We start from the raw sequence: 856,635 nt of genomic DNA, 5'->3' as shown, positions 1-856,635 counted from the left end.
ATCCAGCATTGGGAGGTGGAGAAAGGCCACAGCATGTTGGACCACACAGATGCCCCTTTTCCAGGAGCTGAATGGTTGTCCATATATCCAACCAGTATTCTCACAGTTCTGTGAAGAAGGAACTGTATTCTGCCAAAGAGTTTCTTAGCTAATTTTACTGTTATTAGTGGCACAGTTGTACTGGTCGTTTTTAGACATTATATGATGTTAGCAGTTACATATATATTATTATATGGAATATATATTTATATGACATCTATAGTATTTTAGTGCTTATACAGAGTTATCCTCTTTTGAAATACTTCTTGCCCAACTGTAAAGGAGACATTTTTATTTGGCATTTTTGTAATGCTGAAATTCTATCTGTGACCTTTATAACTGAGCCTGTCTAATCTGACCCAGTTGTCTACTTCAAAGAAAAACATAGTTAGAAAATGTGAGGAAAAGAAAGCTCAAATTACACCTCTAATATGCATTCAAGTACAAGGATATGGAATTGGAAAGGGGTTTGCCAGACTGCCTTTCTCCGAACCAATACAGGTGGTCTGGGATAATCCATGATAGCAATAAACTCTGGATTTGAAATCATTACATTCCAGATGCAAATCCCTGGTCAGGGATGGGATGCCCAGTTGGATGGGCAGTGAGGTCCAAGAAGCTCTCCTGTTTGATTTTTCTACATAGGCTTTTACAGAATGAATTAAAATTCACTTTAAAGTTACTGCAAACTACAGTTTTGTAAACTTGGCTTAGGGTCATGGACTTGCTGAACACATTTGTCAGACATTTCTCTGCCACAACATTTTATCACCACCAATTAATGCTTGCTGAACAGCTGCAACCTGTCCTTGTGCTAATGGGGAATGAGGATGACATAGAATAGCTAATGTACTTGACGTCTGGACGGTGGGAAAATGATAAAGACCCTTGGAGCCCACAGTTTAGTTCCTGGATCTCATTTTAAAGGGACATAGACAAATTGGGGCATAAGCAGAGTCATGTGGGTCGTTTGCTGAAAACCATAAAGGAAGAAGGACTGAAGGGGAGAAACAAAACTCTGAATATTTGAAAGATACGAACAAGATACTTGGGTCGGGAGCAAAATAGGAGTAATAAGTATAAGTTGCATTAACATAGATGCTGGCTTGATACAAGGTAACGCTTTCCAACATGATTCAAAAGTAGATGTCGATGTCAGGACGGTTCAGCATTTGGGCAGAAGTTCTGAGCCTACTTACATGTGGCGAGAATTTTAATTAAAAAATCTTTCCTCCCTGATAGTATGTAGTGATTGTCAGAACCTGTAGGTAGCACTGGATTGGAGGAAGGTTTTTCCCTCATCCTGAAGTCCACTTTAAGCTCCTAGAAACAGAAGCAGCAGCATGTACACTAAAGACTGGCTCCATAGGGTCTAACCACAGGCCAAGGTTGTGCAAAACAACAACAACAAAAACACCCGAAAGCTCAGGATGAATCCCCATGAAACCCACAGCTGCATCCAAAAAGAAGTTAATTCTGCCTTCCCCCTCCCCTTCGCTCTGTTTCTGAAGGTCATTTCTAACCCTTACTGTGGAACTCATGGCTAAAATTAGATTTGGGGTCCAGTTCCTCTTGTGGAGTATAAAACTCGGTCTTTACACCCTCCTAACATCTCCTCCTGTTTTCTGCTTATTTTTAAGCTTGCTTTTTATGGTCCATTAACACATCATTTGAATGGGGATGGGAGAGGAGAATCGTCCCTTGTATGGCTTCTCTGAGAAGGCTTGGCAGACTGCAGGCCTGTACTTTAAACAGAACACTGTCTGATAACACTGGGTAGCAGGGTCTGTTTCATCTTGCCTTTCATGGCTTACTTTATAGGAGACCAAGCTCTTGGGAGACACACAGCATAGACCAAAGAAAGGCATGTCCTGGGGCTGGACATAGCGTCCCCTCATGGTTGGTGGTCCTTAGGAAGGCATTTTCTCTACCAAGTTGCATCCTGCAGAGATGGGTGCACACTGGCAGATGGAGAAAGCGCTATTACATTGAGTTGATCATAGGGAACAAACATTCTGCAAACACACTGTGTCCTCTGACATGCTGCCGTTTTAGTCACTCCCAAACCAGGGAGGTGACCTTTTCTGTCCAACTGGTTTATCAGAGTTCTTGCCCTTTTTCAGCCAGGCACTGACAGAATTCTTGATTTGCAATTCATTACTGATTTGGCTCTTTTAGGAGTAGAGTTAACCTCATTTTAGAAGTCCTGGAATAATATCAGAGGTAGAGCCTCCCATTGATCATATGCAGGAAGAAGATGGAAAATCACGATTTTGAGGCAGGTCTGCCTCTCGCTGCTGCTGCTAATGTCTTTGTCTTCTTCTGGGGTGCCGACACGTGCATTAAATTTGTAGAGGTCTGGAAAACAAAACCTTAAATTTCCATCACCAAAGTATCTATTAGTGATGGTATTTTAGATTTATTAAACAATTTTTGATAACATAGTTCATATATGTAGCGGCCCTTGAAATAACTCTGCTTGTTTTTGAATCTTCCCCAGGGTTTGGTGCATGAGAGGCTCCGTCATCAAGCAGGAAACGTGCTGAGGTGTCTGTTGAAAGAGATTCCGCCGTCATCCTATAGCAGGGGGTGGGCTCAGACCAGGCCTGGGTCTAAGGTGGCCATCTCCCAAAGGGAGCTGAGGTCTGGGGGATGGGGTGGAGTTGGCCAACTGAAAGGGGCACGCCATGGAGGAGAGCAAACCATCAGGTGCAGCGGAGGGGGGCTCAAGCAGGCCGGTGGGGCTGGATTCAGGGAGACAGGAGGCATGTGGAGGGACATGGACAGACACAGGTGGGCAGCAGGGACAGGACCCACAGAGGTCTGGTAAGTTGTGATTATGTACTTAGGCTTCATCCGTCTCCCTCTTTCTCCAGGCTGACTTGTTCTAGTTCCTCTGCAGTTTCTCACGTGGCACAGCTTTGACAGTGACCTGCCTGGAGGACTGGGTGCAGCTCTGCTGGTGTGGGGTGACCAAGGCCACTGGACAGTAGTGTGGAGGTCTCAACAGGCCAAGGGGTGGCCCAGACTTGGAGTTGCACCCTGGCTGTGCAGTGGACGTGCCCCATGATCTCGGCACAGCGTACATGTTCTTTCAGCTCTCTGAACTTCATCCTCTTCCTGTGTGTCTGGGGCATGGTTAGGGTTAAATAAGATGTACACAAGGCGTCGGGCATGGTGCCTTATGGCGGCACACACTTGGGATGCCGGCACACACTTGGGATGCCGGGCCACATCCCTGTGATAATGCATCTCATTGTGACTGAAGCTGCTTTCTTTCAGTGGCTTGCATCATGTCTCTGGCTCTCACCAAGCCTTCAAGTAACTAAAATCTTGCTGTTGTTGTTGTTGTTGTTTTTAAATTTTTTTAAGTTTATTTATTTTGAGAGAGAGAGAGAGAGAGAGCACATGCAAGTGAGGGAGGGGCAGAGAGAAGGAGAGACAGAATCCCAAGCAGGCTCTGCACCATCAGCACAGAGCCCAGTGAGGGGCTTGAACTCACAAGCTGTGAGATCATGACCTAAGCCAAGATCAAGAGTTGGATGCTTAATCAACTGCACCATCCAGGTGCCCCAATCCCATTTTTTTTTTTTAATTTTTGTTTTTGCTTTTTTTTTTTTTAACTAAATTCCCGTAGCCACTGTCTGGCCTGTGAGGAACCCACATGAAGAACTGAATTCTGTTCCTATTGGGCTAGGCTGTGGAAATATTTCAAATGGTATGCTGGCTATTCCTCCCAGCTTTGTGTCATCTTCAGACCTATTTTCTGTGTTTTTGTCCAAGTCTAGGCTAACCCCGATGCACGGGATAGAGTTGGCCCTTCATTAGAAACCTTCTTTCAGGTCAGTAGCTGCATTATTTATATTCCCATTCAACCCCCGTTCCTCCATCCCATGTCACCCTTTTCTGCGGAAATCATGCTACACTGTTTTCACAGTATTTTGGTGGTTAACCCAGTAATCCTGTCAGAAAAAATATTAGTACCATACAGCACGTTACTTGTGAACTCGTGCTGGCTTCTAGCGTTCCCTGTGTTCTTTACCATAGGCTCACAGACCATCTGCTTCATCATTCATTCTAGAATGTTTTCAGGAATCTGCATCTCACTGGCCTGTGTGCTGTGCCTGGAATCTGTCTTTTGAAACTGGGATTTTTGACATTTTTGGTCTTCTCTCCCCTCTTTTCTTTTCAGAAGACTATTTTTCAGAGTTACAAGTAGTACGTCTGTTCCATGATCAATTCTGTAGGTAATTTCAGGACTTCTGAAACTTCAGTTCACTCAGAGACCCTAGTAAGTCTGTCTCTTCCCCCACCATGGGCTTCAAGTCCCCTTTTATGATATTTCTTTTCCTTTTTGAAGTTTGAAACATTTGCCATACAGTACTAGATAAAATCACTACCTTAACTTGAGCGTGTGTTTGGGACTGAAAGCTATTCTAAGTCCTTTATGTATATCAACACTTGAAATCCCCACAGCCCTTTTGTTGTTCCCATTTTGCAGCTGAGGCAACTGAGACTTAGAGAAGTGAGCTGTCAAGGCTGCGAAGGGCTTGAGATCTTGCCCTGTTGACACAGTAGCCAGCTGGCCTGCCACACAAAGTCTCCTGGGTGCCAGCAGCACACAGGAGGCCCCAGTCCAAGACAGGGCTGAGCTTTGTTGCTCACAGCACTAGTGGGAGCTCGTGTCAGCATTTGTGCCAACTCCCTGCACCCCAGCTTCCATAGATGACACTGAGGAGGGCCAGGTGACGCCTCACACACAGCGGGTTATGCTACAGAAGAACCCAGAAAACCCAAATCTTTTATGATGCCTGACCTTTGCTCTGGAGAGAGATACACTCTCTCTCTTCCAAGGCTGTTTGCTACTTAAATATCCTCAGAAATATAGTCAAGCAAAGATAGTCAACACCTGTGCTCACAAGATGTATAGAGACACCAGAGACCATGAGTGTTGTCACCCCATAGGAACCTAACCCAGATCAGTCCGTGAGCAGGTAGTGGAGTCAGGGTTCAGAGCCAGGCTGGCAGACCCCAATGGACGGCCACTGCCATGACAACATGAAGGTGCCCTCCTGACACGCCGTTCTCATCACCTGACATCGTTCTCATCCCTCCTTTCCTTACCACTCATTTCATCCATGCCGCGTCACTTCGCGATGTCTGTGTCCAGAACCCCTCTCTGCTCTTCCCTGAGGCTGACCATGTGTGCTTACTTCCAGCTTCCTGTCAAGTTCGGACCAGGGGAGGCATCAGCAGATGCTCTGAGGACTGAGAGAATGAAGGCTTGGTGTGGGTTTCCTGGCTCCTTCCCTCCATGAAGGCCAAGGCCACAACCCTTCCAGGCAGCCATCTCCCACAGCTCCCCCTGCCTTCCCCATGCCACAGCCTGCTGCCGTGGCCCAGCCGCCCTGTCTCAGGGTTTCCTTCTCTGTGAAATGTGCAGCCCCCTCAACTGTGCCTGCGTGCTGAGATTGAAGCCACAGGGCTGTTGCCAGCTCGGTTAATTTCTTTGAAAAATTGTGGGGATTTTTCTTTTCTAGTCCTTCCTATGTCACGTACATTGTGTAATGGTTTTACCTGAGCCCCCTTTCCCCTTTTGCTTTGAAGTCCCCAGTCAAGGTCCTGCATTTCAAGTGTTTGCTGCCCTGGTGTTGCAGACCAGAGAAGGCCTGGACCTTCTTCCTCTTCTAAAACTCACCTTATTTTTATTTTTTTTTTTAATGTTTATTTTTAAGAGAGAGAGAGTGTGAGTGGGTGAGGGGCAGAGAGAGAGGGAGACACAGAATCCGAAACAGGCTCCAGGCTCCAAGCTGTCAACACAGAGCTCAACATGGGGCTAAAACTCATGAACTGTGAAATCATGACCTGAGCAAAGTCAGATGCTTAACCAACTGAGCCACCCAGGTGCCCCTAAAACTCACTTAAAGGAAGAGATGGTAACACCCCATGTGTCCCTGGGTCTCTTGGTTTCTACCCAAATATCAGAACTTTTAGACTTGCACTGTCCAATTTAGTAGCCACCTAGTTACATGTCACTAAATTAATTAAAATTAAATAAATTTAGGGGTGTCTGGGTGGCTCAGTCTGAGCATCTGACTCTTGATTTCGGCTCAGTCCCACGTGGGGCTCTCTGCTGAGCATGGAGCCTGCTTAAGATTCTGTCTCTCCCTCTGCCCCACTCATGTGCTCTCTCTCTTTCTAAAATTAAAAATATAATAAAATAAAAATGCCACATTTTATTTATCCATGTGTTCATCAACAGACACGTAGCTTGTTTTCATATCTTAACTTTTGTGAATTATGCTGCAATGAATATGGGAATGTTGGTGTCTCTTTAAGATACTGATTTTGTTTCCATCGCTTATATACCCAGAAGTATGATTGATGGATCATGTGGTAGTTTTATTTTTAATGTTTTGAGGAGCCTCCATACTGTTTTCTGTAATGGCTGCACCAATTTACATCCCCATGGACAGTGAACAAGGGTTCCCTTTTCTCCACATCCTCACCAGCACTTGCTATCTCTTGTCTTTTTGATATTAGCTACCCTCACAGTGATATCTCATTGTAGTTTTGATTTGCATTTCTCTGATGACTAGTGATATTGAGCCTCTTTTCATGTGCCTGTTGGCCATTTGTATATTTTCTTTAGAGAAATGTCCATTCAGCTCCCCTGCCCATAAATCAGGTTGTTAGTATTGTTATCATCATCATCATCCTCATCATCATTTTTGCTATTTTTTTTGACATGTATAAAGTTCTTTATGTTTTGGATTTAACTGCTTATCACATATATAGTTTACAAACATTTTCTTCTATAAGTTTGCCGTTTCATTTTGGTAACTGTTTCTTTTGCTGTGCAGAATCTTTATAGTCACTGATTTAGTCCCACTTGTTTTTGTTTTTGTTGTTTGTGATTTTGGAGAAATCATTGCCAAGGTCAAGAAAGTTTTTTTCCTATGTTTTATGCTAGGAGTTGTTTTTCTTTTTAATTTTTTTTTTGATGTTTATTTATTTTTGAGAGAGAGAAAGAGAGACAGAGCATGAATGGGGGAGGGGCAGAGAGAAAGAGGGAGACACACAGTCCAAAGCAGGCTCCAGGCTCTGTGCTGACAGCTTAGAGCCCAAAGTAGGGCTCAAACTCATGAACTGTGAGATCATGACCTGAGCCAAAGTCAGATGCTCAACCGACTGATCTACCCAGGTGCCCCTTATGCTAGGAGTTGTATGACTCAGATCTTAGACTCAGATCTTCATTCCACTTTGAGTTACTTCTGCGAGTAGTGTAAGATAGGGGTTCAATTTCATTCTTTGGCTTGTGGCTGTCCAGTTTTCCTAGCACCATTTATTGAAGAGACTATCATTTTCCCTTTGTGTGTTCTTGGCACACTTGTCAGATATTAGTTGACTTATGTAGGTTTGTATCTGGTCTTTCTGTTCTTTTGATCTCCATGTCTGTTTTCATGCCAGTACCATACTGTTTTGATTACCATAGCTTTGTAATACAGTTTGAAATCAGGATGTGTGATGCTTCAGCTGTTTTCTTTCTTCAGATTACTTTGGCTGTTTGGGGTTTTTGGTGGTTCCATATGAATTTTAGGATTGTTTTTTCTATTTCTGTGAAAAATGACAATTAAATTTTGATAGAGATTGCATTAAATCTGTAGATCAATTTGAATAATATGGATATTTTAATAATATTAATTTCTCCAATCCATGAGCATGGAATATCTATTAATTTATTTGTGTCTTCCGCAATTTCTTTTATCAGTGTCTTATATTTTTCCATGTATAGGTTAAATTTATTCCTAAGTATTTTCTATTTTTGATGCTGTTGTAAATGGGGTTATTTTCTTAATTTCTCTTTCAAATAATTTGTTGTTAGTGTATTGAAGTACAAATGGGGGTGCCAGGGTAGCTCAGTCGGTAGAGTGTCCAACTCTTAATTTTGGCCCAGGCCATGATCCCAGGGTTGTGGGATTGAGCCCTGCATTCTACATGCTGAGTGTGAAGACTGCTTAAGAGTCAGTCAATATCTCTTTCTCTCTACGCACCCCCCTTCTGCCACTTTCCCCTTCTCACACACTCTCTCAAAATAAAAAAAGAAATGCAAATTATTTTTATATACTGATTTTGCATGCTGCAACTTAACTGAATTTGTTTATTCTAACAGTTTCTTGGTAGAGTTTTCATAGATATATATATATATAGTTTTCATAGATATATATATATATATATATATATATATATATATATAATCATGTCATCTGCAAACAGATAATTTTACCTCTTCCTTTCCAGTTTGGATATCTTTTATTTCTTTTACTTGCCTATTTTTTTCTGCCTAGGACTTCAAGGACTATGTTGAATAGAAATGGGAATAGTGGGCATGTTTGTCTTGTTCCTGATTGGTTTTGACCATTGAGTCTAATTTTAGCTATGAGCTTGTATATTTGGGCTTTATTATGTTGAAGTACATTTCTTATTTACGTGATTTATTGAATTTTTATCATGAAAGGATGTTAAGTTTTGTCAAATTCTTTTCTACACCTATTGAGGTGATTATATGACTTTATCCCTCATTCTGTTAATGTATCACTGATTTGCATATGTTGTAACTATCCTTGAATCCCAGGGATAAATCCAACTCGATCATGGGTATTATCCTTGTAATGTGTTGATGAATTCCATTTGCTAGTATATCGTTGAGTATTTTTGTGTCTATATTCATCAGGGATATTGGCCTATAATTTTCTTGTAGTGTCCTTGTCTGGCTCTGGTATCAGGGTAATGCTAGCCTCATAGTATGAGTTTGGAAGTGTTCCCTCCTCTTCAGTTTTTGGAAGAGTACAAGAAGGATTGTTAAATCTTCTTTAAATGTTTGGTAGAGTACAGGGGCACCTGGGTGGCTCAGTTGATTAAGCGTCTGACTTTGGCTCAGGTCATGATCTCGCGGTTAGTGAGTTCAAGCCCCACATTGGGCTCGCTAATGCTGTCAGCACAGAGCCTGCTTCAGATCCTCTGTTCCTCTCTCTCTGCTCCTCCCTACTTTCACTCTCTCAAAAATAAATAAAACATTTTTAAAATGTTTGGTAGAGTTCACCCATAAAGCCATCAGGTCCTTGGCCTTTTATTTTTGTGGAGGTTTTTAACTACTGATTCAGTCTCCTTACTAGTAATTGGTTTATTCAAATTTTATATTTCTTCATGATTCAGTCTGGTTAGAAGAAGAACAAACTAAGTTCAAAGCAGAAAAAAAAGGAAATAACAAAGATCAGAGCAGAAATAAATGAAATAGAGACTGGAAAAACAATAGAAAAGATCAATGAAACTAAAAGCTATTTTTTTGAAAAGATAAACAATATTGACAAATCATTAGTTAAACAAAACAAAAAACAAAAAAAGAGGACTCAAATAAGTAAAATCAGAAATGAGAGACCTTGCAGTTGATACCACAGAAATACAAAGGATTGTAAGAGATAACTATGAACAATTGCATCCCAACAAACTGCATAACCAGGCCAGGTGCTGACAGCCTCCCATATGCCTTCCGAGGGCAGAGCTGAACACCAGGTTTGTGTGATATCTCCTGATCCTGCAGAGTTAGCCAACTTTCTGTGCATGATCCCTGGCTGTCTACAGAGGCTTGTACTTGTTGCTGCCCTTGGTAACTACACAGGGAGCTGTCCGTGGAGGAGGGGTTATGTGAGTGAGGTGTGCAGAACATTGGGGTGCCAGTGGGCCAGTTGGGGGGATCTACAGGTGAAGCATCTCTATTGGCCTATGGGTGAGGTAGTTAGTAGGATCCACATCTCTTTGATGCTTTTGCAGACATGACCCCTATGCTGAACAGTTCTGTGCTAGAACCAGAGAAGAATCATCACCATTATGTAAATGAAGTCACCAAGAGGAAACTGACTTGCTTGAGAGCAAAGAAATAGTGATGCAGCCATGGCTTGAACCTAGGGATCCTGTTGGGACTCACTACTTTTTCATTTGTTCATTCACTCAGCAGTCTGTCAACTACTGTACTAGCTGCTGGGCACATGCAGACAAATGTAACTGAGCCCTGACCCCAGGATGCACAATCTGCTGAGAAGACAGACAGGCAGATGGAGACCAGAGCACGGTAATGAGTGCTTCAGTACATTGAGCAACAAAGGCCTCTGAGGATGGCTGAGCAAGCATTCCAGAACATCTGGGGAAGTGACATTTGAGGGGGATTTCCAGGGAAGGTTGGTTGGTGGTCTGGGTGGTATCCTGAGGGCAGCACCAGCACTCTAAGCTCTGAACCATTTGGTGTGGTATTGAGAAGAAATGGGCTTTGGTCCCAGGGTCTTGTCTCTTCTTGGGCCAGGCACAGAGGCAGGCTTTGCCTTATTTGTGGTATAATGAATGGGTGCTCCTCACCCCCAGAGGCTCTGTATGGGATATGGGAAAAGCCACTGGTGGCCTAGGGGGTGGCATTTGAAGCAGATTGAGCAGAAAGAACAATATGCATTGGTCAGAAGCCCCAAGTCTGGCTTCTCATCCTATGCAGTTTCTCAGCCTTTTTACCTCTGAGTCTCTTGTCTGTAAGGTGGCTGTGCCTCTTGCATGTGAGACTCAAGACTGTTATGTCAGGGGACAGGTACAGCAGGATGGCAGCTGCTCCACTGATGGTTGGCAGCAGAAGAGAGGACAGGGTTGGGAGTAGGGGGCTTTTGCCTGCTTTTCCTGCAAACTCTGGGCCCTAGACTTGGGTTCTGAAAGTTATGGGCTGGGATCAGATCAGGGAGCAAGAGGGCATAAGAGAAGCCTGCTGGGTCTCTGCGGGCATCCTGCTGACTTCAGTTTTTGGGTTACTCTTTGGCATACATCGATGCAAGTATTGCTGCTCAAAAGGAAAACAGAAATTCCACACTGATAACTGACAGCAAAGCAATGTTCTTTCCACGTCTCTCCCTACTTCCTCAAGATGGGATGTATCCAAATAAGGACAGGGAAAGAAGAGGCCCTCCCTGCCCAGGGGGTAGTCCCAGAGAGAACCAAACCAAGCTGTGCTTTGATTGAGAACAAGGCCTCAGGCATAATTGTGTTCAACCCCAGCAACCATTCACCTTGAATAGAGTGGGGTTGGTTCCCCCCCCCCCCACATACCTTATTCCAGATGCCCTTCCTTCCCAAGATGGCAGTTACGCATTTTAGTAAGATCACCTCTCTGAAAAACAGTGTATATTAACAAAAAGTAAGTACACTATATTTTGGCATTTTGGGGCCAGTGATACTAAAAATATGAAGGAAAAAAAAATCCCTGGATTTCCAGGAATGTAGAATTGCAACCTATTATTTTATTATGTGGTTTAAAGGATTACTTTTTAAGCCTTTTATTTGGAAATAATTTAAACTTATGGAAAAGTTGCAAGAATAGTGCAAAGAATAGTCCAAAGAACCCATATATCCTTTATCCACTATTGCTTACTGCTAACATTTTGCCCCATTTGCTTTATCATTTCTCCCTGCCCAAATACATAAACATACACATTACCTAAATATATACATATAGATATACACAACCTCAGTTTAATGTTCTTTAATGTACTTATTCTAATTTTGTTGAATGACCCATTAATGTCCTCTGTTGCTACATTTTACCTTTCAGTACTGGATTCAGTCTAGGATCAGGCTGCCTTTCTGTAGCTTCTTTTTCTTCCAGACTAGCAGAGCACTACCCCACTGTGGCATAGTTTCCTCATCTGTAAGATATGGGAGCCAGAGTGGCTGACATCTGAGTTCTGTGATTATCTGATGGCCTGGGGTGCCCAGCACAGTGTTCTACGTAATAAGGTGTTCTTTAGATGTTTAATGGAAGTCCGCTTTCCAGAAGGATTAGGACTAGTTTTCTTTTTTTTTTTTTTTTTTAAATTTTTTTTTTTTTTCAACGTTTTTTTTTAATTTATTTTTGGGACAGAGAGAGACAGAGCATGAACGGGGGAGGGGCAGAGAGAGAGGGAGACACAGAATCGGAAACAGGCTCCATGCTCCGAGCCATCAGCCCAGAGCCTGACGCGGGGCTCGAACTCACGGACCGCGAGATCGTGACCTGGCTGAAGTCGGACGCTTAACCGACTGCGCCACCCAGGCGCCCCAAGGACTAGTTTTCTATTTGAGGGAGCATTTGTGTCTCCTCCCTCTTTAAAACAGGACTGCTGGCATTGGAAACAAATCTAAGGTTCTAGTCTGGTCTCTAAGAGATCACAAAGGTAACTGTCTAAAGTAACAATGGTAAAAATGTATTTGGTCATCACAGCATATGGATAAGTGAAAGGAACAATAGCAATGTCACCAAACATGTTGGGGGCAGGCGGGGGGGGGGGGGTGGTGGAGAAAAATCTGTTACAGCGTACCTGAACTACAAGAGGAACAGAATAGTGTTTTTTGATGGTGAACTTAGATTGGTAAAAATGTACATTTTATTACTTGCTTTCTTACTTAACTAGATTGCTGGTTTGTTATAAAAGGATATAACTCAGAAACAACATAGGGGCAGGCATGGAGAGGTGCATAGGGCAGGCAGGCATGGAGAAAGGACACAGAGCTCTCATGTCTCCCTGGCCCCCACACTGCCACAAGTTCACCAGTCAGAAAACTCTCTAAAATGTATAATTTAACCTATAGGGCAACTACTATATGTTTTCTATAAGAAAACTATTTTCAAAATAAAGACTGATAGGTTAGAAATAAAGGGATAGAGAGGGGTGGACCATGCTAATAGTAATCAAGAGAAAGCTAGAGCAGCTATATTAATTTCAGACAGAGAACGCATCAGAACAAGGAAAATGATTAACAAGGATAAAGAGGGGTACTACATCATGATAAATGGGTCAGTTCTCCAGAAAGACATAACAATGTATGTACCTAACAACAGATCATCAAAATATGTCAGGCAAAAATTGATAGAGCTAAAAAGAGAAATAGACAAATCAACTATTGTAGTTGGGGACTTCAATATCCCCCTGTCAGTAATTGATAGATCAAGCAGGCAGAAAATCAAAAAGGATAGAGTTGACTTGAACAGCACTATCAATCAACTTGATCTAATTGACATTTATAGAACACTCCATCTACCAACAGCAGAGTACACATTTTTCTTAAGCTCACCAAGATAGACCACATTCTGGGTCATGAAACACTAACAACTTTAAAAGATTAGCAACCATACACAATCATTTGCCAGACCACAATGGCATTAGACTAGAAACCAGTAACAAAAATATTTAGGAAATCCCCAAATATTTGGATATTAAACTACATACTTCTTTAAAATTTTTTTAAATGTTTATTCAATTTTTGAGAGAGAGAGAGACAGAGACAGAGCGTGAGTGGGGGAGGGGGTAGCAGAGAGAAAGAGGGAGACACAGAATCTGAAGCAGGCTCCAGGCTCTGAACCTATGCAGTGCTCTAACTCACTGACTGCGAGATTATGACCTGGGCTGAAGTCAGACACCCAGCTGACTGAGCCACCCAGGTGCCCCTAAACTACATACTTCTAAATAATTCATTGGTCAAAGAAGAGTCTTAACAGAAGTTTAAAAATGTTTTTAATTAAATGAAAATGAACATACAGCTTCTTAAAATTTGTGGGATGAAGCAAAAGCAGTGCTTAGAGGGAAATTTATAGCATTAAAATTCATATAATAGAATAGAAGAAAGAGCTGAAATTAATGGCCTAAGCTTCCATCCTAAGAAAGTAAAGAAGGAAGAGTAATTAAAAACTAAGGCAAGTGGAAGGAAAGAAATTAAATATCTATTCAGCCCCTCGCCCCCAAAGTTACTAGACTGGAGGAATAAGTGTGATAATAATAGTAACAATGGCATCAACAGTGATGATGTACCAGCTGCTCTTCTAAGCAGTTCTCATATACTCACACATTTAATACTTACAATAACCCTAGGAGGAGGGTAAGTCCTGTGAGGAATCCCCATTTCACAGATGAGACAACTGAGGCATAGGAGCCAGTTAGTAACTTGCCCAAGGACACATGGCTACTAAGAGGAAGAGAGAGGATTTGAATGAGGCAGCCTGGTTCCAGAAGAGGCAGAACCAAGAACCACTCAGTTCCTGTTCTGTGTCTGTCTTCTCCAGAAGAACAATGACCGGTCTTCTAGAACAATTTATGTAGGTAGACCAGGAATATGTCAAGTATATAAGGGGAGACCGAAGATGCCATCATGGGGTGTACAGATGAGTTATGACCCTAGGGAAGCTGTTATTAATGTTTGAGAACTCATGGAGGGTAGGAATGCTCCGGGAGGTTTGTGGTGGATAAATTCTCCATAAGAATTTGCTGAATGCCATAAGGCTGGGCTCCAGACAGTACATTTATCAATGTCTTGGATGAAGTCAAGCTCATCAAATGGCAAATTCCACAGAGTTGAAAGGAGAGCCTCAAGTGATGCCAACATGTAGAGCTCACTTTGAGTTAAATACAATTACATGATATTTGGGTAACAGAAAACTTGCAAAATATAGAGTAGGCAGGACCTGAGTGAAGAACAGTTTTTGTGAAAATGAATTTGGGGCTTAGCAAACCACAAGCTACCAATGGGTTGGAAGTGCGATGTAGCTGCCAAAACATCTGGTTCTGTCTCTAGCTGCACTGAAAGTGATGTGGTGTTTGTGCTGGAGGCTCTTAAGTTGGACAGCACATCAGAATCATTTAAAAATTGTGGATGCCTGGGCCCTACTTCCACAGATGCTGACTCAATAGGTCTGGACTGAGAATGTTTAAAAGCTCTCAAGGTGTTTGGAATGGCAGGTGGGATTGAGAACTACTGGTCTCATGGGTCTAATAGTTGTTTGTTGCCTAACGATGGTTCCGGAAATGGAGTCAAGGTTGTTCTGAGCATCAAAGTGGGGAAAGTCTGAGGAGCCAGGCCTTCCAGGGTCAGTCTGGTTCATGGCAGAGGCCAGAGGCCACACAGGCATTAGCAGTCTGTGGCCAAAGATGCCTCTCAAAGCTGTTACTTCACTTAGTCTTGGGCTGTCAGAGCATCTTAATCTTGGTCAACTCCACAAGGTAGAGGGACCTTCCTTCTGGTTTTTTCCAGCTTTCATCAGAGATGTCAAGAGACTGCAGGCTTGGGCTTAATTGTGGTTAGAAAGTATCTCAAGGGGAGTCTGGCACACAGAAAGTCCTCCCCTCCAGAGATGTTGGAGCCCTGTCTGCCTTTCCTTTTTTTTGCTGTCCAGGTGTGAGGCATGCACTGTAGCAATGCAGCCTTTCAAGTGGTGTGGTAGTGAGCTTCCGTGATGGCCCTCCAGTTTCATCACCTCCTGGCTTCCAGGCTCTTGTGTAGTCCCCTCTTTCATTGAATCAGAATTGGCCCCTGTGAGCAGTAGAACACAGCAAAATTAACGATAGGGGCTACAGGGGTAGGTCAGAAAAGACCTGGCAGCTCCAACCTTGTTTTCTTAGATTGCTTGCTTTGGAGGAATCCAGGCACCATGTTACAAGGACACTCAAGCAGCCCATGGAGATCTCCACAAGGAGAGGAATTGACTCTGACACTAACTTGCCAGTCATGTGAAGGAACCACTTTGGAAGTAGACCCTTCTACCCCCAGCTGAGCCTTCAGATGACTGCAGCATCAGCTAGCAACTTGCTGAAGTGTCACCAGAACCACACACCTCATACCTTCTTATTACATGAAACAAACAAATAAACAAACAAACAAACAAACTACTAATTTGTCTAAGCCAAGTGTTGGAAAACTACAGCCCATGGGCTGGCTGCCTGTTTTTGTAAGTAGTCTTATGGGAACACAGCCACATGCATTTTTAAAAATGTATTGTCCATGACTGCTTTTACATCGCAATGGCAGAGATGAGTACTTGTGACAGAGACTCTGTCCCATAGACTGAAAGATTTACTATTTTTCTGGCCCTTTGAGAAAAAGTTTGCCAATCCTTTGAGCCGTTGCTTCTTTTTCTTTCTTCTCTCCAGCAGCTGAAGATAATACCTAAGTGATAAATTGTCCAATCTGCAGGACATTTCTTTTTAAAGAACCAGGAGGCTCAATGATGTGGAAGCTCATGGAGAATCTTGTCAGAAAGACTATCTGGCTTTCTAAACTCTACATCGACCAAAGGTTTAGCATCAGTCAGGAATTAGAATCCATCTTAACTGATGTAAGAGACTTTAATGAAAGGACTTACTACAGAGGTGAGAGAGGGTCAAGAGAGAAACACAGGATATTGGGACACCCAGAAACCTGTGACAGCGAAGGAAGTGGTTTTACCAGATGCTATTTGGTACCCTTGTATCCTACTGATACATTAGGATCAAGCAATTATGGTTCAAACTACTCCCAAGAATTCAGACCCAATTTGAACTGGCTGGAACAGTTACCCAGAGGAGGCAGCCTCTGGGATCCCTCTTTGCTATAAGTCTACTGGGTAATTGAGCAGAGTAGTTTGTGGCCTCATTGGTCTGTACAGTTATTGCCTCTTTACTTGATTTTTCACTGATAAACTGATTTTTCTATCTTACCACATATGCCCAAACCATGTTTTAGTTTTCTTGTTTTACCAGATTTTTTTAAGCCATGAGTATTATCTGTAATTAAAGGGGAAACCTGTGAGTTCTTGTGGCATTTTTCACCCTAAGAGAGGCTCACAATGTTCAAACTCTTTCCCAAGTACAAAGTAGTCTCTTCTGTAGAGATTTTTGAATTTTATGTTTGCTGGGTCAAACTAAAAGAGGCCTTGAAAAACAGAAGCATACAGGGTCTCCTCTCATTGCCCTCCCAAGTGGGTCAAAGCCAAACCCTCAAAGTGATCTCACCTCGTAATTTGAAAACATTGCCAAGCTGAATCTTATTTTGGGGGTATCAGAGGTCTTACTAGACCATGCTAGAGTGCATGCTAGAGCGAGATAGCCATCTTCCTTTTTTAGGCACTGACACTCAAGTTCAACCCCCCACCACAGTTCAGATGTTTAGCTGAGAGGCTAGATTCCTTCCCCTAAGATGCCACCAGGGACTCTGCCTGTATCACAAGAGGAATTTCAGAATACCACTCTGTTATATACATGCTTTTTTGTACTATAACTTGCCACACCAGTTACAATTGCTGTTTAACAAATTACCCACAAAATTAGCCACTGAAACAACCATTTTATTATACTTAATGAATTCAGGCAGAGCCTGCCAGGGATGACTCGGCTCTGCTTCACAATGTCTAAGGTCTTACCTGGGAAGATTTCAGTGCTGGTGGTGGGGGTTGGAATCATCCAAAGGCTCCTTTGCTTTCATGTCTGGTGCCTGAGATGGAAAGACTTAAAGTTTAGGACTGGAGCATTCACCGCAGCTTCTCCATGTGGCTGGGCTTCCTCACAAAATGGTGGCTTGACATGGTTGAGCTTCTTCAGGGCAGGGCAGACTCCCAGTGCTGGTGTTCCAGTGCACAAGGCAGAAGCTGCATGGCCTTTTTTGGGATCCAGTCTTGGAAGTCACACAGCATCATTTCTGCTTTTCTTTATTGCTCCAAGCAGTCACAAGCCCATCTAGACTCAAAGGAAGGAGAAATACTCTCCTACTCTCTCTCCATGAAGGGAGAATCATAAATTTTAGAGCCATGTTTTAAAACTGCTGTGTTTGCAAATGAGGGAGCAGTTTCAGTGGAAAGAGACATAAAGTTAAATGTAGCATTTTCTCATCGGGAGATTGGAGAAACCCCATGCAGATACCTGTACAGGCCAGGTTGAGTGAATTTTTTAACTGGACTGCAGAGGCCAGAACTTTAAACTCCAAATAATGGATGTGTGGCAGTGAGGGTGGTGATGCAGTGGAGTGTTATTAAAGAACTGTGGGTTGGCCATTTCTGTGCCTTCTTTCTCTCCTAACATTTGAGATCCATTGCAACCCTGACAGGAGAAACTTAGGAAATCATATAACTGCCCTGTTGGGGTAGAGTAGAAGGATGAGCTAAGGAAGGACAAGGTTCTGAATAAGGTGTGGCCATTTTCTAGTTTCTAAAAGAGATGGGGCTGCTATCAGGCTGAGCAGACCATGGAGCCAGGAGCAGGAAAAGACAGTGGTCAAAGGAGGCTAAAGAGAACTTAGAATGGATTGGAAGAGAAATCCAGATCTATCAATAGCTAGTAAGTAGTTATAAAGGGAAACTTTGGCTTTGGGGGGGCAGGAAGGAAGAGGAATGAATTTAATGGAGGGCATGGCTAACAGTCATGTGAGGAAGAGATTTAGAGACCCTCAGTACAGTCTCATGAACAGTGGGGCTAAGGTGTTGCTCTTGGTTTGGAGGAAGCAAAATAGAAATTTCAAGGCTGACCATGTGACCAGCATGGACATTAGACATTTTCCAGGTACTCTAATGGAGGAAGCTCATAAGTATATACCAATAAGGTCATGCTTTTGCCATGGAACATCCCCAGGAGAATTGGCCTCCCATACACTGGCAGAAGCCCTTATAATGGTGTGATTGGCCATTGTTTGCACATATGCTAATATTCTGAGAATATTAGGACCCAGTGGCTTCTTGATGTTGCATGATTAGCTGGCCCTTAAGTTTGTTTAGGGCTTTTGCATTCATTATCTCATCTACTCTTTAAAGTTTGTGAAGTAGGCAAGGAAGGTATTATTAGGCCCATTTGGGGGATGAAGAAACTGGAGTTGGCTTCTCCAAGCCAGGCGGCAGCAGGGCCAGGACTAAAATCCAAGTCTCATGCCTCCTGGTATTGCCAGGGCCTCTGGCCTCTGCCCCATCACCTCCCATGCTGACCCAGAAGCTCAGTTGTTTTGTCAGCTGGCCGGCCCCCTCTTCCAGGAGCACATGCGAGCAGTAAAGTCTGACTGCTTCTTATATAGTTAAAGTCCATTTCAACTTCAGTCTTCCTTCCCTACACATACATACACCCACTTTTAGCCTGGTACATGATGTTTCTGTTATAGTTACCAGAGTGTTTCAAAAGCTGCAGGGCCCTGTGCTCCTTTTCTTTCCGCATTGATCCGTTGTCTACTGCTGTGTAATAAACCACTTGAAACCCTGGTGACTTAATACCATTTATTATTTCTCACCTTTCTGTGGGTCATCAGTCTGGGCAGTTCTTCTGCTGATCTCACTTGGGCTCATGTATGTGGCAGAGATCATCTGATGACAAGGCCAGGCCTCAAGAGCCTGAGATACCCTCACTCTCTGGAGGTTAGCAGGACACTTTGGTTCTCCTCCAAGTGGCCTGTAATCCTTCAGTAGGCTGGTCTGGGCTTCCTCACAACATGGTGGTCTCAGGGTTCCAAGAAGGTGAAAGTGGAAGCTGTGAGGCCCTGTAAGGCCCAGCCTCATGAATCTATGCAACTTCACATCCACCAAGTGCTATTGATCAAAACAAGTCATAAAAACAGCCCCAATTCCAGAGGGATAGAGAAATAGACCCCAAGGATGGAGTCTTGATGGGAGGGGTAGCAGTGTCCCATTGCAAAGGGGCACAGACTCACTGGCCACCATTATCATAATGATCAACTACACTCCATGATCTGCTAAATAAGGATTAACCAAAACATGCCCCTAACAGGAAAAAAGCAAGCCTCTCTCTGCTACTGCACTTGCCTATCAGCAGCTAGGGTTCTTTGGTGGCAAACAAGAGAAACAGACTCTAGTTAACTTAAGCAGAACAGTCATGTAGTAAGAAGCCATCAGGAGTCTCCCAGACTCAACTGAAGAGTTTTACAATGAGACCTCAAAAGTGAGAGGAAGAGAGCAGCTCTGGGGAGGTGGAGGGGCAGTCTCTGAAGCAGGGATTGATGGACAGCCTTTGTAGGGAACCACCACTGGAATAACTTAGTTCCAGCTGATTTTTTTTTTCTGGTCTTTGTGTCGTTTGGCTCAAGATTCAGATTCCTTGGGGAGCTGACTCGGGACATGTTCACACTGCTTGGGTGGGTAGTTGTAGCTGGGCAAGTTGATAGATTGGATCACCTGGAATGGGGGAGGTGGGTGTTCCAGCAGAACAGCCAGGAACTGTGAAAAGTGGGAGAGGGCCTAGGCAGGCAGAAGTGTCAGCTGCCTATTGATTCCTGACCAGTTCCTGTGGGTGCTTATTTGGATCTATTGGGCCTGACAGTCACTTCTCTATGAGCAATATCATTCTGTCTCAATGCCTCTTCTTCCCCCTCCCCATCCTTCCCCCAAGAATGAAAAGTTAAGCTTTTTTTCCTTCTCCATGCAAAATGTAATCTTAGATTAACTTTTGTCCCACTGGACCTAACTTCTTAAAGGCAAGTGTTCCCCAATGTTCTATCATTCACTCTCCTTTGTTCTCAGTGTCCTTTCTGAACTGTTTTACTCCCCATCTCCCTGCAGGCGACTCCTTGATCTCCCATTAAGTCGTCGCTACTTCCCATGTTCAATTTCCTGTGGGAATCCTCCACCCAAATCCATTGGCCTCAGCCTGCTCTCCCTCCAGAATATGTTATGACAGATACCACACGGTGGCTTGCTCAGCACCCACTTCAGTCCCTTTATGCATGCCTCTCTGTACTGGAGAGTCTGGAAAGATAAAAATGACGTTTCTCAAACTCCCGTGCAGCTAGGGAGCCATGTTTGATTGGCTTCCACCAACAGGCCCTTCCGCGTGAGGCATGGGAGGCATAAGTGGGTGATGTGAGTGATGGGGCTCTATGGAAGCTGAATGCATGGCCATGTGGGTGCCACATCTTGTGTCCGAGGCATTTGGTTCTTCTAGGGCAGCACCGGAGCTGCTTCTGTGGATGGTGGGCAGCATCAGGGTTTCTGCTAGGGAAGTTTGTATGCATCTCCTGGCTATATGTCACTTGGTGCTTGGCATTGGAAATGTGTGATACCTAATGGACTAAGCCTTTTCTGCTTGTTAGAGTGGATTCTGTTGTCTGCAACTAAGACCCCTGCCTGATACAAACACTCCCTGTCTCCCTCAGCGCTGTTCTATGTTAATAGACATTGAACAACAGGCTCTTTGGGGGAAAATTTGCACTTCCACCAGCAGTGTGTGAGTGTCTCAGCTGCTCTTTCTCCTTGCCAGCACCTGCTTTTGTCAGCACTTGATTGATGTTGGTAAAAGAAACTGTGTAATTTTTAAAAATGTTCCAATATCATAACATGACTTTGAATAGGAGGTAAGATCACACACACACACACACACACACACACACACACACACACACACCTTACATTACAGTAAAAAAAAAAAAGCATGTCTCTTATTAACACTGACTGGGTCTTGTGAATATAACTTCTTTCTTTTAGCAGCCTATATAGTACAGATCAAGAATTTAGGCAAATCTGCAAGCTATTGTTTGACTTAAACTAGAAATACATGTCTGAATTTGTAAACATAGCTTCCCTAACTGTTCCTGTCTTCTCTCCAGGTGGGTGGATGGCCTGGGGACAGAGCTGCCTCATCATCAGTGCAGGGCACGTTTCTTCACACCCTGAATTGTCCTTTTTTTTTTAACTTTATTAATTTTGAGAGAGAGAGCACACAGGAGGGGCAGAGAGAGAGAGAGAGAGAATCCTAAGCAGGCTCTGCACTGTAAGTGCTGAGCCTGATGTGGGGCTTGAACCCACAAAGCATAAGATCATGACCTGAGCAGAGATCAAGGGTTGGATGCCCAACCGACTGAACCACCCAGGCACCCCCTGAATTTGTCCTTTGAATGGGGGAGGAAACTATGAATAAAATGGCTCACGTACAGAAGTTGAGTGTCTGGACCAGTCTGTAATTTAGCCATTATTTTCTTTTTTCTTTTTTTCAATATATGAAGTTTATTGTCAAATTGGTTTCCATACAACACCCAGTGCTCATCCCAAAAGGTGCCCTCCTCAATACCCATCACCCACCCTCCCCTCCCTCCCACCCCCCATCAACCCTCAGTTTGTTCTCAGTTTTTAAGAGTCTCTTATGCTTTTAGCCATTATTTTCATGTTGAATTGGGAGGCACATTTAAAGACAAGAGGCATATGGTTAGTGGCTAATCAATGGCCTTGATAGAATTCTTAGCATTTCAGGAGGCTGTGCTCGTTTGAAACTAATGCTGGCTTCCTCTGTTAATTCTGTTCTGTTCCCCCCACCCCTTCCCCAAGCTTCCTCCCTGATTCCTAAAGTCTGTTGCAGAGCTGGGTGAGAGGATTTCCACCTGCATGCCAACAATGACCCAAATCTTGCTGAAGTTGGAATCTGACCACAGGACCCCAACTTTAGTTTTTTGTCTGAGGGGGATTTTCTCATTTCACCTTCCAAGGCAATGTTCAAACACATGATCCTTGACATCCAGAGAAATCCTTGCCTATTAGTGTCAGGCTCTTTTTTATGGAGAGACTAGGGCACCGTGTTGTGTTGTGTTGATGGGTGTGTGTGTTGGGGGGAAGATAGAGAGCAAGGTGGGTGGGGAGGGAGGTGGCAGAGGGGTGGTGAGTTCACCCATTACAGAGAACCAAATAAATTATTTCTGCATAGTCCATCAGTTCAAATTTTCCTGTTGCCTTTTCTTTCCTCCTTGGTGCTGATGACTGGACTCTTTGGGATCCAGTGACCGAAGAAGGACAGGCATGTGGTGAACTTGCTCACGTTGAAGCATCTCATACCCTTTGCCCCTTTGAAAGTAGATACAGGAATTGCATTCCTTATCTTGTGCTCCACTTTTGAAACTTCCAGAAATAGGAATTTTGCTGTCAGTCCTCAGTGCAGGGAATCCCTTCCCTTCACAATAAGAAAGAAACTAAAACAGCACACAGTGGGGCCTGTAAAGTGTGGTGTTCTTGTAAAATATCAGACCCAACCTTTTGTCTGGTTTTAACTAACAAGCCACACTGTAGGTATGTCTATAACTCATTCCTGAATTCCATGACTGCTGTATTATTGTCTGTTTTTTCATGTATGTAGGTGACTCTGAGGTGACAGATTTGATTTCTCTTTGATTCCCCTCCCCACCCAAGATCTGACCCAGTGTATCAGTTAGCTTTTGCTATGTAACAAGCCACCCCAAAACTTAGTGGCATCGAATAACACATATTTTATTTTTTTTTTTAAATTTTTTTTTCAACGTTTTTTATTTAGTTTTTGGGACAGAGAGAGACAGAGCATGAACGGGGGAGGGGCAGAGAGAGAGGGAGACACAGAATCGGAAACAGGCTCCAGGCTCCGAGCCATCAGCCCAGAGCCCGACGCGGGGCTCGAACTCACGGACCGTGAGATCGTGACCTGGCTGAAGTCGGACGCTTAACCGACTGCGCCACCCAGGCGCCCCGAATAACACATATTTTAATAGACTGTATTTTTTAGAGCAGTTGTAGGTTCACAGAAAAATTACATGGAAGGCACAAAGATTTTTCATGCACTCCTACCCACCCCCTCATGCACAGCCTCCCCCAGTGTCAATATCCCCCACCAAAGTGGTACATTTGTTGCAATTGATAAACCTACACTGAGACGTCATTACCATTTAAAGGCTATAATTTACCTTAGAGTTTACTCTGGGTGTACATTCTGACAGTTTGGAAAAATGTATATTTGGGGCGCCTGGGTGGCGCAGTCGGTTAAGCGTCCAACTTCAGCCAGGTCACGATCTCGCGGTCTGTGAGTTCGAGCCCCGCATCAGGCTTTGGGCTGATGGCTCGGAGCCTGGAGCCTGTTTCCGATTCTGTGTCTCCCTCTCTCTCTGCCCCTCCCCCGTTCATGCTCTGTCTCTCTCTGTCCCCCCCAAAAAAAAAAATGTATATTGACCTGTGTTCACCATTATAATATCATACAGAGTAGTTTCACTGCCTTAAAATTCCACATTCCATCTATTCATCCCTCCCTTGCACCCCCTCACCCCTGTCGACTGCTGGTTTTTTCACTGTGTCCATAGTTTTACCTTTTTCAGAATGTCACATGGTTAGGATCATTCTTTTCACCTTTTCAGGTTGGCTTCTTTCACTTAGTAATATGAATTTTGAATTCCCTTGATACCTTTTCATGGCTTGATAGCTCATTTCTTTTTATCCCTGAGTAGAATTTTATTGTCTAATGTACCAGTTTATTTGTCCACTCACCTACTGAAGGACATCTTGGTTGTTTCCAAGTTTTAAAATTATGAATAAAGCTGCTATAAACATCCATGTGTAGGTTTTTGTGTGGACATAATGATGAATGAATACCAGGGAGCATGACTGCTGGATCATATGGTAAGTTTTGAAAGAAACTGCCAAACTTTCATCCAAAGTAGCTATACTATTTTGCATTTCCACCATCAATGATGAGAGTTCCCGTTCCTCCACATCGTTGCCAGCATTTGGTGTTGTCAGTGTTTGGGATTTTGGTCATTTTATTAAGTGTGTAGTGGTGACACATATTTTTAATTTTTTAAAATGTTTATTTACTTTTGAGAGAGGAAGAGAGAACGTAGTGGAGGAGGGGCAGAGAGAGAGGGAGACACAGAATCTGAGGCAGGCTCCAGGCTCTGAGCAGTCAGCACAGAGCCCGATGCGGGGCTCAAACTTACAAACAACAAGATAATGACCTGAGTCGAAGTTGGATGCTTAACCCAATGAGCCACCCAGGTGCCCCACATAGATTCTGTGGGTTGTCTAGGTGGCTTTTCTCAGATGGCAGCTCAGCTGGGACTGGATAGTCTAGGGTGTTCTCACTTTTACTTCTGGGGCCTTGGCCAGAATGGTGGGGGGACCTTGTTTCATGTGGTTTCTCGTCCTCCAGCAGGCTATCCCAGGCTTCTTCTCATGGTGGAAAGCGTTCTAACAGCAAGAGAGGGCGTGTCCAATTGTGCAACACTTTTGAAGGCTCTACTTATGTTTGGTACATCCCATTGTCTAAAGCAGGTCACATGGCCAGGTCCAGACTGTAGAGATGGAGAAATGAACTCCACTTCTTGCTTAGAGGAGGAAACTATTGTGACCACACTTTCCCATTCACAGCAGTTGGTGAACGTGATGTCTAACTCAGGAAAGGGATAATCTCTGACGTTCCTTTAAACCACTCTCAATCCCCACCCCAGGGGGGCACCCAGAAAAGCAGTTATGCGGGGAAATATTATAGAAAAGATATTAGGTAATCTCATTCTTCTTTTCTCATTACCCAGTTGGTATTATTCCAAAGGGGCAGTGATCATTTCCTCAGACCCTAGCATTAAGAACTCACAGCCTCTGGTCCTAATGTCCCGTACAAGAAAAGCAACACATTTATTCTTGTCTTCATTTCTTAACTGCCGAGAAAGAGGTTGCTGAGGTTTAAGGGCTGATAATTAATTATGCCTCTTCCCCTTCCATCTTTGGAATCAGTTGAGAAATAGATGCAAGCATGGGAATTGGAGGTCAGAATGGCACCTCTTTGCTGGCAGCGCTGGACCAGAGAATGTGGTTGGGACTACGGCCAGACAGGCCTTCCTGCTTCTTCCCCTCAGGACAGAACTGGGCTGTCCATGGAGGGGAGCCTGGGTCTGCAGAGCAATCCACCAGCCTGGCCAGACAAAAGGAGAATTGTTGCCTCTCACTTTCAGGTCATGGCAGTCAAGACAGAAGGATCAGAGCAGGACTCAGGAATGGGGAGATAAAGGGCCACCCAAGCTGTGGGTGGCTATGGCTCCTCCTCCCTCCTCACCAGCAGTTGGGAGCAGACAGAAGGTTAGGTGGAAGCTTTCCCCGATACTTTCCATTTTGAGTTTTTTGCAATTTTCTCAATGCATATATTTCTTAAACTTCTTTTTGAAGCATAATGTACATATAGAGAAGAGCACACATCATAAGTGTGTGGCTCAATACGTTTTCACAAATTGAAAACACTCATGTAACCAGCACCATATCAAGACTCAGAAAATTATCAGCTCCCTTCTGGCACGTGGGTGGCTCAGTCAGTTGAGCGTCTGACTCTTGATTTTGGCTCAGGTCATGATCCCAGGGTTGTGGGATCGAGCCCCATTCTGGGCTCTGTGTTGGGTATGGAGCCTGCTTAAGATTCTCTCTCTGTCTCTGTCTCTCTCTCTCTTCTCTCTCTCCCTCCCTCCCCCCTGCCCTTCCCCCTCCTCATGCTCTCTGTCTCTCTCTAAAAAAAAAAAAAAAAAAAAAAAAAAAACAAGGAAAAGAAAAAGAAAATTACCAGCTCCCTAGAAGCTCTATGGAGTCTTTTTTGTTCTGGCTTGTTTTGCTCACAATTATGATTGTGAGCTTCACCATGTTGTGTATAGATTTATATTGTTAATTTTCATTGCTGTGTAGTATCCTACTCTGTGAATACCGTGTAATTTACTTCCCTTCTACTGTTGATGGGCATATGTGTAGTTGCCAGCTTTGGCTTATTTGAAACGTTCTAATATATGCCTTTTGTGAAAATATGCAGTTATTTCAGGTTGATGTATCCCTAGAAATATCCCCTGGGGCCCAGTGATTCTACTTCTAGAGTTACAGTCAACAAAAATGCCTAGCCGTTTTAGAAACTGAAACTGTTTTCCAAAGTGGAACTGTTTGGCACCCCCGCTGGCAACATTATGAGAGTTCTGGTTGCCCCCCTCCTTGCCTCCTTATACTGTGGAAAAGACAGAAGTTCTTGTTCTATACATGAAGGTGAAATACCAGGATAGGGAGGAAATGAGTCCACCTATAAAAGAAGAATGAAAGGTGAAGAATTTTACAAAGAATTTAAAAAATGTGTCAATCCATCTTATTTTTTGATGCATTTCAAACTAAGTTGCAGACAATTAACAGATGGGGTCTTTTTAGGTGCCAAACACCCCCCTATAAGCAAGAGAGTGATTTGTGATCTAACTTTAGACACTCGAAATGCTCTCAAAGTCTCACCCAGCTCTGTGGAGGAAGGGTTTGCAGACAAAATGTTCCCTCGACAGAAATTGTGATAAAACACCAATTAGTGACTGCAGCCACGAAGTGGGAGTGTTTAACCTTTCAGGCGTGCCAACAGTGTGCTCCTTAATTCGAAAATAGGGTACAAAGTGTTAGCAAGTGAAGAATAGTAATCATTCATCACTCAACTTGACATATCTCCTTTGCAGCAGAGGCAAAAGAAGGAATCCTCTGCACTCCACTTATTCTGGCTTTCGTCTAACTTCTCTGAGAAAGGGCCTGATGCTCTAATGAGGGGTAGCAGACACAGAAAATATCCAGAGATCAGGAGAAAACAGGCTGACAGCTTTCCCCTCGAGAAGCCTACCTTCCTTCCAAGCTCCTCAGCGTACTTTATATGCATTACCCAGCGGCAAGTCTTATTATTCCTTTTTGCAAACGTAGAAAAGTGGTGCAGGGAGGCTAAAAAGGCTCACTGGAGGCTACAAGGGAAGCCAAATGTTCAGCTCAAAATAGAAACCGAGAGCTCTGGGAAACTCAGGCAGCCTGAGAGGGTCCTTTAATCTCTGGACCCTTCCGTGTCTTTTTAGACAATAAGCCTTTCCTTGAAAGAGCTTTTATTCCCCCAATGACAGGGCTGCCAAATCTCCCTCCAGGATGTTGTAAAAAGGTGACATTTAACAGTGGAAATTGAAACTGTAATTGACTTCTTTTAAAACAGAAAAACAAGTGCCCTGTATTCCTTCTCGTGGCCAGATGTTTGTAATTGTCCCCTTGGGATTCTACCTTGAGGGAAGCTGAAGAGGCAAAATACAACAGTTCACTTGAATTAATAGAGTTACACTCTCAAGGTTTGTTTTTACTGCATGGACGGAAACCCCATCCAAGCAGATGGAGGTTTCAGGAAGAGGGTTCTAGCTCATGTCGCCTAGCCCTTGGGACCAAAGAAGCCCCAGAATCTCTTGCAGTGATAAGTAAAGAGCTGGAGGTGAACCCTTCATTTCCATATGTGGGTGTATGGGAGCCCAGGATTGTTTAGATTAATTGTGTTACTTGCTCTAACCTAGTGAAGTTTTGGCAGAGATCATGTGAGCAAAGTCTTAAAATGTACTTCTACAGGAAGTCTTGCCTTCTTGTATTTCTGTCATCATCATCATGAGAAGAACATGCCTCAGGGAGCTTGCTGGTCAAAGAGGATGAGAGACATATGGAGCCTGGAGCCTAGTCCAACTGAGCCTAGCCTAGACCAGCCAATCTCTAGCCTCTCTGCAAACATGTAAGCAAGAGACAATTGCTTATTGTTTTGAGCCCCTGAATTTTGTGGTGTTTTGTTATGTGGTGCATTATGTTATAGCTGACTGATACAGGCCCATTGAAAGGGGGATAGGGAGAGAGAGATTCTTAGTGGGCTGTGGACACAATTTGCAAAAATGCTCAGCTTGGGGTAGTCATTACAGCAAGCACCTCATAACTGTGAGAGGAGCTGAATTCAGTGCGGTGACTGTATTTCATATATCTGAGGAAGAATGGAGTGAACCACACTGTGCTCTGAATGGCAGGCCTGCCTGTTGATATTTTCTTCTTAATTGTAACTTTTATAAATCCTTCTCTAATGGTTTCATTCCCATCTCTTCCCCAGTCAGTATGTTGACATCTCCTTATGACTCGATCTTGAGCTGAACCATGAATACCTATGTAACCACACTTAGATTCTACAATTAGCATTTTGCAGTATTTGCTTTGTTGCATGTCTGTCTGTCCATCCTTTGTAATGCCCCTGATTTCAAATCTGAGAGACCACCAAGGAGCTGATACTGATGCAAACACATGAGGGTTTATTTGCAAGCTCGAGCTTGGGCCCAAGTATACCCGACACAGCGGAGCAGGGACTTGGACCCCTAGGTTAAGAGGCGTAGCAGTTTTATAGGGGCCAGTGGCCAATGAGATTGTAACACACACAGAAAGTTGCATAGTCATGTCAGTCCACATGCAGGTGGCCAGTTGAATTACAATTTACCCTATAGTAACTGTTTGAACTAGCCTATCACTCTGGTCAGAATTGGCGTGCAAGTTTGGCGGGCAAAAGGTGGGGTTTAAGAATTGGCGCGCAAGTTTGGCGAGCAAAAGGCGGGGTTTACATTCTTTGGTGGTTAGGGGTTCCACATTCCTATATGAGCCGGTTTCCAGTAAGGGTGTGCTCAGTGGCTTGACTAGGGTGGGAGAGTGTCTTAAGCAATAAGTAGGTCATGTGGGGGTTATACATGAGATGGTGGGTGTAGCACAAAATGGAGTTAGTCTTGCTCTGCTTGTCCAGGGGTAGGGGATTTTTGTTAAATTCCTTGGGTCCCACACCTTCTTTCCCTCTGTCAATCCATCTTATTTTTTGATGCATTTTGAAATAAGTTGCAGATATCAGTATACATCACCCTGATGGTGAATTTTGACAAAGGCATATATCCATCACCACTGAAAGACTATTCTGATTTTGACTTTTTTCTATTATAGATAAGTGTTGCCTTGGTTTAGTGTATAAATGGAATTATACACTATGTAGTCTTTTGTGTCCAGCTTCTATTTGGCGTGTTGTTGTATCAGTAAGGTCCTCATTTTAAAATGAATAATTAGGGGTGCCTGGGTGGCTCAGTCGGTTAAGCGGCTGACTTCGGCTCATGTCATGATCTTTCCGTCCGTGAGTTCGAGCCCGTGAGTTCGAGCCCTGCGTCGGGCTCTGTGCTGACAGCTCAGAGCCTGGAGCCTGTTTTGGATTCTGTGTCTCCCTTTCTCTGACCCTCCCCTGTTCATGGTCTGTCTCTCCCTGTCTCAAAAATAAATAAAAAACATTAAAATTTTTTTTTAAATGAATAATTAGACAAGATCTTTGAGGGTTCTCTTTACCTTAAGGTTTTGAGCTTCTGTGATGTCTGTACAATTATAGTAACCACTGTTGAGTGATACACTTGAACCAAACATCCTTCTGAAACAGACATCTCTCCTGCTTGTCTGTTACAGATCTAGTCCTTTGGTTTCACTCTCTCTCCCCACCCACCTCTCTTTAGGGTTGATAAATCTTTCAAAACTGCTGAGGGAATTTATTGAGATTTGTCCCACGGGCACAGTGCTTTTGATTTACTGAGTTGAGTAAAATGTAGGGGCTGACTGAGCTCTTTGGATTAATTGCATCTGACTTTTCCCTAAGGGGTCATCAGCAGCTTATCCTTCGTAGGACTCACAACAGTGTGTCCAAACTGTGGGTTAGTGGGAATGATTGAAAGACTTGGCAAGTTGTCTTTCTTACTTTGCTCGGCTCTGGTTGGGCAACCAGAATCCATGGCAGTGAGTGGTAAAAAAATGAAAGAAAATAAGAATAAAGTGACAATCTTCTTCCACAGTAGCTAAAAGCCAGTGCCTTATCCCTTAGACTTGGCTTGAGGATTTAACTAATTTAACTACAAATTAAAGCCACACTCAGTGTGGCGGGCTCCTGGCTTTGTTCCGGGTCAATTTAGCTAAGCTGGAACTACGTTTCCCAGAATTCCATTCTCTGCAGACTTCCGGGATTAGCGCGGACCGCTTTGCGACTTCGCGAGCTTGGGAAGACGGAAGTGACGCAACGCTGGGGTCTTTAAGTCTTTGAAAGGCTGGTGCTGGTGCGGCTCGGGTGCTGTAGTAGGTCTTGGGATTGGGTTAGATCCCTGGCTCACCGGTGGGCGGCGGACAGCGGGCGGTCGCCGCGTTCCTGCAGCCCTTTCGACAGCTGAGCGGCGGTAGGCCAGCAGCAACTGCCATCAGCTTCCCTGACTTGTGGGCCAGGCTGCCTGTTGCGCGGCCGGCCGGGCGCCACCGAAGCAACAGCTGTGCCTAAGCGGTGCAGCCAACTCCCTCCCACAAATGTACCACAAGGCCCGTATTCTGTGTTACTCTTGACGCTCCTGCCTCTCTGATTGAATCCCGAGTGATTTCCCGCCACAGAGCATGTGCAGCGTTCACTGCTAGTTCTCTCTTTTCCTCCCTAACACCCAGGTTTGGTTCCAGGATTTCACACTCCTCCACGCAGCTAGGAGATTCAGGGAAAGCTGGATGAGCGCAGCTTCAGAGGTGACTTGGTGAACCTAAGCCAGTGTTGCTAAGGGTAATGGACCCAGTCCTAGCCTGCGGGATGGGGGAGAAGTCACTGAAGGACTTCTAGAGAATAAGCCATTTGGATAAAAGAGAGAAATATGGGAGGAAATGGCTTTGTGTTGTTCTACTAGATGTTGCCCCAAAGTGTTGCTTCCACAAGGCACATGCTATGGGAAGATGGAAGGAAGGACGTTGGCCCGTGAAAGCTCATTGAGCTGCTCAAGAAACCAAACCTGAAATAGCCAGCTTATCCCTAGTTGTCTAGGGCTTTCCCAGGTTCAGCGCTGGAGGTCCTGTGTCCCAAGAAGCCCTTCAGTCCTGAGTATGCGCCATGGGGATCACTCTCCCCCTGCCTCAAGACTTCAATGTGAGATAATAATTCCCTTTACTGTTTAAGCCCTGTGAGTTGTGGCTGGTTTTGGTGCGTGTAGCTGAAAGCATTCTGAACGGTTACAGGGCAGTAGAAGAATGTGCCTTTTGTTTCTGAGAGCAGTTATAAAAGAGACACTGTAAACCCTGTTTTGTGTAAAGGCAACATCATTAGAAAAGCGCCACTGATCTTAGACACTACTTGTGTGTCAGTTTCGTTTATTCAAAATTAGTGTTACTAATTTATGGGCAGGCATAACTTAATACATTTTACCTAATTAGAAAAAAATTACCATTTGGACATGCCTATGATATATTACAAGATAAATATAACTTCTGTTTTAGTTATTTACATGTCTTTGGTCTTTTATGTAGCTTCCTCTTAAAATAGGAGTGCCCTTAAAGCCAATGAAGTGATGCCTTTTGGGTAGGGAGGGAGGGGGTGATCTCTGTTCTTTATGATTAAAATTCTTAAATAAGTTATAGCAGCACTTTCAACAATAGCCAAATTATGGAAAGAGCCTGAATGTCCATCAACTGACGAATGGATAAAGAAGATGTGGTTTGTATATACAATGGAATACTACTTGGCAATGAGAAAGAATGAAATCTGGCCATTTGTAGCAATGTGGATGGAACTGGAGAGTGTTATGCTAAGTGAAATAAGTCAGTCAGAGAAAGACAGGTACCATATGTTTTCATTCATATGTGGATCCTGAGAAACTTAACAGAAGACCAGTGGGGAGGGGAAGGGGGGAATAAACGTTACAGAGAGGGAAGGAGGCAAACTCTAAGAGACTCTTAAATACTGAGAACAAACTGAGGGTTGATGGGGGGTGGGGGAGAGGGGAAAGTGGGTGATGGGCATTGAGGAGGGACCTGTTGGGAGGAGCACTGGGTGTTGTATGGAAACAAATTTGACAGTAAATTACATATTAAAAAAGGGATAACAAACTTTCAGTTATAAAATAACACCTTGGGATGAAAAGCACAGGGTACAGAACATACTCAATAATACTATAGTAACTTTGTATGGTGACAGGTGGCAATTACCCTTACCATGGTAAGCACTGCATAACATGCAGAATTGTTGAAGCACTATGTTGTATACCTGAAACTAACATGACCTTGCACATCAACTACACTTAAATAAGAGAGAATTTGAAGTCCTAATACAATGAAATAAAATAAAATAAATAAAATAAAATAAAATAAAATAAAATAAAATTCTTAAATAAGTTACTGGGACTTTAAGAATATATTTGTAGGTGAGTTTGGTGTCATTTAGTTGATTTTTTCCCCCCAGAAATAAAGGCTTCTAGGGCTTGACACTGTCCTCCTGTGGGTGTGGAAGATTAATTGCATCATTGATCTTTACCCTTTCCTGTGTCTACACCTGTCCTAGCATGGGCTGCTGTAACAAAAATACCATATTGGATGGCTTATACCTAACAGGAATTTATTTTTCACTGTTCTGGAGGCTAGAGGTCCCAAGACCAGGATGCCAGCATGGAGGGGTTCTGATAAGAGCCCTCTTCTGTGTTGCAGACTGCCAACTTCTCATTGTAGCCTCATATGGTGGAGAGCAGAGAAGGAAGCAAGCTAAGCAAGTTTCTTGTGACTGTAATGATAAGGTACACTAATCCCGTTTATGAGGGCCCACCCTCATGCCTCATCTAATCCTCACTGCTTCTTAATACTAACAAATTATGGTGGTAAAATTTGATTTTATGAATTCTTGGGGTACACAAACATTGAGTCCATAATAACACCCTTTGCCATGTAGGCTGTGCCCTCCCACTGTGACTGGGTTTGCCCTGGTGTTGTTCTTTGTCCAATAGGTGCCAGCAGAGGCTGGAAAAGTACTCACATAGTTGGGATTGTTCATGCACTGCCTCCAGTATGACAATGTGCCTAGGTTAGCCTGTTAGGGAACGAGCGTCACATGGCATGACCACACCAACTGAAAGACAAACTGCCAAATGTGAGTGAGCCCAGAGGAGACAGAAGAATCACCTAGCTGAGCCCAGCCTAAATTGCTGGCCCATTAACTCATGAGCGAAAGAAATGGTTATTGCTTTAAGCCAGGGAGTTTGGGGGTGTTTTATTACACAGCTTTATTGCAGTAATGGATAACTAAAGCCATCTTTTATCCATCAGGGACAGTTTGGAGGAGCTGAATGTGTTGGCTTTACAGACAGTCATACCTTGTAGAATTTAACTCAGAAGTCGCCCAGTAATTACTCACTTGGGCGTGCTTATGTTCTATTCAAAGATAAATATAACAGTACCATTAAAAAAAAAAAGTACCATTTTAAGTATAGATCTATATCTATATCTGGTATCTATATCTATATAGATATAGATCTATCTTTAGGTCTTTAAAGATCTATCTTGAGCTTTGTCCAAAAATGGGATGCCTTCACATGGACCAGATCCCACTAATGGGAGCTGGTCTCTGTTCCACATGTATAATAGTCTCAAGGGAGTTATTGGGGATTTTTTATATGAGTCTGGTGTAATTCAGCAATTAAATTCAGGGACAGCATCCACTAATTTCCTTATGGTGGTTAAGACAGTATTGGGTTTGTTTCCTAGAGTGCTGATGCAAAATCATATTTGACTATTTAAATTTGAATTCATTGTAACTAAATAAAATTAATCTGGTTCTTCAGTAATACTGGCCATATATCAAGTGCTCAACACCCACAGATGGATAGCGGCTACCGCTTTGGAGAGCACAGATACAGAACATTTTCATTATCTCAGAAAATTTTATTGGGCAAGTGCGGTCTCAGTGCTTCTGTTCACATTTCTTATTTACAACATCTTTTCTGTCTAAGCTTCTAGTTTCTGCTGACTGCTTGATTCTGACAGCCCCTCAATCTGTACCCTTTGGGAAAAATGAATTATTGTTTTCTAGATATTTGATAAAACTGAAGCTAGCCTGTTTTGACATTTACAACGTTAAATGTTCTCTTCGTTTACAGGTTACAAAACTAACTGACAGAAGGAGTATCCATGCAGTGAGACTTGGCGGGGGTAGTGAGGGCAGCTGAGAGAATCCCTCAGTTTGAGTTGTAAAATCCCCGAAAAAACTTGAAGGGTAAAGAGAAGAAATTGAGTGTGGGGTGCCTGAGTGTTTCAGTGGGTTGAGCATCCGACTTTGGCTCAGGTCTCAAGCTCGTGGTTAGTGAGTTTGAATCCTGTGTCAGACTCCGTGCTGACAGCTTGGAGCCTGGAGCCTGCTTTGGATTCTCTGTGTGTGTGTCTTTCTCTGCCCCTCCCCTGCTTGCTCTCTCTCTCTCTCTCTCTCAAAACTAAATATTTAATTTTTTTTTAAAAGAAGAAAATGAAGCACAAAGAGAGACTATTGGGCAAAATTGTGTTGCATTGGTCAGGTGCCCCTGAACTTGCCCTCCCCACACCCACTGCAGCTGAGCTAGCTTTGCTAGAGGACAGAGCCCACAGCTGGTCTCTACTCTCTGCTTTCCTCAAGAAGGGATTTCCTCCCAAAGCAACTTTTTTTAATGTTTATTTTTTTTTTGAGAGAGAGACAGAGACAGAGACAGAGACAGAGAGAGAAAGTGTGTGTATGTGTGTGGGTGTGTGTGCGTGCGCTCACGTGCACATGCCCATGCAAGTGGGGGAAGGGTAGAGAGAGAAGAGAGAGAGAATCCCATGCAGGAAGGCTCCACGCTGGCAGTGGCAGAGCCTGATGCAGGGCTTGATCTCACGGTTTATGAGATCATGACCTGAGTCAGACGCTTAACCAACTGAGCCACCCAGATGCCCCCATCCCCTCCAAAGCAACTTCTCCCTGGATCACTTCTGGCCTCTCTTCACCCTTTTACTCACTTGAATGAGAGGACTTTTTTTTTTTTACTTGGTTTTATTTTATTTTTATTTTGAAACAATCTCAATTATAGAAAATTTGCAAGTGTTCTAATTTCCTGAATCATTGTTTTAATATTTTTAATTTTAATTCCAGTATAGTTATCATATGGGGTTATATTAGTTTCAGGTGTATAATATAGTGATTCAACAGTTTTCTATGTTACTCAGTGCTCATCATGGTAAGTGTACTCTTTATTCCTCATTACCTATTTCCCCCATCCCCTCACCACCTCCCCTCTGCTAACCATCAGTTTGTTCTCTTTAGTTAAGAGTCTGTTTCTTGGTTTGTCTTTCTTTCTCTCCTTTCTCATTTGTTTTGTTTCTTAAATTGCACATATGGGTGAAATCATATGGTATTTGTCTTTCTCTGATTGACTTATTTCACTTAGCATTCTCCAATTCCAACCATGTTTTGCAAACAGCAAGATTTCATTTTTTATGGGTGAATAATATACCTTTGTGTGTGTGTGTATATATATATATATATATATATATATATATATATATATATATATATATATATTCATTCCACAACTCCTTTATCCATTCACCTATTAATGGACACTTGGGTTACTTCCATAATTTGGCTATTATAAATAATGCTGCCTTAAGCATAGGGGTGCGTATGTACCTTTGAATTAATGTTTTTATATTTTGGGGGTAAGTATCCAGTAGAATGCTTACTAGATCATAGAGTAGTTCTATTTTTAACTTTTTGAGGAAAATCCATATTGTTTTCCATAGTGGCTGTACCAATTAGCATTCCCACCAACAATGCACGAAGATTACTTTTTCTCCACATCCTACCAATACTTGTTGTTTCTAGTGTTTTTTGTTTTTATTTTAGCCCTTCTGACAGGTGTGAGGTGGTATCTCATCATGGTTTGATTTGCATGTCCCTGACGATGAGCGATATTGAGCATCTTTTCATGTATCTGTTGGCCATCTGTATGTGTTCTTTGGAAAATGTCTGTTCATATCTTCTGCCCATTTTTAAATTGGATTATTCATTTTTTGGGTGTTGAGTTGTTTCAGTTCTTTATATATTTTAGACACTAACCCTTTATCAGATATGTCATTTGCAAATACCTTCTTGCCTTTTATAGTTGATGGTTTGTTGATAGTTTCCTTCGCTGTGGTAGAAGCTTTTAATTTTGATGAAGTCCCAATAGTTTATTTATGCTTTTATTTCCCTTGCCTCAAGAACATATCTAGGAAAGTGTTGCTACAGCCAATGTTAGAGAGATTGCTGCTCTATTTTATAGTACTTGTGGTTTCAAGTCTCACATTTAGGTCTTTAATCCATTTTGAGTTTATTTTTGCATTTGATGTAAAAAAGTGGTCCAGTTTCATTATTTTGCATGTATCTCTCCAGTTTTCCAAACACCATTTGTTGAAGAGACTATATTTTGCCATTGGATATTCTTCCTTGCTTTGTTGAAGAGTAATTGACCATATAATTGTGGGTTTGTTTCCAGGTTTTCTATTCTGTTCCATTAATTTATGAGTCTATTTTTGTGACAGTACCATACTGTTTTGATTACTACATCTTTGTAATATAACTTGAAGTCTGGAATTGTGATGCCTCCAGCTTTGCTTTTCTTTTTTAAGTTTGCTTTGGATATTCCATCTTTTGTGGATGCATACAAATTTTAGGATTGTTTGTTCCAGTTCTGTGAAAAATGCTGTTGATATTTTGGTAGTGATTGCATTAAATGTGTAGTTGCTTTAGGTAGTATAGACATTTTAAAAATATTTGTTCTTCCAATCCATGGGCATGGATTGTCTTTCTACTTCTTTTTATCATCTTGGTTTTTTTTAATCAGTGTTTTATAGTTTTCAGAGTACAGGTTTTTCATCTCTTTCATTAATTTTATTCCTAGATATTCTGTTATTTTGGGTACCAGTGTAAATGGGATTGTTTTCTTAATTTCTCTTTCTGCTGCTTCAGTATTATTGTATAAAAATTCAACAGATTTCTGTATATTGATTTTGTATCCTGCAACTACCAAATTCACTGATCAGTTTTAGCCATTTTTGTGTGTGTGGAATCTTTCAGGTTTTCTATATATAGTATCATGTCATCTGTAAGTAGTGAAAGTTTTATTCCTTCCTTACCAATGTGGATACCTTTTATTTCTTTTTGTTGTCTGATTGATATGGCTAGGACTTTCAGTGCTATGTTGAATAGAAGTGGTGGTGTGGGAGTGGACATCCTTGTCTTGTTCCTGACCTTAGGGGGAAAGCTCTCAGTTTTTCCCCATTGAGTATAATGTTCACTGTAGGTTTTTCATATAAGGCCTTTATTATGTTGAGGTATGTTCCCTGTAAAACTGCTTTGTTGAGGGTTGTTCTCATGATGTTTGGGATGATTCTTTTTGGGTGTTAAACCTGGGAAGTATAAACTAAGCTCCTCCACGTCCAGAACTTTCCCTTGGTAGGCCCCTCACTATAATCCCCAGGCATTAGCCTCTCAGGAGTGGGGCTGATAGGTAGTTGGATAGCTCTTGGCTGTTGTGAAAAATGCTTCTATGAACATGGATGTACCAATATCTGTACAGGTGCCTGCCCTTACTTATTTTGGGTATGTTCCCAGAAGTATATGATATACTGGATCATATAGTAATTCTATGGTTAATTTTCTGAGGAGCCACCATGCTGTTTTCTATAGTGCTGCGCCATTCTTCATTCCAGTCAGCAGTGTACAAGGGTTCAGATTTCTCCATATCCTAACCAACATTTGTTTTCTATCTGTGTGTATTCTTAACAGTGCCTGGCCCAGTGCTTTCCATAGTAGATGCTCAACAACTATGTTGAGTGGATGGATATGATGGCAAACTTTAGGATCCTTGAATACTCACATTATCCAAATTCTTGTAGGATTTTGATGAAATTTAGTGAAGAAAAGATCTCAGGAATTCTGGGACATTTCCTCAGAACACCTGACCTTTACAAAGAGGTCATCCTGATGATAATGATGACAGTGAGTTGTGGGGAGCCCTTCCTGCCTGAAGTGAGCTGCCTCCCCTTTTTCTTTAAAAATTTTTTTAAATGTTTATTTCTGAGAGAGAGGGAGAGAGACCAAGCACAAGCGGGAGAGGGGCAGAGAGAGAGGGAGACACAGATACTGAAGCAGACTCCAGGCTCTGAGCTGTCAGCACAGAGCCCGATGCGGAGCTTGAACCCCTGAACTGCACGATCATGACCTGAGCCAAAGTCGGACGCTTAACCAACTCAGCCACCCAGGCGCCCCAATGCCTCTCCTTTTTCAACGCTGACTAATTTGTTGCCAGATGAAGATGTGGATCCAAGGTTATGAATCTTTCCATGCATATGAAAAAAGTCACAAATCTGCATCTTAAAATGTGGATTCTCTCTTTTTTTATATGTCAGTAGCTGTGGCAGATTGCATTGTTGGTCCTAACTTTTCTCCTCTCCCTGCCTCTTGCCCCATCATAGTGTCTTCATGGGTAGGGTGTGCTCCCCCAACCTTAGACTTTGCTCCTGGCTCTGAGAGTTGCTTTTGCTGCTAGTCTAGGGCAGGAGTGGCATTGAGCCAGGGCCGAGCCTGGGCCTTTCTGCTTGCAGCTCTTGTATTTCTGCCATTACCACAGGAGGGACATGCCTGGCTGGCCCATTGATTGCAGAGAGGTGAGAGACATATGTGTCCTAGAAGAACAACTTCATCCTCAGCCGAGGGCAGCACACCCCAGCCACCCAAAAGACGTGTGAGAAGTAGCTGTTTAATGTTAAAAACTGAGTTTGTTTGTTTGCCACATAATATAGCAAGAGTTAATTGATATAAGACTTAATTAAAAAGTTTAAATTATGCATCGTAGTGCAATAATAGCAACTGATAGATATAGGAACTAATTAAATAAAAAAGGATCCACTCTTCCAGAGGGCTTGTGCCCTCTGCTTTAGACAGAGCTCATATCAGTAGCAACATGCCTCTTTTTGTTTTTAAAGCCAGGTTTATTGAAGTATAGTTTACATATTTAAATGTATCCCTTTTAGTGTACAGTTCTGCATTTTGTTTTTTTTTATTATATTTTATTTTATTTTATTTTATTTTTAAACGTTTATTTTTGAGACAGAGAGAGACAGAGCATGAACGGGGGAGGGTCAGAGAGAGGGAGACACAGAATTGAAACAGGCTCTGGGCTCTGAGCTGTCAGCACAGGGGCCCGATGCGGGGCTCGAACTCACGGACCGCGAGATCATGACCTGAGCCGAAGTCAGCCGCTTAACTGACTGAGCCACCCAGGCGCCCCTACAGTTCTGCATTTTGACAAATACATACAATTGTGTAACTACCACCACCATCAAGAAAAGTTCCATCACTGCACTCCACGCCCACCAAAAAAAAAAATTCTCTCTGTCCATTTGTAGACAAATTCACTTTTTACCCCTAACCCACTGCTCATTTTTTTGTTTGTTTGTTTTTACAGTTTTGCCATTTTTAGAGAGTCATATGAATAGAATGATATAGTATGTCATCCTTTCAATCTGTCTTCTTTCTCTCAGCATGAGGCCTCTGAGGTTCATGTGTGCTGTAGAGTGAATCAAGAGATCATTCCCTTTTGTTGCTGAATAGTATTCCATTCTATGATTATGCCAATTTTCTTATCCAAGAGGAAGGACATAAGAAAATATTTGGATTATCTCCTCTGTTTTGCTTTTATGGACAGTGCTTTTGGGAACATTTGTTATGTGTCTTTTTGTAGACACGTTTTCATTTTTACTGCATAAATACCCAAGAGGAGAACCTATGGGTTGTGTGATGAGTGTATGTTTGACTTTGACCACCCTACCAAGCAGTCTTCCACAACTGCAGCAACCTTGTGCACTCCCACCCGCCATACACAGGAGCTCCAGTTGCTCCACAGCCTTGCCAACACTTGCCATTGTCAGTCTTTCCAATATTAGCGATTTTAGTAGATGGGAAGAAATCTCTCATTATAGTTTTAATTTGCATGTCCTCAGGGACTCATGATGTTGAGCACCTTTCCATGTGTATATTGGCCATTCATACTGGAATTCCTTTTTAAAGTTTATTTATTTTTTTTATCTTAGAGAGAGAGAGAGAGAGAGAGAGCGCTAGGGAGGGGCAGAGTAAGAGGGAGAGAGAATCCCATGCAGCTCCCCATGAACCATGTGATGAGCCAAAACCAAGAGTCAGACACTTAACTGACTGAGCCACCCAGGTGCCCGCATACTGAAATTTCTTTAATGGTAGAAATACTTAGTTGTAAAAGATAGGAACTCATGAAGGGGACAGATATGGGCTTGGAACTGTGTTCCCCTCTGACATGCTGAGGCAGGAGTGGACCTGTGTGAATAATTCAGAAGGAACAACCCTGTCCTGAGGAAAAGCAGTTATGGATGGGGTGGGTGGCAATGGGGCCAGTTCACTGTTGACGGCTCACAGCAATATTACTGAGGAATTGCTCACCTCTTCATTTAAAATTCTCTATGCAAATGTCCATACCAGGTGGCTTCAAGGTGAAGTCTTGGTTTTGGAGGCCACTGGGTTTTATTTAACTGCTCCATGTTGATAATACCAGCTCATCCATCATGTACCAAAGAAAATATACCAAACCTTTTTTTTTTTTATTTTCTGCATTCCTCCCAGAGAGAACAAAGCTATCAGCAACTCCATTTAATATAGTTTCACTTGCATATAAAAGCAGCATGGCTAGGAAAGGACATAGACACCCACTTGGTGGAGCTCCCAATGGCCAAACATGGGACAGTGTGAGCAAGAAAATAAATAATGATAGTAATAGATTATGACCCACAGAATAAAACAAATATTACAAGTCCATACTGAGATAAAAATATAGTCGAACAAATAAAGAAATGGGGGAGATGGGACAGCAATTCTTACAGCAGAATTTCAATTGTTAAATCCAAGGGGAGTGATGGAGATGAAAAATGGCCATTTGGCACACATCACACAGATGGACCACTGATGGATGCAAAGAGGAGACGGTTGAAGTATGATTTGAAACGGGGTATTGGCAAAGTCTTAGTATCTCCTTATAAGTTACTTATTACAAGGGAGAAACAGTAACTGCAGTGGAGAAAACTTGTGGACATCACCTTGACCAAGTGATCAAGGTCAGTGTCACCAGTAATGGGACACAGCAATACCATGTAGCTCCTGATATGATGCACGGAGAAGGACACAAGATCATCTCTGTGGTACTTTGGCCCAAAATGCATAACCTCAACCTGATCATTAAAAAACATTAGACCCCAATGAGGGACATTTTACAGAATAACTGGCCAGTATTCAAAAGTCTCAAGGTCATTATAGACAAAGACTGAAGAACTCCCAGACTGGAAGGCACTAGGAAGACATAAAAACTAAATTCAGTGCAGGACCCTGGACAAGAAGGTGGATTGTGGACCAGAAAATAGATATTAGGGGGACAATTGGCAAAATTTGAGTATGGTCTGTAGATTAGTTAATAGTATTGTATCTACATTTCTTTCCTGGTTTAGATCATAGTACTGTGCTATGTAAAATATTAACATTTGATTAATATTTGGGGAAATGGGATGCAGGTGATACAGAAAATCTGTACTGTTTTTAGAAACTTTTTCTAAGTCTGACATTATTTACAAATAAACATATACTTGGGTTGTAGAGTCATTCTACCTCTGTTTAAACCTGGCTACCCTACTAACTAGTTGTCTGACTTTGGACAAGTCATTTCATTCCTTGCCTCAGTTTCCCTATCTATAAAATGGGAATAAATATAGTACCTACCTCAGAGGGTTGTAATGAAGATTAAAAATGTTAGTACATGTGCCATGCCTACAACAGTGCCTTCACACAGTAAGGGCTGTATTATTACATGCAATTATCGTGTGAGGTCAGCAGCATCTTCTATTGATCTTAGGGATATTCCTTTCTCCCCCCTCTCTCACTGTGCCTATGAAACTTTCTGATGCAAGTCCTGGTGCTGATTCTTTCTCTGACCAGCCATTTTTCTCTAAAAGCATTTCCCCTTCCGTCAGCAGCCAGGTAATGCCAAATCCAACATCAGGATCTGTGCATTAAGGATTATCCACTTTTGAAGGAATCAAAATAACTGCTCTCTGAGTTAAGATTGCTACCAGAGATGCCTGCATTGGAAAGACAGAGCTCACATCACCGAAGAACCTTCTGGGGTCCCTTTCTCTTATTCCTAACATGGGGTCCAGAATTTTCCAGACTTGTGAGACTAACAGCCCTGATTGGTTTGAGGGAGTGGTGGTGTGGATATGCCTCACAATTACCTATCTGAGACTTCACCCCATGTCACATTTTAGTATCTGTTTGACCAATAAGACTGCAGCACACACACCGGCCTCATTCCTTGCTTGGGCCTTACCTTTGATGTCACAATCTGACTTATAGATATTAATCTGGCCACAGCTGCTCACAAACCAGACGGCAAGGTCAAGCGGAGCAGCACAGTAAGATGTGGAAGAGAATTGACCATCAACCCAAAATCAAAGCAGGGGATGGACCTCAGGCAGCCCAGCTCAAAGAACTGGGTGCAGCTCAGGAACCTGCCATGTCACACGCTCTAGAGCTGTCAGAATTCCAGAGCTTTCCTGTGTTTGAAGACATTAGCCATCACATCAAAGAAGAGGGGGCCCAACTGGTAAAGAAAGTCAATGCCATCTTTCAGCTGGACATCACCAAAGATGGGAAGACCATTCTGCAGTGGACCATCGATCTGAAGAATGGTTCTGGGGACATGTATCCAGGACCTGCCAGGCTCCCAGCAGACACTATCTTCACAATCCCAGAACCCATCTTTATGGAGTTGGTTTTGGGCAAAATGAACCCTCAGAAGGCTTTCCTTGCTGGCAAGTTCAAAGTGAGTGGCAAAGTTCTGCTTGGTCAGAAGCTGGAGAGGGTTTTCAAAGACTGGGCTAAATTTTAAGCATGTAAAATAACAAGGAAATGATCAGAACTTCTCTCCGATTATGTTGAGCAGAAATCATGCTTGAACTGAAGATTAAAGCAAAAGTATCCATTATTTTTACTCAAATGCTTCCTATTCAAGTTTGATTAATTTTCATGCTGATGTGTTCATTTTTAGTGAGGGTTCTAGAGCAGTAAAGAGTGTTGGAGTACATCACCTAAAATCTTTGTCTTTTTCTTTTTTTAGACTCATGTATGCTATAATGTGCTAGGGTGAAAGCCATACAGAAAAATGGGTGGTTTTGACAGTTGGATTTAGATGCTTTCACGATTGAGTTCCTGAGAAGTTTGTTTGTTTGTTTATGCTTTGGGGAAAGAAGTGCCAACTATCATTGTGTAGGTTTGCATGCCAGTTGGTAACTTGCTTCTTGGAGGAAATTTTAAGTTTGCAGAGCTCTGGGAGGGTGGGCTCCATAGCTGTGTGGGTGGAGCAAGGTCTAGAGGTCTTGGTGTATCATGACTTTGGATGCATTTAATTCCAAGAGAATCCAAGGGCTTGGAAGATGTTCTAGGCTACTGGATCTTAAACTAGAGCCCATATCATACCACTTGCAAGACTGGTGACAGCCTGCTGGGGTCCACCTCAGGGTTTCAATGCCATAGGTCTGGGCTGGGGAGAATGTTCATTTCTAACAGGTTCCCAGGTGATGCTGATGGGATCACCGCTGGAGAACCTTTGCCTTAGTTCATGCTGCAGCTTTCAGGACTGACCAAAACCATTCTGTTCTAGACCGTTGAGATGTTGCCATTATTTAAAGGATCTCTTAGAATCTCCCCACACCCATGGGCCATTTCTGAAGTGTCAGGAGCTTGTGCACTGAGCATTTTAAAAAACCAAAGGTCATCCTGGGAGATTTTCCCTCTGGGAGCCCTGTCCATACATTGGGAGGACTGGAATGAGCCAGCTGCTGCCTGATGTGACCTCTATGGGTGACATTTATTTCCATGTGGTCTGTGTATACCTTTACCATGCATACCTTTATACTGTGAAACCCACACGAAAGGGTCCTTAAAACAGTGTGCTCAAACATATGCCTACCAAATGATCCAGGTATTCTGTTCTTAGGTATTTTCCAAGGAGGAAAGAAAGCATGTGTGCAGGCACAAAAATGTGTACTTGAGTGTTCACAGCAACTGCATTTGCAATAGTCCCAGACCGTAAATAAGCCAAAGTCCATCAATAGGTGAATGGATGAACAAATTGTGCTATGTTGTACCCTGGAATACTACTTGGATGTACAACAACATGGATGAATGTCAGAATATGCTGAGTAGAAGAAACCAGAGAAAACCAAGTATGGGCTATGTGGTTCTATTTATGTAACATATTAGAAAATGCAAACTGTGAGGACAGAAGATCAGTGGTTGCCAAGAGACAGGGATGGGGAGCCGGGGGGTTTGGGAGGGGCGATTGTAAATGGCTATGAGGAAACATGGGGATGATGGATAGGTTCATTATCTTGATTGTGATGATGGTTTCAGAGGTACATATATAGGTAAAACATCAAATTGTATGCTTTGTATACACATAGGCAGTTTATTTTGTGTCAATATAAACTCAGCAACACTGGACAACCTGCCATCCTTGTCCAAAGTGAAGGCTTTGTAAAGAGTATTTAAAGCTCTGCCTTTCTCTCAGCACAAGTCCTCTGACCTCATCATGTGCCTTCCTTTCCAAGCCATTACTGATTTTGGTGGCTCTGTAGAGGCCTTCCTAAGTTCCCCTTGTCAGAAACAGGCAGAGTGAGGGCTTGTTGCTAACAAAATCTCATTCTCTCAGTGGGAAACAAAGAGGCCCTTTGTTTAGTCCATGTTCAGCTCTGTGGTAAGGGACTGTTCAGGGTTTATGAGTGGGGATGTGGAGCACTCCCTGGTCTCTTTCCTCACCTCGTCATTAGGTAGATGATGTGTGTGGGGATCCTGCCAATGCCCCTGCCTAGGGGAGCAGTGGGCATCTCAGAGGCTTCTGACTGATTTTGAGTGCTGTTGTGACTATTCAGCTTGCCTGGTCCGTGCACCTCCATTACAGCCATATTTAGGAGTTGTCAGGCATAGCCAGGCAGGTGTTTGGGATGCTGTGTTCAGATATGGCTTGCTCAAGCTCATTCCCTGAGTTGGTCCTAGCCTCTGGGGGCTGGCCTTGAGATGGGGGTTGCTCAGAGATGAGGTAGGAGGGGGAGAGGGGTGAGAGTCAGGGAAGGGTTGCAGAGGGTCATGTCTAGGCTGCCATCTGACCAAAGGGAGGCCCATCACATAGACTGGACAGTGACCTACGACCCATTATGGCTTGGGTCAAAATGTGTCCCAAACCAATTAGATCCCTTTCTCAGGGATTTGGAAGTGAGAAGCAGAAAGGCTGAGCTACAGGTGAGCAGTGGGAATGGAATCCATCTGAAAGGCTGGGATGTGGGGTATTGGGGTAGGTGAGGAAGGCACTGTGGGGGATGAGCAGCCACCATGGTACTAGGTGGAGTTGGAAGAGCCAAAGCCTTGAATAAGAAGAGTGATCTGGTTCATACCTGAGAGAAGAATCCATACCTTGGGAAACACAACAGTAAACCCCTTTTCAAATCGCACAGTGCTGGGATGCCATGTGGAATAGCTGGAGCAACTCAGATTTTAGAATGAGAAACGTGGTTTTGGGCTCTGGGTTACCACTTCACATCCAAGTAATAACAGGGAATTACTGAACCACCCTGTACCTCAGCTGCCTCATCTAGAAATGAGGCCACTAGGTCTTATGACATCAGGTTGTTGGGTAGCTCCTAGTAGGTCATGCTCAGTGTAGTCACTGGCCCAGGTGGGTTTTCCATGCTTATGTAAGTGAGTTCCATTATTTCTGGATGAGAGGGAAGAGGGGACTTTCCCTGGCTTCCTGCTGCCTCCCAAGAAAGTCCATATTGGGAGACTTTCTTTCTGCCTTTTCACCTATACTCAGTTGATGCCCCAGAAGGTCACATCTAGCTCAGAACACACATCTGTATGTTGCTTGGTCTGCACAAGTTTGGTTAGTAAAGTGTTTTTAAAGATTGAATGAAGATATTTTATATAAAAATTAGATTTCTGGATTCTCTTGAAAATTTGGATTATTTGGTCACACTGAGCCTGAACTCCTGCCAGACAACAGCTCAGGAAACAGAGAATGGGGTGGACTCTCCGGACAAGCCTGGGCCCCACCCTCCACACTGTCTTCTTGACTCCCAAGATGAATTTTGGTGGCCCTCTGCCCTTGAGCCTGGGCTGTCGTTTCCTCCAGCTGGGCCTGGTTTGCTGGGGCCCCTGGAGGTGTTTGCCTTCATGACCGTACCTCCCCACAATACATGGTCTTACTCTTCCCCCTAATGGAAATACCTGGCGTTAGTTTTCTATTGCTATGTGACAGATTACCATAATTTAGCAGCTTAATACAGTGCCCATCTGTTATCTCACAGTCTCTGTGGGCCAGAAGTGTGGGTGGACTCAGCTGGGTTCTCTGCTCTGGTGTCATCTAACAAGGGCTAAAGTCAAGATGCTGGCCAGGCTGGGCTCTCATCTGGGGTTTGGGGGGAGAATCTGCTCCAAGCTCATCTGGGTGTGGCCTTATTCAGTTCCTTGTGGTTGTAGGACTGAGGCCAGTGTTTCCCTGCTGATTGTGAGTCAAGGATGCTCTGTCAGCTCCTGAAGGTCCCCCACATTCCTGGTCACATGGCTCCTCCATCTGCAAAGCCAATGGTGGTGTGGGAGGTCCTTCTTAGGCTTCAGACCTCTCTGACCTCTTCTGCCTTCATCTTCTGCCTCCTTTTAAAGGACTTGAGGGATTGTGTTGGGCCTACCCAGAAATCCAGGATAATCTCCCTATTTTTGTGTCAACTGATGAGTCACCTTAATTACATCTATGGATTCCCTTTTGCCATGTAAGGTGATGCTAAGGACTGAATGATTATGCCTCCTTCCCCCAAGTTTATCTGAGCTCCCTCTTTTCTATCATGTGAGGATATAGCAAGAAGATGTCACCTACAAGCCAGGAGGAGAGAGTTCACCTGCCCCTGACCATGCTAGCGCCTGATCTCAGACTTCCAGCCCCCAGGACTGGAGGAATAAGTATCTGTTATCTGTTGTTAAAAACACCCAGTCCACAGCACTTTTGTTATGGCAGCTTGAGCTGACAGGCAGTATATTCATGGGCATGACATGCCATCACATCCGCAGTCCTGGGGACTAGGGCATAGAATCATCCTGGGGCCATATTCTGCTCACCTCCCCCCACCCCTCCAAATCTACCATCTAAACCCTACCCACCCTTCCTCCAGGAAGCTACCCCAACTCCACTGTCAGCTTCCTCTCCCGCAGAGCTTCTGACCCTCTTCTTTCTAGCCCACGTGCTGTGGGTGCCTGACCTCCTGTCTGGGCCATCCAGACACCTTGGGTTGCTCAGCACAGTTTCATTTTACATTTCTGGCTTGATGTTCGGTTTGTGGCACTGCCTCCTTCAGAAGGGTCTCAGCGTGGATGATGGGAGATGTGGCTGGCCTGCACACCTCCCTGTGCTGGTACACTGCTGAGGGTAGGGATCACTCAGGGCCTGGTTTCACTTTGTCTCATCCTTTCAACGCCTGGTACCCACTGTACATTCCCTAAATGTGGAATGAACAAACAAACTCCTTAATTTTTTTTGAAAACTATGCACATGGAAAAAGAATTCAAATAGTGCAAAAGAATATGTGAAGAAAATTTGCTTCTTCATACTTTTCCTGACTCCTTTCTCCTAATTTTATGCCAAGAGGCACCTAGAGTTACCAGTTTCTTGCGTGCTCTCCCAGATAGGTACAAATCCCCCTAATGTACATGTGCCAATTTCCACTTTTTTGTTTTTACAGGAACAATAGCTGACCACAGAGACTGTTCTCCACCTTGCATTAAAAAAAATGTTTTATTTATTTTTGAGAGAGTGCAAGTGGAGGAGGGGCAGAGAGAGGGGGACAGAGGATCTGAAGTGGGCTCTGTGCTAACAGCCATGAGCCCTATGTTGGGGCTTGAACTCACGAACCGTGAGATCATGACTGGAGCTGAAGTCAATGCTCAACCAACTGAGCCACCCAGGTGACCCCCTCCATCATGCATTTTAACTTATTCTAAATGGTTACACATAGATCCCTTCTTCAAAGAGTGCCCTCCTGAAGCATTAAAGGTTCCACTTGACTTACCCAACTGAAACTTGTCTCACATTTCCTTGTGTTCTTTAGGGAAAACCTGACAATAGGCAGCTTTCCTGGCGAAGGTTGCAAAGTGGACTCCTCTTCATTGGGAAACAATCCTCAGGGCAGGAATCTTGGGTTTAGAGAGGCTAAAGTATGCTGAGATTCGGCTGGAGAAAGGAGTTAGGTCAGGGCTTGGGCTAAAAGAGCTTCCTTGGGGATCCACCTCCTTCAGCTCAGAAAAGACTTAGCCTACTTTGGGCCTGGAAGGGATGAGGCAAAAGACTCATGACCCCCATGGCCCTCATGGAGGTTTCTCTGATTACCCATGCTGGGGTATAGTCCAGCCTGAGGTTCTGGAACCTGTGGCAACTGTTAGGGCTCCTACTGTTTTGCAGCTGATTTCCTAGCTCCACAGAGGGGAAATGGCAGTCTCAGCTCCGAAAGGTAGGTTTGTTCACATGTCTTTAGGCATGATATCCAGGAAAGCATCAGCAACAAGGGCAAGCTTTCTGTTCTGGAGAGTTTAAGTTAGGGCAGATTTTGGATTTTTAGCAGTGAGCTGCCAGATTTCATTTGTTCATAGGCTGATTAATTCAGTAATCTAATAAATATTTGCTGAGCACTTATCATTTGTTAGACACTAATGATATTATGTTGGTATTACACCAGTGATTTATGAGACCAGGATTCGTTTCGTTTGGTCAGACCCCATTATGATGGGTTTCTTCTTTACCATACTTGTTACTAAATACTCTGGAAATCACTGTTGGTTCTAGGTGCTAGGGGACAAGTGCTGAGCAAGCAGAGGTTCCTCTTCTCCTAGGCTTTCATTGTTGGACGAATTGTTGGATGGGGGCCATATGTGGGTGGTGGGGAAACAAAGAGTAAACAAATAACCAAGCAAAATGATTTCAGAAGGTGAGCACAGTTGTCCCACAGTGGACACGGGTCCACTTACATGTAGATTTTTTTTTTTATAAATGCAGTACTGTACTTTGAATATATTTTCTTTTCCTTATGATTTTCTTAATAACATTTTCTTTTCTCTATTTCACTGTAAGAATACAGGATATAATATATATAACCTACAAAATATGTGTTAATCAACTGTTTATGTTATTGGGAAGGTTTTCAGTCAGCGGTAGGCTATTAGTAGTTAAGTTTTGAGGGGGGTCAGAGTTATACATAGATTTTTTTACTACATGGCGGGGGGTCAGTGCCCCTAACCCTCATGTTGTTGAAGGGTTGACTGTATAACTGAAAAGGAGAAAAGTGGTAATGTAGCTACGGGGAGCTGGGTGGTCAAGGAAGGTCTCTCTGAGAAGGGGCTGCCTGAATTTGATGCCCTGGAAACAGACCACAGGGCAAAGATTTGACTGACAGCAGCTTACCTGGAAGGCAGTCCTGGGAAACACCTGTCAGGGAGTGGGGACTATGAGACTGGACAGGAAGGCAGGAGATTCCTGTTTGTAATTGAACCCATGGGGATGTTCAAGGAGATACACGTTAGAGAGAATCATCTCACCAAGGAAAGGCTGTGGAATTTTTAAACCAACTCCCATCAGCCTTTGGTGGATAGCTGCTCCTGGACCAGGGGCTGTTGGCTCCCAGGCAGAATGAGCTCCAGGCACCTAAGAAAGCTCTCAAGCAGGTGGAAATCAACTGGAGTATACAGTGATAGACCAAAAAATGGACCGTAGTAGGTGCTGAGTTTGGCCACCCTAGCAGGACTCTAACTTGTTGGGGGTAAGAGCTTGGACTTTAGGATGAGACTTCATGGGGCTGGGTCTTGCCCTTGCCACTTCCTAGCTGTGGCACCTTGGGCACATTGCTTTTATTCATTTACTTTTTTAAATACACTTTTTGTAGAAAAAAGCTTGCAAATCCTACGTGTGCAGCTCAACAGATGTTCCCAAATGGAATAAACCCCCATAACCAGCACCTGGCTTGGGAAATAAGACAGATCAGTATCCAGGAACCCCCCTCTCATGCTGCCTCCTACTTACTTCCTCCTTGAGGGTACCCACTATTTTGACTTCTAACATTGTAGATTTTAGTATTGCCTGTTTTTGTATATATATAAATGGCTTCTTCCACCCAGCATTCTGTGTCTGAGACTCATGTATACTGTCCAGTGTAGTTACGGTTGTTCATTTCACAGTTGAGTGGTGTTTCATTGTATTCAGATTGTTTCCAGTTGATTCCAGGGCTATTTTGAATAGTGCTGCTGTGAGCTTTCTTGTAGGACCGTGTGACCAGAAGTCCCTCTCTGTCGCTTAGTATCTGAGTTTGCAAAGACAGCCGTGGCATAGCATCTTGCATAAGTAGGTACTTCATGAATGTTTGTGGCATGAATTGAGAGGCGGGGCAAGTCCAGAGGTAGAGAAATAGCTCATGTTGGGGTTGGGCATGGGATTTACTTGTTGTCTGACCTGCTCCATGGTCATGGACTTTGGACCCCACTTGCTGGGTTTTGAAGGGAAACTCTTCTAGCTGGAAAGAACTCTGCCCAGTGCCTGCACTGGCCTACCTCATGGAGTACCCACAAGCTGCTGCTGAAGATCCTTTTTAACTTTGCTTTGTGGAAAAAAAGTTCTTCCAGAATTGTGACTTGGCTAATCACAAGAAACATCTGTGACCTCCTAAAAATATCTGCTTTATACCATTCTGTGGAGCACAATATTTATATAGCCCAGCAGTGTACTTAAGTTCATGTTTAGCCAACTCTGAAAAACAGCTGGGGGCTCCTGAAGTCCAGGACAAGATTTGCAGGTGGCCAGTGAACCCAGATGGGAAGGAGGCCCCTGAGGATGCTCCCACAGCTTGAGGGGGGAGGAGTGTGGAGTGATCTGGAGATGGGGGTGGGGTGAGGAGTCGAGGAAAATACCATGATGGAGGGCCGCTTGGCTCACTGGGGCAGCTGAGTAGTGACTATCTCCATGGTTCTGTTTGGCAGCCTCTGGAACATTTCCGGCCGAGGAAGGCTTTCCCTTAACTGATCAGAAAGTGCCTCATCCCTAAGTACCTTTTTTCATTGTTTTGTAGCTTGAGTGTACTAAGTGGGGGACTGGTAGATTTTTCTGGAGATGTTCGTGCTTGTTTCCAGGGAATTACATATATTAATCAGGATTTTAACCAATAAGGGGGTGGAGCTGTGTGTGCTTTCTTTCTCCTCGAGGATAAAGAAAAGAGCATGGTTGAAGACATCTTTTTTAGACAAAAGGATCCCCTAGCTTTTCAAGTTTATTTGAGTCCCTGGTGGCCTGCAAAGCAGGATTGGAACCTGTTACAGGCAAGTGATCTCAAAACTTCTCTGAAGGCTTGAGGACTCCATTCAAACATGGGTACCTTCAGGAGTGCTTCCAAAGCACAAATGTTTTGGGGGGTGGGATTCAGAAGGGCCTCTGGGGGAGTTTGATGAGAAGTTGGGAGTTAGGAAGACAGTTCAAGGCTGGCACCTCTCCCTTTGACTATCTCCTTCATTGGGAATCCTGCTCTTTGCATAAGGAAAAGGGACAAACTGTTGATGTTGCCAACCCCTAAGCATATATTCATGCATTCAGTGATAATTACTGAGCACCTACTATGTAATGTGTCTGCTCGGCCTTGTACTGAGTGTAAAGGATGCAGTGGTGAGCAGTGCATGGACCCCTCCTCTCCTCTCCCTGGCTACACATTGTGGTGAGAGCTCATAAGAAAAATCTGAGGGGGTTCTCGCAGACTGCATGGGGGTCAGGACAGTCTTCCTGGGGAATGAGATCAGAGGAGTGAGTGGGAGGAGATGGGGCAGAGATGAGACCATTCCAGGCACAGGAAACAGCATGTACAAATGCCCTGTGGCTGGCAGAGCAAGATAAATTCCAGGAACAGAAGACCAGGCCTGTGGGGCTGGAGCATGGTGGTCAATGATGGATATTGTCAAAAGGCTGGTCAGGCATGGGAGCCAGCCAGAGCATGGCCTTCTAGTCTGGTGATAGGACTTGTCCTCCTCACGGGATCTGAGTCTGAGAAATGCCTGCAAAGATGTGGACACAATGTTGGCTGGCCCTGTATAATGGAAGAGTAGGTTCAGATGGGGGATGTTACTCTCCAAATTGGGTCCAAATACTCCTAAAGCTGGGATTTCCAGAGGATACAGTTTTTGGTACCCCAGATTCCTCCAGGCTCTGTTGGTAAACCTCATGATGAAGGTGGTTCTGTGACATCACTGAAGGGACAGTGACCAAAGACCTAAATATAAGACTCTGCCCCAGGAAACTGAGGGTTTTGTATCAGTGTCTGTCCAGGCTGCAGCCTAATGGGTCAGTAAATAGGCTCGAGAGGAGAAACAGGGGCGCCTGGGTGGCTTAGTTTGTTGAGTGTCTGACTTGTGATTTCAGCTCAGGTCATGATCTCAGGGTTGTGGGATCAGGCCCTTTGTGGAGCCTGCTTGGGATTCTCTCTCTCCCTCTCTCTCTGTCCCTCTCCCACTCTCCAAAAATAAAAATAAAAAATAAGATGTTAAAAAAAGAAGAGAAACAGCTAAGGGGAGAAAGAAAGCCGCCCATTCCCAATGGCACTATCTTTTCTCCTAAGTCTAAAGGAATCTTGAAGCCATGAATTTGTGGCAAGGCCATGGTGTGCAGCAGGCAGGCTGGGGACGTGAGGCAGTGGGAAGCTGTAGGAGGGTCAGAGAACGCCATGGCATCCTGGTTCTATGGCCAACCAGACGTGCGATGCCATCCTTCCATCCCCAGTGGGCCTGTTTCTCTTCAAGCCTGTGACGGGAGACACAACCCCAGCTGATCCCCATTTGCCTTGGATATTTATAATTCTTAAAAAAAAAAAAGAGAGAGTCAGTATTTGAAAGTTACCTGGGAAAGGAGATGTCAGGTCAGTGAAAAGAGTGAGGTGACATCTTGGGCACATTTGTCTAGGTGCCAGTCACCTTAGTCCCTTGTCATCTCCACTGGGAGAGGTCCTGAAATTATTTGCATGTCTACTGGGAGGGTGAAGACCTGGCAAGGGCTAGGCCTCAAAAAGATGATGGCGCTTCCTCCCACTTAACACATGTGATTAGAAATAAAAAATGTGCTAAACTATAAATCAAGCACAAAGATAGACCAAGGTCTGGGTTTTTCTCCATGATGACTGGTTTGATGTCTTTTGAAATGTTATTACATATAATTTTAGTTATTTTTAATGTGAATTTGAGAGACGTGATTCTGAAATCATTTAATATAAAGTTATAACAAAGTCTCACTTCATGATACAAACATAGAGTATCATTACATTAAAGTTGGTTGAGAATTGCAAAATTTGAAAGCTGTCAAGAAAGAATGGTTTGTAAGGTGCGTTTAAGATACTGCCCATGGCAGCAGGCTGCTTGAGCTGGTAAAGCGAAAACCCACCAACTTTTGTGAGGGTCTTGCCTTATGTGAGCTGGGATTTACACAAGGTCTTCAGGAGAGCATCTTTCCAATAAATACAACTGCCACATAGCAAATTATTTTTTGGGAAACAGAGAAACCCTGAGTGCCTTTGAATTGCATGTGGCCGTGCTAGGGACTCACTCTGCCTGCTGGGTCATCTGGGTCATCTAGGGGAAGATAAATTGGGTGACTTGGACAAGGGCACAAGATAAGGGTGGGGACAGGATTTGAAAATAGGGACGTTTGACTCTAAACACCTTATTGAGAGAGGTTTAGTGTCCTTAACCTCCTCCCATAGAATTGTTTAAAAAACAAAAATCAAAGTGCTAGATAGGACTTTGAAATTCACCTAATCCTGGGTTTACCTTTCAGAGTGGAATAAACTTAAATCCAGAGGACTGAAGAATGCAAGGCTATGGTTGTTGTAATCCCAGGGGTTTACTGGTCTTCCTGGGAATCTTCTAAAGGTGGACCTGAGCTCTATTCCAAGCAGGTTCCCAGCCTCACTTGTGTGACCACCAGGAGGAAACTTGCCCTCCATGAGCTCCAGCCTTGCCTTTCTCAGGGAATCAGATAAGTTGGATTAGGTGGACTCCCACATTCCTGCAAGCGCCAGAGTTCTCTAACTCTGATTCCAGATGCTTCTCGCTGAGCTACTTCCCCTGTCTCTTAGGAAAGACATTGTGGTGGTGGAAAGGGGCCCGTCCCATAAGGGATGGGGTTGTGTAGGTGAATCAGTAATGCATAGGTGATCATTTTTCTGAGAGAAGTTTATTTAATAAAGGTCAAATAAATTTTTCTTTCTTTTTTTCCCTTTTATTTAAAGAAATAGCCAGCGTCAGAGCTCAAGACAATGGACTAGTGACTGTGGAATTTTAATTGTTCATCATTACAAAGAATCATCCAAAGATGCTGTCCCATTTTCATACTCTGCACACAGCACAAAATCCACTTGCACATACATGTGTATCCCATACCCTCTGGGACTCAAGCATCACGATGAGCAGGTTATCAGTGAGCTGGTTCAAGGCAGCCAGGTATGAGCAGGACTCAGGCAGTGGCTTTGATGGGACTCTCTGGACAAATCCACCCTGTAGTTTCATTCTGGAACGTCATTGACCAGCCTGGCTGACATATTAATTTGTCTCCTATTTACGATGTCTTCATCTTAGCCAGTGCTCTCACACACTATTAGTCATAAGGCTTTCTCACATTTCCTAAATATTCTTTCTGAAATGGGCCCCATGTCATTTTTGTGTGGCGTTGCACCATTTACTTAGAACCACAAAAGCCCTGTGTTACAGGCTATGTCAACATTCTGTGGCTTGACCGATGCTGAGTTATTCTCCTGGGTCTGCAGGCTGGCTGAGGGTCCTCTAATCTTGGCCAGGTGTGGCTGGGGTGACTTGACTGTGCTGCTTCGGTCCCTACCCCTTTTCCTCCTCCTCCAACCAGCAGCCTGGCCCTACCAGGTGTGTTTCACCCATGGTGATGGCAAGCCTGCTTGCACAAACCTGTTCCAATCTCATGGGCACATCACTGCACTAACATCCCACTGGCCAGAGCAAGTCACATGGCCATACCCAAAATCAGAAGGTAGGGAAGTGCATTCTGCAATCAGAAGTGGTGGTGGTGGGGCACCTGGGTGGCTCAGTCGGTTGAGCATCCGACTTGGGCTCAGGTCATGATCTGGCGGTTTGTGGGTTCGAACCCTGCGTCAGGGTCTGTGCTGACAGCTCAGAGCTTGGAGCCTGCTTCAGATTCTGTATCTCCCTCTGTCTCTGCCTTCCCCTGCTCTCTGTCTCTCTCTCTCTCTCACATGAACACAAGGGAAAGGAAGCAAAAATAATATAAAAACAAGGAGGGGGACAAAACATAAGAGACTCTTAAATGTGGAGAACAAACAGAGGGTTACTGGAGGGGTTGTGGGAGGGGGGATGGGCTAAATGGGTAAGGGGCATTAAGGAATCTACTCCTGAAATCATTGTTGCACTATATGGTAACTACTTTGGATGTAAATTAAAAAAAAATTAAAATAAATAAATGGTAATAAATAAATAAATAAATAAATAAATAAATAAAACAAAAAAGTGTGGGAGGAGAGTGAAATATTGGGGCAATAATTGTTGTCAGTATCCACAGTTATAATGTACAGGTGGTGGTGGTTTTAAAACATGCCTCAAATTCTTACACACTCCTCCCATGAAGAGGTGGAATCTTGGTCCCCTACCTGTGAACCTGGGGGGCCCTTGTGATGGCCCTGTTGGTTATAAAGTGGCAGAAGTGATGCTGCATGGCTTCCTAGGCTTCTGCCAGGGTCTCATGGACACATTCAGCCCATGTGAGAGGTCCTGCCACCCCGAGGTCACTGCATGGAGATGCCACATGGGGATACAGAGAGACCTGCCTGAGGACCCCAGACCCCCAGCAAGGGGTCCTTGGAGATGAACACAGTCATACCACATCTCTCTGCAAACTCATCAGAGACCCTGAGTGAGGACTGCCCGGCTGAGCCAGTTAGCCCTCATACTCTGAGCAGAGCAAATTCCTGTTTTAGCTGCTGTTTTGTGGTGGCTCATTATGCAGTATTAGATAACTGGAAAATCAAGGTTATAATTTCCAACAAGGAATGGAACTCTGGGTGAATCACAGCTCCCCTTCTTGCTGTGCTTGGATAAGCCCTGTGAGCCCTCTGTGCCTCAGTTTCTCCATCTGTGAAATGGCCATGTTTCCAGCCTCGTATGATTGTTGTCAGATTATATCAAACACCTAGCACAGGACTATGCCATGGCAGGTGTTAATCAATGTTGGCCGAATAAATAATCGCTCACTGTTAAATTTAACAGTGAGTAATTTAACATTCTTAACGAATGTTGGAGGAAGGGAAAGTAAAAACTGGCTGGAAAGAGATTGGGGGCCACCAAACAGACAAATGGAATGAATGAAATAGAGCTATGATTTAGCCTAAGTTGCAAATTATAGCTATCAGAGGTTTTGAGTGCATCATGTGTGCACGTGCGTGTGCATGCATATGCTGGAAGTCTTCCTTTAAAAAGGAAGCTGATAAAAGAGTAGATCTTAAAAGTTCTCATCACAAGAAAAAACTTTGTAACCAGGTGAGGTTCTGGGTGTCAAGTGAACTTATTGTGGTAATTGTTTTGCAATATATACATACTTCAAATTATCATGTTGTACACCTGAAACTAATACAACGTTATATGTCAATAACAGCTCAATAAAAATGGGGCCCCAGGGAAGGAAGCTGACGCCTTTCAAAGCCTTGATTGACACATGTGTGAAATGCATTTCTGAGGGCTGTCAAGGGAGTTCTTTTTTGTTTGCTGAGCCTTGTTTCATTAAGTTGTAGTGACATACAATATATAATTAGCTTGGAGTGATGCTTTAGTTTCAGGCAGGATGATGGAAGTGGAAACCAATGAGTCAGGGTTGTCTCCTTTCTCTAGATCCTATAGGCAGCCTGTTTGGGTTTCTCTCTAGTCTCAGTGACCAAAGGAATCTTCCCTTTTAAAACACTTTTTATTAAAACTAAGTTTTAAAACTTAAAAGAAACCTTTAAGCATACATACACGAAGAAGGTCCATACATTGTAAGTGTACAGCCCAATGACTTTTCATAAAGTGAACATATGCAAGTAACCACACCCAGACTATTCCGAGCATCCTTATGCCACCTCCCAGTCCCTTCCTGGTCTCCCCACCCAGGGAAACAGCAATCACAACATAAAATAACATTGTTTAGTTTCTCCAGCTTTTGCTTTTTATTTATTTAATTTATTTTTGCTTCTTATATAAACAGAATCATGCACTCTTTATGATTTATGCTTTTGGATTCTTTGGCTCAATGTGCTATCTGTGCCGTTCATGAGTTTCTTGTACATTCTTTGACTTGCCTGTCCTGTTTGTTGCACCATATTTCCTTTTGTGAATATACTGCAATGTGTTTATCCAATCTACTGTTGGTGGGTAGTTTCCGGATTTGCTTTCTGTCTATCTCCCTGGCATGCAGATTATTTAACATTTTCCGAAACACCTACAACATTTACTTGGAACCTGAAGGTGAGAAGGCACATTCTTTTGTAAATTCAAATCCATTCCCCCCAGGTTGTCCAGGCTGTCCATGTGTCTTCATTGGCTCACTTCACCAGATTTCAAAGAGTGGTGGGTAAGAACTCATTCCTCACTCCCCCAACCTTCCTTTTTGACTGCCAGTGCCTGAATCCCATTCTTAGAGGCTCTTCCCTTTGCCACTGCTAAAATGCAAGTATGCTAGGGAACACATGTTCTCTTGAGCCTTCCATGTCCTCTGTCTCCCAGGGAGAAGAAAGGAACAAAGATTTTTCTGAGAATTGACTCAGACAAGGAATCCAGTGGTACTTGATATCTGAGGGAAGAGGTTTTTCATTTAAGAAGGAAGGGAGAGGGAAGTGACATAAAGTGAGGGTGGGGATGTGGACTAGGAACTCAATGTGGCTCATGGTTCTGCCTGCATCTGGCCCCCTTTTGAGCACTGTGATTGGGGAAGAGGTTTTTCATTTAAGAAGGAAGGGAGAGGGAAGTGACATAAAGTGAGGGTGGGGATGTGGACTAGGAACTCAATGTGGCTCATGGTTCTGCCTGCATCTGGCCCCCTTTTGAGCACTGTGATTGGGGAAGAGGTTTTTCATTTAAGAAGGAAGGGAGAGGGAAGTGACATAAAGTGAGGGTGGGGATGTGGACTAGGAACTCAATGTGGCTCATGGTTCTGCCTGCATCTGGCCCCCTTTTGAGCACTGTGATTGGGGTGAGAGATTAGATCTGGGATCTGGTGAAGCCCAGTATAAAATACCGTCTTTAACCCCACCTGGTCTTAAAGTGCATTTTTATTGCTGTCTCACCAATGAAGAAAAAGCATTCCCATGAATACTTTGGCATCCTGCTTTCTTATCATTCAGAATTTATCTTTAACTTATTTGAAAGCACTCTTTCAGACTCAATTACATGAAGATTTTATCATATATTCCTCTTTGGTGAACATAAAAAAATACAAGCAAAACAAATTGGTGAACGTACTCTAGATTTCTTAACACTTACTTAATTGTTAAGTCCGACTAATCGGACTCACTTTTGACTGGTTCCCTCTCTCTCCCCAGAAGTATTGTCCTCAGTGTCCTCAAGAGATACGTTGGTGTAGCAATTCTAGATGTAATCCATACAAGAACTAAAAGCCCTTGGCTTTGGGCTTATAAGCTGGTTTTGTCATTATGGAAAGCTAGCTTGCTTTCAATTCCTGCTCTATGGGGGGCCGCTGAGCCCATATTTCACCTTCTTCCCACCGCCACCAATCCGGTGCTCTGCTGTTGGCTGCCACCACCCTGCCAGGTTTGATACTGGTGCTCTTGACATTCAAGCACATGTAGGCCACAGTTACTAGACGACTACTTCCTAGAGGGAGTGTTTTTCAGGAACCTTTTTTTTTTTAATTTTTATTTTTTTAATTTTTAAAAAATTTTTTAATATATGAAATTTACTGTCAAATTGGTTTCCATACAACACCCAGTGCTCATCCCAAAAGGTGCCCTCCTCAATACCCATCACCCACCCTGCCCTCCCTCCCACCCCCCATCAACCCTCAGTTTGTTCTCAGTTTTTAACAGTCTCTTATGCTTTGGCTCTCTCCCACTCTAACCCCTTTTTTTTTTTTTTTCCTTCCCCTCCCCCATGGGTGTCTGTTACGTTTCTCAGGATCCACATAAGAGTGAAACCATATGGTATCTGTCTTTCTCTGTATGGCTTATTTCACTTAGCATCACACTCTCCAGTTCCATCCACGTTGCTACGAAAGGCCATATTTCATTTTTTCTCATTGCCACGTAGTATTCCATTGTGTATATAAACCACAATTTCTTTATCCATTCATCAGTTGATGGACATTTAGGCTCTTTCCATAATTTGGCTATTGTTGAGAGTGCTGCTATAAACATTGGGGTACAAGTGCCCCTATGCATCAGTACTCCTGTATCCCTTGGGTAAATTCCTAGCAGTGCTATTGCTGGGTCATAGGGTAGGTCTATTTTTAATTTTCTGAGGAACCTCCACACTGCTTTCCAGAGCGGCTGTACCAATTTGCATTCCCACCAACAGTGCAAGAGGGTTCCTGTTTCCCCATATCCTCTCCAGCATCTATAGTCTCCTGATTTCTTCATTTTGGCCACTCTGACTGGCGTGAGGTGATATCTGAGTGTGGTTTTGATTTGTATTTCCCTGATAAGGAGCGACGTTGAACATCTTTTCATGTGCCTGTTGGCCATCCGGATGTCTTCTTTATTTTTTATTTTTTATTTTTTAAATTTTTTTTTTCAACGTTTTTTATTTATTTTTGGGACAGAGAGAGACAGAGCATGAACAGGGGAGGTGCAGAGAGAGGGAGACACAGAATCGGAAACAGGCTCCAGGCTCCGAGCCATCAGCCCAGAGCCTGACGCGGGGCTCAAACTCACGGACCGCGAGATCGTGACCTGGCTGAAGTCGGACGCTTAACCGACTGCGCCACCCAGGCGCCCCCGGATGTCTTCTTTAGAGAAGTGTCTATTCATGTTTTCTGCCCATTTCTTCACTGGGTTATTTGTTTTTTGGGTGTGGAGTTTGATGAGCTCTTTATAGATTTTGGATACTAGCCCTTTGTCCAATATGTCATTTGCAAATATCTTTTCCCATTCCGTTGGTTGCCTTTTAGTTTTGTTGGTTGTTTCCTTTGCTGTGCAGAAGCTTTTTATCTTCATAAGGTCCCAGTAATTCACTTTTGCTTTTAATTCCCTTGCCTTTGGGGATGTGCCAAGTAAGAGATTGCTACGGCTGAGGTCAGAGAGGTCTTTTCCTGCTTTCTCCTCTAAGGTTTTGATGGTTTCCTGTCTCACATTCAGGTCCTTTATCCATTTTGAGTTTATTTTTGTGAATGGTGTGAGAAAGTGGTCTAGTTTCAACCTTCTGCATGTTGCTGTCCAGTTCTCCCAGCACCATTTGTTAAAGAGACTGTCTTTTTTCCATTGGATGTTCTTTCCTGCTTTGTCAAAGATTAGTTGGCCATACGTTTGTGGGTCTAGTTCTGGGGTTACTATTCTATTCCATTGGTCTATGTGTCTGTTTTTATGCCAATACCATGCTGTCTTGATGATTACAGCTTTGTAGTAGAGGCTAAAGTCTGGGATTGTGATGCCTCCTGCTTTGGTCTTCTTCTTCAAAATTACTTTGGCTATTCGGGGCGTTTTGTGGTTCCATATGAATTTTAGGATTGCTTGTTCTAGTTTCGAGAAGAATGCTGGTGCAATTTTGATTGGGATTGCACTGAATGTGTAGATAGCTTTGGGTAGTATTGACATTTTGACAATATTTATTCTTCCAATCCATGAGCAGGGAATGTCTTTCCATTTCTTTATATCTTCTTCAATTTTCTTCATAAGCTTTCTATAGTTTTCAGCATACAGATCTTTTACATCTTTGGTTAGATTTATTCCTAGGTATTTTATGCTTCTTGGTGCAATTGTGAATGGGATCAGTTTCTTTATTTGTCTTTCTGTTGCTTCATTGTTAGTGTATAAGAATGCAACTGATTTCTGTACATTGATTTTGTATCCTGCAACTTTGCTGAATTCATGTATCAGTTCTAGCAGACTTTTGGTGGAGTCTATCGGATTTTCCATGTATAATATCATGTCATCTGCAAAAAGCGAAAGCTTGACTTCATCTTTGCCAATTTTGATGCCTTTGATTTCCTTTTGTTGTCTGATTGCTGATGCTAGAACTTCCAGCACTATGTTAAACAACAGCGGTGAGAGTGGGCATCTCTGTCGTGTTCCTGATCTCAGGGAAAAAGCTCTCAGTTTTTCCCCGTTGAGGATGATGTTAGCTGTGGGCTTTTCATAAATGGCTTTTATGATCTTTAAGTATGTTCCTTCTATCCCGACTTTCTCAAGGGTTTTTATTAAGAAAGGGTGCTGGATTTTGTCAAAGGCCTTTTCTGCATCGATTGACAGGATCATATGGTTCTTCTCTTTTTTTTTTTGTTAATGTGATGTATCACGTTGATCGATTTGCGAATGTTGAACCAGCCCTGCATCCCAGGAATGAATCCCACTTGATCATGGTGAATAATTCTTTTTATATGCTGTTGAATTCGATTTGCTAGTATCTTATTGAGAATTTTTGCATCCATATTCATCAGGGATATTGGCCTGTAGTTCTCTTTTTTTACTGGGTCTCTGTCTGGTTTAGGAATCAAAGTAATACTGGCTTCATAGAATGAGTCTGGAAGTTTTCCTTCCCTTTCTATTTCTTGGAATAGCTTGAGAAGGATAGGTATTATCTCTGCTTTAAATGTCTGGTAGAACTCCCCTGGGAAGCCATCTGGTTCTGGACTCTTATTTGTTGGGAGATTTTTGATAACCGATTCAATTTCTTCACTGGTTATGGGTCTGTTCAAGCTTTCTATTTCCTCCTGATTGAGTTTTGGAAGAGTGTGGGTGTTTAGGAATTTGTCCATTTCTTCCAGGTTGTCCAATTTGTTGGCATATAATTTTTCATAGTATTCCCTGATAATTGTTTGTATCTCTGAGGGATTGGTTGTAATAATTCCATTTTCATTCATGATTTTATCTATTTGGGTCATCTCCCTTTTCTTTTTGAGAAGCCTGTCTAGAGGTTTGTCAATTTTGTTTATTTTTTCAAAAAACCAACTCTTGGTTTTGTTGATCTGCTCTACAGTTTTTTTAGATTCTATATTGTTTATTTCTGCTCTGATCTTTATTATTTCTCTTCTTCTGCTGGGTTTAGGCTGCTTTTGCTGTTCTGCTTCTATTTTCTTTAGGTGTGCTGTTAGGTTTTGTATTTGGGATTTTTCTTGTTTCTTGAGATAGGCCTGGATTGCAATGTATTTTCCTCTCAGGACTGCCTTCGCTGCGTCCCAAAGCATTTGGATTGTTGTATTTTCATTTTCATTTGTTTCCGTATATTTTTAAATTTCTTCTCTAATTGCCTGGTTGACCCACTCATTCGTTAGTAGGGTGTTCTTTAACCTCCATGCTTTTGGAGGTTTTCCAGACTTTTTCCTGTGGTTGATTTCAAGCTTCATAGCATTGTGGTCTGAAAGTATGCATGGTATAATTTCAATTCTTGTAAACTTATGAAGGGCTGTTTTGTGACCCAGTATATGATCTATCTTGGAGAATGTTCCGTGTGCAGTTGAGAAGAAAGTATATTCTGTTGCTTTGGGATGCAGAGTTCTAAATATATCTGTCAAGTCCATCTGATCCAATGTATCATTCAGGGCCCTTGTTTCTTTATTGACTGTGTGTCTAGATGATCTATCCATTTCTGTAAGTGGGGTGTTAAAGTCCCCTGCAATGACCACATTCTTATCAATAAGGTTGCTTATGTTTATGAGCAATTGTTTTATATATCTGGGGACTCCAGTATTCGGCGCATAGACATTTATAATTGTTAGCTCTTCCTGATGGATTGACCCTGTAATTATTATATAATGCCCTTCTTCATCTCTTGTTACAGCCTTTAATTTATTTTTTTTTTTTAATTTTTTTTCAACGTTTTTTATTTATTTTTGGGACAGAGAGAGACAGAGCATGAACAGGGGAGGGGCAGAGAGAGAGGGAGACACAGAATCGGAAACAGGCTCCAGGCTCCGAGCCATCAGCCCAGAGCCTGACGCGGGGCTCGAACTCACGGACCGCGAGATCGTGACCTGGCTGAAGTCGGACGCTTAACCGACTGCGCCACCCAGGCGCCCCCCTTTAATTTAAAGTCTAGTTTGTCTGATATAAGTATGGCTACTCCAGCTTTCTTTTGGCTTCCAGTAGCATGATAAATAGTTCTCCATCCCCTCACTCTCAATCTAAAGGTGTCCTCAGATCTAAAATGAGTCTCTTGTAGACAGCAAATAGATGGGTCTTGTTTTTTTATCCATTCTGATACCCTATGTCTTTTGGTTGGCGCATTTAATCCATTTACATTCAGTGTTATTATAGAAAGATACGGGTTTAGAGTCATTGTGATGTCTGTATGTTTTATGCTTGTAGTGATGTCTCTGGTACTTTGTCTCACAGGATCCCCCTTAGGATCTCTTGTAGGGCTGGTTTAGTGGTGACAAATTCCTTCAGTTTTTGTTTGTTTGGGAAGACCTTTATCTCTCCTTCTATTCTAAATGACAGACTTGCTGGATAAAGGATTCTCGGCTGCATATTTTTTCTGTTTAGCACACTGAAGATATCGTGCCAAGCCTTTCTGGCCTGCCAAGTTTCAAAGGAGAGATCAGTCACGAGTCTTATAGGTCTCCTTTTATATGTGAGGGCACGTTTATCCCTTGCTGCTTTCAGAATTTTCTCTTTATCCTTGTATTTTGCCAGTTTCACTATGATATGTCATGCAGAAGATCGATTCAAGTTACGTCTGAAGGGAGTTCTCTGTGCCTCTTGGATTTCAATGCCTTTTTCCTTCCCCAGTTCAGGGAAGTCCTCAGCTATAATTTCTTCAAGTACCCCTTCAGCACCTTTCCCTCTCTCTTCCTCCTCTGGGATACCAATTATGCGTATATCATTTCTTTTTAGTGTATCACTTAGTTCTCTAATTTTTCCCTCATACTCCTGGATTTTTTTTATCTCTCTTTCTCTCAGCTTCCTCTTTTTCCATAACTTTATCTTCTAGTTCACCTATTCTCTCCTCTGCCTCTTCAATCCGAGCTGTCGTCGTTTCCATTTTGTTTTGCATTTCGTTTAAAGCGCTTTTCAGCTCCTTGTGACTGTTCCTTAGTCCCTTGATCTCTGTGGCAAGAGATTCTCTGCTGTCCTGTATACTGTTTTCAAGCCCAGCGATTAATTTTATGACTATTATTCTAAATTCACTTTCTGTTATATTATTTAAATCCTTTTTGATCAGTTCATTCGCTGTTGTTATTTCCTGGAGATTCTTCTGAGGGGAATTCTTCCGTTTGGTCATTTTGGATAGTCCCTGGAGTGGTGAGGACCTGCAGGGCACTTCCCCTGTGCTGTGGTGTATAACTGGAGTTGGTGGGCGGGGCCGCAGTCCGACCTGATGTCTGCCCCCAGCCCACCGCTGGGGCCACAGTCAAACTGGTGTGTACCTTCTCTTCCCCTCTCCTAGGGACGGGATTCACTGTGGGGTGGGGTGGCCCATCTGGGCTACTTGCACACTGCCAGGCTTGTGGTGCTGGGGATCTGGCGTATTAGCTGGGGTGGGTAGGCAAGGTGCACGGGGGCAGGAGGGGCAGGCTTAGCTCGCTTCTCCTTAGGTGATCCACTTCAGGAGGGGCCCTGTGGCAGCGGGAGGGAGTCAGATCCACTGCCGGAAGTTTGGCTCCGCAGAAGCACAGAGTTGGGTGTTTGCGCGGAGCGAGCAAGTTCCCTGGCAGGAACTGGTTCTCTTTGGGATTTTGGCTGGGGGATGGGCGGGAGAGATGGTGCTGGCGAGCGCCTTTGTTCCCCACCAAGCTGAGCTCTGCCCTCCGGGGGCTCAGCAGCTCTTCCTCCCTTTGTCCTCCAGCCTACCCGCTTTCTGAGCAGAGCTGTTAACTTATGACCTCCCAGACGCTAAGTCGCGCTTGCTGTCGGAACACAGTCCGTCCGGCCCCTCCGCTTTTGCCAGCCAGACTCGGGAGCTCTGCTTGGCCAGGGAGCTGCCCCTCCACCCCGGCTCCCTCCCGCCAGTCCGTGGAGCGCGCACCGCCTCGCCGCCCTTCCTCCCCTCTTCCGTGGGCCTCTCGTCTGCGCTTGGCTCTGGAGACTCCGTTCTGCTAATCCTCTGGCGGTTTTCTGGGTTCTTTAGGCAGGTGTAGGTGGAATCTAAGTGATCAGCAGGTCACGCGGTGAGCCCAGTGTCCTCCTACGCCGCCATCTTCCCTCCCCACCAAGTGCCTCACTGTATCCCCATGGCTGCCTGTAGACTGGCTCCCCGACTCCCAGGACCCAGACCTTCCACAAGTCTGCTGCCTTGTCATGATCACAGCCTGTGTCTGCACACTTGACTTTTCTATGGCTCCTGAAGATATTGTCTGCAATAGATGTCGCTCCATTCCCCACACTCTTCCAAAACAAGCCTAGTAACACAGCTCAGTGATGTTTCTGGAGCAAAATGGAAAGGTAATGTCAGCCCTCAGACCCAGAGGAGCTGTGGGTGTGTTCATTATCTTTTTGTGAAACGAGTCAGCATCAGAGCAGCCCCTAGAGGGTTGGGGCTATGCTGCCTCCCACTCCCACTCCTGGCCTTCAACACACCGGCCCTCCTAGTAGGGTGAGCCACATTCTGCACTGATGAGGACGGAGGGCCAGCCAGGGAGAGGAGCTGGAGCACAGGCTTAATTTTCTGTTTGATTTTCCCAGCTTGCCTGGGGATATGCTTTAGGGCTAGCAGATGGATTTGCTCCATGAAAGAGTTGCCCCTGAGACTCCTATGAAAGAAGTTTGTATTGTTTGTTTTTTGGACAGAGGTTCATTCAGAAAGAGACTCATGCAATTCCCCCGGGGAACCTGACTTTATTTTGAATGGCTTGGGAGTCTGGAAATTCCATATTCATCTCCCTGACTTGAGAGCTCACAAGTGAAAGAGTTTGGAGGGTGGACGGTGATGGCTTATTTTTCTTTGTAGAGTGACATAGTGGATGGCTCAGCAGCATCAATAGCCACAGACTGAGGGGCTCTTCCTAAGGTACATGTACATTTTAGGTAAATTTAATTTTTTAGCAAGTTTCCTGGAGATGGGTGGGACAGATCTATTTGTACTAAGGAGATGTGCTGAGCTTGGAGAAGGAAACAATGCTTCAGGTCTGAATGAAAGGGAAACCATCTTGCAGAGATGAAGAGGAGGTTTTTTCTGGAGCCCTGGAGGGAGGTGAAGTGAAAAGAGGAAAGTAGAGGGAGGTGGTGTGGGGCTGAGGGATGGCAGGAGACACCACAGTGGGAGTTTGAATAGCTAATCTCAGTTCTCCCCTCCCCTCTGGTGTTATATTGCCACACCTTTGCCGTGGCCTCATGGATGGGGGGCTGAGTGTTGACCCCACCTCTTGACTTTAGGCTTGTCCACTTAACTTGATTTGGTTGATGAGATGTTAACAGATATGACATGAATGGAAGCTTAAAATGCTCTTGGGCAGGGATTTTGCTGTGTTGCATTTCTCATTTTCACCATGGTAAAAACATGCCTTGGATATATGCAAGACCAAGGGCAATGAGGGTCATGTGGAACACACCTGTACCCAATCCACAATATGTGCCATGCCTACTTAAAGTCTACACTAAATCAGCCAAACCCCGGCCATTCCATTGATATGTGATCAGGGAATAAATTCTTATTGTATGCCACTGGGTTTTGGGAATGTTTGTTACACAACACGTTGTGGCAATAGCTGACTAATCCAAGTATCTGTTTTTTACTGTCTCAAAATTTTAGTAAAGTCAATGAACTCATGAAATGCTTGAGATAATTTTTTTTAATGGAAACCAGTGAGGGGTTGGGTTTGTGTATGAATTACAAGACAGTATTAAGAGAGAAAGAAGCATTTAAAAGAAACCTCTAGATGAAGAGAGGCCATAGGGAGAGCTTTGAAACCTCACACAGACATGGAAATTGGGGGTGAGAAAGTTTTATCAGCTTCTTGAGAGGCATAGACCACCCAGCTGACATCTAGTTTACGTCATAGAAGGAACATAAGCCAGGCACCAAAAATATGGATGTATTAGTTAGGGTTCTCCTGAGAAACAAAACCAACAAAATGTGTATGGAGACGAGAGAGAGAGAGAGAGAGAGAGAGAGAGAGAGAGAGAGAATATTAAGGAATTGGCTCATGTGATTATGGAGCCTAGTGAGTCCAAAATCTGCAGTGGGCCAGGAGACTGGAAACTCAGAAAAGAGCTAATGTTGTAGTTCATGTCCAAAGATGACCTGCTGGCAACATCCCCACTTGCTTGCTTGGGGGATGTCAGTCTTTTGTTCTGTTCAGGCCTTCAACTTATTGGATGAGGCCCACCCACATAAAAAACCAATCTGCTTTACTCAAAGTACACCAATTTAAATGTTAATCGGATTAAATGTTAATCTTATCCAAAAACACTCTCACAGAAATGTCCAGAATAATGTTTGACCATATGTCTGGACACTGTGGCCCAGCCAAGTTGACACATAAAATTAACTATCACTATGGACTTTAACCTTTCTCTGGCCCTGAGAAAAGGAAACCCATTGGTTCCATGCCAACAATTTGTAAGTCAGTAGTAAGAGGGCCAACATCCTACCACAGTGCTTTTATTTACCTTATGATCATATATCCCAGTGAAAGTGACTGGGGCTATTGTTGAGGAAATTTTGGATTGGACCCACTGAATTCACCAAGCTTTGTCAGGATACCATTCCTAACATTCTTAAAAAATATCTCTTACTGAATTATAGTATACATTCACAAAGTGCACAAATCAGTGCAGCTTGCTGAATTTTCACAAAGTGAATCAGCCCTGGCTCAGAAAATAGAGCCCCTCTCATGTTACTTTCTAGTCACTGCCCTCTTCCTAATGGTAATAACTATCTTTCCTTCTAAAACCATAGATTGGTTTTGCCTATTTTGTATATTATGGTAGGTATGTTTTTCAAAGATGAATGTACTAATGTAACCCATCTTACCTCTTCTGAAAATGTGATGCTGACCTTCCTCCTTTGAGGGGTGGAATCTCCATTCTCTCCCTTTGAATATGTGTGGACCTGTTAACTATGGTGGAAATCACACCACGTGGCTTCTGGGGCTAATTTATAAAAGGCAGTATGACTATTTGCTGATCCTTTTGGGATTCTTACCCTTGGAACCTGGCCACTTGCAAGACTACATGTATATGTTCCAACCACAGTCCCAGTTGAGGATCCAGCTGAGAGAGGACATCAACCATCACATGTGTGAGCAAGGAGCCTTCAGATGATACAGGTTTCAGCTTCCCAGTGTCCCCTTCTGCCTCAGAGTGAAGCAGAGATGAGCTGCCCTATGGAGCCCAGCCCAAATTCAGATTCATGAGCAAACAAATGTTGTTTAAAGCTACCAACTATGGTATCATTTGTTACACAGCAGGACATAACTACAACATGATTTATGCAGATGGCATCATACAGTATGAATAATTTACTTATATTCAACATCATATCTGTGAGATTCTTCCATTTAGTCGTTATATGTAGATGTAGATTGTTCATTCTTATTGCTTTATAGTATGTGATATTATGTGAATACAAAACAGTTTATGTGTTCATTGTGCTGTTGTGAGACACAAGTTGTTTCTAGTTTGGGGGCTATTAAAAGACAGACATCTTAGTATATATCTTTTGGTAAACATAGTATGTATTTCTGTTGGGTGTGTACCTAGAGTTGGAATTATTGTGTCATAGAGTATCTATGTTCTGCTTTAGTGGTTACTGCCAAAAAGCTCACTAATATTTTTTCTGAACAAAATATTAAAAGCAATTTCCTGAGCTTGTTTATGGACTGAACTGAGTATAGGAAAGGAGGTCCGATTGGAGGTATCCTTGTCATCACTAGAAAAGGCTCTAGATCAAGACTGTTTGATTTATTCACTCTGAAACCCCAGACCCAGTAGGCTAGCAAGGAACATAAATTTTAACAACATTGATTTGCAGAATGGGAGCCTCCTAGTGTCGTGTGACTTTTTAGTAGCTCTGTTTGATATTCCTCCTTTCTCTTCCCTTTAACATATCTGTGAAGACACACAAAAGCAAAATTTGGCCTCATCTTTGGAAACTGTTATTGCCATGCAGTCCAAGGAAGTTACTTGTTGGTGTTCTATGATTAAGCAGATTCCATAGAGGGTCTGGGTGGCTCAGTTGGTTGAGCATCTGAATCTTTATTTTGGCTCAGGTCATGATCTCATGGTTGGTAGAATTGAGCCCTGTGTCGGGCTCTGCACTGATAACGTGGAGCCTGCTTAGGTTTCTCTCTCTCTCTCTCTCTCTCTCTCTCTCTCTCTCTCTCTCTCTCCCCCTTCCCCTCTTGCTCTTTCTCTCTCTCTCTCTCAAAATAAATAAATAAACTTAAAAAAAGTATTTTCTTCTAGAAAATATTCTGGCTATTTTTTCCATACTACCACATATATATGAAAAAATTTCAAAATAGGCTGTCACTAGGTAAATGTGATTGAAGCAGACACATATAAACTAAATGACATATAAACTTTAGAATCCTGCATATGCCAAGGGAATTGCCGAGACTACCATTCACATGGGCAGTAGAGTCTATTGGTCAGAAGCTTATGTTCTGCTGGGGTTTGAATCCCAGCTCTGCTGCTTACCAGCTGTGACATTGGATAGGTCCCTTAACCCCCTGGAGCCTCCATTTCTTACCTGTAAAAGGGAAATAATAGTAGTGTCTATTACATAGAGTTGGTGTGAAAGCTAAATTAGTTAGGTAGTTAGGTAGGAAGAAACCTAATCACATCTTGGGCACATAGATAACACTCAATACTTACCAGCTATTATATTTGCAATGGAAGGGTAGGTCAGGGCCAGATTCATAGGGCATCCTGGTTAGGTGAGTGCTGAAAACCATTTTTTCCAGGTTAGACTAAATTAGAATTAGGCTAATTCTAAATTAGTCCTCCTTCCCCTCAAAGTCCGCCCTCGCTGCTAATGCCACATGTCAGAATGAGACAGGGAACACATGGCTCATCTTGGGGAGGTTGTAATGAGAACTGAATGCAGTTGACAGGCAGAGGAAGGCAAGTCTTCATGCCAGGATTTGGTTGACAGAAGGCAGCAGATTCCTGAATATCTACATCAGGCAAAAGATGTAGAGGCTGTGTCACTCTAGCAGAGTGTTGCATAATTGCTTTCATTTCCTTAGGTTTCCTATCAAGACACTATCTGTGTTTCCTTTGAAGGGCAGCTCCCTCCTGGTGTGCCTGCAGCCCCAATACCTCCAGTGCACCTGACTTTTAGATGGTAAGGAGTTGGGAGAGAAGGACCTGGATGTCTACAGATGGGCTTGACCAAGAAGCCACCATCCCAGGCTCCACTGTCCATGTGAGAGTCAAGGTTGAGGTGGGACTGGCCTACTGCACACAGCAGACATGCAGCTGCCCAAGGGACTTCTGTAGAGGTCCTTCTTCTTGGTTGTCCAGCATTAGCACCACTTCCTTGATGGGTTTACAAAATGTCCCACCTTACTTATCTTGACAGAAAACAAGACCTAACCCCCAGATAGAGTGGCTACAAAATGCTGGATGCTTAGTGTTTTTTTCACACTCCTTTGTAGCCGGGGTGCAGGTGTGTGCCTCAGATCCTGCCAGCTCAGACTTGCTGCATCCATTTTCAGACCTGGGCACAGGATCTAGTGCTGGAGAGAAGCCAGAAACAGAGTACAGTCTTCCCTGGAAGGGTGGGGCAGCAGTGATGTGAGCTACCCCATTCTCTGAGGTCACAGTGAGAATGGTTACAGCATCAGTGTCCACTGTGGTTGGTGTCACTGCCCAGTAGTAGTCAGCAGTAGTGGCACTGTGTTGCTTCCTCCCCCCACCCTCCAACCTGTTCTTCACCCTTCTTTGTCCTGATGGGTGTCCTGAGAGGCTGACCTCTGTGGGCTTTATCACTGGACTCTCTTGCCTTCAGGCTTCCAGTTCAGTTTGGTCACTGGGTGGTACCACAAGGAAAGAAGACAGAGGTTAAGGTGTCTCTTCTCTCCTTCCTACCTGCCTGGGCCAAGTTTCTTCAAATGCCCATATCTTTCCATGTCTGTAGCTCCTGTCCAATGGCTCCTCCTCCAAGGTTCTAGTGCTCACTGGACTCCAGTTAAAGCCGGGGGTGGTAATGACTTCCTCCCATGGTTAGTCTCTGCATGCGTTAATCTGCCCTATCTTTATTCCTTAAGCCTTCCCACTTTAATCAGTTTCTTAAACTACTCAGAGTTGGGTTCTGTTCCTTGTTTTTGCTGAACTCTTAGGAAATTTCTCTACCCAGACTTGGGTCTTGGAAAATTGCTACTTTGCCAGTTGATGATGTTGAGATTGAAGAGCTGTCCCATGGGAAGCATGATGAAAAAGTGCCTTGAATTTAAGCCCATGTGAAGTGGACAGTCCTGGGGTGTTCTTGGACCAAAGCTACTCTATGAAGGATATTTTAAGTCTGTTTTCATAGTTTCTGGACTCTATGATAACTGGTCAAAGGATCCTGTGGCAAGCTATGGAAAGTTGCCAAGACTAAAAAGGACCACACTTGTTCATTCTTTGCCATATCTTTCTCTCCTGCACTATGACTTTGCAGCTCCTCCTGTCCAGAGGGGAGTCTGTTTCCATAATCCTTGAATCTAGCCATTTTACTTGCTTTAGCCAATAGAATGGAGTAGAGAGGGGTCTGTGCCTCATGGGGCTGTGCAAGCTTTTGCTTGCTTCCTTCAGATCCCTGACTCTACTGTGTTAGTAGGCCAGGGCTGTCGTGCTGGGGGATGAGAGGCCTACAGCACCTGGAGCCACGTTGTCCCTGTTGAGGCCCATACATGTGAGAGAACCCAGACAAGATCCGCAGAGCCCCTCTACAGCTGGCTGCAGGTGAATGAGGGCATCCAGCAGAGATTAGAAGAACCAACCAGCAGAACCCGGCCTAAATTTCTGACCCACAGAATTGTGAGCTAACTACGTTGTTATCATTTTAAAGAAATGTGTTGCAGAGCCATAGCTAACTGATACAGTGTCCTTTGGGTGGCCCAGCAAAATCTTCCAAGGGCTAGGTGGGTGGGTGGCCACTTTGGCCACGTTAGACTATTGACAAACCAACCCATTGCTGACCTCATTTCTTGTTACAAGGAGGTGAAGAAAATATCTTTGTTATTGAGCTTAATAAGGGAGTGTGAAGTGGCAAACCAGTTGCTTCTGCTCTCGGTGTGTATCTCTGAGAGTCAAAGTTAGTAGTTTAGCTGATACTGTCCCTCTCTCAACACTGCTTCCTGTGTCCTGACTCCTCTGTTGCTTTTTCAGTGGAAGCAGCTGCTTGCCTGCTTGTGGTCTGTCTGTATCTCACAGCTAGTGCTGCACTAGTGCACAAAAGGCAGACTCCAGAAGCAAAGAACTCCCGCGTCTTCACTGTTCAGCTGGCTTCTGAGCCATCCAGGAAGTGGTGGGAACCTGCCTCCCTGTAGCTCTAAATGGGAAATTAGCAAACACAATGTGATAAAATTGGCTTAAATTGGGAGGATTAACGCAAAGGATATGAGATGGACGGGAGCAAAAACTGTAATCAGGAACTATGGCAGGCAATGAATAGAGGGAAATGAGAATGCCCCGGGTGGTGCCCAGAGCCTAGTCTTGCTGATCCTTCCCCCACAGATTCCTCTTCTCCAGGCTTCCAAGCTGGTTTTGCTTATCAGATACTTGCTGCTGGCTTCCTTGCACTAGATCCCGGCCATAGGACTGGGTAAGCTTGCAGGGGCATCGTCCCCCTGGGCTCTGGGTTGCCCTGGCCCACGATCTTCAGTGAAATGATGGTGTGAACCCAGACTGACTGCACACTGACCCCCATCTCCTCCCCCAGAGGACTTGACTGCCCTTGAAATCCACAGCCTGTGTCCACAGGTGTCCTTAGTGTGGATGTAAGGTTAGTGTGCCCGTGTTGTCTGTCAGATTGGTGAACTAGCAAACTAGCAAAGTCAGCCCCAAAGCGGGAGGGACAGGGGAGTCCGATGTAGTCTGCAGCCATGGTCACCACAGAAAGAAGTGCAATTGGGGCAGGCAGTGAGGAGTTCTCTTTTCGGGAAGTTTCTGTATTTGGGGGAGTCCTGAACTTATCACCTTGGGTCAGAAAGCTCTCCAAGAAGCCAGGCTTCACCTCAAAACAACTATCAGTTCATGGGAAATAGCCTCATAAGGAGTCCAGTTACAGCTGAGTTGAGGACTCCTGCTTTGAGAGCCAGTCACTTCATTGTGGGCAGTTAAACACTTTTCTGATTGAATCAAGAGAAGTAGGAACAATAGTTTTTAGTCAGTTGACCAGACCGTGGAAGTAGATATAGATGTTAGCTTTGCTGCCCTATGGTACACTATTCAGGGCTTACCTGTTGCTTCAAGGGGTATAATTGGAAAGTCAGCACCATATAAAGAGGTAATGGCTCCACAAAGAACAAAGAGTCTTATTGATTTCCTGTGGCTGCTGTGACACATCATCATAACCAGAGTGGCTTAAAACAGCACAATGTGATTCTCTTATATTTCTGGAGGTCAGAAGCCTGAAATCACTCTCACTAGGCTAATGGGAAGGTGTGAGCAGCGCTGGTTCCTTCTTGAGGCTCTGAGAGGAGAATCTGTTTCCGTGACTTTTCAGCTTCTTACGTCTGCCTGTCTTCTTTGGTGTACTCCCTCTTCTTTCATCTTCAGAGCAAATCACTCCAGTCTCTGCTTTCATCATCATATCACCTTCTTGGACTCTGACCTTCTTGCCTCCCTCTTATAAGGACCATTGTGATTACACCTGCATCCATGCAGACATTCTAGGATAGTCTTCCCATTTCACACATCTGCTAAATCCCCTTTGTCATGTAAGGTAACATTCACAGGTCCCAGGGATTGGGACAGGGACATGTTAGGAAGTAATTATTCAGCCAACCACAGGGTCATTTGATCAGCCTTTTGGAAAATGAATTCTACATTCATTCAAGGCCAATGGTTCCAAATAGACCATTTCTCTCAGGACAGTGATGTTGTCTTTGAATCTGACAATACATTTCCTATTTTGTGAGGGGGATATTGGAGGCAGCAAGGCCCCCAAACAGTGCCTCTTAGCAGCTTCTAAAGAGCAGAACATTTTAAAATCCAGTGTAGATATTGGTGGAGGTGGAGGTCATGCACGCGAGCAGATGGCACCATGGGGTGACATGTGCAGAAGAGTGTTTATGAGAAACAAATTCCCAAATGTCAGCTAAGTTACAGGTCATGGAGAGAGCAGTGGAAAACAGGGCACAGTATCATAGTAGGTAGCCGAAGGTAAACGGCCAGATGGAGGCCCTGGGAGCTACCAGCAGAGACTTGCTACTTCTCCCGGAACACAGCTGGTGGGGTTTTCCGAGGTCCTGGCTAATTGGTTTTCTCTCCCAGCTTTAGAGCACCAGCATTTTCTTCTTGCATTCCGCCACTTGCTCCACTGTCTGCAAATATGTAGGAGGTTTTGTATAAGCCATGTCAGAGGCAATTTCACAGCTGTCTTTGCTTAGTCTACAGCCAGCAGACTGGAGGGGGCTGGCACGACTGGGTCCTTCCACCCCACCAATGCTTTAATGTGTGCAGAAACAGGCTTAGTGGATGGCCAAAGAGGGACAATGCAGATCTGCTTCCTTAATGGGGAGACTCTGGAGGATCTGCTGTTGCAGAGTGGGGCAGAGAAAGCCCAGAGCCTTCCCAGATAGATTAAAAATAGAAAGTGCAACCACTATGGAAAACAGTATGGAGGTTCCTCAAAGATTAAAAATAGAGCCATCCCAGAAACAGATCCATAAATATGGAGAACAAACTAAACTGGTGGTTGCCAGAGGGAGCGGGGTGGAGAGGTGGCAAAATGGGGAAAGGGAGTGAGAGGTACAGGCATCCGGGTAAGGAATGAATAAGTCATGGGGGTGCAAGGTTCAGCATAGGGAATGTAGTCAATGGTATTGTCATAGCATTGCATGGTGACAGATGGTAGCCACACTTGGAGTGAGAATAGCATAAACATATAGACTTGTGGAATCACTATGTTGTACACCTGAAACTAATGTAACATTATGTGTCAACTACACTTCAATTAAAAACAAATAGAACCACCATATGATGGGGCAATTCCACCCATGGATATACCTAAAGGAAATGAAATCACTATATTGAGGACATATCTGCACTCCCATGTTCATTGCAGCATCATTCACAGTAGCCAGCACATGGAAACAACCTAAGTGTCCGTAGATGGAGGATGGATAGAGCAAATGTGGTATATAGATACAGTGGAGTATTACCCAGCCATCAAAAAGAAGGAAGTCCTGCTATTTGTGACAACATGGATGGAACTTGAGGGCATCATGCTAAGTGAAATAAGTCAGAGAAAGGCAAATACTGTATGATTTCACTTTTTTGTGGAATCTTAAAAAAAACCCTCATAGATATGGAGAACAGATTAGTGGTTGCCAGAGGTGGGAGGTGGAGGGTGGGCAAAATGGGTGGAGGTGATCAAAGGCACCAACTTCCATTTATAAAATAAGCAAGTCCTGGCGATGTCATGTGCAGCATGGTGACTCTAGTTAACAGTACTGTACTGTGTATTTGAAAGTTGCTAACAGAGCAGATCTTAAAAGTTCTCATTACCATGAAAAAAAAAAGTGTGTGTGGTGATGGATGCTAACTAGATTTGTTGTGATCATTTTGCAGCATATACATGTATCAAATAATTACGTTGTGACTTGAAACTGATATAATGTTGAATATCCATTATATCTCAATTAAAAAGTATATACTTTGGGTGGGAAGCAAAGCTTCCAAGACTGCAATTTGGGGCATAAAGAAAATCCTGGGAGAACTGACAAAGGATGACCTAGTGGGTGTTCTCCCTCTCTCTTGTTCCGTGCCCCCACCAAAATCACACCTATGTGTGCACACACATGACCCTTTTGATCATGCAGGTAGACTCATGGCCATGATTCAACATGTGGCCTCAGGAAAATATTACTTTCTAAGTAAGCAGTGTGAGAGAATCAAAGTCCAGGAGATACTGTTTCTGGTCTGAATCTTCCTTATTAAGACCCAAAACGTTTATGGACCATCTGTGAAGTGAAAGCTTTATCTAAATCGACGGGTTTTGATATTTTGGGTGTCAGGACCTCCTCAGGAATCCCACACTCATACTACGCTTTTCTGTGCAAAGATTATATAAAACCACGGCATCCTGCTTCTGTCCCACAAAAAGCAGACACTCCCAGACAAGGACTTGAGTGTTGGGGTTTTATTTGGGAGGTGAGTCCAAGAAGTCCAAATAAGGGAATGGGGAAAATGAGACTGAAAAGAGAGAGAAGCTAAAAAGGCATGTGCTAACCAGGAGGGTTACCTCTGTGGACAATAGGGACTCCATGCCACTGGAGACCCCAGGAATAGCTACTTCTCACAGTGTGATCCCTGGACCAGCAGCATGGGCATCACCTGGGAGCTTGTTAGAAATGCAGATTCCCACGTACCCACCCCACACCTACTGATCGGTCCCAGTGGTGGTCCTCAGCAATCCATGTTATTTAAGCCTTCCAGTGATCCTGATATATGCTAAAGTTTGAGAATCACTGGCACAGAATTGCCCCATGGAGAGGTTGAAGGGTGGGGAAACTGGAGTGATCATCCACCACCTGTCTTCTCTTACTGGTTGAGGTTGCTTGGTGGCCAACCTGGACCCCTTAGCACTCTGGGTTGCCCTGTGCATGGTCTGAGAAGGACCCCTGGTGCTTTCTCTGGTTATCAGGGACAGAAGCTGCAAGATACAGGTGCCTCCTCAGGTGGATGCCACCAGTGCACACAGGAACCGTCCACCATAGCTGCAGGTGAACTCAAGAGGTTAACCGAGAGGCTCTGGGGTGGGACAGCAAAAGAATCTGCCCCACATACTAAGAATTCAGTGGCATTGTACATATTTGCAAATGGAGGTGCATATAGTGTGTGCATACATATATTCATTAGATTTATGGTAAGGGCCTAGTTAGATGTGGAGAGAATACTTATGTTGCTTGCTTATTGACATTATTATAAAGTGTACACATTGATGGACTGACCAGTCACATGCTGTGTAATAACACCATTTTGCCTCATCACCCATGCTAGAATTTGTGTGGAGAGACATAAATTTTATTTTTCTGTGAAAAGTGGCTCAAGAAGAAGTCATCAGCTAATGTTGGACATATAGGCAGTGAGAAGGTGAAAGCTCCTAGTTACACAAGAGAGCTGCTATAAAGAAATGATAGGTACTGGTGTCATCTGTGTGTTATTTGGAGAGGTGGGTGCAGAAAGGTGTTGGACTGTAGCTTTTCCAAGCATCAAAGTCCTCTGCCCAGTGTGCTTAATGGTTTTCACTGATTCTCCCTCTCTAACATAGGGAGGGAGATTGGCAAGAATTAGGCAGGGTGGTGGGTCAGAGAACTGGCATACAAGGCACAGTAATTTTGTCAAAGGAATTGAGTCACTAAAAGAGAAACTGAGGCAAAACCCAGTTGTCTGGTCTGAGCCATGTGTAAACATGAAGGTTGGTGGACATTGAGATGTGGACAGCTTCCCCAGTAGGACATATTCCAGGCTTACAGTTCCACAACAAATCGCCAACCCCTTGCTGGGTGGTGGGGCAAGAGTTTATAGGGGCTGGATGGTAGCAGAAGTGACTTATGCAGCATTCTTGTTGTCTCACATCACACCCCCATGCCAACCTTTGTCTTCCATTGTGGCGGCGGTTTGTCTTCTCGGGGAAGCAGATCCTGGGTCTAAGTGGGGAGTGCAGAAGGTTTACTGGGGAGTAACAGCTGAGAAAAGAAAATAAAGGAAGAAAAGAAAAAATAGGGGAGCTGTTAGACCCTAGTGCAGACCTGGCAAAGTCTGTAGCAGCCAAGACTACCCATCAGAGGAGTCCCGTGTTGGATGGAAATCTCTAGGCCCTTTTTTGTATCACAGCCTTGCTCAGTCATTGGCTGGGCACTGCTCCAAGAAGAATGTGAATTTGGCCTCATAGTCAATGTGGACCCTGAGGAGTTAAAGCTGCAGGCTGTTAGCAGGACCAGGGACATATTTTGCGGCCCCTAGTATAAAATGAAAATGGGGGCCCCTGCCCAAAAACGACTAAGAATGTCAAGATGATGGAAGCATGGCAGTAAGCCAGGTGTGGGGCCTGTGGGGGCCTTCTAACTATGGCATCCTGTGTAACTACAGGGGCCACATATCCATGAAGCCTTCTCTGGCTGTATCCTACCATGCTGCTTGCACCTGCATGGCACGTCCTACCTTAAAGGGGATCTGAGCGATGTACCCCCACTTTGCTGCAGATCAGGACCTTCTGTGAAGTCACTGGAAGTAATGCAGCCTGCCCCTGGCTGTCACCCACAGGCGTGGGTCAGTTAACACTATGAGGGCAGCCCTCAATCCATGAAGGGACAAATTCTGTGGTGTGTTCTAGGTGGTTCCTCAGAGGGATACCAACAAGATTGGGCTGTGGTTTCCCACAGCAATAATCAGCTCAATAAAACGCATTTTATGTGCTTTCCCTTCTTCCATGCCCCACTCTGTCCACTCCTTCACTTTGGTGTCCTAAGATCACTTCCCATATAAACTTTCTTGCACCCAAGTCCTTGTCTCCAGCTCAAAAACACACACCCTTGTTCAGGATTAATTTAGGAACTGGTGCCTCTGACTGAACACAGAGAAGGAAGAAGCTGATGCTATTCACAAAATAAGTGATGTTTTGTTTCAGTTTTTAATGCTTATTCATTTTTGAGAGACAGAGAGACAGAGTGCAAGTGGGGAAGGGGCAGAGAGAGAGGGAGACACAGAATCTGAAATAGGCTCTGGGCTCTGAGCTGTCAGCACAAAGCCTGATGTGGGGCTCGAATCCACGGACCGCGAGATCATGACCTGAGCTGAAGTTGGACGCTTAACAACTGAGCCACCCAGGCCCCCTAAGTGATGTTTTCTTACATCACAAAGTGATTTGAGTGGACGAAGAAACTAAGAAAAGTAACATTTTATTAGTAAACAGGCAGCACCCATTGCTGGGAGCAACGAGGCCATCACTTGCTTTGGCTGCAATGAGGATCTCACCCACCCCTCTCAGAGACCCTCATTCGCATGGCCAGTCATCCTTGAGACCATGGGACGGCCTTGGATTGAGGCCAAGTATTGGCTATCCTCTCTATGTAATGGGGGGGGTGGCGGGGGTGGCAAATAACATTTTCTCTAGAGAATGGAAATTGAAATGAGTCCTTTCCAGTAAAGACCTTGAGTAATTTACAGAATGAAGGAGGGTATTTACAAAGTGCTGTTAAAGTTAGGGCTGCCCTGGATTAATTTTTCCCCTAATCTTATTGAAATGTAATCGACATATAACATTATATTAGTTTTAGGCCTACCTCATAATGAATTGATATATGTGTATATTGCAGAAGGACACAGTATATCTAGTTAACATCTATCAGCTCACATGGCTACAAATTTGTTTCTTGTGATGACAACTTTTAAGATCTACTTTTTAGCAACTTTACCATATACAATACATATTGTTACCTATAGTCACATGCTGTATATGACATCCCCAGAATTTATTTACCTCATAACTGAAAGTTGGTACTTTTTTTTAAAAGTTTTATTTATTTGAGTAATCTCTCACCCAATGTGGGGCTTGAACTCACAACCCCAAGATCAAGAGTTGCATGCTCCCCTGACTGAGCCAGCCAGGTGCCCCAGAAATTGGTACCACCTGCACCTATTTTGCCCACCCCCTGCCTCTGGCGATCACTAATCTGTTGTCTGTTTCTATTAATTCATTCTTTTAAAGATTCCACATAAAATGAGATCATACAGTATTTGTCTTTTTCTGTCTGATTTCACTGTTTTTTAAAGTTTATTTATTTATTTTTGAGAGAGAGAACGTGGGGGAAGGGAAGAGAGAAAGAGGGAGAGAGAGAATCCTAAGCAGGCTCCACACCTCAGCATGGAGCCTGATGCAGGACTTGAACTCATGAACTATGAGATCATGACCTGAGTCAAAATCAAGCATCAGTCAGATGCTTAACTGACTGAGCCACTCAGGTGCCCCTGGTAGTTCTATCTTTAATTTTTTGAGGGACCTACATACTGTTTTCCCTAGTGGCTGCACCAATTTACATTCCTACCAATGGTACAGGATGGTTCTCTTTTGTTTATATCCTCACTGACATTTGTTGCTTCTTGTCTTTTTGATGGCAGCCATTCCAACAAGTGTGAGGTAATATCTCACTATGTTTTGCATTTTTTGTGTGTTTTTTTTTGTTTTTTGTTTATTTTATTTTATTTTATTTATTTATTTTTTTCATTTCCCTGGGGTGCCTGGGTGGCTTAGTTAAGCGTCTGACTTCAGCTCAGGTCATGATCTCATGGTTCATGAGTTCCAGCCCCACATCAGGCTCTGTGATGACAGCTCAGAGCCTGGAGCCTACTTAAGATTCTGTGTCTCCCTCTCTCTCTGCCCTGCCCCACTCGTGTTCTCTTTCTCTCTCAAAAATAAATAAATTTTAAAAAATAATTTAAAAAATTTTCATTTCCCTGATGATTGCCCTGTTTTTTGTTTATTTTCAATGTGTGTGTATACATTGGTCATTCATGTCAGGGTGAATACTGCTATTCATAATAGGAATATAGGCCAAGGAGCGTAGGGCTGGGTTCATGCTCAAGAAATAAGGGAATTCTGGTTATAAATGAATTTTGGAGACTGTGGTGGGTTCTATGGGCTGTCCACATCCTCCTTGTGAAAGCCCAATTCTCCCAGCCTCTGGCAGTACTGCTGGAAGACAGCCCTCAACTGTCAGCCCCTTTGGGGATTGGCTGGTTCAAAGTCAGTCCTCCTTCCAGGTCCAGCCTGTATCCAGTGATTGGTCGATGTGGGGTATGAAGGCCTGGCCCACTGGCCCCCGAGGAGTCTGCACTGGGACCACTTGAACACCACACTCCCCATGGATCAGCTGAGGCCTTTGTTGAGACTATATCACAGCTCAGCTCTTCCTTCTGCCCCATCCTGCTTCCATCTTTTCCTTTCTACAAACAAGAGCCCTCCTTAGAAACCCTCCTGCAAGCTGGTCTTCATTCCAGAGTCTGCCTTCCAGAAAACCCAATCCTTAACAGCGGCATTGTCCATGACATCATATATTAACAGCAACTCTCAGCTAAGGAGGCATTCTGTCGCGTTTTGCAAATTGGGTTTGTCCTAGGCTCAAAGTTTTCTGTTCACCGGCCTTCCTCCAGGGGAAATTCCAAGAAGGCTCTGATGTTTAGAACACTGCTCTTCTTAAATTTTCAGTGAAAGGGCTGGCGCACATTTCCCAGTGACATGTCTGCAGTTAGGGAGAGAATTTGTTTCTTTTTAAGTTGAGGTATAACTCATATACAGTAAAATGCAGATTTTAAATACAAAGTTTATTTTCTTTTATTTTTTTTATTCCAAAACTTGCATTGTTTTATTATTTAAGGAAAAGATGAGTTTGGGGTGTTATTTCAACACTAAAAAGGGTGTTTATTGTTTATTGTCTTAATGTTGTTAAAGTCGATTTGTAAACATCACTTATTCTAGAATTTTGTTATATATGAAATATATGTAAAGAAACAACTCCAATTATAACTCTTTTTTAATTTAAATTCTAGTTAATATACAGTATAGTCTTAGCTTCAGAAGTAAATGCAAAACTAAAAGGTAACTGACAGAATGGGAGAAGATATTTGCAAATGACATATCAGATAAAGGGCTACCAAAATCTATAAACACCTTATCAAACTCAACACCCAAAAAACAAATAATCCAGTGAAGAAATGGGCAAAAGACATGAATAGACACTTCTCCAAAGAAGACATCCAGATGGCCAATCAACACATGAATAAATGCTCAACATCACTCATCATCAAGGAAATACAAATCAAAACCACAATGAGATACCACCTTACACCTGTCAGAATGGCTAACATTAACAACTCAGGCAGCAACAGATGTTGCCGAGGATGCGGAGAAAGAGGATCTCTTTTGCAGTGTTGGTGGGAATGCAAGCTGGTGTAGCCACTCTGGAAAACAGTATGGAGGTTCCTCAAAAAACTAAAAATAGAACCATCCTATGACCCAGCAATTGCACTACTAGGTATTTATCCACGGGATACAGGTGTGCTGTTTTGAAGGGACACACACCCCCCAATGTATAACAGCACTATCAACAATAGCTAAAGTGTGGAAAGAGCCCAAATGTCCATCGATGGATGAATGGATAAAGAAAGTGTGGTATATATATACAATGGAGTATTATTCAGCAATCAAAAAGAATGAAATCTTGCCATTTACAACTATGTGGATGGAACTGGAGGGTATTATTCTAAGTGAAGTTAGAGAAACACAAAAATCATATGGCTTCACTCATATGAGGACTTTAAGACACAGAACAGATGAACATAAGGGAAGGGAAACAAAAATAATATAAAAACAGGGAGGGGGACAAAACAGAAGAGACTCATAAATATGGAGAACAAACTCAGGGTTACTGGAGGGGTTGTGGGAGTGGGGAATGGGCTAAACGGGTAAGGGGCACTAAGGAATCTACTCCCGAAATCATTGTTGCACTATATGCTGACTAATTTAGATGTAAGTTTAAAAAAATAAGAAATAAAATTTAAAAAAAGAAGATGTTTATACATATAATGGAATACTACTTGGTGATGAAAAAGAATGAAATCTTGCCATTTGAAACAAAGTGGATTGAACTAGAGGGTATTATGCTAAGCAAAATAAGTTAGCCAGAGAAAGAAAAATATATGATTTCACTCATATGTGGAATTTGAGAAACACAAAGATGAACATAGGGGAAGGAAGGCAAAATAAGACAAAAACAGATATGGAGGCAAACCATGAGAGAATAAACAGGGTTGCTGTAGGGGAGGTGAGTGAGGGGATGAGTTAGATGGGTGATTGGCATTAAGGAGGGCACTTTTTGGGATGAGTGCTGTGTGTTATAGTTAAATGGAGTTTAATGGTTTTTCACAAATGTTTATGCCGGGGTAACCAACATCCCCATCATGATACAAAACATCTCCCTTACTCAACAAAATTTTCTTGTGACCTTTCTTGTGCCTCTGGTCAATAATTTCACCACCCCTTTTCCAAAGGCCACTCACACAATTTCACATGAATGGAATCATACAGCGTGTACTCTTTTGTATCTGGTTTCTTTCACTCAAAATATGATTTTGAGATTCATCCCTTGTCTCACTCAGTTTAGGCTGCTATGCAAAAATACCATAGACAGGGTGCTTAAACAACAGAGATTTATTTTGCATGTTTCTGGAGACAGGAAGCCTGAGATCAAAGTACCAGCCTGGTGAGTTCCAGTGAGAATCATCTTCTTGGCTTGTAGCTGGCCATCTTCTTGCTGTGTCCTTCTATGGCAGAGACCGAGGAAGCAGTGTTGTCTCTCATGTCTCTTCCAGCAAGGGCACTAATCCCATTATGAGGGCTTCACCCTCAGGACCTAATTACCTCTCACATGTCCCATTTCCAAATATCATCACATTGGGCATTAGGATTTCAACATAGGATTTTTTAGGGGACACTAGCATTCAGTTCATAGCATTCGAGTTATTGCACATATTATGACTCACATCTTTTTATTGCTGAGGAGTATTCCATTATTGGGATGGAATGTAGCTTGCCCATTTTCCTGCCGATGAACATTTGCGTTGTTTCTAGCCTTTGGCTATTTAAACATTCATGTATAAGTGTTTGTGTCGGCATATGTTTTCATTTCCTTTGGCTAACAAGGAGAGGAATTGGTGGGTTATAGGCAGTTAAAAGAAACTGCTGAACAGTGTTTGGTATTTGAAAGTGGTTGTGTTTATTTACCCTTCCCAGAGTGAGAGTTTGGCTATTTGATTTTCTCTTGATTCATAGGCTTATTCAACGTTGGAACAAATGGTGATCTTGTTGTTTCTTGCACTTTTCTGTCAAGCACCCTCTAACATTAGGAGAGGAGAAAGTCATATTTGGGAATGGGAGAGTGTCCTGAAACAGCTCACCAAGCACCAGTGAGTCTTGTGGTTTATCCTAAAGATTCATGGAAACTTCAGTTCTACTTATGGTGTATCTGTATTTTTTTAAAAAAATATTTATTAACTTTTTTTAATGTTTATTCATTTTTTGAGAGAGAGAGAGAGAGAGAGAGAGAGCGCGCAAGTGGGGGAGGGGCAGAGAGAGAGGGAGACAGAATCTGATGCAGGCTCCAGGTTCCAAGCTGTGAACACAGAGCCCAACACAGGGCTCAAATCTGCGAACTGCAAGATCATGACCTGAGCTGAAGTTGGACGTTCAACTGACTGAGCCACCCAGATGCCCATATGTGTGTGTGTGTGTGTGTGTGTGTGTATGTGTATGTGTATTTGAAAGCACAAATATTGGAGCTCGATTCCCAGGCCCCAGCCAGGTGATCTGAGGTGTACCTCTGGGGATTTAAGCGTGGTTTTTGACAAGCACACATTTAGCCACCTCCTTTGTTCTACAGATTGGAACTCGCCTGCAGGGAGGTCAGGTAGCTTCTCTCAGGTCACACAGTCATCTCTTGAAACAGCCAATTACTAGAACTTGATTTTCTTAACCAGCAGCCAAGAAAAAACTGCAGAGCTGGGTCACTCCTTATACCCTGGTCACTCTTCCTTACTCCTCAAGTATAGGCAGTGAGAGATTTGGCTGAAAGCTTTCTTCTTTGCCAAGGGGAGTTTTTTTTAATGTTTTAGATCCACTTCCTCAACTGATGAAGCTATTCCTTCCAGTTCCTCTGAAGGGAGAAAAGGGCTCTAGTTTTCCAGGGGAATAAAACCCTACCTTTCCCTTTAAGCAGCTTCAGGATGCAACTATGCATGAAATTCCCATGAAATAAACTGTTAATATACCAAAGGGGATGCCAGCAAGTGGCAGTAGCGATTAGAAACACAAGCATCAAACTGCAGGAAACTTCCCAGAAATAGCAGCCTCCTCCAACCCCCCGATGGGGAGATTAGCGTGTAAGGCAGAGAGATGACAGTGATGCGGGAGACATCTGGCTCTGTGTTCTATCTATTGTTGGAGCAAGTGTCTCTTCTTCCCATTGTATGCAAGAGGTTACCAGGAACTAGGCAGACGCACACCTTGGATGGATTCACATTACGGCAATTGTACCGACAGGACCCTGCTATGTAAGGGCTCTGAGCTGGCCTCTATGTGTCCACCTCAGACACCAGCCTTCGGCAGACCCAGTGTACAGAGGGGTGAGTGCCATGTCATGATGGTTTCATCACCAAGCATCTTGTGATGGTGAAAAGAGATGATGTGGATTCTTTTCTTTTAAAAAAATTTTTTTAATGTTCATTTATTTTGAGAGAGAGTGAGCAGTGGAGGTGCAGAGAGGGAGAGAGAGAGAATCCCAAGCAGGTTCTGTGCTGAGAGTGCAGAGCCTGACGTGGGGTTCCAACTCACAAACTGCCAGATCATGACCTGACCCAAAATCAAGAGTCAGTCGCTTAACCTACTGAGACACCCAGGTGCCCCAAAAAGATGTGGATTCTATTCATGGATCTGCCATGAACTGTGTGACTTTGGGCAAGTCGTTCCACCTCACTGGAAGCGTTTCCTCATCCATAAAAGAAAGCATTATTTGTGTACTCATTCATTCTTCCTCTCTTGAACTCAAAAACAACTATTAAGTACATGCTGTGTACCTGGCACAATGATAAGCTCTGAGGATACAAAACGAGGAAGACAGGGCTCCTAACCACAGGCGCTTGGGTAGATTGCATTAATGCCCTAATTCTTCATCCCACCCTGTATCTAATCTATCCCCTTCACATTTGATTTTTAGCCCCTCCCACTAAAGAGGTGGAGTCTATTTATTCAACCACTGACTTTGGCTAGATTATGGGACTTGCTTGGGATGATAGAATGTGGTAGAAATAACAATATGCCAATTCTAAGCATAGGCCTTAAGAGGCCTATGTTTCCTTCTTGCCTCTGCTGTTGCCATAAGTACATGCCTAGGCTAGCCCTCTGGTTTCAGGAGGAGGATAAGAGACATATAGAGTAGAGCCATGCCAGCTGAGGCCAACCTGATCAGCTGACCCTCAGTTAACTCATGGACACAAGCAAGACAAGCCAGGATCATCAAAGCCCCTTAGCTCAGATTAGCACATTCCTAGCTGACCTATTAGCTACCTATTGGTGGCCATGGTTAGCTGTACAGAGCTCTTGGGTCATCAGACATGTCCATATAGTGGGATAGTTCTGATAGAGGGAAACAGAATGATGAGGAGGTGGAGGTGGGCTATATAGGTACAGAGGAGCACTTAGCCCTGAGTGGGACTCAGAGAAGGGCCAAGGAGGAGATAGAGCCTTTACTCTGTCCTGGGTAATGAGTAGAACTTAGATGAAGTGGAGGGAAGCGGCGGATTGGCTAAAGATCAAAAACTGGTTGCTTGAAGTGTGACTACAATTCAGTTATATTTTATTTGACCTGAACAGCATTTAGGAACTTTTTAGTTAGTTCCCAACATTTAAACATGGGAAGATTTCTTATTAAAATTCACATTTTACCTTTTCTAGAAAAATGGAAAAATCTGGTGGCCCTGGGCCTGCCCCTTTGCTTGGCAAAAACGTCTTGGAGGAACATAGTGAATGCCTCTTTAGAAAGGACGTGTCCACTCTTGCTCACTATAGTCCCTGGTCATCTCACTTCACTCATTTATGAATCTGTGCAAGGTTATAACCAGTTGAGGTTATCCCACCGGTGTGCTTTCCCCCATGACTGTTTCTTTTTTATTTACAAGATTTTCAATCAGTCTTTCTATATGCATCTTTTCTTTTTTCATATCTTTTTTAAAATTAAAATTAAAATTTTGAGGTAATTGTAGATTCACATGCCATTGTAAGAAACAATGCAGAGAAATTTTGTGTAACCCTTTATCAGTTTCCTGCAGTGATAATGCCTTGTGAAATTATGGTACACTATTGCAATCAGGATTTTAATATCAATACAACCTACCCACTCACCCATCTTGCTTAGGTTTTTCTAGTTTTACTTGTGCTCATTTGTGTATGTGTAATTAGTTCTAAGTAATTTGATCACGGGTAGTTTTGTGTATTCACCACTACTGTTATGATACAGAGCATTTCCATCCCCACAAAGATCTCTCATGTTGCTCTTTTACAGCAATACCCATTTTCCTTCCATTCCCTGGCCCCAAACCTGTGTCCTTACTTCCTGGCAAACACTAGTCTGTTCTCCATTGCCATAAAGGAATTGTACAGTATGTAACTGTTAGGTCAGACTTTTTTACTCAGTATGATTTCCTGGAGACATATCTCCAGCTTAACCAGGTTGGTGTGTGTATCAGTAGTTCATCCTTCTTTATTGTGAATACATTCCATGAACAGTTTAAGTATTCATGTCGAAGGACATCTGGGCCATTTCCAGCTCTTGGCTATTATGAATAAAGCTGCTGTGAACATTCATGTACAGATTTTTGTATGAACATACATTTTCATTTCTCTGGGATAAATGCCCAAGGGTACACTTTCTGGATTATATGGTAATTTCATATTTAGTTTTATAAGAGGCTTTCAAATTGTTTTCCAGAATGGATGTGCCATTTCACATTCTTACCAGCTATGTGATCCAGTTTCTCCACATCATTGCCAACATTTAATGTTGTCACTCTTCTTTCTTTCTTTTTTTTTTTTTTTGACATTTTGTTAGGTTTGCAGTGATATCTCACGGCAGTTTCGATTTGCATTTCTCTTATGGCTAATGGTGTTGAACATCTTTTCGTCACATGCTTTTCAATATGCGCTTTCATCTATGTATGCTCTTTGGTGAACTGTCTGCTTTTAAGGAAGCAGGTGGTTTGATTTGGTTCCTGGAATCAAGGTGGATTCAAATTTTTCTATCTCCTTCAGCCCTAAAAGCCATAATCCCAGGCAGCAGTGGGCTACTTTCTTTTGGGCAGTCTCCTCAGAAGCCCCACCCCAGCTTCAAGCAGTGAACCTGGTATCTTGTATTGGAACAGCTTTGTTCCAATTACCCTAGCTGGAAAGTCCCAAACTTTGCTTGGGGAAACCCACACTGAAAACACTTCCTCTGTGTCCATCCAGGGCCCCCCATTTCTTTGTTCTGTAGCACCTGCATCTTTGTTTTCCAGAAGAACATGGATATAAACTCAAACTCATGCTTACATGTGTTTTTGGGTTCTGTGCCTGATGCAAAGTCAGTGACAGGTGACAAAAGGCTGGGTGGGGGATCTTCTGCATGAAGGGCAAGAGTTAGGTTGGGTTACTCTAATGGACACTGTAGGTACCCTGTCCATATCTTCTCAGCCCATCCAGAGGTCACTTGTGGGCAGTTCTTGTACATATCATGGCTTCTTGTGTCTGCCTCAGGGCTTCTGGTTACAGGTGTGTGGTCTGTCCACAAACAGGGCAGACTGAAAGTGTTGGGAAGTCAATGCCCAGAAACAATTCTAACAAAAGAGCACATATTGGTGGGTAATACTCCTGTTTCCTTCCCTGCCAATGATACAAGTTTCACGCATGTTCACAGAGTCTCAGAGGTTCCCCAGAAGGACTGAGGATTCTGCCATATTTACTCATAAAGGCCCAATGCTCCCAAGAATAGTACAAAAAACTCCTTTTACCCCAAATGTTAACATTTGTCTCATACATTTGCTTTGTCTTTCTCTCTTTCTGACTTCCTCTCTCTCTTTCTCTCTGCCCTGTCAGTATACATTTCCTAAAAAGCAAGAAAATTCTCTTCCATAACCACGATACATTTCTCCAAATAAGGAAGTTAACATGGATACAATACTGTTGGCTAATATGCAGATCTTATTCAAATTTCTCAAATTTCAATAGTATTCTTTACATCAAAAGAAACATTTTCTGATTCAGATTCCATCCAGGATAATGTATGGTATATAACTGCCATGCATCTTTAGACTCCTTTAATCTGGAACAGTTCTTCAGTCTTTCTTTGGCTTTCACAGATGACCTTGGTATTTTTTTGACCTTGACATTAAAAAAAATTTTTTAAACGTTTATTTATTTTTGAGAGACAGAGAGAGATAGAGCATGAGCCAGGGAGGGGCAGAGACAGAAGGAGACAGAATCTGAAGCAGGCTCCAGGCTCTGAGCTGTCAGCACAGAGCTTGATGCGAGGCTCAAACTCACAGACACGAGATCATGACCTGAGCCGAAGTTGCATGCTTAACCGACTGAGCCACCAAGATGCCCCACTGACCTTGACATTTTTAAAAGTAGAAGCCAGTTATTTTGTAGAATGTCCCTCAATTTGGGTTTGTCTGATGATTCTCATGATTAGATTTAGTTGAATGTGCTTTTGGGAGGAACACCCCGGAATTGATGTATGTCATTCTCAGTGCTCCCTATCGAGAGGGAGATGTTGTCTGTTAGTTCCACATTGGTGATGTTAGGACTGATTATTTTGTAGAGTAGGAATTTAAAAGGAAGTCATCAAGTAGGATCTCTGTGTTTTATATTGAGTGAGGATTCATGTGCCATGGCCTGGTGGAATCAGATCTCCTTTGTACATTCTCTCACACAGATTATTCATTTGTGCCTTGAGGACAGGTCTATGCACATGGAAGGTGATAGATATGCCCACATATCGAGTCTAAGTTCTGGCCTCAGGGCCTGTGTAGGATAAGAATTCTGCTCTCATCCCTAGCCTCTTAGATTCAGAGGCAGCTGGGGAATGAAGAGATGGGGTAGAGACAGTAATATTATGTCCCTTAGGCACTTTCTGTTCCACCCAGCTCTGGTCCTGACTTGAGTTTGAACAAGTTACTTAAACCCTTAAATTTCAGTTTATTCATTCATAAGATGATAATTCTAATACATACTTTTTAGAGTAATCAGAGGATAAGATGATATAATTGATATAAAATGTAACATGCACCTGGAACACATAAATGCCCAATAAATACTATATGTTATTGTTAATGATAATTTAAAAAGCCCACACTGGGAGTCAGGGAATCTGGGTTTGAATCCCAACTCAACCCCTTCCTGACTTTGTGACCTTGGACATCTCATAGCCTCCGAGCCTTGATTTCCTTGTCTGTAAACTAAGGATAATCATGTCTTTCCCAGCTGCCTCAATGGGCCATTGGAAGGATGGGCCTCTGTGTGTGAAAGCCATTTATCCAGTGAAGAATTCTGTTCTTCTTCATGTGAGGATATCTTGGCATTCCCTCTTTGACATCAGCCTGGGCTATACACCCATGAAGAGGGACTGGGCTGTGTTATAGTGCTGGGGCTGTGCTATAGCGCTGGGGCTGGAAATGATGGTTGATGCTAAGGCCTATCAGGGAAACCACTGAAAATCTTACCTTGATCCTTCCCTGAGTCCTGACTCTCCCTAAGTTTGGCCCCAAAATGGCCCTCAGGATGCCTTGTGCCTCTCCAGGCTCATTCGCCATGTTGGTGTCTACTAGACCACGAGGGCACCTTTGGCCCTGCAGATCTCCACCTCTGAAACTTCCCTGACCATTCTGTTGCCCCTGGCATGGAGCATACCCCTTCCTTCATCGGTGTAATTGATACTGTTAGGCTTCTTCACAATTTCTTAAAGATCACTGTATCTGTTGTTCTCAGCTTTGACTGCACAGTTGCTATCCCCTGGGAAACTAAAAAACGCTGGCTAGAACCCAGACATGAATCCTTTTAAAGCTGTCCCAGTGTTTAAAGATGGAGAACTACTGCTCTAGACTATATTTTTCTCCGAGCCAGAATTTTAAGGCTATGCGGGCTCAGAGGCAATCTGCCCCACATGGACTGGGACCCCTCTCTAGTCCAGCTACAGTTGGACTATCTGGTTAGCCAGGGGACCAGCGTAGCATGGTAGAGGAGCAAGACAACTCCTTAAGGCATTGCTAAACAGTAACTAACATTTATCAGCCTTTAGCCAGTTGAACATTTTTAAAACATTTATTTATTTATTTATTTATTTATTTGAGAGACAGAGAGAGCCAGGGAGGAGCAGAGAGAGAGGCAGACACAGAATCTGAAGCAGGCTCCAGGCTCCAAGCTGTCAGCACAGAGTCCAATGTGGGGCCTGAACCCACAAACCAGGAGATCATGACCTGAGCCACCCAGGTGCCCTAGCCTTTAGCTAGTTTTGACCCTACATCATTTTGGCCTGATGGCTTGACTTGGGAATCTTCTGTCTATGAAAGTATGACTCTGATGTACAAAGTGATTTCACAATTCATTCAATCCCTCCTGCAATCCTGTGAAGTGGGGGACTCATGTAAAACCCACTTAGCAGCTAGAAAAACAGACTTCGGTGATGGTGTATGGTTCAACAGCATTAATTGCTAAGTGGTGTCACTAATCTAGGTCCTGCTACTACAATTTGTTACTCAACTACTTGTGTCACCAGCTGTTGTCACATTTCCCACAACTTCTAGCACAAGAATGGGTATGTGGTGGGTATTTATTAGGACTGTTAAAAAGCATTTTTATAAAAAAAAAAGCCAACATTTGTAAAGCATATTATGGATTGCAAAGAACATTCATACCAATCCCCTTTCTATTAAAATGCTTACTGAAGAGTTATGAATAAGCAAATGGGCACGAGGTTTGAAACAGAAGTTAGATGTTTGTACTAGTATCTTTTCAAACTCCTTGAATATTCAGGAGGCAATTTCATGGTCTTTGCCCATGGATGGCTTGCATCTTTAGTGCAGTTAATATCATACTTTGTTCTTCATTCTTTTTTTTTTTTTGGTTTTCTTTTTTTTTCTTCAGAAAGGGGGAGAGAGAAAGCATGAGTTGGGGGAGAGGGGGAGAGGAGAGGAGAGAGAATCCTAAGCAGGCTCCACACTGAGCATGGAGCCCGATGTGGCGCTCCCCACGACTCTGGGATCATGACCTCAGCCAAAATCAAGAGGTGGACTCTCAAATGACTGAGCCACCCAGGTGCCCCGCTGGTTCTTCATTCTTCATGCTCATCCTTCCCAGCATCTCCCCTGGCATCTCTTAGAGTGATAAACCTATATCTTAATTGGCTGCTCAGAGAACACTTAGGTTTAATCATGTCTCTGCCTCTGACTACCAGCATGAGCCTGGACAAATCATTTCTATGGATCTTCATGTGACAAAGGGGAGAACTGGACTAGATTGGTGGCAAATACATGGTAAGTGTATGCATCTCTCCTCACCCGGGCACAAGCCAGACACTGCTAATTGATTGTACAACTTCTCGCCCACTGTGTTTGGATGCAGGCTCAGAATCTTCTGAATCCAGAATGCCAGGCAGCCATTAACAAATGAACTAAGTTAGTTAGCATTGAAGATGAAACGAATTAGCCATTCTGGCAGTAGATGGATTCTGAGTTCCCTTCCAGCTACCCTTTGTCCTCTGGTTTTAAAAGGTTGGGACTGTGTGGAGAGCATCCTGCAAGCTGTTATGATACTAAGGGTGGAACTGGCAGTGTAACTGGGGATGGCCAGGGCACTGATGGGGCTCAGCAGTGATTCCCTGGTTTGGCTGCACATTGGAGTCATCTTGGCAGCTTTTTAGTTTTTTAATTGAGGTAGAGGTCTATCATACATACAGTGAAGTGCATACATCTTAGGTGTGCAGCTTGATGGATTTTTCCATACATATATATCTGTGTAACCACTATCCTAGTCAACACCAGAAGAGATCTTATATCCCTTTGCATTAATATTCCAACGGTAGCCACTATTCCATTTTCTATACCACAGATTAATTTCTCCCGATCTTGTATTTTATATAAAGTATGTAGTCTTTTGCTCATCTGAATGATTTTAAGATTAATCCATGTTGCTGAGTGCATTGGTGACTAGCTTGGTTATATCACCAATTAGTATTCCGTTGCATGATTATATCATGCATTATCCATTTTCCAGTTGATGGTTGTTTGAGTTATTTCCAGGTTTGCACTGTTGTAAGGAGGGCTGCTCTGAGCATTCTGTACTTACCTTCTGGTGGAGATACACTCTCATTTCTCCAGGAGTGGAGTGGTTTGCTGGGTCTGAGGGCAGAGGTATAGCCAATCCTCAATATTCATAGATTCTGTATTATGAATTTGCCTATTTGCTAGAATATATTTGTAGCCCTAAAGTCAGTACCCATGCACTTTGGCAGTCATTTGTGGGCATGTGCAGAGTGGCAGAAAATTTGAGTTGCTCTTCCCAGCTGAGATCAAACAAGGAAACTCTCTGCCTTCTTGTTTCATATCTCATTCTGAAAACCACTGTCCTTTTCACTAGATATTTAGTGTCACGTTGTTTTTTGGTTGGGGTTTGTTTTTGTGGGGTTTTTTTTTTTTTTTGCATTTTTGTGCTTTTGTTGGTAATTTCAATATTTAAAATGGCCCCAAGCCAAATGCTGAAGAGCTGTCTGTGTTTCTAAGATCTAGAGGCTGTGATGTGCCTTATGAAAAAAATGTGTTAGATAAGTTTCATTCAGGCATGAGTGATAGTGCCATTGGCCATGAGTTCAATGCTAATGAATCAACAATATATATAAGATTTATTTAAACAGAAACACACATAAAAAAAGGTTATGTATTGGTTGACAAAAATGTTATGACCAGAGGCTCATTCCCCCAACAACAGTGGTTCAGTATTTACTAATTCAGCGTTCATCATGACTTTATAGAACATAACTACCCCAAACAAGAACTGACTGTATGTCAAACTTTAACATTTAAAAACATTTTTTAATGTTTATTTTTGAGAGAGAGAGCAAGAGAGACCATGTGTGAGGCGGGGGAGGGGCAGAGAGAGAGGGAGACAGAGGATGCGAAGCAGTCTCTGCACTGACAGCAGAGAGCCCAATGCGGGGCTTGACTCATGAACTGCAAGATCATGACCTGAACTGAAGTTACCGCTTAACCAACTGAGCCACTCAGGTGACCCTGTTCAACTTTAATAAACACTGTTCAATAGTTTCCTAAAGTGATTATATCATCTGAGGAGCTTTTTTTAAATTAACTTGTTTTATTTTTTATTTTTTAAAATTTACATCCAAATTAGTCAGCATATAGTGCAACAGTGATTTCAGGAGTAGATTCCTTAGTGCCCCTTACCCATTTAGCCCATCCCCCCCTCCCACAACCCCTCCAGCAATGCTCAGTTTGTTCCCCATATTTATGAGTCTCTTCTGTTTTGTCCCCCTTCCTGTTTTTATATTCTTTTTGTTTCCCTTCTCTTATGTTCATCTGTTTTTTCTTCAAGTCCTCATATGAGTGAAGTCATATAATTTTTGTCTTTCTCCAATTTCACTTAGAATAATACCCTCCAGTTTCACTCACGTAGTTGCAAATGGCAGGATTTCATTCTTTTTAATTGCTGAGTAATACCCCATTGTATATATATACCACATTTTCTTTACCCATTCATCCATCGATGGACATTTGGGCTCTTTCCATACTTTGGCTATTGTTGATAGTGCTGCTATAAACATGGGGGTGCATGTGTCCCTTTGAAACAGCACACCTGTATCCCGTGGATAAATGCCTAGCAGTGCAATTGCTGGGTCATAGGGTGGTTCTATTTTTAGTTTTTTGAGGAACCTCCATACTGTTTTCCAGAGTGGCTGCACCAGCTTGCATTCCCAACAACACTGCAAAAGAGATCTTCTTTCTCCGTATCCTCGCCAACATCTGTTGTTGCCTGAGTTGTTAATGTTAGCCATTCTGACAGGTGTAAGGTGGTATCTCACTGTGGTTTTGATGTGTATTTCCCTGATGATGAGTGATGTTAAGCATTTATTCATGTGTCGATTGGCCATCTGGATGTCTTCTTTGGAGAAGTGTCTATTCATGTCTTTTGCCCATTTCTTCACTGGATTATTTGTTTTTTGGGTGTTGAGTTTGATAAGTTGTTTATAGATTTTGTCATTTGCAAATATCTTCTCCCATTCTGTCAGTTGCCTTTCAGTTTTGCTGATTGTTTCCTTCGCTGTGCAGAAGCTTTTTATTTTGATGAGGTCCCCGTAGTTCATTTTTGCTTTGGTTTCCCTTGCCCTTCCAGAGACACGTTGAGTAAGAAGTTGCTGCAGCCAAGATCAAAGAGGTTTTTGCCTGCTTTCTCCTCAAAGATTTTGATGGCTTCCTGTCTTACATTGAGGTCTTTCATCCATTTTGAGTTTATTTTTGTGTATAGTGTAAGAAAGTGGTCCAGGTTCATTCTTCTGCATGTTGCTGTCCAGTTTTCACAGCACCAATTGCTGAAAAGACTGTCTTTATTCCATTGGATATTCTTTCCTGCTTTGTCAAAGATTAGTTGGCCATACGTTTGTGGTCCATTTCTGGGTTCTCTATTCTGTTCCATTGATCTGAGTGTTCTTGTGCCAGTACCATACTGTCTTGACGATTACAGCTTTGTAGTATAGCTTGAAGTCTGGGATTGTGATGCCTCCTGCTTTGGTTTTCTTTTTCAAGATCGTTTTGGCTATTCAGGGTCTTTACTGGTTCCATACAAATTTTAGGATTATTTGCTCTAGCTCTGTGAAGAATGCTCGTGTTACTTTGATAGGTATTGCATTGAATATGTAGATTACTTTGGGTAGTATCAACATTTTAACAATATTTGTTCTTCCAATCCATGAGCATGGAATCTTTTTCCATTATTTGTATCTTCTTCAATTTCTTTCATAAGCTTTCTATCGTTTTCAGTATATAGATTTTTCACCTCTTTGGTTAGATTTATTCCTAGGTATTTATGTTTTTTTGTGCAACTGTAAATGGGATTATTCCTTGATTTCTCTTTCTGTCACTTCATTGTTGGTGTATAGGAATGCAACTGATTTCTGTGCATTGGTTTTATATCCTGTAACTTTGCTGAATTCATGAATCAATTCTAGAAGTTTTTTGGTGGAATCTTTTGGGTTTTCCATATAGAGTATCATGTCATCTGCAAAGAGTGAAAGTTTGACCTCCTCCTGGCCAATTTGGATGCCTTTTATTTCTTTGTGTTGTCTGATTGCAGAGGCTAATACTGACAATACTATGTTGAATAACAGTGGCAAGAGTGGACACCCCTATCTTGTTCCTGACCTTAGGGGGAAAGCTCTCAGTTTTTCCCCATTGAGGATGATATTAACGTTGGGTTGTTCATATATGGCTTTTATGATTTTGAGGTATGCTCCTTCTATCCATACTTTCTTGAAGGTTTTTATCAAGAAAGGATGCTGTATTTTGTGAAATGCTTTCTCTGCATCTATTGAGAGGATCATATGGTTCTTGTCCTTTCTTTTATTGATGTGATGAATCACGATAATTGTTTTGTGGATATTGAACCAGGCCTGCATTCCAGGTATAAATCCCGCTTGATTGTGGTGAATAATTTTTTTTAATATATTGTTGGATCCGGTTGGCTAATACCTTGTTGAGGATTTTTGCATCCATGTTCATCAGGGAAATTGGTCTATAGTTCTCCTTTTTAGTGTGGTCTCTGTCTCGTTTTGGAATCAAGGTAATGCTGGCTTCATAGGAAGAAGTTTGGAAGTTTTCCTTTCCTTTCTATTTTTTGGAACAGCTTCAAGAGAATAGGTGTTAATCCTTCCTTAAATGTTTGGTAGAATTCCCCTGGAAAGCCATCTGTCCCTGGACTCTTGTTTTTTGGCAGATTTTTGATTACTAATTCGATTTCCTTACTGGTTATGGGTCTGTTCAAATTTTCTATTTCTTGCTGTTTCAGTTTTGGTAGTGTATATGTTTCTAGGAATTTGTCCATTTCTTCCAGATTGCCCATTTTATTGGCATATAATTGCTCATAATATTCTCTTATTATTGTTTTTATTTCTGTTGTGTTGGTTGTGATCTCTCCTCTTTCATTCTTGATTTTATTTATTTGGTCCTTTCCTTTTTCTTTTTGATCAAACTGGCTATTGGTTTATCAATTTTGTTAATTCTTTCAAAGAACCAGCTTCTGATTTCATTGATCTGTTCTACTGTTTTTTGGTTTCGATAGCATTAATTTCTGCTCTAATCTTTATTGTCTTCTGCTGGTTTGGGGTTTTATTTGCTGTTCTTTTTCCAGCTCCTTAAGGCATAAGGTTAGGTTGTGTATCTGAGTTCTTTCTTCCTTCTTTTAGGAAGGCCTGGATTGCTATATACTTTCCTCTTATGACCGCCTTTGCTGTGTCCCAGAGGTTTTGGGTTGTGGTGTTATCATTTTCATTGACTTCCATATACTTTTAAATTTCCTCTTTAACTTCTTGGTTAGCTCATTCATTCTTTAGTAGGATGTTCTTCAGTCTCCAAGTATTTGTTACCTTTCGAAGTTTTTTCTTGTGGTTGATTTTGAGTTTCATAGTGTTGTGGTCTGAAAATATGCATGGTATGCTCTCAATCTTTTTGTACTTACTTAGGGATGATTTGTGTCCAGTATGTGGTCTATTCTGGAGGATGTTCCATGTGCACTGAAGAAGAATGTACATTCTTTAGGACGTAATGTTCTGCTTTATGGACGTAATGTTCTGAATATATTAAGTCCATCTGGTCCAGTGTGTCATTCAAAGCCATTGTTTCCTTGTTGATTTTTTGATTAGACGATCTGTCCATTGCTGTGAGTGAGGTGTTGAAGTCTCCTACTATTATGGTGTTACTATCGATGAGTTTCTTTATGTTTGTTATTATTTGATTTATATATTTGGGTGTTTCCACATTTGGCACATAAATGTTTACAATTGTTAGGTCTTCTTGGTGGATATACCCCTTGATTATGATATAATGTCCTTCTGCAGCTGTTGATACAGTCTTTATTTTAAAGTCTAGATTATCTGATATAAGTATGGCTACTCCAGCTTTCTTTTGTTGACCATAAGCGTGATAGATGGTTCTCCATCCCTTTATTTTCAATCTGAAGGTGTCTTTAGGTCTAAAGTGGGTCTCTTGTAAACAGCATGTAGATGGATCTTGATTTCTTATCCATTCTGTTACCCTATGTCTTTTGATTGGAGCATTGAGTCCATTGATGTTTAGAGTGGGTACTGAAAGATATGAATTTATTGCCATTATGATGCTTGTAGAGCTGGAGTTTCTGGTGGTGTTCTCTGGTCCTTTCTAGTCTTTGTTGCTTTTGAGATATATGAGATTCCCCCTTAAAATTTCTTGCAGGGCTGGTTTAGTGGTTACAAACTCCTTTAATTTTTGTTTGTCTGGGAAACTTTTATCTCTCCTTCTATTTTGAATGACAGCCTTGCTGGATAAAGAATTCTTGGCTACATATTTTTCTGATTCAGCACATTGAATTATCCTGCCATTCCTTTCTGGCCTGCTAAGTTTCTGTGGATAGGTCTGCTGCAAACCTGATCTGTCTTCACTTGTAGGTTAGGGACTTTTTTTCCCTTGCTGCTTTCATGATTCTCTCCTTGCCTGTTTTGTGAATTTGACTATCATATGCCTTGTTGATGGTCGGTTTTTGTTGAATCTAATGGGGGTCCTCTGTGCTTCCTGGATTTTGATGTCTGTGTCTTTCCCCAGGTTAGGAAAGTTTTCTGCTATTATTTGCTCACATAACCCTTCTACCCCTAATTCTCTCTCTTCCTCTCCTGGGACCCCTATGATTCTGATGTTGTTCCTTTTTAATGAGTCACTGATTTCTCTAATTCTTAAATCATGCTCTTTTGCCTTAATCCTCCTCTTTTTTTCTACTTCATTATTCTCTATAAGTTTGTCCTCTATATCACTGATTCTCTGTTCTGCCTCATCCATCCTTGCTGCTGCTGCATCCATCCATGATGCAGCTCTGTTATAGCATTTTTAATTTCATTCTATTTTTTACTTCTTTTATCTCTGCAGAAAGGGATTTTAACCTATTTTCAACTCCAACTAGTATTCTCATTATCGTGATTCTAAACTCTGGTTCAGACATCTTGCTTGTATCTGTGTTGGTTAAATCCCTGGCTGTCGTTTCTTCATGCTCTTTCTTTTGGGGTGAATTCCTTCACTTTGTCATTTTGAAGGGAGAAACGGAATTAATGAGGTAGAAAAATTAAAATTAAAAAAATTAAAATTAAAAAATATTAAAATTAAAAAATTAAACACACACACAAACACAAACAAAATCTAATAAATGATGCTAGATCCTAGGTGTGTTTTGGTCTGGGTATTGAAAGTGGTTTGACAGATTAGAGGGAAAAAAAGGGAGGGGGGAGGAAATTGTTTGGGAATTTGAAAAACTGAATACACTGAAGTAGACTAAAATAAAATGATGTAAGTAAAATAGAATTTGAAAGAATTTACATAAAAGCAAAAAATATAGTAAAAAAATTAAAGAAAAATATTTTAATAGAAATTGAAAGTAATAATGATGTTTTTCACTTTCTGCATTCAAGAAAAAGAAAAGAAATGAAAAATAGAAAAAAAAAGAAAAAAGAAAACAAGGAAATCGTTTGAAATTTTGAAAAGGTGAATACACCAAAGTAGACTAAAATAGAATGATGGAAGTAAGATAGAATTCGAAAAAGTTTACACAAAAGTAAAAAAAGTTAAAGAAAAATATTTTTAATAAGAATTGAAAATAAAAATGAATTTTTCTCTCTCTGTATTCAAGAAAAAGAATACTGTAAAAGAGGGGAAAAAAGGAAAAGAAAAGAAAGAAAATTGAATAGATGGACCTGCTAACAGATTGAGATAGGAGTGAAATTACTTCACTTTCCCCTAGAAGTCAGTCTATGTAGCACTTTATAGTCCATAATCTAAGCAGACGGTGAGACTGTGTTCTTGAAGAGGGAAGTTGGCCCAGTTGGGCGGGGCTCATAACAGCTCCGTTCTCCATTAGATGGTGCTGCTAGCCTACTGGGGTGGATTGTTGCAGCACTCATAGGTGCATATGTGCATGGGTGGGAGTGGTGAAAATGGTGTCACCCAGGTACCCAGTCTCTAGTATAGGAACTCTGTTCTCTCTGATCATCAATCATGCACCCGTCCTCTGTCTTCAGCTTTCATCCACTGCCCGCTTCTTCACTGTCTGTGACCAAGCCCTAGGCAGTACCTCTCTCCTGAGTTTTGTCTCAGATGAGACTGTTTTCCCCAGCCCCTTACTTCTGAAGGACTGCGGCTTTGACCCATTCCGCCGCTCTGCAGGAGGGTCTCACCAAGCAACGGCTGAATGCTGGCTGCACCCAGGAATGCCTGCTGAACCCTGCTGCTGCCGGTGCCCTGAGACTGCAGCCAGGTACCAGCCTGCCCCAGAAAAAGTGTGCAAGATAGTGTAGCAGCAGCTTTTCAGGGATTATGGAAAATCACAACACACATCTGGTACCAGGCTTCACCTTTAATGACCTTGTTCCAGTACCAGTGAATGTGACCATTTTCTTTCTTTTATTTTTTCAACGTTTTTTATTTATTTTTGGGACAGAGAGAGACAGAGCATGAACGGGGGAGGGGCAGAGAGAGAGGGAGACACAGAATCGGAAACAGGCTCCAGGCTCCGAGCCATCAGCCCACAGCCTGACGCGGGGCTCGAACTCACAGACCGCGAGATCATGACCTGGCTGAAGTCGGACGCTTAACCGACTGCGCCACCCAGGCGCCCCGAATGTGGCCATTTTCTAGGGTCTGCTGGGACCAGGTAGCTTCAACAGTCTCTACCAAATGTCCTTCCAGCAGTGGAACCACTTTTCCCTCTGTGGCCTGAGAACCTCCCGGACCCCACTCTGTTCCTGGGGATTTGCCCTTCCCACCAGAGCACCACCAGGTATTGAGCTGCGGAGTTGCAGCCTTTGCTCCACTTGTTTACAGCCTTAATGGAATTTAAACCCTCCCCTTTCTTCTTTCTCCCTTTTTGGCTTAGTCCCTGCAGCTGTTTTCAATTTTCCACTTTTTCTCCAGCTGCTTTTGGGGAGGGGTGCCTTTCCTGTATTCTCCCCTGCTCCAGTCTCTGTCCTCTTTCCACCTGCAAAGGCAGCTCTCTGCCCACCGCCGGCTTCTCTCCCCAAGTCCACCTCTCCATGCCATGTACCTGCTGAATTCTGTGGTTCAGGTTGTGCATATTGTTGTGTTAATCCTCCAATGAGTTTTCTAGGTGTGTAGGATAGTTTAGTGTTGGTCTGGCTGTATTTCACGGACGCAAGACACACAAAAAATTTCCATGCTGTTCTGTCATCTTGGCTCCTCCCTCATCTGAGGAGCTTTTAAAGCTCCCCTTGGTCAGGCCACATGTAGGCCAATTACATTGGCATCTCTGGCTGGATAACCCAGAGCTGGTGGTCTTAAAGCCAGTGACCATCACTGATAGAAATACAAGGAGAGAAGACAGGATTGTCACAACATGGAACACAACCTGTATATATAACTGTTACTAGATGAATACTTGTTGTTTTCACTTGAATGTATTCTTTTCAGTTCTTTCCATTAAGTGTTTCACTCTCTACATATGGTTTGTACATTTAAAAACACAATTAATGAGAAAAAACCAATCACTTGCCTGGAAGATAAATGATAAGAATTATCCCCATAGCAAGCTGCAAGTCTAACTCATGGGCTTGGACCTGATTATAAAGAGCAAACAACTGCTTGACCATCAGAAATAAAGAATTACTTACCAGGCACATGTACCTCTCTCAGCACCTGTAATCTTGAGCAAAGGGAGAACAAAGAGGCCATGTAGCAATCAGAAAGTTGCTGCAACAGGAAGCTAAGGTAAGGATTGATTTCCAAGTGCAAAGGAACAGCTCTGTGTTATTAGGAATTCAGTATTTCCTGTCAAAGCCAGCAGTGCCAATTTCCATGGCAGTCTGCACAAACTTACCTGAGAAATATCAAACTTCCACTATCTCAAGAGGATTAGCTTTGTTGTTGAAATTGTTATAACTACTCGGGTTAAATGGTTAGATAGTAAGATCCACTTCTCATTCACCAAGACAACCAAGAGCTGATGAAGGTACTTTCTTTACCTAGGCTTTTGGTACCACCTGAAGGTATCTATGTACCTCCAGAGTGGGAAGCCCTAACCATTAGTATTCAGGGTTGAATTGGAAAGTTCTGAAGGCACGTCTGAGTTGTCCAGCAGTTCTCAAAGTATGGTTCCCAGACTGCAACAACAGTATCACCTGGGAACTTGTTAGATATGCACAGGTTCAGGCCACCCCAGTACGGTTGCTAGATAACATACAGGTTGCCCAGTTAAGTGAGAACTTCAGATAAACAATGATTTGTTCAGATAAAAAGCAATGTTTTTTTTGTATAAGCATGTTCCATGCAGTATTTAGGATTGAATATTTATAATATTTGGGACTGTTTAACTGGAATTCAAGTCTAACTGGGAGTCATATATTTTTACTAGCAAACTTAGTGGCCCTATGTCACAGACCTATGGAATCCAAAACTCTAGGGATGGGGCCCCACAAAATGTATTTTGAAGAGTCTTTCCAGTGATTTGTATGCATGTTGAAGCTTAAGGACCATTGCTCTGGTTTCAGATTTCTATCTTACCTAGTTGACCTAAGAAAGGGTTAATTTTACCATAGTCATATCTCAGTGGTTGGATTTTGCTAGCAAGAAATATCTGAGAGGGGTGCCTGGGTGGCTCAGTCGGTCAAGGAGCTGGCTCTTGGTTTTGGCTCAGGTCATGATCTCGTGGTTCTTGGGTTTGAGCCCTGCATCAGGCTCTGTGCCAGTGGCACAGAGCATGCTTGGGATTCTCTCTCTCTGCCCCTTCCTCGCTAATGCTCTTTCTATCTCAAAATAAATAACTAAACTAAAAAAAAATATCTGAGAGCTAAGCCTAATTTTTTCCCCTCAAATTGGAACTAAATAATTCATTATTTAGGTCCCTTTGTAACTCATGTTGGCTAGGGCCCCAATTTTAATCTCAAGAATTGGCCATTTCTCGGGGTGCCTGGGTGGCTCATTCAATTGAGTGTCTGATTTCAGCTCAGGTCATGATCTTGTGGTTCATGAGTTTGAGCCCTGTGTCGAGCTCTGTGCTGACAGCTCAGAGACTGGATCCTGCTTCAGATTCTGTGTCTCCCTCTCTCTCTCTGCCCCTCCCCTCCTTGCTCTCTCTCTCTTAAGAATAAATAAACATTAAAAAAAAGAAAGAACTGGCTATTTTTCTAGAAACAGGTGGATGCTTCAAGAACATTTCATGGGTTTTGGTGGCTGCACCCACTGCAGTTTGCTACTGCGTGGGACCTCTGACCAGTCAGGTGGCAAGATTGTCTGTGTCTGTGACCCATGGTGAGATTGATGTACAGACTTCCTTGTCTCCAATGCTGCCACACCACAGCAGCTGTTGCACTTTTTCACCTGTGGGAGCCCACCAAAAGCTTGTCTCATCTGGAGAAGGTGACAGTGAATATAATGATGCCATCCCTGTTTTCCACAGCAGTAGCCACCACTTTGCTATAGGAACCCACTATTACAGACTATCTGAGAAGGGCAGAGCCTGGGTAAAATAACTAGAGTCTGAGTAATGGTGATAACTAAAAATAACCAGCATTTATTGGACACCTACTATATGCCAGGAATTGTGCTAAGTGTGTATAACATTTAACATCTCATTTAGTCTTCATAATATCCCTGTGAATTATGGTCTGTTTTCCTCATTTTAAAGTAAGGGGGTTGAGATTTAGCAAAGGCATATAACTTGTTTACATTCTCACAACTAGGAAATAAAATTTTTGAACCCCCATCTGTCCAACTCCACAGCTAGTTCTCTAAACCATAATGTCCATTGATTTCCTTTTGGAAAATGGACATTAGTTAAAAGCCTCTGTGCTAAACACCACATTCATTGACTCATATCAAGTGGCTACTCTGGCTAGACACTGTGTTAGGTGCTATGGGAATCAGAAGTACCTCAGATATAGTTTCTGTACTCTGAAAGTCATACATGGATGATGGGGTAATGTGTTTGAAATAATAACCAATATCTCTCCTCCTGTGTATTTATCTTCCCTTCTGGAGCTAGCTCTATGCACTCATGCAAGAACTGGGGCAGCAAAAAATAAAAAAAATTAAGAAATCTCTCTTTTTGTCTCTTGAATTTTGAAGATTTAATATTTTAGAGAATGGGAAGGACTCCCCCAATGGGTAAAATTTTTGGGAGAATACTTCATGAGAGGAACAAGTTGTTCCCACTCTTAGACTAGAAAGGGATTTCCAGGATAGGAGAGGAGAGAAGGCTCACAGAGAGTGAGGATTCTTGGTCCTGTTTTCTAAGCCATGTCCTAGGAAGGCAATAGATACCCCCACCCTCTGATGGTTGTGGAGACTACATAAACAGGGTGGCCTTGGACTCTAATGCCAGAGTGGGGCTCAGAAGGATGGCAAGTCCCAGGGTAAAAATGGCAATGCTAGTGTCTGGGCAGGCAAAGCTTTAAATGCCCTTTATAGAGTTTCGTACACTTCAACATGGCACAGTTCCAGAGGATGAGTTTTTCTGTACTCCTAATGGGCACTGAAATACATCAAGAATTTCTAGACATGAAGGAGCCACTGGTGGGAACAAGGGATATCTCCATGGCAATGTATATGGACTGATGTCTACCTTAGGACTCTTCAGTGTGGAGGAATGACACTGAAGACCAGATGGACCTTTCCCAGTAAAGTCACCAACCTTGGTTCCCCCAGAACTTAATTGCCATCCCTGGAAAGTAACCACAAGTTGACTGAGATAAAGTTTCTGCTATCTAGGCTGACTGGGTACTTGAAATAGAAATTAAGACTAGTGATAGGAAAATAGCAACAGTTGGTCTGGCTCACTTGTGCCAGGAAAATTTGTGGAAGATTTTGGAATTGGTGAAAAAGATCATTGGATATGCTAGTGTCTAGGGCACTCTTCCAGGCTATTTTAGCCTTTCATTGCTTTCAAACTATCTTACAGCTCTATACATTATAGCAAAACTATAGTAATTCAAATTATTTTTGTCCATAGAAATATAAATAGTGTCAATTAATTTCAGTTCATGCAGCTGTCCATGCAATTAATTATTGCTCAGTGGGTATTGGCCAGTTTTGCATCTGCTTATAGATTCATTTCAGCATTTTTGATTGTTTATATATGTGGGTGTTTTTTTAAATTCTCTTTTGAGTTGATTATAGCATCTCACTAGTTCCCTCATTAATTGATGAGTTAAGTAAATTTTTGATGTGTAGTCATTTTATAACTGTATAAGAGTAATAATTTTACCTTTGAAAAAAATTATCTTTCTGGTTTCTGGTTTGTACATAGGAGTTTAGAAGTCTTTACTCCATCTAAACAACCAGCAAAAATCTAAGCAAGATGAAAAATAAAAAACTCTTATATTCATCAGAGAATTGAGGTCACAGGGCAAACTAGTACCCCCAAAACTGGAGAGATAGGTGGATACAGAGAATCACAACTTACTGGTATAGAAACCCCCAAGCAAAATCCTCCATGGAAACCAGTTCTCTGGTAGGAAAACCTGAACTATTATTGATGATTTTCTGGAGGCTTAACGTAGACAAGTCTGAGACATAAAACTTCAGGAAGACCTGCTTATTTGAGAGCCCCCCCAAGTTTTTGTACGTTTTACATCTAGGAGCTCTACAAGTTCTCATGGTGAAGAAGGAAAAAAATCCTCTCAAGCTTCCCACCGGAGGAGTCATTTTGAAAACCCAAGAGCATTCTGTTCTTCTCAACACCGCTTGCACTCAACAGAAGATATTTTACCAGAGCCTATTGAGGTTTTATTAGAACCTAACCAACCTGGAAAAAGGGAAATCTCCAACTTCAGGCCCTTTTAACCATCCTATACCATGTAAAGGGGTGGAGAAAAATTGAGAAGCACTTACAAAGTTCATAGACAATGATTACACAAATGAAATGAATGACAGCAATGATATGAGGGATTGGAAGAAGGAAATGAGAATGTTTTGTTATTATAAGGTACTTGCACTACCTGTGAAACAGCATACCATAGTGTCATTTGGAAGTAGACTTGGATTAGTTATACACGTATAGTGCAAACTCCAGGGCAACCAATAAAAAGAAAAAAAAATTAAAAGGGAAGTGTAATGAATATGTTATGAAAGGTGAGAAAATGGAATCATATAAAATACTCAATTAAACCCACAAAGGCAGAAAATGTGGAAGACAAAAAAAGGAACAAAGAACAAAGTCAATGAATTGAAAACAGTAACAAACATGGTTAGGTATTAATCCATATAGCAATATTTATATCAATGTCAATAATTACTTTAAATGTCAATGATCAAAATACACCTCTTTCAGTTGGTGATTGTCAGAATGGATCAAAAAACAAGACCCAAATGTATGTTGTGTATAGGAAACACACCCTATCTGGCATGACGTGTCCCACACTGCATTGGGACCAGTCCAGTGAGGAAAGCTCCCAGTCCTTGGAAACTGGGCGGGAACAGAAAGGGGGCCACTGCCTTGCCCCTCACACAATGCAGGTTCCTGGGGAACCTGGTGGTAAACCATTCATAGATGACCTGCTTCTAGGTCCGGGTTTCATAGATAAGCAGAGTAGCTCTTTCATTGAGATCTATTGAAGGTCAGCTTGGATACAAGGTTTTTATTTTGTTTTAATTAAAAAAAAATAAAGCCAGAAAAAGAGAGAAAGAAACACACTTTAAATATAAACCCACATAGATCAAAAGCAAAGGGATGGAGAAAGATATACCATGCTAACACTAATCAAAAGAAACTTGGAATTGCTATATTAATTTCAGACAGAGTAAATTTCAAAGCAAGCAAATTTCAGAGACAAAGAGGTGTATTACATAGCGATAAATGAGACATGAGGATCCCTAGTGCATATATATGCATGTAACAAAAGAATGTCAAACTACATGAGGCAAAAACTGACAATTGCAAAGAGAACTATTTGAATCCATTATTATGGTTGGGGACTTCAAACCACTCTTTGAGAAATGGACAGATCTATCAGGCAGAAAAGCAGTAAGGGTATCATTGACCTAAACAACACCATCAATTAACTAGATATAATTGACACTTATACATCATTTCATCCAACACCAGCAGAATATACATTCTTCCAAGTTCACATGGAAATTTCACCAATATATAGACCACATTCTGGGCCATAAAGCACACCTTAAGAAATTTAAAAGATTAGGGCCGCCTAGTGGCTCAGTTGGTTAAGAGTCTGACTTTGGTTCAGGTCATGATCTCACAGTTTGTGAGTTTGAGCCCCGTGTTGGGCTCTGTGCTGATAGCTCAGAGCCTGGAGTATGCTTCATTCAGATTCTGTGTCTCCCTCTGTCTCTGACCCTCCCCTGCTCATGCTGTGTCTCTCTCTCTTCTTCAAAAATAAACATGAAAAAATTTAAAAAAGTCAACACACTTCTAAACAGTGCATGAATGAAAGAAAAAAAATCTCAAGAGAAATTAAAAAAATACTTTGAACTAAATGAAAATGAAAACACAACTTTGAAGATTTTGTGGGATTCAGTGAAAGTAGTACTTAGAGGGAAATTTATAGCATTAAATGTACATATTAGGACAGAAGAAAGATCTAAAATGAGTAATCTAAGCCTCCTCCTTAGGAAACTAGAAAGAGGAAAACAAGTTAAATCCAAGGTAAGCAGAAGAAAAGAAATAATAAAAATAAGAGCAAAAATTAATGAAATTGAAAACAGAAATTCAATGGAGAAAATGAAGGAAATCAAATGCTGATTCTTTGAAAAGATCAATAAAATCAATAAGCCTAACTAGGAAAAAATAAGACACAACTTACTAGTATCAGAAATAAAAGAGAGGACATCACTACAGATGGCATGGACATTAAAAGGATAATAAAAGAATATAATGAACAACTCTGCCAACAAATTCAATAGCCCAAATGAAATGGACCAGTTCCTTGAAAGACATAATCTGCCCAAACTCACACGAAAAGAAATAGACAATCTGAATAGGTCTATATCTATTGAATCAATCAATTTATCAAATTGAATCAATAATTAATAACCTTCCAAAATAGAAAGTACCAGGCTCAGATGGATTAACTGGTGGATTCTATCAAACATTTAAGAAATTATACCAGTTCTCTATAATCCCTTCCAGAAGATAGAAGCAGAGGGAATATTTCCTAACTTATTCTCTGAGGCTGGCATTATGCTATACCAAGACCAAAGACATTACAAGAAAACTACAGATCAAAATGAACATACATGCAAAAATTCTCAAAAATATTGGCAAATCAGGGGCACCTGGGTGGCTTAGTCAGTTGAGCATTCAACTTTTGATTTCAGCTTAGGTCATGATCCCAGTGTTGTGGGATTGAGCCCTGTGCTCAGCACAGAGCCTATTTAAGATTCTCTCTCCCTCTTTTGCCCACCCCCATCTCTCTCTCTCTCAAATTAAAAAAAAATGGCAAATCAAGTCCAACAATGTATAAAAATAATTATTCACAATGACCAAGTGGGATATATCACAAATATACAAAGTTGATTCAACATTTGAAAATCAGTTATTCTAATCCATCACATCAACAGGCTAAAAAAATCACATGATCATATCAATAGGTGCAGAAGAAGCATTTGACAAAACTCAACACCTGTTCATGATTTAAACAATCTCAGCAAACTAAGAATAGAGGGGAGCTTCCTTAACTTGAGAAAGAACACCTACAAACCCCCTACAGCTAAGATAATATTTAATGGTCAGAAACCAGAAGCTTTCCCATTCAAATTAGGACAAGGCAGTAATGTCCCCTCTCACTACTTCTTTTCATCAGCATACCAGAGGGCCTGACTAGTACAGTAAGAGAAGAAAATGAAACAAAAAGTACACAGATTGGGAAGGAAGAAATAAAATTGTTTTTGTTCACAGATGACATAATTATCTATGCAGAAAATTCAAGACTTGACAAAAAAAATAACAAAAACCAAAAAATATCCTGAACAAATAAGCAGTTATATCAAGGTTTACAGGATATAAGGTTAATATATAAACTCAACTGCTTTCCTCTATACCAGCTATGAACAAGTGGAATTTGAAACTAAAAACATGTTACCATTTACATTAGCATCCCAAAGTATTAAATTTATATAAATCTAACAAAATATATACAGGATCTATATGAAGAAAACTATAAAGCCCTGATGAAAGAAATCAAAGAGGAATTAAGAAAATGGGGAAATATTACATATTCATGGATAGGAAGACTCAATATTGTCAGATGTCATTTCTTTCCAACTTGATCTTTAGATTCAAGACAATCTCAATCTTAGTTCCAGCAAGTTATTTTGTGGATATCAACAAACTGATTCTTCAGTTTATATGGAGTAATAGCAGACCCAGAATAGGCAACACAATATTAAAAGAAAAGAACAAAGTTGGAGGTCTGACACTACTGGACTTCAAGACTTACTGTAAAGCAAATTACCAAGACAGTGTGGTATTGGTGAAATAACAGATGAATAGATCAGTAGAACAGACTAGAGGGTCCAGAAATAGACCCACATAAATACAGTCGACTTATCTTTGACAAAAGAGCAGAGGCAATACAGTGGAGCAAAGGTAGTCTCTTTAACCAATGGTGCTGGAACAAACTGAACATCCACATGCAAAAAGTGTATCTAGACGCAGACTTAACATCCTTCACAAAAAATTAACTCAAATGGATCATAGCCCTAGGTATAAAATGCAAAACTGTAAAGACAACATATGAGAAAACCTATATGACCTTGGGTATAAGTGATGGCTTTTTAAATACAACAAAGACATGAAACATGAAAGGAATCATTGATAAGCAGGAATTCATTAAAACTGAAAACTTCTGCTCTGTGAAAGACACTGTCAAGAGAATGAGAAGATAGGCAAAGACCAGGAGAAAATATTTGCAAAAGACATGTCTGATAAAAGACTATTGTCCAAAATATACAAAGAGATCTTAAAACTCAATGAGAAAATGAAAAATCCAATTAAAAAATGAGCCAAATTCCTTAGCAGACACCTCACCAAAGAAGACATACAGGTGGAAAAATAAGCATGTGGAAAGATGCATCACATCATATGTCAGCAGGGGAATGCAAATTGAAGCAAAAATGAGATATCACTATACACCTGTTAGACTAGCCAAAATCCAGAATATTGACAAGACCAAGAGCTGGTGAGGATGTGGAACAAGAGTAACTCTAATTCATTGTTGGTGAGAATGGAAAATGTACAACCACCTAGGAACATAGTTTGGTGGTTTCTTAAAAAACAATATGTACTCTTACCATAGGATCCAGCAATCACACTCCTCGGTATTTGCCTAAAGAAGTTGAAAACTTGGGTCCATGCAAAAGCCTGCACACGGATTTTGTAGTAGCTTTGCTCACAATTGCCAAAACTTGGAAACAACCAAGGCATCCTTTGGTAGGTGAATGAATAAACTGTGGTATGTCCAGTCAATGGAAAATTATTCAGTAATACAAAGAATTGTGCTATCAAGCCATGAAAAGACATGGAGGAACTCTAAATGCATATTTCTAAATGAAAGATGCCAATATGAAAAGGCTGCATACTGTATGATTTCAAGTATATGACATTCTAGAAAAGGCAAAACTCTAGACACAGTAAAATGGTCAGTGGTTGTCAAGGGGGTGGGGGAAGCGAGGGACAAAGAATTAAAGCACAGAGGATTTTTTCGGGCAGTGAAACTATTCTGTGTGATAGTGCAATGATGGATACATGTCACACTACACATTTGTGCAAACCCACAGAATGTACAACACCAAGAGTGAATCGTAATGTAAACTGTGAGCTTTGGGAATTGTGATGTGTCAATGTAGGTTGATCAATGGAAACAAATGTACTACTCTGGTGGGAGATGATTGTAGTAGGGGAGACTGTGGGGGATAGTGGGGAGGGAATACACGGGAATCTCTGTACCTTCTACTCAATTTTGCTGTGAATCTAAAACTTCTCTGGAAACAAAGCCTGTTATTTTATTTTATTTATTTATTTATTTATTTATTTATTTATTTAAAAAATTTTTTTTAACGTTTATTTATTTTTGAGACAGAGAGAGACAGAGCATGAACAGGGAAGGGTCACAGAGAGAGGGAGACACAGAATCTGAAACAGGCTCCAGGCTCTGAGCTGTCAGCACAGAGCACGGGGCTCGAACCCACGGACCGTGAGATCATGACCTGAGCCGAAGTCAGACGCTTAACCAACTGAGCCACCCAGGCGCCCCACAAAGCCTGTTATTTTAAAAAGTCACCCCAAATGAACTCATACACTGTGTTAAAAGTGTTTTATCTCAGCCCTTGGGAATATAAAAGGCTGGTTGGAACCTTGTTGATATTTTCGAGTTTGAAACACAAAATCTAAAAGATTTTACACCCATCAACATGAGGACAGTAGCATTTACTTTCTTTTACTCTTCATTTGTTCCAAAGGAAGCTGGAATAGAAAACTGAAATGAGGAATTGCCTGGTATGGATGCTTTAGATTAAGGAAGGCATCAGAAGGAGACTTGCCAGATTGTATAGTTTATCAGTTTGTGTGGACAGAGGAGATGAGGCTGGGAAGTAACATTGGTAAGACATAGCATCTGCCTTAGTTTTGTTTTCCCTAGTGGCTGAGTCTGAAACAAGGGGTCAAGTCCAAGTCCTTTATTTGGGCAATGAAGGGAACCCCAAAAGGGGAGTCGAGAGGTAATGCAAGGAAGGGAAAGCAATCAATACACAGTGTCTCATCAACTCAGCCACCCCTGTGGGCAACTGGGGCTTGAGTCTGCTGGGAAAACTATAGGCCAGTATAGAAAAGGCTACAATGGGGGCACCTGTGGCTCATTCGGCTTAGTGTCTGACTCTTGATCTCAGCTCAGGTCATGATTTCACAGTTTGTGAGTTCAAGCCCCATGCCAGGCTTTGTGTTGACAGCAAGGAGCTGTAGTCCACACTTTACAGATGTTCAAAGTGATGTTTGGAGAAACAGGCAACTCGTCTGGCTGGTGAAATTAGCAAGTAAAACTCAAGTTTGAATTTGCTGACTCTAGATCATGCTTCTTCATCTTCTCTTTTACCAGCTTAACTGTCAGTTTCTTTTTAAAAAAATGTTTATTTATTTGAGAGAGAGATAGAGAGGGAGTGGGGGAGGGGCAGAGAGAGAGGAGAGAGAAGATCCCAAATAGGCTTCATGCTGTCAGCACAGAGCCCAATGTGGGGCTCGAACCCACAAACCATGATATCGTGACCTGAGCCGAAATCAAGAGTTGTATGCTTAACCGACTGAGCCACCCAGGCGCCCGTCAGTTTCTCAAACCATGCAGCAGATGCTGCCACTACCTCAGGCCATGACCCCTCAACCCTTACACGTCAGCACTCGGGGCTCTGTGTGGCTGCCAGCACCTGCTCTGCCTCCCTGTGCCCACTGGAAGTACGCACCCCTGGGAGCCACCCTCAACTGGTCACTGCCCACTTTAGTGTACAGGGGTTGCTGCAGAAATTTCTCAGTGACCCTGCCCATCAGGGGGAGAGCTCTGGGTTGTGAGTTCTGCCCTGTTTCTCAGACGTCCCCAGCAGGATGAAGCTGCAGGAGCCAGAGCAGTGACCCGCTCAGTAACTTCCTAAGTTACTCAGTAACTTCCTTCACCTCCTTGTATCACCACCCCCATTGTTTCCAGGGATCATCTCCTAAAGAAAGTACTTACACTTGAATCCCTGTCTTAGGGTCTGCATCGGGGGGATCCAAATAAATAAGACTCCTTGTGAAGTGTTATGTTCCCTTACCATTCCAGCCTTCCTCACCAACCCCCTTTCAGTGTTCCTTAAAGACCGGGGTCCCAAAAAATAAAAAAAAAACACAACTCCTGGGATGGGATTTAAGCAGACTATTGTGGGCCTGCTGAGGTCTCAGGAGAGCACTGGGAGGGTAACCAGGGCAGTTTATACACTTGCTAAGTTCCGTGGGGCTGATGTGAGTCTAGGTATGATTGTATAGTCAAATTGAGACACATTTGAGAACATGAGCAAGTGGGAAACTGGGACCAGTTGAGACTACTCTGGCCAACAGAGTGGCCCTCACATTTCCCTTTAGGAGAAAGTAGTAAGTGGAGTGTGGAATATCAGCTTGGCTTGAAGCTTTGATGTGGAGGTGCACATGTCCTTTGGGGCATTGTCTTAGGTGGGGCTCCCTGGAAGTGGGCCCTGAGATGATAATCTGCATAAGTGTTTCATTTGGGCAGGATTCTGGAGAGAAATTGATAAAGGGGAAGGCAGGCTGGGGAGGGAAGAAGAAGTAAAGGTGTAATTTCAGGTTATTCCCACCCTCAACCTGATCCTGTGGGTGGTTCCAGACTGAATTGCACAGAGTTGGCCTTGTCTCAAGGCCCAGGAGTGGGGATTTCACATCTATACCAGGATGGGAACATTAAGCCCAAGGCCCTTCTTGCTTTTTGTGTGTGGGCAGTGGTTCCATTCATACAAGGGCACTGAAGTAGCTTGCAGGTGTGAGTAATAGAGGTGAAGGGACCAAAGTGGGAGATGGGCACACAGAAGTGTTCTCCTAGTCAGCTCAGGCTACCACAGCAAAACACCACAGTCTGGGGGGCTTAACCAACACAAAACTATTTCCTCACATTTCTGGAGGCTGGAAGTCTAAGACCTACTAGGTGATAGCGGTTGGTTTCTGGTGAGATCTCTCCTCGGTTTGCAGACATCTTCCTATGGTACTCTCAGTTGGCCTTTCCTCCATTCCCACATGCCCCTGGTGTCTCTCCCTCTTCTTATAAGGACACCAGTCTTACTGGATTAGGGCCTCACCCTAATGGCCTGATTTAACCATATTTACCTCTTTAAAAGTCCTGTCTCCTAAGTATAGTCACATTAGGGGTTAAGACTTCAACTTATGGTCTTTGGGTGGCACAGTTCAGTCCATAATAAATGGCGAGAAGGATTTGAGGCCATCTGGGTGAAGTCCCAACAGTGTCTGCCAGTAACCACCTCACTGTACCTTCTTTAGTGATCACCAGAATCCCCCAGTCTTTTTTTTCTAAAATTACATCCAAGTTAGTTAGCATATAGTGCAATAATGATTTCAGGAGTACATTCCAGTGATTCATCCCCTGTGTATATCACCCAGTGCTCATCCCAACAAGTGTCTTTCTTAATGCCCCTTACCCATTTAGCCCATCCCCCCACCCACAACCTCTCCATCAACCCTCAGTTTGTTCTCTGTATTTGTCTCTTTTGTTTTGTCCCCTCCTTGTTTTTATATTGTTTTTGCTTCCTTTCCCTTGTATTCATCTGTTTTGTATCTTAAATTCATAATATGAGCGAAGTCAAATGATATTTGTCTTTCTCTGATTTCACTTATCATAATACCTACTAGTTCCATCTACATAGTTGCAAATGGCAAGATTTCATTCTTTTTGCAGAACCCCCCAGTCTTGCACAAGAGCTGTTCCTTCCCATGACTGTACAGTTGGCCATTACCACGTTCTCAGTCTTTAGTCTTCTGCAGGGCTGTGTCACTTCATTAGAGCAGAAGGGACCTCTGAAAGGGCTGAGTCCATGGTCTCCTTTTGCAGGTGGAGGAAACTGAGGCCCTGGGCATGCCAAAAGCCTCCCTGGAAGTCTACCATCTTTGTGGGAGAGTGGGCTCATCTTCCAGACCTCCAGACTCAGCAGGGTATGAAGTCATAGTTTTCATTGGATGCCGCTTCTCTTTATGTGTAGAAGAATGTATGGCTTTCCCTCCCTGCCCTCCATCAGATTTAGGAATTTGCTTCTGGCTCTCAGGGATGCAACGTTTTTCCTGGGGTTAATGGTATTTACACCAGTCTGCGACACCAATTAAGCTGTTCCATAAGCAAACAGGAGCTTATGAAGCTTTTCTGACAGGTTGAATATTTATAAACAGGTTTATGTTAATTCAGATTGCTGAGTCATCAAGCTGGAAATGTGTGTTGTTTTTTTTTTCTCTTACACAATGTCTTTGAGCTGGGACATAACTGGAGGTCAGATTTCCGGGGCTGCAGTTGGGAGGAGACTTGGTGATTGGGTGAGCTGGTTGCACAGTGTGGGAGAGGGATAGCAGTTCATTCATAGGCAACCCGAAGGACACCTCTCGAGAAATCCCTTTCCCTTAAACCAGAATGGTTCACACTCAGCCTGGGGCTTGGCACTAGCCCTCCTCTTTAAAATTTTTTTTTAACGTTTATTTATTTTTGAGACAGAGAGAGACAGAGCATGAACAGGGGAGGGGCAGAGAGAGAGGGAGACACAGAATCTGAAACAGGCTCCAGGCTCTGAGCTGTCAGCACAGAACCTAACGCGGGGCTTGAACTCACGGACCGTGAGATCATGACCTGAGCTGAAGCCGGACGCTAAACTGACCAAGCCACCCAGGCGTCCCTAGCCCTCCTCTTTAAAAAAGCAACTTGTGTGATAAGCAACATGCTCATTCTTGCACATGCTTTATGGGGACTTCTGTCTGGTGTAGGTAGAGATATGTCATTTCAGCAGAGACATCTTCTCTCCCTCAATCCTGTTTGCCATAGCAAATATCAAATGGGAATAATTTACAGGATGAATTGGTCAATCTACCTAAAGAATTGGAACTTTCTTGTTCTTAAACTGTAAATAAAGTCCCACATCCCAGAAACTCCCTCAGCCCTGATTGGTCACTCTCTTTAGACCAAGAGGAGGAAGATCTTCTCATTGGAATTGCATTACATCCCACAGTAGCCCATTACATCTCCAGTGGTCTCTAGTTTACAGTTCAGCTGGAGATCAATGCATTTGGCTTCTAGAGTGTGACCACCACCTGTACCTCTCCATAGCCATTTTCTTCATAGACTTGCTTGTATCCTCCTGAGAGAAACTCTTCCTCTTCCACTTCGCTCCCCTCTCCCTCCCCAGATATTGGCTGGGGCTTCTCTGGGCAGACAGAATCCAAGATGGCTTCTCACATGGCTGCCAGCTGGGAACAGATCTGGGTTGTTGGTCGGGGTACCCACAGATGGCTTCTTTGGAGTGGTGGTCTCAGGGTAATTGACTTAGATGGTAGCTGTCCCCCATCCCATGAAGAGGACCTATGGAGTTGCAGGACTTTTCCCACCCTGCCTGGAATTGACTCAGCACCTCTTCTGCATTCTGTTAACAAATGTGTCCCTGAAGTGGGCCAGGTTCAAGGACAGGAGATGCAGACTCCACCTCTGTGCGAGGAGTGCTGAACAGTTTGCGGACACGTTCTCAAACCATAGCAGAAGTGTCACATGAATTTTTCACATTTTCTGTGCCTTCATGGATATTTTGGTGGAAACTTGGGAGAAGCCAACTAGATGTTGTTTTGACCCAGTGGAGAATCCATTTTTATCATAATGTTTAGAGGAAGACTCTTCTCTCTGTTGGTTGTTGGTTGGATCCTGGGGTGTGCCCCTGATAGCAGAAGGGAATCAGGGTGCAGCCACACAAGAGAGCTTCCCAGTAACCAGTTAGACACACTCCCAGCACACAGAAGGCAGTTGGGGACATAGTCTACACAAAGACTTATTGAAGTCTGGAGTGGACCTGAGATTCTGCATTTTTTTAATTTTTAATTTTTTTTATTAAAATTTTTTAAAAAAATATATGAAATGTATTGTCAAATTGGTTTCCATACAATACCTAATGCTCATCCCAAAAGATGCCTTCTTCAATACCCATCACCCACCTCCCCTCCCTCCCACCCTCCATCAGCCCTCAGTTTGTTCTCAGTTTTTAAGAGTCTCTTATGCTTTGGCTCTCTCCCACTCTAACCTCTCTCTCTCTCTTTTTTTCCTTCCCCTCTCCCATGGGTTCCTGTTAAGTTTCTCAGGATCCACATAAGAGTGAAAACATATGGTATCTGTCTTTCTCTGTATGGCTTATTTCACTTAGCGTAACACTCTCCAGTTCCATCCACCTTGCTACAAAGGGCCATATTTCATTCTTCTGCATTTTTTTAAAAGTAGACTCCACAGGGCTTGAACTCACTACCCTGAGATCAAGACAGGAACTGAGATCAAGACTTGGATGCTTAACTGACTGAGCCACCCAGGCACCTCAAGATTCTGTATTTTAACAAACTGCAAGGTGATACTGATTCTGCTTGTCAATTGACCACACTTTGAATAGGAGGGGCTAAACCAAGGGTCAGAAACCTTATGGCTTTGTGAGCCAAATCCTGCAAGCAGTATGGCCATAGGTTAAGAATGTTTTTTTATGTTTTTCAAGGGTTTTGAAAGAACAAAGAAGAACATGTGACAGAAGCATAAGTAGTCTGCAAAGCTCAAAACATTTACTCTTTGGCCCTTTGCAGAAAATGTTTGCTGACCCCTAATCTAAGCTATACAGAATTCACTGTGGCTTTTCTGCTCTTCAATTTGTCCCAGCTCCTACGACAAGTGTGGTGCTTTAGTTTTGGATCCTTGGAACACTCTGCATTAAGCTACTAACTCAAGGATGGCTGAGAACACTCCTCCCCATTTCTCCCTTCATGATTCTTGAACTTACACCTTGTGATCCCTCTCCCTATAGTCCTTTCCCTAGTATTAGGTCAGACTTCAGTGGGAATGTCCAGCCACTAAGCTCCCTGTGTTGCTGGTAAGGCCTAGGCTGGGCTAGGCTGGGGGTGGGAACTATGAGACCCCCAGGGCAGTGGAGGCAGAAAGAAGAGGGTTTTCTGACCTTGAGGTGTATTTTCTAAATAACAAAGCCAAGCTTTCACCCTGCCAGGATTAATTTCCAACATTTGTTGGGGCGCCTGGGTGGCTCAGTCGGTTAAGCGTCCGACTTCAGCTCGGGTCACGATCTCGAGGTCCGTGAGTTTGAGCCCCGTGTCGGGCTCTGGGCTGATGGCTCAGAGCCTGGAGCCTGCTTCCGATTCTGTGTCTCCCTCTCTCTCTGCCCTCCCCCATTCATGCTCTGTCTCTCTCTGTCTCAAAAAATAAATAAACGTTAAAAAAAATAATTTCCAACATTTGTATCTGCTATATGTAGTTGTGGTCATTTTCAAACAAGGTCCCCAAATTTTTGATATTCCTCACATGGAGAGATTGGTCTGTGTTCCCTTCACTTGAATATAGATTCTGTGACTGCTTGATCAGAACATGGCTGATGTGATTCTCTCACTTCAGTTTTAAAACCCAGGTAGTTTCTTCTCCCTGTCTCTTGGGATGGTCCCTGTTGGAATCCACATGCTGGAAGGAAGCCCACCTGGCCTGGGAGAGGCCACGTGGAGGGACCAAGGCTCCTGGCCACATGTGGCTGAGCTCCCAGATGACAGGCAATCCCACCTGGGAAAAAGGGGAATCATTACAGTGGACCCTCCACCCCCGACATGCAGCAGAGATGAGCTGTCCCTCCACACCCTGCCCAAATTACAGATTTGTGAACAAAAAATGGACTCTGGTTGTTTAAATCACCAAGTTCTGGGATGTTTTTCTAAGCAGCAGTTCATAACTGGTAGATTTCAACTGAAAGATAATCTTTTTCTGGGCCTGGACTCATGTGACAAGGCTCATGTAATTGTGCCTCTAAGCCTTGGGATATGTCAGGGCCCAGGAAACTTAGGGTAAGAGAGAGAAAACACAGACCTGTCCTATAACAGCTGGATGGGTAGGGATCACCTTGATTACCATACACATTTTGTAATTTCCCACTAGCTTTTGGGCTGTCTTACTCAAAGACAAGTGGAAAATGCATTTGTCACAAAAACAAGGCAAAATAACCACCCTACAATGTGCAACACTACATAGAAACCGTTAAAGGAGATCCCATCTGCCAGTGTCCCCACTAGGAGCAAATAATTTAGCATAGACTGTTTTTTCTCTTATAAATGGACTTGTGTAATGGGTTTTTCCCCTCCTAGTATTCAGAGACCTGGGGCATACTTTTTCATATCCTAGTGTCCCTTGCTCTAAAACTGACCCTTGGACATCCAGATGGCCAACAGGCACATGAAAAGATGCTCAACATCACTCCTCATCAGGGAAATACAAATCAAAACCACACTCAGATATCACCTCACACCAGTCAGAATGGCTAAAATGAACAAATCAGGAGACTATAGATGCTGGTGAGGATGTGGAGAAATGGGAACCCTCTTGCACTGTTGGTGGGAATGCAAACTGGTGCAGCCACTCTGGAAGACAGTGTGGAGGTGCCTCAAAAAATTAAAAATAGATCTACCCTATGACCCAGCAATAGCACTGCTAGGAATTTACCCAAGGGATACAGGAGTGCTGATGCATAGGGGCACTTGTACCCCAATGTTTATAGCAGCACTTTCAACAATAGCCAAATTATGGAAAGAGCCTAAATGTCCATCAACCGATGAATGGATAAAGCAATTGTGATTTATATACATGATGGAATACTACGTGGCAATGAGAAAGAATGAAATATGGCCTTTTGTAGCAACATGGATGGAACTGGAGAGTGTGATGCTAAGTGAAGTAAGTCATACAGAGAAAGACAGATACGATATGTTTTCACTCTTATGTGGATCCTGAGAAACTTAACAGAAGACTATGGGGGAGGGGAAAGAAAAAAAAAGTTAGAGAGGGAGGGAGCCAAAGCATAAGAGACTCTTAAAAACTGAGAATAAACTGAGGGTTGGGGGGTGGGAGGGAGGGGAAAGTGGGTGATGAGCATTGAGGAGGGCACCTGTTGGGATGAGCACTGGGTGTTGTATGGAAACCAATTTGGCAATAAATTTCATATTAAAAATAAATAAATAAATAAATAATAAATAAATAAAACTGATCCTTGGGCATTCATTTGTAGGAGGTCTGTTGTAGATGCATTTTGGGGGTGTTTATAGTTCACAGTGAATTCTTTATGCTCCCTCACCCACAGGGGTGGACTGTATTCACCAAGTATGATCCCATCTCTCAGGGCACAGTTGATTGGATTGGGGTGGGGAGGATAGGGAGGTGTTGAGCTCAAACTGTGATTGTGTCTTTGCTGGTAGCAGGGAAGGGGGATTCAAAGGGAAAAATGTAGTCACATGCAGAGACAAGCTGGGACTGTGGACAAAGAGAGAATCCTGCCAGCATTCTCCAGGGCTCTGTTTCAGCCCTTCCTGGCCTGACTGCCATTCTTGCTCAGGATTCCCTGGTTCCTGATGCTGAGCATCCTGTGTTACTTATATCCATTTCTGTTATTTTTCACCACATTGTTGTGTACAGAACTGCTTCCCTAGGGTCATTCTCCTTTATTTATAGATACAAAATGGGTTGTAAGACATGATCTGGGGCCACACTTGCCTATATTTGCAGAGCCCTCAGCTAGGTTCAGGGGAGACAGAGATGAGCCCAGCGTCTGCTGTGTGCTCTATCTGCCCAGTCCCTGTGAGTCTGCAGAGAACTGCATTGTGGGAAGATCCTCTATCCCTCACACGACAAGGTACCATAGCAACCAAGGGTGCCTGGTCCCAAGTGTACCAAACTTTGATGTTTTTGGTTCCAAAGAAGAAAATGAAAAGGGCCCTCAAATTTGTTGTCTCCCTTCAAAGGTTATTTATTTTTCATATTGAGGGAAAAATAACACAGTCACTGAGTTCTGTTTTGTAAAGTAGATTTGGGGACATAGAGACCTTTTGAGTAGACCAAGAGGCCCAAATAAAAACACAAATATGTAACTAAAACTCTGAGACTGGTGCATAAGCCCAAGTAACACTTTACCAGAGAGGAGGAAGGAGGGGGGAGGGGTTAAATAGATGATGGGGATTAAGGAGTACACTTGTTGTGATGAGCACAGGGTGTTGTATGGAATTGTTGAATATCTGTGCTGTACACCTAAAACTAATATAACACTGTATGTTAACTGGAATTAAAATTAAAACTTAAAAAAAAAGAAAATAATGGTACTATCAATGCTAAGGGCAGAGGTTGATTAATAAATTAATTAAGTCACCAAACAAGTGCTTACTATATCCCAACACTAACTAGGCCAAGGGAGTCTAATTTTTCTTTTAATGTTTATTTATTTTTGAGACAGAGAGAGACAGAGCATGAATGGGGGAGGGCAGAGAGAGAGGGAGACACAGAATCAGAAGCAGGCTCCAGGTTCTGAGCCATCAGCCCAGAGCCTGACACAGGGCTCGAACTCACGGACCGTGACCTGAGCTGAAGTCGGGCGCTTAACCGACAGAGCCACCCAGGCCCCCCCTTTTTTCAAAAAATTTTTTTAATGTTTATTTATTTTTGAGACAGAGAGAGACAGAACATGAACGGGGGAGGGGCAGAAAGAGAGGGAGACACAGAATCAGAAGTAGGCTCCAGGCTCTGAGCCATAGGCCAAGGGAGTCTAGGTGTGTGTAAGACACATGTCTCTGCTCTGTGCATCTGTGTGGTCTTATCTTCCATTTGCAGTGTCAACAAAAATGCATGTACCTGCCTTCCCTTTGCTAGGAGCTTGCAGAAACAGAAGGAAGTATGAGACATTGCTCATTCCTTCCAGGGCCTCATCATCCCAATGGGCATATATAAAATAATGAGATTCAGCATAAAATGGTGTGTTCAAAATCTGCATGGGTGATGTGGGTGAGACCTGTCTGTGGGACTCAAGAGGGAGGGCCCAGTGGACTGGAGTGATCTGGGAAGCCTTCACGGAGGAGGCAAGTCTTGTCTCATTCCTCAAATAAGAGATTTTTTTTTTTTTCTGTGCAGAGAGATGGAGGGAGGGTGTTCCAAAGGGGAGGTTGTTGGAAGTGACACAGTCTCTCCCTGTCTCAGCAGATTGGCTGGATGCTGCCCTGGGAAGCCAGGCTAAGTGTGGATTGTGGAGACCCTTTGTAGGGAATGGGAAGCCATGACAAGTTTCAGAATAAGGAGTGTCACATACAAAGTTTGGCTCCATAGAGCTTATTCCTCTTGGAGTTAACAAATGTGTGGAGTGCTAGAGGCCAGAGCCCTGTTTGGAGGTAATAGGCATAGCTAGGGTGAGAAGTGCTAGATACTTCCAAGAGTGTTAGGACATTTAAATGGCCTAACCAAAAAATCTGTAGTTGAAAATCTGGAATCACCTTGCCTCCTGAGTCTGCAGGGTTTTCTTCTAGGGAACTGATTTTATTATTTGATATGAGGAAGTTCAGTGCATGCTACTCCAAAATATGACACCTTGGCATATTTGGAATATCTCAAGCTGAAGGAGTTTGAGAAAACAATAGAAAGGTCACTGTGATCCTTGACCCTGCCCACCCCTTGTCCTTCTTCCCTGAAATAGATCATGAAACTTTCATGTTAAAGATACCCTCCCTGTATCAGGAGGAAGAAAGACGCTCTTATTACTGGAGACTGGCATTTGGGGAGCCAAGAAATTTTACAAACAAACCTTGTTAAACTTCTCCTTATCTTTCTAGTTACTTCTTCACCATTTACTCCCTAGCCCAAACTCCTTTGTCATGTCGATTCTTCATAGATTTATCATCTCTTTGTCTAGGAGGTATAAAAGCATCTTATTCCAGGCACTTCTTGGGGTCTTCATTTTCTTATGAAGGTTCCCATGTACATTTAAAAATTCAACAAAATTTGTATGCTTTTCTCCTGTTAATCTGTCCTTGTCAATTTAAATTTTTGGACCCATTCAGGGAGCTAATAGGGTTGAGGAAAATGTTTTCCTCCCCTACAGATGCCAGTAGACATCTGTAGACATTTATAGACATCCCAGTGACTGAGGGTATGAATAAGGAGGCTGTGGAATAGTGATTGAACCTGGCCTGAGCAAAGCTACAACAATGTCCAATGATGTTGAGCTGTATTCACCCAAGAGAGGAGACAAGGGTAGATATATTGTACACAGGGCTCAGAAAACCCAACTGTCAAAGTTGGCTGATCTCACAGTATCAGTACCCCATCTGTGTCTGTGTTCACTGTTCAGTGCATACTGAGGGCTTTTTACTGCAAGTACCTCCAGCTCTCTGCCTGAGGGCATTCTCTGGTATGCTTAGCCAAAGATGGATAGGCTGAAGTTAATACCCCTGGAAATAGCCCTCAGCAAACCATGGTGGTATTTGATAGGTTCATACCCCAACTTCGACACCACTGTCCCAAGGGTGTGCCATGTTCTACAACATTTTGATTGATCCTCAGTTGACCACAGTGATGTCCTGATGTATCTCACATCCTTTGTTGGCTGGCTTCTCTTTCCTGCCTCAAGTCCCTATTCCTCTAGTGGTACTTCCTGGGACCACCTCCCAAATAAACTACTTGCTCTCAAATTCTCATTTCAAGGTCTTTTTTTAGGGATTCCAACCTAAGACAAATCAATCAAAACTAGATAACTGGTATTCTGCATCTAGACATTCTCCTTTAGCAGAAAGGAAATTGGAATCACTGATTATAAGACCATGAGCTTTAATTCTTAGCACTTCTGGGGTAGGGGCTCTCTGGGTCACCTTCTCCAATATAGAGAAGTTACTGGTGGCTTGCTGTGGGATGTCCCCCAAGTACCATGCTTGCTCTAGGCCACACCTTCACTTTGAGTGTTGTAGTATCTTCAGATTTCTTTCAATCAAGAGGACATATAGGGACAGTCTGTGAGAATCAGCTTTACACCATTTGTTAACTCTGCAGATGGAAGAGAGTTCATGGGCTGTGTGGCATTTGGAAGGAAGGCCAGATCTAGGGATGGAGGGTAGGTGGCAGCAAAGTCTTGGTCATATTCATTGGAACTTAACAACCTCTTTTCCTTGTGTTGGAGATGAATTTCAGACTCACCACTCCAGGGGTTTGACATTTTTTTCTAGTCATGACTCTGTTTTCAAACAAGCTGACATATCCATCCTTGAACTCAGCACCCTCTGTGGTCATATTGTTTCTGAAACCGTTTATGTGGCCAAGTTTGAAAATTTAAAGCCAAGAAAGAGATGGTTCCAATAAAAGTGAATTAGGGAGGACCCTTAAATATCACAAATCCACCTGTCTGTGCATCTGAGGCTGATAGATGTAATTGAATAAGAGTAATTGCTTAACTCCCACTGACTTTTCTTAGTTCCTCTTTCTGAGCCTGACTTTTCTGTGGCTCCTTAGAGAGGGAAGTCAATGGGACTGATAACTGAACTGATCTGGTGACTGATCCCCAAGTAGGCAAATTAGACCAAACCAGAGAGCCTATATAACACCAAATGTGCATTAAAAATTAGGAGAGATATAATTATTAATTTTGAAGATCAAAAAGTGATTCTAAATAACTGAGAGTATTATATTAGTAGTATTGTCCTTTAGGTAACAAAGTCCATTGCTAAAAAGCACATGAGAGCATTTTTCTTGGGCAATTTTCATTCCCAGTAATATTTTGAAATTTTTCTCTGAAGTCTCAGGTGGGTTCCAGTCTCAGCCTGTCTGAGCGTCTGAAATGGGCCTTTGTGACCACAGCCACCATCATGAAATCTTACTTCTTTTTACATTCTCTCTGGACCTATGCTTATTGAGAGGGTGATTTTGGGGACAAAGTTAGCAGTGACATAAGTAACCCATCCATCCATATATAATTAGCTTTCATGATGGGTCAAGGGGGTTTGGGCAGCCTTTTTCATCCCAGAGACCCCTCTAGAGTCACATAATGTGTCCAGCACCAGAAGTTATTGATAATATGCTAAGAAGATAAAGGAGTTTCCCCTTGAAGTGGTGGGAACCTTTGCTAAAAGATTGCAATGACTTATCTGGGAGAGGAGGGCAATTGGATCAAGGCACCAGAATGAGTACAACTGAAAACCATGCCCTCTTCGGTGATAGATCTCTAGCAGTTACATAAAACACATCCATTATGCCCCTGTAAAATGTCACATATTGCCTTTGATGGACCTGAAATTATGAGGAATGCATAAAAGCCAGTAAGGAGATGAGATCAGACTGAAAGTGAAGTTCACCAATAAAATACATGCAGGATGAGGATTCTGTAAGAGGTGAGAGCAGTCCAGGGATGTTTCATGAGGGCTCCAGAGAGCTCTGAGCTTGAGGATATTAGGCAAAGAGAGAGGAGCCCTTGGGGTCTCCTGTCCAGGAGATGAGACATTGCTAGAGCAGCCAGATGGGTTGCCACATACCTTTGTCGAGCAGCAGCAGGCAAGTGGGAGCAGTAAGCACAGGTAATTGGGAAAGAGGACAGTGTAGTAGGTAGTTGCTGCTATCAGGAATTGACAAGCTACTGACACATAACATCTTAATATAAAGTATCTCCCAAACAACTGTAGCATATCCATCAAATTTGTGAACAAGACAAAGATAGCACAATCATCACTATTATTAAACATTATGCTAGAGGCCAATGCAATAAGGGGTAATAGTGAGATACTTGGAGATGATATAATTACTTAGAAAATCAAAGAAAATTGAATGACAGGTTATTAGAACTAGTTAGATTTCTATAAAGTGGTCTGATTTAAGATTTGCATAAAAATCAAAGATTTCTTAAACATTAGCAATAATAAATTAGAACATGTAATACAAACTAAGATTCTATAACCACAAAATTAGAAAATATCTAGTAATAAATGTAACAACAAGTGTGTAAGATCTACCTGGAAAAAAATTCAAATTCTTATGAAATATCACCAGTAGGAATCTGAGTAAGTGAAGAGTCATGCCGTATTTCTACACTATTTGTCAATTCTCACTAAATTAATTCATAAAACACAAAAAGGATTTTTAAAAAACATAATATGGAGTACACTATAGATTCTTGCCTTATCCACTCTAAAAATATATCATGGTATTTATTACATATATACAATACATTAAAAGCCAAATGTACAAGTTATAACTATGAAAGCATTAAAAGAAAATACAGGAACATTTGTTAATAATCTTAGGATAGATAAATTTTCTTTAGAAAGACACAAAATGCAGGGAGCATAACTGATAGATTTTAATAGATTACATCAAAATTAAAGTTCCTATGTGACAAGTGGTAGCATAAAACTATTTAATTATAATAATATAACAAGAAAATATTTGTAACATATGGCAGTTAAATGATTAATATCCAGACTACATAAAGCACTCCAAAAAGCAATCAGAAAAAAGATAAAACAATGGTATATAAAAATGAGTGTGTCTGAATCACAAAATTACCATACACTTAGAAGTGCAGACAATGGGGCACCTGGATGGCACAATCAGTTAAATGTCCAACTCTTGATTTTGGCTCAGGTGATGTTCTCACTGTTCATGAGTTCCAGCCCTACATTGGGCTCTGCGGACAATACAGAGCCTGCTTGGGATTCTCTCTCTGTCACTCTCTCTGCCCAGCCTCCTCAAGAATAAATAAATAGGGGCGCCTGGGTGGCGCAGTCGGTTGAGCGTCCGACTTCAGCCAGGTCACGATCTCGCGGTCCGTGAGTTCGAGCCCCGCGTCGGGCTCTGGGCTGATGGCTCGGAGCCTGGAGCCTGTTTCCGATTCTGTGTCTCCCTCTCTCTCTGCCCCTCCCCCATTCATGCTCTGTCTCTCTCTGTCCCCAAAATAAAAATAAAAAAAAAACGTTGAAGAATAAATAAATAAATTAAAAAAAAAGAAGTGCAGACAAAATGTATTCTACTTTATTTCTCTATGCTTGATCTTGTCTCTTCTATTAGGATACCATAATTTTGTGCACTCTAGTAAGCTTACTGTGAACTAATACATTAAGCATTTTCTTTAGGTAGATGTCAGTCTCATTTGAAATTTTTTTAATGTTTATTTATTTTTGAGAGAGGCAGAGTGCAAGCAGGGGAGGGGCAGAGGGAGAGGGAGACACAGAATCTGAAGCAGGCTCCAGGCTCTGAGCTGTCAGCACAGAGCCCGACATGGGGTTCAAACTCACAAATCATGAGGTCATGACCTGAGCTGAAGTTGGACACTTAACTGCTTAACTGACTGAGCCACCTAGGGACCCAATGTCAGTCTCATTTGGATGAGATACCTAGGTTTTCTGACTTCCAGGTTTTCTGACCTTGTGATGGTAAGATCAAGTGGAGAATTCATATGTTGACTTCTGGATCCTCCCTCATGTCACTTTGGTCCATGGATTGTGACCATCCAGGTGCCACCTGTCCTATGCCCAAGTCTTCCATTTCCATTGGAATCTGTGGCTGAAGTCTGCATCCATGTCTTGGATTCTGGCTCTCTCCCAGCTGGGTCTACACCAGTGCCCTGTTCTGGCTGACCAGTTTCCACTGCTGCCTTCACTGTGGTCTCCCTGAGGTCTACTTATGTCCCCAAGACATGCGGCCCATCCTGTAGCTCTTACCTATGAATGAACCACTTTCCTCATCCGTCCTCCTCCCACTTTGGCATGCTCTGCAGCTAGCCACCCAGCTTCCTTGGCACCCGGAGAGGCTGCAAGAAGTTCTGCATTCCATCAGTGCCACAGAGAGGATTGCCAGATAAAATATAGGCTGTCCAGTTAAATTTGAATTTCACATGAACAGTATAAGTTTAATGTTTTAGTATAAGTATGTCCCAAGTATTGCATTTCTCAAATATTATATGGTGCATAGTTACACTAAGAAATTATTCATTGTTTATCTTATATTTAAATTTAACTGGGCAGACTTTATTTTTATTTGCTAGATCTGTCAACACTAGCCATGTGGAAACCAAGGGCTGCTTGAAAAGGTTTAGCTCAAGCCCTCCCTTCTGTCTGGCATATCTTCCACCACATTGCACTTCTTCTGTCACCTTGCACACTGGGTTGAGTTGCTTGTACCTATCCCTGCTGGGGCTGGGGTTGAGCGTGAAACCATCTCGTTCCACAGCCTGGAAGAGAAGGGAGGTTGAGGTTCTGTTGCTTTTGCTTTCCCTGCAATTTATACACATGTCTCCACTCCTTCACCCAGAGCAGCTGAACTAGACACAAGCCTCTCTTGGCAGGGTACTGGCCTCTCTTTTTCCCCTGTCTCCCAGGTCTGTACTCTCTTCCCTTAGGTCCTCCAAGCTCTTGATAAGTTAAAGGAGGGAGGTAAAGGAATTAAGAAAATCTCTCTCTCCCCAAAGCCTAAGTTTAGAACCCATCATCTTGCTGTGAACTCCAACCTGATGTTCAATATTGGAATCTGAATACTAAATCTTGGTATCACTGTTGTAGATAATTCTAAAATCCCTCCCTGGAGTCCCTAGCCCCAAGTGCAGCTGAATTCCTCATGCTCACTAGGGAAATTCTGTTAAGGTGCAATTTTCAAGAAGTGTGAAACAAGACCCTTATACAAATATAAAGTGAACATGTGCCAAAGGTTTTATTTAGCTCATTAATTATCAAAGGAGTCAGTCAGTTGTTGAAACAGGTTCAAATCAGAATTTGAGTTGCAGAAATTTATATCCTCTCTGGGACAAAATCCATTTACATTGTTATGGACGGGAACGATTTACATTGCTACTACTTGTCTTCAGTTTCATTGCTATCCTTACAGGCATGTAAAACAGCCTAACCAATGGAAAGTTAAGCAGAGGACCACTCCTTTATGGAATTAGATAATCCCTGGAAGGCCTCCTAACCATGCCCCAGTAGCCACTGAGATGATTCCCAGGGATCTCTTGCTCATTTGCAAATCTTGGTCAATTTTTCCTATAAAAGTATAATATTCTCAAAAAAAAATTTTAACCTGTTAAAAATACTAGAGAATAAGCTCAAAGAAGAGGAAATGCAAATGGCCAATTAGTACAAGAATTTCATATGATGTTCAAGTCACCAGCATATGCACAGGAAATCCTAAATAAATAAATAAATAAATAAGAATTTTCATCACTCAATATCCAGGATGGAGCAGCAAAAACTTCCATTTATTGATGTTGGAAGTATAAATTGATTACATTTTTTTGAGTGTAGTTTGGAAATGTCTACTGAAAATTTAAATGTGTGCATGTTTACCAGCAATTTTGTGTGTAGAAATATTTCCTAGAGAAACATTCACAGTAGGACCATTCATTCACGTACCAAATGTTCATAAAGTACTTATTGTATGCCAAGCTCAGAGATGCTTGAGATAAATCAGTGAGCAAACCAAGCAAAGATCCCTGCCCTCAATGAATTTGTATCCTTATGGGGGTAGATGGACAGTAAGCAATTAATGTAAGGAATATGTAAATTCTCTAGTATTTCAGAAGATAATATAAGGGAGGAAAAGGGAAGAAAAAGTTTTCCTTGACCCTCTTAGGGTCCCGGGCTGGGTCTGAACATTAAACTGACAAAGATTAACAGGAGAAAAGCATACACATTCACTAAAAATAAGTTTTATGTGACATGGGAAACTTCATGAGGAAATGAAAACCCAAACAAACAGACCTATGTATTTTTATGCTTGGTTTGATGAAGAGTGGATGGTCATGGAGGAATATGGGAGGTTAAAGAGTATGAGCTAAGCATAGTAAACTGGGGGAAACATTGCTAAATTCAGATGCTTCTTGCCAACCCTTTGTCTTTGGAGATAAGATTGCTCTTTGCACTGGGTGTTGTATGGAAGCCAATTTGACAATAAAGTATATTAAAAAAAAAGAATGCTATTCCTCTGGGTTGTAGGGAGGGCACCTCTCAAGTGAGAGTTTATTATCGTTTCAGTGGAGAAGGGTGGGGAGAAATTCAGGGTGACCTTCCTGCTTCTATGTTTCCTTAAACTACGTTAGCTTAAAGTATTCAAGATGTGAAGGTGCCATATTATGGCGTAGGGTGCCCTGAATCTCATTAGGAGAATCAGAAGTATTTACAGCAGGGGTGAAAGTGAGGAACAGGCTTCAAAATTAAATAAGGTCACTGCGGTGAGCCTCACTGAGAAGGTGAGATCTGAGAAGGCCTTGGAGGTGAGGGAAGGAGTTGCACAGGTATCTGGGGGAACAAAGGGCAAAGACCCAGAGCTAGGAGTGGGCTTGGCATGTCTGAGAAATAGCAAGGAAGCCCGTATACTTAGAGCAAGGTTTATGCAGGCAGGGCATTACTTGCTCTATTAAAAAAAAATAGCGTTTATTTTAAGAAGCTAAAAATAATCTTTTTTAAAAAATTTAAATTCAAGTTAGTTAACATATAGTGTAGTATTGGTTTCAGGAATAGAATTTAGTGACTTATCACTTACATGTAATACCCAGTTCTCAACCCAGCAAGTGCCCTCCTTAATGCCTATCACCCATTTAGCCCCTCCCCCACCCACCTCCCCTCCAGCAACCCTCAGTTTTTTTCTCTGTATTTAAGAATCTCTTATGGTTTGCCTCCCTCTGTTTTTATCTTATTTTATTTTCCCTCCCCCCCACTCTGTTTAAGAATTTTATTTCTTAAATTCCATATATGAGTGAAATCATATGATATTTGTCTTTCTCTGACTTCTTTTGCTTAGCATAATACACTCTAGTTCCATCCACACTGTTGCAAATGGCAAGATTTCATTCTTTTGATCACCTTATAATATTCCACTCTTTATAGATACCACATCTACTTTATCCATTCATCAGTTTATGGACATGTGGGCTCTCTCCATAACTTGGCTATTGTTGATAGCACTGCTATAAACACTGGGGGTCCATGTGCCCCTTCGAATCAGCAGTTTTGTATCCTTTGAATAAATACCTAGTAGTGCAATTGCTGAATCATAGGTAGTTCTACTTTTGACTTTTTGAGGAACTTCCTTACTGTATTCGAGTGGCTGCACCAGTTTGCATTCCCACCAGCAGTGCAAAAGGCTTCCCCTTTCTCTGCATCCTCACTAATGTCTGTTGTTTCCTGAGTTGTTAATTTTAGCCATTCTGACAGGTGTAGGTGGTATCTCATTGTGGTTTTGATTTGTATTTCCCAGATGATGAACAACATAAAACATCTTTTCATTTATCTCTTAGCCATCTGGATGCATTCTTTGGAAAAGTGTCTGTTTATGTCTTATACACATTTTTTGCTGGATTATTTGATTTTATGGGTGTTGAGTTTGACAAATTCTTTAGAGCTTTTGCATACTAATCCTGTATCTAATATGTCATTTGCAAATATCTTCTCCCATTCCATTAGTTGCCTTTTAGTTTTGTTGATTGTTCCCTTCACTGTGTAGAAGTCTTTCCTCTTGATGAGGTCCCAATAGTTCATTTTTGTTTTTGTTTCCCTTGCCTCTGGAGGCATGTCTAGTAAGAAGTTGGTGTGGCCGAGATCAAAGAAGTTGTTGCCTGTTTTCTCCTCTGGGATTTGATGGTTTCCTGTCTTATGTTTAGGTCTTTCATCCATTTCAAATTTATTTTTGTGTATGGTGTAAGAAAGTGGTCCAGGTTCATTCTTCTGCATGTTGGTGTCTGGTTTTCCCAATACCATTTGGTAAAGAGACTGCCTTTTTTCCATTGGATATTCTTTCCTGCTTTGCCAAAGATTAGTTGCCCATACATTTGTGGGGCCATCTCTGGGTTCCCTATTCTGTTGTATTCATCTATATGTCTGTTTTTGTTCCAGTACCATACTATCTTGATTACAGCTTTATAATACAGCTTAAAGTCCATAATTGTGATGCCTCCTGCTTTGGTTTTCTTTTTCAACATTATTTTGGCTATTTGAGGTCTTTTCTGGTTCCATACACATTTTAGGATTGTTTGTTCTAGCTCTGTGAAAAATGCTGGTGGTATTTTGATAGGGAGTGCACTGAATGTGTAGAGTGCTTTGGGTAGTACAGACATTTTAACAATGTTTGTTCTTCCAATTTATGGGCATGGAGTGTTTTTCCATTTCTTTGTGTCTTCTTCAATTTCTTTCATAAACATTCTATAGTTTTCAGTGTACAGATATTTTACCTCTTTGGTTAGTTTACTCCTGAGTATCTTATTTTTTTTGGTGCAGTTGTAAATGGGATTGATTCCTTGATTTCTCTTTCTGCTGAAGCTAAATATAATCTTAAAAATATTTGACAGCTATGGCCATTGGCTTTCTCAAACTGTACATGATAATGCTCCCATCTCATTTTTTTTATTGCAAGAAACAATTTGTTGTACTCATGTACAATAAATTTTGAAGGTTCCAAAAAGCATAAAGTCAGATATCACTCAGAGATAATCATTATTCAAAATTTGTTGTATTTACTTTCAACCTCCCCCTCATGCATATGCTGTTAAAGAAAAAAGTTAGGGGTGCCTGGGTGGCTCAGTCGGTTGAGCGTCTGACTTCAGCTCAGGTTATGATCTCGTGGTCTGTGAGTTCGAACCCCATGTCGGGCTCTGTGCTGACAGCTCAGAGCCTGGAGCCTGCTTCAGATTCTGTGTTTCCCTCTCTCTCTGCCCCTCTCCTGCTCACGCTCTGTCTCCATCTGTCTCAAAAATAAATAAAACATTAAAATAAAAAGTTATTCTGACACTTGTTTTTAAATGGTAAAGAAGACTTTACTCGGATTTTGTGGTAGGTGACAAGGCTGTTGCCAAGGAGGCAATAGTGGACAGAGATTGGACTTAACTCTGAATACAGCAAGGACAGGTGGCAGTTTATCACCAATGAGTAGAATGAGAGGGGTCAATAGGTGGAGAATTACTAAAAGGAAAAGTCAAGGGCAGGGCAATTCTCACTGAAGACAGGCCAGGGTGATCTGATATCAAGATTCTTGCTAAGACTAGGCTATGAAGGCCCAGGTAAGGATAGGGGACAATGTTGAGACCTAATTCAGAAGAGGGCTCAGAGGAGCCTGACTGAAGTTTTGTCAAGGAGAGACTTTGTCAGTGCAGTGGGGACAAATGGAATATTTATTTAGGAGAGACCCTAGCCCCTCCTTTCATCTCTTGTCACATGAGCCCTCACCAGCAGAGTTGGAAAGCAGAGAAATGGAAGAACAAGGATAATAGAATCGGAGTAAGCCAGTGCTCTTGAGGAAGTTAAAGCAAGCTGAACAGAAGACAAACTGTGCTTGCCCTAAGGGAAGAAGGGAAGACTGTGTCAGAGAAAAAGGATGGGAACCTGGATATCATAAACAATTTTCTCATAATACCTCTTGATAGAAACTAAAGCTGTAACATTAGGTATTGGGATTAGTATTTATGATTCCCCAGGGAAGCACTGATTTTGACAGATAATAGAGTAGGGAGCTCCTAATTAGCACCTAATGAAGCTAGCTCTGACTGTTAAGACACAAGGTCAACTTTGTGCTGTGAGGCAGGTGGCTCTGTGTTTAATTTGCTATTCAGATACCACTCTGTTGTGTAACCTTGAATAAGTCACTCAACGTGCCCAGGGCTTTACTTTCTTTATCAATGGGTAAAGTGAATGAGTAGAATCGGTCCATTTGTAAGCATCTATGAATCTATGAAATTAAGGTTGTTGTGAAATGAGGTCTGTGCTTTCCCCTTGTCGTGGGCAGCCTCACTCCCTGTCACTTTGGCAAACGGACATGCCTTCCCATTCCTTCAAAATGGTGGCTGGCTCTTTGGTATCTGTTTATTCCTGTGGTCTTTCTGGAAGAGCTCTTCCTGTTGACTCATTGCACCAACTTCAGAGTGCTCAGAAAGAGCAGACTAGTGATTACCAGGATGTACTGTGGTGATAGGAATATTTAGAGTCTGGACTAAGGTGAACCTGACAGGAATGGTTTTTTAATGACTTTGTGTGGGCAGCGAGATGCTCTATGTAATGGTAGGTAGAACTTAATGGAGATGCTTCCTCCATTCTCTTCTTCCTTCTACTTTCTCCTCCAGGCCTGCTCCCCACCGGAATTATACTACTTAATTATCCTTGCTGATAAAGATGAATAGTAATCATTCAGTTTGTGAATGAGTGAAAAGAGAAATTGCATGTGAGTCACCCAGTGTCTTCTTCCAAACCTTGCTGGAAACTAAGCTGTGTTTTTAATGACTTCCATGCTTTGCAGGGACTCTAATTTCCCCCCCATTGGTGACCATTACAGTGCTTTTTATAGAACAATGAAACAACATGGCACATTAATCTTTTTGAATGACACAGTCGGACAGTACCTTCATAAGCAGCAGGCTCTGTTGCAAACATGGGCAAATGAGACACAACTTTAGCTTACCTGCAAGACTACTACTTTGTATAGCTTTTCCCCCTATGACATAGATAACATCAGCTTTGTTTTGAACTCCTAGAGGTAGGAAAGGGGGCTGTCACAAATGGCCAGTTTAGAGCAGGATGTGGACATTTGACCTATACTCACAAACCCCTCTGCTGCCCCCTGCTCTGGGCCATCTTCTCTCCCCTGGATTATTGCAATAGCTTTGTGACTGGGCTACCTCTTTCTATGGCTGCCCCCACAGTGTATTTTCAAATCAGCAGCCAGAGGGATCCTTTCACAATGTAGGTTAGATCATGTCACTGCTCCTCAAAGCTTCCCCAGGCTCCCCATCCCAGTCTGGATAAAAGACAGTCTTTACAATTCCTCAGTTACTTCTCTGCCCCCTTTCCTGGCTCACTCTCCCTGGAAGAGGCTTTGCACTGGCTGTTCCCTCTGCTGGGAATTCTCTTTCCTTCCTTCAGGATTTTATTTCAGTGAGGTCTTTTCTGCTCTGAAGGTTCAAATTTATCCCCCACACTCCCCCTTCCTCTTCCCTGGCACTGATCAACATTTAACATGCTGTTTTTAAATTTAAGGCAAACAATCTACTGGTCACTTGCTTTGAAAATTATCCATTTTTCATATATAATCACAATTTACTGTTGAACAACACAGGGGTGAGCAACCTGCTATGCAGTTGAAAATCTGTGTATAACTTTAGACTCCCGAGAAACCTAAGTAATAACTTACTATTGACCCAAAGCCTTACTGGTAACATCAGTAATCAATTAACACATACTTTGTATGTTATATGTATTATATGGTATTCTTAGAATAAAGGCAGCTGGAAAAAAGAAGAAAATATTATTAAGAAAATCATAAGGATATATATAAAGTCATTATATTTTATATTTAAAACTAATACACTGTTATATGTCAATTATATTTCAAGAAGAACTGGATATCTTTAAAAAGCATAAGGAAGAGAAAATGCATTTACAATACTGTGTTGTATTTGTTGAAAAAAAAATCCACAAGTGAAATAAACTTCATGAAGTTGGGGCTTTTTGTCTGTTTTGTTCCCTGTTCTTGGGATTATATCCTTTTGAACAGTACTGCACAAACTTTCACATGCCCAGGAATCACCTAGGGATGTTTCTAAAATGTAGATTCTAATTTGGTAGCTTTGGGATAGGACCTGAGAATCTGTATCCCTAACAAGCTCAGGTGATCCACATCTGGAATAGCCAGGCTGGCATCCCTGTGGATCTCCACCTACAAGCAGAGCCACCAATTGTTTTCTTTCCAAAGCCAAGTTCAAACTCCCAGGGCTGGATTGATGATATCAGAATCATGTGGGAGATCTTTCCGCTAAATTCCTGGGTGCCTACCTCAGAGGCTGTGAGTTAGTAGGTCAGAAGTAGGGCCTTGGAATCTTGTTGTTGCTTTGTGGGTTTGTTTTTGTTTTTGTTTTTGTTTTGAGAGAGAGTGTGCACATGTATGGGGGAGGGGCAGAGGAGAGAGAGTATCTTAAACAGCCTCCAAGCCCAGCACGAAGCCCAACAGGATGTTCAGTTTCACCACTGTGAGATCATGACCTGAGCTGAAATCAAGGGTCAGATGCTTAACCCACTGAGCCACCCAGGTGCCTCAGAATCTTGTTTTATAAAGCTCACCAGGTGACTGGAATGTGCAGCAGCCAGAATGGGTAACCACTGATGTAGAGAAATGAAGAATTCCTTGCATGTACAGATGTGATTCTGATTTTGCCAAATTGTCATCTAGTGAGTACAGAATGAAAATTGACGTCTTGATTGAATATAAAAAAATTCTCTTTTCCTCATTTGCATCATTTGGTTGGCCTCCAAAGAATCTAATGATTTCAACAGAGAAAAAAGCAAACTGTGTATAATCAACTCCGAATATACCCATTCATCCCTTTAAAATTCTGTTTAGTATTATGAAAATAACACAAGCACATGGTAAATAATTCAAACAGTAAAAAGGTATGCAAAGAAAATCAGGCTCTTCCATCCCGGATTTCCAGTCTCATTCCTTGGAGGAAATTATTGTCAACTGTTTCTTGTGAATATTTACAGAAACTTTTTAAACACACACACACATACACACACACACACACACACACACGGAGAAATGTGGGGCACCTGTGTGGCTCTTGTTTAAGCATCTGACTCTTGATTTTGGCTCAGATCATGATCTTGTGGTTTGTGATATTAAGCCCCGAATCGCGCTCTATGCTGACAGCACAGAGCCTGCTTGGGATTCTCTCTCTCTCTCTCTCTCTCTGCCCATCCTCAGCTTTCTCTCTCTCCCTCAAAATAAATAAACATTAAAAATGGTTGGGGGGGTATGACCAAACACTTTGTGCCAGGCCTTTCCTTATCAGTGTGTATCTTGGTTAGCTACATAATGCCTGTTGTATTTTCTAAGATGGCTGCAACCCTTAGATGCCCCTGATATACCTCCCACTGAGAGGTGGGATTTATGATATGTTACTTTGAATCTGGGTGGGTTTGTGACTATGTTGGGAGTGACACTAAGTCACAATCAAGGTTAGATCATTAAAAGTGATACAACTTCAGGGCACCTGGGTGGCTCAGTTGGTTAAGCATTCGACTCTTGATTTTGGCTCAGGTTGTGATCTCACAATTTGTGAGTTCAAGCCCTTCATCAGGATCTGTGCTGACTGTGCAGAGTCTTCTTGGGATTCTATCACTCCCTCTCTCTCTGCAACCCCCTCTCTCTTTAAAAAGAAAAAGTGATACAACTCCCATCTTGTCCTTTGGGATGCTCACTCATGGAGCAGTCACCAAGAGAGACCACATGGAGAAACCATGTTTAGGTTTTCTGGCCTATAGGCCTAGTCTGGGCCAACATCTAGCATCAACTTCCAGAAATGTGTGAGACTGAAAGAGTATTCCAGCCTCCAGCTTTAGGCCACTCCAGCACAAAGCAGAGATGAGTTGCAAAAAAATTGGAGACAAAATTTCCTGATTCTATTTAAGGGCAACACAACAGAAGTTACAGGAGAATGCTATAGCCTGAGTGTCATTTGTAGATATTCTTGAGTCAGTCATTTTGTATGAGTATGCTAGGTTAGGCAAAGCAGCAAAAGCAAACAAATTTCACATCTTACAACTTTACATCATCAGTGTTTGTTTCTCACTTGTATTACAGTTCAAGGAGGAGCTGGTGGCTTTCCTCCACATCATGATTCAGGGATCCAGTTTCCTTTCCTATGATGGCTCTTCTGCCTTCAATAGCCTTCTTGGAATCCTTTACTGTATCCTCTTCATTTAACTGGCCTATGAAGAAAGAGAGTGTAGAGGATCACAAAGGAAATTGCATAGTTTGGCCTTCAGTAAGTTCTATTACTTCTGCCCACAATCCCCTGGCCAAGACCCAAACATTTGGCCCCATCCTAACTGCAAAGGAGTCTGGGAAAGATAGTCTTCTTGAGCACTCAGGGAGAGCATCTAGCTAGTTTCTGATACATAATGCCTCAATTTGCTCTCTGTGGATGAAGATAATAACAACAACCTTAGGTAGCTGTGAGGACCAAAATGTAACAAGTTATCTCTGAAGTAGTTGAGAGGGCTGTACACATTTTAAGTATCATGATGTTTAAAGTACCTGAGATGATAGACACTTTACACCATAATTCTGGGATCCCCGTGGATAATGGACAACAATAAACCATTGCCCCTGCCCCAGGCTGTCTTATATCTAAGTACTGGCAACCATTGCCCTAATACCAACAACTGCTTCTCCCTGAACAAACAATATATTATACAAAGCAGCTCACTCACATGTTATTCAGACTCAAAGAAAGAAATATCAGGAATGTAGCTGGTTCCTCACCAGGCAACACTCAAGTGGGACATTAAGCAGATATGCACTTGTTCTTTCTGTCTTCAGTTTTGTACTATGCTCGTGGCTACCCAGGCTCTGTTTCCATAGCAGCATATAAACTTCATATAAACAAGAGCAAGAGAAAGGTTAAGTAAAAGGAGTTGAAAACAAATAACGTCAACTCTTTTAGCTTTGATTGTCCACAAGGCTTTCTTGTCCACTTCTTCAGTAAGGTACTTAAATTTGGGGAAGCCCAGTTTTTTCATCTGTACAATGGGGATGATAACACCTGAGCTGCCTAGCTTAAGCACTTTGGAGAGGATCGCTTAAAGAAATGCTCTGGAGAGGGCTTTATAAACTGCACAAACTGTATACTATAAAGAGATGAGCAATGATGCTTCTCCTACTATTGCCTGAGAAGCAGTGGGCAACAGTCTTACTGTGCAACTCTAAAAATTCACAACCATTTTATGGTTTATAAATTTTCTGTATAAAACTTGGAAAATACAGGAAGGTATAATTATAGCTTCTGTTATTGAGTAATTTCTGTGTCTCACTGATTCACCTCATGGGATGGGCAGTAGGATCCTGTCTTCCTGCTTGTATACCAGACAGCTGAATGAACCTATTACATTTGAGGTACTTAGGCTGCTTGCTTTAACTGTTTATTTCCAAAGCAAACAGCTCAGCAGTTTCACAACATGTGTCAGGGCCTGGAAAAAAGTCCATTTCCTTTGACCATATATGTTTCTTCCTAAGAATCTTTCCTGAAGGGATAATCCTAAGCACAGCCCGGATTTATGGCCAAAGATCCAAAAATGGCAGCTGCAGGGTTATTTACAAAAGTGAGAAGTTGAAAATGTAAACATGTGTCATTAAAGTAATGATTAAGTAGATCATGGAACATTCCTGCAGTAGAATATTATGGGATTCCTTAAGAATAATGTTTAAGTTTTACTTTTAATTATGTAGGGAATTGCTTATTACATAAATATTCCAAGATGGTGAATGCTATATAGAATTTCATCTCCACTGGGTTCAAAATGCATGAAAACATGATGGAGGAAGACATAGGTCAAAAGGAACTGTATTGATTCTGGATGGTAGAATTATGAGAAACTTCTTTTTTTGGTGCATTCTCTTCCCCCACCACACACTTTTCTGTAGTACTTTTAAAAGTTTCTACATGAAGCAAGATTAGAAAAAAAAAAGTAAAACCCTGAGTTAAGTTTAAAATTCTGCAAATTCCTCTCGAATGGACGTTCCCTATTTTGAATCCATTTGTCTCATTTGTTTACAGTTTCATTTGCTTTTTCTTATACATGCTTATATAGCCATTGGTGCCATTAGCACTAGGTGAAATTCAATGCCAAATATGTAAAAGCTGGAGCCAGCCACTCACAAAGCCTTCATCTGCTGAGCAGATCTTCAAAGGAACTGAGAAGTAAGGGGTTCTCATATTGAATTTCCACCTTCAGGCATGGGTCAGAAAGCACAATCAAATGTTTTCCATAATGGCAAGTGTATCTTTCACAAAGAAGATTAAGAGGAAAAGGAAGTATTAACGTGGATCCGATTATAGCTGTAGCCTGTTGGAGATTAACCTCCATGAAAAATCAGGTCAATTTAGAGAGGACAGGTTTGCTGAGGATGCAAACAGATTCGATTTCCTTTAAAACTTGATAATCCCTGTGAGAAAGGCTCAGGGGAGTTTCATGTGAGTGGAGACTGAATGTCCTTTTGAGGAGTTTGCATGGAGGATAGCCAATGAAACAACCTATAGGTGTGATTTCCATCATCAGAAGTAGAGTGTCCATATTCGACATTTCCAGGATCCATTTGTCTACCTCATAGACAAATGAGTTCCCCCATTTGGGGAACTCTGGGTTCCCCCAAAGGTCTCTAGAAGATTAAGTCACATGTGGAGTGACTTCTAAGCAGAGGCCAATAGAGTCTGAGGTGTAATATCAGATACAAAGGCAAGGATATTATTTATTCTGAGTGTCAGTATTTCATAAGGCCTTGCAGAGTTCTTGACACCTGGGACCCTACAGATGTTCACTCTATTTTTTCTGGTGGGAAGGTGAGTCAAATATAGATTTCTTTTATTAGAAATTGCTTCAAAACTCAAAATTTGGGTTTTGATTGGAGGGTAGACTTAGTAAATGCAATGATGTTTATTGATCCCAGGAATCTCAGAGACATCCACACTTGAATGGGATCTTGAGGCTGAACACACTTTATTGCCCTCTGATTTTTGTGACTAATGTCTGATGTTGGTTCATATATCAGGTAAGGCTTGTGTTAAGACTATCATGTGGTCTTGAACTTTTCTGGAACCAGGAGTATTTGTTAAGGATGATGTTATACATGGGATAGTCTAGTTTTGAGACTCAGCCACCCACAGTTTACTTGCACTGATAAGAGTTTCATTTCCTTGTCTCTCTCATGATGTGGTTCCTGCCTCTTTGCTTTGTCTCTCTCTTCCTTTGTCCCCATGAGGGATTCACCAACTCCTTTTACATTTCTGGGCTTGTTCTCAAATTTACCTTGTGTCTGCCCTTCTTGTTTGTAACCCAGAGCCTCTGTGCACATAAGTTCTTATGATAGGTCCTGCCATGTCTCCTGTCCTGGAGTCCTTGCATGGTGACCTAACTTGTACCCTCACACCCTCTAAGTCCTAGAAACCAGCTCTGCTTTTACAGGATCCCTGCCAGATATTATAGCCTTCCTTTGAACCCAAGTCTAGGCCCTTCTGGTGCCAACCGCTTCTAAATCTCACCACCTCCCATCCATCCTGGTGGGGGTGCCCATGGACAGGTTGTCACCTCTGCTAGATCACTCTGGGTCCCCAGCTTTCATATACTTTTCTGATATTCAGCATACTGTACCTACCCTGAGAACAAACTGCAGGAAGATACTTCCTCCTTGAGTAGAAGCTTTTCAGGTGACTCAGTTCCACCCCTCAGATCCAAGAGATGAGAGTAACTAATTCAGGATGCTGCTACTCAGAAGCTAGATCAAGATGAAGAGTGGACTTTCTGAGGTGGGGAGGCTTTCTCAATGACATCAGCTTCTTACCCCCAGCTTTACTGAAGTATAATTGCAAAATTGTATATATTGAAAGTATATAATGTGATGGTTTGATACATGTAAACATTGTGAAATGATTACCACAATCAAGTTAATTGACACACCCATCACTTCACATAATTATCTTTTTTTGTTGTGAGAATATTTAAAACCTACCATCTTAACCAATTTTCAGTACACAGTACATTATTATTACTGTAGTCACTCTGCTGTATGTTAGATCCCCAGAACATATGCATCTCATAATTGAAATTTTATACTCTTTGGCCAACATCTCCCCATTTCCTCCACTCCCAATGTTCTGATAACCACCTTTCTACTCTCTGTTTCAATGAGTTCAACTTTTTTTTTTCTTTTTATATTCCACATATAAGTGATACTGTTCAGTATTTGTCTTTTTCTAGCTTAACATTAGCTTCTTTTTACTCTGTTTGATCAAGACTGAAACCAGATCCTGAAGCAAAGGTAGATCTCCCTGCATGACAAGCAGATCATTCAGGAAGGCAAGAACAAACTACAAGGATGACCTTGCAGCCGCTGATGATTGGGTTGTACTGTCAAAATATCTTCACCAGCATCGTGGGGTTTCATAGTCAACTGTAAAACATGTGCCCGTTCCTATATAGAAAATTGAAACCCACATTATACAGGGAGAATATCCTTCATGTGTGGGGTAACTGGATCACATAGTCCAGATCTTGTCCTTTCAAATGTCACCTTCTTGAAGATTTCTTACTCATGTTCTGGCCTGAGTAGGGACACAGCTCTTCTCCTTGGTCATATAATTGAAAAAGTCTGACACTCAGCAGAACTTCCGTAAAGTTTTGTGGATTACAGAATGGAACTATACACTGAAAGGAACCACAGGTTAAATAATATGGCTATAAAGTACAGCGTTTTCTTGTTTTGTTTTGTTTGATTTTTGCAATGCAGGGGATACATTCCTCTTAGGCCCCAGCTTTCTGCTACCTCAGATCCTGAGTGGACATTGAGAAGTCCATGGATGAATTTCAGCAAGGGCTATCAGTGCTTTGAAATTGCAATTGAATATTTGTTTGTGCGCCTAAGAATTTTTTCTGGGAATAGAGTCCACAACTTTCATGAGATTCCCAAAGATGCCTTTGTATCCCTAAATGGTAGGTACCATCTTAGCTCCCATAACTGAGTCCCACACACCTGGATGTATCCTCAAAGCCAAGAGATTAAAAGCAGGAGACAGTGGGTAGATCCTCTCTCTAGTTTCCTTCTTTGAGTGATTGGCCCATAAAACGATCATGTCTTTCAAGGGGGACCAAACCACACTAATAATCAGTGCAAAACACAACTCCAATAGAAATGGTACCTTAGCATTTGGGATCATGTATATTATACAGCCAGCCTCTTCCTGGCTCTCAACAAGGTCCATACAACCCCAGATTTCTTGTTTTATGCTGTGAAAACAGAAAAAAAATTGTTTAAATCCCTCACATCTTTTTCTTCCTGGACTTCAATTGAATTGGTTTTTAGAATGTTTAGCAAATTTTGTTTTTATAGATGTTTTAAAACTTTAATCTGTTTTATGTTCTCTGAAGGTTAGAGCAATTAATATTGTGGACAAAATACCACATATAGTCCCGGGGATAGCTATGAATATAAAATGACACATTAGTTTAATTCCCCCAATGAATGGCTTATTGTCTCTGTCAGAAAATGTGGCTTCATGCATAATTGGCAAAATTACACAGATACTTTTCCAAAGAACCCACATTGGGCTAGTAGGAGATCAGTGGCAAAACCACTGGTTCTGAACTTGACTGATCAAATGTTGATAGTAACCAATAGGGTCCTTGCAAAGTAAAATAATAGCTTTGAGTTCCCATGGAAAGAATGCCACTCTTTGGCTGGAGAGGTCAGAGTTATGGCGCTGCACTGTGTACCAACAAGGGGTGTAAACTTAGGTGAGTTACTAAGGCTGTCTGGTTGCTCACCTGGGTTCTCATCTGTAGAAACAGGCTCTCTGAAATCCAGTGCAGCTCTGACCTCCATAAGTCTATTGACTGTATAAGTCTGAGTGGTTCTGAAAAGCCTTGGAGGCAATACATGGCATTAAGTATGGGTGAAAGGAGCCAGGGACAGGGCACCAGTACTGTGGGTTTGAGTTGTGCTAAAACAAGTTTCAGACAGTGGTTGAATTGAAATATATTGGGACACTGATGATCTTATTTCACTATCTGGGATGATCAAGTGGACAGTCCAAAATTTATCTAATAATTATATAATTTCCCACCTATCTTTGGCATGAAGGCAAGCAGACTTGAGCTGATTTACAGAAATAAGAAAGAGGCTTAAGCACAGTTGTTTATTAGGGCAAGATTTTCACTTCCACCATCATCTATTTGCCCCAGTGCATTCTCTCCTTTACTCATGACAGTGGTCAGAAATAACAAACACTGGATAACTATGAAATAAACATAGGCTTATATTTCCCAGGAGGACTCAGATTTACTCAGTGTCTGCCCTCAGAGACAAGGCAAAAGATATGAAGCAAGGGAAATATTGTCTCTCTAATAGCTCTATATCAGGGCCTAAGTAATGAATGGACCAGGAGAGTGATCTTCACTTGAAGACATCAGTCAGCTTCCACACAGTCTTGCCAGTGATACACATGCTTCTCTCAGTTCTTTCTTGATAACTTCTTGTTTGCAAAACCTGTGGTGATTTGGCAAAAGCTGAGTGTCCCCCACCTGCTCAGGTTTGAGTGTCCCCACTCAAACTCAGGTTTGAGATTCAGAAATGTTTGTTTGATAGGTGAAATTTACAGTGACCCCATTAAGACTGTGATCCAACAGAAGGCACCATTTAAGACTATTTCCCAATGGGGCCAAGGAGAGCTGAGTATAGAGCAATAAGGAGACATCCAGATGAAAGTAAAGCTCAGTCACTTTATCCCTCATGTATTGAATGTTTTGCTTAGGCCCAGCCAGTGACCTAGAAATTCATGGCCAGAAAGGTGGTATTTAAAAATATTTCTGAGTAAAATAATTTGTGATACATACTATTGTCAAATACAAGTATTATGCTAAGCTTGACATAAATGCAAATCAGATACGGAAAGCCTATCCTAAATGAATTTAAAGGGAAGATGAGTTCATAAATAATCAGGATATGTAGTGATATGGGTAGGGGTATTTGAGGAGGAGGGAAGAGCAAGAGTCATGATACAGTGGTAGAAATTACCAGAATTTCCACAGGATATTGCACAGGAAACTCTAAGCTCAGCTTGGTTGGAAACCAAGTTGAAAGGGTAGATTGGACTCAGGGCCTATTCATGATGTTTTTGTCATCACAAGCTGGGACAACATGGACTTTTTAAAAGCTAACATGGTGGCCTATTGACTCATGGAGAGCTTTTGGGCTGTTGGAGACCCCAGTGGTCAGGAGGCTCCCAAAAGGCCATATCCAAGCTGGACTGTCTTTTGAAACTTTTGCATTATTTACTGATATTTATGTAAAAAAATCATTCTAAGAATCTTGAAGTGTAGAAACAATTATAAGTATCTTAAGAAAGATGTAAGGAAAAGGAAAATAAATGTTGAACAGGCATTTGATGAATGTCAGTATCTGTTTCTGATAAAAGTCTTTGAACTAGGACAAGAAAGATATATCCTTAATTTAATAAAGATGATTACAGGGGACACTTATACTGTTTTGGGTCACTTCATGTCTATTTTCTAATTGACGCAAGCCAACTAGCATAACCTACCTGTCCTCTTGGCCATAGTGACTTGTTTTTATGAATTAGCAAGGGACTGTCCATTGGACTGATGTGATGTAAAGATATTTCTTCTGGCTCCTGGGAAAGTAGCTATGTGGAGGGATGTTCTCTTTCTGTTATGTGTGAACAAGAAAACATGTAGTCCTCAGAGGCCTCTGGCAGACATCTTGGGACCAAAACACGAAGCAGTCTTCACTGAGAAGAGGGACAATTGGCTAGAACAAGACTGGCCTGAACTTGCTGTGCAACTTCTCATTTATTTCATAGGCCAATTTGAATTTACTCTTCTGTTACTGAAAACAGCTGAAATTGCTAATTGATTAAACATCGATCTTAAATTAAGAAGAAACATCACATTTCATGGAGAAACTTTAGAGACAGTCTCATTAAAGTTAGAAATAAGAAAAGATTGCCACTGCCCTTTCTATAACTCAATGCTGTTTTACACAGAATTAGCCAATGAAGTACAACAGATTATGGAGAGTGAATTTTGGAAAGGGAGACTTACAGATGATATCATTATCATTTACAGATCAGACTATTTTCCATTTGAAAAACTTAAAATAAGCAACCAGAAAACTATTGTAAGAGAGTTGACAAGTATGGCTGGAAATCAAATAGAAGGGGAAAATCTGTAATTCTCCTCTATACCAGTAATCATCAGTTATAAAACATATGAAAGTGAGTTCACTCACAATGGCAGCAAATAATATGTAGAACCCATACTTAAAAATTAACAGCATCTAACAGAGGCAGACATTTCAGAAATATATTTGAACAATACATAATGTTAGTCGGAATGCAGGCCCACCAGACATTTCTGTCAATTGTAACAAAAATGGTATATTCATTTTTGGAACTCAGTGAAGCAATGAATACTAAAAGCTTTAACAGCTTTAAAAAAACTCTTTGTTTCCTAGTCTTTATTTGTCCAGAACCTTATCCTAAGAAAATTATAATGATCTGTTTAAAGATTTAGTTGCAAGGAAATGTTTTATAAATACAGGAAATAATTAAAATGTAGCACAAAATGGAATAGGCAAATTAATTCTGGCATATTCATACACAATGGGGTAGTCTGCAATTATTGAAAACATGTTATAAAAGTGTGTTTGTTGGTTTGGAAAGATATATATGATATAGTAATGAAAAAGCAGTTTACTGAGCAGTATGTACAGTGTAACCTTATTTTATTACTATTTTTTTTGTAGTTTCAAGTTTTTACTTAAATTCCAGTTAGTTAATATATAGTGTAAATTATTTTCAGGGATAGAATTCAGTGATTCATCACTTATATACAGCACCCTGTGCTCATCACAAATGCCCTCCTTAATACTCATCTACCATGTAACTCATCCCCTTTCACCCCTCCACCAACCCTTAGTTTGTTCTCTTATAGTTAAGAGTCTCTTATGGTTTGCTTCCTTCTCTTTCCCCCTCCCTATGCTCATCTGTTTCATTTTTTAAATTCCACATATGAGTGAAATCATATGGTATTTGTTTTTCTCTGACTGACTTATTTTGCTTAGCGTAATATACTCTAGCTCCACACACATCATTGAAAATGGCAAGATTTCATTCTTTTTTGTGGCTAATATTCCACTGTATGTATGTACCACATATTCATTATCCATTCATCAGTTGATGGACTTTTGGGCTCTTTCCATAATTTGGCTCTTATTGATAATGCTGCTATAAATATCAGGTTGCATGTTTCCCTTCAAATTAGTATTTTTGTGTCATTTGGGTAAATATCCAATAGTAGTGCAATTGCTGGATCATAGGGTAGTTCTATTTTTAACTTTTTGAGGAACCTCCATATGTTTTCCAGAATGGCTGCACCAGTTTGCATTCCCACCAACAGTGCTAAAGGGTTCCCCTTTTTCCACATCCTTGCCAACATCTGTTGGCAACATCTTGTTTCCTGTGTTGTTAATTTTAGTTATTCTGACAGGTGTGAAGTGGTATCTCATTGTGGTTTTGATTTGTATTTTCCTGATGATGCGTAATGTTGAGCATCATTTTTCATGTGTCTGTTGGCCATCTGGCTGTCTTCTTTGGAAAAATGTCTACTCATGTCTTCTGCCTATATCTTCACTGGATTATTTGTTTTTTGGGTGTTGAGTTTGATAAGTTCTTTATAGATTTTGCAAAGTAACCCTCTATCTGTAATTTGCAAATATCTTCTCCCATTCTGTTGGTTGTCTTTTAGTTTTATTGATTGTTTCCTTACTGTGCAGAAGGCTTTTATCTTGATGAGGTCCCAATAGTTCATTTTTGCTTTTGTTTCCCTTGTCTCCAGAGGTATGTCTAGTAAGAAGTTGCTATGGCCGATGTGAAAGAGGTTCATGCCTGTGTTCTCCTCTAGGATTTTGATGGTTTCCTATCTCTTTCATCCATTTTGAATTTATTTTTGTGTATGATGTAAGAAAGTGGTCCAGTTTCATTTTTCTGTATGTTGCTGTCCTGTTTCCCAACACCATTTGTTGAAGAGATGGTCCTTTTTTTCCATTGGATAGTCTTTCCTGCTTTGTTGAAGATTGGTTGACTGTATTGTTGTGGGTCCATTTCTGGATTTTCTGTTCAGTTGCATCAATCTATGTGTACTTTCTTGTGCCAGTACCATACTGTCTTGGTCACTACAGCTTTGTTATATAACTCAAAGTCTGGAATTGTGATGCCTACAGCTTTGCTTTTCTTTTTCCAGACTGGTTTGGCTATTCAGAGTCTTTTGTAGTTCCATACAAATTTTAGGATTATTTGTTCTAGCTCTGTAAAATATACTGGTGGTATTTTGATAGGCATTGCATTAAATATGTAGGTGGTTTTGGGTAGTAGACATTTGAATAATATATGTACTTCTATCCATGAGTGTGGAATGTTTTTCCATTTCTTTGTGTTCTCTTAAATTTCTTTCATAAGTGTTCTATAATTTTCAGAGTACAGATGTTTTACCTGTTTGGTTAGGTTTATTCCTAGGTATCTTAAGGTTTTTGGTGCAATTGTAAATGGGATAGATTCCTTGATTTCTCTTTCTGCTACTTTATTATTTGTGCATAGAACGTGAAACAGATTTCTGTACATTGATTTTATAACCTGTGACTTTACTGAATTCATGTATTGGTTCTAGCAATTTTTTGGTGGAGTCTTTTGGGTGTTCTACATACAGTATCATGTCATCTGCTAAGAGTGAATATTTGACTTCTAACTTGCCAATTTGGATGCCTTTTATTTCTTTTTGTTGTCTGATTGCTGAGGCTAGGACTTTCAGTACTGCGTTAAATAATGTTAGTAAGTGGACATCCTGTCTTATTCCTGATCATAGAGGAAAACCTTTCAGTTTTTTTCCATTGAGGATGATGTTAGCTGTGGGTCTTTTGTATATGGCCTTTATGATATTGAGGTGTGTTCCATCTGTCCCTACTTTGTTGAGGGTTTTTATCAAGAATGGATGTTACACTTTGTCAAATGCCTTTTCTGCATATTTTGAGAGGATCATGTGGTTCTTATCCTTTCTTTTCCTAATGTGGTGTATCATGTTGATTAATTTGTGAATGTTGAACCACCCTTGCAACCCAGGAATTAATCCCACTTGATCCTGGTGAATAATTCTTTTTATGTACTGTTGAATTTTATTTGCTAGTATCTTGTTGAGAGTTTTTGCATCCATGTTCATCAGAGATATTGGCCTGTAATTCTCTTTTGTAGTGGGTTCTTTGGTTTTAGAATCAAGGGAATGCTGGCCTTGTAGGAGGAGTTTGAAAATTTTCCTTCCATTTCTATTTTTTGGAATAGTTTGAGAAAACTAGGTATTAATTCTTTAAATGTTTGAGAATCCCCTGAGAATCCATCTGGCCCTGGACTTTTGTTTGTTGGGAGATTTTTGGTTACTGATTCCATTTCTTTGCTTGTTATTGGCCTCTTCAAGTTTTCTATTTCTTCCTGTTTTCAGTTTTGGTAGTTTATATGTTTCTAGAAATTTATCCATTTCTTCCAGATTGCCCAATTTGTTGGTATATAATTTTTCACAATATTCTCTTATAATTTTTGTATTTCTGTGATGTTGGTTGTGATCTCTCCTCTGTTATTTGTGATTTTTTTTATTTGTGTCTGTTCTTTTTTCTTTTTGATAAGTCTGGCTCGGGGGTTATCAATTTTATTAATTTTTTCAAAGGACCGGCTCCTGGTTTCATTGATCTCTTCTATTCAGGTTTTTTGTTTGTTTGTTTCCATATTATTTATTTCTGCTCTAATCTTTATTTTTTCCTTCTTCTGCTGTATTTAGGCTTCATTTGTTTTTCTTTTTTTAGCCCCTATAGGTGTAAGTTTAGGTTGTTTATTTGAGAGTTTTCTTGCTTCTTGAGGTAGACCTGTATTACTGTATACTTCCCTCTTAGGATCACTTTTGCTGCATCTCAAATATTTTGGACCATTGTATTTTCTTTTTCATTTGTTTCCATGTATTTTTAACTTCTTCCTCTTTTTTCATTTTTAAATTTTAAAAAATTGTTTTAAAGTCCAGGTTAGGTAGCATATAATGTAATAATGGCTTCAGCAGTAGAATTTAGTGATTCATCACTTATGTGTAACACCCAGTGCTCATCCCAACAAGTGCCCTCCTTAATGCCCATCACTAATTTAGCCCATCCCCCCCCACCCAACACCTCTCCAGCACCCCTTTAATTTCCTGGCTAACCCATTCATTCATTAGTAGGATGTTCTTTAACCTCCATGTATTTGTGGTCTTTCCAATTTTTTTCTTGTGATTGACTTCAAGTTTTGTAACGTTGTGGTCAGAAAATATGCATGTCATGATCTTAACCTTTTATACTTGTTGAGGCCTGATTTGTGACCCAGTATGTGATCTATTCTGGAGAAGGTCCATGTGCACTCAAAAAGAATGTGCATTCTGCTGCTGTAGGATGAAATGTTCTGAATATATCTGTTACATCGATTGGTCCAGTGTGTCATTCAAAGCCATTGTTTCCTTGTTGATTTCTTGCTTTGATGATCTATCCATTGCTTAAAGTGGGGTGTTAAAGTCCCCTCTTATTGCTGTATTATGAATGAGTTTCTTTTTTTTTAATTTTTTAATTTTTATTTATTCTTAGAAAGAGAGAACACGAGCAGAGGAGGGGCAGAGAGAGAAGGAGACACAGAATCTGAAGCAGGATCCAGGCTCTGAGCTGTCAGCACAGAGCCCAATGTGGGGTTTGAACTCATGAACTGTGAGATTGTGACCTGAGCTGAGGTCAGATACTCAACCAACTGAGCCACCCAGGTGCCCCTGAATGAGTTTCTTTATGTTTGTTATTAATTGATTGATATATTTGGGTTATTCCAAATTGGGGACATAAATATTTATAATTATTGGATCTTCTTGTTGGATAGACCTCTTTATTATGATATAGTGCCCTTCTTCAGCTCTTGTTACAGTCTTCGGTTTAAAATCTAGTTTGTCTGATAGAGATATTGCTAGTCTGGCTTTCTTTTGATGTCCATCTGAATGATAAATTGTTCTCCATCCACTCACTTTGGTGTCTGTGGTGTCTTTAGGTCTAAAATGAGTCTCTTGTAGGCAGCATATAGATGTGTCTTGTGTTTTTTGTGTTTTTTTTTTATCCATTCTGACACCCTTCGTCTTTTGATTGGAGCATTTAGTCTATTTCTATTCAAAGTAATTATTGAGAGACATGAATTTAGTGCCATTTTATTACTTGTTTTGTCATTATTTCTGGAGATTTTCTCTCTTCCTTTCTAGTCTTTGTCATTTTTGTTCTTTCTTTCCCACTCAAAGAGAGTCCCTTAATATTTTTTGCAGGGCTGTGTATAGTATAATCTAATTTTAAAGCAGAGGCAGCATGACAGTTGTAAGGATGGGGATAAAAAGACTGGACTAGATGTCCTAGGGGATGTCATATGGCATGGAGGCCACACATGGGTCTCTAGAAGGTAGAAATTCTGAGAGGAAGGATATGGAGAGAGAGCCAACGAAAAGAAAGCTCCTTCTATTTGTCATTCTCCTCCCTTGTGGCTCCACATATGTTCATTAAAACACACTTGGTGTTATTGGATTACCTGTGGAAGATAGGTAAGAAGAGTTTTGTGGAAGACACATGGGACCGAGTTTTGCACTATTTCCTTATTTTCCTACCAGTGCTGCGTTGGGACACTTGCCTTAATTCTGAAAAAAACAAATGTAGATTTCTATTAAAATTCAGTGTTTGTTTGGTTTGTGGCAGAGTAGGTTGTTCAAGGAAGAGTAGCAGCCTGATGCTTGGGAATCTGACAAGCAGTAGTCATTCTTTATGGAGCCTAGGTGCAGATTAACCAACAGCGGTCAACCCATAGTCCAGATGCAGAGCTGATTACCTGACTTTCATATCATCCCTCCACACTCCCCACCAAAAGCACTGAGGGGTAGAACGGAGTCCCCAAAGCTCAGTGCATGCATACACATACACACAACAGTTGCACACACACATGCTCACATGCACACATATATATACCGACAGAGAGACAGGTGGTATACGTGACAACATGCAGGTAATTTTTATTTTATTATGTAGCCCATATAAGATTTCAGACCTTTGATGGCCCAGTCTCAGTACTTTGTCACATTCACAGAAACACAGTCTAACAAACAAAAGTAATAAAAAATATATAATCCCAATCTTTGCAAGTATCTGTCAAAGAATGTTAAAGGAGATCTAATTCTTAACCTACATCACTTTTTAGAAATTCCATCCTTGTTCCTCTGTCATTGTCTCTTACCCTGTGATTATTCTCCTGGCCCTCTTTCATGCAAGCTCTCTTGTCCTTTCTTCCTCTGTTTCCTCCCCTGTCCCTCCAGTGCTGTGACTCTATGTCCTTCCTTCTTATTAAAAGCAGTGAGGGGCACCTGGGTGGCTTAGTCAGTTAAGTGCCGACTTCAGCTCAGGTCATGATCTCGTGGTTCGTGGGTTCGAGCCCTGCGTTGGGCTCTGTGCTGACAGCTCAGAGCCTGGAGCCTGCTTCAGATTCTTTGTCTCCCTCTCTGTCTGCCCCTCCCCCACTCCAGCTCTGTTTCTCTCTCTCAAAAATAAATAAACATTAAAAAATTAAAAATAAATAAAATAAGAGAAGTGAGAGGTTTGCACCTGATTGTGAACAACCAAGATACTCTCTGAAAGGGTGGCATTGGGGATGTTCCTTGAAGAATACTGTGATAGACAAAGGGAGAGAGGGTATGAGTGAGGAGAAGAGATGGGGGAACTCTCAAGTTGCCTTAGAATCCTAGAACCATGGTCTTTGGAGCAGGGAAGACTGTCAGGAAGGTATGGGGCCACAGTGTGCTTGAATAAAGTTCACTAAGGTGCATGTCACAGGAGATGCCCTCTAACACCTCATGTGAACTAGACATTAACTGCAGCATGACAAGGACACTCTTGAGGCATAGACAGGGTAATTTAGGAAGTATGCATGGGGTGATTTAAGAAGGCAGAAGAAGGTCTAGTGGAGGTCAAGGAGGAGGGTAACATGGAGGCAAGATGGATGTATGATATTAACTGGGGAACTGGGGGCTTTTCCAGGTGAAGGGAATGGTCTGAGTTAAAGTAGGAAGGTGGAGATGTTCAGGGGAAAGTATTATTTGAGCATAAAGTATAAACAAGGGAGTGGTGGGAGAGGCCCAGAGAACCAAGCTTACAGAGAAAGTCTTGTCAGTCTGCTAAGCAGTTCAGACTGTGGCCTGCAGGGGACTTTTGGAGGGTTTCCAAGAAATGGGCATAGCTAGACTTGCACTGTATGCACACCCATCCAGGGACATGTGGGCATGGGAGAGGGGGGAGCGGAGGAGCATAGAACATCACAAAGAGGTAATTTGGGGGACAGACTCTCAGGGCTTGGAAAGTGGGAGAGTGGGAAGTGTCAGGGTTGATTCTCAGGTTTCTAGTCGGGAGCACAGGTGGACAGTGGGATTTCCAGTGAGAGACAGGGAAAACAGAGCAGGTCCAGCTGTGCAGGGAAATGTGGGTTTGCTTTTGGCCATGTTGGCAAAGGTGAGGAAATATCAGGTACAGAGTCTAACAGGGGACAGAGTACAAGAATAGGGAAAAAGGAGAGAGGTGGGGCACCTGGGTGGATCAGACTGTTGAGTGACTCACTCTTGATTTTGACTCACATTATGATCCCAAAGTCATGATTTCTCTCCCTCTGCCCCTACCCCCCAACTCCCACAGTCTTTCTGTCTCTCTAAAATAAAAAGAAGAAAGAAAGAAAGAAAGAAAGAAGAAAGAAAAGAAAGAAAGAAAGAAAGAAAGAAAGAAAGAAAGAAAGAAAGAAAGAAAGAAAGAAAGAAAGAAAGAAAAAGAAAGAGAGGCAAACCAAGAAACAGACTCTTAACTATAGAGAACAAGCTCGTAGTTACCAGAGGGGAGGTGGGTGGGTGGATGGGTGAAATAGATGATGCGGATTAAGGAGGGTACTTGTGATGAGCACCAGGTGTCATATGTAAGTGTTGAATCACTAAATTGTGCACCTGAAACTAATATTACACTGTATGCCAACCAACTGGAATTTAAGTAAAAACTTAAAGAAAGCCCAGCTGGGGTCAGGCTGGACACGGGACAAAGGAGCTGCTGCTGTTGCTGAGGCCGACAAGGAGTCTGGAGGAGCCATGGGGAGTGTTGGGTGCAGGAGAGGACCCTGGGGACACCAGCAGTCCAGGAATGTGTGGAAGAAGAGCCGCCCGCTGCAGGGCAAGTGAGAAGGGTGGCAGCTGGGTGGGGGGCAGTGAGGAGGAGTGGAGAGGGGGCACCATAATGCTGGAGGGGCTGTTGGTTCAGCATGCAGAGAAACTTCAATGCCCAGAGGAAGGACAGGGTCAGAGCCAGGACTCAGTCTGGCCATGGTAAGAGTTGTCTGGGGGGAAGATGGAGCAGGGGCGGCTTCAATGTCTGAACATGGACTAGAGAAGAGGCGCCCTAGTGGGCCAACCCCTGAGGTAGGGGTCCAGCATGCTAAAATCTCACTGAGTTCAGGTCCCAGCTCTGCCACTTGCTGGCTATGTGACTTTGAGCAAATCCTAGTTGTGCCTCAGCTTCTTCATCTGTAAAATTGCAGTAGAAGTAGGGTTGTAGTGAGGGTAAAATGTGTCAATAAGTGTATGTTATGACATAATACATAGTAAGTGCTATGTCAAAACTGCTCTTATTATATCATGCATGGGATGTATAGAGTATATATATAGTGTATAGAATATAAGGTGAATATTAAGCAGTACATATAGTGTGTATACATAATATATATAAATAATAATTATACATGCAATGTATGTAATTATTATAATAAAAACTACCATCATAAAATACATCATTTAAAATAAAATGTTATCATTATAGTATATATTGTGTATGATATATATAATAAATATTATACATAAAATACTATATAATTGCATATATTGCTATTAGAGACACACTGCATGTACTGTTACTATAAAAGCAATAATTATTATCATTACCGTCATCGTTATTACTGGAATTTAGTCAGTGCTATAGATGCTGAAGTTAGTAGAGAAATAGAACAACAGAACTTGAGAGTCCAGAAGTTCAGTGAGTGTTTGCTGTGACTAGCAGTAGAGAATCTGATGTGTGTGTGTGCGCACACAGGTAAGTAATGAATTTGGCTTTATTATTTTTTAAGATTATTTATTTATTTTGAGAGAGAGTGCACAAGCAGGGAGGGGCAGAGAGAGAATCCCAAGCAGGCTCTGCACTGTGCAGCTCGAACTCACAAACCGCCAGACGCTTCCACCTGAGTGGAAATCAAGAGTCAGACGCTTAAACAGCTGAGCCACCCAGGCACACCAGGAATTTGACTTTAAACACAAAATCATGAAGAGAGTTGATACAGACACTGTAAGCCAGCAGGTTCAACTTGCTCATTTTACCAATGACAGCAGAGACTCCAGTGCTTCACTGAGCTGCTTGAGGTCGCAGAGTCATTGGTGGAGCTCTCCTGCCTCCTCTCTTCTTGCAGGCACTGAATTTGGGTAGAATTCAGCAGACATGGTAAGCTTGAAGGTGAAGGTACAGTCCTGGAGGAGGCCTTTCCTCTGGAAGCTCTGTTGTCCTTCCTTTACTTAGGGTCCAGCTCGACCTTCTCTCCTGCCCCCCTACCCCTCTCCACTTTCACTTACCATTTTGGCATTTAGAGATCCTGTCCTTTGCTGTCCAGGGATGCTAATATTTGCCTCTGGAGGGACTCCTGATGGAGGCTCAAAGAACATTTAAAAATATTAACAGATCAATGCTTCGAAAGCCCAATGTAATGCAGGAAGGAGCCAGTGCTTGTCTTGTTCCCTAGCCTGACAGTGATCACTGTGTCCTCAGGACTGGTCAATTTCCTTGGTGAAATCACCTTGCGGGCATGGGCAGATGATGAGCTTCCAAGGAGGCATCTAGGATTCAGAGCTGTTTTCCTGGCCCCAAGGAGTCCCAGAGATTATTTGGTATCTGCACCAAAGACCCTCTAGAGGACCAAAATGTATTCTCTGTGAATTTCTCACATCGGCTTGGCTTGAAAGAAGAGAGTAATTTTAGGTAGTTTTTGATTCTAAAGGGGTTATGAAAGATGTTCCAAATACATTTTAGGATGCTGTCAGAATAGATCTAATCACTGCCTTTTCTTCCCTGGTTTGTTTTGAGGCAATGTGTGATGGATGCTGAGTTTGTCCTTACACCATCCCAACATTCCTCCCCATGCCTCATTCTTCTCAGGGACCAGGGGGCTTTTGGATGCTGTTCAGAGATTCCCCTGTGCACTGGCAAGCTGTCTCCTGACCTCCCTGAGCATGCTTCCACCCTCCCTGCCCCCACTCCAGCCCTCACTGGCCTCAGTCCCTCCCTGGGACAGCCTCAGTGCAACCATGTCTGTGCCAGGAGCAGAGCTGAGCAGAGGACCTGATGTGAGGATGAGGAGCCTGAAGTCTGCCAGGGTCAGGGCTGAGGATCGTTTTGACCTGGAGCCATTCCATGGGTGACAGTCCCTGGCACGGACTTCCTTTGCAGATCCAAGTGGAAAAGATGTAGAAGACAACTGAACTGAGGGCCTCATGGGTCTGTCCCATCTGTTCTATTCTGTAGGTGCACAAACACCAGAATCTTGACTGATTACTAGTTGAGTCCACCCAGTTTGGACGCCTTTTCAAACTTAGGAATTTGTAGAGCATTGATTTAGAATGGTAGAACCCACTCCAAACTGTACAAAATGGTTAATTAAAAATATAGGTATACACAACAATGCAATATTGAGTTTCAAAAAGTCTCAGAAATTGTGTACACCATGACACGCTTTTAATCAAATTGAAAACAACTGAAATGAAACAACATACTTTTAGAAATATATATGTGTTAAAACCATAACCAAAATGAAGTAGATGTGAAATCTGTGGTTACAACGATTGTGGAGAAGTAGGGAATAAGATGGGGGAGAAGCATGTGAGTAGATGTAAATTATTGTCAATATTTTGGGTCCTGTGTTCATGGTGTATTCACACCTTTGAATTATATTCTTTTATGAAAATAATGTAAATTATAATGGTATAAATTAAAATGCACCAGACCAATTACAAAAATGTTCATTGACCTGGTTAACACTTATTTATACACTGGATATTGTCCTAAGCACTTTATAAGTAGTTGATAATACTTAACTCACTGAATTCTCAAAACAACCCTATACAGTAGATAGTATTATTATTTCCATTTCCATGAAGAAACTGAGGTATAGAGAAGTCAAGTAACTAGCCCAACATCACAAGGCTGAGCTGGAATTCTAAGCCAGGCTATGCATCCCCAGAGTTGTGTGATTAATGTACTTGTGTGAACCCAAGGTCTGTAAAGAAAGGTGAACAAGTTAACTGAAGGAACCAGTTTCTACATGATGCCAGTGCAAATGTACAGGGAAGGAGGGATGCCTGGCTTTAGTGTGTGTACGAAGCAAATGGTTTTGTATAGTACAGTTTTTCAGTTTGTTACTATATCCACCTTCCCAGGCAATGTGTTTGCATGCTACAGGGCCTTTCTGGATTGATTCTAATAGTCTGAATTTTGGTGACATGGCAAGCTAATGGGGCAATCTATTGATTGACTCTTGGAGCTCCCTTCATGTCCCAGTGCTGAGCTGACCAATAGCTAGATGGAGTTAGGGCTTCTCTTTGTTTTGCCTCAAGATTTATCATCTACTGAGCAAATATTGACTTCTTGAATTAACTTGTAATGTCTCTGGCAACAGAATTCCATATTTGTTTGATAACATATCTGGAAGACCCATGGTGGAAACCTCCTTTTCTTCCTTTTCTTTTCTTTTCTTTTTTCTTTTCTTTTCTTTTCTTTGCTTTGCTTTGCTTTATTAATAATACATTTTAATTCATTATATACAAAATACCATTGCAACATGAAACCAGTATAAAAATTATTGAGATATTTTATATTTTTGAACTAAATCTTTCAAATTCAATGTGTATCATATACTTTTAAATCACAACGCATCACAATTTCTTTTCACTTTATTGAGGAATAATTGACAAATATAATTGTATATATTTAATGTACATAATGTGATGATTTGCTATACCACATACATTGTGGAATGATTACTAAGATCAAGATGATTAACACACCCATCAATACACACAGTTAACTGTTTGCATGTATGTGGTCAGAATACTTAAGATCTACACTCAGCAACTTTCAAGTACCCAGCACTGTATGATTAACTATAGTCTCCATGCTGTGCATTAAGTACTCAGAATTCATTCTTGTTATAACCAAAAGTTTGTACCCTTTGACCTACATCACCCATTTCCTCCTTCACGTAGCCCCTGGCAACCACCATTCTATTTTCTGTTTCTAAGAAATCAGCTTTCTTTCTCTCTCTCTCCCTGTCTCTCTCTCCTCTCAATTCTACATGTGAGATCATGTAGTATTTATCTTTCTCTGACTTATTTCACTTAGCATAATGCCTTTGAGGTTCATTCATGTTGTTGCAAATGGCAGGATTTCCTTCTTCTATATGGCTGAGTAATACTAAATCACACACACGCACTAAATACATACACACACACTTTTTAATCACATTTTTAATCCATTCATCCGTTGATAGACACTTCGGTTGTTTTCATGTCTTGGCTATTGTGAATAATGCTGCAATGAACATGGGAGTGAAGATATTCCTTTGAGATACTCCTTCAGATATATACCCAGAAGTGGAATTTCTGGATCATATGATAGTTCTATTTTTAATTTGCAGTGGGGTGGGGGTGGGGGGACATCTCCATACTGTTGTCCACAATGGCTGTACCAATTTACATTACCAACAGTGCACAAATGTTCCCTTCTCTCCACATCCTCACCAACACTTGTTATCTTTTGTCTTTTTGATGTGAATCATTCTGAAAGGTGTGAGGTGATACCTCATTGTGGTTTTAAGCTTCCTTTTAAGTTAGAAGTTCTCTGTTCTTTGAGAGTGGTCTCTGAAACAGCAGGACTAGCCTAACATTCCTGGAGAATTTTTTAGAAATGCAAATTCTTGGGCTTGTCCTTAGTCCTGCTGAATCTGGAGCCCCAGGGGTGAGGTCCAGCTGGTGGTGTGCTGGCAAATGTTTAACAACTGGGTCTCTGGGGAAAAAATGCATATAGTTATGTACACAAGTTTAATATAAATTTTATTGGTATATATACTATGTAGCACAAAATTTACAAATAATAATAATAAAATATTCAATATTCCTTATTATAACTTTCATATAGGAAATTGATTTGCACAGAATACTTTCATTGGCCTTTGACAAACTTTTGTAACAGAGACAACTTATGGTTGCAATTGATGAGTGAGTGTAGCTCCAACATGAGTGTTGGCTGATAGTTTTGTTTACAATAAGGGATGTGTTCAAAGAGAAGCAAAGGAAGATGGATGTTATGTCAAAATTTTTTGACAATTTTATGTCATTTTTGGGGGCAAGGACATGAGCAACTTCCTTGCTGAATCAGGTTATAGTTTTCAAATACTGGAAAAAATATGTATATTTTGCTGTTCACAATGTAATAGCTATAGGCTGACATACATCTAAGTTTAATCTGTTTAACTCTGTATTATTAAGCTTTTCTCCATGACTTTCTGAAGTTGAGACAATCAGTGAAATAATAACCCAAGTCCAGATGCAGCATTTGCCCATTGCTGTGGTGTAAATATTTCTACCATGGCCAGTTTCAAGCCATATGACACCACTAACCAGGAGCTAGGAAGAGAGGTGCACAGCAGCACTCCATGTTCCCCATTTCCTTCCTACAGAGACAGTAGTCATAGATGTCCTCCAGGGCAGACATAATAGAAACTTGTAGTAAAATACTTAGGAAATGCTTTTCATGTAGTATTTTAATACATTTATTTTTTGAAAGAGAGAGAGAGAGAGAGAGAGAGAGAGAGAGAGAGAGTCCCAAGCAGGCTTTGTGCTGCCAGCACAGATCCTGACATGGGGCACAATCTCAAAAACCATGAGATCATGACCTGAGCCAAAACCAAGAGTCAGACACTCAATCAGCTGAGCCACCCAGACTCCCCCTAAGGCATAAATTTTAGTTATACATTTTTATGATTTATTTTTAATGTTTCATGACTGGCTTGCAATATTCTTGAAAATGTAACAATCGGCTGTCATGAGCTGTTATGAATCAATCCAGTAAGCCATTGGGCCCAATTTTGTGTGTTTCAGCAAGCCCTCCAGGTAATTCTGATGATGCCAAAGTCTTTTATTTTTCTCTTTTTAAAAATTCAAGTATAGTTAACTTACAGTGTTTCAGATGTACAGTGTAGTGATTCAACAATTCTATACATTACTTAGTGTTCATCACAATAAGTATACTCTTAACTCCCTTCACCTATTTCACCTATCCATACACCCCTCCCCTCTGGCAACCACCAGTTTGTTCTCTGTAGTTAAGAGTCTGTTTTTTTTTTTCTTTTTTTCTCTTTGTTCATTTGTTTTGTTTCTTAAATTCCACATAATGAGTGAAATCATATGGTATTTGTCTTTCTCTGATTTTGTTTTTTACTTAGTGATGATGCTAAATTTTGAGAACCACTGGGTAAGCAGATGCTGAGGACAAGAAATGCATTTAGCTACAATTAACCTAGTGACACCTGTTTGGGTCTGGCCAACAAAATGTTTCCCTTAAATGTTTAAACAAGTTCACATTTTGGGAGGAAGTATGTCTACAGGAGAAGAGGGGAATGAGAAAAGGCTTTGAGTTTGAATCTTTGATTTCTTTTTCCCAGATTTGGCCCAGTTTGGTAAACTATTAATAGATAGCCAAGCAAACCTTAGATCAAATTATGGCTCAGTTTATCCTCTTGAAACAAAATGGCAGCCAATGCAACTGCTCAAATGATCTGTCTTCTGGAGTCTTAAAGAAATGGTTGATTTATTCAATAAATATTTATTAAGTATCTATGATATGCCAAGCACTTTTCTGGATGTTAGTGATGCAGAGCACTAAACAAGATAGACAAGGACCCTGATATCAAGGAGTTTATATTCTAGGAGAAAGAGAGTAAACAAACAAACAAACAAACAAACAAACAAACAAAACAAGTAAAAACCAGATAAGCAAGATAATTACTGGAACTATATCATGCTACAGAGTAAACAGAAGAAGATTATGTTGTAGAGGGTGATATGTGAGAAGGTACTATTTTTTGCCTAGAGTGGTTATGGAAGGTTTCTTTGAGGAGGTGACAATTCAGTGAAGAACTGAATGATGGAAAGAATCCAACTATGGAACTAGCTGGATGAAGAGCATCCAGGCAGAGGGGATGACAGTTGTAAATGTCTTGAGGTGAGAACAGGTTTGATGTATCCAAGGCCGGCCTGGCAAGGAGGATGACTGGCTGGAACAGTGTGAATGAGTAGAGAATTGTAGGAGATGTGTCAAAAGGCAGCCAGGCAGGGTCATATCAGGTAGGGTCTTTTAGGCCACAGCAAAAGTTTTGGATTTCATTCTTTTCTTTAACGTTTATTTTTTACATTTTTAAAAACATTTATTCATTTTTGAGAGACGGAGCACAAGCAGGGAGGCACAGAAAGAGAGGCAGACACAGAATCCAAAGCAGGCTCCAGACTCTGAGCTGTCAGCACAGAGCCTGATGGAGGGCTTGAACCCATGAACCATGAGATCATGGCCTGAGCTGAAGTCATATACTTAACCAACTGGACCACCCAGGTGACCCTGGATTTCGTTCTAAGTGATGGGAAGCCCCTGCTTAAAGCAGGGGAATGATTGGCCTAATTTCTGCTTTAAAAAGAGTCCTGAATTCTGAGTGGAGAATGGGCTGTGAGAAGCAAAAGTAGAAGGAGGGAACTGCATCGGGAGACTATTGAAAGAATCTAGGGAGCAGATAACATGGCTTGGAATGGAAGTGGTCAGGTTTGGGATTACAGGGTATTACAGGGGAGCAGCAGATTGGACTGGCCAAGAAGTTGTGACAAATTCTTTATAAGAATAAAATGGACTATTAACCTTACCATGTTTAAGCAAAGTGGACTAGAATTCTTTGTGTTGATGCCTGCTAATCTCTTACCCATTTTGGTCCATCTATCAGTTTCTACCTTCTTTACAGAATCATGGCACAGTGTCTTAAGATGGTGATGGCCTCTGAACTGGGTGGGCAACTGAAGAGGCATGAATCAGAAGACACTACGTGGAGACTAAGTACAATCCTGAGTCCATTCTAATGAGCTTAGGTCTATAAGGGCCAAGCAGAAGTTAAGAATGGAGATCACCCCAACAACTCCTTGTGTCTGTGTACAGGTGGGAGCAGCTGTTAACCACTGTGCATTTGTAAAATCCCTACCCTGCTTGAATTGGGTGGGCAAAAACCCTGCATCGGTCTGGGAAACTTCACCTTCCCCATGCAACCTGGCCAGGTTCATGTGTGCATTTTGCCAGCGGTGAGCTTGGAGGCTAACTCCCCAAAGGATTCTGTCCTGCAGGTTGCTTGTCCTGTGGTTGATGGATAAATGTCCTTTGATATATACGGAACAGGAGCTGTCACTGGGAGAGTCACAGGGATTCTCAATCTAATGGTCAGGTCATTACTATGGTGCACATTCTGTAAATTTTTCAACGTATGATTTGTATTCACTGATTTAAGAAAACCACAACTACCTTATTTTTTTAAGTGTTTATTATTTTTGAGAGAGAGAGAGAGAGAGAGAGAGAGAGAGAGAGAATGAGGGGAGAGGGACAGAGAAAGAGGGAGATACAAAATCTGAAACAGGCTCCAGGCTGTCAGCACAGAGCCCGACATGGGGCTTGAACTCACCAACTGCAAGATCATGACCTGAGCCAAAGTCAGATGCTTAACCACATGAGCCACCCAGGTACCCCATGACTACTGTAACACTTCATTTACCTAGAATTCTCTGAGAATATGGCATTTCATGTAAATGCATTTTTCATATATATGCCTTTATATGTCAAGGCAACTTTTATGTCATGAACATTTCGAGTATTTTAAAGAGAGGGCTTGCTAAAGCAAGTGAGCCTCGTAAGCAGAGTGCCTACATGATTTAACTTCCCTTGATAACTCACATTCACCCATTATGACCACCAGTCACTCCTTCATACTATACTGCAGTGACGCAGTGACTCCACACCCCATGAAGCTGACTGTTGTGTAAATTCCTTCACTCTCTTACTCTCTGGAGAACTGGGCCCTCTGTTGAGGGCTTTATGTCGTTAACACCTACCAATGGCACCCAGAGCAAGAGTCCAAGCAAACAAGTTTGCTTGAACACCCTTCACTGTTTCTTGTTAGCAGATTGGTGCTTTTAAGAAGATAGTTTTTATTTGGGAGGTTTTGTCTAAATTAGCTAGTCTGCTGTTGCTGAAAACAGAAGTTTCCAGAAGCTAAGCCTATGTTTTTCCTATTGGTGTGCACTATATGTGACCCACCCACATTTGTGTATTATTAATCCATACCAAAAAAAAAAAAAAAACCTTTTATCATTGTTCCTGGTTCGTGTAAACTGAAGAATAAAGAGGAGTCCTCAGGATGACAAAGAAAGATGCCTCCTGGGTCATTCAAGCAGAAGCCAAAGGAAAAAATTTGACTGGAGGAGACCAGGAACTCCCAGTATGTAAAATAATACCAGTGAGACCTCTGTTCCGATGCTGGGCCCATGCTCTCCTCTCCCAGCCTTGAGTTGGACAACAATGACCTGGAGTCGGGCAGTCATGAATGGTTGCTGATGGGGAGCTTTGGGTCAAACAATCACAGCTGCAATGCACACAAGTTTTTTTAGAACTGGTTTGTGCACTAAAGGGAAACTGGCTCCTAAGGGAGGTTACATCATGGAATCTTCTAGAGGTCCCATTACCCTGCTATGATGTGTAAGAACTGCCTCACTCCAGAATTTGTGGCAGAAAGCATTTGATACAGTCATTTACATGGAAACATAAGTGGTGTCTTTCTTCCAGTCCCTAGACTTTGGCAAACAGAAGGTTCTTTCCAGTACACTGATGGATATCCTTAACTTCAGCAACAGTTAAGCCTCTATCAGTAAAAAACGCAGGCAGCTCAGAGAAAAATTTCTTCTGACAGGCCAGATACTGGAAGTGTAGCTGGGAAGGTTCAGCGCCATTTTTTGAACCAAAATGGAAGAGAGATAAACCAGGAAATTGTCTACATTTTACCTTCTGTATTCTTCCCTTCCTTTGGGGAAATATATGATTATTTTGTAATTGTTTATACACAGATGCAGGTAATCTTTTTTTTCTCTGTTTTTAAAGAGAAAGGTCAAAGTTTGTCACAGTCTGTGTCACATCAAACTGAAATAGCTTCGTCCCCTTCCTCTGTATTTCTGTGGTAATTGGCTCCATGAACTACAAACAGAGCACACGTGGGTTGAACATGATGAGGCCATCTGGGCTTGGGCTAAGTGTGCTTTCCTGGATGGGGGAAGGAACAAGGCTGCCTGGGGCTGTTGGCTGTTACTTGAAGAGAAATCCATGGTTTAAAGACTTTCCTTTGTTCCTTGTTTCTTCACCAAGGGACAGGCACTTCACTTGTCCTGCAGGGGAGGCTGTTGACAAAGTCTTTGTGTCCTGTAAGTGGGCAAATTGAGCCTTTTCTGTCATTACTGACAAGTTTGTGGAGTGCATCTCTGGTAAGATCCAGTGCTTTGTCTGGGGTGATGATGCATAAGATCTATTGGGCTATCCCTCAAGGGGCTTACAGTTTGGTTAGACAAACAGGAGGAATTAAACAAGACAAAACCAAAATAGAACAATAAAACAACCAACCAAACAAAAAACCACAAAACAGCCACCAGCCCATCAGCCCTTCTCCTCTCACCCCTACTATGTATGTACATTCATTTCATTACTGATCTCTTTTCTCTTACATGAATATTTGTTTGTTTGTTTGTTTGTTTGTTTGTTGGGGGAGGGGCTTGTGGATTTCTTGAGCTGGAGATTATTAACACTTTTTGCCCAATGACAGATCTCTTTTCTAGGTGTAGTGAATGCTGTCCATAAATCACAACCATCCAGCAAATGCTTTACAAAGAGCTTTCGGGACACCGCATTTCATTTGTGGAGGGAAAAAAAAATGCCTGCATTTAACTTCTGGCTCCTAATCTTCAGTTGACAGAAACCAGGAAACTGCTCAATTTCATGTGTTTACTTCAAAATACCCTATCTCAGCCAAGTGTCTGGCTGCTCCATTCTATAAATGCAAGGCGCCACCATCATGCCTTGTATGTCTTTCCTTTCTCTCTCTGTGTTGGCTGACACTTGTGTCCAAAAAGCAGGCTTTCAACAAATTGCATTCTGATTGACTGACCTGGATTTCTGCTGGGGAGCTGAACACTAAAGCCAAATGGATTTGACCAAAACTTGCTTTGCTGGTTTTTTAAAGTCTCTTTCAGAAACAGCCTCGGACATGTTTTATGAGAGAAATGAAGAATACTATTTCAGAACAATGGTACAAGCCAGAGTCACAGCAAGATGGTTTTCAAGGTGGGTGAAATCTCAGGTTATCTATCTGAAGCTTTTAGCTATTCAAGAAGACTCATGGTCTTCTTTTGCAGTATCTGTTGAGACCAAGTTTCTAAGTTCATAAAACCACAGACCTCTGAGTGATTGGAGCTGGTCTTTTGACTGCTTACCGTGATATTTGTTTTGAGCTTGAATCTCAGAGCCATTTTAATCCATCTAAGCAAGGAGCCTGGTATCCAAAGTGAAGTGCAGTCCCATGGACTTCATAATGATACTTGTTGGTGCTGGGGTAAAATTCAGGGATTCATAATCTCTTGACTGTTCTGAAGGACACCGGTCAAGGCCATCACCATTTTAGCTGACCTAGCTGACCGCAATGGCTTTCAGATGATTTCTTGGACTCTAGCCATTTTTTATTCCAATCCAACCATACTATTTCTCCAAAGATTCAGGATTATCATGGTACTTTCCCCAATCTAAATGCTTTAATGGCTCCCTTTTATGTTTCTAAATAAATGGTTTTAAATTTACAGGGAAATCACAATGGTACAAACTTCCCATATACTCCAAACCCTATTATTTCCTATAGTTTCCTATAATGTTAATATTTACTGGGAATGTAGTACATTTGTTACAATAATGAATCAATGTATATACATTATTTTTTAAATTTTTTAAAAGTGTTTATTTTTGAGAGGGAAAGAGTGTGAGAGAGGGAGGAGCAGAGAGAGAAGGATACACAATCTGAAGCAGACTCCAGGTTCTGAGCTGTCAGCACAGAACCTAACACAGGGTTTGGACCCATGAGCCATGAAATCATGACCTGACCCAAAGTTGGATGCTTAACTGACTGAGCCACCCAGGCGTCCCTGTATATACATTATTTTTAACCAAAGTTCATACTTTACTCAGATTTCCTTACTTTTAACCTAGTGTCCTTTTTCTATTCTAGGATTCGATGCCATATTACATTTAGTCCTCATGTCTCCTTAGGCTTCTCTTGACTGTAGTAGCTTGTCAGATTTTCCTTGTTTTTGATATGACAGTTTTGAGAGGTGCTGATAAGGTATTTTGTAGGATGCCCCTCTATTGGGATATGTCTGATTGTTCCCCCTCAGAATTAGCCTGGGGTGATATGTCTTGGGAGGAAGACCACAGAGGTGAAGTGCCATTTTTCTCATGTCAAGGCTACATACTATCAAAATTGCCTGTCACTGTTGATTTGAACGTTGATCACCTGGCTGAGGGGGTGTTTGTCAGGTTTCTCCACTGTGAAGTTCCTCTTTCCCCATTTCCCTCTTTGGAAAGAAGTCACTGTGTGTGACCCTCACTCAAGGAGCGGGCAGTTAGGCTCCATTTCCTTGAGGGCAGACTGTCTACAAAAATTATTCAGAATTCTTCTGCACAGTGATTTGTCTATTCTCCTTTTATTTTAATTTGTGCAATCATTTATTTGTATCAGTATGGACTCATGAATATTTTATTTCATATTTTTGGTTATCCAACGCTAATTTATTTTGTTCTTCAAATTGTTTCAGTTTTGACCATTAGAAACTCTTTCAGGGAACTCCTGTGGCCCTTTCACATACCCTTATCATTGTGGGAATTTTTTAAAGCATTTCATTACTTTTTTATGGTACAAAGATGCTCCAGGTTCTCTTGTATTTTTTTCTAACCCAGTCCTAGAATCAGCCATTTTTTTTCCAAGGACCCCGGGTTCCCTTTTTACAAATCTACTTAGATAAACACCTTTGTCCTCTACCCCCTTTAGTGAGGTTGCTTCATACATTTGTAACACAGATTGTTTTATCCCATTCTGCACTCTGTCCTGGGATGTCTTGACAGTCTAAGTAATTTTTAAAAATTTGCATACATTTAAGTTTATCTCTGTGCTGTAAAGTTTAATGGGTTTTGGCAAATACATAGTGTCACATATTCACCATGAAAGCATTGTGATCATCTGAATAATGACCCATCAAGGATGTCCACATCCTAATGCCTGGAACCTATACTACTGGAACCACATACTACTTTATGTGGTAAAAGAAATTTTACATATGTGATTAAGAATCTTGAGATTGGGAGATTACTCTGGGTTATCTGGATGAGCCCAATATAGTCACAAAGGTTCTTATAAGAGAGAGGCAGAGTTGGTAGTTGGAAATATGATAGATGCAAGAAGTTAGAATGATGTGAGGAAGGAAGTCATGGTCCAAGGAATGCAGGCAGACCTAAGAAGCTGAAAAAGGCTAGGAATGGACTCTACCCTGAAGCCCCCAGAAGGAATGCAGCTATTTTGACTTGTCGATTTTAGATTTTTCACTCCCAGAACTTAGTAAGAGAGTAAATCTGTGTTTTAAGCTACTAAAATTTTAGTAATTAATTGCAGTAGCAATGGGAAATTAATATTGATTTTGATATCTGGAATGGGGTACTGCTGTAACAAATTCCTAAAAATGTGGAAGTGGCTTTGGAATTGGGTAATGGATAAAAGCTGGAAATTTTGTGAGGACCATGATAGAAGAGGTCAAGGCTGCCTTGAACAGACAAATATGGATATTAAAGACTTTGCTTGTGAAGGCTCAGAAGGAAGCAAGGAACATGATAGAGAAAGCCTGTATTGTCTTAGAGAATACCTATATTGTCATAAACAGGACATAAAAAATATGAACATTAATGGTGCTTCTGATGGGTGGCTTAGTGGGTTAAGCGTCCAGCTCTTGGTTTCAGCTCAGGTCATGATCTCCCAGTTTGTGAGTTCAAGCCCCATGCCAGGCTCCTCGCTAACAGTGCAGAGCCTGCTTGGGATTCTCTCTCCCTCTTTCTCTGGCCCTTCCTCCTCTCTAAAAATAAATAAATAAACTTACAAAAAGGTATTTCTGATGAAGGATCAGAAGGAAATGAGGAACATGGTATGGGAAACCGGAGAAAAGGAGATCCTTGTTATATAGTGACAGAAAACTTAGCTAAATTTTGTTCTACAGTTGTGTGGGAAGCAGAACTTATAAATGAACTTAGTATCTAGCTAAAGAGATTTCCAAGCAAAGTATTGAAAGTGCAGCCTAATTCCTTCTTGCTGAGAAGAAGGAGATAAATTGAAGAAAGAATTTTTAAACAAAAGGGACAAAGGACTTGAAATTTGGGGAATTCTTAGCCTATCCAGATTGTAAAGACGCCAAAATTAGAAGACCCACTGTTGGGAATGTATACTATGGAAAGAAGTCAAGGTGTAGCTAGAAAAACCTTTGCTAGTGTTTCAGAGGAAGAAAAGAGTACAGTATTTAGTCACATATAGGGATCTCTGAGAAGGTTAGTTTTGTGAATCATGGATCCCCTCAGTCATCTCAACAGAAGCCAAAAATAGAGATGGAATTATCCAGGGAAGATCTATAGAAGAATCTCTTGTCTAATGGAGTCAACCCTCATGGTATACGTGGGAAACCCACTGTTGTTTTTTTTTTTTTTAATGTTATTCCAGCAGAAACCCCACCCAGTGATTATGTTTGTGGTAATTTGTTTTATAACAGTAGAAAACTTATACACCTACCCAATATCCATGTTTCCTGTCTTTGTCAAAATTACCTTGTTTTTATTTTTAAAATAATCTTTTGTTTAGAGTAGTTAAATGTTTGCAGCAAAATTGAGGGGAAGATACAGAAATTTCCTATATACTCCCTGCCTCCCTGCCGTGTATGCATAGCCTCCTCCGTTATGCCCCACCAGAGTGGTACATTTGTTACAACTGGTGAACCTACACTGACATCATAATTACCCAAAGCCCATAGTTTACATCATAGTTGACTCTAATGTCATATATTCTATGGGTTTGGACAAACATATAATGACACATATCCATCATTATGGTATCCATATATGGAGTATTTTCACTCCCTAAAAATCCTATGTGTTCTGCCTATTCGTCCTTCTCCCCACCCTCCAACCCCTGGCAACCACTGGTTTTTTACGGTGTTCATAATTTTGCCTTTTCCATAATATCATATAGTTGAAATTATATAGTATGTAGCCTTTTCAGATGGGCTTCTTTCACTTAGTAATATGTATTTAAATTTCCTCCATGCCTTTTAATAGTTTGATAGCTCATTTCTTTCAGTGATGAATAATATTCTATCACCTGGAAGTACCCCAGTTTATCCATTCACCTACTGCAGGGCATCTTGGTTGCTTCCAGTTTTGACAATTATGAATACATCTGCTATGAACATCCGTGTGCAGGTTTTTGTGTGGACATAACTCCTTTGGGTAAATACCAGGACGTGTGATTAATGGGGTTGTATGGTAAGAATATATTTAATTTAGTAAGAAACCACTGCCAAAATGTCTTCCTAGGTGGCTGTACATTTTACATTTCCACCAGCAATGAATGAATAAGAGTTCCTGTGTCCCATATACTCATCAGAATTTGGTGTTGTCAGTGTTCTTGGTTTTGGCCATTGTAAAAGGTGTATCTTGTTGTTTTAATTTGCATTTATCTGATGACATATGATGTTGAAAGTCGTTCCATATATTTATTTTTTATCTGTATATCTTCTTTGGTGAGGTGTCTGTTCAAGTCTTTAGTTCATTTTTTAAACAGGTTGTTCTTTTTCTTATTGTTGAGTTTTAAGAATTCTTTGTATATTTTGGATAACAGTCTTTTACTAGATATGTCTTTTGCAAATATTTTTTCCCAGTCCTTGTCTTGTTTCCTCATTCTCTTGACAGTGTCTTTCACAAAGCAGAAATTTTATGTTTAATTAATTCCAGCTTATCAGTGATTTCTTTCATGGATGGTGCCTTTGGTGTTGTATCTAAAAAGTCATTACTGAGGAGAGAAGATGGTGGCATAGGAGGACACTGGGCTCACCGTGTCCTGCTGACCACTTCGATTCCACCCACATCTGCCTAAATAACCCAGAAAACCGCCAGAAGCCTAACAGAATGGACTCTCTGGAGCCAAGCGTAGATGAGAGGCCCACAGAAGAGGGTAGGAAGGGCAGAGAGGCGGTGTGTGCTACATGGACTGGTGGGAGGGAGCCGGGGCAGTGGAGGGGCAGCCCATACAGCAAGGTAGAGCCCCCGAATCTGGCTTGCAAAAGCAGAGGGGCTGGACAGAGTGTGTTCTGACAGCCAGTGGGACTTAACATCTGGAATGTTATAAGTCACCAGCTCTGCTCTGAGAGTGGGAGGGCTAGAGGACAATGGGAGAGAGAGTTGTTGAGCCCTGGAGGACAGAGCTCAGCTTGGCAGGGAACAAAGGCACTCACCAGCACCATCTCCCTCACCTATCATCCAGCCAAAATCCCAAATGGAACCAGTTTCCCTCATATACCTTGCTTGCACGCGCAAACACCCAACACTGTGCTTTTGCGTACCCATCCCTCCAATGGGTCTGCCTCCCTCCCGGTGCCACAGGGCCCCTCCCGTAGCGGATCACTGAAGGCAAAGCGAGCTGAGTCTGCCCCTCCTGCCTCTGTGCACCTTGCAGATCCACCCTGGCGAATACACCAGATCCTATCTAAGCAGCACCACAAACCTGGCAGTGTGCAAGTAGCCCAGACAGGGGCCACACCTCTCCACAGTGAGTCTTGCCCCTGGGAGAGGGGAAGATAAGGTACACACCAGTCTGACTATGGCCCCAGCGGTGGGCTGGGGGCAGACATCAGGTCTGACTGTGGCCTGCCCACCAACACAAGTTACTCCAGACAACACAGAGGAAGAGCCCTGCAGTTCTGCACCACTCCAGGGACTACCCAAAATGACAAAATGGAAGAATTTTCCTCAAAAGAAACTCCAGGAAGTAGCGACAGCTAACGAACTGATCAAAATGATTTAAGCAGGTTGGCAACCAAACTCCCAGTGAGACTAATGACAAATAGGAGGAACAACACAAGCACAGAGAAGGGAGAGGAGCAGACCACACAACACACCCCAGACAGGGGATAAGTCCCATGATATTTGACTTTGAAAGCCATCAGGGCTTAATTCTGAGTACTTTAAAAATCAGTGGGGACCTGGGGAAGATGGCGGCATAGGAGGACGCTGGGCTCACCATGTCCTGCTGATCACTTAGATTCCACCTACACCTGCCTAAATAACCCAGAAAACCACCAGAAGACTAGCAGAACAGAGTCTCTGGAGTCAAGCACAGACAAGAGACCCACGGAAGAGGGTAGGAAGGGCGGCGAGGTGGTGCACACTACATGGACTGGCTGGAGAGGCCGGGGAGGAGGGGCGTCCCACCTGCAAAGCAGAGCCCCCCGAGTCTGGCTTGCAAAAGCAGAGGGGCCAGACAGAGTGTGTTCTGGCAGCAAGCGGGACTTAACATCTGGAAGGTTATAAGCTAACAGCTCTGCTTGGAGAACAGGAGGGCTGGAAGACAAGGGGAGGGAGAGTCGTTGAGCCCCGGATGACAGAGCTCAGCTTGGCAGGGAACAAAGGAGCTCGCCAGCACCATCTCCCTCGCCCATCCCCCAGCCAAAATACCAAAGGGAGCCAGTTCCTGCCAAGGAACTTGCTTGCACCTTTCAAACACCCAATGCTGTGCTTCTGCGGATCCATCCCTCCAGCAGGTCTGACTCCCTCCCAGTGCCGCACGGCCCCTCCCAAAATGGGTCTCAAAGGAAAAGTGAGCTGAGCCTGCCCCTCCCGCCCCCATGCACCTTGCCGATCCATCCCAGCTAATACACCAGAACCCCAGCACCACAAGCCTGGCAGTGTGCAAGTAGCCCAGACGGGCCACACCACCCCACAGTGAATCCCGCCCCTAGGAGAGAGAAAGAGAAGGCACACACCAGTCTGACTGTGGCCCCAGCAGTGGGCTGGGGGCAGACATCCAGTCTGACTGCTGCCCCACCCACCAACGCAAGTTATTCAAGACAGCACAGGGGAAGTGCCCTGCAGTCCTGCACCACTCCAGGGACTATCCAAAATGACAAAACGAAGAATTCCCTTCAAAAAAACATCCAGGAAATAACGACAGCTAACGAACTGATCAAAAACAATTTAAACAATATAACAGAAAGTGAAATTAGAATAATAGTCATAAAATTAATCGCTGGGCTTGAAAACAGTATAAAGGACAACAGAGAATCTATTGCTACAGAGATCAAGGGACTAAGGAACAGCCAGGAGGAGCTAAAAAATGCTATTAATGAGCTGCAAAATAAAATGGAGATGACCACAGCTTGGATTGAAGAGGCAGAGGAGAGAATAAGTGAACTAGAAGATAAAATTATGGAAAAAGAAGAAGCTGAGAAAAAGAGAGATAAAAAAATCCAGGAGTATGAGGGGAAAATTAGAGAACTAAGTGATGCACTAAAGAGAAATAATATATGCATAATTGGTATTCCAGAGGAGGAAGAGAGAGGGAAAGGTGCTGAAGGTGTACTTGAAGAAATCATAGCTGAGAACTTCCCTGATCTGGGGAAGGAAAAAGGCATTGAAATCCAAGAGGCACAGAGAATTCCCTTCAGATGTAACTTGAATCGATCTTCTGCACAACATATCATAGTGAAACTGGCAAAATACAAGGATAAAGAGAAAATTCTGAAAGCAGCTAGGGATAAACATGCTCTAACATATAAAGGGAGACTGATAAGACTCATGACGGATTTATCTACTGAAACTTCGCAGGTCAGAAAGGAATGGCAGGAAATCTTCAATGTGATGAAGAGAAAAAAATATGCAGCCGAGAATCCTTTATCCAGCAAGTCTGTCATTTAGAATAGAAGGAGAGATAAAGGTCTTCCCAAGCAAACAAAAACTGAAGGAATTCGTCACCACGAAACCAGCCCTACAAGAGATCCTAAGGGGGATCCTGTGAGACAAGGTACCAGAGACATCGCTACAAGCATGAAACCTACAGACATCACAATGACTCTAAACCCATATCTTTCTATAATAACACTGAATGTAAATGGACTAAATACTCCAACCAAAAGACATAGGGTATCAGGATGGATAAAAAAACAAGACCTATCTATTTGTTGTCTACGAGAGACTCATTTTAGACCTGAGGACACCTTCAGATTGGGAGTGAGGGATGGAGAACTATCTATCATGCTACTGGAAGTCAAAAGAAAGCTGGAGTAGCCATACTTATATCAGACAGACTAGACTTTAAATTAAAGGCTGTAACAAGAGATGAAGAAGGGCATTATATAATAATCACAGGGTCAATCCATCAGGAAGAGCTAACAATTATAAATATCCATGTGCCAAATACGGGAGCCCCCAAATATATAAAACAATTACTTACAAACATAAGCAACCTTATTGATAAGAATGTGATAATTGCAGGGGACTTTAATACTCCACTTACAATGGATACATCATCTAGACACAGGACCAATAAAGAAACAAGTGCCCTGAATGATACATTGGACCAGACGGACTTGACAGACATATTTAGAACTCTGCATCCCAAAGCCACAGAATATACTTTCTTCTCGAGTGCACATGGAACATTCTCCAAGATAGATTACATACTGGGTCACAAAACAGCCCTTCATAAGTATATAAGAATTGAGATCATACCATGCATATTTTCGGACCACAATGCTATGAAGCTTGAAATCAACCACAGGAAAAAGTCTGGAAAACCTCCAAAAGCATGGAGGTTAAAAAACACCCTACTAAAGCATGAATGGGTCAACCAGGCAAATAGAGAATAAATTAAGAAATATATGGAAACAAAGGAAAATGAAAATACAACAATCTAAATGCTTTGGGATGCAGCAAAGGCAGTCCTGACAGGAAAATACATTGCAATCCAGGCCTATCTCAAGAAATAAGAAAAATCCCAAATACAGAATCTAACAGCACACCTAAAGGAAATAGAAGCAGAACAACAAAGACACCCCAAACCCGGCAGAAGAAGAGAAATACTAAAATCAGAGAAGAAATAAACAATATAGAATCTAAAAAACTGTAGAGCAGATCAATGAAACCAAGAGTTGGTGTTTTGAAAAAGTAAACAAAATTGATAAACCTCTAGCCAGGCTTCTCAAAAAGAAAAGGGAGATGACCACATAGATAAAATCATGAATGAAAATGGAATTATTACAACCAATCCCTCAGAGATACAAACAATTATCAGGGAATACTATGAAAAATTATATGCCAACAAATTGGACAACCTGGAAGAAATGGACAAATTCCTACACCCACACCCTTCCAAAACTCAATCAGGAGGAAATAGAAAGCTTGAACAGACCCAAAACCAGCAAACAAATTGAATCAGTTATCAAAAATCTCCCAACAAATAAGAGTCCAGGACCAGATGGCTTTCCAGGGGAATTCTACCAGACATTTAAAGCAGAAATAATACCTATCCTTCTCAAGCTATTCTAAAATATAGAAAGGGAAGGAAAACTTCCAGACTCATTCTATGAAGCCAACATTACTTTGATTCCTAAACCAGACAGAGACCCAGTAAAAAAAGAGAACAACAGGCCAATATCTCTGATGAATATGGATGCAAAATTCTCAATAAGATACTAGCAAATCAAATTCAACAGCATATAAAAAGAATTATTCACCATGATCAAGTGGGATTCATTCTTAGGATGCAGGGCTGGTTCAACATTTGCAAATCAATGTGATACATCACATTAGTAAAATAAAAGATAAGAACCATATGACCCTGTCAATCAATGCAGAAAAAGCATTTGACAAAATTCAGCATCCTTTCTTAATAAAAACCGTCGAGAAAGTCGGGATAGAAGGAACATACTTAAACATCATAAAAGCCATTTATGAAAAGCCCACAGCTAATATCATCCTCAATGGGGAAAAACTGAGAGCTTTTTCCCTGAGATCAGGAACACGACAGGGATGTCCACTCTCACTGCTGTTGTTTAACATAGTGTTGGAAGTTCTAGCATCAGCAATCAGACAACAAAAGGAAATCAAAGGCATCAAAATTGGCAAAGATGAAGTTAAGCTTTCACTTTTTGCAGATGACATGATACTATATATGGAAAATCTGATAGACTCCACCAAAAGTCTGCTAGAACTGATACATGAATTTAGCAAAATCGCAGGATACAAAATCAATGTACAAAACTCAGTTGCATTCTTATACACTAACAATGAAGCAACAGAAAGACAAATAAAGAAGCTGATCCCATTCACAATTGCACCAAGAAGCATAAAATACCTAGGGATAAATCTGACCAAAGATGTAAAAGATCTGTATGCTGAAAACTATAGAAAGCTTATGAAGGAAATTGAAGAAGATATAAAGAAATGGAAAAGCATTCCATGGTCATGGATTAGAAGAATAAATATTGTCAAAATGTCAATACTACCCAAAGCTATCTACACATTCAGTGCAATCCCAATCAAAATTGCACCAGCATTCTTCTTGAAGCTAGAACAAGTAATCCTAAAATTTGTATGGAACCACAAAAGGCCCCCAATAGCCAAAGTAATTTTGAAGGAGAAGACCAAAGCAGGAGGCATCACAATCCCAGACTTTAGCCTCTACTACAAAGCTATAATCATCAAGACAGCATGGTATTGGCACAAAAACAGACACATAGACCAATGGAATAGAATAGAAACCCCAGAACTAGACCCACAAAAGTATGGCCAACTAATCTTTGACAAAGCAGAAAAGAATATCCAATGGAAAAAAGACAGTCTCTTTAACACATAGTGCTGGGAGAACTGGACAGCAACATGTAGAAGGATGAAACTAGACCACTTTCTTACACCATTCACAAAAACAAACTCAAAATGGAAAAAGGGCCTGAACATGAGACAGGAAACCATCAAAACCCTAGAGGAGAAAGCAGGAAAAAACCTCCCTGACCTCAGCCGCAGCAAGTAAGCAAACTTCTTACTTGACACATCCCCAAGGGCAAGGGAATTAAAAGCAAAAATGAACTACTGGGACCTCATGAAGATAAAAAGCTTCTTCACAACAAAGGAAACAATCAACAAAACTAAAAGGCAACCAACGGAATGGGAAAAGATATTTGCAAGTGACATATTGAACAAAGGGCTAGTATCCAAAATCTATAAAGAGCTCACCAAACTCCACACCTGAAAAACAAATAACCCAGTGAAGAAATGGGCAGAAAACATGAATAGACACTTCTCTAAAGAAGACATCCAGATGGCCAACAGGCACATGAAAAGATGCTCAACGTCGCTCCTCACCAGGGAAATACAAATCAAAACCACACTCCGATATCACCTCATGCCAGTGAGAGTGGCTAAAATGAACAAATCAGGAGACTATAGATGCTGGAGAGGATGTGAAGAAATGGGAACCCTCTTGCCCTGTTGGTGGGAATGCAAACTGGTGCAGCCGCTCTGGAAGACAGTGTGGAGGTTCCTCAAAAAATTAAAAATGGACCACCCCATGACCCAGCAATAGCACTGCTAGGTATTTACCCAAGGTATACAGGAGTGCTGATGCATAGGGGCACTTGTACCCCAATGTTTATAGCAGCACTCTCAACAATAGCCAAATTATGGAAAGAGCCTAAATGTCCATCACCTGATGAATGGATAAAGAAATTGTGGTTTATATACACAATGGAATACTATGTGGCAATGAGAAAGAATGAAATATGGCCCTTTGTAGCAATGTGGATGGAACTGGACAGTGTTATGCTAAGTGAAATAAGTCATACAGAGAAAGACAGATACCATATGGTTTCACTCTTATGTGGATCCCGAGAAACTTAACAGAAGTCTATGGGGGAAGGGAAGAAAAAAAAAAGAGGTTAGAGAGGGAGAGAGCCAAAGCATAAGAGACTGTTAAAAACTGAGAACAAACTGAGGGTTGATGGGGGGTGGGAGGGAGGAGAGGGTGGGTGATGGGTATTGAGGAGGGCACCTTTTGGGATGAGCACTGGATGTTGTATGGAAACCAACTTGACAAATAAATTTCATGTTAAAAAAAAAGTCATTACCATACCCTAGGTCATCTAGGTTTTCTCCGTTATCTTTAAGGAGTTTTATAGTTTTGTATTTTACCTTTAGGTATGTGATCCATTTTGAGTCAGTTCTTGTGACAGGTACATGGTTTGTATCTAAAAGCATTTTAATTTTTTGCATGTTGATGTCCAGTTTTTCCAGCACCATTTGTTGAAGAGACTATCTTTGCTCCATTGTACTGCTTTCACAGGAGCAGTTGATTTTATTTATGTGGATCTATTTCTGGGCTTTATATTCTGTTCCATTGATCTATTTGTATATTATTTCACAAGTCTCACACTGTCTTGATTACCTTTGCTTTATACTAAGTCTTAAAGTTTGGTAGTGTCAGTTTTCCAACTTTGTTCTTTTCCTTCAATGTTGTGTTGGCTGCTCTGAATTTTTTGCTTCTCCATATAAGCTTTAGAATCAGTTTCTAACTTGCAAGGATTTTTATTGGGATTGCATTGAATTTATAGCTCAAACTGGGAAGAATTGACATTTTGACAGTTTTGAGTCTTCCTATCTATGGACATGGAATATTTCTCCATTGCTTTCATTCTTCTTTGATTTATTTCATCAGAGATTTGTAGTTAGTTTTTCATATAGATCTTGTACATATTTCCTTAGACTTATACCTATTTAATTGGGGAGGGTGCTAATATAAATAGTATTGTGTTTTTAATTTCAAATTCCACTTATTCGTTGTTGAAATATAGGAAAGAAATGGACTCTTACATATTAACCTTGTATCATTGTATCCTCTGATCTTGCTATAATTGCTTATTAGTTCCAGGAGGGTTTTTGTTGTTGTTGTTGTTGTTGTTGTTGTTGATTCTTTAAGATTTTTTACATAAATAATCATGTCATCTGTGAACAAAAAGAGTACCTTTTCTTCCTTCCCAATATGCATACCTGTTATTTCATTTTCTTGCCCTATTGCATTAGATAGAACTTTCAGTATGATACTGAAAAGAAGTGGTGAGAGGGGCTATCTTTGCCTTATCCCTATCTTAGTGGAAAGTTTTGAGTTTCTCAACCATTAAGTATGATGTTGGCTGTGGGTGTTTTGCAGATATTCTTTATCAAGTTGAAGAATATCCCCTGTATTACTAGTTTGATGAGAAGGTTATTTTTCAGCATGAATGATTCTAAGAGCAGCAGTTGTGTCCAGCTACATTTCCCAACCTCATTCCAGCTAGGTGTGACCATATGAGTAAGTTCTGGCTGTTGAGAAAGAGGCAGAAGCTGTAAGGTAAGACTTCTAGAATTGAGGAAAGATGGCTAGTAAATGCATTTTTGGCCTTTTTCTCATTCCTTTTTCCTATGTCTGGAATGTAGATAACACGGCTGGAGATTAAGCCATCATCTTGGACCATGAGGATAAGCCATGTGTGAAGATGGAAGTTATGTGATAAGGAAGGTGGAACAGAAAGAGCCAAGGAAATTTTGTCCTCAACAATTTTATACCACATCTGTTATACCCACTGTAGACTACCAATCTCTGGGATTGGGGTCTGTAGTAGTTTTTCCTTGCTATATAGCATATTACCAAAAATGTAGAAGCTTAGAACAATACAAGTTTATTATATTACAGTTTCTGTGGGTCAAGAGTCCAGGTATAGTTTAGCTTTGCTTAGCATCTTGCCAGACTGAAATCAGGGTGTTGGCTGGGGCTACAGTCTCATCTAAGGTTTGGTTGGAGTCCTCTTCCAGGCTCGTTGGTTGTTGGCAGAATTAATTTCCTTATGTTGTAAGACTGAAGTCCCTATCAGTCAAAGACCACTCTTATCAACTAGAAGCCACTTTCAACTCTTTGCCATGTAGCTGCCATAGGTAGTTTGCAACATAGATGCTTGCTTTCTTCCAGGGCAGCTGGAGCAAGTCTATGACTTCTAATCTCTCTTCAGTCTACTATTATGGAATCTTATATAATCTAACCTAATAAAGAGAGTGGTTGCCCCATCATATTCATACTGAAGGAGGGGAGATGATACAAGCTGTGTATACCATGCGTGGGAAACTTGCAGTCCATCTTAGAATTATGCCTATGACAGTTGACAACCATCAGTGTCTGAAAGAGTGCTTAATAATACTTGTTGGTCGGTTGGAAAGTAGACTTTTCCATGCCAGACCTGGCTTTCTGGACAGTTGTATTGTTCCCTTGCTGCCAAAATTGTTACAGTTAAGCTCCTTAGCTATCCAGCTCAGAGAAAGGGTGCCACAGGAAGAGTAAGAGTTAGGGTCTTCTCATATTTCTGCAGAGTCTAGACATGTCAATAAAAATAACAGCAGCCATTAAAATATACCAAAAACTAACGTGGTTTGCTGAATACTTTGCATGCATGAACTAATTGAATCCTCATAATAAATCTAAGCAGTAGGTACTATCACTATCCCAATTTTGCAGATGAAAAAACAGAAATGTAATAATTTTCTCAGGTTCACACAACTAGCAAGTAGCAGAGTCAGGGTTTGAACTTAGACAGACTGAAGTCAATGCCTATACTCAAATCAATGCTAATGTGCACATAAATCACCTGGGAACTAAAATGCAAATTCTAATTCAGAAGTGAGGCTTGAGATGATGCATTTCTACATAGCTCTAAACAATGCAGCTCCAGGGACCACACTTTGAGTAGCAAGGGTATAAATTATTATGCTGTGTTGTCTCACAACATTTGTTGGGCATGTCAAACCCTGACGTTGAGTGTGGAAGTAGAAGATGTAAATGTAGAAATCAATACAGACAATTTCAAATTCTGCTGAGGGTAAAATATAGGGGTGAAGTTTGGGGGGCTAAGTATGAAAGAAGTCATGAGAGGAATTTTTAGGATCTTAGATTTTCAGGAAGTGCCAATTCTGGATTTGCCTGTCTTCCACTTTCCCTGATGTTTCAACTTTAGTAGATACAGACTTTTTCCAGGCCTAGCCCATTCCCTTGAATATCCCCAGAAATTGGCTAGGTCCACAATATTTGCCTGTGGCCTGGATAACACATCAGAAAGGTAGAGATGTGTACCTTCAAATGGTGGGTTTGGTAGTAGTTATTATGGTCTTGCTCATAGCTTCATAAGTGGGAGATTATAAACTTCCTCAGGTGAGGTGGACTGAGTTATGTGTGGCTCTTCAGGGATCAGAGCCTAGGAGGCTGGGCTGCTCCCAACTACTAGTCAAGTGTGAGTTGTGAACTTGGCAGAAGCTCCAGGATGGATGAAGGGCTGTGACAGAGAGAAAGGAGAGAGACTCCACTCAGTGTGAATGGGATGCATCTGAAAGGGGCAGGCTTTGTAGGGAGAATCAAAGGGGAAGTGGTTCCCAAGGAGAGTGCAATCCTCAGTTGATTTCCTTTGGCTTGTTTAAGGGACAGATGGGAAGTGGATTTTAAAAAGCTGTACTTGGCCAATGCAGATAGGCACCTGCATACTTTTTTTTTTAATTTAAATTTAAATTTTTAAAAATTTACACCCTAATTAGTTAGCATGTAGTGCAACAATGATTTCAAGAGTAGATTCCTTAGTGCCCTTTACCCATTTATCCCATCCCCCCTCCCACAACCCCTCCAGTAACCCTCAGTTTGTTCTCCATATTTATGAGTCTCTTCTGTTTTGTCCCCCTGCTTGTTTTTATATTATTTTTGTTTCCCTTCCCTTATGTTCATCTGTTTTGTCTCTTAAAGTCCTCAAATGAGTGAAGTCCTATGATTTTTGTCTTTCTCTGACTCACTAATTTCACTTAGCATAAACCTTCTAGTTGCACCCACGTAGTTGCAAATGGCAAGATTTCATTCTTTTTGATTGCCAAGTAATACTCCATTGTGTGTGTGTGTGTGTGTATCACATTTTCTTTATCCATTCATCCATCGATGGACATTTGGGCTCTTTACATACTTTGGCTATTGTTGATAGTGCTGCTATAAACATGGGGGTGCATGTGTCCCTTTGAAACAGCACACATCAAAAAACTAAAAATAGAACTGCCCTACAACCCAGCAATTGCACTACTAGGCATTTGTCCATGGGATACAGGTGTGCTGTTTCGAAGGGACACATGCATACTTTTGATTCCAAGAAGGTCTTTCCCCAGTTAACCAACAGCATTCCCCAATATGGAAAAGCAAGCAAAAAGGGCTGAGCTTCACAATGATGGTAATATGTATTGAGTATTTACCATGGACCCAGAGGTTTTTAGGTGCATCATTTCATCTATGCCCTGTACAACCCTTATTTTACACGTGGATAAATTGGGTACGGGAAACTTAAGAAAGTTGCTGAAGAACATAAAGCTAGTAAATGGTGAGATCAGGGTTTGAATATCAAACATATATCTCTGAAGTCTGTTTGCTGAACCACAATGGTGTACTTTTCCCATAGATGGGGACCAGCATTCTTTTTTTTTTTTTTTTTTTTTTAAATTTTTTTTTTCCAACGTTTTTTATTTATTTTTGGGACAGAGAGACAGAGCATGAATGGGGGAGGGGCAGAGAGAGAGGGAGACACAGAATCGGAAACAGGCTCCAGGCTCCGAGCCATCGGCCCAGAGCCCGACGCGGGGCTCGAACTCACGGACCGCGAGATCGTGACCTGGCTGAAGTCGGACGCTTAACCGACTGCGCCACCCAGGCGCCCCGGGGACCAGCATTCTTGATTTACCCAGGTGAGAAAACACTGGCATAGTGAATTTGGGGAATTTATCCAAGAGGCTAGGGCAACCAGAGTTTGGACCCCAGCCAAGATCTCATAGTTTGCTAACTCTGGTAGCAATCATATTTTCTTGTTTATCTCATATTTTTTTTTCAACGTTTTTTATTTATTTTTGGGACAGAGAGAGACAGAGCATGAACGGGGGAGGGGCAGAGAGAGAGGGAGACACAGAATTGGAAACAGGCTCCAGGCTCCGAGCCATCAGCCCAGAGCCTGACGCGGGGCTCGAACTCACGGACCGCGAGATCGTGACCTGGCTGAAGTCGGACGCTTAACCGACTGCGCCACCCAGGCGCCCCGAGTTTATCTCATATTTTTACTCAAATTGTAAGCTTTCTGAGAGCAGAGTTCCTGCTTTATTTTTCTGTGTAGTAAGAGCTTCCAGTACAAACAAGGTGGTCATCTAATGTTAAGTGAATGAGAGTGCAGTGTCAGACTTAGTGTAGCTAAATGTAGTATTGGATGTAAATTTAACATGGGTTTTAATGGCTAGAATTCTATTTTTATGATTGCTTGAAGGAGGAACCTCCTGGCAAGGGACAGTCACCTGGTTATCCAGAGTTCTGATAACCTTCTGTAGACATTCTCATTACCCAAACCGACTTGTCTTCTGACTCAGATCTTATCACTCCTCGTATAAGCCACCCAATCTCTTACTCCTCTGTGTTAAGTACTTGTGGCTTCAGTCACTATGCAGCAGTGTCTAATAGAACTTTCTCTGATGATATAAATGTTCTATATCCATGCTGTCCAGCATGACAACCAGTAGCCACATGTGGCTACTGAGCCCTGGAAATGTAGCTAATGCAACTAGGGAGCTGAATTTTGAATTTTATTGAATTTTAATTAATGTAAATAGTCACATGTGGCTAGTGATTACCATATTGTAAAGGGCACATCTAGATTTAACTCCCACATTGCTGCTTCCAACCCAAGTCTCTTCCTTGAGCCTCCAGATTAATTTTCATCTGGCTACTGAACATTGCCTGACTTCAATGATCAAACAAGTTCCATCTAGAATTCCTTACTAACTCCATCCCAAGTCTGAGCTTTGCTTGGATTCTTGACCTCACCCACTAGATCACCTATTATCTGGTTGCTTAGCTGGAAATTAACTTGGGGTTTCCGCCTACTCTTTCTTCTACATCTGGAGATTCTTCTTCCTGTTATCCTTCCTCCTGCCACTGGCTCTGTTCTGATACTAATCACCTCCTGCCTGGACCTTTGCAATATTCTTCCCATTGGGTCTCTTTTCTTGCTGCTTCTCCTGGCTTGTGGTTGATTGAATCATTGGTCCCAATTCTTCACTTCTCTGTAATGGAATCATTCACCAATCCTTTTGCCATGACTCTCTACCATGGTAGGTACATGACTACTGTCTTCATGGTAGATGGCCTTTGAATTGTGGCTTGGTCATGGACTTGTTTGACCACTGGGATGTTCACAAGGGTGATATGAACAGAAGTTTGAAATGTGCTTGTGCATTTGGACTTGGCTTTTTGCACTTCCGCTATCACCATGAGAAGAAAATGCTCTGGGTAGCTTTTGGTCCAAGGAGGATGAGAAAGAGATACATGAAGCAGACCTGGACCCCACTCATAGTCTGGAGCTAAGCCCAGCCAGTCCCAGTTAAGGTCAGCCATACTTAGCCAAAAAACAGAAGCAAGAATGAGAAGTAAATGTGTATTAAGGTATGGCACTGTGAGTTTGGAGTGTTTATTATTTAGCAAAGGCTGTCTAATACACAGTTTTTATCTATTCTCCCTAATGCCAAGTCTCCATTGTGAAACATAGGTCTATCTTGTTATTTGTATACAGTGTCTGATTTTTTCCTACAGGATAAAATTCCAAATGTTTATTCTACCATGTAATCCCTGCATTGCCCAACTTAAGCTTCTAATTTCCATCTCACTCTACCATGACCCTGACTCATTTCCCATCCAAAAACACTTGAAGGTTTAAAGCATGCTTTTAACTTTGACTCCTTTATACCTTTGTTTTGTCTTTCCTTCTGCTTGGACTTTTATCACATACCTGATTTGTCAATTCCTACTTATTCTTCAAAGCCAGCTCAAATGCCACCACTCAGAAGTGTCCCATTTATGACTTCATGGTATTTAATAGGTATTACTATTAGAATACTCATTTCATGGCCCTATGGCAGATTGTGTCTATGACCTGACCTATGCTGATAGCTTTAGGGAAGTGACTTTATTTTATTCATACTTCTGTCCCTTATATCTGTGCCTAACTCATTTTCTGCCATAAAATAGATACTTAAAAAAGGTGTAATGAGTAAATTTTAAGGGGCATCATTTGGCAGTCTGCCCTCCTAGGCAATGTGAGGAGCTGTGGAGAGCAGATTAATTCAGAGGTCTCATGCGAGCAGCATTCCTGCGGTTCCCAGAGTAACTCTGCCAGAAAAGGAGTTATGCTTGGCAGAATCTGTTAAAGATTCTGCCTGCTCTGTTTCAGAACAGATGGGGAGGCAGCATAATGCTATAGTTGGATCATGGGATAAAAGAGCCAGTTTGCAGCCCTGGCTCTGTCACCAACTTCTCCCCATTTCTCACTGAGCTTCAGGTTCTTTATACAATGAGGCTCTTGGATATGAAAGTCTCCCTAGGAACCCCTGATTCTGATATATGGTTTGGGTCCCTACAGAAGCCCCCAGGTCCCAAGGAGGTATAAAAAGCCATTAAGGATGGGGCAGCTGGGTTAGGGGAACCACGCCTCATTGTGGGCAGGGAACTAGATTCTCACCAATTTTCCTTGTGTATATATTCTTGTTATCCATATTCCAGATAAAACTGACATGAAAACAGAGTAGCTTAAAGAATAATTTATTATTATTTCTCATGTTTTTGTGGGTTGGCTAGGTTTGTCTGGGCAGATTTTGCTTGAGATCCCTTCTGCAGTTGTAGTCAGATGGTGGCTGGGGCTGCAGTTATCTGGGGGTTTAACTGGGCTGGACAGCCAAGATGCCTCATCCACATGGATGAGTTGTGAGTTGGGCTGTCACTGGAGCATTGTGTAGCCTGTTCATGTGTCATGGGCTTCTCACAGTATGGTGGCTGGATTCTTAGTAGGAGCATCCCAAGAGTGAAATTTCCTAGTGCCACAGGCATAAGCTACAACACTTCTTATGACTAAGACTCAGATTCTCAGAACATCATTTTTGCCACATTCTTTTGGATAAGCAAGTCACTAAGGCCAGCCTAGATTTAAGGGGCAGGGCACAGACACCTTTCTCCATGGGAGGACTGATGAAGAATGTATAGCCCTATTCAGTTCATCTCAGCATGAGAATATGATGAAGTGAAGGATCTTGGAATTGGAAAATCTTTTAAGACCTGATAATGAATATGGTGAATGTGGCTAGACATTTTGGAATGACTTCGGGGCTATCCTCAGGCTGAGAAGGGACAGACTCTAGATTTCATCCCAACTTTAAAAAAAAATATTTTATTTTTAAATTTTTATTTATTTTTATTTTTTATTTAAATCCAAGTTAGTTAACATATAGTGTAATAATGATTTCAGGAATAGAATTTAGTGATCCATCACTTACATATAACACCCAGTGCTCATCCCAACAAGTGCCCTTAATGGCTCTTGCCATTTAGCCCATCCCCTCAACCGCCACCCCACCAGCAGACCCTCAGTTTTTTCCCTGTATTTAATAGTCTCTAGGGGTGCCTAGGTCGCTTAGTCTGTTAAGCATCCAACTTCAGCTCAGGTCATGATCTCACGGCTTGTGAGTTTGAGCCCCGCATTGAGCTTTGTGCTGACAGCTCGGGGCCTGGAGCCTGCTTTGGATTCTGTGTCTCCTTCTCCCTCCACCTCTCCCCACTCACACTCTGTCTCTCTCTGTCTCTCTCTCTCTCTCTCTCTCAAAAATAAATAAACATTAAAAAATTTTTTTTAAAGAGTCTCTTAATGGTTTGTCTTCCTCTCTGTTTTTATCTTATTTTTGCTTCCCTTCATCTTTGTTCATCTGTTTTGTTTCTTAAATTCCACATATGAGTGAAAATCATGTGATATTTGTCTTTATCTGATGACTTATTTTGCTTAGCATAGTACACTCTAGTTCCATCCACATTGTTGCAAATGGCAAGATTTCATTCTTTTTTTTTAATTTATTTATTTAAAAAAAATTTTTTTTTTCAACGTTTTTTATTTATTTTTGGGACAGAGAGAGACAGAGCATGAACGGGGGAGGGGCAGAGAGAGAGGGAGACACAGAATCGGAAACAGGCTCCAGGCTCCGAGCCATCAGCCCAGAGCCTGACGCGGGGCTCGAACTCACGGATCGCAAGATCGTGACCTGGCTGAAGTCGGACGCTTAACCGACTGCGCCACCCAGGCGCCCCAAGATTTCATTCTTTTTGATTACCAAGTAATATGCCATCGTATATAGATGCCATATCTTTTTTATCCATTCAGCAGTCAATGGACGTTTGGGCTCTTTCCATACTTTGGCTATTGTCGATGGTGCTGCCATAAACATTGGGCCGCACATTGTAAACATGTGCCCCTTCGAATCAGCATTTTTGTATCTTTTGGTTAAATACCTAGTAGTGCAATTGCTGGGTCAAAGGGTAGTTATATTTTTAACTTTTTGAGGCACCCCCATACTTTTTTCCAGAGTAGCTGCCCCAGTTTGCATTCCCACCAGCAGTACAAAAGGGTTCCCCTTTCTCCACATCCTCACCAACATCTGTTGTTTCCTGAGTTGTTAATTTTAACCATTCTGACAGGTATGAGGTGATACCTCATTGTGGTTTTGATTTGCATTTCCCTGATGAAGAGTGATGTTGAGCATCTTTTCATGTGTTTTTTAGCCATCTGGATGTATTCTTTGGAAAAGTGTCTGTTCATGTCTTCTGCCCATTTTTTCACTGGATTATTTGTTTTTTGGGTGTTGAGTTTGGTAAATTCTTTTTAGATTTTGGATACTAACCCTTTATCCAACACGTCATTTGCAAATATATTTTTCCCATCCTGTTGGTTGCCTTTTAGTTTTGCTGATTATTTCCTTCACTGTGCAGAAGCTTTTTATCTTTATGAGGTCCCAATAGTTCATTTTTGCTTTTGTTTCCCTTGCCTCTGTAAACATATCAAGTAAGAAGTCGCTGTGGTCAAGGTCAAAGAGATTTTTGCCTGTTTTCTCCTCTACAATTTTGATGGTTTCATGTCTTATATTTAGGTGTTTCATCCATTTTGAGTTTATTTTTGTGTATGGTTTAATAAAGTGGTCTAGTTTCATTCTTCTGCATGTTGCTGTCCAGTTTTTCCAGCACCATTTGCTGAAGAGACTGTCTTTTTCCGTTGGATATTCTTTCCTGCTTTGTCAAAGATTAGTTGGCCATACATTTGTGGGTCCATTTCTGGGTTCCCTATTCCATTCCATTTATCTGTGTGTCTGTTTTTGTGCCAGTACCATACTGTCTTGATGATTACAACTTTGTAATATAATATAGCTTAAAGTCCTGGATTGTGATGCCTCCAGCTTTGGTTTTCCTTTTCAACATTACTTGGGCTATTTGGGGTCTTTTCTGGTTCCATACAAATCTTAAGATTGTTTGTTTTAGCTCTGTGAAGAATTCTGGTGTTATTTTGATAGGGATTTCATTGGATGTGTAGATTGCTTTGGGTAGTATGGCCATTTTAACAATATTTGTTCTTACAATCCATGAGAATGGAATGTTTTTCCATTTCTTTGTGTCTTCTTCAATTTCTTTCATAAGCATTCTACAGTTTTCAGTGTAAAGATATTTCACCTCTTTGGTTAGGTTTATTTCTAGGTATTTTATGGTTTTTGGTGCAATTATAAATGGGATAGATTCCTTGATTTCTCTTTCCGCTGCTTCATTATTGTATAGAAATGCAACCGATTTCTTTACATTGATTATATATTCTGTGATTTTGCTGAATTTATGTATCAGTTCTAGTAGTTTTTTGGTGGAGCCTTTGGGTTTTCCACATAGACTATCATGTTATGTGAGCAGGGTGAAAGTTTGACTTCTTCCTTGCTGATTTGGATGCCTTTTATTTGATTTCATCCCATCTTTAATCAGAAAATCTCTCTGAGGTTCAGATTCAGCTATTTGTTTGTTTGTTTGTTTGTTTGAAGAGTTCCATGGCATTTAAAAGTAATGTCATGATCATAGTTTGGTGTGGGTCCCACAGCCTTAGCAAACAAATATACATTGAATGAATTGTTCCCTGGGTGTTCACAGGCCAGTCTGGGTGTCTATAGCAGAAGACAGAGATCCAGGCTTGGCCTGACCTGATAGATGTAGGTGCTTTCTTAGATTGAGACTACCCAGGAGCTTGGGCAGATCTTGGTGAGAGTCTTTTTCCACAGAAAAACAAACTTTGGATCTTTGTTAAATTTCTAACTGGTCTAGATATCTCTTAATATCTTGTTAAAATTAAGTACAAAATGGAGACCAGGCTTAACAATTCCTTGAGTACACCCATAGACAAAAACTAAATCTAGCTTATTTTATCAACTTAAGCGAAACTTAGGTTATTTTTTGTAAATGCCTCTGATAATCATAAAAGAAAGAAACTTAAGTCATCTTCCTGAAACTAGTATAATCACGTTTAACCAATCCTCCAGTATCTGGAAACCCCATTATCATAACCAATTATTGTAAAGATTAACAACTTCCTCATTTTCACTTTATAAACCATCTTGTAATGTCATGCCCCTGAACGTCATATCAGTTTTAAATTTGAAAGCTCCCCGTTCATGAACTTTCTTATATGCCCTAATTAAAACTCTTACTAAATAGTATTTATTGATATGGTGGGTTTAATTTTACTGTTTCTGGACTTTTGACATTTGTTAACTCAGTTTTCCACTTGAAAACTGAATCCACAGGTACAGCCTGTAGCACTTTTCACATTCCATCGTCTGGTGTATCATGAACTTTAAAAGAAGATACTTACTAACTGACGCCCTTTTTGAAAAAGCCCAAGGGCATCATCTTCGTATGCTGTTGTCATTTGCCCCACTAGACTGAAATCTCAATGAAGGTAGGAAATGAGTTTTTTTCATCTTTGTGTCCCCTTGGTGCCCTATTTGCTCACAGGAGGCACTCAATGACATTTATACCTGGGTTGGATGAACTCAAAAGATCCAAGCTGTCTTATTGACTGTTTCCTTAGGAATCCCTTCATAAGCCTCTGAATGGCCTTGAAATCAGTGCTTTGAAGAAAATGTCTTGCACTTAAAAGGAAGAGGGCTGTATTTCCTTTTTTGGTGGATTAGTGACTGGGCTAGGCTGAAGAGGGGTGACTCACCACAGGGATCAGGGTGGACAGGGAGGGGAGGAGGTCTTGGCTGGCATGCTGCTTGAGGGACCACTCCAAGCCTGGGCTTGTCATGCTTCTTTTCTGCTTTTAGTCACTGGGGTCATTAGGTTCCATTGCACATGGCCCTCTCAACTCTTAGAAGCATAGAAAGATGGGTTGAGAATAATCCAGATCCAAAACCTGCCATAAATTTGTCATGATTCGATTTCCTTTTTCAGGCACCACACTGAGTATGTATATTTGTATGTGTCTGATGGAGGCCTGGAAATAGATAACTCAAGTACAGTTGGCTGTTTAACCACATTTCTTTGGCCCCTCTGGGTGTTAATGTTAGTGGAAAAAATGAAAAAAAACAATAATTGGTCCCTGTAAGGGCATCATTCACCCTGCCATTTCCCTCTCCCTCAAATTAGTGGTTGGTTTATCTCTTAAGAATGACCAGGTTAAAGAGTTCTTCCTCGTATGTGTGGCTGTTCCCTAGTGAGGACTTGGGGCAGCAAGAGTGAATCTCTCTGAACTGATGAAGCCAGATATTACTGAGGTCCTGAGCCTTCAGTAATGGAATCTGTCTTGGTTTGAGTTTCCTGCCAGGAGTGGAGTCTGAAACTAGGGCTTGGGTGCAGGTAGTTTTCTAGGAGGTGATCTCAGGAGGCAGGAGGGAGGAAACAAGGAAGATGAGACAGGGAAAAGAAAACATCAAAATGAGTGTGTATTACTGTGAGAATCAGGGCTCTATTTTGCTGACACCTCTGAGAAGCATAGAGAATATCCCCCTGAAGGATGAGAGGCTGGGCACCTGTCCACTGGCCCCTCATTCCCCCATTTATTATGAGTAGCCCTTGGGGTGTTGATGTCCCTGCCATTTTGGCTGCTCTTGCACTAGACCTAGAAAGATCCTGCAGTGTTTTAGAAGGCTCTTGGGAAAGAAAGTGGAAACACAGGTGGGATGTGCTTGTAAGAAGTGAGTCTGTGATCTCAAGGAAATGCCCACTAAGAAGGCTAGAATCAAAGGTGAGTTGAAGCAGACATGGTGTAGGACATTTTCTACTTTTAGTAGGGACAACCTCTGATGATGTCTTGAACCATAAGGAGTAATGGGCCCTTAGGACTTACTCATTGAGAAAGAATAGGAGAAATAGGCTAGGTGGTAGGCTTGACTAATTTTGCAATCTTTAAAATAGAATTGTTGCTAGTTAGAAGATCCACCACTATTAGGGTGCCTGGGAACCTCAGTCAGTTAAGTGTCTGACTCTTGATTTCGGCTCAGGTCATGATCTCATGGTTTGTGAGATTGAGCTTTGCATCAGGCTCTATGCTGACAGCACAGATTCTCTCTCTCACTCTATCTCTGCTTGGGATTCTCTCTCTCTCTCTATCTCTGCCCCTCCTTCATTCTCTCTCTGTCTCTCTCTCTCTCTCTCTCTCTCAAAAATAAATAAGTAAACTTAAAAAAAAAGAAGACCCACCACTATTGTCTATTCCTGGCTCTACTTTTACCAACTTGAGGTATTTTCTCATCTGAGACCAAAAATATTCTATTAGAAACATGTGCTTCATATTTACCTTCAATTTTTCCATTTTCCACTTCATTCCTTTAAGCCAATCCAAATATTTGAAATATTTGAAGAGATAATAGCCAAAAATTGTCTTAAATTAATGAAAGACCATAAGCAAGAGGCTCTGTGTATCCAGATTGGGATAAGTGTAAAACATACACATGTGTGCGTGTGGGAACACATGTGCACACCATAGTCAAACTGCAGAAATCCAAAGATAAAAACTTGAAGGCAGCCAGAGAAAAAAGAAATATCATATTAAAAAGAATAAAAATAAAGGCATTTCTTCTGTTCCATTCTCTGTCTTCTTTTCTCCTCTTGGGACTTCAATTGTATGTATGTTAGACTGCTTGATATTGTCCCACAGCTTTTTCTATTTTTCACTCTTTTTTCTTCTGGGGCTTGAGTATTGACCTATCTTTAAATTCATTGACTTCTTGCTCAGCTGTGTGCAGCCTGCTGATACAGCCAGAGGAAGAATTAATCTCTGAAATTGCATTTTATATATTTCCAGCATTTCTGTTTGACTCACTGCTGAAATTCCCTATTAGTTCACGTTCCCGTTAAGTTCATCAGATTCATGTTCAATGTTTCTATTAGATTTCTTAACATAGTAATCAGTTATTTTAAAGTCTATGTCTGACAGTGCTAATATCTGAGTCATGTGAGTCTCGTTCTGTTGGTTATTTTATCTCTCTACATTTGTTTGTTCTTCCTTGCCTTTTTTTGTGTATCTCACAATTTTTTTTTATTGAATGCTAGATATTGGTTGTAGAAAAACAGAGACTGAACTAAATAGTATTTGTACCCAGAAAAGGATGTTTCTCTTCTTTTAGGCCATTAGCATGAGTGGTTGTGTCAGTCTACTTAGGAATTGTGCTGGGTTTTTATTTTGTTTCTGCTATCACTTTCTTCAGTACACCACAGACTTCAGACTTCTTTACTGGTGGGCTGCTGTTATCTTGTACTTAATGTGGGGATTGGAGTGCTTGGGGGGGGATTGTCTCAGTACTCCTCATACTCAGCTTTCAGCAGTAACTGTGTGGTCAGTTTCCCCAAGATCTTGACACTCCCAGATAATAGACTTTTTTGCTTGTTACTTGGTGCTCATGATAGAGGTTAGGGATGGGAAGTGTCTCACATTTCCTGGTCTAGCCTCAGGCTTAGGCAGGGACTATGAATCTGAATCTCAGTGAAATGTATTTATATGCATACCTTCCACCCCCATGGAAACCAAACTCTTCAGAGTTTATCCGTATTGGATCTTGGTTAAGACTTTTCTGCCCCTTCCCAGTGGTAGCAAACCTTTATTTTGTATTGGTGAAGAATTTGGGGCTCAAAAGCATTTTTTCTCCAATACGCCCGCAGTTTAAGGCCACTGCTTCATCTGAAGGAAGGTCTGGGAAGTCTGTAAGGTGTTGTGCCTACACCACAGTGGCAGAAGATCACCACCTGCACACCTGCACGACCTTGGGGCATGCATTCCAGTATCCTCTCTTGCACCTCTCTTGCACAGTCTTTCTATGTGCTCCTGGTGAAGGCCCCATCACAAAGAATCTCTGTGAGGAACTTGAAATTCTCTTTGTGGGGGCGCCTGGGTGGCTCAGTCGGTTGGGCGTCCGACTTCGGCTCAGGTCACGATCTCACGGTCCGTGAGTTCCAGCCCCGCGTCGGGCTCTGGGCTGATGGCTCAGAGCCTGGAGCCTGCTTCCGATTCTGTGTCTCCCTCTCTCTCTGCCCCTCCCCCGTTCATGCTCTGTCTCTCTCTGTCTCAAAAATAAATAAAACATTTAAAAAAATAAAAAAATTAAAAAAAAAGAAATTCTCTTTGTGTCTGGGACTTCCAGTAATTCTAAACTGATATGTTGGCCCACACTTGACTTTTCAGAATTCACTAAAATTTTAGCTGATTTCTTCTTACTTACTTTTGTGATGGCCTCCTTTGTCAGGCTGTTGTGAGCTGACAAAGGTGAAACAGTTTGTGTGATCCCTCTCTCCTCGGAGAGGCTTTTCATCCTTTGGAATTTAGTTTACTTGCTTGCCTTGTGACCTTAACTCTGATGGACTCAAAAGAGTTATGTTTTTGTAGATTTTCTAGCTTTTCCTCATTGTTAGAGTAGGAAGAAGTGTTCTCTTGTGACTTGCTATATCCTTTGTGGAAGTGGGGCAGCTATTATTTGAATGTCTATTATATGCAGGAAAATGGGCCATGCTCTGTTTGTTGACTTTGTGCCATGACTTGTCCCTTTTGACATATTCCCCTTGATGGACAACTTTTTGATATGTGGAAAAGCCACTTTCCAAGTTTCTCCCTCAACTTTAAACATCACAGTCTTTGAGATAGCAAGGCCCCACCCCAGTTCTGTATCCAACATTCTGGGATACCACCCTGGCCCTGGCCCAGCACCACTTGCCTGGGAGGGGACAGAGGGCACATCTATTTTGTTATCTAAGCATAGTGTGGCAGAGTAGAAGGAGGGAGACCAGGTATGTTGTCAGAACTTCTAACTCCATGAAAGTGTTGACCAGATGTCCCTTCGCTTGGGTGCTGATTCATACTCTCCAGTTGTGTGAGTTCAAGTATATCTCCTCAAGTCCTCTTGTTTGTAACATTAGAGGTTGGACCAAATTCCCTTAGAATGGATGCTCTCCAGACCTTGGTGGACCAGTGATTCCTGGAGTTTTGGGATCTGTATGCACATATGCATTTTCCCAGTCAAGAGGTAATAAAAGGGCAACAGCTATCATGTAAGGTTATAAGAAACCCTCCGTGTTAAAAGTAGTGTTCAGATTTGGGAAGGAGGAAACCACTGCTGAGCTTCTGTGGTTTTCAAGCAGGGTTTGCACTCCTGTCCCCCGCCATTTCATCCAGGTCATCTCAGACTTCATGTAGCTTATTTCTTGGGTAAGTCAGTGGTTTCTTAGGGGCCAGGGTTCAAGGGAAGGAGATAAGAACTTTTTGAGAGATGGAAATGTCCTGTGTCTCACTTGTGGTGATTGTTACCTAGGCCCGTTGTGTGTATTTAGCAAGCCTCATTTGGCTGTTTATTAAAATGGGTGAAAAATGTAGGGAGCCTGGCTGGTTCAGTCAGTAGAGCACATGACTCTTGATCTCAGGGTCGTGAGTTCAAACCCCATGTTGGGTGTAGAGCTTACTTAATAATAATTTTAAAAACACAGTTAAAAAAAGAAAATGAGTGAAATGTGTTATATGTAAGTTGTATTTCAATACAGTTGATTTAATATTTGAAAGCTACTGCTTCAGATTAGTGATTTTCAGATTTTAAAATGTCCATACTCCTTTTGATTAGACTAAAACACTTACACTCTTCTTTAGTTACTTAGAATTTCAAAATAAGTTAATTGTAAGGGAAAAGAGCAAATAAAAACAATGGTAATTTTAGAACATGCTCTGTTAATTTGGAGGTAAGACTAATAAGATAGGTAACCTGGCTTCTAACTACTCAGAATTTGTATTTGCATTTTATTCTTTTTACTTCATTTTATGTGTACAAGTGTCTGTGTGTGTACATGTGTGTATGTAAGAAATACATATTATTGATACAGCCAAGTTTCCTTGGCTATAGCCACTTCATCCCTATCTCACTTCTGACCTCTGTTCTTGTCTTTGCTCCCTTTCTTCCTGGAGACAGTAGTACAAAAGTTTGGTGGACATGCTTCCAGTCTGCTTCTTGACATTTTTTTCACATGCATATATATTCCTAATAGCCGCACATAGTATTGTTTGAGCCTTTATTCGTAAATTTATGCATTTAGTTTCAGTATGTATAGATCATTCTGCAATTTGCTTTTTTCAGTCAACATTTTAAAAAATATTTATTTTTGAGAGAGAGAGAGAGAGTGTGTGCATGTGTGAGTAGGGGAGGGGCAGAGAGAGAGGGAGAGAGATGATCCAAAGCAGTCTCTATGCTGTCAGCCGAGAGCCCCACTGTGGGACTCAAACCCACGATCAGTGAGATCATGACCTGAACCAAAGACAGATACTTAACCAGGTGACCCACACAGGAGGCCCAACATTATGGGTTTTTTAAATGATTGTTTGTTTGTTTGTTTTATTTAAATTCAAGTTAGTTAACATACAGTGTAGAATTGGTTTCAGGAATAGGACCCGATGATTCATCACTTACACAGAACACCCAGTGCTCCTCCCAACAAGTGCCCTTCTTAATGCCCTCCACCCATTTAGCCCACCACACCACTCACCTCCTCTGTAGCAGCCCCCAGTTTGTTCTCTGTATTTAAGAGTCTCTTATGGTTATTTTAAAAAAATTATTTATGCATTTTGAGAGGGAGAGGAAGGGGCAGAGAGAGAGGGAGAGAGAGAATCCCAAGCAGTCTCTGTTCCAGCCCCAACATGGGGCTCGATCTCATGAGCTGTGAGATCATGACCTGAGCTGAAATTAAGAGTCAGTGCTTGACCGACTGAGCCACGCTGGCACACCCAACATTATATTTTTCAGACCTACTCATAATGACATGTATCTAGGTCTAGGTAATTTCTCTTACAGTTGTGAAGATTTCCATTATAATAATATACCACAACTTAGGTTATAATTTTCCTTTTTTTTTTGTTATTGTTAGGAACGGTGCAGCCATGGTCTTCCTTTTACATGCAGAAAATTTCTCAAGGTTACACTTATAACTGGACTTCTTTGGTTATGGGACTAGTTGCTTTTCCAGCTACATAGTGCATCACAAATCCCACCCAAAATTCCTGATGTTCACATTTTTCCCTTCCATTACCTTGACTATTGAGAGTCACTGTTCTAGAACAGATGTTGGCAAATGTTTTGTTAAAGGGCCAGAGAGTAAATATTTCAGGAGTTGCTGGCTAGTAGGTAAAATTGAGAATATGTTGTGGGTATTTATATAACCATTTAAAATGTAGTCAATAGAAAAAAAATAAAATGTAGCCAGTAGAAAAAGTAAAAACGACTCTTAGCTCATAAACTGTGAAAAAGCAGTGACTGGTAAGAGTTGGTTCATGCACTGTAGTTTGCTGATCTCTGTAGACTCTTTCAGTTCTAGACAATTTTCTCATTCTAGTATGAATTTAATAATTAATAGATAAATTAATACACATGTTGATCACACACACACACACACGCACACACACACACACACAGTAAGAAGCTAGGTTGTTGGACACATGCACACTTTTGATTTAGGAAAGCCCTGGGGGAAATGGTATCCCATTTCCTACAAATGCCCTTGTTGCCCTTGGTTTTTAGAAGCAAAAGAGAGTGCCTCCATTTTCCACCTCCAAGGTGTCTCCTGCTTCTGTGCCCCCTCACTGGTGGTGTGCCCCTTTCTCTGGTGAGTGGACACATGGAAGTGATGCTTCTGTTTTCACGGCTGTTTGTAGTTGCAGGAACACAAGGGTATAATCTTCCACACATCCTATGACTCTCTTACAGTGAATGTGATATGTGCATTGGGCAGGGTCTCTCCAGTTATCTCAAGGACAAATTATATGAGGTGTTTAGAGGAGCAGTAGAAGGCAGAATCACAGAAATGGGCAGAAATCTGGAAAAAAACAGACATTAGAGAAGATCAAAGGGTTTGACTTCATCTTCCTAAAGATGGGGTGAAAATGAGATATAGGCAAGGCTGATTTGGGGGAAATACCTACCCTGTGTTGTTCCCTGAGACAACTAAAGAATGCAGAATTAATGGAATAGGTGACAATAAAAAGAGACTCAGATTAAATCAGTTTTTCATAAAACCCAAATCTTAGATAGAATTTGGCATGGCTATTTCCTGTCCTTCCAGTAAGACTGCATTCAGATTCACTGTGACAATTGACATCCAATCTACTCTTTACCATTTTTGGGTAAGGCATCCTTACAGTCTCTTTTTCCCGTGACCCTGGAGGCACTGTCTAGGAGGTGGCTGCCTTAGGGGACTATGTAATGTTCCTTACTGGTACAAGGACAACCATTTTGTGTGTTGGATGAGGAGATAACAGGGAGGGGCAAAGAGGGAATATGTGTGTGTGTGTGTGTGTGTGTGTGTGTGTGTGTGTTAATAGTGGGAGGGGGCAGAGAAACTGTCCCTTTTCAAAATGCCAAGCTCACATAGAAAACACTCTCCCAGATCCCAGTGCCCTCTCAAATTCTGTCAATCCACTAAATGTGGACTGGCCCAGTGCTACAATCTTCCTCTCCCTCCATCCCCTGCTTCTTATTGTCCACCTCTCCAGACGACCCCAGCCCACCTTCCATTTCCCTCCAGGAGGCACACTCCCCACTTCTTTCTCAGCCACACCGGTCTGACAGAACCCAGGACAATAAAGAGGAAGAATTCACTGAAGTTCAAGACCCAGTTTCCCAAAGGGGTGCCCTGACTCCCCCGACTGAGTGTCTTCCAGGTTCCAGGCCTGAGTGATGGAGCTTATGTCATGGCTTGGGCAGGCAACCCCATGAAGAGATGTGTGGAATCAGTAGAGCAGGTAGATGAGGAAAGGCTCCGTGCCTTCCTTTCCAGAACTTTCTACCTGTGCCTGAGGCTGGTAGCTGTCAGAGCTGGTAGTCAGTGCAGGTTTTTGCCACTGGTTTTATGATCTATTAACAGAAATGTGCACCCTTTTATCGGAAGCAAACAGCTCAGCAGTAAAGCCCCACAACCTCCTGGAGCTCAGGTTTGCTGCAGCCCACATGGAGGGCTGTGTCAGACTGTTTGCATCTCGGGCTATCTTCTAAGTGATTCTGTGGATAAAGGTGTCCACCCCCTGCAGAGATGGAATGATGCAGAGGGAGGTTCTCAGAGGTAGGATTCTATAAGAAAACAAAGCTCACTAGTGAACCAACCACCACAAGTTGAAAATATTTCAATCCACGTTTCAGCTGAAAGGAGAATGTGCCAGGACATATTGTCAGGCTCTGGTGTTAATTCCCTACTCTATAACATGGGGTCCATAGGAGAGCCTTTTGTCCCCTCTGCTCTGTACATGTTGCTCCCTGAGCCAGGTACATGCACCTCCCTCCTACCCTTCCCCTGATGAATTCTCAACTGTGGTTTGGACATCACTCTTTGTGCCTTCTCATGCTGTCACAGCACTGGACTCTCCCATCATAGAACTTGTCACATGGGTTGTAATTGCTCATGCATTCACCTGAGTCATCCACTAGATCAGAAATAACATCTTTATTACTGTCTTCACAGCCCAGCACTGTGCTTGGGATGAAGCTGAATGGAGGTGAAGTGACCTCTGGAATAGCTGAAGGCACACACACTCAAAGAGAACCCCAGAGCATTGGGGTCAGAAAAGCTAGAGTAATCATCAAACCAGGTGGCTCAGCATGGCATAGTCAGGAGAGGCAGGAGGTCAGGAGCTGAGGATGTGAGGACCAGCCTTGGGATGAGTTCCCAGTGGCTGGAGTTCTGGATGCTGACTGTGAACCATTGCAGGGTGTCTTCTCTCATTCCCTGCCTTCTGGCTGAGAATGAGGGAGTCAGGCAGGGGTTTTGAGGTGATGAAATGGGCCAAGGGCCAAGTACTAGGCATTTAGGACCCTATGCTGGTTCTAGAAACTCATGTTAAGGGGTGCTGGGTCTCCAGAACAGGCTCTAACATGGAAGCTCCAAAAACTCAATCATGTGAGGAAGAGTAAGAAATGCTGGACACCAGGCATGTCCAACTCCTGGCAGGGCTTATCCAGGGCTGGGGGTGTGTGGTGCAGGAGCCAAAGCTTACAGTGGGAGAAAATATGGTTCAGTGGGCTTCAGGGTCCAGGTGGAGCTGGAGAGAAAAAATAGCAAGGCATTTATTAGGTTAGGTCCTACCAGAAGCAGACCTGGAGACAAGGATCTAGGGCAAGCGCTTTATTTGGGAAGTAGAAGCAAACAGTGATGAGAGAGTAGGGGGTGAGGCAGGGTAGGGGAATAAGTCAATCAGGTGTGTTGTGAAATGAGTGGGCACCTGAAGCTCCACCTTGCTGGGCACTCTGGGAGCCAGTGTGGACCATGCCCCAGAACCATCCTGCCTCCAGAGTGTGGCATTCCTATCTCACTGGATAGTTAATGACTGCTCTTCTAGGACTTTGATTTCTTCTCCTTCATGGGTAGGGTGAAGTGACAATAGCACCAGAGAAAGCCTCCAAAATAAGAGGTGCAGTACTGGCAGTGAGTTTTGGGCCCGTGGGCACTGAATTGATAAGGCCTGAGCACTGGGATGCGCCATTACACCTGCTACAAGGCTTCAGTGTGAAGACTTGTCCCTTGGCCAGTTTTGAGCAGCTGTGAGTAGTGTGCCTACAAGTATACTTGAGCTGGCTGCTGACACTCCCCTGGGCCCTGTTGAATTGGGTGTGGTGGAATCTGCCGGCATTCCCACTGGACTGAATCGCTGGAGCAGAGACATTCTATCTTGATTCTTCTGCTCTCCTTTGTCTACCAGGCCTGCTGTATAGAAGACCCTGAAGAGCTTTTGGTTGAACAGAACTAAAATCCATCTTGAGAGTGTCAGAGAGGACAGAAGACTGAGTGATTGCCCAAGGATCCTGAGGGCACCATCAGTGACAGGTATTCCCAGGTGGAGGCCTACGTCACTTGAGCCCCCATAGTCAGCAGCAGCTGACATTCACAGAGGGCTTTCTATCTGCCAGGAACTGTGCTCCAGCCGTTACAAAATTTCTCTCATTTAGTCACCAGTGCCTTTGGAGGTAGGTACTAGTATCATCTGCATTGAACAGAGGAGGAAAACTTGAAAGCCTATGGATGCAGTTTGTCTCAAACCTCTCTTCTTTGACATGAGGTCTATATGGGACAATGACCTCATCTTATCTCTTCCTGTGAATTGGCAGCTTATCCAAAACTCAGGACTGGTCATGCTGGATGAACTAATAGAAGGATCCACGTACTTTGGAGAGCAAAGTTTCCCAGACTCAAGAGCTCATGGAGCCCAGCCTTCATTTTTACAGCAAGGGGAAATACTTGCTCCAAGGTTCCCCCAGCTAAGTGTAGAGTCCCCCTGCCTCTGCCCCAGGATTCTAAGACCAAAGCTGCATCCATTCCCCCACACTGCCTCTTCTGCTGACAGAAAGGCATTTTCTAAAACAATTTTGCTTATGTGACCCATTTTATAGGTTGCATTTTCCCAGATGAATATTTTGTATGTGTGGGTAAGTGGATGCCTTATAGAATTGTCATGAAATGTTTATTTTAGGAGAAAAGGCTAATTTTTGGCAAGAATCCTGTGGCTGTTAGAAAGAGCTTCTTGGTTGGACCAAGGGCTGGGCCTTCGGAAAGAAGGCAGAGGGTGACTGAGGCAGCCCTACCCTTCAGTGTCTGTAGCTATCAAACACCCTGAGGTGGGATCAGCTTGACAGTGTTCTCAGGAGGCCTGCTCTGCCTGATTCCCTGGGTTCTCAAGTCCTGTGTTTAAGGCATTGTCCAAGAAAATGTTTAAGGCATTGTCCAGGAAAATGATTTTGACTGCTGTTGGAAAGACGTTTTTCTTCCCCAGAGTTTTGGATGCATGTCATTTTCCAATTAAAAAATTTTTTTTTCAACGTTTTTTATTTATTTTTGGGACAGAGAGAGACAGAGCATGAACGGGGGAGGGGCAGAGAGAGAGGGAGACACAGAATCGGAAACAGGCTCCAGGCTCCGAGCCATCAGTCCAGAGCCTGACGCGGGGCTCGAACTCACGGACCGCGAGATCGTGACCTGGCCGAAGTCGGACGCTTAACCGACTGCGCCACCCAGGCGCCCCGTCATTTTCCAATTTTAAAAAATGAGAGTGATATACTTCCCAGCTGGGTCACTGGAGGGAAGGAACAGGGTCACAGTCACTCTCTGGTTGCCTGTCCTTCCCTCTTCCACATCTCTGCTGTTGGCCTGGGAGAGCCCAGGTCCTCATTTGACTCCCAGCCCTCTCCTCCATGACCCTGGGATGTTGTATCTTGTTCTGTCAGATTCGTCCTCCCTCAGTCTCCAGTTTCCAAGAAACAGAAAACCTGAGTGTCCCATTTCTGTACCTTCTAGTTGTCCACATCTGACATGGTACTATTCTGAGGTTATTCATCCTGACTGTTCCCCAGTGTTGTCAGGCTCTGATATTAACCTGAAAAATGCCAAATATTTCTGTCATTCACTGGGCCAGATCAAGGTTTCCAGACCAGGCCTCTTTCTCTCTGGGAACTAAGAGCAAGTGGGTGTCGGTGCAGGGACCTCACTGGAGACCTCCTGCACCATGCCCGACTCTCTCACCAAGGCCTCAGGGGTGCCCACAATGACATCTGCATCAAAATGCAGCAGGGGGCAGTGGTGATGAAGGTAAGTACATCATAGGTTTCCAGACCTGATCCTACCACCAGATACACCTGCAGGATTTACAAAAATACGGAATCTTGGGTCTTACATCAGTTAGCTTTTGCTATGTAAAAACTGCTTCAAAACTTAATGACTTTTTAAAGCATCAGCCACTTATTTAGCTCATGGTTCTGTGGGGTGGGGTGTTCTTCTGGTCTCTGCTTGCTCGTCTGATCTTGGTGGGATTCCCTTAGGCACCATGGTCCACTGACAGGTTGGCTGAGGCCTGGCTTATCTAGTAAGGCCTCCCTTACATCTGCTGGGTCGTCCAAGGCAGCTGGACCACAAATCTCTCAGCTTCTAGTAGTCCAGCTCAGGCTCATTCACATGAAGCCACAGAATCCAGGAGTGGCCATATGGTGAGCCTTGAAGCACAGGCTCCTTTTTTTTTTAACGTTTATTTATTTTTGAGAGACAGACAGAGTACAAGTCGGGGAGGGGCAGAGAGAGAAGGAGACACAGAATCTGAAGCAGGCTCCAGGCTCTGAGCTGTCAGCACAGAGCCCGATGCAGGACTCAAACCTACAAACTATGAGACCATGACAGGAGCTAAAGTCGAACACTTAACCAACTGAGCCACCCAGGCGCCCTAGCCCAGGCTCCATTTAAGTCTCTGCTTGTGTAACATTTGCTCATGTCCTGTTGCTAGAACTAGTCACATGACAAATCCAGAGTCTTTGTGGGACGGGATGCTCCAGGGCGTGGATATGAGAGGTGTGAACAAATTGGGGGCATTACTACAAACATCTACCACAGCCTTACTGATTTTGGAGGATGGCCCCAGGAATCCCTTAGTTTTAACTGGTGCCCTGGGTAATTCTCACACAGGTCCCCCACAGAAGTCATTTGGAGGCCACTGAACACAATGATGGGTTGTTAATTCAGAAGCCTGCAGAGGCCAGGTGAGTGAAATAAATGTTTGATGTCACAGGTGTAGAGCAACAGGAGACGCTCAGTCTGGGCAAACTGGATAGTCCCCAAATGGAAGGAATTCAAATGTAGCTTTCTTAACAAAGTGACCAGGCCAAACCACTTAGGTCAATGTGGCATATGGTTGTTAAGCCGGTGGCCCTGTTTTATTATGATGACTTCCCAAACTGTTTAGAAAGACAGGTGGCCCTGGAAGGAGGGGTCCTGCATCACTCCACAAAGCCCACTGCTTGCATCATATCATGGGTACTGACACAGGACAGCTGGCACTCAGGAGGCCTCCCTCCCTCCCGTCCTGGACTCAAGCTCACCCTCCCAATGAAATCTTCCCTGACCGTCTTCCACTTTATTTCCCCTTCCAGCACTTCTCACCAGCTGATATGTTTCCTCTGTTTATGGGTTTCTGGCCCTCTCTCTCCCACGGGAACATAAGCTCCAGGGATTCCTGCCTGTTTTGTCCACTTCCGGACCCTCAGGGCCTGCCACTGGGCAGGCACTTAATGAATATGTCTTCAATGAATGGAACTCCTACACTGTCATTTTTATTTTATTATTATTTTTTAAACTTTTTTAAAATTCTTCATTTATTTTTGAGAGAGAGACATCGAGACAGAGTATGAGCGGGGGAGGAACAGAGAGAGAGGAAGACACAAAATCTGAAGCAGGCTCCAGGCTCTAAGCTGTCAGCACAGAGTTCAATGTGGGGCTTGAATTCACGAACCCAGAGATCATGACCTGAGCCGAAGTCAGATGCTTAACTGAGGGAGCCACCAGGTGCCATTTTATTATTTTTGTAAATGTGTATTTATTTTTTTGAGAGACAGAGAGAGAGACACACACAGAGCGCAGCAAGAGAGGGGTAGAGAGAGAAGGAGACACAGAATCTGAAACAGGCTCCGGGCTCCAAGCTGTCGGCACAGAGCCTGATGTGGGGCTCGAACCCACGAACCGTGAGATCATGTCCTGAGCCGAAGTCAGACGCGTAACTGACTGAGCCACCCAGGCGCCCCCTCGCCTTCGTTTTAAATTTTGATTCTCCCTCTTTGCTGCTCCAGTCCGTCCTCAGGGACGGTGCCAGCCTGGCCTCAAGCATCTCTCCCTGTTCTGTGTGCTTGCTGTGTGGACTGCAGCATGTTGAAGGGATAGATTCCTCCCACATATGCCCTTCTTTTTTTTTTTTTTTTTTTTTTAAATGTTTATTTTTATTTTTGAGAGAGAGAGAGAGAGAGAGAAGGTGGGGGTGGGCAGCAGAGAGAGGGAGACACAGAATCGGAAACAGGCTCCAGGCTCCGAGCCATCAGCCCAGAGCCTGACGCGGGGCTCGAACTCACGGACCGGACCGCGAGATCGTGACCTGGCTGAAGTCGGACGCTTAACCGACTGCGCCACCCAGGCGCCCCCCACATATGCCCTTCTTCTCCCCAAAGCATTAACACTGTATGAATTTTCTTTTGAGGATTCTTGGAGATGGATGAAATCTCCTCATTCTGTTTGAGCTAGATCTCATCTGGAGGGGGAGCCAGGAGGGCAGGAGGGCCCGCAAGACCTGGCAGTGAGCAGGTGCTTGGAGGCCTTTGCTTTAGTTGCCCAGCATGTACTATTGTTGTTGTTATTATGGTGAGAATATTCAAGTTCAACTCTCAACAAATGACAACTGTAGTCACCATATTATACAGCAAAGCCCCATCTTGTAGCTGAGTTTGTACTACCCTCTTCCTACTTACCCTTTCATCCCTCTAGCAGAGGCAACCACTTTTCTACTCTCTGTTTTATGAGTTTGATTTTTTGAGTTAGGTTCCACATATAAGTAATGTCATGCAGTATTTGTGTTTTTCTGTCTGGCTGATTTAACTTAGCATAATTTCCTCAAAGTCTGTCCCTGTTGTTGCAAAGGCAGGAGTTCTTTCTTGGGTTGAATAGTATTTTCCTGTGTACCTTGTCTTTATTGATTCATCCCCCAACAGACACTTAGGTGGTTTTCATGTCTTGGCTACAGCATAATGCTGTACCACCTAGTCTTTAGAATGCAGACCATAGGACTATAAGGACGTATATATGAGAGAATTGGGGTGGGGAGCTGTGTGTGTGTGTGTGTGTGTGTGTGTGTGTGGCCAGCATGGGGTATGCTTCTCAGGGCATCATGGGGCCCCTTACTTACCTGGGAGGCGTTTGGATTTGCCTCTCCAGATCTTACAGATGAGAAAATAGAGCTTTAGAGCTGTTACAAATCTGCCCAGGGTCCCAGAGCTGATTTGAGACCCCACCTTCCCATTTCCTACCCCGTTGAATGCCCACCACACCACCCCACCCCCTCTTATCCTAAAGGGGTGAACAAACAAGATTTTTCCTTACCAAACCAAATTCCAGCTTGACTTCCCCTGAAGTAAACAATGTACATGGGCCCAAAAATGCTTTTAGAAAAGGAGGCAAGGATGTAAGCATTTTATAAACAGAAACTCCCAGGAGGCTGAGGTTCACATTGTTCAAGAGGGAAACAGAACCTCACCGCACCCTCCCCCCCCCCCACCACAAATGGGCTTTTGATGAGTCTGTTTAAAATACAGAGGAGGGGCGCCTGGGTGGCTCAGTCAGTTGAGTTCGGCTCAGATCATGATCTCATGGTTCACGGGTTCGAGCCCTGCATCCGGCTCTGTGCTCACAGCTCAGAGCCTAGAGCCTGGTTCGGATTCTGTATCTCCCTCTCTCTGCCTCTCCCCAGCTTACTCTCTCTCTCTCTTAAAAATAAATAAAAGTTAAAAAAAATAAAATAAAATACAGGAGATCAGGAGAACATGGTAAGACCCAGTCTTCTCAAAAGGGGAATGAAATGTGGTGTCAGAGCTCCTGTGGGGTGTTTGAGGTGAATCCCCTGTAGCACACATCTGGCTCTCTGTTATTGCTTACACAACTGCCTGGGTTTGCATCTCTCTGGAAGCAGGAGGGAGCAGTCCAGGCTGTTTTGGATCATGGTTTATAGGCTGGAGATACGGCACTTTCTCAGGGGCCAAATGTTCAAGGCAGATGCACCGTGTTCCCATTCGGAAATGCAGGACTTCTTGGATGAGAATATCTCACATAAAACATGAAAACCTGGCAGTTCCAAGTATTAGAGGAATTGAAGATCCAGGTCCTTTCTGATATGCCTCAAAGTGTCCTTTCTGATATGCCCCCTGAGAAAAGCACATTGCTTTATGATGCCAGGAGATGGGCCTGTGGGGGCCTTCCCTAGTCCATCCAGGTGTGGTGAGTGGTGTCACTAACTGGAGCTGGACCCAAATGACGCCTGTTCAGAGGAGATGCTCTGTGCTTCATCTGTGGGATAATGGGTGTCCCTTACTGCTCCTGTCTTTTTCCTGGGGATCTGGCAGGAAGGGAGGAGGCGGGGCCATCCCTGCCAGAGCATTCCACAATGTAACCCAATCAGCCCATATTGCACAAGGAGAACGTTTGCTCAACTCACCTTCCCAAGTGTCCCTGGCTTTTAAGGCCGGTGCCCGAGGCCAGCAAGATGCTGATTCTGCTAGTTGATGGGTGACAAAGTGGCCATTTATAGGTGCTTGTCAGAGGTGTCAGCCATCTGGGGGCAGCTTTTAAGAGGTGAGGTTGGGGACAAGAGACTCATAGGGGTGAGCCATGGAGAAACAGTGGTATGAGTGAAAGCTCAGCCCTATAGTCAAGAATTTGGGAACTAAGCAGCAGTTGGAAATGCTTCCTTACTAAAGGAAGTCTACTTCATTGTCCTAACAGCAAGAAAATACTACAGGGTTGCCAGTAGGATTCACTGTCAACTTCAAAAACAACTGTTTGAGCCCAGTGATGATTATCAAAGGAGGTGGAAGTACCTGCCAGCTTCATGGGGTTATTTCCCATTTTTACCCTCAAATTTGTATGTGCAGCCAGACCATGGCCCTGAATTCCAGGTATGTCTGTCCAAGTGCCTGCTTGGCATCTCACATTTGACACATCCAAGACAAGTTCCTAACCCTTACCATCCACACCGGACCCTCCCTGTCTTTCCTGTCTCAATCAGGGGCAAGGAGTCTGGGTAGAACATCTTTCAGTCATTCTTGACTCTTTGTTCGCAGTGTACACACAGCACATCAGCAAATGTGGTGGCTGGACCTTAAAAATATAACAGAGTCTGCCCATGTTTATGGCCCCTACCACCACCACCCTGGTCTGAGCCATTGTTGCCTCTGTCTGTAGTATTGTGGCAGTCTCCTAACTGCTCAGCCATGTATTACCACCTTTCCTCAGCAAGCAGAGTGATTATCTTAAAAACATAGGTCAGACTGGGCCATTCTGCTCTAAACCATTCATGGCTTTCCCTTTTTATTCTTCTTTCTTTTTTAAAGTTTATTTATTTATCTAGAGAGAGAGAAAGGGAGAGACAGAGAAAGATTGCATTCATGAGTGAGAGAAGGACACAGAGAGAATTCTAAGCAGGCTCCATGCTGTCAGTGTGTGGGGCTGATGTGGGGCTTGATCCCATGAACCGTGAGATCATGACCTGAGCCGAAACCAAGAGTCGGACACTTAACTGACTGAGCCATTCAGGTGCCTCCCATGGTTTTTCCTTCTAATCAGAGGAAAATCCAAACTCCTGACTCTGGTCCTGCATACTCTCACCCACCACCCCCTGTCTGATCTCCTCTCCAACCTGTTTCCCAAGTCCCTGCCTCAGGACCTTTGTTCTTGCTACATACTTCCCATTGAGCCAACTGACTCAGAGCAGTTGGATGGTGGCTCCTACCAGGTCTGCTATGGTCGATGCCCTGGGGCCTTGTCCAATCTCAGTGGCTGAGGCAGACATTGTAGTTAGTGCCTGTCCATATCCCACCCCCTGTACTCACTTTCTAATGTAGGTTGATGGCTTCCTAATGGGGGTACCTCCCATTCCAGGTGCTATGCTCAAGGCTTCTGTGGGACAGGCCAGTTGGGATATGGAAAGTACTCCAGGTTCCTCATCCCTGGATGGGACAACACTGAGGCATGTTAGACATGGTCTTCCAGAGGGCCCCAGTGAGAGAGCCCTGGTTGCCCACAGTAGTATCTGACTTGATAACACAGTGTGGGGCACCTGAGAGGCTCAGTTGGTTAAGTGTCTGACTTAGGCTCAGGTCATGACCTCGCAGTTTGTGAGTTTGAGCCCCGCGTCAGGCTCTGTGCTGACAGCTCAGAGCCTGGAGCCTGCTTCAGATTCTGTATCTCCCACTCTCTCTGCCCCCTGCACTGCTCCAGCTCTCTCTCTCACCCCCCCCCAAAGATAAATAAACATTAGAAAAAGAAAACACAAGTGTTATTTGCTGCCTTCCCTTCCCTGCCTCACTTGCCTACTGTCCTCCATGTTTTCTGGGATAATCTTCCAAATAAATCACCGGCTTTCAAGCCCTCATATCAGGGCCAACTTCTGGGATTCCACATTAAGGAAATGACTTCACGCCTCTGCGGGTATGAGAATCACCCAGGACGACAGTCCAGATGGAAGACCCTGTCCACACATCGTTACTCAAATCTCAGTGTGCAAGGTCCCACTTTCCAGAGACTGCTACTCATGGCTTCCACGTGGGCAAATGGCTGTGGGTCTTCAAAGTGTCAAAACAGACACTTCATGGAGCTCCTGGGTAGATCAGTCAGTTAAGTGTCTGACTTGGGCTCAGGTCATGATCTCACGGTTCGTGGGTTTAAGCCCCACATCAGGCTCTGTGCTGACAACTCAGAACCTGGAGCCTGCTTCGGATTCTGAGTCTCCTTCTGTCTCTGCTACTCCCCTGTTCGCACTTTATCTCTCTCTGTCTCTCAGAAATAAACAAACATTAAAAAAGTTTTAAGAAAAAAATCCAGACACATCATGGAGGCCAGGAAAGAAGTCCTATTGTCATGCACGTGTGCTTTCTCTCTACTCTCCCCTCACATGCCAGTGGACCATCTTCACTGGAGTTAAGGATTTACCTTTTATCATCCAACAAGAAGAAAAAGGTAACCTTGGTTCCCAGGGTCCTTGGAATTTCAGAACCTAGGTTTTTCAGACTGTGTTATCTGTGAAACAAACCACCTTCATCCTGGTGGCTTAAAACAATGACAATATTTCTTTTGCTCCCAAATCTGCAGTTTGGGGAGGGTTTGATAGGGCCAGCACATCTCTGCTCCCATGACATTAGCCAGGGCGCTTCAAAGGCCAGGGACTGGGATCTCCAACACGTCCTGTGTTGACTGTGTTGAAGTTGACTGTGAAGAGCGTGACAAGGGGTGGAGCAGAAGAACGGGGAAATTTGTTCCTTTACATCTGTAAAACACCATTCTTGGTACATTCTTGGAATGGGAGGAGATGGGGGAGGACCTGTGTCCTGTATCACTAGGTATAGGCTTGGAACTGGGAAGAGACGGGTACTGATGTGAGTGTGCCCTCCTCGTGTTCACAGTCAGGTTGTTTGGGGAGGAGAATAGCATGGTAAAGAGGCAGTCATATCATAGCCACGCACAGTGAATTGTGGTGGCAGTCCTGTGTGTGCACGTGCAAGTGTGTGCATGTGCACATGCGCGTGCCTGTGTATGCATGCATATGTACGGCTAAAAAGTGAAAGTCAAAAATTGAGTGGGTAAGGTCAACATGTTTACTGTACTTTGGCCATTCAGCCATACGCTTTGATGCAGAAGACCTTTCTTCCATGCTACTTCCATGCTTCTTCACTAAGAAACCTGTCATTTCTGGGACTGGTGGGCAAATCTCAGTAAACGAAAGCAAGATGCAAATTTTTAGCTGAAAAGAGACAATAGAGCTTCAGTGTTTCACAAAGGAAGGTGTGACACTGTGGGAGACATCCTGGGGATGTAGGTCCTGGACCTACCGGGAAGGCGCTCACTATTTCAGGGCATGAAGTGTTAACAACATTCACAGGGAAATTTGTAATTTCTTCAAGGACAGTTATCAGACTTCTAAATGCTACGGTGTCCAATGTATTTTATCATTTAAGAAAAGCCTTCCCTCCCCCTTATTTGGAAAAATACATGTTTACTTTTGAAACTCTGAGGAAAATTTGTCTTAGGAATACCCTAAGGAAGTTTGTCTCAGTCCAACCAAACTGCCATCCAGGAGTCAATAATTCCTTTCAATCTAAGACAAAATAAAATCATCCCAAATCTTAACACTCAGATATGTTCAATATTAACATAGTATTATACTATAGTATAATAAACAATATAATAGTGTATAATAAATAATATATCATATAATAAAAGACATTAAAATAGTAAATTACAAGTGCATTTCTCCCCTCCTTTTCTGAGAAGGGAAGCCTCGTATTATGCTGAGTAGGGAGGCTGGGGAGAAAGAAACTTGGACAAGCTTCAGCTTGTCAGAGGTCAAGCTGATCTAGATATGAAAGGGCATGGAGATACCCTAAGGGGGAAAAGATGAGAGATGCGGAGGAATTTGGAAGGAGAGACAGAGAGAAAGTGAGAGAAGGAGAAGGAGGAGAAAGTAGTAGAGGAGGAGGAGGAGGAGGGGACAGGGGGAGAGAGAGACAGAGATGGAGAAGGGCAGGGGAGAGAAGGGGAGACGGGAGAAGGAAAAGGTTAGTGAGGAGAAGACAGAGCGGTGAATGATGAAGAAAGGCTCAGACTGGGAGTTTGGGGCTTGGGGCGCTGAATATGATCAAAAAACGAAGGAGGGATGTGCAAATAGCTGTAGTATTGAATAAAATTTTGAGGAAAGGATGGTAAAAGTAATTTTTTAAAGACATATTTGTCACCATACACCACTGGAAAGCTTTAGTAAAGAAACACACTCCCCTCCAATTTTGGCTTCATAATGAGAGTAATTTTAAGATCTGAAGTTGAGCCAGTTTTATTTGGGATATTTATATCCATCTATATAATCCCATATTATTAAAAAAAATCAAAATAAGGTCTTATTCTACATATTATTTTATAAATTGCTCTTTTCACTTAACAGTGTGTATAGAAAACATAATCCTTAATGACCACATAATACTCCATTGTGGGAATGCACCATAATTTATTCAGCTCATTGCTCGTTGGCCATTTGGATTATTTCCAATTCTTCTTTTACTATTCTAAGCAATATAGTAATGAATAACTTTATAAGTTAATCTTCATGCACTTATATGGTGATTTACAAATATGATAATTTCTATAGGATACATTTCTTAGAGAAGCTTTGCTGAGCCAATGGGAATATAAAATATTATAGCTTTTAATACCCATTACTGGACTGTCTTATAGAAAGGTTAACTATTCTCTTATTGGGAGGATAACTCCCGATCTACTGATCCTAAACTATCTTCCCTTTGTTCTATAACTATATCCTGAGGCTAATTCAGCTAGAATGTAAGCTCCAAGAAGGCAACAGTGCTTTGTGATTCTATGTAGTATGGATCTTAACACATAATAAGAACTCAATAAATATGTTCAAATAAATAAATAATTGGTTGGATGGATGGATGAATTCAGACTCCTCAAGGTCAGAGTTTCTACTTGTCTAAAGTCTTCTAATGTCTGATATGCTGCCAAGCACAGGGTAGGTGCCTAGTGCTAAATACCCTAAGGAAGTTTGTCTCAGTCCAACTAAACTGCCATCCAGGAGTCAGTAATTCCTTCCAATCTAAGAAATCAGATTGTTCATTTAAATGTTCCTGGTTCCAGAAATCTATGGCCCCTAAAATAGATTGTAATCCATAGAGGGTTGGGTCCCAATCTTCATACGTAGTCCATCCTAAAGACCTCTGTTGGTAAGTTTCTCTTGGAGTAGACCCAACCTGAATAAATCCTTATCTTCTTCCAGTAACAGATCAAGCTGCCTTTTGGATATTCCTTTAAAATGCTGTGTTATGGGGGTGCCTGGGTGGCTCCGTCAGTTAAGCATCTGACTTCAGCTCAGGTCATGATCTCACAGCTTGTGAGTTCGAGCCCCACGTTGGGCTCTGTGCCGACAGCTCAGAGCCCGGCGACTGCTTTGCGTTCTGTCTCTGCCTCTGTCTCTCTCTCTCTCCCCCTCCCCAACTTGTGCTCTGTCTCTCTTTCAAAAATAAATAAATATTTAAAAAAATCTTAAAATGCTGTGTTATGAACACTGAGGGAGAAGATGGATGGGAGGCATCTGGCACAGTGCCAGACACAGAGTTGGCTCTCAAAAATGGTGGCCGTTACTATGATTAAATCACCACCATCACTCTTCAGTGTCACCCCTGGTCTCATCTACTCAAGGAAAAAAAAAGTAAATAACATTTTGTTAGTTTTTGAGTTTAATCCACTTTGTGTTGCTTTGAGTTTATGTATTTTTTCCATTCTACGGTTCCAGAAAGTGGAGTTTGGGGAGGTGAAGTGACATTCCTGCTATCTCACAGTTATTAGTGGTCCATCTGACTCTAGGAGAGAACGTGTGCCGTGTCACTTTTAGTCATTGGGCAAACTCAACCCTTTGACCAATCAGCAGAGATAAAGTGCCAGAGCTGCCTATATCTCAGGAACTCTGTTGGTTGCCTGGGTGTTTGTAACATTCCTGAGGAAGGTGGGAGCCATTCTCATCACTACTAAGCCAGCAGAGGCTAACTATGTTTAAGAAACTCCACTGAGGTCAGCCAGACAAGTTGTGGTGGCTCAGTACAGACACTGTGTATGAAAAGGAAGCCAATACCTAAAAATGCTCTTATCAACATTGATAGAGGTTCCTGTGAGGAAAGACAGTAGTCAAGATTTGCTGCATCATGTTGAAAATAAAATGAACAAATGCTCGTGTTGAAAGTGAAACCAAACTGAAGAAGCTGGGGTGGTTTTGTTTTGTTTTTGTTTTTTTACATCCTTTGATTCAAGGTGTGGATCTGGTTCTTCATTTGGTCTAGATTCTTGTGCTTCTTAGTCAACCCGTGGGCTGAAGGAATGCAGGGAGCTTAGTCTGGCTGAGCACAAACATGAATTCCATCCTCCCAAACCCCACCACTTTGATCCCCTTTCCATTTTCCCCAGCGATGCCAGTGGCAATGGAAAAGGGAATTAGTTCAAGTTGATGGGTTTTTCCTTTGTTCAAGATTTTGCTCTTGGGGTCTTTGTTGTAAACCAGATCTCAAAGTCTAAATAGCAGCTGTGCCTACCCTGGTATGAAGCATAAGGCTTGGTGTTTGGGGGAAAGAGGGCTTTGGTTTTCTTCTGTTAGCACTCAGCTCTTGGTTGCTGTGGGGGGGAGATTGCATCTGGCATCACTGACTTGCCTAGAGGGCTGTTACATGAGCAGAGCAAAGCTGGGGTGTAAGAGGGGCATGCACACACACCGTCTCCCCAGACACACCAGGGTGGTTTCTTTTAAAAAAAAAATCTTCAAACCTGATCTTTGTGTGTGTCTAGATACTTGAAAGATGGCATCTGTGTGCAGACACCACGTTTCCAGTCTTCCCAAGACTGCAAGTGTGACTGAGTGAATTATTTGACCACAAGGAACTTCATTTTCTTTAAGTGTAAAGGAAGGACCAGTGGTATCCTAGGTAATATATGTAAAACCACCCAGCATTTAATGGGCACATGATAAATTCTCAATTCCACCTTTACTTCTTCAGTTTCCTTCCCAGTGCCCTGGACCATCTCACATGGACACCTTCCAGGTAGGTGGTTGTAAGGACAATCATTGAGATCTGTGTTGGTTTGACTTGCTGCCTTTCCTAAGGCATCCAAGGTCATCATCTTCTTAGGAAGTCTGAGAGACAGACCTCAGACTGTGTTCATTCTTTTCCAAATGGAAAATGGAAAAATGTGGTCAAGCATCCAAATGTTTGGTCTATAAAACTCTCAAAACATTCAGATGTTTGGTGTTGGGAGGGCAGAGTGCCATCAAAGCATGTGAGTGTCATAAGTCATGACTGGTCCAGCCATTGGGATCTTTGGTTTTAATCAGGTAATCCAGGGAAAATAACCCAGGCTTTGTGGTTTAACTCATTTCTTCTCTTCCTTAGACAAATTTGTATTTTTATCCTCACTCCAGAAGGTTAAAAACAAGGTTGCTTTGAAATGCATTGATTTGCAGTGGCTGGATGGGATTCTTAGAAATTACAAATACCTGACTTTATGAGCATTCAAATTTAGATACTGGCTGCTTTTTTAGACAAAACTTGGTCCAAAGGAAATTCTGAATTTACCCTAGAGCAAAAATAAAATAAATTATTTTTTTCAAGATTATATAGATTTTTTTTAAAAAGCTAGATTCTATTTAGCTCTTTATGTACATATTAAGTGAGAGATTTTCATTTTTCATCTTCCTTAGAATATAGTATTATTTTCAATGCTATTCACAAATGAAAATAATGATGTTCAATATTTCTCTGAAAAAAAGAAACAGGATAAAAGTCCCACCATCAATGTTGCCTTCATCCATGGACTGGAAAGTGTGCTAAGAATGAGAGATTTACCTGTGGTAGGTTGCTTGCATTGATGTTCTCAATTTTTCACTCCTGTCATTGTGGACAGGACATTTACCCCACTCCTTAACCCCTGGCTCAGCCATGTGACCTGATTTGGCCAGTGGGATGTTAGCATGTGTGATGTATGACATAGCAGAAGCTTGAAAAATGCTTATACATGGGGGCTTGCTCTCTTGCAATTAACCATGAACACACACCTGAGCTAGCTTACTGGAGTATTACACATGAAATATAGTTGCATCTTCCCTCATCCTAGCTAATGCCATCATGACACATATGGGAGCCCAGCTGAGCATAGCCAGAGCTGACCAGATGCATGAGCAGGTCAAGATTATCAGAAAGACCCTGATGACCCACAGAATCAGGAGTAAGAATCATGATATACATAAATATTAAAATAATTTTAATATTTAATATTATTTTAAGCTACTGAATTTTGGGTGTTTTGTTACAGAGCATTATCATGGCAATTGAAAACTCATATATTGCTATACACACAGCCCTGCACCCTGAAAACAAATGGACCTGCTTTGGACTAGCTGTGTGACAAGACACACGGTACTTCATCTCTACGAGCATTATTTTCTTCATCTGAAATATGGAGAAAATAATTCCTGTCTTGCCAGATGGTTGATCTGGTTGCTATGAACTATTACTGAACAATTAATAAATAGTCCCCTTAATAAATGGCGACTACTTTTGCTTTGCCTTTATCTTTATCAAGAGCAAAAGGAGTGAGCAAGGCAGTTAATGTCTGGTTGGGCCAGTGTTAAGTTTTTTGCAGAGACTCTTTTTAAATCCTTGGGATAAACCCACCAAGAGAGAAAGTCCTGGGAAATCCTGACTTGAAAACAAAAGGAAATTTTCAGCCAGGAAATAGCCTTTGAATCTGGAGTATCGTTTTGACTTCATTTTTAACTCTGAGAGAGGATAGGGTAAGGGCCAAAGAAACCATGAATGACCATGCAGGACCTGCTGACTGTCTCTTAAGCAAGGATAATTGAGTTGCAGAGGCAACTTACATAGTTTTGGGAGATAACTTCCACCACCTCAATGGATTTGTTGAAGGGGCTACAAAGAATGGAGTATTTGGGGCTCAATTCCTGGTTGATGGAGTTGTGGAGCTTTCCTTTGGACCCATTCTAGTTTGTGTTTCTGGCTAAGAGATAAGACAGCTGGCCAGTGAGAAATAAGGCCGTGTTTCCCCTATGTCCTGTAATGTTTCCATGCTGTGAGACCTCTTTTTTCCATAACTACTGTTCAAGAGAAGTCTCCACTCCTCCACTTTCTGCAGAATTCACCCAGCATTAGAGCCTGGCTGACTCTGCTTCAATTAAATGACTGTTGGATGGATAAATAATGGATCAATGAATGAATGAATTCTTCCTTGCTACAAGATGGTATACTCTTCCATAGGAATAGATGAGACCATTGATTAGCACAGTTAGAATCTTAGGATATGCACACAGGAAGGAGCTCTAGCAACGACTTTGCTCAGTTCTCTCAAGTGATGAGGACATGGTCGTGGAGAGTTGACATCACTTGCCCTGGGTAACCAGACAGATATGTGCAGACTTTGGGATAATACCCTGGGAAGGGAGTCCAGGGCTCTTGCCTTTCTGGCCTGCTGGTCCCTCCTCCAATATTCCCGTTTTATATATCTAAGTTATAATGTGTGGCCTAGGTAAGTGTGTGGGCTGGTGATCACATTCTTAGCATTTTTTAAAGTTTATTTATTTATTGTAAGGGGGGGCAGAGAGAGAGAGAGAGAGAGAGAGAACCCCAAGCAGGCTCTGTGCTGTCATCACAGAGCCCCATGAAGGGCTTGATCTCATGAACTGTGAGATCATAACCTAAGTCAAAACCAAGAGTTGGCCACTTAACTGACTGAGCTACCCAGGCACCCCTGCTAGATTTTTTAAAAAGTTTTATTTATTTATTTTGAAAGAGAGAGAATGAGTGGAGGAGGGGCAGAGAGAGAGGGGTAGAGATAATTGCAAACAGGCTCCACCCTGTTAAGGCAGAGCCCAGCTTGGGGCTGGACCTCATGAACTGGTGAGATCATAACCTGAGCCAAAACCAAGAGTCGGATGCTTAACTGACTGAGCCACCCAGGCACCTCCCCTCTTGCATTTTTAACTTCAGCATGTGTGCTGTTTCCTTTGTAAAGTTCCTTAAGTTATCAGAGTTTCCCTAAAGACCTGGATTTCATAATAATATGTATTTATATCTTTATAATTATTGTAATATAATATATGGATGTGTATATAATTATTATTATATAAATATTACTAAAAATATATGTACATAATATCCAACCATTGCACAAAATGACTTTCTGTGCCAGTCAAGCTACACCCCTTGCACTGGGGCCTCACCATTTCCATGGCAACTAATGCATGGCAACTAATGCAACTAAAGTGGGAACACAGAGAGGAACTTGGTGTAAAGGATTAAAAAACAACACCATATATGAACACAGATAAAATGTGCTGTTGGACAGGGAGCAGAAGAGGTCCATAATGTTTTTAATTAATGTCTTCTTAGGAAAACCCCTGTATCTGACTCACAGCTTTGCCATTCATAGCAATTAAAACCTCTGTAGCATCCAGGTCATCGAACCCTTTCTACTAATGGTGAAGGAGAACAGAGAAGCTGTTTGCTACCTGGTACTGGCAGAGGACTTGCACTGAAATGTTTGGATTTTAAACTTTCCATTTGTCTGGAAACTTCCAAGAATGCAAAGGGGTTCCAACTTCCCACCCCAAGCAGGCGCTTGCCTGCTAACTCAGCCTTGCAAATTACCACCTGCCCACGATCTTAGGCCTTGTTGGAGAACAGGCCAGACTCAAGGAATGAGCTGGTGAACCACCACGAACTTTAAGGAGCTGACCTCCTGGCCGGCCCCACCAGGACCTCTTTTCTTCCTTTTCCTTCTTTTTTTCTGTACTGTTTTGATTTTCCTCTCTGCCAGCCTGCCTTTTTCTCTTTAATTTCTACTTTCATTTGATTTTTCTTTTCTATGAATGCTTCTTTAATTTCTACTTTCATTTGATTTTTCTTTTCTATGAATGCTTCTATAACTTCTTTCTGTGACCGCTTACTTTTGTGTGGGGTTCTTCCTAGTATTTTGCTGCCGCAAGCACTTGCTTCCCCCTCCTTGCCACACTATGGCTTCTGGAGGACAGCAGCTCTGCCTCCTCCCAGCTCCCAGCTCGGTGAGCGATGGCTGCCTCATTCTTTAGCCTGAGAGTGGTCCTCAAATTTTAGCAAGTATAAGAATCTCCTAAATTGCTGGGCTCCCGTGCCATAACTTCTGATTCAGTAAGTCCAGGGTGGGATGAGAATTTGCACTTCTAACAAGTCTCTAGGTGATGCTGCTGCTGCTTTTCCTGGGAACACATTTGGAGACCTGTTGGTCTGAGTCAAGCATAGACTCTTGATCAAATGACATCTTGTGATTTTTTTTCTCTGTCTCCTTTTTAAAGAAGAGTTGGTATAGTGCTGCACACACAGAGTTTTGTATTCTGTTGGCTTACCCTACCATTATCCTATGGTGGTGTTCCCAAACCCTTGTTCAGACCAGTTTTGAAAAGTTAAATCTCACATGAGGGCAGTGGTAGTAGGGAAAAAAGGTTTTGCTTTCTCTAAACCAATAGGAGAATTGATGGGAAGTGAGTCTGAGAGTTCCTTCTGGAAAAGCCACACTTGCCTTAGTCTGGTTACGCTTACCTGAGCTCAGAAATCTTCAAGATGAAGCACAACATTGCTGGCTGGGAGTGCTCAAGCTGGAAATCTCACTGCCAATGAGTGGTGCTACATCCCAGAGGACAGCCAGGGCCTGTGATTCATCTTGCTGACAGCCCATCAACGGTCAGCCTCGACAGTTCAGCCCTCGATCTTGGAGCCTGGAGGAGCTGGAAGAGGGAAGTTATCGGTGCCGATGTGTGAGTCAGGGCTTAGAGAGGCTGGCGTGAGTATGGGGACTACCTTCTCTGATTTTAAAAGTGCATCCACAGGATGAGTGTTTTTGCATGAAGAAAGTGCTGGAAGAGTCACATCTCCACTTCCCACGGAGTTTTCAATAACCAAATATGTGATTTTAAGAGGGACATCTTACCTCGAAAGAGAGCCCATGGCATCCCTAAGAACATGAAGGAGTTCATAAAGGCTCATGTCTGATTTCAGCTGCTGCTGTGGAGGACAGCCCTTCCAAGCTTCAGGGGTATATGTGCATCCCAGATGCATGTGTGTGCGTATGAACATGTGTGAGTATAGTGTGCACACATTTGTATGGGAGTAGTTAATGCCCCTGGGACAACTCTCACTCCAGAGGGTCTAAAGCAAGTGGATAACACCCAGCTGCTTTCTTTGAGGCAGATGATTCTGGGGGGCACTGTGCATGATTCCCAGTGGAATCGAACCCCCATTTCCCAGCAGCAACCTCAGTATATGCCCTCTCATTGACCTTTCATCTTCTCCTGTCTTACTCCTAGCTTTACTGTCCTAAAGAAGTAATCTATACCTAAGTCCTTGTCTCAAAGATCCTTAGGGCTAGAGAATCCCAAACTTAGGGGACATGGGTTTTGTTTGTTTGTTTGTTTAATCTTTTCTGGCAAATGGCTGTGATCCTCCATTCTGGTGGAGGGTCTAAAGCCAGTGGATAATGCCCAGCTGCCTTCTTTCAGGTAGATGATTCTTGGGGGGCACTGCGCATGATTCCCAGTGGGAGCAAACCCCTGATGCCCAGCAGCTACTTCAGTATATGCCCTCTTATTGACCTTTCATCTTCTCCTGTCTTACTCCTAGCTTTACTGTCCTGAAGAAGTGATCTGCACCTAAGTCCTTGTCTCAAAAGTCCTTACTGCTGAAGAACCCCAAACTTAGGGGACATGGTTTGTTTGATCTCTTCTGGAAAAGGGCCGTAATCCTCCATTCTGCTGCCTCCAACATATCCCCAAAACCCACAAAAGCCACTGAATGAGAGAGGAGGGCAGCAAAATTCAGGATGGTGGTTTGAATTTGGTGTCATGGAAGCCGAGAGCTCCATGCAAAGCACAGGGACTGCTGTGAGCATGGAAGGTGTAGATGCCACAGGAAGGCCTCTGGCATCAACCAGGAAAGTTCTTCATTACCTGTTTAGGGTGTGGGATCCCAAATATGAAACTTAAAGTCATGATTCTGTTGCTTAAAAATGCTCCAAAGCCAGTGGGTTATGGTCTAGCCCTCTTTAATGAGGGTGAAAGCTTTTCCCCAAAGCAAGCGTGAACAGCACTCTCCTCTTCATGTATCTGATCTGTATTTGTTTGCCTTTGACCATAGGAGATGGATTGCACGTCTTTGGGGGAGGAGTTGGGAAGTTGAGCCCTTAGCTTCAGGACATCCTACCATTCTTTCTGAGGGAGCAGGTGAGAAGGCTCAGGTCCCGATGATGGCCGTACACCAAGCCAGTTACGCCTGTTGGGTGAAGCCGGGGGAAAAACCTCATGATGCTGTCTCCACAGCATGCTTGTTCACCTAAAACCAGGTCAGAGCAATCATCAGGGACAACAAGGAAGGGGGAGACAAGTCACAAAAATATACCACACTGCTTGAATCGGGCTTGGCGAAAAGTCCAGGTTCATAAGGCATAGAAGGAATGGTACTTTGTCATGGTAGGTTTGCTTTGCTTACTTAAAATGGGCACACTGAGCCAAAAAATATACATCTCACCTGTTATGTAGAGGCTGTGAATGGAGTTGGAAAGCATTGGCCAGAGACCTCTCTGGGAGTTAGGTATCAACACCCTGCCATTTCTAGATGCAAAATTCCTTCATGGCGGTGGTTCTCAGAGATTAGTGGGAGGGTATTGGCCTGGCTGCCTGGACTCCACTCCTGGATAGTCTAATTCAGTATGCCTGGGGTGGTTCCTGGCATCTGAATGTTTTTTACATGCTTCCTAGTTTTTTTTGAGATGTAATCAGGTTTGGGAATTTGTGCCACATTAGGGCATGTTGGTCTCATTTGTAGGTCAGGCACATCAGGAGACACTATGGCCAATTCTGGCATCTTGAAGGCTGTGGGGCAATCAGCTGGCACCTGGGAGATACAACATCCTTCATGCTTGCAATTCAGGGAAGGGGGCAGAGTTCTCTGATGGGAGCTTCCTGCGATGGGGGCAGAAGAGCTTGTTAAAGGGCTGGTTATTGGACTTAAATACCTGCAAGTGACCTTGCTTGCAGTTCTTTAATGCCATTTGAAACGTCCCAAGTTCTAAAGTTTCTCAGAGGAGTAATCAAGGTAATCTGCTTTCCTTTCTTCTATAAAACTGTGTCCCTCCTCCCTGATGAGATGTTCAAGGACATGTCTGCATTTGGTCCCATTTCATCCTGGAGAAAATAGAAGTGTGGACTGAGGAAGGCTTTGCTCAAAGTGGAGGTGAGGTCCCAGGGCATGAAGAACCAGGAAAGAGGGAAGAGGAAGGACTGTGATGAGAGGAAAGAGAGGTGTGGAAAGAATGAAATGGAGAGAGAGATGGAAAAAGACATGAAGGAAAGGGAGCATGAGGAATGGAAAAATGAGAGGCAAATGGCACTGGTAGCTTATTCCAGATTCCACAGGCAGTGATTAGCAGGGCAGGTGCTGTTCTTCTGCATCCAGGTAGGATATGGGTATCTGCCATTTCCTCCAACTCATGGGGTTGGCAGAGCTCCTACAGTACCACTGATTAGCTTGACCACAGTGGAAAGTACTTTGATTCTTGCCTGCTGCATACAATACCTAGATGCTGGGGCACAAAATGGAAGGAGAGATGTGGGCACTCTTCTTTTTAGGGAAAGGACTGAAATAGAACCAGAGTATGGTCATTCAGTCATTGCTGGTGCCATTATGAACCCAGAGGAGGGCAGTTCTACATGGACTGTGGTTGGATAGCTCACCTCTGTCAGCTATTTCCTTTTGGGAATCTGCTCCTTTCTTGGCATTTGATTCATTTTAGGCTAAAAGATAGTTTACTTGTGATTAGCCTTGGTAGCCATGTTAATCTCTTTAGCAATGACTTATTCCTGACTACTGGCTCTCTACATGTTCCTCTGCTCTGAGATGGTATCCATCTGGTCTATCTGGTTCACCAAGGGCTCTGGGTTATTGCTGTTCATTCAACACATATGTTGTAAGCATCTCTGTTGGGGCAGACACTGTGGTGTTACTGACTATATAATGGTAAACACGTCCTTGCTATTTTGGAACTTATGGTCTAGAACATCAGTTCTCAACCCTGTATGCACATTACAGTCACCTCAAGTTACCCCTGTGCAGGCCCTATCTCTGACTCATTGCATCAGAATCTCCAGTGGGGATCCAACTAATTCTGAGGCTCACCCAGCTTTGAGACCCCCTGGGAAACGATGCTTTCTAAATATTAATATTAATTGGGTCCTAGAATCCCACCTTGGTTCCTCAGTGGGGACACGAAAACCATCTGATTTCCCATCTGTTCTCTGAGTAGCATTTCATACATGGCTGTTATGGTTGCTGGATGCCTCGGATGCCTCATCCTTCCACTGACCCGGACTCAGTGCTAAGGCCAGCCATGGGTCGAACTTCTGCAGCTTCCATAACACCATTTCCTGTATTTGTCATCCTAGCCCTGAGGGTGGAGTGGCCTCTACCTGTCATTAATCTTTATGTGGCTTCTCAGCTGTTCCATCACCCATGTAACCAATTCCCTGTAATAAATTCCCTCTTTTTGGAGTGTCTGGGTTGGTTTCTGTTTCCTGAAGGGACCCTGACCTATACAAAGTAAAATGTAATGGCAAGCATCTATAAAGTGGCAGATTCCCTCATCCCTTGTGAGTGGTGCATATGGTGTGAAAGGAAGCAGAGACCAAGTTTGTTGAGAAAAGGATGTTCAGAGACCAACGTTGTTGAGAAGAGGAAGTTCACATGCTGTATCTGAAGCATCCACAACAGAACTTCTAACAGGTGGTCCATGGCCTACCTGCATGCAAACCCTCAAGTGCTTCCTGGCTGCCACTTCCAACTGCTGGATCAAATTATCTGGCTGGGTTCAGAATTTGTCAATTTAAGGGGGTTCCTCCAGAGGTTGAGATGTATCCTGATACATTTAGCCATGCTGCAATAGAAAGCTGCTAATGATCTGACCCTCTCAGAGAAGCATCTGTACTTCCTCAGGGTCAACTTCAGTTCCACCTCTAACTCATTTTCTCTTTGAGCAGGAGAATGTCTTCTTACCATATGGGATAGCTCCATGAGTAACAACTGACCTGTCTTGACATAGCACCAACTCACATGCATCTCTCTCAAAAATCACAGTGTTCTGGGGCCACCGGCATGGCTCAGTCAGTTGAGCGTCTGACTTTGGCTCAGGTCATGATCTCACGGTTCATGAGTTCAAGCCCCACATTGGGCTCACTGCTGTCAGCAAAGAGCATGCTTCAGATCCTCTGTCCTACTCTCTCCGCCTCTCCCCTTCTTGCACTCTCTCAAAAATAAATTAAAAAAAATTTTTTTTAATCACAGTGTTTTTGGAACTGGAGGAGAGGTCCAGTGTATGAAAGCAGTGTGACTTTTCAGAGAGCAAAGGGCATGGAAACTTCAACTCTCAGATCTACACCACAATCCATGGTCAGGAATCTTGGCTGCATATTTACCCTCTAATGATCTCCAATATTTGACAGTAACCTTTCCTTGTAGGGTAACTGTGAAGAGTAAATGAAATAATAGCTGTCAAATTCCCAACACGTACTGGGCATCAACACCAATAGGTTCCTTTCCCCGCTTGTCCCTTCCTCCCCCAACTTGATGTAAAAGTCCAGCAGAAGAAACTGGGATCAAGAACTACTTGGGCTTCTATTTGGCTTACTCATTCCTACTTCTCTTTCTCATCATGGTAAACTGGGAATTCTGTTGTGTGCTATGGATGATTTTCCTTCCTGTAAATGACAATGACACATAATATTTGTAATTATTGTTTACTAGGTATTTATTGCCTCTTTTTCTAAGTTTCTTTGAGATACGAACCTCACTCCCCCATTGTTTAAAAGTATCTTGCGGGGCGCCTGGGTGGCGCAGTCGGTTAAGCGTCCGACTTCAGCCAGGTCACGATCTCGCGGTCTGTGAGTTCGAGCCCCGCGTCGGGCTCTGGGCTGATGGCTCGGAGCCTGGAGCCTGTTTCCAATTCTGTGTCTCCCTCTCTCTGCCCCTCCCCCGTTCGTGCTCTGTCTCTCTCTGTCCCAAAAATAAAATAAAAAACGTTGAAAAAAAATTTAAAAAAAAAAATAAATAAAAAAATAAAAGTATCTTGCTGGGAACATCGTATATATTTGATAAATACAGAACCCTCTCATATATATATATATATATATATATATATATATATATATATATGTATATATATATATATGTGTGTGTGTGTATATATGTGTGTATATATATATATATATTTGTTGTTATCTTTGTTTTTTTAAATAAAATTTATTGTCAAATTGGTTTCCATATAACACCCAGTGCTCATCCCAACAAATGCCCTCTTCCATGCCCATCACCCACTTTCCCCTCTCCCCCAACCCCCATCAACCCTCAGTTTGTTCTCAGTATTTAAGAGTCTTTTATGGTTTGCCTCCCTCCTTCTCTGTAACTTTTTTCCCCCTTCACCTCCCCCATGGTCTTCTGTTACATTTCTCAAGATCCACATATGAGTGAAAACATATCGTATCTGTCTTTCTCTGCCTGACTTATTTCACTTAGCATAATACTCTCCAGTTCCAACCACGTTGCTGCAAATGGCCAAATTTCATTCTTTCTCATTGCCAAATAGTATTCCATTGTATATATAAACCACATCTTCTTTATCCATTCATCAGTTGATGGACATTTAGGCTCTTTCCATAATTTGGCTATTGTTGAGAGTGCTGCTATAAACATTGGGGTACAAGTGCCCCTATGCATCAGTACTCCTGTATCCCTTGGGTAAATTCCTAGCAGTGCTATTGCTGGGTCATAGGGTAGTCCTATTTTTAATTTTTTGAGGAACCTTCACACTGTTTTCCAGAGTGGCTGCCCCAGTTTGCATTCCCACCAACAGTGCAAGAGGGTTCCCATTTCTCCATATCCTCGTCAGCATCTATAGTCTCCTGATTTGTTCATTTTAGCCACTCTGACTGGCGTGAGGTGGCATCTCAGTGTGGTTTTGATTTGTATTTCCCTGATGATGAGTGACACTGAGCATCTTTTCATGTCTGTTGGCCATCTGGATGTCTTCTTTGGAAAAGCGTCTATTTATGTCTTCTGCCCACTTCCTCACTGGATTATTTGTTTTTCAGGTGTGGAGTTTGGTGAGTTCTTTATAGATTTTTAGATACTAGCCCTTTATCTGATATGTCACTTGCAAATATCTTTCCCCATTCCATCAGTTGCCTTTTAGTTTTGTTGATTGTTTCCTTTACAGTGCAGAAGCTCTTTATCTTGACGAGGTCCCAATAGTTCATTTTTGCTTTTAATTCCCTTGCCTTTGGAGATGTGTCAAGTAAGAAATTGCTAGAGCTGAGGTCAGAGAGGTTTTTTCTGCTTTCTCCTCTGGGGTTTTGATGGTTTCCTGTCTCACATTCAGGTCCTTCATCCATTTTGAGTTTATTTTCATGTATTGTGTAGTGGTGGTCTAGTTTCATTGGTGGTGTAGAAAGCGGTCTAGTTTCATTCTTCTGCACATTGCTGTCCAGTTCTCCCAGCACCATTCGTTAAAGAGACTGTCTTTATTCCATTGGATACTCTTTCCTGCTTTGTCAAAGATTAGTTGGCCATACATTTGTGGGTCCAATTCTGGGGTCTCTATTCTATTCCATTGGTCTATGTGTCTGTTTTTGTGCTAATACCATACTATCTTGATGATTACAGCTTTGTAGAGGCTAAAGTCTGGGATTGTGATGCCTCTGGTTTTCGTTTTGTTCTTCAAAATTACTTTGGCTATAAAGCGTAAGAGACTGTTAAAAACTGAGAACAAACTGAGGGTTGATGGGGGTGGGAGGGAGGGCAGGGTGGGTGATGGGTATTGAGGAGGGCACCTTTTGGGATGAGCACTGGGTGTTGTATGGAAACCAATTTGACAGTAAATTTCATATATTAAAAAATAAAATTAAAAAAAGTTACTTTGGCTATTCAGGGCCTTTTGTGGTTCCATACAAATTTTAGGATTGTTTGTTCTAGCTTTGAGAAGAATTCTGGTGCAATTTTTATTGGGATTGCATTGAATGTGTTGACTGTTTTGTGTAGTATTGGCATTTTAACAATGTTTATTCTTCCAATCCATGAGCATGGAATGTTTCTCCATTTCTTTGTGTCTCCCTCAATTTCCTTCATAAGATTTCTATAGTTTTCAGCATACAGATCTTTTACATCTTTGGTTAGGTTTACTCTTAGCTATTTTATGGTTCTTGGTGCAATTGTGAATGGGATCAGTTTCTTTATTTCTCTTTTTGTTGCTTCATTATTGGTGTATAAAAATACAACCTATTTCTGTACATTAATTTTGTACCCTGAGACTTTGATGAATTCATGTAACAGTTCTATCAGACTTTTGGTGGAGTCTGTCAGGCTTTCCATGTAGAGTAGCGTATAGGGTTTAATTTGCAAGATGTGTACTCCCACAAGTGGAATAAATTCTCTCAAGTACTATGCCTGCAATTGGAATAGCTGCCATTAGGTGGAAGTATAGTGCTGTGGGATGCCTTTGATGTTATTCAGCCTCTCAGGAGGCACTGATTATGGCTATGCACTTGATCTGGTACAGGGGGATAAAAACCTTTATCAAAACATTGTAAAACATTTAGCTAATCATCAGCTGCATATCCTGTGATTTCTGTTTACTTTTTTCCCCCTGCCTAGCACTTGGTATTTTATTATTTTATTTATTTATTTTTAAATTTTTAATGTTTTATTTATTTTTGAGAGAGAGAGACAGTGCAAGCAGGGGAAAGGCAGAGAGAGAGAGAGAGAGAGAGAGAGAGAGAGAGATATGGAATCTGAATCAGGCTCCAGGCTCTGAACTGTCAGCACAGAGCCTGATGCAGGGCTTGAACTCACAGACCGCCAGCCAAAGTCAGACACTTAACCAACTCAACCAACCAGGCACCTCTATTTTTATTTTTTAAATATAATTTATTGTCAAGTTAGTTAACATACAATGTATACAATGTGCTCTTAGTTTCGGGGGTAATTCCCACAATTCATCACTTACATATAACACCCAGTAGCATTTGGTATTTTAAATTACATCTTTTCACACTTTTCTTCATTTATAGTCCATCCACACCTCTAAATAATTCTTGTCATCTTATGGTCCTTTATTTATTTATTTTTATTAGAATGCCTATCTGAGTTTATTTACCTTTTATTTACCTTTCCTCTCTCTCTCTCTTTTTTTTTTTTAACTGCACGAATTACTTACTAAGATTCTGCTTCGTTTGGAATAAATGCTTAATCAATCCAGTAATATCCTTTCGTTTCTCTCCAAGAGAATTCCAGACTTTATATAGGTGGAAAAGCTGTAGCCATTCTGTACTGGAAAGCTATTTTCCTTCTTTAATATTTGGAACTGAGAAAAACAGAGCATACAGAGAAAGCACGGGTGGAGGGGTGGGGAAAGAGAGAAAGAGAGAGCTTTAGATATGTGTAACCAAGGGTTTTTTCATAGTGGTCTCATGAGAACTTGTGTGGATTAATGAGACACACAATTGTAATGGTTTTCCTAAGCATTGTATAATAATATTACCAGGAAAACCTCCCTGCCCATCAAAATTCAGTCTGAAAAATTTTGAGTGTGAGAAAGTGTGTATGGGAGGGGGATGAAGTTCAAGTACAGAAATTAGTGTCTGCCCATAATGCCTTTATGCTTTATGGAGCTCCTTCCTTATCCTACCATGCTTGAGCCCTGAAGCCTGAGCCTCTAACTGCCCATTTATTCCTTGGGACATCATCTCCAAGAGGAGAAACAGAATCAGTTTCCCATGCATGAAAACACAAACATCATTTGAATGGTGCCTAACAGAAACCTCCAGCTTTGAAATATTTCCTGTTGAAAGGAGAGAAGAGTAGAGAAAAATACGAGTGGGGATACTAATATCCAATGCCCTTTTGTGGCAGCTGCCTACGGGTTTTATATGCATGAACCCCAACCCCACTTACCATCCTGTTCTCTTGTTATGTAACAGAGCATCCCAAAACTTAGTGGCTTAAAACACTAAAATAAGTTTTATAAAGCTTAAAGGTAAGTTTTATTATATCTCATGATTTTGTGGGTCAGAAACTCAGGCCAGGCTCAGCTGACCAATTCTTCTGCACCACACCCATCAATTCGGGTCATTTGGTTGTTGTCAGGGGGTGGATGGGCTGGTCTGGGTGGTCCAGATCATTTCATCCCTTATCTAGGGGCTTGGAGGGATGGCTGGAAAGTTGGATGGTTGGCCAGAGCATGTACACACCACCAGTGTGTAGATCAGGTCTCCCGGAGAGAATGTTCTGAAAGATCCAGAAGGAAGCTGCAATGCTTCTTCTGATCCTGCCTTTCCATGGAATCCCAGAACATCATTCTTTGCCATGTTCTCTTGATCAACAAACCACTAAGGGAAGCTCTGATACAGGAGGTGAGAATTAGATTGCTCTTCTCACTGGGAAGACTAGCAAAGGGTATGTGGCCATTTTTCCTTTACCTCACCTTCTTTAGATTCTCTGCGTGTTGTTAATCTATCCACACTTGAATATGAGCTCTACGAAGACCAGGATCTTTGTTCCCCCCAGCTCCCCACTGATGCATCCGAAGCACCTAAAATAGTGTCTGGAACATAGTAGGTGCACAGTTAATAATTGTTGAATGCTGAATGATTTCATTTAATCTTCTTATTGCCATTTGAGACAGCTATTTTTGTTATCACTATTTTACAGATAAGAAATGGAGGAACATAGAGGTGAAGTCATTTGTTCAAAGTCACACAGCTATCGTGTGGCAAAGCCAGGGCTTGAACCTAGGTCTCTCTGATGTACTTTTGTAGATGGGGAACTAATTCAAGAAAGAAACCCAGCATACAAGAGAGCAGGCAAAGACCTGTAATTATGGACTTTCCTTACTTCTCAAGCCAAATCAGTGACTGGCTTAGGGTTGGTGGTTTTCCCTTGAAATGGTTTATCTCATTTGCTGGCTTTGCCTTCTTTTTACCAGGAAGCCCTAGGGGAAGACTGCTGTGCCAAGTTGAGTGTGGGGCGAGCTCAGTGCCTCTCTCAGCGCTGCTGGCACTGATAGTCCGGGCCTCTTGGACGTGGAAAAGTCTCTTCATTTGATTGTGAAATCAAGCTAGGCCCAACTGTGATGAGCAGCAGTTTTTTTGCATTCCTGTTGAATAATTCTGTGTAATATCCTCTTGGCTATATTTAGACGTGACACACGGTCTCTGTTTGTTAAGACGACGAGACAACCTAGGGGACAGTGTCGCCGGAGCCACCCCATGCAGGCAGAGCTGGGTGACTGCAGTCGCACCTCCTCTCCTGTCCCATCCCCCTCTCCTCCCATTGCAAATGTTAAGTTCCCCAAGGTCTCCAGGGCAAAGCCAGCCTCCCTGGACACTTTTGTTTTGTCATCTCTGGAACAGCTTCAGTGAAATGACATCATATGACCTTGTCAAATCCTGTGAAATCTTTTCCCATCTACTTAGAAGTATTTTGGTGCATGCGATTTCTTTTGGGGTGGAGGGCCCAGATTCTGGCAGTTGGAAAAGTTCTTTATGGCTTGTCGTATGATCCTCCTTTGTCTCAGCTCTGGCCACCCCTGCCACAGACACACTGTCCTCTTTGCTAGATGCAGCCCCATGTAGGGGGCCAGCCTGAAAGTGGCCTTGCTAATTGGTGATGCTGGACCCCTGGGGGCAGAGCAGAGCTGCTCCATACCAGGTGGAAGATGGAAAGCATGGCCCAGCGGGGTTTTGCTGTAGCTGGGGTAGCAACTAGGGCCTGCCCCGGGGTGGGGCCCTCAGTCGAGGGCAGAGCCTGGAGGATGGGTCACACTTTTTTTCTGTCACTATATTCCTCTCAGCCCACTTTTTAAAAAATTGAGGTAAAATTCACATAGCATGAAACTCACCACCAGCCATCACCACTGTCTAGTTCCAGAACATTTCCCTCAGCCCATGGAGGATCCTGTACCCATTAGCACTCACTCCCCTCCCCCAGTCCCTGTCAAACACTACTTTCTGACTCTTTTTTTTTTTTTTTTTTTTTTTTTTTTTTTGCTAGTTCTGGACATTTCATGTAAGCGGGATCATACAATATGTGTCAGCCACTTTCTTGTTCCCGCTGTTGGGGTGACAGTGAGCTCATATCAAGGGTGATCTGATGGAATCTTCCCTCAGCTGCAGGAGGGTCCCCACAAGGGATGCTGGGAGCCACTCAGCTCTCCTGGTGTTGAGGAACAGGGCCTGGGGGAGGATGCTCCCCTCCTTCACGTCTCAGGTGGACAATTCAGAGGTACCTGGTTGCCCACAGCAGTGACCAGCTCAATAAGGCAATAAAGCATCGTTGGGTTGACATTCTTTCCCTCAGCACTGCCAATCCTGTTCCACGAGCTAACTGCCCGGCTTCTGCAAACAACAAACAAACCGAACAACAAAAACAACTTCTTGCATGTGAGCCCTTAACTCAGGTGTTACTTTTTGAGGGTGGTGGGGAGACAGGCCCCAGAGAGGAAAACTCCCAGAAGGGGACTCTGTAGCCTTTGGACACAGCTGTGTCGGCTGATGTGGATATGGGGAGGCAGTGAATGCAGAGGCACTGGGGTCTTTCTCGCTTCCAGCCCAGCTCTGCTCCTCAAGGGGCTCCGCACAGCACTTCCCATCCCTGTGCTTCAGTCTCCTCATCTAACATGTACTACATACAAGGATGCCAGGAAGTTTCAGTGCTTATCAGCACTTACCAGACCCCTTGAGCTCAGGTACTCTACTGAGAGAAACGGATCTCCAGCCGCGCTCTACTTGAGCCCTCCCTGGACCCAACTGTCCAGATCTGTACTGTCTACGCAGTAGACACCTGTGTCTTTTTAAAAAGCAGTTATTTAAAATTAAATAAAAGATTCACTTCCTTTGCAGACTAGCCTCCTTTCAAGAGCCCCACATAGCTAGGGGCTCCTACATTGCTTGGCATGGATACTGGGCATTTCTGTTCTCGAAGAATTTTAGACAGCACTGCTCCCAACACTCTGAGTTATTCATTCATTAAATGTTTACTGTCCTTTCCCACCCCCATGCCTTTGATCATGGCCTTCCTCCTGCCTGGGCTGCCCCTTCATTTGGCTGCTTCCTTTCCCTGGAATGTCACCATCCCTCCGGAAGGTGAGGCTCTTCTGGGCTCTGATCAGCACCAGCCCTGTGTGTCATCAGCTGGCAGCTGGCTCTGCTCCATGTTGCCTGACCAGCTGCACCGGGCTCCTGGCTGCCAGTGCGGCTCAGGTGCTGCTCCCTCTGGCTTTGTTCTACGTGCCAGGATGGGGGACAGCAGCCATCGTTGGAGGGGTGCTGTTCTCACGGTGATGCCAGAAGTACAGGAGGCTGTGGACAGACACACTGTCACTTTGGCCCACATCCCACTGACCAAAGCAAGGCTGTGACTGAACAAATCAGAGGCAGAAAGTCCCCTCTGCCTTAGTGGGAAGCACTGCAAGTCATAAGGCCAGGGCCAGGGATACGGAGAGGAACACAGAATTGGAGGCAATTGCTTCATCCATGGCTTAGGAACCCACTCTCCCTCTTCCAACTTAGTGCCTTGGCTTTCGGGCCTCTGGCTGCCAAGAGGCTCCCCTAACACTTCTCCTCAGACTCAGATGGAGACCCGCGCCCATGATGACTCTTCCTCTGTCTCCTTCCACACCATGCTCCCTGTGAACACTGCCATCCCTTTGGTTCAGGCTCTCAGCTTCCTGGAAGGCACTGCCTTAAAAATATGAATCTCTGAGAATTAGTACTTCCGTTGAGATATTTGCAGGCTGACCCGGGACTATGTTTACTCAGATCAGTGAGTGTTTAATGATGTAGGCAGTGTGAACGGTATTTGGGGGCTCTGTTTATTGTCATCTGTATGTTCATAAACAGGAGCTGGGGCCAAAGATGTTTCTCCTGCAAGGAGCCCGTTAGGGCACTGTTCTGGGAGTCAGGACACCTGGAGTGGGCTTGAGCACTGTCAGGTTTCCTTTGGAAAAGTTTCTCCCCATCTCTGGGCTGTAGTTCTTCATGGGTAGAGTAGGTAATCAAGCTAATGGTTGCTATGGCCCCCGATGGCCTGAGATGTTGTGGTCCTGAATCCTCACTGTGTCCCTGGTTGGGCAACAATTGGCCCTGCTTTCTGATTGCTGTGTCTACCGACTTTTCCGGCCTCTGACTCTTGTTCTCTGCCAAGGAGCTGACTTCCATAAAAAGAGTTTCAGGGTCTACTTTTCCCAGAAGGTGTGGCGTGTAGAGATCTCAGAGTGGACTAAGCCATGCACGGGCACTCCCCAACCAAGAATCCCTTTGACCTTCCTCAGGGTGGGAGAAGGCCTTGCTGGGCATCAGTGCCATGTTGCAAACTCAAGTTAAACTCAGTCATATCCCGATCATGTTCCAGGGCAAGTTCAGGATTCCCCCTGAGGCGCTGGGTTTTGGCAATACCAGAGGCCAGAACCCTGGCTTTTGGGGTATAGCAGGGACTATACACACTCAAGTTTCACAACAGTGATGTTTAATTTTCTGCAGAAAACCCTGGGCTTTTCTTTCCCAGGAATCAAATAAACTAACATTTATCCAGAATGATTTGTTGCTCGTTTAGAAGTTCATATTTGGAGACAAGGATATTTCTGAAAAGGGCCCAGAAATAGCTGGAGAAAATCATCTGTTGGGTTGCTCACCTTTGGACAATGATGGAAGCAGGCAGAATGATTCATGGCTCCTGGGGAAGACGGCTCCCTGCAGGGCCACACCTGGGCAGCACTTCTCCAGGAGCATTTGCCAGGGCCAGGGTATCTGTGACAGGCTGCGGACTAGATGGAAGGAGATTTAGATAGGGATGTTAGGAGAAAAGGTTTTGGGGGTACTGAAGGTTGCAGGTGCTGGTCAGACAGGTGGATGCCGGAAGTGGCATAGTGCCAGACATAGTCTGCTAGGCAGGAGGGAGGGAGGAAAGCCTGCCCTGATAGTGCATCTCCCAGAACGGGGCTCTTGCAAATGAATCAGCCTCTAGTCTGTGACTCATGTCCTCCATGGAGCACCTACCATGTGTCAAGCACTGTGTGAGACTCTAGGTGTCCTAAGTGAATATGATCCTTGAGACCACCAAGCTTACTGTAACTGTTAATTCTATTTAATACAACTGACATGATACTGATAGAGGTCAGATAATATGCTGGGTGAATGAATGATCTTCTTTTCTCACCCTTAAAGAGAGGAATCATACTGTCTACATTTTATACAGAAGGAAGTTGAGTTTCTGAGAAGTTGAATAATTTGCCTTAGCTTACAACTAGTACAGAGGGGTTCTGGGAGAATTACCCATGACACTGGTGAAGGCCATTGGAATAAAGTGAACTACGTAAGCAATTTTAAGTATTCTACTAGCCACATTAAAAACAGTAGAGATGGGTTGCCTGGGTGGCTCAGTCAGTTGAGCGTCTGACTTTGGCTCAGGTCATGATTTTATGGTTCGTGGGTTCAAGCCCTGCGTCGGGCTCTGTGCTGACAGCTTGCAGCCTGTAGCTGCTTCCGATTCTGTATCTCTTTCTCTCTCTTTCTTTGCCCCTCCCCCACTCATGCTCTGTCTCTCTTGCTCTCAAAAAATAATAAAACATTTAAAAAAGTAAAAAAAAACAGTAGAGAGAACAGGTGAAATCAATTTCACTTTTATTTAACCCGATATGTCAAAAATATTATCATCTCAACATGTAATCTGTAATCTATATATATATATATATATATTTATTTTTTAATATATGAAATTTACTGTCAAATTGGTTTCCATACAACACCCAGTGCTCATCCCGAAAGGTGCCCTCCTCAATACCCATCACCCACCCTGCCCTCCCTCCCACCCCCCATCAACCCTCAGTTTGTTCTCAGTTTTTAATGAGCTAATTATTCTTTCTTTTTTTCCACAAAATCATTGAAAGTTGGTGGGCATTTCACCCTTAACAGCGCATCCCAAGTGGGACTTGCTGCCTTGCAGATGCTCGGCAGTCACTTGTGTCCACGGCATTCATACTAAACAGTGTAGTTCTAGAGGCACCATAGGGTTTTGCGGAGGTGGGGCCGGGCACTCCTGAGAAGCTCCCTGGTCATTTGGCTTCAAGGGCAAAGTGCCTCTGGAGCTGGACTTCAAGAACACAAATGCCACACCACCAAGTTTAAACTCCAGGGTGTACCCTTTTCCACACAGTGTTCCTGGGAGTCTCAGTGACCCTGGGGGTTAGCCAGGCAGAGAAAGGGGGGGAAGGGTGTGCCTGCAGAGGGAATGATCATAGATGAGGGCACAGATCCCCCAGCGCGGCCACCTGTTGAGGGAACTGCAAGTACCTGCCATGGGGAGGAGGGGGATGGCATGGGTTAGTTTGGGGAGGAGGCAGAGAGGTTATGGCAGGTCTCACGTGCCACCCCAAGGAGGCCGAGCTTCATTGTGATTGTCCAGGACTTACTTTTCAGTGGACAACTCAGGCAACTGCAAGCAAGCTGGGTTGGAGGGGCCAAGACTGAGAGCGGGGAGGGAACTCCCTCACGAGCAGGAAAGAAATGTTGAGGGGTGAGGCTGGGATACAGGGTGGGTGGGAGCATGGGTGTGCAGCAGTGAGACCGAAGACTGAACTCGGATGGATCGGATTGGAGTGAAGGTGAAGGAAGAATCCAGGAGGCTGTCATTTGCAAGGTTATATGACTTTTCTGCAGAAATCCCCAGTTGCCTGGGACAGAAGTAGAGGGCCAGGACTTTGGAGGACATCATGTCTACTTCACAGAAATAAAGGCGCTGATTTGACACCAAGAGGCAGCCAGAAGTACCTCGAATCTCCTTGCCACCTGTGCTATCCCCACCCCCAGCACAAATGATTCACCTTCCTCTGCCCTCTTATCTCCCTCAACTTCCAGTGAATGTGCCTGTTTCTTCCCATTTTTATTTCTCCCAATGGCCCACTGTTATATTGGGAACACATTTTTGTGGGGTCACCTGGAGGCACCTCTTCCAGAACACCTGTGGTAAATAGAAGCACACAAGCCACGGCTCCAGCATTGCTCTTTCTGGCTGTATTTGTCACACTTAGCCACAAGTCCTGGTTCCAGTCACATCAAAACACTACCTCTGCTGTGAGGGGCTTGAGATTCCACATTTCCAACAAACTTCCAGCAACCTTTGCTGCTGGTGCGTGAACCACACTTGAAGCACGAGGGGCCAGAGCTGGGGTCCTCAGCCTTGGCCAGTCAGCACAGAAGTAGCTGGAGAGACTGAAATGCCCAATGCCTAGGCTACACTCCACACTAATTAAAGCAGACATCTGGAAATGGAACCTAGCCTCAGTCATTTTTTAACATTTCTGCTTCTGGGGATCCTGGGTGGCTTAGTCGGTTAAGCATCTGATTTTAGCTCAGGTCATGATCTAATGGTTTGTGTGTTTGAGTCCAGCATCAGATTCTCTGCTGTCAGCATAGAGACTGCTTTGGATCCTCTATCTCCCTCTCTCTCTGCTCCTCCTCTGCTTACATGTGCTCTCTCTCTCTCTCAAAAATAAATAAACATTTTGGGGCACCTGGGTGGCTTAGTCAGTTAAGCACCCAACTTCAGTTCAGGTCATAATCTTGTGGTTCACAAGTTCGAGCCCTCCATCAGGCTCTGTGCTGACAGCTCAGACCTGGAGCTTGCCTCAGATTCTGCGTCTCCCTTTCTCTCTGCCCCTCCCCTGCGCGTACTCTTTCTCTCTGTCTCAAAAATAAATAAAACATTTTTTTAAATTAAAAAAAAAGGTAAATGAGCATTTAAAAAGATTTCTGCTTCTGCTCACTTGGAATACAGCCACATGGGAAGAAGTCCACGCTATCTGGCTGGAGAAAAGGCCCCAGAAGGATGAGACAACAATGTCAAAAGAGAGGCCACAGGGAAGAGAACATGATCCATTCCAGCTGAGGGTTCAGACACGTGAGTGAGCCTGACCAGCCCCAGGCCAGCTGCTCCAACAACACCACACAGAGCAGGGATGAGCTGTCCCCACAGAGCCCTGCCTGATTTCCTTACCCACAACATCATGAGTTTTTGGTGTTTTTTTTTTTAAGCCAAATGGTTGTGGTTTGTAAGCCAGTAAGCTTGGAGTGATTTGTTATGCAGTTGTAGCTAACTGATACAACCCACAGGACCTAAGTGCCTTGAGAGTAGGACCTATGTTGGTTTATAACCCCTACATGCTTAGCATTTAAGTTGGGATTCAGAGAATATTGGAGAAATGCTGAATGTCAGGGAAAGGCCCAAGTGAAAAATCACAGTGTTTTCCAAGCCAATTAAAGTCAGGAAGTGGAGATTTATTGTTTGGACATATATTCAGTAAAAATCAAAGCAAAACAGACAAGGCTCCCTCCTTCCCTGGAGGAGCAGTCATTCTCCTGCTGGCCTCCGCTGACTCTGCCTTCCGTTTCTCCCTGCTCAGTGCTTTCTTCGTGGTCCCAGCCTCCAGACACAGCTCTGCCACTCTGAGCAGTGATCAGTGAGGGGTAAATGGCTTCAGGGGTCTCTCTGCAAGGTGCTCAGCTTGGCTTCCTGTGACTCTCCACAGCATCTCTGTGCTTCTTCGGGGGCCTATGGCTCACCTCTCATTTCCAACAATGCCAGGACTGGAGCCTCAGAACTCCCTGAAGTGCCCCAAGGTGGCCTTGAGAAGGAACAGGTGGGAGAAGTCCAGAAGAGGAGCATTCTCAGGTCCTAGGTTGATTGGGGAGAGGGGGAGGGCAGCGCGGGCAGCAGCTCCTGGCCAGGAGGCCTGACTCTGCTCTGGGACATAGGCATAACTTGAGGATGCAGCATTAGAGATGTGGCTTTAGTTCCTCTCAGGGGTTCCTGTCTCAACCCTGGTGCCTGCTGCTGCCTCCAGAAGCATCTGTCCTCGCCATGAGGAACAATGCCCCAAGGTCTGGGCTTAGGGATCTGCCCTGCCCTCCACCCCCTGCTTTTATGTGAGTGGACACGGAGGGCATCCCTGGAGAAAATGTCTCCCGGCCCCTCCCTGGTGCCCGGCTAGTGCCAGATGCCGGGCTGTATTCAGGGTGGACATGTGAAGACCTCTTGGGGACACAGAGGCTATTAGTGGGACTGCTCAAAGTGGCCCATGAGCTGGTGCCAGGCCATCAGCTCTTTGGTACCAGTGGGTGACAAGATAAGCATTTAAGAACTTTCATGGCACTTCAACACTGCTGCAGCATCCATTCCTGTGACTTTGTACTTGACAAAAGTATTAGTTCACAATGGGATGGAAATGAAATAAAGCAAAACCATTGCAGAGAAGCAGCAGTGCGCTAGGAACTATGGGCTGTGCACGGACAGCAAGAGAGCTGCTCCTGGGAACCTCCCGGCCACCACACACCCCTGGTTTCATACTTAGGAAGCGGTGAGACATTCAGTCCCCCAGCATTCCAGCTGGTTCCCACGCCAGCCCTTCCTTCTCTGAGATCCTGTTGTCCCAAAGGCTCTCATAGTATGGCCTGCCCACCAGCGGAGTCAGCAAGACGTGGGAGCGCATTAGAAAAACACACATTCTCAGGTCCCTCCCAAGACCCGCTGCATCAGGAACCCTGGGCGCAGCAGTCTGCTTCCACAAGCCCTCCAGAGCATTCTGGTGCTTTCTTTAAAATGGCCCGACAGACACTTTTACGCTTTGCTTCCTTTGAATGGATCACTCTTCTCCACAACCATATTCTAAGCTCCTTGAGGGCAGAGGTCCAGAATTCCCCATCTGCTGTGTCTCAGCATTGAGATAGGAGCTGAAAAAGCCAACCATCAATACGTTTTGTCTCCTCAGATTCATTGCAATTGCTGTGCCCATTATATAGCCAGGCAAACTAAGCACTAAAAGGAACATGGCAAGACTGATTTTAGGACCAGATTGTGGAAGAATTGGGATGAAAATTCTCTTCTCTTCTCCCTGGCATCACTTGCTCCAGGAGCCTAGAATTAATTCCCTTCAGAGGCCCCTCTTCACTATTTCACAGTCCCCTACCCCTCCCGAAGTCTGTGCTCACCGGTTTTGGCCTTTTGTAGGGCCTGCTGGGTCTTTTAAATTTAAAAAACAAAAAGTTGAGGGACTACCAGAAAGAAGTGACCAACTCTGTGGGCAGTTTGGGCACTCAGAGAAACCTGATCTCTGTGGACCCATTGCTTGCTGTAGGCAAAACAGAGGCAACTTGGGATATTTCTCACAAACTGTCTTTTCTACAACAGCCCACCGGCCCTGAGGCCATGGTATTGTGGCACTTCTCTTCAGAGGTCTCAAGGAGTGGGACTACCCCTCATCCCGGTGGTGGCAGGGACTCTGATGGCGGGGCCGGGGGTGGGCCCCTGTGGCCTTGGTGCTCTGTGGGGCAAGATCTGGGGAAATGAGTATACCGTCTTGCTCCAGGTCTTGGAGCTCTGGCCTGCTGATGGCCTGCTGAAAGGAGGGAGGGAGGGAAGGGTTTGGAGAGAGTATAGGTGAGCCGGCACGTTTCCCATACTTGCCAGATGACAAGCTGCAGTAACGCAAGTCAGGAGATGGGCAGGGACAGACGTATGGAAACAGCTGGCTTCTGTGCTGAGGACCCTGGCACTGCCCTGGGGTCTGACCCCACGTTCTCACTTCTTCTTTCTCTCTGGGAAGAGCAGGTCTTGGACCTTGGCTTGTCGTGGCTCCTCCCCAGACCCCTGTGGTCAGTACTGGAGAGCTGGCTGTCTCTGAGCCAGCAGAGCTTGGGAGAGGCTCCGCTCAAACCAGCCCTCCTGGCCGGACAGCGATCATATTCTATTCCCCCAGCTCCCACACCTCTGCACACCTCCCTGCTATTAAGATATGATGCTCTGTGGCTCCAAACATTTTGGAGGTAGCGCCTAAGAGCAAGTGTCCCTCAGACTCCTTTTTGTGTCCCCACTGCTCTGTTTATTGTGGGGAACAAATTCAGGACATTAAGTATTGCAGGGCACCTGGGGCTCACCAGTTGCTTGACATGGCACCGTTAGAATAAAAGGCGGCTCCTACTCACTGTCCAGCTCACCTCCTGCCCTCACCTTCCCACTAGGTCATAGCTGATGTGCCTGCTGCCATTTCTCTTCCATGCCAGGCTCCTGCCCACCTCGGGGCTCCACGGTGTTGTTACATCTGCCTGGGTCATTCTGTGCTCATCCTTCCATGCCTGGATTCTTCGTCCTATTTGGGTCTGAGCTCACACATCATCTCCGCAGAGATAATCACATCTCATGACCACATACAGGGTCACCTGCCTTCCTTCCTCTGCCCCTTGCACTGCCCTGGCCTCGGGTACCCTCTCTTCAGTCCTTTCATTTATTTCCTTCCTGGCACGTGCCACCCTCTGCCTTTACTTCCACCTTTGTGAGAATGCTTACTGCTGTCTGCCTCCCTGGGATGAGCACTCCACAGAAGGGGGACCGTGTCTGGCTATTCCCTCCTGGATCCCAGTGACTTTATCCATGCCTGGCATCCTGTGAGTGTCAGTGGAGTACATCGTGAATTTGGAGACAAGAGGCTATATTAGCTTTCTGTAGCTTGTATTTTTTTCTGCTGTAACAAATTACCACAAACTAGATGGTTTTAAACAAAATAAATTTATTGTCTCACATTTTGGGGGTCCAGAAGTCCGCAGTTTCACAGGGCTAAGGTACTGGTAAGGCCACACTCTCTCTGAGGACCTCCAACATGCTCTTTGCCTCTTCCAGCTTCCGATGGCTGCTGGTGTTGGGGCCTTATCTCTACAATATCTACCCCCATCTCCACACTGCCTTTTTCTCTCTTATAAAGATACATATGATTGCATTTTAAGACCCACCAGGATAATCCAGATTAGGCAATTCCTCTCAATATCCCTAATTTAATCACACCATTGGACACATAAGGTCATAACTTCAGGTTGCAGGGATTAGGAGTTGGAAGTAAGAGCTGAGGTCACCATTCAGCTCACAACAGATGGAAATCATAATATGGCCTAGCTCATTGCACAAAATTGTTGGCAAGATCCAAGAACATTTGCAAAAGGATATGCATTGAAACTGAACAATTCCCTTCAAATCTTTGTTCTTAGTGACTTCTAGAAGAATGCAAGATGCAACATAAAAGTGAGTTCTTTCACTGACTACCAGGATGCTTTCTTCCATGCCTGTCACCACTGAAATATGGGATGGTGCAAGGGGAATTTGTTCTGACCTTGGTCTCCTGGGTGTCGCTGGCCCGGCAGCCTCTGTTGGTGTCACAGCCATGCTTTGATAGCAGCAGCTGCCTGAACTATGGGTATTTTGCTGAAAAATTAGACAAGACTGAAACAATTTGAGGGTTGTAGCCTGTTCACAATATTGCAAGCTCAGCAAAGATAACCAAATTTGCTTTGTGTGCAGAATGCCATTCCCTCTCTGGCAGGAAGCTCACAGTATCTTTCCAATAGGAGAATCCGGTGTTCAACTTAGTGGCAGAGGTGAAGGATGGACAGGCAAGGAGCTGAAGGCTGTGGGAGGGAGGTCAGGGGAGAGAAAACAGAAGATTACTGTAGGGATCTTCCTGGTTCCAACTAGAATTGCTGGGGAGTTTTAAAGCCCTGACACCTGGACCCTACCCCAGAGCTTTCTGATGTAATTGGTCTGGGTGTGTGTGCCCTGGGCAGCAAAGAGATTTTAAAGCTACCTGGATCATGTGTGGGCCACGCTCAAGATCTCTGTGCTAAACTCTGACAAGGACCAGGCTATAACTCTGCATAAGCATGGTGAAAATGATGGTCTTAGGTTTGAGGGTTCAGCCAGGTCATTGGATGGGGAGAGGGAAAGTTGGGGGTTTTCTTGGGTGATTTATGTATAAAGTACACAGCTACTGAGGCACCTGGGTGGCGCAGTGGTTACATGTCTGACTCTTGATTTTGGCTCAGGTCTAGGTCTCACAGTTTGTGAGTTCAAGCCAGACTCCATGCAGACAGTGCAGTCTGCTTGAGATTCTCTCTCCCTCTCTCTCTGCCCCTCCCCCCCTAATAAACAAATAAGCTTTAAAAACCCCACAGAGCTTCCCAGTTGATTTATGTATAAAACAGGAGCACCCCAGCTTTCCAGGTCCCTCTGGTATTTGGGGAGCTGATGTTATGGTCCCTGGAAACAACCTTAGGTTTGAGCTGGTTTAGCTTCCCAGCCCCTACTGAGGTCCCAACACAGGTCAGTGGTTCTCAAACTTTAATGTGCACATGAATCACCTGGGGATGTTGTTCAAGCACAGATTTGGATTTGATAGCTCTGGGGTGGGGTCTGAGATCCTGCATTTCTCAAAAACCCCAGGGCTGCTGCTGGCCCTGTTTTAAGGAGTAAGGAGCACAAATGTGGTCTGCTTTAGCAGCCCACTGCCATCAGGCTTTGCCAAGGAACCTTCTGGAACTCAGCAGGGCTACTTCTAGTTGGGATTTCAGTGGCTTCAGGAGATGTAAGTGTGGCCAATGTGTAACAATGTTACACTGCTTGGTGCTGTGCCCTGGTTTTCTCCAAGGTGCTCTCTTGGCTCTCAGTGGGAGCAGTGGTTCTCAACTTTGGCTGCACACTAGAATCATCTTTTGAGATTTAAAAAATGTGGATGCCTGGGTCCCACCCCCATAAAATCTGGTTTGCTTCATCTAGGGTTTTGCCTGCCCACTGGGATTGTTAAATCTCCCCTGCGGGTCTGACTTGACTCTGAGGCTAAGAACCACTGGCCTTGGCAGAGATTCTCCAGTGTAGAACCAGTGCAGAAGGAGTGGGGTCTCCTAGGAGCTTGGGAGAAAGGGGAATTCTCAGACCCCACCCAGACTCACTGAGTCAGGGAGTCGGGGTGAAACCTGGCAATCTGTGGTCTGACTGCGATCTTTGCTACTCTGATACACCCTGACTTGCAGGATATGGAGGCAGCACAAATCTTGTTTGTAACCCAACCACTGCCCTGAGGACGTATATGGGGTAGGGGGGCCCGGCTGTGTCTTCTTGGGAAGGCTTGTGCAAAACCAGTTGTTCCTGAAGGGGGCTCCTAGGACCCTGTGATGCCGGGAGACTGTGGGGTGATTCAGCAACCTTATTAGGCCCCCACGTTTGGGGGCTGGCTGCTCTGGCTGCCTCCGCAGGCCACCTTCCAGCCCCAGATGCACCAGCTATTTAAAGTCTCAGCTGAATAATATTTTCCGTCATGTGGAGCAGACTTTACTTAGAAGTCCTTCGGGGCTCCTGGGGGTCATGTTTCTCAGCTTATCTATGACTGTCTGGACCCGAGTCCCTGGGACAGATCACTTGTTTCTGGTTTTTCCCTCCTAATTGAGGCCTAATTGAGGGGGAGGGGGAGGAGAATGACCTGGAATGTCCCCTTCCCTTGTAGGAAGCCTCCCAGAGCACATGTAACCTTCACAGCCTCTCATCCTGTGAGAAAGGGTGGCTGTGAGGGAGGGTGAACCATTGCCGAAGTTCACACCGCTCATCCGTGACAGCCCCAGGTCTCAAATATAAATCTCTGGCTGAGCGGGCTCATTGTCCCGCCCCACACTGTGTTTTAGGGGCTGTGTTCCCCCCTCACAGGCTGTGAGCCTGCCACCCTTGGGGACTGATTCCAGATTGAAGGTTGGGTGATTAACTGCTGAATGACAGGAAGTCCCTGCCTGTTATCTAAGGTATGAGTAGAGTCCCATCCCAAGAGGCATGGCACCCATCAGCCATCAGCCATCTCTCCCTCCTGAGCAGGAGGGGGAGAAGCCTAGACTGCCCCTTAGGCTCCTGGCAGAGCTAGCTGATGGGTACTCTCCCCACATCCAGGACCAGTCTGTTCAGGCACCAGAGGCAGATGGCCTGCTTTCCAACACCCTCAACGAGACATCATCTGCTCACAGGATCACTGTCTTTGGGTGACATCTGGGACTCTGGCCCTGAGCTGGAGGTGTCCTCTTAGGTACAGCCCCTGGGGGTAGTAGTGTGGGCATGGGGACAATTGGCCTTCCATGTCATCAACAAAGTCCTCAGCCAGTCCCATGGGGGCTTTGGGCCAGTCTGGATAAAAGCATGGGGGCTTTTTATGTATGTGTACTCCCACCATTGCCAAATTTGGGAAGCATGTGAACCTGGGTGAGGAGAGGTGCACGGAGGGGGAGGGGATCTGCCAGCCAGCTCTCTGGAGGCTAAGTGAGCACGTGCCCTGACCTGATGGAGGGATCCGAGTGAACACAGAGCACCCACTGCAGTCACATGCCAGTGAGCCAAGCCCATTCCAGGCCAGCCTGAGGGGCTGTGTCTCATGAGGGAGCAGAGCCGGTGTGGCCATGAATGAGGCCTAAGAGTACTTGGGCTTCAATCAGTCTTACTACTCATTAGCTGTAGGGCCTGAGGAAGGCTACACAGTCTCTCTGTGACTCAGTTTTCTTGACTGTAAAATGGAGATACTATTGGCATTTATTTTCATTGCGAGGATGAACGGAACTATCATGTGGAAAGAATTTAACTCAGTGGTTGGCAAAGTGCTTAATAAACAGCATTTTGTTCCTGGAAAGGGTTTCGTGTGCTGAGGAAACTCCCTGAGCATAGAGAATGCCAAGTCTGAGGACAAGTATGACTTTGGGGTAGGAGAAGACCAAGAGGGTGTACCCCTTCCTGGCACACACATGCATGCATGTGCACACACACACACACACACGCGTGCACGCATACACACACACACACACACACACACACACACACACACATACACCCACCCCCCAGGGAAAGGCTACCATGGCAAGAATGTGCAGAATAATAGCAGTCAATGTTCAGACTTAGAGTTTCTACATGAACTTGTAAAGCCCCACCAGGAAGTTGGGAATCCCAGGGAAGGCTACCCACAGGTAGGGTACTAGCGAGTCTCGTCGGCAGTCAGGTAGACATATGGAATGGTTCTGAGGTGTCCCTCCAAGTCTCCTGGAACTCTTCTGGGCTCCTGAGATACATACAGATTTGATGGTGTCCCCAGTGGGGAGAACAAGGAGCATTTGGACTGTCAACCCAAGCCTGCTGGGAATATGGCAATGGCTGAGAACCAGGCGGGGGGATGTGTAGCTCCAAAGACACCGGAATGGGCACATGCTGACCATAACCTCGAGGCTCCTGCTGATACCTCGGTGCCAGGAGTGCCTACCTCCTCACCTCCTCAGTCACTGGTTTTATAAGCCCCCCAGAGAAAAGGAAGGAGAGGGAAAAATTCAGCTTCAGTCTGAGATGACCAAGTTTACTGTCATAGAGATAAATTAAGTTCCTCACCCCCAGCAGGAGGAATGGGGGTAAAAAGTAGTGACTAAGTTACATGGTTGTGGAAAAAGTGTTGCACTGGTGTCTGAATTCTGGACCTGAATGTTCCCACCTCTTTAGGTCTCTTGAAACCCATCCATCACTCACTTAGCATTCCCACTTCTGACGGTTTCTACAGACTCCATCCAAGGGGTAGAGAGCAATGCGTTTCAAAGATGAGAAGGCATACACGGAAGAGTATTATATGAATGTTAACACACTGTACAAATATAAGAGATGGGGATAATGATAATATGCAGAATTCATCTAGAGAGAGAAAAGCATTAAATGCAAGAGGCACTAAGAGGGGATTATCCTGACAGGAAGTTCCTAATGTTACTTCAAATTGTCTCAGTTACTATGCCATGTAAAGTCCTAAAAATCGCTTCCTGTCGCTGTTATATATGGCATAATGCAGGTGATTAAATAGCTCTTGAGTCATATTGGCTAATTCCTGTAATTGTAGGGCTTTTTTTTTTTTTTAAAGCCCATAGTCACTGCCTTGGGAAGCTTCCAGCAGGTGATAGGCTCCATATCCAACATAAGCCTGTCAAAATCCTGTGTTTATAATGTTAGACTATCATTTTTCCAAATGCACCTTTCCTTTCCTTGGTTGATTGGGATTTGGGTTGTATCCAGATTTTTGCAGTTGTGAATAATGCTGCTGTGAACATTCAAGTGTTTGTGTGGCTATAATGTTTTCATTTCTCTTGGGTATATACCTAAGAGTGAGATTGTCAGATCATATGGTAATTCTGTGTTTAATCCTTTGAGGAACTGCCAGACTGGTTTTCAAAGTGGCTGCGCTATCTTATATTCCCTTCGTCAATAAATGAGAGTTCTGATTCTTCACATCCTTGTCAATACTTATTGTCTGACTTTTTTTTTTTTTATTATAGTCATCCTAAGCAAGTGAGTGTGAAATGGTATCTCATTGCAGTTTGGGTTTGCATTTCTTTAATGACTAATGATGTTGAGTATATTTTCACGTGCTTGCTAACCATGTGCACATCCTCTTTTTTTTAAATATAATTTATTGTCAAATTGGTTTCCATACAACACCCAGTGCTCATCCCAACGGTGCCCTCCTCAATGCCCATCACCCACTTAGAGAGATGCCTGCTCAAAGTTCTTGCTTATTTTTATTTACTTTTATTTTATATTTAAGATTTTATTTTTAAGTAATCTCTACACCCAATGTGGGGCTTGAACCTACAACCCCAAGATTAAGAGTCGCAGGCCCCACTAACTGAGCCAGACAGGCACCTTTTTTTGCTTATTTTTAAAGTTAGGTTGTTTTCTCTTTTGGTTGTTGGGTTGTAAACATTCTTATATATTCTGGATACAAGTTCCTCATCAGATATATGATTTGGAAATATTTTCTCCCATCCCGTGAGTTATTTTTTCATTCTCTTGAAAATGACGTTTGCTGCACAAGAGTTTTTTTATTTTGATGTGGTCTGATTTATCTATTTTTCTTTGGTTGCCTGTGCTTTTGGCATCATATTTAAGAAACTACTGCCAGGTCATGCAGATTTGCCCCTATGATTTCTACTAGACTTCTTAAATTTAGGTCTTTGATCCATTTCATATATGGTGTGAAGGATCTAACTTCATTCTTTTGCATGTGGATATTCAGTTGTCCCAGAAACATTTTGAAGACTCTGTTTTTTCCTTATTAAATGGTATTTGGCCCCTTGTTGGAAATCAGTTGGCGATAGATGTATGGGTTTATTTCTAGACTCATTTTTTTCTGTTGATCAATATGTCTCTATGCCAGTACCACACAGTGTTTTCATTACTGTTGATTTGTAGTAAGTTTTTAAATCAGAAAATGAGAGTTCTCAAAATTCTTTCTTTCCACCCAAGATCATTTTGGCTATTCTGGGTGCCTTGAAATTCCATATGAATTTTAGAATCAGATTTTCCATATCTGCAAAAACACTCCTTGGAATTTTGTTGGGGATGGCATTGAATCTGTAGATCACTTTAGGAAGTATTGCCATTACATCTTCCAATCCATGAACATAGGATTTCTTTCCATTTATTTAGGCCTCCTTTAATTTGTTCAGTTATGCTATCTTTTACAATTATATACTATCCTTAACTAGTGTTTTTTGTTTGTTTGGATAAAAATTACTGTGTCTGTGGTCACTTGCATTTGGCATGAAGATCTATCATAAGTATTTTTTGTAAGGTGATCTACTAACAACAAATTTACTCAGTTTTTAATCTGACAATGCCTTCATTTTGCCTTGTTCTTCCCTTATTTTGGAAAGAAAGGTTTGCTGTCTTAGGATTCTTGGTTGACTGCTTTTAGTTTGTTTTGTTTTGTTTTGTTTTTAGCACTTTGAGTGTGTTATCTTACTGCCTTCTGACTTCCATGTTTCTAATGTGAAGTCAACTATTAATCCTATTGGTTCCCTTGTAAGTAATGAATTCTTTTTTTCTTGCTGCTTTTACAGTTTCCTCCTTGTCTTTAGCTTTCAGCATTTTTACTCTGATTTGTCTGTTTGTGGATCTCTTTATATTTATCCTACGTGGAGTTTGTGAAGATCCTTGGTGTATAGATCAATTTTTTTTTCAATAAATTTGGGATGTTTTTCAAAATTATTTCTTTGAATGTTTTTCTACCCCTTTTCCTGTCTCTTTTACTTCTGGTCCTTCCATTACATGTATGTTGGTATCCCACCTTTCTCTGAGACATTTATTTTTCTTCATTTTTCTTTTCTTGTTCTTCTTTAGATTGCACAATCTCTATCAATCTATCTTCCAGTTTGCTAATTTTTTCTTCTGCCAGTTCAAAGGTACTGTCAAGTCCCTCTGGTGAGGTTTTCATTTCAATTATTATACTCTTCAGTTATGGAATTGCCATTTGGTTTTTATTATAATTTCTATCTCTCAATTGGCATTTTTTATTGGATACAACATTGTCATCATACATTCCTTTACTTCTTTAATCATAGCCTCCTTTATTTCTTGAACATAATGGCTAATGTGAAGTCTTATTCTCTTAAATCTGACTTCTGGTTTCTCTGAGGCAGTTTCTAATGACTGTTGTTGTTTTTTTTTCTTTCTGGTGTGTGGGATGTATGTTCTCATTTCTTTGAATGTTTTATATTTTTTGTTGGAAAATGGACATTTTAGATAATATTGCAATTCTGGATATTGGTCTCCCTTCTCTGGGGCTTGCTATCATCATAAGCTTGCTTACCTATTTAATGACTGGCTGGATTATTTTAGTGAAGTCTATTTCCCTCTCTTTCTCTGCCACCTTGCTACAGTGTGAGACCTCAGATGGTGCTTCTTGGGAACACATCCTTGGGGAATCCCACAGTCACCCTAGAGTGACACCAGTTTTGTATGATTTCAATTCATTCTTAACATTTGTTAGGTTTGTTGAATAACTCAGGATTTGGTGGATCTTGATGAATGTCCTTTGTGCACTAGAAAAGAATGTTGTATGGGCATGTTCTATAAATATTTATTAGACCCAGTTGTTGTTTTTTTCCTTTTTTTTATGTTTATTTTTGAAAGAGAGAGACAGAGCACGAGTGGGGGAGGGGTAGACAGAGAGGGAGACACAGAATCTGATGCAGGCTCCACGCTCTGAGCTGTTAGCACAGAGCCAGATACAGGGCTTGAACCCACAAACTATGAGATCATGACCTGAGCTGAAGTTGGACGCTTAACTAACTAAGCCACTCAGGTGCCCCAATGATGTTTTTCAATTCTTCTCCAACCTTGGTGATTTTTGTTCCACTAGTTTTATCAGTGACAGAGAGAAGTAGTGGGGTCTACAACTACACTTGCATCTATTGGTCCTTTTTGTTCTGTTTTCGATGACTGGTATTTTGATGCTGTTACTTGCTGTGGAATTATTTGGAATTATTACATCTTCCTGATGAATCTACATTTGATCATTATATAATGTCCTTCTTTGTCCTTAATAAGTTCTTTGTTCTAAAGTCTACTTTGATATTAATAGAGACACTCTTTCTTTCTTTTAATGTTTACGTGAAATATCTTATTCCATCCTTTTATTTATAACCTACCTATATCATTATATTTGAAGGGAGTTTCAAGAAGATAACATATAGTTATGTACATGTTTGTTTGCTTTTCCTATCTATTCTGACAATATCTCTCACTTTTAATTGGTGTGTTTAGACCATTTACATTCTATATCATTATTGGAATGTTGGATTTAGGTCTCTCAATTTATTATTATTTTTTGCTCATTCTTTCTGTCTTATCATTCCTCTTTTACTAATTTATTACCTTCTTTTGGGTTATTTGAACAGCATTTAATACACCATTTTAATTTATCTATTTTTTGACTCACTATCTTTGCTTAGATATTCTAGAGGCTACTCTAGGATTGCAGTATACATACTTAATTCTTCACAGTTGACTTAGAATCAATATTATACCACTTCTGGTGAAATACAGAACTCCTTGCTACTATATAGATCCTCCTCTTTATGTGGTAGTTATCTTATGTATTACATCTACATACATTGAAAACGCTTGAGAGAAATGTCATAGTTAGTTCAATTCTCAAAGTCTATGATATATTTTTACGGTCAGATTCATGCATGTACAGCTTGTGGCTGAACTCAAGAATCATAACCAAGCTATGTGGTCACTTTCCTGAGCTCTACCTTGTCTTTAACCTCCTGAATACTTTCTGTTCTCCAAGGGGCTCCCCCATTTCAGTCTTCAAGACAGAAACCTGGCACTTTATCCCACTTGGCCACATCCTTCCCCCAAGTACACCCTTGTCTGGGGTCAGGTGGCAGGAGCACAGAAAGCAAAGAAAGAAATGGGGGTTCACCCCTCCTACTTGGGATCACAGTTCCTCCGACAGGTGAGAAGAAGTTCTCTCCTTCACAGTTGGGGGCCTCATTGATGTTTCTGCTGGTACCACCACTGGCCCAGATCATTTGAAGTTGGAGTGCGAGAGAATGGAAAAAAGATCAAAAAGGGAGAGTTTCCATGCTCTCTCTGACAGTTAGGATAGCCCTTTTCTACTTTATAAGTCAAAACTAGAGGCTTCTTCTAGAGCTGTTTTGTCCATACCCATACCCACATCCAGGTTTTAGGCTGTAACTTAAGTCTACGCCAGAGTGTACTGGAGGGAAATAAAATGAAACATCACTGCTAGTTCAATGACACTTGAATTCTGGTCTTCTTTCCCAATATTCTTGCTAGTGTTTATTTTTCAGGGTCCTCAAATAGCTGCTCCATGCATCTGTACAGATTATAGCTGCATTCAGTGAAAGCAACATGCTGGAATAGACTTCCCCCATCTTACACCAAACTGGAACTCCTCTGGGTCTTTTTTTTTTTTTTTTTTGGCTTTTGGGGGTCATTCCCAAACCTCCCTAATCACTGAGAAGTACTCTTGTGACCCTCTTCCTCTTTTATTGCTACTTTACTCCTAAGGCATCCTCCAACAACTGTTGGATTCCAGGACAAAAATCTGTGGGTAAGCTCAACTGAAAGTATCATCAGCAGTAGAAACTCTGCTGCTCACAATGGAACAGAAGATCCAGACCCTTCCCCTGTGATTGTTGGTTAGCCCGGTCCTAACTCAAACATTTGCTGAGCAAGAATTACATCATTGGCATAATACTAAAAGTGGAGGCCTTGGGGTGCATGGCTCAGTTGGTTGAGCATCTGACTCTTGATTTCAGTTCAGGTCATGATCCTGGGGTCATGGAATCGAGCCCCCGCATAAGAGAAGTTTCTGTTTCTCTCTCCCTCTGTTCCTCTCCCCTGCTCACGCTTGCTCTCTCTAAAAAAATTGTTTTTAAATAGTAAAAAAAAATAATAATAAAGGTGGAAGCCTTGTTGACCAGATTTATCATTTTTTTAAAAAAATGTTTATTTATTTTCGAGAGAGGGAGAGACAGGGCACAAGTGTGGGAGGGGCAAGGAGAGAGGGAGACACAGAATCCGAATCAGGCTCCAGGCTCTGAGCTGTCAGCACAGAGCCCGATGTGGGGCTTGAGCTCATGGATGGCAAGATCATGACTTAGGCTGAAGTCAGACGCTTAACTGACTGAGGTGCCCCTATCATTTCTTTATATAGATAATACAAACAAGATAAAGATTATGACAGGATAGAGTTGAAATAACCTGCATGATCAGAATGATAGAAGAGAAATACTCAACCAATACTTTTAAAATTAATAACAGTGTAATTGGTACAGCCTTCTTAGAAAGGAATTTGGAATAAAACCAAAAAATGTTAAAGCATTTATACATACTTGGGAATTTATCCCAAGGAAATAACTCTAGAAATGAAGCTATATACTAAGAAGGTACAATTAAGAATTATCTCTAATAGCCAGGGATTAGAAATAACCCCCCCAAAAAAAGAAATAACCCCAATATACCCAAACTAGGGAATATTTCATTAAATTATGGTACATAAATAGTAGGTTATGGAATGTAGTCATTTAAAATGAATATTTTGAATATTATGTAGAAGGATACAAAAATGAATAAGAGACCTAAAACTATGGATGCTACCCAAATGAAAGGGATAGGAAAGGAAGTTTCAACAGAATATTGTTGAAGCCTGTAATTAAATAAAAATAATAACACTCTTCATATTTGTACTTCACCCAGCATGTTAAAAAGAAAACCAACACCTCCACCAGTAACATGTACTTTTATATTACCACTTTATTAAATCCTTATTAATTTTAGTAGAGATTTTTGGGGAGGTGGTGTTTCTAAGTATGTAAGCATACAATCGTCAAGTGAAATTAATTTTGCCCAATTAATATTAGTCCTGAGTATTTTGTCTTATAGCATTAGGAAAAAACCTCTAAAATAATGTTGAATAACAATAGTGATATAAGACAAGAATTTTCTATTCCGGAATCCTTAACATAATTTATTATATTGATAATTAAAGGAGAAAAAATATGATTATAGCAAATCACATTTAGCAAATGCTAAAAAGGTATCATATAAAATTTCACATTCAATCCTTATAAAAGCACAATTAGAATAGGAGGGTACAAAAAATTATATTTTCACCAAACTAACAAACATCCTATTGTGTACCCCACTACAAAAGTATGTTCAAAATGGTCATTTAAAATGTCTCTATACCAGGGTGTCTGGCTGGCTCGTCAGTAGAGCATGTGACTCTTGATCTCAGGGTCATAACTTCGAGCCCCATGTTAGGTGTAGAGCTTACTTGAAAAGACGAAAAGAGAAAAGAAATGAAAAGAAAAGGAATGGATTTTCAGGGGGCCTGGCTGGCTCCGTCAGAAGAGCATGTGACTCTAGATCTTGGAGTTGTGAGACTTCATTCATATGAAGACTTTAAGAGACAAAACAGATGAACATAAGGAAGGGAAATAAAAATAATATAAAACAGGGAGGGAGACAAAACAGAAGAGACTGATAAATATGGAGAACAAACTGAGGCTTGCTGGAGGGGTTGTGGGAGGGGAGATGGGCTAAATGGGTAAGGGGCATTAAGGAATCTACTCCTGAAATCATTGCTTCACTATAGGCTAACTAATTTGGATGTAAATTTTAAAAAATAAAAAATAAAATTAAAAAAAAACAAAAACAAAAAATTAAAATGTCTCTGTACCATAACAATATTAATGTATCAAATTTAATGAATTTAGTTCAAGGATTATTATGTTAATTTGAATATCCTTGAGAGTCCTCCTTCCCTCCTTCCCTCCCTCCCCCATTTTCATCTTTTGTGCCATGTCTGTGAACTCTATGCTTAATCCCAGGTCATAAAGATTTTCTTCTATAGGTTCTTCTCAAAGTTTTATAGTTCCATATTTTACGCTTAGAATTATGATCCATTTTGAGTTAATTTTTGTGTAAGGTGTGTGGCTTAGGTTGGTATTCAATTCTTTGCATGTAGATGTCGCATCGCCATTTTTTGAAGACTGTCCTTCCTCCATTGGATTGCTTTTGCAGTTCAGTTTCGCTCCTCCAGTTTCTCAAAATTCACTGGCCATTTTGGTGAGTCTCGTTTTGGACTCCCCTTTTGTTCTACTGCCTTAATTACCATAGCTTTATTAAATGTAAGTCTTAAAGTCAAGTAGCGTGATTCCTCTAACTTATTCTTTTAAAAAATAGCTTGGCCATTCTAGTTCCTTTGCCTTTCCATATATATTTTGGAATCAGCTTGTCTATATCTATCAGACATTCCATTGTGATTGTGCTTTATATTGCCTAAATTCCATATAACTTCAATTTATCCACCAAAAAAAATTATTCTGGAAGCTGAATCATAATTCCTGGAATAAGTCTTCTGTTATCATGGTTTATCATCCTTTTAATCTACTGATGGATTTGGGGTACCTGGGTGGCTCTGTCAGTTAGGCATCTGACTTTGACTCAGGTCATGATCTCATAGTTTGTGAGTTCAAGCCCCGTGTTAGGCTCTGTGCTGACAGCTCAGAACCTGGAGGCGGCTTCAGATTCTGTCTCCCTCTCTCTATCTGCCCCTCCACTCCTCTCTCTCTCTCAAAAATAAACATTACAAATTTTTTAATATACCAATGAATTCAATTTGTCAATATTTCATTTATAATTTTTTTGCCTTTACATTCATAAATAAAGTTGACTTAGCATAGAGTTTCTTTGTTTTGTAGATCCCATATAAGGTTTTGTCAATATGGCTGAGGTAGCTTCATTGAATGGATTTGGAAATTTTTCATCTTTTTCTATAATTTGGAATAGTTTAATATAGGAATTATCTATATTTTTTAAAGACTTTCTGAGTCTCTGCATATCTACAAATATCTTCCCTTGACAGGTGATTCATTTTGTGGCTGGGTATAGGATTTTTGGAACACTGTCCTTATTTGGTCATCTTGAAACATTTTCCCACAGTCTTACCTCCAGTATTGCAGATAGGAAGCCTGAAGCCAGCCTATCTTTTTTCCTTTGAAAGTAATCTGTCATTTCTTTCTATAAGCATGTAATATTTTCTTTTCTATAATTGGAATTCAAGAATTTAATCAGGAAATGTCATTGGAGGTCTGGATTTCTTTTTTTTTTTTTTTAATTATAATCAATTCTACTTGGGACTCTATCACTCCTATAACCTGAGGACTCAAGCTTTTTCCTACTCAGATTTTCTTTTATGATTTCTTTATGTATTAATTCCTCATATGTTCCCTTTTTCCCTTCTAGTAAACTTTTATTATTCACATTCACATATCCTGGTCTGTCTTCCAAGTCTCTTTTCTTAATTCCTTAGAATTCCACATCATTTATAAAACACTTCTAACATTTGACCTTCCAAAATAGCACTTTGGTTCCAACAAAGAATATTCTCTTCTCCATTAGTCTATTGAATTTGATGTAAGTATTTTAGTTCTAGACAGTTTCTTTGTTCTGTGTTAAATTGAATGCTCTTGGGAGTTCTCATTTGCCTTTTGTTTAAGTTCATCTGTTTTTTCCATTAGCTCTATTTTAATAGTAGTTCTGTGTTCTCCTTGTTAAACTTAGTCTTTTCCCTCAGGTTGCTGAATTTCCTTAATTCAGTGGTTCTTGACCTTGGCCAACATGAGAATCACTCTAGGAAGGTTTTTAAAATCCCAGTGCCCAGAATGCAGAGAAACCAATTAATGAAGGATCTCTGGGAATGGGATTCAGGCATCAGTAGGTAGCTTTTTAAAGATCCTCAGGTGATTTAATGTAGCAGCCAGGAGTAAGCACTACAGTCTTAAATAATTCTCATTTTATTTACCTATTTATGAGTGGATATTCCCTTAGAATTTGTAGAGGTTATAGCATTGGTGTCTCAGTGGGCACTTTTTTCTCTTGTGAGGTAATGGTGAAGAACCTGGAAACATGTTCACTCTGCCGAAAAATGGGAGGAGAGCCTGCAGCCTGTTTCAGATTCTGTGTTTCCCTCTTTCTCAGCCCCTCCCCCACTTGCACTCTGTCTCTCTCTCTCTCAAAAATAAATAAACATTAAAAATATTAAAACAAAATAAAGGTAATTTTTGATTGCACCTTGCTAGTTGTGTCATTCTAGATGGAGAGATGGAAGGGAGGTGAATAGCCATGCAGGTAAGCAGCCATTTTGCCAAAATCCCCTCTGAGATTCTTGGTGATTAAAACTTTATCACAATTTATATTTTTAAGATCAGATGATTAGTGTAAATGTCAAATGTCCATATCATTAAATTGGGTTCATAAAAAAATCTCATGTATATATACACAACAACGTGGATGAATCTCAAATGCATTATGCTAAGTGAAAGAAGACAGACGCACAGGTATACACACTGTATAATTTCATTCCTATGATTCTGGAAAAGACAAAGGCAAACCATAAGGACAGAAAACAGATCACTGGTTGCCAGGGGCTAAGAGTCACAGGAGGTGATTGTCTACAAAGGCACTGGAGGGAAATTAGGGGTGATGGAACTCTTCTATATCTTAATTGTGGTGGCAGTTACATCATTATATGTATCTGTCAAAACTCCTAGTACTGTGCCCTAAAAATAAATATTTTATTGCATAAGCATTGTACCTCAGTAAACCCTCTTAGAAAAAAATTTCATGTACCTCTTCCATAGTACTAGTCATTTTTCAGATCCCCTGAAATGCTCAAAGCCTCTCAGCCTTTGTCCATTCTATTTGCTCTGCCAAGAAATTCCCATTTAACCTTTATGATTTGGATTAGATGCTGCATCCTCTGGGAAGTCTTTCACATCCCTGCAAGACTCCTTGTGCTTTTCTAACACACAATGATTCCTGCTACCCCAGCCCTCCTTCTGTGCTGTTGCAGAAGCTTGCCTATGCATTTGTATTCCCTGGTAGACTGTAAGTCAACAAAAGCAAGGATTTCATCTTAGTTATCATTGTTTCCCCATCATGTGACTCAGTTCTAATTATTGAGTCACCTACAACGTGGCCAAGCAAGGTAGCTGCCAGCTAGCACATGTACCTATTCACTAGGAACTTGTGTTTTCAGGAACCTTCCAGGAAGCCCCTAAAAAAATCAGGAACTGTCCCAGAATTTACTTGAAAAATCTTTGCACTAGGGCATGTGTGTTCAGCTGTGGAGCTCACAAAGCAGATGAGCCATGCCACTGAGTTTTTGAACATGAAAAGTGGGTATCTAGAGGAAGATATTTTGAGAAGACGGAAGTGAGTTCCCTGAAAATCCATGGTCCATAACACCTCATTCATTTTTATAGCTGCAATCAACAAGAAAGCTTGTTCATTTGCCTTCCTTGCTTGACAATATAATTTCAGAGACCGATGAACAATGTTTTCAGCACTAGAATCAATACTTCTGATTACGGCTGCTTTTGTGCTGGTCTCTCCCCAATGGAAATATTGCCAGGAAAGAGGGGACGATCTATGGTTGCCCCACAATCCTGATGTTTTAGCTCTAGAAAGCTCTCTGTTCTAATAAAAAGCTGCATTCATTTTGAAAAATTTGAAGGAGGGGCGCCTGGGTGGCGCAGTCGGTTAAGCGTCCGACTTCAGCCAGGTCACGATCTCGCGGTCCGTGAGTTCGAGCCCCGCGTCAGGCTCTGGGCTGATGGCTCGGAGCCTGGAGCCTGTTTCCGATTCTGTGTCTCCCTCTCTCTCTGACCCTCCCCCATTCATGCTCTGTCTCTCTCTGTCCCAAAAATAAATAAAAAAACGTTGAAAAAAAAATTAAAAAAAAAAAAAAAAAAAAAAAAGATTTGAAAAAAAAAAAAAAAAGAAAAATTTGAAGGCTCAGATAGGGGTAAGAGAAGACAATTGATAGCTTTGAGGCACTTATGATAAAGCTGTTGTACCTGAAAAAATAAGGACCCATCCACCCACCTCTGCTTCAGAATCACATTTTTTTTCCTTGATTCCAAGCCAAAGTTGTCTTGTAAAAGCTCTTCGTGTAGTGGTCCTCTCAATCTGTGCTCCCAGGGGATTCTTGTTCAAGATGGTGGATGTAACACCTCCATTAGGAGGAGGGGCCTTCGCAGTCTCAAGCCACACCATCAAATGAGCAAGAAATGCAACTTTGCCTACTTGTATTTAACTGAATTAATATCTCTTTCACATTTAGCTCAGTGGTAGAACCTTTATATTGGTCATTTCAGGATTCTCCTCCTTTTTACTTTAGGATTGCATCTAAGTTCTGGGAAGCTGCAGAGAGCCGGATGTCCAGATGTGAGGGGGGAAGGGAGGCTGTGATCTTGTGATTTATAATAAGGAATACACATATTGGTTTTTGCTCCTTGTTCTTGACACAGGAACCCTTGTAACTTCCTAAATGATAAGGGCACTAGAAACATCTCTTTTTCTAATATTTGGTATTTGACCTTGGTTTCTGTTCCTGATACATTTGTAATTTCCTGGGTGACAGGACTGTCTTTTGTCCTATTGAGGAGACTCTGGGTATGCTCCCAGATGGCTCCTGAATAGGGGCCAGTCACTAGAAAGACCAAGCCACAATTAGAAGCTTGGAATTTTCAGCCTCACCCGCCATTCTCTTGAGAAGGGAGAAGGGCTGGAAATGGAATTAATGATCAATCACAACTATGTGAGGAAGCTTCCCTGACATACCAATAGTATAGGTTTGGAGAGCTTCTAGGTTGGCAAACGCAGGTATGGACCTGGAGGGTGACATACCCGATTTCCAGGGGGACAGAAGCTCCTACACTCAGGACCCTCCCACACCATGCCTTTTTTTTTTAATCACTTCATCTGGTTGTTTATCTGTACCCTTTATCATATCCTTTACTAAACTGGTAAATGTAAGTGTTTCTCTGACTTCTGTAAGCTACTGTAGCAAATTAACTGAACGTGAGGAACGGGTTATGGGAACCTCTGATTTGTAGCCAGATCATAAAGAAGCTGACGATAATGTGGGGATGTACTCCTTGAAATTGGCATCTGAAGTAGGGTGGGACAGCCTTTTCAGACTGAACCCTTAACCTGTGGGATATGACATTTTCTCCAGGTAGATGGTATTAGAACTGAGTTAAATTGTAGGACACCCAGCTGGTGTTGCAGAGAATTGCCTGATGTGAGGAGAAACCACACATTTGGTGACCAGAAGTGAAGTGTTTTGTGTGACTAGTGAAAGAGAGACCCAGGAAAGAAACACTCAGTAGGGAAGAACTGGGTTTTTTGCCTGCCTTGGAGGAACGCTGAGTTTTCCCATTTTTAGAGGCACATCTCATTCTCTTTTGTTCTCGTTTCTCCGCCATTTACTTCATCCCATCTGATCACTGATTGATGCAGGTCATTGCCTTCTCATTCCCTTTTTTCCCTCCTCCCATTCCATCTCTGCATCCTCATTCAACACAACTGCTGGATCTCTGTCTGTCTCTCTCTGTCATACAGAAACATTTAATCTTCCTATCATTGTGCAAGGGGTCTTTGAGGTTGTCTTGGCCCACCTACTTAGATACTCAAGAGCTCTGTGTCTCAAAAGCATCAATCCTGTTAGTGTCCCAATTTCATTACCTTATATAAACCTGTTAAGCTTCCAAAGGCTCCCCTTCAAAATGCTATCACAACTGTCTCCTCTGTCTTAAGCCCTGGAAGCATGGAATAAGTCTGTGCAGTTCCTGGGTCCATTAGGAAGTGGGGCACGAGGTTCTCGGCTCCCTGGAATTCTATTTACTACACCTAGCTCCTAATTTACCTGAGTGTAGGTGGATGATGGATGGGTTGTGGGGCCCAAGTCTCTGTCTCAGGGCAGCCATGAGGCTCTAGACCACTAGATGCCACACAAATATATATATGGTCAAACCATACATATAAAGTCAAAAGCAAGTTTAATGGTGGCAATTTCATGCAAAATTAAATTAAATTGAGTAAATACCTACCAAATCACAATCTACAACTTTCAACCTGTCCACCAGCTTTACAAAGATTTTTAAATGCAAAGATTTGTAAATGTTTCTAGCAAATTGCATTTGTCCTTGATGACCTTCAGTTGTTCTTGCAAACTAATCAGGTGTTGTGCTTGTATATTTTGAACAAATTGTTTCTAAGGTGCTGACATGCTTCATTTGGAAGACCATTTAATGGGTTATAAAATGTTTCCAGGTTTTTACAGTGTGGACAGAGTAGAGTTTTTATAGGTAATACACATGATTTTTAAAAGATCACATAATGTTGAGAAGGTATCCAAAAATCTTTTTTTTTTATTTATTTTTTTTTAATTTATTTATTTTTTAATATATGAAATTTACTGTCAAATTGGTTTCCATACAACACCCAGTGCTCATCCCAAAAGGTGCCCTCCTCAATACCCATCACCCAATCTTTTATGAAATGACACATTTCTTTAAAACAGCAGTTTCTTTACACTCTTTGTTTAAATATCATCTTTACCTGAATGGACAGGTATGGCACTTCTTCTAAAAAGAAATACTTGTTAGATAGCAGGACAGTGACAGTCACTTGTCATCTCAGGAAAGGGCAGCAAATTTGAAACACCTGTCTTTTTGTAAAAGAAAAGTATATAACTCATTTTTAAGTCTGTCACATCTTTTAAGTACTTTGCTGTGACATAATACACAATCTGTATGTGGCACAAAAAAGTTTCAAAGTCAGTCCCTTAGTCTGCTCAGGCTGCTATAACAAGATAACATGTGGACAGGGTGGCTTAAACAACAGAAATTTGTTTCTTAAAGTTATAGGAGATTGAGAAGTCCAAGATCAAGATGCTGGCAGACTGAGTGTCTGGTGAGAGTCTACTTGCTGCCTGGTAGATGGCCTCCATCTTGCTGTGTACTTTCCTGGCCTTTCCTCAATGTGTGCTCATGCAGAGAGAAAGAAAGAGAGACAGAGAAAGAGAGAGAAAGAAAGAGAGAGAGATGTCTTCTGTCTCTTGCTTTCCTTACAAGGGCACTAATCCCATCATAGGGGCCCCACCCTCATGACCTCATCTAAACCTAATAATCTCCCCAAGAAGGCCATACCTCCAAACATCACACTGAAGGTTAGCACTTCAACATATGAATTTGGAGGGAGTACTTTCAGTCTTTCACAGCCCCCTTCTATTATAAAGTATTGTAAAAATTCTACTTGATATTAAAGGTCTTAATTTTATAAATTCACCAACATCCTTGATATTCTATAGTACTTGGCATACTTCTGGCTGTGACATATTTGCTACAAGAGTTTGCCTATGAATGAGGCAATGAGTGAATGTGTCTCACATGTAGTATTATCTTGGCAGCCTTACACCACAATTCTTTTTTAATCTCATAAGCCCTTACATTTAATAAAGAATTCAATTGTTGAGATTATATCTTTCCTTGCTCATCTTTACTATAGTGACTCACCAACAGTACTTTTTGTGGATTTCATTATTGAAGCCAATCTGTCAAATCCCATAAGCCAAAACTTGTTAGAAACATCTGTACTTGATCTGTTGTCAACCTCCTGCTCTGCATGCTTGTTTAAATGCTTGTTTCTTCCATGGCATTTTCTGTGAGGATTCCAATGGTGTTTTCTGATGGAAGGATGCATTGTAGTTTGTTACCATATTGTTTTCTGTAGTCATTTTTTATTGTTGTAGGGAGACAAATGTTCTCCCAAAGCTAAGTGACTTTTTGTCCATCACTAATAAATAAAAAGAGTTTTGAAATTTTGTATAGTACTGGACAGGGACTTTAAACATCAATGAAAAAATATTAATATTTGTCCTCTCAGTTTTGATGCTGTTAAAAAAGTCTTGCTAAATGTGGTGGCTTCATTCAGCCATTCTCCACTTAATTAAGCCCCACAGACGATGATTTGAGTGATTTTTCTGAACTCCTCCAAGGAAGGCACAGAGCTAGTTAGTACCACTCTAGATGCATAGGGATGTGTTAGGGCTGTAAGACTTACTTCCTTGGAACTCCAACTGAGAAGTATTGCAAAAATCTCAAGACAAAATAGAATTTAGGGTTATATCCATCATCCATAATAGTAGCTATAAATGTTTATTTTAAAAAGGCTTATTTAAACTAAATAAGAATCACTGCTAACCTTTCTGCATTATAGAATTCCCATCCTTCTTTTTGGATTCGTAGGGACATGACTGTCATATGGATCTACTGAAGGCCCCATGTCATTCCATACATTGATGAGTAGAAGGCTAAGAACTTTTCTGTGTTTTTGATCAAAAAGTAAATATAGGTTTAAGTATTAAATTAGATATTTTATTCTCATACCCCCCAAAGAAGTGTTTCATTTTGGAGATAAATGGTTTAGGAACACAAATATCACTGTTTTGTTTTGTTTAATTTTTTTTGAGTCACCATGCCACTTTTCATTGAGAATTGGAAATTGTGAAGGTGAGGGGGGTGATTATGCAGTATAATTTACATAATAGCAATAGCAAAAGCTACGTAGACACAGAATCCCAGGAATCTGTGTTCTATTTGTTGTACAGCACTAATTCAGGAGAGGATGCCCCTGTAAATTAGCTGTAGCTCCTTTATTCAGGTAACCGAATGAAAAGCACACGGGGGATCAAACTCAACCTGCCACCTGGAGCTGAGCCCTGCTGGCCTGCAGATCCACAAATAGTATCACAGCAAAACAATGGCAAGTAAACACCTGAATGTGAGTGTGTGAGTGTGCTCAGCATTGATTTCAACCTCCAGGATTCTTGCACTCTTCTACCCTAAGTTCCAGGAAGACTTATTAACATACAACACTCAGATGCATATATACATCCTCTGGGCAATTTTCAGAATTAGCTGGTTATGACTTGAGTTCAAAATATATTTCTGGCAACCATGTCAGACTATGAGCCAGTCCCCAAAAACATCTTATCATTTCTCATTATTCATTCCTTTGGGATGAAAAATGTGTCATGGTGCATTTGGTCAGTAAACAGACTCACTGACTATGTTATAAGAAATAGGAATTGGGATCTACATGAATGTGGGAGTAGCTGAGGCAACAACAGCTGCAGGGGAAGGATGAGAGAGACAGTCACTTGTAACTCACAGCTGGAAGCACTGGAATTCTCAGAGATGTCTGAGAAGCCACCATGTCTGGCTGCAAAAGTATAGACTTGAGATGAGGAGTAGCCATGTTCAACAAAACTGAGTTTGACAACATGACTTCCTAAGAAATATTACCACTGCATTTACTTCTGCATTCTAATGCAGCTCTTCTCACTGGTAACGAGATTTTCTCATTCAAACCAGGAGCCACTCAGGGAACAGAGTGCTAAGAAATGTGGCTGCCAATCTTAGGTGGGACTCCTGGTGGTGCCAGTTGACCACAGAGAGTTCAGCAGAAAGACTGATGTTTGTTATGTTTTCTCTATGCCAACTACCAACTTGGGGCTTTATGTACCTGAGTCTGTTTAGTTCTTGTAATAGCATGGAGGAGTGGCAGTTCTTCCAGGTACTCAGATGCTAAGACCAAGGCAGGATGGAAGCTCCACAGCCCATGGGACTTCCTCCTTGCTACATGGCATTGTCTTGGGTCATATGTGTCTCCTTTGCTGGACTCCAGGTTCATTGGAGAGGGGGATCTCTCTTATCTTTGGTTCTTCAATTAATTGGCATTTTTGTATATTTCAGTATTGCATCTTTACATATTAGGAATTCAGTAAGTATTTTTCTTTTTTTTAAACATGTTTTTTGAATGTTTATTTATTTATTTTGAGAGAGAGACACACACAGAGAGAGAGCAGGGGAGGGGCAGAGAGAAAGGAGACACAGGATCTGAAGCAGGCTCCAGGCTCTGAGCTGTCAGCACACAGCCCAACGCAGGGCTCGAACTCACGAACTGTGAGATCATGACCTGAGCCGAAGTCGGATGCTTAACCGACTGAGCCACCCAGGCACCTCCTGAATTCAGTAAGTATGTTTCAGTTAGAGTGTTTAATCTGGAAACAGAAAGCCAAATATGTGGATGAGAAGGTGGATAATCATACCACTGAACACCATGCTTCCTTCCTGCCATTTAGGGTATGTGTATTTTGAAACATGAATTCTTGCCTCAGTCCCCAAAGCCATTTTCTTGAGAGGCATGTATCTGGTTTGTCTCCTGGACTCTAGGCAGGGCTCCATTCCAGCTAGATGTAAGACCATCTTTCATTGAATTAATTAATTTGTTTAAAAATTCTCACTGTCTCTCCTGAATTTGCTCAGGAATACAGAGAAAGGAACCAAGATGGGACTGAACATCCTTAGTTGTGGTCCGTTCTCAAACGGCACATGTGATTTGATAGAGTATTTGCATTTAAGAGAAGCATCTGTTAGCTTGGTTTCTGGAATTTGCTTTCACTCTGAACCCGTCCAGTCTGTCTCTCCCAGCTTCTAAAAATATGATCTTATTTTTACTCTCCTTTCAACTTGAAACGGACATTGAATACAGACATCTCATACCATTTACACCCAGAAGGCTGTCAGCAGAGGCGCTTGGGGAGAGAGCGTGTTTAATTCTGAGAAGGAAACAGAATGTATACACACCCAGCAAACTGAAATGTTTTACCTTGGCTCTGGCTTCCACCGCCTCCACGTATGGTAGCAGCTACCAAGGCTTAGCTATGAATCTCCATCATCATCAGAGCGCTGTTGACGGGAATAATTGCTAAGGTTTTCCTGCTGTGTAGACTCTGGGCCCAGCCAAGTTACCAAGTCATCGTTAGCCTGGGGTGCTGATTCAGTTCCATTTGCTGACTCCACTTGGGGTAACTCTTTCATGACCAGTTTACAGGGGGTAGAAATCAAAAGTACAACCTTATTTTCTGTTGGTCTCTTGTCTTCTGCTGGTCCCTTCCATCTTCCTTCTTTGGTCTTTGGAGCATGCATGACACAGTCACCCCAGCTCCTATTGGTGCTTGGAGTGGCTTGGAGGTTGATCAAAGTCAACCCTTCTTAGGCTGTGAACCACACCATTGGTGCATTTGTGCTTCTGCCTAAACCTTGCCTCAGGAGGGATCATTGGCATCCCTCAGGGCAGAAGTGCATGCTGCCTTGGGCTCCAGGGGCATTGTCACTTGCTGGAGTGGCATGTTCCTAGGAGAGTCAGATAATTCAATAACTATCAATATCCCCCCAATCCCAGAAGCCAGGCCCCTATAGCAAGAAATTGCATGTGCTTTTCCCTTATAGCCTTTGAGAAAGACCAAAGCACTCACATCCTCCAGTGACCTGAAGAAGGAAGAGAAGTGTTTTTACATTTTTATAGTCTCTGCTATTAGTTATTCCTCTGCCTCCTCCTCTTTCTCCTGATCCTTCTGTTCCTCCTCCTCCTCTTCCTCCCTCCCTTTTCTTCCTCCTCCCCCTCTTTTTCCTTCTTTCTCTCTTCCACCTCCTTTTCCTTTTTCAGTGACTCCTAGGTTAAAAACTAAAAAGCCCACTGGCTCTCATGCACTGCTGGTGTAGGTGCATTTTGTATGACCACTTGGGTACACTGTTTAATTACATCTAATAATGTAGCACCAGCAATGTGTGAGAGTCCATGGTCTTTTTAGTTTTTATATATAATGTGGTCCAGAAATTCTACTCCTCGGAACAAACCCAATAGGAATGCATACATTTGTGCATCATGAGACATGTACTAGAATGTTCCTAGCAGTGTTATTCATAAGAGCCCCAAACTGGAAATAACACAACTGCTCATCATCAGTAGAAATCGATGACTGGTTTGTGCAATATGTACACAGTGTCCTACAACAGCAATGAGAATAAACAAAATACAACTATTTGCAATAATGTGAATGAATCACACCAATGTATTGTTCAGGATAAGAATCCAGACACAAAAGAGTGCGTATTTTTGTGTTGAGTCCAGTTATGTAAAATTTGGAAACAAGAAACATTAATGTATGGTGTTAGCAGGCAGGATACGGAGTGGTCTGAGTCTGGAAGGGGTGGAAGGAGGCTTGGGGGCAGAACTGGCAATGCTCTATTTCTTGATCTGGGAGCTGGTTCCATTTGTGTGTTCAGTCCATGTGGGTTCATTTAGCTACACACTGGTCATTTGTGAACTTTCCTGTGTATATATGTCTTACTTCCATGATTTTAAAAGATATGAAAAACCAAAATATAAAGTCCATGAAGATAGAGTTTATGTATGTGTTGTTTCTCCCCCCACCATGACATCCGCCTCCAAATTAGCTGTCTGCAGAGAGAGGAGTGGCTGGCAAGTACCTCACCCGCTCTCTGTACTCGGCAAGATCCTCTAGCCAGTGGTCCTGGCTCATTACCCAGCCCTCCACCCCAAACTCACGTTTCCCCCTTCCGTGTAATCTACATTACAGATGTCCATCAGCCTCTCCCCCAAATTTCCCTCTCTACCAGGATCCCCAAGGCTCTGGATCCATTGCCCTAACCGCTGCCCCCTGCAGTTTGGGGCCTTAACAGGGCAGGCCTGATGCAGCAGTAACTATTGGTGCATGTTGAGGGCCTGGAAGCAGAAACATAGCTCTCTCTATCTCTCCATAATCCTGTGCTATCTCAAACCCCCATGTCACTTAACTCTTTTGGATGATGGCATTGAACATTCCTATTTAAATGTGAAAATGGAAGTGGTATACCTCTACTACATGATAATGCACCCATTAATCAGACTTTCCTTAAAGTGCCCTGTGAGCTAGAGGATCTTCAGCCAACACTTCTTTGGGTGTGGTCATCAGATGTTGAACTTTAAAGTTTTGAAGAGTGGGCTGAACATTTTCTTTCCCTCTTGTGTTTAATTGTATTCTGTCCTTTCTTGACATAAATTGTGGGTACCAAAGATTTACGTAGATTTTCAAACTGTTTTTTTATCTGCCACAGTATTTATTCAAATGATGTCTGAAGTAGAAACATGAACACTTAAAATAGATTAAGGTGGAGTTATTGACGCCTCTCAGGGGTCCATGTGTTCAGGTCAGTATGGGGGCTCTGATGAGCTCAGATTAGAACATCAGGTATCTTGTCCAATCTTTTCATTTTACAACCTCATGAGTGAAGTGACCAAGGTCTCTCTGGCCAAAATGACTGAGCTGGGTCAAGAATCCCCCTCCCAAACCAGGACTCTGACACCTCTCTGGCATGGGAGGGGTTCTGGTTTCCTGTCTTGCCTCAACGTCTGCAATTGGCATCTCCTTCTGTGTTTTAGGTTTGACTTCTTAAAGCTTGGATCCTCCTCAGATGTTTGTAGCCTCTGTTTTAGGAGTATGAGTTTCCTGATAGAGCCAGACACTGGGAAATTAGGGCTTTCCTCAAGGAAACCTGAGCATTGGCTTCATAGTTCAGGGATTCTGGAGTAGGTTCTGCATAGATAGGGGAAAGATCAAGGAAACTTGGAATCTGGGAGAGTAATCCAGCCCTCCATCTTCTGAATTACTTGCATGGGGTGGGTGAAATTGATGTACAATGAGTTTCATCTTTGAATACACTTTTTAACCCTTTAAAGTGGGTGGGGGCGCCCAAGTGGCTCAGTTGGTTAAGCATCCGACTTTGACTGAGGTCATGATCTCATGGTTCATGACTTTGAGCCCTGCATCATCTCTGTGCTGACAGCTTAGAGCCTGGAGCCTGCTTCAGATTCTGTGTCTCCCTCTGTCTCTGCCCCTCCCCTGCTTGCACTCTGTTCTGTCTCTCTCTCTCTCTCTCTCTCTCTCTCTCTCTCAAAAATAAACATTAAAAAAAAGTGTGTGTGTGTGTGTGTGTGTGTGTTGTCAAAGCCCCACCAGCCAAAGACTCCAGGAACACTCCTGGAAGAACAAAGTCAGGTTCATTTAACTTTCTACATCAGGGGAAGGGGAAAGCCCACCTTGGGGGAATTGGGGGTATGGCCGTAAGAGGACATTGAGAGGGGCTGTTCATGAGACCAGGGGCTTGTTGGGTGATTCTAAAGATGGTTTACATAAGTGGAGGCTGGTTCTAAGCAGGGTGTTTTTAGGATGTAGGAACAACCCCATTGATGAGTGTCTTGGTAATTTTTATGTAGGAGGCAAAAGGATTAAAATGGGCTGAAGTTGTCACTGGTAAAGGAACATGAGTTAATTATTAGTTATTTTTGTGGTTGCAGCATGTCCTTATCTCTAATGAGGTTTAGATAAGACTATGGAGAGGTCTTGTTTCTGTCTTGTTTCACTTAGTGTCTTTGTCTGAATATTATTTACATTCTGCAAAAGTTGTTTACACTCACTTGGTAGCACTAGGCCCTGTTTGTTGCCTGATATCAACTGGAATGGCTGTTCTTTAAACACACACAACATACTCACACATATAGTTATGCCCAGACCCACGTTCATATTTATATACTGTGGGCATGTCATTAAATGATGCAATATATTTCTGAGTACCTGGCATGGTGTGTATGAGGTATGCAGTCTGGAGAGACTGTCTTGCATGGAGGCTAATCACAGACAGGTTGTGATTAATTCTTAACTCAATTTCTTCACCAAAGTCTCAACTTTCTCATCCATAAAATGGGGATAATAATACATATGGTATAGATCTGTGAGAAGCCAACAGGCATGTGCCTGCAAAATGGTAGAAAATGCCTTGGAAATAGTAATGAACACACACATGAGCAACCCCTTTGATCCCTACAGCCATCTCTATGGTCTGGACTGGGATAAATGTGCCAGAATTTCGGCAGAGAAGCCTGACACCAGAGCCTAGATCGTGCAGTTGCATTCTGCTTCCTGGTATTTGGCAGTGAAGGCAAACCCCTGTCTGAGCTATGTGTGTATATCAATGAGGGCAAAACACTGCTCCCACCATGATAGGAAGGTCCAATGCAGTCAACTTGCCACCTGGGTAGCTGACTGTTACCATATTTAGCATTGGCTAAAGCCAAATGGAAGCCAGAGGGTTAAGGAGGTCATTGATGCTGTCCACACATGCCACTTTCTAGGGAGAGCCATTTAGTGAGGTTGGAGAGTCATACATGGGTTAATGAGGCCCCCATCTAGGGCCCCTACTCTGAGACTTCCTAATTAGTCTGTGATGTTTTTACACTTCCCCACTCCTCTCCTTCTGTCACAGTGGAGCCCTCCTTATGGTCTTTCCATCTTGGTAGGAAAGCAAGGTGACCCATGCCCTTTCCAGGAGTGTTTGCATTTTAATACTACTGTTTAAAGTGCTATTGTGTCAAGCATGGCTCATTCCTCTATGACCACAAAGTTGGACCTGTGGGAGCAGAGGTCATTATTTAATTTGACTTCTTGACTCTTGGAAAGGACACCTAGGGTAGCTGGCTTGCCTCCTGGGTGGATGTGGAAACCCCATGGGGATTCACAGAGAAATGTGAGGAAAACCTGATTTGCAACAATTCTCAGAAAACTTCCATAAAGTGAGCTGAGGAAGAAGAGCATGGTGCTAAAGTCTGGAAATCCTGGATTCAAAGCCAGGCTCTACCAAGTCCTAGAAGGTATGACTTTGGGCAAGTTACAAACCCTTGGAAAGAGTAATTTCTTCCTCTGTAAATTAGGAACAATTTAGACTGACTCCCCCCAGGATTGTTAAGAAGTTAAATACAATCATGCAGGTCTATCACACTAAGTTCCCAGTGGATGTCAACGTGTTCCTTCAGTCCCACGCACTGTCCTGTGATGCAGCAGACCCCTCCAGTCACTTTTATATCATCGCTGGCCCTCGTCAAGCTGCAGAGTTGATAGTTGTATGTCTCATTAAGGGGTCTCAGAGTCTGAGCCTCCCAAGAGGAAACCAAACATAAAAAACAGAGGTGTTAGGTAAAGCTGTGGCTTTTTGCCAGTGAAGCCCACCATATCAATCTGCAAAGATGTGATTCCTTATTGTCAGGATGATACGACTAGTCTTAATGTCATGGCAGGGACTCTGAGCAATGATTCTCTCTTTTTTTTTTAATGTTTATTTATTTTTGTGAAAAAGAGAGACAGAGTGTGAGCAGGGGATGGGTAGAGAGGGAGATAGATACAGAATCTGAAGCAGGCTCCAGGCTCCAAGCTGTCAGCACAGAGCCCAATGCGGGGCTCGAACTCACGGATCGCGAAATGATGACCTGAGCCGAAGTCAGATACTTAACTGACTGAGCCCCCCGGGCGCCCCTGAGCAATGATTTAATAAAATCATTAAATTAAATTAAATTAAAATTAATCATCAAATTAAAATTATTAAATAAATTTAATAAAGCTTCCAGGGCTGAGGTCAAAACCACCCACTGCTTGGGTTTACTCATCTGCTTTCCAAGCTCAGCCATGCATATCCACTGTACTTGTGGTTCTTAATCCATCTGAAGGGGGGATTGTTTCATGATTTGCTATCATAGGCATCCAGCTAGGGCATGGGCCTGCCTCCTCCAGCAAGAAAACAGGCCAAGGTGGAGAGCAAAGGCAAAAAGCTGGTGTTCTCAAGGAATATGAGCCAATGGCTTGCAGTGGTTGGAATTGAACAATTTCTTTGTGCATCACCCACAGAGTTTAATAATGTACCAAGAAGATTGGTTTGTGTCCTTTCTAAGGGGTTGAATAACCACAGACTTGCTCTTCTATGAACCTGTCTGTGACTAGCACAGCCTTCATGGAGAACTCTTTGCTCTAAATATTTATAATTCTCATAGTAGGTTAATAACTGCTATATGCCTAGCCAACAGCCATCTCCTGCCTTTTTTCCTTGCCAGCAGAGGCATACCATCTACTCTGAAAAACGTCAGATACTCACTTTCCCAGACACCTCTTCACTAAGACATGGACATTGACCCAATCTTGGCCAATGGAACCAGAAGAGCAGTCAGCTAAGGGCTTGAGAGAAGGATTTTCCTCTGTATTCAAAGAGTAGCACAGAGGAGAAAACACCCCTCTGCCCACACTGGACTATGCATGTGAGGATGCAAAGTCAGCTCTCTGGTATCCAAGAAGGTAAAGCTAAGAGAATCAGAAAAGCCACACTGGAGCCTTGATGTGAATGGACCAGCTGTGGAGCTGCCCACTCATGAATTTCCTGTTATATGAGATAATCTACGTACCTCAGTTGATTGTGGCAGACACTACTATTTATGTGGAAGTATTCACCCACATTCCTTGCTAAAAGAATCACAATTTTATTTATTTGGGAGGAGATTCTCTTAGCCTCTTTGCTGGTGGGGGCGGTGGGGCGGTGGTGGGAGGCATATAAATTATCCTGAACAGCAGGCTGTTAAGAAAAGTCTTCTGGAGGGCCCTGTGAAATATTCTTCTTTTCTAATAAGAGAGAAATATGTGAGTATAAAGGTCTGCCAGCCTCTTCTCTTTTGAAAAAAGCTGTATGAGGTCACATTCCCTGAGACTGTGTCCATTCTCTTAGGACCAGAAGAAGATCAGAGACACCATAGAGGAGGCACCAATGAGCTGTTGAGCTGACCTCCAGTCATGTGAATTCAGGGTTTTCAATAAAAACCATTTAGTACTATTTTATTTGTAGCCATGGGTTGGGCATTCCCCTGCTAAAGAGATGTTGAAATGTTCAAGCTTAGCCCAGGGCCCTAGAAGGGCTGGTGAGGAGGGAAGAGTAGATTTTAAGAGTGATGCAGATTAGTTTTCCAGTCTAGACAAATGGGATGCAAACCATGTTCTTAGGAAGGGGGAACCGGAATGAGCCAAAATACCTGGTCAAGTAACAGACCGGTTCCCTCAGTTAGGGGCTCTGAAACAGGCTAGGGGACATACGGGATGACCACTGGAATGGCTGAGGACAGGAAGACAGGTTTCAGCACAGCCAGGGGTGGGGCTGGGCACCTAGTGGCCTGAGGGCTGCATCACAAATGATGGGAGAGTGGAGGCAGCTGTTGTCTCCAGGAGGCTGGACACAGCCCTCTTGGCATAGTAGGGGGAAGTAGAAATTAGTTTCAGTGATTTGTTATGAAGGCTAAGTCAGTGACCGTTTTATCACCCAAATCCACAGCCCTGGACTGTGCTACCAGATTGCTGTGGTTTGGTGAAATGATGGATGCCCTGTGTTTATCTTCATCTCCCCAGCTAGTTTGTAAACACCTTGGAGACCCAAACTTCAGTTATCTTTCTCTGATTACCCTGTGTGTGGGTATCGAATACTTGATTTTTAAATTTGATTCAACAAATATTTATTGAGATCATACTCTGCTCCAGGCACCATGCCACACGCTGGGGATTCAGCAATGAACATTTGCTGCGAGGAGCCTTTCCATCAATGCAGTCTAACACATAACCCTTGGGAGTATACCCAGTGGGGTTTCTGCACTAATCTGTCTCGACCACTAGAGGCCAGAAGAGGAGGCCCTTTTGCAGGACACTATGCCCTCCCTGGTGGCAATGCCAGGAATCTGAGGGGCCAGGCTCAGGACACCACCTAAGATCTAAGACGGAGGCAGAGATGGGGACAGTCTACTTTGTGATTATTTCTGAGTGGTGTGCTTGGGGTTGGGTTTTGTTTTTTCTTTCTTCCCAAGGCACTCTGCAAATTGGAAAATCACTCAGTCATGCTAATGGTGACAGCGTGAGACCTCTGTCAAATTACTGCAGTGCCTGTGCTCTGGGGAACACTGCCTTTTAAGTTGCAAAATGCCTTCTTTTACAATAATGAACATCTTTTGCTAGCATAAGAATGCACCAGAGGGTTCCCAAGAAAATTGAATAGGCTCTTTCCCACGGGTAGTTTTCTGCCTCCCTCATGCTCCCCACCCACCTTGGTCTAGAGTAATTATGAAATGATCAGATTTTCCCCAGCTGATGGCGATGGGGGAAATCTACTCAATATATGAGCCAGAGCCTCAGATTGTATCAGTTCCTCAGTCCTTCGGCAATTGTGGCTCAATAGAGGATTAAAGAGCTCTGGGTGTCAAGAAATAGCCACATTCCTTTATCTCCTTGTCAATTTTCTCAACCTTTTAGTTATTAACTTCTGAACTTGGTTGCTTTACAATGAATGGGAAAATCGTGAGTCTTTCTTTACCCTGTTTTGTTGCTTGCAGTTTTTCACACCTGTGGTGAGATGACCCCAACTTTGCCACCAGGGACTAACTGGCAGAGATGCTGGAGTATCTGCACGATGTAGGGCACTTGTTAGTGTTTGGACCAGGAGCAAGTGGAGCTCTGAAGCTTGTGGGTATGGGCTCCAAAAGAGTCAGAGACAGAGTTAACAATCCTATAGTCTTATTTATGTGAGGCCACACAGTTAAGTTTCCCATGGAGGGGCGCCTGGGTGGCTCAGTCAGTAAAGCATCTGACTTCAGCTTGGGTCATGATCTCATGTCTTTTGAGTTCAAGCCCTGCGTTGGGCTCTGTGCTGACAGCTTAGAGCCTGGAACCTGCTTCTGATTCTGTGTCCCTCTCTCACTCTGCCCCTCCCCTGCTCATGCTCTGTCTCTGTCTCTCTCTCTCTCTCAAGAATAAATAAAACATTAAAAAATTTTTTTAAGTTTACCATGGAATTGCCTGCTATGAGTGACTGGCTACATTATTTTGGATTTATACCCTAAATGTTTGAGGAAAACATCAAAATCAATACATTTAATGGAAAACCACTTATCTCCAATCATTGACATTTCAGTCAACAAGACTTTATTGAGCATCTGTTAAGTGCTGGTCAATATCTGGGTACTGGGAAAAGTAGAAGGCAGATTGGCTAAGATTATGGGCCTTGCTAAAATCAAAAACACAGGAAACAATACATGTTGGTGAAGATGTGGAGGAAAAGGAACCTTCAGCCACTGTTGGTGGGAACGCAGACTTGTGCAGCCACTGTGGAAAACAGTGTAAAGAATCTTCAAAAAATTAAGAATAGAATTACCATGTGATCCCAGTAGTTCCACTATAGGTATTTACCCTAAGAATACAAAAACACTAACTCAAAAGATATAAGTACCCTTAGGTTTGTTTATTGCAGCATTATTTACAATAGCCAAAATATGGAAGTAGCTCAAGTGTCCATTGATAGATGAATGGATAGAGAAGATGGCATATATATATATCTCCAATAGAGTATTTCTCACCCATAAAAAAGAATGGAATCTTGCCATTTGCAAAAACATGGATGGATCTAGAAGGTATAGTGCTAAGTGAAATAAATCAGAGAAAGACAAATATCATCTGATTTCACTCATATGTGGAATTTAAGTAACAAAATAAGCAAACAAAGAAAAAGATCCAAACCAAAAAACAGACTCTTAACCATTGAGAACAAACTGATGGTAACCAGAGGGGATGTGGGTGGGGTATGGGTGAAATAGGTGAAGGGGATTAAGAGTACACTTATCATCATGAGCACTGAATATAGAATTGCTGAATCACTATATTGTACACCTGAAACTAATATAACACTGTATGTTAATTGTACTGGAATTATCTATGTATAATATACAGATAACATATAATTGATTTTTATTTTAGTTTTTTATGTTTCCAGAATCTGCCATTTTGTTTTGTTTTTTAAAATATGAAATTTATTGTCAACACCCAGCGCTCATTCCAACAGGTGCCCTCCTCAATGCCCATCACCTGCTTTCCCCTCCCTCCCACTGCCCATCAACCCTCACTTTATTCTCAGTTTTGAAGAGTCCCTTATGGTTTGCCTCCTTCCCTCTCTGTAACTTTTCCCCACTCTTTCCCCTCCCCCATGGTCTTCTGTTAAGTTTCTCAGGATCCACATAAGAGTGAAAACATATGGTATCTGTCTTTCTCTGTATGACTTATTTCACTTAGCATAACACTCTCCAGTTCCATCCACATTGCTACAAAGGGCCATATTTCATTCTTTCTCATTGCCAAGTAGTATTCCATTGCATATATAAACCACAACTTCTTTATCCATTCATCAGTTGACAGACATTTAGATATAATGTATTTTTATTTTATTTTTATTTATTTATTTATTTATTTATTTATTTTTTAATATATGAAATTTACTGTCAAATTGGTTTCCATACAACACCCAGTGCTCATCCCAAAAGGTGCCCTCCTCAATACCCATCACCCACCCTGCCCTCCCTCCCACCCCCCATCAACCCTCAGTTTGTTCTCAGTTTTTAACAGTCTCTTATGCTTTGGCTCTCTCCCACTCTAACCTCTTTTTTTTTTTTTTTCCCTTCCCCTCCCCCATGGGTTTCTGTTACGTTTCTCAGGATCCACATAAGAGTGAAACCATATGGTATCTGTCTTTCTCTGTATGGCTTATTTCACTTAGCATCACACTCTCCAGTTCCATCCACGTTGCTACAAAAGGCCATATTTCATTCTTTCTCATTGCCACGTAGTATTCCATTGTGTATATAAACCACAATTTCTTTATCCATTCATCAGTTGATGGACATTTAGGCTCTTTCCATAATTTGGCGATTGTTGAGAGTGCTGCTATAAACATTGGGGTACAAGTGCCCCTATGCATCAGTACTCCTGTATCCCTTGGATAAATTCCTAGCAGTGCTATTGCTGGGTCATAGGGTAGGTCTATTTTTAATTTTCTGAGGAACCTCCACACTGCTTTCCAGAGCGGCTGCACCAATTTGCATTCCCACCAACAGTGCAAGAGGGTTCCCGTCTCTCCACATCCTCTCCAGCATCTATAGTCTCCTGATTTCTTCATTTTGGCCACTCTGACTGGCGTGAGGTGGTATCTGAGTGTGGTTTTGATTTGTATTTCCCTGATGAGGAGCGACGTTGAACATCTTTTCATGTGCCTGTTGGCCATCCGGATGTCTTCTTTAGAGAAGTGTCTATTCATGTTTTCTGCCCATTTCTTCACTGGGTTATTTGTTTTTCGGGTGTGGAGTTTGATGAGCTCTTTATAGATTTTGGATACTAGCCCTTTGTCCGATGTGTCATTTGCAAATATCTTTTCCCATTCCGTTGGTTGCCTTTTAGTTTTGTTGGTTGTTTCCTTTGCTGTGCAGAAGCTTTTTATCTTCATAAGGTCCCAGTAATTCACTTTTGCTTTTAATTCCCTTGCCTTTGGGGATGTGCCGAGTAAGAGATTGCTACGGCTGAGGTCAGAGAGGTCTTTTCCTGCTTTCTCCTCTAAGGTTTTGATGGTTTCCTGTCTCACATTCAGGTCCTTTATCCATTTTGAGTTTATTTTTGTGAATGGTGTGAGAAAGTGGTCTAGTTTCAACCTTCTGCATGTTGCTGTCCAGTTCTCCCAGCACCATTTGTTAAAGAGACTGTCTTTTTTCCATTGGATGTTCTTTCCTGCTTTGTCAAAAATGAGTTGGCCATACGTTTGTGGGTCTAGTTCTGGGGTTTCTATTCGATTCCATTGGTCTATGTGTCTGTTTTTATGCCAATACCATGCTGTCTTGATGATGACAGCTTTGTAGTAGAGGCTAAAGTCTGGGATTGTGATGCCTCCTGCTTTGGTCTTCTTCTTCAAAATTACTTTGGCTATTCGGGGCCTTTTGTGGTTCCATATGAATTTTAGGATTGCTTGTTCTAGTTTCGAGAAGAATGCTGGTGCAATTTTGATTGGGATTGCATTGAATGTGTAGATAGCTTTGGGTAGTATTGACATTTTGACAATATTAATTCTTCCAATCCATGAGCAGGGAATGTCTTTCCATTTCTTTATATCTTCTTCAATTACCTGCATAAGCTTTCTATAGTTTTCAGCATACAGATCTTTTACATCTTTGGTTAGGTTTATTCCTAGGTATTTTATGCTTCTTGGTGCAATTGTGAATGGGATCAGTTTCTTTATTTGTCTTTCTGTTGCTTCATTATTAGTGTATAAGAATGCAACTGATTTCTGTACATTGATTTTGTATCCGGCAACTTTGCTGAATTCATGTATCAGTTCTAGCAGACTTTTGGTGGAGTCTATCGGATTTTCCATGTATAATATCATGTCATCTGCAAAAAGCGAAAGCTTGACTTCATCTTTGCCAATTTGGATGCCTTTGATTTCCTTTTGTTGTCTGATTGCTGATGCTAGAACTTCCAGCACTATATTAAACAACAGCGGTGAGAGTGGGCATCCCTGTCGTGTTCCTGATCTCAGGGAAAAAGCTCTCAGTTTTTCCCCATTGAGGATGATGTTAGCTGTGGGCTTTTCATAAATGGCTTTTATGATCTTTAAGTATGTTCCTTCTATCCCGACTTTCTCAAGGGTTTTTATTAAGAAAGGGTGCTGGATTTTGTCAAAGGCCTTTTCTGCATCGATTGACAGGATCATATGGTTCTTCTCTTTTTTTTTGTTAATGTGATGTATCACGTTGATCGATTTGCGAATGTTGAACCAGCCCTGCATCCCAGGAATGAATCCCACTTGATCATGGTGAATAATTCTTTTTATATGCTGTTGAATTCGATTTGCTAGTATCTTATTGAGAATTTTTGCATCCATATTCATCAGGGATATTGGCCTGTAGTTCTCTTTTTTTACTGGGTCTCTGTCTGGTTTAGGAATCAAAGTAATACTGGCTTCATAGAATGAGTCTGGAAGTTTTCCTTCCCTTTCTATTTCTTGGAATAGCTTGAGAAGGATAGGTATTATCTCTGCTTTAAACGTCTGGTAGAACTCCCCTGGGAAGCCATCTGGTCCTGGACTCTTATTTGTTGGGAGATTTTTGATAACCGATTCAATTTCTTCACTGGTTATGGGTCTGTTCAAGCTTTCTATTTCCTCCTGATTGAGTTTTGGAAGAGTGTGGGTGTTTAGGAATTTGTCCATTTCTTCCAGGTTGTCCAATTTGTTGGCATATAATTTTTCATAGTATTCCCTGATAATTGTTTGTATCTCTGAGGGATTGGTTGTAATAATTCCATTTTCATTCATGATTTTATCTATTTGGGTCATCTCCCTTTTCTTTTTGAGAAGCCTGGCTAGAGGTTTGTCAATTTTGTTTATTTTTTCAAAAAACCAACTCTTGGTTTCGTTGATCTGCTCTACAGTTTTTTTAGATTCTATATTGTTTATTTCTGCTCTGATCTTTATTATTTCTCTTCTTCTGCTGGGTTTAGGCTGCCTTTGCTGTTCTGCTTCTATTTCCTTTAGGTGTGCTGTTAGATTTTGTATTTGGGATTTTTCTTGTTTCTTGAGATAGGCCTGGATTGCAATGTATTTTCCTCTCAGGACTGCCTTCGCTGCGTCCCAAAGCGTTTGGATTGTTGTATTTTCATTTTCGTTTGTTTCCATATATTTTTAAATTTCTTCTCTAATTGCCTGGTTGACCCACTCATTCATTAGTAGGGTGTTCTTTAACCTCCATGCTTTTGGAGGTTTTCCAGACTTTTTCCTGTGGTTGATTTCAAGCTTCATAGCATTGTGGTCTGAAAGTATGCATGGTATAATTTCAATTCTTGTAAACTTATGAAGGGCTGTTTTGTGACCCAGTATATGATCTATCTTGGAGAATGTTCCATGTGCACTCGAGAAGAAAGTATATTCTGTTGCTTTGGGATGCAGAGTTCTAAATATATCTGTCAAGTCCATCTGATCCAATGTATCATTCAGGGCCCTTGTTTCTTTATTGACTGTGTGTCTAGATGATCTATCCATTTCTGTAAGTGGTGTGTTAAAGTCCCCTGCAATGACCACATTCTTATCAATAAGGTTGCTTATGTTTATGAGTAACTGTTTTATATATCTGGGGGCTCCGGTATTTGGCGCATAGACATTTATAATTGTTAGCTCTTCCTGATGGATAGACCCTGTAATTATTATATAATGCCCTTCTTCATCTCTTGTTACAGCCTTTAATTTAAAGTCTAGTTTGTCTGATATAAGTATGGCTACTCCAGCTTTCTTTTGGCTTCCAGTAGCATGATAAATAGTTCTCCATCCCCTCACTCTCAATCTAAAGGTGTCCTCAGATCTAAAATGAGTCTCTTGTAGACAGCAAATAGATAGGTCTTGTTTTTTTATCCATTCTGATACCCTATGTCTTTTGGTTGGCGCATTTAATCCATTTACATTCAGTGTTATTATAGAAAGATATGGGTTTAGAGTCATTGTGACGTCTGTATGTTTTATGCTTGTAGTGATGTCTCTGGTACTTTGTCTCACAGGATCCCCCTTAGGATCTCTTGTAGGGCTGGTTTAGTGGTGACAAATTCCTTCAGTTTTTGTTTGTTTGGGAAGACCTTTATCTCTCCTTCTATTCTAAATGACAGACTTGCTGGATAAAGGATTCTCGGCTGCATATTTTTTCTGTTTAGCACACTGAAGATATCGTGCCAAGCCTTTCTGGCCTGCCAAGTTTCAAAGGAGAGATCAGTCACGAGTCTTATAGGTCTCCCTTTATATGTGAGGGCACGTTTATCCCTTGCTGCGTTCAGAATTTTCTCTTTATCCTTGTATTTTGCCAGTTTCACTATGATATGTCATGCAGAAGATCGATTCAAGTTACGTCTGAAGGGAGTTCTCTGTGCCTCTTGGATTTCAATGCCTTTTTCCTTCCCCAGTTCAGGGAAGTTCTCAGCTATAATTTCTTCAAGTACCCCTTCAGCACCTTTCCCTCTCTCTTCCTCCTCTGGGATACCAATTATGCGTATATTATTTCTTTTTAGTGTATCACTTAGTTCTCTAATTTTCCCCTCATACTCCTGGATTTTTTTATCTCTCTTTCTTTCAGCTTCCTCTTTCTCCATAACTTTATCTTCTAGTTCACCTATTCTCTCCTCTGCCTCTTCAATCCGAGCCGTGGTGGTTTCCATTTTGTTTTGCATTTCGTTTAAAGCGTTTTTCAGCTCCTCGTGACTGTTCCTTAGTCCCTTGATCTCTGTAGCAAGAGATTCTCTGCTGTCCTGTATACTGTTTTCAAGCCCAGCGATTAATTTTATGACTATTATTCTAAATTCACTTTCTGTTATATTATTTAAATCCTTTTTGATCAGTTCATTAGCTGTTGTTATTTCCTGGAGATTCTTCTGAGGGGAATTCTTCCGTTTGGTCATTTTGGATAGTCCCTGGAGTGGTGAGGACCTGCAGGGCACTTCCCCCGTGCTGTGGTGTATAACTGGAGTTGGTGGGCGGGGCCGCAGTCCGACCTGATGTCTACCCCCAGCCCACCGCTGGGGCCACAGTCAGACTGGTGTGTGCCTTCTCTTCCCCTCTCCTAGGGGCGGGATTCACTGTGGGGTGGTGTGGCCCGTCTGGTCTACTTGCACACTGCCAGGCTTGTGGTGCTGGGGAGCTGGCGTATTAGCTGGGGTGGGTAGGCAAGGTGCACGGGGGCGGGAGGGGCAGGCTTAGCTCGCTTCTCCTTAGGTGATCCACTTCAGGAGGGGCCCTGTGGCAGCGGGAGGGAGTCAGATCCACTGCCAGAGGTTTGGCTCCGCAGAAGCACAGAGTTGGGTGTTTGCGCGGAGCGAGCAAGTTCCCTGGCAGGAACTGGTTCTCTTTGGGATTTTGGCTGGGGGATGGGCGGGGGAGATGGCGCTGGCGAGCGTCTTTGTTCCCCGCCAAGCTGAGCTCTGCCGTCCAGGGGCTCAGCAGCTCTCCCTCCCTTTGTCCTCCAGCCTTCCCGCTTTCTGAGCAGAGCTGTTAACTTATGACCTCCCAGACGCTAAGTCGCGCTTGCTGTCGGAACACAGTCCGTCCGGCCCCTCCGCTTTTGCCAGCCCGACTCGGGGGCTCTGCTTGGCCGGCGAGCCGCCCCTCCGCCCCGGCTCCCTCCCGCCAGTCCGTGGAGCGCGCACCGCCTCGCCGCCCTTCCTACCCTCTTCCGTGGGCCTCTCGTCTGCTCTTGGCTCCGGAGACTCCATTCTGCTAATCCTCTGGCGGTTTTCTGGGTTCTTTAGGCAGGTGTAGGTGGAATCTAAGTGATCAGCAGGACGCGCGGTGAGACCAGCGTCCTCCTACGCCGCCATCTTCCGGAACTCTCCTCAGATATAATGTATTTTTAAAGAAAACAAAAGGAATACAGGGCCATGGAGTTAGATCACATGATTATGAATCTTCCCCACACTACTTCCAGTTTGAAGCTGACCTTGCACAATTTATTTCATCTCTGTCCCCTCTCCTTAGTGACCCTCAAGGTCATCACAGGGTGAGGGATTCTGTATCCTGAGTCACCCCATGGAGAGGAACTGCTCAAGAGAGCTGTTGACTTTTATCACACTATGGTGTGAGTGAGAAATAAAATGTTGTTATGCTAAACCATTGAGATTTTAAGCTTTGTTGTCACAGCAGAACCCTAGCTGACACTAGCTATAATGGCCATTCTTAGTCTCCTGACCTCTGCCTATCTGCTGAGCACTCTTCCTCCAGGGGTCCCTGTTGCCCCCATCCCTGTCCAACTACTACCCTCAGTCCACTTCCTCTGCTGCTTCTCCCTCTCTCTACACTTGCCTCCATTTCTCACTGCTATGAGCATCCTGGGTCTCTTGTCCTACCCCATCTCTGTAAGCCAGGCAGACATCTAGGTCACAGATGGGATACCCAAAGGACAGAGGTCAGAGCTGGGTAGTGTCATGGAAACACCAATGGACATACCCCACCTTATACCTTACAGCCTCTGAGTTGGAAACCAGTCTGTCCCAGAAGAGGCAGACTTCTATATTTTATCTTATAATTCACAAAACATGGTGGCCTTGCATGGCAGAGCTAGCGCAAGGTGGAAGGGCATTCATTTTACACCAACTTGTCTCCCCAGACCTCTTGGGATCAAAAAGTGTTCCTCAAAGTGTGTTCTAATAGACTGCTAGCCCCCAAGGTGCTCTGTGAAGAATGTGGGGGAGAGTCAGCTTAGATGGTATCACACAAAACACTCCCATCTTGAAATTTCCCACACACATCAGCACATTAGGGTTTTTACAAGTCCCGTGATAAAACGACCACTTTAACGTGGTTTAACCAAACTCGTTCCACCCTAGACACATCTTCTCCTTTCTCTCACTAGCATTATTAAGAACAAATTTATAGAAATGATGATTTTGAGTATTAATACTTAGTCTCACAGGCTCTGACCTTCACAGCATCGATTGGAGCTATATTACAGGAATTTGATATTGATTGTTGGGATAGTAAAGAAAGTAGAATTCTTTAAGTTTCCTATTTTAACTTATGTGATTTTTATAGTTTTATACTATTGCCTCCAAATGATGATTAATATGAAGTCATGTAACTAAATTCAGTGATTGCTAAGATAATAAAATGGAGCTGTTTTTCCCTTTAATTTAAGAGTATCAAGGACTTTTATTTATTTATTTATTTATTTATTTATTTATTTATTTATTTTTTAATATATGAAATTTACTGTCAAATTGGTTTCCATACAACACCCAGTGCTCATCCCAAAAGGTGCCCTCCTCAATACCCATCACCCACCCTGCCCTCCCTCCCACCCCCCATCAACCCTCAGTTTGTTCTCAGTTTTTAACAGTCTCTTATGCTTTGGCTCTCTCCCACTCTAACCTCTTTTTTTTTTTTTTTCCCTTCCCCTCCCCCATGGGTTTCTGTTACGTTTCTCAGGATCCACATAAGAGTGAAACCATATGGTATCTGTCTTTCTCTGTATGGCTTATTTCACTTAGCATCACACTCTCCAGTTCCATCCACGTTGCTACAAAAGGCCATATTTCATTCTTTCTCATTGCCACGTAGTATTCCATTGTGTATATAAACCACAATTTCTTTATCCATTCATCAGTTGATGGACATTTAGGCTCTTTCCATAATTTGGCGATTGTTGAGAGTGCTGCTATAAACATTGGGGTACAAGTGCCCCTATGCATCAGTACTCCTGTATCCCTTGGATAAATTCCTAGCAGTGCTATTGCTGGGTCATAGGGTAGGTCTATTTTTAATTTTCTGAGGAACCTCCACACTGCTTTCCAGAGCGGCTGCACCAATTTGCATTCCCACCAACAGTGCAAGAGGGTTCCCGTCTCTCCACATCCTCTCCAGCATCTATAGTCTCCTGATTTCTTCATTTTGGCCACTCTGACTGGCGTGAGGTGGTATCTGAGTGTGGTTTTGATTTGTATTTCCCTGATGAGGAGCGACGTTGAACATCTTTTCATGTGCCTGTTGGCCATCCGGATGTCTTCTTTAGAGAAGTGTCTATTCATGTTTTCTGCCCATTTCTTCACTGGGTTATTTGTTTTTCGGGTGTGGAGTTTGATGAGCTCTTTATAGATTTTGGATACTAGCCCTTTGTCCGATGTGTCATTTGCAAATATCTTTTCCCATTCCGTTGGTTGCCTTTTAGTTTTGTTGGTTGTTTCCTTTGCTGTGCAGAAGCTTTTTATCTTCATAAGGTCCCAGTAATTCACTTTTGCTTTTAATTCCCTTGCCTTTGGGGATGTGCCGAGTAAGAGATTGCTACGGCTGAGGTCAGAGAGGTCTTTTCCTGCTTTCTCCTCTAAGGTTTTGATGGTTTCCTGTCTCACATTCAGGTCCTTTATCCATTTTGAGTTTATTTTTGTGAATGGTGTGAGAAAGTGGTCTAGTTTCAACCTTCTGCATGTTGCTGTCCAGTTCTCCCAGCACCATTTGTTAAAGAGACTGTCTTTTTTCCATTGGATGTTCTTTCCTGCTTTGTCAAAAATGAGTTGGCCATACGTTTGTGGGTCTAGTTCTGGGGTTTCTATTCGATTCCATTGGTCTATGTGTCTGTTTTTATGCCAATACCATGCTGTCTTGATGATGACAGCTTTGTAGTAGAGGCTAAAGTCTGGGATTGTGATGCCTCCTGCTTTGGTCTTCTTCTTCAAAATTACTTTGGCTATTCGGGGCCTTTTGTGGTTCCATATGAATTTTAGGATTGCTTGTTCTAGTTTCGAGAAGAATGCTGGTGCAATTTTGATTGGGATTGCATTGAATGTGTAGATAGCTTTGGGTAGTATTGACATTTTTTTAAAAAAATTTTTTTTTCAACGTTTTTTATTTTTATTTTTGGGACAGAGAGAGACAGAGCATGAATGGGGGAGGGGCAGAGAGAGAGGGAGACACAGAATCGGAAACAGGCTCCAGGCTCCGAGCCATCAGCCCAGAGCCTGACGCGGGGCTCGAACTCACGGACTGCGAGATCGTGACCTGGCTGAAGTCGGACGCTTAACCGACTGCGCCACCCAGGCGCCCCGGGTAGTATTGACATTTTGACAATATTTATTCTTCCAATCCATGAGCAGGGAATGTCTTTCCATTTCTTTATATCTTCTTCAATTACCTGCATAAGCTTTCTATAGTTTTCAGCATACAGATCTTTTACATCTTTGGTTAGATTTATTCCTAGGTATTTTATGCTTCTTGGTGCAATTGTGAATGGGATCAGTTTCTTTATTTGTCTTTCTGTTGCTTCATTGTTAGTGTATAAGAATGCAACTGATTTCTGTACATTGATTTTGTATCCGGCAACTTTGCTGAATTCATGTATCAGTTCTAGCAGACTTTTGGTGGAGTCTATCGGATTTTCCATGTATAATATCATGTCATCTGCAAAAAGCGAAAGCTTGACTTCATCTTTGCCAATTTGGATGCCTTTGATTTCCTTTTGTTGTCTGATTGCTGATGCTAGAACTTCCAGCACTATATTAAACAGCAGCGGTGAGAGTGGGCATCCCTGTCGTGTTCCTGATCTCAGGGAAAAAGCTCTCAGTTTTTCCCCATTGAGGATGATGTTAGCTGTGGGCTTTTCATAAATGGCTTTTATGATCTTTAAGTATGTTCCTTCTATCCCGACTTTCTCAAGGGTTTTTATTAAGAAAGGGTGCTGGATTTTGTCAAAGGCCTTTTCTGCATTGATTGACAGGATCATATGGTTCTTCTCTTTTTTTTTGTTAATGTGATGTATCACGTTGATTGATTTGCGAATGTTGAACCAGCCCTGCATCCCAGGAATGAATCCCACTTGATCATGGTGAATAATTCTTTTTATATGCTGTTGAATTCGATTTGCTAGTATCTTATTGAGAATTTTTGCATCCATATTCATCAGGGATATTGGCCTGTAGTTCTCTTTTTTTACTGGGTCTCTGTCTGGTTTAGGAATCAAAGTAATACTGGCTTCATAGAATGAGTCTGGAAGTTTTCCTTCCCTTTCTATTTCTTGGAATAGCTTGAGAAGGATAGGTATTATCTCTGCTTTAAACGTCTGGTAGAACTCCCCTGGGAAGCCATCTGGTCCTGGACTCTTATTTGTTGGGAGATTTTTGATAACCGATTCAATTTCTTCGCTGGTTATGGGTCTGTTCAAGCTTTCTATTTCCTCCTGATTGAGTTTTGGAAGAGTGTGGGTGTTTAGGAATTTGTCCATTTCTTCCAGGTTGTATCAAGGACTTTTCATTTGATGGATGGGTATGGCTTACTTTTATGTACCTAGTTGTGCCTTACTTTTCACAAAAATGAGTTCTGAGGATTCGTATAAATCAAACTTTTGAAAAGAGCATCTCACTTTCTCATTGGTTTACATTATCAGTATTTCTTTCATCTTACTTGATACCAATCCGTATGAATTCATTGTTTTCTATCTTTTGTCAGCCTAACGTTTTAATCCATTAGCTAAATAATCAGTAAACTGCTAACTACACAAAGAAACCTAGCAGGGAATCATTAAATAAATGATCATTCACTACAGATAACTTTTGTAGCTTTGGAACCTTCTGTATTACAAACACTTAATAAAGATGATCTAAACAAACAAGTAAATTTGTTCTTTAAATTTAGTGCAGAGCACACCCAAATACAGGGATATTTGAGCAAAGCCTAAATTTATGTCTGCAGTCAGAAATGTATATCCCTGTTGGGAATCATTTCATATTTTTAGAATAAGTGAGAATGTATGCAGAAAGAGTAGACATAACATTTTAATATAATCGCTAAAGAAGTTCTGGGAAGCAATTTTAAGTAGAAATGGTGTTATGTGGTCAGGTTGGGGCAAGAAAAAGGAATTATACCAAGATTCTGCAGAGAGGAGAACAGGAAAGATGGGGTGTTGTAAATGTCCTGTTTTAATCATTTTGTTCTTTGTGTTAACTTTGCATAGCACGACGCATTCTGTTCCCTCTTGTATTTGCCCAGCTCCAAAGCATTTGGTCAGGACTTGGTGTCTGCTGTCAGCTCTGCCTTCAGGGTTGTGCGGTGACTGGCAGCCCTGGCCTGCCCCAAAATGGCCCTTCTTATCAGCTGCTGGCACATACTTCCTCTCCAGGCAATGCCCATCTTCATTCAGGCTGGGGACCAGGGGAGGTGTCATTGGCTGCTCAGCCATGACTGGCAAGGGCAGGTGTGCAGAGGCTATCTCTTGCCCTGCCCATCAAACCTGGCCACTTTCTCCATCCTCCATCACCTGAGGGAAACGGAAGGGAGGGCTGGCCCTTAGCAATGGGATTCCATCCCTGTGCAGGCACCAGCAACCTTCTGGGTGGTTGGAGAGAGGTCCATGCTGGCGGGTGCCATGTTACATGGGAGTTTGCTTATCTGGCACACAGTCTAGGTAGAGGAGAGGCATTAGAAACTAGAGGCACTAAAGGCTGTTTACTTGGTTCAGGCAATTCACCCTGATGATGCCTGGAGGGATTCTTTTGTATTATTCTTTATATTTTCCATTAAGATATAACATACATGATATACCTAAAGTGCATTTAAGAGTGTATAGCCCTAGGGGTGCCTGGGGGCTCATTCGGTTGAGTATCTGACTTCTACTCATGTCATGATCTCACGGTTTGTGAGTTCAAGCCCCATTTCATGCTCTGTGCTGACAGCTCAGAGCCCAGAGCCTGCTTCGGATTCTGTGTCTCCCCCTCTCTCTCTGCCCCTCCTCCACTCATGCTCTGTCTCTCTCTCAAAAATAAATAAACATTAAAATTTTTTTTTAAAAGAGTGTATAGCTCTATAAAACTTTATCTGTTGTATTCTCTATGATCACCTTGGGCTACCATAACAGAGTACCACAGACTTGGTGGCTTAAACAGCAAGAATTTATTTTCCCACAGTTCTGAAGTCTAGAAGTCCAAAATCAAGATGCCAAGCAAGGTCAGTGTCTAGTGTGGCTCTCTCCTTGGGTTGCAAATGGCCACCTTCTCACTGTGTCCTCACATGGACAGAGAGAGAGAGTGAGGCATTTGGCATCTCATAGGAATGCTAATCTTATTGGATCAGTGCCCCATTTGCCTGACCCCATTTCATCCTAATTGCTTCAAAAAGGCCCTATCTCCAACACATTCACATTACGGGTAGGGCTTCAAGGTATGAATTTTGGGGGGAACTCAATTCAGTTCAAGCACATGTGTATATGCCTGTGTAACCAGAACTCAAATCAAGATTCAGAACCCTCCTAGCTACACGGAAGTTTCCCTAGTTCCCCTCCTGGTCAGTCACCCCTACTAGTAACTACTGCACCTCTGTCTCCATTAAAATGACATCACACCATATATGAATTTTTGTGCCTGGCTCCTTTCCCTCAACATTATATCTATAAGATGCATCTATATCATTGTGTGTGTTCATAGTTGATTCATTTTTATTGCTGTGTAGTATTTTGTTATATGAATACACCCCAAAGTATCCGTTCTCCTATTGATAAAGCTGATTTGAACGCTCTTATGTATGTCTTTTGCTGGGCACAGACACACTTTCTTTTGGGGACATACTATGAGTGGAATCGCTTGGCCATAGATTTAAGAATTGATTTTAGTTCAGTTAACTAAACGTATGTGAGTTGGCACGAGTAACTTTTAGCTATAAATAAAACACGAGTGTCCCAGTTTCAATCAACTGCAGTATAAATGGAAGTTCATTACCATTGAGGAAAAGTGATCACAGACTGCCTGGCCTTGAACCTTTGCTCCTCCACTTAACCCACTTAAATTTACTTCAGTCCTCTGTGCCTCAGTTTCCTCATCTGTAAAAGGCTGATAATGATAATACTAGCTACTTACCAACAGCAGTGTGTCTATTTGACCCAGGGAAGATTGTTTTAACACTCCCTCCTCTAGATGAAAAAATAGTTCCCAGTATCAGCCATGTTGTAATCAACAATAATCATTCATTTCTTAATTTGTTCTTCAGGTTTTAAAATTGAGTTTTAAAGTTATTGTTCAAATTTGATGAACTAGTTCATGGACGAACTAACATTGTCGCTTATCAAACGGAACTAGCATGTCTGAAATGCTGCACTCAGTTTCGCTGTTGTAAGCTTTAGTCACAAATAAAAGCCCCATCTGGTCACACAGAATTGAAGTGACTCACGTTCTGTATCTTCACAGTCACTGTGCTATCCTTGTTTCACTAGAGTCTTCTGGCTACATGCAGACACTTGCAGGACCTCAGGAGTCAAAGACACAAACTGAGCCCCAAGCACCAAGAATTCCCAGGGGTTATGAATTTACTCTCAAAGCGAATGCACACGGCTGAGGCTGCACGTGTCAGAGGCCAGCTCTGACACTGGGAATTCTCCAAATTACTTCCATATAGAAAACAATGTTTATTAAAGGAGAAGTAATGAAAATATGCTAATTTGAAGCTTACATGTGTAATATTAAAACTCAGTGGCAATTATTTCAGACCTAGACCAATGGCTGGTTCATGGTAATGATTAAAAAGGAGGTGAACCTCTGGTTGGTGTTATTTCCGCTCTAACATTCTCTCCTGACGATGCAGCTTCTTAATTTTGTAAACCTGGGGCAGAGTGCTCCGCTGCCCCGTTCCTGACACTTTACTTTCTCCCTCAGCCACTGTGAGTCATTCAACAAACATTTACTGAGCACAAGGATGTATAAGGCACCACTCCTGACACTGAGGCCAGAGAAATGAACAAATAAGGGCCCCTGAGCTCAAGGAACTTATGTTCTGGGAGTAGAGAGAAGATAGACTGTAAAAAGTAAATGAATAGTGCTATCATATGTCAAGAGTGATAATGCACTAATAAAAAAGGGTTAAGGAGGACAGAGAGGGATGGGTGGTTGTCCAGTTTCTGATGGACGATCAGAAAAGAGAAAGCCTGTCTGTAGAAGTGACCTGTGGGCCACACAGACATCCAGGTGGACAGAGGTCCAGGCCGAAGCTGCAGGAAGCCAAGCCCTAGAGGGAAGCATCCTGCAGATCACAAAGAGGCCCATGTGGCCGGACCTGGGTCAGGGGAAAGAGAGGTGGGAGATACAGTTGTGCAAGCGGGGCTGGGCCAGGGGGCAGGTCCTTGCCAGCACAGGGGGGACATTGAATCCTACTCTGAGGGAGGTGGGAACTCGTTGGGGGCTGAGATTGGAGCAGAGGAAGGACATGCTCTGAAATGTTTTAGCAGGATCACTTTGGCTGCTGTGTTGAAGACAGACACATGTCTACGTGAGGGGAGAGGTCAAGGGCAGAAACAGATGTCCCTTGCAACAGCCCAAGAGTGACCAGAGTGGTGAAGGTGGCTTAGACCAGATACTAAGGGTGGAGGTGGTAGAAACGGTAAAATTAAGGTGCATCCAGCTGGATTTGCTGCTGGAGTGTGTGTGTGTGGGGGGGGACAGAGACAGGTGACTGGTCAAGGATGACCACCTATCAGACCTCTAGCCTTGCTTCTGGAAGGATGAAGGTGCCATTGACATATCAGGGGAATACTAGAATAATGGGGAGGAGCAGGTGTAGGAAAACAAATCACAAGGTCTGCTGAATATGCTTGGTGTGAAGTGCCTAATAGCCACCCCAGCAGGGCGAGCTCTGGAATGGAGGTAAGATCTTAGTTGGCAGTTATACGTTGTGTGTAAAGCCCTGGGACTACCATAGGTCATCTCAGAAGTGATGAGAGGGCGGGACCCCAATGTTCAGTGAGTTACGAAGGGAAGGAGGAGCCAATTAAAACAACTTAGAAAAAGCAGCCAAGAGAGGGTGCCATCCTAAAAGCTTTGTGGAGGAGAAAGGAGTGATCCTGTGTCAGGTACTGATGGGGCAGGAAGGAAGGAGGTGAGAAGTGGCCACAGGGTACCTGAGGACTGAACCAGGTGGTTCACCTGTGACAGGGCCTGGCCCATGCAAGCACTCAGTGATCATCACCATTCCCAGTATGAACTAATCATTTTATGGGTTTTAATATTTTAATAACTGTTAGTATTAAAACATTACTCTTATCATTTACAAGCCTTGGGACATCAGAAGGACGCTGGATGTTAGGGGGCCGATTAAAGCCTTTTCCCATTTGAACGGGAGAGAAGAATTTGGATACATTCTTCACCATAATTATTTCTAGTGGCTTGCCATGCACTTTCATAGGTCCACTCCTTGCAAGGACAGCAGCTGGGGTTCTATGTTGCTGCTGGGGTGTCCAGCTCTCCTATGTCCTCTATGTAAGCATGTCACATGAGCACATCTCTGTGCTGTTTAAGGTTTTGTACTGAATGTGGTGATGATGCATCTTACCTTCATAAACTGCAAAGTGCACCTGTCTTTCCTTGGCTGCCTCTTCACAGCACTGATTTTTCCCGCCAGAGGAGTATGTTTGTTTATTTGAAGACATGTATGTGGCCCTGACAAAAAAAAATTACCCAGGTGTCAATGACAAATATCACACAACTACTCTGGGGGAAATTTCCTTGGAGGGTCTAGGTCCTTGTTTGGGGTGGTGAAGAGTTGCTTCTGAGCCCTCACGCCTAGACCTTACATCCCACAGGTACAGAGAACAGACAGCAGGATGGTCATTTATGTCCATCAGGCAGGGGCAGCAGGTGGCATCTTGGTGTGAGGGTGTGGTCAGACTTTGGTGCTCTCCCCTCTCTTGTGAACACTACATGTGACCCTGCGTGGCTCCCAACTAGCCTTCTGGCCACTGCCATGCTTGGCAGTGTCTCCACTGTGCATCTGTAGGACAAAGAAGGCAGATGAACCCATATCCACTCGGGTCCTAGGGATAACCTGGAGGAAGGAGTGATGGCCCGGACTCTTGAATACAGCCTTCAGAAATGAACCGCAGGCTTCATAGCTAATTGTAAGCTGGCTGCAGTAACACTTTGTTACTTGAGATCTAGGGACAGAAACCCTGACTAGCTGAAGCCCATGAGGTAACAGAGAGAAGCTTTAGGTTATCTGCTCACATGCGCTCCTATACCTGAAATGGACCACTGAGACCCTTGGACTGCTCGCTGAAAGTGACTCTACATCCAAATGTCTGCTTCATATCTCCACTTGAGGGCTGAATAGGCATCTCAAAGGGAACATATCCAACATCAACCTCCTGGTCTCCCCTACTCCCAAAGTTCTCCTCCTGTGGCCTTCCCTAACTCAGTAAATAGCAACCGCATTCCTCCATTGGCTCATGCCCAAACCTTGGAGTCAATACTGAGTTCCTTGGTCACTTTTCTCATAGACAACAAAATAAATTGGGAATCCAGTCATGTCTCAAAACGTCCACTTACCAACGGGGTCTGAGCTGCCTTTCTCGCTCACCTGGACGTTTCAGTAGCTTCATAACTAATCTCGTTGCTTCTACCCTTGCTCTTGTCCCCACCCCCTCCTCCCATCTCTGCCCAGTAGCCAGAATGATCCACTTTAAATATGATAGATCATGCCCATTTCCTGCATAAAACCCTCTGATTGCTCTCATCTCACTCACACAACCTCCAAAATCCTTAACTATGGCCTCAAGGCCCTGCATGATCTGGCCCCATTACCCCCTGACTTCATCTTCTGGTCTCCTTTCCCTGGCCAACTCCACCCTGACCACCCTAAACTCTTTGCTGTTCCTGGAGCATGTCAGGCACGGCTGGCCTCAGGACATTTGCTCCTACTGTTCCTTGTTTCTGGAGCGTGCTTCCCCAGTATTCACGTGGCTCACTCCCTCTCTTTCACTGGCACCTTCTCAGTAGGGACTTGCCTTTCATCCAATGTCCAGTTCAGCCCCTGGCCCCATCCTCCTCATTACCTACACTTCTTCCCCCTTCCCTGTTTTATTTTTGTCTATGAGACATATTTATCTGACATACTGTAGCCCAGAGCAAAATGGTTAACAGCATGAACCCTGGAGACAGACCAGGGGTCCGCACAGCTTGATTTCATTATATAGTAGCTGGGTAACCTTGGGAAAATTGGTTAATCTGTGCCTGTATTTCCTCATCTGTAAAATGGAGATTTTAGTAATGTTGACCTCACAGTGGAGTTAGTATACATATAGTGATATATAAGTGTTGGCTATTGTTATTATTATAATTATCAATTATTTGTATTGTCTATCTACTCATGAGAGTGTAAAATACCACGAGGGCAGGAAGTTTTGCCTGTTTTGTTCATGGCTGTATTCTTAGTGCCCAAAATAATGCCTGGCATATAGGAGGTGCCCAATTAATATGTATGGAATAAGTGAATGAATGGTAAAGTATATAAAGTAGGCAGTTCATTATCTGTTACTTTGCAAATAAAAGTCTATTTTTATGATATGTTTTTCTATGATGTGTTTTTCATATTAATAAAACCTCCAAGTATAATAGAGTAGGGCATCCTAATTGAAATTCAAAACAATTCAGCAGAATAAATAATAAAAATAGTGAAGATCCTTTTCATATCATCCTCCCCCTTTCCCAGAGGTACATCCAGTTAAGTTTGCTTTGCATTATTTTTGAGATTTTAATCTAATTACACACACACACACACACACATATATATATATATATATATATATATATATATATAATCAGTCATTTCCTTCATGGCATGTATCCTGTAAGGATCCCAACATTTGTCTTGTATTTTCCATCTGGTTGTGTCTTTCAGCTCACTGCTTTGGCTACAGAGAATCTGATAAAGAAAAGAAGACAGTAAATAGAAACATTTTGTAGTCTGCAACATGGCTTATCTGCTCACCTATAATGTCTTCTGTGGGATGAATGTTATTCAAGAAAATGGTCCTCTGTCTATCCCAGGAAGGCTTTATGTCAGCTGGACCCACCTAGCCCTTGAAACTTACGTAAAATAGCCTTGAACCCCCAATCCATGGCCTATTGCATCCCAAGACACCCACCCCCCGCAAAGTGTCTGAGTTCCAGCTTGTGCTCACACTCTGATGGCCTCCTTGGTCTGGGGTAATTGTTGTGTTGCATGTAATATTGTTCCTCCTTGTGAGTGTCCGGCCGAGAAACTCAGTCCCTTTTAAACTTTTTCGGTTTAAAAGTTATCTTCACACGGAATTGTAAGATGTTACTAAAGAGCCAGGGGAGATGGCCTAATGGATGACACAACAAACACTGCACTCCTTCACCCCCTAATGTCTTTTCTCCAGAGCCCCTTCCAGACACTCAGCCACCTAGGGCTCCTCAGTGACCCACCTTTCCTGCAGCTTCACTGACCCCTGGCCCCCTTTTCTTTCCAAATCCTCCCCAGCTATTAGGTGGGGTCACCCAGCCACCTTCAGCTCCTGCTCCTAAACAAGCATAACCAACTGCTTCCACGTCCAGGGCAGACAAAGAGCTTCCCCTAATGGGATCTCTTCTCTTTATAAAGCAGTTTGCGTTTTAAGTAACAGTATTTTGCTCTGTTTTACGTGCCCAGGAGTGCTGTCTGGTGATTCTAATGGAATGATGGAATGATTTTAGCATTTCAGAGATGGAAGAGACCTCAAGATTTTCTCGCAACTGTAATGTAATTAATTACCCCTCTGAGTTCTATATTTGTTGCCTTATAACTTCCCACCAAGGACATTTTTCACCTATCAGAGAACTCCTCCATGCATAGCTGACATGCCTAGACAGTTTCACTGTGCACATTCCACTGGAAATCTGGCCTCCTATTGCTTCTACTTTTTTCCCCAGATGAGTAAAATCAATAGTGCATGGCGATCAATCAGCGATGGAGAGTAAGACTGTGGCAAATGATGAAGAAATGCTGAGGTTCTTTAGCTGACCGGAAAGCTGGTACATCTGTTAGGAATTTGGCTATGAGTAATGGTGGATTTGAAAAGTAGAGGCATGTCTGTCTCATGTAACAGGAAGTCTAGAGGTGGGCAGCCCAGACCAGTTCAGCAAAGTGAGATATCATCATTGACCAAGGGTCCTTTATATGCTATTCCCTCTTTATTAGGTGGCAGACTAGAGTCACAATTGCAAAATGGCTGCATTGGCTCCAGCTATCACCTACTTATCTGTCATTGGCCAGAAATGTTTGCATGAGCCTCCTAGCAGTGAGAGAGCTTAGGAGATTAAGTTTTTAGCTTTAATAGGTTCCATTGTACAGGCAAGAAAAGGAGAGGAGGTTGTGAGAAGAATCTGGATGAGCTAAGCTACAGGGTCTGCCACATATTGTAATGGCTTCTAGGGACATGGGAGGAATCATGTGCTTTGGTGAGGAAGGTAGATTTGATTTGGGGCATATTGAATTTCAGCTGCTGGCAAGGTTATCCCAAAAGACTGGTGGTTGGATCTGCTCCAGCTTGGCCCTTTTTACCATTACTTAATATTTAAAAAGTGGTATAGCTGGGGCATCTGGGTAGCTCAGTTTATTAAGGGGAAGACTCTTGATTTTCCGCTCAGGTCATGATCTCATGGTCTGTGAGTTCGAGTCTAGCATCAGGCTAGTGCTGACAGTGTGGAGCCTGCTTGGGATTCTCTCTTTCCCTCTCTCTGCTCCTCCTCAGCTCTCTCTCTCTCTCTCTCTCTCTCTCTCTGTCTCTAAAAATAAATAAATAAACACGTATTTCTCTTTCTAAATAAACATTAAAAAAAGTGGTGTAGCTAGAAGCCCTTGAGTTAGGTCTGCCTATTTGTAAATAGTACAAAGGACACAACCATGAAGTAAAGAAAGAATTTAACATACAGGTCAGGCTGACTAGCTCCTTGGTCTTCATAATTGGTCAAGGTCCCACACATGATACATGAACCGAAGTGGATCATTTCTAGGACTTTGGTGGGGACTGATAGGAAAGGAAAACTTATTTTTCAATTGGATTGCTCATTGTGGGAGCTACAGATGGCCACTTGACTAATCTATGGCAAGATGGTGCTAGGGTGGAACTGTAGAGATGGCCCTGCATCTGCCCCGTGGCCAATGGACGAAACAAGATGGTGCATGGGACAAGAAGGCTGCTTCTCCCAGGCACAAGTAGTAGCTGCAAGACTGGGGTGCGAGTTTCCATGGTCTAGAAGCTTTCTTAGAGCAGCAATGTCAAAATCACAAGAATGAATATGATATAATTAGAAACTTTATACTCTGTTACAACTGGTTGGATGTTTTTACAAAAGGCAGACTCCATGCAAGATTTGAGAAATAGAATACACAGCAGTAGATATCACAGTATTGTTTTTAGTAGTAAAACTTTGCAAAATGTAAATATCGAGCAGCAGTAAAATGGATGGATGAATTATGGTATGTCCATGCATAAGCATGTTAGGTAGCCTTTAAAAATTATGTTTTTTTTTTCAAACAATTTTTAGTGATAATGGAAAATGCCCATGATATAATGACACAAAATTATATAAACGATATAATTCTAATGTTTTTCTTTTCCTAAAAAGCCTTAATGTGCAGATAAAAGAGATTGGAATGAAATATATCAACATATAATAATGTTTTTCTCTGGATGATGGGACTGAATAATTTTAATTTTCTTCTTTATCCTCCCTGTACCTTCCAATGAGCTCCTACTTTCAAAGTCATTATTATTTGTTTAAAGATAGGAAAAAAGGGGGTGCCTGTGTGGCTCAGTTTGTTGAGCATCCGACTCTTTATTTTAGGTCATGATCCCAGAGTCTTGGAATCGAGCCCTGTGTTGCTCTCTGCCCTGAGCGTGGAACCTGCTTAAGATTCTCTCCCTCTCTCTCTCTCTCTCTCTCTCTCTCTCTCTCTCTCCCTCCCTCCCTCCCCCTCCCTCTGCCACTCTCCCCACTCAGTCTCTCTCTCTCTCTCTTAAAAAAATGATAGGGAAAATGAAGCACAGCCTCTGTTCATTATTTTGAATTTATCCTGATAATTCAGCTGTCCTTCCCTAGTCGCAGCACATGGGGCTTTCCACCTGACTCAGAGCTAAGCCTATACCCAGATTCATCTCCATTGCTGGACTGTAGACTCCTTGACAGTGGGCGCCCAGCCTTTATCCTTCCCGACCCCATGCTGGACCTGTCTGGTACACACTTGAAATCTGAGGAGTACTTGCTGAGTTGAATTGCAGTGTGCAGCCCAAGTCTGAGGTTGAGTCCGTAACAGGAAGAGAAATGAAGAGACTAAAAAGAGCTGAGAAGTCACCTCCAGGCAGGATGTGAGGGTATTTTGCCTCACTTTAATCCTCTGTGAAGTGAGATTAACAGCAGCGCCCTCTTTATGGTGTTGATGTGAAGATTTCATGGGTGAGCAGAGGTAAGGTCCTTATAAGGGCGCTGGGCACATGGGAAAGGCTGTACAAGCATCTGTTCTTCCTGTTGGACGGTCTTGCTCAAATGTGGGTTCCATTCCACAGTGGGGACTGCCTTCTCCAGGCTCTGTACCAGGAGGCTGTGTCTAAGTCCCCCTCTCCTGTGCAGCCTTCTATCAACTCACTTGCAAACTTCTTTACCCTCTGGGATCACAAACCCCCTGAAAGTGGGGATTTCTTAAACTTTATATTCCCTTCCCTCATTGCACCTGGCAGGTACTAAATAAAACATATTTAATTAACTTGAAAATAATGTGTTCCTTTCTCCTCCCAGGTGCCCCGACTAATTTTTCTTTTCAAATCAGAGCGTCCCTTAAACTCCAGTGTAAACATTCCCTTCTCTTTATAGAGTCAGTTCCCAGAGAAAGGCACACTCAGCTTCCTGACTAAGGGCAGGACTTTGGAAATTGAATGAGAGGTCATTTGTCCAAGGAACACAGCCTGGCCATGCTAAGGACACACTGGAACCCACACCCCCACCTGGGATCCTCTCACTGCTACCTCCCCCCACCCAGAAGCTAATCTTCAATGTAGAGAGGAAAGGGTCCACTCCTGGTTTCCTATTTCCAGCCACCCAAGGGTGGATTAGCCATGTGCGCACACAGCTCCTGGCCAGTCAGCACATGTTCTCGTGAATGAATATTTATTAATCATAAAATTCATTCATGGCCCCAGGCTGCTCAGTTACCCTCGCCCCAGTTCCCTGGCAGGTTTGTAGGGAATGGAAGCCAATTTTTTAAATTATTCATAGTTTTAGGGTTCTATTCAAGGTTACTTTAGGAGTAATAGTGGGGGACACTTCCATGTTGCATTCTAGAGCCTGTACAGGAGCTCTATCTGTGCTCAACCGTACTTCATATAGATCATCATTCAGGAGGTGTTCGTGAAGCACAGCCCCCAGTTCAAATTCTATCTGTCCAAGTCAGTTGCCAGGTTATATTAGGCAACCCCATTCATTTTCTCAGTCTGAAAGTTGTCCTCCAGCCTAGGGAGAAGTCAGCTTGTAGTGAGCCCCTTTCTCACCTCCTGGAGCCAGGTGAGAATTCACACGTAAATGATTCCTAGCATTTTTCGAGCATAAATGTGAATTGGCAATGACCATTGGCCATGTTGATTGAGGAGCCTCTGGAAAAAGCTTCCCATTTAATCTGCAAGTAAAGGTTCCATGTTTGATTGTGGGGTTGCTTGTCATTTCCTAATGTCATTGGAGCATACGTCTTGCTGGTGCATGATTCACAGGCTGAGTTGCCCACCGCCGGATGCCACAAATAATGCTGCTATTCAAAAGAGGAGGGATGCTATCGACAGGGTTCAGAAGTGATTTTTAAAATTAAAAACCTTATTTATGTGTCCTCCAGAATATTCCAAGCCCCTCCAGGAGGAGACACAATGCTCTTTGTGTCACTGCTGAGGCAGAGGAAACAAAAACCACATTATGTGTAATATCCCTGAAGCTAAATTACAATATTTACCTCCGCATGTTAACTTGACGTGCATAATTATCTGTGCTTGGAACAGAAAATGGAAGAAAAGGTTCAGTGAACACCCACCTGGGTGTTGGTGAATGATGTTGTTCCAACAGAAACAAAAGTTGAGGAGGAGGATTTAAGGAGGAGGCATGAAGTGTGGTACTTGAACATCTTTAGGTGAAGAATGAGTGAGACTTCAGGAGAATTGCTTGAAGCATAACGATCTCCCTTGTCCACCTCATCAGAGATGACTTATGTCATTATTTCCCCCTCCAAACTACCACTGGTGTCCTGAGTACCCCTCCATCAACCATCAGGAGAAAACAGCCCTGAAATAATGAGACAAACTCCGAGAGCATCTAGAGTCTTTTAGCAAAGGATTGAGGCCAATTCTGTGGAAGGCTCCACTGTGGCCTTTGTGACCACCTCAAGTTCAGTTGGGCAGGCTGGGCCCATGGGAGCATATGATGTAGTGCTGTTCTCACACCCCCTCTCATCCTGGTGGGCTTTGTGACCACCTCAAGTTCAGTTGGGCCGGCTGGGCCCATGGGAGCATATGATGTAGTGCTGCCCTCACACCCCCTCTCATCCTGGTGGGCTTCACTCCCAGCAGCCAGTACCTGCGTCTCTTCCCTGGTAGACCCTTCTACCCCAAGTCAAGGGCAAATGGGAACTCACAAGTGCCTGGGAATTTAACTCCTGCAGTGGCTGTTCTTGACCAATGACAGTGAGTGTGAAGGTATAAGATTCTCTAGCGCTCTTATCTTGCTCTCCCCACACCCACAATTCCAACCACCCTGACACATCTCCTAAACTCCCCTGTGGGAATGAGGCAAAATCCCCCCATGGAACTTTGCTGAATGCTGCACACTGATCCCACTTTTCCATTCCCTTATTAGGTTTTCCAGGAAGTCTCCTTAGCAAATAACTTTCACATGAATCCATGGATCGTTGCCATGAGAAGCTTTCCAATGCAAGAATAAGAATATAAGACTTAACTGTTCTAGCCACATGCAGTTGGAGCAAGGATGAGAGTCTGATCCAAAGCGGCCAGTCAATAAAATGACTGAAGAGGTCTGTCTAATGGTACTGGTCCTCGATGTCAACTCGTTACCCCAATCATATCCACTCTTGTTCAATTCAAATAGGAGACGCACAGTTAGTTGGCAACCCTAGGAAAAGCAGAAGCAGCGATGGTGAGCAGTTGCCTTACCAAAATGGTGAAGCATTAGACTAGTGACTCAGGGAGTCATGGGACCAGCATTACATTGCTTGAACTTGTTTTACCCTGAATGGCCTCAATCCTGCATATCCCATCAGTCTGCTGAGGCCTGGCTATGGGGAGGCTGAAACCCTTTTCTATCTTCTTTACTTGCTTGTACATCTTTTAATACCCTTTCTCCCCTACCCCACCTCCTACTGACCAACATGACCATGTTCCTGAAAAAGCTCAACAAGTACAAAGAAGGGTACGAAGGAAATCCCACAAAATTCTAAGACCCAGAAATAGTATTGTAGTCCCTATTAACATGCTTAAACTTATATAATTGTGTGTATATAGTTTACGAAGTTAAGGTTATCCATTATATCTCCAGAGAATTGTCTCATGCCCTAAAATATTCTTTAAGTACATGTTTGACATACTGCATAATATTTTGAATTAGGATAAACCATAATTTACTAAACCAACCTTCCATTGGTCACTTATGTTGCTTCTAGATATTTACTAGTACAAATATTGCTGCGATGATCATCCTTACACATAAACCTTAATGTTCATCTCTGAATGGTAGACTTACAGGCTCAGAAAGTTTGAATTTCCTACAAGTCTTCTCATGGCTCAGTCCATGGTTCCTACATCAGGCTGCACACTGGGGTCCCCTGGACCCCACCCTCAGAGTTTGTGATTTGAGTGGTCTGGGGGGTGGTCATTGCTAGGAATTTTAAGATTTTTGGGAATTTATTTATTTTGAGAAAGAGAGACAGAGAAAGCAAGGTAGGGGCAGAGAGAGATGGAGAGAAAGAATTCCAAGCAGCTCTGCACTGTCAACAGAGCCCAACAGAGCCCATCAGCCCAACTGTTGCCGATACTCAGTACCCCCAGCTTCCCAGAAGGTAGGGGGATGACTTATTATGGGCTGGACATCCCTCTTACACTCTCCCCAGGTCCCAGGCTTTCCCGGGGATTTAAACCTTGCAGCCAGCTCTGATGCTGACGTAAATTTGGAGGCATGCCTTAACAGCCCATGGTGAGATCTGCTTCCTCACTGTCATGCCTGGTGCTTCAGGTAGATGCCTGGAGGAGCTGGTGACTGGCTGGATCTCTGTCTCTCTCCACACAGCTGGCTTGGGCTTCCTCAAGCACCGTGGTGTCAGGGTAGTCAGAATTTTACCATCTTGGCTGGCTTCCTCCACAGTGTGTGTCCTAAGAAACCCAGTTGGAAGCTGTGAGGTTCTTTGTAACCTAGTCGTAGAATCTGCATAGTGTCACTTACACCACAGTCTACTAGTCAAAAAGTGAGTTATGGGGCCAACCCAGATTTAAGGGATGGGGACTGCACAAGGGTATGAATACCACGTATGGTGTTCATTGGGGAGCCATCTTTGGAGATGACTTACCACCACAACCTCACAGGACTGAGTGGGTTTGTTAGAGGTCTCAGGAGAATGCAGCACCCTAGGGGTGATATTCACATCATTCTCCTTTCTTTTTCCTGTTCACCTGGGAGACTGTCGTTTTTCCAGCAATTTCTCTTACATGCACATTTGCCCAGAGAGTGGTGATAGGAGTGGGATTTAGGCAGAAAGCAAGAGTGATTTTGCCCAAAAGTCAGGGGAAGGACCTTTGGCCCTGAAATCCAGTGCTTCTTTTTTAGTACTGTGTCCTCCCCATTAACCCACTGGCTCCCTGATGCATTGAGTGAAGGCTGAAGTTTCTGAGACCTGAGATAATCAACAGCACAGAAATACCAGGGTCCTTCTACCAGAATCCTCTATATGCCTACAAGACTTTTGAAAAAACAGTATCCAAGGGAAGTTGCTGTGATGGAATCCAATGACCACTTTATTAATGGTGGGTTGACACAAAACTGATTTCTGAATTATCCCATGGGGCACATGGGAGATGTGTTCTTCAGGAGGAGCACAGCACTCTTTTTCAGAAGCACAAAAATGACTTATAGCTTAATCACCACTCCCCACTCTCTCTATCTATTCCCAAGAGGCACTTAAGTCTTTTGTGTATATCCAGTATCTTCAGTGGAACCAGAGACCAGATCTGGGTATATTTCAAACTTCTCAGAGTAAGAATCCAATTGATTGTGGTGCTTCCTGTCAGAGAGGTCATTGTTGACCTTGAGTGGGCATCTAGTTGAGACCACTCCACTGGACAGTTCCAAGGGGCCATCTTGAGCCCTGAAGAGCTCAGACCTCAGGTCACCATCTGCAAACTTGGCTCCTAGACTTGAGCCTTGGAGATTTTGCCATGCAATTCTAATTCAAATTTTAATCATGAATCCAGATTTTTAAATCACAGTGCCAAGCACATGGACTGGGTGACACACAGCAGGCACTCAAAATGGAATAGAATAGAGACCCCAGAATTGGACCCACAAATGTATGGCCAACTAATCTTTGACAAATCAGGAAAGAGTATCCAATGGAGAAAAGACAGTCTCTTTAACAAATGGTGTTGGGAGAACTGGACAGCAACATGCATAAGAATGAAATCAGACCACTTTCTTACACCATTCACAAAAATAAACTCAAAATGGATAAATGACCTGAATTTGAGATGGGAAACCATCAAAACCCTAGAGGAGAAAGCAAGAAAAAACCTCTCTGACCTCAGCTGCAGCAGTTTCTTACTCAACACATCTCCAAAGGCAAGGGAATTAAAAGCAAAAATGAACTATTGGGGCCTCATCAAGATAAAACGCTTCTGCACTGCAAAGGAAACAATCAACAAAACTAAAAGGCAACTGATAGAATGGGAAAAGATATTTGCAAATAACATATTGGATGAAGGGTTAGTACCTAAAATCTATAAAGAACTCACCAAACTCCACATCCAAAAAACAAATAATCCAGTGAAGAAATGGGCAGAAGACATGAATAGACACTTTTCCAAAGCAGACATCCACATGGCCAACAGACACATGAAAGATGCTCAATGTCACTCATCATCAGAGAAATACAAATCAAAACCACACTGAGATATCACAAAGTGGCTAAAATGAACAAATCAGGAGACTATAGATGCTGGTGAGGATGTGGAGAAATGGGAACCCTCTTGCACTGTTGGTGGGAATGAAAACTGGTGCAGCCCCTCTGGAAGACAGTGTGGAGGTTCCTCAAAAAATTAAAAATAGAACTACCCTATGACCCAGCAATAGCACTGCTAGGAATTTACCCAAGGGATACAGGAGTGCTGATGCATGGGGGCACTTGTACCCCAATGTTTATAGCAGCACTTTCAACAACAGCCAAATTATGGAAAGAGCCTAAATGTTTATCAACTGATGAATGTATAAAGAAGCTGTCGTTTATATATACAATGGAATACAAATTGGCAATGAGAAATAATGAAATCTGGCCATTTGTAGCAATGTGGATGGAACTGGAGGGTATTATGCTAAGTGAAATAAGTCAGGCAGAGAAAGACAGATATGATATGTTTTCACTCATATGTGGATCTTGAGAAATGTAACAGAAGAGCATGGGGGAGGGGAAGGGGAAAAAAAGTTAGAAAGAGGGAGGGAGGCAAACCATAAAAGACTCTTAAATACTGAGAACAACTGAGGGCTGATGGGGGGTGGTGGAGAGGGGAAAGTGGGTGATGGTCATGGAGGAGGGTACTTGTTGGGATGAGCACTGGGTGTTGTATGGAAACCAATTTGACAATAAATTATATTTAAAAAAATAATTAAAAAATTAAAAAAAATAGTTGTTGAATGAATGGATGAATGAAGTCCAGAGATATAACCTGACTTGTCTAGGTTCACACAATGAAATAGCAAAGTGGTTTGCTTTTCCCTCTCTCTGTCCCTTGGAAGTATTTAATTTGAGGTTGATGTAATTCCTGTGGTGCTGATCTCTCTCTTCCTAGCCTTCTCTGTATCTGTGCTGGCCCCTTACCTTTCCTGTTAAACAGTAAACTCCTCAGGGACAGATGTTTGCATACACTCCTCCACATCTCTTAGGGAGCCAAGGTGAGTGTCTTGCACACAAGTAAGAGGTCAACAATGTGTAAGTTCTCATCCTGTTGGTTCTGGGTCTTTGAGTTGGTGTATAGAGCTTTTTGTGGCTTCCCTAATTGTGTTGCTGTAAGTTTTTTGATTACTTTTTGCTCTTGTTGGTGCCTTCTAATTTGTGGTTTCCAAACTGCCATAGGCAAGAAATAAAAAACCAAATTGGGTATGCACACACACACCCACCCACAGTCACTTCTTGTTATTTGTGTTGGTGGTTATGTTCTATAAAGTCACCATGAGCACTGAAGCCAATACTAAACCACTGCTCCTGGAGGAAATACAGATTTAGGTGCTTGCCAACCTTTGGTCACAACACAGAACAATCCAGAGCCAGGGGAAGACAGTCTGAGTCTTGACAATGTGGTCCAAACCTGATCTACCCCTTGACATTTTAACTTTGCGAGCCAGAAAATAAGTCAGTATGAGTCACCTTTTTTGTCATTTCCATGTGAACGAGTCCTGACTAATTTGACCACTTAATAAAAAATGCCTCTTACTATATTCTAGAAATGAGACACAACTGAGGTAGCTTTATCTTCAATGATAGAAAGCTCTCTACCCAATGAGGCATTTTACAAAGATGGCTCTTATGTAGCCAATCTCCCTAACACACAAGCATATGGAAAAGTTTATTGTTCACCAACTGTGTACCAGGCACTGGAGTATGCTTTGGAGATTACAAAGTGAATGTGAAAGCTTAAACCTTAAAATATTTCATGGTTTAAGCTCTTTTAAATGTCTAAAAAATTTTTTTCTTGTAATTAATGAGGGAAAGATGATTTTCTTCTTACTGCTTGTTTTGCTTAGCTATTCTTATAATAGTGCCACATAACAAAACAACAACAACAACCATAGAATCTTGGTGACACACAATAGCAACCTGCACGTGGACCAGGGTGGCCCTGAGGACCCCGGTTTGGCTCACCCTTATGTCTGAGGTTGACTGGGGGCTGGCTGATCCAGACTGGGCTTCACTGGGAAGCTCTTCTTTTTGAACAATGGGAATGTCTCAGAATCAAGCTACAATGACTGGAGGTGGGGACTATTCTACACATTTCTCATGCTCCTTAAACCAATAGTCTAGTCAGACATGGTCTTCTTATGGTGATAGCTGAGGCTTTCTAAGCCATAGGCTCACTTTCACCTTGTTCTGTTGGCTAAAGCAAGTCACATGGACAAGCCTAAAGTCAAGGTGAGGGCCAGGGAAATAATGTACACTTTTAGTAGGAAAGATTGCAAAGACATATAACAAAAGACATGTATAGAGGGGTAAAGAATTGGGGCCAATAATGCAATCAACCACACTCATTCATTGGCCTTAGATCTGCCTCTTAGAAATCCACTCTCACTTAACATAAGGGAGAATTGCATACTTAACGATGGCTTCTACATCTGCTTTGCAGATGCTCCTCAGATGAACTTAGAGATCTTGTAGGACTCTCTCCTTTCTGGGCCTCACTGTCATCGAATGGGGAGCATCTGTCTGTGAAAGGGCCCAGAAAGCTGTCACTGGTGCCTTCATGATGTCCTCTGATCATGAGCTCCCTGGAAGTAGACTCTGCATGATTCCAAGTTCCTGTAAATCGCTAAGTTCCAAAGAAGCCAATGTTAATGGCAATGTATTGGGTATGAGGTTATCTTGAATTTGTGTACTTCTTTCCAAAACCACCCTGAGAAACTGTCTGAATCAGGCTAGTTTTGCTCATTCCTTTGGTAGAACTATGATCTGGTAATGGGATTGGACAGCCTACATTATTGTCTTTAATGTCTTTCTGGAGAGAGATTGATTTTCTCGAAGTGAAGTACGAGGCATCCTTTCCATTAGACAAATTAAACTGCTTCGGTCAGAAAGGCTGTAAGAAGGAGCAGTGGTGTGCTCATAAATGCTTAACAACCAGCTCTCTGGATGAAAAAGCCCTGATTTGTAGTATTTGTCAATTTCTATGGTATAAACACTCCCATGATGGCTGATTTCAAGCTGCCCACACAGTGATGTCCCTGAACATGGCCTTGAGAAGTGATGCACCTGAATGGGTCCACTCTGCCACCCTGCTGCCTGCACAGCTGTGCTGTTGAGATAGAAAAATGGGTTTGTTTTCTGGGTGTTCCTAGAGAGAAAGGAGGTGGCGTTTGTGTCCCAAGTTCTATTCTAAGTTTCTTAGAAGTGAACACCAGCACTGAATTGATCAGGATGAATCCAGAGTGCCGACAAAAGGGCTTTGTCTGGGATAGGGCTATAAAAAATAACAGTAACACTGGCTACTTCTTTTTCTGGTGCCTACAGGCCTGGAACTTTTCTCATTACTTGGCATGCATCAGCACTATTACTTATTGCCACAACTCTATTGGAGAATCTGAGGCACCAATTTTTTTAAATTTTTTAATGTTTAGTTATTTTTGAGAGAGAGAGAGATAGAGAGAGAGAGAGTGAGCGTGAGTGGGGAGGGGCAGAGAGAGAAAGACACAGAATCTGAAGCAGGTTCCAGGCTCCAAGCTGTCAGCACAGAGCTCGAAGCGGGGCTCAAATCCACGGACTGTGAGATCACGACCTGAGCCTAAGTCAGAGGCTTAACCCACTGAGCAACCCAGCCTCCCCTGAGGCACCAATTGTTAAATGACATGCCCCAGGCCACTCTAAGTAAGTAGAGACTGAGATTGCAACTCAGAGCCCTTGTTTGGTCCTGAAGCTCTCCTGACACCGTCTCAGAACCAAGGGAGAGCTTCAGGTTGGGACTGTTAGCTCCTGCTTGCTCCCTTCAACCAGTTGCCTTTGTCCACTCTCTCCATTTAGCAAATGAATACTTCCCTGCAAAACGCAGCAACAAGAATTATCTTCTCCGAGGATGAGTGTGCGTCTGCCTGCCTGTGCTATGACTCATATCTGAAGCCAAATCCCCAGGCTACATTCAGTGCTGGGCAAGCTGGGCTCATCCTAGCTAGCTCACAAGAGCCATTTGGTAAATCGCCAGGAATTCTGCAAGCCATTACTAAAACTCAAATTATATAAACTTATGATGAAATATACTATGTTAAAAGTAAAGGGAACAAATACTCATGACTCATCACTTCTTAATTATTTTACTATAATCTATGCTGTTGGGGCCATTTGTGTCTATTGTATCCACATAGTGGAAAAACCCATCTTGTGGTGGCTACTGCGCATCTCTTCCTGACTCCACATTCAGTGACATCACATTGGTATCTTGAAATCATTTGTTACAGGTATTTGTATACAATGGAAATGAGAAAAAGCTGGAAAACAGGGTTTGGTTTGCTGTTCTGTTGATAGGCTAGGCTTTCAAAAGTGATGAAGGGGTGCCTGGATGGCGACTCTTGATCTCAGCTCAGGTCTTGATCTCAGGGTGGTGAGTTCAAGCCCTTCATTGGGCTATGCGCTGGATGTGAAGCCTGTTTTTAAAGATTTAAGGGGTGCCTGGGTGGATGAGTCAGTTAAGCCTCTGACTCTTGGTTTTGGCTCAGGTCACGATTTCACCATTTGTGGGTTTAAGCCCCATGTCCATCTCTGCACTGACAGCCCAGAGCCTGCTTGGGATTCTCTCTCTCTCCCTCTCTCTCTGTCCCCTGTCACACTCATGCTTGCTTGCTCTTTTTCTCTGTCTCTCTCAAAATAAATAAGTAAACTTTTTAAAAAATTAAAAAAATAAAAAGTGATGGAGAAAATATTAGTAAGGCAGATTAAACTTAAAAGCATGCCACATCTATAATTGCTACATTATAAATAGCACAAAGCTTAAAAAGACATTTTTTTTTCCCAATAGTTGAAACCTATTATTCATTTCAGGAAATAAGTTGCTCACATCATTGATAAACAAAGTGGCATTCCAGCATACAGCTTTGTACCACTTTTGTCTTATTACTGTGAACAAAAATATCAACCAGCATTCATAATAGAACTTCACTCATTTGTCAGTTGCCACCATAGGTTGGCTACAGATACAAGAGTTAGACACAAATCAATGAGAGCAGCTTTCATGTTTAGAACAGGGGCCACATTTATCCTCCCACCTAAAACAACAACAAAAATGGACAGAATATGTGAAAAATGGTTCATTGCATATCAGAAAGGATAGTGAGAAAGAGACAGGAAACACACGATTACCCAGCTTGCTGGGTGAAGGCAGTGAAACAGGGGAGGGGACTGGTCAGTGGGGTTGGAGAGAGACAGAACCTGATGGGCTTCATGAGTTGAAGAGATGGAGGTGAAAGTCTGGAGAGGCCAAGGTGGTGGTCAGAGAGTGTTGCCCCCATATTCAGGTGCCTGTTGATCAGCATGCTATCTATGCAGTACTGGGTATTAACCTGACTCAGCTGTTAAAGCCTGCAGGGTTGTGCATAAATAATTTTCACATACTCTCTGTACCTTGGTATGATAGACTAAAATTTACATATGAGTAATTTGAGATTGCATGTCTCCTCGCACATTATAAAACATGGTAGATTAGGTGTATGTTATCAGTAGATGCCCTTTAAAGTAATTCACCTGAACCATGTAAAAAGCCAGATTTATTCACAACACATCTGAGATGCAGCATCATTAAAGGGGAGGGATAGAAAAACATGCAATGTCCACAGCTAATGGAAATATATATATGCAAGATGCAGGTGTCTATATACGTCCAGATGTGGAGGTCAGTCTGGGTCAGGTAGCTGGACCCAGGTTGCTATGCCTCTGGATTCAGAGTCATGGACAAGCTGGACGGAATTATTATTTCTCCATGGCACTTATTTAAAAGCATTTACTGAGACTCGCGATGATGATGTTAGTGTGCTGACCATCAGGCTGGATGGCAGGATGGACATGGCCACTCAGGTTGGGAGCTCAGGGTCCCAGTACTGCAGCCTCTGAACGTGGGCGGGAGTAAGTTGGCTTTTATCAATTCCCTGGAGTGTCACTCTGAGTTTCTGGCTGCCAGAAATTATGTTTATATAATGCCTCTAAATTCCAGTCATCAAATTTGTGTGTAAAGCCACAGAGTCACACCGAGACCATAAATCCTACTGCTACTAAAACTACCTTTTTTCTTCCCAGGCTGCATGTCAACTGTGCCACATGCTTTTCCATACATCATCTCAATAGGGGCAAAAAGTTACTTAAGCTGAAAATGCAGGCTCAGAGGGAAGATTCCTTCCCAAGATCTCACACAATCTCCCTGGGCTGTCTATCTTACTAAAAAGCTTGTAATTTTTTTTTTCTTATTTAATCCATTTTATTTTTAATTTTTTATTTTTTTAATTTATTTTTTGGGGGGGTTTCTAAATTTTTATTTATTTTTTTAAATGTTTATTTTTATTTATTTATTTATTTATTTATTTTTTAATATATGAAATTTACTGTCAAATTGCTTTCCATACAACACCCAGTGCTCATCCCAAAAGGTGCCCTCCTCAATACCCATCACCCACCCTGCCCTCCCTACCACCCCCCATCAACCCTCAGTTTGTTCTCAGTTTTTAACAGTCTCTTATGCTTTGGCTCTCTCCCACTCTAACCTCTTTTTTTTTTTTTTTTTCCTTCCCCTCCCCCATGGGTTTCTGTTACGTTTCTCAGGATCCACATAAGAGTGAAACCATATGGTATCTGTCTTTCTCTGTATGGCTTATTTCACTTAGCATCACACTCTCCAGTTCCATCCACGTTGCTACAAAAGGCCATATTTCATTTTTTCTCATTGCCACGTAGTATTCCATTGTGTATATAAACCACAATTTCTTTATCCATTCATCAGTTGATGGACATTTAGGCTCTTTCCATAATTTGGCTATTGTTGAGAGTGCTGCTATAAACATTGGGGTACAAGTGCCCCTATGCATCAGTACTCCTGTATCCCTTGGGTAAATTCCTAGCAGTGCTATTGCTGGGTCATAGGGTAGGTCTATTTTTAATTTTCTGAGGAACCTCCACACTGCTTTTCAGAGCGGCTGTACCAATTTGCATTCCCACCAACAGTGCAAGAGGGTTCCCGTTTCTCCACATCCTCTCCAGCATCTATAGTCTCCTGATTTCTTCATTTTGGCCACTCTGACTGGCGTGAGGTGATATCTGAGTGTGGTTTTGATTTGTATTTCCCTGATAAGGAGCGACGTTGAACATCTTTTCATGTGCCTGTTGGCCATCCGGATGTCTTCTTTAGAGAAGTGTCCATTCATGTTTTCTGCCCATTTCTTCACTGGGTTATTTGTTTTTCGAGTGTGGAGTTTGGTGAGCTCTTTATAGATTTTGGAGACTAGCCCTTTGTACGATATGTCATTTGCAAACATCTTTTCCCATTCCGTTGGTTGCCTTTTAGTTTTGTTGGTTGTTTCCTTTGCTGTGCAGAAGCTTTTTATCTTCATAAGGTCCCAGTAATTCACTTTTGCTTTTCATTCCCTTGACTTTGGGGATGTGTCGAGTAAGAGATTGCTACGAAAGCTTGTAATTTTTTTTTAAATTTTGTTTTTAATGTTTATTTATTTTTGAGACAGGGAGAGAGACAGAGTGCGAACGGGGGAGGGGCAGAGAGAGAGGGAGACACAGAATATGAAGCAGGCTCTGAGCTGTCAGCACAGAGCCTGATGCGGGGCTTGAATTCATGAACCATGCAATCATGACCTGAGCCAAAGTCGGACGGTCAACCGACTGAGCCACCCAGGCACCCCTAAAGCTTTTATTTTTAAATTTCATGTTACATAATGGTTCTTAAGGAATACTATCATACACCATTATTCATATAGTGCTTTAATGTTAATCATTTCCATCACCTGATTTAATTATTTGCACACTCAGAAATAGTCTGTTGCATAGGTACCTCCAACCCCATTGTACAGGTGGGGAAACTAAGCTTTAGGCAGGTTGTATGTCTTGTCCATTTGAGGGTACATGGCATGTGGCAGAGCTGGAATCAGAACATGAGCACAAGGAGGAGACAGTGTTCTTATATAAAATACTGGACCAAGTTTCGTATGGTTTAGTCAGAAGAATGTTAGTATACAAAATTGTTTTCAGCAGCAGTTGGAGAAAGGGGAGAAGTTATTTCAAACTCTGCAATGTCCACAGTGCTGTTGTCACTTCAGTGAGCCACTTGAAAAAGCCCCTTATTTTATACCATATACAGGGGTGCCTGGGTGGCGCAGTCGGTTAAGCGTCCGACTTCAGCCAGGTCACGATCTCGCGGTCAGTGAGTTCGAGCCCCGCATCGGGCTCTGGGCTGATGGCTCGGAGCCTGGAGCCTGTTTCCGATTCTGTGTCTCCCTCTCTCTCTGCCCCTCCCCCGTTCATGCTCTGTCTCTCTCTGTCCCAAAAATAAAAAAAAAAAAAAAAAAAAAACGTTGAAAAAAAAAATATACCATATACAAAAACCTACTCAAAATTGATGACATATTTAATTGTAAGACCTGACACTATGAAATTCCTAGTAGAAAACATACCGGGAAAACTTCATGATACTGGTCTTGGCAATGACTTCATGGATATGACGCCACAGGTACAGGCAACAAGAACAGAAGTAAATATCAAATTAAAAGCTTCTGCACAGCAAAGGAAGTAATCAATGGTGGGGAAAAAACCTATGGAATGGGAGAAAATATTTGCAAACCATCTTTATGATAAATGGTTAATACACAAAATACATAAAGAACTCATACAACTCAACAACAACAAAAACCCCCTAATAACCAATTAAAATATGAACAAAAAAGATGAATAGACATTTCTTCATAGGACCTACAAATGGCCAAGTATATGTCAGGTGAGAATTCTACCACTGAACCACCAATGCTCCAGCTGACAAGTGGCTAAGTATATGAAAAGATGCTTAGCATCACTAATCATCAGGGAAATGCAGATTAGAACCATAATGGGATATCATTTCCCACTTGTAATGATGGGTGTTATCAAAACAACAAAAGACAACGAATATTGGCGAAGACGTGGAAAACTGGAACCCTTACATACCATTGGTAGAGATGCAAAATGGTGCATTGGTTGTGGAAACCAGTATGGAGTCTCCTCAAGAAATTAAAAATAGTACTACCGTATGATTCAGCAATCTCACTTCTGAGTATTCATCCAGAAGAATTGAAATCAGGATCTCAAACAAAATTTCAGCCTCCCATGTTCATTGAAGCACTATTCACAGTAGCTGAGCAATGGGAACAAGGTCCATGTCCATAAACAGATACACAGATAAAGAAAGGGTGGCATAGACACACAGTGAGATACCATTCGGCCTTAAAAAAGGAAGGAAATTCTGCAGTACGCGACAACATGGATGGATCTTGAGAGCATCTTGCTAAATGAAACAAGCCGGTCACAGAAACAAAAATACTGCACGATTCCATTTATAGGAGTTATCTAAAATAGTAAAATTCATAAGGTCAAGGACTGGAATGGTGGTTACCAGGAGCTGGACGAAGAGGGAGATGGGAAGTTGTTAATCAATAGGCATAAAGTTTCAGTTACATAAGATGAGCAGACTCTAGAGATCTCCTGAACAGCATTGTAACGATAGTCAACAGTAATGTATTGCACGCTTAAAATTTAAGAGGATAGATCTCATGTTAAGTGTTCTTACCACAATATATATATTTTTTTGGTGAACAAACAAACAAACAAAATCACTTAGAACATTGCCAGAATTGGGGGGTGGGGAGGAGGAAAGGAAAAAAGGAAACAGAAAAACTCACCTACTCAGATCTGGAATATTTTCTTTGGCCTCCTAAAGAGCTGGGCCTCCAGATTCAGCTGGTCTGGGTTACAGTTCTAGCATTGCCCCTTCTGGGCCTGGTGTCTTGAAGCAATGTACTTAACCTTTCTGAGCCTCAGTTTTTCTAAATGGGAAAACCATGAGAATAACCATGCCTCACAGGGTTGTTGGAAGTTTAAATAGATGATCCATGAGATAAAGCATCTAGTGTGGTCACTGTTCTCAGGAGCATTGTTTCTGCAGCATTTTTGGGCTGATCAGTCTCTGGGGGCCAGAGAGAGCAGGGTCACCTGCTATCTCGTGCATGGTGCCCATGGGAATGGGGAGTGAAGAGGGGATGTGGGCGGGTGCTGGCAGCTGACGGTATCTTCTACGGCCTCATTTCTGTACCCCTAGCAGGTGATGGATGATGGGGGCCCATTCTCAGAGGTGTATAATCCTGGGAGAAGATGAGACATCCTGCAAAGCTGGCAAGTGTGGGTGTGGAGGCACTGTCATGTGAGATGTTAGTGCCAACGTGTCCTCACCATCCTCCTGGAAGGCTGACTCTGTGAGGCCCCGACAGCATCTCCATGACAGTGTGTTGTGCTTAGAGCTCTCCTCTCTCTCAGTGTGTAGAACTCAGAGAACAGTCCCCACCCCATTAAACACCTAGGCTTCCATTCTACCCTCTGCTTTCTCAACACCACACATGGTCCCTCATTAATTTTAAGGAGTGAAATTGTTCAGCTGAAATTTATTTGAAGAATTTTGCCAGTTGAAGGTGTTGGAAGACATGACTAGGGAATCCCAATTATTTTAACTCAAAAGTAATAAAGCTTTAGGTATTAAAAATACTCTCCAGTTGAAACACTTCCATTTTAATTGGCTTCACGATCCTGCACAGACACATCGCAAACACTTAGAACTTGCCAGGGAGTACTGTGGCATCATCACATAATATTCTGGGAATCTGGGTACCTGAGTTCTGGTTGTGAGGATGATTCACTCCCTAGTGTCCTTGGGGAAAACACATTAGACCTCCCAACCAAGTTAAGAGGAGGGACTTGGGAGCACCTTTTGTTCAATCTGTCTAAATTTTAAAAAAGTAAATAAATGCAAAATAATTTTTGTAATAATAGGAATGACACAAGCATAAGATCTTATACTTGCTACCCAGCTTAAGAATTGAATATTTAAAAATAAGAGAATTGAGGGGCGCCTGGGTGGCTCAGTCGGTTAAGCGTCCGACTTCAGCTCAGGTCACTATCTCACGGTCCGTGGGTTCGAGCCCTGCGTCGGGCTCTGGGCTGATGGCTCAGAGCCTGGAGCCTGCTTCCGATTCTGTGTCTCCCTCTCTCTCTGCCCCTCCCCCATTCATGCTCTGTCTCTCTCTTTCTCAAAAATAAATAAAGGTTAAAAAAAAAATTTTTTTTTTAAATAAGAGAATTGAAATATTAATGGGGCGCCTGGTGGCTCAGTCAGTTGAGCATCTGACTCTTGATTTTGGCTCAGGTCATGATCTCACAGTTTGTGCCTCGAGCCCCATGTTGGGCTCCGTGCTGACAGTGCAGTGCCTGCTTGGGATTCTCTCTCTCTCCCTCTTTCTCTGCCCCTCCCCTGTGTGTGTGTGTGTGTGTGTGTGTGTGTGTGTGTTCACACATGCATGTGCACATGTACTCTCTCTCTCTTTCTCAAAAATAAAGAAATAAACTTTAAGAATTGAAACATTAACGATTTCTTTGACATTCCTGTGGACCCTCCCTTATCCTACTTACCTCCCACCCCTACCCAGAGGTGATCACTACCTTGAATTTGGTGTTTATGGCTACTTTGTTTTTATTTATAATTTTATTACATATGTAGGTACCATGCTTGCTTACTTTACTATTTGATTTGCACTGTACATATTCTTCTGGGACTTGCTTTGCCCCTCGACATTATGTTTTTGAGATTCTTGCATTTTGTGTTGAGTTGCTGCAGACCAGTTGTTTGCATTACTTTCCATTGGATGGCTATACCATTTACCGTCGCATTTTATGGTTTTTATATTTGTCCAATTTTTCTTTTTTTCTCTATTGTTTTCTGGATTGTTTTCCTTGACCCCACTTCACCCCCCTTTTTAAACTCCTTTACTTGGTTTGGAAGTTCTTCCCTCCACATTTATGCTTTGTGACTTCCTCTTTTTCCATCAGCCAGAGAAGTCTTTCTAGTTTTGAAGGGGCCATGTGATTGGATCAGCTACCCGGATAATCTCCCTATCTTATGGTCAGCTGTGCCATATAATATTACAGAGTCACGGGGGGACACCTCATCATTGTCACTGGTTCCGTGGATCAGGGAAGAACATTTTTGGGGTGTCATTTTAGAAGTTGTACCACAGCTTGTGGCAATTTGACTGATAGAGTAGGGCAGAAATGCTCTGTACACCATCTGAGGCTAGGTCAGGAGAGATGGTCCAGGCGTCCTCCTTGTGCATTAGAATACTACTCCTTGGAGCCCTGGAGCACCATGTAAGACATCAACTACCCCCAGGCCACCATGCTGTGAGGAAACCCAGCCATATGCAGTGTCACAGGTAGGCACTCTGGTTGGCAGTCCTAAATTATGCAGCAGCCCAGGCCAGGCCCCAAACCCGTGAGGGAACTGGCCTCAGGTGACTCTAGTTCCCAGCTGGTGAGTCTCTTCCAGCCTTCAAGTCTTCCTGGTGGAGGCCCCAGATATAGAAGAGCAGAAGCAAGATACCACCCCTGTACTTTGTTCAAACTCCTGACCCACGAGTTGGAGAACATAATAAAAGGATGGTCTTACTCTCTATGCTGGGGGTAATCTGTTATGCAGTAATAGTAACTGGGGCAAATCTGAAGGTAGAAAAAAACATGCAGAATTTCTTGCTGACCTTTATTGAAAGGCTGGGTGGGCGTGGGGGGCACTGCTGACCAGAATCCCTTCCTCAGGAGTTCTCATATGTGGTGACAAATACAAGGAGCTAAACTCACTTTTAAAATATTTATTTTTTACAGTTACCCTCTGCTGGACACTAGGCAGGGTGCTAGACAGTGGGGGATAACATCATCCTCCCTCATGGGTCTCAGAGGTTAATGAGGAGGAACTGTGAAAATCCAGAACATATCCCATTCAAGATAATTTTATTTATTTATTTATTTATTTATTTATTTATTTATTTATTTATTTAATGTTTATCTTTATTTTTGAGACAGAGAGACAGAGCATGAGCAGGGGAGAAGCAAAGAGAGGGAGACACAGAATCTGAAGCAGGCTCCAGCCTCCATGCTGTCAGCACAGAGCTCGACACAGGGCTCGAATCCGCAGACCACAAGATCATAACCTGAGCTGAAGTCTGATGCTTAACCACTGAGCCGCCCAGGGGCCCCTCCATTCGAGATAATTTTAGATAGTGGTAACTTATACAGGACAAGTGAAACTTGTAGGTAATGATAAGTCCCACAGGGTTGGGTGAGCCCCAAGGTGGTAGAGGGGAGGCCACTTCTGACTAGGTCGTGAAAGAAGGCCTGTCTGAAGACGTAGCAACTGAGTGCTGAACGACAAGTCATTCCTGCAATCACACTTGCTTTGAAAATTTGAATTTGTCCCCAATCTGATTGCTGTAGCAGGAAAGGAATTTTGAATTCGCTGATGCACAATGTTGTCTGTAAAGATGCTAGGTGGGTACAGAAAACCGCACCCAGCTGAACTGAGCGGGGTAGGAATACACAACAGGCAGCCACATGGGCCCCAAACATCCACCAGCTTCCTCAGCTCAACACATGCACTGGGAGCCATGCTGTCCACATCTAGCTGTACAACTTCTGTCTGGTTTCAGAAAACTTCCTTCATCCCATTCACAATAACCCACAAGCTGCAGGCCCTCTGCTGTCCACTTCCCTAGCAAACTTCAGGCCTTTTTCAAGGTTAAGTGACACATTTATTATCACATTACCTATTTTTTAACCATTTTTATTGGGTTCCAATCTCTTAAAATTTGTATTGAGTTCCAGTCCTTTTGAATGCGTCACTGACATTTTTGAATGTTGTAGTTAGGGGGCTCCTACCCCCACATCCACCTTAAGCCTGGTGGTTCTGATGGCATGGTTTTGCACACACCGTGGTTTTTAGGATCACACAGGTTGTGTTGTAGCAGAGCCGACTGTACAAGAAGGACTATATGAGATCCTGTGAAGACCTTGGGGCATCAAGTGCTAGGTCCCAGAGGCAGAAAGGAGCTTCGTGCATCTAAGGAGCAGGGTGACCGCATGGACATTTATAAATAAGAGGGAGATAGCCGTGTGGGTGGGATCAGGTGGAGCCTCATACTGCATAGGAAGCAGTTGGGATGGGACACAATGGAAGGATTACATACAGCATCAGCCGCCTGAGGGTTGAGCTGCACTGGAAAGGAGCAGTAGAGGGGAAGGAGAGATGGGCCGGCTATGTGTTCTCGCCAATGCTGCCCCCTGTGGGCGGATGAGTGCATGCCCTCTCAGGGAAGCTGCCGGATAAAAAGTAGGTTTCTTCCAACTTAAATTCCCTCCTTTTGGGATGCGCCTGGCCCTAGACCAGTGCGCAGGGCTGACTAGGCGACACGTGGCGTTAGTCCTGGATGGCATCTTCACCATTACCTCATCCCACCCCTACTCTGAGAGGGGAATGATTGACCTATGTTCACAGTGGGGAAGCTGGGACTGGAAACCAAGTCTAACTTTTTTTCATGTTTATTTATTTTATTTTTGAGAGAGAGAGAGAGAGAGAGAGAGAGAGAGAGAGAGAGCACAAGCAGGGGAGGGGCAGAGAGAGAGGGAGAGAGGGAATCCCAAGCAGGGTCCTTGCCACCAGCACAGAGCTGGAGGGGGTGGGGGAGGGGCTCAATCCCCTGAACCAGGAGATCACAACCCAAGGCAAAAGCAAGAGCCAGTTGCTCAACTTACTGAGCCACCCAGGTGCCCCAAGTCTAATTTTTAGTTGATTGGCAAGTGTGAATGGAGGCACATGTTTTCAATTTCCTGGGAGGAGTAATGCCTTATGTTCCTAAATATTTAATGGTACACTGAAGGGATTTGAAGAAATCATGTTTCTTGCTACCAATATCTGTTCAGAAGCATTAGAGACTTCTTTGGCTGCATACTGGAAATTTTCCATTGCAACATTATTTCTACTCATTTATGTTTGAGTCCTTGACTTTCTAATGTTCTGGAGGACAAAGTGGTGCTTTGATCTCACTTTGATTGGCATTCCATAGCAATCCTGAGAAGTCTTTTCTTGGCACCAGGATGAAGTTTTAACTGGGTTGATATGTAATTAGTAGAGGGACTCCAATGGATGTGCAAATGGTTGAAGAGAAATAACAATAGCTTTATTCTATAGGTGGGGAAACTGAGGCAATGGAGAAGGGCAAACTATTGCATAATAGAGTTCCTTGTAATGGAATGCTCAGACGTAATGCATTACCTCTTTTCCTTTTTCCCACCGATCACTTTTTTAAGCTACTCCTTATCCACATTGAGAGGGACCAGCATCCTCCAGGGATTAGCTCCCAGTCAAAGCACCCAGTCAGGTGCTGTTGAGCTCTTCCCTGGGCATTTAGTTTCTTCACATTCTATGGCTACTTCACATTCTATGGTTCACGGGTTCCATGATGAAACAGAAGTCTCTCTTGGTCTTCATCAAGGCTCTTCCTCCTCAACTGTCAATACCCCTTCTTCTTCAGAAAGGGACCCAGTGTGGGAACTCACAAGGACCTTTGCTCAGATCTGCCATGCTCGTTCCATCATTACTGCTTATCTTCCTGCTCATTCGTCATCCAATATCACACATCTTTTAAGGCCTGAGTATTTCTTGCTTTCTCCATGAATATTTCCCCAACTATTCTAGCACATACTGACTCCCCATCTATACATTTCTGTGGCCTTAGGTCCAATACTCAATAAATGAGTATTTCATTTATAAAGAACAGACTGACACTCAGATGAGTTTAGTAAAAAAATACAGGTGGTATGTGGGAAATTTACATATGAATACAGAAAGGAATTGGAATGGCTGAATAAGTAGGCTTCAGGATGGGTGTGAACTGGTCAGTTCTGAGAATGGGGCTGGCCTTTACTGCCTCTGCAACTCTTTCTCCCTCCTTCATCCCCTCCTTCTTTGCTTCTCTCTGTTATCTTTATCCAGTCCTTCCTTCCCAATATTCTTCCTCTGAGCTTTACTCTCTCATATCTTTGGTGTGCAAATGGCCCTGGATGGCTCCCCTGTCCTCAACTCTCTATGTCCATTGGCACCTACAACTGATTAGGAACTTACCTCTGAATCTCTTATTCTAATTCTTGGGACAAGAAGACTTTGGTTGATCCAGATCATCCTTTTGAACCAGGGCCCACAGACCATAAGTCTGGGTAGCCAACGGCTCACTCCTCTTGGGTCAGGTGTCCACCCTGGCTCAGTCAATTGTGACACCAAAGATTAGAAGACATGGTGTGATGCCCATTGATCTAGGCGGGTGGAAGGAGGCTTCATTAAAGAAATATCTGTGGAGTGGGGGATAAATTGGCATCTTTAATACAACTTATGTTCTGTTTCACAGACTGTAATACTTAATGGTCCTTGTAATGCTTCATATGTCTTAATCTTATATCCTTTATGAGAAGGGTTCCTTTTGGCCCATCTGTCAAGTAGTCCCTATTTGACCCACATTATCCACAGTACTGTTGAGAGGACCAACAGAACTGGTGTCTGCTTTAAATATAAAATGTCAGCCTGGGTGTCCAATGAAGAGCAACCGATTAAATAAACCACATCAGGACTGTACAATGGGAAGTTATTCCAGCATTAAAACATAGCAGTAGCAGAATTTTTATGTGGCAAGATGTTTAAGACATTGTTAAATGGAAAAAATTAATTCCAGAAGTATACATTCATGATTTTATTTGTGAGCACGTGCACACACACACACACACACACACAGACACACAAACACATTCATCCTCATAATTAGAAAGATACTCACCAAAATATCACCATACAACCTGGTCAGTGAGACTATTGATGATGTAAATTTTATCTTATTTGGTGAGGTATATTTCTAAATTTTCTGCAATAAGCATGTGTCACTTTGGGAATAAGAGAAAGAAATAATAGTTATTTAAAAAGAAACTAAAATGTAATGTAAGGCTGCAGTTTCCTTAAGGATAAACTTGTTTTGTTTTGTTTGTAGATCCCATCGTAATAAATAAATTTGGGTCCCTTTAAATCCTACATGAAAAGGTTGTATACAAACATGTACACATCTATGCCTGGATGCATGTGCATTAAAAGATGTGACTGCCTGTCACATTACATTGAATGGCTTTCTTAGGCTGAGCTTCCTGGAAGGCAGTAGTTTATTTGAGAGGCATTCGCAGGAAGCACTGGTAGGAGAGGAGGAAAATAGAGAATGGAAGAAAACCAGCAGCATGTGTGTTAAGTGAGCACCGGGCGTTCCATCCCCTTGGGGACCTCTGAGAGGGACAAAGATGCTTCAGAGTCACCCTTCCTGAGGAGCATGCGAGCTCACACACGTTTGCCTCCCACTGCATCTGCTATTGGTTTAAGGCTTCTGCCAGAGTGTGCCCTCTGGCACTTCCAGTCTCCACATGCCGAGCAGGGAAGCCTCCAGGACCAGGGAAGTCCTTTGGTTTGGGGGACGCACAGTGCCAGCAGCTGGAAGGCATTGGGTTGACATATACAAGAATGGGTAAGCGTGAAGGGCGTGTAGACTGGGTCCCCCTAACACCTGCTGCAAAGGCATTCAGCCTTTCTTGATGAGCACCACCCCACCAGGTCTTAGGTCTTACTTGCATTTCTGTCCTGGTAGGCCCCAGGGCTGCAGCAGGAGGCAAACACCAATGGTTGAGAGGTAGAAAGTCTGCAAGGAAAACCCCATGAATGTGCTTGCTGCCCTCCTATCACCCACTAACTGCTTCAGTGTTCATGTGGAAAGCTGACCCCCTCTGGTGATGTTGGGAATATTCAAAACGAAAGTTGTGAAGTCCAGATTTCAACATGAAGCCGCTATGGCCAGTGAAATTGAAGAATGCACCATGAAAACATGATATCAGAACTTAGACATGTTTACTTATAAGTTTGGCAAGGGCCTTTTTATTTTTCATGATGTGTTTGAACTCTTCTGTGTATGAGGCAGATTCCATCAACCCCAATCTATAAAATCCTTCACAATTCATTTTATGATGTGTTTGGAACAGCACAGACTGAATTATTGGTTGGTGACTTGTCCTTTCTTTTTGACACCTCGGCTAGGGATTGTCCTCCTAAAAGTAGAGTTGCTAACTTCTTGGAGACCTGTGACTACTGTTTGCTAGCAACATCACTGTCCTGGGACAAATATTTATTTATTGGGGCCAAGGGAGTAGCAATAGAGTTCTGACATCAGAAGCTCTAGGAGGAACATAAACTCTTCCAGCTAGAGCCATAAACTTTTCATTTTATGGTTATGGAAACTGAGGCATAAGGGCACCCACCTAGCATGAGGTGGATCTGGACAGAAACTCCACCACCTCGTCCTGTGACGTAGCCCAGGTGCGAGGGGTGGTGGGTGGCACATACTGGCTGGCTGGTAAGTGGTACTGACCATATAATTCCATAATTCACGTGCACCGCCCCATCAGACCCCAGTGGTAGACTTTGATGGCGTCTTCCTATCCTTGAACACTGGGTGATTTTGGCTGTGATGTCACTCTCTGTGGCTTTCCCGGGTGTTTTTCAGGTTCTCCTCCTTGGTCTCCTTCAGGAAAAACTGACCCCCCCTTTTTTTCATCTTTATTTATTTTTTGAGAGACAGAGAGAGACAGAGCATGAGTGGGGGAGGGGCAGAGAGAGTGGGAGACACGGAATCCCAAGCAGGCTCCAGGCTCTGAGCTGTCAGCACAGAGCCTGACATGGGGCTCAAACTCACGAACCTCAAGATCATGACCTGAACTGAAGTCGGACGCTCAACCGACTGAGCCACCCAGGCACCCCAAAACTGACCCATTTTTTAAGAATATTTCCAATCAGCCAGAATAAGTTGTTCTGGGGTCCTTGTATAATATTTTGGAGTGTTGGGGACATACACACATACACAGAGAAAGGAGAGATGGCTGGAACCCTACACATTTAACATTCAGGCCCAGGCTTCTTTCCATCTCAGTGGGGGCACTTGTGAGGATATACTGAATAATATATGTAAGGAAACCACACTGGACTCAGGTTGAATTCATCAGAGATTAAATGTTCAAAGGAAAAAAGGGGACTTGGTCTCTTTGAGGATTCAAGCATGATGTCAGAAGTCAAGGTACAATGTGTCAGGGCTCACCTGCTGGCTGGTCAACAGAGAAAGAGGCCTAACACCGGATAAGGACAAGATGGGTGGACATTCTAGATTGGCCGTGCATGTGCAAACGGGGCTGAGAACTTGTAGGTTATTAATTAAGAAAATAACCTTTTTCAGCCTCTGTGCATTCATTGGCGAAATTGAAATAATTTGCCTTGCCTTTTATTTCTTGGATGGATTAATTAGGACACAATAAAAAAAGCACATACAACAGTATTAAGATTGTAGTATGTGTTCAATAGATGTTTCCTATCTATTATCTATCAATCATCTATCAATCATCTATCTATCTATTGATAAACAACCTATCATCTATATCCAGCTATCATCTAACTACATAATTTGCCATCTATCTGTATAATATATCTATCATCACTTATCACTATCAACAACAATGACAAAGTCATGATCAACAGGCACAGCTTCCTATTAATTTCCTCCCTGAGGCCCTGAGTTTTCCTCTTCACATACTGCTCTGTGCTCTTGCTTCCCAGAGAATTTTGAGCCAAGTTTTAGCTCATGTCTCATGGCTGTTCCTTCATCTGCTCTGCACCCATGTAGCCATGGGGCTCAGTCCCTCAATCTGGTCACCACCATGCCACCACTCATGCAGGGTCTTTCTATGCAGACTTTACTGAGGGCTCAGGGGAGCTTAGGGGGCCCAGGCAGTGACAACCCTGTGGCAGACCTGCTTAGTTCCTAGTAGCCACTCCCTCTTTTTTTGTTAATTACAGAACCACAATTTTATTTATCGTGGTTACATGCTCAACTAAAAGTAGTCACTTCCTCAGTTTCCCTTGTAGCTAGGGGTGTGACACAATTCTGTCTAGCAGGGCAAGACTTCCACCATTGCTCTTCCATAATCTTCCTCCCTAGAAGGTGAATGTAATGGCTGGAGGTACAGCAGCCACTTTGTGGCCATTAAAAAATGGAAAGCACATGCTAAGGAAGACAGAAAGATTCTTTGTTCTTGAGGACATTATAGAGCAGCCAGACTGCCCCTGAATTGAATTGTCAGGTTTGTACTTACTGGAGAGAGAGAGATAGAGAGAGAGAGAGAGAGAGAGAGAGAGAGAGAGAGAGAGAGAGAGAGAGAAACATTTCTATCCGTTTAAGCCTGAGTCAAACACTATCCTAACATAAAGACAAACGCCCTCTTAAATGGAAGGCTAATTTTCCTCTTCTGTTACACTGGTCTCTGGCTGTTTCTCTCCATGTGGGGTCCAGTCCAGTTTCCAGATATTTACCTCATCTTCTATTCCCAGCCCCACTCTGGCTAGCAACTTCAAACTTTCTTCTTGCTTTGTTATCCAGAAAGATTCAGTGCTTTTTACACCTTATTTCACAGATTCTAGAAGACTTTCGGGGGAAAAGAGCCATACTGACATGCATTAGGGCACTTACTTTGGAAGGGAGAGTTAATTAAAGCTAGTATTATTCGATATTGTGCACATTATTATATACATTATATAGCGTAGTAAGATAATTTATTATGCTCATATTTTTAATTTTTAAGTGAAATTGCTCTCTGATTGGACAGTTAGTGTGTCTAGGGGCAAAGAGGATTCACATTCAAAGAAAAGGACTAAGGAAGGATATTAATTCTTGACTCTGATAACCCAGAAAATCAAAAAGGTTTTTTTTTTTGTTTTTTGTTTTTTTTTTTTGGTAAGGAAAAGCAAAGCCTCATTTCCTTATGCAAAGCCTGATAATAGCTGTTTGAAAACAGAGACATATATGTAGGGATCTATATTACTTAAGACATTGTTTTACTTAGCTTTATTTTGCATGTGATTTGGAATTATAGTTATCAATATACAGGATTCCTTTAAAAAAAAAGATTTGCAGTTTACTAAATTCATTGTAGATTACATATCTGTTTGTCATGGTTCCGCACTTGACAAAAAAAAAATCATCTAATTCCTCGGCACAGGTGAGGGCATTAGATGCCTCTTCTCCCAGGACTGGAGGGAATTTGGGGGCAGAAGGGCTCAGCTGCCTCCACAGCACAGCATCAGAAGTGGGCGCTCTGTGTGACCTCCGGAGGCTCATAGCCTTGTGGCCCCTGTTTATTACTTATTGGTAATGGTACCAGTTGGCTTTTTCTGAGCACTTCCTCTGTGCCAGGCCTTTGACCTTGGTATTTCTGCCCTGCACCCCGATGCAGAGAGTGCCCGGTGCACCCAGATCCCAGAGGGGCAAGTTGACCTGTCCAGGACATTGGTAAAGGGGCTCAAACCCAGGCATGCCAGACTCCAAAACCTTTTAATCGCCATGGTGGGATGACCTGTTGTCTTTTAGTTTTATTTGTTGACAGTCTTCTTATTTTGGAATACCTTTGTGCAGAAGAGAGATCAGAGCTAAGTCCCAGCAGGCTTCTTACCACCTGTCCTCCCTCTCATTGTTAACATCTCACATTGCCATTGTTTCCTTTTTATCATTTCTTTCCCCACTTTGAATTCTATGTTTCACCTTTTGGACTATGAAAAAAATAAAGTCTCCCTTTCCTGGCTTTTTTCTTTCACTGCAGCCTGCCCGGTCTCTTCTTTGGAAGGAGAGGCAGAACTTGCAACGTGGAGAACTGAGTTCTTTCGAGAGGTGCACTGGGCCTGGCCTGGGGACAGAGAAGGATGATGAGGTGCCCAAGTCAGCCAGATGCCCGGCCTCCAATGGCCCCGCTGGCGATCTGCGCGGTGCACAGAAGTGTCTACTGTTAGGAAAACTCGTGTGGAGTTTTCCAGTGAGAACGCCAATGGGAGATGCTTTTCTGGAACAATTCTGTTTGCTTCAGACTGTTTGTACAAGCTTTTCAGCCCAAGACAAAGGCATGTTCAGGAATGCTAAAGTAACACCACTTTGTTCTTGCATTGTTTATTTAACATGGCAAAGCTCGCTAAGGGCATGGAGACCGTGGTCTCCTGTCGATGTAAGCATGCAAGCATGCCGATGACCTTGTGCAGACTGCCCTGCCCTGTGTTTAACAAACTCCGGAAGAAGGTAGAAGACTAGACCTGCCACATTATCCTGGTTGCTGGTACAGCTCATTCAGCTGGTGGAGAGAGGCCAGCATATTGTTACATTGTCACTTTCTCCCACCCCACTCCATTCTATGTATCAGTTACCACCCCCTCACCCCTCCCCACTCCCCCGACCAGGACAGCTCTGCTTTTTTTTTTGCCAGGTTGCCATTTCACATAATCACACAAGGGATGTTGGACCACAGGGGAGGCTGTGGGCTGGTTTGGGGACAAATTAAATCCATCTTTTAGCCAGGAAAGTGATCTGTATACTCATGCCTTAGCCTGGCATTCAGGATTTTCCTGTCCTATGGGTCGTGCCCCACTGCCTTGTGTGTATATACTGACTCAGGAGGAGGACTCAGTAAGGAGGAAGGGTCTACTGCCCCGAGACCAGGGCCTTGGGAGCAGGGATCCCGACAGGAGGGGTTGTAGGAAAGGCACGCAAAAATATGAGATTCTTGGGGCACCTGGGTGGCTCAGTTGGTTGAGTCCAACTATTGGTTTTGACTCAGGTCATGATCTCACAGTTTGTGAGTTCAAGCCCAACATTGGGCTCTGCACTGATAATGCAGAACCTGCTTGGCATTCTCTCTCCCTTCCCCCCTCAAAATAAATACATAAACTTAAAAATATATATGGGAGATTCTTATAAATGTGGATGTTTTGAAGCACAAAAACACCTTCAGAAAAAAGCAAACCTTAGGCTCTTTGTGAACTGTACCTTCAAAGGGCATTCACTTAAAAACAGTAAAAAGGGTGCCTGGGGTGGCTCAGTCAGTTAAGCGTCAGACTTCAGCTGAGGTCATGATCTTGTAATTCATGTGTTCGAGCCCTGCACTGGGCTCTGTGCTGATGGCTCAGAGCCTGGAGCCTGTTTCGGATTCTGTGTCACTCTTTCTCTCTGCCCCTCCCCCACTCATGCTCTTTCAAAAAGGAATGTTAAAAAAATTTTTAAAAATTTCAAATAGTAGGAAAAGTTGGGTGATTATCTAATGTACTTTCCCTTCCTGATCACATTGAAGCTTTCATCTCTTCCAGAGAGAGTAAAAAGTCCTGTTTTCTTAACAGTTGTGCTAACAAGAGGACTCCACTCTCTGTCCTCATCCTACTTTGCAGTATTAATAGATCACTAACAGTTGGCCAAGCCAAGAATGGCTAAAAGCTTTCATTGGGCAAACACCAAAACTCCCTCTCTGTAGGGTGCACGGGGAAACCCTCATGATTTGAAATACAGAACAGGCTCTTTCCACTTCCTTCTGAAAATAGAGCTTGCCCACTTAAATACTAATGGTAATGTTAACCTTAAAAATAAAACTTCCAGGGGCGCCTGGGTGGCTCAGTCAGTTAAGCATCTGACTTCAGTTCAGGTCATGATCTCATGGTTCGTGGGTTCAAGCCCTGCGTTGGGCTCTGTGCTGACAGCTCAGAGCCTGGAGCCTGTTTCAGATTCTGTGTCTTCCTGTCTCTCTGCCCCTCCCCACTTGTGCTCTGTCTCTCTCTGTCTCAAAAATAAATAAACATGAAATTTTTTTTAAAAAATAAAACTTCCAGGTATTTTACCAGCAGATGAGTTTATTCAGGAATAGCAAAGGATTGTAATCCAGGACAAGCAAGATAGAGTGAAACCACAGGAACCTGTAGCAAACAAAAGAGAGGAATATTATTTCATGGAGAAGGAGGAGGATATTGGGAAGGGTTGTTTTGAACAAAAGTCCACTGGAAAGGAGCAGGAGTTCAGGGGTGGTTGATTTTTTATAGGAGATACAATGTACATCCTTCCCGGTTTGGACCTGTAATTGATGATTCTTTCCTGTTGAGATTCTCCTTTCAGGGTTCTATAATGGGCAATTCTTCCTGTAATTGACACAGAGTAAAATGCTCCCCCTGCCAATCTCACCCTCTAGCATCTCAGGTCCACTTTAGTGAACTTTCGCCTTATTAATTTTCACAGTAATAACCCCAGAGCGTCCTGCCATCTGGATTCCCTCAGTTGGTGCATGTGCACGGATGCCCCAGCAAGGTCTAAACTGGAGCTTGCAAGAAGGTAACCAGGGGTGGCTTAGCTAGGCTGAGCTAGTTTTAAACCAGGCTTCCAGATAAGTGAAAGACTGTGTGTATACGCGTGTATGCACATGTGCATGCGTGTGCATATGTAAGTGGCACTTGTCTCCAAATGGTGTTTGTATTTTGGTGGAAGCATGCAAAGAGGCAATGAGACTCTTGAAAGCGATCATCACTTACAGAGTACCTGCCATGTGACAGACACTTCATCAGTGGTTGGAATCCTCACACAGCCTTCAGAGTGGGCATTGGTGGCAGTGATATTTGAGGGATTGACCACGGCAGATGCTCCTGTCAGTGCTCCACCCACCACCCATAGGGTTTGTTCACCACTGTCATGCACACCCAGTGTCCATTCACCTCCTTCAGCCAGCCCCTGTGTCTCTGTTGGAGAACTTCCCACGGGCTGCTGGGATACACTCTGCCTGCACGTGGAGACTTGGAAGTTCTTGGGAAGTGTGTTTTATTGTGTGATCTAACAATAAGCGGGCACATTTGACAAGAAGCCAATGCAGTGAGATGCCAAATTCAGATCAGGTCTCTGCCACCTTCCCCTTTGCCTTTTAAGGCAATGAGGTACAATCCATATTCACCACAGCCTGCAAGTCATGGGTTTTGACAAATACAGACACCTGCAAAGCTCACACCTGTCCCCCCTACTGTCATGATAATGAACATTTTCCTCAACACAAACTTTTCTTTGCATCCTTCCCACTTCTCTAAGACCACAGACAACCATTTTCTGATTCATATTAATATCATTTCATTTAGCCTGTTGTATGTTATGTTCTTTCCTGTGTCATTTTTCTTTCTTTCAACATTATGTTTGTAAGATTCATCCATCTCATCGTGTGTAGCAATAATCTTACCGTTTCCATGGCTGCATAGTATTCCATCGTTTGAACCCCCTACAGTTTGTTTATCCATTCTTCTGTTATTGGATGTTTGTGTTGTTTCCATTTTGGACCATCATGAATAAAGTTATTATGAACATTAACATACAAGTTATTCTATAGACCAGCTATTTTCTTCCAGATAGTTTTTCTTCCTTCTTCCTCTACCCTCTTTAAGTATCTACTTCAATGTGTTCTTGGGGGCACTTTTTGACAATTCTAAATGATAGAAGTTTCCTTTACGTGATTTCAAAAGGGCATGCCCTTACAAAGGAGCATCCTGAAACATTTGCAGCCTAGAGGATACTCTACCCAGACTATGGAAGACCCACTTGGGCTAGGAGTGGTGAGGAAAGATGGAGGAGACAGAGATGTGCAATGGTCAGCGGACCCCAGAAGAAGCAGACAGGACTCAGTGGGGCCACACGGCCAGGAATGAGTAAAATATGAGATCAAAGGACCATGGGATTGGTCCAGAGTCTTGGTTACAAACAGAAATTGAGCTCGGTTAAATTAAGCAGCAGAAGAATTTTTTTTTTAATTATTTTTTTTAATTTATTTTTTAATATATGAAATTTACTGTCAAATTGGTTTCCATACAACACCCAGTGTTTATCCCAAAAGGTGCCCTCCTCAATACCCATCACCCACCCTGCCCTCCCTCCCACCCCCCATCAACCCTCAGTTTGTTCTCAGTTTTTAACAGTCTCTTATGCTTTGGCTCTCTCCCACTCTAACCTCTTTTTTTTTTTTTCCTTCCCCTCCCCCATTGGTTTCTGTTACGTTTCTCAGGATCCACATAAGAGTGAAACCATATGGTATCTGTCTTTCTCTGTATGGCTTATTTCACTTAGCATCACACTCTCCAGTTCCATCCACGTTGCTACAAAAGGCCATATTTCATTTTTTCTCATTGCCACGTAGTATTCCATTGTGTATATAAACCACAATTTCTTTTTTTTTTTAATTTATTTATTTATTTTTTATTTTTTAATATATGAAATTTACTGTCAAATTGGTTTCCATACAACACCCAGTGCTCATCCCAAAAGGTGCCCTCCTCAATACCCATCACCCACCCTGCCCTCCCTCCCACCCCCCATCAACCCTCAGTTTGTTCTCAGTTTTTAACAGTCTCTTATGCTTTGGCTCTCTCCCACTCTAACCTCTTTTTTTTTTTTCCCTTCCCCTCCCCCATGGGTTTCTGTTACGTTTCTCAGGATCCACATAAGAGTGAAACCATATGGTATCTGTCTTTCTCTGTATGGCTTATTTCACTTAGCATCACACTCTCCAGTTCCATCCACGCTGCTACAAAAGGCCATATTTCATTTTTTCTCATTGCCACGTAGTATTCCATTGTGTATATAAACCACAATTTCTTTATCCATTCATCAGTTGATGGACATTTAGGCTCTTTCCATAATTTGGCTATTGTTGAGAGTGCTGCTATAAACATTGGGGTACAAGTGCCCCTATGCATCAGTACTCCTGTATCCCTTGGATAAATTCCTAGCAGTGCTATTGCTGGGTCATAGGGTAGTAAACCACAATTTCTTTATCCATTCATCAGTTGATGGACATTTAGGCTCTTTCCATAATTTGGCTATTGTTGAGAGTAGCAGCAGAAGAATTTTTGAGTGCATATTGAATAGCTGATAAAATTAAGAGAAAAGCAATGGAACCATCATCCGAAAATGGAAAGAAGTTAATAGAATTTAGGAGGTTAGACCCTTAGCCATGGTCATATCAAAGGAGCAGCCAGGACAGGATGAGATGTGGGTCCTGAATGCTGGAGCTGACACCACCACTTTTGCCATCTATGTGGACCCATGCAGGAGCTGATGACACTGCCATCTACCCTGGAACTAGGGATGCTGGAGCTTTCTTATCTGGACTTGCCACTGGCACTGGAATAACATGGAACACTACCCTACCCTTGCACCTGCTAGAATGGCCTCTTAAGGAATCCCTGCCTCATTGAGCCCCCATCTCTGGACCTTAGGACTGGCTTTTCTGAGGTTGGGTCCACACATCACTTACCAGAGAGAGTGAGCACCTGGTCTTCTATAATTTACCTGGTAGGAGACAAGTGGTATCATACAGTATGGATGGTTATCCAGAATGTGGGGTGCAGATGCTTGTCAGAGCAAGGCACTCTGGCACCCAGCACAGTTACCCCGCTGGGCTTCGTTCAAGCTCTCAGAGCTGTGAATATGCCACACATGCCTGACTTCACTCAACAGACACCACCATGACCTGCATCAGGGCTTTTGTTAACTGTCCTTGGATGTCCAGTGAGGACTTTTCCTCAACCACCAGCTGGTCCCCAAGTACCTGCTAATCAGGACTGATGACTGCTTGTGTGCTAGGCTTTGGTTGGTCTCAGGCCACCTACATGGATCCCTCTCCACCTGTAAATCCAAGATTTGGCAGTGGGGTGGTGATGGGAAGGCAAATATTTATTACCTGAACTGGGGAGATTTTCCTGAACAGACTAGCTAAATTCTTTAAACTTTTAATGCTAGGGGATATTGAACACACAAGGTCCTTTAATCTGTGCATAAGTCTGCTCCTTCTATATCCTTACCCATATACCCCAGGCATCATATCATCTTGTTTATAAATAATACAGTATATATCTGTGACATTTGAAGAGACACACAGTATACCCAAGACCACCCTCACTTTGGATACCCATTGCACAATTAGAGAGGGTACTGGATTATTACAGGCGAAGAATTAAAATTAGCCAAAGGTAGAACTACATAGATGAGGACACAGGAAAGTTCCAAACATGGAGCTTCCAATTATCTTCCCCATAGAGTCACAGACAGCTTTATTTTCCTGGCATTGATGTGTGACAATATGCACAGAGCACTGGCATCCAGGGAAGTTCATTTGAGCCTTGGAGTCCAGAATCTTTACTGGGGTCCCTGGTCAACTGCTCATGTGGCTGAACTCAGTCTCCAGCCCCTTAGGAGATTGAGTTGATACTGCATGCCTCAAGGCCCCTTTATAATTCATGTTGTTAGCTCTGTTGGTGTGGCCAGCCCCAACCCTAAACAAAGACCCTCCTGTTAGGCAGGACATTCCCAAGGTTGAAAGATTACCTTTCAGAAGCTGAGGACAAAATCCAGATCTCTCTTAGGGCAAGGTTAAATTCCTTACTACACAATATCTCTGAACAAATACCACTTATTAACTTTTTAAAATGTTATTTATTTATTTTGAGAGAGAGTGAGAGAGTAAGGGAGGGGCAGAGAGACAGAATCCCAAGCAGGCTCTGCACTGTCAGCACAGAGCCCAACATGGGGCTTGATCTCACAAATCATGAGATCATGACCTGAGCTGAAATCAAGAGTCAGATGCTTAAACAACTGAGCCAGCCAGGTGCCCCTGAATAAATATAGCGTATTTAAAAAACATAACAACTGTACAATTATCACACCTAAAAAATGTCTAATAATTTCTTAATATCCTCAAATATGTAGTCAGTGTTCAAATTTCCCTTTATTTAATGAATCATAATTTTTAACATTTTTTTTGTTTGAATTAGGATCGAAATAAGGTCTAAATGCTTGTTGACAGGCATTTAAAGCCTCTTATTCTACAAGTTTTCCCTCCATACTTTTTCCTTGCAACTTATTTGTTGAAGAAATTAGTTGTTCACCCTGTAGAATTTGGTATAGTGTGGATTCCACTGACTGCCTCCTCCTGGTATCAGTTGACATGTTCCTTTGTCTCCTGTATTCCTTGTAAATTGGCAGTTGAATCTAGAGGCTCAACTAGACTCAAGTTTGATTGTTTTTGGCAAGACTACTTCACACACGGTGATACGCTTGCTATCGGGCACCTCTGTTTTTGTGATACTGGTAGCCACCGGTGGTCACTGTTTAGAGCCATTAGTTCATTATGGGTTGAGAAATGGACCAGCCCCAGTGAACCCTGGGTTGGACCAGTGATCAAATAAATCTTGCCACTCCTTCCTACCCTCATATTTTTGTTCCTATAACTCAGGTGTGGAAGGAGCCCTGTGTTTCTGCCCACCAAGGTGCCACTTACCAATTTATTGGAGAAAATAATGAATTCAGTTTTATCCATTCACTCCGTGGGAGACACTTTGCTAGTCCACAGGCACCTCAATTTTCCTGAGTTGGTGACTCCATCCAGTTACCCTTAAGGCAGTAGGGCAATGGCCTGCAGACCTCCATCTTTGCTGTTTCTTTCTCTGGTACTTATTCTTTTGTCTGTCTTCCTCAGAGAAATGCACCCTGGGTCAGGCTGTGTGCATGTGTGACCTTCTTATATGGGGGACTATGAAGATGCTCTAACAGGGCAGTACAGGAGACCAGAGTGGGGTCACCCTGCACAAGGGCCATACAGTCTGAGCCTTCAGAAGAGGCTCTCAGACAACTTTCCTCTTGTCCCTGCAGTCACATTGGTCAGGCCTTACAGCCCTGTGTCCCATCTCTTTCCCTTGGGAAATCCCATCTCTATGTAAGGCCTCCTATGACTTGCAAACTCAAGTTTCATCATGTACAGAAGTGGCTTCTCAGTGCCTGAGCACTGGCCACTCTATAAGGGAGAAGGTGGGCAGGGCCAGGCTGGAGGGTGGTACCTTTGTGACCAGTTTTATACTTCCAGCAGATTTCCTCACTGGTTACCTAGGAAGCAAGCTCAGTCACCAAGATGGGCACTCTTTTTCACCCAGACCCAACAAAGTCTAGTCTCTTACAAAGAAAGGAGCTCCATTCTCCGTACCAATATCCCCAGCATCACTGGGCTAAGGATCATTAGACTCTTTTCAGAGCCTGGTTTACATTGTACATGCATCCAAACAGCCACAGTGGTCCCCTCTTATCCACACGGAATCTATAGTTCCAATCTCAGTGAGCTTCTTTCCCCCTGGCAGAAAGAGTGGAAGTCTGCATAGCTCACCATACTGCTGCTGTATATAGCTGAGAAACTTTGGACAGAAAGAGGTTAAGTGACTTGCCCAAAGCAACACAGCTGGTAAATAGCGAAGCCAGAATTTAAACTCAGGTTTGTTTAGGAGCACCTGGGTGGCTCAGTCGGTTACACGTCCAACTTTGACTCAGGTCATGATCTCACAGTTGGTGAGTTCAAGCTCCATATTGGGGTCTGTACTGACAGCTCGGAGCCTAGAGCCTGCTTCAGATTCTGTGTCTCCCTCTCTCTCTGCCCTCCCCCACTCACACTCTGTTTGTCTGTCTGTCTGTCTCTCTCTCTCAAGAAATAAATAAACATTAAAAAAAATTAAACTCAGGTTTGTTTCTTCCCAAAGTCTACACTCTTTTTGCTCCAACCTTTTATGTAATGAGCCTTAGACCTATAATTAAGGAGAAGGGGATTGCAGGTCAGAATCTTTGACATAGTGGGTTTTTTTTTTTATGTATAATTAAAAGGCAGGCTCAGGGCACAGGTGGCCGGTGTGAAATGAAACAGATGACTGAACCTGGCACAGCATAAGGGACGCCTCTCAAGGTGAGTGAGCCATGTGAGGAGGCACAGTGGTGCAGGGCAGAGTGGCAGCCGTGAAGCTTCTGCAGGCACATGCAGCAGGTAGGACAGAGGGAGGGTGAGCATTGTACTCAGGTTGACTCTGGTGGAAGATACATTTTTTAAATGTGTAGCCTGGGAAAACTGGAAAAAACTGAAAACTGGAAATTCAGGGTTACCGAGGGGTGGCAAATCTTTTTCTGTGCCATCGAGTGACAAAATGAAGAACGGTGCAGGGGAACATCAGGCTGTTTCAGCTGTGTTGACAGCATGCTGATCGAACCACCAGAAGCTCTGGGCTTTAGGAACACCTGGAAAATGGGCTCACACATCGAAATATACTCTACTGCTATCTCTCCTGGTTACTGGTCCTCCAACATCGGGATTAGCCATCACACTGGGGATGTGACTGGCCTGACTGCCACCGGGCTTTGTGGCCATGTCCTGAGGGGAGGCAAAGCACCTGATGGTAAGCAGAGCCTCTGTCTCTGAGCAGGTGTGAGCAGGTGAAGACAGCCAGCTATTGGTAGCAGACCCCGTGAATTGTCTGCAGACTTACAGCTCTCCTGAAGCACTTTATGGCTGAGGGAGTCAGTCAGTGTGTTTGTGTTTGTTCTGAGAAACGCTATGTTTATCAAAATAAAAATATTGAGGGGAATAAAACATTCTTTCCATGGTAAAATAATCAAGGTCTTCAGTCCAAGCTTCATTGTCAACAGTATGCTTCTAGGAGAATAATGTTTTGAAAGTAAGAAACCAATCTGAGTTTCAGCTCTATCCCTGTCTTTTTTTACCCAACAGCCATTTGGCAAAAATAGTCAGGTGAAAGGGGAGGGGCAGTTGCCCCTCTGGGAGGCAGGCTTTGATGTAAGGATGTCCTAGCTGACAGGAAGTAGAAGTGGAAGCCCCAGGGAATCATGAGAAGGAGAAGAGGTGGTGACAGGGAAAATAGTGAGACCTACACCCTGACCCTCTTCCTGCCCTAGGTCAAGTGGCTATTTAGAAGCAGAGCCACATTGGCTATGTTTGTTGTTTGGAGTGTTGGGTCCTCTGAGTAAGCAAAGGGGAAGAAAAGAATTTGAGTTTGCACTTCTAGGAATCCTTGGTTCCCCCCTGGCAGGGTAAATATCCAGGCAGACCCCTGGGCTTCCGAGTGTGGAGCATCAGAAATGAATCTTTAGGAGGCTGACAGGGGAGTTGCTGTGTTGGTGGCACCAGTGACTGGTGGACAAGACCTACTGACTGTGAGCTCCAAACAGATTTCCACACCAAAGAGGGCTGAGTTGGCCGAACAATCAATGGGAGAGGACACCAGGTTCTGATGGGGCTCAGAAGCTGGACTGTGAGTTCATGGACTACAATTCTAGCCTCCAGTACAAACAGGGGGCTTAGGAAACAGAGTAGGGGCCTCTCCAAGGAAGGCAGAGGAGCCACAGCTGTGTCAGGACCAGATCCCCCACTCCTCCCTCAGCCCCCACCTCCAACCCCACGTAACACCTCGGAAGAACAGAGAATGAGAGGGCTACCCATTCATCCAAAACACACCGAGTTAACTGGAAGACTTCAGATTTGGTTCAAGCTGAGTGGATCAAGTTAGCCTAAGTTTAACACAGCGCAGACCTGGTAGGATGGAGTGGTGGGGTCATGTGGAAGCTGCCTTTCCTTTGAATGTGAACTTGTAGCCTTGCTGCTTGGGAAAGCAAGTGGTGAGAAGTGAATATTCCTGCTCTCTGGGTTGAATTCTTGGATGGGTTGAGGGCACCACTGAACACTGAGGGTATTTGTCTTATTGCCCTTTGGAAATATGGAAGGAGGCTGCTTCCCAGGGGGCTCCTGCACCCACATAGCAAAGATCCAAAGGCATGATTAGACAGAAAGAGAGCCAGAATTCAGCTTCTAGACTCTTTGTCTTCCCGGTGGCAAGGACATTATTCACTAGCTCCACACCTGGTGGAAGGATGTGGAAAGAAGTTGCTGGCAATGAGCTTACCGTGGGGGTCACTGTGGTGACAGTAAAATGACCCAGTATCTGAATGCCAATCTCAGAAGCGGCATAGGTCATTCTGTCCACATGCCTTTGGCTAGAACTAGTCACATGGCCAGACTTGGCTGCAAGGGAGTCTGGGAAATGCAGTCTTCCTGCATGCCCTGGAGGTAAGTGACATGCTCAGTGAATGCATAGCATTGCCTTGTCTGCACAGGCAAACCTCAGGGGGATGTATAGTGCCAGTGGGATCCCAGACTGGGCATGGTAAGTACAGAAACTCATCAATCCTTGACAGATTCAGAAGGGATATCCTGTGGAGGACACTGTCAACCCCAAGGCAAGGGGACTCCAAAGAGCAACACAAGGACCTCCTACTGCAGCTTTCCCCCATGACAAGATAAAGACGTCCTTGTACCTAGGTGCCATATTAGGGAAGAGAAGGAGGAGGGGCAGAATTTGAAAGACCCAAGCATTCATCTGAAAGAGGCTATTGTAAACTAAAAGAAGTCTGCTTAAGACCAAAGAGAAAATTACTGTTGATTATCCAGATTGGTTCCAGTTTACTCTGAGGGGTAGGGACAAGCATTCCCTGGGGAGATTAAATCTTGCATTGTTAATAAGGGAGCTTAGCCCTGAGTACAGAGTCTGTTAAATTGTGGCCTTACATAATGTTTTATTTAGCTGAGTTCAAAACCCACACCAAGAAATGAGCCTCATGTGTCCTCTCAACTGGCCTAAGGAATGCACCCACTGAGATGCTCTTTAAAACTCTGCCTGGGTTTCTGATGTGGACTTCTGGGGACAGGATCCCTTTGCCCTGAGCTTTGCCAATGATCACAGATTAACTCTGCTTGGAGGGAGGAGAGTGGACCAGATGTCTTTGGTTCAGCGAGTCTATGGTGATCATGCATGCTGCCTTGAAAAAGAATTGACCTTCAATATTAGTTTAACTATTGCAAGCTGAAAACTGCGTGCAGGTAACTGGCAAGTAGTGTACATTGGCCAGAGTGAGGCATTAGGGACTTTGGGTGACTGTGGCAAACTAAAGGCCACATGTCTTGTCCAACAATATTCAGATTTATTTCTAAAAATAAAGCAAGACATCGTGCTCACAAACAGAAGTGACTATGGCAACATTTAGGTTGCCAGATTGCAGCCTCACTTTAACAGCCAGTGTTTTAGAATTTTTAAGGCATTAAATGTAGACAGAATTTTAAAAACTATTTGCCATTGGGGAATAACTTCCTTTCATAGTTGTCCTTTTATGAATTGTTTTGAAACTCTTAGAAGTTCTAGGGTCACAAGAGCCCCAGACTACCTTAGGAAAAAAATCAAAGACTGCCAGGGTGCTTACATGGCTCAGTCAGTTGAGCATCTGACTCTTGATTTCAACTCAGGTTATAATTCCAGGATTGTGGGATTGAGCCCCATGTCAGGCTCCAAGACAAGCGTGGAGCCTGCTTGAGATTCTCTCTCTCTCAGTCTCTCTCTGACCCTCCCCAGCTTGTGCACGTTTTCTCTTTCTCACTTCCTCTGTCTGCCTCTCTCTCTCTCTCAAAATGAATAAATAAACATTAAGAAAAAAAAAAAGACCAGTCAAAAGAGAGGTGAATTCATAGCCTTTGAAATTTCAGTCCAGCATTTTCATTCACCAGGAGACATGGGCTGGGGGTCAGTTTTATGGGTATTAAATTAGGGTGCTTCCCTGTTGATCCCTGAATGAAATAAAATGCAGAAAGACAAGTACCAAGAAAAAGTTAGAAATTGTATGAAAAGGCTTTCAAGATCAGCGAGGCCACTTGGTGAATGCAGGCATTCTGTTTACCCATTCAAGCTGCTTTGAGCTCTGTGGCTGTCAAAGCCCTGGTTTCAAACTACCTAGAGATGGACCCAGTGACTTGGGAGACCCTGGGTCTCCCTTATCTTAGGGAGAGAGGTGTAATAGCTGAGTTGTTCAAAGGGTAGTTTCAACTTTTTAGGTGGACACCTAGAGGGGTCTAGCTGGTGTTTGGGAAATGCACAGAGAGCTGTGTGTGGATGCTGAGTAGCCAAAGGGGTGGACTGTGCCAGCCACAGAGCTATTGTGTCCCAGGTCCCAACTCTCCCCTCTATGCTCTGCTCTGTGGGCTGGACTGAGACCATCCCTGCTCAGTCAACTGCTAGGCTTCATCACTAGGGGCATGAGTGGAGGGAAAAGGACTTGCTCTTCTCCATGATGCTTCTTGTTCCTGTCAGCATTGTCCCACCCTGATCCCCACAGTGCCATCAACAGTTTGTTCCTATAGCAGCCAGGTCTAGTTGGCAGTTTTACCAATGCCCACAAAACCAGCTCTCTCATGTGCCCCTCAGAGACAGGGGCACCAGCTGGTCAGTGCCCCCTCCTCAGAGGTCTTCCTTCAGCCCCACAGGGACTCTCTTCCAAGATCAGAGACATGAACACCAGCCAGCTGCTGGCCCCTCAGCAGCATGAGCTTTACCTGCATAGGATCTCTCCTGTCAGCATTTATGTTTTAGTAATCCCAGCCTCTTCCCTGTGTGCCTCCAGTGCTAGGGGTGCTTGCTGCTTCCCGTGAGTGTTCCTCCACGACACCTCCATGACCCCTTTTTGCGCTTTCTGTTTTCCAATACCTGGTGAACAATTCTCTATACTAAGTTCTCCTCATGAAGTGAACCAGTTGAGTTTCTGTCTCCTGACTGGACCACAGTTGATAAGATGAGTTTTCAGAGGTAAAGGAACCACAGGGTGCCTAGGTGGCTCAGCCAGTTGAGCATCCGACTTTGGCTCAGGTCATGATCTCACGGTTTGTGAGTTCGAGCCCTGCATGGAGCTCTGTGCTGACAGCTTGGAGCCTGGAGCCTGCTTCAAATTCTGCATCTCCCTCTCTCTCTGCCCCTCTCCTGCTTGCGCTGTCTGTCTGTCTCTCAAAAATAAATAAACATTAAAAAAACAAAAACAAAGTAAGGGAGCCATGAACAATGCAGCATTGCTTATAATTACAATTCTATGAGTGTCTATGCCTAGAGACATCCCACCCCAGTGTGGGTTCACGGTTTAGGGGTGTTAAAGTGAAATACAGAATAGAGATTCGATTTTAGAATCCTTTGAGCAGACAAAGCCATCTAAGGCCCATAAGTGAAATTTAATTAACTTATTTGGCAAAACAAGCGAAACTTAACTTGGCCTTTTCTTTTTTTTTTTTTTTTTTTTGGCCTTTTCTTGTAAATGCTTGTAAAAGTAAATAAAACAAACTTTAGTCTACAGACTTGTTAAAACACTATATTGCCTCTGAAACTAATGTAACATGGTGTGTCAACTATATTTCAATTAAAAAAAATTGAGATGTGCTGTAGGCATAAAATACACACTGGATTGTAAAGATCTATTATGAAAAAAATGGAAAAATGTCATTAATAAATGTTGAAATAGTTTTGTCATATTGTTTAAATAAAATGAATTATTATTTTTATTTTTAAAAATCTGTTTATTTTTGAGAGAGAGAGATAGAGATAGAGAGAGAGAGAGAGAGAGAGAGAGAGAAAGCACAGGGGAGGGGCAGAGAGGGAGGGAGACACAGAATCTGAAGCAGGCTTTAGCCTCTGAGCTGTCAGCACAGAACCCAATGTGGGGCTTGAACTCACAAAGCGTGAGTTCATGACCTGAGCCTAAGTCAGATGCTTAACAAACTGAGCCACCCAGGTGCCCCAAATTATTAATTTTTTTTTTTAAAAGAAACTTAAGTGGTGCCTGGGTGGCTCAGTCAAGCATCTGGCTCTTGATCTCAGCTCAGGTCATGATCTCAGGGTCATGGGTTCAGGCGCTGCATTGGGTTCCATACTGGGTGTGGTGACTACATAAAAAACAAACAAACAGGGGCGCCTGGGTGGCGCAGTCGGTTAAGCATCTGACTTCAGCCAGATCACGATCTCGCGGTCCGTGAGTTCGAGCCCCGCGTCGGGCTCTGGGCTGATGGCTCGGAGCCTGGAGCCTGTTTCCGATTCTGTGTCTCCCTCTCTCTGCCCCTCCCCCGTTCATGCTCTGTCTCTCTCTGTCCCAAAAATAAATAAAAAACGTTGAAAAAAAATTTAAAAAACAAACAAAACAGAACTTAAGTCATCTTCCTAAAAATGGTATAAGATGACCACTTTTAACCAATTCCCTGCCATCTGGAAACTCCTATTATAATAACCAATCATGCAAACATTAAACAACTTCCTCATTTTCACTTAATAAGCTGTCCTATAAAATCATGCCCTGAGCTTCCTGTCAGTTTTAAATTTGAAAGCTCCTAGTTCACAAACTGTTCTTACATGCATGATTAACTCTTACTAAATACTATTTATTGATTTGGTGGTTTTAATTTTTCTGTCTCTGGATTTTTGACGAGGGGGTACCTGATGGATGTTCCCCACCTTCCTCCTCATCTGCCGCCAACCTTAAGGGGCTGGGTCACGTTTACCTAATGGGATGCCCTCTCCCCCTGCTCAGCCTGGGCACCAACAACCACATGGCCTTAGGGAAGACATTTTTATTTTCATTCCAGACCTATCTTTCCAGGTGATGTATTCCATCCAACACAGACTCCTTCCCAGTTATTTCGAGTATGAAAACTCCTCAGATAAACACTTTACTCGCTAAAGTGTGTTTGCTGCCTGCCTCTCACAAGGCAGTTGTTCTAGTACACAGTAGACCAGCATGCAGATGCACGGTGTTATCCAGGGTTTGGGAAACCAGCTTTGGGACTGAGCACAAACTAAGGGTAGATGGGGGATGGGGGAGAGGGGAACGTGGGTGATGGGCATTGAGGAGGGCATTTGTTGGGATGAGCACTGGGTGTTGTATGGAAACAAATTTGATAATAAAATATATTTTTAAAAAAGAATAAAGATCATGTTCACGACAAAAAATAAAATAAAATCTGATTATAAAAAAAAGAAAAGAAAAGAAACTGGAAGAGGCAAGAAAGGATTCTTCACTGGAGCCTGGAAGGCTCTGCTCACACCTTGATTTTAAGACTTCTAGCCTCCAGAACTGTGAGAGAATACATTTTTATTGTTTTAAGTGACCCAGTTTATGATACTTTGTTACACAGCCCTAGGAAACTAACACAGTGTATTTGATTTTTGAAGATGTCCTTTGGGAAGAGTTTCGCTAGTTTGCTTGTTTAAAGTTTAAGTGGTTTTAAAAGTTTAAAGTTTAAAAAGTAGAGCTCTGAATAGTAAGGTAGAAATTTGGAAGGTATCTTTGGCAGGTGATTCAATGGGGAATGTAGAGGAAAATGTGGAGGGACAGGTGATCACAGGAAAATACCAGGAGAAAATCTTAGGGTTCACTTTCTCCTGGAACATTCCTTGACATTAAGACACAAAACTAATGCTTTTTAGTTAGTGAGCTAAAAGAAGAAGAGGTAGATTTCTGAAAATCATGTTACTATGACCTTTTGCCAATATCAGAGTCAAGAGCAGTAAACCTTGGATTGTAAGTAACTTGTTCTGCAAGTGTTCTGCAAGATAAGCAAACATTTATAATGAATTTTAACTTGATAAAACAGCAATGTCTCGCAGTATGGGTGGCATGTGATGCTAAACATCACATGGTCACAACTGAGCCAATGGTTCTCTCTCTCTATCTTGCTGTGGGATTATGGGTGATCATCTCCCATGCTCGGATGTTCGGTCTCAGGCCATGATGTTTGGCAGAAATCAGTGATTTTTCAGAACGTCAGAAGGTGCCCATGACTGGCACTAGTGTATTTTTTTGTCACTTCAAAGCACCTATGGACAGTCCTTTGCTTTTCCATACAAGTGTGAGCTTAGGAACGCTTTGCTTCATTCTAGGTCAGGCTGCCTGCTGATAGAGACCCTTTCCTCTGCTGCCTCATTGCCAGTTACATTAAATACAGTATATGACAAGAGTTTATTAATACTGTACTGTAGTCAACATCCATGCAAGTATATACAATGTCACCCATGCAGAAAAGATTCCATTGAGCCAATGGAAGCAGTGATTCCGTTAGTGATAGGGCAAGTTGTCCTACACAATAACCCTCCTCTCTTGTCTCCCTCACACCAGCCACGAAGGTTTTCCAAGGTAAGTGCAAGTTAATTTGGTTTATTTTTCTTTATATTTTCTTTATTATTTTATATTATATTACAGCATTGTAATCATTTTTATATGAATATTTTTGGGTTGTGCAACAGACCATCTGAGTTTCCATTATTTCTTAAGGGGAAGTTTGCTTTGATATGCAAGTGCTTTGGATTACAAACATGTTTCTGGAATGAATTATGTTCACAAACCAAGGTTTTACTGTATATGCTATAGAAGAGAAGCTAGCAAACCAGAGTTGCTAACTCAAAGTGTTATGGGACCATGTACTACACAACCATGTCTAGAGGGGAAAACATCTGGCCAGACCACCTCTGTTCCCTGTCTTTGGTTGAGTATATTTGTGGTGGGAGAGAAGCTGTTACACACACAAATTGCAAATACAAGGCATGAATCTCTCTTTCTGTGCACTTCTTGGATGTTCTACCAGAATCCTTACACCAAACTGACCCTCTTGACCCTTGGGTAGAAGGAGTAATGCCCCACAGATGTCCATGACCTAGTCCCCAGGAACTGAATATTACTTTACTTGGCCAAAGGGGCTTGGCAGATGTGATTAGGGTTGAGGATCTTGGCAAGGGGAGATTATCCTGGATTATCCAGATGGGCTCAATCAAATCATACAAACCCTTAAAAGTACAGCACCTTTTCCAGCTGTGGTTAAAGAGATGCAACATTGCTGGCTTTGAAGCTGGAGGAGGAGGAGAGCCATGAGCCAAGGAATGCAAGCAGCCCTTAGAATATGGAAAAAACCAAAGCAAAGCAAGACAAAACAAACAAAAAAGAATTCGCCCCATATTAGTCTGCTGAGGCTGCCATAACAAAATACCATAGACCCAGTGGCTTAAACAACAGAAATCTATTTCTCACAATTCTGGAGGCTGGAATTCCAAGATCAAGGTGACTGCCAGGTAGGTTCCTATGAAGGTCCTCTTCCTGGCTTGTGGGTGGTGTCTTCTCATTGTGTCCCCACTTGGCCTTTCCTTGGTACGTGTGCATGAGGTGAGAGATCTCTCCCTTCCCCTTCTTATTAGGCCACCAATCCTATTGGATTAGGACCCCACCCTTATGATCTCATTTAGCTTTAATTCCCTCCTTAAAGTCCTATCTCCAAACACAGTCACACTGGAGGTGTTAAGGCTTCAATATACGAATTTGGGGGAACACAGTTCAGTATTTATCACTCCCCCTAGGGCCTCCAGGAAGGAAGGCAGCCCTATTGACATCTTGCTTTTAGCCCAGATCCAGGTCAGACCTCTGACCTACACAACTGGAGGATAATAAATTTGTGTCATTTAGCCACTACGTGGTCATTTGTTACAACACCAGTAGGAAAGTAACCCAGACTCCTATACCTCTATTTAGCATCCTTTCATCTTTCATGGACTGGGTTTGCAATGCAGACCAAACTATTATGTGCCAGCCATTGCAGTACACACAATGTTTCTTGTCCTTCATTCAGCACCTACAAGGAGGCTGTGAACTGTGTTGGTCATGACTCTCCTGGTCTAGTCTAGTGCCCAAAACATAGTAGATACTCAATAAGAATTTGTCAAATGGAAAAAGGAAGCAGACTGATATACAAAGAGGATCAGAAAGGATAACTTTCTCAGGATCAGAGGATGATATGAATCCAAACCATCTAAATGAAGGTCATAGACTTTCCATTACAAGGTGTAAGCCCCCAAGTCACAGTACATACATACAAAGCAAAAAAAGATATATCCAGTCAGTTCCCATTGTTGCAGATCATTTTCATGCACTATTTCCTTTGGGTCTTATGAGGCAGACATTAACATTATGCACCGGATGGATGAGAAAACTAAAGCTCAGAGAGGTTAAGAAATGTTCTCAAATGTTTTATGAGTAGCTGTGACAGAAATCATTTCAAAACCCAAGTCCGTTAGGCTTTTGCAAAGTCGACATTTTTTTTCACTGCCTCACCTTGGAAATGTATTTTTTAGTTTAATTTGTCTGTGTTCATAAGTTGCCCTACGAAAGCAGGATCTATTGTTCTTTTCAGATGTTCCAACTGTTCTTTTCAACTGTGGTCTTTTTGAAGGCGGTATCCAGAAGGCTTATTCCCAGTAGCAGCTCCTTCCACGTGGCATATCACATATGCAGGTGCTATTAACGGGCAGCAGACTTCCTGATTCTAGACCTCAGAGGTATGCCTATACTAGTTAGAGCTATTTCAAAATTTTACAACAGCTGGAAGTATTTTGTTCTGAAGAGTCACTCAGTCAAGGCATTTTTTGTGTGTGCTTGTTATTCAAGAGACACTGTGTAGGGGCTAGAACAAAATCCACCCATAGGTACCATGTTTGTTCTGGTGATTAGATGCATGGGCTCTGAAGTCAGGCAGATTTGGCTTTGGATTCCTGGACCACCATGCACTAGCTTTGGGGCTTTGGCAAGTTACCATCTGTCTGAACCTCGGTTCCACATCTATAATAGTTTTTACTTCCCAGGTTTGTTTGTTTTGGGTAAAGATTAAGTGAAATAAATCTGGGAGACCCAAAGAGAGATGCATAGTGGATCTAGAAGCCAGGAGACATGGATGGGCAGGGGGAATGGATGTCTGAGACCAGTGGGTTGAAATAAGCATTTGGTCTATAGACCTCCTCCAGAATTTGATAATGTCAGATAAGTAACTTTTATTTGAAAAGTAAAGGATGGGAATGTGTTCTGGATGGTGCTGAATGCTCTGTGTGTATGGAAGACACCACTGTTTACTCATGTAGCAGTCACCCTTCCTTTCTTCTTGTTAAAAAGCATTCATTTTGTTCTGATATTGGCTGGCCAGCCAAGTGTTTTTGTGAGGTGCAGGACTCTCCCATAGACCCTGGGCGGGGGTGGGGTACATTTCTCCACACCCTTGCCAACACTTGTTATTTCCTGTCCTTTTGGCCATGGCCATTCTAACAGGTGTGTATTCAACATAAAACATAGAATAGCTACACTCAAAGGGATATTGTTGCTTTCCAAACTCAGTTTGGTATCTTAAAAGATGTTTCTGTATTTTTCTTAGCATTTTTACATATACCATACCAAGAAGACTGTCTGTCTGCGTAGGAATTGGAGAGCCAGAAGAAGGCAGTGTGGAGAGAGCTTGGAGAATAGAGGAGAAAGGGAAAAAGAGAAGGATGACAAGAAGAGGAAAATGAAAAGGAGGAGGAGTAGGGGAGGACAAAGAGAAAAATGTAAAGAGAGAGAAAGTAGAGCAGAGAAGAACATAGAAGAATCAGAGAACTGGGAAGTGATAATTTCTTGATTGTCCTAGAGACCCTTGTTCCTGGGACTGCAGTACTCCTGTCTGTAGGAATTGGGAGACATCCTGGGTCTGTATAAACATCCCCATATTTACTTGTTTAGGCATCTCAATGTAGTTCCTATTATTTCTAACCTAAAGGGCTTTCTGGATACTCCATCAACTCACTTCGGAGACTAAATAGGCTGGCTTTCTGTTTGGGTGAGCGGCTTTTCTACTTCACTGTTAAGACACAAGGGACTGTAGTCAACAAAAAATATAAGGGCTTGCCAAGACTTGGTCACAATGTATAATCTCAAAATCATAGTTCAGTTAAGAAAAATGATATTCAGTGAAGATGATTTAAAGGATTCTACTCTTTCAGTTGTTCTAAATACTTACCCCTAGATTAAACCATAACTAAAGAAAGTGAGGTCCCAGATGGCATCATTCTGGTACCTCCTGATAATTATTTTACTTGATTATTATTGATTTGATGCTACCACTATATATATTCACAGGAATATGAGTACCCTGATTGATAAGAACCAGTCAAAACCCACTCCCCGGAGCTGCTGGGGATTCATGTTTGTTATAAGAAATAAGATCCATGTGGTTAGTGGGTACCTTGCTTATTGTTATGGATTCAGTTGTGTTCCCCCTCAACCCATACAAACCCAAATTTATATGTTGAAGTTCTAATTCTCAGTACCTCAGAATGTGACCTAATTTGGAAATAAGGTAGTTGCAGACGTAACTAGTTAAATTAATTTGAAGTCATTTGGGTGAGCCCTAATTCAATATGCTTAGTGTCCCTATAAAAAAGTGAAATTTGGGGCGCCTGGGTGGCGCAGTCGGTTAAGTGTCCGACTTCAGCCAGGTCACGATCTCGCGGTCCGTGAGTTCGAGCCCCGCGTCAGGCTCTGGGCTGATGGCTCGGAGCCTGGAGCCTGTTTCCGATTCTGTGTCTCCCTCTCTCTCTGCCCCTCCCCCGTTCATGCTCTGTCTCTCTCTGTCCCAAAAATAAATAAAAAAAACGTTGAAAAAGAAAATTTAAAAAAAAAAAAAAAGTGAAATTTGGATACAGAGACACATACACAGAGCATGACATATAAAAATGGAGGCAGAAATTGGGGTTATATATCTGCAAGCCAAAGGGCACCAAAGATTTCCTGCAAAGTAGTACAAGACGCTAGGCAAGAGACAAAAGACAGATTCTTCTTCAAAGCCATAAGAAGCAACCCTGCCAATAATTTAATTTAAGACTTCTAACCTCCAGAGCTGTGACACAAGAAATTTCTGTTGTTTAAGCCACCCACTTTGTGGGTACTTTGTTACAGCAGTCCCAGCAAACTAATACTGTGAGTACACTGACACTGGCTCTTTCCACAGGAATGACTAATGGTGGTTCCTAGTAGAGGCTACACATGCATATCACTCTGTCCAGTCACAAGTGTTCACAACGATGACTTTTCATGACCTGTTCAACTTGAGCTTAAGTACAGTCATGATTGTACTTAATATTGCATTACTGCTGCTCACTCACCAGGAAAGAAAAGCTCAGGTGTGCCAAGAAAAGCATCAATCACTCACCTACAAACTTTTGTTCTTTTAAAAATGCCAACGTGAGGCTGTCATCTAGAAAAAACTCCAGTCATGCTTGAAGTGGGGCCTGTTCAAGAAAATGGTTGAGAGGTCACCAGATTTCTCAGTAGGTTATTTGCCACTCTTTGATTTTGATCCAATAGTCAGAGTAGACTTTTCCTATCTTCTTACATAAATATATGACAAAATAATTCTTTGCACTAGAGAGGGACTTCCAGCAGCCCTCAGAAGGTAAGGAGTTTGGACTTCCTATCACAGCAGAACACAGCATGCCCCTGGTGTGGAAGAAGTGTACTGCTCTCACATCTTGTGATAAGGGCTGACCCAGCCATGTTCCTAGGTGGTATATTCTGTGGTCTGGGCATAGCTAACCACAATACTGCTCCTCCAGTGTCTTCCATGCAGTGGACATTTTTGGTGACTTTTCTTAGGGTGGGCTTTAATCCAATAGGACTGGAGTCCTTATAAAAAGAGGAAATTAGGACATAGATACACAGAAGGAAGACCATGTCAAGACATAGGAAGAAGATGGCCATCTACAGGCCAAAGTAAAAAGAAAAAATAAATTTCTGTTGTTTAACTCACCTATCTGAGGTACTTTGTTATGGCAGCCCTAACAAATTAATAGGGTACAAATCAACCAGCAGCTCCAAGGATGGGTTTTAACTGGTTCTTATCAATCAAGGCATTCATATTCCTGTGAAAGCCGTGGTTGCTTTACTTGTGAGAGCAACAGTCTGAGTGTTCGACTTTAATTTCCATCTTTATTTACATGCTTATTATGACTTCATGGTGGGAAGAAAGTACTTTCCTGTCCCCTGATGTTGGCCTTCTTTTGACCAGTAGCATTGTGGGTGGAATTAACACTAGGCCAGTTTCAAGCAGAGGCCTTAAGATGCTTTCTGTTTTCACTTCCTCTCTTGAAGTCCTGTCATTTCTATAACAATAGCAGACTTAGCTAGCCTCAGATCCTAGGAAAATGAAGGACAGTGGAGTAGAACCTCCCTAACTTGAAGTAGAGCCATCCAGTCCACCCCACACTAAATCAGCACACCCCACCCAGTCTGTAAGCATGTCAGAGAGCCCAGATGACATTAACAGATCTTCTAGACAACTGTCAGACACATGAGTAATACTTCTTGTTAAATGACACCAAGATTCTGTAGTTGTTACACTGCACTTTGTGGCAATAGGTAACTGATACAATAAACATGTGACCTGAAATGTTCAATCAAAATAGAAACCTAAGACCTTCTCCAGTGTTGGGAAAAGTTATTTTTTCTCTCTGAGAAAGCATGTAGACTTGGAAATTTTTGGCAGATTATAGATGATACTAAGGAGATAGAACAGAGAAATGAAAGGAATCTGTGTTCTTATTGGTGTTGTTGACCCATAAGATCTAACCAAACATAAACCTTGAACTACCTCTGAAATTCCCAGTTATATAAGCGAAGAAATTCCTTCATCATTTAAGCCTATGTGGTTTAGATTTTTCCATTACTCCAAAAATATAGATACAGAACTTCTGATTTCAGCTCCAACATGGAAATGTCTTGGAAGTGGTCCTGTTCTTATAGGAAAGTCCCCTCATGGCTGTGGCCGGAGCAGAGAGAAGTTACCATTGTGAGCTATATCCAGAGAGTCCTCCGTAGCAAATGCTTACTCTCGAAACCCAGCAGGAAGAATTTTGCAGGAATTTAAGGGGAGGAAGAGAAGCTAAGAAACACTTGTGAAGGAGGGGGCCCAGGGACATAGGCCTATTAAAAGCCTGAGATTTAATCAAGCAGTTACGGCGTGCTTCCTCTCCCCAACACTTTACCACCACATCAATAGGACTCCAGTATAACAACACTGGATTATAGCTGAAAAAGCTTCAAGGCACAGACTTTATTTAAGGAGCCCAAAGGCAACAAGAGAGACAAAAACAAGGACATTAGACAAATCTGAAGCCCCTGACATCTACAGTTACAACAAACATTAAACAGAACCCAACTCTTAGATTAACATAAAACCTTACACTAAAGGTCTTACTTCAATTCTTATTACTCAATACATCATGCCTCGCTTTTAATAAAATATTACAAGGCACGCTAAAAGGCAAGAAAAAACACAGCCTGAAGAGGAAAAGGAAGCATTAGAACCAGACTCAGATATGACACAGATTTTAAAACGCTTAGACAGGGAATTAAAAATAACTGTGATTAATATGTTAAGGGCTGTAATGGAAAAAGTAGACAACACACAAGAACAGATGGATAATGTAAGCAGAGAGATGGAAACTATAACAAATAATCAAAAGGAAATCCTACAAATCAAAAGCAAAGAAAGCCTTTGATGGACTCATCAGTATACTCACCATAGCCAAGGAAAGAAGCAGAGACATTAAAGATATGCCAATAGAAAGTTCCCAAATTGAAAGTTTAAAAAAAAGAAGGCAGAACAAAATATTCTAGAACTGTGGGGGAAAGTTTCAAAAGGTATGGCATCTACAAAGTTGGAATACCAAAAGAAGAAAGACAAAGAAGGGGAAATATTTGAAGTAATAATGACAGACAAAACCAGAGATGCAGGAAACTCAGAGAACACTAAGATAAATACCAAAAAAATCTATGCTTATGTATTTCATATTAAAACTACATAAAATCAATGATAAAGTCTGGAAAATAGATGGTGGTATGAGAAGGGTCTTGTGTATAGAAAAACCAGGATAAGAATTATAGAAGACTTCTCATTAGAAGACATGTAAGCAAGCAGAGAGTAGAGTGAAATATTTTAAATGTTGAAAGAAAAAAACTATATAATTCTATATCCAGCAAAATTATCTTTCCAAAGTGAAGGGGAAATAAAGATTTATCAGTAAAACAAAAACTGAGGGAACTCACTGCCAGCACACCTGTCCAGAAAGAAATGTTTAAAAAGTTCTTCGTGGAGAGGGGCAACTGGCTGGTTCAGTTGGTTGGTTCAACTTTGGCTCAAATCATGATCTCAGGGCTCGTGAGTCTGAGCCCCACATCAGGCTCGCTGATGTCAGCCTGTCAGCACAGAGCCCACTTAGGATCCTCTTTCTGCCCCTCCCTCACTTGCAGTCTCCCCAAAATAAGTAAATATTAAAAAAAAAAATTAAAAGTTCTTCATGGAGAAAGAAAGTTATATAGGTCAGAAAGTTGGATTTTTATAAGGAAAGGAAGACCATCAGAGAAGCAATAAAAGAAGGTAATATTTTTTTTTAATTTTAGGGAGAGAGAGAGAGAGGGAGCAGGGGAGAGGGAGAATCTTAAGCAGACTCCACGCTCAGTGCAGAGCCCTATGTGAAGTCCATCCCACAACCCTGAGATCATGACCTGAGCTGAAATCAAGAGTCAGACACTCAACCAACTGAGCCACTCAGGTGTCCCAAGAAGGTAAAATAAAAAAAAAATCATATTTCTTATTCTTTTTTCTCCATCTCCACCCTTTTCACCCACCCTTACTTCCAACCTCTGGCAACTACCAATTGGTGATCTGTGTCTATAAGTTCAATTATTTTTTTATTTTTTAAAGTTTATTTATTTATTTTGAAGGAGGGGGGAAACCAGCAGGTGAGCGGCAGAGAAAGAGGGGACAGAGGATCTGAGGCGGGGTCTGTGCTGAAAGCAGAGAGCACAATGAGGGGTTCGAACTCACGAAACACAAGATCATGACCTGAGTCAAAGTCAGACACTTAACCACCTGAGCCACCCACGTGCCCCAGTTCAATTATCTTTTTTAGAGTCCATATATACATGAGATCACATAGTCTTTGTCTTTTTTTGTCTGACTTATTTCACTTAGCATACTACCCTCTAGGTCCATCCATTTTTCTCAAATGTCATTTTTCTCAAATTTCCTTCCTTTTTTATGACTGAATAATATATACTCATGGCACATCTTCTTTATTCATTCATCTATCAATGGACGGTTAGATTGTTTCCATGTCTTGACTGTTGTAAATGATGCTGCAGTGAACATGGCAGTGTGGATATCTTTTCAAAATAATTTCATTCCCTTCAGATAAATACTGGAAGTGGAATTACTGGGTCATATGGTGGTTTTATATTTAATATTTTGAGTGCTTTCCATACTTTTTCCATAGTGGTGCACCAGTTTATATTCCCACCAACAGTGCACAGGTCCTCCCTTTTCTCCATATCCTCACCAACACTTTTTATTTCTTTTCTTTTCTTTTGGGTAATAGCCATTCTAACAAAGGTGGAGTGATATCTCATTGTTGTTTTGATATGCATTTCTCTGATGACTAGTGATGTTGAGCACATTTTCATGTACCTGTTGGTCATGTGTAGGTCTTCTTTGGAAAAATGTCTATTCAAATCCTCTGCTCATTTTTTTTTTCATGTATCAGTAATCTCACATTTTATTATGGGATTATAGAATGTTAGAATAAAAGAGTGTTTAGAGGTCAGCTTGTCTAGGCCCTCTTTCTTTTTAATTAAAATTTTAGTTAACCTACAGTGCAATATTGGTTTGAGAAGTAGGGTTCAGTGATTCATCGCTTACATACAACACCCAGTGGTCATCACAAGTGTCCTACGTAGAATCTATCATCCATCTAGGCCATCTCCCATTCACCTCCCTTCATTGACCTATAGTTTGTTCTTTATCAGTAAGAGTCTCTTGTGGTTTGTTTCCCTCTCTTCTCTCCCCACCCCTTCCCATATGTTTATCTGTTTTGTTTCTTAAATTCCACATAGGGGTGAAATCATATATTGTCTTTCTCTGATTGACTTATTTTGCTTAGCATAATACACCCTAGCTCTATCTGCATTATTGCAAATGGCAAGAGTTCATTCTATCTGATAGCTGAGTAATATTCTGTTGTATATATACACCACATCTTCTTTATCCATTCATCTGTCGATGGACATTTGGGCTCTCTCCATAGTTGGGCTACTGTTGGTAGTGCTGCTATAAACACTGGGGTGAATACACGCCTTCAAATCTGTATTTTTTTATCCTTTGGGTAAATACCTAATAGTGCAATTGCTGGATTGAAAGGTATTTCCATTTTTAGTTTCTTGTGGAACCTCCATGCTATTCTCCGGAGTGGCTGTACCAGTTTGCATTCCCACCAACAGTGCAAGAGGGTTCCCCTTTCTCCACATCCTTGCCAACACCTGTTGTTTCTTGTGTTGTTAATTTTAGCCATTCTGACAGGTGTGAGGTGGTCCTCTGCCCATTTTTAATCATATTTTTTTCTGTTAAGTTATATGAGTTCTTTATTTATTGTGGGCATTTATCCCTTATCAGATATATGATTTGCAAATATTTTCTTTCATTCTTTGGGTTGCATTTTTATTTTGTTGATGTTTTCCTTTGCTGTAAGAGGCTTTTTAGTTTTATATAGTCCCTATTTTTCTTTCTTTCTTTCTTTCTTTCTTTCTTTCTTTCTTTCTTTCTTTCTTTCTTTCTTTCTTTCTTCCTTCCTTTTTCCCAAGAAAATGTTTTCTTATTCTTAACTGAGCTAAAAGATATCTGTTTAAAGTAATAATAATAATAGTAACAATAATAATAATGTATTGGGTGATTATAACATATGAATACATGAGAGGAATGACAGCATTCCTGTAAGGGATGAGAGGGAGGATCTGGGAATACTGTTGTTATAAGATAGCTACACTACATGTGAACTTGATACAGCGTTATTTGAAGGTTAACTTAGATTAGTTGTAAACTGTAGGGCAACCACTAAAATTTTTTTTCATTTTTTTAAATGTTTATTTTTGAGAAAGAGAGACAGAGCATGAACGGAGGAGGGGCAGAGAGAGAGGGAGACACAGTATCTGAAGCAGGCTCCAGGCTCTGAGCTGTCAGCACAGAGCCCAACGTGGGGCTCGAACTCACAAACCATGAGATCATGACCTGAGCCTAAGTCAGACAATTAACCGACTGAGCCACCCAGGTGCCCCTAAATTTTTTTTTTTAACAAAGTGTAATTTGTATGCTAAGAGATAAAACAAAGTGGAATAATAAAATGTTTAATTTAAACCAGAGAAAGCAGGAAAGAGGAAGCAAGAAACAAACACCAGTTATGATGAACAGAAAACTGTTGCAAATATGGTAGATATTAATCTAACTATATTAATCATCAATCAATATGAGTGATCTAAAAACCCAAATGAAAAGGCAATGGTTGTCAGAGTGGATCAAAAAACAAAACTCAGGGTTCCTGGCTGGCTCAGTCAGTTGAGTGTCTGACTCTTGGTTTTGGCTCGGGTCATAATCTCATGGTTTTGGGGGTTTGAGCCCTACATTGGGCTCTGCACTGACAGTGTGGAGCTTACTTGGGATTCTCTTTCTCTCCCTCTCTCTCTGCCCCTCCCTCACTTGTGCTGTCTCTGTGTCTCTCAAAATAAATAAATAAACTTAAAAAAAAACCTCAAATATACCCGTCTACCATAAACCCTCTTTAAGTACAGAAATCAGGTTGGTTGAAAGTAAAGGGATAGAGAAAGATATACCATGTTAATGCTAATAAAAAGAAAACTGGTAACTGCATTAATTTCAAAGAAAACTGACTTCAGAGCAAGGAAAATTATCAGCGATAAAGGGGGGCATTACAAAATGATAAAGAGCTGAATTCCCCAAGAAGACGTAACAATTCTAAGTGTGTATCCACCAAAAACACAGCATCAAAATATGTGAGGCAAAAAATAATAGAGCTTCAAGGAACAACAGACACATCCACTATAATAGTTGGTGACTTCAACATCCCTTTTTCAGTAATTGATAAAGCAAGCAGAAACCAGTAAGAATGTAGTTGATCTGAATAGCGCTATCAATCAACTTGACGTTTATAGAATACTCAATCCAACAACAGCAGAATACACATTCTTCTCAAGCTCTCGTGGCTCTTTCCCTAAGACTGACTGCATTCTGTGCCATAAATCACACCTTAACAAATTTAAAGAGTAGAAATCATACAAAGTATGTTCTCAGACCACAATGGAATTAAACTAGAAATTAATAACAAAAAGACGGCTGGAAAATCCTAAAATAGTTGAAAAAATTTTAGAAAGTTCTTAATAACACATGGGTCAAAGAAGAAGTCTCAAGAGAAATTTACAAATATTTTGAACTAAATGAAAAAGAAAATACAATTTATCAAAAATACATACTTCCCAGAGAGTTGCTTGTGCTCTTCCAGAAAGGGTACTTCTTTATCTCTCTCTCTGTCTCTGTCTCTCTCTCACCTATCTATCTATTAACTACCTGCTGTCTATCTATTAGATATCTATCTATCTATCATCTATCATCTCTATCACCTATTTATTTTTTATTTTTATTTTTTAATATTTTTATTTATTTTTGAGACAGAGAGAGACAGAGCATGAGCAGGGGAAGGGCAGAGAGAGAGGGAGACACAGAATCTGAAGCAGGCTCCAGGTTCCGAGCTGTTAGCACAGAGCCCGATGCGGGGCTCGAACTCACAGACTGTGAGATCATGATCTGAGCCGAAGTTGGATGCTCAACCGACTGAGCCACCCAAGCACCCCTCACCTATTTATTTTTTAGTAATCTCTATGTCCAACGTGGAGCTTGAGCCCACGACAGGGAGATCAAGAGTTGCATGCTCTCCCGACTGATCCAGCCAAGGTATGTCAATGAAACTGTACCTAATCCCAATGTTAGAATCTGACTCAATCACAGATGTGATGAGCCCCCCTCTGAGGTAGCTAAGGGCATTCAGATGGCTTTGATGGGACTTAGGGACAGGCACACTGTGGCTGAAAACTTCAGAGGATAAGCTCTTGGAGAATGAAGGAATTCATCTAGACAGCTTGTTCCATACAGAATGTTCAAATGATCTCCCCCACTCACGTTATGTCTGTGTCTCTCAAAAATAAATAAATATTTAAAATATATATTTTTAAAAAGGGGGTGCCTGGATGGCTCAGTCAGTTAAAAATCTGACTTCTCTCTGGTCATAATCTCACAGTTCGTGGGTTAGAGCTCTGCATCCGGCTCTCTGCTGTCAGCTCAGAGCCCGCTTCAGATCCTCTGCCCCCCCCACACACCTCCCCCACTCATGTTCTGTCTCTCAAAAATAAACATTACAAAATATATTTTCAAATGCTGTCTGTTTTTTACTATAAATACCCCAACAAAACTGTAAAACTTTTCACATCATGAATTTAAGATATTCTAAAAATGACATTGCATTCCCCCAAAGATCTGAGCCTCTGGTAGGCTAGTGCTCACTTGGGCATTTTTGTTTTTAACTGGGTTTAGCAGGAAGTGCTGGCATAAAGCATAAGGACGTATCATAGTTTAGCTTTGACCTCACTGTTGGGCTGCAATCTGCTATTTGGCTTTGCCTGATCTCAATCTTTGGAAGTCTAAATATTTCCCACTTTTTTGCAGCCTTATCTTCTGCTTGATCAATAATCATGTGATTGCATAGGGAACTCATATCTAATTGGAAATAATGCCAGTAATAGGAATGACACATGCCTTTTAGATTTATCTTTAATATTTGAATATTTATTTACAAATACAGGCAAGCATTTTAGATGTTACTTAGAGTGAAAAATCTCCAAAATTTGAAATTGTGTTAGTTAGCTAAGGTTTTTTTTTTTTTCCAATATATGAAATTTATTGTCAAATTGGTTTCCATACAACACCCAGTGCTCATCCCAAAAGGTGCCCTCCTCAATACCCATCACCACCCTCCTCTCCCTCCCACCCCCCATCAATCCTCAGTTTGTTCTCAGTTTTTAAGTCTCTTATTCTTGGGCTCTCTCCCACTCTAACCTCTTTTTTTTTCCTTCCCCTCCCCCATGGGTTTCTTTTAAGTTTCTCAGGATCCACATAAGAGTGAAAACATATGGTATCTGTCTTTCTCTGTAGAGTCATATATCTTTGTAGCTATTAAAGGAGCATGATGGCAGAGCATTACTTCACAGAGCAGAGTATGAATATAGGGGAAAAATTAGATCAAATTAATTCAGCATTGATGACTACCCCTACAAGCTTTGTTTTAGCCTTATGTAATATATCCTGTATCCCACTGGGACCTTTGGCTGCAAGTTAGCTAAGGTTTTAAGTGTATGTTTATTATTATAAGAGTATGGTGTTGTACTAATTAATGGTAATTGTGAGTCATTAAATTTATGTATGAAAGTAATTAGTATTTTCAGCTATTTAACAGGGAAAGAGATTGATAATTATTGTAAATTTTTGAAAGGGAGGGTACTAGCTAAATAACTTTAATATGACCAACCATCTCATCCTTTACAAGCAAACAGATGTGTATAAAAATTGGAATAATAATTGTATTAGTCTGTTTGAGATGCCATAACAAGACACTAAAGACAGGGTGGCTTAAACAACAGAAACTGGTTTATTGTCTCACAGTTCTGGAGGCTGGAAGTCCAAGATGAAAATGCTAGAATGGTCGGTTTCTCGTGAGCCCTCTCTTCTCACAGATGGACACGTGCTCACTGTGCCTCACGTGGTCTTTCCTCCGCACACATGCTCCCGGTGACTCTTGCTGTTCTTATAAGGACATCGGTGCTATTGGGTTAGGGTCTCACTCTTGACCTCATTTTAACCATAATTACCTTCTGAAAGATCCTATCTTCAAATACAGTCATCTTGGGGGGTAGAGCTTCAACATATGAATTTGGAGGAACTCAACTCAGTCCATAACAATAATATAATAATAAGGTAAAACAGTAATAATGTGTTTGGTATACTAGCATCCATAGCATTACATAAAATTAACTTTGTGAACTATGTTAATTTTTATTTATTTCATGCCACATAAACTAAAAGAAAAAGTCTCACGTGGGACTTCTTCAGATCTTATGAGGACAAGTTAAAAGTGGAACTTCAACTTTACCACCTCAGGATTCCACAAGGAAAAAAAAGTCCAAACCCTGAGATAAAACATCTTCAATCCAAATGTAATTTAAGAAGAGAGAGAGAATGAAGAAAAGGAATAATTTGAAGAGTAAATAAAAATTCAAAATAATGGAATTCCAAGTGCATTAAGAAGAAAATTTTTTATAGTTTTGAGTTAATAGGAGCTTAGTTTTATTTTTTATTTTTTATTTTTTTTAATGTTTATTTATTTTTGAGACAGAGAGAGACAGAGCATGAACAGGGGAGGGGCAGAGAGAGACAGAGACACAGAATCTGAAGCAGGCTCCAGGCTCCGAGCTGTCAGCACAGAGCCCGACGTGGGGCTCGAACTCACGGACCGTGAGATCATGACCTGAGCCGAAGTCGGACGCTTAACTGACTGAGCCACCCAGGCGCCCCAGAGCTTAGGTTTTAAACAAAAATAGTTCAAAGTAATTGTTTTAGATTGCAATCATTCTCAGTAGTAGACAAAGCTGTGGATCCTCTGTGCAAATTTCCTTTTAAAAGTGGGTTTTAAAAATATTTTCCTGAATTACAAAACGCTGTACTCAAAAAGGGCGATACTATTACTTAATGTGTCATCTCTGTATCTTGCATCAGGCATCTGGACATGTAAGATCACAGGTCCTTCTTACATTTGATAGCAATGGTGAATGGTTTACTAAGAGGTTTTTAGCTTCTACTAAGTTAACATATGAATCTGCTAAAGAACTATTTACAGAATGGAAATTTGGTAAAGGAAAGACCCGTGCAACTCGTGATGGATCATACATGGCCTAGGTCAGGAGTGGATGAAGAGCTCACAAGCATGCCAAGTTCTGTGCACATCCTCCAGCTGCATGTTCAAAAGGTAATAAAGCAGTGAGTAAAGTAAGAGAGTTACCAGTCAGAAGTAGACAGATTGTGGCCCAGGTCCACTATCTAATCACAGGCAGACTACAAGACATGCAAGAGATTACAGACCTCTTGTTGAGTTTTAAGAGTTTATGTGTAATTTGCACCACAGTCCTTTATCACGAGTCTTTTGCAAATATTTTCTCGCAGTCTGTGGTTTGTTTTCTCATTCTCTTGACTGTCTTTGGCAGAGCAGAAGTTTTTAATTTTAATGAAGTCCAGCTTATAAAGTATTTTTTTTTCATAGCTAATGACTTTGGTATTGTATCTAAAAAGTCATACCCAAGCCCAAGATCACTTAGATTTTCCCTTATTTTATCTTTTAGGAATTTTACAATTTTTCCTTTTATATTTAGGTCAAGGATCAATTTCGAGCTAATTTTTGTGAAGGGTGTGAGGTTGGTGTCTAAGTTCCTTCCTTCATTTTCGTCTTCCTTCCTTCCTCTCCTCTCCTTTCTTTCTTTCTTTCTTTCTTTCTTTCTTTCTTTCTTTCTTTCTTTCTTTCTTTCTTTCTTTCTTTCTTTCTTTCTTTCTCTTTCTTTCTTTCTTTCTTTCTTTCTTTCTTTCTTTCTTTCTTTCTTTCTTTCTTTCTTTCTTTCTTTCTTTCTTCTTTCTTTCTTTCCCTCTCTGTTTCTCTCTCTTTCTCTCTGTTTCTCTCTTTCTCTCTCTTCTTTCTTCCTTCCTTTCTTTCTTTCTTTCTTTCTTTCTTTCTTCTTTCTTTCTTCTCTCTTCTTTTTGCATGTGGGTATCCAGTTGTTGCCAGTGCCATTTGCTGAAAAGACTATCTTTATTTTATTGTCTTTGCTCTTTTGTCAAAGATAAGCTGACTACTTATGTGGGTCTATTTCTGAGTTTTCTATTTTTTTTCCACTGATACATTTGTCTATTCTTTTGCAAGTGCTTCACTGTCTGGATTATCATAACTTTATAGTAAGTCTTGACGTCTGGTGGCTTCAGTCCTCCTGGTTTGTTCTCTTCTAAAACTGTATTGCATATTCTGGTCTTTTTCCTCTCCATGTAAACTTCAGAATTATTTTTTCAACATCCACAACATAACTTGCTAAGATTTTTTATTGGGACTGCATTGACTCTAGAGATCAAATTGGGAAGAGCTGGTATCTTGACAATATTGAATTCCCTATTGATGAATGTGAAATATCTATTTATATAGTTCTTTGATTTCTTTCATCAGAGTTTTAAGTTTTGCTCATATAATTCTTATAACCTATTCAGTTAGATTTATGCCTAAGTATGTAATTGTTTTGAGTGCTGTAAGCGTATCATGTTTTTAATTTCAGGCTCCACTTATTTATTCCTGCTATATAGAAAACTTTTGTGTATTAATTTTGCATTCTACAACCTTGCTATAATTGCTTATTAGCTCCAGGAGATTTTTTTGGTCTATTCCTTCAGATTTTCTACATAGACCATTGTGTCATCTACAAAAAAACAAAAACATAAACACAGTTTTATTTCTTCCCAATCTGTTTACTTTTTGTTTTATTTTTTCATTTTATTGCATTAACTAGGATGTCTGTGATGTTGAAAGTGGTGAGGGGTGCCCAGGTGGCTCAGTTGACTGAGCGCCTGACTCTGGTTTCAGCTCAGGTCATGACTCCAGTTTTGTGGGATAGATTCATGCTCACTGTGGGGCCTGCTTAAGATTCTCTCTCTCTCTCTCTCTCTCTCTCTCTCTCTCTCTCTCTCAAAAAAAAAGGGTGGTGAAAATGGTGAGAGGGGACAGACTTACCTTTTTTCTGATCACTGTGGGAAAGCTTCTAGTTTCTCATCATTGAGTATAATGTTAGCTATAGGGTTTTTGCTAGATATTCTTTATCAAGTTGAGGCAGTTTCATCTATTCCTCGATGACAGAATTTTTATCAAGATCAGGTATTGGATTTTGTCTGATGTTTTTTCTGCATCTATTGAGATGATCATGTGATACTTTTTTTTTCTTAGCTTGTTGATGTGAAGGATTACGTTAATTGATTTTTGAATGTTGAACCAGTCTGGTACACTTGAAATAAATCCCACTTGGTCACAGTGTATAATTCTTGTTCCACATTTTTGGGCTTGATTTACTAATACTTTTTGAGGATTTATGCATCTATGTTCATGAGAGATATTAGTTTGTAGTTTTCTATTCTTGAAATATCTTTGTCTGGTTTTGTTATCATAGCAATGCTGGACTCAGAATGAGGTAGAAAGTTTTCTCTCTCTTTCTATCTTTTGGAAGAGATTTTAGAGAACTGGTATAATTTCTTCTTTAAATGTTTGGTAGAATTCACCAGTGAACCCATCTGGGTCTGGTGATTTCTGTTTTAGAAAGTTATTAATTACTGATTCAATTTATTTTATAGATAGATGTAGGCCTATTCTAGTTGTCTATTTCTTCTTGTGTGAGTTTTGGCACATTTCAAGGATTTGGTCCATTTTACCTAGGTTATTAAATGTGTGGGCAGAGAGTTGTTTATAATATTTCTTTATTCTTCTTTCAATATCAATGGGGTTAGTAGTGATGACCCCTATTTCGTTTTTGATGTTTGTAATTTGTCTTCTCCTTTTTAAAAAATCAGTCTTGCTAGAGGCTTATTGATTTTACTATTTTTGAAGGATTAGTGTTTTATTTTGTTGATTTTCTCTATTGCTTTTTTTTTCACTCTCATTTCATTCAAAATACTTTAAACATTTTTAAGATTTCTTCTTGACCCATATGTTGGTTGGAAGTGTGCTGTTTAATCTCCAAATATTTGGGGATTTTCTAGCTTTCTGTTATTGATTTCTAGTTTAATTCCAAAAGTATACTTTATATGATTTCTGTTCTTTTAAATTTATTAAGGTGTGCATTATGGCCTAGAATGTGGTCTATCTTGGTGAATGTTCCATGTGGACTTGAGAAGAATGTGTTTCCTGCTATTGTTGGATAAAGTAATCAATGGATGTCAATTATATCCAGTTGATTGATGGTGCTGTTGAGTTCAGCTATGTCTTTACTGATTTTCTGCCTGCTGGATCTGTTCATTTCTGAGAGAAAGATGGTAAAGTCTCCAACTATAATAATGAACTCATCTCTTTCTCCTTGCAATTCTATCAGTTTTTGCCTCATGTATCGTGACACTCTGTTATTAGGCACATACACATTAAGGCTTGCTATGTCTTCCTGGAGCATTGATCCCTTTATCATTACGTAATGTCCATCTTTATTCCTAATACCTTTCCTTGCTCTGAAGTCTGATCTATCTGAAATTAATATAGCTACTCCCATTTTCTTTTTATTAGTGTTGCCATGGTATATCTTTCTCTACCTCTTTATTTATAAACTATATGTATCTTCATATTTTAATTGTGTTTATTATAGGCAACGTATAGTTGAGTCTTGATTTCTCAAAACAATCTTTGTCTTTTAATTGGTGTATTTAGACCACTGATGTTTAAAGCGATTTCTGATACAGCATACCATATTTGTTACTGTATTTGTTATAGTTTTCTACTCATTGCCCTTGTTTTTTTGTTCTCCACTCTGTTTCTGACATTTGTGGTTTTTATTTAGCACTTTAGATGACTCCATTTTCGTTTCTTTCTTAGCATATCACTTATACTTTTTTTCCTGGTTGCTCTAGAGTTGGAATATACATTTATAACTAATGCAAATTCATTTTCAAACAATGCTACATGGTTGGTGAAAATACCTTATAATAACAAAATAATCCTAATTCTTTTCCTCCACCCCTTGATCCCATGTATCATTGTTTATTGCTGTCATTCATTTCATATATACGTGTGTGCGTGTCATAAATTGGATCTACGTAAAGCAATAGCATCAGAAAAGGAATAAGTTAAGGTAAAATAAAAACTTTCATCTTTCTTATTCTCAATTGATCTAACACATGACAGTGAGCAATTTCTCCTACCAGAAACTTGGAAGTCCCTGATAACTGTTTACCACTATGAGTGACGATGTGATAGCTTTTTATCTTGGAGGGAGGAGAGAACCTGGGGATTTTGTAAATGAGGAAATTAAGGCACTTGAGGGTTGTGACATTCTCCTAATCCTTCATATAAGTGGAGAAGCTAGAAATAGCTCCTGGTTCCTTTGAGTCCTGGCTTTGGGCTCAATTCATTTATAGTTCTGGAACCAGAGATTGTTGCTTAGGAAGGAATAAAAGTGATTTGTTGTGTAGAAAAAGGAACCCTTGTTGTAAGTTCAGGGTCTCTGTGGGAAGAATGCATGTTTTAAGAACAAAAGAACAGAACACCTTTGAACCATGACATTTTGAAGTTGGTGGACACAAACAGCGTAATATCCAAAAGGTCTAACCAAAGATTTCTTCATGAAAGCCACTCAAAGTAATCAAAGACAAAATGGTGATTATCAAATACTTTGTTAATACTAATAAAATATTGATGACAAAATAAAAAATACAATCTACTTGATTGTAAATAAATACTCAGCTTGATTTATGTACTTTACTAACACTAGGTCTGGGATCATATAGATAGTTATTAGGTTTCTCCCTTTTTGTGTTTGTTTGTTTGTTTGTTTGTTTAAAGCTTATTTATTTTGAGAGAGAGAGAGAGTGTAGGAGAGCACAGGGGAGGGTCAGAGAGAGAAGGAGAATCCTGAGATTCAGGTTGGAACTCACCAACGAGGAGATCATGACCTGAGCCAAGATCAAGAGTTGGATGCTTAACTGACTGAGCCACCCAGGTGCCCTCCCTTTTGTGTTTTTAAAGCACACTTATTCTTTTAAAATTAAAAAAAAAATGTTTATTTATTTTTGAGAGGGAGGGAGAGGCAGAGAGAGAGGGAGACACAGAATCTGAAGCAGGCTCCAGGCTCTGAGCTGTCAGCACAGACCCCGAAGCAGGGCTGGAACTTGCGGACTGCAGCGCAAGATCATGACCTGAGCTGAAGTTGGATGCCCAACTGACTGAGCCACTCACATGCCCCATAAAGCACACTTGTTCTTTTAAAGAACACAACTCTGTATTATAAACCTCAATTCCTTGACTGGTAGATTCATTTCTATAGATAGGTTGTGAAATCTTATATAGGAGGTCTTGAAGTTGGGTGCTGCACTACATAAGTAGCTCCCTGGGATACTGAGATAGGATGGAAACATAACCTATGGAGGGGCCCTTCTGTTTCCCTCTCTCCTCCCCTCCTTGTTTATTGTTTGAACACAGCTCACCTCCCTTCTCAAATTCCCATTTACTCTCACACACTTAAGTCTTCTCTAGTAGTTATTAAAGGCTTTGAAGAAATGGTAAGTAACTTTTAGATAAAATGGTTTAACACTATGCTAATAATTACTGTGGATACGATCCACCAGTGGATGTGAAAATTAGTAAGTGAAAATTTGAAGTGAAACAAAATTTGCATAGTTTCAAAGTATCTCCGCCTACCCCAGATATTAACTCCAAGTGATCAAGGTTCACATCACCAGTAACAAGACATAAACTCCTTGATAGATTGAGTATCATATCTTGCCAAAAATGTATGACCTCATGCAAATCATGAGAAAACATTAGGCAAACTTAAATTGAGGAATATTCTACAAAATAAACCATCAATACTCTTCACAAGTGTCAAAATCATGAAAGATAAGGAAACACTGACAAATTGTCATAGATTGGATGAAACTAAGAAGTAATTACCAAATATCATGTGGGATCCTGAATGGGATACTGGAACAGAAAAAGAACATTAGAAGAAAAAGTGATAAAATTTGATCAAGGTCTGTAGTTGACTTAATAACATTGCACCAGTGTTAATTTTATAGATCTGATTATCATCGTGTATTAGATATCTAAGATGATAACATTAGGAGAAGTTCATGAGGGGTCTACAGGAACTCTTTTTATGATGTTTGCAACTTCCTGTAAGTTTAAAATTAGTTCGAAAGAAATGAACAAAGGGGTAAAAAAGAGAAAGAGACAAACCACAAAACAGATTTAGAGAACAAACTGATGGTTACCACAGGGGAGGTAATGGGGGATGGGTGCAATAGGTGATGGTGACTAAGGAGTGCACTTATTCTGATGAGCATCAAGTAATGTGTAGTATTGTTGAATCACTAGATTGTGTACCTGAAACTATTATAACACTGTATGTTAACCATACTGGAATTAAAATTTAAAAACTTAATTTAAAAACAAACCATCGGAAAAAAATCAGCTCAAAATAAAAAGTTAAAAAATTTGTTGCACTCACTTTTTAACACCTCAAAGGGCTATTTTCCCCCATTCCTTTAATGATCCTACTCAAAACCTTGATATTTTTGGGCATAATGTTCTAACAAGACTATGACTAATGCAAATGACGGATGGAAACGTTTTGAAAGAAAATAAAAAATATTATACCAAACCAGAGTTGTATTCTCAAATTCTCGTGCTGCTTTTTGAAAGTTTAATTTATACCCTGTTTTGTGTTTCAAATGAATTCTGGTGGTGTTGTGGACTAACATAGTTTATGATAGGTGTGGGATTTAACTCAGAAATTCTTCTTTTGAATATTTTCTGGAATGGAGGGACTCACTATTCACAGCTAATTGTTTAATGATGTGGCTGAAATTCTTATTCCTTGGGGACTTCCGAATCTATTGCTTGTAGATTACTTTAAATGCTAAACATTCAGAATTTGGTTTTGTTGGTTTTCCATATTTAAGTGGTGTTAAAAAGCAAATGAGACATTGCAAGTGCAAAGAATAAAATGGTATATATAATCTCAAGTGTTATAATTTGTAGTTAGCCATAAATATGGGTAGTTACGAAGTCCGAGAGGAAGTACCAACCAAATCCATGCTATTATCTACATAGGAATCTATTGTGGATTGTGTTAAAAAGCAAATTCTGATTCAGCAGGTGTGCAGTGGGCCCTGATTTCTGCATCTCCAAGCATCTTCCAAGGATGCCATGTTGCTGGTCCACGGATGACATTTTGGGCAGTAAAGACCTAAATGCTTGGAAGGGAAATGGAACAGATGAATCCTGTCTACTTCAGGCATAACATTTCAAGGAAGGGATTTAAAATTAAACAAGTGAAATACTTAAGTACTTAAGTGCCGGAAGGCAGTGTGGCCATAATCAAAATTTGAGGAAATCTCCCCAATGACTCAAACTCTGGGGACAAAGAGAGCAACAGGTGACTCAGCAGTCACCTCAGTGTCAGATGTTGCCTGAGCAGAAAGGATATAGACCGGATTCGGTTTGAGAATAGGCTGAACCAGTCACCGGCAGGTTGGGTAGGAAGGAGCCCCTTCTTCTAGGAGGTCCGGAATCCCCCCAGGAGGATGTCTACCACTGCCACCAGGGGGCGCGCCCCCACCGCTTTTCAAGGTTGGCAGTAAGGACTGTCACCTCCCCTTGGGGAGGCCCGTGGGCTGGGGGATGAAATGAGATAAGGAAAGGGACACAACGCGGGACCATCCCAGGGTCTTAGAGCCTGACCTCGGGTCTCTCTGTTGACAGAGACTCGGTGAAGAGTCATGTGTTTACAACTCTTAGGATGTTTACACTTGGCAGTCGAGCGAGCCAGGCTTGAAGTGGGTTTTGGTCTGCAGTTAGATTCCAGGTGTTGGAGAAGCAGGGTTTGCCTTGATTACCCTCATTAGAGGTAACACGCGGTTATTAAATATGAAGAGTGACAGACTTTGGCATCTCTTTCTTTTGGCTGTTTTGTATTTTCAAAATGCTGCATTGCTACAAACAACCTTCCGAGGAAGGGCTGGCAGCATCTCTCTAGTAATCAGTGAGGAAACTGAGGAACAGGGAGAGAACGCCTGCACCTTAGATCTTTGGCCAAATCAGAATCAGAAGTCCAGCTTCCTGCTCTAGCCAGCCAAGGCTGAGCACCTGGGTGGGCTGCCCCCCATCCTCCGCCATCTTAGGGCTCCTGAGAAGCCTCAGGGCACAGGGCGGCTGGGAAATGTTGGGCAAAGTGGCTCCCGTAAGGAGGTGGGCCTGGGGCCCCCTGCCCTAGCCTTCTGCTCAGTCCTGCCCAAGTCAAATCATGCCAGTTCCTCTCATTTAAGTCAACTGTCTTAACTACTTACACATGAACAGATTCTTTTAATTTTTTCTTTATTTTTTAAACTAAAAAAGTAGGACATGCTGATGCCAGAAAAATAATTCCAAAAATATAAAACAGTATAAAATAAAAAGTGGAAGTCCCTCTTTATTCACTAATTCCCATCCAAAATCCTGTAATTCCACCTCCAGAAGTAACTGTTGCTAGCCATATTTAAAATATATATATTTTATATTATATAAGTGATTTTTTTAATTAAGTAGGCTTCATATCCAGTGCGGAGCCCAATGTGGGGCTTGAACTCACCACCCTCAGATCAAGATCTAAGCTGAGATCAAGAGTTGGACGCTTAACCAACTGAGCTACCCAAGTGCCCCATTAGTGTAATTTTATATAATACAAGTATATCTATATATGTTTATTATTACATATATTTATATATCTATAAATAAGTATAGAGAGATCTATAAATTTTATATCCATATGTATTTATACCTATATATATTTTGACATCTATTTGCCTGTCCAGAGACATACATGATTTTGCTTAACTTTACAAAAATGATGTTGCACAATTCTTTACACAGTTTTGCTTTTGCTACTTAAGATATATCTATCAGGATGGGGTCCCAAAATTTAAAAATAATAAGACATTTTATAGATGTATTTTCTTTTTTTTTAAGTCTATTTAGTTATTTATTTATTTTGAGAGAGACAGAGAGCGTGAGCAGGGGACAAGCAGAGAGAGAGGGAGAATCCTGAGCAGGCTCCTTGAGGTCAGCACAGAGCCCAACTTGGGGCTCAAACTCATGAAATGGGAGATCATAACCCAAGCTGAAATCAAGAGCTGGACGTTTAACTGACTGAGCCACTTAGATGCCCCTTATAGATCTTTTTTTTTCTTTATTAAAACCATGGGATTACTAAACCTAGTATTTATACCTTTACAGAAATAAGCTCCCAGGGCCCTCCCTGCCATACTCAGCATCCTGTGTTCCAAGTTTACATCCACAGAATGAAATTAGGGGGGCCTAAGTGTTTTCTTTCTGAATGATTATGATAGAATGAGTAATTTGTTCAAATTATGAATTCTCAATTTTTGTCCTCTGAGGATTCAAAATTTTGACCCCTCTATTATCTCCATGGCTCTGGATTATTTTTTATAGGAGTCTCTTTTATCTTATTTTTATAATGTTTATTTTTGAGAGAGAGAGAGAGACAGAGTGTGAGAAGTAGAGAGAGAGGGAGACACAGAATCCTAAGTAGGCTCCAGGCTCTGAGCTGTCAGCACAGAGCCCAACGTGGGGCTCGAACTCATGAACTGTGAGATCATGACCTGAGCCAAAGTCAGACACTTAACCTACTGAGCCACCCAGGCTCCCAGAGTCTCTTTTATTTTTAATAGCACTTGTGTGAAACAGAAGACAGATACAGCCTTAGGAATAAGGTGTGTTTGTGTGCCCTGTCTTTCTTTCTTCCAAACACTCAAAACAAATTGCTTAAAAATATTGACAAAAAGGGGCTAGGTAATATATTTTTCATTTTTAGATTTGCCCTCCAGGATCCACCAAAAATACACACCAAACTGTATTCTCTCAAATAGCAGATCTCAAACCTTAACGCAAGAGAATCCCTGGGAGCTTGTGAAGGATGCAGATTTCCAGGCTTCCTGAATCCCATTCCCCTGGGTGGGGCTGGGGATGGACATTTCTCACAAGCTGTCTTGTACTTTTTAAGCCCACGGGCATTTGATTGAAAGGCTGCTCCATGGCTCTGCCACCGAGTGGGTGGGAATCTCTCCTGATGGTACCCATTCTACTTTCTTCTCATTTAGAAGAAAAGAAGGGTGGAAAGAATGCATAAGAAATGGTTTGTGATTTTTCCATTAAAAGCAGAGTCCAAATCTTATGCACATCTGAGGGATTCTTCTGGGTCAGTCTTTAAAAGCTTGACCCCCGAAGTTTACCGGTTGACCTGTCGTCCTGCAGTTACCCTGGGGTAGTGTAACTGGTTTGAGAAGCAGCCGGTGACTGTTTCAATTTCAGCTGAAGTTCCTTATAAAACTAGCCAGTCTGGGAGGTCATTTGTCTCTGATCCAGAGGCAGTGGTTTCGTTATTCTTGGCTTACACTGAACTTGGAAGGGAACTGAAGCATCAGGTAAAAACAATCTACACCTACGCAGCATGAAAAAAAAAAAATTAGAGTTCTATACACCGGTGCAGATGGATTCCACAGGAACAAGCGTCCGTTTACCTGAAGTTCAAGGACAGGCAATGATGACCTGTGAGGGATTATTTTCAGAGGGTTATTGCCTGCGGGGGAGAATTGGCACAAGGGAGCCTTGGTGGGGGAGCGGGTTCAGGAAATGTTCTAAGTCATGATCTGGAACCCATGTAGGGTATATGCTTAAGCTGTGTGCATTTTATGGTTTGTATATTATGATACCTGAATACTTTTATTTTTTTTACTTTTATTTATTTATTTAAAACAATTTTTAATGTTTATTTATTTGAGAGACAGAGAGCACGAGTAGGGAAAGGGCAGAGAGAGGGAGACACAGAGTCTGAAGCAGGCTCCAGGCTCTGAGCTGTCAGCACAGAGCCCAATGCGGGGCTAGAACCCATGAACCGCAAGATCATGACCTGAGCTTAAGTTGGATGCCTAACCAACTGAGCCACCCAGGGGCCCCTATTTATTTGTTAGGTAGGCTCCATGTCCACCATGGAGACCAACGCAGGGCTTGAAGTCACGACCCTGGGATCAACATCTGAGCTGGGATCTTGAGTTCAATCAACTAAGCCACCCAGGCACCCCACTAAATATTTTTTTGAAAAATAAATAGCTGTGAATATGACAGTGTTCCACTAGGAAAACAAAATCTACAGTTATACCCATGTAGCAAGTCAAAATTACCAAATAGTTGTGCAAAAGGAAAATAAAAAATTGAAACTATAATAAAATAAGCAGTTTCTTTTAACTCTCGTTGTAAACTGAACAATTAACATAGCATAAGCCCCACCTTGCAGACAAGGTGTTCTCAAATGCCTCAGGATGTGAAGTGTGGACTCACACACACACGAGTGATTATTTTGTGTTCTTCAAAATGCTGACAGGAAGAGTCTAAAGGAGTTTTACTGGCTTTTTGAGAAAGACAGCTAATAAGAATGGGGAGGGAAACATGTGGTCAGGCTTTCCTGGATGAAGTTGGGGTTCCATCCAAATCTGGGTGCTGTGTGCGTGCAGGGTGACACGTGTACAGGTGAAGAGCAGCGGGTCAATGCTGCAGTTTACCAAGGTTAGGCAGTGACAGGAAGCCTGGGTGGTTGTCTCCAGACATATGGAGGGGGTGCTATACCTGAGGACTATTCCAGAAACATTCCATGGAAGAGTTTCCTCCTTTCATTCCCTCATCTGCCAACATTTGGCCTTATTGTGTTTAAAGGTTTTCTGTGAGGGGCATCTGCCTGGCTCATTTGGTAGAACGTATGACTCTTGATCTCAGGATCATGAGTTCAAGCCCCTCATTGGGTGTAGAGCTTACTTAAAAAAAAAAAAAAGACGTAAAAAGGTTTTCTGTGAACATCCAGTGGTCTTTCCTCTTTCTTGGGCCATATCTCCCTGTGTTATGGTACAATCATGGTGAGCACCTCACACAGCAAGTGGCTTTTCTGGTTTTCTCATTTCTTCCTTTCCTTCCTTCTCAACTGGTGGTTTGTCTGACACACTGGCACTGTTTCGTGTTATGGAGCTACAACCTTGTTCTGTTGTGGAAACTGCTTTATCAGGCTGGGTGCTGTGGGCGAGGGGAGGGCTGGAGAACTAGAAAGAAGGCAGAAGGGTCTAGAAGCTGCTGGCTGTCTGGGCACAGATAAGGCCCTGCTCCCTGGCTGAGTTAAGAGCTCTCCTGGGCTGAGCATCAGTGAATGTGGTCATGGGAGGCTTTTAACTCTTTGTTATAAAGGCAGAGCTGGGAGACAGATGAATCACTTCTGGGCCCCCGCATCCAGCCCAAAGTCTTTGCACAGCACTGAAACTGGAATGTTGATAAGGAGGTAAAAACAGGGGCTGTGTGTGGTGATTCCCAGCACCCAGCCTTGGGTGAGGAGGTGCCTGGCTCACTCCTGGAAGAGTGAAGGCCTCAGCACATCCTTGGTCGATGCCTCTCTTTCTAAGCAAGCTAATCCTTAGACTGAATATCAGGGCCTGGAATTTTCTCTCTACGGCTCCCTGCACAAAAATGTGAGATCGAATACAAACGGATTAAGAAATAAAAGGCAAAAGCTACTTGAGGATTGATGATGATCCTGATGGTGAAAGGTAAGTAGCACATTAGCTATTTTAGTTGCTGCTCCTAACAAAATTCAGTTGGAAAGGGGGTGCCTCTGAAGACTAGGAGACAACACATAGGACAAAAATAACTGTTTTCCTTGGAAGAGGAGCCCACTGGGGTCTGTCTTCCTCCCCCAGTGCTGACACAGGACTTAGCAGTCTGCTCTCCCCCCCAAACTCCAAAGTGTTCCTGTTGAAGAAGAGGGACTTCCTTGACCCAAGAAGGAAGCTTTCCTCTCCTTCTTGCAGAGAAGCCATCGTCTGGGGTGTGGGGGTGAGGGATCCACCAGGGCAAAGGTGCTATCAGACCGGGGAAGAGAATTCCCCATTTTTCATCATGGGTGGTGACTGGCTGCTTGGGGATCTTTGTTTTTACTTCAATACCCTCTTTACTCTGAAATCTGTCAAAATGAGTATTAACTAAAATGTCCTTTCTATGTGCCACTGGAGTGATCTGTCTCTCTCCCCTGCCCTGTTTCTTCCTCTCACTGCAGGTGTTAGGAGAATTTCTAGGGAATTGCCAGTTCCTGGTTTCTCCTCCCTGCTCCCTCCTGGATACCTCTCCCTTTACCGGATTACACAATTCCTTGTGCCTGTGGCAATCTCCCCCTGAGCTGGTGTTGTGTTCATTCCCTAGCCTAATTAGTTCTTTCACTTTTATTTTTCCTATTTACACTAGAAAAAGCTATTTGAGTATCTTCCCCAGTTAGCTGAATGAAGGCACGTACTCAGCTCCTAACCTTCCATTCCTGTGTCTCTGAATGTTTGAGGGAGGTAACACCACTGGAGAATTCCCCCCACACACTCCAGCCTGGATGAACTTACATAGTTTTAAATCCTTCTCAGTACCTGGGAACCAAAGCATAAGGACAACCACACCGGCATCATAGGGAAGGTGCTCTGTGTCTGGGAATATGTTGAGCTGAGAACACGTCTGAGTAAATGACATGGCCAAGAAGCAGAAAAGTCTTCCAGTCTCCTTGAGTGAAATGGTCCCTCTGTGGAAAGGAAGCCAGCCACTTTTGAAGGCTTGCTTTGTTGTTTGCTGTGACCCTGCTGTCCCCATGTGATATCTGGGTTCATCTTAGAGACTGTGGGCTAGGTGATCACCCACGGGTCTCCAAGGTTGGTGACACACTTGGACTCTGTATGTGCTCTCAGACCGAGGAGTGGAGAAACTTCCTTCCTCCTCACCTGCCTAGATGTCTGCATCTACGTTCCTTAACATGACCAGATTCCATGGAGACAGTCACCCAGACAGACCCCTGGTGTCCAGGTGATCCTTTTTTGTTTTCAGCCCCATGGCAAAGGCTGTATCTCAGGTCTATTTATCTGCTATCCTGCCCGCAGACCTAGGGAGGCACCTGGAAACCCTCGCAGGAAGGGTGGGTGGTTCTGAGACCACTAGGTGTTCTCTCTAAATGGGCACCTTTTTGCAGGGCTGTGGGCCGGTCCAGACTCCAGGACAGATACCACCCTAAGTAGGTGAGGGTGGGAGCAGAACTGGGGGCAGGGAAATGGGGGAACTAGGGCTTCCTCCTCATGGGGGTAGGGGCAGGCTGATGCTCCCTGCGGAAGGCCAGGGTCTTCCTCCCGAGGTTGGCTAGGGATCCTCAGGCTGCCTCACTCAGGGACAGTGCCAGCCGCCCCTCCCCCCTCCCCCCCCTCCCTTCAGCAACAGCATTGGGTTGGATCCAGCGCGATTGGGAGTGAAGTGTGAGCCGAGCCAGCGCGGGGAGCCGGGACACCCTCGCGAGCCAAGTGCCTCCAGAGAGTCCGGTTCCAGGTCCAGAGGCTGGCGCGCGGGGGATCCCCACAAGGGGGCGGAGGGAAACCCAGGAGGCCCGCGGGAGGAGGCGCGGCTAGCGGCTGGGCGCGCGCAGCTTGAGCGCACTCGCGGCGTCTCAGCTCCGGGCAGCCAGTGGGGAGGGGGGCTGAAGAGACCCCCTCTGTTTCTCCGAAGTTTCGGGCGATTCCTTCTGCCCGGAGACCCGCCTCCCGGCGGCGTGCTCCCCACGAGGGGGCCTTCTGCGCCGCCCCCTCCCTCCCCCCGGCACTGCACGGCCGAAGGATCGCGCACGGGGCTCCCTCCCCAGCTCAGTCTCCTCCCCACGCGCCCCCTCTCCGCCGCGCCGGCCAGCGCGGGCTGCGTCCCCGGCACTGCCCCCCGCCCGCTTCCGAGCCTGAGCCGCCGCGCCGCCGCAGGCTGCGGGAGCTGCGCCGCCCGTGCTCCCGGCGCGCTCCGGCCCCGCTCGGCCCCGGCTCCCCGCTCCCCGCGCGCGGACCATGGAGTGAGGGAGCGGGCGGTCCCGCGACGCGCTCCCGCAGCCGGCGAGGCCGGAGCCAGCCCGGGTGGCCTCGCCAGCCCGCGGAGTTGGCCAGCGGCGGGCCCTCCTCCCGCCGGTCCTTTCCCGCTCCTCCTCCTCGGCCGCCGCCGCCCCCACCTCCCGGCCGCCCCCGCCGCCCCCGCCGCGCCGCCGCCCGAGGCCGAGCGCGGACGCCGAGCGTGGGAGCCATGGCGCGCGAGGAAGAGAGGGACCCCGAGCGCCGGGAGGCGGCGGCGCGGGCCAGCGGCGAGGAGGAGGAGGAGGGCGAGGAGGGACTGAGCGACAGCGACGACGAGGACGAAGACGACGAGCCCGGCAGCGGCAGGGAAGAGGAAGAGGAGGCGGCGGCGGCGGCCAGGCGGGAGCGCAGCGAGGACGCGCGGCTGCAGCGCGCAGGGGTGCCTCCCGCCGCCGTCCCCGCCGCGGCCGCCCGCGACAGGAGCGGCCGCCGCCAGCCGGGGCCCCCGCCGGGGCCGCTGCCTTGCCGCTCGAGGATGCCGTCGCCCGACGACGAGGACCGCGAGCGTCGCCGGAGCCGCCGGAGGGACCTTCTGCTGAGCCAGCTCTGCTTCCTGGCCTTGGTGGCGCTGCTGCTCTGGTCGCTGTCGAGCATGCAAGAGCATAATGGTGAGTGCTCGCGGCTCGCCCCGAGTGGGCGCTGCGGCTCCGGCAGCTCGGGGCTCCCGGGCCGGGCGCGGGGCGAGCAGGCTGGCCGGCAGGAAGGGGTGCCGGGCACGAGGACTCCCCCTGCCTCTCGGAGGGGCTCGGGAGGAGGGGGCCCTGGAGGCCAGGATCGCGCAGTGGAGTCGCGGCCGGCACGCGGGGGCGCCTGGCTGGCCCTGGGGACCCTTACCTGTGCCTCTTGGCTCTCTGTCCTTCTTACCCACCGGCAGGAGGGACTGGTGGCGGAGGGGGTGGGGGCTGTTCCCCTAAAGAAGTCCCCCAAGGCCAGCAATGAAGTTGTCCCGGTACGATTTGGTACCTGTGCAGGTAACCACCTGTACACCTTCGGCTTGCTGAGGGCACGAAGGGGGCTGGTTGACTGGTGAAACACATAATTTCCCAGTGTTCCCCATACGGAACAGGCGGTCTGGACCAGGCAGAAAGCTCCGTACCCGCTTTTCTAGAACAGGTGCCGGGAACTCCGGGGAGGAAAAGTGTTGGCCGCCTGGCTAGGGTTTAGGAATGGACTTGTTCTCTTTCACTGACCACTCACTGGGAAGACTGATCCCTTCTGGGCACTTGCAGCTCTGGAAGAAATGATTTAGATTGTGCTGCCCCGTCACGCTGCATTCTGCTCTCATGGTGCCCTGCAGTGGGTCTGCCCTTTCCCCACAACTTTTGTCTTATTTGTCCTTGGCCTTTCTTGAGCTGAAATAGACCTTGTGGAGAAATGTGCTCAGAACAGTTGTCCACTGAAAACAGTTTGGACCCTGGGGGGCAGCTGTCTAAATAACGGAGGGAAAGACTTGGAAGAAAAAGAATGTTGTAAAAACGGTTTTATATCCCAGCAGTTCAAGTGGCATGGTTCGTGGGAAAACAGCCGTAAAAATGGTTGTGAGAAAAAGAAAAAGCCGTTACAAGTATGTGCCTTGGTGTTAAGAAAGATGTAGCTCTAATACAAGGCGTTATGAAGTGCAGCACAAAAGCACTTTGATAGTGATGGTGAAGGGTGGCATCGGTTAAAAAGGGGATGTCCCCCAGATTGGCTGGTCTCGTGCTTCGTGGGGAAAGCAGGTGGTCCCTCTTGGTTCAAGTCTTAGCAGACCTCTTGACAGACTTCATCTTATATGGTAATATGAGCGAGTCGGTCCCGGTCTTCAGTGGAGCCGTCGGGACTCCAGAGCTCTCTCCTTTTCTCTTGAATCCCAGATTATCTGGTGAAGGGGAGTGTGCCAGGGAGGGAAGCTGGACTTCTCTTAAAGGGCAGTGTCGGACCTGCCAAAAGCAGTGACTGACTGATTCTCTCGAAGAGGGTTTTCATTAAGCCCCTTTTAATCTTGCTGATTTTTGTGAGTGCAAAGCCAGTCTGTACTTGATGCCACCTTTGGTAAGGGCTCTTCTAAGTCAATTACGTGCCGGCCATGTTTCCTGCATGCTGGGGCTCTGGGAGTTCTAGAGTGCCCATCACTTCCAGGATGTAAGGGGCATTTTTCTGGATGGCCAGTGTGGCCCATATAGTTAAGTCCATCGATGGCTGGGGGCCGCCTGGGGCTCTGGGAAAGCCGGGGTGTTCAGGAGGAAGGGGGTGGAAGACACTCTGCAAACTAGAAACCTGGTGACTAGAATGTCATTTTGAAATGGTTTCCCTAGCAGTGACATTTCTTTTCAGGTGCCACCAACTCCGACTTTGTTCCATAGCACAGCCCTTTCCCTGGTCTCTTCCCTTGATCTCTGTCCTCCCATATTCTCTCTCTCTTTCTCTCTCCTTCCATAAATGCAAGCTTTCAGAAGACCCCCACCTCAGCAACTGAAGATCACCGTGAAAATCCAGCAGTGTGAAGGGGGATGCCATCCAGCCCCCAAATGGCACGCCAGTTGTAATTCTGTCTCGAATCACCTCTTCTTCAAGTAGATACTCATGATTTCATTACGTGATACCTTGCTGATTCACAGCCAGGCCCAGGTGTTGTGTGTGTGTGTGTGTGTGTGTGTGTGTGTGTGTGTGTGTGTGTGTGTTTTAGATCATATTTAAGATATTAATGTGTGTGAATCTGCAAGTGGTTATTTAGCTTGGGGGGGTTGTCCTTTGGCATACTTAAGCTTTAGAATACTGACTTTTTACCCTGGAAACTTGGGTGCTAACTCTACTTAAGTGTCTTTTCAGTATGGATAAAAAGTATGGAGTTTGGCCTTGTTTCAAAGACCCTGTGTCTGCGAGAGGCTGAGTGATTCACTTAAGGTCACACAGCAATTGAGGAGTAGAGGGAGGACCCAACCCAAGGTGGCCTGACTCTTTGATCCCACCTCTGTTTCCTGGTATTCATGCCACCATCTGGGTGCAGCTTTGTAATATTTATATAATCACATGGGGGGTACCTTCCTAATGATCCAAGGAGAATATAGTTTTTAATTTACCTCGAAAACCACACCGTGATTAAAATGTAACTTCTCAGAAGCCTGTTTTCTTAACACATATCGATTTTTCTTTTTTTATAAAAAAGACTGTTCTTTTACCAAACCAAAATAGGGATGTGTGGCAGTTGTGTTATATAGTGTTGTGTAACACTTCGATGGTGTGGAACCTGAGCTCCCTTTCCTGACATCTAACCAAACTCCAGTATTGACTCCTTTCTGCTGAGATGGGACGCAAGCATTATTAAATACGAGTCGGGGAAGGGTTACTGCTGGAATCAACAAAAATGTGAATCCTCACAATAACCAGAGCAGGAGTAACAACTGGTGGATGGGCTTGTAAGCGCCAAGCACTGAGCTCAGTACGCTTTATGTGCATTGCCTCATTCAGTAGCTGCACACCATCTTCGCAGACGCTTGAGCTTTCAGCGGTAGAGGAAGCAAGGGCTTCCTCTTCAGGAAGGGAAACAAGGGCTCTTCAGTCCTAGCTAGGGCTCTATGGTTGCTGATAAAGATCATGTTTTTTTTTTTTTTTCATTAAAAAAATAATTTATTTATTTAATTTACATCCAAGTTAGTTAGCTTATAGTGCAACAATGATTTCAGGAGTAGATTCCTTAATGCCCCTTACCTATTTAGCCCATCCCCTCTCTCCCCCACCCTGCTTCCCACCACAACCCCTCTATTTGTTCTCCATATTTAAGGGTCTCTTCTGTTTTGTCTCCCTCCCTGTTTTTCTATTATTTTTGCCTCCATTCCCTTATGTTCATCTGTTTTGTATCTTAACGATGACATTTTTGATCTGTTTTCAAAGCCAATTGAAGTAAGGTGTCAGATTGGCTAAATGAGGGTTTTCTTTTCTTTTTCTTGTTTCTGCAGTGAGAATGGATTACTTTTGCTTTGAGTGGTCTTAAAATGTTTAGTTTTTCTTTGAAGTGAGGAACCTGGTCATCTTTTTCCAGAAGTGGTACGAATAAAGCCCAGAGGTTCTAGCTTAGGAGTGATGATAGACATCCCCTCTAGAAAGTTCCTAGGTAGGTGAGTAAAGAATAAGAAAAAAAATATGTAATATATATAGCTCAAAGTTTACATATATATTCTGGCCCAGTTACTGTTTCTAATAATGGATCTCCTCAAAACGTAGTGGTGTAGAACTACTGTTTTATGTTTTTGCTCATGGATACTTTGGGTCAGGAGTTTGGACAGGGTGTTCTGGGATGGCTTATCTCTGCTCCACGTCTGGGGCTCAGCTGGAAAGATTGAAAGGCTGGGTGACTTGACAGCTGGGTCTGCAGTCATCTGGAGGCAAAATCACTCCCGTGTCTGGGGTTGAGGCCAGCTGTTGGCTGGGCTCTCAGCTGGGCATTTACCCAGAACACCTATGTATGGCCTCTCCATATGGCTTCTCCATGTGCCTTAGTTTGAACTCCCTCAGAACACAGCAGCTGGGTTCCAAGAGGATAAAGTGGACGTACACAGCATTTATGTCTTAGCCTCAGAAGTCATGTGGTATGACTTCCACTGTTTTCTTTTGGCCAAGGCATTGGCAGTTGTCATCCTAAGTTCAAAAAGGGGGGACATAGATGTCACCACTTACTCAGTGGAGGAGTGTCAGGTTATATTGTAAGGAGAGCAGGTGGGCATGTATATTGTGGCTATCTTTGGAAAACCAGGGATCCAAGGGATAATAACTTAGAGACACAGACATTTCCCAAGGAGGTAAATGGTGAATGATAAATATACACATATTTGAAATACCTTCCAATCATGAAAACATGGCAGCCCGTCTTAAGTTAGGTGTGGGGTCCACAGGTGGTATCTGAAAAGAGTGCTGTGTGGGTACTTGAACTGCACATTTCAGTTGCCAAGCTGAGAGCCTATCTTTAGCTTTGCGACCTCCCAGTCCTCAGAGGACAATGGCCATGACCTCTCAATCTCTCGTGTGGTTTACGGGGATGCCTTGCTGGATTCTTCTGCCTGGATATCCTCCCTTCCTGCCCTCCCTTCCATGCTTCACTACACTGGTCTTTCTAATGCTCCTCAAAAGGGTGACATTTCTTCTGGCTCCAGACCTGTCACACATGCCAGTTCCACATTTATCAATCACAGCTCGTTCATCTTTCACTTCCGGGCCTAAGATCTACCCAACCAGACTAGGTCCTCCCATTTTGCTCCTTGAGCTATTTTCTCTTCATAGCATTTATCACAGTTGCCAATTATGTATTTGTTTGGTTGTGATTTGAGTAACCTGTCCTCTTCACCACATTCTAATAAGCTCCAGGAGATCAGGGACCCTCTGACCTTTGCTCACCTTTGTCATCTGCATCAACTGCCCTTAGTAGATGCTCAAAAGACACTTGTTAAGTAAAGAAGCTGTTTTGATTTCTGAACTACAGTACCTGTAATAAAAACTAGCGACTGCATGTCAGGAGCTCAGTTACTGGCATGCGTTTTAATCTCACGATTTAGAATTCTTCCCCCCCTCTCCCATCCATCAAAGTCAGTGTTGTTACCCATTTTTCATGGGCTAACATGGAGCCACACAAGGTGAGTGCCTTGCTTTGTGTCACTTCATTAAGTGGCAGGATTTGATCCCAAGCCCACTTGTATCCAAGCTGCATGCCCCTGCATTGCCTAGCTCCAGCTGAGGAGGACACGAATAGAAAATGGGAATCACACTGCCTTTTTCAGTCGACTGGGGAGAGTAAAGGAGTAACAGAAGGTTGCTTTCATAGAAGCAGTATTTTAGAAACACATCGCTTTTCAACCTTTTCTATTTTCTGCCTAAACATATATAGATGTGTCTCTCCTGGCTTTTCTTAGCTGCTCATCAACCCAGATTTTTCTCAAAGATTTCCTTTACTTGCAAGCCTTGAATCCTTGTGGGAAGATTTTTTTTTAATATCCTGGAGGGTTGGCAAAGCCAAAAGAATTGCAAAACCAGCCATTTGCTGAGAATTCCAGGGCTTGGTGGAAGTTGGCTGATAGGACAGGATTTTGGCAACTCTCTTTTTCCTCAAGGAGATTACTTTTCCTTGAGCTAAATATATGTTTTTGGAGGGAATAATAGTACAGTGACTCTTGTATTGGGGAGACTGAGGTACAGAAAGTTCATAAGATGTCTTTGAAGTCACATAGCAAATGAGTGGTACTTCCAGAAGGTAATTCAAGTTTTTCTGCTCTTTTCCTGCCCTCAGTTTCTGGAGGGCTTGTTTGGCAATGACTTTTGTTTGTCTTTGCAACAGTTTGAAACATGGTTTTATCCTGTAGGGTTTGAGAATTTGACGTATTAAGGGATATAGTGGAAGAAGGTTTTCTCTAGTGAAACGTGGTGGTTGCCATCCAGGCAGTTTTAATCACAGAGTTGTGAGTTTTAAGACATGGAAGATATCTTCCAGACTCTCTCATGTGGCTACAGGTGCACCAGTCCTGTCCTCATTCTCATCCCTGGGGGCTTCACCTCCCTTACCAGTTTTCCCACTCCCACCTTTGTAAGTGGTCCCTTGTGAAACAGTCTTCAGTGACACCTCTTGAATGAGTTTCTGCCTGGACTCCACTGGTGTAAGACCCAAGGACCTCCATTCATTCATCCAGTTAATATTTGGCAGGCTTTTTACTAGTTGTTGGGGTGACAGCAGTGTCTGAGATGGATACTCAGAATATTGTCCTCATGGTGGCTTAGACTTTAGTGGGAAGAGAGGCGTCGAACAGCTAATTTTCAAGAATTATAGGTGAGGCGAATGAGAGAGACAGCATGGCGTGAGGAGGTGTTGGTAGTAAGGAGAAGCTGGAACCTGGAAAATCAAAGGAATTAGGTTGGTAATGAATGGGGAACAAAAAACAAATGTATAAAAATTGGGTAAAAGATACTGACAGGCAGTTGACAAAGCAGTTGTAAATGACCAGTAGATACCAGTAAAAATCCTCAACCTCAATAATAATCAGGGAAATCTCATTTTAAAAATGATGAAATACATTTTTAAATATCAGGTTGGCAAAAATGAAAATGCAGGATAATGTCAAGTATTAACACAGGTGCAGGAGAGATAGCTTATCTCATTTACTGCAGATGAGGGTATAAATTGGGTCCCCAAACATGGTGGGGAACTGCAAGGTGATAAGGTTTTAGGCACAGACCCCAAATGAAACCTTGGCTAATAAAAATTTTTTTTTACTGTTTGTTTATTTTTGAGAGACAGAGAGACAGAGCACAGGCGGGGGAGGAACAGAGAGAGAGGGAGACACAGAATCTGAAGCAGGCTCCAGGCTCTGAGCTGTCAACACAGAGCCCGACACAGGACTTGAACCCATAAACCGTGAGATCATGACCTGAGCTGAAGTCAGATGCTTAATCGACAGCACCCCTGTTTCCCCAACCTTGCCTAACTTTTAATGAGATGTATATATGGGGAATTGTGAATTTGTTTTTTTTTTTTTTTTTAATTTTTTAATTTTTTGTTTTTTATTTTTTAATATATGAAATTTACTGTCAAATTGGTTTCCATACAACACCCAGTGCTCATCCCAAAAGGTGCCCTCCTCAATACCCATCACCCACCCTGCCCTCCCTCCCACCCCCCATCAGCCCTCAGTTTGTTCTCAGTTTTTATTTTTTTTATTTTTTATTTTATTTTTTTTATATCTCAATCTTTTTTTTATTTATTTTTTATTTATTTTATTTTATTTTATTTTATTTATTTATTTATTTATTTATTTTTTAATATATGAAATTTACTGTCAAATTGGTTTCCATACAACACCCAGTGCTCATCCCAAAAGGTGCCCTCCTCAATACCCATCACCCACCCTGCCCTCCCTCCCACCCCCATCAACCCTCAGTTTGTTCTCAGTTTTTAACAGTCTCTTATGCTTTGGCTCTCTCCCACTCTAACCTCTTTTTTTTTTTTTTTCCCTTCCCCTCCCCCATGGGTTTCTGTTACGTTTCTCAGGATCCACATAAGAGTGAAACCATATGGTATCTGTCTTTCTCTGTATGGCTTATTTCACTTAGCATCACACTCTCCAGTTCCATCCACGTTGCTACAAAAGGCCATATTTCATTTTTTCTCATTGCCACGTAGTATTCCATTGTGTATATGAACCACAATTTCTTTATCCATTCATCAGTTGATGGACATTTAGGCTCTTTCCATAATTTGGCTATTGTTGAGAGTGCTGCTATAAACATTGGGGTACAAGTGCCCCTATGCATCAGTACTCCTGTATCCCTTGGGTAAATTCCTAGCAGTGCTATTGCTGGGTCATAGGGTAGGTCTATTTTTAATTTTCTGAGGAACCTCCACACTGCTTTTCAGAGCGGCTGTACCAATTTGCGGGGAATTGTGAATTTGAATGGCAGTGCATAGACATTTGACACTTGGATAGAAGCTGAGCTTTCCCAAGGGGAACTGGGTGGGCTCAGGTGGTTAAGTATCCACCTCTTGATTTAGGCTCAGGTCATGATCTCAAGGTTTGTGGGTTTGAGTCCCACATGGGCTCTGCACAGAGCCTGCTTGGGATTCTCTCTTCTCTCTCTTTCCCTCCCTTGCTCACATGCTCGCTCTCTCTCTCTCTCTCTCTCCAAAAATAAACATTAAAAAAAAAAACAAACAAACTCAACTTTTCCTGGACACATCTGTGATCGAGGAGCAGTCATGACCCTTTGAACTCTAGACTTCAAACATTGGAAGGTACGGTGAATAGGCCTTTGATATTTCTGGAGGTATTCAAACCAATACAAATTGCTTATCTAAATCATGAAATCTAGCCATTATTCCTTGTCCATCACTCTTCATTTCTAGGAGAATGAGAACAATTAAAGTCTGCTTCTCTGTTGACCTAGTTCAGAGGAATTTCACATTTGCAACTTTGTGTTTTTCTCTTCATGACTCCCTCTCTGCTTCTGCATTGTTTGACCTCAGCAAAAGTCATTTTCACTTGAGTGACAAACAGTGAGCTCTGAACCCACAGGGAACAGGAAGTAACAAGCACATTTCTTGGGTAGGGTTTTGATGTAAGAACAAAGTGGGTGATGGGAAGCATGGGTGACCAGGAGAAAGGGAGTGCTGAAGGTTAACGTTGCTGAGTCAATAGCACCATCTTTAAGAAGGAACATTCACTTTTGGACATTTTGACTTTGATTACTGGTAGGACATCTGGGTGGAATATAGCTGATTGTCAAAAGTCAAGATCATAAGCAGTTGCTACAGATAAGTACCTGGGAAATAGTGTGCATGAGGGTGAAAATTGTATCTTTGCTTGGCTCCTGGGTTTCCGTCTTCTCTGCACCTTGTAATCAGGAGGGAACTTTAAACTTGACTTATGTCTGGGTCTAACCCTCCCCCCCCCCCCAACTCCCTGCAGAGATTCTGACATAATGTTCCTGGGTATAGCTTGGGTATTGGTATTTTTTTTTTTTTTAAGGGAAGCAGATGGCTCTAGTGTGCGGCTAAGACTAGGCACCTCTGGATAGAGCAGTGGTCAGTATTTATCACAGCCATGTCAGTGCTCTTTGTACCCGAGCTATGAAGCATGCTGGGCTTAATTTTTCTGTCCTAAATGTGAATGAATATTTGCTTAGTTTTCTAAGCCTTCACCACTAATTGAAGCCCAAACTTTCCTCCGGTTGCCCTCACCTTCTTTGCCTATGTACACTGCCGTTAAATATTCTGTCCAGTTCTCTTTTTTCAGAAGTCCTTCTCAGATTGTTCCAGCTTGTTCTAGTCTGGATAGGTTGCTTGTTAAATCTGCTGCCCAGCTGTCATCTTGAGATCTGCCTATAGCTTCATACTGCCCATGACTCCCCCCCCTCCCCCCCCAACCCCCAGCTCTCCCTGTGTTGCAAGGAACCTGTATGCATTTCCTGCCCTGCTTGGTTTATCCCTTCATCTGTGGTACACGTTTCTGGGGATCACACACTCCAGGTGCCTCCTAAGACAGAGTGTGGAAACAAGAAAACAAAGGTTTGAGACATCGTAGATTTGAAAATAGGTTTGAAAATACATTAAATCGAGTCTCACACTTTGAAGATAGTTTGGCTGGAGGGGGAATTTATGTTGGAACTCAGTTTCCCCAGTTTTGAAGGCACTGCTCTTAAGGGTTACCCCTGAGAAGTCTGATGCTGTTCTAGTTCTTTTGTATGTTACCTGTTTCCTCCTGTCTCCCCCAAAAGCATGGGTGCTCTTTGTTCCTAATGTTCAGGCATATCAGTTAAATGGCTGGGGTGGTTCTGTTTTCATGTATTGTACTGGGAACTCACCTGGTTCTTTTCATCTGGAGGCTCATGTCCTTCAGATCTGGGAACTTGTGTGCATTCCTCCAACCCAAGCTCTCTCCCCTCTCTGGATTGTCTGTTACTGGGGTGTTTGACTTCCAAGATTGATATTCTGATTTTCTGATCTCTTCTCTCCCATTTTTCCCTCATCCTCCTGCTCTAATTTCTATAGGTTGCTGAACCACATCTTCTAGTTCTACTGAGGATTTCATTTCTGCTGTTGTATTTTTAGTTCCAAGAGCTCTTTTTCTCCCTCCTCTGAGAGTTATTTTTAGTAACATCCTGTTCTGCTTCATCAATACAGCATCATTGCTTATATCCTAAAGTGTGTGAATAGTAAGTAGTCTTTGGAATTTCCTTTTCTGTATGTGGACTTGGTTTTTTCCAGGTTGCTGTTGTCTTTCCGCTTTGTTTTTCATATTATGTGCTTTCTTTAAAAGTTAAGTGATCCTTTGTGTGTACTCATATTTAAGAGAGGCTACTGAAATGATGATTGGAAACTGCAAAGAGGAGGGTCTGTTGACTGTTTCTCTGTAAGGTGATCCAACTGGGCCATGTCACCGGGCAGTGCTCCATGTCTCCAGTTCTGGATCTTTATCAGGGGGTGGTTGGGTTTTTCAGAGAGGGGTTGCCCCATGTCCTGTCTGGAGGGAGAACCAGTAGGAATCCAGTGGGAGAGGAAGTGGGGGCTAGGGGGTGTTGTTCAGCAGAAACATTCTCCTAGACTCAGTGAGTTGTCCTGAGGCAGTTATAAGTATGATGGAGCTGAACAATTTATTTTGATGCAATGCAGTTTATTTCAGGCTCCCTTCCTCCTGCCCTCCTCCCCTCCCTTCCTGCCTTCCTCCTTTATCTCTTTAGCTCTCATATACATGAAACTGGTAAGAGTTGTTGCCCCCTGATGGGGCTTATGCTCAGGGTAGGGGGAAAGAAGGCATAGTTTTCATCATCTCCTTTCCTTTAACTGAGATTTTTATTGAGATAGTTGTGGATTCATATGCAGTTGTAAGGAATAATGCAGAGAGATCCCTAGTACATTTCCCCCAGTTTCCTTCAATGGTAACATTTTGCAAAACTCTAGTATAATACCATAACCAGAGAAGTACCATTGATAACAAGCCACCAACCTTATTCAGATTCCCGAGCTTCATTTGTGCTCATGTGCATGCATGTGTATATGTGTATCTGTTTAAGTGTATGTAGTGTTTGTATGTGTATATGTATGTGTAGAGCATATGTGTGCAGTATGTGTGTGTGTGCATTCAGTATGTGTATGTCGTGTGTACACGTATGTATGTGTAGTGTATGTAGTGAATTCAGCATGTGTGTGCCTGTAGTGTGTATGTGCATGCATGTGCGTGTAGTATTTGTTCATGTGTGTATAGTATTGTGTGTGTGTAGTGTGTGTTAGAGGTGTGTGTATGTTTTATACAGCTTTCTCACTTGTGTTGGTTGCTGTAACCACCACAATCAGAATATTGCACAGATCCACCATCATGAGGATAACTTGTGTTGCCCTGTCCTAACCACACACGGCCTGTGTATCTTTTTATTCAGAAACAACAGTCAAAGTAAGTAACTTCTGTCACCTACTCCAAAAATAAAGGTAAAAAAATTGTAGCTTCTAGAATTAAAGGAAATTCCACCACCAGCAGTGTTGCTCTGCACCGAAAGCTGCTTGTGAGGTGGGGGTGGGGAGAGGAGTGTGAAGTCCGTCAACATTCGCGATACTGGGGGCATGGAGACCTTTCTCAGTCGTCAGGTTCACTCCTAATCAGGGATGGCAGCCATATCTAAGTGCTGGGTGAAGGCTGCATGTGGCTGGTGACCAGTTTCTCTGGTGGATGATGTTTCCTGTCATTTGCACAGCATTGCTGGATGAATTCTCTGTGGAAAGTTTTTTCAAGTAGCTTGTTCATTCAGGCAGTTTGGCTAAGCTTTCTGCAATGAGATTTTCACCAGTATCTGTTTCTTAGGGTATTAGAGATAGAGATCTTGGGGGCTATTGTCTCTTAACATCTGAGAATTACTGCTGGGGGTGGAGCCCGGTTTTCTGACTCTTTGCTTAGTAAATACTTAAGGAAAAAGCAGAAAATTAAGGCTAGAAATGGATTTAATGTAGATGGACTCAGTGAAATTATTTCAAAATCTGAAATGCTCCTGAAGTGCTAGAATCTTGTTGGGAATTATTTGGCATTTAGTGTAGTCACTAAATGGGGAAAATTAGGGAATGTCGGGGGAGGGGGCGGCTACTTCTTGTAGCAAATAAAATATTTTGGGGGGGATTTTTTTTTTTTTTTTTTTTTGGAAATACGGGCTCTTAGGACAGTCTTAACTTGCTTCAGGAGAGAGTTAACATCGCTGGTTTACTTTCCACCTGGGGAGTCACCTCATATAACCATGGCAATGATTAGTTGTTTCAAAAATGAGTAACCATGAATTTTTTCCTGTTGGGGTTTTTGAGTTTACAAGATTTCAACTTTTTTCATACCTGGTGTTACAATTCTAGTCTGTGATCTGAACACCACTTCCAAACAAAGCAAAGTTTCCTAGGACCTTAACACCCTAGGCTTTGAAAACCCGATGATAATCACCTTCTTAGTAGGATTTCATAATGTGGTTATTTGAAATCAGAAATGTTTGCTGGGTTAAGTGCAAAAAGAAAACCTATTGCACCTACTTTCGATAAATCTGGACATGAAGGCAGGTCAATTCCAGTATTTTCCAACATTGTGGTATATTTCCTCCCTCATATGTTACAAAATTGATTGAATACTATATATAATATCTTGGATACCGCTTTTGAATTAAAAAATTAATATACATTCAAATCGCCATGATGCAGAACAAAAATATCAGCCCCCCAAAACTTTGTCAAACCAACCCTTTGCAGTTATACCCTTCTTCATCCCTATTGTTTGACCTCTGTTACCATTGGTTTTGTCTTTTTGAGAATGTCAAACAAATGGAATCCTACAGGATGAAATATTTTGACACTGACTTCTTTCACTCAGCAGAATGCCTCTCAGATTCATTACACTGTTGCATGTGTGGGTAGGTCCATTCCCTTTCATGGCTGAGTAGTGTTCCATTAAACCAGATGTACAACAGCTTGTTTATCCTTTACCTGTTGATATTTGGGTTGTTTTTAGTTTTGTTGATTATGAATAGAGCTGCTGTAAACGTTCAGATCCCAGGGTGGGTTTTTTTTTTTTAATTTTTTATTTCTTTTTCTCACTTTATCATACTGGCTGAGACTTTCAGTACAATGTTGAGTTTGAGTGGACATCCTTGCCTTGTCCCTGATCTTAAGGGGAAAGCTTTCAGTCCTTTAAGTATGATGTTTACTGTAGGGCTTTCATGTCCTTTGTCAAGTTAAGGAAGTTCCCTTCTAGTTACAATTTGTTGAGAATTCTTATCAGAGATGGGTATTGAAGTTTATCAGGTGCTTTTCTGCATCAGGTGATATGATGCTATGTTTTTATTCTTTAGACAGTTAATATGGTGAATTACATGGATTGATTTTTTGACTACAGATTCAAAAAATGTATATACCCTGGAGAAGCCCCACTTGATCATGGTGTGTTTTTTCTTTCATATTTCTGGATTTGAATTGGTCCTGTTTTATTGAGGACTTTCACACCTGTGATCACCCAGAGTGTTGGTCATAGGTTTATTGTACTATCTTTGTCTGGTTTTGCTGGCCCCATGAAATGAATTAGGAAACATTATTCCCCTTTCCTACATTTCCTGGAAGAGATTGTGTAGAATTGGTAGATTCTGCTCTTTAACTTATCATAAACATTTCTCTATAGCATCAAACTTAAGATATTATTTTCACTGTCTGCATAAGCATAGTATTAAACATCACAAAAATTTTCTTAGTATTATAGCAAGTGATGTTTATTGAACACTTTGCATGCTTGAGGCACTGTTTAAGTGCTTTTCCCTGTATTGAATCCTTTAATCTGCATGATATCCAATGGAGTGGGTACCATTATGATCTCCACTTTACATGCAAAGAAAAATAAGACAGTGTGTAAATAACTTGCCCAAAATTTCTATGTGGCTAAGTAGTATATGAATTCAGGCTGTCTGATTCCAGACCCCATGGCCTTAACTATTACATTTTATCCTGTGGTTATATTACAGTTTACTTTTTCATACCTCCATTTGGGATATTTAGGTATTTTCTATATCCTCACTGTGATCATTGTTCTTGTACTCAAGTCCTTGATAATTGATGGCAATTCCTTTAAGCTGGTTTCCTAGAAGTAAGTGCCATGTCAGTGTCAAAGTGCATGCCTATTGTAAAGGCTAACATCCTGCTATGTAATTTTCCAGGAATTTGAAGAAATTAAAAATTCCAACAGCAGTGTTTGAGAGTACTCAATTCAGTGTTCTCTGCCAGAATGGAATATTATGATTATTTTACATATTTTAAATTCAGTTTGCAGAGAGATGGTATCTTACTGCTTTATTTTGTGTTTTCTTCATACTGGTGAAACTGAATGTTTAAAATGTTTATTGACTTTTTATTTCTTGTGAGAAAAACTTATTCATGTCTCTTCTCCATTTTTTTCTAATGGGATAACTATTTTTCTTAATGATTTGTAAAACTCTTTATATATTCCATAAATACGTTTTTAATCCTATGTCAGTTTTGTTGTTGTTTTTTTTTTTGGCATACAGAAGATTTTCATTTTTATCTAGCTAAAACTATATTTCTTTTTTTCTTGTCTTTTTTCATTGTTTTATTCTTCGATCCAGGATCTCAAGTGTGTACATAAAACCTTGGTTTGTGAGCCTAATTTGTTCTGGAAACATGCTTGTAGTTCAAAGCACTTGTAAATCAAAGCAAATTTCAAGAACCATTGGCTCAGTTGTGATCATATGACATTTGTCATCACGTACTACTTGTATTGCAAGACATCGCTCCTTTAGCAAGTTAAAATTTATTAGAAATGTTGGCTCGTCTTTCAGAATACTCGCAGAACAAGTTACTCCCAATCCAAGGTTTTACTGTATTTATTCCACATAATCCTTTATGTCTTTTTCCTCATATTATGGTTTAGTTTAAAAAAAATTAACTCTTTCATTTGGAAGGTATCAGAACTAAGATGAAGATTTCACTTAAACTGATGAACAGGTTTAATAGTTAAATTGTTTATTGAATAATCTTTCCTTTACCCAGACATTTGTGGTCTGACCTTTATTCCATGCTTGTTCTCTTATGTACCAGAAGAGTTTTTGTGATGTGTATTTTGTTCTATTTACTCATTAATTACTTTTTGTAGTTCATTAGCGTATTTATTAACGATAGGGCAAGACTCCTCTCCTCTTGTTTTGGGGAAAAAAATCATTTGCTATTATCACTTGTTTATCCTTCCAGGTGAACTTTAAAATCTCTGTTGAATTTTGCTCAAATGCCTCTGGGTTTTGACAAATCTATAAATAATTTGTGGAAAAATGGCATTTTACAACATTGATTATTTTCATTCAGAATGTGCTTCATTTGATCAAGACTTTATTTTTTTTAAATTTTTTTTATTTTTCAACGTTTTTTATTTTATTTTTGGGACAGAGAGAGACAGAGCATGAACGGGGGAGGGGCAGAGAGAGAGGGAGACACAGAATCGGAAACAGGCTCCAGGCTCCGAGCCATCAGCCCAGAGCCTGACGCGGGGCTCGAACTCACGGACCGCAAGATCGTGACCTGGCTGAAGTCGGACGCTTAACCGACTGCGCCACCCAGGCGCCCCTGATCAAGACTTTAAAACAAATCTGCCCAGATTCATAATTATTTCCCTCTTTCTTACATTTCTTTGTGAAAATTATTCTGTTATTATTTATTGTGGCTGTTGTTTCATTCTTTATATATTCTCTTAAAATATGTACTCTTTGTAATTAATTCTGTTCTTTATTTTTCATTCTTAAGTTTTAAACTACATACGTATTAATAAACACAAATTGGTTTATTAATGACCATTGGTTTATTAATTACAATTAATAACCAAAATAATACCTTATATTTTCCAATATTTTTCTGTTAAAGGGAATTTTAATTTAATTTTGTTTTTTTATGATAAAGCCCTCAACAAAGTAGGTTTATTTATTTTTTCTTTTTTAGTTAAGTTTTTAATTCCAGTTAGTTAACATACAGCGTTATTAGTTTTAGGTGTAAAATATAGTGATTCCACACTTCCATACATCACCTGGTGCTCATCACAACAGGTGCACTTGGAAGGATTTTTTTTTAAAGTTTATTTATTTATAATCTCTATACCCATCATGGGGCTCGAACTCATGACCGTAAGATCAAGAGTTGCATGCTCTACCAACTGAGCCAGCTAGGCACCCCTAGAGGGAATTTTATGTATGTATGTATGTATGTATGTATGTATGTATTTATAAACTAGCAATTGTTTTTATGTTTACTTATTTTGAGAGCAAGTGAGCATATAAGCAGGGGAGGGGCAGAGAGAGAGAGAGGGAGAGAGAGGATCCCAAGCAGGCTCTGTGCTGTCCTGACATAGCAGGGGGGCGGTGTGGCACGGGGGCGGGAGGGGGGGTGCTGGGTCTCTCTTGGAATGGGAATGTCGTGACCGGAGCTGAAATCAAGGGTCAGATGCTTAAACGACTGAGCCACCTCGGCACCCCCTAGAGGGAATTTTTAGGTTCATGCTGTAGTTGGGTAGTTATTTACTGTTGGCTCTTGGTTATGTTAGTTGCTTTTCATTATGTTGTGGATGTTTCCTCATCTCTCTCATTTTCAAATAAGTTTCTTTTTCTTAAATCAGCCATGGATGTTGTATGTGGTTAGATGCCTTATCAACATTTGTTGAAGCGTTTAGTATAATGTGATGTAAATAAATATCCACATGAAGCTGCTCCTGAGGCAAACCCCAGATAGCCACGACAATTTTTCTTTTTTCTTTTTTAATAGGATATTGGATCTGATTTTTCTATACTCTTTATAGAATTTTTGTTTTTGTATTCTTTTTTTTTAACGTTTATTTATTTTGAGAGAGGGAAAGAGATGTGTTTGTGCATGAATGGGGAAGGGGCAGAGAGAAAGGGAGAGAGAAAATCCCAAGTAGGCTCTGCCCTGTCAGCACAGAGGCCAATGAAGGGCTCCATCTCATAACTGCAAGATCATGACCTGAGCAGAAATCAAATCAAGAGTCAGATGCTTAACTGACTGAGCCACCCCAGCGCCCCTGCTTTTGTATTCTTGACAGACATTGACCTATAACTTCTAGCACCAGGTTTTAGTGCTAGCATTACACTAACTTTACAAAACAAGTTGATGATTTCCATGTTCTTCTATGTTCTAGAGAATTTTATGAAGCATGGGGATGGTCTGTTAAGTTTAAAATTTGAAAGGACATTTATATAGTACTGCCTGGCCTTTACCTGGCCTGTAGCAAATCTTAAAAGTAATTTTGGAGACACTTTTCAATTTCTGCCACCGCTACATTCCATGTAGGTAATTTGTTTTCTTAGAATTTGTTTTCTTTTCTCTATTTCATTATTTTTAAACTGAACCAAATTCTGCATTGCATTTTAAAATTTTAACTTGTTTTGTAATTGTGATTATGTAACATTTTCTGATTACTAACGTATGTGTTTCTCTTTTCCTTGATCAAATCTGACTGTATTTGGTTTATTATTTTTGGAAGATCCATATCATGTGTATCTTTATCAATTTTCCTTTCCCCCCTGTTTTCTGAATCAGTTATGGCTTTAATAGTTCCTTGACAGTCTTCTCTTAATTCCTTTGTATTCTAATGTCTTGAATTAATTGCTTTATATATTTTTATTCCTTCTTGCTAATGGTGCATTTGCCTTTGAGGGCAGCTTTAGACTCGCCTTGTAAGTTCCAAAGTGTCAAGTAGTCATTATTGTACTTTTTAAATAGTCTTGTCATTGTAGTTTTTTTTTTCCTGCAGTTATTTAGGAGAGTGATTTTTAATTTCCAAGTTGTCAGGATGAGTTTTAGGTGTATATTTTTATTATTTTTAAATTTTTATTATTTTTAATTTTTAGTTTTGAGAGAGAGAGAGAGAGAGAGAGAGAGCAAGCGCAGGCACACAAGTGAAGGAGGACAGAGAGATGGAGATGGAGACACAGAATCCAAAACAGGCTCCAGGCTCTGAGCTGTCAGCCCAGCGCCCGATGCAGAGCTTAAACCGACAAGCTGTGAGATCATGACCTGAGCCAAAGTCAGATGCTTTACTGACTGAGCCACCCAGGTGCTCCTAGGTGTATATTTTTAAATACCAAATTCTAATTTTGTTTGTCTAGAGAATATGACCTTTGAGTGTGGTTTTTCATTTGTTTTGGTCATTTTTCTTAGAACATGAACTGTTCGTAATTGGATAGCCATTTGTCTGTCTTTCATGTCTGTCATCTTCTCATTTCATCATTTCCCTCTTTTGGTCATTTCCTCTTCATTCCGCAAGAGTCTTGAGTTTTTTTTTTTCTTTCTCCTGAATGGTTTGATTTTTAGCACTTTGGGTCTGCTTGACTGTCTTTTATTCCACTTAGGTTTTGTTTGTGCATTTCTGACTTTTTAACCATTTCATATTTTGTGCATCTCCATATTAGCTAGCTTCTATTGTAATATTAGCTTTTTTGTTCATTTTTAATTTTCTGTCATATAGCCCATATTTCTTTACATGCCCTTGATATTAAAAAATAGATTATCTCTGAAATTTACTTCTACTTCCTTTGATAAATTATTTTTAGAATGTAGTATTCTTTTTTTTTTATGTTGCAGAGAATTTTCAGGGTTTTTTTTTGTTACCCACCTTTGAAGGAGAAGATCCAGGCCCCATGTGTGCCTTTCAGTGGACTTTCCTGTCTCTCCCAAGCATTCGCCTTGTCACATTGTGTTAGGTTACTGTTAGCATATCTTCAGCTGAAGATCTGGTTGTTGTTTGTTCATGGTCTTGGCCAGATTCTCTTTGTTTATGTTGACTTTTTAAGGGTGACTCAGCTTGCTTGAGAGGAGATCTCCTGGTAGTTTGAATATTTAGATGGAGCTTTATTTATATAATTTCACTCAATTGATAGTTCTTCCATCTAGAGACAGTGCATTAAAATCCAACACCCTCATTTGTATATGTCCATGGTTCTGTCTCTTCTCTTTTTTGTTATTTTGTAGAAGGCAGTATTCCCCCATCTACCCACTGTTTCCCTGGTTGAGTTATACTTCCAGGAACTGGGGTTTCTGTGTGGATGGATATAGAGAGACATTCATAGGGTAGGGAAACCCTTGAAAGCAGCTCCTTTCAGCAGCATGGTTCTGAGATAGGGTTTCACACCTGGGATCAGTGTGTTCTCCAGCTACCCACCTGTCACACTCCATTATTATGTTTCAGGGGCTCATCCATACTCAGCATCTTTTTTATGTGTTTCTGTATTTCTTTCAGTGGGCATATAGGAAAGAGTAAATCACATACTATTGACTAATTACCCTAGTATCCCAGAATGCCTGTTCAGATTTCAGCTTGAAATTTTTAGTTTGTTACAAAGAAGAAGAAATTTAATTCATGGATAGAGGGATTCAAGAACAGCTACATCTTTCTAATATTAAGCAGCTTATCAGTGTGTTTTCCATGTTCATACCTCTTTCATGTATTTTATCTCAATTATCCCACAGAACGATGGATTAGATGTTATTATCCTCTTTGGGTTAAAGTGACTTGCTCAGTGCCACATAGGTAGACAGTGGTAGTTTCCACTGTGCTAAGCATCTTTGAGGAACATTTCCTGTTAGGGAGTTCAACAGAAGCTATCCCAGTGTGGTAGGCAGAATAACGTCCCCCTCCCTGTCAAAGATGCCCATCTCCTAATCCCAGGATCCTGGGAATCCATGGTACTATATGACATGGGGGAATTAAGTTTGTTAATCAGATGACTTTGAGAGTATCCTGGATAATCCAGGTGGGCTCTTTGTAATCACAGGAGTCCTAGTAAGTGAAAGAAGGAGGCAGGAGGGACAGAGTCAGGGACAGTGGGGACAGAAGCAGAGATGGGGGTGGTACACTTACTGGCTTTGAAGATGAAAGGGGCCAATGAGCCAAGGAACATGGGCAGTTGCTAGGAGCTGGGAAAGGCCAGGAATGGGATTCTCCTGTGGAGTCTCCAGAAGGAACACAGCCCTGCTGACACTTTGAATTTAGCCCACTGACACCCCTCCCTATTGGAGTTCTCACTTCTAGAACTATAAGATTTTGGTCTGTTTTAAAGCCACTAGGATGGTGGGACTCTATTGCTGCAGCATTAGGAAACTAATACACTTCACGCATCAGACTTTGTGGTCTGACACGAAGAAGCAGAAACTGGAAGTCCTGGAGTGTTCCATCACACAGATGTTTATGTGGGCAGTTACTATGTCATCGTTTGATAGACTGTACATTTATTTTCTCACTGTGCTGCCGCTACCCTCCTGAGGAGAATGTCAGCTCCCTGGAGCAGAAGCTTCGTCTGTTGTGTTCTCCACCTTATGCCCAGAGCCTGGTTTGCAGGAAAAATTCAATAAATATTTGTTAAATTATTCCTTTTTGCCCAGATGACACTGTACCAACTGAATGGAGTCTCAGATGTGTCCTTGATGGAATACTGCCAACTCTATAAGTAATAACAAAAATAAAAAGAAGAAACTGAGTTAAAATTATGCCATCCCCAAAGATCAAATATTAATTTTTCATGTTTTTTCGAGTGTTTAGTTATATGCATAATTTTTTTTAGAGTTAGCGAATACTCCTCACACACTCTCATATGATCCTCTCATAAAATAAGATAGATGGTGGTCATAAAGTAAATACAGTATTGTATATTATATTTTTGACTTATTTTTTAATGTTTTATTTATTTTGAGAGCAAGAGAGTGTGCGTGCGAGTGGGGGAGGGGCAGAAAGAGACTGAGAGAGAGAATCCCAAGCAGGCTGTGGCTGTCAGCACAGAGCACCACACGGGACTGGGACCCATGAACTGTGAGATCATGACCTAAGCTGAAATCAAGAGTCAGATGCTTAACCAACTGAGCCACCCAGGCACTCCTACATTTTTGACTTATGATGTTCCATATTACATTTTTGTTACTTAACATATTTGAAATAATGATAACTCAGTTTTTTCAATAATTACCATTTCACAGGCTGATTGGCATTCCACCGAGTATATAGGATATTCCATTAAATGTATAGAATATACATTTAACACATACATATGTGTATATATGTATTCTGTATATTTAAATGTATAGAATATACATGTATATTTTAGAGATTGAGAGTGCAAGTGGGGGAGAGGGATTGGGGTGGGGGGGGAGAGAGAGAGAGATAGAAAGGGAGAATCTTAAGCAGGCTCCATGCTTAGCATGGAGCCCAGTGTGGGGCTAGATCCCACAACCCTGAGATCATGACCTGAGCTGAAATGAAGAGTCGGATATTCAACCGACTGAGGCACCCAAGCATACCTAATGTGTGTATGTGTATGTATATATAAATATATATGTGTATATATATATATTTGTTTATTGTTGGTTATCTAAAATATTATGGGTTATTTAAAATATTTGGTTACTACTAATTAAACACCCTAATGCGTGAGTCTGTTACTCAGTCTGTCACTGTACTCTCTAGTCATTATTGTGTTTGTAGTAATCCAGTAGGTCCGGTAGAGCTTTTGACAATGTCTGTGGAGTTATGAGGCTTCCATGTGTTTCTGTATAGAGCTCTGTCCACTAGGTTCCCTAACTTAGAGTATACTGAATAGGTTTTAAATTTTTAAAGGCATATCCTGAGGCAGTCTCTACCTGGTATCAAGTGTCCCCACTTTATCTCATCAACCTCAGATTGCACTTCTGTGTGAAATTGTTCCTCAGAAATCCCCAGAACCTCTATAACAACTGGAGGCAAACAGAGTGTTAATGGGACAGTGATGGCAAAGAAATACCAGCTTGGAAAACACATCAAGACAGTTATGAGAATCAGGCAAAGTCATTTCCTTAAAATATATCCTGTGATGACCTTCCCTTTCTTAAGTAGATATTTTTTCTTTCCTCTCTTCTTTTCTTGACAGTTGTTTTGGTTTTCCTATATGTTGCTTGCTCTTCTGGTAACAAAATAAAAAGGAAAAGAGGAAAAAAAAAGTTAACCATTGACTCAGTTTTACAATAGCAGTGGAACACCCAGGAGTGGGGGAGGGGATCTCTCCACACTCCCTTTGGTTATACAAGTCAGCGGTATTAACTGAATTACAAACAACAGCTCCGAGCCTGGGAGGATAAGGATGTCCACTCTGAGGCAGATCTGGACAGTTGTTTTGCCTAAGATGGCAAGAACATCATCTTTCAGTCTCGAGCCAAGACACCATAAATGGGCAGATCTTGTCCTGCCTGGGAAAGGATGCTCCTGGGGGTTTCCGGGTGCCATAGTATCTCTTGAAAGCCCTTTCATCCCAGTGTTTGCTTTATCAGTGTCTTCTGAGTCTGTTGGGAAGTAGGGTAGGGAGGAAAGTAGGAGGAAGGGGAGATAAGAGGAATGCTTGCTTGGGATCACTGTCTTCCGATGAACCTTCTGACTGTCTTTGCAGAATGAGGGTTTATTTTAGGAGACATCAGGAATGAAATATTTTATGTTGATATTTTGCAGGGCTGATCTGTATTGTTCCGCCATGAAGGAGAGTAAAATTTCACGATCCCATCCGGTATCTTTATAGTTTCTGCCATTAAGACATTCATGGATATGAAACTCAGCTCATCTTGTCCCTAACAGGAGTACTGGACAGTGAGTCTGGAGCCCAGGGTTCTAAATCCACTTCTGTAACTAACCTGCATGTTCATGTTTGTTCTCAGTTTCCTCGTCTGTAAACTATGAGTATTTGCGCTACATTGTCTTTACATTGGAAAACACTAAAAATCTCACATTTTATCATGAATTTTAAATTGGTAGCCTGGAATATGTGAGAAATACACTTCCCTCTAAGGCTAATTTACAGCCAGAGCAATATCGTTTTGCTTCTGAGCATGCCCTGAATCATTATTCATTTTTATTTCATAGAATTACTCTTATAAATGTGATTTTCTGTTGGTTTCACAGAGCCATTGAAATTGTACCGCTCGATGGATTTCTTCTGCATGTCATAAATTTTTGCTTGTAGTAGAAGCCAGTAGTGATCAAAGCAAGATCCTTGGATTGGTTATCAGTATTGCCTGCCACCTCCTGTGAGCTTGCTAGACATGTACTGTCATGGGCCCCACCCCTGCCTCCTGAATCAGAATCTTTGGGGGATGGCAGCCAGGAAACTTTGTTCTCTTATTGCATATGAGAGAAGGTTGAGAAGCATCTATAAGCCATGGCAGGAGACAGGTGCTTTGGTTTTGCCCTGTGTGTGTGAACATACTCCAAAGTATGCTCCTTGAGTGACTGTCCTTCCAACAGACCTGATGAGCTTTATTTGAAATGCCAAGATAGGGACCCTTCTGTGGGTCCCTTCTAGAAGCTGGGGTTGCTCTGTTGAGAGTCTGAGGATGTTGAGAGGGAAATGCAGAGGCTTTTGGGGTAGGAAGGAGGATGCCCTTTACTTATGGGATGGCATCCATTCCCCTTCCTACCCCAGGCTTACCTTCACATGTGAGGTGCCCTAAAAAGAGCTGTGGGAGGAAGGGGACACCAGCTCTGGCTGGCAGGATTGGGATGCAGCACACACCAAACATGGCTCATGTATTCACCTTTTTATATTCATTGTTATTACCCAAGTAATCCATGGGTTACTTCCTTCTTGAGAAAAGTTAAGACATCACAGATAATGCTAATGTCCTCTTTGAGCATCCTGCCTCTATTCCCAATGTTTACAGCTCTGTCCAGGAGCCACTGGTGTGGCTTATCTTGCTTATTCTTATTCAACAATGTATATTGGAGATTGATCCACCTCATTCTTTTCAATGCCACAATGGTATTCCAGGATATCCTGTGTACCCTCAGATGCCCTTCCTTTTTTTTTTTTTCAAAAAAATTTTTTTTAGCTTTTATTTATTTTTGAGAGACAGAGAGGGCGAGCAGGGGAGGGGCAGAGAGAGAGGGAGACAGGTATCTGAAGCAGGCTCCAGGCTCTGAACTGTTAGCACAGAGCCCAACATGGGAGCTCGAACTCAAAAGCTGCGAGATCATGATCTGAGTCAAAGTCAGACGCTTAACTGACTGAGCTACCTAGGTGTCCCCCAGATGCACTTCTTACCCCTTCCCTGCCCTTCTTTTATCACAGGGAGTTACTTTCCCCAGCTGCATTGCCCTCTGACTTCCGGGCAGTTTGGCCAACAGGGAGTACAGGATGGGGAGAGAAAGAAGGCGTCTCCTTCCCCTTCTCTTTCTTCCTCTTCTCTTCCCCTCCCCCCTGCTTCAGGCAGCCTCTCTGTGGCTGCATTCATGCTGGAAGCCCCTCCTTTTCATGGCCTGGCTCCCGAGCTCTAGTAACACCCCCCTTTCCCATTGCCGGTCCCATCCTAGGGATGCTGACAACTGCCTGCCTTTGCTAATCTCTGGGTTGCCTCACCAGCCCTTTGAAGCCGCTAACTGTGTTGTTACCTGTACAGCCTGTGTTACCCTGTACTATGTCCTCTCCATTTGAAATACCCGTGTGCTTGTTTTCCTCACTGTGTCATTCTCATGGATATATCAGAGATGATTTTGCTTTTTAGCTCTTCCCACTGTGTTGGACATTTGAGTTGTTTTTATTGTTTTTCACATCACAGAGAGTGCTGGAGTTGAACATTCTTATACACAGCTCCCGTGCCTGGGATCACATCAGTTATTTACCTTTTTACATTGAAATCTGTATGGGTCCGCTCTGGATCTCAGGTGTTCTCCATGTCCCTGCAGTACAGAGTGAATTTGCTGTGCAGAGGGGAGCTTACTAACTAACTGTTGAATGAATGAATGAATGAATGAATATCCATATGTAGATCTAGGAGAAAGCATTGCTTTCTGAAATACCCTCCAGGCATTTTGCTTCTGTTCATGGCCTGTTCACCTGCTACAGAGCACAGGTTATTTTGGGGCTGATCCAGGCTCCAGACCAGCGTGGATGTCTAGGAGCAGTGTTGTGGCTGGTGTGAAATGAGTGCTACAGAAAAAAGTCCCCAGTTTCCTTATGACAGGGCTTAGGAAACCCAGTGTCTGCTGTGACTTGGGAGAGTGTTGTGACTTTGAGGGTGGGGGTAGTTGCTGATAAGGAGTGATGTGGGTTAGGAGGACAGAATAACTCGAGGGAAGCAAGCAGCTCATGCCCACAGATGCTTGGGGTCTACATTGCTCCCTAGAGAGGCAGAAGGCGGGCCTGTGTTTCATTGTGTGCTTCTTTGCTCCACCCCTACAATGTTTGTAGATGAGAAAAAAAACCCTTAAAATGAGCATCAAGGGCCATATTGGAAGGCCAGCAGATGTGACAGAAGACCCATAGACAGACAGGGATGTGTGTGTGGAAAAGGAGGGAGAGAGGGTCCCTTGGGGATGGTGGACATTTATAGCTCACTGTCTCTGGGTTTATAAATGTTTTTTCTTTTTTAACAGTTGAGCTGGTAGAGTTTCCCCTCTTCTTCCCCAGGCTGCCGTTCCCCAGGGAACTGCCCAGACTTCAGACACTTCTAAATCCTGCAATTAACTTTAAAAAAATAAGACTAGTTCTGTTTTATAGTGCTTGGCCTATAAATGACGGTAATGAGGAGTCAGGGCCATACAATGACCATTTGATGAACTCCATCCTCATAAACACATTTGGCAGGGATCACATTGTGCTCCCCTTTCAGGAGGATCCTTTGCATTGTGAGTTTAGAGACCCTCCCGGCTTCAGGAGCTGCGGCTGCTCATTTGTTTTCCTTTCTTCCCAACACAGAGTTCGTTCTGCAGTGGAAGGACACGGTGTGGTGCTGGGACCTGAAGTGCCCTCTGTCGCCAGCCTGGCATCGTGGGTTAGGGTTTGGCGGTGGACGGAGTTTCAGGATTTGGTTACCCAGCAGCACTGTCTGCCCTTCTCCTGCCTTCGCCCACTTTGCTGTCTGCGGGTCATCCTGGAAAGGAGTTTGTGAGAAACTACCTTATGGGGAGGCCTGGCATGGGGTCCCTTTAAAGTCACGGGAACCTGTGCTCTCTGGGATTCAGTATTTGCTCATGTCTGCACAAGCTTAGCTTGGCTCCAGGCTCTGTGAGGCATCTGAAAACCAGTGGGGCCAGGCTGGAATTCAGGGCGCAGATTCGGTCTTGCACACATCCTCCTTGGTTGGTACCCTGACCTCTCTGGTCCCGTGTCGTGTCAGTACACATGCATTGTAGTTTGAATGAGATGTTGACGTCCTGAGCATCCGTGTGTGGCCGGATTCAGTCAGATTGTGATTAGCCCCCGGTGAGAGGAAAATTGGTAGAGTGGAGAGATGGGAGTCACACAGCTCTCCCACGGGTCTCTGATTTTGTCCCCTTCTCACTAAATACCACCCCCAACGTTCTCTCACAGCCTCACCTTGCCATCTTTTTTTCTTTTATTAAAAATTTTTTTCATGACTTTATTTTACTTTATGTTTTTTATATAATTTATTGTCAAATTGGTTTCCTTACAACACCCAGTGCTCATCCGGACAAGTGCCCTCCTCAGCGTCTACCACCTACTTTCCCCTCTCTCCCACCCCCTAAATGTTTATTTTGAGAGAGAGAGAGAGGGAGGGAGGGAGGATGGGAGGGAGGGAGAGCGAATCCTAAGCAGGTTCTTTGCTATCGGCATAGAGCCTGACATAAGGCTTGAACTCATGAATCGTGAGATCATGACCTGAGCTAAAATCAAGAGTGGGACACTTAACCAACTGAGCCACGCAGACAGTCCTCCCTCCCCACCCCCACCCCCCACCCCCCGCCTTCTGAAGTAAGTGGGAGCCTGCATCTTGCTTGTATTGATTGACTTCCAGAGCCTGAGCCTCTCTGATGTTTTCCTGCTGCCTTTTCTATTTTCAACCCAAATAGGAAATGACCGGGATGGTTTCAGTGCAGAGAGATAGGATTCATGTTGTTACTTCTAAAAACTCATTTGGAAGTTTAATGTATATGTGTACATACACACACACACATACAGAGAAAAGTGGATCTGTCACAAGTGTATCACAGTTCATAGCTCGATGAATTTTCACAAACAAACAGCACCTGTCAGATCAAGAGCAGAGCAGGGCCTGCACCCCTGAAGCCCCTTCGTGGTCCTTTCTAGTTACCGTCTCCAAGATTGACCACTATCCCAACTTCTGACAGCATGGATTAGTTTTGCCTGTTGTTGTGTGTTACTTCAGTGTAACCTGTGTACATACTCTTTTGCTGAATATATGCATGTGAGATCCATCTACATAATTTAATTTTTTTTTTTAAATTTTAAATAGAGGGAGAGAATGTGAGCAGGGAAGGGGCAGAGAGAAAGAGAGAGAATCTTCAGCAGGCTTCATGCTGAGTGTGGAGCCCCACGCGGGGCTTGGTCCCACGACACTGGGATCATGATCTGAACTGAAATCAAGAGTCGGATGTTCAACCCACTCAGCCACCCAGGTGCCCCACCCCCCATCTATATCATTTTAACTAGTTGTAGATTCCTCACTATTGTTGCCATTTCATATTTTATTGTGAAATTATTGGATATTTGAGTAATTCTTAGTGTTTGTCTGTTATGAATCCTGCTATTCTCATACATGCCTTTCCATGATCATGTGTGCACATTTGGGTTAGGTCTGTACCCTAGTGTGGAGTCACTGGGTCTTGGGAATGTGCCTACGTTTGGCTCTTCCAGATCCTAATGAATAGTTTTCCACAGTGGATGTATCTATGTGAAGTATAACTTGGATTTTAAAGCAAAATAGGTAATTGAATTTGAATTTCATGGTCACATTTGGTTGGATTGAAAGGTTTCTTGGACAAGCCATAGCCAAGAGAGTCCAAACCTTTGGGATAGAGAAGTTGTACCGTGGCAGCCTCACCCCTGCTTGGCGTTGGGTCCCTGCAGCAGGCAAGAGGTGGCCAGACAGGCACATGTCTTGCCCTCTCTGAGTTGAAGCAACAGTAATTTTATTACCATTGTCGACGCCTCGCTGCATCTCCTCCTCCTTCCTGCCCCTCTTCTTTGTAGACTTTTCTTCTTCTCTCCTCTCAGAACACCTCCAAAGAGGAGTTGTAGTCTTATCACTGACCCTCCTCCCCCATATTTTCACGCACACACATCCCTTGCCTGTAGGAGGCCCAGCTCCTAAGGTAGTAATGCAGTCAGGGGAAACACAGCGTGGAGAAAAGTGTTAATTATACTGGAGAAAGTGTGATCACTGTAACTGGAGCTCTTCAGAGAAAAGCTTATTTAAGACAAAAAAATAGTAAGAGCAAGTCCTTCCACAGTTGCTGTGCCTGAGGCCAGGCCTGTATTAGACAGCCCTGCTCTTGCTCTCGTGCTTTCCTTGCGAGTTTGTGATATGCCAAGCCCATGGTGAGCAAGCCAACCAGCAGAAACAACCCAGAGACGCACACATAAAAATAACAAGGCGGTATAGTTTCTATACAGTGCATTGTCTTTCTAGCCAGTGCCTCCTGTTCTGGGGATTGTACTGCCAGCTCCTTCCCCATCTGGGGTCTGGCCCCAGACGCCAAGGCTTGGAGTGAAGGGCCAAGGATCTGGCACCCATCTGGCTCCTGTCCCTTGCCCCCGTCAGGGTACCTGTTTGGGGAAGTAGAGTGGAGACTGTATCTTGGGTGACTGTTTTGACATGTGGGGTCCTGTGCCCACGGACCCCTGCAGAGACCCAGCTCTCGGCCAGACCTGAGACTCCTGCTGCCAGCCCGAGAACCTCCAGAACCTCTGTCGCGGTGGCTGTGCCTCCTGGGAGCTGGTGCGGTGAAGGCATGTGTGTGGAAGGTGACTGGACACAACCCAGGGGGCTTGCAGGCAGCTGTGGCACTAGTCCAGTGGCCCTAGACACAAAGGGCTGTCCTGGGGAGCAGTGCTGGCTTGGCTAGGAGCGAACACACTGAGCAAAGACAAGTGACCAAGTCGGCCTGGTAGGGTTGTATGTTGCCATCACTGGCTCCTCCCTGACCTCTGGCCAGGTGCAGCCCTCTTTCCTTGACCACTGCAAGCCCAGGGCTAGGCAGCTGTCCCTCTCCATTCTGTGGCCTGCTCTTTGGAGAGCATAGGGTACCATGGGCCCTGGTGTGGGAGAAGAATGATCTGGGGCCATCTCATCTCCATCTTCTCTCTGCCCTCTGAGGACAAATAGAGACAGTCCCTTTAGCAAGGTGTGAAAATGGTGGTGTTAGTACCTCCTGTTACTATTTTCTTCCATTCGTTCAATGTCTTAGAAGCTTAGTTGACTCATAAAGCCATATTAATAAAGCATTAATCTGTTCAATTTCCCCTGAAAATCATCGAAGAGCCATATGACTGACTACTTTTGGGGGCTTTCGGTCACCCTGCTGTAACTGGTGCTGCCACCTGAGTTTATATAATTGCAGCTAAAGCAGAGGCTGGTGGCATGTCCATTAGCCATCATAGCCTTAATTGGAGTAGATGTAAGGGTTCTGTTATTCTGAAAAAGCATGCAGATCGTCAGTACCACATCATCCTACTGAGAGACGAGGGCTGGCTCTGAGATGTGAGTTTGCATTGTGAAAGCAGCCTGTTTCCAGTGCTTTCCCCATTCTGAGTTGCTGGGAGCTCTGGGGGCAGTAACACTGTTCAGGATGGGCTGAACTATGTGCCTGCAGGTGTGCAGTCAGGCCCAGTGAGACCAGAGAAGCCAACATTGGTGCTGCCTGGCATAACTCATCCTTGTTGGGGAAGGAATAAATGAATATGGAGTCCCAGACCTCCTTCTTCAGGTGTCCACTGTCTCTGGTGGGCAGAGCTAGGTTCCTGGGCAAGTGAGTTATTGAGGGATGGAAGCCGTATAAAGCAGGATAGACTGGGTGTGAAGGCTAAGCTGGGATGTAGTCTCTCCTAGGGTCAGCTGATCCCACAGGGAGCCCCAGAGCACAGCTACATCCCACAGTTGATCCTGTCTGGGGCAGAGTCAGTCATTCACTGGCCACTGGCTGCCCCTGGCACAGGGTTGGAGTGGGGGTGTTGACCTGCCGGGCAAGGCAGCTACCTTGGAGAAGGGGGCAGGTGAAAGCCCTTAGCAGCCAGAGCTTATAGCAGCTGGGATGATGCCTGTGAGGTACAGGGGACCTGCATGGGCACCAGCAAGTAAGTACCACACTGCCCGTGCGCCTGGATGGTGATGGGCTGTTAGTGGACTCAGGTCCTTGGGCCCAGTGAGAGTAGAAATGAGGCTGGACCCTGAATGTGAAGGCACAGGCAAGGCTCTGTTTGGGCTACAGCTGCAGCTGAAGGGAGACACAGTCATGACAACAGTGTCAGACTGGCTCTCTGAACAATAGTCTGGGAGTTTCAAAGGCGCTGAAGTGGGAAAGGAGTGATGTCTAAGCATGTAGGGGCAGGGAGTCCCAGGAAGGTGGGCACGCAGGCACAGTTGACATACATTGTACATTTCATTTGCATGTTAAAACTCCACCTCTGAGTGTTTGTGTTTTGTGTTTTTTTGTTTGTTTGTTCTTTTGGCATTAAAGTGAGGGGAAAAGTTGGTAAAGGGCCATCCTGTCTCGGATCAGTTTGAACCCGTCTGGGCTTGCTCGTTGGTCTGTGCTCTGCTTTGCAAGAAAAGTGATAACAGCAAGCAGGGAGTGCCCTGGGTGCATGGGACTTGTTCCCGAGGTCCCTGACTGTCTCAGGGCCACCACCTCTCCCAGCCCTGTCCCTGGGAACAAGCTCCCTCTACACCTGCCACTGTGGATTATGCCAGTTGGACATCTCTGTGTGGGCCTGCCCAGGACATTGTAGTAGGTTTTAGAAAAGCAAACAGCTGGATTCAAGACCACGTAAGCAGGCATAGCCAGGCTTTAGAGATGTGGCTTTGAGAATCAGAGAGGGTTTGGAGGGCTCCACATGTTTGGGGAGGTACTCCTGTTTGAGATGGGTGAAAGATGTTCTTTTTATTGGTGTTTTTGCCCAGCCATACATTCTTGCCTCATCCATGTACTCTGGGACACCAGGATCTGTGCAGATGCTAAGTGGGGCTTAGAAGCTCTTTCAGGTCTCAGCAGACCCACAGCTCTGTGCTGTGGGTCCCTCCCACCTCTGTGCTGACCCCACTTTCTCAGGATGGTCTGGCTCCTTTCTAGGCTGCTCCATTTCTCCATTCTGAAGGTGGGGTTGTTGGTCAGGAAAATCTCTCTTGTTCTCACTGGGGTGGAGGCGAACATGTCAGGTCCAGATTCCAAAAAATGAAAATGTGCTTCTAGGTAGGTTTACTGAGCATACCTAGGGGGTTTTCTGGGGCCCTCATTGATGAGTGAATATTTAAAACTAGCACTTCCATTGGTCTGTGTTGGTGGCATTTGTGGAGACATGGTGGCATGTTGAGCTCTGTCTCTTCTTGGCCAAGATGCCCCTTCCAGACTTGTGGTGGCTCCAAATTCAGAGCTTTTGGCACACTTAGCTCCCATTCAGGGCAATTGTGAAGAACAACATCCCCAGACAATGGGGGTCATTTTACTGCAGAATGGCTGCCCTTTGTCCCTCTGGCAAAAGGGTGCTGAGAAAATGAATGTACAGGGCTGTAGAAATGCTGAATAATAAGTGAACTTGATCCCATCAGGCAGCCAGGGCTGAAAGGCTCTCTCTGATTGACCCAGTTATACCTTCAGGGTCCCCAGACTGGTGCTTTGGAAAAACTGGTTGGCTTAAGCGTATCTCTCTGTGCCTCGATGTTATCAGATTCCCCAGCGTAGACTTTCATCTCAATAGTGAGTTGTAGGTTTTGAGAATAATAACCCAGAGGATTTCCTGGAAAAGGGGGAGGAGAGGAGTTGGCCGCAGGATTGTGAATGGGTGTATTGGAGACCCAGAGCCAAGACGAAGATTAATTTACACTGGGAGGGAGGAGTGATGAGCCCCTAAGGGAGTAAATAAAAGCCCCAGTTCTTGTAGGTGTTTCACCTTCATTCATTCATCCATTGATTGATAGATTCATTCGTTCCTCATCCATTGAGTCAACAGATGGGTGTGGGATGAGGTCAGTTTGGCTGGTATCATGTTTGAGATGTCCCATATAGATTGGGGTTTGGACAATAGAGGTCTGGGTTGTGGGAAGGAGCAATTCTTCATTCATTTCCCAGAACTGTAATGCAGGTGGCTGGGATCACAGCTGACATTTTCGACACATTTCCATGTTCTGAAAGGACAGGTCAGTTTTTAGTTTTCTCTCTAAATTCACAGGGCAAGTTCCGTCACTCTTTGTTAAATAATTTTCAGCAATGGTAAACCTCAGCTCCCAGACAGATATAAAATGAACATATACTAAAGGTTTTATTTAATTTATGGATGAGGAAACTGGTAAGATGTGATAAACATTTCAAAGGAGAACCAGAGCAGACACATTTATAGATCAGGAATATTGAAATGAATATGCAAATAGAGGCAACATTGGTTTCTTCCCCAGTAGGGGAGAGAAGTCAATTTGCATGTATAGACAATAGTTACTGTGTATCACTGTCAAATTACAGAATTGTAAAATAGCTCAAGGGCCATGAAAAGTAAGAGACAACCTAGAAAGGTGTGTTCTTGGTTTTCTGTTGAAGCACAGGTTTTTCCCTGTACTCTTCTTAGCGCCTTTCTTTCTCCAAATTTTTAATGTATAAGTAGCAATGATAAAAGTGTCTTGTTTTTTCATTTTTGATGTGTTATGTTTGTTTTTATGGTACTAAAGCTAAGCTAAGGTCTTTCTAAATAACTTCAAGAGTAATTTTGGAAGAGAATTACTGACCTTACCCTATGTAGTTTCCTCAGACTTATATTAATGAGTAGAAAGTATGATTTATAGGAATTATGTATATGATTTTTAGGACTTTGGGTATATGAGTAACATGGGAACAGTGAATCTGTGAACCAGAAATGAATTGGCTCAAACAACATAGAATATTCCAAAGCACAGCTGTTGCAGGGGGATAGGAGGTAGGGGAAGAGGACCCTTGGCAGAAACATCTAGATAATACTAGAACATAGTTCCTGAAAAAATACTTGGGGATCTCTTCATGCATTAACTTTTAATCTCTGAAAACTTAAAAAATTTTTTTTTAACGTTTATACATTTTTGAGAGATAGAGAGACAGAGCATGAGCGGGGAAGGGGCAGAGAGAGAGGGAGACACAGAACCCGAAACAGCTCCAGGCTCTGAGCTGTCAGCACAGAGCCTGACACGGGGCTCGAACTCACAGACCGCGAGATCATGACCTGAGCTGAAGTCGGTCGCTCAACCGACTGAGCCACCTAGGCGCCCCAATCTCTGAAAACTTTTAATGTAATGTAATTGAATATTTTTCATATCTCTGAAGGCTCTAAAATTCTAGATGTTTCTGTCTTATTTGCCTTTCTGAAGTTTATCATGAAAAGATACGTAGATGTTATGAAAAATGGAAGGACTAGGGAATTTATGGTGGGATTTAACTTAACCTCTTCTGGTTTATTGTGAAAATATTTCTTTAAAAAAAATTTTTTTAATGTTTATTTTTGAGAGAGGGAGAGAGACAGAGTGTGAACAGGGAGGAGCAGAGAGAGAGGGAGACACAGAATCCAAAGCAGGCTCCAGGTCCTGAGCTGTCAGCACAGAGCCTGATGCGGGGCTCGAAACCGCAAACTGTGAGATCATGACCTGACCTGAAGTCAGGTGCTTAACCGAGTGAGCCTCCCAGGCGCCCCAGTGAAAATATTTCTTCATCACCCTTTGGTAGCTCTGACCTACCTGTCCTGTTGGAAACCTGTTCCTTCCTTGCTTGATCCCCTACAGTCCCTGTTTTCTATCACTGGGGTTATTCACTGTGTCTTTCCCTGGTCCCCCTTCTACCTTCTTTCCCTTTGTTCCTAGGATGCCACTCTAGGTGCTGTACTTCTCTTTTCCAGCCACTACCTCCTGCCCAGCACCCGCCGGACACTGCAGCCTCATCTGGAGAATCCGCTCTCTCCTTGGTTTAGATGGTCATGATCTTCATTCTGCTCCAGAGCACCACACCAGCATTGCCACCTGTGCCTGGACATTCCACCTGAATATTTTTACAAATAACAGTCAGTATGTTTCAAATGCAAGTAATCAAATTCCTTCCAGTGAAATATAGCTGTTTTTTGAACTTATTCTCCTGTCCATTTACCAAATACTGTCAGTTCTTTCTTCTCCGTATCTCTCTTATTGGACATTTTCTTTCATTTCCATTGTTGCGCCATAACCCGGGCCTCATTCCTTCATCACTGAACTGTTGCTGCACCTTCTGTGTTAATCTTAATTCAGTCAGTGTCCCTTTGGAGCCTTGTGAGTAGATACCATGAGCTGGACCCCAGTGCAGCCATTAGGGGTCTAAGGCTTCTCAGTCTGCAGAGAAGACAGATGTCAATTAGATGCTCACAATACTAAGTGTATGATTATAAGCTGCTGGAGGAAAGTGCTATAAAAGCCTGTAATGGGAAACCCTGAATTAGTCTTCAGGGCAAGACAAGCCTCCTTGGAGGAAGTGATCACCGAGAACCTTGAGGAATGAACAGGCACTAAATACGGGAAGGCAACGTGGAGGGTGTGAGTTTTATCAGGAGAGGAACGTAGTGTTCCCCAGGTCCTGGAGGTGGTTGGAGGCTTGGCACATTAGTGAGACTGGGAAAGACCCACATGCTGCTGTGAAGTGAGTGAGGGCAGAGAGATGTGGGATGGGCTGGGGGTGGGAGGAGGCTGGGGCAGGCTGATGCTAAGTTGCCATATGAATTCAGGTGTCTACATGGATGGACCTTGAATGCTTTATTGCTAAGGGAAATAAGAGGAAGACGAATACTGTATGATCTCACTTGTGTGTGGAATCTAAAAAAAAGCTGTAACTCCTACAAACGGAGAGTAGAATGTTGGTCAACAGTGGCTTTGGGGGAGGAGGAAATGGAAGATACAGACTTCCAGTTACAAGTAAGCTTTGAGGATCTGATGTACAGCACAGTGACTATAGTTTACAATCCTGTATTATATACTTGGAAGTTGCTGTGAGGGTAGATCTTATATGTTCTTACCACACATGTACATAAAAGTAATTATGTGAATTGGTGGAGGTATTAACTAATGTTATTGTGGGAAGCATTTTGCCATATATACTAGTCTTAAGTCATTACCTTTAAGCTTCTACAATGTTATAAGTCAGTTATATCTCAATAAAGCGGGGAAAAATTAGGTGTCTATCTTCAGAGCAAAGGGGAGTCTTTGAAGGGCTTTAAGCAGGAAGGGAATGACATGACCAGATAAGCCTTTTCAAAAGGTCATTATGACTGCTGTGTGATATCCAGAGATGTCCAGAGACAAGATAACCTGAAAATCCTCTTGATCCAGAGCAAAAGGAAATGGCTGGATAATATCATAGTGGAGCTGCACTTACTAGAAAGTAAGAGATATCACTGGAGCTGTAAATAAACAGAAAGCTGAATACTCAAGAAGCATGCTGGCTCTGATTGCATCATCTTCTCTGGTGGCATTTGTCAGTTTCAGTAAACAAAGAATGTGTCTTCAATCACTGCATAGGGCCAGTAGACAAAGCAAGGGATGTAAATGGATTGGGGAAGCGATCTGAGACCCTGGCATGAAAGAGGAACCCTTTGATCAGTAAAAGGGGGACCATATAATAAATCTGTCCCCCCACAAAAGAAAAAGCTAGGAAGTTTGTCTCTTTTGACCTGGGCTCTGGTTGGGGCTGGGACAAGTCTTCTCCAAAGATATCTTACAATGGATGGTGCCCAAGTGTGCTTGGGAGTCTTCTTTATACTATTTTCATGGTCCTGGAACCCAAGCCAAAAAATTAACATAATAATGAGTCCCGCGCTAGTAATCACCCTGGGATTCCTAGAAGAAACATCACAGTTTTCTCTGCTACTAGTAAGTAGAATTAAACCCTAAAGATTTTCATATGATTGTGTTTCTAAAAAAAGTATATAAATATACATATATAAAAATGTAAATATATGTGGATATGTGTACACATATATGATACACATATATGGATAATGTCTATATGGAGACATATGGGTATATACACCCATGCATATATTCAATATACATTCATATATATATATATATATATATATATATATATATATATATATATGAAGTTTGGATATATTTTAGATTGTATAAAGCAATATTGACTGTGTAAGTATATGACCTGTTTGGGCAGGTCAGTAAAAAAATCAGTAAAGCATTTTAACTTTTTGTATTTTTGCTGAAGAGAGTGGATATATTGATTACAACTTAATTTTATGAAGTTAAATATGTACGTTAAAAGTTATAGATAACTACCAAAATACTAAATAGGATATATGATTTCCAAACCAATAGAAGAGAAAAATGGTGTATAAAACCCAGTCAGTTCGAGGGTTGATGGGGGGTGGGAGGGTGGGGAGGGTGGGTGATGGGTATTGAGGGGGCACCTTCTGGAATGAGCACTGGGTGTTGTATGGAAACCAATTTGACAATAAATTTCATATTAAAAAAAAAACCCAGTCAGTTCAAAGAAGAGAAAAAAACAATAAAAGGAGAGAAGAAGAATAAATACAAGATACAAAATTAGATGGTAGACATAAATGCAAACGTATGAATAATAATAAATGAAGATGGACCAAATTCATGACAGATTGCCAGATTGGGTTAAAAGAATTTCATCTATATGCTGTTTACAGGCAACACATCTACAACATAAAGGCACAGATGGTTGAAATCAAAAGATTGGGAAATTATGAAGGCAAATACCAGAAGATATCATTGGGTTGGATAAGATTGGTACCATTACCCAATAAAGTAGATTTAAAGGCATAGCTTACGATTTGGAATAAAGAGACAGTATTTAATGGTAAATGATACAGTTAACTGTGAAGATAGGACAATTCTAAACTTCTAAGAACTTAATAACATAGTCTCAAAATTACATAAAGCAAAACTGATGTTTTTTCAGGAAGGAGCTGAACAAAAGGACAAACATAATCATATTGAGAGATATGAATACAATTTTGTTAGTAACCCACATATCAGATAAAATCATTAAGGATACAGAGGATTTGAACAAAGGTTTGATCTGATGGACATGTGTAGAATATTACTGTCAACAATAAGTAATACACATTATTTTCAATATGTACAAAGTGGAACATATATAAAAATTCACCTTGTACCAGACCATAACAGAAGTCTCAAAACAGATCACAGAATTGATATCACACAGATTAAATTCTTTGCTCACAGAGAGACATAACCTTGTTAAATATATAGTATGTTATATCGTAATACATTGCAGTTTATTATATTGTGTCAGAATAAAGGAATATTAAAATTAAATGAGTGGGGTGCCTGGATGGCTCAGTCGGTTGTATCTGACTCTTGAGTTCAAGACCCATGTTGGCCTCTGCATTGGCTGTGAAGCTTACTTAAAAGAATTAAATGAGTTAACTGTTTAGTTTAAGAGGTAGGAGGAAAGAACAATAAATATACCCAAATAAGTCAGAAGGAAAGAAATAAAAAATAAGTATAATGAATGAAATGGGAAACCGAGTTATAATCAGTAGAATTACCCAAATCAGACTTTGGTTATTTATAAAGAACAATAAAATACAGACTCAATGACAGGTCTGGCCAGCATAAATGGATATTAGTAGGTGTGAAAAGGAGGATAGGTACAGCTATGGCAGAAATGGAAAAGAATGATTCTCGGTGTAGTAGGAAACGCAGATGAATTTGATATTCTTCAAGAAAAATATAACGTAACAACATGACTGAAGAAATTGAAAACTTGAAGAGATTTGTAATATTAAAACAAATTTTTAATATTATTTAATCAGTATGTTTATTCATCTATTTAGATGCATTAATGTAATTTTCCTCCTGAACAGATTAAAAAGATAAAAAGTGATCATCTCAACAGGTGGAGGAAAATATTTAAAAATCCACGCCTACTGTCTACCTCCATCTCTGTTTCTCTCTCAAATTCTTCAAACCTGAAGTAACAGGCAGGTGTAAAGAGTATCAAAACCTGAAAATAAATATATGATCATTAATTAAGAAGCACTAAAAGCCTTTTCTTTAAAGTCAGCAATAAGCAGGAGTTCGCTTTATCTTTTGTGATCAACATTTTATCAGAGTTTGTAGCTCATTGTAATAAGTCAGAAAAACAGATTGAAAGTGGTAGAGGCCTTGCAGTGTAGAAAATAAATTCATTTACAAAAGATTGTGACTTTCTGATAAATAAAAGATTATTATAGGTTATTAGGATTAATGAGAAAGTTCTTTCAGATTGCTGGATATAGGATCAATACACAAAAATTAATTCCATATCTTTACATTGGTCACATATAAACAGAGTAATATATACCACTTAGAAAGCAAAACCAGGGATGACCCCACGCAGGTACCATCTCTGTCTGTGGAGCTTTCCCTGATCAGGCAATCTTATAACTCAGATACAGAAACCATTCCTTGTACATTGGCATGCCCAGCCTCCTACCCATTTTTACCAGGGTTCCTTCCTCAGTTGCTTGGCTTAATAGTCTTCTGACTAAAAAAACAAAAGCAAACAAACAAAAAAAACCCCCAAAACTAAAAAAAAAAAAAAATTAAGTCTAATTATTGAAACGTCTTCATCTCTTTACAGAGATCTACAACCTTCTCAGTACATTCTTCACAGGGAAAGGTGTAATTGCCAAGGTAACGATTTTATGGATGAAAATATGAGGCCCATAGCTAGAAATTTTCATTCCTGGAGGCAGAAGGCAGTTCCTAATACCATCCAACACTGTAGCCATGGGCCACATGCAACTAGTCAAGCCCTTGAATGTAGACTTGGAATGGACTGTAAATGTGAAGCACCCACCACATTGGGAAGACCTCATTCAGAGGAATGTGGACATCTCATTAATGATTTTATATAGATTATGTGTTGAAATGCTTTTGCTTTATTGAGTTCATTAAAATGAATTATTAAAATTCACTGTTTTTTACATTCTTCATGTGAATACTAGAAAATCTGTCACATATGTGGCTTGTGTTTGGTAGACATTTAATGTCTGCTGTTCAGCACTGTTCTAGGGTTCTAAATCCTAATTGTGTGGTTTGGGATTAGTGCTTCATTTTCTCCGAGGCTCAGTCTTCTCCTCTGTAAATAGGGGTGATAAATGCCTCACGTACCTTGAATAGTTGAGAACATTCAGTGGAGAAACCCATTCTCTGAAGAAGTATTTGATAAATGGCAAAGCTCTATGGCTACACTGGATGATTTTGTGTCTTGTTTGTCACTCCATCTTTGTTCCAGAGCACAGCACAATTCCAGAAATAGAAAAACAAAAGGACTTGGAGAAAACTGACCACATTGCTGGCATCTTGCCTGTTTATTGGAGCCCCAGGGATTAGGACCAACCTCTAGGCAAAGCTTTGCTATGTGTCTTCTTTATGGGCTTCTACTTTTAGAGAGAATTCTGTGTGCCTGACATCCTTTGAATCTGCTGTGGTTGTGCAGAATGGTAAAAATGACCATGCAAGCAGAAGCTGTGCAAAGCAATCTTAATACTCAATAAAAAATTTATGATGGTTTTGTGAACTTTGAAGTTTTGGGTATGTCATTAAAATGTGTCTTACTATCAGTTATACATGTACAGTGAAGTGAAAAATAATAGAACTAGTATTTAGTATACAATTCATTTTTAGAAATATCAATAATTAATGTGCTTTATTTTCTTGTGTAAAAAAAACCCTTACCAATTGTAGTTTAAATAGTGGTTATGATGCATCACTGAACATCTTTTCTAGATCTTGGAAAGTTACCCTACTACTTTCTAAGTTTGGATCAGCTTCCAACATTCTATGTTTTTCTGTTTTTTGTTTTTTTTTTTTAGAGAGAGTGAGCGAGAGCAAGCACACTTGCACATGTGCATGTGCACAAGAGTCGGGGAGGGGCAGAGAGAAAGCAGAGAGAATCCCAAGCAGGCTCCACACCTAGTGCAGAGCCCAATGTGGGGCTTGATCCCATGATCCCTGGTATCATGGCCTTAGCTGAAATCAAGAGTCAGATGCTTGACTGAATGAGCCACCCAGATGCCCCTCAACATTTTATCTTTTGTTTTTAAACTGAAGTACAGTTGACGCACAATGTTACGTTAGTTTCAGGAGCACAGCATAATGATCGTTGGTGCCTTACTCACTGCTCGCCATGATGAATGTCATCACCATCTGTCCCCATACAGTGTTATTACAGTATTATCGACTCTATTCCCTGTGCTGTACTTTTCATCTCCCTGACACATATTTTATAACTGGACAATGGACGAAGGGGATTAAGACGGACAACATGGGATCTTTTGAATTTTCACCATCGCAAAGTATCTCTAAGAGCTCCTTCAACGTGAAAGTTTTTGCCAGCATACTTCTTAGAGACCTCTTCGTCTTTTGGTCACAAGCACTTTCTTCATTTGTGCTGATAAGTTTGTTTGCACCGAGTTCCTCTGGCCGCACATCTTTTTTTTTTTTCTTCAATATATGAAATTTATTGTCAAATTGGTTTCCATACAACACCCAGTGCTCATCCCAAAAGGTGCCCTCCTCAATACCCATCACCCACCCTCCCCTCCCTCCCACCCCCCATCAACCCTCAGTTTGTTCTCAGTTTTCAAGACTCTTATGTGGCTCTCTCCCACTCTAACCTCTTTTTTTTTTTCTTCCCCTCCCCCATGGGTTTCTGTTAAGTTTCTCAGGATCCACATAAGAGTGAAAACATATGGTATCTGTCTTTCTCTGTATGGCTTATTTCACTTAGCATCATACTCTCCAGTTCCATCCACGTTGCTACAAAGGGCCATATTTCATTCTTTCTCATTGCCACATAGTACTCCATTGTGTATATAAACCACAATTTCTTTATCCATTCATCAGTTGATGGACATTTAGGCTTTTTCCATAATTTGGCTATTGTTGAGAGTGCTGCTATAAATATTGGGGTACAAGTGTCTGGCCGCACATCTTGAGTCTCTGGGCCACACTAGTGCTGAGCATCCCTGCAGTAGGCTGTTCCTTCTAGAAGGCCATTTATGCTCTGGCCACGTTTCCCTTCCAGCGCTACCACTTCTCATTTCTATGCCTCATTTTCATTTGTTGGCTGGTTCCTTCTTTCAGTCGTCCATCTTACAGAATGTCACACAGGTTTGTCACTGGGAGGCAAGGGGGGCAGTCACAATCACACAATTTGCTGTCTCTTGGTGGACGAATCACCGATGCAGTGCCTGGTCATGACAGACTCTTGGAAACATTGACGTGTTGGTCAGTGATCGTGGTGTGCGTGATATTTACATAGCGGTCATGGACAGGAGAGCAAACAGGGAAGTTTGCACTTTGAACGGTTCTTCATAGTTTAGCATATCGTGGTTACAGAAGCATGAACCGTTTTGTTGGGGCACTGCTATTTTTCAACTGAGTGGTGGCACCTGAGATAAAATTCTCTTGTAACTGGGCAAAACGAGGACTCCTGTTCTCGGCATGCTCAGAGGTTATTCCTCGGGGGAGAGCCCTGCCAATCCCTCAATCTTTGTCTTTCGTCCCTTTTCTCATCCGAAAAGCCACCTTTCCTATTCATAGTTCTCAGATGTTACTTTGAGGGCAGGGCGAGTGTGCAGGGGGAAACGTGCAGGGGTCAGCGTTCATTAAGTCATTTGACAGCTATGTGCTCTGCGTCCACCTGTGCTGGGCACCGTGCTAGGCTCTGGCATGTTTGCTGGCAACTGAAAGTGCCTTAAATTGCTCTCATTTTTGGTTTTTGGCAGCTAACTCTCCAGCATACTTTCCAAACCACCACTTATACCATTTTCACAAGGTTTTAAAGTGACTTCCTCCTTGCACAAGTTCCCGCTGTCTTGATCGCCGGGATACATATGCTGTCAGAGCATCAGGTTCCTGAGATTGGGATACGGTCTGCATCTTGGCGTGCCAGATGGGACAGTCCCTTTTCTAAAAACAATTAACTAATGGACACAGTCTAAACTTGCATAGTCACTGGTTAATTATTCAAAGCATGTTTCATCCAGGCCAGTTTCCTTTCTCAGCATCTTCTTTCTTCAGTGTTTTTAATTCACCTGGGAATTATGGCTCCATACTCCAAAGAGTGTGCTATGGTTTATTAGAATCAAATGTTTCTGCCTGGAGCGTTAAATTCCCCTGAAAAACTGCTTCAGCCGGAAGAGAGGTGTGACTAGAAGGGGAGGTTCATGATCTTAGAGCGTTAAATTAAAAAAAAATCCTTTTGAGATTCTTTGCCATGAAATACATTAAATAATTTTGGCAAATAATGTATTTGCGTAAGAAATCCAAAGCACTTTCTTTTATAAAACAGCTCGCTGGCTCCTAGTGGTGAAGGGAACCAAACACTTATTGAGCTAGGAGTGTGCCAGGAGTTTTTCCATATCATCATACTTAATCCTTATAATAGCCTTATAGGATAGGAACCATTTATCTGCATTTATATAGTTGAGGAACCAGAGGTCTGAGCAGGAAAATTAAGATGCCCAAGACTTAACATCTGTTAAGTGTTAGGGTTGAATTTTGAGTTTGTCTGATTCCAGAGTCCTTATCATTTTCTGTATAGAAATGATTGTAAATGCCTGGCATACTCACCATCACTCACCTATCCTGGTCCCAGTACAGACATCACTAATTGATAACCCACTTTTTCTCCCTGCCTTATTCTGTGCTACTGCCCATAAAGATGCTAAATGATGCTCAGAATGGAAAATCTTTTTCACCCCTTAAATGAAAGGTCATGCAAGTTAGATTTTAGGGATGTCTGGAGCTTTCAGACCAGTTTGGCCACTCACTACTGAGGGCCAGAGGTGTCCCTCCAACCTTCTAGCATGCTCACTGTTTCTATATTTGGGATTCTAAGAGCTAACGTGTTCCCTGTGGAATAGTCACAGACAGGAAGAAAAATAATTATGAATTTAAATCCTGTCTTGATTTGGATTTCCCAAAAAGCAGACCCTCACACCAGGAGGTGGGCACAAGGAGATGATCCAGAACTTCTTCCAAGAGAGGGTGTGAGGCAAGTGAGACAGAATGGGAGAAGTGCCAACACAAGAGGCCTTCTTAAGCAGAATACTGCTATGGGCAGCTGGCGTCAACCCTGGATCTCTGGGAGGCTGCGTGGGACATACCTCAGAGACAGGAAACTGGGGTGTTTATTCCCCGTATCCACTCCCCTACTGGTGGAGGGCTGCTCACACACCCCCTTCCCTCCACCAGAATTAAGTCTCCTACACCTCTCAGGAAAACCCTCAGGCGGAAGCTGGCAGGTACAGTCCTTCAGTGGGGAAGTTGTGAGTGGACCCTGCACCCGGAAACTCACAGGGGGACCTTTGGGGCCTGGAGCAGGGCTTGTTCAGTGCCTGCTCTAGCTGACATCTGTTGGGTAATGTTCCCACATGCTGGGCTATAAGTGAAGTTAATCCCACTTCTGTCACTCTAGAAAATCCCCCAGATTCTTTATATTCTGTACGCCTAATGTCATGGGATGGATGGGCCCCAAGTTGCCTATCTCTGTGGCCAGGCTGCGTTCTTAGTGGTTGCAGAGCCCAGCAGTGCGGATTTGAAATTTATGGTGGTGGTTGAGTCCATCAAAGACAACACAGAGTGCTGTGTGTAGCTCCTAATAAATTCCTTGTTATCTTTTACAACCATCTCCGGCAAGCATTGTTCCTCTTGACACAGTGGGCTGTGTCAGCCAGAGCGAATGTTATCCCAGACAACCATGAATTGAAGACCACAGAGTGTTGGGGCCAAAATAGCTAGCTTTGAAATGGAGCCAAACAGTCTTTCAGCAGTGGAAGGGCAGATCCAAGGCAGGGTGTACTCAGATGACCTTTGCCCTGACAATACCCTTAGCTCTGGGGGGCCCTCGAAGTAGCAGGTAGCAAAATCTCTGCCACCAGAGCTTGGAGGAAGAAAAGAAGAAGCCGTGGTGGTGACAGGATAACGATGTATTTGCGGTAATAGGCGCTAATTAACCCAGACGGCTGATTTTAATCATTGCTGTCATCTGGTGAAATCAGCTAGCTGACAGAGTGGTTCAGTTTCATCGTTTCCAATAGGCGGATATGCAAAAACTGTTCTTTTCCCCCTTCTAGCTGTCTTATTTTAGCTTAAGAAAAACCAGCTTAAAATGAGAACAGAGTTCATTTTCAAGACCCCCACCCCCACCCCACAGTTTCCCTTGAGTCACTGTGCTACCTTCTTTTGTGTATGGTTTTGTCTCACTGGATCATGTGTACCAGGCAGAGGACAATTTCACATTCTCTGTTGGACAGTTTTTTTTTTTTTTCAATGGAGCATCCATGATAAACTTCTTTGGATCCTCCAGTAGAGCCTCTAATATGGGGGAAGGGTCAGCGTATATTAGGATTATGTTGATAGCTCTGTGTTAAATTCTGAAGAGATACAATGAAGAAGTGGTAATTGATTTCGCAATCTTGTGGTAGGAGCTGTATGTGCATTTAGATTTATAGAATTATGCAATGGGTACTTTGCCTCATGGAGTGAAGCAAGGTCATGTGGAAACATCTGGAGCAATTCCTGGATGCTTGGTCTTCCCACGGGATTAGGCAATAGTGCTGGTCTTAATATGCCCCCAGGCAATGGACAGAATGGTATCATTTACAGAAGGCATCCTTGTATTTTTCTGGCGGTCTGTGGACTCGTGCATTTTCCTATAGGAATGGTGGAAGCAGGGATAGACCTGCAACTTCACATCCTCTGGATGTCCCAGGGCCCTGGTCATGTCCTAGAAATCTCAATCAGTGACCCAACATGTTGAGTGTAAGTGACCTGCCACTGTTGGTGTCTAAAGCATTTTCACTACGGGAGAGGTTTGAAATAATTTCATACCTTAGGGTCTGATGGACAGTGAATGTGGCACACATACTAATGAATGCTTGCCAAGCCGTCACCCTCACACAGCCTCACTGTTACCCACAGGGCCTGAGCTCTTCTGAGTAGTCAAGTTGGAATCCTCTAGACTTCCCAGACCCTTCAGCCATGGTGTCTGGCATCCACTTCCCTCATTGTTTCACGGTTGTTGATTTGGGGTCATCAGCATCTTTACTTGTAGGAGCCACGTCTATACATCCTTCATGGTCTTCTGAGTAGCTGCATGGAGTCGTGCCTCTCTGTCCTTCATCACCCCAGTGTCTCCTCCTCATGTCACATCACCCTTGTTGTCTACCTACCATGAGCTCAACACAGTTTGGCAGCAAAGAAACCAAGAGAAAGGTATGGAATGTTCTTTTCCTCAAAGAGCTTCTGGAATGGATGGAGAAATGAGGCATTCATATGTGAGAAAAACACAAGATCTGACATTCCAGAATTAAATGTGAGCAAGAGTAGCCTCAAAGTGGGAGAGTGAAGAAATGGGGCTTGAGGGCAGAGAGGGAAGGTATCACAGGAAAGGAGGGATGGAGGCTTGACCATAGCTCCAAGTGGGGTGTGAATGTGGATAATGGGTGAGAACATGCTGCTTGGTAAACCAGGGGCCTCACCAACTTCTGTGCATGGCCAGATCTTGTGTGCATGCTCTATGTCTATAGAAGGCCTGGTGAGAGAGTAGGGAGGGTGGGGACTGTGGTGACAGCCAGGGAGCTTTCCTCGTCCAAAGGGGAGTAGTTGCTCTCGGGGCTATCCACATGGCAGGAACTCAGGCCTATTTTGCCAGGTCTCCCAGTTTTTCAAGAGAAGCTGGAAGTCTTTTTCTGTGACATCAGGGACCTTTTGTAACACTGTCTGAACGAAACGTTATCGGTGCTGCCCTCCAGCTAGGCTGTAACTCTGGCTGTTGCCATCACAGTGCGCTCCTTCTATAGGGTGACAGTGCCTACGAGCCTGGTATTTCACTGCTCCCAACTGGAGCCAGAGCCTGGCTGCCTTTGTGTGGCTACCCCACACCTCCAGGGGTTCCCAAGCAGGTGATAGGATCCCAACTTCATCAGTATATGGTGGGGAGAGTTCCCCGGTGGGGAAGCTGCCTTTCCCATACTCAATGGGCTGCTTGCTGGCTTGTACTGGGATTTCAGCAAGCCGGGGGTGGGGACTGGTTTTGGGGACAAAAACAGTGAATCCATGTGTTGTGGTCTGTCACTCCTTAGCAACAAACTCAGCAGCCTGCCTCCCAGTTTAATAAATCTAGACCTTGGTGGCTCATACAGCAGGCATGATGACAAGTAATAGTAGCTCATAAGAAAAAGGAGGAATTTTTTTGTTGTTGTTCCTGACTTATGCGTCTATAGAGCATGGGTAATCCAAGCAAGGGTGGCCACAGATGTCCTCCGGAGCTGGAAGGTGCGAACCCAGAGATGGTGCTGCTGCACGGGCTGGGAGGTCTGAGCGGGTCCATCTAGGAGGAAAAGGCTCCATGGGGACGGCCCTGGGATCCTTGGATGTCCGAGGCCTCTCGAGAGCATGTGGTGGTCAGAGAGCCTAGATTCCAGAGGCAGACTGCCTGGGTTCAGATGCCTGCTGTTCTGGTTCCTAGCTCTGTGACCTTGAGTAAGTTACTTAACCTCTGTGTGCCAACCTTTCTTCATCTTTAAATGTGAGTAATAATAGTAATAACAATGCTGCTGCTGCTACCTCCCACACACAGTTGTAAGAATTGAAGCTGCTGTATGTGAACCACTTTGAAGACTCTCTGGTGCAAGAAGCATGTGCTGTTATTGTTTTAATTCCTGTACCTGTGCTACATAGAAACATGCATCTGCCCTCGCTCATAAGTAGTAAATGCCTTCTATTTCCTGGGTGGGGATCCACAGGACAACATTATTTATAAGAGATAGAAGTTCATTGACTCTTGTTAACCCAACAGACCTGTCCTCCTCAGGTGCGTCTCCATCTCCTCTCCCGAGCACCCCATAAAGTCAAGGATGTGTGCACTATCCCTCCATCAAGGGATCTCAGGGAAGTTGAATGTCTTACTCACAGTGACCTGTGAGTGTAACCTTTGTTGCCTTGTACCGCTCTCATTTTTGGGAGTCAGCTCATCTGCAGGGTGGAGAGGTGCTTTCTTTAGGGTGAAGGTAGGTTCGAGCTCTAGGCATCTCAAACCCAGGTGTTCCCAGGCCCACCAGTGGCACCATGCTTCATCTTCACTGACGCTTTGGGCCCCATAGAGAGGGCAGAGATGGAGACACGGCAGGCCAGCCACTTTTCTCTCTGAACAACACTCCAAACCTGGCTGGCCATCATTCTGTTTTCAACCATGGTGTGGGCCCAGTGGGACAACGTCTGGGCACCCAGCCACAGTACCCCCTCACCCCAAGCAAAGCAGAGTCTAGATCTGTCCTTGTAGAGGACACTGAGCACTTGAAATGTGGCTCATCTGTTAGAGACACGCCGTGTGTGTAAAATGCACAATGGCCTTTGAAGGCTTTTAGTACAAAACCTGAATGTGAAATAGTTCACTAATAACTTGCATCCACACAATGGAATATTATTCAGGAGTTAAAAGCAAGGAAGGCCTGATGCACAGTGTGCCTCGAACACATTAGGTGATGTCAAAGAAGGCAGTCACCAAAGACCCCCTACTGTGTAATTTCATTTAGATGAGATGTCCCAAATAGGCAGGTCTTCAGAGGCATAAAGTATATAATGATTGTCTAGAGTTAAGCATGGGGGTGATGGGGAGTGACTGCTAACGGGTAGAGGATGTCTTTTCAGGGTGCTTAAAATATACTAAATTACATCGTGGTGATGGTCGCACAACTGGAAACTAGAAACCACTTAATTGTACACTTCGAATGGGTGGGTTTTATGGTAGGTTAAGGTATGTCTCAAAAAAGGTGGTAAAATCATTTTTATAGTTATTACATGGTAAAACTATAATGTTTTTGATATATCAGGTTAAGTAAAATATATGAACATTAATTTCATCTGTTGCATTTTACTTTTTTAACACGTCTGGGAGAAAAGGCACAATTGCCTATGTGGCTCACGGTATATTTCTTTTGGACCGCACTGCGCTGCACATTCTCGAAGGACCTTCCTGGTTCCAAAATTATATTCTGCCATACAATGATCCCCAGGTTTGGACTTCTGATGACTCATCTGGTACCATGGCGAAAACCCAACTTGAAAGAAAGTTCATTTGGGTCTTTTTTAAAAACCATTTTCAAAAATAGGTTTTTGAAGAGAAATCCTGGAAGGAGGCACAGAGTCACATAAGGTGAGCCTGAGAGCTGAGACCGTCAATTTCTCCTGTCCCCATGAGCCACCAGAGCCAGCTCTAAGTGTGGACAGGGCTGTTATAAAAAAATTTCCAGTCTGAGCCTGAACAACGGTTTTCTCAATCAATCCTCCTCTTGAAAACTTGACTCCGGGGCTACCGCTGCCTAGAGGAACAGGCAGTAAATCCCTGGTTGACAATAGGGCTTAATGGGAGCCAGTGTCTGGATTCCTCACCTCCTTATGGCCCAGCCAGAGACCATGGAAGTTTCTTTATTCCCCCCAAAGCTCAATGTCAGAACACAGACCTTGGCCTAGGCTCATCTACAAGGAGGGCTGAAGATGATCTCAGCAAGTATCTTTTTACTCTAATCTCTTCTGTAGTTGTTATTCACCAAAAGCTGGATGTTCAGTACCTTAACCATCCATCATTTGCTCAGTGATGAGCCTGTACCTCTCACTTTGGGCTTTCTCATTGTGCTCCATGTTTGTTGCCTCTAGAGCTGCTGGATCCTGCTCCACCCAACAGAGGCGACTTGGCTGCCTTTTACTGGGTGCTATAGGGAAATGCAGACTCCCAAGTAGTACAGCTTTGTGGAGATACCTGACTCCTGCAAGAGCAGGGAAGCATCTGAGTGCATTAAAAAAAAAAAGCCCATGGGAGTGGCTTGTCTTTCCCCTGTGAGGTGGTCTTTCCCCTTTGCTCCTTCAGCCAACCCCTGGAAGTCTGTTAGAGGCTCTGAACCCTTGTCATCTTCTGTGTTCTTCAGCACCTGCTCTTGCATAGGTCCCTGTGTGGAATGCTATCCCTAAACTCCTTTACTTCTCTGTGGACCTGTTTTCACATAAACGGCCAATGCAAGTGTTCACAACCTTGTGGAGGCCCAGTTGCAGGAGGCTGGCACCCCTGTCCCATCTGTTCCCATCCCTGTCGTCCCATGTCTCTGGATGGGTGTTGCTGCACCATTTCAGCATTTGGGCAAAGGCATGGGGAAGCAAGGGCTTTCTGTAAAAACCAGTTTTGACATTTCTCCAGGGAACAAGGCAAAAGCAAACTTCTTTCGTTCCTGGGCTTCTTTTGAAATAATTGTGGTCACAGAGAAATAGTAATAGAAACAGTAATGGCAAGGAAGATATAAGAGTGAACACTTTCCTATAGCTTTTCTACTAAGTGTGAGCTTTCCAGAAATCCCCAGAGAAGAATAAGCAGACACAGAGCTTGCACAGGAGGATAAAGCACAAGAGACAGAAAATTCGACAAAGGCCAGTGTCCACAGAATCAGAGTGGTTTTCCAGGACACTAAAGCAAAGCATGTCAAGGCCCTATCTCTCCCTGGCAGTAATGCACCAGAGAAACGTGCCATGTCACCAGAAGATTTCCATTTTAATATTAGTGCAGGGATAGCGCATCACGATTAAATTAGAGTCAGGTGCGTTTTCTGGTAACCATGATATCCAGAGGAGGGATTGAAAATGGAGCTGCTCAAAGATAACCTGCCTCTGAGCTAAGTTATTTCATGGATCTCCCAGGAGAGGACACTTTGCTGATAAGGCTTTGCTACTGAGGGAAGGCCTCTGAAGCCCTCTGATGAGAAGATAAGTCAGACTGTGGTTATAGAAGAGGAAATGAAACGAGCATGCAGCTAGCCAGGCAGTGACGTGCTGGGATGTCCTGCCTCCAATGCCCGGGTGTCTCAGGAGTGAAGGCTCTGGCGCTTAGGAGTGTTGGCTCTAGAATGGACAGCTTCCACCTGCTGGACTGCCACGACACTGTCTTCTCCATGACAGGTGTTTGCAGTGCACTTGGCCATTGTGTTGGTGCCATGCCCGTCTGGTGGTGACAGTGTGGGCCCTGAAGCCTTTTGGGTATAGTGGCTATAGTTTGGGGGGCAGAGCAGTGCTGGGTGGCAGCACCCCATCGTGTTTTGGAACCAGCTAAGCTGTTGTGATCACAATGGTGACTGCCCTGCCCGGTCTGGAGGGTTTCCTTGAACAACACACAGATCTTGGCCACATTGCTATTATCTTCCTTTTCCTCACTCCCAGATATGATAAGAGGGATGGTATTGATACTCATGTACCTCTGAGACCTTCTTCATAATTATTTCCCTTCTGACATTTTCTGTGAAAATATTCAACCACATAGTAACATGGAAAGAACACTCAGATACCCACCATCTAGACTCTGCCATTAACTTTTTGCTATATTTACAACATTTTTATTTTTGCTATGGTAAAATCTCTTCACGATTCTCCCATGATATGTTCCTTTAAAAAAAAAAAAAAGGAAACCCCAGCCGTATTCCTCCCATGTCTCAGATGGAAACATGGAGGGGAATATAATGCAGAAGAGCATCTTAGTGAAACTGAGGCAAGAATCTAGATGTCCTGAGATTAGGGTAGGTCAAGGTAAAGGAAAGATTCCTGGAGTGGGAACTTGAAGGTGAGGGATTCCAAGCCAGGCTCTGCTGCTGAAAATCCTGCATACCTAAACAGATCACCTTCATTCTACCAGGACAGTCCTAATGCTGACCTTGGACTACATGCTGCCTATAGTATAGTCCACAAGGCAGGAACTAGACACGTAGCCTGGGACCTTTGGCAGATTGTTGGCCTAGATTCTGAGCTATTGGTTTCTTGTTTTGGAAGTGGGGATAACAATACCCACTTTACAAAGCTCTTATAAGATTAAGTTGAATCTTGAGATGCTACAAAATGCCCCAGGCAATGCCAGGCTTGAGGTAGGCATGCGCAGGGTTGCACATATTATGAATACAAATGCGCGTATACCTTTGTACGGTGTCCAGCACGTAGTGGCCACAGAGGGTCCATTCTGCTGCTGAAGGGACAGCGGTATTGCATTTAGAAACGTAGCAGTAACAATAACACTAGTTATCGTAGAGTTCAGTAAACCCGAACCAAAGACAAAAAGAGCCAGAGAGAAAAGAATTTCTCGGCTCACACCCGGAGCATCCTGTGCATGCATCTGTAGAAAGAGCCCTTATGTTTGCCTCTGCAGATGAGAATTTTCTGGTTTATTGCTTCTCATAAAAGATTGAAGCTGCAAGAGCGCTGTCCCCTGTGGCCCTTTGAAGGCTTAGGGGCAACATCGCTGTATAGGACATGATTATTGGAGCTCTGCCCTCCCATGGGGTGGCCACCTCTGGCATGGATGGACACATTCCCCTTACTCAGTGACTTCCTGTTTGTCATCTGGCGGTAGCAGCAGCTCACGCCTGTCATCGGAGGGAATGGGATGAGCTCGGGTCACAGATGTGGTGTGTTCCTGATTGAGCACCAAATCAGAGTGGCCCTGCAAACAGGCAAGGGCAGGGAAAGGCTTTCTACAGCACTTCAGAAGCCCCCAACCCCTCATGAGGCTCTCATCACATGCTGCTGGCTCCTCAGAAATTAGATGACACCATTCACAGCACCTTTCATGGCTTCACTGAACTTTTCTGAGGCAAGGAATCCTTCTGGAGCAATGGGAATTTGTTCCAGGGGCTCCTCATCCTTTTATCCAGCGTCCTGTCTACTGCTGTTTCGAGCTGAGAGACCACACTGCTGACTGTTAGATTCTCATGATGGGCGACAAGGGAATGACAGATGCTACCAGTTTCTCTATGGTGGTTTCACCTGATGGATAATGGATCCCCGAGAAGGGAGGAGGGACTTTGTGATGAGCTTTCACTGCTTTTATTAGGAAGCTTTGTGTCTAGGTGGGCTAATGTATGGACATTCACTTATGTGTAGGGCCAACGTCCAGCAAGAAGTTCATGCAGTGGTAAGGTCATGTAGGTTAGAAAGTTGCACAGCTGAGGTTTGGACCAAAGTTTGATGTTTCTCATGGCAGCACTCATTATCTTCTTAACGAAAGGATTAATCTGATACATCAGTCATGACACTTCATGCTGTCAGATACAAAAAATTCAAAACACCTAACACATTGGGCATTTTTCAGACGGTGTTTCTGTAGGTTTCTGTAGGTGGGCCTGACAGTGGACCAGTGATGTTGTAGGGACTCACTTTTTCCCCCTCTCTTTTCCTCCCTTCCTTATGTGAGCTTCATCCCAAGGCCAGCTTCTCCGATGGTGGCAAAATGGCTGCAGAGGTTCCAGGAATTCTTTACTCAGAAGGAGAGAGAAATACGACATCAGCTTCTCTCTCTGGAGAGGGAGACTCCTTCCTTCCCAGAAGCTGCTGGCAAACCTTCCCTCACATCTCACTGACCTGAATAAGGCCACTTGCTACTCCTGAACCAATCTTTTTTGGCTGTGGGCCCAGCCCTGGAGATGAGGTGGGGTCAAGCTACGCCTTCTCCAAAACTTGATGCTGCTACACAGTGGGGAAGAGTGGAGGGGTCTTGAGAAAAGAACCACAATGTCCATGACATCTACCATAAGAGACATGTACTAACCTCATCCACTGTGTCTGTGACTCTTCTCCATTTCAGTGCCCAATCATCCTTCTGCCAGGGAGTGACTCATATGTGATTCCAGGGGTGATGGGCAGGCTCATCCTGCAGTTCCCAGAGTCCTTCATTCCATCGCTGCTTCTCAGTCTGTGCGTGTATGTGTGTCCTTTTGTTGCCCTCCTGTTGCCCTCCTGCCTCTTGTTTTCTACTTCCTTCACTTTCAGAAGCAATGGAAGAGGCCCTTTCTTTTCTTGATTTCTTTCTGACGCCTTGTCAAAGGGCTTACTGACCTTGACTGCTGCTCGTAGCTGTGATGGACAGGGTCTCTTTCAGCATTTGGGATGGAAGGGCCTAATGTGGCTTTGGGAGAGAGAGCATGGGCTGGAGGGAAGGGCATAGACAGGCATGCATGGAGCAAACTGCACAGAGCACGATGAAGAGTCACATGACCGATCCTAATTACTGAATCTTGGTTGTAGTTTTCAGCGATTCTTCTCAACGGGAAGTTATTGACAGCCTGCTTTTGTCAGGACTCTAGAAAATAAACAAAGCCTCATTTAGGTAAATACCAAATTCATAGAAGTACCCTTGGCAGGTTTCACTGGGGCAAGGGACATGTTGCTCTCTGGCTGGAAGGTGAGAAGCAGTCCTGCCCATTGCTCATGTAGCAGGTGGTGGCCTGAAAGGTCCTATACGTGTCAACTTATCCTGGTCTGACCATTCACGTACTTTCTTCCCATCTTCCCTTTCCTGGTGCTGGATCTCGGACTTGGGACTGAAACCTGAGAGGGAATGGATCCTATCTTTCTTTCCACTCAACCTTGTTTCTCTCTGATGGCTGGCTTCAGTTTCCAGCTTGGAAAGTGGCAAGTGGTGGGCCAAAGAGTAGGAAAAAGTGAGAAGAACCAAGTGGCTTTGTGCTTAAATGAAAACTGCACTGCCTGTCCTCTCTTTGGCCCTGTCCTTCTCATTGTGAAACATCAAGAGGATATTTTAGTTCTGGCGTCAGGTTCCCTGGTGAGAGAAGAGAGAAGAAAAGGAAAACTTTATTGGAAAATATACACATCTGTGGCTCTATCTTCCTACTTGCTTTAAGAGGCATTCTTTCCAAGATGAGGCCAAGGTTACCTTTGGTAGCTGACATCATTTGATGTCCCCTGAGACACCCCTCAGCTCTTCTGGGGTTCTGGCTGCAGCCATGGTGGGCAGTTTGGTGTGAGTTCAGACTTTTAAAAGTTGCAGTGGCTCTCAAGCATAGCCCAGGGCCTTTCCCAGTAGGTAGGAGCTGGTTTGGTACACTCAAAAGTGCAGCCCAGAATTTGGGGGGTTCATGCTCCTGGGCAACCCTCAACTAGTGGGCTGTAGGAACCATGGCCCTCTTCATTCAGGTAGGCATCCTGGATACATCTCTGAGCTTCCAGGGGGTTTGTGCCCTAGTTGCCAACAGAAGCAACTTCCATAGTGAGTCTTTATGTATCTCATGTCCTTTTCCTTGTCTTGCGTTCCACTCTCCCTCACTCCTCCTACCTGGGATCACCTTCAGAGTAAACTACTTGCACCCAAGTCTTTGTCTCAGACTCAGCATTTGGAGAACCCAAACCAGGGCACCTCCCAACATGGTAGACACTGCATTACCATCTAAAGCATTGGACATTTGAAGCTTTTGTTTGTTTGATTGGGCCAACGTCTAGCCGTCATCTGGCCCAGGTTGGCAGGGTATTTGGAGGCTGGATACAGACTCTCTCTCTCCACTATCAGTGGCCAGCTTTCATCCCTTGCAGCCTATACTTGAACCCTTTATGCCCCAAAGCCATCTTAATTCCCATACAATTGCCTGGTGCTCTCATAGCTTTATTAGTTTGGTTCATAGAAGCCATTGGGAGGCTCTGTGTTTGTGGCAGGATGAAAGACATTTGTGCAGAGAAAAGAAAGAGCCCTCTGTTTGGCAGTGCACCCATAAGCATGGTGAGGATAAAGGCCAGGGAAGTTTGGGGACTGTCATGTGATAAAGATGTGGAGGTTCTAGTATTTTCTTCCCACTCTTCAATAAGTCATGTGGCCCATCTTCCTGGGGTGCTTGACTTTGAAGGATGGAGATAGATGTACCATGAGACCCTGTTGACCTTCAGTCAGATGACTCTACCCTAGATTTAAAAAGATCTAAACTTGGGGTGCCTGGCTGGCTCCATACTCAGTGGAATTGTGTGGCTCTTGATCTCGGGGTTGTGAGTTCAAGCCCCACATTGGGTGTAGAGATTGCTTAAAAAATAAAATCTTGAAAAAATATCCAAGCTCAAGAGACTTTAGAGGTTGGATCATTCATGCCTTTCAATTCTCAGATGCAGCAACTCAGATAAAGTGACTCAGCTTCTCCAGCAGCCCGGAGCTAGTTACAGAGCTGGAGCTAGGATCCCAAGTCACCAAATGCCCTAGATAGTGAATTCCTATGACCACAAGCCCTGGGGTCCTTGGAATAAACCCGCTTGCTTTATTTAGTAAGGCAGTGAAAGAAGATGGAGCTGTTTTGAAAAGAGAAAGCTCTGAAACCAGGTGCCCAGGGCCAGGTCTTTCAAGCCTTTCAGAGGAATCGGAAAATGGATCTGGGGAGGCAGACATGGGAGCAAGTGTCTTAGGCTGAATGGACAGCACTGTGGGGGCCAAAGCATCATCTCTGGCCGGGGCTCATGAGGTGTTCTGTGAGAGGCCTTTCTGGTCTTTGAGGATGTTGAGGGGTCCCTGCACCTCAGACTTCAGAGGTGGGAACTGTACTGTTGCACAGGCACACAACAACATTTGCGAACAAAATAGGAGGAGATGGTGCATGTGAGCCACCTGTTTATTTTATTTATTTAATTTTTAAAATGTTTATTTGAGAGAGAGAGAGCGAGCAAGCAAGAGAGAATGCACAAGCAGGTCGGGGGCAGAGAGAGAGGGAGATACAGAATCCGAAGCAGGCTCCAGGCTCTGAGCTGTCAGCTCAGAGCCTGACGTGGGGCTCAAACCCACAAACCATGAGATCATGACCTGAGCCGAAGTCAGATGCTTAACCGACTGAGCTACCCAGGGGCCCAAGCCACCTGTATAAATGCAGCATATCATGCATTGTGGGTCTGAGGTGGGCCCCGGATCTAGCAAGCTCCCAGGTGATGCTGATGTGGCTGGTACCAGGACCACTTTGAGTGGCAAGGCTGTAACGCGAACAGTTTTGTCCATGAACCTGGAAAACCTGAATTCTGGTTCAGATTTGCCACTAAGATTCCCAGCCTGTCATTTAAACATGACCCCCTAGTCGAGGGGCATGACCCCTGAGGGATGATATAGAATCCCCCGGGGATCTTTCCTGGGGATTTGCTGAATACTGTAGGCCCACCCATATGGTGGCTTGAGTGAAACACTAGGACACGGTGGCTGTCCAGCATCCTCTGAGTTCCAGGCCAGGCAGACACAGTGAAGACATACAAACAGGCTGGGTATGCCTGGAGCTTGTATACGGATTGGGGGTGGGAAGGAGCAATAAAGACAGGTTATGATTCTGTCTTTGATACATGCTCTAAAGGAGGAGAAGCTCCTTCTCTGGGAGCTTGTGGTGGAAGAGGTCCTGGAAGATCAGGGAAGGCTTCCTGGAGGAAGGGCTTCCTTCTGGAAGCTGTGGGAGGCTCAGAGTCTCACAACCAGACTTGCCTTCTTTTGCCACGGCAGAGTCTGTATTTGGGGCCAGTTTGGACGCTTGGCTCATGCCTTTGGGTTGAGGGCCTTGGGGCAAGGGACTGCCTGCACTCTTGCAGGGGCTCAGCCAGCTTCTGTGAGCCTGGGGGGAGTGAGTGGGCTGGGGCTGGCTGTGTAGGGGTTGATGTCAGGAAGGCGAGATGCAGCAGTAGCGGAGACTTTGTAGGGGAGTAGAGAGATAGCTAGGCCCTCCTTTTTCCCTCCTGTGGGTGGGCAGTGAGACCAGTCATTCTGATGCAGGACACGATCGACCACCATGGCATGGCCTGAAGCCCCACCAAGCTGTGTGCTCCCTGCCTTCTTTTTGCCACCCAAGGTTCTTGCTTTCCTGCACGCCTCGGTCTAGCAGGGGTGGGTAGGGACCAGTTCTCTGTGCCCTGCAGCCCCCTTGTGTGTGTTGTGCTGGGAGGACTGCCTCCAGGACATGGGAGCAGTGGCTCAGGCTCCAGTGTGCCCCATGAGAGCTTCTAGCTCTCCTCGGCCTGAGATCTGTGTTTCCAGCTAGCTCCCCAGGAGGTGCCCATGCTGCAGCTAAGCAACCACTCTGTGAAGGAGGGGAGACTGTCAGGAGACTGGGCATCAGCAGAAGTGCCTGCCTCAGTGGGGCAGGTGGTTCAGGGTTACCTTTGACCTTGGAGTGGAAGGGAGGCCTTTTGGAGGGACCAAAAGCCTTCAACTTTCAACTTTCCTCTTGAAGAGGTGTTGTGCCTCAGTGCTAGAAGGTTCAAATTCAGTGTGAAAACAGCAGTCTATGAATGCTGTACGTAGATGGAGTGCAGGAGAGGGGAGAACTTGACTCAGCCCACTGGGTTCTAAGAGTCCCCCACCCACCGGACAGCACGTGTGAGCAGCTAGAGAGACATTTAAGCAGAATGTGTGGCCTCCCCGCAGCGGCGAGGTCTCTGGATCTGCCCTTCTCTGTCTTTTCTGGAAGCTTTGAGGCAATGGAGAAGACCCAATGTACAGCTCATTCAGCCTCTGGCTTCTTCCTCTCCTGGTGGTTTTGGAGAGCTCGCAACCTCTCCACAGTGTGTGTTCCTTTCCAAGGACCAAGAACAGTGCAGAGACACTCTCTTTCAGCTGGAAAATCCATGTGAAAATCCACGTGCAGAAAGCCAGAGCCTCCCTTGCTGCCTCTTTACTCACAGAGGGTGAGAAGTACCAGGCTCACTCTCAAGAGACTCTAGGGGTGGAGGGTGCTGCTGGGGGTGGGCAGATGCACCCCTGTTCACCAAGTCTGCAGAAGGCGGTCTGCTGGCTGCGGGCTTATGCAAACCTGACCTCCGACCCTGAGGTGAAGACCCGGGGCGCAGAGAGTGGAGACAGCTGTGTAAACTTCAGGGTGGGGTATTTATAGCCTTGGTGAGGAGCGCTGAGCCAGCCTAGAGAGCCAGAGACAGTCCCTGTGGTCATCGGCTCCGTCTCTTGTTCTCTTAAGTGAGTTTCTGTATATTATTTCTTCATTGTTGCATTAGGCATTCTGAGACTCTGTTTCCCCATCTGCAAATGAGGGGCTATTGCCCTGATCCTCTGGGTGTTTCAGAGTGGTGGCTCCCTCCATCCCAGTTTCAAGAAGAAATGCAGTATTCCAGTTTTGGGGGAGGGGAGACTTAACATGGCCTCTCAAAGTGAATGTGCTGACCCCTGGAGGCCAAGTCCCCTAGGCTCCTGGAGCTCTGGGAAAGGTGGAATGGTCATACCTGGGCTTTGGAGTCAGATCTGGGGTTGATTCTGGCTTGGCCACTTAGCCCCATCAGCAACAGCAGTAAGACAGCAGAAATGCCCTGTGAGAGCATGGAGTGGCTTGGTGCATAGGCAAGGGGCATGCAGGATGATCATGATGCTGTTGCAGCAGACATGCCCATCTGCTGCTTGTCCCTGTGTCTCAGAGAGCAGACGGCCACACCCCTCTGAGGGGCCTGGGGCCGGTATTTGGGAAGGGTGGAAACCCTGTGGGACAAGGGGACACACAAGAGAAAGTGTGTTAATCTTAGAGTGAAGGCCGGGATCTGGGGCACCCAAGGAAACCCATTCTTGGTGTCAGAAAACCTTGGGTTCTCCCAGCCCCAGTCCCAGGAGGAAGAAGGGGTGGGGGAAGACAGAGAAAGACAGAGGGGGGTTGGTGAGAGCAGGAGAGGGTGAGCACACAGCTCTGTAATGGAAACTTGGCACCCAGCCTCCACTTCTTTCCTTCCTTAGTGCATGTGGCTTGAGCCTCGGATTGAGAACTTCCCCTTTCAGCAGGCACCCCACGCTATCTCCGTGGCCCCCTCCTGTCCCCCCTTCTCAGAGCCTGCAGTCATACATGCTGCCTCTGCTGGTGACATATGACATGTGAGCCATCTGCCTCCCTCCTCACACGCCCCCTGCCCTCCACCCCCTGACTAATTAGGCCAACATGCAACTTCCAGGCCCTGGCAGATGAGGAGCCAAGAATGCGGTGGACAGGCGCCAAGTGTTTTTGTTGACATTGCTCAAGTGTAGCTTTGTGGAGCAGCCTCTGCCCTAGCAGCGAAGTCTAAGGAAGCCGGAGATGAGTGAAGGGAGAGCAGTGAGAAACCAACTGTGGGTGCTGCTCCCAATCCCCTGTGCCCTCCCCGTGGCCCACCCTCTGTCCCTCCTCCTAAATCCGAGAATAGAGCCCTCCATGTCATGACCGATGGGACCGGCTTAGTCTGTAAGAAAAACACACTGGGCAGAGCATCATGTGTTCACTAGGGTTTTTGGAACTATTTTCAGTTTGTGATCGTTTCATGCTGTGTGTGCCCCATTGCTGTTCCTAATTGTTTCTGAGGAAACAACCTTCCTGGAAGGCGGTTTAGTGAGACTATTTTCACCCCTAACCTCTTATAAGGTGCAGGCTGCATTGTTGATCTACCTTGCCATAGCTGAATACCAGATGGATTTCATCCTCTCCAGGGATCTACCAAGAATGTGGCCATTGGGTCACTAGGCCTGGGTTCAGATCCCCATTCGACTCCTCCTTGCTTGTGACCCTGGGAGAGTCTTTCAACCTTTTTGTGCTTTGGCTTCCTTATTTGCAAATCAAGCTAATAGTTAAAAATAAGACTTGTTAAGTAAGATGAAACATGGGTGGAATAGAAAGTTCTTCGTGCATAATAGACCCTCAATAAGTGGAAGCCATAATAACTATTAAATGGTAGTTGATGTGGCTGGCTATGGATAGGTTCTGATTTTAGGAAAATCTCTTCTACCCTGACATATTAACTCCCAAGGCAAGTCGACCCCAGCACCAACTGCCCTTTCCTACCTCACCAGGATTTCATGAGGACAAATGGAATGGGGTATAATATTGCCACACTTGGTTCTCCATGGAGAGTGAGTGAATGCAGTGCTTACTTTCGTCTCTCTGATTTTCTCAGACTCTGGTGTCTGCATTGGTTGATCAGTGGTTAGTGGTCAAATATATTTTTGTTGAGATAAAAATTTGTAGGTTTTGGAATCCAGAGGTGCTGCCTTAATAGTCTCTAATGCCTGAAGATATTGAATCATTATGTAAAAAAAAATCCTCTAATTTTCTGCTACAATAGCTGGCTTTATTTTTATATCTCTTAATTGGTATCAGCTTTTCTTTCAGAATTACAGAACCATGGAAACTTGGCCTAAGAAATAACTTTGGAAGTCATTGGAAGGGACACTTGCTTCTTTGCAAATCTTTGGAGTTTTCCTAAACATTAGGATTGTAGTACCACAAAATACTTTTCTTTGACCCAGATTATGAAACAGCAGAATGGCCAGTCTGTTTGTCCCTAGCACCACTCTATCTTTGGATCTCATGCAGACTGGAAGATGCCATTGTTGCCCTGCCCATATCTCTTTGTTCTTACCTCTTCGGTGCACACTGGCACTGCTTAACTTTCAGCACCTCCCTCTCATTGTCTAAGGTCTTCTTCTGGACACTAGAGCCCACCTTGGACACCCATGTGGCAGGTTAGAAATGCCAGGGAATTCATGTCCCCTGGAAATAGCCTTCAACCAATGGCAGATCAGGAATGGGTGGATACATACCTAAACTTCCTCACCCCTTGAGTGTCTGAGATACCTGTCTGCCCTGACCCCCAGAGCTTTCCAGGGGAGCCAAGCTTTAGTTAACTCATTTTGGCAATTGGCTTGAAGCGTACCCTTTGTTGGCTGGCTCCTCTTACCTGTCCCATGTCCCTGTTCCCCCCAGGTGCTTCCTGGGATCATCTCCATCCCCCAGAGAAAACACGAGCGTTCAAATCCTTGTCTTGGGCTGCTTGTGTGGAAACCCAGCCTGAGACAAATGGGATGTCTTTCTCCACACTTTTAGATCATTTGTGACAATATGGTGCTATATTCACATTTCAGGGTTGATTGTTGGATTTTCAGACCACTGACCTTGTTTCTTTATGAGTTTTTGAAAATATTTTTCTCTGCATCTCACTATTCTTAATCCTAAGAATTAACTGTTGAGATTAACCAGAGTACACAAATGTCTTGCTTTCACCTTGAATTATCTTTGGTATTGCTCTCTCAGTTTTGACTAAACTAATATCTGTGGCCTCCATGTATGCTTTTGCATTTCAGAATCTAAACATTGTTTATTCTAGTTTGGCTCCACATTGTACATTTTTTATGTGAATATGCCTAGTGGCTGTTCTGACTAATATGCATAAGTCATAATGAGATATCTTGATAATTTTAAATTTGAGAGCAGATTCCATTTGAGGAAGATCTCAGTGCATGAGCTGTTGGTATTATGTGTGTCCTGTGGCTTAGGTGAGATGCCTACAAGCATTGCGATTTCCAGAAACTTCCATGAGTCTTACTTTATCCATATTCAAAGTGGTAATGGTTATTTCAACACATATACCGAGCATCTCCTCAGAACCAGGAGTGATTGGGTGTTAGAGAGGCAATAGTGGACAAAGTGGACAATATCCCTGCTCCCTCTTTCTTTCCTAAGTGGTGTTGTGAGGTTCAAATTCAGTAATGAAGGTGAAATCATTTGGGAAACTAAAATCACCATGGAAATAGAGGAATGGGTATGATGACCTAGCTCTTCATTGATCATTTCAGAACACCATACTGATGTGGCTAGGTGCGATGTACCCTGTGGCCTTTCATGAACACCACATGACCCATGATCCTTATCTTGTACTTAGATCCATTTTCTGACCACAGCAACTCTGGACACTTAAGAGGTGGCCATTGCCTCATGCCACATCTTTCTTTAGTGCTAAGCCACCAGAAAGACCATCTTTGCTTGATGTTTCCACCTTCCAGTGGCTCTCTGATGTCCAGCTCTGTTGTGTCTTTGCCTTTGTCTTACTTGAATTGTCCATAGTGGTCAAGGCATTGGCCACTCTTGAAATTCTCTTTCTGCTGACCTTGCTTTATACCATTCCCCTTCCTCTTTCCTTTCATGATTCATTGCTGAATTCTTTTACTTTCCTTGCACTCTGAAGCAATGTTGAGTTCTCCATAACTTCTTCTCTTCTCTTCCCTTCCCTTCCCTTCCCTTCCCTTCCCTTCCCTTCCCTTCCCTTCCCTTCCCTTCCCTTCTCTTCCCTCCCCCTTCCAGAAGGCCCCAGACATCATGTCTCATACTCTTCCCTGTTTGCTTATGACTCTCTAGATGCTCTCTGTTGCTTAGCTCTTTCCCCTGAGGTATCCCCACCCACATGCATACAGGCAGCTTACCTCCCTTTCCATGTTCCACAGACACTTCAAGCTCAACAAGTCTTTAACAAAACGTGCTCCATTCTCCCCTCTGATGTGCCCTTCATCATCCATCCTTTCTCCTGGCATGTTGGTCCCTATAGTCATGTCGGCTGGAGGCCTCAACACTATTAGCCTGCTCATCCCATCACGCATTCAGTGGTTCACTGTTTTCACATCTGTGCTTTCATCTGTGTATTCACTGGCCTAGACCCTGGGGACATCGACATGGTCCCCTATCTTGGACAACCCTCCAGAAGCAGATCCTGGGGAAGTGTTCAGTTGCAGTAGCTTTATTTCAGAAGTGGCTCAAGGAAATACTGGTAGGGGAGTAGATGCTGGTGGGATAGAGACAGTCATGCTGACTTAAGAACCGAACTGTACCCATCTCTTTTCAAATCTGTGTTCAGTGAGGTCATGTTGGTCGTGTTGAAATTGGCCATGATGAGAATATTTACACTACGGAAATTGGCCAATGGCTATAAAACAGGACCTTTCTTTCCCTGGAGAGTTGGTTGTTAAACATTATCAGCATGTTACTGGGAGTGAGGAATTAAGGCAAGGAAGGACAGCAGTTAATAAATTGTGCTTTAGCAGCAGAGTTACACTGTAGACAACTGGAGCATATTCCCAGTGGAGAAAGAATACATACCTAATAGTCATCCCATTGGAGCGGTGAGGTAGTTAGTTATACACTCCCTACTGGTTAGTGGCTGAGGGCTGCCTCTCTTGGGCCCAGCAGGATCCAGCCACTAGAGGAAGCCCACAGGCAGTTAGAGGCAGCATGGATGAAGTACAATAAGGGCCAGGGTGGGGTGTATAGGCTCATCAGTGAGCAAATGATAGCTGATCAAGACACTGGACATGCAGCATTGGTAAAGGCTAAAACCCGACTGTTAATGATGTGTGGTAACCTTTTTCTCTCCAGACCTCGACTTCATGGACCTCCTAGGGGAAGACAGACAATGGACGGTGGGGAGGAAGTTAATGCAGGTGAACGATACTCTGACTTCAGAAGATGCAGGACTCCGGAGCAGCAAGAACTGCACTGAACCAGGTAATAGTAACAGCTTTGCTGTGGGCAGTGGCTGCCATTTTTTCTGGTTGTGTCTGAGGAAGGGCTGGATGCCATGCTTTTTTCCCTTTGAGTTCGAATCCAGACGTTCTTAGGGACATTTAGAGCAGGCATCTAAGAAACTGAAAGGTGAGATCCCGGGACCATTCAGCTGTGATTCTACCTCTGTATTCTTTTTCTAGGGCATGGGCGACAAGGTAAGTCACCATCAGTGATGCTGATATCAAAGGTGGACGCTGGTGCTCTCAAGTGGGAAACTAAGTCTGGAACAGGATGAGTGAGGATGTTCTGTGGTCATCATTGCTTTGATCCCTGGAATTCTCTCTGGCTGGTTTTTAAGCAGGAGCCTTCTTTATGTCACAATAAAGACACTGAGATTGAACCAGATCCCTACCTATGTTGTTGGTCTTTTTGGAAGAAGTGAATATTCATTTATAAGCTATTATATTTGATACCTGTTGTGTTTTTCCTCAGAAAGATATGGAACATTCTATTTCCAGTGTTACTGAACGTAAAAGGAAAACAAACACAACGTGAGTGAGGGGGACTTGGAATTGTCAGAACTCAGCTCACCGAATTTCAGGAAATGGCAAGCACCCTCTAGGTGGTTGAGGTCCTTGCTAGTTCCGACCAGGGGTCAGCAAACTTGTCTGACAAATGGCCAGACAGTAAATATTTCAGTCTTCGTAGGCCATATACCGTGTCTAAAGTTTTTGCTTTTTAAAATACCCTTTTATAACCCTTTACACATTTAAAAACCATTCTTAGCTCGCAGACTGTACAAAACGGGCATAGGGATTGTATTAGGCCTGCAGCTCTACTTTGCCAATCCTGACTTGGACTTCTCAACTCTCTGGGACCTCTTTTCTTTGCTTGATGGGGACATGGGCCCCATGTGTGCCCCCTCTGAGGGTTCAGGAGCTCAACCAAATGTTGATCCCACATCCAAAAACCAGTCTTATTTTTAGTGTCATGCTGGAAAGATATAAACAGTCTTCAGTGCAGCCCAAAGAACCTTAGACCTTTGAGAACAGAAGGTGTTCTGTGAAGTTGTGTGCCTGCTCTTTTTTGGGAAGGTGGGTAGGGGTGTCCTTCACCACCATACTGAGAATTTTAACAGTCACTTTCCAAGCAGAGCAGGAAGGAATTAAAAATAGATTACCAGCCACCCCCTCTCCCCCCCAAAAAAACCCCCACAATAGCCCTCAGCACTACATAATCTATATTCTTCAAGCTGGAAAATTCAAGGGTCACCATGGCTATTATTAAATGCTCTGAAGGAACACTCTTGAAGGTTAGTGAAGCACATAGTTGCTATGTGAGCTAGAAGTGAAAATGGATGTGACGGGTTCGAGTGCCACACACAGCAGACAGAGCCTTTGTAGAGCCGTTTGTAGAGAGATGTGCCAAGAACCCTGGTTACTGATCTGGCATTGTAGCCAAGCATTTTTCAACATCTTTCTGGAGCTAAGAGGCTGATGGTGATTGGGATGTCAAGACAGGAAATACAGCATTATGGAGGCCAGTCGTCACCTTTGGTATAGGAAAGAATGGAGTCACATAATACAGTGACTGGCTCCAGGTTGGGTTCAGCCACCATGCTCTGGGCCAGTGGTGATGGAGGGCTTCTGTTCCCTGTTGAGGGATGTGTGTTGAGGGAGGTGGTTTTGTCTCTGTGAGTGGCATAGAGTATGCTCACTGTGTCAAGAAGTGTCTTTCTCAGAGTGGCATGTGTAGAAGAATAAACACATTGAAAGGCATTGCAAGAGAGGAAATGACTCAGTTCCAGGTAGAAAACACGTCCAGATTTTTAAAAAGAGCACAAGCCCAGCACCTGCTGGTGTTGGCAAGGAGGGCATAGGGGGAGAGAGAAGGAAGGGCTTCTAGAGGGCAGCAGGAGGACTGAACAAGAGCTCATAATGCTGCTTAGAGGCAGTCCAGAAAGAATAAAGACCCAAAAGGAATATTCTCGATTTCTTCATTTGTGTGCTATGGGAACTGGGCTTGATTTTCGGAGCCCTTGACTCCGAGCCAAATTTACAGGGAAAGTGGTCATTCCTGAAACAAGGAGGGATCTTTTTAAGTCCTGATACATCAAGGGCCTGCCTGGAGCCTCCGTTCTTCACCAAGCCTGCGGTGACCATTCTGTTTGCTGAATATTTCCGCTACAAAATGTCTCTAACTGTGCTGTCCAATATGGACACTCAGTGGTGACTTAAATTCAAATTAAATACATTAAAAATTCAGATTCTCAGCTGCACTAGCTACATGTCAAATACCCAATAGCTGAGTGTGGCTTGTGGCTACCGTATTGGAGAGCACAGATCATAACATATTTCCATCACCACAGAAAGTTCTATTGGACAGGCAGATCTAGAACTTCCATTTGTTTTTGAACATCTCCTCGTCTTCCGGGCTTAATTGGAAGCACCTCAAGGAGATAAAATGGACATGTAGATTTGAGAGCTCAATCTCTTCCTGGGTTTTGGAGTCCTACTCAACCTGCATTTGAATCCCAGCTTAGAAGCTCTGGGCTTTGGGAGAAATAAGCTTTCTAAGCATCTGTCTGCTTCTCTGAGAAATGGAGATAATCATTCTGACCTTTCATGACTGCTGTAAGAATTGGTAATGAAGTAATAAGAACAGCTTAGTGCCCTGTGTGTGGTGGTAGTTCTGTAGTGGGAGCTCACTCGTGTATTTCTCACTCTCTGCTGGGGGCAACCATCCCTCCATTACAAGTGGGTCATGGAACTACCGTCTCCAGCCACTCCTCACAGGAATGGGCACATACGGTCCATCTGGTTCTGTCAACAGGCTGTTGCCTCAGGTGGCCCAAGTCCGAGCAGTCAGCCAGTGGGGCTGAGATGTCCTAGCACCATCTTCTAATACAGACAAGCTTGAAAGATCTTGCTACGGTAATGAGCACAGCGCCTCTGAGGAATGCTCTGTTTCTACAAGAACGTGGCCAAACCATGACCACAGACACACATGCCCCCCCGGTAGCCTTGGTGCTCTTTCCAGAATGCTGTTGGAGGTCTGCTTCTCAGTCTTGATGGAACAGGTATTTCATGCAAAAATGCATGAAAATGCTTTATGAGCTAAAGCACTCATAAGATCCTGGTTTGGAAAATTTAGTAGTTTTCATCTTCTCTGTCTCTAACTCACTATGGGAGGGGAGGACTGAGCTAGAGTGAGCCAAGGCCCAGTTGCCCTGGTTTCCTTAAGAGGTCAGAGTAGCCCTGTATGCAGAGAATATTGCATGCACTGGTTGAATGCTTAGTGTCTGCTCTCAAGAGTCTTAAAAATTTTTTTTTAATGTTTATTTATTTTTTTGAGAGAGAGAACATGAGCAGGGGAGGGACAGAGAAAGAGGGAAACACAGAATCCAAAGCAGGCTCTGAGCTGTCAGCACAGAGCCCGACGTGGGGCTCAGACTCAAAAACCATGAGATCATGACCTGAGTCAAAGTCAGCCGCTTAACCTACTGAGCCACCCAGGCACCCTGCTCTCAAAAGCCTTAAATGTAGGGCTAGGAAGTGAGCCCTGTGTTTCTGGACCAGCTTTCCTTCCTCTTTGTTATGATGTCCGCGGAGCGAGAATGTACTTCCAAAGATGATGCATTGGGGTTCCCTCTGTGCTCAGAGGGGCACTTATTTACTTGGGGACCTGAGTGTTTGGGGTGCCAGCATTTGCCATGGCCAAGTGAGTAATGGTGCCAGGGTCACAGGCAGGAGTTAATTTGGCTGTTGTCATAAAGTACATCTAGCGGAATTTGTGATGTCACTGGGCTTCTCAGACTGTGTTCTTGGAACCCTTGGCCTCAGGTGCCATTAGAGTAAGTAGGTTCAGAGTTTGGAGATGGAATGACCTTATAGTCTCTGTTCAGGATATGGGGCTAGTTTGCTTTCTCAGATGTCAGTTTCCTTATCTATGAAATAGATCTGCAACTAGTTTATCCTTTCTATCCCTTCCACTGTACAGATCCAATAGTTGCATGAAGTTTCAAGACGAGAGATTCATGAAAACTTCCACCCCAAGCTGCCCTGCTCCACTGCCCTGAATAACTTCTTTGCATTTGCAGAATTGCTTGTCATACCCCCTCCTTTGACCCTCATTCCCCTTTCCTCTTCTCCTCTACCCCTCTCCTGCCCCCTCTCCCTGTCCCTCTCCTTCTTCCTTCCTCTGGAAACCCTGTACCCAGAACACTGCCCAGGGAAAGACCAGGATGCAGGGTGCCTGTTACAGTGTCAGCGCTCTCTTTGGTTGGTGTGACAGCACAGAGATGGCACAGTCTTCATATGACAGCTGCCACTTTAAAGATGCATTTTTTTGCAATATTTTGGAATTTATTTTTAAATGGCATTACTTCCCCCCCCCCCCCCACTACTCCAAGACATGATTTTGGTGGAAATTGGTAATTTTGTTTTTACCTTCAGAACTGCATGAAAACGACTAAGCTCTGGCTCCAATTTTTCTTCAATTATTCCAGTCCTCTGTGAATTTTTAAGGTTGTTTTCTTAAACACTGACACTGCCGATTTCATCTAGAGCCTGGAAACATATTGTTTTTTGGCAAATAACACTTGAAACTGTTTACTCAGATGACCTATTAAGTGAAATTTAACTTTGAATAAATTTTATCCATGGAAAATTAAGTTAGCTAAATGTAATATTGAGAGTGGTGGACAACTGTGGCAGAAATGAACTCTTTGTCATCTTTATTTGTGCACTTTGCAGATTTTTATTTATACACTTTGCAGTCTGTCTCCAGAAGAATCTGTCATCTTTTGGTTTTTAGTTCTTTGATGTTTTAAGGAAATAAGCTTTTCCTGAGTGCCTCCTTCAAATAAACTTTGGAAGAAAGAAGCTATTTAAAATGATAGCCTTTGGCATGGGCTTCGTTCTGAGATCACCGGATGTTCTTTTGATACAGGGCTCATCTCCCTCTCTCTGCCTGGCTTAATTGGGTCTAAGGTCCCTGAAGATGGGAAAGACACCCCAGGCCTGTGTTGTAGGTACCTATGGGGCATGCCAGGAGGGTTTACTGAATCAGGGGTCTACTGAAATGGCCAGAAACTACATGATCTGAGAGCCAAATGTGAATTGTAATAGAGGAGGGAAGTCAGAGGTCCATAAAAGGGAAGCAATATGGAATAAATACAAGGGGTGAGTATGGCCCCAGATTGGCAGGCAACACAGACTAGTTCAGGCTGCAGGTCACAGACAAAGTTAAGTGTTGGGGTCCTACTGTTTCCTTAAAAATTTTTTTTTAATGTTTATTTTTGAGAGAGAGACAGTGTGAGCAGGGGAGGGAAACAGGCTTGAAGCTCTGAGCTGTCAGCACAGAGCCTGACATGGGGCTTGAACTCCTGAGTCGTGAGATCATGACCTGAGCCAAAGTTGAATGCTTACCCGACTGAGCCACCCAGGTGCCCCAGGGTCCTACTGTTTTTTGACTTTAAACCATAACATCAAGGCCAGTTGGTCTAAGCAGGTGGGTGGGGGGATGGGTGAAGTAGGTGATGGGGATTAAGGAGGGCACTTGTCATGATGGGCCCCAGGTGTTGTATAGAAGTGTTGAATCACTATATTGTACACCTGAAACTAGTATTACACACTATATGTTCACTAACTGGAATTTAAATAAAAACTTAAAAAAGAAAGGCCAGTTGGTCTGAAACCACAGGACACAGGGTTGGGCATGACTAATCTACGAAGCGTCAAAAGGCCACATCTCTTATCTCTTACATGAAGAAAAAAATATCCAGAGTGGGTGAGTGGGTGAATGCACTTGTCAGAAGCAGAGGAGAGCCCCTCCCCCAACTGTCATACATAGATACTGCAAACATACTGGTGATCAGGTAGAAAGCCTGACATTTGCATGATTTAGAGTAGCACTGTCCTGTGGAATTAAAATGCAAGCTACAGATGGGGGTTTAAATTTTCTAGTGGCTACATTAAAAAGGTAAACAGAAACAGGTGAAATTTACTTTAATAATATGTTTTATTTAATCAAATACATCCACAGTACTAAAAATGACAAACTTCAGTTGTCCCAGTGTTTTATCCCTGGGATTGAACCCAGGAAAGAGCTAAGGGTTTGTTTTTTTTTTAAGTCTTAAAATCTATATTTTATTATACTTGCTTACTGAACTTTCACCAGCTTCCCTCTGCATTTGTAATTTTCATAATGATTCAAAAAATAGCTGTTGACATTCTTAAGTGCCACAAGTTAGACACTTATTGTGATCTGCTCTTTAATTTGTGTCAGATTCTTTACTGGATTAGTTAGACAGGGTAATAGTAGCTGCTGTAACAAAGAAGTCTAGCTTTGGGAGTTTAACACAAAAGCAGTTTTTTTCTTTCTTGTGGGAGGTTCTGGTCTTTGGGGGCCCTGTTTCAAGAGGTGGTCCATGGACTCTGAAGCCTTCCATTTCGAAGCTTTCTCATCCTCACACTTGGTTTCCAAGGTGGTTGTGCTTCTCTGCTTTAAGAGGCAAAAGCATGGAGATTTGTGCATAGCTGAGTGTGAGATCCTCACTCCTGCTCACATTCCATTTGTCAAGGCTCAGTCACAGGACAACTTCTCACTTCGAGGGAGGCTGGGATTTGTATGCTAGCAGAATGCCCTTGAATAAGAGACAGCAGACCTGGTGAACAGCTAGCTAGTCTCTGCTACATTATCCCCCCCCCCCCCGAACTTGTTTCTTTTTATCTGTTTACAAGAGCAGTATTCTCCCTCTACATCAAAATCCTAACCCAGACTGACATCTTCTGAGGTGAACTTAGCTCTTGGTTTAACCTTCATGATTCTTACTTGCTCAAGGTGACATAATTCAACTCTCTCTTCACCTTGGGAGGGTCACAAGTCAGGTAGGAATGGTCCCAGTTGTGCCTAATTGCAAATTGCATTTCTTCTTTGTAAATACAAGAACCCTAGGAAAAATGATGAACATTTGATACATGAATCATTGGCAATAATGTAAGAGTTTAAGTTCCAGAGTAAACCCTAAATCTCAGATCCATCACTTTCAGCCTATGAGATGCCAGGTGAGTTTCTTAAATTCTTTGAACCTCATTTCCACCATTTGCAAAATGCAAATTAAGACACCCACTTTACAGAGTTGTAATCATGCAGTGAAGTGAGCTATGTGAACAGCTGGAACCTCAGTCTGTACATGTTCATTAAATTGTGGCCACATTGTCTTTGTTACCAGAAATACAATGGAAGGCAGAGTGATGGCAGTCATTTATAAGGATTTTGCCACTCTGAGGCCCATTAGGACATGGTGGGATCATGAAGACTGTTTTAAGGATGGATAGCTTATTGAGTATAGTTTGGCCACAGTGCAACATTCTTAGAGCTGTGCGAAGGAGACATGTCCAGAGATTAACTAGGAGACTTCTGACTAATGCCATGTTCTGGCCTCATAGGCCACTGTATAGACACATAGGATAAGATAAGGAGTATAGGATTTTCTACTTCACACTAATGAAGGGCTTAGAAGTCTCCAGCTCTGGGAGGAAAGGGCCAGATGCTATTCATTTCTTCTAGCTACATGATCCCTTTAGGACTTATGTCTTGAGACATTCTTAACAGCCTTGTTCTTTAAAAGCAGCCTGGGCAGACTAATCCAGTCAGTGGTACCTAGAATCTTCCCAAAACACAGGTGAAGGATGATAAGCTCTGCTCTTAGATGCTTTTGTGGGCCTGCCTATTTGCGTAGGACTTTAGACCTTCGAAGCAGTTTTACATTCACTAGCTTATTGGAACATGTTTGGATCTTGGAACAAAAAATATTTGAAAGTGAGGAATGACTGTATTGTTTGCAGATAAATTAGACTGAGAGCAAGGCAAGTTGAGTTAAAGAATTGAGAATTCATAGTCATAAATGTGGAAAGAAGCTTAGGGATTCTTGATTCCAAACATTTTTCCTCAAGCCAGGGCTCAGCAAACCATGGCCCTTGGCCAAATCTGGTCTGTTGACTGTTTTTGTAAATAAAGTTTTATTAGAACACAGACATACACATCCATCTATGTGTTGTCTGTGGCTGCCTTTGCTATATGAAGGCAGAGCTGAGTAGTTGCAACACAGACCATAGGTCCTGCAAAGCCTAAAGTATTTACTCTGTGGTCCTTCATAGGAATGTTTGCTGCTACACCCTGCTCTAGGCCCTGGGACTGGCACCTGATGTGGCCTGGAGGGGAGGTTAAGACAAGAAAAAATCCCCCCTCTCCCTGACCCTTCCCCAAGATGGTGCCTGTGCCATATTAAAACTAGTGTCATGTTAAATATTTTTAATATTTAACATGACACACCTGGGCTGCAGGGGTCTGTGAGTTTTACTTTACTGCTTTCTCTCCCACACATAGATACACAGTCAAGAACCTTTAATGTTGTCTGTCCGTATTGTAGGGATCTGTTTAAAGTAGAAGAGGTAATGTTCACTCCCATAAAAATGCTTGAAAACCACTGGTGTGGACTAATGCAATCTTCCTTACACTTGGAATTGCTTCCCTTTTGGGTCAGAGGATGAAGCATCCATGAGGGGCTGGTTGCTGGGGAGTGTGGTATCCCCAGGGCTTACCTTGCAGGTACCCCCAGAGCAGTGAGAAGTGAGCTCACCTGTGTGTAGAGGCCACGGGCATTGGAATGGGGTGGCCAGGAACACCTACCTGCCTTGGGGTCAGCTCAAGGGTTAGTCACCTCCTGGCCCCGGTGTACCCCTTGGCTGCACCTATGTGGCCTCTTGATAGTGACAGTGGCATCCACTTCTTCCTTGAGGCCAGGGAGCAAATGTGGCCCTGGCCCCATCTCCAGCTCTATGGGAGTTCATTCTTACCTGCTCCCTATTCCTTGGTGGTGCCGCAGCACACCCCAGGTGATCTGTGGACTTTTTTCTTGAATTACACATTCCAAAATGATCTTGTGCCACAGATAGCCTCATTGTACAGTTGAAGCCAGGACTGAGGTCTAGGGGCATGAAAGGGGGTACGAAGGGTGGCATGTCCAGCATCCACCCCTGGTTGGTAGTAGAGTAAGGACTAGTCCTTGCACGTCTCGACTTTTCCTGCCTCTGGCCACAGGGCTGGGCCATGTCCCCTCACCTTGTGTGTGTGTGGAGTCTGCCTGAAATCACACCTGCCAATCGAGGTCAGCAGGAGGACACTACCCTGTTCTCATACAGGTAACTTAATGGTTCTCAAAGCGAAGCAGACCGGCAGCAGCCCTGGGAGCTTGTCAGAAATGCTTGTTCCTGGGCCCCACCTGAGGTCTGCTTCGCCAGAGCCTCTGGGAAGTGGGCCCTGCCATCTGGGTCTTCACAAGTACTCCTGGGGCTTGTTAGGTGCACTTGAGTGCGAGGAGCCCTGGTTTAGTTCCCTGGAGTCCCCTGGGGAGATTTTCAATCAGGCCCCACTCCACACCAACACAACTCAAGTCTCTGGGACTGAAAACCAGGCTTCAATGGCTTGAGAGCTCCCCAGTGATGCCAGGGTGCAGTCAGGGCTGAGACCGTGGCCTGAGGCCACCTGCCTCCATGTACCAGCCAGCTCTGGAAAGCTGGTCCAGAGGAAGAGAACTGGCATTCCTTGTGAGCCACACAGACTCCATCATGGGGGGACAGTCCTTGGGTTTTGTTTCTAAGACTTCTTCCCCTGAGAAACACCAGGATGGAGTTTCACCTAGCTGTATTTTAAAATGTGTGTCTATCAGGGTCGGGGGGGAGTGTTCCTGCCTTGCTTTTCAGGGGATTTCCTCTTGTGTTTTAGACCTTGGGTGGTTGCTGAGCACTTGTCTCTCCCATCATGATCTCAGTGGGCACTTTGATCCTGACCTCACTGGGACATGCTCAGGTCTGGGGTAGACTCTGGGAGCTTTAGGGTAGGATGAGGCCCAGTCAGGGCGTCTCTCCTCAGAGGCTCATGGCAGCTCCTCTGGGCCTCAGACTTTTAAAAACAGGCTATGTGGAGTAATCAGGCAGTGTGGCTGAGGGCTATGGGGAGGGCATATCTGAGTTAGTGCACTGAGTGTGCCTTCCACAGACTGCATACTTGGGCATCAGGCAGCCAGCCTATTGCTTCCTCCTACGTGGGGGCTCCCCATGGCCTGTGGGCTGATGGCCACCCCCAGTCTGAATTTACTGGGTTAGGCCCTATCTATGCCCATGACAAAGTTCACATTCCACCTTGGAGAGTAAGGTTAAATAAGTACATGTCTGGATTTTCATATTGGCGCTTCTGAGGTTCCTGATATAGTTTAAGCCATTAGTTTGGCTGAAATTTCTATAATAGAACAATAAAATCCCTGAATTAAAGATTAGCAGCTTTTTTTAGAAGCGGACTCAGAACAAAATAGACATGAGCCCAGCCCAGTGGCTTGTCCATCCCTGCCAAGGCCTTTCTGCACAAAGCCCAGCCTGGCTCCCTAGCCCTGAGACTGCACGGAGCCTCAGGGCTCATCCAGTGTCCATGCTATTGGGATTAGGGGTACTTAGCCGAGAAAGGGAAGAAACAGGATGCAGAGTACTGGGGACAGGCCACTCTAGAAGGAGCATAGGACTGGGGTCTGTGTAGTCAGGCTGGACTCGCTTAAGCGTCTGTTACCTCAGTCACTAAATAGGCATTCAGAGTTCCCACCCTGCCTTGGACTATTGAGAGAAAAAAGAGATAAGGGGTAGCCATGTTTTATAAAGTACTTCTGGGCAGAGGTAGGGATGTGGACCAGGGTTCCACAGACCTGGAGAGGAGTCCTGTTTTGATACCTATGGGCTGTAGGATCATGGACCAGTCATTTAAACTCTCAAAGCCTTGGTTTCTTCCCCTGAGAAGTGGGATAATTCATGGTACAAATCTAAAGGGTTGCCATGAAGAATCAATGGAATAAAGATTGTAGAGCAGCACACAGCAGATGTTCAATGTGTGAATGGATGCCCATATTTTGAGCACCCACTGTGTGCTAAGGGGTTTCATAAGCAGGGCCTCAATTAGTTATGCACAAGAGATTGTGGTTATTGATTAGGGTGTTGATTAGGGTATGGAGATTTCTATAGGAGGAAAGTAAACAGATGTGACATACTAATATTACACAGGTACACCTCATTTTACTGTACTTTGGTTTATCTTACTTCACAGATACTGCATTTTCTTTTTACAAATTGGAAGTTTATGGCAATCCTAGGGTGGGCAAATCTATAGGCACCATTTTCCCAATGACATTCACTCACTTTGTGTCTGTCAGTCACATTTTGGTAATTCTCACACTATTTCAAACTTTTGGAATTCTTACTATATTTATTGTGGTGACCGGTGATTACAGCTCACTGAAAGCTCAGATGATGGTTAGCATTTTAAGTATTTTTAATTAAGTTTCACACATTTTTTTTGGCATAATGCTATTGCACACTTAATAGACTGCAACAGAGTGTAAACATAGCTTTTGTGTGCACTGGGAAACCAAAACATTCATGTGACTCACTTTACTGAGACATTTGCTTTATCCCAGTGGTCTGGAATTGAACCCACAACATCTCTGAAACATGCCTGTAATATGTAGGTGGAAAGTAAAAATATTCTTTAAAAACATTTTTTTTAACATTTATCCGTGCGTGTGTGTGTGTGTGTGTGTGTGTGAGAGAGAGAGAGAGAGAGAGAGAGAGAGAGAGAGAGAACGAACAAGTGGGGGAGGAGCAGAGAGAAATGGAGACACAGAATTCAAAGCAGGCTCCAGGCTCTGAGCTGTCAGCACAGAACTGGATTGTGGGGCTCAAACTCATGAGCTGTGAAATCATGTTCAACCAACTGAGCCACCCAGGTGCCCCAAAAGTAAAAATGTGCTTAATTGTCAAACCTTACATGTTGGCACATGAACAGCCTGTCAGCATCAACCTCAGCCCTCCCAGTGGGTCTTTCTTGGGAAATGGGAATTACACTTACCTGAATTCTTGTTGAAATGTCCTGGGAAAATCCATAGAAAAATCACCGGTAATGGGAATTTTGGTCTTAGTAGATGGAGTGTGCGAGGTTGGCTGTCCAGAATGGATATTGACGGATAAAAGAAGAGGCAGTGAAGGGCAGTGAGAAGGTGGGAAAGAAGCTGGGATTGTTCTGTGCTCGATTTTGCCCATGTTCACCCTGCACGTCTGCCCTTTGGACGTAACTTTGTCAGGTCATTTGAAAAGAGGTGACCTGTGTTCCATGGATAATGATCCTTCCATATTCCAGAAACAGTTCCTCCCCTGCCTGTGCCATTTTAACCACAAGTACTAGACCAATTTATTAAGTTAAATTATAGTTTAATGCTGAATTTAAAGGAAGAAAAATCAACACAGCTGTACCCATCCCTCTGTCCAGTGTTTTTATCCATTGATGCTAGTTTCATGCAGAACATTGGCCCCTTTGCAGGAATCATTTGTGTTTGTGGCTCACAAAAAGGTGTTCCCTTGCCTGGGGCCCAGGATGAATGGCGCTTGGTGGTTGCTGAGGGTGCGCAGACTCTCAGTAGTAAATCTACTCATTGTAAATCTAGAATTATTGTCTTTTCAATGCCACAATTTCATGTGCTGTTTATTTATGAATTTGTATCCCCTCTCCCCCATCCAGGCTCAAGAATTCTACTTTCAGGTACCTTTGTTTTCACTCCAGCATTTTATTATAAAAATTTGCAAACATACAGAAAAATTGAAGGGATTTTACAGTGAACTTAGACTCAGGACCTAGGTTCTGTAATTCACATTTGACTCTATTGGCTTTCTCACAGATTTGTTCATCTAGCCAGCCCTGTATCCATCCATCAATCTGCCCTGTTTCAGATTTTTTTTTATTTATTTTGAGAGAGAGGGAAACCATGTGTGGGTGCATGCAAGTGAGGGGCAGAGAGAGAGAGAGGGGAAGATAGAATCCCAAGCAGGATCCTCACCTTTGGCACAAAGCCGACATGGGGCTTGAACCCGACAGCCATAAGATTATGACCTGAGCTGAAATTAAGAGTCAGATGCTCAGCTGACTGGGCCACCCAGGCACCCCTCTCCTTTTTAATTTAGTGGATTTCAAAACAATTTGCAGAAATAAATACATTCCCTCTCCCATAGTTTAGCATGCATATCATTAACTAGAGTTTATTGTTTGTTTATCCTTCTTTTTGGGTAATGTTTATACACAATGAAGTGCATGCGTCTTAAGTGTCCCATCAGTGAGTTCTGACATATGCATACAGTAGTGCTCCCAATCTCTATCAACATCTAGGGCATACATCATCCCAGGAAGTTCCTTCATGCCCCTTCTCTAGAAACCCCCAGCCCACCCCTCACATAACCACTCTTTTGATTTCTGTCACCATAGATTAGTTGATGCTTATTCTAGAACTTTATATCCAGGAATCATAAAATATGTACTCTTTGATGTAAGACTTCCTTGTTAAAGCACACTGTTTTTGAGATTCATTCATGTTTTTGTGTATAGATACATCCTTTACTATATGCAAGCATACACACATTTACACATGTTGGTAAACATGTATATATGTAGATTACACATACACATGACAAACTTTCCATGTAAATCTTAATATGTTGGGTATATTTCTCTCTAGGAAATGCCTTACAGATTTTGGTCACTTCTTTTAGAAACTTATTTAGGGGCACCTGGGTGGCTCAGTCAAGTGAGCATCCTGGACGACTCTTGATTTCAGCTCTGGTCCTGATCCCAGGGTTGTGGGATCAAGCTCTGTGTCGGGCTCCATGCTGAGCATGGAGACTGCTTAAGATTCTCTCTCTCCTGCCTTCTGCCCCTCTCCACTACTCATGCACACACACTCTCTATCAAAGAAAAAATTTAAAAAATAACAATTATGAAAAAAAATAAATTGGATCCACTTTCAAAGAGACCTTTGTGATGTCTGGAAAACTGGTAAGAGCTTTGGTTGACCTGGGGTTAGTTATAGACAAGGGCCAGTCATCCCTAATGCCACCTCTCACTCCCCCCCCCCCGCCCCCCTGCCCCAGAGCAGAACCATGGACTGGAGCCAGAAGTGCTCTGATTATAGGAAGGGAAGGGGGAGGGGTTGGAAGGGGTGATCTCCCTTATCCTTAAGGCCTTATAAGCTCTCTGGATGCAGTACTGGAATTCAGTTATTCAGTTACAAAAAGAAGTGGGAGAAGCAGAGCTGTGAAGGTAGAGAAAACAGTCTGATTCATTGAGTAAACAGCCATGTGCATTCTGCTGTGGAAGCTGCTTCATGGAGGCCCGTGTGGCATTCTTTCCTGCTGGAGCTGGGCATGCTCCTCATCACAAACAGCATCAGAGAGAAAAGGACATTCTCTCTCCAAGCATCTCACTGGGAACTAGATGCCTAGTTGGGGAAGAGGACTAGCTTTGCATTAAAGTGGGAACTGTGTGTGTGTGTGTGTGTGTGTGTGTGTGTGTGTGTGTGTGCGCGCGTGCACGCATGTGCGAGGGAGTCATGTCTTTGGAATGGAGGAGATCCTCATTTTCCCGAACAAGTTCTCTCCTAGCAGAACCTTTTGTTGGCACAGGTCTTCATTTGTTTGTGTTCCATGTCTGCTTGTCTGCAGTTCCTGACACACAAGTTGATTTGGAGTAGGTAGTTGAGGTACACAAGCAACTTGTACAATGAAGAATACCCTTGGTGATCATTAATTTCATGTTGTAGCCATCAAGTACCTTGAATCAGTTCTGGTTCTCTTAGAAGCACACGCTGAGACAAGGGTTTGGGTCCATGGAATTTATCTGGGAGGTGATCCCAGGAAACACCAGTAGGGAGTAAGGAAGAGAGAGAGGGAGGATGTCTGACATGTCAGCCAGTTACCATTGGGGACAACAGGGTATAGAAGATACCTTTGACCCCTCCCCTCCAGGGGTGAGGGAGCCGGGTTATGTATACACCAGTTCCCAGCAGTCATCAGTTGAGGGCCACTCCCAGGGAATGCACTAGCATTCCCAGCCTGCCCCTCATTCAGACAGAGCGGCATCCATGACTAGAGACAGTACCTGGCTGAAGGGGTGCAGGTGCCGGCAGCTGAAAGTTGGGCCTCTGTGCACCCAAGTGCTAAGAAGAGGGAAGGTGAGTGGGGCGCCGGCTATGATTGCCAAACACTGACTGCTTCTTTCCAACTAAGCGGTTTCATGTTGTAAAACAAGTTAGAAAGCTCCTCCTGAACCAGGAAGGGTGAGTGATGGCACTTTGCACTTCCTCTGCGTGCACAGGTTTGTCTTGTTAGGCACTGGCACTCAGACTCACCCCATTGGTTTTCACTGTGTCATAATGTGTTTGTACAAGTGCCGACTGCTCGCCAAGCCCTGGTGCTGCAAGCAGCAGGCTTAGGCTGGATGAACCGAGAATGCTTTCCAGGCCAGGGTCCAAGGGCAGAAGGCTCTCACGAAAACCAGGAAACATGCCTTCCCTTCCTCATTCATCTTCGATTGCCTCTGTGCACGTGTTAGACTTCCGGGGACCCCAGGGAAGCTCAGAACATGTCAAAATCGAAAAAAGAGGAACACCAAGAAAATCCTGCCTGAGCTCCTTCTGCAAGAAAACAGAGCTTTTGCCCACCAGGCAGATCTTTTTATTTTGAAGTCAATTAAAGTAAAAGAGTTATTTCTACCAGTGTTGCTAGGGCCTGGGGCCTGGAACTTCTGTAAATCCACAGAAAAGACTCAGTTTTTTTTTTTCTTTCACTTTTTCATTTATTAATTTTTTAAAATTTACAAGTTAGTTAACATATAGTGCAATGATGATTTCAGGAGTAGAATCCAGTGATTCATCTCCTATATATAACACCCAGTGCTCATCCCAACAAGTGCCCTCCTTCATGCCCCTTGCCCAGTTAGCCCATCCCCCCCCCACCTCAAATCCCTCCAGCAACCCTCAGTTTGTTCTCTATATTTAAGAGTCTTTTATGGTTTGTCCCCCTCCCTGCTTTTATATTATTTTTGGACAAGACTCAGTTGAAACCCTGAATAGAAATTGGGAAACGTGGTGTCACTACAAACATGTGGCCCATACTTTAGTCTCTAGCACGTGTATTGTTTTAGGGGAATACACTGGGTTTTCTGGCTCCAGACTCAAAAGGAAAGGTATCCATATCCTCAGGTAATTTTTTTTTTAATTTTTTTTTTAACGTTTATTTATTTTTGAGACAGAGAGAGACAGAGCATGAACGGGGGAGGGGCAGAGGGAGAGGGAGACACAGAATCAGAAGCAGGCTCCAGGCTCTGAGCCACCAGCCCAGAGCCCGACGCAGGGCTCGAACTCATGGACCGCGAGATCGTGACCTGAGCTGAAGTCGGACGCTTAACTGACTGCGCCACCCAGGCGCCACCTCAGGTAATTTTTTAATCCCTCAGGGGCTCTATCTTGTGTTAAATGGAGTTTATATGTCACACCAAATCATCTTTCAAAGTGACTTGACATCTTTAAAGTAGGGAACTATGTAGCCCTGGTATTTAGGTCCTACATGCTTTCATGTTTCTAGAACCTCCCACCCCCAAATGTGGGACTTACAAAGGCTTCCAGAAAAAAACACATCCAACTGAATGATATTCTTCAGCCCAAAGCCTGGCACATTGGGAGGTAATTCCCACCTGTAATTGGACGCTTTCAGATCCCTTGAAGGCTATGGGATGTAGTTTTTAGCCCAGGAGGAAGGATTGTACCTTACAGTGTTTTAAAACATTACCACAAGTGTTTTGGTATTTCTCTGGGTAGGGGATAGGCTCTCATTCTCCTCCTCTAAGTCTGGCTGCCTTCATGACTCACTTTTAACAGATAGACTATGGCAGAAGTTGTGTGGCTTCCAGAATTGGGTCGTAAAAGGCAATACAGCTTCCACTCAGCTCTCTCCCTTGGGATAGTTGCTCTTGGAACTGGGCCACTGTGCTGAGAGGAAGCATGGGCCTCATGGAGACCCTTATAAGTGCTTCTGCTAACAGCCCCAGCCAGGGTCCTGTCTGATTGCTGATAGCCAGCATCAACACCCAGACGTGTGAGTGAAGACACCCTCTGCATGAGTCCAGTCCCGGCCACCATCAGACTGCAATCAAATGGCCTCCTGAGTGAGAACTGCCTAACTGAGCCCAGTCACCCCCAGAACCATATAGACAAAAACAATAAGTGATCGTTGCTGTTTGGGGCTGCCAGTTTGGGCTGGTTTGTTATGCAGCCATGGTGACTGGTACACTCATACACTCATGGCTGCATTGCCAAAGAGGTCCTGGGGGAGTAGAGGATCTCCAGTGTTCACTCACATCTTTCATCCAGTGTGGTGACTCACTTCTTGCTCCCCGGGAAATCGGTATCTGGGGAGAAGAGACAAGAGTGGGCATGTTTCTCGGATTCTCAGGAGTCTCCAGCTTGCTGCCAGCTTGGTGGCCTGGAGGCGGTATGAGGTTTCCAGCCGCTTCAACCTCAGCAGGTTGGGGATTGAGGGCCTGCTTTAGGTCTGGCTACAAGCAGCAGGGGCAGCAGCAGTGGGAAGCTCTGGGCTTCTGTGGCTCACTCGGCACACCTTACTTGCTTCATTGTCATGACCTCTTCCTAGGGAGGTAGCAGGTCAGGGGGGTGTGGCAGTGAGCACCCAGGGTTTCCTCCAGTGTTTTGGTCCCATGAGGGCTGGTCCCTGGGTGGCCAGTCAGGGCTCTTTCCTCTCACTTTTCCTCCGCACTTCGCCTCCTTTGGCCTGGGAATGGCTCCACCATTTCTTCTTTGGAGAAATGTGAAAATGCACATGAGAGAGCTTTGAAAAATCTGCAAAGGTGTTACAAAATCAGAAGGTACTACTGCGAGATTTGCAAATGATTACTGGGTCATGCAGGAGCAGCACACCTGTGTGGCTGTCTTATCTTCTCAGAACACCATAAGTGAGAGTCCTAAGCTCTGGACACTCAGAGACTCTAAAAAACCATGTGGCCCAGCACCTGGTATAATGCCCAGGTTCTCTTTATGGCAACTCCTGAAAGTGGTCTTTTTTTGTGTCCTTGGATATCCTCAGTGGTAGGGACCTTCTCCCCCACCTCCTTATAAGAGGCCTTTTATTCCCTGGGGAAACTGGAATTATTAAAATTGTCTTCCTTGGGCTGAACCAGTGATCTTCCTTTTAGTCATTCTGACTTCTTTTATTATTTTTTAAAGAATTTTTAAATGTTTATTTATTTATTTTGAGAGAGAGAAAGAGAGAGAGAGAGAGAGAGCAAGCAGGAGGAAGGGGCAGAGAGAATCCCAAGCAGGCTCCACACTGCCAGTGCAGAGCCTAATGTGGGGCTTGAACTCACAGACCATGAGATCATGACCCAAGCTGAAATTAAGAGTCAGATGCTTAACTGACTGAGCCACCCAGGCAGCCCTAGTCATTCTGACTTCTATAAAAGAAATCCAATTCCTTTTCCCCATGGCTTCCCTTTAAGGTCAAATATTAAGGTCTTCCTTGTTCAGACTTCCATATCTTCAGTTTTTTTTAGCTTCCTTCTCCCCATCCCCTCTTCATATGACATGGTTTGGAGACCGCCTCACCATCCTGGTTACCTTCTGGACCAACTCTTAAAACTGTCTTGTGTCACTGTGTTTGAACAACATGTGAAGAGTTGGACCTTTTGCCATCCATGCTCAGCTATTAGATAACAGTATAATTATTTCAGAGGCAAACTCACCTAATGCAAACCCATTTTCAGATATAAACCCATTAATTCCTCAGCTAGGATTTAAATCCATAGGTTCTTTCCAGAGACGTGGTCAAGTGTCTACTTGGAGTCAGGGCTGGGCTAAGTGCTCTGCCTGCATGTTTTCTTAATTTGGACATGCTAGTGAGTCAGGTGTTCCTTGAGCACCCAGGGATGGCTGCCGAGTTGGAGTTAAAACCCAACCACACCCAAGTGTTCCTTCCCAGCACCTCGCTCCCCTCTACATCGAATGTCAGGCATGAATGTCGAGTTGACACATGATTTCCACAAGTAATAGTCTTTGCCTGCAGGAGCTAAACCCTGTGTGGACAGGCACTGGGGCTGTTTTGCTCACTATTGTATCCCCAGGGTCTACATAATACCCAGAACATGGTAGTTGCATCTCAAATATTTATTGATGTTAAATCTTTGTTGAACGAATGATTGATTGATTGAATGAATGAATGAATGAATGTTTTTTTTCCCCAACAATTTACTTCGAAATAACAAAAGGTTAATACAGAAAACTGTAAGGGAAAATATAACAGACTTCAGTGTATTTACTGTTTGAATTAATGAGTGTTGATATTTTTATTTGCTTCTACTCTTTTTCTCTTTATAAGAATATAACATTGCAGATCAAGTCAACATTCTTTTTTATATGCTTTCTCAGGTCTTCTACCTTCAGAAGCAATCATCATCCTTATTGTGGGCATGGTTGGCCTGTGGTTAGTGTTTCCACTTCATGTATTTGTGTGTGCAAACAGTAACATTGTTTTTCTTGTGATTTCAAATTCACATGAGTGTTATTTGGCTATAATGATATTCTGCAGTGTTTTTCCCTCTCCTGTATTTTTGAGATCTGTGTGTATGCATGTGCTGATCCATTCATTTTAACTACTGTCTTTTTTTCCATTGTTAAGGCTGTGTTGCCATTCCCTAGGAATACATATGTGGCTGGTTTTCAGTTCCTTGTTGTGGTTAATTAACATTCTCATCACCCTGAGTTTCAGGCAAGGAAACTTAGAGCCAGCAGTTAAATGACCCATCCAGGCTGTCATATTTTAACAGGTAGTAGAACCAGAGAACGAGCCCATATCTTCTGACCTCGGGCAGTGGTCTTTCTCAGTGCACCCACAGCTGTCTCCCTTTGGGAAAGGAGATCATAGGTTGAAGGAAATGTGGGAGGGCTCTCTCTCCTGTGAGCTCCAGGAAAGGAAATGACCATTTTTAAAGACTAGCATGAGTTTTTGCAGCAAAAGGAGGTTACCACCCCCCAGCCCCCGCCATGTTTCAAGGAAGAAAAAAGACCTGTGTGTGATAGGAGGGGCATCCCTGATCTTGGTTCTTGTCTCTATTATCAGTCACCTGGACAAATAGGACAGGCTGTGTGTTAAAACAACCTCAGAGCTGGCCCGAATTTCACAAATGCATCAAGCGGGCCTGGGTGGCTTTATCTCCAGGTCAGAGGGTCCTGGGGTACAGGACCACTTCTGTCCTGGGGGTTGACTTCTTTTTTTTTTTTTTTTCATTTCATGTGAATATAGTGTCACTGTAGAGCAGGTTTTAAAACCAGTTAACCTAAAAAGAGACCAATATTTCTGTCTTCATTTCTCTTTAAAAATTAGGGCTTCGAAAACATGAATCAAGTTTTACAAATTTAGCAAAAGATGGTCAAGTTTCTCAGACAATAAAGACCTTCTTTTCCCTTCTCCAGAAATGGTATAATGGCCTTTAGGCCACCTGGCTCAGTGACTGGCTGTGGAGATCCTCTAAGGCAATTTGTGTAACTTCTCAGTTTCCTCATCTTTCAAAGCAGATCATGCTGATAACTGCCTCACTGCCAGAACAGATTTCCCAGGAAGTGGGAGCCTCAGGGCTCCTCACTTGCAAGAGCCCTTCTAAGACCTTCTATCTTATTTTTATTCATAATTTGGTCTGATTTTCCATGAAGAGGTCCACCAAATTGTGTGAGCTTCAGCCCCACGTGCCCTGGATTGACCTCCTTGCTCATAAGATGGTTGTAAGGATGCCCTATCGTATAATTAGTGCATGGTAATTGTTAGCTGTTGTTAGGGTAATTATTTAATTAATAGCATGTGCCTTGACTGTAACCTCATGCCTGGAACTGAGTCGGGGCTCAATTAGTAGCAGCTTTAGTTATTCTGTTCTCAAATTCTGCAGAGTTCAGGTTTTTTAGTGTCTTCATCTTTAAGGACAGTGTGAGGAGGACCAGAGGTAGCCACTTATGCTGGCCTGTGACAAAGACAATAGACAAATCCCTTTAAAGCCATAAGAGCTTTCTGCCTTGTCTTCTCCATCATCTGGCTCCCCTGAATGGTCTGATTGACCCCCATGTCCCATGGTAAGGTGGGCTGTCAGCCAGGCAGGGACATAGAGGTTGACCATCAGCTTCCACGTTTTCTCCCATACAGTTTTTCTCAAGAGACCATGAATATGAAAATCCCTTAGCTAAAAGCCAGTGGCAAATGATTTTATGGGGTGGATGGTGGAAATGCTTCTTAGAGAATGCTAATCCACCAAACAAAAGCTGAAGGAGAGGCCAGAGTGCTGAAAAGCCTAGTCTTAGGCATCCTCGAAGCCTTGGCATCTTAAACCCTCCACACCCTGAAAACTCAGACCAGGATATTTGCGCCCCATCTGAATTTCACGACCTGTTGAGTTACTTTGCTTTTTCCTTCTTGAATGCAACATGATGGTTGTGTTTCTAAATTTAACTCTTCCTGTTTTGGCTTCTTGGAATATTTGTTCACAGAAGACCTGTGTGGGATGAGAGCAGCTCTCCCTCGGGGGGTGGGGTGTGTATGTGTGGTGGTTTGAGACTGCTGTGGGCTGTCATGTTGCTGGGGAATGAAGCCTGGTAGGGATGGCCTTACCAGCCCATGGGGTTAGTGGCTCGTGGATGTCACCTTTTCCCAGCCATGATCGAAATATGGGTGTGTGTGTGTGTGTGTGTGTGCGCGCGCGTGTGCGCATCCCTTCCCCCCCCGCCCAAGGTTAGTTTCCTTGGCATTCTGTTACTCAGTCTTGTCATTACACCCCTTTTTTCTTAGGAAGTTCTGAACACTGCCTTTTTCATGAGAAGATATGAAAGGTGGTTCCTTTTCCGGTATAATTCTGAAAGCCATTTATGGAGTCTTCTTCCAGTTTCTAACCTCTTTGAACTCATTTTCAGAATTCTGGGTAGCCAGAGTATCTGATGGAGGCACCTGAACCACAGGGGAGGGTAAGGGATTTGTCAAGAGTTACACAATGTGCTGAGAGTGGGTGCCAAGCCCTTACTTGGTGGCACTGCTGCTCTTGCTTGGACCTCCATCATTGGCCTCATTGGCCTTGCTTGGCTGTTTGCCCCGGCACGTCTATGTTTGACTGGTGGGGTTAAAAAGGGTCTCATGCAACACGTGTAGCATTTGTGCCAGCAGAGGCATTTCTCCTTGACCATTCACTGAGCTTTTTTGGTGTGTGTGTGTGTGTGTGTGTGTGTGTGTGAGAGAGAGAGAGAGAGAGAGAGAGAGAGAGAGAGAGAGAGAGAGAGAGAGATCGAGAGAGATCTGGGTCTTCCAAGGACTGGAGGCCTCCTGAGCCTTCTTCAAGCTCTGGCTGTTCTCTGTCTTGGTGAGGATTTTGGTTGGGGTGGTTTGGGGAAGGCCACGGGGTTCTGGAACAAAATGTGGAGAAAGATTTATAAGATGGTTTAGTACAGCAACTGGTAACTATAAACTAGATTTTGGTCCATTTTTCCATTCATTATAGATGGGAACTTCAGTTCCCTTATCTCAAGATGGGGATATGAATTATATCACTGTGTTGTTACAAAGAGTAAATGAGATAATATTTGTAATTGCACCTACTCTTTGTGGTATATCACGTGGACAATAAATGCTCAGTCACTTGTCACTCTCCTTTGAGCTCCTGATTCTTTGTGAAACACACGGAGTAGACTGGAAGATCTTTAAAGTTCCTCCTACCGCTAAAATGGAATAATTTTATTGTGAGGAGACATAAAATTTGTCCTCATGTAGATGAAGAGCTTCCAGATATGAGAAAGGATAGTACCTCAGTAAAACAAAACAAAACAAAACAAAACAAAACAAAACAAAACAAAACAAAACAAAAGTCTTGTTTGTGAGGCACTTTGCACAAGAATATTCATCCAAGACACCTCCTGGAGGCAGGCCTTGATCAAGCAGCTTCTGCTCTGCCCCCTGGGCCTAGAACAGGCCTTGGCATAGTGTAGGCTCTGGTTGGATATTTGATGAATGAGTGAAGGGACAGCATGACTGTCTTTGTAGCACATGAGACCCCAGCATCACGGCGGTCCATAGCTGGAAGGAGAAATTGCTGGCTGCAGTAGAGGGCAGGGCTGTTGATGAGGAATTGGCTTCAGTTGTCCATTCTCCTGCTCTAGGATCCATTGATCTAACTTAAAGAAAACACAAAGTTAACCCTTGCATGGCACATACTGAAATCGTGTCCCATTTCGCAATAGTCTGGCCTGTTTGGGAAACAAAACTAAGGGCATGAGCTTCCATGATCCCCTAAGTTGAGGAAACATGGCGGCATATTCTTGGAGAGACCGAATACACATTCCCATCAAAGCTTCAGAGAACTGTAGAAAAACTTGTTTGAATTTGTTTAAGCTCATGTTTCCCAAACCAACTGGGTAATGGAATCCCATTCTGGTAATTCTTGTTAACTTGCTTGGAATCTAGGATTGGGGAAAGCCCATTTGGGGAAATGCCCATGCTGGTGAATGTGAATTATGTTGCAAATCATGCTTTTTATTCAAGTTCTACAATTCCAACTATTTTCAAAATCGGGTAATGACCCTCTGAAATGTCTCACGCTGGGCAACCAGTTAAAATTTTAGAGGTGCATCTTTAGTGCCCCGGAAACCTCTAAACTAGTCATACATCTGTAGTGACCAAGCAGATGCTGGCTTACTTAACACAGCACGGGAATATTTGCATTTTTCCTGTGCCTGATTCTATTGAAAAGACAAAGAAGTTTTAAAAGTGAAATATCATTAGGGCGTCTGGTGGCTCAGTTGGTTGAGTATCTGACTTCAGCTCAGGTCATGATCTCACAACTCGTGAGTTTGGGCCCCACATAGCGCTCTGACAGCTCGGAGCCTGGAGCCTGCTTCAGATTCTGTGTCTCCCTCTCTCTCTGCCCCTTCCCCACTCATGCTCTGTCTCTCTCCTTCAAAAAATAAATAAACATTAAAAAAATATTTAAAAGTGATATATCATCTCTGTTTTACTTGATCTAACAGGAGTATAACAAGGGACTTGGGAAACAGAAGGGGTGCAGGTGCATGAGCAGTCGGTCGGTCCTGTTTCCCTTCTAGCTTCGCCATCAATTACATTGAGGATGTATCCTGTTAAGCATATTTTACTCCCATGCTGTGAAATTTTCTACTGGACAAATAACGGAGTGCTTTGAAAGGAGAAGGTCTCTTTCGAGGTGTGTTGGCCCAACTTGATGTTACCTAAAGCCCCTTGATGTCTAGTTTCTTTGACTCCGTGGCTATTACGTTTTGCTCAGATGGCCCTTGCAAGCAGACAGCTCCTGCTTAGACTGAGAGCGGCTTCATTTTCAAATTGCCAGAGACTAAAGATGCTTTTATTTGCAGTCCCCAGACTCTCGCTGGCGGGAGGTGACATCTGTGGTATATTCCAAAAGCAGATGTTGGAGACCCAAGTCACACCCAGTCCTCTGTCCATTTGCCTCATTAGCTGAGGGTTTATCAGGATAGGTTGATAAGTGATGCACTTTGTGAACTTTTATTGAGCTGTTTTTTTAAGATTCGTGTCTGAAATCAGCTGTGTTATTTGGAATGTGGGAAAGAGAGAAACTAAACTGGGTTGCAGTGGGGGCTTTGTTCCTTATTAAGGATCCTGTGTTATGATCTAAGCATCTCATTTATCTGTATCATTGAGAAATCCTTCCACCTGAACGGCTGCTGCTGATAGCACAGCCTTGCACATCTAGAAAGTCAACAAGTGTTCAGTTTGCTTGAATGAACTAAGGGAAACATCCTTTCAAATTCCAGACCATTTGAAAAGGTGGTAAGCATTTGATTGATATCTTTCTAAAGTAAACTCTGTACATTCTTGCCTCTAAGATACAATGCTCCTAGTGGGGATTGGACTTTATTGTGGTAAATTTAGGCCGTCACTTTGTTGAGGAAAGAACGTGAGTTTTGGTGTCATGCTGACCAGACTTAAAATCTGAACCCATATTCTAGCTGCAGAACTTGATGGGATTTTCTAATCTCGATGATGGTTGACTTCTTCCTGTCAGGCGGAGGGCTGTGCCTGACCGGATGGCATTGTATATTAATGTAAATGAAGGGCCTAACTGGTGGCTAGCACATTCTCCTGCCTTTGGTTCTCCAAATGTGAGGGACCAGTGCAGCAGCTTCAGCACCTCCAGGGAAGTGGCTGGAAATGCAGAGCCACGTCCCACCCAGATGACTGACTTAGCAGCTACCTGCTAGCAGTCTCCCCAGGTGTTTACCAGCAAATTGAATTGAGAACCACCAGGCCAAAGCTCCCCCTTTCTCTCCTATTTGGGAGAAAAAGCAGTGAGCCAGCTTTACGTAGTCAGAGCCTTCAGCTTTCTGGAAGAGTGCTGGGTCCTGAGTGTCATGACAGTGGCCTACTGAAGGAGTGTGGAACCTTCTTTCTGATTCTTCTCCATGTAGGTGGGTTAGTGTGAGATAGCCGTTTATTGTTCATTTCTCAGCCATACACAAGTAGATGTAGAATCATCCATTGGGGGATATAAAGACAAGGGATGTCTCCTTCTCCCAGGAGAGCTGGGCTCCCACATGTGTCCCATGCACCACATGCTCCTGGGAATGATGCCAGGCCATCATACTAGGCCAGAGCATCACTGTCTCTGCTACAGCATCCAACCTACCCAAGTGCTGATCCTGCACAGTGGGGGAGTCCAGCAGGTCTTGAGCGCCTGAAGTGGAGCCAGGTTCAACGTCAGAGGCAGCCCCTGGAGATGGACCTGGCCTTGCTTCCTCCTGGGGGAGCTGGTTCTACATCCGGCTACCTTACCTGGACACCTGACATCCAATCACTGATAATGAAGTTTTTTGAATGGATGGACCCTTGCTTTCATAGTGCCCCTTCTAACATCTTTCACTATATTCTAAACTCTTGCTAATCAGTGTGTGGTCCAAGAATGGAGAAGCATGGGCATGTCTGGGAGCTCATTGGTCACCCGGAAGCTCAGGTCCACCTAGACCTACTGAATCTAAATGTGAATTTCAAACATTCCCAGAGGATTCATGTGCAGAGTAGAGTTTGACAAGTTCTAGGCCAATGTATGCTTAGTAAATATTAATTCTGTCTTCTTCTGTTAAACATTGTGTATAAAATAAAAATCAATAAGGATCCCCCTGAGAGCTTCAGAAATGAGGAGTAAGAGGTCAGGGCAGAAATTTCATGAAAACTGGCCCTTCCCTCTCTAGTGCAAGCCAGCTCTGTGGAAGGCTGGGCTGCCCTACGACTGACCTGTGGCTACCTGAGGAGGAGCCTCACTGCTCCCGGCACTGTTCTTCCTTGTCTGGGGCCCGGCCCAGAGACAGCCATTGTCTGTGTTGCAATCCTTTGGGCGGCGAGAGTATAAACAGAGCGTGATGCTGTGTTCAGCTTTGTTACGTAACCTTGCTCGGGAGTCATACTTTCCAGATGTTGTGTATCAACATGCCCCCCGCTTCTTGCACTACCTGTTTCTTTAGCCATGTGCAGCCTTTCTGGGGAAAGGTCAAAGACAAGCTCCTAGGATAGCCCGGTGGTTTTAAATCTGGGAAAATGCTTTTTTTGAGCTCATTCTAGGTTGTGTTTATTTGCTTTCTTGGGGTGTCTCTGACACACTTTTTTTTTCTCTCTGTTACTTTCCTTCCTGAAGAAGCACAGTTTGGGACCATTTGAGACTTGCTTTCAATTGCTCCCCTGTGCATGTGGACTTGAGTCCATATAGATTTGGGGCATGAACCTAAATGTTCAAGGGCCCAGGGCTGGAAGAGAACCCCAGACTTGCAGCTTTGGGACATTGGGGTCCAATGGGAGTTTGTCTCCATGTGGTGAATCACCCTGGGACTGCGCACAGGAAATCAGGATGAAGTGATAACAAGGACCCAGCCTCCCTGAACTTTCCTGCTGGTCCTGGCACTCTCTTGGTGGCAGGGAGACTTGGAGATAGAAAGGACTTGGAGATAGAAAGTGTCAGCCCTTAGGAATACCAATCTGAAGGTAGGGGGAGAGAAATCCAGCTGGAGTGATGAACACCCCACTAGAGGTGTGCACTTTGGACCCGGTTGGGGCCCAAAAGAGGGTCAGATGGATGGGAGGGTGCTGGTAAGGAAGGGCTTCCAGGAGGAGGCAGTGTTTGAGATGACAGATATCTCCAAGGGAAATGACTAGATTATGTCCACCCAGGAGAACAATGGGAATGGGGCCAATGAAACCAGGACAGCCTGTTGTACATTAGCAGTGACACACAACCCCTTCTCTCCACTGTGGTCAGCAGAGAATTCATTTTGCAGCACTTGCTTCCCATGCTCATTAGAATACATCTCTCGAAAGGATCACACAAAAGAAACACGGCTGCAGTTGCCTGATATAATCCTTGGCCCATGTGAGAACATGGCTGCCTGTGCTCTGTTTGTTACGTGGGGACTTTTCCCAGCAAATTCTCTTTATTTCATCTGTTGTGAGCGATGAGTAATTGTGCACCCATTTCCTGCTCTCATTCTAATTCATGTTCCAAATGCTAGAATCACAAATGGAAGGGAGCCTATAATATAAGAACAATAAATTTAGGGGTAGCTGGAAGGAAAATTGGATGTGAAACTGCCATGTGAACCAAAATGGTATTTGGTTAATTTATGTCAGTGATGAGTTTATTTTTAAGTGTCCATGGATGTTGCCCAGGTCAGAGTTATTGGAAGAGTTCTCTAGGAGCGTAAGACACTGTAAGGCACAGGGCTCTGTTTTCCCCATAGTGAAGGACTTCATTCTTGCTTCTAAGAAATGTATCTGTGATGCCAGCAGGCTGTCCAACGTGTGGACATAAATAGGGAAAGACATTCCCTGAATCCACCCAAAGCTCCGGTAATATGGAAGCTTAGGACGGCTTAAGTATATAGTTTTTATATTGATATTTTTGACTTTTTTAAAGTTTATTTACTTTTTCGAGCTCAGGGCGGGTAAGAGAGAGAGAGACAGAATCCCTAGCAGGCTCCATACTGTCAGCACAGAGTACAACAAGGGGCTTGAACCCAGGAACTATGAGATCATGAACCTGAATTGAAATCAAAAGTCCCGCCAGGGCACCCCCCTGATATTTTTGAGTTTTTAAAATTATAAGTCATTTAAGAACACATACTTATTAGCCTAGATAATCCAAATTGTATATGCTGAACTACATAGAGAAAAAGTCCTCCTTTCCCACACCTGGCCTCTTCCAGTTGTGTTCCAGGAAGATAGCCATTGTGAACAGGGTGGTTGGGAGGGCAGGATTCCTCATGACTTCTGTTCATTTACTCACAGGTGCACATATATAGATTATTAAAACATAAATGGTTAATATCCAAAATATATAAAGAATCTGACACCAAAAAAGAAAACCGACAAATAATCCAATTAAAAAATGGGCAGAGGACCTCAGTAGACATTTTTCCAAAGAACGTATACAGATGGCCAACAGACACATGGAAAGATGCTCAACATCATTAAACATCAGGGCAGTGCAAATCAAAATCACAGTGAGCTATCACTTCACACCTGTCAGAAGAGCTAAAATCAAAAACAAAAGAAATAGATTCTAGTCCAAGATGGTAATATGGGAGGACCCTGAACTTACTCTCTTTATGGAACACACCAAATTATACCTATCTGTAGAAAAATTCCTTCTGAAGAGCTGAGGGCCAAGTAAACAGAGTCTGCACAACAAATAACAGAGAACAGCAGAAGAGAAGAGCAAGAGAGACAGAGACATGGAGCCTTATTCATGGAAAGACCAAGAACCTCTAGCCCATGCCAGCCAAACACCGGCCAGCAAGCAGAAGTCATCAGGCACACACAGTGTACGTAGGGCTTGACCACACACAAGACCATTCCTTGAAGTTTAGAAGTAGCTGGTCCACCTAATCCATAGAAACAAACACAGAAAGTCAAGCAAAATGGGGAGACAGAAAGAATGCTCCGAAAGAAAGAACAAGAAAAAAACCGAGAAAGAGAACTAGATGAAATGGAGATAAACAATATGCCCAATAAAGAGTTTAATGTAATGTTCATAAAAATCCTCAGTGGGCTGGACATAAGAGTGGAAAAACACAAGAAATAACAAGTGTTGGTGAGGATGTGGGGATAAGGGAACCTCGTGCACTGTTGGTGGGAATGCAAACTGGTGCAGGCACTGTAGGGAAACAGTGTGGAGGCTCCTCAAAAAATTTAAAACAGAATTACCATGTGATCCAGTAATTTTACTACTCAGTATTTACCCAAAGAAAATGAAAACACTGATTCAAAAAGATACACGTACCCTTATGTTTATTGCAACATTATTTACACTTGCCAAAACATGGAAGCAACCCAAGTATCCCTCTAAAGATGAAGAGATGAATGAATAAAAAAGAGGTGATATATGGAGGGAGGGAGAGAGGGAGAGAGGGAGAGGGAGAGAGAGAGAGAGAGAGAGATGTACAATGTACATATATAATGAATATAGATAGAATGGAATATTGCTCAGCCATAAAAAAGAATGAAATCTTGTGATTTGCAACAACGTGGCTGGATCTAGAGGGTGTAATGCTAAGTGAAATATGTCAGAGAAAGGCAAATACCATACAATTTCACTCATATGTAGCATTTAAGAAAACAAATGAAGTAAAGAAAAAAGAACCAAACCAAGAAACAGACCATTTTTTAATGTTTATTTTTTAGTTTTTTTTTTTACTTTTACTTTTATTTTTTTAAATTTACATCCAAATTAGTTAGCATACAGTGCAACGATTTCAGAAGTAGGTTCTTTAATGCCCCTTACCCATTTAGCCCATCCCACCTCCCACAACCCCTCCAGTAGCCCTCTGTTCTCCATATTTAAGAGTCTCTATGTTTATGTTTGAGAGAGAGAAAGAGAGAGAAAGAGACAGACAGAGAGAGAGAGGGAGACACAGAATCTGAAGCAGGCTCCGTGAGCACAGAGCCCGATGTGGGGCTCAAACTAATGACCTGGGAGATTGTGACCTAAGCTGAAGTCAGATGCTTAACCGATTGAGCCAACCAGGCACCCCCAAGAAAAGACTCCTAAGTACAGAGAACAAACTTAGTTTGGGTGGTTGCCAGAGGGGATGTGGGTGAAATCAATAAAGGGGATCAGAAATACAGTTATCTTGATGAGCACTGAGAAATATATGGAATTGTTAAATTATTATATTGTATATCTGAAACTAATATAACATGGTGCTAATTATACTTTAGTTAAAAAAACGGGGTACATTTCATACCCTGTTTTGCTGTTTACCCCTTATTTTGCTACTTGGTAAACTGTTTCCCCCCTGATGCTTTTTATTTTGCTTTGTGCACACCTCTTTGTCTAGATTTCACATTGACATGTGTGATGGGGAGGACCCTGGGGTCGTGACAGGTTTTATTTCAGCACTTGAGTGAAGTAGGGACTTGCCACATGCTCACGTGGCGGCTCAGTGTCTTGGGCTCCCATGGCCAGTGGCATGTATACTACAGCAGGGTGGGTTTTGGTGCTCAGTGGTGACTGCCCAGTGTCCCCACGAGTTGGCACAGCCTGGCCATGCGGGTTTCCTGGCCACCTCCCTCGCACACGGTTAGTCTCCTGCTAGGTATCCCCAGTACTTTATATGACTGTGGTGTCAGGACCAACACAAGGAGATTTCACCAACTCTGGTGTCTTCACTTATTTCTCCCTTTCTCTTTGCTTCCTAATTCCTGCTCTGTGCTCTGGGAAGAGACAACATGAAACAGGGTGTTCCAGGTGCTGCTTCTCCACTCTAGGGTGGAACAAAGTCAGAGCCAACCAAGGAAGAATAGGGGGTATGCCCTGGGCTCTGCACCTGTGTCATACTGCATGGGCTCAGCAACCTGAGCCAGTCTGGAATCCAGTCCTGTTCTGGGCCACACTCAACCCTGGTGCCCAAACTTGCCTCTCTGAGGCCTTTCTTTTCTTAGTTGATCTGGAAAGTCAGATTTTGAGATTTAACTAAGAATCTGAGGCGTTAAATCTATTATGGCTGCTAATTCCAGGTGGACACATAGCAGCTTCTGTTTTCAGAGTAGGTCCTGAGGATTCCTGTGACATCTTGTGCTTGAACTTTGTGCTTGAGTCTTGTGCTTGAACCTCGTATTCCACCCTTTTGAGGCTGGTAGCAGGGAACTGCCTTGATGACTAGTTTAACCCCCCTGGGGCTTGAGAAACTTGTGCAGTCTGCCCCCCACCCCTCACCAGGAGATGATACATTTTAAAAGGTGGGCAGAGGGACGGAGCCATGCTGGGCACGTGGGATGAGCTGTAGAATTTCAAATATGGGGGTGCAGGAAGGAGATTCTTCTGTGAGCATTTTCTGGTACGTCTCACAGTCCAGTCAGTCTGGTCATTTATCCAGCTCACGTTTGTAGAGCGGGGCAGTGTTGATGGATGAAAAAAACATTTGACTTGAAGATTCTTTGGCCCCAAGGTTTTCTCTGCTTTGATTGCAGGGTCAAAAGGCTGCAGACAGGGTCCTTTCAGAGGCAGTATTTCCCGAGGAAGGTAGGAGTAAAGGAACAGCTGTCTCCTGGTCCTGTTCTAAACCATCTTTACTGGTGTTCTGGATTCTTGTATGTTGTCACTCAAGAGGGAGGATGTTCCTCCTCTGTAGGTTGCAGGGAGCTGCAGTGGAAGGTTCTTGGCTGTGTGGGCAGCCACGCCGGCATGCTGCCTTTCCTCACCGTCTTCCAGAACAAGAGTCAAGTAAGACTTATAGTAATACACCTTGGCATTTACCAGACCGTGGCCGGCTGGTATGTCTGGATGCAGGCAGGAGGTCTGATGTGTCAGATGTGTGATTTACACGTGGTGTGTGCAGTGCACAGAATTATAGTGTCACCCTATTGTCTAAAAACATAAATGTCGTGCTTTGGTGTTTGGTTGAAGGCTGTGCATAAAATGTACTAAAGGAGAAATTTGCTATGATTTTATGGGTCATGGGGATAGTGTGCTGGCAATCAAGTAACTTGCTTCTGGGGCACCCACATTCTGTCTCAGCTCAAGGAGGTCATGTGTTTTGTTTTTGGCTTCCTGGAAAGAAAAGGTCCTCTGTGTCACCCTTCACCCTCAGACCCATATCTGTTTCTAGCACTTTCACTCATGATAGGTCAGTTTCCTGTGTGCCAGGTAGACCTGTTTTTCCCTCTTTTCTACTGGACTAGGAATGTTTTAAATGAGGAATAGAAAGGAGTCTCTGGGAAGTATCCTGGCTATGTCCCTAGTGCAGGTTTTCCAGAGCATGACACTTTTAGGACCCATCATCAGGGCTGGGCATCAGAGATTCCCACTCAGGCGTAAAACAGGAAGCGTTCATTGAGGAATTTTCCATCAGGCACCAAATAGGAATGAAATGGAATGTTCTGGAAAGAGGTGGGGTCATGGTTCCACCCTAAGTAGGTTGAATGGTGGGGGGCAGAACCTTTACCTTGCAAGGCTGAGGCCTCTCTCTCCTCCTGTCATGGCTCGTATGTAGGATGGTGTACCATGCTTGTGTTTTACCAAGAACACACACGCTGGTGATTCTGATGATATGTAGGGATCCAGTGGCTCTGCTAGTAGGAGGGTCACTACTCTGCTAGAACTCTGAGAGTTCTAATGCCGTAATCAGCATTCACAGTTCTTTGGTCACTCATGCACATAAATACTCGGAAATGCTTGCAGAAAGGGCATTTGCAAAGATGGGGCCCAGGTCCAACTTCCACAGACTTTCTGCGTAGCTGGAGAGAGAGAGAGAGAAAGAGAGAGAGAGAGAGAGAGAGAGAGAGAGAGAGAGAAAGAGAGGTAGGGAGAGCAAGCAGAAAAGGGATGACATGAAGCCTCGGATACAACCAGAGGAGGTAAGCAGGTCCTCCAGGTTTACAAAAACAGCCAAGGAAGAGAGTTGGCCTGCAGCCACCTTGGGGGCGGCAGGCTATAAAACATCAGTATTTGTGCCTCACACAAGCAAATATGGTGGTCCATTTGCCAAGACAGGGTTTCCCTGTTCAATCTGAGCTATGGTTCATAAATCAGTCAAATAAAAGAAATCCAATCTTGAAAATGTCTAGTGGTTCAAAAACTCTGGGATTAAGTTATACCAGCGGGAGCCATAAATCATCCGGAAGCTAAGTCACTCTGATTCCTCTGGGCAGGAACAGAGGAGGGTCGAGGCCAGGTTGGCTTGGAGGGTGGGAGAGGGATGTGGTGGGGAGATCACCTGACCTGAGATGGGCCTTGCAGAGGAGACAGTGGGAATAACCTCAAGGTCTTTGCCGAGGAGACTTTAGGTGCTCCTGCTGCTCTTAGCAGAATTTTAAAACGTGGAGTCTCCTTGATTTTCTGAGTGAGTGAGCATGGCTGCCCTCCTTCACGGGTATCAGGATCGTATTCTTTCTGTTTCTCCTCCATCACCAAGTGATGCTTTCATTTCTACTCTGCTTCCCATGCTGACTCCCCTGTGACCTGCTGTGTTTATAGGAAAGAGGCTAAAGGGAAAATAGCCCATCAGGGCAGAGCAGCCATGTAAGGCCTATGGGCTGCTGCCCCTCGCTGTTGTGACCCCCAAATGATAAAACAGATTTGCATCCCCAGCCACACCTCAGACTTGCCTTGAGCACCTCTCTGTAGCAAGCAGACAAGAAAGAGCCACCACGGGGACTGCCTTTCTTTGCAGAGTTGCTGTGACAGGGACATGCTCCTTTGGGGGTTCCTTTTGTTCTCCATGAGCTCTCCCCTTCTTGTCAGGGAAATAGAATTGCTTTTCTGGGTGAATGGTCATGCCTTGTGTTATGGGACACCTCTCTTCTGTGGAGTGCAAAGCCTTTTATGCGTGGGTGTCCTCAAGCACCCTAGCTGGTGCAGTGGCAGCTGGTTCTGGATCTTTCAGGAAGCATATGTTGCCTGTGCCCTGTTCTTGGCTCTTTTTCTTCCTGTCTTCTGCATTCCTTTGCTGAAAGGCTTTCCCTGGTGTCAGAGTTCATTTTGCCCTGCTGAGAGGCTGGAAGGTCAAGGAGTAGGTGACCCCTGGGAACAGCTCTCACCCAGTGACAGATGGCAGCTGGTGCATCACCCCTAGCTGAGATGCCCACAGTGGGTACCTGGTTGGTGACAACAAGCTTTACTGGCTGCCTTTTTCCTGCATCTTAAGTTCACATTCATCATACTTATATTGATTACCTTTTTTTCCGAGTGCTGTTCTGTGGAATCTTAAACCAAGACATTTACTTGCATCCTTTGTGCAGGTAGGTGATGGTGGACACTGGGAAGAAGGGAGTAAATGGTGAGCACGAGAGTTTCCTGGAGCAAGGCCTGAGCAGGGGAACATACTGGTGCCTCTGCCTGGGGAGAACATGCTGTTTCCTCACCACTGGTATTGATGCTCATGCCTTTTCCAGAAAAGCCAAGTTAGCTCCCTCGGGCCCATTTCTTGAGCGTAGCTGCTGTTAGTACCAGACGTGAAGTCAAGAGTGGGAGACACGGGGTGTGCTTTTCCAGGTGGTACAGAGTATTTTGATATTTCAGCAACTGGTACATCTGTCCATACTGGTATATGGACAGATACCAGCTGGCCTGTGCCTGATGGTGGGGCCGTGCACCACTCACACCTAAGGAGGTGGCGCACAGGGCCTGCCAAAAAAAGACAGCGGTTCCTTCCAAGCTGGGGGATGGGGTAGGGGGGATTCCCAGAGCTCCCTCCTGTAAACTCCCAGGGGGAGTCCTCCTCGGCCTGCCTTGTGCCTGGGTAGCTGGAGGCATGGACTGGAAAAGCCAGGTCCACCCAGCTCGCTCACCTATAATTACATTTGCTTAAATGTGCTGGCTTGTCAAGGCTGCACCTGGAACCAAGTGTGTGTGAATGAAAGCAGGGCCGGAGGAGCACCGATGCCTCTGTTCTCTCCTGCAGCCGTTCCCTGGCTTTGTTTTCTGTGGGGCACAGACTAGTCAGGCTTGTCGTTTGCAGAGGCAGTGCACGTGTGTGTTTTTTTGTTTCAATCAAAATGTGGTGATTTACTAACACTGTAAAGGTCGTGCTATGAAATTAACATGAGGGGATGCCCGAGTGGAACTTAAAAGATTATTTCCACCTCATTTAAGAGATTGTTGCTGAATCGCTGTTCTGGAGCTCTTGGGTTTGGACATCTGCTCATTTCTCTGGGAGGGATGTTGTCCCTTGTTTGGTTCATGCTGTGGCTATTCTGCCTCGAGTGAGCTGATCTTACTGACACTGTGCACTTATGGCTCTGTGTCAATATCCTATGGAGGGGGTATCACATTTGTGTGTTCTTTCTGTCCCTATGTGTACATACTCAGGCATGTGTGTGTTTCCTGTGTGTATTTTCCTACATCACCAACCCATTCTTTTTTTTTTAAACCTTTTTTAAAAGTTTATTTATTTTGAGAGAGGAAGGGGAGAGGGAGAGGGAGAGAGGAAAAGAGAATCCTAAGCAAGCACCTCACTGTCAATGTGGAGTCTGATGAGGGGCTTGGACTCAAGAACCATGAGATCATGACCTGAGCTGAAGTCAAGATACAGCCAGATGGAGAGGTATGTAGGGCCACATCCAGATGTGTCTTGTGTTCAGGATCTTCTGTCCCCATGGAACTGGGGTACAACACCCTCCTGGCACATTACTGCATTCACCAATCTGAGAGTTCATTGACTGTTGTTGTTTAAGACTTTTGATAGAAGGGTGCCTGGGTGGCTCAGTTGGTTAAGTGTCTGACTTTTGATTTTGGCTTAGGGAGCCAAATCAAGCAGGGGAGGGGCAGAGAGAGAGGGAGACAGAAAATCTGAAGCAGGTTCCACACTGTCAGTGCAGAGCCTGATATGGGGCTTGAACCCATGAACCATGAGATTATGACTTGAGCTGAAGTGAGAAGCTCAACCAATTGAGCCCCCCACATGTCCCCAAAAGAGGCTTCTTAAAAGTGACAAAAGGTATTCTTTTCCCTTGGGAAATTCCAAGAGTTTTAGGAGCTTTTTTCTAGGAACCAGGGACAAAGACCAAATATATTACATTGGACATACTGTTATTTATGTACACACACACACACGTGTGTGTGTGTGTGTGTGTGTGTGTGTGTGTGTATAAAACTTATTTGTGTTTTTTGGCAAGATCACTTGAAAGTAAGTTGTAGACAGACATCACAAACCCTTGCCTCTAAATACTTGGGACTGATCTCCTAAGAATACAGGCACTATATTCCCCTCCATAAACACAATACTGCTGAAGAAATGTAACTGTCATGTTGGAAACTTTGGAAACAATATAAATGAAGTTTTGATTGAACTGAGATGTGAGTATCAGAAGAATTCAAAGTTACTTGTAATTTATTGAACATACATTTACCAAGTCACTGGTATGTACTGATCACTGGGCTTGGAACCAAAGAAGCAAAGGGCAAAGGAAAGACTGAATTGGTGAATATACTGGAAATATGTGAAGGGCAGAAAAAGAAATTTGAAGTATCTCATGCTAAAGGACTTCAGTCTTGGAAAAATAAAGCCGCTTCTATTCCCAGGCTTTAAGATATCCAGGAATCAAGACAGATCATCGTAAGGGTTAAGACGGTCTTATTCCTTGGGTCTTTAAGACATGTGCTACATTTAAAAGTGTTTAAAATCCCTAAAGGTGTATGTCAAAGGACAGTGGTTGCTCTATGGTTCCCTTCTAATGTTAAATAAATACAGTTCCATTTTCTGGCTCCCAAGATAATATCAACAATTGCATATATGTGTCCATATTGATATTTCTCCCAGTTGTCCCCAAAAGTGTTTTATATTTTCATTTTTTTTAAAATCTGGAATATAAATGAGGTTCACACATGGTGTTTGGTTGAATACCTTTAATCTGCCTTGTTTCAGAACATTTTCTTGCTTTTTTTGTTTTCCTTTCCTGCCGTTGACATTTTGACAAGTCCAGGCCTGTTAACTTGAGTGCCCCACGCTTCTGGTTTTGTCTCGTTGTACCTCCCTGTGCAGATGCCAGTTGAACACTACTGGCAAGAATTGTGCATAAGGAATGTGGTGTCCTTCTCAGTATGGCATTGGGAGGCACGTGATGCCAATATGGTCCATCATTCAGTTTGACCAGTTGGTCATGGTGTATCCACCAGACTGCTGCTTTGCGTCTGTGTGACTGTCCTGCTTTTGCCCTGTGGCTTCAACCATCCATAGATCATCCTCATCTAGATCAATATGCAAAATGATGATTTTCCTATTCAATCACTTCTTTAAAAAAATTTTTTTTGAATTTATTTTTGAGAGAGGGAGAGAGACATAGTGCGAGCAGGGGAGGAACATAGAGAGAGGGAGACAGAGAATCTGAAGCAGGCTCCAGGCTCTGAGATGTCAGCACAGAGCCTGATGTGGGGCTCAAACCCACGAACTGCGAGATCATGACCCCAGCCGAAGTCAGACACTTAACTGACTAAGCCACCCAGGCGGTCCTCAATCACTTCCACATTATATTAGGTGGCATTCTCTCTAAAAAAAGAGACTTTCTGCCCCATTTAGTATCACTATGGATTCTTTTTTATCTTCCCTCTTTGTTTTACAATTCATCATCATCATTTTTTTTTTATGCTCAAATTGTCCTAATTTTGGCCATGAGAGCCCATTCAAGCTGACATGTTTGCTAATGACTTCCCAGACTCCCCTCGCCTTGTTCTTTCCTGCAGGGTATTTCAGACTTTCAAAGACCTGGGATTTCTTTCTAGCCTGCACTTACCTCTTCTGTGAAATCCAGTTAGACTGTCACAATTTTCTTATGATTTCGGAGCATTGGTCTTAAAAATCCAGCACTCTTTTGTGTCCGCTTGGTACACACAGGAGATGCCATCCCTCTGCCAAACCTGGGCCCAACAGCCATAAGCTGGTGGAAGTCAGCAAGCCCAAGCTAAGCTCTTCTCTGAGCTTGTTTGAATTAATTCACATTATCACCTAGAGCTGATGAAATGACAGACACAAAACCTGGGGACGTGAGGACATAAAGGAAGTTATTATGGGTGAACAGCATTTTTCTTTGAGTAGAAATACAATCTTCTTTATTCTTTAAGCTTTTAAAAGTTTGAGAAGAGTATTGTAAACAGAATGACCTGGAGCAGAGTTTGACTGTCAATGGGCTAACTGATGGTTAGAGCGTAAGCAGGTCTATGACATAAGCTTTTGCGTGTCCCCACCTGAAAATGCTCTAGACTTCTGAGACCAGCAGGTGTCATCTAGAGCTGTTGTTTCTGGCAAAGTTGATCACATCTTTTACATTTAGGTCAGCACACCTCAAAAAGCAATGGGATCAGGCCCTGCGGAATCAATAGAACTAGACCTGCACATTGATGTGACCATGGGGCCAGCTGTGGCTGCAGCCTGTCCTTTGGAATGCCCTCTCTGGTCTGCTTCTTCACTGAGAATCCTCCCCATATCCAGTGGGTTCATAGGAGGTTAATATGGAAGTTGAGTCCTAAGAGGCCCTTTTGCTACCATGTACACCTTTTCTGGAACCTGCTGCCAGAGAGATGCTGGAAATCACGCTTGCCTGCATGAGAAACTAACAGTATGTGCTTCATTTGCCAAGATGGCAGAAGATTTGGCTTTAGCTGGAAGACTGCTCCTTTTCCCTGCTCAGTTTGAAGCAATTTTTTTTATTGCTCTGCAGACCATTTAATTGATGTTATTGTTATTAACACCATCAATAGCGTTTCAGGCAAGTCTACTGAATTCAGAATGTTTGCTTTCTAGTATGTCATAGACAAGAAGAATACCTGCCTCACAAGGTTGGTGAGAGGTGGGTGAGATCAGGCACAGAAAGTTCCTAGTACAATGCCTGGTGCAGGGTAAGAGCTCAGAAAACATTGGTTTTGATATTTGGTAGCTGTGATGATCTGGCCTTGGAACACTTCAGAATGAAAAATGCTTTTCCTCAGTCACTAAGTAATTCCACTTATTTCAGTCATTGGAAATCTCCTGGTTGTCTGCTATAATGGATAAGTTACAAATGGATGTCAGAGGGCAGACAGGACTGCCCTTTCTCCTCATTAGAGGAGGGGAAATTAGCCAGAATGCCGCTTTCCTTGGTATTAAAACTGCACTCAGATCAGTTTGAAACCATTTTTAGTTTTGATGTTTTTCTTGTGTACTGATCGTAGCTGCAGCAAGATTGGGCTGGAAACATATTATCAGTTGTAAACCCATTGACATTTACTAGGGGGAGTTTTCACTACTCTCATTGATAAGTAGGAAGTTCTGCTTTTAAGAAAATGGTTCTCTCTGATTCACACCAAGAAGTGTTACAATCCCACAACCCCCCGAGTTTGCCAGTCCTTGGGGTCACGAGGCTCTGTGGTGGTGGCTGCACTGCTCATCACCCTTTCCTGACTCCACACCATGATGGTTTGATGTCTTTACCCATCCATATAATCAGAGAAAATCAAATTGTTGGCTCTTAATGAGATGCCTTTAGGCTGTGTCTATAGAATGCCAATTATGCAGCTGGAAATGGGAAAAAAAGTCAATTATCTTATTTTTCCTGAAGACTTTAACACAATCTGATATTGCATTAATATTGTGACACATGCTGTCCTGGGGAATGTCTCAGACTTTTGTTCAGTGACTTAATCCTGGTGTGTTCACTTTTCAATCTTCATCCAGGCAGCTGACATTCCAAGAAGTACAGCCTTTCTCTGTTGTGACAGCTCATGGAGGTGAATGGAAGGTGGGACTTGTTTTTTTTTTTTTTTTTTTTTTTTTTTTTTAGTGAGATGACATCTTCTCATTCTTACTCCTGCTCATCATTCTCTTGCGTTCCTGAAATAACTTAGGTGGCCTTTAGGTCAAAGTGGCATTACCTCAGAAAGACAGAAGGAACCCAGACCTCAGGTTGAGCACTAACTTGGGTGAACAGACCCTGCCTGCTTGCAGAATTGGCCGCCAGTCCACAAGCCCTGCACCTTCCTTACTGCTGCATGGGAGACAAGGCATGGCTTCCAGAACTGTAGGGATGTATTTCCCTCAAAAAGTGGTCCTCCCCTTGGAACATGAATCTTCCCTTCAGCCGGGGTCTGGGAGACAGCAGCTGGTATGCTCCAAAGGGGTGATGAGAGGGTAGTTTCAAGAGGAATAGATTTTTACCAACAAGTGGGCAGGATGGGGAAACATGAAGAGATGATAAAGCTTCCAGAGAGTAGACATAATGAAGAGCTGTTAACACCTCTGTGCCTAAGAGAACATGGAGGGTACGGACACCCCAACACTGTGAGCTGTGAGCTATGGAGGGGGGACTTGATAGGCTGTGGGTCAGAAGGAGAAGTGGGAAATAAGTGTCCTGGTCTCTAGATCTTTAATCTCCTGCCATTGGCCAAATCTACCAAGAAGCCAAAGGCCCAGAGAGCCAGGTCTGGCCGTTTAGGGCCCAGAGCAAGAATGGGGGCCTGTGGGTTGTGGGTCTGGAGGGACAGAGAGAGAATTTCCAGCACATTCAGTTTTCCTTTTTTTTTTTTAATACAGAACAAAGCTTGTTTCCTTTGTTTTACAGAAATGGATACTTTGGGAAGCCAGGAAAAATAAATTCTGCCAATAATTAGGTACTGTTTAGAGATTCATTACAACCAGGCTTTGCACTGGGAGAGGGATGTGGCCTGACCATTTTATGACGGTTTGCTGTTCCCTTCATGTATTTTGATTAACGTTTCTCTATTTCTTTACTTTTATTTTTAAAATATCCTGTTAATATTTAACTATGCCCAATATTGGAGCATTTTGTTCTGTTATGACTTACACAATGGGAAGAGACTTTCCAAAGGCCTTCCTACTTAGGACTTCTGGATACCTAAAGGCCACCTAAGTTATTAAGGTGATTAAGATTAAGGGAGATATCTTGAGTTTTTCCAGCTTTTGAGGAGGTCGTTGTTGACTCCCTGTGCCTTCCCATTTCATGGCTGGGCTGGAGAGGAATGGGCAGCAGCAGAGAGCTATAGTTGCTTTGTTGCTGAGAGCCAAGGCACACTGGCCACCAAGAGAAAGACCTTCTTTCATATTTATCATGCAAGAGTCCTCCAGGTAGAGATGCCAGTGGACGGAACCTCTGAGATTAGAACCTCTGAGGTGACCTGGATGTGCAATCACAGGATTTGTTGTCTGCACAGACTTCTGCAGAATGAGTAAGAGAAGCATCAGTGTGTGTGCTATACCCAGATGCTGCTCAGAGTCTCCGTTTACTACTGCCTCACACACCAGTGGAGTCCTCACGCCTTGCCCCAGGTGGAGCTTGCCTCAGGACTGCTGTTCTGCCTCGATAACTATTTATCCCACTTATATATGGTCTTTTTCATCATCATATCATTGGGATGCTACTGATGAGCATGTGTCTGCTCCCCAGGCTCAGGCTGCATTCTTGGCTCACCGTACTTTAATTGTTTAAACGTGTATTTCTTATTCTGTCCACTTTTCTACAAGATTCTGTAGGGACATGTTCATTCAGTGTGTATTTATTGGGCATCCACTATGTGTCAGCCACTATGTGTTCTGGGACATGAAGACATGGAACAAGAAAGCCAAAATTCCCATCCTCATGGAGCTCCCATCCAGGCTGGGGGAGGGGATGGTAAAGACAAACAGCAAACAAACACAAATAAATGTCAAGTTTGGTAGAAAGTGATAGGTGGTGTGAAAGAAATGAACAAGGTAATGAGGGACCAGGAGTGGGGAGAGTGTAGGGTGGGTTGTAAATTCAAATCAAGGTAGAAATCTTTGATAAGATGATATTTCAGTAGTCTCTGAGGAAGGTGCAGGTGGGAGCCTTGGAGCTATCTGAGGATGAGCATTGCAGAGGGACAGCAAACGCGAAGACCCTGAGGTGGAAGCAAGCTAGACATGTGCACGGGATGATGCAGAGTCAGTGTGGCTGGAGCAGAGTGGGGGAGGAGGAGAGGAGCCGGAGGGAGGTCAGAGGGGTTGTCAGAGTCCGATCACTTAGGGCCTTGGAGGCCAGTGGAGGTCTTTGCCTTCTACTCTGGTTGGGGAGCCATTTCTTGCTGTGAGAAGTGATGGGACCAGGCTTATGTTTTTAAAGGACCAACTAGAATGTTGGGTTGGTAATACAATATAGGGGGCAAGGGTGGAAAGTGAAGCCTTAGGGGACTATTAAAATAGCTGTGGCTCAGAAGAGGGTGGGAACAAGGCGGGTGGTATGAGGTGGCATCAGGTCCTGGCTACAGTTTAAAGACAACAACAGGATTTCCTGAAGCAATAGATGTGGATGAGATGGAAATATAAGAATCCAGGATTCTTGAGCTGAGTAATGGCAAGAGTGGGTGAAGCAGGTGGTGCAGCAGTCTTTGTTGGGGAGATGATAAGGGGTTCTGTTTTGGAGATGTTGATTTGGAGGTGCATGCTAGGCATCCAAGTAGAATTAAAGGGTTTTTTTAATGTTTATTTTTGAGAGAGAGAGAAAATAAGTAGGTTAAAGGCAGAGACAGAGGGAGACACAGAATCCAAAGCAAGCTCTAGGCTCTGAGTTGTCAGCACAGAGCCTGACACGAGGCTCAAACTCACGAACTGTGAGATCATGACCTGAGCCGAAGTCAGACACTCAACCAGATGAGCCACTCAGGCACCCCTGGCATCCAAGTAGAATTAATGAGTAGGGGTCTGAAGCGTGCACCTGAAGTTCACTTGATAGGTCAAGGCTGGAGATCTGAACTGGGGATTCAGCAGCATGTAGAAGCTTATATTTACAACCATGAGTTTCAAGAGATCCCCCACGGAGTAAGCATGGACAGAGAGGGGCCCCGCTGGGAGCCAGCAAAGGACACTGAGGGGAGCAGCCAGCCATGGGGGTTGGGGTGGGTAGAAGATGTGGTCAGTCTTAGAAGCCCAGCACCCGGAGAGAAGGGAGTGAGTAAGGGAAGTGAATGCTGCCAACACATCTGGTGACTCCAGGGTCATTGGTGACATGCACAAGAGCAGTCTCAGTGCTGGTGGGGATGATACTCTGATTGGAATGGGTTCAAAGAAGAAGGGAGGGCAAGAATTGGCGGCAGATCATATAGGCACCTTTTTTGAGAAGTTTTGCTACAAAAGGGTGAAGAGAAATAATACAGTATCTCATAGGAAAAGCGGGAAGGAGAATAATTTTTACTGGTTGGAAAATAAATAAGAATATATTTGTGTGGTAACGGGATGATCTTTGTTCATCTGAATGTACTGACTTCGTACAGACTTTTTTTACTTAATACATTTATGCCACTACGTCATTCCATGGGTGTGCCTTACCCTCTCATCAGTAGATTGAAAGTCATTATTCTATATGAGACACACAATAAGACATCCTTGAACTCCAGTTTAGTTCATTCATTGGGCACATGTAAACCATATGGCAGTGCTCAACGATAAGCCTGTTATATTACTTTATTCATTACAGTATTTGATTGTTGTATTCCACTGTATAGCTATGAAGGCTGTTTTGAATGTACTGTTATTGAATTTGTTATTTAGTTTACAGAGCACTGGGAGGTGTAGAATCATTGCTTGGGGAACAAATAAGACCTCCTCTAGATTTTCCACTCCAGGAATAATTCTTCCCATTCAGGGCTAAATGGCTGAGGTCAATTAATGTGTTGTTGAAAACATGTTCATGAGCCCTGAGTTTGCTATTTGGCTCAGCCTGTCTACTTAATACACAGTGAGTGCTATCCTTTTACCTGTGTTGTTTCAAGGTCATGAATTTGACCTTGGCAGCATGTGTGGACTCACTATGATCTGACATATGTGGGATCTTGCTTATTCCACCTTGGAGCCCAGTCACATTACTGGACACCAGTTGAGCTGGTTGCAATCAATGTTTTAATAATCTAGAGTCTTTAAGCATGATTTTAATTGAAAAGGACTCCTTAATACACATCATAACTATCTTATACATGTTCATTATAGTGTGGTTCTTGGGATAACCAGGACATACACTTAAATATTTAAATACACTTAGGCCTTAGTGAGGAATTGTTTTTAGCTGTTTGCAGGAACAAAGTGCCAGTATCTCTCATCCAGAGATTCCTTTGGGCAGGACTGGCTGAGGAAAGTCTATCAGGCTCTGGGTCTGAACATCCTCAGACCCTATGGATCTGGTTTCTCTGCTCTTGAGGAGGTAGGCAAGGACTTTACAAAGCTGTGGCCTGGGAAATTATATATCCCCCAGCTGTCCAGAGCCTCCATGGGGGATGCAACAGACTACATGTTTATGTTCCCCCAAGTTCATATGTTGAATCCCTAATTAGGTTTAGATGAAGTCATAGGGTTGAAGCCCCCATGATAGATTTAGTGCCCTTATAATGGGAGGAAGAGCTCAGAGCCCTCCCTCACAGTGAGATGGTGGCCAGGAAGAGAGCTCTCCAGACAGACACTGAATTTGATGCACTTTGACCTTTGATCTCCAGCCTCAAGAACTAAATAATATTTAGTTTCTATCAAGAAATAAATATTTGTATTTTTAAAATTTTTTTTAATATTTATTCATTTTTGAGACAGAGAGACACAGAGTGTGAGCAGGGGAGGGGTAGAGAGAGAATAGAGGGAGACACAGAATCCAAAGCAGACTCTGTCTGTGTCAGCACACAGCCTGATGTGGGGCTTGAATCCACGAGCCGTGAGATCATGACCTGAGCTGAAGTGAGATGCTTAACCAACTGAGCCACCCAAGCACCCCTAAATATTTGTTCTTTAAGCTATCCAGTCTATGGTATTTTGTTACAGCAGCCCAAAATGGCTACAATATGGAGGAATTCTTATGTTTCCCTTAAGTCAAACTTTAGGGAAAAAAGGCACCTTTCAACCAGCCAGAGTTTAATGACTATATTTAAAAATTAGCTCCTTTAACATGGGACCCAGCTTGAAGGGGATCTGCCGGGACCAATCTGGGACAGTTTGAGTACCAAAACAAATAAGGACAGAAATGAAGTATAAAAAAATATGAATCCATGATCCTATACTTACATAGATAAACCAGTAAAGGAACAAATCCGGGAGGAATGAGGGCATGCGAATATTGAGTACTGATTGGTAAAATTTACAGAAGTTGTTGGGTTGGGAAAATCATAATTTTGCATCATCATCTCAGTAAGGATTGAATCAGGTAAAAGTTATCAGTAGGTGCAAAATCCAGGGATAGTTTTGATGAGGAAGAGGATATTTGTCTGCTCTTAAGCTATCTCCCCATAAATTGCTTATAAGTAGCAAGAGAAACAATAGTAACAACCATGGATAAATCCAACAGTGTGCTGACTGAAATCGCCTTGATCAAAGTTAACATCATCAATGAAACCAGGTGGTCATGGTGCCCTGCAGAAATGATGCCCCGGAAGGAAGGGTGACTTATGCCTCCATGGTGTTCTTTCTGGGAGCACACAACCCAAATCTAATTATGAGGAAGGCCCAGAAAACCCCAAACAAGGAACACCCCATTTAAACAAGGAATCGTTCTTCAAAAATGTTGGTGTCATGAATGACAGGAAGGCTGAGGAGCTGTCCCAGAGTAGAGGAGACTGGAAAAATGGGACAGCTAAGCACAGATCTTGACCAGCTCCTGATGGACATTACTGGGTCAACTGATGATGTTTGAATACAGACAGTAGACCAGACAAAAGAATTATATCAATGGTAAACTTACGGAAGTTCATGAGTATGCCATGATCTTGTAAAAGAATGTCCTTTTGTTGAAAAATAAGCACTGAATTGTTTCAGGGTGTAGAGGTATAATGTTTGCAACTTACTTTGGAATAGTTCAGAAATAAGGATGCATGCATGGATGGATGGATGGATGGATGGATGGATAGGATAGACAGAAATTAGATAAATAGAATGATAAAGCAGGTGGAACAGAGTATGTTGACAATAGGAGAAGGGTTTATGGGAGTTCAGTGTATTGGTGCAATTTTTATGTAAGTTTGAAATTGTTTCTAAAGAAAAGTTAAAGATCCTTTGTTGAAGGATCAGCTGATTCACCCATTCATGGAGGATTTATTGAACATGGGTTTCCCATGCAGTGAGTGTCCCACGGACAAACCCCTGGTTCTCAGGAAGCTTCTGCTCTAGGGGAGATGACAGGATAGAGGAATACACAGAGAGCCACAGGAAAGTGTCAGATGGTAATCAATGTTACGAAGGGAAACAGAGTCTTAAGGTGGTGATGAAGGTCAGTGGTAGGGTTCCTATTTATATCAAGGGCTGTGGAGGGAATGGAAACCTGTTGAGGGAAGGAGTTGGTCCTGTATCCTCCCATGGGAAAAACTTTCCAGGCCAAGGGACCAGCTACTGCAGAGGCCCTTTGGCAGGACAGAGATGGCATGCTTGAGGAACAGAAAAGGACTTTGTGACTGGGCATTAGGGAACAGGGACAAGGAATTGGAACCTGGGACAGGGCAAGACCATCTGGGGTCTTGTTGGCAACAGTAAGGAGTTCAGATTTTATTCTGAATAGGAGAGGGATTCAGCGAAAGGTTGGAAGAATGGAAGTGACATTAAGGAATTCATGTTTCCAAAGATCACTCTGGCTACCTAGGAGAGTATTATAGGGGGATGCTGATGGGGGAGGAAGCCCCCACCAGGCACCAGGAGAGGCCACTGCTCTCTGTGGGCTCCACTGGTGTGAACGTCTGTGGGAGTCCAGGGTGGCGATATGAGCACACTGTCTCTTTTTGTCTTTTATACCAAAACATATCTTTAGTGCAGTCACTCAGCGCTTCTCAGCAACTCTAAAAATTGACCAGATTTCTTTTTCCAACATTACTTTGACACATGCCAAGAATGACAAAAATGTATCTCTCTCCATTTTTTTTTTCTCTTGAGCTACTTTCAGGCCTGAGTGTTGGGGAATAATAAATAGAAACCCAGAACATGACTAAAGAGGCCCAGGTCCACAGGGAGAAAACCACCATGAGGTTCCAGAGAGGTATTTGGGGTCTCACCAGAGCACCCACAATGGGAGGAGGTATCGAGGAGGACATTATGGTGCTACATGGAATATTGTAAAAGAAACAAAGACTAGAGTTTTTCTTGTTAATGGATTCCCACTGCTGCTTCTGCCATCTGCCGCCAGCCACCCTTTCTGGAATTTGGAATTCTTTAGGGAGGACACTAAATAGCCCTTTCTCCACTTCCTGGTGTCAGGTAAAGTGAGGTTTTTCTTTGGGAGGCTGAAGGGGTCCAGTGGCAGGGTTTTTAGGTGGATGTTTTGTTGAGGCACCATCGTGCCAGAAAGCAGAAACGTGAGACTTAGAGAAAGGGCCCTTAATTGTGATGATTGATTCTTTAAAGAGTGGACAGACTCTTTCTAAGACCCTTGTAAGACCCTTTAAACTTCAGGCTGTGTGTGTGTGTGTGTGCGCACGTGTGTGTGCGGGTGTGTGTGCTTGTGTGTCTAGGGGCTGGGTGAGTGCACAGTGGGACAGTGGGTGTCCCTAGAAAGACATTTACCTGTGATGTCAAAAGTTCTAGTTGGATCTTTTGATGGTTATACAGAGTGATACCCTTATATCTTCCCTCTGGATGTGTTTACCTGCCCTAAGGCACTCTTCCCCTGTAACCAGGGGGCTAAAATTAGGGTCTGGGGAGAAGATTCTGGTGGGGGCTTAAATGGTCCCAAATGGATTCAAAGTGTCTAGGGGGAGGTGGGAGACTTGACTTAACTGCAAAGAGCAGTGTGGGAAGAGGAGGGAAGTATTTCACCAAAGTGGTTTGTGGCATCAATAAGAATCAGAGGACTAGGGAGGAATGGAATTTAAAAAAAAAAATACATTTTTGTGTGTGCATTTACATTTTGTTGAGCAAACAAAATGTTACTGAGTTCAGTCTTGGTAAATTTTTTTTTGCAGTGTAAATAGATAAATCAATAATTGAACATGGTAAATTTTTTTTTAAATGGAAAGGAAGAAAGCCACACTAGTATAACTATTGCTTATTCTTTTCTATATGCCCAGTGGTAGTAAATGATCCTTCAGTGAACATGACTTTGATTTTGGATATAGCCATTGAGTCGTTGAACAGGAATAATGTGTGTGAGATTGCTGACTGCCTGTTACCATTTAGGAGAAGGAAGAGCACAGGAGAGATAGTTGTACAACCCTTTGAAATACAAAAACATGTTGAACCACACACTTTAAATGGGTTAACTGTATGATATGTTAATTATATCTGAATAAAGCTGTTAGAAAAAATAGCCAAAGAGAAGTAGACAAGCAGACAGGTTTGACTCTGAAGAAATCAAATTTTAAAAAGTCATACAGGAAACAAAGCATACAAATGGGCACTCATCATCTCCATGGGACTTGGATGATTTATTTTAATGATTTGATATGAGCCCAAAGGTCCTTAAGCTGGACTGTGGGAAAGTTTTCAGAACCAGGGACATACTGCCTTCTCTATCCTCAATGGGGTCAAATGTCTTTGGAGGGCGGTTTGATTTTTGGAAACAGCTAAAATGACTCAAAGGTAAGTTTAGAATTAAGCAAATGATGAAGCTGAGAAATAACAGCACAGTAAAAATAAAAACAATAAAGAACGCTATACAGCTCAGAGCCTGGACTCTGCTTTCGACTCCTTTGGTCTCCCTCTCTCACTGCCCCTCCCCCACTCATGCTCGGTCTCAAAAATAAATAAATGTTAAAAAATTATTTAAAAAATAAATAAAGAATGATATAAAGTAAGGTGACAGACATTTTCTTTTGAGAGCTCCCATTTATTGATTCCATAAATGACCACCTTTTCACCAGTGAAATCAGCTAGTTTTCGAACATCATCCTTATAAGCCAAGGGAAATGTGACTGTCTTGTGATGTGTGAATGACTGTAGTGAATTGTCTTGGTTGCGTTCTTCTAGAAACCAACCCAGTCAAGCCAGTGAGGGGTGTGTTCACAACAGGTGATCACCATGGACATCTGGGACTTGCTGTCGCGAGGAGAATGCCTCAGAGTTGCCCAAGCCAGGAAGCGAGGAAGGTGGGGTCTTTGTCCACCAAGTCCCAAGTGTCATTTGTTGAGCTCTGCTTCTAGGGGTGTCTGTTGGCACTGTTAGACTACCCTGCTCTTGTGCTCGCTTCAGCAGCACATATACTAGACTACCCTGCTCTTGGGCTGAGTGTGCTCTTCCAGGCAGAAACACGGCACTCAGGTAGAGTTAGAGTTTTTAGTAGAATCTGCTACTGTAGTCTAAATCGGTGCTGTTCAAAAGAATCTTCTTCAGTGACAGACATGTTCTGTAAGCTGGACTATATAGTGAGATAGCCACTAGATACTTTGAAGATGACTCATGTGACTTGGGTTTGCTTCATTTCCTCACTTCATTTCCTAGCCTCTTTCTATTAAGGATAAAGACTGTATATTTATTGTCTTCTTTATAAAGCTAGAGAGCAGTAGCTGTACATCTTTGCGAACTTGACTTTAATAATTCATATGGATGAAAGGCACAGTGTCTGCAGTGGCCAGTATGGCCAGTGGCTACCATCCTGGGCAGTCCAAGTCTAAATTGAATATTGTAAAATAAACCTCTCTAAGTCTCATAGTCCCAAATTCTCAAGATGAGGTATCAAGAGGATGAGAATAAAATGAGTGGTATCTAAAGATGTATTTTCATGGACTGTTACTTGGTCTTTTGGACATTAGCTGAACAGATTTTCAGCTGCTCTTAGCTGACAGGTAGGACTCTGTGTGCTCGGCTAAAGATAATTGCCAATTAATACAGTTCACATGTTTCAGTGCCTACTGTAAGTTCTGTGTCTCTGCATCCTAGCTCTGAACATAGAGAGGGGTGACTAACATGCTAGCACCTTCATTGATAGGAATCCGTGCCTGCAAGGCTGCTTGACTCTGCCCAGGTCAAGACTGCTCAGGTAAATATTATTGCAAGGGGGTTAATGGAATTATTTATTTGATTTGATGGTTATAACTGAAACAGAGTCATTTGGTTTGATACTTGTATTTGAAACAAAATGGTTAGGCAATTTTGATCAGTCTGTTTTAGCTTCATTGTATTGACCAGCTTTTTCCTTTTGGGCTGCTTTGTTTGAAGATATCAGATCATTGGGTTGTAAAGGCATTCAGAGGATTATTCACACCTGTGTCTGAAAAGCAGCCTGAATTATCAACAGTTAATTTTTATTGAAAACAATAAACAGCGTACATGACAAACGTGTGGGACACCTGACTTGATGCATTTTTCCTCCCTTCCTTTGCCCACGGCAGACATGGCTCATCTATCACAGTGCTCTTTTTTTGTGGACCTGAAATACAGCCTCTGGGTCTTTCGTAACACAGTGCTGCTGGCATATACTGCAGGTCAACCAAGATTAGCATGTTCAGTAAGAAACAATAAGTCATTTCTGGCATACCTGACATGATTCAGAGATCATTTATACGTAAGAGACTTTTAATACACTTGCTGTTATTGTTTTTTTCCTGACTCTCAGGATTGAAGGTACTAACGTTATAAGGTACTAACATTATAATCTATTTCCCCTCCCCTGGCCCTATCCCTTAGGCCATGGATCAGCAGACTACCTGTTTTTGTAAAGAAGATTTTATTGACCACCGCCACACCAACTGTTGTCTGTTGTTGCCTTTTTGGTACAGTAGTACATTTGGACTGTATGGCTTGCAAAGCCTAAAATATGTACTATCTTTATAGAAAAAGTGATACTTTGTTTGACTCTTATTTTGACTTTTGTACAGGGAGAAAACCTCTCCTCCCTGTTGGCATGGGAACAGAGTTAGATTAGCCTGTGCTCATCCGTCCTGGACTTGGTGGTTGCTCATGAAACTTCCAATCTGTAAAATATATATGAACTTGATATGTGGCCACAGTGCAAACTTGTTAATCCCAGCACATCATAATTAATTACAGAGACAGAACTTCTTAAGTATACTCTATAAGGATGTGTACTTGGGATAAGTTGGCCTTGGGGTCACATTTTTGGATCTGCCACTTAGTGTGTGGCCTAAGTCGAGTTGGTCTGAGTATCTGTTCCCTCATCATTAATATGATACTATTAAACCACAGTCCTTGTTGTGGCTGTAGAGATAGCATTGCAGTGAGGATTAAATAAGAAAATCACTAAAACATGTTTATTCTAGTGTCTTATACATGTTAAAAGTCCAGAAATGGTAGCTCTTTGTGAAGCAGCATGTTTTAGTAAATATGGTGATGGACTAGGAGAATGGTCTTGTTCAGAACAAGCTCTTATCTGCCATATGAGATTCTTGGGAAGGAGTCTCCATTCATACTTGGGGAACCCTGTTGTATCAGTCAGCTATAGCTGTGTAACAGGCCACCCTAAAACTCAGTTGTTTAAAACAATAAGCATTTACTATGACTCATGAGTCTGTGGGCCAGCTGCATAGTTATGCTGGATCAGGCTAAAATGATCTCAGCTGAGTTGATTCATATGTCTGTGATCATTGGTGGTCAGCTAGGGTGGGGTTGGGGGCTGCTGGACTATGATGGACTCATGTATCTTGACACCTATGCTGAGAAATGGCACAGCTTCTACACATTTCTACCACATTCTCTTGGCTGTCAAGTCAGAAGGACCACCCACATTTAAAGGACAGCTCCATCAAAAGGTGGAATGAGCTGAAAAATATGATTGCAAGAGGCATGGAAAGGGATGAATGAAGAACTGGGAAATCTTTTGCAATTGACCTCTCACTTTGGCTATTTCAAGATGATAAAAAATAAATCAAGAAATTGCAGATGTCGTTACTTTCATTCATACGGATTTTTAAAGTCAAGTCTTGGTATATTTTCAGCTATTACTGTTTAGCCTGATAAAGAAGACAATGAATATACAATTTTTATCTTTGATAGAAGCTAGGAAACAAAGCTTTTGATTAAGAGGTTCCAACATGGCAAACCCAAGATCTTTATTGACACATGGTCTTTGCTACAGACTTTGGCTAGTGGAGCCTTTAAAGTGACAAGATGTTAATTTGGGGCTTTCCTACCTCAGTTTTGTGTGTCATGTAATAGGACAAACCTCAGGCCCTGTTGGCTTGTCAATATCAGATTTCTTTGACATTCTTATAAGCACTGTAGCCCTTGGATTCTTTTATGGAGGAGCCATCAAACCCCCTGCTTCTCAGACTTACGGAATTCCCTGAGGCTGTGTCTGCACATTGGCACAGAGGCCACTTGAGAAGTGACAATTGTGGCTGGACAGTGCACTGTCTTGGCCTCTGGGATCAGGCCAATCCTGGCTGCCTTGGCAATTTGATTTCATTGGCTATTCAATTTCTGCTTAGGGTTGGCTAACTGTTGAAAGCATGAGTCATTCAAGAGCTTGGACTTTGGAGCCGAACAGAACGTGGAAACCTGGCTCCGTCATGTACAGATGTGACCTTGGGCAAGATACTGACCTGGAGGGGTTCAGGTTACGTTAATAAGATGGAAGTGTCATGGCACTTAGGATATGGGGCTGTGAAGATGATACAAGCCAAAGCTTGCAAGGCATCTGACTTCAGTTTGTGGAATAAACACTCACTTGGCGACAGCTCTTATTATCAAAATTATTTTTAGGGGCCTGACTGCACTGTGGTGTGAGCCCCTTGGCGATTTTTGAGTCTGAGTTACATGCCCAGTTTTGCCTCGTCGAAGGGGTCTTCACTGCCTTTCTTCAGCCGGCTCTGGAAGGCCCGATTTGAGTGGAAACATCCGTGAGTTGCCATGACGATGTCATTTTTGATTTGCACAGGGACTTTCCACATTTTGAAGGGGATAGCTTCTCCTCAGCATGGGGACACTTGCCAAGCTTCGAAAGAGCTATAAACTTGCTGAGTCGTGGAAAGGTATTCTTGGATACAGAGCTTCCAACAAACCAGACCCTGTTTGTAATTAATTTGAATGTTTCCAGAGCTTCATGTTATGCCCTCCCTGTTGTATTTCCATAGGGAGTTCATTGGGCCATAGCTCTGGTTTGGAAAACGGTGCTCACTCCTCACTTCTGTTGCGTGGGCTATGTGTTAATGGAGAGCGGTTATTTTTTGTCTCCAGGTATGTGTTTTTGTTTATCTTTCTTTACCTGCACAGCATTAGTGTTGGTGTTTGCCCCACAGAAGGGAGCTTGTTAAATACACTTGATGAAGAGTACCATGAGAATCTTCATTCATAAACTATCTTCTGAGTCCATATAACCATTTGTAGGAGGAAACAGTGTCAGTTCACTTATTTAACTGTTCAAAAATTCTGGTATTTCCTGTTTTGTAAGGAAAAGTGATAGGAGCAGGTTAGGAAGACAACCTAAGGTATGGAAGTGTTGGAAGAAGCAGAAATTGTTAAACAAATATTAGAGTTCACATTTCACTTGGCTGCCACGTAGGGTTTCAGAGAGACCCCACCCTGACCTACCTGCTGTGTTGAACTGTGTTCTTAACTCAGGGCTGTGAAGTTTGCCAAGCACTGAGGGCTTAGGGCCAGGAGCCCAGGGAGGGGGAGAGGGCAGAGCTGAGCTGGGGATGGCCCCTGTCAGGTCCCGACCACGAGCCGGGTCGCTTGGCTTCAACTCTGAGTTAGTGACACTTTAAGTGTTTGATCAATCACCTTTAGCCACCAGTAGATTGGGTAGAGGCAGGCAGAGGAGTTTCAGGTGGAAAAAGAGTGAATTTTGTATAATCTCCACAGGACTTTCTTGTAAAGCAAGGGATTTTGATGGAGTGACATTCTAACCAGGACCTCACACTCATGCATGTGTTTTGCAGCCTATCCCTATCAGTGGGACTTGAGGCGTGTGCATGCATGACCTAGGGGGGATGGTCACAGATCTTTAGGTTTGGGAGGGTTGATTTCTAGCCTCTAGGACTGTGACACAGTGAATTTTTATTGGTTAAGCCACCCAACTTATGGTATGTTGTTGAGGCAGCCCTAGCAAACAAATACAGCTAGCATGGTGATACAGGTCATGGATATTCTCACCTGTTCCCCCACTGTCCTGCTTATACCACTCCCACAGCCTTCGCAGGGAACACGTGTGGTGGGGAAAGGGCTTGGGGGCCAGGTATTTCCAGGTCCTCTCAAATGAGGCTGGGAACCATTTGGCAACTGAGACTTGTGTATTTCTTTTTTATTTAAAAATTTTTTTTGAGTTTATTTATTTGCAAAGAAAGACAACACAAGTGGGAGAAGATAGAGAGGCAGAGAGAGGGGGAGACAGAGAATCCCAAGCAGGCTCTGCACTATCAGCTCAGAGCCCGATGTGGGGCTTGATCCCATGAACCGTGAGATCATGAGCCGAGCCGGAACCAAGAGTTGGATGTTTAACCAACTGAGCTATCCACGCTCCCCAAGACTTGTGTATTTCTAATAAATACCCAGAAATAACATGATGAGGTCCAGATTTCTTCCTCTTGTCATCTAGATTTTATGTTTGCAATAATAATGATAATATAAAAAATGTAGTAGTACAATGTGATTCATTGAGAGAGATGTCACTGCGAGCCATAATTGGTTTTTACTTCCACTGAATGAACGTCTTATGGGACTTTTTTTTTTTAGGGGAAGCTGAGGCTTCAGAGGGTAAGGGGATTTTGCACAAGGTTAATGATAGGACCAGAGTTCTAGTCTAGGACCCCCAACTTACAAGGTTGAGGATCTCTCCACCGTTTTGTAGGATGAGTGCACTGTTGGTCACCTGGAGAGTTCTGAAGGTACTAATGCCTGGATCTCCCCAAGGGGCCAGTGTAATTGATCTGGGTGGTTGGTTTTGGCTTGGGGATTTTTCATATCTCCCAGCTTGAGACACACCAGGATAGCAAACCAACAAATTATTTTATGTTGAAAATTTTAAATTAGCTTATGGAAAAGTTCTCATAGAGGTTGCTGAGAATCACTTGAGAAATTTTTCCTTGAGTACAGATTCTTGAGCCCCTCCCAGGCACACTAGATTCAAATTTCTAGGAGTGGAGTCCCAGAGTCTGTATTTTATGAAAGTTCCAAAGGTCATTCAAGGATCAGACAGGTTTGGGTCCTAGAGTTTGTTCTAGAAAGAATTCTAGGCCATGAAGGGCTCTGCTGTTTTCCCAGAAAGGCTTTGCCCTAACATCTCACATAGTGACCCAGGGGGCATGGCCTTCTGTTCACTTCAAACATTCTAAAGGTAAATGTTATAGTGTCATATGAGAAAGTACCTGGGACTTAACTATGGAGTAAATACTCCTTCACTCAGTAACTGGGTATAACTCCCATTCACCCAGGAACCCTGCTTTGGAATTTTGCAGCTTTGTGGAAGTCTGATAAATGGAAGCAGTTTTCCATTCCATAAGAAAGCCATAGTATGTAGCCTTTTTTACATCATGTGGCAGATGTCTTTGTTCTACAGAGCAGGAAACTGAAGATCATAGAGGGTGTGGCTCCCATGTAATACCTGCGAAGAAAGGTGGGTATAGGATTGAAGGCTTCTAATGTGAGCTGTGACATTCTCCTCGTTGTCCCTGTGTTTCTGACCCTTTACCCATCTAGCTGCCATTCACTGGCCACATCTCCAAGAGATCCCTGTTGTGTATCAGGCCTTCCTTCAGGAGTTACAGGAAAGCTGTTTTTGGCTAGGAGCTATGCTAGAACTTGGGGGAATCTGCCCAACAAGAACACGCTTCACACCTTGTGGCTTAGGGCAGAGGGAGTCAGTGTTTCTATTCAGAATGTTCTGTAGAGTGTATGATATGATCTTTTTTGGAAGGTTGTCCATTCAACCTGATTCTGCATCCTATAGACCTGTGCATGTCATCTTACATGTATCAGGGATCATCTGTCCTGGGGTGCCTCATCGTTCCCTGTGGGAAGGTAACATGATGTGGTGGAAATGAGCACAGCGTTTGGGCTTGGGGTCCTAAGGTGTAAGTCCCAGCTCCACCCCTTCAGCTGCACTGGATAAACTCATTAGGCTCTGTGGGGTTCCATTTTCACTTCTCTAATAGTATCTTGGAGTATAGTAAGCATCAAAAGCACTTTAAAGCTTATACAATATTATTTACTATTATTATTATCATTAGAATGTTCGTCTGCATTAGGGTGATATGGAAACTCAAAGTGGGACCCATCTTTGGTTTGTACCTGCAAGAACAGTTAAGTACCAATTTCTATTTGTGGGTCTAGTTTTCTTTTGCCAAACTTCAAATGATGTAGTACTATACTATACTATACTATACTATACTATACTATACTATAGTATACTATAATATAATATACAATGAGTTAAGCTGATTAGCTTTCTATCCTCCTGAAGCTTAAAATCCAAGACATAAAATATTGGCAGTGGCAAAAGTGACTGCGCCATTGGCCAAAGCAAATTCATTAATTCTTCGGTCTTTATATCTTGCCTAGGCACTGTGGGAACCTGGGACACAGCCCTGGCATCTGTACTCTGCCCTAGGTACCCATCATGATAAGTTTCTGCTGAGTTGGCCATGTTAACCTTTGGATTGATTAGATGATAAGATTTGTGATCATATCCAATTATAGAACAACAATATGTTAGAATATTGGGTAATCATTAAAAATCAGATGTTGAATATTGAGTGAGGTAGGGATATATTTATGGTAAATGTTTAGGTGCAAAAAGCTAATTATAATATGGAAACATATAAAACGTTAAGAATGGGTTTCTTGTGGCAGAAAAAAAGATATTTTTATTTTCATTTTTATATCTGTTTTGGCATTTTTCAAGGAAATGCTAATTCTGTCTGATGAATGTAGTTTCACAGAAGAGGTAACACTTGATTTGGGTCTTAGTGGATGTGTAGGAGTTTGAAAAGGCAGAAAGGCCATCTTAAGAAATGGGACTAGCATTTGTGGAGGTGAAGAAGGGTAAAAGCTTATGACCTATTCTGGAAATGGTCAGCAGGTCAGGCTGGACCATGTACAGAGGATCATCAGCCAGTTAGGGTTTGTACCATGGTCTGGCTGGAACAAACAGAAGGCTTTGAGAGCATTGGGAAGCAATGTTGGATAAGTTTACATTATGGAGGACCTTATATGCTTGGTGGTAGATTTCTCACACATAAAAGGAAAGGGGATTATGCTGTGATTTTATAGGTGTTCTGTGCTTGGTAAAAAGTGTTAGAGCATAAGGGGATTTGCCCATGCTATGTTTTACCAAAGCCATTGGGTCCTGGACCTCACCTATCACCAATACTGATGTGGAAGTGTTTTGGATTTGTGTTTTGTCACAGGCATGGAAATAAGCCCTTGTCTCTGAGCCTGGAAAGAATCATGGTGGATTTTACTTCTGAGCATTGGTTTTTGGGTTGGGGAAAGCAGCTGAATATCTGTGGACACCTACTCTTCCAGTGAATAAACAGGACAGCGGTCAAAAGAGAGAGCAGTGAACTTGTCGAGGCCATAGTAAAGTGTATTGCTACATCATTTTAAAACTTTGTTTGCCTTTTAATTTTTAATTTAATTTTTTACTACCTTATTATTTTTGAAGCTTAATAATATGGTTAAAAGTTATACCTGGCTAGGTTTCAGGTGGAATCACCACTCCCATATCTGACAGTGTGTACAAGCTTTCTGAATCCTAAATTCTACACTTGTAGATGGAATGAAAACAGTTATGTACATATGTACATGGTTTGGTATTGGGTTGGGTTTTCCAAAAATCAGACTCTGAGAGTAGGATTTTTAACTAGTTTATTTGGGAAATGACCCAAGGAGCACTGGTACAGAAGTGGGAAGTGAGATAGGCAAGGGATGGAAGCCAACAAATGAGGTAATAATAAGTAAGTGACTTTTTGGGGCAATAGGGGTTCCGCCTCCTGGGGACCATTGGGAGCCTGCAGAGAGTACATACAAGATTGACCTCCTCAAGCTGTGAGGACCCACCACAGAGCATTTAAATTAACTCCTATATACCATTGGTTGAAGGAATATTGGATATACCAATATATACCATTGGTTGAAGGACTCACTAGCACTCCTGGCCTTATCCAGATAATGGGCTAAACATGCTCTGTGGCCAGATAAAGCCCTCAGACAAGGAAGGGTGAATGCCAAGAGAATATGTGTAGTGGACCCATTACTCCAAGTCACATAGAAGGTTTAACAGTAAAGTGATGCTGAGAAACTAGATGCCTTTCCCCTAAGATCAGAAATAAGTCAAAGATGCCTCCTATCACCATTTCTATTCAACATCACACTGAAAGTCGTAGCCCATGCAATAAGATAAGAAAAGGAAATAAAAGGCATACATACTGAGAAGGAAGAAATAAAACTGTTTTTGTTCACTGATGTCGTGATTGCCTATGTAGAAAATCCTAAATAACTGATTAAAAAAACTCATGGAACTAGTAAATGATTATAGCAGAGTTGCAGGATACAAAAATCAAGTGTTTTTCTGTATATACCAGTAATGAATAATTGGAATTTCACATTAAAAATAGCATTTACATTAACAGCAAAAATGATGAAATACTTAGCTATAAAATCTAACAAAACATGCACAAGATCTATATGAGGAAATCTGGAAAATTCTGTTGAAAGGAAACAAAGAACTAAATACATGCATGTATGTGAAGAGCTATTCCCTGTTTATGGATAGGAAGATGCAATAATGGTAAGATGTCAGTTTTTCCCACCTTGATCCTGACAAACTTCAGTGAAGAATCCCAGCAAGTTATTTTTTGGATATCAGCCAAGTGATTCTGAAATTTACATGGAGAGGCAAAAGGCCCAGGATAGCCTACTCAGTATTGAAAGAGAAGAACAAGGTTGGAGGGCTGACAGTATGCAACTTCACCCTTATTGTAAAGCTGTAGTATTCAAGAGAGTGTGATATTCTCCAGAAAGTAGCACAATATATGTGGAAAATAAATAAATAATAAATAAGCTTGTGTTTATTGTTTTTTTTTTTAAAGTGTGATAGTGGTAAAAGAATAGGTGAATAGATCAATAGGACAAAATGGAGAATTGCCAAATTGGAGGCAACCAAGATATCTTTCAATATGTCTATGGATAAGCAAACTGTGGCACATCCATGCAATGGAGCATTATTCAGCAGTAATAAGAAATGAGTTGTCAAGCCACAGAAAGACATGGAGGAACCTGAAAGCATATTGCTAAGTGAAAGAAGCTAATTTGAAAGGGTAGCCTACTGTATGATTCCAAGTATATGACATTCTGGAAAAGGCAAACTTAGAAAGTTAAAAGATCAGTGGTTTCCTGGGGGTCCAGGGGATAGAGGCAGGGATGGATAAACAGGTGCAGCATTTAACCATGTATGTAAGATTTTTTAGGGTGGTGAAACTAATTCCGTATGATATGTAATGGTGTATGTAATGGTGTATGCATGACATTATTTGTCAGAACCCACAGAACTGTACAACATGAAGGATGACCCCTTATCTAAACTATGGACTTTAGATAATTATAATGTATCAGTACTGGTTCATCAGTTGTTACAAAGGTACCACATTAATGTAAGCTGTTAATAATAGAGGAAATTGGGGTGGGGAGGGGATGTATGGGAACTCTGAATTGTACTTTCCACTCGATTTTTTTGAAAACCTAAATTTCTCTAAAAAACAGAATCCATTAGTAAATGAAAAAAAAATAAAGCAAGCCAATAAGTAGATTGGAGTTTTAAAAATATTAATATTTGTAACTAACTTATAAATTATAACAGAGTCCAGATCTCTCCCACAAAACAAAGATTCCAATGTGAATATGAAAGGGTGACACTATAGAAATCAGACACTGTGTTCGGCATGTGTACAGTTTAATAGGAGACCGTGGACTCAGGAATCACTCCTGCCTGAATCCCGTGCCAGCCTGTTTCTTAGCAGCAGTGAGATGAATTGTAACTCAGCCTTGGATTCATCATCTGCAAGGTGGGCACAGTAAGACCTACTCCGTGGTGGTGTTGTGGAGGTGAAGGGAGATAATGGCTGTAAAGTGGTTGGACAACTCAGTGCATGGAGCTCGGTTTCCTTCCAGTCTCACCCTGCCTCCAGACCTCTCTCACAGTGCTATACAGACGTTTCACTTTGATTCTATCAAGGGTTGTGCCATCTTTGGCTTATGTTCTGTGACTAGGCTGCCAATTGATGACAGACAACTACTTGGGCAGGTTGCAACAGAGTGGTAATTGACCTTGCTTCCCCACCCCCTAAGACATCTGTTCAGGCTCTGCTAGAAGCCAAGGGCTCCCTGTGTGGGGTTTCAGTTTCAAACTGCGGCACTCCAAACATTCTTTATGGGCTGGCAAAGGTGTTTCACACTTCACATGGGCCTCTTGAGGATGATTTGCTTTCTACAAGGAGAGTTGGGAATTCCCAGCTGATCGTAAGGTTCTGTTCAGTGTCATTTTGGCACCTCAGGTAGATTCTCCTATATGTGCGTATATAGCCAAATCTGGATGAGCGATCAGTAGGTAGTAGGGGGTCAGCTGTCACTGCATGAGAGAGTGCAGATAATGGATTATTTCCATCATCTCAGAGAGTTCTGTTGCATAGCACAGGTACAGAATATTCTGTCTCTCTCACTGGCTTCCCCTCATGCGGTGCATGCATCTGTACTTTGCTGTTCCAGTTCTGGCCCTCAATGCCTGTGACCATGTTGACATACCAGTAGAGTTTTCCTTTAGCAAGTCTGATGTAATGCTGTACCTCTGGCTTCTCAAACGACAGAGCAAGTCCTCTGCTGGGTCCTCAGGCTCTTACTGGGAGACCAGCTAGCCTGTGCTGCTTTAATCTCCTCCTGTTCCCCAGCCTGTGCCCAGGGTGTGCAGTGTGTATGCACCAGGCTCTTGGTGTTTTAGGAGCCTGTCCATGCCTCAGTGCTGGGTGTCATTTCACTCTCTACTCTTGGAGTGAGCTCCTTCCTCTGCATCTGCCCTCGTCAAAGTCTTCTTTACTGTGTGGCACACTCCTCAGATATCACCGCTCAAAGAAGTCTTGCATGCCCACCTAAGCAGAGACGATTTCTTCCTCAAGGAGATGTTTGAGGTTTCCCTTCCTTGTGACACCCAGCACAGCTTGCTTCATAGGAGATCATCTGTCTGCACTGCCCATTCTCACTTCCTCCTGGAAATATACCCCTTAAAATTTTTAATGTTTATTAATTTTGATAGAGTGAGTGAGCATGAGTGGGGGAGGGGCAGAGAGAGAGGGAGACGCAGAATCTGATGCAGGTTCCAGGCTCCAAGCTGTCTGCACAGAACCCGATGTAGGGCTGGAACTCACGAACTGTGAGATCATGACCTGAGCCAAAGTCGGATGCTCAACCGACTGAGCCACGCAGGCGCCCAGAAAATACACCCATTTAAGGACAAGCTGTCTACCCTCTTAATCTGTGTATGCTAGCCTGGTACTTTGCTGAGCAATACATATTTGGTGAATTATAAAACCCTCCTGTCAGGAAACATTCTCCAAAGTCACTCCTCCATGTTATTTTCTAAATTACCGTGGGAGCAAACTACCACACTTACACTGTCTCCACGTAGAGAGATTTTGCAGAATCTCTGCTTTAGTCCCCGATCTCTCTGCCTCTGGACCAACTTTTAGACACACTGCTCATGTGCCCCCTTTTGCACGCTAAATGGATTGTGTCGTGTACCACTGTTGATGCCCAGCTTGTGTCCCTCAGGCTTTAATACTTGTGTGTACTGCCCAAGCTTCTCATGGCTTGAATCCACATCTCTTTGCCTGCGGGTTTTTGGAGGTTCCCCAAAGCCCAGGAAGACTATTCTGCTCCAGAGAGTCGGCCAGAAGTTTTCAGGGGATGAATATCCTTGAGAATGGTTCTCAGCCAAGAATTGCTGAGAGGTGGTATATAAATGCCCCAGCTACCACTCCATCAGGTGGGAAGGCTCTCAGGTACATTCTTTGGATGGTTTTCCAGAGGTTCTCTAGAGGATGGCCTTCAGTTGCCCACAGAGTCACTGGCTTGATAATTTAACCCTTTGTTCACTGCCTTCCCTTCCTGTTCCACTTTCTCACTATCTGGGTTCCCTTTACCTCCCATTAACTAGCCTTGAATATTTGTCTCAGATCCTGCTTCTGGGGAACCCAAATTAAGATCGAATGACTGCAATATAGGCTTGATTGCTGACACTCTGCCTTCTTTGGTTTTGTCATTCTTCAGTTTGCTCTGGTTCGTGTTTTGTCTGTACAATTTGTCACCCTGTCAGGCAAACACCCCTAAGATTTGAGCTGGAATGACTGCCTTACTTATGCCGCAGGACTAATCCTTATAAGTAATATGTTCATCCAGGGACTCAGCAGGATGAAGAAATTGCCTTGAGAATGTGGGCACAATTGGGGGTCTCCAGGAGTTCTGGAGAAAAGGATGCGGAGCTGTTCTTGGCTATAGTAGCTCTATCTGAAGCCAGAGATTACTGAGAGTTACCAACTCTGCTATTTATAAGGAATGAATTCATAGCTAGGGTGTTTACATATGAAAAATGGGAAATTCTTGGTATGGACTCCGGAAGATGGCGGCGTAGGAGGACACTGGGCTCACCGCGCGTCCTGCTGATCACTTAGATTCCACCTACACCTGCCTAAAGAACCCAGAAAACCGCCAGAGGATTAGCAGAACGGAGTCTCCGGAGCCAAGCACAGATGAGAGGCCCACGGAAGAGGGTAGGAAGGGCGGCGAGGCGGTGCGCGCTCCACGGACTGGCGGGAGGGAGCCGGGGCGGAGGGGCGGCTCGCCGGCCAAGCAGAGCCCCCGAGTTGGGCTGGCAAAAGCGGAGGGGCCGGACGGACTGTGTTCCGACAGCAAGCGCGACTTAGCGTCTGGGAGGTCAGAAGTTAACAGCTCTGCTCAGAAAGCGGGAAGGCTGGAGGACAAAGGGAGGGAGAGCTGCTGAGCCCCTGGACGACAGAGCTCAGTTTGGTGGGGAACAAAGGCGCTTGCCAGCGCCATCTCCCCCGCCCATCCCCCAGCCAAAATCCCAGAGAAAACCAGTTCCTGCCAGGGAACTTGCTCGCTCCGCGGAAACACCCAACTCTGTGCTTCTGCAGAGCCAAACCTCCGGCAGCGGATCTGACTCCCTCCCGCTGCCACAGGGCCCCTCCTGAAGTGGATCACCTAAGGAGAAGCCAGCTAAGCCTGCCCCTCCCGCCCCCGTGCACCTTGCCTACCCACCCCAGCTAATACGCCAGCTCCCCAGCACCACAAGCCTGGCAGTGTGCAAGTAGACCAGACGGGCCACACCACCCCACAGTGAATCCCGCCCCTAGGAGAGGGGAAGAGAAGGCACACACCAGTCTGACTGTGGCCCCAGCGGTGGGCTGGGGGCAGACATCAGGTCGGACTGCGGCCCCGCCCACCAACTCCAGTTATACACCACAGCACGGGGGAAGTGCCCTGCAGGTCCTCACCGCTCCAGGGACTATCCAAAATGACCAAACGGAAGAATTCCCCTCAGAAGAATCTCCAGGAAATAACAACAGCTAATGAACTGATCAAAAAGGATTTAAATAATATAACAGAAAGTGAATTTAGAATAATAGTCATAAAATTAATCGCTGGGCTTGAAAACAGTATACAGGACAGCAGAGAATCTCTTGCTACAGAGATCAAGGGACTAAGGAACAGTCACGAGGAGCTGAAAAGCGCTTTAAACGAAATGCAAAACAAAATGGAAACCACGACGGCTCGGATTGAAGAGGCAGAGGAGAGAATAGGTGAACTAGAAGATAAAGTTATGGAGAAAGAGGAAGCTGAAAGAAAGAGAGATAAAAAAATCCAGGAGTATGAGGGGAAAATTAGAGAACTAAGTGATACACTAAAAAGAAATAATATACGCATAATTGGTATCCCAGAGGAGGAAGAGAGAGGGAAAGGTGCTGAAGGGGTACTTGAAGAAATTATAGCTGAGAACTTCCCTGAACTGGGGAAGGAAAAAGGCATTGAAATCCAAGAGGCACAGAGAACTCCCTTTAGACGTAACTTGAATCGATCTTCTGCACGACATATCATAGTGAAACTGGCAAAATACAAGGATAAAGAGAAAATTCTGAAAGCAGCAAGGGATAAACGTGCCCTCACATATAAAGGGAGACCTATAAGACTCGTGACTGATCTCTCCTTTGAAACTTGGCAGGCCAGAAAGGCTTGGCACGATATCTTCAGTGTGCTAAACAGAAAAAATATGCAACCGAGAATCCTTTATCCAGCAAGTCTGTCATTTAGAATAGAAGGAGAGATAAAGGTCTTCCCAAACAAACAAAAACTGAAGGAATTTGTCACCACGAAACCAGCCCTACAAGAGATCCTAAGGGGGATCCTGTGAGACAAAGTACCAGAGACATCACTACAAGCATAAAACATACAGACATCACAATGACTCTAAACCCATATCTTTCTATAATAACACTGAATGTAAATGGATTAAATGCGCCAACCAAAAGACATAGGGTATCAGAATGGATAAAAAAACAAGACCCATCTATTTGCTGTCTACAAGAGACTCATTTTAGATCTGAGGACACCTTTAGATTGAGAGTGAGGGGATGGAGAACTATTTATCATGCTACTGGAAGCCAAAAGAAAGCTGGAGTAGCCATACTTATATCAGACAAACTAGACTTTAAATTAAAGGCTGTAACAAGAGATGAAGAAGGGCATTATATAATAATTACAGGGTCTATCCATCAGGAAGAGCTAACAATTATAAATGTCTATGCGCCAAATACCAGAGCCCCCAGATATATAAAACAGTTACTCATAAACATAAGCAACCTTATTGATAAGAATGTGATCATTGCAGGGGACTTTAACACCCCACTTACAGAAATGGATAGATCATCTAGACACACAGTCAATAAAGAAACAAGGGCCCTGAATGATACATTGGATCAGATGGACTTGACAGATATATTTAGAACTCTGCATCCCAAAGCAACAGAATATACTTTCTTCTCGAGTGCACATGGAACATTCTCCAAGATAGATCATATACTGGGTCACAAAACAGCCCTTCATAAGTTTACAAGAATTGAAATTATACCATGCATACTTTCAGACCACAATGCTATGAAGCTTGAAATCAACCACAGGAAAAAGTCTGGAAAACCTCCAAAAGCATGGAGGTTAAAGAACACCCTACTAACGAATGAGTGGGTCAACCAGGCAATTAGAGAAGAAATTAAAAAATATATGGAAACAAACGAAAATGAAAATACAACAATCCAAACGCTTTGGGACGCAGCGAAGGCAGTCCTGAGAGGAAAATACATTGCAATCCAGGCCTATCTCAAGAAACAAGAAAAATCCCAAATACAAAATCTAACAGCACACCTAAAGGAAATAGAAGCAGAACAGCAAAGGCAGCCTAAACCCAGCAGAAGAAGAGAAATCATAAAGATCAGAGCAGAAATAAACAATATAGAATCTAAAAAAACTGTAGAGCAGATCAACGAAACCAAGAGTTGGTTTTTTGAAAAAATAAACAAAATTGACAAACCTCTAGCCAGGCTTCTCAAAAAGAAAAGGGAGATGACCCAAATAGATAAAATCATGAATGAAAATGGAATTATTACAACCAACCCCTCAGAGATACAAACAATTATCAGGGAATACTATGAAAAATTATATGCCAACAAATTGGACAACCTGGAAGAAGTGAACAAATTCCTAAACACCCACACTCTTCCAAAACTCAATCAGGAGGAAATAGAAAGCTTGAACAGACCCATAACCAGCGAAGAAATTGAATTGGTTATCAAAAATCTCCCAACAAATAAGAGTCCAGGACCAGATGGCTTCCCAGGGGAGTTCTACCAGACGTTTAAAGCAGAGATAATACCTATCCTTCTCAAGCTATTCCAAGAAATAGAAAGGGAAGGAAAACTTCCAGACTCATTCTATGAAGGCAGTATTACTTTGATTCCTAAACCAGAGACCCAGTAAAAAAAGAGAACTACAGGCCAATATCCCTGATGAATATGGATGCAAAAATTCTCAATAAGATACTAGCAAATCGAATTCAACAGCATATAAAAAGAATTATTCACCATGATCAAGTGGGATTCATTCCTGGGATGCAGGGCTGGTTCAACATTCGCAAATCGATCAACGTGATATATCACATTAACAAAAAAAAAGAGAAGAACCATATGATCCTGTCAATCGATGCAGAAAAGGCCTTTGACAAAATCCAGCACCCTTTCTTAATAAAAACCCTTGAGAAAGTCGGGATAGAAGGAACATACTTAAAGATCATAAAAGCCATTTATGAAAAGCCCACAGCTAACATCATCCTCAATGGGGAAAAACTGAGAGCTTTTTCCCTGAGATCAGGAACACGACAGGGATGCCCACTCTCACCGCTGTTGTTTAATATAGTGCTGGAAGTTCTAGCATCAGCAATCAGACAACAAAAGGAAATCAAAGGCATCCAAATTGGCAAAGATGAAGTCAAGCTTTCGCTTTTTGCAGATGACATGATATTATACATGGAAAATCCGATAGACTCCACCAAAAGTCTGCTAGAACTGATACATGAATTCAGCAAAGTTGCAGGATACAAAATCAATGTACAGAAATCAGTTGCATTCTTATACACTAACAATGAAGCAACAGAAAGACAAATAAAGAAACTGATCCCATTCACAATTGCACCAAGAAGCATAAAATACCTAGGAATAAATCTAACCAAAGATGTAAAAGATCTGTATGCTGAAAACTATAGAAAGCTTATGCAGGTAATTGAAGAAGATATAAAGAAATGGAAAGACATTCCCTGCTCATGGATTGGAAGAATAAATATTGTCAAAATGTCAATACTACCCAAAGCTATCTACACATTCAATGCAATCCCAATCAAAATTGCACTAGCATTCTTCTTGAAACTAGAACAAGCAATCCTAAAATTCATATGGAACCACAAAAGGCCCCGAATAGCCAAAGTAATTTTGAAGAAGAAGACCAAAGCAGGAGGCATCACAATCCCAGACTTTAGCCTCTACTACAAAGCTGTCATCATCAAGACAGCATGGTATTGGCATAAAAACAGACACATAGACCAATGGAATCGAATAGAAACCCCAGAACTAGACCCACAAACGTATGGCCAACTCATTTTTGACAAAGCAGGAAAGAACATCCAATGGAAAAAAGACAGTCTCTTTAACAAATAGTGCTGGGAGAACTGGACAGCAACATGCAGAAGGTTGAAACTAGACCACTTTCTCACACCATTCATAAAAATAAACTCAAAATGGATAAAGGACCTGAATGTGAGACAGGAAACCATCAAAACCTTAGAGGAGAAAGCAGGAAAAGACCTCTCTGACCTCAGCCGTAGCAATCTCTTACTCGGCACATCCCCAAAGGCAAGGGAATTAAAAGTAAAAGTGAATTACTGGGACCTTATGAAGATAAAAAGCTTCTGCACAGCAAAGGAAACAACCAACAAAACTAAAAGGCAACCAACGGAATGGGAAAAGATATTTGCAAATGACATATCGGACAAAGGGCTAGTATCCCAAATCTATAAAGAGCTCACCAAACTCCACACCCGAAAAACAAATAACCCAGTGAAGAAATGGGCAGAAAACATGAATAGACACTTCTCTAAAGAAGACATCCGGATGGCCAACAGGCACATGAAAAGATGTTCAACGTCGCTCCTCATCAGGGAAATACAAATCAAAACCACACTCAGATACCACCTCACGCCAGTCAGAGTGGCCAAAATGAAGAAATCAGGAGACTATAGATGCTGGAGAGGATGTGGAGAGACGGGAACCCTCTTGCACTGTTGGTGGGAATGCAAATTGGTGCAGCCGCTCTGGAAAGCAGTGTGGAGGTTCCTCAGAAAATTAAAAATAGACCTACCCTATGACCCAGCAATAGCACTGCTAGGAATTTACCCAAGGGATACAGGAGTACTGATGCATAGGGGCACTTGTACCCCAATGTTTATAGCAGCACTCTCAACAATAGCCAAATTATGGAAAGAGCCTAAATGTCTATCAACTGATGAATGGATAAAGAAATTGTAGTTTATATACACAATGGAATACTACGTGGCAATGAGAAAAAATGAAATATGGCCTTTTGTAGCAACATGGATGGAACTGGAGAGTGTGATGCTAAGTGAAATAAGCCATACAGAGAAAGACAGATACCATATGGTTTCACTCTTATGTGGATCCTGAGAAACGTAACAGAAACCCATGAGGGAGGGGAAGGGAAAAAAAAAAAAAAAGAGGTTAGAGTGGGAGAGAGCCAAAGCATAAGAGACTGTTAAAAACTGAGAACAAACTGAGGGTTGATGGGGGGTGGTAGGGAGGGCAGGGTGGGTGATGGGTATTGAAGAGGGCACCTTTTGGGATGAGCACTGGGTGTTGTATGGAAACCAATTTGACAGTAAATTTCATATATTAAAAAAAAAATAAAAAATAAATAAATAAATAAATAAATAAATAAATAAAAAAGAAAAATGGGAAATTCTTTTGTAAACCTAAATATAATGTTGTTTTGTAGTTGGTAAAAAGAGCATTTGGTTAGAATAAATTGGTTGAATGAGGCACCTGGGTGGCTCAGGGAGTTGAGCATGTGACTCTTGATTTCAGCTCAGGTCATGAGCCCAGGGTTGTGGGATTGAGCCCTGCTTTCGGCTCTGTGCTGAACATGGAGCCTGCTTGCGATTCTCCCTCTCTCTCTTTCTCTTTCTCTGCCTCTCTCTGCCCCTCTCCTGCATTTGCATTCTTGTGCGGTCTTTCTTTCTCTCTCTCTCTCTCTCTCTCTCTCCCCCCCTCTTTCCCTCTCCCCGTCTCCCTCACTCCCTCCCCCCCTCTAAAACAAAGAATTTGGTGGAAGATAGGAAGATATCAAAGTTAGTTTGGGAAGTTTCTTTTATAGGCTTATTTCGATCTGAATTTCTACTCCCCTGTCCTCTTTTTATTCTTTTCCTCCCTTTCTTCCTGCCTGCTTTTATCATTGTTATTTGTGCTATTGTATTTAGGCAATGTTAAGGTTTTTTTAAATATTCATATGCAGATAATTTGATTTATCTGTTTAGCATTTGAACTCATTATAATTTTCTAAACAAACAAAAAAAAGGACAGATTTGTGGCACGCATGGTGCATCTAGCACTGCTCTTGCCAGACATCAATAATCAATTACAGAGCCCTTCTCAATCCAGAGCTCGTGGAAGCCATTGCCAAGTGATTTGTATTAGCATAGGAAATGACATTTTATAATTTAATATGAATGATTAGATTGAGGAGACCAGTTTAGACATAATTGATACACCTGCTCTTTTCATTCATCCTTTGTTAGAAGTCAGAAGAAAGGACTGTTCAAGGACAGCTTCTCCTTGGGTTCTGTGGGTTGTACATCAGTCTTGGGTACAATCCTCTGCTAAGTTTTCATTAGCTTGAGGGAGCCCCAAGAAAGAGAAGTACCACAAGCTGAGTTTTCCATTCACCTCTTTTGGAACCCCAGTGGCAGTTTAATAAAGACCTTTCATGGTATGTACAAATGGGCTTCTTGCCCTTTCTTTCCTCCCATTGATTTTGCACATTTCAGTGCCACTGGCATTCCCCCTAAACTATCTTCTAGGTCCCTTGGTCATTGACTACAACCCTCCTTGGATACTTTGATGTTTAGCTGGCTCTGTGATGGTCTTCAGGGACTCAGGTCCAGGGCTGGCCTCCATAGAGTCTGTCGAGGGAGGCAGAGAATTTTCCTCACATTCATGCCTCATCAGTCTTCCCCAGAAACTCAGGCTTGGCGATGTGGACATCTCGAATTGCTGCTCTGCCAAGTCCACCCATAGGGGTGAGCTAACTCCTTTAGATGTGTGGGGATCACTTCTTCTCCTGGCTACATTTCTTAAGTCAAAGCCATTCTTTATTTTCCCTCTCTATCTTATCTCTGCATCATGGCCCAACCCATGGGGTTCAGCTGCTGTGTGTTCTCCGAGTCCGGATGTGTGACTAAACAGGATCGATCTCTCTCTCTCTCTCTCTCTCTCTCTCTCTCTCTCTCTCTCTCTCTCTAACTCTGACTCTCTGGCTACTAGGACCCTTTCTGGCTTCTCCTGCTTACTTGTCCTCATGTCCCAGCTTGACAAACAACTTGGAGAGCTTCTCCAGGGTGTGCGGTGCAACCTCAGTAATTAAGCTTCTCATCACTCGTGTGTGTATCAGCAGGGGTAGTCCTGTTTGTCACTCACAGCCACCCCAGAATTCCTTTCTCTGGGGTACTTGTCAGTGTCTTTTATGCCACTGACACTCTGAGTAGAGGTTTGGCTTTGGGAAGCTCTCTTTTGTACCATCCCAAGGCTTCCGAAAGTGCTTCTTGTTCGATTGCTAGGGTGCCTGGTTGCCCCAGGTGATTGGTTTTAGGACAGGCTGAATGCCATAACCTCCAGAGACTCTGTGGGTTTGAGACAGCACAGAATTCATGGAAAAATTCTTCTGTGACTGTTTATACTCCATTGACCAGGGTGTTTGGCTTCAAAACAATCTTATGCTTTGTGTCATTAATGGAAGGGAAGAAAACGGTGCCCCATGAGTCCCTCAGTGTGGTTCCTAGGAGTAGAGCCTGACATGGGGATCCATGAGCAGGTATTTTACTGAGGGAGAGCTCTCAGGAGAAATCCAAGAAAGAGGGAGAGAAGCAGGACATGGCAGGGGAAGGGGCCAGAAAGGATGTCTTCTAAGGCAGGTCTAGCCTTGACCTGATCCAGTGTAGGAGAGGGTTAGTTCTGTAGCCAAAACCATACCCATAATTGTCCCTGCTTGAGTCAAGGGGCCTTAGCTTTTATCCTTGTATCAGTCACTCATTGAACACCCCCAGGGACATTGGGGGTGCCTAGACTTCCAGGGGGCAGTGCTGTGGACAAAGTCACGCCTTTAGCCCCAGCAGTGGGAAGACACAGTACTAGCTACTGTAGAAGATCTTGGCTGGCACCAAGGGCGGCAGTTACCCTGAGTGTTACACAGGAAGAAGGAAGCTCACACTTATTGAAAGGCTCTTGTGAGCGGGTGTGTGGGGGGAGCCTTCACATCCATCTCCTCATGTATTTTTTAAAGTTTATTTATTTATTTTGAGAGAGAGAGAGAGAGAGAGAGAGAGAGAGAGAGAGAGAGAGAGAATGAGAATGAGAATGAGTAGGGGAGGGGCAAACAGTGAGAGAGAATCCCAAGCAGGCCCTGTGCTGTCAGCACAGAGCCTGACATGGGGTTGAACCCATGATGTGTGAGATCATGGCCTGTGCCCAAGTCGGACATTCAACCAGCTGAGCCACCCAGGTGCCCCTGTTTGCTCATTTTTTAACAGACCTGTATTGAGTACCTACCATGTGTCAGGTACTGTCCTAGAGATAGAAAGACTATTGATACAGGCTCTTTGTCCATATGGGGTTTGCATCATTAAAAACTTAAAACAGATTGAAAAAAAAAATTAAAAAAAAAAAAAACAAAAAAAAACTTAAAACAGAAGCAAGAGACAAGAGCAAGAGCCTTCCTTGAACAGAGTCCTTTATCACCCTAACCAGAGTAATAAAAATATATGACTCCATAAGCTCTTAAAAGGATGCTCAGCATCATTAGTCATCAGGGTGATGGAAAGTGTAAAACTACTATGAGATACCAGTGCATGCTCACCAGAATAGCTCAAATTTAAAAGCTGACAATGCCGAGTATTGCCAACGATATGGAGTAACTGGAACTCTAATACATGCTTAATGGAAATATAAAATGGTGCAGCCACTTTGGAAAACAGTTTGGAGTTTCATATAAGTTAAGCATACACTCTGCATATGACCCAGCTATTGCGCACTTAGCTATTTACCGAAAAGAAATGAAACACCTGGTTGTAAAAAGATACATGCCTGAATGTTCATAGCGGTTTTACTCCCAATAGCCCCAAACTGGAAAAACTCAGAGAGCCATCAACTGGTAAATGGATAAACAAATAGGGATTCATGCATGTAATGGAATACTACTTAGCATTTAAAGGAATGAACCCTGAAAATACATGAATGGATCTCAAAAACATCACACAAAATGAAAGAATCCAGACGTGAAAGCATATGTACTAGATGACTCCAGTTGCATAAAATTCTAGAAAATACAAACGAATCTGTAGAGTTAGAAAGCAGATCAGTGGTTACATGGGGTCAGGTGTGGAAGAGATGCACCACAGAGGGCACAAGGAAACTTTGGGGGTGATGGAATTGTACACTTTAAGTGGCTGCAATTTATTGCAAGTAGATTACACTTCAATAAAGTTGATTTTTAAAAACATCTGACAGCATGCCTGCCACATCACAAGTGCTTGATGAATGGACTTCATGAAGAGCGTGTGTGTGTGTGTGTGTGTGTGTGTGTGTGTGTGTGTGTCTCACCAGCCTCACTTCCACCACTGGCTCCCCAGGGCCTTCCCTGGAGGGCAGAAACATTGACCCAGCCCCCTCCTCAGACAGGGCTGCTTCCTGCCAAAAGCCATTGCGTTCTCTTTTCCATCTTGGCATCTTTTGCCTCTATTCGGACTTGCCGAGGCCTGGCTACACCTCAGGCCGGGCTGAGTCAGGAAACCAGCTGGCTCCTCATGCCTCTGCTCCCCTGCCGGGCATCCTTCTGGCCCGTAGGCAGGAGGCTGCATGTGGTTCCAGTCACCGAGTACAGACTCAGCCTTGACTTGGGTTTCTGTTCTTTGGGAGGCCTCCTCTGAGCCTTTATCCAGTAGCTCAGTTCTTGTGTCACATTTTGATCTGGGTTTCAGAATGCTTCACAGGTTAGCCCCTGATGAAAATCCAGTAAAACAAGGCAGAGAAGATGGGGTAAGAAGGATGGCACGCTCGAAAATAGCTCAGCTTATCTGCTGGGCTCTGTGTTTTACATCTGCTAAGATAAACAAGTGCAACTTGCCTCTCTTCCTTAAATTGAGATCTGATTCCTCTCTCTGCCGTCTCCAGCCTGGAGCTGTGGGGACCCCCAGGGACCTTCCATAGCCACTGACCCAACTCCACAGGAACCCCTAGTCCCTCTCCTCCTCCAGGGCTGCAGAATCCCCCCAGCAGTCTGGGGAAGGATGTTGTTTTAAATACATTGGATAAAATACAAAAGGGCAACAGAAAGTATTTCAACTACACTGAAATACAGTCATCAGTATAGCGAATAAATAATCTGGCGATGGAGTAAAAATCCATGTGCTTCTTTACTCTCGCATTCAATAGCAAGATCTGGTGGTGGGTCTAATAACCACTGTCATTTTGAATTGCTGATGAGCATAAATGCTATCCTGAGGTATCTGCCACACTGTAATGGGCTGTAAAATACCTGACAGCTATGGGTGATAAAGTCAAAGAAATTGCTATAATACCATGTGGCTTGCTTTCTACCTACATTCATATTAGAAGGAAATGCTGCATTTCAGTTAGAAGTTGGTAAAAAATATATATTTCCTCATTGTGGTTTACAGGTACCCCCCCCCTCCAATTCTACCCATAGATACCTTGGTTAAGAACCCTTGTGACCAAAGCCACTCTCCCTCCCGCCAGGCCCTCCTGCTGAGATGAATCATCTGTCACCATTCCTGCCTGCAGTATAGATCACCCTTTAAATTGAAAAAAAAAGTGACTATTTCAGACATGAAAACATATAGAGAATAATATAATGAAGCTCCATATACCCATCACCCAACTGAGAAAGAAACTATTGTAAATACATTTTGAAATCTCCTTTGGACATCTCATTGATCACATTTGCATTTCATTTCCTTCCTCCCAGGGGCAACCTGTGTCTAGAATTCGGTGTTTGTGGTTCCCGTATATATCTTTAGGCTTCCACCACAAATGTACATATCCATAACCAACATCAAGTATCAGTGGCATGTTTTTTTTTAACTCGGTGTGAATCATTTCTCACTGTGTGAGTCCTGCAATGTGCTTTTCGCCCTTGACCTTATATGGATCAGATTTATCCATGTCAATGTATGAGACTCCATTCGCTTCTTTTCAAAGCTGCATAGTATATTGCCTGACTACACCATGGTTTAGTTAGCTATCCACCTGTTGATGGACATTTGGATTGTTTCCAGGGTTTCAGCATGACTGTGCCATGTTGAACACTCTTGTGGGTGTCTTCTGCTGAGATGCATTTCTCTAGTTGTGGAATGGAATGTCTGGATCTAGGATACATGCATCCTTAGTTTTTCAAAAGGGGACTCTGCCAAACTGTTCTCCAGCTTGGTCATACTGATAGATTTACACTCTCAATAGCAGGAGATGTGAGTCCCTATTGCTCTACATTGTTATAAACACTTGGTATTGTCAGACTTTTTAATAAATGCCAATCTGATGATACGTCTCAGTGTGGCTTTAATTTGCATTTCCCTGGTTTCTGATTGCAGTAAGATGAATGGTGCCTTCCAAAGATACCAGGTCCTAACCCCCTGGAAACTGTGACTATTCCTTATGCGGTAAAAGTTTTTGCAGATATGATTTAAGTTAAGGATCTTGAGATGGGGAGATTACCTTGGATTATTAGAGCGGGCCCTAAATGCCATCACAGGTATCTGTGTAAGAGAGGCGAAGGGAGGTCAGACGTACGCAGAGCAGGAGGTGATGGCAAAGGTAGAGGCAGAGACTAGAGCAGTGAGGCCAGGAGTTGAAGAATGCCAGCAGGTACCAGAAGCTGAGAAAGGCAAGAAACAGATTCTCCCTGAGAGTCTCCAGAGCACTGTGGCCCTGCTCATACCTTGCTCTGGCCTTCTGGTCCCCAGAGCTGTGAAAGGCCCCCAGTGTCTGGTAATTTGTTACAGCAGCCCCAGGACACAAATGCACTGGTCAAGTTCAGCTTCCATTCACAAGTTTATTGGGCACTTGTATGGTTTCTTTTGTGAATTGCTTAGTCATAAACCTTGCCTTTTTTTTTTTCCTTAGTGACTATAAGAGAGCTTTACAAGTTCTGGGTATCAATTCTTTGTTAGTGTTAGGTTTTGTTTATGGCTTGTTCTTCTGTTTGACAGTGGTTGTTCATACGCTGAAGTTTTATGCTTAAAGGTGGTCAAATGCATCATCTTTTTTTTTCTTGTTTAGAAAGTCCTTTACCACCCTGGGGCCAGAGATGTATACATATCCTGATGTTATCTTGTAAATGCCTCCTGCTATTTAGAAGCCCTCTTTCTGGTGAGAGACCCCAGCTGGGAAAGTGCACTTCACTCTTCAGACAACCAGCAAAGCCTCACAGGCATTCCAGTGAGCCCACCAGGGGCTGCTGGCCTGGACACGGGTGTGGCCTGCCTTGATTTTCCAGATGGCCATGCACATTTTTTATGTTCAGCTTTCATAGCTGTACCCACTCCTGCCCTTTTTGTTTGTTCGTTTGTTTGTTTGTTTTTAAGTGGGCTCCACACCCAAGGTGGGGCTACAACTCAGGACCCTGAGATCAGGAGTCATGTGCTCCTGACCGAGCCAACCAGGCATCCCCATTCCTGCCCTGTTTAATCATCCCTTGTCATTTGTTGCTTCTCAGTTACCAGCACTGTAGGTCCAAGCAAGGTACATTTTCCCTCCTGCTCAGCAAGGAGTTGCTCTTTCTTTTCTTCCTTGTGCTCCAACCGTATCATCATTTTGCTTATTATCTGCAGTGCCTGGAGTTCCAGTAGTAACAGTTCCATTTCATTTTTTGCTGCCAATAATCCAGACTAGGGGCCATGACCTTGAATGCCTTCAGGATGAGGCAGGTGATGTAAGAAGGAGGAGGTGGGGGTACAACCTCAAGGGGTGGTCACATGGGGGTAGATCTCACCTGAAAGCTGGTGTTGGCCACACGCATCCCATTGCCCACCACACTTGGGCACATCCCACCTATCCCCCTGTCCCCCACCACATCTGGGCACATCCCACTGCCCACCACACCTGGGCACATCCCACCTGCCTCCAACACCTGGGCACATTCCTCCCACCTGCCCCCAACACCTGGGCACATCCCCCTGTCTACCACACTTGGGCTCTGGACCACATTGATGGATTGTTAGAGACCACCACCATGTAAACTTTGTTCTGATTTTGGGAAAAAGAGAAGTAGAACCTCCATCAAATGAAACGACTCCTAATTCCCTTTGCAACCTTAACCAAGTCATCAACTACTCTGCATCTTTCTTGAGTTTTAAAATCGAATTACAGGGCAACTTACCTCTTAAGTTGCATTTGAGCTCATAAAAGTGTCTTGATAGCACTTCAGAAATCCAAAGGTGTCCATGTTCACAAACTTCTGTCTTCCTGTTTAAAAATTGTGGTAAAATACACTTAAAATTTACTATTTTAGCCTTTTTAAATTGTACAGTTTAGTGGCATTTATTTTATTTGCCATGTGGTACAACCGCCACCTCTTTCTAGTTCCAGAATATTTTCGTCACCCTAAAGGATGCCCTGTATCCATTAGCAGCCACTCCCTACTCCCCTCTGCCCCTAGCCCCTGGCAGACCCTAGTCTGTGCTCTGTATCTCTGGATCTGCCTATTCTGGATATTTCATATAAATGGAATTACATAATATGTGGTCTTTTGTGTCCGGCCTATTTCAGTTAGCATAATGTTTACAAGGTGTGTATGTATATATATTTATTTCATATATGCATTAAAGAACATGGGTTTGAACTATGTAGGTCCACTTAAATGTGGATATTTTTTACAGTCTAGTACTGTAAATATGTTTTATTTTACTTATGATTTTCTTACTGCTGTGTTTTTCTCTAGATGACTTTATTGTAAGAATATGGTATATAATACCTATAACATACAAAATGTATGTCAATCAACTGTTTATGTTATTGGTCAACAGGAGGCTATTACTCGTTAAGTTTGGGGGAAGTCAAAAGTTATACAAAGGTTTTCAACTGCTCAGGGTCAGTACCCCTAACCCCCACATTGTTCAAGGGTCAACTGTACACATTATCATGTATCAATACTTCACTCCTCTCTGTGGCTGAACTGAATAATATTCCATCATGTGGATGTGTCACGTTGTGTGTATCTGTTCACCTGTTGATGGACGTGACATTTGGGTGTTTTCCCCTTATACCTGTTGTAAATAGTGCTTCTTTGAACATTAGTGTCCAGTTTTTTGTTTGAATGCCTCTATGGTCAACTTACTGAGGAACTGCCAGTTTTTCACAGTGGTTGTACCATTTGTATCTTTCATCATGCATTGTTTTTCCATGGAAAAAAATTCTTATTCTTTCATATTGCCCATGTTCTAAGATTCTTTTGTCGCCACAAGCATCCTTTGTTTATGCCTACCCAGTGATTCAAGGAGAAATTTGTGTTGAACAGCCTATACGGGGCTCCAGAACCTTCTCTACTCATTGAGGGAACCATTCTGGGAGCATCCCCCTCAAAGAGAATAGTCAACCCCTGTGCCACTGACTCACATGGGCATCTGGATTTGGAGGGAGAGGAGGGACCCTTCCAGATTGCCACGTGGTGGGAGACTATGAGGTACTTCCACAGATTTCTCTTATCTGGTGTCCTTTAGTCCTCAAGGAGCAGGTCCTGACCTCCACCTGTTTTAGCAAACTTAGTGAGTAGCCAGTAACGTGGAAACCTATGGAAGAGGATATGTCTTCTGTAGTAGGTATGAATGTACTGACCTTCTGCTTTCTGACTATTTGGAGATAGGACTGGTGCTTTGGAGATCACTTAGTTTGGGTTCCCATCAAAGTCAGGAACACAGATTTGGGTGCAAGTATATTGTTTGAGAGGTGATCTCAAGAACACCAATAGGAGACATTACCACTAAAACAACTGGACTAAGTTGCAGTCAGGACCCTCTGGGAGATAGTATTAAGCCACTGAAAGGTGAGGAAACTGGAATATTTACCTCCTAAATCTCATCCTGTGATAGTTGAGGGTCACTTCTGGGCTGTAAACTCCCTGGCATTTCTTGTCTGCCCGTATAGAAGTCGAGCACCCCCTTGGGGCCAGAGAATGTCCTCAGGCAGAGAGACGCAGGATGCCATAGACCCATTGGATGTAAATCATCCATGGAGACCTCCAAGTGGTGCCAACACTGTTTGCTATGGGCAAAGGGATGTAGAAGAAGAGTTTATCAGATATCGCTAAGTATCCATATCTTAGGCCCAGCTAAACTCATCTTATGTTTGAAGTCAGACATATGAATGAGAAGGTAACATCTCAACGTGTAAATGTTTCAGCATCTCAACATGTGAATGTCTCTCCTTACCAGTTTGTGAGAAGCTCAGCATCTGAATCCACAAATGTTTTAATATGTCAACCTGTGAATGCCTTAATATTGGAACTTGTAAAGATTTTAACACCTCATTGCGCAGATGTCTCAACATCTCAACATGGGAATGTCTCCGCATCTCAGTATACAAATGTCACAGCATTTGAACCTGTGAATGTTTTAATGTTTCAACATGTGAATGTCTCAGCATTTCGACACGCAAATGACACAAAACTGAACGTGTGAATGGTACCTCAACGTCTCAACATGCATATCAACATGTGATATTTTGACATATGAACTTGTGAATGTATCCACATCTTAACATATGAATATCTCAACCTGTGAATCTGATTCTCCCATCTCAACATGCAAGTGCCTTGACATCTCAACATGTGACTGTCTGCATCAGAACATGTGAATATCTCAACATCACAACGCGTGAATATCACACCACAACTCCAAAGAGGTGAATGAGCCAGTATCCTCCTTTAAAAAAAAAAATTGGTGTTTTTATTTTTAATTTATTTAAAAAATTTTTATTTTGGGGCGCCTGGGTGGCGCAGTCGGTTAAGCGTCCGACTTCAGCCAGGTCACGATCTCGCGGTCCGTGAGTTCGAGCCCCGCGTCAGGCTCTGGGCTGATGGCTCGGAGGCTGGAGCCTGTTTCCGATTCTGTGTCTCCCTCTCTCTCTGCCCCTCCCCCGTTCATGCTCTGTCTCTCTCTGTCCCAAAAATAAATTAAAAACGTTGAAAAAAAAATTTTTATTTTAATTCTAGTTAGTTAACATACACTATTAATTTCAGGTGTATAATGTAGCAATTCAACACTTCCATACATCACCCAGTGCTCCTCACGACAGGTTCACTCCTTAATCCCCATCCCCTATTTCACCCACCACCCATCCCCCTCTTCTCTAGTAACCATCAGTTTGTTCTCTAGAGTTAAGAGTCTGTTTCTTGGTTTCTCTCTCTCTCTCTCTCTCTCTCTCTCTCATTTTTCTCCCTTTGCTCATTGATTTGGTTTCTTAAATTCCACATAGCAGTGAAATCATATAGTATTTATCTTTCTCTGACTTATTTCGCTTAGCATTACACTCTCTAGCTCCATCCATGTCTTTGCAAGTAGCAAGATTTCATTCCTTTTTACGGCCGAGTAGTATTCCATTGTATATAGATATCACATCTTTATTCATCAATAGATGGATACTTGGGCTGCTTCCATATCTTGCCTATTGTAAATAATGCTTCTATAAACATAGGCATGCCTGTATTTTCCTCTTAAAGTCAGTCCCTCAGAATCCTGGTGAAATACTAGCACATAGAAATTTTTACTCCTGTAGTAATTCTGTTCTTTTACAGATCAGCACTGCATCTTACAGATGGAGAGATAGCTGCTGAAGCTTTATAACAGCCCACTAACACTCTATTTATATGGAAATCAGGCTGCTGGCAATGCCAGATACTCCCAAATCCTTGCAGGGCAGGGTGAGGGGAATGCCTCTCAGCCTCAAGGAAAAGACAACCCTAAGCCCCATGCACTTTCCTGAAATGGCTTTAGAATTTCGCTCACAATCCCACCCAGGTAATTGCAGGTAAAATGAGGTCACAGATTAGAAACAGAACCTCTGACATTTGTAAAGTGACATTTGACAGCATGGGGAGGAAAAGGAAGACCTATAGAAAGTAGGCTCCCCAGAAGTACAAGTGAAATTGAGTAGGACAGGGCGCTCGAGAACTTTCTGAGGCAGTAGTCATGGTCTGCATCTTGGTAGGTTTTTGTTACACAGGTGTATTCATTTGACAAAACTCAGTGAATGTTCACTTAGGGTTTGTGCATTTCATTGTCTGTAAATGTATCTCAACCGAAAAATTACCATAAACAAATAATGATACGATACATATGCTGAAGTTATTCAGAGAGAAGTGTGCTGATATCTGCAGTGTATTTTAAATGCATTTTTGAAAGGACAGATGGATAGGTAGATAGAAGAATGGATAGATGGAAATGGGTGTGATAAAACAAGTGTTTTACAGTGTTATATTAGAATCTAGGTGGTGGGCACATTCTTTCAATATTTCTGCATATTTAAACATTTTCCTAATAAGGTATTCTGGAAGAAAGTAGGTTTGGAAAACTAACAAGTCTGGCCATTTGGGGCTGCTTTACCCACATCACAGACTCAGAACATTACCCAATTGTATCTCATTTTCATGCCCGATATTCATTAATGTCCTGGATTATTTTTAGAAATCTTAAAATTCTGATCCATGTGTATTTAAGACACCAAAAAAGAATGTAATTACTTTTGGAAATTTTCCATGAAAATTTTTTGCATTAAAAAAAGAGCTCAGTTCTTAATTAGGGGTAAAGTTAAGATACCTGGAAAATCCTGCCTGTGAGAGATCATACATTCCCTAACAATGCTGGTACATGAGATATCTTTTTATTTTATTTTATTTTATTTAAGTTTCTTTGTTTTTTTATTTTGAGAGAAAAGGAGAGAGAGAGAGAGAGAGAGAGAGAGAGAGAGAGAGAGAGAGAGAGAGAGAGAGAATATATCCCAAGCAAGCTGCATACTGTCATCACAGACCTGATGTGGGGCTCGATCTCATGAACCTTAAGGTCATGACCTGAGCTAAGATCAAGAGTCAGATGCTTAACCAACTGAGCCACCCAGGGGCCCCTGGAGATGTCATTTTAATAAGCATTTCTAGTTAGTGGATGATCACATCATCTTACCTTTGACGTGGCTTCAGAATTTTTAGGGCATTTTTATGTGTATTATCTCAGGGTTTTAAGGAAAGGATTTGGAGACTAGAATCACTTGACTTAGGTTCTGTCTAGTACATCCATTTGTTGAGTGTGTGACCATGGAGGCATTTCTTGATCTGTCTGAGCTTGATGCTTTTTTAGAAAGTTTTTTTTTTCTTTTCTTTTTTTATGTTTTATATATTTATTGAGAGAGCGTGAGCAGGGGAGGGGCAGAGGGGGGTGGACAGAGGATTCGAAGTGGGCTATGCACTGACAGCAGACAGCCTGATGTGGGGCTTCAACTCACGAACTGTAAAATTATGATTGGAGCCAAAGTCGAACGCTTAACTGACTGAGCCACGCAGGCGCCCCTGAGCTTGATGCTTTTATGTGACAAGTGGGAACGATGATACCTAAAATAAAGGCTTCTTCTACGACATAAATAAAATATGGGTTTTGCTTCCCATCCGAAAGTAGAGCATTCCTGTGAAACCTCTTGTAAGCCAAAATGGCATAAAGTGAAGAAGCAATTACCATTTATTTGTACAGAAAAAAAATATTTGAGCATTCCCAGACCCAAGAAATAACCTCTCTTCAGCTTTTCTGATACCTTAGGACACATCTTGCTAACAGATTCACAAAACAAATCGAGATAAAGCACAGATCTCACAGACACAGTTCAAAGCTATGGCGGCTTGATGCTGAGACGCTGAGTGTAGTTCCCTGGGGAGGTGCTGGGCGATGCTGTTATCACTGCTCAAGGTGCTCACTGCCCCTATACAAATGCTAAATGCTATTTTCATTTTTCACCTTTTTTCATAAAGTGAAAAATCCTCTTTGGATTTCTTTCAGTTAGTGAAAACAGCTACTAATGTTGGTCTTTTGTAAACGTGAGGTGGTTAAGGTGAACTTTCGAAAAGTGAGGGATACCTGTCATGCAGGCAAAGCACATCAAAGAGACTGACCCATAGCAGGTTCTTAATCAGGTGGAGTTCTCAGCCTCGTTCCTTTCATGGAGTCCCTGTGACTTTCTGTGCAGCAGAATGAATATTATGTACATTCCCCAGAGAAGATGGCTGGTGTTTGTAGAAGTGCAGTGACCTATAGACCCCTAACCATATGGGTAAGCCAGAGTAAATGGAGGACTCAAACCAACATATGTGAGCCCATTGCTGTTTTTATTTCAGCCAGTGGTGGTGTGTCAGTAGGGCAGCAGTGGCCTTCCAAAGAGCCCTGGGTCCTTTGCGAACGCACTCCCCTTTGCTTTCCTTCCTTTGGCCAAAACTGTGGAGTTTCCGCACATCTCCGTCAAAGAACAATTGGGTTATTTACCGAACCATTCCCCTGAGACATTGAATCTGCCCCAGACCTGGTTGTCTTGGACAGCCTTTAACACAGATTTGCCCATCTCTTTAGGTCTGTCATCCAGAATTGGCTACTGGCCTTAATTGCAACATAAAGGAAGACAAAAGTGCCCATTTTAAAATAACTATCAGCCTTCCAGGGCTCCGTCAGTGCTGAAAGGGAGAGCCCTAGAGCCCAGCATGTGTGTCTGGTGGGGGATGTCCACTCGGGGTGCTATATGGCATGATAGAATCCATGGAAGGAACAAAGTACAGTCAAACCAACCCCTGGGGAGCAGCCATGGCCAAAGAACACACACCCTCATGGGGCTTATTGTTTTTAGAGCATGCGAGGGAATTACAACAGACTGTTTGGAGCCTTAACAATCGCTTATTTTGTATTGGATGTTTTAAAAAAGCAAAGGATTTTTTTTCTTTGTATGTTACATGGATGCCAGGAAAAATAGTTCCTGGAGAATGAAAACATCTCGAGGGGCAGTTTGCAACTTGAGAGGGGCCGTTGGGCCCAGTTGCAAAGATGCCATTTTCTCCCAAGCAAGGAGTGTCCAGGGAGGAAACAGATGTGGTCAGGCAGATGGGCTGATGTCAGAAGGTTTCCGGTCTTTAGTGAGGGCCCAGCTGGGTCTTCAGTGGGAGCTGCGGGTGCAATAATGACCTTGCCCCTGGCCATGAGGGACATGGGTCCAAAACCTAATGGGGAACAGGATGATGGGAGTTCCACACTGGCCTGGTGTCCTGTAGCCTGGCCTGGTGTCCAGCTGACTTTGAAACCACACATTGCCTCAGCACGGTCAGGGTGCTGCCCAGGTCCCAGGTTTTCTGTAGATGGTGTGGTCATCTGCAGGACTGAAGACCTGTGAGGTCTGGGGCTACAGGGGAGTAGGCACAGGGAAGAAGCAGTAGGAGAAATGAGAAAAAGGAAGTAGCAAGATAAAGTCCAGCTTGCAGACTACCCAGGGCTGCGTGGGGCAGCTCCCCTGTAGACCACAGAGAAGGCTTCTCGGGGCTGGTGTTCATTGTCTGCTGAGAAGGACGCCAACCACAGGGCTCCTCCGTGCAGCCACACGGGGTGCTGACACATTGCTCTCCTGAGCAGCCTTGCAGTTGACACCAGTGATGAACAAGGAGGAGAAGGATATTCCCCTACTGACCCCTTCAGCTTGGCTCTCCTTCCAGGAATGGCAGGAATTGTTTAGGAAGGGAGCATGTCTCAAAGAGCAGTTCCTGGACCACCAGCATCAGTTACCCCTGGGAGCTGGTGAGAACTATACATTCTCCCACTCCTCCTAGACTGACTGAATCAGGCACTCTGCGGGCAGGCCCGGGAATCTGGGGCTTCAGAGCCCTCCAGGTGAGCCTGATTAGCGCTCCTGGTTCGGGATCCACAGGTGTAGAGGACCCCAGCTGGGTCCTGCAGAAACTGGCTGAGGAGGGGGTTCCCCTGTAGGGTGTTTTCCCATTCTCATTTCTCTCCATGGACTCTAGTGGGGTTTCTATATGGGAGGAACTTCAGGAAGATTTGGGGGAGTGATCTACCTGGAACAGGGCACTGGGCATTATTTCTTTTGAAGTTGCCATATAGAAGAGCACAAGGTTAATCCTTCAGTGATAGAAGTCAATAAGAGCAGTAATGATTTTATAATGCTGCCTCTATTCACGCTGTAAGTAAGAAGGAGAAGACTGGTGTTAGTAATCCTTGTCTATGGGAGGTAGTGCTAGAGCCCCTCCCCCAGCTCCTCCTGGAGGCTCCGTAAAGGACACATCCAACACCAGGGGTTGCCTGCTGTGTTGTCCAGGACACTGCCCTGTGAAAATGAAGATCGTTTTTTTTTTTTTTTTTCCTTTCTGACTTTTCCCTGACGTGTGGGTCCAGGTATTATTTATTATATGGTGTTGCTCCCTGCCTCTGGGCAAGGACTATATTTAAGCCAAGTCAAACTTTGCGAGTCTTAAAAATAACTCTCTCTTTGCGAACCCCTTCCAGGTTTGGCAAGGCTCTCCTTCAAACAGGAAATCCATCTTTTTTTTTACCTGCCCAACCCTCGTGATGAGCTCACCCTGTGATCTGCTCTTACTTTTTCAAGCTTCAAGTTGACAGGGTGATTTTGTGTGTGTGTGCACAGGGGTGTGGGGGTCCTGTTTTCCCTTTCATTGCCAAGGGTCCTGATTTCTGTGTGGAAGGTTAACTTCTTTAAAGGGAAAACAGTCATCATGGGGCCCTCATGAATAGTCATGCCTTTAGCGAGTTCATCTCCAGCTAATTGTTCCTGAAAGTCATCCCAGGCATCTAGAAGTAAAAGTTACTGTGACTATGTTAAAGAGTGACTTTTAAATACTGCATGCTCGTGGCATACATTTAAGCTGATAATGATCTCCAAAGTGAATTACTTTCATACTGAGAGGTAAGCTCTGGAGACTTGAGTTTTCTTGTAGTTCCTTCCTTTTAATGGATTTTTGACCGTGATTGTGGGTTCCAGTCTCCCTTTCCCTATAGCCTCCCCACCCACCTTGATGACCAGAGTCCTAAGACTTCTTTCTGTCCTACAGAAAACATCGTTGTACTAAACTGACTCTCCATCCCTGGAGGGGCCCCCAAACTATGTCTTCCTCCTCATGAAACTCTGAGTTATAATACTGAGTGGGAGTCTTTGGTCACAGAGAGACATTTGGTATGGTCAAAATTAACTTTATTAAAAATTAAGGAAAAAATAGGGACTAACAGCCTCCATACTGAGGGGAATGTTTCAGCTTACGGAGAAGTGAAGAGTGGAAAGTATCTGGAAGGTAAAAGGTTAGGAGAAGAAAGAGAAAGCTCAGATGCCTCCCATTCCCTGCCTCTCCACCCCTCAGATGTATATCCCTTGCACCTGCTCTGAGCCCAGGCTCACTCTCCTTTGAAATAGGTAGGTCCATTGGCTAGTCATGCCCTCTAATAGAACTCCCTGTGCCAGAATGTTCTGTGTACTGTTCAGTAAGGAAGTCACTTGCCACTTGTGTCTGTTGAGACCTTGACATGTGGCTAGGGCAACTAATGAACTACATTTTGAATTTTATTTAATTTCTATTTAATTTCCTTTCAGATGGCCACATGTGGCTAATGGCTGCCATGCTGGGCAGCACAGAGCTGGTGGGAAGGAAATGAAGTTGCCTGGGCAGTGCCTGCTCCAGATAATTCCACTGGACAGTGGTAACAAGGACCAGACTGGTTCCCCAAAGAGGACTTCCCAAATTATTAAATGTGGAAGCTGAGAAAGGAGAGTATCATCATTTTACAAAGAAATTGAGATAATTGAGGCTTGAAATTTTCACTGAGGTGAAGCAGAGCCTCCCTTCATTATAAACAAGCAGGCTTGGGATAAAAGCAAAGGACTAAACAGGAAGCCCTGCATTTTTAATTTCTTTTTAAAATCCCATTTCATCAGCCAGGGATGAATTGCAGAAAACTCTGTGATAATGCAAAGTTTTGTTTTGTTTTGTTTTGTTTTATTTTGTTTTGTTTTGCCTAGGAAAAGGATGGAGTAGACAGTTGTCTAATTAGATGCCCCAGTTCTCAGAACCTGGTGGTCTGCCTGCCTTCTCTTTTACCATGTGCTGAGCCACACTTTGGGAAGGGGGAAGAAGAGAGGAAGGAGAACTAGCTGATTTGTCTTGTTGGGCAGTTTTGGGAGGGAGTCTGATGGAAGGTGCCTGAAACATCCTAATGCCTAGAAGATCTCAGGTAGTCCTGTCCCCAGTACCATTTGGCATTGGTGTGTGGGCAGTTTTTGTCTGAGAAAACTAGTTCTGTTTTGGAATGTTCCTTAGTAATGGGCAGCCAGCATCCATTGCTGGATGTGTGCTGAGTAATGGGCTCCATGTTCCATGCTATGAGCTTTGGGAGAAGCATCATTTATTACCACAACCTATAGTACCATAGAGGAGGAAAGGTAAAATATGCACCCTTGCAGTAAATGGCAGAAAAGATGGTTATGGAAGCATTAATTTTTCAGTAAAGAACAAGGGTGTGTGTGTGTGTGTGTGTGTGTGTGTGTGTGTGTGTATGTGTGTGTGTGTAAAAATTTAGGTAACACATTGGTGGCAGAAAGTGGGACAAAAACTTTGTTATTAGAGGAATGTTGGGTTCCTTTCAAACCGGGAGCCACCTTGGCTGGTTTCTTTACTGAGGATAGTCAAATAAGTGGTGACAGTGAATGCTGACACTTTAACAGGCAGGGTAGAGCCCGAGAGAAAATGGGGCAGACAGAGTTAAAAGCAGAAAGGGAAGGTCCACAGACTTCTCTGGGAACCTGGCACCCGTACTTGCCTGTCCCTCCCCTTTATGTTGGCTCCGCATCATGGTCCTTCTTGGCACATGCCTTTGGCTGGTGTCTCTGCTAGCAGCACTCTCCAGTTTGGCTCTGGCTTCTGGGCTGGTTTGTGCCCTCTGTCCACGCTCTTGGCTAGCAGCCCCAGCAGTGGGCCACTGCATTCAATTGAGGTCCTGTCAGTGACCCTCCTTCCCACTCAGTGGGCACCACCACATCCCCTGTGCAGCCTCAGCCCATCTGCTTCACCTTTCTCCCTGGGGGCAAACAGCTGTGATGACCATTGGCTCCAGTGACCAACAGTGTAGCCAAATGATGCTGTATTGAAAGAAAAGCATTTAACAAAAGTTAAATCTATTCTGGAACAAAAATGAGGCCCGTAGTTTCTCAGCATCCAGGAGAATTTCTCAGTCCTGACATATTGAAAGGACACAGTGGTCAGCTTGAAGGAGCTCTTACTGGCCAAATCTGGGACAATTTGAACATCAAAATAAATAATGACAGGAGCAGGTTATATATAATCTATAGACTTAAATAAGAATCTGTGAGTCCACATTTGAATGAATGAATGAACGAATGAATGAACGATATGGAAATAACTCTTCCCTTGAGTCAGAGAAATGATGGAACTAGAAAAATCCCCATATGACAACTGCAAATGGTGCAGCCACTCTGGAGAACAGTGTGGAGGTTCCTCAAAAAGTTAAAAATAGAACTGCCCTGGGGCGCCTGGTTGGCTCAGTTGGTTAAGTGTCCAACTTCAGCTCAGGTCATGATCTCACGGTTTGTGAGTTCGAGCCCCACCTTGGGCTCTGTGCTGACAGCTCAGAGCCTAGAGCCTGCTTCAGATTCTGTGTCTCCCTCCCTCTCTCTCTCTCTCTCTCTCTCTCTCTCTGCCCCTACCCCTGCTCATGCTCTCTTTCTCTCTCAAAAATAAATAAATGTTAAAAAAAAAATAGAACTGCCTTATGATCTAGCAATTGCACTGCTAGGTGCACTGCTGGTAATTCCACTACTGTTTACCCAAAGGAATATAAAACTACAGGTTCAAAGGAGTAAATGCACCCCAGTGTTCACAGCATCACTATCAACAAAGGTCAAACTATGGAGAGAGCCCAAATGTCCATCGAATGATAAATGCACATACGTATACACACACACAATGAAATATTACTCAGCCATCACCAACTGGTTAGGGTGGGGTCAGTCAACCCACTTCCCTCCACTGTAACATTACCACTTTATTTGACATTAGTAAGTATCCTGTTGGGATATACTCCAAGATAATGTAAATACCCTTCCTACCAAGCATTTAGCCACTAGTCTGGGTACTAGTTTATGATTTTTGCTTGAGTAAATTATTATGATGGTTGCCCTATGAGGATCATTCTCTTTTTCAAAAATTTTATTTAAATTCTAATTAGTTAACATACACTGCAAAACTGGTTTCAGGCACAGAATTCAGTGATTTATCACTTACTTATAACACCCAGTGTTATAAGTGCCTTCCTTTAAGACCCATCACCAGTCTAACCCATGTCCCACCCACCGCCCTCCATCAGCCCTCAGTTTGTTTTCTATCACTAAGAGTCTCTTGTGGTTTGTTTCCCTCTCTTCTCTTGCCCCTTCCCACCCATACGTTCATCTGTTTGGTTTCTTAAATTCCACATGAGTGAAATCACATGGTGTTTGTCTTTCTCTGACTGACTTATTTAACAGAATGCACCCTAGCTCCATCATGGCATAGCAAATGGCAAAATTTCATTCTTTTTGATTGCTGAGTAATATTTCATTGTGGGAAGCAGAGTGAGGATCTCACCCTGGCTCTGGCTGCACAGAAAAAGAAACCCCAACTCTTCAGTCTGGTTAGCACATATTGTCAGGAGCCTGGAAGATCACCATGGTGGTTTTGACCTTTATCACATCCTGGAGTCATCCAGACAACATTGTGACTCTTATTGCAGATGACAAAACTGAGGCTCAGAGATACCAAGTCATTAGAACCTGGAGTTTCTTCCCTCTTCTCCGAGGTCCTTTCCAGCGTAACCCACAGTCTGTCTTGGTGGGGGGTCTCCCTGGAAGTAGACCCTGAACAAAAGACTTAAGTGTAGGTCATCTGTTTGGGAGGTGACTCAGGGAAGAAAAGAAGCCCTGGCGGTAATGTGCCCTTCTGGGGATTCTGGAAAGCAGTGGAGAGCCTGCTGGGAGCATTTTTGCACCCCTAGGAGGCGGGAGCAGGGGTACATATACCCTGGCTCCCATTACTTGTGGTTGAGGGATGCTGGGAAGGGGGTGTCTTTATTCCTGGCACATCACTCTGTCCATCACACATTTGGACAGAGAGATGCTGGTGCTGGTAGGTACAGGTGGAGCTGACAGGGACTGAAATGGTAGAGACTGAGGAGGTATGGGGAGGGTACCCACAGTGTCTGCAAGGCTGCCTTTCAATCACCAGACCACGTGGAATAGGCTTTGAGAGCTTTGAGGGACAAAGGGCATTATAGGCTGGACTCTGAGCCAGATCTTGGAGTAGGCTCACTCTTCCCTGGCCACCAGCAGAAGCAGGGAGGGACAGGATTCTCCAGTTGGTTCCTTAAAAGGGGCAAATGCCACTCAGTGCCTTCCATGAGGAATAATCCCAGCTGTCCCCAAAATGTGGGGTGGGAATCCTGACAACATCCCCCCACACCTCCTCACATGGGAGAGCCTTTGGGTAGCATGCTTTTTAGTGATGTAGTGATACCCTGTTCAGTGTCATGTCACAGTCTCACCCAGCCATGGCGGCCCCCTTGATGAGAGTGAGGGAGGCTCTGGGAGGCCAAAGAGCACATTGAAAACAAAGCCAAACAGCAACAAGAGCAAAGGATCCTGTGGGAAGAAAGGCCATGAACTTGGCCTCATTAGCACTGTCTGGCAGCAGACCCAATTCTCTCCCTTGTATGCTTATTATGAAAATGACAAAACAAAAAAAGAAACAGATCAACCAACGGACAGACAGCTCCACCTGGGAGGAGCTTCCTGTCCGTTCACTAGTGGTGGAGTCCTACCACGGTGAGAAAATTGGGGTCCCCTCGTCTGACCCCCAGTGGTCCCCTGTTACTAAGACCAGGAAAGAAGAGTCTCCATGGTGAAATAGGAAAACATTAGTGAATGTAAGCCTTTTTCACTTCACGTGCTCAGCACCATCGAGCAAAGGACATGGGGAACCACCAGTGAATTTCCGCTGTTCTCTGTGGTGGCCACAGATTTAATCAGGTGGCATCAGGAGGCAAATATTTGGACCTGTCTATGGAAAGTTCTTCTGCTCCCCATTTCCTGTGGTGGCCTGGGGCTGGTTGGGACCACAAGGGAAATGAATTACATAGAGAGGGAACATGCCTGACTTAGTTACCAAAAAGGAAAGAAATAAATCCTTTAGCTTTGTGATTTTTTTTTTTTTTTGTCCCTTTTCACTGAAGGGAGATCCTGGCAGTTAGCTCTGGTCAGAGGCCTATGGGTTGGCTCCCTGCCTTTGCCCCACTTTGTCTTTTCAAACGGATGCTTTTTGGTCTGGTTTTTGTTTGCTGCTGGTGTTTAGTTCCTGAGAGAGGATCTGACTTATACAAGCTAATTTCTCCCTTAGCATACCCCAAAGGAAATCAAGTCAGAAGCAGAGACCTCTTATGGGAATCCCTGATCTGTCCTGGCTAGCATCAGCCGCATTGTTACCTCCTCTGCAAAGGCAGGGCCCTGGGATGGACAGAGCTGTTCTTGAACCTCGCTGGGAAATTGGATGGGGGACTGGTAGTCTGGGAAGAGCAGTGCACCATATTGGTTTATGGCATCAAAAGTTCAGAACATCATAGAGGAATAGAAGTAAAAAACAACAACAACAAAAAACAACAACAAAAAAAACACATACACAAAACAAAATGAAAAAAGAAGGAGAAAAAGAAAAAGAAGACTTTTTCTCAGAGAAGAGGATAGGCCTCTGTGAGAAAAGCTCTAGTAGAGACTCATGGTCATGAACTTCATCTTCAGCTTACCACATGGCTTTGGAAAATCGCTATAAATTTCTGGACCTTGTTCCCTTATTGAAATAATAAGAGTATGGGTCCATGTGACCTCTATCCTCCAAAAGGAAAACCGGGGAGAACAGGGGCAAAAGCCAAGGGCCCAGACAGAGGCTATGGACTAGACCTGCTGCCAGCCTTGCATGGGTCACTTAACTGCTCAGAACCCCAGTGGATCTCTCTCTTGCATCTTCCCTGAGTGCTGGAGACATCTTGGGGGACCCTTTGAAGTTCACCACTGATGCCATAAAAACTTCTCCAACCCCTTGTCTCCAAGGTTATCTGCCTATCTTTCATTGAGTATATGAAGCCAATAAACTCAGACTGACTCCTGAGGCATCAGATTTACTGCAAGTTTTGAGCAAGAAGAACCATTTCTTAGGCCAAAACAGACAATGGTATATTACTCTGTTCATGTAAAATGTGCTTGAATTTTAAAGATAGGTACTTGGATAATAAGAACTCGGAATGGATTCCATGACTGCCTTAAACCACTTTCTACAAGAGCCCAGTCACCCACATACCTGTCCTTCGTTCCTCTGTACACGGATACCTGGTGGTACATTAGAGAAGCCACCCCGTTTATCAGTGTATTGAGATCAGAACAGTCCTTATGTACCTGAGTACTTAATAGTGTAGAGCGTGATCCAGCTCCATGGCTTTCCAGGTGTCAGTTTGTCTAGGATAGTGGTTCTTAATTCTTGAGGAACACTGCCTACTTGGAGGATCTGGTTATAGCAGCTTGAAATTCTGATTTAGATTTTCCATGGAATTTGAGGGCCATTTCAAGCCCACTCAGTAGACCACTACTGCCTGGGTCCTAGGCTAAGAAGACCTTGCCTAGAGGAATCTGGTAAAGAGGAAAACTGGGCGGAGGCAGAACTTTAGCTGCTGTTTTGTATCATTTTTCGGAAGTAGGTGGGCTTCTGGGTTTGAAGGTGTCTGCTGAGGGATGACCTGATTTGAGGCCAAAACTGTGTGAAACATTTAGAAGTGGTGGGAGGGTAGAGTGGGGAGGAGGGATGTGTGTCTATGCACATCTCCAAGCTTCTGTTTTGAGTTTTTCTCGAATGGGCTGGATACTTGGATTAGGTTGTAAGGATTTGTTTATCCATGTACTTGTCACCTAGCTACTAACATCAGCTCTCACACCGTCATTTTTTAAGGTAGTGTGAGGAGTAGTTTGATGCCACAATGTCTTTGCTTGAGAAGGGGCTTCAGGTTGGAGAAGTATGGAGTGATTATTTATTTCATGGTCAGAGGGGAAAGCAGGGAGCCCCGATCATACTTCAGAAGTCCCCTGGTTTCTTTGCTCCCCTGACCCCAGGATGTTGCACAGATGTCACCTGGGTGTGCCCCTCCCCCTGCTCAAATTGCCTTTTCTTTCTGGTCTTGCATGAGTAATCCTCACCTTGTTGAAATGAGATGTCTCCCCTGAGTTGAGAGGTTTGTGTAGCAGGTTGGATTCACACTCCTGCAAGTTTGAGGCAGAGTGCCTGCTCCCCTATGCATTTCGACAAGCAGGATCCTGACCAAGGGGTCAAGTTCCCCATAGGTGCTCCATGTAAGGCACAGGGAAACAAACCCTGTGCTCTGCTCTTATCTCTCCTGGAGCTCTGGGCACATGGTGGGCTCCCAGCCCTCCCTGTAGGCTTGGGAGAGTTAATGATTTCATAGGGCTTTCTAAATTGCACAATTATTTACAGAATCATCTGACTTAATTCTCACCATAAGCATGGGGATAGGTACAATGGCATCATTTTCTAGAAGAGTTGCTTAGGCGCTAGAGAAGTTAAGGGATGTATCTCAAGTGCCAGCCCTGATCAGTGACAGGACACAGGAATTCAGAGGTTGTCATGGCCCTGCCCATGTTCTTCACCCATACCCATCAGGGCACTTGGTGATGACTTTGCCTGATGGCTTTCTCTGGCCACCTTAGTGTGTTTTGCCTATCGTTGTGGTAGACCAAAAGTCAGAGGAATGCATACTTCCTGGGGCATCCCAGAGCCTATGACAGTTGGGAATGGTGTATACCCCCACATCCCTCACCCCCTTGGAGGAGGAGATAACACTGAAGTACCTGATCTATGCATTTTCTTCAGAGTTTCCCTAGTGGGATTCAAAAGCCCGCTACCACAGTGATAACTGGCTTGCCGACTGGCAACCTTCCCTTCCAAGTATCACTTCCCCACTCCCCTGCTGGCTCTTCTCCACCTCACAGATTAGTCACTGGTGCCCAAATCCTTGTCTCAGAGTCTGCTTCTAGGAGAACCTAAACTAGGACCCAGATTTTTGGACACCAAGTCCTGGCTTTTCCCATCTGGACAGCAGTGTTTCTCTCTCTTCCTTCTGGGTGGAAGGGCTCACCAGGCTCCTGAGAGAGAATCAAGCTGTGTTCTGAGGCTAAGAACAGCCTGTCATTGCTGTGGTGCATAGCTTGTAGTTGGTGGCTTTTCTTTCTTTTATTCTGAGGAGAAAGAAAATGGACTGGCACTCCTGGTATGTCCCCCTGCCCACCCCCAGATCAGCACTGTTTATCCACAGAGGGAAATTGTCTGAAATGGAGATGGAGAAGGCAGGGTCCCAGGAGAAAACCCCACTGTCTGAGCTTCTGGCCGTAGAAGACAGTGGGCCCAGCAAGGTTACAGAGTTCACCAAGTTAGTGCATTTGTTCTGCACATTGCTTACGTTATTTGATGGGAGGAAGCACCATATCAGACTCCACGGCAGATGCTGTAAATCATGGGAAGTGTGCTGCGGCCAGCTCTGTGGGGTGGCATGGAAATTAAGCCATCTGTCAGACCAGGAGGCCAGGCTGCTGGGCCCTCGCTCCCCTGGGTTTGGCCTTGGTGAAGAGAAGGGGAGCTACTGAGGCATCAGTGGGGGTGGGATTCTGCAGCAACTTTGAACACCCTTGAGAATCAGAGAAGCTGAGGAAAGCATGTCAACGTTTCCTGAGAAATTTTGTCTGCATTTGGCAAAGGTGAACTAGAATTTGCCACGTGAGTGGGGAGGGGCTTTTTAAATAAAGCAAGATCTCCAGAATTCCTTTCTAGAAGCCCTTTCTAGAAGCTTCTCTTGAATATCTTAAAAGAGATTGAAACAGAGAGATGCTGAGGACAGCCTGGCTTCCCTATTTAAAACTGATTATTAAAGTTGGCTTGTTCTAACCCAATATGAGAAGTGTGTGTACGTGTGTGTGTGCGCATGTGTGTGTAAGGGCAGGCATTTGGGAGAAAATCTATGAAGGTGAGGGAAAGTGTATAGAAGGACATGTCTTGAAATACACTGAGTACCCTGATTTGTAGTTCCTATAATATTATTTTATGTGTAATTTTATAAATATATAAAATATAGTATTTTATGTGTAATTTTACTTATTATTGATGAAACTGCCAGTGTGGGAATGTTTTAGGTGCTAGGTGCCATTTTCAGCAAGAAACCAAAAAGTGGAAGAAAGAGTGGAAGATTCTCTATCTGTGTTCAAGGTTGCTACTTGCTGGCTGTTCTGGTCAGTAACAGTATAGAATGGATAGGTGGAAGGGTAAATTGAAGCAGTCCTATGAAATGAGGCATGGGATTCATCTCTGGATTGCTTGCCCCCCATTCTGTGTGTCCTTAACATGGATAATTGTGGGCAGGCTGTCATTCTAGCCTTCCTGGGAGGCTGTTCCCAATTTATTCTTTCACTCTCCGCCATGAGCCAGCCAAGGGAAAAGATTATTCCCAGAACCAAAGTGTTCCAGGTTTTCTGAAAGGTCATTGCCACTTTAAAAAAAAATTTTTTTTTTTTTTTTTGGTAACTCCCAGCATGGCAGAAATGCTTGGATGTCAGTCCTGTGCCTTTAACCGCTGCTACAAGCTGACTCTATTTATTTGAGATAAAACTTTCCTCCTGGTCCAGTAGCATTCAAGGCTGAATTGGCCATGAGACAGAGGACCCTGTGTTCCTAATTATTTCTGGATGAAAAGTCCTGCAGGCAAGTGGAGATTCAGGGCAAGGATGGCCAGGTGGAGCAGTCACCAGTGTGCAGTGGATTGTAGAAACGGAGAGATAATTAAATTAAGAGTGCCAGGTGCAGGCATTGAAAAATAACCGTGGGTGTTAATTATGCAGTCCAGCTTTACAGTCCAGTGTTAGCAGAGGAAATGCCATGGGCCAGTCCGTCACATGGCAGCTTGAAAGGCTTGGGAGAGACACATTCATGATTTCTAGAGAATTTGCCAGGGCTGCCTACTTGGGATTCTGGTGAAGCAAGATTATTTATTAGTTGGGGTGTGTATATCTTTTCTATTTTACACTGAGCCAAGGTGGGAATCTGGTGTGTGGGGTGGTGTGGGGGGTTAAGTTTGATCCACATGGAAATTTGAGCGTGGTGAGGATCATGGTGGAGTATGGCGTTTCTGGTCTCGGCACTTCCAGAAGTATTTATTCTCTGATTCAAAATGACTTTGGGTTTAGGGGTCTGGGGCAGTATGTCCCTGTCGTGGCATATTCTTATAGTGGTTTACAATACAGCAGTCAGGAGGGGTGGATGCTGATAGCATGGAACAGTAGTGTAGCTAGGTTTCTAGTATACTGAGTGGAGAGAAGCCATACCTCAGAGTCCTTTCTGCCTGATTCCATGTTGGTGAAGTTCTAGATCAGGTTAAACTGAGCTGTGGTGATGCATAGCAGGCCTGTGGTTCAGCAAGGGAACTTTATAAGGTGATCGGGGAATTTTCTGTTTCTTTCTTGGGCCAAGGGTTAGATGATGTGAGCATTTTCCCAAATACATTGGAAGTACACTTAAAATCTGTGCGTTTCATTGCATGTAAATTGTTCCCCGTTGAAAGAAATATAAGAAGGCTTCCAGCGCTATGCCCTTCCGTGGATTTTGAGCCCTACTTGGTTTGTCCCAAATCTCATGTTCACAGTCTACCCTGACCACCCAGCCTTTCTTTGTCCATAGAGTTGTTCACAAAAGCCCCTCATTATAAGGAAGCCTAGTCTAATGCAGGGACAGTGTGCTGTGGCCCTCGGGCCAAATCCGCTCACCCGCAGTTTTGTAAATACAATCCTATTGGAACCCAGCCATGCCTGTTCATTTACGTGTCCTTTGTGGCTGCTTTCATGGCACAGTGACAGAGCTGAGTGGCTGCAGCAGAGACCACTGGTCCACAGGCCTGAAATACTTACTGTCTGTCCCTTTACAGAAAAGGTCTGTGACAACTTGGTCTAAAGGACCGTTTCTTTTGGAGCTTCTCACTACAGCTCTGTGTGGGCAGAGGTTTTGGGCCGAGAATGCTGCCCTGGGAGGGGTCAGGTATAGCTATTGAGTTGTGGTTGCTGTTGGGATAAGTCGTTTTTCATCCCTTGGACTTTGCCAGGTGTGCATGGTGCCATGGATGTACAGTGGAGTACATCTTGGCCTATATAGAGTTTTAAAAAAAGTTTTCTGGGTCGCTGCTTTTAGGGAGGGAGAAATAAGTAAGGCCTGGAAACTCTCCGTGGCCAAAGCAAAACTCCTGTTTTAAACCCCTAAGCCTGTGGCTGTAAATGATCCCTGCATGGAAAATGAAAGTCAGCTAATTGATATTGATAAAAGTAGGGAGGTGTGGTCTGGTGAGACCTAATCAGTGTGATTGGCAGCGTTGATTAAGTAAATGAAGGAACTAATTGAACATGTGAACTAATGTCAGAATTTGGGTTTGTATTTGGGGCTAAATGAGTTATTTTGTGGAAGATACACTTTATACTGTTGATTTGTTGAAGATAGTCTTTTAGACCATTGTTTAAAAAGGTTTACACCCCCTTCTCTACTTTCTCCCCAAGATTAATGCTTGTGACCAGGCAGACCGTCTCTCGAGGGTCTGGTAATGTGGCGCACGGGTTTTGAAGCTTCAGCTTTTTTCATTTTGCAATGGTTATTTCCCTCATCTGTCCGATTTTCTTACTCTGTGGTTACCAGAATTAAAGAGCTAGGTCTTGGGGATGAGGGATCGATAACTTTTTTAATGAAAAGAAGTAGATTTCTGTTCTTAAAAATGTGTATGTGTGTGTGTGTGTGTGTGTGTATGATAATGATGCATGACACATGCATATGTGAATGATACCTATCTGTGATGAACATGTAAATGATAAATAAAATAATGATCTGTCTGTGTAATTGGGGACTTAAAAAATCAGGGCAATTACATTAGGCTGTTCCTTCCTGGCCCCAGATTACGAGGGCTGCGCGCAGGTGGGGCGGAATTACCGGAACTGGAAAATCGCTGGCTCACTGAGAGGATTTCAGAAACAAGCAGATGAATCGTGAGTCCTGGAGATGTGTTCCACAGAACAGAGAATTCCTGACTTGATCGTGTGGCCTGTGCTGTGGGATTCGTTCTGTAGTCAGCCTCATATACTTAGGACCTCCTGAATGTCAGACACTTTAGGGTGCTGTGTTTTATGCTGGTAGAAGTGAGGGGCCATGGGTGTGAGCTCACCTGCACACACCTACCTCAGCAGAATTAAGCTGGCCACTACTTCCTCAGCGTGGCAGTGTCAAAAATAATTAAATGTATATAAAGGCCTCCTCTCCTCCCTTCAGGCTGCTGTGCCCGCCGATGACAATAGCAGCACCAGCAAAACAACAATAACAACAACAACAACAACAACACACACACACACACACACACACACACACACTCTGTAATCTGATGTGTTTTTTTTCCTTTCAGCTTCAGATACAGATTTGGGATGGAGGCAGAATATCATATTTTATACTTTTTATAAAGTATTTACTTTGTAAGTATTCTTATAGGAGTGTTAATAATAACCCTGTGATGTAAACACTGACTGGGTAGTATGTATATACATTCATTCATTGATCCATCCATTCATTAATTCATTTTCACATATCACATTGCCTTCTGCCAGCAGCCTTGCTTAGTACCGGGGAGTAAATAGTGAGGAAAAAAAATAGCCCAGTTCTTGTCCACAGAGAACTCAGAGCTCTCTAGCTTCAGTACCAGGAGATCACACAGTAGGTCTGGGGATTAGAAGATATTTCACAGAGAAGAAAGTGGCACTGGGGCTAGAATCTACAGGAAGAATTTTGACCAGGTGAGGGTTGAGGGAAGTTGTGCAGAGGTCCTGTGGTCCAAAGGAACAGGACACATAAGAGGAACTCTGACAAGGCTTCAGGGTGGAAGAAACAGCATGGCTGAAGACACTGGGAATGACCTTGCAGTGCAGGTCCTTGTGTATTATATTAAGGAGGCAGACTGGAATCCAAGAACAGTGAGAAGCTGCTGTAGTACTTTAATCAAGGTGGATTTACATTTGGAAAATGTACATTTGGATTTGCATTTTGGAAAGCTCCCTCTGGCTGCAGTGCTTGTATGGACCAGAGGGGAAGACTCAGCCTGGAATGATGACTTTCTGTGGGCTTGTTTTTCTTCTTTTACTTTCCCTCTGGGATGTGGGCGCCTGGGCTGATTTAGTCTCTGACAGTCTCCGAGCAGAAGGACTGGTCATAGGGTATTTAGTAAAAGTGAGGTGGGATGGAATATTCCAGAAATGTATTCCTTGGGCTGTGGAATGATTAGGAATACCATATGCCAGCAGCAGTGGGCTAAATGGGGGGATTATGGTGCTAACAGGTAAACTGATGTCTGAAATGATTCCATCCACCAAACCTTGGCCATGAAGAATAAGTTCCTGTTTTAAGCCAGTTTTTCCTTTGACATCCAGAATGAAGTGTGAGAGGTTTTCCTTGGCAGCAACTCTTAAACCATAGAGCATTGGGGAATGATTTCTGACTCTTTGAAATAATGAGCCAGGCGAAGATTAAAATAGGTAAGGTACTGGGTGACCCAGACACTGGGTTGAGGGGAGGAAAAGTGTAAAAGTGTTTAACTCAGTGTCCTACATAGATGTTAGCTATTATGATATGGCTATTATTAATATCAGTGCTACTATTACCAACAGGAATGTCCTGCATTACTGTCTCACCTTTTAATATCCATCCATCCATCCATCCATCCATCCATCCATCCATCCATGCAGTTATCCATCCAGTTCATCCTTTTAACAAATGTCTATTGAGAACCAACTATACCAGGCATTATTATAGGTGTTGGGGACATAGCAGTGAGCAAAACTATATTCCAGTCTCCATGAAGCTTACATTCTGGTTCAGGGAGGTGAATAAATAAAAGCCAAATAAATAAATGCATTTCCTTGCTGATGAGAGTAAGAGCTGAGGAGAAAAATAAGGTAGGAGGAGAGGCTGGAGAGTGATGGCTAAGTCCAGGAAGGCCTCTCTGAGCCAAGAACAGAGTGGAGGACGTAGATTGTCAATGACTAAGGAAACTGAAGGGCAGGTGCAATAGCCCTGTGGCAGGAAGTGCTTTCGGGATTTGAGAAGGAGGGAGGAGATTAGTGCAGCTTGGGGAGTACTCTCTGCTGTGTGCTCCAAGCTTCTGTTCTTATGTAACCAGTAATGCCTAATAACAGGAGTGGACTCCTCTTTTCGGCGGAGGAAGTAAGCAACTCTGATAAAAGGGATTGGTGCTTACTTTCAGTTTTCTTTTTTTGTCCCTTGGGGCTCTGATTCCACCCCCTTCTTGCCGTTTCTGCACAGGTTAGACTCACAGCCATTCATATACTAGGCAGAGGTTCCCAGAAGAAATGTTTTGAGAGGTCTAGCAAGTTGAAGTATTATTTCATCTCCTTTCTGACAGTTTTCAAGATTGACAACAATCCCCATTTGTCTGGCGACATGGTCACTGGCGGGGCAGGTGTTCTGTTAAACGTGGAACACAGAAATAAGCAGTGAGAGTTGACATGCTGAAGTAGAAATTGAAGGAAGTACATCTTTGGATGAAATGGAGTCACTCAACTGACATTCGAAATGTCTGCCGTGAATTCAGTAGATGATGTTCTCTGCCACAGGCAGCCCTTCCAACATGTATGCAGACGTCTGCCATGTGCCTGTTCCCTGCTGGGGCTGGGAAGCGCTCTTCAGCGTGTCAGCATCTTGGTAAACATGTCAACAATCTCTGTGATTCACCACACGTGAATAAGTGCTATGGATTTGGCTGATCGATTGGTATGCGAATGTAGGAGAAAATGCCACTTCTTATCTGTGGGCGGACATGCAAAAAACAGAAGTTCTCCCCAGTATGATGATTACACAATGAACGATGTGAGTCTGTGAAAAGTTCCAGAAACTCGATTACTGCTGATGGTGATAATATGATTAATTAAAGCCACTCAGGAATTAGTCTAATTTACTGCAGTGGGAGGAAGGGGGGGATATAGGTTTAAAAGGAAAATAAAGTGAGGTTTATATTTTTACATCTAAGAGTCAGAATGATTAAAATTAAGCAGCTTCCTCGTCCATTTTGGTGGGAACCAGGAGAGGCTTTTGTCTTTGCTGCTGGGGCCTGGCGGTGGGCTGACATGTTATGTGAATGCATGTGTCCCTCCTGGTTCAGGAGCTGTCTGAGGCATAGATGTGACCAGAGGCTCTCTACATGGCACCCCTTTCTCTAGCCTTGTCGGGTAAAATGCAAACCTCCATAGTGCACCCAGATGAAATAGCCAGACTCCCCAGATGTGAAGAGGAAGAAGAGGGTTTAATTCCAGATTCCCTCCAAGGCTTGTTCTGTCTGCTCCCATCTAGAAATTAATTTGTGAACAAACAGCATTATTGGGGCCCAAAGAGAATCAATCAGAAGGCTGTTGGCTGCAGCCAGTCTAGGTGATGGGACCGCCGTTTGTTCGAATGCTCTAATACGTTCACTCAAGTGTCTGCCCCACGTCTCTATGGCAAAGCCTGCAAAATTGCAAGCATTCAACTCTCGCAATTACCACTGACTCAGCTGCCAAAACATATTTTCCGTCCGTTTCTGACAGAGGCTTCTGTTTAAATAGGAGAAGAGAGATGATCTCTTTTCAAAGTGATTCCAGCCTGATTCTCGGAGTGCAAGTGGTAAAGTCACCAAGTCCGACTGGAATGAATTGATTTATCTTTTTTGGCAGCCCTGATCAACACCCTCCCAAGAGGCTGGACTATAAATGGGAGGTAATCATGATGATATACATATTTCTCTGGATGCTGCTTGGCTAATCCAGTCCATTTGCCATAGATATTATCACTTCAGACAGCTGCTATTCCATTGCTGGTTTTGAATTTTTTGTTTAACCCTGTACTTCAAGAAGAGAAATCTGGTGGTTTTATAACATTCAGTCGAATTGCCAGAAAAGCTAGAGGAGCAACTCATTCTCTTTTAACATTTTTCGGTAGAAGTTTTATTCTTCCACCTGGACAAAAGTTGATCTGTGAAATGACATAAGCACATGCTAAATGTGCATGTAATAATCGGTTCCCATGAATGTTGTGATGTTTTGTGTTTATACTGTAGACCTACTGAGTCTTGGGTTGTCATTTTGGCTGTTTCTCTTGATTCAATGGGTTAGGGGCTTCATTGGGGTGAAACTGGTATTTGTATGACCTCTTCATTGTCCCTGCTGACTGCCAATTAGAAGCCTTGAGAACTGTTTGCACTTTGACCTGTTTTACCTGCCACCTGCTTGCACCCCAGAGCTGAAAGCTTTCTTTAGGTTGTTTATGACCTTTGCACCTATGCTTGTGACCTGAGCCCTTTCAGTTTTTTTTTTTAATTTTTTTAAACGTTTATTTATTTTTGAGACAGAGAGAGACAGAGTATGAACAGGGGAGGGTCAGAGAGAGGGAGACACAGAATCCGAAACAGGCTCCAGGCTCTGAGCTGTCAGCACAGAGCCCGACGTGGGGCTCGAACCCACAGACCGCGAGATCATGACCTGAGCCGAAGTCGGCCGCTCAACCGACTGAGCCACCCAGGCACCCCAGCCCTTTCAGTTTTTTAGTTCCTTGTCTTTGCTTTCCTTCTCTACGACCACATGTAAAGCCTCCACAGGGTCTGGGACAGTATCCTAATCCAACTGTGTTCTGCCCCTGCTGCCAGCAGCATGGTTGATACACAGTCATTAAATCGAATGTTTGTCCTTCCCCAGATAGCCAGTGGCTCAGTTCACCTAATCAGGGGCTTTCCTGACTACCTTATCCAAGATTGTCGTTCCCATCATTACAGGCACCTTCTAGTTCTGGTTTGTATTGCTTCATGGGATATATCATCATCTCAAATATCAGATATTTAAATGTTAGTTTTCCCTGCCCCCTACTACAAGTTCTATGAGAAATATGAATTTGTTATGTTGCTTGCTGAATTTCCACCTTAGGACAGTGTCTGAAACATAACAGGTACCCACTACATTCTTATTCAGTGAAAAAAAAAGAGCTTAATTAAAGGAGAAGAATATAAAAATCACCCATAGCCACAGCTAACATCATACTCAGTGGCAAAGATTGGAAGTTCTTCCTCTAAAATGAGGAACAAGACAAGGGTGCCTTCTTTTGCCATGTGTATTCAACAGAAAACTGGAAGTCCTAGCCAGAGCAATTAGGCAAGAAAAAGAAAGAAAAGCCATCCAAGTTGGAAAGGAAGAAGTAAATTTTTCTTATCTACCGATGATATGATCTTTATGAAGATTTCACAAAATAATTATTAGAACTGATAAATGAATTGAGCAAAATTGCAGGACATAAAATCAACATACAAAAGTAAATCATGTGCTATACATTAAAAATGAACAATCCAAAAAGGAAATTAAGAAAACCATTCCATTTACAGTAGCATCAAAATAAATGAAATACTTAGGAACAGTTTTAACCAAGGAGGCAAAAGAATTGAAAACTACAAAACTCTGCTGAAAGAAATTTTAAAAGACCTGAATGAATGGAGACATCTCATATTTATGATTTAGAAAACTTAGCACTCTTAAGAGGTCAGTACCACCTCAAATAATTTATAGATTTAATGCAGTCTCTATCAAAATCCTGGTAAAGATTTTTTGCAGAAATAGAAAAATCCATCCTAATATTCATATGGAATCTCAAGGGACCCTGGAACTCTGATTAGCTATATATATATATATATATATATATATATATATATATATATAATATATTGCATATATGTACATAGGCATACACACACACACACACACACACACACATATATATATATATATATATATATATATGTAGAAATATAAGAAGACAGTTGGAGATCTCACACTTTCTGATTTCAAAACTTATTACAAAGCTACAGTAATCAAGACAATGTAGTACTGGCACCAAGACAGACATATAGACCACTGGAATAGAAGAGAAAGCCAAGAAATCAACCCTTACATATATGGTTAAATGATTTTGACAAGGGCTCCAAGATCATACAATGGGGAATGGTCAATCTTTTCAACAAATGGTGTTGGGAATACTGGATATCCACATGCAAAAGAATGAAGTTGGACCAGTAGCTTATACCATATACAAAAAAATAACTCAAAGTGGACCAAAGAGCTAAATGTAAGACCTAAAACTATAAAAATCTTAGAAGGAAACATATGGTAAAAGCTTCACAACATTGGATTCGGCAATGATTTCTTGGATATGACACCAAAAGCCCAGGGAACAAAAGTAAAAATGGGTACATTGGTCTTTGACAAAATTGAAAACTTCTGTGCATCTAAGGACACAGTCAGTTGAATGAAAAGGCAGCCTACAGAATGGAATAAAATATTTGCAAATAATGTATCTAGTAAAGGGTTACTATTCACAATATATAAAGAACTTCTACAAGTCCAAAACAAATAAACAAACAAACAAACAAAACCCAACTCAATTAAAAAATGAGCAAAGGACGTTTTTCCAAAGAAGATAGAAATAGCCAATAAGCATAGAAAAGATGCTCAATATTACTAAGCATTAGGGAAATGCAAATCAAAACCATAATGATACTGCCATATATATATATATATATATATATATATATATATATATATATGGCACACACACACACACACACACATATATATATATATATATATACACACACACACACACACACATATATATGTATATATATATAATGACTATTATTAAAAAACAGTATATTATTAAAAAATAGTGCTGAGGATGTGGAGAAATTGGTAACTCTTGTGCACTGTTGGTGGGAATGCAAACTGGTGCAGCTGCTGTGGAAAATGATACGGTAATTCTTCAGAAAAATTAAAAATAAAATTACCACATGATCCAGTAGTCCCACTGCTGGGTGTATATTCAAAAGAATTATAAGTAGGCTCTCAAAGAGAGATTTGTACACTCATATTTATAAGCAACCTAAATGCCCAACAACAAATGAATGGAAACCAAAATGTGTTATATACATACAGTGGAATATTATTCAACTTTTAAAGGGAGGGAAATTCTGATACATGCTACAAAAATGGATGAACCTTGAGGATATTATGCTAAGTGAAATAAGCCAGTTGTAAAAAGACAAATACCGTATGATTTCACTTACATGGAGTATCTAGAATAGTCAAACTCATAGAAACAGAAAATAGTATGGTGGCTGCTAGGGCCTGGGGGGAGGGGAGAAGAGTCATTGGATGGGAATAGAGTTTGCGGTTTGCAAGATGAAAAAGTTCTGGAGATTTTCTGTACAACGATGTGAATAAATTTAGCACTATTGAACTTTACACTTAAAAATGGTTAAGATTATGGGATGCCTTGGTGGCTCAGTCAGTTGAGTGTCCAACTTTTGGTTTCAGCTCAGGTCATGGTCTTGTGTTCATGGGATCAAGCCCTACGTTGGGTTCTGTGCTGACAGCAGGGAGCCTGCTTGGGATTCTCTCTCTCTCTCTCTCTCTCTCTCTCTCTCTCTCTCTTTCAAAATAAATAAACATTTTAAAAAATGGTTAGGATGATACAATTTGTTATATGCATTTTACCATAATTAAAAAAAAGTCACCTATAATGTTACATGCATTTTACCACAATAAAAAAAATTCACCTATAATCCCACCACCAGAATTAACTACTCTTAACATTTTATTTATTTAATTTATTTAATAAAGTTTATTCTTTGAGAGAGAGAGCAAGTGAGTGAGGGGAAGAGAGAGAGAGAGAGAGAGAGAGAGAGAGAGAGAGAGAGAGAGAGATAATACCAAGCAGGCTCCCCACTGTCAGTTCAGAGCCCCATGCAGGGCTCAAGCCCACAGATCATGACCTGAGCTGAAATGAAGAGTTGGACACTTAACCAAATGAACCACCCAGGTGCCCATTTTAATATGTAACTATCTTAGGTTTTGTAGATTTCTTTCCTGTGCATGTATGTTTGAAAATGTGTATGTGCATATATGCACATACATACACCAACACACCATTTGTTGTTTTGGCCTGAGAGTGTGGTAGTCAGTGGAGAGGTACAAATGAAAGGAGAACAGAGAGCAATTGAATAATTACAGTGAAACCCAGTTGTGCTCTAGTAATTAAATGCGAAGAATGTTGGAGCACTATGGGAGCAGAACAGGATAATTTTGTCAAGGAGGAGCATCTGAGTTAGTTGGATTTTAAAGTAGGAGTAGGAGTTTTACAGGCAGAGAAAGAAGATCAGGGACAGCATGTGAAAAGGCATGGGGTTGTGAAAGGCAGTGACAAGTTTAGAAATCAGTGAATAAGTTTATAGAGGTGGTGGGAGTATTGGGAGGGGGAGACCATAGTGGGGCCTGAACCCAGAGGAGATGATTCAAGGACCCATTTGGCAACTTTAGTCTTCTAGCTGTCGGCCAGTGGAGGAGTTACCCCTCCCTGCCCCAGAGATGTGTGCTTGTGTGTTTGGTTTTTTAATAATGAGATTGACATTTTGGCTACAACATGACATTAAAATGATCACCACAAATCAGTTGTCACTGCAGGAGTTGCAAAATAACCCTTGAAGATGACCATTTACTGCTCTGAAAGAGGAAACTACACACATCTTGGTGCTTCCAGAGGATTAAACTTTTAATGTATGTGGGGATTGACACAAAGGGTGGTCTGCTGTTTCTGTGGCTTTTCAAACCTGTATATGTACTTAAAAATAGACCAAGCAGTGAGTCCAAGGATTTATTAATCTTTACTATATATCTAGAATGACCCTGTCTAATAAAGATACAGTGCAAAACACATATGTACTTTAAAGTTTTCTATTGGTTACGTTAGGGACAGGTGAAATTAACGTTAATAATGTATTTTATTTAACCCATTTTATTGTTGAGATATCACTTCAACATGTAATCAATATAAAATTATTAATGAAGTATTTGCATTCTCTTTTTCATCCCAGATCTTCGAAATCTGGTGTGTATTTTACACTTAGAGCACGTCTCAATTCAGACGAGCTACATGTCATTAGTGACTACTGTGTGGGAAAGAGCAAGTCTAGAACATACAGTGGTTTAAAAGAAATGCATAATAGCCATGTATTCTCTAAAACATGATGAGGATCAGCACCCCTTTTAAAGACTTTGCTCACAGCACAGATCAAATTACTTCTCTGGCATTTAGGAAGGTTTAAGCTGATGGAGTATAATTTTCACTGACACTCTCGTTTGCCAAGATCATATGGTGTCTAAAAAATATGCAGTCATGTCAAATCATGGCAATTAGTGCCAGAAAAAAAAAAAAACTTGTCAGGGGTATGCATTGCAGACTCTATCACCTCCACTTGCCAACCTTGCATACGGATGTTCTTTTGCATTCTCATTCCAGCCAACAGAACTGAATTCTGCTTCAGGACACATACACATGGCCTGTATTAGTATGGGTGGGATTGAATTTTGAAGAGAATTTGGCCTGAAGGGCAAATGCGAAAGTGATCATTAATGTCACTGAATATTTGAGGTAGCAAACACACAAGGATGTATTAGACACTGTGATGTGTGTTTGTATGTATGTGTGCATTTCAGCCCAACTCGATGGAATTAATGTTTTCAGTCTCCATGTAAGCACATCCTACCCACTTTTCAAACTTTCCCTCTTTCCACATCTTACATTTTTTTAACATACAGATTTGGAACTCTAAAATCATGCATTATCTTTTTCTCATTAGCAAAATTTCTTCCACAAGCCATATGTTTTTCTCCCCTCAAAATACAAATGATTTGTTTTTCATCATAACCAGTTAGATCTTGCCAAAGGTATATGCAATAATCATTTGAGATGCATATCATGAAGCTCAGTCCTCCAATCAAGATAACAAACTAGCTGGAAACCACAGCAGTTGGAAAGAAAATAAGACCTGGGCCCAGGAGTTTAGTAGTGTTTTGAAATTTTGAATGAAAACAAAATCCTAAAAACAACTTATTAGACAGGATACATTTGTTGTCTTTAAAAGAAGAACTGGTTTTTTTCTTTATCTCTTATTTCCTTTTACCTTGAAAATACTATACCTTCTTAACATGTGGATGGTTAAAAAGGGCAAGATTGTGCTTCTAAAAATTTGGTTGTTAAACAGATAAGGGGGACAAGGTGAAGCCTCTAAAGTTGAGGCTAGAGAGAACAGTGAGGCTCTTTGCATCTGTTCTATAAGGTGGAAGTTCCCAAGAAAGAACACCATTTAGAACTATTTTTGTGATGACAAAAGGGCTGTTAATTCCTGATGCAGTCTTGTGAGAGACTGGAGGAGGAGAAGGAGGAGGAATTAAATTGCTCTCTTAGGATCTTGCAACAGGAAGTAAGATTCCAGTAGGAAGTAAGATCCTAATAGGAAGTGAGAAACCTGTTTTAATGTCAAGTTTTGATTGTTCATTACTAGCACATAAAAATACGGTAGATTTTTGTATGCTGATTTTATATCCCGCAACATGCTAAATTCGCATTTAGTTCTAGTAGCTTTTTGCATATTACATTAGATTTTCTACATAGAGGATGATGGTGTCTGCAAATAAATACAGTTTGACTTTTTCTTTTCAATATAAGTGCCTTTTATTTCTTTTTCTTGCCTTATTTTTTAAGTTTATTTTGAGAGAGAGGGAGAGAGAGAGCGAGCATGCAAGTACGGGGAGGGGCAGAGAAAGAGAGAGAGAGAGAATATCCCAAGCAGGCGCTGTACTGACCATTGAGCCCAATGCAAGGCTCAGACTCACGAACCATGACATCATGACCTGAGCCGATACCAAGAGTTGGATGTTAACTGACTGAGCCACCCAGGCATCACTTTTTCTTGCCTTATTGCACTGGCTATTAATGGAAGTGGAGAGAGTAGACATTCTTGTCTTGTTGTTTATTAGGGGAAAAGCATCCAGTCTTTTACCATTTAATATGATATATAAGTTGTAGGCTTTTTCTAGTTTTCCTTTATCAAGTGAGGAAGTTCCCCATACTTCTAGTATGCTGAGAGTTTTCATCAAGAATAGATACTAGATTTTGTCAAGTGCTTTTTATGTATCTGCTGAGATGACAGTGTGGTTCTTGTTTTTGTTAATATAGTGAATTATATTAATTGATTTTTGAATGTCAAACCAATCTTGATTCCTTGGGAAATCTCACTTGGTCATGAAATATCCTTTTTACATATTTATTGGGTTTGCTAAAATTTTATTTATAATTTTGCACCCATGTTCATAAGGGATATTGGTCAATAGTTCTTTTTTTGTAATGTCGGTGTTTGGTTTTGGTAGTAACAGAATAATACTAGCCTCATAAGTTGCATGGGAGCTGGAAAAGTTTGCATAGGATTGGTATTATCTCTTTCTTAAGAATTTGATACAACTTGCCAGTGAAGCCATCTGGGCCTCAAGTTTTATGATAAGGTTTTTACCTACAAATTCAGTTTCTTTAATAGTTGGCTGTTCAAATGATCTATTTCTTCTTGAATGAGCTTTAGTGGTTTGTGTTTGTCATAGAATTTGTTCATTTCATCTAAGTTGTCAAATTTATTGGCATAAAGTTGTTCATAATATTTATATAGTATCTTTTAAATATATATATACACATATATACACACACACTATTTGTTTTATTTTAGAGAGAGACAGAGAGTGTGTGCATGTGCGGTGGAAGGGAAGAGGGAGAGAGAATCTTAAGCCCCAGTACATGGGGCTTAATCCCATAGCCTGGAATCGTGACCTGAGCCGAAATCACGGGTTGGACGCTCAACCGACTGAGCCACCCAGGTGCCCCCCCACACTCTTATTGATGTTACCTCTCTCATTCCTTATCTGTCTGAATAGAGGATTGTCAGTTTTCTTTTTATTTTATTTTATTTTTTTAACGTTTATTTATTTTTGGGACAGAGAGAGACAGAGCGTGAACGGGGGAGGAGCAGAAAGAGAGGGAGACACAGAATCGGAAACAGGCTCCAGGCTCTGAGCCATCAGCCCAGAGCCCGACGCGGGGCTCAAACTCACAGACCACGAGATCGTGACCTGAGCTGAAGTCGGACGCTTAACCGACTGAGCCACCCAGGCGCCCCGAGGATTGTCAGTTTTATTAATGATCTCTACAACCAACTTTTGGTTTCATCGATTTTGTTCATTGCTTTTTTGTTTTCTATTTCATTCATTCCCACTCTGATTTCTATTATTTTCTCTATTCTACTTATTTCAAATTTAATTTCCTCTTCTCTAACCACTCTATTGAGGTATGATTTACATACAAAAAGCTGTACATATTGAATGGATACAACTTGTTAGGTTTGGAGATAAGTATACATGTACGAAACCATCACCCACAATTAATTTTTTTGCAATATATGAAGTTTATTGTCAAATTGGTTTCCATACAATACCCAGTGCTCATCCCAAAAGGTGCCCTCCTCAATACCCATCACCCACCCTTCCCTCCCTCCCACCCCCCATCAACCCTCAGTTTGTTCTCAGTTCTTAAGAGTCTCTTATGCTTTGGCTCTCTTCCACTCTAACCTCTTTTTTTTTTTCCTTCCCCTCCCCCATGGGTTTCTGTTAAGTTTCTCAGGATCCACATAAGAGTGAAACCATATGGTATCTGTCTTTCTCTGTATGGCTTATTTCACTTAGCATAACATTCTCCAGTTCCATCCATGTTGCTACAAAGGGCCATACTTCATTCTTTCTCATCGCCACGTAGTACTCCATTGTGTATATAAACCACAATTTTTTTTTATCCATTCATCAGTCATCACCCACAATTTATGCTGTAAACATATCTATCACCTGGAAAAGTTTCCTCCTGCTCTCTTGAATTATTTATCATTATTTTTATGTAATAAGAACACTTAACAGAAGACCCACTGTATTAGGAGAATTTAAAGTACACAATATAGTATTCTTTTTTTAACTTCATGTATTTTGAGAGAGAGAGAGAGAGAGAGAGAGAGAGCTTACATGAGCAGGGAAATGGTAGAGAGAGAAAGAATACCCCAAGCAGGCTCCATGCTGTCAGCGTAGAGCACATTGCAGGGCTTGACCCCACAAAACATGAGATTGTGACCTGAGCCAAGATCAAGAGTCAGACGCTTCACTGACTGAGCCACCCAGGCATCCCTACCATATAGTATTCTTAGCTTTAGACTCTATGCTGTATGATAGATCTCAAGGGCTTACTCATCCCACATAACTAAAACTTTGCTAACATGCTTTGACTAATACTTCCCTGTTTCCTCCTCCCCATAGTCCCTGGCAATCATTATTCTGCTGTCTGCTTCTGTGAAGTTGACTATTTTACATAGCTTATATGAGTTGTATCACCTAGTACTTGCACTTCTGGGCCTTGCTTATTTCACTTGGCATAGTGTTCTCTAAGTTCACTAACGTTGTCTCAAAAGGCAGGATTTCCTTCTTTGTTAAGGCTGAATAATATTCCATTGTATGTATGTGCCACATTTTCTTTATCCATTCATCTGTCAGTGGACATTTTTATTGCCTCCTTATTTTGGCTGTTGTGAATCATATTGCAATAAATATAGGGGTAGGAGTGCAGATATCTCTCTGGGATCCTTAGTCCCTTTGGACATATACCTACAGGTAGGATTGCTAGATCATATAGTAATTCTCTTTGGGAACTATAACAAAGCAAAATGCATCTGCACAGCAAAGGAAATAAGTAATGAAAGAAAAAGGCAGTGTATGATATGGCAGAAGATATTTGATAACTGTATATCTGCAGGACATTTAATGTTCAAAATATATAGGGGACTCAATAACAAACAACAAGACAAAAACAAAAACTGCATAAATAATCAAATTTAAAAATGGGCAAATGAACTGAATAGACTTTTCTCTACAGATGACATACAAATGGCCAACAGGTGCTCAATGTCACTAATTATCAGAAAATGCAAATAAAAACCATAATGACCTCACCTCACACCTGTTAGGATGACTGAATTAGAAAGCACACGCACACAGGTATTAGCGAGGATGTGGAGAAAAGGGAACCCTCGTGCACTGTTGGTGGGAATGTAAAATGGTGCAGCCACTATGGAAACCAGTATGGAGGTTCCTCTTTTCCTGTTTTTTTTTTTTTAACCAAAGTCATTGGTTTGAGACTTTTCTTTTTTCTCAACATAGATATATAGTACTATGTATTTTCCCATACTTGGTAGCATTATACAGATTTTGATATGGTGTTTTTATTTTCATTCAGTTCAAAATGCTTTCTAATTTCTCTCTGCATTCTTTGACATATGGATTTTTTAGAAATTAATTATTTAGAAGTCAGTTCAGATTAGTTGAGTTTAATTCCATTGTGGAGAGTAACAAACTTTGTATGACTTAATCCTTTCAGATTACTTTTACGGCCCAGAAGATGGTTTATTTTGCTAAATTGTTCCATGTGTCCTTGCAAAGAGCATGCTTTCTGCTGTTGCCGGGTGGAGTGTTCCACAAATGTCAGTTAGGTCATGTTGGTTGATAGGACTGTTTAAGTCTACTGTGTCCTGACTTACTTTCTGTCTACTTGTTACATTAATTATTGAGAGAGGGACATTAAAATATCTTTGTGTTGTTTTATTTTAGTTTCTATTACTATATCTTGAACATCTCTAATATTTTCTTTCAGATGCCCAGTATGCCATTAATCCTGTTCGGTACGTTTTCATCTCAGATGTAGTTTTCATCTAGAGATGCTCAGTTTGAATCTTGTTAATATCTCCCATGTCGCTACATAACTTTTTGAACTATGGAATGCAGTTGTAACAACTGTTTTAATGTCCTTGTCTGCCAAGTCCTACATCTGTGTCAGTTTTTCGTTGGTTTTGACTGATTGCCTTTTCTCCTTATTATGGGTCCTATTTTCCTGTTCTTCTGCATTACTGGTAATCTTTGACTGGCTGTCCAGACACTGTGATTTTACCTTGTTAGGTGCTGGGTATTTTTGTATTCCTGTATATATTCTTGAGTTTTGTTCTGGGATTCGTTTAAGTTACTTGGAAACGGTTTGATCCTTTTGGATCTTGCCTTTTTTTTTTTTTTTTTTTTTTTTTTTGGCAAGATTGTAGCAGTCGGTGCTCAATAGGGTTAATTGTTTCCCACTGCTAAGGGGAGACCCTACTGTGTACTCCACCCACTGCCCCATGAATCTTGAGCTGCTCCAAGCTGGCTGGTGGGAACAGGCACTGTTCCCAGCCCTTTGTGAGCACCGGGCACTGTGACCTCTAATCCTTTAGAGTGGTTCCTTCTGGCTTTGGGTAGCATGTGCTGGTCAGTACTTGGCTGAATGCTTGAGGCTGGTCCTCTGCAGCCCTCCAGGGAGCTCATTCTTTGCAGCCCTCTTCTCTCTAGTACCCTGTACCCTGGCTCAGCTCTGTCTCCTGTGTTCAGGGGGTCTGTCAGTCTCCTTCTGTGTTCCCCCTCCCTGTGTTGGCAGCCTGGGAACTCTCTCAGGGCAAAAAGCTGGGGCATTCCTAGGGCTCATACCATTGGTTTCCCATCTTTCAAGATCCCTGCCCTTCAATGCCTGATGTGCATTGTCTTGAAAACCGTTCCTTCATGTATTTTGCACATTTTCCTGGCTGTTTCAGGTAGGAGGATACATCCAGTCCCTGTCACTCAATCTTGACCTGAAGATTGATCTGGGACACATGCTGAGATCTCTGTGCCTGGGTTTTCTCAGCTTCCACTGGTGTTCTTTGGGGCTGTTGTGGGAGGGGATTGGTGTGAAGCACTTAGATTACACCTGCCACATGATAAACTCTCTTCCTGTTCTGAGAGGGGGACTGGCTGGGGTTTGAAGGGGGGTGCCCTGAGACAGCACCTACAATATAAGGAGAACCCCTGAGGTCAGAAAGTAGCTGAAGAACTAGTCCACAGAGATGGATGGGGGCTGATAGTGACGGTATGAGGTTCTGTCTTCTCCCATGAATGGTTCAAGCAGCAGCCAGCTCTCAAGTGGCTGAGGTCACTCTGAAACATTTGGAGACCAAAGGGCTTGTGGCATCTGATGTCTGTGTCAGGCTTGGGTATGACATGGGGCCTTGCCTCAGCTCAGACTGCTAGAGCAAAAAAAACCATTGACCAGATGGCATAAGAGACATAGGATTTCTCACAGTTCTGGAGACTAGCAGTTCAAGGTCAACATGCAGCATGGTCGGGTTCTGGTGAGGACTTTCTTCTTGGTTTCTGGACAGCCATTGAGTTGGTGTGTCCTCACATGATAGGAAGAAAATCAAGAGAGCTCTCCGGGGTCTGTTTTATTTGGCCACAAATCTCATTCAGGAGAATTTCACCCCATGACCCCATCACCTCCCTCATACCCAGCTCCTCCCTCCCTCATATGAGGGTCTGCCTCCTCATACTGTTACATTGTGGGGTGAGGATTTCAACATGGGGGTTTTGGTGGGGGACCCTGCAAAAACATTTGGTTTGTAACAGGCATCCACTCAGATATCTTTAAGAAAAGTGGTTCAGAGCCTGAAAGAATCTACAGAGCTCGCAGATCCTTAGGAATCATCTACTTTGGACCCTCCCTTGGGCTGATAAAAATTTTGAGGCACAGGAAGGTGATGCGACTTGTCCCAAAGGATTTCCCAAAAGAGATGGTTAGGAGCCAGTTTGGAGGTAGCTGCTCCTGGGACTCTCCCAAAGCCACTCCCCCTCACTGCCAGCACCTGTACCTCTTTGTTAGAAGGCATTCTTTGGCTGGCGAATCATGTTTTGCTTGTCTAGTGGAAACTGAAGGAATCAATAAACAATTGTGAGAGTTGATGTGTAAATACCTCAGCTCCCTTGCCTCAGAAGCACTTGGGTTACAGCACCTCCTGGAACTCCCCAGGGAGGTCCAGTCCTGTTGGCCACAGTGGTAGCTACTTTTATCACACATCTTTCATTGAATGCCATCACTTCCCTGCCTCATTCCCGCACCCCCAGCTGGTGTTTCCTGCAGGAGAACCACCTCCCCAAAGCATCACTTGCCCTTGAGTTTTTGTGTCAGTGTCAGCTTCTGGAAGAACCCAAACAGAGGTTGGGGGTGGGGCTACATGAGGACAATTTACAAGCATGAGGAAGGGCAGGAGCAACTGAGGCAGAAATCCCTTTTTAATGTAATGTTATGAAAGAGGAAAGAAGGAATTAAAGCTCTAAAGCTGTAATCTACAGATTAGACAGAAGCCTGGGAGGAAATGATCACAAGATAATCAAATCCACAATGCTCTCCGTAGGAATAAGCCAGAAAATGAAGAGACTCCATCTCAGGAAGGCAGATTTGCTTAGATTTTCACTGCAGCTGTTTTTCCCAACCGCGATATGCAGAGACATTAATGCAGGCATTGGAGTTATTCTTCAACAGCCTGAAGTTTTCTTCAGAAACGAACGAACCAGGATCTCAGAAGTACAGAAATGTTGAGAAATCAACCAGGGACTTAGCCCAGACTCCAAAGAGTTGGGGCACATAGGGAATGAGGCCAGATCCTCAAAGAGGAGCATCCTGAGACAGCCAAGCACACAAGCACAATGTCAAGAGTGTTAGCATTGAAAGGAAGTGTTGCCAGCAAAGGGTGTGGAAATAATGAAAACAAACAGAACGTTTAAAATCTACTGGCCAGAAGGAACGGATCAGAGAAGTTAGTTTCTTTGACAGGTGAAAGCTTTTAAAATCTCACTTCTGTCCTTTCAGAAAAGAGCCGCTGTGAACATCCGGCTGTAGCTAGTCTTGGCTTATGATGTTAGGAAGGAAAGCAAAACCCAGACAGGGAACAGTGCGGTCTGAGATGACCCAGAAATGCAACATGTGTCGAGCTTAGCAGATGCTTAGGATAGTACTGTCCAAAAGAGCTTTCTGCCTGGCGGGAACAGTCTGTATCCGCACCGTCCAGGACAGTAGTCACTAGCCATGCAGGGCTGTTGAGCACTTGAAAGGTATCTAGTGCTCAACAGCTGCAGAACTGAATTTTTAATTTTATTTAATTTTAATCACTGTAAGTTTAAATAACTACATGTGACTAGTGTCTCCATATTAGCCCGGGTCTGGAGTATGCACTCCTGGGTAATTACAGCTGTTCCCATGTTGCTGCTAGCCCATCACTTGGAGATATCACTTAGGACAGAGAACGAGCCAGAGGACTGGGGAAGGGCCAGTGTTGCTTTTCTTTTTTCTTTTTTTTTAATGTTTATTTATTTTCAAAGGAGAGAGAGACCAAGAGTGAGTGGAGGAGGAGCAGAGAGAGGGAGACACAGAATCTAAAGCAGGCTCCAGGCTCTGAGCTATCAGCACAGAGCCTGATGCGGGACTTGAACTCACAAACTGTGAGATCATGACCTGAACTGAAGTCAGACACTCAACTGACTGAGCCACCCAGGTGCCCCGCTTCTCTACCTTTCTGTGAGAAGTGTGACCCTGGATGTGCTTGTCTAACATCTTAAGGTATGTGAGATCTACCCCCATGATAATTAACTGTGGTACAAAATTTTATGTAGCTCTTAGGCGGCATCTTAATGTCTGTTAAATTTATCGTTCATTCATGCATGCATTTATTTATTCCCAATGTAGTTACTGAGTAAGATGTATGAGTTCAGGTTTAAGGACAAGGTGGTGAATATAACAGACTCTGTCTTTGTCCTCATTCTCATGGAAATGATAATCTAGCAAGACGAACAGACATCAGACCAATGATCACATTGACTTATTTAATTTTAACTATGGATAGTGTTATTAGTAAATAGGACAGAGACAAGTAACGGGATTTTGATTCATCTGAGGATAGCAGGGGACAGAGGGAGTTAGTCTGGCAAAGATGTAGCCATGAGTGTCCAGAGAAAGACATTCCAGATAGCAAGAACAATGTGTGGAATTTGGGAAATTGTAGGAGCCATAAGGTGCCAGTGTAGCCAGATTCAAGGGATTATAAATATTGTCGAGTGGGAGTGCTTTTAGAAGGCAAAAGAGTCAAGTGGTTTTTACAACCTTTTATTATTATTATCAGTGGAATCCTTTAGTCAATGATGAAGGCGATGGGTCTTTTATTGTTATTATCAGTGGAATCCTTTAGTCAATGATGAAGGCAAGGGTCTTGTGCCACTCAGGCACAGAAGCACCACTGCTAAGCTTTGGAGCTTGACATAACACAGTGGGAAAACATTGCTGGAGTTAAACCTTTTCTTTTCACTGATGAGGAAACCGAGGATCAAGGCAAGTGCATGACTGTATTAAAGTCCCATAGTTTGTCAAGGGCCAAGGGAAACCAGCACTGTGGTCTTCTGTCTCCACTCCTCCCCCCGTCACTTGTTCTTTCTGCTTTACTGCAAAGGAAAAATTTGAGCCTACCTCTGGGGATTCCTTGGGAGCTCTTTCAGAACTCAGTTCTATGTAGCAAATATTTTTGAGCATCCCTCGTATGTGCCAGCTACTCTTTGTAGAGCTAGGAATATAGTAGTTAACAAAACAGGCCACAGTCCTTTGTGGAACTTAATTTTTATGTGCTTGTACTCAGACAATGAAATATTGGACTGGGTAAGCTGATGGCTGTCCTTCTTGTCGAAATCCTTAGGTTCTTATGACATAGCACCGTGGGCAGATAAAAATGCCTTTATTGACTCGGCATGGTGGATGTAGGTAAATGTGGAAGAGTGAATGGTCGCTGAAAGCCACTGAATACAAGGTACCTAGTACCTTCACTAGTAGGCCTTTAATAGGCATTCCCAGGAAACAGGGGCCAAAGGGGATCTCAGTTTCACCCCAGTTCTTCCTCTGTACTTTCATCGTCGCCCCCCCGCCCCCACCTCTTCATGCATTTGTTAATTTGCCTCAGGCCAAGCTGATGGTTTGCCAAGCAGATGACTTGGGCATGAGTTTTCATTCAGTTCCATGCAGACTCAGTGTGTTACAGCATGGCACTGATGGGCCCTGGGGTCAGACATGTTAGTCAGTTGCAGTCTGTTGCAGGTACGAACCAGTCGGCTTGCAGCACATACCCCCTCCCAGGAACGATAGCGCAGTGGGAGAAGTGTAGGGGCTTCCCCCTCACTGGACTGTGCTTCTTTCACCTGACTCCCAAGCCAGATGGTCCTGCACTCCTGGTTTCTTTCAAACCTATTAGGGTTGGTTTTTAATACAAAAAATTTTTTAGTGTTTATTCATTTTTGAGAGAAAGAGAGAAGGAGACAGAACATAAGCCAGGGAGGGGCAGAGAGAGAGGAGACACAGAATCTGAAGCAGGCTCCAGGCTCTGAACTGTCAGCACAGAGCCCGATGTGGGGCTGGAACTCACAAACCATGAGATCATGACCTGAGCTGAAGTCAGATGCTTAATTGACCGAGCCACCCAGGAGCCCCAACACGGCTTTAATTTTTTTTTTATGTTTTATTTATTTTTGAGAGAGAGAGAGAGAGAGAGAGCAAGGGAAGGACAGAGAGAGAGGGAGACAGAATCCGAAGCAGGCTCCAGGCTCTGAGCTGTCAGTGCAGAGCCTAACACGAGCTCAAACTCACGAACCTGAGCCAAAGTCGGACGCTTTACTGACTGAGACACCCAGGTGCCCCAACATGGCTTTAGTTTTAAGAGCCCACTCAGTTTCTTTCCACTGGCTCTCTCAGGGTACTAAGAACAAAAATTGCAGACAAAGTGACACACCCCAAAAGGGTCCTTCACCAGTGAGGGTCCTCTGGCCTTAGGGTGAGCTCTTACTGGCATGCTGTCTCTGAAAGTCAGGAATCCCCTTTACTCCTCCATGCCACGGCTTGTCTGGAGTCTTACTTCCAAGGTCTAGTGTATATCTCCATAGTCTCGGATCACTATGTCACTGAGAGGGCCCACTCCTGGCATCCCCTCCAGCTGTGGGTATGACTGAAACCAGACCTTCGGACAGACCCCCTTCAGTGTTTCTGAACTTTCCTCCTTCCTTGAGGCTCTTCCAGAAAACCAGGACTCACCAGGACCACTGGAGCATCCATCTTGATTCCATCTTCCCATTCCTTATGTGAAGTAAAGCTTACAGCTAGGAAGATAGATTCATGTTCGAGAAGACAAAACTTGGGGGAGTCTTCTATCTTTGGCTTCCTAGTTGCCTCATTCCTTCTCATTTTGAGGCAAGGGCATAAACAAATCACTACATGCCATGGGTACCCTGGCCACATTGTCGAAACACACAAGACAGAGTGGCAACTTGGGTTTGTCCACAAGGGTGGAGACATAATTTCAGCTGCATCCCCCTTCATAGTTGGTATTTTCTCTACATTTTCGTCAAAAATCATCCTGACATAAGTAGCCTAATTTCTAGCAGTACATTGACATCGGCATTGTTTCCAACTGGTTTAAAACAAAGCCCCACACTTTGAAGTATTTAAATTTTATTTCTGCTAAGGAAAATTACCAAAAGGTGCTTGGGCTGATGGGACTGTTCTGACTGGATGGTGTAAAATGAAGGTGCTTTTTTTTTTTTTTTTTTTTTCCTTTTTTATAGATGGGACTTTGGGTGAAATAATGGAATGGTTTTAACGCATGGATTTGGAAATATATTCATGTTTGTTCAGTGAATGGTTTCCCGTGCTGAAGGGTTGTATTAATAAATACTCTGTCGGCAAATGGAATTTCAAAAAGGAACCTCTCAAAATCTGATTTTGAATTGCTTCATAGAATTCGCTAAAATCTTGTGCCTGTCTTTCTTCTTTATTTTATTGCTTTGGAAAAATTCTTAGAACTCAATCTGAGAGGCTTAATGGCCTTCAATGATATTTGGGTGGCCTAACCTAAAGTACTTCGGATTTTAGCAGAATGTCTAATGTTTTTAAATATATACGATTAGTGTGTGTGTTTGGGGGTGGGGAGGATTTGAATGTTGGTGCCAAATCATACCTCATCTGGAAGATTCCATTTTCTTTGAAATTCTACATGAGTATCCTTGTAGTTACATGTGAGAACAATTGTGAAATTACAGAGGATTGGCACAGTTGATTTAGAAATGGTGGGGCTTGGAGCTCAATTTTACAGCTTTTCTACCTCTCTTTTCCTTTAATGTCCATACAGAGACTAAGAGGATTGATTTTTAGATCTTCGTCCAGAGATTCAGTCCAATTCCATTCAGAAATGTTCTCTGAGAGCCCCTTCTGTGCCAGTCCACTCTGAACAAACTGATCCCTGCCTTAACAGACTTGACAGTCCTAGTGGGGGACAAAGGCACATGTGACAGATTTATCACAATATAGACAGATCAATGCAGCAAGAAGAGGAGGGATATAAGTATAGGAATATAACAAGAAGAGGGAAAGGCAGCACAAAAGGGGAAAGGATTAACTTTGAGGGTCTGGACACAGCAGGGATCCATGGCCTTCTCCATGTCCTCAGTGGCCAGTTCAGTCCCCCAGGAGGCACTGAGGCAGTGCTGTGGCCTGGGCATCCCAAGGCATGGGTGAGGTTATTCAGTTCCTTTTTCTATTGAGAGAAACTGCCCACCCCATTTAAAGGTGTGAATGAGGTGGAAAAGATAGGGGAAATAGGGGGATGGGCCCAGTAAGAGATGGCAGTTGGCAGATGTGGTACTCCTGGGTCACCCTCACAGGTAGTCACCACTAATCAATCATGGCACTCTTTTCTGTTGGTCTCTGACAAGATGGTGAACGAGGCACTTTCTACCAGTCAGTGGGGTTGACTATTACTAGAGGGTCTGTTTCTGAAAACTGAGTAGGAAGGTAGGAGCTAACCGAGTTTTGGGTTTTTTTGTTTGGTTGTTTGTTTTGTTTTGATTTTGGCCCAGGGACAGTGGAAGCTCCCAAGGACCAGAGCCCTTTCTTATCATTGCGTCCATGGACAGAGGGTGGCCACCCTGGGAGAGCAGTTGGACACTGGTGCTGAGAGTCTGCCTACGAAGGTCCGAGACAAAGAGATAGTAATAGGGTCATTTGTGGTGATCAATTGAAATGATGGTGGAGAGAGATTTGGGGACAGGTTGGACATGCTCCTCAGATGGAAGATGTTTGTCATCTTTAGTTTCTCTGTGTCCTGATGCTGTGTCCCAATTTCCGTGTTCCTCCTGGGAGTGAAGAAAGGGGCGGGCTGTGCTGTGATGGTGCGCACTCCAGCTGCTTCAGGCATCGAGGGAGGCCACCTGGCAAAGTGGAGATGCCTTTCATGTCAGAAACAGAGAAGGGAAAATAACAACAAAGTTTTCCTGGCTTTAGAAGAGAACTGCAGGAAAGATGAGCAGGAAAAGATCTTCGAGGAGGATAAGTGAATTACAAAAAGGTCTATTTTAGGAGTCTGGTTACTGGTGATTAATGTCAGGCAAGGAAAGAAAAAAAAAACAGGAAAAAAACTAACCTACAACAGTAATAATGAAAGTAATCCCGTGTAGATGTGTCAATTCACCCCCTGTGTTTTATGTTATCAATTTTCCCTTTCCCCACCATATTGATTGCTCAACCTTCTATACCTCAGCAAGCAAATGGTGGCAAAGTGTGTTTCTCTTGTGGTGTCTGCACCCTAGCCACCTAACCACCCAAAAATAATTTAGTAGAAGGTGTCAGTGAGATAGGAATAAGTCCTCACACTTCTTTCTGTGTTAGTGGGGGTTAGGGTAGGACAAAAGTAAGCACTGCTTCCAGTTCCAAGGGATCCTAGTGGTTTTATAGGACTAACCTTGTGAAACTGGTTCCATCTTTGAACATTCTTTCTGTGACGCTTAAAAAATATCTGCCATTTGCAAAACACCACATGTAAGAACAGGAGAGGAGGAGGAGAACTCAAAAAGAGAAGTGGGGGGATAATATTGAGTGCAAATATCTTTAAACTCAGACGTGGGGTGGGGGGATTTTTAGTTTGTTACTTTATCCGTAAAAGGAACACATCCTCATTGATGAAAATTTGTAAAACACCAAAAGGATAAAGGAAATTGTCGTCCTGATTTCATCACTCAGAGATTTAACTACTAACACTTGGTGCATTTGTTGTCATTTTCGTGTCCTTAAAAATTCTGTATAAATACGGTTTTTAACAGGTGCATCATATTTCACCATTTCCATATGAGATCCACATGTACAACGATGTCTCCTTTGTTCTTTATATTAGAGTTGCTTTCTGTTTGTTTTTTTTAATTCCAATATAATTAACATACAGTATTATGTTTCAGGTGTTTCAGGTGTACAACATAGTGATTGACTTTCAGTTTTTAATATTATGAACAGTTGTCTGATGACCATTCTTTCCCCAAATTGGCATCTCCGTTCCTTTCCATGTCATCAGGAGAGATTCCTTGAAGCAAAATATGGGCCAGACGTGTATGGATATTTTCAAGATTTAAGAAATTCTCTGGGTTATAAAATACATCCATATAATGTGGCACATATATAGAGTATTTCACCAAGGAAATGAGATTGGCCTTCATGTTTTCATTGATTCATTCATTCATCCATCCATCAGGAAACATTTATTGAGCTCCTGCTATAGATCTTCACTGTTCTGAGCAAAGTGTCATAATAATGAACGAGAGCAACTGGGTTTAGCAGAAGGGAGAAGATAATCGAGGAACACATTAAAGAACCAGATATTTTCAGAGAGTGCTGAGTGAGATACCGCTTGAGTGGTCTCAAGCGGTATCTTTGAGAATGACTGACGAGGAGGGGAACCTACAGCTTCTTTAGATAGTGGATCCAGAGAGGCCTTTGAGAAGGTGACCCGCAGGCCGGGACTGGAGTTATAAAGAGACACCTTGCAAAGATCTGAGAGTTAGCCTTTCCAGGCAGAGGAGCAGCAGGTGCAAAGGCCTGGGCCCTCTGTGTGAAGGTGAGGGGGTAGGGGTCGGAGGCAGGACTGGAGGGGCGGCTGGGGCCAGACTCAGTGGAGTCAAGGAAGCAAAAATGTGAGCACAGATGTTGACACTGAGGGATCCAGAGGCAGGCCGTACCCTATCAGGTGAAGACTGGGATGTGCAACTTTTGGCCAGGACACATGCCCTAAGAGGAAGGAGAACATTCTGTGCCTGTTCTGACCAGTAAACTGGAAAGGTTTCAGGGCACATTTGTGGGTAAGACACTGACTCAGAAGGATTGCAGCCCAATTAAATTCAAATGTTTGTTTGGAGAAGAGTTTGAGGGAAATACATGTATTTCCTTATACAATTATAGCAAAAAAGGGGAAACAACCCAAGTGTCAAGCTTGGGAAATGATGCAATAAATAATGGTAGATCCATAGTATAAAATATTATGCTACAATATAGAATCATGGCTGTGAAAAATTTTAAGAGCATAGAAAAATGCTAATGATACTATGTTAAGTTAAAAAAAAAGACAAAACTATATATAGTAGCACGGTTATGTAAAAATATATATACATGCACAAAATGTGTATGAACAGGGTAGTCTCAAGTGTTAATAGTGGACGTCGTTGGGTAGTAGGATTAGGGTTATCTTTATTTTTTAATCCTTATAATTTTCCGCATCTTCCAGAACTTGATATAGGCATTATATCTCTGATCTGAAAACTAAGATATATAGATGCTTTTGTGAATGCCAGAATTCAGATGAAATTCACTGCATAGATATTCAGTTCTAGGAGAAGAACGGCCATAGTAAGAATAGAGGTATTAGTTAGAAAGATGTTCAAAGGAAGCACAGAACAAAGGAAGTGCCTTACAAGGAGCTGGGAGACTTTATCAAACACCTCGTTAAGGGCCTAGAAAAAAATACTTACAAAGAAGCAAAGAGATGTGATACCCAGAGGGGCCAAAAATAAACCTACCACCTTGACAAAAAGACATTAGATAATGTCTTTGAAGAAACTGACCCATGGTGTGGTTGTGCACGCCGCTCCCCCAGAATAAGAGAATGGAGGGGGAAAAAAAGGAAGTCACTGCATTGCTGTGCATCTTAGACACATTTGAAGAGAAACAGAAAATGCTGTGCTTCGTTCTGAGCTGTTAGGTGGGACTTAGGCCAATGTACCACAAGAAAGGGCAGAGGAAATGCAGGCGAGTGGGAGAAGAGGCATCTGGGGGTTTTATTTTAATATTTAGTTAGACCCCATGAGGCGCACCTGCCTTTCCAGGTACGGGAACCAAGGCGCAGAGTCGGCCACTTGCCCAGGTCTGATTTCCAAGCCCAAGAAGGTGTGGCCATACCGCTTGCTGGGTGGTTGGGTAGTGAGGTGGAGTGCCCTCTGTGAGTCAGGAATTGGGGTTGGAGCCGTGGGAGGAGAGATGGTCACTGCAAGGCAGACATAAAAGATGAAAAACATTTGGTATGAAAGACAGTAAGTATGTATCCGATCGTGCAGTGATAAAATGGTGAAACTTAAGGGAGCATGCCACTTTATCCTTGTTTCAGTCAAGTCTGTGGATTCCAAGCAGGCAGAATCACATCCACTTTTGCTGTACATCACAACCAAGAACATCATAGGGCACATAGTAGGTGCCCTGTAGATACTGAAAGGGATAAAAGAATGCAGTGAACCACGAGGGAAAGGTACCTCAAGAGCTAACACTCAATCTCTCCATCACAAATTCACTCCTTCTTATTGCAAATATTTATTGAACATTTTCCTGTGCAAGGTACCATCTTCAAGATAGAAACAAGTTCATGATAAATTTGTCTGAATCAGTGTGTCCATACTAGGTTGTGAAAAGGAGCTGAGATTGATGATATTCTTGGAAACATCTCTGCCCTTCAGGGATGGAATCTAGGAAGAAGCCTCATACTCCCCTCTGTATTCCTTGGACCTCAGAATGGCCATGCATTTGTGGATCTGGTTCCTGAATCCCTTCCCTTCCAGTCCTGTTGACACCTCCCTCTCTGCTGTTTAGGGCAGTGTCTCGAGCAGAGCAAAGATGGGGAACAGTGACTCTGTATGTGGACACCACTTTATTTCTCTAGCATGAGTCTTCAGCATCCTCAGGTGTGTCGTGTTAGTTGACAGAAATAAAGTCAGTATTTTGGAAATGTCATTATATCTTTGGACTCTGCCTTGGCCATCACCGAGCGGCTTGATGGTAGCTTTGGCCAGATTCTAGGGTCTGCATGTTTCAAGGGCATCCAGCAGCAAGGAGAAGGTTGGATTTTTCAAGCAGCTGAAGGCTCTGGCTGTCAGAACAGTGTTGTTTAGATGCATGAGTGAGTCCAGCAAGCTTGAGGTGGGAGGTGGCATAAGGAAAATACATAGGAGCAATGGGAGGTCCCTTGGGGAGCATCTCATTTGCTTTCCCCCCACAAAGGTTTGGCAGTCTTCCCATCGGTTTGAGTAGTTGTGGGTTACGGTTTTGAGAAGCAAAAACCCAAATGTTCCCCTTTAGCAGCCTTCGATGCCCTCAGTCACTATAGCTTTGGGTATAGGGACATGAAATTTCCCTCAACACTTTTCCAAAATAGTGGAATTTTGTTTCTTATATATTTGGCTAACTTACTCTGTGTTTATCTCAGGACCTACCTACCAGGGTATGAGAAATTCACAATGTGAACTAAAGAAGGTAGTTACCCCTGTGCCATTCCCTGTGCTTGTGTCTGATCATATTTTTAACTGTGAGTACGCACAAGGTCATAGCCTCTCCTTCTGCAACAACTGGGGAAAACTTCTGAAGGTATTAAACTACAGTTTTATTGAGTATAGCACTAGGCAGATTTCAATCCCAGTAACTAGGAATTTGGAGCATTTGGCCTGTGATTTTGCTCACATTCATCCAATGCATCTTTGTTTCAAGCCTAATGAAATTAAGTCCTAATGAAATTATTCAGGGAGAAGGAGTGACCCAGACAAAGAAAAACACTCTGGCTTAGGCTGGTAAGACAGAGCCAGAAAGCTCATGGAGAAGACTTTCCTATAGGACAGGGATGATAAAATCATGAAGAAAATTGTGACCACTGAATTTCCCTCATGAGTGAAATGCCAAATTGGAAAAGAGAGGAGGAGGAGGAAGAGGAAGGGAAGGAGGAAAAGGAGAGGGGGCAGAAGAGAGAAGAGAAGGAGGAGAAGGGAAACCACCCAAAGGCAACAGTAATGGCCAGTCTGTCCTGATGAAATGATTTCATGATCTCTCACAGCACAGTATAGGAAGCTTATTTTGAATGCCCCTTTGGCTTAGTATCTTGCAAGAAAGGAGGAAATGGGATATTTGCTCATAGCCCGAATCCCCTGTACTTTCCCATATGTGGAGTAACTGTTTGCAAATCATTACCTGATCAGCTTCTAAATGAAACTCCCAGTAACCGGCAAATTCATGTTACTTGGTAGGCTTCCTGCTTTTCAGTCTATCTCTGTTAAGCACACTGTAGTGTTTACAGGATAAAAATAAAAGGTAATCAGAATTGGAACAGTGGCTTAAATGAGGAAGAGCCTTCTCACCTGACACTTGCCTTGGGACTGTGTCATTTGGTATGAGTGATCTAATTAGGGAAATCTACCCTTGTGCTTCTGGGACACTCCCACAGTCTGTTAGCTCCTGAAGTAGTGTTCGGCTGCTTTGCCTTTGGCCACCTACTTAGTCACTGAGAAAGGTCAAACCCAGAAGTCTAAGGCTGGGGGAGTTGGCCTGGACTTGCAGGTAGCTATGTATCGATAAGTCAGACCCTTTTCTGAAAACAAAGGATGAAAATGGGAAAATGAGAGTACGGGTTCATGATGCCTCATGGAGTATCTTGGGCGAAGCCAAAATGTGATGTATATTTGTTGTAGAAACAAACAAATGGTACCATTCGTTGAGCTCTCTGGTCCCAGTGACAATGGAAAAGTGCTGAAGGATTGGAGAAAATACTCGAGGGTAAGAAAAAGTCTCCAAATTCTTCCTCAAGGAGAGAGGATCACCAAGTTCCAGGCGGGCCCTTGAGCTGTCCAGTGGTGTGGCCAATCTTTTAAGAGTTCTGTCCAAGAAGATACCTGAAGGTTCAGGTTCCAGCTACACTGATTGCTTCCTCTGGCTCCTGTTTCTGGTTTCTGTTAAGGATTCTGACACGTAATCATCAGCCTTTACTTTACCCTTAATCCACCTTTGCCACACAGATTAATGATTATGTTTTGATTTGCAACTTCCTGTTCTGAAGCAAGTGAACAGAAGGAAGAAAGTCTCTGTGACATTCTACCACAGTTCCCTCGGACAGGAAGATTTTAGTAAAGATTGCTGCTGGAATTGCAGAATGTGGATGCACTGAATGAAAGCCTAACAGAAGCAACCAGTAGGTTTGACTGCATAACACTTCAAAACTTCTCTCCGTAACGCTGTCTCATTAACAGAATTAGCTGGCGAACACCAACCTGGGAAATGTTTGAAACAAATAGGACAGAACTAAAAGATTAATATTCCTAATATATAAAGAATTCATGCAAATCAATAAGAAAAACATTAAGACCCAAAATAGATACCCAGGTAAAGGACAAACAAATCTCCAAAGAGGAAATGCAAATGGCAGATCAACATATGATAAAACGTCCAGCCTGGCTGGTTTTTAACAAAATGCAAATTGAAGTAGCAAGGGGACATCATTTCCCCTATCAAATTAGCAAAGATTCTACAACGATGGCCCAGAAAAAGGTGCAGTGAGATAGAATGATATATGCTACTCAGGAAAAAAACAGACTTTCTGGAAAACAATTGGTCATAGTTCTCAGGAGGTTTAAAATATGCAGACGGCCTTTGACCCAAGAAATCAGCTTCTAGATATGTATGTCAAAGAGGTCATCAGAAATGTGGACCCTTGTTTATGTACAAAGGATTCATAACGGATATTTGGTTTAATACTTATTTAAAAGAGCGCATGGGTGGTTCAGCTGGTTAAGCATCTGACTCTTTGTTTCGGCTCAGGTTATGATCTCTCGGTTTGTGAGTTTGAGCCCCACATCGGGTTCCACACGGTGGATTCTCTCTCACTCTCTTCCCCTCCTCAGCTTGTGCTCTCTCTCTCAAATAAATAAGCAAACTTTTAAAAAAAGAGCTAAAGTCCACCAAGTGATGAGAATAGCTCAGTAAATAAGGCTGATCTGTTCCAAGAACTATAGAGCCAACTATAAGCCACCTTCACCTTAAATGTGAGGTGTGAGTCAAGTTTTTCATGGCATGGAAAAACTCTCAAGATAGAGGACTATTAGAAAAACTAGGAAAATACCATTACATATGTTTTCATCTTTAAAAATTTTTTTTAATATTCATTTCTTTTTTTAATTTTTTTAGTGTTTTTATTAATTTGTTTTTGAGACAGAGAGAGACAAAGCATGAGCAGGGGAGGGACAGAGAGAGAGGGAGACACAGAATCCGAAGCAGGCTCCAGGCTCTGAGATGACAGCACAGAGCCTGATGCGGGACTCGAACCCACAAGTGGTGAGATCATGACCTGAGCTGAAGTCGGACGCTCAACCGACTGAGCCACCCAGGCGCCCCAATATTCATTTCTTTTTGAGAGAGAGAGACAGAGCGTGGGAGGAGGAGAGGCAGAGAGACAGGGAGACACAGATTCCGAAGCAGGCTCCAGGCTTTGAGCCATCAGCACAGAGCCTGACGCGGGGCTCAAACTCAACAGACTACGAGATCATGACATGAGCCAAAGTTGGACTCTTAACTGACTGAGCCACCCAGGTCCCCCTCATCTGTATTTTTTAAATGGGAAGAGAGTGGAGGAAAGTACCAAATCCTCACCCCAGTTATCTCAGGGTGATAATATTATAGAACTATTATGTTCCTTTTAAATGTCTCCCCCAGGTTTCCCAGAAAGAGGCAAATAATAGTGATCCCTCATAAGTATTGTACAGCACGTGCTCCATCTGTGGACGACTGACCTATAAAGTACAGGGTGTGTTCGATCACCTTGGCCTTTCTGCCTTGCCTGTCCTAAAGCTAAGATCAGATTGAATACCCAACCAAAATAAATAACAGTCTTGACTATACATTGCTTTTCCCCATCTCTTTTTAAATTACTTTGTATATTTTTAGTTTATTTTTATGAGAATCTTTGATTAGAAACCACTTTAAGTTATTTTAAAAATACTTAGCAATTACATTATTAATACATACCAACATGTTTATGGGGTTTTAGTTAATGAAAAGCATTGAATACCTTTGGAGTGTGTGTGTGTGTGTGTGTGTGTGTGTGTGTGTGTGTTCTGTTTAGTAGTCTAGACACATTTGGGATTTTTTTTTTTAGTATAATTGACACAAAATGTTACCTGAATTTCAGTAGACACATTTGGTTGTAATGTGTCCTCCAGCAGGAGGGACATGTGGAAAGTTGTGGAAAGATCCTAGCAGTATTGGGAGTATACACACTTGAAGGTATGCTAGAACACATATAACGTGCACACCTGTGTGAGCACACATACACCCGCTTACATGTGCAAGCACACACACATACAATACTGCTAGATCTTCCTTGTTCAGCAAAATACCTAACCCACAGCCACATCCTTGATGTGTTCTTTCAGAACTGTGTAGATAGACTCTGCCTAATTGTGCCTTTGGTTCATGGTGCGGTCTGAGTGATGGGCCTAACAAGGCTACTGTCAGCCTTTTTTTCTTCTTGAAGGAATTCTATATTTGTTTATATAGTGCAGCAAAATTGTATTGCAGACTCCTGGCCATTCCCCACACATCTCTGCAAAAAAGTTAAGGTAGAAACAAATGCTTCAGTCATACCATTGATTTTTCCTGAAATAAACAAAAGAACCTAAAAAGTATTCAGAATTCGCCTTGGGAAAAAAGGTTAGGATTGAAACAGCCTTCCAGAACGAACTCTGGAGCCCCGTCTGGGGACTTCTTTCTCTTGGCACGAGGTGTTGTAAACCTGCAGGCGTTTCAGAGAATTTGCTCCGTCAAGTGAATTCTGTCATCATATTTCACTGCCAGGAGGGAAAAACGGAGTATATGGTTTCAGCTTCCAATTAATATATTAAATTAAAAGGAAAACCCTCCAAAGCTCTGTTGTGTTTTTGGATCTTTTGTACCTTTCCTTCTGGATGCAAAAGGTGGTCCCCCAGGATAACCAAGCACAGATTTGTGGGGTCTCAGACCAGGCTTTGTGAGTTTTTTCAAATAGAAATTGTGTATATTTAAAGTAGAAAGCATGATGTTTTGCTATACATCTACACAGTGACATGATTACTGCAGTCAGGCTCACTAACACGTCCATCTCCTCATATTCTTACCATTGTGTTGGGGGTGACAGCACTGGACATCTACTCTCTTAGAAAGTGTCCAGCGTGCAACACGTGACGATTAACTCTAGTCACTGAGCAGTACATCAGAGCTCTAGAATTTATTCATCCCATGTAGGTGGAACTTTGTACCCTTTGAATTTCGGCTCTCCAGCTTTGTGAATTTGGCAGTGACCCTTAACTCCCCTGAGCCTCGCTTTCTCCATTTGTAAACGCAAACAAAAATAACATATAATGTGCTGCGGATTTACTCTGTGTTGAGGGCTCGGCTCTCCCACTTCATGGGGTGGGCATTATGTGGATTCCGTGGCAAGGGAGGAAATCAAATCACAAGTGAGCACAATTATTTGCTGAAGCTCACGTGGCTTGTAAGTGGCAGGGCCTAGATTGCAATTAGGAAGCTGGGTCGCCTGTGTTCTTAACTGCCCTCCTTGGCTGATCATCTCTACCTCAGAGGACTCCCCTGAGGATTAGGTGAAGTGGGGCAAGTAAAGTGATGATTGCCCTTTCACCCCCAATTCTGACAGTGGCATCCGGGGGAAGTCATTATTAAGGAAGGACATGTTATAACACCTGCCCTGCAACTTGAATAATGTCCTGGTCTCCAGTCAAGTATTGCTTTAGCAAATTGGAAATTTGCATTAAGTATTTCTCTAAAGAGAGTTATAAAAACTTGATTATACCTGGGATAGGGTGTAAAAGAAAAATGCCCCTCTCCAAGATATACTGCCTAATCCTCAGCACCCATAAATATTACCTTTATATGGCAAATGAGTATTAACCTTGAATGGCCAATGAGGTAATTAAGTTAAGGGTCCTGAAAGGAAGAGATTATCCTGGCTTATCTGGGTGGGCCCCAAATGTCATCCCAAGTATCCCTATAAGAGAAGAGGGACAGGGCACCTGGACCGACACAGAGGAGGAGGTCATTTGAGGACAGGGACAGAGATTGGAAGCTGGAAAAGACAAGGAGGTATTCTCTCCTGGAGCCTCTGGAGGGAGTGTGGCCCTGGTGACATCTTGATTTTGGACTTCTGGCCTCCAGAACTGTGGGAGAATAAGTTTCTCTTGTTTTAAGCCTCCCAATTTGTGGGCTTTGTTATAGCAGCCCCAGGAAACGAATACAATTCCCCATCCCTAGTAGGCTGAGGATATTTCCATTTGTTTCTATAGAGGCAACCACAGTCATCCTCCCAGGCTGATGCAGATGCTAAGATGCTAGGCTGTTATTTAAAAAAAATACCATCCCCAGACATGTCAGTGAAGGATATTGTAGAAATTAAAGTGTTCAAATTGTATTAAGATGGGAGCACAGAGCAAGGGCCATCAATCTTGAACCCACAAGAGTAATCGTCGAGGGCTTCTTGGAGTAGGCAACATGGATGCTTAATTTTTTAGGGCAAGCAGGGATTAAATGAATGAGAAGAGTTGGGAAAGGCAAGAAAGACTGGAGAGGAAGCACACACAAAGGCTCAAGGCAGGAGAGAATGTCAGGTGTTTAGGGAACTGCGCGTAACTTTATGTACAGTGGACAGGAGAGATAAGTGAGAGGGGAGAAAAGAAAAAAGACCTATTGAAGGACCTTAAATACTAACAAATTGGATCTTATCCTGAAGACAGCCAAGAATGGCCAAAGGAAGTAACATGATCAGATTGCGTTTTGTAAAGAATTCCTCTGGCAGCAGTATAGCAAATAGATTGGATGTGACATTTGGCTAAATATGGCTTTAGTGTATGCATGTATCTCTGTTTCCTCACAAAACCTGTGGACATGATAATAACACAGATTAAAAAGACATTGACCCACAAGTTCAAAGAGAACAGAGGAAGGATGGTCCACAGATAAGAGAGGCCAACACAGCTCTACCAGCAGTTGAGGGGATGGACGACCAGTGCCTGACTTAGCCAGAGAGGGCTGCCCCCCCTCCCCCACCGCCGCCCTCACCCCGGAGCATGGGAATGGGAGAGAAGCCAACTGGAAGGCAGGTGATTCACTCTGAAGAACTCTCGAACAGCTCGGGCTTCAAGGTGCCAGGTACCCCTACAGGTGCAGACTTGGGGAAGGGCTAGAAACAGAAGAATCCATTGGTTCTTTATTAGAACAATTAAGTAAACTTGCACATATCCTTTTTTCCTGGACCACCCAGTCAGGGTACCAGCCCCAGCAGAGGACTGAAGGCACAGTCTCTGAGTTGACCCTGAGATATTCTGACTCTGGTGTCAACAGAGCTGAGGGTGCCAGTTGTGGCCCCATATTGCAGTGAGAGGAGCAAGTGAAAATCTGCATGCTGACTGGCAAGATGCCTGCTTGGGGCCCAGAAATGGAAGCCAGAATTATACTTTTCTTTTCTTTTTTTTCCCCAATATATGAAATTTATTGTCAAATTGGTTTCCGTACAACACCCAGTGCTCATCCCAAAAGGTGCCCTCCTCAATAGCCATCACCCACCCTCCCCTCCCTCCCACCCCCCATCAACCCTCAGTTTGTTCTCAGTTTTTAAGAGTTATACTTTTCAGGCAGGAAATTGGAGGAGTGAAGGAGTCTTTTTTTGGGAAACTGATGAACTAAAAAAAAAAATGAAAAGAAAAGAAAAAGACCTATAGTATAATATTGACATTGGAAGTCCCTGGAGAAATCGTTAGATCTCTGCCTGATCACTCTGAAGCCCAGAAGGAGACCATCTCTTCTTCCACAGAAATAGAGTTAGCACTTCAGCACCTTACTCAACAATGAGTGAATAGAGAGGCATCAGATATTTGAAGGGGGAAGTCAGACCAAAGTGAAAGAGCTGCACAAAAAGGAATTTGGAGGACACAGAAATCATGTGGCACACATATGAAACAGCCAGAAAATGATAAGCAATAGCCTTGGGTGTGAGGGATGTTATTGCACCGTGGAACAAGAACAGCATGCTATAAAAAAGGAACATTCAGAGAACACAGAAGAACTCCTGGAAATAAAACATAATAGCAAAAGCCAAAAGTTCAATTAAAGAGTGGTAACATAAAGTTGAGGAAGTCTCCCAGAAAGCAGAATAAAATGAAAATGAATGGAATAGAGGAGGGGGGGGGGATAAGAAAATTAGAGGACTGGTCTATGAAATCTAAAATCAAGGTAAATGAGTTATAGAGACAAAACAAACAAAAACAACAACCAACCTCCACCCCTGAAAATGTGAAAGGAAAATAAATTATTGAAGAGGAACTATAAGAAAATGTCCAACTCATGAATAAGAGTTGCCCACTTTGAAAGGGCCCATTGAGTATACATTATAATAAATTTTAAAAGACCCTCATCTCTAAATACCATTACCCATTAAAAGAATCAGAGAAGTGCTTGATTCTTTTTTTAAGTTATTTATTTACTTATTTATTTATTTATTTATTTTGATAGAGAGAGTGAGCGGGGGAGGGGCAGAGAGAGAGAGAGAGAGAGAGGGAGTGAATTCCAAGCAGGTTCTGCATGGTCAGTGCAGAGCCTCATGTGGGGCTCGAACCCACGAACTGTGAGATCATGACTTGAGCTGAAACCAAAAGTTAGACACTCAACTGACTGAGCCACTCAGCACCCCAGAAGTGCTTGATTCTAGGTCTGGGTCAGAAAATGTACAAGAGGCATAAGATAGATGGAATGTTGTTTTACACCAGAGAGCAAAGCAGTGACTGAAGTCGGCTTGGGTCATGTCAGTAGGACTGACTCAGAAGCCAATTTGGGAGGTTCCCATTGGCCAAAAATGTGATGTTCTGAGCCTCACTTAGAATAAAGCCTGCAATCCATCGAACCACAGTCCATAATGATACTTGAAAGGAGATCTCATTGGTCACCTTGAGAAGATGCCAGGTAACCAACACACTATTTTGAAAGCTTATAAATAACAAAAAAGCAAGCATTTATTTGGTCTTTCTTGTAAAACTGTACCTCTGGTAACCAAATAGTTGATGAGACATGTTGCTTTTCTTTTAAATATTCTTTTAATGTTTATTTATTTTTGAGAGAAAGAGACAGAATGAGAGTGGGGGAGGCCAGAGAAAGAGGGAGACACAGACTCCAAAGCAGGCTCCAGCCTGTCAGCACAGAGACCGATGCGGGGCTGGAACTCACGAATGGTGAGATCATGACCTGAGCCAAAGTTGGACGCTTAGCAGACTGAGCCACCCAGGTGCCCCAAGAGACGTCTCTTTTTATGAAACTATTTCAGCTAACAAACAAGGAAGGAATGAACAAAATGACAACTTCACCGTGTTGCATTCCCCAATGAAATGAAGGATCCAAGCTAAGATCCTTGGTGGTCATTGACATCACAAGGAGAATGACATCCAGACACATTTTGCCTCCAAATGGAAGTACCTGGGAGTAGTACCTGGAAGGTGGTATGGACAAATTCCCACAAACCAGACAGTAAAAGGCCAATTTCTCGTTTTCCTGGCTATTTAAAATGGAACAGAATATTTTAGGCTGAGGCTCAGTTTATACTGAGCATAGGGACTGGGGATCTGGCATAAAGGTTTTTGTAAGTGACTTAATCATTTAATGAGCGACCCAGTGCCTCCAAGCAAAAGTTCCTGAATCCCTGCCCAGAAGGAATGTTGGAGGTTTAACTCAGAGTCCATCCATCAGGTGGGCCAGCGCTGCAGGCCCTCTGGAACCCACTCGGGGAGGGACAGGGAGGAGACAGGAAAGGAGGGCTCAGCCTCGAGGCTGGGAAGTCACAACAGCTGACCTTTTCTGCCTCTCCCCACCGCAGGCAGTGAGTGAGCTGCTCATGCACAGTGCCGTCTTTTGCTTTCACAGGTTTTAGAGGCAGAGGCAAGCCAGGCCCAGAGACACTAACTCAGAGTCTCATGATGTCCCCCAACAGCCAAGCCTGAAGGAGGGATCCCAGGAGGCACGGTGAGGGAGTGAGAAAGCGAGATGGGTGCACCCTTGCAAGATGCATTGGAAGCCAGCTGCCACCATGGGCAGCTGGGACCTGGTCCCCCTGGGGACCTCCAGGAATTGTCCCATCAAGGGACGAGGAAGAGGCAGTATTCCTCCACCAGTCATTTGGAGTGAATGACCCAGTGGCTGAAGGCTGCTCTAGGGGTACTCACTCCCTGACGCTTTTGGCCGGTCCTACTGAGCATGCTCTCTGGCCAGAGAACCCCCCCAAACAGAGAGACTTGGGGAGCCAACAACCTGTAGGGCAGCTTTCTGCAGGTGACCTTCGGGGTGAATGGAGTCCAGCAGAACCAGACCTCCCTGGCCCCAAGGCCGTGATGCTAACTGCTGCTCTAAATAGGTATTGGGGGTCCTTACTAAGGTTCAGATCTGGAACTCGGGAAAGGAGGACAGGCTGACAATGGCTGGACTTGCCTAAGTCCAACAGGAGTCATGTGTTGGGGGAGCAGACACTTAGTACTGTGCACAGGTGACTCTGACATACTGTGTCCCAGAAAGAAACGGGGACACTTTTCTGCTCAGCATGCTGACAGGGGCCTGGCTTCTGACCCAGGCAGTCCTTCCAAGATGCAGCATCTTAGGCGGCCGTCCCCTCGGGCTAATTCTGCTTCTCACCTGGCACCTTTGGGGAAATGCTTCCTGTGGATCTCAACCTTGGCTGCATATTACAGTCACCTGGGGACCTTTCAAACAGTGGATGCCTCTGTCCCATCTCCAAAGTGACAGAGGTAATTGGTCTGCGGTGAGTGCTGGCACAGGGAACTTTAAAAACCTCTCGAGGTGTTTCTAATGAGAAGCCACAGCTTATAACAAAATTCTAAACGCTTAAGCAGGAAGTCCCCATTGCAAGCAAGTATTATTTTAGCAATCAGGAAGGAATTTCTCACTTTTTTATGAAGCTCCAACCACTGAGCTGGGTGGAGAATGAGACCCAACAGAAGGGTGTGTGAGTAAGTCCCTTTTGCCTGCAGGTCTCTGATGGATTAAGAGAGTTCCTGAGTGTCATTGATTAGTGATTGATTGCTAAGCAATTTGGAGAGGTTTGCTGTTTACATAAAAGCCTGTTTACTAGCTGTGCCTCTTCAACTCCCCAAGCCTCAGTTTCCTCATCTCTAAAATGGGGATCTGTGTGCCCAAGAAAACTCACATACACTGTGTGCCTACCATGCTCAGGTCACACACCGGCAGCCCCTGCCCCATAGCCAGCTGGACAGGCTGAGGGTGGTTCCATGTTCTGGGTCATGGCGAAGCTGCTTTAGTGGAGCAGGGGACGTTTGTTCCTCTCTGCAACACGGGGCAGCCAGATGGCATGTGAAGGAAACAGTTGGGGACCCAGACTCAGGAGGGGAGATCACACTTTCTCCAGCTTTTCCTGCTGCCCCCCTGCTCAGTCCCAACCACAAACACAGAAGGCCAATAGCAGGGCAAGTGCGATGTGATAAAAGATCTCCATGCAGTCTGAAAGAGATGGCTGTAATTAGGACAGAAAAAAATGTAGCCAGGCCATTTACAACTTTGCAGGATGCTTCCCCTCCCAAAAAACAGCTAAGCAGGAGCCCCCCAGAGGTGTTTTTAATGGGCCTAAGCAGCAGGAGGGTTTGCAGAATTGTTTTCTCTGCTCCCAGGGGTTCAATTTCTGTTTTGGTATGGGCACTGAACGGTATTGGTCTTCCAGAACTCCTTTTGTTGTTATTAATAACACCGCATCTTTCCAAGTTGGAGCAAAGACAGGCAGCCAGGGAAGCAGGAATCCTGATATTTAGAGGGCAGCCTATTCACAGACATCCCTATGCAGCTCCACAGTAGGTTAGTCCTGTAGACGTTTGAGGGTGCCAGGTCCCAATGGCTCAATCACGCTTTGAAGCCAGTTCTATCTGGGGAGCATACCATTTAGTGAAGGATGCCAGGTACATCCGCAGTTCTTTTCAATATTCCATGGTGTATGATTGGATGGAGGTAGGCACAGAGCCTGGAGGGAGAGGTGGGGAAAAGCTAGGCGTTTGCCCAGCGAGGAGCCTTGTCTGGGATGAGTTTAAAGGAAAAACAGTTATAGTATGAAAAGGAAAGAAGAAATCCTTAATGGTCAAGGAACCACATGAGCCATGGTGGAGCTGGGAGGAAAAGCATGGTGTGAAGGAGTAACGGCAGACAGAGTGGCATGGCTGGAGCAAAAGGTGCCAGGGCTGGGGGTTGGGGGTGAGGAGGGATGTAGCCGGGAGACTGAGCAGAAACCAGACAGCCCAGACTATTTGCTAGGTCAGAGACTACACTTCACTCTGTGAGTGACTGAGGAAAGTCTTTCTCTCCAACTTTTTATTTTGAAACTTCCAAACCTAGAGAAAAGTTGAAAGAATAGTACAGTAAATAACTGTACACCCTTACCTTACACATGGCTTCTCAAGTTTAACATCTGTCATGTTGACCTTCCCCTCCTCTATTAGTATTTTTTTTTGCAGAATCTTTGAAAGTAGGTAATTGACATCATAGCCAAATAAGAAAGGAAGAAGGAAGAAAGGACATTCATTTTCCTATATAACCACAATGCCATTATCACACCCAAGGACTGAACATTGGCAATACATTGAATGTGTTACCTGGCATCCAGTCCATAGTTCAATTTCCTCTGTTTCCCCCCAAATAAACTTTATAGCTCTTCTAGTCTTCATCTGGAGTTTGATCAAGAACACCTTGCCTTTGGGGACACTGGCTCTTTAGTCTCTTAGAAGGTAGAATGTCCCCCACCTTTTGTTATTTTGTGTTTCTTGATATTGTCATTTGTTGAACATACAGGCCAGTCACGTAGCAGAACGTCCCTCAAGTTGGATCTGTGTGGTGGTTCAGTCATATTAAATTAAGGTTAAACATTTTTGGAAAAAGCACTACTCCTTCCCATCGCATCATTTCCAGAAGCTCACCTGTCCTCGTGTGGCAGGGCTAAACTGTCACCACGGTCTGTCCATTGTACACCAACATCTTATTCTCTATAGCTAAGGATGATTTTGCAATTCTGTCTTTTCCTTCTCCATTTTCAGATTGGCATTACCTCAAGAAAAGCTCCCCACCACACCCCACTATTAACAAATCATCACTTTAGGCTCAGGGGATTCATTTTTTGATTCAGTGTGTTAGAAATTGCTATTATGCTCGTTCATGCTCAAATTGTCCCACATTGGGCCAGTAGGAGTCCCATCAAGCTAGCCCGTGTGTCTTTGATGGGTCGCCATTGACCCTTAAGCACTTTTGGGCTTCCTGCCTTACTTGGTACTTTTGTGTTCCACTCTCAGAAGTGACCACTTCTCTGAGGAGCCCTGGTTTGATGAGGAGTAATCATTGGAAACCATGGCCTGGGCACCAGCTGTGCTCCACACTATAGCAGTGTCATTGTTTCTAGGCCCTTTGAGAAGGGAGTGCTAGGAATGTGTATTTTTTTAATGTTTATTTAATTTTTGAGAGAGGGAGACAGAGCATGAGCGGGGGAGGGTCAGAGAGAGAGAGAGACCAGAATCGGAAGCAGGCTGCAGGCTTCAAGCTGTCAGCACAGAGCCCGATGCGGGGCTCGAACTCACGGACTGTGAGATCATGACCTGAGCTGAAGTTGGATGCTTAACCAACTGAGCCACCCAGGCACCCCGGAAATGTGTATTTTTTAAAACTCACAAGTATATGCAAATAACACCAACTCATCACAAGGTCCTTTCTTCCCCACTTGGTATCCCCATATTGGTCTCCAAATATATGAACACATGTATTTATTTGCTCTATCGTACAATTTCCACAGTCATTCTGGATTATTATACTGGTAACACCACCACTAACAGGAGACTCACTGGATAAAATGCAAGATTTCTTCGCAGTTATTTTCCTCTATAGAACGTATCTTACCGAGGGTGTGTAATCAGAGTACCTGCATTTGTTACTTGTGTGTGCAGTTATATTACCAATGTATATGATTAGCTTCATTTGAATACAATTTAGTTTTTTCACCTTTCATACATTTTTTAGAAATGTATTTTTTGGAAATTTTTATGTAACTAATCTCCTAGGGATGGGCGCTTGGTTGTTTGCAGTATTTTGCTATTACAAATAATGTCATGGCAGATGATTTTGATTTGTGGACATGTATCTTCCAGGTAAATTCCTGCCAGTGCCATTCCTGCATTAAAGGGCAAGTGCACGTGTCATTTTGTGAATTGTTGCCACATTTCTTTTGGTACAGACTGCATTTGAGCTTTCAGTAGATTCTGTTGGAAAATGGAGTGGAGAGGAAACGAGGTCAGGAATAAGAGGTCACCGTGGCCGTCCAGATGAGCGATGGCCGGTGCCTCAACCAGTAGCAGTGAGCCTGGGGAAGGAGATGGGGGCTGGCTGAGGGCTTAGCTCCTGATTGGATGTGGGGAGCAAGGGAATAAAAAGACTCCCAAGTGTTTAGACTAAGGTAAGAAGGCAGTTCAGTGTCCACACTAAGGCAGGAAACAGGAGGAGGAAGAAGATGTGTGTCTATGTGTGTATGTGCATGCACGTGCATGTATATGTGCACGTGTATGTACGAGAGTGCATGTGGGTGCATGTGAATGAGTGTGTGTGTGTGTGTCTTTGGGTGTGCATGCACACATGTGTGAATGCATTTGGGAAACAGACATGCAGAGGCCTGGAGCACAGAGTGGGGCAGGGCGGGCGGCAATGAGCCATTGGTATGAAAAGGGCAGTAAAAAGCATGACCATGGCGGAGATCAGGACCTACACTCCTGAGTGTCCCCAGCCTCTGGACACACAGGGAAAATGGTGCACATCGATTTTACCTTTCTCAGATGTACACGTAGACCTGCTGCCTTAGATTTAGTGGTCCTCACCTGAAAGAGTCCCTGGAGGATGAGGAAAAGTACAGTGAGCACATTACATAAAAATGTGACCACTGTTAAAAAAATGGATCTGATGTTCCCGATCTCTCAGATCCCACACACACTTTAGTAGCCCCCCTCAGGGGCAGGTGGATGCGTGTTGGCCCCAGTTGGAGGCGTGATGGCTTTTGTTATGAAGCTGCTGGGACATCCTGAGCAATTCCTGCGGTGCTTCTGTCCGCTGTAGACCTGTCCTTGTCCTCATCCTCTAACAGGCCTGTCCTCGGCTGACCCCGGGCACAATAAAGATCTTGCTTGGAAAAAAGTTATTTGCCAGAGGCTCAGAGCACTAGAAGGCAGTGGGAATCAGTTCACCAACAAGCTCCTGTGGGATCCACAAAGGTTCCCTGGAAAAGGGGTCCTTATCTTCCATCAGGAAACATGCTCTTCATTTCTAGAGGGCGCTTTACGTTTGGCTAAAGGTATAACCTTGTGTGTTCGTGTGCAACTTAAGTAGCAGTGGATAAATTGCCATTTTTATTTTTTTATTTTTTATTATTTTTAATTTTTTAAAAATGTTTATTTTTGACACACACACAGAGAGAGAGAGAGAGAGAGAGAGAGAGAGCATGAGCGGGGGAGAGGCAGAGAGAGAGGGGGATACAGAATCTCAAGCAGGCTCCAGGCTCTCAGCTGTCAGCACAGAGCCTGATATGGGGCCCAAACTCACGAACCGTGAGATCATGACCTGAGCCAAAGTCGGATGTTCAACCGACTGAGCCACCCAGGAGCCCCAGAATCGTCATTTTTAGAAGCTTATCAAAAACTCTGTTCTCTGCACACATGTAACAGCAAACAAACATATTTGCAGTAACACGTCAGAGATCGGGCATTGCTCTGCTCCTTATGCTCGAATTACTCAAATCATTGAAAAATTCCTTCAAGCACCAGTTCTGCAACAGTAAAATACAACCCCCCTTTGGTTTTCATTTATTCCAGTGCGGTCTTTCTTATATGCTTTCCTGCCTCCCTACACTGTGTCTAGGGCCCATTACTTAGTTATTTCTTAATAACTTGGTAGAATTAATATGAGTATTAGCCTGGCCTGGTTGTGATTGTTGTAGTTTCTGTTTGCTCTCTTCAAGGTTGGCTGCTAGTGGACACTTCTGTTCCCTTCTGGTTTTCTTCTGACAGCTCTTTTCACACCAGTAGAATCCAGTCGTTCTCCTGTGTTTACTGCCTTGAACATCCTGTGGGATTGGACACAGCTACCCGGTCTGTAATTGTGTTAAAATATTGTGTGTTAAATAGGAGTCACGGGACTCTGAGAGACTTCTGGAAAATAAATGCCTGACTAGGGTTCATGGCACCATAGCAAGGGCTGGGAGATTCCCATTGAGAGTGAGGATGAGGAGAAAGTGTGGCTTCTGGAAGTATTCCTTTTCCTCGAACTGACAAACATATGCTGCAGCTGACCTAAATAAGCTTCCGGTTTGATTGCAGGTATGAACTCTCTCCTCTGAGTAGATGGGGATGGCGTGGGCAAGCTCTAGTCTAAGTCGGGGTGGGGGGCAGAAGGGAAGATGCTGCAGATTGGGGTTCTGAGTTCTTATCCACTCCAGATGCTGTCACTTCTGTACCATAGGGGTTTGGGCAGGTTAGAACGTCCTTATCCTCCTGCCTCCTCCCTCCTCCCTACAAATGGAGCTATTACCTGCCTTGCCCAGGTGGTAACAGTGGAAAGGCTTTATACAAGCAGTGTGGTCTACAAACACAAGACAGCCTTATCTGCACTTTGGAGATATGTTAAGTGTAGGATAGACGAGTTATGCCATTCTAATTGTGACTTTTCTCAGCTGCAGCAAACGTGGGACGTTTTCTTTCCATCTTTCCATCTTCTAAGTTCCCTTCTTCTCCTCTAGGGATATTTTTATACCTCTCTCTGCCCCCAAGAACTTTAAAAGAAAATATAATACTGTTTTTAAAAAATCTGAAATCATGTCCCCCCTGGTGGGCTGCGATTATCAGCAGCCAGAGTTTCATTTCTCTGAAGGTTACCCAATGTAGGAAGGGTGTGAACCAACCATGTGGGCAAAAGGAAGCAGCTCAGCTGTCCCCCACTGTCCTCACCTTTACCTCTATTATTCTCAAGAAAAGAATCCAGGCCTGATGTGCAGAGCAGACCGGTAGGAGGCTGCTGGCATTTGACCACTTTTAACATGCAGAAATGCCAGTGTCCAATGATTTAACCTAATGATTTCTGGGGAAAGGGAATGACACGCATGGTTCAGGGTTATTCAATCAATAGTCCAGCATAATGCTGAACCTCTCATTGTTTACGGTGAAAAATCTAGGAAATAAACCCAGGGAATGCCATGTAAATAGATGCAAAGGTAATAAATACACCCAGCATTTCATTTACTCTCTTATGGGCCCCCCACCCCCTATTCAAGAGATATGTAATTGTATCTTTCTTTCTTGAGGCCAGGATAAAGCCATATGTTTGTGTGGAAGACAATGGGAAATTGGACTTGAATTTACTGTGTCATTTTAATATACTGCCCCCTTTACTTGACAGGAGGGAGGTTCACTGAGGGCTGTCTTCGAAGCACTGCTGATCTCCTAAATAAATAATGTGCTGGGCTGGCAGAACCTCTATATACAGTGCGTCCCAGGGGCTCATAAGTACGCTGTCACAGGAGAGCGGCAGGTGGTTACTCCATGTTCATTTCTGGCTGACCAATAAAAGGCATCCTCCATGTTGCTGATTATGAGCCCGTCATCTGATTTGAAGTTATGTCACTCTAAAGTAGGGAGAATTGCCTCACAGTAAATCTCATTTTTAATCCAGAGCATCAGGGAAAGCCTCTCTGCCCAGTTTAGAGGAAAGGGGGGCCTGGGCCTGGGATTAAATAATAGGAAGGCAGTCTACAGCTCCTGTCTGCTTGAAGGCATTCCTGGGGTGCCCCTGGGGAGAGAGGCTGGGGGTGGGGAGAGGTTCTGTTTGGTCTCTTTCACCCTCCCTAAGTCCCCTGCCCTTCCTGTTCCTCCTCACTTCATTCTCTCCAGTTCCCTACCCCTCTCCAGTCTCCACCCCACTTCCACCCCTCCCTTCTCTATCTCCTTCTCTAGTTCTCCAAACTTCACCCCTTCCCAACCTCCACCCCTCTCCTCCCTAAGCTTCTCCAACTCCCTCCCCTCCTCACCTCTTCAGAGCCTCCCTCCCCTCCCACCACCCCCGTTTCCTTTGAGCTAAGATTCCTTCCCAACCCCCACCCCTCTCCTCCCTAAGCTTCTCCAACTCCCTCCCCTCCTCACCTCTTCAGAGCCTCCGTCCCCTCCCACCACCCCCCTGACTGTTTCCTTTGGGCTAAGATTCCTTGTGGCTCCTGCTGGGGTAAAGCCCATCTTTGGGTTTAGGTCCTGGAGCAGTAATGGCTGCTGGCAGGGTTTTATAGAGACATGCCACAGACACCCGTGTTCTGTTTTCTGAGATCACCAAGGAGAAGAAAGAGAATTAGAGCAGAGAAGACAGGAAATCTAAAGGGGGTTCTCCTGTGGTTCTCTGTTCAGGCAGGTGCTGTCTCCAGGCAGACCAAGGGCCTGGAACTAAAGGAAAGGAAACAGAGAAGGGAGGGAAATTGGGTGAGAAGGAGGAAAGCAGGGAGAGAGGGAAGGGAAGAAGGAAGGGTGGAGGGAAGGGAAGAAGGAGGGGTGGAGGGAGGAGAGAAAGGAGGAGGAAAAGGCCATTCTCACAATTGATTTGTGTGGAAATTAAAAACAGAACCTGTACTACAGGACTTCTGTAGCCTTCAGGGATGGAGTTAATGGGGAAAATAGTGCAGAAAAACGCAGCTGATCCGTGTTAGCAGCCCTGCTCTCTTGAGATGCCCCTGCTCCAGCCTGTGACCACACACGTATACCTGCACATGTGCACACATGCAGACATACACACATTCTCACACACACACAGCCATACACATGGGTACACACGTACCTGCATTCATGTGCACTGACAGGTATACACAGGCATGCACACACACAGACCCACACTTGGACGCATGATCACACACATGCATGCATCATGCACGCATACACAGAGACACTCATGTACAGATGTATGCACATGGAGATAACATGCACACCATTACATGGACACACATGTACATTCACAGGCAAGCACAGACATGTATGCATGCGCACATACTCCTGTCCGTGCACACATGCAATCATGTGCGCACACACACACACACACACACACACACACACACACAGAGGCACAATCACACCCTGCCCCATCCTTTCTGTTTTGAGTCTTGGTCTCTGTGGTTGTCTTCACCCCTGACCCAGGGGTAGGATCTCCATGGGATCATGTCCTGTTATCCTCTGCCTGCCTTCAGGACCCCGGGGCCAGTCTCTACTGCTGCTAAATACAAAGAACACCTTGGGCTTTGGAGTCAGGTAGAACAGCCTTTATACACCCGTGAAAGTTTGAACTAACCAGCCAGCCAGTGGGAAGAGAGTGTTGACATGAGTCTGGTGAGGCCATGGGTTGTACCCTTGAGTCAGCCTCCATCAGACATCCCAAGGCCATCATGGGAGCTTCCAAGAAGCAGATACCAGGATGTGATGAAACATGCAAGGACTTTCCTAGGGAAATGCCCATAAGGAAGGTGGAAAGGGGAGGGAAGGTTGTACAGAAGTGTTCTCTAGGATGGCCGTGCAGCCTCGAGAAGGTTCTGCAGGGCCATCAGGGAATCACTGAGCTATCTCTGACCTTCAAGGGAGTCTCACATCTCCTGGGGATGGGCCTGCGTTGGTATCCCCACTCACATGGCTGTGGATCCCATCATCCTGTGGTTAGTGTAGGAGTTGTTTTAGGTGTATGGCTGCAGAGCAGACAGAGAAAGAAATTGAAACTTTGCCCAAGTCTGTTTTTAATCTTTATTTATTTTTGAGAGAGAGAGACAGAGCACAAGTTGGGGAAGAGGAAAAAGAGAATGTGAAGCAGGCCCCAGGTTCTGAGCTGTCATCACAGAGCCCAACACAGGGCTCAAACCCACGGACCGCGAGATCATGACCTGAGCCGAAGTTGGACGCTTAACTAACTGAGCCACCCAGGTGCCCTGACCCCACTCAGTTTGTACTGATTTGAAACATAAAATCAACAATTCACTCAAGAAATAGGTTCACTTTTAAAATAATGATAAATTCAGTCCAATCATCATTTGCTAACAAGGTGTCTGAACTCAAGGGGTTTTCTCTCTACGTCCAACATGCAGGCACCCTTGTTATCAGCACCAAGGACGTAGGCGTTAAACTGTGTAAGAGTGCTCCTGGTTTGGAAATAAGGAGGTCTTTCTGGATGTAAGGGGAGCTTTAAATATTACACGGGGTTGGGGTGTCTGGGTGGCTCAGTCGGTTACGCGTCCGACTTCGGCTTAAGTCATGATCTTGCGGTCCATGAATTTGAGCCCCGCATCGGGTTCTGTGCTGACAGCTCAGCTCCTGGAGCCTGCTTCAGATTCTGTGTGTTCCTGTCTGCATGCTCTTCCCCTGCTCATGCTCTGTCTCTCTCAAAAATAAAAATTAAAAAAATTTTTTTTTTAGATATTTCACAGGGTCATAATAATCATTTCATTTTAGGGGCTTGACAGATCAGGTTTGAACCTTATTGGTTTAAGGTCGGTTGAGTGACCCTGTCTGAGAGGAGATACTTTGTCATTCTAACTTCCCCAATGACCTAAATCTTGCTATCCTCATTTTGGGGTCAGTGAAAGGCACTGGTAGGGTGACAGGCGGTAGAGGTCGTCACATGGAGGACAAGGAAATGCTGAGTATGTCCATATAAACACAGCCCTTAGCAAAAGCTAACCCCAAAGCTGATGTCCTGAGATGATTGGTAGTCACCTGACATCATTTTAATGAAACCAAACGGGTTTATATGTAATTTTAGAGATCGTCCTGATAAACAATGGAAAATTTCAGAGTTAAAAAAAAAAAAAAAGCTCAATCAGTCATAAAAGACAAGAAAAAGTGCCTGAATATTTCTTGTTTTTTTTCTGTGACCATCTTGAAGGTAACCGTAGAGCTTTCTCTCCTTGGCTGCAGTAATTCAAGTAGTGGCAAATGACCACACAGAGAATTCCAAGCTAAGGTCTGATTCTACCACTACACACATATCTCAAGCCCCAAGACATCCATAAGCTAAGGGGAGCAAAAATCAGCAACAAACATGAAAGGAAGTCTTTATCTGGGAGCTGGGGTCTCTGGTTTACCTGGGTAGAGAGTGTGTAATGTGACGCTGCAGAGACTCTCGCAGCTGTGATGCCTCAGCTACTAAGTGGAATGATTTGCCAGCTCTTAGTAGCCAGGTGCATTATTTAAAGTGCATTCATGAAAGCATCTTAAAACATTGATTTAGTGCTGTAAATTATGAGCATTTAAATCCATGTGAATGTTCCAGGTTTTCAGTGACGAAAGGTGGTGGTTGTCATTGTCTCCATCTTCAATCGTTTTAGAAGGAATATAGTTCCATTCTTCAGGTAGTTCCAGTGGAGACACAGATATTTTATCCAGTGCGAGTAGCTGCCTCTCTAGAAGGTGCTCCTGCTCAGGATTTAATGGAAGACGTGCTTTCCTTGGGGTGCTTCATGTGGATCATTTCACGTTATGTGTGGGGCGGGTTGGCCCCGTATTTGATTAGTAGACTAATGACATGTGACCAGATCCTCATACAGAAAACATTTACATTTTATTTTCAGAGTTTGGGAGTTGAAACTGGGTCAAATCCCAGTGAGCTCTTACACAAACTAATGAGGTTACAAAATCCAGATCCTCAGAAATCATGCTTGCAGTGGTTTTAATGAATGTTCCAGGGGGAAAATGCACCGAGTTTTTTTTGTTTCAATCGGGCAGTGACTAAACTTAGGTCACTTTAGGTAAATTTCCTCCGATATGCAGGGTATTAAGCTTGAGTCTGCATATCTTTGATTTTTTTGATTCTTTTTTTCAGTCACAACCGTTGGGTTTTCCACTCTGAAAAGGAAGATGAGGCCACTCAAATTGTTCTAGTGTCTTGTAGGAAGAAGGCTTGGAGTTTGGTGAGAGTGACTTAATAGAGATTCCCTTCTTGGATTAAAATATAATGTGTTGGGGCACCTTGGTGGCTCAAGTCAAGCATCTGACTCTTGATTTCAGCTCAGGTCATGATCTCACCGTTTGTGAGTTTGAGCCCCACATCAGGCTCCGTGCTGATGGCATGGAATCTGCTTGGAATTCCTCTCTCTCTCTCTCTCTCTCTCTCTCTCTCTCTCTCTCTCTGACCCTTCCCTGCTTGTGGGTGCTCTCTCTCTCTCTCTCTTTCTCTCAAAATAAATAAATAAACTTAGAAAATAATAAAACACAATGTGTTAATGGGTAAATAGGATAGGGCTTAGAGATCAGGAGCAGATTGCCATTGAAAACAGTTTGTTCCTCACAGTTCCTGAGAGAAGGGGGCATTCCACACCATGTGGGGCCATGTAAGAAAACCTCAGGGTCAATCAGGAGTCAGAGGGTGAGGGCACATTGGTTTCCATGGGAAGGAATGGGTGAGGCAGGGTAAGCAGGCTTAGGATTTGCTAGTTTGAATAATTTCAGTAGACTCTGGGGAATAGGGGTTGTCCCTAGTTGTCTGGTGCTTGGTGGCCCCGGGTACCAGATTGGGGCAGGTGGAGAGCGTCCCTGAGTGTGACGGCAGAGTGAAGAAGGTGGGCTCTGGATTGATTGGTTTGCATTGAAAAGTGCGCTCATTATTTACTGTTCATTACTCATGTGTTTACTTTAGCAATTGGCTTCCCCTGAGAGAGGCAGTCTCTCCAGGGTCAGTGGGGGCCCCAGATGTCAAACCATTAGAATTTAGAAAATAGAAGACATGATTCATGCACATCTCCAAGCTGAAAATCCTGTGGTTTATCAAACAAGACAAGTAAAGATTTACGGCTATATCTGTTGTTCACAGAAACCCTCCTATGAGGGACATTTTCTCAGATATTAAAACCAAGAAATCACAGAGCCTTATTCTCCCACAGAAGTCCACAAACCCGGTGTTCACCAGCCTCCACTGGTCACGAAGTTTTGAGGGCTCTGGAAGGCTCTGGACAGAGAAGCAGGCAGCTAAGCAAGCCACAGAAGAGAAGGCAGCACAACTCTGAGTTGAAGTGCAGGATGAGAACAAATCAGATGATTTTTTTTTTTCAGATGGCCTAAGCCCAGGAAAATTTATGCTGCAAGAATAACATTTCCGTTGGTAGATAAGATAGAGAATACTGTAGAACCCCAGTCTGTACTGTTGACATTGGTGATGAATGACCTCGTTTTGGAGAACTTGCCATTTGCTTAGAAAGCCGGGAAGGTGAGCTGTTGGTAATTTCTACAGTGTAGCAACAGTATCTACCATGGTCTCCCTTTTCTCTGCATGCCTTCAGCGGATTGCCCATCCACTTCTGGGTGCTTATTTGTTCTTAGCTAATTACAGAATGAAGGAATGTTACAGTCTCACAGCTAGGGACAAGAGAAACTTAGCTTTTTCCTTTCTTTCCTAGGAAAAATGGAACTCATCTCCCACCTAATTAGAGAGCCATGTGTGCAGGGAAGGGCAAATGCTGACTGCACACCCAAAGGATAGGAACCCCTTCCCTTCTTGCCGACAGCATACAGGGATTCCACTTCTTAGTTTTGGAGGCTACATAACAACCTGGAGTTGTCTTGGCTGGCACCAGGAGTCCCCTGGCCTTTGCGTTGCTGCTAGCTCTGGGATACGTGCACATCTTTCAACAGGTGCTTTTTGATCAACTAATCCAGTTACTCCAACAATGGATTTTTTGCCAAAAATAATTACAAGATGCTGCCGTCTTTATTTTAGGACAGTCTATAATATAGAGATGACAGCCTTCTAAGTCAGGCAAGCCCAGGTCCAAATCCTGGCTGAGTCACTTACCAGCTAGACAAATTTGGGCCCATCAGTCAACATCCTTGAACCTGAATTTCCTCCTCTGCAAAATGAACACCACAGCACCTACCCTGTAGCTTCACCAGAAGGTCAGATGACACTGTTCGTGAAAACCTTGCCGTGTTGTAGACTTATTTTTTACATTTATACCCCAAACAACGTACAAAAGTATTTTAATAAAACAAGATATTTGGGGCACCTGGGTGGCTCAGTCAGTTGAATGTCGTCCGACTCTTGATTTCGGCTCACGTCATGAGCTCATGGTTCGTGAGACTGAGCCCCGATCAGACTCTGCACTGGCAGCACAGAGCCTGCTTGGGATTTTATCTCTCCCTTTTTCTCTGTCCCTCCTCCATTCACACTCACTCTCACAAAAATAAAAAACAAAAATAAAATTTAAAGATGCGTATTTTCACCTTTCATATTTGTTACTATAGTAGTAAGTATTATTTCAAGGTGGAATCTTCTGAGAGGAGATTCATCTGCCCACTGAAAATGTTAGGAACCCAGGATGATCTGCTTGACTAGATGTTGTGTCCTCAGATGGATGCTGGCCATTTTGAGGGTGTTTCAGGGCAGTTAGTATGTGCTTAATGTACTCCTGGTTTACAGAGCCGTTTCGCCAGGCACAGGGTAACCCAGTTGGAGCCCCCACTCCTGGCAGGCAATGTCTGAAGGTGACTGCAGCATTCTCATGCACCCCATGAGTGTCTAGGACAGCTTTCTTTATCTTCAGGGTGTCTTCCATCTGGAGCAGTCAATGGTTGTAGGAGAAACCCAGAGCAGAGAGAAGAGTTTTATTCTACCACATTGTAGTGGTCGCCCATGCTGGTTCCAGGAATGAATGGTATCATTACCCAGATGTTCACTTTGATCCCCTAAAACTCCCTGTAGCAAGTGACATACTCAGATACCAGATCTCCCTCCTACACATGCTGGCTTGTGCTTATTAAGGAGAGGTGTGAGGACTTCCTCTGTTCAGATACAGAGAAAGAGGTAATAAGAACTAACGTTTCTTGAGTACTTGCGATGTGTGCCACATGTGGTTCTGAGAATGTGACACATACACATTCACTCAGCCCTCATGCTCTGTATGAAGTGAGGACCATTATTACATCATACACTGAGACAGTAGTATTTATATTTGCCCAGATGACGAGACCGAGGCCCTGAGAAGTTCAGTGTCTGCCCCCAAGTTACACGGCGGGGGAAGGGAAGCTTGTAGATGTGGATTGGTGCTGAGCTACTGACGGGTCTTCTGTTTGACCACTGATTCTTCAGAGGTTATGAGTAGTCTCCTCTGATTTCCTTTCAAAATGCTGAGCAAAAGGATCCAGGAGAATTTCATCTTGTGCTCTTATCACTGCGTAGCATGACTATCTGGTACTTGTGTCTCTGACATGTCCCACGTGAGTACGGGAAGAATCCCTGCTCTCCGTGGGAAAAAAAATCAGCGTGCTTGCATGGATCAGAGACCCTGGTAACTCACAGGGGCCTCTCCAGAAGATCTCTTCTCTTCAGGTTCTAGCTGGCTGCTGTCAGCAACCTCATGGCCAGTGGCCAGCGCTGCAGCAAAAGGGACTAGGTGGTTGCATGGCTGCATCTCTCATTGTAATTGGTCTTGTTTTCTCCTGCAACTATCTCCAGCCTTTAAAAAGGAACCCTCTTCTCAGCTCCAGTTAGGAAAACCCCAAGGAAAGGTGCTGATTGGCTACATCAGTTGCAATGGCCAGGGCAGTGAGGGACTATTTTTGGCCCAGCCTAGGCCATATGTCCACCTTTGACCAATCACTGTAGCCAGAAGAGTGGGGTCACATCAGAAGATAGCAGCCCCCTTTTTGGCTGACAGGATTAGAGGAAGGGTGGGGGATGAGATGTCTCCCTGAAAAGAAGGAGCTCAAGTTCCAAAAGACAGAACAGATAGATGGGTAGACAGAATAACAACGTGAGCAGCAAATACAGAAAAACAGTCCTCAGGAGGTGTCTCAGAATGAGACAAACTGAGAATATAACTCTCTGCCAATATGCAGCAGGAAGTTTTGGCATTGGGATGTTGGGGGCTTCAGAAGGAAGAATAGGGGTAAAAGGTGTATGTGAGGGAAGATTGGGGAACACAGCTGAGCCTACTCACCACGGGGCCTTTGCACATGATGTCTCCTCTTTCATAATGCTTACACTTTCATACTATCTGTAGCTGCCTCTGTTTTCATCCTTCAGATCCTAGTGTAAGAAATCTCTCATCTGAGAGGCTGATCCTGAGCCCATGAGATGAGTCAGGTGCCTCTTTTTTACTTCTCTTCCATAGACCCCTCCTTGCTTCAGAGCACTTACAGTGAATTTTAGTCATTTATTGAATTGTTTATTTGTTCCTTGTCTCTGGACTGTGTGTGTTGGTTCTATGTATTGCCAATGCTTGGCAATCAGAGGGTACTCAATAAATGTTGGAGGAATACTGTCCTTGTATGAATTTTGTTTGTATGACATGATCAGAAGCAAATGTGCTGGGCAAGTATGGAGAGAAGATAAAGGACAGAGGATACATAGAGGAAAGACATGAGAGCCTGAGAGTCAGAAGTCAGAAGGAAGCAATAACTGACTGGGCCCATGTAATGCCCTCAGAGATCTCTGGGTTTCTCAGACTTTTCATTTGCGGAGGGGTTTATCTAGGCAAGTTTATCTGAATGTCCACGATGGGCATCTGGATTATCACAGTATGACCCTACTCCATGGTTGGTGTGTCTGAGGGGAGATGGGTTTCCAAATAGCTGACGGACGGACACCAGCTGGGCCATGGTGCTTTGTATGGTGTGAATTCTGTTTCCTGTCTTCATTCTCCTCTGCCTTCTCCATACTGCTCTTGGGGTGCAGCTGTTGGCCATGCTTACCTCTCACATTGTGATTCCAGAAAATTCCTTGCTGCCACTTCACCACACAGCAGTGAAGTCACATTAATGAGGCCAGTGCAGGGACCTGCTGTATTTTCAGAGCAGTATTCTGGGCACGTGTCTAACTCCCAGACGACCCAGTGGAGTTTCCCCTGAAAGGCTCTGGCATTGGTGCCCCGAGCAGTCTCCTCGCTTCAAGGTTGAACCCAGTGGCCCCGTGTTTTCAAAACATGAAATGATCATTGAGGAAAAGAAGTCAGTTGAGCTTGGCAAGTCCCCAGTGTCTGGGCACCATGCACTCCACTGTGAAAGGAAAATGCTGGCCTTTGAGCACACAAAAGGCATCTGACAGAGTTGGAAGAAGTGGCTTTTTACTACTTTCAGGAGGGATAAATTGGACTTTTAAAAAGGCCTTCATTTCAGGGAGGCTAGGTTTGTACAGTGGCTGTCTGAGTGATATAGAAAGCTGATCTTGGAGACCTTCAATGTTGGATTCCCCCTGACCCATTGCCTATTTGGGGGTGATAGCTAGTCTAGACAGCAAGCCACTACTTGGCCTCTGCCCCCACATACCCCCACCACAGAGTGATTTGCTGCTGTGGCTGATCAGAGCACTTTCCTCATGCTCAGAGATGAGCACGGCCAGGGTGAAAATGCCCTTTGCTTGTAGCTTTCTGGAATTCAAAGCATCTTTCTTGAAAAATTGGGCCTTTTGCCTCCAAGTGGGGATTCCTCTCCACTCTACAGACATTCCTGTTCAGCTGCTGTTCGCGTGTCCACCATGGTGTCCACTGTCGCTGGCAGGCCTGATGCCCCCTTAGCACACTGTGGCTTCCATTAGGTCTGCGACTCTGTCCTCTGAAAGGCAAGGTATGTGATCCCACTGGGCAGCCATCCCAGGTGTGAGGGTCAAACCTCACTCATTCCAAGCAATGTTCTTTTACTCTGAAGCCCTGGAGAAGTACAGTACCAAATTTTTGTCTTTGTAGTGTTGCTTGGACTTACTTAATTTTTTTCTTCAGTATAGAAAACCCCACAAAAACCAAGATGTATATGGGGAGAAGAGCATAGTGCCCCCCCAAATAGGTAGATTTGGCTGGATTTCTCTCCTAGAGATATATTTCTTTTTTTTTTTTTTTTTCAACATTTTTTATTTATTTTTGGGACAGAGGGAGACAGAGCATGAACGGGGGAGGGGCAGAGAGAGAGGGAGACACAGAATCGGAAACAGGCTCCAGGCTCCGAGCCATCGGCCCAGAGCCTGACGCGGGGCTCGAACTCACGGACCGCGAGATCGTGACCTGGCTGAAGTCGGACGCTTAACCGACTGCGCCACCCAGGCGCCCCTAGAGATATATTTCTGAAACACTTATGAATGACTTGTATCCCATGTAATTCTGTACAAATTTTGTTGGCATATGTTAAGTGACACCTTAGAATCCCACAAGAGTAATTATTAGTCATAGCCAGAATTTGCCAAGCAAATCAGAACTCATTTCCTTCCAAGGACTTCCAAACCTCTTACATTCTTCCTATTTGTTTGTCCATAAATTGTATCTACATAGAATCAGAATAACTGGTGGGTTTGATCTGTGTGGTGGGTAAATTCAGAGATCTCTGAATTAATCAGAGCTTATTAAACAGAATGCCTCACTGATCTGAGGGTCTGAGTTGACAAAGAACAAGACCTTTCTGTGTGGACATGGCTGACTTCCTCTGGGGAACAGAAAAGGGGGGAAAGGTTGAAGGAGCATTGGTTTTGCATTTAGCCAGCTTTGGGTGGATGTGTGTTGGAGGAGGGTGATGTTGGTGGCTGGGTTCTGATTGGTGGATACAGGGGTTTTATTTCTACTCAAGAAGACGTATATATTCCAATGGATTTATTATATATCACCTCCTTCAAATATAGGGAAAAGAATCAGACCTAACTTTGACAATATTCTTTGCTGAAATATATGTGACTCCTTGGCCGTTGAAATCAGACATCACTCTGGAATTCATATTTTCTTCCTGTTTGGCACATTGCACTTATTTCAAAGCTTAGAAACACCAAATGTAAATTTAAGGGCAAACCCAGACCCCATACTTTACTTTCAGCTTACTAGAGCCATCTGCTCTCCTGCCCTCTTGCCACTTCTGTGGAGCACCTATTTGCCAGTTAGGTGATGAGTCTCTTGTCTATAATCTAGGAGGGAGCTGGTGGAACGGGGAGACAAGTGCATAAGGGTCTAAAGACCTAGAACGTCTCTGTTTGTGGTAATCCTCCAAAGTTATAGGCTTCAGAGCTATGAGGAAAATAATAACCCAGCTCTGCGGGTTCCCTAGGGAAGGGCAAACTGTCTTCAGCACCACTAACTTGGCTTCTAAACCATGAGGTCAGAAAGAGAAATGGCAGCCACAATTGCCATTCCCATACTTGCTGAACAGAAGAGATTTATTTACTTGAAAGAAATCCAGAAACAGTTCCCAGAGGAGAGGCCTGGCGGAGTTACTCTTTAAAGAAGTAATGAAGTTTCAACAACCAGAGACAAGTTCAAGAATCAGTGTCAGAAGAGGTAGAAGGAGACAACGGTGATGGTGCGCAGGGCTCTGCCAGTTGTCTGAAGACGGTGGATGGAAGGTGAAGTCTGAGGCCCCCAGGGGAGAGGGTGCTATTACAGACTCAGCGCTGGGGCAGTGGCAGCCTCAGGCTGCATTGGACTCAAACAGGACTTTGATCAAATGTGGCTGATGGGCGTGTTAGGTGGGTGCATTAAAAGCAAAGCTATTGGCTCTATGAGCAGGAAGCAGCCTGGAGCCCGAGACCGTGCAGTCATCGGGATGTCATGTCACACACCCGTAACACTGTTTCAGACAAGACCGTGCAGTAATGCCTGGGTCAGGCCAGTTTTGAAATCAAGATTGGAAGCCTTAGTCTTCCTGCTGCCCACTGAGCCAGGGTCAGGCTTACCTCTTTCTGGGCTGTCCCTTCCTCACACAGTAGGAGCCCTCTTCTCATCTCAGCTCAGATGCTGACAAGCTGTGATCTTGGTTTTCTCACCCTCATGGGACCCTGGCATCCCCACCCGGGAGCTGGAAGTGGTGATGGTCAGTAACTCACAGCCGAGCACAGGAACCTCATGGCCTGCTAGGGATGTACGGCTCTCATTTCCAGGTGAGGGACCCTGTGCATCCAGAACCAAAAGAGTGAACGCCGGGGTAGGGCTGACGTTGGCGTGGACCCACTCAGTTCACTCACCAACAGGCCGTACTTCTAAGAATGCCAGGAAATAGAATGCCAGGAAATAGAAATACATTTATAAATATAAAGTGTGTATGCATGTATATGTGCATATAGACTTCATGTTTATTTAAGATAGTTTAAGTTAATAGACTTTAAATTTAAAGCTTTAGGTTTCTAGAAAGTGGGTGAAAAACACCGTACACCTCTTGACCTCTACCTCCCAGTTTCCCTTTCTGCTAACATCTTGCATCACTGGTTCATTTGTTACAATTGATGAACAGATAATGGTACAGCACTTTTAACTAAACTGAATAGTTTATCTTAGTGTTCACTCTTGATGATGTACAGGTTCACGAGTTTTATCAAATGCATAGTGTCATGTATCCACCATTACAGTATCCTATAGAATAGTTTCCCTGCCCTAAAAATCCTCTGTGCCCTGCCCGTTCATCCCTCCCTCGCCCTAGCCTTGGGGAACCACTGATCCTTTTACTGTCTCCATAGTTCTCTCTTCCAGAATGTCATATAGTTGGAACCATACAGGAGCCTTCTTAGATCAGCCTTTTTCACTTAGCGATGTGTGTTTAAGGTTCTTCCATGTCTTGTTGCCAATAGCTCATTTCTGTCACTGGGTAATATTCCATCATCTGGATGTACCACGGTTTGTTTCTCCATTCACCGACTAAAAGACATCTTGGTTGCTTCCAAGTTTTGACAATTAAGGATAAAGCTGCTAAGAACAATTATGTGCAGGTATTTAAGTTTTCAGTTCATTCAAGGTAAATACCAAGAAGTATAGTTGCTTGATGACATGGTAAAAACATGTTTAGTTTTATTTTCTGCCAAGCTGTTTCGAGAGTAGCTGTATAGTTTCACATTCACACCAGTGGTGAATGGGTTTCTCTTGCCCCACATCCTCACCAGAATTTAGAGTTGTGAGTGTTTTGGATTTGGGCCATTCTAATAGGTATACAGGATATTGAGCATATTTTCTTATGCTTATGTGCCATTTGTATACCTTCTTTTGTGAGGTATTTACTCAGGACCCCTGTCCATCTTCTAATCGGGTTGTTCATTTTATTATTGTTGAGTTTTAAGAGCTCTTTGTATATTTTGCAGAAGTCTTTTATCAGATAGTCTTTTGCAAATATTTTCTCCAAGTCTGTGGCTTGTCTTCTCATTCCCTTGACAGTATCTTTTGTTGAACAGAAGTTTTAATTTTAAGGAAATCCATTATATCAGTTATTTCTTTCATGGATCATACTTTTGGTATTGTATCTAAGAAGTCATCCCCCAACCCAAGGTCACCTAGATTTTCCCTTACATCGTCTTCTAAATGTTTTTTTAAATTTTTTAAAAATTTGTATTTATTTTTGAGAGACAGTGCAAGCAGGGGAGGAACAGAGGGAGTGGGAGACACAGAATCCAAAGCAGGATCCAGGCTCTGAGCTGTCAGCACAGAGCCCGATGCGAGGTTTGAACTCCATGAACCGCAAGCTCACGACCTGAGCTGATGTCGGACGCTCAACCGACTGAGCCACCCAGGTGCCCCTTCGAAACTTTTTATAGTATTGTATTTTATGTTTAGGCCCATGATCCATTTTGAGTTAATTTTTGTGAAACGTGTAATGTCAGTGTCTGTATTCTTTTTTTTTTTTTTTTTTTTTTTTTTTTTTTGTATTTGGATATATCTAGTTTCAGCACTCTTTGGTGAAAAGGCTGGTCTTTCTCCATTCAAGTGCCTTTGTTTCCTGTATCAAAAATCAGTTGACTGTATTTGCATGGGTCTATTTCTCAGTTCTCTTTTCTGCTCCATTAATGTTTTTCCACCAGTATCATACTTTCTTGATCAGTATAGCTTTATATTAAGTGATAAAGTCAGGTAGTATCCACCTTCTGTCTTTGTTCTTCTCCAGTATTATTTTGACTATTCTGTCTTTTGTCTCTCTGTATAAACTTTGGAATCAATTTATTGATATTCAGAAAATTATTTGCTGGGATTCTGATTGGGGTTGCAGTGAGTCTGCAGACTGAGTTGGAAAGGACTGACATCTTAACACTATTGAATCTTCCTATGCATGATATGGAATATCTCTCCATTTATTTAGTTCTTGGATTTCTTTCGTCAGAGTTCTCTAGTTTTCTTAATCAAGATATTGCACATATTTTATTAGATTTATACCTATTTAGTTCTCTTTTTTGGGTGCTATACTATAAATGGTGTTGTATTTTTAATTTACATTCCAATTGTGTATTGCTGGCATGAAGGAGAACAATTGAGTTTTGTATATGAACTTTGTGCCCTGCAGCTATGCTATCATCATTTATTAGTTCCTGGAGTTGTGTTTTTGTTTTGATTCTTTGGATTTCTTACATAGATAATCATCTGATCCATGAAAAAAGACAGTTTTATTTCTTTCTTCCCAATCTGTATGCCTTTTGTTTCTTTTTGTTTCTTTTGTTTTTAATGGCAGACTTTATTTATTTATTTATTTATTTATTTATTTATTTATTGTTAAGTTAGTTAATATACAGTGTATACAGTATAGTCTTGGCTTCACAGAGCTAGAACAGATGATCCTAAAATTTGTGTGGGATCACAAAAAAACCCAAATAGCCAAAGTAATGTTGAAAAAGAAAACCAAAGCTGGAGGCATTACAATCTCAGACTTTAGCCTGTACTACAAAGCTGTAATCATCAAGATAGTATGGTATTGGCACAAAAACAGAGACGCAGACCAGAGACAAAACAGACCCTCAGAGGGTCTGTTTCTGGACGCAGACCAAAAACAGAGACAAACGGACCCTCAAATGTATGGCCAACTAATCTTCGACAAAGCAGGAAAGAGTATCCAATGGAAAAAGATAGTCGCTTTATTTTTCTTGTCTTACTGCATTGGCTTGGACTCTTCCGGTATGATGTTAAATAGGAATGGTGTGAGGGGACACCCTTGCCTTGTTCCTGATGTTAGGGGAAAAACATTTACTTTCTCATCATTACTTTTACTGTTAAGTCCTCCATGTGACATGGGGTTGTGGGTGCTCTGGCCATATTCCCTTGCCACCCACTCTTCCTTGTTGGAGGGCTATCTCTGGCTACAGAGCCAACTTAGTCCATATTTAGGAAAGGCCAGGAATGCTGAGAGTTAATAAAGCACCTGCTTTCTCATGTTAAGTATGATGTTAGCTATAGATGTTCTTTACCAGGTTGAGGAAGTTCTCCCCTATTCCTAATTTGCTAAGGGTTCTTTTTTTTTTTTTCATCATGAATAGATGTTAGCTTTTGTCAAATGCTTTTTCTGCATTTATTAATAAGATCATATGATTTTTCTTCTTTGACCTGTTGATAATTATGGATTACAGTAATTGATTTTTAAATGGTGAACCAGCCTCCATATCTAGAATAGATCCTACTTGGTCATGATGTATAATTCTTTCTATACATTTTAAGATTAGATTTGCTAATACTCCATTGAGAATTTTTATATGTACATTCATGAGAGATATTCTATAGTTTTCCCTTCTTGTAATTTCTCTGTCTGGTTTAGTATTAGGGTAATGATGGCCTTACAGAATGAGGTAGTAAGTATTATGTGTACTTATATTTTCTGGAAGAGATTGTAGAGAATTGGTATAATTTCTTCCCAAAATATTTGATATAATTCACCAGTGAACCAAGCTGGGGCTGATGCTTTGTCTTTTAGAAGATTACTAATTACTGATTCAATTTCTTTAATAGATACAGGCCTATTCAGATAGTATTTTTCTCCTTATGTGAGTTTTGGTAGACCTTTTCATTCAAGGAATTGATCCATTTTATCTCAGTTGTCAACTTCTGGCCATATGGTTATTCACGATTTCCCTTCATTCTCTTATGTCCATAAGATCAGTGGTGATGGCCCCTCTTTCATTTCTGATATTAGTGATTTGTGTCTTTTCTCCTATTTTTCTTATAACATAGCTACAGATTGATCAATTTTAATGATCATTTCAGAGAACCAGATTTTGGTTTTGTTGTTTTCTCTACTATTGCCCAGTTTTCTTCTTCTTCTTCTTCTTTTTTTTTTTTTTTTTGCAATTTATTTCTGCTCTAATTTTATTATTTCTTTCCTTCTGCTTCCTTTTTTTTAAATTTTTTTTAACGTTTATTTATTTTTGAGACAGAGAGAGACAGAGCATGAACGGGGGAGGGTCAGAGAGAGGGAGACACAGAATCTGAAACAGGCTCCAGGCTCTGAGCTGTCAGCACAGAGCCCGACGCGGGGCTTGAACTCACGGACTGCGAGATCATGACCCGAGCTGAAGTCGGCCGCTTAACCGACTGAGCCACCCAGGCGCCCCCCTTCTGCTTCCTTTTGATTTAATTTTTCTTTTTCTAGTTTTCTAAAGTGGAAGCTTGGATTATTGACTTTGAATCTTCTTTCTAATATATGTATACAGTGCTATAAAATTCCCTCTAAGCACTGCTATTGTTATATCCCACAAATCTTGATACATTTTTGATTCATTGTAATTTTACTTAAAACATATTTAGGGGCTCCTGAGTGGCTCAGTCAGTTAAGCATCTGACTTCGGCTCAGGTCATGATCTCACAGCTTATGAGTTTGAGCCCTGTGTCAGGCTCTGTGCTGACAGCTCAGAACCTGGAGCCTGCTTTAGATTCTGTGTCTCCTTCTCTCTCTCTGCACCTCCCTGCCTCAAAAATAAACATTAAAAAAATTAAAAAAACAAACAAACATTTTTCCCCTTCCCCTCCCCCATGGTCTTCTGTTAAGTTTCTCAGGATCCACATAACAGTGAAAACATATGGTATCTGTCTTTCTCTGTGTGACTTATTTCACTTAGCATAACACTCTCCAGTTCACTGAGGAGGGCACCTCTTGGGATGAGCACTGGGTGTTGTGTGGAAACCAATTTGACAATAAATTTCATATTTAAAAAAATAATAAAAAAAAATTTTTAAAAACATTGTTAAGTACCAAGATAATTTAACACATTTCAGGGTAATCACTAACCAGAATTGACTTTGTCAATAACCTTTTAGTTTATCTCTTTTTAATAAAAGCCAGCACAACACTACATGTGATATAAGTGTCCTGTCCTTGTTACCAGTCCTAATCACTCCCCCTGCCCACCATTCCCAGAAACAACTGCTGTCATGAAGGTGGTAGGTTTCTTTCCAATCCAGTTACTTCTACTGACTCAGGGGACAACCTCAATTTGTTTTACATCAACAGTGTGGACCTCATGGTTCTGAAAAGGAAAGCAGTCAGTACAGAAGATAGCAGAAGCAGGATGCATAGTTATCTAGTCTGAAATGCACAGATGTGTATTCATGCAGGGTTCATCCGCCCTAGTTTGGGATCTTCTAGAAGCAGATCCAGGGCCAGTGATTCAAGGAAGAGTCTTTTGTTTGACATGCAGCATGTGGAGCAGGAAAGTGAGACAAGGAAGGGGAGAACTCTGGGGAAGGCACATCTCAGGGAAGTTGTAACTGTGACGAATGGAGCCCCTGCCCTCTGGGGACATGGGAGGCAGCGCAAAACACACATGACAGATGAGGAGGCGGATGTTCACCACAACCTCCCTTAGCCAGTGATGGAGAGGAGCTCCTGCATCCACTGGGCCCCTAGAATTCCTGGCCATGGACAAAGTTGACTCTGGCAGCCAGAAGGAGCCCTAGGGCACAGAGGTGCAGGTGGCAGCAGGTAGAAATCAGGCATGTGTCCTCTGCATTTGTCAACTTGAGGGGATGTGAACTACCCACTGAGAGCACCAGCTAAACCTCTCATAAAATGCCTCTTTGCTAAAAGCTTAGCTTATTTAGTAATTATGTAAAAATTAAAAAAGGAAGAACCTGTGCCAGGTCCTGGGATCTCGTTCCATCCTTGTAAGAACCCTGTGAAGAAGGTGGTGTTACCTTTATCCCTGTTGTCCAGATATGGAAAATGAGGCTGGCCAGACTTCACTCAGCAGTGGCTGATGCCAGCACCAGAACTCTTGACTCACCTGTCAGGACCCCACACTGCCTGTCAGAGAGTGTGGCTCCAGTAACCCTTGAGAACATTCAGGAAGGTGTCAAAGGAAGCTTATTTCGAGCCAACTTTTAGAGGGCAGCATACAATGAGTGCTGGGAGCCTTTTAATTAAACACTGAAAAAGCACGGGAGATTGAAAGTAAGCTGCTTCAATGGGAAGGCTAATATTTACAGATTAAAAAACATGTAAAATTCTGGAAATGCAGGGCTCTTGTTAGGGCTGATATAATTACCGAGTTCTCGTTTCCTAGCAATACGGACAAAGATGTTAATTCTCAGCTCATAGTTGGCCTTTAGACAAGTCTTGGATTTGATGGCTCCCTGCAGCCTGTTGCCAGGGGACATGTCTTTGGGCGTTCTATTGGAGGCAAGTGTCCCGGCGCAGCACTCCGGGAAGGATGGAGTTACTCTTACTCTCTGCATTCAGGTGACTTGGAGGAGTCATTTGAGCAGCAAGTGACTGAAGGGATAATAGCCTTTATGTGACCTTGACTCATTCTACCAGAATGTCTGCCTACGGGGGAATCTCCTGAGCCAAAAACAAGAGGACTTCTGTCTAGCCACTAACCGGCTGTCAGACTTTGGACACGTCCACGGAACTCTGTGGACTTAGTGACTTTCAGTCCGTCCTGTTCAGCTCTAACAGGACGTGGCAAACAGGTGAATCCATGAACGGAGCCTGCATCAGATGCCCTGTGTGCGCTCACGGTGCTGAGAGTCTACTGCCAGTGTCTGCCACCAGCTCGTACCGCCTTGCGTCACTAAGTGGGCTTTGATGAGTGATGACTTAGGCCAAGCCTGGAGGCTCACTACAGGGCTCCCTTGTCTACCATCTTCCCTGTGACTTGGATGAGGACACTGAAAGCATGCACACCCACTTGTGGACTCCATAAAGCTGGAAGGATGGGCAGAAATTACCTTGTTCAATTACTTAAGATAGATGTAGTTGCTGTGATAGGTAGGACCCCAGATTTCAGCGGCTTAATACCACGGAAGATCCTTTCTTACTCTTGCAGTGTCCTGTGCAGTATCCAGCAGGCACTCTTCCATACAGCGACTCAGGGACTTAGGGACCTCTGTCTTCAACTCACCATCTGCTGGGACCTCAGGTGTTTCCCTCCACCTGGCAGATGAGGAAGGAGAAAGCATGGAAGACCACAAGGGAGATTTGAAAGTGCCAGGCCTGGAAGTGGTGCCTGTCATTTCTGCCCATGTGTTCTTGGTCAGGACTCCTATATGTGGCCACACATTGCAAGTGAGGTGGATGGGCATGGGTTTTGCTGGAGTTACAGCCAACGCTGCTTCAATCATGTGAGAGCAGAAGCGGGATTCACAAAGGTCTGAGAGCCTTTAATAAGAGGGTGTATCTTAAAAGATGAAATTTGGTGGAGATCAATTATATAAAGTCAGGTTCTTAGTTCGGTGAAAGCCTGTCTACAGAAGCATGGGATGGAGAAGATGTGGCTTAAGAGCATCACACCTGTAAGTGGCTCTAAGCTCCCTTGGGTCTGCACTGCACATACTGAATAGCTAATGTTTGCCAAGTGCTATGTCCAGTCTATGTGACAGGCACTGTTCTGGGCATTTGCATGCATGATCTCATTTTCATGGCCTCCCTCTGCGTTTATGTTCTCATCACCCTCACTTTATAGATCAAAATCCAGAGTGGAAGGAGACCAGCTAATTTGCTCAAGGTCACACGGCTCCCTTGGGGCAAATGAGATTCAGGTCCATATCAGCCTTGTTCAGATTTCATGTCTTTCTAAAGGAATGGATTTCTGGACCAGAGTGGAGTAATCCTACTGTCCTCCACGCTAGATAGACACCCTGGGATGTTCATGGTTGTTCTTGGTGCCACACTCTGGCAGAAGGGGAAGGGTGAGCTCAGTGGTGAGGGGCAGGCATGATGTCAAAGCCCTGTCCTGCAGGTGAGACTGGATGCCTGGCGCTGTTTGGTCTGGAGAAAGAGCAGTTGGGGTGGTGCTCCATCTACTTGAATGAATGAAAGTCTGTGTAGGCTATTTTTCAGAGCCCTGAGCAGTATGACCCTGAACGGTGCAATTTGGGGAGGCAAAATTCTGTTCTGAATAAGAAAGAGCATTTTTTTCTTTCTTTCTTTCTTTCTTTCTTTCTTTCTTTCTTTCTTTCTTTCTTTCTTTCTTTCTTTTTTTTTTTTAATACAGAGACAGGAAGATGACAGGTTCACTATCACTGGAAGTATTTGGGCCAATGCTGAGCATGATTTGCTAGTGGTGTTTGAAGGAATTCAGACACCCCTTGGGGGTGATGGCCATTTCTCAGTGATACTGCTCCAGGATGCCCCAGTGGTAGATGGTCCACTTTCTCCTTTGTTCCCTCAAGCATGTCCTTGGAAGAGCCTTGTTGCACTTGGGACACCTTAGTGAACTTAATCTCTTCAGTAGATTTAATGCACCTTTACATCTCCAGTGGTTGGCACAGAGTGGGGACTTAATAAAGGCTTATCAATGAATGAATGCATGTTGGTTTGGGAGGTAGGGACACATGATTTCTTGGGTCCCTTCCAACCCCAGGATTTCATGCTTCCATGCACAGAACGAGCCCTTCTCCTCCCAGCATTAACCAGTGCATTTAGCTCCTCCTACCGTAGCTGGTTCTGAGTCCTGGGGGAGGTCCACAGCACCAGCCACCTTCTCCCAAAATGTAGGATCCAGGGGTACCACAAATCCTGCATAGGAAAGGATGGATGGGCCTAGTCTCCAAACCCTCACCTCACTGCTAGACACAGCACCGGGCTCAGTGCTTTGAGATTATTTTAGCATTACTAATTAACATTGTCAATACTGATAGCTGCCATGTATTGGATGTTTATTATGCACAAATAACAGATGGTTACTTAGCACAACCTCTTTTAAATAGTCTTTATAATCCACATTTTCCAACATGAAAACAAAATCTTAGGTTTCAGAGAAGATATGAGGCTGATCCTGGATGCAAGCCCGGTCCTCCCTAATACCATGTTTCCCTGGCAGGATGGCACATAGCTTCTCTGAACTTCTCTGAAATCACAGTGTCAGACAGGTTATTATTTGCCCTTTTCTCCCAGAAGCAGCCTTTAATGGTTCCCCAGGTCAAGGTTGTGTTTGTGCCCATGAGTAATTGGACGAGGCCCCTGCGGTCATGGTTAAGGGTATGAGGCTGGATTCAGACCACTTTTGGGTCCAGGGTAGGCCCCACCACTTAGCAGCATGGCATCCCGAAGTGACACCTGTGCTAATCTTGCAGGCACTTGTCAAGGATTTGGACACGTAAACCACACAAAGCAATGCAGCACAGTCCTGCCACCTCATAAATGCTCCATAAACTATTAGGACGGGAGCAAGAGTGGAAGTCCTGGGAGTCATTTCCTCACATCTAATCTTTTCTCTCTTTTTTTTTTTTCAGGTTTAAGATAAATATCTTTATCTTATTTTTTTGCTTAAAATTTTTTTTAATTCCAGTGTCGTTACATATGGTGTTATCTTAGATTTGGGTGGACGATATAGTGTTCAGCAGTTCCTTAATGGAGAGGGAAAGCCACACTTCCTGGGCAGGGAATGCACAGGGGAGTGGCGGTCCCTGGGCACCCCCTGTGGGCAGCCCTGGCTTGGTACATTCAGGAACTCTGCCCTGATTATCCAGGATCCCCTGAAAGCAGAGCCCGAGATAAGGACTCATGTGGTTCATGAGGAGAGTGATGACAGGAAATTGGAGTGAGGGGCAGGTGTACGGTCAGGAAGGAGGAGGCACCAGTCAGGGGAGCAGTACTGAGTGCAGTGCTTGGGGCTGATGCGGCTCCATGGCGCTCAGGCTGGGCAAATCACCCTGCAAAGTTGTCTGTCTGCAGGGATGGCTGCAGGGAGGCTTCTCCTCCAGCCTCCGCCCCCAGCGGCTGAGGACCACTCCCCCACACTTCTAGGGCCCAGGAAAGCCCAGAGGCAGAAGGCCGAGAGCCGATGCTGGTGCTGGAGATGGGACTCTGCCTGGAGATGCGGGATGTGCCCCAAAGCCACAGCTGAAATAAAGGGCCCAGGGTCCACTGGTCCCAGGCTGCAGTGGCTCATGACCTGCCTTTTCAGGAAGCTCATCTTGATGGTGCCCCAGGCTGGGGCCTTGAGTCAGGAGCTGGGCAAAAGCCTTGCCCTGGGTCAGGAAAATGGAAGGTTCTCATGTCTTCCCAGCCATAGTACCCAGCTCAGCCAGAAGCCCGGGCCTGGAGCTCATGCCCTGAACTCTTGCAGCCCTCCCAATACTGTTGATTCTCACCCTGTCCTCAAGCTTGCACATTCCACTGGCTCAAAAGTGCCTGGCAGATGAGATGCTTGAGAACCTCTTCCTGGCTGGTCATGTTCTCAAACCTTGGAGATTTGGGGAAAGGGGAGGAACATATTACTACTGTAGGCTCTCTTGTGAGCCCCGCCCTCCTACCACTGTTCTGTGGCTAGAGGTTTAAACCCTGGCCCTGGAAGCATCGCCAGGCAGGCAGAGCTTTCCAGATACTCTCTGTGTTGAAACTTTATTGAAAAGAAACATAAAGCAGAAAATAAGGGGAAAGGCAATACTTTCTTTTTTTATAACCTTCATATTCATTCATTCATTCATTCATTCACTCATTCAGTATTTCTTGAGCATCCCCTTTTCCCTGAGGAACAGAGAGCTCTAGGGTTCAGTCCTCAAGGCATAAACAGTCTGGGGAGAGGAGGCAAAGGTGTGTGTCACTTTGAAAAGAACCAACATGGAGCATTCATCACCTGTGCCAAATGAGAGCATTGTGGTTCAGAGGTGCTGTGTCCCCACGAGTTAGTGTGACCACAGCACATGCCTTTTCTCTGGCTCACAAGACATCAGATGAGACACTTCTGATGACATGATGAAGATCCTTCCACTAAGCGATAAACTGGACTCACTTTAACATTCAGATGATAGTCAACCAGCAACATCTAGACTCAAGGCAGCTCTCAGTGACGCTCGTTCCGTCTTCTCTGCTCTCTGCCAGTCTGCTTCCCATTCTGATGCCATCTCCCCAGCCCTGTAGTGAGCAATGAACAGTCTTTCTGTGGGGAGGAGGAGAAGGTGAAGGGGAAGTAGGAAGGAGGAGTGTGCACAGAGGAAGGAAGCCCTCCCTCTGTGCACGGTCACTTGTCACATTCTGTATCAGAAGGTTGCCATCTCTGTATGTGCCCACCCCCACCCCACCATATGGTAAGTTCTTGCAGTCAGTGACCACCTTTCTTGAGATACCACTAGCTCACAGAACACTTCTATGCAGACTGGAAAAAGGTGCCCCTTGTGCCGGTCACCGTCTGTGGTCACTGGGCCTAGTGAGCAAATGGCACCTTGGTTCATATAGGTCTTTTGGAGTGTACTTCCGGGGTTCGTGCTAGTATTCTGTTTCTTGACCCAAGTGCTGATTACCTGGGTGTGTTCAGTTTGTGAAAATTCATCAACATATGATTTATATACTTAAGTTACGTAATGCTTAATGACATTTACAAAAACATTAAAGGAATATGAACATATATATTTAAAAACACTCTTTCCTCCAACTTGGCTTGGCTTCTTCAGCTAGGGGCTTTGTGCACTGCACATCCTGTACAACTGTGCATGGCTTCCCTGACCTTCCTCAATATCTTATGTCTCAGGGAGGGCTTCCTGAAACTGTGTCTGGCCTCCGGCGGGTCATCTTGTTAATTGGTGTCTACTTGATCTATTCATCAGTGTGTTGAGCCTCTGTGGCCCTCTGAGCAGAGACAGCTCTTTGTCTTCTTCGTTGCTAGTGACAGCTCAGCTGTGTGGCACACGGAGAGGTCACTTGTGCGACCCTGAGAATTTTGTCACTGGAGCTAGTCCCTCTTTTGCAAGAGCAAATGAAAGGTTGGCCGGCAGCTCCCTGTGCATGAGAGATTTTGAATGATGGCTCCAAATGCGTGTAGGACTGGGAGATTCTCAAGGTCATTGGGGAGGTTGCATTTTCAGCTGCTGATAAATAGCTTTCAATTGGTTTCTTAGAGACTCTATCCCTTTCTGGTGCTGTTTCCCTCGTCCCTCTTCCCTGCACACCTGCCTCAAGAGTGGACTACACAGTCTTTGTCATGCAGCTGGAATCTTAGATCTCAAAAGGAAATCACACTTAGGCTCTGTTTTTTTTGCTTTTTTTTTTTTTTTTTTTTTTTTTTTTTTGCTTCTTAGCAATGCTCAAATGGGTTTTCAGCCCCAGTAAAGACTTAACCAAGAGCCTCCCTCCCCACCCTTTTTGCTTTTCTTGATATCCTCAGTCTGTGCACATGTCATAAGACAAGATTCTCTGTGTGGCTATTTTCAGGAGCCCAGACCACATCTCGTCATAGCACAAGAACATAATTCAAAGAAGCCCGGCTCTGCTCTGGGGAAGCATTGCGTGTGAGAGATAAGACGCTTGGGGGCTTATCCCACAAGTGCAATAGTTTATTTCAGCCACAGACCAACAGTTGAGACGCCAAGGGGAAGAGATGGTGTACTTTTTAAAGAACAGGGTTAGAATTTTCCAAGGGGGGTTACGATTTATCAGAGGTTCACATCAGAGCCCACTATCTGGCCATCAGGCTCCCAGCGGTATTTCTGTCCTAATTGTATTTACTGTTGTCAGTGGCAGAGTTAAAAAAATGAAATGGAAAGCAGGTGGCTGATGTGGGACCTGAGGGGTGTGTGGTGTGTGTGTGTGTGTGTGTGTGTGTGTGTGTGTGTGTGTGTGTGTCTGTCTGGAGGGGGAGGTGAAGTGGTGGACAGACGAATGAAGGAAGATGTTGAGACAGGTAGGATACTCTGGATGCTTAACTGGAATAACTGAGGTACTCGGTGGGGGCTAGGAAATAAGCACAGGACAGCAGTTGACCCTTAGTGAGAGGACCCACAAGGCACCTTAACTCTGCCCATCCACAGGGAGGGCATTGTTGAGGGCTGCGGGGAGATCCCTTGGGTCACACACCCTGCTCCAGCCCTTTGGGGGAGAGAATGCATTGATGCAGCAGAAGCATGCTGTCCACCACCAGATTTCCTTTGGGAGCCTGGTCAAGTTTTAGAGGTCCTTAGATTCTGATCTTAAATGAAAAACTAATGTCTAAGGAGACCCGAGGAGTGGTTGGGGTTGGGGGCAGTAGTTGATGGTGGAAGAGAGGAGCCTGGAGACAGGTGGCAAGCATTCAGGTTCTGATTGAAGCATATTTGCAACATTTGTTTTAGATGCTCCCAGTCTCCCTGGCTTGCCTTTGCCCTCCATGTACCCAAGCCCCCCCTTTCCTTTATGCAGGACTCCTGCATGTTCTCATTCCCATCTGAGCTCCTGCCTCTCCCCAGCTCATTTGCAGGCCCTCTTTTGTCCTTGTCCAATGGGGACATCAAAAACAGATGCCCAGGAGAGGGCTTTGAGGAGCTGAAAGTGTTCGCAGGCTGCCCTGTATGCCTTTAAAAAGACTAAAATTACACCCAGAGGCTTCACTTACTGCAAGAATTTGGAAGGATTGCCAACACCACTGAAAGGACCATTTTCCGCTTTATAAGCCACTGTCTCCAAGTTTTAATGAATCACTCCTTCCAGAAATCTGACCACCTTGGTGACATTACGATCTCCTAGTTCAAAAGGCAAAGATACTGGAGGTTACCAAGTGTGCTAAAAGCCAGGGATTTAGAGACAGTTCTGATGTAATTGAATATTTATGGACACACAGTGTGGGGAGAGGCCGAGCAGCCACCTTGCACACTTCCCAACCATCTAGGGAGTCGACTGTCACCAGGTCAGTGGAGGGGAGACGCATCAATGTTATGTGATCCCCAACCTCTGACCCTCTGATTCATGATGGATTAAAGGCTCACTGAGGGAATCTTTTGCACTGGTCCTATATTTCCAGTTTTGTAATAGGATTTCCAGGTAATTCACACCTGTGAGGTAGATATGGGGGGGGGGTGTCTTGATTTCAATATGAGATTTGAAGAATCTGTTATGATTCCATTGGAGGCAAGACAGATAACTGGGCATGAGTACAGCTGGCATGTTAGTAGCTGGTGGACAGACTGCTTCAAAAATGTGATTAATGTTCTTTTTATGGGGAGGGGTCCTCTATCACGGCATGTCTGCACTTGACTCTCCAGCAAGTTCAACATTTTCACAAATAATAGCGAATTAGAAAAGTCAAGCCATAAAGAATTTCAGCGAAGACATAAAAGGCATAATTATCACATTTGCAAGAGATCCGAGGGTTGCAGTAGTGACCACAAAGTGTGACCAAGAGCCAAGATCCTGGGCTGTCTCCACAGCCTGCAGATGGAGGAGACGAAACTTAATTGGGATAAGTGCAAAGTCCTACACGGACATCCCAAAACCAGCTACGCAAGTACAGGATGGTGAACACTGGCTGAAGAGCACTTTCTGTAGAGTGCTTGTACCTTCTGGTTTTGTTCATGTCCCTGTGACCCGATATGGCTGAGGATGTGCATTAATAGAAAGAACCCAGATGATAGCATTGCTCTCAGACCCCCCTCTCTTCCTGCCCTCCTTGTCACTTGCTCTGTGTTTCGTTATCAACAAGGAGACTTTTAATGCCTCCTTGAAGACTTCCTCCTCACATCTCAAGCCTATTCCTGAGCCCGGTATTTGCAAGTAGAATGGAACCATTATGGGTCATACGGAATGACTGGCTATGAGAACCCATCCCCTGAGCAAAGTCGGGATCCTGGCAGAAAGGAGGGGGTAGCTGGCTGCTGGGCAAGCAGCTGAAAATGTCAGCGACTCTAAGGTTCTCTAGTTCTTTATTTTCCGGAAAGCCTGCTACAGCACTGGGTCATTGGTGGGTCAATTAATTAACTATCGGATTCTTCATCTTTTCTCCCTTGTGGTGTTCGTTGGTCATGGGTGTGTGCTCAGCCTGAACATAGAGCAAGCTGAAAATGCCTGGGAATCAGTGCCCCAGGAGCAAACTTCACCAGTGATGTACAGGAGTTGGCAGATAAATGTCAGCTTCCCTGCCTCTTTGTGGAACAATTCAAAGTGATTCAACATCTTCTCTCAGAGCGGCCTCGGTGGGGTTGCCCAGCGAGGTTACAAGCTTGTGACTACACCCTGTATTGGCTTCCTTTCCCACTCCATTACTGCTGCTTCCTGGGACCACTCCCCAAATCAAGTACTTATTTGAAGGTCAGTTTCTAGGGGAACCCAGATGAAGATAGAGGCTGATTTATTACAACCATATTTGGTTGGGAGATGAAAATGACAAGTGTGTCACCACATATCAGTTCCTTAAGCTACACCCAGTAGGCACCTATTATATACAAGGAACTACACTCTATGTTGCACATTTTTACACAGATGAGTGAGTTTGTAGTGTACTGGGGAAGGTGAAGTACATACAACCCACCCTGGAAGTTCTCTGCACTGCCTGGCAGGGAGTGTCCCCCAAGACTCATGTTCTCCTCTTCTCCATCTTTATTCGTAAAACCTTTTCTTAGCCTTGAAGGAAAAGAGAGGGTAGGATGCTGTTGCATTGGGCCCACAATTAGGAAGCCTGTTGAGGACGTCCTATGGCAAGAGAAGGTAGGTGTTCATTCCCTGGAGGAGCAGGCCTGCATTGCATTTTTCAAACCCTGCCATGCTGTTTTCTGATGGCCAGCACTTTAGTAACCACCCTCTCTCCCAAACTGCCCCTCTGGTGGCTCAGAAATCCTGTCAACCTACAAAACTCAAACGCTGGCCACAGGGCAAGGCAAGCTGGTGGGAGCAAGGACTGGCTGAGGCAGTGACTTCTGCTTTGTGGGGGTGGGGGCGGAGTGGGGGGCTCTGACCTGAGAGTCTGTGCCATGCCTGGTCACCAGCCTGAGTATGTAGCACTCCTCATACCCTGGCAGGCGTGTTGTGTTCGCGGACACTGAGACTTTGTGCAGAGCCTCCCCGTTAATGTCTTGGAAGCTTAAATATTAGAGGCTGAGCTTTCTCTTGGGATTAATATAAGGGGAGGCGTGTGCCAGATACAGCTCCTGCATGAGCTCTCTGGTACTATAAAAAGAAACGCTGCAAAGGGCATCCAGAAAAATATCTCAACCCAAGAAAAAAATGAATAATGTAGCATTTACCAACATGTGGCTTGGGATGTCAAGGGAAAGCCTCATGGCACAATCCCAGATCTTCTTGGAGCCTCACATTTGTGACCAGGGTCCCTGGTGGAGGCAGAGGGACTGTACACAGAAGGGCAGGGTTCTGGTGCCTCATTTGCTGTGTGACCTGGGGCAAATCAGTTTCCCTCCCTGGGCTTTAACTTTCAAATGAAGGAATGAAACTGGGTCATTTTTAATCACCCCCCCCTTTTTTTTGCATGCTATAAATTCTGGCTATAATTAATATAAATTACTTATGGCCTCTATTTTTTTTTTTTTTACTCAAAATGGAAATGCTTTATTGAATTCTGTTTGAAAAAATGTGTATTCTAACAATTTAGATGATTTACTCCCACTGAATAGAAGAACATCCATGAAAATGTCAGTGGTGGGGCTCCTGGATGGGTCAGTGGGTTGAGCACCTGATGTCGGCTTAGGTCATGATCTCACGGTTCATGAGTTCAAGCCCCACATCAGTCTCACTGCTGTCAGCGCTGAGCCTATTTCAGATCCACTGCCATCCGGTGTCTCTCTCTCTCTCTCTCTCTCTCTCTCTCTCTCTCTCTCTCTCTCTCTCTCCCCCCCCCTTTCCCCATTCATGCTCTCTTTCTTTCAAAAATAAATAAACATTAAAAAAGTATTCAACAAAAAAAGAGAAATTTTACCCTTGGAAATATTAATATCTAGGTATATTCGAGAAGTAGTACAGTGGGGGAAGCTTCCTAGTGTTCTACCCTAAAACTGGCTTTTTGGGCTATTTATGAAGCTGGGCACATTTGTGCATCCCGACGGCTGCGGATCATTCATCATGAGACCCAAGTCCCCTTTGAGGACAAATACTCTCTGGGCGTGTGACTGGTCGGCTGTTGTCCCATCTGGAGGAGGGTGAGGGTGTCAGCTGGGAGATCAAGTGGGGCAGTCCCCAGAGAAAGAACCCCACGGGGCTTCTCCAGGAACCTCCTCCGGCTCACGATAATTGGGAGTGGGGACTCCAGCTCTGAGGCTGGGAGGTGGCGAAGCCTCAGGACTAGGTGCCCCCGGGGGAGTCTCAGAGAATCCAGGGGACGGCGATGGACTTGTTCTCCAGATTTTTCCTCCCCCAAATCCAGACCATACACACTCTGCAGTTACATAATTACCCTTTTCTGTGTGACTTGTGCACACCTGCGCTGGTAGGGCTGGCCGGAAGCTGCAGTGCCGCCTAAGTCAGGACATGTTCTGGACTCATTTACTCTACATCCTGTAACAAGGGTGGCTTCAGGCCTGCCTCTCACACACGTGCACGCGCACAGGCACACACCGCCATGTCCATGTGTGTCTGCCAGTGTCCTCTCCATTCTTGGTCCCACTTGAATAAAGTCAGAGGAGGCTTCCTACATAGCCTTTCAGTGTAGCTACATAAACGTTATGTCTAACCAACTCCAGCCTTATATTTGGCAGGAGTCCAGGCTGGTTTTTAAAAAAATTCCATAGACCTTTTTTTTATATATAAAATGTGCCATATTGACCCTTTTAAAAAATAACTGCTTATTTATTTTGAGAGAGAGAGAGAGAGAGAGAGAGAGAGAGTATGTGCAAGAGGGAGGGGGCAGAGAGAGAGAGAGAGAGAGAGAGAGAGAAGAGAGAATTCTAACCAGGCTCCATGCTGGCTGTGCAAAGCCTGATGTGGGGCTCGAATTCACGAGCTGTGAGATCATGACCTGAGCTGAAGTCAAGAGTCAGACACTTAAAACCGGCTGAGCCACCCAGGCGCCCCTAACCCTTTTTTAAATGTACAGTTCACTAACACTAAGCACGTTCTTGTTGGTTGTACAACTGTCACCACTTTCTGTCTCCAGAATTGTTTTCATCATGTGAAACTGATGTTCTGTCCTGATTAAACAAATTTCTCATTCCCCTCCTCCTCCCAGCCCCTAGCAAACACCATTCTTCTTTCTGTCTTTCTAAGAATTTGATGACTCTAAGTACATTATAGAAGAGGGATCCTATGTTTTGTCTTTCTGTGACTGGTTTATTTCATTTAGCATAAAGTCCTCAAGGTCCATCCATGTCGTAGTCTGTGACAGATTTCCTTCAGTTCTGAGGCTGATTAATATTCCATTGTATGGATATACCACATTTTATCTCAGACTACGTTTTTCACTGCTGATTGAGCGAGCAGTCTATTTCATGTTATTAATATATATCTTGTGGCCGTCCATATTGGAAATATAAGAATTATATTTAATTCTGTGGGGAGAGTGGAAAATATTGGTGAGTTTTTGCTATGTGAGCTTTATCAAGTCCCTTACCTTGATGGACTAGAAAATTGTTAGCTGTAGACACTGGGGAGCTTGGGATACACTTGCCTTCACTCATCAGAGTGGTTAAAACAATAGTGTGATAGTCAGCCTTGCTCAGAACTCACTTCTCCCCTCCGGTGTGAGCCTGGGGTCATTGGAGTATCCTTAGATTTTAGAGCACACGGGTACAGGATGCAAGCATGGTGGGTGATAGGTCAATCTTATTGGACTTGATTGAGTGATGAACATGGTTTACTGAGTTGAGTTGCTTTTAATGAAAAGTATATACATTCCAATATATTTTATTTTTTTAATGTTTTTTATTTTTGAGAGAGAGAGAGAGAGTGAGCAAGCGTGAGCGGGGGAGTGGCAGAGAGAGGGGCGCAGGGGTCTGAGGATCCGAAGCAGGCTCTGCGCTGATAGCAGTGAGCCCCTTTTCCAATATATTTTAAAGAGATACCGATCATAAACCTGAACATCGAGGCTGGTCTTGTTATAGTTACCAGTAACTTAAAGATTCCTATTTAGGGTTTCCGTAACATCGTTCCCTTTAAGGATCCATCAGGTAAGACAGCCAAGTACAAATGGATTTCTTTTAAGATTTCCTCATATTAATAACCTGCTCATTGCCATTCTTCATATCTTTCAGTTGTGGAAGGTGTGGGAACGTGGGCATGTGCCTGACATATTGTTCTTTTAAGTTCTGGATACATTTGAGACCCATGTAAATATTTATTGATTTTTATTGCATGGACTATATTGACATAATGCAATATTAAGTAGACTCTTAGTCCTGGATGGAACTTTAGAAAGTAGTTGTTCTTCTATCCAAATATAACGTGTGAGCTTTGTTAAATATTTAATAAATGGTCAATAACTATTTCTTTTAATATAACCAATGTGATGTCTCTGTGGAAGTTGAATGTAGATTTGTGATCTTCCGGTAGTTGAGAGATGCGGGGAACCTGGGGAGTGTCTTCCTCCCACTGATAACATCCCCCCCACTGGGACCCCAGCACCACCAAGGCTGAGAGATAGCAAATGCCAGACAAGCCTGTAATTTCTGCCATTCCTCAGCCCTGCCAGCTCTCAAACGTTAATTTTGCACATAGGAATCTTCAGGCATCTTGTTAATATGCAGATTATGAGTCAGAAGGGCTGGAGTGGAACTAAGGTTCTGCATCTCTAACCAGCCTAGATGAGGCTGATGTTGCTGGTCCCACCGCTCTGTATAAGGAGGGCTCCTGGGAACACAGGGATATACAGGAGTGGGGGGCTCTGGTCAGGTGAGGGACCCCTCTGGGGCACAAAATGCAAGGGGGGCTGGCTTTCAGTGTTATGTAAGTGCACTTAGGGCTGCTCTTCTTCTCTGGGCGTGCTAGTATATGGCTGCCTCGACCCCAGGGGACTCCTTACATGCTGCACCCTAAGTTCCTCCCTCACCCCACACTAGAAAGGAAGCTTTTGGTCCAGGGAATTGGGGACATGATGTGCTGCTCTAACCTGAGTTACCCCATGGGCCAGTGCAGTGGAAAGTTTGACCAGAGATTCCCAGTCTCTCTTGCTCCCTCAGCTGACCTTGGACAGCCACCTAGGCCCACCTAATTGACCCACTGCCTAACCAGGTCAGGGCAGGACTCCCACATAGCTCAGTCTGTCCTTTCATTGCCTGACGGGTACAACCTTTTAAAAAGAGCAAATTTTCTCCCGAATGCTCCGTGGTGTGATGTGTGCAGTGCCCCCACACCCACCCGCCCTGTGGCAACAAGCTGGGGGGATGCTGAGTGAGTCAGTGACAGGGCTGTGACTTGAACACTTGCTGTGTCTTAACTACTTGCTCAGCTGAAGCGAGACCGATGGAGCATGCTCAGTGCAAGCCATCTTATGTTGATGTTTTTCCCTCCAGGTGCTTATCATGGGTAATTAGACTCTCTCCCACATGTTAGCCATGTGAGGGATCACTGCAAAGCCTCTACATGTTCCTCTTTGCAAGTCTCTAACTCTCCAGTGAAATTCAATTATCTGAAAGGAAAAGAAAAGGAGGATGAGTGGTTAGCTGACAGCTGCATAGCATGGGCTTTCCCGGATGGTTCCAGTGGGTGGGTGGCAGGATGTACATTTCCTGGTGGGATCACATGACAGAGAAGACCAGACTTTGGTTGTTCTCAAGCTAAGAGTTCATTTCTCAGCCCACAGAGGGACTGACAAACCTCCTCTCATCCCACACCCAGACCTGCAGGTCCCTGAAAAGGATGAGGTGAGGCTAATGATGTCTACACATAGGGAATGCCCTCAGCATCCCCGGCTTTTCCAGAGGCTGCTTCTCTGCTCACACTGTGTTCATTTCCTGGGAAGAAGGTTGGGATGCTTAGTCTCAGTTCGCTCCATGCTCTTTTTGGATGGTCTTGGATAAGTCCCTTGTCCCCTGCCTAAAGTGTGGCGGAAAGATTTGGGTCTTATTTCCTCCACCAGAAGAAAAACGGGAAAGGAAAAAAAATGCATACACACATATACACATATATGGAAATATACATGCATACATACACATATTATACATAGACACACATATATACATTGTATGCATATAATATGCATACCTTGAACATTTTTTATTTGCCAGATACTTGGCCAAGTACTTTACTGCACTATGTCTTGTATTCCTAGTGGCAGCCTTAAGAGGAAAAAACCAATGCTCTTCTCCACTTACCCCCCAAGAGGTGAAGTAAAGTATTGAAGGTTAAACAAATATTAAATGGCTGATCAAGGATTTGAATCCAGATGCTCCAATTCGAATGCCTGGAGTCTTAACCACTGTGCCAGTAGTTCTCATATGTCTGAGTTTGGGTTTCCCCAGAAGCAGAGTTTGCTCTTTCCCTGAAAATGCACGTGATTTATTTGGGAGGTAAGTCTAGGAATCACTGGCAAATGAGTGGAGAAGTGAGACAGGGAAGGAAGGCAGCCAATACAGTGTGCTTTATCCAGCCAGCTATCTCTTTGGATAGCTGAAGCCCGATCCCACTGGGCGGCTCTGGGAGACAGAGCAGAACATATGCCTCAACATTATGCAACCTGAGGGTAAGGGAACAGAGGTATTTATGCACCGACTCCCATTATTCACTGAGCGAAGTTCATTCTCTGGCCATGCACACAGGCAGAGAAGGCTCTGTTGGCAGAGAAAGCAAGTTCTCATGGGCACTGGTGGCATTAGGATCATCCCCTACACCTGCACAGATGCCTGGTGGTGAAGTGCATGCCTGTCCTGCCCCACCCCCCAGAACCTGGGGGGGAGAGAGAGAGAGAGTGCCAACTGTCCCCTTCCTTTGTTCCCATTTCCAAGGGAAGAGAGGAGCTGCGTGTAGACACAGCTCTCAGTTGAACCTTGAAGGCCAAGAAAAGCCCAAGCCCTTGGAAGCTATCAGCTCCCTACCCCCCCAGGGCTTGTGCCCTGTCACACTCCTACTCTTTTCTCTCCATACTTTCTTGTTAGCAGTTACTGAGTGATCCCACAGAAATCCAGGTCCATATTTATCTGAATATGCCAACGCCACATTAAGAGCCCAACAAGGTCACTGATGGAAGCTAGATCAGCTAGAAAGTAGGTGGCGGGAAGCAGAGAAAAGTAGTAAAATGACTGTTTTCAACCATCAGGGATGGCCGGGGAGTCTTGGGGCCTCCAGCATAACTGAACTTCAGAGAGGAAGAGAGGAGCTCTTCCCTCCCAGACTATGGGGTGGGGGAGTTGTGCAAACAGCAGGGAGCGAGCAAGTAGCCAGCAGGTCATGGGCCCCCTACATGCCCTGCGTCCTGAGGTGAACCTGAGCCTCCATGCTGGTGGAGGGCGAGATGTTTCAGCCCCTGCCCTGACATCTGGGCCATATCCCTCACACTCCCCTGCATGTGGTCTCTCACTTTGGCCCCACTCACCAAGGGTGTACTTGACTCCAATGATCTTCCTTCTTGCAGCCGTCCCATTGCACACAACTGAGCCTGCGTCTTGGCGGATGATGGTACTCCCCTTGCCACAGCCCCCTGCCTCTGCAGTAGTGTTAGTGCTGCTCCTCAAAGAGGCTCAGTCTTCTTCTCCTCCAGGCACTTGGATGACATCCCCCTGCCCTTGAAGCCAGGCACGGTCATGTGATGTGTTTCCAGCAGAAGCACTGTGTGTTGTCCCACGTGGAGTTGTAAGAGCCAGTGGTAGTTCATCACATCCTCCTTCCCTGCTTGGCTGATTGTGGGAGCAGGGGTTGAGGTGAAGCCTCCCAGAGTGATTTCCAGGAGCACAGCCTCCTGCTGAACTACATGGGTCATGTGGCATGAATGAGAAATGCTGTGTTGAACCCCGGAGATCCCGAGTTGTATATCACTGCAGTGTAACCTCATACACCCAAAGTGACACAGTCCTTAGGTTCAAGGTTACCTGCCCTCAGGTAGCCCAGTCTTCTCTCTGTCATGCAAATCCAAACTTCTTTATTGCTCCACCCAAGCTTTTGCCAGAGTAACTTGCCTCCTGACTACCCGGGGCTTCTGCTTCCTTCCTCGGGGTCTGGACTCCTAGTAGGCACTCCAGGTATTCCCCAAAACATGTTTGGAGAAGCTCTTCAGGCCAAGTCTGTTAGCAGTGCCCCACTCCCTGAAAAGGTCCCTCTTGTTAATTTTCAAGCAGGCATCTCTTCCTGTCACCTTGGAAAGAAAGCATCAGTGGACAGAGTTGGGATTCTGTTTGAAGAATTCCATTGTTAATCAGGGAGACATCACTGATGATGTTCCCAGTGGTGAGAATAATGGATCCATCCTCCCTGATGGACCACCTTCCAGGTATCTAAGGGCTGCTGTCTCTGTGTTTTTGTTCAGTTCACAATCCGTTATCAGTGCCTTTCCTTGTCCATGCAAAGAGAAGTAATCCATGGCTTTTATTAAGTGTATGGCCTTTCCCTGCATGGGAGCTCTGTGTTTATTTGTGTAGGCTTCTCATGTGAGGCACTTGGTTCACTGCCAGTGTCTCCAGGTTGTAAGCACCACTGCCTCCCTGTCCACCCACCTTGCCTTACAACAGATTGCTAGAGTGTAGTTGCCAGGTCTGGTGATGCCAGTATTTCCCGAGTGAGGTGGTGTACATGGGTCCTTTGCCGGGACACACACATTCACCACAGTCCCTTCATTATTAACATTTCAATCCTGATGAAATAACATCGAAGGTGCGTGTTCACATATCTGTGTGGAGAAACCCCCAGGATCCCTCCACCAAAGCACTGATCCTTCATCATTGTGTTTTTGAGTAGCACATATCAAGATACAGGAGGGCTTTTTACGTCTTTTCTATGATTTGTTCTGAGACAGCTGCCAGGTGAACACAGAGCATGAATTAGACATTAGAACAGGGGAGGGATAGAGAAGAGGGGTGTGGACCATCAGACATGGTGGGCATGGGGGTGGGCTCAGCCAGGCCACAAGGGCAGGGAGTCCTTCCTGACAGCCCTGAGTGCCCTGCTGAGAAGCTAGGACACATAAACAGAACCCCTCTCCCCTACTGCACATGCAGAGTGAGAAATTCAGGAGGAAATCCATCTGGTAGGGGTGGCCTGCAGATGCAGGGAGGGCTGAGAAAAGCACAGGAAGGGATGTGAGGGGCTCATCCTGGCCGAATGGAGGTCTGGTCGGGAGGGGGCTCAGCGTGGGCTGCAGTAGCCTCATCAGGGGGCTCTCCCAAAATTGCCGAGAGGCAGCCCAGTGGGGTGGGAGGCGGCCCTGGTACTTTCTCTGACCACTCTTACTGTTCACACAGCATCCACAGGCCTGGATGCTCACTCCTGACTCGTGAAACACCAAGAAGGAAATCGCGACGCGCTGTCACCAAGGCCATCGGGAAGTTAATGGTTTTCTATTGACCTTTTTACAGGTTAATAGAAACTGTAAAAAGCTGCTGCTACAGTGAAAGGTTCTTCATCACACGGGCTGTCAGGGCCTGCCCAGCCTCCTGGCCAACTCTGGCTGCTGGAGGTGGGCTTTCCTGCCTTCTCAGAGCTGCTCTGTGACTTTGTCTACAACCTACCCACCCTCCTCAGTGATCACCCAGCTCCTGAGCCTGGAGTTCACATGCATGTGTGCATACCACACATACACCTGCACACGTATGCACTGCCAGTGGGGGTGATCACCGAGCCCCTGAGCCCGTATTCACAACAGGTGCACACCTTCACATACACCTGTGCACAGGTACACACACGCACTGTCAGTGGATGTATGAATGTGAGCCCATTCAAGCGTGTGCCCAGAAAGACAGGGGCAAAGAGAGACATGAAATCTGTTGGGAAAGGAGTGACCCTCTGACGCTCTGTCTTGTTTAGAACACCACGTGGCAAACTCATGTGCTTGCTCATTTGTTCCTAGTAATTCTTCCTCCTGGGCCTGGTTTCTGAAGGGCTGTTTGTTAGTACATACTGTTATTAAAATTTGACAATAATAATTGCATATTCTACATACACAGTACATTTGTCTCAGGAATTTAAGCCTTTTTAGCAAGGTTTAAATATGTTGAAGTGGGAGGGGTGCAGAAAGGAGAGGGTGTGCCCATTATACAGATTAAGAAACTAAGGTCCACAAACACACCATAATTTCTCCTGTTCCTAGGAGGTCATGGATTATACTTAGACATTTGATTTTCCTTCACTTCCCTCCCTCTCTCCCAGTCAGTGTTTCTCCAGTGACTTTGACAAGGATACTGTGGGTCCAAAGCAGTTCTGTCCAGTAGAACTTTCTGCAGAGATGGGAATACTGTATGCCTATGCTTCTCACTATGGCAGCACCCAGTACTGTGGTCTGTGGCTCCTGTATTGGACCTACCTGGAGCATGTAAAGGAAAGGGCAGATTTCAAAGAGTGGATAGTAGGCTTTCCTTGGCTCCCTTTCTTCTGGGATCCCTTCATAGAGGCAAGGCAGGAGAGTGGAGAGCTGGTGCCTGGGAGTTAATGGTTGTGGAAGCATCTGCAGTGTCCAGTCCTTGAAGAGAACTTCCACTTGGAACACATTCTCCCATAAGGGACTTGAGAATATTTTTCCCCCAGGCAAATACAGAAATACAAGATTGTCACTCACATGGCTTGCTAGGATGCCTGTTTGTTTGCTGCAATCCAGCAAATGAGCAATGAAATGTGTTTAAGATACTTCCCACCAAAACTGGAGTTGAGGGGCACCAGGGTGGCTCAATCAATTAAGTGTCCAACCTCGGCTCAGGTCATGATCTCATGTTTCATGAGTTCGAGCCCTGTATTTCAGCTCAGAGCCTGCATCGGATCCTCTCTCTCCCTTTCTCTGCCCCTCCCTTGCTCATGCACATGGTTGCTCTCTCTCAAAAATAAACATAAAAAAACAAACAAACAGAGTTGATGGTATGCCTGCTGTATCACTGATTCTATAGAATAGAGTTCATGTGATAAATTCATGCTTGATTCCGGGATCTTCCAGGAAAACAGGGACTCCTATCTCTGAAGACCAACTTGCAGTGTCCCCTTAGCAGAAAATGAAATTGGTGTGGCACAGCATGGTTCCCTTTTGTCACGGAGGTCAGAAAACATACCCTGTGCCCACCCAGTTGTGCTCAACAGTTCATCTCTGGAATGTAATAGAATCTAATCTTACTTCCTCTGGGCCACTGCATCTACAACTAGAAGTCTGGTAGAATCATCAGAGAGCTTTAAAAATAACTGAGGCCCAGACTCCACCCCAGGCCAGTTAAACTAGGCTCTCTAGTGTGCCTAAGAACTGACATTTTTGAACGCTACCTGAGAGCATGTACTGTGTCCCCAGAGTGAGCACCCCTGCTTGAGGTGGTCTTTGGATTGCCCCAGCTGCCTTGTTTTGCATTTGATTTCCTTGTAACCTACCCAAGGTCCATTTACAAGTAGGCTGGTAAACCTTAAATAAAGTTTCTCATCCTATTCATTAGAGAAAGTATAACCTCCTATTTTCACCATGTATATAGAAGTTTGAGTTTTCTTGAATATAGGAGCCCAAACTGTAAATCTGAGCCTAATTTCTGTAAAATGTCAAATGATGGCATTATTTCAGGCTGATCCCCTCTACTGCTGTTCCCTACAATAGCTCTTTTGATCAAAAGGTCTCATTGCCGCAGGAAAGACACTGCAAACCTCTCCTAAACAGGGATTAAGTAAGATGCACCACAGAAAAGAGGACAGTGAGCATCTGTGATGCCTGAAGAGACATGGGGAAGGGACTCCAGCCAGAATTACCTCTCTTTTCAGCCTATATTCAGTGGAAGTGGCTCGTGGGTGTTCTGTGTTTGCATTGGAGAGCAAAGCATAATCCCTGCTTGAGGGGGAAGCCTCTTATGCTTCTGGAATATTTCCCTGGTCGTCCTTCCCTTAAAAAGTAATAAAATATATGCGAATTCTGATTAGGAACAAGTGTCAAAGTGTCCACCATGATGGAAGTCTCCGATTTCCACGGCTCTGATATATCACGGCAGGAGCTCATGAATCTTTAATGGCTGGCCTATATTTAGGGGCTTTCAGTTTCTGAGGGCGATAAAAGGTTCTGCAGAGATGGAGTTCTCCCAGTGCCCTGTCTTTTGCCAGGGCCAGTGCCTATTTAAAGCACACCTCGTCTTTCTAATGTACAAAGATTCTGCTGACCACGAAAAACTATCCTGGACCTGAGATTAGATTATAAGACCTCTTCCCCCCAGAAATATGGCAATGATTATCCATGATTGGTCAGGCCTGTGCTGGGCAGAGTGGTGAGTAAGACAGGGCTCCTGGCCCCTGAACTTCTATTCCAGTTGGAGGAGATGGACAACAGACAAGAAAACATTGAGGTAGTCACGGACTGTGACAATTGCTATGAGAGAAATGAGTGGGGTGTCGTGACATGTTCAAAGCACAGAAGTGACACAACCTGATTTGCATTTTGAAAGATCACTCTAGCTGCTGGGTGGGAAGATGGATTGTAGGGGGACAAACATAAAAGCCAGGACACCAATTAAGAGGCTGTTTCAGTGGTCCAGGGAGGAGGTGGTGATGAAGGTGGCAAGGAAGGGCAGATTTGCAGCCTATTTGAGAGTGCAAGAGAGAGAACTTGCTGATGATTTGGACAGGATAGCAGAAAAAAAAAGCAAGACAAACTCCTAAATATGCAACTCAGCAACTTGGTGGATTGTTGTAACATTTCCCACGACAGGGAAGATCAAGATGTGAGTAGAAGGGGCAGGTTTGCGGACAAATATCAAGTGTACTGTCATCTAAATGATGTCAGTGTGGATTTCATAAGTGGAGATGTGCCTAGAGTTCTGGCAAGAGGTTAGGCCTGGAGATATCCATTTTAGAGACTTAAGCTTATAGGCCATGTTTGAAGCTATGGACTGATCTGGAAAGACAGTTCAGTTAGAGAATGAGCCCTCTGATCTGTTACCATTTGGAATCCAATAGGAGAGGTACAGGTGATGGAAACCAAGGAGTGGCCAGTGAAGAAGAAGAAGGAAAAAAGAGTATGGTGTCCTAGAAGCCAAGAGAGGGAAAGAGGGGTGGTCACTGGGGACATGAGGTGAGAGAGACGCTCAGTGAGGTGTCCTGCACCATGGAGCCTATAAGCGGCCATGACAAGAGCGGCTCTAGAAGGTGGTTGGAGGGCGTGAAATGAATTGAATGAGTCAAAGAGTGAGTCAAAGAGGAAGATTAGCAAGTCAAGTTTATACTTTCACAAGTTTTTCTTTGAAAACTGAGCTTAGAAACAGCTGGATATAGGATGCTGAACAGGAAGAGGATTTGTTTTTAAGAGGTATCTTTGGATGGAGATTCTACAGCATCTTTGTTTGTTTATGGAAATGATGGAGTAGAAAGGGAGAGCTGACATTTCAGAGCAGAGGGGAAAACTTTAGGGGTAAAAATGTCAAAAATCCAGGAGGGGGTGGTACCCAGAACACACACTCACCAATCCTTCTGAAGCAACAGGGATGCTCTGCTTTCACACCAGGTGAGGGAGAACACAGGTGTAGATACAGGGAGCCTCAGGGATCTGGTGGAGGAAGACAAGAGCCTGATTGCTTATCTTTTTTCTGAGTATGAGGCAAAGTGATGAGCTTATGGAGAGGATGCTTTTGAAGAGCACCCCAAAGAGCAGGGTCAAGTTCACGTAGAAAATGTAGCCTGATTGCCTGGCTCCCTAGTCAATGCTTTGAGTTTCAATGGTCCTTGTAAGGTGAGGCCTGCCAACCCAGGTATGTCATTTTCTCTGGCCAGGTAAGTTGCTCAGGTGTGGCCCAGAGCGAGTGGAGCATTGCATTAAACCACAGTCTGAAGTTTTGCTATCACAGTGCCACACAAGAGATGAGGGGCAAGGAGGTGAGGGTATTTGAAAAGGAGTAATGAGAAGGAGACAGTGGGACTTACTGGACAATGAGGGAAGTAAAGAAGAGAAAATGACGGATAGTGGAAAAGGGCTTGTGGCAGTTGGGGTTCTAGAGTAAGTGGCCTACACAGCTTGTGGGCGTGGTCAGAAAGGATGCTTGAAACCAGGATGTCGGATATAGAGATGTCATTTATGATAACAAGAGCCAAGGCTTAGCAGGGGCAGAGAATGAGAACCTTGGGGATAATGAGGTCAGGGCTCCAGATGGTTATCCCCATGTATGTTGATGTCACTGTGATAATGACAGGAGCAAGGATGGAGAAGCAGCGACTAACCCGGAAGTTGAAGAAGGAAGAGGAGACATGGTTTGGAAACCCCAGTTGGGGAGCTTTGATGGAAATGAAAGCTATCTGGAATGCTTAAGTTTTCTCACTGTTCAGGCTTGGAGCCAGTGTTTTACTGTGTGCTGTAGAAGCTTCTTGGAGAACAACACATCCCAGGCTTGAGGACTTCCAGCTGCTCCAGCCAACCTGCAGTGCTGGAAAGATGCCACTGTCTCATGGTGCTGAGCAGGGAGTGCACCATGTGGCCTGCATCCACTGCTGTATGGCCAAGTCCATGGTCACATAGTGCATTCACCTGGGGACATCTGGGGACCAAAAGACCTGCTCAGTTCTGCCAGCATGTCCGTGTGTGACTGTGGACAGGTGATGCCACCTCAGTTTACTCACATGTAATGTGGAAGAGTAAATGTACTCACTCCTTGACCTAGAGCCATTTTTGCTCTAGCCCTCCATGATTTTTTCATCCTGCACCTGGCCTCTCTCATTAGCCTTGAGAAAACTCAGCACACTTCAAGCTGTTTACATGGATAAAGGATACCATTAGTTTGTGAATATTGACAAACCAAGCCCATCCAAGCATGTCACCTTGCCACCTTCACTTCCTCAAATCTAAAGGTATTCCTGTGCAGAAGAGGCACCTGTCATACTGTTAAGGGATGTCTGTCCACACAGATGTCCTCCCCGCAACCTTGGAGGTGCTGTCAAGTCAAGCCAGGGATGCTTGCTTGAGGAGCACGAGGCAAGCTAGGTTACTCACACAGTCTAGGGTTGGATGTGTGTGTGTGGAGAGGCCCCACCACCCTATGCCTGCTTGGCTCCTTAGAGAGTCCAGCTTTACCTGTCTTGTCTCATAGTCAGGGACTCAAACTAGGGTCCTATGTCCTGTCCACAGAGGTTAACCCAAACACCATCCCTTTCCTTTCTGCTGTGGACCTGCTGATGATAGTGGATTGGCATGTGGCTCATAGGTTGCCAGTGGCCAGATTTGATTTAAGATAGGGGGTCTGGTGGGTCCCAGAGCAGGGGTCTTAGCTCAGTGACTGCAGGTGTGAGATTTTAGGGTTGGCTTTCCTTCTCTGAGAAGGGAGTGGATTGGAAGTAGGAGGCCAGGCTGCACTGCCCAGATGTGAAGAGAGGGCTCTTCTCTCTCCTGAGTAGCACTTGCTCAGACCCTAAGACTGTGGAGCACTCCACAGTCTTGGAGATGATGGCTCAGATACACAGTGCTAAGTGCACACTCTGACCTCTTCTCTGCACACACGTACGTGTATATGTACACACATGCACACACATACGTGCAAGACCACTCTTGGCTAATGCTGACATTAACAACACAATATCCCGGAAATTAGACACAAAGAAAGACTGACCCACTGTGTACCTCCTGTGCCTTGCATAGGACTTGAAGTAGGTAGATCATAGATGCACACGTTTGTTCATTGATTGGTTTACTCTTCATTCACATGTTAGTGATATGAAACCCACATAGCCCCAGGCATTCAGGGAGGTTCAGGCTAGTGGAGGTGAACACACACACACACACACACACACACACACACACACACCATGATGCAAATGTAGTAAGTGACATGTGGTAACCTGTCAGCAAAACACCATGGGAGCTCAAAGCAGCATAAATTTCTCCTAGAAGGAGGGTTCTACAAAGGTTGCAGAGTTGAGGTGGTAGGATGCTGCCTATGATTACTGCAGGCAGGGTCTGGGGAAGGGGAAGGGCCCAGCAGAGTGGATGTCAGGGCCTTGAAGGGCACATCAGGGATTCTTGCCTATTGTGACGTTTCTGGTTCAAAGTATCCTTGGGGAATTGGAGGGAGAAGCAGTAAAGCAGGTGCCTCTGTGCTGATGCCACACGTGGCCATGTGGCTGGCAGTGTCTGCAATTGTGGCATCAGCATGAGGCCCTCTTGATGGGAGATCCCAGATTTGCCTGGTCTTTTACTGTTTCAGTCATTCCATGAATATGGTCTTGAAACATTCACAGAAACTATTTCAGATTTCAACCTTAAATAATATGCCATTTAGATCAACTTTGGCACCAATTTCTTCCTTAGGGTTCACTGCTAATGCATTTCCGCTTTTGTTCTGGAAGCCAGGAAGCCAGGTGCTATCTCTGTGAACACTTGTGGGTTTTGACTGCACATATATAACTAGGAAGTGAGGCATAGGTGTCCTGGTAACTTGGTTCTCTGCGATGGAACAAAGACCCAGTTTGTGATTTCGTAGCCTTTGCTGATTTCTTTGGTGTAGCTACCCACACAATGGCCAATGCCACAGTAGTAAAATTTAACAAGCGCTTGGCTTGTAAAATTTCTGAATATTTACTATATGGTTCTAGGGGCTGGTCCAGGACAGCGGGGGAGGGGCAGAGAGAGAGAGAGGGGAGACACCTGACCCGAAGCAGGCTCTAGGCTCTGAGCTGTCAGCACAGAGCCCGATGCAGGGCTTGAACCCACGAACCTGAGGCGAAGTCGGATACTTAACTGATGGAGCCACCCAGGCACCCCCCCCCAGAATTTTTTTTACCTGAGCGATACAGCTGGTTTATCTACCTATACCCAACTTTCAAAGTGCTCCTTTAAAAGAGAGCAACAACTGAAAATTTAACACATGAAAATAATAGTTTGCAAATTTCTGCATGACAAAGAGATTATTGCTTTACAAAGGAAGTTGCCATGTACTTCTTTAAATACCAAATAATCTTGGAGATTTTTAATTATTCAGTTTTGCAAATATTTAGCTTACTGTGTCTTTACGAACTCCTCTTGTATAAGGCAGTTGTTCTTAATTTGGGGTCCAGGAATGTCTGGAAGGAGCCACTGGGGTGAGCGTTTAGGGAGTTGGTGCAGCTTTCAACATATTCTAAAATATATTCAGTCCTCAGAAGGTGATGGCCTGTCATATGCCTTGGGGCTCTCTGTCATGCACATCATAAATTCATGGGTGGTCAGCTCTGGGATACTACGAGGTACTTCCAAGTTGAGGACACGTTTAAAGTCAGTGCATAGTCAGTCTGTGTAAATGGCCTCCTTCTCCTGCTAGAGACGCTGCACTTGCCCTGGGATGGGAGGTGAAACCTGGGCTTTGCGAGGAAGGTCTGCAACAGATTTTTAATGATGACGGTGACAATGATGACGCTTCAGCGTAACTTACATATGTGGGGAAGGAAACCAAACCAAGCCAGAAGTCAGAGCTCATTGCCCCCCTTAATGCATGAGGCCACTGTGCCTGTTTCTGCTCTTGAGTCTCTGGGTGTTATACATGCTCCTTGCACCAGGACTGTGAGGACAGTCCTCCGTGACAATAGTAATCACCATGTGGGGGGGTCTCTCAAAAAGCTGATCTCCGTCTCCTTGTTAAGTGGGGGAACCAAGGCCTCTACACCTGGCCCTCCCAAGGATGAAAGGATTTTCTGCTGGAAGGAGGGAACTGTGGCTGGCCATCTCCCCATCTGTCGCCAGTCACAGGAGGGTGCACCATCCCTCCCAAGCACGCATGTTCATGCCCAAGGCCCTCACAGTGTCTCCCCATCAACTTCGCTTGCACACATGTGGAGAGGCCCCGGGTGTCAGCAGGAGTGGGAGCACTCCTCAGAACCCCAAGAAGACTGAGGAGGGTACAAGGGGCCTTTGGGCCATTTCATGGAGCACTCCGTGGTCACTGCATTGATGGTGGGGTGAGAAGGGCTTGCCTGGCCGTGAAGGACTCCTGCATTTGACACTAGAGTTAGTACTTCCAGCCTCTCCTCACATCTCTAGCCCCCAAAAGCTGAATTTTGCCACTTTCAGAGCCAATGATGTTGCTCCTGAGACTTGGTGGGGCAGGGTTTTACTTACGCATTTGCTATAGTTACACATTCAGCAGCACGTGAAGCCTCATAGCCATGCAACTCTTCAGGATTTTATTTAATTTTTTGTATATGTCCAAGCGGTCATAATTTACAGAGAGGGATTAAATTCAGTTTGTCAGTCACCGACTGGAAGTGGAAAACTCACTAACACCGAGACACTTTGCTTTATAATAGCTGTTTGCTCCTTCCTAGGTTTGTGGGGTTCTCCTGGGTACCCCTTGCAGATGGATTAGCATAGGAGCTCCTGCACCACAACTTGGTAAATGTCCTGTGTTGTCAGTCAACCAACCTCTGCCTGCCTTGCTCCCGGTGCATCCTTAGGCTGGTTGATAGGTGATATTTTTGCAGTTCTTTGTGCGTTAATTAATTTCCTTTTCTAGGGAAGCAACGCTTTCTTTAAAAATTCATGAATGCACACTACACCTTCATAGGGTTAGTATATAAACGAACTATGTTCTGAGGAATAGAATCATGTCATTCTCAATATAGTTGCTATTTGGGGAATATATTTTCTTCAGTGAATTGTTTCTCAGACTGATGGGATCATTTCTTTTTCTTTTCTCTCTTCATCTTCAGGACCTTAAAACACTTACTCCTTAGAACGCTGTAGAACAAGATAGACAGATATTATTTATTTGTTTTACAAAGGTGAGAAAACTGAGCTGTGGAGTTTATGGAGTTAGCTCAGGCAAGAGCCCTGGGTTGCTAACTCACAATCTACTCCAGTCTGCCAAAGAGAAATAATAATAGTATAGTGGCAGTCATAGTCACTGACAGCTGGCCTTCCTTCTTGTTTCATCCCACAATGACCAATAACCTACATAAGGACTATTGTTATTCACCTTTACAGGCTCATGCAGCAGGGTCACTCACCTATGGCCAGGCAGCTGGGGATCTGGGAAGCCAGGATCTGAACCAGCTCTCCCTGGCCCTACTAACTGCCTTCTCGTAAGTTCCATGTAGGTCTTGGAATAACTACAAGACCACACAAGACCTTCCAGGGGAGCTGTTGGCACTTCCACAGGGGGTCTGATAGCTCCTTTGTGGATGCCTGGGGAAGTGCCCTCAAGGTGGTGCAGGAGGGACCAGGTTGGTGCAGGCCTTGGCCCCAAAAACCTCTCCCTGTCCTTTCTAATCAGATCAGTCTGTAATTCGGTGGTTGGGTCTGCAGAGATTTCTAATTAAAAGATGGATTTTTTAAATGAACTTTTATTAATTCAACAGTCTGCCTGAATGCTGAATTGTCATATTTGCTAATAGACAAAATGGTTTGGTTTATTTTCCAGAACAGTGAAAGTCACTCAACTTAATTAAACTGTCTGAGGAGATTTTCTACTTGTCTTACTCAACACAGGCCTCGGATCTTGCTTCAGAAAGCCTGTCAGCCACAGTGGCAACTCAAGTCGAGCTTTCCTTTGAAGTTGGGGTGGATTTGGTGTCAGTTACTTCTAAATTCCCAGTGTGGCCTCCAGTGGCACTGACCTGAAGCAAAATTCATTATTGCTACATGATTTCAGATTATTGAGAAAGCCCCCAAGTCCACAGGGGATTCTCCCACTGCCCCTAGGCAGGGTAGCCCAGGAATGGTGGAGCGTAGTGTTTATTTCCCAATGGCTTAGAATTTCATCATAGCCCAGATCTTAGACTCTAACAGAGAATACCCCGAAAAGAAAATTATTAAAAATTCAGACCTGCCAAAGAAAATACTAACTAAGGTTGGCAGTACATTAAAGAAGTATTTCTCATGAGCAGGTAGGAGTAATCTTAGTGCAAAGATTAATATTGATTAATAGTAGAATATCTACCGATGCCATATTTTGTAGAGATGTGACTCCATGGAAAAAAATCATGTGAAAAAAATTTTTGATGTTGAAGGGAAGGGTGTCCCTGGTGTCAAAAAGACTCTTAGGGCACCTGGGTGGCTCAGTCAGGTGAGCATCCAACTTCAGCTCAGGTCATGATCTCGTGCTCCATGAGTTTGAACCCCACTTCGGGCTCTGTGCTGACAGCTCAGAGCCTGGAGCCTGCTTCAGATTCTGTGCCTCCCTCTCTCTCTGCCCTCCCCCCCGCCCCCCGCCAGCTCTCTCTCTCTTAAACATAAGTAAACATTTAAAAAATGTTTTAAAAAGATACACACACTCTCTCTGACACCAACAGTCCTCTGGGGTGACCATGAAACATACATGATCCATAAAAATCACATCTGTAACCATGACCATTTTTATTTTTACATAGCTTTTGTTTATTTATTTATTTAATTTGAGAGAGAGAGATCATGACCTGAGCCGAAATCAACAGTCAGACGCTTAACTGACTGAGCCATCCAGGTGACCTAACACACTTGCTTTTTAGAAGCTCCTGGTGAAATAAATAAATAAATAAATGGTCCTGGTGAATAGCTATTATCGGTAGAATGATGCATATGATTTTCAGATAATATAGTTGCATACCTGGAAAATCATAAGAACTTATCAATAATCTCTTAAAATTAGTAAGAAAGTTTTAAGTGGTCAGACACAGGTATATATGCAGAAATCAATAGCTTTCCCAAATATTGACAGTGACCAGTTAAAAGACACGCCGAATCTTTTATTCAGAAAATAACAATAAAAGAGTGGTAATATAATGTATTAACTGGTATTGATTTTGACGGTGCACACCTCTATATAGAAAAATTCAACATGTATCTGAATATATATTAAAATATTTTTTAAAGTAGATGTTCTTTGATAGATCATGGGAACTTATTTTTAAATCATCTTTCCTATTTAATTTAAAAATCTATAGGATCTATTTCTGGATTTACCTGAAGACCTAAAAATATTTTGAAGAGGAGCAATGAAGGAACATTTTTTCCCCTCATCTATACTGAAATGTGTTTTACATTTTGTTAGCGCTACAGCATTAAACCAGACAGACGGGTGTGACACAGTACACAGCCAGAAACTGCCATCAGGACATGAACCTAGTCTCTAACAAAGGGAACAGGCTTGACCAAGGCAGAAGGGAAGGATTTTTAGCAACGTGCGTGGGGAAATTGGTAACTTACTTGGGAAGACTCAAGTTGGAGTCCCGTCTCACTGACAGATAAGACCCTCCCTATTCTCCCACCACTTTCCGAGACCCAAGCAAACCCCTCACAGATGGGCGAGTATGAACCATCTGCCCTTTCATGCTCTTTCTTGCTGGAATTGCAGCTGGTTACATGAATGCCCCCAGAGCCTCATTTTGAGGAGCAATTGCTATAAATCCAAGATGCTAGCGGTTAATAATGATAAGTCTGAGCTGGCCTCGGATGCAAATCCTAGTCTTGATTAAAGACAGAAAAAGGCAGTCCTGCTGTTCTTACTACTTAGCAAATGACTTTGCTTTTCCTGCTGTGCAATATGAAACAGAAGCCTAAATGTGAAATGCAAAACTTTAACTCCTAGAAGATAAATAACATGGGAAAAAAATCTAAGTGGCTTTGGGTTTGGCGCTAACTTTTCAGATAGGACTCCAAAAGCACGATCCATGAAAAGAAGAAGATGGTAAGTTGGACTTTATTAAAATGAAAAACTTGGACTCATTGAAAGACATCATTAAGGGAATAAAAAGACAAGCCAAAGACTGGGAGAAAATCTTTGCGAAACACAGATATGATAAAGGGGTGTTATCCAAAATACATAAAATTCTGTAATACACTGTTGGAGAAGGCTTGGGAAATGCTTGTGGACCGTAGCTTCAGAAGAGAAGGGAAACACAGTAGAGAGTGTGTGGCCTTCACAGCAAGGAGAAAGGAGCAACCAGGGGTGTAATCGTCCAGTTGTGGGAATCCAGAGCACAAGGAATTCCAAAGGCAGCTCCTGGAGGAGGGATGCCAGCAGTTAATCCTCCTTTTCTCTGTTTGATCTTCCGGGCACCTTACAGGATTTTTTAGGAACTGAGTGAGGCAGAAATGACAGTGCCAGGTGAAGGCTCATTTCCTTCCTGTGGATGAGCCCCCGGGGTGTCTGCTGGGGCATGGACTGGGACACGCAGCCATGGAGTATATAGAACACTGTGGTAAGCACTGTGGCCCCCAGTCGGTTGGCAGTTGAGCTGAGACAGGGTTCTTCTCTGGGTGGAAGTGAGCAGGGAAGATTGAAAAAGGAAGGTTTCTGGCTGGAGAAACATTACATGTGTGTGTAATGGCACAACCAGGTGGGCCTCCCAAGGATCCGCCCCCTGTGGTGCTGGGGTAGAGACCCGATGGAAAGAAGAAATTTGGCAGGAAATGGGCCTCTTGATTTGGAAGCTGGCTGGATATGGGTTGGGGCAAGCATGAGGAGGCCAAATGATTCTAGACCTTCTGTCCTGAACCTGTGTGGGTGTCTCTGCCTTTGGCAGGAATGACAAATGCAGGAGAAAGACTCAGGTGTTTGCAACTGGAAGGACCTTGGATTGCCAGTTCAGTTGAAGGCAAGGGAAATCCACAGAAAGGAATTTTAATAGCAGATAAATTAATTACCTGGAAGTATTTTTGAATTACAAAGTTTCTCTTCTACAGAATATGCCTGTGCTAGAAGGACTCTGCAGGGAAAAAGCAGTGCTTAACCCAGAGTTAAGAATTATACAGGTGCCATAGTTGTTGTATCAGAGAATGTTTTCAGCCAACAGGTTAGCTTCCCCTTGACCAAGGTGGCTTTGCCTGTCAGGAGAGTACCACATGCCACATGCCTAAAAATCAAGTGTTCGTAACATCACGGTCAAGGCACATGGCTTGATTATGTTCTTGCTTCTCCCACAGTTTCTCCCATTTGCCAGCCTAATACACAAAGATAGTATAAACTCTGCATACACTCTGTATTGTATGCATATTATATATAATCTGTGTAATATAAAGCCATTTAGACTTGATGCCAAAAGAAATTAAACTACTAATATTGCACTTTGAGAGTTTTGGAAGTAAATGAAAGAATGTGATTGTATTTTCACAAGAGAGCCTTTAGCGGGGATTAAAAAAAAAAAAAAAAACCCTACAGAGAAACAGAATGCCCAGGTCTCTGGGTATTAATTCCCTCCCTTGGAAGGCCTTCAGGAATCCCATCCACGGGGCCAGCAAGAAGTCTTCAGTCATTCTCGCTTATTGCCATCTGTCATCTTGATTATTTGTAGAGGTTTCATTTAGTGATCTGAATCCAGAGATTGTCCGTCAGAATCGGGAGCCAGGGGATGACCTTGTATGGCTGCCTCTGGTCCTGTCCCAGCCTTTCTGCATTTGATAAGTGACACACCCCTCCTCCCACTCCTGGGAGAAATGAAGTACAGGCTCAGGGCCTTATCGATTTTCCGTAACAACAGATGCATCTTTAGGACTCTATTTTTTATTTCAGAAGTGGCCTTCTGACCCGATTCAGGTCTGTAAATCAGCTGACAAAATGTATTGCTGCCTCTCTTCCTGGCACAATCCTTTATGCCATGATTTTTTCTTATATCTGATGTGGAGAATATCCTTGGGGTTCAGGTACACCCCCTTCTTCCTTGGAAAGCATTTCTGAACCTTAATTTCAAAGATGTTTTCGGAGGGAAGTGAAGGGACCACAGCCCTTGATCCACTGTGTTTTTTTGAGAAGTCAGGCTCAGAAAGCTACAGTGTACCCCAAATGTGACTGCACTCAGCGTGACCAGCCGTGTTTCTTAGCCCAGCTGGGGTAAGGGTGAACATTTCCTTACCAGCTGGGGTAAGGGCAGTGAGTTACTCCAGAGCTTTGATGCTCTGTAAGAGCTGTCCATGGATCAGTTCAGGCTCACCTGGTCATTCCCATTGTGTGACAAGGAACTATAAACCATGAGTATCTTGAATATGAGAACTAAATCCAGTTCATCTGTGTCCCCAAACATAGCCCCGTGCCTGGCACAATCAACTCCTGTTGGCTGATTGCGGGAACAGGTGGCCTTGGTTGCCAGCACCAAGTGTCCTTAGGGAGCAAAGCACTGTGGATGCCCTGGCTGTAGAACCTTCTGTTTCCTCCTTCAGAAGAGGACTCTGCTGTCTTGGAGCCTGTTGCAGGTTTCTGAGGATGGTGTGGCATTCTCCCATGCTTCTCACAGGCCCAGGCTGGGTTCATTGACTGGCTACCCTTGCGTGGAGAGATCAGAGCCCAGAGAGGGTCATAGCTTGGGTTGCCTCATTATTCCACAGCTAACGTACTGCACACGCGGCTTCCTTTCCTGCCAACATCTGATGGGTTTCAGCACCTTCTTCAGGAATGACTGGCTGCAGGCAGGTCCTCAGATTAACTGCTCATTGCCAGAGTCTTTCACTCTTGTCCATTTTGCACACAGCTCTTCTTGGCTTGGTAATTATTCCACATCTATGTTTGTGGACCACCCCTCCTGACTGGCTTTCCTGACATCTCTTTTATGTGTTTCAGATGCCTTCTGTGTTCTCTGTTCTCACAGATATGGAGAGAGACTGTTCCTATTTCTATTCAAGTCTTAGCCTGGGTTCCCCAAGGAGCAGACCCTGGGCTAAGATGCAAGTGCAGGAGGTTAACCTGGTAGGTGACCCCAGGAAACCTGGTGGGCAGTAGGGAAGTGAGATGGGAAGGGAAGGAAATCAGAAAGAAGGGAAGGGAAAGGAAGGGAAGGGAAGGGAAGGGAAGGAAAGGGAAGCGAAGGGAAGCGAAGGGAAGGGAAGGGAAGGAAAGGGAAGCGAAGGGAAGCGAAGGGAAGGTGTGTCAACAACCAGGTGGGTTCAGTCCCACTGGGGAGCTCTGGAAGGTGGTTTTTAACCTGCATCTCCCACCTGTCATTGGCTGGGGCTGTCCCTGAGGCATTAACTCCTAGCTCTCTAGTCTGTTCCACTGTCCCAACTGCATGATGGGAGACAGCCTTGGAGTGGAGATTCTCAGGCTCTTACATGAGGACTGTAAGGGCTCAGGGTGCACAGTTGGGATATTAATGAGTACTAGTTACACTCAGGTTTTGAGAATCTTCAAAGAAAATTCTAAGGGGCTTTGGCTTCTGTACCTGCTTGCTTGGGTGGACAGCCCAAACTCTGTTGGATTCAACTCCTGCCTCAGAAAAACAAGGACAGTTGTGGTACACACTCATATGGTGGTTACCAAAACTAGGAAGTGCATAAAAAGAGCTTTCTCTGGCTAAGGAAGTTCAAGAACATTTTAGCCATTAATGGTGCCATTACCGTACTTGTCTTCTGTTGATTGTTTCAGACTTAAATTTGCTCAGTGCACTGTGATAAGGTGTCTGCACAAACATGCCTCAAGAAGTTGCAGTTACTAGGAGACGGGGAGCATGAGTGTCTGGCCTTAAGATTAGTGAGCTAAGGAAAGTCATTTCCCCTCTTTTCTCATTCAGAAATTTTGGACTAGAGGAGGGTTCTAATCACTGATGAGTCTATGGAACAGTTACTCATGGAAGGCTTCGCTTTACTCCCCACTGGTCTTTCTGCCTCCCAAACCCATTTTCACACACCTTAGCAAGTTTGCCTTGGGAACTATATTTACATCATTGGACACACAGCTGCCTGAATTCTTCTTTTTTCAAAAAGAAAAAAAAAATATGGTACCCAGTTTGAAATGCACTATTGTACTACCTCATTAGGGACTGCCTGGTAGGTTGCCTAGCTGATAGGTAGGAGAGTCCTTAGCTCTAGATTTGGTTCTCTGCCTTTGTCGGAAAGCTAGTCCACTTAGCTCCTGAGCCCCTGCTCACAGAGGAGTTCAGAACATTCTGTAGACCTCACAATTGTGTGTGGGTGTTGGAGAAGGAAAAGTTCCCAAGAGGAAATGTCAACTTACCTGAACTCCCTGGGTCAGTGGACTCAGTCTGAGAGTTGCATTTATTGTCTAGGAACATTTGTGTCGTGGAAGACCTATCTTTCCTGGCACTGGGGCTCTGGTGTTCTTCTGGAAGGCTTTGAAACAGCACAGCTGAGTTAAGTAATATAAGAAGAATCCAGTAGAATTCAACAAATGTGTATTGACTACCCTGTTTAATAAAAAGCCTCTGAAAATACTTTGGGTTCTTGACAGGAACGTTTGAAATGCTTGCCTTTCCCACTACTTACTGTATGCCCAGACTTGTAAAATCTCTTGTTGCTGTATATTCACTGACAGAGCAGTCATTTACAGAGCAGGTTCAGGCTTTGTAAGGGGAGCTAAGGAGTCAAATATGAATGAGAAATAGCTCCTGCCTGTGAGGAGTGGCCAATCCAGAGGAAGAAACAGATAGTTGAGGCGGCACTCTGAAGAGAAGGTACTACATAGCCACGTCTTGTCTGTCAATGTGTACAAAGTATGTGGAAAAGAGATACTAAAATGATAGCTACGGTTTATTGAGCAGTTACTATGTGCTGGACACTAGTTTTAGCACTTTATATATGTTAGTGTTTAGCTTCACACAACTGTATAAAGTATAGGAGGTAATAGTCACAATTTTAAATGAGGAAATTGAGGCCCAACATTGCCCAGCTGGTAAGAGGTGGAGTTAGAATGAGAATCCAGGAGACCTGGCTTCAGACCTTACTGAAAATCCATCCTTGTAGGATGAGAAGAATATGAGAAGAACCTGGTAGGGATGGAGAGGAGGGGCTGAGAAAGCTGGGTCTGGGGTGACGGCATCAAGGGTCAGGAAAATTTGAGCCAAGTCTGATTTTTCAGTTGGGTGCCTGGGGATTTGGTAGCCCTGCCAGTTCATCCTGGATATAGGATGAGAGCCTACTGGGTAGCTCCGAGATGGGAGAGAACAGAGCAGGTCTGAGTCAGGATAAGTGGGGTTGGTGGGATAGTGGGTGAATGTCCAAGAGGGCTCACTGGAGAAGTCTGGAAAGTCAAGGCAGCATTTCGGTCCATCCAGAGATGGCCAGTGTGCATTCACTAGGTGACCTTCCCACATGACCTTCTTCTCTGGAGGGGGCACTAGGTCCTGTTGTATTTGCCCCTGCCCTCACAGCTCTCCTCTGAGTTCTACACCTGGCTAGCACCCCCTCCTGGGAAGGGAGTGTGCTACACTCCACACGTCCAAACTGACCCCTTGACTGTTCCCTGACCGGGTCCTCCTCCCGGACCAGGCCGCAGGTGCACTCTCTCTCTCTGTGCACCCACCCATTGCTGAAGACAGAAACTTGGATGTCTCCTAAAGCCTCTGTGCCTCACACCCCGTGTCATCCACTAGCAGTCGCTGGGGCTGTATCTCCTCATGAGCTCTCGAATCTGGCCACATGTCCTCCACAGGACTGCCAAGCACTTCTTTCTCTCTCCTGGACTGTGCTGTAGGCCTCATGGCTTCTGTCCCCTCCAGTTCTCTCCACACGATGGCCAGAGTGATCCTTCTACACGTTGAAAGTCATCATGCCTCCCTTTTGAAAAATGCATAAATAACTTCCCATTGCTCCAAGGATAAAGGGCAACACTTCTTTTTTTTTTTTAATGCTTATTTATTTATTTTGAGAAAGAAAGAGCATGAGTGGTGGAGGGGTAGCAAGAGAGGGAGAGAGAGAATCCCAAGCAGGCTCCACGTAAAGCACAAAGCCCGACATGGGGCTCCAACTCACCAACCGTGAGATCATGACCTGAGCCGAAACCAAGAGTTGGATGCATAACCGACTGAGCCACCCAGGTGCCCCAGGGCAGCACTTCTAACCTGGCCCACCTGGTATGTGTGGTCTGGCACTTCCCTCTCCACCTCACCTCTCTCAGCACACTCCTACTTTTGTCCCCTCCAGCCTCACTATCCTTCTTGAATTGCACCAACACATGTTGGCCCCTCACTCCCGCCCTAGCTTTTCTGGGCTTTCTGTCTTACCAGTTTTTCCTGTACTCATTTCCTGTTTCCCTCCTACTTCTTCCATCCCTTCACAGGTACTTCGAGTCCCAGGGAGCATCTTCCTGTGCTCATCACAGTTGGAACTTTGTATTCCTTGGTGAAATTAAATTGTCAGTTACTAATCTCCCTGTGCCTCAGTGCCTGGCAGATGGCAGGCACATAACAGGTGTTTGACAGATGTTACTTGAATGAATGAATGAATGAATGAAGCAAGCCTGGGGCAGTCTTTCTTCCCTTCCATTTAGAGGTTGTTCTTAACCTTCCATGAGGACAGACCCATACCTTGCTGAAATGTTCTGGACAATAAGAACTCTTCTGCTGAGGTATTTCCTCTGGCCCCTGACCTTGGAGATCAGGAAGGACCCTTGGGCAGAGTTTGAGGACATGGCTCAGCCAGTGCAAGGCTCTGAAATTCTGTGCACCAAATGGAAACACAGAGTTTATGATTCAGTGTGAAAACCAGCTTAGCAGATGGGAAGTGTGCTGGGTTACAGCAATGCACTGTGGTATTGCTGGGGTCGTCCCCTCTCTGAAGCATGGCAGAGCCAGCCCAGCCTTCTGGTTGAACCCACGTGTCAGCACACCATCTTGTCTCCACTGCAAGGATCGAGGCTCTGCAGCAAGAAGTTACCTACTAATGATTCGCTTGTTTGCTTGTAATTAATGACTACTGAGGGCAGGCAAATCAGGGCCAGTGATCAGTCCTGATTCATTGATCAAACTGTCCCACTGACTAGGGACTCCAGGAAGCACCTGCACGCAGTCACCAATAATTCTCCTCCTACCCACGCAGCAGGAGTTGACATTTAACAAGCAAAAGCTCCCTGGCAGACTTTTGACCGAGCCTGGCTTTCCAAAGCAGTGGGAAAGGGGACTGAAAAGGGAAAAGAGTTATTTGCAGTTGAAACAAAAGGAAAAGAAATTCTAGAGGCAGCCAGCCTAGGATGCCGGACACAGAATTCGGCTATCACATTTCGGTGGCTTGTGGGATTTTGTGTGTATGGTTTAACCAAACCTAAATGTAGGGTTTGGAGTATTTTTGGCAAGATCTTAAGGGTAGGTAGCATTTTTACTAGCTGTACCAGCCAGCTGTTTGTCTTGCCTCTGAGGTTAAATGACGTTCCAAATGCCCTAAGGAGCCACCTCCTTTGTGCGCACAGTCGCAGCAGCCGTGAGCAGGAGAGAAGTCTGTGGGTCAGCATGGTCAGGGGGCCTCGCCAAGTGCCCTGGGGCCTGAGCACACACAGCTGCTGCGTCAGGAGCTCTGGGAGGAGTTTTCTCTGCTCAGAGCCCAGCCTCTTAAAACTACCAGGCCAGGTTGGGTCCACACTGTTAGGGCTGGTTCTGGCTTTATTCTGAGGTCACCTTGGAAGGCAAAAGCCCAAGAGTATAGTAGGGAGCTTGGGACAGATTCAGTGATGGGCTTAAAGACTGAAGAGAGAGGCTTCCTGGAAACTGAGGCCCCGAGAGGTGCTTAAGGGTTGGCTGGAGAAGGTGTGTTCCCTCTAGGTGAGGGAGAGAGACAGAGAGTGTCATCCAGGTGGCTAGAATAAGCACCATTTGTCTCATTCTGTTTTCCCCAAACTGGGCTGCCTTCCACATTTGGGGTTAGCTCCTGTGGGTGAGCCATCAAGGGCTTTGGATAATGGGCTCTGTTGCCTGCAAGGAGTCCAGTGTAGACAGGTGCAGGGACTGGGGCAATGGTGCAGAGGAGTTTGAAGGGGGCGGTGACTAGGTGTGTTACAGAGTTGGTGCTCAGAGGCAACCGTGGTCAAGGTTTGTCTTTGCCATGGACACTGCCTCTTTGGATGGTGGCTAAAGGTATAGGCACTGGGATCAGTCAAACCTGGGATTGAGTTCTGGCTCCAGATCCTTGAATACAGTTATTTAAGTGTCTAAACCTCAGTCTTATTCATCTATGAAGTGAGGAAAATAGTAAGGATACGTTCTTCATAGAAGAGTTTGGAAGATCCATTAGGTAAATGTGGAGAATTAACTATTTTCTTACAACCTTCCTTTGGCATCTCCCATAGAACCAAGTGCTCGGAACACAGGAGATACCAGAAATATTCCTCTTGGATTGAATTAAATGCTTGGGAATGTGATAAGTGGTCTCCGAGCCTGGAGGTCACTGCCACTGGGAATCCTCCTAGTATCCACCCAGAGGCACAAGGGGGGTTCTGTCCACTCTGCCTTCATTCTGTCTTTTCCTTTATTAGTTCATTATTTTCATTTTCAACATTCCTTTGTTCCTCACTGCCATTTGACTAAACCTGATTGGTTTTCCTTGCACCAGAATCAGTACTTCTGAGTAATAATAGCGAGGCCAACGGTAGCACTTTACAGTTTCCAAATCAGAAAATGTCTTTTGCCTGATTTGGTAGGTGAGGAAACTGAGGCTCAGATGAAACCCATGACTCACCATGGTGAACCCATAGCTTTCTGGAGAACTAAATCTAGCTGGTGGCACAATTGAGCATCAGTACTAGAAGACATCAAGCAATTCCATGTTTGGGCGCCTGGGTGGCTCAGTCAGTTAAGTGTCCGACTCTTGATTTTGGCTCGGGTCATGATCTCATGGTTCATGAGATAGAGCCCTGCATGTGCTCTGTGCTGACAGAGTAGAGCCTGCTTGAGATTCTCCCTCTTTTCCTGTCCCGCCCCCACTCACACTCTCTCTTTCTCTCCCAAAATAAGTAAATAAACTTTAAGAGAAAAAAAAAAAGTTCCATCTTGAGTCAGTCACAGCCACTAAACCTAGTCAGTCACTGAGTGGAAAAGAGGAAGGAGGAAGATCTGTACACCACACCAACTTCCCAGTGAATTTATAGGATGAGATAAGCTACTGAATTCTGGAAATACTTGCTGATCCCCAAGGTGCTGATACCACCCTGAGGTCACAAAGCTCTGTTCCAAGCCTCTCAGAATGATTTTTCTTTGTGGTTAGCTGCTGCTTCAATTTTTTTTTTTTTTGTCAAATTCCCTACAGAGTTTTATTTTGTTTGTGTTTTACTGATGAGGCTAGATACGTGGGTTATTTCCTTCTTCAAATTTAGGCTTAATTGGGGGATGTATCCATAACCCTCTCTGCATGTTTATTGTCATCATAGCCCAAAACAGACCCTTATATCCTTATACCCTTATACCTTCTCCAGAGACTGACGGGGATGGGAAGGCATCACCAAGACTTTCGTATACTAAGCAAGAGAAATTAGCATGCTCTGAGTAATGTGACTGTTCCTATTTACTCTGGCATCTGTCCCACAGATACAGCTGCAATCACGGGGCCTCAGGCAGTGCTTAGTTCCCTCCTCTGGGCCAAACAGGTCAGAGGGCAAGTGCTTTGGAGCATTGAGCTGGACCCCTAACCTCAGCTCTGTTCCCTGCTCACCTCTGAGGATTGATTGGACCTCCTCCTTCCTGCCTTGAGCACTCCCAGGACTAGTCGGAGAAGTTATACAGAGGTCTTAACATAGGAGGATAAAACCAGGACAGTATTTTGTTAGAGAATTTCATGGATTGGGTTCTATTCTGCATCATCCTGTGATGCAATGAAGAATTATTAGACTCACAGTCCCATTCACAGGGACTAATAAGTAAAGACACAAGTCCCTTTCTCTACAGGATTGACTCATTGACTCTGTGAGCTTTTTTATTTTCTCAATGTATGTACTCACATAAACATGAATGTTTCAGAATCCTTAGTTAAGATTATAGGTTTTGGGCACCTGTGTGGCATAGTCAGTTAAGTGTCCAACTCAGGCTCAGGTCGTGATTTCATAGTTCGTGAATTTGAACTCCGCATTGGGCTCTCTGCTGTCAATGTGGAGCCCACTTCAGATCCTCTGTCCCCCTCTCCCCCAGCCCACCCCCCTGTGCACACTCTTTCAAAACTAAAAATAAACATTAAATAGGTTTTAATAGCAAGTATTGCATTTTATTTTATATTGTTTTAATTATGATTGCAGAGAAATCATGACTACATGATTACATAGTACATGACTCAAGAAAATTAAGTAAACCCCATAGTAATATATTCTACACAGGCTCGATTCCTCTGTTTTCAGTTAGTAATTTACATTTAGTAAACACCTGAATTTTGGTAGTTATATTCTAAACATTTACAGATTTTGCTCTTTTGTGAATTTTTCCCCAACTAATTTTTTCAAAGGAGGTCAAGGGTCTTTGGAAGCAAAGTAGAAGTGGGGTGTTGTTCCAGGATTCTATCAGCCAGAAATCACTATTCAAAGGCACCAAGGTGCTTGTCAGTAAAGTTTTAACTTGTTGAGTTTAATACTGGCCCTGAGGATCTGTGGGTCCTAAACTGTCTTTTGAGCATGGAATAAAAATCAAATTATGTCCAGAGGAGTGTTAGTGCTTTATAACATGTGGTCTTTTTATTTGATGGCCTATATGTTAACACGTGGTAGGTAGCTCTCTCTCTGGAATGTGCCATTCCCTTTTCCGTACTGAGTAACAGAGTTTAATGTTGCCCCATTTTCTTTCTGAATCCAACAGTAGCTCTTGGAACCTTTGGGTAGAAGGTGGTAGGAAGTGTCTTTGGGAATAAAGTTTCTGTCATTTGTGTGTGTGCATGTGATTCTGAATTTCTATATTTTTTCTAACTTTATAAACTTCCAAGGACTGCCAGGGATCATAGAAACCACATTACCTGATCATCAGTGGCCCCAGACTGGCCACATGAACAGTTGCCAGTTCACTCAGACAGTCCTCTTGATCTCAAAGGCCACCTATCCTCCCATCTGTCCCTATGGATGGTAGTGAGATGGAACTGAATCTTGAGCCCAGAGTAGCACCTCTCCCATGCACAGTTCGTGGCCATTTGGGAATTGAGAACGTGGACCCTGGTCTACTTCCCCAGGGCAGAAACTCTTCTCAGACTCTTGAGAAAGCTGGCAGTTCAAAAATGTCTCCTGACACTCACTCCATCCACAGAGCCTAAGAGAGAGGCGAATCAGCCTGAGGGTCCTTGACTTTGTTACTGAACTACCGGTTTTCTCGGGAAAGAGATATCTAGGTACTATCATCTGCATAATTAACTACTTTTTTAAAAAAAAGTTTCAAGAAAATCATACTTATTTAATTTTTAAAAATGTTTATTTTGAAAGAGCAAGAGAAGGAGAGAGGCAGAGAGAGAGGGAGACAGAGAATCCCAAGCAGGCTCCATGCTGCCAGCTCAGAGCCCAAAGCGGGGCTCGAACTGATGAACCATGAGATCATGACCTGAGCCAAAACCAAGAGTTGGATGCTTAACCAACTGAGCCACCCAGGTGCCCCAAGAACACCGTATTTAAACCACTAAGAAAGCCTGGAAGTCTGCTAAAAGACAATGTTTCAGTGATTAACACGGTCAGAGCTGTAAGATCTGGAGGGTAGGGTGAAGATTTTACAGAAGACACTGGTGTTGAAAACGAGCATTGTTTCTCAATTTGGTTTTTCCACACCCCACTTTCCATGTCCCCTTTCCTGAAGGAAACAAGATTGCACAGGCTCTTTGCACAAAACAATATGGGATCTGCTGCAGGGGGATTTGGGGACTTAACCTCCTCCCCCTTGCTCATTGCCTTCCCTCAGAGGTGTTAGAAATGTGCATCTATGGATGTTACGTAGGGAAATGACTGACTCTGGGACAAAAGATTCTCTCTTTCCTCCGCTCTCTAGTGGCAGTCATGCCACTTCCAGTTTTAAAATTTGGATTGTCTTTGTTTATCTTTTCAATGAGCAGAAAGCGTGTTTTTCCTATTTTAAAATGTGGAATTTCAATAAAATTCAGTTTTACCTTTTCCCCACTTCCCATGCATTAATAACTCCATTATGTCAATCCTCCTTCAAAGCACATGTACTTGGCCCTGCTGTTCCTTAGGGAGGATGGGTCCTCACTGCCAGCCTGGTACTTGGATGCCAGGCATACCACCACCAACTGCCTCCCCCCCATACCCCCCATGCCTCTTCAGTGTTCCCTTCCCTAGCAGCACCTGCCTCATGTGCCACGTTCCCAAATTGGCTAAGCCAACTGTCTTCCATGACCACAGTAGTAACCTCAGTCACTGTGGACCTCTGACCCTTATATTCTGAGGCCAAGGTAGCCACTTGCATCCCATGTTGGCCATGGACAATTATTTTCTTTATACTTTTCTCTTTTTTTAATGTTTATTTTATTTTTGAGACAGAGAGAGACAGAGCATGAGTGGGGGAGGGGCAGAGACAGAGAGACACAGAATCTGAAGCAAGCTGTAGACTCTGAGCTGTCAGCACAGAGCCCGACGCAGGGCTCGAACTCGTCAACTGCGAGATCATGGCCTGAGCTGAAGTTGGATGCTCAACCGACTGAGCCACCTAGGCACCCCTTTATACACTTTTCTTAAATTTTTCAACTTTTAAAACTTTGAACTTTTTAAACTTTCAAAATGATTTTTTTTTACTCCCAACAAGAATTTTGTTTTTATTTTACTAAATCACAATGACAATTTTCTCAGCTTTGTAGACAAGATTCCCCAAGTATATAGAGTTAGAAGTTTATTTGTGTGCTAAAATTCCCTGTAAGATAGTTAATTGTCCCTTTCTGTGGATATATCCAGTTACAGTCATTTGCTCCTGAATCATTCCAGTGCACAAACAAGAAAATTCATTTGTGGTGAGAAGATGAAAAGCAGTCATGGACAAGCACCTGTACATACATTTACAGTAATCGTGTATGTGCACTGCTCTTCGTAATCCATTCCTAAATTGTAGCAGCAGAACAAGATTGCACAATAAACACTATTGCTTAAACATATACACCCAGACACCTGGGAATACTCTGACAGTACAGTTTTGGGTAAATTTCAGTGCTCATAAGAAACAAAAAAAGGTTTTGACACACTATCAATGCAGAATTAAAGAATTTATTTTTAAAGGTGCTCTTATATATCTCTCATAAACGAACACAGATATTTTTATCATAACATTAAAATAAGTGTTATATAACTATTGACATAATTTGTTCTTGGATGGCCTGATATCATCTCATGTCTCCCCAAAAAACACCAGGCACTCCTGCTGCATGCGCTTCGTTCATAGGATGCTGTCCAGCCACAGCGATGGACCTCAACAGCCCCATAGCCTGCAGAGCAGTTATGAGTACGTTATTCCTAATCTTTCTGATAACGTGTGATGCTTTTGATTGCCAGTGTCTGACCCCAGGCAGAGAATTATTCTGGACCCTGAGGTTGTTGGTTGGGCTGGCGGGTAGCTTTCAGAATTAAATGGTTGGTTCTGGCCTCATCATCATGGTGACAGGAATCAGTACCAGTTGACCAGATGACCAGCTGGTTGGGGACACTTTACAGGGGGGGAGTTATTTCTTTGTCATCGTCTCACTCTCTTTCCAGTCCCCTGAGTGGGTCACACCAAGTCACCACCTCAGATCCCATCTCTGACATCTCAGTTGGGAGGACCTGAAAACCATGGAACATAGCAGCACATGATACACTGATGTATTGCAAAAACAACAACAAGAGGGGGGCTCTTGGTGGCTCAGTGGGTTCAACATCTGACTCTTGGTTTTGGCTCAGGTCATGATCTCATGATTTCGTGAGTTTGAGCCCCACATCAGGCTCTATGCTGACAAATGCACAGCCTGCTTGGGATTCTCTGTCTCCGTCTCTCTGCCCCTCGTGTGTGCACGCACGTGCACTCTCTCTCTCTCTCTCTGAAAATAAATAAACTTACTTTTTTTTAATTTAATAAAAAAATAAAATGAAATTTAAAAAATTTAAAAAGAAAGATGAGCAAACAGGGAAAGCATTGCCTGTTTACTTAGTGAACACAGTGCCTGGAGCAAAGTAGCAATTCCAAAATTTTTGTTGAATGAATAAACCAAGTACTAAAACCATTCTTTGTAATAGTCAGGCGTCCACTCCTTCACCAACATTTGCTCTTTTCTGCGCTCTTCCAGACCAGGTTGAGGATAAAAGAGTAAAATAATCTGGAAATGGGAAGCGCTGTTGGAGTGTAAGGGTGGGGAGCGTAGGGGAAGGGAAGAGGGAGAGGTTTGGAAAGTTTCTTGGGGCAGGGGAACCAGTAAGAAAATGGGAACACCGGGAGGGGTCAGGAGTCAGTGTTGGGAGCACACTGGCCATGCCAACCGCCTACTCACCCACCACTCCAGCCCTCCCATTCCCAAAACACTGAAATGTGGCTGATTAGGGACGAGCTACAGGCGGTCCACTGTGCTGCCGGCCTCTTTGGGTCCTCACAAGAGACACGGTTTGTGGGGAAAATGCTTGCCGTATACTGTATCTCTTGGCTGTGGCTCCTTTGGCCTGGCTTGCTGCATTCCAAGTTAAAATAGCTCACGCTCCTTCCGGGTGGGAACTAGCAGCCTCCCCAGGGCCTGGGGCATAGATCTGCATGGAGGGAGAGAAAACTCTAGGCTGCTGATCTTCCTTTTGATGGGTGTCTGTCTGTGCCCGTGACCTCTGCCACCAGGCCTTCACCTGACAGCAGAGATGCGGCCTGTGTTATCCGAATATCTAGACCTCGGTGTTGCCCAAGCGCTGTCCCTCCCACTCAATCAACTGTGCTTGTGGAAAACATTTTAAGCATTTTTCATCCTTCAAGGAGAGCAGTACCCTCCTCCAGGTGGGAGTCCTGCAGTCGAGAAGCCCTCCTGTGGTGATAGGGCTCCGTCTTCAAGAGCTACAAACTTAGCCGAGGAAAGCTTTGTAAGCGTGAATCTTTGGGGCATCTCGACAAGGATTCCTGGTTTCATCCAAACTCATTACCTTCCAAGTGACAGAATCTTCTGGGAAATAAATTTCTTATTAAAATATAAAACCTTCCCAGAATCCATCTGCAAACTTCAAAGGGAGATTTGGGGGAAGGAAATCCTACCCAATTTTAACAGTTCCACGGATGTTTGCAGGGGGGGGGTGGAGGGAAGGAAAATAATTTTTGTGGTGCCAAATCTGAATCTGGTTCCATGCTGTGGGTCAGTTTCCAGGGCATACCACCTGGGCAGCAACTTTTCTCAGGCCCAGGGCCTTAACTTGGAACAGAAGGAGCTAGAACCCCTGGCCCAGTTATGGGCTGCAGTGATTTGGAGAGATTAAAAGAGGCAGAGTTTGCTCAGGGCATCCTGAGTGCACAGGGACTCCCCTCTCTTCGCTGGTGTACCTCTTCCATTTCAGTGAGATACCCCATTCCCTTGGAGTCTTACCAGCAAAAGCCAGCCCAAAGGTTTATCTTAGATGGGAGTCCCCAAGACAGAGATCCTTGTGCAGGGGACTTATTGCTCGAGAGTTCTCAGGAGCGGGGGGTGGGCAAGAGAAGCAGGATTAGGCAGGAAGATAAGTCAACAAAGCTGTGTTCTCAGCCGCAGACTGGCCTCAGCCTGATCCCACAGGACCATGGCACATGAATAGCAGCACGGAGCTGTCCCAACTTGAGTCGGGACACTGGCCACACCTCACTCTTGGCGTGAGGACTTAGTCCTCCAGGCACTTAGGGTGAGGTAGCAGGCATTCACCCGGAGCGATTCTCTGGAGAAGGCACACAGAGCCATTAGCTGACGGCATTCTCGGCACTGGGTGCTGGGTGCACCGGCCCGGGTGAAGGAAATCCTGAGCGGGCGTCAAATTGTACACTTTGGTCGTACACAGTCACCCTGTTATCCTGCTTGACTTCATACAGACTGGGTGTGATCAAACCACAAGCTTTTTGTTACCTTCACAAGACAGCACCATTCATCAGTCTGCGAGATTCACTTCCCTTTCCAAGACATTATACCTTAGCAGGTTTTAGACATGTTTTATAGAGGGATGGGGAGGAGAGTAGATGCCTAAGTTAGTGCATAGCTGGTCAGACATTATTGCCTTCCCCAGCATACAGCACCACCAGCCATGGACGTAGCCACTCAGCTATTCAGCCAGGCTTGTTAAAAATGAGGGCATAAAAAGAGCTGATTTCATACATTTTATGGCAGTCTAGTTCCCCCAAGGAAAGGCAAGGTTGGCCAACATGTGTGTGGTCCATACCTTTTGTGTGGAAGATGTTTTCAAGACTTTCCTCCCTTGACTGTGCCTAGACTTGCCCCTGACCATTACTTATGCTTCTCGCTTTTTCTCAAGCTTGTGCCTTACTGCTATTTGGAAATGGTCACAAAAAAATTCCAGCCTTTTCCACTCTCCAACCCAAGCTGCCACTTTCTTTCGTACCATGAGGTTCTAATGCCCAGCTCCTCCACAGCACCTCAGATTTGGGGCTGGGTCTTCTCTTGTCACCTGAGTCTGTGTCCACTTCCAGTGGACCAAGATAAAACCACAGACTCTATTCTTTTGACTTATTTGGATCTGAGCTTTCTGGTAAAAACAATTTTTAAAAAATGATGTGACAGGAGAAGACAGAAACATCTGGAATGTGTTCAAGACCAGTGAAAACCCTGTAAGAAGACAGTCTTGCTGCCGCCTCTTGGTTCAGACAAGTCAGACGTGCCCCTGGGACCCCCCTGGCTCCCAACACCTGGCACTGGGAATGGAAACTTTGGCCGTGGGTAGTTGTTTCTGCGGCTCTCCATTCCCTGCCTCACGCCTGGCCTGCTCCCCTTCTCGCCAGTGATTTCCCAGAGCAAGTCCCATCTAGTATCATTTTGTCCTAAACGCCAGCCAGCTCATCTACATGCAGCAAGGACCTGTAGGCATGCTGGAATCTCAGTAGAAAAAAACCGCTGGTCTGCTGAGCTCAAATAGACTCCCTAGGAACTGACAGGCTGATGAGTGATGTGTGTGGCTTGTTTGGGGCCCTGTCATTTGAAGGGAGAGTGTGCAGTGATGTACCCATAGCCAGGGGTGTGGGGAGCAAGTTGCTGCCCACCGCCCACCATCCAACCTCCACTCGTGTGGTCTGGATCCCAATCTCTGTGGTGATTTAGTGCAGGATTCCTTTGGGATGATCAAGGGAATGTTTGTGGAAGAAGCAGCATTTGTGTGGTTCCTGGGCTAGCCTAGGTTCCCAGAAGCTGAGCCTGGCATGAGCGTTCATGCGAAAGTGATTTTGAAAGTGCTCCCTGGAAAAACTGGTAGAAAGTGAGTGGTGGGACCAAGGAAGGAGGAGAGAAGGGAAGGACGCAGTGTCAAGCAGAGACTTACAACAGCCACTGTAGCTCCAGGGAGCCCTAGGTGCTGGCTTGTCGGATGTAAAAGCATTCAGGGAGGGACAGAAGGAAAACGGCAAAGGGATCTGCAGCCAGGGGCTTAAAGCACGAACACTGATTCACTTTCCTTCTAGCAACTTCCAGAGGAGTTTATAGGAGGAAGAACCCTCAGTTCTCCCCCAGTGTAAACCTCACTCTGTTGTAAGTTGGGATCTCCCGGGAACCCTGATAGCAACTCTTTTCTGCCTTTACCCCTGGGGGTCCCAGCACACCAAACAGATACTGGGGTACCAGCATCACATGGCCTTAAAATGTGCAAATGATAAAGTGGGGTTCTAGGGCACAGGTAGAGTTGCTGCAAAAGTTGCCCGATGGGCATTGAGGAGAGCACCTGTTGGGATGAGCGCTGGGTGTTGTATGGAAACCAATTTGGCAATAAATTTCATGTATAAAAAAAGATGCAAGTAGACATTTCCAGCATTTAAATAAGGCAGAACTCTGAACCAGTTCCTTTTTGGTGGAAGGAGTAGGAATCCGTTTTGTCTGAATAGGAAGCCCTAGATGGAGAAAGCTATCCACCACAAGGCCTGCAGGGGGGCAGAATCCCAACGCGTGCCAGAGTTATGTTCTCTAGCCCTAGGCTTAGTAAAAGGCTAATCAGAAAAACTGGCCAATTTTAGTCTTGGGTCCCATTCTGGGTTCTAATGCACCATGAAATTCAATGCAATCCCATGTGCTTTCTTAGATTTTGGGTGAAGCCTTTTCCTTTGGGAAAAACAAAACAAAACAAAAAGCTAGACTTTGCTTATGCACGTGCTTGATTTCTCTGAGCCTGGGGGAAAACATGGCTACCGGGGTGTAGAAGAAAGGGCACTTGACTTAGATCTGACCCCAGGATCGTTCTTGCTTTGTGAGCTAGACCTCAATTTCCCCCTCTGCAAAGCAGAGCTCTGGGGATAGCCATGAGGATTAGGAAAGATCATGTAAGGGAAATGGTGATACGTTAACACATTAGTACCTCTTTCCCCTGGAGTACTCTTTCCCCTGGAGAACTTGGCTGTTCATTCAAGGAGAAACACGTTGAACAGTACCCACCCCATTAGAATAGGAAATGGCTCTGCTCCTTCCCACCTCCGTACCTTTGTCTCTGCTTCCTGTACACTTGGAATGCCTCCTCTGTAGGCATGTAAGCCCTTCCTTCTGTAAGGCTCCACACATCTGACTCACCCATGCAGCCTTCACTGCCCTGGCTCATGCTGGCGCTTTTCTTCCTGTCCCCAAGTACCATTCAATGTCTGATTCATATTAATATAGATAAATATTTGTTGTAAATATGGCCATATATGTAGTTCTCATTTTCAGATAGAGGTAAGTAGTGGCAGATTGCATCTTCCAAAATGGTCACAGTGATAAACTCCAGGACCGTGTGCTCTTCCAGAATCTTGTTCCTCTCCTCTTGAAGCCTGCCATACCTTTGTAACTACCCTCTGTGTGACTTCCCAGGCTAGATTGTAAAAGACCATACAACTTCCTCCTCTGGTTTTCTGTCTTGAAACTTGTGCCTTGTAGCTCTGAGCCACCATGTGAGAAGTGCTCATGCCAGAGAGATCTCGAGGAAAGACTATGTGGAGAAACCACATTGAAACAGAAAGAGAGGCCAAAGAGCCCAAGCAGTTCCAGCCCCCCAGGTGTTTGACACTCCCCAGCACAGGTGCCAGAAAGGCAGTGAGTAGGAATCACGTTTCCAGTTCCAAACTCTAAGTCATTACAGTTTCGTGAGTAGCCAAGTAAGGGCCATTTACCCCCAGAAATGTGAGACATAGTAAAAAAAGTTTTGTTGCCTTAAGCCACTACTTTTTAGAATAGTCATTAGGTGGCAATAAGTATGTATATGATACCTATGTGTGTAACTGTATATACACATACAGATAGATGTGTGTGCACATACATATATATGTGTTGGGGGGGGGTATAGCCTGCCTTTTACTATCTTCCAATTTGTGTTTTTGTGCACCTAGATCTGGCTTCTTCAACGGGTCTATAAACTCCACGAGGGCAAGGCTATGTTGTATACTTCTTGGTTATCCTCTGCCAGAGTTAGAGCAGCCTGGCAAATGTAACCACTGCACTGTGCATCCTTGAATGAAATTGACAAGGGAACATCTGTGTGCACATCTGTGTCTCTGAAAAGCATGCTATCCTTTACAGGACGCAACTGTGATCATAAAGAAATCAGAGTCCCTTTGGTACTTGAATCTTTCTCAAAGGAACCCTGTATCTTTGGAAAGAACCATTTGCTGGAAATCTCTGAGAGTAAGTCAGTCAATTTTCTTCTGTGTCATAGACCCAGGGAAAGAGAACACTGCTGTTGCCAGCCCTTGTACCTATGGGCACTTGACAGCCAACCTCTTGGAGGCAAGTAGGCAGGATCTTGTTTCCTCAGTCCAGGACCCCTGTGGAATTTGCAGCTTCCATCTTCAGAGTGAAAAACAGCCCCTTTGCCTGTTTCCCCATCTTACTGTTACCTAGGAGACTGGAGATTTTTTTATGCAGATAACCATGACAGTCTGGTCCTGCTTATTTGAGCTATGACAAGAAAACTTAAACATTGGAGTCTCTCCTAGAATAATAAAGTTATTCATATACCTCCCTGTAAACAACGACAAAACCATGTTTCTCAAACATCAAACGGGTCATTTTTAAGAGAATTATTTTCATAGCTTTTGTCCTTAGATCTATATGAAATGCCCCGAAATTCAAGGCTTACATGAGAAGAGATGGAAGGAAGTAATGATGTGAACTCTTCTGGCCTTTGGAAATCCATTAAGTTCTTTTACTCACCCATTGCACGAACTTACTGTCCAAGCAGATCAGGTGAGGTGCACACCAGCATCTTTGAGTACATGTGAAACCAGTCTTTGGATGGTAGAGTGGCAAGGGGGTCTTCATTTTCTCTGGCTTTTTCTCAAACGAGCTTAAGATTTGTCCTGGTTTATGCAGTAAATATGTACATTTGCATCTGGCTTCTGTGATATGATGACTAAAGTTAACGCATCATAAGATTTGTGTTGCCTCTGCATTATTTTTATTCTGAAAATAATTATGCTGGTTTCTCTAAGGATTTCTTTCAACGTGTTTTCAGGTCCAACAATCCTACAATGACATGCAAGCACCTAGAAAGACATAAGCTAGCCATCAATGACACAAAATCCTAAATTCTGACAGGGGACTGAAAGGTCATTGGCTTGTAACAGGGAATATGATGGGGTTCAGGGGCAAGAACAAAGTGGAACCTCTCCCTCCTCCTCCGTGTATACCTTTCCTCTTTCCTTTGAACAGAAATTGTAGTACTTATTATTTTGTTCATGACAAATTAAGGAATTCAGCAGGATTTTCCTTTTCTCCCTTTTAGGAAAGTTAAACACTAATATATTATGTGCTTGATGTAATGGCCAGATTTAGTCAGAAGTTTTATTTGCTGCCTACCTTTCTTTCCTATTTCTGAAGCTTCACAAATTTGTCTGGACTTGAAAGGCACTTATTAAACACCTACCTTCTGTTGCTGTGAATTTCAATTTGCCAACCTCATGTAGAATGTCAAAATTTGACACTTACGGGAAACATGTAAGAGAACCTCCAGACTCTGAAAGAAGTAGAACATGATTTCATTCCCTTGGCGGTAACTGGTTTCCAATATCATTTGTCCCCTTACACACATTCTTGCCTCTGAGCCTTCGGGTATCACCTGTCAGAGTCATCAGAACTGCCACAGATGTTTTTTTAGGTTGCCTTGACCTTGAAATATTTGTAGTTGAGGGCTGTGGAATGCTGCAGTATCTCTTCCTAAGCTCCTACTGTATTGAGGACCCTCTTTGTCCAATCCTTGGTTTATAGATAGAAGTTAGTGTGCAGTTAGATTACCTCCTAGCCCTTTATCAAGTCTTGCCAGTCTACACCACTGACCTTCACTTTCCCCGGGTCCTTATTTACCACTGGGCCGCATGGTTACTTCAGGCTACATTAGTTCCATGGGAAACTTAATGTGGCTAATAGCAAGTTTTTTGAACCTTTAATGTAAATTGAGTTTACTGTAAATTTTCTGCCCAAGGTGTGGAAGGAGTATGAAATTTGAAAGAAGGAAACCACATCTGTCAGCTTTCCCCCTGTGAAACTCCATAGTGTGTGCATGGAGTATAGAGCTGGAACGGAAAGCAGTGATGTTATTGGGCTGAGGCATCTGAGATTAGAACCTGGAGGAGCTAGAAATTGGGGGTCATTCCAGAAAGGGAGGATTCATAGAGAGGGAGCCCTAAAACATACATAGAAATTCCCTTGACATTCTTGACTTACCCCTGAACTATCTATGCTTGGGGGCACACCGAGCAGCAGGGGGGCCCACAACAGCTAAAAGTGTGGAATTTCTGAGTAGAGATTTCAGAGCCACCCAGCTCTGGAGAGACAGACTCTGGAGTTGAAGTCCCTAGTGCTTTAAGGGGCTTGGTAAATCACTCAGACTTTCCATTCAGATCCTATGGGGACCACATCCCAGGATTGAGAGCATAATCAGAACAGACTTTTGTTAGAGAAAAGCCTAAAACCAGCAGTAGAGATTACCTTCCAGTAATCTTCTGTCCTACTGGAACAAATTCAGCTCTTCCGGGGAAGACAACAGAATCCAGAGTCTTCTCAGTGCATCATCTGTGAAGTCAAATATATCATCAAAAATGACTAGACATGCATCAAGTAGATTCTAAATTATTTTGCTTTAATCTTGCCTGTTCTAAACTGTAACCAGTCTTGCTCTGCTAACTGCAAGACAGCACAGTGGCCTTGTTAAGATATCTTCCCTGTCCCTACTCTTGATCTATACCCTTAAAAGCCTAGTTTGGAGAACAGAGCACATTGTGAAGACAGAAGGAATTTAGTCTGTTTCATTCAGAACTATAATGTGCCATCAGCACAGCCCAATGATGGGCCAAAAGAAATGAAGGAAAAATTGATACGAGAAAACTACTTTTAGTCTTGGACTAATTACATTCTTCTCTTATATTTCATTCAGATGGAGACATCATATTTGGGATCTAGACTTTGGATATACAAACTTAGTGATCGAACAAGGGTAGTGATCCCTACCCTTAAAAGAGTTTCAGATGTAATTAGAAGATTCTTGAGTGTTTTGAACCAAAACCATAGGTATCTAATATTTAATATATGGTAACATAAAAGGGAGAATGATTTCTTCCAGGTAACATCTTAATTATTCTTCCAAGGAGAGGTAGAAGTTGCCAAGTACTAAATGAGGAGTAAATACAGCTTGTATTTTACCAGCTGAATTAGCCAGTAGTTTTTCTATTTATTTACATCTCTTCCTGCAATTAACTGTGAGGGTTTTTTTGACATTTATTTCATTATTATAGACAAGATTTTAAGCTATTATATTAAAAGTGTGTAACAACCTAATACATCTGCTTGAATATATTTGATATTTTTGGGAGAGTGTATTGAGAAGTCTAGGGGTGCCTGGGTGTCTCAGTCAATTGAGTATCTGACTCTTGATTTTGGCTCAGGTTATGATATCACTGTTTGTAGGTTGAGCCCCATGTCAGCTCTGTGCTGATGGTGTGGAGCCTGCTTGAGATTGATTCTCTCCTTCTCTCTCTGCCCACCTCCCACTTGCACGTTCTCTCTCTCTCTCTCTCTCTCTCTCTCTCTCTCTCTCTGTCTCTCTCTTTCTCTCTCTTTCAAGATAAATAAAACAAACTTAAAAAAAAAGAGATATTTCTAATTCCCCCAACATAATTTAAATGGCTGATACTCAAAAAGAGGTGCAGAACAAAGGAAATTATGGCAGTAATCACTTTTACCAGGAGCAAGGAGTGCTAGTTATTCTTTCATTTTAGGACTTTGTCAGCAAAGTTTCAGTGAAGGGAAATAAGAAGCATACATGCCCCTACTCCCGTTCCCATAACCATGACAGACATTGTAAATAGATCAAGATCCTCTGCCACACTGAACCCCATCTAAGACTCAGCCTAATAGTCAGCCATTACTAGTCAACTGATGAACACGTGAGAGGAGATCTATTTTCTGTCCCTGAAATTGATGATCATGGAGTATCATCTTGGTGAAGTGAAAAAAATAGCTATTGAAAGGGAAAACAGAAGGAAAACTTTAACTGTGCTTCTCACCAAATCCTTCTGTTATTACCTTTCCATCTGTAGACCAATAGAACACTAAAGGTTACTTCTAGCTCTGCAATTTGATGGGGTAACATTTTTTTTTCAAAAACATCACTGATTTTGGAGTCTCCAGTCTCTTCTGTAAAATAAATGCATGAAGTCTGAAATTTCTAATGTAGGTTCCTATGGGAAGTTATATCCAAAAAGAACAGCTTTAATTGCACTTTTCCTAGTAAAATTTTTTCATCCACCCTCATCCCCTCCAAAGGTGCTGAGGAGGAATGGGCATTTCTTTTAACAATGTGCATCTTCTTAAGGAGCTATTTAGTGGGTTTCTGTGCACATCAGCTTGTTGGTCTGAATTTCTCTGGATCAGTAAAGAGACATGAGAGCATGAGACATTCAACGCCTGTGTCAGACCCCAGTTCATCCATCCACACATTCTCTGACATTGGCACCAAGGGCCATTTCGAAGAACAGAGCAGTCCGTGAAATGGATGAACACCACAGGGCTATTTACCATAAATTTCCCATATCTTTTAATGAGGATTCATTACCGACACAGCCATGGTAATCCCACATGAGCAACAAATACAGGTTGTAGGCTCTTGTCCCTACAGATAGGCCTCCTCCTATGTGTTGCCATGTTTGTGGCCTGAGAACACTACATTAGTCACGGGATCACTGTATTTTCCACGGTAGCTACTGGCTGGGAGACATGAATGACACTGATGCCATGGCTTTTTATTATTGATAAAGAAATATGTTTCCAGTTCGTCAAATTACATTTCAGTGCCTTGCCAGGCCAAAAGTCTATGGTAACTAATGATTGGGGTTCTTTAGTTGCAAAGAATGTCTCTTCCCTTCCAGGAGAAAAGCTTGTGGGATGATTTTTTTTAAATCTTCTGCCAATATGGATATGAGAAAAAGACCTCTGAAGTGGAAATCAAGGAGCTTCTCATGGGTGTGTTGGACCAACTTCAGCACCATCAAAAAGGGGCAGACAGTCTTCCAACCTGCATTTGGGGGCTGGGTGTTTCTGCACTGCTGTCAACAAAGCAGGATGCATCATTTCCATGTAAATGAATAGAAATAAGGCCATTGATAACTGTTGCCATTATTGGGGGCGGGGGGTGGAAATTCACTTGAATATGGATGAGCCCTCTGCTGGAAAAACTAACCCTTGTTGAAATGGAGAGGTGAAAAAGTGCAAAATTCTTAGCTTCCCTTGTCTAAATATGGGTTCATCAGTAGTAGGTCCTTAGGCAGATTTGAGTACAAGTTTATTTGGGAAATGATCCAAGGAGGAGAGTCAAGAAGTGAGATGGGAAGGGAAGGCAGCCAATCAAAAGAGAGTTATAAAGCCAGTTTTCACGGTGAACAACTGGAGTTTAATCCTGCTGTGAATGCTAACAAATGGTGCAGGACACACATGAGAGTTCTCCTACCCAGATGGTGAGGGAGCTGGGGTGTTTATACACCTATCTGTCATCAGACTTTGGTGAGGGCTTTGCCTGGGGGAAAGAGCAGTATTAATCCTTTAGCATGTAGTGTTTGGGCAGAGAACCCTATCTCAGCTTTGGAAAAAGTCCTCAGGCCAAGAAATGCAAGTGTTAGTAGCTGCTTTGCATAAAAGTGGTAGGACCCCTGGAGTGTAGGCAAGGCATTGATGTCTTGGGAAAAACCCCTTCCATATTTCTCCCTCTCTGCTATTTAATAAGGTAAATGGAGCTATCATTTGTGATAATTACTTGCCTGATTCTAGGCACTACATGTTTTGTAAATAGCATCACAATTAATCCTCATAATAATTACATAAACTGGTATTGTTTTCATCCTGCCATTTTGCACATTAAGAAATTAAGATTGAAAAAGCCAAGGAACTTCCCCCAAGGCCACAGGATTCATAAGTGGTGAAGGAGGGCTTCAGGTCTAGGCCTTCAGGCTCTTACAAAACCCTGTCTGCCTGTAGTAAACAAATATCACCACATAGGCCTTGGCTGAAACAATCTTTCTCAGCAAATTTGCTTGGTAGTATCTTTTTGATTGACAATTTGATGGTCCCACATGGAGGCTTTTGGTTACCATGACCTGTTCACAGTCTTCTTTCCATGCATGCATCAATCCTTTAAATCCACACTTTGTTTCTGGCTTTCAAAGGGAAGAAGTTGTGCCCTTGAAAGTCAAGGAAAAAAAGATCAATTTGCCCTTGCTAACACAGAAAAATCAACATGCTAGAAAGTCAGACCCCAATCATGATCTCAATTCCTCTAGTACTGTCTGTGTGAACTTGAGCTGATTACTTGCCTTCTTTTGGTCTTGGTTTACTTATCTGTAAATCAAGGATAAAGATTCCAATCGTATAAACTATGCAAAATGATAAATATGTATTTACAGTATTTGATAAAGATTAGTTCCATCCTTAAATATTGGGATGATTGCAGAGAGAGCTGAGTGTTTCCTGGCCCCCAACCTACAGTTTGGTCCACTCAACTTGGGACTCCTCAGTGCTTTTGTATAACTAGGGTTGAGTATGGTACCTGGCCCAGAGCATGCTAAGGGCTAAATAAGTGTGTGTTTATTTGCACATGATTGATTTGTTAATACATTTTCCAGTGTTGTTGAGACACAGATTCCGAAGATGACCTCAAAGAAGCTTGCAGTTCTCTGGGACACTCTGCACCCTCCCATTGCCATATACATCCCACCCCCTCTGTACTTTTGTGGCTCGCTGAACCTCACTGAGTGCAAGAGGAAGGCACCAAAATGTCTCTGAAACTTTTCCAGAGACTAAATATTTAGAAAGTTAAGTTGAGAATATATCCATTTTCACACACATTCTTTTGTGGATAATTTTGTCCCAGGGCCTTCAGTTATGACATGTGTGTTCATTTAATCAACAAACACTCTTAATTAAATGAGTGATCTGTGCCAGGCACCTAGCTAGGCACTGGGGTTACAGAGAAGAGAAGAATAAATTTCCCCCAACCTTAATTGCCTACCCCCAGTCTAGTGGAGAAGACCAAAGAAACCAAAAATTGCTGAGGCGAGGCCTCACGTAGAGAATGCAGTGGGGATGCTGAGCACCATATTAGCTATTGTATTACTCAGAGCAGGCTTGGCTATGCTGGGTGACAAATAGCCCCACATCTCAGTGGCTAAGAGAATAAACGTGTTATTTTTTTACTCACACTACATGTATACATGTGAGTAGCAGTAAGGTGGGATTCTGATATCAGTCACTCAGGGACACAAACTGATAGAAGATGCATCCTGACTTATGTGCAAGAAAATGCAAAGTGGTGAATCAGATGCTGGCTGTTAAATCCTGCCTGGAAGTGTGACATGGCCATTTGCTCCCATTTCATTGACCAAAGAAAGCTGCATGGCCCCACCTACCTTAAAGGGAACCTAGAAGTATGTTCCTTCCAGGTCTCCCCAACAAGGAGAGACAGGGCATTTGTGAACAGCCTGAGTGGCCACTCCCAGTTGCTGGGAGTTTTACTGAACAGTTTCTCCCAATGTCATTTCTTAGTAATTCTGTCTTGTGTTTATACTAAACCCATCCCCCCGGGAGAAATGTCCCTTTAATTTTATTTACACTTGTCTTCACTTGGTATTTATTTTTCTCTTTCGTGGACCCTGGCCCAGTGGATGCTGGTCCCAGAGAGAGAAAAATGCAGGGTTCCTGTCCACAGGGAGCTCACAGTGTAGGAATCAAAGGTCCACTCAGGCAGCAAATGACTTCAGTTTGGCTGGAAAACCACTTGTTGGGTACTTGCACAGGATAAGGGGTCCACAAAACGAGTCTGGAAGGCTCCATGGGAAGCCAGTTATTACTACAGCTGGCTGACAGTGTTCTCCCAATGTTCCAGGGGAAGAGGAAGCAGAATAGGCTTTATGGGACGGAGCACCCGGAGAGATGTCAGGACCCTAAATTCTTGAGGCATCCCTTGAGAGGCCAATCAAGATAGGTAGTTTGTCATGAAAAAGCCCTGGGATGAGAGACCAGTGTTCTGATGGTTGCAGCGGCCCAGATTCCTTTCATTCGACGTGTTAAGGTAGCTGTGGTTTTGGATCTTCTTTGGTGGCTCCATTTGATTCACATAATATCAGTATGTCTCCAGATGCCATGAATGTTTCTGCTGCATCTTTTCCCCCAAACGAAACAGAGAATACTCCCCATCCTTTGCAAACCTCCATTTGGACTCATCAAACTCGGGCCTCAGGAAAGCAGCCAGGAGAAGCAGGTCGGCTGACTGCTGTTGCCTTGGTAAGGGGAATCTACTCCGGTCAGGGCTCTGTGGTTTCTATGGGAACAGCACTGCTTATCTTTGCTGGCTCCCCCAGGCTGGCAAGATGTACTGAAAGGAAAACTGGGGGAGAGAAAGAGAGGAACAGAAAGAGACTTTGAGGATTTTGAAGGTATTCGAAGGAACCCTCCACTGGATGCGTAGCTATTCCCAGCACACCACGTGGGCCATTTGGCTCCAGCAGAGCCTCAACACGGAAGCATGTACCTAGAGGCACATGCATTCATGAAGCTCCCTTGGACTGTACACTGTCCTGGAGAAACAGATGCCAGCACAAAGCAGGCAGGAATTAGCAGTAGATGGTTTTTGCTACTAAGACCAGGGAAAAATGTGTCCTTGGCCCAAGGCCAGACCAACATCCCATCATTGCTACAATTGCGAAGAACAGCGATAGGTGGCCCAGGAAGATGGTGAGAGGTATGTCATATATGTTGCCTGCACTGTTTTCCAGCCACCCTGCAGGACTGGCATTTATATACCCATTTTACAGATGAAGGAAATGGGGCTCTGAGAGAGGAAAGGATGACCCGTGAGTGATGTAGGTGGGATCTGAACCCAGACCCAGATCTGATTCTCTACCCTGGGCCCTTATGCAAAATCTAACCAACAGCCCAAGGAAAATGTTAGAGTCCCAAAGATGGCCAACCCTCCAGTTCCCACCTTGACTAAGACATGCCCTTGGTTCTTTGGATTTGGGTGGGAGGAAATACACCCAAATGGAAGGCAGATGGGATGACATCAGCACTGCCATTAGCTCTGCAGGAGGCACTAGCAGCCACACCTTGCTTTATAGATGAGGAAACTGAGGCCAAGAAGTACTGGGCAGAGCCTTCTAGTCCACTGTGCCACCCTGTCTCTGTATACTCTTGTCTTGGACAGCTTCAGCTGTTCTGAAAATACCATTTCTCAGGTGTGTTTGGGGCCTCAGAGTCTGTGCCGGCCAGGTGGGGAGTTTGCTCGGCCTCACAGAAGCCAGCTCAGCTGCTGCTGGCTGCTCTTTTCTTAACCCATTGGGCCAGCTGGACAAGGCTGATGTGCTCCATCCCAGTCAGTGCCTAGGGTCTGCTTTCTTTGGCATTCTTCATCCTGCTAACACTTATTAAGACACCCGCTATGTGCACTAACCATACTCTGAGCTTAATATGGAGGGAGCAGTGAAGAGGAATTGCAGGCCGTTGTTCAGATGGCCAATAGGGAAATCGAGGCCCAGAAAGACTAAAACACACACCGCCAAAAGCCACACTGTGAAGAGTGCTAGGACTGAGCCATTTACTTCCAAATGCCCAACTGAGGATCCTTTCTTTGTCCCCAGGCTGACCCCTTCCTTATTAACATTAAAATAGTCATACCAAACTGCTTTAGAACCACAGCAAGCAACACTTGGTGAAATAACAGTGTGTCTATAGTGCATAAGTAGAGGCTGATGAGATTGTTAGTAAACATTAAGAGCTTCCCTCAAAAAAAGCTGCTGCCTTAGTGGATCTGGTGACAGGGCTGTCCCTGAGTCATGTTCTCTACAGCCAAGGTCATCTGGTAATGTCCTTTGCAAATGAAACAAAGAAGCCTCTAACATGGTGGAATCAATGCTTAATACAAGAACATGTTACAATGCAGGTAACTATAGTTGAAATCTTAACGTTTGGGCCTTACCATGCTGGATTCAGAATGCAAGTCCCAGAATAGTCTATCTGGGCCTTTATGCCTATGCACAGAGCCTCTCTTCTGCTACCTCCACCCGACACCCCACTGCTGTGTGCTGATGCCAGTGATGCACGAGCAAGTCATGGTCTCTCATTCCTACTCTTGCAGACTCCCTCTTCTTTTCTAGTTTCTACACAAGAGATGCTTGGAGGATCATAGGGACGGGACGTTCAGGCTGGAGCAGACACTGGGCATCACCACACCACACATGCAGATGGTTTCTTGATGCACATGTGACTCTGTCTAGGGCCTTCTCTGGTACCATGAACACACTGACTTGGCCAGTGTAGAGCTGAGAAGAGTTAAAGTTCAGCCCTAAAGTGTTTAGGACAGCCTTCAACAGTGATGGATGACCATCCATGGACAATGCTGAGGCATATTCTACACTATCTCTCAGAGGGGCCCCAGCAAGTCTGAGCCTACTTTATCAGCCCCTTCTCTGACTTATCTCCCTCCTGTCCCATCATGGGATCACCTCCCAAATAAACTGCTGGCATTCAGATCTTTGTCTCAGGGTCGGCTCCTGAGACAGCCTCAGATATAGGCATATGTGACTATGAAGGAAGGCTCATTGCATGGAGGTAAAGAGGAGATCCTGGGCTTCCAGCTCAGATTTTCAAAGAAATCTTTTCTTGTGTCTTTTGTCAAAAGACAATGCAGCTATAAGCGTAAAATAAAATCTATGTATTCTTTGCAAATTGTGCACGAGCTTGGGGTGCCTAGGTGGCTCAGTCAGTTAAGCATCTGACTCTTGATCTCAGCTCAGGTCTTGATCTCACAGTTTTGAGTTCAAGCCCTATGTTGGGCTGTGTTGGGTGTGTGTTAGCTCTTTGAAATCACTGCTACTTAAAAAAAAATGTGTGCTAGCTCTTTGAAATCACTATTATATCTCATCACCAGCACAGTACATGTTTTCATGGATGCACAATAGTGAATAAATAGCCAGAGAGGGATCCATGTCAGGAGAAGCTTCCTGGGAGAATACTTACCCTGGTTATTTTTTCCACATTGCTGTGAACCACCAATTAAGAATTTTGTTGTTGTTTGTTGTTTGTTGTTTGTTGTTTGTTGTTTGAATTGACTCTTTTCTGCCTTTCCCACTGCCTCTCATCACACCCATCCTTATTTCTGCCGCTGACCAGCCAGCCACATCCAGATTCATGAGGAAGTGTGACAGTGGCCTGCTTGGCCAGGACTTCGGACAGCGCCTCAGCCCTTCCTGAACCAGCACTGGGCTCTGTGGGTCACCTTATCCAAGGACACAGCGTCCAGCGCGGTCTTCTCCAAGAGCTCTAGCCAGGTCCCAGGGTTGACTGGGCGTCTAGACTTCTGCCAAGACCCTTCCCCAACCAAAACATGAAGCCTAGTGGGTCCATTCATTCATGGTCATTACACATCCACTTGCTGTTTGTTGAGTGCCAAGGAAAATGCCTGGATTCAAAACACAGTCTATCACTTACTGACATGGTACCCTTGATCGAGTCATACCGTGGGCCCTGGGTTAGCTCATGGATAAAGCAGCAGAGAAGCAGGGAGGCCAGAGCTGGCACAAGTGTGGACACCTTGTAGATGCAGACTGGTGGGTAACTCTCCAGTACCTTCACTCCCTCACATGCTGCTCTTAGCCCCATTTTTGCTCAAAACCACATTACTCCTCATATAGGAAGCCTGAAGGGCAGGAAGTAAAGAAGTAGCTGGCTTCAACATGTCAGTGATGGAACATCCCTCAGTCCCACTTCTGTACCCACCTCTACTCCTCATTGATGATAAGTGGTCCCTATGCATGATTGCTTTACAAGGCACCCATCACAGGTGGCTAAAGTTTCTCGAGGGTAATGGCTGTTGTGATCCATACAGTAACTTAGCATACTAGTCCTGTCTCTCGTCCTCTGGGGGCAGAAGGGCAATAGGATGGCACATTTAAACCCTGAACTGGCCAGTGTGGAAAAGCCCCATTGCAACTACACAGAAAAATGTAAAGGAAAAAAAAGCAGCCTAGCTTTTCCCTCTGGTGTGTGGTGGCAGGATATGGATCTGGTCAGACCCCCTACTTGGAGGAAGTCCCATGAAGGAAGAGGCCACCTAGCAGAGTGAGATTGCAAATAGATGCCAGTAGCTGGATAACAGCAGAGAGGGGTGTTACCAGGCCTGCATTTGTTGTGTGGGTGGCCCTGCTCTGCAGCTTTCCAGCTGTGGGTCTTTGAGTTGGAATCTAATCCTCTGTCCCTTGGGTTCCTTGTCTATAAAATGGCAATAATAGCTTTCTGGGAGGACAAAAATGGATAGTGGGTGTAAAGTACAAGGCATAGTTCTTGCCAGGAGCAAGTGCTCAGTGAATGTGTCATTCTGCCCAGGTTTGTTATGGCCACTCTGCCCACCAGAGCCTTCGTCAGCCCATCTCAGTCCGTCACCAGCCAGCCCATCCCAAGCCCCACCTCCCAAGGGCACTTAAATGTCTGTACAAAACAGAGGAACATCAGATGCGAAGGTAGTTGTTGTTTCTTCAGAACCAGAGATTGGGACACAATGTCTGGGCAAGTCCAGGTAAACATGGGGATCAGTCAGTGCTGGAAAGTCTCTGGCCCTGGGTGCTGAGAGGGGTGTGGGAGAGGCCTGCCCTGCAGGGCATTTCTTCTCCTTAACTTTATGCCCCTACCCACCAGTGGTGGCCTGTGGAAGTTGTCAATTTCCTAGGTTTGGGAGGTGGACAGAAAAGGTCATTTCTCATGATTTCCAATCCACACTGAACAACATGGGGAGGGGACGGAAATGTGAAAGCCTTGGGATGGTTATTTGGACTATAATTTATTCACTTGCATTGAAAGTTCAGTTCAAAAGAGAAAAGCATTAGAAAGCATCTCTTAAGAGTGTAAGACATCCTATGTGCACAGGGAGAGCCAGAGGGTGGGGAAGGAAGGACAGACAAGAAACGACTGGGGGCTGGGATGCCTGGACAACTCTGTTGGTTAAGTGTCCGGCTCTTGATTTCAACTCAGGTCATGGTCTCGGGGTTCATGGTATCAAACCCCACGTGGGCTCCACACTGACCATGCAGAGCCTGCTTTGAATTCTCTTTCCCTCTCTCTCTGCCCCTTCCTCTCCATCTCTCTCTCTCTCTCTCTCTCTCTCTCTCTCTCTCTCTCTCTCTCAAAATAAATAAACAAAAATTAAAAAAACTCGGGGCTGCAAAAGCCAGGTCTCTCCAGGTCCAGCCTGTGTGGGCACTGTTGCCAGCAGAGAGGTTTCAGGAAGTAGAGGCATTTCTCATCAGGCTGGAGGGCTTCCTCCAGCTCTGCTCACTGGACAAGAGCATGCTAGCCAGGGGCATTAAGCCTGTAGAGGGAAGATGCTAGAACAGAGGCCTCTCAGTAGAGTGGCTAGAGGCTTTGCAATGCCCAGGGCCAGATGGATGAACTTCAGGCTTAATCTGTGAACCCTTGTCCCCTCATGGTAATTTCCAGATTGTAGTGTCACTTGGTCTTCAAGGTGAAATCCTCCAGGCTTGCTCTCATTTTCCCATTCATTGATCAGGAGGACTCAGTGCAGCCTGTTTGGAACAGCTTTAGTTTAGAAAATCACTTAGGGGGATCATGACATCCCTGTCTTTCCTCGCCTCCCCCATTTCATCACATGAAGGATTGGACAACTGGCCAAGAGTTGCACGATGTGCTTATCCAGTGCTACCCTAGAAGCAGAGAGAACTTTTTCAAGGGATAGTCAAAGGCTTGTGTCTTGGGCAAAACCCCTGGCCAACAAGCCACAGTCTCAACAAGCCAGGTCTACAGCAGGACTGGGTCCCAGGTGTCCTGAGCAGTCACCACTTGCTCATTAATGTCACCATCTTGGGCTCCCCTCCTTCCCTGGTCTCATCACCTTCCTCATTCACAGCATGTACAGGAGTCACCTCCAAACAAACTACGCACCCCAAAACCCTTGACTGAGAGTCTACTTTTTGGGAAACCCAGAATAAGACCAGCAGCAAGCAGGTGTCACGTTGTACATCTTTCCCATCGATTGGTGATGATTTCTCTACCTGTGAGCTAGAGAAGGACTGAGAGGTTGTGGAGCTCTGAGAGAAAGGTCACTTGCATCAGCCAGCCGCATTTGCTGAAGATGATGCCAAGGGCGGTGTGGTGTGCACAGTTTCCCACGGAGCCTGATCTGATAACATCCTCCAGAGAGGAGAGGCTTATGAAGGCCCTGGCCATGATGCTGATTGGATTTTATGAGAGGAGGGAGAGAGGGTGAGCAGTTGGGGGTGGGGATAGCCCGGGCTAATGGTATCATCTGTGCAGATAAAGGTAGAAAAAGAAAGCAAACGCAAGGTGTGCTCAAGGAACAGCAGCCTATCCTGTCTGGTGGGAGTATGAGAGCCCATGTGACAAAGCTGGCTGTCGAATTGTTGTGCACAGCCTGGCGTGCAGTACCTGCACAGTTATTGTTTGAGTGAATGAGTACATTCACTTAAAAGGTAAGAAGGCGGGAAAAGAGAAGAAAGCTCACGTGGGAAGCAGCCAAGACCAGCTTGGAACTGCCAGTGTACAGACTGGGGCTTTTATCTCCTAGCAGGGAAGTTTTGGAAGCAGGTAGAGGGGCATGAGCCACTCTGTGCTTGATGGTTCAGTTCAGCAGTGGCAAATGTGGGTCAAGTTTGAAAAGGGAATGAGAAAGCAGGGAGAGTGTTGTAACCGGTCCAAGGCCCTGGCAAGCCAAGGCAGTCATGGCGGGGAATGAGGACCAATTTAGAGCAGGGGCTGTAATGCTCTATGTGTCATGGACCCCCTTGGTGATGCAGTGACACCTACAGACCTCTGCTCAGGAAAACATTTTTCAATGCATGCGATAAAATATATATGCTTACAGAAGGAAACTGATCATACTGAAATGAAATTGTTGGAGTATTAGGAAATAAAACTTGCATGAAGGTAGCTGCTGTATTTCCTCATTAACCCTCTAAATCACAAGGGGCCATCTACAAACTACCCAGATGTTGAAGTGATGAGTGAGCGCTCCTTTGACTATAATAGTATAATGTATCATGAAAATATCTGTTGGGGGCAGAGTCCCCGGTGCTTCTCACATTCCTGTGGTTTGCTGCCTACCTTCTTATCTGAAGGAAACACTCAATTCCAGATAAGAGATGTGTGAACATAAAGATGTAATTTTTTTTTTCATCCAAGTTCATGGATTCCACATGAAAACGAGGGCTGGTGATGCCATCCCAGAACTCCAGCACTGAAAACATTGTCATCTGTTCTGAGCTGGTTTTCTCTCTCCATTCTTTAGCCCTGCACGAATTCCCCAATGACATCTTCACCAACGAGGATCGAAGACAGGGGGCGGTGGTTCTCCATGTGCTCTGCGTAAGTACCCCTCTTGGGGCTCTGCCTGGAGGTCCAGAGGGGAGGCCTGGCTGGTGGTGGGTGGACAGTAAGTTGCATACATGGTGCACGTCCCCTGAGGCCTGTGGAGGACTGGCTCTAAATGTGCCCTCTATAGGAGGCCACAGATTCGGAAGCTGGAAGACACTGTATGTATTCTTTCCTTGATATCAGAGCCCAAACCATGGGCTCTGAGGGCAACCAGACTTGCTCTCTGCAATTTAACCTTGCTTCTCTCTTTGCTCATATGTCACCCTCTTGGGAACCCTTTCCTATCCAGCCTCTCTAAAAGGCCATTGTCTTTCCTCCACCAGGCTTTCTTTTTCCTCCATACCACTGATCACTATCAGACATAATATGTTATTATTGTTTGTTTATTGCCCATCAACCTCACTCACACGTAAGCTCCAGGAGAATTGCAACTTTGTTTTATACGTGGCTTCATTCTCAGATCTGTTTCTGGCACCTGGTAGGGACAAAGTAGTTGTTAAACTAATGGTAATGGATTAAATATAATGGCACTGGCGTAGCATCTGGTGTATAGTAGGCGATCTATAAAAGTGTGTTCTGGTTCTTAATGGACCACCGCCCTAATTCTTCCTCAGTAGACCCAGTGGATTGAAGGCCTTCGGTTTTCCTTGTCCCCACTGGAGAGTTTGGGGAGGCTGTGTGTGTGAAAATCTATCTAAGAATGGACCCAGAATCAGAAAGACACAGGCCAAATTCTGGACTAGGTATGTCACCGTGCTTTCCTGTCCCTATGCATTCTCCCCCTGAATGCTCTTGATTCCATTTTGCTTATTTACTGCTGTGAAACAAATTCTCCAAATTTAGTGACATACTCAATAACCGTTCTGGTTGCTCATGCGTTCTGTGAGTCAGTAGTTCAGAAAGGGCATGGAGGGAATGTCGTACCACAGGATCTGGGCCTGAGATGGAGTAATTCAGATGGCTGGCAGCCAGGCTTCTGGCTGGGGCTAGAGCCCCTGGTGCTTGAGGACCCTTCCCAAGAGGGTTTCTCCATTCTCATGTCTGGTGTCCAGGCTGGGGTGGCCAAAGGACTGGCTCAGCTGGGGTGTTGACCACAGCACCTCTTTGTGGCCCCCCCAGCATGGCTCTGTGTGGCCCAGGGCTTGGAGAAGGAGGAAACCCCATGGCCTTTAATGCCTTAGCCTTGGAAGTCACACACACCATTTCCACCAGACTGTCTTGCAAGTTACAAACCCACCATGACTCAAGGGGAGGGAACAAAGACCTTACTTTTCAGTCCACACCTGGAGAAGGCTAGTGGGCACCCCCTGGACTCTGGAGTCAGACTGGAGCCCAGATCTGCTGTCCTTGCTTTGTGTGTGACTTCTGACAAGATATTTAGCCTCTCTGGACCCAGAAGCTGTCCTAAGCCTGACTCCCTTTATGGTGAAAGCAATCAACTCTTCAGGTCTTTCCCCATTTGCCCCCCCCAGAACCCTTTTCTTGAAGAAAAGTCACGAGAAGTCTTTTTTTAGCAAAGACATTCTCTAAAAATACCAGAGAAAGTAGACTCTTTGCAATCCTCCCTACCTTTCAGAAGAGTCAAATGCACAGAGCAATTAAAATGGATGCCAGGTGCCTCCTTAGGCACCGAGGAGGCTCCCCTGTCTCAAGGCTGAGGATCCCCAGTCACTGAGTTCGATGCAGAATTCCCCTGTAGCCATTAACACCCAGATGCCTCGATGTCTGAGGTATGAGATTTCCACTCTTGGCACAAACAGTGCGAGTGTCCATCCTCCCAGGGCAGTGTCGTCCCCTGCAGCTGGCAGAGTCCTTCTCCCCATCTCCCCTCGCAGGTCCTCTGAATCCAACTAAAGGCAGAGCAGAGTGCATTTACGTTGTTCTTCATGAGCCAGGGGTTACCCATAAGGCCTCTGTCTCCGTGATCATACAATTCCCAGGGAGGGCATGAAGACAAAACAGGACAAAAACAGATAAATCCCCCTTACACACTCCCTTGCAAGAGTGGACACAGGCCTGCAGGTTAGCGCTTTGTCACCCTTGGTATCTAATACTACAGTTAGCTCCTGCCCTGGGCCCTGCATTGTAGAAATCACGGCGGCAAGGAGTCCAGGGGCCAAGGTCCGCATCCACCCCTTCATGACCCTGCTCTAGGCACATGGATGTTCAGAATTCTCTGCTCAAATGGCCTGTGCCTGCTCATGAAGCCTGTGTGGGCCTCCTCCTCAGATCTGCCACTTGGAGGGAAGAGACCCAGGTAGAGAAGCTTGAACTTGCTGCCGGGGGTGTCCACACACACATGCATGTCATGCGGGGTGGAGCCAGGCTTGGATGAGGAGGACCTCTTCTATGCGTCAGAGGCACATGATACGGCGGGCCTGCTGGTGCCCTCCCTGAGGTCAAGGGCCAAATTTTATGTTTTCCTACCCACAAAAATATAAGGACGTAAACCTTATGAGGAAGCCTTTTGTACAGTGTCTGGTGCATTGAACAACAAAATTGCACAGTTCAACACAGGAATGCAAGATTCTTTTTATCCCCTTCACGTACCATGGTACCTGGTACACTTAAAATGCTCAGGAATTGTTAGATGAATATCACTGGATATGAAGAGAAACACCACCAGGGCCGACCTGTGGTATTTTGGTGGCCAGATGATTACATGTGTCAAAGCCGCAGGGAGCTGAGTGTAGATTTCCTGCTCTCAGTCATCTGGAAAGCATTTCTGAGCCCCTGTATGCAGTAGCGCTGGGCTGGACCCCTCCAGAACCCCAAGATATAGCTTCACCCTGAACAGTGCCATTGTCTTGTGGGGGGACCCCATTATGGACAACCCCTGCCATGCTAAGTGCTGCCCATGCTCTGTGCCACGTGCTTTAGGAGCACAGAGAAGTCCACGTCCAGTGTCGGGAGGCGCAGTTGAGTTGGAGTAGGTTGGCATTTTCCGATGAAGGGAGAAAAGGGACTCTAGGCAGGAAAGGGAAATCCGTGATCAAAGATGTAGAGACTAAAGAGTACAGGGGGTCTGGAGTGAACAGAAATGAAGGATAGGGAAGGTTGTGGGGGGAGCAGCACCTGGAGGCGCCACGAGGTGACTCCGCTGCAGAGTTGGAAGTGGGGGGAAGCAGATTCCTGATCTCGTCATCCCTCCTTGCCTAGGGAGTAGGGTTAGGCATGGCCGGAGAAGACCCTGTGTGGTCTGCACTCTAGTCAGGTGACAAAGACCCCGGCAGGCCAGAGAGAAAGGCTCAGGGCCATTTGGACAGGGGTCCCAGAGTCCCAGGTATCCTGAGAATACTGAAGGCCTGGGGAGGAAGGTCGAGAAGGGGTGTAGGGGACTGAACATCACTCAGATGCCTGTAAGCACCTGAAGAGCAATGTCTGCCCATCCAGTGAGGTGAGGGTCCCAGAGGTGTGCCCTGTCACTTCAGCCTACCTCAGGTTGAGGGCCATGGGCCTGTCCTTTCATTGGGATTCATTGACTGTCATTTTGGATTTAGACCAGGGAACCCAGTCCTTTCAGATCTTAATCTGAAACCTGACTGAACTTTGCATTTGTGCTCAAACTCAAACTTCCCCATTCCACTTGGGCCCCATGGGTTTGCTTTACGTGTGGGACCCCATAAAGCCCATAGCCTTCAGCCACAGTTGGTTCCTGGTCTGTGGAAATGGATGGTTCTGAGGACACCCCAAAACAATCTTTTGAATCTTAGCTGTCACAACGTGCTTCTCTTTTTCTTTTCTTTCACGCAGATAATTTCCTCTTTTGTGTGAGCTTCATGGAAATCAAACAGCCGTTTTCCTTTTTTTTTTTTTTGAGAGAGAGACAGAAGGGAGCAGAAGGGTAGAGGGAGAGGGAGAGAGAGAATCTTAAGCAGGCTCCATAGCCAGTTCAGAGCCCGATGCGGGGCTTCATCTCACAACTGTGAGGCCATGACCTAAGCCAAAATCAAGAGTTGGACGCTCAACCAATTAAGCCACCCAGGTGCCCCCAGATAGCCATTTCTGATTAAATTTTCCAAATGCTTTAGCTTCAATTTTTCCTTGGATCTTTCTGGTTTTGTGGATTTCAAAAATGCTAAATCCTGGGATTGCCCTACAAGAAATATTTCTATTCCTTCTGACTGTTCTTCATGTATGGGTTCCTTACCAGTGTGGAAATTCATTATTGGTGTAATAACTTTGTCAACAGTGAATATCCCCAAGAAAATACACATGTCTTAGGACCTGCTTTTGTAGCCAATCTGTTCTAGTATTGAGACACTAAAAGCAAGATTCTCTGTCAGTGAGGAAAGTTGCACCCTGTAAACTCATGGAGCCTGCCCTAAATAGAGAAGCTAGTGAATAATTTTCTAGGATCATGGTTTGTTTGTGATTTATAAATATCTTGTAAAATTTGCTAATTCTTCTGTTGGTAGGTAGTTGAATCTTGGAGATTGTAAGCCAAGGTATACATTTTCTCGTCTAGTAAAAGAAGCTTTAAATAATCATTTGAAATTCTTTCTCGAAACAAATCTGTCCTTAGTAAGTTAACTTCCATTGCAGAAATAAATACCCTCCGTGTACCTTGTCAGTTTTCAAAAGTAGTCTTCCTAAGTTCAAGCCTTCTTTTCACATTTTTAATGTAATTTCTCTCTTCCGGCAGACAGGTATTTCTATATGCGTGTGTGTGAGGTAGTATAAAGTATAGCACTCCTGGAAATGAAGGAATAGCCCTTATGAAGGCAAATTCCTGCTAAGTGAGTCCGGCAGGCAGTTGGGCTCTTTAACTGGTCCAGCAACTCAGACCCATTCATGGACCACCCCAGGAAAGAAACAGCAGTGAGAATGTTTCTGATGTCCATCTTCATATGCTAAAACATGGATATGCTTGGAGAAGCCCCACAGGAAACTTGGGCGTCAACTCTGTGCACGCAGAAGGGACTTCATTCTCTGTGGAATGTTCGGGCAACCACCATCTGGGCTACAGGAAGCTTTCCAAGGCAGCAAACCCAATGCATTGGTCACTGGGAGGTCCCCTGGCCATTTGCCTGATGCCCACTTTGTCCAGTGGTGGGGACTCCCTCATCTACATCTCCATCTTTACTGCTCCCCAATATCCAGTGCCTATTTTAGGGGCTCATGTGTATTCCGAAGAGGTGGGCTGTACACAGGATGCGATATTTCAAAAGTACAGGCAGTATTTTTGTGCTGGGTCATCAAGCCGGGGCTTCCACAATGTGGAGGTTCTCCAGGACTGGCAGTGAGGACCATTAATATCAATCCCTGTGGCATCCTTGTATGATGGTGTCTGGGGCTGGATCCTGAATGTGGGGGTCTTCCAAGCCCCCAGCTCCTGATTATATTTCTTTCCTCCTCATGTAGCCCAGAGACTTTTAAATCTGGTCTGGGAATTTAGGGGAACCTGCTCTGTGAGCCTGCCTCTAAATTCTTATTCCCAGATCAATCTGCTTTTTAAACTCAAGTGTTTGCTCATTTTTGTCTCATGGTTCTATTAAGACATCATTGCTCTCCACAAAGTGGCAGAGGAAACCAGTTGGCATTGGTCAAGGCCCTGGGGATAGAGGTGTTGAAAAGTGATGGGATGTGAGGAAGGGGGGACTATTCAAATACCAGCCTCCCTCTGGAATTGTGGTTTTTCTAGGTCTGTTCCATATTGCCTTGATGTTGCTGTATTCCCAGTGCTCCCAGCCAACTTGAGTGTCAGGATGACTAGATATCTCCATCCCACCTTCCCTTGCCACACCATCTCTGTTCCCATACTGGCCTCTTTGTCCCTCATTTTTTTCCTGCCTGACCATGGGTTACCAGCAGGCTTATGGGTTGACCTCTCCTGGGTCAGGTCCTAACCAGTCAGCATGATTAAAACACCAGGCTTCTGGAGGTACAGAGGGTGGGGCAGCTCCCAAAGGAGAAGTCTGGGCTCTCCAACCCTAACCCCCAACAAACCCCCTCCACCCAGAGTGTAAGCAAAGGCTAATTGGGATATGTTCTTGGAAAGGCTCGGTGGGGGTCCTTTCTGGGGAGAGCCCACATCCCGGGTGGGAAGGGCTCCCTTACTCCTCTCAGCCTTTGGTTCCCCTGTCAGTCTTGGAGGAGGAAGCCATCTGGAAGGAGCCTTTCCAAAGGATGTCATTTCCTTGTGGCTTGAGCTTCTAGTTCTCTCTGCCATTTAATTTTAATATCTGGAGTAGTTCCTCTGATGTGCTCCTCTCCCCGGGGCCCAGACTTCTTTCGTTAAGAGCCAGAGAATAAATCACTTGATGCAATGGCCAGTTATTTGGGGGAAGAAGGGCCAGGGTACCAGCAGGAGGTGGAGAAGGCCCTTTCCACTACCCACACATCACGCCAGCCCCTGAAGAGGCGGCTTTGTGTGTCAAAGCTCACGGTCTACCTCCACCCCGGGGGGTGACTTTTGTCTCTCCAAGTCTGTCTCCTTGCTTTTATGGCTCTGAAATTCAAGTCAGCTTTTACAGACCAGCTCTATCTAATAGAACTTTCCATGCTGGTGGAAATGTTCTCTGTCTATGCGGTCCAGTAGGGGCAGCTGCTGGCCCGTGTGTGGTTGTTGAGCACTCGAAGTGTGGTTAGCATGACTGAGGGACTTATTCTTTGTTTTATTTCATGTTAATGAACATATATTTAAATAGCCACTTGTGGCAAGGGACTGCCCTAGGAGGCCTTCAGATGGGTTCTGATTCAGCACCTTTTCTTCCTTTTTTTTTTTTTTTTCCATGTTGTCAGCTTGAAATCAAGAAGCAGAGATGGTCAGGAAAAAAGGTCACCTGCAAAGGGGTGATGTTCCCTTACTCTGTCCTCTTTAGGGCTAGCCTGGATTTAGCAGTTCAAACAGGATGCAGGGAAGACATTGCCAGGGGAGAATGGGATGTTTGCTGAGGAGGAAGGACACCGAGATTAGGAGTGAGAACACTGGTATGTCACCCACAGGCTTTGCTTTGGACCAAGTCACAGAACGTCTGGCCTCACTTTCCATATCTGTCCAGTGGAAGTGCACAGTAGGTGCTCAGTAAATGGTAGGGTTTTAATCTTCACCTTCTCCCCATCCTACAGCCCTCCAAGGGCAGCTCACCTGTGATTAACCTGTTACAAACACCTGTCATGGGACCAGAGCCAGATCCATTCAGAGACAGCGCCGTCCCTGTGAGCAGCCAGACGGGACATAAGGGAGGCCTCTGTGTAGCTGGCATTTGGCCAGGCCCAGGGTGCTGGGAGACAGGCTACTGTGAGGGAGGGGGGTTGAAATTTAAAGGAACCTGCATGATCTGATCAGCAAGGTCCCAGCAGCGGTTCATTCGCTGGGCAGACGTGTTTAGTTAAGGGATTTCACCCTGCAAGAGGAGAATGATTAGAAGAGCTTGTGGAATTTGCTGTTTACTCTTGGAAAAGTGCTGAGCATGTCCTTAATTTGTCAGTGTCAACACAGAGCTAAAACTGGCGTCCAGAGAGGATTAGCACAAAGAGAGTAAATTATTATGTTTCAATAGATCTTAAGTTATTCCCTCTCCTCCTTGCTCCTGGGACTCCCTTCAGAAGGCCCAGGTTTAACCATTAGGTCCTTGCTGGGAGATTGATTCCCCAGGACCCCTGAGCTGGATACATAGCATGAACATGGGTTAGAGCACACTCTGGGAATGAAATCCAAATGAGTTCCTGTCCTGGCTCTTGTACTGATTAGCTGCATAGCCACAGGCAAGTTGCTTTGCCTTGCCTTGCCTCAGTTTCCTCCTCTGTCCCTGGAGATAGATTCAGCACCTGCCTGCCTCATCAGCTTGCTCTGAGGAATACATGAAGGCAGGCGTGCCAAGCTCTTGGCAGAGTGTCTGGCACTGCATAGATGATACCCTACCTCTACCCCCTTACACTTGCAACTTGTGTGCCTGCCTACCTCCCAACTCCCAGTCCCCGCAACTCTGAGCCCATTCTACCAGAATGCAGGACAGCCCAGAAGTAGCCCTCAGATAGAGTGGGGTTGATTGGTAAATAGCTCCGCTCCCTCACGCCCCAGTTGGGCTGTATGAAGCACAGGTTCCACCCTCTCCCAAGACTTGGCCGGAGCAGGAATAAGCTCTAGGTGCCTATCCAGGACCCTGCTTGATGACACCTTGATCAGCTTCCCCTCTTCCCCAGCTCATTTTTCTGCTTGTCTGTTGGTGCTTTTTGGGACCTGTCCCCCTCCTCTTCCAGCTGAAGGGCTTACACTGGAATCCTGGTATCCAGTTCTGCTTCTGAGGCACAGATTGAATAGATATAACCTACCATTATTATGATGCAAATGAGGTCCCTTTCTAAAATTCAAGATGCAGAATTCAGAGACTCCAGTCCCTCATAGACATCCACAGAGCAAGAGGTGACATGCATTGATCTCCTGTCTCTGTGGCTCATATCCTGAACCCAGTGCAATACGGAAGGAGCTTGGGGAATGAACTTTGGAGCAAACAGTAGGAAATTTGGCCTTATGAAGAGCCCCAAACAGTGATGGCAGAGAGCATGCACGTGACTTACATTCCTAACATTAACCCATGGAGGCCAGACACCTGTGGCCTGCTGTATGCTCCTCTTTGTCTTACTTATCTATTACTTGGTTCACTCCATCCACTGTCTATGTTTTTTAACTTATTTTGTTAGATGGAAAATAAATTTTACTTATGTGTTCCTCTGAGATGATTTTTCCAGTGGTCACAATTTTTATGCAGTACTTATGTGTTCACTATTTGAAATTTTGTAGTAGTTTTTTTTTTCTGTGAAAAGTAGAAGTTCAAAAACGTAGTAAGCCATGAGGTACTGCTATTTGGATTTATCACATGCCCTAGCTTAAAGAACTAGTCTTTACCACGTATTCAACGAATCAATCCGGATAAAATAGTCAATTAAGTACTCTAATTTATCACAAAATACCCCATGTATTTTAAGTGTTGATGCCCAGTGGTTTGGATCTTTGTCAGTAGTTTCCTGGCAATTCTGTTCCCTGGAGAACCTCCATATAAGACCTGCTGTTTATCATGCCTCAAGACATCAGAATAAGTGCTTTCCAGAGGGAAGTTTTTTATATTCCCTCTATCTATCATTCCCCCCACCCTAACCCTGCCTCTGGTGTAATACAGAGACTCCAGATAGGAGTTTCAAGTTTAACAAAAAACCTGACCTTAAAGCCCAGAAGCTTCTGCATCCAGGGGCCCAGATCTGCAGCCTGTTCCACAGTTTGAGGAGCCAGTTTCCTTCTTGGATCTGTACCAGAGGAGCTCCTGTGGCCAAGATGCGTGTCTCAGACAGGGCTCCCCCAGAAGGTGACCCTGAGACAAGGAGTTCAGGGCCGATGCTCCCTTTGGGGGATGATGCCGGGAAGCACCCTGAAGAGGGAGGCAGAGGAGGGAGTCAGACAATAAGGGCTGTGTGGTGAGGCCAGTTACCCACTGTGGGCAGGGTGGCTGGAGCTTCACTGCACAAGGAACAGCAGACAGTGGAGTACACGCCCCCCTGATTACCCTAACTGAGGTGCGAGGGAACCACAGCCTCCTCTCAGTCACTGGCTGAGGGCTGCACTACCATGGGAGCTGAGCCACTCCGAAGCCCTGGTCAATAGATGAAAGTTGTGCCAGGAACGAGTGCCAAGGATGAGGATGGGCATTGATGGTGTCTGCCATGAGATGGACCCACCAAGCCGCCCCATATAGGAGCAGACTTGCACCTGTGCCCATCCCTTGAGCTCGCCCTGAAGATGCTAGCCAGTGACTTTTCTCTGCCTCTTCTCCCAGCTTCACCCTCAGAGTCCAAATCCAGCAAGTGTCCTCTGTGTGAGTTTACCCGGCTGGGGACTCCTGAGGCTGGTTGTTTGGCAGACTGTCCTGTAGCTTTCCACAGTCTGTCAGAACCTGCTTGGGTTGGGGGCGGCGGAAAAAGCTGTTAACCCTTTCACTGAGGGAACTGTGTGAGGTGCACAGCTACCCAGTTCTGATACCTCCACAAAGAAGACCTATCACTGCTCCCCCAGGGGTGTGCAGTGTCTTCCCTCCTTCCCCACAAGGATCTTTTCTTGGCCCCGAGCATTTTTTCCCTTCCCAGTCTTCCCTCCAGCACTGCCTCCAACTTTGAACTTGACAAGTTCTGTTAGTTCTGCTGTTTCTCAGCATTCATGTGAAGGTAAAGAGTGTAAGCCCTGACTCTGCCACAGACTGCCCCCATGACCTTTACTACTCAGGACCTCAGTTTCCTCATCTGTATATGAGAACGAGGCTAGCACCTGCTTCATAGTTTTGTTGCCAGGTAAGAGAAAGTGGGTAGCATGCTTGGTAATGTGCCTCAGACATCACAGGAACAAGAAAAGGTTAGTTATTATATTACTTTCATTGTTCTACCCTGGATCAGTCTCTGGTCGCCTCTTGTCTGGATGATGGCCATCAAACTTGTCTTCCTAGCTTCAGTCTGTTCCCTTTCAATCAAAATTCAGCACCACTCATACCAGATCAACCATATCATACCAGTCTTGAGGGACATGTCCTGGTCATGCTTCACTCAGAACTCTCCCCTGCTCATGTCCCTTACTAGGAGGGCTGACATGGCTTGGAAGTAATTGGGGGGGGGGGGGAGTGGATGTCAGAATCAGACCACGTGAGTTCAAATGCCAGCCTCACTGCTCTTTAGGTACATTAATAGCATTGGGCAAGTTAACTTAATTCTCTGTGCCTTAGTTTTCCTGTAGCTTGAGAATATTGGTAGTATCTGCTTTGGAGATGCTGTCTTAGTGCTTAGAGCACAGCCTGGCACTTTGGAAGGGCTCGTAATTGTTAGTCATTGTCCTTATTGTTATTTCAGAGTGTCCCCACCATCCATATGTCCACCAGTTTTCCAGTCTTTCTTCTTTTCTTCTATATACTTGTATGTCATAGTCTAGCAAAAATGGATTCTTCACCACTTGCCAAGAAATCCCAGGTGCCTTCCTGCTTCTGCTTCCTGACCAGCTTCCCATTATTTTTAGTCTCCTTGCAATTCTCCTGCAAGCTTCAGCTGGATGGTATATCCTCCTTGAAGCTTTCTCTTACTCCCCATAAGGAGAAGTGGGACTTTACATTGGTTCAAATCTGTCTCATATTCTAAATTACCACTTTGTTCATCTTCCAAGGAACTCCATGCAAGCTGCCCTGTGTTATAACCTGTGTCTTACCTCTCCCCCTCTTCCCGAGTTGGGACCATGCTTTAGTCATCTTCATGTTTCCATAACACCCAGCATGGCAGCTTGCCAGCAGGAATTGCTTGCTAAAGGTGTAGTATGTAAGTAAATGAATGAATGAAATGAGCTTAGTATCTTGGCTGTTGAGTATAGGGTCTGTTCACTAAAAATAATATGATCTTTTCATAAGGTTCTGGGGGTTCGTCAATCCTGAGTATAATGAGATGGTCTTTTGGAGATAGACCTTCACTGAGAGAAGTGTACTGAGTTAAATGCTCAGGATATCCCAGCATCTGAGGCAGGAATGAGTGAGTTAAGGCAAAAACCCAGAGGCCTTCTACTTCAGTGACCTGCCTTTCTCTCCATGATGTCAGTGCTGCCCAGGTAGCATGCGGATTACAAAGATCCAGTGGCAGGGGAGACCATCCCTTGCAGAGATGTGTGTGTTGCACAATTTCACAGTTACTCAAAATCCTTTCTGAATATTTGTACAAAGACATAGCGGCTAAACAAACAACATCATTAATGATAATCACAATGTTCTTTAACTCCATTAAGCTAAATTCTTTCCCTGGAAGGTTGGCCTCGACCTACTAAGGTATTTTTTCCACAACCAAAAGTAGTGCCCACATGTGAAAGGCACTCAAATGTGTTCAGTTAAGGATGAGCAAAAGTGGGGCTTTGGGAACACAGCTTCAGTTTCCTAAACCCCATTCAGCCTGGGGGACCCAGTGGTAAATACCTATTTGTCCCAGATACCAGGGTTCTCCTGGGATCCTCCCTTTCCCTAAGATCCTGGGGAATTTCTTGCTCTCTTCAAAGGCCCCTGAAGATTTTCCAGAACTGTTGTTCTCTTGTTCTTATACTTTTAGGAACCTCAAGGATCCCCAAAGATAACTTGCCCTTTCAGTGTTTACCAGCTGTTTCGTTGGGGAATTTGGAGCCAGTTCCCAAGGAGCTGATTCAGAGGACATTTGGAATAAACTGTCAACCATCAACTCTCCCCTCTGGGCCCAAGATGGCATACACTTATTCAACTCTTTAGCCATGAAAAGATGTGTGTCCTTGACAACCTATGGCACTCTCTTCAAGAGTTTTATTTCCTGAGGTTCTCTTCACCTTTCTCCCATCAATTCTAAAGCTGTTTGCAAATACATTCCTGGTGACATGCTTTTTCCTCTATAAATCTCAAAGCAAGTATGCAAATATGGCCCTCATTCTTGATCCTTTGGTTGGGATGCTTTTCATTGATTCTCCTGACGTATCCTCAGCTCCTTGCCCGTGAGTAGATTCCAAAGGTGATCATGGAATCTGTCTTGTAGGCTACTTCATTGGCACTCTGACTGTTCTCATCTTATGTGCAGAGGGAGAGGCCTGAGGATCTATTTTTTCCCTTCCTGAACTTGTGAGAACTGTCTTTTCCTTTGTGCTGTGTACTACAGGGATTAAGGCAGACATGTATTTTTGGCAGTTAGCGTAATGCTTTTCAGCATCTGGAGCTGTGACGGGACCAGCAGTTTTGGCATTTGCTGGGCCCTCTCATCCTCTCCTGGACACAGGCCCAAGTTCATTTGACTGTATCACTATTTCTGGTTTTACAGAGTTGCTTGAGGCAAGACCCATTACTCTCCTCTGAAAAGGGCAGGGCCTGGAGGGTAATTTTATCCCCAGGCTCCTATGCACATAAAAACATCAGAATAGACACATTCCACATACATCTGTGTACATCTATGGATACAATTACCCATTTTAGAAAGACAATGGGAAATAATTTTTAACATATTAGACACAGCTACTTAAAGTGGGATTCTGGAGAAATAAAGGTGTGTGTGTGTGTGTGTGTGTGTGTGTGTGTGTGTGTGTGTGTTTGTATTGTTTGCCTTGGCAATTCAGCATGGGTTGACATGGAGTCAGAATATAGTTTGAAACAGAGCTATGAGTTTTTAAAAGACAGCGACCTTTATTCTCCTTTATAACTTATTTATCCCTTAGTTTGGCCACCTCAGCAGTTGTCACCACCATCCATTGAGTTGCTGAGGCTGGGCACTGGAATCAGCATTGACTCCTCCCCTTGCACCCCACTCATCAGCAAGTCCTGACCATTCCACTTATGTCTCCATCCCATCCCATCTCCACCTCTGCTGGCATGGTTATCATCTAGGCTACCATCATCCCTCATCTGGACCAGGATCTCCCCTTCAGGTGCACATTCCATATAGTGGTCCAGGTGTCCTTTAAAACATATGTGAGGATAAGGAGTGTGCATTCTAGCCCTTCTGACCTCTCCAAACTCACCTCACCTGCCGTGCATGCCACACTTCAACCCCACAGACCTGCACCCCATTCTTCAAATGTTTCAAGCTCATCCCCCCTTAGGTAACTGGGTATATCCCCTTCCTCTGATTGCACTCAGACCCTCTGTACTGCTGTCTCGTGCAGGTTTTCACCCACATCTCAATCCTTGCTCGCCTGTGAATACTCACTAACAACCTGCTGTCTAAAACTTCTGCTCCAATTTTTGCTCTGCTGGCAAAGGAACCCGATTTTCTATACCAAAAATGGCAAAAAAGCAGATCATCTTGTCTCCCTTCTTATAGTAAATAGACAAGTCAGCTCAGAGAGGAATCTGTTCAAACTAGAAAGAGCTCAGCATGACCGAAGAGATAATTTACCTTGTCATCCCTTATCAAATTAGCTGGCCCTCATTAAAATTAAAAAAAAAAACTGTTGGAAAGGAAGGGTAAAGCTCTTCTGTGAGTGTATTAACATAACTTGATTTAGTGATGGTGTTGGCATGGAGTTGGGGCATGAAGAGGGAAGGGAAGTGGGTATACTGCACTGTAAGATATAGAAGGACTTTGGTTGTGATATTTCTAATAACAAAATGCAAAGAAATCATACTCACTGGGCATCAACAGGATAGCCATGCTACTGTGAGTGTCTTTAAATCAATTGAGTGCTGAGGGGCTCTCTCTGTTTATTTTTTGAGTAATTGGGTGATGACACTAGACCTGTTCACCAAAGGAGAGATGGTGTGGCCAGGTGAGGATGTCAATATCTTAAGCTTGTCGATTTCCATGATGGCTCAAGGGTGGGGAGGGCTTCTGTCCAGAGCCACCAATAACCAGCTCTGGGACCTTGAGTAAGTCACTTGCCGTTTGGGATCTTGGCTTCTTCAACTTTAAATGAGAAAAACGTTCTCAAGGTCCAAGATCCACCCTTTACCCCCAAAAGACTCTGAGATCTATAAAGCTCCCGAGTGACTTCCCCCAAGATATAGCCCCCTTCTGAGAAGGCTGGAGTTTCTGGAAACGTACAGGAATCTTGATATTGCCCAGCTAACAGTCGCCAGGTAGTCATTGGGAGTTTCAGCACTGGGGTATAACTACACACTCTCAGAGGCTCTATGCCTTCTTGTCATGAGTGAACAGGTGCATCTTCATGGCTCTGGGGTTAGATCATCAAGCCACGTGACCAGCATGAGCAGAACAGAGGCCCACCGCTGCTCTATATAAGGAATAGAACTCCTGTAGAGAAACATAGCCACTGTCCCCCAAATAATGTTAATGACAAAAGGCAAGATGCCAGATGATGCCAGACTTGGTTTGCCAGTGGCCCGGCTCCTCCCTGCACTGCACGCACATCACTTCTGTGCCAGGCTGCAGGCACCAGGATGAGACCTGAGTGGAAAGGTCACTGATGTTTTTTGCTCCTCTGCTGTGTGCTGGCCACCAGGTTTACGGGCCAATGGTGCCCCCATTTCATTTTTCAGCTGCATTGTCCTAGGCCCAGCATTGTCCTGGTGTACCAGTTTCCCCAAAGTTAAAAAAAAAATCAACCAAGTCATTTGGAATTTCTTATCTCCTACTAAGATGCCCCCAAGGGAAAGTGGGAGAAAGAGAAATGTAACGTGTGAATACATAATATACACCTATAGCCATCCAGTCATTTTGCTCCCAAGCCAAGAAGAGAAAGAGGAGGGGCACAGCACTGGCTGGGGTCTACTGCGTGGGGAGAGGTGTGCTGGGGTCTTCTCACACCCTCTCCTCTGATCTCTCTAGGTGTCCGTCACCTCTCCATTTTATAACCGAGGAAAGCAAGGCCTGGAGAAGTTACTAGTCCAGGGGAACAAATTGCTTATGTCATGTTTAGACCAATGCATGCATAGATAACTCGGGCTCAATCAAATGAAGAAATATTTACTGAGAGCTCTGTAAATGAGCAGTGCAGAACAGAGACAGGGAGGGATAGGTAAGCACAGTCCTCACCTCCTAGGAGTCTGACATCTTGTAAGACATGAACTGGGAAGCAGTACACAGCAATGAATGGTGCAAGCGGCATGTACATTGGTTTGTCTTATCACCTGGCTGTTCTTCCCATCTTGCTGATGGAAGGTTAAGGCTCTGAGAGGTCAGATGACTTTCTCCCTATGATGTAGATACGACTTCTTCCATTTCACAGGTGAGGAAACTAAGGCACAAAGAAATTAAGCAACTTTCCCAGGGCACATAGCTCAGGAGTAGGAGAGCTGGAGTCTGATCCCAGGCCATAAGGCTCCAGAGCGGGGGCTACTGTGTAGAGGGAGCCCTCTTCCCATGACAGTGACTTGAATGATGAGTTTGGAAGGGACCCCAGGCTTGATTAGTGGACACATTGTCTGATCAGGGTTTTCAGTCTGTATTCTAGATGTGGCCCCAGAAACAACCTCCTGATTCCTATAAGCTGCCAGAGAAGCCAGGGTTCCTGGAGAGTGGACATGGGGCCTGTGGCCACACTCTCAGGGTAATGTAGCCAGCCTCAAGACCAGCACCAAGTGGGCTAGGATCCTTGGACAGGCCTCACACCCCTCCATGTCCAGACCCCTGGTAACTAGGGTCTGTCTTCACTACTCCCTCATCCACACCCCAAGGAGAGGGGCCACTGGGTGAGATTCTGGTCACAGCTCAGGCCTGAGCCCTGTCCTGTCCCTTTGCTCTCATCTGAGCAGCTAGGCTCTGTGAGAGAGTGGGAGCTCAGGGCCAATGGTGTTTGCTGGGCTCAGCCGGCTCTATCTTTTACCCTCATTTGTCTGAGATTCCGGAAGCCTTTGAATAGCACGCATGATAATTACAGAATTCCCACATATATTGATGAGAAACAGCTACATAAATAGCACAGCTTGGTATTTACGAAGTGCCAGTTTTCTGTAAATATAGAATTTTGGCAATTACTGCCAAGCAGCTCGTCCACCTTCTGGAGCCAGCACATGTCTTGTTTCAGCTCTTTCCAGGGGACACTTCACGTCATCTCTGTGGCTAGTCTCGTGGCATCAACAGGCACAAGCCCATGAAGCAACCAGGTGGTCTGAAACCAGTGATCCCCAATCTATTTTGGAGTATGGAGACTCCTTTTTGACAGCCAGCAAGTGCATTGGAGCATTCCTCAAACCTTCCATGCCCGGACGCCCGCCCACCCTTCCAATAAGTCAGGCATCTCAGGGGGCCTGTGGTCTACAGACTGGAAACCAAGGCTCATTTACTGATCTAGAGCAGTGTCTCCCATACGGTTTTCTTAGGACACTACTGAAGGGAAGGTCATCATACGTATTATGTGGAAAATAAGGATTCTTTAATTGAGTGTTTAAGAAATGCTAAGTTATTGTCTGTTTAATTTCTAAAGACAGGGTTTCTCACAAGCTCTAGGTATGCCGATTTGGGTCACGACTCTCCATATGGGAAGTATAGTAGCAGGGATTTCAAAATGGACCAAAGAACTCTCCTTTTCACAAAGTATTTTATAGGAGTTTGCAGAGCATCCTACTTTGACTAACTGCTCTCAGGGCTCATTAATTGATCTCAGCTCAGCTTTCAAAGGAATGGAGTTGTATCAGCTTTTACTGTATAACAAATGACTCCACATTTTAGTAGCTTAAACCAACAGCTGTTTATTCAGCTCATGGTTCTGTTAGTCAGAAATTTCGGCTGAGCTCAGCTGGGTGGTTCTTTTGAGCTTGACAGGCCTTCCTCGTGTGTGTGTGTGGGGGGGGCGTGTATGCACATGCACATGCGTGTGTGTGTAATCAGCTCTCAGCAGCCAGAGAGCTTGGCCTTGGGCAATTGACGGGCTGTCAGCTGGCACTGTGAAAGCAATTGGGCCACATGGCATTTCAACCTCTATCAGGCTACCCTGGGTTTATTTACATGGCAGCTGGACAGGGTTCCAAGAGAGCCATCATAAGCTGCACTAGGCTCACCACTGGCACAGCGTCACCTCAGCCACATTCTGTTGTTCAAAGCTATTCACAAGGTCAGCTCCCATGAATCCTAAGCCAAGGAGAAATGAGCATGAGAAATGAAGGTTTCCAAATGTCTGGGGTCTTTGGAGAGGCAATTTTCTTGGGAGAACAGGGCTGGGTTGTTTTTGAAGCTGTGATCACATAACAACGAAAGAGTTTCAGACCTGGATCACATGTATATGTGGGGTGCTCGTGGGCGAAGGGCTGCTGATGAAGATTACACGGGATTAAAACCACCCTCCAGTCCACTCCTCCATGTGCCCACTGGAGGTGAATCTAAACTTCTCTCTCCCAGTACAATAGGATTCTCAGGCATCAAAGCCCACCAATCAGAAATGACCAGGAATATCCCTGTAGTCACTGGAGTACAAAGTTAGATTCTTTAGCATGCTGCAGCAAGGGAGAGCATGCCCGGAGGAGCTCTGGGAACATCTCTTGAACGAGGAAGTTAGCCGTGGGCCACGTGACTCTGAAGGATGGAGGAAGATGAGGTGGAGGGATCCCAGTAGGTGGGATGGTGGTTTTTGGGGTTTGGGGTTCAGTTTTGTCCATGTGCTGTCAGACACATTGCTTGGAATCTGCTAGTCTGTGTGGAAATGTCAGAACTTTCTGTTGGGATCATTGTGATTTGGTTGCTGGTGGCAGGGTTTTTTAAAATTTTTTAAAATGTTTATTTAGTTTTGAGAGAGAGAGAGAGAGAGAGAGAGAGAGAGAGAGAGAGACTGTGAGAGTTGGGGAGGGGCATAGAGAGAAGGAGAGAGAGAATCCCAAGCAAGCTTTGCACTGACACAGGGCTCAAACTCATTTACTGAGAGATCATGACCTAAGCCAAAGTCGGATGCTTAACCAACTGAGCCAGCCAGGCACCTCTGGATTTTTATTTTATCACAGGCCATGATGGAAGTTGGTCAGTAAGAGACTTTACCAGGCACTAGCCTCAGCACTGCATGGCCCTGGGCTTCTTCATCATGTTGGAGGCATGGAGTCCTCCAGAGTGAACTCCCAAATTGAGTTGGCTGGTTGTAACCTTGGCCCTCCCCTGGTACTTCCTGTTGACTAAGGGAAACACTACACAGGTAGCCACTGCTCAGAGGAGCCCTTGCTTTGTTAGCCTCAAAAGCAGCATGGATCGGAAGAGTGACTCTTGGAATATCCTTGGAGAAGCCATTTGAGTGCCAGTGGTAAAACCAGTAGGTGGCTGCCTGCCCTTACCAAGCTCATAGACTTTCAGAGAAGTTTGTAGAAAATCATGTGGGGAGCGCTTTGAGAGCACATTAGCACATATGGTACCTTTGGATGAATGACAAAAAGCCAGTGATAAAATGGCACCCCTTCTTTAGTGAAGGGGCATGGTTAACCACAGAGTGGAGGCTGGGAGCTCTCACCCCTCAGCTGAAAGGCTTGTACAGTGCACAGAGAGCAAAGCTGTTCTCAGAAGTCTTCATTCTTTGGAAGAAAGTTTTATATTCATCATCTGTAGCAGTCTGAAGAGTGTGGCCATGACTCTGATTAGTTCAGTACTTTACACGAGGTCATTGCTTGTTCTAGCTCATAGCACTTAATAAAGATTTTTTTTAATTTAAATTCAAGTTAGTTAACATACAGTTAGTCTTGGCTTCAGGAGTATAACCCAGTGACTCATGTCTTACATATGACACCCAGTGCCCATCCTGAAAAGTGCCTTCCTTAATGCCCATCACCCATTTAACCCATCCTCCCTTCCACCACCCCTCCAGCAACCCTGAATTTGTTCTCTGTATTTAAGAGTCTCTTGGTTTGCCTCCCTCTCTGTTGTTATCTTACTTTTCCTTCCCTTCCCCTATGTTCATCTGTTGAGTTTCTCAAGTTCCACATATGAGTGAAAAAGAATGAACTCTTGCCATTTGCAACAGTGTGGATGCAACTAGAGTTTATTATGCCAAGTGAAATAAGTCAGAGAAAGACAGATATCATATGATTTCACTCATATGTGGAATAAAGAAGATACTTTAGCCTACATCCATCAGTCAACAAATATATGGTTGATTCCCATGATTCACAGATTCTGTATTTGCATACTCATATTCACCTACCTGCTAAATTTTGTTTGTAACCCCCAAATCAATATTCACACTCACAGACATATGAAGAGTGGTGACTTCACATGCACGTTCTCAGCTGAGGTCAAACAAGGCAATGCTCTGCCTTCTTGTCTCAGCCAACACTGTCAACAAGCATCCCCTTCACAGTGTGCTTAGTGCCAGGCTTTTTGCATTTTTGTGCTTTTTGTTGCCGGCTTTGCTGTTTAAAACTGCCTCCGAGCACAATGCTGAAGTGCTATCTAGTGTTCCTAAGCACATATGAAGGCTATGATGTGCCTTACGGAGAAAACACGCATGTTAGATAAGCTTCATTCAGGCATGAGTTACAGTGCTGTTGTCTGTGAGTCCAATGTTAATGACTTGACAGCAGGTATTAAATGAGGTGATTTTAAACAGAAACATATGTAAAACAAGGTTATGTGTTAATCATTTGATGAAAATGGTGTGACGTGGGGGTCACAGGAACCTAACCCTGTATTTTATCTATGAGGAATCGTTCAGTATTTATGAATTCAGCATTCACAGTGATGTTCAAGAACATAACTACTATGAATAAGGACCACCAGGAATGTGGCCGCTGCCTCTTGCATTTGCAGCCAGAGGCCAGTGTGGACCATGCATTTTACTGCAAGGGGGTCCATCATTTCAGGCCACACCTTGGTGTCAGTTGGAGGGATAGGACTGCACAGCATCAGGAATATGGGCTCCGACATCAAAGAGGCCTGTGTTGGAACTCCCCCCCACACACACCCCCACAGGCCAGCGGTGCAACTGTCCATCTGTTATGTGGCCTCCCTAAGCTGAGTTTTCTGTCCTCTAAGATAAGAAGAGTAATACCTATGTCATGAGGTCACAATGGGGAGATGTCTATGAAACACTGCATGGTGCTGGAATTCACTAAGTCCTCAGTGGCTGCTAATAGAGATGACCCTGGCCTTCCTCAGCAAGAAACAGAGAACAGGAGCAAGGAGCAAAATCAGAAGTGTATCAGGTGAAATCATCATTTTACTTGAAGCATTTGGACACCTGAGTTCATGTGCTAATACCAAAACACATTCAAGAGCCAAATATGAGAGCATTCGGGATTGTCTGTGTTAATGTTCGTCTCTATTAATGCAAAATTAGAAGTTAACAGTATTTTCATTTGCATTGTAAATTTTGAAACTGGGTCTCTGTCTTTAGTTAGTGCACTCCAAATTCTTCATCCCCATAATGATGAGGTAGACTCGTACAAATTGGACCTTTTGTACAAGGAGGCCATTTCTCCTTCTTTGTTCCTTGCCCTAAATCATATTTTCAGAGCATTCTTATAGACAGTCCCTGAGAGACAGGGCTACTCAGGAAATGTGACATATGCTCTGTACAACTGTTTACTATTTTCTGGCTAGATTGGGGACACCTGTATTTTACAGATAATACCAGATTTTCTAGGTTTCTAATTTCTCATCTGACTCTGCAGCTCTTCACTTTTCTAATTCCTTTTATGTCCTTTCCTTCTTGCCTGGCATTTTCAAGATTTCTTTTTCTTGTTACGTGTCTACTTTAGGAGCAAGAATTTCATTAACCATGGACAAAAAAAAAAAAATACCAAATTCCCCAACTGTGTCTGTTGAAGAGACTTCTTAAACTATCACTGCTCTTACTCCTCAACATGTTCATGGCCTCCTCCATGCTCAGGAGTTCAATTCACAGTAGGGGATCCAGTTCCAACCTCATTTCCCATCCGTATTCCCTATTAATGTCCCTTCCCAGGCTTGTCTCTTATTTCCCTTTTATACCTCTTTACCCAGTGGCAAATTCCCAAGCCTACAGGTATTTTCAAATCACAACAATTTTTATATCTGTATCTATATCTATATTTCTCCATCTGTCAATGGATACAAACCCCCCCAAAAAAAATCTGTTGTTTATCAATAAGAAAAAGATAGGAACCCCACAGAAGGAAAGGCACAAAAGTCTTGAACAAGCACTTTCATAGAAGAGGAAATTCACATGGCCAGTAGAAATATGAAAAGTGGCTCATTCCATCATTCATCAAGGAAAGGCAAATTAAAACCATTATACAGTGCCCTCCACATCGACTGGCAAGGTGGAAACAAAAGACTGACAATCCCAAGTGTCAACAAGGTTGTGGAGCCACTGGAACTCTCATATTCCACTGATGGGAATGTAAACTGATGCAGTCACTTTGTGAAACTATTTGGCAGTGTTAATGAAGCTGAACGGAAACATGGGGTTGCTCTGTGACTCAGCTATCCCACTCCTGTGTTGTCAACAGAAATGTACAGTGTGTGTGTGCCACACATACTTAGAATGTCCGTGGATACACTATTTGTAATAGGCAAACACTGCAAGCTACCCAAATGCCTGTCAGTAATGGAAGAGATCAATAAACTCTGCTATGTTCACATAACAGAACACTTCAACGCAGTGGTAATGATCCATGCTGATCTATAACTGCTCACAATAATGCGGCTGAATCTCACAAATTCAGTATTGAGCCAGATTCAAGAGTGTGGACTATATGATTCCACTTAAAGAACAGAAACAGAAGTCAAGATAATGGTTGGCCTTAGGGGTTAGTGACTGCAAGGGGGCTTTTGGGGTGCTAGCTGTGGTCTGTTGTTTCTTGATCGGATTGCTGACTCCATAAGTGTATTCACTGTATAAAAATCTATTGAGCTATTCAATTATATATTTCCATTTCAGTAAGAAAGGAAACATAAAATCAGAACCCCTGAGTCGCTGGTAAAATGAGAGATGTAGCCACGCCAGAGCTCAGAGACGCTCTCTGCCTGGCCCAGCTCTGGGTAGCCGCCTGGAGTGTGGTGTTCACCGTATACCATATAGTCTGTCTTATTGGTACAGATGAAGAACCAAGTCTCCAAGAGGGCAGATGGCCTGTCCAGCATCATTCAGGTAATACATTCAGTGCAGAGCTAGAACTGGAACCAGGGTCCCCCAGACTCTAGAACTTGCCTTCTAACGGAAGAACCCTTCTGCCCCGAAGAGGACAGCAGGGGACTCTGTCCGTGCTCCTAGCAAGAGTCCTGCTCTGGCACAACCGGAACAACCCAAAAGCAGCCTGAAGCCTTCCACACAGTTGTCTCTGCTCGAGTGCCCATTTTCAATGCAAACGAATTCTGTAGTCTGCCTTGAAGACACAAAAGCTGTTACTTTACACAAATATGAAACCAGAAGGTTCTCAGAGGCCGGTAACACCAACTCCTCCACATCATACATTCCAAACAGTATGGGAGGGACGAAGCCAGCGCCAAAGTGAGGAGTAAACATCACATGTGTTACGAGTGGGTGGTTAATGTTGCATGAAGACTGGCGAAGCGGATTTCCTGACATTCTGCTTCTACATCAGTGCTGCGGGAATGGCCTTATTTCCAAAATTATTTTCACAAATGGAAAAGGAAGCTGAGGGGGAAAGAAACATCTTCCATCTCCCTTCCTTTTACAGCATGGTCCTAGCTCATTTGTTACAATCACCAGAGATTAATGACAAGCGTTCACAAAAGGAAAATCTATCTGAATAACACTGCCACTGCAAATGTATTTGAAATGTATAAACGTTGAAGTAATTTTAAAATTCCAGATGATTTAGTACTGGTATCCTCCCTGTGCCCAGTCCCTGCTTCTTATGGGAAAATCCCACAAAACCATCCTTGGTGAGAACCTGAGACACTGAAGGCCTGAACTCCAGCTGCTTGAAGAAACGCCCACACCTACAGCTCACATCCTGCTTTTACGGCAGCTTTTTACTCTATTCTTTCTTTATAGTGAACATAACATATTCTGCTTAAACCTTTCAACACAATGCACCTTTTTGGCTAAATCTATGATGGAAATCTTTTGGACGGAAAAGAAGGCTTGTGTGCAAGATAATCATAGTAATAATGGCGATGATGGCAGTGCACCAGGGACACGTCTCCAGAAGACGTTGGTGCTGCCCTAATCCTCCTCCACCCCCATACACATTTTGTTCTCTGGGAAATGGGAGTCCTGCTGCACCCAGCTCTCTCCTTCCTTTATCTTTCTCACTTCCTTCCCGCAGTCAAGACAAAACTTTCATGCACAAGCACCACGAAGTGCTTATCCCTAGGTTAGGACACGCCCTGCAGGAAAAGGATTCAAAGATATGATCCAGAGATGTGGGACCTCCCCCATTCCCCCAGATGGAATCAAAGGCTCAGGATTAGTTTTAGGATGCATGGCCTCATTTCTTAGCTTTTCTAGGGAGGATTGCGGGACAGGAGCTGTGTGCAGTCAGTCCTACATGGGTCCCCATTGCATGACTGCAATGAAATAGTCAACGTGCATCGTGATGCTCCTAGTACGGACAGGCTACCAGGCCTGCATGAAGGCAGGGGGTTTGGTGGGTGGGGAGCAGAGACAGAAGGAGGGAAAAGCTTCTGGTCCTGCCCACCAAGAGTTTACAGTCTGGCAGGGATCCCAGCCAGTGGAAATTCCAAATAAGAATCCAAGGGATCACATACACAAAGCATCAACCCTACTGTGCAGACCTGCAGCCAGGCTGGAAGGTGGCATCAGCAGGGAAGGTGAAGGCAGGGTTCCGAGGCAGTGCCCCAGGAGAGACCACTGGAGCTGGGTGCTGAATGTTGAGGTCCACGTGAGAACTGAACTCCAGTCTGTGCTGAAATCCTAGAGTTTGTGAAGTTGGGGTATTGTGCACGTATGTATTTATTAGGTACTGCAAATATGTGAATGAGTCGTCACTGTGTTTAGGATCAGGATGAGCTGCTGGGCATCTTTTTTCAAACGATGCCTCCTGCTTTTTCAGGCTTCCTCTTACCGAGAATGTAAATGTCGGTAGGATTCCGGCATCAGGAATGGTAAACTTGTTGGAACCCAGGACTGGTACTTCCAGGTGAAAACACCCCTGTTTTCTTTTCGAAGCTGCAAACATTTGACTTTTTCTGTTTTTGATGTTCCTTGTGACTGCAAGGTGAATGTTAGAGATTGGGTTAAATCTGAGTTTGGAGCTACATTAGGTTCCTAGACTCAATTCCAACAAGTGGGGAGAAGCCAGGGGATAGGGGCTCCCACACACCATCCAGAAATTCTCAGACACCAGCAGGGTATCCATGAATTCAACTCAATTTGACTCAATTCTGGCACTGTCTACCCAGAGACAGCATCCGAATCCACAGAGTAAGAGCTCAGCCCTGCAAGACTGCCCCTCCCCCACTGCAGACACCATGTGCAAGCCCAGGGTGTCTTCTATGCTTCCGATTAACCAGTTACACATTGGAGGTTCCAAAGACCCCCCTCCTTGTGCTGAATTAATGTGCTACAGCAACTCACAGAACTCAGAGAAACATCTTACTTACTAGATCACTGGTCTATTCTAAAAGGGTAGAACTTAGGAACAGATAGAAGAGGTGCACGAGGCAAGGTACGGGGAAAAGGAGCAGAGCTTCCATGGTCTCTCCAAGGACCCTATTTACTCTCTCCAAATCTCCATGTGTTCACCAAGCCAGTGGCTGTTGCTGGGGATGCAAAGGTGAATACAAGGGAGGTTGTGCGATCAGCCTCCCTGCAGGAGTACTGGGGAAAGAGTCCAACCTCCCTGTCCCCCCTCACAGTGGGAAGTCCTCACAGACCATGAGACTATGCATTTTGTGTTCTAGGAAGAACCAGTCACCATGCTTGGTGGGTATCTGGCAACTGGTAAATGTTGGTTGAATTGATAAACTAGGTTTCTAGTGGCAATCTATTGTGCTGTTCTTTGCAAGAAGAATCTTGAGCATCAGAATCCAGTACTGTCTCAGACACAATTGATGGCTGTGAGTAAGGAGGCTTATCTTCACATACATTCCAGAATGTTCTCATTGACGTGAATTGTACCCTCTTCAGAATGGTAACCTGAGAGGCCACACATTTATTCTGCTGACATTGTTCTTGTATTTTTGGAACTCTTTTTTGTTGGGTGAAGAGTTTGGGAGTTTATGAGTCCCCATAGAAAGTCAAAGTCCAGACGTTACATTCATACTTCATTTGAACCACAAGTGTGATTACCTGGTCATCCACTTATCACGTATTTTACCTCCAGAGGGTTTTTGGCCAAAATTAAACCACTCTCTAAGGACCTCTTTTGCCGCATTGAAGTCGTCAGAAAGGACAAGCTGCAGGCTCTGAAAGCAGTTCCAAAGGACAGTAGTGACATCACAGAACCACTTCCTCAAGGGTCCCTGAGAGGTGCTCAGTTCGCACTTGCCCTTATAGAAACCCAGCCAGGGAACATGATGCTGTTACTTCCTGTGGAGACGTAAGGATAGAACAGCATGGAAGATGGACATTTTCCCATTCTCTGTCTTCGTTCTGAGATTCCAGCCATCCAGGCTTGACAGTAACATCAAGAGGGGGCTTGAAAGAAAAAGAAAAAACAGTATAAGCCTTAAAAGGGACACCTGAAATTCTAGTGCTTGTAAGAGCGCATATGAGTTAGTGAGCAGTTCAGACAGCAAGGGTGGACCAGGTCTGGAAGAACAGAATTCCCAGTTTCCCCGTGGATGACAGGCATGTGTGAATTCTCAGCTCCTGCTGTCAGAGACGGTCCCCCTGGAGTCAGCTGGCTTCACTTCCATGCTTGTACAGAGCTGTCCCCTCTATGCAGATTGTGTTTAATTAAGGCCAGATAAAAGGGCTTCTCTTTTCTGACTCTTGCTCCCCTGTGGAGTCAAAAGGAATCAAACATCTAGGTCAGCCACACTTCCTGGCCCTGGGAAGGTGGTGATGTTATTAGCGGGTCCCCTGAGACAAGGTTGGAGATGCTTTGTCACCTCCACATCCCTCCGTGTATTCACGAGGCCACCTGCTCCCCACTGGAGGATGTCTGGAGTATTTCTGCAGTGCTGGAGCAAAATGCAATACCTGTTTGGAGCCATCACCTTTTTGGGTTCCTGGAGGAGACAAAGGACTGGTTAAGTACTATCAGTACTATCTTCTCTTTTACTGACATAAATTGATTGATGAGTAGGATGCTTTCATTTCCTCATAAGTAAACACCATTCTTTAAAACCCATAAAATAGGTAGCTGGCTTTCTTGTCCTCTCTCTTCCCCAAGATGTGGCTGGGAGGAGCATTTTGTGGCTGGTGAGGAACCCTTAACCACACCCTCCCTATACCCCTGATCTTGTGCGGGAACCTGGAACCAAGACTATCAGAGCTGAGAAAAGAGTTTTCTGTGGCTGATCCAGGCCACGTTCTCTTGATACCACATGATACCAAACCCTTTCCCTACTGCTCCCGTCTTATTTTATTTTATTTTATTTTTAATTTTATTTTATTTTAACAATAGGTTATAAACCAAACTCATCACTGTGTAAAATAGAATTGCATCACAGAATTTGGCTGGAAGGACCAAAGCCCTGCTCCCCACATCCTATCACTCCTTGCCCCCCACCCCACTCCCACTCCTACCCCCCACAAGGCAGCTTCATGGAGACTGAGACCCAGAGAGCATAGTTTGCCTTCATTTTCCCGGATGGCAGACTGGTGATTTTTATGGTCTTTTCCAATTTGGAAATCCTGATTCTCCACATAGTCACACAGTACATCAAGCCATCTGTCCATGGGAGTAAATCCCAGCCTTGCCTCCCAAACTGGCCCCTTTGCAGCCTCTCTGTTCTCTGATAAGTGGAGCTGCCCCTTCTACTGTGCCAAGCCTGGAAAGCCGGTACAGTCTCCTTTGATGAAATCACCACCTGGCCTACGTCATGGCTCTTTGCTCAAAGCTTCCTCTGTGGACCACCAGTATGGGTATTACCTGGGCACTGGACAGAATTCAGAATCTCTGGCCATGTCCCACATCTACTGAATCAGAATCTGCGTTCAGCATTAGTGTGAGAAGCAGTGGCAGTTAGCTCTGTCTGCGTGCATCTCTTCTGCCCGTTAACCCATAGGCTCTTGCCTAGACCTCTGCAGTCACCTTGCCACCAGGATGGACAGCTCCCTAGTGCCATTCATACCATAGAAGAGTCCTCCATGGGATCTGGCTGAGGCCAGCATCCCCCCAGGTCCTTCCCTAACCAGCCACCCACTGCACCCCATGGTGTGGTCCCAGCAACTCTGACCTTCTTCCATTTCTTCAGACGTCTGTTCTCTCTCAGAAGGTTAACCACCATGCCTTCCTAAGATCTCAGTGGAGTGGTTACCTCGTCTCTGTAGCCTCTTCTGACCTGGATCAGATGACCTCCCCTGTTGGCGTGAACTAGTAGCACTCTGTACCTTTCCTGTGACAGCTGTTATCATGATGTGCAATTATACATTTATTTGCAGGATTGTTCAGTTAACATTTCTCTCCCTGCTAGTCTCTGGTCTCCACATGGCAGGGACCATGTCAGTTTCACCCCTCATGCCATCCCCAGGATGTGTCATGGATGTCCCACAGGCATTGAGCTGGTACAAAGGGTTAGATGCTGTATGATTCCAGTTGTGGGAAGCTTCTAAAAAAGGGAAACTAGGGAGGTAGAAGGAAGATCACTGGTTACCTGCAGATGGGGGTGGAAGTGAGGAATGGCTGCAGATGGACATGGGGGGACTTCTCTGGGAGGGGTGGAAGTGTCCTAAAACTGGACAGTGGTGATGGTTTCATGGTTGCATAAATATGTAAAAATCATCAAACTGTACAGTTACAATGGCTGGATTTTATGGTATGTAAATTATAACGCAGCAAGGCTGTTCAAAAAAAAATGAATGAAATGAGATGAACGGGGATCTCACGGGTGACTGCATGGACATGGCTGCCGCCATATCCCCCCTCTCTCCTTTTTCCACTCGAGATGTGCATGCTCAGCTCAGCCAGCAGCTGGGTGAGCGACCAGGCCAAAAACAACTCCCTCCCTCACCCTCCCCTTGCCCTGAGCTGAGCTCACATACAGATGCTGAAATTGCAGTTCCTTTGATGGTGTCCCAGAGCCAGGGCAAGAGAAGATTCATGACTTCTAATAACCGTCAGCCCTGGTTGTAGCTCTGTCCTCTCCCTAATTAGACAAGTCTCCTCTGGACACAGCCCAGAAAGCAGAACATCTTTGTAGTTAGCACTGCAAAGTTTAGCAAGATAACCAAGTATTGGGAGCTGTGGTGCAGTCAAGGATTTTTGCCCCCAGATTATCAAAAATGCCCAGCCAATTTTAGTCATGGTAAAATTCTTCTTCTGACCCCATTCTTTTCTCCTCTGAATTGACATGTTTTTTTTCAGTTACCATGCAGATGAATTCAGGCCCTGTGCATGAAAGAATGTGATCCTGGCCTACAAGTCAGGCTGAGATTCAGCCCTTCTCAGCTCTGACTGGGACACCAACTAGTCTGATTTGTTTGCACTCATCCTTACCCGGTGTCGCATATCTAGAATGTTCCCTGTGCTTACAAGGAGTACGTTTGTCACAAATTAGAAAACTTGGCCTCCAATGTAAGTTATTTATTTTCACATACCCTAACACTATAAATAATGACCTTGGAAAATTTGGGTCATTCATTAGAAATTTATCACTAGTGTCAGGCCTTCTTATCAGGGAAGGTGTGTCTGAGAGAAATATGAATAAAAGCTTTGAGTTGCCAGGACAGCATTTACTATATTTAGCCTTGACAAATTTCTGAAAGTTACTTTTGTCATGCTATTCTAAATTTTTTTTTAAGTTTATTTTTGAGACAGAGAGAGACAGAGCATGAACAGGGGAGGGGCAGAGAGAGAGGGAGACACAGAATCGGAAGTAGGCTCCAGGCTCTGAGCCATCAGCCCAGAGCCCGACGCGGGGCTTGAACTCACAGACCGCGAGATCGTGACCTGAGTTGAAGTCGGACGCTTAACCGACTGAGCCACCCAGGCACCCTTGTCATGCTATTCTAGATGGAACTTAAGAATTATAGCAATTTCCTTTTATTCCTCACTTTTAACTTGTCTACTTCGTGTGTGTGTGTGTGTGTGTGTGTGTGTGTGTGTGTGTATCCTTTTGGCTCTTTAAAAAGTAACAGAATAAAAAAATTAGATGAGAAAACCTTTGTTCTACTAATGTGCCACTTGAGAATCCTCCCCAAACACATATAGCATCACTGAACTAAGTTCTGTTGTGTCTTATAAGACTTGACATTTCTCGTAAAAAGAAGGGGAAAAGAAAGATCTGGTAAGAGGGACTCACTAGCAGCAGTTTCCAAAGACTTTCCTAAGTTCATGCAGTGAAACAAATGAACAACTGGCAACTGAAAGGAATTCTACCCTCTTGTGTAGCAATACAATCACTACTAGAGAAAAATGGGATTTGGGGTGTGTGTGTGTGTGTGTGTGTGTGTGTGTGTGTGTAATACATAAGAAAAATGGAAAATGCATTTCTACCTTTTATTTTGAACTTAAGTCAAAGACTAGCAGCATGATGTCGGAATAAAATTAGGTTCTTGGCTAATATTATTTTCATTTTGTCTTTACACAAAGAGATTTAGTCCTTGGCCTTCTATTGTACCTGCATAGAGAGGTGATTGCTAAGTGTGGTTGAGAGAGGAAGTGCCTTCAAAGTTGTGACCAATTTAGGAACTGTATTGAACAAGTTAAGAAGAGGCAGTAATTAAGAGCAAATTAGAATAAAGATAGGAATGGTAAGTAAATTCGACCCAAGTTGGCAATGAGGTAGGTCTGAGAGCAAATGAGAAGGGTGGGGAGGGGCAAGGATTACATAAGGCACAGACCAAATGGGCTCTGCATCATTCGTTGTGTTCAGCTGCAGGGAATAGAAAACCCAACTAAGAGTGTCTTAGACTCACAGGTGCCTATTTTTCTCAAGGGAAAAAAGTTTAGAAGAGTCATTTCAAGGGCTTGTGCAGTGTCTTGGCAGTGTCATTAATGTGCCAAGACCCTTCCATCTTTCTGCTTGGCATAGCTTCTTCTTGGTTGCCATGGTTTCAAGATGGAGACTGTACTTGGAAGAAAAGAATTGATGGATGTGGGATGTCAGACGGAATACACTGGAAAGGCAGGAGGCAGTGATCAGAGTGGAAGGCATGAATTTGATATTGAGGCAGGGACTGTGGGTATTAATAATGACAGGATCTACTGTGGTATTATTATTAGAGGTGAGTGTCTGAGGTGGGATGGAAAACAAGACCTTTGGATAAGAAGATTTCAAGAAACCTAGAGGGTGTTGAAACCATTGTCTGTGTGTATAATGAAATCTCCAAAAGTTAAAACAGAAGTGGCATTATTTTAAAACTAATTATCATTTCTGCTTCCCCACCCCACATCTATATGACCCTCCATTGCCTTTATGATGGGCATAGAACAATAAATTCCTTGGTGGAGTTGCTATGACATGCCATGAGTCTTGTTTCTTCCTCATGTGCTGTGTCCTCCCAGCCCCCTTGAAAGACCACATACTGTCCTGTATTGGAGGAACAGGTGATGGTTAGCCAGGGAATGCCCTGCTCCTTTGACTCCTGGGGACCAAAGCACTCCAGTGCAAGACTGTTCTGCTCATCATCCACCCTGTGGGACACACTCTCTGCTTACCTCCTAATGAGCCCTAGAATCGATTCCTAGAGATGGCTTCATTTCCTTCTTTCCTCCTTCCCTTCACTCCCTAGAGGACCAGACAACCTGACCTCAGCTGCTTGATCCATTCTCGGGGCTCAGGTTATATCAAAATCTCCCAAAGCCAAAATATAAAATTGAAATGAAATGAAATGAAATGAAATGAAATGAAATGAAATGAAAACAAAAACCCAAAGGTTGATTCTGCTGACTGTGCAAGAAGTTGCTCACTTCTTTGCTTGCTTATACTCGTTTATTGTATTTGCCTGGAAGTGATTTTCAATTTAGTTCCCTCTCACCTAATGTCTGTTTCCTTCAAGATCTACCTTAATGGAAACTTTTTTTTCTTTCGTCAAATGTCTCATTGTTACTGCATTCTGGGACTATTCCTCTCTCCATGAAAAAACCAGTTGGGCAGTGTGTTCTCAGGCTTCAGCCAGGAATAGAAGGGTAATCTGGTGCTTCTAAACCTCTCCCTTCAGTAGAGGAGAAGACAGACATGAACAGCTTTTCTTCCACGTCCCCAAATATCCACAGACCAGTTCCTCTTCATGCCTGGAAAGTAAAACTCATCCCCGTTGTGTTGCCATCTACACACCTGCCTCCCAGTCGGGGGAGAGACCAACAGTGGCATTCCACTGACTTGGACTTTACTCCAACACCAAATCATCCAGGTCTTTGGAGAATAGCTACTCCTCACCGTGGCGGTCTCCTTAGAAGTTTAGGAAAATCAAGGCTGTGTTTCTACTTCCCTCCAGTGATGACATTTCCTTCCTTGACAGGAACCATTCCTTCACTGCTTCCCAGCTGGATCTGTGGGCTGCAGCGAGGGGTGAATATAATTTTATTATGAAACATCTGATTTCAGCTGATGCCATTTACTTTTTACTTTGAGGTTAAACACATCAAAATATCAGGTTTTCTTCTTTCTGCCCCCTCTTGAAACTCCCAGTTTTGATTTTCTCAGCTGCCTTCACTTTCCCTGGCTTATAGTTCTCACCAATGTGGAGACCTTCTCCCCAGCTCCCCTGTGTCAGCTTCTGCAAGCAAGAATAGACAGAATTAGGGCACCTGGATGGCTCAGTTGGTTGAGTGCCCAACTCTTGATTTCAGCACAGGTCATTGTCTAGAGTTGTGAGATAGAGCTCCGTGTTGGTCTCTGTGCTGAGTATGGGGTCTGCTTGATTTTCTCTCTGTCCCCCTTCCCTGCTTGCACTCTCTCTCTCTAAAAATAAAAAAAAAGAATGGACAGGATTAGATGACAGCCTACACCTGTGTCATCTTGTCATCTTGCTTCCTGCCAAGGTTCATAGATCCCAGTAAGCAGGAATTTGTCATGTGAGGTACGGTAGGCAAATGCCAAGGGGTACAATATCAAAGCTTGCAAAGGTCCCATACTAGCTTGCCTTACCTACCTACCTAACCTTCTTCCTTTTTCCTTCCCTTCCCTCCCTTCTCCCTTCCTTCCTTCTTCTAATATCTATAGAGTTATTCTGCCAAATCACAATTTAAAGCAAACAGGAGGCCTGTATACCTGATTGTGCACCTGTGTGCACATGCATGCACCTGTGTGTGTGCTGGGTGGTACAGAAAGAGCACCTTAAAAGCTATGGGAAGATGGTACATAAATTACAGTTCCTGTAAGGTAACTCGTGGCATCACAAGAAAGTTAGGTGACTTTCATGGTGACAGGGAGACATTCAGCTCAGAAAATGTGAAATCTTGCGCATCAAAGGGTAGAACAGCCACTCTATAACACAGCTGTGTAAACTTCAAGAGGCTGGAGTCCAGATGGGAATAATCCTTACTTCTCTCTCAGCCCCTCAGAATGTGTCTTTGACATTGTGGGTACTAAGTAAATATTTAATAACAGAATGACTGATAGGGTGTGTGAAACTAACGCTGATAAAGCTGTTTATGAGCAGTGATGCTGACTGTGAAATGGCAACTTTAGGTCCTGTAAATGATGCTGTGAAGCCTCTAAGACTGAGGCATGAGTGGATGCATGGAATGGACAGGTCTTCCTTAGAAGGCTTCTAGCGATGCACACCTTGGAAATATAATAAAATACTCAGGTACAAAGAAGAGGGAGCACTCAGGGAGCCACACAAGCCTGTGCATGTTTGGGTGACTTTGTAGAAGACTGTGCAGGTGGGTGGACAACATGAGAATAGCAGAAGGCAGCCAGTAGCCAGTAGGCAGAGCGCAGGAAAGGAAGGAAGTGATTCAGAAAACACAGAGTGAATTGAATCTGAGATGTCAAGTGCAAAGTAAAAGGAATGGGGCCAACAGTAGTGTAATTTAAGAAGAAATAAGCCAGAGATGGGAAATAGGGCATTCTCTGTGCACCGTCCAGCATGGCAGTCACCAGCCATATGGGTCTAGATCTAGAGCACATGGAGTGAGAGTCCAAACTGAGATGTGCTGTTAAGTGTAGAACACACATCAGCTCGCAGGCACTTGGGATAAAAAAGAAGAATGTAACATATCACATTAGTATTTTTATGTTGATATTCAAATTACATATGTTCAGTATTCAAATGACATACTGAAATTGTATGAGGGTAAATTCAGTTAAATACAACATACTAACATTCTTTTCACCTGTTTCTTCTTACTTTTTTTGAACTGAACATTTTACTTCAAAAGCAGAAAATTTTAGATTGCAAGGATAATCTCAAAAAACCTGGAAGAAATTGGGGCACCTGGGTGGCTCACTCGGTTAAGCATCTGACTCTTAATTTGGCTCAGGTCATGATCTCATGGTTTGGGAGTTCAAGCCCCACATCCGGCTCTGTGCTGGCAGCATGGAGCCTAATTGGGATTCTCTCTCCCTTTCTCTGCCCCTCTCTGCTCACACTCTCTGTCTCTCAAAATGTTTGTTTATAGACATTAGAAAATCCTGGGAAAAATACAAGTAAATAAACTGTTTATGTAGCTCACATTATATTTCTCTTGGACAACTCTACTCTAGATACGCTTCTAGCAAAATTTAGGGAGGAGAGGAAGGGTGGAGGAGAGAAAATGTCGTGAGAGCAGAAATCACTTAGAAGTCACGTCCTGGCTGTAGGTCATTGGGCAAGGAACATAATCTCATTGAGCCTCAGTTTCCTTATCTGTAAAATGGTGCTTGCCAATAATGTCTGTTTGAGGGAGTGATCTTTAAACCTAAACAGGAAACCATGCAGAGTCTCTAATGGGATACCTTACATGAAGCAGGAGGGCCTCAGATAGTAGTTGCATTCTGCCCTTTCCTTCAGCCAGAGTAACACACGAAGAGCTCCAGAGGCAGCAAGGTGGAACTCAAATAGACATTAGCAAATTCTGAATGTGTATCTCGACTTTCTGAATGCCCTCATTTGCAGTGGACTGGGCAAATGAAAAAGGAGTAAAAACGCCAGTGGAGAAACCAAAAGGAGGTAAGAATGGCCTGCACACAGATGATGATGACAAAGCCATCCTCCCGATTTGGAAGGAGGCTGGGATAGCAACAGAGGGTTCTGAGGGTTAGCAGGGAGGATGTAGAGGTGCACTGTCCAGTTTTGCTGAAAGCTGCTCTCAGATATGCCTGGATTAAGCAGATACCTTTGTTCCTCTTCAATAAAGAAGTGTGATTTTCTAATTCTTTGCAGTTTGGGGTAGCCATCCTGGAGTTGGCCACAGCCTCAGCCACCAACAACATCAGTAACATCCCCCAAATAGAATTTAGCATCCCTGAAAAAGACTGTAAAACCTATGCTTATTGTTCTGTTCCCAAGGAGAAGAACTCATGTACCTGTTGCTTATAAATAAGCCACCTATCAAAGGGACATCAACTAACAGTGAATGTCGCATGATTCCTGTGAAGCTTGGTGGGAGCAAAAGGGAATTACTTCAGAGACCCCTGATGATGATTTGATACTTCCTAAATGAAGGAAACTGAGACCAACGATCCTTCATAGATGAAAAATTCTGTCATCCAGTTCCAATCTATTGGGTTCATGGTTCAAGAGTGGCCATGGTTCTTCTTCTGTTTGTTCCAATAATGGGAAAGATCAATAGACACATGGATAACCTAGGATAGTAGATACTTGCCAGGTTGCTCCACAAAGTATTCTAAAAGCCAGTGTCTGGAAAGATTTCAGGAGACCCACTTCTCCTGCAGTGGCACCGGAAATTTGCTCCACCCCCCTGGGAACATCCTGTCTGTCTTCAGTAGGCCTCAGTTTTTCATTTATAAAATGAAGATTACTAGTACATGAAAGGATATCATCAAGCCAGTTCCTTTATTCTGTCATGGGGAATAGAAGGCCCCCAAAGTTGCCCTGTAAATGACTGGTGGGATTGTAAACTGCTCTGCATTGCAAAGGACCCCTCTCATCTATATGGCATATACCCCATAAGAATTTCAGCAACCAAGCTGAGTAAATGCTGACAGTCCCAGAGACACACAACAAGATACACTGTGGGCATCAAAAGTTACCTGTTACTCATACCCTTACTGTGTGCCTTAGGCATCAAGAAAATCCACAATAAAACTTCTTTACTGGCAAACATTCTAGTGGGAAAATTGGTCATGGTGTTAATAATGGGTTTGTCTTATTAAATTGTCCTCTCCCCTGCCTCTGTCACCCAAATTGGTATAGAATTCAGAGTCAGCCGAATAATTTCACCATTGAGTTAAGCCACTTAATAAGTGTGGGTTTTCTTCCGGCAAACTCTAAATAATTATGTCACATTGTGAAGGAGGCATTGTTTTAGCCAGAGTATAAAAATGTTGCTGTAGTAGCCAGTGTGTTTAAAGAAAAGAAAAGAAAAGAAAAGACAAGACAAATTCAGCTTGGCAGCTCAAGAAAGCATATGTAACCGCCTTCTACAACAGGTGTTTGTGACACCAAGTTGGGACACCTTTCCCCAAGACTCCCAAGTGACTAGATTCATGTAATTCTTCCTCTGTGTAGCATCTTCTTACTTACTGCAAGGACGGGGCTGTGCTACATCCTTACCTCAAAACCCAAAGTTATAAAGAAAAGTCAAAAATTAGAAAACACAAGACAGTCATTAGATCTACAGATGGCTTATGGGAGTTGAATATTCCCTACGCTTCTTAAAATCCATTAAAAAAAATCTTCCCTTCATTCCTGGTGACCCAAGGAGTAAGGCTGTCTCCATGGTCTGGCTGCCCCTTGGGCATCTGCCACATTCTGCCAGTGAAATGACCAGCATGTGCAAGCAGCACTCTTCTCTGGCACATTATTCTTCCATGTGGGGCTCAGGTTCCTGGGTTACCTGGAAGTCTGGAGCTCACACGATCTGAGGGCAAACTGTGGCTCTTCTCTTCCCAGTCTCCTTTGCTCTTCTGTGATGGTGACATCTTAATTCATCTGTGGATTTTATCAGACAGGCAAAGAGGCCTCTTCCATCTCCGAATGCTTGTGAGATCCTCTGTCCCATTTATCAATATAATGGGTCCTGCCCTCTTCCCCAGCCATATCCAGGAGTGCATGGAGACAGCTTGCCCTAGCTCATGAGAGCCAAGATCTCTTCCAGGCTTCTCTGAGTAGCCTAAGATTGGCCATGGTGGTAATAGTTACCACATGGAAATTGACAAGTGCTACCTGTTATGGCCTTTTCCCCAGAATGTCATATAGTAAACATTTACTAGCTCACCACTGGGTCCATTACCACCTCAAACTCAACATCTCTAAAACCACCTGCCCACTTCTATTTTCCTTAAATATGGGTTTCTTCTAAAAAAAAAGACACACCTATATTGAATGTTTGAAAATATAATCCAGGGCACCTGGGTGGCTCAGTCAATTAAACATCTGACTCTTGATTTCAGCTCAGATCTAATATCCCCCTTTTTGAATAAAGGTCATAAGCAGAATAAATATGTGTGTATGTATGTTTGTGTGTGTATGTATATATGTATGTGTATGTAACAGAAAAAAAATGGAGTTGTCTGAGTTGAAGCATGACCTAAGGTAGGGGATGGGGAAGAGAAATGGGGATGGAGCTCCCCATGCTAACCACTTCCCTATCTCAGGCCCCTCAAAGAAATATCAGACTCTCTAGGCCACAGTTTGAGAAATTTGGACCTGCTTATTTTTAAATCACCTTTATTGAGGTATAATTTGCATGCAAAAAAATCACCGTGTCAGAAATCTTTTTATTTTGAAATAATTTTAGGCCCATAGGAAAAAAACTGCAAAAAGAGTTCAGAGATTTCCCATATGCCCTTCAACTAGTTTCCCCTAGTGTTAACATCTTACATGACCATAGTGAGATCAAAACCAAGAAATTAACTTTGGCACAGTACTATTTTTTTAAGTTTATTTATTTATTTATTTATTTATTTATTTATTTATTTATTTTTAGAGAGAGAGTGTGAGCAGGGGATGGGCAGAGAGAAAGGGCGAGAGGGAGAATCCTAAGAAGGCTCCGCGTTGTCAGTGCAGAGCCTGATGTGGGGCTCAAACTCATGAACGATGAGATCATGACCTGAGCTGAAACCAAGCGTTAGACACTTAACCAACTGAGCCACCGAGACACCCCTGGCACAGTGCTATTAACTAATCTGTCTCATCAGTTTTCCCACTGATCTGTTTTTCCATTCTAACCTAGGATCCCACATGGTATATAGATGTTATTAGTTGTATTAGCTAGCTAGATGTTATTAGTTGTATTTAGTAGCTCTAATCCATGACAGATCCTTGATCTTCATTTCCCATGACCTTCACAGTTTCGAAGAGTCCAGGCCAATTTAGGGTTGTGTTCTGTTTTCTCATGATTTGACTGAGGTATGTATATTCAGCAGAAGACCACACTGATGTTGTATGCTCTTTATAATGTCATACCAAGGGACACCTGGGTGGCTCAGTCAGTTAAGTGTCTGACTTCCGCTCAGGTCATGATCTCACTACTCATGAGCTTCAGCCCCACATTGGGCTCTGTGCCATCTTGGAGCCTGGAGCCTGCTTCAGATTCTGTGTCTCTTTCTCTCTCTGCCCCTTCCCCGCTCACACTCTGTCTCTGTCTCTCAAAAATAAATAAATGTGAAAAAAATTTTTATAATGTCATACAAGGAGGATATGATGTTGATACGTCTTATTACGGATGTTATTAGCCATCATCACTTAACATAATGCATTTGAGATCCGTATGTGTAGTTGTGTGTATCTTTTACGTGTATGAGGAGTTTATTCTTTTTTTATTGCCTAGTAGAACTCCATTGTACAGGTGTACCATTTGCCTGTCCATTTACCAGTTGGTAGACGTCTGGGCTGTTTCTGGTTTGGGGTATTATGAATAAAGCTACTATGAGTATTTGTATGAAAGTGTTAGTGTCTAAAGATGTTTTCATTTCTTTGGGGTAAATGCGTGGGAGTTTATGTAAGTATTTGTTGGATTTTATAAGATGATGGTCCCTGGTTTGTTGCCAAACTTTCTTCCAACGTAGCTATACCTTTTTACATTCCTGCCAGCAAAGTATGGGAGCTCCAGTTGCTCCATATTTTCACTAACACCGGATGTTGTCAGTCTTTTTTGCTTCAACCATTCTAGTAATTGTGCAGAAGTATCTCAGTGTGGTTTTTATTTCCATTTCCTGAATGACTAATAATCTTGTCAGGAATGTCTTCCCCCTTTATTTATCTTCTTTGATGAAATGTCTGCTCAAATATTTTGCCCATTTTAATTGTTTATTTCTTGTTTTAGAGTTGTGAGTGTTCTTTATGTATGTGGAATACAAGCATTTTATCAGATGTATATTTTGCAATTATTTCTCCCTGTTTGTGGCCTGCCTTGTCATCTTAAGTGTCTTTTGACGAGCAGAGTTTTGTTTTTTATGCACTCCATTTTATGAATATATTTTCTGTCTTGTTTTTCTTTTTATATTTTACCTGATAAACCTTCGTGTAACCAACCTCACAAAGATTTTCTCCTGTATTTTCTCATGGAATGAGTTTCAAGCAACAATAGCTCCTAACATTTTTTTCATTCGTTTTTTGTACCTACTCTCTTAACTGTAAATTTAGAAATAAATTCTTTTCCACTCATTTAGTGCACTAAGAATCATAAATCCTTTGGATAGTGAAGGAATGCTTGTAATCCTGATGGCAAATTTGATTCTTTTGCTACCATGCTTATGTGTTGGCTTCATTGAGGCACCTTCTACTCACACTCTTAGTCTGGGTGCTCCCCAGAATAAACCCTGAGACAAATCTAGGGTGGAGACTGTGGGGTGCTGCTCCATATTTAACAAGTGGCTCCTTGAGGGTGTGGGGGAATGCCCTGAGTTACAACATTTGCCAATATCCATCGTGTAAATACCTATGCCATGACCAATTTTAAGTTACCAGTACATTGGCAGCCTTCAGATTTCCTGAAAATTTAATTATTGGCCCTGTGAGCTGATACAACCCTGCTCCAGCATACCACCAGGTACAGGCAGTTTATTTGAGGTGCTGCTTAGGATACAGAAGTGAGGGACTGGAGGAAGCAAGACAGGGAGAGGAGGGGAACCAACAAAAGGGCATTCAAGAGTTAGTTACCACTATGAACAGCCGGGGTTCAATCCCAGTGAGGGCTCTCAGACGATGGTACAGACCCCGACTCAGAATTGTCCCAGTCAGGGGTGAGCAGGCTGGTTGCTGATTCTCAGACTCCTTCTGTTTCTCTTTTGATGATGGTCCCTGGGTTGTTAAAGCCTGGGCACTTTTCAGGCTGATGTGCTCACAGGCTGAGGAAAGTTCTCCAGCACTGGTGACTTTGCAGGGAGCCACAAGTGAAGTGGGGAGCTGCTCTGGGTAGGAAGCTGCCAATGTGCCTGAAGTTGCTCATTGTCAGAAGTGAGACGGGGAATCCATAGCATCTGCTCGATGTACCACATGCTTTTCCTAAACACTGAATTAACACTACTCAACAGCACCTGCCATTAGGTCTGCAGTCAAGGGCAGAATCTCCTGTCCAGTGTGAACTTAGGTAATGCTTTCTTTACTGGCTCGTATCAGTACATTTATTTTTTTTTTTAATTTTTTTTTCAACGTTTTTTATTTATTTTTGGGACAGAGAGAGACAGAGCACGAACGGGGGAGGGGCAGAGAGAGAGGGAGACACAGAATCGGAAACAGGCTCCAGGCTCCGAGCCATCAGCCCAGAGCCTGACGCGGGGCTCGAACTCACGGAGCGCGAGATCGTGACCTGGCTGAAGTCGGACGCTTAACCGACTGCGCCACCCAGGCGCCCCATCGTATCAGTACATTTAAAGTCAACACCAGAATGGTGACATTGACATTGACATTCCTTGTGGCAGCCACAAGTTCAGTCCTTCTGTTCAATGGATATAGTCTGTTTAGAAAGGGAGAGAGGAGAGGTGCCAGGGTGGCTGGTTAAGCATCTGACTATTTTGACTCAGGTCATGATCTCGTGGTTTGTCAGTTTGAGCCCCACATGGGGCTCTGTGCTGGTGGTTCAGAGCCTGCTTGGGATTCTCTCTCTCTTCCTCTCTCTCTGCCCCTCCTCTACTCTCTCTCTCTCTCTCTCTCTCTCACAAAATAAATAAATTTTTTTAAAAAAATAGAAAGGGAGAGGGAAAATCACTTCTTTGTCAGTTCTTAAAAACATGGGTAATGTAAGTATGAGTAATAGAATCCAATCAAATAATTTCCTCATCCAAACCACTTAATAACTGGAATTCTGGATGTGACAGGAAGCCTTGTCTTATAAACCCCTGGACAAGCCATATTCAAGTATTTTCTCCAGACTGTCTCACTTTTGGTGGCATCTTGAGTTTGAGTAGTTGTCTACGGTCCTGAGGTCGTCCCACTGACCTTCCCTTGTTGGATGTCTGACCTAACATTTCTGTGGCTACATAGATCAGAGAAAATCTTATCACGGCAAATAATAAGATGTTTTCTTAAATGCAAAAGTCCAGTCTTTCTTGGGGCAAAAAGAAGTTGGCTATGGCTCTGTCTTCTCCGCCAGGGAAACTTCCCACAAACGGGGAACAGATGGGCCTAGATTGAGGCACCATCTGCTTTTCAGTTGTAATTAACATCGGATCCAGGGGTGGGTTGGATTTTACCATGGTGTTGGCCGTCCCCCTTGACTGCCGGGGAATCCTAAATCATGTGTTTGTTGGAATGTGAAGCTTGGGTTAGGTTTCTTCCGATGGGCAACAGCTCTTATGAGACAGGAGAAGAAAAGGAAACCAGGCTTTGCAGCAAACCACTTCTGTGTGCCTGTTTCCGTAGAAGTGGCCACCACAGATGTAGTTGAAGAGAGGAAGAAGCATGCTAATCTTTTCTGGTGTTTCCTTGATTCCACTTCGGTTCAGTTGGGCCCACTTTTCTAACAAGTTGATTGAAATAATAATGACCTCTGGCAACAATAACATTATTCAGCATTTACTGAATGCTTGTAACATTCCAGCCATGATGCTAAAAATTTCGTGTGAATTATCTACTTTCAAAACAACCATATGGGATAGGTACCATTATTTTTCCCATTTTGCAAATGGGGAAATGAGGAAAACAAGGTTGAAATACTCACTTCAGGTCACACAACTCGGATATGGACCCAGGCTATCCAATTCTGGTTTTTAACCATGGTTCATCACAGCATCCACCAACTTACTTACGTTAGAGGAGAGTAGAAGTCAGTGGCTGCCAAATTTCTCCCATTCCTGTTTTGTAAGTTGCGGAAGAGCCTACAGAAACTCAGATACCAGTGTTCTTCAGTCTCTTTATAACCTCCAGGGAATGCATCTCTCTTGTGATTCAGTGTGCTCTATCCACATGCCTTTAGATGATCTCCTGGATTCTTAGTTGTAACTCTGCCTCTTGCTTTTTCTGAGCCTTGGGGGAGGTTAAGTGAAAACATGATTAAATTTTACCTCTCTTCCTAGAAGCCACAGCTCATAAAGTTTGTGTCAGCATCTACAAACTGCAGCAAGAGTCAGACCTTCTCATTATCAGTGACATTGGTCCTCCAACAACACAGAGGATTTTTAGTAGAATGGTCTGAGAGCATCTTTGTCCTGAGCCCTGATTGCTTTATAAGGGCACACCAAGTGGAGAGAATACAAGAAGGACATCCCAAGAATAGCAGTCATTTGTAATGTTGTCCAGGTACACAGGATTCCCTGGAATCCCCATCCCCCCAAACATCTAGGCAGCCTATGTCAGCTGTGGGGGAGGAGTGCATGTGCCCAGCTAAGCTAATTGTCTGGCAAGAGAGATTTTGAACCTCCTAATTAAAAGTCCATTGTAATCATCTGGTAATTTTAATGGATTGTCATTGAAGTGTGAAGCTGGAAATACTGTAATATGAAGCTTTGGTCTGGCTTCGTTAACTATACTAGATCTTAAGCAATAAAATGAAGGTCAGAGTTTAAGCCTCACACAAGCCTGTTGGCTTTATTCATTTATACAGACAGTTCCAGACTGGCCCCCTACCCACAGACATCCAACCATTAGCTCTCTATACCAGTCATGAGCAGGCTAAGGCTGTGGATGCTGGATGACCCCATGTAGCCCTTCACCACTCATGGGAAATTGCCTTCCACCCTGGAAGCACATCCTGTGATACTGGGGCAGTTCTGGTAATAGGACACAGTAAAGACATACAGTTAAGGAAGTGGTCCCCACCTGGGAATATTGCCATGGCTTTCAACTGGGTGCCCAGGCAGCCGGCCATCTAAGTACCTTCTCTGGAGTGCCATCTACCAAGACCACTAGAACATCACTATAATAAGTGGGAAAGATGGCGCCATTTAACTTGGGCTTCCACATAACACAACTAAAGGCAATTGAATCGAACCCCTCCACCTGTAGCAAACAGCCACCTAAAGTGGAAATAAAAAGGATCTTCCTGCTTTTTGCCACTGCTGTTCTCTTTCTGTTACATGTACTTTGTAAGTGCTCATACCGTCCCACCAGCTGAAATTTTAAAATTGGACAGTTCATAGTATTTACCAACATTGAATAAAATGTGTTTCATTATCTAAATATTAAATATTAAACTTTGATTCACCATCAAGAAGTTGTCTACTTCAGAGTAGTTCTTTTTACAAAAGAAACTCAAAAAAGGATAACGATTATGGAAGAATGGGGGAATATTTTTCAGAACATTGGCTATGCTTGCACCAGTGGAAATGGATTAGTAAGGGGCTTAATTTCTATATATATGTATGTACATATATATATGTATATGTATATCTATATCTATATACATATATATATTAATAGAAGATTAGTTTTCTTCTCCCTCCTCCACTAAATAAATGTTGAATAAATATTTAAAGAACATGGGTTTGAAGAGGTGCCAGATTATGAGCCTGCTTGGATGGCCTGTGTCTCAGGATGATCCTGTGTTTGGAAGTGCTGGTTGCTCGCCCATGATTGGCTTGCTATTCCACTGTTTGATGTTATCTGGCAGTTGTGGTGCCCACCAGCTCCCAAGACTGTTTGGGGAGAAAATAACAAAAAAATGACAGAAAGGCAAGAATGCAAATATCTTGATAACTTTAACTAGCCTGGTGTCTTGCAATAAAGTGTTGTGCAAAAAAACAGCTCTAACTCTGGCATGAAAATCCCTACCCTATTGTGGTTTCCTCAGAAAGGCTTGGCTCTGGTTACAAAAACTTTGAGGCAAGGAGCAGGTTTATCACCAACCTTGAAGTGAAGATTTCCACCATCTTGCAGAGAGTTGGGAAATTTTTTGAAATTTCAAAGTCCTCCAGAAAAGTTGAATTCTCTAATATTTACAGTACATCTCTAGGGGAGAAGTCATTGTCCTCATCTTCTCAAACAAGCCTGAAGAGAAAGAGGCCACGATCGGCAGACACACCTGGTGTCAACCAGAGTCTGCATGAGATTGGAGAACTCCCACAGAGTGTACCACTAGTGTTTAGTAGGGAGGGGTGGGGTGGGGGTGTCACTGAGAAATGGGAAAGGAAGAAAGGGAGGAAATAAGGAAGAAAGAAAGATCTTGAGAAATCTTCAAGCCAGTGGGCATTCTGAGCCTTCAGACCACTCCTCCTGCTGCTGAAAGCAATTGGAGTTACAGCCATGAGTTCCAGCTAGGATTGGACTCCTACAAATAAATGCAGCTGAAGTCCATTTTCAGTCATGGACTGCCTTTGTGATCTTGGGCTTATATTCTCTCTGCCTCAGTTTTCTTGTCTGAAAAGTGGGGGTGACAAGAGTTTCCATTTCATGGTGTAGCTTAGAGATTAAGCTTTAAAGCAGTTCTAGGCCCATGGTCAATTTTCAATAAATGTCAGCAGTCATAATTATCACCATTGTCTGTCTCTTCATTACCGTCATCATCACCATTGTCTCTGTCATCATCATATCACAGTCACTATCATCACCACCACTGTCATCATCATCACCACATGGTCAAATCATTATCACCACCATGACGATCACCATCACCATCATTCATCACCGCCACCATCATTGTCTTTATTATCATCATTACCATCACCACCACCATCACCATCATTATCACCATCACCATCATTCATCACCACCACCATCATTGTCTTTATTATCATCATTACCATCACCACCACCATCACCATCATTATCATCATCATTATCACCATCACCATCATTCATCACCACCACCATCATTGTCTTTATTATCATCATTACCATCACCACCACCATCACCATCATTATCACCATCACCATCATTCATCACCACCACCATCATTGTCTTTATTATCATCATTACCATCACCACCACCATCACCATCATTATCACCATCACCATCATTCATCACCGCCACCATCATTGTCTTTATTATCATCATTACCATCACCACCACCATCACCATCATTATCACCATCACCATCATTCATCACCGCCACCATCATTGTCTTTATTATCATCATTACCATCACCACCACCATCACCATCATTATCACCATCATCATCATTCATCACCACCACCATCACTGACATCATCATCACCATCTTCATCATCATTACCATCACCACCACCACCATCAGCAGCAGCAGCATCACCGTCATCAACATTACCACCACCACCATCACCACTGTCACCATCATCGTCCTTACCATCACCATCAGTATCACAGTCACTATCCGTACCACCACTGTCATCATCATCACATTATCAAATCACTACCTCTCCAAGACACCATCACCATATCGTCATCACCATCACCACCACCATCACCACCACTCTGACCATCAATATTATCTTCACAGTCACTATTATCACCATAATTATTATTGTCCCTGCCATGATCACATCATAATCACTGTTACTACTATTATCACCATCATCAAAGCCACTTTAATCATTATAGTGTTCAGCTAATGGAGTCAACAGTGATTCCTGTTTAAGGCAGACAGTCTGCATTTATGCATGCAAATATCAGCCCAGAGTACCAGAACCTCCCCAAACTGCCCTTTGCCCATTTCTACAGCCTCTTCATCTGCTTTCTCACCCACAATCTACACTCCAGCAATAGTGAATAATTTGTCGTTTTTAAAGCAAACTGTGTTTATTTGTGACACCATGCTTTTATTCATGCTGTTCCCTTGTCTAGCCACTTCTTTCCTGACTTCTTTGCTTGGCTTTTCGGACATGATGTAATCGTCAACTCCAGAGAGTCTTCCCATAACCTTCTCCTCACTGTCTAAAATGTAGGTTAGGTGTCCTTGCTCTAAGCTCTGATACAATCTAGTGAATAGCTCTGTGTTTAGCTTTAATACCAAATACTTTGCTCACACATTTAGCAGACGTGGTGGTACTCCCATCAGATCAACCTGAGTCCTCTTTATAAGTTTGTGGCCTTTGGGTCTCATGGATCACACATGAGCTTCTCATGGTTCACCCCTGTGACCTTTTAAGATCTTGGGCTGCTAGGCCTACTTCACCAGGGTGTGCTGAGTAGCAAGTGCCTGAGTAGCAAGTGCCTGATATTCTCTGGGGTGGCAAATAGCCACAATGACTGGTTGGTACAGTAGTATGGATGCCCAGATCCTTTGTTTTAAGGGAAGACCAAGTCTGTGGGGCAGCCTCTACTCCAGAGTTCTGTGCAGGATGAGGCTGAGAGTAGGTGTCATCTGGCATCACACCTTCCCTTGGTTTCTTCTCCTTCCTTGTCCATGGATCCTCTACTACCTTATCAGTCTCCCATTGTATATGAATTCTCCCCTGAGGGTCTTCTTTTGGTGAACACAGCCAATATCCAGGAACCCTTTCCTTTGGACTGGTTGATATTACCTGGGGGAAGATTACTCTTTAATACTAAGTTTCATGTTTAAATGGATAGAATGGCTACCAGGCAGGTAGGGAATTTTCCATCCTTACTTCCTGGAGTCCACTGGGAGTGGAGGCCATGTGATGAAGATTAGGAGCTTTGATGTCACACAGCAATAGATTTGAGTGATTACCGTCTCTGCTAATAAGATGTGTTTCTTATTCCCTCCAGACCCCAGTTTCCTCTTCTATAAAATAGAAATACTATAGGGCCAACTTCTGTATGTGGGTTATTGGGAGGGTGAAATGAGCTAATGCATTTTACACACTGAGCCTAGGGTCAGTCCATAGAAAGAGCTCATTCATTCATTGATGCATTCCTCCAAGAAATATCTCAGAAAGAGTGTCAGGCACTGATGTAAGAGAGGGGCTACAAAAGTGAACAAAACTGTCCCAAACCTCTGCCCTGGTGTGCCATCTGGATGTTGTTGGTATTGTCATCAGCACAGACTCTCGGCTGGAGGTATGGGGGGGCACCTTGGTGTGGGGCTCTTAAAGTTCACATATGGGTTCATTCAGCCACCAGGTAGTTAGTTTCTGTCTACTGGAAGAAACTGGAAAGAAGGTGGAAAGATGGTGCCTATTATCTTAGATTTCCACATGAGGAAAGACCTAAGGGACAAGAGTCATACATCCTCATCTGAGCCCTGATGGGAACCTTGAGTTTGAGCATGATGCTGTGGGAAGAACCCTGGACCACTGGGCCAGTGCCGGGAGTTTCAGAACAAGCCAGACCATCATGGCGGGGCAACTGCAGAAAAGTTATTTAACTGCCCAGGGAATTATTTTCCTGATCAAAGAAATGGACAGTTGGACCTGACCTGAGATCACCATTCTCACTATTGACAGTTGAATTTGGTCAGCTCAGTGCTTTACAATTGTTGAATTCAATCATTCATTCATTCAGTACCTAATTGAGCATGTACTATGTGCCAGCCCTATTCTAGGCACTTAGAATACATCAGAGGATGAGACAGGCAGAGACCCCTATCTTCATGGAGCCTATATTCTAAGGAAGGAGGCAGGCAGTAAAATAAACATAATAAGTAAATTGTTTGGCATGCTAGAAGATAATCCATACAATGGAAAAAGAAATAGTGGAACAGAGTTTGGAGGGTGAAGACGGGAGGTGCTGGAGAGGCATGTTGTAGGGTTAAGGTGGGTTCCAAGAGGGTGATATCTGAGCAAAGAATGAAGGAAGTGAGGGAAGGAGTCACGTGAATGTCTGAGGAGAGAATGGCCAGCCAATGCAAGGGCCTTGACTCAGAGCCGCCTAGGTTTATTTATGCAAGAGCTAGGAGGCCAGTATGCCTGGAGCAGAATCAGCAAGGGAGAGAGTAGGCAGTGAGGCCAGAGTGACTACATTAGTTTCCATTACTCAAAACCAGGAGATTTTTACCTAAAGTCCAGATTCATAGTTTCACTCTTAGAAAATCGGAATCTCTGGCCACACTGAGCACATATCCTCAAGGAGCATTAGCCAAGGCAGAGCACAGGCTGTCCACCTGAGATAGAACTCTACTGTCCAGCAAGCCACAGACCCTACCTCATCTACTTATTCCTACATCTTGTGGGCCCCTGTGGGCAGTTGAGGCCATGGTGCCAGGCAGCAGCCTCTGACAACACCAAGATGCTCAAACTCATCATCACTCACTGCATCTGCCCCTTCCTTCACTGCCATTTCCCTCAGCCCTGACTTCATGCCTGTTCTTGTCTAAGCTAAACAAAGACTTCTGGGTAAGACTTTGAAAAGGAAGTATTTGGAAAGGAAGTCCATATAGACGTAGGGAAATTATCCTTCATGATTGTGCAAATGAGGCTCTTTCTTTGGAAAGAACTAATGGGCTTTATGGAGTTTGTGTGTGTGCTGGGGGAAAGGGTTACAAGGGAATAAGGAAACATTTGTCATCTTCCGTTCACAGTTGCCTCCTGTCCTGACTGCAGGGCTCCAGGGAGATTTTATTTACTTTTTCGCCAGAAATGAACATACAAACAAAACCCAAAACTGTGTCTTGTGCATACCACCTCACACACATTCAGATGGCTGCTGTCAAAAAACAAAATAGAACAAACAAAAAATACCCCAGAAAATAACAAGTGCTGGTGAGGATGTAAAGAAATGGGATCCCTTGTGCAGTGTTGGTGGGAATGTAAAATGGTGTAGCTGCTGTGGAAAACAATACGGAGGTTCCTCAAAAAGTTAAACAGAGAATTACCATATGATCCAGCAGTTGCGTTACTGGGTATTTACCCAAAAAAACCTGAAAGCTGTGGCTTGAATAGACAATTATACACCTGTGTTTGTAGCAGCATCACTCAAAATAGCCAAAAGGTAGAAGTAACCTAAATGTCCACTGATGGATAAACAAAATATGATAGATATACATACATACATACATACGTACACAATGGAATATTCTTCAGCTTTTAAGGAAAGAAATTCTTTTTTTAATATTTATTTATTTTAGAGAGAGAGAGAGAGAGAGGGAGCACACAAGCAGGGGAGGGGCAGAGAGAGAGGAGACACAGAATCTGAAGCAGGCTTCAGGCTCTGAGCTGTCAGTGCAGAGCCCAACGCGGGTCTCCAACTCATAAGCCATGAGATCATGATCTGAGCCAAAGTTGGACACTCAACCAACTGAGACACCCAGGCACCCCTTAAGGAAAGAAATTCTGACACCTGCTACAACATGGATGAACTTTGAGTACATTATGCTGAATGAAATAGGCCAGTCACAAAAGGACAAATACTTAGTCCACTTAGATGAGGTACCTACAGTAGTCAAATTGATAGAGACAGAAAATAGAATGGTAGTTTCCAGGGCCTGGGGGTGGGGGTGGGGGTGGGAAATGAAGAGTTACTGTTTAACGGGTACAGAGTTCAGTTTGGGAAGACAAAAAAGTTCTCGAATGGATGGTGGTAATGGTTGTACAACAATCTGAATTTGAATGTGAATATTCTTTTTTTAAGTTTATTTATCGAGAGAGAGAGAGAGAGAGAGAGAGAGAGAGAGAGAGAGAATACAGGTAGGCTCTACACTGTCAGCACAGAGCCTGACATGGGGCTTGAACCCACAAACCATGAGATCATGACCCGAGCCAACCGACTAAGCCACCCAGGCACTCCATGAGTGTATGTATTGTTAATGGCTTTAAACTATACACTTTGAAAATGGTTAAAATGGTAAACATTGTGTTGTGTATATTTTACCACAATAAAAAAGTTAAAATTAAATTTTTAAATATCAAATATAAGTAATATGTATTATACATCTATAGAGATAGAGGAGAAAGAATGATCCATCCCCTTTCAGAGAACTTGGCCCTTCTGCTCCCCCAATCAGGTTTGCTCTCTTCTTAGTTGAGAAAAAGAAAAAAAAAAAAAAAAGGCTTACTTAGAGATGGGAGTGGTCCCCAAGCCCGAGGGAACAGTTCAGCCTATGACCCCAGAAAAGGGTGTGTCAGGGAGCCCCCATGGGGGTCCAGACCTAGCCAGCTAGAATGTGCCTGACCTCCAGTCCTCCTACAATTCTGGGTGTCTCTGGGGGGTAAAAAGTTCATGGCACTATATATGTGTTCTCTTTCTTCCTGATCATGACTTCTTACTTGCATTTTTATTTGTCTTATGTCCTGATGCCTTTTACTTATTTGTGTGTACCATTGTTTTATTGTATATGTTTTTATTGTGAGCCTTCCTAAATTCCCAGCAGGGGAAGGGAGCAACAAAAGGCTGATGTCTTCATGGATGAAGTGCTTTAAGAGAACATGGTTGGCTTTAAGAGAACCTGTTTTTGTCCCCTTTTCACTTCCTTCTTCTCCTCTGGCTACCGTCTCCCTTTGTTGCTCCCCTTTCTCCTTTCCATCCGTCCCCATTTTTCCTGGGTGATCACTCTCTGTCTGCACCCCCATTTTCTTTGTCTACTTCTCTCTACCCCACTCTGGACTCCAGAAGACCAGCCTCTAAGGACCTTATCTCCCAGATTCCGTGCCTTTGGGGAGGGACAGGAGAGAGGTCCGGGCATTTCCTCTCTGCTCCCTCCTGGCTTTCCAGGCTCTGGCTAGTGCTGCTTTCCTCCACCCTGTGAGGAGCCTCATCCCCACTCACGAGGCTGCAGCAACTCGGTCCCCTCCTTTTGTACCTTCAGGCCACCACGAGGGAACAGCTTCTCGAGTTGCTAGGCTCTGGGTGCATTACGTTCTCTGTTGGTTCCCTTGCCCTGCCTGTACTACTACAGGGAAGCCCTTCATCAGACTCTCTGCAGTTAAAAAAAGAGTTCTCTCTGGTTAAACCCTTTTGAGTGGCCTTCTGTTTGCTGCTCAAACCCTGACAGAGGCACCAAGCCTCCTCACTATTCTAGACTATTCTGGACACTATTCTGGACTCACTCTCAAGGTGTCCAACTAGGGGCCCATAGAAACAGACCAGGGGACACCTGGACCACCTGTTTCAGGTGCTGATTAGAAATGCAGGTCCTTAGGCCCGAACCCAGGGGCCTGCTAAGAGGATCTTCTGGATGTGGGACTGGGGGAACCTCATTTTGTATGCATTTCCCAGATGATACTGGTACACTTTAAAGCACACAGCAATTTAGAAACCTGAGTGATTCTTTGTTAATATATTAAATACAGGATCCAGCATCAGGTCTGATAACTATCTATTTTGAAGCAGTAACAAACATGTATGTGGTCTCTGCAATGCGGGTGATGTGATATGAAAGGTCTGTGATTTCTACCAGGGCCATATTCCCAGGTCTTGCCAGTGCTGCTGTGGCTTATTGCCTGTATTCTTAGTGGAAGGAAATGCTGAATTTCATTCAGAGACTAGTAAAAACAAAGATGCGATTTGTTCTCATCCAGATAAATTGCTGAGTTGTTCTGAGTACTATCTGGGGGCGGGGGGGTGAGAGGTTCAGACACCGCAGTTTAAGAACCCCTGTTTTACAGGAGGTCTCCATAGAAGGGGATTTGAGACCTGGCACAGGTTAGAGGAGTAAATGTTCCTTATGTAAAGGGCAGGAAGTTCCTTACATGAAGAGACCTCTCTTCCTGAGATGCCACGTGACATGGTAGTTAGGAGCGTGGACTCAGGAGGCAGGTCCCTGGGTTTAAATCCTGCCTCCGGCACCTACTAACTGTGTAATCTGACCCAAGTTACTGAACTTGGTTCCCACCAGTGATGCTGGATTAAACCCAATGTCCCATCTTGTACCATTGTGAGGTCATTGAAGAATGTGTGTCTGGTACCCAGTGAGATTCCTCTAAGGCCCACGTGTGCATATGCCCCCACCGGGGCATACACCTGCCCCTAGAACTTTCCCTTAACAAATATTGAGGGGAAATGGCAGTTATTACCCCCACTTTTTTGAGAAACTGACAACCAAAAGAAATAAGTGACTTCCTTAGGGACCTAGGAACCAGTCTCTCAGAGTGGATACCATGGGAGAGGCTTCTGGGGTAACAGGGATGGGGAGAGAGAGAGAGAGAGAAGAACACACAGGGAAACAATGGTTCTTTTCCCACTGAAATCTTTCTCCTGAGATGGCAAATGTCTCATTCCCAAAGCTCCAAAGTAGTCACCCCAGTGCGATGACCTCCAAGAACACTGATCAGCTATTTGGCCATCATGAAATTCAAGTAACATAATTATAGGATGTATGCTAATGGAGCAGGTACATTAACATTCGCATTTCCTTTAGCATTTGAGTTCCTGCAAGAGAAACCTTTTCAGTTGGCAGTGGTTTCAAAGACCTTCACCCTTTTCAGTTGACAGTGGTTTCAAAGACCTTCACGGTGCCAACTGACAAAATGACCCTGAGGGTGGGACTCAGATAGAGTCCCTGTTTTGTGTTGATCTCAACCTACAGACAGTGATTCTGTCCTCTAGGAGTGCCTGGGGCAGCACCTGGTCCCCAGGTACCTGTGGGAAGCCCTCACAGACATTTCCCCAGCGGGAGCCAGTGTTGTGACCGAACTGGCCCTTGTGGGGCTTTTTTCTTCTTAATTTTTATTTAATTTATTTTTTTTTAATTTACATCCTAGTTAGTTAGCATTTAGTGCAACAATGATTTCAGGAGTAAATTCCTTAATGCCCCTTACCCATTTAGCCCATCCCCCCTCCCACAACCCCTCCAGTAATCCTCTGTTTGTTCTCCATATTTAAGAGTCTCTTATGACCCTTGTGGGTCTTATTATGAATGTAAAACATCCCTCAGGGATGGCAACAACCATCAGGGAACTTTGGAAAACTAAGATTTTATCACTTAGAGGTTCTGGAGGGTCCATGGTATACCAGAGCCACACAGTGAGGGGCATGGTGAGGGAGCACACACCTGGGGCCCTGTCTTCGTTGGTGTTGAGGATGGGATGCCTAGAGTTTCACAGGCCTACTCTCTATTGGTGAATTCAAAGCATAAGAGCGGGAATTAGGATGTGGGAAGAGAGAAGCAGAGTCCCTCATGCAGTAAGTCATGTAGGTCATCCAGAGCTTTCTAAAGTCGGAACTTCATGGGTGGGGCAGCCTGGCCCCTTATCTAGTTGTGTAGCTGGCAATGTGTTTATTTGAGATGGATGTCTTTGAATTGCATGCCTTTACACTAGTCCCTCTGGATTGTTAGAAAACAGTTGTTTCTGTGAGTGGCCCGTCTTGACTGCAAACTGCATTTCATTCTTTTCATGATCTTCCTTAACCCCCTTCATTCTTGGTTTAATTCAGGCTCTGCCAGAAGCAGACTCTGAGACCAGGGTTGGAATGCAAGTTGTTATCCAGGGGCAAAGAGAAACATCAGTAGTGCAGTAGGAAGTGGGGCGGAGAAGGGAGGATCACTAATAAAAGATGGGTCATCAAGCTTGCAACAGGGTGGGCACCTGAAGCTTAGTCACCTGGGGAGCCCAGGGAGACAGAATGGTTTCTCCATTCCAGGGGCAGGGGAGTTGGGGTACAGATACACCAGCTCCCATCAGCCATTGCGAGAGGGCGCCCAGGGCGTGATATTGCCCTAGCACTTCTTGACCACTTTGTGTAAGGGTAAATCAATGCTCTTCAAACAAATCGAGGCAGATTCTGATGTTCAAGACACTATGGGGTGTTCTAAATTAATAAGGCCTAAAGAATATAAGACCAGGGGGCACATAGTCACCTGCTTCATTCCTCTTCCCTGATGCCCTCCCCCCCAAATCCTCTTATGCAGAACCCTAGTCTGGCTGGAAGCTCAGAGTCTCCCTCTCTAGTCACTAGGGAGAGTGAGTATTTCCAGGAGAATTACAACTGTGGTGGTGACAGAACCCAGAAGTGACCATGTACGTCAGTCCCACCAAGACATCATGGGGCCATTACATTCAAGCTGTGATGGGGGGGCGGATTTTTAAAAGAAATACAATTGTTGTTGTTGTATTTTCCAAGTTTACTTGAAGAAACTATCACTTGAAACTATGAAAAATACAGAGAAGGGAAAAGGAAATCTTTTTTTGGTTAATATTCAAACCATATTCCCCGGGAGGTTTAGAACAATTTCCACCAAGGCCAGAGTTCTATAGATCTTCCTTAGGAATTGATTGTCCAGCACCACCTTCACTGAAATTAAAGACAGCGACGTGAGAGCAGATGATGTAGTAAAAGGAAATTGTCTGTGAAAACCGCTGACTGTAGATGCCACATAAAGCAGCAGGGTTAATGTCGCACTGTTCAGAGACATGTGCCCTCACAATTCAGAAGCTCTTATGTATATTGACATTTCAGCTAGAGCCTGTTCACCTCCATTAAGCCACAGGCCACGGTGATTTCCTGTTACCTTAGGTGCTTCACAGTTTACTATGGCCAGCGTTTCTCTGGTTTTATTAGTCCCAGTCAGCCTTTGAAACCACCTGATGAGATGGTATTTATCTTCCAGAATCCCAGTTTAGTGGCCACTTCCTCTGTGAAGACTTCTCTGGCCCCCTTCGCTAGCCTCGCCTGGCAGAATGAATATCTCCTCCCATAATCAGATAGGGAGGCTTGTGGCCACCAGTGGGGGAAACCTGACTAATGGCCATAGAGGCAAATGGGGGTTCATTTTTCATTTTCTCACCCAAGAAGCGGCACAGAGAAAGATGATTCCTGACATAGGATCAGCCTGCGAATGGCATCCTCAGAGCTCTGCCATCCCGTGTGTGCTGCTGTGTATCTTCTTGCTTGTTGTCTCATGGTCATATGATGGCTGCTGCTGCCCCAGACACTACATCCAAGTTGAGAGCTAGAAAAAAAAAAAGGGTCACTTTGTTGCATCCGTGCCTTCTTCTCATTGGTCCGAGCTGTGTCATAGGATCATGGCTAGTTCCAAGGAGACTAGAAAAGCTGCGTATATTGTCACTCAGAACTTGGAAGTTACTTCTCATTATTGTTGTTTTCACCATGGCTGTTTGTATCATCTTGGCTGTATCTGTTGCCTGTTGCCCTAATGATGCTGTATAACAAATGGCCCGAAAACCTCAGCAACAGGGGCCCCTGGCTGGCTCAGTTGGTAGATCATGCGATTTTTGATCTCAGGGTCATGAGTTCAAGCCCCACATTGGGTGTGGAGCCTACTTAAAAAACAACAATTAAAACCTCGGTGACATACAACAGTACACATTTCTTTACCTTCTGGGTCTTTTGGGTTCAGCTGAACACTGGGGATCAGTTGACCCATGTCTGGGGTTAGCTGCTTGTCAACTGATACCTGGCAGCCTCTTCTAGGACGAGGGTGACTTGGCTCTGCTCCACATGCCCCTTGTCCTCCTGACCCTGCTCTGCATGTCTCTTGTCCTCCAGCAGGCCTGCTGGGGCACAATCTCACAGCATTATTGTTGTCACATGAGGTGCTTGGTCACGCCCAAGCCCCTTTGCTCCTCTGTGTCTGTGTACCCCCCACAGTACTCCCTCTCATAAGTTAACTCAAGCGGATGGTGTGATTGGTCTCATGTTGAAGGCTATGTGAGGTAAGGAGAGTCACTCAAGGTCACCACAACTTGGAAGTGTCAAGTGTGGGATTTGATGCGAGGTCCTTTACTCCATCCTGAGCTTCCTCCAAGGCTCCAGGCTACCTCTCTTTCTAAAGGGGACACCAGCTACTCTCTGGGTACCTCCTGCTTGGACTCATTCATTTCATATAAACCAGTTCCCTCATTCTGTGCAAGCCCGCCCTGAGACTGGGTGGATATGAATGTGGGAAGAGCATAGTTGCTGCCCTGAAAAAGAAGAGCAGCCAGGTACATGGACTTAAAACGTGGCTCACGGTCCAGGCAGCACATAATCAGTGCCAACGTACAGATTCCCACAGGGAGGGACCTGATAAGTTCCAAGGGAAGTGAAGGCCCCGTGGTTGTGAGCTTGGAGTTGAAACTGAAACAGACCCCTCCTCTCCTCTCCTCTCCTCTGCAGACACCCCTCACTCATCATTTCTGGAAAGCATCCCACAGTTGCTTGTTCTGATTGTTGTAGCCAGGCCGGAGGCTCAGATTCCTGGGTGTGCCGCAACACATCCACCATTCCAGGGATCACCTTGAATATTTTTGAGGGGTTAAGTCTGTCTTGTATTTTTTAGTGCACCTTGTAAAAATAATACTGAAAAAGAACGTCACCCAACAATTCCACATCTGGAAGTCTGTCCTAGAAATGCAAAGGGATATATGAGTAAAGATGTTCACTGTAGCAGTGTTGATGGTTCATTTATTTATAGAGGAAAATGGGAAGCCACTAAAAATAAAGAGGTAACTAGGGTTACTCCTGTTCATGCTGATCACATTGATACATTTATGTAAATGGTATATTTATATAATCAGAATTGAACTTCTAAAATAAAAATAAATAACAAAGAACATCAGTGGCTCTGACTGGCAACCCCCAGAGGTGGCTGGCTGGGATTCTGAAACTGTCCCTCTCTCTCTTGTGGTTGGAGAAGTGAACTTATTAGTAGGCCAAGTGAACATAGAAGGTGTCGATTGGACAGCAGTTCAGGAACGCCCTCTGTGTGGAGAGAAACTGGCCTCGGCAGGAAGGCTCAGAGAGTCCTGGGGTCACATCCAAGGCCTGCCATTTGCTAGCCGTGTGTCCTTGGATTCGCTACTGTACTCTTAGAGGTATCTGGGACCTGGGGCCAGTAACACCCTGCCTCCCACAGGAGTTAGAGAAATTATGTGAGACAATCCCTGTAAAGTATCTGGAGTGAGCGTGCCTGGAGTTCCTGGCCCAACATATAGTGGCAAAAATTAATAATATTATTATTAGTCAGTATCCCAAATTATAGTATTATATCCTTTAGAAATATAGGAATGGCCAAATTAATACAAAAATGCCTCACTCTAAAACATTCAGGCCAGTTGTACTGATAGTACCATCAATATCAGTAGGCTTCCTGCATCTAAAAGTTGACTTCATACATTTGTTTTGTTCCTTTGTTCTGTTTAGTTTTTGAAACTTAGTAGTAGTAGTAATAGAAGATCCATTGTTAGAGCATTTTTAGGTTCACAGCAAAAATGAGCAGAAGGTACTGATTTCCTTATCCTTCCTACTCTGCTACATGCACAGAACCTTCCCCCACTAATACCTTGCTCTATTTTGTTTGCTTTTCCAGGGGGAAACTGATTTCCAGTGGGTAACATGACAGGAATTAGAGCAGAATTTCTTGTAAGCAAAGTGGCAGGCCAGGAGGTGCTCTGTGGCTGGAAAGGAGCCCCATTGCCTGGCAGACCCCTCCAGATGTCCAGAGGTGCCTTGCCACACAGGGTGCCTGATTGAGGCAGGGGCCTCACACTGCCTTGTGCATGAGAACTAATGTGGCTTTCAGTAGCCATCACCCTTGAAATCACAGAGAGCCTGGAAGATCTATTCATTTCCCAACCCATTCCAAGTGTTGATTTGCAATATGTTAGATGAAGTTTCTAGCCTCACGACAGGATCGATACGTAATATTGGAACATAGTCTTAGAAAGATGGTTTATGGACTTGGCTATTTCAGTGAGTTGAGTATGGCAGCTATAGACAGTTTATTTAGATCTTGGTTAATTCACAAATGTACAATTCTGTATTCCAATTACTACATTTGGCTGTCCTTTCAAAGATACTGATAAAGCTTGCGCATCATTGGATCAGCCAAGCCATACAGCAAAAGGGGGTTTGAGTCCACTGAAATTTGGGAGTGTATATTCTGACTCATCCACAAGCTGTAAATAAAGCATTAATTTTGTAAAAATTGACATTTTCTTCCCCCCAAATCCACAGACAAATCATTTTGTACAGATTATGAATAGACCAATCAATGAAAGTTATTTTTAAGGTGTCTCTGCATGCCAGACATCCCAGGCTCCTTGGAGATTAGAAAACTATAAGACAGAGTCCTTGCTCTAAAATCTCCACCACCTACAAAATTCACACAAGAAATACAAATTCAAGGTGGGCATATCAGAAAATATATATAGGAATTATAAAAACAGAGTCATACCAACAGAGGGAAAAACTACTTTAATGTGTGGTGTTACAAACGCTTACATGCAAATATACTTGCACAAGTGTGTGCATGTGTGTGTGTGTATGCCTTAACTCATAGATAATAACAGAAAAGATTGTATGCATTATTTTATAATGTTTCTCATTTAGCAGTGTATAGTAAATGCCTTTTCTTGTCATTAACTGTGGGCTTAAATCATCTCTTTTAACAGGATTTCATCGATTGATGAACCATGGTTTATATAACCCATCTCCTGTGGTATATTGTGTTGGGTTTTGATAATTTATTATAGGCAGCACTTTGGAATGAATGTTTTCATTCACTCGTCTGATAATTCCACAGAATCAAGTGTTAAGATGTTTTTTAGAATCTTACAGTCTGGTTGGAGAGCCCAAACACCTATGTGTGAAAAGGAAAAATGAGTTCATAAAGAGGGGGCGGGATGGCTAAATTGGTGCCACAGCCAAGAGTCAGAGGCCAGAGAGATCATTTCATGCTCGGACTGCTACAAAAAGCTTCATGAAGGACAGCTGTAAGTGACAGAAATCCCGTTCAAGTCATCATAAGTGTAAAAGGCATGTTATTAGTTCATGAAATTGGAAAGTCCACTTCGATTTCAGGGGTGAGCTGGGTCCAGAGTTCATGGGGTGTCATTGAACACCATTTTGTGCGTGTGTCTGTGTGTGTTTGTCAGTCTGTCTGTCCCATCTCTTGGTTGGGCTTCTTACTGTATGAACTACATTCTCTGGCAAGCTCCCTCTGTATGGCAGCTGCCTCCGGACTCGGGCAGTGTTTGTATCTCATAAGCAGAGAGCCCTCCTCTTCCAGCTTCTCTGTCAGTCCCTCATTGGCCCCCTTGCAGAACTTTTGCTCACCCACTACTGCATGACAGAGAATGGGGTGTCCTGGTGGCTAGCCTGGCTCACGTGCCTGCGCCCTGTGCTGACGGGTATGGGGAATGTGCGACTGAAGGTCTGTGCAGTGGAGCAATTTTCAAAAGGAAAAGATGTTGAGAGATCAAAACATGAAAGCATGTCACGCTGAGGATGCTGGAACTTGAAAGATGAGCAGCTATACCCATTTGATGCTTTGGGCTGCAAGTAACAGGAAGACTCCCAAATCAAACTGGCCGAAATGCTCTATTACAAAATCTGGAGGCAGGTATGCTTTAGTACCACATGCTCAACAACTTGGTAATTCCATGAAGTTGACTCAGGGTCAACTTCCTTTCAAGTCCCATTTCCCTCAATATGGCTGCCAGGGGGCAACCAGGACCCCCAGCCCATAACCAGCACCAGAGGGTGAAAAATGGATGCCACTGGCAAGGGCTATAAAACCTTTCCTACAATTTCATTGGATCAGCCCAGGTCACATGTCCGCTTCTGAACCAGTAGCCATCAGTGGGAAATACTGCACACTGATTGGCCAGTCATTTCTACTCCTAGAGGAAAGGGTGGGGTCACCTTCCCATGGGTTATGGTGGATATTGGGATGAAATTGGGGTCCCATTAGAAAGGAGTGGAGGATGGATGCTAGGTGGTCAACCAATGATGGAATCCAAATAAAATTTCATCAATTAGAGAGGAAACTTGGGGTTAAATGGGTGATTTATGCCCAGGAGGTTAGAATTCCAGGGTGTTCCCTGTTTTTTGCTGACAGGAAGCAAGATTGTGGAGCCTGTCCTGTAGGAAACAGCAGAGTGAATGACCTCAGTTAGAAGTATTCATGTGTTTATTCCTTCATTGCACATATATTTTTTGAGCACCTGCTATGCGCCAGGCCCTGTGCCCTGTATTGGGGACAAATAAGACAGATAAAGTTCATATCCTTGTGGACTTCTAGTGAGGGAGATAGACAATAAACAAATTAATTTAACATACAATATATCATGAAAAATCAGGATAAGGTGAATAGAGAGAAATGGGAGGGAGGGGAGTCCAAGGCCTCTTGCTTAGGTTGACATTGAACCAGGGACTTGAAGGACATGATGGAATGAGCCAAGGTCATCTGAGGGAAGTATGTTTGGGGCAGAGGGAACAGCAGGTGCAAAGGCCCTGAGGCAGTCATCCATAGTACATTTGGTGGACAAGGAAGAGAGTGGTAGATGATGAGGTCAGAGAGGAGCGGTGATATCATGGAGGGCCTCCCAAGCACTACAGTTTTTGTACTTTGAGTAAGATGTTGAGTCCATGATGTCAGAGAGTGTTATTGATGTAGAGGGTGTCCAGACCCTCACCCCGTGGCTCTGCTTTGACTCTGACTTTAACCCCTTTTTTCCTCTCTTCCAGGCCATGTACATGTTTTACGCACTGGCCATTGTGTGTGATGACTTCTTTGTCCCCTCCTTGGAAAAGATCTGTGAGGTACGTGCCCTGTATTCTGAGCATGTCTGAGTGGGTCATCTAACAGTGTTGCTCCAGCCTCCTTCAACAAGGTCCTGGGAAGCCCTCCTGGCACCCCCGCCCCTGGAGTGGGGAACACCAGGCATCAGCATGCTTCTGAGCAATGAACAGTATTAGCCCAAAAGCTCCAACAGCCTGCTTAAAATGTCAGGGTGCCGACCCGTAGTTGGCCTTTAACCCAAATGACCAGCACTCCCTGCTCCTTTTAGAGGCAACTCATGGTGCTATTTGGGTTCGACTTTGCCTGTTTTCTTTTCCACTTTTTTAAAGCATATTTATTTATTTTGAGAGAGAGAGAGAGTGCAAGCATGGGAGGGGCAGGGAGAGAGAGAGAGCAGAGCCTGATACAGGGCTTGAACTCCCAAACCGTGAGATTACGACCTGAGCTGAAATCAAGAGTCAGACGCTTAACCAGCTGAGCCACCCAGGTGCCCCTTCTTTTCCTCTTTTAAATCCTGCTCTTCCTTTCTCTGTGCCCCTCATCTTCCTCTCCTCAGTTTCCTTCTGCTCCCATGACTCTCTCTTGTGGGGTCTTCATAGTGTGCTAAATCTTCATCTACACCCCTCCATGACCCTTCCTCTCTGCACATGTACAGAAATGCTCCAAGCAGAGACCCAAAAAGCGAGAAGATGAAAGAACTGTCCACAGAGAAAAGGAAAGGGACTCTGTTCGAAATCAGCCCAGTGAACACCAGGTTGAAGACCAAGTTAAATCCCGTTCATCAGAAGATATTCAGCGTATTTAGAACACTTTCATTCTCTCTCCTCTTTCATTTCCTTGTCTGTTCTGAAATGTAGTTTCCTTTATCTGGAAGCTTTCCACTTTATTTTATTTTTAATTCAGAATCCTGTTTTCAGAAAGGATCTCTCCCAGACACACCTCCCATCTGGGACTCGTTTCTTCATGTCGTTCTCAGACTTTGTCATCCTTCCCCTTCCCTCCCCGCCCATGTGTCTGATTCATTAGTTCTTGGAGGGTGGGGGGGGGGGGAGGGGGGCAGCAGAGGACACAAGTTGCATTTCTGTTAAGTTCCCAGGTGGATGCTGAGGCTGTTGGTCCAGAAACCACACTTCGAGACCAATAACTTAAGTAGCTTCTTTTACATCCTGAAAGTCTCTTTGGTTTTTGTACTGAATAAATGAATAAATAAATAAATAAATAAATAAATAAACAAATAAACAAATAAATAAAAGAGAATCTTTCCACAGGAACCCTGGAGGGGCCCTGGGAGTGGTTCCTTTATTTGGTGGAAGTAGAAGGAAATGATAAGGTTGCATCTTAGATGGACAGAGGGCACGTGTGGAAGTCCTTTGTCCAAAGTGATGTAACCGGAATACAGGTCACCTTATGTAGCAGGAGAGGAAGCGCACCTGTAACTGGGGTCATTTGTGATCTCTGAAATACCACCGCTTGGTGCTCTATTCATTATGCACAGAAGAGTAGTCTCTTTCCCACATTGACTTTTTTTTTACAGCAGATTTAAGAGCCTGTTCTAGAAATGTACATATTCTTGTCAGAATGTTTTCTACTCAGGAGAGATGAAATCCATAGCACTGGCAAGCACACCCCCTGGGGAAGGAAATGAGATGAAATACAGCATGGTCCTTGCCATCCACGGGCTGTGGGGCGCAGAGCAGCTCCAGGGTGATACAAACCGGGAGTGCTGGAGGAAGTGCTGGGAAGTTGGAAAGTACAGAGAGAGGAAAGGGGAGGGGGAGCTTGATTGGGCCACGGGGGTCAGGAAAGGGCTTGTGCAGGGAGCAGTACTGGAGCAGCCCTTGGAGGGATTTTTCACATTTGGAGGCAACACCTTTCAAGGAAGGATTTGTGCAAAGAAGAGTCTGAGCCCCAGGACCAAGAGAGGAGAACCCAGGGCTGGAATTGGCACATGGAGAATCCTGAGGAATGTGAGGCTGGGGCATCAATAGTTACCAGGGCTCAGGAGGGAGCTGGGAAGGCTTTTGATGGATAGAGGCATCCAGAGGCAGAAGATCTCGCACCCCTAGCTGATGATTCTAAGCATCCAGAGAGATGTTGCCAGGGCCCAGGTGAATTAGGGATAAAAGAGGGGGAGATGGAAGGAGACCTGGAGGAAGACGCAAACTCAGTGGATGAGAGAGACAGGAACCGGAGGTGAGCTCAAGGTGTGGACTCCACAGTTAATGCCCCAGCAGGGGCTCTGAGCTGTAATGGACACAGCAGTACCAGGCTCAGCCTCATGGCCAGTCTTGGCAGACCACCACGTGGCGTGAGCTCTGTGTTGGGTTACCTTCCGGAACTCCCTGCCTTGGGGACTCACCTGCACCCCTCACAGCCACACCTTTCAGCTTGAGGTATCAGTACCTCCATCTTATACTCTTCTCAGAACCCCATGTGCGGCGGAGCTGTTCAGTCCTGAGCGAGGGATCCCCAGGATTCCAGATCACAGTGCTCCATTAGGGCCCCTACTGCAGCCTGTTGCTGGCCAGTGGAGCCAGTGGCCTAGGCCGAGCCCATGCTGCCCCTCCATGGCTGAGCAGGGAAGTGCAGCTGTCCGTGCCGGTGCGAAGAGGGACTGACTAGCATCTCCTAGCTGGGACCCAAGAGAGAACTGGCTATTTACTGACAGCCAGGCGCTAACATTCTGGGTCATGATGGAATGCAGAAAGGCTAAACCAGCCTCTAATATATATTTTTCTTGTCTTCTTGCAAATCACTTTTTGGATTAACAGACAGTGATTGTATAGGACATCTTGGCAGGGTATCATTCTTCCCACCCAGCCTCAACGCCACCCCGCATTCTCCCTACCTCAGGGCTTCAAGACTGCATTAATGATGAAGGATGGGTTTCAGGAGGGTGACCCCTCCACCCCCAAAGCTGCTGTATCCTTCTAGAATCAAGACTTGCAAGCTGATTGCCATGAGCCTCATTTTAGCCCGAGAGAGGCATGGTATTGAAACAAATCAATTTTTTTGCATAAAAATGTGGATTTGGCCATCTCTTAAGCAATAAGGATACTTGGCAACATGGTGGGAGGTGGGTGGCATACCCTTTAGAAAGGAGGCAGATGCCCACCATACCTCACATCAGCCCACCCTATACCCCCTGTTACTTGCACAGAATTGGGGGCTTCTAGGTTAGAAATTCTTAGATCTTGTCAAGAGCCTTTAACTCACAGAAACATGCAGCCCCCTCCCTCATCCTGTCCCCTTGAGGAGGACGGCCAGAGGAGGTGTGGCCCAGCAGGGGATGTGCAGGAAGAACCAAGCTCAGGATGGATGGGAGGACCTGAGCTTGAGACCTTGGGAGTCATTGGTGGCCTCTGTTCCCAGGGGAATCCCGACTCATCTATGCTTTTTCCTTGCTCCTCTGTAGCGCCTGCACCTCAGTGAAGATGTAGCTGGAGCCACGTTCATGGCAGCAGGGAGTTCGGCCCCAGAGCTGTTCACATCCGTCATAGGTAGGTGATGACCCAGGGACATCTCAGCCCTGCCTTCTCTTAAGGACAAGGGCTGTGGGGACAGACAGCCTTCCAGTGGGTTGGCTAATAAGAGATAAGAATCTCAAGACCCCAAGGAGCAGAACACCCCCTTCCCACCCACTGTGTTTGCTGTTATTTTTTTGAAGTGATGCTTTCACTTTGCATGAAGGTGTCCCAGATCCTGTGGCCATGGGCCTGTGGAAGAGTCCCTAATGCAGATTTTAAAACTCTCTCCCCCGCTTGGCTATTTTCTGTGGACCCTGAGAACAGTCTAGCACTTCTGAAAACTCTCCCACACCCACATCAGAATTGAACCAGCCACAACAGCCAGGCTGACATCAGGTCTCTTTCAGGGGTCTTCATCACCAAGGGTGACGTGGGAGTTGGGACCATCGTGGGCTCTGCAGTGTTCAATATCCTGTGCATCATTGGTGTCTGCGGGCTCTTTGCTGGGCAGGTAAGACTGACAGCAGAAGGTGGCATGGGGTTGGAGGGGACAGCACGGAGGCGAGGCACGGGCCTGTCTTGCTGGAGCACCACCAACACAGGGGCCAGTGGTCTCGGGCAGCAGTAACGTTGGGTCTCATGCCAGGAGGCTGGCCCAACTTGAACTGGAAAGTGTCAGGCACCATTATTTGGTCTCCATGTTGATGGAGTGGAGAGCACCCAGATCCACATAAGTAATTAACCAGCCCGAAGGTGCAGGCTATAAATCTGAAAGTGTCAAACTCATTTTGAATGTCACGATCTGAACTGGAATGACCTAAAACAATTTAAGGTATGGCTTTGACTCCATGGCAATAGAGTAAATAAGAGTGGGGGAAGGGAGAGAGAGAGACAGAGACGGGAAATGATAGTTTTTTTTCTGCTAAAACCATTTGCTGTCATCACAGCATAGGACAGTTTTGCTATAGCCATCAAGCAATTTATTTACATGTTGACTTAGCTTGCTTTTGGCGTCACAAGGAGTTTTGCATGCCTGCATTTTATCTTTGGAGACTGTTCCACTCCAGGGAGTGTCATGGGGTCTGGTATCTGTTTTGGAAAGCCTTGGGAAGACACCCAAGAAGTTAGCCAAGTGCGAGGCTCTCTGGCAGTTGGGACAGTGCCACAGCTCCCAAGGGTCTGCCAGCTTCGCTGTCCTAGTTCCCTCCTAGGAATTTTGTTCAGGAACAGCAAGATCCTGAGCTCTGCCCAAACACACTTTAAACATCTTCTAGGAAAAGCACCTTCGAGAAGCCCATTGACGGCACTCTGCTTGCAATATTGAGGAGCTTGGTGATGCTAACCAGCTGCCTCACTGTGGGGGCCACAGGCTCTACTGGAGGTGGTGGGCTGGTTTGAAGGGCTAAGGAACAATCCTTTGAACCTTCTTTCACACCCTTTTTGAGGCCCCTCTGTTGTCTAGTCAGACGGCCAGGGGCTCCCACCCTGCCCATCTCTCTAATGCAGACTGGAGAGCCTCTGCAGGAGGCCCATGGCACAGCATTGCTGTTCTCCACTGCGTGTTTCTAACTGCTGTCATTTCATGCCAATGATTTGTCCAGGTTGCCTAGTGGGCTTGCTGCTTGTGGGTGACAGGCAGAGGGACACGTCAATCTCATCAGGAATTAGCTCCAGAGCCCCCAAGTGAAGGGTACTTCTGGAGCTCCTGGACAGCTGTGTCCACACGTGGTGATTGAGCTCTCCCCAACTTGATAGACTGACATGTTCTTTTTTCTCATCCTTTTGATCCATCATGTCTGACCTTAGATTCTGTGGACCCACAATATGATGATTTTTAGACCTCTTATAAATATAGTTAGTGCAAAAAAAAAAAAAATCACCCAAAACAAACAAACAAAAAAAAACGAGCCTCCATCCACGCCTTCAGTGCTGTTTGCACTTCCCTGGATCTCGTCTGTGTCCGCCGTCTTCTTGTTGCCCTCCGGAGATGAATAGTCACATCCTGCAGAAGAAGCTGTTGCCATTCACACTCTCTTAATTAGCATTGTCACCATTAGCAGTATGATCATTAGGCTGGCCGTTATTCGTGTTGTCATTAGTTCATTAGTCATTTGTACCTGCCGCCTGATGGAAAGGCAAGCCCAAAGGGGGAGAAGCAACGTAAAGAAATGAAACAAGTGACTGGGAAGTATCTAGTAAATGCCATGCAACTAATTACATATGAAGTGGCTTGGATTCACTTGTATTCATAATTTATTAGCAATGCAGTTAATCACTGGCTTGGTTAGGATGCCTGCTTAGAAGGCAGATTGCTTCCTGAACTTTAGCATGTGCTGGTATCAGTCGCTTTACTCCCTCTGGAAGGTCTTTGCCAAGCTCGTCTCACAACCCTGCACCATCATGGAGAGAAGAACCCACCACAACCTTGTAGCCCACATGATGATTCTGGGTGCTGGCACCTCCTTCTGCTTTTTCTTGTCTCCTGCCCACTTGGAGGTTGCTGAGACAATCCACCTCTCTTCCTCAGGAGTTTGTGGAGTCCCTGAAGTCTTCGCAGAGGGAGAAGAATTCTGTTTTAGAAAGAACGTGGGCCCAGGAACAGGACTGGCCAGGGTTTGAATCCTGACGCTGCCATTTGCTGGCTGTGAAATCTTGGAGAAGTGACTTTATCGCTCCTCTGAGCGTGTTTTCAAATCTATGGAGCGGGTGGGTGTAAGCCCACCTACCACCTAGCATCACCATAAGGATGAAACGTTCACATGTTCATCATTAAGCAGGAGTCGGCCCACATGGTAAATGCTCAATAAAAGACACCATTATCAGCTCTCAGAAGAGCCATGGGGTCCTCACCTCCAAATCCCACCTTATGTCACTATGATAATTTGGCTGAGAAGTTGATGGGATCAACTAACTAGTGGAATAGCCATGGGATACCAGGTAAGGAAGGAAGGGAAGGTCAAGGAGAAGGTCTCCTACGCGAAAACCAAAATGAAGAGATGTTGACCAAAGAACGATCTCAGAGGACTGGTCCTCGTCTCTGTGCTGTCTGATCAGCGGGAGGGAAAGAAAAACTGTGAGAAATGAACATTCCCTTACATATTGAGAAACAAACATTCCCAGGTGATGCAGCCAGTGCAGCGGAACATTACAGCAAGGGCTGGATATTGGGGAATGAACTGATTAATAAATCCAGTCATGGGTCTCACTTAGCATGGTTATTTATGTGGCTCCACACTTTCATTTGGCTGGGAGAACTCCCCGCCAGTGCCCGTGGGCCTCTTTCTAATGTATTCCGGCCTGAAGGGCTGCTCATGACCAAGTCTGTTACTCCTCTGAAATCCAAGTAATTAAGCAGTAAGGTTTGAGTTCCTGTCTCAATTAGGGTTCTGATGAATTCGATGTAATTAAATGTCTGCCGTATTTGCAGTTTGCAAACATACCCAGTGCTTTGGTGTTCGCCTAAGGTGCTTTTGGGAGTTTTGTGGGACAAGAGGAAAATTGCTTCTGCGAGAGTGGTTTATAGAGCGGTTGTTGGCATCCCCACAAGACATTTACAGGGCTGTGGTCCTACAAGTTTTCTTTATTTAAAAACAAAACATAATAAGAGCGAGAACACTAAGCTCTGGATGCAACATACTAATGCATTTTGCATATTGTGTTGCAAGAACTTCATGCCAGTTTTGTGAAACAATGTACTTATGAATTTAAATCCACCATCCGGAGCATGTTAGGCTTTAAAGACAAAACCACAGAGAGTAAACAGTTTAAGTGCATCCCAAATTAGGACGCTCATATTCTGGTTATTCCAGGCTGGCACATGGCTCCGGTTTATAATAAAGAATTCCAGCATCAGCCCTCCTTGTATTCTCGAAATGTGCCTGCTGTTCTCCGGCGAGGTCCATCTAACCTTCGCTGATTTCACCTTTCTCTGTTAACGCCCTGTCCATGCTGGCCCCCACGCGCAAACCCGAGCAGCACCCAGAGGTTGCATATTTGACTTGACACCTGCCTTCAGTTGGGTTTCTGCAGGAGAATCTGAGCAATGATTCAAAGGCAGGTAGTTTATCTGAAAGGGGATCCCAGGACATGCCAGACAGAAGGAAGTGAGACCAAGAAGACAAAGTAGCCAAGGAAAGTGTGTTACCAAGTAAGTTACCACTGTAAGCAGCTGGGATTTACTTCTGGGGGAATGGACGACTCTATAGAACCCAGGTCCCTGAGGTATCCAACCCAAGGGGGAGGGAGCTGGGGCATTTATCCACCAACCTCCGCCAATCGTTGGTAAAGACTGCTTCTGCTGGACATGGGCAGGATGGACTTTGGAGCCCGGGGAAAACCCCCAAGCTAAGAGGCCTAGAGGCTGGGCCCTAGAAGGACCCAAAATGGTAAAAGTAGGGAGACAGGAGTGAACTCATAAAGCATTTGCTACACACTTGACTAAGCCTTTAAAAATAAACCACCTGCAGGGTCTCATTCTCAGCTCCCCTGGATGAAACACAAGCTTTAACATTAGGCTGACTATTAAGAGTTCAAGGCCAGGACATCCTGCATTTAGGGAATTTCCTCTAGTGTTAAAAATAACAACTACCATTCTAGGTACTTGCTGCTTCCAGTTAGGACGCAGAAGGCCTTAGCTCCCATGGGAACACCAAAAAGCAGTCTGGATAATACAAAAATCATACTTGTGTATAGGATATCAGAGAGTAATGGAGGCAGGAGAGACTTGATGAACTGTTTTCCAGAGAGAGGAGCCCTTTGTAAGGGAGCTGAGTCCTGGCAGGTCTGGATGCAGGGAGGACAGACGGCTGTGAAGATCCAGAACTTTGCCGGGTGGAGATAAGCCAACTGAGCTACTGGCAGTGCCGGAGACAGCTGGGATGTCCTGGAGTTTGTCACATACGAAGACTGTCACAAACAATAATAATTTGCTCGACAGAGGACACTGATCCTCTCCACCCCACCCCAAATTTTCTGGGAAAACAGAAGTGAAGGCAGGACTGAGAAGCAGAAAGAAACCATCCTATCTTCGCCGTCTCTCACATTCTCCCAATACCCGAAATCGAGGAATCCGAAATCCAACCCTGAGAACTAGGAGACTAGCCCTTCCTTCAGAAGCTGGGGGTGGGAGGTAGGGCAGACCACAGGTGGCCCACCGCTCAGTCCCCATCAAATGAGATCTGAATAATCACCTCCTTGCTTTAGCTTACCAATGAGAGCAGACATGAAATTTCTGGGAGGGGAAACATCAGTAGTATTCTTCAGTTCTCACCCTTCTTCTGTATATAATTTCCAGGATGCAATAATAAAATCCAAAACCTGTGAGGAGGCAGGAATAGGGCTTATAACCACGGAAAGCAGCAGCAGAAACAAGCCGCAGATGATATAGATACAAGAATTAGTAGAAAAGAATTTAAAACATCTATCTTAAATGGGGACAGATGGGAAAAATAAATGAATGGATGGGTAATTTCAGCAGAGAAATGGAAAAAAAAATTAAAAACCCAGATCAAAACTGTTTATCAAAAAGAAACCAATCCCAGCCAGCATTTTTTAAGCATGCAGGCACTACAATGTGCCTTATAAATATTCGTAGAAATACACCTGTGACATTTTAAGACTGTATCGTCCTCATTTACAGCAAGGAAGCAGGTACCCAGGTACAGGAGAGGCTACCTTGAGGTGGTGAAGTGTGGTTGGAGCCCAGATCTGCTGCCTGTAAAATCCATTCTCTTTCTTCATGGGGAGCCTAGGACTTAAAACTCCCAGATGTTGTTATTGCATTATTATGATGATTTCTAGCATTTATGTGTTCTTTAGAAGTGTGGAGTGTAGGAGCTGGGGGCAATGCAAAGAATGGACCCGTCAGCACAATGGTGATGGTCCGGGATGGGTGAGCCCAACCAGTACTCAGCTAGAAGCTTCTCTTATAATCAGATGGCATCATCTACCGCCTGACTTTCACTTTCACAAAACAGAGGATTCTAGCTAATAAACACAGTGAGAAGCCCACAGACCACCCTGGTTTACCCTGGACACCTTAGTTTTTAGCTTATTGTTCTCTAGACAAAACCCGACACATCTTATCATGTTCCAGTTCTGATTCCCCAAGAGGCTGGGGGACTGTGAACAGGGACTCAGGGCTGGGGGACTGAGGCTGAAACCCCCCTACACACACACACACACACACACACACACACACACACACACACACATTCCTGAAAACAGGGGCTGGAGGTCTGTCATTTACCCCAGAAAGGGAGATGAAAGTGCACGAGGGAGAATGAGTAGTCCATGGAGTACTCAAGGGTGCTGGTGAAGGCCTCACCTGAAGGCAGGATGCTTTAATATTTGATTCAGTGAGTAGGAGAGGAAAATTTGTGGGGCGGGAGTCACCACAGGTAGGGTCAGGTCTGTCTGGAGCAGTCACTGGATCTATCACATTCCAGTAAAATATGAGCTTCTTCCAGTGACACCTGATGGCCACCTGCCTCAGGAAGAGCTTGCTAGAAGACATCCTCAGCCCTAGTTGAGACCAACTGAAATCAGAAGAGCAGATGTGCCTGCTTGCGCCCCACCTGCAGGCTCACCTCAACTCACATCTCAGACCGAGGTTGGCCTTGGGCAAGAGGCAGCCTTCACTGGGCAGTTGGCCCAGGCGGCATGAACTGTCCCTCCCCTTGATGCCCCAGTCCTGTAACTGGCTGCCCTCACTGTCTCTTGGCCATTTCTTTTCCCTGGCCATTCCCCACTTTCCCTTCAAGGCCGGGTAATAATCTTCCCTTGACACACACTTGTTCCTGGCCTAGAGTTCCATTAATATTACCCACCCAGCTCTGCACTGCTCCGTCTGGATGGCCTCTGCATCCTCAACCCAGATCTCTTTGTTAGCTTTGACTTGGGCTTACAACACCTGTCTCTGGCTTGTTCTGCTTCCTTGCAATGTCCTCCTGAAGTCAGATCTATTCTTGGACCCACATTTAGCTGAGTTAAGAGGCTTTCAGTTTCAGGTAACAACAACCACAACAACAAAGCACCTCTAACTGCTCTATTAAATGAAGGGAATTTATTGGTGTCTCTAAAAAATACAGAGGAAAATGGACATCAGGCATCGTAGTCTCAGGGCTCCAGCCCATTTTCTGTGATTCTCTTATCACTAACCTTCTCTGACTCCTTCATCAGACTATCCTTCATGGCAGAGGACTATAGCAGTTTCACGACTCACATACACACACCACATTGACAGGGAGAGAAAGAGAACGTCTCCCCCGCCACCCTACCTCTCATCCTCCACCTGGCATGATCAAGCAAAAATCTGATTGGGCCACCTTGGGTCACCTGACCATCCCTGAACCAGCCACTGTGGCAAAGGAACTAGAGTAACCAATTGGCTTAGGTTAATCAAGAACCACACACCCATTTTCTTCTTCTGCCCAGAGCTAAGAATGTGATGAGTTCCACCCCAAATACATAGCTTTTGGACCCTGATTATCATACAAAGCAGATAAATGTCTCCTGCACAAAGCCTGTGTCAATGGTTGCTTTCCCTTGGCTGGTGTAGCACAAATGATAAAATGCCCAGGCCCATCACAGGTCTTTGTGTGTGAACACAGGTCTCTGTGTTGTGAACAGAGACCATCACGGGTCTTTGTGTGAACACATTTCTTTTGGGCAGATCACTTAGTTGTGGGATTGCTGGGTTGTGTGGTGAGTATGTTTGCAAGAAAGTGCCAGCAGTTTTTCAGAGTGACTGCACCATTTTGTATTCCCCGCAGTATGTGAGACTCCAAATGCTCCTTATCATCACCAGCACTTGGTGTTGCTGGTTTTGCTTTATTTCGGTTTTAGCCATTCTAGTGAGTGTGGTTGGCTTTAGTTTGCATCTTCCTGATGAGTCATGGTGTTGGGCATCTTTTCACATGCTTGCTTTCCATCCAGTATCTTCTTTGATGGGGACTTTGTTCAAATCTTTGCCCAATTTTTTGATTGGAGTTTTTGTCCTCTTCTGTCACTGTCACTTCTGTCACTGGACCCTCTAACCATCTCATTTGACTTCCCCTCTGAGTCGTTCTGTGCAATTCATTTCCATTTCCAAATCAACAGAGAGTAAGGCCATTAGACATGATTTAAAGTGATCATGGCAATATTTTATTTTGTTGCTTTCATGTGGGTTTACAAGAGATATACTCAGAAACAGTACTCCTTGGGTGTGTGGCAAAAAATGCTAAGGTCACCTCCCTTCATCCAGCCTGACTGTGCATAGCAATCACTGAGATCTGAGACACATCATTCCAGAAAAGTGAGGAGGAAAATGGGAGTCTCTGGTAGCCGGGGCTGAACATTCCTCTCATGTAATTAAGTCTCACGTAGCTCCTTGAAAGTGAGCAAAGGGGATGGGGTTTCAGGTTGCTGGTTACATCCTTGGGAGGACTGTTCTCGGTGTTGGCAAAGACTTTCAACTTACAAGGAGACCAGAACCTTACAGCCATCACAGCTGGGCACCACCCCATGAACAGAGTCCATCTTTTAGGCACAAATAACATTTCTTTTCATGCTCATGCCCAAGTGGATACGACGTCCCCCACACTGCTTCCTAGGGTGGACATGTGGGGCTCTTAGCAGGAATCTACCCTGTGGGCTGGTGCCACATTGAACCAGAGCAGGCTACCCCTTAGTGACATCACAGAAAGAGATATAAACTGTGAGCAGACAGTTTATAGGTCCTTTTTCCCAACCAGCAGCTGAACCTGGGGTTGACTGAGGATGAATGCAGGGAAGACAAAAGTCTGTCTGACAGGCAGATGCTTGTTTTAGGTAGTATTTCTCTTTAGTCCTTACTCTGTGCCGGGCACTGTTCTCACCACTTTGCCTATAGTAACGCCCTTCATCCTCACAACAGCCTGTCCCGAGGACACTGTTTTTAGAAAAGAGGAAACTGAGACTCTGAGAGGCTAGGCAATGTCCGTCACAGAACCAGTAATTTGAGAGGCTTTTAGGGCTGCAGGGGTCCAGGCAGCAGCACCGAAGTGACTAGTTGTCTCTCTGGCCCAGCTCAGAGAGCAGATTTAGCCTGAGACTCACCCTCCCTCCATATTACAGCCATCCACACTAGCCCTCAAGGGACCCTCACATGCTCCCTCACCCCCACATATAATGTGTATGTGGTGTCTGCTGAGCTTATATTCTTCTGACAGACTCCGGCATCTTGGGTCTGTGCACCCACACTTGGGCTCCATGAAAGCTCCAGGGGGGCCCAGGCACCCCGGCACTTGGCACAGAGACCCCCTTAAAGACACTTGCCCTTTATTCACAGCCAGAGCCTGCAGACAGCCCTAGGGGAGGTGAGGAATTCTAATCATGGCCTTCTAATTCCACCCCAGGCAGAAAGTTGCTGGAAAGCTTCCGTGATAAAAGAAAACACAATGTTACCAAGTCATGAAAGCATATCTGCAGCAGGGCAAAGAAGGCCTTCTGCCAGGTGGCCATCAGAGTCCACCCTGGTCTTAGCTCTTGTCACCTCCTCTCCCTGCCGCCCCCCCCTCCCCCCCGCACACACATATACAGAGGGCATTGCATGAGCTATGACAGAACAGAACAGATTTTATGCTTTGGTTCCAGGGAGCTGTGGCCTGTGTGTCCATGGCATGAGCCATTGCCAGTCCCAGATGCCAAGAATACCCAGTACTTAAAATCCCAAGCTTGTCTGCACAACGATGTTAATTAAAGGTGTTTTGTCTCTTTGTATTATCATCTGTGAATTTGAAGTCAGGGTAGTAATCCATCGATTGTGTTCTGGGAGGAAATGTTTATTATATTCTTTCTTTGGGCAGTAATTTCATTCATTGATGCAACAAATGTTTACTGAGTACCTAGTATGTACCAGGCACTGGTCTGGGCACAGAAGAGATGCTAGTGAAAAAATTACATTCTAGTAGTGGGATGTGGGATGTTAAATACCCAACAAAGATCATAGGTTGATAGATGAGATAGAGGACAGATAGAGTGATAGAGTTTGAGGTACCTAGGTGGTGTGGTAGTGAAATGAGGAGATGACATATGATGCCAGGTGGTGGTCAATGCTAGCAAGAAAAATAAAGCAAATTCAGGGTCACAGAGAGTAGGTGGGAGAAGAGAAGGATTTAGAAAGGGGTTTCTAGGGAAGGCACCTTTGTAAGTGTTGATAATTTTATGGAGTGAGAAAATACTACTCTGTTCCACTCCATGAAGAAAATGGCATCATCTGAAATGAAGATTCTGGTTCTGTGCACTGTTTTGAACATTTGAGTCTCTCTGAGCAGAAGGAACATGCCATTCAAGCAGATAGACAGCTCTTGCCCTGGGACAGTGTAAAAGGCTGGCCTGCTAACCTCACAAGGTAGAATAAGAAAACACCAATGCCAAGGGCAACAGGAAAGGCGTATGCAGTGACCACCACCATCCCCAGCAACCATGAGATGCATGAAGAGGCTGCAGAACCATAGGGAAGCACTTTTCTGCCAGTGGGGAATCATGGTGTGTGGTGTGAGCTCCCTGAGGGTCCAGCCTGGATACACCTATTTCCAACTATATTTGAGGTACTGAGGGTGCCCCCTGCATATGGTAAGCACTCAGTCGATCTGTGGTAAGTGACTGACTGATAACACCGCCCTGGACATGGGGCAGGGGGAGGATGGATATATGGATCAGATGTATGGATATATGTGTCACATAAGTTGGCACAAACACGCTCAGGAACTCTGTGACAGGTGTTCGGGGGATAGACGGATGCAGGGATGAATGTCACAACTTGCCACCAAGTACCTCAAAGACAAAGTGGATTGGAACAGCAGAAACTCTCTGGGAAGGGTTTGAGACAAAGTCGTGAGATCTAATTAGTGATTTTATGCGGACTTCCATTCTTGGCTCCATTCACTGCCTATTATGTACAGGCATAGGGCATACAGAGGTAGACAAGATTGGACAGGTTCCTGCCTTTCTAGATCTCGTAGGCCAGTAGGGAAACACAGGCAAAGAGAATGTAAAGCAATAAATGATCAAGTAATAGCACAAAACAAGAAGTTCTTAAAGGAAGTACATTGGAATAGGAGATGACGGGTGGTCAGGAAAAGCGTGTCAAAGCACCCCAAATCATGAAGGCAAACTCCATGGAAATCTGGGGAAGAGGAGTGGGTGTTCAGACAGCAAAAAGCATGACATGTTCATGGGTCAGAGAAAGGGCCCGTTTGGAGCCTAGTGAAGGTGGAGTGTGGCTGAGTGAGAGTTCTGGTGGAAGCAGATTGTGGTGGGAAGCCATTGGAGTTTGTAAGCTATAGAGTAACATGACCTATTTTGTAATTTGGGAGATTTAGTCCAACTACCCTGAGTAAAAAGGCACCCTGTGGAGACAAGATGGTGGCAGGGAATCTAGTTAGGCAGACTGTGGTGAGGCGTGAGTTGAATTGGGGGCAGTAATGATGATCAGAAGAGGTTGTTTGATTTAGAATGTTTTTGGAGACAGCACCAAGAGGATTTGCTGACAAATTGGAAATGGAGATGACAGAATGAGCTAAATCATGGAAGACTCGGGACTTTTGCCGTGACCCATGTAAATGGGTCCTGGTGATACAAATGGGTCCAAATCAATCATGAGAAATGAGGAGGGTTTGTTTTCAGAGAAGAGCCAGCCTATCCTCTAGCATATTCTAAATTCTACCCTGGTGTGTCAGGTCCAGAAACCTGGTAAGGGGGCCAAAATGCATCGTTAGATTTTATTTTATTTTATTTTTTTTAATTTGAAGTCTGATCAGCCATCTGTTATTCACCAGCCACTTTGCTGGGCAGCTTTCACCACTAACAGTTGTTCTCAACCAGCCTGAGCAGCCCAGCCCAGCTGTCTTACAGAGACACCATTCCTCTTGGGGTCATTTGAGGTGAAAGCCCTGATTAGCTCCTTCTAGGACCTCAGATGCGGTGACACCTGAGTCCTGAATGGCATTGCCCATCTCATATCAACCTCAGTCTTTGTGCATTTACAGCTGACACCTGGGAGCTCCATAGACTGCTGGTAGTCATGCTCTTGCATGTGGTGAAGCCAGATAGGACCTTTGAAATCCCTACCATATTCTCTATCATTTCCTTTCCCCTACCTTCCCTGGGTCCAGAGAGAGCTGGGATATTTTATCAGATCATACTAGGCTGCGGTACCATGGGGGCATCTTTATTCCAGCTTCTCTGAGTTCCCGACAAGCCCTGTCATTACTTGCGAAGTCACTAGGACTCAGTTTGCAACTCGAAAATGGGGAAGCAACCAAGGAAAATTCTGTAGATTTTGTTTTGCTTTTTTTTTAATATAGCAAAACACTTTTATAGTCCAACCTTTTCTATTCCAGACCACTCTCCTTTTATTTATGTGAAGTAAGACATTTATGCCCTCCTGATCCATCTGCTCTTTCCTGCAAGGGAAATATCACTCTGCATTTAAATGGAAACCTTAAGACTGGACCTGAGCCTGAATCTTCAAGTGAGAAATAAAAAAAATATCATTAACCTTTCCAGATAGCATGCAGACCATTTGGGGCAACGGGAGAGCTCATGTACCAAATGTCTGGCTTTTACAGGCAAAGTAAGATGGAGTAGAGGTTGGCCTGGGGCTTCCCTCCCCCTGACTCAACCAAGGGGCAGCTTCTGTTTACACAGCAGGGAGGGGAACTCTCTTTCCTGATAGTGGATATACATGAGCGGCCACTCTCCAGGAAACTGGGGAAGAAAATGGCTTGGGTGTGCTTTATTTGTTTGTGAATTTTTTTCCCCACGGTCAAACTGTGGCTGCAGTTGGGGCATGGAAAATTAGATTTAGGATCCTGGATGCAGTCATCCCCAGTGGGGGGACTCAGGTCTAGATCAGTTATTAGATAGCATGAGACCCCTGGCCTTCATCATGTCAAGATCTTGGTCATCATACAGTAAATCTTCTTTTTCCCACTCCCTTGCTCTGTCTCTGATCACTGTGACACATAGCTGCTAAAAATATGGGTTCTAGGCTCCCCATAGTGTCTTTGCCTCGTTTCCTTTTTTGCTTTTTAACAATATATACCATTCTTCTGCTTCCAGTTACATTCTATTTTTATTTCCAATTAAAGACAGTTTTAGTATGAACAACTCATGTTTACTGGGACTTCATATGAATTAATACAAAATTATGTCTATATTAACTCAGGTAATCCTTCCATCAACCCCATGGCATAGCTATTATTTTTCTCATTTTACAGATGAGAAAATTGAGCCCAGAGAGGAAAGTGGAGAAATTTGCCCCAGAACACACATCCAGGAATAGCAGAGTTGGGATTCAGAACTAGGCAGTCTTGTTCTAGAATTTGTATCCTTAATCACAGTAGAGCAAAAACCAGCAGAGCAAAACAACGCAGGGAGGTCTCTCATGGTAGAAGCTCGTAGAAAAACACGTCTCACGATTGAAGAGAGAGGTCCTCCCAGAATGTCAGATAGCTCTTCTCTCTGGTCTAGAAGTGTCTACATGAATGGGGTTTCCTTGAAGTCTTTCTGTTTTAGAACTTCTTATAGAAAGTGCTGAGATGGACAACCTCGGAGGACTGTGAGTGAAAACCAAGATGATGTCTTGCTTCAGAAACAGACTCTTCTGAGCTACATTTGTACATGCTCTGACTATGGCAGGTATTGAAACGTGGCATGGCATGGAATGGATGTCAGAGCCCTTTCTATTGCCATGGCTACAGTGCCGTGACCTTCCACAGCACAGAACAGCAGAAGGCTTGCCCTTCCAATGTCCCACATTGATGAGAGTTGCCCCTGACTGGTTGGCCCAGCCCTTTGTGCCCTTGGCCTATGGTCTTTCTTTTAGGGGAGTCCACTGCATTTCGGAAAAAGGAGGAAAGGTGGAGAGGGTCCACCAGGTGGGTTCTTACTGGACTCAGGGAGGCAAAGCTCAGGGATAGGGATGTTCCTGGTGAAGATGCTGGTTTCCTTTTTGGAAACACAGGTGTTTTGGAGTCGTTGGATGGCTTGTATTTGCCTATAACACCTGTGAAGGCCCAGGGCCCAGGTTGAAGGCCCACGGGAGTCTTCCTGAGAGAAGCCTCAGTGTTCTCTGCACAAAGTTGTGAACCAAATTGAGGCAGAAAACCTCTGACTTTTACCCAGGTGATAGGTTCATCTTCTGGCCGTCTTGGCTTCCCCTTGCCTCTAGCCACAACTGCCAAACCCTGCCATCTCCCCCTGGGAACCCCAAGAGAGATTTAGAAGCAAAAGGATCCTTACAAGTAATCAAGTCTCTGGCTCTGATTTTGCCAGAATTGGGGCTGATTTCACTAGTCCTACTGAATCCTGGCCCTACATTCTATGGGGTTTTGGTCTGAGCCCTCCTGGCCAAGCTATAGCATCTGCCCACTGAAGGTCCCCAGCTGTTGAGCCAGGTCACTCAGTGGGGGGTGGTGATGCATACTGGCTTTTTATGTTTCCAACTTTGGTACCCTAATTTCTCTCCTTTTACAAAGAAAAGAGCAGTGTGAAAGGGGGTGGTCCATAGTGGGTATTTCTGAGGTTGTTTGTGGGCTTTTAATGCTCGTGTCAAGCAAGCTCCACCAGAGATGGAAATTAATGGACTCCACAGATAGTCTTGAATTGGCTTTGTATATGGGGTTTGTTTGTTTGTTTTTTAGTTTTTTTTTCTTTTTAGAGAAAGATAGTGTGTGTGAATAGGGGTGAGGCAGAGAGAGAGGGAGAGAGAGAATCCCAAGCAGGCTCTGTGCTCTCAGTGTAGAACCGATGTGGGGTTCAAACTCACGAACCAGGAGATAATGGCCTGAGTCAAAAATCAAGAGTCAGATGGACACTTAACCAACCACACCACTCAGGTGCCCCTTGACTTTGTCTTTGTGACCAGATCCTTTGGGGGTCTGAATACCCATTTGACTGGTGGTGCTGACTGGTGTCAAACCACTTAGCCACTGTTAGAAAGGAAAGTCCTCTCCCCATCAGAAGAAAGAAGGGTCCCGGAGCTTTCAGAGTTTCCAGACACATTTTGCCTTCAGTTCTTTGGTTGTCGTTCATGAAATTGTTTGCTCATCCTGACATTAGGTGTGTTGTCACCAGCCTTGGAGCCACATATGTGCATAACCCAAGAAAATGCTGTGAATTCCTGGGGTACCAACTGCAGCTGTCCTTGGTGCCCTGTTCCCACTGAGCCTGGTGCACATGAGAGCAGCTGAGCCTCCTTCTCTGTCATTTCTGGGTCTGCGTGATGCCCATCATTCCAGATCTGTGCCAGGATTTCCAAGGAAGGCCTGAGACTCCAGTTGCGTTATCCCTCAAAGGGCAGCCCTAGGGGCGCCTGGGTGGCGCAGTCGGTTAAGCGTCCGACTTCAGCCAGGTCACGATCTCGCGGTCAGTGAGTTCGAGCCCCGCGTCAGGCTCTGGGCTGATGGCTCGGAGCCTGGAGCCTGTTTCCGATTCTGTGTCTCCCTCTCTCTCTGCCCCTCCCCTGTTCATGCTCTGTCTCTCTCTGTCCCAAAAATAAATAAAAAACGTTGAAAAAAAAAAAAAAAAAAAAGGGCAGCCCTGGACAGCACCAGTGCAGTGCAGTCCAGTCACTTACTCCATCAGTGATCATTCACTGAGCAATAGTTCTAGTGCTTAGGGAAGTGACTGCAAGGCAGGACAGGCCCCTGTGCCCTTGTGCTGCTTATATTCCAGTCAAGGGGAGACCGATGGTAAACAAGCACATGATAAACCAACAAGGTAGTTTGAGATAGGAGTGCTCCAAGGATAATAAAATAGGGTCACCTTGGTGACTAGCAGGGAGTGAGGGGTGGGATGGGACCATCACATAGGCTGCAGGAAACAAAGGACTCTTTGGGGCTGTGGCAAGATTGGTACAAAGGAGGAGCCATGTAAACACCTAGAACATTCCAGGCAGAGAACTTCCATGCAAGGATCATGAGATGGGAGCAAAGGGGCAAGTTGGGGGAGGAGAAAGGAAGCCAGTGCTTCTGGAGATCAGGGAGCTGTGGGGGAGAGTCTGGAGTGAGGTAGGGCCAGCTCCTAAAGGCCCTGGTGAGGGGTTTGTTGCAGTCAGGACAGTGTTGTAGAGAATTCCTTGGGGGCATTTTCCCTGGTGAGATGTCAGAGAAGGTGGAAAGGATCAGAAATCTTCATGTTAATCTTGGTCTGTCAGGGTGTTAGATGGTTCTAAAACCAGCTTAATACCACATGGGCAGCATGTCTAAAGCCACCCAAGTATGAGTCCCCATGACATCTGCCTTTGGATGCTGGCTCAAAACCCCCAATCACTGACTCTGAGGAATTTCCCCAGTGACCCTCCTACTCTCCCTCAGCTCTCACCAGCTTTTGTTCTGTTCCTGTAAGAGTGTGCAACCCATTAGCCTTAGCCACCTTCTCCTCTTTGTCATATTCCCAATCCTTTTATCCTTCAAATTCGCGTGAACCGTTTTGATTAGCTAGTCCCAAGCCTTGATGTTTGCCTCCCCCACTCAGGGGCCCATTTCCCCTCCCTCCCAAGCCCATATTGGTTGGGACACTTGGTTTATGCCACTTCCAGGTGCAAGAGTTAAATCGGAAAGTTATCCGGGTGCTGAAGTATTGGCATTCGCTTAGGCAGTCTGGTGGTTTATTATGAACAATGGATCGAAATATTTGAAATTGGGACTGTCTTCAGAGAGGCTCTTTTGTTCACGGTCCCTCACAGTTTAAGACGAGCCAACTCTCAAGTATTACTTTTGGGTTGTAATTAGTCAGATTTCTACTCAGGCCCAGTTTCCCCTACTTCCTAGACTCTCCCTGTGGTGCCTAAACTGAGTGTACCCCATAGTATTATTCTCTCCCAGACTATCGTCGGCCTAAATCCTAGTGAAAGGGGACAGGCTTCACTAAGAGCCAGGCACTACATACGCATTTTCTTGTTTATTCCTCATAATAACATTAAGGTGTCATTACCCTAATTTGAAAAATGAAGATACTTGACAAATGCAGTAGCAAGCCTCCAAGATGGCATCTCATTTCCTGGTATTCAGGCCTCTTGGCTCCCCTCCCATAGCGAACAAGGATCACCCACGTAGCCAATAGTATACTGTGGAAAAGGCAATGTGTGTGGCTTCTGAAGCTGGCCAGAAAAGGCACCAGAGCTTCTGCCTCACTTTCTCTCTTGGATCACTTGCTCTGTGGAAAGAGGCAGCCATGTTGTGAGGACACTCAAGCAGCCCTGTCGAGAGAGAGAAACTGAGGCTTCCTGCCAACAGCACCAACCTACTCGCTCCATGACTGAGCTACTTTAGAAGCAGCTCCTTCCACTCCTGTAAGTCATCAGATGACACTGGCCCCAACTAACATCTCTCCTGCAAACTAGTGAGACCTTGAGCCAGAATGACCCAGCTGAGCCATTTCCAAATTCCGAACCCTCAAAAACTCTGTGAGGTAATAACTGTTTATTGTGTTTAGTTGCTTTGTTTGGGGCAAGTTTGTTACATAGCAGTAGGTAACTAATATGGTAAAAGTTGTCCCCATTTGACCCATGACAAAGGCTCAGAGATATCAGGGACTTGCTAGGAGGTGGCAGAACAGGCACTCAGGCCCACACCTGTTCTATGGAATAGTCTATGCTCCTACCTCCCTGCACGGCTGCCTGTGGCATCTGACTTTTGACCGACAAGTAATACCAGGTAGAAGCAACAGACCGCACTGACTTCATCTCAGTCCTGCAGTGGTCCTAGATTTGGGGAGACCCAAAGCAGTGTGGAATGGTCAAAGACCAAGCAAAGAGGTAATTTCACAATCTGTATGAAGCACTTCACTGATCAGATTTAATTAAACCTCCATACTCCCCCTGTTCAACCACATCTGTCTGATGTTTAGACTTTCACACTGTGTTGATTTCTATTTTTTCCTCTATAATTTTTTAAATCACTTAAATTCACTGCTTAAATAGTCTGCTTCCAATTAGAACTTTTACTAAGCTTTCTCCACCAAAAAGATCTTTTCTTTTTTTCATTTCTTTACTTCTTCCTTCCTCCCTCACTTCCTTCCCTTCCTCCCTTTCCCCTTTCCTTCCTTTTTTCCTTCCTTCCTTCCTTCCTTCCTTCCTTCCTTCCTTCCTTCCTTCCTTCCCTTTTCCTTCTTTCCTTTCTTTTCCTTTCCTTTCCTTTCCTTTCCTTTCTTCTTTTGTTTTCTTTGCTTTTCTTCATCTTTCTTTCTTTCTTTCTTTCTTTCTTTCTTTCTTTCTTTCTTTCTTTCTTCCTGTAAAATATAGCTTTGGTGCTACAATGTAATAAATAGTAACATGTGAGTTTCTGAAAATGATGTCAACTGATTCTTAGGATTTTTTAGCAATTTATGTTGACTGCCATTAAGAGATGCAGGTCCAATTCCACAGACTAGTGTTCGAATTATCACCAGATTTGCTCATCCAGAACCATAACACGTGCTGTCTTCATTTTGAAAAGATATTCTTTACAGCACAAGCTTTCTCACATCCACCTGTGGAGACTCTGTTTAGGGACCTGATTTTTTCATCATTTTCTCCAGCAACTCACAACCACTAAATTGTCAGAGCTGCAGTTTTCCCATGAATCAGTCTACTGAACTTGGCCACACCAAAATAAAACTGGTACAACCTAATAGCTATGGAAAGAAAAAGGAAGTTCTACCTATGAGGCTGCTTTTCTTCCGAGCTCTTCCATTGAATGGTGGCTGGAAGCAGCAGTGAGAGTGGGATGTGAAAGGAAGAGGCTGTCCCTCACCTGTTCTTGCTCTGAACAGCTATGACCACTATCTGAAGCCATTCTGACACCCAGCTTGAATTCCTAGCCTGGCAGTAGTTGTCCCTGAAGCCTGAAATCATCCTTAGTTTGGGCCTCCTGATGCCCCCAACTGGGCTTGCTCTTTGGCCATGGTGAATGGCCCAGCAAAGGAGAGCTGGCCTAACTAGCCAGCTACCCCCCCCCCTTTCTTTCTGTCCCTGAGATAAAGTGGGCCCTTGACATCATGCCCAGGGCTCCATGCTCAACAGACTCCTCCCCTTGAGAGTTATTCTGCGGTGCAGATGAGGGTGTGCTGCCTGCTTAGGTTCCACGTGAACATGCTGCTCACTGATGTGTGTGGACTTGTCTTGTTCTAATTACTACCTGCTGAGTGCTTAGGGCTTCCAGCATGGGGGAGGGGGACTTCTGTCACTTAACAGAGCTTCTTACAGCAGAGATGATTCTGGTTGGGAATGGTTCAGGCAGTGCCCGTGGAATTAATGGCAGTTGGTATTGATTTTATTTTTTATTCTGTAGCTCAGAGTGTTTAAAAATTGGTTGGTACTGAAATGCAGAAACACATTTCTTATAATGGATTTCAAGCTCCAATGAAGCTTTAAAACCTCTCTGTAAATATGACTCTGAACTATTAGTTTGCAAATGCTATTCATCTGACTTTGAGCAGTGAAGTTTTAAAGCCCAAGGAAGTATGCTAACTAACCTCTTCTCTGTCCATAAATATAAATAGAGAGCATCTGTGTGTCCCTCATGTGTAAGAGGGAGATTGGAGGGACATAGGGAATGCAGGACTGGGGATGTAGAGAGAAGAACGCCAGGGAAGGTCACGAACGACAGGACAATGATCAGGGCAGATGGGTGGGCTGATATTCAGAAGGAGGTGTGGCTTGTCCACACACACAGTTAGTAACTGTCAGACTGTGAACTGAACCCTATTGTGGTGCATTGAGTCCAGCCTCTTTTGGCCATTCCAGTGTGTATGTGCGTGGTGTGTGACCAAACTGTGCTTTGTACCTGGTTCACCTGTCATTCCTGCCCCACTGCAGCCCCTCAGGCCCTTTCATGAATTAATGATTGTACATGTGGGCATGAAGGAGAGATGGACAAGTTGAGTGGGTCCAGACAGTTATAGGGAGCCAGCAGAAAGATGAATCAACTCAAAGGTACTCTTTGAGAACCTATAAGAAACAACTCACCTCCTTATCCCACCCCCACTTCCCAATGTACACACACACACACACACACACACACACACACACACACACAGTCACATGCCTATAAAGTGACTTACTATAAGGAATAGATTCATATGATTATGGAGGCTGAGAAGCCCCAAGATCTGCAGGGTGGGAAAGCAAGCTGGAGCCCTGAATCCAAAGGCCTAAGAACCATGAAAGTCATTGGTGTAAGTTCCAGTCCAAGTAGAAAGGCAGCAGACAAGTGTCCTGGCCCAAAGACAGGCAGAGAGAAAGAATCATTTCTTTATTCTCTTCAGGCCTTCAATAGATTGTATGAGGCCCACCTACATTGGGGAGGGCAGTCTCATCCAGAAACACCCTGGCAGACATGCCTGGAAGTAATGTGTAACCAAATATCTGGGTATCCCCATGGTCCAGTCAAGTTGATACAGAAAATTCACCATCCCACCATCTCATCTGAGTTCTTCAAGTTCATTGAGTACACACACTTTCTGTTCTGTCTCACACTTTAAGCCTCAGATGGCAGACGCTCCACATCCAGCCTGTTGTCAAACCTGATTGATTCCTCCATCACAGCATTTCTTGTATCTGTCCCTTCCTTTCAAGTCACTTGACACGATCCAGTGCAGACCTTCACTCTTGGTCATCTGGACTTCCAGAGTTCCCTTATCCCTGTCCTTCTGCCCTTCAGCCTCTCTTCAAGTCCATTTTCACATCGGCTAAACTTTCTGAATCTCCATCATCTTTTGCCTGTTAGGCCTGTGTTGTGTGGTCACATCCTGGTGGCAATTTCCCATTTCTGACTGTCTATCCACATTTGTAGCTCGTTGTGTCTTTCCCTCATTCTCTTACCTCTAGGAAAGTGTGCACATATGTGTTGTTCCTTCTGGCTGAACTTCCTTTCTTCTCTCTGTTCACTCCACACCATCTCCCAATTCTGAAAGTGCAAGTCATTTTTGTTCTTCAAGGCTGCCACTCTTACAAGAAGCCTTCCCTGGTTTTCATCAGGGGGACATATCTTCTCTTCTTTGAACTGTAGCCCTCTTTCAGTTTTGTTATCAAAGTGTGCAGATGATAAGCCCAAGTAGATTCCTATACCTTCCTGTCCAAATGGATTTTTCTGGTTTTTGCTTTCTTTGAAGATGGTATTATGGTGGTGAGGGTGTAGGGAGGATACATAAACTTGTGTCTATTAATTAGCAGTGTGAGGTTTAAATACACCATTAAGGCAACATGATTAGCTGCCAGATGAACTGTACTGTTTTCAAGATCCCAATACATTATTCTACAACCCAAGTTAAAGCTGGTCCTTTGATATCTGTGTGCTGTTTGTTGGTGTCTCATGTCCACACACATGCTTCCATGAAGAACCATAACTAAGTAACTTTTCTTTGCAGATTAGCAACACTTGCTCTATTTTTCAGGAATGCTTTTATAGTCTCTATAAAATCACAATGTAACAATAAGGCTTTTAAAAAGAAAAAGAATGATATTCTTGAAGTGGACAAAGAAACTATAATGTATAATGGAACCAGGGATCCTCACTGATCTATCTATGCACAGTATTCATTATCTGAGCCCCTGCTGTTAAGCAGTTTGCATAGGGAAGCAGAGCTGTCAAAACACACAATCGAGCACTTGAAAAAAATGAGCCTCCCTCATGAACCCTTCCCTGCTCAACAGTAGCCTCTTTTTCCACTTGTTATATTGGTATTTTTGTCCAGTTTATGGCTATTTGTTAGACAGTGTATAGTCACACAAAAATGCAAATCTCATGAAGTTGATGTGCTGGAGAATTGCTTATACCCCACACACAAAAGCATTAGTAAATGAAGATCTCACAACTAGGAAGAACATAAGACAAGGATGGAGACACAGGTGCTATATCCTTCCAAAGACGATGACTCCAATAGTGAAGGAGTAGCATTAGAGACTTGGAAAACTGGACGAAAGCCTTGACTATTTCCCCCATGCTCTCTCTGTGATTATGGGGAAATAAACATGGAAGAGCATTGTTATCTCATGGTCTTCCACTGTGTTATGGGGATATTACACCAAGGAATAATCAACACTTGATTCCTCCCTTGTTCATTATAGCAAGCAGGGCATGGTTGCTCTTGGAATGTAAATCTTGAGGGAAACATCAGGTTTCTGCATTTTATTTTTGCAAGATAAAATCTCAGCGCAGCCTTTTTACTTTGCAACTTTCATTTCAAGTAGTCTACACAAAGTCATCCTTTTCCTCTTCTGGCTTCCCCCATGTTTATTATGTTTAAGTAATGGGAGAAGTTTCTATCTCTGGAAAAGGACTTGGAGATCAGAAAACATTTGGTTTTGGGGTTTCTGTATTGTGGTGAATTGGTGGGAGAGATAACAGTAACTGAACTTTGTGGTGTTTGCCATTAAACTGAGCAAGCTCTTGTTCATCTTGGTTTGAACTGTGAATCCATCTGAGTCAATACGCCTGTGTTGGATTGCATACCAGAGAACTCAGGTGAAAAACTGTTCGTTTTCTTTACAAACTGTCTGGAGTCCGTTGCTTTTCCTGGAAGTTGGTACTTTTTTCTTATTCTTTCTTTCTTTTTTCTTCTCTCCTTCCTCTTCTTCCTCCTCCTCCTCTCCATTGTCCTCCTCTTTCCCCCTTTCTTTTTTTTTTCTTTTTGTTTTTTGTTCTATTTTTTTAACCGGATATTATTTCACTTATGCAGACATACATTGGGATCTTCCAGTTGCTCTCTCTCTTCTTCAAGATGTGGAGCATGAATACTGGAAATGACCTTAGAGATGCGCTAGCCTACCCCGCTCATTTTAAAGATGAGATGACTCTGGCTAGAGACAGAATGGCACAGCTGGATTGGGCACCTTTACCATTCTTTCATGGCTCTAACCCACATCCCCTAAGCCACGCCTTGCCGCCTGGATGAGGGCAAATGACACTGAATCTGGGGACACCAGATCTTGGAACCTTTTCCCCATATCCAGTTTTGTATTCCCTAGAAATAGATGTTCAGACAAAGATTCAAGAGCAAGTAACGTATTTGGGACTGGACCCCAGGAAACCCTACTGGTAGAGTGGGAGAGTGGGAGACAGACAAAGGAGACAAGGAAGCACCCTCTGGTGTGCTGCCAGGCAGGTTACTGCCCTAGACATCTGGCACTCAATCCCATGGGGAAACTGGGTGATGGTGGGGAACACGCAAGTCAGGGCATCGGGGTTCTTCCCCAACAATGAGAGGGTGGGGGTATGTACACACCAACTCCCACTAGTCACTGGTGGAGGGCTGTTCCTTGGGGGTGTGACTCCCCAGCACTTGCAGCCTGGCCCATGTGAAGGCAGAGCAAAGAATATTCTGGCAGAGTCATGGATGCTGGAAGTTGGGAATCCAGCCTGTGTGCATGGAAATGGTTGATGTAGATGGGAAACGGTCAGGAAATTACCTGTGTGTTCCACACATCGTATCACAGAAACACAACATAGAGAGGATTGGGTCCTCTCTCCTGATCTCGGGGAGGAAGAAATTAGTTACAGATACTAAATTCCTTTTTCAAGATGGATAGGAGGAAGGGGGAACTAGAACATACGACAGCTCTAAATTTAAGTGGCTCCCTTTCAGAAGGAATCCTTTGGGGCCAGTCTCGTCAATACACAGAAACCCTACAAATTCAATAGGTGTGTGGACAAGTTTAGGATAAAAGACCAGTCTTAGCCAGCCTGTCTTCACTGCAAGATTCTATACTGCTGTATTTCCCCATCTTTTTTTTTTCTTTAAATTTATTTATTTTTGAGAGAGAGCATGCGCACAGGCAGGGGAGGGACAGAGAGAGAGGAGGACAGAGGATCTGAAGCGGGCTCTGTGCTGACAGAGTGGGGGCTTGAACTCACAAACTGTGAGATCATGACCTGAGCCGAAGTCAGACACTTAATTGACTGAGCCACCCAGGTGCCCCTGCCTGTTCTTCCATCTTTAAGGTATGGTTAAATCCATCACTGACCTGGTTCTTAGAACAGAGAGGAAAGGAAGTGGTTGAAGTCTGTTCAGAGATTCTTTGAAAACAGTGATCAGTCTGATGCCTCACCTAGGACTCCTGATATCTCCATCAGGACCCCCCAGGGCAGAATGGCCAATACACAAATGATTGTTGCCATAGAGCCACTCGAGGAACAGAGTGACATGGAAATTTACCTGACTGCTGCTGCGTCTTTGGTCAACGCCATACCTTCTACAAAAGCTTTTTTGACCTTTGGGAATTCGGGCAGTTCACTCCTCTTCAGCCGCCCTCCACAAACCAAAACTTCATCCAAAATGAAAATGACAAGAATTTAGAATCCAAGGGTTCAAAGGGGACATTTCTCCGTCCAGATTTTCTCCCCATATAGTATCCCTTGAATAGATTCTTGATTCCACCTCAGTCTGGCATGTGCCCCTTCGCATCCCTGTAACTGCTCTCATCAAAGTCACAGTGACCTACAAGTAGCTAAATCTAAAGCTGATTCACAACCTTCTTACTTGCTGTAATAGCAGCAAGCTGTTCACTCCTGGAGAGACTTTCTCTCTCCTCAGTGTCTGGACTCCACACAGCCCTGGCTCACCTCCCCACTGATCCTCCTCTGTCTCCTTGGTTGATTTGCTGTCCTCTTCCCACTGGACAAAAACCTGGAGCACTCCATTCCCTGACTAGTTCTCTTTTCTCTCCACCCTCACTTCCAGGCTTGCAGCTTTAAATACCATCCACATGCTGATGATCCTAGACCCCCACCCCCAGTCACCTGTGGGACAGCTCAAATTTGGACTCCTGATTTCTCGCAAATCTGCTCTTCCCACAGTCTTATAAATTAATGGTGTCTCCATCTTAGCAGAGGCTGAAAGAAACCTAGGAGTCATTCTTGGTTGACTCCAGACCCCATAACCCATGTCCAGACTGTAGGAAGTCCTCTTGGATGTTCCTGCAGAATGCATCCAGAATCTGACTACCTCTTACCACCACCACCCCAGCTGCCATCCTGGGTGAGCCACCATTGTCCCTCCTCAGAATTGCTGGGTAGGCCCTTGGGTGGCCTCCTTGTTTTTTTCTCATTCCCTCCAGCTCTGTGCCCCACAGAGCAGCCAGAATGACATTTGAAGGTCTAAGGAGGAGCATATCACCATTCAGCATAAGCCCTCCAATAGGGTCTTGTCACATGGGATGAAAGCCAAACAGTAGCCTCCAGGGCCCTCTGACCTCATCTCCTAGAACTTGCCCCTCACTCTGTTCTCTCTGGCCTTCCCGCTGTTTCACAAACACACCCCACACCCCTGCCCTTGCACCTGACCTTCCTCTCTTCAGGAACACCCCTGCCCCAGACATCCACACACTCACTCTCCCACATCCCTCATGTATTATTCAAATGTCACCTCTCATTAGATCTCACTTGGTCGTCGTGCTGAAAAGTTCACACATGTCCCCACCCAGAACTCTCAATCCCCTTTCTCTGCCTTATTTTTCTCCATAATTCATATCATCATTAACATGCTATATTATTACTGTATATTTACTTATTATACACCTTCCTTGCGTGGGATGCAAGTGTCGCAGGGGCAGGCAGGTTCATCAGTGTTGCTTCCTGCTATATCCACAGTGCCTAAACAGTGCTTGGTATCTGCTTGGCAGTGGACAGAAGAACAGACATCACGATCAAGAGTCCATACATACTCAATGACTTGTCATTCAGTGATACAGCATTTACCATTTTGCAAAGTGCTCCTTATATGAATTTTTGGAAGATAGCTTCCTTATGGTATTAAGCTCAAATGTCCCTCCCTGCAACGTGCAATTTCTGCCTCATCTGCCGAAACAAAATAGATCTCTTTCCTGCTTAGTCGGTAATGAAAGCCAGATCTCAGATGGACCCTCGGGCTTCCATTCAGAATGGGAATTTCTCCCTGTATTTCTCAGTTCTCCCAGCTGCTCTTCTGGAACTTGGCCTCAAGATACCTGCCCCTCCTCGGGATGTTCACCCATGGTCAACATCTCCACCCCAGAGTGGATCCAGACCTGCGGGATGCTGTTCACTAAGTGTGTAATAAGTAATAACCAGTGCTGAGCACAGGAAGAGATCACTTCCTGCTCATGTAAAACGCTCCTTCAGGTAGCTGGAGACCATGTTGCTCTGTATGGCAGTTGGCTGTCTTTCTTGGCTCATGAGAACTTTTGAGCTCTAGGTATTTTTCCCATGCACCACCCTGTCCTATATTTAGGTATGAGAGTCCTTACATCCATTCCTCCCACACCACCCTTGTTTATCTTGGCATGGGCTACTGACATCTTTTTAAATTGTGATTCTCTCTCACAGTGCTTTCCCTGTCTCCCAGGTGTGTGTGTCCACAGATCTGATAAGCAATTTCAATAGTGATGCGGGTGGAGGCAATTCACTTCTGGTAAGTTTCCAGGGAAGATTGGTCTTCCTCCAACTCATAGATATGAACACTGATGAGAACAGGGCTGGAGCAGGTGGCCCAACGCCGCCCACCATGAGTGTTGATCATCTTTGGGCTGGTGACAGCCTTGAGAATTCCTCTCAGGTTCCCAACTGCAAGAAAGTAATTGATTGACTGCCCTGGCTGCTGTGTTCTGAAATCCATCACTGCATTTAGGCAAGGGCAATGCTTCCCACAGGCTTCTCACCCGGATACTAAGTAATTCTGGTAGACCTGGGACTCCTCCTGCTCGTGACTTTGACTTGAGGTCTCTCTAACAGCCAAACTCTCTTATGATTTAGACTTAAATCCAGAATGTAGACTGCTCTCTAAGACACTCCTACAACCCATACTGTCTGCATCCTTGAGTCCAGTAACCCCCACTGGCGTCTGCAGTCAAGCAAAATGGGCTTTTGTATTCTTTGCCATTTCTGTAGAACTGTAAGGGTGGGCATCTTGAAAAGATTGAGAGTATGATTAAAGGCTTGGAATTTGGAATCACACTGTGGGGACTGAATCCATTTCTACCACCTGCTCCCTGACATTGAGCAAATTTTATGTGCCTCAGTTTCCTTGTCTGTAAGGTGGATTAATAATAATAGCTTTTACCTTGTGGGGTTGTTGTAATAGTTGCATGAACTAATACATGTAAAGTACCTAGAATGACACCAGGTATATAGTAAATATGCAGTAAAAATGACCTACCAGTATGCTTGTGCCCATGAAGTATCTTTCTCCTAGAAGGCCCTTCCTGCAGGGCTTGGCCCAAGCCCTTCTTCTCCTGGGCAGCTTTCTCTCAGCACTAAAGGCCTGTCAACGCTGCTTCATGCACACGTTGGTATTTACCACGAAGCCTTGCTCTTGATCCCATTCTGCTTATCTTACCCACTTTGCATATGGTATTCTGGGTCACCAGGCTGGCCGTGGGCACTGGGAGAGCAAGCATTATCACTTATACTTCCAGGCCCCATACAGTACATAGTACACAGCAGGCTCTTATTAACCAAAGACCCAGTGCAAACTGTAGAATCAGAGAAGTGCAGTCACGCTCTGAGGACCCTCTGGATAACATGTGGATTCGGATTAAATGCCACCAACTCTGCGGCTGCCTGTGACCTTGCTTCTGTTGACCCATATAGATCCCTGACTTGGATAACTTTGCTAAGAACATAAAGACTGATCATGAGTAGTGGGGCTGAGTCAGCAGGAGTGTTCAGGAAAGATCAGATGAGCCACTGGGTTAGCATCTAACAACCCAAATTGAAACTTGCTGGTGGTGGTGGTGGTGGTGGTGTGTGTGTGTGTGTGTGTACACGTGTGTGTTTTGATTAGTAAATCTTCCGTGTTTGCTCATCATCCAAGCTATGATCCCCTTTTTAAAGCTGTAATCTTTTAAGCTTTAATTTCACTGACTATGAAGTCTTTAGCTTCATCCCACACAGACCTTTATGGGATAGAAGATCATTCCCACCAAATGGTTTAATTCCCTTTCCAGTCGGTTTTCTTGTTGTTCGTTCAGTTTGGCTTCTGTTTCATTGTTGTCCTATTTTTTTTTTTATTTTTTTTTCAACGTTTTTTATTTATTTCTGGGACAGAGAGAGACAGAGCATGAACGGGGGAGGGGCAGAGAGAGAGGGAGACACAGAGTCGGAAACAGGCTCCAGGCTCCGAGCCATCAGCCCAGAGCCTGACGCGGGGCTCGAACTCACGGACCGCGAGATCGTGACCTGGCTGAAGTCGGACGCTTAACCGACTGCGCCACCCAGGCGCCCCTGTTGTCCTATTTTAAAACCAGGGCTAATTCAATCAGAGCCTAGACATTTTGAATGAATTAATTACGTGCTGCCACCGATTGGGTTTTTTTGCAAGCAGACACTGAAGCAGAGTTTCATGTGCAAGATGTTTTTAGGGATTAACACCTGTGAAGGGAAGAGGGAGGAAGTTGACATCAGGCTGTGACACAGGCTCTCCAAGGCCTTGGCAAGAGTTCTGACACAAATACAGCCCACACTGGGCCAAAACTTGCTAGCCTATGTGCCACTGCTTCTCTCCGTCAGTGGATGAGTGCCACCCAGGAGGCATGTGCCTTCAAGCTGCAGAGCCAGCCCGGGGAGCTGACAGCTGGAGGCCACCCTATGTCCACTTCCCTGAGGCTGGGCAGCAAGTCCCTCCCTGACGGGGGCTTGAGTGTCACCTCTCCATGCCTACCACCTGTGTTCCAGCAGAATTGTCCAGGACCTCTGAGCATTCACATGCACCCGGTCAGGGACAGTGTGTTGCAAAAGTAGGGTAAGTTCTTGGTCACATTTTAGCAAGTGCTCCGACCTCCCAGTTCCCAGGCCTTCTGTCCATCCTGAGACAGCTGGCCTAGACCTGCCCACCAATGCCAAGGCCACCTAAACAGTGGACATCTGAGCTATTGAAAGGAAACTTCTCTGTTCAAATCACCCCCAAGGAAGTGGGTCCCAGAGAGTGTCTGATTATCCAGAGGGCACTGGAAGGCCTAGGAGTCACTTAAGAATTGTGATCAATTGATGTTGAGCCATATCTGTAAGGACATCCACTCCTTGCCAGCATCACACTCCTCTTGATGTCCTCTTTAGCCAAGAGCCCAAGCCGGGCTCAGTCCAAGGTGCTGCTCATACAGCTGAGAACTCCCCCCAGAGCCTTTTCGAGGAGGGGGAAGAGGGAAAGAAGCAAACCACCTCTGCAGATGCCCTGAGTTTTCCCCCCTTGGACAAGAGATCTGTGGACCTGTCGCTCACTCTTTCTTTCAGTATTGATTGGGTGCCTACTTATCACGAATAAGGTCAGTGAAGCCTGTGTCCTCATGGGCTTACATTTGAGTGGAACGTATGGCCTGCCAGACACCATGCTGAACATTGCATGCCAGGTCAGATGGACATGGCCCCAGCCTTCGGAGCTTATAGTCCAAAGCTCCAAATGAAACTGACTTCATCAGGCTCATCTGGAGCCGACGCAATCCTTCATCTGGACTCCAGACTCTGATGAGGTGTGAGAATCTAGACTGGGTCATGGAGAGTGCCTGGTGGGTTCTGTGCCAAGGCATTTATGCCCCCCACCCCCAGTAGTTAAGAAGAAAATACACCCCCAAGCACTTGAAAGTGTTACCCAGAGATGTTGGACAACAAGCCCCCAGGACTGTGGCAGCCATGGACATACATCCAGGCCCTTCTTCCCACCGTCCTCTGTCATTGGCCAGTGAAGAACAGAAGCAGCCTCCCAGGCTTGAAGCAGCAGGGCTTTGAGATGTCCAATGAAGCTGACCTTGGCATTGGGGGCCTTTTCTTTTAACACAGAAGACTCACATGGGACATCAACCACAAAATTTGTTTCAGGGCATGTCTGGGAGGATGAACAGTGGTGAAACCAAGACTTGAGTGTAGGAGGGCAGTTCTGAGGTCCCTCCACATACTCTCAGCATCCACTACCAGCCCCAGATACTTCTTGTCTGTCACAGCAGCAACTGTAAAAAGAGAGCCTTAAAAAAAGAGCAGGGGTGTCCCAGCAGGAATTTCTGGTGCCTGGTTCAGCCAAGGCTGCATGTTATATAACCGCAGGGTAATGAAGTCAGGGACGCTCTGAGGGGCTCTTTTTGATCTCCAACTTCCAAGCCACATCCCAGTGAGCTTTAAAACTCCCCTCATCCTATTTTAAATAATCTCATTTCAAGTGGGTTTTTTTCCCCTCGCTTTGAATTGCCCTTCTACCATTTCCACAGAGCAGGAGAGGATGCCAGCCTGTCTTAAGCCACATTGATTACTAGTGATGGGGGAAATTGGGGAAGAGGATCACTGATGGAGACCCCCACTTTCCAAACCCAGGAGTAGAATAGGAGGGAACGTAGACCAGAGTCAGGATACGTAGGTTCAGATTCCTGTGTCACCATGTATTAGTTTGCCAGGACTGCCTAACAAAGTACCACAGACTAAGGGGCTTAACCGACAGAACTCGATTTGCCCACATTCGTGGAGGCCGGAAGTCTGAGGTCAAGGTGCCGGCAGGGTTGATTTCTTCTGAGGTTGGCTTGTAGATCACCATTTATCTTCTTGCTGTGTCTTCATGCAGTCTTCCCTGGATGCATGTCTGTGTCCTAATCTCTTCTTATAGGGACACTAATCATATTGGATTAGGGCCCACCCATATGACCTCTTTTTCCCTAATCATCTCTTTAAAGGCCCTATCTCCACATTCACTCACATTCAGAGATACTGGGGGTTAGAACTAAAACACGCAAATTTGGCGACACAATTCAGCCCATAACAACCATGTACCACCTAGGTGATCTTAAGTAAGAATTTTTTTATGCCTCATGCGCCTCTGTTACTTCATCTGAAAAATGGGCACCGTGATCATGGCTACCTCACGGAGCTGTTGTGAGGATTAACTGGGTAGATACTTTATGGATTAAGTAGGAGTTAGAACAGTGTCAGGAATTGTTATTTCAGAGGGAAGCCAAGCAGATTCTCAAGACACCGCCTTTTCATTCTAGTGATCTGTCAGGACAAGGCATGCCCCGCTCTGTCCTCAGAATCAGAAAGGGTCCGTGGTCATCTATTTTTACTCTTTGGGAGTGCTGAGTGGTTCAGATTCCCACAAACCAAAATGTAAAACCATGGCAGGGTGGACCATGAGGGCAGACCAGAGCTCCCAGCCACCTCCCCAGCACTGCTTTGTGGAACCCGATTATCTCTACCATGCCAGTCCTGCCCAACTGTGGTGGCTTAAAACATGGCAGCAAATTCCTTTATATTTTCTCTCATCGAAAAGTAACAGTCTTGTTACCTTCTCCTTCACTGTGGGACAGCTAGTGCTTCATTCCAGAAAATAGAAGAAAGTGACATTGCATGGATTTCCAGACTGGGTCATAAAAGGCAATAGGGCTTCAGTTTCTCAGGGTATGGACTTTTGGAGCCCTGAGACTCCATGAAAGAAGCCCAGCGATCCTGAGCTGCCATGCTAGAGGACCATACAAGGATAGAAAGAGAAGCCCAAAGAGCCCCAGCTTTCCTACTCCAACTATTTGAATGCGTCCAGCCCAGAAGCCAAACATGAGAATAAGCAGTCTTCATATGATTCCAGTCCCCATTCCTTAAGCCACCCCAAACAATGCCAGCTAGAGCAGATGAGCTGTCTCCCTGGATCTGTGAGCATGGGAATAGTTGATTTATGCCACCACATTTTGGGGTAACTTGTTAGGCAACTGACGTATCTGGAGCAGCAGTTTAGCTAACAGGCAACCACTTTGGGCAGCCTTTGTGTGGGGTAGTTCTCTGGGCTATGGCCCCTCCCTTTGGTGCATTAGATTACAGATCTATGATAAGGAGATCTATGCCCTGTTTGGGTTTGGGTTTAGGTTATTGGAAATTGCCAGAAGGAACTTCTGTTTATTGCCAATGACAGTTGAGAATCTTAAAAGAAGAGCAGTTCTGGTTTGTGGTAAATTTTGCAAGTGATAAATTATGGGTGCAAATTAAATTATGGCAAAGTAAAATCTTAACTGAGAGGAAGGTTGATCAAGAAGGAAGAGCTGGAAGGTGGGGGGATAACTATGGTTTTAGGGCACTTTGTTCTGCAGGGAAATAAAAACACCCACCAAAAAGACCCCTCTGCTACCCACACCCCCAACACACACACACACATACTCTGCAAAGGTTCTCCTTTGCATTTTCAGAGGAATTGACCAGCTTTTTCCATTGGTTGACTCACTCCATAATCCCCAAAGTTAATTCAGCAACTGGGAATCCCATCAAAATCTTCCTAGCCTGAGGATCTCTGGATGCATCCAAGCTATAATCCTGCAAAGCCTCCCCACGTCACCTTGACTAGTTAAGCAGATCTTTTTATCATCAGGACAGCTTCCAGCATGTTAGAAATAAGATTAAATGGTGATTCTTTTCCCTTTGGGATAAAAGAAATGACGAATTGGGAAGTCTTAAGAGTCTGTGTGCTGTCAGTCTTCTTTGGGGGAGGCTTGAAGAGGTAATGATTGCACTTGAATGTCTCAAGTTCAAAGCTCTTCAAAATCAGTACATTCTGCAGTGCTCTGTCATGGGAAACCATATAGGTGGTGAGAGATCAGGCATTCTTGAGAGAAAGACGGGAAGAATAAGAACTTGATATCACCAGAACCTTGACATTGAAGCTTTGACAGCAAGGCAGAGGTTCATCTGGGGGGCAGGCAGCTGCAGAGTCCATACCAGCTGTCATCTGATGTCACTGGGACACCCAGCACAACAGTGAAGGAAATCAGTTGGGGCCCCATCTGTTGGGACATCGCTGGGTCTACTGTCTTGTGTGTACAGAGCAACTGAATGGGTAAATCACTCATTCCTTACCTGAAAAGTGAGATGTGAGCTTCTGTCCTAGCATGAGAGATCTAAAGGGAGAACGCTTGTTGAGCTGGAAGAAGCCGCAGCTTATTCTGAGTCTGCGTTACATAGAGAAAGAATGTTGAGCTTCCCGGCTCTCCTAACGCCTGCCAGAGTAAATGTTGGTAAAGCCCAGAGTCATTTTCAAAGGATCTACCCTAGTGTCCTGCAGAATGACAGTTTCATTGGCTCTGAAAAGGTTTCTTAACTGAAAAGTACAACTTTAAGAGCTGCTGGTCTTTTTCTGGTATGGGTTTGATTTGAAAGGTGCCTCTAGGATTTTCTGTTCTCTTTCTTTAGCGGCCAATTGAAAGTTCATTTTCCAGACTCTTCACTCTCACCATCTGGAGATAATAAAAGGAGACAAAGAACATAATTTCTAAGTATCCCCCCACCCACGAAAATCCACCAAGCTTCCTATTTTTTAAATTATTTTTTAATGTTTATTTTTGAGGGAGAGACAGAGACAGAGCATGAGCGGGGTAGGGGCAGAGAGAGAAGGAGACACAGAATCTGAAGCAGACTCCAGGCTCTGAGCTGTCAGCACGGAGCCCGATGCAGGGCTCAAATTCACTAGCTGTGAGATCATGACCTGAGCTGAAGTCAGATGCTTAACCGACTGAGCCACCCAGGCACCCCTACCAAGCTTCTAGTTTTTAAGGATCATCTCTTGGTTGGCATCTGCCCAGTTGTACCTTCCTCCGTTCTGGTAGCAGGCCTTCAGGGACTCTTGAGTGGATTTGCAGAGATTAACATTACCTAACCAATAGGGTCAAAATAGGCTCATTTTCCCCTAGATCCCTTAGCTCCTTGAATGGTTATCCCTACCTACGCCCTCAGGAGTGCCCTCTAGCACTCAGACCTAACTTCCTTAACCATATATATAAGTAAAGGGTTTTATCTTTTTTTTTTTTTTTTTTTTTTAACTCAGGATACTTAGTATTGTTCACCCACATAAAGAACTGGATTTTGGCACTCTTTCTCAGAGTGTGTTGGTTCTGGTCCCTTCAGGAATAATATGTAGTTCTCAAACATGCAGGGAAGTGAGGTATTCCTTTTTACTAGGACTCACATCTCTTAGTCATGTCCTTAGGTATGTCTGTTTGCTTCTAGACCAGCATTTCTCAAATTTTAATGCGCATATGGATCACTGGGAATCTAGTTAAAATGCAGATTCTGATTCAGAAGGTCTGAGGCAGAATCTGAGACACAGCATTTCTTCCCCTCCCCCCAAAGTTTATTTATTTTGAGAGACACAGAGACAGCATGAGTGGGGGAGAGGCAGACAGAGAAGGAGAGCGAGAATCCCAAGCAGGCTCCACACTATCAGCACAGAGCCTGATGCGCGGCTGGAATTCACAAACTGTGAGATTATGACCTGAGCTGAAACTGGGAGTCAGATGTTTGACTGAGCCACCCAGGCACCCTGAGACTCGGCATTTCTAACAGCTCCTAAGTGACGCTGCTGCTCCTCTACCCCAAACCACAATAAAGAACAAGGCTGTAGGGCGTATCCAGTCTTCTGCTCTTACCACCCTGCCCAGAACCACCTGTTCCACCCCCTTTCCTTCATCCTCTCCGCTGGTCTGCTCGTGGCAGATCATTACCCCATGAAGCATGGAAGCCTGGAAATTCCAGATCCCTAGTTGCAAATGCCCTTCCATCCAACGTCAGGCATCCATTGAGCTTCTTCTTGTGCTGACATCAAGCAAGATGCAGGGAGGTGATGGGTTTCCAGGAGCTCTCTGAGGCAGCCCCCGCAAAATTCCTGCTGTGCATTCACAAAGTCAAGGACACAGAAAGAGAACCAGATGAGAAAATAAGATGAATACTGAAGTGTGGGATTGCACTGTTGCCACAACCTTCAGGAAATTGGGAAGAGCCTTTGGAGCTCGATGCGGGATGGGGAGTGGGAGCTGGATGCTGAGATGTGCCAAGATGGTGACCAGAGCGAGCGCTCACTCATTGGAGGGATGGGTTGGGACCATTAAGAGCCTCACTTGTTGGTAGCTGAAAGTCAATACAGGTTTAAAGGAATACAAATGAGGGAAACTGAGGCAAAATGCCTGGGTAATGTCTAGAGAGTCTCTGAGTGATCTGGTACCAGTGCTTAAAGGTAGTTCTTACCTTGTCCTCAAACCAGCAGCCACAATTTATAGCCATTGAGGAAGAGTTTCTTATCAGAAAGAGCATAAAAATGAAAAATCTGTTTCAGGGAGCATGGTCCAGAACATTTTCACTCCCATCCTTGAAGTCTGCGTAGACTGTTGAGAAGGCCTTTCACAACGTACCACACTTTTACCTAAACTGGAGAAGAGCATATCTGAAAGCAAACTTCACATTCCAACCATGCAGGATTCTTTTCCAACCCTGGAGCATAAAAAGGAGTTCAGATGAGTTCAGTTAGATTTTTTTTTTTCTTTTCGTTCTGGTTTGGTTTGGGTTTTTAAACAACAGGAGCTACCAAATGTCGTGACTTGAGTTCTGAATCTCTAATCAAGCAAGAGAAGGGGGTTCCCGTCAGTGGCTGCTGCATGCTCCAGAACTCTCCCAGGAGGCTTGAAAAACCCACAGGCCCATTTTGGGAGGGTCCATTTTATTTTGATGATGGTAACTCTTTTGCCATAAAACCATCCTCAGAATGAGTGGTTCTTGGCCCTGAAAAGTTAACCTCTGTCACTTTATGTGCTGACTGCAAGCACCTCAGTTCTGAAGTTTGCTCAGTTCTGAAGCTGGAGCTACAGGAGGGACAGTAAGCCTGTGGTCCTTGTTGCAGAGACTTAGCCTTTCAATAGGCTTTGCTTTTTAATGAGCAATATTTATTAAAGCTTCATAATGTAGTGGGGTCAGCCAGCACACTGCCCTCTAGAGTTGCGCTGCCCAGTTGAGCAGCCGCTAGCTGCATTTAAAATTGAATTAAGTTAAATTGTAAGTGTAATTTTAATTGATTAAAATTGAATATAAGTTTGAAATTCAGTTTCTCCATCACACCAGTTTCAAGTGCTTGGTAACCACAGGTTGATAATAGTTACCATATTGGATGGTGCAGACTGTAGACCATTTCCATCATCACAGAAAGTTCTATTGGACAGCTGTTTTGGAAGCTAAGCATACACATTGTCTTGATACCCAGTGGTGGATGGGAAATGGGCCTGCCAGAGTACGAGCAGAATATCCAGAGAAGAAGAGCAAATGTGTGTCTCTAAGAAGAGAGATCACACCTGTTATCACCCCGGGGGGGTGGGGGCTGAGCTAACTACCAACAGGTGAACAGGTGCAAACACCTGGTGGCCAGCTGCATCCCTGTGGCTCAGGAAGAAAAGGAGTTGAAGAGCATACTTTATTCTCCACAAAAGCCCCCCTTTTTTGAACTGACTTAACAACTCTTTCTCTTGTCAGGAGTTGGGACATAGACCTCCCTCAGAAAAGCCAAGGCCTTCATGAAATCTCTTCAGGTCTCACCTTCTATTACTTTTCTTCAAGAACTTACTTGCTTTTCCTCCAGCTCTTATTTTGAGGCCTCTTTACCTGGCATCTGCCTTGATTCCCAGTCCCTTCTTTCTGATGCTTGGATAGGACTCTCTTCTTGGTTTGATCTTGATGTAACCTCTGAAGATCATTCTTGCAAAGTTTCTCAGTGACTGTTCTGCAGGCAGTTAGCCCAGAATCCTGGAGCCTAGGCCTAGATTAGTGCCCGAGACACTCGCTTACCTGGGAACAGGGTTCAGACATGTTCTCTGTGTCAAAATGAAGCTGTATGTTTGAGTCAGCTATTGCTGTGTAACAAGCATCCCCTAAATTTCAGTTATACCAAACAATAAGCATTTATTTCTCATATATGTATTTATTCTGGGACCCAGATTGAGACAGGAGCAGCTACTCAAGGGAACGTATTCTCGGGGTGATGACAGAAATATAATAGAGTAAGTAAAATATGCCAGAACTCTTCATTCTAGGCTTAGAACTGATGGACCATCACTTCTGCTCTCATTCCAGCATCCAAAGAAAGTACATTCTACCTTTTATAAGAAGAAGTGCACAGTTATGTGGAATAGAGTGTGGATCCAGAATGAAGAATCAGGGCCAATAATTCAGTCTGAGACATTGCTAGAACCTTTGTCCAGCTCTTGAGAAGAGAAAATGAGCTGGTTAATCAGTCATGCAGCTCATACTCATTGAGTTCTAACTCAGTGGATGATTTCTGGATAGTATCAGTTCTCTATTGCTGTGTAAGAAACTATGGAAAAACTTAGTGGCTTAAAACAACAACCATTTTATATAGTTGATTATTCTGTAGGTCAGCAATTAGAACTCGGTTCAGTGAGATGATCCTTCTGGTCTGGGATGCTCCTGGCTGGGTTTGTTCAATGTCACCAGCTGGGAAGGCTGCACCTTATATTCTCCAGCAGGCTAGCCCAGGCTTGCTCACATGATGGTGGAAGAGTTCCCACTGAGAGTTAAGCCCAAGGCCTCTAGAGACTGAGGCCTGGAGCTGGTACCCCACCACTTCTGCTGCACCTTACGGCTCAAAGAAAGAAGCCCAGGTTCAAAGAAGGAACAAGGAATAGTTTCTGCCTCTTGATGGGAGGAGCTTCAAATAATTTGGGGTTGTTTTTTCAGTCCATTAGACATATCTGGCATATATATTCCATGATTGGAAATAAAAATATGAGGCTTACTCCACATCCAAAATTTACTATGTAGAGGCATCCTGAGGAGGGCAAAGTATAGGGACAAGTAGAATTCAGAGAAGGCTGTGTCCGTTTCCTCCACATCTCCCTTTGCAGTGGGGCGTCATTGCGTGTCTTGTCTTACTTGATACCACGTTAAAAGAATGTTGACATTATAAGATATATTATGATAGCAGCCAGTTATTAATCCAACATGACACCGTCAGTTCCCTGTGTCTGAATTTACCAAGACAATCCCCGTGGATGTCCATCCTCAGCCAGTACCACCTGTCAGGCTTTTTTCTAAGAGATGGAATTGCAGCTGTCAACAACAGCTGTAACAATAACACTAAACCTCAAGTCTCTGTAACTTCATTCTTTCTGGGAGCCAAAGTGACTACAAGCGTATGTTGTGTCATTTATCCCTACAACAGAATATTTATTCAGGAACAGTTGTCCACAAGCAAATGCAAGTAGTAAATCCTTAAAATATGTCACTTTTCCATGAAGTACTAGTTTTCCCTTTCAGCCCACCAAGAGTTTTAATGCAACACTTTCCTATTTCAGACATTTTTTAATCTATTCATCTGGTTGAAATTTCTTTTGGACTGCCCTTTCTCCATTTTTGCTGAGTTCTATCTTTCTTCCCATTTATCTGTGAGAATAGTTCATATTCCATCATTTTATTTCACCCACCCATAGCTTTTTAAGGTGTTAGTGAATTTGTTTTAGTAAATAGTTATTATTTTTTAATATTACTTAGATTTGGAAAATATTTCAACTTAGTCGCTTAGTCCAGTAAAAATCAGAATGAAAGGGAAATTGACATATATTGAGCACCAACTACATCCACGCTCCACAGTAAGACCTGCCATTATCCTGCTCATCCTCCCATGTTCATCCTCTAACTCGAATGTAAGGGCTAGATTATTATTTTCACATTTCAGCTGAGAAAGTTGAGGCTCAGAACAGTGAAGCACTTGGCTTAAGTCCTAGGATGAAAGTCAAGAAAAGCAAGAATATGATTCATGTTGCTTTTCCTGATGACAAAGCTGTGACAGAAGTTATACATAGAATAAGTCAGAAATTCCAATGTTTTTCCCCAAAACATCTATTTTTGTACTTGTCCATAGTAGGTGACAAAAAAAAAAAATGATGTCTAATTGAACAGAATCAAATCCATCTTTAGAGTAACGATGCAACTTATTTCAAGAGTAAGTGATTATTCCTTTGTTCTATCCTCCTAGGTTCGGAGAGGTCTTCCCAGGGAAACATAAGAGACATTAAACCTAAGTAATTAGTGCTTCATTGTAAATGGTTATTCCTTAACTCCAGCACTCTGTATACACTACAACCTAAAAACTTTACATAAAATTACTCTGGGAATTTTACTCCACCCTACGAGTATTCTAACCATCAAGCATTAGGAATAATGATAAACAATGTTGATGTAGAGGTAAAATATTTATTTTCATGGACTAAGTCCCCCAATTCTGAGATGGCTTTGAGTATTTCAGTTACTATCAATATGCCTATTTGATCGTCTCCCCCAACCTTTTCAACATGAATATGGACTGTTATGGAGAGCTAGTTGATTCCTGGGAATTGAAGACTCTTCTTACAAGGTTATACAACCAGAAAATGCCTGGCTTACTGGAGATCTACAGTTTGACCAGGAGTGAAGCCCATTGGAGCCCTTCAGACTCCCTTGTTCATTGCAAGGCAAGGTGAACCAGTTCAGTGTCAGAGTCAGTGTGTGAGTACAAAAGGCATTTAAGAAAGGTCTGTGAAAATGAAGGCACTCATTTGGTGATCCATTCTATTGGAGGATATGCCTACTACCAAGATGCAGTTACCTGTGTTCTTTCTGAAAAGTTGCACACAATCCATTCTTTCCAGTCACTATCTCCCTATTTTTACAGGTAAAAATATTGTTATTGCTATTCCATTATGTCTGGATTTTCTACTTTCTTGTCTATCTCTCCCATTGTTACCATGGTATCTCTACCATGAAAGATTTCGGCTTTCTGAAGAAGAGAGAAATCCTTTACTTAGTTTTAGTACTCATAAGTCTAACGTGATGCTTGAGCATTCTGTTTTTACAAACCTCTAAACTACTTACACCTTCTATGGACATAAAAGAGTCCTGACTCTTGTGTTTTACTTGGCATATTGGTTGAAGATGAATTAAAAGGTACAGAATGAAAACTATTAAATGTTCTTGGGGAGAGGGGATTATGATAAAATAGATAAGGGAACAACAGGGGCGCCTGGGTGGCGCAGTCGGTTGAGCGTCCGACTTCAGCCAGGTCACGATCTCGCGGTCTGTGAGTTCGAGCCCCGCATCAGGCTCTGGGCTGATGGCTCGGAGCCTGGAGCCTGTTTCCGATTCTGTGTCTCCCTCTCTCTCTGCCCCTCCCCCGTTCATGCTCAGTCTCTCTCTGTCCCAAAAATAAATAAAAAACGTTGAAAAAAAAAATTAAAAAAAAAAAGATAAGGGAACAACAAGTTGTAAATTCAAGAAAGGAAAGAATAAATCATGCCTGACCAACATCACCTTAATTGTTCCACTATATTAATTAGTAGAGAAAGGAACACCATGTTACCTTCCCTTAAGAAGAATGTTCCATTGAGTGGCTTGTGAAATATTTACTGTCCCCTTTTTTTGAAAAAGTATAAACACTGAGCAATGATAAGTGGCAAGGATTTCATAAGACCTGTAGTAGCACAGGTAGAAGCACATTGAAGTAACTTTAAGGAAAAATTTTAATCAGCTGCCAAGATGAACAGATATCTTAATGAAAAACCTGCAGAAATACAAGTGTTCATATCACTGATGAATACAGAGAGCATGAGAGTGACATCAGCAAGATGGTGGAATAGGAAGCCCTAGACACTCCCTCCCCACGGATATGGACCAGATATATGAACCATATAATTGCCTTTGTGAGAACACCAAAAGCCAGTTGAGAGGTTACAGCAACCTGAGATGAGTGCAAGACCAAAATGAGCTGCATTTGAGTAGGTAGAAAAGTCCATTGCACTTACCCACCAAGTTCCATCTCATTATCAGGATATGCAGCATGATTGGGAGAAAACTCCCATCTCACTCCCTGTCCCTCATGAGGGAGAAGAAAGATGGAACACATGTCAAGTGTTGTGGCTTTTCAGGGTGCTTCCAAAGAATGGTTTCTGTCTTGCCTGACTCAGAGCACTGACAGGAAAGGCAGTAGCATACTTTGGAAGCCTGGGGGACACTGAGAACAAAGATGAGCCTCTTGACTTGCTACAGCAATCAGAGAGATTGCAGTGCCACAGAAAGACACCAAAGGAAGTCGGTGGGTAGAAACAGGCACCTTTCTTCAGCTGGGAAATTACATGCACAAACCTAGGAAGACTCAACTCAGAAAAGGTTTGAGAGACCTATTGAATCTCTAGCTGAGCTGATTGGTCAAGATTTCTCCTACATGAAGATAAACCATAAGACTGGAAGAAGTGGCTCTTCTTTTCAGATAACCAAATCTCAACAAAAGATGCATACAATGCATACAAAGAAACAGGAAAGCATGGCCAAATTAAGGGGCCAAAATATATCTCTGGAAACAAACCCTAAAGAAATAGAGATCTAGGAGTTATCTAGATAATTCAAAATAACCATCAAAAATATGCTCAATGAGCTAAAAGAGAACACAACAGACAACTACATGAAATCAAGTAAATGCCGTATGAGCAAAATGAGAATATCAACAAAGAGAAACTAAAAAAGAACCATACAAATTCTGCTGAAGAGTACAGTAACTGAATTGGAAAATTCACTAGAGGAGCTCAACAGCAGACTGACTATCAAGAAGAAGAAACAGAAAACTTGAAGGCAAGTCATTTGAAATGATCCAGTCATAGAAGGAAAGAGGAGAAGAGGAAAAACAAGAACAAAAACGAGAAGAAAGAAAATGAAGAGAGTCAAGGGGCTTATGGGAAACCATTACTTGGACATATAAGCATTCTGGGAGTCTCAGAGATTGCAGAGGGGCAGTGGGTGGTGTTGGAATGGGCAGAAAGCCTATTTGAATAAATAATGGCTGAAAACTTCCCAAATTCAAGGAGGGAAATAGACATATAAATTCAAGAAGCTTAAAGAATTCCAACCAGGATTCACCTAGAGAGACATACACTAATACACATTATAATCAAACTACTGAAAGGCAAAGACACAGAGAAAGTCTTAAAATCCACAAGAGAAAATGAACTCATTATGTACAATGGAGCTCTCATAAAATTATCCACAGAAACTTTGCAGGCCAGAAGGGAATGGAATAATATATTCAAAGTTCTGAAACAAAAGTAAATAAAATGGCCAACTAAGAATACTATCAAAACTATTTTTCAAAAATGAAAGAGAAGAGTGCCTGTGTGTCTCAGTCAGTTAAGTGGCTGACTCTTGATTTCGGCCCAGGTCATGATCTCACAGTTCATGGACTCGAGCCCCACATCGAGCTATGTGCTGATGGTGCAGAGCTTGTTTGGGATTCTCTCTCTCCTCTCTTTCTGCCCCTTCCCCCACCCTTCTCAAACTAAATAAACTTAAAGAAAAATCAAAGAGAAAGCAAGACTCTCAAATAAACAAAAGCTGAGGGTTCATCATCAGTAGGCCTGCCCTATAAGAAATGGTAAAAGGAGTCCTTCAAGTTGAAATGAAAGGGTGCTTAATAGCAATATGAAAGCAAATGAAAATATATAGCAGTTTGGTAAAGATAAATCCATAGACGAATATGGAATCTTGTAGTGTTTTAAAGTTGGTGCATAATCACTTTTAATTTCTGGTATAGAATTTAAAGAACAAAAGCATTAAAATGACTATAAATGATAGATGAGTAGAGAGAAATAATCAGAAGCTCCATGTACATGAGATTCTGTGGAAGACCTCTTTGATTTATACTCAGAAAAGTTTCTATTTTGAGTAAAGTTTTCCAGCTGGAGATGAGGGAAACGGTCAGAAGTAAAAGCATTAGGTAAAGTCAAATAATAAAAGATAGCATGTGATTTTGAAGGTATATTTGTTCAGTAATAATATTAATAGCAGTAGGTTTTGTGACAAGAAGAAACTACCAGAATACTCATGAGGACCCCATGTTTGACTTGAATGATCTGGGTTGACTGGTAATATATGACGTGAGTTTGCTCAATTTCCAGAATCCTCAGGTCCTTTGCTTTTTATGCCAACTAGGTAACTCTGGCTCTGTTTTGAAAGAGACTCTGATGATGAAAATAAATAACAGGTTAGGATCAAAGAGACCGTTTGAGAAAGAAAATGACCCCAATTCTGGTTCTGAAACAGAATCCCAGAAGAATAACAAAATATAACTGTCCTGAAATGTTCTCTGGCTAAAAGGTTTTCTTTTTTTTTTTTTTAACAAGAGGATGCAGTTTTCCTTTTTCTTTCAGCTCAGCGATATTTAACTCATTTTCTTATTTAATCGCATTTTCACATCTATGACATAAGCCAAACTCCATTAAACAGAAAACATTTTTATAGTATCTAATCACGCAGTGTAAAAAGACTTACCAGCCCGGGGGTATACCCCAGGGTGAAAACGTGTTGCAGAACCAGAAAAGCAAGGAGGGATGGGTCTTCGTGGATGACGCTCTGAAAATGGCCTCATGGGACTTTGGATGCTGGCCCTCCAAGAGTTCATTAACTGTATGGATGGAATGTGTTTGCTGCTTAGAAGTAAAGACTAATTGCATTAACAGTTATGTCAAACATAGTCACCATGACCATGTCAGCATGTGTGTGGAATATGTATTTTAAGTATTTTGTATAAAAAAATACTGTGAGTGATGAACCAAATACTGTGTTGGTTTGCAAAATAACGTAAACACATGTATCCATCCATCCTGGAATGATTAACATAAAGTCAAAACATACCAACTCTTCCTTTTTTTATTATTATTTTTAAGTCTATAGAGTACTAATGCCTCTTGCTTCTCCCTCTGTCATGTTTTGGACCTAAGGAAATGAATGTGGTGGGGACATCATTCTGTGTGGCATCTGTGTTGGTATAGAAGGAGCGTAGGTGAAAATTATGAGTTTGAAGGATTTTGTAGTTCTCTTTCATCCTCTTGTAATTAGTAAGCCTCTCTGAGGGCAGTGCAGGGACTGTTTGACCACAATATTAGGCACAGATTGTAGTCTTACAGTATAATCAAGAATGAGTCCTAAATTCTTCTGTAAATTTGAACTGTGGGTGCCTCCACCCTGAGCCATGCCAAAGCTTCCCTATAGGTAGCTTGAAATGATGAAGGAAATGATGCAAAGGTTCGAAGTGTGGATGTCAGGGGTGCCTGGGTGGCTCAGTTGGTTGAGAGTCCAACTTTGGCTCAGGTCATGATTTCATGGTCTGTGGGTTCGAGCCCCTCATCAGGCTCTGTGCTGACAGCTCAGAGCCTGGAGCCTGCTTTGGATTCTGTGTCTCCCTCTCTCTCTTTGCCCCTTCCCCACTCTCACTCTCTTTCTCTCTCAAAAAGTAAACATTAAAAAAATTTTTTTAAGTGTGGACTTCAAACATGGCTGAACCTTGCCATTATGCTGACTGAAATAGGCCAGACACAAGTAGAATGGTGGTTGTCAGGGGCTATGGGGGAGAAATGGGGGATGATGGGTACAGAGCAGAGTTTCAGTTTGGAAAGACAATGTTCTGACCATGGGTGGTGGTGATGGTTGCACAACAGTGTGAATGTCCTTCGTGCCACTGAAGTGTACATTTAAAAATGGATAAGATGACAACTCTTACATTGTATGTATTTTACTAGAACTTTTTTAAAAGTTGAAAAAAAAATATGTGGGCTTCAGGCTCTGGCCAATGGGGATCTGGACCTGACCCTGTCACTCTCAGCTGTGGCAAGTCTCTCCATTGTTCTAAGCTTCCATTTGTCTCTCTGCAAAATGGGACCAAATGGGCCTGCACAGGATTATTGGAAGAGTTGGAAGCTGTGGCAGATTCATTAAAGACCCTCCACTCCCCGTGCAAAGCCTCATGCAGGGCTTTGGGGCCTCCGTTGGCCTAAGGAAAGCCAATATTTTTTATGTCAGGAAAACAGTTTGAACCATACTCTGATTCGAACACTTGCCGGCATGGGATTGGTAGAGGTCAGCAGAACCTGGCATGTGGACACAGGTATATCCATTTCCTACTGCCACTCTCACAAACTTTGTGGCTTAAAACAACACAAATGGATTTTCTTTCAGTTCTGTGGGTCAGAAGTTAGAGTGCCCATAGGGCTGTGTTGCTTCTGGAAGCTTCTGGAAGCTTCAAGGGAAATTCTGATTCCTTGCCTTTCAGCTAGGAAAGGAATAATAAGGATTCCTTATTCCTACCTCTTATTCCCGTCATCAGATTTACTACTCTCTCTCTGACCCTCATTCCTCCCTTGTGGGTCCCTATAAAGACCCTTGTGATTACATTGGGCTCACCCAGGAATCCAGGATAACCTCCCCATCTCAAGATCCATAGCTCAATCATATCTGCAAAGTCCCTCTTCTCATGTAAGCTAAGGTATCCCTAGGGTCCAGAGATCAGGATGTAGACATCTCTGTGGGGCCATTACTCAGCTAGCCACACCAGGCAATCTGGTTTGTTTGTCTGTTCTCTTCAGGAAACTATCAAACTGCCCCTTTATGTCACCCCTGAGGTCACCTCAAGGGGTAAAGAGCAGGTGTGCTGTGGGTTAGATCAGATCTGGGCATGCACTCCTAGACTAGTCTTTTCAAAAATGCTTAGCCTGATCCTGCAACTCCTTGGGTCATTAAGATTTGACAGCTGGGCCCTGTGGCCTGCCTCCCGTTGCAGAAGTTTGCCATCACAATGAGTTGTAAGTTCCTACAAGATAGGGACCTGCCTTCCATTTTATTTTTATTCTGGAGAAAAAAATTGCTTCTTTACTTACATTACTTTTCTTTAATACTTACAAGCATGGGCTTTTGAGTTAGTCAGCTGGCTCCATTACTGGGCATACAAAGCTTGTTAGCAAGTTAGGAAGTTATGATGATCCTTTGCTTTCCATGTCTGTAAAATGGAAACATTATGCAGCCCCGCATCAGTCAGCTGGGGCTACCCTAACAAAACACCACAGCCTGGGGGCCTTAAACAGCAGAAATGTATTTTCTCGCACTTATGGAGGCAGGAAGTCCAAAATCAAGGCATTGGCAGAGCGGGTTACTTCTGAGGCTCTCTCTTTGGCTGGTAGATGGCCATCCCCTCACTGTGTCTTCACATGTCTTCCCTCTGTTTGTGTCCAGATTTTCTCTTCCATACAGACTCCAGTCATAGTGTATTGGAGCCCACTCTGATGACCTCATTTTTTAACATAATTACCACTTTCATGACCCCTCTCTCCAAATACAGTTGCATTTTGAGATTCTGGGAGTTAAGTCTGTAACATATAGATTTGGTTGGGGTGGGGGGGCGGGGGGGACACAAATCAGCCTATAACGAACATCCATCGCAATGAGGCACATGATGAATTAAAGCATGTAGAGAAAAGCCATTAGGATGGTGCCTGGCACTCATAACGGTTCCACAAAATGCTACTGTTGCTGCCGCTGCTATTGTTTTTAAAGGAAGTTGGCCAACACTCCCTCCCACCCCTTTCTATAACTGTTATAAAATAGTTCACATGTTTATAAATTGTTTTAAAAGCTTCCTGTGCCTTCCATTTCCTTTTGGGTTCCTACTTATTTTTATATGCATGGCCATTCCTAAATACTAACACAGTATTGCCACTGAAAAGAGATGCATTTTCAGGCTTTTGCTCCATGGCGGTGGTATTTATATGCTATTTAAAGGAGGCTGCTTATCTTTGAAATGCTTATTACCAAGACATACCTGAGCCACCTTTCTCAGCACAGCAATGCTGGCTTTGATTTTCACTGACCACTTTTGATTTGATTCACTCATTCCATTCCCTGTAACTCCTCATTCCCTGTAAATCCAAAGTTTTATCATTCATAGAAAAACTGAGAAAATGAGTTGTTCATTTATGGACCCCAGTCACCCAGCTGGCACCAGGCATGCTGCCAGGGAAATTTTACTCCAAGGAAGAAATGAAGGACCTCACAATATGTGGGTCTAGAACATTCACCCAGTGTCCATCAAGAGACTTGCGCCAACATGGTGAGAGCAGCTTTAATCACAGTACCTCAGAACCAATGACATCCCAAATATTCATCAACAGGTCAATGGGTCACAAAAGGAACACTGCTCAACAATAGAAAGGAGCAAATTATTGACACACAACAATGTAGATGAGCTCCAGAAGCAGCAGATGCAGAGGTAAACCTACTGTGTGATTCCATTTCTGTGAAGCTTCTAGAACAATGAAAACTAATCTGTGGTGATAGAAATCAGATGAGTGGTTGACCAGGTGGGAATAGATGGCGTGATTGATGGAAAAGAAGTGGGGACACTTTTATGGATGATGGAATGTTCTATATCTTCACGGGGGACACAGACACACAGATTTGTTCATAACTCACTGAGCTCTACATTTAAAATGTATGCATTTAGTTGCCTATAAATTAAGCTTTCAAATTTTATTTAAAAACCAATCAGTAAAAAAAAAAAAAAAAAAAAAAACATCCTGCTCCAGGCCGTCTTCTCCAAATTCAAATTTGAGGTTATATTGACAGAGCCCTGAGGCCAGCCGACCTTTTTTGCTCTCATATTCCTGTGCACTTTACCCACAAAGGGCCAGATTGGAGATGAGAAAGTGAGGCTGGGAGCTCTTGAACAGAGCTCCATGGAACATTACATATCGGAATAATGCACAAGCAACCAGGATGCCTGGAACAAATAACTTTCTGCTGATCCACTGTGAAAATTCAGCAAACTCAAAAGCCCTCTAAATTCCTCATTTCATTCCTGGAGCCTAAAATAGGTTTTCGTATTTATTTGCTGACTAACATTCTGTCCAGAGTCTTTTAAAAAAGAATTCTTATAAATTATCAGCAAATGTTCTGCCTGAGTTTTGGTACTTTAGAAAGTGAGCATTACAATTTGCTGGGAGACACTGTGCAACAGAGAATATTAACCTCTGCTGTTCCCTGTTCAACATCCAGAAGAAACTGGTCACTGTGTAATACAAGATCTGCTATGTATTTACCAAGGGCCCTTAAATGATATGACTAGCAAATGGATCTAAATTCCTCATCTGTATATGGGAGATACTACCTTCTTATGCCTGTCTCATGGAGTTTTGGTGAAGAAATAAGAAGTTGGAATAACTAGAAAAGATGGGAATCATAATAGTATTATGGCACATTTCTTTCATGTAGGTCCATAAATGTCTACCTGAACATCAACAAAATTCCTGATTTATCTCTTCTCTATTTGTTACTACTTACTCTTACAGCAAGCCATTTTGGAGGAACCCTCTTTCTCTCTCCCACTAATAGAAATTCTCTGAATTCCCACCCCATTCTTGCTTTCACCCCAAAGGAATTGTTTTTATCTCTTCATCTGCATGGAAGACTTTGTTCAGTAACAAAGTAGGAAAAGAGGAGTTCCATTGGAAGAAAGACCTAGATACCTGCCACACACCTTGAGTTGGTTTTGGTTCTCAATGGAGAGAGGGAATTGAGAGGCAGAATCTAATGGGAGTGATCCTTAAAAGTATGGAAATTCTGGGCATGTGCAGAGCTGACTGTCCCAGGAGATAAAGAATGTCACAGGATCAAGAAGACCCTTTTCCCTACCTCTAAATGCTGACATTCAGCACTTTTATAAATCTAAAGACAGAAACGATGCCATGCACAGTGACCTTTAAATTTTTTTTTTTTTAATTTACATCCAAATGAGTTAGCGTATAGTGGAACAATGATTTCAGGAGTAGATTCCTTAGTGCCCCTTACCCATCTAGTCCATCCCCGCTCATTGAAAGAGCCCAAATGTCCATCGATGGATGAATGGTTAAAGAAAATGTGGCACAGTGACCTTTTTAAGGCAGTAAACTTCTTTCTCTAAAAGGATTTGCAAAGAGCAGATGTAGGAACTAGAAAAAGACAGGAAAAACAAGGTGCAAGTTGCATGGCAGTTCTAGGTAAACAAGTGGGCCAGTACCACACCTGAAACATCTTTGGGGTCCTCTGAGTTTTTAGGAGTGCTTGGGAGAAGGGGATGAGAGCCAGCTCTTCTCTGAGTCTATGCAATCAGGACACATTTGACTATCCCTTTGACAGCCCTATCCCTCCCCTTCTCTCTTTCCTTCTCCCCTTCTCTCCCTCTTTGTTGTTCTCTTTTTCAGAGTTCATTATGGTTAGTTATATTTTCTACGCTATTTCCAGTTTCTCTTCTGGAACTGAGGCTGTATCATGGAAACAGGCTGTATCATGTAGAAGAGTCCTTCCACTATCACCAAACTGTGATTTTTCTGAATAGAATGGCAGAGAACATGGTTTGTGGAAGTGTAGTACATAATTGTCCAAGGTTGGGCTTATATACCCTGCGTCTGCTTGCCAGGGAGAATCTTTAAACCTGGTGGGGGAGGAGTAAAATGTGAAAACTGAAATCTTACATTTCCTTCCCTGTATAAAACCATAAGTTGGGTTCCAGTGCATATTTCTTCCAACTTTCATTCTGACAGGAAGTAATATAAAGGAGTGATTAAGGGCATGGACCCCCAAGCAAGTTTTGTTTGAAATCCAGTCCTCCCAGTTACTAGTTTTGTGGCCTTGCAATTAATTTTGTTATGTTCTAACTCTCCTCAGCTATAAAATGGGTGTGGTTACAATATGACTTAAGTCAGAAATTTGTAGCAAGGAGTGAAAGAATTTCCATAATGTTTGAAAGAGAGTCTGGTACATAATTTATATAATATACAATTTATTTATACAGTATAAATAAATGCAATATAATGTGATTTATACAATATAAAATTTGTACAACTTAAAGAACTACAAATTAGAGCATGTATTGTATTGAAATCATTGTCTGATTATATTTCTAGTTTTCCCTATTGAATCTATGCATCCCATGAAGACTGGACCAAATAGCACATGATAATAAATATTTGATTCATATTGGACAAATTTTAAAAATCCAACCAAGATAGGGGTGCCTGGGTGGCTCAGTCGGTTAAGCATCCAACTCTTGGTTTCAGCTCAGGTCATAGTCTCAGTTTCGTGAGTTTGGGCCCCACACTGGGCTCTGCACTAACAGCACAGAGCCTGCTTGGGACTCTCTCTCTCCCTCTCTCTCTCTGCCCTTCCCTCGCTCACACTTTCTCTGTCCCTCCCAAAATTAATTAATTAATTTTAAAAATTAAAAAAAAAATTTTAAAAATTATCTTATCCACCTAAGATAAAAGAAAATGTTGTCAATTTCAAAACCTGTGCTATTAGAAAGAAGACATCTGACTACATTTTTGATATTTGTGCCTTTGTGCTCTCATAGACACAGCCTGTTTATAATTCATTACTGGCTATGAAACGTGCCCATGTTTGAATGGAGCATCTGTCTCTTCATCTGAACCACATCATGGTTGGTTCTCAGGAGGGACATTTATTGCCCCACCCCCATCTACAAGTTTATTGAAATAACAGTTGTGACACACAGAGGGAATGAATCCATTATTATTTCCCAGAGACCAGGAAGGCATGTCAAGAGTGGTCTAGACACTCTCATGAATTTCTAGAGGATGGAAATTAGATGTGATTGTACTGATCCAAAGCAGAGAAAGTCTCAATCCGGACCACGTGTAAAAAAGAGTTAAAGTAGAACTGGGTCCACTTGAGCTCCCAGAGCTTCGAGTACAGAATCAGGAGGTGTGGTGTGTGCAGAGGTTGGTCAAGAAAGAAAAATTAGGGTAATTAATTAAATGACTATCCTTGCGCTTCAGGCATCTATTGCTGTCTAAGTAGTCACCCCAAACTTAGTCGTGTAAAACAACAACCTTTTAAATCTGTGCTCCAGGAATTTGGACAGAGCACAACAGAGATGATTTGTCTCTGCTCCACAGTGTCTAAGAATATACTGGAAATATTAGGAAATGTTAAGAAAATACAGTGTCATTGGAAATTCTGGACTGGCTAGAGGTGACTTGACTGGCTGAGGCTGGAATCATCTGGAGGATTCTTCACTCACATTTAACCCTGGACTGGGGCAACTTGAGGCTGGGCTCAGCTGGGACTATTATCTGGAGCACCTACACGTGGCCTCTCCATGTGCCTTTGGCCTCCTCAATATGGCAGCCTTAGGGTATCAGATGACTTTCATGGTAGCTCCAGGATCTCAGGGTTAGTGTTCCAGAAAATAAGGTAGACATTGTATGGTCTCTTATGACCTATCCTCCAAAGTCATATAATACCACTTCTGTCTTACTGTATCGTCAAGCCCACCTGGATTCAAGAAGAAGGGATATAGATCTCCAATTTTTGATGACAGGAAGAATTTGTGACCATGTTGGAAAACCACTCTACTTTAGAACAAGTGAATCAGCTGGTTCTTTCTCATCTCTATCAGTTGACCAGTGTCTTTCCCAAGGAAGAACCAGAAAAATGGTTTTTAAAGCAAGTGAGTATCTGTCTAGGCAGGTTTGTAACCTCTGCTATAGGAGTTTATGGCTAAAAAATAAAAGTCCGAACTATCCCTGGATCCTTACAATGTCTAATATTGTAGAGGGACTCAACAGGAAAGTTGGCGAGTAAATCACACTCAAGTATTATATCTCCTCTTTATTTTACCATTTGGGGGCCCTACAACACTGACCACATACCCTGAACTGAAGCTTGCCTGTCTACACACCCTATGTGCCTTCAAAGAGTCAGCAATCGGCTCTCTCATTTAGAGGACTTCAGGGACGCAGGCCTATACACCTGCAAAGAAAACTGATGCTGGTTGCCATATTACTCAGCCACTAGTTCCTATATATGAGTGTGCTTCCAAAGACTTTCAGGCATTTGAGAAAACTTCCCAAAGGAAGGATCAAAATAGATAAACAGAAGAGCTATCCACCAAGCAACCAAAGATAATTGAGGTGATAGAAATAAACTTGAAATTTTTAATTCATATTCTCAAGATTTTTTACATGGATATTAAAGCCATAAAAACCAGAACAGGCTGCTAAAAGGGAGGGGGGGGCAGGAGGTGAAAAGGAAATGATCAGTAAAAAAAGAAATTGTTTTTAAAAATTTGTAATGTGACTTCCAAACCACCTGGGTGGTTCAGTTGGTTATGCGTGGGCTCAGGTCATGATGTCACTGCCCGTGAGTTCAAGCCCCATATCAGGCTCTCTCTGCTGTCAGCACAGAGCCCCACTTCAGATCCTCTGCCCCCCTCTCTCTCTGCCCCTCCTCTGCTCATGCTTTCTCCCTCTTTCAAAAGTAAATAAACATTTTTAGAAAGAAGAAGAAATCCCAAAAAGCAAGCTAAGCAAGCAGGTCTAAAAAGAAAATGATTCGGATTTTCAAAGAAAGAAAGTTCTAAGATCTCTGAGAAGAAGAACAGAAATAATTTCAAGTCATGTTTTAAAAAATGTGTCTTCACATGTTGATAATACAGGGAAGAAGCCCCATGTCGAGTCTCCCAACAAGGAAAAAAATGTCATTTCCAACCCCAAGACAAAAATCTATGCAAGAAAAGTATTGTGAATATACAATGCAAACTAAAATATGGAATCTTTTTGTTTAAGGATGATGTTTAACATTATGTTTAAGATGAACTATATTGTCTTGACATAAGAACATTATCTTTTGAATAGCAAGTGGGTGGTGACATCAAACCTGTAAGAAGAGATTACATTTTTAGCATGCTATTTGGCTCTACAGTGAGGAATATTCATTTACCAGTTGTTCTAATATAACTATTTATTGTTTTTCTACATTTACACTCAACCCTTAAATAAAACATGAACAACCAGGGTGCCTAGCTGGCTTAGTTGGTAGAGGATCCAATTCTTGATCTTGGGGTCGTGAGTTTGAGCCCCACATTGGATGTAGAGACCACTTACGTAAATAAAACTTTTAAAAGTATACAATAAAAAATAATTAAAAAATAAAATGTTGGCAGCTGAAAGATGGTGATAGATTAGAATGTAAATGATTTCATGTTGACGATGTAAAAATCAAGTTATACTTAAGTAGAGGGTGGAATAAGAAGGTGGCTCCAGACAGGAAGGTGAGCACTCTTGTCCTACCTAATATGGAATCAAGAAGTACTTCCAAAGCTAATGGAATATGAAATAGAGGAGGAAACCTTCAAAGATTTATTATCCCTAATAATAATAATAATAATAATAATAAAACTTTCAGACATTAGGATCGTATAAGATGTAGGGAGTAATATAAATGAGTTAAATCTTCATTTTTCAATAAATGATGTCTAAGTGAATAAATCTAGTAAGAATTATTATGATCCCTTTATTTGGCATTACAGAAATAAGAACTGGAAGAACCAAAAAGGAAAATGATATTAATAAGTGTATACTGTTGGGAGGTGGGAGGGTTGAGGCAGAGGACAGCTGTTTTTCATTAATAGACCCTGTAAGTACTACTTAGTTTTTTTAAATATGTGCTATTTAATTTTCTTAATATGGGTATAAAGTCACTAAAGTAATGCCCAGAAGAACTAACTCAAGTATCAGGGGAGAGGGAGGGGAAGGTAGAAGAGAAACAACAGTAGCTATCTCTTATCATATAGACTTTAATATTGTGCCATGCAGAGTCCTAAACCTGTTACATGTATCAGTGCATTTAATCCTGGTAATAACCCTTGACGGGGGTGCTATTATTATCTCCATTTTGAAGATGAGGAAACTGAAGCAGAGACTTGAAATAATAGCTTGCCCAAGGCCATACACCCCGTGACTGTTGCAGCTGGATTCGAACTCCGTAATTCTGGCCCTGGGTCCTTGTTCTTCACCTTTCTGCTGTATACCCTGTGGTGCCTGTGGGAATGTTGTTTCCTCACCTTTCCTAATAAGAGGTCAAGAGAGACCAAGATCTAGAGGAAGAAGCAAACTGTTTCATGGTAGCTTTGTGACAACTAAAATAACCAAAGGAAGAAATGTTAAGAAGGGTTACCTCTGGTGAGTGACAGGAGTATGGGGTAAGTGGAAGGCACAGGGAGACCAAAGATTTTTACTTCTCTTCATACCCTATTTATGGCTTGATATTTTTTTCTTTTGCAAGTTTTTATTTAAATTCCAGTTAACATACAGTGCAGTATTAGTTTCAGGTGTAGAATATAGTAATTCATCACTTACCCACAACACCCAGGGCTCATCACAAGTGCGGCCTCCTTAATACCCATCACCCAGCGTGATTTTTTTTTTTACCATAATCATCAATTCTATGTTTTAAAGTTTATTTACACAGGGCACCTGGGCGGCTCAGTCGGTTGAGCGTCCGACTTCAGCTCAGGCCATGATCTTGCAGTTTGTGGATTCGGGCCCCACGTTGGGCTCTGTGCTGTCAGTTCGGAGCCTGAAGCTTGCTTTGGATTCTGTGTCTCCCTCTCTCTTTGTCCCTCCCCCACTCACACTCTGTCTCTGTCTCTCAAAAAATGAATAAACGTTAAAAAAATTAAAGTTTATTTACACAAAACTTACAAATTTCAGAGGACTTTTCCTTTAAAATCAGATGGAAGTAGGAAGACATTTCTGAAAACTCAGTTTATGTTTCTTCTGTCTCCCAGGATCAGAGATCATTTGTATAAATGTGTGTGATTTATGCAACCAAATGCACCCTTTGGAAATTTGATTTAAACATTTTATTACTTTAAGTGTTTGTTTCATTGGAAGGGAAATATATTAAAATTGTCCTTGCCAGTACTTCTATCCAATTTAAAAGCTCCAGATAATGATTAGACTTTATCAGTCTTGTGACAGTAAAATGAAGCTATATGATCCCTGAGGCCAGGTCCTAAAACACTATACAGCTTTTGCTTATTCTCTTGGGATGCTTGCGTTCAGAGCCCTGAGCCCCCACTTAAGTGTCTGACCGCCCTGAGGCTGCCCTACTGCGAGGAAGCTCCTGCCACGTGGAGAGGCCATGTGTGAGTTTGGTCAGTGGCCCCAGCTGAGATCTCAGTCTATGGCCCACATGAGCCACCAGTCCTGCAAGTGTGCAAGCTGTCCAATGACTTCAGCCCCTAGCCTTCGCGTCTTTTCAGCTATGAAGTTAAATCCAACAATTCTACACTTCTTGTTTTACACTGACATGACTCTCAAACTGAATTTTTATTATAAATCCAGAAGAGATTTTAAAACAGATTTACTTTATAAGCAGAGTGATGAATGGCAACACTCCTAGTGTGTAGACTCTGAAATATTCATAAGGAAGATATAAAATTCATTGCCATCTCTTAAAACCTCATACACAGAGAATGGGGTTTTCTTCCACGCTGTGTGCGACTGGGGAGCACAGGGTAGTTTCTCATTTCTTATTATCTGGACATCTGTGACCCTAACAGGTCATAGCAGGAAGGGGCAGTGGTGTCAACCCCTGCTGGATGTTAGAATCACCTGCGAATGAAAAATTCCAGCGGCCAAACCACAGCCCAGCTCAGATAACTCACCATTTCTGAAGGGGGGACTCAAGCATGAGTGTTTCATAAAACTTCCAGATGATTCCAAAGGGCAGCCAAGGCTGAGAACCAGGCCTGCCTGAGAGAGTCTGATTCAGAAGGTCTGGATTGAGCTAAGGAATCTGTATTTGTCAAACACACCCAGGTCATTCTTATGAGCAGATAATTCTTGCCAGTCACCTGCAAGGAGCTGACCATGGGGGCTCTGTGGGTGTTCACCCCTGTTTCAAGATGTGATTCAATCACTTTCAAACTGTGAACTGTAGGTAATTGTGTAACCTCACTAAGCCTTAGTTGACTCATCTGTAAAATGGAAGTATTGAAAGATTGGAAGGAAAAAGGCATATAAGGTGCTTAGTATAATATTTGACACAGAAGAACTAATTTTAAGGCGTTGACTGTTACAGGAAGGGACTTCGCTGCGTACCAGGGCCTCTTTGGAAACAGCCTGGTCCCAGAAGGTTCCAAATTGCTCACAGAGGCCTTTTCCTGCCTAGAAATGAGATAGGGTGCTCCAGATAAGGCCACAACTTGCCAAGTGCTCTTTGTTTCAAATGCACACATGCCCAAGATCCCTTTCACTTCCAAATTATAGGATTTTCTCAGACATTGTTGAATAAATCCTTGCACGTTGCTGAGAGTCTAGTGTGGGTAAATATTATCATTCCAGGTAGAGGACTGAGAAAAGGAAAAGCATAGGCCATGCTCCTGATCACACAGCACATTAATGGTTAATCTGGGGAGAAACTGAAAAGTGCGGAGAATGAATGCCGAGGAGGGAAGTGCGGACAGAGGGACAGGGATCTCCATTCCTGGGAGTCACCTGGAACCCACTCCTTGTCTTGGCTTCCTCCGTACAGTGTAAACACATATCCCTACTATTGTACTTTCCATACTGCATTTTGATTACATTTCTTATTCCATCAACAACTAAGGTGCTAACTACTTTTCACCTAACACAGTCATCTGCAAAGTGAAAAATTAACCTAACTTCTTAGATAACCTCTTGCCATGTTTTTGGCTGAGAACTATTCAGCTCCTGGGGAAGGAGATTTTGGTTGGCTGGCTGGTGTTACTGGCTGCCCTGATCACTCCGTTCCCTCAGCTCTCTGTTTTATTGCCTAACACAGATAAAGCCAGGATGTGTTATTGGTGTCACCATGTTTTAATTCTTGATTTCCTTAATGTGGGGGGGGGGGGGAATATCTTCCAAGCACTCATTAAAGAAATGTTCTTGGTTCAATTTGCCCTGGCTGCAGAATCAATTCACGAACGTCACCTGCTGTCCCTGCCCTGAGTCACAGAAATTGCTTAAAATAGATTGCCTGACAGATCAACTGCAGCCGGATGAGCCACACAGACGTAGCAACCAGTACTTTTTTAGTATGAAAATATCACTGCCCTGCATCCACTCACGAGTAGGGGACAGGTGCTTCCTTCCCAACCTAGAGCCCCCACAGGTGGTGGCCTCCCACGTTTCCTTTGAACGCATAGTCTGTTATAAGTCAGACTAACTCCTGATATTGCAAAAGTCCTATTCTTTGTCAAACAGTGGGTAGACATCTTAATTTTTAAAGTATATAATCCATGTTGCCTCTCCTCTATAACTTGATGAAGCCAGAGAAACATGGATCCTTCCAGGGATGAAAGGAACACTTCTAAATCCATACCTAAGTCTGTGAGCTGGGGTGGGGGTGGGAGGAGCTGGCTCTACTGTTTTTCTGTCCTTTTTGTCTTGAATATTTTAATGTTTAGAGGGAAGTGGTGTGTCCTGTCCCTCATGATTCCACTACCAGGTTTCCGACAGCAAGGACATCAGCTTCTGCATGTAGCACTATTATGGACATCAAACACTATTGTAATTGTGTAATTTAAGCCAGGGTCTTACTTCCATAAGCCTAACTCAAATACATGGTCTTCGCTATCTCATGTCGGAACTCAAATGATATGTGTTAACTTCCTTTTTCATCAGTGCTCCAAATGAAGAGAAGCCCCACAGCATTTGGGGACCCTACTACCTATGATGATGCATCACAGATTGGGACACTGACATGATCCTTTAGCTTGAGACTGTCCTTCTAGGTTTCATAACCAATGAAATGAGGAGATGCCTGCTTCCTACGTATATCTGGCTGCTACCTCAAATAGTATAAATTTAAAAATAAATTCAGGGTGCCTGGGCTCAGTCAGTTAAGCGTCTGACTTTGGCTCAGGTCATGATCTCACGGTTCGTGGGTTTGAGCCCCATGTAGGCTCTGTGCTGACAGCTCAGAGCCTGAAGCCTGCTTCAGATTCTGTGTCTCCCTCTCTCTCTGCCCCTCCCCTGCTCATGTTCTCTCTCTCTTGTCTCTCTCTCAAAAGTGAGTAAACATTAAAAATAATTTTAATAAAATAAAAATAAATTCAGCACCAGTCTTCTTTGGATTCTTTATCCCATCTATTCAGCAGATAGAATAGGAGAGCGCACAAGGGAGCTGGAATTCTCTAGCATGGTTCTACAAAGGGACAGTACAAAGGGGTGATCTCCCAGCATCTTCAGCAGAGTTGATGTTAGAAATTGATGAAGTAGGAAATTCCATATATAGAAGCATTAGGGTGCTTCTAATTTGCAGCTACACCTCAGACATATACAGTTGCTCTTTGGCGTGAAGATCCTAAGTAACTACTCATGCCCACAGCATTGAGTCCAGCCCCACTGCCCAGTGTGAAGGCCAAGGGCCACCCTACCAGCCTCCTGCTCTTTACATTTCAGTTCCACAGGTGTGATCCAGACCCAAAAAATTCTCTGTCCTCTGGTCCAGCACTTCTCCCACTGTAATGTGAATGTGGGTCATCTGGGGGTCTTGTTAAGATGCAGATTCTGATTCAGCAGGTCTAGCTCAGGGCCTGAGAGCTGCAGTTCAAACCAGCTGTTCTGGACCACACTTGGGGTAAATAGGAGGCATTCACCAAGCTGTGGGGAGAGCATCTCTTCACCCAGAGGACTGACACCCATTCTGCACTTACTAGAATGAGGTGGAAGAATGAATATTTGTGAGCCACTTCAATTCTTCTTGGAAAATGATATAAATATAGCCAAGTTTCTCTCCACAATAATGGCTGAAACAGAAACACACATAATTGAAATCACCAGATCACCCCAAATAGTGTTTTTTTTCAATATATGAAATTTATTGTCAAATTGGTTTCCATACAACACCCAGTGCTCATCCCAAAAGGTGCCTTCCTCAATACCCATCACCCTCCCTCCCACCCCCCATCAACCCTCAGTTTGTTCTCAGTTTATAAGAGTCTCTTATGCTTTGGCTCTCTCCCACTCTAACCTCTTTTTTTTTTCCCCTTCCCCTCCCCCATGGGTTTCTGTTAAGTTTCTCAGGATCCACATAAGAGTGAAAACATATGGTATCTGTCTTTCTCTGTATGGCTTATTTCACTTAGCATCACACTCTCCAGTTCCATCCACGTTGCTACAGAGGGCCATATTTCATTCTTTCTCATTGCCACGTAGTACTCCATTGTGTATATAAACCACAATTTCTTTATCCATTCATCAGTTGATGGACATTTCGGCTTTTTCCATAATTTGGCTATTGTTGAGAGTGCTGCTATAAACATTGGGGTACAAGTGCCCCTATGCATCAGTATTCCTGTATCCCTTGGGTAAATTCCTAGCACTGCTATTGCTGGGTCATAGGGTAGATCTATTTTTAATTTTTTGAGGAACCTCCACACTGTTTTCCAGAGTGGCTGCACCAATTTGCATTCCCACCAACAGTGCAAGAGGGTTCCCATTTCTCCACATCCTCTCCAGCATCTATAGTCTCCTGATTTGTTCATTTTGGCCACTCTGACTGGTGTGAGGTGATATCTGAGTGTAGTTTTGAGCAAATAGTGTTTTTGCCATTAGCATGAAACCCCTCCATCTGAGTTCTCATCTGCATACCCAGAAGGGACTGAGAGCCCCCTCACCTCCCACCCCCTTTATGGCAGAAGGGACAACTGAGGAAATAATGAAAAGCCAGGAGCCAAGAAGGAGTAGAACCTCAGGACTTCTGTTTCAAAAACTAGATTAGAGGAGTCTGTGAACTTGAGTGAGAAAAAAATTACATCCTTACTTATTTTTACTGACCACGTATGTTTAACATTTTACTTCATTATTCATGAGGCACCAAGCCATAGTAGTAGTCACAGTACCTGATTTTATCTCCAGCAGAAATACAAGATACCTTCATGCTACATTACAGAGATTGCAGATTATCTTGGGTCGCTCTCCTTTCTCATCACTACATTGAAATGGCTAACTCTTCTTATAATAAGGAAGTTTACTGGCTCTTGTTAATAAAGAAACACATATATCACTAATATCTCAATGTTTTGATAACCAGATTTCAAGAAATCTGCTTCTTTGTAATTCTTTGTTATTTATTTTATATCTTTCAATACACACTTCTGAAAAGGGGTCCATAAGGTATGAAGGCATGCATCACACAAAATGTTGAAGACCTCCAACACAATGTTGTACTGTGAAGAAATGGCAGCTGGTGCCTTTAGTATTGTCAACACTAATTAAAATAATTCTTTTAGGTCAGGAATCACAAATGTATATTCCTACAGAGCCCAGGAATATAATACATGAGTGAAGTGGTCAGTCTAAGAACAAGAGCAGAAAGAAAGTAATATATGGCAGCTGACTCTTGACTTTGGAGTTGGGGCAGTAGAATCAAGGGGACAGTGTTAAGCTGATGAATGTATGTCCTATCTAAAGAAGGCATGCCTGATGGCTCCACAGTGACATGAGAATGCCCCAGGTTGCCAGGTCTTCAGATATTTCCGAGAGAAGCCAAAAGTCTTGGTGTTGTAGAAATCCCCCCTACAACCACAAAATACTATAATGTACATCTTGGCATTGGCAATTACTGCAGTTAACAAGAAACAAAGGGAAGAAGATACTCTGAGCAGGCCAAACAACCAGAATAAAACAGCAGTCAATATCCAGCAGAAGATAGACAATATAGAAAAAATTCAGCTTTCCCTTTGCCTTAAGAATATTCATTCCAAACTCACTAAACCTCCAATTTTGTACTTATTTAAAGGAAAGGCAAAGTAGTTATCTTAACCAATGCCTGAAATGTCATAAGGAGGATTACCAGATATAGCAAGTAAAAATAGAAGTCACCCAATTAAATTGCAATTTCAGATAAGCAACAAATATATTTTTAATATATTTCCCAGGTGATATTTGAAATTATACTTCTATTTTTTTAATTACTTGTTTCCTGAAATTCATATTTAACTGTATCCTGTGTCCTGTATCTTACCTGGAAACTTCACTAATAAGCCAACTCCAAGTGTGATGGAGTAGTTACTATTAAAGTTAATATGTGTCATTAATATTAATAACTAGCACTGTAATTCCATTTTTGTTTTGTGTGGGTAGCGTTTTTATTGGAGTACCACATTCAGGAAAGTGCACATATCATCAGTACATCTCAATGACTTTTCCCAACCAAGCACACCCAGTAACCAGCACCCTGATCAAGAAGGAGAATGCCCTTTCAGACTCTATCCCTGGCCCAAGGGGAACACCATTCCAGACTTAAACAGCATAATTTTGGGGGCACCTGGCTGACACAGTCAGTAAAGCATGCGACTCTTGATCTCACGGTCACTAGTTATTGTCCCACATTGGAGGTAGAGGTTACTTAAAAATAAATAAATAAACTTAAAAAAAAAAACAGCATAAGTTAGTATGTTGTGCTTTCAAACCTTATGTAAATGGGATTGGGTTGTATTTTTAAGTTTACAGAACTGTGTGTGTGTGTGTGTGTGTGTGTGAGAGAGAGAGAGGGGGTTGGGGGGAGAGAGATGGAGAGAATGCTTACCCCGATTATTGGCTCATTGTGTAAATCCGTGTTTTGGATACGGCAGACACTGCTGGTGCCCCACCCGTGATCCCTCATCCTCTCCATTTCAGTTCCCACCAGCCTGACTGCATTTCTCTTTCTGAAGGCTCTCCTTGGTCACTGCCCTGGACAGGGAGTACCAGGTATTAACAGTCCTGGGTGCAGCCCTCAACCATGACCAATGGGAGTGGGTGGATAAATACTCCAGCTCCCTCTGCCCTGGGGCGAGACAAGGGGAGAAGCGTGTTCTCCAGGGCCTCCCAGAACTCCCCACCAGGAATCAGGATTGCACCCCAGTTGCCCCCTACTGTAATTTGCCCCTTGTCTTCTTTCTGTCATCTACCTCACTTTCCCCAGACCCTAGCAATGTTTCCTACCACCACCTCCCAAATAACCTTGGTGAACTCAAATCCTTGCCTCAGGCTCTATTTCTGGGTGGAATCACATCCCCATTAGGTGAAATTACCCTCATACCCTACATTTACTTGTACCTGGTGCCGGCACCTGGCACAGCAATGCCTGATGGTGAATGTATGCTCTACACCCTGTCCTAGAGTGGACAAAGGGCTCCAGGAGCACAGCCGGCAAGTCTGGGATTTTCTTCCTTAAGGCAAAGCTGACTCCTTGTGAAGTTTGATGTGTATGAGAACAGTCTAAGCTACCACATTTTGAACACCTACCAGGCAACAGCTTACATTTGACATGAAAACTCCTGCACTAATGTTTTGGATGATTGAGAAGGCACTTCTGAGTCCTGGGCGCTCTGGGTCATGATGAGCGTCCGTGGTTATTGTTCAGTACAATCAATGAAGACTGTTCAAGACATTACTGTGTGTCTGCCCTGTCCTGGTGTGGCCTCATGTTTATTTAACTGTATCTCCAGTGGCAGCTTGTTTACTTCTCATTTGTTTTCCTCACCTAAAAGTATAACTCAAGATGAGATTTCCTAGAAAAAAATTTTTTAAATATAAATTCATTTTGTGAATTTTAATTTGTGAAGATTAATAAGCCAAAGTTCACTGTATTCTGCAAAAGCATAGTATTGTCTTTTAACATGACCTGATTATTACCGTCCATTTCTGACTATAAACCAGAAAGCAGGAGTCATTTATATATCAGGGGTTTTTCCCAGGATCAAAATATTTAAAAAGTGTAGTTGAGGGGCGCCAGGGTGGCTCAGTCGGTTAAGCGTCCAACCTCAGCTCAGGTCATGATCTCACGTCTCGTGGGTTCGAGCACCGTGTCAGGCTGTGTGCCGACAGCTCAGAGCCTGGAACCTACTTCGGATTCTGTGTCTCCCTCTCTGTCTGCCCCTCCCCCTACTCATGCTCTGTCTCTCTCTCTCTCTCTCTCTTTCAAAAATAAACATTAAAAAAAATTTTTTTTAAGGGTGCCTTGGTGGCTCAGTTGGTTGAGTATCTGACTTCCGCTCAGGTCATGATCTCATGGTTCGTGGGTTCGAGCCCCATGTTGGGCTCTATGCTGACAGCTCAGAGCCTGGAGCTTGCTTCAAATTCTGTGTCTCCCTCTCTGTCTGCCCTCCCCTCCTCTGCCAACAGACGCTCTGTCTCTCTCTCTCTCTCTCTCAAAAATAAACATAAAAAAAAGTGTAGTTAAATAATGAACAGACAGCAGTGCCAAGACTTCCCCATGGGAGGAAAACCCGGGTCAGGCCCTCACCTGTTCTGAACACCGCTTGTGAATTTTATGTGCTCCCAGAGTGTTTGGGGAACACCCCAGAGGCCCATCCTTGCCCCACGTCATATGGCTGTCTTTCCGGAGATAAGAATTGGCTGTAGAAATTGTGTCAGCTCAAAAGCTTGGAACAAAACTCATGTTATGATTTTTCTAATCCTTTTTCCGTGAAATCTGTGTGAAATAACAAACATTTCTCTGAGAGGATCGTTGTATGTTTTGTGTCGTGTAACTATTATGCTGTTCCGACTGCTTCAATCGTTTTTCAAAAAGGCAAAGCACTTACAAGCCCAGGGTGTTTGTGCCTTTTAAAATGTGTCTACAATGTCAAATTCCACTGTTCATCGAGAAAACTCGTCATGGGGTGCCTGGGTGGCTCAGTCAGTTGAGCATCCAACTAGTGCAGGTCATGATCTCACAGTTCGTGGGTTTGAGCCCCAAATCAGGCTCTGTGCTGACAGCTCAGAGCCTGGAGCCTGCTTCAGATTCTGTGTCTCCCTCTATCTGCCCCTCCCCCACTCGTGCTTGCACTCTCTCTCTCTCTCTCTCTCTCTCAAAAATAAACATTAAAAAAATCATCATATATATTACATTGCATTATATACATTTATACCATATATCTCCATATATTTTATGTGTGTATATTATCCTATATATAAACAGCTGCATATAGATTTGCAGTAATCATCTACAAAAAATATATCATTTTATTGTGAACAGTTAGTTAACTTTTAACCTCCTCGAAGGAGCCAGAATTCAAGAAGATTATCACTCAACATTTGAATAAAGGAGAATGTGTTTTTTCCTCTGTTTTGGAAGTGTGATGTTTTGGGTTTTTTTTCTTTTGGCATTATGCCACTGTGAAACTAAATGAAATTATAAAAAGGAAACTAAAGCTGCATATTCAATAGAAAAAGTGTGAAATGCACTCCAGAAATAGAAAAGATGATCAAGAAATACCAAGATGAAATTTCAATTGTGAAGGATTCCTGGAGCTAGGGGAAATAGAGCCTCTGCCTTTAATTTATGGAGGAGTGTGCCAGCGATGGCCTTCTGTAATCTGCACCATCTGTATCATTGATTAACGAGGTCAAGGGCAGGATTACTCACTGTTGGTTTTCTCCCAGGAGCCCTGTTCTAGTCTCTTCGCCAGAGTGACTTCTCAGTCTTCCTTGCAGCCATTTTGCAGAGTGCTAAGGAAGCATTGTCTTCTCATCGGTGCCTCCCCTGCTCTGAGTTGGGAGACACCTGCCAACAGATGACAGAGAGGCTCCCAGTTTGATGCAGAAGTGCTAACATGTCCCTCTCTATCAATAAATATGTTCGGGATCTGAGTCCGATGGTTGCTGACCCCCATGTAAAGAAAAAAGACCCTTCACTGAGAAGCAAAGGGAACGCCTTAGACCCCACGTCCCCCAGTCTGTGGAAAAGTGAAACATTCAGACACAGAACAATGAGCTGTGTTGGTGTTTGTTTGTTTTAACAAACCAAACTAGCTAAACAGAGGGGTTTCCGGTTTGTTTAACGGACTCTCTTGCTCCTGGAATATGTCTGTACTGTGTCCATGTCTACAGTCTTTATGGCAACTCCTTTCTGCTTTCATTACTTGCCCTGAATCTTTTTAAAGCAGAATGGTTTTTTTTTAATTTTTTTAACATTTATTTATTTTCAAGAGACAGAGAAAGACAGAGTGCGAGTGGGGGAGGGGCAGGGAGAGAGAAAGATACAGAACCAGAAGCAGGCTCCAGGCTCTGAGCTGTCAGCACAGAGTCCGACGTGGGGCTCGAACCCACCAACAGTGAGATCATGACCTGAGCTGAAGTCTGACACAACCGACCGAGCCACCCAGGCGCCCCTAAAGCAGAATGGTTTTTTTAATTGAGCTGTGGTCACTGCTTTTTTGTCTCCCACCTTCAGCTCTTCCCTCCTTTGGCTACCATCTCCAAAACACCTACCTAATGACTTAAAGTCATGGAGAAAAGATCTCTGTGGGAGGCAGTAATGAATCAGTGTGTGCTTTCATTGCTGCCTGCAGGGAGGCCTTGTGCCGGAGTGTGCAGGGACAGAGGCTTGAGACCCAGGCTTCCTGGGTTCAGATCGCAGCTCTTCCCCACTGCTACTTGCACCATCTTGCCCAGATTGCTGGCCATCAAGGGTGACAGTGACCCTTCTTATCAGTCACTATAGGATTGCATGACATAACCGTTCCCAATGCCTGTATTTGCAGGAAGTGTCAGGTAAATATCTGCCATGGTAATGAATGGTGATCACAGGAAGGTAAGGTAGAGGTAGACAGGAGGTCATGGTCACAGCTCTCAATACAGACATCACGGACTCATCAACGATGCTCTATTAATTCCCTCCAGGGTACGGAAAGAAATTCTTCTCTGGTTTGACTCCTTACTTGTCTTTTGGTCATCCTTTCTATAGAAAAAAAAAATTGGTTTTGCTCAGGTGTGGGCTCTGAATCTGAAGCTAAATTTGATGGTGGTCTAGTGATTGAAAGCTGTTCTGGAGGATAAATGAACCACTTTTCATCTAGAGTTGGCATTTAGGCCTGATGCAAGATGTATTTCTTGCAGCACATCTAAATGGGTAATTTGTATCGTACTTTCTTAGGTTTTAATTTTTATTGAAGTCATATATGCAAAGAGCTGAAAGAGGCAACCAATTCTAGAAAGCTTATTATGAAAGATAGCTCTCGTCCAATCCCACCAGCACCAATTTCCCACCTTTTTGAGTCAACTGTGTTTTGCTTTGGGTTTTTTTTAAGTTTATTAATTTATTTTTAGGGAGAGAGAGGGGGAGACAGAGAATCCCAAGCAGGCTCTGCGCCATCAGCACAGAGCCAGGCGTGGGGCTTGAACAAATAAACCATAGGATCATGACCTTAGCCAAAGTCAAGAGGTGGACACTGAACCAACTGAGCCACCCAGGTGCCCCAAGTCAACTGTGCGTTTTAAATGATGTACATTAGATGTGCAGCATAGTGATTGGTGGGGCATATCCTCCAGCAGCCTTTGAGAAAGGGTACACAGGAAGTAAATTTTCTGAGACAATTTAGCTTTTTATTTTTATGCTTCTCTCGCTTTTAATGAATAGTTTGGTCGGGCATAGAATTTCAGGCTAAAATCATTTTCCTCTCTAATTTTAAAAGTCGTCACTCATTGTCTTTTAGTTTTCAGTGCTTTTGTTGAGAAATAAAATGTCATTCTGGTTTTGATCCTTTGTATGTAATCCCATTACTCTCTTTCTAGTGGTTTCTAGGACCTTTCCTCTGTGCCAGCACTCTGAAAACTCATAATGATATGCCTCAGCGTACATCGTTTTTCTTTCTCTTTCTTTCTTTTTTTTTTTTTTTTTGGTCCATTGTGATGAACACTCAGGAAGCCGTTTTACTCAGAAAATGCCCATCTATAACTTCTGGGAATTTTTCTTTAATTACTTAATTTGATCATTTTCTCTCTCCTCTATTTTCTGGAACTTATGTTCTTCATGCCAGGTTTCCTGTTTCCATTAAGGTGAAGGAGGTACCTCACCTCACTACTGGTCTGCTTGAAGTGAGTGAGGAAGTTTATGGATTAAATGATTAAATAGCTTTTCAGTGTCCCTGTTTTCAGACCCTCCTTTCTTCCCACTTCTAGAGCTCTGCACATGGCCTAGCTGCGTGGCCCACTGTTCTGCTTTCCAGCATCCAAAATTTTGTTGCTCTGATCAGCTCTTATATACTCTTTCCCTTGGGGGTCTATCTTGTAAAAAAGAAAAAAAAAAGCCCTTTATTATTACCTTGTCCTGTTATAACAAGAAAGAGCAAAGGTCATGGTATGTGTCCACAATCTGTGAGCTATAACTAAAAGCCCAAGTGATTTTTTTAAAGAAATTCAGAATTGATATTTGCCACATGTTTTAAGTTCATTTTCCTAATCATCATACATTGAGTCAATATTCACAACATTTTATGACCTGCTGGAAAATGGACAGTCCAGTCCCCTGTACGGCATTCCTTAGATGAGCATAAATGCTAATGGGTACACTGTACAAGGGGAGAGGATGATAAAAGGGTAAATAAGGGGTGCCTGGGTGGCTCAGCTGGTTAAGCATTTGACTTCAGCCTAGGTCATGATCTTGAGATTCATGGGTTTGAGCCCCACGTCAGGCTCTGTGCTGACAGCTCAAAGCCTGCAGCCTCCTTCAGATTCTGTGTCTCCCTCTCTCTCTGCCCCTCCCTTGCTCGTGCTCTGTCTCTCTCTTTCTCTCAAGAATAAATAAACATTAAAAAAACTTTTTAAAGGGGTAAAGAATACTTTACATTTGTCCTGAAGTGATTTCTGTGGCATGAGTCCTTTTCTTGACAACCCATCATCTGGAACTTAGATCTGCAAATACAAAGCCTAATAAGGCAAAATCAGCACCAGAAAATACCTAAGTGTCCCTATAACAAGTGAAAGAATGTGTTCATGGAAAGAGACTGGCCTCATTACTCATTTATGGTTCTATTTAAGTCATTCTTTCATGTTATTTGAATCCTTTTCTGGTTTGACTTTGCCTGATCTTTTCTTTATAGACTGACACAGTAGTCAGGGAGAGAGGAGGCTCCAAATGTGGCCCTGTCCCTGAATCCCTTTTTCTATTGTCTTTGGTGCAGCGTGTGCCTGTCACTGGCCCGGCTGACAGCTGACGTTTGCTGTGTCCTTATTCACGTACGAGGCCAAGGGCAAAGGCAGCTAGACATGTCCTGTGGCCATGGGGTGGCTGACACTTGTCTAGGGAGGCAGGAGGGAGCTATGAATGACAGCCCAGGAAGCACGTCCGACGCATCTCTCCAGACTGTCCCAGGTTCTTTGTGAGAGTCAAAATGGACTTGCTCCACAAAGCAAAGAGAAAATAGCATGCATCCCTTAAAAAGAGACTTGGAAGGGCTTACCAAGGAGAAATGACTTTTCCTCCGGGACAGAGATCCTGACCTAGCGTCTGCAGCTCCCCCCCTTGCCCGCAGCTGCTCCTCCCCATGGCCCAGCTGCGGCTCCATTGCCCTCCTTTGTCTCACCCAGGGGCTTTCTTCTCCTGCAGGAAGTCTGGGAGCAGCAGGTCAGGGCTGCCGTAGCCCCCAGCAGTGTGTCTCCTGGCCTCATCCCACAGCAGAGCCATTGTATCCTTAGAGGGACATTGCCCAACTGCCAAGAATAATGTTTTCTCTAGATAAATATGCAAATCGATGTTTTAAAAATTCTGATGAAACCAGGAGTCAGGTGCCGACAAGGACAGGCATGTAATAGAGGTGAGAGAAGAGGGTAGCAGACTGGGCTTTTCCAGGCCCCTTCTGAAGGGCACCCGCTGCCCAGGCCTGGGGCTCATTGTATACAGGAGTATGGGCTGCAGCAGACACTAGAGCATTGACAAGGACACAGAGTAGGTTGCTCTAACGTCCCCTTGGCATAAGGGATGCTAAGGCTGGTGGGTTCCTGGGAGACATGGGTCTTTGAGTCAGCTTTGCCGAGCCTTCCCCACACTGCCCGGCAGCCTGGAACACGTCCCCCCGACCTTCCCTCTCTCCTTCACAGGGGTCACTCCTACCTTCACCCTGACTCCCTCCCCGTTTTCTCACATGAGTGTCTCCCCCTCACAGAATTGTTGCAGGTTTAATCCTACCTTGGAATCTGCCTTTCAGAAGATCCAGACTAATATGCCCAAAGGCCTTCAGTAAATTCATATCACCGGACAGATTGACTGGGACCAGCACGGGAGACAGAAATACTTGGTTGTATTTCCAGCTTATCACTGGCCAGAGCCACCAGGAGCCAGGCTTTCTCCTTTGTGCTGTGGAATAGCCTGTTTCTTACTGTCTTTTCCCCCCTTTCCTTCAGGTTGTGGCTCTTTCCTCGTGGTGCCTGCTGAGGGATTCGATTTACTACACGCTGTCTGTGGTCGCGCTCATCGTGGTAAGTGTGAGATGCACACTTCACCTGAGTCCCTTGCTGTTTCTCTTCCTCGTCCTTCTCACCACTCGGGGTTATATGCAGCTCCTCCGCATGGAGTAAGTTCAAGGTATCTGGTGATGAATGAGCGAATGGATGTCTATGCATGGAGGTGGCTTTTCTTTTTTCCAGCTACTTTGATCACCCAGAACCCCAGCATGATAGTTTGGTGCTCACAACAAGAGATTTGACTGACTCTGGTTATCTGGTTCCATGAGAGTCCTCTGCTGTTTCCCTGTGATCCCCTGACCACTGCCTCTCACTTTCTCATGGTCTCCTCTGTAACTCTCTTCAGCGTCGGTGTCCCTGGGTTTGGACCTTACTTCTGCCTCTCTGTATGCTCTCCCAAGACAGTGCCCACGGTCATTACCACCTTTGTGCAGACACCTTCACACTATTTTCTTGGCAATGGCATCTCTCAAAGGTCCAGTCACGGATAAGCCACTCTGTACTGGATATCTTCTGTCCCAAACCCAACATGTCTCTAAACTTAGGATGACTTCCCCAAGACAGGACCCCCTTTCTAGTATTTCAGCCCCTATTTCTCTCTTAGCCACCCAACCTGAGAATGACTTTAAGTTGACCTTTCTCCCAATTCCACCATATACCCATTTGGCTTAATTGTAGATTTTCATCTTGTAAAAATGTCCTCAGTATGTCCCTTCATAGCCCATTTTACTTGAGGTTCTGTATGTCTTTGGCCTGAACTGACACAGCCCATTGCAGGTCAGTCTTAAAACTAGTAACATCGCTGCCAGCCCCCCTCCTTCACCCCCAGGCAGTCCTCAGAGCTGCCTGTACATGCCAGTCCCTTGTGACTCCATGTCACCTGTGGGGACAAATCCAGACCCCTTAGCTTGAGTCATCCAGAAGAAAGGGGGAAAATCAGAAAGACCTGAAATGGAAGCTAGGACATCTGACTTCTAATTGTGGTCCTCTCCCTTCTTGCTAGCTCTAATGACCTTGGAGAAATCAAAGTCTCTTCAAGTCTCAGTTTTCTTACCTACAGAACAGGAATAGATCCACTGAAGGGTTTACTCACCTGTCTACAAAGCACTTCCCTGTAGGTTATTTAATTGTAAATATCTCTACAATTAAGCTAAAAGTGATGTTTAATACAAGGCTTTCTACAAGGAACAAGTAGATATTTCAGCCAACAGCAGTTCCTGACAGTGAAGATCTTGGGTTTACAACCTCTTTCCAAGGGCCGTTAACCGTCGGGAGGGTAAAGATCTGACCAAGAGTAGAGAGTTCATTTACACCGCATTGGAATTAAAGACATGCCTCTTCTGTTGAACTTTCAGTTGGTAGACTTAAAGACATGTGTGGATTCTGTGTTCTCATTCTCAGTTATTACCTGTGAGAAAGGTATGATCACCCCAAATCTAGAAGATTCTGCTGTTCACACAGCCCAGACTTCTCAAACACTCGTTTCAGTGAGCTTTGAGCTTTGTCCTGCAACGTAGGAACCCACATTGATCATGTGTGCCATTTGCTCAACCTGCCTGTAGGGTAATTTAGGACGGGTTTTGAAAGTTACTGTTTTCAAGAGACATGGCTTGGAGATAGCGCAAATGAATGCAACTCTGTATTTTGCTGCATTTCAGAAAGAGAAGACCATTCCCAGAAAGGCGAGGTGATGAGGCAGAAAGTACAGGCTGAGATTTCCCCAGGGCACAGACTTGGCATGTGCACTCCTGACAGTGAATTGCCCACACTGGCTTCTTTCTCTGTTCTCAGTACAGACACCTCCTGGACTCGATGGGAAGTAACTTGTCTTCAGTCAGATTTATCGGGACATGCCCATGATTTTTTTTTTTTTTAATATAATTGTTGCTAATGATGTGTAAAGATGTAAAGCGGTTTTGCTTCTTTGGGCTGCGGGTGATGCCCACCCGAGTAGGGTCTTTGGGCCAACCAGTCATCTGCCTCATGCGTGGCTGTGAATCACAGAGCTGAGCCAGCTGAAATACCCAGGCTGCCGCAGCTCTGTATTTTCCTCAGATGGCTGGCCGCAAGCTGTAAAAGCCAGTGATTCTCTGCTATTCCCTGAAGGTCTATACTGTGTGTTTACAGACCAGATGTCAAGGCTGGAGTTTTCCAATTTGAGAAAAATTACATTTCTCCACTGTTAGAAAGTAATGGCAGAGATAAAGCTTGAGTCCTCAGCGTTTAGTCTTGGCTCTTCTGACTTTTACTGGTGTCCTGCCAACTTCAGTGCACCCTGGAAACACCCAACATTCTTATCTAAAAGGTGTAACTCTGAGATTTCAATCCAGTAGGTTCTGGAGGAGAGCCAGGAAGTTGTATGTTGGCCACAATCTTCTCTGCCCCTCAGGTGATTCTGATGAATGCTCACCTCAGAAACTCAACTTCAAATGCGGTTGGACACCATTTCCTTGGGATAAGTCCTCTGCTGCCTGGCAGTGATCGCTTCCAGAGGAGATGTTGAGATTCTCAAACACAAGACATCGTGGCAGCCCACTTGTCTAGATTTCTGACTGCTGTTCATTTTTGGGGTCATTTTCACATAAGTCTTAAAACTGGTGTAAGGAGTAGAACAGTCATACATAGAAGCATGGCATTTAGCAGAAAGGGTTTCTCAGTGTCCCCAAATCTATTCCATGGCCCAGCCCCAGGCTACTGCTCACACCCGCTGTTTTTATCAGGGTTTCCTGTTCTCCTTTTTCTATGTTTCCCCCAATGTCATGGTAACAAAATCACTTTCCTTCTGGCCTTCCTTATATAATATGGGGTTCCCTATGGGACCCTGCAGTGGACACTTAAAATTCCTGTATTTAAAAGCCTTCCTCCTATCCACAAATAATTACCAACCATCCGAACAATTTATTTTAACTATTAGGGTTTTTTTTTAACCTTCTACCCACTCTTTATGGTTCTGAAATGTTCAGAAGACAGAACTCCTGGTCCCCTGGGGGGATGCAATAAAGAGCTCGTTCACCCAGAGGGCAAGTCTGGACTAAGTGGGACCAGATGGCTATTTCTATGTACATCCCAGTGAGAGGCCTTACAGACCCCCATTCAGAGGAGCCCCAAGGACAAACTGTGGGGCCCTGGATCCAGACAACAGGAGAGACAGCTTCCACAGGGACATTTGTGCCGCTGGACCAGGAGAGTGCAGACAGTCATGATTACCTGGGTCTGAAGCAGCTGAAATGGAAGCTGGCTTGAGAGATGGATAAGACCAACAAGCAAACACATAGGAACAAGACAAGCATGTACACACTGAAACCAACAGGGCTTAAGACAGTTAACTAAGAGGGACGTCTGGGTGGCTCAGTCGGTTGAACGTCTGACTTCGGCTCAGGTCATAATATCGCGGTGAGTGAGTTTGAATCCTGCATTGGGCTCTGTGCGGACAGCTCAGAGGATGGAGCCTGCTTCAGATTCTGTGTCTCCCTCTCTCTCTGCCCCTTCCCCACTTGCTCTCCTTTTCTCTCAAAAATAAATAAACATTAAAAAAAAAAAAAAGACATGGGGCGCCTGGGTGGCGCAGTCGGTTAAGCGTCCGACTTCAGCCAGGTCACGATCTCACAGTCCGTGAGTTCGAGCCCCGCATCAGGCTCTGGGCTGATGGCTCGGAGCCTGGAGCCTATTTCCGATTCTGTGTCTCCCTCTCTCTCTGCCCCTCCCCCGTTCATGCTCTGTCTCTCTCTGTCCCAAAAATAAATAAAAAAAAAAAAAGACAGTTGACTTAGAGACCAGGGACTCGGTTCACTTGGATATTTGGGTTCCATCTACCTTGGCTCTGTGCTATTTTCTGCTTGGCTTGTTGTTGTCTTGAAGGGAGAAAGCAGAAGAAATTAAGAATGTGTTACTGTCAATGGCAGTTATAGTATCAGAAACATTCAGTGTGTGTCTGTCTGCCTTTCCCGCCCCATCAGGAGACTCTCTCTAGCCCTGGTGACATTCCACATAGAGAAGCCTCAGGCCCTGGGGAAGCCGCACAAGGCCCAGAGACTCACCCCATGATTTGAGTCTCTCTCTGCAAGAGAAGTGTCCCCTCTTAGGTTCTGAAAGCATTCTGGGTTCTTGGAGCATGTCCTTATGTGCATCTGCAAACTCTTACAGACGTCTTGCTGCATCTGTCCCACGCCGGTGACCCACCCCCAACTGACGTCCATCAGCAGCGCAGCTCTGCCTGGCCCTACTTTCTCCCAGTTCCAGCGGGCCCCACCCATCCCTTTTATTGAAATGTTACTGTAATTTACATAATCGTGTAATTTACATAAATGCAAATGATTCATTACATCCTCCGTCTAACAGCTGCCCTAAAAAGGAATACTTTATTTTTACCCTTCGTCTCTGCTTTGAGATTGCAGATTGTGGGCATTAAGAGAAGGGAAACCTCTTGGGAGAGCGGATAGGCCTCAGAGACAGGTTCTAGATCACTTCATTGGCTCACAAATCCAGACTCAGGAGGCCACCTACCTGGAGAAGGGCCCGGTAAGAACTTGGCAGCAGCTGGGGGGGCCCTTGGGGCAACTGAGCATGGGCATGTGGGGTGAGGCCCATCCGAGGTAACGCTTCCCTCTCTTCTGACTGCAATCCCCCCTCCCAAGGGGATTTTGTGGGGACACAGACCACTTAGCTGACCCAGCCGCCAGAGATGGCCTGGGAAGCACTGTCCAGGAGTGTAGCCACGGGCCACAGGTGGTTCTTGAGATCTTGGAATGCAATTAAGGAGACCAAGGAACTGAATTTTAACTTCAATCAATTTAAATGTATGTAGCCACATGAGGCTAGTGCTTATCATACCAGGTAGCACAGTCGTAGCGAGCAAATCCATCCGTAGAAAATATATGCACATTCTCACAGGCATTCCTAAGTTTTTTCTTTTTAAATCTAAGTTTATTTATTATTTTGAGAGAGACAGAGCGAATGGGGCAGGGTCAGAGAGCAAGGGAGAGAGCGATTCCCAACCAGGCTCCTCAGTATCAACACAGAGCCCAATGCAGGGCTCGAACCCATGAACCATAAAATCAAGACCTGAGCCAAAACCAAGAGTCAGACGCTTGACCAACTGAGCCACCCAGGCTCCCCCTTCCCTAAGTTTTAACAAGCATAGACTCAATACTGCAAGACCGAGTGCTGGGTCTGTCAATGAAAGATTTCTAGTTCAGTACTCACGACTATGCAGGCCAGCGAATTACATGGGTCCCATTTTACATATGGCAAAACTGAGGCTCCAGAAATTCAGGGACTTGCCCAGGGTCAGGGAGCAGCAATAGCTCAGGTTTGCCAGAGGAGGTGTCTAAGATGGTACATCTGTGCCTCCCTAGAAAAGAATTTGGATTTCCCCTCCAATCAAATCTGCCTTTTCATCTTGAAATCATCCTGTTTTCCCTCACCCACCATGCAGTCCACCATTAGAGAGTAAGTATGTGCTAGCTGTGCTTTCTTCCTATTTTTAGACTGAAGGGAATAGCTTGTGCCTTCCTTCTCCTGGAATTCCTTCCTTAAGACAGCTGACTGTAATTGATCCAGAATCTTCTTATGTTGCCCTATCTGTGAGAGAAAAGACATGTCAGAGTCATGTTGATGACTGTCCTTTCCCCCTACCCCTCCACTGGCTTCCAGGGCCCTGCCCCTCTGGCTCACGGCCTCTCCTTCCTGGCCCCCTTCTTGCAAGGAACTCCCTGCTTCTTCTGTCTCCAGTTCAGCAACACTGAAGCTCTTATGCTCATGGTACCCCTGTTACGTCTCAGCTCCCCTTCTAGCAAAGTGAGAAATAACCATGGTAGCTGGAAGATTCTCCCAGGGAATGAATGTGAGAAATTTTAAGTTCTTTAAACAAATCAACAATGATCATACAAAGTGTGGCCTGTGTCATTATCCCCGCCCCTGAGAGGAGGAGGGGCCTGCTCTAAATGATGTCGGGGTACACCAGGAAGCCGCGTCTTCCTTGGGTCTGCTCCAGGAGCAGGGAAGTGGGTCAGCCAGACTGTGGGATGCACAGAGGACCCCCTTCTCTTTCATAAGGAAGACAACTTGGAAGTTGTAGTTAACGTGTCTCTGGTTTCGCACTGCCCAGCAAACCAACCTTTTTGGTTTAGCAAACTATCCTCCCCATATCCTAAATCTGTCCCTGTATCCATTTTCCTTTCCCTGGTATCCTGCCTCTGCATACTTCAAGCCCTGCTCATAGTGCAAGTCCTGCTCAAGCCCTGCCTTTAGATAGTCTTTATTTCCTACCCTCCTTCAGCTCCCACCACTGTCGTCCACCTGCTAGAGATCCTGACATCGAAACTCCTGTTTAACCTTCAAGTGTAAACCATATCAGTGCATAACAGCAGCTTTCCAGTGCATTCCATCAGATTCCTTCCCTCAGAAGGCCTTCCCTCAGATGGCCTCGCCTAAGCCATCTGCACCCTAAGTCCCCAGAGCTGAGGAAGTCAAAACTCCATTTGGGCACATCTCCCAAGGGCGTCTCCATTCTGTTGAGTGACAAGTCAGGGAGGCAGGGGCAGCTTCCGTTTCCATCTAGGGGGGAAAGATTTTTCAAGGTTTTAGTCTCTTGAAAGACAACAGTGGTGTTGATTTTCTCCTATTACGTGTGCTGCTGAACATCCTAATGGTGCCAGTGATTGTAACGCAAGCTACGGAAATCTCAGGCTCTTCAGGGCGGCTGCTTCTGCTCCATGGCTACAGCTTGTAGTAAGCCAATCCATGGACTGACATGCAGTGTGGGGACAGCCACCTGCCTCTCTGCTCAGAAGCCAGCCAGGCTGTCTGCTGTCCACACACCTGGGCGATTCCTGGCCCGTGTTTTCCCTGCTTGAGGGTGCCACATCCTTAGCAGTTCCCTGGGATGTTCTGTCATCCAGGGATTCACCTGCCTGCTGTAAGCCTATCTCTCTTAGAAGAACTCTAGAGCAGATACCAGGACTGAAAGCTGGTTTCCATGGTACCCAACTGTTTCTCTGAGGCCTGAAGGAAAAGAGGGTTTTTTTTTTTCTTCAAAATCACTCTTGCGTGTGTGTGTTCACATTTAGCTCGTCTGTGGAACACGTGGAAAGCTTAAGGGTGAAGCCAAAGGTAGCTTTGGATGAATCACATTGGGGTCAGAGAGCAGGTCTGCTGACCAGCCGTGTGCAGCAAACCTGGGGCTCAGGTGCCACTTAGCACCACCCGTGTGTGGTCACTGGGGGTGGCCGCAGTGTCTGGCACAAACACAACCAGAAAAGCACAAACAGCTGCTTCCCCAAGCAAGGCTCATTTTCAGAAACCTGACCAGGATAAAGGTGAGTCAGTTCCAAAGGCCACACAGCAGGACTCTCGACTGCAACACGGGATTTGAGTGGTGGCATGAGCTTGAGGGACCTGCCTGTCCCCACCTCAGAATGTGTCCTGCCTCCCCAACGTTGGCTGAAGATTCCTTTAGGAAGCTGTCTGTTTTGAGGTGCTTACTCTCCTACCAGGAAGTTTCATGGAGCCTTGAAATGGACTTGATCTGACTTCCTTCCAACCCCACTCACTGCCTTGGCAGAATGACCAGGCAGAGGGTAGGACGTGAGCACCACCTAGTGGTGAATGGGTGGGAGTGGGGGTGTGATTTCCTGTTTCAGACAGGTACCTATATAAACGATCTCGGGGGGTTTTTTCTACCCTAGTAATGCCGCTGTAAGGGGCCAAGGCAGTGGTTTCGTCTTCTTTTAGCCATGGAAAGAGTGTGGAAATACAGAGGGATATTCAACATTTGCCTTAAGAAAAATAGAATAGACTAAAATAAAATAAAATAAAACTGTTAGGAGTAACAAATCCATTCCCTGGAACCATCAGCAATGTCGAGTGGGAGAGTTGCCTGTCCTTGTCATTTTAAGTTTCCAGACAGAGCGATTCCAGCGCTGTGTCAGGGTGGTCCAGTGCCATACTGTCCCACAGGGACATTCTGTGAACAGTGCCAGTTTCCTCGTTTTCAGCCCTCTCAGTGTGTGATGATCAGTGGCTCAACCTCATCCAGAGGCCACCAACAAGGCTCAGAGACATAACTCGCCATCCGCCTCCTTTCCTGTTTCCTCGTAGGTTTTCTTAAAGGCCTGACTTTTATTTCCTTTTATCTATTTTGCTATTTTTTTTTTAGTCCTCTCATTTTCCCCACCCAATCTTCTTAAAGAAGTTGATTAAAACCCAGACTGTGTTTGCTCATTAGCCACAGGGTAGCTAAGGGCTCCTGGCTGTCAGTGGTCAGTGATGGGATATCCCTCACCAGTCATTTGGAGTCTTCCAGGTCACCACCATTTGTCAGAATTTGTAGGGAGGCCGCCATGGACATTTCGCTTTCCTGGCCTGCCTCCCTCAAGCACATTCCCACCCCCAACTTCCCTGGCCACAGCCACTGCCTTAACGTTGGATTCATGATGCTCCTTAATTGTGTATCTAGTTCAGAACCCACTATTCCCTGATTCATTGTGTCCTGTGTAAATTCCATTCTCATTTTGTACAATTCAGCCTATTCTGATTTTTCCCCATTGTTATGATCACTGAGATAATCAATCACTAGAGGCATACTGATCTATGCCCCCACCTGTCTGTCACATGGCATAGAATAAGGGCTTCTTTTATATTATAGCTGCTTTTATATTATACAGTTTTGCCTGCCTTCCCTGATACGCGAAAATTAAATTGGCACTTTAATTAACTCTTTACCAGTGTCTCATGCTCTCTTAAGTGACGATGAATTGATTGCTCCAGCGTGCTACTCGAGACTGATACTGAATTAACTTCAATTAATAGAAACGTTTTCCATCTTCAATCATTTGTTCTGTTCCATGATTTCTCAACAATAATTTTTTTTAAGCTGGTGATTATACAAAAGGGTCTGGGAGCCTTCCAAGGGATGGATTGCATACCATCCAGCCTAGATCACGGGATGGTTTCCTTTATTTCTTTAATTCTCTTCCCATTCTGGTTTGACATTTCCATGCAAATGTCAACCTGTTGAATCCCATAACAAGAGTCACAAAGCTGCTGAAGACAACATCTTTGTCAATGTCTTGTCAGGAAGTGTGAGTACAAATAAGTGAGGACCCTTTCTTTTCCTCTTGTCTTTACGCCTTTGGGATAATTGGAGAGAGGTCTTTTCATGTGCCTTCTGAGCCATACCTGCTCGTCTGTGTCCCTCCCCTGCTCGTCTCTGCCTCTCTCTCGCAACATATGGTTATTCTGATCTCTGGGGACCGAAGCGATGCCTGTGTCATTTGTTGACTTTACCAAATCTGTGCAGTACTGACACTTTGAACCCAGATGTTTCTTCTGCCTTAGAGTCTCCAGAGGGCCACCTGCTCAGAGATGATCATACCCAGAGCAATCGTATCTGGTGAAGGTGGAAAGTGCAAGCTATGAAGCAACGCTCAGCTTCCTGCTTGACTAAAATATAGGCGTTCCCACTCGTTTTCAACAGTGCACCGTTTGGGCACATAAATGTGTCATGGAAAGAAGATTTAAGAGCCAGGCCCGAGTTCTAGAACAAACTCTGTGAACCCTCAAGAAAATTCCTTGTGTTCTCTGTGGCTCTGTTTCCCCATATAGAATCAAAGGGCCAAAATTATACCACTTCTTCCCCTAAAGCGAGAAGTGATTTGGAATGATATATGAGCTAGGGCTTAAATGAATTCAATTTTTGTTGTGTATTCCTTTTGGATACTATCTGATCGGGGCGAAATCTCCATTTGGTTCTTGTATGTCTTCCAGCTGCCTCTGACTCCTGCTTATCTCCTTTAGCAAAAGGGCAGGCCCGTGGCCCAGGGCACGGGCAGCCCACAGTGCCCTGCTGAGACTTTCAGTCACTGTTGTCAGCACATTTATTTTTCACCCTCTGCACACTGGTGGCAAGTGAAGCTGGTTCTCTACTTCTGGTTGTGATGCAGAGGTTCCTTTGAAAGTAAATTCTTTTAGGGAAACAAACAAAACAAACAAAATAGGTCCACTTAAAAAATATTGAGTAAATAAAAGTCTGCATGCTTGCCTAAAAGCTTAAAGGTACTACAGAGTGCACAGGCACATGCAGACGTCTTACAGGTGGCCCACAAGTGGCTAATGCTTGCAAGCACCTGCCAGGCTTCCCCCATCCCCTTCTGGATCTAAAATTCTACAGTGCGGCTTGCTCTGCACAGCAGGGGGTCATGCGTTCCTCTCACTGCACTGTTGGACAGAAATTGCCAGGAAGGACAGGATGGTCTGCTGCTTCTCTCCTCCTCAACGTGCCACCCCCATCCGCCAACACCACCTCCTGCCACTAACATTAGCCACACATGAAACCAGCACAGAGGGAAACTTATCTGCAGATTCGTCGTGTTCCAGGCCAGGCCCAGCCTGATTCCCACCAAACCAGCTACATGGGTTGGAAGATGTGCAGTCATAAAGCATGCGTATGCGTGCAGACATTGCATATGTGTGTATGTCTAATTGTCCTTTTTTCTTTTTCTTTCTTTTTTTTTTTTACAGTTCATTTATGACGAACAAGTTTCCTGGTAAGTACCTCTTTTTCCCCTCCAATTTCTCCTTGCTGTGTTACAGAGCCAAATATATTGAAGACCAGAGTCAGGGTTTAGGAAAGAAAGGGGGATGTCATGGCAGCTTAGAACAACTAGCATTTCTTGGGACCCATTTGACCGCAACAAAGAAACTAAATTAGCTCTCACAGAGCAGAGACCGTTTCCCTTGGGCTAGGACGGTGGCCTTCCATTGGGGATGCTAATACTTCACTGTCTTTATCGGCCAGGTTAGATGGCATGACTTAGCTGTGCCTTTCTGCAGTTAGCCATTTGCTAGGTCGTGGTTAAGATTTGACTAATCTTTTCAAATTGCGTCCAAACCACGTTGGCATATTCAAATACCATGTAAATCTTAGGAAACGGAGATGGAGTCACTTCCATTATCCTTAACCCACAAAAGTTCTGCCTGACATTCAAGATGATCTTAGACCGATGAAAAATCAGTGATTTTTTTTTTTGATGGATACAAAACTTAAACCAAATTAAATATATGGAAACATGTGCATTTAGGCCAACTATCCAAATCCCCATTTTTCAGGTGGGTTCTAAACAAGTCAAATATGTTTGGAATAGAAATAGAAATTGGATATGTTGTGCATTCCTGTTATGTTTTTCAAACATTTGATCTGTAGATATAGAGGAATGTGAAATAGCATTTTAGGGATAGATAAGTGTGGCACTGTAGGAAGGTAGGTAAACAATTTCCATGATACTATTTTTTTAAGTTTATTAGTATTTGAGACAGAGAGAGAGAGAGAGAGAGAGAGAGAGAGAATCCAAAGCAGGCTCCAGGCTCTGAGCTGTCAGCACAGAGCCCGATGCGGGGCTCAAACTCATGAATCACGAGATCATGACCTGAGCCAAAGTCAGATGCTTAACTGACTGAGCCACCCAGGCACCCCTCATGATATTATTTAAAGCTAAGAATGAGCCTTCGGCAAAATGAGCCTTCAACTGGCCCTTTGTCCGAGTGACATTTCTTTGTCTTAGGCTATCTCTGATACTCAGAATTTGGGCGTTGCAGAGGAACTTGTCTCATTGATGGTAAATGTTATTCATCAGGCCAGGGTCTTAAGTATACTTTTGCCAACTCTCCCTCTCATCTGTTCAGGAGGGGCGAGGAAAAGACAGCTAGGGAAACTTGTTTTAAGACACGTAATCTTTATATCAACCCATAAAAAATAAGGAGGTCTTCTTTGGGAAACTGTGATGAGCAGGCTAACTGGGATTAAGATGTCTCAGGTCAGAGGTCAGAAGCCAGGGAGAACCGCCTCATGGGATCCACCTGGATGTAGTGGCCAAGTAGAGTGGTGACCTCTTCCCCCCATGTCCTTAAGTGCAGAACAAGAAAACTTGCAAAAATATTCTCAAACTGATGGCACATTTAGCATGACCACCACTTTGTCTTAGCAAACAGTAGGTGCTTAAGAGTTGCTCAATGTTGCTGCTCTTAGCTAACAATGCTTCTATACAGACAAGTTATGATCACAGTTGATCTCAGCAATTTTTCTGCTGTTTTGTGTTTGTGTGTGTGTGTGTGTGTGTGTGTGTGTTCTGTCTGTGCAGAAACCTTAAGAAAGGATATCCATGGGTGGTTTACTGTTGGTTTTTCTTAAGTAGAGCTCTCTTTCTACACCTGCCTGGTTTTGCTGGCAAAGGCAGGCTTTGTGACCAGCCAGTTTCGGTCCTTACCCTCAGAATGTCTTTTAGGATACGGTACCTGGGTGGCTCAGTCAGTTAAGCATTCAACTCTTGATTTCCATTTAGGTCATGATCTCGTGATTTGTGAGTTCAAGCCCCGTGTTGGGCTCTGCACAGACAGCACGAAGCCTGCTTGGGATTCTCTATCTCTCCCTCTCTCTCTGCCCCTCCCCTCAAAAATAAATAAACACTTTTTTAAAGTGTCTTTTAGGATATTTCAGGTGGTATGGAGCAAGAAAGGGAGAGACCATTTCCTCTGCATTCAAAGGTCAAATCTCCTACAGATGTTAGGAGGTTAGAACCCTGGGCCTGCTCCAAAGAGCCAGATTCTGAGGTCCTCAGATCCCCAGCTTCAGCACTAATGCTCCCACATGAGTAAAGAGATAGGAAGGCCATGGATGAATGAGGTGCAAATTTCCCAGCATGCTTTGTTCCAGCTGGAGCTGGGTTAGAATCATAACTCGTGCACAGGAGTAGTTGCAGGGAAGAACAAGGAAGCTCATGGCATCAGAGCATCGTTCCCAGACTGCCGCCTGTTACATAATGACTGCTATTATGTGGATGGGCTGACAGAGGACATTTTTCATACGAGTGAGGCTGAGAAATTGAAGTCTACACCACGGACCCGTAACTGCTTCTAGACTTCCAGGGATCTCAGCTCCTGGTTTAAATATAAAGTATATTGAACTTTAAGGTGTTTTTCACCGTCCACCAGAAATACTGGGTATTTTTCATACCCAGCCAAATACAAGCATTGGTTTTGCTGAAAGGATGTGTCTAGGAGCTGATTTCTGATTTCTCAGTTAACACCGGCTGCTTCAACCTGTACAAATTAGACCACAATAATATTTCAGCATTACTAAATGATAAATTCCATTCCTTGTTGTAGAACATTCCATCATGTCCTAGTGATTTCAGGGGAGGTAACCAATTCATCCTAAATCCTCAAAAGGAAACTCATTTCAGTTGTGTTTATTTTGAAACAAGAGTACCCTTTTTTTTTAAAAATTTTTCTTAACGTTTATTCATTTTTGAGAGATGAGAGAGACAGAGCATGAGCAGGGGAGGGGCAGAGAGAGAAGGAGACATAGAATCCAAAGCAGGCTCCAGGCTCTGAGCTATCAGCACAGAGCCTGACGCGGGGGTCAGAGCCATGAACCATGAGATCATGAACTGAGCTGAAGTCGGACGCTTAACCGACTGAGCCACCCAGGCTCCCTGAAACAAGAGTACTCTTTATGAGCCTTGTCAAATACAAATACACAAAGGCAAGGCTTCCCTGTTGTACACGGCTTTCCCGCTCCTGGATCAGTGTCTGCAGCAGGTCACAATCAGACAAGAAGTAGCAAGCAGAAGGTTTTTAGTAGCAGAAAGCCAGCTAAAGCGTGTTGAAGAAATAGTGATTTATTTTTCTTGCATAACAAGCGCCCCAGATGGTGGTGGTACGAGATGGCTCCGCATTTCTCTCAGCCTTTCCTAATGGTCAAGAAGGCTATTGCAGTTCCAGGCATCAGGTCGGACTGACAGCAAGAAGGAGGAAGAAGGAAGACTCTTTTCCACCTTACATCTCTTCGGTCCCAACTGGGTCTACCTTGACCAACAAGTGGCCAGGCAGGATAGAATTACAACTGTAGACTAATCATTATTACTTCTTAAAATATTTTATTTATGTATTTTTGAGAGAGAGAGAGAGACGCATGCACATGCCTGCGGGAGAGACTCCAAGCTGTCAGCACAGAGCCCAACGCGGGGCTCAATCTCACAAGAACCAAACCATGAGATCATGACCTGAACCAAACTCAAGAGTCAGACGCTTAATCAACTGAGCCACCCAGGCTCCCCTAGACCAATCATTATTTATCCTGGAGGTAGGACCACCCTCCTTCAGATCCAGTAGTCCCCACTTGCTGTCTCAACTCGTAGGGTTCTATAGTTCTATTAGCAAGCCAGAGGCAGGGTGCTCTTCATATGTTTGGTGCTTCTCAGTTAGAGAACTACCCCTAAAGATTACAGTTAAAATAGAAAGTATCAGAGATCCACCGGTTAAGATGCATTGTATCAACCTGAATCCATGACAGCTCAGTGAGGCCCACAATATTGCCAGAAGGAATTTGGAATATGTCTTCAGTGAGTCTGAAGTCCTGATAAGAAAACAAAAGGATTCAGGTTGATATTCTTGTTTCTTCTTTGAGCCTCAAGCTGTAACTTTGGGAGAGAAAGGAGAGCCAGGGGACATGACTTGGAGAATATCTACATGTGGAGCATTTGGGACCAGCATTCACTGTTCTGGACCATAGGAAAGTTCTCACCCTCTGGGTGAGAACAGGGAGTAACAGGGAATAACCCTCCCAATACAGGAAAGAATGATCTTTGGCAGGAGAACCAGGGGCCAGTTGAAGGCGGTTCAAATTGGAAGTTTGTGGGAAAGGAAGAAACAAACCAAGATCATGCCACAAGACCAGGTCCTCAGAGGACAGTGGATAAGCTGCAGTCAGGAGAGGCAGATGGAGACGTGTCCCCAGGGGGAAGCCAGGGGACAAGAGCCTTGTGACCTTAGAGGTCTGCATGTGGACTCTGTCCAATTCCACAACTGTTTCCTAAACGCCTCCTGAATGCCAGGTTCTGTTCCAGAACCAGACATTGAACACAAAACCAAACTCAGCCCTGACCTGGAGGCTCTCTTGGGCTAGACAGAACTTGGGCTAGATAGAACTTGGGTTAGACAGAACTTGGGCTAAAGAGAAGGGAGACAGTTGACATGTCATCACAGGGTCATTGGAGATAGGGGGCAAGGGCAGGAGGTGGGGAGCCTTGGGACTCTGAAAAGCATTAAACTAGAATGCATTAAACTAGAATGAACTCTTCATCAGGCCCCAAAGCAGAGAGGACAGCAGATGGATGGCATAGAGGCCTTAGAGAGCCTGGTGTATTTCACATGGAAGAGGCATTGGATGAGCCCTGAGTCTGGACACTGACCAACCCAAGCTGAAATGTCAGCAGGAGCAGAGAACCCCCATCTCACAAGCATCCCTGATACATAACAGAAGAGAACTTGACTTGAACACTGCAATGGAAAGGCTTGTTTTGAGTAGGAAAAAAAAAAGGTCTAAAGGAATTAGATTATAAATATACCTGTTTACAAAGCATTGGACTTCATTCAGCCTAGCTGAAATATTTTGTTGACATGGGTCCGTTTTCTGGTGACCTTCACCGAGTCTATTAAAATGCATCCAAGCTGTTATACGGCATCCCTTCTGATCTCAGGTATCTTCTCCTTCAAAATGAAGGCTGTGAATAAAATCTTATTCTTCCCAATTAACTTTATGCCACATAATACACTGGTTTTAATGAGGTAAGAACCATGTTCAGGAGGTGTTTTACAACTGAAAGTGGGTTTTAAAGGAAGTCTCACCCTGCACAGATGAGCTGAGGACTGCTGTGTGCTGAGAAGAGAATAGTGGGCAGCCGGGGAGGGAAGGGGTATGTGCTTGGGGGAGTCAGCTGTCAGGGGGTGGGCTCTAAGTCTCTGGAAGATGAAAAACCAGATAACTGAGGTAGGGTCAGATGTGAGGAGTGGTATGAAGTGACTGCCAGAAACAGGCATTACATATAAATAGGTAATGAATAAATAAATCAACATGGAAATCACAGACTCACCTGTTTAGCAAACATCCACAAGGTCATGTGATAGAAAACAAAGGAGGGGTAGACAGGAAGACTTGTTGGAGGAGGTGGCATTTCAGCTGGCATTTGCAGGATCAAAGGGGCCAGCCAAGGAATAAAGGGAAAAGTATTCCTGGCATAAGGAACAGTAAATGCAAAGGCTCTGGAGAGAAGGAAAGAACTTGGCGTGTGCAAATGAAGGGAGACCAGTGTGATGGAACACAGACACAGTGTGATGGGGCACAATTTAAAAAACAAAAGAACCGGTTTTGTGGGGCGGAAATGGGGAGGCAGCTTTTGTTTTTTTCTTAACTATGTTGGGAAGAAGTTGAAGAGCTTTAAACAGAAGAATGACATGACCCAGGAGCCTCACAGAAACCAGTTCAGAGGCTGAAGTTAAGGTGGACTAGCAAGTAGCAGCAGGGTGGATGGAATCCAACAATTCAGGAAATATTTGGGAGGTAGGGTTGTGATGGATGTGAGGCAAAGGTAATGGAGGGCTCCAGACTGATTTCCAGACTTGGAGCTTGACTGGGCAGGGAGAGGTACAGTTGGCTGAGATGGCAAAGCCTGGGGAAGCACAAAGCCAGGAAGCAGGAATTAAGAATTCTGTTCCGACGTGCATTGAGGCACCACATGGGACATACATCGACAGTGATATATGAGCACAGCCCCAGGAAGAGGAGTGGAGTGGGTGTGTGGGCTGGTGTTTACGTCAGGAGGACCAGGTGACATCACCTAGGGAAATCGTGTAGGTAAAAAGAGAAGAGGGCCCCCTATTTAGAGGTTCAGCTGGGGAAGTGGAGGAGGCAGAGGGAAGGAGAAGTTCAGGGGACAGGAGGAAAACCAGGAGCGTGGCCTCTCGGAAGTCAGAAGAGAGTGCTGTATGCAGGAGGGCAAGTGCCCAGCCTTCAGATGCTGCAGGGAAATTGAACAGGATGACAGAGAACCATCCCTGGAGTCATGCACATGGAGGTCGCTGGTGCTGTGGACAAGTGTTTCAACAGATGGATGAATGTGGACATTAGAGGGATTTGCCAAGGGAAAGTGCAGTGCTGCAGTGAAGTGTATGCATTCTTTGAGATGGTTTACTAAGAGTGAAGCCCAGAAATGTGGCAGAAGGTGGAGAAGTGTAGACCCCTTGATTTCTTCTCTTACTAGCATCAAAAGCAGTTTCTATACCACATACACACACGTTTGCATTATCATTCTGAACCAAAGCATGGGAGCCCACCCTGTGGATGTACCGTGTCCTAACATGTGTACCCAGACTCCCATCTTGTAACTGTCTTGCTTCTTACCTGCATTGCGTGTTTATAAACACCACGGCAACAAAAACCCTTGTGTGTGCATCCTTTTTACACTTGACCACATATTTCCTGAGGGTCAATTTTTTTTGTTTTTGTTTATTTATTATAAGAGAGACAGCACGAGTGGGGGAGGGGCAGAGAGAGAGAAAGAGAGAGAATCCCAAGCAGACTCCATGTTGCCAGCACAGAGCCCAGTGCAGGGCTCAATCTCATGGAACTGTGAGATCATGACCTGAGCTGAAACCAAGAGTTGTATGCTTAACCTCCTATGCCAGCAAGGCACCCCTGAGGGTCAATTTTTAGACATGGAGCTTGAAAAGAAAAACTGGAAAGAAAGGCATGACCTAGAATTTCTTCATAGACCATTCTCCAGTAACCTCTTCTTGAAACCAGAATTCCTCCCTCAATTCTACAGCTAAAGGGGAACCTAGAAATCAAATTCCCTAGTTTTTTAATGGAAAGTTACTAAAATGAAGAAAATAGGAGTATTCAAATTATCAGACGCTCAAGGTACATTCCAGTAGGGTTCATTATTTTTTTCTTTCTTTCTCTTGACCATTTTCCACTTGTCCATTCTTATCCTTCCTGCTGACATCTTCCCTGCCTAGGTTTTTTCTCTTTCCCTTTTCCTGCCTCCATCCCTCCTTCTCCCTCTCTTCCCCCTCCCCCTCCCTCTATCTTTTCCCTCTCTCTCTCCCCCCTTCTCTCTCTCTCCCTCCCCTTGTCTCTTCCATCTCCCACTATATCTCCCCCAGTTTCCCTCTCTCTCTCTCCCCTCCCTCTCCCCCATCCCATCTCTCTCTCTCTATCTCTGTTTGCCTTACTCCTCTGTATCCAGCAATCCCTCTGTCACCCCCTATCAATTCCTTTAGTTTGCCCTTTGTAAATATGTCTGAATAGTTTTAGTGAATGATTAAGCTGTGCACAGATTTATAAATACAGGCCTATATTCAGCAATATTATGGTAAACTTGCTGCTCTCACAGAACTCTTCTGGGTGAGTGAATGACAAGGGAAGGAACATTTTCCTTTTAGGTAGAGAAGGAAAAGAAAGTGCATTGAAAGCTGTATGCAATGGAGAAATGTCTACAGACCAGGAAATATTTGTAGCCAGTCCACACATTCACTTCATCCTTGCCCTGCTCACCTGGTTTAACTGCCATTGGCATCACATAGATTTTCAGAGACAGGCTGGTGTGTTGCATGCCTGCCTGTGGTGACTTCCTTTAACAAGCCACTCTTGGTTTTACACAGGTGGGAGTCTTTAGTCCTTGTGCTGATGTATCTTGTCTACATTGTCATCATGAAGTAAGTAAAATGTCTTCTTGGTTTTCTTTTCCAAAACTGTTTCCTACATTTAGCATTATGGGATAATGTGGAAAGGGAAACGGAGGGGAGGGCAGTTAGCTGGCCAGCTTTCAATGCAGTCTGTCACAAACTCATTGGTCCCCTCAGCAACCTGCTGTGAATCACTGCAGTTTTGATTAGTAACAATAGCAAAGATTCTTCCAACCCACATGTGATGACGGAATCAAAGCTTTTAGTGTTTAACTTGAGAGATCTGACAAACCCTTGCACCCTCTTTAAGACCTGGCAACCTAGCTTTTGGCTCTTTGGGATGCTTTAAACTCTCTTTCATACAAGAAAGGAGGTAAAACTCACTATGTTATGCTTCTATATAGGGTGATGAAGATGGGACCAGAGCTAATTAAGAGATGAGTAAAACCACGGATCAAAAATCTACAGACTTCCATTATTCATATTGTATTAGTCATCTATTGCTGGGTAATAAATGACCCCAAAATGTAGTGGCTTAAAACTAGAAGGATGTGTTATCTCATTACAACTTCTGAGTTAGGTGTCCAGGAGCACTTAACTTGGGAGTTCTAGATCAGGGTTTTCCTTGAGATTGCAGTTAAGAGGTTGGCTGGGGTGGCCATCACCTACTTAACTGGGAATGCAAAATGGCGCACTTGCAGTGTTGGTGAGCTGATACTGGGTGGAGTCCTCAGTTTCTCAACACATAGGCCTCTCCTTGGGGTTGGTTGAGTGTCTCCACAACAAGGGAACAGGTGAGTCAACAGAGAGAGCTAGAAGGGCCCCAGTGCCTTTTATAATCTGGTCTCACTAGTCATACACTGTCACTTCTGCCATATTCTATTTATTAGAAGTAAGTCTAGCCCACACTCAAGGGATCTGCTTCACCTTTTAAAAGGAGGAGCGTCAAAGAATTTGCAGATGTATTTTATTTTATTTTTTTTTTATTTTTTTTTTTTTTTAATTTTTTTTTCAACGTTTTTTAATTTATTTTTGGGACAGAGAGAGACAGAGCATGAACGGGGGAGGGGCAGAGAGAGAGGGAGACACAGAATCGGAAACAGGCTCCAGGCTCCGAGCCGTCGGCCCAGAGCCTGACGCGGGGCTCGAACTCACGGACCGCGAGATCGTGACCTGGCTGAAGTCGGACGCTTAACCGACTGCGCCACCCAGGCGCCCCAACAGATGTATTTTAAAACCACCACTTCATATGTTCTTTTTCCCCTGGAGTTTGGGTGGCTTACTCTTTGTATCAAGAATTAAATTGCTGGTGTTTCCCTTACTCTAAGGTAAAGCTGTGAACCTGCTGGTTCATCTTTTTGCCAAGTACCATTGAGATGAGGAGCTTATAAATAATGCAGAGACACTTCATGCTGCAGCTGCTGGACCCCCTGGGAACGGTTTCTTTCATTCTAAATTAACCCATACTTCCCCCAGCGTATGTGGCTACTTCTCAGGGGGCATGAAAGTAGAACACGTTCAGAAATTTCCAGTTTGGACACATCAGGTAGCCGTCTAGAATTTGACATGTCAAGTTGTCTTTGCTGTTGAGGTCTGACAAAAATTAATTCTGGCCACTAGTGTCTGAGAGATGTGTTTGGAGAAATCAGTCTGGCCATTGGCAAACGTCACATTAAGAGTAAAGGTAGGAACAGGCTTAGCTGATGTTCAGTGTGAGCTGTAAGCGATCTGCCGTCAGTCCACTCAATATGGCGTCCAGCCTTCACCTCCGGAGCTGTCCTGATACCCGGGTCTTATTACTAGAAGAGCATATTTCTAGTGTATCCTGGTATGGAGTTACCATGGGGTAACTGACAAAAAATCAGGTGCTTTTACGACTCATCACCTTCCATTTAAAAATACCGATTAAATGGGCTCCCCCAAAAACCAGAGTTGGCCCACAGGCCTTCCAGAGTTTCTAGACCCCAGAAGAAAAGTCTTTGAAAGCATCTTGCTCCTCTTTCTCTTAAATAGCAAAACCATTAGGGAATCAGGGCCACTATGAGGAGGCCTCAATAATGCACACATCTTCTTTCAGTGTTTTTTAAATTGATTATTTCACTCCCTTTTTTTTTTTTAACTTTTTGAGGCTCTAAGTTCGAGTTCCCAAAGAGTCAAGCGTCCTTTTCTTCCCCTTTGAAAAGGTGAATCAGTCAGTTATTCCAGAAGAATTGACTGAGTTACTACTCTGTGCCCAACATTGATCTTGGGTTTTGAATCTGAATTTAGATGACAGTTTGTCCCATTGTGCATTCACTAGGGGCTTCACAGAATAAGGAAGGCTCACAGCAGAGCAGGTCTAAAGGGAAGGAAGGTTGAGGAATTTTTCTAGCATGCATGGTGTGACCACTGCACCCCTCTACTGAACCATCGTAAAGCCCGTGAGTTGCTGGCAGGGCTTGTGTACATTAAGATAACACTGTGAACAATTTCTCTCCTCGCCCCCAAACTATGCCCAGTGTGAAAGCTAATGAGGTGTGTTTCTGCTGATGCCTCAACTTTACCAACCTTCCAGCTGCTCAAACCAGCAGGATGCAAATAAAATGGGGAATGGCAGCTACTGTGCTCACAGAATTTTCTGCATAAATTCTGGTCCCAAGTTCTAAATTGAAATCTCTGCTTTTTAGCCATCCCCATCCGCAATCAGAGGCTTTAATCATTGGGTTTTATAAAATCTGATTTATAAAATTGCACGCTCCACAATAAAATAGCTTCAGGGTGCAGGCACAAAATTTAAAACATTCAATTAAAAATATAAAACTGAGTAGCATCAGTTAAAAACAGCATATATTAGAGTTGTCAGCTGCCTCCTGGGTGGATGACTTTAAACATTCTGTGTGAAGGTCAAAAAGCAATTTTAGTTTGGCCAAGTAGACAAAGATCTTAAGGGAGCATGAGACATACTTGGCCTTAGTGAGGACTGATTTCTGTATATCTGGGTTCCTTCTTGGGATTTGGCCCCCAGGTGAGGCAGTGTAGTTTGGTGGTTGAGAACAAGGGTGTCACGTTCAGCTCTGTCTGGTCACAGCAGTAAGACCTCGGCCAAGTCATTCAGCCATCTTGAATCTGTTTCTTCTCTTCCAAAACAGGATTCATAATGCCTCCTACCACAAAGGTTGTTTGTAAGGATGAAATGTGACAGTATAGTTAAGTTATTAACCAATATCTGGTTTCAAGAAAGCTCTCATAACAATACTACATGTAGTGTTATTACCTTGTTATCCAAATCCAAATAAATGTGTAACATACAGTTGCACTGCAAGTTGGTATATCTATGGATTCTGAGTCAAGATGACAGAAATACTGCCTCTCCCCCATAGCTCTATCAGTAGGACAAGATATTCTTTTTGAGTTTAGAAAGTGGGAAGACCTTTTCATTAAGAAGAATTTGAATATTTACAAAAGCCAACAGAATAGTATAACAAACTCCCCATGCTCATCACCAGCCCTGATGGCCAGCAGCCCACACCCCTATCCATTTCCTTCCCTCTACATGATTTGAAGCCCCAGACAGCATACCAGTTCATCTATAAAAATTTCAGTACACATCTCTAAAAGGACTCACTTTTCATACAACCACCGCGTCATTATCAGACCCGAAAGTGTGTGCTACTTCTTTAGTGTATTTAATACCAAATCTGTGTTCAAACTTTTAATGATCTCGCGGGGCGCCTGGGTGGCGCAGTCGGTTAAGCGTCCGACTTCAGCCAGGTCACGATCTCGCGGTCCGTGAGTTCGAGCCCCGCGTCAGGCTCTGGGCTGATGGCTCGGAGCCTGGAGCCTGTTTCCGATTCTGTGTCTCCCTCTCTCTCTGCCCCTCCCCCGTTCATGCTCTGTCTCTCTCTGTCCCAAAAATAAATAAAAAACGTTGAAAAAAAAAAATTTAAAAAAAAAAAAAAACTTTTAATGATCTCATGAATGTTATTTCTTACAATTTTCTTTTAATCTCATAAATCTTTTTAAAATCAGAATCCAAATAAATGTCACTTGTTATAATTGGTTGTTTCAACTTAAAAAAATTTTCTTTGATGTTTATTTTTTTTTGAGAGAGAGAGAGAGAAAGAGAAAGAGAGAGAGAAATAGAGTATGCACAGGGGAGGGGCGGAGAGAGAGGGAGACACAGAATCTGAAGCAGGCTTCAGGCTCTGAGCTGTCAGCACAGAGCCTGATGCGGGGTTCAAACTCAAAAACCGCAAGATCATGACCTGAGCCCAAATCAAGTGCTTAACCAACTGAGCCACCCAGGTGCCCCGAGTTGCTCCAACTTTTAATCTACAAATCCCCCATCTGTTTTTTTTTTTCCTTGCAATTTATTCTTCGACAAAGTTAGATTATTAGCTACACAGGCTCCCACAGTTTGGAAGTTGTTGGTTACATCTGGGGCTATGGTGCATCCTGTTCTTCTGACCTCTGTGTTTCCTATATGCCAGCCATCAATCCAGTTCAAGGTAGACTGTGTCCCAAGTGGTGGTGAATTCTGCCATCAACAGGCACATTGATGTCTCCTGTCTGTGGTTTTGGCAGCCACTGATGCTCAGGATCTGGCTCCATCATTTCTTTAGGTTTGCAAAATAGTGATGTTCTGGTTCTGTTCTCCACCTCTTATAAAGAGTGCTCTAGGATTGGCCTGCCCGGTTCCCTTTTCACAGAAACCACCATTACCTTTGACTAGTTTTATGTTCTCTCCCTCACATAATGGAGGGTGAACCGCAACTCCCAGGGAGTACAGGAAGGGGCTGTCCAGCCACAGAGGGTCCCTCCATCTATTCCACGATAGCTGTCATATCCCAGTGGGCCCAGCCACCCAGTGCTGCTCTGACTGAAGCATAGGTTCAGTGAAGAGTTCTCCACAGAGCCTCCTGTCTGCAGCAGCAAAAAGGGTGTGGAAGAGAAGCTTGTGTGAGGAAATACAGCTTGAGTGGCCTGCCAGCTGGCAATTTAGAGTTGCCATGCCTGGCTGCAGTTCCTCTGGGAGGTCAGAGATCAAGCTGGAGAGACACCTCAGTGGGTTGTCCCATGGCCAATAAGCCACCAAGGCCTTTAGGTCTTCGAGCGGTGCAAAAAGCAGCAGTGGCCTACAACACCCTGGGAACAATGCCCCCTCCCTTTCCCCAAGAGTTTTCTAGGATTCCTCTTTGGTAAGGGGGGTGAGGTCTTTTAATACTAAAGATAAAGGGACCAGAACATTTACCTGCCAAAAACATGCTAGGAATTTGAATAAGCTTCTTCCTTTTTTAACACACATGTAAGATGAACTGCACAATGTTTTCACTCAGTCATTCTAAGGATCGTAGCCCAGAATTTTTTCCATGAAGCCAGCAGCCCATCAGACCTGGAATTATAGCACAGCATTAAAGTTTTTTTATGTTTATTTATTTTTGAGAGGGGGGAACAGAGAGTGAGTGGGGGAGGGGAAGTGAGAGAGGGAGACACAGAATCCAAAGCGGGCTCCAGGCTCTGAGCTGTCAGCACAGAGCCTAAAACGGGGCTCGAACTCACAAACCATGAGATTATGACCTGAGCCAAAATCGGATGCTTAACCGACTGAGCCACCCAGGCGCCCTAATACAGCATTAACAAGAGATTCACAGGATCCCAACCTGTGATTTTAGAAAACCAAACACAGACAGAGACCTAGAGTGCCAGCCAGCCTGTGACACACTGGGTAGCAGCGTGGATGTGACACCTGCTCCTTCCTCCTTCCCCCCACTGAGCAGGTCCCTGACAGCAGTGGGTCCTGGAGACATGGCCAAAAGAAGGTAGACCTTGCCCATCCCACTGAGCCTCATGGCGACCCTTCCACACACAGACTGCAAGCAGGGGACCTCAATCCTGGGGTGCCTCCATTGACCTTGAAGAGGCTGCAAAGAAAGCAGTGGGTCTCTATTTATTTATGTAATGTTGGTTTTATTTTCATTTACCATAGATCCTTAAATTGGAAAATAGGACAGGGTGCATTTTCTGCGGGGAAAACAGGAGGACAAAATAATAACAATAATAATAACACACCAGGACTGGGAGCTGTGCACAACACTGGATGGGGGATGGGAAATGGGGCAGCAGCAAAAGCTGACAGACTCCTTCTGCTCATTACTTTGTTCAGATATAACGCTTGCATCCATCAGTGCTTCGAAAGGAGAACGAAAGGTACTGGAAACATGGTCAACGGCTTAGCCAACAATGCAGAAATCGATGACAGCAGCAATTGTGACGCAACTGTGGTGCTACTCAAGAAAGGTAACCGCGTGGAGCCTGGGTCCAAGGAAGGAGCACTGGGAGGCTGCCTGGGGTGCCATGGCTGGGTTGGCTGGATGCTGCCTGTCCCAGAGCAGACCAAAGGAGAGAAGGGTCTGGTCCCCCCTGCCTCCCTTTGGCTACATCCTGGGGCAGTCATACCTGGTGATGAGCTGCCTGGGAAAGTTTCCTGAAGTTTTTGAGCAAAACATTTGCTGGGAGTGACAAGGGGGAGGGAGAATTAGGACAGGACCATATAGGAGAGAAGACTGGGGAGAGAGGGTGGTTTGAGGTATTGACTGTCACAATTTGGCTGTATAACCATGAAGCAAGTGGGCCTCGATTTTCTCTTCTCCCAAATGGGGATAACCTTTTAACGAGTAGAGGAGATAAAATATGTAAAATATTCCATTTGTGATAATTGTTGTTAGTGTATTACTATATCCAAATTCACTTTCAGTCCACATTACCTCAGTTTCCAAGCTGAAAAATGACATGGTAAATTACTCCCTCCCCTTTTTTTTACAAAGTAATTCTTGTAGTCAATAGATTCTCATTCCATTAAGCAGTTGATATACTAAAAGAACTAAGATAGTGCTCCCTAATAATATTCTTTCTTAGAGGAACATAGAAAATTGTAATTTACATTTGCCTTAGAATGTGTTTTGTTTTTCACTTAATTTCTTTTAACTTCCTCCAAAAATGTGTGGGTTTATTTCTGCTTGGTCCCATATGGTTGCTTTGTAGGAAAAACAAAAAAGAAATTAGAAAATCTATGTTATTTTCAAATATATGTCTGAGTTTGAAATCTGTGGGTAATTATTTGAATTTGAAAATCGATTATGTGACACACTTCTCTACTTATGTTTAACCAAAGACTTTAGAGTATTCAGTGCCATCCCACATCAGAATTTAATCTCTTCCGGAGAGTTTTTAACCATAAAAGGAATACTCTTAGGGAACCAAAAAGAGCTACCTCCTATTAGTCAGTGTTTCCAGAGATCATTTGATGGTTTAGTGGCTTGGAAAACAGGAGTGAGGACCAGGAGAGGGTATGTCCAGGTACCTGTGAGCTGTGTGCTCGAATTGCACATTCATGGAGAGGGAACTTGGGCCTTGGTGAAACTTTTTTATCCGGCCTGTCAGCAAATCTTGTGTTCCAATTTTGGTCCCACTGGACCTTGGGCCTCTGTAATGTGGCCAGCTCAGCCACCTACACCTGTTTGTCAGCCCGGCTCGTAGACTGGGCTACAGCAGTGTTCGTGTTTCTCCACTAAGCCCTCCACTGGACATTAAAGTCAGTTCTGCAGCTTTTAACAGCTCAGAACATTGAACATTGTTGACATTTGAAAGGCAGAAATACTAAATATTAGTATACTAATTATACTAATTAGTATATTACTAATAATATACTAAATATTATTGGGATCTTTCCTGTGCCCAAGGAAAAAAATCCTTTGAAGACACAGAAGAATTCTCTTAGGTTATCACTCATTCTTACTGTGCCAGTGAATGATGCTTAAATTGTTTCAAGACATTTCAAATAAGCTATATCAATGAGCCTTATGGAAAGAAGAGTTTGACTCTTCTCTAAATTTTGCCCACTACAGCCTTCCTTGGATAGATGGCCAGGTGGTTGGATGGTTGGATGGATGCAAGGAAGGAAAAAAGGAAGGAAGGAAGGGAGGGAGGGAGGGAGGGAGGGAGGGAGGAAAGGTAGATGGGAGGATGGGCAGGTGGGTAGATGGATGGATGGATAAATGGACGATTGGGTAGATGAAGGAAGGATAGAGGGGTGGATGAGAGGATGGATGGATGGATAAATGAGTAGATAGGAGGGAGGGAGGAGGAGGGGAGGAAAGGGGAGAAAAGGAAGGGAAAGAAGTCTAAATTAATATCTCCTTCCTGCTCCTAGCCTCAATGTTTTCTTTACTTTGTGTTTTTAATTTCCCTAGCCAATTTCCACCGCAAAGCGTCAGTGATCATGGTAGATGAGCTGCTGTCAGCCTACCCTCACCAGCTTTCTTTCTCTGAGGCTGGACTTCGAATCATGATCACCAGCCACTTCCCCCCCAAGACCCGACTCTCCATGGCCAGTCGCATGTTGATCAATGAGGTATCTGGGAAACACTGCGTTAGCCTCTGAGCAGGGTGGGAGACTTTGGGAAGGGGAGGACATTCGTTGGTCTGAAAACAGAAATACCAAACTCAACATTGAACACAATAATATTCCTCAGATATTTCCCAACATCTTTGCTGATGGAGCCAGCTGTACATCCTATTTCTTGCTCTTCTCTCCACGTGTCCACGTGTTGAAAGATATGATCAGGCTCCCAGTCATATAGAACTTTCTTATCCCTTCTACCTACCTTTTTCTTTTCATCAATGGGTAGAACCCTTTGATGTGAACTTGCACAGAAGCAGTTGCTAAATCAAGGTTGCCTTACTTTAAAGTAATGTAGTCTCTGACCTGAATTCTCCTGTGTAAACCCTTTCTCTGGAGTGGCAGCCATATTGATACACACATTTTTGTGGCTTTCTCATATAGGGACCAAGTGATTCCTACAGTCCAAAGAAGAAAGATAATAGTGCAGTGCCCAGGGAATTGAGAACGCTGACAGAAATGAAGGGCACATTGGAGAAATAGGATATTTTCTCTAAAGGGATTTGCAAACTCCTGTGGGTCATAACATATGAATCCTTCCTCCCAGAAGGAGGTTGTCTGAGTTGCTTATTACTTTGAAGAATCCCTGAAGACTTCACTGAAGAGTCTTCTGGAAGCATCTCCCTGTCACAGCCTGAAAAAGGTCCTAATAGCTGGTGTCCTAGTTGTAAGGATCTACAGTCCCTATGACTGTGGTAAGAATGTGACTTTCTCTTTCCAGAGGCAAAGACTCATAAACAGTAGGGCCTACGCCAATGGAGAATCTGAGGTGGCCATCAAAATCCCAATTAAGCACACCGTGGAGAATGGAACAGGGCCCAGCAGTGGCCCAGACAGAGGTGTGAATGGGACTCGGAGGGATGATGTTGTTGCTGAGGCTGGTAACGAGACAGAGAATGAGAATGAGGACAATGACAACAACGAGAATGATGAAGAGGAAGAGGAGGATGAAGATGATGATGAAGGACCATACACACCATTCGACCTCCCCTGTAAGAGGACCTATGTGTGGGCTGGGATCGGGGGCTATTTTGGGGCACTGAGTACATGTCCTTGACTTTGATGATCTTTTTGCCATCCAATTCAAAGAACTATCTCTATACATGAATATAGAAATATTTATATTAAATTCTACCATGGGCAAGACTCTGTTTTAGAGGGTTCAGAGATGAACAAGATGGTGACACATGATCATTAGCTGAAATGTGGGTTCTTTGACAAAATGTAAAATTTGTCGACACTTCATGGAGAAAGATCTTCTCTTAGATGCTCTGTGGGACCTTTTGGTGCTAAGGAGGAAATTCTCACAACCCATGTTGGGGAGACAGCTTGGTGCTCAAGGGAAGAAGCACCCCACCCACCTTCACCCATCCCGTTACATTTGGCTGGGGGAGCTGTCCTGCCAAGGCCAGTCTAGGGGAGCATGTGCAGCCTTCCCAGTTGGCTTTTGTTCTTCTGCTCACTTCCTACCCCTCACCCACCCCCCTACAGGTTTCTCCTTTCCCATGACCTAAAATACCACCAAGATACAGACCTAGCAAAAGCATCCCATCCCCAGCTGAATCTCATACAGTCACACTGGTAGCGGGAATCTCCCTGGTACCTTGAAGGGGACGAGCAAGGCATGTATCGTTTTCAGGACCCCAGCCACCAAGGCAGTTGTCCTCTCCTGACTGCTACCCAACAATGACTTGGCTATTCCAGAGACCTTGTCCTCCTACCCCACCCATTATTGGAATGAGTGGACCAAGCCCAAAGAATTCTATTTGCCAGACCTTCCAGAAACTTCTGGCTGCTTTAGGAAAGAGTGCCCTGGTCAAATCTGTGAGGCTTAATTAATGTGTGCAACTTCTCCAGGATGTTTGAATTTCCAGGAGGACTGAATTCTGGAAGGATTGCTTGACCCACTTGAAAGGCCATTTAATGGTAGCATGTGGGTGTGGAGTCTCAGAGTTCTGTGTTATTTTCAGATGTGAGGGGACATCAAGTTGAACTTGGACCAGAGCTGCCCTCCTGTGCCCCCTCAGGGCTCCTCAGATCTCAGCCTCATCAAATGTTTACCAAAATTAACTAGACACTGTCCACTCAGATCCTATATCCCAAAATCCCCAACTGCCCAGCCAGAGTTAAATCATTACTTGTTAGAAGGTTATCTTGACTGAAATAAAGTATACTGGCTCATTACCCATTTTGCCACCTTTGGCTATATTTCTTGGCAACCTTCTTCCCTATCAGCCAGGACAAAAGCATTTTAAGGATGAAGTGACCGGTCCCCTCTATTTCTCCCTTATGAACTTTTATGTTCATTTTCTATTGCTGCATAACAAATCACCACAAATTTAGTGGCTTAAAACAGTGTGGCTGGGTTTCAGAGGCTCCGAAGGCCATATTAGAGGTGCAGACGGGACTTAGTCCTTACCAGAAGCCCTGGGGACAATCGTTCCCAGACACATGCAGACTGTTGGCAAAATCTGGTTCCTTGTGGTTGTAAGGCTGTCCTCTTTCCTTGCTGGCTGTCAGCTGGGGGTTGCCCACTGCCCTTGAAGGCCTGTGTTTTTCAAATTAGCAATGGTGCTTTGGGTGCTTCTCACGCTTCTAATATCTTGGCCCTCCCCTTCAGATTTTGAGGGGCCTAGATCAGGCCCAACTGTATAACCTCCCCATCAGGAGGTCAGCTCTGCTACATAGCATAGCATAGTCATGGAACTGGTAGCTCAGCCCCCCTTCACAGGTTCTGAGAGTCAGGGCATAGACTCTTGGGGGCCTACATCTCAAATTCTGTCTAGCCTGGCCTTTGCTTTCAGAGTTCACCACTGGCAGCCCACAACCAATCTCTAAAAATAACTGTTTTGCTAAAGTCTTTCACTGATTAATTCTCTGTAAGGGGCCATGTCGGCCTCCCAGAAGCCCCAAGTACACCCCTCTACCTCACATTAAAGATACGTGTGTGACACCAGACGTCTGGCTTCCACAACTGAGCCTCGTTACTTAGTAGGACAAAGGGGCCCCCTTCGGATCACTTGTTTGTGTTTCTAACCTGAATGGGATAAATGCCAGGCCAACCATTGAGGTTTCAGGGTACCTTGTAACTGTTGCTCACCTTCCCTTCTTGTCTCAGGTTAGTTGCAGATGAGGAGGCCTGGGGCTTCCGGCTACCTCGTCCATCTTGTCTCCTCGTACATTAAGAGATGTGGCTGTAGATAAGGGCTCGGGAAGCCCACTTCGGGGCCTCCACATCCTTTGGAAGCACAGGCATGAGAGGAGAAAGGATGCTCTGCATGGTCCTGCCACTCCTCAGGATCTCTGCTTCATTCCTGGGCCTTCCTACCCACCGCCCCCCCACTGGCCCCACCCCTCCCCCGGCCCGAGCTACCAAGACATGAAATGGAATCCAAGGTCTTCACCTTGGGCATCCTTGATAAAATGGCTCTGATTCCGAAGGTCTGGTGGGAGGCCCAAGATTCTGCATTTATAACAAGCCCCCAGGTGACACTGGTGCCGCTTGTCTGTGGGCCACACCTGAGCCAGTGAGGGAGTAGCACCCTCACATGGCTGATCTTTACAGCTCCCCTGAGCCTTAGGGGAGCCTCATTCAGAGCCAGGTTCTGCCTTTGAAACAGAGAGTGGGTTCGTCCAATTATGATCCTCTGTCCTCTTCCACCAACTGAGGCCAAACCCCATTCCCGGACTCACGAACTTTGATCTGAGTGTCCAGCAGGCCCTTCCTTGGGCAGGGAGACCCCTTCAAGCAGTGGCCAACAGAGGCCGCTCGAGGAGCTGGGAGGACTCAGTCTAGGAACATTCAGTTCCTCTGCACTAAGTTCCCTTGGCCTGAAAAAGGTCTGGCCACACAATGAGGACATTTCTCCTTCTCACGGTAATCTTACAGGGGCATGGGCTGTCTTTGTTCCTGTCACAGCTGTAGGGCTTTCTTCTCTCCAGAATTTGATTATAATGAGTATAATTAGTATTTAAGAAATTATGTAGAGGGACACCTGGGTGGCTCAGTTGGTTAGACAACCGACTTCGGCTCAGGTCATGATCTCACAGTTTGTGGGTTCGAGCCCCGTGTCGGGCTCTGTGCTGACAGCTCAGAGCCTGGAGCTTGCTTTAGGTTCTGTGTCTCCCCCTCTCTCTGCTCCTCCCCTGCTCACATTTTGTGTCTCTCTGTCTCTCAATAATAAGTAAACATTTAAAAAAAAATAATAAATTATGTAGAAGTATGTAAATACAGGCATATCTATGATGTATGTACATGTGCACACATACATTGTGTATGCATATATGTGCACACACATGGGCATGCATGAATATAAGCATGTGCATATATGTGCAGTGTGCACATGTTGATATAATGTATACGTCTAACATGTTTATTCATATACTATATAAATTTCTATACTGTTTTATGCTTACATGATATATGCACAGATATTAACATACCTGTTTTTATATGTGCGTATAATATGTGTATAGGCTAAGCTCATATCGTATGTATGTTTTTATATACACCTATGCACAGTATATATGTATGTGCATATATATACATGTAAATTGCACATATATTCATATCTGTTGCATGAAGAAATTCTTACTATTGAATGTCAGAAATAGAAATGTTTACATAGGCAAACATACTTCCACAGAAAAAAAGACTCAATAGAAGTATGCCAAAATATGAGTATGTTTATCCTAGGTGGAATTATTGTTTAAATTTTTCTAGATTTTCCATTCTAAACTATTTTTATTGCCTGTATAGTTAGAACAAATTGATATATTTAATCTAGGCCTACGATAATGAGCAATGACTTTTTCTTCTCAATAGAATTAAGCTTCTTTAAAAACCCAATAAGGAGTATAACTTAAGAACAGGTCCTTTGCTTTTTAGAGGCAAGTCACACTCAAAGGGATACTGTAATGCTCAGAGTCCCCGCTTCATGTCCCCTGGCTTCATCTCTCAGTTGCTGGCTGACTTCCGAGAAATCACATGATCACTGGTACATCGGGTTCATGCACAGAGAGTTTTGTTTTCTTCATTCACGGCTGTATCCTTAAAACCTTAAGCGGCACCTGGTGCACACTGGCAGAGGAGCATTCAATGAATATTCGTTAAATGAAGGAATAAACCTGTCCCCAGGGCACTCTCTTTGGATCACATAGCAATGGAAGAAACGATGGGGAAATATCGAGAAATACTGTTGACTCAGAGAGGAAAGGAAACCATTTTTACCTCTTTATTTAGAAATGGAAACTTAAGCTAGCTAAAATATGCACATGCATCACTGTGTTTATATGTGCATATAATATACATAGAGGTTAAATTCATATGGCATATATGTAAGTCATATACACCGATGCAGAGTATAAGTTGAACATATATTCTTATCCTTGCATGAAGAAAGCCTTACCATTGACTAACAGAAATAGAAATGTTTACATGTGAATGTAGGTAAACACACTTCCACAGGAAAAAGAACACACCAAAATATAGGAATGTTCCTTATTTGCTGCTGCAGGTCCTCCAAATCACTTAAAAAGCACATTTCTGTATCAGTTGGTTTGCTGAAGGAGCTGTATTTGTTACATTACATTCCAGATTATACTGATTGAATTTTTAAAAAATTTTTAAATGTTTATTCATTTTTGAGAGACAGAGAGAGAACGTGAGCGGTGGATGGGGCAGAGAGAGAGGGAGACACAGAATCCGAAGCAGGCTCCAGGCTCTGAGCTGTCAGCACAGAGCCCGACGCAGGGCTCGAACTCACAAACCACAAGATCATGACCTGAGCAGAAGTCGGATGCTTAACCGACTGAGCCACCCAGGTTCCCCATACTGATTGAATTTCTGCTGTATGTTTGTTGTTGCAGTGGAGCCATAACTCGCAGAAAGCATCTATATCATGAAACAGAAGACTCTTTTCTAGATATAAGGCCCTAACCAGAGTCAAGTCAGAACTTTCTAAAGCAGCTGAGAGAAGAAAACTCAAAATTCATTGGTGCTAACATGTACTGCTTCCAGCTTTACTTAATATCATTTTCTAAGCTCCTGCAGTCATAAGTTCCGATTTCTTTTTTTGTTTGTTTAATTTTCTGAAGAATTTCTGAAGGATGACAAAGAGCCAGATGGCAGTCATTCCCCTTCCCATTGGTGTATTTCTTTATAACTTTGATGGGGTGTGTGTATTTAAATTGGACCAAGTCTGTCTGTGCAGGGGCCTCAGGAAGACTGGAAGGCCAGTGAGGGAGTCCCCAGAGCCCGAGATGCGTAACTGACATCCCTACATCACAGGATTTAGCAGCATGCAGGACTCCAGGATACCTTTGGGATCCAAGGGTCTGACTATGTTCTGGATTCTACAGCATTTGTAAAAATGCTCACAAAAGTCCCCCGACAGCTTTCTTGCTTTGAAATCCAGCCAAACAGTCCCTGGTGTCTGTGGCATTTGTTCCCATCTCGTAGCAGCGAACTGGGAAAGTGCTGGATACCGCTATAAAATTACGAAATAAATTTCATTTAGCAGTTTATTAATCACTGTTCAAAGTGTCATTTTTAAAAATACCTCCTTAACTCTGGTGGGAGTATAAAATGGGACGATCATTTTTGGAAGACTTCTCAACAGTTTCTTAACAAAGAAAAAACACCCACCCTGTGACTCAGCAGTTCTACTCCTGGGTCTTCAACCAAAGAGAGATAAAAACATGCCCACCAAAAAAAGTATACAGGAATGCTCATGGCCACATTAGTTGTAATACTTCAAAACTGGCAACAACCCCAAAGTCCCATCCACAGGAGGATGGATAATAAGTTGTGTATAATAAGACTATACAGCGATCTAAGCGGAATGAATTCCTGACACACTAATGAATCTCAAAAAACATGTTGACTAAAATCATGCACCATGTGATTTTCTTTATTTGAAGGTGGACAACAGGAAAAACTAATCTATGGTGGCAGAGGGTGGAGGATTGACTGGAAAGAGACTCAGGGAACTTTCTGGAAGGTGGAAATGTTCTTTTATCTCCATTGGAGCAGGAAGTATATGCATTTCTTACCAGAGGTATTAGCCCTTAAGCAGGATTGTAATAAAGGCCAAATGAGACCTGATATGGTTGTCAAATCTGAGACGACAAGGAACTCATGGAAATAGAGTCACCAAAATAAGCATTTATGGGTATGCCTGAAACACAGAGCTCAGACAACACAGAGATGATAGGATCAGGTCATCACTGGCCAATCCATCACCTCATCCCTGAAAGCAGATATTTAGAGAGCCAGAAATCAATGACTAATTTGCAAATTCGTATCAGCTTGAGATACCCCCAAGCAGTATTTTGACAACTTTGAGAGCTTTCAAACCATCTTTCAAGATTTCAGTGAGTTGACAGACAATATTGAGCAATTCCACTAGATGGCGCTGTGACCACTGACACTTTATAATCTTGTAAGGTTGTGTTATCTAATCATGGGGAGAAGAGACCCTAGGCAGACTGGTGGTCTGCCTAGCTCCCCTCCCCCACCTTCACCCCCACCCCCACACACTCCTCTCCCTTTGTGTCTGAGAATCATCCTCATCCTTTCCCACCTGGCCCCATTTGCCAAACCATCCTCCCAGCCCTGTGTGCTCAGAAGTGACATATCTGTCATTTGGGTGCCTAACTAGCAGGTGAGCAGTGGATACCTTTTTTTTTCTACTGGGTTTTGAACGCCAGGTTTCGTGGCTGGTGGAAAGCCATTTGTGTCTTTTATGTAAAGAACAACGTGATAAGTCTTATTTCCCAGGCCATCAATTAGGCTGTAAATGTCAGGGGCAAGCAGCATGGAGGGCTGGTAAAACAGAGAGAGGAAGCTAACTAATGTGCTTTCTGCCTTTTTAATTTTCCCAGCTGGAAAACTGGAAACAGTGAAGTGGGCATTCACCTGGCCACTGAGTTTTGTCTTATACTTCACGGTACCCAACTGCAACAAGCCACGCTGGGAAAAGTGGTTCATGGTGACATTTGCTTCCTCCACGTTATGGATTGCAGCCTTCTCCTACATGATGGTGTGGATGGTGAGTAGACTCAGGACCCCACAGCATTGCTAGATCTCTTTAGAGGGAAAAATGTGCTCCAATCAGAGGGGAATAGGGAGTGGGGTTTCAGCCCAGTAACAGTATCAGTCAGCCATTACCTCAGGAAACTGCCTAACAAACCATCCCTAAACTCAGTGGTTTAGAATCACAAGAATTTATCCTCCTGCTCACATATCTACAGGTTGACTGTGGTTTGAGTCATCTTAGCAGGCACTGACCGACGGAGCAGTTCTCCTTCCAGCTACAGCATGATTATGTTTGGTTCAGGCTGTGGGTGGGTTTCATGTCTACTCCATAGGTTTGCTCATTTTCCTTGGACCCTGTGGCTACCCGGGGAATGTTCTTCTCATGATGGATCATTGAAATGCTAGAGGACTGGTGGAAACATGAGTTGCCTCCTAGGGCCTTGGCTGGTGACTTGTGCCCAACATCAATGGGAGTAGGGAAAATATACTCTGCCTACTCTAGCCGGAAGAACAGCAGAGCCACAAGGCAAAGGGTGTGAAGGAAAGGCATGAAGAATCAGGGAGTAATAATTCCCTCTGTCACAGTCACTTCCCCTAACTGAGTCTCAGTTTACTGTCAACCAGTAAATAAGGTCATTAGACCCGGAGACCACTCAAGGGTCCTTTCCGAAGCTAAAATAATGATTCAAGGACTGGCATTGGTTGTGGGGCTATGGCTCAAAAGAGCCTCTGCCCCAAAGCCATTTTAAGGCAACACAACCATCCAGAGTGCATTGCCCATTTACAACTCTGCTTTTTAACTGGGGAGCAAACCTAGTCCAGTCAGAGTTAGGCAGAGATGAAAAGCTGTGACAAAACTGCTCAAATCTAAATTAATCTGGTTCAAACATTGAACAGAACCGTAATATAAATTCTGGAGAATTAAACGCAAGATCTAGGGGCGCCTAGGTGTCTCAGCTGGTTGGGCATCAACTTCAGCTTGGGTCATGATCTCACATTTTGTGGGTCTGAGCCCCACGTCGGGCTCTGGGCTGACATCTCGGAGCCTGGAGCTGCTTTGGATTCTGTGTCTCCCTCTCTCTCTGCCCGTCCCCTGCTTACTCTGTCTCTGTCTCTCTCTCAAAACTAAATAAACATTAAATCCAAGGGCTAAAAAAAAAAAAAAAAGGTTCTGAAGAGATTATTTTGGAAATCATGGCAAATTTGTAAACCTGACAGTTAACTCACAAATTATCCCTTGCCTTCAACATCAACAGATAATTTTTTTTTGTTTATTTACTTTTGAGAGAGGGAGACAAAGACAGAGTGTGAGCAGGAAAGAGGGAGACACAGAACCTGAAATAGGCTTCAGGCTCTGAGCTATCAGCACAGAGCCCAAGGCGGGTCTCAAACTCACAAACCGCTAGATCGTGACCTGAGCTGAAGTCAGATGCTTGACTGACTGAGCCACCCAGGCGCCCCTGCAGATAATTTTTTTCTAACCCAAATCTTGTAGGGTTTCTCCCCCATGCAGGATTCATTGATGTTTTTATTTGATATATTCTTTGGGTGCCGTCTCTGTTCGAGTTTGGGGAATAGTTTTGGTGTTCCTAACCTCCAGGTGCTAGCTGGTTTTCCCAGGTCCACCAACCTGCAAGCCTACCAAGCGACCTGGAGTTGCCCCTCCTGTTTTCTTCCTTCCACCCTGGTGGAGGTTCTAAGAAGTTCTGAGAAATGGCCAAGAGTAAGGGAGAACACAAGGAGAAATACAAGACTTGGTCCCAGCTCCCTGGAGAATCGGTTCCCCAAACTCCAGACAAAACCGCAAACCTGGTAATAATGACACTAGCAAGAGCAGGAACCCCAGCTCTGTTCCAGGCCAAATGCCACTGAGCCAAACCGGTCCCTGCAGGGACCTAGCTGAGGGTTAAGAAGGGAGAAACACAGCTTGGCCAGCTCCATTTCACAAAAGGTCCCTGGGAACAAGTGCATCTCACTTTCCTCCCTGGAGAGTGGGAGACAGAGAGCCCCAAGGCCGTCCCCAAATCAGTCCTGCACTGAATGGACAACAAGGGCATTTTCTGGTTTGAGAGGAAGAAGCCAGGTATCCCAGCAGTTTACCGTCCCCCAAACCTTTGGATGGGGAAGGAGCAACTGTGACCTTTGGAGCCAAGTCAGGGATAGGTGTCTCTTACAGTGGGGCTGAGAGGCCAGGTAGAGCTAAAAAGAGAGTGTGCTACTTACAACACATGGTTTGCATTTCTCTTAATTTTCTGGAAAGTGAAGGCGCTCAGGTGGCATCGTGAAATGACCTAATCATCTCCGCTCCTGTGGATGGACCTCTCCTTAGGTCAACATACAGGAATTGCTTTCTTTTACCAGTTGCCTCCATTTTACCACTGGCCCTCAACAGCTAGCCTCTCCAACTCCCTGCCTATTTCCCCTCCCCCCTCTGGAAATCAGGGGCCAAGAATGGGCACATTTGCGTAATGCAGGCACTGCCTGGGTAGCACCTGTTTCCGCCTTCTGGCTTAACCCCTTCTATGCAAATGGTGGTGCTGCCTGTGGAGAGGAGCCTGGCTGTCCCCAGCGTTCCTTGAGCATTGCCTCTGCTTCCCATCTGAAGAGTGGAGGTAATCTAGCACCTACCCTGTAGGTTTGTTGTGAAACTTTAACAAGTTAAAACTCATGAACATCACTTAGCACGGTGTCTGAGTATTAAATCAATCAACATAAGCGAGTATAGTGTGGCCGTTGTTCCCACGCTTAAGGTTCTTGTGAATTCCAGTTGTGCAGCTTGGAACTCAGATACCTAAATTCCCGGCACAGGATGGCAGTCATCCATTCTGGGTTTCTTTCCCAGGACCAGTCTGAGTTTAAATATTCTGTCCCAATATCACCTTTTCCCAGAAACTGTTTCTCCTGTCTCGAGATGGCTGCCTTGCCTGAAAGGAACATGTATAAAACACCAGTCTTTGGTTGGAAAACTTGGGCTTCATCACCGCACCCTGGTCCCCTGACCTGCAGTCCTGGTCTGCTCCATGAAATGTTCTTGGCCCTCTGCATTGATACAGAGAGCGGGCATTGCTCCCTGGGCAGACTAGCCAGACTGCAACCTTTTCTGTTTGTCAGGCAGAGGATCCACAAGTGGGTCGGGCTGGCACGGGCTCCCCGCTCACCACCTCTTCCTGCCTCATCCAGGTCACAATCATTGGATACACGCTGGGGATTCCTGATGTCATCATGGGGATCACCTTCCTGGCAGCTGGAACCAGTGTGCCTGACTGCATGGCCAGCCTCATCGTGGCCAGACAAGGTGAGGCCTCCAGTTAGATGGGGGCAGGGATAGGGGAGGAAGGAAGGCCTCCCTATGGGCAGGAAGAGCTTTGGGGGATCCACATGGTAGTTACCAGGGTGATGGGTGACTTCAGTGCTGTGTTGGTCAAAAAGCTAACTGGCATAAAAAGAACAGGGAAATAAGCCAGAAGATCTACCCTTAAGAAAGGCAGAGATGTTTTCTAGGTAGCACCCAGAACCTCTTCTGAAGGTTGTATTACCATTCTTCTATTATTAAAAATAGTAATAAATGTAATATAGCTAACCTTTGCTGAGTGCCACACACTGAGCAAAGCAGTTTAGGTATTGTTATCTTATTTAATTTAAACAACTCCATGGGGTAGGGAAAATCATATGCCCATTTTATGAATTAGGGAAACTGAGGCTTAGAGAAGACAGACTCCATGACCTAAGGTCTGCCCAGCTGCAGTGATGGTTGCCACAGGTCAGTCATCAGTGTATGGCCCACCCTCCGCTCCTTCAAAACCAAGCTCACAGGTGGACGCCCCTTCCAGATGGCCATGCCCTTCCCTAGCACCACTCTAATTTATATGCCTGATTTGTGCTAGACGGCATTTGTTTTCAACAAACACAATGTGCAGCCGTAACACTTAGCATAGTATCCTCTAGATGTACTCACTAAATTTTGCTGATTTCATTTATTCATTCATTCATTTATTCATTCATTTAGAGAGAGACAGAGACAGAGAGAACATGAGCGAGGGAGGGGCAGAGAGAGAGAAAGACAGAGAATCCCAGGCAGGCTCCACACGGTCAGCAGGCAGAGTCCAACGTGGGGCTGGAACTCATGAAACCACGAGATCATGACCTGAGCAGAAATCAGGAGTTAGATGCTTAACCCACTGAGCCACCTCAGCACTCCACATTATTTTTTCTTAATAGTACTCAATTATTTAGAAGAATTGAGAACAGTGTAGAGCAGTTGGGAGATGGTACTAAAATATATGGATTGATGAGCTCATGAGAGGTTTAACAGAACTATCAAGTTTATTCCTTTCTAGAAGGGTGTTTCAGAATCTTTGGAACTCTGTTTGGTGTTTGGAATCATTCCCATTTAGCCAGTGGTCATGTTTGAAGTAAAGGTCAACAGCTCACTAGAATGTGCATCTCATTCTATTCTGTTCTTGTCATATTCCATTCCATTGTATGCAAAAATGCATATGCTGTTGAAAATACAGGTGATGGCCTGGGAAGGGAATCACCTAGCAAATGAACTAGTAGACCTACCAGCTAAGTCTCTGGCTATCAGACCAAAGGGTTGGGAGAGTCCCTCCGGGGTGCCCTGTCCTACCCTGAGATCTCCTTTCTAACTCAAGTGACCTCTCATCCTCGCAGGCATGGGAGACATGGCTGTGTCCAACTCCATTGGGAGCAACGTGTTTGATATCCTCATTGGCCTTGGTCTCCCATGGGCCCTGCAGACCCTGGCTGTGGATTATGGATCCTATGTAAGTGGGTTTTCTCCGTGATTTCTCTTTAAATCTAGGGCTACACGGACACTGTTTTCAGGGCAAAGGAGATGCAGTATTACTAATATCGAGGGGTAAACGAACTCTTTCTTATCCAAGTCCTTCCAAAGTCAGGCTTGTGGGCACATTCAGGACTCAAGAACAGAACTGGCAAACCTTTTCTGTAAAGGGCCAGATTGTGATACATCAGGCTTTGAGGGCCAAACAGTCTCTATCACAACCATCCACCCCTACTGCTGTGTAGCCTGAAAGCAGCCAGAGACAACGTGTAAATTAATGAGCATGGCTGTGCAAATAAAACTTTATGTATAGAAACAGAAATTTCAATTCCATATAATTTTTATATGTCATGATACATGATCTATGATTCTTTCCATTTTTTTCAACTAGTGAAAAGCATAAAAATCATTCTTAACTCATGGGTTATGCAAAAACAGGAGGTGGGCCAGATTTGGCCCATGGGCCATCATCTGCCAACCCCCGTCTAGTGTATTTGTTTTACAGGCAAAATAATTTTATTTGTGAAGGAAAGGACACAAAATATAATAGACCCTCTCTGTCAGGGATCTGGTGACAGACTGTGAGGCGATGGCCTCCGTGCTCTTTCTCAAGCCTGAGCTAATTGTGACCTCAGGTAGATTTGCAGGTGAGCGACCCGGAGGGTCTGGCACTCTTTCCCATTCTTTGAAAATGTTCCCCCTCTGCTGATGTCACCACTGTCCTCGACACTGTCTGAGGACTGAGGGAGAAACTACAATTCAAGATTTTTGCCTGGACACAGGAAGAAAAGGGTAGCATGCCTCCAAAGTGTTTACACCCAACCCAGTGCTGAGTGCCTCTCTCAGTGTGTTACTGAGCATTACCTTAATTTAGCTGCAAAATTCGTTCAGTAATTGTATATCCTGCAGAAAATGCTGCGGCTCAGACAAGGGTTGTCATCAAAGTTGTTTGACAAATGGCCGTTTCAACTAGGGAAGGTGTGTCCAGCCAGTTACAATGAAATCAAAATTCATACAGAAAGTCTACGTGTTTTTGGTTCATGTGAAATTACCTGTTGACTGAGAGATTTCATCAGAGAATAAAGATAAGCATAAGGGGATGGAAAGAAGCAGAATATGTTCTAAGGAGTGGAGATCTCTTCTATTTTGTCAGTGAAATTGGGTAATGATGTGGTGAGAGAGGCCACATTACCTTGGGGGGAAGCTGGTTTTTGGAGATGAAATCTAAATAACTAGAGAGAACCAGTCATGGGGGAAATGGGCAGGGCAGGGCATTCCAGGCAAAAGGAACAGTCAGTGCAAAGGCCCTGAGGCAGAGACGCACTTGGCATGTTGGAGAATGTCATGCTTATTCAAAATCATTTCTGGCCTTGAGCCCAGGAATAAGGACCACCAAGCCTTGACTGATTATAATGTAAACAGATACATATCCACCAGAAAGGCCAATTCTTCAGTAGCCCCCAAACAGTGTACCCTGAACATCATACTTCCCAAGCTACCTGCCACCTCTGACATTGTTTAGAGCCAAGCTAGCGCCCCTCAGAATCACTGTCCCTGAAGATGCCCTATATTTCCCCTCCTGCAGACTACTCTGCCTCAGATGCGCATACCTTATCACTCGTCCCATTTGAAATGATGTCCCTTCTTCCAGGGGTCTCTATTGCCCTTTCATTCAGGATTCCTTTCTGGACCCCACCACTAAATGGGATCCCTGCACACCCTTTGTTTTTATCTCACTCATGGCCCTTGAACTTGGCTTCATCTTATTACATGTTAAGTGATGAATGTAGAAGAGACACTGAAGAAGTGTCCTCCAGGTTGGCCCCTGAAAGGACATCATAAATTGGATAGTCACAGGATTCCAGACAATATTTCTAAGATTTTTATGAGTGACACTGTTGTCAGTTAGGCACTTATGAAGAGACTCACATCAACCAGATTCACAAGAGTTTGATGTATGTGCTAGAATGTCAACAGATGGTAGTAAGATATGTAAGTGCAAGATAGAAAGCATACTTATTCTGGACAATTTGTGTTCTGTTTTCCTAGGTGAAGACCTTATGTAGGAGGTAGTTTGGTTTTTGGTTTTGGTTTTTGTTTTTTTGTGTGTGTGTTTCTTTTTTTCCTTAGACTTCTTTATCTATTTTGAGAGAGAGAGAGAGAGTGAGCCCGTGTGCATGCATGTGAAGGTGAGGGGCAGAGAGAGAGGGGGAGAGAGAATGTTAAGCAGGCTCCATGCTGTCAGCACAGAGCCCAGCACAGGGCTTGATCTCATGAACTGTGAGATCATGACCTGAACCCAAATCAAGTCGGATGCTTAACTGGACTGGGTCACCCAGGCCCCTGTGTTTACAGTTTCTTTTTAAATTTTTTTAATGTTTATTTAGTTTTCAAAGAGAGAGAGAGGGCAAGCAGGGGAGGAGAAGAGAGAGAGGGAGACACAGAAACTGAAGCAGGCTCCAGGCTCTGAGCTGCCAGCACAGAGCCCAATGCAGGGCTCAAATCCATGAACTGTGCAATCATGACCTGAGCCGAAGTCCAGTGTTTAACCAACTGAACCACCCAGGTGCCCCTGTTTCTTTCTTTTTTTTTTTTTAAGTATAGTTGACACACAATGTTACATTAGTTTCAGATGTACGAAGTAGTGATTTGACAAATCTATACATCATGCTATGCTCACCACAAGTGTAATGACCATACAATACTATGACAATACCATTGACTATATTCTCTTATGCTGTACTTTTCATCCCCATGACTTCTTCATTCCATAACTAGAGCCTGTACCTCCCATGGGTGGGAGGCATTTAGGGAGCCCCATGACTACCCACAAGTTCAGTGACTCACCAGGAGTATTCACAGGACTTAGTAGCAGATTTTAGTCGTGGCCAAGGTTTATTATTATAGCAAAGGATATGGAGTAAAAGCAGCAGAAAAGCGAAATGCATCAGGAAAAATCCAGAGAGGTCAGATGCATGCACCAATTCCTGCCCCACCAGGTCACATAAGACATGCTTTCTCTCTAGCAGCAACCTGTACGGACATGTGTGAGATATCTCTATCCAGGGCAGTCCACTGGAATCTGAGACTTTTATGGAGTGCTGGTCAGGTAGACACATTCCTGCTCAGTATACAGCCATGATAGCAAAATTCAGAATTCCAGCATAGACCCCAGATATACATCATAAAGCTCGCTAAACAATCCTGACAAGCTGGTACAGCATGCCCCATTGCTTTGGGAGCACAAAACAACATCATTCATCAGTAACACAAAGAACATTCCAAGGACCGAATTCTTGGGGATTGGCTGAGGATCTGTCATCATTCTAGGCTCCCCTAGAGGCATGCAAGGATTAAGTAACCAGACCTGCTGCCTTAACACGTTCTGCATAGAAGATCAAATGAGAATTTATGTGTTAGAGTAAGTATCACTACTACTATATGTATCATAAACAACCCCAACACTTCACTGGGGCAGCCCAAGAAACGTTTATTTCTTCCTCCAAATCCCCTGCAGATATTTCCATCCTGGCAGCTCCCATGGCTCTTCAGACAGAGACTCAGAGTGGGGCTTGTTTCATCCTGTGGTTCTACCATCCCGGAGTCCTTCTCCAATAGACACACAGGAAGCAGAGAAAGCAAGGGCATGGGATATTATGCAGATGGTTTTGTGATGAGGACTGAAGGTCGTATATGTCCTGTCTGCTCCCACCCATTGTGTAGATAAGTCAAACATTCCCACCTAGATGCAAGAAGGATCCAGGACACTTGTTTAGCTGTGCATCCAGGAAGGAGAGGCAATGAAGATGTCAGTGGACACTAGCAGTCTCTAAAGTCTGGAGTGTCTGGTTGTGAGTGGGGGCCAAACAAGAAAGAGGATTTAATGGACAACCTTTTACAGGAGCCGTTGAGTTGCTATTGTCTGAGGCATCAGCTTGTCCCTCTATTGTCTGAGGCATCAGCTCGTATCATAGGGCTCTTCTCCCTGTCATGACAGCCATCCTGGGGCACACTGACCAATCCTGCCTCTTTGACCTCCTTTTTCTGAGTCATATGTGGACCCTCCCCCTCCCAGTTAATACATCTTTCCTGTGACCACGTTGAGAACATATTATTGATTATATCGAATCTCTCTCATTAAAGTAGCTGCTTCCTTAAATCACAAATCACCTTGCTTCTCTTTCGCCATTCCTCAGACAATCTCCTGGGTTTTTCTACAGTCGAGTCACCTTAACTTGACTTTGTTTTTCCTTTTTTCTGATTATCAAAATAGCACATGGTCTTCATCGAAAATTAGAGAAACCAATGCCAGAAAACTCTGGAGCAGTTTCTGCCCAGTAGAACTTTCTGTAATGATGGAGCTGTTGTATGTTGTACTGTCAAATATAGTAACCACTAGCTCCATGAGACTTTTTAAGAACTTGAAATGTGGCTTGTTCAAGGGAAGACTTGGAGTTTTTTCTTTTCATTTTATTTTAATTAATTTCAATTTACACAGCCACATGTGGCTTGTGGCTGCCCATGAGACTGCAGGTTCAGAGGATGAGATAAAAATCATGCATAATATGATCTGTAAGTATCAGTTCTCAATATTTCTGCATGTTTTCCTTTCCATATTGGTTTATATAGCTGACACTCCACTCTACAGTTATGTGCATTGCTTTTTATACTCCTCATTATATCAAACATCATATCAAGATTTCCTTAAAAGCTCACTAGAAACATCATCTTTAAAGGCAACCTCATATTCTTTACTTATACCAAAATTTCCTTAACCATGCTGCTGTTAGACACATCTTGCCTCAAGATTTTCAGTGATAAATAATGATGCAACACACATCTCTGTAAATCACTCTTATAGATTCCAGACATCTAAAAAAAAAAAAAAGAAAACTCTACATAAAACTGTATTTACATTTGAGGCTATTTTCCCAAAGCTGGAATTGTTATAAAGAATATGAACACCTTGAAGTTCTTTATTTGTGCCTAATTGTTTCTTGCAAATGGCAATATTCCTTACATTTTCATTTGTCCTTGTTTCATTCCTGAGATTTGGAGGACAGCTTCATGTTACCCTGACATTCTGACCAGAGGAAGCCGTATGAGGGCGAGCTTCCTTGCGGCACATAGTATGGGCATGTACATACTTGAGCCATGAAAAGAGTGTTGAATATAACGTGAATAACACAACATAACTTCCTCTGAAGTGCTACTAGGGACCCTCTATCGTTACTCAGTCACACTCAGCCTTGGGTGTCTCCCTCCCTCCAGAGATTCTCGCTTTGCTAAATGCAATGCTCTGTCTCTCATTTCCCGGTCCGTCTTTAGATCCTATCTTCATCAGCACCCCATCTCTGCCTGGTTTCTGTGCACCTTAACCCAGCTCAGAGCACTGGATGTGGATCTGTTGAGTTCACCAGCAGATCCATCTGGTGTGTTCCCCTGTTGCATTTCCCCACTTGTCAGAGTTATAAAGAAGTAAAATTCAGACCTGTGTGAATTTCAACTGCTTTTTGTTTCCTCTGGTGAAGACCAGAGAATAGTGGCTAAAGAGCGGGCAGCAGGGGGCACCAGGGTGGCTTAGGCAGTTGAGCAACTGACTGGCTCAGGTCATGATTTCATGGTTCATGAGTTCAAGCCCCACATCAGGCTCACTGCTGTCAGCATGGAGCCTGCTTTGGATCCCCTGTTCCCTTCTCTCTCTGCCCCGCCCCCTCCCGCATTGGCATTCTCTCTTAAAAAAACATAAATAAATAAAATAGTTTTGAAAAAAAAGCAGGCAGCAAAAAGATGAAAAGAAATGGTGTTCTAAATAACCTGGAAAACTGATCCATATATAATAGACTTTTACTATATGGACTCTCTCCAGGGAGGGATTGACAGACAGGAGCAGGAGACACAAATCCTTCCAGTGTACCAAAGATCCATTGTGGTTATTTTTTTCTTTACTGTGGTTAGAGGGTACAATCATATAATGTGAAAGCAAAGCCTTTCAACCAACAACAACAATAACAACTCAGAATTCGTCCTGTAAATGAACCAGTTCCTCCCCATCAGCTTTGAAATCTCCCTGACTGAACGTGGATATCAGGCCTGAAATCCCAACTTAGCAAGGCACATTGTCTGCCATAAATGAGCCCTGATATCTGCCCGCCTTTCCTGTCCTTCTGAAATTCTCCCAACACTCTTCAAAGAACAGAAAATTAAACATAATTCTCACTCAGTAACACCCACAGTCATGAAAACATATGCTTTTCAGGTTCCTGACTTTAGTGACAGGGTGACATCATAAAGACAGAAATTCAGGCCCTATTAGATTTTTAGTCCAAATTCATGTTTTCCATCTGTACATGACATAATTGGGTCACTTTGGTCATTCTGCTGGGATTGTGCACATCGAATCCTGTGGTTGAAGATCACCCTTAACTGAAGTAAAGGGGAAAAGACAGGAGAAGAAACAGGCCACTTCTGTGATCAACAGGCATGGCACACGAGAGAGTGCTCTTGGGGGAAATGTTTGCTCAGAAAACTGGAGAAAGATGTGTCATGTTGCATTTTCTTCCAAATGCTTCTATTTCTGTACTCCATCCCAGAGAGATCTTCATTTTATTTCCAGGATACAGACATCCAATGTAGTGCTCTCTTTTGAAAGCACAAAATCAGTAATATAATCTATAAACAGTTTATGAATCGCAGGGATATCAAAATTTTTGTATATGGTGTGAGGTAGGGGTGCGGACATAGAATGTGGACATATGGTTGTTTCAGCACCATATGTTGAAAAGATTTCATTCTGAACTTTTAAAATTCAAAGGAAAATATTTGTTAACTTATTTTTTATTTTTTTAATTAAAATTTTTTTTAATTTACTTATTAGAGAGAGAGGGAGAGAGAGAGAATCCCAAGCAGGTTCTGCACTGCTAGTGCAGAGCCCCATGTGGGCTCAAATTCATGAACAGTGATATCATGACCCGAGCTATATCCAAGAGTTGGACGCTTAACCAACTGAGCCACCCAGGAATCCCTCTTGTATTTATTTATTTTTTTATTTGAGTATAGTTGACATACAACATTACTTTAGTTTCAGGCATACAACTTAATGGTTTGACAAGTTTATACATAATGCCTTGTTCACCACAAATGTAGCCACCATCTGTCCCATTACATTGCTATTACAATATCATTGACTGTATTCCTTATGCTCTGCCTTTTATTCCTGTGGCTTACTCAGTCCATGTATATATATACACATATACACACTATATCTTCCTTATTGATTCATCTATTGATGGACACTTAGGTTACTTCCATGTCTTGGCTATTGTAAATAATACTACATTAAACATGGGGGTGCATAAATCTTTTTAAGTTAGTGTGCTTGTTTTCTCTGTATAAATATCCAATATTGGAATTGCTGGATAATGTGGTGTTTGGATTTTTTATTTTTTTTGAAGAACTTCAATACTGTTTTCCACAGTGGCTGCACCAACCATGCACAAGGATACCGTTTTCTCCACCTCCTTGCTAATGCTTGTCATTTCTTGTTGATTTTAGCCATTCCGACAGATGTGAGGTGATACCTCATTACTGTTTTGATTTGCACTTCCCTAATAATGGGTGATGTTGAACATCTTTTCATGTGTCTGTTGGCCATCTGCATGTCTTTGGAAAGATGTCTACTTATTTTTCAGTAATATTCACAACTTAGGGGCTATTAGGAAGCCAATGGTTATATATGATTAAGACTGTGTAGTCTAGAATCTTGTATTTTATAAGTAGTAAAATCTTATCAGGAAAATTTTTGAGCCTAACTATGTCAGAAACTAAAAGGTAAATGGTCAAGAAGCAGGGAAGGACAGCCAGGTGAGCTGAATTAAGGAGGGACAGAGTAACAAAACCATCCCCAGAGCCTAGTGGCTTTCTTTAAAATGCTGTGGGTTTTTTTTGTATTTTACTCAGATAGTTTGATCTCTTTGATTGAGAGGGCATCCAACAAGGAGGAAATCCTGTAAGCAAAAGAATACTCTGAGTCCCTACGACATACCTAGGTCTCTAGCCCTTCCATTTGCTGCCCAGATACAGCCTCATGCTGCAGATTGTGTAATAATCTCTTCTCCATGTCCCTGTTGATCCGTTCTGTTTCCTACCTTGTCTGATGGTTAGGTACCCACATCATCTGTCTTCTACTAGAGTCTGAGTGTAGGACCATGTCCACTTTGTGTTTGCCATTCACACTGCACCCTTTACCATCATGCACATAGTGGGACATTTTACTTGTTTAAATAGAGAATAAATTTTATTTTCTCAATGGTAGGGGCAAGAAACTCCATATACATCAATAGCTCCTGAGAGCTTTGCCATATTTCACCTCAGGTAAAAAATTTATATTCATGGTGGTGATTCTGAGTCATCAAGAAAAAGTGATGAAATATTTTCATCAAAAACAGTTGCTGGCCTATAGAGAGGTGGACTTCAATTTTCTGGGAGACTTCACTTGTACAGAATACATCTTTGCCTAGTCATGGTAGACCAAAATAGTGGCCCAGGATTTTGCCCAACCAACCCGTGTCTTTTTGTTTTCCTAGAATCTAGGAGTCCCAGAACATAGCCATCTAGAACCAGAGCACCTCACAGAAGGGGTAAAAGGGCCATTACAAGAGGCTTCTCTGGTCTTTCTCCAGTCCATCTTTCAGGTGTTGGCTTAGATGTTTACTGTAATCTCCCAAACTTGGGTCAGGTGTCATTCCTGTGTTTTTGAGCGGTTCTCATCATAGCTTACTTTTTTCCCTTTGTCTGAGTTTCCCCCAGACACATGTTCTCCCTTAGGGCAAGGATTGTACCCGTCTTGTGCATTTGTTGTTTCCTCCATGCCTGGTGGTGGTGCCTGGTACTTAGAATTTGCTCAACAAGTGTTTGTTGGATGAATGGCTGCATGGCTGCATGGCTGCATGGCTGCATGGATGGATGGATAGATGATCCTAAACTTTACCACCTGGGGTGATGGAAGACATGTGAGCAGAACAGAATGAAGGAAAAGCCTGACCTGAGAAGAGAGCGGGGATGGGGGGTGGGGGTGGGAAGAAAACAGCAATAAGAATAGCTTAACATTCATTGACCTACTATGTGCCAGGCACTCTAGGGACACCGTGCCCACATGGCCTCATCTAATCCTGACTATAGCTAAATGAGGCAAGGATTATTTCTTCAGCCAGCACTTATTGTGCAGCTGCTATGTGTGAAGAACTTGGCAAAGTGCTGGAAACACAGAACGAACTGGGTAGAATAGACCCTCCCCGTTAGAACATGCACCAGGGTTGGGGGAGACAGACAGTCCATTAGTGAGTGCGCTAACTTGGGAAAGCAAAAGCCTTATGAAGACAATGATATCATAGAATGGGCAGCACGTGTCACTTTGGATTTGTTGGACAGGAGGTGGGTTCCATGCCGAGGAGGGAATAATAAAAAAAGAGCTGGGTATCTGAAGGGCAGGGGGAGCATTTTAGAAAGAGGGGACTGCAAATGCCAAGGCATTGAAGCATGCTGTATCTGATAATAGAAGGGAAGCCAGGCAATAGAAATGCAGGGGTGAGGTTTACAGGGGTAATGGGTTTCATTCTAAGTGCACTGCTGTCCCAAGTCCTCTTCTGGAGATCAAACTACCAAGGTTCAGAGAGATTGTCACAGCCAGTAATAGGCAGAGAGAAGACAGTGAGACTTTTTTCTCTCTGCAAAACACCAGAGACCAAAGCAGCAGGGAGGAGAATATCGCCCAGAGCAAATGGTGCCACAGTGCTGCCATGTACAGCTGAGGGCACAGAGGTATGAGGGACATTGCTGGGGTAGGATTTTAGACCAGATCCATCCCTGAGTTTGAATCTTTGCTAGAAGGGAGAATAGGGTCTGCCTATAAGGCTAAAGTGAGCTCTGCAAGCTTCACGTAAAGAAAGAAGGACCTGGGGGGTGCCTGGGTGGTTCAGTCAGTTCAGCGTCCAGCTCTTGATTTAGGCTCAGGTCATGATCTCGTGGTTTCATGGGTTTGAGACCCATGTCGGGTTCTGTGCACTGACCTCTCAGAGCCTGCTTGGGACCCTCTCTCCCTCTCTTTCTGTTCCTTCCCTGCTTGCACTTTCTCTGTCTCAAAAAAAAAAAAAAAGAAGAAGAAAAGAAAAAAGAAAAGAAAAGGAAGGAAGGAAGGAGGAAGAAAGAAAGAAAGAAAGAAAGGGAAGAAAGAGAATGAAGGAAGAGTAGGAAGGAAGAAGGAAGGAAGGACCTGGAGTAAAAAGACCACTCCTCACCCCAAGATTCCTATTCTATACGTTCCAGAGTGATTGTGGCAGCTAAAATCCTCGCTTCCCTAGGCTATGGTTCATTATATGTCTACAGTGGTTTCCCAACTAAAGGTTGGAGGAAACATTCTGGATCCTTCCATGAGGATTACCCCCATTTATTCAGTCCCTGGGTCCCCGCCTGGCTTTCATCAGGCCCCTCTATGCAGTCCCCAATGCCCAGCCACATTTGGGGGCTCTGTATAACCTCACGCCACAATACAGAACTCTCTTGGAAAAATAGTTCCAGGCTCATGAAAAAAGCGCAAACTTAAGGGTTTATTTGCCATGAGCATTTTGTCTTCCCTCTTCTCCACTTCCAGTTTTTCCTGAGAGAGAGGCTTCATTTCTGGAAGGACACTCAGGGGCCTCCTTTCATTTAGCATAGTGGTAACCCCATGATATCTCTCTGCATCTCTCATATCAGAACCAAGAAGCCTGTGTGGGTTTTAATGGCCTCTCCCGCCCTCACAATGGACCTGCTGACAATTCTGAAGCAATGTTTCCATCTCAAGTTGCTGGGGTTTCCAAGTCATAATTATTGGATAATTACCATCAAGACAGCTGTTTTGTGCATAGTTTCAGGCATTTGATAGTGTGAAATAAAAGCAATTTTACAAATTTTGACATTTCTTAGCACTTGTGGTTTGCTTGGAAGCCAGCTAGCTACCTAAGTGCCTGAAATAAATATTTCTAAAAGTCAAAGTTTGGAAAATGAGCACCTCTTGTCCCATTTTGGCAATGAATGTCTGTTCCACATGCTCTAGCAGAATTAAGAAAGTCACCAGGCAGGCTCCAGGAAACCAGGACAAAACTCAGATCTCCGAGTTAGGGCTTAAAAATGCAAAGTGAATCCACAAAGTAATAGGAGGAGAGTCTGTTTTATTTTCCAAGCAGGAGTCCACCTAACTCCAGAAACTTTAGAGGGAAAAAGAAGAGGTGATCGGAAACTTTCCTTTTCTTAATACATTTTTTAAGGTTTATTTCTTTTAAGAGAGAGAGACAGAGAGAGAGCATGGAGCCCAGTGCAGGGCTCAATCCCACAACTGTAAGGTCATGACCTGAGCTGAAACCAAGAGTCAGATGTCCAACCAACTGAGCCATCCAGTTGCCCTGCTGATCAGAAACATTCTTATCCTACACTTTCTGCCCACTCATTCTTTTTCTGATCAAACATTAACTGAACACTTACTGTGTGCTAAGCTGGTAACCACCATTGGGGAATGCTTTGGTGAGCAAGCCAGACACTGTCCTGTGCCCCTGGAGCTGCAGCCTCTGGAAGGAGACAGTTATACAAGTAATTCCAAAAGAAAGTGTGATGTGTGCCCAAAGTGTGATGTTTTTTAAGGTATGTGGCAGGGATTAAGGACCTCCAATGCTTGTAAGGAAGTGATGCTTATTCTGAAAATCTGAGATTATCTGGAGCCAAGCAGGTAAAGAATGTGAGATGATTATCCAGTAAGAGGAATAGCTTGTAGAAGACCAAGCTCCAAGAAAGGTTCACACACCGAAGGACCTGAGGGTAGCGCCTAGGCTGGGGGTAGAGGGTGGGGACAGAAAGTGGAAAAGTGGAGGGATAAATGGCTGGGATGAAACCGGATACAGGAGTCACATACTAAAGGACACAATGAGCTAGAGCCATGGCAGTCAGAAAATGAAGTGTATGAGGGAGGGAGTGGTGTGATTGCATGTGCATTTTAGAAAGAAGATTCTGACTAGCATATAGAGAAAGCAGTGGAGCCAGATAAGACCAGTTACGATACATTTGCAGGGGAAAGAAAATACAGTGACCTGGATTAGGATAGTTTGTATCAGTTAGCTATTGCTACTGTAACGCTGTGTAACAAACCATCCCCAAACTCAGCAGCAAACATACATTATCATACATTTCCCATTCATGCATCTGTGAGGTGACTGGTGTTTGGCTGATCTAGGTTTGGCTCCAAGCTTCAGACAGGGTTATTCCCTGTGTCTGTCATCCTCTTTGGACCACTGACTTCCTGAGGCACATTCTTTGCAGGATGAAGAGCACAAAGGGTCATCTCAATAATGGAAGTACACTTCAAACCTGTGTTTGTGTTAAATCCACTAATATCCCATTGGCTAAAGCATATCACATGGCCAACCCCAAATCTAAGAAGCAGAAAAATGCCTCTGCCCACCATGAGGCTGTGGAAAGGGGGTGGACACAGAATACAAGGGAAGGGAACTGAGACCAGTGATCCACTCTGCCTCAGTTGTAGCAGTGAAGTGAGAGAATAATGGAAGGTGCCAGAAGAAACTGCAGAATAAGAATCAGCAGGACCTGGTGGTTGATTTCTCATCAGCTTCTAAACATCTGTTAATGGGGAGGTGAGTTGGGACCTGGTCATCTGCAGATTTTATTGGCTGTTGTGGAAAGTTTGAACTGTTTTCAACTGCCACTGAGGATTCAAGCAGAGTAAAGGCATCGTTCACTTTATGCTTTAAGATCATATTTGATACTGTTTGGAAATGTATGACAAGAAGGCAAAGAAGAGGAAAACTAGTCCAGGAGCTGGTGACAAGATGCTAGTGATGGGGGCTAAGGTGTTGTGAGTATAGAAAAGGAGAAAAAGTTTTCAGAAGAATTAATAAGGTTTTCTCATGGATGCGTGGAGGGGCTGAGGAAGAGAAAAAGTGAAGGTAACTTCTGGTGCCATTCATGGAGATGTGTAAGACCGCCAGGGGGGTAGGGAACATATTTAGGAGGAAATATCAAGGGGCAGGGGGGCTTCATGTTCATGTGCCTGCCCCAAGAGTCATTGATGCAGGGCAGCTTGGCATTTCCATGGTTTGGGGGGAAAGCCCTCAGGCACAGACACTGGTACTGGTCATGGGGAGGCAGCTGGTCCCACCAAAATGGTGAGAAGGGGCACTGGGATGGAGTCCCATTAGCATCTGCCACACTGGTATTTGTGGTTCTTATGGTTCATTCAAGGTAGTTTCAGAAATGGTAGGCAAGAATGGCCAAGGTGCCACTTTTGAGAGTTCTTAGTGGATGAAGAGAACTCTGACTTTTTCTCTGTGCCCTGCTGGCTACAAAGAAGAGTCTAAAATTTACTGTCAGAATTCCAGTGCTCAGTGTTTACTTGATCCCTCACCAGCTCCCTGGCCTTGTGTGATACTGTGATTTATAGTAAGAAATAGATGTTTGATCTTCATCCCTGTTTCTAGCACAGAGCTCTTAAAGCTTCTGAAATTTCCCAAATGATAAGAACTATAAGGTGTCTTCTGTTAGGTGAATGAGATGACTTTCCAACCCCACATTAGGATGAGAGCTAGTTGTCAGAGGAACCAACCATGTGATTAAAAGGTTGACATTTTCAGTCCCACCTCTGACCTCCAAGGAGAGGAGACAGGCCAGAGGTTGAATCGGTTGCCAAAAGCTAAGGACTTAACCAATTGCCTATGCAGTGAAGCCTCTATAAAAACCCAGAAGGAGGGGATTCAGGGAGCTTCCGGATTAGTGAACGTGTGGAGGTTGGCAGAGTGGTGTGCTCAGAGACAGCTCTGTCCCTTTCCCCAGACCTTGCCCTGTTCATCTTCTCCAACTGGCTTCTCCTGAGTTCTACCCTTATAGGACACACTGGTTACATAGTCAATAAAATGTGTTCCTGAGCTCTGTGACCCACTCCAACAAACTAATCAAATGCAAGCAGTGCGTCCTTTGAATCTCCAATCTATAGCCAGTCACTCGGAAGCACAGGTGACACCTGGACTTGTGACTGGTGTCTGGGGTGGGGGAAGGAGAGTCTTGTAGGACTGAGCCCTTCACCTGGGCCGTCTGATGGGGTCACTGGGTGAATAGTGTCAGAACTGAGTTCAATTGTAGGATACCCATGGGGGTCACAGAAATGCTTGGATGCATGGGGAAAACCCACACCACACACACACTGGAGTTGGTGAGCAGAATCTTACCTTGGCCACGTGCTGAACTTCCCAGAGTGCCAGCTGCCTCGTCTTTACACAGGGAGAACAAAACCCACCCTACTTGCTCCGGAGAGCAACTGTGCAACTGTGTTCCTGACAGCACTCTGGGAAGGACAGGACTCAGCCATCGAAGTGCCTTTTTTCTCAAGGCTTATTCATTGTTTTACCTCATTTAATTGTGTCAGGGAAAGAGATTCCCACCCAGTGATAGCTTACAACATCAAGCCACGGCTAGACACTCCATTTGGAGCCTACACCCGCACAAATGTTCAAATTACCCAAATCTGAAAATGTGAAGTGACATGTAACATGTGTTCCAGGTTATAATAAATTAGCAAGAATCCAGGGGCTTCTTATTTTTCCTCAAAGAATTTGCCGGTTGTGTGGAGCTGACCTCAAACCATAGAGAGATTTTAAACTATAATATGGGGAAGTTATAATCTTTGAGGCCAGGGATGTTGGCTGTCCAAACTGTGTAGGATTTAGGGAACTGTTTTCTGAACCACGTGCATGCTTAAAACTAGGTCTGACTGGGTCTCTGTGTGTGCATCCGTATGAAAACAAATGCACATTTTGAGGGCCCACATTTGTGGGCCAAATTCCTGTTTTCTTTGGAACCAACTAGCCTGCTGTTTCCTCTGCAACAATTATTTACCACGAGGGAATTAGAGAATGAATTTGTGCATTTTGAAGGCAAGAAATAAAAACAGTGTTAAATGTCGGGCAGTTGTGCCTAGGATGCTCTCTGGTGGGCATTGCCAAGGAGATTTTCTGCATTTGCTCTTAATGGGCCCTGCATCTGTGACTCAGGGAGCACGAAACCATCATTCAGAGCAACACTGCACAGCTGCAGCCCAGAGGCTTATGCAAAGGTGGTCCAGAGATGAGGAGGGCCCGTGCTATTGTCCAGCTTAGCACACCCCAAGAAACTACTTTTAAGGGGGTTAAGTTAAACTTGCTGCCCTCAAGGAAACTTACTGGGGTGATGGAAATGTTTTGTATCTTGTTGAGATGTCACACACATGGGTACATGCATTTGTCAAAACTTATCCAATAGTACACTTGAGATCTGTGCCTTTACTGTATGCAAATTATGCCCCAATTAAAAAAAAAAAAACATTTTGGTGCCCCGTCACTTTGTTACTTAAAAAGATCAGCTTAAAACCACCCCCACGTCAGTCTCCTCATCCAGCTCTATATGCACTCTTGCCCCTAGCCACCCCACCTTACTGCCTCCAATGCACACATGCACCCCACGCATGTGCACACGCGTGCACATACACATGTACACAAGGATACACACGTGCTCAGCATCACCAGCAGATGCTTATTTAAATGTACAGTGCGGGGGTGACTGGGTAGCTCAGTCGGTTAAGCGTCCCACTTCGGCTCAGCCCTACATCGGTACGGAGCCTGCTGGGGATTCTCTCTCTCTCTCCCTTTCACTCTCTGCTCCTCCCCCACTTGTTCTCGTTCTCTCTCCAAATACATAAAGAAATAAACTTTAAAATTAAAAAACATACAGTGTGTGTAAAGAGGCAGAGATCTAGGTGCTATGTGGAAGGAGGAAAAACTGAAGACACAGGCATCTACCCTCAGAGCATCAGGACTAGTTGGGGAGGTAAGAAGGAGACCAGACAAGGTCAGGATATGATCTGCATCACAAGGGAGGATAAGACTAGCAAGGGCGCAGTGAACTTGGAAAAGACGAAAGGACTTCGGGAGCAATGGGCAGAATAGAAGTGAGGTGGGAAGGATGTGAGCACCCCATCTGACCCGACTGAGGTCCGGAAAGGGAGACAGCAGTGTGCCAAGGTGGGGAAGGTGAATCTCCCCCATTTGGAGAGGCTCCCAGTGCCCAACTACAGAGAGAGGATGCTGGTGGTGTGTGTGTGTGTGTGTGTGTGTGTGTGTGTGTGTTTGGGGTCCCAGCAGAGCCCCTGGAGGTCTTCATGATCTTCATTCCTTCTTCTCCTCTGGGTGGGAGGGACCACTGTAGATCTCTTTTCAGGTTGTTTGTGACCTACGAAAACAATGCACCCTAATAGCCCCAAACTGGAAGCAACCCAGATACCTATAAGCAGGAGAATAATTAGATAAACTGTGTTATATTTATGCTGTTATAAAGAGAAGTGAGCTAGTAATGCAATGAAAAATACCAAGGAATCTTAAAAAAATTATGCTGAGTAAAAGAATCCTGGTGTAAAAGAATGCACATTATCGGGTTCCATTTATATGAAATTTCTCAGACAGGCCAAGCTTAGACACAGTGATTGATCTAAGTGAGACTGATGAGGGAACAAGAGAACTTTCTGGGAAGGATGGAAGTGCTCTATATCATGACTACAGTTTAGGTTACGCGGTTTGTAGGTGTTTCTCAAAACACACTGAGCAGTGCAATTAGGATTTGTAAATTTCACCATACAGAAATTGCATCCAGAAACAAAACACCTGTGAACTATTATCAAACACTATGAAAATGGTATAATTCTTGCAATTTTTCTGACTGCTTGAAACTTTCATAATAAAATGTTAGGTAGACAAAATAAGCTATATACGTTCATAAAAAATGAAGTGGAGAAGGGGGACAGGGAATGTTGGGCAGGATGCATTGCTTCTGGAATCCCATCTGGAAGTGGCATCCAGGGTCTCTCTGCTCTCAGCCTCTCTCTGACCAGTCTACTCTGCTCCATTTCACTTTTGCAATGAAATGGATTCATTGTCCATCCATTGGTTACATATTGAAGCATGTGGTCTGTGCTTAGCCCTGTGCCAGGCAGAGGAAAAGGTCAGACATGGTTCCTGCCCTCATGGTGTTTGACGTCTACTGAGGCTTTGATCAGGGGGCTGCTGGGTGGTGAGCTTATAAAAGCAGCAGCCAGGGATGCCAGGGAAGGGATTAGGCAGCTCATGAGTGAGTGGAGGATAATAGCCCAGATGCACTGAGAACCCATTATACACTGGGTCCTGTTCAAGCTTTAACATAGATTAATTCCATTAATTCTCACAACCACCTCATTAGGTGGGAATTGTATTATCCTCATTTTACTTCTCAGGAAACTGAGGCTTGGGGAGGTTAAGTCACTTTTCCATGATTATATATCAAGAGGGTAACCAAGTAGGGATTCAGAAGAGGTTTGGTGAACTGGGTCTGGAGCCCATGCCCTAAACCAAGGGTTAGCAAACTTTCCGGAAAGGGCCAGTAGAGAAATATTTTAAGCCTTGTGGGCCATATGGTCTCTATCAAACTTATCAGCTCTTCCACTTCTACATGAAGGCAGACACACAGACGGTATGCTAAGGAACGAGCTGAGCTCCAGTAACACTTCATCTACAAAATCAGGTGATGGGCCAGATTCGGCCTATGGCCCGTAGTTGGCTAACTCCTGCCCCAAACCATCCATAGTCTCCAGTAATTGGGAAGTGTTCAAGTTGGACCCAGAGGCAACTGAAGGAACCCTAATCCCTGACAGTCATGTCCATGTGGAAGTGGGGGTTCAGATAGCAAGGAATCAATACAGTCTTTGAGAGCGCAGGTCTCTAACTAGTGAAATAGCAAAAATAACCCCTGTGGGTGCATGTGGCAGAGAAAAAGGTGAAAATGTGGAAGAAACTACTCAGAAACCCCACCAAAATTGGTTGTCTTTAGTCTTTGGAGCCAGATTTAGAATTTTAGAAGCACCACTCCTTGAGACTTTATGTCAATGAGGAAGAGTGAAGTTCCAATGATCTAGTTGAATATTATTCATTTGGAAAAGGCAAAAGCCTTGGCCAAAGAGAATTTTCCTGCTTGGAGCTTGGCTTTCACTGGCTCTTGGTTTCCTATGGGCAGGAAATCACTTTACTCAACTCTTGCTGCTGACTTTATTCAACTCTTGCTGAATTCAACCCTGGAACTCAAAGGGTGAGCTGGGCTTAAAATGCATTGACCACATTCTTAGAAGAATCCATGTAATGTTGAAAATTAAGAGCTCAAAAGGTTTTCTGAGTGTTCACAGTTTCAGGGTCAGCCCAAGGACTGTGATGAGTACAGCCCCAGCAGGCTCTTACTCACTCTGAACAGGGGCTGCCATCTTGCTCTGAGGAACCCTGCCTTTCCCCTTAAACTCTGGCCAGGGTACATGTGGCATTATCATAGGTTCAGTATGGACAGAATACTTTGGGGCAGAGAATCTTTTTCAGTACAAGGCATTTGTGATGTACTCCTGGACATTGGCCTCGTTATACCTACACAGCTGATCAAAGGAGGAAAATCGATCTATAGCCAGGTGGAGGGTCTGCAGGAAGGTGAACTACCAGCTGGACTGGGATGGATCCAATCCCTCATTATTTTTTTTACACTGATTTAACCAGGTCAACCCACTGCTTTAGTGTCACAGAGATATGCTTTGAGTCCTTTACTCTTAGGAAGGCATTTGTTGGCTGGGAATAATTTCCAGCTGGGGTTTGGCAGATGGTTGGCTCACATGGATTGTGCAGGCAGGGGAGAAAGTCCAGCGCATTCCCTCTGGGACAGAACCTTGCATAAGGAGATGTGTTATGTTCCTGGGTCCCCACACAAAGGGTCTGTTTGGGGCAAGCAGTTTCCTGTCACCAAAAGGTAAACCAAACACATCCTCCTACAGAGATACCCATGTGTTTCCATACCTACACTGCAGGGATAAACTGGTAAAGGGGCACCAAGAGATGCCTTGAACCTTGTCAGAAGGTCCCCTGACCACTTCTACTGACAATAATCACTCTCTGTTCTCTAATGAACTGATCAGCCTGCCTTGCTTTTCCTTTCTGTAAACACAGGTGAGCCTTTGACTCCCGGAAAGACAGTGTACATTGGTGGGGCTCTATGGTCCCCAAGCCTCCATGCAGATAAGACTTTATAAGAGAACTGGTGTAAAAGGGATGTCAAAGTCAAAGCCCCAGAACCCGTGGAGATCAGAAGTGGGTTTAACCTCTGTACTTGCTCTAAGTCAGTGGTTCTTAAACTTTCTCATGCATCAGAACCACCTGGAGGTTTATTAAAATACAGCTCGATGGGCCCATCCCCAAAGTTTCTGATTCAGGAGGACTGGGTGAGGCCTGAGATCCTGCATTTCTAACAAGCTCCCACGTGATGCTGCTCGAGCCTATCCAGGGACAATGCTTTGAGTACAGCTGCTCTAAGGCATACCTCCTATCTCAGGGTAGCCAACCTCGTGACCCTTTGACCGAGGTCAGGGCAGAAGGGACATCTTCTGTGCACTATGGAAAAAATTCTATGATCTTTGTTGGCTGGGTCGGCCTCTAAATATTCCCTACCTGCTCTGCCCACTACTACAGCCACTGATCATATATGGCTCTTTGAATGTAAATGTGAATTGGTTGAAGATGAAGGTTAAAGTTTTTGTTCAGTTGGATGAGCCACCTTTCAAGGGCTCAGTAGCCCACATGTGCCTAATGGCTGCCATATGGGACAGCACAGATACAGGACATTTTCATCATTGCAGAAAGTTCTACTGGACAGAGATATTTTATAAGAATTCCAAAAATTGTTTCTCTCTTTTCAGTGTTTGGCTGCTAACCCCACTGTCTTACTCTGAAAAACAAACAAAACAAAAATCCTTTTATGAATATCACAAATGGAATGTTAACTCTTTCTTCTTCTTTGCTTGCTCACAGTAACAACCCTTATCCACTTCTTCCTGTCAAGTTTGGGAAGAGGTCACAAACTAATGCAAAAGAGAGAAAAAAGTTTTTATGGGGTGCCTGGTGGCTCAGTTGGTTGAGCATCCAACTCTTGATTTTGGCTCAGGTCATGATCTCAGGCTCTTGGGATTGAGCCCCGTGTGGGGTTCTGAACTGAGCATGGAGCCTGCTTAAGATTCTCTCGCTCTCTCTCTCTCTCTCAGTCCCTTTTGCCCTGCTCTCTCTCCTCCCTCTCTCTCTCTCTTGAGAGAGAGAGAGAGGGAGGAGAGAGAGGGAGAGAGAGAGAGAGAAAATTTCAGTAATATTTTTCAAAATTTTGCTTCCATCACCCATGTTAGGAAATTTACTCAAAAGGTAAACCTAAAAGCTATATGCCAGGAAAACAAATGCTCCCTGGAGGTCAGGTCCACAGGGAAGTATTGTGAGCAATAAGAATCAGGCCACACGTCAGAGAATTGGAGTGCCATGCTGCAGCCCAGTAGGCACTGCCCCTGGAGGGAAGGACGGGGTTGGACTAAGAGTGGACTACACAAGGGCACCCCCTAGCTGTCCTAGGGAAGTAGATATTCCCACTACCAATCACAGTGCAAGGCTGTCCAAACTGCCCTTTGCCATCCTAGAGGAGAGATTTGCACTGACTGCTACTCAGAATTGCTTGAGCTCCTGCACAGAGCAGATGCCTTTTTGGAAGCCTAACTGCACATCCTTTCTTACAGATTCGGCTAAACAGCAGAGGACTGATCTACTCCGTGGGCTTACTCCTGGCCTCCGTCTTTGTTACGGTAGGGCTTCAGCTCATTCCCCTCTCGAGTTCCTGTGTTCTCCCCACCCCCACCCTTGGGTTCTTTGGCCACAGAGTTTGTTTGGACACCAGATGGGCTTGGTCTTCTGGTGGATGGGGACAGTCAGCCTCCAGATGTCCCATCTCCTTCGTGGCTGTCTCTTCTATAAGTGGATCCTAGCAACTCACTAGAAAACATTCCCTCTTTCTGAACGGAGCCAGCCCACCTCTGAGAAGCAAGGCCCTGCCTTATGTCAAGCACAAGCCATGTTATCAAAAGCAAAGGGGAGATCCACTTTTTCTGCAGGATTAGTGAAGAAAAGAGTATATTCCAATCAATTGTCTGTTCCAAGTTAATAAGCACCTTTATAAATCCATGGATTTGACCAATTCTCAGAGACTAAGAATACATTATTTCATTGACAGTATACTTTCATGCCATTCCACTGTCTTGGCTATCATATCTATTTGTATAGTACGATATTCCAACTCAGCTGCCATGTTTGGTAGAAACAGATTCATACCAACACATGAAGTATCCATTCATATACAAGTATGTGGTTAAATTTTCACATTAGTGAACATTGAGGGGCACCTGGGTGGCTCAGTCAGTTGAGCATCTGACTTCAGCTCAGGTCATGATCTCATGGTTCATGAGTCCAAGCCCTGCATCAGGCTCTGTGCTGACAGCTCAGAGCCTGGAGCCTGCTTCAGATTCTGTCTCTCTCTCTCTCTCTCTCTCTCTGCCCTTCTCCCATTTGCTCTTTCTCTCTCACAAATATAAAGAAAAACATTTTTTTTAATATAAAAAAACATTGAGATGCAATGTGATTTTTCCTGAAATCTTCAAGGAAATCATCATTGAATTATACTGGCATGTGAATGTCCATATAGGTGATAATGGGAATTTAGAAGAGCAGGCAGGAAGCTGGCGAGGTTATTTATGGGATCAGACTGTGAGTCAAATTTCAAAGATTTACTAAAGCAAACACTGTCTTACGCAAAAGTGGAAATCTATGCAATTTTTCTTCCATAGCGTAGGAGTTTATTTGAGTCTGGTATGACTTAGGGTTATGAGACCTATCATAGCCACACATTGTGTTCAGTGCTTTGCATACATTTTCCCCTTTGGAGCTCATCACACCCCCTTCACGTAGCCACTATATTAGCCCCATTATACAGATGAACATCTGAGACCTCTAGGGTAGTTGACACTAAATGAATGAAGGGGCAAGCCATCTGACACCAGAGCGCATGCTTACAGCTACATGGGTACACCTGGAGGAGATGGGGCTGGCCACCACCTGGGATGTTGAAATGGGGCTGCTGGAATGCTGGAGAGAAGTAGGTTTGTGGGGGGGCAGGGGAAGAGTAGTTTCAAACCTCTTGAGCTATCTTGCCTATTTGACACCCAAGGGGAAAGGTCAAGAAAGCCATTGGAAAGATGAGTCTGAGTTCAGGAGAAGCGTCCAAGCTGAAGGCACAATGATATTTAAAGCCCTGCAGTTGGATCAGTCAGGAAGAGGGTGAGTGAGGACAGAAAAGAGGCCCAGCATCTGAGTCTTGGTGCCCTCTGGTAGTTCGAGGTCAGGATGATGACAATAAACCACCAAAGGGAACAGAGAATGAGCAATCAGAGAGGTGGGAGGCAAAGCAGGAGAGTATGGCATCTGGAAGCTAAGGGGAGAAGGTGTTTCGGGGTGGAGGGAGTGATTGGCTCTATTATGGGAAAGGAGTCCTGAGTGTTGGCCATTTGGTTTAGAAATATAAAGTTATCAGGGGACGCCTGGGTGGCTCAGTCGGTTAAGCGTCCGACTTGGGCTCAGATCATGATCTCACAGTTCGTGGGTTCAAGCCCCGTGTCGGGCTCTGTGCTGACAGCTCGGAGCCTGGAGCCTGCTTCAGCTTCTGTGTCTCCCTCTCTCTCTGTTCCTCCCCTGCTCTCACTCTGTCTCTCTCTCACTCTCACAAAAATAAATAAAGATTTTTTAAAAATTAAAAGAAAAAAGAAATACAAAGTTATCAGTCCTCTTGATGAGGGTGGCTGCATGGGGCAATAAGGCCGAAGGTTGAGTAGAACAAGGCAACAGGAAGGAAGGAGAGAAATTGGATGCAATGATGTTTACAACTCTTTGAAGTCATCTTGCTGTGAATAAAGGAGAGAAATGGGAATCCAGAAAAAATGTAGTTGTTTTTTAATATGAGGGAGCTAGCAGCATTCTTGTACTCCAGTTGGAGTAACCCGGGGAGTGATGGGGAGATGGAAATAAAAGAGGGGCAGTTTCTGGGACCATGTTCTTGAGCAGTAAGGGGAGGCGGGATGGTGTGCACATGTGGGGGAGTGGGCCATGGACAGGGTCGTGGGCAACGGGTCCTCACTGGCAGGAGAGAAGGTGAGCAAATGGATCTGGTGGTGGGAGTTCTGTGGACGGGAACATCATCATACACTGAGAGTGAGGGTGGAAAAGGAAGGTATTGGGGGTCTCAGAAGAGGGGAGAGGTCAGAAACAGCCATCCAGGAAAGGGAGAGACAGTGCACTTAGGGAAATGTGGAATGATTGCCATAAATGGCTCACTCAAGGTTTGTGGGCTTGAATTAAAAGTCAGAACCTTCAGGGGGGCACCTGCGTGGCTCAATTAAGCGTCGACTTCTGCTCAGGTCATTATCTCACGGCTTGTGCATTGAAACTCCACATCAGGATCTCTGCTGTCAGCGCAGAGCCTGCTTCGGTTCCTGTCTCCCTCTGTGTCCCTCCCCAGCCTGTGCTTTCTCTCTGTCTCAAAAATAAATAAAAACATCAAAAAAATTAAAAACAAACAAAAGTGAGAAACCTCGGGTGTACCTGGATGGCTCAGTCCCTTGAGCGTCCGGCTCTTGGTTTCGGCTCAGGTCATGATCTCACAGATTGTGAGTTCCAGCCCTGCATTAGGCTCTTGTGGTGACAGCATGGAGCCTGCTTGGGATTCTCTCTCTCCCTTCTCTCCCTGCCCCTCCCTCCCTCTCTCTGAAAATAAATTTAAAAAGCAAAACAACAGCAACAACAAAAAAAACGTAAAAAGTGAGACCCTTCGGCATGGCCAGGCGTTTTCCTCCAGCCTGGGTCAGCTGCGTGGAAGCAATATGGAATAGCTGGAAGCAGGGCTTGAGCCAAAAGGCTGTGGTTTTAGCCATACAAGGACAAAAGTGCTAGAGAGATACAATTAAACAGTGAGGAGTGCTCAGGGGTGGTTCTAACAATTGTTGGTGGAATTTAAGCAGGGTAAGGTGGGAGAGGGGTGATGGGCAGTGAAATGGTGGGGGTGACAATGAATTCTGGGTCCTGGGAGTCTGCAGAGTTGTAGGAGTACAGGGACCAGATGGAGTAAGCAGGAAAGAGGAGATGGCTGTCAGAGAGTGAGGTGTTTGGCACGGAGTCCTTTCTGTCCTTGCTAATCACCAGGTCTCAGCTGCAGGGCTGTCCAGCAGAACTTGTCCGCTGGCCTGTACCTGCACTGGACAGCAGCCACTGGCCACGTGTGGATGTCAAGCACATGAAATGTGGCTAGTACAACTGAGGAACTGAGTTTTTAAGTCTATTTATTTTGAGAGAAGGTGGGAGAGAGCGCATGAACTGGAGAGGGGCAGAGGGAGAGAGAGAACCCCATGCAGCCTTCACGTGGGCTCAGCACCAAGCCCAGCCCTGGGCTCTACCCCACAACGGTGAGATCATGACCTGAGCTGAAATCAAGAGTCGGATGCTCAACCAACTGACCCACTAAGGCGCTCCAGGAATGGAGTTTTTAATGTTATTTGATATACATTTAAATTTGGGGGGCCACCTGCGGCTAGTGGGTGCAGTCCAGGTGCGGGGCATGGCTGCAGGAGACTGGGTGGAGGATGGGTGTTGGGAAGATCCTCTCGGTTGATGGTGAAATTGCTGGGCAGGACGACAAGGTGCTATAGACATGAGTGGCAGTGGGTAGGACTCCGGGCTCTGGGGAAGGACGAAAGAGACTGGTATTGCAGTGTTGACTGCAAGTGAGTGGGATGGAGTATGACTGCTGGAAGACTTTAGATTCCAAGCTTAGGTTTTTTCAACGTTTTTTTTTTTTTTGTTTTTTTTTTTATTTATTTTTGGGACAGAGAGAGACAGAGCATGAACGGGGGAGGGGCAGAGAAAGAGGGAGACACAGAATCGGAAACAGGCTCCAGGCTCCGAGCCATCAGCCCAGAGCCTGACGCGGGGCTCGAACTCACGGACCGCGAGATCGTGACCTGGCTGAAGTCGGACGCTTAACCGACTGCGCCACCCAGGCGCCCCCAAGCTTAGGTTTTTTGAGAGGAGAAAAAAATAAAGAGTGCAGAAGGAGCAGCGAAGAGCAAGGGGTACAGCCTCCTTGCCTCTAGGTGCAGGAATGGAAGAGGTGTGGCCGCCACTGCCAGGGCTGTGTCTGCAGGGGCCAGGGGCTGCCTGGGGCAAGAGGGTGAAGAGGCAGAACAGGTGGCACCAGCACAGAATAGTGCGGAGGAGTGACGGCCGCCATGCCCGTGTTGATTGGTCCCATCATTATGACTTTGTAAAGTTATCTCCAAGTTCTGACTTCCCACATGAACGATGGGTTTGGGGGTGCTCAGAGACCATCCGTGCTCCATGAGATCAGCCATTGGCAGCCCTACCCCTGGCTATGGCCACCCCAAGGCCCAAGGCTACCTCTTCCCGCACCCTCTGACCCTGCTGTGTGTGTTGCAGGTGTTTGGCGTTCACCTGAACAAGTGGCAGCTGGACAAGAAGCTCGGGTGCGGGTGCCTTTTCCTGTACGGTGTGTTCCTGTGCTTCTCCATCATGACAGAGTTCAACGTGTTCACCTTTGTGAACTTGCCCATGTGCGGGGACCACTGAGCCGCCTGGCCACCCACCGAGCCTCAGTCCTTCTTTACTGTGCAATACAAGACCCGGCCGCACCCCGAGTCATGCGGGCCCCCAGAGCCAGCGCATCTGGCTCTCCCGTGCTGTTCACAGGCCTCTGCTCCTGCCTTGGTGGCCCAGGCTGTTCCCACCCCTCCCTGCTCCCCCTCCTCCATGGGTTTCTCTCACCCACCCCTTCCTGCCTCCTCCGTGTGAAGACTCTGACATCCGCGTGAATTTTCAAGCTCCATTTTTGAACAGTGACTGAGATTCTAGAAAAACTGGCTGCTAACTGGCCCAAGCCAGGCAAAACTTACTACAATCCCTCCTCCTTTTTTAAGTTATTGGATGGAAGACAAACCTAATTTATGACCTGAGACTGTCGAAGGAATAGAGAGGAGAGGGTGTATTGATGCTAGGGAGTGTTTGGGATTTTGTTATGTTTTGAGGCAATACCTAGGTTACTACTGGGTTTGGGTGGGGTTGTTTCACTTTGGGGGGCTCCCCTTTTTATTCCTTTTCTTCCAGAGATGGAGAACTTCTCTCGCATCTTTCACCGGGCTCTGGATTAGAGGATGATCCACAGGTTGTCCCCGCCATGTCTTCTGGGATCAAGTCCCAGGCATGGTGGAACATGCATGAATTTAGTGCTTAGTAGAGGAACATCTGGGCGAGGCCACGGGGAACAGATGCATGACGTTTCATACGCAAGGATGCCTCCCTGAAGTCCTGTAGGCGTCATCTAGGGGGCACAAGGCTTTTGAGGAAGAAGACAGCTTCCCACATATCCATTAGGACAATCATTTTGTCACTAGGTTCCTTCTAGTCTTTCAAGCAATAGTTCTAGCCTGCCTGAGGCCTTTGATGAGGGGCCCCGGTTACACCACCTGTCCTGGAGGTGCCGGGAAGTCAGCGCCAGAAGTTTCCCAGCCCAAGAGTCCCTGAGATGCGCTCTCATCACTTGGTATTCAGGGTGACAGGGAGAGACCCAGAGGCCACCACTGCTTTTTGTGCAGGAGCTACAGACACTGGTTTCTTGGAAAACGGAGAGAAGCGCACTTTGCACAGACGTCGTCAATAAAGTCCCAATTTGCCATTCGGTATTGAGTACACTGGACCCTGACAGCTGGCTTTTGGGCCAGCGTCCTTCCTCGTGGGACGCCTCCACCAAGCTGCCCCAGCTCCACCCCTCCCATCCTGGAGGGATGGCGAGGGAAGGAGGAAACAGAGAACTGACACCTTGGGAACCACAGAATGTGTTCAATGCAGACTCGCTCAAGGGCATAAGTTATTGTGAACGTTGCTGCCAATCACTGCTCAACAGCCCTGCTAGATTTTGTATGATGCTGAATTATTATGCAGACTAATTCCACCGAGTTGAGACCCACCCATGCTTGTTACACTTGTATTTATTGAAACTGTGGATTCTTGCCCGTGCCGCCCCCTGTATTTACTTTAAGCACTGATCACTTATCATTCATTCAGTATGGTTTTCCCCCCCGCCCCCTCCCCTTGTACACATTCTGGTATGAATTGTAAAAATAACCTGCTACAAATTGGTTGAATGTTTCTGTCAATGGTGCAAACCAAGGCCAGCGTTAGCCAGCCGACGAGGCACCTGCCCGAAGAAGGAACGGGAGGGGAAATCACCAATTTGGGCTCTCAGAGCTAAGACACACATATTGATTCTGTTGCACATTTTGCACTGGTTTATGGAGATTGTTTTCTTGGACGGATAGTGTAAAATAAACTTCTCTGTTCTATATCCTTCCTTGAGTGGCACGCACGTTACTTCCTCCCCTGGAGTGTTGTCTGTTTTAACTATGCTGACCAGTATGCCTGGAAGGAAGCCAGTATGCCAGGTATTGGTGCTTCTGCTCTTTCTGGGTGGACTCAACCTGGAAAGCTGGCAAAATGGCGGGTTTCTGGTATGAAGTGGCAAATCATGGGTCTTCTCTAAATCTTGAAGGGGCTTAGGATCTGTCATCCTATAGCATACGTGCAGCACTCTGTTAGGA

The 856,635-nt window shown here is 43.7% G+C and overlaps 2 protein-coding genes across 3 annotated transcripts; both read left to right on the top strand.

Moving 5' to 3' along the window:
• Positions 1–42,669: 42,669 nt before the first annotated feature.
• SCP2D1 (SCP2 sterol binding domain containing 1) lies at positions 42,670–43,392 on the top strand. The gene has a single exon (XM_058684778.1). It carries the CDS (start codon positions 42,724–42,726, stop codon positions 43,192–43,194), a length of 471 nt encoding a protein of 156 aa, XP_058540761.1. The 5' UTR covers positions 42,670–42,723; the 3' UTR covers positions 43,195–43,392.
• A 324,010-nt stretch (positions 43,393–367,402) lies between these two features.
• SLC24A3 (solute carrier family 24 member 3) lies at positions 367,403–856,385 on the top strand. 2 transcript variants are annotated; one of them, XM_058684773.1, is made up of 17 exons: positions 367,458–368,467; positions 431,334–431,462; positions 656,873–656,949; positions 717,080–717,154; positions 720,550–720,634; positions 721,009–721,112; positions 789,135–789,209; positions 799,713–799,738; positions 807,690–807,743; positions 813,856–813,989; positions 815,942–816,102; positions 816,872–817,142; positions 824,035–824,201; positions 827,369–827,483; positions 828,860–828,972; positions 849,667–849,732; positions 854,462–856,385. In XM_058684773.1, the coding sequence occupies exons 1-17, from the start codon at positions 368,029–368,031 to the stop codon at positions 854,609–854,611; spliced, it is 2,241 nt and encodes a 746-aa protein (XP_058540756.1). In that variant the 5' UTR covers positions 367,458–368,028; the 3' UTR covers positions 854,612–856,385. The 2 variants fall into 2 exon arrangements, with proteins under 2 accessions (XP_058540757.1, XP_058540756.1); XM_058684774.1 differs by lacking the exon at positions 849,667–849,732 and having other exon boundaries at positions 367,403–368,467.
• The last annotated feature ends 250 nt before the right edge of the window (positions 856,386–856,635 follow it).

This window comes from Neofelis nebulosa, chromosome 9 (assembly GCF_028018385.1).
Source record: "Neofelis nebulosa isolate mNeoNeb1 chromosome 9, mNeoNeb1.pri, whole genome shotgun sequence".
NCBI lineage: Eukaryota > Metazoa > Chordata > Mammalia > Carnivora > Felidae > Neofelis > Neofelis nebulosa.
Note: the sequence above shows the minus strand (reverse complement) of the source record. Positions and strands in the feature narration are given on the sequence as shown.

Coding starts and splice junctions, on each gene's coding strand:
- SCP2D1 (XM_058684778.1), top strand. CDS start 42,724: ATGTGGAAGAGAATTGACCATCAACCCAAAATCAAAGCAGGGGATGGA.
- SLC24A3 (XM_058684773.1), top strand. CDS start 368,029: ATGGCGCGCGAGGAAGAGAGGGACCCCGAGCGCCGGGAGGCGGCGGCG. Junction 813,990..815,941: donor TGTGGTGCTACTCAAGAAAG/GTAACCGCGTGG, acceptor TAATTTCCCTAG/CCAATTTCCACCGCAAAGCG. Junction 816,103..816,871: donor GTCGCATGTTGATCAATGAG/GTATCTGGGAAA, acceptor TTCTCTTTCCAG/AGGCAAAGACTCATAAACAG.